At 43.1% G+C, this 1,153,433-nt stretch overlaps 3 protein-coding genes and 2 long non-coding RNA genes across 11 annotated transcripts; 3 read left to right on the top strand and 2 right to left on the bottom strand.

Annotated features, from left to right (window-relative positions):
* Nucleotides 1-119,078: 119,078 nt before the first annotated feature.
* LOC115083723 lies at nucleotides 119,079-158,395 on the bottom strand. 2 transcript variants are annotated; one of them, XR_003854388.1, is made up of 4 exons: nucleotides 158,282-158,395; nucleotides 149,074-149,144; nucleotides 148,794-148,894; nucleotides 119,079-119,179 (listed from the first exon to the last, which is right to left on the bottom strand). It is a non-coding gene; the product is annotated as an uncharacterized LOC115083723 (long non-coding RNA). The 2 variants fall into 2 exon arrangements; XR_003854389.1 differs by lacking the exon at nucleotides 158,282-158,395 and adding an exon at nucleotides 149,288-149,346.
* A 74-nt stretch (nucleotides 158,396-158,469) lies between these two features.
* RASL11B (RAS like family 11 member B) lies at nucleotides 158,470-162,327 on the top strand. Its single transcript, XM_029587702.1, has 4 exons — nucleotides 158,470-158,840; nucleotides 159,231-159,287; nucleotides 159,733-159,809; nucleotides 160,688-162,327. Exons 1-4 carry the CDS (start codon nucleotides 158,717-158,719, stop codon nucleotides 161,150-161,152), a joined length of 723 nt encoding a protein of 240 aa, XP_029443562.1. The 5' UTR covers nucleotides 158,470-158,716; the 3' UTR covers nucleotides 161,153-162,327.
* Nucleotides 162,328-182,837: 20,510 nt separating this feature from the next.
* On the bottom strand, nucleotides 182,838-824,283 carry SCFD2 (sec1 family domain containing 2). Of its 2 annotated transcripts, XM_029587632.1 has the most exons (10): nucleotides 823,278-824,283; nucleotides 776,633-776,801; nucleotides 716,227-716,354; nucleotides 701,358-701,533; nucleotides 533,268-533,517; nucleotides 507,984-508,007; nucleotides 248,009-248,154; nucleotides 211,841-211,975; nucleotides 191,627-191,746; nucleotides 182,838-183,295 (listed from the first exon to the last, which is right to left on the bottom strand). In XM_029587632.1, the coding sequence occupies exons 1-10, from the start codon at nucleotides 824,263-824,265 to the stop codon at nucleotides 183,203-183,205; spliced, it is 2,229 nt and encodes a 742-aa protein (XP_029443492.1). In that variant the 5' UTR covers nucleotides 824,266-824,283; the 3' UTR covers nucleotides 182,838-183,202. The 2 variants fall into 2 exon arrangements, with proteins under 2 accessions (XP_029443492.1, XP_029443500.1); XM_029587640.1 differs by lacking the exon at nucleotides 507,984-508,007.
* On the top strand, nucleotides 523,383-529,557 carry LOC115083712. The gene is made up of 4 exons (XR_003854386.1): nucleotides 523,383-523,514; nucleotides 524,130-524,316; nucleotides 527,614-527,988; nucleotides 528,127-529,557. It is a non-coding gene; the product is annotated as an uncharacterized LOC115083712 (long non-coding RNA).
* Nucleotides 824,284-824,338: 55 nt separating the features above from the next.
* Nucleotides 824,339-1,147,367, top strand: FIP1L1 (factor interacting with PAPOLA and CPSF1). Of its 5 annotated transcripts, none has more exons than XM_029587658.1 (18): nucleotides 824,339-824,471; nucleotides 826,049-826,097; nucleotides 848,340-848,397; nucleotides 862,397-862,497; nucleotides 878,493-878,557; nucleotides 901,335-901,442; nucleotides 902,009-902,139; nucleotides 931,288-931,397; nucleotides 932,697-932,762; nucleotides 977,393-977,489; nucleotides 990,074-990,236; nucleotides 1,005,401-1,005,427; nucleotides 1,031,691-1,031,730; nucleotides 1,074,868-1,074,923; nucleotides 1,095,665-1,095,881; nucleotides 1,138,262-1,138,285; nucleotides 1,141,155-1,141,301; nucleotides 1,147,006-1,147,367. In XM_029587658.1, the coding sequence occupies exons 1-18, from the start codon at nucleotides 824,405-824,407 to the stop codon at nucleotides 1,147,151-1,147,153; spliced, it is 1,674 nt and encodes a 557-aa protein (XP_029443518.1). In that variant the 5' UTR covers nucleotides 824,339-824,404; the 3' UTR covers nucleotides 1,147,154-1,147,367. The 5 variants fall into 5 exon arrangements, with proteins under 5 accessions (XP_029443518.1, XP_029443526.1, XP_029443511.1 ...); XM_029587666.1 differs by having other exon boundaries at nucleotides 862,394-862,497; nucleotides 1,147,009-1,147,367; XM_029587651.1 differs by having other exon boundaries at nucleotides 862,394-862,497.
* Nucleotides 1,147,368-1,153,433: the final 6,066 nt, after the last annotated feature.

Raw genomic sequence — 1,153,433 nt, 5'->3', positions numbered from 1 at the left:
GCCTGGCCTCCAGCGGTGGTGCACAGGGTCTCTCTGCTCTTCGGTTCTGCCCCTGGGGAGAAGGGAAGCACAAGTGGGGAAGTGGGACACCGGGAGCCGCCACACACCGGTGGAGAATCGCTGCTCTAACCTTCCCTCTCGCTTCCTTTGTCCAACATGATTCCTGGGGCTCCTTTCCCCTGATAGGCTGCATCCATTCTCACTCCCCTTAACCTGGTCAATCATGGATTCTTGTCTCCATCTTTATCCTCCATCTCTTCCTTCATTCATGTCTCATTCCTTCTCCCCTCTGTCTTTCTCCTCACACTGTCAACCCCAGTCCCATTTCCTCCTTTCTTCCTTTCAGCCATTCTACTCACTTTTCTGGTGCAGCTCTCCTATCTTCTCTTCTCTCTCACTTTCTCTCTGTCAGGCCAGTGGCAGTAGTGGGAAATGTTTCTCACCACTGTGATAACCCAGCTTTCCTCTACTATGCACAGTGTGTAGTAGAGGCTGCAAAGGTTTTCATAGCCATAATCGGGCCCCGCTCTTCAAGACATCCTCATGAAGTGCAGCAGTGGGGTTTATGATTCTCAAGGGCTGCAGTCGGTGCCCATCTTTCCCACCTCTGCTAAATGTGGGAAGTGTGGTTTTAGGCTTCTAATGGGTGTGAACACTCCTTCTCTGTCCCTCCTCCTCCTGGTCTGCAGTGACATGGGATGAAGTTTTCAGGGCCATAAGAGACCCCATTTTCACTCTCCAGACCTGTGGCAGCAGCTCAACTAATCATAGGTAGCAGCAGCCTTCTCATTTTCTCCTTAGCTAGACCTTATTCTTTCTGGAGGATCCACTGGGATGGACTCACGGACCCTAGGTTGAGAACCATTGTGTTAGAAGTACAGAGATAGTGCATAACATTGGTTTTCCGTTGATAAGCAAAGCTGAATTAGCCATGTTGTGTGGTGATATCATCTAGCGGCACCAAACGGACTTGTCTCTCCATGCTATAGAGCATTTAGGTCTGCTGAGCATGTGCGGGAATTCCCACAAGTGTTGCCTCATGAGACTCCTCAGTCAATTTTAGAACTAAATCAAGCTAGATAGTAGATGCTCCAAGGAGGCAGGTATGCCTTTAGCATGGCTATTTCATCCTGCCATCTATGGAAAACACAGTTTACGGTAAGCAAACTTGCTGTTTCCTCTCCTGACTACAAAGCACTTACTACTTAATTTTTATTAGGGGCAAAAAAGAAAACAGAGCCTCCCAAAGCCTCCTGTCGTGTCTCATCCTGTCTCACTACCCATCCCTCCCACCTGGAAAAATTCCAGGGCCAGGATTCCCCCTGGCTCCCACTTACACGATCTGGTGGGGATCCACTGGTGAGACCTAGGCCCAGGCCAAAATCCGGGGCCTCACCTAGGGCAATGGCCAAGGCCCAAAGCAATGGTCACAGTCTAGACCTGAGCACAATACCGGGGTCTCAGGCTAGGCCCTACACAGGGTCTTGGCCTTAGCTTACACAAGGCCGATGCCTCGGCTTAAGCTGGAGACTGGGCCCAGGCCCAAGGCCGGGGCCTCGGCCTGGATCCTACACCTAGGCATTTGCCTAGAGTCAGGCCCAGGCCTTGAACCTAGGCCCCGCAGCTCCATCGACGCTTAACTCTCTTCTTTCTTTATTAAACTGATGCCCTGTGCTGGGATTTCACTGGAGTTAATTAACTCTGGGGATTCACCCCAATGGATGGCGCCATTTTGGTGTACAGTATATCCGACAGATCAGGTAAGTGACTGATCAGGGGGCTCGTGTCTCGGCTGAGGTCCCTGCATCATGCTCAGGCCTAAGCCATTGCCCCTGCTTTGGGCCTTGGCCTATGTCCTAGGTGAGGCCTGGCTTCAGGTCTAGGTCTAGGCTGACTGGTGTTGCACTTGGGCATAGGCTACAGCTCCTGCTTTGGGCCTCAGCCTTGCCCTAGGCGATACCCCAATTTGGGCCTAGGCCGAGGCACTGGCAATGCGCTCAAGTGTAGACCGTGGCCCCTGCTTTGGGACTCGGCCTATGCCCTAGGCAAGGCCCTGGCCCTGGGTCTTGGCCTAAGGCTGCTGCATTCTTTTTAAACAAACGTAATGAATAAGCTTTGTTTCATTTGGAGGGGCCCTCAATTCATTTCGGGGACCTCCAAATGAAACTAATTTCCCTTATTTGTCACATTTTTTAAATTTGTTTAAAATGAATGCACATCCCTAGTTTTTATGAATTGGCAGCATTGTGGTGACCTTGTATGAGCACCGCTTAATGATAGTTCTAATAGCTTATGGGAGAGCATAACTTTAATTGCCCTTAAAATAGATATTTCAAAAAAGCAGAAACAATTATTTTAATGTCTTAAAATGGGTCAGCTAGATATGTTGTGCTATAAATCCACTGCACTGCAGTGAAACTCACACTGTTGATTCTTGCTGTTTGCCTCTTTATTACTTTATAAATCCAAATCAGTTTTGTTGCTTCTCCAGCATTTCAGACTAAAGAGCTTAAGGGCCTATCTTTCAGAAATTTTTTGCCATTGGTACAAAATGTAAAATAATGGTCCTTGAAAAATAGTGGCATTTAATGTACTGTCTTCAAAGGATTCAGAACTACGTCTGCTGTTTTATAAAGTTACTCCAGCATGGTGAATCAGAGATATTTTTAGCAATAAGTTTAGAGAAAGCCGTGAACTTGAAAAGAAGAAAGCAAAAGTTGAGGCTTTATTTAGGGGCCGATGTAATAAGGTGCGCTGAAGCTGCCGTGGGTTTGTGCACGTCTGTACACGCGTTTGTACACATGTTTTCCTGCGCAAAGCCCGATACGGGGATGTAATAAGGGTTTTGTGTGTGGGGAAAAAAGTGCGTACGAATGTGCATACAGACCCACGGTTTTTCCTGCACGAATGCATGCTAAATGGCATGCAAAGGAGGCGATTAGCTAATCATAGGCAATGCAGGGAGTCGTGCTAATGCTAATGCGGGTTTTTTACTGCCATGGTCAGAGAACAAGTTAAGCGTCAGCGCCGACTCGGGGGGCCTATGTAGGTGTCCGAGCGTCCTGAACACCACCTAGCTGAACGCCTGTCTCGGCATCCAAGTGGCCAGCTTAGCTAGGTGCCTTTCTGGGCGCCAGAGCATCCATATTCACTTTCTGCTGAGTGCCTATGTTGGCACCTGAGCATCCAGATTGGTGCCCAACTGAGCACCTATCTCGCTGCTATGCCAGTATGAATTAGGATCCATGAAAATATTTGCCATTTCTGCAGCACAGTTATTTGAATTATTAAAAATACTCTCCAGGGTCATACTTTCGCTTAATAGGGAGACCCGTTTGCTGGCTCACTTTTATGAGCGGATTATCGTCGCGGGTTTAGAGAGAGGATGCGGCTGCTTATTATAAAGGCTCTTACCGCACTTAGCTACGTGCATTTCTCCATGTGTGCGCAGATTTCTGTGCGCAAATCATTTGCATAATTAATTTTTTTACATCCCGCGGAAGTAGCATCTTCAGCCGCGCGCAATGATCAAAACCCGCACTCAAAACTAGCGCCTGTTTTGCCGTGGGTCTTATTACATCGGCCCCTTAGAATGGAGAAAAGTTACTGTAATCTTCAATCTGCATGCCTCGAATGCAAATTGTTTCCCATATTTTCATAGCGACTATTTGTAATTATCCAGTTTATTTACAATTTTTCTTGCAAAATGTATTCATGCCACCTGTAGTTTGAGCACATTGAAAAAATATGCAAGACCAAGTTTTTCTACAGACAGATTTTTTTTCTACTGGTCCTAATCGGCAAATGTTATCTCAATTTAAGAACCAGAAAGCCATGCTCTACGGCCATGAAACAAAATGGCACCAGCAGCATTTTCAAACCGGAACTGACGGGGCAGGAGCAACTGGGAATTGCTCCTGCCCTTTTCTTCATCGGAGATCTCCATAGAAGGGGTGAGTGTGCTCCAGGGGAGTGTGGGTATGTGGGATGGGGGGGACTGTTTCTTTCTATTTATCTATTTGATGGAATTTTTAAAAAACATTTTAATGTCTATTTTGGTTCGGCTTATGAAACAAACTGAAATAAACATTGAACAAAAAAAACTTAATTAAAAATAAACAAACAAAACAAAATATTTTCCCTACATATCCCTAATATTCAGCATAGGGCCGGTAGGGTAACATAGATCATGATAAACCTCATGATCTGTGTTAATTCTTGGAAAATTAAGAACACCTCAAGAGGTATCGTTAGCCTGATGATGCTCTTGGGGAAAGTTAACATGCCTGCTGATGCTTTTAGGAATCTCTGCCCGCCTTAAAGAGGCAATGATATCCCCCCACAATCGCCATCCACAGAGCTAACCCCAAGCAGATCCTCCCTGGGAACCCAACAGCACATCACAGATCCCTCCCTATTATTGCTATTTATCACTACGAAGTTGCTACTCGACATGCTCTGTGCTGTACAGATTCACACAAGAGAAAGACCCTGCTGCATGGAGCTTATAATCCACTACCCCGGAGGTAGCCCAACCCCCAGCATCCTCCAACAAGCTACAAAAATTTGAGTTGCCCTTGCCCTACCTCTCATCGGCCTCTCCCCAAAGAGCTAATGCAACAGTGAAACAGTGTTTGAGGAACACTGCACTGTACACATTTCACATAGAAACTGGACTTGGTTTGGCATTTCAGTGCCACAAAAATTGCTCAGTAATGCACTTTGTGAGTGGTACAGTGCTACCCTACGATGCAGACATAGAGATAGTCAGCTTTCATAATGTCCTAGGTATTACACAGGCAAATTATGGGCCAGGGAATATTAACAAAGAACTTTCTCTTGAGCTTTCTCGCTTATCAGCAAGGGAATATACCATCACTTCCCACATACGGCAATGGATCAACTCTATCAGAAAAGGCATTCCTTATTTTCCATGTTACACCAGTCTGGGGAAATGGCTGGCCGCTGAAGACAATGAAAAAAGCTGAAAGCTGACTTCACTCCCCTGTAGGGATTTGGTGCGGTCTTTAGCTATTCAGTTTCTCTGTCTCCAGAAGATAGTGCAGGCGTGCGGACTGATGCTGCAGCTAGGAGTAGGCTACCCTCAGGAAGGCTATAGGCTTCCTGGTGGACCGTAGGCCAAGTCATTGGGACACTTTGGGTATCGGTCCTGGTGAAGCGAATTCTCCCATCTCCTTGGGGGCTGACTCGGGTGGGGTCTAGTTCCCAGGCACGGAGTGGTTCCTTGGTGCGTCAGGCAGCAGAGGCTACTAGCAGCACACTTTATCTTTGTTCTTGGGGAATAATGGGGAGGCAGTAAAGTTCATTTAAAAAAGACAAACAAACAAACAACCTTACAGCACAGCATCTCCCCCAGACTACCTCCCACTCTTCTGCAGTGCTGTATTGGATTTGGACTTGAGCAGGCACTGCGGGTAAGTCAAATCGTGTCAGCCAGTACATTCTCCCTGGCTTGTGAGTAAGGAGGTGCCAGTCAGGCAGGTGCAATGTGCAGAGAGTGGGCACCTTGCCTTTTGTAAATATTTTTAGTCCCTAGTGTGCCCCTCCCCAATTTTTATTTTTTATATATAATTGTATTTTAAATATGTAACACAAAGTTACATAATCTTTTTCATTTAAAATTGTGTGTTTATTGCATATGTAGCAACAGAGGTGGTAGGGCGTAGCGATGGACTGCCAAGGGTGGGGCCGAGACGGGAGAGGGGGGATGGAGAGAGTGGAGGAGAGAAGAGGGGGAGTACTTAACAAAATTCCCCTGCCAAACAAATAACAGAGTGATAACTTTACAATTGTAGACATTTATTATGAGTTCAGGGTTTTTGGGGGTTTTTTTCCACCTTCACCAAAGCTTCCAACAGTCAAGGAAGGACAGCCATCTCCAAGCAAAGGAGGAGTGGAGCCATCAGAAGCATCAGCGTTGGAATGAAGATCTGCAGCACCATCACCATCTCCACATACAGCTGCTATGTGCAACCACATGGACATCCAACACATATAGAAAAACCAATTTCATACATTTCCATTGCTATCTTCTTTTAATTATTTCAGCATAGCCCTGGGACCCAGGGAGCCGCTCAGGGTTGTAACAATCGTGTAACTACAGCAAGGGTTATTTTTCCCTATATGCAACACCTTGCACTTGTCCACATTAAATTTCATCTGCCATTTGGATGCCCAATCTTCCATTCTCGCAAGGTCCTCCTGCAATTTATCACAATCCACTTATGATTTAACTACTTTGAATAATTTTGTATCATTTGCAAATTTGATAACCTCACTCATCATATTCCTTTCTAAATCATTTATAAATATATTGAAAAGCACTGATCCAAGTACAGATCCCTGAGGCACTCCACAGTTTACCCTTTTGCAATGAGAAAATTGACCATTTAATACTACTCTGTTTCCTGTCTTTAGTTTGTAATCCACGAAAGGACATCGCCTCCTATCCCATGACTTTTTAGTTTTCTTAGAAACCTCTCATGAGGGACTTTGTCAAACGCCTTCTGAAAATCCAAATATACTACATCTACCAGTTCACTTTAGCCACATGTTTATTAAGGCCTTCAAAAAAATGAAGCAGATTGTGAGGCAATTCATGTTGACTGTGTTCCATTAAACCATGTCTTTCTATATGTTCTGTGATTTTGATCTTTAGAATAGTTTCCACTATATTTCCTGGCAGTGAAGTCGGGTTCACTGGTCTATAGTTTCACAGATTGCCCCTGGATCCCTTTTTAAATATTGGGGTTCCATTGGCTACCTTCCAGTCTTCAGTTACAATGGATGATTTTAATGATAGGTTACAAATTTTAACTATTAGATGTGAAATTTCATTTTTTAGTTCCGTCAGTACCCTAGGATGCATACCATCTGGTCCAGGTGATTTGCTACTCTTTAGTCAATCTGGCCTACTACAGCTTCCAGGTTCACAGTGATTTGGTTCAGTTCATCTGACTTATCAGCCATGAAAACCATCTCCGGAACTGGTATCTCCCCAACATCCTGATTAGTAAACACAGAGACAAAGAATTCATTTAGTCTTTCTGCAAGGGCCTTATCTTCTAGGGATGTGAATCGTTTATCTGACGATTGAAAATATCGTCCGATATTTTCAATATCGTCAGATATCGGGGGGTCCCCAATAGCGATAGGAAACCCCACGATTAAATTAGTGGGTTTCCTATGGGGGGGGGGGGTGGGGAAGAAAGGACACAACCTAAAAACACAACCTGACCCTTTAAAATGAGTTTGTTAGTATCCCCCCACCCTCCGTACCCCCCCCCCCCCCAAATTTTTAAATACCTGGTGGTCCAGCGGGGTTCCTGGGAGCATTCTCCCGCGCTCGGGCTTTCAGCTACCACTAATCAAAATGGCGCCGATGGCCCTTTGCTCTTACCATGTGACAGGGGCTATCGGTGCCATTGGTCGGCCCCTGTCACATGGTAGGTGCACTGGATGGCCCGGGCCATTTTTAAAGATGGAGCCGGCCGTCCATTGCTCCTACCATGTGACAGGGACCGGCCAATGGCACGGATACCCTGTCACATGCTAAGGGCAAAGGGCCATCGGCGCCATTTTGTTTACTGGTAGCCGACGGCCTGAGTGTGGGAGAATGCTCCCAGGACCCCTGCTGGACCACCCGGTATTTAAACATTTTTGGGGGGGGTCCGGAGGGTGGGGGGATACTAACAAACTCATATTAAAGAGTCGGCTGTATTTTTTGGTTATCGGCTCGGGCGCAGCCCGATAAAAAAAATTTCACGATGTGAATCGGAACTGGAATCAGAACCAAGACTGGTTCTGATTCACATCTCTATTATCTTCCCTAACAGCCCCTTTAACCCTCTCGGTCATCTAATGGTCTAACTGACTCCCTCACAGGTTTCTTGCTTCAGATATATTTTTTAAAGTTTCTATTATGAGTTTTTGACTCTGCGGCCAACTTCATTTCAGATTCTCTCTTAGCCTGTCTTATTAATGTTTTACACTTAACTTGACAATGCTTATGCTTTTTACTATTTTCTTCAGATGGATCCCTTCTAATTTTTGAAGGATTTTTTTTTGGCTAAAATAGCCTCTTTCACCTCACCTTTTAACCATGCCGGTAATTGTTTTGCCTTCCTTCCACCTTTCTTAATGCGTGGAATACATCTGGACTGTGCTTCTAAGATTCTATTTTTAAACAATGTCCAATCCATGCCGGTTGAACACTTTTAACATTTGCAGCTGCACCTTTCAGTTTTTTCTATTTTTCTCATTTTATCAAAGTTTCCCTTTTGAAAATTTAGTGTTAGAGCTGTAGATGTATTTATTGTCCCTCTTCCAGTCATTAATTCAAATTTGATCATTTTATGATCACTATTTCCAAGTGGCCCCACCACTGTTACCTCTCTCACCAAATCCTGCGTTCCACTAAGAATTAAATCTAAAATAGCTCCCTCTCTCATTGGTTCCTGAACCAATTGCTCCATGAAGCAGTTGTGTATTCCATCCTGGAACTTTATGTCTCTAGCATGTCCTGATGTTACATTTAAACAGTCACTAGTATTGGGGTAATTGAAATCTCCCATAATTACTGCACTGCCAAATTGGTTAGCTTCCCTGATTTCTCTTAGCATTTCATCATCTGTCTGACCATTTTGTTCAGGTGGACAGTAGTATACTCCTATCACTATACTCTTAGAGGCGGATTTTCATACTCCGCGAATAGGCCTACTTTTGTTTGCGCTCCAGGCGCAAACAAAAGTACGCTGAATTTTAGTAGATACGCGCGGAGCCGCGCGTATTTGCTAAAAACCTGGATCGGCGCGCGCAAGGCTATCGATTTTGTATAGCCGGCGCGCGCCAAGCCGCGCAGCCTACCCCCATTCCCTCCGAGGCCGCTCCGAAATCGGAGCGGCCTCGGAGGGAACTTCCTTTTGCCCTCCCCTCACCTTCCCCTCCCTTCCCCTACCTAACCCACCCACCCGGCCCTGTCTAAGCCCCCCCCTTACCTTTGTCGGGGGATTTACACCTCCCGGAGGGAGGCGTAAATCCCCGCGCGTCAGCGGGCCTCCTGCGCGCCGGGACGCGACCTGGGGGCAGGTCCGGAGGGCGTGGCCATGCCCCCGGGCCGCCCCGGGCCGTAGCCATGCCCCTGGGCCCGCCCCCGGAACGCTCCCGACACGCCCCGAAAACGCAGCGCGGTTTGGGCCCACCCCCCGACACGCCCCCTCCGAAAACCCCGGGACTTACGCGAGTCCCGGGGCTCTGCGCGCGCCGGTAGGCCTATGTAAAATAGGCTTACCGGCGAGCAGGGCTCTGAAAATCCGCCCCTTAACAAACACACATGGGATTTCTACCCATATAGATTCTACTGAGCATTTAGTCTCTTGTATCATTTTTATCCTATTGGACTCTACACCCTCCTGGACTCTATACCCTCCCAGACATAAAGTCCTATATCCCCACCAAGTTGATCCTCCCTATCATTGCGATATAATTTGTACCCTGAGGTTGTCCTCCTTCCACCAGGTCTCTGAGATGCCAATTATGTCTATCTCATCATTTACTGCTATACACTCTAACTCTCCCATCTTACTTCTTAGACTTCTGGCATTGGCATACAGATGTTTCAAAGTATGTTTTTTGTTTGTATTAACAACCTGCTTTTTAGTTTATAGGGATAATTTGGAAATCTTTAGCTCAGGTGATTTTTTATGTATAGGCACATGGACTATGTTTGCTTTTATTGGAACCTCTCTATTGGGATGCCCTAACTCTCCTGTTTCATTAGTATCGTTCAAAGATATATTCCTCCAAACCATGCACTGCTGAGTGACTGTCTGCTTTCCCCCTTGTTCTAGTTTAAAAGCTGCTCTATCTCCTTTTTGAAAGTTAGTGCCAGCAGCCTGGTTCCGCTCTGGTTAAGGTGGAGCCCAACCTTTCAGAAACATCTCCCCCTTCCCCAAAAGGTTCCTCAGTTTCTTGCAAAACTGAATCCCTCTTCCTTGCACCATCGTCTCATCCACACATTGAGACTCCGGAGCTCTGCCTGCCTCTGGGGACCTGCACATGGAACAGGGAGCATTTCAGAGAATGCCATCCTAGAGGTTCTGGATTTCAGCTTTCTATCTAAAATCCTAAATTTGGCTTCCAGAACTTCTCTCCCACATTTTCCTACATTGTTGGTGTCCATATGTACCACGACACCTGGCTCCTCCCCAGCACTGTCTATAATCCTATTTAGGTGACGTGTGATCCACCACCTTCGCACCAGGCAGGCAAGTTACCAGGCAGTCCTCACGTCCAACAGCCATCCAGCTATCTACATTTCTAATAATCAAATCCGCAACTATGATGGCTGACCTAACCCTTCTCATAGGTACTGATGGTTTCCTTGTTAAATCTGAACCTGCACAATACTTCCTTCCTGGACATATCCAGAAACTGTGTCTGAGTTCTGTGAACTCTGTGTAAGGGATACCTCCTCCTCTGCATTCTCCTCCTCTCTTTTTCACTTCTGAGCCGTTTTGATCTGAGTACCCATGCAGCTATTGCAATCATAATGTTGAAAAGATGCACCAATTATGACAATCCCCCTCAACAGCAGTAGGTACAGCACTGAATTCTCGCCTCCTGTTCCTGTCTCATCCCTACGTAATACTTAAAGCACCAGTGCCTACATGAAAATCTGATTCCCTGCCTTAGCTCTTTCAAACCCACATTCAAAACCTGCTAGCCATGTGTTATAGCCCAACAAACTCTCCCAGCCTCCACCAGTAAGTCCCAGAAACACTCCCTCCCACCTTCTGCCCTGCTCCTGTGTCCACCGACCCAGGACGAGGAGGCCAACCAACGGAAAACACCTGAGCAAAAATGAAAGTTAGCACTGGCTCACATAAAGATGCAGTAGCAAATATATATGCACGTGTGTGAGCCTGAACACACGGTGCCCTTATAAAATACGACAAACATGTGTATGTCTGGTGTCTGCCCCCGACATGTCCCCAACACGTAAGCATACATACACGAACAAGTACCGGCTACGCAAAATACCAGGTGCGCATGTCAGCAATACATACGCACGTATCTTGGTGATTTTGTGCTCACAGCGCTTTTAAAATTTGGCCGTTTATTGTTTTTGTTTGTTTATTTTTAATTAAGGATTTTTTTTTGTTTAATGTTTATTTCAGTTTGTTTCATCTGCTGAACCAAAATAAAAACATAATGGGGCGGATTTTAAAAGGGATACACGCGTAACCCTTTTAAACCCCTCCTGCGTGCGCCAAGCCTATTTTGCATAGGCTCAGCGACACGCGCAAACCCCGGGACGCGCGTATGTCCCGGGGCAGGGAAGGGGTGTGGCCAGAGGCCTCTGAAGGCCTGCTAGGCCGGGGGATCGCGCACTAGCACTTGGCTGGCGTGCGCAACCTACACCTGCCCAGAGGCAGGCGCAACTTAAATAATAAAGGTAGGGGGGGTTTAGGTGGGGTTGGGGGGCGGGTTAGATAGGGGAAGAGAGGGGAAGGTGGGGGGGGGGGTGAAAGGAAAGTTCCCTCCGAGGCCGCTCCGATTTCGGAGCGGCTTTGGAGGGAATGGGGAAAGCCATCGGGGCTCCCCTAGGGCTCGGCGCATGCAAGGTGCACAAGTGTGCACCCCTTTGCACACGCCGACTCCAGATTTTATAACATTCGCGCGGCTGCACACACATATCTACGCCCGCGCGTAGGTTGGAAAATCTGGGCGAAAATGTTTTTTTAAGTATCCCACAAAGAGGAAAATGGAAAGAAACAGTCCCCCTATCCCCCCACTGCCCCAGACCACACTTCCCTCTTCCATGGAGATCTCCAATGAAGAAAATGCCAGGAGCAATCCCCAGTTGTTCCTGCCACATCAACTCCAGTTTGAAAATGACACTGGTGCCATTTTGTTTTATGGCCAAAGAGCATATGGCCCTACAACAAGATGCATCAGCCTCAGTGCTTAAGAGAAGGTGATGGTGGGATTTTGCATCTTCTGGATTTTTTTCCATTTATTTTCTCAATGGACTGGGAGGGGGTCTGCTTTTTTTTTTTTTAATGACATGAAACACCAGTGTTTTGTCTCATGTTTTTCATTTTGTTTAACAGCAAACACACACCTTTACTGCATATCTAATGTGAGTTCTCATTTTAAATTATCATTTGGAAGTTTTGCAATTACAGAAGATATTTATACCTGTAATAAGAAATTGATAAATATTTTACTATCCTTCAACCCGATGTCCTGAAATACAAAAAATAAATTGCATGCAAAATCACATGATAACCCCCAAATTCTGGAGATTCACATGTTTTTGCATGCAAAATGACATTTGCAAATTTCCAGTTTTGCAGTAATAAATTTCACACACAGTCCACTATGCACAAAATTGCATTACATTCTAAATGAACTGTTGTAATGCAAGATCATGCAAAGCAGCTCACTGATTACGAATTCAACAAAACCTGGCATGCAAAAAAGGTTTTGCAGCCTCGTTTTCTAAAAATAAAAATAACTACATCTCACTGAGGTATAGTTATCTTTCTTGCCGGCTTCTCCATAGCTATGTTTCTTGCAAATGTTTGCTGCATGAAAGGACTTGAACAGGTTAATGTAAATTGGTTATTTACTTTCTCAGATAATAGAAAGACTAAGGGGCACTCCATGAAGTTAGCAAGTAGCTCATTTAAAACAAATCACTCAGCACATAGTTAAGCTCTGGAATTCATTGCCAGACAATATGGTTAAGACAGTTAGTGTAAATGAGCTTTAAAAAGGTTTGGATAAGTTCCTAGAGGAAAAATCCATAAACTGCTATTAATCGATAAGGAATAGTAGCTTGAGATGTTTTTTTAATGTTTGGGTATTTGCCAGGAACATGTGACTTGGATTGGCCACTGTTGGAAACAGGATACTGGGCTTGATGGACCCTTGGTCTGACCCAGGATGGCATGTTCTAATGTTCTTATGCACAGAGCTCATTTGCATTTGTTGCCAACTTCCATGGGATTGTTAACCTGCAGAAAATCTCACAAGCTATTATATCATTTTACTTGGCCTTAAAATGCATTATCAATAATTGCAAGGATAGTTCCTTCCTAGAAATAGATATTTGATGGCATCTAGTACATCTGATCTACAAATATGTAGTTACAGCCAAAAAAAAAAAAAAAGAATTAGAAAATAAAATTAAATCTAGAAACTGTAGATCATTATGTATCCCAGGTGCTGTACTTACTACCTTTTTTGTTGTATCATTAGATAAAATATGTTCTACAATATTCTAGTTGTATCCTCCCAGTCGTGTTACTATTTTGTTCACTAAATGAAACTTGCGTACTAAACAAATTCTTGTGAATTCGATAACAATACCTTATGAATACAAAAAAGTGAAATAAGCTTTCGGTGCAGTACTCATTTCATTACAATATCGCCTTTACCAGCAGTAACAGATTTATTTTTTTTATTTAGCTCCTGCCTTTCCGTTGGTATTTCAAGACAAGTTACATTCCTGTCTTGTAGGTATTTTCCTGTTTCCAGAGGGCTTACAATCTAAAGAGATTATTTATTAAAGGTTTTCTCCCATTTTGTGCCTATGGGAAAAATGCTTAGTAAACAGGACCCTACGTTTGCACCTGGAAGGTGAAGTGTTTACCCAAGGAACCTCAGTAGGATGTGACTTCCTGCCTTCCCTAGCTCTTAACCCTCTGCTCTAACCACTAGGCTATTCCTTCCCACGGATATTAAAAGAATATCTGAGGCCCAGGCTATTGACGGTCAAAAACAAAAACAGAACAAAAAAGGTAACAGTTGACTTATAACTACATTACCTTTCACATTTGAAAATATTAAGCTTAAACATTTATTGTCTCAAGCTTATCTTTTCATAATAAAGGTGATTTCCTTTAAAAAAAGATTGAGGCATGTTGGCAGTACAGTCTGGATACACTTGCTCATGTTGAACCTATGCTGTTAAATGTGGGAGTTATGTTTTAAAGACAAGTCCCTTTCACTTGCATTAAAACACTGAAAAAAGGAATTTAGGCATTATAAATACTTTTAAAGATATGTATATGTATATGACATGTATATTGCATGGTTTGATTAACTTTTTGATAATATGACTATAATATTCTGATGAAGCGAATACTGCCCTTCAGCTGTCAGACAGAAACGCTCTGTTGTGCACCTGCTCCTTCCTCTACAATAGGTTGGTCTTCTTTTGCCTGCCTTACTGCACCCCAAGGAATGTTCTTGTCAACACAAAATCTACAGCACAATAGCGCTTCTGTATCCATGAAATTAGACTGCAATTAATGTACTGACAAGAAAAGCAACTTAACTATTTCTTAACTCATCTGGACTGAAATATTATAAGTACAAAAATAATTAGCATTATTAAGATGTCATTCAACCATATGCACCTTCAACAGCCTAGAAAAAGCTAGAGAACTGCACCTTTCTAATGTAAAACAAGGAAGGTACATTTCATAGTCATGTGTATTTTACATTCCAGATCTCTCTCTCCTGCCAAATTATGGATGGCCTCGCTTTCCCAGGACTTGCATTGATGACTAACCCTTGAACAGATTTTGGAGAAGTGTTGGCAATTCAGGAAGTGATTCTCCTATCAAATTTCAGCCAAATCTATTCATGGAGAGCGTCCCAGATACATGCGTATGGACTGACAACATCAATAAGCATTTTGCACTTATGAAACATGCCTAATAAGCATTCACATTCTTTCTGCACATATTTTCAATAGAATTGCTTACTAAATGCAGTGTAATAATTTTTTACCAATGCAATTTTGTTTTCTCTTTCTCACATAGGACCAATTGGTTTATTTGTTCTTTTATTTTGCACTATGTGCCAGGGCACCAAAAATTATCAAATATGGTTTATGCAGAAATGTTCAGGTCTGTGCATACTGCATGATGAGACCGTAATAGTGTTGCAAAACAAGGGGTAAATCACCACAATGGTCTACATGATAGAACAGTGGTAATGCTTGAACAGAAGCAAATGTAACAAGGGAATATCCAATAGATGAGAAACAATAATGCATAATATATATTATTACTGTTTAATATTTCCATTCCACCTTTTTTAGCTGGTCATTTGCTTTAAGGTGGATTACAGTGAGGTAGCTAGGGAGGTACTACATTATTAAGTGTTACACTGGGCAGGTTACACTGGGAGTCGTTCCGAAGATGGAGGGTATTACGTGAAAAGCACTACATTGCAAAGTGAATAATAGTGAGTCTACAGTAAAGGAGGAATTATATTACAGGTACAGTTTTTGAGTGTTACAAGGCTGATCACTGTGATAAGTTACTGAGACTGTCAATCTGTTGAGTAAACAGCCTACAGCCATGTTTTTAGTTGGCGCTGGAAGTCTGTGTTACACTTGCCACCCACGGCAGCCCCGCGGTGCGGCCCTCTCACCTCTCTACACAAGCTGGCGGAAGTCCCGACCTCGGACTTCCGCCAGCACCTCTGGCCCTGCTTCGTTTCCCAGGACCTCCAGCCAGGATGCCTCCATTCGTTGGGCCTCTCCGCGAGGTTTGCGGAGAGACGCCGCCGGCGGCTCCACGCCCCTCCCTAGGTGTGCGCGCACACACCAGTGAACCCTTTAAAGGGCCCGCGGTGGGAACCTGGCCGCAGACCCGGATGCTGGTATCAGTTCCCTCAGCACTTAAATGCTCAGGCCTTGCACTGAAGCATTGCCTTTGCAACAGGTTTCCTTGGTCTCCTGTTCCAGGTTTCCTCATACTCGTTGCTTCTCCGTGAGCCTTGCTTCGTGTTCCTGTTTCTCCAAGTTCCTGGTTCCTGTTCCGTGTTCGTCTCGACTGTGTGCTGATTGACTTCCTGGTTCTGACAATCGCTATGCCTGACCTTGCCTGCCTTCTCCGAGCCGGACCACTGCTATGCCTGACCTTGCCTGCCTTCTCCGAGCCTGACCATTGCTACATCTAACCACACCTGCCTTTTCCGTGCTTTGACCATTGCTACGTCTGACCACGCCTGCCTTCTCTGTGCCTTGACCATTGCTACAAATGACTTTTCCTCAGACTTTCTTGAGTCCAGAGTTCCACGTTGCTTGCTACACCTTCCAAGTGCCACCAGCTTCCATTCAAGCTTGACAGTGATGCTTCTCTCCCTATCCTCTGGACACGGACTATTAAGGCTTCAGCCTCCCTTTGCTCAGGCACCTTCAGTTCCTTCTTGTTCCTTGGTGCTTGAGTTCCTGTTCCATATCCCGTCCAGGATAGGACCACGCCATCTGCTGGCTGCTGTCTCTGGGCTGAACCATCCTACTACCTGTACTTAACCTTGAGGCCCGCCTAAGTCCTGCTGGCCCCAGCACCCGAAGGCTCAACCCGAGGGGAATGTGGGCTGGTATAGGTGAAGCTCCAGTGGCCTCCAGCTTCAGCCCACTCCGCCTGTGACGGTGGGGACCCACAGGCCCTTGCCTACGGGTTGCGTCAACCCCACCTCAGCCCAAGGATCCACCTCCTACGCATCAGTCTGTAGACATTGATGCATTGTAATTAGGGGGAAAGTGCATTCCATAGATCTAGTGCTGCATCTCTGAAGGCTTTGGCTCTTGTCTTTTTTTCAGTCAGATTGTTTTAAGGAGCAAGGCAGCTATCTGCTGTTGTTGGCTTGAGCAAAGGTTTTAATCAGTACGTTTTTATCTTTTCAGTCAGAATCACAGGGCCAGTGCTTTTCAGTGCCTTGAATTTGAGCAATGGGATCTTACCTTTCAATACGTAGTGAAATAGGAAGCCAGTGTAGGAAGACTAACAGGGGGAGGCACGTTCTCTTTTTTGCTGCCAGTGATGGTTCAGCCAGTGGTTTGGGTGGTGTCCTTGCTGTAGAGAGGCATTTCAGTGTTTGCTAGGTAAGATAGGATTGGTTTTTGTGGGTCCTTCAGCATGCATGTGAGACATGGTCTGATGCACAGCCTCCATTTCCAAATCATTTAATGAGTCTATGTCATCACAGAATAGAGGATAGAAGAGAGATTAGTGCCATCGTTCCACGAGTATAAGTTTAATAAGGCTAGATCTTGGGTTTTCTGCCTTGCTGGTCTAATCCTCTAGAATAATTTACCACCTGAATTGCATGCTGAAACTGATTTTTTGCACATTACATAATAATCTCTTGTTTAGTCTGACTTTTCTGATTGTTATCAACAAATTTTGTACTGTTTTTAATTTACATTTTTGTCCCTATTTTAACTAATTTTTGTTTATCTTATATTGATGTTTTAGAGTGTATGTATATTGTCATCCATGTTGAACGTTTTGGAACTTGTGGAATACAAACGTTTTATAAATAAATAAATAGGAAGGAGATCAGACATAAAAAAAATTAGGAGGAGAAGAAAACTGTGGGGATGAGGCATGACATGATGAGGTGGAAAGAAAAGAGATACAAGACTAAAAATCTAGAAGAGACATTCAATAGCAGGGAGATAATGGATGAGAGATGAGAAATGTATTTAATATTTTTTATGTTACAACATCCTAGACAGATCACAGAGAATATCAAACATCATGATACATACAGCATAATAAAACAATACAAATAAAACACCCAGAAAACAAAAATTCTAGTACATAAGAATTAAACTCAAACCAGAAAAAACATAAATAAAAATATTAAGGACCTGAAGAAAAGCCTGCTGAAAATAAAAAGCCTTATGATTTTTCTGAAAATTTCTATATTCAGCAATATCATGAACAGCTAGAAGAAAAGGGTTCCTTAATGTTGGACCAAGTACTGAAAAAACTCATCTACGTGTCTCCTTAAGATGGGGATACTTCAAAGATAGCACCATTAAAATCTGCTTGTCAGCAGAAATCAAGTCAGATACAGAAGTATAGGCTAGCAAAAGATTTGCAAGGTCAACCTAAGACTCTTATAAATCAAAGCAATCAGCTTGGAATAAATGATAGCTTTATGGAGCAATTGGTTCAGGAACCGACGAGAGAGGGAGCAATTTTAGATCTAATTCTCAGTGGAGCACAGGACTTGGTGAGAGAGGTAACGGTGGTGGGGCCGCTTGGCAATAGTGATCATAATATGATCAAATTTGATTTAATGACTGGAAGAGGAACAGTGTGCAAATCCAAGGCTCTCGTGCTAAACTTTCAAAAGGGAAACTGATAAAATGAGAAAAATTGTTAGAAAAAAACTGAAAGGAGCAGCTACAAAAGTAAAAAATGTCCAAGAGGCGTGGTCATTGTTAAAAAATACCATTCTAGAAGCACAGTCCAGATGTATTCCACACATTAAGAAAGGTGGAAAGAAGGCAAAACGATTACCGGCATGGTTAAAAGGGGAGGTGAAAGAAGCTATTTTAGCCAAAAGATCTTCATTCAAAAATTGGAAGAAGGATCCAACAGAAGAAAATAGGATAAAGCATAAACGTTGGCAAGTTAAATGTAAGACATTGATAAGACAGGCTAAGAGAGAATTTGAAAAGAAGTTGACTGTAGAGGCAAAAACTCACAGTAAAAACTTTTTTAAATATATCCGAAGCAGAAAGCCTGTGAGGGAGTCAGTTGGACCGTTAGATGATCGAGGGGTTAAAGGGGCACTTAGAGAAGATAAGGCTATCGCGGAAAGATTAAATGATTTGTTTGCTTCGGTGTTTACTGAAGAGGATGTTGCGGAGGTATCCGTAATGGAGAAGGTTTTCATGGGTAATGATTCAGATGGACTGAATCAAATCACGGTGAACCTAGAAGATGTGGTAGGCCTGATTGACAAACTGAAGAGTAGTAAATCATCTGGACCGGATGGTATACACCCCAGAGTTCTGAAGGAACTAAAAAATGAAATTTCAGACCTATTAGTAAAAATTTGTAACTTATCATTAAAATCATCCATTGTACCTGAAGACTGGAGGATAGCAAATGTAACCCCAATATTTAAAAAGGGCTCCAGGGGCGATCCGGGAAACTAAAGACCGGTTAGCCTGACTTCAGTGCCAGGAAAAATAGTGGAAAGTGTTCTAAACATCAAAATCACAGAACATATAGAAAGACATAGTTTAATGGAACAAAGTCAGCATGGCTTTACCCAGGGCAAGTCTTGCCTCACAAATCTGCTTCACTTTTTTGAAGGAGTTAATAAACATGTGGATAAAGGTGAACCGGTAAATATAGTATACTTGGATTTTCAGAAGGCGTTTGACAAAGTTCCTCATGAGAGGCTTCTAGGAAAAGTAAAAAGTCATGGGATAGGTGGTGATGTCCTTTCGTGGATTGCAAACTGGCTAAAAGACAGGAAACAGAGTAGGATGAAATGGACAATTTTCTCAGTGGAAGGGAGTGGACAGTGGAGTGCCTCAGGGATCTGTATTGGGACCCTTACTTTTCAATATATTTATAAATGATCTGGAAAGAAATACGACGAGTGAGATAATCAAATTTGCAGATGACACAAAATTGTTCGGAGTAGTTAAATCACAAGCAGATTGTGATAAATTGCAGGAAGACCTTGTGAGACTGGAAAATTGGGCATCCAAATGGCAGATGAAATTTAATGTGGATAAGTGCAAGGTGATGCATATAGGGAGAAATAACCCATGCTATAATTACACAATGTTGGGTTCCATATTAGATGCTACAACCCAAGAAAGAGATATAGGTGTCATAGTGGATAACACATTGAAATTGTTGTTTCAGTGTGCTGCAGCAGTCAAAAAAGCAAACAGAAGGTTGGGAATTATTAGAAAGGGAATGGTGAATAAAACGGAAAATATCATAATGCCTCTGTATCGCTCCATGGTGAGACCGCACCTTGAATACTGTGTACAATTCTGGTCGCTGCAACTCAAAAAAGATATAATTGCGATGGAGAAGGTACAGAGAAGGGCTACCAAAATGATAAGGGGAATGGAATAACTCCCCTATGAGGAAAGACTAAAGAGGTTAGGACTTTTCAGCTTGGAGAAGAGATGACTGAGGGGGGATATGATAGAGATGTTTAAAATCATGAGAGGTCTAGAACAGGTAGATGTGAATCGGTTATTTACTCTTTCGGATAGTAGAAAGACTAGGGGGCACTCCATGAAGTTAGCATGGGGCACATTTAAAACTAATCGGAGAAAGTTCTTTTTTACTCAATGCACAATTAAACTCTGGAATTTGTTGCAGAGGATGTGGTTAGTGCAGTTAGTATAGCTGTGTTTAAAAAAGGATTGGATAAGTTCTTGGAGGAGAAGTCCATTACCTGCTATTAAGTTCACTTAGAGAATAGCCACTGCCAATAGCAATGGTAACATGGAATAGACTTAGTTTTTGGGTACTTGCCAGGTTCTTATGGCCTGGATTGGCCACTGTTGGAAACAGGATGCTGGGCTTCATGGACCCTTAGTCTGACCCAGTATGGCATTTTCTTATGTTCTTATGTAATTAGCTCTACATCTGAAAACAAAGCAGGGTCAAAACCAGGGAGAGAGAAACAAAGTGAAAAATCAGTCAGAGGTAAAATCAGTTGTAGATTTAGACCTTTTTTTCCAAGGATAAACCCTGGATAAAGCTGGAACAAGTCTCATTATCTGAGTATAATCTAGAAGATCTAATATGGATACCTAAACAACAGGATATTTAGAGCCAGATATAATCCATATTCATTCTCAAAATCTGATAATCTGGCTGAATCCCACAAAACTGACTTCTTAATTTTCACTGCTGCTACTCCCTTACAATAAGGAACCATTTTCATCAAATCTGAATTTATGAAAGTTTAAGCTCTGAGGAAACAAGGGTCTATGTTGTATTGGCTTGATGTTTAAGAATAAAGCTGTTAAATTTAGTTTTATTTTGAAAGGTTTGAATAAAATTAAGAAAGATTATTTCTAGGATTACTTGCAGAAAAGACATTTTGTGCCTCCAAACATCAGCGACCTATAGGAATTTGACCTCATTTTATAAAGTTGTCTTGAACAGATCTTCTACTAAGAGCCTCGTTTCTTCCACAGATAAATGTGCTTCAAAATTCTGACTCCTCTGTGTCTAACTTTAAAGCAAACTGGATGACAGAGCTTCAGGTGGCCATAACAGCAAACAACAGACTGAAATCTGGCCCAAGGCTGCTAAGACCTCAGTATGCTCCCAAATATTGTAGAATCAGTGTAAAATCCTGTACAATTAGTATCTGACCTCCAGAGAATAGACAAGATTAAAGAAATCACATATCCTCTGTGGTGAGAAAATTGCGGTTCAGTTGGCACATTATTGCATATCTACTGGTTTTGCCAGCTAATACAACAGTTTTCGAAAGCGGTATTCAAAGCAATATAAAAATATTACTGAGATTGTTATCCCTGCTGATCCTGTGGTTTTTTTTCCATCATCCCATGGTAGATGTCAATTCCACAAAAAAAAAAAAAATACTATAATTCATATCTTTTGGTTACTCCCAGATGTTCAATTTCAGTAGTGTAGAAACAGCACAACTCAATCAGATTCAAAGATTGGTTCATGAGATGCTAGAACATGGAAAGATTAAGGCTTGACAGATTAGATAAAAGCTAAACTTACCTTGCTGTCTGGTTCCCATTTCTAAGCCTCCTTAGGAACCAATACATTGTTATATAAGAGACCAGTACACTTGAGATCCTTTTATTATTATTACGGGCTTGTCATGTGACTGCTAACAAGCTATGTGATCATGCTCTCTTCTGGCTGGGACTTCTCATATTACTCGACACGCTGTCCCAGCTATCTTCTTTTTTACTCCTCTTTTATCTTTGAATTCTCCAAAGTTTCTGATTTGTTGTGTCTTCCCATTTAGGAGAATGGATGTTGCCTGAAATGTAGGCAACTTGAGTTTAGTGTCTGGTCCTGGCTTCTGCTACTTGGATCGCTGCGCCTGGGATGCTGTGCAGTCAAGGAACCCAGAGACCTAAGTCTCAGAACTTTAAAAGCTGCTGCCCTTATCATTATGCTGAACAGGAAGCAAAATGTGCGATATATTCAGATAAATCAAGGATCCAGACTTCAAAATGCCAAAGCATTGTTAAAATTGGCAAATGTTCAAAAAAATAAACATTTGTGAACCAATGGGTTAATATCAATCTATGCAAACTAGAGAAACTCAGGAGTCAGTAAGACAATTACCACTGCAGTGAAAAGACACAGAGTTAATCATGAATTCCCTTCCATCTAGGGAAGATGGAAGAGAATAAAGAAAATGCCTGTCTTGAGTGCCTAGCAACCTCTCTGACAATGTGAGGATTCCTTACATTTTTGGAATGCCCAAGCTTCCTCAATTGATAATGTTGTGCATGGGTTCATTGGTGCAGTGATGCACAATAAATCTCTTTGGATGGCACAGTTATTGCAAAGCATTGTTAGAGGTCAGTTTAAAGATTTGGTTATATAAAGGCACATTCAAACAAACAAAGTCTATTCTGAAAGCTTTTAGGTCTTGATTTCCTCACAGCAAAGATCTAATACACTTTAAGCAAGCTCCTGCCTCCTTTCCACCACCCCTTCCCCCAACCAACGCATACAAACATAAGAAATGCCATGTTGGGTCTGACCAAGGTCTATCAAGCCCAGCATCCTGTCTCCAACAGTGGCCAAACCAGGTCACAAGTACTTGGCAGATCCTATAAAGTAGATCTATTTTCCTGTTACTCACTCCCAGGGATAGCAATAGCTTTCCTTAGTCTACCTGGCTAATAATGTGCTATGGATTTTTCCTCTAGGAACTTATGCAAACCTCTTTAAAATCCGGCTACGCTAATCACCTTGACCACATCCTGTGGCAACAGACTCCACAGTTTGATTTTGCACTGAATGAAAAAGTATTTTCTTATTTTTTTTAATCTGGTGGTTGGTATTTTAATGGAGTGCCCCCCTTATTTTAATATTTTTTTCAATGGATAAATAGCCATCCTTTATTTACCAGTTCCACCCAACTCATGATTTTATAAACTTCTATCATATCTTCTCTCAGTCGTCTCTTTTACAAGCTGAAGAGCCCTAGCCTGTGTAGCCTCTCATCATAAGAAAGCCATTCCATCTCCTTTATCTCCTATATTACCCCCGCCATCACCAAACCTATTAAGGACCTAATCAACTGCTCCATCACCGCAGGCAGCGTCCCAGACCCATTCAAACTGGCCATAGTCAAGCCTCTCCTTAAGAAACCCACCCTCGACCCCACAGACCCTGCCAACTACCGCCCGATTTACAATCTTCCTTTCTTATCCAAAGTCCTAGAGAGGGTAATCAACAAACAACTGACTGACTTTTTAGAAGACCACAACATCCTCCACCCGCTACAGTTCGGCTTCCGTAAAGCCCGAAGTACCGAAACCTTACTACTGGCCATGACAGACACCATACTCAAAGGTATGGACCATGGAAACTCGTACCTACTCGCCCTACTAGACATCTCAGCTGCCTATGATACAGTCAACCATCAAATACTAATGACCCGCCTAGCAGAAATAGGTATCGCCGGCACAGCCCTCTCATGGCTCTCCTCCTACCTAACACACAGAGAATACCTAGTAAAAATCGACAAGTACGAATCCTCACACATACCTATCACGCAAGATGTCCCCCAAGGCTCATCACTATCCTCCACCCTCTTTAATATTTATCTCCTACCCCTATGCCACCTCCTCTCCGACCTAGGCCTGAAATTCTTCCTATATGCAGATGACGTGCAGATCCTCATCCCGTTTCAAAGGTCCATAAGCGAACCTTTGCAACGCTGGGAATCCTGCCTCGCCTCCATAAGCGCCTTGCTATCTGAACTCCACCTAGCCCTAAATACTTCAAAAACAGAACTACTCGTTATCTCTAATCAGCCTGAACGTTTCACTCTCCCCACACGACAAAACACTCCCCAGAAGACAACCACAGCCCCCTCTCAGCCCCAGTCTGTAAGAGACCTAGGCGTCTTCATAGATCAGCACCTAAGTTTTAAACCCCACATCAAAGCTCTCTTAAAGGGAGGTTTCTATAAGCTAAACATCCTAAAAAAACTCAAACCCCTCCTCCACACACACGATTTCCGCACAGTCATACAGACCACTATGCTCACGAAACTAGATTATTGTAACTCCCTGCTACTTGGACTCCCTGCCACCTCCATCAAACCCCTTCAGATCCTACAAAATTCCATGGCGAGAATCATAACCAGTACGCTTAAAAGGGACCACATCACCCCTATCCTAAAGGACCTACATTGGCTGCCCATTTCCTTCCGCTCACAATACAAAACCCTCACCATCCTTCACAACTCCCTACATAAACATAATCACACCTGGCTCGATGAAATGCCTCGTTTCCGCGCCTCTGACCGCCCCACAAGAACAACCCAGACAGGCACTCTCCACACCCCGTCCCTCAAATCAGCACATTCAACTCACACCAGAGGAAGAGCTTTCTCTGTCGCTGGCCCCACCCTCTGGAACTCCCTCCCCTCCTTCCTACGCCAAGAGTCATCCCTCCACATTTTCAAGAAAGGAGTCAAGACATGGCTCTTCCAACAGGCCTACCCCGACACTAACCAAACTTAACTTCCCCTCCCAACTCCACCCGCCCGACCTTTCACTCCTGCCACCACACCTCTCAGTTCCCCCTGCCCTTTCATCCACCCTTTACTCCCTTGGCCCAACCCATCCCCATCCCCTCTCCCCACCCTAGCCACCCTGAGATCCCTGGGCCACCCGGCCTCCTCCTTCGCCCCTGTACTCCTCTCTCCCTCTACAGTCTACACCCTCAGTTTCCCATTAATTAAGTTATATCCTAGTGAATACCGCCGCCCAATCAATATGGCCGGTTTTCCAATACTTCCTTAGTACTACTTAAGTTAACAGTACCTGTACATATTCCTACTGTACATAGTCTCCCTCTATTCTATTTTATCTTTGTTTTATATTTCATCTAGATATGCCTTTTCCCTTCCCGCTCCCCAGCCCCCCTTCCCACTCCCCCCTATCCTCCCTCCCTCCCTACGACCTTCCTCCCCCCTTTTGTTATTGCTCCATTTTGGTTCATTTTGTATTCTGATTCTTGTTTCTGCTATTAATGTTATTTTGTTATTTTGTTATATTGTTATATTGTTTTATATTGTTTTATTGTATTTCCCGCCTGAGTTCTTTGTAAACCGGCATGATGTGTTTCACGAATGTCGGTAAATAAAAGTTAATAAATAAATAAAATAAAATAAAATAAATCATTTTTGTCACCCACCTCTGCACCTTTTCTCCTTCCGCTATGTCTTTATTGAGATGGGGCGACCAGAACTGTACACAATACTTAAGGTATGGTCGTACCATGGCTTGATACAAAGGCAATATGAGATTTTTTATTTTAGTCTCCATTCCTTTCTCCATTCTAACATTCTATTTGATTTTTTGACTGCTGCCACACACTGAGTTAAAGATTTCAATGCATTCTCCACATGGATTCCAAGGTTCTTTTCCTGTGTGGTAACTCCCAAAACAGAACCCAACATTGTGTACCTGTAGTTGGGATTATTTTTTCCTATCTGCATCACTTTGCACTTTTCCACATTAAATTTTATCAGCCATTGAGTTGCCTAGTCTCCTAGATTCACAAAGTTCCTCTGCGGTACCTCATAATCCGCTGCTATTTTAACAACTTTGAATAATTTAGTGTCATATGCAAATGTGATGGCCTCTCATGTCATTCCTTTTCCAGATCATTTATGAATATGTTTAACACAGGTCCCTGCAATACTCCTCTAATGACCTTTCTTCATTTGGAAAACTAATTTGCCCTGCCCTCTGTTTCATGTTTTTTAACCAGTTACCAATCCACAGTAGGACATTGCCTCCTATCCCATGACTTTTTAATTGTATTTATTTATGTAAAATAATTATAACTTGCACCATCACCAGTTCTGGCCAAGTACCAAATACACATATATGATAATACGAGTAAAACCAAAATAAAATATAAATATAGCAAATTAAGACTGTGGAATAAGAATAGAAAAGACCCTCTTGGTGTCTTAGGGTCTTCATTACTAGGCCAGTACTACAAAGAGTAATGCTGTGGAACAAAAAGCAGAGCTAAGCAATTTGTTTTTGCATGTGTTTAAAGTCCTATGATTTGATTAAGAAATGAAGGATTAAGTCATAACTGTCTGAAATCAAGAATTATTTTAAGCCTGCATTTACAGTATTAGATCATAAATGAAACTCCAATTGTTCCTCTTTTTCCAATTAAAAGAATGAAAAAAAATCACATGATGCTTCATCTAACATATAGGACTAAAGGACAGCAGAAATGTCCTGCCTCAAAAGGCCCCTTTCATTCTCCCATCCTAGCAAGGAGAATGATAGGAGCCTTTTGGGGCAAAAGTGGAGATACATCTGGGTAATCCTCTCTCAGGAAACAGGTTAATTTTTCCAATGCATATGTCAACCAGATCTGCTGGATCAAGGCTTTCAAGGCAGGTTGTCTATTGAGTTTCAATGTTCAGCTATGGTACGTCTAGCAACTATCAAGAGGTAATTCACTAGAGCAGCGCTTCTCAACCGGTGTGTCGCGACACACCAATGTGTCACCAAGCACCAGCTGGTGTGTTGCGGCTCCCGGTGTCCCACAGCTCCAGTTATACTTCCCTTTACCTTTTTCTTGCCCCTGCGGACCAAAGGGAAATCTCCTCCCTTCTTCCTACCCCCACGGGCCAATTGGAAGCCTCCCCCATTCTTCCTGCCCCCATGGGCCAATCGGAAGCCTCCTCCCTTCTTCCTGCCAGTGGGAGGAGGAAGCCTCTGATTGGCTGGTGGAGCAGGAAGAAGGGGGGCATCTCATAGCCCAGGGGTGAGGTGGTTTGAAGGGGGCTGGGAGGAGTGACAGTGTCCAGGCCCATGGTGGTGAAGAAGCCCGACCGGAGCAAGCTGCCAAAGAGGCCGCTTGCTCCGGGGATTCTCCCCCCACCCCCATGCAACAGTGAGCGCAGCAGAACTGCGTTTAAAGTAAAAGTGGCACTCAGCCATGCTGATTACAGATGGGGCAATTGGAGCTCACAGCGGCAGTAAAAGCAGGCAGATGGGGGGCTGCGGGAGCCTAGGGATATCCCGACACCCAGAAGAAAGGCTTGAGTGCTATGGCATATTTTTATAAAATAAATGTTTGCTGCTTCAGTGCGGCTGAGAAGGCAGCGGCAGCACTGGGAAATATGCCACTGTGAAATTAAAGGGGAACACAGCATTGGGACTCTAAGCAAAGTGTGTGTGAGAGACAGAGACTGGGCAGGGAGGTGAATGGGGTGTGTGTGAGAGACAGAGTTTGGGCATAGAGGTGACTGGGGTGTGAGTGAGAGACAGAACTGGGCAGGGAGGTGACGGGTGTGTGTGAGAGACAGAGACTGGGCAGAGAGGTGACTGGGGTGTGTGTGAGAGACAGAGACTGGGCAGGGAAGTGACTGGGTTGCGTGTGAGAGACAGACTGGGCAGGGAGGTGATGGATTGTGTGTGAGAGACAGAGACTGGGCAGGGAGGTGAATGAGGTGTGTGTGAGAGACAGAGTTTGGGCATAGAGGTGACACGGGTGTGTGTGAGAGACAGAGACTGGGCAGAGAGGTGACTGGGGTGTGTGTGAGAGACAGAGACTGGGCAGGGAGGTGACTGGGGTGAGTGTGAGAGACAGACTGGGCAGGGAGGTGACTGGGGTGTGTGTGAGAGACAGACTGGGCAGGGAGGTGACTGGGTTGTGTGTGAGAGACAGACACTGGGCAGGGAGGTGACTGGGTTGTGTGTGAGAGACAGAGATTGGGCAGGGAGGTGACTGGGGTGTGTGTGTGTGTGTGAGAGAGAAAGACTGAGCAGGGAGGTGACTGGGTTGTGTATGAGAGACAGAGACTGGGCAGGGAGGTGACTGGGGTGTGTGTGAGAGACAGAGACTGGTCGTAAGTTTTAACTGGTGTGTGTGTGACTTGTGGGCCCTAAAGAAGAGGACTGTGAGAACAGAGCTTCAGCAGCTGCTGCTGCTCCTGGTATGTGCTTTCAAGGGAAAGGAGTAGGAGAGTTGCTGGAGAGGGTAAGTAAAGGTGGTATTTTAAGTTTATTTTTCTTGTTTACTGCCATTTTAATTATTGAGTATTATGTGATGTGTCTGCTGTTTTGAAATATTTTATTGATATTTGGACAATTTTTAATAATTATTATGTGTTTTTAATAGTTGGATGTTATTCTGTTCATCAGCTGTTTTGTAACATTTATTAGTATAATTTTACAATTATTTCTGAGTGGGGGTCTATAGCAGCTTGGCTTATTCTGTTTTCCTAATAGGATGTGTAGTAGTGTTTAGGACCTGGTTTAATATTTGTAGTGTTGCCTTTTCATAGATAGGGTTGTTACTGTTTGAGTGTGTTCCATAATGCAGGTGTAATTTTGTATGGATTAGTTTGTGTGTTTTATTGCAGATCCTGGGACTATGTAAGGTGCTATATTTCTCTTTCCATTTCTCCAGGTTTGCATTGCATTCAGAGTGGCTTTTTATGGTTTTCCATTCCAGTTTGTCTCCATATTTATAATTTGTGGTCTTTCTGTACTTGGTGAAGGTAGGTTCTGTGTATGTGCCCGAGGTGAGGTATTTTACTAGCATGTTGGCAATTGTATCAATCTTATTTGTTGTGCTTTCTTAATAGGATATGCATTAGTGGTAAATTATTAACTTTCATAAGGAGGGCTATTGTGCCTGCCAGTAAAGAGAATTTGTTTTGCCTTTACTGAGATGTCATCAGAACCAGAATATCTTTTTTTGTATGGTGAGTTGTACGTGTAATGCCCTAGTTTTGCTCTGCACCCATTGTTGAAGGTCGAAGGGGTTCCTGAGGATGCAGAATGTTTATTTACATTTTGCCCCGCGACGGTCACATGTTCAGTGTGCCACGCATGTGAGAACCATCTGTCGGTGTGTCCCGGCCGAAAAAATGTTGAGAACCACTGGGTTATAGGACCTCTATGGTCCAGGAGGAAAGAAGAGAGAGGTGACCACCAGAGATCAAGGAGGAGGGAAGAAGAGACAACAGCCAGGTGTGGATGTGACATTAAACACAAAAGTTATTTAGGGAGAGACACAGACAGACATGGAGATCTCAGCCTTCTTCCCTTTGAAAAGCAGGCTATTGTTCTGATTTTTCTAAAATCTAAATTATTTTGTGACTTGTTTTCTGTATGTGTTTGCCAGAATCATAAAAGAAATTAAATATAAAAGAAAAGCAGATTAAAAGGGGGGTCAATTTTCAGGGAGGTTATGTCTCAAACTACACTTGTTTACCCACATAAAAAGGCCCTTTTGAAAATGACTGAGGGTTAAAGAACCTAGGCCGACAAAAGCATGCAGAGTGTTGCCTGTGGGATAAAAGGAGCAGGGCTAGGTTGGGAGAGGGAAAGTGCATGCAGAGATTTAATTTTGAAATCCTCGTGCATACTTTCACACTTTCTGCTTCAAAGCAGATGAGAAGAATGCAGAAACAAAAGTATTGGCTTCCTATTTCAATTTTTTTTACTTTTTTTTACTTTCAGGACCTCAGACTTAATATTGCCATGATATTAAGCCGGAGGGTGCACAGAAAAGCAGTTTTTACTGCTTTTCTGTGCACTTTCCCGGTGCCCGGAGAAATTAGCGCCTACCTTTGGGTAGGCGCTAATTTCTGAAAGTAAAATGTGCGGCTTGGCTGCACATTTTACTTTCTGTATCGCGTGGGAATTCCTAATAGGGCCCTCAACATGCATTTGCATGCATTTGCATGTTGAGGGCGCTATTAGGTTCGGGGGGGTTGGACGCGCGTTTTGGACGTGCTATTACCCCTTACTGAATAAGGGGTAAAGCTAGCGTGTCCAAAACACGCGTCCAATCGCGGGGTAACAGTGCGCTCCACTGGAGCTGGAGCGCACTGTACTGTATCGGCCCATTAGACATTTATGTTTGACTATCTACTCCTCATGTTTAAATAGATGCTTGGTCTTGAGAAAGAAACGTATCCAAAGCATCCTTAGAAAGTTTACATAACTGAGAAACTTATCCAGTTAAGGAAGGTTCTATCTAAGAACTCAGAACTCACACTTCAGCCTCAAAACATATGGAGGAGATTCAGGAAGTGGAGCAAGTTAAAACTTTAGTAGTTCAGGAGACATTGGCTCTAACACAGCAGCTACCAGGAAATGGTTTTTCTGCTTCCATCAAAATACTTCCTCCCACTGCTTCAGTTGTAACCGAAGGGCTTCTCAGACAACTGGAAGAAGTAGCTGCAAAACTTCAAAGCTTCCCTGATCTCTCCACTGAGCTGACTGACCCTCCATATCATCAAACTGTGCCATTGCTCCTCTGACACTCTCACTGGTCTGCATCACAGGTGGTGGAGGAGGGAGCAGGATCTTCTGTCAGAGCTCAATGAAGCCGCTACCTTCTCATTAATGAAATGAGACTATTATGATGTTAAAAAAATACTCATAGAGCAGATCAGATGTGATTGAAATAGAATAATCTCATATTTTAATGTTTTAGTTTCATTGTTTGCTGGAAAATACTGCAGAGTAAGACTAAGACATTTTACTCATTACTAGGATTTTTCGTAGGTTGTTATGCCTTTTATTGCACCAACATGAAAAGATGTTGCAGTCCTTGAGTTTTCAAGACTACATTTCTCCAGGACCAGTCCAGCTGCTTGAACTCTGCATATTTGATTACTAGAATGGAGGGCTAGAGTTTCCCTCTCAAAAGGGCATTTGTTTGAAGTGGAGTCAAATCTTAGTCACCATTATCAGCAGCATGATAATTAACAGACCTGAACCTGGAAAACAAAAGCATTCTGTAAGATTATTTGCTTCATACCCTCCTTTTTCAATAAGTTTCGTGTAAGGGAGACTAGTTTAGACCAGACAGAGCTATTTGTCCTATTCTAGTTAAAATATTTACATTGAAATAGCTCAGTAGACTCTTCTAAGAGGAAAGTTTAGAGCTGGTTCAAAATATTTTAGACTATAGTGAGACTGAAGGGAACTTGACGTGTAATTGAATGGAGAGCCCTAGAAGGTGAAGTCTGTTCAGCCACAAATTCTAGGAATGCGGATGCTACTCTCAAATTGTGTGTATAAAGCTGACAGAATCTGATAGCCACCATCTGTAAACAATAATGTATAGAATGGCAAGGCTGAGTGATGTAGACTGGAATGTACCTATCAGACTGTGAGGACCACAACAGTTCATTTATGTTATCAGTGTGCATTGCCATAGTTATCAGCGTGGAAGCACTTAGCGCTTGATAAACTCCCACTTGGGATTTACAAACATTTTCAGCTAAAATCCCATCACAGGTGAATAAAACTAACAAAGCTAGTAAACAAGGTGAATAAAACTAATTGCATCCTATATTTTGAAAAGCTGGCCAAGAAGCTCTGCACAGTCCAGAAAACTTGCATCAAACCCCCTTTACACTTGACCTTAGGGTTTCTTCTGCTGTCATAAGGACATAAGAAATGCCATACTGAGTCAGGACAAAGTTCCAGCAAGCCCAGTATCCTGCCCATGACAGTGGCCAGTCCAAGTCACAGGTTTCCAGCAGGATCCCAAATAATCGATTCAGTCCTTCATGCTCACAATCAGGGATGAGTGGTAGGTTTAAGCCTAATGGTTAGAGAAGTGGCTATGAATCAGGAAACAAGGGTTCATTCAAGTCCCACTGTCACTCCATGTAACTTTGGGCAAGTTGCTTTACCCTCCATTGCCTCAGGTACAAACTTAGGGCCTTATTTTCTAAGGCTATCACACACTCGCGCTACCAGCACAAATGTGCGATAGCTGGAAAGCTTAGCGCAGGCCTGTGCTAGCTGCATCGGGGCAGAGTCGGCCCCGGAAGAGGAGGAGTCGGGGCATCACCTGTGCTGACAGCGAAAAGGTAAGGAGCCATTTTGCACCAATTAACTACACCTTTTATGATGTAGTTATTCGGCACGACGCCGGCAGCTATCGCACCGCGGCGGTGCGATCGCTGCCGGCTAGCACAGGACCGCCCCCGCCCGCTTCGCCCCCTGCCCCCCGTTAGCGCCGGGATTCACTAAGCCTTGCGGCATTAGTAAATCCAGGCCTTAGATTGTAAGCCCTCTGAAGATAGGGAAATACCTAAATGGAATCTGCTGTGAAAAGTGGAATATAAAAGAATTTTTAAAAAGTCTACATGACTGATAATGGTTTATGGACTTTTCCTCCAAGAACGTGTGTAAAACTCACCTATGCTAACTGCTTTTCACCATATCCTCTGGCAACACATTCCACAGTTTAATTGTGCCCTGAGTAAAAAGAAAACTTTCTCCAATTTGTTTTAAATGTACTATTTATTATCTTCATGGACTGTCTTCTAGTGCTAGTATTATTGGACAGGGTATCTACAGTGATCTAAGAAACAAACACAAAAACAGAACCAAAAAAGGAATACAAAACAAATCTTCCACATGGCGAGTAACAGCTCTCCTACAATCTCGTCCTACCTAATGTTTACACTCCTACTATTGAATGTCCAGTCTTTGGCAAAAAAAAATCCCATTGATAAATGATCTGTTAGACGATATAAAATCCAACTATCTTCTGCATTTCTGAAATCTGGCTGAAAGACAAAGATAATGTTCTTTTAAATCAAATTGATCATCCAAAACTGGATATTCCTGAAGAATCACTGAAAAATAAGCTAGTTGAATTCAATTAAGCTAATGCCACTGCCGCTTTCAACTCCTGGGAAAAAATTGTCAATGAATTTGCTGATAAATTAAGCCCAGTACAGACAAAAATGTTCCAAAATGAACAGAATACCTGAAAACAAAAGAAACCTTCATACAATGAAAAACTGAGACAAACTAAACAGACACTGAGAAAATAAGAGAAACAATGGCGGAAGCACCCATCAACAGAATCTTTAGTAAAATACGGATCCCTTCTTTCAAAATACCATGAACAAATCAATAAAACAAAAAAGGACTACTACACAAAACAGATTCATGGTGTAATATTTAATTCCAAATTACTCTTTGAAACTGTCAAAAACTTAATCAACTCAATCAACTCAAGTATATACAAATTCTCAGAGAGTGGTAGCAATGAATATGCCACATCCTCATTAAATAAAATAGATTAAAACTCAATTCCAAACTTGCTCACCAACAAAAGAACATAAAAAAACTAGAAGTCCCACATGGAACACTTTCGACATACGTAGTAACCAAATTTGAAATAAATCAAATTATTACCAAAATTAAGCCTGCTATCCACCAATTAGACCCAATTCCGGCAAGTTCCCTGAAAATAGTGCATAGCTAATCACTCCAACAATCATAACCATAATCAACCACTGTCAAGGGCTTGTAGAATGAAACAAGCTGTGATTAAACCAATTCTAAAAGATAAAACTGGGTGAATTGATGATTGAGACAATTATAGACCAATATTCAACCTGCCTTTCATCTCTAAAGTTCTGGAAAAAGCTGTGTTATCATAATTAGAAAATCATTTAGAAGACAATGATATTCTGTACCTAAACCAATTCAGATTCAGAAAATATCACTCAACAGAAACTTTACTCATATCTTTAATGGACCCTGTGCTACAGGGGTTTGACAATGATAAATCCTATATCTTGGTACTAATAGATTTAACAGCAGCATTCTACACAGTCAACCACTCCCTGCTATGCCATCAGATGAAAAATATTGGAATAGACGGAAGTGTACTCAAATGGATCTCCTCCTTCTTAGCTGATAGAACTTTCCAAGTCAAACTGGGAAATCATTTATCTGACACATTCCCAATCAATACAGGTGTCTTCCAAGGCTCTGTACTCTTGGCCACACTTTTCAATATTTATATGCTTCCTCTATGCAAATTATTAGCAGAACTAGGAATCAAATTCTTCTTATACGCTGATGACATACAGTTCTATATTCCTATCGCCAAATCAATTGAAAATACAGCATCGGAATTCTCAACATACATGACGGCAATACAACAAAAGCTATCTCAGCTTAAATTAACACTAAATACAAAAAAAACCCCTGAAATCGTGTGGCTAAGGAAAAATCAATCTAACACTGGTAAACAAAGTTTTTGTTTCCTTCAGGCTTTTTGGTGTTCCAAATAGACTTTTGGATGCTGATCACAGATATTACTTTGAAATTTGTACATCACATAACGTTTTTGAGAATCGGCCAATTTTATGTTACAATAATTGTGAAATTTTAAAACATAATCTCGCGTACATATATTTTCTTGCTGGACAGGAGTTTTTATGATTTTTAAAATTCATGTCGTATCTTTGATGGCCTTAAGCAACGTATCATATAACAGAGACTAACTTTTAAAAAAATACACCAAGAAACTCTGCCTGATCATGCCAGAACTTGCTCAGGCAAGTCCCAGCTCGGGTGCAAGATTCCAACTTGTTTCCATGACGATGCAGCCTTATATAAGCAGCTGTGTGAAAGAGCGAATTGTATCGCTAAAACTGTTGAGTTTAAAGCTTGAGGATTTAATTTCATATACTTTATGAAATGTCGTGCCAATGTCATAATAGCCGTAGCACGTTTTGTTACATCTGTGGTGAGTTTACTCTGAAAGCACAGAAAAGGAGTATGACTGCACTCATTAAGAAGGCATACAAGTTATACTTTGGGTGCAAAATTGGTGACCAGGACAGAGCATGGGCTCCTCATATATGTTGCGCATCTTGCGCCAGTAGTCTGTGAGCTTGACTGAAAGGTGAGTGACCATCCATGCCGTTTGCCATCCCAATGATATGGCGGGAACAGAAAGATCATATAACTGACTGCTACTTCTGCATGACGAATGTGTCAGGATACTCATCAAAGAACAGGAAGTTTATTGAGCACTCTAACCTTGCATTGGCAATGACACCAGTGCCGCATGACGACAGCCTTCTCGTTCCAAAACCGCTAGAGGTGTGGACACTTGATGACGAAGATGAGGAGGTAGGCGATGATGGCAAGCCATCACAGATGGAAGCTGCGGCTGATCCTGACTTTGTGCCATCAACTTCCAGTGATCCTCATTTAATATCTCAGTCAGAGCTGAACAATCTGGTCAGAGATTTGGCTTTATCAAAGAGTCAGGCAGAGCTGCTTGGGTCAAGCATGCAAGCATGGAATCTTTTGTCATCTGATATGAAAATTTCAGTATTTCGCAGCCATCATGAAGATTTGACAAAATATTTCAACCAAGTAGACAGTCTGACTTTTTGCTGTAACATCAATGGATTGTTTTGTGCTCTCAGATGTGAACATGACCCAACAGCATGGCGACTGTTTATTGATTCATCAATCTTAAGTTTGAAGGCTGTTTTGCTGCACAACAGTAAAATCTACCCATATCTGTTGGACATGCCGTTCATATGAAAGAAACGTATGAGAACATGCAGCTCCTGTTGAACCACATTGAGTACTCGAGGTACAACTGGAATTTGTGTGGTGATCTCAAGGTAGTTACAATTCTACTGGGTCTGCAGCTTGGTTACACCGAGTATTGTTGCTTCCTTTGTGAGTGGGACAGTCGAGCAAGAGATTCGCATTACGTCAGAAAAGTCTGGCTTCTCCACAAGAAGTTGGTCTTAGGGCAGAAGAATGTTGTGCACGACCCATTGGTGGATCCAAGTAAGATATTTCTTCCACCTTTGCACATCAGACTTGGGCTGATGAAAAACTTCATTAAGGCAAAGTAAAGCAAACAAGCAAAGTAAAGCATTTGATTATTTGCGGCAAATGTTTCCACGCACAAGTGACGCCAAGATAAAAGAAGGTGTTTTCGTTGGCCCACAAATCTGAGCTGTGATGAAGGACAGCCACTTTGATGGTCTTCTGCAAGGTACAGAACGTGTTGCGTGGACAGCCTTCAAGAATGTCGTTTGTAACTTTCTAGGCAACTATGAGGCAGCAGACTCTGTCGAACAGGTTGAAAATCTGCTTCAGGCACAAAAATTGATGAAGTGCAACATGTCATTGATGATACATTTAATTCATTCCCACTTGGACTTCTTCCCAGACAACTTTGGCACTGTGAGTGACGAACATGGTGAAAGGTTTCATCAAGACATTGTCAAAATGGAGAAATGGTATCAAGGCAAGTGGAACCCCTCCATGCTGGGTGACTATTGTTGGATTCTCATCTGCGAAGCGTCGGACAGTGATTACAAATGAAAATCTGCGGCAAAACATTTTTAGTTTTGTTTTCTGGTGCCAACATTGCCATTATAGCTTATGCCGCTACAGACACATAACAATGCTTAATGTATATTGCACTTTTCTGGCAAACGGTACGTGATACAGACATAATAAATGCATATTTGTGTTCAGCTTGTTAACTGGTGATTCGATTATTAGGACTGTAGACAGCTGGGTGGCTGGTGGGCCCCCAAGACAGAGGGGAAGTGGGCAAACTGGTAAAAATTAGTCATTATTTGCTGTTGTTGCTGTCTGTTCTAAGGAAAGATATATATTGGTGTGTTTTTCTGAGAATCGCAGCCAAGAATTGATCTATACACATGGAGGCGGCAGTCTGGCTTATTTCAGCCATGACTCCTAAAAATGTCTGGAAGGTACCAGTGGCCAATAATGCCAGGGCGGTAATGCCCTTGATGTGTACAGGCCCCTGTGGGTGGAAGGGTGCAGGTCCTGTGGGTGGAAGGGTGCAGGTCCTGCTTTAACTGCTGACACAGATACAGTATGCTTTCCTTGTTGAGTCTGTATATTCTCCATAAGGAATACCTCCTCCTCCTTCTCCTCTCTCCCTCCTCAACATGAGTACCCATAAGTCCATGAGAGTCATTTTGAATACAGTTTCACCACTGTAGAATTCCACCCCCTATACAGCTCTGTAAGTCCCAGGTACACTCAGTCCTACCCTTCCAGTATAGCCCAGTCTGTCCCAGTAACTTCCCAATATGGCCTAGTCTGTCCCAGGTACACTCCCTGCCACCCCCTATCCTGAGCATGGCAGGATAGGGGGTGGCAGGGAGTGTACCTGGGACAGACTAGGCCATATTGGGAAGTTACTGGGACAGACTGGGCTATACTGGAAGGGTAGGACTGAGTGTACCTGGGACTTACAGAGCTGTATAGGGGGTGGAATTCTACAGTGGTGAAACTGTATTCAAAATGACTCTCATGGACTTATGGGTAAATGAGCAGTAGTAAATATACTCGCATAGTTTTGATGATGTTTGCACATAAAATGCTTTTAAAATAGCTCATTATGGGTGTTCATGTAAACCACACCCTGACACATCCCTAACATGCCCCTTTTTCATACTTACTTTTACAAGCGAAGGCTCATATACATACGTATGTTACATGTTCATAAAATATGGATTGCATGTGGATGGATTACGGATGTGCATATATGCACTTTTGTGTATGTGTAAGCTTTTGAAAATTCATCTGTTAGTCTAGCTTCCAAGACAGTAGAGTATACTGATAGAGTAGTATGTTCTCTATCATATACTCTATCACAGAGCTTTCCAAACTTTTCATGTTGGTGACACACTTTTTAGACAAACATAATTTTGGGACACAGTAATTCAGTCTACTAGCAAACCAGAGGTTAAAGGTTAAACGAACAAAATGTATTTCGACAATTTATGTATGTTTCCTTAAATATATACATAATAAAATGTTTCACGACACAACCTATCTTGTGAAAATCTTTCATTTATATTAAATATATATAATATTCCAAGATTAATGTTATTGTTATAATTTATGAGTAACAATAATAAAACAAAGTTATTGTGTTATTCGATTTACCTCTTTAATGAGATATATGAGCTTGATGGGATGAGCACAGCTTTTGAATATTTGGTGTTAATAAGAAAGTCCAAAGGGTCTTCTGCGTAATTTTAAAAAGCTGGCCAGTTTCACACTATAAAATTATTTGATAGCCTCATTCAACTAATTCTATATGGCTATGAGAGTGAAGACTGGAATTTATAGGAAGGGACAGAATGTCAATATAAATCCTGCACCTCCAGTTCTGTAACTCTGTGCATCCACTGAAATTCCCCCAAACAATGGAGCTTGAATGTTTCCCTTACAGCTCATCATACTAAAGATGTTTTCAAATTCTGGTGTCACCTCACAGTAACAGCAGCACAAACACCTTCCACTGCCAGGCACATTGTGAATGAAAATAAAACCTCGCAAAAAAAAAAAAGACACTCAAAATCTATACTGAAATCCCATCATAACATAACAGTAATAACACCAAGGACTCAAACAACAATAACCCTACCTGTGAAAAAGCAAGGGTAAATATTATACTGGGTCCTAGAATACCAATACACCACCTACTGAGGAAACAAAACAAACCCGATTGCTATAGATCCCTATGCTAGTGAATTTCTCATCATGGTCACACACACAGAGCAGAGACAGACCCTCACCAAATACAGAATACAAAATAAAGGAGCACAAATTAGACAAAACCTGAAATGGAAACCCCAAGAAGCCAGACTCTGTGTATTAATAATGGAAAAACAGAACCACCATTCCTCATAAAACAAATAAAATCAAGAAACATAAAGCATCAGTTATAATAGTAAAACCATACTAATAAAAGAATATTTTAAAATTACTGATAAATAGAATTTCTATTAATTAAAATCATATACATTTTATAATTTCCCAAACACCTATAAAATATTTCAAAACAGCACATATATCAAATAACACCCAATAATTAAAACTAATAAGGATTTTAAAAAGCCCCTGCTGTCCATACGTGGGAGCCCTTGATTTCCAGTCACCCTGATATTGTCAAGGAATAGGAGGTTATCCTCTCTCTCTCACACATACTCACATTTCCATTCTCTCTCACATATATACTGTCACATACATACACATTCATGCTCTTATACCCACCATAACCTCTCGCTCTCACAGACACTGACACACTCTCAAGCTCTAAGACACTCTCTCTCCCTCCACACACACACCCCCACACAAACTCTTACTCCCCTGGATTTTCTCATACATACTCTGTCTGGCTCCCTCACATACACACAAACACACACACCCAGGCAAGCTCCCAGTCATTCTCACACACTGAAACTGACCCCCAGGCAGGCTTCCATTCAATTTCACACCACTCCCTCAGGCATGCACACATTCATTCTCACACACACAGACCCCCAGGCAGGCACCAATTCATTCTCACACACACATACACCACACACAGGCCGGCACCTATTCTCACACATACAAACCCCAGGAAGACACCCATACATTCTCATACACAGACACACCCTCAGGCAGGCACACACTAAAGGCAAACCCCCTCTCTTTCTTTTGCCAGCATCCTCGGAGCCTCTCTCATTCCTCTGCTGCCACTGTCACTGCTGCCGCATGGCTATTGGGGAGGCGCTGATTGCTGCTATTGGCACTGAAGCCCATTCTGCTGCCTCCTATGTGCAGGCCCCGTGGGTTTCCACTTCCTCCATGTTGATCTCGTACATTGTGAAATCAGCATAGAGAAAGTGTTACTCTTGCACATTACCAAAGATTACATGTGCCAATCAGTAAAAAGTAATTTATTTCTTTTTTTTTACCTTTGCTGTCTGATCTTAGTTTTCTAATCGGTTGGTCACAGGCTTTTTTGTTCCACCTCCCCTTTCTTATTTTTTTGCCAATTCCTTTCATATTGTCTTTTTTTCTATTTCTTTTCTCTCCATCTATCTTCTTCCCTCAAACATTCAGTCAGGTTCTCATTCTCACATGCTTTCTCTCTCTCACACACTCACAGGCTCTCTCTCATACAATCATTCATACACAGTCTCTCTCTTGCACATGCTGTCTGACTCTCACACACCCAGGCTCTCTCTCACTCCCACATGCTGTCTTGCTCAAGCACAGGCTCTCACTGTCACATGCTCTCTCTCATACAATCATTCATACACAGTCTCTCTCTTGCACATGCTGTCTGACTCTCACACACCCAGGCTCTCTCTCACTCCCACATGCTGTCTTGCTCAAGCACAGACTCTCACTGTCACATGCTCTCTCTCATACAATCATTCATACACACAGGCTCTCACTGTCACATGCTGTCTCTCTCACACACACACACACACAGGCTCTCTCACATGCTGTCTCTGCAAACATTCAGGTCCTCACTCCCACACACAATCTCTCAACTCACTTCATACACACACACAATCGCTCAACTCACCCCATTCACGCACACAATCGCTCAACTCAGCTCACAGACGCACACAATCGCTCAACTCAGCTCACAGATGCACACAATCGCTCAACTCAGCTCACAGACGCACACAATCGCTCAACTCAGCTCACAGACGCACACAATCGCTCAACTCAGCTCACAGATGCACACAATCGCTCAACTCAGCTCACAGACGCACACAATCTCTCAACTCAGCTCACAGACTCACACAATCGCTCAACTCAGCTCACAGACGCACACAATCGCTCAACTCAGCTCACACATGCACTCTACGGGCCCTCAGCCTCTCTCTTACCTCTGGGCCTCCTCTTCACGGGTCGCTGCAGGATGGGCTCTGCAGCGGCCCTGATCTTCTCGGGCTGATCCGCGGTGGGGACCCTGCATCCGGCCTCCTCCTCTTCTTACCCGCTGCAACAACGCTGCTGCTCCTCTTCTGCACGCGGCTGATGCTCCTCCCCCTTTCTGCCCGGCTGGCTCCGGCAACATTTTTCTTCCGGGGCCGCATGGGCAGGAAGGAGGCGGAGCACCTGCACGTTTAGACGTGCCCTTTTTCTTCGGGCCGTGGTGACGTGAACTCACCACGGCCATGCCGATCTTCCTGCTGTGTGTCCGCGGCACACAGCACAGCGATTCTTTACTGCTCAGCCGCCAGTGGGATGAGCTCCACCAGCGGCTGCATTGGCTCCCACTTGCCGGTGTGTCACGTGCACCGGGCTTGCGCGACACACCGGCACACCTCAGGCGACACACCAAAGTGTCGCGACACACACTTTGGAAAGCTCTGCTCTATCAGCTTCATTACAATATTTATGACCCTCATTATATATTTGTGGCTATGCAAAGTCATTCTCATGATATAAATAACATCTGTAATTGAGTGGATTAAGGATATGGAGTATGCTCAAGTGATATCAGTACAATCTAAAGCGTTCAAGGTAAGTCCCTTATTACTGTCTTTGATACAACATATACCTAATGCTAACTATTGTTATTCTGTTAGTCTAATGCTAATTATTGTTATTCTATTATTATTTATGCTGTCTAGTCCTTTATTGTTACACAATTATTATTTATGCTATCTATTCTTCCATTGATGCCGATGGTTTCCATTATTGGCACTGTTTCTACCCATGTTGCTGCTATAACATCATATTACATTTCTCTAATCGTTTTCTGTACCTGTCAAAAGGAGATGACTTCCTTCCTGCACCTTCAAATTATTTGTAAACCGATGTGATATGTAAATCGAACACCGGTATATAAAAACAAACAAACAAATAAATAAATAAAGGTAAGAAGTCAACAATGCTTGCTCCCATTTCAATTGCCTCACTGGCTCAGTTAAATATTCTTTCAAACAATACACTAGCCAGCTACATAGAAAATAATGGGGGAAGGAAATGCAGCAGCAAGACACTCAGAAAATCCCCTTTTAGGGGAAAAAGGAGATTTGTGAACATTTTAGGGTGCCTAGTTTCCTTCTTTGGTGTAGAGATTTACATACGTTATGATTACAAACCGAGGGCAGAACATGTTTTAAACATGCTTGTTGGCATCATAATGTGCCATTACCTCTAAGCTTTCAAAATATCTTTTTCCTCTGCAGAAAGAGGTGATTTACATGGCATGTCAACATACGTGAGGAGAGATGTGTTGGCACTAAATAAAGGCTGAGCAGATATATTTTTGCTGACAACATCCAACTGTGCACGCCTGTAGAGCTAGATCAGGTTAGTACTGTGTCCAGTCTTGACAAAAGTTGGTCAGCTGCAGCTAATCGATTGGAACAGAATCAGCTCAAAACACCCAGAAAATCAAAGTTATTATCATTGAGTCAAAGGAAAAGGGATCCACAGTTACCCCATCTGTTAGAGGTACTAATTTGCAACCAAGTAAAGTTGTCAAAAGCTTGGATATCCTATTGGACCGTGTTTTAACAATGGAGCAGCAAATTTCATCTACAGTAAAAATGTATTGATAACCAGTAGATTATTGCAACAGTTTCTATTAAAGCCTGCCTAAAATAAAATCTTAAGTATTTGCAGCTATAGTAGAATATAGCACCACATCTGTTGTTAACAATGAGTGTTGCCTGTAGAATTTAGGTTTAAATTCAAATTCTTTAGTTTTTAGGTCACTCTCAATCAGGTCCTAAGTAGTTAATTGATCTATTAACTAGTTATAAACCAGTCAGGGCCCTTTGATCTTCACTTCAGTTGTTAAATGTTCCCTGCTTAAATGAAACCAAAATGACATCTTCTAAGCTAAGAGCCCTTGATTACTACTCACCAGTTTTTTGGAATTCAATGTCACATGAGTTACAAGAGGAAATGCTTTTCAAAGAAAAGTAAAAGCATTGTTTTATTACCAGGCCTTTAATCAATGAAGCTATTCTTGTTGTGGAGAATAATGTTAAGGATGAGTTAAAAATGAGATCTTTATCTCGTGACTAAAATTATGGCTAGTATGGATTAAGAAGTGAGATGGGGAGGATGAGAGAAGGGGTGGATTGAATAAAATGGTTTGAATAGGTATTTTGGGGGTGGGGATCAAGCAGATGAGTTTCTAATGGTGGGGTATTATTATGGATGGATTGTACAGAACATGGGAGTGTTTTTATATTTTATATGTATTGAAATAAATTATTTGTATACACTGAATTACAGCTCACACTGGACTTCAATGTTGAAGTGAAAAATCAAGTTACAATAAATATTTAAATGCTTGATGGCACCATAATGTGCTCTGATCTCTCTGACTTCCATATTCAAAGCGGAAAGGCTATGTAACCAAGCCAGATATATCTTATCCAGGTAAGCCGCATGGAATATTCAGCGGCACGGCTGCGCCACTTGAATATCCATGCAAAAGTTGCTGCTTAGCTGGATAAGTTAAATCCTGTGACGTCAAACCTGCTCCATGGCAGGTCTAATTTAACCGATTAATTTAACCAGATAAGATTAATGAGATAAAAACATGGTAAGAGGATTCAAGGGGATTGGAGGCAGGCTCCCTTCGCTGACACTTCTTTTTGTTTTCTTTTTCCTTTCTTTGTCTTTAAATTTTTCATTTGTTATTTGTTTGCTTTTTTTTTTCATTTTAAATGAAAAAATAAAACAAAGAAAACAAAATACGCAAAGAAAGAGAAACAAAACGTGCTATGAAAAATATGTCTGCGCACAAATCACAGACCATGATTCTCAGTATACAAAGCATAAGAGGCACATGAAAAGTGCACACTGTGGATTTCTGTTTTTTTTCTACTATCTGTGGCAGAAATTTAAAGAAGTTGGATGAATAGTTCACACATTATTAGAGGGGGAGCACATTTACAGGGGGAAGGGCAGACAGACAGGATGAGGACCGGATTCAAAAAGTTTGTTCAATTAAGTTTGTGACTCAGCCAGACAAACTTGGGTTTTAAATATTCCTCTCCCATGGGAGAGGGCGTTTAGGGGCCTGGGCTTAAACGTAGCCAGATAGTGCTGATATTTCACCCTATCCAGATATGTTTATCCAGGTAAGTCTGGTCATGGTCCAAAGCAGGTCTAAGGTTATTCTGGTATATTACCCAGGCAACTTTACACATAACTGGCTATGTTAAATGCAAAGTAAATTTAAAAAACATCTTTCAGGCAAGCAGGCCCAATCCCATAACCCCCAAAATAATTTAAAAATTGTCAGGGCATAGCACCCGATCACCTCCCCAGTGCCCCACAAATAAAAGAAAGTTGCAGGCCATAGTGACCTGAAGCACTGCCCCCCACCCACCCGCAACACCAGATATTTAAATATATGCCTGGTTCCAGGCCCCCCTTTCCTCCAACCCACAACCCTCAAGATGCCTAAGGCCCAACTGGGAGGCGGCACAGTTTTTATGTGCTCTCGGTGACCCTCTTTGCTCTGTCAGACTCGAGCAAACAATCGCTAATCCCTGTGAGTGACCAACAAGAAACAGATCTACTTTTTGGAATCTATTGGGTACCTGTGACCCAAACTGGCCACTGTTGGAGAAAGGCTGCTGGGCTCGACGAACCTTGGTATGATCCAGCATGACATGTTTTTTGTTCTTAAATCTCCCCAACCTCTTTCCATAACTTCTGAACCATTCATCCAGTTTTACTCAAATTTGTGCCACAGATAATAAAGTGACTTGTGACCTCCGACTCACACATTTCATGTGCCTATTCTTAGAATCCCTTCGCTTTCTTTCCTATAGGGGAAAAGGCCAGTTCAGCTCAGTTGAAATCTCAGATAGGTGACAGCATATTTTTAAGGCTGCCCTGCCCTTAGTTTGTGCCAATATGGCCCTGATTACATAGTTGTCTTGCATGGTGTTTGCTATATTTCAAGCTATCTCTGAAGAAAAAGAGAAGATAAAATCTCAGGGAAGTCAGAGCACATTTTGATTTCATAGAGGATTTTTAAAGCTTCCCTGTCATTTGTTGACATTCAGCATTTTGAAAGTTGCCTTTGGTTAGTCATAATCATATGTTAATTCTGTACCAAAAAAGAAACTAGGTGGAACTCACTCCCAGAACATATCCGATTGACAGCTAATCGTACAGAATTTAAGAAACTATTAAAAACCCACCTTTGTACCTGTGCATACAATTTATATTAAAGTCTATCATATTACATTATATTTGTCAATATAATTGTCTATTTTGAAAATTTTTAAATTGTTTGTATTTATGTACTGCTTAACTTATGTATGTGTGATTATGTAAACCGCCTAGACGGATAGTTCTCTACCCATTGTGCAGTATATAAAACTTTTAAATAAATAAATAAATAAAAATAAATAGAGAACCTTGTGGGTTCCTACTAAGGAATATAATAGAGGAAACAGAGTTAGCAACAGTGTGTGATATAGTCGTCCCCCCCCATGTGAGAATCCAAGATGGTGAGCTCTTAGCATATATAAACCCCTGCCACCATCTAAGTGTGTGGATTCTTTATTTGACTCTCTCAGGGGCAGCAAGCTCCTATTGCTGTTCCCTTTTTGGTTCATTTTCTAGATGTAGCAGACCTTACAGTCACTCTACCAGTAAGTCCTGGGTGTTAGGTGTCAGTTAGTTAGTGTAGGATGAATTGTAGGGGTGAGGTTACATTGAAATACAGCCCCTCCTTCTGCGGCTTCTGAATGGCAGTTCCCCTAGTGAGCTAGTCAGAGGGCAGGCAAAAACCAGGAGTTTGTGTATTTGCCTTTCCCTCCCCCTCCCCCCCCCCCCCCCCCCCACCCCTAGCTTATTCTTTAATTCATATGCAGATGCCACTTTCACTCTAAAAAAAAAAAAATCAGCCTTTTAACTTAAATTCAGAAATTCCCCATGCCTTATCAAAAGTTTAATCATTCAATTGTAGGTCACTACCAGATAAATAGTGAATACCGTAATACATTTAAAGGACCCTAATTGTATGCATTCTTATTCCCATAGCAACTTAAACTTAATTAGGAACTGAACAAGTTAAGATGAAGGCAGCAGTCCAACAGCAAGAAAGGGGCCTCCCAGTCTTTTGCATCAAGAGTCACATGTATGATTTTTTACCCGCTAGTGAGAAGTTGTATGTGTGCACCCGGTACAAAGAGCTCTTGTCTCTTAGAGAACAAGTCCGATCTCTGGAGACTAGAGTGGCAGACCTGAAGGAGCTGAGGCAGACAGAGAGCTGAGGCAGACAGACAGGGTCATAGTAGCCAAGTCCCAACTCCAGTCTGCCAGCCCTGGTTCTGCCTTGGAGGAAGAAGGTCTTCTGATCAGACAGCATCAAACTGGTGCAGCAGGAAATTATCCTGTAGCAAGGACCTGCTCTCCAGGTGGTGCATTGTCCTCTCACACTGAGGATGTGTCTCTAAGGACTACTGCCCAGGAGGGAAGGGTTAGGTGGTGATTTGATTATTAGGAATACAGACAGCTGAGAACCTGGTGAACATGAAGATCACCTGGTAACATGCCAACTGGTGCGAAGGTGACTGACCTCATGCATCACCTAGATAGGATTTTAGACAGTGCTGGGAAGGAGCTGGCTATCATGGTACATGTGGACACCAATGACATAGGAAAATGTGGGAGAGAGGTTCTGGAAGCCAAATTTAAGCTCTTAGGTAGAAAGCTGATATCCAGAAACTCCAGGGTAGCATTCTCTGAAATGCTACCTGTTCCACGAGCAGGTCCCAAGAGGCAGGCAGAGCTCTGGAGTCTCAATGCGTGGATGAGACAATAGTGCAAGGAAGAGGGATTCAATTTTGTAAGGAACTGGGGAAGGGGGAGTCTTTTCCAAAGAGATGGGTTCCACCTTAATCAAGGTAGAACCAGACTGCTGGCACTAACCTTTAAAAAGGAGACAGAGCAGCTATTAAACTAAATCAAAGAGGAAAGCTGACAGAGAGGGAGGTATCTTTGAAGGATGCTAATGAAGCATTAAAGTTAGGGCATCCTAACAGAAAGATTCCAATAATAAGGAAAGTAGTCCAAGTGCTATAATTAAAGACTCATGCTAGCTCAAAGATTCCAATTTATACCTGTCAACTGAAAAGCAAAATTTTAATACAAACAAAATACACATTTTGAAATGTTTGTATGCTAATGCCAGAAGTCTAAGAAGTAAGATGGGAGAGTTAGAATGTATAGCAGTGAATGATGACATAGACTTAATTGGCATCTCAGAGACATGGTGGAAAGAGGATAACCATTGGGAGAGTGCTATACTGGTGTACAAATTATATCGCAATGACAGAGAGGTGCATCTGGGAGGCGGTGTGGCGCTTTATGTCCAGGATGGCATTGAGTTCATCAGGATAAAGATCCTGCATGAGACTAAATGCACAATCAAATCTTTATGGGTAGAAATCCCTTGTGTGTTGGGTAAGAGTATAGTATAGGAGTATACTACCATTCACCTGGCCAAAATGATGAGATGGACAGTGAAATGCTAAGAGAAATTATGGAAGCTAACCAAATTGGTAGTGCAGAAATAATGGGAGATTTCAATTACCCCAATATTGATCGGGTAAGTGAAACATTAGGACATGCTAGAGAGATAAAGTTCCTGGTTGGAATAAATGACAGTTTTATAGAGCAATTGGCTCAGGAGCCAATGAGAGAAGGAGCAATTTTAGATCTAATTCTCAATGGAGCACAGGATTTGGTGAGAGAGGTAATGGTGGTGGGGCCGCTTGACAATAGTGATCATAATATGATCAAATTTGAATTAATGACTGGAAGGGGGACAGTAAGTAAATCCATGGCTCTAGCACTAAACTTTCAAAAAGGAAACTTTGATAAAATGAGAAAAATATTTTAAAAAACTGAAAGGTTAAGAGTGTGCAACAGGCATGAACAATGTTAAAAAAAATACCATCTTAGAAGCACAATCCAGATGTATTCCACACATTAAGAAAGAGGGAAGGAAGGTCAAACGATTGCTGACATGGCTAATAAGTGAGGTGAAAGAGGCTAATTTATCCAAAAGTTCTTCATTCAAAAACTGAAAGAAGGATCCATCAGAAGAAAATAGGATAAAGTATAAACACTGGCAAGTTAAATGCAAGACATTGATAAGAGAGGCTAAGAAAGAATTTGAAAAGAAATTGGCCGTAGAGGCAAAAACTCATAATAAAAACTTTAAAAAATATATCCAAAGCAGAAAGCCTATGAGGGAGTCGTTTGGACCATTAGATGATTGAGGGGATAAAGGGGCACTTAGGGAAGATAAGGCCATCACAGAAACACTAACCACATTCTTTGCTTCGGTGTTTACTGAAGAGGATGTTGGGGAGATACCCATTCCAGAGATGGTTTTCAAAGGCGACGATTCAGATGAACTGAATCAAATCACGGTGAACCTGGAAGATGTAGTAGACCAGATTCACAAACTGAAGAGTAGTAAATCACCTGGACCAGATGGTATACACCCCGGGGTTCTGAAAGAACTAAAAAATTAAATTTCAGACCTATTTCAATTTATTTGCAACCTATCATTAAAATTATCCATTGTACCTGAAGACTGGAAGGTGGCCAATATAACCCCGATATTTAAAAAGGGCTCCAGGGTTGATCCGGAAAACTATAGGCCGGTGAGTCTGACTTCAGTGCTGGGAAAAATCATGGAAAATGTTATAAAGAATAAAATCACAAAACATTTGGATAGAAATGGTTTAATAGGACATAGCCAGCATGAATTTACCCAAGGGAAGTCTTGTCTCACAAATCTACAATTTTTTGAAGGCATGAATAAACATGTGGACAAAGGTAAACCAGTAGATGTAGTGTATTTGGATTTTCAGAAGGCATTCGACAAAGTCCCATATGAGATGCTTCTAAGAAAACTAAAAAGTCATGGGATAGGATGTGATCTCCTTTTGTGGATTGCAAACTGGTTATAAGACAGGAAACAGAGAGTAGGATTAAATGTTCAGTTTTCCCAGAGGAAAAAGGTAAACAGTGGAGTGCTTCAGGGATCTGTACTTAGACTGGTGCTTTTTAATATATTTATAAATGATCTGGAAAGGGGTATGACAGTGAGGTGATCAAATTTGAGTTAACACAAAATTATGCAGAGTAGTTAAATGTTAGGCGTGTGGACCCTTGAACTGGGACGAGACTTGGAACCACCACTGAGGGACGGCTGCCAGTGATCCTCATCACCGGGAGGCGGTACTGGTGGAGAAGACCCAGCTGGAACTTCACCTATACCAGCCCTTGTTCCCCTCAGGTTGAGCCCTTGGGTGCCAGGGCCGGCAGGACTTAGGTGCGGCTCTTCTTGCATAGAGGAGTCCAAGGACAAGGCAAGGTGGCATCAGGAAGTCCAGGTCAAGGCAGGCGGAAGTCAGAGAAAGCCATGAGCAGACCAGGAGTCAGGGCAGGCAGTGAACTAGCAGCACGATGAAACAGTCCAGAGGTCAGGGCAGGCAGCGGATAAGCAGAGACGGGAAGCCAAGCCGGGGTCAGAACCAGGTAGTCAATCCGAGGAACAGGAGAGGAACTGGGCCAAAGCACAGGAAGAGGAGGACGAGGTAGAAGGCACGCAGGAGCACAGAATCAGGAACACAGGATCAGGAACATAGGCAGGAACTCAGGATCAGGAACGCAGCAACAACACTCTTGGAGCGAGTACGACCTGTGGCCAAAGCGAAGTGCAGGAAGCTGAGCCGGCCTTAAATAACACAGAGCTATGACGTCATCTTCGGGGGCCGGGCCGAAGTTTCCCGCCGCGGCTTCTTTAAGTAGAGGTGAGTCCCGCGTGCATGCGCCTAGGGGAGCACACGCTGAGAGGAAGTCAGCGGCATCCGAAGCCACGTGGGTGAGGCGCCGCTGCAGGATTCGGGGCAAGGCCGCCCCAAGCTGTCGGAGGGGGAGCCCGGAGCCAATGCCTGCCAGTAAGGGGGCCCAGCCGCAGGTTGCCGTGGCCGGGATTGCCAACATTAAATCTCGAGGTTCTCCTGCAATTTATCACAATCTGCTTTAAGCTGGAAACCATATCAGTTTCCAGTGTGATCATTAATGCTGTGAGCCATTGACTTTAATGCTGGAGTAAAACCTCAAACAACACACAGGATCTAGAAGAGAAATCCCCTCCCCCCTCCCATCTTGGAAGTCTGGACACTCAGAATAAATTAACAGCAGGAGAGGTCTGTAAATGTAAAACTGTAATTGAGGTGTGGTAAGCGGACATTAGCCCAGGGTTACATTGGCATCATGAAAGGCTTACACATTTTCTTGTTCTCACTCAGAAATTTCAATTTTCCATCCTTATGTAACTCCTGGGTGTGATAAGACCCAGATACTGGACCCAGAGGCACATATGACGTGCCATGAACGTCGGTATAGAAAAGAATTTAAATAAATAAATAAATAAATAAATAAATAAATAGAAATAAAATTGACCCAATCTGCAACCAGTTATCCACAAAAAGCTTTTTACTTCTGGGGGGAAGCATAGTTTCAAGGCCCTTTTGCATTAACCAACATACACAACCTTTGTCTAGTCCCTGTAATCAGCACTGATAATCTCCACAGTCAATAGCAGCAATGATCACACTGAGAGGCAATGTGGTTTCTAACTCATTTACTGATAGTTGATAAATTGACTGAAGCTTCTTTATAGCACTTAGATCTCAAATAAAGTTGATAAGCAATAATGAAAATAAAGATTAATACATTTGTGACCTCACTCTTCTAGTGAAGTCTTTGAATTGATGGAAGCCAATTCCTTAGGAATTTATCTCCTCCTTTCAATTACTCTGCTAGAAGAAAGTTTGATCTTTCAACTACCAAATGTATCTGAAGCTTCTCCAGAATGGAAAGGTAGAATCTAATCCCAGAACACAGCAAGTCCCAAGTTTTATACCTTTCCTGTAGTCTTCTTAAATATCTTAGATCTCCTTCTGGAAGTACCAAGTGGGCACTCTCTTCTCAAGTGCAGCACACTTGAGTCAGTAGAAAAATCAATTCTTGTACAATTCCTTCAACTCCTTCCCTCTGGGAATGGACAGGAGTCCATTTCCCTTTGATGAAATCTCAGGCTTTTCCAAAATGAAAGACACCTCTTCTTCCCAATGGATTGGAAACTGGGTACCTGGTACAAAGGACACTCAGTCCCAAAAAGGAACAAAAATAGACTTTTACTCAAAAAGTAGAAAAACAAAGAAGAAACAGGAAGGGTGGAAGAACTTCCCTAACTCCCATAATGAGAGGATAATCACTGAAGAAAAACAACTCAGAACCTTCTCTGCATGGAGTCACTGACTGATCTATCCACTGGAGGTGAGACAGAGAACAGTAGAGTCCTCCCTGCCTCTCGATCTAACCTTACACAGGGACTCCCAAAATCTTCGGTGAAGGGGTACCAAGGATCTCACAAGGAAGATTTCCAAAATGTATGAAAAAGAATAAATAAGCCAAAATAGGTCAGAGGGCAACTCAAAAGACTGACAAAATGGCATCAGGAAACATGAACCTCCTGCACTCTGAAAGGCTAACTACAAAAATCCACTGAAGTCTAACTGAAACCAACAAAAATCCACACATTAAGAAGGTGGCAAGGGTTTATATACTGTTAGAGTACAACATCTGCAGCTCTCACATGGGAGAGGCTAAACCCAAACCTCCGATTTCTAAGTATCTCTGAACCTCCCCAACTGGTTAGTGCATTCTTTTTGGTATGGAAACTAAAGGTTCCTTACACTTACAATGCCATGATGGCAGCTTTGAAATGTCTGTATACAAATGCTAGAAGTCTAAAAAACAAGATGGGAGAGTTAGACTGTATAGCATTGGAAGAAGGGGGTAGATATAATTGACATCTCAGAAATCTGAAGTATTGACCCATTGGGACACTGTGATACCAAGGTACCAATTATATTGAAACGATAGGTTGGATCAAACTGGTGGCGGGGTAGTGCTATATAGGGATGTGAATCATTTTTTGACGATTTAAAATATCGTCCGATATATTTTAAATCGTCAAAAATCGTTAGGGCCACGATACAATACCAATTCCCCCGATTTATCGTCAAAAAATTGTAAATCGGGGGAAGGGGGAGGGCAGGAAAACCGGCACACTAAAACCCCCTAAAACCCACCCCCGACCCTTTAAATTAAATCCCCCACCCTCCCGAACCCCCCCCCCCAAATGCCTTAAATTACCCTGGGGTCCAGCGGCGGTCCATAGCTAAATCGGGGGAAGGGGGAGGGCAGGAAAACCGGCACACTAAATCCCCCTAAAACCCACCCCCGACCCTTTAAATGAAATCGGGGGAAGGGGGAGGGCAGGAAAACCGGCACACTAAATCCCCCTAAAACCCACCCCCAACCCTTTAAATTAAATCCCCCCAAATGCCTTAAAGTACCCTGGGGTCCAGCGGCGGTCCGAAACGGGCTCCTGCTGTTGAAGCGTGTTGTCTTCAGCCGGCGCCATTTTGCAAAATGGCCGCCGCAAAATGGCGGTGGCCATAGACCAACACGATTCGACCGCAGGAGGTCGCTTCCGGACCCCCGCTGGACTTTTGGCAAGTCTTGTGGGGGTCAGGAGGCCCCCCCAAGCTGGCCAAAAGTCTCTGGGGGTCCAGCGGGCGTCCGGGAGCGATCTCCTGCCGTGAATCGTTTTCCGTACGGATAATGGCGCCGGCCATACGCGTATGGCCGGCGCTATTTTCCGTACGGAAAATGGCGCCGGCAGGAGATCGACTGCAGGAGGTCGTTCAGCGGAGGTCCGGAACCCTCGCTGAACGACCTCCTGCAGTCGATCTCCTGCCGGCGCCATTATCCGTACGGAAAACGATTCGCGGCAGGAGATTGCTCCCGGACGCCCGCTGAAGACAACATGCTTCAACAGCAGGAGCCCGTTTCGGACCGCCGCTGGACCCCAGGGTACTTTAAGGCATTTGGGGGGGGGTTCGGGAGAGGGGGATTTAATTTAAAGGGTCGGGGGTGGGTTTTAGGGGGATTTAGTGTGCCGGTTTTCCTGCCCTCCCCCTTCCCCCGATTTAGCTATGGACCGCCGCTGGATCCCAGGGTAATTTAAGGCATTTGGGTGTGGGGGATTTAATTTAAAGGGTCGGGGGTGGGTTTTAGGGGGTTTTAGTGTGCCGGTTCACGATTTTAACGATTTTCACGATATTCTAAACACCCAAACGGCAACGATACGATTCCCTCCCCCTCCCAGCCGAAATCGATCGTTAAGACGATCGAGGACACGATTCACATCTCTAGTGCTATATTTTAAAGAGGGCATTGAATCAAACAGGATAAAAGTTCTTCAGGAAACAAAATGCAATTTTGATGCTTTATGGATAGAAATTCCAGGTGAAAAGGGGAATAAAATAGCAATGGAGGTGTATTACTGTCCACCTGGCCAGAAAGAACAGACAATGAAATGGTAAAAGAAATAAGGGAGGTTAGCAAATTCAGTAGCACAGTAATAATAGGATATTTCAATTATCCCAGTATTGTCTGGGTGAATGTCACATCGAACATTGTAAAGAGGTAAAGTTCTTGGATGAAATAAATGACTGCTTCATGGAGAAGCTGGTTCAAAAACCAACAAGAGGAGAAACTATTTTAGACCTAACCCTTAGTGAAACACAAGATTTAGTGCAAGAGGTAACTGTTACCGTTCAGTTCCCTTCTGCATCTGTTGCTTCCGCAGAGGCTAGCGGCCACGTTCCTTGGTGTCATTCCCCTGCTGCAGCGCAGGTCGACGCATGTCGCATCATGACTCCTCCCACCACGGCACGTCATCGCCTTCCCCAGAAGTCCCCACACTAGCACGGGAACTGGGACTATATAAACGCCACTCTTCAGCACAGCATTGCCTCGGCTTCAGGCTTGCTTGTGCTGGTGCTGCTCCTCAGATTCGCTCACTCCCTCTCTGATCGGATTGTGCCTTGGATCTTCTCTGCTTGCTGCCTGCCTCTCTGACCAGATTGTGCCTTGGCCCCTCTCTTGCTTGCTGCCTGCCTCTCTGACCTGGATTGTGCCTTGGACCTTCTCTTGATTGCTGCCTGCTTCTCTGACCTGGACTGTGCCTCGGACCTTCTTTGCTTGCTGCCTGCCTCTCTGAACTGGATTGCACCTTGGACTTTCTTTGCTTGCCACCTGCCTCTCTAACCTGGACTGGGCCCTGGACCTTCTCTCATTGGCTGCCTACCTAGGGGTACCGGATTGCGCCCTTGACTGGTTGCTGGCCGTGGACCATGGTCAAGCCAAGGTAAGACTGTTACACTATCTTGGGTCCACTATCACGATTATAACAGTAGCCGAGGCCATGGACCCAGTGGACTAAACAGCCTTACGTGTACAAAAACAGCATGAAGTGCTGGATTAAGTGACTGGCATTTTGGAAAGATTGGTCGCCCGTATGGATGCCTTGGCCGTTGCACCCCCAATGGCTGCAGCATCTTTCACACCAACTCCTCCTGTACTATGACTTCCACCTCCTCTGCGTTTCAACGGAAATCCCCAGCAGTGTCGGAGGTTCATAAATCAATGTCGCATGCATTTCTCTCTTCAGTCTTCACTGTTTTCCACAGAAAAGACCAAAGTCACATTCATCTTTCACTATTGGGGGGACTAGCCTTGGAATGGGCATCACCCCTCTGGGAACAAGATGATCCATTATTACATAATGTGGACCATTTCCTGAAAGATTTTCGATTAATTTTTTATGAGTCCGGTCGATCTGCTTCCGCAGCTTCTGATCTACTTCAGATCCAACAAGGGGGAATATGCTATCCAGTTTCGGACTCTTGCTGCCTAACTCCGCTGGGGGGAGGATAGTCTCACAGCAATCTTTCATCAAGGACTGTCAGCCATTAAGGACAAGTTAGCCGCTTGAGAACCATCAGAGTCCCTAGAAGAATTGATAAGCCTAGCTATTCATCTGGATCTCCGTTTTCAGGAGAGGTCCCAGGAGCGGGCAGCTCTTCGACAACTTTTCGACTCACACCAGCTTTTCAGCGACCGTTTGTGGTTCCTAAAACTTTGGAGGCTCAGCTCAGTATTGATGAACCTATGCAGATTGACCAATTCTGGATCTCGCCCAAAGAGCGGCACTGTCGAAGACAGAATAATCTCTGCTTGTACTGTGCTGGAATAGGTAATTTCGCTAATAAATGCCCAAGCAAGTCGGGAAACTCCCAGGCCTAAGTCTGGTGGGAGAGGCCTCCCTGGGTCATGCTACTTCCTCTCCACAATTCATCTCCAGGCATTCTTGGATTCCGGCATTCTTGGACTCCAGGCATTCTTGGATTCCGGTGCTGCTGGTAATTACATACAGGGAGGCCTCGTTCGTCAATATCAACTTCCCACAGTGCTCTTGAAAGCACCGCTTACAGTCTCCTCAGTATCGGGACAGCCTCTGGGGAATAAAATTTTGTTTATTACCAAGCCTATTAAAATGACAACGGGACCAGGGCCGGCGGAAGCACTAGGCGAACTAGGCGATCGCCTAGGGCGCTGAGCATTAGGGGGCGCCGAGCCGCTGATGGCCAATGGCCGCCGGTGGACGTCATCCCAATAGCGGCTGAGCGGTGAACTACTGCTATGCTGTGTGCCGAATACACACAGCAAGAAGATCGGCGGGGCCGTGGTGGAGCTCAAGTCACCACGGCCGGAAGAAAACAATCGCGTCTAAACCTGCTGGTGCTCCAGCTCCTTCCTGCCCGCGCGGCCCCGGAAGAAAAATGTTGCCGGAGCCGCGCGGGCAGGAAGGAGGAGGAGCATCAGCCAATGCAGGAGCTTCTCCTCCTTCCTGCCCGCGCGGCCCCGGAAGAAAAATGTTGCCGGAGCCGCGCGGGCAGGAAGGAGGAGGATCATCAGCCAATGCAGGAGCTTCTCCTCCTTCCTGCCCGCGCGGCCCCGGAAGAAAAATGTTGCCGGAGCCGCGCGGGCAGGAAAGAGGAGGAGCATCAGCCGCGTACAGAAGAGGAGCAGCGCGGCTCGAGAAGTCCGGGGCCGCTGCAGAGCCCATCCTGCAGCGGCCGTGAAGAGGAGGCCCAGAGGTGAGAGAGAGACTGAGGGTTTGTACAGTGTGTATGTGTGCGTGTATGAGATGAGTTGAGAGACTGTGTGTGGGAGTGAGGACCTGAATGTTTGCAGAGACAGCATGTGAGAGCCTCTGTGTGTGTGTGAGAGAGACAGCATGTGACAGTGAGAGCCTGTGCTTGAGCAAGACAGCATGTGGGAGTGAGAGAGAGCCTGTGTGCCAGAGTCAGACAGCATGTGCCAGTGAGAGACTGTGTGTATGAATGATTGTATGAGAGAGAGCATGTGACAATGAGAGCCTGTGCTTGAGCAAGACAGCATGTGGGAGTGAGAGAGAGCCTGTGTGCCAGAGTCAGACAGCATGTGCAAGAGAGAGACGGTGTATACATGATTGTATGAGAGAGAGCATGTGAGAGTGAGTGCCTGTGTATGTGTGTGTGTGAGAGAGAGAGAAAGCATGTGAGAATGAGAACCTGACTGTGTGTTTGAGGGAAGAAGACAGATGGAGAGAAAAGAAATATGTTATAAAAGGAATTGGCAAAAAAATAAGAAAGGGAAGGTGGAAAAAAAAAAAGCCTGTGACCAACTGATTAGAAAACTAAGATCAGACAGCAAATGTAAAAAAAAATAAATTATTTTTTACTGATTGGAACATGTAATCTTTGGGAATGTGCAAGAGTAGCACTTTCTCTATGCGGATCTCACAATGTACCATGAGGCCTGCACAGAGGAGGCAGCAGAATGGGCTTCAGTGCCAATAGTAGCAATCAGCACCTCCGCAATAGCCATACAGCAACAGTGACAGTGGCAGCAGAGGAATGAGAGAGGCTCTGAGGTTGCTGGCAAAAGAAAGAGAGGGGGGTCTCTGCCTTTAGTGTGTGCATGTGTATGAATGGGAGTTTGCCTGGCGGTGTATGTGTGTGAATGCATGGGTGCCTGCCTGAGGGTGTGTCTGTGTATGAGAATGAATGGGTGTCTTCCTGGGGTTTGTATGTGTGAGAATAGATGCCTGCCTGTTTGTGCTGTATGTGTGTGTGTGTGTGAGAATAAATTGGTGCCTGCCTGGGGGTCTGGGTGTGAGAATGAATGTGTGCATGCCTGGGGGATGGGGAGGGAGTGGTGTGAAAATGAATGGGAGCCCGCCTGGGGGTCAGTGTGAGAATGACTGGGAGCTTGCCTGTGTGTGTGTGTGTGTGTTTGTGTGAGAATGATTGGAAGCTTGCCTGGGAGTGTGTGTTTGTGTGTATGTGAGGGAGCCAGTGAGAGCATGAGTGTGTATGAGAAAATCCAGGGGAGTAAGAGTTTGTGGGGGGGGGGGGGGGGGTGTGGAGGGGGAGAGAGTGCCTTAGAGCCTGAGTGTGTCAGTGTCTGTGAGAGCGAGAGGTTATGGTTGGGTATAAGAGCATGAATGTGTATGTATGTGACAGTGTATGTGTGAGAGAGAATGGACATGTGAGTATGTGTGAGAGAGAGAGGATAACCTCAATCAAGAGCTCCCATGTATGGACAGCAGGGGCTTTTTAAAATCCTTATTAGTTTTAATTATTGTGTGTTATTTGATATATGTGCTGTTTTGAAATATTTTATTGGTTTTAGGAAATTGTAAAAAATGTATATGATTTTAATTAATAGAAATTCTATTTATCAGTAGTTTTAAAATATTATTTTATTAGTATGGTTTTACTATTATAACTGATGCTTTATGTTTCTTGATTTTATTTGTTTTATGAAGAATGGTGGTTCTGTTTTTCCATTGTTAATACACAGAGTCTGGCTTCTTGGGGTTTCCATTTCAGTTTTTGTCTAATTTGTGCTCCTTTATTTTGTATTCTGTATTTGGTGAGGGTCTGTCTCTGCTCTGTGTGTGTGACCATGATGAGAGATTCTGCTAGCATAGGGATCTATAGCAATCGGGTTTGTTTTGTTTCCTCAGTAGGTGGAGTATTGGTATTCTAGGACCCAGTGTAATATTTACCCTTGCTTATTCACAGGTAGGGTTATTGTTGTTTGAGTCCTTGGTGTTATTACTGTTATGTTATGATGGGATTGCAGTATAGATTTTGAGTGTCTTTTTTGTGGTGTTTTGTGTTAGTTCACAATGTGCCTGGCAGTGGAAGCTGTTTGTGCTGCTGTTACTGTGAAGTGACAACAGAATTTGAAAATATCTTTCAGTATGATGAGCTGTAAGGGAAACATCCAAGCTCCATTGTTTGGGGGAATTTCAGTGGATGCACAGAGTTACAGAACTGGAGGTACAGGATTTATATTGACCTTCTGTTCCTTCCTATATATTCCTGACTTCACTCTCATAGCCACATAGAATCAGTTGACTGAGGCTATCAACATAATTTTATAGTGTGAAACTGGCCAGCTTTTTAAAATAACGCAGAGGACCCTTTGGACTTTTTTATTAACACTTTTTTTTAATAACCAATTTTAAAGCAGGATCCATGCTATAGAGGTGGGTGAGATGAAGAAATGTCATTTTGGCGCCCCCCCCCCCAATTCTTCTGTCTGGAGACACCACTGATTTTCTGTGACCTTAAGCATTAGTACAAGAAGGATTAAGGGGGGATGCTGGAGAGGCACACAAATGCATTGGCCCCCGGGCACCGGAGACCCTTGGTACGCCACTGGGTGCGAGCCATATGGAGCCGCAAGTGGTGGCAAAGAGGAGTGGAGTTTGGCAGGCCGCAAGCAGTGCCCAACCTGCTTGCGACCCAGAAAACCCCAGTCAGCGGGCGTGATCGAGAATGAGGTAAGGGTCGGGGCCGAGACCGGGGGGGGGGGGGGGCGCAAGGGAGAAGGCTCGCCTAGGGCGCCAAATCCCCTTGCACCGGCCCTGAACGGGACTACTTCACCAAGAGACTATTCAATTTTATGTGCTCCCTTCCGTGGTTAATCAGGTGATTTGGGGGTTACCCTGGTTAAGACTACATCAACTCTGGTTGGACTGGGGATCATTGCAGCTAGCAAGTTGGAGTTCCTACTGCCGTCAAAACTGTTTGATTCCGGTGAAACTATCTAAGTCTCAAATTCCTTGCTCCGCAATTATTCCCTCTGGGTTACCTCACCAGTATGCTGAATTCACTGATGTTTTCAGCAAGAAAGAAGCAGAGGTCTTACTACCACATAGGGCTTATGACTGTGGAATAGAATTAGTTCCAGGAAAATCCCCTCCCAGGGGTAGAGACTACGCATTATCAGGAACTGAGTCAGAGGCCATGACTCAGTATATTCAAGAGAATTTGGCTCAGGGATTTATTAGACCCTCCTTGTCTCCAGCAGTTCCGGATTCTTTTTTGTCAAAAAGAAAGATGGTTCTCACTGACTATGTATTGATTATAGAGAATTAAACGCCATTACGAAGAAAAACTGATACTCTATTCTGCTTATTTCTGAACTCTTTGACCAATTAAAAGGTGCACACATTTTTACTAAACTTGACCTCTGCGGGGCCTATAATTTAATACAAATTCGGGAGGGCGATGAGTGGAAAACCGCCTTCAACACTCGAGATGGACATTATGAGTATCAGGTAATGCCATTTTGTCTTTGCAATGCCCCGGCGGTATTTCAAGCCGTGATCAATGATATCTTTCAAGACCTCCTGTATTCTCATGGTCTGGTTTACTTGGACGACATCCTTATTTTTCCCAAAACAGAAAACCAACATCAGGTTCATGTACGACAAGTTCTCCAGCGCCTCCCAGAAAACTGATTATATGCTAAATTAGAAAAATGCCTGTTTCACAAGGAAGAATTCCTTGTGAAACAGGCATTGTATCTTCCTGGGGTACATTGTCTCCCAGACTGGTCTACGCATGGATCCAGGGAAACTCAAAGCCATTGTAGAGTGGCCTCAACCCAAGGGTCTCAAAGCCATACAACGCTTTTTGGGTTTTTCCAATTACTATCGTCAGTTTATTGCGGGATACTCCACCCTGGTAGCCCCTCTGACAGCCATGACTAAGAAGGGGGCAGAACTTTGGAAGTAGTCTCCCGAAGCTGTTCATACATTTCAGTGTTTAAAAGAAGAATTCATCAAAGACCCTTGTCTACAACATCCTGATCCTACTAAACCTTTCATTATGAAGGTCGATGCCTCGGCCCTAGGAGATGGGGCAATCCTTCTGCAACCTTCGGACTAGGGGAAACTACTTACATGCGCTTATTTTTCTAGAAAATTTTCTCCATTGGAGAGAAATTATGCCATTGGAGATCGAGAACTCCTAGCAGTATAATCCGCTCACCTATTGGAGAGGGTCCTCTCCAATAGGTGTCGCCATTCTTTGAGAGCGGATTATACTGCTAGGAGTTCTCGATCTCCAATGGCATAATTTCTCTCCAATGGAGAAAATTTTCTAGAAAAATAAGCGCATGTAAGTAGTTTCCCCTAGTCCGAAGGTTGCAGAAGGATTGCCCCATCTCCTAGGGCAATTTACATGGATCATAAGAACCTGGCATACCTTTCACAGGCTCAACATCTAAATCCACAGCAGGCCCGCAGGGCGCTATTTTTCAGTCTATTCAATTTTAATCTACACTTTTGACCACCAGAAAAGAATCTGCGAGCGGGTGCTTTATCTAGAAGCTTTCTACCTGATGACATTCCCGACCCACCCCGCTATATTATTGACCCGGCTCAAATCATACTCGCTGCTATCTTCATGGTACCTTTGGGGAAGACGGTGGTACCCAGGCATCTGAGGAAAAGGTTTATTTTATTTATTTATTTGTCGAGTTTTTGTTACGACTGTCGCTGCCCGACGTCTCCACTCCGCCCACCTTACCTTTTTTGCGACTCTTCCCACAGTTGATGGACTTCTGGCTACCGCGGCATCTGCCTGCTGTCCTCTCCGGCATCCCCGGTCTGGCTTGGGCGCTGCATCCTGCCATGTTGTCCAGGTACCATAGGGTGTGTGCACCGCATGGCCCTGCTTCTTATTCTCTCTTTGACAAGAACCTCAGGGGCATCCCCCTGTGATGACGTCACACATCCTGGATACAAAAGCCTACACTCTTTGCTAGCTAATCGAGTTAGCAAGGTGGGATCTCCTTACGGATGGGATTCGTTCTCCGTACCTAGCTACTCTGCCTCTCCAACGTTTGGACTTTATCCTAACGGGGTACCCACTCCTCAGGGGCCTCTCTCATTTCTTTCAGGTCGCTATCAGGAACCGGTACTCGCTCCTCGAGGGCCCATGTTCCCTGACTCACTGCCTGAACTTATCGCTTCTGCTTGGAAGAAGCCACTGCCTACATCATCAGTGAGTCACCAACTTTATTTCCTCAGAGCTGTTCCCTGGAACCAGTTACTCGCTCCTCGAGGGCCTGCCTCTATTCCAGCTTCTGTGTGAGTAACTTTACCAACGAGGCGCTATACCAGAACTCTATGTATGCTCCACTGTACTCACTATCTCAGTTTTTTCCACTATAGCACAGCCATAGAGGGAATCGCTGTTCTAGTATCCTGAGGAACCCTAAGCCCAGCCGGGCTTCATCTCTACTCATTTCTGCCACCTCTGGTGGCTTCTCAACTCTGTCTAATAAAAGATATAACTCTGTGTTGTGTGTCCCAAAGCTGAGTCTGACCTGTGGCCCCTCACGGGACTTCCCCACGTGGGCATGGTCAGCTGCCACAGTGTCCAAGGGTCCACCCAAAACCTTACAAACAATAACAGTTTTATATACCATCGTTCGGTTTCGCCATCACAACGGTTTACAAAGTTTCGATGTTTAACAAAGTGTTCAAAAATTCATACGCTTGTTAACAGAGTTATCTTATTCGTTATAAATATAACGAATTTTTATAATCTGTACAATATACAAATCTGTATATTGTACAGATTAAATTACGTATTTTGGATTGGGTCTGCATGTTTATATGGGTCGGTTGGGAGGGAAGAAGTATCAAAGAGTCATAGGTTGTTTTGGTAGGCTCTGGTGAACATCCAAGTTTTTAGTTCTTTTTTAAAGGTTTTTAAATTTTGTTGTGTTCTCAGTTCGGTTGGGAGGGAGTTCCGTAGTTCCATAGTTCCAGGTTCTTCACTGGGCTAATGATTCTCACCTAGCGGGAACCATGGAATAGCCTGGACAAGAAATCTTATCTCCCGTCATTACTGGTGGCCCCAGTGGAGATTGGATACCAAGAGGTACGTTGAATCCTGTCCCACCTGTGCAACCAATAAGACTCCCTGAAGACGACCTTGCAGGCTATTACAACCTTTGCCCATTCCTGTTAAACCACATAGCCACACACATAGCCACACACTTCATTACTGATCTTCCTCCTTCTGATGGGAACATGGTTATCTGGGTTGTTGTGGATCAATTTTCAAGAATGGCCCATTTTATTCCACTCCCTGGATTGCCTATGGCCCCAGAATTGGCTCGGCTGTTTATACAGCACATTTTTCGTATTCATGGCCTTCCAGTGAATATCGTATCTGATAGAGGAGTTCAATATACCGCACGATTCTGGAAGGATCTCTGTAAAAAATTCAGAATAAAACTCAATTTTGCTTCAGCCTATCATCCCCAGTCCAACGGATTAACTGAACAGACAAATCAATCCCTCAAGACCTTCTTGCAATGCTATGTAAACCAAAGACAGGATGACTGGGCATCTTTATTACCTTGGGCAGAGATTTGCCATAACAATCATTTAGCTCAAGCCACTGGAACATCTCTTTTCCTAGTCTTTGGCAGATATCCTCGAATACCATTGCCTATTACTACCTCCTCGTCTTGTCTTGCTGTAGACCAAACCATCCGCTCCATGACAGAGCTATGGTAAGAAATTTGACTATTGTTACAGCAAACCACGATCAAGGCTAAGAGACAGGTGGATAAAAAGAGGAGACCGGGTCCTCAACTCCGACTGGGGGACTTTGTATGGTTGAGTACCCGGAATCTCAGATTACGGACACCTTCTCTAAAATTTTCACCCAGATTCGTTGGACCTTTCCTTATTGAAAAACAACTAGGTATAGTCACTTACAAGCTTCGCCTGCCACCCACGCTTTGGGTCCACAATGTCTTTCACATATCGCTTCTCAAACCTGCAGTCCTGTCTTGGCCATCCAGGAGATCTAAACTGACCACGTCCACTATTGTGGAGGACGACACACGATATGAGGTCGAGGAGATCTTGGATGTCAGAAGAAGGTGAGGAACCTTGCAGTATTTAATTTCCTGGAAAAATTATGGGAATCAGCTCACAACATTCAGGCTCCGCGATTGCTCCCGGAATTACATCAATGTTTTCCTCTCAAACCTCATCCAAAGAAATGGAGAGGGGGACCTTGCAGGGGAGTTACTCTTACCGTTCAGCGCCCTTCTGCGGCATTCCCCAGCTGCAGCACAGGTCAACGCACGCCGCATCATGACTCCTCCCACCACGGCACGTCATCAACTTCCCCGGAAGTCCCCACACTAGTGCGGGAACTGGGACTATTTAAACACCACTCTTCAGCACAGCATTGCCTCAGCTACAGGCTTGCTTGTGCTGGTGCTGCTCCTCGGATTCGCTCGCTCCCTCTCTGATCGGATTGTGCCTTGGCTCTTCTCTGCTGCCTGCCTCTCTGACCCGGATTGTGCCTTGGACCCTCTCTTGTTTGCTACCTGCCTCTCTGACCCGGATTGTGCCTTGGACCTTCTCTTGCTTGCTGCCTGCCTCTCTGACCTGGACTGTGCCTTGGACCTTCTCTTGCTTGCTGCATGCCTCTCTGAACTGGATTGTGCCTTGGACCTTCTTTGCTTGCTGTCTGCCTCTCTGACGTGGACTGGGCCCTGGACCTTCTTTGCTTGCTGCATGCCTCTCTGAACCGGATTGTGCCTTGGACCTTCTTTGCTTGCTGTCTGCCTCTCTGACGTGGACTGGACCCTGGACCTTCTCTTATTGGCTGCCTACCTAGGGGTACCGGATTGCGCCCTTGACCGGTTGCTGGCCGTGGACCATGGTCACGCCAAGGTAAGACTGTTACACTATCTTGGGTCCACTATCATGATTGTAACAGTGTTGGAGCCACTTAGCAAAAGCGATCACAGCATGATTAAATATGACTTAATAATTGGAGGGAGGACACTAAAGAAATCTACTGTGACCGGATTTAACATTTTGAAAAAGGTAACTATGGGAATGAGTGGTGATTCCCTCAAGCCTGGAGGCAGAATTTCAGTCTAATTCCATCCTTTCTTAAAACATAATCTTTATTCACAGCTTCAATCATATATACAACAACAGTAGACTGCCTTTACCTTCAGACAGTGTACTCTCTCTACTCATAGTTTGTACTGCTTCGTCTCAGCTCAGTGTTTGGACAGTGTTACTTTACATGATCTGCCTTCCTTCCAGAGACCTGGGCCTAGTCTGGTTATCTCCACCTGCACCCCAGCCCTTATTCCCCAGTCTCTGGTTATGCCCTCTGAGCACAAACATAGAGCACACTCTCCTGAAGATATTTAGGGTAAACCAGGCATCTAGCCTGGTCCTGCACAGGTAAATAGGGGAACACTACGGGCACTATCTCACAGTAACTATGATAAAATGAGGAAAATGGTTATGAAAAAACTGAAAAGTGCAGGCATGAATGTTGTTTAAAAATACCATCTGGGAAGCCCAGACCAGATGTATTCCTCAGATTAGAAAAGGTAGAAGGAAGGCTAAATGACTACCAGCATGGTTAAAAGGTGAAGTGAGAGAGGCTGTAAGCGTTAAAAGTACATCTTTCAGGAAATGGAGAAGGGATCTGAATGAAGAAAGCATGAAATAACATAAGTATTAGTAAGTTAGATGCAAAGCATTGATAAGAAAGGCAAAGAGATAATTTGAAAAGAAACTTGCCATGGAAAAACTCATAATAAAGACTTCTACAGATACATTGGAAGTGAAAAGCCTGAGAGGGAGTTAGTTGGACCATTAGATGATCAAGGGGTAAAAGGGACGCTTAGAGATGACAAAGTCATAGTAGAGAGACTAAATTAATTCTTTATTTTGGTCTTCAGTGAAGAAAAAGTAAGAGATACCCAGTCCAGAAATTATATTCAGAGGTGATGATTCAGAGGAACTAAAAAAAAATCTCAGTGAACCAGGAAGATGTACTAGGGCAAACTGAAAAACTAAAGAGTACCAAATCACCTGGACCAGATGGCATACATCCAGAGTGCTGAAAGAACTGAAAAATGAAATTACGGACCAGCTATTAGAAATTTGTAAACTATCATTAAAATTGTCAATAGTACCTGAAGATTGGAGGGTTGGCAATGTATCGCCAATTTTTAAAAATGGATCAAGAAGTGATTCAAGAAACTACAAACCAGTGAGTCTGACATCTGCATTAGACAAAATAGTAGAAATTATGAGAAAGAACAAAATTGCTAAACCTAGAAACATAGAATTCATGGCAGAAAAGGACCAATAATCCATCCAGTCTGCTCAGCAAGCTTCCCATGGTAGTATTTGCCGCGCCATGCAGGTTACCCCCATGTATCAGTCAGTGCTGCTTGATGTGCTTTGCTTATGGACTTGGCCATAGAAGCAGTCCTGAATGTTCTCCATAATGTCTGCGCATCAGTACCCCAGACTGAAAAAAAAAAGTCATGGTTCGTGTTGGTTGTTTCTCAATCCAAATTCCTCTTCCTTCCACCCTCACCCACCTCCTTCAAAGCAGAGAGCGATATTGCAGCTGCATCAAAAGCATCAACATACCTTCTGTTAAGGTTAGTAACTACTGCTCTGTGCAGGTTACCCCTCTGTTTATCAGTTCCCCAGACTGTAAAATTCAGGGCTCTCATTGATTTTTTTGTCTGAATCCAATTCCTCTTTTCCCTGCTGTTGAAGCAGAGAGCAATGTTGGAGTTGCATCAAAGGATTGAAGGTTTATTGGTTAAGTGTAGCAACTGCTGTACCAACTAGTTACCCCCGTGCACACTTTCCTTGTTTCTTTTAGGACTTGGCCGTAGAAGCAGTCCTGTGCTTTTTCCCTTATGTCTGTGTATCAGTATCCCAGATCATGGAAGTTGGGCCCCCTATTGTTGTCTGAATGCAATATTGCAGTTGCATTAAAAGCTTCAAAGCTTATTGGTTAAGGGTAGTAATCTCCATGCCTTCTTCTAAGGGTAGTAACTGCCATACCAGCAAGTTACCCCCCCCCTGCATATTTACCTCATTTCCATCCTCTAGCCTGTAGAGATCCACAGTATTTATCCCATGCTCCTTTGAATTCTTTGACTGTTTTCTTCACCACCTCCTCCGGAAGGGCATTCCAGGTCTACACCATCCTCTCTGTGAAAAAATATTTCCTACCTTTGGTTCCGAGTCATTTCTCCCTGGAGTTTCATTTCGTGACCCATAATTCTATTGTTTTCTTTCCAATGGAAAAGGTTTGAAGTCCATATATTAATAAAACCTTTTAGTTATCTGAATGTATCATATCTCCTGGCATCTCCTCTCTACCAGGGTATACATATTCAGATCCTTCAGCCTCTGCTCATTGGTCTTCTGATACAAACCCCACACCATTTTTGTTGCTCTTTCTGGATCATCTCCATTCTGTCTCCATCCTTTTTGAGATACAGGCTCCAGAACTGAACACAGTACTCCAGTTGAGGCCTCATGAAGGACCTGTACAAGGAGATCATCACCTCCTTTTTCTTACTGGTTATTTCTCTCTCTATGCAGCCCAGCATTCTTCTGGCTTTAACTATCACCTTATCAAATTGCTTTGCCATCTTCAGATTCCCAGACATTATCATCCCAAGATCCCTCTCTTGGTCCATGCACATCAGTCTTTCACCCCCCCACATGGATTAGCACATCCCATATGCATGTCTCTGCACTTCTTGGCATTGAATCCCAGCTGCCAGATCTTCAACCACTTTTCAAACTTTCTTAAATCTCTTTTCATTCTCTCTACTCTTCAGAGTAGGTTCTGTCTCTTATTGGTCAACCAGTTTGTAATCCATGCCACCACCTTGGCACTCACTATTACGCTTCTCATTTTATTTACAAGCCTCCTAAGCAGGATAATATCAAAAGCTTTGCTGAAATCTAAGTAGATCACATAGTGCGCTCTTCTTCAATCCAGTTCTCTAGACACCCAATCAAAAAAATCCATGCTGCCAGCAACCTACCAAATTGTATATAGTTCACTAACCTCTCCTTCAGCAGTGTCTCCATTAATTTTCCCACCACTGATGTGAGGCTAACTGGCCTGTAGTTTCCAGCCTCTTCTCTGCTCCCACTCTTGTGAAGCAGGACCACCACCGCTCTTCTCCAATCCCACGGCTCCACTCCTGTTTCCAGGGATCTATTGAAAAGTTCCTTCAGTGGACCTGCCAGCACATCTCTGAGCTCCCTCAGTATCTGGGATGTACCTCATTTGGCCCCGTGGCCTTGTCCACTTTCAGTTTGCCTAGCTTTTCCCATGCATTCTGTTCCGTAAACAGAGTTTTGACTACCCCATCCCCATCTTTGATCTTGTCTCCCAACAACGGTCCTTCTCCGGGGTCTTCTTTAGTGAGCACCGAACTAAAGTATTGGTTTAATATTTCTACCATTTCTTTGACTCTTTCCACACATTATTCTTTGGCACCTTTCAATTTCACTATACCATTTCGGACCTTTCTTCTTTTTCTGATATATCTAAAAAATGTTTTGTCACCTCGCTTTACTTCTTTGTCAATCCTTTTTTCTGCTTTACTTTTTTCTTTCTTGATTTATTTCTTCATCTCTCTCAGTTTCACCAGGTATTCTTCCCTGTGATCCTCTTTTTGGGATCCTTTATACTTCTTGAATGCTGCTCTTTTTGCCTTTATTTTTTTCAGCCACTTCCTTTGAGAACCAGATCGGTTTCTTTTTCCTCTTACTCTGGTTTACTTTTCTAACACATAGATTTGTTGCTTTTGTAATAGCTCCTTTCAGTTTGTCCCACTGTTGTTCCACCTCGCCCATTTTCTCCCAGTCTTCCAGTTCTTCCTCTAGGAACATTCCCATTTTGACAAAGTCTGTATTTGTGAAATTCAAAACTTGGGTCTTCATGTGTCTTCTCTGTATCCTGTTTACGATATCAAACCATACTGTCTGATGATCACTGGGTCTAAGGTGGGTAACTACTCGAATATTTGAGACATTATCCCCATTTGTGAGCACCAGGTCAAGTATCATACCCTCACGTGTGGGTTCCATTACCATTTGTTTGAATAGAGTCCCTTGAAAAGCATCCACTATCTCTCTGCTTCTTGTAGATTCCACAGAAGGGATACTCCAATCCACATTCAGCAGATTAAAATCTCCACTTAGCAACACTTCTCCCTTCTTTCCCACCTATAGATAGGCATAGTTTAATGGAACAAAGTCAACATGAACTTAGCCAAGGGAAGTCTTGCCTCACCAATCTGCCTCATTTTTTTGAAGTCATAAATAAACATGTGGATGAAGGTGAGCCAGTTGGTATAGTGTATCTAGATTTCCAGAAAGCATTTGACAAAATCCCTCATAAGAGATTTCTTAGGAAATTAAAAAACCATGGGATTGGGGAGGGGGCCAGTGTCTTATTGTGGATTGCAAACTGGCTAAAAGACAGTAGGGTTTAATGGTAAATTTTCTCAATGGAGAAAGGTGAATAGTGGAGTGCCCCAGGGATTTGTTTTGGGACCACTGCTCTTTAATATATTTATAAACTACCTGGAAGTGAGGTGATCAAATTGGTCAATGGCTCAAAATTATTCAAAGTTGTTAAATCACAAGAGGATTGTGAGAAATTGCAAGAGGACCTTGCAAAACTGAGAGACTGGGCATGCAAATGGCAAATTAAATTTAATGTGGACAAGTGTAAAGTGATGCACTTAGGAAAGAGTAATGCAATTTATAGCTACGCAATGCAAGGTTCCACATTAAGAGTCATCATTCAGAAAAAGAATCTAGGCGTCATCATTGATAATACATTGAAATCTTCTGCTCAGTGTGCAGCAGCAGTCAAGAAAGCAAAGAGAATGCTAGGAATTATCAGGAAAGGAATGGAGAATAAAACAGAGAATATCTTAATGCTTCTGTATTGTTCCATGGTGCATCTTCATCTTGAGTATTGTGTGAGGTACTGGTCACCACATCTCAAAAATGATATAGCAGAAATAGAAAAGGTACAGAGAAGGGTGACCAAAATAATAAAGGGGATAGAACGATTACCCTGTGAGTAAAGGCTAAAGAGGTTAGAACTCTTCAGCTTGGAGAACAGATGGCTGAAGGGAGATATGATAGAAATCTATAAAATAGTGAGTGGAGTGGAATGAGTAAACATTAATCGGTTGTTTATTCTTTCAAAAAGTACGAAGACTACGGAACACAAAATGAAGTTACTAGGTGATATATTTAAAACTAATAAGAGAACATTTTTTTTACTTAATGCATAATTAAGCTCTGGAATTCAATGCCAGAGGATGTGGTGAAAGCTATTAGTGCAACTGTGTACCTGATACTCCCTCAAACCACCTTAAGGGACCGGCCACATCTATGTAGCCCAGTCCTCCTTCAGGGTCAGCCACGCAAGGAATTCTGGGTGAAGGAGTCTCCTCTCACCGTTCTATAATGAGCCAAAGCCCAGAAGGTTTAGACAGGCCCCCAGGGATCAGGTAGGAAGCCAAACTATGCGAAGGCCTGTTATATTTGAGATGGGTTATTGTCAGAACTGCAAGGTGAGTAGCTTTTCTTCTGCATTGTGTTTTGTACTGTAAATAAAATTGCACTTAAGGAAACAGCCAGAGTCTGCCTCCTTTATCCTACTGGCTGTGTCCTAAGCCATGACAGCATGTAAACAAGCTGTGTTTAAAAAAGGTTTTGGACATGGGCCTAAAGGAAAATTTTAGAAACCATTATTAACGTGGAGTTGCAGAAATCCTCCTCTTACCCATGGGATAAGCAACATGGAATCTATCTACCCCTTGGTATCCTGCCAGGTACTTATGACCTGGATTGGCCACTGTTGGAAACAAGATACTGGGCTTAATGGACTTTGGTCTGACCCAGTATGGCATATCTTATGTTCTTATGATCTTATGGCTTGCCATCTTCCAGCAGCTTACAGCACATCTATATAAGTCAGCACAGGGAGGAGCAATACGAAATGGAGCCTTGTTTGTCCTACATAAAAGCTCCATCTCTCCAATAACCACCCTGTAGAACTTGACCCAGGGCATGCCTACTGTACCTACTCTGGTTTCAAATATGCCACTCATGACAGGGCCCAGGGAACTTCCACATCACATCCATCACCCACATAAGGAAAGGAGACTTCTTAATATGTCAGTAAAATGTTTAGTTCTAATATGCGGTGTCATTTCTCTGTGTGCATGAATGATTGGTATGTGTGCAAGAATATATATGGCTATGCCCAGGTAGTGTTTGCATGTGAAAGGTCTGTGTAGATGAAGCAAGACGGAAAGGGAGGGACATGTGTGGTAACTAAGAATGTAAAATTGGTTGTAGAGTTTGTAAGATGCACTATGGTCTCTAGCAGAAAAAAAACCCCAACACTATCTGTTTATGGGATTGATTTACTAAGATTTTTTCCTAATAGAGACAGAATGGGGGAAAAAAAATGTCTAAGAAATTCAGGCCTAAACATGATGAGGAAAGATTTCTAAAATGGAACCCTTGGGATCTTTCTCCTGACATTGATTTGATGTCCCATGTGAATTGACTATGGCAGTCTAAAAGAACAGAAAGTGGCAAAGCCTGGCTACCACAATTTTCTATTTATACTGACATATCACATCAGTTTACATTCAGATACTGTAGGTATTTCCCTATCCCCAGAGGGCTTACAATCTAACAGGTCGATACAGTAAGGCGCGTAAGAAAGAGTGCGGCAGTGCGGGGCGCACCCTCGTTTGCTGCACGCACAATTTGGTTCACATAGTGCTCGATTCAGTATTCAAATGAGACGCAAATGCAAGCGGCGTCCAAAGGGCGCCCATGAAGTGGTAGGCGTGCGCAATCCATTTTACTGTATAGAGCGGTATACGGCGCCTATACAGTATCCCGGGTGCGCCAGTACCTGTCATTTCAAAATGTCATTTGAAATGTCATTGGAAATATCATTTGAAATGTCATTGGAAATGTCATTCCACCAGGTAAGTGGATGGTTCTTTTCTCGCGGCTTGGACGCCGTTCGTGGACCTTCCCGCTGCCTTGAGCGCCCGGCTGGACGTCCGTTCATGGACCTTGAGCGCCCGGCCAGCCATCCAAAGTCGCCGGCTTGGACGTCCAGCCGGGTGCTCAAGGCAGTGGGAAGGTCCAGGAACGGACGCCGCGACCTTGGACATTCATGGACCTTGAGGGCCCAGCCGGACATCTAAAGTCGCTGGACGTCCAAAGTCGCCGGCTTGGACGTCCAGCCGGGCGCTCAAGGCAGCGGGAAGGTCCACGAACAGACACCACATCCATAGAGACTCCGTATAGGCGTCCGTAGAGGCGTCCATGTCTCTGCCGGACCTGAAGCCTCAGGATGCCTAGCGGATGCCCATCTCTCTGGCGTCCATAGAGGCGTCCGTGTCTCTGCCTTTACGGATGCCTATCTTTACGGACGCCCATCTCTCCGGCGTCCATAGAGGCATCCGTGTCTCCGCCTTAACGGATGCCTATCTTTACGGATGCCTATCTCTACGGCATCCGTAAAGGCGTCCATGTCCGGAGCCTCAGAGAGGCCCAGAGATGGATGGATGGTACAGTTGAACCGAAACATATCACATACCTCCTCCGGTCTTATTGCTGGGTTCTCCAGTCGGATGGGTTCTCCTTGCTGCTGGGCTCCCCTGTTGGCCTCTCCAACCTGCCGAGCATTTCGAGCGTTTCTCATTCGAGCATTTCTCATTCTGCTTCTCAACCGAATGAAAAATAGCGCCAGAGCAATAATATACATATTGTCCATGGCGCTGTCCGGTACGAAAGTGATCGAACACCACACTAATGCCAGGGTAAGGGTAGGCAGTAAATATGCAGGTTAAAGACGCGGCAAAATAGCTGGTTAAAAAGGCGATAATCTGGGCGCACGTTACTGTATTGGAGGGAATAGCTAAATCGATCATTAACATATCATATACATGCGGTGGGCGGAGACGGATACGCGTCCATTTCAGTAAGCGGTAAGAACGCGTAAAACCGGATACTGAATTGCGGGTTAGCCATACGCGTCCAAAATGGGTTAAAAACAGGGTAACCGCGGCCGTGCTTTACTGTATTGGGCCATAAGTTTGTACCTGAGGTAATGGAGGGTAAAGTGACTTGCCCAAGATCATAAGGAGCAACAGTGGGACTCGAACCCTGGTCTCCTGGTTCATAGCGTATGTATGTATTTATGTATGTATGTATTTTTTCTATGGAGAAAAAGAAAATAATTTAGGGATTTTAGGAGCTTAGGAGCTGAGCGGCTCTGGTAGGCTTGGGTCTGACTTACTCCTGTCCTCAGGGTTGGAGTTGAACATGCAGATGCTTAGAGCAAAAACTAAGGAACAGGCCTAGCCAATGGCAGGTTCTCCGAAACTCTGCCGCAGTGACATCATTCAACTTCAGCAATAGGGACTCTTGTGGTGCTGGGGCTCCATTGCCTTTGGATTCTTTATTTTATTTCAAACCAGTATATACTAAAGTAACCATTTCTATATGCCTACTGCTACACAGGATCAAAACAGAAATAATATTTAGGACTGAAAATATTTAATTAAGCCATTGTGTATTATGGACATGATTGTTATTTCAGTTAATTATCCTTTATGCATACTAGCAGAACAAGACAATTTTATTAAGTACAAAATATCTGTTCATGCTACTGTGCTCGTAGCATCCTTTGGGCCAAGTTTATAAAAGGACTTTCCCATAGGCACAAAATGGAAAAATACTTTTTTTTTTTTTATAAATCAGAACCTTTCTCTGAAATCATGTTATAATCTGGGAAATGCAACCTTTTCACCATTATAAACTGCCATTTGACATGGATTCAGTACTTCCCATATTCTGAAATTTATATAAAGTACTGGACAGTTTGTACAGCATGGTTGGTAAACAACACTGGGTGCAATCAGCACTTACAGGACATTATTATTGATTCAATGTGGGTCCCTAGCTGCAAGCAAACCATGAAACTGCTCTGACAAAAAGAAGATTAATATGCCAAAGCTCAAATGCTGCACTTTAGCAAAATGTATTTCAGATGAGTCAGTGAAGCCAGTTTCAACCCTGTATGTAAATACCACAGAGAAACGTACACAGCTTGGCAGAGTGTTTCAGTCCTGCAATCTTATTTATTTGTCCACAGTTTTAAACAGGATGAAAATAGCAGCCAATGAGAACAGCCACATATTTTGTTAATATTCCTGTAAATGAGCTCTTTAATTACTTGCCAACATCCGCTTTAAAACAATCAGCCCTGACTTTCTCGTATTTGTTAACACGGTGCTTGTAATTCAGAGGGAGAGGGAGGAAGGTAAGCAAGCACAACAGATCTGCTTTTCAAGATAAGCACAATGAATATCCGATGGAGCAATGCACGATACCGGCTGAGGTACTGGTATGCATCAAACAAAAGAGAGAGATGTCAAGATGATCACATTTGATGATCTCAAGGTTATAAAACACAGCAGCAAAGCAAAAGGACATTAGAAATATCATGCTGGGTCAGATCAAAGTCCATCAAGACCTGCATTCTCTCTCTGACAGTGGCCAGGCCGGGTCACAAGCAGCCAGCAGATCTTATAAAGAAGATCTAGTTCCTATTATTTCCAGGGATAGCAATAGCCTTCTTTAGTTTACCTAGCTAATAAACAGGCAGATTCAGTAAACTCCGTGGGAGAGCCGGTGCTCCGAGCCGAGCGCCCGCTCTCCTGGGCGCGCGATTCTTTATTTAAATTAGAGCCTGTGCTAATAAGGAGGCGACAGCTGTCAGCGGGTCTGACAACTGATGCTTAATTTTACCGGCATCGGTTGTCGAACCTGCTGACAGCCACGGGTTCGGAAAACGGATGCCAGCAAAATTGAGCGTCCGTGATTTTTTTTTTTTTTTTAAAGAAGGTTTGGGTTTTTTTTAATTTTTGGGGCCTCTGACTTAATATCACTATGATATTAAGTCAGAGGGTGTACAGAAAAGCAGTTTTTTCTGCTTTTCTGTACACTTGCCTGGTGCTGTCTGAAATTAACGCCAGCCTTTGGCAGGCATTAATTTCTGAGAGTGAAATGTGCGGCTTGGCCGCACATTTTACTTTCTGAATTTTGGGTGACTAACAAATAGGCTCATCAACATGCATTTGCATGTGATGAACGTTATTAGTTTCGGGGGTTTGGCCACGTGTTTTCCATGCGCTGTTAACCCTTGCAGTACCATTCTGTATCGGCCTGAATGTTTTTTTTAACTTTCCATCCAGGAATTTGTCCAATCCTCTTTTAAATCCTGCTATGCGAGTCATAGAAAATGTCCTCTCAGTCATCCTCTAGCAACAGCTTGATTGTGCGCTGAATCTGCTGGCTGTTAGTCTCATGGAGTGTCTCCTTGTTTTAGTATTATTTGAAAGGTGTAATAACCATCCTTCATTTATGGGTTCCATCCCTCTCATGATTTTATAAACTTCTGTAACCTCTGGGCTGATATCCTCCATTGGAGACTAAGGACACACTATTCTATGCAGAGGTGGAAAATGTCCTCTCAGTCTCTTGTACAAACCCATTCTGTCCCAGGATTCCCTGTAGCTGAGGGAGGAGGGGAGAATTACTTCCAAAGGCCCTGGGTGCAATGCCACTGTCACTTACTAAATTAGCAAAAAGCACACTGGAGGTCAGGCTGTGGTTCCAACATAACTTTACTGAGGTAGATTTCAAGCAGAAAGTGAACATCATTGACAAGCCCAATTGGTAAACAGCTCTTTACATTAAATAAAGGTTTTCTATGTAAAAATATGACTCTGTGATTCTTTTCAAATAGTTTTCCATTGAGATCCTTTCCCAATCACAAAGGGTAGTTTGTAAGCTTCCCTCCAGGCTTAGGGTGGTCTGCTTGGGTTCACTAGTTATCCCAGTTTAATTCCCAGTTTCCTCATACCTTACTTTAATTATCTTGAAGACATTTCTGCAGCTTCTCCAAACCTGTCCAACACTTTTGGTACCTGGATAGTACTTTGCAACTCCCCTTCCAAAATATCAAGATGATATATTAAGTGGATTAACACCAGATGTGTGCCACTCTGCCTCTCCTTTATCGCTTGGGAACATTGACTGTGTGTTCCAGGCATCCCAAAAGTTCTGTGGTTGTGGGTCTGAATTCCTCAAATCTGAGGTAAATTATATCATGATATATATATATATATATGACCTTGTCAGCAAATTCCACCTCTGTGCCACCTCTATTGGATTCCTTTGCTGTGGTGTCTAAGGAGAAGCATCATTCAAATTATGTCTAGGCTAAATCCTCTGCTTGCCCATTAAATAAGTACTCCCTAAGGTCTGTTACCAGCTAGTCTAAAAAAGGCATCTATCTTTCCTTTATTGAAGAAGCCTTCCCTAGATCTGTTCATGCTGAGCAACTATTGGCCCATATCTACATCACCTTTTCTTGCAAAAATTGTCGAGGGTGCCATTTTGGAACAACTTGACCCTTTTCTGAAACAATATAACTTTCAGATCAGTATCCATTCAGATTCAGATTCGCTTTGACATAATCTGGCATCATTTTGACCATGGCACAATGTAGGCGATGGGTTTGCTGGATATATCTGCTGCTTTTGACACACTCAAACACTCTGCCCTTCTATCTCACCTGTCAGAAATTGGGATGGCTGGTGCAGTCTTTCATTGGTTCAGCGTGTATATATGTAACTGTGCACAATGGTGTCGATTTGCTAGGCTTCTTGTAAAAGGCACAGCATTTCCGCTGGGGTACTGCAGGGCTCTGCTTTTTTTCAATTAGGGCATGGCTGATGCACAACTGCCTTGCCCTCAACCTGGACAGGATAGTTATTATAATCTTCAATAGATTTCCTTCTGATGACACGCCATGTTTTTTCCAATTTGAGAATCATAGAATTCAAGTTTCCTCCTCTGTCCACAATCTGGGCATTACACTAGATCCCAATCTGACAATGAAGTTACAGGTAAAATCAATGTTCAAGGCTTCCTCCTTTAAGATATGGATATTGTGTAGTTAAAACCTTTGTTAATAACACAAGACATTTGATGTGTCTTGCATGTCCTCTAATGTGTTAAGATCATTATAGATTGTACTGAACTCTGCTGCTAAGATTTTCACGGGCATATCCATCCGTGAACACATCACTCCCGTTCTTAAATCTTTATACTGGTTACCAACTGAATGGCACATCAAGTATAAGATCATAACATTGGCGCACAAATTGCTTCACAACAATTTGGCCCCTTGATCAATGCCATCCTACAGTTTTATTTTTCGGCTCCCTCGCTCCATTTGGCAGACTCTTGATTATTGGAAATTGGGCTTTTTCCATTGCTGGCCCATTATGTGGAACTTGCTTCCTGAAAATATAAGAGCTATAGAGTGTGTATCAACATTTAAGAAGGCAGTTAAAACTTTTTTTATTTATACAGGCCTTTGGGGTTGAGTCTGTTCCTTAGCTTCATGGAAGGAGTCTACATAATTACCTGTCATTTCCTGGTTTCTTGTCTACATTTACCCTGTTATTGTCTCTGTTCCAGCACCGTATGCTCTTTCCTACTGATTTAGTTCTAGTTTTTATGTTTTTAATTATGTGTGTACATGATGTAATCCACCTTGGACTCCTGGACATGTGCAAAACATAAATCTTTTAAATCAGTAAATAAATCCATAAATAGAAACTAGTCTCCTCTCCAAAGAGAAAGAAGAAAAGACTATTCAAGCTGATCTTAACTCTAAATCCCAAAAGGTAGATTTAAGAGTCCTTACTTTCAAAAATAAAGGAGAAGGAGAAACAAATGCAAACTTAAAACAACACACTCCTACCTCCTCCAAAATGAAGCCGAAAATCCACACGGACCACAGCAGGTTCTGTTATTTATAGTAGAGACCTGTTGCCAAGACAGCCCTCGAAAGGGGAAGGTGAACATCAGGTGGCACATTTCTAACACTAGCACTCTGCCTGTATGAATTTAGGACATGGTAGGGAATTTGTAAGGCCCTACACTTCTATCATGTCCCCTCTCAGCTGTCTCTTTCCCAAGCTGAAGAGCCGTGACCTGTGTAGCCTCTCATCATAGGGGGAGGAGGCATTCCTTCCCCTTTATCGTTTATGTCACCCTCCTCTGCACCTTTTTCTAGCTCCACTTTGTCTTTTTTTGAGCCGAGGTGACCAGAACCGTACACAATACTAAAGGTGCGGTTGTACCATGGATCAGTACAAAGGCAGTTTGATATTCTCTATTTTCTGAATCATTCCTGTTTTCTTTTTTTGATTGCCACTGTACACTGAGCTGAGGATTTTAATGTATTTTTCCACAAGGGCTCCAAAGTCCTTTTCCTGGGTAGTTATTCCTAATATACATTGTGCACCGATTGCTAGGCTTATTTTTCCCTATGTTTATCCCTTTGCATTTTTCACATTATATTTCATCTGTCACTTAGATGTCCACTCTCCTAGTTTGACAGGGTTTTTCTGCCTATTTGATCACCTCACTTGTTGTTTTCTTTTCCAGATCATTTATGATTATGTTAAACTGTACAGGCCTCAGTACTGATCCCTGTGGTACTCCACTAATGACTTTTCTCCATTTGGAAAACTGACTATTCAGCCTTACCCTCTGTTTCCTGTCTTAGTTTTAACCACTAATCCACAATAAAACACTGCCTCCTATCCCATGACTTTTTAATTTCCTTAACAGTCTCTCATTGGAAACTTTGTCAAATGCCTTCTGAAAATCCAAATCTATGTCTCACCAGCTCACCTCTAGCTACATGTTTATTTACACCTTCAAAAATATCTAAGGCAAGACTTCCCTTTGCTAAAACCATGTTTACTGTTCCTTATTAAGCCATGTTTATCTGTATTTAAGAAAAGCTTCAACCATTTTGCTGGCACCAATGTCAGGCTCAACGGACTATAGTGGCCAGAGCCAGAGGAATGCTAAGGTGCATAGAGAAAGGTATAATCAGTAGAAAAAAAAAGGAAGCAATAATGCTTCTGTGCAAGTCATTAGTGAGCTCTCATCTGGGGTAATGTGTCCAGTTATGGAAAGCTGCACCTTGAAAAAGATATGGACAGTACAGCAGTGCTTCCCTAGCTGACCCCTCAATTATTTGGGATTTTAGGATATGTTTTCAATGTACACAAATTTATCTCATGCATATTCATTGTGGATATCCTGGAAACCTGACTGGGCTGTGGGATCACCATGAAGCTCTGCAGGAGAGGCAGTCCAGACAGGGTTGTACCAAAAATCCTAGGAAATGCATTTTGTTAAACATGTGTACAGTAGAGAAGGGGGGGGGGGGGAGTGAGAGCGGCATTCAATTACCTCAAAGGTATAAATAATGCACAAAAATTAAACATTTTTTTCATTTAAAACTAAAGTTCTAGAACCTGAGTTCATGAATGAGACTGAAGAGGAAGAATTCAGGCACAATATTATTTTATTTATTTCAGTACATTTATAGTCCATGCATCCAGACCTCTGCTCCATTAGAATGAATATTAGAAAATATTGGAATGAACATTAGTAAATATTTCTTCCCAGAAAGGGTGGTGGATGCGAGGAACAGCCTCTGAAGAGAACAACAATAATTCATGAAAGCATGCAATAATAGGGATGTGGGACCAGAAAATATTTGGTTTTATTTTTATTATTCGGGGGGGGGTTGTTTGTTTTTCATTTTGGTGCATACTAAATCGAGTTAGTGTGCACTGAAATGTAAACAAAAAAACAAATGTACATCCCTATGGAATAAGCACAGAGGATCCTTAATTGTGACGAAGCGAGGGTAAAAACAAATATAACTGAGGTTTATGGCGCCGTACTAGGAAGCAGATTGGATAGACTAGATGGTTTTTGTGACCCTTATTTGCCATTATATTTTGTATTAATATTTATTTGAATATTCGTGAGATGCATTTGCTGATATCTGGTTTAAGAAACTGGCTAATTTGTATAGCTTGGTAACCCTGAAAACCAGACTTATTCATGTGTGTCCCCTTCCCCTGGACTGATATTATTATGCACCCCTGTTGCAATTGATTCCAACATTACTGTGCCAGTAGAAACTCAGCTTCTAATGTCACTGCAGGAATTTTCATCACAGTAACACCATAGAACTTATTTCCTGTATCACAGCACCAGATTAAGAATATATTTATTTAAAAGAAAACTGAGATTTTTTTTAAAGCAGATGCTGTTTCTAAAATCCCAGCTTCCACAGCTATTTCTAAAACCACACTAATTCCTGTGTCCAATTACTGAAATATTCTTAAAATAGGTGGCATTCTTCCTGTAAGAATGGGGTGCATGAAATTAATGTTTTTGCTATCAGTCCAAAGTCCAAAATAATAAGGAAAGGAGGCTTTTCTGAATAAAAAATAATGTAATTGTGAAATTTCACAACTAATCATTTAATCCTCATCCTGTGTTATGATGTGCTTTCCTTAATCATGACATTCTCAATATAGCTATAAAATAGTTAAAAATTTCAACAGTCTTAAATTACATCTTTATCAAGAAAACTGTGTATATTCACACTTGCATCTATTTTTGAATACTTGAAACCATTTTCTTTTTTTAAAGAAAAAAAAAATACTACATTCATCATAAGGACTATCCAACCCAGTGTAGGACTTGCTACTGACCTAACTCTGTGGTTTATGAAACAATTTGGAGCTGACTGGATATCAAAAAAACTGAATGTTAAAGAGATGTGGTACAGTCAATAATGATAATGATTATAAACATTTATTAGAGCCACAAATCACAACACACACAAAAAAATTAAAAGAGATAAAATCTGTCCAGTAGCTGAGCACTCTTATGATAATGCACAAAATACTGAACAAAAATAATACTGGATCCTTCAATAATCTCTCTCAATATGTTGCTACAAAGATAATTACAAAGTCAACATGCTTCGCATAGCTGCTTTAGGAGAATTCACTAGTACCTAGCTATTGGTTCTTATCATAGAAATGCTGCCAATTGAACATTCTTATGAAGTCTGTCCATATCAGTAATAAATATTTATCCTTCATGTATGCTACATGTTTAACCTCATAAGCATGAAGATGGCGCTTTCATGGACTTAAACAAACCTTGATCCCTTACAGATAAAGAAGTAATCTCACATCAACTTCTCTCGTAGCTTAAACTGCACATAGGCTACTGTATAGAGAACATTACAAATTACTATTACTTCAGTTAAGGACTGAAGAGCCCTAAGAGCTGGACCAGACCCATGCAGGAGCCCCCAGCAGCCTCCCCTCAGCAGCAGTGGCTGCCCGAGCTTGCGCCTCTTCTGCTTCTCTGTGAGACCCAGTAGGGCCACCTCCCAGAGCCTTGGTTCACGTCTGCCATTTGATGGGATACTCTTCCTTTAAATGGAATCCTCACCCCACAACAACCAGTCACCAAGGTCTCAACTCCTGGGTGAGGAATGAGGTAGAATTGCTCATCCTGGTCCAAAATGGCAACATAGCCCCCGGCAATGCACATTGTGGCTTGTGAACATTGATACTGTACTTCAAACTAGCATATTCGGTTGTCATGCATGTGCGAAAGTCTTAATATTTTTGTTATAAATGAATGTTTTCAAAATGCTGCCATTTCAAAAAGTAGCAATCCTAATTCAAACTTCAGAGAAGAAAAATAAACAGAAAGGCCATTTTCCACCACCCGGTCCTCAAGTTTAACACATTCCCCCTAAACAAAATAAACCGTGGTGCACGAGGCAGTGAATGGAAGCAGTACTCATAGTGATGTGATCATTTTGTGATTGGGAGCTGCACTGCAGCCTAGTGACATGCGATTTGCAACTTTCATGTTTTGCCGTTAGAGTGATTCCAAGGTGAAGAAAATATAATTGTACACAGTTGAGTTTTGTTGTGCATCACTATTACAATAAACTCTAAAGTTTCTATTCAGAGACACCCTCCATTTTGTTTTTAGCACGGATTGGCATGCAAATGGCCCATGAACAAAAAAAAGCATTTTTTTTTTCTGTTTAGTGTGGGTTTTTTTTTTACTCCTGGTTTATTTGCAACTCATTAGCTTACCGCATCCCTTGGCACTCAAGTCCCTTTTGCATGCCGTTTAAACTGCAGTCTGCGCTAAAAAGAGAGGATTGGGCAGAGCTCCGAGACAGAGAGCATGAGAGGAAGAATGGCAGGGGAGGTAAGGCGGGCAGGGCTTAATCTCTGGAGCCAGTGGAAGGGAGGCAGGGAAGCAGGAGAGGCAGGAGCCATGTTTATCATTCCCAATTTACTCTGCCCGACATGTGCTTGGAAAAATCCTTAGTCATGCAAGGTATTCAAGCAAAGGAAAACTCAGATTTCTTGAGTGAGGATGCTTTGGAAACCATCAATAAGAAACATGTTCTGAATGGAGGCGAAGGAGAGTCCAGACATACAACAGGGTTTCTGTGCATGATTGCCATGATGTGATGGATGGATTGGTATAGGATGGGTCAGACATGGAGGGCACATGATTGTTGTTTTGGTTTTTCTTGTCTCTTAACCTGGCTTCATTAAGACAAGTAAGAGTTCCTTTTAAGGTGACTTTCAACATCAACATTTTCTGAACTGTGTCAATATCTTAGAGTGGCTAGAAATTATTGGCCCACTGCAAAAAGGGAGATGTTCTCTTGCAGGTCCATCTGCAGAATTTGTTGGAGCAGCATCTGATCTCCCACAGGAAAGTTTAATTCCAGCTCTGACCCAGGAGTTAAATTTCCGGCAATAAAAAAATAATCTGGAAGCAGTGTGGTTAGCATGACTCACTGCATTGCACTTTAGGATTTGCATCTTCTCACACTAATTCTCGCACAGGTTTTCACCCTTTACATATCAGGGTTATTTTAGCACAGAAAAGGCATGGCTTATTACATTGGGCCCGCTTTTGTGAGTTAAACATTACTCACAATTGAATACGGTTTTAGTGCTCCAAAAATGTGCACTGCAATTAGCACATCTCAATACAATTCACATTCAAATGCAGGGATTAACTATTCTTCCCCAATGCAGGGAGATGTGTTGAATCTCTGAAGGCTTAACTCACATTTTTTTGATGCTTGAAATTTTAGTGCCTGGGTCAGAGGTGGAGTAAAGTTAATTCAGTTTTCTGGGGATAATGTTTTTCTCTAGATCTGTGCCAGCATGGTCCCAAACCTGGAGTGTCTGGATGTAGAGATCCTGGACTTGGTTATTCCAGGTCTGGGGTGGGTCTCCACACCCGGGAACCCCAGGCCCAGGACCATGGTGGCCCAGCACTATAGACTAACATGAAAACCAGAAATGCAAATGAACTTTACTCCACCTCTGAATCAGAAATTACATTTCAAGTAGGTCTAAATTTGACCGGATAAGACTTATTTTGCTAACTAGCAGCTTATTAGGAGATATTAAGTAGCATAGCCATGCTGCTGAATATCCTTTGTAAATTAGCTGGATAACATTGGATTTGTCTTATCTGACTGACAGGCCGATACAGTACAGTGTGCTTCGGCGGAGCACACTGTTAACCCACAATTGGAAGCGCGTTTTCGACACGCTAGCTTTACTCCATATTCAGTAAGGGGTAATAGCGTGTCCAAAACGTGCGTCCAACCCTCCCAAACCTAATAGCGCCCGCAACATGCAAATGCATGTTGCGGGCGCTATTAGGTATTCCCGTGCGATACAGAAAGTAAAATGTGCAGCCAAGCCGCAGATTTTACTTTCAGAAATTAGCGCAGACCCAAAGGTAGGCGCTAATTTCTCCGGGCACCGGGAAAGTGTACAGAAAAGCAGTAAAAACTGCTTTCTGTGCACACTCCGACTTAATATCATGGTGATATTAAGTCGGAGGTCCAGAAAGTTAAAAAAAAGTAAAAAAAATAGAAAAAAAAATTGAAATAGGCCCGCGACTCACAGGTCAAAAACTGGATGCTCAATTTTGCCGGCGTCCAGTTTACTAACCCGTGGCTGTCAGCGGGCTCGAGAACCGACACCGGCAAAATTGAGCGACGGCTGTCAAACCCGCTGACAGCCGCCGCTCCTGTCAAAAAAGAGGTGCTAGGGACGCGCTAGTGTCCCTAGCGCCTCTTTTTACCCTCGGGTCTAATTTAAATAAATTAAAATACTTTATCACGCGCACAGGAGAGCTCTCCCGCAATTTTACTGTATCGGCCAGTAACTTATTTAGATGACTTCTTTTGAATATCTGTCTCTAATGCATTGGCATACTATTTGATTAATGCAATTTTTAATGCATGAATAAAAAAAGAAGTGCACTTAAATTTAACGCACATTTTTACTCACATTTGATTACATCAGCCCCAAATTTTGATTTTCTTAGAAGAGAGCTGCACCAGACCTTTTATGGCTCCTTGCGGTATATTAATTTCAGAGATTTAGGGGTGGATTTTCAGAGCCCTGCTCGCCTAAATCCGCCCAAAACCGGGCGGATTTAGGCGAGCAGGGCCCTGCGCGCCGGGAAGCCTATTTTACATAGGCTTCCCGGTGCGCGCAGAGCCCCGGGACTCGCGTAAGTCCCGGGGTTCTCCGAGGGGGGCGTGTCGGGGGCGGGCCCAGTCGTCGCGGCGTTTCGGGGGCGTGTCGGCAGCGTTTTGGGGGCGGGTACGGGGGCGTGGCTACGGCCCGGGGCGGTCCGGGGGCGTGGCCGCGCCCTCCGTACCTGCCCCCAGGTCGCGGCCCGGCGCGCAAGAGGCCCGCTGGCGCGCGGGGATTTACGCCTCCCAGAGGGAGGCGTAAATCCCCCGACAAAGGTAAGGGGGGGGTTTAGACAGGGCCGGGCGGGTGGGTTAGGTAGGGGAAGGGAGGGGAAGGTGAGGGGAGGGCAAAGGAAAGTTCCCTCCGAGGCCGCTCCAATTTCAGAGCGGCCTTGGAGGGAACGGGGGTAGGCTGCACGGCTCGGCGCGCGCCGGCTATACAAAATCCACAGCCTTGCGCGCGCCGATCCAGGTTTTTAGCAGATACGCGCGGCTCCGCGCGTATCTACTAAAATCCAGCGTACTTTTGTTTGCGCCTGGAGCGCAAACAAAAGTAGGCTATTCGCGCTCCTTTTAAAATCCGCTCCTTAGGGTATGAAATATAACCCCATGTTCTATTTCTAATGAAATAATTTTGAGAGCACCTTTTCCTTCCTGACACATCTTAGGAAGGAAGAACACAGCGAAGTAGAAATCCTCAGAGAAAAGAAAAATCAACCAAACATGTTTAGAAAATAACAATAATCTAATAACAATAATAATATTAATAATAATGTAATCTGGTTATAATGTTTTCTGTTATTCTGTGGCCATAGAACATCTAATTTTTTATATAACAAGTTATATTAATAATTGGATGGAGAGAAATAATTTTATTTTTTTTTGCAAAATGCAAAGATTTCTTCTGCAGAAACAAATGCAGCATTCTTGGTGACTGCCTGGGGCAAGTTTAGTATTGATGTAAACACAGTGATCAGGCAAGCAAATCATGCTTATCTTAATGAAATGCAAACTTCTTTTGCCTTCTCTGAATAATAGGAATCTGAGAACACTGGGACACTTAAGTAAAGGAAGGAAACAGATGAAGGGATAACAGGATTTAAAATTCAGCACTATTCATTATGGGGTCAATTTTCAAAATGGTGTTCTGCTCAGCGCCTGCCTTAACCACCCAAAATTTGGCCAGTTAAATAAAGCTGATTTTCAGCTGACCCTAGCTGGCTAGGTTTTCCATATAAGCATGTCAGCTGTGCAGCTCAATTTGGCCGGCTAGATCAGGAGCTCACCCTGGAAATGCCTCGGAGATTACCTGTTTTTAGCCTGGCCAAATGTAGCCAGTTAATTAATCTATATTAATATTTTATCATATGAGCCATGTGTTACTTTCTGTTCCAACAAATGAAGGAAAAAGTAACACTCTCAAAAAAATACAATACCATCCAAAGTACTGAGAGAAAAATGCATCTACAAACAATTATCACATTTTTTACAATTTTTTTTATTACACATTTAAAAATGTAAAGATATAGAAATGTAACCCTACATACTATAAAGTACAAAATAGTACAAACATATACGATCACATGGTAATGTTAACTGCTATAGAATAATTAATCAAATTTCACAAAATTCAAACCCATCAATAAACATGTATCAAATATATTAAAAAACATAGCACAATGAAATCATCCCCACCATACATACCCAATATCATGAATGCATGCTGACATTGCTAAAACCCATCCTATGTCAAGTGGATAACCTCACCACACTACTATAAATACTGTGTGTGCATTTCTATATATGTAGAAATACACATACATATAGGGGTAGATTTTATAAATTTACGTGCGCGCGTACTTTTGTTTGTGCACCAGGCGCGAACAAAAGTACACTGGATTTTATAAGATACACGCAAGGGGGTGCACATTTGTGCAACCTGCGCGCGCCGAGCCTGGTGCGCACTGCCTGTTCCCTCCGAGGCCGCTTCGAAATCGGAGCGGCCTCGGAGGGAACTCTCCTTCCGCCTTCCATCACCTTCCCCTCCCTTCCCCTACCTAACCCACCCCCCCGGCCCTATCTAAACCCCCCCGCCCTACCTTTGTTGGCAGATTTACGCCTGCCGAAAGCAGGTGTAAATCTGCGCGCGCCAGCGGGCTGCTAGCGCACTATCATCCAACCCAGGGGCTGTTCCAGAGGCCTCAGCCACACCCCTGGGCCGGCACCACGCCCCCGGTCCAGCCCCGAACCACCCCCTGACCTCGGACATGCCCCGGGCACGTCCTCTCCTGCCCTTTTTACGAAGCCCCGGGACTTACGCACGTCCTGGGGCTATGCACGCGCCAGCAGCCTATGCAAAATAGGCGCGCTGGCGTGCGAGTGCACTGCGCGCGTAAATCCAGCTGGATTTACACGCACAGGGCTTTTAAAATCCGGCCCATATCGTATATTGGATCTAGACTTTAAATAAAATAAAAATGATATGTGGGTACCTAAAATGGTATATGTATCAGAGAACCCTAAAATAGAGTAAGTAAACTCACTAATGGTTTAAATGAATTGAAAAATGATTAATGTTGCAAGCTTTATTACACAATGGTAAAGAATATTAAAACTATTCAAAAAATAATTAAAAATAAAATTGGCACAATAACACACGTATATTTATCAATTGTCCTAGTCAATCATTCCTCATTCACACCGCTTCTAAACTCTCTGTATTGTTATGCATTTATAACATGTATAGATATCGACATAAAACATTGTCAAAATATATACAAAGTGCTTGTAATGAAACAATGTCTCACTTGCAATAGAGCTGGACTTCAAGAAAGATACTTTGCGAATTGCAAGTGAGTCATATGGAAGATACCTTCCTTAAAAAGGGGATACAGTTGAATAACAGTTACAGGAAAGGATACTTTATAATTGTTTCACAGGACTGTTGTTCCAATGATGTTTCTGTAGTCTCTGTACTACTTCTGCTGTATCCTATATTCTCTCTGTCCCAGAGACAAATGGGGGCTATATTTGAGCCTTCGGTGGCCAATTTATTCATGGTTGAATTTGAAGAAAAATGGGTAAATGGTTCCCCTTATTTTTCTGCAATAAAGATCTGGAAATGTTTTATTGACGACATATTTTTAATCTGGGGTGACACGGTGGATAATCTTTTTCTATTTTTATATTTATTAAACACCCGACATGTTACCATCAGGTTCATAGCACAATATAACATTAAACAGCTGGCCTTTTTGGACAGTTTGATCTGAAAGGATAGGGATGTTTTTTATACCTCAGTATATCACAAGCTCACAAATATGAGTCTGCACTTCACAAGTTTCCACACATTTCACTTAAGGAAGAATCTACCTTTTCTTAAATTTCTTCGTTGTCGTCGACTATGCTCAGAATTAAATGAGTTTAAATAACAAGCCCAGATAATGGCAGATTGATTTATCAAACATGGTTATCCATATCCAATCAAAACAGTAAAACAGGCTTGTAAAAGAGCTCTATAATCAGATCAGGATGCAATGTAACAGTGCAATAACCAACAGAAATTCACCTCAGAGAATTTATATGTCCACTAAGGTTCTCAAATCTTTCTAAGTCCATATGTTCGATTATTAGGCACCATTGGAATATTTTGTCCCTACATGAATGCTTCAGAACATCGATTTGTTTTGCTTTCACTAGAGGTAGAAATCTTCAGGATTCCCTAGTATCGGCAATGCTGAAGGATGTTCCTGCTCGGGAGGAGCAGCACAAAGGACATGTCAAGTGTGGAAATTGAAAATACTGTAACAATATGATGGAAACTACCTGTTTGCAAATCCACGTGATAATTGCGCATATGTACCGAACCATACATCTAATTGCGAGAGCTCTTACATTGCGTATGAGTTGGTATGCCCATGTAATTTAGTTTATGTGGGAAAAATCACCCGGAAATTTAAAATTCGATTAGCAGAACATAAGAGCTGTCTGATCAATCAACGGATAGAAGACCCTTTAGTTCAACATTGTATTGTTAAGAGCCATACATTTGAAGAAATTAAAGGTTGTATATTGGAACTTGTTTCGATTTACCCATGGAAAGGAAATTGTAGTTTGAACCTTTTGCAACAAGAGCAATTCTGGATTTTTTTGATTAGGTTCAGTGTCCCTTATGGGGCTAAATGTTACCATTGAATGTCACCACTTCAAATGAAAATTTGCACTGATGGTTGCAGCGTGGTTTCGGTACATATACATTTTGAGATTTATGAGAACGCAGCTTTATAATTGCTTGGATTGAATCAAATACATGGATGACGTAATATAGTGGGCTTCAAAATCTAGTGAACAATTCGATTGATTGGCTCCAGGGTCTCTGGAGTTCTCTAATTGGCTAAAAGATCAGTCCATCAGATCTTTAAAATAGACTCTTTTCTCAGATTTGTTCTAGTGGCTGGAAATGAAGAAAATAAACGGAACGCCCTGAAGCAAGTTGCGAAACATGGCCATGTCGGCGTAGTTTGTTTCTCAGAAGCCTATACAAGCCCATATATAAAGATAAGTATCGAGCTAAAATGAACCATATATAAAGTCCATATTGAGAAAAAAAGAAAGTTTTTGGACTCAAAAGTTGAATAGTGGTGGTGTTGAAATATAGAAGAAGAAGGATATAAGAGGTTTTTTTCCAGTGACGGCAGCCCAAAGTGGTTCTTTGCACCATTAGAAATTGTCTTTTGTGACATTCAATAGGGTGTGCTGTCTGAAGTTTTTTCCCCTTTCTCACACCACTTGTTTAAAATAGTGGGCTTAGTAGTGGACTTCCGGTTAATTAAGTATTAGTAAAAAATCTTAAAATCTTAAAAAAAAAAATTGTGCATAAAGGGGGGTGTATTTTTCTGTAATAGTGTTAAGGAGCTCTCTGCCACATGGGCACACATTGGCAGGCAGCTAGGCCAGATGCAGAGCAGTGGCAAGAAGATGATTTAATATACTCATCTCCCATCTCTCTATGGCCTAAGGCCAAATGCAAAGGTGGGGGCTCTACACATGCGGTTCCCAAGGGAAGAGCTTACCTCAAGAATGCAAAGTTTCTTTCCAAAAGCTGGGTTGAGGGACACAACATCCATAGATGCCTAAAAGGCCAGGAAAGTGCCACAACAAGGAGGGTGATGAATAAAGTGGCAGCCATGGGAAAGTGCAAGAATGTTTAGCTGTTATGCATCATCTCTCATCTAAGTCCACATCTTCCTAATTTTTTCTCTAAGATTGAGGACCTCAAGAAGAAGGCCTGAGAGGTACACTATGGCTGGAGTGGCTGCATGTCTGGCCCTAGGAAAGGACACCTAATGGACATGTGCCAGGTTGCATCCTTGGCAACCAACGTGAAAGCAGCCTCACAAAGCCACTAGTGCCCGTCTGGGTGTTCCATCTGTGCCCACAGCTGCAACTCACACTTCCTCTGCGGTTATATATTGGCAACACACAGCTTAACCATTGTCCTCCTTTAAGGGCTATAGTGACAACAACAGAAAACTGGGGTCATTCATAGCCTCACAGAGAGACTACCCTCAATCGTCCACACTGAGCCCTCACTCACAGCATGCTGCTAACTCCACTTTTCTAAGTATTTCTTTACACCTGCTCACACATTGCCCACATATTGTTCTCTTTTTTATAGGAGACATTTTATCCCTGACTGAAGATTTAAAAAAAAAAGTAACTGGAGCAGGAAAATGCATATAAACATCTGGGAGTAGAAGGTGGAAATATTTGGCACAAGTAATGAGAGAAAAGATCATTAAAGAGTACTATAGGAGACTGAAACTGTAAAATGTGCTTTAATAGTGTGGAATAAGATATAAGCTATTAATCAGATTGGAATTCCTGCTCTCTTATACAACTGTGGACTAGTAAATTGGCTCCATAAAGATCTTGAACAAGAAAAAGAAAGCTCCTTCAGGTAGTCTATAAGCTCCTTCAGGTAGTCTATAAGAACCAGTGTATGCTAAGATTGTATATCCCTAATTTTGAGGGTAGTATGGGTCTAAAAGAAGTACATTACATCTACAGAGGTACCATCATAGGCCTTCAGGCTTACTTAATGACATCAACAGACCCAAATAATCAAAACATGCTGAAGTATGAAAACGAACAAGCAGCATCAGTCTCAGTCGTTAATCTTGGACAATTGTTCTCGCATTTAGAAAGAATGACTGAGTATCCACCAGCATATGAGGGGAAAGAATAGTGATATGTAGTGCCGGCCATCCCCCATACTTCCTGACCCTCCCCATTACCCCATCCCTGCCCCCAATACCTTAAATTCTCCTGCCAGGAGCAAGGGACCCACTTCCCTACTCTCGGCACCTCTAGAGCTGCTCTAACAGAGTTTTTTTTTATGAGACCTCTGTTTCTTGACCTGGGAAGGGCTTTAGAGGAAGTCCCTTTGCTGGGGTGGCCAGATAAGGAAGACTGCCCATTCCAGCCCACAATCTGTGGTTGGTAGCTTGTGGTGACTTGCTGCAAGAGAAGTTCAAGTGTTTGGACATTTGAGTAAACACTTTATTTTGAGGATCTGAGAGGAAGATTTTTGCTGCTACCCTTCCTGCCCTAGCGTGGGGTAAATTAGAAGAGCTAATTCATTCCTGCTACCTAGATTTTTCATTTGAAGGATGCCATGTGTCTCTCTCCTGCTCCGTGCACATTGGCCCTTCACCCCCCATCGAATACATTTCTTTCGGATTTCCACACCCCATATGCATGACTCTGCACTTCTTGGCCTTGAATCTCAGCTGCCATATTGGGAGACTTAAGTAAACTGGGCAAAATCTGAAATTCTAAATGTCACTTGTTACATAGATTTGTCTACTTATATAAGAGCTAAACACCCCTTTAATTGGGCCACCGAGAAAATTAAATACTTAGGCATAAACCTAGGCTCTCTCTTTGGGCTGACTTATTCCCCTCTAGAGAGCCAGCTTTGGCAGGATATGGAGAAATGAGAAAGGTTACAGCTCTCCTGGCTTGGAAGGATCTCCCTTATGAAGATGAATATCCTCCCCCATTTTCTTTATCTCTTTCAGACTCTGCCCATTTATATGCCCTGTGCCTTGTTAAAATGCTGGCAGCGGAAATTTTCAGTTTTATATGGAACAGATGACTCCCTAGAATACAACGTAGCTTTATGTATGCTTCGAAACGAGAGGGGGGGGGGGGGGTTTTGCAGTTCCAAATCTGGAACAGTATTATGTAGCTGCCCAACACCGTCAAGTGATCAGCTGGCATAATGCTCAACGCCCCAAGGTGTGGATACTGGTGGAACAAAACGTGGTAGCCCTGATGCCATTGGCCACTACTTTTTGGCAACCTAGATCCACCAGATGCTTCCTATCACTCGCAATACTTTAAATATCTGGAGAAAATGGAGCAAAGGCTTAGTGGGTACTCGTCAATATTGTAGGCTTTCCCATCTTTTTCATAAAACATCTTTTCTCCCCGGCTTGCCACTAGCAGCGTTTATGCCTTGGAGAGACTGAGGCATAACTCTTGTAGACATATATGGGAGGGCGACCATGTGTTTTCTTTTGTGCAACTGGAAGCATGCTATTTACTCTCAAAATCTGAATTCTTTTCTTACCAACAAATTGCCCATTTCCTCTTAAGCAAACAGGTTAAGTTGCATTTACTGCAAAGTAAATCTATTTTTGAAACCCTTTCCAAATTGTATAACCTATTGCATCTCCCCATTAAAGTTAAACCCAAACACTTTCAAATTTGGGAAAGAGACCTAGGGGAAAATTATTCAGAGGAAGATTGGGATTCCATTCTTTTAGGCATTGGTAAAGCTTCTGTTTCCTCTGTTATTGTAGAAAACGGATATAAGATGCTCTACCGCTGGTACCTCACCCCGGACAGGCTAAGTAAAATGTTTGCAACTATTACCAACTTGTGCTGGTGAGGTTGTGGTCCATTGAGATCTTTTATACATACTTGCTGGAAGTGTCCTTTTATTCAGCAGTACTGGGAAGGGATTACAGCTCTAGCCTCTACTATTCTTGGCTTCCCTATAAGCATAGTAGCCTCCACGGCCTTATTAAACGTTACCACCAGCAGGCACAGCGACACCTGCCTGTCATCTCCTTTTGCAGATATGTGTGGCCTCTAGGGCTGAAATAGCGGCCCACTGGAGAAAGCCGCATGTTCCAGCGACCTCCAAAGTGCTTAGTAGGCTTGATAGGGTTTTGCACGATGAGTGAGCTTACTGCTGCACGAAGAGACACCATAACCAAATTTCATGCCATCTGGGATATCTATTTGGACTGGAGAAAGACCACCCAAGGAGAACTTTTAAAACTCTGTAATTGATTGTGAGTGAGAGCATGTTCATAGGGTTATAATGCAACACATGTCTGTATTTAACTCGACTGGATGTCTTTTGTGAAATGAGCAGTCAATGGATATATGCCAGAAATTAGGATTAGGCCTATTCGGGGGAAGGGAAACTGTTTAAAAAATTTTTTATATGTCATTGTACACATTTTATTCTGTTGTCCAGTGTATACATAGCCATGATGACATAAATAAAAAGATAATAGAAAAAAAAAATAGAACATCCCCCCCCCCCCAAGTGGCTGGGTTCCCTCCTTCCTCCTTCCCAGCATTGCCGAAATACAAACTTTAACCCCTCACGCTTATCCCTCCACCTTTCTCAGAGGCATCATCTTACCCTATCTTTGGGGTCAAATAAGTCAAAATGGGGCAGGAGCAATCCCCAGTCGGCTGCTGCCATTCTGACATTGGGACCAGAGCTGGGCAGGAGCAACTGAGGATTATTCCTGTGCCATCTTGAGTTATTTGACCTCATAGATGGGGCAAGAGCTCTGGGAGGGTGGGAGGATAAGGGGGCTTTGGAGTTAACGTTTTTATTTTGGCAGGATTTTGTTGGGTTTTTGTTTTTATTTCAAAAGACACAAAATGAAAGAGCGATTATTGCATTTTTCATGTCATTTCAAAATGAAGGCACATCTCTAAATTGCCTACATGTTTTTCTAATGGGTTTCAGTGCCTCGCAACGTGTAAAGGTTTTCTTGCTCCACTATTAGGTAGGGATTTTTCACCGTGTGTTCAGCCTACATTGAATGTGTTTTATAATAAAAGATTTATAGTAGTTTCTTATTATTGAATTTCACTAACATTCTGAATATCATAGAGACTTGCACAAATCATTAACTTGAAGCACTTGGTCTTCATAATGAAAAATGTTTTCATTCATTGTTACTGACTGTAATAAATAGAGACGCCATTGTGAAAATCACCAGCATGTTAAAGGTCATTCCTTGATGACCATGCATATCCATGCATATCCATGCATATGTTTCAGCAAAATGCTGTCTCAACAATGACTTTCTACATGCAGAAATAACAGTATCAGGTACGCTTATGAAGAGAAATGGTTTAGAAAAGAAGAATGCTTATTGGAAAAGTCCCTTTGAAACAATACTTTAGTAAAAGAGCAACACTTATGATAAACATCTCATTTTTACCGTAACTGTGGCTGTTTTACTAAAATAGTATCAGACTTGCCTGCATGGGTGGATGGATTAGTAGAATTTGAGCCAGATTCATTAAGGCTTCTCTCCCATGTTATGTCTATGGGAAAAACCCTTTGAGGTAGATTTTCAAAGGCCCCATGCGTGCGTCCATGCGTGCGCGGTTCCTGGCACCTGCACATGGGCCCAGCGATTTTATAACATGCAGGCATCACCGCACGCATGTTATAAAATGTGATTCCCGTGTATATGTGGGCGGGTGGCATTCCGCGCATGCAAGGGTGGGATTTTAAAAAATAACGCGCGGCGACGTGATCAGGCCTACACCAGTTTCCTATCCCCCTACCTAGCCTTCCTCCCTTTTCCCCTCTCCTCCCCGACCCCTAAACCTACCCTATCGTAATTTTTTTTTGTTTTAGAACTTACTTGCTCCTCTGAGCAGGAGTAATTTCCGCGTGCCGGCCTGCTGCCGGTGTCTGTTCCTCAGGACAGGGCCTAATGGCCGCTGTCCCAGTTGGCCCCCGACCAGACACTGCCCCCGGGCCACCCCTTTCAAGGAGCCTGGCACTTCGGCGCGTATCGAGAGATACTCACATGGCCAGGCGTGTTTTTTTTAATGCGCTCGGCTCGCTCAAGGCCCAGCCACGCACCTATCCCCCGGTTTTTTGCACGCGCCGGGCTTTGAAAATGTGGGCGTTAGTGAATCAGGTCCTTTTTGTTACTCTTCCACATCAATCAGTGAATGGGTTTTCAACACATCGACTTTTGGGCTTGTATCTTTCTTCAGGATATTAGTAACAGTTCATAAATAAAAGCTTCTTTTTCTTCTTGTTATCAGGTGCACACTTGCAAGTTCATGAGACACCACTCACTGATGATTAACTTCTCCTCTTTATTCACAGTAATATAATGGAAGTTGGCAGCAGAGATGGGCATTACTTTCAGTTTGTTTTCAAAACAGAATGAAAGAAAACCAAATAATTTAAATTTGTTTTATTTTATTTTCAAATGGCCATCACCAAAATCTCCCCATACCCACTTATCCCATCTGCAGGTCTAAGGGGCAAAAATTCTCTCTAGTAGCTCCTTCCCTGCTAGATCTCCGATCCAAACTGGCGCTGAGAGGTCCTGAGGTCAGCACTGTTTTATTGTATAAGAGGGATATTTGTACCTCCCTGCAATAAAATAGTGCTGGCTTCAGGGCCCACCAATGCCATTTTGAAATGGAAACTCAGCTGGGCAGGAGCAACTGGGGGATTGTTCCTGCTCTTTAGACCCACGGATCTCGGGCGGGTGGGGTCCGGAGAGAGGCGCTATGGTGGTCTTTGCTGGTGGCAAAGAGGAAGGTGACAGGGCAGACTCGACTTTTTTTTTTTTCTTTTTCAGAGGGGTGGAGCTGTTATTTTAAATAGACAAAATGAAACAAAAAAAATATTCAGTGCCCACTCATAGTTAGCAGATAAGAACTATTTGGCCCACTATCAGGCCGATGCAATAAGACGTGCTTTCAAAATGGGTGCTCCTATTGAGCGCCCATTTCCCTACTGTATGTACATCCACATCCACTGTGCGCCCAATGCAGTATTTAAATGAGAGTGAAATTGGGTCAATGGAAAAAAAGAGCATGCTGAAGGAGAATTGTGTGTTTCTGGTGCTCAAAGGAGTTTATTGCATTGGGAGACCATTGCAATGGGTGCTCTATACGAGCATCCCTTTTGAGAGTACTTCTTTTTGGTTATTTTGGCAAGTTTCATAGACATTGCTGATGAAGTTTATTATATCAGGCACCCATTGCTACGGGAGTCTAAAATGTGCGTTCATAACAAAAGGGCACTTCTTTTTGATCAAATCAATGTTTATATATTTTTCTCTACCAGAAGCAGTAAATTCAAGATTCAGGATGATACTAAGAAGGACACATTAACTGCAACACAGAGGACCATAAGTTTTTAGTTTCTCATGAGCCCTTGACTGCAAGTTAACTTTACTCCACCTCCAGAGCTGCAGTTAAATTCCCTGTATTAAAAAATGTGCATTGTGTGCCCAGCCTTTGGGCGTGCTTTCCTGCATGAGGCAGTAACTAATGTCTTTGTTGCACTCACCGACTGCACCGGCCGCTCCGGACCAGCCCATCGTGGCCCCCAGCGTCGCGCTGCCGGCCCGCCAATTCCTAGACCCTCCGCGATGCGTCCCAGCTGCTCGGCCTTCATTTCCTGCTGCGCCGGGTGTTCCTCGGAACGCAGGACACCGCCAGCTTCCCTGCCTGTCGGGCCCTCCCTCTATGCACGCGCACGTGGCTATGGCCACGATTTAAAGGGCCAGCGGCGGGAATTACTTGCGGGCCCCGCCAGATGATGTCACCAGTCCTGGCCTATTTAGGTCCTGGTTCCACTGCACCTCCACGACTTGGTGATGAGTCTCTTGCCTCCCAAGTGGTGATTCCAGTGTCTCTTCTGTTCAGCTCCTGCCTTCTGTTCCAGTACCCATTCCTGTTCCTGCCTTCAGCTCCAACTCCCTCCTTCTCTTCCTGTTCCTGCTCCCGGCTCCTCGTTCTTCTCTCCTTCTCCCCTCGGATGGACTTACCTGGCCTTGGACTTTGGATCGGACCTCCGCGTTGTTTGCTTGCTGCCTGCCCAGGACTTCGGATCGGACTTCTTCCTGCCCGGCCACAGCCGTCCCTTGGATCTCACCCTCGATACTTCATTGGAACTTCTTCATAGGAGCCCACCTAAGTCCAGCTGGCCCCAGTATCCAAGAGCTCAACCTGTGGGGAACGGGATTGATAGTGGTGAAGCTCCAGCTGGCCCCTGCCTTCCGTCAGCCTCGCCTCCTGACGTTGGGAACCTGCGGTAGGTCTTCCTCCCAGGTTGTGTCAATCCCAACTCAGGCTAGGGGTCCACAGTCCACATCTAGGATACAACAGTCTTCTTCTACATGGAATTTAAATGCGATGGGGGCTATCCAGTATGCTTTTGTTAGGGCACGCATTTCAGATGCGATAATCTCCTTCCTGCACTGGACTCTATTGCGCACCTGAAACGTGCACCCAACCATGAGTAAACCCTTGTGCTAGGCTAGGTTCACCTTATTGCATCAGCTTGAAAGTGAGGGGTGGGGTGGGAGTATTTTGGGGAAGAACTACTTATCCGGCTAACTTAGCTGTATTAGTCCTGATATTCAGCTTTATTCAGGTAAGTTAGACGGATATGTAGGGTTGCCAACTGGCTCCAGATTTTCAGGACAGATTGATCCAGTCCTGGTTTTACTCCCCCTGCATGCAGGTACTTATCGTCTTGCTTTTGTTAGGGTCTTCAATAGGGAAATCAGAACAAGTCCCTGTATTCAATAGGATAAATTCAGGACTAGATTAACCTTTCCTGAAAATCTGAAGACTGTTGGCAACACTATGGATATGTCAAATCTGCTATTTAGCAGGTCTAAAGTTAGCCAATAAACTTATCTGGCTATCTATTAGCTAGCTAATGCTGCTGAATATCCCAGCCAAGCTAGACCTGTCGATGAGAGTACATATCCCGATTGCTACTCGTGCTTCCTGGTTCAAACTCCACATGCTTCAATAACTGAAACCTTTATCAGATAATCATTTCCATCATGTACGTTTCAAGCATTAGACCTATCAGGTCTTGACTAACTGTAATTCATTATTTATTTAAAATGTTTTAATCCATCGCTTTACTGATAGAATATCCTTGGTCTTCCAGTTAATTCTCTTAGACCATTACAAATCAGAATGCTGCAGCTTGGATCCTATCTTGTACTAGTCTTCATCAACATATCATCCCAGTGTTGTACTCTCTACATTGGCTTTGTTGCGAGAGTAACAGTGGACCCTTGAGCCAGCCTGATAGAGAGAGAAGATGATGGAAGGAGGGTCTCCATGGAGAGAATACAGGCTGGGAGGCGGATGCTGGTTGAGCGAGGAGAAGCTCTTCACCCTGGAAGCCGGATCCCCCTGGGAGGAGCCCTTGAGGATCCGAGCCGCTGGGACTTAGGTGATTGCAGAGGATGGCTTCACCCTGGAAGTCCGAGGCTCCCCTGGGAGGAGCCCGTAGGAGCCCGGACCGCTGGGACTTAGGCGAGCAGCAATCCGAAGAGGCGGTCCGAGGTCAAGGCAGGCGGCTGGCGAGCAGAGTCAGGGACAGGCAGAAGTCAGTACCGGAGGAGCAAGCTGGGAGGTTCGGGAAGGTCCGGAACTGGACCCTGAAGTGAGAACCGGGACTGGAACTGAAGACAAGGTCCAAACCCGGAACTGGAACTGAAGACAAGATCCGAACCTGGAACTGAACTGAAGACAAGGTCCGAACTCGGAACTGGAACTGAAGACTCGATCCGAACTGGGAACTGGAACTGAAGACAAGGTCCGAACCCGGAACTGGCACTGAAGACTGGATCCAAATCTGGAGCTGGAACTGAAGACAGGATCGCAAGAGAATACAGACAACGTCCGCAGCACACTGCAACAGGGAAGCAGGTAACCTCGTTGCAAGGCACTGACTGAAGGCAGATGTCGGCCTTAAATATCTGCCAGCGTCTGACGTCACAAAAGGGCCGGCGGGAAACGGCCTTTAAATTGCCCCCCCTCGCGTGCGCGCGTGCCTAGGAGGGGAGGGGCAATGCTCTGAGACTCGGCGGCATCTCCCTCGTGAAGACGCTGCCGAACAGGCCGCGCAGGCCCGCCCGGACGCAGCAAGTGCCGCTTGAAGCCAGGCCCGAGGAGCGGCGCTCCGGCAGACGGACCCTGGACCCCCGGAAGAAGAGGTAAGGTCCCGGTTGCCAGCGCTGCGACCGGGACCGTAACAGGCTTCCCATCCAATGGAAGGTAAAATACAAAGTCCTTACTTTAATCCACAAAATTCTTTATAGACACGCTGTTACTGAACTAAATACCACCCTAAGCATCTATCAGCCGAACAGATCTCTCCAATCAGTCAGTCAAGGACTATTTGAAGTTCCCTCTAATTATCATGTGCTTCTGGATGGAACTCAGAACAGGGTTTTTCTATTGTGGGCCACATTATGTGAAACTCTCTCCCAAAGCCACTTCATTTCATTAAACATCCCAAGCAGTTTAGGGAATTGTTAAAAACTAATTTGTTTATTATATGATGCCAACTGGTCAGATAGCACTCCAGTTTGATTTGTCCAGTTTCCTAATTTCTGTTTTTTTGTTGTTTGTTTTTGCATTCTATTATGTATGTACTTTTGTTACCCACCATGAATGGAAGATACGTATGGGATATAAATGTAGTGGCCCCTCCCCCTGGCTCACTGGAGTGCATGCAGGATATAAATGTAGTGGACCCCCAGTTCCCTTATACAGGAAGATAGCCTTGGTGGTCTAGTAGCCCCCCATACTAGTCCCCTCCTGGTAGTCTAGAGATCCTCCCAACCCCCGGACTCTCTCCAACTCACTAAAATGTCCCTGGTGGTCCAGAGCACCCCCCAATGGCTCTGGCGGCTGCCATTTTCCAAAATGGCACCACCCAGCCTTTGTCCCTAGACTTAATGAATGACCCTCTAAGTTTGTACCTGAGCCAAGAGTGAGAAAAGTGATTTGCTGAAGGTCACAAGGAGCAGCAGCAAGATTTGAACCCTGACTCTCAGCCTACAGCTCTAACCACTAGGCTACTCCTCCACGCCACTATCCTTGGAATTACCAATATTTATTTCAGGCAAACTTATAGAGGTCCATATTCAGACATAGCCAACTAAGTAAGTTAGCTGGATAAGACTTACAAGGCTAATTTAGCCAGGATATTCAGTGATGCAGCTGTGCTGCTGAATATACCCTTATAAGTTTAAAATTAGCCAGATAAGATAACCGGATAACTTTAGACCTGCTTATAAGCAGGTCTAAAGTTAGCCAGATAAATTTGACTATCACTACTTATCCAGCTTAGGGGATCATTTTCCATCTCACGTTATGGTGTTTTCACATGCGTTAAAGCGTTTTCGCATGCAAAAAAGCCTTAACGCATGCAAAAAGCACCATAACGCATGGTGCAAAGCTAATTTTTAAAAGGGAAGGGATTGGGGCAGAGTCAGGGGCAGGATTTTTGTAAAAGTGGGCTGGTTTTGCACTTTACAGAGCCATAATGCATGATATCGCACAATTTTAACGCAGAAAATAACTACACCTGTTACCCAGGTTGAGCGTCCATCAAGCTAGGTTGAGAGAACATTGTACAAATCGCATTGTTGTGTGAGTTTCCTCACTCTGAAGGGCATCAAATCTTCACAAGAGTGTACTGTTCTGTTCGTATGTTTCACTCTGAATGTCAAAGTGGCCCCTAACCCCCTCCACTAATACCTAAACCTCACCTCGAGTTACTAGGTGGGCCTCCAATAGTAGCATAAATAGCGAAACTACTACAAGAGCCTTACAGATAGTTTCTCTCTCTCCCTCTCCCCCTCCCCTCAGTAGTTGCAGGTAGGAAATGTAATAATTGTGGTATTAGTGACAAAATTTCACACACTTTGCAGTAATACCTATGCATAAGATAAAACACATTGCAATAAATAGGCCATTACCATAAAACACACCCTTCTTCTTATCGCATGTGATATTTTGATGAATATATCCCTAAGTTAGCTGGATAAATAGCTCCGCCCAGTTACATCCCTGGAATTCCTCTTTTTTTAACCAGCTAAATTTTATCCTAAAATCTAGCCAGATAAGAAGCTGAATGTGCCAAAACTTCCCATTTAGATGGCTATCTTTAAGTTATCCATCTAAATGGATTTTGAATATCTACCTCATAGTAATTATTGGATAATACGTAGTGTTGGGGCTTTAAATATATATTTTATTTGCAGAAATTCTAAAATCTCATCATTACTAAAAAGAGTATGCATCCCTAGCGTTGTACCAATGCTGAAAATTATTTTAGGAAAATATTTCTAGAAATTCCAAATTATTCCAAACGATGAGCTGTTACGTTTAGGCAGTGGTCAGATGTAGAGAACACCACCTACAGGGGTGCCCCGGATGGAGAGAAGCAGGAGTTGGAGGAGAGCTTTGATAATGGCTGGAACCTGTGGAGCTGGATTGCTAGCAGGGTGCTGGCTGGAAACTGTGGCGCGGAGTTCTGGCTGGCAGGGAGGCTGGTGCTGGCTGGGACATGTGGAACTGAATGCAGCTGGAAGGTGTCAGGTGTACTGGGAGCTGGCTGGAGGGAGTCCCTGATACAAGATGCGTGAAGGTAAGAATGAGCTTGATACACAGGAGTGGCGTGGAGGTATGTGTGAAAGTGAATGCAAGTAAAGGTGATCAGGATACTGGAACTGAGTGCAGATAAGGATGGGTTCAGGATAGCGTGCAGGTAAGGGTGATGCTGGCTGGAGGTAAGAGTGCCGGCTGGAGGTAAGGGAACCCGGGGAGACAGGACTGACAATGACTAGACAGACTAACCAGACAGTACTAACATTGAACATAAAACACACAAGCCTGGAGGCAGCAAGGCAGGAGCCCGTAGGCAGCTGAGTAAGGCAGAAGCCCGAAGGCCAGGTAGCAAGGCAGAAGCCTGAAGGCAACACAGCAAGGCAGAGGCCCGAAGGCCAGGTAGCAAGGCAGAAGCCTGAAGGCAACACAGCAAGGCAGAGGCCCGAAGGCCAGGTAGCAAGGAGGCTAGAGCAGGGAGCCCAAACAAGCTCGATGCCGAAGCACAGGAGTCTTGGGTAGGCAGGATTATAAGGACAGTCCAGGACATAGAGCAGCTGACTAGGATGGATTGGACCAGCCAGGAGAGCATGCTCTTGAGGGACCCCTGGTGGTGAGGTGGTTGCACAGCAGCCATAGCCGTAACATGAGCGGTATATAAAACCACTAATAAATAAAATAAATAAATTCCATAGAGGAGCAAGAGGGGAAGGGAATAATGAAAGTGAATACCTATTGGACAACAAATACTAATTGCATGTGTATGTGCCACTATTGGGTTGAAATGTGGAGATTTCCCTCAAGTTTTCTATCTTACTGTTTCTACAAGATCTAAGGGATTGGGTCCTGGTGTGATTCCAGTGTCAGCCCTGCTCTGCAAAGAATTTCTACTAAAGCCAGAAAGGGCTAAATAAAATCTTCTTTCCCCCTATGCAGAGGTAGCAGTACTATGTATCTTTTTATCTGTGCTAATTTTAGAAGCAAAAGTGAAATGTACCCAGCGAGGGTGGGAAGCTCAACGCCTAGGCATTCACAATGGCACCCTACATGTCCCTTTTCAGCTGCTTTCAAAACTGATGGGTTACATGTCCTGGAATTTTTGTAAAGAACAGGATGTTAAGACATTCTACATTGTTTGTGTTTCGTGCACAAAGAATGATAGAACATTTTTACCATTAAACAAACATATGGAAATAGTTAAAACTACATAATGATGCAATCTATTATATGTATCCAAAGGCAAAATGGTCGATGAACAATTAGGTCTTTTTAGTGAAAGCTGTAAGATGCTATTGAGAGCAGGAAATGGATTGGTTGTACTAAGTGTTTCTTTCCATGTAGATTTTCTGCTCCGCGTGCTTCCTCTAGGTAGGTAATATAGACTGAGTGGAAACCAGGGCTTTAAGCTGCACAAAAGACCAGTGTCTAGGAAAGAACACTGATGTGTTAAAAGTACATTACAGGTAATGGGGCCTGTTCCAGCTGGTCACAGAGTCCTTGTATCACCAAGCCTGGTTTGAATTCAATCTGTTCCTATTCCCACTTGGGGTTTTCAGAAAAAAAAAAAAAATTCTCTCTAAACACCGTAGACTGTAGAAAGAGACAAAACTACACTGAATATGATTCTATGAAGCAAATGGGTCTCTTTCCACAGTTATGTCTTACCTCTTAATTATTTTTTTCAATGGTATTTTTCATCTTACAGATTCTGTCATTAAAGCTGACCCCTCAGAGCTGGTAGAGCCTGCTCCATCTCTCACCCCTCCCAGAGGAGCACAAGGCAGAACAAGTCAGCTAAATTTGGCAGCTAAACAAAAAGCTTTTGGAAACTGCATGGTGCTGTACAGCTGAAAGATTTTTCTTGTAATGCATTTTACAGCTCTTTTAGCACAAACTAGTCTTTTAAAAACAACGTTCACTGTTGAACAAAAGTAAAACTTGATGATACCAAAACGTCTTTGCACTGTCAGCACGAGTGCTCCAGGTTATAACATAAACATGCTATTTATTGCAGAAAGTAATAAATTACCCCCATGTAAAAATATGGTGTCCATTTGCTGTTCAGGATACGTAATGTGGTCTGTATTTAATCCTTCTTCACCTTCTAGAAGGGCTTGACTGATCCACCTGGAAAAATATTCTGCCAAACCAGCCAGACAGCTCAGTGCCCTCTTGGATTGACTTTCTCTTCCCGAGCGGGCAGGTGTGGGCCAGACGGTGCTCCATGATGGTGGCGGCTCACAGCCCAGAACACACAGAGCCATCCGCTTTCAGGGAGAGCGGCCAGGATGCTTTCTAATGGGCCCCAGGCAGCTCCAGGAACTTGACCAGCACCCTCCTGGGAGAGGAGGTGCCGATAGAAGAACTGAAGGGAGTGCACTAGTTTGTGCTCCCCATTCCTCGCTCTTCCACCTGCCCAAACCTCAGGCCACTTGTATAAAACTCGATTTTATAACAGCCCACCAAGGCTGAAGTCTGCGTGTCTTTTGTATACGTGGACTTCAAGCAGAATTTTCAAAGCAGAATTGCAAGCGTGAAGTCCGTTTTGAAAATTAGAGGGACCTCGCGTACCTTAGCACGGCACAGGCACAACTGTAAAGATCCAGGTGAACATTTATGTGCATGCCTTCATAATTGAAAGGATATGCACGAAAAAGATCTCCCTGCCCCCCAGCTCTGACCTCAGGGATGCCTCTTCGCAGCACGCAGAAAAGCACATGTGTAATCACTTCCCTGCGTACTTTTCCATGTGCAACTCCCCAGAGTAATTTTCAAGAAGTCTTTTTGTGTGCATAAATGCTTTTGAAAATTTCCACTTTCGCGTTAATTCTTTGTGGCTGCTACCTATCAAAAGGGAACAATATGTATGTGAAAATTGGCTGCAATGAATGTGGGCTAAAAGTGCTTGCATACACTGAAAGCTTGTCCTTATGGGGACAATTTTGTAAATTTGAAGGTTATTATGTGCATACTTTACATCACATTTCAAAGGAAAAGTGCTTGTGTATTTGCCCTTTGAAAAGTATCCCACCAAAACTGCCCACACACTATTACACCTGCTAATTTGTGTGCAGAGTTAGGGAGAGCTAGATTCGGGAATCTTGGGAATTATTAGAAAGGGAATGGTGAATAAAATGGAAAATGTCATAATGCCTCTGTATCGCTCTATGGTGAGACCTCACCTTGAATACTGTGTGCAATTCTGGTCGTCGAATCTCAAAAAAGATATAATTGCGATGGAGAGGGTACAGAGAAGGGCTACCAAAATGATAAAGGGAATGGAACAGCTCCCCTGTGAGGAAAGACTAAAGAGGTTAGGACTTTTCAGCTTGGAGAAGAGACGGCTGAGGGGGGATATGATAGAGGTGTTTAAAATTATGAGAGGTCTAGAACGGGTAGACGTGAATCGGTTCTTTACTCTTTCGGATAATAGAAAGACTAGGGGGCACTCCATGAAGTTAGCCTGTGGCACATTTAAAACTAATCGGAGAAAGTTCTTTTTCACTCAGCGCACAATTAAACTCTGGAATTTGTTGCCAGAGGATGTGGTTAGTACAGTTAGAATAGACTTTGTGTTTGTGTGTGAATATGTGAGAGAGAGAGCTTGTGTGAGGGTGTGTGTGTGTGAGAGAGAAGGACAAAGGGAGCTTGTGTGAGGGAGTATATGTGTGTGATAGTGGGACAGAAAGAATCTGTGTGAGCGAATGTGTGTGTGTGTGTGTATGTGTGTGAAAGAGAGAGAGAGAGAGAGGGAGCCTGTGTGAGAGGAAGAGTATGTGAATGTGTGTGATAGAGACAGAGGGAGGGTGTGTGTGTGTGCGTGCAATAGAGAGAGGGAGCCTGTGTGAGGGTGTGTGTGTGTGTGTATGCACAATAGAGAGAGGGAGCCTGTATGAGGGTGTGTGTGTGTGTATGCGCAATAGAGAGAGGGAGCCTGTATGAGGGGATGCATGTGTTTATGAGAGGGACAGAGGGAGTCTGGTGTGAGGAGCTATATGAAAAAGGGGTCTGTGGGAGTGAAGGGCTAGGGGGCGAAATAGAGTGGAAGAAGTTGAGCCTGGAGGGGAAGGGGAGATACAGGGGAGAGTAGAGGAGTTGGAGCCTGAGAGGGCAGAGTGGAAGAGGTCTGGCGAGGGGAGTAGGGAGAGAGGTGGAAGGGCCACTCTTACAGTGTACTTCTAGGGGAATTCTGCTCAAAATATTTAAAACTCTGCATCTTTGAGTAATAACTTTTTTGAATTACATTTTAAATTAAGTACTTAAAGACTGTGATTTGTATTGTGTTATTTTAACAATATAAAGTATGCAGAATTTTGCAGAATTTTAAATTTTTGTGTGAAGAATTTTACATTTTTGTGTGCAGAATTCCCTCAGGAATAATTTTGCAAACATAGATTTGAAATGGAAAAGAATGCCACAATGCTCACAGCAGGCAAACTTATGCACATGCAGGCTGTAGGCACATAACTTTGCCTGCATATTGGGAGGGCAATTTTGGAACAGGCCATTTCTAAATGTAAAGTACTGTTTTAAGTGCAGAAATCCTTATGGAGAATGTACAACGCCTTTCCAAAACTAAGAGTGACGATAAACTGCCCATATCGTGACATTGATTCTTTTGGGTTGGTGGTGCATGTTTTTTTATTATTTTTATAATTTTTTATTTATCAATATTTATACACTATTTTCAAGAATTTACAACTTGAATTTGCAAGCAGAATAGCAATTCACACAAGAAAGACAAATAATAGATATCTAAGTTTATACAATACTTCTGCATATCAAGCCCTCTACTTGGGATCCAATCACAACCTCAGAATAAGAAGTAAAATAAATTACATCTATATCTAGGAAATGGCGTCTGAACAGGAGGCATTTATACATACTTCATCGAAAAGCCACCGACTAATTAGCATTTATCCTCATCTAAGGGAGAGGAAGTAGTTACAGGCATTTCTTTATTTTCCATGAACTTTTTTAATTAAGAGGGAACAAAACCAATATGGGGCAGATTTTCAAAGGGGTACGCGCGTAAGATATGCACGTAACCCCCGAAAAGCTGCCCTTTCCACCCCCTGCGCGCGCCGAGCCTATGTTGCATAGGCTCGGCGCGCGCACAAGCCCTGGGACGCACTTAAGTCCCGGGGCTTTCCTGGGGGGGGGGGGGGGCGTGTCGGGGGCGTGTGACTTTACTTTCAGAAAAAAAAGTAAAGGACTTTTCCTATGGCCTGATCTTAGATTCAGAGAGTGACTGTGCTGGTGGGGGAATGGAGGTGTGAGGTGCAATACCAATCCGGACGCTACATTTTATTTTTATTCTTTTTAATGTAGGAGTTCTGAGATATAATTCTGGTGAATGATGGCGGGAGCTGACAGTTTTGCTTTGCTGCTGACTTTATGCTCTTCGGGTCTTTTACTTGGTGTGTATTTTTTTTTTCTTTTATGTTCATTATGAGGTTTGCCCTCCTGGGATTCCCACACGGGAAAGGCCCCTCCGGTCCTTTCAAAACCCTTACAAATAAATTTTTAAAGCCCTGCCCGAGTGACTTATGGAGGTTACGTGCGTGGCAGGGCCCTCCGCTTCCTTCCGCAGTGGGGCATCGGTTCAGAAATGCCATGGATTCTCACGGCACGGCAAGGAAAAATCGGGGCCCGACGGAGCTCTGCTCGCCAGCGTCTTCACAGAGCCGCCATCTTGGACCCCCTCGGGCAGGGGTGGTGCATGTTTTGCTGGTCTTGCAACCTTACTACTGTAATGGCCAATTCGAGGGTCTTCCTGCCTCGGGCAGGTGTAACTTTTGAAATAAAGGTAGGGGGGGAATTAGTTAGGGCCGGGGGGTGGGTTAGTTAGGGGAAGGAAAGGGAAGGTGGGGGGCGCCGGAAAGAAAGTTCTCTCCGAGGCCGCTCCGATTTCGGAGCGGCCTCGGAGAGAACGGAGGCAGGCTGTGCGGCTCAGTGTGTGCAGACTGCCGATTTTGCGCAGCCTTGCGCGCGCCGACCCCGGATTTTAAAAGATACGTTGCGTACATGGATATTTTAAAAGAAAGAATGCTCCAATTTGTAAGCCTTGAGAACCCATTTGGAGAAACGGCTTTCTTTTCAACTGTGTAGCCCTGGCCAGATCAGGGAAAACGCTGACTTTCAGGCCCAAGAAAGATATCTTGACGGTGTCGGAAGAACATTTTCAGAATTCATTCCTTGTCAGATTCTAGCAGAAAGGTAACTCTTAAAGTAGATGGTTTAATCTGCTCACTTTGTGATGTTTCTAAAATTTTTGTAATGTCCCAATCCGCTGCCACAGGAGTTAGTACTTGTGGGCCATCTTGAGAAGCTGTATTCTTTTTAAATGGAGGAATATAATAGATCCTAGAGACCAGAGGGACAGTCTGTTCAGGTATTTTCAATAGGGATGTGAATCGTTTTAGGACGATTAAAATTATCGTCCGATAATTTTAATATCGTCTTAAATCGTTATGGAACACAATACAATACAGATTCTAACGATTTATCGTTATAAATCGTTAGAATCGTGAGCCGGCACACTAAAACCCCCTAAAACCCACCCCCGACCCTTTAAATTAAATCCCCCACCCTCCCGAACCCCCCCCCAAATAACTTAAATAACCTGCGGGTCCAGCGGCGGTCCGGAACGGCAGCGGTCCGGAACGGGCTCCTGCTCTGAATCTTGTCGTCTTCAGCCGGTGCCATTTTCCAAAATGGCGCCGAAAAATGGCGGCGGCCATAGACGAAAAAGATTGGACGGCAGGAGGTCCTTCCGGACCCCCGCTGGACTTTTGGCAAGTCTCGTGGGGGTCAGGAGGCCCCCCACAAGCTGGCCAAAAGTTCCTGGAGGTCCAGCGGGGGTCAGGGAGCGATTTCCCGCCGCGAATCGTTTTCGTACGGAAAATGGCGCCGGCAGGAGATCGACTGCAGGAGGTCGTTCAGCGAGGGTTCCGGCGCCTCGCTGAATGACCTCCTGCAGTCGATCTCCTGACGGCGCCATTTTCCGTACGAAAACGATTCGCGGCGGGAAATCGCTCCCTGACCCCCGCTGGACCTCCAGGAACTTTTGGCCAGCTTGTGGGGGGCCTCCTGACCCCCACGAGACTTGCCAAAAGTCCAGCGGGGGTCCGGAAGGACCTCCTGCCGTCCAATCTTTTTCGTCTATGGCCGCCGCCATTTTTCGGCGCCATTTTGGAAAATGGCGCCGGCTGAAGACGACAAGATTCAGAGCAGGAGCCCGTTCCGGACCGCTGCCGTTCCGGACTGCCGCTGGACCCGCAGGTTATTTAAGTTATTTGGGGGGGGGTTCGGGAGGGTGGGGGATTTAATTTAAAGGGTCGGGGGTGGGTTTTAGGGGGTTTTAATGTGCCGGTTTTTCGATTTTTCGATTTTTCACGATTTTTAACGATTTTTCACGATATTTTACCCCCCCAAACGGCAACAATACGATTCCCTCCCCCTCCCAGCCGAAATCGATCGTTAAGACGATCGAGGACACGATTCACATCCCTAATTTTCAATATCTCCAGCAAGTATTTTCTCCACATGTCCTTTGGTGGTATCAGAGGATCTTTGGGGAAATTTCTAAACTTAAGATTCTTGTTTTTACTCTGGTTCTCAAGTTGTTCAATCTTTATTTAATAGCAATTGATTTTCTTTTATAATGCTCTGAGAAATTGTTGAAACAGCCTTTATTTCCTCCTTCAGAGAAGAACATGTCTCCCTATTTTCTTTAACTGTGTGTTCTACTTTTTAAAATCTAGAGTCCATTTTTTTTTTACCATATTTGTAATCGGGTTTAACTGTTGAAAAACATTTTCATTCAAAATCTGAATTGCTTCCCACATAGCGTCCAATGAAATAACTTTTGGTCTTACCAGCTCCTTCCTGATCAAAACCGGGAAATGCCGCGGATTTTCACGGCACGGCAAGGAAAAATCGGGGCCCGACGGAGCTCTGCTCGCCAGCGTCTTCACAGAGCCGCCATCTTGGACCCCCTCGGGCAGGGGTGGTGCATGTTTTGCTGGTCTTGCACCCTTTCTACTGTAATGGCCTATTCGAGGGCCTTCCTGCACGAGGTTACAAGTGGTCCAGAACTTCGCGGAGAGGGTTGTGCTGAAACGGCCTAAATTTGCTGCCTCCAGCCTGCCTTTACGTTCTCTGCACTGGTTATTCATTAGTGCACAGGCAATATTTAAAACTTGAATTTTAATTTTCTGAGTCATGAATCTGGGTCCCCTTTATTTGAAAAGCAAGTTGAGGTGTTATGTACCGGAACAGCAGCTCCAGTTGAGCCAGGGAGAGCTCTTTTGTGTGTGCCATCAGCGAAGGAATCTCGGACGACCTTTGTGAGAGCTATGCCTTCTTCTGTGGCAGCCCCCTTGCTATGGCACAGTCTTTCACTGGACATCAGGCTTCAACAAAATGACTTTACTTTCTGAAAAAAAAGTAAAGTCTTGGACTTTTCCTATGGCCTGATCTTAGATTCAGAGAGCGACTGTGCCGGTGGGGGAATGGAGGTGTGAGGTGCAATACCAATCCGGACGCTACATTTTATTTTTAAACTTTTTACTGTAGGAGTTCTGAGATATAATTCTGGTGAATGATGGTGGGAGCTGACAGTTTTGCTTTGCTGCTGACTTTATGCTCTTCGGGTCTTTTACTTGGTGTGTAATTTTTTTTCTTTTATGTTCATTATGAGGTTTGCCCTCCTGGGATTCCCACACGGGAAAGGCCCCTCCGGTCCTTTCAAAACCCTTACAAATAAATTTTTAAAGCCCTGCGCGTGTGAATTATGGAGGTTATGTGTGTGGCATTTTCGGAAGGGCCCGGCCACGGGTGTAGCCCCCATTACACGCCGAAGTGCCGGAGCTTTCAAAAGGGGCAGGCTGGGGGGGGGGGGGGGGGGGGGCGGGGTCTGGGTGTGGAGGGGCAGTGCGGGGGGCAGGCTGGGACAGAGCCATTAGATACTGTCCTGGGGAAGCGCGGGGAGCAGTAAATATAAACTTTTAAAAAATTGGGGCTAGGTAGGGTTAGGTTAGGGGTCGGGGAAGAGAGGGGGAGGAAGGATAGGGTTAGTGTTCTCTGATAAAGCTCTTCCTCTGGCAAACTGCTTCTCCCTGATGCTCCCAAAGGACAATCCTCTCACTTCTCTGCTTCTGACACAATGCCTTCTCCTTTGGACCTTTAGACTCAGGACCTGCAGATTTACTTCTCTTGTGAACTCTCTGGAGTCCCAGGACGTCACCTCTCCTGGAATCCTGAATTTTCTTTTTTTCTGTCCAGGCACCCCTTTGCCCAAAAGACAGCTCACTCCTCCTGGCACAGACCCGCCAAGTGTCCTCCTCAAAAAGTGTCACACACTCATTCAGCCCTGTGCCGACTCTCCAAAATCTCCCTGTGTCACATGGGCACGTTGTTAACTCAAATGACCCCCTTACTGACAGGGGGTAAGTGCACCTCACTAACCCACCTATGGACAGACTATACACAAAGGGGCAGGGTCTGAGGAGACCTCTGACACGTTGCTGGCAAGCAGATCTGGTGAGGCCATTGATGCCATGAAGGTAAATATGTATGTTTTATTGTAAGCTGCCAAAAATGTCCGATTTGTAGAGCAAATTTGTTCAATAAATCTATTAATATTTTAAATAAATAAATCATTCAACTCTCTCCAACCCTGTGGGATGACAGTTTCAGCCTTGTACTTTAGACACTGTGGTGTACAATGTTTTACAAAAAGATGCAATCTGTGAATCTTCAGTTAGAAAATATGTTTTAGTGTTGCAAGTAATTGTGGGTTTTGTGCCTCATGTAAATAACATTTGCATTTCTTTTGCAAGTTATAGGGACAGTAATTTTCAAATCCCCCTACCAATAGGATTTTCCTAGCCCACTGGGACAACTTATGCACCATGCAAAAGAGTGATACGCTATCTCCCAGGAGCCTGAGAGACAGGACACATACCCAAAGCAAGAGAAAGCAGTGTAAATAAAGATAGCTGTACACTCACAAATTTGGATTTATTATCGGATATTGATTGAACTTTTAAAAGAATCAGTAAATTTTATTTGAACACCCAGAGCAGTGTCCAGCCTGTTTGCTGCAGCTCTAGAAAGATATTGAGATACACAGTTAAGAGAAATTCACACCACCTCCTGGGCCAAGAAGGACTGCCTTCACCCCCACAGAAAAACCCCACACCTTGGTGACAAGTGAGAGGGGGCAGAGAACCAGTGGAGACAGCCCCAGAGAATAAATTCTTTTGCGTGACCTTTGGGATAGCAAAACCCATAAAACATCGAAGCAATCTATTCAAATCACAAAGAATAATAAACCTTTAAACAACAGCTTAACAAAAATGGAATTAAACACAGCCATAAAAATATACCATGTAAACTCACCAAAACCCAAAAGCACTATCGGTAACCTCTCTGCGAAAAAATGCCGCACATGGGTATAATGTTAACCGCCATATTTAAATAGAAAAGCCCATCAAAATATGTGCATATGACAAAACCATATTTACGTGCCCAAGACCCAGTGAATAAATGAAATGAAGCCATCACAAAAAAGAGCTCCATGCAACATCCTGATTCAATCCATGAGGCTCCATAGCACCCTGTTCAAAGATAAATTGTTGTTCTTTTTGAACTAAGAACTTAGAAATATTGCCACAAGGGGCAGACAAGCAATGAGCCCCATGCTAAGTCTCCTCTCCCTTTCCGGGCTCAGCAAATCCCCCTACCAACCCCAACAAAAAAATAATATATATATATATATCTCTCTCTATGTAACAGGTCTAATGCATAACCATGGAGCAGCCGAATCCAGGGCGAGGAGCGGAACTTTCCCTGCCGAACCGCCCACAGCCCCACACACACTTCACCTCAGCAGCGGCCCGCGCCTATTGGACCCATCCCGGCCAGCACCCACCACGAGAGGTCCCCCATACCGCGCCGCCGCTCTTCCTTTCCGCTTTTACTCCGTTTTATTTTAAAGACGTATTATTTGCGGTGGGTTTTGCTTGGGTGAGAGGGGGGAGGCAGGAGATCAGAAGTCGCGCATCAGCTCTTCCCGGGCAACGTCTGCTGCAGCCCTCCCCGCCAGGCACCGCCTCACCCGATCCCTCTGGCATCGTTTTTTGTGATGGGCTTGATTGTCAAGTTTTTTTTCTTCTATTTCTTTTCTTTTTTGATGCACACATCTATTAATGTCTGCTCCTGGCAGGCATTAATAGATGACAGTTAAATGTGCGTCCGAGACGCACGTTTTTCTTTTTGCATCGGGAGTGAATGCCTAATAGCCTCATTCACTTGCATTTGCATGTGAAGAGCGCTATTACATTCACTCCACGTTAGACGCGTATTGAATAGGCGCTAATCCCCTTATTGCATTATGGGATTGATTAGCACCTATTCTACCCACGTCCAACTGCACGTTAAGAGTGCGTTCGGCTCAGCGCACCATATTGCATCGCCCCAAAGTCTCCAAATGTCTTTTCCATTTCCTGGTTTGATCATCACTTTTGCCACATCCCCAAATGGCAATGTAACAATATCATACACATATAAAGGATTACTGTACACAGTGAGAATGTCCTGTCTAAATGGCAGTGATGTGGGGTTAAGGTTATTTCCAAGTGGACATTCTATTGGTAGGATTCACACAAGCTTGTAAATTAGTAGAATTTGTCTCTTTGAGAGAGGCAAAATTTAGAATCCTCTGCCGAATTTAACAGAACCCCAGTGTGGGTGCATAAACAGGCTGATGCAATACGGCCAGCAGTGCACTGCGGCCAGCGTGCGGCTCAACACGCAACTGGACTTGCATTTTGGGCGCACGTTTATAACTCCTGATACAAAAAGGGGGTTAGTGCGTCCAAAACATGCGTCCAATCAAGCACGTAGTAATAGTGCTCTTCACATGTCAATTCATGCTGATGAGGCTGTTAGCTATTACCCCGATGCAAAAAAAAAAAAATATATGCACCCGATGCGCACATTTTTACCCGCAAAAATTAATGCCTGCCCCGGAACAGGCTTTATTTCTTGAGGAGCCCTAAAAGTTTACAGAAAAGCAGAAAATACTGCTTTTCTGCAGTTCCTCCGACTTAATATTGTGGTGATATTAAGTCGTTGGAACTGAAAAAGAACTATTAAAAAAATAATAAAACTTTTTTTAATGCATTTTAACTAAATTTACAAGATAACTCTTGTAGGAAAATAGCGAGAATACATCCAGTACAATCAAAAAAGTAAAGCTTTTCTATAATAAACAACATATTCTCTAAATTAAAGTCCTCAGAATATGGAGCGGGAAAACACAACCTCAAGAAAAAGTTATTTAAACTGAAAAGGCAATTACACAGTAGCCTACAGAGAGCTATAATACTTACGAGGGACATAAAGCAGTCGTACTGTTCCCTACGGGCATTGTGGGAATTTTCCCTATAAGAAATTGAGTCAGTTGGGGGGGGCTCAAAAAATATGTACGAATTATTAGCATATTTTATTATGCACTTACATGGGAATTTGACGAAAAAAGCTCCCCCCACTGACAATACTTGATTCTTCTTTGAGTATCTCTCGATTCGTCTGGGAATACTATTATTCTACAGCCTAAAAAAATACATTTCTGTGTCTTAAACACAACCTAAGCAACCAGTCCTTATCTGGTTCTAAAGCCAGAGTAACAATTAAAGTTGCAGGTGAAGCTTGCTCGGTATCTGACATCTCCAATATCGCCGAGATATCTAATGCCAATTCCCCTCCCGGGGTTTCTGGATTCACAGCTTCTCTTTGTTCCATTGGACCTCTAGCTTTTGGTAGATAAAAGATATTTGCAAAGATTCTTGCAAATATCGTTGATAAAAGATAAAAAGAACAAGGTGGTAAAAATAGAAAACACGGAAAATCAAATAAAAAGCAGGAATTTAAGATTCATAAACTTCCCGCAAGTACCCCTGAACTTCTCTAGAGAGATGTTCAAGAAATATCTTCGGGAAGTGCTGCAAGTTGAGGAATCAGCTATGCCACTCCACTGATTCCTCAACTTGCAGCACTTCCCGGAGAATTCCTTGAACATCTCTCCAGGAGAGTTCAGGGGTACTTGCGGGAAGTTTATGAATCTTAAATTCCTGCTTTTTATTTGATTTTCCATGGTTTCTATTTTTACGCCATGTTCTTTTTATCTTTTATCAACGATATTTGCACTTGTTGAATTGCCTTTATTTGTTCTCTGTTTATTGTAACTCGCTGTTCCAGATTAATATTAGACTAAGTCAGAACTCAACTTTTTTTTCCATCTTTTTTAAATTTTTTAAAGTGTGCCAGCAGTTAGGTTAGCAAAACTAAAGATCAATTAGGGGTAGATTTTTTTAAAAAGTACGCTGGATTTTATAAGATACGTGCATAGCCGCGCGTATCCTCTAAAATCCTGGATCGGCGCGCGCAAGGCTGCCGATTTTGGGCAGCCTGCACGCGCCGAGCTGGGCAGCCTGCCTCCGTTCCCTCCGAGGCCGCTCTGAAATCGGAGCGGCCTTGGAGGGAACTTTCTTTCGCCCTCCCCTCACCTTCCCCTCCCTTCCCCTACCTAACCCACCCCCCCGGCCCTATCTAAACCCCCCCCCCTTACCTTTGTCCCTAGATTTACGCCTGCGAGAAGCAGACGTAAATCTACGCGCGCCAGCGGACTGCTGTCACGCCGTCTTCCGACCCGGGGGCTGGTCCGGAGGCCTGGACCACACCCCCGGGCCGGCGCCACACCCCCAGTCCCGCCCCTGAAACGCCACATCCCGCCCCCGAAACGCCGCGTCATCCGGTCCCGCCCCCGACACCCCCCGACACGCCCCTTTCAAAAAACCCCGGGACCTACGCGCGTCCCGGGGCTCTGCGCGTGCCGGCGACCTATGCAAAATAGGCTCGCCAGCGCGCAAGGCCCTGCTCGCATAAATCCGGGCGGATTTACGCGAGCATGGCTTTTAAAATCCGCCCGTTAATGAGCATCCACTTTTCTAACCCATGGCTACACATAGGCTAGGAAAACGGACGCTTGTAAAAATGAGTGTCTGTTTTCCTAACCCGCTAACAGCCACCTCTCCTGGGTGCCCGATGCCGAGGAGGCTCTAGGGACGCAAACTTTTCCCTAGCGCCTCCTTTTTGCAGTGGCAGCCCATTTAAATATTAAATCAGACACCCAGGAGAGGTGGATTGACGCGCGTTAAGAGAGCGGGGGTTCAATCGTGAGCGTCCATTTAACACGTCTGATATTGCATCAGCCTGAAAATTAATTTATGGCAATTTAATTGTGGTGCGTATGATTGAAGACAGAGATTTGCTAATCCATGGTCCTGCAGCAAAATAACTGCTTTCTGGGATAGAGTTATGGTGGACTTGGGAAGGATTATAAATCAAATGATCACTAACAATGCTGAACTATATAACATTAGAATTGACATTATGGAGGATTCAGATGCCCCATTTAATGAATATGGTGTTTGCCATCTTCCAAGGGAAAGGATGAGAAAGTTATAAAGATTTTTCATCAAATCTGGGATCCACATATTACTTCATAACCACTGCACACAAGCAAGAAAATCACATTAGGTAATGTGGGTTGGCCCAGAAAAGAATGACCTCTGGAACAGACAAGGAACAAAACCTTTGCCGACAGGATGAATGAGAGTCTCTCTCTTAGCTTATGCTAGGAATTATAATTGATTATTTGACATCCTTAAAGAAACTAGCTCAGTCAGCAGGTTGTAGGGATGGGAGGGGGAGGGTGGGAAGAGGTAAAGTTGACATTTGAATCTGTTGGTCAGAGAAAGTTCCTCATCCTGGCCTCTTTGGCTCTAGTTATGAAATATCTGCATAGAGCCAGGAAACTGCTGTCATCATTTGATGAACTATATTACTCTTGTACTTGTTATGACTTGATTTCGCTTACAAATCATCAAAAAAAAAAAATATAATTTTGTTAATAAAGCTTGTTTATTGCTATTTGTAGTATTAAAGTGCAACACATCCCCACCGCCCATAAAAAATACTTTTTATCCACTGCTACACTTGTCAAAGTTGTGAATTTAGTTAACAGTGATAAAGAATGTTCTATACATATAAGACTTACTGTCCAAGGGACAGCATGTGACGGTGAAAGGAATTCACAGATACTGAACCATGGATGCCCGGGGATGTTTAAATACCAGGTAGGGTTTAAATGCTGAAAACAACTCAAAACAGTTTGTTCTTTTCTTCTAATCAGATATGTTCCAAAAATACACTTGGGCAATGACTAAACAAGATTCACAGATGAAGTAGTATGATAAACGGAAATATGCCGAAACATATGAAACCATATGGTATTGCAAAACTGTACTCTCTCTCGCTTTATATTATATAGTTCATTCCCTCCCCCTCCCCCGCCCTCACTGGCAAGGGGGGGGGGGTGTCACACTTCAGGAGCTGGGGAGCCCTGACCCATTGGTGCAGCACCTGGAAAATCAGGCAGGGATTCATGCTCTAGGGAGCAGGATTCACCTGTGGGGACCCAAAGGTTCACCAATAAAACAGTGCACACAAAAAGTGGTGGTCCATAGAAGAAAGAAAAATGAATTCAAAATTTAAATTCCAGAAGTCAGTTAAAAAATAAAACCATAGGGGTAGATTTTAAAAAATTGCGCGATCGCGTACTTTTGTTCGCGCACCAGGCGCGAACAAACGTACGCTGGATTTTATAAGATACGCGCGTAGCCGCACGTATCTTATAAAATCCGGGGTCGGCGCGCACAAGGGGGTGCACATTTGTGCAACCTGCGCGTGCCGAGCCCAGCACGCGCTGCCTGTTCCCTCCCAGCCGCTCCGATTTCGGAGCGGCTGGGAGGGAACAGGCAGGAGCGGCCTCCGAGGGAACTTTCCTTGGCCCTCCCCCCACCTTCCCCTCCCTAACCCACCCCCCGGCCCAATCTAAATCCCCCCTTACCTTTGTTGGCAGATTTACGCCTGCTAAAAGCAGATGTAAATCTGCGCGCGCCAGCAGGCTGCTGGCGCGCCATCACCCAACCCGGGGGCTGGTCCGGAGGCCTCGACCACGCCCCCGGGCCGGCACCACGCCCCCGAAACACCGCGTCACGCCCCCAAAACGCCACGTCGTTTCAGGAACGCCCCCGACACGCCCTTTTAGAAAGCCCCGGGACTTACGCACAACCCGGGGCTCTGCGCGCGCCAGCAGCCTATGCAAAATAGGCTGCTGGCGCACAGGGCATTTAAAATCCGCCCCACAGTTTCTTAGACAGTTCACAAAAGTTTAAAAGGCAGTAAGTCATTTTTACTTATGTTGCTTAAAATCTTTGACATTAGGATTCTTCCTCTCATGCTCCAATCAAAACCCTGGTTTCTCTTCAAGTCTTAATGGAAAACAGGAAAACCTCTTCACCTTCATGCACAACCTTGACTACAGGTTTCCCCAGGCAGATGATGTCCCTATTGTATCACGGGTACTAATCTTTTCAGTAGGCCCCTAGCCTTAGCTAAAGTGAGTTTCAGAGGCTCACCCCAGTGGATCAGGAACACCTCAGCTCCGCAGCCCATTGACTCCAGGATACAGCTCTGGACCTCCTCATAACTCCTAAAAACTACTGTAATAGCTCCCTTGAGTCACAGGAGGACTTATCTTTTATAGTGCATCCAAAACCTGTCCCCTTTGGGGAGAAGACCCTTCTTTCCATCACTCCTTAACTCACGCCTCCTTGGACCTCCCCTTGCTGGAAAACTCCCCATGTTAAACAGAGTGCGCAGAACGCATTTTCTAAACTGCCTGGCCACGCACGTATCTGCCGGTACGTGCAGATACGGTGCGGTACGTGCAGATACGGTGCAGAAGGGTAGGGGTTTAGAAACAGGGTGGGGTATGGGCAGGGCAGGGGGAGGGCCGAGGGCTGGCCGGGACAACGAGCGCCAGCCAGCTGCCGGCGCGTGGATATTTACCACTGGTCCGAAGGAGCAGATAAGATTTTCAACAAAAATAATGAGTAGATAGGTAGGGTTTGGGGGTCAGGGAGGAGAGGGAGGAGAGGGGGAAAAGGAGGAAGGTTAGGTAGGGTTAGGGAAGTTCCCTAGGGAACTGGGGATGTCCCGATTGTGTCGCTGCACACTTTTAAAGAAAATCCCCCCCTTATGTGCCACCCGCATGCACATGCGTGAGCCAAAATAAAATCGGGTGCGCATATGTGCGTGCTGGCACGCTAATGTTGTAAAATCGGCACGTCCATGTGCACACGCTGGGAACCACGCACACACGTCTTTTAAAATCTATCCCTCAGTACACAGTTAAGCTCTGGAATTTATTGCCAGAGGATGTGGTTACAGCAGTTAGTGTAACTGGGTTTCAAACGGTTTGGATAAGTCCCTAGAGGAAAAATCCATAAACCGCTATTAATCAATAAATAGCAGCTTGAGATCTATTTAATGTTTGGGTACTTGCCAGGTTCTTATGGCCTGGATTGGCCACTGTTGGAAACAGGATGCTGGGCTTGATGGGCCCTTGGTCTGACCCAGTATGGCATGTCTTGTGTTCTTATGTTTCTTTATTTATGCCCTTAAGTCTCATCTCATATGGCGTTTGGTGTGAAGACTACATCATTTTGTTAGTGTAGCTCTTGTACTACAGGGTATGTCCCAGAACTTGGTAAATCCCTGGGTTTTGAACTCTAGTGGTATTGACTTACAACAATGTGGTGAACATTCTCTAGAAGGAATAATTCAGTCTTAAATTGGAGTTTGGTTTGTTTAAATGCTTGTAAATCAGCTGCAGGGAGTAAAGCCGAAAGACTCCTCAGGAGGAATGGCTAGAGACAAAATGTCTAATCTCCTACTAAAGTCCTAAGCTCCTGGGAGGAGTATGAAATCCAAAGAGTTTCCAGTCACTGAGGAGAACTGGAACAGTGAACAAAAGGGGATCCTTCCAACACATTCACACACACACTTTACAGAGAACGTGAGATTCTTCTATGTAATCCCAGCTCCACTGTTTGAACACGGGGGCTTACTTGAAAGTTCAGGGGCCAGGCTGTGACCCAAGAATACTTTCTTGATGCGTGGAAAGCAAAAATCTTTCAACGCCCTTAGGCATGGGGAGTCTTCTCTAATAACTTCTAGTAAGAATAACAAATTCCCACACAGTCTGAAGTCGTACAAACACAAATCCTTTTCACTGAAATATTTGATGCAAATGTGGAATCCATACACAAAAAGTAGTATATAGTTCAAAGAATTACAGTCACTACAAGTCTGGACACATCTCCAGCAAGCACTTCCAAGCAAAAGTACTCTTTGGAGAGGAAATCTCCTTGGGCTTCCCTCCTATTGGTACCTATATATTTGATACAGATCAGTTCTTTCAAGCAGAAACACTTCTTGAAGAAAAATAGATGAGCTTCAGCTGAATCTTTCTCGCAAAAGAACTCTGTAGTGGTCTGCCTAGTCTGGCAGGTCTTACTCTGATTCCAACAAGAAATCCACTCAAGAGATATTTCAGGTAACTCTTCAGTGAAGCACTTGGAGTATGGGACTTACTCATCACTCTGTACCTCTGGGTTTTGTCAGTCTCTGGATTCTATAGGGAGCCCAAAAACCACCCTAAATCCTGGGTGCCTAAGTGTTTCTCCCTTGAGCTTCAGTACACGCCTAGGACAGGAGCTGGACAAGAAGAACATGTGCCAAAGTGGGCTCATGAGATTTAAGAAACACACCACTGTTAGATACCTCCTATTGAGGAGTGTCATGGAACCTTAAATATTCCTATTATGACATGTCGTAAGGAATCATGTCTCTTGTATGGGACACTTTGCTGACACTCCCCCCCCCCAAGAAAAAAACTTGGGGTACTTCAGAAATGTTCCCATAATACATATATTTTTAATACAGAAAAGAAAAACAACTGGATTAGCAGTGTCAATGGAGCCATTCTATGTCACCAAATAGGGTGGTTTCCTTCAAGGAAGACTGTGCCCTGCATAAAACAGAAATGTGATAAATTACACCAAAATGTATACATGTTAGAGCTCTAGCAACTCCACAGTATTAGAGAACGCTCTTTCTGCAGAACCCGCAAGTTATAGTAGGTAGAGATTGTACATCACATGATATATATTTCATTCATGAGGAAAAAGAATGCTAAGAAAGCATTCACAAACAAAACCATAGACCATGGGACAAAGTATGAGCCCATACCAAACACACAACATATCAAAGACATCTACTCTGGGCAAGTATCTGGATCTCAGCTTTCCAATCCTCTGGTTGGAATGATAGTCATGGTGATCATACTCCTAGTTCTTCTTCCATCTTTCCCTGGACTTTTTCCATTAGAGATCCAGGCTCCTGAAAAATAACAGCCAGTGAAACAGCCACTGTATAGTGGTATCTGCAAAGAATAATAGTTAGAGTAAGGTATCACTCCTGTGTGTGTGTGTGAATACTGGTCACCTAAAATAGAACATCAAAGGAAGCAGACACTGGCACAGACCATAAATGCAAATAAGACAAAAATGAATAGAACTTTTTTGTATTTTATATATTTTTTATATTATTTTGAAATTTTATGTTTTTTCAAAATCGTATGTATTTTTTTCACGACCAAAACCCACATTGTATTTTAAAGGTCCACAATCACATGAAGAATCTTCAGTTTTTTTTATCCCTCTTGATAGGTCATCATTTTCAGTAATAACATCCAGTACCAAGAACAACAGTCTAAACTGGAACTGGAGTCAAAAATACAGAAATGAAGTAGCTGAATGCATCTCCCTCAATGAATTGATGCATCGCTGTCATAGAATATGAGTCCTTGGGCTATGGCATGGTTGGTACTACCCAGCACGTGGCATGGGTTGGGTCCCTGCCAACCCATGCAATTGGCTGAGACAAGAGGAGGCTTCACCTGTATTAGCCTCTTCTCTCACAGGTGGCAGGACTTAGGCATATGTTGACAGCACTGAAGGCGGTCTGAGGGTCAGAATCCAGACTAGGGTCAAGGTAGGCGGCAATCAGGCAGTGTTAATATCCAGGTGCGGGGCGGGATAGGCAGCAATCAGGCAGTCATTGCCCAGGCACGGGTCAAGGCAGGTGGCAATCAGGCAGAGTTGGTGTCCAAGCCCTGATCAAGACAAGCAACAATCAGGCAGAGTCGGTATCCAGACACAGGTCAGGGCAGGTGGCAATCAGACCAACAGCTAGAAAAACAGAGACTGGGATACAAGAAGACTAGAGAAAAGCAGGCAGGAACAGGAGTAGACGGAACGGAGTAAGGCAGGGCTGGAACAAGGCAAGAACAGGACCAGACAGGGACATGGCAGGAGCAGGACCAGATGGGAACAAGTGCAACAACACCAGAAGAACTGCAGGAGGACCTGTTCCACAGACGCCGGCAGAATGCTGGGCTGGGGTTAAATATGGGACCTCTGTGATGTCATAGGAAGGTGCTGCAGATGTGTTTCCTGCTTCGGGACCTTTAAGAGGCAACGGGTGGCAAGTGTGCACACCTAGGAGGATGGGGGCAAGGTCGAGCAGTGGTGGCCTGCATTGCAGCATCCAAGGGGGGTATTTCGAGCCTGGGCCTAGTCGGAAGGTAAGGTGAGCAGGCTGCAAAATGGGAGCTGTGGTCAGCATGGCATTACAAACCATTACAAAATCCTTTTTAAGCTCACAAAAACTACAACAGGGAATGTCCAGGTATTTTAGCAGCAAAAAGTCTAAAATCAGGCGGCTCCTGAAATAAAACACAACCAAAGGGCAGCACAAAGGGACATGGTAATCTTTGGGTGCACTCCTTTATCTGCAGGTCCTACTCAAAAGATAACAAGTCCAACTGGCTTGGAACAGCAGAACAAAAATGACATGCTCCCACCTGGAGACAGACCAGTTACTAGTTAATTCTAAGCGTACCAGTAAAGGAGAGGTTTAGCCACAAAAGTATCTCCTGGCAGAATCCTGATCACATGGTTCCTTTTAGTTAGCTTTCCATTCTTATTTCATTTATTGAAATTTATATAAGCAAGTTACCCAGGCAGTTTACAAAATAAACATACACAATAGTGAAATAAAAAAATATATAGGCAGACTTAAAACAGTAAGCATAAAATTAAAACATCAAAACAATAACTATCTGCATACATATAAAATACTAAAATACAGACAGCACATTACTGACTAGTTAATAGTGGTGTCAAAGCTAACTCCATATTCTTACAGGTCTTAGGGTTAACTGTCACTGCACTAGAAAAGATGACCAAAATAATAAAGTGGATGGAATAGCTCCTTTATGAGGAAAGGTTAAACTGGTTAGGGCTCTTCATCCTGGAGAAGAAACTTTAGAGGTGCTTAGAGGAGATATATAGATTATAAAATCTTGCGTAGAGCCTATGGGGTCTCCTCTAGATGGCACTAGTTCCCAGCCCTTGGGTGTACAGCTGTAAAGGGACATACCATTCTATGGAGCACATCCCCTGCCTAGAGGATGACTGGAATGGAAATCCCCTTCAGGCACAAAGGGGAGGGTAGCCCAGGTTCTAATGCTGCAGGGTAGATTTGGTTTTGAAGGATTAGGGACTGTTTCAGTGTGCTCTCCAACAGGTCGATACAGTTATGCCGCGTTAGAAAGAGTGCGGCAGTGCAGGGCGCACCCTCGCTCCCCGCACGCACAGTTCTCTTCACATATCGCTCGATACTCTATTCAAATTGCTTGCAAATGCAAGCCGCGTCTGCGAAGCGTTAAGCGAAGCGTTAGACTCGCGCAACCCATTTTACTGTATAGGCGCTTAATACAGTGCCTATACAGTATCCTGGGTGCGCTGGTACCTGTCATTTCAAATGTCATTTCAACTGACATTTGAAATGACAGGTACCAGGAAGTGGATGGTTTCCCCCCTCCCGAAGTAAGGCGGGAGGGGGAAACCATCCAAACTAAAACAACCAAAACATAAAACAAAAGTTGTTTTATATATATATATATATATATATAAATACCTAGATGTCACTTTCTGAATCCCCCATCTCCACGCGCGTTCATCCAGGCGGTGGCGGTGGCGGCGGGAGCGGGCAGGCGGGTGGGTGCCCGTTCATCCAGGCGGCGGCGGGAGGCGGCGGGCGGGTGGGCGCCCGTTCATCCAGGCGGCGGTGGGCGGGTGGGCGTGCGTTCATCCAGGAGGCGGCGGGCGGGTGGGCGTGCGTTCATCCAGGCGGAGAGAGCCGGCGGCGAAAGCGGCCTCCAGCAGCCCCCACCGGCAGTGAATGAATGCACGCCTGTTTACGCCCGTGAAATTTCGGTGCTCAAGGCGTGATGTCACGATGCTTGACGTCACGGCATGTGACTGCCTTGAGCGCCGAAATTGCATGGTCGTAAACTGGCGTACATTCATTCACTGCCAGCGGGGGCTGCTGGAGGTCGCTTTCGCCGCCGGCTCCCTCCGCCTGGATGAACGGACGCCCACCCGCCTGCCGCCGCCTGGATAAACGTGCGCCCACCCGCCCGCCGCCTCCCGGATAAACGCGCGCCCACCCGCCCGCCGCCTCCCGCCGCCGCCTGGATGAATGGGCGCCCGCCGGCTCCCGCCGTCGCCTGGATCGAACGCGCGCCCACCCGCCCGCCGGCTCCCGCCACCACCTGGATGAACAGGCGCCCACCCGCCCGCCGGCTCCCGCCGCCGCCTCGATGACCGCACGCCCGCCCGCCCGTGTGGAGATGGGGGATTCGGAAAGTGACATCTAGGTATTTATATATATATATATGTATATATATACACATATATATATATATGTATATATATACACACATATATATATATGTATATATATATATATATACATATATATGTATATATATATATATATATATATAACAACTTTAGCATTTTATGAGAACTGTAATTTTTTTTGTAAGCCGCAGTCAGCTCCCATATGGAACATGCGGGATGAAATAATTTTTTTAAGCAAATAACTAATGCAATCGGAGTTCCGTGCAGCATCGTTCATGCAAAAAGAAGGGCTGAATGCAGTTTGAAAGCGGGTTAGTATATATGGAGGTCGTCCATGGTGCAGGACTAACACCAGGTAGAGGGTAGGCGGTAAACTAACAGGTTAAGGACGCGGCAAAATAGCGGGTTACAAAGGAGATAATCGGAGCGCGCGTCACAGTATCGGAGGGAATAGCTAATTCCTTCATTAAATAGCTAATTCGTTCATTTTCATGTGATATACATGCTGGGTGCGGAAAGGGTTATGCGTCAGTTTCAAGAAGCGCTAAGGACGCGTGAAACTGGAGACTGTATCGCAGGATCGCTTTACGCGTCCCAATTGTGGGCCCACAGCGAGTTGCAGACGGGGAATCTCCAACTGCACTTTACAATATAGACCTGCAAGTTAGGCCCTCAGCTTAGCACAGAAGCGAGAGACACTGCCCTGCCAGTTCCCCAGAAAGGATTGGAGGGAAAGGATAGAGATAGAAGGATTTATGAAATGTTTCTGACTTTTTACAGTTTTGACCAGTACCAGTCCTGGCAGGCTGCATCCCCTGCTCAGGGTGGTCAGGAGTTGCTGTGCACCTTTTTGCACAGATCAAAAAGAGAAAACAGTGCTTAGATGAATGATTTAAATTTTTGATTTTAAACTGTAAATTTTGTTTAATTTTAAGAAAGAAAGATTGATGCTTTTGACTATTGTATTGTCTGTTATCTGTTAGATAATTGCAAATATTGTAAACCGTTATGATGGTTGTATCCAAATAGCGGTATATGAAAGCTTTTAAATAAATAAATAAATAAATAAATAAATAAATAAATAAATAAATAAATAAATAAATAAATGTACGGAAGAGAGGTTTTTCCCTAGTTTGTGTTTTCCTATTGCAAAGTGAAGGAAGTATTTTTCTGTCTCCCTTCTTTGCCCAGAACTGGAAGCTGCAAGGATTGTTTTCAGTATTTGGCCTTTCCTCCAGGAAAGTCAGCAGCTATCTTTTGAAGAGGAGTTGAAGGGAGAGAAGAGAAGGTGGTCATCTGGAGACCCCCGACAGAGTTTCTACCCCAGGACACAGAACACTGCCAGGCTGGAGCACGGGATTCCTCGTGGACCTCAGGTACTGTGGTAGGGGATGCAGTCATGGTTAGGACACCCCCAGCCCACTAGGGACACTTATCAGTCCATCCTATGGAAGATAAGCAGGTTTCAAGCCCCTGCCTGGAGGGACACATCCACAGAGGCAGAGATTCCTTAAAACCTGGCTCCTGTACATCTGAGGACCCTGGATGTACTTGGACACTTTATTTTTTGCACCTATTCTTTTGATATCAATCACAGTAAACTTTAATTTGAACACCCATCCAGCGAGTCCAGCCTGGTTTATAATTGTGACTGTCCCGAAAAGCTATGGTAATACACACCTACAGGACTTCACTTGTGCCCTGAGCCTAGAAGGATATCCTTCGCCCCCCCCCAACAGAAAGGACCCACACCTTGGGAAACAAAGATGGGGAAAGTAACTGAAGAGAGAACCCTGAAAAACAAATTTGAGATACAGCTTATCCTCCAAAAATGGGGTTACATTTGAATGGGGTGAAATGGGTAAATAAGAAACAGTTATTTACCCTTTCCAATAAGTACTAGGCTTAGGGGTCACACCATGAAGATAATAGGTAGTACATTTAAAACTAATTAGAGAGGCTTGGGGGAGGGGGGGAATCTAAGTTGGCAGCAGCATGAAAGCACAACTCTATCTGGGATGCTCATTTTTTTTTAAAGTTTCCTTGATAATCTGTTTTCATCAACGGTGAAATATAATAGCAGACCCTGAGAATTTCCCTTCAAACCTGGGATTTTGACTTCAACAGGTCCTAGAGATCATTTCCTTATTCTCAAGGTGCAGGCTTCGGTGAGATGCTGTTGGGACTTCCAAGAGAGACAGGTGGACCATTCTACTTCCTTGGAATGGAGATATCGTTAAGCCCTGTAGCAAGGGTGGTGCCCTGGAAACCAGTGCTGGAATCCCTCAGTGTTGCAGCAGCTGCTCAGTCACCTACTGATGACATTGGCGGTTCAGACGTGGCCAGAGGGAGTGAGAGAAAAGCCGGGACTTGTACCATGGGTTCTTTTCAGCTTTAACTTGACTTGCATCAGGTTCTGCCAGGGATTTTCAGCAGCAGGAATGAATGATGGAACGGGGCGCTGTGATGGGAAATGGAATGCTTAATCATTTGACACCAAGTTCATTTGTCAAAGAGGTCTCCTCAATGGAACTATATGTATTTCAGCATCCGAAACAAATAAATCTGGAGGCAGTTTGGGAAGCTGTAGTTGTATGGGCCAATCTCTATCTGGGCAACTGCAAACTATTTCCTCAAAAATGGATTATACTATGATTAAACTTGGGGAAAATTAGTCTGATTCGAAGACAGTGCAAGAATACACAAGCCATATTAATTAAGGATAAGCTGCTCAATTCAAGAAAGTTGGAAGCTTGAAAATTATTCAAGGTGTTGTAATGTATGCTTGATTAACATTCTTAAGATCCATATGGTTTCTCCAACTAAAATGTTTAAAAGGTCTCTGAAAGAATGTTTAGGAAAAATAATTTTTTATTGAGCAAGAGAACAACATTGTTCATTAACAGTTCATAGCAATCCACAAAACACATATATAGTTTCAAATAACATACATGACACTTTCAAATAATAACAAAACAGCAATTCTGTGTTGCTCTCTTACCCTTCTATAACACCCACCCCTGCCCATTCCAAAACAACCAAACATAGGTAATCAATCTAGTTTCAATTAATTTACAATTGAACTGCACAGCCCAAGAGATAAGGATACTAAGTATGGGTACCAAATATCTAAAAACCTCTTCCTTTTCTTCTTATGTTTTCGTTGGACAGAAAGTTTTTCCATAAGCAGAAGTTGGTGCATTTGAATCCCCATTGCTCTAAGGTAGGGGGGTACTTACCCATCCATTACACCAAGATGCACTTTTTAATAATATAAAAGGCTTTCCTAAAATAGATTAATAAATTATCTGACATATCATAATCATCAAAAATATCAAGTAAGACTAGAGCCACATCCAGTGGTAATGGGCACCTCGCCCAGGTAGAAATATGACTGAAGATATTTGTCCAAAAACACTGGATGGACGCACACCTCCAAAAATAATGAAAGAAATTTCCATCCTGAATTCCACACTTTAAACATCTAGGGGAAGATTTTAAAAGCCCTACATGCGTAAATCCAGCTGGATTTACGCGCGTAGGGGGGTGACGCGCGCAAGCCCCAGGACACGCATATGTCCCGGGGCTTGAAAAAAGGGGTGGGGCAGGGGTGGTCTGGGGTGGGGGATGGTCAGAGGCCTCCGTAGGGCCTCTAGGCTGGGGGCAGGCGCAACTTCAAAAATAAAGGTGATGGGGGGTTTTTAGGTAGGGCTGGGGGGCGGGTTAGGGAGGGAAAGGTGTGGGGTGGAAGGAAAGTTCCCTCTGAGGCTGCTCTGATTTTGGAGCGGCCTCGGAGGGAACAGGGAAAGCCATTGGGGCTCCCCTAGGGCTCAGTGTGAGCAAGTGCGCCAACCCCAGATTTTATAACATGCACTCAGTTGCAGACTGGCCATAATGGCCTCTCCATAGATAGGTATTTGAATCCCTATGGGAGGCCCACCTAGTAACTCGAGGTGAGGTTTAGGTATTAGTGTAGGGGGTTAGGGGCCACTTTGACATTCAACGTGTGACGTACGAACAGAACAGTGGTCTCTTGTGAAGTTTTGATGACCTTCGGAGTGAGGAAACTCACTCCAAGATGAGATTTGGGCAATGTTCTCTCCACCTAGCTTGATGGACTCTCTACCTGGATAACATCAAGCTAGGTGGAGAGAACATTGCACAAGTCTCTTTCTCTCTCTCGTGGTTGTAGGTAGGAATTACAACAATTGTGGCACTTACCGCAAAGTGTGAAAAGTTATCGCACTTTGCGGTAATATCTATGCGAAGTGCTAAGATAGTGCACTTTTAGCTAAATTAGCTATTACCATAAAACATGCCCCTCTTCCTATCCCTTGGTTTTTTAAGCTTTTTTTCTTCCTCTGTCTCTTCTCTGCTCTGCTGTCATCTGGTTTGTCTTCTAACTTTGTTATCTGCTTTAATCCACATCAGGTAGATTAAAATCTCATACTAGTATAGTAACACCCTCCCTTTCACTGCCGTCTTATGTATGTCATTGATTATATCTTCCTCCAGCTGATCTGCCTGTGCTGGAGGTCTGTAATCAATCCGGTGTAGATGGAAGTACCTTTCCAAGATGACTCACAGTTCCTTCCTTTCGCATTTCAGTTATTTTAATATTAATTTTTGGATAACGTGCTACCCGCCCCCTTTTTGTTTTCCCTATATTTGCTATACATATTATAGCTCATTATGGCCATCTCCCAAAGGACTTATTAAATAATACCTAGAGCTGCTTCAACCATTCGGGGGAGAAAATATGGAATTGTACTATCAAGACTATGAGAATTTATACTCATAGAGGTAGATTTTCAAAATCTACGCGAGCGCGTACTTTTGTTCGCGCAGCAGGCGCGAACAAAAGTACGCTGGATTTTATAAGATACGCACGTAGCCACGCGTATCTTATAAAATCCGGGGTCGGCGCGCGCAAGGCTGCGCAAAATCGGCAGCCTGTGCGCGCCGAGCCGCGCAGCCTGCCTCCGTTCCCTCCGAGACCGCTCCGATTTCGGAGCGGCCTCGGAGGGAATTTTCCTTCGCCCTCCCCCCACCTTCCCCTCCCTTCCCCTACCTATCCCACACCCCCCCCGGCCCTATCTAAACCCCCCCCCCACCTTTGTCGGCAAAGTTACGCCTGCGTCGGCCGGCAGCCCCGCTCCGTCTTCCGGTCCTGGGGGCTGGTCCGGAGGCCTCGACCACGCCCCCGGGCCGGCGCCACGCCCCCCCAGGCCCGCCCCCAAAACGCCACGGCACGCCCCCGAAACACCACGTTGTTTTGGGAACGCCCCGGACACGCCCCCTCACGCCCCTTTTCGAAAGCCCCAGGACTTACGCGCGTCAGTGGCCTATGCAAAATAGGTGCGACGGCGCGCGCGGGCCTTTTAAAATCCGCCCCATAGCTTTCCAGATATTTCCTCTTGCCTTATCTTCCCTTCCCTCTGTATATTTCCAGGAAGCCTAGTGAGATGTATGAGAATTCATCTCATACATCACCTTGGAAATAAAGGTCAACAAGACACCTTTTTATAGGACTAATTTATTTATGTGTGACCTTATCCCAAATGCAATATATAAAAGCAGTGAATGGTTTACGAGCATATACTTATACTATATCCAAAACCGACACATAACAATTTGTCTTTTGATAATTTTTATTTTTAAAAAAGTACTTTCTTTTAGTGTGGAAATAATGAACGGATTGCATGTGAACGCCTACATCTGAGAGAAACTGGAATTCATTTCATTGCATTACAGCTGCAGCATGGGGTAAAAAATGTCAGAGCTCTTAACAAGAAAATTACAATACTAATGCTCTGGATGGTTCTTACTAGTTAAAACTGGTTCTGAAAAACTGAAGATCTCCCTTAAAGCTCCTAAGTCTCCTTGTATTGAATAGATTTACATTCCAGATGAAATATTAATGGCTTTCCCATAGTACTCACAGTGGAGATGCCCTTGCATACCAACCTTTGTGCATTTGAGACCTGGAATTTGTAATACCACCAGAAACCACTTTCTGCTTAGTGCTGTTTCTATTTCAGGAAGGTCTCAGTTCTTTTTATAAAAAAAAAAAAGGCTTATTTTGTTTTCTGTCAAACAGCATACAGATATGAGATAACCTTTTAACTAGCCATTCCTCTAATTTCTTTTCCTGTGTTAGATCACATTACTATCAACATGACACTGCTGTACTTTTTAATTCATGTCCAGAAGCATTTGTGAAGCCAAGTATCACACATGATTTCTAATTTTTTCTGTATTTCCAGCTCACTGTAAAACACTGTTTAAGCTAACTGCACAGTATATTAATGGTTTGAACATCCGTTCAAATTTCTCATGCTTGGAGGGAATGGAAAAAAAAATATGTACAACTTTTGGCTGTGCATTTGCATTGTCAATATTAACCTGCACACAGCTGTAGTATGAATACTACTAAACATCTTGAAACCGTACTTAATGGGATCTTCAAAGATATCCGAGTTTTAATTAGATTTTCAGTCACTGAAGAACATTTGTCCTAAAGTGTTTGAAATCTGTCACCAAGTATAGAACAAACAAGGAGCAAAACAAGCTCAGGCAAATGCTACAACATATGCACATTACCTTATTTATGCAAGCCATGTTTTTCATTGAGTACCTCATTCTGCATGTGAAATAAGTAATAAAAGTGAAGAATAGTTTCTATACAATCATAGAAACATAGGACATAGAAATGTCAGCAGAAAAGGGCCAAATGGTCCAACCAGTCCTGCTCAGCAAGCTTATGGTAGCACCAGCCGTGCCATACAGGTCTCCCCCATAAAGGTATTATCAGGGGGGAAGGTGGCAATTGCCATGCCATACTAGTTACCCCCATACTTAGTTTCCCATATCGTTAAAGTCAGGGCCCTTGTTGGTTCCTATCTGAGGCCAATTCCCTGTTACCTCTTGCCGTTTGAAGCAGAGAGCAATGTTGGAGTTACATCACAAGTATAAGGCTTATTGGCTAAGGGTAGTAACAGCTGCATCAACAAGTTACCCCATGCTTATTTCTTTTTGTTAGGAAGCTCTAGGAGAGCGGTTCCACTTTCCAGGGGTTTGTGTGTCCTTGGACCACAGCTCGACCCCAGAGGAACTCCGAAGAGGTGCCAAGGCAGGCGAGGCATGCCCGAGCATGGGCTGGACAGGAGCAAGGGTGGACTGAAGACAGACGATGGAATCCGGAGCAGGAACAAGCCTGGAACGAAGACAATGATGACTGAAGGTACTGACCCTCCACCGGACCTGCACGCTTCGGAAAGACCAACAATGCAATGTGGTCTTTTGAACAGTCCTCTGACTATTTCAAGCCCTTTCGGACCTGCCGCTGGGTAATGGCAAGACATGGCAGGACGGACGGAGGCCAGGGGCAAATGAAGATCTTGGACGAAGACTCAGGCGAAGACGTAGGTACTTGGACGAAGACTCAGGCGAGGACACTAGGACGAAGACGAAGGATCAAGGTTCTGCAGACAAGGAGTCAGGAGCAAGGTTCAAGAGCTGGGTTGAGACTGCGACGCAGCGCACCCTACACAGCCCACCCGCAGGGCTTGTCGCAGACCACGCTAGGACCGGCATAGACTAGATGAGATAGTGGAGAAACTGAGAAAGACATGTTGTACTGGGGCGCGCCCTACACAGCCGCCAGTGGCTGGTCACGGACCATGCTGGTTCGGTACAGGTTCTGGCAGAGTCTTTAACATGGACGGAGCAGGCACAAGGAATCTGAGGGCTAGAAAAGTTCAAGACACAGGACCAAGACAGGATTTGGCTTCAAGCAAGGATTCGAGACCAAGACAGGATTTGGCTTCAAGCAAGGATTCAGGACCAAGACAAGACTTGGCTTCGAGCAAGGATTACCCTCCGGAGGCTTGAGCTGAGGTAGTGAGGAAGGCAATGTACCATGAAGCACCCTACTCAGCCTACCCATGGGTTCTGGTCGCGGACCACGACTTGGCATGCCAGGAAAGGTGGCGACGAGAAACCAGGGGTATAGGACATCTGGACTGGATCACGGACATCAGGAATAGGAGACGGACATCAGGGCTGGATCATGGAATCAGGGCTGGATCACGGACATCAGGAACAGGAGACGAATATCAGGGCTGGATCACGGACGTCAGAAACTGGAAGACAGACATTAGGACTGACCATGGACATCAGGAGCGGAGGACGGACATCTGGAGCGGATCAAGGACATCAGGAACAGATCACGGACTTCAGGACGAGACATGGAGCTCCAACAGGAAACAAAGAACACAGGACCTTGAAGAAGAGCTGGAACAGAGAAGACTCCAGGCGTGAAGGACAGGAACATCCAGGAGCATCTAACTCCTTGTGAAGGCAAAGCTTGAATGAACGCTGGGCCCTTTTGTAGGGCTGAAGAGGACTATGCCCGGGGAGGAGCTTGCAGGGAGCCACACCTGGCTGGTCCCATAAGAATGGAAAAGAGGCATGCGCCCGCGCCTAGGAAGAAGCTGGAGAAGAGCAGGATTGATGGTGGCGTCCTCAGCCATGTGGAGGACCCAGGCTGGAAGAGGAACAGACTGCAGGAGTGGCTCCATGTTGCAAAGAGGAAGCAGGAAGAGCAGGAAGACTGCAGGCACTGGCACGGATGACTTCCCTGCTGGGCTGTGGCGGCCTCAGCCGCAAAGGAGGCTCTTGGCGGGGCTCAGCCCTGCCATGCAGGGCAGACAACTTCCGTGGGGGAGCCCGGAGGCAGCGGCATTGCTTGCCGTGAAGAAAAGCGTCGGCGGTCCGACTGGCCGCAGTAAGGTAGGGGGCCTGCCCGCGCTCGTCATGGGCAGGTTCACAACACTTTTCCCAGACAGTAGAATTCATATCCTTGTTGGTTGCTGTCTGAAACTAATTCCCCTTTACCTCTTTTCCCCCTGCCATTAAAGCAGAAAACAATAATGAGTTGCATCAACAGTATGAAGGCTTGTTGATTAAGGTTAGTAACCACCACACCAGCAAGTTACCCCCATGTGCTCTTTTCCTCATTTCCATCCTCTAGCCTTTAGGGATTCACAGTGTTTATCCCATGTCACTTTGAAATCTTTCACCATTTTTGTCTTCAACATGTTCTCCAGAAGGGTATTCCAGGGATCCACCACCCTCTCCATGAAGAAATATTTCTTGACATTGGTTCTGAATCGTCTTCCCTGGAGTTTCATTTTGTGACCCCTAGTTCTACTGATTTCTTTCCAATGGAGGTTTATCGAATGTACATCATTAAAACCTTTCAGGTATCTGAAGGTCTGTATCATATCTCCCCTGCACCTCCTCTCCTCCAGAGTATACATATTTAGGTCCTTCAGCATCTCCTCATAAGTCATTTGATGGAGACCCCCCATCATTTTTGTCACCCTTCTCTGGACCACCTCCATCCTGTCTCTGTCCCTCTTGAGATACAGTCTCCAGAACTGAACACAATACTCCAGGTGAGGCCTCACCAAGGACCTGTACAAGGGGATTATCACTTCCTTTTTCTTACTGGTCATTCTTCTCTCTATGCAGCCCAGCATTCTTCTGGCTTTAGCTATTGCCCTGTCACATTGCTTTGCCGCCTTTATTTGCTAAACTTGATAGTGTAACTTTAGTAGTGAGCAAAAGTACAAAAATGATACTAAACAATCAGATAGCATAGCCCTTGAAAGAAGGGGATTACAAAACTTCAGGTAACATGATTTCATGAAGGGAAGATCCTGTCAAACAAATTTGAGTTTTTTAATAAGATAGCAAAAGTCGTGGGGCAGGGAGGTTGATTGATTTGTGCTTCATTTGTAGAAATAAAGACAACTGAAAGCTACTAGTGAACAGGTGCCAGGTTGCATTGTATTACCCCACAAGCAACACACAAGGATAAAGTAACAAGAGACAGGAAGTAGAAAACATGGTGTCATCAATCTATAAGCTAAAATCTGAAACATCTCCCTATTCCTTGTTCAGTACATGCATAACTTTCGATTGTAAAATGTCCAGTGGATTAAGCCTCTTAGGAGGCTTTGAATATTGACCATTGTGAGTATAGATGGGATTATTCTGTGCATGCAACTGCTAATCTCCATTTGACATTAGTGGGCTATCTTTCCTGGCCATCATGCTTGGCTCCAAACTTCCATCAGGTGTTTTTGCTTGCTCAGGGTTCTCATCAATATTGTTCCCCACAGACCCTCTACTCTCCATACTTGGGCATGTACTTGTGCAAGATGGATTGCTTTGCCCTTCAGTTGAGCTGTATGTGTGCTGTCCACAGCAGCCTTGAGAAGCTGTCTGTTCAGCTACTTGCAGATCCACACGATTATGGAGATAAAGAATTCCTGCAACATTCACCAGATACAAGCGGAGTGCACCCTTTTGTATGCAGGTACCCAGCCTCCAATGGATAGTTCAAGCTTCTGGTAATGGTTTCATACAGATTGGCTCACCAGTATTCAGTTTAGGCAAATCTCTAGCAGACATATCATAGCTTGACTTAAAGCCTTGCCTCTTGTGTTGCAGCCTTTCTGATACACCCATCACACAGGGCTCAAGTAGTTTATTGGCTACTGGCAATGATGTTTTCAATCTTCTTCACATCAGGCTCTGAGCTGGACTGGTATCCATGCCTTCCATTGGTGTGTTTCTCCAATGGAGTATAGCTTTCCATGGGTCTTTGCCATTACTTTTTGCTTTCTTGAATTGGTTTTTCACTATCTTCACAGCTGATTCAGCTTTGCCATTAACTTGAGGGTGCAATGGAGATACAGTGACATGGTCAAATGCCCAATTAGTAGCAAATTGGTTAAATTGCATGCATGCAAATTGAGGCATATTATCTGAAATCACTCGATCTGGTTGACCATAACGTGCAAACTGTATCTTGCAACACCTGATCATGGCTTCTGAAGAGATTTTGGAAGCAATGCAATTTCCAAGAAGTCTGAATAATGATCAGCTATCAACAGTAACTCTTTCCCAACAAAGCTGAATAAATCCATGGTGACAATCTGCCAAGGGCATACTGGTATGTAATATGAAATCATAGTTTCCTACTACAGCTTGTGCGCATATTGCTGACAAAGCCTTTGATCTCATTTTGGATGTTAGGCCAATATAGAGTATAGCATTCTTGCCTATAATATGCTTCCCCACCGATGTGACTGGAATGTATATATGTTAGCATCTGATTGCAGTGATTTGGATATAATGACCGTTGATCTTTTGTATAGAATGCAATTTTGTATGATAATTTCATTTCTGAATGATCAGTATTCTTTAATGGTAGCTGGTACTTCCTCTTTCTTCTCTGGCCAACCATTCAGAACCACAGAGTTCAATGCCTGCAAAGTTTCATCTCCTGTAGTGTGCTACATGATCTGATGCAGCCTCTGGTCACTGAAACTGAAATCATTTGCTTGATTGATTTGTGAAATGTCTGTTTCTGTTGCAGCCAGCAAACCTTGAGATGTTCAGCCCCTGGACTGGACTGCTGATCCTGTTCTGGTATAGCTCTGCTAAGTGCATCACTGATGTATATCTCAGGGCCTGGCTTATAAGTAACATCGAGGTTGTAATGCTGCAATGTAAGCAGCATGCTGCGAACATGCTTGGGAGCACACAATAGGGATTCTTAAAGTTTGCTATCAATGGCTTGTGGTCAGTTTTTGCTGTAATTATATCATTCAAAACCCGCACTTGATCTACTCTTACATTTTATTATATTTATTTTTATTTTTTATTTTTAAACTCACACCCAAAAACCCTTGGTTCATACCATAGTTTCTATAAAATTTGTAAAGGTGTATGGTAATGCTTCATAAACTACCAAGAGCACTCCACCATTAGTGCCTTGTGTGTCATTCTTGTTTAATCATGAGCACCACCATCCACCCTATCCTTTTTAATATTTAATAAATTTTTTAAAAAAATGTGTAGGTTTTATAAGGTTAATATCTCTTCTTATTTTTTTAGTTTTTTACAGATGTTAATTCCTCTTCTTATTTTTAAAGAGATTTGAGGCAAGAGCCGCAATTGAAAAATATCGATGTCAAGATAAGTGTGATTTAACATTTTGGCGACCTGTTATGCTTTGTTCGATAGTGTTTTCACACTCAAATCTCTTTAAAAATAAGAAGAGGAATTAACATCTGTAAAAAACTAAAAAAATAAGAAGAGATATTAACCTTATAAAACCTACACATTTTAAAAAAAAATGTATTAAATATTAAAAAGGATAGGGTGGATGGTGGTGCTCATGATTAAACAAGAATGACACACAAGGCACTAATGGTGGAGTGCTCTTGGTAGTTTATGAAGCATTACCATACACCTTTACAAATTTTATAGAAACTATGGTATGAACCAAGGGTTTTTGGGTGTGAGTTTAAAAATAAAAAATAAAAATAAATATAATAAAATGTAAGAGTAGATCAAGTGCGGGTTTTGAATGGTGTACGATTGGATTTACCCCCACCGTTGTGGATTTATAGTAGGTAATTATATCATGGCAATAGAGGTAATGTTGAAAATGTTGGTAGGCAAACACAAGGCTCAAACATTCCTTTTCAATTTGTTCATAATTTCTGTTCAACTAGAGTAAGCACCCTAGAAGCAAAGATCACTGGAGGACCCTCCTGGATCAAACAACATTTATGCCCGATTTTTACTAGCATCACTCTATATCACAACAGGCTTGATGATATTGTAGTACTTCAACACAAGTGCATCAGTGACCAAGTGCTTTATTTCCTGCACTGTCTGGCCATGCTCTGGAAACCAGTGTCAAGTGGCATCCTTATCTAGAAGTCTTCTCAAGGGCTCACATACAGCTGATAGGTATAGCATTAATTTTGCTAGGTAGGTCATAATCTCAAAGAAGCGCTGCACAGATTTTACATCCATGGGTTGTGACATATCCTGTATGGTGCTAACCTTATCCGGGTCCACTTTCAGTCTCTGTGAAGACAGGATGCACCCATGGAAATGGACTTTACTTTGAACTGCAACTGCTTCACACTAGGCCTTAGCTTTACCTGCCTGTATTGATCCATTAGGACCAAGAGCTTGTCATCATGGTCATGTTCTGCTTCTTCATTAGAGTCGCTGCAGCACATGATGAGGATGTCAGCTGCTACTGATTTGATACCACTAAGCTCTACTAACAGTTTCTGTTGCTTCTGCTGATACCCCTCTGGTGTTACCAAGACTCCAAATGGTAGTTTGAGTCATCTTTTTCTGCCCCAGAATGTTGTCATGAGACTGCTTATACTGCAGGGATACATTCATGCATCAACAAGCATAAGCACTCTAGCCTTAGTCAGCTTGTATAAGACATCTTCAAGGGCTGGCAAGATATATTGAGATATATATATATATATATTGAGATATATATATATAAGATATATTGAGTGCTAGGTATAGACATTTTGAATCAATACAATTTCTCAGCTTCTACAGGTTCTTTACTACAATTATGTTGCGTATCAGTCAGTCAGTCAGTTCAGTCACAGGTGCAAGATGACCATCAACTTAATGCCTGTCCAACTGTGCATTTATCTCTGGCTTTAAGACCAGTGGCAGATTGGCCTATCTGGGCTTCAGGCATGCCCCAGTGGGCTGGTGTTGGTCACATTGGCCCCATGCCTGAGGAGCCGCTGGGCTCAATATCAGCCCTCAGCAGATCTTCTCCCTTGTACCTTTTTCTCTTCCCTGCCAGCAGGGCAGAAGGACAAAGTTTCAAGCCACCACTAGAATCCAGGTCGGCAGGGCCAATAGAAGGGAGCTGCAGGCCACTGCTGGAGCCCAGACCAGCGGGGCCAAAAAAGAGAGACCCAGGCCACTGCCAGAGCCCAGGCCAGTGGAGTCAAAGAAGAGAGAGGCAGACCACTGTCAGAGCCCAAGCTGGTGGGGTCAAAGAAGAGAGGGGCAGAACACAGCCAGAGCCCAGGCCAGCGGGGCCGAAGAAGAAAGACACAGGATATCACTGGAGCCCAGACCAGCGGGGCCAAGGAAGAGAGACATGGACTGCTGTTGGAGCCCCAGGCCGGCAGAGCCGAAGAAGAAAGAGTCAGGCTGCCACTGGAGCCCAGGATGGTGAGGCCAAAGAAGAGAGACATGGACTGCTGCTGGATCCCAGGTCGGCAGGGCTGATGAAGGAAGCTGCGGGCCGCTGCCAGAGCTGAGGCCAGTGGGGCCTAAGAAGGAAGCTGTGACCATCGCCAGAGTCCAGGCCAGTGGGGCTGACGTAAAGAGAGAGAGACAGGTGTGGGCCATCGGAGGAGCCCAGGCTGGCATAGGCCCAAGAGAAGAGAGAGAGAGAGGTGCAGGCTGCTGCTGGAGCCCAGGTTGGTGGACTGAGGAAAGGAGAGAGACTGTCCCAGCACCACAGCTCAGGTTGGCGGAGCCAAAGAAAAAGGAGAGGCACAATTGTGTGCATGAGAGATCTGCTTCTGTCTATGTGTGTCTTTGTATGCGTGTGAGAGAAGGAAGGTGCTTATACATGAGTATGTGTGTGTATGTATGTATGTGAGAGAAGGGGAGAGAGGGAAAGAGTAGAAAGGAGAAAGTTTGTGCACCCACCTCTCTCCTGCTAATCGACAATTTAGAGAGTTTAGGATGACTGGAAATCAAATGTTTCCAGGTATGAAAAGCACAGCATTTTTTTTTTTCTTATCTTTACTATTTTAAATTATTGGGTGTTATTTGATGTGTTTTCCAAACACCAAAAACATATATGAAAACAGCCAATTTTAAAAAACATTTTGCATTTTTATTTATTGGATATTCTATATGTCACCTGTTTTGAAATATGTGTTAACATTTTTTAGTATGATTTTACTGATATATTTTATAATTCTTGGTTTTATGTTTGATGCTTTATAAGGAATGGTAATACTGTATTTCTGGTTTTTATATACAGTGTCTGGCTTATTGCGGTTTCCAGTACAGTTTTTGTCTGCAGGTTTCTATTTAGATTTTGTGATGGATGAATCAAAAGTTCCCAGATATGGAGAATGGTGGATTTTTAAAAAATCTTTATTAGTTATTCGATGTGTCTGCTGTTTGAAATAATTTTTGGTGTTTGGAAAATATTTAAAAATTTCCCAATGAGTTTTTAATTATTAGATGTTCTATTCAGCAGCTGTTTTGAAATATTTTTAATTATTATTTTAGTATGGCTTTACTATTATATTTTATATGTTTGTTTTGATTAGATTGTAAACTATATTGCGCAGGGACTGTCTCTTGTGTGTTGTTTGTACAGTGCTGCTTATTCTCCATTCCTTTCCTAATAATCCCTAGCATTCTGTTTGCTTTCTTGGCTGCTGCTGCAAATTGAGCACAGATGTCATATTCACTGGTCTATAGTTTCCTGGATCACTCCTTGATCCCTTTTTAAAAATTGGTATTACATTGGCAATCCAACAGTCTTCAGGTACCATAGATAATGTTACTGATAGTTTACAAATTTCCAATAGCAAGTCTGCAATTTAATTTCTCAATTTTTTCGGGACTCTGGGATGTATACCATCTGGTCCAGGTGATTTGCTACTCTTCAGTTTGTCAATTTGCCCTAGTACATCTTCCAGGTTCACTGAGATTTGTTTCAGTTCCTCTTAATCATCACCTTTGAATATCATTTCTGGCATGGGTATATCTCTTCAAAAATCTATGGCAATACTCCTCAATTTACAATACCAAAAAACTACTTCTTAAATATATGAGGGAAACTGTAAAATACAGTAATAGATTATCAATTAATTTTTAAAATCCCGGGAATCGGTATCAGAGTATTCAGTGCTTCAATCTAATGGGCTCTTGCCCACAAAGGGCTACAATCCCTCTCATTTATTGCACTTTTATAACGTCATTTACTTCTTCCTGTTCATTTTTTTATCTTATATACCATAAGTGAATTTTACTCTAAAGATTACCCTTTTTAAAATACCTTTCAGTGTGTGTCCTAGTGATCTAAAACAACTTATCTCATTTCTACTACTTCATAGCTTGAAACAACTTATCTCATTTTTGATTTTTACTGCTGCTGTCGCCGTCTCTGTTGCTGTTACTTATTCTTGCCTGCCCGAGGGACAGCAACAGAGACGGCGACAGCAGCAGTAAAAATAAAAAATGAGATAAGTTGTTTTAAGCTATGAAGTAGTAATGAGATAAGTTGTTTTAGATCACTAGGACACACACTGAAAGGTATTTTAAAAAGGGTAATCTTTAGATTAAAATTCACTTGGGTGGTAATTTATTATCAGTTGGGTGGTAATTTATTATCTTTCTGCATTTCACTTAAAGGCACCTCGTCCACTTTGGGATTATTGCAACATCTCTACTGGCATGCCCTATATTCCCTGTTCTCTTAGTATCTTTCAGAGATACATCATTCCAAACCATGAGCTTCTCAACGACTGTCAGCGTTTCGCCATCATCTAGTTTAAAAGCTGTACTATCTCCTTTTTAAAGATTAGTGCCAGCAGCCTGGTTCCACTCTGGTCAAGAGGGACCCCATCCTTTCGGAAAAGGCCTCCCCCCTTCCCCAAAATGATCTCGGTGAAACCAGCTAAACTAAAGGGAATCCGGGATTGGCCACAGCCAGTGGGCCTCAAAGCGCTCCAGCGCTTTCTGGGATTCCTCAACGACTATCGTCATTTCATCCCACATTATTCTACCCTGGCTGCTCCATTGACGGCCTTGACCTGTAAAGGTCAAGACACGCAAAATTGGCCCCTGAGGCCGTCTCAGCCTTCTATTGTCTGAAGGAAGCCTTCCAGAAAGAGTCCTGTCTGCACCATCCCGACCCAAATCATCCTTTCCTAGTGGAAGTTGACGCCTCCGCCACTGGAGCAAGGGCAGTCCTGAGTCAACGCACCACTTCTGGTACCATAGTTCCTTGCTCCTTTTATTCCCGAAAATTTTCATCTGCAGAGCAAAATTACAGTATCGGGGATCATGAACTGCTCGCCATAAAACTGGCCCTCGAGGAATGGTGCCCGTGGCTAGAGGGCCCACAACACAAATTCACTGTGTTCACCGATCATAGGAATCTGGAACAGTTGAGTCAAGCACAACGTCTCAACGCCCATCAAGCTCGATGGGCTTTGTTTTCTCCAGATTTGATTTTGAACTCTGTTATCGGCCAGCCGATATAATTCTCTGGGCAGATGCCCTATCACAATCCTTCGAGCCTGAAGACACTCCGGAAGAACCTACTTATATTATAGATCTGGCCTGCATTTGTTTATCTGCTACTCATCCAGTTCCTGCTGGAAAGACGGTCATGCCCCGATGACTCCGAGAAAGAGTTCTCCGTTGGGCACATGATTCCAAATTTGCAGGTCACCCAGGACGAGCATGAATGTTGGCACTGCTCCAGCGGTTCTTCTGGTGGCCCAGCATGGTCTCGGATGCAAAGCTGTACGAAGAATTCTGTAACATCTGTGCACAGAAAAACCCCCCGATTGGTCAACCTTGGGGTCTTCTACAACCACTTCCAGCACCCGAAGAACCATGGACTCACTTGTCTACGGATTTCATCATGGATTTTCCGCCTTCAAAGAGTCACACCATAATATGGGTAACCATAGACCGATTTTCAAAAATGGCCCATTTCGTCCATCTGCTCCAGAACTAGCACGTTTATTCTTCCACCATATCTTTAGACTGCTGGCCTACCCAAGGACATTTGTTTCAGACAGAGGTCCTCAATTTGTTGCCAGGTACTGGCGCGCCCTTTGCTGAAAGTTCGGTATCAACATCAGCTTAACCAATGCCTATCATCCCCAAGCCAACGGGCAAGCTGAGCTAATGAATCGCTCCTTGAAGGCCTTCCTGCGCACTTACATCAATGACCGACAAGACAATTGGTCTGACCTCCTATCCTGGGCAGAGTTTTCTCACAACTCTCACATTGCCATTGCTACTGGAACATCATCATTCTCAGCTGTCTATGGTAAACAACCACGACCACCACTGCCCATACCTCTATCAGTGCAGTCCCCTGCGGCACAGGCTACTGCGGATACCTTTAAGACATTATGGAAGCAGACAAACCTCCGCTTGCGTCAGGCTGCTTCCCAGGCAAAGAGAACTGCTGACAGACGATGTCGCTCGGCTCCTGAATTCCTTCCTAGCCAGAAAGTCTGGTTAAGTATTCAGTATATCTGACTTCGAATACCGTCACAGAGATTCACCCCTAGATATATCTGTCCTTTCTCTGTTACCTGACGCATTGGACCTGTTACATACCAGCTTCGGCTGCCTCCTTCGCTGGGAATACATAATACATTTCATGTATCGCTCTTAAAACCTGAGATTCTATCTTGGCCTGCCCAGAAAGCCCTGAAGCCACCTCCATTGGTGGCAGAAACCAATACAACGTACAAGGTACACAAAATCTTAGATGTCCGCTGTAGGGGCCGCCGGTAGGCATACCTCCTTTCCTGGGAGGGTTACGGACCCGAAGAGAATTCGTGGGAACCAGCTCAGAACATCTTGGCCAAAACTCTCCTTCTGAAATACCATTGTGCCCATCCGGGCAAACCCCGACCTCCAAGAGGAGGGGTTTGCCCGGCCCCCTCACCTTCTTACACAGACTCCAGCTTCTGGTTCTTCTTCACTAGCGGCGGTGGGCCACTGGCTCCGACCGCGGACCGCCCCCAGTGCCTCCGGCTCTGCCATGGTCCCCAGTACTGCAGCTCAAGATGCCATTGTTCGTCGGGCCTCTCCGCGTGGTCAGCGGAGAGACGCCCGATGCCGCGCATCTCTGATCCTTATGAAGGGCCCGCAGCAGGAACCTGGCCGCTGCCCCGGATGATGACATCAAACTCTTCAGTGTGTTTAAGCTCAGGCCTCGCTCCATAGCGTTGCCTTTGCAACAGGTCTCCTCACTCGTTGCTGCTAGAGAATTCTCTCTACTCCTTGAAATTTCAGACCTATTAGTAAAAATTTGTAACCTATCATTAAAATCATCCATTGTACCTGAAGACTGGAGGATAGCTAATGTAACCCCAATATTTAAAAAGGGCTCCAGGGGCTAGTGTAACCCCAATATTTAAAAAGGGCTCCAGGGGTCAGTGCCAGGAAAAATAATGGAAAGTGTTCTAAACATCAAAATCACAGAACAAATAGAAAGACATGGTTTAATGGAACAAAGTCAGCATGGCTTTACCCAAGGCAAGTCTTGCCTCACAAATCTGCTTCACTTTTTTGAAGGAATTAATAAACATTTCATTGCATCCGTCGGTCTCAGACAGCTTCGCCCGACATGCCTCACTTCTATTTCAGTCTTCTCCACCAGCCTCGGGAGAATGGCATCCGTAGCGTCTCCTTGCCGCACCTTCCGGCGTCCCCGGAGCAGCTTTGGCGCGACGTTCCGCCATGTTGACTGAGGCCTCCTAGGGTGGGCGCGCGCACACGCCTCACGTCTTATAGCAGTGTTGGCGTGAACCTCGGGGGCATTCCCCTCGAGTGATGTCACTGCTTCTGACTACAAAAGGTTGCCCATTTGCTGACTCTCGCCAATTTAGCAATGGATTGGATTCGTTCCGGTCTGAAGCAGCTCTGCCGCTTCTGCTGCTGCTGGAAGCTATCTTCACCCTCCAGGGTTCTACTAACTTGGGTACCGCTCCTCAGGGGCCCTTTGCTTATTTCCAGGTGCCTATCCTGAATCCAGGTATTCGCTCTTCGAGGGCCTGTGCATCTATCCTGGTGCCTGCTACCAATTCTTCTACCTGCTGGAACACTACCTATCAGCTACAGTGAGTGAGTACTACTTCTCCCAGTCTGTTCATCTACAGCTCCTCGTTGTCTATTTGCATCGGGCCCTACACCACTATTGTGGAACGGGACTCCTCTGCCAAGGATCACAGACTGTTAATACCTATCCTCTCTCTACTGCTTATTGGGAACCCTATCTACTCAGCTACAAGGGAGTGTGTAATAACATCTGCCAGTCTGTCTCTCCTACAGCGCCACACTGGATATCTGCATTGGGGCCTTATACCACCATTGTGGGACGGGTCTCCTTCGCTGAGGATCACAGACTGTTGCTATCTAACCCACTCTCTACTGCCTCCTCTGGTGAACCATACAAACTGCATAATAAAGATATATTCTCTGTGTTTGTGCATCTGAGTCTAGCCTGGTGCTACAGTTCCCTACGGGGCTCCTCCCCGTAGGAGTCACTATCACTGTTGCTCCTAAGAATCCACCAAACACCTCAATATCATAACACATGTGGATAAAGGTGAACCAGTAGATGTAGTGTACTTGGATTTTCAGAAGGGGTTTGACAAAGTTCCTCATGAGAGGCTTCTAGGAAAAGTAAAAAGTCATGGGATAGGTGGCGATGTCCTTTCATGGATTACAAACTGGCTAAAAGACAGGAAACAGAGAGTAGGATTAAATTTTCAATTTTCTCAGTGGAAGGGAGTGGGCAGTGGAGTGCCTCAGGGATCTGTATTGGGACCCTTACTTTTCAATATATTTAAAAATGATCTGGAAAGAAATATGACGAGAGAGGTAATCAAATTTACAGATGATACAAAATTGTTCAGAGTAGTTAAATCACAAGCAGATTGTGACAAATTGCAGGAAGCTTGTGAGATTGGAAAACTGGGCATCGAAATGGCAGATGAAATTGAATGTGAATAAGTGCAAGGTGATGCATATAGGGAAAAATAACCCATGCTATAGTTACACAATGTTAGGTTCCATATTAGGTGCTACCACCCAAGAAAGAGATCTAGGCGTCACAGTGGATAACACATTGAAATCGTCAGTTCAGTGTGCTGCGGCAGTCAAAAAAGCAAACAATGTTGGGAATTATTAGAAAGGGAATGGTGAATAAAACTGAAAATGTCATAATGCCTCTGTATCGCTCCATGGTAAGACCACTCCTTGAATACTGGGGTAGATTTTCAGACGAGCGCGAACAGCCTACTTTTGTTTGCGCTCCAGGCGCAAACAAAAGTACGCTGGATTTTAGTAGATACGCGCGTAGTCGCGCGTATCTACTAAAATCCTGGATCGGCGCGCGCAAGGCTATCGATTTTGTATAGCCTGCGCGCGCCGAGCCGCGCTGCCTCCCCCCGTTCCCTCCAAGGCCGCTCCGAAATTGGAGCGGCCTTGGAGGGAACTTTCCTTTGCCCTCCCCTCACCTTCCCCTCCCTTCCCCTACCTAACCCACCCGCCCGGCCCTGTCTACACCCCCCCCTTACCTTTGTCGGGGGATTTACGCCTCCCGGAGGGAGACGTAAATCCCCGCGCGCCAGCGGGCCTGCTGCGCGCCGGGCCGCGACCTGGGGGCGGGTACGGAGGGCGCGGCCACGCCCCCGGGCCGTAGCCACGCCCCGTACCCGCCCCCAAAACGCTGCCGACACGCCCCCGGAACGCCGCGACGACCGGGCCCGCCCCCCGACACGCCCCCGACACGCCCCCCTCCGAGAACCCCGGGACTTACGCGAGTCCCGGGGCTCTGCGCGCGCCGGGAGGCCTATGTAAAATAGGCTTCCCGGCGCGCAGGGCCCTGCTCGCCTAAATCCGCCCGGTTTTGGGCGGATTTAGGCGAGCAGGGCTCTGAAAATCTACCCCACTGTGTACAATTCTGGTCGCCGCATCTCAAAGATATAATTGCGATGGAGAAGGTACAGAGAAGGGCAACCAAAATAAGGGGAATGGAACAGCTCCCCTATGAGGAAAGACTAAAGAGGTTAGGACTTTTCAGCTTGGAGAAGAGACAGCTGAGGGGGGATATGATAGAGGTGTTTAAAATCATGAGAGGTCTAGAACGGGTAGATGTGAATCGGTAATTTACTCTCAGATATTTATTTTATTTATTTTTATTTTAATGATTTTATATACCGACATCTGTTTGCACATCGCATCGGTTTACATATAACTTATAACAAAAGTATAAAATAGGCATAGCCTTTATAATGAACAACGGAACAGTCAACAAGAATATAGCAATAAACCAAATAATTTAGCTGATAACTTCAACTAGGGGTATCCTAAGTTAGGAGAGAGGGATAAATAAAATCACTATAGGAGAGGCTATGTACAGGGTTCAAAATAATACGTACGTTAAGATTGCTGGTTTTGTTTATGGGGGAAAAATAGAGGAAGATTGGGAGGCCTGACCAAAGTGAGGCCTCCCAATGAGATAATAGAAAGACTAGGAGGCACTCCATGAAGTTAGCATGTGGCACATTTAAAACTAATCGGAGAAAGTTCTTTTTCACTCAATGCACAATTAAACTCTGGAATTTGTTGCCAGAGGATGTGGGTACTGCAGTTAGTGTAGCTGTGTTTAAAAAAGGATTGGATAAGTTCTTGGAGGAGAAGTCCATTACCTGCTATTAATTAAGTTGACTTAGAAAATAGCCACTGCTATTACTAGCAACGGTAACATGGAATAGACTTAGTTTTTGGGAACTCGCCAGGTTCTTATGGCCTGGATTGGCCACTGTTGGAAACAGGATGCTGGGCTTGATGGACCCTTGGTCTGACCCAGTATGGCATGTTCTTATGTTCTTATTATTCCTGACCTCCGTTGTTCCCGGTTCCTGTCTTCTTCGTTCCTGCCCTATCTATGTGTTGGACTGACTCTACGGATATCGACTTTGCTTCGCCTGACTACGCTACAGCCTATCGCCAGCCCAGATATCCGTTATGCCTGACTATGCTACTGCCTATCTCCAGACCCAGACCTCTGCTACGCCCGACTACGCTACTGCCTATCTCCAGACCCAGACCTCTGCTATGCCTGACTATGCTATTGACGTCTCCGTGATCAGAACATTGCCTTGATTGACTAACGCTATTGACATCTCCGTGATCAGAACTCTGCATTGCTTGCCACGACCTCCACTTGCCGCTGGCCCTGATCCAAGCTTGTTAGTGACGCCTCTCCCAGCCTAATCCCTGGACGTGGACTTACTAGGCTCCGGTCTATCTTTGCTCGAGCACCTCCAGCTAATCTCTGTTCCATTGGCACCTGAGTTCCAGTACCGAACCCAATCCAAGATAGGACTACACCACCTACCGACTGCTGTCTCAGGGCTGAACCAACCTCTCTTGTCTATCAACCTCGAGGCCCACCTAAGTCCTGCTGGCCCCGACACCCGCGAGGAACGAGGGCTGGTATAGGTGAAGCTCCAGCTGCCTCTACCTTCAGCCCATTCCACCTGCCAATGGTGGGGACCCGTAGGTCTTCACCTTCGGGTTGCGTCAATCCCACCTCGGCCCAAGGGTCCACCTCCGACGCAACAGACGGGCTCTGTGGCTCCAAAATTAACACTTCACACCACTAAATGCTACTCTGCTTCCCTCTCCTCACCCTCAGTTCACCAACAAAATCTCCCCTCCCCACTCCCTCTCTCTCCTCTCCCCCCCCTGTCTCTTTCTCCTCTGATCCCTCCACTCCAGTGCCCTCTCTGGTTCCCTTACATACATCTTCCACCATTACCCCTTCTGGCTCTCACACACCCACTCCCTGTCCCCCCAACATTCACCCCTTTCAAGTCACTCTCCCCAGCAGCATTCATTCCCTCTTGCACTGCTCCTCCTAGCCCCGCTATTTATCACTTTCAAATCCTTCCCCCTCCAATCAACATTGCTGGCTCTCTCACCCCTCTACCTTCCTCCCCCCTTTACCTCCTCTGGTTCTCTCCCCCTCCTACCTTTACTACTTATGACTGTTATACATCTCATCCTTCCTGCCTTTTAACCCCCTCTGGCTCTCACATACCCCCTTTCATCACCATTTAAATTTTTTCACACATCCTCAATCGCCACCGCTGACTTTCTTGTAGACACACACACCCTCCCGCTGGCTTTCTCACACTCCTCCCCATTCTTTAGAACCCCTTCTATATCCATCCCAGGCTCTCTCTTGACCCTCCACACCCCCCACGTGAATCTCACACAACACCCTGTCCCAGCCCTCGCTCCCTCCCTCTGTTTTCCTCACCCAAGTCCTGATTCCATCACACCTATTGCCGAACAGATGGCAGCATGGACCTTGGGGAGGATTAAAATGCCACACAATCCAATTCGCATTGCTGACTTCAGAGAGATGGGGAGGGAAACAATATTCACCCCCCATTTTCCCCTCAGCATAAGCTTCTCCTTCTGCTGTTTGCCCCCCAATTCTTGAAGCATTAATCTCCTTTCATGCCACTATCCCCAGAAGCATTCACCCTCTCTTGCATCACATCTCCTTCAAGCATTCACACCCCTCACCTCCCCAACATTCTCTACTCCCATAAGTATTCATCAACTACGTTCACCCCTTCTCTCCTCACCCCATTTCAACATTCATCCCCTTTCTCTTGCCACAAATTATTCTGGCCTGACCAGAGCTCTGGGTAACTCCCTCCTTCCCTCTGCTTTCAGCTGAATTCCAAGCCTTGATAGCACAGCGAGCTGCTCAGACTGGTGCTGTGTTCACTCCAGTCCCTCCCCTGCCAGACAGCAAACCAGATAAGAGCTCTCTACTCCAGGCAGCAAGTGGAGTGGAGATTGGAAAGGATAGTAAGGTCTGGAGCAGGGAGCTGACTGGCTCTTCTTTGCTGTTCTGTCCTCACCCCCTTCCCTCCCCCTCCTGTCCTGTCTTCCACTTTTGCTGACTGCAGATGTGGGGGAGGGGTCAGGGGAGTAGATCTGGATGAGCAGAGAAAACCTTCTGATCCATGACCTAGCCCCTCCTTCTGTCTCTGAGGAACCAGCAGCACTGTGAGGTCATGAGGGGAGCTGAAGCAGAATGGCTCTGTTCTGTTCTATTGTGTGTGCTTCCTGTTCCAGCCCCTCCTCTCCTGTCCTCTGCAGTGCTACTCATCTGCCATGTGGCCAAGAGGCAAGAGCCATATTTTACACATGAAAAAGCCACAGGTTGGTCACCCCTACACTAGAGAAAGAGTCAGGCTGCTTGGGGTTTCCATTTCAGCTTGAGTGTGCATGTTTTTATTCCTAATCTGTGGTCCTTTATTCTGTAATAAGTGAGGGTTTCTCTGTGTTCTGCATGTAATGGGGAATTGGACTCAAACAGCAACCAACAAGGGCCCTGACTTTGAAGGTCTGGGAAACTGATAAGTATGGGGATGACTTGTAAGATGCAGCAGTTACAACCATAAGCTTGCAGGGCAGACTGGATGGACCGTTTGGTCCTTTTCTGCCGTCATTTCTGTTTCTATGAAGTGAGATATTTTACTAGCATTTAGTTTCTGTGCTGGGATGTATAGCTGTCTGGCTTGTCCTATTTTTCCAATAGGAGGTGTTTTGGTATTCTGCGGCCTGTTATAATATTTGCAGTGCTGCCTTTTCATAGGTAGGGTTGTTGGTATTTGAGCCCTGGGAGATACGTAGCACTGTAATGATATGACAAGTTTGCTCTATATTTTTGTATGGTGAATTGTAAGGGGTAACATCCTAGTTCTCATCTACATCACTGTTGGAAAGATTTCCGTGGACAGATGGTATTTTTACCGAACTGGACGTACAGGGTTTATGCTGGGATTCTGTCCCATCCTGTTACACTCCAGCCTTCACTCCCAGATAGAAGAACAGGTTGAATAATATTGAATAATTGTAATGGTAGTATGTTTACTGGGTGATTGAACCCAGTCCAGGGGCTTCTTTATTGTATAAAAGGCCTTAGGACTTTTTCTTGTAGTGACTGTTATAGCCAGTTTAAGGAGATGGAGCCATGCACTAGGGGTGGGCACAATGAGTGGAAATATTAGCTTCTTCCATACCTAAAATGCCTCCTGTTGCCCCTGGCCCCCAAATGCTTCAGTCTAGAGATGCCACTGGTTTTTCTCTCTGTTTGTCTCCTCTTGCCACCTCCCACCCCAGATAACATACCTGGGTGACACAAGAACTCTTGTCAGCCATGAAACTAGCCTCGGACCTTCCCTATGGCCAGCAGGGTCACCACCATACAGGCAGTCATCTGTCCATGGAACCTGGAAACGTAGGAAATAAAGAATACAGCACAGCAGTGAAACCTGAGTCACGCGTCCAACCCTGCACTAATATTTTAACATGGTAAATACACACAAAAATAACCCTGGCTAAGGAAGCAAAAACTATGCATTAAACAAACTGCTCGAAATGAATTTTGACTTGTAGATTTGCTGCTTACCTATGTTTCAGTTGCTGTAATGCGCTGCCTTGGGTGATTTAAGGCGGTTTAGAAGAACTTTTAAATAAAATCTAAGAAAGAAAAGGCACTAAAAGTTTAAATTCTGAGCCGTACTACTGGTTTATACAAATGTTGAAGGCGAGCTTCCAAGACCCAATAAAGGTGTCATGGCAGTCACCCCACCCAAAGCCTTCAACAAAACCTCCTCTCATACCCATGTAAGACAATCTATTGTGAGAATGAAAAATAAAGAGCGTTTCAAGACAATAGCTCCTCTTGAGAAAGAACAGTGACACTCTATGTCTCTGCCTTTCCTATAGGAGAAACGAAGGCCTTTCTGTTCTGGCACCCTGCCACACTACAGCTATTTGTTGAAAATAACTTTCCATTTTGGAATGTCCTTTCAATCCCCTCCCCCCCCCCCCCACCCCACACACACACACACACACACACACACACACACACACACACGATTAGGGGAGCCCTGCTTTATTTAGCAGGAGTAGTCTGTCATCAGTTTGTTTATCTAACACACATTCCATACCCTCAGGAAAAGGTACTTGATCTATTAAGACACAAATAAATGCAATTACATTTAAAAAAAAAAGGTACTTAAGCTGTTTTAAATGGAAGAATTGACTCACTGGGTTTTCATTGTCAGATTTCCAAGTTTGCCTCTTATGCAGAGGGGAAAATGTAAGAAAGGAGCAGAAGTAACAGATAAAAATCTGATTGAAATGCAAACGTATATAATTGCACACTGTAGAACATTGTGCAGCCAGGCTGCCAAGCTGAAAGAGGAAAAAGTGTGTGCTATTATGCTGTCATGGGAACCAGCTAGAGTATGTGGGTATGTATGTCTTGCGCTCTCCCACCTACTCCCTTCCCCCTCGCTTCCATGGAACGAAGAGACATAAATAGACATGGAATAGAAATTTCCTCATTTTGTGCTTACGGGAAACATCTTTGGCCTAAGGCAATCGGAAATCATGGGTCATGGGTGTGCACATTAATTTACTCCTGGGGAAATTCTGCGCAACTGGGCCATGCAGAGTTTACATAGAATTCCCCCAAGGTGCAGAACTTGACCGGAGCTAGCGAGAAAAACTGCCGCCCTGTTCTTGCGAGACTCTGAGAACACCGCGGGAATTCAGGCACTGCGCTTCCTGCCGAGAGCCGGGCGGTGCGGGGTTTGCTGATGCAGGCTGACATCTGGGGGAGGTGGATTAGAGAATGGGAGGTCAGTTGAGAGATGGGAGAGAGGGCAAGAAAAAGGGTCCTGTTGGCGGGGGTAAGAGAGGAGCTGGTGGAGAGTGTTGGGAGAGGACGAGATGGGGGGAGAGAGCTGGAATGGATGAAGTGGGGTAGAGGGGAACAGGAAGTGGAGAGTGTTGGAGGGGATGAACAGGGTGAAGGGGAGGGGAAGTGGAGAGGGGATGAACTGAAGGAGGCAGACTGGAGGGGGAAAGAGTGTTTGGGGATGGGGGGACGAGCTGCTGGAGAGAGGAAACGAGTTTGATCTACTGCTTTACTGTTAGGGCTTGTGGATTTTCAACTGACCGTTGGTGGAGCCCAACAGAAGCTGCAGGCAGCACTTCTTTTAACTGCTGACATTTGTAGTGATAACTACAGACCCCAATGTATTGCTGCAAGTATTAGCAGCTTCAAGAAGTAAGCACTGCCTGCAGCTCGGAGCTCCCCTTAGAATCCGTGGATTGCTGAAGGAAAATCCCCCAAAACCAGAAGTTCTAGGTATGGTGTAGTATTACTGTACTCCTGGCAGAATTCTGCACCAAAAATGTTGCATCTTTGAGTAAGAACCTTTTTCTGTTTAAGTTTAAATTAACTACTCAAAGACAGTGATTACACTGTATTATTTTGATAAATATAGTATGTAGAATTTTTAAATACAGTGTGCAGAATTTTAAATTTTTTTGTGCACAATCCTCTCAGGAGTAACAATACAAAAACACAAACACTGAATCAGTTGGCCTTCCCAAACACGTGTAATGAATCACGCATGGCCTGATGGGCAAACTTGCCTGAGCAAAGGACCAAGAGCAGCAGACTAAGAGGAGCCAGAGTTCAAATCCTGCTTCTTTTGAGGCACTTCATTCTCTGGTACAAACTTTGGGGCTCATTCACTAAGCCACTGAATTTTTCCTCAAGAGGTCACAAAGCTGTGGTAATTTGTCCTGCCACTTTGTGATTACTGTGGTGTTTTTCCTCACGGTTAAATACCACGGGAAACAAATACTGCAACGGTAAATGTTCCCAACAATGTATGGTGGTGGCCCTGGAACTGTGGGGCAATCAACGTTTAAAGGGAATCACAGCCTGCGTAATTGCATCCCCAAAGCACTCAAAAACCCCAGGGGTTTTCATAGACCTCCTGTCCCACCCCCACCCTACTGCTTCTGAAGACAACCCATTGTCAAAATATAAAAATAAAATAATTTTATTAATCAGTGCCAGGGCCCGCCAATCCAATACCCTATTTATTTATTTATGCAATTTTTATACACCGTTACATAGAACACAAGATTCTATCTTTACGGTTTACATAGGTAAAAATCATCATAAAAAGTTAGAAACAATAAAATACAATAAAATTCAATATAAAATAAAAAACAAGTAACTAAAATCTACTTATTAAAAAATACCCCTACCCTTCAATCAAATCTAGGCCTGAATGCCAGGATCCTCCCCAATTACAAAATTAGCACAGGTGATCCAGTTGGGGCCCAAGTCCCCATAGACTCTAGGCCCAGTGTCCACCATTTTTCAAAATGGTGCCACCTGGCCTTTGCCCCCTCACCTGGTGGGGCAAATAAATAAATACTACTTGCATCAATTAACCATTCATTAGCCAAATAAAAGATACCATTTCCACCCAATGTTTTTCTATTTGACTAATTTTAGTTTTTGCTGGCCAGTGCAATACTCTGTTTCATACATGACTTCAAAATGGATGTGTACCTGGCCCATATAATCCTTGTTTGGAGGAGCACCTGAATGCTAATGTGACCATTGCTGCTGATGGCGTCTCATTTTGTGTCTCACTAAAACCACCCAGTATAATGCAGGTGCCTCAAAGTAACTGAAATACCCTTCTGAACAGCCACAGATTAAAACATGGCCCAAATTTGGGTGTCACACTGGACTGCAGCCTGTCATTTTTAAACACCACCTACTCTGCAAGCCACACGGGGTCATGTTTTGTGAGAAAAGCGGATTATCAGTGTAAAATGAAATGTAAAGATGAGAACCAACGTCAGCATGGGGCACCGGGGGAGAGAATTCTGTGATCATCTGTTCTTATCCATTGCTAGAATATTGTGCATCAGTATGGATCCCAAAACTGGTTGATGTTCAGCTGCAGCCAAGCAGATTGTGTCTGGAGCCCTATGCCCCATTCCAGCATTGTGCCACTCAATGTCAGACACGAGGCAGCATCAGTAAAGCTGGACACCAGTGTGCGCCTAAAGTTAATATTATCATTGCATCCAGCCATGTTTCGCCCTTCTGCTATTTATCACCTCATCCTCATCCCATCTGCCTACCGCCACCATAGAAGTGAGATGGGGAGAAATATGGTGAGTGCACAGCTAAAACTATTTCCCTGGTCTTTGTCCCTTTGCCCCCTTAGCACCATAAAATCCTATTTCCAGGAGCAGGGCCATCACAAGAAGTGAAACAGTCTAAGCGAAGACCAGCACATCAAATTAGGGGGAAGGGACTCCGAGAGCAGCGGCACCCCTTTGCCGATGGGACCTCTCCTCTCCCTTCCCTCCCGTGGCCACGTGGTTCTCATCAGCTGTTTGAATCATGTGGTACTCTCTAGATACAGGCTGCTGAACGGTTCAAAATATCATCAGTAAATTGTGACAGCTGCCGTAGGAAGAGGAGGATACTTACTGGCAAAGCCGCAAGAGCAGCAGCCAAACATAAACGCTGGCCCCCAGCACAAGAAAAGAGGTGCGCGGGGACTAAGAAGGATGAGGGGGTGGAAAAGCTCGGGTCCGAGGTTACCATTTAGCCTAACTACAATTCTGTGTTGGTGGATGAGTCCCCCTTGTGATTAGTCCACCTCAGGGGTGCAAGGTGGGTGGCACAATCCTACTCAGTATTCATGGACCAAGTGTGCTGATCTTATCCACGGCTAGTTCGCTGATGGTGCGGATAGGAGGAATGGAGCTCTGGACAGTTCAAACTATATTTTAAGCTGTGGGTTGGCTGATCTCCCTGTTAACTTCTTTCTGGTTGATGACCCCATCAATTACCAGCCGGGATTTGAATTGCTACACGATAACTGGTGGATTTTAAAAGCCCTATGTGCACCAAAGCCGGGAGATACGCACGTCTCGGGCCAAGGCGTGCTGTGCGGATTTTAAGAAACGCCCATGCATGTGCAGAAATAAAAAAGTTCAAAAACAGGGCAGGGCGTGGGTGTTTCGGAGGAAGACAAAGAGATGTGCGTGCAAATAAGAACATAAGAACATGCCATACTGGGTCAGACCAAGGGTCCATCAAGCCCAGCATCCTGTTTCCAACAGTGGCCAATCCAGGCCATAAGAACCTGGCAAGTGCCCAAAAACTAAGTTTATTCCATGTTACCGTTGCTAGTAATAGCAGTGGCTATTTTCTAAGTCAACTTAATAGCAGGTGATGGACTTCTCCTCCAAGAACTTATCCAATCCTTTTTTAAACACAGCTACACTAACCACATCTTCTGGCAACAAATTCCAGAGTTTAACTGTGCGTTGAGTGAAAAAGAACTTTCTCTGATTAGCTTTAAATGTGCCACATGCTAACTTCATGCTGCTGGCATGTAAGTAAAAAAATAAAAACATCAGGGCTAATCAGCCGGGTTTTAAGGGTCGAGTCTAACAGGGGAGAAGGGAGTCTTTAAAACTACGGGGTTAGGAAGTCCTATCCCTGCACTGACCGAACTGGAAAAAAACTGAGAAAGGGATATGCAGCCTCGGCGTGTACCTATAAATAAATTTTCCCCCACTTATGCAGTAGACGCCCCATTTGCGCACACATGCGTGCATCTATATAAAATTGAGCGCACATGTATCCCCTTACAGCCGATGTTATACCATATGAACATATATGCACATGTTACAAAATGGCCGTGTCCATGGGCGCAAGCCAGCATATGCACGCACATGTGCGCCCGCGAACGAGTCTTAAAATTCTCCTTTAAGTGGTTACTGCTAAACTGCTTTTGGACAAGAGTCAGGCAACGTGCAACCAATGAGCTCTTGCGCCTGTGTGAAGGTCGTTGAGCACGAAAGTCCCTTAATTATATATTCATCGGAAGAGGCGATGAATATACATCGTAACAAATTGAATAACTATAGCGAAAATGTAGACCGGGCCAAACGTAAAAGGTATTCGGATCAGATCTCTGCTGCAGCTTCGAGACGCAAGAATTATTTGGCATTGTTCAAACAATATCGAGGGTCCCAATCCAAAATCCAATAGACCACACGAAAGAATCATGTGAGAGATTTGTGGTATTTTTTTCTCAAAAAATAGTAGACATAGTTAATGGAAGATTTGTCACTGACAGACCCAGAACCTATGCAAGAGGCTTTGGTCTCCTGGACAGAATTTGATCCAGTGGCACAATCAGAAGTGTCTGCTATATTATGTAAACAAAAAGGCAACTTCTGTAAATTAAACTCTTGCTCTGCTACTATTATAAAAAGTCTGGATTCTGAAGTTTCTCCTTTTATAACTAAACTGATAAATGCCTCACTGATAGAGGGCAGGGTTCCTACTGAATTGAAAAAAGCTACAGTTTATCCTTTAGTTAAAAATACTAGTGCGGATCTGAGCGAACCATCAAATTACCACCCAGTCTCTCTTCTCCCTTTGTTATCTAAATTATTGGGGAAAATAGTATTCAAGCAGTTACAGGATTATCTGACAGATAATAATCTTTTGGCTAATTCCCAGTTTGGGTTTCGTCCAAAACATAGCACCGAAACCCTACTGCTGGACTCCTTTGACTCCATTCGACATGGTTTCGATACAGGTAAAGATTATTATTATTTGTTAGCTTTACTAGATTTATCTAGTGCATTTGATATTTTAGATCATGAAAGTCCTTTGAGGAGACTGAAAAATCTAGGGATAGGGGCTACACAGTTTTTTCATGGTTTAAATCATTTTTGGAAAATCGGTCATTCAGGGTTGTACTGGGGAACACAGAGTCTGAGTTACACTCACTCTCCACAGGAATATCTCAGGGTTCATCTCTGTGTACTGTATCCCACTTTGCTTCTACTTTCTAGGTTGCAAGGTTCTTTTAAACTGTATGCAGATGGCATTCAGTTTTTCTTCCTAATTACCAATTCTTTAGAATCAGCACAGAAGAAATTATTAAACTGCTTAAATCAAATTAAGCATTGGCTAACTGGGAATAAATTAAAATTGAATATCAAGTAAACAGAGGTTATTATTCTATCTAGACTAGAGAAAAGTCTATTCCTTCCCTAATACTCAGTTTGATGCGTCTCCTATTTTGCTCAAAGGTCAAGTTAGAAATGAAGGTGTTTTTATAAATTCATCTTTAACTCTTCGTCTACATTTTAAAGTGTTGCTTCACACATATTATAAATTGCGACTTTTACATAGTTTAAAGAATGGATCAAATATTTCAGATTTTTGATTGGTGACGCAATCACAAATTTTATCATCTTTAGTTTATTGTAATGTTTTGTTTTTAGGCTTGCCAAAATCTCAGTTAAAAACTCTCCAACTGATCATGAACTCTTGGGTTCGTCTAATATTAGGTGGGAAGATAAATGAACATATATATATATATCCTGCCCTAGCCTCTTTACATTGGCTCCCTATAACATGGCGGATAATGTTTAAAGTGTTAGTTCTAATGTTTAAAGCTCAGCAGAATTTAGTACCTACATGTATCTCGAAAGTAGTGTGGGTGTATCAACCTGGCCATGTACTTCCTTCTTCAAGTAAAAATCTTAGAAAAGTTCTTCCTATAAGAGTAAGGTGCTTGACAGAATCTAGAAATCAGCTATTGCAGGTGGCAGGGCCTTCTCCCTTGGGATATTAGGAAGGAACAGGATTTAATTTTAGAAAAAAAAGTTAAAACACATTTTTATATGTTAGCTTTTGGTAACTGATTTTCTTTTTTAGAGGTTTTGTCTGTTTTATTGTGATGTATGAATTATGATTATTGTTTGTAGTATTGTACAAATGTGTTTGTACAGTTAAAGATTAAGTATGTATTCATGTAAGCCAGCAAGAGCTTTAGATTGGTGGAATATAAATGCTTTTAACTAAATACATGAAAATGTAACCAGACCGCAAGGCGTGCACAATTTTCAAGGTGATTTCTACAGGAAAAAGGCCCTTTACAAACTGCCCCAGGCCCTCAGAGTGGAAAAGAGATGGGGGTGCGAGGGCCGGAGTTCGTTTTCAAATCTCTGCACCTGCCTTTCACCGCTGTAACCCTCCTCGGGTTCACAACTCCTCCCGACCCAGACCCACTGCTGGAGTTTAAAAGGGGGAGTCGTCCTTTAATAAGGAGCGTGAAGGCTGCTGAAAATTACCCACAGAAAGCAATATTTCAAGGTTTTTAGGTGTGGGGGGGGGGGGGGGGGGGGGGCGGACATGTTTATCTATTAAAATGATCTTTCAATGTGGGTAAACAAACCAACCCTAGCCAACAGCAGGGAAAGGGGGGCAGGGTTAGGTTAGCAGAGGAAAAGCCCACCCTGTGAATTAATTTTCAAATCTTTTGTGCCCATTTTCTGGTGTGCACTTTGCACCCGTGTTGCAAAAAGGCTGCAGGTACTTTTGTACCCGCGGTGTGGGTACGGATGCGTTTTAAAAAGAGGAAGTTCACGGGCAGATCTCTTTGAAAATGAGCTTGTTCGTCATCCACCCGCTGACCAGCAAGCTGCCCCTCTTTTAATCCTGCCTGCCGTTGCTCCACTACCTTGCTGAATTATCTTCAGGGAAAGGCAGCCCGAGGGCTCAGGGCTATGAAGGCCAAAGACCCCTGGCCTGATTCCTATGGCTCATCGCGTGCCTTTTAGGAAGTCATTTATCCTACTAGTGTTCAAATTTAAATGTGTTGCTTGTTTACCTTCAGGTTATCCTCTTTCCCAGCCATGCATGTCAATGGCAGACTTTTCCTGTTCATTAGCACCCTCAACGAGACAAAGCCTTGAGAAATCTGTTAAAATGCCATGGCTACGGGCTATCTCCCACACCCAGCACATGGTATTAGGACTCTGACAGCAGATACTCGCAAGCGTTACTTTCAACAATGCCTGCGTTAAGTCAGAGGCTGACAGCTCGTTAGATTTCATTTTATGGCTAAACAAACAAACAAAAAAGCATTTTGTGCACATGAGGAAGCGATCCTGTAAAATGGTTGCGCCAAATGTAAACGGGGGGGGGGGGGGGGGGGGGGGGTACAGCACGGACTGTAATCAGGCATCAGAAAGACAAACCAGCAGGAGGGAGCTGGAAGGAAGCACAGCAAGAATGTAAGCCAATGAGAATAACACGTTATCACTGTCATCGCCTGAATTCTTCTCCGCCTACACATTCCCTACACAATTAGTTGCACTCCATCCTGCGGATCTGTCACCGTACCCAGAGAGTGTGTTTTCTATTTCAATATTTTCTGATACAGACCAAGGAGTTAAACAAATGTTAGGTAAGTCGCAGTGAGAGTTAAAATTAAGTTTCCCTTTGCTGACACGGTATTACAAGCTGCCTATCGTATAGATCAGCAATGACGCCAGGTCCATTCATTGAAATGTTCTTCGGTCAAAACGTCTTTACTGCTGCAGTACTGAATTTTAAAACATGTTGTATATTCTGTGGTGATGACGAAACGTCTCCTGCTTGGGAATTCATATAAATACTAATTTAAAAAAAAAAAGTTTAAAAAATACAATTGTCCGATGGCTCATAAAAACGAAGCAAGGAGAGGAAAAATAAAATCTGGAAGAAAGGGGAAATTAAGGAAAAAAAAATACTTTTCGCAAGGCACGCCATAGAAATCAACCAGAAAGGCTGGCAGCTAGTCATATAAGCCAAACTGTGCAGCAGCGGGAAGAGGGAAAGTTACTTCTCTGCCTGCCAGGGCTGCACGTTGAGTGCAAAACACGCTACATTCGTTTCTAGACAGCGCCGGCATATATAATACCTCCTCTACAGGCTGTCTAGGATTGCACATGCTTGACCTAGTTGATTTTCTCCAGTTGGGGAGCGTTCTATTGTTTTGCTTGCTCTCTTTCCATTTACGCTGCGCCCGGGAGCGCGCGGCAGTTGGGGCGTAGCACGCGGCCGGCCGGGTTTTCAAGACTCGCACAGGGGACGCCGCGATAGGCTGAGGGGAGGCGAGGGGCGGAGCCTCTCGCGCCGGGCGCCCGGACAAAACAGCGGGGCCGCGCGATCCCCACTCAAAGAAGCGTTTGTTAGTGGGGCTCTTCGCCTTCGATCCGGTCTCCTGCACCGCACCTGACTCCTTTCGATCCCCTGTCTCCCTCCCACCTGCCCACGAACGTTACCGCGTGCTCATCTGCTGGATCGTAGGTAGCCGCGCTCGGTTGCCTCTTGGGCTCGTGTGTGTGTGTTGAAGATGCGCCTGATCCAGAACATGTGCACCATCGCAGAGTATCCCCTGGGCTCCGGCGAGTGCGCTTCCTCCGGCAACCGAGTGATCAAAATCGCCGTGGTCGGCGGCAGCGGGGTCGGGAAAACCGGTGAGTCGGTGCCATCGCTGGTCTCTCTGAAGCATCAGCTTTTCATAGTTTTATGAATGGGCATCACGCTAGCCTCACGTCTATCTTTTAACATCCTGAGAGTGGAAGAGTAATGCTGGGTTCTAGGGAACTGGCTTTATGGACAAGTGGGATTGTATTCGCCTTGCAGTTCAGGTTGGGTAATGCTTCAGAGAACAACCTGCCTGGTATGGGAGGGAGGTGTATTATTGCCATAGTGGGACAAGCTTGTTTCCTACAAAGTTGAGATCCACAGTGGTTCTGCTTCAGAAACCCAATTAACTGCAACAGCAACTACAATTTGTGAAGGGGTAGTGTAATTGTTTAGCAGCTTAGGTTTATTGCTAATGACAAGTCTGTTATCTATTTCAGCCCTGGTGGTGAGATTTCTTACAAAAAGATTTATCGGCGATTATGAAAGAAATGCTGGTAAGCACCTTTATGACTTTTTTTTAAATTCTGATTTTTGCCTGGAGATGCAAACTAACCGTAATAGTGCGCCCGACAAATGTACAACTAAGTACAAATGTAGTTCTAGCACTGTTGTGTCGGTAGGTGCCAGTTCCCTGGGTGTTTGAGAACCCCCAATATTGAGCAAACTCCTTCACTAAGTACAGGAAAGAGTCTGAGTTTAACATGTCCCTCCCCGAATCATTTTGAAAAGTTGGCTTCTATGCTAGTGTCGATATTTATAGATAGTTACCGATTTCCTTCAGGTCTGTAGATACTGAGCCCCACTCCAATATCTTTAAATGCATTTTAACCAGATGAAACACTTATCTCTGTTAAGTCAAAAACAATGCGTTTTGGACAATGTTATCTTTCTTAGCATTTTTCCTCAATATGCCATAACATGAGGATTTTTTTTTTAAAGGTAATCTGTACAGCAGGCAAGTGCAAATAGATGGGGAAACACTTGCCATTCAAGTGCAAGATACACCTGGAGTCCAGGTAAGAATTCAGCATATGTAGTTTCTATTACTGTTGGGTGTGTGGATGTTTTATTTTTCTTACATTTTTTTAGGTGCCTACTGTAAAGTCTTTGTTCTGAGGAATTCTTCTCTGTTTCACTGTCAACCATATTTGTTTTATTTTTATATTTTCTCACTGGGTAACTCACATTTGAAAATGGATGTAAAGTTTAAGTACAGTATGTGTTGACTAGAAAAGCTGGAGGATTGACCCCCTTATCAATGTAGTCTTTGTTCAGCTGGACACACCTGGAATGACTTAGGAAACTTGACTCATCCAATGAAAGCAAATTCATTATACATTTTTTAAAAACATTGTAAAAAAAAAATGTAAGTGCAAGCCAATGCATTCTGAAATAAAATGCCTTTAAAATGTCCTGCCAGGAGAATAGAGGCTATTGTTTGCATCCTAATAAACTTCAAAATTAGGCTCTTGTAACACAAATTAGAATCTGTTCTTTATTCCATTTCTTTCAGACTTAGCTGCTTTTTCAAACACAGTTTAAATGCATACAGAAGAATCAGACTAGGCATTTCCTTTTGTACTGGGCAGCTATCCAGTTTTAAATGCTTCCAGCTTCTATCTTTACTCTTCTAGACCTTCTGTCTAGCCAGTTAATTTCCCATTCTGTACAACTACAAAGTGCTTCTCAGCATGTAGCTGAAGCCTGGTCAGCATTCCTCTCTGACTGTGTGGCATGATCCAGCGCCATGTATTCCAATTTTTGAAACTGGATCAACTTTCAGAATGAAAATTCAGTGTATAAGAACTAACATCCATTTTATGCTTCCAAGTAAATGCAGTATAACTTTTTGAAAAAAAACTATTTGAATAAACATGGAAACCTTTTTTTTCAGATTGCTGAACCTGGTCTAGATTGTAATGAACAGCTGACTAGCTCTCTCCGATGGGCAGATGCTGTGGTGATAGTGTTCTCAGTCACGGATTGTAAGAGTTACGAACTTATCAGTCATCTTCACCAGCACATACGGCAGCTCCATCCAGACAACAGGCTCCCTATAGTTATCGTTGCAAACAAAGCTGACCTCTTACATATTAAGCAGGTGGAACCACAAAATGGACTTCAGCTCGCAAATATGCTGGGTTGTACCTTCTATGAAGTATCAGTCAGTGAGAACTATAATGATGTTTACAATGCCTTCCACATCCTCTGTAAAGAAATCAGCAAACAGAGCATCATCACGCCCGAGAAAAGAAAGACCTCTCTTATTCCAAGGCCGAAGTCGCCAAACATGCAGGACTTGAAGAGGCGGTTCAAGCAAGTGCTGTCTGCCAAAGTGAGGACTGTCACTTCTGTCTGAAAACAGAGGCTGAGATTTTTGGTCTTCCCAGGTCAAGGTCCAGTTATTTCCAACTTTGGAATGTTAAGGGCTGGCAATGCAGGATCCAAGGAAGTGCAGGAGGACAGTGGTGATGTGCTTAAGATTGCAATAAAGGGTTGCAGCCTTGCAGCTGACAAAGCTTTTAACGAGACTCTAAAGAGGTGATGGAGAAATGGGTATCCTATTTGCAGTAGAACAAGTTTCTGAATCAAAGGCTTAGCAATGATGGAGAGAAAAGAAATGCATGGCCTAGTGCGAATTTCAAGTGGTGGCTTATAACAGTTGTGTAACAATTTACCTAAAGCATCACTTTGAAAATTATGAGGACTTCAGAGTTCTAGGGCAGAAAGCCAAAGATTGGCAGACAAATAAGTGCTTAAGCTTGTCTGAATATGGAATAATGCTGATAGTGACTACATGTGCATTTTTATTGTCCCTTTTTGAAACTGTTTACTTATGTATGATAAGTAAAAATTACTTGACATGGTCTAAAGTCAGCTTAAAGCTGGGGAAGATCAAGTTGTAACCATGAATTCATAATTTCATAGTAACTGGCATTATAAAAAAAAAAGTTTGAAAACTAATCTCTACATAATGTAAAGATTTTGCTATAACAAAGAGGGTTGGGTTTTTTTTTTTGTATCTAAAGATACAGGACTCTTCCATTCCCAGATGCAAATTTTGCAGTCTCCAGCACAGAATAGGATGTTCTCAGTTGTGCTACAGCTTCTTTGAACTATCCGAGATTAAACATTCTGTGTGCAGTGCTAAAAATAGTTGAGACTCCAGTGACCTGCTGGAAACTATTCCACACCATTTGCCACCTGGATCAAGTAAAAAAAAAAAAAAAGGACTTTTTTTTTTGGTGGCATTGCTTAAGGAGAAGTTGAGTATGGTTAGCCTCAAGCAGCGGTGGAGGGGTGAGACATTGCTATTCAAGGTTAAGATAAGAAGTGGGTCTTTGGGGAAAAAAGCAGTTCAGTTTGAAACACCAAAGTATCACCTTTCCTGCACCGAGCCTGTGGGAGAATGAACAAAGGTTATAGGCTAACAGCCTTTTTATCAAGTGCACTTTAAAAAGCCACTTGTGCTTTTTCGATGTTAAGTGTAATTTATTTGTATTGTGTACAATAAAATGCTTTTGTATGATCTGACTTTTCATCTTTTGCTGTTTGTTTCAACATTAACTTTTCATTCTTTACAGCTGCTATTTTGCTCTTTTGAAGTTGGTAGATGTAATTCTTAACCCTAGTATATGAAAAATATACACTCAGGACTGAGGCAACCCCCGCTTACAGAGTACCCTAGTATTGGCTCTTGAATATTAAAAGTGGTAATTTAGAGTGATAGCTGCTAAATGATGATCTTTCTTACTGGGAGGCAGATGGGGTTACCCTATAGCAGGGATCCTGACTTTTGAAGAGAACGCCCCCCCCCCCCCCCCTCAGACCATTGCAGATCACTGCGAGGGCCAGGAGGAAGGTTTCTCTCGGTTTGCTGAAGCAGTGGGGAAAGAGGGAGAGAGCCCCTTGCAGTTGTTTGTGGGGGGGGGGGGGGGTGTACCAGATCTAGCCCTTTTGGTGAGTTGAAATGCTGGGGAAGGAAGTGAGGCATTAATGTCAAGAATATTTCTAGACTTCTCCAAAGTTCTCAACCTTGCCCCCTGTTTCCTAATATCTGTGTGGTACATTCTTGCTCCCTCTACTTCCTTTCCCCATCCCATCTCTTGCAATTATGGCAGATCGGTGCTATGGGCAAATCAACTCCCTCTAGACACCCTAAGCCAGGGAGAGACCCTCAGACTTGGTGGCTGGGTTATAACGATGAACATTTCTGCACTTTGTGCCTCCAAAGCCTGCATCCCTAAGGCATGATATCCATACCCCTTTCTCCACAGCTCTGAAGGGGTGGCAGCGTGCTTGGGAGCCATCCTTAGCTTTCCCTGCCAGCCCTGCAGAACCCACAGCTTGGTACCAGAACTGCCTTTCTCCCTGGAGCCTGCCCACAGCAGCTGCAAACTCCTTATGGCTGTGCTTCAGTCTCTCTCCTCATCTTTGGCCCCTGCAGCTCCACCTGCGTAGGCAGCACTAACAGCAGCACTACATAACACAATCTAATCAAGGGTGGCCTTGCACTCAACACCACTATGACTTAGTGCCACTTGCACTTCTGACTTTGAGTTGGCGGTAGCGGCTGAATGTGCACCCACCGCTGCAGGCCAGATCAAGCTCTTCTTGCCATTGTTGGTAGGGGCCGGACGAAATCCAACCAAGAGCTACATCTATCCCTTGAGCTAATAGTCGAGGGACCCCTGCCCTACAGCTTTCACTTTCTAGGCAAAAATAAACATCTGGAATTTACAAAGCCACATTCTCCTCAACTAAACCAAAAGACCTTTAAAGGGAGGGCTGTGAATCCTTGTTGCTACGGCAGCAGAAGGTATACATAGAAAATTCATACATGGCCCTCACTAAAAATCTCACTGCAGCAGGGATCAATAGATTCATCCATTGCCATTCCTTTGTAATGGAGGTTAGTGTACTGCGTGTTATATTAAAGAGTCAATATGGAGTATCACATTCATAAAGTGGAAAACAGCAGGACTTGTCATGATTCTTCCCATGGGCTCAGCTGTTGCCCTTAGGATCTTATACCGAGGTCTGACTTATGCCTTATTGAATAAAGTGGGTGTCTGAAGTGGATTTTGGTAGGAAATCAGCACAGCAATCTGCTTCACTTAGCTTTATAGAAGTAGCCCAATTCCAGAGGTGGGATGAGGTGACTTTGTATATTCCAAAAGAAATAATAGTGCACATACATATTGTTATCAAGCTGATAGTGTGCACATCATGGAGAAAACCACATAAAGGTTTTTTGGTTTTTTTTCTGGCTGGGCAAGGCCTCCCGTTCACCTTTACAAAATGCAGGATACAATTCCATACATTATTATACATGATAGGAGTGCTCAAATCAACCCTCGGGGGTTCATCCCCCCCCCCCCCCCCCATTGTGGTTTCAGGATATTCTTAATATGCATGAGAAGTATTTGCACCTAGTGGAGGCAGTATATGCAAATAAATCTTATGCATAATTCTTAGAGATATCCTGAAAACCTAACTGCCTGAGGGTCCCAAGGACCACTGAGCAGACCTGTTATATGGGTGTGTTTGAATTAATGGTTTGTTACATCATTTGTATAAATTTCAGCTTTAGACAAGCTGGATCATAAATTGTTTAAATAAATGCATAAACATTTATTTGCCTGAGCCAGTGAATGCATTTTGATTGGAAATTATTTTACATTTTGAATGGGGTAAATCACTCCCCTAGCGTTCAGCCTTAGAGCAAAATCAGTACCAGCGGGTTGTAAAGCAAGTTGCTGGTCAAACCTATGAATAATAGTCCAGGGGGAATTCTGCACAATGCAGAATTTGTGCAGAATTCCCCCAGCATAGAATTTACCTTTTCCGCCCAGAATTTGCAGGAGCGCACTGTTAACCCGCGATTGGATCCGCGTTTTGGACGCGCTAGCTTTACCCCTTATTCAGTAAGGGGTAATAGCGCATCCAACCCCCCCGAACCTAATAGCGCCCGCAACATGCAAATGCATGTTGATGGCCCTATTAGGTATTCCCGTGCGATACAGAAAGTAAAATGTGCAGCCAAGCCGCAGATTTTACTTTCAGAAATTAGCGCCTACCCAAAGGTAGGCGCTAATTTCTCCGGGCACCGGGAAAGTGCACAGAAAAGCAGTTAAAACTGCTTTTCTGTGCACCCTCCGACTTAATATCGTGGCGATATTAAGTTGGAGGTCCCGAAAGTAAAAAAAAAAATAGAAAAAAACATTGAAATCGGCTTGCGGGTCGAAGACTGGACGCTCAATTTTGCCGGGGTCCGGTTTCAGAACCCGTGGCTGTCAGCAGGCTCAAGAACCGACGCCGGCAAAATTGAGCGTCAGCTGTCAAACCCGCTGACCGCCGCCGCTCCTGTCAAAAAAAGAGGCGCTAGTGTCCCTAGTGCCTCTCTTTACCGCTGGCCCTAATTTTAATAAATTTAAATACTATATCGCACACACAGGAGAACACTCTCCCGCGATTTTACTGTATCAGCCCGCTAGAGAGCAGAACAAGGGAGCAGTGTTACAAGCCTGCAGATGGAAAAGAAACCGGTGATATCTTCCTGCACAGCGTGACTCTCAGACAGTGTGAGCTCCGCCCTGCTCAAAGTGCATTAATTTATTTAAAAAGATTTATATTTTGCTTCATTCAAAAATGGTGCTCAGTATGGATACATAATAAAGTCTCAAGTTGCAAACGAGTGTAAAATACATTAAAAAAAACCCCCTGCAAAATAATACAAACTTAATCAGACAGGTAAACACAAACGTGCTACTGCGATGATTCATAGATATTCAGACCTTGATTTCAAATGCTTGACAAATTAGATAGGCCTTCAATACTTTCTTAAAGGCTTTTAGGCAGACGATTTTAAAGAGCACTTCTGACAACGAGCTCCACCATAGTGGACCGGCTACTGAGAAGGCTCTCTCTCTCTTGTGGTGGCGAGGTGTGCTGCTTTTGACGTAGGGACTTCCAAGAGATGTGTATTGGCTGAACGTAGAGCTCTTGACGGTTTATAAATTCTCAGAATGGTATTAATCCAAGGGCACATGAGGCTGTTTAGTAGTTTCTGAATAATGGTGCAACTTTGGAGCATATGTGTCAATATAGAGGAAGCCAGTGAAGTGCCCTTAACGCTGGAGTGATGGGCTCGCGTGATTTTGTGGCGGAAAGAAGACAGGCAGCGGAATTTTGGACCATCTGCAGTGTCCCAATAGCACATGCTGGAAAGCCAAGATACAGGGCATTGCAGTATTCCAAACTAATATAAGTGCTTGGAGAATATACCGAAAACTGGACTTTTCTAATAGTTTTAAGTGTTGTAACAGGCATAACTAATAGAATGTTTGCTTAACCGTAGAATTAATCTTGAACTGGTGTCAAAGGCTCATGAGAACGGCATGGGAACTTGAACACCTTGTGGCTTACACTGTCTGAGAACCCCCACGATGCAGGATGATGATGGCCCCAGTTTCTCCTCCACCTGCCTGTCCACTTATGCACACATACATGCACTAATGCAAATAGGTTTCAAAGTTATGCTCATAGTTTTGGATTTTCAAAAAATGTGTGTGTAGATATGGTTGGGAAAAGTATCTGCATGATAAGGTAGTGCAAATCCCTGAGGCCACATTTTCCTGCAGCAATTTTCAAAATTGTTTCTTATATTAAATATTTAATTAATTGTTATCTTGTTACAATGTAAAATAGGGCAGCTTTCGCCCTATTCAACCTGTTATCTGGAAACCGATGTGATATTTCGATCGAATGTCGGTATACAAAAGAAAGAAAGAAAATAAATAAATAAATAAATAAAATATAATAAAAATTGGTGCAAGACCGTGTCGCGGCCGGTGTGTCATCGGGGGGCGTTCTGGGGACGGGGCCTCAGGCATGGTTCCGGCCCGGGGGCATGGACACGGCCTCCGAACCAGCCCCCGGACCGGAACATGGTGCGCCGGTGCGCGCAAGTTACGCCTGCCTTGGGCAGGCGTAACTTTGAAATAAAGGTGGTGGTGGGGAATTAGTTAGGGCCGGGGGTGGGTTAGTTAGGGGAAGGAAAGGGAAGGTGGGGGGCGCTGGAAAAAAAGGTTCCCTCCGAGGCTTTATTATGATTTTTTGCCTCTTTGGCCTGCTTCTTTTCAAATTCTTTTTGCCTGCCTCATCAATATTTTATATCAGACTTGCCAATGCTTACACTGTTTCCTATTTTCTTCAGTTGGACCCTTCTTCCAATTTTTGAAAGAAGTTCTTTTGGCTAAAATAGCCTCTTTCACCTCACCTTTTAACCAGGCTAGCAAGTCATTGGTGTGGGTAGTATTTTTAAACAAAGTCCATGGCTGATGTAAACGTTTTACCTCTGTAGCTGCAACTTTTTTTTTTTTCTAATTATTTTCCTCCTTTTATCAAAGTCTCCTTTTTGAAAGTTTAATGCTAGAGCAGTAGATTTACTTAATATCCTTCTTCTGGTTATTAACTCAAATTTTATTGTATTATGATCACTGTTGCCAAGTGGCGTTACTTCTTGCACCAAAGAATTAGGTCTAAAATGAATACCCTTTTGGTCGCTTTCCAGACCAGCTGCTCCATGAAGCAGTCATTTATTTCATCTAGAAACTTTATCTTCCTAGTATGCCTTGATGTGACATTTATCCAGTCAGTATTAGGGTATTTGAAATCTCCCATTATCACTGTGCTACTAAATTTGTTAGTTTCCTTAATTTCTGTTAGCATTTCATCATCCGTCTGTTCTGGCCAGGTGGAATGGTGGTATATCCCCACCACTGTACTCTTCCCCATCACATATGGAATTTCCAGCCATAAAGATTCTACTATGCATTTAGTCTTCTGTAAGATCTTTATCCTGTTGGACTTTCTGCCACCCCTAACAAAGTACTATTCCTTCCCCACCAAGTTGATCCATTCTGTCATTGCGATATAAATTGTTCCCTGGTATAGCACTGTCCCATTAGTTACCTCCTTCTACCAGGTCTCTGAGATGCCAATTAAGTCTACCTCTTCATTCAGTGTTATTCATTTTAACTCTCCCAGCTTACTTTTTATATGAGACTATTTATTGCAGAAGTAGTACAAACATTTGACAATCATGACTCTGAAGCATGCCAAACTAAGGAACAGAAATACAGTCATACTTCCATTTTATATTTTGTTTTCCCCACAAAAAAAATCCCCAATCCCTTAAATTGCACCCATCCCACCCCCAGAGGACAGATATGTGAACAAAGAGCAGCTGAGGTACAGAGTGAAGATATTATTACAGATAATTTGCTGTATTTAACAGCCTCGCATGTATATAATCCTTTCCTCCCTGACCCTCCCTCTATTTCTCCATCTAATTAAGTTTATTCCTCCCCTCTAATCTCATCCTACAGTTTTCCCTCATTCCTATATTAAGTTGTACTTTTATAGCTATTCCCTGTTTTTATTATCTATATAATCTTTTCTGTTACTGCATTTAACTGTTTTAATGTATCCTTTTTTCTATTGTTAACATACTGTTTTATGTACAACGCATTTGTGTATTTTTCGTTCTCTGTACACCGACGTGATATCTCTGATGAGCGGCGGTATATAAATACCAACAAATAAACAAATAAATAAATAAATAAATTATGAAAGGAAGACCAACAAAGTCAGGGATAATTGATAAGTTCACGTCAAGCCCTGGGGATAATCATTGTAGATAAAGAAACCAAATACTAATAATGGCCTTTTTGGATTTAGGTGAATGTGTGGTAGTTTGATTCTCCATTTGCATAAGGGCATGTAATTTATTCTGCCAAAGCCAAAAGCTGAGGTGATTGGACTCCCACCATTGCAATAGTATGGCCTTTTCAGCAATCAAATGTGCCTTCCGAAGTAAAAGACATTTGTCCTGTCCCCGAACTTGAAATGACGAGGCTACATCAAAGAGGCTCAGGAGTAATAACCACTAGCTGGCCCCCCAGAAGAGACAGATACCTACGTATCCTACCCCAAAAGGCTTGGATAAGTGTGCATCCCCAGAACCAGTGACCCACTTTTTAAATGACTGCATTAGCAAACAGACATTTCAAGGTATGTTTTTTATTTGTATACTACTTTCTTATTTAAAAGCTGCTCTATTTATTTAACCCACTGAATTAAAAGAGCTAAAACATCCCCAAAAGTAGTGTCCATGTTCACATGCAGCCCCTTCAACAAAGCTTTACTGTCCAGAAATGTCTAATCTGGACAATTGAGTCTTTTCGTATGAATGGCCAGTATAGAGTCACATACTTACCAAGTAGAAATTAAGCAGAAGACTCAAAACGTTTAGCAAATTTAGAGTGTGTGTGTATATATTTAAATTGCAATTTAATATGCAATCTTGTTCTGGACTGTAGGATGGAGTGCTTTCTTCCTTACTGGATGTATGCTGGTTTGGCTGTGGTCAGTCACTGTCTAACTCTTGTTTGACATCCTTACTTTTGTCCTATGTTTTGTTTCAATCACCTGATCTCTGCTTTATAAGTAAAGAGAACACACCTTGAGTTGTGGCAGAGTTTGATGTAACTCGTGTAATATCCAGTATTCCTGTACAAGCAGAGTGACAAATGAGAGAGGTATTTAATGGATAAAGAGACAGACAAATGGGATAAAGAACAGATACAGTAATTTGGTTCACCCAAATTTCTTTTGGCTGACAGTGAAAAGTGATGTTCACATCTTGCAGAATATCAACTGACAAAAATGGTTACTCAGGTCACACACACACACACAAAAATGATGGCACATCCTTGAAAATACGTATGCTGTGTAAGAGGAGGGGGGCCACCATAAACACTCTACTAATGCCATACAATTTTCACCCAGAAAACACATTTTGATGCTCTGTTTGCACAGGTCTGGGAGTCTCAGAACCAAATACATTTACTCTCAACAACCCTGCTCCAATGGCTGCTGCGGTCACACACCTGCAATCATTTCTGTGGGGACAATTTTAATACTTTCAATGCTTCATTCCTTAGCTCAACATCTCCTCCATCTCTCACTTCACACAAAGTTTGTGTTCCTTGAGGTTTCTTAATGTCCCTAATTTTTTTTTCCAATGTGTTCTTCATACTCTGCATATTACTGTACTATCTCCTGTTTGCTTGCTGTGTTTCTCATGGCCTGGATCTTGCACGCATCACCAAAATAACATTTGTCCAGTTTGAAACATTACATTCAAGAAAAGGTACACTATTTCTATTACTGTTTTTGTCATGTACAGTTCTGGGAAACAAGCACAGAGGCAGAACATTTCATGCAAACCATCATCTTCATGGAAAACTTGGCTTTAATGTTGACCACCCTTATTAGATAATTTTGCAGGCCGCGAGAAGCAATCTCCATTCTGTCTTCATATTCCAATCAAATATCTCAAAATATCTGTAAACAGAGAACATCTGCTTCAAAGAAAACAACCAGTCCATTTTTACAGAACAGTCTGGCACTCATTTCCCTGAAACAGGCTACCATGGTGGCTAATTATGAACTTAATTGTGGTTAGTTTTTCTATTTTGCATAATTGGTTTTGTGTGCGGATTTTCTCTGTGCTATGATTCACACCCTCACTTGATCTTGTTCACTAAAAAGTGGCTGAGAGGATTTTATGACAGTCTGCTTTTTTATGTTGTTCATCTTTTTCTGCTTTCAAACAAATGGAATGTTGGAAAGAATTATATAGAAGGGATCAATGTCTGTCTGTACATCTGTCTGTCCTTAGGCACAATAACTCTGCAAAAAAAAAACAACCCCTCACTCTTTCACCACTTTTGCCATGAGCATCACAGGGAAAAATAACTGTAGCAGTTGACAGAGCACCAAAAGGGTGTCTTCAAAGCCACCTCCTCTCATACTTCCAAAGTACAATCACACAACCCCCTTCCCCTGCACAACCACACATCACACACTTGCCCCCAGGTCAATCACCTCCCCAACCCAGACAAAGAGGGAAAATAGCTGATGCAGTTGGTAAAGGTTGGCATCCAAGCGCTCCTTCAAAGCCACCTCCCCTACACTTTCAAAGTACCCCCCCTCCCCCCCCCCCCCCCACACACACATCGTTAAGGCAATGAACAAGCAAAGTAAAGCCTTTGATTATTTGCGGCAAATGTTTCCATGCATAAGTGACGCCAAGATAAAAGGTGTTTTCGTTGGCCCACAAATCCGAGCTGTGATGAAGGACAGCCACTTTTATGGCCTTCTGCATGGTACAGAACGTGTTACGTGGACAGCTTTCAAGAATGTCATTTGTAACTTTCTAGGCAACTATAAGGCAGCAGACTATGTCGAACAGGTTGAAAATCTGCTTCAGGCATACAAATTGATGAAGTGCAACATTTATTTATGTATTTATTTATTTATTTTTTAACTTTTATATACCGATGCTCCTATATGGGATACATATCGCACCGGTTTACAAGAAACTGAACTGTCGTTGGATGGCGGATACAATGAAACATAGGTACAATGAACATACAGGGAAACAAACAGACATGTGAAACAATTAACAACATAAGAAAAAATACACTATCAGTAACATATAATGTTGTAGATATGATAACATAATATTCAAAATTATTCAAAAATAAGTAACTTTAATAATAATAAGATAAAAAAAACATGTCAATGAAGATACATTTTCTTCATTCCTACTTGGACATCTTCCCAGACAACCTTGGCACTGTGAGTGACGAACATGGTGAAAGGTTTCATCAAGACATTGTCAAAATGGAGAAACCGTATCAAGGCAAGTGGAACCCCTCCATGCTGGGTGACTATTGTTGGACTCTCATCTGCGAAGTGTCGGACAGTGATTACAAACAAAAATGTGCAGCAAATTATTTTTAGTTTTGTTTTCTGGTGCCAACATTGCCATTATAGCTTATGCCGCTACAGACACGTAACAATGCTTAATGTATATCGCACTTTTCTCACAAACGGTACATGATACAGACATAATAAATGCATGTTTGTGTTAAGCTTGTTAAAATCTACTTGTTTCACCGAAGGTTGTGGGGGAAACAAGATGTTCCCAGAAATGTGTTTACCAGTGTAACCTATTACACACACCTGTACCCCCACATCAACACATCCCCCATCCATCCCCCTCCTCATGCACAGCTGCATACCCAACCATGTACACACCCTTCAGTTCTCCCCCACCCAACCCACAACTCAAACTCCCTTCTACAAATCTATGGGCCTGATTCACTTAGACATTTCTTCCATTCTGTGTCTATGGGAAAATGCCTTGATGAATCAGGCCCTATATTTTTGAAAGCATTCCCAAAGCTTGTTCATATAATGGAAACTAGGTGGCAGGCATCCTTCTACGTTGGACCAACTTTACGGAGTGCTCTGCCAGATACTCTGCTGGGGGCGGAAGATAACATTTAGTTCCATAAACGTTTGAAGGCCCTCCTTTTTCAAGAGGCCTATGGCACTATTTGATTTATTGAAGCTTCATTATCCTGATCAATTTTAGTTGAGGTTTTATCTTGTTATGTGTTATTTAATGATGTATGAAGATGTTTTATTATTGTTTGTACTTCACCTTGCAAGTTTTGTACTCAATGATGAATCATAAATATTTTTAATACATAAATAAACAACAGTAAATGCCTCAATGATGCTTTCCCCACTTGTTTTATTTTATCTTATCTGAATGCTTGGAGTGACATTTTTGAATTGAAGTTATTTTTTCATAAACATGAGAAAGAACATTACAAATCCTTTTTTTTTCTTTTTTAATTCTAGGTTGTAATTTGTAGATTTCGTTTGGTGCATTTTTCCATTTATTCAATTCTTTTCCTGGAATTTCTATTTTCACAGTTATTCCTATGAAGTGATGTTGCCAAAAAAGGCTTTAGATTTTTTCTAAAAGCATATGTTTTGGGATGGTGTTTGGTCATCTGCTGTTAGCTTCATGCTGTCCATCTGTGGTGATTTCACAGTGTGAGCATGCTATGTGTGCTTCCTTTGCTGGTATGCTAAATATACAGCATGTTATCAGGATGGAAGGGAGAAGATTGCATTAGAAAAATGATAGTAAACTTCATATACTGTATATTTCAATGAGGTCTATAGTCTATCGGTTAGAGCAGAGGCTTTCTAAAAGCTTCATATTAAATCTATGTACATAGTATAGCAATTCCCAAATACACACACTCTAGCTGATAGGTTTTTTTTGGTTTTTTTTTTACACAGGTGTCATAATATAATGGTACTACTTTACTGAGACGGTGGTAGATGCTTGGAATAACCTACCAGCTGCAGTGGTGGAAACCAACTCTATGATAGAATTCTAGATACGGAGAGCGGTGGTAAGCTCAGGGTTGAGAGACTGGGCAAAGCGTTGTTGGGTGAGGAAAAGGGCAGGGAAGTCTGGGTGCTGGTTTGAGTATGGGAGCTTGTATGCTTCTCTATCCAGATTGGGAGAAGGCCAACGAGGATAGCAGCAAAAACTGACTCAGACAAGAAGCAATATCCTGTAGGTGGTGAAGCTTGTATAGATGACAGCTGGGATATATTTTTATCTAGATCAGTGTAGATGGGAACGACAGGGCAGACCAACTGGATCTACTATGTTGCAATGTTGTACGTTTTTATTTGTCAACCTTGGAGAATATCTGTCAACTCTAAATTTTCTACATTCATAACACTGAAAAGCTTTCCAGAAGCCAAAATATCATTCAAATCATCATCATCATCATTATTTATTTAATATCAAGCTTTTCCAGGAGACGAGTTCAAAGCGTGATACAACAGAGTTTAAGAATTATAGTAAGTGCAGAATATAATCGATAATAGCATTACAAGAGGAGTAAAAGTACATTTGATAGGTATAAATATATATATAATAAATGTGAATTACATATGATAGGTATCTTGTGGTGGTGACAAGAATAGTTTATGTTTGCTAGGAGTGAGTTGTAGACTATTTGGACCTTGGAAACCCAAGATTGGTCATGGTATTTAAAAATGCAAACTCTGTTAATTAAAGCAGTCTTAGTAAAGATACCTGCTCATATAAACACTTTTTTCTAGCTCTGTATTAGACTTATATCCCTTCCCACCTCTTATTTTCATGGAATTGTTGAAAAAGGGTTGAGTTAGGCTTTTAAGACTATAAAAATAAAGCATCATTAGTCAAAGTATTCCTGTTAGACTACATGGAAGAATTCTTCATGTTAACACATGCCTTCAAAATAGTTAATAAAAATCTGCAAGGGGTAAGGAGCCTAATTCTTTGTGCTTTCTCTAGTTGTAATAAATAATCCTATGATGTGCTCTTAACCATGGAATGGCATCTTTATTGAGGTGCGGGGGTTGCAGAAGAAAAGAAAGGACCAAAACATGAAGCTCCCTCCTGCCCATAGTAGAATTTCAAATCTTTCTTCTAGTAGCTCTGGAATTTAATCCTGATACCATGGATTTAACATTGTGGAATAATAACGTGTTGCATAATCATGCCAGCAAAGATTTATAACTGTGTAATGAATAGCCAGGAATAGAACACTGGTGAATATCATGAGTTATATTTCTGCTCTGACTTTTTCCTCTCCTATATTTACTTCAAAATAGGAAATAGAGCCACAAGTTTCAAACAGCTCTTTTTCTGTTTAAAGCAGCAGCACTAGCAAATGTTTCTTCAAGAGGATTTGATGGGCAGTTCCAACAAGCAAAATATAATTGACATCTTCTTTTTTTTTTTTTAATAAAAACTATATACCTTTTATTTTGGCTATATTCCTTGGTTTAAAACATCTTTTTGGAGTCCATCTTCAGTTGTTCATGCTTTATTTATACTTTATATGTATCAATATTATACCTCCAAAAAGTTCTGATAAAAGTTAGCAATACCATAGGCGCCAGCTCTGTAGGTGCTCTGGGTGCTTGAGCAACCCCAATATTGTCTCCTGCTCTCCTGCATGATAGGAGCTAAGAGTTCAAAGTTGCATATCTTTGGAGTTCTCCATGGACAGAAGCACAAAACAACCACACATAGTGGATGACATCAGAGATGGCGCCGAATCTGGACCAATCGCCTCTTCTACAGCTCTGAAGAATCTGGAAAAACTTTGGAGCACGCGCAGGCAGGCTATCGTGCAGTTACCGCTTAAAGTTACTTCAGGAAGTAAACAGGTATAATAAGCAAACCGTCAAAGTATATAAATATCAACTATTGGGAGGAGGGAGGGAATGAGGGGCTGTTTTGTGCTTCCGTCCACGGAGAAACTCCAGTCCTTGTATGCAACTCTGATTTCTCTGTAGACGTGAGTATAATACAGCCCCACATGGTGCAACTGCAAAGCTCAGTAAAAAATGAAAAAAGAAAAATCTTTATTATGAAGGGAAAGCCTTTCCTCTTGCAGATGAGTCCCACTTCTTTTCATTGGAATCCCATTGAAAAGCAATGCAATGGTATTTAAAAAATGTATTAAAAGATGACCAAGTAGCCGCTCTGCAAATTTCAATAGGAGGCGCTCCATTTAAAAAGGCCAAAGATGTCGCCTTTGCTCGTAGAGCGTGAGCTGATACTGTAGATTTTAAGTTTTTGATTCTTATTGATAGCAGAAAGTTATACACCTAACTTTCCAATTTGATAAGGTTTGTTTAATGACAGCTTTATCCAATGTAGCTAGAGCATATGAGACAAACAATTGAGAAGATTTCTATTTTGATTTGGTATGAGATAGATAGAATAAACATTCTATGGAAGGCTGAAGAAGAATGCATTCTCTGTTCATATGCAGATTTATGAGGCTTTGGAAAAAGAATGGTAGTTGTAATGATGAAACATCTTTTGGTTGAAAAGCAGGATTCATTCTTAAAACTGTATTGTGTGTAGTGTTGGTAAGTGGCAAGAGCTTGTAGCTCACTTATTCACCTGGCAGATGTGATGGCGATCAAAAACAAAGTTTTCCAAGTAAAGAATTGTAAACTAGAATCCCATATAGGTTCAAAAGGTGATTTGTTAAGGCATTTTAATATCAAGAATAAATCCCATTGAGGTGAAGGCTTTTGTAAAGGTGGCTTTAGTTTAGAAAGTTCCTTCATGAATTTAGCAACATATGGATGAGGAGCTATTGATTTATGCTCATGACTAATGTGAAACACTGCAATTGCACTTAAATGACTTTTGATGGAAGTCATCTTTGAATTTGATTTAGAGAGAAACAGGAGATATTTCAGTATTTCTGGAACTCTAGCCTGGTTTGGAATTATGTGCTGCTGAGAACACCATCTCTTGAAACGGAACCATTTGAGAATATATTTATTTATTTTATTTATTTAATGCTTTTATATACCGTGTTTGTATGTACATCACATCGGTTTACAGTAAACGTATAGCGAAAGAGGAGAGAGAAAGGAGCAAAAAGTTACAATGAACGTTATAAATAATTTCAGAAGCAATGAATATGCTTTCCAAGTGGTTGGTTTTTTGAAAGCTTTCATTATTTCCCTTATATTTCTTTAGGATAACCATTTAAGTCTCCCAATGTATTCTTCAAGCTGTGAAATTGAGAGATTTCAGGTTGGGATGTAAAAGGGAAACTTGATCTTGAGAGAGGAGATCCAGTAGTAGAGGAAGTGTTTGGTTTGAATTGTTTGCCAGACTGAGTAGAGTTGAGAACCATACTTGTCGAGGCCAAGCTGGTGCTATGAGAATTATGGACACTCATTCTTTTTGTATTTTCACAAGAGATTTGGGAATTAATGGGATCAGTGGGAAAGCATAGAGAAGATCCTTGGCTCCAGTCAAGAAGGAAGGCATCCATCAATATCGCTCCTTTGGACGGTAGACAGAAGCAAAAGACAGTTAGGGGTTTTTTTTTTTTTGAGAGGCAAAAAAACCTATGGGGTATGTCCCTACTTTTGAAAAGATCCCGTAGAACCCAGTTGTTTAGTTCCCATTCGTGAGGAGAGATTTTTTGACCTAACCTGTCAGTTAGCTGATTCTGTTCACCTGGGATATAAATGGTTGTAAATGTGATCTGTCTTTTCAATGCTGTTTTCCACAGTCATAGAGCTTCTACACAGAGAAGAAGTGATCTTGTGCCCCCTTGCTTGTTTATATAAACCATCAACTCCTGGTTGCTGTGTTAATCTGGAGAACACAGTTCGATATGTTGTGAATGAAGACTTTGAGAGCCTTGTGAACTGCCTTTAATTAGAGATTTATATGCAGATGAGATTTCTGCATGGATGAAATGCCTTGTATACAATGGTTTTCGAAATGTGCTCTCCAACCCAGTAAGGAAGCGTCTGTTGTCAAGCTCCAAGTCTGATTGGGATGATTGAAAGGTTTTCCCACACAGAGATGAGATGCTTGAAGCCATCAAATTTGTTACTTGGACTTTGAAAGAAAGAGGTTGAATTGTTTGGCATCATTGAGTTTGAAAAATCCATTGTGATATCTCATATGCCATTTCATGAGAGGTATTGAATGGATTGCAGTGGCCAAATGACCCAACATCTTCATGAAGATCTTGGCCGAATCCTGCTTCCAAAGATATACTTTTTTTTTTTTAACTGAAGTTTGTAGAGAGTGAATTCTGCTCGCAGGGAGGAAGGCTCCAGGGGGGTAATTTTCAAAGGAGTTACGCGCATAAATGTAACTACTATTGTAGCAATTTTCAAAAGCCATTTACTCATGTAAAGTGCACTTATGCGAATAAATCCTATGGACGATTCAATGGCATATATTGTAGCAATTTTCAAAAGCCCACTTACTCGAGTAAAGTGCATTTACATGCGTAAAACCCAGATTTACGCATGTAAATGCTTTTTAAAATCCGCCCCTTTGGATATTGGTATCCAGTTTGGCACCAATAAATTTCAGGGTGCGGGAAGGAGTTAAGAAAGACTTTCCCCAGTTTATCAAAAAACCTAAATTATGACGACGTGAAATCACACGAGATAGGTCTGATATGGATGAATCATATGAACGATATACAATCAGTCAGTTATCTAAATAGGGAAAACAGATATACCTTTTTTCTATAGACAAGCTGCCATGTTAACTAGACATTTTGTAAATTCACATGGTGCAGCCAAAAAGCAGAAAGGTAGTACTCTCTCCTGAAAATGTTTTGAAATTGAAATCTGAGAAACTTTCTGAAATCTTTGTCTATGGGAATGTGAAGATAAGCATCTTTTAAGTTGAGAAAGGTTAGCCATCCCCTTTCTGTATGAAGGGAAATACTGTGCCCAAGGAGTTCATCTTGAACTTTTCGTTCTTGATATGCTGCTTGTTGAGCAGGCGAAGATCTAAAATAGGTCTCATTTCCCCCGTCTTTTTGAGGATTAAGAAGTAACGGGAATAAAATCCCTCCCCTCTTTGTAGAGATGGAACTGGCTGAATTACTCTTTTTGAAATTAGATCCTTCAATTCTACTTTTAAGAGGTTAAGATAGTGAGAAGGGGGAATGAACAACTGGCACTGATTGTGAAATAGAATTTTCTGAAAATTGAGAAAGTATAATTTTTCTATTATGGATAACACCCATGAATTCCTCCCTCACTTGGATTTCAGGAAAAAGGTTGTCAAGAAGAATGGGCTATCTTGCTTAAAGATTAAGGAACAGATTTGTTTGAACGTCTTCCTCTTCCTCTATATGTTGCTTGATTAGTCGATTGTTGGAATGAGACTGAGATTAGTGTTTTTGCTGATAATTTTGAGAATATGGAAATCTTTTCTTGTAATAATAGTTATAAGGCCTCTTTTTATATGTAGAGATATACTTTCTCTGCTGAAAAGGATCAAATGTTGGTGTAGATAAGGATTGTAAAGCAGTACAGCTTTCATTGCCATTACTGTTTCTTGGACTTTTTCCAAAACTGACTGTTCACAAGGTAGGATGCATCAGCTATCCTCTCAAATAAATCTTCACTAATATTGGAAGACTTTATCCAAGCCAAATGTCTGGAAGCTATCGCTGTTGCAGACGATCTAGCAGCAGATTCAAAGATGTCATATGCAGATCCGATTAAATGACCAGTAGCTTCCTCAAGGTGTTAACTATGATTATGGAGTGTTTCTATGTCCTGCACTATTTGGATTTGATGTGCTGCAATTCTAGCTGTCAATATGGCTGACTGAAATTGGCACTTTTGCATAGAATCCAACAATCGCAAATCTTTGGAAGGTGGAACTGCTGCAAAAGCTTTGGATTTTCTAAGCTTTTTCAAAGCAGATTCTACAACAATGGATTAATGTCGAAGTTGATTTTTTTTTTTTTTTTTAAATCCTGGACTCTCTTGCACTCTGTACTTAATATCTGCAGCCTTTGACACAGGAGGAATGGTATATGGAGTTGACCATATTTTTGATTGGATGTTCTCCAATGTTTTATGAACTAGAACTGCTTTTCTTCATGGTTTGGATTGTATATATTTTCAAATATCCAGCAGCTTTTATAGTCATTTTATCAATGAATCTAGGTTATGATGGGTCTTGAGTTGGAGATTCTGGCTTTTCATTTTGTGGAGAATCTTCTGGTGGAATATCTATGTTTGAATATGTTTGTTCAAGATTCGAATAAGAAATTTCACCCTCACTTTGATATTTTGTAGAAACTTGGGTATCTGCTGCAATATCTTTTTTTTGGAGGCAGCAAAACATCCTTAACCGGTGATTTCTTGTGTAGTTCAGGATGTTTAGGAACTATGTCTTTCATATCTTGTTTAACAAATTCTTGCCACCTCTTTTTTTACAAATTGTTCTGGTAAAGGAGGATAATCATCTGAAGGATTTTGCTCTTCCTTACGTAGGACTTATAGAAGGTGAAGGAGTGAACTCTTCTTCTCTTTTTTGCTCTCTTCAGAGAATCATGAAGGCCAACTACTGATATTATCGAAGAAAAAGATAAAGATAAGTGTGAATGAGTATGGACAGAGTATTCCACATCTGAATGCTTCATAACTTTTTCTACAGAATGTAATCTATCTGTACTTGGCTTAAGAAACTGCCTAGGAGAAGAGAATAACACTTCAAAATCTTCTAAAGAGGACTATTCTTGCCCTTTATAATGCTTTGTTGATGAACATTTTCTAAGTGCCTTAGAGTAGGGTTGCACTTTATAGTGGGCACGATGATGATGCTGTGGAATGGTGCAGTGATGGTGCCTTGAAATGGTGCAGAGATGAGAAATGGTGAGGTGATTGTGCTGGTGATGTCGCCGAATAATGTCTTGATAATGGTTCCACAGAATATTGCAGCGATGGTGCCGTAGACTGGTAAGGCATAGGTGCCTTACATATATTCGGCACAATAGAAGTGAACACATGAGTTGGTTACAATTGGGCTTTTGATGGTGAACACTTAAAAGTTTTAGGACCTCTTAATTCTTTAGACAGTATTAAGCACTGTTTTTCTGAATTATGAAAACTACTCTTTATTTTTAAAGTGAGAAATCTCAGCTTTAGAAGCAATATATTTAGCTCTCAATTCCATCTGGAGCTTATAAAAATTGTATTTAATAGCTCTGGGAGACATGCGACCACATTGTCGGGGCACAAACAGCATATACACACATCATGTAGATCCTAAAGATCCCATTGTTTTGGGATACCTTTGGAACATTTTAAATGACGCCTTATCTTTTGAAGACTTCATAAGCTAACCCAAGAACTTCCCATTAAAACTCTAGAAACTTTATTGGGTTCAGTGGGAACCAAAGAAGACTTTGTGATAGCACTTCCAAACTCTTCGGCAGAAAAAGATAACTGAGGTAACTTTAGGCAGTAACTGCACAATAGCCTCTCTGTGCATGCTCCAAAGTTTTTCCAGATTCTTTGGAGCTGCAGAAAATGTGATTGGTCCAGATTTGGCGCCATGAAATCACTCAGCATGTGGGGCTGTTTTGTATGCACGTCCATGCTACAGGGCTGCCAGGGAAGGCAGGAATGAAGTGTTTGTCTCCTAGTTACTGCTCCCACCTCCCCCTGCAGTCCATTGGTAAAGTAATGTCTGACCAATGGGCTTCGGGGAGGGCATGCACTGCATTTTTGTCTCCTAGCTATTATTCCCACCTTCCCCTGCAGCCTATTGGCTGATTGTGGAATGTCTGACCAATGGAGGACCAGACAGCAGCAGCAGTCTCGGACAGATAGGCTTCCTGAAATGCAGAGGAGATGGGGAAAGGCTGCTGATAGAAGGGCTAGAAAGGAAAAGAGAAACAGAAGAGTTATAAGCAGGGTAAGAGAGGGGTTGAGAGAACTACTGGGAGATGTTTGGAAAGGGGAGACTGGTTTGGAAAGGAACTGAAATAAAGAATTCTAGCTGGTAGAGGAGACTCTGTGAGGGGAAGAGGGCCTGGGAGAAGAATTGTGGGAGAGGTAGAGGAGCAGGCACAGACCCAGGCTGTGAGAGGCAGGGAGAATTGTAGAGAAGGTTGACAGAGAGGGGACATGGGCTATGAGAAGGAAACAGTAGCCGAGAGAAGGGAAAGGATGATACAAGATAGGAGAGAGGACATGGGCTGTGATAAGAAGAGGAGCAGGGATAATTGATTAGGTGAAGAGAATTTTAAAAGAAAGAGAGAGAGGTGAAGATATCTGGGAAAAGAGCTATGTGAATTTTGGTGGGTGACTGATAGAGGAGTAAACCAAGAGAAAGGATGTGAAAAGAGGGGATCATGATGGAGGGAAGAGGCAAGAGGTGGGGAGGGAGATGGAAATGGCAAGACAGGGTGAGACCCGGAGGTGAGGGAAGATAATGAGTTGTGGAGAGACAGCTGGTGAATAGAAAGAGTTATACACATGGAGGAAAAATAAAAGTTAAAAGAAATAACAGGAAGACTAGAAAATTAGCCTTAAAAGAATAAGGAAGGTCTAAGGCAGAGAGGAAACTGAGAAAAAGCCAAGAGCCAGCAGTAACAGAGGATAGATTCAAACTACAGACAAAAAGGTTGGTAAGTGCTTGAAATAATTGAGGTAAAATGTTTTAAAGTTTCACGCATGATGCATAATGGCTGTTGCAAACTACTTAGAAAGCCATTGTAGGGTGCAGGTTATGGCATTAATTATCAATAAGAAAACAACTAGTAGGTCTCAGACCTGCATGCCTGCAGCCCACCCATATTAAACTTGTGCCCACCCAAAAAATCAGTTCTGCCTACGCCACTGATAGCACCTTGAACTATTCCATATTTAACTGTGATCTTAATTAGCCACATTTTAACAGACAAAAAGTCCTAAACTCTAACCCTGTCATGGTGAAAATGTGTTTGCTTAATTAAGTTGAAGGTAAAGGCTCTAATGGTTTAAATAGCAATGGGAGTCTCAAATATTCTCATTTTCTGACATTTTCCTGTAAATGAAATATAAATCAATACAAAAAGAAGAATGTTAGTGATTTTGCTTGTTTAAACAGCCAAAACTGGAGGAAGGCCCAAGCCCCTTGTGATGTCATTGAGCATTTTGAAAGCTGCTCTACCTGCAGTCAAAGAAGCAAACTGGCCTCATGAAATATTCACAAGTACCTTTGCTTGACCTTATTCCTAGGACTCCTGCTTTTGTGGAGCCCAAGGAATAAGCTCAAAGAGACGTATGGATATTTTATGAGGCCAGTTTCTGTCTTTGACAACAGGGCTTAACCAATGGCAGAGCAGCTTTCAAAATGCTCAATGACATCACAATGTGCTCTTACCTCCCTCAGATTTCAACTGCATTGTCCCGTTTTCTTACTGGGGAAAAAAAAAAAGAAATAGGGTTTCTAAATATGGGACTCGAGAGCACTTTTGGGGGATGTGTGTCCCAGGATGCTTTAGCATCTGTGGCAGAATGTTGAATGAAACTGGGTGAATGGTTCAAAAGTTATCGGGGGAAAGGGAAGGAAGGGGGACAGGACAAATACACAATCCTGATGATTTTATACGTTCAATTTCCCTGTAGGAAACTATGTTTAAAAGGAAGCAACGGAGTCATGTAACATGAAAAGTGATATTTGGAAGATTTGTGTTAATACTGTAGCTTTAAATCTTAACAAAAACAAAATTAACCACAAAATCTTCAAAGAAGTGAGACTTATTTTTATGTTCAAACAATGCATATGAACATTCAGATCAAAAAGGGGCAGATGCTTCAGAAAATCATTCCTGTCCATTCAAGTAGTCAGAACATCAACAAAGGAAGCAGGAAATTAGTATAATTGCATTATATCTTTAATCAGATGTGCCAAATGACAGCCTGATGCCATTATGCAAATAAAACATTTTTATGTCCAGCCAGAATTCAAGCCAGCAGGTCCCCTCAGGCGTGATCATCCACTCTTAGTTTTGGGGTGTTACGTATTTAGAACACCTGAGATGCAGACAGATAACAGGAATGCAATTTCAGCTTGGTGTAGGTCACTTTGCTTATTTATGGCTCTCTCTCAGATGCCTATATCTGGATGCAGATGGTCTGTTGCAAACAGCAATTCGGGAATGTCGAGTGGTTTCAGAAGTTTTGAGGACAGCACAATTACCTAAAGATAGAAAAATATAATGAAAAAAAAACTTATAGTGCCCCCACCTTCCACCACACCTGAGCTTTCACCTCTGTCAGAACCAGCCCCACCCTCCTCTTGCTGCTCCTGAAGACGGTAGATTGTAAGTGGAGGCATTATGCGGTATTTTTTTCAGTTGTGTGCCTGGCTGCAAAGCTGTGCATGCAATTTCAAGCACGAAGAAAACAACCTGAGGGCCTGATTCACTCACTAAGGCATTTCTCCCATTCTGTGTCTATGGGAAAATGCCTTGATGAATCAGGCCCTGACTTTGAAACACAAGCTACCTGCATCAAATGAATTTCAATATCAGGTAGTTATATAGCTACGGTAACTATATGCACATAACTTTATGCTTTGCTTAGCAATGAGTAAAATTATGTGGATAAAGTACATACCATATCCAAGCACAACTTTTCAAAATTCAAGATGTGTGGATAAATCTATAACACCCCTTCCCCTGAACCTAAACCCATATCTTTAGGAAGCGAAAAAGCCACTTATGCACATTCAGTCAAGTTACGTATGTAATTCTTTATGTTACATACCAAAGTACGAACTAAGCTTTTGAAAATTTACTCCAGTAGGCCTTCAGTGAAGGTCATGGGGGCTTTATTCTTCCTGATTAGGCCTTGCCCTCCTCTTCCTCCTCCTACTGAAGGAGAAGGCCACAGACCTGACTCGCTTTAGCACTGTATGTATATATGTGAGTGTGTGCGCATCCTGAATCCCACCTGGAGGTGTTGCTTTTATACTGGAGCTTAGCTTCCCACCCCTATGGAAATTATGAATGTTACTTATGCAGCATTCCTAGTCCCTGTTGTCCCACACAGTAGAAGTCAGATTTTGGAATTCAGTCTAGGTCTCCAAGATGACAACACACAGTACTGCCAGTGGGCCATTAACCAGTCCTAGGCACCGCATGTTTGAAACACCATTATAAATAATTGTAAAATAAATGTCCTGAAGATGAAGCATCTCTGACATAATGTTTTAAAAGAAGCCCCTAGCAGTAAGTCACTTTATATAAATGAGCCTAGGGAACAGGAATCCTAAGTTCAAATTCTCAAGTTTCTTTGTATGCAAAAGTATTCGGTTCTAGGGGTATAATCAAAGTATCCAATTAGGTTCTTTTTCTCTTTTTTTAAACTCTTTATTTATAAACTTTTTTTTTTTTTGGCATACAAGGTACAAAAACATAGTCATAGTGAGAAGAAGACTGCATGAGTCCATTATATACACTGTTTGCTTAGCTAACTGACACAGAGAAAACATGCAAACATAAAGCTGAGAGCAGCTTCACCATTATCTATCTGTTGTCGGTACACAGCAGCAAGTGTAACTCTAATCAACAAATAAGACATCCAAGCTACATAACCATGGCTTCACAGTCATGTTATCCGGCACTGATTCCACAATATCGATGGTAGATCCCCCAGACATTGTATGTGAATTGCTTGTGTTTAAGCACAAATCGTTGACGTTCGATATCCATAATCTCCCATACCTGCACTCGTCAATGTTCTAAACAAGGATTACACTTCCAGAATGTAGCTATGGTAAAGAGAGTTGCTAGTAAAAGCTGACCAACCAGGTTTCTGTGTTTACGTAGCACCAAGGACCCGTCCCATCTACCCAATAAACCCATTAAAGGCACTATATATATGTGGGATTCCTAAGCTATCAGCAATTCCCTGTGAACCCCCCCTGCCAAAAGAACTGTACTCCCTAGCAATGCCACCACAAGTGAAGTTCTTTTTCTCTTAAGAATGCAAATTATCGGTTAATGACTACTCCCTCTTCAATAAACATGAACTTAATTTTCCCTCGGAGGCCTAGTTTACAAATGGCCGTTGCTACTATCTGGTCAGATCTCAGAAACAGTGCACAGTGTTTGAGCAGACACTTTACTGGGGATGCAGGAGTTACATTTAAGAAAGAGAACTGAGCAACAAATATAAATGTATAGTACTACCTGTTTCATGTTGGCTCCATCCTATACATGCTGTTTATGAAAACAAACGAAACGAATGGCCAGCGTGGGGCTTCACAGGAGCATAGTTTGGATGTCGTCTTGCCATCTCAGTGCCATAGGCAAATGTAATCAAATAAGAATGGTGGAAGACCTTCAAAGTTTATTAGCTATACGTATGTGGTTTTGGTTTTGGGGAGGTTTTCCTCCTATTTTAAAAACACCCCTGTCTCTATAAAAAAAATAAGATGCTTCTTAATGCTTACAGCTGATTTCGAAGTGTTAATTTCCTGTCAACAGAATCATAACTGGTGGATGGGAAGTTCTCATCAAAATGAATTTCTGCCCCAAATTACACCTGAAAGTCCTGGAAAAAGTTAGATGTGCTAGCAGAAATATGAGGCTCTCTGGCTAGTGGCTAGGATATATCCTTAACAGTATGGAGAGAAATAACTGGGTAGACTAGATGGGCCAGTTGGTCTTGATCTGCCATGTTATCTATGTTAAGCAAAGTGCAGTAACACTGGAGCAAGTCTTATGTTTAAGGTGTTCCTGCCATGGAATATAAACCAGAGAGTGTCGTTTCATTAGGCAATCACGCAAGACAGTCAACATCCACTGATGTCAGCTCCTGAAAGAATTGCCTGAATTATAATGCACACTAATTAAATATGTAAAAGAAGAGACCTTTTATGATTTTTAAATTGCAGAACTGCTCCATGCAGGGAAGATGAAAGCTTGTTTTTATAAAGTGACTTATTGCCGTGGGCTCCTTTTAAAGGATTAGAGAAAAAAAAATTGAAGGCTTTTAGTGTGCCCTGGTGTCTGAAACAAACTACCTAGAGATCAGCAAATACAAGTCTACATAACAAAAAAAGGTTGTGGTGGACAAATATTTATCTTCATCTTAATGGATATGCTGGCTCAAATAATAGACTTTTTGAAGGCACAATAATCCTGGACAGGTGGGAGATACTCACTGCTGAACTATATAAATCCCAGGTAATCCAACCAAGTAAATCAGATGCTCTTCATATGAAAGACTCAAGCAATAACTTCTTTTTTGACTCCTCTAAAGGCCTTTAACCTAAACAGTAACAATTTCAAACAAAGGGCAAGTGGTAGTAAAAATCTGCCGTGAAAGCTGTAAATGCTCTAGAAACCTGCCTTGAGGGGTGACCTGCGACTGGGGGTCAAGCTGAAAGTAAAGCAACACCAGATAGAATGTCACGGCTGCAGAACTTCAATCCCTTCCCTTGAAGGGAAGTGGTGTGGAGGAAGCCTAAATTCCCAGTGCGTCCCACTGAAATATCTCTTATTAACGCGGGGATCTTTTCAATCTTCACTGATACATTTTGAGCCTGGATTAACTTGTCCATCGATATGTGACAGATGAAGTAGCATTTTAACGCAACAAAGAATTCTAGTGCCCCTTTGGAAAGAAATCTGTTATAATCACACTGAAGAAACATTGGTAAAAGCATTGGTATTTGCTGATAAATAGGGTTTGAACTTTTCAAAAAGAAAATGGAGATTAAAAATGCGACGGCGTTCTCAGCCTCTGTTTTTGGCCTTTGTGCTACAGAGATTACAGATCAAGCATACACTGAGAGGTGAATTTTTAAAAACATTTACACATGTAAAATCAGCTTATACATGTTATTTTAAAAACATCAAACGTATGCACATATTTTCAGTCTCGCGTGCACATTCTGGGTCAAGTGTTACACATGTAAATTGCTATTTCACAAGCAACGTACGCATAATATGTTTATCAATTTATTCACATCATTTTACACCTGCTAATTATCGTGTATAATTGATATCAGACGGGGCTATTCTTTACTATTGGTTGGATGGGAGGTCTGGGTGAAGTGGGGGCAGCTCAGGGTAAAAAACTAGGAGGGTTTCAATGACCTGGAGAAGGATAGGGTGAACTGCTGGATGTTTCAGCAGACTGGTGATTTCAATTACACGCACACGTTTTAAAATATAACAACACTCAGGCCTATCCTGTAAAGTGCGGCCGCGTTTACCCTGCTCCTAAGCCGCTTTTAACTCACGTTCCGGCCGCGTTAGCCCTTCCTGCGATCCCGAATCCCCTTTAACCTACTCCTACCGCGTCCTAAATTCCCCGGGTAACCCCTTCCGCCCGCGGCATGTATATTGCATGCAAACGAGCGAATTAGCTCGATATTGCATGCAAACGAGCCAATTAGCTATTCCCCTAGCATCCTGTAACCCGCACCCCGACTAACGCTACCTTTCCCTGCCGTTTTGTCGCACGTTTAACCTGCAAACTTACCGCCTACCCTGACCCAGGCGGTAGAGGCATGGGTAAGGGTAGGTGGCAAGCTTTCCCCCAGCCCCCGCTCACCTGCCCCGGCCGCGATCATGGGTGCAGGTCTCCGTGGCAGCCCCAGTCCTCTCCCCTGCTCCCGAAGCCAAAAAAAAAAAAGCTTTTTTTTTTTTTTGGCTTCGGGAGGAGGGGAGAGGACTGGGGCTGCCACGGAGACCGCTTTCCCCCGTGCAAGTAAGTTGTTTCGCTGCTTGTCTCTTCTCCCCCCTCCCGGAGCAGGGCGCGAAAAGCCGCCTTGCTCCGGGAGGAGGGGGGACACTGACAGCGGCGAAGCAACGGCGAAGACAGCAGCGAAGCAGCGGCGAAGACAGCGGCGAAACGACCTTTCAGTGCCCCCCCTCCTCTCGGAGCAGGGCGGAAAAGCCGCCTTGCTCCGGGAGGAGGGGGGACACTGACAGCGGCGAAGCAACGGCGAAGACAGCGGCGAAACGACTTTTCAGTGCCCCCCCTCCTCTCGGAGCAGGGCGGAAAAGCCGCCTTGCTCCGGGAGGAGGGGGGACACTAGCAACGGTGAAGCTTTCCCCCAGCCCGGACGCCGGCAAAAAAACTTACTTTTTTTGCAGCCAGCCATGAGCAGGAACACGATCTGGCCTGCCTTAGCTCCTCCCGATAAGATGGCCGCCTGCACGGGGAAAGCGTGCAATTGGCCGCTCAAGACACACCTCGCTAGAACGCCTTTTATATGCAGTCAGAGTTATACATGTTAAGAACTTGCTGTTTTACGTTTCTGAAAATCCACTTACATGTATTTCAACCAATTATTCAACCTCCTTATTTTATGTTGACATGCCTCAACTAAGCTTATAAAAATGTACTTCTTCATGTAAAAAGTACTGAAATATAGTCATACACAGATTCCAATAGCATTGATATAAAGGGTCAAGACAGAAAACAAAATATAAACAATTATTAGAAAAGAGGCCAATTGCACGCTTTCCCCGTGCAGGCGGCCATCTTGTTGGGAGGAGCTAAGGCAGGCCAGATCGTGTTCCTGCTCATGGCTGGCTGCAAAAAAAGTAAGTTTTTTTGCCGGCGTCCGGGCTGGGGGAAAGCTTCACCGTTGCTAGTGTCCCCCCTCCTCCCGGAGCAAGGCGGCTTTTCCGCCCTGCTCCGAGAGGAGGGGGGGCACTGAAAAGTCGTTTCGCCGCTGTCTTCGCCGCTGCTTCGCCGCTGTCAGTGTCCCCCCTCCTCCCGGAGCAAGGCGGCTTTTCCGCCCTGCTCCGAGAGGAGGGGGGGCACTGACAAGTCGTTTCGCCGTTGTTTCTGCGCTGTCGCCGCCGTTGCTTCCTGGTATCTGTCATTTCAAATGACATTTGAAATGACAGATACCAGCGTGGCGTGAAGCCTTAGGCCCGCGCACCCAGGATCCTGTATAGGCGCTCTATCCAGTATCCTGGGTTGCGCGGGACTAAGGCTTTTCGGACGCGGCTTACATTTACATATAATTAGGCTTCAGGATCGAGCGGTAGGTGAGCTGCACTGTGCGGGCGGTAACCGCGGGTGCCGTAGGCACTAACGCAGCTCTTCCTACCGCTCGGTACTGGATAGGCCTGACTGTGTGCTAAAACAGGGTTTCCACGTGAGCAAGTCATAATTTTTTTCACACATAAAATGTGTGCTTTATGTTTTCAAAACAAATAGGAAAAGTACGTGCTTTTCAATGCATTAAAGGTATTTTGTGCGCAACCGGATTTACAGGTATTTTATAATCTGCATATACTTCATATACGCAGGTTACCAAATACTGTCATAGATCTGCGCGCAGCCATATTCATGTGTATACGGCGCCGCTCGGAGTTGTTTGAACACTTGAAATATTGGTTAGGCTCATACAACACAATCAACTACATTTTTTTTCCTAAATAAATATTAACGAGTACTGTAAACCTCAGCAATGAGCTGTGTTTGTAGGATTTAGGGTCAGCTCTTTAGTGACTTAGTACTGAATCACCCTGTCAATTGGGTATCCTGGTTTCAGATTGATCAAACCAGTAGAGGAAAAGAAAAGAGTCATAACACAGATATGATGTACTAATTCTGGAACGTATAACCTGCCCTGTTTCTGAAGAGCTTACATTAGCTGGTGCTGCATATTAAATATCAGTGACAGTGATCTCAGAGCTGTGATACTGAACACTTACATTGTAACTGCTCATATATGGGAAAGGGCAGGTTTAATAAATAAATAAATAAATAAAACCTATTCCTGTAAGCAATATAGGGGACGATATTCACTAAAGCCACCTAGAGGCAAGCTATGCGGGTAACTCTGTACCCGTTGAAACTTTAGTGGATTTCAAAATTTGCTAAAGCTTACATGGATATAAAGGTACTCGCATACTTTCTCTGTCTGCAATATCTGTGGCTGGTGTTAGGCAGGGGAAATGATCTGTATATGTTTTCAAATTCTAGATACATGCATAGTTTGCTCTCGTCCCTACCTCTCGAAAATGCCCACTCTTGAGCAGCTACATTAGAGCCGTCTAGTAGAGCTAGTTGGCTATGTTTGGTTTGGTCGCCGTACATGGGGCAGTTTTCAGGCCATTTGATCTAGCCGGTTAATGACTAAGGGTAGCTGGCCAGATCATTATGAAAACTGCCCTCCATAGGCACAGCTGGTAAGCATGGCCAGTGTCTGTTTCTATCACTGCTGAATCTTCCTTGTAACCATACGATTTACTCATATATAATACTCTGTACGCTGAATGCACTCCAAATTAATAACATAGCATCAATCTGTTTACCCTTTCAACTCTTATGTACTAATGGGTACATGTTTAGTTGTACAACATATTTAAAGTTATGCATGTATTTTGAAGAACACACAAAACAACTGGATATTCAGTTTACCCATGTAAACGGTGTTAAGTGGATGAATGCATGCAAGCAACTTTCCCCATGCCAAAATGATGGCCTAACTTACACTTGTTGGCATGTCGGTTATGCAGGTACTTTTTGAACATTAAGTATGTATAAAAAGATTGACACACCTCGCTAGAACGCCTTTTATATGCAGTCAGAGTTATACATGTTAAGAACTTGCTGGTTTTACGTTTCTGAAAATCCACTTACATGTATTTCAACCAATTATTCAACCTCCTTATTTTATGTTGACATGCCTCAACTAAGCTTATAAAAATGTACTTCTTCATGTAAAAAGTACTGAAATATAGTCATACACAGATTCCAATAGCATTGATATAAAGGGTCAAGACAGAAAACAAAATATAAACAATTATTAGAAAAGAGATGGAGAAATTCCTTGATGCAGCAAGCCATTTTCACCATGTTCTTTGCCAATTCAAAGAGCAGAAATCGTTTAAAAAACGTGTCCTCTGAATAATATGTGCAGTGAGTCAGGTTGAAGGGGGCACAAAGAACACTTTTACGTTTGTCTTTCATTTTGCTTTGCCAATATTGTTTTATGACAGTTTGTTTCTGTTATTTATACTGTTTTATCATATTTTTATTCTACGTTGCATACCGCCTTGAGTGATCTGTTGGAAAGACGGTCCTATAAATGGAAAGAAATATTAAATAAAATATTAAGTTTAGAAAGTGGAAGTATTCTTCCTCCTTTCACTCTATGGAGTTTTCTGAGAGCTCCACCTTTGGAAAGCAGAGACTAAGATGGAAAAATAAAAAGCTCACAAAAACCCCCCCTGAAATCTCAATGCCCTCCAAATCACTGAACTTGATGCACAGTACCAAAGATCCCCTTTGTCTTCATTACAGCCCGAAAGTCTCCTATCGTGCACTAACAAACTTCTGGATATAACATAGCTTTGGTGGTGTAACTGCTGAAAACAGACAGCATTGCGTGGTACTGCCACTAGTAGGCCATAGTACGGAAGCATTCTCTCTCACATTTCTTCCTTACACATACATTACAAAGCTCAGGACCTCCCTTATCAAAGATTTGAAAGCATTTCCTCCTTGTGGGCTAAACCTTTGACATGTGACCATTAGAGTTCCATACCTGGACACCGGGCTTGTGTGTGGCTAGGAGGTCGTTCACCATTTTGACTTCAGAGACGGTCACGCCACCTATCACAAACAGGATCAGAAGGGGATGATCGCTAGGGTGTGGCCGGCTTACCTAGATTAATAAAAGAAAAAAAAATGACTGATGTTTGTTTTGTTCAATATTTATAAAAACTGCAGTCAATATGATATACCCTCTTTAAGAGCATCCCTTCCGTAATAAAAGCCAAAATTTTAAAATTTATATCAAATTTTCTTCATGGGATAAACCTCTTTGGAGGTACCTCTTAGCTTTCAAGAGGATTTTGGAAAAGGCAGCAAAAAAGTACCCAAAGCTCCAATATTCTTTTGACACATAACTATGAAAACTACAAATATGTTAGAAAGATAACTGCTTGTGGCTAAAGGATAGAATCGCAGCAACAAAATATCTTTTTGAAAATATGAAAGGCTTGGATTGTATATACTCCAGGATTTCCATGATTACTTCTTAAAATGATGGTTGTGCATTAACAAGGTGAATAATTTACATAATCTGTGATTCTTTTCTGTTGGTGAAAATAATGGCAAATACCAAAGAATTCTTTTACTCTTGTATGAGCAGAAAGAGCATAATTTGATGTTTACAAATTATGTCCTTTGGTGCAGTTTAAAAAAAAATAAAGTCAGAGGGCCAATTTTTGAGTTCCTGTAACAAAAACATTTTGTCACAACAGAGAACAGGTTGTAATTGAAAAGTTAAAGAAAAGTGATTAAATAAGCAAATAAAAAACCTCAACATCTGGTGATGAGTTGGGGGTGAGGAAGGGAGTCATAGTCATTGCTGAATGGTGACACCTAGTGGTTGGATATAAGGCCTGTGATTGCAGGGTTCTGGGAGAAGCCCTGGTGCATAGCCTCTGGTCAAAGGCTGTCGCCACAATGACTGGACTAAAGTAACTCGAGAGGAGAGATAAACAGGATCAAATTAAGTATGAAGTTACAAAGCTCCGTCCCCAAATGTCCATAGAGTCAAGATAGGCTCATGTAGAAGCACAGTTGCCTTCAGACATAAGCCTAGTTTTTACATTTTTGCTGAATCGAGTAAATCTACCTTCTCTCTCAACATTAATGGAAGACTATTTCCACAAACCTGGCAATACTATAGAAAAAGATCTATTATGAAGATGAGAATGACAATATTGTCTAACAGGTGGCAACTGTAGCCAAAGCATCTCAGATTTCTTCTAGCCTCTTACCATTTTAGCTACCAATTAGAGAAGGAAAATAATGACCTCTGAGTGTCTTAAAAGCCAAAACCAAATTTTTAAATTTACATCAATCTACAACAGGCAACCAATGAAACTGCTGTAATAATGGACTGGCAGATGATCTTCGAGATTCACCCAATACCACATGAGTGGCTGTATTTTCAACCATCCGTAACTTAATCGTTTTCCCCTGTAATCCTAAATGAACTGCATTGCAATAATCCAGCTGGGACAAAATCAATGTGTATGTTACAGATTTTAATGCTGAGATCTCCAAATAAGGTTTCAGTTGTTTCACCAATTTCAATTTATAGCATGTGATGCGAGCCACTTGCGAAGCCTGCTTTTCCAACATGACCTGAGAATTCAATACCACACCCAAAGATTTCACTTGGTCTACAGGCAGCAAATCAATTTCATCTAACCTAGGCAACCTTGGGATATCCCTTGTTCCAGTTTTATAACAATTCAGATTTTGCAACATTAACAACAAACAATCATCACAATCATAAAATATCCTCATCAGAATTCCTTCCTAATGGTGCTAAAATCTGCAAAGCATCTGCATAAATAAATGGATTAAAATCAAACGAATTAACTTCCTTAATGGGGATAAAGACACATTGAAAAGCAAGGGAGACTCCCAATTTCACCTCTCTCAGACAAGACATTTTCTCCTGAAAAGCCACAATCTGTTCTAGATTTTGAAGAAAGTTTGTCAACCTTTACACATATAGTCAGAAAACCAACAAATTAAATCAATTTAATCTGCTTTATAGCTGCTAACATTTTTTTCAGATTTATATTTTGGAAACAAATGAAATCAGTGCTCATGCCTGTAAAACTGGGGAATACATTTTGTAAGTATTTTGGAGGCTTTAATGTTTACAGCGTTTTAAAGAGCGTGAACAGTATTATAATGTATTTTTTATAGTCATCCTTTCAGTGTTTCCAGCCTTGATAGTATTTATAAAACTTAATTACTCTCAGGAACAAGAGAAAATATTTTAAAGGATATGTATAGTGCTAGAAAGTCTTTACAGTATAAGCATGGAGCCATCGCTGTAGCAAATAAAGAGAGGTCATTACCATTAACACATCACAAGGGAAAATATGTGCCCTTGTTTTAAGATTATAATTGGACGATACTCTTGCCATAAATATACTTCAAACCCTTTCTGGGTCTGCAAATGGAAAGGTTCAGTTGACATGCAAATTTGGTCTTAAGCATTTCAATAAGATTGCCAAGAAATGTGTCAAGCAATGACAACTGTCAAATTGGTGTCAATGATGTGGAAACTGGCTTCAGACCACCACTGCACTCTAACATGTTTACAATTGTAATTCACCCATCTCCTATGTGGCGTTCTCATTCTGCAAAGCTTTCTTGCTATAGGAAACACAGCTGTTATATCTGCATTAAAGGAATTTTGGCCAGATCCAAGCAGCTTTGGAACTGGCACACACAATGCACCCAGAGATGGGGCCATTTTATAACATAGGCATGCGTGTGTGTGTGTGTGTGTGTGTGTTATAAAGTAGCCCAGGTGCGCACAGCCGCTTAAAAGTTGGGTTTGAGTCACGCAAGTGGGGGAATTTTGTAACAGGCATGTGTTCAGTCTATGATTAGTTTCACCAGTTTACCCACCAGTTCGCCCATTCCGGAGCTAGGTTCCATAAACCCTCTGGTTCTTTAGCCTGCATTCCCCCCAGTTATCCCCAAACCTCTTAAACCCCTCAGGGATGTGGTATTTTTCATTACTTAACACCTACTCTATTCCAGAAATATACTTACGCAGCACTGGACCTGGGCGCGCATCCAGGTGTGTAGGTGCTTGCGTGCACGTTTCTTAGCCCCTACTCCCGAATGCCCACGTCACACTCATTTTTCGTTCAAAGTGAGATATTCACATAGCAGGAAATGCGTGCACATGTAGGTGGCTTTTAAAATCGGGGGGACATGCGAATGCCCTACATGCATGCACATCTCCTGATTTTGGCGCACATCCGGCATTTAAAGTTCCCCTTTAAGATAAGCTGAAGAATGATATGTATGTGCCCGAAGAAGGTTATGTCAGGCTGTGCCACATTTAATACACAAATCTACTCGAGGGCAACACCAAGTAATCAACGGAGGGAAATCAGCTGGTTTTGATCCAGCTGCAGAAGAACAATTCACATCATTAACACATACATGAGAAGAGGAATGTCTACCTGTCAGTTTAGCAGAAAAAGCAAGAAAATAATGGAAATGGCAAATAAGCAATTTGTAATGGTGGTCCCTCCAGAAGAGAGTTGAGACAGCAGTACCTAGAAGCTGGCACTTCCTGTGTTCTTGTTCTACCTGCTTTACAAAGAAAGAAAAATGACAGTTTCTACTGCTGTCAACGTACTATTATTTTGTTACGAGTACTAAATTAATGAAACACTGCTAAAATGAGAACAAAATTTCCCACTAAAAAAGGGACAATAAAAATGCAGAATTTTGACAACCAAATTAAGTTACAATACAGTTGGTTAGGTTGAATGACGACCAGAGGTCCTGAGGTCCAAACTTGCTTCCGAATACCTAACAATTCTTACTACATGGGAATCCAGGACAAAGCGTAAAAACTCTGCATAGCTGCAACCAATTGTACAACGGTGAACAAATTCCTTCCAGGCCCCACACAGCCTAGCTTATAGTTACCCAGCAATATATTTTTCTCTATACACTTGCCTAATTTATTTTTGAATTGATTTAGTGTTGTAGCTGAATACACACAGGATACTTAGCTTATAACCTCTGAAATGTCAACAACATGATAGGTTAGTACTCTAGAATCAAGTTCAGAGACAAACAATACCCTGTGCAAAATCAATCATTTTACTATTTTTAAACAAACATGCGTTAAGCAAAAATCTCATTAAGCTGCAATTTGTTTCTCAGATGGGGGCCTCCAAGCTTTAAAATGCACTAAACAGCCCGAAACGTGTAAATACACTAGTGTCGTTCAGGCTTCTGCGCATTTAACACACATAAGGCCTGTTTGTGAAACAAATAGTAGTACATTTCACACATAATTTACACATGAAAGTTTATTAAAATTCTGAGTTAATGAGCTGCTGCGGCACAATATCATGCAAAGCAGCTCATTACCTCAGAAGGTAGTGAAAATGAGGCTGGTTTTCACTAAAAGCTAACTACACCTTACTGAGATGGTGTTATCTTTTTATGACTGTCCCTGGCAGCTCAAAGTTCCTCCATAAGTTTTCTACTTGGCTCATTTGCATGAGCAGAAAACTTGATCAAGAATGAGGGCTGATAACCTGCGGGAAATCCTGCAGGGTAATTCATCTGCCCTATAAGGTTGAGTTGAATGTGTTTTATGAACAATAATGACAGAATAGGCAGTAATTGAGCTCAGTTCAAGCAGCATAATATTTCTTGTACATGGAGAGTAACAAGGACCATGTGCTGAGTTGGCTGGGGATAAAATGAGAACGGATTGTTCTCATAAAGGAGGTTATGCAAGATATCATTCATAACGTATTCCTATTAGGAAATGAGAACATTTAATATGAGCCTTCATATAGCCTCAGACTCTTGCATCAAAACATGTATAGAGGGTGTGATGATGAAAGACTAGAATATAAACCTAACCCCTTAGGATCCCAGATAAAAATACACAATACTAATACTACTACTTAACATTTCTATAGCGCTACACGACATACACAGCGCTGCACAAACACACAAAAAGACCGTCCCTGCTCTATAGAGCTTACAATCTAACAAGACAAACACACAGGACAAGAGACTTGGGGTATTTCATAAAGCAAGGCAATGGTGAAAAAGAAAGTTAGTTAACAAAACTAAAGTCAGGCAATCAGGCATAAGATTTAAAAGCAGCTTTAAAAAGGTGGGTCTTTAGATGGGATTTAAACATGGCAATCTGTATTATGTTCTACCTGCGACTGTAAATGAAGTCAAAGTTATAGAATCTGTCCAGAGTCACTCAACTGACTCTTGAATGAGCAGTGCAGTGGATGCCCATCCTTTTGTCTCCTTTTCTGTCTGATTCTTAAAATAGAAATCACACTATCCGAAGTCGTTTTTTTTTTCTCTCCAATTATGCAAAGACAAACTGGACTTAGATTTCAAAGACTTCTCAAAGGTCTTTTAATTTGATCCACTAGGTGATTTTAGGGAAGATTAGAACACATGCTGTCCCAAGTTTAGCTGTCCCAAAAGCCTTTCTTAAAGCCGATTTAAATGTATTTCAATAAAAAGTTCTAAATATTAAAGCTGTAATTAACATGCCGTATCAATATAATCTCATAACATTTGAAGTATTCCATTTTATAGCAACAGACTGAAGCTGACAAATCATTCCTTCGGTCAAAACAAGTCTGCATTCAAAAACATACAAAGAGGGTATTTTTTTTTCACCAGAATGGATTATACGCCACAAATTCCAGAGCTTCACATTGTAAATATTACTTATTATACATGCATGCTTTAAATTAAATCACAGTTGTAATGGAAAAGAGGGATAAACCTGTAATTTGGTTACGCTTTGTACGAGTATTTATTTTTTTTTTTTGAAAAAGCCAATCCCTCAAGTACAAAATATTTGGCTGTATAAAGAATGTGGACTTCAGCCAATATTTTTTTTTTTCTTTCTGCAATTGATAGCAGAATTACCAAGGCTTTCTCTTTTGAAGTGGAAGACGTTTGGCTAACCACAACACAATGCAATACTTTAGAAACAAAATTAAGATGAGTTGAAACCAGAAGAAAAACATTTTGCGCACCATGTTTATGCAATATATCATACAGACACACCCTACAGCCCTTTTCACCTGCTGTTGTCGTCTTATTTCTAACCACTTCTTCCACAAAGTCAGGACAGTCCTTGGAAAAAAACCAAAACATTTCTCTATGATTTTTTTTCTGACTGCCAGCCATCACCCTTCCTCTTTCCTTGACTGCGCTAGTCGCATCCCTCTCTTAAACTGCCTTCACGTGCATTCTGATCACTTCTCCGCCGTGAACAGTTCCCCCTGTCTAAACACAACACCAGAGGTGGCTTCTTTGCTATCCGATCGGTGAGGTCCATTTGCACAGGTTTCACTCTATTGCCGCCTGTCTAAGCAGGGTTCAGCGGGAGCGGTGGGAGGTGAGGTGAGGGGCAGGGAAGTGCCCCCAGCAGACCTGGGATTTTAAGATCAGGAAGGGGCTGGAGGGGGGAGGAAAGCTCAGGTTGCTATAGTCTGCAATTTTTAAACACTTTTTTGGGGGAGATGTTGGCAATTGGGTGCTAGGCCCCAATATATTTTAAAGTAGTTTTTTGGGGGAATAGAGGGAAGGGGTGGGTGAGGTCGGCCCTACTCTCTTGGAAGGAATTTTTTTTTTACACTTAACCAGATATGTTGGATTATAAGGGGTTAAGTTTACATTTATCCGGGTAAACTTACCTGGATAACTGAGTATATTTAGAGACCCAGATAACTTTGCCAGAGAATATTTAGCAGGAGACTTGTCCCTATAAATATTTGGTTCTGGGTAGCTAGGTACATCTGCCTGGATAACATTGCCGCTTGCTAGCCTACTGAATATGGACCTCACTTTGTTTTCATGGCATCTCATTTGTCTGTCACAATCAAATTAGGCTCTGTTACACTTCGTGTATTCCGGGTACCCCGCTTGTAAACAAAATATTAAATAATCGGTACACCTGTTTGAAGGTTTGAAGGTTTCATCAGTTTCTTGATAAAAATTTAGCAAAAGTGACTACTTTCACATGGGATATGTTTGAAGGTTTCTTCAGTTTTTTGATAATAGTCTTTTGATAACAGTTTTTAATGGTGAAAGTGGGGTGATAAAATGATAAAAATATCCCAAAAAAATATAAAGTAAAATGGACCAAAGACCACAAGAAAGAGTCTGGTAAAAATACCATGACCCTGTGAGGAGAGGTCCCACAAAAATACATAGTAGCTAGTCTTCAACTAATTTAAAATAGACGAACAGGTGTACCGATTATTTAATATCTCATTTGTCTGCACATATGTAGTATCTGTAGCAAGTTTGGATTCACTAGCTCCCGGGAAAATGAAACCCCCCAAAGCTTTTTCCAACCTCTGTGCTGCAGCATTGCTGGTAAAGTAGGATTACATCATCTCATGTTTTTTGCTGCTTAAAACACATCAATTTTAAAAATTGTAAACCCGGACACTATGGGGAAGATGGACGCGCAATTTTATAACATGCGTGCGGCGCGCAAGGGGGGTTACATTTTTGTGATTTTCGTGCGGCGACGCTTCGGGGTCTTCCTCAGTTCCCTTCCAGTCCACTCTAATTTAGGAGCGGACTGGGAGAGAACTTTCCTACCCCCTACCCTAACCTCCCTTTCCCTTCCCCTCTCCTCCCCACCCTCTAAAACCATTTTTAAAATTTGTTTATCTTTTATTTTACAAGTTACTTCAGGGTCTCGGTCTGCCCGCTGCCACTCCCCGTCCAAAACATGCCCTCTGGCCCGCCCCTTCCAAGAGGCCCGGCACTCGAGCGCGACCCGGCCTTTACGTGCGTGGCCAGGCCTCATTGAAGATTCACCCACCGCACGTAAGGCGGGCCACGCGCGTAAAGGCCAGGATTTACACGCGCCGGATTTTAAAACATGCCCTTATGCATTTAAAATAGTAGAAAAACCTGACTGCTGGATTCTGTTTTGTGTTAAAAAGACAATACATAAAACCACACCATTAATCTACCTTATAAATGGGCTCTGACCGACGGCCCGCAAATGCACAGTAGAGAGCAGCTCTACCACGCATGCACGGGCGAGCACGTCAGTCAGAGCGGAGCGTGACCTGCTAAAAAACATGGCGCTGGGAGGAGCAGTAGCGGCGGCGGTGGTGGCGGCGACAAGGAGCGCGCGAGGGATGGACCCCTGGAGATCTTCCTTCTGTGCCGTCCGAGGGTGACTGAGGGGGAGGAGGGGAGTGACTGAGGGGAAGGGGGGGGAGAGACTGAGGGGAAGGGAGGAGGGGGGAGTGACTGAGGGGAAGGGGGAGTGACTGAGGGGAGTGACTGGGGTAGTGACGGGAGGGGGGAGTGACTGAGGGGAGGGGGGACAGAGGGATGTGAGTGAGTAAGTGGGAAGGGTAAGAAGTTGTGGAGAAGAGAAAAGAGGAAGTGGAGGAGGGCTGAGGGAGAGGGAAGGGGTTGTGGATGAGCTGAGAGGGGATTGGAGGGGATGAGAGTGAGGAATGGGATTGAGAGAGGGTGGGGAGTGACTGAGGGAAGGGGAGGGAGGGGGAGGTGAGAGTGAGGGGAGGGAGGCAATGGGAGACAGAGGGTGAGTAAGACTGAGGGGAGAGAAGGGGTGAGTGACCAAGGGGGAAGAGGATGAGTGACCGAGGTGAATGAGTGAGGGAGAAAAAGTGTAGAAAGGTGCTGTGTTCGAAAATGGACTGAAAAAAAAAAAATTTAATGTAGCCCGTTGTTACGGGCTTAACGGCTTGTAATAATATAATATAATGCCTCCGGTCATTATAACTAAAATATGTATATAGTTTCTAATGTTCTATGTTTATGATGTTTATTTAATCGCTTGACATGGTTTTCTATCCATCTGTCATCTTACCTCTTTCCTATTTTTCGCCCTCTGCTCTTCTCCCTCCCCCCTCTCTCGCCCTCTTCCTACCTGCTCCGCTCTCCCCTTTCCCATTCATTGTAATTTTTCCTTTCTCATCAGTTTAATTGTAAACCGACGTGATTAGTTCCACGAATGCCGGTATATAAAAGTTCATAAATAAATAAATAAATAAAAAAAATAAATAAGAAGACCAACCAACACATCCAGTCTGCCTGGTTATCTCTCTCCACACTGCAAGTTATAGGATGTGACTGCTATGATATCATTCTCTATCTAGGATAGTTTATGTCGGATAGTTTATATCCTGGGGGTAAGAAGTGGCCGCGGGCACCATTTCTTACCTGTGGTTTGACGGCCGTTAGTCCCCCGGGGGTCCGCGCCGCAGCGGCAAGCCACTGCCACTACTCCACATCGGCTCTGGCCCCTCCGCGGCCACGTGGAGGCTGAGACGCCGCCGCCTCCCATTCTCCTGGACGCCTCTTAAAGGGACCGTGGCGGGAAAAACAGGCCCGGACCCTAGCTGACATCAGGACTCCTGGCCTTCTTAAAGGAGCTCCCTCAGTCACCCTACGACTTGGCAACAAGTTCTCCTGCATGCTTCAGGCCTCCGTTTGGATTAGCCCTCCAAGTAGCCTCTTTGCATTCCTGCTGTTACCTCGACTTCGGAACGGATTTTGACTTCGCTGACAGCCGCAATGCCCAGACCTCAGAACGGAATTGACCTCGCCTATAGCCGCCTGCCCAGACCTCAGACTGGAGCCAACCTTGTCTTCAGCCGTCGCCCTACCGCCTCAGTCGCCCTCGGGACCAGCCATGCAGAAAGGCCACCTAAGTCCAACCGGCCCCGGCACCCAAGGACTCAACCTGCGGGGAACGTGGGCTGGCCCTGGTGAAGCATTTGCTTGCCTCTGCTTCCCGACCAGCCTTGCTGGTCGGGAAGCCAGAGGCAAGCAAAGGCCAGAGGCAAGCAGGCAAGAGGCAAGCACAGGCCAGAGGCAAGCCAGAGGCAAGCAAGTTTAGAGAATATCTTGGCTCCAAGGAGCCAAGATATTCTCTAAACTTGACCTCAGGGACGTATAACTTGATTCGTATTAAAGATGGAGATGAATGGAAGACGGTGTTTAACACCTGGGATGGGCATTACGAGTACCTCATGATGTCCTTCGGACTCTGCAATGCCCCAGCCATTTTCCAGAACATGATAAATGAGGTATTCTGAGACATGCTTTATGACTGGGTCGTGATCTACTTGGAAGACATATTGTTTTTATCAGAGACCTTCAAACGCACCACAAGGATGTGGCTCGGGTGTTGCGGCGGTTGCGTGAGAACCAACTCTACACCAAACTGAAAAGGAGTCTGTGCCCTTCCTATAATATGTGGTATCCAGTCAGGGGTTCCGCATGGATCCTGAGAAGCTCAAAGGAATCCAAGACTGGCCTTAGCCTTCAGGTCTATGCCTGCTACAAAGGTTTCTGGGGTTTGTGAATTTCTACAGATCCTTTATCCGTAATTACTCCACCTTGGTGGCGCTGCTCACTGTCCTCACGCATAAAGGGGCCAACTGTAAACAGTGGTCTCCTGAAGCGGTCACAGCCTTTCTTAATCTACAGGCCGCATTCCTCAGTGAACCATGCCTCTTCATCCCAACCCCAGACGGCCTTTCATTGTCGAGGTGGACGCCTCCTCCGAAGGGGTAGGAGCTGTCCTGAGCCAGTACTCCGCCACCAATACCCTTCACCCATGCTCCTTCTTCTCGCGCCATTTCTCCCCTGCAGAATGGAATCATACCATCGGCGATAAGGAGCTATTCGCCATCAAAATGGCTTTCGAGGAATGGCACCCATGGTTGGAGGGGCCCAACACCAAATTTCCGTCTCCACGGACCATAAAAATATGGAATATTTACATCGCGTTCAATGCCTCAACCCAAGGCAAGCACATTGGGCCCTTTTCTTCACACGGTTCGATTTCGTGCTCCACTATCGACCTGCTAGCAAAAACCTATGGGCAGACGCCCTTTCTCGATCATTCGACGTCGAGGACAAGCCTGAACCTCCTTGACACATCATCGAGCCTGCTAGAATCCTCCTGGCCTCCACGACGCCTGTCCCACCTGGGAAGACCCTAGTACCCCCTGGGCTCCGGAACAAAGTCCTCTATTGGGCCCATGATTTGCATATTGCAGGACACCCTGGACAACCATGGACTCTGGCGCTCCTTCAACGATACTATTGGTGGCCCACTATGAAAAAAGGATGCCCGATCTTACGTCGAGTCTTGTCACACTTGTGCCAGTCACAAGAACCCCACTGGTCGACCTTGGGGCTTACTCCAACAGCTGCCAGCCCCTAGTGAACCCTGGGCCCATGTCTCGACAGACTTTATCGTTGATCTCCCTCCATCTAAGGATAACACCACCATCTGGGTGATGGTGGACCATTTTTCTAAAATGGCACATTTTATCGACCTGCCTGCTCTTCCATCCACTCCTCAGCTAGCTCAGCTCTTCGTTTACCATGTCTTCCGGCTTCATGGCTTTCCCAAGTACATTCTCTCTGACCGAGGGTCTCAGTTTACTGCCAAGTACTGGAGGGCTCTGTGCAAAAAGTTCAATATCACCCTCAAATCTCCAAAGCCTATCACCCCCAAACCAACGGGCTGGTCGAAAGAACTAATCGAACCCTCAAGCAGTTCCTGAGGTCATATGTGAACATCAAGCAAAATGACTGGGCCGAACTTCTTCCTTGGGCAGAATTTGCTCTCAATTCCCATCCGTCTTCCGCCACCAGGTCATCCCCGTTTCAGCTAGTCTACGGCAAGCAGCCGCTTCCGCCTCTATCCTTGTCCATGGCAGTGCCCTCACCCGCGGCTCAGTTAAATGCGAAGGAATTATACCAACTTTGCACTCTCACCCAACAATTACTGCCCAAGGTGGGACAGACCGCTAAAAAAATTCCCGGAGCCCATCATAGACCCAGCCTGCAATTCAAACCAGGCGAGAAAGTGTGACTTAGCACACAATACACCCGACTTAAGCTTCCATCCATGCGCCTAGCTCCCCTCTATATTGGATCCTTTTCTGTACTACGCCGCCTGTGTTTGGTCTCCTATCAGCTCCAGCTACCATCTTCACTCAAAATTCATAACTCCTTCCACATATCCCTACTGAAGCCCTTGGTGTTGTCCTGGCCTTCAAAGAAACCACAGGAACCCCAACCCCTCTCTTCCGACGAAGACGTCATGTATCAAGTCCATGACGTTTTGGATGTTAGGAAACTTGGACGACGCTGGGAATACCTTCTCTTCTGGGAGGGTTTTGGGCCTGAGGAAAACTCTTGGGAGCCCTCATCCAATATCCTGGACAAGGGCCTCATTGCACAGTTCCATGATGCTCACCCTCAAAAGCCTAGACCTCCAGGGAGGGGATCTAGAAGGGGGGGGTACTGTTAGTGTTGTCAGCACCAACAGGCCGCGGGTGCCACTTCTTACCCACGGTCCGACAGCCGTTAGTCCCCTGGGGGTCCACGCCGCAGCAGCAAGCCACTGCTTCCCATCGGCTCCGGCCACCTCCATGGCTGTGTGGAGGCCGAGACGCCGCCTGCTCCCATTCTCCTGGACGCCTCTTAGCCTGTGTATGCCAAAACCCTGCCTCTTAAAGGGGCCACGGCGGGAAAAACAGGCCCGGCCCCTAGCTGACATCAGGACTGCTGGCCTTAAGGGAGCTCCCTCGGTCACCTTACGACTTGGCAACAAATTCTCCTGTTTGCTTCAGGCCTCTGTTTGGATTAGCCTTCCAAGTAGCCTCTTTGCCTTCCTGCTGATACCTCGACTTCGGATTTTGACTTCGCCTAGAGGCGCCTGCCCAGACCTCGGAACGGATTTGACCTCGCCTATAGCTGCCTGCCCAGACCTCAGACCGGAGCCAACCTTGGCTTCAGCCGTCGCCCTACCGCCTTGGTCGCCCTCAGGACCAGCCATGCAGAAAGGCCACCTAAGTCCAACTGGCCCCAGCACCCAAGCGCTCAACCTGCGGGGAATGTGGGCTGGCCCTGGTGAAGCGTTCGCTTGCCTCTACTTCCCGACCGGCCTCACCTCCTGACAGTGGGGACCTATGGGGTTCACCCCACAGGTTGTGCCAACTCCACCTTGGGCCAAGGTCCACGTGCAGCAACAATCTCGGGCAGATGAGCATATAGGATTCCCTATTTAGTTCACATCCAGTACTGCTCTCTCTTCCCACCTCAAACTACAAAGATGTTGCCCAAAACCCAGCCTCTTAGGCCTTCTGTGTAGCCTGCCAGATAGATCTAGCTATGTGAGTTCCTGTGTTTCTGTTAGGATTTCTAGTTATTATTGTACTTTTGTAACCCCCCTCTAAGGTAGTTTAAGTTACCTAGGCCAAGGGAGGGACAGTTAACCATAGAAGAAATACTATGATAAATTATTGTGGGTTTGCTTGCCATGAAGGGATAAGACAATATTCCAGAAAGCACAATACCACACCTGGATCTCCCCACACAGATTCTCTGAACAGTAATATTTCCCCTCAGTTCAGCAGATCTAAACACACTGACAACAGAAGTAAGAGGTTTAAGTTTTAATGGAAGCAATTTAAAATAAGACAGTAGAAATAACACTTGAGTTAAAAACCCATCAGCAGTAATAAAAAAAAGAAAGCAGCGAATAAAACCTCAATTCAATGAAACTTTTTTGTTCACATCTCGTTTTATCTATTCCCTTGGGGGTGTCCACTCTGTTTCAAATCCTAGTGTCATCTGCAAAAAAAGGCAGTTTTTTCCCCCCTCTACATCATTGTACACAAAGAGTGAATTCCATTTTCCACTACACTCTGTAAATGATCAAGCAACCAGTTTCTAATCCAATCTACTACCTTGGGACCCATTTCCAAGCTGCCTAGTATATTTATGAGCCTCCTTTGAAAGACAGTACCAAAGATGTTGCTAAAATTAAAATAAAATACATCCAATGTCTACCCTTGACCTAATTCTTGGGAAACCCAACTGAAGAGATCAATCAGATTTGTTTGACACAATCTTCCTCTGATAAAATCATGCTCCCTCTGATCCTTCAATCCATTGGATTCACTATCCTTTCTTTCAGTAGGCTCCATTAATTTTCTCATCACTTTGAAAAGACTAATTGGCGTGCAGTTTCCAACCTCCCCTATGTTATCACGTCTACAAAGAGGGAAATTTGCTCTTTGTTAGACCCTTAAGACCATGGGTTATTGCTATTCATTTAATTGGTTTAATCACATTGGTAAGGGAGGGGGGGGGGTGTTTCTTAGAGAATAAAAGAAAAATTCTAGTTTGTTATTGGCAATTCTTTTTTGGGTCTGTCTCATCCATTTTTCATAGAATATCATTACAGATACATATAGGGAGTATTTTATTTATGGGAATCTATTTTTATTTCTTTATAGAATTCAGGGTGAACATTTGATAGGTACCAAAGTTATTTTCTAGAATCTTCACCACTTATGCTTTACAGCTGCATTTAAATACAGATAACCCAGCTTAAAACACTAGGTGGACCAAATGGTCCTTATCTGATGATATCTCCTATAATAAGACATTACTAAATGATTCCACCAAAGACCTGCAGTCCTCTGTGTTTTAGAAATTGCAAGCACTTGCCATTCATCTTCCCTTTCCAGGATCATGTCTCCCCCTTCCCATGTTGGCCGTGGCTGGGGATTCTGTGGAGACAGGGTTCTCATCCCTAGAGAGAGGGGGTTCTAGACACCTCCTAGCCAGATTTAGGGCCCATGATTGCAGGGTTCTGGAAGGAGGCCAGATGCATGGCCCCCGGTCTAGGACCACGGCTGCATTCACTAAGCTAAGTTGGGAGAATGTATAAGAGGGGAAAAAATCCCTAGGTAACTGGAAATGAAGGCTCATAGTGTCAAATTCCAGGCCTGGCTCAATTAACCTAGAAACCCAAAGGAGCAGCAGCAATCTACAGGGACAAAACGAAGGGCAGAATTTCTCTGGAGCAGGTCAGCCCAGCAAAAGACTGATCGAAAGCACTGATCATTGACCTGAACTGATTCAAAAATGTAAGGTGCCAGGAACTCTACTGTAGCTGTAATCCATAGTAACAGCAGCAGAAAAAGAACAAATGGTCCATCCAAATCTGTCCAGCAAGCTTCTTATTGTAGTAATTGCCACACCGTGCAAGTTACCCCCAAGCCTTATGTTAAGGGTAGTAATATTAAAAATCAAAAGCAAGCAACTGTCAAACTCATAACAAAGCTACTGCTAGCAACATTTTTACAAGGTGAGCAGCCTTCCTGATAATTCATGCAATGCTGCTGCTTGAATGTGCTTTGCTTTTGGTCTTGGCTGTAGCAGTCGTCCTGTGCTTTTCTCCTAATGTATGCGTATCAGAACCCTGCACCGTAAAAGTCAGGGCCTAGCATTGGTCATTGTCTGAATACAATTTTCCTGTTTTCTCCCCCGTGTTAAAGCGGAGAGCGATGCTGCAGTTGCGTTAAAATCATGTAAGCTAATTGTTTAAGGGTAGTAATCCCATGTATTCTGTTAGGGATAGTAGCTGCCACTTCATGCTGGTTATCCCCCCTGCACTCTTTTTTTAAATTTCCAACTCTAGCCTTTAGGGATCCACAGTGTATACCCCATGCCTTTATGGATGTTTATTCTTTTTGTCTTCACCACCTCTTTCGGAAGGGCATTCCAGGCATCCACCACACTCTCCATGAAGAAATATTTCCTGATGTTGGTTCTGAGTCGCCCCCTCTAAGGTTTCATATTGTGCCCCTAGTTCTACTGTTTGCTTTCCTACGGAAAAGGTTTGAGGATCATGCATCATTAAAACCATTGAGGTATCTGGAGGTCTGCATCACATCTCCCCAGCACCTCTTCTCTTTCAGGAACATTGTCTTATCCTTTCAGGCCATTCAGACTCTCCTCATATCTTATGATACAGACCCCACAACATTTTGGTTGTCGTTTTCTGGACCACCTCCATCCTGTCTCTATCCTTTTTGAGATATAAACCAGGTGAGGCCTCAGTAGAAACTCTCTCTCTCTCTCTTTTCCTGCAGGGATCTATCGGTTCTTATTTTCTATGAATTTCATTTTGCTAGGGCTCAGCCAGGAGAAGGGATGAGCTGGGAGAGAAACACCAAGATGACTGTCAAAAATTTACATGAGTGATCATTTTTATTGAGGGGGGAAAAAACTATTATTTTGACTTCTAATTGGTGGCATACTATGTAACAGCGCAAAGATGACAAACTGTACTCCGTGACTGCTGCAAGCTGATCTGGCTTTCACAATAACCAAAACATTAAGGGGCAGATTTTAAAAAGTTGCGCGAGCGCGAACAAAAGTACGCCTGATTTTATAAGATACGCGCGTAGCTGCGTGTATCTTATAAAATCTGGGGTCGGCACGCGCAAGACTGAGCAAAATCGGCAGCCTGCGCGCGCCGAGCCGCGCAGCCTGCCTCCGTTCCCTCCTAGGCCGCTCCGATTTCGGAGTGGCCTAGGAGGCGTCGGCCGGCAGCCCCGCTCCGTCCTCCGGTCCCGGGGGCTGGTCCGGAGGCCTCGACCACGCCCCAGGGCTGGCACCACGCCCCCGGGCCCGCCCCCGAAACACCACGGCCCGCCCCCGAAATGCCACATCAGTAGGCCCCGCCCCCGACACGCCCCCAACATGCCCCCTTACAAAAGCCCCGGGACTTACGTGCGTCCCGGGGCTTTACGTGCACCGGCGGCCTATGCAAAATAGGCGCGCCGGTGCGCGCGGGCCTTTGAAAATCCGCCCCTAAATAAATAAACAACTAGGAACTTGAAATAAATCTCCTAAATATGTGTTGCTGGTATCAGGGTTTAATATGTAGATAAAAAAAGGAAGTGGAACTGTGGAGAGGGGTGAGATGGAGAGGGGTGAGATGGGGCGGGGCCTGCATCAGGTGTGATCTGTGCAAAGGGGCGGGACCAGGGCTGAGTCTGAACTCTTTCTCTCTCACACATCCCTTATCTGAACACATTCTTACCTCTCTTAACATGCTCGATAAGCATTTGCAGGAGAAGGATGGCTGGCGGTTGGGGATGCAGGATCATGGGGGTAAGGAGGAGGAGAAGGTGAATAGAAAGAATGTGTCTCTCTCTGACCCCACCTCCTCTCTGCCCTGGTGATCCTGATCTTCCATCCCCAGCCTCCCCACACATTCCCCAGTGGCCCTTCTTCCCCCCTCCCCACTGTGATCCCAAAGCCCCGGAGTCTAACCCCCTTATCCCTGGTGATCCTCAAAGCCCCTTCTCTCCCTGGAAAATCATTCTCTCTAGCAACTCTCCTCCTCTCCCTCCTTGGCCAGTGGAGTACAGGCCTCCTCTTCAAGCCAGAATCAGCAGACTCACTGTCCTCTGTCTCCTTGGACAGGGTTGCGGGGCTTGCAATTCAAAAGCATAATCTGCTGAGTGCCTCCTTGGGGGATGGAAGAAAGGGAGCAACACCACAAGGTCTCCTCTCTTCTCTCTCCCTCCCCCCATCACACATAATCCTTTCTCCTCTCGTCTGATCACTTCACTCACAGTCTGCCCCCCCCACTCTAATCATCTCACTCACATCTCATAGTCCCTCCAATCCACTTACACCTCACAGCACCTTTGATCCTCTGACTCTCTCTTTCTCCTTCTTCCCCACATAACCCACAGCATCTCCAAGCCTTTCACTCATTCTTTTGCCCTCCCACATCCCACATCCCCATACCCACTCGCCTTTCCCTCCCTCTGATTTCTTAACTCACCCCCCCTCTCCCCCTCATTCACTATCTTGGACCTTTCATCCTCACCAGTGGGGCACCAGCAGCAGAGGTGGTAGGGCTTGGGATGAAGGCATGATAGATAAGCAGGAAGCCAACACACCCAGGAGTGGCAGAAGCAGCGGGGCTGACAGGCATTCACTCCGCCATCTCTTTTTTTTACCTTGGCTGCTGTCCCTCACAGCTTCCAAAATAGTGCACAAAACTCAAAGCCACGTGGCTGCCCTTGCCTCACACCAGCTCCAATACTCTCTGTTCTTCTCTGCTTTCTCTAAGAGCTGGGGAAGCCATAAATAATCCACGCAACTACTGGCTCTGTTCTGTTTCATCAGGGGAACCAGAACGGATATACACTGCGGGTTCTGCACCACTTTTTCAGGTCGCAAGAAAAAAGGTGGCAGGATGCCATGCTGGGTTGTTTTTCCAGAAATCAAGCCCTCAGTAATGGACACAAAAAGGGGAAGAATTAGCACAAGTTTGAAAGTTGTAAGCAGTAGTGCCATTCATCAAGACCAGGGTTGGAGCCTTGACAGTTGGCAGTGCTGCTCACAAGTTTCAAATTTGTGCTGATTCAAACTCTTTTTGTGTCTGCTCTTTGCTCTGCAGTGTCTGCTTCAGTATACCCCCCCTCCTCCCCTTCTGTTCCCTGGAGAGGTGAGGAGGAGGAGGAGGGGGAACAGGAGGGGAGGGGCTAGATTAGTGAGCAGGGTAACTGATCTCTTCTCTGTGTGCACCTCTTCAGGGCCGGTGCAAGGGTATTGGGTGCCCTAGGCGAACCTTGCACTGATGCCCCCCCCCCCCCAGTCGCGGCCCCTCCCCAGTCGCGGCCCCTCCCCAGTCGCGCCCCCCCCCCCACCTGCTTCGGCGCCGACTGTGTGCTTCTCAGGGCGCCGAGCCGTAGGGGGCGCCGAAGAGCAGCCACTGTGGTGCCGCAAGCAGGGTCTATCCCGCTCGCGGCAAAGAGAAATGGAAACAGTCGGCGCCGACACAGGTGAGGGGGGGGGGGGGGGGGCGACACTGCGTGCTTCTCGGGGCCGCGAGCAGCCTCTATTTCTGTTTGTCGCCAGCGGGACAGGCCCCGCTTGCGACACCACTTGGCTGGCTCTTCGGCGCCCCTTACGGCTCGGCGCCCTAGGCGACCGCCGAAGTTCGCCTCATGGACTGTGCCGGTCCTGCTCCTCTTCTCTTCCTTGCAGGCTGCCTGGAGGGGAGGGGCTGGAGAAGAACGTCCCCTACTGCTCTGCCTCTTGAGCCTGAAAAGAAATGCTGGAACTGCTTTCTTGGCCACTCCCCCACAATTTAAGCCCTGGCAGGTAACCTGAAAACTAGACCTCTATGTGGCACTTAAAACCTGGCATTCATGACCGTCCCAATAGAGCTGCACAACCATGGAGTTCCTGTCAATTACGTTGCAATGTGATTTTAAGTTGTAATAGCTTTGCACAGTTTTCCTCCTATGATGTAAAGTTATTTTCCAAAGCGTCTGGTGTGTTGTAGTCTGCATCTTGCAGCACAGCAGGGGTTTCTTTGCACTGACATCCATGTGCACAGCTCACAGTGGAGGGCCATTAAATGAGCCCGGATCCTGGCAGCTTGTTTGTTTTTTTCCTCTCTTTTTCAAAAACAAAGCAGAATCTTAGCGCTTCATGTGTGTATCTGTAGCAGGGTTATTATTTCACTAAACAGTCTGCCATGTATACCACTACCACTATAATTGCTCAATGACATTCGCAGCAGGGATTAGGTTTTTGCAAACCAAAAAACATTTTTTCATTTATTTACATATATAAGCGGTAATTTTGAAAAGCAAATGCATGCATGTAAAAGTATGTATGGAGGTGATTTCACATATATATTTTATGCATATTGCAAAGAGGTGCTCCCTACCTACTGGGAGGGAAATAATATACTTTAGATTTTTTAAGAATGAGTCCAAGTGTCCACGTGGACATTTAAACCTCATCTCCAGCCTATGCTATGCGAAAACATGCGCGATCTCGCTAATTTTCACAGCTAATTTGAATGCGTAAACCTGCATAGAACATTAGGGCTGAAAAATGTGGACTTCAGCCCTATGGGAGCTGTTATAAAATTGGGCTCCAGATTTTTATTGGATGGGGCTTTTCATTTTTCAGACTGGAAGAAGAAATTCTGCTTATGCTTTCTCAACTTCCTCTCCAGCTACCACTGCTTTCTCACTAGGGATGCAAATGGTGAGAATTCTTCAAAAGGTTATCATTAGCATCTCTCCTTCATGTTCCATGCAGAGAGCAGATGGACCTCCTTCAGACGTGTTGCCCCGGTCACAATAAAATGAGCCTGAGCAAAACACCGATAATCCTTTGTACTCAGGAAAAAAAAAAAAAGATTTGTTACATAAGCACAAGAATACATTAATGTCACAGAGCTGTATGAATGCTCAGAAACCGACTCATGAGCACTGAGACTTCCAGCAGTGACATTTGCTCATACTGCTGAGTGAATTGTGGGTGGCCATTTTACCTTCATAAACATGCTGAATCCAGTTTTAAGAAGATCTGTGAGGCCTGCAGACATGTGTTCAATATCAGCGCAGTCAGATCGGTCTGGGTGAAATATCTCCTCCACCACTTGCTTCAGCAAGGGCTTATAGGAAGCCTGTAAAACATAAAACATTATACTAATATCATAGATACATGGACTTCAAACTCTTAATTTTATTCCTGGATTCACCTGCCAACAACTATGTACATGGGTTGGTTATGCAATATGGAACAGTCAGAAACACATAGATAACCCTTATGAGGCTTATAGGGGCAGCCAACCATAATAATTACAGGGAACTTTTATGGACCTCCCCATTTGTTACCTCTTCGGAACATACCAGTTTACGTTGCTTCCCAATTACCTCATTCCCCAAACACTTCTATCCAAGAATGAGGTTCACTCAGTTGACTTTCCTTAGATATATATCGAAATTCACATCCAAAGGGCTCAGTGTAATTTCCATTCTCAGAGCCACTCACAACTCCTGGGTCTATGATCTCCCACTTGACTTCCATACCTCTCTAGTCCCATACCAGGTGGTCTTCCTTGGCATCCCCCACGGCACGGATTACTTAAGGCACGCACCCCAGACTCCTCCTCTCCTGGCCTTGTTTCTTAAAAGAAAGAACAGCTGCCACTTCACCCTGGTTTCAGGTCAAATCCGTGAGAGGAGGAAGAGAACTTCTTTTCATGCCTTGGCCTTGAGCCTCTCCCCTTGAGGGGAAGCACCTCTGAAGGGCCCCATTCCCACTTGGGAAGGTCCCTGGGTCTATCAGCCTGCTGGTTGACTACTCCAGATGACGACATCCCTAGAGGACCCTTTCACACACACACACCTTACTCTTTAAAGGACAAAAACCTAAAGGACCAAACCTTCAAAACTTACCACTTTTATACCTCCACTAAGCTTTGGTCACCCAATTAGAAAAACCCGCACATTTAAGGGCACACAATCCACTTTCTCCCAAATCACATTATCACATAAACTGTCACTCGCTCTCTAAAATGGCCATCCTATGGTCATTTTGAGGTACTGCAACAGACAAGTAAAACAGTTATCAACTAAGTCAAACGTAAGTGCAGGGTCTCCCCCACCCAGAACATCTTCTGCACCTACAAACCAAAAAAAAAAAAGGGTCAATTTTAAGGGTCTCCCCACATTCAGAATTACCCTGAGACTTTCCCCCCTTACTGTACATTCTCTTGCCAGTCCTTGCAGTGACAGTCCTAAGCTGGGGGTCATGCAGCCAGGCTTCTTCTGGACAACTGCAATCATGGGCCCTAAATTCCAAGCACTAGGTATCGCTGTTGCCTGATGACAGAGTCCCCCACCCTCCAAAGGACATAACAGCTGCTCTTGTGGCGTCCCCAGCCTCAGCCAGCCAGGGGAACAAAAGACACTGCTTAGCACGTTCCACTGATCCACCAGGCCAGCCCTGTAACATTTATTCTTTGTTCCTCACTGAAATGCACATTAGCTAGCTATGATTTATTGTGATCTTAATCAGTAGGGAAGACTTTGGTTTTGCTGAAAATACTCAGGAAAGATACTTAAGTGTGATTACAGTTTTTAAAATGTCTTGGAAGAAAGGTCAGTTTTTAAAATGTCTTGGAAGAAAGGTCAGCAGACAAGCTGAAGGTGATACAAATATATGAAGATAGTGCAATATAAAGGTAACTAGCTTTTGAAAGCTATGCAGCCTCCATTAGTTCAGTTTAGTTCTGATAAAAGGAGCATCGTTTTTGAAAGCGAGTTAAAAATGTATTAAGTTACTCCAATAAAAAGGTATCACACCTACAATTATTTTGGTGGGCTTTAATTTTTATGTTAACTGTGAACCGGAGTGATATGTATTGTATACAGGAACTCCGGTATATAAAAACCATAAATAAATAAATAAATAAATAAATAAATAAATAAATAAGTATCCACATGGACTAACATGGGAAACCTGCTTTTCATTTAAAATGTCCTGGAAGTGCTAATATTCTAGACATGAATTTTAGCAATATTATTTATTTATTTATAAGGTTTTATATACCGTCATTTAGAGGATACCATCACAACAGTTTACATGAATAAATAATTAGAAATAAAAGTAATAAAAAACCAACTAGGTAGGAAGTAATGTCACAAGAGAACAGTGGTAACTCCTGCTATACTTCTGAATTAAAATCAAAAGCTCCTTATTTCTGTTTTGGCTATTGCACAGTTTCTGCTTCCACTGCTGATGGTTTCATTTAGAGCCAACTGCGTGCTATCGTCACACTTACTTAGTACCGAGAGTAATTTGTACGATTTAATGCATTGCTCTTCGTGTCTGTAATAAAACCAACAGAACTGTTGGCTCACAGCAAGTCTCCTCATCAGGCTGTAGCATGTCTGTAGGAATGAGATCAAAAGCTGGAAATATCTCGCAGACCTCCAAACCCCCATGTCATTTTGCATCTTTGCAAACACACCTAGCTCTTATCTCTCACTATATTTACGTATATGTGGCTTATTATTCATCGGTTTGAAGCATGTCTGTGGCCAAATAACCACTGCCTTCCCACAAACAAAATGCTTTTCACTCCTCAGAGATATTTTTCTCATGCCAATTAGTATATACTGTTCTGGACAAACAACATGAAATAAAGAGAACTGGATTGTGCACTGCAGAAAAGACTGGGGTAATTCAGTAACAGCCTTGCTTATTAATGGGAATCAGGAAGATTTTCAAGCACCCTAGTAAATATTCTTTAGAGCAGCACAACAGGTGAAGGAGGATCCCCGTGTAGTTCTCCCGAGAAGCAGAATCCCTGAGCAGTGAGAGGAGCAGTGATGACTGTTTGAATCTCAAATGGTTCATGTTAAGTTTAATCCACCTTATTATAAAGAATTAGATGGTACCCTTCCAATATGATCTCTGAACAAATGAAAAAATACCTAAAATCACTGGAGTCTATGTTGAAGAGAGAGGTAGCTTAAGGTCCTGGCAGTGCCCTGAGCCCTTTGCTTGAAGGGGCTCTGATTGGTGAACCTAAAAGGCTCTTTTGGCCTTGGGACATTGCATTATAAAATAGGAAAGGCCCACAATGCCCACCTGTCTTGTGTCCCACCCTAGCATAAGGCCACCTCTGGTTGCATTATGCATATTTATTTTATTTATTATGTAGGCATGTTCTAAGCCACTGTGACCCAATACATGGAATATACGGGTTAGATGAATTTTATAAATAAATAAATGTACGTGTGTGTGTGTGTGTGTGTGCGGATTTCTGCCTGTTTAGTTGTTCTTTATGGATTGATTCTAAAATCAGTGTCTAGGTTTTGTGTGAGTCAGATTTATCTAACTTTTGTTAGCAATATGGACTTCTCTTTTATACCAACTTTTTCCTTCAGCATAAATATACACTAAGAAAATAAGGTAACTAAGAACTATTTAAATGTAACAGTGTTTTAAATTGTATTGATAATTTACCAATGTATAATTCATAATTAGAATAAAAATCCAGGATCAATTTTTCTCTTCTATCTGAGAGGTTCTTTTGGCTGTACAAAAGTGATGCACTGGTTTCAGCCAGCAGAAGATATTTATTTGATTTATATTCTACTTTTTGAACTTCAAAGCAGATTACATTCAGGTACTGTAGGTATTTCTCTATCCCCAAAGGGCTTACAATCAGGGACGGTAACTTTCAAATGGGCGCACAGACACCATATACAAGTGTGTTTCGACGCACAACCAGATATACGGCAATTTTATAACATAAGCGCACATAGATGTGTATTTTATAAAATAGCTTAGGTGTATGTATATGTGCACCTAACTTGAAGCTTGTGTGCGCTCAGCACATAAGATGGCTTTCAGACACACAAGTGAGGGCATTGTGCTGGGCATTATATTCCCCTGATGAATACAAGAAGTTGGGCTGTAAGGTAAACCAGGAAAGGTGATCCAGTATGTAAAAGAAATCAGAGGTGGACTCCGACTCCCAGAAGAAAGAGGGGTTCTGAAAGAGGTAGAACTTCCCAGGCTTTGCCCTACTGAGCAGGTGAGAGAGCCCAGGAGTGATGGGAGAAGGGTGCGAGCTGAAGGAGGGGTGGGACAGGAACAGGAAAGAGCTCTACTAGAACAAAACGAAGAGAGAGAGGAGATGGAGCTGGAGCCAATGGACTTGGAAGCAAGTGGTGGAGACCCTTCTAGAAGAGGACATTCTCATGGAGACTGCAGGTCAGGAGCTTTAAGTGGATATAGTTGCAGCCATATTGAAAGGGGAAGCACATACCCCAGCTGCAGACTATGGTGGGAGGTGGCAATAAGACCTTTCCTATGACACAGGCCCACAGAGCGCAGCCAAGCTTAGGCTGTACAGGAAGCAACTGTGAGTAGCATGCAGGAAGATTAAGATGTGAGTTGTTTTCTTATCATATGATTTGAGATTAATGTGGTTTATAAAGCTAGATACTTTAAACTACCTGGTTAACCTGGAACTGTGTGCGCTCAAACCCAGCTCAACAACTGGGGTGAGTGGATTTGAACCTGTAGCTATGATACCTTGGAAGGAACAGAGTAAAGTATAGATAATAGAGACTGGCCTTGGGAGCCTCCAAGGGTTGAACTGGGGAATCAGCAGCAGGACCATAGAAAAGCAACCCCCAGAGGATTAACCAGTGGTTCAGTTTCTTATGTAACCAGAGAATTCCAGCTGGATTGCAACTGGGGGAGTAGCAAGTGGCATGAACCCATGGCAGTATTTTATATACAATGTGCATCCAAGCCCATGACCAGTTCATCCACCAGTTGCCCAGTATTTAGCTAGGTCCTCCAAACTCCTCTGGTTCTTTAGCTTGCATGCCCCTCCCCAGAGACCCCAGACCCCTCAAAAACTTCAGAGATGCCTGTAAATTGTATTTTTTAGACTTAAAACTCATCCATAGCAGAAGTAAAGTTACGTGACACTGGACCTGGATGCGCATCCAGTCGGGTAACTACTTGGGTGCACATCTCTTAGCCATACCCCAGAATACCCCGCCCTTCCCCTTTTTTTGGCAGATGTGAGATATTCGCATGTTGGCACTTGTGCGTGCATCTGGCTACTTTATAAAATTGGGCAGCCACGTGCATGTGCTAGATGCGCACCCAACTCCCAATTTCAGTGCGTGTCCAAGCATTTGAAATTCACCTTTAAATTTCTACTTGAGACAATGGAGGTGAAAGTGACTTGCCCAAGGGCACAAGGAGCAGCAGTGGGATTTGAGCCCTGGTTTTCTTGGTTTGTAGCCCGCTGCTGTAAACACTAGGCTAGATATGAAGAGACCCTTGTCAGGAAAGCTCCAGTTTAGCTCTTTCCCATGGGAGGAAGAGAGGAGTTGCTCCCCAGGACACTGAAGAAGAGGTGAATAGTTCATCTCTGCATCAGCAAGTTTGAGGATTTCATATGTTGCAACGCAGGCCTTTGGACTGGGCTCAGCAAACACCATGATTTCTCTTGTTCAGGACCTGTAAGTAAACTTCATAAGGGAAGCCATATCCTTCGGAGCCCTGTCTTCAAAGGCACTCGGGAAGGGAGTAGAGATCCAAGGATATTCCACTGGTGGCAGAGGACAGTATTCTGCTGCAAACAGACTGGGTAGAAAAGAAAAGACTTTCCTATTCAGGAAGCATCCACCTTGCATTTATAGAGACAGTTCTGGAAATCCTGCCTTCAGCAACAGAGGAGCAGAACTGTATACCACGTTGTAAATACTTCTCTACTATCTACCTCAGAGTAAAACAAGCCTTAGGAAATATCAGCCTAGTCTGTTTGATTTACAATATCAACAGAAGTCAAAAGTGAGTGCTTCCCCTCACTGTTGGGTCTGGGTCTTGGAGACTAGTTTCCCCTACCCCCCCCTCCCCCCAATGGACAAGAACCTCTGTGCCTGTCAAAGAGGAAGCTAGGGCTACATATCCAAAGCCCCTCTTTCAATATAAGAAAAAAAAGGCTTCAAAGCTTTCTTTTTGAAGTTTTTAATACTGGTTCTGAGCCCTTCTCATGGTTTGCACGCAAGCAGTGAAAAGGATCGTTTGAATCATTCTGTGAAGATTTCTTCCACAAGAGGCACAGGAAAAAACTGAACCAGAATGCCTGGGGGTGAACTATTCTGCACACTGACAGTTTGTGAACTGGAGCAATGATACACATATTTTTTGGCATTCTGTCCAAATGTATCTGCAGGTTTTTCTCTGCTTTCCTCTTGAAGGTAAAGAGGGGCTTAGAAGAGGAGAGAGAGACACTTCAAAAATATCATTTCATAGATTTATCTAACAGAACATAGCAATTATTAACAGTGGATGGCAAGCCTGTGTACTAACCATTTCTAATGCTATTATAGCTGCAGGAACAAGAGCACAATGAAGGCAAATCAAAGGCATTGTCAAGCAGCGGCTGGCTGGTGTTTGGATAAACCCCCAGGCAGGAGCAGGCTGGAACCCACAGCAGCTGGCTTGGAGTCAAGGTCTTCTGCCTGACCAAACGCCTCCCCTTCTAGCTGAGCTTTCTGATTCTGGTGGCTGGCAGGCCTTAGCCGGTGGTGCACGGTGACAGGGACAGGGGTAGGGGTACAGGAGGGCACCCACTAAGGCAGCAACGGAGCAAGGGGACTGAAAGGTGCCCACGACAAACAAAGAGACACAGACAGGGGAGTGCACCAACAGAACAAGGGCAAACAAACAGAGGGGCAAGCACGCAGACAAACCAAGACAGAACACAGACTAGAAAGGCCACTAAAGTGGGGTCGAGGTACAGAAACAGACAGGATCAACAGCACGTGGTACAAGAATATAAGACTAGGAAGAGCGGCCACAGCTAGGAGGAACTAACCTCCAAGGTGAGGCAGGGAACTGTGGGTGAACCAAGCCTTTTGAGGCAGTGGCAGTGTTGAGTTCAATGCATAAGCCTGTGCAGCTCAGGCTGCAGTCCACCAAGGGCCCCTCCAGGCAGGAGAGCCACCCAGCAGCCAGGGTCCTCACAGGCAGGCGCTTTAACATTCACTGAAACTGGCCAAGTGCATCTTAAGACGATACTGCTCTTGCTTTCCATTGTGATCCCTCTGCTGTTTCATTTCCATCATATTTAAACTAGAAAGAAAGAAAGCTTTGAAAGTCATGCCAAAAATCCGAGCTGCCAAGTTATCCATTTCCAACGGGAGCTTTCAATCCAGGCCTCAATTTCTGACAACCCTATCCTGATGCATTATGGGACATGCAGCACTGCTTGCATTGGGTAACATCAGAGACTACAAATATCCCACTGCTTTGGGAAATAAGCCCAAAACTAGGATTGGCCAAAATGTCTCCCTGCTGGAACTGTCAACTTGGCAGCTCTGTGAAGGTCATAACTCCTCCCTTTCCTTGTAAGCACTGTGCAGAGATTTCCAAGAGATACTCACTTGCGTGTGGTTTCTTTGCATTATTGTGAAAAGTCTGCATCCCAACAGTGTGATAAGGTAGCTGCTCTCCTGAATGTCAGCAACAGTACGAGCTAGAACGTGCCATCTTTCTTGGCTCTACTTGGTCTTATTCTTAGGTTACATTTCTTTCTTTCTCCTGTTTTATCTGTTATGTCTTCACATGTTTTTTGAAATATTTATAATAGCAATGACCTTAATTTAAAAAAAAAAAAATAATAATCTGCTTCCCAGAGCTCATTCTTCAATTGTTGGTGCTATATTCATGCTTTCTATGTGTTTGTGTGATTCTAGAAGGGAGAAAAAAGGAGGGTCAGTATAGCAGTGACCTGATTTACTTAGATTCAGAAGAGTAGAAATAGCTTAGGAGCATGAAAATGGAAGAGTTTTATAATGTGCTTTCTTTCTATTACCAAAACACATTTAATATTAACATAAGCCTTTTAATATTAATATATCAAAGTGTATGAAGTGTTATATAAGGTAAGAACAGAGATATGTGAAAGAAAAGAGTACAACATACTAGCAATTTGGCATAAAACAAAATGCAGAAAAAAACATAAGATATGCCACAAAGTGCCAGTGAATGATTAATACACATTGGGGTAGATTTTAAAAGCCCTGCGCGCGTAAATCCTGCCGGATTTACGCACGCAGGGCACTTGCATGCCGGCGTGCCTATTTTGCATAGGCCGCCGGTGCGCACAAAGCCCCGGGACGCGCGTAAGTCCTGGGGCTTTGCTTGGGGGGGGCATGTCGGGGGCGACAAGGCATTCTGGGCGTGTCCGGGGGCGTGTAGGCGGTCCAGGGGTGGGGCCGAGTGCTCCGGCACATCGGCCTGTGCCGGGGCAGGGAGCCGGCGACAGGCGTAACTCGACGAAATAAGGTAAGGGAGGGGGATTTAGTTAGGGCTGGGGGTTAGATAGGGGAAGGGAGGGAAAGGTGGGGGGGGGGGGGTGGCCAACAAAAAAGTTCCCTCCGAGGCCGCTCCGATTTCGGAGCGGCCTCGGAGGGAACGGAGGCAGGCTGCGTGGCTCGGCTCGCACAGGCTGCCGATTTTGCGCAGCCTTGCATGTGCCGACCCCAGATTTTAAAAGATACGCGCGGCTACGCGTGTATCTATTAAAATCCGGCGCGCGTACTTTTTAAAAATCTGCCCCATTATGCTGCAATAAAAGTGTTTAGGTGAGCCTTGCAGATGTTCATCTCTGCCTGAAGGATTATTTAATCCTGTGCGTAAGTGTCTGAACACCTCTGATTTATAAGAACAAAGACCTAAGTGGGGACCTGACCAATCATTCATGTTAAATATGTCTAAATCTTTCTTCCTCTTTAGGCCATTTCTAAGCTTCTACAGCAAAATCCATATCCATTTTGTATTAAGTTTTGATGTTGGGAAAATAGTCAAAGGGATTAAACACACATATGTATAAATACACGCTACGTACTTTTTATAGCTCGCTGCGCCTTGTTTAAGTTAAGAACATAAGATAAGATATGCCATACTGGGTCAGACCAAGGGTCCATCAAGATTTGGCTTAGTTAAGAAGAGTCAACTACACAGAAGCTAAAAGAAGTTTGATAACAACGGTATACACAATTTTAGAAGTCATCTGCTTCAGCAAAAAAATGTGCCATTTATTATTGATGTGCTGAATTCAAATATGACAATTAAACCAGCTGATTGGCTACTGTTTCCTTAATAGTTAAGTTTTTATATTTTATGTCTTTTGCATAGATAAGAGTTAGAATCATAAATTGTAAATTTAGGTCATTTCATGTATTTATGGTTGCATAATATTTCACCTGTCCTGTTTATGTAACACTTTAAAAATTAAATCAGCAAAAAGATTATAGAAATACTATTTATTATGAAACAAAAGGCCAAAAAATATTATGTATATATATGGTTATTGTTTAGTTCTTATTCAGTGACTACTTGGCTCTTCTTGACTTGTCTCTTGAATTCAGTAAATGGAAGAGCTCTTGTCACTGTCCAGCAATAATCTGCAAGCACTGATGGGCTCCATTTGCCTTGATACAGTTTTTCCATTGCCTCAATGCCCTGGTGAAATTGCTCGCCATGCACATTGCTCACTGCTCCACAGTTTGATGGAAAACAAATCTAGATGAGTGCACAAAAAAGATATTTTTAGTTACATGTTGCAGCCAAGACGTTTGTATGCCTCAAGGATGTTTTCCACCAACCTACTGTAGTTCTCTGCCTTAGTTTTTGAGAAAATTTACTACTGGAAGGCTTTCCACACCATCTTTTCCCTGCCATGCAAGGCATGGTTAAATGCATCATCTTGAAGAAGTCCACGAAATTGTGGGTCAAAGACACCTTCCTTTATCTTAGCTTTACTTAACCTTGGAAATTTACCCACTGAGGTACTTGAAGTCTGCTTTAGTTTTGTCGAAGGCCTTGACATGGTTCTTCATCAGACCCAGCTTGAAGTGCGAGTGTGGTAACAACATTTTCCTTTATTCAGCATTCATTTATGGTTTAATTTGAGGTCCTTTCCCTTCTTATTTTTTTAGTTCCACATTATTTATTAAGAAAAATAATAATACAATAAGAAAACAAAAGAAAGAAGCAAAACTATGCAACAGTAAACAGCCAGCACTTCAATGACACAGAAAGAGGAACTGAGTACAAATTGGCCACCAAAATCATTATAACAGATACATAAAACACAGTCTGCATCATAACTAAGAAACATTAAAACAAACTTAAATGGAGAAAGCAATAACTGAGTCCCATCTTTTCTCTCTCATAATATACTTCTTCAAGACTGCAATTTCAAACTTGCATAATTGCATAAAGAGTTCCACCATCACATATTAATGTCCAGTATTTCATTATGTTTCCAATTATTAGGAACGAGTCTAACTGCAACTGACAGCATGAAGTCCAGAAGACTTCGATCATGCTGCAGCAGTTGAGTTTCCAACACAAGATACTTCCAAATTATGATACTATAGTACAATGATTCACTGAAATGTAGGCCATCACAAATTGGATCCCATATCTTAGTCCATTAGAAATGCTTTGCAATTCCCAAGTTAAAAGTTGTATTTACTAACCCAGTAGCATATCTTGAAAACTAAAGTCAATCAACAATTTTAAGCATAATTTTTGTTCTCAGTGACCCAGATTTAGTAAAGTTGGACTACGTTCATTTTGTAAGCATTTTGGCCATAGACCAGTGTAATCAAAGAAAAATGTGGGCTTAGCAAGCTTATACTGCAAGCCTTTTTTTGCTGTTCCCCATCCCAGGCACTGCATATGAATAATAACTGTCCTGCATTGCTTTTCTAGGGCTGCCTATAGCTTCCTCTCTGTCTCTGAGGTTGTCTTTTAAGCAACTTTTCAAGTTAACTAATATGATATTGCAAGATACCGCTCTTCCTCATAAGTGGCTGAAAAATCCTTGCAGACCAACCCACCCAACCCCAAAATTAAAACAAACCCAAACAAACAAACATATGTGCTACAGCAATTCAAGGCTGGCCTCTTGCTCCCAATCCCAGCCTCCCCACCCACCCCACCCTCTCAGCCCTCCCCCCAAAAAACCCAGTTGGGAGCATGGTGGAGACTTCCCTACTCCTGGCCCCTTCCAACCTTGCTCCGGCAGCAACACTGGAAGCCCAACATTGCTGGTCAGAACAAGGCTGGAAGTGGCTGGGAGCAGGGCAAGACTTTACTGTACTCCCGGCTGGGGTCTGTGGGGGGTGGGGGTGCAATTAAGTGTGCGGGTGGGTGGGGAAGAGGGGGTTCGGTCACTACATATCTATGGGGAAGGGGGACTGCCCTTGGGTCACTATGGCACACATCCTTTTTTTAGTTTGGTGTGGAGGAGGAGGCTGGCCTGCATATACCTAAAGTATTTTGTGGAGAGAAGGGGGCGGGACTTTTTATTGCTATGCTTAAACAGTTATATTCTGAACAATTAAGCCGATTAAGAATTAAGTTACCTGGTTCAAGATTTCAATGCATGACTGAAAATTTCAAACAAAAAAATAATTCCAAAGTGTTTGAAATAAAGTGTTTTGAGCTTTGAAAAAGGTTACTAATGATGGGTTATTCTGGGAACTGCAGATCTCTGCAGATTGTATTCTTAGAAAGGTTCAAAATGTTCACGCGTGCAAACGACAGAAACTGGTACTACTGGAGCTTTAATTATAGAAGCATAATAGATACACTAAAGTAACTTGACAACTTGCAGCCCACAAAATGAGCATTTCAGAAGTAATCATAGCCTGCAGTGATGAATGAAGACTGTTAGCAATTTATACATGCAGAATGTAATTTTTATCCTTGTGTACAGTAATGCCAAAAAGAATTTATAGCTGATTTTAATTCTTCCTACACCACATGTGCATACTTTTTAATCAAGCCAAGAAAGCAGAACACAACAGCCGTTAGTTGTAAATTTTTCTCCGAGTACAGCATTCCAAGACTTGTGTCAGAGCTAGTCACGCAATATTTAAATGGCTGAAACACTACTCACTAGCTCCAAGTCAAATCCTACATACAACATCTGTTTAATATCCCCAATTCTGGCACAAGAGAGGGTATGAAATACATTAAAAATTAAGTTTTTGAAGTAAGATTATACCCTAGAAGTTAAACATTTAGAGGCCAGTATTAAAAAAAAAAGCTGAGCTCCTAAATTTAGGAGAAAGGGAGGGAGAGGAAGGGAGGGAGAGAGAAAGCACCTCTGAAGAGGCCAACATGTAAATTTACTATTTATACCACTAAGAGGGGGCATTAGAAACTCGGGGTGAGTTTTAGGGGACAGTTTTACATACACAGTCAGAGGTACAAACAGCAAAGTTGACATCAGTGAAGATTTTCTGTCATTTGGAGTGATAAAAGGTAAAAGTGCTGATTTGTACAATGTACTCTCTACCTAGCTTGATGCACTCTCTACCTAGCTGCAGGCAAGGTCTTTATTTTTTTTTTTGGTTGGACTGTGAAGTGCTGTCTGGGATGCTGCAGAGCAGTGCAGCAATGAAAGAAATCCAAATGTAAAAACTTTTAGAAAAAAAATGAGAGGAGAAACGACGTAACCGCCCATGCTTATGCTCAGACAAAAATAAGGCTAAGAAGAGGGTCTGAGGGAATGCCAGCATGGGAATTCCCGCACATGCTCAGTAAAGCACAAAGCTCTATTAATTTGGAGACACATGTCCGTTCGATGCCACTGAATGACTTCACCCACAGATTATGGCTAATTCAGCCTGCTTATTGATAGAAAAAGAGACTTGCTCTTACTCTTTTACTGCTGTTGGGTGTTCATTCCACTATCTGTGCTCCTTTGCCTCTCTCATGTTGCCTTGGTGTGTTCATGCCACTTTGTTCCTTTTTTGGTGTTTTTTGTTTTTATCACTGTTGTTGAACATAAGAACATAAGAAATTGCCATGCTGGGTCAGACCAAGAGTCCATCAAGCCCAGCATCCTGTTTCCAAAGAGGCCAAACCAGGCCACAAGAACCTGGCAATTATCCAAACTCTAAGAAGATCCCATGCTACTGATGCAATTAACAGTAGCAGTGACTACTCCATAAATAAACTTGATTAATAGCAGTTAATGGACTTCTCCTCCAAGAACTTATCCAAACCTTTTTTGAACCCAGCTACACTAACTGCACTAACCACATCCTCTGGCAACAAATTCCAGAGCTTTATTGTGCGTTGAATGAAAAAGAATTTTCTCCAATTAGTCTTAAATGTGCTACTTGCTAACTTCATGGAATGCCCCCTACTCCTTCTATTATTAGAAAGTGTAAATAACTGATTCACATCTACTCGTTCAAGAACTCTCATGATCTTAAAGACCTCTATCATATCCCCCCTCAGCCATCTCTTCTCCAAACTGAACATCCCTTACCTCTTCAGCCTTTCCTCACAGGGGAGCTATTCCATCCCCTTTATCATTTTGGTTGCCCTTCTCTATACCTTCTCCATCACAACTATATCTTTTTTGAGATGCGGCGACCAGAATTGTACACAGAATTCGAGGGGCGGTCTCACCATTCCCTCCCTAATAATTCCTAACATTATGTTTGCTTTTTTGACTGCTGCAGCACACTGAGCCGACGATTTTAAAGTATTATCCACTATGATGCCTAGATCTTTTTCCTGGGTGGTAGCTCCTAATATGGAACCTAACATTGTAAACTACAGGAAGGGTTATTTTTCCCTATATGCAACACCTTGCACTTGTCCACATTAAATTTCATCTGCCATTTGGATGCCCAATCTTCCAGTCTTGCAAGGTCCTCCTGTAATGTATCACAATCTGCTTGTGATTTAACTACTCTGAATGATTTTGTATCATCCGCAAATTTGATAACCTCACTCGTCGTATTCCTTTCCATATCATATATATATATATATATATATATATATAGAAAAGCACCGGTCCAAGTACAGATCCCTGAGGCACTCCACTGTTAACCTTTTTCCACTGAGAAAATTGACCATTTAATCCTACTCTCTGTTTCTTGTCTTTTAACCAGATTGTAATCCATGAAAGGACATTGCCTCCTATCCCATGACTTTTTAGTTTTCGTAGAAGCCTCTCATGAGGGACTTTGTCAAACGCCTTCTGAAAATCCAAATACACTACATCTACCGGATCACCTTTATCCACATGTTTATTAACCCCTTCAAAAAAATGAAGCAGATTTGTTAGGCAAGACTTCCCTTGGGTAAATCCATGTTGACTGTGTCCCATTAAATCATGTCTTTCTATATGCTCTACAATTTTGATCTTGAGAATAGTTTCCACTATTTTTCCTGGCACTGAAGTCAGGCTCACTGGTCTATAGTTACCCGGATCGCTCCTGGAGCCTTTTTTAAATATTGGGGTTACATTGGCCACCCTCCAGTCTTCAGGTACAAATTTTAACTAATAGATCAGAAATTTCATTTTTGAGTTCCTTCAGTACCCTAGGATGCATACCATCTGGTCCAGGTGATTTGCTACTCTTTAGTTTGTCAATCTGGCCTACTACATCTTCCAGGTTCATAGTTGGTGCCCTTTGCCCCTTTTTTTGATGGCTTGGGTTCTTCATGCCACTGTTGGTGCTGCTTTGCCTCTCTTACCGTGCCTTGGGGTGTTCATGTCAATGTTTGTGTTGTTTTTGTCCCTTTTTTGTTGTCTTGTGATCTTTCTGTCACTGTTTTTGGTGCTATTTACCCCTCTTTCATTGCTTTGGGGTCTTCATGCCACTGTTGATGCTGTTTTGTGCCTCTCATAGTGCCTTGGGTGTTCATGCCACTGTTGTTGTTGCTGCCCTTTATCCCTCTTTTTGGTGTTTTGGGGCATTCATGCTATTGTTGTTGGTGCCCATCAGATATGAGAACTCCCAGATCCCTCATTATATAGTGCATTATGTACTGCACGTTTGAATTTCTGCATCCCAAAGGCATGATTCTGAAACATGTTTGCATTAGTTCACAGTTGTTAATTTCAACTTCTCTTTAAACGTTCTTAAATCATTTCTTTTGCTCCCTGTGGAGTATCTGTCCTGTTGCAGATTTTTGCACTAATTACATAAAGACAAAGATTTCCTAGTACCCCCTCTGTAATACCACCGGAACATACCGACTAGAATAGAACCAGGACCAATGCCACTTAGACTGAACTCTATTTACCATCACCTTCTGTTGCCTCTCACGCAAGCAGTTTTTAACCCCGTTGACTACCTTAGAATCCACCCTTAGGCTGCTCAGTTTGTTAGTGAGCCTATTAGTGTGGAACGTTGTTAAATCCCGTTCTGAAACCCAACTAGCCCATATCCAGCACTTGCCCCAATCTAATCCTTTGGTCACCCAAGTCAAACAATTAGATCAAATTTGTTTGATATGATCTAAAGAAGCCATGTTACTTTGGTTTCTGTAAGGTAAAAGATTAGCAGTGACTGCATTCATTTCCCTACCTGTGAAGTAAATTATTGCTGTCTGACCCATGGTTATCAGCCCACTCCCTATTTTCATTTTTGTGACAAGCAACTGTTTGGCCGCTTCCAGTGGAACTGTCAGAACCTCTCTGAGTTCCCTTAACATTCTAGGATGTCCCTCATCCGGTCCACTGATTTGTCCACTTTCAGTTTTGCTAGTTTCATGACAGACTCCCATAAACCCTATCCAGCGGGGAATGACTGACAGCATTGCCATGGCCGTGTCAAATGATTAGTGTTTCAAGCCTTGGTTTACAAATTTGTTGGTAAAACGGGACAGGACATTTTCAAAAAAATGAGATTCAGCCAATTTCAGATTGATGTATGCAATCTGACTGCGCCAAAGGCTAGACATTTAATTTTTTTTCACATGAAACGGCTAAAACTAAATTTACTAAAGTCAGTTATAACACCTTGAAAGAGAACACACTGAAGTCACCAAGGCTGTTGAGCTGTTTTAAAAAAAATGTTTTTAATGCTACATAGAGATAAAAATGACTTATGATTTATTACGTCCATCCCGCCCACTATACAGTGGCAAGACCATGCAAGCAAGGGCTGCTGAGTGGCAAAACAAGAACGGAGGAACTGCAAACAAAACAGCACTTTCAGATGCAAGTCGCTGCAAATTCAAAGTTTCAGCTTGCCAGTTTCTCTCAGGCATATCATCACAGTGTCCCATTTTAAGACTGTCTATCCTTTCCCTGAAGAAACGGGTGCAATCCCAAACTGAATGTTTGGTTTCTTTCTAGTGTTTTCCCTCCTGGACTATGCCTTAGACTGACTACTCTCCCTAAAAGGGAGGGCTTCCTAATATCCTACCTGATGCTACTTATCTCTTAGCTTTGCCGAATGCCCCAAGGGTCCTTTTGTCCTTCACCAGATCTAAAGTGCAGCTCAATCTAGCCTGTTAATTTCCTGGAGAATCATGTTTTTCTATATGACTTGCATGGGACCTAGCTTGTATCTCAGTAACATAGTTAAATGACGACAGACAAAGATCAAAATGGCCACATCCAGTCTGTCCAGTGACTGGTACACTTTAGGTAGAGGCGCATACAAATTCCCACATGGAACTTAACATCCAGCCTCTCGTGTGTCTTTTAGGATTGCAACTGCTGCTCTGGGCAGGTTACCCCACACCTTCTAGGAAGCACAAAGCAGTCATATCACTGCTGTTTTGAATGGCAGTCACAGACTGCATTATGTTTACTAGAAGGAGTGGGGCAACCTGCACAGAGCAGCAGTTACAAACCTAAAAACACACAGGGAGAGTGGCTGTTGGGTTCCAAGTGGGAATTTGTATGTACAACTACCCATAGTGGACCAATCACTACTGGGCAGACTGGATGGGCCAGTTTGGTCTTTATCTGCTGTCATTTACTGTGTTGCACACTAGGTCCCGTTTTTCCTGTGGCAGCTCAGGGGTACAGCCCACTGCAGACCTTAGAAAATACTGTGACATTCGACAATAGTGCAGTGGCACATACTGTATGTATGAATTAACATATATTTTATATTACTTAGTATGCACAAAAAGAAAAGTTTATAGAAACTATTTCACTTTTTAAACATTTGCAATTTAAAAATAAAATGGTTTGCAACCTATTAGGTATGCCTAATTTTTATTTCTTTCTCATTGCTTTTTTTCTTTCTACAATTAACTTTCTCCTGTTTTAATAGCACGCACGAACAGATTTTTGCATGCACTATAACTGTCACGGGGCATTGCTGGTGAATGACCCCAGAAGCAAGCATAGGGCTGGAGCAGTACCTTCTACTCTACCGCCTCCTTCCCTTCAGATTGAGCCCTCGGGTGCTGGTGGATGCAGGACTTAGCAAAAGCAGGACCAAAATGACACACCAAGGAACTCAAATGCACCCACTGGATCACAGTAGAACCGCTACAGGAACTGGATACAAGAAGGCGCCCAATGAGACAAGAGAGGAACTCGGTAAACAAGACAAAGCTAGGACTAAACAATGAGGCGAGACAGGCAAGGTAACCACGAGGCACATGGGAAGCGATATGCACCGCAGACAAGGTAGGAGGACCTGCTGCTGAGGCATCTATTGTGTTGTGAGGCATTTTTAAATAGGCTGATCCTGCTGATGCCATCAAATGGTGCCATGGCCAAATTCCCGCCGGGGAGCCTTCAACTATTGGTGCACCGTGAGCGCGTGTGCCTTAAGACAGACATGAACACCAAACTAATGTAAGACAAAGACACTAGTATACGCAGGATCCAGAGTGGCGACAATATAAGGCCTCAAATTAGAGCACAAGGATCAAGACAAGACCATGACTAGGACCAGGACTAGACCAAAGCTCTGGCAGTGAGCATACTGTGAAACCATAATACTACAAACAATCAGGAACAGCATGGCCGCCAGCAGAAGGTACAGGCCATAGAGCTGAGAGGACCAACCAGAATGCCTCAGCAGCAGGCCATATTGCTAGGAGAACTTGACAGATAGTTGACAAGGCCCACTTAGGACCCCTGCTGGCAGGAGGCAAGAACTGCTCAACAGGTCCTCACAATAATATTTTTTTGTGTGTATTAAAACATGTTACTATGCAGTAGGCACAAAAGAAGATCTGTTCTGAGTGTAATGTTTGGCTGGCCATGGGATGGCCCCGCACTCATCAACGGCCATTATTGCATGCCCTCAATGTAGCCAGCAAAATGACTGGCAACGCGGTTATTAATGGTGAGATAAAGAAGGCAGTTAAGGCTAAAAGGGCATCATCCAAAAAATGGAAAGCAGACCTAAATGAGCATAAGCACTAGCAAATTAGCTGTAAATCAGTAGTTAGACATGCTAAAAGAGAGTTTGAGAAAAAGCTTGCCAGTGAGGCACGGAACTAATAATTAAACTTTTTTCATAAGAACATGTCAACTGGGTCAGACCAAGGGTCCATCAAGCCCAGCATCCTGTTTCCAACAGTTGCCAATCCAGGCTACAAGTACCTGGCAAATACCCAAAAACTAAGTACATTTGAAGCACAAAGCCTATGAGGGAGTCAGCTGGGCTGCTAGATGACCAAGAGGCAAAAGGGGGACAAGGAAATAAAAGAAAAACTGAATTAATTATATGCCTCAGCTTTTATGGAAGAGGATGTTGGGAACATACCCATGCCTGAAACATTCTTTAATGGTGGAGTTTCTGAGCAACTAAAACAAATAGTGAAAATGCAGTCTGCTCTCCTATTACAAAACAATAGCTATAGTTATTCAGGTTTTTTTTTTTTGTTTTTTTTACTGATTTGTATTTAATGTCTTTTTTTGTCCATGTTATATTGTTTAGATTATGAATATTAATTTGTACACCATTTAGGTTTAAGCAGCCTATAAATAAAAAAATAAAGATGTAATAGATCAGACTGACAGACATAAAAAAAAAATCACTGGGACTGGAGGGCTTGAGTAGGACGCGTAGTGGCCCAGTGGTCCGCGACCACCCCGGCTGGGGTGTGTAGGGCGCTAGTGGGTCCTTCCATCCGACGGTGCCATAGAGTCATCTCATCCCTTGTCTGACCTGCCTGGCTTCTGATGTCCTGACGTCTTCTGTGTTGATGCCTTGCCTGACCTGTTTCCCGATTGGCAGCGCAAGCCTCCGGGACCTTGTTTTGCTCTTGGTTCCAGCCTCAGTTCTGGTCCGTCTCCGAGCCGCCGCTCTGAGTTCTGTATACAGAGACTGGGAAGCCTGGGGTTCTTGTTCCTGCTCCTGCCTTTGCCTCTGTCCTCGAATGAACTCTGTCTTGCCTGTCCAAGTTGTGGTCCGCGCCCGGCCTTGGTTGGCTGTGGAGGGTGCCCTTCAGCATTGGCGCTAGAGTCTTCATCTGCCTTGCCATGCCCGATCTCTTCGTCTGCCTTGCCACACCCGATCTCTTCGTCTGCCTTGCCATGTCCAATGTCTTTGACTGCCTTGCCAAGCCTGATGTCTTAGTCTTCCTCAAAGCTTGAGTCTTGTCTTCTTCATCTGAGTCTTCATTTTGTGCCATGTCTTCGTCTGCTTTGTCCTCTGTCCGGCCTGCTGCTTCCCGCCGTTCCCTAGCGGCAGTCCGAAAGGGCTTGGAACGGTCGGAGGATCATTCAGAGACCACCATTGCGTTGGTGGTCTCAAGGAAGCGTGCAGGTCCGGTCGAGGCTCAGGGTAAGGACGTTTCACCGCAAGGGGACACATCTCGTCCCGCGCTGGAGAGCGCCCCTGGTGCTCTCACCCAGTGCAGCGCAACACTAGGTCTAAGGGATCACCAACACAAAATTAAATCTACATACAAACTGATGTTCCAAATGAAAAAAACAAATTCATTCAGAATTTCAATTCCAAAAGTCCAGAAATGGGTAAGAAAAAAATAATCAGAAAACAGTCTACAGTCCCAAAAATAAAATCACAACTTGACAGTTCACTAAGTTTCATAAGTGGTTACTCACTTCTTATTATGTTGCTTAAGATCAAGTCCCTGAAAATTCTCCTTCTCAGGTTCCCATTAGGAGGTTAACTCAATCTTATAACCTTGTAAATAAGTTGCTGTAAGTTAAACCCCCCTCTTCTCACCTCCAACTCCCAGTTATTTATTTCCCTGTTTTATTGTAACTGTCACTCTCCTTACAATCCTCTTGTTACAGTTGTTTGAGTTATCTCTTATCTTGCACACTTTGTTAAATGTAAACCGGTTTGATGTGATCCATGTCATGAAAGCAGGTATAGTAAAAATAATAATAATAATAATAATAATAATAATAATAAAAGACCTGCGCTCATGCCCATATATGTGTGTATATGGCTGTGCACAGATCTACTCTAGTATTTTATAACCTATGTGTATCATATATGAGCGGTTTATAAAATACGCGTAAATCAACACCGCCACATTCGCGTGAATGAAAAAGATATGCGCAAACACTCAAGTTAGCTGGATAAGTTTTAACTTATACAGCTAAGTAGTGGTTTTACTGCTGCTTAACTGGAAAAGTCTTAAAAGCGCTACTTATCCGGCTAAGTAAGATAACCACATAAGTCTAAAACTTATCCAGCTATCTTACTTACAGGTCTATCCAGTACCGAGCGGTAGGAAGAGCTGCGTTAGTGCCTACGGCACCCGCGGTTACCGCCCGCACAGTGCAGCTCACCTACCGCTCGATCCTGAACACTAATTTTATTTAAATGTAAACCGCGTCCGAAAAGCCTTAGACCCGCGCAACCCATTTTACTGGATAGAGCACCTATACAGTATCCTGGGTGCGCGGGCCTAAGGCTTCACGCCACGCTGGTATCTGTCATTTCAAATGTCATTTGAAATGACAGCTACCAGGAAGCGAAAAAACCAAAAGCAAAAAGTAAGTCGCTTCGCCGCTTCACTCTTCCCTCCTCCCGGAGCAGGGAGGAGGGAAGCGGCGAAGCGACTTACTTCTTGCTTTTGGTTTTTTTGCTTCGCCGCTGTCAGTGTCTTCCCTTCCTCTTGGAGCAGGGCGCAAAAAGCAGCCTTGCTCCGGGAGGAGGGGAGAAGAGACACGGACAGCAATTTTGGTTTTTCTTCAAAAAGCTAAAAGTAAGTTGCTTCACTGTCAGTGTCTCTTCTTCCCTCCTCCCGGAGCAAGGCTGCTTTTCGCGCCCTGCTCCGGGAGGAGGGGAGAAGAGATGACAGCGGCGAAGCGAAAAAACCAAAAGGGGACCCGACCCGACCTACTTTTGCAGCCGTCCGGCATCGCTGCTCCCCCGCCTCGTCCGGCATCGTTGCTCCCCTGCCTCGTCCGGGAAGATGGCTGCCAGCACGGGGGAAAGCGGCCCTTGTGCATTCAATTGGCTGCCGTGACGTCAAACGTCGTGACCTCACGTCTTGAGCAGCCAATTTACTAAGGCTTTTCTCCCATTCTGTGTATATGGGGAAAATGCTTAGCTGGATAAGTAGCAATTTTAAGACTTATCCGGCTAAGTAGTTGCAAAGCCAGAATTTATCCAGCTAATTGGGATGCAACTGCCTTGCACGTATATTTTTACTTTAAAAATAAACATTGTCAGATTTATATGCGTAAATTACATGCATATATCCCTAGTAAGCTGGCTCCTATGCGTTCAAATTGGCAGATTTCCAGACATGCACGTCATTGAAATTACCAGTTTTACCAATTTGTCTACCAGTTTGCCCAGTCCATCTGTAGGTCACCAAGACCCTCTTAGTTCTTCAGCATGAACTCCCCCCAGTTCAGCTAGACCCACCGAAGTCAATATTTCACATTAAAGATGCTATCATTTTTACCCAAGGGGTAGATAGACTCGAAGCTGCATATCCCAAGAATAAGCAGTGGATTTCTGAAACTCAATCTTAATAATGGTTAATGGACTTTTCCTCCAGGAACTTGTCCAAATCTTTTTAAACGCAGCTACACTAATACTTTCATCACATGCTCTGGCAATGAATTCCAGAGCTTAATTATGCGTTAAGTAAAAAAATATTTTCTCTTATTAGTTTTAAATGTATTACCCAGTAACTTCATTGTGTGTCCCCTGGTCTTTGTACTTTTTGAATGAATAAACAACTGATTACTCGTTCCATTCCACTCATTATTTTATAGACCTCTATCATATCTCCCTCCAGCAATCTCATCTCCAAGCTGAAGAGCCCTAACCTCTTTAACCTTTCTTCATAGGGGAATTGTTCCATCCCCTTTATCATTTATCCGGTTTTATTTATCCCTTTATTTAACCCTTTATCATTTATCCGGTTTTATTGTTCCTTATGTTCTACAGTTCTATGTAAAGCCCCCATCCGCTGTTGGGCAGTTCATCGTTTTATTTATCCCTTTATTTTTTTTTTTTATTTATCCCTTTATCATTTATCCGGTTTTATTGTTCCTTATGTTCTACAGTTCTATGTAAAGCCCCCATCCGCTGTTGGGCAGTTCATCGTTTTATTTATCCCTTTATTTTTTTTTTTTATTTATCCCTTTATCATTTATCCGGTTTTATTGTTCCTTATGTTCTACAGTTCTATGTAAAGCCCCCATCCGCTGTTGGGCAGTTCATCGTTTTATGTAAACCGGAGTGATTTGTAATTCCCACAAGAACTTCGGTATATAAAAATTAAAAATAAATAAATAAATAAATAAAATCATTTTGGTAACTCTTCTCTGAGCCTTTTCTAATTCTGCCATATCTTTTTTTGAGATGTGGTTACCAGAACTGCACACAATACTCAAGATGTGGTCACATCATGGAGTGATACAGAAGCATTATAATTTCTCTGTTTTATTCTCCATTTCTTTCCTAATAATCTCTAGCATTCCATTTGCTTTCTTAGCTGCTGCAGCACACTGAGCAGAAGATTTCAACTATGACACCTAGATCCTTTTCCTGAATGGTGACTCCTAATGTGGAACCTTGCATTGTGTAGCCATAATTTGGGTTACTCTTCCCTTGGGGGCGGATTTTAAAAGGCGCGCGAATAGCCTACTTTTGTTTGCGCTCCAGGCGCAAACAAAAGTACGCTGGATTTTAGTAGATACGCGCGGAGCCGCGCGTATCTGCTAAAAACCTGGATCGGCGCGCGCAAGGCTATGGATTTTGTATAGCCGGCGCGCGCCGAGCCGCGCAGCCTACCCCCGTTCCCTCCAAGGCCGCTCCGAAATCGGAGCGGCCTCGGAGGGAACTTTCCTTTGCCCTCCCCTCACCTTCCCCTCCCTTCCCCTCCCTAACCCACCCACCCGGCCCTGTCTAAACCCCCCCCTTACCTTTGTCGGGGGATTTACGCCTCCCGGAGGGAGGCGTAAATCCCCGCGCGCCAGCGGGCCTCCTGCGCGCCGGGCCGCGACCTGGGGGCGGGTACGGAGGGCGCGCCCATGCCCCCGGACCGCCCCGGGCCGTAGCCACGCCCCCGTACCCGCCCCCAAAACGCTGCCGACACGCCCCCGAAACGCCGCGACGACCGGGCCCGCCCCCCGACACGCCCCCCTCGGAGAACCCCGGGATTTACGCGAGTCCCGGGGCTCTGCGCGCGCCGGGAGGCCTATGTAAAATAGGCTTCCCGGCGCGCAGGGCCCTGCTCGCGTAAATCCGCCCGGTTTTGGGCGGATTTACGCGAGCAGGGCTCTGAAAATCCGCCCCTAAGTGCATCACTTTACATTTGTCCACATTAAATTTCATTTGCCATTTGCATGCCCAATCTCCCAGTTTTGCAAGGTCCTCTTGTAATTTCTCACAATCCTCTTGTGATTTAACAATTTTGTGTCATTGGTAATTTGATCACCTCACATGTTGTTCCCATTTCCAGGTTGTTTATAAATATATTAAAAAGTAGTGATCTCAGAACAGATCCCTGGGGCACTCCACTATTCACTTTTCTCCATTGGGAAAATTTACCATTTAGTCCTATTCTCTCTTTTCTATCTTTTAGCCAGTTGGCAACCCACAACAGGACAATGCCCCCATCCCATGACTTTTTAAGTTTCTAAAAAATCTCTTATGAGGGAATCTGTCAAATGTTTTCTGGAAATCTAGATACACTGTATCAACTAGCTCACCTTTCTCTACATGTTTATTTATGCCCTCAAACATTTTTAACAAACTTCCCTTGGCTAAATCCATGGCTTTGTCCCATTAAATTATGCTTTTTTATATGTTCTGTGATTTTGTTCTTTATGATAGTTTCTACCATTTTGTCTGCCACAGATGTCAGACTCACTAGTCTATAATTTCCAGGATCACTCCTTGATCTCTTTTTAAAAATTGGTGTTACATTGGCAACCCTCCAGTCACCAGATACCACAGACAATGGTATTGATAGTTTACAAATTTCCAGTAGCAGGTCCACAATTTCATTTTTTAGTTCTTTCAGTACTATGGGATGTATACCATCAGGTTCAGGTGATTTGCTACTCTTTAGTTTGTCAATTTGCCTTAGTACATCTTCCAGGTTCACTGAAATTTGTTTCATTTCCTATTAATCATCAACTTTGAACATCATTTCTGGCATGGGCATATCTTACATCTTCCTCAGACTGGGGTAAATTTTATAAATGTACGAAGCGCGTACTTTTGTTCACGCACCAGGCACAAACAAAAGTACGCACGCAAGGGGGTGCACATTTGTGCACCTTGTGTGCGCGCTGCCGTTCCCTCCGAGGCAACTTTCCTTCGGCCTCCCCTCACCTTCCCCTATCTAACTCACCCCCCCTACCTTTATCGTGAAAGTTACGCCTGCCCCGGCCTGGGAGTGATTTCAGAGGCCTCGGCTATGCCCCCGAGCCTGCACCACGCCCCAGACATGCCCTAAACATCACGCCGCCCTGACACGCCCTCCAACACGCCCCCTAGCAAAGCCCTGGGATTTGCGCGCGCCGCCGAGCCTATGCAAAATAGGCTCGGCATGCGCAGTCTGGTTTTGAAAGGGTTGCGCGCATAAAATCTACCCCTTAATATCGAAGCCAAGGTTTTATGTAGTCTCTCTGCTCTGGCATCCCTAAGATTCCTTTTTACCCCTTGATCATCTAATGGTTCAACTGACTCCTTTACAAGCATAAATGTTGGCTTCGTCTCTGAACACACTGGATCACCCTTTTTTTTTTTTTTTCCCCATTTATATTTACTCGCGAACCCTTACTTATGTGTGTATATTTGAGCTTTAAAGAATAGCATATGTATAGTTACATGCTATTTACAAGTGTATATACAATTTCTTTTCACAGGCAACCTTTTGAAAAATCACCTTTAAGACTTTTGTTTTCTCTTCAAGTCCCAATGGAAATAAGAAAAATCTCTTCACTTTCACACATAACTCTGCAGGCTTCTCCAGGCTAATGGTATCCCCAATAGACAAGGAGTCCTTCCTTCCCAGCTGGCCCTTAGTTCTTACTGGAGTGAGCTTCCAGTGCTCCCTCCAGATCAGTACAAACTACACCACCAAGTGCTAAGTTCCTCTGGAAAACTTCTTTTAACAACCTCCAAAACTAGACTCCTCTTGAACCATACTTTATACACTTCCAAAATCCATCCCCTTTGGGAGAAAATCTCCTACTTTCTCCTAATTTCCAGCAATGGGAGGACCCCCCTTGGTCCTCCCATTGCTGGAAATTTCCCAATGCTAAAACATAGTATCAAAACCTGATAGGTGGCACACAAACAAAAAAATGAAGAAATATAAAACATCATAACAGCAAACCATATGAATAAAAATAATATTTTAAAAAACTTGATTAATAGAACATCCAATAATTAGTACTTCATATAAACATTTTTAAAAAATCCTCAAACATGAATAAAATATTTTGAAACAGCAGACATCAAATAACATGTATTGATTAAAACTAATAAGGATAAAAAAATCCCCCTTGCTCGGTACCTCAGAACTTTTAAATTCCCAGTCACCCTGAGATTATGTGGATTAGTGGAGGGATCGGTGTACATAGACTTTCACCACTTTCTCTCATCTACACACACTCTCTAACACACACATATTCATTCTCTCACACACATACTATCTCTCACTCACACATGCTCACTCTCTCACTTTAACACATAAATAAACAAACACCCTCCATCTCACTCACAGGTCGATCCAGTAAAGTGTGCTCCGTCGGAGCGCACTGTCACCCTGCTCTGGACGCGTGTTTTCCCTTACCCCTTATTCAGTAAGGGGAGGAAAACACGCGGCCCACCCGCGGCACCTAATAGCGCCCTCAACATGCAAATGCATGTTGATGGCCCTATTAGGTATGCCCGAGCGATCCAGTAAGTAAAATGTGCAGCCAAGCCGCACATTTTACTCTAAGAAATTAGCGCCGCCCAAAGGTCGGCGCTAATTTCTTCCGGCGCCAGGGAAGTGCACAGAAAAGCAGTAAAAACTGCTTTTCTGTGCACCCTCCGACTTAATATCATAGCGATATTAAGTCGGAGGTCCCCAAAAGTAAAAAAAAGTAAAAAAAAAAAAAAAAATTTGAATTCGGCCCGCGGCTGTCGGGCCGAAAACCGGACGCTCAATTTTGCCGGCGTCCGGTTTCCGAGCCCGTGGCTGTCAGCGGGCTCGAGAACCGACGCCGGCAAAATTGAGCGTCGGCTGTCAAACCCGCTGACAGCCGCCGCTCCTGACAAAAAGGAGGCGCTAGGGACGCGCTAGTGTCCCTAGCGCCTCCTTTTCCTCGTTTGCACCGCGTCACCTCATTTAAATACTGGATCGCTCGCACCGGCGAAGGGCCGGTGCGTGCGCTGGGAGAGCGGGCGTTCGTCCGCTCTCCCACGGACTTTACTGGATCGACCTGACAGATAGCTCTTGTTCTCACATGCTGAGCCTCTCCCCTCACTTCTTTGACAGACAGCAGCCAGAGGCTCAGGTGGGCAATTACTATACTGCACAGTTGCAGTCTTTGCTAAACCGACCATGTGAACTCTTTGTGCTAGTTAACAGGTTAACTGAGCCTCAGGAGAATTATAGAGATGAAAATGTTGTTTGGAAATATCTCAAATTTGGTAAAAAAAAAAAAAAAAAAGGTGGAGCACATTGTATCTTCTCCTACCTTGTTAGTACCTTCTAATTCCCCAATTATGCAAAGTCAGAGTGGTATGGAGGTGCTGCAGGTCAAGTCCTTAAAGTGGACATCTTTTGAGGCAGTAACACTGATGGAAGCAGAGGTAGTAATCTCTGACCTTGAAAGATCTCACTGCTCATTGGAACCCTGCCCTTTTTGGATATTAACTGCTCTTAAAGACAGCTTTCTAGAGCTTTTGGTAAAATTGGTCACTCTCTCTAGATGAGGGATGTTTCCCAGACTTTTAAAAAAAGCTATTGTTCACCCCATTCAAAAAGGATAGTGTAGTAACTTGACTAGGGCTGATCCCTCAAATTATCCCCCCATTTCAGTGTTACCCTCCCTTAGGAAAGAGTCCTGAAAAATAGTGGTGAACCAACTTGTGACCTACCTTGATGAGAACAAAGTACTATACTCACCACATAAGAGCGGTTTTTGCTATAAATACAGCACTGAAACTATTTTAATTTCAATTTCTGATTTTATTCTTTGCAGAAATGATCAAGTTATTGCAACATTTTTAGATGTGTCTGCACATTATGGGCCGGATTTTAAAAGGGTTACGCGCATAAGCTCGGTGGCGCACGCAAGTTCGGGGACGCGGGTAAGTCCCGGGGCTTCGCTAGGGGGGAGTGTCGGGTGGGCGGTGTGACGATCGGGGCGTTCCGAGGGGCGTGTTGGGGGCATGGTGCTGGCCCGGGGGCGTTCCGGGGCGTGGCTGAGGCCTCCGGAACAGCCCCAGGGTCGGGAGATGGCGCGCCAGCAGGCGAGTTACACTTGCTGGAAGCAGGCGTAACTTTTAGAATAAAGGTGAGGGGGGTTTAGATAGGGCTGGGGGGCTGGATTAGGTAGGGGAAGGGAGGGGAAGGTGCGGGTGGGTGGAGGGAACGGGCAGCGTGCGCAGGGCTCGGCGCGCGCAAGTTGCACAAATGTGCACCCCCTTGAGTGCGCCGACCCCGGATTTATAAGATACGTGCGGCTACGCGCTGTGTCGGGGCATTCGGCCACGCCCCTGAAATGCCCCCGAGTCGGAAACACGCCCCCGGACACGCCCCAAATATGCCGCGTCACTCCCGATGCTCGTCCCGTGGCTTGTGCGCGCTGCCAAGCCTATGCAAAATAGGCTTGGCGCGCGCAGGGGGTTTTTAAAAGGGTTTTGCATGTAACCCTTTTAAAATCCGGCCCTTTGCCCTCTATCTGTCTAAATACTGCTTTGTATAGATGTGTTGCTTCTGAGTGTACAGAGTACCTACTCTTTTGCAGCTGGTTTTTGAGTTAACTGGAATGTGGGTTAAACTACTGTAGTTTCTTTATACTGCTTTGTTCTGTTTAGAACTTCATATGTAGTATATTATAATCCGTGCCCCTACGCTCTTCTAATGATTTGGAAGAAACTGCATAATTAGCTTGTTGCGGCATAATTTACAATCTGCCATACAATCAACAATCCTGAAGTTGCCCCATCTCCTAATTCAATCATCTGAAAAAAGCTACAGGGTGTCTGCCCTGTCTCAGCTCTCTCTCACTGCTTCCTGATCCAGCCACTCCCCTTACAAGCAGCCTACAGGGAACAGGAGAGAAAGGGTTGAGACAGAGGCTGGAGTAAACAGAGCAAAGGAAAAAATGAGGAACTTTGCTCTCGAATCTATCCTCTTCCCTCCTCTCCTCAAGGGGACAGGAAGGAAAAGGTGAGGATAGAGTGGACAGAGAATACAGTCAGTTTAACCCCATCAAAAATCTCTTACCTTACATTGAAGATGATTTTGATATAATTACTGGATGGAGTGATGTCCCTTTAGAAGAATTTCATGTTTGTATAAAAGTTCTTGTACCTACATATATGGTTAACCATACACTAGCTAAAAAGCCCTGGAAATATTTTGGAAGGTTGCAGCTGTTGGTGTCTCACAGCTGGCAGAGATGGCATTAATTTTAATTCATAGAAGCCTTGATGAATGGTGCTAATGCTCACAATTTTCAAACTTGTGATAATTAAACCCCTTTTAATGTCTGATACCATGTGTCCAATATGTGCATGTTTTTTTTCTGTGTAATTAACAGCATGATAAACTGCAGATGCTGAGGGCATTTTCAGCTTCCATAAGCTCATCTATTTGGAAAACAAGAATTTAACATAGGAACATGCCATACTGGGTCAGACCAAAGGTCCATCAAGCCCAGCATCCTGTTTCCAACAGTGAGCATCCAGGCCATAAGAACCTGGCAACTATCCAAAAACTAAGTCTATTCCATGTTACTGTTGCTAGTAGTAGCAGTGGCTATTTTCTAAGTCAACTTAATTAATAGCAGGTAATGGACTTCTCCTCCAAGATCTTATCCAATCCTTTTTTAAACACAGCTATACTAACTGCACTAATCACATCCTCTGGCAACAAATTCCAGAGTTTAATTGTGCGTTGAGTGAAAAAGAACTTTCTCCGATTAGTTTTAAATGTGCCACATGCTAACTTCATGGAGTGCCCCCTAGTCTATTATCTGAAAGAGTAAATAACCAATTCACATCTACCCATTCTAGACCTCTCATGATTTTAAACCTCTATCATATCCCCCCTCAGCCATCTCTTCTCCAAGATGAAAAGTCCTAACCTCTTTAGTCTTTCCTCATAGGGGAGCTGTTCCATTCCCCTTATCATTTTGGTCGCCCTTCTCTGTACCTTCCGCATCGCAACTATATCTTTTTTGAGATACGGCGACCAGAATTGCACACAATATTCAAGGTGCGGTCTCACCATGGAGCGATACAGAGGCATTATGACATTTTCCGTTTTATTCACCATTCCCTTTCTAATAATTCCTAACATTGTTTGCTTTTTTGACTGCCGCAGCACACTGAACCGACGATTTCAATGTGTTGTCCACTATGACGCCTAGATCTCTTTCTTGGGTTATAGCACCTAATATGGAACCTAACATTATGTAACTACAGCATGGGTTATTTTTCCCCATATGCATCACCTTGCACTTATCCACATTAAATTTCATGTGCCATTTGGCTGTCCAATCTTCCGGTCTCGCAAGGTCCTCCTGCAATTTATCACAATCTGCTTGTGATTTAACTACTCTGAATAATTTTGTATCAGCAGCAAATTTGATTGCCTCACTTGTCATATTCCTTTCCAGATCATTTATAAATATATTGAAAAGCACCGGTCCAAGTAGAGATACCTGAGGCACTCTTCCTATCTCAACTGCCTCTTGCTCTCGACCCCCCCCCCCCTCCTGTCCATTTCCCTCAGCCCTATTATGATCTTACTATATTGTTTTTATATTTCTTGATTTTATTTTATGCAAATGTATACGAATGATTGGGAGGGCACCCCCTTAGTCCTTGAGTGTCCACTCCTGGTCTGTGGAAAAGTTATCAACCCTACTGAAACTGCATAACCTCTTTAGAGCTAACTGGCATTTGTCTGATGGTTTAGCATCTCTGGAGTAAGAAAATTCTAGAGAAAAAGAAAATCTAATGAGATCAATAAATATACTGTATATTACACTAAAATCTTGTACTAAAATTCTCAAATTCATAAAAACAACTAAATTATTTTTCCTTAAGGTATTTATTTAATGGCATATTAATAATATCCTTATCCAGCAGCTGTAAATTGGCAGATGCTGATTTAGCATAAAGATGAATCACATTGATCCTCGTCTCTCCTACTTGCAATTAAAATTCAGACATCTTCGGTAAACGAACAGTTTGTGCTTGAATGATAGGACAAGAAACTGGCATGATATTATGAAACCCAATACAACCAAAAATGCTGATGGAAATGAGCTTCAAAGCTTTTTCTGTATCAAATTAAAATATGGGAGGATGGGCTAGGTCAGTGTTTCCAAACCCAAGGCACACTTACATTAACAAAAATATGTGGCAAACCAACCTCCACACAACAGGCAGCATGGAGATGGAGAGGACTCATTTGGCCAAAAGAAGCAGGTACAGCCCCACCAGTCTCTCTTCCAATTTTTACATCAAAGGGAAAAAGAGGGTAGAGTTAAACATGAACTCACCACAATGGACTAGCTCCCTCTATATACATATGCAGGAGAAGGGAGAAGTCAGTGGCAGCCGGCTTGCAAAGTCATTCATCAATGTGCGTTATGGCTTTATCGCCTACGATAGTTATCACAACGCATGGAGCGAATGCAAATTTGGCAAATTTATTCAAAGGGGCAGGACTGGGGAGGGCTTTGGGCAGGCTTAATGAAAATTAGGGGCATTATTGCACCGTGTGATAACGTAATGCACACTATTGCATGCTGGAAATAACTACACCTTTTTGCAGGTGATAAGCTGTGCGATGTGCCTGAAACGGCCGTAACGCAATTTGCGATAAATTTAGCAAATTCCGTTTCAGGCAATTTTGGGCATGGGAGAGAGGAGTGGAGGAGAGAGGGAGAGAGCGAGCCTCTTGAGTGGCTCACACAGTAGTCAACTATTTATATCACTATAGGAGGGCCAGCTAGTAACTCGAGGTGAGGTTTTGGTGGTGGTGTAGGGTTTTGGGGACAGTTTTACATGCAGAGTGAGATGTACGAACAGCACAGTACACCTCAGTGAAGATTTAACACCATTTGGAGTGAGGAAAGTACCTGGTAGAGAGTCCATCAAGCTAGGGCGAGAGAACATTGTAAAAATCTCATTTGCTTGACTTTCCTCACTCCAAACTAAAACAAGGGGACATTCCATGAAACTAACAATCAGTAGATTCTAAACAAATCATAGAAAGTACTTTTTCACTCGGCTCACTACCAAGCTGTGGAATTTGTTGCCTAAGGACGTCATCAGGGCAGCTAGCATAGCAGGGCTTAAAAAAAGTTTGGTTAAGTTCCTGGAGGAAAAGTCCATAAAACATTATTAGCCAGGTAGACTAAAGAAAGCTATTGCTATCTTTGGGAGTAAATAACGGAAATTAGATCTATTTTATGGGCTCTGCCAAGTACTTGCAACCTGGATTGGCCACTGTAGTCTGTGGGTTGCTCCAGGAATAAGCATGCTAATGTCTGGAAAGGTGACTCTAGGCAGCTAACCATAAAAGGTCTTCCACTTATGCCAACCACCTTCCCTTCAGGTTGAGCCCTCTGGTACTAGTGGCCAGTGAGGCATGAGAAATGGGGGTAGCCTCCAATACAAACAAAGCATGTGAAGCCTGGAACATAGTGGGAAGCTGGAGCACCAAGAAACCAGGAACACAAAGAGATCAAGCAGGAATGCTGAAGGCAGAAACCAAAGACTAAGAAGCCTTCTGGATTCAGGTAACAAACAGAGCCAGAGTATGAGGACCAGGAAGTAGACCAAGCTCTGGAAAATGACTGACGAAAAGCCTGAGTATAAATACATGTCTAAGAAGAAAACAAGATGGCTGCTAGGAGAACTAGGGGCACAGAGCTGGGAGGGTTGGATAGACAGTTCAAGCAGCTTACAGCACCACCTGTAGGCTGGAAATGAAATCATCAATGGATCCTCACAGCTGGCAGTAGCTGATCCAGCTGCCCAGGCTTGTCTCTGGAAGATGGATCATTGTGTTTTGGGGGAGTTCTGGTGGGATGTGAATGATGGGGGCATTCTGGGGGATGAATCATGTGTATGGGAGGGGGCTGTGGGGAAATGGATCATGTGTATGGGGGGAGCTCTGCGACTGGCTTATGTTTAGGGGGAGAACGTGTGCTGGGGGGAATCTTGAAGCCTCTGCCTAGGACAGCAAAATAATTGGGATGGCATATGGGGAAGATTTGACACTTTTTGCTGCTCAGGAAGGGTTGGCACCATGGCCTCACAGGGGCTAAAGAGAGTAACCATCTATACAATATATCCTTCCTTGATGTGGTCCATGGGGTAGCAGTCTCTGCCCTTTGATATAGTATACTAGGGCAGAAGATTGTACGTTCACATCTCCTAATATGGTCCATGGGGCCCAAAGTCCTTGAACTGGCCACCCTTCCCCATTCCGCCCACTGATAATTCTCTTTCCACTTAACTGGAGTGACAAAAGGAGAAATTGTTTAGGCAATGCCTCATGTTACGTCCTTCTTTTCTACAGCTGAGGGCTTGACTGGCACTTTGAACTACTCAGGACACCATGTTGCAGTGCAGTTCAAATCATAATTTGGGCCATAGGCAGCAGAAGAGAAAGATGCAGCCTTTCTTCCTCTTTTCTCCCTATTTCTGGTCCTTCCTCCTCTCCCTTTCCACTCCATTCCCAGTCTTCTTTCTCCTCTTCTATCCATCTCTGGTTCTCTGATCCTCTCTTTCTCCATCTGAGGTCACCTCCCTGTTCTGATAATTCAGATCCCCTTTTCCCACTCAAAAGTACCAGAATAAATTATACAGACATACAAGCAAGGTCGGACAACAATTTTGTTTTTATAATGTAGAAGAGAAGGGGCACGGGGAGGGGGTAAGAGTAAGGTATGGGCAAGACACGGTGAGGAGTGAGAGGAGCAGGCAGCAGGTATTTGTCTTTTAAAAAGTTGGCAACCTTAATTCTTTCAACTAATAGCGGTCTTCTTCCAAGATCTTTTTAGTAAACATTGAACTAATTATTTGTTTAATATTTCTGCTTTTTCATCTCTCTCCACATCTTTCAGTCTTACACTTCCACCTCTGATCTTCCTTCCTCTGATATATTTGGAAAAATGTTTTGTTTCCTTGCTTTACCTCTTTAGCAATCCTTTCTTCCACTTGAGCTTTTAACGTCCTGATTTCTTTCCTCATCTCTTTTAGCTTCTCTAGATATTCTTCTTTTTGAGATCTTTTGTACTTTTCAGTGCTGACTATTTTGCCTCTAATTTTCAGTCATCTCTTTGGAGAACCAGATTGGCTTCCTTTTCTCCTTACCTTAATTTACCTTTTTAACATAAAGGTTACTTTTCGTTATCGTAGCTCCTTTTAATTTGACTGGGTAATAAAACGATAAGCCTTCCCTCCCCAAAAAGGTTTTTCTGCATTTGTAAAAAGAGCTGCAACAGTTCTTATACTTGATTTATAAATGCATGCTTACTCATTTTAAAGGTATGAAGTTTTGAAATATACTTTTTTAGGATAGTGAACTGAATGTGGCATGATCTATTACATACATATACATACACAAATATATGTATTTTTATGTGCCTTTTAAAGAAAGAGAACTATATGGTCTTGAAAGCTCAGGAACAACACTAAATAATCTTCAACTTGGTACAATAAAATATATCACATTCTAAATGATATTATGAAAGGCATTTTGAACATTATTTTTATTGTACACTATCTGGATTTTGCTGCCTTGACAATCTTTCCCACATTATAGGATATATGAAGCAATACTTTTATATTCTGATGCTGCAATGATTAATTCATTTTTTTTCACAGGATCATATAACAATAGGCATTTTTTATCAGATGGCTTAAAATCAGGGCTGGATTTAAGCAGTTGGTGCCCATTGACTGGAAGGTGAGGGCAGGCCCTTTTGTTAGGGTGGACCCTTAGGCCCAGGTGGAGTTGGCGCAACCTGCAGGGAGGAGCCCTGCAGGTCCTCTCCATCGGCAGGCAGAGCTGGTGGAAGCAGAGGCTCAACTGGAGCCCTCAATCCCCTTAGGTTGAGCCCTCAGGTGCCAGAGCCGACTGGACTTAGGAGCGGGTATCTGCGGGGGTGAAGATCCATCAAATGGAAGATATTGCAGGCTAGCACAAGAAGAGAACAATCAGGGCAAGCAGCGGTCAGGGCAGGCAGCAGGCAATCAGGATCCTGTTCAGGCCGTGGTTAGTGGCAAGTGAAGTTCAGTCAGAAACGGTAAGCAGGCGGTGGTCAGAGGCAGGCAGAGGTCAATCAGCGTCAAGGTCCATTCTGAAGTAAAAGCCAGAAGTCCATCCAAGGAGACACAGAATGAAGAGGAGGGAAGGTGGATCTCCATAAGCAAGGAGAAGATGTTGAAGACAGACGAGGAGGAAGACTGACCACGAGGAGGATGAGAACTCAAACACAGACCAGACTGACAATCAGAAACCATGAACAAGACATGGAACTCAGGAGCACAATCAGGAACAAAGAGCAGCAGGAACCAGGATCAGGAACACACAGAGACAACTCACTGCTCTAGTGGAGGCGACCTATTGCTGAGGCATTGACGGGGTCTCGGCCTCAGCTCTTTATAGGGCTGGAATGACAATGTCATCAGAGGGCGCGCCTCCAGGGGCTTCCCGCCACTGGCCCTTTAAAGTTGGTGTGGTCAATGCATGCGCACCCAAGGGGAGGCAGGCCCCAAGGTCTTGGCCGCGTCCTGCCGCACAGGAAGAGAGCGGCGCAGGTTCCTGCCACATTCAGAGGAGGGCCCAATGCTGGAGAGCCTAGCAGAACAGAGGCAGGCATAGTGCATGGCTGTGTCTTGCCGGGGAGTCGCGGTGTCAGGAGGTGGCAAGGACAGGCCCAGGGTGGAGGTAAGAGCGATGGGCCGCGGGACAGGCCTGCAGTCCGCTGAACACAACAAGCCCCTTCTCCCCGGAGCTTGGAGAGCGGGGGATTCATCCTTAGAGACTGGAAAATGGGGGGGGGGGGGGGGGGGGGGAGAATGGGTCAGAGTGCCATGGATGGTGCCATGTTGAAATGTCAACAGCACACGGTCCTAAAATAAATGGGAGAAGGTTCCTCTTTGACCTGGGTATATGGCACTAGCAAAATTTGGCATCCTAGGTAGCTTCCTATACTGCTCATGCCTAAATCGGGCCTACCTAAAATATTTAAATGGAAAATAGGCCCCCAGAGGATAATAGGCCCCCAGAGGAAATATTGTATCTGGATTTCTACTGTTTTGCATGTCTGAAGTTTTACCTCTCTTTTTATTCTGACATTTTAATTACAAACTCATTTCTACTGGGTGTCTCAGCTTGGGCTCAGGATTCCTTCACAGCCTAGGTTGAGACAAAGATCTCTATCTAATGATACTTAATGACTGTCAAAAAGCAGAATTAGCTGGAGAGAAAAGCTTGCTGCTTTTGATCTATGTATGGGAAAAAAAATGTGATGATACAGAAGGCCGGATATGATGGCTTCAGAAATGTCATCTCAATTCGCTCTGTGTATTCAGATCTGCCTCTGGTTGCGAAGCCTTTAGTGAGTTACAAGGATAAGGCAGATCACTGTAGGACTGAGACATTATGCCATCAAAACCGTACAAATAAAGGATTAAGATGAAACAAAATCCCCACTGACCTGACGAGTGCTGCTTCCAGAAATATACACTGAATTAAATTGTTTCATGTGCGTTCGGGCTTTAGTGATCTCTCTCAAGGACTTAAAGATCTCATCCACAGCAAATTTTGTCTTCTGAAATGTCAATTCAGGAGAAGATTCACAACCTAAAGTAAAACAAATATTGTTATAAAAGAATGATATTTATTAATTATGATTTAATAATGAGCAATGAACTTATTTAGCATAAAATTTAAAATGTATGTACAAATACAATTTGTGATTGCCATATGGCTTAAAATAATGCAAATCTAACTATTACAAGTCATTTAGAGTACAGCACTGAAACAGTCTAGATTAACTGATTTCAGTGAGTACAATCAACAGAAAAATATTTATACTTTTATTTTTAAAAACAAAACTTGGCCTAAAATGAATATCAAATGAGGCGGAATCAGATTGAAAAATACAGTTTGTTTTCATTTTTAGCCAAGATCCTGGCACATTGCTCTGTTTTCTTCTAAAACAATATATACAAAATGTTTGGGAAGTTAAGGAACAGATTTTCTATATTTATCAGACTGTAAGAGGCAGCAAGATTTTGAAATGAAAAAATAAGGAAAACATTTTTCAGTGAATTCTCATGCTGGGATTTTTTGTTTTAGGACTTTTTTTGATAAGAACATATGAAGTGCTTCACAGGTCCATTGATCCCAGGATTCTGACTTTGACAATGGCTAATTCGGGTCACTTGCAAGAATCCAGAAGATCATTTTCTTGTTGCTGATTCCCAGAAGTAAAAGAGATGGTAAGCCACACCTGCCTGGTTAATAACTTTTAATAGTCCCCTTTTTAAAAACTAGCCAAACTAATATTGACCACATCCTCCTGCAACAAACTCTATACCTTAATTGGGTGCTGATTGAGAAAATACTTTCTCAATTTTGTTTTAAATCTGCTACCAATTAGTTCCATGGACTGTCTGCTAGTCTGAATACTGTTTGATAAGGTAAATAACCATTTCCTTTTAACCTAGTTCATACCACTTAAGATTTTATAAACTTCTATCCTAGCCCCTTCTTGGCTGTATCTTCTCCAAGCTGAAAAGTTCTAATCTGTTTACCCTTTCTTCATAAGAGCTGTTCCATTCCTTTTGTTATTGTGGTTGCCCTTATCTATTGCTTTCCTATTTCTGCTATATTTTTTTTTCAGATGGGGCAACCAGAACTGCATACAATATTAAAGGTGCAATTGAACCATTTTATACACACACACACATTATGATATTCTTAGCTTTATTCTCTATTTCTTTCTGAATAATTCCCAATATTCTATTTTGTTATTTTAACTGCTGCTGCACCCTGAGCTGTGGATTTCAACATATTGTTCACTATGACTCCAAGATCCATTTCCTGGGTGTTAACTACTCTCCCACACATATACACATGCTCACTCTCATATGCTCGCTACTACAACACACACAAACTCTCAGTTGCTCTCTCTCTCACACACAAAAGCTATCAGTCTCATATGCTCTCCCAAACACACACGCTCTCACTCTCATATGCTCTCACCTCCACAAGACTAGTTTTTACTTCTGCATGTTCTCCCTACCACACAAGCTTACTCACACATGTTCTCCTCCCAACACACACACACACAAGCTCTCATTCTTATATCTCTCCCTCCACATACACATAAGCTCTAACTTTCACATGCTCTCCCCCACACACAAAGTCTCATTTTCATATTCTGCCTCCTCCCCACATAAGCTCTCATTCTCACACACACACGAGCTCTCACTCTCCTATGCTCTCCCATACACACAGGCAAACATACAAGCTCTCACTCTCGCATAAACACGTACACACAGGACCTGTTCTTTAGCTACCATGGTATGCAAACTGCAGCTACTCTGCTGCAGCAGGCCCTCTCCTCCTTCGGCCTCCATGGGGATGGAACCCGCAGTGGCTTTCTCTCCTTGTTTAGCCACCGTGGGAATGGGACCCCTGCAGTAGCCATTCTTCAGACCTCTTCTGGTGTCAGGCAGCCCTGATTGGGTGAGCATGAATCCAAAGTGGGTGGGCCATGGACTCATAAGAACATGCCATACTGGGTCAGACCAAGGGTCCATCAAGCCCAGCATCCTGTTTCCAACAGTGGCCAATCCAGGCCATAAGAACCTGGCAAGTACACAAAAACTAAGTCTATTCCATGTTACCATTGCTAATGGCAGTGGCTATTTTCTAAGTGAACTTAGTTCCACCCATGTTGAAATCCACAGTTGCTGCACATTGAGCTGTGGATTTCAACATATTGTTCACTATGATTCCAAGATTCTTTTCCTGGGTATTAATTTCTAATATAGAACCCAGCATTGTGTACATAGGGAGCACAAATTCAAATCCATCTATGCTACAGCATTCGTGCATGATAGTGAGTGCATAAAGATTAAAGCTAAACTTTTATAAACTGTACAGAAGGGGCTGCAGTTTATAAAATATCATGTATTTCTGGTCCAAACGTACAAGCGTATATTTTAATACGTGTTATTTCTAATGCAATAAAACGCGCTTTTTCTCTAGCCATTTTATAAACATACACCGTATATTTTATGCATTAAATTATTGTGATAATGTGCAAATAACTCAGAATTAAACATGGAGGCAGGTATTTTATAAAGTATGTGCAGATACTTGGAATCACCAGTTCACCTAGAACCTCTAGCCCTTCACCTACCCTAAATCCCTAGGGAGAAAGGACTCACTAAGGCTCCTGGATGCCAACACTCAGAAGCTAGCTCCTTTTTTATTTTGTCTACACAAAATATTTTAAGAGCTGGAACTCAGAAAGACTGGGACTCAAGGAGCCTGAGGGAGGAGCTAGTGGCATTTGTTTCACTTGGGGTCCAGGAACTTTCCCACAACTGCACAAGGAAAGCAAGAGTAAAACAGACCCTCCGTGCATGGTTTAAAATGCAGGCCTGCCTAACGCCTTTAACACAATGAAAATGAGGTCTATGCTGAACACATGATCTCACTGGGTTTACACTGTCTGTGCACATGTAGACACATAAAAGAGTATCTCTGCACATGATTGCATGCTTGGCCCCGAGATCCTCCAAGTCATTATCAGTATGAGTGGCAAATATGTGGCCTCATGGGATACCCAAACTGTTAGCTGGCACTGCCAGTGAGGACTCTCGAGGTAGCAGGGCTGTCTACTTCCCTCTGCCTTGCAGTTTTTCCCACTCATGGGACAAACAATTACAAGTTCCATTTATCTTTGAATAGCCGCATAGCCTGCCACCAAAACTGCTCCTTTCAGGCTTAAGGGCCAGTTGTGTTCACAACAGCAGTGGCTCCCATCGGAAGCGTTTGACTTTATAAGAGCAGGCCGAGTCTCCTGACAGCTATGGGTCCCATCACAACAATGAATATTTAGATCTAATTGGAGGGTCTCCAGAAAGGAAAAGGCCCTTTCTTGTTTGTGGCTCTTTAAGCTCGTTGCAATGGCTATCATTGAAGGACTGCAGCTGGCAATATTATTCATAATTTTTCATAAAAGCAGCTTTACTACTGCTGCCTAGCCCAGTCAGTCCAAAGGTAAGGGAATTAAACCTAAGCGTACAGGAGGGCAGAGCTTGAAGGAGGAAGGAGAACTGAAGGGGAAGAGCTCATATGCAAATACTTCAGATAGAGGGGATCCAGCCAAAGGCTTCATCTACCAGATTTCTCAAGTTTCAACCTGGCTCGGTTGGAGGCCTGGGAGCCACCCACAAGTTTCTGAGCCACCTGCCAAGCCCTGCTCAACCAGGCCTGAAGGGAATTCAGAAGCTACTTACCAGGCCCTGCTCTGCCAGGCCTAAAAGGAAACTTGGAGTCACTTACCAGACACTGCTCAACCAGGCCCCAAAGGGGACCTTGGAGTCACCATCCAGGACCTACTGAACTAGGTCCCAAAAGGAACCCTGGGAGCCATGCGCCAGGCCTGCTCCACTACGAGAACAATCACAAAAATTGTTGCCCTAGAAGCTGAGATCCTGTTCCACCAGCGAAAAGAGCACATAAGCTCTTGCCCTCGGCGCAACTCCATCAGGGACCAGGCCCGAAGGCCGGGGTACCTGGAAGCCAAGGAATCCTACTGCACCAGCTCAGCATGTGTCCACCATCTGCTGGAGACAGAGAAATACTGGCCATTGCCAGTGCAGCACCAGCCTATATATCAAGTGATGATATCACAGAAAAAGGGTGTGCCCTCTGTCTCCATTTGCTGGTAGGTGGAGATAACTTGTTAGTCTGGACTGATGTAGCAGGATGATATGGAAGCATAGTTTAGTAATACAAAAATAATTTTCAGTTAAGTGGGGGAAAATTTCAAATATCCAAATCAACCTGCTTAACTTTCTAAGCTAATGGATAGATCCTTTGAAAATCTATCACTATGGCTATAATTATAAAAACTAAACTGACTGCTAGAAACAAATTACCAAAACCATGGTATCTAAGTGCAAACACTGGCAAAGATTTGTCTTGCAAATCCACCCTAGAACAAGACAGGGAGGGAAAATTAATATAATTGTGCTCACAACATGAGGAATCCATATAGATGGAATTGTGTTATTTTTTTATCAGAGGAACAAAGAGCGCATACTGAAATTTCTTGCCAACCATTCTTCTTTTCTTTATTTGAAAAAGTATAGTGGTGGGCTTCCCAAACCTGTCCTGGGGACCCCATAGTCAGTTGGGTTTTCAGGATATCCCCAAAGAATATGCATGAGATAAATTTGCATATCATGGAGACTCAGTATATGTAAATGTATCCCATGCATATTCATTGTGGATACCCTGAAAACCAGAATGGTTGTGGGGTCCCCAGGCCAGGTTTGGGAGGCCCTGGCATAGCGGCCTATTTTAAGTATAAGGAAAGAAAAGCATGTCAGGCGTACTGTAATTCAGAAATGCAAAATCTCCCTAAGGTGTAATGGAAATGGACTCTTGTCCTGTGGCACAGTTGGCACAGCACAGTAGGTGAACTCACTAGGCCCACGCAGACAGCTGGCAGATGCGCCCTGGGTTAAGACAGAGCTGGGGCCTCACCTGTATCACAGCACCATTCCCTGCCGGTTCCAGGGGCCAGCAGGACTTAGGCAATGGTCCACAATGCAAAGACAAAGAGAGAGTCCGGGGTCAAGCAGGGGTCAGAGAAGGCCTCAGTCAGAGAATCAGGCTGAGAGTTGGGGCAGGGAGTGAGTAAAGCAAAGTCCAGGTCCAAAGCAATGGTCAGAGGCAAGCAGCAGGCAATAGGGTAGTCCAGGTCCGAGGCAATGGTCACTAGCAGGCGGCAGGCAAAAGAAAGGTCAAGGTCTGAGGCAATGGTCACTGGCGAGCGGCAGGCAAGAAAGAGGTCCTGGTCTGAGGCAAGAGTCAATAACCAGGAATCAAACCAAGATAGACAGGATGGGGAGAAGACAGGACATGGAGGACCAGAACAAGACAGGTCGGACAAGGAAAGGTAACAGAGGCTAGGTAAGGCAGAAACCAGGCAAGGCAGGTAGGACAGCGAGGCAAGGAGACAGACAGCAAGACAAGGCACAGGAAAGATAGAAAAACATTGCAAGACAGGTTAAAAGGGGAGGTGAAAGAAGCTATTTTAGCCAAAAGATCTTCATTCAAATATTGAAAGAAAGATCCAACAGAAGAAAATAGGATAAAGCATAAACATTGGCAAGTTAAATGTAAGACATTGATAAGACAGGCTAAGAGAGAATTTGAAAAGAAGTTGACCGTAGAGGCAAAAACTCAGAGTAAAAACTTTAAAAAATATATCCGAAGCAGAAAGCCTGTGAGGGAGTCAGTTGGACCGTTAGATGATCGAGGGGTTAAAGGGGCACTTAGAGAAGATAAGGCCATCGTGGAAAGATTAAATGATTTCTTTGGTTCGGTGTTTACTGAAGAGGATGTTGGGGAGGTACCCGTAATGGAGAAGGTTTTCATGGGTAATGATTCAGATTGACTGAATCAAATCACGGTGAACCTAGAAGATGTGGTAGACCTGATTGACAAACTGAAGAGTAGTAAATCACCTGCACCGGATGGTATACACCCCAGAGTTCTGAAGGAACTAAAAAATGATATTTCAGACCTATTAGTAAAAATTTGTAACCTATCATTAAAATCATCCATTGTACCTGAAGACTGGAGGATAGCAAATGTAACCCCTGTATTTAAAAAGGGCTCCAGGGGCGATCCGGGAAACTACAGACCAGTTAGCCTGACTTCAGTGCCAGGAAAAATAGTGGAAAATGTTCTAAACATCAAAATCACAGAACATATAGAAAGACATGGTTTAATGGAACAAAGTCAGCATGGCTTTACCCAAGGCAAGTCTTGCCTCACAAACCTGCTTCACTTTTTTGAAGGAGTTAATAAACATGTGGATAAAGGTGAACCGGTAGATGTAGTACACTTGGATTTTCAGAAGATGTTTGACAGTTCCTCATGAGAGGCTTCTAGGAAAAGTAAAAAGTCATGGAATAGGTGGCGATGTCCTTTCGTAGATTGCAAACTGGCTAAAAGGAAACAGAGAGTAGGATTAAATGGACAATTTTCTCAGTGGAAGGGAGTGGCCAGTGGAGTGCCTCAGGGATCTGTATTGGGACTCTTACTTTTCAATATATTTATAAATGATCTGGAAAGAAATATGATGAGTGAGATAATCAAATTTGCAGATGATACAAAATTGTTCAGAGTAGTTAAATCACAAGCAGATTGTGATAAATTGCAGGAAGACCTTGTGAGACTGGAAAATTGGGCATCCAAATGGCAGATGAAATTTAATGTGGATAAGTGCAAGGTGATGCATATAGGGAAAAATAACCCATGCTATAATTACATAATGTTGGGTTCCATAATAGGTGCTACAACCCAAGAAAGAGATCTAGGCATCATAGTGGATAACACATTGAAATCGTCGGTTCAGTGTGCTGCAGCAGTCAAAAAAGCAAACAGAATGTTGGGAATTATTAGAAAAGGAATGATGAATAAAACAGAAAATATCATAATGCCTCTGTATCGCTCCATGGTGAGACTGCACCTTGAATACTGTGTACAATTCTGGTTGCTGCATCTCAAAAAAAGATATAATTGCGATGGAGAAGGTACAGAGAAGGGCTACTAAAATGATAAGGGGAATGGAACAGCTCCCCTATGAGGAAAGACTAAAGAGGTTAGTACTTTTCAGCTTGGAGAAGAGATGGCTGAGGGGGATATGATAGAGATGTTTAAAATCATGAGAGGTCTAGAACGGGTAGATGTGAATCGGTTATTTACTCTTTCGGATAGTAGAAAGACTAGGGGGCACTCCATGAAGTTAGCATGTGGCACATTTAAAACTAGTCGGAGAAAGTTCTTCTTCACTCAACACACAATTAAACTCTGGAATTTATTGCCAGAGGACGTGGTTAGTTCAATTAGTATAGCTGTGTTTAAAAAAGGATTGGATAAGTTCTTGGAGAAGAAGTCCATTACCTGCTATTGATTAAGTTGACTTAGAAAATAGCCACTGCTATATTACTAGCAACGATAACATGAAATAGACTTAGTTTTTGTGTACTTGCCAGGTTCTTATGGCCTGGATTGGCCACTGTTGAAAACAGGATGCTGGGCTTGATGGACCCTTGGTCTGACCCAGTGTTGCATGTTCTTATGTTCTTAGGACCTTTTGCTGAGGAGTCTGGCAGTGCGGCTGGGGATTAAATCCCAGCTGGCTCTGATGTCATCTTCCCCTGCCACCGAGGTTTCCTACCACAGGGCACTTAAAGGACAGTCAGATGCACTCACACGCGCTTAAGGCAAGGCACGCAGGAGGGGTCGGGCTGAAGGCGTCAGCAGTGTCCTGGCCGCGAGGTCAGGCTGCTGGAGGGCTGGGGTTGCTGCCAGTTGCGGGGCCATCCTGTGACCAGCAAAATGTTACACAAGGAAAACATATTTTTAATATTAAACTTATCTGCAGGAGGAGGACAAGGGATCGTGCAGGTTTTGCATGAAATTGTATATTTTACAAGGCTGATTTAAAGAAGAAAAATTAAAAGAAAATGAGACCTCATTAAGAGAACAATGAGATACTCCCATATTAAAAAAAACTGTAGCTTGGTGATAATTTGCATAAAATGCAATGGTACATTTTACTAATAGCATTCTTCTGGTCAGTGATTTATTGGGTTCACGGAGTCCAGCTATTAGGAAAACATCTGGGTTTTACATTCTGTTCTTTTCTGATACGGTTTGCAGTAGCATACCAAGTTTTGCTTCATATACTTTTGTGCCTACAGCAAATACCAAAGGGAAATGTTAGGACATAATCTATATAGTTATATCTATTCACACACACACACACACACACACACACACCCCTAAGGCACACAATCAATAATCAGCACTATCATCCTGCCTAAATAAATGTATACCACTTTTGAAATTTAATTTCAAGAATAAACAAGGAGTTGCAATACACACCTATATTGAAAAAGTCATACAATATATTAATCATAGATCCCAGAATCATGAAACTTGTTTCAGTTACTGGTTCTGTTTGTGAATCTAGATTTTTGTAGATATTTTTCTGAAAACCTTTGTGTCATCTATATGCTCCTATTTGTAGGATGGAACTAATATGTTGCAATTATTGCAAGAAATACAGACTTTAGATTCAAAACACAGCCCGTGTTAAGATTATAAGACAATATTGATCATCTATGTGCAGTGTTTGCAAGAAGATAAGTAACATTTCTTCTTGGGGGATTTATGATGTTCTGTTTAATATTCTATAAGACTTTAAGATCTTATTTTCCTGAGAAAGAGTTTTGTTTGTTAAGAAAATACTATTAGACAAGAAATGTTATTGCATAGACATTTTTTTCAAAAATTATTTTTCTTGAATAAGTATCATGATATTTGGACCTATGATTAAAATACTGAATGAATTTTGCACTGCAACTGTGTGTCAAACATTTTTGAGGTCTCTTTAAAAGCATTTCCACTTCTTCCTTATCCCTGAAATTAAGTTTCCAAAGTAGTATAAATTTATTTAGATAGGACAATAGTGCTGATTTTTGAATGTTTTACTGATCTATATGGACTATTGTTTTGAATGATTTACACAATCCATAATAACTACTACAACATAATGGGCTAAATCTGTATCTATGAAAAATAAACAGTGGCCTTGTAAAGCTATATATAGTAGGGATGTGCAAAGCCCGAACCTCTTGGTTCGGGCTTTGTTTTCGGCCCGCCACAGGAAATATTCTATTTCCCGCGGTTCGGTCCTTTCAAATTCGGGGGGACACCTGAAACCAAATTTTTCCCAAAATTTCGGAAAAAATTTGTTTGGGTTTTGGGGTCCCCAAACCAGGATGAATTAGCAATTTTGTTGAAATTGCATAATTCGTCCTGAACGAATGCACATCCCTAATATATATTATAACAGCAGAAGCTACTATCCTTTCATTTTGTGCGTCAAGACAGAAATGTAGACATATAGAAATATAGACAGAGAGAGTGCATGTATAGCCTGTATCATTCTTCCCATCTAAGAGCTGCTTGATAGCTATGCGCTGGACACCATTCCTTGAGAAGATTATGAATGGTGTCAAGATTTTCCTTGCATTCCCATACTGTTGCACACCATAAAGGAAAATGTGATCTGTATTGATAATAAATCTGCCGTTAATTTAAGAAGATTTATAAAGTAAATATTCAACACTTGAGTTTTCAATCTAGACTCTTGTAAACATGGTTTATTACAGCCTCCTTTACCATAAACATAAAACATCCTTAATTATATAGTTTATAGAATAAGAATCTGCTGTTTAAAGGGTAGCAAGTAAAAACTAAATTGGGCTGTTCGTACATCACATTATTAGTGACAATAAATAAGACTCAGCTCTAGACTAACTGGCACCCTGTACAAAAACTGAAACTGGCGCACCTCCCTTCCCAGTGAAATGTACCAGCTTAATTCGTGGCACCACCTGCATCCTCACTCATTTTCCATCTTCCCCTCTTCGCTCTTCTGCCATTCTTGTCCTTGCCCATGCCCGACAACTGCAAAGCTGCGCTGGGAACCCAATACTTTTAAATGCTGCTTTCAGCTGCTGGCATCTCCCTCTTTTCCTCCCCTGCATGGCTGATAATTGTACTGTGCAGGGAAGGGAGACGTCAGCAACAGGAAGCGGCGTTTAGAAGTGCTGAGTCCCCAGCGCAGCTCTCCTGTTGGCGGCGCCAGTGGCAACAGGAGCATTTGGCCCCATGGACAATGGGAGAAAGGGTGGCACTTGACAGCAACTCTTCTTCACCCCACAGGCAGGGGAGGGTGGGAGCAGTGGGAGGCAGCAGCAACTCTTTTTCAGCTCTATGGGTTCTATAAGAAGAGGGATCTTGGCTTTTCTTTGGCCCAGCGTTTGCATCGGAAAGGGACACTAGTGCCCCCTAGTGCTTGGCACCTCGAGCAGCCACCCAGATGACACACATCAAAAATTGGCCTTGCTAAGACTGACTGCACACTCCTAGAAAACTGTGAAGTGGATTCATAATGCATAGAATGACTGGCTTATCGCTCAAAGACCATGTCATATTACTGTACTATATCAGTAAATAAGAAAGCATAAATAAGGAAATAAAAGGGGACTTTTCAAATTAACCATTTTTTTTAACATTCCTATTTATAGTAAAATCCTAAATTACCTTCTTCAATATGTTGTATCTGCTTCCTCCAATTGTGAGGAAATTTGATGAAATATGTCTGAGTCAATTTATATTTGGCCCCTGTGTGCCACAGAGAAAATGTAGAGTGCTGGAGAAATTACTTCTTACCTGATAATGTTGTTTTCCTTAGTGTAGACAGTTGGTTCTCAGGACCAGTGGATTATGCTCCCCTGCCAGCAAGTGGAGTCCATCTATCTACACTAAGGATAGATGGACTGTACTGCATCGGCCCCAATTTTTTTTTTTTTTTGCTGTAATTCTAGGGTTGGCTGCTTTGCCTGCTCAGCGATGGATAAGGTTTGAGACTCTTGTAAGCTGTTCTGGGAGTGGGGGAGGGGAGGGTTGGTTTGGGGTGGGAGTTGTGTTGTTGTTTACATATGGGAGGAGTGGTTGTTCTATATGGATGAAAGGGTTCTATTCCATGTTTCTGTGTTACCTCTTTAAATTCTAGGCATATTTGGGGGTAAATGGTAGGGATGTGCAGCAGGGACGGATTTGTCCCATTTGGCATTCGTATTCGTGGGGAGCCAAATCCGTTGCATCCGTTCTCGGGGGACCCTGGATCAGTTCATTAGTTCCGTATGTATTCGTTTCCCAAAAAAACCCCATCCCAACCCTTTAAATTTAATTAACTACAACCCCCCCACCCTCCTGACCCCCCCCCCAAGACTTACCAAAAGTCCCTGGTGGTCCAGCGGGGGTCCTGGCGCGATCTCCTGCACTCTGGCTGTCAGCTGCCGGTATTCAAAATGGCGCCAATAGCCTTTGCCCTCACTATGTCACAGGGGCTACCGGTGCCATTGGTCGGCTCCTGTCACATGGTAGGAGCACAATGGACAGCCGGCGCCATCTTGTGCTCCTACCATGTGACAGGGGCCGACCAATGGCACCGGTAGCCCCTGTGACAAAGTGAGGGCAAAGGCTATCGGCGCCATTTTGAATACTGGCAGCCGACAGCCCGAGTGCAGGAGATCGCTCCAGGACCCCCGCTAGACCACCAGGGACTTTTGGTAAGTCTTGGTGGAGTCAGGAGGGTGGGGGGTTTATTCGTTAGATATGTTGTATTCGTGGGGGTTCGCCATACGTTTCATGACCCCACAAATACAATGAATAGGGACATATACGTTGCGGATTGCCAATACATCGAAAACGAATGCACACCCCTAGTAAATGGAAAAATGAACACATGCAAGATTGCTTTTGTATTCTTATATGTGGGCAAGATGGTGCACTTTGTCTGTTCTTTCTGTCTTGGCAGCTCAAACTTGGTGATGACTGGGTGGTTCTTTTGTTTTTTGTCTATCCATGAACGATATCTTGCTCTGATCTGAAAATTGTTTCCTTAAATGTATGAGGTCTTTCAAGTCCTATAAAAAAGAAAACGATATTGCAGTATATGAAAAAACAGGGGGCGCGTTTAGTCTTTTTGCAAGAATATTCTTATGTCTAAAGTGGAACATGATAAGCTAGTTATAGGTTGCGATTGGTCTGTGTTTGCAGCTTTTTATAATACTAAAAGCAGGGGACATGCATACTGGTTAATAAGTCCTTGCTCTTAATTGTTGCAAGGTTCTTTAAGGATCCTGAGGGGCAATTTGTGATCACTGAAGTTACACTATGGGGGAACACTATATTATTGGTTAATCTTTATAGTCCTAACAGTGGTTCTAAGGAATTTTTTGCTTCCCTTTTTGACAGGCTCAAAACCTTTTCCTCTACAAATGTTATTCTTTGAGGGGATTGCAACTTATGTCTTAATTCAGAAGTAGACAGATCTGGTAGTGCAAGACTGGTTTCTCAAGTTCCAAGGAGCCTTTGTAACATTTCTCAATTTTATGACCTTAAGGACATATGGAGGGAAAAATATCCAAGCAGTTGAGACTATACTTTTCACTCAGATATTGTTCGTATAGCCGCATTGATTTTTTTCATGTGCAGCTCTACAGTTGACTGTGATAAATTAGCCTTTTTTTGTCTGACCATCATCTCATCTCTTTGACTCTTAATCTTTTGGGAGATGGGAGTTTGCAGAATAGGTGGCAGTTAAATCTTTCATTTCTAAGGAATTCTGCCTTTTCTAAAGTAATCTGGACAAAATTACAAGAATTTCAATCACATTACCCAGCTGCTGATTATGACCTGTGGCTGCGGTGGGAGACATTAAAAGTAGTTTTGAGGGAAGAAGTGATATCCTTTGCGAATCATATTAAGAACCAACTGTGAACCCATCAAGCGCTTCTATTACAGAAAATTAAGGACCCTGAAACGAAACATAAAGCTGATTCTTCCAATAAAATTTACAGGAGGCTGCAGTTGGCTAGGGATGAGCTTGCACAATTACAAGGTCAGCAGATTGAGAAGTCATTGCGCTTTACAAGGCAGAAATATGACGAACATGGTAACAAGCCTGGAGCTTTGTTGGCAAGCCTGATTAGTGCTAGACTTAATAGTCATGTTATTGATGCAATTAAAAGTGTCTCTAATACTTTATTTAACCTTCCTTCTCAAATGAATAGGGCATTTTAAAAGCATTTCGTTAGTTTACATGAGGAATCTACACGAGTTTCAGATGGGGAAGTTTTGCACTTTTTAGACTCTAGTTCTTTCTAAACTCCCAGATGAGATGAAGGACTCACCGTCGACGCCCATTATTGGTTTTGAGGAATTTAGGGTTATTAGTGCTTTAAATATGCAGAAGTGTTCGGGCCCGGATGTTTCCCTTTGGAATATTACAAACATTTTAAAGATGATCTGATTCCACTTCTGACAGAATTGTTTTATTATTTGGGTACTCCTGAAGTTCTGGTTGGGAATTTACTAGATGCCATTATAGCTTTGGTTCCTAAACCTGGGAAGGATCCTTTACAATGTAGTTCATATAGGTCCACCTCCCTCATAAATACTGATATAAAATTTTTGACCACAAATTTTACAATTTGGAATTAAAATATAATACCGGTCTTGGTGGGCCCAGATCAAACTGACTTTATTAAAGGGCAGTCTTCCATATGCAACACAAGACGGTTATTCAATATAATTCATTTAGCTAAAAAATTTAGAGCCTCTGGTATTATTCTATCTTTAGATGCCAATAAGGCTTTTGGCACTATTTATTCCTTGTTTTGCAGCATTTGGGTTTTCCATGACAGTACGTGGCCTGGATTAGATCTCTATATAGAACACCCCATGTTAGGGTATTAGTAAATGACACCTTGTCCGACTCGTTGAAAATATATAGAGGGACTAGAGTTGTCCTCTATCCCCTTCATTATTTAACCTAGCCCTGGAACCTCTTGCACAACAAATTAGGGAGGTGGTGGGGTGTGGTAGGTTTCCATGTAGGATCGGATATAGAAAAAATATCTTTGTATGCCAATGACAAACTACCATACCTCACTCAAGCAGAGAAATCTGTACCGAATTTGTTGTCCTTGATAAAGAAATACAGCGACCATTCTGAATACAAAATTAATTATACTAAATCTGTTTTTTTTCCAATTGGTCCTGCTGTGGATTCTAACCGTGCAGCGAAGAATTTCTCTTTGGCTATAGAAGGTTTGAAATATTTGGGAATATTGGTTTCTCCTAATTTATATAAATTGAATTATACAAAAAATTGTGCCCAACTATATTCAGATTTGGGACAATAGATCGCTTTTCCTTTGTCTTCGTTTGGGATGGCTTATTTGGTTAAAATGGTGGTGCTCCCTAGGTTGCTCCACTTGTTCCAGCATCTTCCCTGTCCAGTCTCTAAACAGGATTTTCAAAAATAAAATAGTTCTAGCTCTTCTTTTCTTTGGAGAGGCAAAGTTCTGCGCATTAAGTTGGCTACTCTACAGCATACTAAACAAAGTGGAAGGCTTGATCTTGCTGATTTATATCTATATTATTTGTCCGCGCAATTGCTTGGCATAAGGAGGTGGTGTGGAGTTTTGGATGCTTCCTCCTGGGTATCACTGGAATGATATCAGGTTGTTGATATGGAACTTAGTACTCTGTTGACACTTGCTCTTTCTTCTCCTGCTTGTCAGAGGGTGGGTAGGTGTAGCCCAATAAAATCTGGCGAATAGTTCATAAATTACTGACTTTACCAATGGATGGACCTTCTCCTATTTCTTCCCTGATTTATAATCCTTCTTTATCTTCAGCAACTATGTCATTAATTTTGAAGATTGGAAGATCAAGGGCTTAATAGTTTTGGATCAGTTATGGGTTAGACTACACTTTAAACCTTTTGAAACTCTATGTACTGAATAAGATATATCCTCTCATACTAAGTATATCTATGCACAATTGCATAGGAATTTAGTGGGTAGGGAGGGGAATGTTATCAGTTTAAGACCATGTATAGGATTGGAGTAGTTACTCACAACCTCTCTTTTTCGTACTAAAATAATTTCCCATTTATACATTAATTTATAAGATGGGATCAAAACGTTTGAAACTAGCTCAGCACTTATAGATAAATGGAATTCAGATTTGTCTCTTTCACTTGATAATGATAATTGGTGTGACATTTGGCAGGTACTTTACGCTTACTAGATGTAATAAAGTTCGGGAATTGATGTTTCATCTCCTACATAGAACATATAGGTACCCATTGTATTTTGCTAAATTTAGTGCGGCTAGTCCGCTGTGTGGGAGAGGTTGTGGTACACCTGTACAATGCATTATGAATCTATTTGGGGGTGTACTGTAAATGGAGAAATACCTCTTGTATAGATGAGTGAATAGGTCTTTATCACTTGATATCTGGCCTGGAATATTATTGTCTTTGTATTGTTTTCCTTGGGACCAAGTGTTCTGTGACATGTACATGCTATTCATTTTATGCCTATGTTTGTTCATGCTTCTGGTCTTAAATAAAGAGATTAAAAAAAAAATTAAAAAATGGTGAAGCAGATGGTAAGTGAACCTGGCCCACAGGAAAGATCTGTATTGTCAAACTGGAAAAGTTATTAAACATCAAACACTCCTTTTCCCTCTGACTGTTCCTGTAACATGCTGCCGACTGCAGGATGCTGCAAAGTGGTTGGCATCCCATGCCTCAAGGTCCTGAGTCCAGCATGGTTCCTGGCATCATGATCGTCTGATATATCCTGCAGCTCTAAGGGCCCTCACCAACTCAGTAGATTTATAAGCCCAGTGCCCAGGATTTCCTGTGGACATTCCCTAATTACATCATCATTACTGTCCTATGAAAGGAAGCTCAGTCCTCTGAGCCAATGCCTGAGCAATAGGTTTTGGTTTCATGTGTTCCTATTTGTTGCTGTTCTTGTTGCTTCCCTTTTGACTTTGTACGAACTCTGCCTCCCTGACCTGTTGCTTGCCTCTTGACTGTGATTAAATTCTGCTTGCCATCACCTTGGTCCGCTTCCTGACTTTGCACGAACTCTGCCTGCCTCAGCCCTGCCTTGCTGACCTTGCTTCTGACTCCTAATTCTGTTCTGGTGTTTTGGTCCTGACCATCAGCTGCTGTGAGTTCATCCTCTAGTCTAGGACAGAATTCAATGTTTCACCCATCTCTTCCACAGAATGGTAGATGCCTTTCACAAACCCTCATCTTGGGATAAAGAAAGGTCTCATTCAAAAGGAACTTACTATTTTCCAAAACCTGAGGTTTACAGCAGACAGAGTTACACAAATCTTTAGGAAATTCACTGATTATATCAAGGTTTGCAGGTTCTTACAGCATTGATATAGCAGAAGCAAAACATTCTTCCTTCAAATCGTCGCTAGAATAGCATAGCACAAAAATTAACACCCATTCTTCCTCAGGTCAGATTAGTGCTTACATCTACTTACAGAATTCTTCTCAGTCATAGTCCCATTAGTATCATTCACTCACTCTCCAAAAAGGTTTCCACAAGGCTGTTGTGGTTCATAATCCTCCCGGGTTGCCTCTAGGCACTAACCAACAAACAAGTAAAAACTCAGTGTCCTTCCATAGCTTGGCCTTGCTGGACTGAGTAGACCAGCAGGCCTTCTGGAGCTGTGAAGCTCCCCACTCAGTTCTCAAAATGCTGCAGCAGGAACTATAATTCCTGCTCTAAACACAACTTTATGGGTGATTAAAGGAGATCTCCCTCACACCACTATGTAAAGGATAATTTCAAGACCCCTTAATAAACCTCTGCCACAATAACACATCAACACAACCCATAAGCAGAAGTTATATGACATCTTCTCCAGAATTTCTAGTGACCCAAGATCTGATTTCGTGCCCTGTCACATACCAATAAGTAAGAAATGCGCCAAAAAGATAACTCCTAATCTGCTAGCAGGATTTATTGTATTATAGTAATAAAAACCTAGGAAATCCAGGAATTTGATTCCAACTTTGTCACTTAATTTATTGGTGCTTAAAATGTCCAAGGCCATCCTCTCCAATTGGGTTTTCAGGATATCCCTAATGAATATGTATATATTTTATGCAACTTATCCAATGTATATTCATTAGGAATATCCTTATAACTAGGTTGGCTGGAAAGGGGTGTAGGGGAAGGGGTTTATGGGGCAAGGACCAGTTTGAGCTCCACTGACTTAATCCTTTAATCTTTGTTTTCTTGAGTTCTTTCTTATTGTCACCACAGACCACAAGACAACCAGTCCTGCACAAAGTAGAGTTTATTTTCAGAAATGCCCTCAATATTTTAGCTCATTATCTGTAACAATGTGTACCATCACGGCTTAATCAGTGACAGCCTGTTTTTGTGGAAAAACAACGTACTTAAATGTGTCAGCTAAAGAAATGAAATGAGAGATGACAAATATTTCCATTATTACATGAGATTTTTAGAGCAGACTGGTCTCTAATCTTTTGGCTCTGTTCCTCCCATAACTCGTCTTATTCTTTTCTTTCGGACTGCAGATGTTTTTCTTATATTTTCATATTTCAAACAATTCAGAGGTAAGTAACTTTTATTTTGGGTATTGTACAAATGCTCTGCTTATCAAAACCTCTAGAACAGAGGTGGTTCTTCAGATGTCTGTATTGTATTCTTAAGTGGAATCAGAGTGACACAAGCATAGATTTCTGACAAATGGTCAGCACTGCATGATTTGTGGTAGCAGATATCAATCGTTAATTTTACTGGTAACAGACACTCGGTTCTGTTACTATTAAGGCCTGGGTGACCCTTTAGTAAGAATAGTATAGGTTAGTGAATGGGGCAGATTTCCACTTAATGCAGCCCCTCCCTTTGAGGGGTCTGGAATGGCCATTCCCCTTGAGAGGTTTTTTAAGCAGCCCTCTCCAGAGACTCTGGAGGAAGTCTCTTATGCTTTGTTTAGAGTTAGAAGGTAGAGAGGAGGTTTTTTTTTCATGAGTTGACTTTTCAGGTCCAGTCAGAGGAGTTAGGCAAACCTGCCTGGGGGAGACTGACCACGGTCGGGAGAGTTTTTACTTATCCAGTCTATTCACTGGCTGGTTAGGATTTTCCCTCTGGGTTGTTTTGTGGGGTTTTACAATTTAATTGGTAGGAGCCTCGTGACAGCCTGTGCACCACCTGGGCTCAGGGGCATGGGGCACAGGCTGTCACGAGGCTCCTACCTCGTGACAGCCTGTGCCCCATGCCCCTGAGCACAGGGCATGGGGCACAGGGCATGGGGCACACTGTGCTCAGGGCATGGGGCTCAGGGCATGGGGCACACTGTGTCTGGGGCTGTTCAGGTTAGGGAAGGCCTGCCCTTCCAAATCCTCAATGAGGACGGAGGAAGTAGTGGCCTTGTTGCGAATGTGGACCCTTGAGCTGAGACGAGGTTGGCGCTACCACCAGGAGAGGGCCTCTGGTGGTCCTTGCTGTCGGGAGGCGGTGCAGGCTGAGAAGACTCAACTGGAGCTTCATCTGTACCAGCCCACATTAACCGCAGGTAGAGCCCTTGGGTACCGGGGCTGGCAGGACTTAGGTGCAGGTCTTTCACGGCATGAAACCAGAGGAGGCGGCTGAAGCGGCGTTGGGCAGGCAGAAGTCAAAGCAGGCGGCAGACAGATGGAACCAGGAGCAAGCCAAAGGTCAGGGCGGGCAGCAGACAGGTGAATACGGAGAAAACAGGCTGGAGGTCAGGCAGGCGGAGGTCAGGCAGAGTCGGATTATTAGGCAGAGGTCAGGCAGACTCTGTGTACCAGGCAGGTCCAAAACCAGGAAGTCAGTCTGAAGGGCTAGCAGCAGGAAGCAGGGAGCAAGGCAGGAATGCAGAATCAGGAATCTGGACTCGAATATAGGATCAGTAGGCAAGGCTGGAACACAGGATCATAAGACAACGCAGACTATGCACTCTGAAGCAGAGCAGGACCCATTGCTGAGGCAAAGTGCTGGAGTCAGGGCCGGGTAAATATACCCAGGTATATATACCCGCCCTGACTGACATCATCTTCCTGGGCCGCAGGGAACTTTCCCACCACGGGCCCTTTAAATTGCAGGCAACAATATGCGCACGGGCGCTTAGAGAGGCAGGCGCAGATGCCGAACCAGCAGCGTGACATGCCGCGAGGGAAGGCCGCATCGGCGGAGGTCGGCGTTGGCATTAGCGAGCGGCAAGGAGGGAGAGCTGGAGCTGGTTGCCTCCTGGTGTAGGTAAGGGGACCCGGCCGCGGCCGGGGATTCTAACAGGCCTGCTGCAAGGAAGAACTCTGACGTTAAGATTTGTTGAAAGGGAAAAAGACTGAGTTCAAGATCCAGGAGGAAGTTTTGGCTGCCCCTTTCTTCCTGTACTGGAGCAGGGTAAGCAACCTGTTTCCAAGGGATCCCTCCCATTGGGGATCCAGAAAAAAGGCTGTGAAAGAACCAGAGATTAACCATGAGTAAAACCAATTTGAGACCACTGAGGACACCCACTGGCCTCTTCACCCCTGGGGGAGAGATTTTACTATCTGTGCAGACTGTGTTGCAAACATTTTGCCATTGTTCGAAGGGTTTTTCCTGCCCACACAAGGATCCCCTGTCCACCTGGGAACTTTACTTTTTCTTAACCTGGTTGGTGGAGATTTCCCTGCTCCTGGTATAAGAGACCTATGCACAGATAGAGGGAAAGAGATTATGATACAACTGAAATTCCGTGGTGCTGAAGATTCATTTGTTGTCCCATTCTCTGGATCAATGTTGGAAATAGTAAAGACTTTTAATTTTTGGACAGTCAACAAGTGACTCCAGAATGATTTTTGGCACCTACAACACACATTTAAGTCACTCCATGGGGACCCAGAGACAGGGAAGTGAAGCCCCTCTCCAGGGGCATTCAAGGAAAGTCACTCTTAGCATGCAGGGCCCTGAAAGTTAATCCACACCCTAGAGAAGGAGATTGCAGGAACAGCTAAGCCAGGGTACCAGCCCCAAAGAGATTATAAATCAGTTTATGGCCCCATCGGATGGCAGCCTGCCTCCTGGGATGGGGTTTACACACTGAAACTACAGGGCAGTTTTCTAACAGAAGACGCAAGAGAGCATATCATTCTTTTCATGAAAGCAGGGAAACTCTAAATATCTGAAGTTTGAGAACCATGAGGAGAAGGCAGCAGGAATGCGTGCGTCCTCATTTTGATAGCCTGGATTCTCCTTGCTTGTTGAATAGAGTCATATGACTTATTTGCCTGAATAGGCGGGTGGATTTGGCTGCTGTAATCAGGGGCTTAATATCGGGAAACAGAAGCTGGAAAGGCATATCCAGCTCTATTTTGAGAGACAGAGTCCCATACAAGCAAGAGCACAGAGGGAAGGGGAGCTGGGTTTTCAGCAACACATTCTTTAACTACACAGAGAAAAACCACAGAAATCTTATGGAAGGTAGATTAGTTGTTAAGGAATTCATATTAATACCTTAATGTGATTTCTAAAACCGGAGGAGGACAGAATATAATTCACTGGACATAAACTGGAAAACGACAATGATTATAAATGATATACAAAGGAAATATTATGGAAATGGTTTTAATTTCTGAATTATGGACTACCTGGTAATATTTATTTATTTATTTATTTATTTATTTATTTACAGTTCTTATATACCGCACAATGGGTAGGGAACTATCCGTCTAGGCGGTTTACATATTAATACATACACAAATAATATTATACTAACAATACGTTGACAAATAGATCATAAACATATGCAATCATATTAAAATCATAAAATAAACGTAAAATACAAAGGAATATATGTTATGGTAAACTTAATATATATTGTAAGCCTGAGTAAAAAGGTGGGTTTTTAGTAGTTTCTTGAATTCTGTACGACTAGCAGTTAGACGAATATGTTCAGGCAGTGAGTTCCAAAGTACTGGACTGGCTATTCTATATGATTAGAGCCTACATACAAGTCTACATTCTGCAAAACGTTACAGCTAAGCTACATCTTCAGAAGAAATCGGATACTAGCTGAATGGGACAAGGTGATGGAAACCAGATGCAGTCAACTACAAATGCTCGCTTCTTGAGAGAGTGGCACACCGAACCTGAAAACTAGGCAGAAAATATGCTTACTACTTTGGGTCAGACACTCTATTAAGGAATTAAAGGCCAGAGAACAATTTCAATAAATGGAAGAGGGGAAGGTGTTTGAGTGAGAGAGATTACATCTGTGCCAAAACATACAAAGCTGTTTTTCTGGCTTTGTAATACGATCTGAAAGTGCAATTTATGGATTGGTTTCTTTGCAATGAAAACTTCAGATGTAAGGCCAGGTGTCTATTTCTAAAACAGCAATCCATTTTACTAAAATGTTTGTTGACCTACTCATAAAAAGCCACCATAGTTTAGTCTAATCAAAGGCTGCATTGCCAGAACACTGATGGATCTCATAAGCTCATGGTGAGAAGACTTTGTTAGCTTGTAGTGCAGTGTTTCCCAACCCTCTCTTGAAGGCACACCCAGTCAGTCAGGTTTTCAGGATTGCTACAATAAATATGCATGAGACAGATTTGCCTACATTGGAGACCCAGTGTATGCAAACCTCAACTGACTAGGTGTGTCTCCAAGACAGGGTATGGAAACACTGACATGAACCTGCTGGCTTGCTAAAAGACAGACATGAATCGCTACCCATCCAAGGAGTCCACCATCGATGAAGCTTAGTGTGCTTGCATTTCCATGAAAAGGATGCCTCTGTGGAGAGTAGAGATACATCCCTTGCTGACCGGCACTCGCAGACTACATCAAACGCATCATTGTGCTGATGTATGCTAGAAAACTAATGAAAACAACAAAACAGACATTTATGCCTCATGAGCACAACTGTAAACAGTAGATGCTCTATTTATATAGTATCTTTAGTGATGTAAACAGCATTTAGAAAGTGATGATAACCTAACCACACTGCAATTTCCCTGTGCCTCATGCAGCTATTTTTTTGCCAATTAAATTGGAACACAAACATGAGCAACAACAAAACACATATACTATTTCTAGTATTTAAACCAGGTGTTCTTCACAACTTAAGGCTAGGGGCCCAATTTTAATTTTTTCCTCAAAGCAAGCAATATCCCGAGGGTATATTTGGCCTGATAATTCCCCCTTTCTCCTTTTCCTTCCAGTTCTGGGGCTCCATGGGCTTTCATCCACAACTACCTGGGAGGGTTGGCCAGTTTTCATAAAGGGAGGTTGGCAGCCGGCAGAACCAGAAAACTGGCCTATGTAAGTACTCGTTTTCTGTTGACTGCCAACCTCCAGACCAGCATGGACTCACTGGTTCCTACCCTGGAATTTGTAATCTGAGCTCAATCCGAGTGTGGCTGCAGCAGAATCAGTTTATGACGATGCCAGGGACGGAGGACGGAGTCAGCACACTCTCCTCTCCCAGGCTCCATCTCCCTCTGCAGGGGCTGGGAGAGAAGCAAGTGCTGACACTGTTCTTGGTCCCACACAGCTGCAGCTGCCACACAGTTCAGGCTCACAGTAACCCCAGAGTACAAAATTAAAGTTCAGTGGAGGTGAGATGTCAGGTCTGCAGCATAGCTTTGAAAGAGAGAAAGGGGTGGAGCATGTGTGGTTTTTGTTTTAGTTGAGGGGAGCACAAGTTCACAACCCTACTATCCAGGGATTTGCCCCCTATTTAAATAGACCCTATCTCCCACTATTCTTAGTTAGGTCTTTGCAGCAAAGGCCTTGAGGTTAGATGTACCTGGAATACAACATGGTTTTACCAGAGAGGAATTGTGTCAGGCAAATCTGATTAGTTTCTTTGATTGTGTGACCAGATAATTAGATCAGGGGCATGCCTTGGATGTGGTGTACTTGGATTTCACTAAAGGTTTTGATACTGTCCCACAAGTGGCTCATAAACAAACTGAGCAGCGTAGGAGTGGAGGGCAAAGTAGTGGGGTTGAATTAGAAAGTGGTTGGGTGACAGACAACAGAGGCAGGTAGTAAATGGAATCCACTCTGAGAAAAGAAGGGTGATCCGTGCAGTGCTTCAGGGATCTTTCTTTGGGCTGGTTTTATTTCAATATTTTTGTGAGCAATACTGCAGAGGTTTTAGAAGGAAACAATGACTTTTTGTAGACGACACTAATTTCATAAACAGAATGGAAATCCCTGAGGGAGCAGACAGAAAGAGAAGAGGTCTAAGAAAACTCAAGGACCTGGCAGTTACAATTCAATGCACATAACTACATTATCTTCCATGTGGGCTGCAGAAATCTGAGGCAACATTACACAATTGGGGGATGTGGGGTAGATATTAATGTACACTAATCAAGAGATAGATGTCAGAGTGATTGTATCTGAGGATCTCAAGGTAGTGAAACTGTGATAAGTTAGAGGCCAGAGCCAGAAGGATGCCAGGGAGAGGCATAACCCGTACATGAAAGGAGATAATAATATCGCTGTTCAGATCATTAGTGAGATGTTACCTATGGAACCCTGTTCTACCAGCTAGTTTGACTTAGGGTCTCACTTGCGAGTATTGGGGTCAGGTTGTGCTCTCTAATGGGGAAGAGGAAGAAAAATGTCTTTCAGGAGCCCCACTTGTGAAGAATACCTGAGATCAACTGGGGTCTAAGGTATTCCACCAAGGCTGAAACTGGGCAGGCTAGATGGGCATTATGGTCCTTACCTGCCATCATATTCTATGATTCTAAATGGATATACTGCATCAATAAAAACTTTAAAAAGGCTGGAAAAAGCTGAAAAGGGCCTATGTGGTCTTGAAAGCTCATGTGCTACAATATCTTTCAATAAATATTATGAAGCTCCTACAGAAAGCATCTCAGCCTGAAAAGAAACCAGTTTTCTCTGGGCCCAAGGCAGCTATTAGAAGTTTGCACACAGGCTAGTGGTCAGCAATGCAAAGAAATTACACTGGAAAAAAAACCCAACCACCCTAAGATGCAACTAGAACTAGATGCATCCTGCTTAAAAGTTTCAGTTACAGAAGAAAAGATGGCAACATCTAGAAACTGACAAGCATAACAGGCACCCATGGTAGACTGCAGCGAATGGGTTTAATTAAATGATATGTAATAATTGTAACTGAATGTATTTCAATTACTTTTTGCTTGCCACAGTCAGATTAACAGAATGATAGTGCATGCCTGGAATACCTTTCTACTTCATTTCATGCCAGTGCTGAGAACTCTTTTCTTCTTTCTTTAATATAAATGACATGCTTACTGCTATTCTAAAATTAATTTTGTAGCTGCATGTGGCAGCAATATAAAAAAAAAAAAAAAATACCTCAGAGCTTAGAAACTGTCTTTGGACAGTGACAAAACTGCAGCTGCACTGCCAACATTTCTGGAGTCAAAGTGACTTCTGATGCTTTATGAAGTTGAGAAAAACTTACCAAGACGTCAATGAAAATAATTAAAATAATCGCTTAACCCTTGGGTCAAGAGAATCAGAAAATTTTACAAAATAATTTATCATTCTGGTTACATGGTGGACTATTACTGGGATGATGTCTCACAATATGATGGGGTTTAGTGGAATTACACACTGTGACATTTATCTAATCTAGATGATATATATTATAGGTATGATTGCAGGTGTCAACAATATATTTTGCATGTGCCACTGCTTCATACTAGGGTCACTTTAGCAAAAAAGGGCAAAGACTCTTGTCCATTTCCTGCCCTCAACATACAACAGGCAGAAGTTAGAATAAAAAAAGACTCTGTGGATTATTTATTACTGTTAACTGCTCTGCTTTCAAGGGTCACCATACAGCAACAAATGGTAGGGTGTGTGTACCATAGGCTGTAAAAGCCTATGACCTAGGCAGATCATTATGAAATGGTACCGAGGCGTGCTCTCATCCCTGCAAAGGAATTACAGTGCATAAACAATCATAAAGCTGCAGTGTGTTATTAGACTTACAAAATGAGAACAGCAACAGCAAACACAAAAATACTCCTAGACCATGTGATGAGCTCCTGTAACTGTCCTATCTTGGCAATGGCTATTTATCCAAACTATAGCTTTCAAGCACTTTCCAGTTCAGCATTTTGTAACTAAAAGATATAAACGCCAGATGTCTCATCTATTTCTTCACAGATTAAAACTGACTCCTTTTAAATAGTTTTATGGATCAATTCACCGAAATTTGGGACTTAAAAATCTTTCCTTTTTTTTAATTTGGCAATTTCCCCCTGTTCTTTTGTCCTCCTGCTCGGTTGGAATCAGTGCTGGGATTCATTTGCAACTACTTGGGAATTTTCCCCCGATTTTATAATTCCCGCTCCCAGTGTCAATGCAGTAACCGTCCTCAGCTGTGGGCTTTGCACTAGGGCTCCCGCCAGATCCTACAATCATGGGCCCTGAATACAGTCACTAGGTATCAACCTTGAGTGCAGGCCTGGATGTGTCACTGGGCACACTAGGCCTGTGCTTAGTGCCGCAAAAGCCGGGGGATGGGGGCAGGCAGCAGGCTGGCTGAAGATTGGTTGCCTTCCAGCTGGGCTGAATTTCACTCAGCAAAACACAGCCCCTCTTCTTCCAGATCCAGCCCTTCACATGGCAGATAATATGCAGAGAACAGGAGGAGAGGAAGTGAGTCTGGAACAATCAGAGGAAAGGGATGATTTTGTGGAGGATAGGTGGGACTGAGGGAGGGTTCACTGGGTGGAGGGAGGAGCGTGTGTTTGTGAGAGGGGGGAATGAGGGAGGGAGGCAATGTTTTTGCGTGTGTGTGGGAGAGAAGGGATTGGTGTCAAGGCTGTGTGTTGCCTATGGCAGACTGGATGGGAGGTTTAGAGAGGGGATACAAAGGAGAGCAGGAACCCCTGACTCCTCCTCACCCTTACCCTTCACACCCCACTGCAATTCACATCCTCTCTCCTTTGATCTTGGATTCTATCCCGCAGATCCAGGAACCTCTCTTGATCCTTCCTACCTCTCTTTTCTCCCCAGATCCTGACTGCTCTCTCATTTCTGCCATCCCAAATTCCTGATCTCCCCCATTGCCGGTCCTCTTTCCTCCTCTCCCATCCCTGGCCCACTCACCCTTTCTTTCTCCTCTCCCCATACTGAATTTGTGATCCCTTTTCCTCACTCAATAAATAGAAAATATATTACACAGACACAAGCGAGGATTAGAATATAATATAAAAGATGGGCATGTTTGTCAGTATGCTTCAGAATCTTTTACATTTTTGCCACAGGAAACCGTAGGACTGTGCCTTAAACCTATTCCCTGCTGTCTGACCTTATCGGGATTGGGGTGAGGGGGTGATAGCAGCATCAGTGCCTAGGGGCAACAAAATCCTAAATCCATCACTGCTTGGGTGATGACTACAACTCAGGAATAAAAACTAGGGACCTGGTCGACTCTATTTAGAAATGTTTCCAATAGAAAAATATTCACTGACTTTGCAGATTAAAAATTATGTTATGTTATATTAAATACAGATGGTTCAGAGGTCCTGCACGAAGTAATCCTTTATGTGTACCATCTTCCTGCTTACAGAACGCTTATCTGTAGCATCATCTCCGGTTCGAATCTGGAATACTTCTTTGCTGCTAAGAGAGTATCTCTGCACTGTGTCTATAATGTATTGAGCCATGATGCAAGCGCACCTCGAGTATTGGGGCGGTTCTGGTCACCCCATCTCAACAAAGACTCAGTGGATCTAGAAAAGCAACGGAGAAGGGTAACAAAAATGATAAAATGGATGAAAGGACTCCTCTGGGATGAGAGGTTACACAGGGTTCTTCATATTGGTAAAGAGATGGTCGAGAGGGATATTTTAGAGGTTTCTAAAATCATGAGTGGGATGGAATGGGTAAATAAAGGACAATTATTTGCCCTTTCAAATATTATTAAAATAAGAGCACACACCATTAAACTAACAGCTAACAGATTTAAAACAAAATGTAGAAAGTACTTTTTTTATTCTGTGCACTATCAAGCTGTAGAATCTGATGTCAGAAGATGTGGACAAGGCGACTACCATAGCTGGGTTAAAAAAGGTCTGGACAAGTTCCTGGAGGAAAAGTCCATAAAATATTACTAGCCAATAAGACTATGGAAAAACATCACTATCCCTGGAAGTGGATAGCTAGAAATACTTTTTGGGATCTACTAAGTATTTGTGACCTGGACTGGCCACTATCTGAGACAGTATGCTGGGCTCGGTAGACCTTTTGATCCAGCATTGCATATCTTATGTTCTCATATGACACTGCCTCAGCTAAGTTTCTCCCACCAAGTCTTTCAGCAAGGTAAAGAAATACTTTTGGACTCTGCTTTATTCTGAAGATATATAGCCTGAATACATCTTGTGTAGAATAAGAAAAAAGTACATTGATTGCTTCATGTAATACAGGTATATTACTGCTCTGTTCTTTTCATTAGGAATATCTTCCTTCATTCTTCCTCTGTTTTCAAGTCTTCTTCTTGCACAATTCCATCTTGTACTGTAGGATAGACTGCTGTCTACAGGTGATTAGCAGATTTAACTGATAACCTTATGATACAAATTCAATAGTTTTAAGGGAGCAGTTGCTTACACTTTTGTGAGGTAATCAATCAATTTCATTATAGCAGTATAAGTATACAAGATTTAATATGATTAATTATAGTTTTGTTTCTAAGTTTCTAGATTTTATAGAGCAAAGCACTGTTATGAAAAATGAGCATAAACTCGTGCATTAACTCCAAGTCAACTTGCACTTTACAAATACACAATACCAAACTAATTAATCCAGTTGAAAGATGAAATTAAGCCAGTTTGTCTCACCCTTAGCCACTGGCGGATCACACTCTTGAAGAAATCCAAGACCTGTATCATACCACATGGGGGATCCAGCAGCCCCTGGCAGGCAAATGAAAATAGAACTCAAATGTCTCACAGATGTCTCTGTGAGGTATGCCAGCAGGAATAGGGTAAAGAAGGACTTGGCTTGCCAAAGTTCTTTCAGGGAATAAAATTGGCAAGTGTGCCAAGGCAGCTACTCCAAGATTAGCATTGCAGGCTATGCTGAGCACAGAACTCAGTCTTAGGCTTGCTAGTTCACAAGTAGCGTACATTGGTCAAAATTCTGGGGAAGAAAATCCCCTGGGAAAAAGTTCCTTAGGAAAAGTTGCCTAGGAAAAGGTCCGCAGTCTGTATAGTTCAGAATCTCTCTCTCTCTCTGCTTGGAACTTCACTGCATATTCAGATCTATAGGATCCAACCTTGATCTTGATTGGATGTCACCACCATCTATAGATACAGGATTAGTGGGATACTGATGATGTTGTCTGGGTTTAGATGCATATGAATATTTTCACTTCTGGTAGAGAGGTTAATCAGTGGGCTTTTGCTGAACAATACCCACTTCATAGCTGGTTTCATGGCTAGATACAAAGTTTTCACCAAGGACATGCTCAGAGTTCATGTATCCAAAGTTTCCTAGCACACTGTGAGGTGCAGACAGCTGTCTGATAAAGATCAGCAACTGCAGTTTCTTCTCCTCCGTGTGATTCACAGACCTATATGAAGTTGCCAAGATCATCATGTGGCTGAAGACTCCATCTTTATGTTCCTTAGGCCTACACTTTGGTTCAGTCTGTGTGCATGGCTGCAGGCTCAGGTTCAGTTATGCTGAGGGTCACTGGCTTTTTGCCCTACAGTCTGGTCTCCTAAAATGTCAACTACATAGCTAAATTAGCTGTTTAGCTTACTTCACTAATATCCAAGACAATCAATTAAACAGTTGCATTTTGCACAAGTTGAAGCCTCTTAAGATTCGTCTTCAATACTCCTTTGTAAGTACAGGAACAATAATCATTCCAGCCATAACCATAGCTTGTACTAATGCAACTAAATCATGCTGTGACAGAAGAGGAACCATCAAAGATGGTAAAATGAAGTTTTAACCACCAATGAAATTTGTCAATGCATTGATAACTTTTCATCAAGCAACACACCTAAGATGCAACTTGAATCCCCTCCAATTCTGGCAAAACATTAAGGGACCACCTTCCTCTGAATATCTAGAGTGCATCGATCCTCTCCAGATTTATCTTAAGCTTAGATGTAACTAACCACTGGGCCACAAATTTTAAGCACAAATTAAGCCTAGAGATCACTATCACTTGATCTCCACCTACAATATGCCATCAATTGAACGTCATATTGAACGTCATTGGTAAAAAAAAAAAAAAAGAAAAGAAAAAAAAAAGCAATCGATTTCAAAATTTTCAATCAAAGTGAACAAGGCAACCAAATACAAATTAAAAAGCAAGGGTGACAAAAATGACCTATAAGGGATCTTGTACCAAAGCAAATGAGAAGTGGAACATTCAGAGTCACAGTAGATTCTCTAAGTGTGGTCATTAAAAAATAAGGCAAACCATACAAGGTCAGTCTCAGCAATGCTGTGTCTCCTTATCTACTCTAGAAAGATACTATGATGAATAGAATCAAAAACAGTTGAGATATCTAACAATGAAGGCATCAAATCCCTTATCAGCTTGCGTTCTAAGTTCATTAACTAAACATAGCAGAGCTATCTCTGAATTTTGACCCTTTTGGATCCCATCTGTTGGGGACACAAGGCTAGGACTTTGCCTAGTTAAACCTGAACCAGCGAAAGCACCACAGTCTGTACAAATTTGGACATAAAAGATACATTTGAAACTGGACAGTAGTGGGACATCACAACAGGAACCAAGCCATATTTCTTTAAGACAGGCTGGACTGCTGCAACCTTTAGTGGCCCTCCTTAGCTGTAAACTCTCATGTCTATTCAATGTGGATATACTGAAAATTGAACGGGCTGCTGGGTCAACAGGACAGGTTTGGGAACCACTTAATTAGAGAAAAATGAAACTGGAAAAAGCACAATTTTGGTTGAAAATTGTGCCCCGAGTGATTGAAATAATCCAGGCATCTCTCAAGGACCAACCAATGATGTCATTAAACAGAACTGCAAGCATTTTTTTATATAAGATTTATTTAGAATCCAGCTGTATGCTATCAAAGAACAAAAGCCTCTCTTTTACATTCATGCATCTGCTTCATTTTCTATAACATTAAGTAACATTATAGTGGTGTTGGTGCTTTTATACCTTGTCTTATCATTTTATGTCATATGTTCTTAACTACATGGTTTTATGAATGTTTTAACTGTAAACCGCTTCGATCCATGAAGTATGCAGTATATAAATAATTTTAAATAAATAAAATAAATAGTAACAGGGACACAGGCTGGATAAATGAAGCACAAGTGAGAGACAGCACTCTGCTGCCAGAATACTGTCTGCTGAGTCTCTGAACTATCAATGTCTTAACTGATTATGCAAAGTAATTCTACATGGAACCATTTTCAGTGTTAATTGAATTAAATTGAATTACTTATAAGTTTATGCATTGCTTTAATTACTAGGTATTCCCTTTCTGATCCAGTTCAAGCCACCGATGGCATAAATCCTATTCTGTGTCAGACCACATAAAGATTGTTATAATGTCTTTTCAGTACTTTGTACATTAGCAATGATAATTTCTTTTTGCAAATGTGTAAACTAGTTACCTTTTTTTCAGGATGGACTGACTATAAAGTATCAGTATAATTTTAAGTTTAAAGAGTGAGTACTGAGGGATGGTTCTTTTAAACCAGACAAGTCTAAATAAATACAGTTTGAGCTGTGTCTGGCTCTGATGCCAAGAAAGGAAATGAGCAGTTGGATAACGGATGTGTTTATGGTAACTGGTTTTCCAGCTGGGTGTAATACAGACTGGAACACATCACATCTCTATAAACCCTAAGTCCACTGGCTTTCAAAAAGCACACGAAGATAAAAAGGTTGCACAGCCACTTCTGGGTGCAAACATGGCCCAAAATATGTATACAGCAAAGAAAGAAGACAGAGCAGGGAAAGCACAAGCAGACAAGCAGAGGATGATGGTTAAATAATGGGCTCAAAATCTCTGCTGCTCCTAAGAGAGGTAATAAAAACTGAAAAGATATCTACAGGACTGGCCTGGGATTCTGCATATTATGGGGTAGCTGAACTATCCATGGTCTGGCAAACCCTGCAGGGCTTTCTGCAATCATCAAAGCTAAGCTATGCAGGTAGTTTTGTTATGAATATTGCCTCCTTAAAAGTACCCACAATAATGTGCACATTTTTTTGTGCAGGTACTTTTTAAAGGCAAAACTACTAGGATAGTTGCCTATCCCTGCCTCCAAGAATGCTTACAGAAATATGAGAATAAAAGGATGCATGTTGTCCATATAGACCCATACATTTTCCAGCAAAGAGGGTGGACAGTAATCAAAGAGCATTTATCTGTAGAAATAGCTTTTATTACTTCCCTCCCCAGTTTTGATGAGCAAGTGCTGTAAACCAGAAGTGGTAGTTAATCATTTAATATGATTGAAAAGCACACCATTTAATCTTTTCTACTTACATAAAAATGTTGTCTCTAAGAGTTGTTCGATATAAAAACAATTTATTTTTGTGAAATTCTTAATGCTAGAAAACTCCCTGAAGAAGTCATGCTTCCTGTTTTGTAACAAGTATGAATCTTTTTGAAGTCTATAAAATGTCTTCACCTTTCTTATACTAAGGAGAGGGGAGCTAATCCTTTAAATGCTGATCATGTTATGAACATAACAACATACGGGCTGATACAGTAAAATCGTGGGAGAGTGGGCGAGCGCCTGCTCTCCCAGCTCACACACAGGCCACTCTCCTGTGCGCGTGACTCAGTATTTTAATTTATTTTAATTAGGGCCGGCGGTAAAAAGAGGCGCTAGGGACACTACCGCGTCCCTAGCGCCTCTTTTTTGACGGAAGCGGCAGCTGTCAGCGGGTTTGACAGCTGCCGCTCAATTTTGCCGGCGTCGGTTCTTGAGCCCGCTGACAGCCACGGGTTTGGAAACCGGACGCCGGCAAAATTGAGCGTCCGGTTTTCGACCCGCCAGCCACGGGCCCATTTTAAATCTTTTTTTTTTTTAACATTTTTTACTTTTTTAAACTTTCGGGACCTCCGACTTAATTAAGTCGGAGGGTGCACAGAAAAGCAGTTTTTACTGCTTTTCTGTGCACTTTCCCGGTGCCGGCAGAAACTAGTGCCTACCTTTGGGTAGGCGCTAATTTCTGAAAGTAAAATGTGCGGCTTGGCTGCACATTTTGCTTTCTGAATCGTGCGGGAATACCTAATAGGGCCATCAATATGCATTTGCATGTTGCGGGTGCTATTAGGTTCGGGGGGGGGGGGGGGGTGTTGGACGCGCGTTTTGGACGCGCTATTACCCCCTACTGAATAAGGGGTAAAGCTAGCGCATCCAAAACGCACGTCCAAATGCCGGCTAACAGTGCGCTCCGTCGGAGCGCACTGTACTGTATCAGCCCGATAGTAATGATGGCAGAAAAAGACCAAATGGTCCATCCTGTCTGCCCAGCAATTTTCTTATGGTAGTAACTACCACTCCGTGCAGGATACTCCCATGTTTCCATTAAGAGTAGTAACTGCTTCTCTGTTTCAGTAACCCCACAAGCCTTATGTTAGAGGTAGTAATATTTACAATCAAAACCAAGCAACTGTTAAACCCATAACAAAATTACTGCTAGCAACATTTGTACGAGATGAGCAGCCTTCTTGATAATTCAGACAATGCTGCTTGACCCTGATTTGCTTTTGGACTTGGCTGTAGAAGCTGTCCTGTGCTTTTCCCTTAATGTCTGCGTATCAGTACCCTGGCCCATAAAAGTTGGGGTCCAGCGTTGGCTGTCATGTGAATCCAATTCCCCTTTCTACTCCCATCAAAGTGGCTCTTATTACAAAAATCAATTATGAATCAACAGTTTATTTATTTATTTTTTTATAAATGTGATACTTTACCTTGCATGGTAGTTCTATAACAAATATTGCTCCTTTATGTAGTAAAAAAGCTTATCTAAACCCAGCACCCTTAACAAACATGATTATATACCCTCAACCCTGAATTATTTGATATCCTATAGTGGGCAATTTTCAAAATGGTTATTTATCCAGGTAAACAGGCATTCTGAAACCTGCCCACCCTGTATGCTGGAAACATTTACAGGCATTTAGATATCTCCATGGCTTTCATGCACAGAAGGCAGGACCTCTTTCAAATGATAGAAGGCTTTAGAACAACGGGCCATGAGAAGAGGGTGGAAGGGGGTAGACTCAGGAGTAATTTAAGGAAAGTTTTCTTTACAGAGAGGGTGGTAGATTCATGGAACAGTCTCCACCACCTCCCAGGGAGACAAGGACAGTATCTGAATTCAAGAAAGCATGGGACAAACACAGAGGGATCCCTAAGGGAGTGGTAGGGATTGTAAAGTTGAATAGTTGGTGCGGATGGAGAGACTAGATGGTCTTTTTCTGCTATCATGTTTCTGTTTCAGTGTAAAAGTACATGGATTGAGGAACAATATGCGTAATTTTACCCACATTGTCATGGAGGCATTCCCAGGGGCGGATTGCAGTAAAATATCAGTCCGGGGGAATTTTTTAAAAACAGGCCCACGGGTTGTATGTCTGACTCCCTTGTGTACTTTCTATGCAATATGTGCTTCAACAGCTCTCAAAAGCAGCCCAAGCTGACCCTTGAAAGGTCCATCATGTGACCTGGAGCCAAAATATCTCTAATGTAAATTTCACAATTTTTTCTAAATAACTAAGACGTAGAGCACACCCTAGTCCAAGGATAAGCAAACTGAACTGCAGTCCCTCTTTCAGCCATATAATTGGTTGGCCTCCTCCTCCCCAAGTTTGGTTAAATCTCTTTTGTATATATATATTCTGGATTCCTAGCCTGGGTTAAAGCCTTTCACCAACCAATCAATTCTTGAACCAGTTGCCAAGTAATGAGGTAACCACACTGCCAATCAGACGCACATACACTCCTCTCTCTGACACAGACATACATTCTTCTGTTGTGCTGCTGCTCATGTGCTCACTCGGTGAGTGCCTTCCGCATTATTATGTAAAGTTCTTGCTTGCTTGCTGCCAGCCCACTTTCCCAGCCTGCAGAAATTCTCCCATTTTTCACTCATTCTTGGCACCCCCATTCTCCAAATATCTCACTGGGTCCACAGCCAACTGCTCCCCCTCAAATCTCAACCCAGCCACCTCAGACAGAAGCCTCACTAGAAATGAAAAGGCGCTTCCTCCTGGCTCACCCTTTCTGTGACTGGAGCTTGCCCCCATTTCTCCGGCCACTTCATCTCCTCTCTACTTCAGCAAATACTCTCTGTGCTCTACACAGTGTTTGCTGATTTTACAATTATAGTTCTCCAGACTCTTTTCAGCCTACCTGCTCCAGGGTAGAGAGGACCAAAACTGATCTATGCTGCCAGTTTGCTCTGGGGTTTAAAAAAAAAAAAAATTAGCCATGGCCACGACTGCAATGCATTGTGGCTGCAGCTGAGACTGGGGAAAGCCACTGCCCCAATGCAGGACAGTTTGAGATGGAATCCTGCTTTCCCACACGCAGCCAGTGCTAGTGCATGCATGGATATTTATTTATTTATTTGATTGGTGTACCTTACAGCCTTACAACCCCCACCCTCCCCACACACAATTAAATATTATGCATTTATAACAACAGATTTTACATGAAAAAGGTCATTCAAAGTGCAGTCTTCTAAGGTAAAAATATTATTTACTCTCTACCTGAGACCCTACGGCTGACTACCGAAACAAAGAAATTCAGACGTGACCTCAAAACGTGGTTATTTTAACATGCCTGTAATGTAACTCTACCTTCCAAAATCATTGCTTGCTACTACATGGACAAACTCAATATGAACCTTTCTAAAGAACTCATCATCTCTTTCCCTCCAATCCACTCCAAATAAATGTATCAGAAACATCTTCTCTAAACTCCCTTCTTTACATCCCTACAGTATATTTTGTGATAATTGCTCCCTTACCCCTGCTACCCCATCCCTTCATATCTCCCCATCACCTGGTCGCCTCAATGTATGTCTTTTGCCAAAAATTTGTGTCTTATGCCTAAATTGTATGAAATATGAGCACTTCAAGTGAATGTAATTGGTTCCTATAATACTTATGTCATGATGTAAACTGTTGTGATCTTCTCTTGGAATGATGGTATATAAAATGGCTAAATAAATAAACAAACATGTACATTATATTTACATGCACTGATGTTGTGCCAACCAGAAAATCTACAAACAAAATAGCCCGCTAGATACACACTTGAAGAAATGGGGTGACATCACTGGCATAGCCACGGGTGGGCCTGGGTGGACCATCGCCCACCCACTTTGGGCTCAGGCCCACCTAACCGGAAGAGGCCTTTTGGAGCAATGCTGTTGAGGGATCCTATCCCTGTGACGGCTAAGAGGAGGGCCAGAGCTGCAATGTCGCCATGGGATCCCTTCCCATCCCCATGGCAGCAGAAGTAGGCCTTTGGCTGTGCCTAATGAAAAGACCTTGCATGTGTGTAGGTGAGAATGGGAGCCTGGGTGTGTGTGTGTGTGTGTTAGAATGGGAGCTTGAATGTGTGCTTATGGGTAAGATGGTAGCTTGAATATGTGTATGTGGGTAAGAATGGGAGCTTGAACATGTATATGTGAGTGAGAATGGGAGCCTGGGAGTATATGTGGGTGAGAATGGGAGCTTGATTGTGTGTTTGTGGAATGAAAATGGGAGCTTGAATGTGTGTATGTGGAATGAAAATGGGAGCCTGAGTGTGCATCTGTGTGGTATAACAATAGGAGTCTGGGTGTGTATAAGAATGGGAGCCTGGGGGGGGGGGCAGAGTGAGAGCTTGTGTGTGTGTGTGTGTGTGTGTGTGTGTGTAGAGAATGTGAGCTGTGTGGGGGGCGAGCATATGAGACAGAGCTTCTGTGTGTCTGTGAGGGAGTCTGTGAGAGAAAGCAAGTGTGTGTGAGGGAGGAAGGGAAGAAGACAGTAGGACAAGAGCCGTGGTCATTGTTAAAAAATACCATTCTAGAAGCACAGTCCAGACGTATTCCACACATTAAGAAAGGTGGAAAGAAGGCAAAACAATTACCAGCATGGTTAAAAGGGGAGGTGAAAGAAGCTATTTTAGCCAAAAGATCTTCATTCAAAAATTGGAAGAAGGATCCAACAGAAGAAAATAGGATAAAGCATAAACATTGGCAAGTTAAATGTAAGACATTGATAAGACAGGCTAAGAGAGAATTTGAAAAGAAGTTGGCTGTAGAGTCAAAAACTCACAGTAAAAGCTTTTTTAAATATATCCAAAGCAGAAAGCCTGTGAGGGAGTCAGTTGGACCGTTATATGATCGAGGGGTTAAAGGGACACTTAGAGAAGATAAGGCCATCGCGGAAAGATTAAATGATTTCTTTGCTTCGGTGTTTACTGAAGAGGATGTTGGGGAGGTACCCGTAATGGAGAAGGTTTTCATGGGTAATGATTCAGATGGACTGAATCAAATCACGGTGAACCTAGAAGATGTGGTAGGCCTGATTGACAAACTGAAGAGTAGTAAATCACCCGGACCGGATGGTATACACCCCAGAGTTCTGAAGGAACTAAAAAATGAAATTTCAGACCTATTAGTAAAAATTTGTAACTTATCATTAAAATCTTCCATTGTACCTGAAGACTGGAGGATAGCAAATGTAACCCCAATATTTAAAAAGGGCTCCAGGGGCGATCCGGGAAACTACAGACCGGTTTGCCTGACTTCAGTGCCAGGAAAAATAGTGGAAAGTATTCTAAACATCAAAATCACAGAACATATAGAAAGACATGGTTTAATGGAACAAAGTCCGCATGGCTTTACCCAGGGCAAGTCTTGCCTTACAAATCTGCTTCACTTTTTTGAAGGAGTTAATAAACATGTGGATAAAGGTGAACCGGTAGATATAGTATACTTGGATTTTCAGAAGGTGTTTGACAAAGCTCCTCATGAGAGGCTTCTAGGGAAAGTAAAAAGTCATGGGATAGGTGGCGATGTCCTTTTGTGGATTGCAAACTGGCTAAAAGACAGGAATCAGAGAGTAGGATTAAATGGACAATTTTCTCAGTGGAAGGGAATGGACAGTGGAGTGCCTCAAGGATCTGTATTGGGACCCTTACTTTTCAATATATTTATAAATGATCTGGAAAGAAATACGACGAGTGAGATAATCAAATTTGCAGATGACACAAAATTGTTCAGAGTAGTTAAATCACAAGCAGATTGTGATAAATTGCAGGAAGACCTTGTGAGACTGGAAAATTGGGCATCCAAATGGCAGATGAAATTTAATGTGGATAAGTGCAAGGTGATGCATATAGGGAAAAATAACCCATGCTATAATTACACAATGTTGGGTTCCATATTAGGTGCTACAACCCAAGAAAGAGATCTAGGTGTCATAGTGGATAACACATTGAAATCGTTGGTTCAGTGTGCTGCGGCGGTCAAAAAAGCAAACAGAATGTTGGGAATTATTAGAAAGGGAATGGTGAATAAAATGGAAAATGTCATAATGCCTCTGTATCGCTCCATGGTGAGACTGCACCTTGAATACTGTGTACAATTCTGGTCGCCGCATCTGAAAAAAGATATAATTGCGATGGAGAAGGTACAGAGAAGGGCTACCAAAATGATAAGGGGAATGGAACAACTCCCCTATGAGGAAAGACTAAAGAGGTTAGGACTTTTCAGCTTGGAGAAGAGACGACTGAGGGGGGATATGATAGAGGTGTTTAAAATCATGAGAGGTCTAGAACGGGTAGATGTGAATCGGTTATTTACTCTTTCGGATAGTAGAAAGACTAGGGGGCACTCCTGGGGTGGGGTTAGGTTGGTAGAGAAAACAATGGGGTAGATTTTCAAATAGCGCGAATTGGCCTACTTTTGCTGGCGCATCAGGCGCAAGCAAAAGTAAGCTGGATTTTAGTAGATACGCGCGGAGCCGCGCGTATCTGCTAAAAACCTGGATCGGCGCGCGCAAGGCTATTGATTTTGTATAGCCGGCGTGCGCCGAGCCGCGCAGCCTACCCCCGTTCCCTCCGAGGCCGCTCCGAAATCGGAGCGGCCTCGGAGGGAACTTCCTTTTGCCCTCCCCTCACCTTCCCCTCCCTTCCCCTACCTAACCCACCCGGCCCTGTCTAAGCCCCCCCCTTACCTTTGTCGGGGGATTTACGCCTCCCTCTGGGAGGCGTAAATCCCCGCGCGCCAGCGGGCCTCTCGCACCGGGACGCGACCTGGGGCGGGTACGGAGGGCGTGGCCACGCCCCCGGACCGCCCCGGGCTGTAGCCATGCCCCCGTACCCGCCCCCAAAACACTGCCGACACGCCCCAAAAACGCTGCTGCGCTCGGTCCCGCCCCCGACACGCCCCAGACATGCCCCCCTCCGAAAACCCCGGGACTTACGCGAGTCCCGGGGCTCTGCGCGCGCCGGTAGGCCTATGTAAAATAGGCTCACCGGCGCGCAGGGCCCTGCTCGCCTAAATCCGCCCGGATTTGGGCGGATTTAGGCGAGCAGGGCTCTGAAAATCCGCCCCAATGTGTCTTTTCAAAACTGTGAGTTGCTTTAGTCAGAAAAAGTATTCATAGAAAAAGCAGGTGAACATGCTTACTAGTACTTTTCTTTGGGCAATTTGAAAATTGGTATCCGCAGATATCTGCCTTCCTGCATTTTTTTAAAACTTTACCCAAACAGCATGATAGTGTGCCAACAGTTTGCAATTTAAATAGCAATGAAATGGAAACAAGTGGATGATCGTCTTAGTTTCCAACAGTGTCAATTTCCATGAGGCACTGCAGTGGATATCGTGTGGCACAGAGCTGGAAGAGGCACATAAGAATGTCGGAAAGAGAAAGCAATCACTGGAGACATTAACATTTCTGTTATAGTAACTGTGATAGAAATGCCTGCAATTGTTAACAAAGATGACTACAGACACTTGCTGAGAAATGTTATTAGTTTGCAAAGCTGAAAATAATGTGATAATACATAAGATTCCTTTTCATAAATCTGTCAGCAATAGGAATAAATGATTTGGAATGTCAAGAAACAATACCCCACTATCTCAAATACCTCAAATGGATCAAGTTACCATCAACATCCAAAGGCAAAGCAGAAACACTGCCTGAAATGGAATCATGCATAACCCAAGAGATAACCAAAATAAACTAAAACAACGCAATAAAGTGCAGAAAACGAAAGAATAAAAACAGATCAGTTTTCAAAGCTGGATAGTTATAAAACAAAAAAAACAAGATATTTCCTTGAAGAATGTATTAAGCAGGTTTATAAAAATTTGACTTATTTTAGACAGAGAAATTAATCAAGAATATAGGATGTGAATGTTGACTTTCTTTCAGTGTAACTGAACCCAGCAAGTTGTACACTCAGTAAAATGAGAGACACAACTGGGAAAAGTATGCAGCTAGAGCTACTGCATAAAATTTGAGGCAAACTTCTGTCATGAGGCATATGGAAAATTTATCAGGCGTGAAAATGTGAGCCTGTGCCATGTTCATTTCAAATTGTAGATATGGTGGAGTAAGAGCTGCTTGCATTGTATATTCAAAGGAGGATCCTGTTAAGCTGCACGTTCATGTAAAAGCTTATCTGTACCATAATAAGCTCTGTCCTAGAAACTGAAATATTATGCAGCACCATGTCTTTTGCTGTCTGGCACTGTAACACTCTTTCAAATAATTCATCCTAGATCAACAAAGTCTTAACAAGAATCTTGAAAGCCAAGCCATGCCTGTTTTTGTACATAAGAAATCAAATAATTTGCTAATTTTAGCCTACTGTAGAAAGTAGCAGATAACAGAGTATGTATGATGTGTGGGAAAATAAGTCATTTCAGTATATAGTTTAACTTGCATATCATGCTAGCATACGTTTATCAATTCCGAGACCGAGTTTCTTGCTAGGTTGTACTGGGAAACTTTGCCCCAAATTTAAATTTGCACCTGAAATGAGATCTTGAGGATACAAGTCAGAAATGAATATAGGCCACAGAAAGGCTCAGTATTGAATCTGATTACACTCAGCTATCTTACAGTTAGCCAGATAAATTTATCTAGCTAAGCCAGATAAGGCTGAAAATCAGCACTTATCCAGCTAACAGGGTCATTCATCAAAATGCGTTTTGGCAATAACGCCATAACACATGCAATAATAGTACTATCGTCTGGTGCAAATGCAAATTTTTGGAATGGGCGGGATTAGGAAGGAGTTTGGGTAGGATTAATTAAAACGAGGGGCAATATCGCATGGTTTGAATGCCGGAAACAACTACATTTTTTTCCCTGGCGTTAAGCTGTGCGATATGCCTGAAACGGTTGTAAAGCAATTTGCGATAAATCTTGGAAATTGCATTTTGGCCATTTCTGGGTTTAGGAGGGGGAGAGAGAGAGAGAGAGAGAACCTCTAGGGAGGCCTTCTCAGTATTCAACTATTTATTTGACTATAGGAGGCCAGCTAATAGCTCGAGGTGAGGTGTTGGTATACGGTTTACACCTTGGCAAAGATTTGAAATCATTTGGAGTGAGGAAAGTCTCACAAAGATGTCTCGCCCTAGCTTGATGGACTCTCTAACAGGGTACTATCAAACTAGGGTGAGATATAGTAGAAATCTCATATTTATGAGACTTTCCTCACTCCAAATGATGTCAAATCTTCACCGAGGTGTACTGTGCAGTTCGTGCGTCTCACTCTGCATGTAAAACTGGCCCCTAAAACCTAAACCACCACTAACACCTCACCTCAAGCAATTAGCTGGCCTTCCTATAGAGATATAAATAGTTGACTACTATGAGGGCCTTATAAATAGTCAGTGTTATCGAGTGGTGTGGTAATTCTAAAATGTACACTAAACACGCCCCTTTCTCTTACCGTGGGTGCTATGCATTTTGATGAATCTAGGGTTAAGTTAGCTGGAAAAGTAGCTCCACCCTAGAACACCTCCGCCCTTCACTTATCCAACTATTTAACCAGATAAACAGCTGGCTACATGGTGGCTACTCACCATGGCCAAACAGTCATATAATGCCACTTAGCTGGCTAAGTCAGAACTTAATCACACAACAAACCCACACACACCAACTGGTGTATTCCAGTACACACCACTGTAAACAACCAAAAAATAAACCGTGTACTAGTTTTAAATTTAATATAGCACATATGACGCCAAACAGCTTATGTAAGACCCTCTATTCACGGGCAGACATTTTATATGTACAGCTCGTTTTTCATAGGGGTCACTATTACTTTAATCATGGTAATCCATAAACTCAATTTTTTGTTTTTTAAAGTTTTTTTCAAAAACAATTCCCAATCAAAATAAAAACCGGGTACTTATCCGCACTGAAAAGGTCCCAGGTAACCCGACATGGCCATGTTTCGGACCACTGTCCTGCTTCAGGGGAAAAGAAGGAAACCAATTCAGATAGTAGTCAAAAATATCTTCTTCTTACGGCGTATCCGCTCCGTGCCAATCCTTTTGTCAAGAGCGGGCTGCGTTTCAACCCTAGAGGGTCTTACATAAGCTGTTTGGCGTCATATGTGCTATATTAAATTTAAAACTAGTACACGGTTTATTTTTTGGTTGTTTTAAGTCAGAACTTAACCAGCTAAGTGGCACTGAATATTGACTTCATAATGCATGCCATGTATCAATTTAACATGTTGCTTAGTCAGCATTTTACAAAAATATCTTGAAAGTCTATTCTGCATCATTGCGCCAAAAGGGGTTTTTTTAAGAGTGACTCAGGAACTGGAGGAGCTGCGCGCCGGCGTAGCACGCCAGAGGGGCATGCCCCTTCGTATACCCTGAGAACCTGAGAACAAATACAGCCAATCTGGACAATACTGAATATGGATAACAATAATAAAGGAGAAGAGCAGGTAACACAAAAAATCAAAGTCTGCTTAAACAAAGGTAAGTACGGGGAGAAATACTTAACGAACTACAAAGATAGTCACTAGAAAATAAAACAAACACAAATAACCTTATACAAATAAAAAGAACCAAAAACACAAACAATGGAGTGTTAAACAATTTATTAATGATAACTTTCCTACTAGTGAACGCACAATCCATCCATAACTAAGAAATTCCCAATTATCACGGATCTACTTTATGACATCAAACCAAATTTCATTGCAATTACCGAATCCTGGCTAAAAAAATCAGACACAGTCCTAAAAAACCAAATAGCGCATAGAAATTACGATATCTTTTCAATTCCCAGAGCAAATAAAAGAGGGGGTGGTTTACTACTAATAATTGAAAAAAAAAAATCAAATGCAAACTTTTACCAACACCTCCTCCAAGGAACCACGAAATTGTAATTTTTGAAATGATCAATATGCAAATATGCCTGATTTACTGTCCCCCAAGCCTCTTTGAACTAAACATTTCACCACTGATCGAATTCCTCACAACACACTTAAATACATCAAAACCCACCATCGTGCTAGGAGATTTGAATCTCCACATGGACATTTACCCATTATCAAACACCTGCCAGACACTAATGGATATAATAACAGCACTAGGTTTCAATCTAATTACAGACAAACCCACGCACAAAGCAGGACACTCCCTTGACCTGACATTTATAAATCACAGCTACCTAGAACAAATAAAAACAGATTACTCACAAATTCCATGGTCTGATCACTTTCTCATTCAGTCTACTATTAAATATATTTGACCCCAAGTAAAGCAAAGAACAGAACTAATAGAATTTAAGTTTCGACCGCCTTATAACATTGAAACACTAGGAAACAAATTAGAAGAAAAACTAACAGAATTTGATTATAAGGATTGCTACTCGGCAACAAAAGCATGGATAGAAACAACTAACAAACTGGCAGATGAAATTAACCCCATGAAATATATTCGCATCAAAGAACCGAAACAAACTAACCCCTTGCATAATGAAAAGATAAAAGAAGTCAAGCGAAATCATAGAAAAAAAGAAAAAGATTGGAAAAAACATAAAACAAATGAAAACTTAACCACATTCAGAAAACCCTTAGCTTACTACAAACAAATAATTTTTGAAGCAAAAAAACAATACTATAGCTCAAAAATTGAAAAATTTGCAAATAACCCAAGAACATTATTTACCATAGTTAAAGATCTAACCAACGATAAAACAGAGTCCCCCCTGAACTTACCCAAAAATAGGTGCAACAAAATAGCACAATTCTTCAGTGACAAAATTGCAAACCTAAGAACCAAAATCCCTATTACAACTAAACAAGAAATTAAAATGCACAAAAGAGACGTTACACAATAGTCTAGGTTTGATGAGACATCAGACTTTGAAGTAGAATCTATGCTGAAAAAGATAAACCCTGCCCCACATATAATTGACACCCTGCCAACTACGGACATTAAAAAAATAGCAAACATAATTTCCCCTATATTAACAAAGATCATAAACCTATCCTTAGAGGAAGGGTCTCTGCCGGACACACTGAAAGGAGCAATCATTAAACCAATTATAAAGAAAAAAGTGATCCCCTGATCCTAAGTAATTTCAGACCAGTCTCAAACTTATTTATTTATTTATTTTTAATTTTTATATACCGGAATTCCTGTATGCAATACAAATCAATCCGGTTTACAAGTAACGAAAAGGTTGCCCTGGTCTGGGAGGTTAGACTGGGGTTTTTTTTACATAGAACATTGAACAATAACAATCAACCATTGAACATTATTACCACTAATTGCAAAATTAATAGAAAAAACTGTACAAAAACAACTGGCTGAGCATTTAGATAACAATAATATACTGTACCCTTCCCAACATGGATTCCGCAAACACTACAGCACAGAGACCTTTCTGCTCGCACTAACTGATAACATTCTGAGAGGATTTGATAGTGGAAAACATTACATCCTGATGATGCTAGACCTATCGTCAGCCTTTGACACAGTAAATCATGACATACTTTTAAAGAGACTAGAAGAAATAGGACTACATAAAAAAAACTATCGCCTGGTTTAGATCATACCTAAGTAACAGATTTTATCAAGTCCAAATTAAAAACGTATTGTCAGAGAAAATAAATCTACAAACAGGAGTACCACAGGGACCTGCACTCTCTGCAACACTCTAACATTTATCTGCTTCCGTTATGCCATCTCCTAGCAGGCCTGGGAATCATAGACTACATATATGCTGATGACATTCAAATATTACTACCCATCGAAGACACAATGGAAAAAACACTAAACCTAGCAAACATGTACCTAGACATCATCAAACAGCTACTAAACCAAAAGGAGCTAGTTATTAACATAAAAAAAACTGAATTCTACATTTAGAACGGAAAAATCTGACAGTCATTCAAACTCCAATACTGCTTAAAAATAAACAGAAAATAGAATTAACCGAGAAAGTACGGAACCTCGGTGTGATAACTGAAAGTCAAAGAAGGATACGCTAAACTTATGGTTCTCAGGAAACTAAAACCTTTACTAACATTCACAAACTTTCGAACAGTCCTACAAGCATTACTATTTGCTAGCACCGACTACTGTAACGCCTTTTTCTTAGGATTACCAGACACTCCAAATACTGCAAAACTCTGCCGCAAGAATACTCACTGGCAAAAGAAAAAGGGATCACATTACTGAAACTCTAGCAGAATTACACTGGCTACCATAGAACACAGAGTACAATACAAAACACTTTGCACAATACATAAATTAATTCACGACGAAAAAGCAGAATGGATGAACACAGCACTACGTGTTCATTTCCCATATAGAAACCTGAGATCAGCTAACAAAGCCCTCCTAACCATCCCTTCTGTTAAAACTGCAAGATTGACCCAAGTTAGAGAACGGGCATTATCCTTAGCCGGACCAGTACTCTGGAACATCATGCCCCTAGAAATTAGACAAATTTTTCAAAAATAGTTTAAAAACCTGGCTATTTAAACAAGCTTTTTACAAAGAGAATGGATAATAGTGGAATAATGAAAGCTGGCAGCAGAACATCACACAGCACATAGCTCAATATGTGTGATTATTTTATTTCACCTTTAACAATAAAATATACAATCCAATAGAGCCATACATGTAATTAATACTGATACATGTAGGAAAAGGACAAGATTTATAACATTCAGCAAATAGTCTTTATTATGAAACTATGTTACCGGACTTTAATGGCACTTCTTATAGATAAGTATTAACATATACAATTACCAAATTTATATATGTGCCTTTCTGTAAACTGTTGTGATGGTATATCACTTAACAACGGTATAGAAAAGATTTTAAATAAATAAATATATTAACATACATACCCTGGTGACTAATTAGTTCACACAATATTTGATATTATTTGTAGCAGCAAGTTTCTAAAACAAACAAAAAAAAAGTACTGGATCAGGGCCAGCAGTTACAATGGGAAAAGGAAGCAAGTTCAAAAAGGTTCTAGGTCAATGACCTGGCAGAAAACACTGGCCATTTGTAAAGATAGAACTCTTGGATCTAGGATTCATCATGCAATGTGTGACATTTTTGCAATCAACAGAATTTTGAATTGTATTCTCCATTCAAATGGAACCCAGTTGCAGAGACAATACTAGAGAAATCTGTTCATATCTACATGAACCGGTAAGAGCCCTGGCAGATGATTTGAAGGGCCTTTAGGGTATGTTTGGGTAACCCAAGATAGATCAAGTTGCAATAGTCTAACTTTGAAATAATTAATGATTGTAGGACTGTTCTAAAATCTTTAACTCCATTCTAACCCCTATGTAAAAGAAGGGCACACTAGTGAAGCCTGCAAGGCCCTTCTTGTCTGTTCATTTCCTCCACTTGTGCTGTAGCACAAGTCATGCTAACTTTACACCCTTGTGATCCTCCGTGTTCTCCCATGTATTCTTGAAATCCAGTATTGCTTTTGCCTCCACCACCTCTACTGAGTGACTGTTCCATGTATCTACCATCTTATTTTGCTGAAGTAAATGCTTCCTTACATTACTACTGAGTCTATCCCCTGGCCTCCTATCACTGCATTTACTTTCAGTACATACATATACTGGCACATACCTGGTTTAAAAATCATATCTAAGACTGTTGTTGTTGCTGCAACAATTCTTTTCTTCAATATTCATACTTCTGGGATTTTACAAACATTTCAGTTTAGTTTGGGGGAATCCACGAAGCTAGAAAAATAGCCTCAAGTTACAATATACAGTATCGGGCAGATTTTAAACACGCGTACAGGCCGGTATGCACTCAAGTGCTGGGCCTCTTGGAAGGGGCAGGCCGGGTGTGTGTGTGTGTGTGTGTGTGCCGGAACAGCACCATTGTTCGGTCTGGAACCTTGCACGCCAGTTCAGGAGCTGAAGTAAGTTGCTGAACAAAGGTAAAAAAAAAAAAGAACAAACAAACTTGGATTTAGGGGGTGGGGAGGAGAGGGGAAGGGTAGGGAAGGTGAGGTGAGGTGAGGTGAGGTAGGGGAGGCATGGAACTTCCCTCCCAGTCCGCTCCTTAATTGGAGTGGACTGGGAAGGAATTGGGGAAGGCTGGGATGCGTCGCTGCGCGGGAATTGCCTAAGTCCTCCCCCCCTTGCGCGGGCGGATTATAAAATCAGCACGCATGTGTGCGCGGCCCCCAGATTTTATAACATGCGCGCGTGCACCTTTTAAAATCTACCCCTATTTCTTTTTTCTGAAAGACTGGGTGATTCATTTTAAGAGACCACGTTTAGTTTTGGGCAAAAGTTACACAAAATAAAGTAAATTTAATTTTGGGGCAAAAATAGGATAAAAAAGTGCAAAAATGTGCTAGTTAGTTTACCGGCACAATTTTGAAATGGGGCATCTTTTGCTGAACAATTTAATGCCTTTTAAGTTCTAGAAGGGAGAAAATAGTTATAACGTGCATGCGTATTTGAAATCACCTCTTCACTGATTCCTCCGCCAGTTCATCCAATCTGTCTCCGGTTCACCCAGACCCTCTAGCAGTTCATCCTGAACTCCCCCACCAGTTCATTCAGACCTCCCACCCAATCAGATAAGAAAAACGTCTGCAGAAAGCATTGTAGGATCTCCTGTTCAGCTTTTAATATTAGAACTTTCCTGAAGATTGAGGAAATTATATCCTTGAGCAAAAGATGCACTAGTTAAACCTTGTACAAGCAGACTGCCTTAAAGGCTTTAACTGGTACTTAGATTTGTAATTATATTTTGAATAAGTGAAGATGTAGCGAGAAGTTCTTAGATTCAATGTCAACCAGAGAGTTATACACTTGAGAAATAATTAGGAGTTTCAGGCTACAAACTGGTTGTGTTGAATTGGAAGGTTACAAAAATTAAAGCAGCAAATATAATTTCTGAGAAACTACTTTGACTCGCACTCAATATACCTGGGGCATTAAACATTACAACCAATTTTGCAAATAAAAACCAGCTTGAAAGATATTACCTATTTCTTTCAACAGTTTATCTTTTTTATATTCCAATTTTTATAACTTTTACAGAGCTCGCTTTTCAATTGTTTTTTACATTGGAAATATCAATTTTGTTCTAGCACTGGTTTCTGATACTGAACCTTCTACTGTGGTTGCTCTGTTAGTCCACTTGGCTACACAGCAATAAAGGTCAACAAATAAATGATGCCTTTTATTGGACCAAGCTTAGTGTTGCTTAACTAAAAAAAAACAACAAAAAAAATGACTTTTCTGCATAAACAATTCCACAGAAAGAATGTCCCTTTTATCTTACATACACTTTTTAATACCACTGTTTCACAAGAGACTCTTACTTCTTTCACAGTTTCATGCCATTTTCACATTTAGTGCCATATTATGAACTTTACTGACATTTTATGAATACAGGGCAATAGTTGCATCAACAGAAGTGGCAGAGATAGTGCTTGCCTGTTGTATCCTCCTCAATATTGTTGTCAGGTATTGCTTCCTCCCGAGAACCCCCATTCTTCCTTGCACACAGCTGGGACTATACAGTGAGTGGGAGACAGGTCCGCAGAAGAATCATTTAGTCATTTTGTGTATGTAAGTATTGCACAAGTGCTAACTTTGCCCATTTCTTATAGAAGTCAGGACCTCCAATCAGTCTAACTTACTTTTCATTGTTTTCTTTGTAGAAACCTAATGCTCTACACACTAAGGACTCATCTCTAGTCTGAACCAGAGAACATTCTCATACTAGAAAAATGACTTCAACCTTGGATTCCAGGTAGGATGTAGTTTGGGTTGTCCTAGGGGGTGGGGGGAGGAGAGAGAAGGGTGAACAGGTGTCACCAAGCTGTGGCCCATGTCCTTCTAAACTCAGCCCTAGACTCGTTACTAAAGTCGCACTGTATACTGCAGCTCAGAGACCAGTTCTAACAGCGTCCCACAGCACATTCTGGGGCCTAGAGAAGCACCAGGAACCTAGGCCAGGGATATCTAATTCAGAGCTGCAAGAAAGCCTAGTAGAAATTGAAGAAAGGATTGCCAACTAGTTCCATATTTTGCAGGACAGATTGTTCAAGTTCTAGTTTTATCCCACTGCCTACAGGGACTTATAGTCTTGCTTTTCTTATTGAAAGCACTAGGGCAGCTGAACCTCAAGTTCCTTGTAGGCAGTGGGGTAAAAACAGGACTGGGTCAATCAGTCTTGGTAACCTGGAACCAGGCGGCAACCTTAACTGGAGATTTCTTAGGCAGACCTCTTATCTCACAACCCGATACTTGTGCATTCATGTGAACGTTGTAATAACCCAACCCACTGTGCAGTTATGTAAATCTGCTCTGTTTTCATGTGGACCTCCTTGGCTTTCTGTTTTTTTTTTGCAGGTTCTTTCAAAAATTGGAAAAAGGATCCAACTGAAGAAAAGTCATGGGACAGGAGACAATGTACTATTGTGGATATCAAACTGGTTAAAAGATAGGAAACAGAGAGGACTAAATGGTCATTTTTTTCAGTTTAGAAAGGTAAACAAACAGTGGAGTTTCTCAGGGATCTGTACTGACTGGTGCTTTTTAATGTATTTACAAATGATCTGGAAAAGGGTATGATGAGTGAGGTGACCAGATCTGCAGATGACACAAAATGATTTTGAGTTGAGAAATCTTAAGTGGATTGTGAGAAAATTGCAGAAGGACCTTGAGAGGCTGGGCATCCAAATGGCAGATTACATTTAATGTGGACAAGTGTAAAGTGAGGAACAATGGGAAAAGTAACGCAAAGTGATACACATTGGGAAAAGTAACCCTCATTATAGTTATACAATCTTAGGTTCCATATTAGGAGTTACCACCCAGTAAATGGATCTGGGAGTCATTGTGGACAATTCTTTGAAATCCTTGGCTTTGTGTGCGATGGTGGTCAAAAAAACAAAGAGAATGTTAGGAATTATTAGGAAAAAAAATGGAGAATAAAATATGGAATGTCATAATACCTTTGTATTACGCCATGGTGCGATCACACTTAGAGTGCTGTGTGCAATTGTGGTTGCTGCATCTCAAAAAAAAGATATAATTGAACTGGAAAAGGTACAAAGAAGGGCAACCAAAATGATAAAGGGGGTGGAACTGTAGGGTTAATTCAGACCAACATTTTCTGAATGTCAGAGCTTGACTATTGGAAAAAGGTGACCCCCAGGATAGAGTAGCTGGTAGACTAGATTCAGGGGTAGGACAGGCTGAGGCAGGAATAGGGCAAGAAGGATGTCTTCATCTGTACCAGTCACCTCCCCCTCAGGTTGTGAATTTGGGTTCTGGTGGCTAGCAGAAATTGGATGGTCCAAGGGCAGGACACTAAAAGGCACCCACAAGAGCAGGGCAACTGCAGAGACAACACACAAGATAACATGCCCACAAGAAACAGACAACTACAAATGCACCCCAGAACAGGGAGACAGGGCCAACACACACAAAGAAAACCGGAAGGACACAACTAAGGTCACAAATATACAGATCAAATAAATAGGAAAAAGTAAAAATGATTACAAGGAGTAGGAAAGCCGAGAGACAGAGAGACCAAATACAAGACTGGAACTCAGTGGACCAGAATCTGGTGCAAGGGGACTCTAAGCAGAGGCAGGGAGCTTAATGTGAGGCAGACTTAAATGGGTGTGACAGTGCTGAGTCTTTGTCAACATGGCTGCCAGCAGGACCTCGAAGTCCTAAAAGCTTGGAGGACTGAGACAACATGGAATATATACTCTGTATTTACTTTAAGAATGATGCATTTACTTTGAGAATGATGTTAGCTCAATATTGTTACTTGTCACTTTGTTCCATGTAATGCTCTCATGCAAAGTTTTTTGTTCTCTGGAAACCGGTGTGATTTGTATTTTCTACAAGAATGTCGGTATATAAAAAACCAAAATAAATATAGCTCACTAAAGGACCCTGCTGGCAGGAGAGCTGCACTGCAGCCAGGATCCTTGTACTGAGTATATCTTAAAGGAGATCATTCTCTCTGAACCAAAGAAAATGGAAGATAGACAGCAGAGCATTAAGAACATTCTTCTATTGGTGCTGAGACTGAGAAAAGCAGGCCTTGCAGAAGGAATTAATATTCTTGGCACTGCCATCACCCTGTCTACCTTAGCTCTGCCTGAACCAAAGGGCTTTGATACTGACTGGAGTATTCTTATCTCTAATGGCATTTTGAGATTAAGCAAGTCTCTAAGCTAACATGAACTCTACACTTTTATAAAGAGTATAAAACTCCCAATCAGAGAGCTGTGTTTGACCCACATCCATATGCATTGACAGTACATGCATTATGCAAATTCACTGCTATCAAAATGTATGTGAAACAAAGGAACAAAAAAAGCATGCCAAGACAGCCATCAAGAAGTCCATTAGGGAACTGACCATCAAAGGGCTCCCAATGAGACCAACAAATACCACTTTTGGGACCAGATATCAGAACCTGCCTGCAGCTCTGCTGAAACTTTGTGCAAACAGATGCTGACCAGAGATGCCGGCACTCAGATGAGGTTTTCTCACTTGCATATAGAGTTACATAGACACAGATGCCTTCACACAGTGAGAAGCTACCCATCTCCAACTGCTGTTTGCCAGTATGGTGAGAGAACAAACTTACTTTTAATTAAGAAGTCTGAAATTACCTTTAGTTGGGATAGATAGTTGTGACTGCTCTGAATTAAATCTGTGCAAACTGTGGTCAATAAGTTGTAATACTACTGTAGAAACTGTGAAACTACCTTTAACTTTTTAAATCATCTAAACGATCATTGTATCAATTACATTTTAACTGATAAAAACCCTCAATATCTAACCTTAGACAAACTGAATGAGTCCTTGCTCGATTAAAATGAACTCTGATCAACCCTAGTCTGAGTAATTAAAATATTGTGTGTTATACAGCTGAAGGTTTCAATATGAATAATTACTCTATAATATTATTTATTATTATAATATTATTTATTATTTAATTTAATTTAATATTTAATTTAATATTTAATTTAATTTAATATTATTTATTATTTAATATAATATTATTTATTATTATTATTATTTATTATATATTATCCGTTCATTATTTCTATATGTTCCATGTAAACCGCCTCCCCGGTGATAGTTATTTCTGTTAAATGTGAACCGGAGTGATATGTATTGTATACAGGAACTTCCGGTATATAAAAACCAAAAATAAATAAATAAATAATTAGTGGTGCTACATTACCTATAGAATGGTTCCCCTTTGAGGAAAGGCTAAAGAGGTTAGGGCTCATCAGCTTGGAGAAGCGAGGGCTGAAGGAAGATATTATAGAGGTCTATAAAATCATGAGTGGAATAAAATGGATAAATGTAAATTGGCTATTTACGCTTTCAAAAAATTAAAAAAATAGGGTATGCTCCATAAAGTATATAAGTAGCACATTTAAAACAAACTGAAAATACTTTTTTCACTGAACGCACAATTAAGCTCTTGAATTCATTGCCAGAGGATGTGGTAAAGACAGTTAACATAGCTGGGTTTACAAAAGGTTTGTACAAATTGCTGGAGAAGTCCATAAATAGTTATTAACCAGATAGACTTGAGGCAAGCCGCTACTTATCCCTGGGCATTAGTAGCATGATATCTATCTACTGTTTGGGATTCTGCCAGGTATTTGTGACCTGGATTAGCCCTTACTGGAAGCAGGATACTGGGCTTGATGGATCCTCAGTCTAATCCAATATGGCAATTCTTATGCTCTTATAAAAGTGCATTACTATAATGGTTCACCAAAGAGCAAGCAAATTTTGACAGTCTTGTCGTCCATTGCAGGGTAGGGCAAGGAGAGGCAGAAAGTCTTTATTTTTATCTTTATTAATCATTTATAAGTTGCCTATTGCCAAGGCTCTTGACAATGTAGAAAGCAATACTAAACATAAAACTACATGATTATATCTCCCCAGTTCTCTTTAATTTGCACTGGTTACCTATTAAATGGCGTATAAAATATAAAATTTGAACCATTTTGCATAACCTTATCTATAACAACAAAAATGTCTGGCTGTCTGCCAACCTTCATTTACATACCCCAGTTAGAAATTTAAGATCAAAAAATCAATCTCTTCTGCAGATCCCTTCTCCTAGAGTTACAAGATTAGTAGCAACTTGTGAGTGTGCATTCTCTATCGCAGGTCCAATCCTCTGGAACTGAAAACCTCAAACATTGAGAGGTTTAGGCGAGCCAAAAGAATTTAAAAACCCACTAAAACACTACTTGTTTAAACAAGTTTTTGCAAACTTATGTGAACCCAAATAGGTACAATCCCATTTTCTCAGGCAACATTGACTCTATCATATATTTTATGTTAATATATGGTTCTTAAGATTATTAAGATACTTTATTTTATGTCATTATTTTATATTGTATTTTATTTCATTTTATTATATGTTTTTATGACAATTAATTATGAACCCACCCCAAACAAATTATTTTAACTAACTAAATAAATAAACAATATAAGCTCTAGATTCACCCAACAGGTATGATCCATTCCTGAATTTACCCATTGCATATAGAGGCTTGTACTTCTGATTTCCCTATTGCACTCTGTAAGAAAAGTAAGGGTACAAGTCTCTTTGCACTGTTGGGCAAATCTGAAACCATATGTCAAACCTAATGCAATAGGGTTGCCATATGGCCATTTCCAGTGATCAGTGTAAACATTAGGAATACCTCAAGCTATCAGTCCAAGAGCTACAGATGATACTAGCAACACAGATGTAGTTCATTAAATACAGGCTGGAAGCATAGAGGTAGTTAGTTCACGTTTGAGGAATAGAGTGATATGTCTGTATTTACTCTCTTGCAGATTATCTTGAGGTAATCATATTGCATCTGCAAATAGATTCAAAGCAGGGCCTTCAGGAACAGGACTTGAGACATAATCAAACTGACTAGCATAGCGGGATTTAGAAGAGGTTTGCACAAGTTTCTGGAGGAAAAGTCCATAACACATTATTAGCCAGGTAGACTAAAGAAAGTTATTGTTATCCCTGGGCATAACAGGAATTAGATCTACTTAATGGACTCTGCCAGATACTTGCAACCCGGAATGGCCACTGTCAGAAACAGGATGCTGGGCTTGATGGACCTTGGTTTGATCCAGCATGCCAATTCTTATTTTCTTATGTTCTTAATTTTATCAGCAAATAGCTCTCTGGCATAACCTTTTATGAAATGGCTGAGACGTGATGGAAAAGCAGAAAAAGAACATCTCTCAGATGCACAACTATTTTCCAAGTGAGTTTGAAGAGTGGAAGTCTAAGGATTTTCTGTGGGCTGCAACAAAACCTACAGATAGGTACAATAGCCATCTTATCTTGCCAAGGACTTCAAAGACTTCTGGACAGATATACCTGGCCTCATTTCAAGGATCTGACATTCTATTCTGGGCTGACAGCTTGGGTCTTACATGAGAGAAGTGTTCTTTAACGTTGCAAATGGTATTCCTCAAGTCTTTAATTGACATTCCTGGTTATTTCTGGATCGTTGAAGGCAAATATGTGTTTTGTCTTAGTGCATGGCAGGCTTCCCACTGCTGGAATCTTGTTCACCACCCCCTTCCACTCTGAGGCTTGCTCCTAAGAGAGGGACTGCTTTTAGGGGTGGCTGTAGCTGAGGTTGAAGATGGGATTTATGGGGTCTACAGCACTTAAAGGGCAAGATCTTTAATTTTCTGCATGGTAGAGGTCATGTTAATGACACCTTGAATAAGTTCAGACAAACCTTGCCTTGGGTTGTTTTGAGTATCTGCACATCAACTTGCAAATATTTGCTTTCTCTTTTGTGACATGGTGAACTATGTAGACACAGTTCTTTTGACCTTCCTCAATTTGATGGTGCCAGGCTTCTAGATGCTGGGATACTGGACTCAGGTTCTGTCAGAGAACCAACAACCGGAGCTTGTCTCTAGGGTAGCCTTCTGGCTACTCTGAAAACTCTTTCGGACTATAGACTTAAGTGAGCCCCTGTGCCACAGCGCACCCTTGAAGACAGAAACCACAAGGCCAGCGTCACTGGTGGGTGAACATATCCAAGCACAGGATCCACTGAAGACAGAAACCAAGACTGCAGCAGCACCAAGCTGGAACCGAAGACAAATGTGGAACCAAACTGGAGACATGGAACCAAGAACCAGGCTGAAAACCATAGCAAGCTGAAGATAGGAGACCAGGCACTGACAAAGAACCAAATGAAGGCTGAAGACAAGGATCCAGAAAAGGACAAAGAACCAGGAAAAGATGAAGACAAGGACCAGGCAGGCACTGAAGACTATGATGGGCCACAGGATGGAACAAACTCTCCGAAGACCAGGAACTCCTAACTCTGGGACTAGGAACAGGACTCTCCAACTAAGAGGATTCCAAACACTCAACCCAGTGAAAACAGACCCAGCACAGAAGACCACAAAGGTCCTGGAACAGAATAAGGACCACTGACGAGCATAGGACTGAGAACCAGACTGAAGACACTGAAAAAGGGACTAGGAAATGATGACCACAGCAGACCAGGAACAAGAGACCTTGCGAAGACCCCAATGCAGAACTGAAGAGCTCTTTTATAAGGCAGCTGGAGGATGATATCAGAGGGTGCTGTGGCCTTTCCTGCCATGGGCCCTTTAAAACTAGAGCAGAGGCATGCATGTGCCTAGGATGGCAGCGCGCCGTATTGGGGATCGTCATTGGCGTCTCTTCAGCCGCAGGGCACGAAAACCAGACAAAGGGGGCATCGGGGCAGTTGGCGGTGCTCCAGGCCATTTTTGACAGTGGAGGCAGTGTCCACTCAACCACTTGTGGGATGTTCCCGCTAGCAGTAAATCTAACAGGTTCTTGTGTAGTTCTTTCAGGCTTTCAGGGAGCAGATCCTCTCCATTTCTGGTGGGTATTGTAGCATCTGTTGTTGGTGTGGCCTGGAGTACATTTAGAAGGTAATTGTGATGGCTCCAGTAACAATGGCAACACACTCTCAGTTCACACCTCTGCCTAAGCTAGCATATCATAGATGTGTGGTTGGGGACCTTAAAATCTTCATCCTTCTGCTTCTCATCTAGCATTTCTAATATATTCTCTATGCTTGTTCAGCTGGTCTTACGTGCAGGGCTTGGGCTGAGGGTGCAGACTGAGCTGGCAGGGATTGTGCAGTGCTGTTATCTTATCTGACCCAAGAAAGAGATCTAGGTGTCATAATGGATAACACATTGAAATCATCGGTTCAGTGTGCTGCGGCAGTCAAAAAAGCAAACAGAATGTTGGGAATTATTAGAAAGGGAATGGTGAATAAACGTAAAATGTCATAATGCCTCTGTATCGCTCCATGGTGAGACCGCACCTTGAATACTGTGTATAATTCTAGTCGCCACATCTCAAAAAAGATATAGTTGCAATGAAGAAGGTACAGAGAAGGGTGACCAAAATGATAAAGGGAATGGAACAGCTCCCCAATGAGGAAAGACTAATGAGGTTAGGACTTTTCAGCTTGGAGAAGAGACGGCTGAGGGGGGCTATGATAGAGGTGTTTAAAATCATGAGAGGTCTAGAACGGGTAAACGTGAATCGGTTATTTCTCTTTCGGATAATAGAAAGACTAGGGGGCACTCCATGAAGTTAGCATGTGGCACATTTAAAACTAATCGGAGAAAGTTCTTTTTCACTCAACGCACAATTAAACTCTGAAATTAGTTGCCAGAGGATGTGGTTAGTGCAGTTAGTGTAGCTGTGTTTAAAAAAGGATTGGATAAGTTCTTGGAGGAGAAGTCCATTACCTGCTATTAATTAAGTTGACTTAGAAAATAGCCACTGCTATTACTAGCAACAGTAACATGGAATAGACTTAGATTTTGGGTACTTGCCAGGTTCTTATGGCCTGGATTGGCCACTATTGGAAACAGGATGCTGGGCTTGATGGACCCTTGGTCTGACCCAGTATGGCATGTTCTTTTGTTTTTAAAATCTTCATCCTTCTGCTTCTCATCTAGCATATCCAATATATTCTTTGTGCTTGTCCAGCTGGTGATACTTGCAGGGCTTGGACTAAGGGTGCAGACTGAGCTGGCAGGGACTGTGCAGTACTGCTATCTTGGAAATAAAAGCATCTGACATCTCAGATAAAAAGACTCTTTCCGACCCAGCAATTCCTAAAATGGCCTCCAGCCATTATGAAATCAGCATAGCATAATGTCATGAATTCCTGACTCTCCAGAAAACTACTCCTGAATATTATTCCTACATCCAATAAGACACCACTTGCACAAAGTGTAGCTCCTTACTAGTATGTATACCTATTCTATAGGATGCTATCATTGTACAATTTAGTTGCTGTAAATAATGCTTGTTGATGTAAAATATAATTGCTTATATCTAGGATTGCTGGATGTAGTTGATTTTTCAACAGAATAGTTATGACACTGCGTTATAAAAAGTGTGAGGTCAAATATGACAGGAGTGTGTGTGTGCCTGCTTTCTGAGCATTGCTGTGTCCAGATCTTTGGGCAGCCCTTCAAATATCTCTGAATTGTGTCATTCATTCTTTCCTCCAGATCAGTGAGACCATTTTGAAAAGATCACCCTCTACCTGTCTTGCAGCTGTGCCAGGACATCTCTGGAACCTTTGACTTTACCTTTTGCTTGAGGTCCTGTTATCGGGGTCAGCACCGATCTACTGGGTGCTTAGCCATTCCAAAGCTGCAGACATCAGTGGTGATGCTCTGCCAGATTTTATCCTTAGCAGCCTTGGTTTTTTCCTTAGTGACTCCCCACCTTTAGAACACTCTAGAGCTGTATGACCTTTCCAGGATGACATCATTCTACTCCTGGATATCTCTGCTGCGCTGCCTGGGTAGTGAGGCTTGACTGCTAGATGCTGTTTGACTGCCACTGGCTGTGGTGCTTCCCTCCCTGACTGCATGTGGCTCACTTTCCCCGCTCTTCTCTCTTCTCCTCATCCTGCCTCCCAAGTTTCATCCTCCTCCCTTCGGGGCTGGCTGCCTGTTGGGGGGTTATCCACATACCTCCTCTTGTGGCATGCCTACTCTCCTCCCACTCCCTGTCCTCCCCAGCCCCGCAGTTTTGCTCCTGGTGGGCCACACATCCACCTGAGCAGTCTCACACATTACACAATCCCAGCATACCCACCCAGTCCCTGTCTAGCACTTTCCTTCCACATATGGTCATGCTCAGATGCTCCTCTCTTGCACACTGTAATTCTACGAAAAAAGACAGCGACCGACAGAAACAAACTACAAACTCTAGAACCCAAGTTTTCACACACATAGAAAGGCCACAGAAAAATATAAAAACATGGCTTTTTAAATAAGCATTTTACAAAGAGACAGGAGAATAGAGAGAAATATTTCAGGAAAAGACAGAAAGGCACCGACATACAGTCCTTAGGACTGTACAGTAGATTAGTCTATGAACTCTACACCACAATAAAACATAACTATAATACTATGTGTAATAAAACTACCGGTGTAAGTACCTTGGTACAATTGGTCATGAACTACTTCGCTAAATGACTATGTCTAATGATATATTGTAACCGAACCTTTGATGGCACCTGTTAGAATGTACTATTGTACACTTTTACCTACATTAAATATGTGCCTACATGTAAACCGTTGCGACGGTATTTAACTTAGCAACGGTATAGAAACGTTTTTAAATAAAAAATAAATAAATCAGAGGAAATAGTTAAGACGAAACACAATTACTACTCGCCTCTCTTTTTTTGCTCCTTTCCTACCACAAGAGTCCAGAGCTCACCTTCTGCCTTATAGTACTAATAAGGAGTGTCAGTAGGCATGTGTGAATATTAATGTGGGTTGTAGTAATATACTGCGGATCAAGTTAACATGGTTTCCCTCCCACAGCTTTGTGAATAGGTGCTATTTATGTATGGTAATAGCGATATTTAATACATGCAGTAAACAGCGTTATTACTGCACTTTAGGCTCCTTAATATAGATAATAAGTGTTGCTAAAGTGATGGTTAGGGCACCTTCCTTCCTGCCTTGATATTGTGAATGTTGCTTCAGCAGTACCCTCAGTCCATGCTGGTCAGAGGAACAGAAAGCAGCACAAAGTATTCCCACAGAGGTATTTGGCCAACCCTAATTTGGAAACTGGAAAAGACTGGAACGATAAAGGCATCCCTCCTTTTAAAACAGAGTAGCATTGCAACACAGCAGCTTTCAATATTCTGTTCTACAGGGAGGCAACAGGAAATAATTTGAGGGTATTTTTTTTTCCAGAATCGTCAAATAGCGTACCCCAAGACTGAATATAATCAATACTCTTAGATGAAATGGGGAAAAATAGCTTTATGTTCAGTATGAAATCTGCAGACTATGAATCAAATCATAGTAAAAACCTTACAAATCTTTTCGGTTTGATTTGAGACATAACAAACCTTAAGTCCTAAAAGTTAAATATTCAAACAGCAGCCTCAGAAATTCTCTTCATTTCCTGCTGCACAAACTCATTCAAAGAGCCCAGCTACTATTCAGATTGCACTTAGAGGAATAATCGCACCTTCAAACAAAAAAGTCTCTCTCTCTCTCTCTCTCTCTATATATATATATCTTTATAAAGTATATTTAGTTTACTTCGTAATAGGCTGCCATGAAATCATTTTTTAAAATTAAATATCTAAATTTTATGTCCAGAGAACTTAACTCATTAATGTCCAAGATGTAAATATATTTAATTTCAGTCACTTAGCCATATTTAAAATGATTATAAATTCTGAGTATACTGTACATGAACCAAATTGATTATCTTCAACACCAATATTCACTAATGATTCTTCTCAAATGCAGAAAATAACACACAAAATTCTTTATTTAACCTAGTCTTCTTTGATAGTAATATGTCTATATCTAGCATTAATACAAGGAAAGAATGAATGAATACATCTTCTTTAAGCTGCATTCCGTATGTCTTACTCAGGTTTATGCAGTGTGAGAGAAGGATCTTAAGCAACCCTGAAATACTCTTAGGGTCCATAATTCTGTGTTTGAACTGCCATTATATACTACTAAGAACATAAAAAAATGAAAACAGTCTTGCTGGGTCAGACCAAAGAACCTTTGAGTCCAGCACCCTCTCTCTACAATGGCCAATCTAGATCTCTTAGAAGTACTTGGCAGATCCCAAAGAGTAGATCCAGTTCCTGTTGCCTACTCCCAGAGGTAAGCAGTGGCTTTCCCCAAGTCTATGTGGCTAATAATTGTTTATAGACCTTTTTACAAGAACTTATTTATGTCCACAATTTCTATTCCGCTGATCCACCAATCTCAGTGGATTACAGTCAACATACGCAGCCAACTAACTTCCCCAAAACCTTTTAAAACACAGCTATGCTAGATGCTTTGACCACAACCTCTAGCAACAAATTCTTCAGCTTGATAGTGCGTTGCGGGAAAAAATGCTTTCTACAGTTTCTTTTCTATCTGCTACCTGTTAGTGTCATGGAGTGTCTCCTAGTCTTTGTAATATCTGAAAGAATATCTATTCCCTATTCATGTTTATATACTTCTATTGTATCCCTTTCTCAGTTTCTTCTCCAAGCTGAAAAGCCCTAACCTCTTTAGCCTTGCTTCATAAGGGAGCAGTTCCATCCCCTTTATCATTTTCATTGCCTTTCTCTGTACCTTTTCCAGTTCTACTATATCTTTTTTGTGATCTCAGCAACCAGAACTGAATGGGGGCGGATTGCAGGAAAATATCAGCCTAGGGGATTTTTTTTCAACAGCAGGCAATGGGTTAGCTAACTCCCTTGTGTTCCCTGCTGCACGCGTTTCAACAGTTCCCAAAAGCATGCCAAACTGTCCCTTCAGAGGTAGATAATGTGATCTGGCGCCTGGCAGAACGCAGCCAAAAAATCTCCAACATAAATTTCACATTTTTCTAAATAAGTAAGTAGTAGAGCAAATCCCAGGCCAGGAGTGAGCAAATACACTGCAGGCCCCCCCCCCCCCTTCCTTCTAATCAATCAGTTGCTGTACTTCCTCCCTCCAGTTTGGTTACATCTTTCATATTAAATATACAGTGTAGGTCCACCTCCAAGCTAGTAAATGACAAGTTACATCAGAGAGCCAATTCCTCCCTCGCTAATTTGAAGCATAAATTCTTTCTGCAGGGTAACAGATCTGGAAGGATGTTGGCAAATCTGGTTAGATCGTGTCAGCAATCAGCCTATGTTACAACCATACAGGATAGGTTAGGACAAATCTTCCCGAAAAGACACATCTCAGCAGAGCTATCAAGAGAAGCCAACCACCACTGGCTTACCAAAGAAAAAATCGCCTTCCAAAAAGATTGGATTGAAGAGCACCTGCTCTCCGGACAACAGATTTTACATCAAAAAGGACATTCAAAGTACAGTCTTAATTATGGGGCGGATTTTAAAAGGCCTGCGCGCCGGTGCGCCTATTTTGCATAGGCCGCCGGCGCGCGTAAAGCCCTGGGACGCGCGTAAGTCCTCCGGACCAGCCCCCGGGACCGGAACATGGAGCAGGGCTGCCGGCCGGCGCGCGCAAAGTTACGCCTGCTTTCAGCAGGCGTAAATATGCCGACAAAGGTGGGGGGGGGGGGTTTAGATAGGGCCGGGGGGATGGGTTAGGTAGGGGAAGGGAGGAAAAGGTGGGGGGAGGGCAAGGGAACAGGCAGCGCGCGCTGGGCTCGGCGCGCGCAGGTTGCACAAATGTGCACCCCCTTGCGCGCACCGACCCCGGATTTTATAAGATATGCGCGGCTAAGCGCGTATCTTATAAAATCCAGTGTACTTTTGTTCGCGCCTGGTGTGCGAACAAAAGTATGCGATCGCGTATTTTTTTAAGATCTACCCCTATATTTACATGCCCTGCTATAGTGCCAGCCAGAAAACCCTGCAAAAAAAAACAAAACCTTGCATTAAGCTCACACACTCTTAAGTAAATGGAATTACAATTACAATATAGTAAACTTCCTATACCAAAACAGTACTAAATGCCACCAAACAGTTCCTATGTAAAGGCAACACTGCAAATATTACACCAGGTCCTAAAACACTCATACACTTCTTATTTGGAAAAGAGAACAAGACAGGCTATTATAACTCCCTATGTAGAAACACCATGCTAAGCAGAATACCTCACTTTGATCGCACAGGCAAAACTCAGATAGACCCTCACTAAATACAGAATAAAGAGACCAGAAAATATAAACAAAAATGTTCAGACAAAGAATGAACCGGAAACCTCAACAAGTCAGACCCTATATGCAATATAACAATGGAAAACCAAAAACATCACAGTTCCTTATAAAACATGAAACAATGAAATCAAGAAATATAAATTATCAGTAATAGTGAAACCATAATAATAAAAAGAATACATATTTCAAAACAGGTGAATAGAACATCCAATAATTAAAAACAAATATAATTTTTTTTTAAATTTCACCAAACACCAACGCATCAGGTAACTCCCAAGAATTAACACCAATAACAATTCAAACTCCCCCATTTTGTATACTTGGGAACTTTTAATTTCTAGTCCTTCTGAGATTGTTGTGGAACAGTGGAGGTAGGGGGCACACAAACTTTCTTCTCCCTTACATACAGTGTCTGATATTTGTATTTTTATTTATTTTATTTATTTATTTTTATATACTGACATTTGATCTGAGATATCACATTGGTTCACATTCAGGTACTGTAGGTATTTCCCTATCCCCAGAGGGCTTACAATCTAAGTTGTTGTACCTGAGGCAATGGAGGATAAAGTGACTTGCCCAAGGTCACAAGGAGCAACAGCAGGACTTGAACCCTGGTCTCCTGGTTCATAACCCACTGCTCTAACCACTAGGCTATTCCTCCTCCCCATTATCTGACATGCATGCTCTGGCACACACATACTTCCTCAGGGTCTTTGACACTCACACACTCCTTTGTGCACACTGACACACATACCCATCTGAAACACACACACACACACACTCCTTCACGCATGCTTCCATCGCACATGCTGATAGCTGAATCACACAAACACACTCATTCACTTGCACATGCTGATGCACACGCACACATGCTCCCTCACATACATATGCTCACATACAACATGACTCACTCACACATGCGCAAACACACACACACACTCACTGACATATTCTCACTCACCCTCCCCCCCGCTGCCTCAAAATATATAACAAAACATTTTTATTTATATTGGTGCTCTCGGGGAATCTAGGCAGAAATACCTGCTGATGGTCCTGGAATGGGAAGAGGTGGACAGGAAGGCCCGTTGCAGGGAGGGAGCTGAGGAAAGGTTATTATGTTTTGGTACAGCCCCAGTATAAGGGGGGGGGGGGGGGGGGGTTGGCCATCCCAGTCAGCGGCAGAGATCAAGGAGAGGCTTCCCCGCAGCTGAGACACAGAGAGAGGTAGGGCTGGTTAGATTGGAGGTGGCGGGAGCATTTCCACCACCGTGGTGATGAGGTGATCAGTTGCATAATACATCAGCGATGCCACGGGATTATAAAAACAGCAGGCCCATGTAGCTGTGGCCACGGGGGGAAGAAAAAAATACAAAACAGAGGTGCAGACCCATGGAGACTTGGCTTCAGCCGCACAAAAGCTAAAAGTAAAGGACTGAGCAGAGAGTGTCAGGGGAGGATCCCGTTCTACCAAATGAACTACTGCGGGGCCTGATATTGATCGCAGCAGCTCTGCAGGCATGGGGCCGCTGCGGTCAGCACCAGTCACGTGACTGGCCTGACTGGCCCACCAGGGCATGCCTGAAGCCCCGACAAGACAACCCACCCCTGGAACTGAATGCAGTAGAGATGTGAATCGGAACCGGAATCGGTTCGGTTCTGATTCAAATCTTACAATTTTTATAGTCCGGCATGATTGGTTTTTTGTTTATCGGCTGCGCCCGAGCCAATAAACAAAAAACCCACCCGACCCTTTAAAAATGACCCCTTTGCTTCCCGAATCCCCCCAAAACTGTTTTAAAATTACCTGGTGGTCCAGTGGGGGCGCGGGGAGCGATCTCCCGCTCTCAGGACATCGGCTGCGCTAATAAAAATGGCGCCGATGGCCCTTTGCCCTTACCATGTGACAGGGTATCCGTGCCATTGGCCAGGCCCTGTCACATGGTAGGAGTAATGGACGGCTGGCGCCATCTTTAAAAATGGCGCCGGCCATCCAGTGCTCCTACCATGTGACAGGGGCCGACCAATGGCACGGATACCCTGTCATATGGTAAGGGCCAAAGGGCCATCGGTGCCATTTTTATTAGTGGCAGCCAACGGCCTGAGAGTGGGAGATCACTCCCCACGCCCCCACGGGACCACCAGGTAATTTTAAAACGGTTTTGGGGGGGTTTGGGAGGGTGGGGGAAGCAAAGGTGTCATTTTTAAAGGGTCGGTGGTTTTTTTTTTTTATCGGGCCATTGGTGCCATTTTTATTAGTGGCAGCCAAAATGGCGCCGATGGCCCGAGAGCAGGATATCGGTCCCGGGGCTTCCACTGGACCACCAGGTACTCGTAAAAAGTTTTGGGGGGGTTCGGGAGGGTGGGGGAAGGTAAGGGTTTAGTTTTAAAGGGTCGGGGTGTGTTTAGGGGTTGTTTTGGTGTGCCGGTTTTCCCGCCCTCCCCCCAAATAACTCCCGTTAGTGGACACTAAACCATTAACGATTTTTCACGATAAATCGGGGGAATTTCTATTGTATCGCGCACTCTAACGATTTTTGACGATTTAAAAAATATCGGACAATTTTTTTAAATCGTCAAAAAACGATTCACATCCCTAGAATGCAGTACTCAAGGTCCTGTCGCACAATAAATCTATACAAAGACATTTACAGTATCCTCATTTTTTTCCATTTATTTTACTAGCCCGCCTGGCAGTCTTTCAGAGCTTTATTTTTCCTTATATTTGTTTACTGTAACTAGGGGAAAGGTTGTTTTTGATAAGATCCCACACAAAGTGATTTTCTTCATTTTTTCACAGTAGGAAAACATAATCTCAAGAAATAATAATTCTGCTGCCATATGTGCAGGCAGGGCATAAATAATTTCACCTATTACCAACCTTTCTGAGGTTACAAACAACTAGAACATCTTGGACAATTGTGTAATTATATATTTTCCTGGAAGCATTACCAGTTTACTGCAAATGCTTCATATCTGTAGACCTTTGACTGTAAAGCATCAATCTCTCAGCAACAAGTTTCCATCATGAAAGAAACAAATGGATGGCCCTACTGAGGCTTACTTTATGGGAATATTTGTGTTTTCCAGAAAATACACCTTGTAATATATTTTGAAATTAGTGATTGCTTCTTGCCCATGGCTCCTGCAATTTAGGCTGAATTCTACTGTACTGAAGCAGATTATTCTCACTTGGGTAAGGCACAGAGCAACATCTTGTATTAACAACACTGAGGAAGAGAAAATGATGGCAGTAACAGTATTTTATATTTCCTGCATTGCATTTTGTGTTACTATTTTGTTCAAATTAATAATAATTTTCAGACTTTACATTTACTGCCAGTGACCTGGCTATTATATAGTAACAAACTTTTTCCAGTTTATTTTTTAAATGTTGTATAGCTTTTATTAAAATAATTTCTGTTATCTTGAAGTACTTTATCTCTTAGCATTTAACCTCAACCTGTTTGTAAATGGGAGGATCAGAGGACATTGGTTATTTAAACCAGTGGTTCTCAACCTTTCATGACAACCGGCACTCTTTTCAAGAGTTTGAGGTGCCTTGTTTACACCCAGGATCTTAAAAATTCAAAACTCACAGCAAATATGATATTTAGATTTTAGTTTGATGTTTGGATCTGTTTTTCAATTGGCATTTAACTACCCAAAAAAAGATGCACAACCATACATCAGGCACTGCTGCAGAATTTAGCACAAAATTACATCAGTGCAGTGCAGCCAATGATGCTGAGGTAGCAGGAGGGCTCATTTTTTTGCAGTGCTTTCTTGTCTTTCCTCAAGAAACTGGCACCAGTTTGAAGCTCAGGGAACTATGGCAGAGTGAAGGAGGGCCTGACAGCCCAGGTCACATTACTTGCTTCAGGGAGATGGGGGGAGGGAGGGAGGAATACCAGCCTACCCACATCGGTTCTCCCCTTATGAAAAAAAAATAGGCACAAAATAGTTTATACATACATGAACATAAGAAATTGCCATGCTGGGTCAGACCAAGGGTCCATCAAGTCCAGCATCCTGTTTCCAACAGAGGCCAAACTAGGCCACAAGAACCTGGCAATTACCCAAACACCAAGAAGATCCCATGCTACTGATGCAATTAATAGCAGTGGCTATTCCCTAAGGAGTACATTTTAAAACACAGCACGCGCGTGTACTTTTGTTCGCACACCAGGCGCGAACAAAAGTACCCTGGATTTTATAAGATACGCGCGAAGCCACGCGTATCTTTTATAATCCGGGGTCGGCGCGCGCAAGGGGGTGCACATTTGTACAACTTACACGCGCCGAGCCCTGCGCGCGCTGCCTGTTCCCTCCGAGGCCGCTCCGAAATCGGAGCGGCCTCGGAGGGAACTTTCCTTTCGCCTCCCCCCACCTTCCCCTCCCTTCCACTATCTAACCCACCCCCCCGGCCCAATCTAAACCCCCCTACCTCTATCGCACAAGTTACGCCTGCTAGAGGCAGGCGTAACTTCGCGTGCCGGGCCGGCTGCCGCACGCCATGTTCAAACAACACAAAAATGTCATAACTAAAATAAAAACTTTTGACCTAATCAACAAAAATCACAAAAATGTAATATTTATACTTTCTTTGAGATAAATTATCAACTTACATTATGAGAAGCACTTTAACTACGAAAACTAATCTTAGAAATCCTTGGCGGAATGAAAAATTACCTCAAACCATATCCCCCCTTTTATTAATTGTTTTTCTTTCTTTTTTTTTTTTTATAATTTATAAAATTTAGTCAGATTACCCTCTAATAGAGGTAGCCCAATTTGCACATCCCAAGGTGGGCTTTTTGACTGATGTAAATCTTAATTTCTTCCTCCTTGTCCTTCTGTTCCACCAATCTAGAACATGTGGGATGTATCAAAGCGGTCAGAAAGAGTCAGTGGTATACCACACAAATATAATCAGCAAAAAATTAGTGGAAACCAAATTAATTAAATTATAGCCTAAAAGGTGTCAGCAAGCCTGTCGTTGTGACACTTGAACAGTGACCAACCGGTCTACACATCACCCACCTTCCAAAGTCCTTTTTGATGAAATATATTTTTTTGAATTTTTGATTTTTTTGTAAAACTTCTTCTAGTATGCACTAGTGAAAGACTCTTCGTATTCAATTTTAACCAGGGTCTGGTTAAAATTGAATACGAAGAGTCTTTCACTAGTGCATACTAGAAGAAGTTTTACAAAAAATCAAAAAAATATATTTCATCAAAAAGGACTTTGGAAGGTGGGTGATGTGTAGACCGGTTGGTCACTGTTTAAGTGTCACAACGACAGGCTTGCTGACACCTTTTAGGCTATAATATCTGGATGTATCAAAGCCCCATTACTTTGGGTGGATGAACTGCAAACTCGCTCTTAAGACAGCTATCCCAAAATTAGCATCCTGTCTCACAAGAAAATCCAACCTATAGTGCTTGGCAATGGATCTAGAGTTGTGCAAGTTGCTGCTTTATCCATATCAGTTGGATTTACTGTGGTTATCTCTGCCCACGATGAAGACTATGCTCTAGTCGAATGGGCCCCGATGCCCTTCGGCATTTGCAGCCCCTGCAGTAAATATGCAGACACAATGGTCGCCTTTGAGGCAGTCTCCCTCTTACGTGCGCCACTGAATAAAACAATCAGAATTATAAAATTCACTTTTCTTTAAATATTCTCTTATGCATTTCCTGTCATCTAAGAACTTTAAAAATTGCAGGCCCCTGCAATCCCTCTCATCAAAAGTTGGTAATATTATGCGCTGATTTAAATGGAACACTGACGTTACCTTATGTAACAGGTCTCAGCATTACAGAATCCTTACTAAACCTTAGAAAGGGAGCATTGCAAGACAAAGACTGCAACTCTATAATGTGTCTTGCTGAAGTAATTGAAAATAAAAATGCAGTTTTCAATATCAAGTCCTTCCGAGTTGCTTATTCTAGCAGCTCATAAGAAGGGCTTGCTTTACTACCAAATTCAAATTCCATAACAGTAACATAGACTACAATGTAGGATTAAAGTGTTTACTTTGTCAAAAAAGTGACACCTTCTTCTGAGACGATATAGATGTCTGCTTAAACTTTTCCCTTAATGCAAGAAATTGCTGAAACCTGTATCTTTAAAGAATTCAAGGCTAAGACCTTGTTGAGTCTCTTCTGTAAGAATGTCAGAATATTTCCTATTTGTAACGCCAAGGCGAACAGTTAACCTGTCTAGAAATTGTTGCTAAAAATCACCATACCCTCACATAAGCTCTCTTTATGGAATTTTCTTTAGAACTTAACCTTGTTCTAATAACTGACAATTTGATTCCCTTCTTGACTAATCTTGCCCTCTCAATAGCCATGCCATAAGCGAGAACGGAGATAGGTTTCCCATTACTATTGGTCTCTTGTGAAGGAGAGCCCCTATGCCTTGAAAATGGAATGGTCATTCCACTATCAGCCTGCTTAGATCAACACACCATAGACTTGTGAAAGTAGGAACTTTCCTTTCTCCAAACCTGACCTTCCCACCCCTTCCCCTAACCTTTCCCATCCAGCCCTACTGTAACCCCCCAAAATTATTTTACCTTTTGCTCCTGCCTCTGGGCAGGTAGAGTTGGCTGGCGCGCAATCCCTGGCACAGGAGCAAATATGGCCGCTGTGCTGGGAGCCTAACCCCAGTCCCGCCCCGCCCCGGACCACCCCCTCCTCACTGCTTTTTGCGTGTCCCGGGGCTTTATGCGCGCCGCCGGGCCTTTTTAAAATAGGCCCGGTACGCGTAACCTTTTTAAAATCCGGCCCTTTGTGTGCAATAAACTGCAGGTGTAACTTGTACGGGGTGGATTTATATGCACATATCTTCTTTGAAAACTGATGTAATTTACTTGTGTTTTGGCTGACTTATTTATGTTTGAAAATTATTTTCCCTATGCAAGTTTCAAACTGTAGTGCTTGAACATGATATTAAACTTACAACCACCTTGGATCATGCTTCTGTTAAGTTATGAGGATAGGCACAGCCTCTGGTTGCCTGTAAATCCACACCAAGTGCCACAGAATTTACTGCTGGCCACAGAATGCCCTTTGGCTCACCACGCCCTGCATAGCTAAGGCCCATCAGTGAGAAGACCCAGTATACAATGGTTGACTCTCCTCCTATTAACCATCCAGCCTCAGTAGTAGCAATGATAACTGTTCTTGTCCCAGTGCTACCTCTGAGATCCTGAGGTAACAGTTGCTGTTATCGTAATACCTTTGCTGGTACATTATTCCAGGCATTTACTACCCTTTCAATAGAGAAGCATTTTTTTGGGTTTCCTCACTGCCACTTCAGATCATGACTCCTTGTGCTTGACCTTCGTTTTCTATGGATAATTTCACTTCTCAATATTTTTTTGAAGTCTGTCAAATATTTGTAAGTTTCTATCCTGTTCCCCTAATTCCTTTTTTCCTTTAAGGGGTACAATTGAGTATCTTAAGCTTTTCTTTTTCAGGGTTTGTGTTACGAGCCTTGTATCATTTCAGTAGCCTTTTTCTGAACTGCTTTCATCCTCTCAATGTCTTTAGGAAGATACTGCCTTTAGAACTCACCACAGTAATCTAGGTGGAGTCTTATCGTTGACCTAAACAAGGCCTATATTAACTACTTTCTACTGCTAATGATACAGCTACTAATCAACTGAGCATAGTTAGCTTTCCTGGTTGCTTTATTACTTTGACTTGTCCGAGATGCATTCTTCTAGATCTCTTTCATGTTTGAGAGTTTCTGGTTCTTGTCCAGTTGATATGTGGCTAATACATTTTTTCAAGGCTTATCACAGAAGCAACCATTTAACTGTTGCAGAAAGTTGGAAACTTTGCCTACTGTTATATAATTTACATAGCATGTCTTCTAAGCAGAGAATTAATCCATTCCTAATGCAGTGCCTAGAGGCACAAAGCATGACTAAATGTGGATGAGATGAGTATTTACAATTTAATTCAAATGTATCCTCTTGTTTGTCATGGGCCACATCAAAAACTGTGAGGTGTGAAATTCTCATTTTTGTGGCTGCTTTCAGAAAAAGAAAAAAAAGGGAAAGACTATAGATTTTCCATACTTCAGGATGAAGTCCTAAGCCTTAGAATTGGAACATAAAATTAAAGGCTTAAAACATTCCTGCTAAATTAATTAGTTCTGGAGCTAGATTTAATTCTCCTGATACTGAGGTAGCAGAGGATAAGTTAAGACTAGCTTACAGGAATTTTTATGAATTTGGTAACAAGGTTAGTAGGATGGTAGCTTGGCAGCTGTGCAGAAATGGTCCCAAATCTTGATTACTCATATTTAATTTAACAATAGAAGCATTGTTTCTGGTCCAAATAGATTAAAAAAAAAAAAAACCAAAACCCCACAAACCTTTTTCACTATTACGGAAAACTATGCTACTGAGAGCTGGAGACGTCAAGAATGGATAATACTTTGTTTCTTGGCAAATCAACTTTGCCAACAGCTTTTGCTTCTAAGAACTCTACATTGGACTCCTTTTTCTGTAGAAGAAATACTTAAAATTCTTAGGTCTTAAAAAATAATAAGATAGTTGGGCCAAATGATCTACCAGAAGAATTGTATAAATGCCTTAAGTTAGAGTAGTTTCAGTGATATGAAAGTGTTTAGTGAGTTTTGTAATTACCTTCTGTCGTCATTCACTATGTTACTATTAAAAATCCATATATAAGGCAAATGTCCTCCTTAAAAGGAAACTGCTGTGCATACATTGTTACTGGTAATGAACCCTGTGATAACAGAGGAGGCTGTGACTTTAGAAACAGCTTGCTTTAAAAATAAATCCTTAAAAAAAAAAATGCACTCACTCAGTGGTCTCTGCTACTTCCCTAGATGGTATGCCAGGATGACACAGGGGACTCAGCCTGAGGGCTGGAAGGCTGCTTCCTGAGGTATATTCTCGATACTACATTTTGGCAGTCTGGGGACTAAGTGCACCACTTTCACAGTTTGACAAACTGGTGGTCCAGTCCCAGATCTCTTGTGCTGCAATGCACAATGATATGGCCTGAGATATTTTATATGACTTAATGTGGTATTTGCAATTGGTTGGAACAGTACTGTGACAGGAGAACATGGCTTCTGATAACACTAGAGGTCTATATGTGGAACTGCAATGATCATGCAGTAAAAAAAAAAGTCCAGATTCTGTGTGCATGAAGTAACAGTGAAAAAACAGGTTCTCACTACTGTAGTATCACATTAAAAGGTATGACAATGGTCTAATCAGATGGATCATTGTCATGTGCCCTAGAGACAACCTGGGTTCCATTCCCAGGCCAGGGCTGGGGATCTTGCAGAAGCAGCATTCACAGTTCCTGAGGGAGAGTCATTCCACAACACGTAACACCTAGTATTCAGACTTTAAAAAACAAACAAAAACCACATGACCACATCACTCCAACACTTATCTCACTACACTGGCCACCAATAAAATTCAGGATTGAATACAAAATACTATCCATTCTATATAAAATTATATACGAAAAACAAGAAAACTGGCTAAGTTCCTCCATAAAACTACATACCCCAAACAGAAATCTCAGATCAGCAAATAAAGGACTTCTAAAGACACCACCTACTCATTCTAATCAACTCACATCAACCCAAAAGAGAGCAATCTCTCTAGGTAGCACAAAACTCTGGAACTCCCTCCCAACCAAACTCAGAACTCAAGAAAACCTAAAAACCTTCAAAAAAGATCTAAAAACATGGATGTTCACCAAAGCATACCAACTCACCCAATGAACAACACAACGGCAACACCCTCCGGTCTAACCTGAAGAAAAATGAAGCTCATCACAAGTATGGATTATAACAAAGAATAGAAACGTGAAAAAAAACTGAACAGAAACTAACATGTTTATGATATCCCTATGTTAACAATCTTTTGAATCTTTTGAAACCCTTGTTACCCTCCTTAACCTTATAAACTTTGTATTTTTTGTAAATCGTTATGATGGCGAAACCGAATGACGGTATATAAAACTCGATAAATAAATAAATAAATAAATATTTAAAAGGAGTCTTGGAGCATGATGACTGACCTGGGGATATTGCTGCAATGATCAGGTTAAGTGACTCTTCTCAATGATGTCATCAAAGGCTTCACACTCATTCTGGCAACAATAGTTCTCTCGGGCGCCAGCAATGGAGGTAGCTGGTAAGAAATTGAAATTAGCCTCCACCTGATTTTCTACTATTTTATGTTATCCTTCCAAATCACTTAACCTGATCATTGCAGCAATATTCCCAGGTCAACCATCATGCTTCAAGACTCCTTTTACATAAGGGCTCTAAGTCTGAATACTAGGTGTTAAGTGTTGTGGGCTGACTCTCCCTCAGGAACTGTGAATGGTGGATGGTGGGAGAATTTTGTGGAGGGGCTTCATGCTTTTAAAAATTGCTACGATATATGCTATTTTTACACGTGGAACTCCTTTGAAAAGTCATTCCTAATAATCTTTTTAAAACATATCTGTATTAGTCCACTTTCACCCAAACAAGGTAAATTTCCTGACAAGAGAGGTTCCTCCTCGATGAGCAAAGCACCCGCCCTGCAGTCCTAGACAGTTGATCATCTCCTGGCAACCATGAACAGATAATCATCTCTCCATCCAACTGGTGATCCCTTCCTTTCTCCTACTCTGGAGACCAAAACAGCTGATTTTCCTGCTGAGCCAGCATCACACTATACTCTTCAATAGCCTTTCCTGGCAGGCCAATCCCCTTCACACAGCCTTGGTGAGACTGTGATCTCCCACCCTGTCACTCTATGGCCTTGACTTTCAATAAAAACTCTACCCTACTCCCCAAGCTGGTAGTCTTCCTCGGATCGCCAGCTTGGTAGTGGGGTTGTGTGTAGAGTTTTTACTGAAAATAAGACCATGGGATGATAGGATGAGAGACTGTAGGCTCAGTAGAACTATGGGAAAAAGATCTGGGTGCCAGGGAGGGAATATGGGGGGTGATTCGTGGAGGTCTTCATTTGTTTTAGATGGTGGGAGGATTGTGTGGAGGGGCTTCATGTGCTTTTATTTCCCTTGACAGAAAGGGAAAACTGCTGGCCCTGGATGCAGTCATTGCTAGTTAGGTTAAGCTAGCTATCCCTGCATCAAGGTTTGGCCATCTAGCACTGAAAATTAGCGTTAGCCATCTGATTTACTCCCCCAAACCTAATCTCATTCTGGAGAATGCTCAGAAGTTCAGTAGCTAAACTTAATCATTCAGTGGGGATACATTTTCATAGGCTGTGATCTAGCTGGCTAAGTCCTTGACAGCAAGATGGTTTTGAAAATGTACCCCAGTTGATAATGTTCATAGACTTGTAAATTTAACACATTTGAGGCCTATGCACTAAAACTCGCTAAAATTTTAATTTGCATACCAAAATATCACTTAATAGGCAATGCACTAAATTATTTTATGCACCTGCTAAAATGTAGCACCCATAGGGTCTAATTTTAAAAAGCATTTTCATGCTTAAAATTGAATTTAAGATGTGTAAAAGCAATTTAATTGTCTAAGTGGGCTTTTGAAAATTGCTACAATATATGACATTGAATTGTCCATATATTATACACAAGTAAGTGCAATTTATGCACAGAAATGGCTTTTTAAAATTTCTCTGATAGTATGCTACATTTATACATGTAATTCCTTTTAAAATGCCCTCCATAGTGTGCATAGACTACTAAGGCCCGCACATGTAAAAAACTGGGGTTACGTGTATAGCTGGACATTGTGCGCACCATATGCATTTCAGAAGCGCAGAAGTGCCGGGTCAACAAAAAGGGGCAGACCGGGGCTGGGGTCTGGGCAAGGGCCGGCCGGGATTGTGGCCAAAAGGCCCTGTCCTGGAGAAGTACGCGCTGGCAGCTGGCCGGCGCGAGGAAGATACTGCTTCTCCTGAGCAGAAATGCTAAAATTTAAAAAAATGGAGAAAGCTAGGATTTAGGGTCAGGGAGGAGAGGGAGCAAGGATACGGTTAGGGTTAGGAAAGTTCCCTCCCAGTCTGCTCCTTAATTGAAGCGGACTGGGAGGGAACTGGGCAAAGGCCCGATCATGTCACTGCAGGTACTTTTGAAATTTATCCCCCTCTGCATGGGCAAGTCGCAGGCCGCCCACACTTGTGCGTGTGGATGTTAAAATCCGGCACGCACGTGCGCACGGATATCACATTTTATAACATGCACACGCCGACGCGCGCATGTTATAAAACGATCGCATCCATGTGCGCGTGCCGGGGAACTGTGCGCACATGGATGCGCACACGCTCGTTTTAAAATCTACCTTTCAATGTGCATTGTAACGCGCCAAAAAAATAAGGTATACAGGTGACTTCTGACTGAGCGATAAATAGCATATAAACAGTCCATAAAATAGCATGAACATGCAAAACTGAACATGCATTGTTCTCTTTTTCTGATGGCTAAGCCCTCTTGCTGCAAACCTGTATAACAGTAAATTTGACACATTGGATTGGTTGTTAGAGGTGAGGACAGAAGTAGATCCCAGGAGAGGAGGTAAGAAAAGAGACTTCCAGGAAAGGAAAAACCAGACCAAAAGCATATGCCTCATATGTCTGCCAAAGATGCTGAGGAGGAAATGGAGCAGGGGAGGCAATGGCATCATACCGGAGGCTTTGCCACGCACCCAGAATTATCACCCCATATTGTCACATGACATTCAGCCAGGAAAGTCTGCAAATAGGAGGACTGGCTCAGAAGGGGCTTTGGCAACCTCTCACATATCTATCTCAATGATGCCAGGTTGGACTTTTGAGGGGAAGGATGCCGAGGGTGGACTACAATGGAAGACGTTGACAAAAACTATCTTGGAAAAAGAGTGATATCCTATGGGTGGTCACATTCTTTGGCTAGCAGCGGGGAATACATCTATGGAGGTATGGATAGGAAAAAATGATCAGACTAGATGGATCATTTGACATTTTTCTGATGTCATCTACTATGTTACTATATGAGGGAAATCTGCTAGCCCTGACTCAGGATGGCATAGACATCAAACCATTTACACTCTACAAGCACTATATAATACTGGGGCTAGGGCTGGCCTTAGCCCTAGTGGTGTCCTATGCAGGTGATCTGAAGGCATATTTGGGGGCCACAGGAAAATCAAGCAGTGGGTGAAGAGGACCTCCCAAGGAGTGTCAGCCTTGATTGAAACTACAATGTCATGGTGACCCAGTCCAGGAGGGCCTTTAAGTGCTCTGAAAAGAGCTCTGCAAACAAACAAAAAGTACAGTTGATCTAAAATAAGCCCTGGTCACCTAGACCATAGTTCTGAGTCAAGACTCATAATGTCTGCATGGTCTTTGAACTGATGAACCAGATCAAGGACAGCAATGAAAATCAGTTATGTCATTCTATAGGACCTTGTGGAATGGATCTTTATTAGAGATAGTAATATCATTGTGCCTTACACTGACAAGACAGTGGAATTGAAGGAGAAAACTCGTAACCTAGGAGTAATAATCGACAGGGAACTCAGCCTTAAGCAACACATATCACTAAAAGTTGGAGAAGGCTACGCCAAATTAATGGTCCTTAGTAGACTAAAACCCTTATTAACTCAAGCACACTTTCGAACAGTACTACAAGCACTAAGTTTTGCTAGCACGGACTATTGTAACACACTTTTCCTAGGATTACCATATACAACACTCAGACCACTACAAATACTACAGAACTCGGCTGCCAGAATACTTACTGATAAGAACAGAAGGGATCATATCACTCAAACACTTGCCGAATTACACTGGCTGCCAATTGAACAAAGAGTGCAATTTAAAACACTATGCACAATTCATAAACTAATTAATGACGAAAATGCTGACTGGCTAAACACCGCACTGCGATTACATGTCCCCCAGAGAATTCTCAGATCAGCCAATAAAGCTCTACTAACTATACCCTCTGTCAAAAAACAGCAAAACTGACTCAAGTTAGAGAGAGAGCATTATCCTTAGCAGGTCCAATATTATGGAACACAATGCCACGCGAAATAAGATTGATGAAAGATTTAAAACTCTTCAAAAAAGTTTGAAAACTTGGCTCTTCAAAAAAGCTTTTCCCAATGAGGTCAATGAGTAAGAACACCTACTCACAGCTGAAAGTCACCTAAAAGCGTAATTGCTTTCTTTACTATTTTTATCATAATTAAGTATTAATTTAAGAGAGACAGTATGATTATCCAATGAATCATATAAATGGAAGTTCCAATCCACTTTCCATATAGAATAGATTTTTGAAACATGTAACTAAAATACTGATTGGCACCCCCTAGATAAATGTAGAAACCAAACTGATAAATGTGCCTAATTGTAAACCGTTGTGATGGTGTATTACTAAATGATGGTATAGAAAAGTTTTTAAATAAATAAATGTTTGTAAACTACTTGCCACGTATTAACCTTTTCAATGAAAAAAACATTTTTGTTGTGTCAAAAAATGTGGATTTGATCAGCAAGGCCAAAAGTGTTGCTGGAATATTTTTCTTTTACCTCGATGTATAGGAAGATGTGTTACAAGACATGGGTCTGTGGGTAAGCAGTTGACTGAGTAATATCTATTAAGGGGCGGATTTTCAGAGCCCTGCTCGCCTAAATCCGCCCAAATCCGGGCGGATTTAGGCGAGCAGGGCCCTGCGCGCCGGTAAGCCTATTTTACATAGGCCTACCGGCGCGCGCAGAGCCCCGGGACTCGCGTAAGTCCCGGGGTTTTCGGAGGGGGCGTGTCGGGGGCGGGCCCGAACCGCGCGGCGTTTTCGGGGCGTGTCGGGAGCATTCCGGGGGCGGGGGCGAGGCTACGGCCAGGGGCGGCCTGGGGGCGTGGCCGCGCCCTCCGGACCCGCACCCAGATCGTGTCCCGGCGAGCTAGCGGCCCGCTGGCGCGCGGGGATTTACTTCTACCTCCGGGAGGCGTAAATCCCCCAACAAAGGTAAGGGGGGGGGGTTTAGACAGGGCCGGGCGGGTGGGTTAGGAAGGGAAAGGGAGGGGAAGGTGAGGGGAGGGCAAAGAAAGTTCCCTCCGAGGCCGCTCCGATTTCGGAGCGGCCTCGGAGGGAACGGGGGTAGGCTGCGCGGCTCGGTGCGCGCCGGCTATACGAAATCGATAGCCTTGTGCGCGCCGATCCCGGATTTCAGCGGCTACGCGCGTATCTACTGAAATCCAGCGTACTTTTGTTGGCGCCTGGAGCGCCAACAAAAGTACGCCTATTCGCGGTTTTTGAAAATCTACCCCCAAGTATTTAGACCTTTTGTACAAGACTTTTACATTTCACATGCAATGCTTGCTGGCAGTTAAGCCCTTTAAATACTATGCATGCTAAAATTGTTATGGTCTGATTTAGGTGTTAAATTTAGGTCTTGGTGAGTTACACGATGTTAGGTTCCATATTAGAAGTCACCACACAGGAAAGAGATCTTGGTATCATCATGGACAAAGCATTGAAATCCTCAGCTTAGTGTGCAGCAGCAGTCAAAAGAGCAAACAGAATGTTAGGAATTATTAGGGAAGGAATGGAGAATAAAATGAAGAGAGAAACTCATATTAACTCTGTATCATTCCATGATGTAACTGCACCTAAAGTACTGTGTACAATTCTGGTCGCTGCATGTCCAAAAAGGCATAGTGGAGAAGGATGAATAAAATGGATGAATGAATGGATGAATAAAATGGATGAATAAAAGGCATATAGAGTCAGTCCCCCCCCCCCCCCCGCTCACCTCTCACCCTTTCTTCCTATCGTGCTTACTCACCTCTACTTTCCCCCTCCTCTCCCTCCGCTCCTAATGTAATTTCCACCTATTGTCTGTCAAATAGTATTATATAATGCCATTCTCAATCTTTATTAATCTTTGTGTAAATATCCTTTTGCCTCCCATGCACCTAAGCAGCACCCCCTCCAGAGGTGCTTGCTCCTTGTAAATTATAGCCATCTTCCTACTCCTTGTAAATTATAGCCATATTTATTTAGTTGTTTTTGTTTCCTTAATATCACAGTTACCGTTCAATGTAAAGGCTTCGCCTAAAGTTATTAAGTTACTTGTAAACCGATGCAATGTGCAAATGGATGTCGGTATATAAAAGGTTTTAAATAAATAAATATATATAGAGAAGAATGAATAAAATGATAAAGAGAATGAAATGGCTCCCTTGTAAGGAAAGGCTAAAGAGGTTAGAGCTCTTGCTTGGAGAAGAGATGGCTGAGGGGAGATATGATATAAGTCTATAAAATCACGAGTGGAGTGAAATAGGTAAATTCAAATCAGTTGTTTACTCTTTCAAAAAATAAGAAGGCTAGGGGATACTCTATGAAGTTATTAAGTAGCACATTTAAAACAAACTGGAAAAAATATTTTTCACTTATCATACAATTAAGCTCTGGAATTCATTGCTAGAAGGTAGTAAATTCAGCTAGCATAGCGGCGTTTAAAAAAGTTTATGACAAGTTCTCCGAGGAAAATTCCATAAACTGTTACTAACCAGGTAGACTTGGAGAAAGTCACTGCTTATCCCTGGACACAAGCAGAATAGTATCTATCTACTATCTGGGATCTTGCCAGGTACTTGTGACCTAGAATGGCCATTGTTGGAAACAGGAAATTGGGCCTGATGAAGCCTTGGTCTGCCAATCTATTTCTGTAAGTGTTCTACAAGAGTTTATATTATCATTAATCATGTTCAATGTCTATATGGTTCCCTTTATTGAAATCCTGGTCCAATATTTGATAATATGTTATTATGGCATCCAATCAGGTCCAAGTAATAATAGTTGCTTAGCTGAGATATTGTGAGTCAATATGTTAGATAGAGAGCAGGTTAGTCATCTAGAAGTTGATAGTGTTGAACTGTACCCAAAAAGAGCAGTATGCAACCTTGGGGATTTATTAATTCCAGAAAAATCATGATAGTAAATTATCTATGACAGCTCAAGTTTATTTGCACTAGAGATTTCATTTTATGAATTGAAAATGATTAATCAGCTACAGCATCTTTTTTCATCTAAAGATTTAGTATTGTCCATGCATGTGTATTTAATAGGTTAGACTTTTGTAATTCCCTATATCAGGGACTACTGGGAGTGAGTTTGAAGCATTTAGTATTACTCCAAAACATAATGGCAAGGTTAATTGTAGGAGCCCACAAAATTGATCACATCTCCCCAGTTCTATGAGAATTCCATTGGCTGTTGAAAGGAGCTAGAATCCAATTTAAGATATTGACATTAGTTTTCAAAAATATTCACTGGAATCTTCTTGAATATTTGGCAAATATACTAGTAATGTACTGTATATGCCATCATGTGATTCAATGTCGTTTCAGCAACAGCTTCTAGAGATCCCTCCTCAGAGAGATTTTAGACTCTCTTTGACATGGCAAACTGGATTTAGTTATTTTGGTCTTATATTGTCGAACAAATTACCTGTGGACATTAGCAAAGAAGAAAACTATTTAAAGTTAAAAAAAACATGTTGAAACATGGTTGTTAGCAGAGTGTTGTGGTCAGGTTTGGGGGCTGTAATATATATGAGAATTAGGAGTGCAGGGAGAATGGAATTTTATGTTAATGTTATTGTCTTTATTTATTAAATGTTGCATGGTCTGTGCTATGGTGTGCATGTATGTATTGTAGTAATATGATTTTATGGAATGTTTTTATTATTGTACCTCACCTTGATGGGATTCTGTAAGATGAGTAATCAAATGTTAATAAATTATATTCCAAATCATTATCAATGGATTTTACAACTAAGCAGTCACATTTTCCAATATTCATAGACTAGATAAATAACAGTTCCAAAGAAGAGTGCAACAAAACTGCCCCCTTCCAGAAATCAGGGGTATGTGAAAATCAGAATAGTTAGGGGACAAATCTAAGCCAGAGCAATTGAGTCACTTACTGGGATCCAAATTTTACTTAAAGCAAATATTTACAAATGGCGGTCTGATATAAGATCATTTATTAGAAGATCTTTAATACAAGTAGGATGCACACTTAGCAAGCCTAGGTTAAGTTCTGTCAGAGAGTCACATAGGCCTCTAGATTACTTTTTTTTTTTTTTTTTTTACCAAATTCCTAAGGTATACTGACTTGTGGTGAAAAAGTCTTCTGTCCCAAATTACTTGGATAGGCTGAGCTGCTTCTGAAAAGCCCATAGTGGATCTTAACAGATTCAAAATACAGCTTCATGTGCACCGAATGGCACACTGGGACACAGTCCTTTGTCGTGGCCCTTTGGCAGAGGGACCACCAATGGCTGCCTCTCTTCAAGAGGCATGAGTACGAGATGACATCCCTATTAATGAGCTGATTTGCATCTATTTGCATGTGGTGCAGCTCATTTCTATTTTGCTTATGCTAAAGTTTTTTGTTTTTTTTTAAATTATCAATCATGTTTAATTGAGTCGTTACCGATAACATTCATTAACATGGATTTAACATACATTAAGCACTAGTATTTAACACCCATTAATTAAAAAAAATAGGTATTCTAAACCAGTAATACAAGCTGATTCATCAAAATATCATTTGATTGCTTTCTTGTTTCTCTTGCTTCTTCTTTTAGTTTCATGCATAGGCCATCTCTTTTTTGATCCTTACTTATGTAACCCCATCCCTGGATGCTGGCTGCACTCCGATGGGGCCATAAAAGAATTTGTTAGTCACTGCGGCTGTTTCACTCAGGCTAGCTATTTTACACGTCTCTTTCCTTCCCAGAGCCAGAATCCTTTGTTGGGTGGGGGGAAAGAAAGTCTCTTTCAGTACCCAGAGTGACAAGAGTACCTTTATATTTCCTTCCCGGGGAGAGGTGTACTTGTCCTCTCTGTGTATGCTGTAGTGCCAATAACAACTCTGGAGGCTTTTAGGTTTAGTGCCCAAAAAATAAATATTTTACTGATGGATAAACAGATGATATATGGCACAAGAAAATACAGTTCCCAGCACCATAGCTGATCTTTAATTCTCTGATAGTCTTTTCCCTCTATCTGTGCATGAGTTTCAGTTATCAGGGCCAGGGAAGATATCCACCCTCCAGAGCTTGGTTGAGAGGATTTGTTGGGCAGGATAACCCCTTAACATAAGAACATAAGAAATTGCCATACTGGGTCAGACCAAGGGTCCATCAAGCCCAGCCTCCTGTTTCCAACAATGGCCAAACCAGGCTACAAGAACCTGGCAAGTACCCTAACACTAACATGATCGTATGCACAGAATCAAAATCCTCTCTCTCCACAGGGGTGAAGACTTCAGATGAGTGTCCTCAATGGTTTCAAAGTGGTTCTTACTCACAGTTAGTTGATCTTCCTTATTCTCTTTCTCTATCAGATGAATCCCTGATGGGAAGGATCCCATCTAGAACAAGCAGCTCCAGTTGTTCCTCGGTAGGGAAGGAAGAAGGGCAGCCGAAACATCTTCCCTGATCTTCTCAACACAATTCTTCTTCCCCAAACTGAGGCAAAACACCAGAAGGCCCTGGCACCAGGTTACCACCAGTTCTCTGTCCTCACTTAGGTGGCCGAGGGACAGATCTTCCCTGGCCTGGGACTGCCAAATAAAGGGTTCCCCATGCCATCCCTCGAAGCAGTGTCCAGGGGTCCCACCAGCCTTCTTATAACTCAAAGTCTCTGAATATCCCAAAACAACCCAGGAAACAGTGACCTCTAGTTCTACTGTTTGCTTTCCAACGGAAAAGGTTCGAGGAACATGCATCATTAAAATCTTTCAAGCATCTGAAGGTCTGTTATCTCCCTTGTACCTCCCTCTCTTCCAGGGTATTCATATTCAGATCCTTCAGCTTCTGCTCATAAGTCCTCCGATACAGACCGCACACAATTTTGGTTACCCTTCTCTGGACCACCTCCATCCTTTTTCTATCCTTTTTGAGATACGGTCTCCAGAACTGAAGTACTCCAGGTGCAGTTTTACCAAGGACCTGTACAAAGATATTACAACTTCCTTTTCTGGTTATTCCTGTCTGTATGCAGCCTAGCATTCTTCTAGCTTTTAACTATCGCCTTGTCAAATTGCTTTGCCGCCTTCAGATTGCCAGTCACTATCACCCTAAGGTCTCTCTTCCACTCCTTGCATGTTAGTCTTTCACCTCCCATCATATACAGCTGTTTTGCATTACCGCACTCCAGATACATGAATCTGCATTTCCTGGCATTGAATCCTAGCTGTCAAATTTTCAACCACTCTTCAAGCTTTCTTAAATCACTTTTCATTCTCTCTACACCTTCCGGCATGTCCATTCTGTTGTAGATCTTAGTATCATCTGCAAATAAACACATTTTACCTTCTATCCCTTCCGCAATGTCACTCAAATATATTGAACAGAACCGGTCCCAAAACCGATCCCTGCGGCAATCCACGTAACACTGTTCTCTCTCCAGAGTAAGTTCCATTTACCATTACATGCTGTTTCCTGTGAGTCAACCATTTTGTAGTCCACTCCACCACTTTGGCACAGAGTTCCAAGCTTCTCATTTTATTCAGAAGCCTATGTGGGACAGTATCAAAAGCTTTGCTGAAATCCAAGTAAATCACATCGAGCGCTCCTCCTTGATCCAATTCTCTAGTCACCCAATCAAAAAAATCAATCGTATATATCTGCATGCTGCCTTGGGTCCAGCAACTCACCAGACTGTAGATAGTTCACTATCCTTTCCTTCAGCAGCGTATCCTTTAATTTTCCCACCACCATGGTGAGGTTAACCAGCCTGTAGTTTCCAGCCTCCTCTCTGCTACCACTCTTGTGAATCGGGACCACAACAGCTCTTCTCCAGTCACAGCTCACATTCCCATTTCTAGGCATCTATTGAACAGGTCTTTCAGCAGACCTGTCAGCACTTCTCTGAGCTCCCTCAGTATCCTGGGATGTACCTCATCCGGCCCCAGTTTTCCTAGCTCTTCCCATACATTCTTTTCTGTAAATGGAGTTTGTCTACCCCATCCTCATCTACAGTCTTCTCTACCAGCAATGGTCCTTCTCCAGGGTTTTCTTTAGTGAATACCGAACTGAAATATTTGTTTAATATTTCTGCGATTTGTCTCCACACATTTATACCACTTTGGATCTTCCTTCTTTCTCTGATACATCTGAAAAATGTTTTGTCGCCTCACTTTACCTCTTTGGCAATCCTTTCTTCCGCCTGACCTTTTGCTTTCCTGATTTCTTTCTTCGACTCCCTCAGTTTCACCAGGTATTTTTCCCTGTGTGCCTCTTTTTGGGTTCCTTTATACTTTTTGAACGCTGTTCTTTTTGCTTTTATTTTTTAAGCCACCTTCTTTGGGAACCAGATCGGTTTCTTTTCCTCTTATTTTTCTTTGCTTTCCTAATATATAGATTTGTTGCCTTTGTAATAACTCCTTTTAATCTGGCCCACTGTTAATCCACCTCACCCATTTTCTCCCTGTCTTCCAGTTCTTCCTCCAGGAACATCCCCATTCTGGCAAAGTTTGTATTTTTGAAATTCAAAATTTGGGTCTTCGTGTGACTTCTCTCTATCTTAATTGTAATATCAAACCATACTGTCTGATGGGATTACTGGATTTACAATATGTCTGCAGGGTGATAATTTTGTTATAGAACAAAACATCATTAAATTAAATGCTGTTGAATTGCTTAAGAAAACTGGATAAGCAATTAAACTGAATTATTTGGCTTTTTTAGCATTCTTATAAGCCACATTTCCATTCTGATAAATGGGGAAGAATGACTATCATAATACTAAAAGTACAACATAAAATCAAAGATGAAAAACAATAATTAATAAACAATTTCAAATGGATGGCATCCATTCAAAATAACTGGCTACTAAAAAAGATCACCCCAATATATAAATATGGTATTCAGCAATGTCTGCGGTTACACTGGGAAAATGAAGTATTCTACTAGTTGGCACTATAACAGATGATCTTTGGGGGAATGACTAACTCTAGACATTTAAATCACTCTGCAAGGTTACCCTTACAAGGAAAACAGTAAGAAAACAGTGAAATAAATATATAGAATTTCTACCATACATATCACAGAACATTTGGTAAAGATAATAAATAGCAGATCACACAGCAGTGAATTACTGCCAGATATTAAAGAAAACAAAGGTCCAGATGTACTGTGGTGTTCTCCATTTTATGTTTGTGGGAAATTGCTTAGAACATGTAGCCTAAAAGGTCAAAGATAGAAAGGATTTCTAAATTGTATCAAACAAATCCCAATAGACTAAATTATTGCCCTCCAAGGAATAAACATTCCCATGTTCGTTCCTATCATGTACAGAGAATTTCAACACGTATTAATGTGCACAAACGATGGTTTATGCTTAGGAAAATTTATGCATACAAACCAAGATTTAGGGGCAAAAAACGTGGTTTCTGAGCACAAATCATGAATAATGCACACAAAATCTGTTAGGACCATAATCACGGTTTGTGTGAATTGGGCAGAAACCATGATTTGTATTCATAGAAGCTGCTCTTCTACAAGTCATGTGCACAAAACATGAGTCAGGAATGCAACTTTTACACTCCAAAGTTAAGAGCATAAAACATGAGTTAGGAGGACAAGTTCTATGCAGAAAAATGTGTGCAGAACCATGCACTGCGGAGTACATTTTTTAATGGGTTTCGCGTGCAAAAAATAGCATATGCGTGCATAGGTAGCATGTTTGTGCGAATATAGTTTATAAATGTCAAGAGTACGTGCATACGTGCAGGATGGGGCATACATTGTACTGGGGGGGGGGGGAGGGATATTCTAGAGGCATTCTGGGGTGGGGTTCAGAAGTACATGCACAAGTTGTTATTCTGAAGAGGTGGAAGAAACACACTGCTGGTTGGATGGCGAACTGTCGCTGAAGCTATAACATATACTTTCTGGCCCCATGAGGAAGGGACACAGCCGAAACACAGACCGTGTCGGGCAGTTTCATTTGCAGCCTCTCAGCTCGCTGGGCTAACAAGTGTTTCTCCGACCAAGCTAAGAAGCTTTAAATTTAAACAAAATGTAATGAAATGTGCTATCTTTCTTGCACAAAAATTCACATAAATTTCTAAAAGCAACCGATACTGAACGTTTTGATCACGGAAACTGTTGGCAGCACAACGCATTATATAAAAAATTTCGTTTATGACCTATGATTATAAATATGGCAGAGGTAATTCTTGCTATTATGCATTCACGCTGATGCCCAGTATGAGGTCATTTAATGATACAAAACATGGACAATAATGGTCTCACATTAGTACTCTGATGGTGGAGGTACATTAGTCATTTTGCTGTTATCTATATCTATTCTGAAGAGGTATGCATGCACACATTACCAAATTTAATCCAACATTTTTACACCTGCTAATAGAATCGCACAATACAAAATGGACTGGTCTTTTTGTCTGTAATTTTTGAGTGGGAAGTCTGGGTAATCTGGGGTGAGTGGATTCAGGATGAAGTGCTAGAAGGTCTAGGTGAACCGGAAAAGGACTGGATGAACTGGTGAAGGTATTAGCAAACTGGTGAATCCAAGTTCATGCACAAGTACTTTCAGCATGGTATACATGCATACTTTATAGAATACCTGCCTCCGTGTTTAATTAAGGGTTATTTGGTGGATATGCCACATTTTTTTGCACCTAAAATATACGTGCGTACATTTATACAATGGGCGGAGAATGCAAGTGTTTTCTGGCATTGAGCTTACTTTGGGGGCAGAAATACACCATATTTTATAAGCTGTGCAGCAGCCACTGCAAGGATTATATAATGCTATAAATTTCTGCACGTCATTTATGCATTCAAATTGTGTACTGTGGACAATTTTGAAAGTTGAGCTCCTTCTGCACACAGTCTTGTGTACCTTAGTGCATCAGAACCTCAGTGACACTTTAAATAGTAAGATGCTCCACTAAGCAGTTGTTTTCTCTATGACTCTTCCCTGGTCCATTAAAAACATTTGTGTTCTATAGCAGATTTAGAAAATCAAAGAGAAAAACAAAACTTCTGATGAAATGGAATATGCAGCTGCTCCATACTGTGGGCTTAAAAAGGTACACAAATTATTTTTCTCAGTAAATGAAAATATCTTCACATCTGCAGGCAATTACAACACCATCCATAGTTAACAACTGAATTTGTTAGTGTGACCTTGGAAGCAACGGTTGTGGGAGAGAGATAAAAATAACTGAATTATTGGTCAGTTATTTTGAGATGTGCTTAATCTGATTCTAGGCAATCTTTGTTCCAATAAGGTTCACTTAATATATACAGAGATGATGTTGTCAAAAGAAGGGCTACCATAATGTAATTAGATTTAAGGACCAAAATACATACCCTTTAGAGGACAGGAGAGAGAAAGAGGGACATTCTTGCAGGGGCTCAATTACAAACATATATTTTTTTCTGATGTTCGATTCAAGTGCTGTATGAGATTCTTTTTTCTACGTTTTTATTTCTACGTTCAAAGGGAAAGATGTTTTGAAGTCTTGGCAGTTTAAAGGAGCTTGTTAGTTGTGTTAGTGTTAATTGTATTTCCTAGGAATCAGGATATGAGTGCTATTTATAAGTCAGCCAAGCCAAGAAAGATCTGCTTTTCTTGGAGGGGGCCAATTACAAACCAAAATATTTTTTCTGGATTTTGCTTCAAGTGCAATAACAATTTTGAAAAAGGTATTTATTTTCATTGCTTTTCGGTTTTTTAGAAAAAGGGATTTTTTTTACATTGCTTGTTTGTTTGCTGGGTTATTTCTGTTTACTTTATAAAGAGGAATTTTAGGAAGGAAAGGGCTGCTTTGCTGTTGTGAGATTTCTCCCCCCCCCCCCTAACTTTAGGTCCCTCATAAGAACATAAGATATACCATACTGGGTCAGACCAAGGGTCCATCAAGCCCAGTATCCTGTTTCCAACAGTGACCAATCCAAGTCACAAGAACCTGGCAAGTACCCAAACATTAGATGGATCACAAGCTACTATTGCTTATTAATTACCATCATAGCAGTTTATGGATTTATCCTCTAGGAAATTATCCAAACCTTTTTTATTCCCAGTTACACTAACTGCTGTAACCACATCCTCTGGCAATGAATTCCAGAGCTTAACTATGCGCCAAGTGAAAAAATTTTTTTTCTTTGATTTATTTTAAATGCACTATTTGCTAACTTCATGGAGTGCCCCCTTATCCTTCTATTATCTGAAAGAGTAAATAACCGATTTATATTAACTTGTTCTTCATGATTTTGTCGACTTCTATCATATCCCCCCCCCCCCTCAGTCATCTCTTCTCCAGACTGAAGAGCCCTAACTTCTTTAGCCTTTCCTCATAGGGAAGCTGTTCCATGCCCCTTATCATTTTGGTCGCCCTTCTCTGCACTTTCTCCAGTGCAGCTATATCCTTTTTAAGATGCGGTGACCAGAAGTGCACACAGTATTCAAGGTGCGGTCTCACCATGGAGTGAAACAGAGGCATTATGACATCCTCTGTTTTATTTTCCATTCCCTTCTTAATCATTCTTAACATTATGCTTTTTGGATCGCCACAGCACACTAGGCCGATGATTTCAATGTATTATCCACTATGATGCCTAGCTCTCTTTCCTGGGTGGTAACTCCTAAGATAGAACCTAACAGTGTGTAACTACAGCAAGGGTTATTTTTCCCTACATGCATCACTTTGCACCTGTCCATGTTAAATTTCATCTGCCATTTGGAAGCACAATCTTCCAGTCTCGCAAGATCCTCCTGCAATCCCCTCACAGGCAGAAGAAATAGCTAGCAATTTAATGGAGGGGAGGGGCTGTTGCTAGGTGATTTCCTTGGTTTCTTCTAGAAGTAGGGAGATCCTGGATTATCTGCAGAGAGAACCAATGTATCAACTGGAAACTGAATCCAGATGGAAAGGGGTGATACTGTTAGTGTTTATCAATTGAGACAGGGTTTCTGATCATCTGGGATTCAGGGTTCCTGATCATCTGGGATTCAGTAACCACCAGATCATGTGGTTTACTATTAAAGTACATGCGGGGTGGGTTCATTGTAAGACAACGTTCCTAGACTTCAGGCAAACTCTGAAAAATGGAGTACCTCAAGGAGTCATTAACTCTATGGAAAAATCTGGGGGAAGTTGAAGAGCAGTGGGCAAAACTAAACGGCGATATTATAAGGGCAACTAACCTTTTGTTAGCAAAGTAAATAAAAGTAAGAGGAAAAAGAAGCTACCATGGTTTTCTAAAGAAATAGCTGAGAAAAGTAAGGAAAAAAAGGTTAAAGTTCAAAAGCTACAAGAAATTGCAGAAAGAGGAAAACAGGCAACAATGTCTGGAAAAGCTAAGAAAAGCCAGGTAAGTAGTTAGGAAAGCAAGGCTGCAAATGGAAGAAAAAATTAGCAAATACAGTAAAATAGTGGGACAAGATAATTTAGATATATTAGTGATAGGAGGGCATGCAAAAGTAGCATTGTGAGACTTGGAGGTGAAGGGAAGGAATATGTAGAGGATAATGAGAAAAAAGCAGACCTGCTTGGAAGAAATTTTTTCTTTAATGGCTTTTATATACCAATAACTGTTTGCACATCATATCAGTTTACAAGGAATATTGTGATTACATAGTATAGGATTACAAGGAACATTCAGAGTAGAGTATAAATGGTATAGGAAATAAACCATTTAAATAGAGCAATTTGTAGCATGTAGGGTTAACATATGTATATGTATAAAATACAGTATAAACATATTATGAGGCGAGAAGATAGAGTAGGTGTTTAAAAGTTTAAATGGAGCAGATGGATGCAAGAAGTGGTGACGAGTATGGATAAGAAACTATATACATATTTTACAAATAATTAGAGGTGGGAGCATATGGGGCATATAATAGTAAAAGATGGGGCTGAAACGCTGTATGTAGAAGGAAGGTGGGACTAAGAAGAGGTCATTCTTAAGAAGAAGTCCAGGTCAGGAGGTAGGAACTAAGGCGGTTTAAACACACAGAGAGCAGGGGAGAAAGAGGGGCATGGATGAGGTCGAGTTGGAGCAGAGCGGGTACTTAGTCGAAGGCCTGTTTGGTGTTCACTGAGGGAGGGCCAGGAGTAGAACCACAAAAAATGGACACAAATAGGATTGGAAGTGAGGTAAATCTCAAATGCTTTTCACAAAATTGTGCTCATGAGGAGCTAACTAAACAAAGTAGATACAGTGAGGGGGCTGGAGGGGATGCATTCAAGTGTTGGGAACTTAGAGAAGTTTTGGCAGCTCCGATGGCTGACTTTTTCAATACTTCTTTATAGTCAGGAATAGTTCTAGAGGATGGGAGATAGGCAGATGTGGCTCCTCTTCAGAAAAGTGGAAGGAGGAAGATCCATATTCAGCCACTGTGCAGCTCTGCTAGTTAACTGGATAAACTTATCCAGCTAACTAGCACTATATATATATATATTCAGTGGTGCGGCATGATTTACCAGAGGTAAGTCTTGTTAGACAAATCAGATTAATTTCTTTGACTGGGCAACCAGTGGATCAGGGTAAAGTGTTCTTGGATTTGAATAAGGCTTTTGACAGGGTTCCACATAAATGACATAAATAAACTGAGTGTCTTTGGAAATGGTTGAGTGGGAGGCAACAAAAGGTAGTGGTAACTGACATTTGTTTATTTATTTCCACCATTTATAGCCTGCACAATCCACAGTTCTTGGCGGGTAACAGAGTACATACATAATCTTTTTATATACACATCAAACCCAGTAATTTAGACACAACAAATACTAAGAATCAATGACAAATATCTTAGATTCACTATCAGTCAATGTTCATTGAATCTATGTAACAAATTACATAATTTCATGGTAGGCTTGTGTGAAATAAAAGGCTTTAACTTGTTTTTGGAAAGTCGGATAACACTGAGCCCGCTCTCAGGCAAGGGATGCTAGTATTGGTATACCTTGGACCAAGTCTTTTCAACATTTTTGTAAGTGATACTGCAGAAAGATTACTGGGAAAAGTTTGTCTCTTTACAGACAATACCAAATTCTGCAACAGTGTAGACACCCAGGAAGGTGGAAAAAACATGAGGAGGCATTCAGCAAAGCTTGAGGACGGGTCTAGAATTTGGCAGCTATGATTTAATGCTATAAAAAAAAAATACATGGACTGCATAAGCTCAAGTAACAGGTTAGGCCCCAATTTAGACATAGGTAACATAGGCAACTGCCTCCAGCGCCAAATTTTGATAAACGCTGGTGTATTACCACTGCTACTATGCTTTCACCAGGGCCGGCCTGCCTCCAGCCACTTACCTAAAACGTCTCTGTCCCGATCCCACAGCAGTAGCAACAACCTAGAAGAAATTCAATGCAGGGTCTGCAAACCACGGCCATACGCTGAAGGCCCTGCCTCTCACACGGGTTTCAATAATAACAAGAAGCAGGAGTAGGAGGAGGCAGGCAGGGCCTTCAGCGTATGCCTGCATGATACAGATCCCGCTCTGAATTTCTTCTAGGTTGCTGCTGCTTCTGCCACATGATTGGGACAGAGCCGCTTTAGGTAAGCAGATAGAAGTTGACTCTCCATATCAGTAAAGGGATTGGGAAGGGGGCATCCACCACTCTCCTTCCCCTGCTCCCCGCCCCTCCAGTGTCTATGGGCATCTGCAATGGAAATCTGGCCCTGGAACAGATACAGTAATATTAAATTCTTCTATGTGCAACCTCACCCCTGTGTACCTGTCCTGCATCGGTGGGGACATAACAAGAATTTGTAAGTTTTTCTGAGCAGGGAACCTGGATAGCTTTTACTTCTCCTCCCATCCCAAGGCATAAGTCCTTTGGACTAGGGGTGGAAAGGTGTCCTCTCTGGTCCCTGTGCGAGGTGACTCGTGTGTTAATCTGTGCTTCCCTTAACTCTGTAATTTCTTCAATGTATGGAGTATTGTGTGCTGAGAATCCCAAATGAACCACCAGAACCATGTTGTCAGTGTCCAAAAAATACTTTACTGCATACCAATTTGTTGAATGGCACAACTAAATATGAGTGTTCCAGCACCACAGTCTCTGCACTTTTCCCTTGTGTTACAATACTCATGTCCGCTATCTATGCAAGAGTCTTACAGGCCGTGCTAGCTTTACCCCTTATTCAATAAGGGGTAATAGTGCGTTGAAAATGCGCGTCCAACCCCCCCGAACCTAATAGCGCCCGCAACATGCAAATGCATGTTGATGGCCCTATTAGGTATTCCCGTGCGATTCAGAAAGCAAAATGTGCAGCCAAGCCGCACATTTTACTTTCAGAAATTAGCGCCTACCCAAAGATAGGCGTTAATTTCTCCGGGCACCAGGAAAGTGCACAGAAAAGCAGTTTTTACTGCTTTTCTGTGCACCCTCCGACTTAATATCATGGCGATTTTAAGTCGGAGGTCCCGAAAGTTAAAAAAAAGTTTAAAAAAAAAATTGAAATCGGGCCACGGCTTGAAAACCGGACGCTCAATTTTGCCGGCATCCGGTTTCCGAACCGGTGGCTGTCAGCGGGCTCGAGAACCGACACCGGCAAAATTGAGCGTCAGCTGTCAAACCTGCTGTCAGCTGCCGCACCGCTCCTGTCCAAAAAGAGGCGCTAGGGACGCACTAGTTTCCCTAGTGCCTCTTTTTACCGCGGACCCTAATTTAAATAAATTCATTTACTGTATCGCTCGCAAAGGAGAGCGGGTGCTCGCCCGCTCTCCCGCGATTTTTACTGTATCGGCCCGTTAGTAAGGCCAGAATCCAACCATCCTCCTGGATTAGGTTATGCAGTGGTCCCCTTAGGCTAGGCTCCCTTTGATGGTTGAGAAACCCCGCCCAGATGGCACAAAAAATCTTAGCACAGAAAACTAATGTCTCTATCCCGCAGGGCTCTTTGTGGATGCCAGATGGGTGTCCTCCCTTGAATGGAGGTCTTTTACTCACAGTTAGTAGAGTAATCTTCTGGTGGGATCCCTGGTAGTAGGAATCCTTGTGTACTGTAGTTGTCAGCCCCCTTGATGGGCAGAAAAAACACTTCCTCTCAGATGTTGGAAAACAAATCATTTCCCCAACTTAAATAACTGCAGGAATCTGCTGCAAAGGGTCACCACCTTTGTTGGGCAGACCTTCCCTAAACACTGGGCATCTTCTGCTCAGGGTTCCCCATTCCCTGGGCTTCAAAAAGGCTTAGACCTTCAGAGGCTCCTCTAAATGAACATTCAAAATCCCAAAATTAGTCCCAGAAATGCCAATCTACACCTTGTGTGGAGATTACAGTAGTGGAGACCCTTTGACCTATTCTGGAGGGGTCTTGAAGAGTTTCTGAAGCTCCAGGTAGGCCCAAAATCCAACTTAGGAAAATGCAACCTCTCACTCTCAAACTTAGACTGCCCCGAACGCCTATTCCAGAGTTCTGCTATAAAAACCTTTCCCCAGGGGTATCTATTACAGCTCCGCCAATGGGAGGGATGCCATGAATGGATACGCCTCTTGATTATTTCTAACTGCATTTCACATAATTCTAGGGCATAGGGGGTAATCAATCAAGAGCAGGATCTAAGGATGATTGTGTCTGATGATCTTAAAGTGGCCAAAGATGTGGATAAGGTGATGGCAAAAACTAGAAGGATGCATAGGGAGAGTAATTGCCAGCAGTAAAAAGGAGGTGATATTGCCCTTCTGTAAGTCCCCAGGTGAGACCTCATTTGGAATAATGTATACAATTCTGGAGACCACACCTTCAAAAGATCATAAACCGGATGACGTCAGTCTAGAGCAGTGGTTCCCAAACCTGTCCTGGGGACCCCCCAGCCAGTCAGGGTTTCAGGATATCCACAATGAATATGCATGAGAGAAAATTTGCATGCACTGCCTCCATAACATGCAAATGTTCTCTCATGCATATTCATTGTGGATATCCTGAAAACCTGACTGGCTGGGGGATTCCCCCAGACAGGGTTGGGAACCAATGGTCTAGAGGGTAGTTACTAAAATAGTCAATGGGCTTTGTTGTAAAGTTTATGGGGACAGACAAAGTTTTAAACATATATACCCTCCTAGAGGAATGACAAGATAGGGTTGATTGGAAGTACATAAGTGTATCTATCCTAAGTATCAATGCAAAGGAGGCAGGCCTCTTTCAATGGAAAGAAAGCTCTGGAACAAGGGGTCATGAGATAAGGGTGAAAGGGATTAGACTCAGGAGTAATCTAAAGAAATGTTAGTTTACAGAAAGAATGGTAGATGCATGGAACAGCCTCCCAGTAGAGGTGATAGACACAAGAACAGTCTATGAATTCAAGAAAGTCCGGGAGAAAGCTAGGCAATCTCTGAAGGAGTGGTAGGGATTGTAGAGCTGAGCAGTTGGTGTTGATGGGCCAAAGTCTATAAGGCAGGTGCTAATATCATAATTTATAACTCAGAAGTTACAGAAGCAATCATCTCCTGGACAACCTGATATCTTGGCACATTGCTTCATGCTACAAGCCATGCTTTAAAAATAACTGCCTTGTAAAGAATATACCAGGTATAAGAAAATGTGAATTATATGACAAAATGGTATTAAAAACGATTTAACTGCCTTAGGTTATCAGAGGTTTCACTCGTTGTGTAACGGTTACTTTTTTCATTTACAAAACATTAACTTGAGGGAGGTATTAGCCAGCTCAGATTCTAAAAGTTATAATACTAAGCAGTATTTCTTGGGATTCAGACCACAACAGTATAACAGCTATGTGTACAGTGCAATATTTGTGACAAGGGAATGCTTAACACCCCAAGCATCTAAGAGTCATTCTCAGTCCTGATAGGTAAAATGAACTGTTGAATTCTCTTCTTTTCTACTTCCAGTGTAGAATTACTGACAGTTCTGAAAGTTCTGTACTCTGGAATATGTTGCCAGAGGATGTGGTTAGTGCAGTTAGTATAGCTGTGTTTAAAAAAGGATTGGATAAGTTCTTGGAGGAGAAGTACATTACCTGCTATTAAGTTCACTTAGAGAATACCCACTGCCATTAGCAATGGTAACATGGAATAGACTTAGTTTTTGGGTACTTGCCAGGTTCTTATGGCCTGGATTGGCCACTGTTGGAAACAGGATGCTGGGCTTGATGGACCCTTGGTCTGACCCAGTATGGCATTTTCTTATGTTTTTCTTACTATGGATAGTTCTAGATTACATATACAAGGAACCTAGAGTCCAAACAGGAGGTATCATGGTGACAGTCTGGATGTTAATGACCAAGGCACTCTTCTACTAGTGAACTGGGCAATTTTTACATTCATGCTGGAACATTGTTGCTATAGATTAGCTGTGCTATATACAACACGTGCTTCAGTAGCTACAGTGCATTACAAAATTTCATGTTAATGCTAAAGCAAAATTCTGTAATGTTCACAGAGGCCATAAGGATGTGTGAAACATTGCAAAATGTGCAATACTGCAACCAATAACACAGCTTCATTTAACTCCTGCCATACTGAATATGGATTTATTTATTTATTTATTTATTTTATTTATTTGAAGCTTTTATATACCGAGGTTTAGCGCATGCCTTCACCCCGGTTTACATTGAAACGAAACAATGATACATAGAACAAGTAGTGAAACAAAAGTATATATAACAGGTCATGGAGCAGGTTGTAACATTTGATTTAACAAATATTTGATTTGTATTCTGCTTTTTGGCACTTCAAAGTGGATTATATAAAGGTACTTTGGATATTTCCCTGTCCCCAGGGGGCTCACAAGCTAAGTTTGTTCCCAAAGCAACGTAGGGTAAAGTGACTTGCCCAAGGTCACAAGGAGTGACAGTGAGACTTGAACCCTGGTTTCCCTGGTTTTTGCAGCCCGCTGTTATAGCCACTAGGCTACTCCTCCACTCCACTCAGCTTTGAGCTGAAGATGAACACAGTACCCAGCATTCAGACCCGCAAGAGTTAGAACACAAATTTCATGTCCTATGTGTTGATCATTGTCATCACAAGATGCCGGAAATACAGGGCCAGCCCAACAACCCAGCTGCAGTGCCTTGCACTACCACTGGGGTTCAGTTCTGGACCTGGCACTTGCTGCTCCTGCTGGCTGTGACCGACACTGCTGTAGTGGTGTAAGCGTCCGGCCTGGCTGTGAACTGACAGCGATGCTGATATAAGCTCAACCTTGTGCTTATGCTTCCAGCTCTGCTATTAGCAGAGCAAAGGTGGAAGCAGTGGGAGCACCTCACTCCCAGCTGGGGATTTTCATTTCCAGGGGGAGGGAGGGGGAACAGAAGACAAAGAGTTGGAGGGTGGGCAGAAGGGAGCCTGATTAAACAAATAAGAAATGCAGGAGGAGGAGCCCAACATGAAGTAGCAGTTTACCATAAGAAACTTGATGGACAGATGGGATGGATCATTTGGTCTCTCTCTGCCTTCATTATTACTATGGACTTTGCAATACTGATTTCAGTCTTTTTGGAGGGGTTTGGGGATGTCAGCCCAGCAGGGCCAATTATTAAATATTGGGGGGGGGGGGGGGGTGGGGTGTCTAGTGGGAATTGGGCCTGAACCCAACTTTTATTATATATATATATATATATTTTTTTTTTTTTTTTTTTAACAGAGCCACTTCACGAGATATATTTTGAAGACATCGGATTAAGTGGGAACTTACCTGTCCACACATGGCTGGATAACTGTAAAACCTGACTGGTTTTACAGTTATCCAGCCCCGTTAGTGCGCGCTAACGGGAGTTAGCGCGCACTAATCGGAAAAACGAATTTTTGCGAAAAAACAGAAAAAACCTGATTTATTTCGGGCTCCCTGAAACATGCCGAATTGGACAATTTTGTTGCAATTTTCCAATTCGGCAAAAACGAATGCACATCTCTATTTGTTTTGGCTGCTTTACACTGCTTTGATCGTATTTTCTTTAGAAAAGCAGTTTATAAATGATTTAAATAAAAACCTCAGGTTGTTAAGCATACAAGGAGTTAATCAGATTTGCAGAAACTCATTTGCACTTGGTTAAATGACTTTATCCCTGCTAGGAATCAAATGGAGAACCTATGGTTCCTAAAGCATTACCTCTGACACTTTACTAAATAAAAGTCTCCAGTAGCTATAAGTAGTCAGAGTAATAGTTTAGGCTTTCAGTCACTTGAAGGTCTTAGTACAACTGATCTACTGCTCCTTTAAGGAAAAGCAGAGCCAGTGACAAATGCAGCCGCTCCATAAATAAGCCTCTGTGAAGATCAGATATCTTTTTAAGGCCTCATTATACTTTTGGTGTCAATTCCCTTAGCTTAGAGGGCTTTTTGAGAATTTGAGAGGGTTTTGTGACCTGCTAGAGTTAAAACATGGCTGATTCTCAGGCCACAGTGCTACTTTACATGGATCTAAAATGATCTTTCCTCTTTACCAGATCTTAAAACTCTCAGGACCAGATGCACTAAATATTTTTCCCAAGGGAAAACTCCTTTAGTACATCTGGCCCATAGGAACTAATTCAGCAAAGACGTTTTTGAAAATACATAGAAGTAGAGAAAATTCTTAATGAATTAGGCCCGTGGTATCTCTGTATGCAGTTCCCTGGTGTACTGGGCCTATTTTCAAGAGAGTATTCACAGTCACAGAATAAGATAACTAGTTTAAAAAACAGAGATTTCTAGTTTACATAAGTAATATCTTGCTTGGATTCCTTCCTGATAGAGTCCAGTAATAAACACCATCTATCAACAGGCTTACATTTATGTGCACAGTTTCCTCAGAAAAGTGCTAGCAAGGGAAGGGAAGTCTTTAAAAGACACGTGCATGGGAAAGTACTGGTAAACATATTCTCTTTATGTGCTTTCCTTGGCAAAAACAAACTGTTTTGTCCTTTCTGCAGTTTTGAAATAAGCTGCTCAGGAAGACTTCAGTGATGATTGCAGAGGCCATATTGAATAAATATTAGTCCAGAATTAAAATTAAACCAAGATGTTGTGCAATAAGTACTTCCTCAGCCTTTTTGCTAAGATCTAAATGCAGGCTCTAAGCTATAAGCAATGGACTGTCCCCCTTTTGACCCTTTGGCCAAGACGAAGAACCTACTCTTTATGGAAGAAGGGAGTTAACACCCTGCATGGGGGGGTCATGATTAGGTTATGACCATTGCCAAAACAGGAGGGTTAAACTTCCAGTTAAAAATATTCCATTCCAAAACACAAACTTTTCATTGTCCATTTCACAATTCACAGTCGACATACAAATTGCCTGTGCTCTAGGCCCTTCTCGAACAGAATACCTGACAAAATGACAAAAAAGGATTTTCCTATTTTTTCGCAAAAATACAACAAAAACAGAACTACTCTGGATTGCAAAAACAACTCCACTCACCTTCATTAAATTTGACAGCAAGCCACTACCAGAATCCTAACTCCACTTGATCTACGGCAAAAGGCCGAGAAGCAATAAAGGACCAGAATCCTAGGGCAGATGGAAGACTCCCATCTGACTGTAGCCCATCTGCTCTGAAGGAAAGAGGCCCCGGTAAAGCCTTTTCAAACTCTGACATGGGATTCTTAGAATGGGGAGGAGGATATACCTCGAGGGCCCAAGGTGTTGTGTGAACATCTCTTTCTGTGGGTGTAAACTCAGTCTTTTAGTCTCTGTAATTCCTCCTAGCAATAAACAAACTGAACACTCGAGCGGGGTGTTTCCAAAATAAAACTTACTGTTCAACTTGTTCAATGGTAATCAGATGGCACCCAATATATTTTCTTCATGTGACATCCATAATTATATCAATAAATAAAATCCAAACTGATCTGGGTTTGTGGTCAATTCCCAGAGGTCCCTTTTATTTTTCTTAGGCTGTCCAGGATGAAAATGGAATGGGTCTCCGATCCATCATGGATCTCCCCTTCCCAATACCTTTAGTCTACAAAAATGACAGGCGTCAGGTGGCAACTTAAGTCTACAAGGTGCCACACCCGACTAACACGGCTATCCCTCTGAAGATTTTTCATTACATTTAGTCCACAATTTGTCTTCACAATGTTCCAACCTTACCTGTCCTGGCACAAACTTTGGGTAACGTCTCCAAATAGCTTAATATTTTAAATATCTTGACAGGAATGAGCCTCACTTGTATGCCATGGCATGCTGAGATTGATCTCAGTCTCTCAAATTTACTGCTAATGCCCTTCTTAATATTTGCATTGTGCCAAAGAGACCTTCCTTCTGGAGTTCATAGGGTGTAATACATATAGGCAATATGACTAGATGTGCCTGAAACTTCTTTTTTATCAGGCCAGTGGCCCCCAAAATAATTAGGACAATTGTCATATTTTTCTACCACATTTTCTAGGTCTCTGATTGAATTAGTTGGTACTTGAGGAGATTCTATAGAATACTCATTTGGTACTGACATTTCTATCAGCCACTCTATTCTTGCTGTTCTACCAGAATATACACTTTTCTTGCCTCAAGCTTTTTATCTGTTGGAATAGGAATGTCCCAAGTGATCACAACTTCTTTGTTCTCTACAATTCTCTCAGGGTTGCGATCCCAGTGCTTTTCTGGTAGAGTAATGTTATAGTGTTTACACTACTAATACAGTGATGGGGGAATTAAGGATTTCAGAAAACATTTGCATCCTCTGTTGGGGAAGAAGCACCTCCCACTGCTATTTTCCGGTGGAGGAATGGGAAGGCCTGAGATCCTCTACTGGGAGTAGGGATTGGGTGAATATCTCCCATATGGTGATCCACACAGGTACAGCAGCAGCATAGGCTGGAGCTACTGGTTCAGGGCAGATGTTGCAGCAAGTGACACCAGCTCTCCTTCCACATAGTGCCATATTGTGGGCTCTTCTAGAAGATGCTTCATCCCTGCTCTTTGGCCACCATAGAAATCAACAAATGGGCTAATACCAGATGCACGATTAGTGGGGTAATGTATTCTTTTTTTTTGTTTGTTTCTGGGAGAATGTTAGCACCTTGGGCCTACAGAGGTCTGGCTTTCCTCTGGATCTCACTGTACGTGGGATTAACATCTGAGCAGTCCCCAGGCTCTGCTGGAATGTCTGGGCTTGTGTGACAGTTCTCCTTTCTCTCTAGCACATTGCACATAATATGTTGCTCATTAGTGAGAAGAAAAAGAGCAACCCAATGGACAGTGACCCTCTGCCTAATGGTATCTGCTTGTCCATGAGTTTGTATTGCAGGCACTCACCTAACAAGGGTCAGACCTCCCTTGCTGGGGAAGACCAGCACAGAGAGCGGTCACCATGTAATACTGTACTTTATAAGCTACTGCACAGAGTTTCAAGAGGGACAGTAGAAAAAAAAATTAAATTTAAACCCCCAAATTCAGGCCTCTATCTTCAAAAATATGGAGATGTGTTATTTCTGTGCCCCATCTCCCTCTAGCTCATGGCCCCCACTGCGATGAGTCTCAAACACTGTAGGCCAAAACAAAATCACTGCTTGCTGTCTGACCCATAGGTTGCAAAACATGCCTCAGATGGTCAAGGATTGAACAACAGTGCCTAAACATAGGGAAGGTAATTTTACAACTGTGTGGTTGGATAAAATCTGCACATACCTTTTATGTACAGGCTTCACAGCAAATTTTCAAAGTGAACCTATGCGCATGTTCGCTTTGAAAAGTTGAGGGTAATTGGCCTGGTAGGTGAATAGGTAACTGACGCAAAGTTATCCCTATCTTCTGTGGGTCAACTTCTGCACACACTTTTTATAATAAGAAAACATGCACAGATAACTCACACTAAGTTATACCTAACTTCTGTGGGTCAACTTCTGCACACACGTTTTATAATAAGAAAACGTGCACAGATAACTCACACTAAGTTATACCTAACTTCTGCACATATTTTTTTAAAATAAGAAAATGCTTACGTTTCAACTCCACCCCCTGGAACGCCTCTCCCCAGTTTATGTAAAGTATGTGCGAAACCTGGTGGTGTGCATACTTTTACGTGCACCGAGTGCTGGGCCATTTTATGCACAAAAACAGCTTTGAAAATGTAACACTTAGAGGGGCAATAATTAAACTGCCTGCGTTCATGCAAACACTGTAGCTTTTACCCATGAGGTTTGGGCCAATGATCAAAACAAAGTACACATGCAGTTTTACTTTGGTTATTGCTGTGGGACAGCCTACCTGCAGAGATTTATTTATTATTTTTATTTACCAACATTCGATCTGAGATATCACACCGGTTACATTCAAGTACTGTAGGTATTTCCCTATCCCCAGAGGACTTACAATCTAAGTTTTTGTACCTGAGGCAATGGAGGGTAAAGTGACTTGCCCAAGGTCTCCTGGTTCATAATCCACTGCTCTAACCACTAGGCTATTCCTCTGCATTTTCTGTGGGTACATTTTCCAGGCCAAAGAAGCATAGTTTGGAAAATCCCAAACTACACACGTTATTGCCTCCCTGGGATGTACAGGTGGGTTTTCAAGTGTTGGGCTCCTTGCAGAAATGCAGTAGATGATTGCCCTCTAAGAGGCCAATTTTAAATGACCCTGCAGAATTTGGAGGCCCACAGAAACAAAGCTTATTTTCACAGGAAAACTCCCTTCCAGGAAGTATGCAAGGGCAGCTACAAATGAACTCCCAAGGGTACCCGCTGGGATGGCCCCAGAGTCCGCCCCTTTTCCCTGGGTAATGCTTGGTAATTTTCTAACGGTCTTTCTCTGTGGGTAAATGCCTGTTTACCTGAGGAAGAATTCCGTTGAAAATTGTTCCCTAAATCAATTGCAATTGTTTCTTTATAAAGTTTCTATGTTTACTATTCCCAAAACCACAGTACAGGGGCTCTAGTCTAAAGGCAGGCCTTGCAAAGTATGCTTTGCTTCAGAGATATTGCATGGGTCACTTTTAAGTAAGATAAATATACACCTATAGTCTCAGCCCGGCGTACATGTCCTGCATGGGTAGGGCCATACAAGTATTTCTAAGTTCTTGGGAGCAGGAGCCCTGACAAGCTCTTTTCTGTGCCCATTTCCCCAGGGTGTGGATCCGAGTTCCTTTTGGGACCCAGTGCAGAGGTGGCTGACATCCTTTTTTATTTTTTTTTTATATTCTCTGGGAGAGAGATCACTTCTCTTCTTGTGTGCCAAATGAATACACCGGATGCACGGAATTACTGTCCAAACTTAACTTTACTGAACAAAATAGTTGCAGATGGCACAATAAATGTGTTTCCAGCAGCACAGTCTCTCTTCTCTTGTTTACAGTATTCATCTCTATCTGTGAAGGAATCTTTCCACAGGAAAGGGATCCCACCACCCTCCTGGATTAGGTGAGATGGAGCTCCCGCTGGGCAGGGTAACCTTTTAGCTGGTCAGGAAAACCCCTTTCACGAATGGCCAAAAATCCTGCCCTCGCAAAGAGAGCAAACCTCTCTCTCTCCCCAGCGGCTGATGGGCATCCTCTAGAATCTTTGCAGTTCTATTACTCAAGGTTAGCAGGCTCTTCCACTTCTTTAGATTTAGTTCAGTCTCTGACTCTCCTCTGGATGCCTTATGGAAGGGATCCCTGGATGCAGGTCCTCTTACCCTGCTCCACAGCAGGTAGGAAGATGCAGTCAAACAATCTTCCTCCTGGATGTCTAACTTAATAGTCTTTTCCCACCAGAGTGATCCCTTGCAGCAGGTCCCCACCTCGGATGGGCAGGTCTTCCCCATCCCTTTGCATCCCAAACACAGGGTTCCCCATTCACTGAATGGGGGAAAAGGCCCAGGTGTCCAGCAAGGCTCCTACCATGAAAAGGTCAAAATCCTGAAAACAACCCAGAGGAGGATCCAAACCAGCTAGGGAGTAGACTGGCAGGATCACCCTCCCGACCCTGGTCAGGATTCCCAGGATGGGCTTGGCCTGTTCCCTCCAATTGGGCCTGAAAATAGTGAATACAACACAAGGTAAGTGCCTACCACCTCCTAACTCTCCAGAAATTATATACAGCGCCTCCAGACTCTCAGCAGAGAAGCTGTTATGAAGCTTTCTAGGGGGTCGGCCAGTCCCAGGCCCCTCAAAGGGAGGGCCTGGAATTTGAACCCAGGGCATACTGGTAACTGAAGAATGGCTCTCTGTTACACACCTTAAACAGTCTATTTTACGATCATGGTATACGTGTCAACAGTCTGCTTCTCTTGTGGTCAGTATTGGCCAAATAAAAATGAGAGAATGATGAGAAATAGCCAAAAGTAGAAAGACTGTGGTGAAAGGGTCCAAAACAACATCAACAACTAACACAATTGAAGACTTTTAAAAATGTTATCAGTTATTGTTCAATTTCTTTCTTTCCATTATTAAACTTCAAGCTTTTATTTTCTTTTTCTAATAATCATTTTCAAATCATGGTTGTATGTTTTTAAGATTATGAATGCTTTGATATTCTCCGCTCTGAACACTGGATACAGCAGGAATAAAATAAAGTAAGCATAGTGGAGAAAACTAAGAGGCAAACTAATAATAATCTGTTATTCAAAGTCAATTTTCAGAAGTTCAGGAATGGCCGTCTAAATTTGATTGAGGGGACTGCACCTAAAATGGACAGATTACAGTTTCTAAAGTAGGAGTGGGTGGTGGCCATACAACAATACTTCTCTCAATGTACTTGAAACAGGCCACAAACTCAACCATGCAGCTGTTCAAAATAGTGAACAGTTTACTACAAACTCCACAAGAGAACCAGGCTGCCCATACACCACTTTGAAAAGTGATGCAAAGCCTACAGTTAAAAAAAAAAAAGTATGAATGTTTTTTGACCTAATGCGAACAGTTTTGAAAATTGGCTCCAAAATGACACTCGTTCAGTCTCCAAATGAATCCTGGAAAGTATGAGACTGTATTGTCCCATTTGTAATGATACACAAATGAGACAATAACTCATTCCATCATTGCACTGTAAAATCCTAGGGGATTTTAGAAATCTCCACTGCTACTTACAACATGCTAGTTGCAAAGTAAGCAAAACAGGACATGTCAGAAAACCCTTCGCACACCAGTAGCACGAATATCTGTAAGCTCATACAGCTCTGGTCAATAAACTGTATTGACCAGAGCATACATGATAATGAAGGCATAACATGATAATGAAGTTACAGAGCACGTTTGCATCACAAACTCTAGCAGTCCACTGTTTCCTACTCTCCATATACTTGTAAAAAAAACACTAAGAAAAGCGGTCGCCCCCTCCACTACCCAATAGCCTTCAGGTATGCGAGAACACTACACGTCTAAGAAGCCAGCAACTCATTATCGGCAGCTAGCAGATATTTGAGGGCTTCCTACTGAAAAATCCATACGGATTAGCTGATTTCCTGGAAGCCATGTGAAAAAACATAAACACTACCTCAAAACTCAGAGTGGTGATGAAAAGCTTGCTCTGATGTAGCAGTAGATCTAAATAAATTCATGTAAATGTATCCCACCTGCTCCAGGCTCCTTGCAAGTCATAGTGACTCATTACTTGAAATGCCAGTAAGCACTTTTGCACCCATCTGCTTTTCTTGTGGATTGTCAAGCTGTGAGGATTTTTTTTTTCTTTTTAAGAGACAGGCAAAATTTGCATATACCCGTTTCTATGTTTAAAGAGAAACCATGGCAGTTAGATACTTTTAAAGGCTCAGCGTTGGTTTTGATGACGATGGATTGGTACAAAATGTTCTGCAGAAAATCAACTTAAACATGCTCAATTATTTATTCATATGACACCTTCAGTGGGAGGACCCAAAACACAACCATGCCTAAACAGCGATTAGACAGCTGTTCTACCACATTTAACGAGTCTTGTACTGCTGATATAGGATGACCATTATCATCCTTCACCTCAGCTTGCTGCAGGATTTGCCATGGTGCACCACACAGTCAGAGGTTGACATTGCTGGGTCTAATTTACTTACAATTCCTTTTAAGAAACATGGGATCTTGAAACAACCTGGACATAACAATATGACTTTCAAATACCAATAACTCCCAAGGGGATGGGAGCATGGAGACACGTGGGGCTAAATTAGGGCATGTTTTGAGCAAGATAAAAAAAAAAAAAAGCCCTTGGAAAAACTGAACTGACAAGCGGAGGCTCAGAGAGCTGCCAGGTGGAGACTGCAAGGTACAGAAATCTGCCAGTGAGGCAAAACAGTCAGAGGAGCAAGGGCTGATTGAAGGGGGGGCGTAGCAAGACAGAGCTATAACTCAAGGTGGGCATACTTTTTCACGAAGCCCGAGGAGCCCACAGTTTGCAATCTGGCTTAGAGAGGGTAGGATAGAGTCTTAACGGGAGTTATAGTTTATTGCAGAGGTTCCCAAACCTGACTAGGGAGACCTCCAGTCAGTCAGGTTTTCAGGATATGACAATGAATCTGGCATGAGATCAAAATTTGCATGCTAGAGAGGCTGTGCATTCAAATTTATCTCATGCATATTCATTGTGGATATTCTGAAAGCCTGACTGGCTGGAGGACCTCCAGCACAGGTTTGAGAACCACTGGTCTATTGTATAGTTCTTTAAATTAAAATGTTATTTCATTTAATTTGATCTTTATATACTGTCTTCCCAAGATGAGCCTGCCCAAGCCAGTGTACAAAAATTTAAAAAGCATAAATACAGTGTCATAATAAAAACAAAACATAAGAACAATCCAATCTCCCCTAACCCTTCCATGCATTCATGATCTCCATCATCCCCATCCTCTGCCTGCTTTATATATATATATATATATATATATATATACATACACACACACACACACACACACACACAAAGACCCTAATGTCTGCTAAAGGGCAGTCATTGAACAAAATGTGCCCTGGGCAAGAACTGCTTTCAGCACCCTTTTTCAGCTCGAAGATTTGCAGATTGGCTCAATAAGGCAGATGGCACCACATCCCCCTATTTCTGCAGGCTTGCCTGCCTGCTTGGTTGCTTGAATTATCCTGCAACAGTCCAGGATCAGTGGTATGGTAACGAGAGTGGCACAGGCGAGTCAAAGTCCCCGAGTGTCAGGCTGTAAGGGGGGTGCTGGTCAATCGGCCTATACAGGGAGGACAATCCATGCCCGAGGCTAGAGGGAGAAAAAGTATGAGAAACCACCCCACCTCCCTTGAGGGCCACCACCATTGCAAGGAAGAAGGGAGGAGGAAGCAAGCCCAAACGTGCTACTGTGCAAAACCAGGTAGGACAGACCTGGAAGGGAGAAAACAATAACAAGTAACTTTTCTGCTGGGTCTTGGGGGGGGGGGGGGGGGGGCAGAGAGGGACGCTGCTGTTGCAAGCATGATTGCTGTGTGCTTTTCTGTGACTTTAAATATTGTACAAGACGGAGCAGGATAATATTCCCCCTTCCCTAACTCTGCTCTCTAAATTTAGGTGCCTGTGGAGTCACTCAGTCTAGTAGTGATGCTCCTAAAAGTATGTGCAATTTTCAAAATGTTTAGGTTCCTAACTTTTGGAGCTGGTATCCCAAATTGGCCCTTTTGAAAATTTACTACGGCTAAGTGCCTGAGTGACTCCACAGGCACCTACATTTAGGGAAAAGAAATAACGTCAAGAGCTTATCACTGATTCCCAACATTAGGCACCTAACCCCAGGAGCCTAAATCTAGGCAAATGAACAGCAGGCCTACATTTAAAGTCCTACGGTTTAGGGGCCTAAATTTATATACATTTTTAGCTGACAACTTGCTTTCTGAAAATAGGCTCCAAACCTAGAGACCTAACACGATCTGAAATTTAGGAGCTCAGCTTTTTTTTTTTTTTTTTTTAAATATTGGCCCCAGAGTGTGCAAGTCAATATGGAGTATATGGCTACAGTAACAGAATAAGAAAACTCACACAAATGCTACTAACATTAGTTTTTTAGTAGCTGGAAGAAAACTGGGTGTCACACAGTTATTATGAGGCCATTCACCATATCAGAAATGCTAAACTCATGGATACATTATAAACAAATAAGGAGGCAGCAGAAAAATCTTTTTGAAACAGATTTGGAGCTGTAAAGTGTTTACTTCCATAGAAATGTAACGGCACAAAAAGACCGTAACAGCTTATCCAGTCTGCCCTTCCACACCACTGCTCAGCTCTACAGTTCCTACCACTCTCTCAGAAATCCACTGTGCTTTGTCCCATGCTTTCATGAATTCAAATCCTGTCCTTGTCTCTACCATCTCGACAGTCAAATCAGAATTTGCAGTTCACCTAGCATTGGGATCCAGCACAGGAAACCCCATTTGTGAATAGTTTCCAGACCAGGTTGTGTCCCTGTTGTGCATAACACATTCCCTTGTTAGGGGTTCAGGAATTTGGGCTAAACATGTGGGCTTTAGGGGACGACCTGACTCAAAAGCCATGTCTTAGCTTTTTTTTTCATTGAACGAGGCCTGCTTCCTGTGCATTGATGCCCTGGAGATATTTTAAATCTTATCACCCCCATCCCGTCTTTCCACTAGGATATGAGTGTTTACATCTTTAAGTCTGTCCCCCACATGCTTTGTAACGGAGACCACTGACTATTTTACTAATCACCCTCTGGACTGACCATCTGAATGATATACCGTACTTTTGAAGGTGCGATCTCCAGAACTGGAAACAGTACTCTAAATGAGGTCTCAACAGGGCCTTAAACAGGGGGAATGTCACTTCCTTTTTTTCCTACTGACCATGTCTCTCCCCATGTTTTGTTGTCACCTTGTCCCACTCTCTGTGGTCACCTTCAACTCATCAGATAAAATCACCCACAGATCCTGCTCTTGTTTTGTGCATACAATTTTACCCCTGTACTGTACTGCTCCCTTGGTTTTTTTTTAGCCCATCTTTTGACTGCAGTGCCATGAAGAAACATAGAAAAATAACAAATGAAAGCAGAAAAACACCATATGGCCTAGTCCCTTCCTCTCCCTCAGAGATCCTCTGTGCTTGTCCCTTTCTTGTATTGTGGCAATGCCCTCGTCTGACACAACTCTACTGGGAGGCTGTTTTGTGTGCTCACCATCCTTTCTATAAAGAAATATTTCCTTAGATTACTTTGGAGTCTAACCCCTTTCACCCTCATCCCATGACTCTAGATCCTCCTTTGCATTTATTCCTGGGATGTATTTAAATGTCTATCACATTTCTCCTTTCCCTGCTTTCCTCCACAGTACAAATGTGTAGCTCTTTAAGTCTGTCCCCATATGCTTTATTATGAAGATAATTAAACACGGTGGTGTCTGCCCTCTAGGAAGACTCTATTGGGTGTACATCCTCGTGACAGTGCAGGCTCCAGAATTGTACACAGTATCCAAATGAGGTCTCACCAGAGACTATATCTGTTGGATATAGTCTCTGGAGAAGATATAGTCTCTGGAGAAGAGACAGCTGAGGGGGGATATGATAGAGATGTTTAAAATCATGAGAGGTCTAGAACGGGTAAATGTGAATCGGTTATTTACTCTTTCAGATAATAGAAAGACTAGGGGACACTCCATGAAGTTAGCATGGGGCACATTTAAAACTAATCGGAGAAAGTTCTTTTTTACTCAACGCACAATTAAACTCTGGAATTTGTTGCCAGAGGATGTGGTTAGTGCAGTTAGTATAGCTGTGTTTAAAAAAGGATTGGATAAGTTCTTGGAGGAGAAGTCCATTACCTGCTATTAAGTTCACTTAGAGAATAGCCACTGCCATTAGTAATGGTAACATGGAATAGACCATGTTTTTGGGTACTTGCCAGGTTCTTATGGCCTGGATTGGCCTCTGTTGGAAACAGGCTGCTGGGCTTGATGGACCCTTGGTCTGACCCAGTATGGCATGTTCTTATGTTCTTACACAAGGAAATACCACAAAACAAGTGGAATGATGCGCAAAATACACTAGATAATATTGTCCAAGGAAAACATGTGTTGCAGAATGACTCAAGTTGCTTGATGACATAATAAAGGACTGTGACTGCCTTTTTTGTCAGCAGAACAGTTTATTTGGTTTCATCAACAAATAATTCATTCAAACGCTGGTTCGCCAAGGCTGCTTCGGGAGTGATGGCTTTTAACCAGATGAATTTACCAATCTACAAAATGAACAAATTGCTAAGATTTACTAAGATAAGCTGTAAAACGGCTTTTAAAGGCAAAGAGTCGCTAACTGGCTGAGAATTTTAAAGCAAACAGAAATGCGCACCATAAAATTAACCAATCACAAGGAAGGGGGCGGGACAGAAGTGACATCATAGCAGCAGGTAAAATCAGAGACCAAGGTGAATTACAGAAAAGCTGACCATTCTATTTCCTTATTGAGGCCATGGAGGATAAGTGTGTGCATCACATAAATCCATTGTTGTTCACGATGGGTAAGAAACATAGAGAAATCACCACCACAAGGGAAAGGAAATACAACTTCCAAGGCAAAGAAACACATAATCAGTAATGGAATGGCTCATTTCTAGCCAATGACTAAATGAGAGGGGCTTTCATTTTAATATGACATATGAATGAACAATATTCAAAAATTCTTATTTTCTGCATGTGGGAGGTTTTACCAATATATATAAGAGTACATGGACAAGTAGTACTATAATTCAGCTATAATTCAGCTAACTAATATTATCACTTACCTTCACCAGGTTCTTATTCTAACCAATTTTATTTATCATACTGCTAATCCTTACCCCCCCTCTGTTATTCAATCCTGGCTATTGACGTTAATGAGACTTTGGTCCTCCCTTGGACAGTTAATTTTCTCTTGCGTAATACTTGATTATTAATACTTTATGGTTATTATAGTTAATGATGTTAACATATTACCCATGAACCCAATGTTTCTGTAAAGCCTGTTGCGGTTAAATGTTTTTTTTACTGTTTAAACTGTTATATGTAAAGCCTGTTGCTAATTTATTGTTTCACTGTAAACCGAGGTGATGTATATCTATACGTACCGCGGTATAAAAGAATCTATAAATAAATAAATAAATAGCAATGTAGATCACTCTCTCTGTGTGGCAGTAAGAAGTATATTTGAGCAGGTACTGTTTGTCTGTATTGGCACATTTCTTCATACGTCATTCTGCAGCATAGACAAGGAAGCAATGGCCAATGAAAATCACACAAGGGATGGAAAGAAGTGTCAAGAGGGCCTGGTTGTGGAAGTCACCTGATCACTCTCTCTCTTAGAAAAAGAAAATGTATTCATTTATAACTCCTTCAGCTCTGTCACGTGATATGCTAATCCAGTTACAGAAATTATCATTAAAAACAAACTCAGAACACTCACAGTCATGGTCTGGCCTGTTATTAACAACTAGGAAAAGAAAAACGTCAAACATACATTCTTTTTCTATTCAGTAATTTTGCGAGTACATGAACTTGACTATTTTGATGTTTTATTTAATAACAATTTGCTGCTACCTCATATCAAAGAAGGCTCTGAAACTCAGACTGGCTCATTTTGTTTCATCATCTTAAAACTTCAATAATCCTCAGGAGAAACAAACTCTGATAAGAAATGAGGCACCTCAATAGGACCATATAGGTGACAGCAGAAGACGACCAGTTCGGTCATCTAGTCTGCCCAGATATTCTTTCTACATTGCAAAGATATATCCCAGCTGTCAGCTGGAGAAACATGACCATTCGATGGATATCACTCCTTATCCAAGTCAGTTTTTGATTCTTCCTCTTTATTTCGCTACTTTATGTATAGATAAGCGCACAGTGTCCTATAATTAATCCAATACCAAGCAGTCCTCCCTCATGGTTTCCATTCAAGCTCAGTACTAATCTAAACCAAGGGTAGGAAAACTTGTTTGTGCTGGGGCCACATTATAAGTTATTGGCCACAGCAGGGCCAGGAGGGGTAGGACTCCCCCTTGCAGCTTCTCAGCACAACAATGAAAACTCCAGGACTTGCTGAAGGCATTTCAGAATTCAACAGGCTTAAGTACCACTATTTTTAGCATCTGAGAGGTCCCTATAATCATGGATCCTAGCCTCTACCAACATCAGTAAAAACTTTCAATCTAAGAAAGATACATTTTAAGAGCAAGAAGTACAAAGCATTTTCCCAGCTAGCAGACTACCTCGGTGACAAATGCAGAACACAGCTATATCCTCACCAAATAAGAATAAAAAGACTATAAAATATAAATAGAAAGGGGCAGACAAAAAAACTGAACTGGAGACTACTACAAGCCAGACTCATATGTAGTACAACAGTGCAAAAACAGAAACATCACCATGCCTCAAAAAACAAAATCAAGAAATATAAATCATCAATCATAATACTAAACCATCCTGTCCCATCCCTCTCATTCTCTCAATTTCTTTTCTTCCCATCTCATTCATTCCCTTCCCTCCCCTTTGTCACTCATCCTCTCACTTAATCCCCTTCTCTTCCCTCTCAGTTATTCATCCCCTCACACCTACTTACCCTCTTCTATTTCCTCATTCTCATCCCCTTTCCTCTCATTCACTCACCCTCTTCCTCCCAGTCATTCACTGCCTCCCTCCCTCCCACCCATTCCTTTCCCTTTCCTCTCAGTCACTCACCACCTTGACTCCCTTCTCACCCCTTTTCATTCTCTTACTCATTCCCCTTTCCTTTCAGTTACAATCCATATGACTTATCCCTCCTCACCAGGATGTTGTCATCTTCATCTACCTGCTGCCTGGATGCCAGAAGCAACCGCAGTGCAGGCCCTCCCCTTATTGGCAGGGGGTGGGAACCCTGCCAGCAATGCCACCACACAGGGCCTTGCAAGGTTTTTTTTTCCCCCTTACCAGGAAAGGACCCAATAAGCATGGACTGTTTAGTCGCCTTACCAATCCTAACCATGCTCCTGTGTGCTACTAGCTACCAGTCCAGGGGTTACATACATTGAAGGTTACATTAATTTTAATTATAGTGAATAGAAAGCCAAGTCAGAGCTTAAGTAGTATTCATGCAAGAGCCTTATACCAACCATGGGTCAAAGTGAAACTCTGTACAAAGCCACATATTGGCCATGTATTAAGGGACCCTTAGTGTCTGGGTAATGCCAACTTGACTCTTTCTATGAATAATGTACTGATATGTTGCATTTCAGCATTGTTCTAAAGAAATCACAAACAAAAATGATGGTTTTATCAAGGTCATAAGAACATAAGGCCACACAATAAAGTCAGGTACACTTCATTTCAGGTAGTCAGTGTTTGCGCCTTCTCTGCATGGACGCTTAGTGGGTAATTCTCTAACATTGTTTTCATTCAATGCACAATCAAGCTGTGGAATCTGTTGCCACAGAATGAGGTCAAGGTGACTAGAATAGCCGGGTTTTAAATAGGTTTGGACACGTTCCTGGAAGAAAAGGCCATAGAATATTATTAGCCAGGTAGACTAGAGAAAGCTATTGCTATTCCTAGGAATGAATAATGAGAAATGGATCTTTTTTTTGGGATCTGTTACATTCAGCAGCTCACAGGAGGGCCCCACAAGCCGTCTCACTCACTTCCAATGTAGCTATACCGTCCCATAGTCAGCACACAGCCTCCTGCTCCGAATGCTGTCCGGCACGAGATGCTGCCAGATGCCAGTCCCGCTGCATCCCCTTAGACGCGCGTGCGTGCATATGGACATATTATATAGACCCCACGGCAGGAAACACTGGGTGGCATCCTCTGATGAGATCAAGCAAGAGCCTCGCAGCATTACTTCGCCTTAGCGACAGGTCTCCTTTCATACCAATGTGTATTGGTTTCGAGTTCCTGGTTCCTGTGGTCTGTGTTCCTGATTCCTCATCCAGTCTTATCTCATCCAGGCTTGCCTTATATATTGTTCATCTTGTCCAGTGTCTTCTCCATGTCTTCATCCACCCTTGGCCTGACTTCTGGATTCTGACTTCTTGCTTGGACCTGACCACGACTGCCTGCTACATGGACATAACCACTCTTGTCTGCCGCATGCCTTGACCTTGGTCTGTCTCCGACTCCATTAGTCTGCTGCCTGCCCAGACCCCGGTGTGCTATTGGAGTCTTGCTTTAGTCACCGCCCTGAGGACCTTCCTAAGTCCTGCCAGTTGCCAGATCCCAAGGGCTCAACCTGCAGAGGAGCCAGCTGGTATAGGTGAAACTCCAGACCATCTTGCTATAGGGCACATTCACCAGCTGCCAGCGTAGGCCTCGTAGGTTCACCTATGAGGCTACGTCAACTACGTTGCAGCACAAAGAATTCACACCCATGTCACACATCACACTGCTGAGTACTTGTGACTCTGACTGGCCACCATCAGGATTCTGGACTTGATGGACCTTGGTCTGAGCCAGCATGGCATTTCTTATGTTCTTATTGTGGGTAACTTATTTGGTAACTACATGCATAAGTTACCACAATTTTCCATGCAAACTTACAAGTTTGCTATGAAAATTATCTGAAATGACAAACACAAGCTCACCTGCTCACAGTTACACCTGTTCTTTTCAGGGTGTAACTTGTGCAGGTTAATTTAAATACATACATTTTAAAATCAAAAGTATGCATGTAAATTCCAATCCCGCATGCTCCCCCCAACACCTATTTTTGTTGTGTGCATAAAATGTATGAATTTGGATTATGCATAACCCCCAACAATTTTATAACAAGTCATTTACATGCATACAACCAAGTTTATGTATGTAAATGGCTTTGAAAATTACCTCCTTAAGACCCAATTAAAATGTCACCTGTCAGCATGCTGTGTCTGTCCAGGACCTAGAATGCTGAAGAAAGGCTAACTCTCCACCTAGGCACATCCCAGCGGAATTAAGGTATGTAACCCTTTTTGGGGGAATAGTGCTGATTCCAAAGAGCAGTAAAAGAATTTATTTGCAAGGGCTAGCTCTTCTGTTTTTTCCCCATCTCTTCTTTCTCCCGGAGGGCGAGTATGTGTGAGTGTGTGTGTGTGTGTGTGTGTGTGTGTGTGTATGAGAGTGAGTGTGTGTGTGTATGAGAGTGTGTATCTGTGTGTATATGTGATTGTGTGTGTGTGTGTTTATGTGAGAGCCTGTGTGTCTGTGTGTGAGTGTGTGTGTGTGTATATGAGAGAGTGTGTGTGTGTATGAGAGAGTGTGTGTGTGTGTGTGTGTGTATGAGAGTGTGTGTGTGTGTGTGTTACTCTTGCTCTTTGGGATAGGTACCTGGACAAAACAGGCAGACTTGCTGGATGGGTGTTCAAAATATTTACTCATATTGATTGTGGGAAAATCGATAAAGTGAATTCAAAATGCAAAGTGAGGCAGCCACCTCAAGATTATTCTGTGGGACACTTGTTGCTGCCCCCCCAAACTTTGCTGTCTGAGACAGCTGTCTCACTCTATCTAATTAGAGAACTGCCCCATCCACAGCCTGTTAAGAATGACCCCTTGCCAAAAGAGGGGGGGGGGGGGGGGGAGGACGTTAGATATTCAAATACTTCATAGGTATAAATAATGCACAAGAAGCAAACCTTTTCAGTGGGAAGAATGCCCTAGAAGTAGTAGTCAAGGTGCGAGGCTCCAAGGAGATAGGCTCAGTAGCAACATCTACAAATATTTCTTCTCAGAAATGGTGGTAATGGAGAGAATGGCCTCCCAGGGAAGGGGTGGAGACAAGATTGGTAAGAGAATTCAAGAAAGCGTGGGCTAAGTGCAGAGAATTTCCAGTTGTAAAGTAGTGAGGGGAAAGCCAGAGATCAAATGGTATCTATAGTCTTGCATCAGGAATGAGTTTGGGCAGACTAGATTACTCATAGCGCTTACGTGCCATCATTTTCTCTGCTTCTGGGTTAACCTCGGAGGACCTGTTCAGTTACTCTGGTTAAATAAATCAGTAGTTTCTAAATATTCATAAAAACTTAACTGCTTTTGTTAGTTTTTCTGTAAAATAAAATGGACACAGGTCCTTGCTACAGTTAATAAAGCAAGGATCTTTCAATGTGTTGTTGTATCCATGCATTTTATCCCATTAAAGAAAATAAAATAAAGACTTCTTTTTAAGAAATTTGATCACTAACATTAAAAAAAAAAAAAGTTAGTAATCCGCAATGATCCAAAGCTATGAGGAGGCTTCTAGTTCAGTATCTATAGTTCAACTTTTGAGATTTCCTTAGGTAATTCAGTACTGAAAATAATCCTCTACTGCCCTCTAGTGTTCAAAATGTTACCTCACTGAACCAGAAAATGGAAGGAAGCAGTACAACATAGTGTCTTGTAGCATTTTTTACACATGCATTTTTGATTGCATTGTTTTATTTATATTCCACTTTTTGGGACTTCAACGTGGATTGCATTCAGGTACTGTAAGAATTTTTCTATCCACAGAGGGCTCACAATCTAAGGGGGTAATTTATCAAAGTGCTATATGGCTTTTTCACATGTGATAAGGCGTTTTCGCATGCAAAAAGCACCTTTAACGCATGCGAAAACACCATAATGCATGGTGCGATGCAAATTAGGAAAAGGGGAGGAGTTTGGGGCTGGGTTTCTGGCCAAGTGGGCTGGCTTCGCAATTTGCAAAGCCATATCGCACAGTTTTAATGCGGATTTTAACTACACCTTTTTCATTTGCATTAAGCCATGCGATATGTCTTTATTGCACTTTGCAATGTTTCGCAAATAGTGTTTTCAGTATTTTAAGCTACTGGGGGGGGGGGGGGGGGGAGAGAGAGAGAGCGCGCAAGCCTAGCTATTAGGCCCTCATACTAGGTAGGTATTTATACTTCTATAGGAGGCCCACCTAGCTACTCCAGGTGAGGTTTAGGAATTAGTGTAGGGGTTAGGGGCAACTTTGACATGCAGAGTGCGACGTACGAACAAAATAGTGCACTCTTGTGAAGATTTGATGACCCTCGGACTGAGGACACTTACCCAAAGATGAGATTTGTGCAATGTTCTCTCAACCTAGCTTGATGCTACCCCCTCCCCCCGTGGTTGTAGGTCAGAATTGCAACAATTGTGTTACTTACCGCAAAGTGCAGAAAAGTTATCGCAGTCTGCGGTAATACCTATGCGAAGCTAAGAAAGTGCACTTTGCGATAAACAGCCTATTACCATAAAACACGCCTCTTTTCCTATCACATGCGATATTTAGAGCATTTTGATAAATCCAGGCCTAAGTTTGTAGCTGAGGCAATGCAGGGGGGTAAGTGACTTGCCCAAGGTCCAAAGAGTGGCGATGAGATTTGAACCCTAGTTTCCGTGGTTCGTAGCCCGCTGCTCTAAACAAGTGACTACTTTGCCACTCCAAGTTTTAAATTCTACTTAATGATTACACCACTGTTTTTTCTCTTTTACCTTAACTACTGTGCAGAGTTCTCTCAGCCATATCTGGTCCTGAAAAAAGAAAAATGGATTTTTTTGCAGGATGTGATTGATACCTTATGCTGGATTAAAAAAATATATGTATACACAGATAATGTGTGGTCTGGAAAGCTCATGCATGCTGTCATCTGTGGATAACTTTTTATGTTGCTCTATAGAAAAGGTATTACAGCCTGCAAAAAATCCACTCTTTTTTTGTTTTATAAGCAATGATGTTGAAACTAAGGCAGTACAGAAATTATATGTGAACATCACACTTAAGAAACATTTTGTTCATCAAGGTGCCTCTGTAAAATGGTTTTAAAAGTACTAATCAAGCTCTTTTCAGCAGAGATGGGCTGATTCCCGAATTTCAAAACTGTGATCCAAGGGAACAGTTCTTGTTCTGGGTATTTTTGGATATTTGTTTTTGTAACCCAAAATCAATGTGGGTAAAGAAGTCTTTGGTGCAATCAAGAACTATTTTATTTTATTTTTTACCTGGATTTATTTTCAAATTGCAAAACTTTGATCCCAAAGATACTCATTTTATTTATTTAGATTTATATTCCACTTTTTTTTCAGCGCTTCAAAGTGGATTACATTCAGGTACTGTAGGTATTTCCCTATCCCCAGAGGGCTTAAAATCTAAGTTTGTACCTGAGGCAATGGTGGGTAAAGTGACTTGCCCAAGGTCACAAGGAGCAACAGCAGGACTTGAACCCTGGTCTCTTGGTTCGTAGCCCATTGCTCAACCACTAAGCTATTCCTCTACACCACTTCACTTGATTGGTCTGCTTGGGGCAGTTTAAATATGTATCAGGGTATGGGGAGTTTCTGGTTATTCTGAACAGGGATCATGTCAGGAGTGCAATTCTGACACCTGCACTCTCATCGCATCCCCATGCTTAAAGCTGGCTCTCCAGGCAAAGGATGCAGGACTGACAGAGTGAGGCAGCGAGCTTCAGCATCCCAGCTGAAACCCCCCCTTTCCTCCTCACAGTTGTGCTTCGTTTGCAAACAGGAAGCGCATGCAGCAGAAGAGGACGGCTAGCATTAACTGTTCTACGCTGCCACTGACTTCGGCCTATGACCCAGCTAGTGGGGTTGAGGAGTGAATGAGTGCAAGGAAGATGTAGGCATGAAAGAGACACAGTGATGATGACTGATGATGAACGAGTTAGTGACAAAGAGGCAAAATGGATGAAATGAGAGAAGCAGAAAGAAGAGACATCCAAAGGACAGTAGAGACAAAGGAAGGCCAAGGGAAACTGAAAAATGGAGGGAAAAGGGGAAGCGAGAGAAGGGGAGATGGACAGGGAGGACAGGAGGAGACTCAGGGAAAGGTGTAATGAAGATGCAAAAAAATGTCAGACTATCAAAATGCAGGAGACCAGGAGAACACAATGTAGAGTGAGAAAGGAAAAGAGAAAAGAGGAAATACAATGGAAAGAAAACAAAAAGACGAGAAAGGGAAAATACATTCAGAAATGAAATAGTGATAAACCACCGTGGTTGTGTATTATATTGTTCTTAATAAAATAATTTGAACTTAAAAAGAAGCAGAGCAAAGAAGAAATCGATCAGATACATGTAAAGAAAGACTGGGAAACACTTTTGGTTTTGACAGGAAATGTTAAAAAAAAATACAATCACAGACAAGTCACAAGTTAGTTAATGCCACTGGTAAAACAAAACTAATTAATGCCAGTACACAATACATTTTCTTATAAAATCTCCCAATTGAGGGGTACACCATGCCATATATAAGAATGTGGAGTAGACCTGAAAGATGAGTATGAGCCCAAAATCCCTTCACTCACTGGGCAAGAAGAGAGAAGGAACATTGACTCTGACCACTGAGGCCCAGGTCCTAAATTCTGATCCCTATGCCACAAGTACTGATATCCTTAAACTCCCCTTAAATCTCTCCCTTTAACTCTACCACTGGCTATATTGGGAGAAGAGTTTTGAAACACAGGATGGCACTGTTTTGCCTATTTCTTTAAATAAATGTGTGGAAAATGATCTCTGAGTGTGCTCTCTGAATATAAATCTGAGTTCTGAGTGGGAGGAAGGGAATTAAAAGGGGATTGCAGAGGAACAGCATATCCCTTAAGACCTGCTGGTTCTGCCAGTCCAGCAAGGCCTCGTCATTTCACTGTGGATGCTGGCGGGCAGGGGGAGCGAACACCTTTTTGGTTGGGGGAAGGGGCTACGCCAACCAAGCTCTGCCACACCTCACACACTCTATGCCCCTACCCCCCTTAGTCTCTCTCTCTCTTTCTCCCACCCTGCTCAACCCACTTCCTCTCTCGCCCCAGCCCCTTCCTCTTTTTTTCTCCCATCCCACTCCCTCTCACTCTCTTTCTCTCCCTTACAATCCCCCTCCCACACTGATCAGCAGCAAAGGGAGGAGAGCAGGGGTGCCTCAGGCCACCTCCTCCTCTGCTGCCTGGCCCTACTGCTGCTTTGAACCGCACGGCTGTACAGAGTCCTGTTCGGTTGAAACCAGCAATCAGGCCCAGAGCTACAGAGATGGATGTGACCAATGCACTACTGCTCTCTTCTTCCTGTGCTGAATAGTTGCTGCCTGCCTGCTTGATCCAATCCAGACCTCCCACCACGACTCAATGGGAAGGGAAGATTTTGATCAGGTTATGGCCCCTGCGGCCCACCCCATTCTGATACCTATTCTGGTGGGTGAAAGATCTGCTCCTAGGCGCAGTATTAGCCTTTTCTCAAGAGCACTAAGGGGATCATGAACACAGCTAGAAGACAGAGCAGTCTCCACAAAAGTGGTGCAACTCTAACTCTCTGCTTCCACAGCAAGTGTTAAGAGAAACTGGAGTCAAACAGCATCCAACAAAGGCCCTGACTTTTACCATCTGGGAAATTGATCAGCATGGAGGTAACCTGCACAGTGCAGCAGATACTGGCATAAGCTTGATGGGCAGACTGGGTTGGATCAGTGGTCTTTTTTCTACCATCATGTCTATGTTTCCTTTTTACTAATGGACTCAGAGCTACCAGTGAGTACTGCATGGTGTTAACATGGGGTCAAGCTGGAGATTGTGAGGTCGATATTCAGCGCCAGGTAGCCAGATAAGTTTGGACTTATCCAGCTAAGTGGCACTGTTTCAATATTTAGTCATGTTCAGTGGCCACCACTTAGTGGTGGGTGGGATGGGGATGTTCCAGGGTGAAGCTACTTATCCAGCTAACTTATCCCTAGATTAATCATTCTGCTGAATGATGTGTCGCGGGAAAAAAATGGGGCCGGGAGGCGATAGTGGGCAGCAGGACGCACCGCACACTACTGCCCCCATAGCGTCACGGGAAAAGGTGTCGTTATTTCCCACGGTGCTGCCGGGAGATAACTCTGCTCTACCCCCGCCCACACTCTTCCCCTTCCCCTAATTTGAATAATACTGCATGCGATATCGGCACATCGCACAATAAAGAATGAGCCAGTTAGCTGGATAAGTGGCGATATTCAGCTATATGCAGTTAACTGGATAAGTTAATTAGTCGGATAAACTTATGCGGCTGACTATTAGATAGCCAGGTATATGCTGGATATGCTAACTTGCGCAGCCGAATAGCATCCGAATGTAGACTTCTGTGTTTTCTTTCCTTTTATTATTAGTGGCTATGCTGCTATAGGGCTTGGGAGGTTTACTCAAGGCTATCTGTGTAATTGTTCTGTTGTAAGATCCACTAATTCATTCTATTGTTTTTGTGATCACTGCTGATTTTTTTTTACTGCTGCTCACTCTCAGAAGATATAACACAAGTTTAGCCTGCTGGAATTATACTGTATTGTGGGTCCCAGGGTTTGTGTGGGGGTTTGCAGAGAAAAGGCATTCTGAAGAAGGTCTAAGGAGGAGAAAGCAGTGTAGACGGTCACACAAAGGGGAAAAGTTGTTTTATTTTCCTTGTTCCTGTTCTGCAGAATAATATATCCCACTGCACTCAGAGCCATGTCTACAGCCACTTAAGCATGAGTTTGGACATCAGTAGTGTGAGAGCAGTGACCTCTGCTGTAATGTCCAAGCAAAGAGCCTTTACAAAGAGCAGAAAAGACAAAGCTCCAACCCTGACAATGGAGAGCTCATACTCTGCTCTCAGTTACAGCAGCATCTGTTATAGATGGTATTTTATAATTTGGCATTAAATAATCTAGCATTAAAATAGTATTATTTATAAAATAATAAAAAATAATGTATGTTTCTAATATATCTCTTTCTTTAAAATAAATCTTTTAAACTTCCTTCCTAAAATAAAGCACTTAAAGATTTTTTTTTTTTTTACTTTGAGTGAATTACCAGGCCTGGATTAAGGATTTATGGCTCTCAGCACAGAAAAACTAAGGGCCCATCACATATGTAAGATTAAAAAAAAAAAAAAAAAAAAAAAAAAAAAAGCACATCCTTCTCGCTTGCCATCTATATAGTGAAAGATGATTTTCTGTAGTTTAGATGGGTTGGCGGTTCTGAGTATCTGGATTATTTACCGTATATAAATAATTTAGGCATCCAAGACCCCAAACCCGTATACCACTTTCTAAAGTTTCCCAGTCAAGCCCTGCTCCTTTCTTTACCCATCCCTTGCCTTGTATGTCCATAGGCGGTGGGTAGCTCCTCGTCCTTACTTGGTTCCACGGAGAGATGGGATGTTCCTCTTCCACTCTTAGTGATGCTGAGCTGCAGCTGTTAATCTCTGCTTTTTCCCTATTGCTCTCGCCTCCTCTCTAAACCTTTACTCCCCCTTCCCTCAGTCTCCTTTTTTCCTCTATTTTTTTTCTCCTTCACCTCATTCTGCATGGATGCTCAAAGTAACATCAGTAATTCAGAATTCTCTCATCGCATTCACACATGACAAAATCTAACAAAAAAATGAATTTACGCAAAAAGCCATTATTCAATTCAGGATCGTCCACCTTCTTTTTACGGAAACTTAGTGCTTGTAAAAAATGCCATGATGACAACTTAAAAACCATGTTGCATCCAATAACTTACAGAATAAGTATCTTTCCCTATTTCAAACCAACTGTTTTATAGGAACCACCTCTAGAGGCATGATGTTTTTGTTTCCATCCAATTCAACAGATAACCCTGCAAGGTAGGTTCCAATTAGGAAGATGATGGTTTTAGTAATGTGGACATTGGCCCACTGTAAGCATCTATGACTGAGACCAACTGTTTTCACACAAATTACCAAATGAATTTCTGATGGCAATCACTTTTGGCTACTATATGTTTGAGCTACATTTCAACTAATGACAACCGCAGGAGACCACGGCATCCTTGTGTCTGAGAGATCTATAGAATCCCTCAGGATATTCCTTCAAATGTACATTTCAGTAAATGAACTATTCTTCAAAAATATATAATATACATCATAAATATACAGTATACCAAGGCTCAACAAATCCTAGGTGCCAGATAACCATGGAAAGAAAAAAGTAAAACCTAGTATCTAAGGCTCAGCATGCCAAAACGAAAAGGAATGCGCAGAGCCAAAGAAGATGATGCAGTATCAGCACTCCATGGGGGCAAATGATGTAGAAGAGGAAGTGGCATCATGGGCCAGCATGGCCAAAGGGATGATTGTGTTATTGGGTTGGCACCAACTGAAAAGGAGGCAATATCATCAGTTTCATGATAGTCCAAGGAGCAGGGGATTGTGGGAGTCAAGAGAGGCAGTGATGCCCAGTGCCTTATTAGGTAAACATATCTCATACTGCAATTGACTGAAGCAGGTAACGTTATGGGTACGGTACCAAGTCCTGTGCATCCCCATAGGTGTGCTCTAATGGTGCATTCCAGAGCTCTTAGATATCGACCCATAGGGAGTTTCTAAGAAGAGTGGAGTTTCACGTTTCAGCGAGCAGAAACAAAGGCACACAGGTGTTGCTGTGTGTTGGGCAGGTGTCGTAGGCTGTAGTCTCTAGTTCCAAATTTGGAAGATAAGGAGTTGGGAGATAGATTGAGGTATCCAATTTCTATTTTCTGCTTCAGTTTTGTATTTTTTTATTTTTAGCTAGGGCAGGTTTGCTAGATCAGGCTCTGGAACCTCACTGGGCTTTTTTTTTTTTTAAGATTTTTGTGTGAGAGAAAAGGTCTTGTCCCTGGTGCCATAAATCATCTTTGGGGAGTTACAACAAGATGAGTCAAGAAAAGTGCCCTTCATGTACATCAAGGGAGAGAGAGAACAAGGAGAGCACAGAGCTTCATTTATGGAGTACAGGTTCCGGGGATTGTCTCACAGTAGGGGAGCCTTAGGACCATTTACTTCGAGAAATCATTTCCATTAAATGCTGGAAGTGTTTAAGGTGAACGCTACAATATAAAAATTCATCTAACTAAATGGATTCATGTCCCAGAAAATGTACATTGTGTCAAACTGTCACTTTTGAAGACAAGCACTGAGTGAGATTATTAGAGAACAGGGTCAAATCCCAAGCTAAAGGCCTAGAAGAGTGGCTTCCTCCCTGATCAGAACAAATCTAGGAGCTGTGATGGGTTGCGTCACATCCCAGGAGCTCCACAGTGACTCCCTCATCAGTGGCATTTTAGCTGGCACCTAAGTTTTTTAAACTATATTCCCAACCCTGCATGAATAAGAAAGTATCAATGATCCCAGCACCATACCAAATCAGGAAATATAGCAAACCAAAGTTTAAAAAATGGTGTATTTTACAATAATCAGAACATGGGAATAAATTAAGAAAAAATTGCACAATCTGCACAGAAAAAGGCAAACAAAACATAACTAAATAAAACAGTTTGTACCATTTTGGAAATCAGAAATGTGAACCTCACCTCATTTGGAGTCAAATTGGCTCAGAACCTTGATCCTTACTGCATGGGAATTTGAACGCCATGTTCAACATGCTAACATCACAAAGTATTATTTATTGCACAGCACACACACACGAGTATGAATCATTCTAAATCTAACACTGTAGTAACACACAGTTTGGAAATGGCAGTCAGACAAAGACAAATTATTTTCTTATGCCGTATCCAGTCAATGCACAAATGAAGACAAATATCCAAAGCATCCAGGGACAGGCAAAATAGATCCAACCTGACCACAAATACAACAAGCTAGTTTTGAGAATCCAAAGATAATGCAGTCACGAAATCCAAAATACATGAAGCAATAGACATAGGGCCAGATGTACCAAGCATTTTCCCCATAGACGCAAAATGGAAAAACCTTTAGTACGTCGGCCTCATAATGATACTGAGCCAGAATGCACAAGCTCACATACAATGTCCACATCAGAGGACAGTGACTACAATGGTTAATAAGAAGCCCATCAAAACACAGGCTTATAACCTGGCACACAAAGATATTCCATAAATTCCCAGACCCACACAGAGCATTTGAATTAAGCACCGTGGAACCAAAAATTCCACAAACTAACAAGGGCCTGATTAAAGAAATATGACTATTCTGGAAAGAACAGAAAGCCCATTTTCTAAAACATTTACAGTTTCAACTAGTTATGGCAGAGGCTGTGTGGGAATTAAAATGACACTTGGAATTAAAAAAAAAAAAAGACATCTCTAGAAACAAATGCACCACATTTTCTATCTAAAGTGTATATAAATTGCTGCTGTAAAATAGAAATAAAATATAGAAACACTTCCAGTTAAAACACCTTCCTGCTTAGATACTTTTAATAGCGTCCTAAAAATTAGTTTTGGATTACTAAAGAGAAACCACACCCTTGGATCGCCTATTTACATACCTGCCTAAAGTTACACATCTAATTATACTAAAATGCACAACTGAAAAGTCTTAGATATCTAACTAATCCCAAGAGCTAGCTAAGTGTGACTTCAGGTATTCACATGTTAAACACACTTTTGAAAATTTAGTCCAAGGATGCAAGCCTTAATAATCTTGCTTTGGATTCTTGAATTTCAAATCTCTAGTGGGACAAAAAATAGAAGCTTGTATTGAGGTTGTAGTTTGAGGGGGGATCTCACAGCTATCTGCATTAAATTCCAGGGATGAGATAGGAACAGGGTTTAGCGTTCAAGACCTTGATCAACAAGACCCATCCTTCCTAGCTTCCTCTTCATCACTCCAGTTTTCCTCCAGACTATTTAACACTCATTCCTAAAGTACTCCTACAATGTACGCTGATCAGTCCTCAAAGGATGTGCTTCAGTTTTTCACTTACATGCATAAATCATAGCTTCGGGTACACTTAATAAAGACATTTGATGGAACAAGCCTGGGGTGGAATTGCAAGGATCAGAGAAACAAAATGGATGACTACACTTTTGGGTGAATTTTCAAAAATTGACATGTGTAAAAATTAGCATATACATGCATAAGTAGCTTCTGCTCCTATATTCCACATTTTATAAAAGTAGAAAATACATGTGTACATTCACTTTCACAAGCACATATATGCACGTAAAAAAGGGGTGGTCTAGGGGGTGTTCTGGGGCTCAGCCAACATTTACACACAGTTACTATTTTAAAAGACACATGCCAACATTTGCCAACTTACTCATGTATTTCTACACTGTTAATTATCTAATGTAAGTGATATTAACTGTGTTTATTATTATGTACTATTGGCTGGGTGGGAGGTCTATATAGACTGGGGGGGAGTTCAGGTTACAGAAACAGGAGGGTCTCAAAGACCTAGAAAAGGACTGGGTGAATGTTACGCTCTCCTCCTCCAGAGGGGAGGAGTAGCAAACTATTATCGCTCACCCTGCCAGGAGAGCGGAGTTAGCAATCTTGTTAACGAACTGCTGTTAGATGCTCCTGTAAGGAAGGAGGTAGCAATCTGTGATGGATCAACTCCCCAAGGAAGAGGAATTGGCAATCTGTTCAACGATACTCTTCTGAGAGGAGCTAACAATAGATATATTGTACTTCGCTACTGAGATAGCAATCTATCATGCCTCTGTTACGGAGTAGCAATCTGTTATATATAGGCTGCTGGCAAGTCCCAAAGAGAGAGAAGGTAGCTATCTATATAATACTTCCGTAAGCGGTGTTAGTGGTCGGTAGTGGTTGGCTCCCACAGAGTGATAGTAGTGTAATGAGTGACCACTTAGAGGAAATGGTGACTCCCTGGACCGATGGCAGATGACTGCGTTCCTAGGAGGAGATCCTGCAAGGAACCACTGGCTAGGCTAGAATATGAAATAAACACAAATAGTTCTTTATTAAGCTGGAAGCTGGACCACCAGGGGTGGCAGTAGTGAGTCGATGTGTTCGGCAAGACTGAAGTCCTTCTGATACTGGAATATAATCTCTGGGTCGCTGAGCTGAGAGAGAGACTAGAAGTAGTGAGTAGACAGGGTATACTGGATACAAGATGGTACACTCACGATAGTAGATGTCTGCAATGGTCTCTATGCTACAATCTTCAGTATATTCAGGACAGAAGCCGTAGGCGAGGACTGGTTCCTATAAACAGTCTGTAATAACAACTCGCAATAGCTGTATATGAAATGGCTTCTAGAGTAGAAGAGAGTCTGTAAAGGATTCTAGGAACATGGGCCCTCGTGAAGCGAGTACCGGTTACTATCTGCAATCTTGCCAATATAACTCTTGATCTCCGTTACCTGCGATAACATCTTGGACGGAAGGGAGTCTTCAGGGCTATAGGAATGTAGGCCCTCGTGGAGCGAGTACAGATTCCTATCTAAAATAGAACTCACTGCGTTCACGTCTGCGATCGCTTCCAGGCAATGAGGAGTCTTCCGAGTATGCAGGGATGTAGGGCCCTCGAGTAGCGAGTACCGGATCCCGTCTTGGCAATCTGAAATCAAGAAGAGAGAGCGGAGCCCCTGTGGAGCGGGTACTCCTGGTAAGTTTGAAAAGGCCGAGCAGTGGAGGATTCCCCTTGCTGACTTGGATCGTTGTTGCAAGTAGCATGGACTGCCGAAGCAAGTCCTGTTGGAGTTCCTTGCTAACTCGTTAGAGGTTAGCAAACAAAGACCTTTTAAAATGGAAATGGATGATGTCACTACGGGGGACGCCCCTGAGGTTCGCGCCCTTGCTGGTACAAAGTCTGGAGCGCGTGCGCGCCCTTACGTCATCAGGAACATGGCGGATCTGTAGTGTCAAGCCAGCCCGGGGACACCGGGACCAAGAGGCGGAGAGAAGCCGCGGCTGCAACTGTCCATCAGAGCTGAAGGGAGTCGCTCCCAAGGTAGAGAGGGTGGAGCGAGAGGCGAGAAGAAGCAAGAACGCAACAGTGAATAAGTGGTCTAACTGATAAAACTGGCAATTTCCTTGACATGTGCATGTTTTAAAATTGGCCAACATATGCACATAAATATGCATATATTTTTCAAATAGGTAAGAAAAGTACGGGTTATCAATGTATTGCATGTACTTGCGTGTAAGCCTACTGTCATGCGGAGGGTCAGGCGCTAAAAGTCACTTACCACAGCAGGTGGCCAGAACACAGATAATGCTTAGTTTGACAGTTCTTTCCTTCATCGCTTTTAGCTTGTGGAGCTCTATATAAATCCAGTTTTCCTCAGTATAAATATGAGCAAAAAAACTAAAAAGAAGAGGTTTTTTTTGTTTTTTTCCCCCTTGTCACAGCATAAATTAACATAGGTCCAGACTTCAGGTCTGACTCATTCCCACAGACCTGGATAGCTCAGTTCCAAACAGGCCGGCATACACAGTTTGGAAAAGAAAACAAAATGGAGCAGCTTTCTCAGCACAAGTAAATATCTATCTTCAGGTCTGTTCCTTTCCCACAGGCCTAAATATCTCAGTTCAAACAATGAAAATGCAGTTTCCTTCTGCTTGCAACAACTCACAACCCTTCCCAGAAAAGGGGCTGTGGTGTGTGTGTGTTTTCGGCCTTCCTAACATGACTGATCCACTGGAATTGTTCAATTAAAGCAAGCTCAGTCCCAGCCGCCCACGTCAAATTATTTACAACCCTCTCAGTTTGTACTCTACCTACTTTCCTTAGAAAGCTCTGCATTTGCTCTTTCCCCTTTGTCTCCTCATATGGCTTCTTCTGTGTCCATGGGCTCCTCTAGTCCTGGGGCTGGGCTCTCCTCTAGGCCTATGCCTGAAGGAAGGAACTCTATTTCCTCCTCCACTCCTTCCTGTCTATTCCCAGTCTTATCTGTGAGACTCTTGTCTCCATAGTATTCCTGGGTGTCACTCCTCTGTTGCACTGGAGGGATCAACTCCTTCTGCCCTATTCAATATTCCACTTTTGATATACAACACTGGGAGGAAGGACCCATTCATCCTGCTCTTGCTGGCTTCCCCTAAGGAGACTGTTTTCCTGACATAGGGTGTCACATTGCTCCTGGCAACCCCCTCCTCACCTCCTATACTTTCTCCCTCTGAGGGCAATGCCTTAGTTTACCACACCTACATATGTGCATATGTTGAGAGGTAAAGATATGCGTATGTTATAAAACACATATACATGGAGATTATAAAACATTGTGATAAAACTATGCATGGTCAAATACAGGTGTATATGCCGTCACGCTCATTTGTTTGAAAGTTATCTTCCCTGTCTTAATGTAATAAAATGCAGTAATTTAATAGGTTGCCACAGGTGAGTAGCACAATAAACAAGCCTCTGATTAGCCGGTGGGGCAGGAAGAAGGGGGGCATCTCATAGCCCGGGGTTGGGGTGGTTTGAGTGGGGCTGGGAGGAGTGGCAGTGTCCAGGCCCGTGGCGGCGAAGAAGCCCGACCCTGTCGAAGCAAGGCCGCCACAGGCTGGAAGTGCTGAAATTAAACACAGCAGTGAGCCACAAAGAGAAGAGGCCAGCCGCGCCAGGATTTCCCGCTTCCAAAGCGGCAGGGAACCGCGATAGAGTAGGGATTCCCCAAAGCGGCAGTGATTCACAAGCATGAACAGGCTGGTTGCTCTGGTTGCTCCGGGGATTCCCCCTCTCCCGATGCAACAGTGAGCATGGCAGAGCTGCAATTAAAGTAAACGTGGCACTCAGCCATGCTGATTACAGATGGGGCAATTAAAGCTCCCAGCAGCTGTAAAAGCAGGCAGATGGGGGGGGGGCTGCAGGAGCCTAAGGATATCCTGCCAGAAGAAAGGCCGAGTGCCATGGCATATTTTTCTAAAATAAATGTTTGCTGCTTTAGCGCGGCTGAGAAGGCAGCGGCAGCTTTGGGAAAACTGCCACTGCGAAATTAAAGGGGAACACAGCATTGGGGCTGTAAGCAAAGTATGTGTGAGAGAAGAGATAGACTGGGCAGGGAGGTGACTGGGGTGTGTGTGTGAAGAGAGATGGGGCAGGTAGGTGACTGTGGTGTGTGTGAGAGACAGAGACTGGGCAGGGAGGTGACTGAGGTGTGTGTGAGAGACAGAGACTGGGCAGGGAGGTGACTGAGGTGTGTGTGAGAGACAGAGACTGGGCAGGGAGGTGACTGAGGTGTGTGTGAGAGACAGAGACAGGAGGGAAGTGACTGCAGTGTGTGTGAGAGACAGAGACAGATGAGGGAAGTGACTGCAGTGTGTGTGAGAGACAGAGACAGATGAGGGAAGTGACTGCAGTGTGTGTGAGAGACAGAGCGCGATAAGACTAGGCAGGGAGGTGACTGGTGTCTGTGTGTGAGACAGAGACTGGTCGTAGGATTTAATTGGGGTGTATGTGTGTGTGTGTGTGTGTGTGTGTGTGTGTGTGTGTGTGTGTGTGAGTGATTTGTTGTGGGCCCTAAAGAAGAGGACTGTGAGGACAGAGTTTCAGCAGCCACTGCTGCTCCTGGTATGTGCTTTCAAGGGAAAGGAGTAGGAGAGTTGCTGGAGAGGGTAAGTAAAGGTGGCATTTTCAGTTTATTTTTCTGGATTGACTGCCATTCTAATTATTGAGTATTATGTGATGTGTCTGTTTTGAAATTGTATTGATATTTGGACAATTTTTAATAATTTTTATGAGTTTTGTTGGATGTTATTCTGTTCATCAGCTGTTTTGAAACATTTATTAATATAGTTTTACAATTATTTCTGAGTGGGGATCTATAGCAGCTTGGCTTGCTCTGTTTTCCTAAAAGGAGGTGTATTAGTGTTTAGGGCCTGGTTAAATATTTGTAGTATCGCCTTTTCTTAGATAGGATTGTTACTGTTTGAGTGTGTTCCATAATGCAGGTATAACTTTGTGCAGTTTAGTTTCTGTGCATTATTGCAGATCCTGGGACTATGTAAGGTGCTATATTTCTCTTTCCATTTCTCCAGGTTTGCACTGCATACAGAGTGGCTTTTTTTGGTTTTCCATTCCAGTTTCTGTCTCCATATTTATAATTTGTGTTTTTTCTGTACTTGGTGAAGGTCAGTTCTGGGTGTGTGACCAAGGTGAGGTATTTTACTAGCATTAGGCATTTGTATCAATCTTATTTGTTGTGATTTCTCAATAGGAAATGCATTAGTGGTAAATTATTGCCTTTTCATAAGGAGGGCTATTGTGCCTGGTAGTAAAGGGAGTTGTTTTGCTTTTACTGGGATGCCATCAGAACCAGAATATCTTTTTTGTATGGTGAGTTGTACGAGTAATGCCCTAGTTCTGCTCTGCACCCATTGTTGGGGTCGAGGGGGTTCCTGAGGATGCAGAATGTATGTTTACATTTAGCCCCGTGACGGTCACATGTTCAGTGTGTCACGCATGTGAGAACCATCTGTCAGGTGTGTCCCGGCTGAAAAAAGGTGTTGAGAACCAATGCTCTAGGGTATACATATATAGATGTTTAAGTCTGTCCCCATACCTTTTAGTAGCCAATCTATGGACCGACTTGACTCAGTTTACATCCTTTTGAAGTTGCAGTCTCCAGAATTGTATATAGTATTTCAAATGAGTTCTCACCAGGGATTTATAGAGACACATATCACCTCCTTTTTTCTTTCCCTATGCATCCAAACATCTTTCTGGTTTTTTTTTCTTGTGGCAACCTTAAGATCATCAGATATAAGCACCCTAGATCCCACTCTTCTTTTGTGCTTAGAATTTCATTTCCTATACTGTACCCCTCCCTTGAGTTACTAGAAAGTTACAACCCTATCCATTTGTTAATCCTGCACTGTAGACACCCTTATTTTCTTGTATATAAGTTCTATATTATGTATTATTTTATAGTGTGTGCTATATCTGATCCATGGCACCTCCAGTACTTTACTTGTTAAGCTTATAGTGTTAAACCTCTGTCGTCTGCTCTCTCAGTTTCCCAAGTTCCCATAACACCTTGTTTTTTGTAACTTTTTTTCTTCTTGTTATTGTTAATGTTATAATACCCCTGTTCCTTGTAAACCGATATATGTTATAAAAGAGTTAAATAAATAAATAAATAAAATAAATGCATAACTGCATTCTTTAGCATTAAATCTTAACTGCCAGACCCTAGATTAATCCCTGAGCTTTGCTACATCCCTTCTCATGTTTTTTCATACCTTCCTAGCTGTCTACCCTGTTGCAGATTTTGGTATCATTGGCAAAAAGATAAACTTTATTGATAAGCCTTCTACAATGCCACTCACAAAAATGTTAAAAAGAACCGGTCCAAGGACTGATACCTGCGGCAATGACCCTCTCCTTGGAGTGAACTCCATTTATCACTACCCTTAATCGCCTCCCATTCAACCTGTTTCTAACCCAGTCACTTGTTTTATGGCCTGTTCCAAAGGCACTCAAATCTGTAAGTGGCCTATGCGGAAATATATCAAAGGACTTACTGAAATCCACTAAATCTAGCACTCTCTACTTACCCAACTCTTTGATCACCCAATTAAAGACATTGATTAGATTCATCTGACAAGTCCTACTTATGGTAAAGCCATGCTTTATTTATTGTTGTTGTAATCCATTGGATTGCAAAAACTGCACTATTCTCTGTTTTAGCAGCAATTCCATTTATTTGCTTACCTCAGAGGCCAGACTAACCATCCTGTAGTTCCCAGCCTTCTCTTTATTTCTACTTTTGTGAATATGAATTACATCTGCCTGTCTCCAGTCTTCTGGAACTATGCCCGACTCTAAAGAAGAATTGAAAAGGTCAGCCATCGAACCTGCCAGAGCTTTTCTTTTCCCTTAAAACCTTTGGATATATTCCATCCTGCCCCATTGGTTTAATTACTTAAGGTTTAGTTAGCGTCTCATAAATACACATTTCTGAAAATCAGTTGAGATTTACTTCAGTTTCCTATTTGTGTTCATTTTATGTGGTCCTGCTCCTGGTCTTTCAACAGTGAACACTGAAAAGAAATATTTATTTTTAAGCAATTTTGCTTTTTTCTTGTTAGCTTCCTCATATTTCTTCCCTTCACCTCTGAGTCTCACAGAGCCACTTTTGGACTTCCTCCTATCTAAAAAGAAGTCTTGTCCCTCCATTTTACTATATTTACTATTTTTGTCTTCCATTTGTATCTCTGCATTCCTGACTACTTTCTCAGTTTCTCTTAGCATTTCCAGATATTGTCATTCATCTTTGTTTTTCTTCAATCTCTTGTAATTTATGAATGCTAACTTTTTATCCTTACCTTTTCAGCTACTTCTTTTATCCCTTTCCTTTATTTGCTTTCCTAACAAAACGGTTAGTTGCCCTTATAATATCTCCTTTTAGTTTTGCTCACTGCTCTTCTACTGCCCCTAGATTTTCCCATCCAGCTAATGACTCTCTGAGGTACTCATCCGTTTTAACTAAGTTAGTTTTCCTGAAATCTAAGACCCTCACCTTTGAATGAATATGTGATGCTCCTTCCTTCCAAGCACTTTTGGCAGTGTTCTACACCTGTTGCATCCAAGAGCCATGTATAGCATTTCCTGTTTCCCTTTAGCTACTCTTATAGCCCTGACAGCCAGGACTTCCTGGGGCACTGGCTGATTACATCACATCCTGGCCAGGTATATACATAAGTCCTGTGCAACCATCCAGCGCCTCAGCAACAGGTCCCTTGCCAGGCTTTGCCTGCAGTATCTGTTGCCTCGTTGTTGCTCCAGTCTTGCCTCATTCCTGCTTCAGCCTTGCCTTTTTCCTGTTCCAGCCCTGCTCTTTGCTTTGTCCTGTTCCTTGCCCTGCCTAGTTTCTCTCCTGCCTCTTACCTTGTCTTAATTCAGTCCTATCCTTCACCTGGTCTCTTGCCTCCTTTCCTTGTTTCTTCTTTTTTTCTGACTGCCTTTCAGATTTGACCTTTGCCTGGATACTGACGTTGCCTGACCTCTGCCTGACCTCCACCTGCCCTGACCTTGGCCTGATTATTGACTCCGCCTGACCGTTCTCTACAGGACTCTTGCCTAAATCCTGCCCCTCAGAATCCAAGGGCTCAATCTGTGGGGGGAAGAGGCTTGTACAGGTGAAGCCTAGCCCTTGTCCTAGCATTAGTGCATCTGCCTGCTGTTAGCGGGGGGCCTAGCTGGCTCACAAGCTGGGCGGTGCCAACCTCACCACAACTCAAAAGACTCACATTCTGTGACAGAATATCCATCTCCTGTGCTCTAATACTGAACCACACAATCCGGTGATCACTGGAACCTTCTCCGAACTTCAGGGAAGCAGGACTTTTAAATAAATAAGCCCAGATGATCAATCACAATGAATATATGTGACAGGGGTTCCATATCTGTCAATAGATAATTCCCTTGCCTGCTTTGTTGTGATTTTTGCATTTTCGGGATCCACTCCCAACTTTTACCCTTTCCCTTTTTAGGATGGGCTTAAGATATATACAGTATATATTCCAGCTTCAGCCTGCTCCAAGACAGCGAACTTTAGAGATTTCCTGGAGTTGAAACTTGAGAGGAGAGTTGGGGTTTTAAGGAGGATTTTGCTTGGTTCACTGGTTTACCAAGAATAGTTTTCAGAGAGTGTTTTCATCTTTTGACCATTTCCTACAATAGAGCTGTACTCTCCTTAACTGAAGGCTAGAGTTTATGTGAATCTATCCTGCATTCAGACCATATTGTGAGTAGAGATACCTGAAGATCATTTGGCAATATTTGGAGGTAGAGGGTGTTTTGGGGTTTTTTTTTTTCCCCTTTATTACATGATAGTACAAGAAGAGAGTTTTTCCTACCCTCTACAAGGAAGGACTCTGGTTCGGTAAGAAGCAAAAGGATCAGAAGAGTTTGCACCATGGACACAGACACCTTGGCTTTTGCCATCATGAATTTTCTTCTGTTATTCATGAGTTTTGCAATTTTGAATTAGATCTTGTTTTTTAAGTTAAAGTAAATGTTTTCTTAATACCAGCATTGCCTCCTCATCATTCTGTGTGGCCTGCTTTATCAAGAGAAGTCATCTACAGTGAGTATTCTGATCAGAGGTTTCGAGTTGGATGACACTGATTGACTGAGCACCAACCACCACTACACTGAGGACCCCGGAGGTGTATGTCTCCTCCCCCGACATCCCAGGAACTACTGGAGCACAGTAATGGAAGTCAGAGTCTGAGGCCCTAGGCAGTGATAGTCTCCTGGGAGCTATGTGGCCCCCTTAAACCAGTCTGCCAAACTGTGGGGGGATTACATATATATGAGATAAATTTGCAAATACTGGAGTCCCAGTATTTGCAAATATATCCCATGCATATTCACTATGGATATCCTGAAAACCCAACTGACTATGGGATCACCAGGACAGGTTTGTGAAGTCATGTCTTAGACTAACCTCTCAGGCAGCTAGCTCAAACATGCTCTGCATGCTAATGGCAGCATGATATATATAAACAACTCATTTATGTAATTGATTACATCTCAATAAGATAAGGAACAATATTGACTTTTTGCATGTTCCAGATTTAAGAGAACACAGAATGCAATACTTTAGGCCCCAGATGTGTCTGTGAGTTTAACTCCACAAAAATATATAATACTGGCTTGTTAGAACCGCCTACCATGTTTCGTGGAGCTATGATCTGCATGTATATAAGAAACACATTCCTATTCCTCTTTTAAGATGTTTTCCTTTCTATAAAACAGCAGCTTTACATGTCACCCATGCTAAATTTTAAGACAGATAAAAAAGACGGGAAAAAAATCCATTCTGGCTAATTGAATCCAGCCTTAGCAAATGGGGAGCTATGCATTATTTATTATACTTCTGACCTTCACAGCAATGTCTTGCCAAGAGCAAATTAGGTTGTATGGATATGTTACTATTAACCGAAAAGAAAGATTCCTTCCACAAGAAAAATATTTTTTCAATGTGGAAGATTAACATATTTAAAACAGTAATAGCAAGGGCAGTTGTGGTACTCTTCACAAGTATGAATTTGTGTGCATTCATGAACTAGATATGCACACAAAAATTAAATATGCTAATTAAAATATTATTTGTGTGCTTGTAATTTCTAATATAACCAAATATTTGCTTCATTTATGCTAATGAGAAATAAAACATACATTGTAAGTATACAAATTACATGTTATGGTCCTTTTAAACCAAAAGACATGCAACTGAAAACCTCCCTTGGTACATACTTTAAAAATTAATATATATTAAAAAAAACCCAACTTCCCAAAGCAGCAGCATTGATAATATTTATGAGTAGAATTTAGAGTATATATAAGATTGCAGTTCTTTTCTTATGTGTAGATGATGCAGGATTGAAGCAATATTATTACCCCTGAGGCAGAACAGAGCTTAAAAATATGGAACTATGTCAGGCAATAGATAAAGATACTGCAAATATTCGCTTAGTATAACACATGCTGCCCCTTTGGGAAGTTTTATTATTTTGCAAAAAATGCACTTGATCAGTGATTATAGAGGGGAAATGCTGAGTAAAATGCTGACAGCACAAGCCCCCAGGTTCTGTGCATGATGGTCTCATTACTTTAAATATTTTATTGAAGTTAATAGTTCCAGAATACAGTGACCACTAGGCAGATATATGAGATATTGTTTCAAGATCCTTTAATGCATAGTAACATCATGAATATCAAGACAACATCAACAATGGCTGTCAACAGCACAATCAGGCCAATTCAGTATGGTGCGTTCAGGCCATTAGCCCCCGTTTGGACGCGCATTTTCGACGTGCTATTATTACCCCTTATACGGTAAGGGGTAATAACGCGTGGAAAACGCGCAGCCAACACCCCCCCCCCCCCCGAAACTAATAGCGCGCATCACATGCAAATGCATGTTGATGAGTCTATTAGTCACACTCAATACAGAAAGTAAAATGTATTTCTTTCTGTATTGTGCGTGACTAACTAATAGGCTTGATAGAGATCAGCGATTATAGAGGGGAAATGCTGAGTAAAATATGCATGCTTTCCCCAAAAATAAAAAAAAATAAAAAAATCTTAAAAAAAAAAAAATCTGCCCGCGAGTTGGAAAACGGACACTCAATTTTCCCGGCGTCCGTGTTCCAAACCCATAGCTGTCAGCGGGTTGAACAACCGACGCCGGTAAAATTAAGTGTCGGCTGTCAAACCCAACAGCTGCCGCTTCCGCCAATAAGGAGGCGCTAGGGACGCGCTAGTGTCCCTAGTGCCTTCTTATTAGCGGGGCCCTCATTTGCATACTGAATCGTGCGCCCAACGCCTGGGCACGTGTTGGGAAAGCAGGTGCTCGCCTCGGAGCGCTGGCTCTCCCGCACAGTTCACTGAATTGGCCTGATTGTGTTCTAAAGCCATTAAAATTCAACAGCTTCCTTCTTACTCTAACTAAAGTTATTCATTAAAAAAAATATTTATTTAAAATATTTATAATCCGCCCAATCAAAGATCTCAGAGTAGGTTACAAAATAACATTCATAACAAACTGGACAAAGACGTCAAAAAGCTCAGGTGACAGAGTATACAAATCTCCACAATTTCACGTGGCACAGCTACTGGTCAGGAAAGGCCAAAAGAAATAGGAATATTCTTGAGTGGATATTTTAATACTTTCTCTCCTCTTGGTATTCTCCTTTCCTCATTTCTCCTTTTTCTCCTACTCTCTCTTTCGTGACCTACCATCCTAGTAAGTTGTATAGATAGCAGGCCATTTAAGTAATTTCTATGTTTACATAGTCTTTTCTAATGATGTTGCAGCTTTCATGGGTTTTTGTCCATGTTCTATTTTCAGTTCAAAATAGAAGACACGCAGCAAATAAAAGCAAAACACAACATATACTAATTCCTTCACAATTAAACAAACTTTTTTTTTAAGTTTTCACAGTTTTCTCATTTCATAAATTTTAAACTTTGAAAACATTCACAGAAAAGAAAACAGGATTTCTTGATTGACTAATAATCTTCTGCTGGCTTGGTTATATTCTAAATGTTGTTTTCTGAAGACAGGAAATGTATGATATTTCTAAGACGAAATACATTTTGGATGCATGCATGCCGCATGGGGAATGACAACAAATAAAGATTTGCACATATAATGAATTCTGTTTTCATAACTTAACAAAAGTGGCACGTCCTTCATGCTTTGTGCTCTCAGGATGAGTTCAGCCAGAGATTAAAGTCAGATCACTATGTACTAGTAAAGTACGCAAGTCCTCAGTTGCTAAAAATGATCTAGTTATGGAGTAATAAAGAAGAATCCCCTTAACCTTATTTTATTTAGCAACATTTTGTTTATTCTTCCCAGCAATATTTAAAAACCTTCAAAAAAGATCTAAAAACTTGGATGTTCACCAAAGTCTACCAAAACACCCAATGACCCTATGCTACAACTTCCATTGCAGAACCAATACAAACACGTAATCTAACCTGTACATATGTTTATAACGACTATGAGAACTATGTTAACAAGCAAGTGAATTTCTGAAACTATGTTAAACATCGAAACTTTGTAAACCGTTGTGATGGCAAAACCGAACGACGGTATATAAAACTCGATAAATAAATAAATAAATAAATAAGAAAGCCATCATGCAGAGTCTCCAGTATTGTTCCATTTATCCTCCCTGTGCACCATGAGCAGTCTTGGGCTGGCCAGAGAACAGACTCAGGCTGGACTCTGTTCTCTCACAAACTTGTTTTTATTAATAACAAGAAGACAAAACAGAAGCAGCTCTGCTGACCTTAGCAGTTCTCAAAATAAAGACAGCAATGTAATTCACTTTTCAGAATTATTGGCCTTTCCTAGGCTTCCTTCTCTTCCTCTGAGGTGCCCCTCTCTCCTCGCAGGCCTGGCTATTTATTCCCCTCTCTCTAGGGAAACTCCCTAGGACCAGGATTCTCGGTTGTTGCAGGGTTTAAGATGGACTGAGCCAGATCCCTGGAGCTGATCCTTTAAGGTGTTCTGAGGTTTTCTCCTGTATATTCCTTTACATATCCTGCCCCCAGCTCAAGCTTCTCAGGTTGAGCGCTTGCCCTTACTAAGGTGTACTCCTGAGAAAACAGATGTTCCTATTTTCCCATACACGTCCTATGTTAGGGCTGTCTAACCTTTCTAGGTTTTCACATCCCAACCCATTCTAGGGAATCAATTAAGGGCTCATGAGCTACTTGCTGTTCCTCCTTTGTCACAATCAGTTCTTTTACTTTGTCTCCTGGGTACCTGGAATATTCAATCTTCTTTGGCATTGTCATTGGACTTTGGGTGTCTTGAACTTTTTCCCATATACTTCTGAGCTCCCTCGAGATGATATCTCTAGAAAAGGATATTTTATACAATCGTTTAACCCAGTGTTAAGCTTGACCCACAACATCTCAAACTGGGAATAATCACATCTCAGAACAACTGGATAAGGGAATTCTGGAAGCACTCCTAACTCTATACTGGCTTGCCCTGTCATAGTCATCATTACCACCTGGCAGGTGGGGTACCGTTGCTGATACCCATGTATGCAAGCAAGTGTCGTCTTCTTATAGTTGATATACAGTCTCTGAGCCCGTTTCTTCCTAATGAGTGTCTTGCTGCACCCTGAATCTACCAAAGCTCATGTAGAACAGTCATCAAGCTTAACTGGAATCACAAAGTTACTAATCACCAAACATGGATTATCGGTGTAGTTACAACTGCAAAGTGTCACTGGCTTGCATTCCCATTCTTCATCCTTGAGCCAGGGGTAATCTTTGACACTGTGTTCTCTTACTCTCTACAATGGGAACCTGCCTGCATGACCTGCTCTGCTTTAATGCCCACCTTTCCCACAAAGGATTTGTCATTCTCTTCTTTCACAGAAGGGCAAAACGACACCTTATGCCATTCCTTGCACAGTGTGTGCAAAATAAAGATATCTGTAGCCTTGCTGCTTGATTGTACAAGTAGCTCAGGAACTTCTTTTCTACTTCAACTCCTTGGCCATCCCTGCTTTGAAGGTCTTCTCTTATCAATGTATGCTTTAGCCTCAAGTATGGGCTGAGTTACCAGTTTGACACCAATTACTTTGCTTTCTTGGTATCAGCAATTTCTGGGCAAATGACCTCTCCTTCCACTGTTGAAACAAGGCAAGGAGCCTGGTGGCTGTGACCTGAGTATAAGCAGCAGAGCTGTCCTGCTCCAGGGGCAGTTTTTGGGGGGCCTGCACTCCCATTTCCATGACAGAGATCCTGTGCAGGTTGTCTTTCTAGCTCCTGCACAAATTCTGGTATGAACTGAGCTTGATGGAAGGTATCTGCCACTTCCATCGCTATCTCCAGGGTAAGCCCTGGGTGCTGACACATCTAATTCCGCATGGGTCATTCCAGCCCATCCAGAAACTGCTCCAGGAGAACCTAATTGGCCACCTTGAGGCTTATCTTTTTTGGCTGCCATCACTTCCATCCAGCATGTTTCAGCTGATAAAAAAGGCTTCGTGGAGTTTCCCCAGGCTGCATAGTATTCCTTTGGAACTGTTGCTGGTAGGTTTCTGTCAAGGAACCAAGATGGCAGTTTCAACATTGGAACAGTTGGCTCTCCCATTGGGATTAGCAGCTTGAAAGATCATTTGGCTTTTGCCGTTAAGTAAATTTGCCAGATACATAGTCGAGGTGGCTTCTGGCCAGTCAATCACGCAGGTGGTTCTTTCAAAATTTTTGAAGAATACTTCAGGGTCTTCACAGGCCTTCATCTTAAACAAAATAGAAGGTGAAGGGTTTGTCCGTATTGTGGCGGCTTGCATTACTTGGACCAACTGTGTCAGAACCTCTTGTTGCTAGGTCAATGCTTCAAGTAGGGTTTGAGCCCCTCTCTGGAGTTTCCCCTCCCTTTCTGCCAGGGCTTGCAGTACTCATTTCATGTTGGCTTACTGGGCTTCGGTAACACAGGATTCCCTTAGGAGGCTTGCCTGTTCTGCTCTGACTCACTATATATAAGTACCTTTCTCCAGAGAGATACCCTCTCCTTAGCATGCTGTGAATTAATTTCTTGACTGCCGCTGCAGCAAGGCTCCAGGAAAAGGAAAAAATTTCAATTTTCCTCTTTTATCATGGTTCTCTACCTGTGCCAAGTTTAGTGCAGAAATCCCTAAACTGACATCATGTGTCACACCATTAGCGGTCTTGGGCTGGCCAGAATATAGACAGACTATTCACTCAAACTTTTTTATTAATGACAAGAAAACGAAACAGAAGAAGCTCTGCTTACCTTACCAGGTTTCAAAATAAAGATAGGAATGCAATTCGCCATTCAGCAGTACCAGCCTTCCCTAAGGCCTCCTTCTCTGTTCTAGGGTCTGGCTAGTTATTCTCTCTCCTTAGGGAAATGTCCCAGGACCAGGATTCTCTGATTTTACAGGGTTTAAGATGGATGAGGCCAGATCCCTGAAACTAGTCATTTAAGGTGCTCCGGGGTTTTCTCCTGTACACCCCTTCAAACTCCATTAGCCCCTCTCCTTCAGCAGCCTCCCACAGTTTAAAGAACAGAATGCATATCTCTTGAAAGCTGCCCAGATTGCTATTGGACTAGTCTTATTGTCACCAATATTTGGCTTTTCTCCTTCTCCAGGGGCTGTGAGTGCTACTTTCCAGGCACTCCCAGACTTATGTGAAACCTAGATGCAGGAGCTTTAGCTGAGACAACAACCACTTGGTAATACAGAGCATTAACAATAAGGCAATTGATTATTCTTCTTCCACTTTATAAAGGGTCCTATGTGCAAAGAATATGCTAAAAATTAGCACATTTTTTGTATTGGTATGAAAACAGCACTTAACTACAAATGTAAAGTAATTATATGCATGGCACACACACACTATGAAAAGCATGCTAAGCATAGCATGCATGTGTTATGAATACTGCTGAAATTAGTACATAAACCCTGTGGTAAAGCACTAAAATTTAATTAAACCACCCCCAATCCCATTCCTATCCACCAATCTAAGACAAAAGAAACCCCTTCCCAGCCTTGAATGCAAAATAAAGTGAATCCCCCACTTGATTCAATAAAAGATGAGCTCTCTGTCCCAGATTTAAAAACACACATTCATCACTCCCCTCCAAACCCCTTCCCCACAAGTTTCCAATTAATTACCTGCTAGAGGACACATTTTTACCTCCTATCAACCCCATGTGCAGCACTGATTTGGTGCCACCTAATGGTGCTTCAAACGTTAAACTGCATGCAGCTACATATGAAGTTACCAAAGGTCTTTGGGAAAATATTTATGAAAATCATTTTGCACAGTAAAAGATGTTAAAGGCTCATTTAATACTTTGAAAGACCTTGTAGATTTTTCTATATTGTTTCTCTCAACTAGAAGAAGGAAAAATCAGCAGTTTACATTTTCTCTCTTCATAATTAAATTGGTTTCAACTACTAACACAGTTTAGTTGTGGGATGTGTTTGCAATAATCTTCATGCTACATTTCTGACCCTTTGTATTCTGCATCTCTGCATTAAAATATATGTATACACATGCAACAAAAAAACCCCAACCCATTGGGTTCATTTGAATAATACTAGCAAACAGTTCCAACTTTCCACAGCTGCAGAGGTACGGTCTCTCCAGAGACTTCAATGGTGCAGCTAATGCTTCCAATCAAAACAGAGATATAGCTGACATGATTTACAGACTAGTGGGCTTTGATTAGGGAATACTACACTACTGAGCAATACTACACAACTGTAGGGAATTCTGAATATGCAATGCTTTCTATCTTCACAGTAAAATAAAGCCAAAACCAATTTCCTGCCCAAAACATTCAGGGAAATGAGAACCTTTATTTAGAATTCTCAACCAGCAACTTTCACCCATAGCAGAGCCTGGCTCCTTACACATTTCCAACCTTATTATTTTAAATGGAAACCAGCTGTATCTTGAGCCAAAAAGCAAAGCAATATTTGAGCTTCTAGCAAGCAATAGAATCCTTCAAGGCAACAGAAAGGTAAACATGCAATGTAGATATCGATGACACAGATCCCTCAACTGAATTACCTTGTCAATTGCAGCAGGAATTACAATTGAGGGGCTCAGTATAAAGCAGAAGCATCATACAAACATGATATCTCAATGAGGACCTTCAGAAATATGGGCAATATGTTTTAAATCTGTTTTGATGTGCAGATTGTACAGGTTCTTTATATGTTTTAATGGAAATTGTATCTAGACAGGGGTAGCCAGATCTGCTCCTCAAGAGCTACAAACAGGCCAGGATTTCAGAATATCTGTGATGAATATGCATGAGATATTGTATACAATGCAAATTTATCTATTGTATATTCATTGTGAATAAAACGAAGAAAAGAAGTGTTTGAGGACTGGAGTTTTAATTCTCTTCATTTTCAATAATACACACAAAAGAGAAATAATGGTCGAAATTCAAGTCCCATTTTTCTATAGATTCTGGACTTCATTCACCTATTTTGAAACTGGAAAGGAGACTGAGGCAAATAGGCCATCCAGCAAATAAATATTTTTGTAATTCACTTCTGGGAGGAGGGAGAGAGTGGGCGGTTTAGGTAGCTGAAGATCAACAAATTATCTGCAAATAAGTATATAATGAAGGAAACTGTAAGTGCCCTACTTCATGTTACTAAATTACATTAGACTCTTGAGCCTCAATATCCCTTGTTCAATTTTGCAAAATTACTCCATTGATGACAGCTAGTTCTGAAACTTGGCGGGTAAAATGCTCTGAGCATGTACACGCTGTGACCGAGCAATTTCACGGTAAGAATATGAAAACAAAATTCTCCAGACTGTGGCATTTGTAAACTCTCTGAAACACTTAGTCACTCTGGCTCCACAATAATCAATGGGGAAAACAACAGCATTAAATGCCAATAACTGCTTATAAAAGTAAGAAAAGAAATTGCAAATGATTTTGCAAGCTGCAGGGTGCCAAGAGTTGTGGGTAGACATGTTCTGCATGTACATAAAAGTGAACAAACAACTTCACATCTACATAATCTTTAGTTTTCATTCTTTCATCCCTGCAACCCTAGCAGTCATACCTACATACATCTCACTCTTGCAAGCACCCTTGCACTTGCCATAACACAGCCAACACAAATATTGCCTGGCACATAGGATTCTTTGAATACTTCCTGCTCTAAATAGGGATGCATGTAAATACTCAAGGAGGATACCAAGCTACGCATCAACCAATAGGCACATGTGTATACCATGTAGGAACTGTTGAAACTTCATCTTCTTGCTTCAAGTCTGTTGTTTACAATCTTGAAAGAGCACAGTTTGACTTTCAATTAAGAACATACAACTTGTTATACTGGGTCAGACCAAAGGTCCATCAAGCACAATACCCTGTTTCCAACAGTGGCCAATTCAGGTCACAAATACCTGGCAGGATCCCATGGGGTAGACAGATTCCAAGCTTCTTATCCCAAGAATAAGCAGTGGATTCCTGCAACTCTACCTTAATAATGGTTAATGGACTTTTCCTCCAGAAACTTGTCCAAACCTTTTTTTAAACACAGCTATACTAATAGCTTTTACCACATCCTCTGGCAACAAATTCCAAAACTTAATTATGCATTGAGTAAAACAATATACTCTCTTATTAGTTTTAAATGTGCTACTTAGTAATGTCATTGTGTATCCCTTGGTCTTTGTACTTTTTGAAAGAGTAAACAGCTAATTAATGTTTACTTGTTACATTCCACTCATTATTTTATAGACCTCTATCATATCTTCCCTCAGTCATCTCTTCTCCAGGCTAAAGAGTCCTAATCTCTTTAGCCTTTCTTCATAGGGAACTTGTTCCATCCACTTTATCATTTTGATCATCCTTCTCTGTATCTTTTCTAATTCTGCTATATCTTTTTTGAGATGTGGTGACCAGAACTGCACACAATACTCAAGTTGAGGTCGCATCATGGAGAGATACAATTCGGTTTTAGAAAAATTTTAAACACAGAAGCACTTTTAATCCCATTAACCGACACAGTTTTAAAAGGATTTGATAATGGACAGAGATATATTTTAATACTTTTAGATTTATCTGCTGCATTCAATACGGTTAACCATTCCATATTACTTGAAAGAATGTCTGAAATCAGCAATGAACAACTACCATTACAATGGTTTACATCCTATCTCTCCAACCGATCTAATAGAGTTAAAATTAATAGGGGTGTGCATTTGTTTCCTACGTATTTGTAATCCACAACGAATAGGGCCATATTCGTTGTATTCGTGGGGAAACGAAACATATCGCGATTCCCCATGAATATAACAAATCTTCGCCGAATTATTCGGCCATCGAAAGGAGCCAATTTAAACAAACTCCCCACTCTCCTGACCCCCCCAAGCCTTACCAAAACTCCCTGGTGGTCCAGCGGGGAGTCCGGGAGCCATCTCCTGCCGGTATTCAAAATGGCGCCGATAGCCTTTGACTTACTATGTCACAGAGGCTACTGGTGCCATTGGTCAGCCCCTGTCACATGGTAGGAGCAATGGATGGCCAGCGCCATCTTGTTCTCCTACCATGTGACAGGGGCTGACCAATGGCACTGGTAGCCCCTGTGACATAGTAAGGGCAAAGGCTATCGGCACCATTTTGATTACTGGCAGCTGATGGCCCGACTGCAGGAGATCGCTCCCAGACCCCTGCTGGACCACCAGGGACTTTTGGCCAGTCTTGGGGGACCCTCCTGACCCCCACAAGACTTGCCAAAAGTCCAGTGGGGGTCCAGGAGCGATCTCCTGCACTCGGGCCGTCGGCTGCCGGTATTCAAAATGGTGCCGATAGCCTTTGACCTTCTATGTCACAGGGGCTATCGGCAAAGGCTATCAGCGCCATTTTGAATACCGGCAGCCAACGGCCCAAGTGCAGGAGATCGCTCCTGGACCCCTGCTGGACCACCAGGGACTTTTGGCAAGTCTTGTGGGGGTCAGAAGGGTCCCCCAAGACTTGCCAAAAGTCCCTGGTGGTCCAGCGGGGGTCTGGGAGCGATCTCCTGCAATCGGGTCGTCGCCTGCCAGTAATCAAAATGGCGCTGATAGCCTTTGCCCTCACTATGTCACAGGGGCTACCGGTGCCATTGGTCAGCCCCTGTCACATGGTAGGAGCACAAGATGGCGCCGGTCATCCATTGTTCCTACCATGTGACAGGGGCTGACCAATGGCACCGGTAGCCCTGTGACATAGAAGGTCAAAGGCTATTGGTGCCATTTTGAATACTGGCAGCCGAGAGTGTGTGCAGGAGATGGCTCCCGGACCCCCCGCTGGACCACCAGGGAGTTTTGGTAAGTCTTGGGGGGGGAGGAGTCAGGAGGGTGGGGGGTTGTACTTAATTCAATTTTAGCCGGGAAACGAATAAGAATTAACGCATGTACGTATCGGGGGCCCCCCTTGCCGAATGCAACGTATCTGCCCCCCCGACGAATACGAATCCCGAATGCAACGTATGGTGTCCCTCTGCACATCCCTAAAAATTAATATTACATCAGACAAGATTAAACTAAGAAATGGAGTCCCACAAGTGTCAGCGCTGTCGGCAACTCTTTTTAACATCTATATGTTACACTCTGCCACTTGTTAGCCGGACCTGGCCTTAATCACTATGTGTATGCCGATGACATACAGATTTTAGTTCCAATAAATGATTCAATTGAAAAAACATATAAATTAATCGCCATATATCTATCAATAATTAGTCAACTTTTAATACAGATGAAACTTATGTTAAACATAAATAAAACAAAAATGATCCTATTAGAGAGAAAATACTCATCTCAGACACTAACTCCATTAGTATTAAATGACTACTCCAAAATCACACCCTCGGATAAAGTACGTGATTTAGGTGTAATAATTGAACAGGATTTAAGTTTCCAAAAACACATATCAAAGAAAATAAAGGAAGGGTATTTAAAACTAATGACATTAGAACGATCATGCAGTCATTAATCTTTGCAAGTACTGACTACTGCAACACCTTGTTCCTAGGCCTACCAGTTTCAACAACCAGGCCACTACAACTTTTACAAAACGCAGATGCGAGAATACTGATGGGGAAAAAAGAAAAATGAACATATAACACCAGCTCTAATAGCTCTACACCGGTTACCAATCGAGTCACGCATTCTGTTTAAAACGTTGTGTACTCTAAATAAAGTAATTTATGGCGATCAAAATGATTGGTTGAAAGCTACAATATGATTACACACCTTACAAAGAAACCTGAGATCAGCTAACAAAGGCTTTCTGACTCTACCTTCTGTTAATACGGCTAGACTAACATTAGTGCGAGATAGAGCTCTCTCTTTAGCAGGCCCAAAACATTGGAATGAAATGCCACCCGAGCTAAGAATGCAACCGGTTTTTAAAACTTTTAAACGGAATCTGAAAACCTGGTTGTTTAAAAGAGCTTACAGCATGGCTGAGTGATTTTTCATTAATCTCATTCTTTTAGGCTGTTCTTACCTATTTTATATTGATTTTAGCTACTTGTTTTGATTGAAAATGTGTTTTATTATATTGATGTGTATGTTCTTATGTACCGGATACTTTAAGATAGCTGGGTATATTTAGCAGCACAGGTGCGCTGCTGAATATCCCTGTTAAAGTAGCTGAATAGGTATATCCAGCCAACTTAACTAGTTACTGCACAGCTGAATATGGATCCCCTGTTGTCCTGCATCTGGTTCTCTTGGACCAGTACTGGGATGAGAAAGTGTATACCTGGTCAGTATTCTGAGCAACTATGGTCAGCCTGCCATGTTTTTTTTTTTTCTTAGATTTCTGCAAGAAAAAGATAAGGGTACAATGTTTGCTATTGGAAAATGAGTGAGTCTTCAAATAAGATTGATACTTTGCTTTGCACTTAGTCGACTCCATCCACTTATGAATATCTTGCTTTTTAATATTTTACAGACCCACCAAGATCCCGATCCCTGTCATTGAGCTGCTCCTTATCCTTTGTTTGAAGTGAGAAACTTTCCCAGACATGGAACAGGGAAGGATATCTTGATGGTAAATGATATTCTTTGCATATGCCACTTTACCTAACTGGGACTCTGGCATTGCTCCCTCTTGGTGTCCCTTTCTGTTGTATATGTGTGTATTCATATGTGCTGTGGTAGCATTTGTTGACCAGCAGATAACTGCATACAAGCATTCCCTGGGATTTGCTCTGAAGATGAAGGGAAGGCCCTATCTGAAATGTGTGTGTGTATGTGCCAGCTTCTTTCCTGTTTGGCACTGCTGCTTTCGGTGTTGTCTGGCAGGCATCCTGAGAGACAACATTTTTTTCTTTTCAAAGGTTGTTTCATTTGTAACCCGTGCCGGACATGAGCTGAAAGTACTAGGATCTAAGGTTTTTAAATAAATAAACTAAACTGAGACATGCTGCTGCTCTGCCTTTAGGAGTGGAAGGAGGAATAGACAGACCCTCTTGAAGAGAGAAGGGACCAGTGAGGGAGGTAGTGCTGGAATAACGACTGCCTCTGGGATTGGGGCAGTATTTTCTAGTATTTTCTGCTTTTATGTTTTTTTTAATAAATGTTCTCTCTTTGTCTGACTTTTGTTGAACGTTTTGGTTTTTGTTAGGTATAGTATTGTGTATGTGTATATGACTGTGTGCTGGGTGTGAGTGACAGACTTTAAGTGACTGCAAAGTAGATGCTGGGAGTGTGTTCTCGCGAGCAATAGATATGAATGGGAGGAATGGAGTATGGTTGGAGGTTAAATGTGTGGATAGGATATAGAGATGACAGTGCAGGAGACAGAGATGACGACCATGGCTTTGAAAGAAGCAAGTGCCACAATGTGCTGTGGCTATTGCAACTTTTTCTTCCTAAGTGTTGGAAAAACTATACCAAGATAATATTTTCAACATTTTTTCTACAGCCAATTCTTTTTACTTCAATTAACATGAGAGCTACCATCTGCACCTTCCATCCTTTCTATAGGAGAATATTTTTCTGAATTTTTCCTTCCACAGGGAAAAAAGGGAGACCTCCAAAACAAGGACTGGACCTCTGGGGGGTGAATCGATTCCTCAGTAAAAGTGGACCTCATTCTCCTGAAAACAGAACCCTAAAATACTAAAGCTTTTATAAATTAAAAATCTTGGACAATTCTTGGAATAATATATGGGGTAGGATCAGTGATAATTTTCTATTAAATAAGGTACCAGGTCAGAGCCAGTGGCAGCCTCCAGTTGCAATGGAAAGAAGGACGTTCAAAAAGGTTCTAAGGCAGGCAACAAAAGGGTTGGTGACCTGGCAGAAAATCACCACCAGGTAAGGAATGTACATTCTTACTGAATGGCTTAAGTGTTAGCATGGAGTCAGTTTTCTTCAATAAAATATTTAACTATGGAATACAATACTGCTAAAAATGTTTCTTTTCTTTTGGTGGGGTAGAAGAGATGAAAACCTTGATTTACCGCACATTTCTAATCAGGCTCGCTCGCCACAACAAGGCCCTTACCCAGCAGTCATTCCAATTTGAGAACATAGGCTCCATCGGTCTAAGGGCAAGAAGTCCTTTATCTGGGTATAGGGAAATACTATACTTATAGTACTTGAATGTAATTCGCTTTGAAGTACCTGAAGGGTGGAATATAAATCAAAGAACTAAATTAAATAAATGCTATCAGCAAACATCTTGTCTTTGCAAAACAATACCTTTTTGTAAACACAAATTGAAATATGAATAGCACGTGCTAGTGTGAAAATATTTCTATTAAACCAAAAGGAATGTTGTATTTCAGACAATGAGTAAGTGAGGGCAGAAGAATTGGGAGGACACAAGAGAATTACACACTTTTTGGTGACCACTACAGAAACTATGCTTTAGGTAGGAAGAAGCGCCATCAAGAACTTTTAAAAGTCAAATTTCCCCTTGTCTGTTTCTGTGAATATTTATAAATAACTTCTTACACCCAACTGTATCAGGCTATTCCGTTCGTAACCGCTGTCTATGGAAGAGTTCAGTTGAGTAGGCTGAGCTATCCAAGTGGACCCTCAGTAGTGTCAGAGAGCAGATGGTGAGGGGACAGACCCATAACAGTCATAGGCTTCTATGTCAATTATGTTTCCAAAATGGTTTCAAGTTTGAGTTTGCTTTGTGTGTGAAAGGTATAAAGCTTGAGACACATTAAAGCAGGTGATTATTTTGGCTACAACGAACAGCTGCATTAAGTGGTATATTCAAATATTTAACTTACAAATAGAAATATACAGTATAAGAAAACCACAGTGATAGCAAAAGGGATTTATTACTTGACACACATCCAACTGCCGATAGGCTTAACATGCTATCTTTATGATTGTTTAACTGCAGTTCTCAAGGGGTATGCCAACTAGCCAATTACCATCAACTGTAAGATTATACACTAAAATCACTAAAAAAAAAATGCCCTGCAAAGAAAAGGTAAAAACTGAACATCTAAACTGTAGGTTTAAAATTTTATTTTAAATTCTGAGTAATTATGCATTGTTTATTGCACGGAAAAGTAGAGGCTATTTACTGTATCTGTTCTAACAGTCACTGAGAAGTCATGCTACTTTTTCTGTGAGTTTATGCATTACTATTCAGGCACAATAATATCTTTCCTTTGGGATTATTTCTAATGGATTTGATCCACCCAATCTGAATAAGAACTGAAGCCACTGCAACTAGCTATCCTGAAAGGCAAACAAATTTAAAACATCACTTTTCAAAGCTGGAGCAGCGGCTACACAGCAATGACGACGCAATTTGGGCGTGTCTTGTTCTGAGCCATGCAATGCTTTAGCTGCATCATTTGCCTATGTATGAACCTGATTATATCAGGTGATATGTCAGTCCTCTACAGAAAAAGGATTGGAAATCACAATGAGCCTGCATGGGCCATGTTGTAAGCATGAACTAAAAGCAAGAAACCAAAAATGCCTGGATGCACTTCGTTCTCCATATTCCCTCATTTGCAAACTCTCTGAATCTGTTAGTTACTCTGGTTCCATAGGAATCAAATGGGAAACCCCAAGTACTCTCACAGGAAAAAAAACAAATTTAACAGGGCAAACATTATGATCGGTGATTTTGGAAAGCATCAAGCATCATGTGCTGCAGTCTTTATAAGCAAACATGCCCATAACTACAATCATGAAATTTGATAAGCAGCTATTTTGGTCATAAAAGGAATACATGCCTTACTCAGATGGTAAAACACATTTTTCAATTAATTTAAGAATGTACCATTCCACTTTTCCAGTGCTAGGGTGGACTAACAGTTCAGATGCACTTAAATCAGGGAAGCAGGGGCAGAGTGAAAAGGCACCCTAGCTGAAAGTAGCTGGCATGACATGGTGACACTTTCAACATAGTAGCTCTTGATAAAGAGGACAACAAAGCACTTTCACAGAAGTATAACACCACAAGCGCCCTCATCATCTAAAAATCTCATTATCTATGTCACAACAGTATTTTCCTTTCAGAGAGCTCTTAACTGAAGTATTGTGAGATTCTGAGAGGTTTCAAGGATGCTGCATCTCCTCCATCCTCAGCCTTCTCTTCTGCATTCATCTCTTAATTATATGGTTATCACCTCTGGTAAGGGAAAACTGTGATGGACAAAAATGTTGTGTAACATGCAGGACAACATGAACATCTTGCAGACTTTCACTGGTGCATGGGCAAGGAAGCCTCTGGTGAGGTCTATTGACTGAAAAAGACTTTTCAGTGCCGAAAAGTGCACTCAGTCAAAGACTTGATGGAGCAATGGGCACAACTGTATTGCTCTTCAAAGAGAGAGGAGGGATGGAGAGAGTTATCAGTTAACTAACAGGAAGTAACCATGATCATCTACAAGTACACACAGAAAGCAGCATACCATGAAATGTTAAGAACATAAGAAGTTAACATATTGGGTCAAACCGAGGGTCCATCAAGCCCAGCATCCTGTTTCAATAGTAGCCAATCCAGGATACAAGTACCTGGAAAGTACCCAAATATGCTACTAATGCCGGTAATAAGCAGTGGCTATTTCCTAAGTCAACTAGACTAATAGCAGTTTATGGACTTCCCCTCCAGGAACTTGTCCAAACTATTTTAAACCCAGATAAGCTAGAGCTTAATTATGCATTGAGTGAAAAAGAATTTCTCTGATTTGTTTTATTTTTATTTTTTATTTTATTTTTATTGAAGTTTCAATTTCAAATACATTGATTTGTTTTAAATATGCTACTTGCTAACTTCATGAAGTGGCCCCTAGTCCCTGAAATATCTGAAAGAGTAAACAATCGATTTACATTAACCTATTCTAGCCCTCTCGTTTATAGACTTCCATCATATTTCCCCCAAGCTGTCTCTGCTCCAAGCTGAACAGTCCTAACCACTTTATTCTTTCCTCATAAGGGAGCAGTTCCATCCCCTTTATCATTTTGGTCTCCCTTCTCTGTACCTTCTCCAGTACATCTACTGTATATCTTTTTTGAGATACAACTACCAGAACAGAACACAATACAATACTCAAGGTGCAGTTTCACCACGGATTGATACAGAGGCATTATGACATTCTCTGTTTTATTCAGTATTCCCTTCCTAATAGTTCTTAAGATTGCTTTTTTAACCGCCGAGGCACATTGAGCCGACAATTTCAATGTATTGTCCACTATGATGCCTAGATCTTTTTCCTGGGTAGTAACTCCTAACACGAAACCTAACATCGTGTAACTACAACATGGGTTATTTTTCCCTATATGCATCACCTTGCACTTGTCCACATTAAATTTCATCTGCCATTTGGATGCCCAGTTTTCCAGTCTGACAAATTCCTCCTGCAATTTATTACTATCTACTTGTGATTTAGCTACTCTGAAGAATTTTATGTCATCTCCAAATCTGATCACCTTACTCGCCGTTCCTCTTTCGAGATCATTTGTAAATATATTAAAAAGCACCTGTCCAAGTATAGATCCCCGAGGCACTCCACTGTTTACCTCTTTCCACTGAGAAAACTGACCATTTAATCCTACTTTGTTTCCTGTCTTTTAACCAGTTTGCAATCCACAGACGTACATTGCCTCCTACTTCATGACTTTTTAATTTTCTTAGAAGCCTCTTATGGGGAACTTTGTCAAATGCCTTCTGAAAATCCAAATATACCACATCTATCGGTTCACCTTTAGCCACATATTTATTAACCCCTTCAAAAAATGTAGATTTATTAAGCAAGACTTCCCTTGGGTAAATCCATGCAGGCTGTGTCCCATTAAATCATTTCTTTCTATATGTTCTTTGATTTTGTTTTTTAGAATAGTTACCATGATTTTTCGCAGCACTGAAGTCAAGCTCACTGGTCTACCGTTTCCCAGATCATCCCTGGAGCCTTTTTTTAAATATCAGGGTTACATTGGCCACCTTCCAGTCTTTAGATACAATGGATGATTTTAATGATAGGTTACAAATTACTAGTAATAGATCTAAAATTTCATTTTTTAGTTCTTTCAGGACCCTGGGGTATATACCATCTGGTCCAGGCAATTTGCTACTCTTCAAGTTAGAAGCTGTGAAGATATCACTAGCATCGCTAAAGACTGTAATGGGTCAAGCACATACAATAGAACTTCATTGCCTGGATCCTGATCACATATGTCATCATAGAGGGGTTTGATGGTAACACCTTGTGCTTCCAAGATGTGGTAACCTGCTAGGGTGTATGTTACAACCCAAACAGCAGTGACAAGTCTGTTTCAGGCTTCTATGAAGGCACTAAGACAACCTGCATGGAATAACCATGGTTAAAATCCAAATTTCAATGATTCTGGGGAGGCTGGATGTCTTGAGCAATGGCTTTTCTAGTTTTGGTAGTAGTGTGGATTATTAGAAAACTTGATAATAAAATATTGACGGGGACCTGGAGATTGGATTTAGTGTTGGTTTTGTAAGAATCATAGAGGAAGCTGTCAAGGTCTGAAATGGCATACCAGTGGAGGCAGTAGAAGCCAGTACTTTAATACATTTTGGGCATGTTGGAGTACAGTAGTAGGGAAGAGGTTGAAAATTCAGGTAAAAGACCTGGGGGGTAGGGAACTAGTGTTGGATTGAGTATGGTAATTCAAATGTTTATTTATCCAAAGTGGGAAAAAATTGCAACTGGGTAGACTGGATGGGCCAATTTGGTCTTTTTCTACCTTCATTTAATATGCTACCATATGGATATCATGGCAGGAACAAGGACACCTGGTCACCATATCTACCATGCAGCAATGTTTTACCCACTCATCGCTATGTAAAGGGATATTGTCTACAGTCAGACTTGCTGGCAATCTTGGCCTCCAGAAAATATTTGCCACATCAGGAGATAGAGGACTAATGCCAATTAGTAATGTTTCCTGGAAGAAGCCAACAGCCAGACAACACTGAATGATCTGACTTCTTGTACAGGCCACTGAGAGGGTGGTCTATATGAGAAGTCAGACATCCACTAAACTACTCACAGAACAAGATGTGAGAGTTTTGGTTAGCTTGAATCTACATAGGTACACTCTCTCAATCAGCTACTCTTGTCTTAGTACAAAATACTCAGTAATGATTCCTGCAATGTATATATAAATATATAAAAAAAAGGTTAGGCCACTCCTAAAGCAAATGAACTGTACCTCAAAAATGCATATCCATCTTAGTTAGACTAAGAGGAAAGAAAAGCACCACCGTTCTTGTAACGCTTTTATTTAGGCTGTTATTAATTATAAGAAATGTGAAACAAGATGGTTTTAAGCTCTACCACCAACCTTCTTCCAGTTGGTTCTCCCAGATGAATGTTGGCATGGGTATGGCCATAACGATACTCTCTCTTTAAAAGTGGCAAGAAAGGGCTCTGAGATGGGATTTTTTTTTCCATCTCTTTCCTTTCTCTCCCTTGATTCATTCCAATGGAATCAGAGTGAAAGGAAAGAAGATGGCATAGTCTGGCTCAGAAGATTTTCCTTGGGTGAAAAATAAATTGAAAAACTACATTTTTGCTTCCACAGGCAACCCGAGGCTGCCTGGACTTATTCCTGCTCTGAATAAATGTTTTCAGGGTAGAGAACTTGAAGAGGTAAATAAAAGCAGCATGTCTAGGCGGGTGAATAACTCTTTGGGGTTGAGATCAGAGGTGAAGTGGAGGGCAATTATGGTGAGAATAAGCAGGGCCCAACTTCTATGTGCTACACATCTTTTCCTGGGCGGGGGGAGGGAGCTTTCCAAATAAGATTTTGAATGTTTCCACATGAATAGTATCTAAATATCCCGTTTTATGACAGTAAATATTCAGGAGAAATGTGCAATTTGGCCGCTGTTTGCCTGATGGAGGCCCAACTCCCCAGGGGTGAATCAAGTCCATTGTTTTTAGATGATGTAGCATCTTTCTGGCATACGTTTCTTCAGCTCTTTTGAACTGGAGTGTTAAAAACTCTTCTGCATTCACGGAGTTAACACTCCGCATATTAATTTTACTGGGACTGTTTTTAAGGAACTTAATGAAAACCATGTTCATCTATGCTCAAAGGCACAAAGGAAATCCATTACTCTGAGGAATAATATACTCCACAAGTGAAATGAAAGTAATCTTATTTATGACAGGAAGAGGCCTTCACAAAACTGAACTCCAGCATACTCAGACTGATACCAGTAGTAGGAAAGAAGCTGCAAATTTAGGAACAGAATTTGAACAGAAGATTCAACCGTACAATGAAGATGATTGTCACAGAATGTTTAAAAATAAGGGTCACATTTCCTGGTTCATCCCAGTGGAACTGCTTACACTCTTAGCCTCATTTAAACCTCATTTTGGTTTTAACAGCCACCGGCGCTACCATCTGTACAACACTACCAATTCTGATTTAAACAACAAAATATTAAAGGAAACATACAACAGATAGTCTATCTGGGCACTTTTTGTCTGCTCTTGTTTAAAAGCGCCTGTCAGAACTGCAAATGTTTTATAACACAATTTATAGGGGGGTGTTTTTACAGGTATTCATAAAAAACTGTATCTGCACTCTTTGTTCCAATTAAGAAGTTTAAATTGTACCATATAGTTTGTCCTGCTTAGCATCAAAAATGCATTTACAGGACAATAACTAACATCTTTTAAACCATTACCCTATGGTTCGCTTCTGTGGCCTGGTGGTTAGTGGCCTGCACCATCAACCAACAGAAGTGAGTTCAAGTCCCAACTCAGGTGTTTGTGCTAAAGTGAAAAGGGTTTATAATGTTTCTGAAGTAGGACCAACAGTTGCTGAAGGGAGGGAAAAGCCCGCCTTGCTCTTAGGTAAATGCCCTGTTAGAATTAGCTCTTAGGAAGATACTTTGTTATTTTATTTATTTTATTTATTTTAAGTTTTTCTATACCGGCATTCGCAATAGATATCGCATCATGTCGGTTTACAATTAACAAGTAGATAGGTAACAAAAAAAGGTAAGAAACATTTATCTTAATAATAATAATAATCGTTGTAGTAATAATAATAATAAAACATTAAACAAGAGAAGGTTAAGGTATGCAGTTACAATAAAACAAGGGAGTGATACAACTTGGAGCATAGAAAAGAAGCAGGGGATTAAATAGAGAGAACGTAAATGCCAGTCAATGTGCTTAAAGCATTGATGAATTTATCTTATAGAAAGTTATCTTATAGAAAGTCTCACTGGAAAACGCTCTTAGGGATGCTGCAGCACTTGGTCTATATAAAGGAGGGGGATGTACAAAGAAAAATAGACAAACACTGGAAACCATGCATGTATGTGATAAAAGCTGGGTGTGAAGAACTAAAGAGCAAGGCCTTTCATCAGACAACAAGGCAAACCTAATATCCAAGAAAACTATTCCTTTAGCCTCTATGGTTGCTTTTAAGTCTAACCAGACAAAACCTCTCTATTTTTTTTGGCATAAAAAGTAGTACCTTAAGAGGTAAAGCATCAAAGGTTCAGCTAAAGCACTAAAAGAGCTTCATGATATTTATATTATCTCCCTGGATCAAATTGTGGCAGTGCAGAGTAAGAACCACTGAACTAATTACGATGGGAAGCATTCTCTTTGCATTTGCTACAATTATTAAAGAGGGCAGACAAGAAATTGCCATGGGGAAATCAGTTTGTTGGTTTTGACAAATTTCAAAGTCATTTCTGTGGGTAATAGCAATTTGCACGCATAAACTGTCTGGAAACAAAAAAGTAGGTGCGGTTACTTTTATGGGAGGTGTGCCCTGGGCCAAATTTTGGATGGGATTTGAAAATAACAGGCATAGATTTTAATTTTTACGCCTAATGCATTATTTCCCATAAAAAATCTACCTACACATGAAGCAGGTGTATGTGCCCACGCATACTTTGTTCCTGCATGGTCTCTGGGTTAAAAAGTTTCTGTGGACTTTGTCACAAAGTGCACAGCCTGAACATTGTCATCTTAATTTTTTGGAAATTAAACATCTCTGAAAACACCCAGAATTCTAAGTGGTGGATTTATTTTGTCCAGTGCCACAGGTTTATATATATATGTATATCATTTTAATTAGAATCCAGGTGGTGGCCACACTACCTGCAAATATATGGATCAACAAAGTTGCTTTTTATTATTATTATTATTATTATTATTATTATTATTATTCTAAATTAGATTTCCTGTGATATTTTGTGAATTTGTTCTCATTCAGGCTAATTTTAAAACAAACGCATTTGCGCCCATATTTGTGCGTATAGGCACGCGAGTGAAGATATGCTGGAATTTTAAATTGTGCGCACATTTTAAAACACACCAACTGCGTGTAAGTATGTTCCTAATGTTAAGAGATTACTTGAGCACAGGTAGTGCACGTATTTTCCATAGGACTATCAGCTTTTACAGGCGTATGTAGGCAGATTTATAACATGCTCGCACAAGGGACAACCCAGTTTTTCCAATCAGTCCACCAGTTTTCTCAGTTAATATTGACATCTTCCAGACCCTTCTCGTTCTTCATCCTGCATGCCCCCCCAGTTGACCCAGACTCCTCACCCTATCTTATAAACCCTAGCTCTCAAGATCTGCAGACTTGCTCCTCATCTGGAGCAGCAGTACAGTTATGTGGATAACAAGCTACAGCGCATTGCAGTCTCTGGTTTTAAAATCTGGAGTTATGCATGTAACTGCTGGCCACGCCCCAGAACACCCATGCTCCGCCCATGCCCCACCCCTTTTCTGCCCTTTTATTTTTGATGAGCACATCAGTATATACGTGTGTACTTTGCGACTTTTTAATATCCACATTGCTCGCGTGCATTCATGGGTATTTTTGCATGAACAACACTTTTAAAATCTACCTCATTTTGTGAAAAAAATAAAGAAAATAAACTGGTTTATAATTATCATTTTTCATGAATTATTAAAAAATGCTTATTTTCTATAGACATATACTAAAAAACCATGTACTTAAGTCAGTGTGATCTTGAGCTTTTACAAAAAAGCTGCAGTCAATGGGGCTGATGCAATATGGTGCGCTGAGCCGAGCGCACTCTTAACGTGCAGTTGGATGCAGGTAGAATAGGCGCTAATCAATCCCCTAATGCAATAAGGGGATTATCGTCTATTCAACACACGTCTAACGCGGAGTGAATGTAATAGCGCTCTTCACATGCAAATGTATGTGAATGAGGCTGTTAGGCATTCACTCCCGAAGCAAAAAGAAAATTGTGTGTCTCTGATGCACATTTAACTGTCATCTATTAACGCCTGCCAGGAGCAGGAAGCACTTACAGAGCCCAAGGAGGACTCTAGAGCAACAGCAGGAGCCGCTCCCTCCCCCCGGAGCTCGTGATCCAGCTCAGCAGCTCCGAGCAGGCCCCAGCTTCTGACCCAGGTCTCTGCGCCGGCAGCGCCTCTGCCCTCCGCGTCTCCCTTCACATGAAACGACTCTATTGCACCCACCCTGAGGTATTGCTGCAGCTCGGCCTTGCTTTACCTTCCGCATCCCCCAGACCTAAGGTGTGCCTGTGCCGCGGCCTCAGGTGTCTCTCGCTGCCGCCTGCCTCTGAGGTGTGTCCATCCTCCCTGCTCTTTCCTCGGAGCAGGAGAGCGAGTGCGGGCTCAGCGACTAAAACCAATGCCAGGTTTATCAGCGTCGGTTTCCCTTACTGCCGTAAGGCGGTCACAAAAACTGACGCCATTTGGGTTCATGTTAATAAGGATGCCCTAGCGCATCCTTTTAACGTGACTTCCTAATTTAAATATTGCATGGCGCCCCTTTTGTGGCGCAATGCGCGTGTTAAGAAAGCGGGCGCCGACTTTCTACGCGACTTTATTGCATTGGCCACACTCTGTGTACTGTGCAGTACTTCAAGGGTACACACAAAAAGCAATGATACTTGCACTGATTTAAAATGTTACTAAGTCATACTTTTTCAAACTCTTTAATTTACTCTTTCTCTGAACGTTTGAGAGAAGCAATCTGAAAAAATTAGCCAAACATTACCTCATATATTGACTGCATCTGATTGGCCCATATGATGCTGCAGACGATAAGAGACAAATTGAATTTGGTGACCCCTATGCATGTAGTAGAAATGTTTCGTGACAGTAATCATAAATGCACCTTTGATGTGCAACGTAAGCACAGACAGATGCAGTATAACACTGAACACCAAACCACTATATCCACAAGGTGGTGATACAAGCTAAAGGATGAGATTTCATCTGGGATCTATGGTCCACTGCCAGGTATTGCTTCTCATGCTAAATGGAAGTGTGAGCTTGTCCAGTTTCTGTGACATCACACAGGACAGCTGCCCTTACTGGCATGCAGATGTTTGTTCAGAACAAGATTAGATACGTGGCCAGAGTTGGAGGGGGAAAAAAAAAAAAAAGCAAAAAGCTTTTCTCTAGCACAGGAAGCTACTGAAACTGATGGATCTGACCTCCGTTTTAACATGCAGGCTTTGCCTTTTCAATAAAATTACTGTTAATTATCTGGATCTGAATTTATTCTCCACTGCAGTGACATTTCAACTCCAACTCACCAGAGACAAAAAACAGTTATTTACTAAGAAATGAGCAAAGAGATCTAACTAAAAGGACAGACAGCGAGAATGAAATGAACATTTTTTTTGGTCTAGAAGATTTAAGATATAACTGAAACAAATCAAAGTTTAAAACATTGCGTCTTCAAAACCGATATAGTAGTTATAGTCTTACGTGTTTAATTTTTTTCAGTAATATGGCAGTTTACAGATTTCTCCACTGTAAATGGAAAAGAAAGACAATATCTTCCAGTAGTATCCTGTGTGTTATGATATGGACCTGGATATGTGTGAACACAGGACTAGAAGGGAGATGCAGATTCCCTGATGACAAATGTGCGAATCCCGGCATAGCAAACAATAATCCACCCAGAAGACCAAGGCATGCAGTGAAGTAGCAGCTTAGAAATTCCGTATTATAATATATACATAAGCAACAGTGTTTGTTACATAGATGAAAGGTGCCTACCCTGTGACTACTTTCGGGAGCTACATTCCATCAAATTTGAACCTGATAAAGGGACTGTAGCTCCTAAATGCTAGTCAAGAAGTGTAATGTGAGTCCAAGATAAGATACCACATTACATATGTAGCAAGCTACTATAAACCAGGTTCCTGCTCCCATGAGTTTTCATGTGTTGCAGCCTTACAATGTGGACCGAGCTGAGTCTGAATCTGAGTGATGTGCTTAGGGATCTGCCAAAAATGGTTTTTCAACCCTGCAGAAACTGCAAGCCATTGCAGCCAAGGTGAAGGAATATTAAAAATACATCAAAATCCCTGTGTGCTCTCCTGTGAATGACAAAAGTTCTGCAAAAACTAGCATCTAGCATCCACAGTGTTAACAAGTTGGGAAAAGGGCTGTACTATTTAGCCTACCCAGTGAACAGCACTACATAGCCAGCAGAGGAGGAAGCCATATGTCTGCTGGGAGACCATTTAAGGAAGAAAAGGCGCAAATTGGCTGGCTCTGTCTGTGTGTGAGGAGCAGGGACAGCCAGCAGTTGGAGACAAGAGCAAAGGAGAGAGGAGTGCACCTGGCAGTTCTGCAATGATTTCTTTTCCTAAAGAACTAAATATCAAGAGGGAGAGACAGAAGTCTTTGTTCTGAGGAAACAGAGAAACTGACAACTGTTCTTGCTTCATAGCTGAGCTACATGTAAAATCCCAACAAGAGACAGAGAAGCCAGGAGCTCAGAGACTTTCTTTCCAGAGATATCCAGGCCTAAGGCACATGGCTGTATCACCCTTCTAAGAAACTGAATTAAGTAATCTAAACTTTGAACAGAGAGTATTTTAGAAGAGGAGGAAGAAGGTTTATTTTCTTGCCTTTTGCCACAAATTCAGTATCTCATTTTAACTGCTTCAGCCTTTCAGCTGAAGTCAAGCATAAACCCTTGCCACAGTCACTCGAGATAGGGCAGGGAAAAAAGAAGCTGATGGACCGTGGTTTTTCCATAAGAGACTGAAACCAGGCCTACTTTCTGTTTAGTACTATGAAAAACCATTTGGGGAAGCTCCCCAGGAGAGAAAGATGTTCTACACTCTGCAGTGGCTCATCTATTTGGTTTGTTATCTAGCCAGATCCACCATCAAGAGGGACTTCCACACAATTTTGTGTTTGGGATAGGGAGCACCTTTACAAACTGGTGACACTGCGGTGGATCTGTTTCCACCCCTCCCCCCTTTTGAGTACACAGGAGTAAAGACAATTTTTGAAAACTGTGTACTTCACTGTTTTTCTCCCAATCTTTCTCTATTAGCATGCCTTATTCTTTTTTTTACTACCCATGAGTACGTTGGTTGCCCTGGCTAACAGGCCATACCCAGTTTATTTTTGCATTTCTTGATTTAAAATAAGAAAACTGCAAGTTTATATTATACTTCCCAATAATACAAACTTTTCCCATTTAATGTTCTGGTTGGATTTGCTATCTACTTACATAATACTAGTAAAAAGTGAATTGCTATTTTAATCTAGTGTGATGATGTTATGTGGTCTGTGGTGCCACAAGTGAGAATATGTTTGGAAAGAGTACAGAATTGTGATATTGAAGTAACCGGGACCATGTCTTATTCCCCACTCAGGCTACAAACCCAAAGATAAATCATAATAATATAATTTCTCGTGTGGTATTCCCTACAACAAGCATAGGGATAATTCATAGTCTGGACCAAGGGGATCCACAGATATGCTTTTGTTTATTTGTCTTTATTTCTATGCATTGCAATGGACTAACAAGGCAACCACACTACTAAAACCTATGTTTTATGTTGAAATCTAGCTCTATATCAGAGATGGTATTGCCTAATTCTATGTACCTGTGAGTATGTGTACATTCTGGCCAGGGGGTATGAGTTTCTGTAGACTGGAGATAGTGATTTGCTTCTAGCTGAGAGAGAGGAGGAGGAGTACCTCTAAGAGTTGCCTGGTAGGTGTGAAAAAGTGAAGGGCTTAATCAGTTTGGTTATGAGAGACTTTGCTTACTCCTATCACAACCTTCTCAGTGCTTCTTTAGCAACAATCGTGCTATCTTCCTTGCCAGTTAGCAGAGTAATTCCTTTTGTAGAAATGGATCACCAGGATATGGTATGCTTGGATGTATTTGCACCAGAATACAGAGAGCAGGATAGCTCAAGTTGTGGCACTGATCAGGGACAGAGGGTCTGATCTGAGGGTACTGCCTGAACACCCAAATATCCTGCCTATTAATTTAACTGCTGTAAGATTGCAAAAAGAGATTCATTAATTTATTTAAAATTATATATATATATACTGCTTCCGCAGCTGATGTTTGTTTAAAACGATAAACAAATCTGCAGAACTAAGGCATCACATCACACTTAAGATCAGTAACAATGGTCAATACACAAACACTGCACTTAACTAGAATCTCGTCATCAACATTAAAGTCAGATTCTGTTCATAAATTGACCACGGTTTGGATGACATAACAGCTGCTTGCATTTACTGCAAGAATGGAGGAGTAGCCTAGTGGTAAAAGTGATGGGCTATGAACCAGGCGACCAGAGTTGAAGTCCCACCTTGGGCAAGTCACTTTACTCTCCATTGCCTTAGGTGTGAACTTAGATTCTAAACCCTCTGGGGATAGGGAAATACCTACAGTACCTGAATGTAATCTGCTTTGAAATACTGAAAAATAATAATTTTAGAGTAAATAAATCTTTGATGCAAAATGTTTCTGTTACTAAGGCCCTGGAGATTAGCTTCCCAGCCAGTAGAAAGAACCCTGGGAGCTATGGGGTTACATACAGTAAAAATAAAAATAAAATAAACAGAAAAAGCAGAAAGTGACTGGCACTCTTCATCAAGAAAATGTTTTAAAAAAATCTTTATTCAGTAGTAAAAAATACATTCAAGTTTATAACCTTTCTCAGACAAATCTGTAAATGAGGAACAGAAGGTACTGAAAGCCAGGTGTAAAATGTTCATTTTCCTAGTAAGCTGTCCTTTTGTTTGTAAAATAATAACGGTCTAAATTCTCTTTTTAAACTCTTTATTACAGTTTATTGATTTTAAATATAAATAACCTTTATATCAGAACATAAAACCTCTGAGCATTATATATTTGTAAAAGGCAGATCAAAGATGGGGAGGCAAACTCAGTATAGGGTGCATTCATGGCTGGATTAAGGCCAACTGATGCCCTAAACACAGCCCAACAATGGCGCCCCCTCGGCCCTTCCACTGCTTAACTGGTAAGATATTAAGACTTAATAAATGCTGAAGGTGAGCTAGATTAAAAATCCAGTTTTCTACCAGGCCATTCCCCACAACTATATTAAATATACACTTTGGGGTAGATCTATAAAAAATACGCGATCGCGTACTTTTGTTCGCGCACCAGGCGCGAACAAAAGTACGCTGGATTTTATAAGATACGCGCGTAGCCGCGCGTATCTTATAAAATCCAGGGTCGGCACGCGCAAGGGGGTGCACATTTGTGCAACCTGCGCGTGCCGAGCCCAGCGGCGCTGCCTATTCCCTCCGAGGCCGCTCCGATTTCGGAGCGGCCTCGGAGGGAACTTTCCTTCGCCCTCCCCCCACCTTCCCCCCACCTTCCCCTCCCTTCCCCTACCTAACCCACCCCCCGGCCTTATCTAAACCCCCCCACTCTTTGTCGGCAAAGTTACGCCTGCTTTCAGCAGGCGTAACTTTGCGCGCGCCGGCCGGCAGCCCCGCTCGTGTTCCGGTCCCGGGGGCTGGTCCGGAGGCCTCGACCACGCCCTCGGCCCGGTGCCACGCCCCGAAACGCCATGTCATTTCGGGAACGCCCCGGACACGCCCCCTCCCGCCCCTTTTTGAAAGCCCCGCGACTTGCGCGCCGGCGCACAGGGCTTTTAAAATCCGCCCCTTTGTTCTTAATTTTATTTAACACTAAATAGCAGTAAGCAATATAAGCAAATTATTTACTTATAACTAGGGGGCAATGAAAAAAATGTACATTTTCAATACTCTGAGGTGTCCCATTGCTTACTTTGCTGAATGGTTAATCCAGGGCTGGGTCCAATGCTATTATCATTTTAATCAATGACCCCACAACACAGGGTCCAAGGTGAAGCAGCCAGTATAAATCCGAATGGTGGAAAACAAGGTTCAAGCTGAAACGCGACCCCAAGCTCCTTCTGGAGATGAATCTGGATTTAATTTCCAGTTGATCTAGCTTTGCTAAAATACTGTACAGTACCTATATAATATATCAGAACATATGGGGAGTGACCCCCAGAGCAAACACTAACATTAGCAGCATTCCATACATTGTGTCCTCATTACGATACACGCTGAGCTGCAGCTAGTTTGTAAGAAATGCTGGAAACCATTAAAATGACATAGGTTAGGTACACAGATAGCATGAAGAAAGTTTCAGGGGCATGGAATGTTTGGTTTATAGCTAGGAATAAAACAAAACAGACTCAGCATTACAATAATAATTCCCATCAGCTGAAAAAAATGCTTCATGTAACATGAATTTTAAATGGGTGGCACCACAAACTATTAACAGGATTAGAAAGTTGTACTCCACAAGAGTATACAAAATTTCCAAAGACATTTTTTTTTTCTTTTGACCCGGCAGTTTCTTCCTGCTCCTTTGCACTTCCACCTAATTCAGAACCAGGGCTGGGATCTGGCTCCATGAGCCTTCATTCTCAACTACCCCTATTTTACATCCTCTCCCAACTTATATTCAAGTCCAGTACTTGAAGTGATGTGATGGTTCTGGACCGGAAGTCATGCAATAGGGCTCCTTCTGAAATCCTGCAACCACTGGTCCTAAATGCAGCCACTACACGTCACCCTTGGGCAACAAACATGACTTCATTCCCTCTACCCAACCCCCATCGGGGACTATGAATATTTTCTCCCCAGCATCACCAGCCCCAGCTGACCAGGCAAGAATGGAAGACCCAACTCAGGGATAAAACCTTATGACCCGCATAGCAGTGCGCAGAAATTACCAACTGAGCCTCCAGTCTGGCCACAGGCGCTCTTTACTTTCAGCACTCACCGTGTATTCCTGCTGCTGGTATCCCTTTTACTCCCCTGATAATGTTCTGTTTATTTTGAAAGGAGGTGAGTAAACAAGAGTAGATGTAGAGGGCATTTCTTCCCTGGCGAGTACACACTCACTATTCTACCCTCATGCAGCCTGCTCTCTCTCTCTCCTCCTTCATGCCGCACCCCTCCCTGTGCAGTCCTCATTCTCCTCTCTTCTTCCCACTCTCTCTCCTTTTCTCTCTGCCCCCTGATCTCTCACACTTCTCCTGCCACGCTGCAGCATTCTTTCCTCCCAGCCCTGAAGGATGCTGAAGAGGTGGGGCATTCTTTGACCTCCTGTAGGTCAAACCAGGGTACTGAATGGGCGGCAGTGGCTAGTCATTCTTAGGCCTTTCGGACTGCATTGTGAGTCGGGGGCGGCAGCCGTATGTTTTCAGCCCTTATGACTGCATCAGAAGGCGGCATGGGTGAAACAGAAGCAGTCATTTCCTTTCAACTGGAGGTGCCTAGGGAACCCCATCAGCCCTGCCACTAGCTTAGCTTCTCCTCTAGCTCCTCAACAGAAACGGAGGAGCACCACCAGTCCTGCTGCTCTGGTTATTTGCTCCTTCAGCTGCTCCCTGTCTGGCAGGGCCTTGAAAGTCCTGCCAGCTCTGCTGTTCTGGCCTAGGGATCTGCCCAGTGTTCTTTGTCCATTATTGATTAACTACTAAAAGAAAGGACAGAGTAGTGTCTTGAATCCAGCAGGCTGCAGAATTCAAGATAGCATAATTTAACCGGAGACAGATCATGCCAAAGAAATCTGTTCAATTTCTTTGACTGCGTGACCAAAGAATTATATCAAGGGTGGGCAGAACATTATACTTGGATTTCACTATTTGGCACTGTTCTAAAGATAAGGCTCATAAACAAACCAAGCACCCTACAGGTTGTCAGCTGCTTGGGACTATGGACCACAAAAATCTGCACTTTTTCTAGTTTCTTTGGAGGTGGATTGAAGTCCTTCACCACCCAGCTGGGCTTAGGAGGATAAAGATTATTATTTTTATATTGCACGGTGTAACAGTGATAAATATTCAGGTACAATAACTCCCTGCCCAAAAGAGCTTTCTATCTGAGTGGGTACCTAAGGCAATGGGAGAAAAAGTGATCTGCCCAAGGTCACAAGGACTGTGAGTGGGAGAAGTGAGATTTGAACCCTGGCTTCCCTGGTCCTCAGCACATTGCTCTTAACCACTAGGCCACCTTGTGCTCCTTTCAGCTGCTTACCAGTCCATCTGCCGGCTTTCTTGGCGATGGAATACAAAGTCCACTTGAGTTTAGACTGCTGCCACCACATACTCCTTCCAGCTGCTTGCTAGAAGGCGTGCGTCTCATCATATGAGGTCAGTAGATTTTTTCCCACTTTCTATTTCTATAGCTCAGCTACATTTGGCTAATCCTCCCCAAGCTTATTCCCTACTATAATCCACTACAAACAGCAGGTCCACTGTCCCATTCTCTACATTCTTCACCTTATCAGCCATTCTGTCTGCTGTAATGTACACTGCACTTGAGCATCAAAGATTTCTTCCTCTCATCCAGCCACCTCCATTCTTCCTGGGATCATTTTATCCTTGCACTGTTGTCCCATCTTCCCTTCTCTTCACTGTATTCTCCTGCTCTTCTTCTTCCTCCTCTCAGCTGGAGATACCATCCCAAGCCCTGGTCCTCCAAGGCTACTCTCATCTCCTCTGTGCACTCCAATCTTATTCCTATTCCCCTCCATCTCTCCCAATCTCTCTCATGCTCCCTGTAGAATGTCTACTCTATTTTCAACAGACCACTTTAGCTCTCCTACTCGCCATCTTCTCACTTTGACTGAGATTTAGCTTTCCCCTGAGGACCTGCCTCAGTTGCTGCCCTGTCATAAAGGTTACTTCTTCTCCCATACACCTCGCATAGTTGGCTGCTGTGGCAGGCTGCTGCTTTCTCCCTCCTCTCAGTTTCAACCCTTTCTTCCAACTTCATAGCCTCTCTCTTTAGTCTCCGCATTCTACCTCCAATTATGCTTCTCAACTCCTTCTCACCAGCATGGCCAGTGCCTTGACTTAGTCCTTTCCCCCAATTGCTCGCTCTTCTACATTTCAGTTCTTCCCCTCTCAGACCATTATCTGATAGCTTGCACTCTAACCACCCTCCCCCAAAATCTCATCCAGTCACCACCAATACATTTAGCAATCTCCAGGCTATTGACCACTGCATCCTCTCCACTACTGTCTCACCTTTCTTTTCCTCCACTATGTTGTTCGAGTCTGTTGATGAGGCAATTTCCAGTTATAAATTTATACTCTCCTCTGCTTTGGAAACTCTTGCTCCTCTCCTTCTCCATCCTGCAAATTACACCAAACTCCAGCCTTGGCTCACCTCAGAATTTACTCCCTACATTCCTGTGCCTGCTCTGCAGAACATCTGTGGCTAACATTCTGTACCCCTGTTGCCTTCTGGCAGAGCCGTAGTGTGCTTATGGCCAATATGGCCATGGCCATAGGCGCTGCTACCAAAAGCACCAATGAGAGCAGTGCGGCCTGCCGCTGGTGGGTCCTCAGCAAAAGAAACTGACGGCGTGGTTGTCGCGGCTGTCGCGGCCTTAGTAAGTGGAAAAGCAGCATGGCCCCGCTAGCAATGCTGTTGATTCTGGCGGGGGCTGCATTGCTTTTCCATTTACTAAGGCAACCCTTACCACACCAATAATTTCAGTGGGGCTGTACTGCTGAGGAGAAGGAGGAGGAGCGCGCCCTGCCAGAAGTAGTCTAATGCCCCGTGGCCGGAAGTTGTTTCCCTTAGCCACGGGGGCTGAAGAAGGAGATTGCTGCTGCCTGCTACGTCAAGGAGGAAGTGAGTGAGAGAGCATGTGTGTGGGAGAGTGAGAGAGAGCATGTATGTTTGTGTGTGGGAGAGATAGCATGTGTGCTTGCGTGCAAGAGAGCGAGAGCATGTGTTCTTGTGTGTGGGAGAGTGAGAGATAGCATGTGTGTGTGTGAGAGAGAGAGAGCATGTGTTCTTGTGTGTGGGAGAGTGAGAGAGAGCATGTGTGCTTGTGTGTGGGAAAATGAGAGAGAGCATGTATGTGGGAGAGTGAGAGAGAGCATGTGTGCGTAATGCCAGGCCACAAGTGTAAACCCCCCAGGTTTTACGCACGTGTTTTAAAATCCGGCCCTGTGTGTTTAAAAGCATATCTATGCTTATTGCACAGATTAGTACAATCTTGTTTGCTTGCTAAAGAAATTAAATAAATAAGCATTGTAAACCCATGAAGACAGTAATTTTATGACAGTTTGCATAGTTTAGTATTTTATGCGTGTAAGTCTGCTTTGAAAATCTGCAGATTGTCCCTATAGATGCATACACATGCACAGAAAGTCATACCTCCTCCCATGTGTATATTTAGGTGAAGAATTTTGAAAATTGAAAGTATGAGTGAATATGCGCTTAGAATGCCTCTTGCTAGTGTGAATAAAAACACTTCTATGCATGCAACCTCCTAATTCATTTTTCAAAAGTCATTTATGTGCATGAAACAGGGTTTCATGCACACAAGTCACTTTGAAAATGAAGCCTGAAATGGATTGTCTTTTGCAAGGCCTTTAGTAAGAGCAGGGTGTATTGTTAGATAGGAACCTTTTGGATAGTAGTGCCAAGTTACCATATGGAACCCGTTATGAGGCAAACTTTATCTAAACAATGCAAAGATCTCAGTCTGAAAAATGAGAAGAGGTTTAAGGTCAATGCATTATAAAATATGCAGGCAAATGGTGCTAGATTTGTTGGCAGGGCTATAGTTTTAAATGGTTACACTTATGGCAGGGACACACTTTATACTATTTTATGTTTAACAAGAACAGAACACGGTTATAAAATACCGGGTAAATACAATTTAGAGAACAGATGACAGGAAATTAAGCTCCAATACATTACAAAAAGAACAGAGACTGTAACAGCTAAGTATGTGCAATGAAACCTTGTAATGAGCTCTGGCACAGTAAATTTCCTGCTACAGTCATTTGTTAGTTACTCAGCTTCTTAAGGCACGCATTCTTCCATTATATTTCAATGATGCAAAACTTCGGTCAACAAAAAAACTCTAGTGAAAAAATGCAGGGAAGAAATAGCTGTTTTTCATAAACACAATTCTTTGACAAACAAATTTACACAACAAAATTACATCATAAAATAAGAAAACTATATGAATGTTATTTATCCAGCATGCATGGCAATAATTTTGTCATGCTTTTGACTTTTTTTGGAGAAGTTACTCTAGCAATGCACTAAAACATCTGATACAGTGAGAACTGTTCAAATGAAATATGAGATTCTGTTGCATTATAGCTCAAAGAGCTATTATTGGGAGCGCTGAAAATGAACAGTTCTAGAAGCTTTCATTGTGAGGATAAGAGTAAGCTAAATTCTATAAGCAGTGACAGAAGAAAAACTTTATATCAGATTAACGGATATTTGTTGTACAGATGAGTTTATGCTATATTGCAAATTTTAGATGATTAGGTTTGATTATTTTGGTTTGGTGATTTATTTAAAATTATTTATAGCTTGCACCCTCCATAGCCTTTGGCGATATTATATGCCTAGAGCATGGTTTGTTTTATAAGGCAGACTATAAATCAAAATAAACTGGCACTTCTTGTATCACCTGTCTGTATAAACAGCTTACTATTACTATATTGTGTGATCTGATTCTCATATGGTTGTAAGAAAATTTGTCTTGAAAAGAAGTCAAATCAAAAAGACAGTCCTTGTTTCTGGGATATTCAAATGTAGAGACTTGTTTTTTGAAGAATAAAGCCCCAGGGGCTTTAGTCTTTCTGTCCCCTAAGACTTGCAGCTGTAGTGATTCTTGCCTCTATTTAGATTTTTTTTCTAAAATATTGTGAAACACCTAAACAAGGTCATTGAAACTCAAGGTCTGATCTCCATGTAAGCATAATAGTCAATATTACAAAGCTTTCATATGACACTCAAATCAAATCACGGTGAACCTAGAAGATGTGGTAGGCCACTCGAATCAAATCACGGTGAACCTAGAAGATGTGGTAGGCCTGACTGACAAACTGAAGAGTAGTAAATCACCTGGACTGGATGGTATACACCCCAGAGTTCTGAAGGAACTAAAAAATGAAATTTCAGACCTATTAGTAAAAATTTGTAACTTATCATTAAAATCATCCATTGTACCTGAAGACTGGAGGATAGCAAATGTAACCCCAATATTTAAGAAGGGCTCCAGGGGCGATCCGGGAAACTGCAGACCGGTTAGCCTGACTTCAGTGCCAGGAAAAATAGTGGAAAGTGTTCTAAACATCAAAATCACAGAACATATAGAAAGACATGGTTTAATGGAACAAAGTCAGCATGGCTTTACCAGGGCAAGTCTTGCCTCACAAATCTGCTTCACTTTTTCGAAGGAGTTAATAAACATGTGGATAAAGGTGAACCGGTAGATATTGTATACTTGAATTTTCAGAAGGCGTTTGACAAAGTTCCTCATGAGAGGCTTCTAGGAAAAGTAAAAAGTCATGGAATAGGTGGTGATGTCCTTTCGTGGATTGCAAACTGGCTAAAAGACAGGAAACAGAGAGTAGGATTAAATGGGCAATTTTCTCAGTGGAAGGGAGTGGACAGTGGAGTGCCTCAGGGATCTGTATTGGGACCCTTACTTTTCAATATATTTATAAATGATCTGGAAAGAAATACGACGAGTGAGATAATCAAATTTGCAGATGACACAAAATTGTTCAGAGTAGTTAAATCACAAGCAGATTGTGATAAATTGCAGGAAGACCTTGTGAGATTGGAAATTTGGGCATCCAAATGGCAGATGAAATTTAATGTGGATAAGTGCAAGGTGATGCATATAGGGAAAAATAACCCATGCTATAATTACACAATGTTGGGTTCCATATTAGGTGCTACAACCCAAGAAAGAGATCTAGGTGTAATAGTAGATAACACATTGAAATCGTCGGTACAGTGTGCTGCGGCAGTCAAAAAAGCAAACAGAATGTTGGGAATTATTAGAAAGGGAATGGTGAATAAAATGGAAAATGTCATAATGCCTCTGTATCGCTCCATGGTGAGACCGCACCTTGAATACTGTGTACAATTCTGGTCGCCGCATCTCAAAAAAGATATAATTGCGATGGAGAAGGTACAGAGAAGGGCTACCAAAATGATAAGGGGAATGGAACAACTCCCCTATGAGGAAAGACTAAAGAGGTTAGGACTTTTCAGCTTGGAGAAGAGACGACTGAGGGGGGATATGAAAGAGGTGTTTAAAATCATGAGAGGTCTAGAACGGGTAGATGTGAATCGGTTATTTACTCTTTCGGATAGTAGAAAGACTAGGGGGCACACCATGAAGTTAGCATGGGGCACATTTAAAACTAATCATAGAAAGTTCTTTTTTACTCAACGCACAATTAAACTCTGGAATTTGTTGCCAGAGGATGTGGTTAGTGCAGTTAGTATAGCTGTGTTTAAAAAAGGATTGGATAAGTTCTTGGAGGAGAAGTCCATTACCTGCTATTAAGTTCACTTAGAGAATAGCCACTGCCATTAGCAATGGTAACATGGAATAGACTTAGTTTTTGGGTACTTGCCAGGTTCTTATGGCCTGGATTGGCCACTGTTGGAAACAGGATGTTGGGCTTGATAGACCCTTGGTCTGACCCAGTATGGCATTTTCTTATGTTCTTATGTACTTGGCCCTCAAAATCATATCTCTGATAAGTCACCATGATTCCCAAAGTTAATAAGCAAACACTGGCAACCACTTCTAGCATGCTCAAATGACACTCTACCAACAGATTGGCTGAAATTTTGTCCTCTGGTATTCTGACCAGTTCCAGTTTGGAGGAGACTATTGTTCCTATTTCATTTTACATTTATAAACTCATTACACAAAAATGTGGCTCATAATAAATACAGTGGGCCCTCGGGTTACGAACACATTTTGAGTTACGATCGAAATCCTGGTTTTGAGTTACGAACAGATCTCAAGTTACAACCAAATATTCCACCGGGCGGGGGGGGGGGGGGGGGGAGAGAGAGAGAGAAAGAGATTAACCATAATGCCCTCACACTAGACAGGCATTTATATCTCTATGGGAGGCCCACCTAGTAACTCGAGGTGAAGTTTAGGTATAAGTGTAGGGGTTAGGGGCCAATTTGACATTCAGAGTGAGACGTACAAACAGAACAGTGCTCTCTTGTGAAGATTTGATGACCTTCAGACTGAGGAAACTTAGCCAAAGGAGATTTGTGCAATGTTCTCTCAACCCAACTTGATGTTACCCAGGTAGAGAGTCCATATGCAGATATCGTAAAGGAACTGGTGGAGGAGGTGAAATTGTTGTTTCTGGTAGGCTAGGCACATTTTATAACTTTTTGGTGAGTACATTAGGAAATTATTGGTGTTTCTGGTAATTAATGACCTTATATAACCATTTTTCTTTTATTATAGACATGGTTAGGTAAGGGGTGCTTTTGGGAGGTTCGGAATGCATTATTGGTTTTCCCTATGGAAAAAATAGTCTTGACTTACAACCAACTTGGGTTACAACCAGCCCTCTGGAACCATTTGAGTTCATAACCCAAGGGCCCACTGTATATACACATAATAAACAGTGAAATGTAGATAGAATACAATGTAAAACATAATACAATAAAAATCCCCATCCCATTCTACTCAGGGAAGAGCAAAGTTACATAATATAAAATATACAAAAAATTCCAATAATAATATAAAATACAATGTACAACCATAATTAACAAACCTTCCCAAGACACCAGCCACAAAATCTTAGTATATCCACTCCCACTTACAAAAATATTAACTCCAATAAGCTTTTAACAATGTCAACAAATATAGCCCTCTAATATAGAAGACCTAATATAAATAGGAGTAAAGTTTCCTTAACTCCAGCAGAAGGCAAAACAGCCTTCTCCTTCGATGGCTCCCAGTCCCTCCCAGGTACTTCCTAAGGTTCTCCCCAAGGGACAAACCCCTTTGGAAGTATCCTGCACCTGCTCAGGTTGAACCATGATGAGCTCTGTGGGAGGAGACAGAGCCAAAGTGAAGCTGAAGTCATCAGGCAGTGGTAAAGTCAAAGCATGGGGGAAGCTGGTGCCTGGACTTTCTCCTGTCTCCCAGCTCTTATGGTGCACCTGTGACCATAACCTCAATGAAAGACATCTTGTGAAGCATTTCAAGAATTTGTTCCAATTAATAATCCATTCATGCACTTGCAGCAAGGAAATCACTGGCTGTTCTGAGAATTTAAAAATGCTTCTCTACAATCTTCTGTTATGAGGAACCTACCGTTGCTGGATCTTGCAACTCTGGGGAAATTTAAATTCTGTAGTCTCCAGAGACCTCTACTAAAGGAACTACAGAGCTGGGTCAAGATCTATTCATTGGCAGGAGGAATTGTATTCCTTAAACCACCCACCTTAAACAACTTTTCAAACTGATAACCACATTATTACTTTTAAAACTGATAGCAAGAAAATGGCTCCAGGTTAGGTTTTCTGTCACAAGCCTCTGTTAGTTCCTATGCTACAGGCCAAAGCTGCTGTATATCTGGGTATAAATTGCCACTTAGCTGGATAAGTTATATCCAGCTAAGTTAGACTTGCTATAGAGTAGTTCTAACTTATCCAATTAATTTAACAGAATAAGTCTGAATATTGACACTTATCTGGCTATGTTAACTGGATAAGTAGCACCACCTCATTATACCCATTGCCCGCCCCTGCCCTATACGGCTATCTACTTAGCTGGATAAGTGACTTAAGAACATAAGAAATTGCCATGCTGGGTCAGACCAAGGGCCCATCAAGCCCAGCATCCTGTTTCCACAGAGGCCAAAACCAGTCCACAAGAACCTGGCAATTACCCAAACACTAAGAAGATCCCATGCTACTGATGAAATTAATAGCAGTGGCTATTCCCTAAGTAAAATTGATTAATAGCCATTAACGGACTTCTCCTCCAAGAACTTATCCAAACCTTTTTTGAACCCAGCTACACTAACTGCACTAACCACATCCTCTGGCAACAAATTCCAGAGCTTTATTGTGTGTTGAGTGAAAAATAATTTTCTCCGATTAGTCTTAAATGTGCTACTTGCTAACTTTATGGAATGCCCCCTAGTCCTTCTATTATTTGAAAGTGTAAATAACCGAGTCACATCTACTCATTCAAGACCTCTCATGATCTTAAAGACCTCTATCATATCCCCCCTCAGCCGTCTCTTCTCCAAGCTGAACAGCCCTAGCCTCTTCAGCCTTTCCTCATAGGGGAGCTGTTACATCCCCTTTATCATTTTGGTTGCCCTTCTCTGTACCTTCTCCATCGCAACTATATCTTTTTTGAGATGCGGCGACCAGAATTGTACACAGTATTCAAGGTGCGGTCTTACCATGGAGCAATATAGAGGCATTATGACATTTTCCGTTCTATTAACCATTCCCTTCCTAATAATTCCTAATATTCTATTTGCTTTTTTGACTGCTGCAGCACACTGAGCTGACGATTTTAAAGTATTATCCACTATGATGCCTAGATCTTTTTCCTGGGTGGTAGCTCTTAATATGGAACCTAACATCGTGTAACTACAGCAAAGGTTATTTTTCCCTATATGCAACACCTTGCACTTGTCCACATTAAATTTCATCTGCCATTTGAATGCCCAATCTTCCAGTCTTGCAAGGTCCTCCTGTAATGTATCACAGTCTGCTTGTGATTTAACTACTCTGAATAATTTTGTATCATCCGCAAATTTGATAACCTCACTTGTCGTATTCCTTTCCATATCATTTATATATATATTGAAAAGCACCGGTCCAAGTACAGATCCCTGAGGCACTCCACTGTTTACCCTTTTCCAATGAGAAAATTGCCCATTTAATCCTACTCTCTGTTTCCTTATCTGGCTAAGTGGTGACTGCTGAATGTAGCCGGATATTCAGCTATCGCCACTTAGCTGAGGAAGTCCCTACTTATCCAGCTAAGCATCGCTGAATATCGGCCTCTATATGAAGTTGACACAAGACCATTCTTCCATGCAGTGTAAGTAGATGATTTCAGCACCATCATTTTATATTTAGAATATACTGGTTTACATGGTTGTTGCATCCTATATCAGTCACATGACTGAGGAAGACATCTACATATACAAGAAATCAAAAGATGCACTATCATACTTCTACTGCCATTTGTTATTTTCAGAGCATATTATAGCATCTGCTGCTCTTGGGGTTTACAGAATCACTGGAGCATCGTGTTTGATTTGTATCGAATGCAAGAAGATCGGTATATAAAAGTCAAAAATAAATAAAAATAAATAAAATAAGATGTTACTTTGGCAATGGTAAAGTGAAAGGACTAAAGCAAATAATACAAACAAAGAACATGATGTACATGAAGACTATATAACAATTCTGAAAACGTGATCTCACTAAAGATCCATTTGATAAGATGACTTTATTCATTGTCAGAGTATTTTACAATGATTTTGTGAGTCAGTTTGTCTACTGCTTTGTATGTAAATGGCAGTAAATAGCAGCACACTACAATTCTTCAAGACTCTCTGGACCATGAATGGAAAAACTCACAACATGCACAAACTCTTGAACTACGAAAATCTAGTGGATATCAATGCTAGATATATTGGAACCTGTGATGTATATTTAACTGTTAAACATCTCCATGCAGGCCCATATGTAAACATATAGAGGTCTGTGGAGAATTAATACAGCATTTTAGAACCTACTTGTACCTGTTGGTGCAGGTTTTAAAATACTTGAATCTCTGTCCCTTAAAGTACTCGTGTATTTGGGAACTTTAGTACACACAAACTTTTTCACATGTGTACACTTCTGGTTTTGCTGAGGTGGGTACATTCTAAAATGGGTTCCTGGCAAGATGGCAAATGTCAACATCACGGATGTGACCAGACTGGCCTACTTGGTGATGGCAAATCAAGAGGTATTGCTTTCCCTCCGGGGAGCAGGAAGAAATGCCTGTACTATGAGGCAGAAAAGAGTTCAACTAAGTAGTTTCCTACCTTGGGGTACAAATACCTCAAGGTAAAAAGGGGGGAGGGTGGGTAGAGTGTGGGTTGGGAGGTGGTGTTGGAGAGGTGGGCGGTAGCCCATAGCCGAATTGATTATACTGATGTCAGAAGAGACAGTGAAGAGCCATTGTACCAGTAGATCAAAGATTAAGTGGTATGAATGGAATCTGCGACATTTAACTAAGAGCATTTTATTACTATTTCTCTGTATAGATTGAAGAACTCCAGGAAGAGGTTCGGGAGCTGTGCCACCTGGAGGGGGACTAGCTGCAGCAACTGCATGCCAGGCAGGAAGCGACTGGAGAGAAGTTTCCTAAATGCCCCTTAGGGAAATGTCAATATGGTCTATTTCCTTTTGTAATGGAGCCCTTAATGCTGAGGCATAGCTGACGCAGCCTCAAGTGCGAATCCCAGATGCCTGCCCTGGCAGTGGGCAAACGGATTTGACAACGGGCCAGACTGGAGCTTCACCTATACCAGCTGCCTCACTCTTGGGTTGAGCCCTTGGGTTCTTGTGGCCAGCAGGACTGAGGTGGGGCCCTGGGACAGAGGTTGGAGCTAGAGGTCAGGTAGCAGGCAATTGTTGTCAGGTCCAGGCAAGAGGTCAGGTCTGGAGCAGCAAGCCGAGGGAGATGTGGACACACAGGAGACACTGAGGACGGGAACAAGAAAAGCAGGCTGGATGAGGTTGGACTGGGTGATGAGGATGGGCTGGACAGGCAAAACTGGAAGACAGAACAAGGAACAGGAATGCTGGCAACATGCACTGCAGGGAATGCATCAGACCTGTTGTTCAGGTGAAGATTGTGGGGCAGATTTTAAAAGAGTTACGCGCGTAACCCTTAAAAACCCCCCTCTGCACGCGCCGAGCCTATTTTGCAGAGGCTCGACGGCGTGCGCAAGCCCCGGGACGCGTGTATGTCCCGGGGCTTACAAAAATGGGCGGGGCCGCGGTCCGGGGGCATGGTGGCGGTCCGGGGGCGTGGACAAGTGCCCTGACACAGCAGCCTGTGTCGGGGCCTGCCGCGCCGGCAGACAGCTGGCGCACGCAAGTTACGCCTACCAGAGGCAGGCGTAACTCAACAAAATAAGGTGGGGGGGGATTTAGGTAGGGCTGGGGGGTGGGTTAGATAGGGGAAGGGAGGGAAAGGTGGGGGGAAACAAAAAAAAAGTTCCCTCCAAGGCCGCTCTGATTTCGGAGCGCCTTGGAGGGAACGGGGAAAGCCATTGGGCCTCCCCTAGGGCTCGGCGCACGCAAGGTGCACATGTGTGCACTCCCTTGCGCACGCACAAATGTACCCCCCTGCGCATAATTTTAAAAATCTGCCCCTATTTGTCTAAGGAGCCCTTATATGTGGAGGCTGTGATATCAGGAGGCGCTGTGAGGACTTTCAGCACTGTGGGCCCTTTAAGAGATCAGCTGTGGGGCACGTGTGGGCATGGGAGGGTGGAGGGTGGGGGTCTGCACCCTAATTTCTCTATTTTCTGGCTTCCGGGGGGTGAGGCACTGGGACACTATCTTTGATTTTGGAGGGGATGAAAAGGGGGGAATCATGACAATCTCGGTCACTTGAGGTGAGAAGGCGGGACTGGGACACTCTTGGTCACTTGGGAGAGGGAAGGGTTGGGACCCAAAGTGGATTTGTTTTGCATGATGGGTGGGGTAGGGGGCCTTTTTCACGCCTGTGCTCAACCTCCCTATTTTGCCATTATTGTTTAAATGTGCGGTGAGAACCTCAGGAACCGCGTTACGGTCCCAGGCCTCCTGCCGCACATGTAATGTTTTTGAAATAGGTGTTATGTTATTGCAACTGATCATCTTCTTGGTTGGCCGTGATAAAATATTAACATCAAATTGGCTATACATGATCTTCTTTGCATGCATTTGCATTATTCATGTATGCAAATCACATACAAAGGTCTTTGTAATAGGGGAAGGTATCTGGGTGGGGAGATACAAAATATCACGTATCCTGCACGATATAATGCGTGTTAGAGCACTAACATGGCTTGATGCATCACTCAGACTGTAAGCCCTACAGTACTTGAATGTAATCCACTTTGAAATGCCAAAAAGTGGAATATATATAGATTTACAAAATAAAATATAATAGATAGGAAAAGGCTTCAGATAATTAGTTGATCATCCACATTTGCCTTGGATTCCATACACCCAATATTCTGCATATTGACCAATTCTACACACACACATAAAAAAAATCATAGATAGTGTACACACACATAATATAAATGTATGCATGTACAGGATCCATGATAAATAATGCGTTTTTAATATAAGTACCCGTTTATATATTTTATGAGCATATATATCTATATATCTATATATCTAAGAGGGCAGGTTTGCAGGTTTTATGTTGCCTTTATTGGCAGATGCAAAGTGTATAAGGGCAGCTCTCATAGCCTTTCTGCCTAACTGCACCATACCTGGAAGAAAGGGACCACTGCTTAGAAAGCCTAATTTCCATCCGTGGGAGGTGAACCTTCTTGTTAGGGATGTCTTGATGGTCCAGAACATCCTGGGAAGAAGTCCAGGAAAGTGGGATCATACAAAAAGGAGCAACCTGGGAGCTACTAGCAGAAAATCTCCATGCACCATAGAAATTAATCATCTTGTTAAAGGCTCGGCTCTAAACATTCTGCCTTCCTGAATAAACAAATGGAAGAGTTACGATGACAAGGTAGCATGTGAACAGTTCTCACAGAAAAGTATTTCAGTCTAATCTGAGTGAGAATGTTTTAAACGATATTTTATAAACTCCTAAACCTACATAGTACACAGTCAGGCATAATTATTTTTTTCTGAACCAATACAAACCTATTGAACAGAGTTGTAGCTACAGCTTTATTCAATCTGTGCAGCTATCTGCCAACACCACTGTTACGATATATTGCATTTATAGACGGCTTTCCTTGAACAAAGTTCAGCCCAAAGCAGTTTACATCAGAAAATTCAATAGAATAAGTATACGACAAAGATAGAAGTCATACATTAATCTGAATGAAAACCACAGCTGAAGTATACGTAAACTTAATTTTAAAGAGGCTTAAATAACCTGTTAAGAGGACTAAGTTTTTGCATTCAATATCAAACCCACTTGGTTTCTAGAATTTCATGTATATTTGTAATTTACAGGGGTGAATATTCTCATTATATTATTCAACCTGAAAATCAGCTTTGTCTCGCAAAGAAAGAAGCTTTACTAATTTATTACAAAGAGCAATTTGTTGTGCTACAAATTAGAAAATGCTAAATTATATTATATTTTATACAATAGTTTGGCAATAGCACATAGGCAGGGTAAGTTTCAATAGTCTGTGTAATTCTGCACATTCATGCATAAGTCGGTGCATCTAAAATTGCAATCCTGAGCTATATGCAGAGGTATGGATTTTATAGAGAATGCACATATTGTTTATGAAAATATTTGTGTACATACTTGCAATAATCAATTCACTGACACCTCTATCACTTCACCCAGACCTCCCACACAAAAACTATAGGCAAAAGACAAGTGCAGGTGTGAGTGTACAAATACATTTGGTAATGTATGTGCATCTATTGCTTAAAAATGGAAAATTATGTGCATATTTCTGAACCCTGCTCTGGAATGCCCCTAAATCACCCCTTTTATTCCCTGTTAACATTCATGCTTGTACTTGCAAGATTTCCAAAACAGCACAAACATGTGTGCATGCTACTTACGCATGTAAACATCACACAACTCTTTGAAAAGTTATCCCCTCATTGTACTTCACCGGATGGAAATAATCTCTCCAGAACATTGCTTGAACTACAAATGCTACTATGGAACTAATTACAAATGAAAGTTCTAAGCCCAACATTCACAGGATATGTTCTTAAACTGGTTGTACATGCAAACGTACGATGGAAACTATCCTTTGGACAAAGCAATTTAAAGAGGCAGAGAACATCAGAAGAAAATAAAAGCTCTTGTTCTCATTCTTGGTACAGTGTAGCTATGTATAAGCAAAGGAAAAAAAAGGAAAAAGTCCCCACAGGTCTACATAGCTAACAATATTTTGGTTTTGCCTGTTTCCAATAAGCTGGGGTTTATATTCCCTCATGGTGGTCCAGCTATAGTCTAAATTAAATTAATATAAGAAGCCCTGGGAATGATTGCTTTTGTCTGGGCCAGGAGCTGTTAGAATCAGAGCTCACATTTCATGGATATGGTCAATGCCGGGTCAACGTATACAGAAGCCACACTGTATAAAACTGCTTTCTAAAACGGGGACCTTCTACCTGATAATTCTAAATGGCTCCTTTTAATTATGTAGAAAATATTGTATCAGCACTTCCAAAAATAGAGCAGCAACTCAAACTCGGCCCACAAAAATAATCTTAGCTTCTCCAGACTTTCCTGGTGAATGGATATGGTTCCAAACTAAATAGAAAGCACTGTTAACTTTTCAAACTTAACACAAATCAGGGATTAATACAGGGAAAAACCCCTCAACACTTTGCTGGGCAGACTAGATGAGCCATTTCCCACTTTATCTGCCATCATCATTTACTGTGTTACTGTGATTCACCTGGATAAAAATAGTGCTGTGCCCATTAAATGTATATCTGAAACCCACCCTCCCTCAAAGCGGGTAAAAGCACGCAGAATATGCAGGAAAACAATGGGAGAAATTGAGCTAACGCTCCCCCAGCAAAAGATACTGCGGCTACATATTAAGTTATTAAAGTTGCCTGCAGATGAGCAGTAATGAGCCAATGGCTATCTCCCCTTTGTATGAAACACTGGTAAAAAGCATTCTCGCCCACCCGTATCCAGCACCTAAGGATTAGGCCTTTTAACATAGGGTTTTGCTCTGGCCTGTAGGAAGCATAAATACAGGCGAGCCAAGCTTTAAGGCACACTACCTTTTCCATGTTAGCACCAAAGCACCTATTTGATTAATTTTGTGGTTTGAGTTTGGCGATGGTTTTGCCTATAAATAAACTGTAAGCCCTCTGTGTATAGGGAAATACCTACAGAGCCTGAATGTAATCTGCAGTGAAGTGCCTGAAAAGTGGAATATAAATCAAATAAATAAAAATAGCTGCCAGAGAATAATACTTTTGGGACACTAACCATCTGGGAATAATTTGAACCATCAATTGAGAAATGAAAAACTCTGGATATCTATGTTGATCCATTGAGCTACTCAGCCAATTATGCATCTGAAAAACACATACTTTGGATTTTTTCTTTTTGAAAAGGCATATTTATAGCGGACATTTGGGGACAAAATGTACTTTATAAAATATAAACTTTCAGGTTGTCTGTATTCGCAGTTGCTCTGCAATTCGTTGGTAATATTTTTTCAGTGTAATAATTCAAGTACCCTTTATGAACTGGCTCCATGCAGTCCTGCACACTGCCATGTAGATGGGACCTGGGTTCAACTCTTGGCTCAGGTCTTCCACTCCCTGGGCCGGCTGGGATTACAGAGGCAGTGCTCACAGCTCCTAGGAGAAGGGAATCACGGTCGTTCTGTAATGGTGACACCTAGTGGCTAGATTTAAGGCCCATGGACGCAGAGTTCCGGATGGAGACCCGGCGCATGAGCATCAGGCTGTCGATTTCCACCGCAGTGACTGGACCAAAGTAAGTTGGGAGGCAATGTAAAACAGGCAGAAATTTTCTGAGTAGATATGAATGAAGGCTGATGGCACAAGATCCCAGTTTTGCTTCTGACTGAGCTGGAAGCCCAAGGGAGCGGGAGGAAATTGCTAGGTCAAAAAACCCCCCAAAGCATTCTTTATGTCCTTAGAAATCTGAAGGAGTATATACATACACACAAACACACACATATATATATATATATAAACACACTATAAAAATGTAATGGCTCTGGAGGCAAGGGGACTGGCCACAGCAAGAGGCAGAATAAGCACTGCACGGCGGGACTAACTGAGAGAAAACAGGATTTGTGTTAGCAGTGGAAAGGCTGGTGGGGCTTCCCAGGCCTTACCAGCAGAAGAGGAGGCGCTTAGGCCGTGGTGGGAGTAGTAGTACAAAGACTGTTGGAGTTTCCCAGCTCCCACCAGCAGAAGAGGAGGCGCTGCAGCCAAGGGGGTAGAAAGGCCCCACCAGTGGCAGGAATAAACAAACAGGGTCGAAGAACCAGGCTGGGATGACTGCAGAACAAAGCAAAGAACCATAAAATAGGTGGAAGGGAGGAGAATTTTGTTTTTCTAAACGTTTCACTCTATTTTCTAGGGAAAAGCAAATACCTCATTACAACAAAAAAACAAATGTGAGCCCCCTTGGGTCAGCCACTAGAAGGCCTTATGTCCCTGCTTAGAAATGACACCCTTGTGAGCCTTCCATCCTTTTCAGCCCCTCCCAACATGGAGGGCTGGGATTGGTTGATTCAACCTATTTAGTGCAGCTAGTTTAGTATTCTGTATGGTCATTTGAGTTAGCCTCAGAGCAGTGAAGATGCAGTTTTTTTATATTCCCTGGTGAGGCCTCCCAGGCTCATTGTACATGCCTACCAGAGGGTCTACCCTTAATTATTTGCAGTGAGACAGATTTTTGCCGGAGCCGTTTTGGGACTCTCATTCAAAGGGCTGAAAACCTGTGAGCTCCATTCTACTCCCTAGGTGGGCAAGACCAGTGACAGTACAATCTGCGTGAGACTTTTCATGACCAAGATGTATCCTGTTTTTTTTTCAGAAGGGACAGCTGCTTAAACCTTTAACCCTTTGGAAAAGGCTCCACCTGACACAAAGGACAAGGGCTGAAGATCTGTGACCCCAAATTCACTCCCTAGATGGGGCAAGACCAGTGACAGTAAGGCAACAGTCAACGAGGGAGTTTTGTGGCAAGCAAGTATTCGGATATTGTTTTGTGAAGAGGTTTTTGACTCATCCCTCCAATAAGGGTTCCAGGGGTGGGGTAGCCTGTTTCCCGATTCCTGACTTTTCCTGCATGAGAAGTCACTGACACAAAGACTAAGGAAAAGGATCAGGATCTTTGGAGAGCCCCATAGGCTGGCTGTCCATGAGTGAACTGGGACTCTGGTAGGAATTTTCTCTGCTTGAGGGGACCCCTCCAATAGGATTCCCATTTGGTCCACTGGGAGAGCTTTATGCACTTAAAAATCACGATGGGACGCTCTACCTGAGATAAAAGACACTTACCCAGAAGACAAAAAACACCTTTGTACATCAATCAGCTGTAATTTCATCTTTTATGGATAAAACAGACTTTAATTTAAATGTTAAAGAATCAGTAAAGGTTTAATTTAACACCAAGAACCTTATCCTGCCTGGTTTGTCCCACATCTCATCCCTATGGATACAGCATCAACAGCACACAGAGAAAGGAGCACACACTGCCTGGGCCATAAGCAAGAGTTCCCACCCACCCTACAAAAATTCCACCCTTGGGAGATCTGCTAGCTGGAGCAGCCCTGAAGGAATAAATTAGTTTGTGTGCCCTTAGAACTTAAACCTCCCCAAGCAAGTGTTACACAAACAACATACAACAACAGAGGCACCAAAACTCACATGCTCATACATATTAGGCAGGCACAGCAGACAGAGCGAGCATCAAGATCTCTGCAGTGGTATAAGGAGCATGGCAAATAGGTATGTGCCAACAAGTCCCCCAAGGTGGTAGAAGGAGTATGGCAGATAGGTATATGCTAGGAAGTCCCTATGGTGCAATTAGGGATATAGTAGGTATTCATGTGCCAGCAAGTACCCTACGGTGCAATCAGGGGCATGGTAGGTAGGCATATGCTAGCAAGTCCCCCATGGTGATATAAGAGGCATGGCAGGTAGGCATGTGCCAGCATGCCCTCTATGGTACAATTAGGAGTATGGGAGGTAGGCATGTGCCAGCAAGTTCCCCATGGTGGAATAAGGGGCATGGCAGCTAGACATGAGGCAGCAAATCCCTAAACTGGTACTAGGGTTATGGCAGCTAGACATGAAGCAGCAAGCACCTTATGCTAGTACTAGACATAAATTTCACTCAAAGTAACAATAAACTGCACACATTTTTGCAAAAGACCTCATATATCAAGACTCCAGAACTGCAGTATGATATTTAGTGCCTTATGTCCTAAATAATAGGTGCCAATGTGTTTGTAATCATAGGTCTGAAATGAGTCCTATTCCTACAAGTCCCATACATTTTTTTAAAGAATTATTTTTTAATGCAAATAAAAACTTCCTTGTGGAAGTGAAACAAAGCAAAGTGGAAGACTGATATTTATCTGAGAGCTCAGGGATTATATTTTCGAAAGACGTCCAAATGACTTTAAATCCACACATGACCATCTATAAGAGTGCTGTCTCATCTACAACCTGACTCTGCAGAGTTTCAATACCACTTTTTTTTGACAGGGATTGATGTAACAAACGACGGTGGATAAGGAGATGCCTGCAAGCTCAAATCACCAAAAAACTTCAGACATATCTTATGCAGACTGCACTCATCCTGTGGCTGAGGTCTGTACTGATCACATGATGCATTCCAGGTGACTATTTGCTTCCCTCTACTGACATGCTTTGCACAGTGATTACACTTTACAAAACATGGGTCATCCCTGATTTTGAAGTGTCTCCAGATCATGGATTTCCTCTGTGATTCCTTTTCTACATCCTTGGCAGAGAATACTGGCACTGGAGCATAGAAGGTGGCAGTAGAAGCTGAACTCTGAAGAACAAAGCCAGGGCCATCAGTTGCTCTCTTTACCTGTGCTGCCTGCTCTTCATCACTATCCACAATTTGTGCTTTCTCCACCATAAATGAACTGAATGATGCTAAGACACTACTGTATATGCTTCCTACATTTTCCTCTTCTAGTATCCCTTCATTATCTTCTGATTCAGACAAGCCAAGAAAAGACTCTTCATCCGAATCAGTGGATGAAAATATTATCTTCATTGCATCATCTCTAGTGAGGAAAGAAGAGCATGTTTTGGGGCATTCCTGTTCTCTTACCCCTTTCGCCTTGCTGCTAGTCTGCTGTGAAAAGTTTGCCATCTTTTCCCTCTTTTCAAAAACAGAACGGAGTGAAATATGCTCCTTGTCATCTGCATTCTGCAGTGGCGCATACTCATCTCCATATGTCAGTTTCTTCTGGATAGAGCTGGCTTTTACCTTAATAGTTGCAGGACTACTTCTTTGGTTGTTGCTGACACTGCCAACCTTGCCAATTTGGAATTATGTACTTTACCTGCTCTACCTTCCCTATCCCTGATATGATTGATTTTGTCACTGGGGGTTTGGAGATTAAAATGTTTTTATATTTCTCAGTGGTACTGTAACTGACACCGTACCCACTGACTATGCCATGCTAATGTATGTGTGGGCAACACAGACAATCCTGCTCTGAGTGTCACACTGTGTGCACTAGTTCTGACACTGCTGAGCTTAGTGATAAGACTCCATAACACAGCCTGGCATGCTTCAGTCTCTGCAATGTGCTTAGTGCTCACTTAGTGCCAACTGCCCCAGCAGACAGAAGCAAAATCAGAAGCAGCTCTGCAAGCAAGTCTCTGCCTCCACCCTCCACAAATGGAGAGAGAAAAAAACTGCAAGAAACTGACACAGAATTTCTGCTGCAGTTCCTGGTGCACTTTCTGTGACTGGCACAGTGACAGTCTAAAATCGGCAGCAGTCAAAAGGTCGATTGGGAAATGTTAATTAGGATCTTGAAGAGAGTTCACACAATGTCCTTCACAGACAATGCCTTCAGCAGCAATGCACAGCCAGTCTCTGATATGTTCAGTCTTCAAGATCAGTGCCATTGAACTGGAAAATGCTTCACTGCAATATGTTATCTCTGATGACTACTTGACAACATGCCTGCCCTACTCATGTCTACTGGCTGGCTGCTCTATACTTCGTATCTATTCCTAACCGTACACTTGTTGCTCTCCCATTGATTTCTATGAGGCCACTGACTTTAATGGCTCAAATAAATCATCAAATCAAATGAAATAAATAGATTTTGTTTAATTCAGGGGTCTCTCTCCATTCATTCTGGGGAACTGGAAAGAAATGAATTGGACCCAATATTCATTTTAAATGACTGCATATACCTACCCCTCACACCCATCTCCATCTTCTCCCTAACACACTCAATTTATACCACTAACCCTCTTAGCCAACTTACACTACTAAACCCACCCCACGCAATCACACCTTCTCCTATTGTGCTTTACATTTTCACCTTTACCAATTGTGCCTACATTATATCATCCATATCAGCAATACCTACAAAAACAAGTACAGAATTACAACAGCATCTCCCTTTGAATTCTTTCCTTGGAAAATAAATGATGATGATGATGATGATAAAAGCAGGAATGGTGTGAAGAAAATGAACAGATATTTACTGTGTTTCATAATACAAGAACTAGTGGGCACTAAAAGTGGAAATTTTAAATTAATAAAAGGAAGTATTTTATAACAGAGCATAAAAAGCTTTCATTAACACATACTGCACAGGCAGAAAATATAACTAGCTATATATTAAGAAAACAAAGAACTAGATTCACAAAGAGATTAGACACATTTATCATATTTAAAATAGCAGTCAGAGATGTCACCTTTGGTTCAACGCACCCCAGCACCAGGATTGATTAAATTCAGAAAGCTATGGCAGTGGAAATAATTCTATATGTGTTCAGTGTCTTATACATTTCCTCTAAGCACCTGCTGCTTGCTACTTGCATCAGGATGCTGGGTTAGAAAGATCTTTGTACTGACCTAACTTGAAAATTCTTGCCTGTTTATTGGATCTGTTGCTTCTTCTTTTGATCTCATTGCTTTCAGTGTTTTCTTATTATATTTGATTTCTTCAGTATTTTATACGCTGTTTTGGAACAAAGTATGTACCTTTTACTATGTTCTCTTCAATATAAAAAATTCCCTCTGATTTCCCTCATTTGGTCATAGTATATTCACATTTCACAGGTATAAATATCAGACCTGCATGTGCTTCTGATAAAAGTCAGTATAGCACTGCAACAATTTCCTTCACTTCATTAAGTGGGAAATTGTGTCCAACTCATGTTTCAGTCTGCAGCTGGCATACTTATGCAATATCGGATTATATTTACAATTTTTTGCATACTTTAGCTTTTAATCCTGTGCTAAAGTTTTCCATATATGCATGGAAAATATTTTATACAACTAAAACTGGACTGAAATATAAGAATTAGCATGACATTAACATAATATCCTTAGCTGTAGATCTTTTAAACCTCAAACATCTTGGCCTGCATAAAAACCATATTTATACCACTACTGTATGGTCCAGTTTTTTACTTAGCTGCACATTCTAAGGAAAAATACGATTGCTGAACATGTAGTGGTGTTCTGAAACTAACATGAATACTTAAAATACCTATTAAGCAGCAAAAGAACCACCTCCCTGCTGCATACAATCATATAAAAAAGCACACATCAAAGAGACGTTGCGCGATGACCACAGAAAGGAAAACAGGCCTGGCTTACAAAGTCAGCACCGGGAATGGAAGGTACTTTAAGGAACCACAATAGACATTAACTATAATTCCATTAGACATGTTGGCAGGGTAAGCAAAATAAAGTTTATTTATGGTGAGGATAAGTGACATATATTTTTTCTTTGTGGTTGCCAAGGATTCTGTTTATTAAAGTGCACCCAACTGCTTGGACAGCCTATAGACAAAATGATAATAACTGTTATAAGGATTTCTACACAGAAATGCAGACCACCATCAAGAACCACTACCTTCTTGGACACATGCTGTTAGTACTTAACTAGAGGGAATGGCTAACTACAAATACAGTGTAAGAATACTATAGGCAGAGATTTTAAAGTTTGTCTCTCTGAAAATATTTTGCCAGATCTAATGTCTTCTAAATGCAAGATTTCCATGGTGTTGTGCTACTTCTTAAAAACAGTTGTCTTTCCACAATTACCTCAATGGAAAACCAAACAAAAGGAAATCCAGATCATCTTGAAAAATGATAATAAAATACAGTCAATATTTGTTACTCGTGGAAATTTCTGAGGTCCATATTCCGTGAGCCAAGAAGTGGACAAGTTATCTGTCATGGCTGTTCAGCAAGACAAGTCTCTCACTGAATATATTTGGCTAAAGTTAACTGGGTAATGATACCGGATAATTTTTAAACCTTACCAGCAACGAGTTGGTTTTTAAAGTTATCTGGGCATGTGTACCTGAATGAGAACTTTAACCTTAAAAAGTTGCAGGCCATAGTGCCAGAGAAGCCTTCTCACGCCCCGCCCCATCTTCCTAAAACCATGCGGGCTGGCAGCCTCTTTTTACCCTCCAGCCACCCCACGTGTAACCCCTAAAACAATCCGCCCACTCCACTTGGAAACCCCCCAAAAGACCCACAATCGCTAACAGCGGGGTACATTCTTACTGCTCCCAGTTGTGCCCTAGACTGCTTTGACAGCAAGGCTAGAAGCATAAACCACCGGTATTGCTGTAAGATAATACTTTGGCGGTAATGCAGGACAATGCCAGGAGTGGTAGGAATGTACTGTGCTCCTGACACCTGTGGGGCTTTTTTGGGGGAGGGGGGGATTGAGTTAGGGGTTCCAGGTGTATGGAGAGGGCAGCAGGCCCATGTGTTTTCAGGAAAATAGGGAGGGGGCAGGGAGGCACTGTGGCCTGCAACTTTGTAAAATTCTTTTGGGGGCTTGGCGGGGGGGAGGGAACTGCCTGAAATCAGGCCTCATGACCTGAACATTTTTTGTTTCCTACTCAAGAAGGTATTTTTGAATACTGGAGTTAGCTGGGTAAGTTATCCAGCTAACTTAACTCCACCCAGGAATGCCCAGGGTGAGAATGGTACAGGTAAACCCAGTCTCCTAGTCCCCATCATCATTTAGTGCAGGCAATTTTTCCAATATCAAGCTCATCTTAGCCAAGACCTTCCCTCAAACCTACTAGAAACTTCTCCTCTGTCACTATTGACAATCTAATCAAAATTCTGAACATACCAAAAACCCAAAGAGCCCCACAATCAGCAGAACTCCTACTACAACAAAGGAACAATTAATTCACTTCAGCCAGAGACCTTAGCCCCTCTCAAACCCTATCCTACCAGACTCTCTAGGAACTCCCCCTGGTTCCAGCAACTTGAACAGAAACGAAGGAAACAAAGAACTGAGTCCAAGCTACGTATGCAAGGAACATTCAAGAAATATGAAGCAGCCATTCGGACAAGCGAAAAAAGCTTACATCACCAGACAACTAGAGCTAAAAGAAATCACCCAGGAAAACTTTCAACTAGTAGAAAAATGCTCCAAAACTGACCCCCAAATACCTACCATACTTCTGATGACCCTTCAGCTGAAGACTTTGTGGAATTCATCATAGAAAAAATTCAAACTATACGCTCCTACTTTACCACTTCCTTCTTACCGACCCTGGTCCCAATTGACTTATCTGCTTCAACCACCGCCACCCTAACCATCGCTACCAGGGCTGGATTTTGTGGTGGACAAGCTGGGTGGCCACCTGGGGCACCATGAGCTTGAGGGCATCCTGGGTATCGCCAGCAACATTTATCCTGTGGGCAGCATGGTGATGGTGGATCTCATCCCACTGCAGCCGAAGACAGGCTCAGTGGCTGCGGCAGATCCCATCCTGCCATGACTGAACAGAGGCCTGGGAGGGGGGGGGGGGGGGGGGGCCACCATTAGGTGGAGGGGAGGTACTTTTCACCCAGGGAACCATTTGCTTGAGAGCCGGCCCTGACAGCTACCCTTCCCTTAACCAAACTCCTTCCTGGCAATATCCCATTGTCCGAATTCATAACAGTTTCCTCCAAAGTAGTAGAAAAACCCTACAGTCATCTGCTTGACCATTAGACCCCCATACTACACAAATACAACTACGACTTAAGACAAAATCTTACCCCTGGTTTACCACTATTATAAATGCCATGCTGACTATGTATGTTTTACTATGTATGCCTTTGCCATTAAAAAAGGCCATACTTAAACCTATCTTGAAAAAACCTGGTTCCGACCCATAAATGGTTGACAACTAAAGTCCAATCTCCAACCTGCCCCTTCTATTTAAAATAGAGAAAAAGTGGTCCATTTCCATCTCCTGGACTTCCTAGAAGAGGACAACATCCTCCATCTCCGTCAATCTGGATTCAGGAAAGGCCATGGAACAGAATCCATCCTATTAGCTATAACTGACAGTATCTACATGAATGCTGACCAACGTGGTGATTCCCTCCTAGTCCTGTTAGATCTCTCTGCCTCATTGACATTGTCTATTACCAACTCCTACTACAACGCTTAAGTGATATCAGCATTGAAAGCATAGTCCTCTTTCCTGGACAACAGGATTCACTTGGTATCATGGGCAAATGAATTATCTTTACCCAAAAACCTCATCTGCGGGGAACCTCAGGGTTCAATGCTTTCCTCGATCCTGTTCAACATTTACATTTGTCCTTATCTGTGGCTTCATTCAGTCCTTTACCATTAAATGACATTATTATATAAAACGAAAATCTGCAATATATTTTATGTACAAAGAGAACAACTTGAAACCAAAGATCTTCCTACTCATTAATGCACTTGGCACACGTGACAACTCTGTGCTCACACTTTCAGTATAATCATAGATAGTCATGGTTTCAGTATTCAGTTTTTTAGATGTGTTATGCCCATCCTGTGTTCAAAAAAATCAAATATGAATGCTTGAACTAATCTTTTTGTGAAAAAAAAAAAAATCTCTATACTTTCTTCAACATCCCATACTAAGGATCCCAACATGGGCCCATGTTTCAAAACATGTAACATAAACTTCAGTGGCTTATTGTTATAAACTACTGCAGCTGCTTATGACGTGAGATGTAAAGGCGTAATATAAAATGTTAATAAATAAAGGTAAAACTGGTGTACCTGCAGAAATCCTATCCTATAAGGGGTGAATTTTCAAAGTCAATTATACATGTAAAATGGCTTATAAGAGAAAGACATATTTTGGCGTCCAGGGCAGGCTAGCAATTCAGCACTCCTCTTAGTAATTTGGTGTCCCCTCTCCCCCATAAATAATTTTATGCAGAAGTTCTTTCCAATCCACGTGCAGGCTCTTCTTGGGCAGCACAACGCCACTGCCGCTATTAACCCCCCCGGCTTAGGCTGCTGCCATTACTTACTCCCCTGGCCTAGGCTGCTGCATCTGCTGCTATATTGATGATCTTCTGTAGCGTGCAGGGGGAGAAGCTGGAAGAAGGCAACCAGCACGGGAGAAAAAAGCTGGTGAGGTTTCAGTACCTTGTTGGCTGGGGCCCTGGGTCACTTGCTTGGTTGGCTCGCACCTCAATCTGGCCCCACTTGTTATAAAATTGCCTTGCAATTGTGTGCGTATAAGCATGTGCAAAACACGATTTCATGACAACTTCTACATGCACAAAAAAAAAAAAAAGGAGGCGCTGTGAGGAACGAAGTTAGGGTGGAGTCTGGATTTACACACATACTATGGATTTTAAAAAATGGGGTGAATTTTCAAAGAGTTACATGCATAAAAATGAGCATATACTATATGTGCATACGTAGCATTGATTCACATACATGCTATTGTATAAACATTAAAAATACATAATAGTTTTGCTTTCACACGAACATATATGCACATAAAAAGGGGGGTGGTCTAGGGGCATTCTGGGATGGGGCCAACATTTACATGCATAAATTGCTATTTTAAAAGACATGCATATAGATTTGCCAACTTATGTGCATAATTTTACAGCTTTATCTTTATTTAAAATGTATTTAAATAAATACAAAGGATCCATAGAGGGAACCTAAAAGGATCCATAGAGAGAACCTAAAACATGCATAAAACCATATACACACTACAAAACATATAGTAAAACAAAAACAAATTAAAACCTGATAATTAACTTGCATAAGTGATATTAAACTTATTTATTGTGTACTGTTGGCTGGGTGGGAGGTTGGGAAATTCAGGCTGAAGAACCTGGAGGGTCTTGCTGATCTGGAAGAGGACTGGGCAAACAGAACAACTGGGAAAACTGGTAATTTCAAATATACGCACATGTTTTAAAATATACCGATTTTTACAAGTCCTACTTTATTTTTAAGATGTATATTTTTAAGGTAGTAAGGAAAATATACACATTCAATGCATTGAAAATATTCGCACATAGGCATGCATACACAGGTATTTTATAATATGCACGAGTTATAAAATAACTATCATAAATCTGCGCACTTGTGTCTATGCTGCTGCGTGCAGTTGTTTGAAAATTATTCTCCCTGTGTGTAAATTCACATGCACAAATTACTCATTGCAAAAAGGTGTGACTTTGAGTGTTTTAGTGTGAATTCACTTTCAAAATTTGTGTGAGTATACGCATAGCTGTCCCACAATGTTAAAAAAAAAATTTACCCTAGGTGCAAAGATTTTTCTTCTATAAGTGTAGAAAGAGAGAAATCCCTTGTTTAAATCACTCTCCTGCTCTTATCTTTCTGACCATTCTGCTAAGAACACTATGGAGCCTGTTCAATAAAGTCTTTTTACATAGGCACAGAACAGAAAAAAAACCTTTTTGATTAAGACCCTATATCGATATCAGAATCCTAAATAAAAATGTGGATGCTAATGAGGATTCATATTTTTCTCTAAATCTACAATAAGCTTCCAGTTTAAAAATATCACGGGTGCATGAGAAATACAAAGTTATATGTATAATTCCTGTGTGCTATTTTGCTTACTACAGCTGTACAATTAAATGCATTTCATAATTTATTATACATTATTGTAAACATGAACATAGAAAGTTGCAACATTCCCACTTTGTTAATTAAAAATGTTCCTTTTTAAGTTGTTATGTTTTAGCTCTCTTTAAAATGCTCATTTGTATTTCCCTGCAGCCACACTTGGAAAATAATACATTATATATTAAAAAAAAAACCCCAGTAGGATTTACTTGGTTCATACAGTGCACAAGATGTCATTTGCAACTTTGGAGCAGGGATGGGCACATTTTTGGGCCTGATGACCACACTAAGGGTCCTGCCTGGATGGGGAGGTCCCCTCCAGAAGTCAAGAGTGGGGTGAAAGGGAAATGAGGAGAAGTGAAATTGGTTCTCCCTGCAGGTCTAAGAGGTATGCAGAAAGAGTGGGTCCACAGAGGCCTGACACCAAGATCACTTCCAGCCTGCTGATGTCACTTCTGGTCGGAAGTGACATGTTTTTCACCACCATGGACGGCAATGATGGGATGGGCTTTTTCTGTGCCCGGGGTAAATATTCAGAATTATGTCCTGGCCGCAGCTCTGGCAGAGCACTCTCCCCTTTGGTGGCAGTGGCGACTGTGGTATAGCATCCCCTCCTTCCCCCTGCAATTGCCCAGCAACTTCCTCTCTTTTTCTAACCCTGCCTAGCAGCCTCCATCCTTCCTTTCTCTGGCCCTGCCCAGAAATATCCATTCCCATTTCTTTCTCCCCAATACAGCAACATCCATGTTCCTTCTCTGCTCCCTCCCCCCCCAGCAACTTCCCTCTTTTTCTCCTCCCTCGGCTCCTTCTCAGAGTCTCTTTCACACCTTGCTTGGCTGGTCAAAGATTCTACAATACTGAACATCTTCAGGTTGCAGCAAGGAAAGAGAACATCAGCATGGAGACTGTGAGCTAGTGTATGCTCACAGGTCTGGTAGTGGCTCGACCCCTTGCATGGATTTCCTGGGTAACAGGATGCCCATGTGGGAGCAAAGGGGCAAGTAAGATCATGATGTTGGTACTGGAAGATGATTCTATCAGCCTAGGGCAACGGGAAAGAGATCTGAGCTCTGATCTTGAATATGTAGAATTTTAATTGGCATAAGGACACCCAAGAAGAGATAGGAGAGAGGCCATTATGGGTTTGGTTAAGACAAAACCAATGAGGTTGGGTTGGAAATAACAGAATTTTGTGTCAGTGCTATAGTAGAAACAGTTAAAGCTGAAAGACTGCATAACGTTCCCGAGAGAAAAGCACATAAACAGAGAAAGAAGAGAGAGTCAGTAGAGAAAAACTGGGAGAAGCAAGTTATTGTGTTTTTATTGGCTTTAAAAGAGAAAACTGGTTCTTTTGAAATGACTTTTTACTTTAAGTTTAAAGGGTGGGGTTGATGTAGGTTTTCCACTGTAGTTTAGGTTGTTTGGTATAAACTATGTATTACTTAGCTAATGAAAGGATTCCTCGATTTCTTGTATGTGCTTATTTTCTAACTTCAGCATAAAACTGTGCAAGCTTCTCCCACAAACCAAAGTGAGGTTTTTTTTTCTGGTTCTGTTCTAACCTTTGACATATCTCACAACAGAAATGAACCAACTCTAGTTATGGTTTTCTCTTCAAACTTCATCTGTTCTATATAGAAGTAGTATAGAAATAGGTATGAAAGGAATAATGTGAGTGCACGCCAAAGTTCAAATTTGATGAGACAGAAAGGCAACAAAAGCAAGGCTGGTTTTCTAGCCCGACAGTGTAACAAGCTATTTCTTGCTAATTTTTCATACATTTCTATTAGAGTATTAATTTTATTGTATTTTCTGTATCATATGTCCAGTCTTCTTTCATCTTACTTTCTCTTTCATTTTCTTACATCACAATCTCTTTAAATAATTTGCTACGTTTCTGTGCTGGTCATGCTCTAAAAACCTCTATTGGTGCTGCATTTTTGCAACATTTATGAGTAAATTTTCAAAATGTGTGATGTGTGGAAAATTAGCAAATACACACGTAAGTAGCCTGCATTCGCGTACATGCTATTTTATAAACATAGAAAGTAAGCAAGCATTTTCGGTTTCGCATGCACATTTATTGGTGCAAAAAAGGGATGGTCTAAGGGTGTTCCAGGAAGGGGTGAATAGGTTCGCACAGAAGTGGCTATTTTATAAGATATATTTGTGTACAAATAATCTAACTTATTAATGCAATTATACACCTGCTACTTGTACTTGTCTGTTCTCTGAAATATTTGGGTGGGAGGTCTGGAAGAGTTGGTGGGGGTTCAGGATGAAGTGCTAGACCAGTGGTGGTCAATTGCAGTCCTTGAGAGCTACAAACAGGTCATCCACAATTCATATTCATTATGGATATCCTGAAAATCTGGTCTGTTTGTGGCTCTTTAGGATTGGAGTTGGCAACCCCTGTGCTAGAGAATCTAGGTGAACTGGAGATGGGTTAGGTGAATTGGTAATTTCAAGCATGCGTGCAAGAAAGTATATGCATGCACATTATAAAATGTTTCCTTTTACGCATACATGTTATATTTTTTAGGCACTTAAAATATATGTGCAGGAAAAGTAAGCACTTAAACTGTGCAGCTCCCGCTATGCAGTTTATAAAATACTAGGCTACATCTCCACGCATCCACTTATATGCACATATACAGTAACATGAATAGGTTTGAAAGTTAGGCTCTTTGTGAATGATTTTGTACTTTTGGTATCCCACTAAACATTGTATCTTGGTAAACCTTAACTGAAGATTAAATACAATAAAAATGATTTTCTCACGGGACACAAAGATGACCATTTTCTGCATGTTTCACTGATGTAAAAATTTGTTTATGCTTATAAAATGGTATTCTGATCACTGTCAAGCTTCTGTGCATGGAAAGTTATGCGTGCTGTATAACTGCATGTATACTTTTTATCTGCTGGGAGAAGTTGCGTGTGCTGATTCAGCACATGTACTGTATACGTACTGTGTAACAATATCTGTACTTTCAGCCACTGAGGAAGGGAGTGTTCCCTCAGGAAAGAGGAGAGGGGAGGCTGGGGGAGTGAATATACACATGTCCTTTTTTCCTGTCAGTACACTAACATATTGTATTAACTCTCTTTTTATATTACAATTGATGTCTATTGTTTTCCTTGGCATATTTCTTTATTTCCACTATATTCCATTTTGTCAAATGTTGACTTTTCTTAACATGAGTACTGCAGCTATGTAATAAATGAAAAAGAATTAAGCTGTGGATATGATTGTCCAGACTCCAGGAAGGAATAATATACTGTAAGCTATTTTGTTCAAAACCTACTGCAAAAGACAACAGCAAACCATGAGAACAAAACTGCATTCCTGTATTGTAAATGTTTATTTTAACATCAATACTTAAAACCTTACTATTTAAGCAGTGAGCAAAGTGATATCAAAGGAGGGGTTACTACTCACTTTTCTTTGAAGTTCTGTAAGAACAAATATAATTGTAAAAAGTATCTTTTTCTTCTCATGAAATCAGCAGAAAATGTTTTGTGACTATGCTTATGAATCATAGTAGCTCTGGGTTCTTAAATTACAACAGAAGTAGAAAATTAGGTGATTTCAAATAACCCTGAGGAACAATAAAGCATCCTGCAGAACTAACACGGATCAGGTGAACACTACAGTTCAGAAAGCTGCCAAAGCAGGTCAGGTAGCATTCACTCAATAAATTAGATCGTTTATTCTCTTCACAATAATCTTTGAAAACATATCTATAGCTGCATAATAAATGCATATGTAGCTTAAAACACTAGTTTTTCTAAGTTATATTTTGTATTCTTCAAGCACTTGCAGGCACACATATGTGATGGAACAAGAAAATGGAGCAAGAGGTTTTCCATCTTGCTATTGCTCTGTATCTTCAGTAGCTCTTCTAGAAATGCTCTTTTGTGAAGGAAACACTGAATAGGGTTCATCACTAAAACACTAAAGAGAATCACTATTGCTTTTTTTATTTAAATAGTTTATCTAGCAGTTAAAGCCCAAGTTGATGGAGTACAAAGCAGAAAGAGAAAAAAAGTGTTCTGGAGAAGGAGAAATATTGTAGTTGGTCATATTCTATGGTTGGCAGCTGGGATATATCCTTAGCAATGTAGACTGAATAACTGGTCGGACTGAATGGTCTTTTTCTATCATCATTTATTATACAATGTTATTTTGTAGGAACAGTGATTATATATGATCTGCACAGGCATTCAGAGGAGGAGGGGGACTGCTTTGCCGATTATGTTAGATTTTTGCTCTGCCTTTGATACTGTCGGTCATGAACTGCTAATTGACAGGCTGAAGGCAGTGGGTCTTCAAGATACTGTTTTGAGATGGTTCCATTATTTGCAGTACAGGTTATTGAAAACTGCCACTCTGATCTCTGGGCGCTTTCTTGTGGTTTCCCACAAGGGATCCATATTGTCGATGATTTTGTTCAACTTGTTGTTACGGGTTCAGACCGTGCACACTGGTAGCTCCCCAAGTCAGAGCCCCTGGGCAGGATACCAGTGTGCACGGGCTGAACCCATAACACTTGTACATCATTGCTCTTGTGTGAGATCTTCCAGCAATTAGATGTAAACTACCATCTATTTGCAGATGATGTACAAGTTTGGTTTCCCTACTGTGTTTTGGATCCAGGGATAGTAGGTAAACTAAATAATTGTTTAACTCAGGTTTCATCTGGTTCCAGGAAGATAAGATGAAATTAAATATTTCAGAATCAGTGGCTCTTTGGATAGGCAAAGCAAATCTTCCAAACGATTTACGTATCTTTTAATTTGTCATTCAGCTAAAATTTTAACTGTCACATTAAATTCTAAATTACCCCTGCCAAATCATATAGCCTCTGTGACAAAATCTGCTTATGCCTCTTTTAGGCTTATGGGACAACTTTGATCATTTTTGTTAATAGCTGATTTAATAAAAAAAACTGCAGTAGCCCTTCTTACATCAAAATCTCAGAAATGTTTAAAACAGCTGCAGGTGGAACAAAATAATGCAGTCAGAATTTTGATGAGCTTAAAGGCTAGGGACTCTTTCATAGGCACCGAAAAGCTTACACTGATCGCTATTCAAGCTAGTTAAGGTGTTTAAAGCACTTAATGAAATGGTACCAGAATATCTCCAAGACAAATTGTGTAAATATAGGCCCACTTGCCAGCTGATGTCTTTGCAGCATGAATTGTTGAAAGTTCCAGAAAAACTAGAAATTTGGCTGAGTTGTATTGCAGAGTTCGCTTTTTCTATTATTGCTCCTAAGCTATGGAATAACCTTTGTGATGATCTGCAGTTGAAACAGGATTACCTGACCTTTAGAAAAAGCTATTAAATGATGGCTATTCAAGACGTTTTATCCCTCAACCCCAGAGAATTAAATAGGGATTGGTAAACTAATTATTGAGAATTTTGTTTTGGGGGGGGGGGTTAGGTTATATATATTTTGATGGTTTAAATATGTATAAATTAAATGGGATTTTATTTAGTCTGAGGATGAAGGTTGATGTTATTTTAAAGGTTAATATGGGTTGGGGGAATTGTGTTGGTGGGGGCAGGAATTTCTTTTCTTTTTAAAATGTTGATTGTGGATGAAATGAATGTTATAAAATGTGTTGCTTATTGTAAATTGCTTAAATTGCTTTGAGTTATTCATTTAAGATAAAATGATAAATACATAATAAAGATTGAGGGATATATATATATACATACACTTACATTCATACTGTAGGCAAGATATAAAACGCAAGATCATTTCTAATGTGATGAAAGGTTGGCTCCCAATTTTATGTCTTTCAAATTTGATACATATTTAGTCCCACATAGCTGGATAAATCCATACTTATCTGGCTAAGTGGCGCTGAATATAAACTTGATATAATGCAGGCTCACTTATAATGTGGACCACATTTTTGGACCCCATTGTCTTTGTTATATCGGATCTACATTGTGGGGTAGATTTTAAAAGCAGCGTGCGCGGCCTATGTGTGTGCGCGCTACCCGACGCGTGCACATATACGCCCGATTTTATAACATGCGCGCACAGGCGTGTGCATGCTATAAAATCCGAGCCCCGCTGCCCTCCTCCATTCCCTCCCCCCTAGCCTGACCTTCCCACCCCTTCCCCTAACCTTTCCCCTCTCTAGCTCTACTCTAACACCCCCCCCCCCGATCTTTATTTTACCTTTTGTGCGCGCCGGGCAATTGCCGGCACACGATCTCTGACACAGCGGCAAATGGCCGCTATGCCAGGAGCCGCTGACCCGGCCCCTGCCCGCCCTGCCCCTTTTTTTGAGCCCCAGGACTTTCACGCGTCCGGGGGCTTTACGTGCACCACCGGGCCTTTTGAAAATAGGCCCGGCACGCGTAGGTCTTTGAAAATCTGCCCCTGTGTGTATGTATATATATATTTAAAATTGTTCAGAGTTCCTCCTATCTCACTTTTTTCTTAAAGTGGCATTTTCTAGCACTAAACAGACACATCCAAAGATAAATAATGCATTTAACTTGGTTGTGACCCAGTATCTCAGTAGCAATGCTCTGTGCAAACAGGCAGGAGTTCAGGGTTTGATGGGAAGGGGATGTTAAAAATAGGGGGAAACCCCCAGGTAGTTTTAAGTAAAGATTCGTGATGTGTGGTCCCAGTAGAGGCTGGTTCTAACTGAACAGGAAGCACAGAGGAACAGGAGGAGAGTGCTAAGGTTAAACCCAAACAAAATTAAAGAATTCCATTAAAGCTAGAGAGTAACCTTACAGTCTGAGACATTTAATAATGGAGATGGAGGCATGATCATAATGGAAGAAACCCATCTTTTAAGTCACGGAAATACATATATATTAAGGAGCATAGGTCTGGCCATAAAATAAATGTGAATCAAAAAGAAGAGGAAAAGCATCAGAAATATTAATATTTTGAGGAAATTAGGTAATACTTTTACATCGATTCACATTATCCTGCCCCTGTTTCCTACACCTTGCCAGAAAGTTTGAAGAATACCAGATTTACACTTTCAGTCTCAGAGCCAAGAAGCATGCCAAAAATCACAGCAATATTGTAATTTCCTAGAGCAGAACCCTTGTGTGTTCATTTTTGGGGACGGGCACTAATGCAAGATTTTAATATTTGCAAAGCTTATCTGGCTATAATTCCTTCTGCTTTACCATCTTTCAAAAATGCACTGCTCTGTGGATAATATAACTTGAAATGAACAACTGCTACGCATCCAACTTAATATTTATTAAAGGCACTGAAACTGGCAAAACTGAAAAGAAAGAAAAGCATTCTTATGAGCCTAGTTTAACTTCAGATGGATGTGTATGGTACAAAGCCAAGGAAGTAATAAATAGGCTCTGGCAGTTCATTCTTCCTACCTTGACTGAAATTACAGTTTATCTTGGTTTGGGTCATCCCTGACAGGAAATGGTGGAAGCAGTGTAGTGTTGTATCAGTGTAAATTCTCAGATAGTTCATAGAATTCATTGGCAAGGGTTCAGGGTGCCCTGAGAGGTATAAAAACGTAGCTTTATTTTAAGAGCAGATTCATCTCAAAGGATCCGCTTGGGAACACAGAAAAGGGGAAGTCTGTGCTCAGGCTAAAATAGCTGGTTTATTCACTTCATCACAGTGCACAAAAGCTTTACTGATTCATTTCTTAAGCCATGTGCTAATCTCACACTCTGGCAATGGTGATATGCAAATTATTTACATCCAGCTTCCCAAGGCAAAAAAGGCAGCTTTTCAATTTAAGCAGCATTTGAACAAATCTTTTAGTCACAATCTCCTTATAAAAGTGTAAGCTAAGTCATTTAAATGATGAATTACTCAAGAAAGAAAAAAAAGTCTTTTAATGAGTTTTACGAGAATGGATCCTTCCGATATTCAAAACAAAGCAAATTCATGGCATGCCCTTTTTAAAAGATTTTTGCAAGGATAATGCACCTTTGAACAAGATTACTTATTCAAAGATTATTTGTTCAATAAATTATTATTTGCTCCCCTCAGCCAAGAAGTATAACATAACATGTGTAAAACAAACAGGGCCAGATTTTCAAAGATTTACGTGCGGGATGTGCGTATGTCCCGGGGCTTTGTGAAAGGGGTGGGGTGGGACCGAGGCCTCCGGCACAGTGGCCGTGCCGGGGGATCACGCGCCAGCACTTGGCTGGCGTGCGCAACCTACGCCTGCCCAGAGGCAGACGCAACTTATTAAACAAAGGTGAGGGAGGGGTTTTAGATAGGGCTGGGGGGTGGGTTAGGTAGGGAAAGGGAGGGGAAGGCGGGGGGGGGGGGGGCAGAAGGAAAGTTCCCTCCGGGGGTGCTCTGATTTCGGAGCGGCCTCGAAGGGAACAGGGAAAGCCATCGGGGTTCCCCTAGGGCTCGGTGCGCACAAGGTGCACAAATGTGCACCCCCCCTTGTGCGCGCCGACCTGGGATTTTATAATATGCGCGCGGTTGCGCACGCATGTTATAAAATTGGGCGTACATTTCTGTGCGCCGGGTTGCGCGCACAAATGTATGCCCATGCCTACCTCTTAAAATCCGGCCCACAGTGTATTTAAAGTTGGAGTTTCTCACATTCAACTCGCTGAATCTCTCTGGTATCAGTGAGATTGTAGATAGTAGGTTCTAATAGATTTCTTTTCTTGTTTATCATCAGGCTAGCTAGACTGCTACTAGCAATTAAAATTGGTGAAAGCTCCTACATTTTGCCTTTAAATTGGACTTTGTCCAATGCCCATTCTGTCTAATCACCTATGCAAAGAAGATGGTCCATAGCAATCTGATTAGACCTCTATCAGTGTATTAGAATTGTCTCAGCCCCCTCCCCAAGTCCTTCCTATGGAGAGGGAGCTCTCTCTTGATGCTGCTGAGGTCTGACAATTCAATGCAGCTCAAGTGAATTTGTTTTGCACAGAATGGGAAAATAGCTTCACGGTCCTTAAAGAACGGGACTCACAGTCACTCAGACCACTCCACACCAGAGCTGACATTCCAACAAATAAGTTTACTGAATCAAAACTTCTTAAATGGTGATAACTTGATAGTACACACTTCTTAGGAGGTAAATCCATATTTCAGAAAAAAAATACAAGTCTCCAACACACTCTCAAGATTTCTGGCTCTCACTGGAAGGAAATCCTTTGAAAGTGGGTTTTAGGAATCCCTGTATTCTATGGGACACCCTTTGCACCTTATTTCCAATGTGCAAACTTCTTGCTGGTAGTACTGAATAGGCTCACCCTTGTCACTCCTCTTTGACTTCCGTTCTAGGTGCATACCTGTACACTAACTCAAATAGCTGATGCAAAACTCCTCCACAAACATATTTGTTGCAGCAGAATGTTGCAATTTCCAAAAACTCTTCTAGAGATCCAACGGGCAAGTAAAATACAACATAAAGGAGTTTTCTCCAACTTTTGAGACAAACCCTGAGAGTTAAAGCGTTCTTCCAAAGTGAAGACTTCCTCAAAATCCAAAAGGGAAAAGACCTATAAGCCTGTTCTCCTTGGGCAGGAGGATTTCCCAGGCCCTCACAACTAAAATACTGCTTGAGCCACTTCCCTGCTGGGAAAGCGAACAGCTTCCTTCTTCTCTTATCTGCACTCTGCTTACTACCCACTGCCGTTCAAACTCTTTAAGGGTCACTACACCAAAAAACAGGAATGAACCACTCTGGTGCCCCTCCATGGGGGGAAAGCTTAGCAAATGGTTCACTCCACTCCTTCCTACCGTCTTCAATCACAACATGACATATTCCTACAAGGATCCAATGAGTCCTTTCATCAGCAATGACATGTCCTTTTACAGCCAAGTTTCCTACAGAGAGAGAGTGGCTTTACAAAATCATTGAGCGCAATTTGTAAAGCTTTTTGCATGGAGGAATAACTTACTCATATATAAATTGGTTGCCTAAAACTTGAAGGTCCCTCACTGCAAGTAAAAGTACAGGTGTACTTCCACAATGCACATATGTTTAGCCACATTACAGGAAGTCTCCCAGGGGTGTGTTTAGGTCGGGGGAGTAAAATAATGTACATAGATTGCATTTTCAACTCCATGCACACAGTAACATAGTGTGCAAATGCTCCATTCATTCTGCCCAACACGTTTCTTATGGTAGTAATTGCCACTCTGTGCAGGTAACCCCCAAGCCTTATGTTAAAGGTAGTAATATTTACAACCACAACTAAGCAACTGTCAGACCCATAAAAAAATGACTGCTAGCAATATTTTTACGGGGTGAGCAGCCTTCTTGATAATTCAGACAATGCTGCTTGAATGTGTTTTGCTTTTGGACTTGCCCGAAGAAGCAGTCCAGTGCTTTTTTCCTAATGTCTGCATATTAGTTCCCCGGTCCATAAAAGTTGAGGCCCAACATTGGCTGTTGTCTGAATCCTATTCCCCAAACCATCCAAGTGAAGATAATGTTGCAGTTGCATCAAAAGCATGAAGGCCATTTGATTAAGTGTAGTAATCCCTATGGCTTCCTTTAAGGGTAGTATCTGCCTCTCCATGCAGGTTATCCACATTCATGCTTTTCTTCATTTCCAACCTCTAGCCATTAGGGATCCACAGTGTTTATCCCAAGCCCTTTTGATTTCTTTTACTGTTTCGTCCTCACCTTCTCTACCGAAAGAGCATTCCAAATATCCACCTTCTCCGTGATGAAACATTTCCTGATGTTGGTTCTGAGTCATCCCTCCTGGAGTTTCATTTTGTAACCCCTAGTGCTATAGTTTCTTTTCCAATGGAAAATGTTTGACGTTTGTGCATCATTAAAACTTTTCAGGTATCCGAAGATCTGTATCATATCTCCTTTGCACCTCCTCTCTTCCAAGGTATATATATTTAGATCCCTCAGCCTCTCCTCATAAGTCTTCTGATACAGATCCCACACCATTTTGGTCGCCCTTCTCTGGACCGCCTCCATCCTGACCTTAACCTTTTTGAGATATGGGCTCCAGAACTGAACACAATACTTAAGGTGAGGCCTCAACAAGAACCTGTACGAGGGCATGATCACCTCCTCTTTCCTGCTGGTTATTCCTCTCTCTATGCAGGCCAGCATTCTTCTGGCTTTAGCTATTGCTTTGTCACATTGCTTCCCAACTTTCAGATTGCGATCCACTATCCCCCAAGCTCCTTCTCCCAGTCCCTGCACATTATTCTTTAATCCCCCATTACATTTCACTGTTTTGGATTACTGCACCCCAGATGCATGACTCTGCACTTCTTGGCACTGAATCCCAGCTGTCAAATCTTCAAACATTCTTCAAGCTTTCTTAAATCACTTTTCATTCTCTCAACTCCTTATGTATGTCTGCTCTGCTTCAGATCTTAGTATCATCCAGAAATAGACAAATTTTACCTTCTATCCCTTCCACAATGTCATTGACAAAGATATTGAACAGAACTGGTCCCAAAAATGATCCTTGTGACATTCCACTTAACACCGTTCTTCAGAATATATTCCATTTACCTTTACAAACTATCTCCTGTCAGTTAACCAGTTTTTAATCCACTCCACCACCTTTGGCACCCACTCCCATGCTTCTCAAATTTTTCACGAGCCTCCTATGTGGGATCGTATCAAAAGCTTTGCTGAAATCCAAGTAGATTTCATTGCGTGCTCTTCCTTGATCCAATTCTCTAGTCACCCAATCAAAAAAAAAATCAGATTTGTCTGACAGGAAATTCCCCTGGTAAAATCCATGCTGCCTTGGGTCAAGAAACCCACCAAATCAGTTCACTATCCTTTCCTTCAGCAGAGTCTCCATTAGTTTTCCCACCACCGAGGTAAGGCTAACCAGCCTGTAGTTTCCAGCCTCCTCTCTGCCACTACCCTTGTGAAGTAGGACCACCATCACTGCTCTTCTCTAATCTCACGGATCATTCCTGTTTCCAGGGATCTATTACACAGATCTGTCAGTGGACCCACCAGCATATCTCTGAGCTCCCTTAATATCCTAGGATGTACCTCATCTGGCCCCGGCTTTGTCCACGTTCACTTTTCCTAGCTCTTCCCATACATTCTCTTCTGTAAACGGGGTTGTATCTAACGCAATTCCATCCATGGACTTGTCAACCAGGAAAGGTCTATCTCCAGGGCCTTTTTTAGTGAACCCAGAACAAGTATTTGTTTATTATTTCTGCTACTTTATCTTTCTCCAAACATTGCTCCTGATCACCTTTCAGTTTCACTATACCACCTCAGATCTTCCTACTCTGATATATCTGAAAAATGTTTTGTCACTTGCTTTACCTCTTTGGCCATCCCTTTCTTCCACTTGAACTTTTGCTTTCCTGATTTCTTTCTTTGTCTCCCTCAGATTCACCAGGTATTCTTCCGTGTTCCTTTTTTTCGAATCCTTTATACTTCTTGAATGCCATTCTCTTTGCCTTTATTTTGTCAGCCACCTTCTTTGAGAACCAGATCTGTTTCTTTTTTTCTCTTGCTTTTGTTTACTTTTTTAATATTAGATTTGTTGCCTTTGTAATAACGCCTTTTAATTTGGCCCACTGTTGTTCCACTTCACCCATTTTCTCCCAGTTTCCAGTTCCTCCTCCAGGTACATCCCCATTTTGAGAAAAGTCTGCATTTTTGAAATTCAAAACTTGGATCTTCTTGTGACATTGCTGTCCATGGAAAAGGTGTCTACACAAAAAACAGGTGTGGAACTCTGTATGTAGATTGTACCTAGGGCAAGTTTTAAAGTGAAAGTATATGTGTATTTTCTGTTTAAACATCGGCACGAAGTCATTGGTAAAGTATATGCATGGAACTTGTCCCATTGCAGATAGTTTGAAAACTTCCCCATGGAGATAATTGTAAGACTGGCTGAAAAAGTGCTAAGTCTGCAGGTACTTTTTACCTGCAGATTTTGCACCAGTTTTCAAGATGAAAGTATATAAGGGACATAGCAGCAGGAGAGGACCCAGGAAGGTGGTGTGAGGAGAACAAAGGACCTGAGACTGGGGAGAGCATACAAGTTTCTGCTCTGGACCCTAGTATGTCTAAAGCCAACCCTGGTATTTCACGTTGGCTAAAGAAATGGACCAAAGTAAAGTTTTAAACCCATGGTCACATGAGAAATAAGACTGAATAGTAGCACAAGGGTCAGTTTTCCAAACTATATCCAGAGGAGTAAATCTCTATGGAAGAGAGATGAATACCACTTGGGTTGGCTCAGATATTTATTGTGAAGCATGAGAAAAAAAATGCTGCAAGAAAAGTATCTCCAAATAGTCAGTCATTATCCATCACAAACATCTCACAAATATTAGTCAGAGTTTTCTTACCAGTAAATTGTTTTTTTTTGTAGACAACAAATTGAATGCGCAATTATGCATGAGCAGCTGCCTCATGAACCCCTTTGTTTCTCTCAGAGCTTAAGCTCTAGTGAGGTAGTCAACCCTCCAGAGAGAGTGGTGGGTATTAAGTATGGTAATTTAGCCTTTACCTATGGAGGACCCTGTAGCAATGCAGGTAGTCATGGTCTGGGCCCATGCAGGAATAGCAGATGGTGTGCATATCTGTAATGGACATACGGCTCTCACAAATACAAGCCTTGAAGCCCCTTGAGCGTGGGCTTCTTGGCCTTCTCCACAAGACAAACACAAGTCAGGTCAAATCTAAAAAGTCTGGAGTAAGAGACTGGGACATTGCTGTGTGGTGCTCAGATGAAGAAAGACTGAGGGATTCATACGGTAGCATACAGAGCAACTTGCACACATACTATGTAAAGTTTTTACTGAACTCTGGGAACAGGGTTTATGTCAGCACCTTCGGATGACATCACCCACACATATAATATGTCACAAGAGGATTGTGAGAAATTGAAGAGGACCTTGCAAAAATGGGAGACTGGGCTTGCAAATGGAAATGAAATTTAATGTGGACAAATGCAAAGTGAATCAGTTAGGGAAGAGTAATCTAAATGATAGCTACACAATGCAAGGTTCCACAGAAGGAATCTCCATTCAGGAAAAGAGTCTAAGCGTCTTTGATACATTGTTGAAATCTTCTGCTCAGTGTGCAGCAGCAACAGCCAAGAAAGCAAATATAATCCTAGGGATTAATAGGAAAGGAATGGAGAATAAAACAGAGAATATCATAATGTGCGATCTCATCGTGAGTACTGTGTGCAGTTATGGTCACCACATAGAAAAAAAGATATTGCATAATAAGAAAAGATACAGAGAAGGGCAAACAAAATGATTAAGGGAATGGAATGATTCCCCTTTGAGGAAAGATTAAAGAGGTTAGGTCTCTTCAGCTTGAAGGAGAGATGGCTGAGGGGAAATATGACAGAGGTCTATAAAATAAGTGGAGTGGGTCAAGTAAATGTTAACTGCTTAGTTATTCTTTCAAAGAGTACAAAAGCTAGGGGACACACAATGAAGTTACTAGGCAATACATGTAAAACTAATAGAATTTTCTTTTCACTCAATGTACATTTAAGCTCTAGAATTCATTGCCAGAGATTGTGGTGAAAGCTATTAGTGTAGCTGTGCTTAAAAAATGTTTTGATTAGTTCCTGGAGAAAAAAGTCATAAAACACTATTAAGGTGGAGTTGCAGAAATCTTCAGCTTATCTCTGGGATAAGCAGCATGGAATCTATCTATCCCTTGGGATCCTGCCAGGTACCTGTGACCTGGATTGGCCACTTTCGAAAACAGGATACTAGGCTGAATGGACCTTTGGTCTGACCCAGTATGGCGAGTTTTATGTTCTTATGCTATTGCTAATTCATGCCTGCTTGTCAACAGAAAAACTACAGAGACACCCAATTATAAATACATAAAGCAATCCACATCTAGGTTCAATCTCTTATGAAACTCTAGATTTAAAAAAAGGCAAAACTGCTTGCCTTACTTTAAATGTATAACTTCTATCTACAACCAGACCTCATATAACAATTTAGAGAGTTTGATTTACAATTACTCTCACGATTGAGTCTACCACATATACCAAGTTTTGTGTATGTACTGTGGTTTCTTTTGGACTTTTCAATCATCGGTCCTGGTTGTATGCTCTCACATCAAAATTTTTGAATTTTTCATTTATATATATATATATATATATATATATATTAAAAAGCTTTAAATGTATTAACAACAGCTATTCAAAGCACTTATCTTTTGGCTTTTTAATATATATATTTATAATATCGGGCGGATTTTAAAAGCCCTGCTCGTGTAAATCCGCCCGGATTTACGCAAGCAGGGCCTTGCGCGCCGGCGCGCACAGAGCCCCGGGACTCGCGTAAGTCCCGGGGTTTTTTGTCGGGGGCGTGTTGGGGGGCGGGGCCGATCGACGCAGTGTTTTGGGGGCGGGTCGTGGCATTTCGGGGACGGGCCCGGGGGCGTGGTTTCGGCCTGGGGCGGTCCGGGGGCGTGGCCGCGCCCTCCGGAACCGCCCCTGGGTTGCGTCTCGGCGCGCCAGCGGCCCGCTGGCGCGCGTGGATTTACTTCTCCCTCCGGGAGGCATAAATCCGTGGACAAATGTGGGGGGGGGGGGGTTTAGATAGGGCCGGGGGGGTGGGTTAGGTAGAGGAAGGGAGGGGAAGGTGAGGGGAGGGTGAAAGAGAGTTCCCTCCGAGGCTGCTCCGATTTCGGAGCGGCCTCGGAGGGAACGGAGGCAGGCTGTGCGGCTCGGCGCGCGCCCGCTGCCCAAAATCGGTAGCCTTGCGCGCGCCGATCCTGGATTTTAGAAGATACGCGCGGCTACGCGTGTATCTACTAAAATCGAGCGTACTTTTGTTTGCGACTGGTGCGCCAACAAAAGTACGCGAACGTGCATTTTTTAAAAATCTACCCCTATATATATATACAAAAAATGAAAAAATTCAAAAATTTTGATGTGAGAGCATACAACCAGGACCGATGATTGAAAAGTCCAAAAGAAACCACAATACATACACAAAACTTGGTATATGTGGTAGACTCAATCGTGAGAGTAATTGTAAATCAAACTCTCTAAATTGTTATATGAGGTCTGGTTGTAGATAGAAGTTATAATTTTTGATCCCAATACATTTTACCAGTGTTGCGATTTTTGATGTAATGGTTTACATAGTTTAGCAGTTAATTTGAGAATAATTACTTTAAATGTAGGCTTGCATCTTTTTCTCTTGGAGCAGGTAGCAGCTTTTCAATTTAATATCCATTTTCATCCTTTCCCCCTCCCAAAAAATCAGGAAGTACTTATATTTATGCCTATAAGACATACAACAAGAAGTTGGTGGCATCCATAAAAAGGAAAAGAAATTCAAGGATAAGAGATCATGATAGCTTTTAGATAGGGGGAGTTCCTAAGATGGCGGCTTGAACGGTAGTGCTGCTCCTGCTCTCTTCGGATTTCTTTTTAAAATTCTTGGTTTTGGTAAATCGGGAGGCTTTCTACTTTTTCAATATGCCGCATAAACGTAAGGGGAAGGTTCGGGTGTACTCAGCAGAGCCCATTACCACCCCTGAGCAGAGATTGATATCGCAATACGCTGTCCCATTACAGATGATGCCGGGGTTAAGCCCCATTGACAGGGTAAGGAGGGGAGACTTACTTTCGTCTGGGGATGTTACTCTGTCCCCGCCGGATCCTAGACCCCCTCCATCGGCTTCTTCACTGGGGGCATCGGTGGATGCAGAGGCAGTGGACAGTGTTCCCGGAGGCCTTGAGCCGGCTGGGATCCCCGATGTTGAACCGGAAGTAAACCCTGCCTTGGGAGAGCCATCGCTTCGAGACCCCGAGAGTGGAGGGGCAGTTGGAGGCCCTGAATCCACCGTAAGGGAAAGAGAAGTGCAAGGAGTCTCCCGTGGAATATCAAGTCAGAGGTTTGAGGATTTAAGAGGTGGTGACAATGGACTCCCTTTGGGAGTTCATGGCAAGTATGTCGAAACAGTTACAGGAACAGTCACTTCGGGTGGGGAATGTGGAAGAAAACTTGGACTTAATAATAAGAGAAGATGGCTTAGCTGTACAACAGCAGTCTCAAATTGTGGAAGCAATCAAACAAGATGTGAAGGACATACAAGTAACTACTGGGGGTCTTGTACGCGAAAACTCCATCTTATCGCGGAGACTGGAATCGGTCGAAAATTACTTAAGACATTTAAATATTAGATGTCTGAATTTTCCTAAGATAATGGGAGAATTGCCTTTACTTACGTTGAAACGATACTTCAAAGAGATTTAAAAATCCAAGATGATAGGATTCCATCATTTAAGAAGATCAGCTTTCTGAGTCAGAAAACTGTTATTACTCAGGAAAAAAGGGAGATAAAACCAGAGTTTCTAAATTTGACTCAATATCTAGAAAATTCGGACTTTGAAGTAGTGGATAGAGCGGCATTGTTTGTGTCATGTTATTCAGAACAAGATTTTGCTTTTATTATGAAAGTTTATTTCAAGAATTTAAATGCTCTATTTCACGGACAGAAAGTTCGACTGTTTCCGGATTTGGCCAGACCCACTCAAACAAGGCGAAAAGAGTTCTTGCTACTAAAGCCTGAAGTAACAGCTATTGGGACGACGTTTTTATTGCGTTACCCATGTCGCTGTATTGTAAAAAAGTCCAATAATACCTTTGTTTTCTTTATGCCTGAACATTTGAAGCAGTTTCTTGTAACTAGACGACAGGACACTGCCATTGAATAGATCTAGGACATGAAGGAATGTAATTGGACCGCTTATCTGTGAAGTCTATCTTTAAAGATTATTGTTGCGATGTGTGTTCCTCTTAACGAATAGAAAATACTCTCCCAAATTTTCTTTTTCTTTGGGTTCAATAGTAATGCAGAGATTTTTGTATCACTTATAAAGTGATGTAGTGTATAACTTTAAAATATTTCTTATTACTACTGTAACCATAACTTGATGCAAAGTGTATTCTTTGTTTAATTATTGTATAATTTTCAGAAATTAAAAAAAAAAAAAAAGATCATGATAAGAAGCTGGAGATATTGAGACTCAGAGGGTCTCAATATCTTCTTTCTGGAGAGGATGGTAGCTTACCAGCAGGGAATAATTTACCAGCAGAGGTAGTAGTAAGTATAACCGTAGTTGAAGGTAAGCATTCTTGGAACAGATACTGAAGACAGTAATAAGAGCAAGTGAACAAAAGGTTAAAAGAAATGGGGTATCTGGGTGTTGGACTAGATATGGAAACTTACATGCTCATCTACTCACAAAGGTGGAGGGACAAAAGGAAATTAGAAAGCTGATGTGGACAGAGCAGTTGTACAGCTGAATTAAGCAGAAGGTGTGGCAAGGCTTTGGTTCTTTCAAAGATATAATCATGGAGAAGTTAGATTGTATGGACAATGGGGTTGACTGGTAATGTTGCCCAATCAAGAATAAAAAAGTAAAAGCGATATCCTGCAGGCAGTTAGGCTTGTATAAAATATAGCTGGGAGATATCTTTAGCACAGTGTGTGGTGATAAGGGCAAGACCAGATTTAGAACACTTAGGCAGTCAAGTATGTATGCAAGTTGAATGGGAAATGTCTTTAGTTGGAGCACTTTAGGTAGGGAAAATTGAACTGATTGAGTGGGCCAAATAGTTCCTATCTACCAACATCTAGTACGTGACTAAACTTTGAGGATCTGCCCATGTAAAATACCTCAAGCATAAACATGGGTTTCCCTGGATTATAATTCTTTCAAATGTGGCACTGCCAGCCACTAGATGGCGTATTGATAGCAGAGTTTAGTAAGGGATTGTAGTCTATATGAAGGGCCCTTCGTTTTCAGTTTAAACCTATTTTCACCCATAAATTCCTGGACTTTTCCAAAGGTGACAATCGGTTTCACTGATACCCCAATTTTAGGCTGATTAAAAAGCTGCTCCAAAGCTGCAGATGCAGCATTTCAATGCCTTCAGCCACTGCTGAAACCAATGTGGGCCAAAGCACATGCTATGTTTTAAGTCCTACCCCTCCACCAGTGAATACGGTCACCCTCCAGTGCCACCCATGCCCAGGGCCGGTGGAAGCACTAGGCGAACTAGGCAATCGCCTAGGGCACCTAGCATTAGGGGACGTCGAGCCGCTGGTGGCCGACAAGAAGGCTCATACAGTCATCGAAGATCAGCAGGGCCGTGGTGACCTCACGTCACCACGGCCCGAAGAAAAAGGTCGCATCTAAGCCTGCAAGTACTCCTCCTCCTTCCTGCCCCCGAGGACCCGGAAGAAAAATGTTGCCGGAGCTGCGCGGGCAGGAAGGAGGAGGAGCGTAAGGGAGAAGGCTCACCTAGGGCGCCTAATCCCCTTGCACCGGCCCTGCCCATGCCACGTTTCAAGTCCTGCCTCCTCACCCCCCAAGCAGCCAAAGTGCCTGCTGTTTGGTGCAGTGAATACATTTCAAGCAGGCCCTGTCCACCAGAAGTATTTTATGGCAGCCTCCCAAACAATAAAGGAGAATTTGGTGATCTAAGATGACAAATTCCATACAGATGTCAACATTAACTAAAATAAATCTTTTACCATTATCAAGACCTCTCCTGAAACTATTAATTAGGGAAACAATTAAGTTTTCAGTACTCAGAAACCATCAAAAACCAAACTGAAAAGGATCTAAATGGGATGCTCATTCAGAAAGTCTGTACACTGCTGTAAAACAATATTTTCCAAAATTATCAAAAATGGCATAGATAATTTGCTAAATTCAAAGGGTCAAGCCTATTTTTCTTCAGTAACAGTCTCAAGGAGGTCTTCTTTAATGCGGGTGGATATTCTCTTATCTACAGAAAGATTTATAATGGATGCCAATGAAGGTGTCAAGGTGGCCCATACTGCTTTTAATAGTGAAGTAATACAAGCAAAATCTAAAGGAAACTTAATATGTAATTACTTGAAATGACAGTTTTCAAAGAATTAAACTATATTTTATTCTTTTCAGTTGGCTTTAAGATGGAAACCCACATTTCAATTCATTTACAGTGAATGTGGACTACAGACATATTGTGATCGCTGATGGAGAGTTGGTATTGCTTTCCCTCATCTTTCTGGGAAGATACGTTTTGCAGAAGAATAGTAGATCCCATTTAATAAAACAACATACTTTCCACATCAAAAAGGCAAATATAATCTGTTATACATGCTTATTTTATTTATTTATTTTATTTATTTTTAATTTTTATATACCGGTGATCCTGTATACAATACATATCGCACCGGTTTACATGGAACAAAACCATCACCTCAGGGGTGAAATACATTAAAACAGGTTAACAAGAAAACTTTTTGGTAGACATTCATAAACAGGCTAAAACTGTAACAGGGAACAAACTAAGGAACATATGTACAGTGGTAAAGATATCATTTATCGCTTATGACATAAGCTTATCGCTTATGACAATTTCTACACACCAAGGGCAAAACTACACAAAGGATCTAATTTAAAGTAACTAGAATTTATCTGCTAATAACATAAAAATGAAATACATACACTATTTATTTATTACAAGGATTTGTTACTCTTTTCTACTGGAATACTCAGAATGAGGTACAGGATTCATTGAGTAATTTACATATTATAATACAGCAAAGGCAAACACAGTACAAAGTACCAAAGTATAGTATAAACAATGATATAAATAATACTAAATAAATACATATAATACCTAATATCTAGACAATGCACAGATATAGAGTAGGGCATGAGGTATTGCTTATCTGCTCTAGAAAGGTCAAGAGGATGTTCTGCTGGGGTGGACATGAAGGTGAGAGGAAAGGTGGTCCTTGCTGACTAAGGTGGGTAAGGCCTGCTGGAAGGCAGCTCTTTTCTATTTGGCAGAATGTCAATATGTCAGTGGCTGGTCTGGTTTCTGTCAAGAATGAGTTCCAGAGTCTGGGGATGAATGGGAAGGTGGCCTGTTTGCGGGAACAGGTCAGTGTGGAGTATTTGGGAGCAGGGAGTTTTAGTAGCATCTTTTTTTCAGACCGGAGACTGTGAGAGGGCTTCTGAAAATTGTAGAGCCAGAAAAGGGTACGGAGGATAATTTTCAAAGTTTTTTTTATACAGGTATAAAAGTGTTCATTTCTGTAAAACCCGCTCTTTTAAATTGTCCCTTCAGTGTCTGTAAAAGTATGCGCAACGTGAAACATGTATACTTTTACCCATGGAGGAAAAGGGTTGGTGTTATAATGGGGTAGAAAAGTATGTGCTGTGATTTCATTTTGCAATACTGCTCCAATGCATTTTTACATTATAGGTACTCTGAGGCATGCGTACTAGGCAGATTTTCAAAAGGAAACTCTCTGGGGAGTCCGCCCTTGAAAATGAGCTTTATACCAGAGAACCTGCAGCCTCCTCAAGTCATCTGAAAATCGCCCCCATAGTACCAGCTCTTGCCACCAAAGGCAAATAAACCATACAAGAGTTGCAGTTGCCTTTGATGTGTTTTTCTACTCACTTACTATCCTAAGCAAGGTTTGAGCCAATCTTTGCGGGGACATGGGAATATAATTGAGAGTCCTGAAAAAAAAAAAAGTCTCTTCTCTTCATACCACAACCACCACAGACAGAATGCGTGGGTAGCACTAGGATTGCTCACCAGACCCAAGGGCTACAAGGATTTCTTCTGCAATATGAAGTGGGAAAGTGTTTAAGCACCACTCCTGATGCATTCAGTACATGAGCACTATATGAGACAGTTACATAAGGGTTGAAATGCGTTGTCTCATGGTATTTAGTAACTTAAATTGATTGTGCAGCAGCCATTTGAGAGCCACTATGCTTTATTCTGTTTTGCTTGTAAATGCATCGTTTGGCACTTGACTTTAAGTGGAGCATCAGAAATAGAGCTTCGGAAGTTCCAGTGGTCACTAGGAGTTCTTATTTTGATTTACAACTGTGTCAAGTATACATACTATGGGATAGATTTTTAAACATATGTGCGCGCGTCCATATGCGTGAGCTACCCGGTGCGCACATGTTATAAAATCCGGGGCGGCACGCACAAGGGGGGGGAGGTGAATTATGCAATTTCCGCATGGTAACGCAACCCGACCTTCCCCAGTTCTCTCCCAGTCTGCTCCAATTAAGGAGCAGACTGGGAGGGAACTTCCTTATCCCTCTGCCCATACTTCCTCCCTCTTCCCCTGTCCTCTCCGACCCCTTAAAAGGTCATACCTTTTCTTTTTCATTTGTTTCAGAACTTACGCCAGCAGGCTGCCAGTGCGCGATCCCCCGGCACAGCGGCAAATGGCCGCTGTACCAGCAACCTCCAGCCCCGCCCCTCCCGCGAGACCTGGCTCTTGTGCGCGTAACTACGTGCGCGGCTGGGCCCCTACTAAAAATGTGCGTGGCGGGCACAAGGCCCGGTCACATGCGTAACCCCTGGATTTTACGCGCGGGGGGGATTTAAAATTTGCCCGTATATGTACATTCTTGGCATGTCCCCGGTTATTGATTTAATCATATCTACATTAGCCTAAATTTCATGTCTCATGTGAACACTAATATATTCTTTAAAACCAATATAAATCTGGATATACTGTCTTTCCTTGTTCACTTTAATACATATAAATATTAATAATTATTGTTATAAGAAAAACTGCTGTATGTACAATGCATAGAATTCTAAAAAATGAGAACTTTTTTACATTAAAAATTACATCTTAACTGCACTCATTAAGATCTTCAGTGACAAAAAAATATAAGTTTCCAAGTCCTACTTTTACTGCTTATTATTAAGGCTTCAGTATGTGGTCATAGCAAACTAAGGCATTTGAATATTTTTGTAGCTAGTTAATTATTTTTTCTTTTGGCTGGGGAAAGGCCTCTATGGCTGTATAAACTGGGTGCTCTCAACAGAATCAAGGTTGATGAAAACCATACCACTCGGCAGGAAGTTCAAAAGACAGAGAATGGCAGACGAGAGCTGCTCCCTCTGTTCTCAAAACATGTGCATAGAGCTCTGAGGCCAAAGGAACCTGACAAGAAGAAGCCTATTATTTATGGCAAGACCAGTCACCCTGGCTATCGGTCAAGTTGACTAAAGCAGTCTGCATTACTGGACCTGATGAGTTAGCATGCATCTTCTGTAGATTTGTGCTCTAATAACTGTCATATGCAGAGGTGTTACTGAAACAAATTACTAAAACGGAGGAAGAGAAAGCTGTGAAATTCTTTGCTAACTTCACAGAGGCACTTTCCATAAAAAGAAATACATTTCTTAATAAAGTTAAAAAATTCAACACGGTACATGCCAACGAGCAGCTCCCAAATCTATGGGATGGCCTATGAAAAATAATACAAAGGAATGGGAATACTTGACTTGGGGAGAAATATATCTATGTTTTTTGTCAGCCTAGAGCATAGATTCTATTCCGGGGCCAAAAAAATGGGGTTGTTTTAAAAACATTTATTGGCACACAAACTATATCTTGAGCCAGTAGTATGTGCTGACCATTGTTTTGTCATGCTAACCTCTGTAGGAATGTAAAAGTCAGAGGGATCACAGACATTGCGTACAGAATCACTTGCAGCCAAGTTTGTGTCAGTGTCTCCACCCTCTTGCTTGAAGCAGCTGGATTCAATATTTTTTTCTCTCTTCTGGCATAAGTCATTGTGAAAAAAAGAAAAACAAACTTTCCTCTTCAACAAAAATTATTTCATTTTAGTATTTTTCTCCTGATTTAATTTAATTTTCTCATATGTTACTTTGCAAGGTCCATTATTTTGAGTTTTTACTGAGTGTTCAATACTGCTATGAAAGAAAGAATACAACGAAGAAATTACTAGCCACATGGCTTTGGTAACCATGGACTCAAATATTATCACTAAAATTGAACTTGTTGTTTATAGCAAATAAATCAAATTCCTTTATTCAGTACTAAACAGAGCTATGTGTCTTTGAAAAAAGTGCAAACCCGGTAGAAATATAGAACTGAGGCCAAACTGAGGCCAGAAGAAATCTCTCTTGGTTGTGAAATTTCTGCTCTGAAGGATGCCCATAGGATTAAGAACTTATCAGTCAACAAATCACCATGGCCTGACAGGTAATTTATAAACCTTTCAATAAAATGTAAAGATGTTTTTCCCCAGGTTTAGCTAAGGTCTTCAGTGAAGAACAGAAAACAGGATCATAACCTGGATCATTTTCAGATGCCAATGTCAAATATCTAACAGGAATAAAAAGACCTCTTACATTACATAAATCATACAGATCCTTTTTCACTATTGTGTTCACCAGGTATGGCCAATTCCAGTCCTCAAGAGCCACAGACAAATTTAGTTTTCAGGATCTTTGCAATGAATATGCATAATGGAGATTTGCATATACTGCCTCCATTATATGTAAATACATCTCTTGCATATTCATTAATTATTGCCACCCAGCTCCACGTCTCACTCTGAGTCTTGCCAACTTCCCAGGGACCTACAAACTGATTCTGAGAAAGGGCTGGTGGAAGCAATAGACCACAGCTTTCTATGCTATAAAAGAGCGGCAACCCTGCCCCCCCGAGTAGGCCACCAGATGATAAACAAACACACTTTTAAGGAGCCATCTCAGTCCTCCCACCTGGAGGGTATTATTTAGCCCAGCCATTTTAGAACTCCATGGGATCAGTTTGAGGAAGCCTTGGAACAGAAAGGATGTTTACGTTTTACACTCTGGTAAGGCCTCCCAGCTTCACCCAGGTGATACCTCACCGTGCACTCCCTGCCAGAGGGTCCGTCTCCCACTAATTTATAGAAGAGATAGACTTTTATGCCTGATTCTCTTTTGGGGCGAAAGGACTCTTAACCAGAGGACCGAAGACCTGTGAGTCCACTCTAAACCCTATGCGGTCAGGCAGTGACGGATCCTGTTGTGAGAGACAGTGAAGGCTGAAGGTGTTTATCCAGCATTTATATTTGGAAGTATTTTTTGGATACAGACAGCGAGGGGAGGTTTTTGGATCCTCCTCCCCACAGGGATTGCAGTGCTTAGGTAGCCTGATCCCAATCTGACGTCTTCCCAAGAGAAGAAGATATATCAGAGATATTCATTAAGGATAAAAGAACAAGATCAGGAGACCCCCAACCGGAAATCCACCCATGGGACCAGGCTGGGCGCCCAGGAAGGAGATGGAGCAAGGTAGGATTTTTGCTGTGAAGTGGGACCCCTCAAACAGGATTCCCAGGTTAGCCGCTGGGAGAGCTTTGCACAAGTAAAATCACCATGGGAACTCTACCCAGATGCCTGAACAAGGGACACCTACCTACAGAGTAAATAATTTATGTACCAACAGTCAGATGTAACTGCATTGTTTATTAACAAATGGACTTTTATTTAATTATTATCAGATCAGTAAACTTTAAATTTAACACCTGAAGCCTGGCCCTGTCAACTTGACGATCCTGCATCTCACTTCATGGGATGCAACTATATTCTACACACACTGAAAGCAAACACCACGGTCTGGGCCATAAGAGAGAGCTTCCCCCCATACAAACAATCCCCCAGGATTACGAGTTTGAACATGGGATAAACTGCTAGCCAGGTCAGCCCTGAAGAAAATAAATCTGTTGGTGTGCCCTCTGGGAATAAAACCCCACTAAGGCTTACACAAGCATAATTACAAGGTATTAACACAACAGTTTATCACAATAGATCAACAAATAAGTGCTAACAATCGGGCCGTTGCAGTAAAGTGCGCTCAGGCTGAGTGCACTGTTAGCCCCCATTTGGCCGCGCGTTTTTGACACCCTATTTTTACCCTTTATACAGTAAGGGGTAATAGTGCGTGGAAAACGCGCATCCAACCCCCCTGAAACTAATAGCGCCTGCAATATGCAAATGCATGTTGATGGGCCTATTAGTCATTCCCGCGCGATCCAGAAAGTAAAATGTGCAGCCAAGCCGCACATTTTACTTTCAGAAATTAACGCCTGCCAAAGGCATGAGTTAATTTCGGCCGGCACCGAGAAAGTGTACAGAAAAGCAGAAAAAAACTGCTTTTCTGTACACCCTCCGACTTAATATCATAGCGATATTAAGTCGTAGGCCCCAAAAGTAAAAAAAAAAAAAATTAAAATCTGCCCGCGGCCCGCAGACGGATGCTCAATTTTGCCGGCACCCATTTTCTGAACCCGTGGCTGTCAGTGGGTTCGAGAACCGACGCCGGTAAAATTGAGCGTCGGCTGTCAAACCCGCTGACAGCCACCGCTTCTGTCAAAAAGGAGGCGCTAGGGATGCGCTAGTGTCTCTAACGCCTCCTTTTACCACGGGCCCTCATTTACATATTTTTTCTTACTGAATCGCGCGCCCAGGAGAGTGGCCTGGGCACGAGTCGGGAGAGCGGGCGCTCGCCGGCTCTCCCGCGGGTTTTTCTATATCAGCCCGAATAAGTAGTACAACACAGTCATAACCAATAACTGAAATTCTAATGGCAATGCACCCCTGCTTCTTCCTACATCCAGTCAGCTGAAATCCTACTCTATCACCCTTTGTGCCAGGCACCCATTTGGGGAAGGGGTTCAATTATTTTATTGATTTGTGTTCTGAGGTGTGGTTTTAATGATTGTTTATTTTTATATCTTTGATTATGACTGTACACAGCTTTGAAAGGCCCTTTTGGGGCAGGAAAGGCAGTCAAGAAATATTTTAAATAAATAAAAATAATAAATAGCTGGGATCATAACCCCTTCAGTCCAGTTTAGCACATTTTACATTCATTGTTGTCATTAAAGAATGGAGCTGTACTCTTCGTCACATAGCCTGCTATGCAAGCCCAGCCACCACTAACCCATTGCATTGAACAGATCAATTCTGCAAGGTAGCCTCCTATGCCAGACTGGGCCAGCACAAAGCCTGCAATGCTGCTAGATCACATATACTCACATTCATAGATCTTTATTGGCTATTTGCCAGTGCCCTCAATGGTGCAGCTTAAGGTACCAAGAGTTCTTGGGTCAGTGACCACACTTAGCGACTGTATACTTGTGCTTTTGCTGACTCTATGAGGGGGGGAGAGCAAGAGCTGTACTAGTCTGCACCTGCGGTGACACTAAACCCCTTTTACTAGGGTTGCCCACTGTCTGGATTTTTTCAGAACAGTACTGATTTTTGCTGTTGTGTCTGGAAGCCAGAGCCAGTGGAAAAACTGGAAATTGTCTTGATTTATAATTTCCGAGTCCCACGATGACTGTAGGCTTGCAGCCTGCAACTTCTGATCGTCTTCCTCTGGTCCCATATCCATTCCTTCCCTCCTGTAACCAGCTCAGCCAATAGTTTGCTGCCACTGTAGCACCTGCTATCTGCCGATAGCCTGGCTGTAACTAGAAAGCATTGCACACGTGCAAGGCAGCCTCACTGAGCACTTCTAACTCGAGTCTGTGTAGAAATGCTGCTTCTCTAGTGGCGTCATCTCTCCTGGGTCACCTGCCCCTTTTATGTTGTAGCTTGCAGCATGGTAAGTCCTCCACTGATGCAGGCTTAAGCCTTGCTTTCCCCAGAACTGAGGAGTCAGAGACAGAGCCATGACTCATTAGTCTATAAGCGCAACTGGGTCAGGACCCGTGTCTTCCTCCTTATCTGTGCAGACAGGTGCACAGCAGGAAGCTGGGTCTCGCTTGCTTAGTGCTCACACCTCTTTCCTTCTGATGCTCTCCTGTTAGCGCCGGCTGCCCGGCCATCTCTCCCCCCAAGCAAAGCAGTACCCTCCTGATGTCTCAACACTCTCCTGCCACTGGCCCTCAATTGCCTGTCTGCAACCCTGATCTCATACCTGACGACCTTCCTCGAGCTAAGCAGAACCTACTCCTGTCTTGCTCTTGCTGACCTACTGCTAACAGTGCCGGCCATCACGGAGGAATACACAGGAGGCAATTGGGCACAGCAGCACTGCCCGAAGCGAAGGTAAGTACTTTCTTTACTGAACTAAATTGCTCTGCGCCTTCTCTCCTCCGTGGCATTTATGGGACACGGAAAGGTGGAAGCAGATTCCCGCGAGTGGGGTTGCTCACGCCTGAGTCAGTGGAAGCGAGGGAAAGGTCTCTTTTTCAAGGACCTTAGCATTTTCTCTCTCAAGGGGCTCCTCCACTCACCAGTGCAGTTAGTTACAAAAATCAGCTCACGGATTACAGTGCTGCTGTTCCAAAAAAAAAAAAAAAAAAGGAAGTTTGTAATTGGTACTGATCAGGTAAACAAACTCCAGGTAGCATAATGAAGGTCCAAAAAATGCACCAAACTATTCAGCAGTTTAAGTCCAAAACACAAAAATATCAGTGTCTCTTTCACAGTATCAAAATGCTGCATCTCCTATATAGATAAACTCCTTTCTGGGATGTCCCTTGGTACCTGTTCTGCATGCAGTTCTTCTGTTTTTGTATCTTCTCTCAATTCTTACTCTCAAATAAGCCTCTGGGCTGATTCCCTTTGTCAGTCAGCAGCTCTTTAGGACTTCTCTCTGAGTTTGACTTCCCTCTTGACTCCCAAAAAGAGCAATCCTCTGCTTCAGATGTCTGGAGCCTTTGGCCGATTCCTTTTACCAGGCAGGAGCTTCTTGGTACCTTTCTCAGTTGGCCAAGTTCCTCTCCAAAACTCCCACCAAAGTTTTTGCATGCAGGTAACATGGAAAAACAGTATTTCAAGGCTGAGCAAGGAAATTCAAAGAATCTAGCCATGTTACAGCATTTCATTAGTAAGAAGGGTGGCATTCATAAACACTGCTAATTTTCAGGATTCCACTGCTCTTAAAATGTTTAATATCATCGACAGAGAAAAATAATCAAAGATGACAAAAGAAAAAATTTAGCCATTAGTTCTCACATATTATAAACAGATGACTTTAGAATGTAGAAAAGTCAATCTAAAACTATTTCTAACGGAGATTTTCACGTAGCAAAGATTGTAACCATGATTCCAAAAGAGGAGAAAAGGTTTATGAGTTTGACCTCAAGATACAGAGTACAGCTGGAAAATATAGTGCAATAAATTATGAAAGCAGCAAGCTGATTTAAGCATGATTGATAATTAGCACCTGAATTGAAAGCCTGCGGCAGCAACTTCCATTAACATACCTGAACATAAGGCAAGTAATTCTGTAATAGCCTGCATACATCTTCCCTCAAATACATGCCTATGTTGCATCAATTTTCAAAGCCAACTAACTTGTGTAAATTCGCTTTGAGAATTATCCCACCAAAACTACCCGCATGCAATTCCACCTGCCAACATGTGGACAGAAAGTTTTCAGGAAACTTTACATGCATATGTTTGAAAATTGCAAAAGTATGGGTTTAAGTGCAAACCCCTTCCCTAACCCTGCGCTCAGGGACATCTCCTCCTAGTCCATGTCAACTTATGTGCATCCACGACATATGCGTGTAAATTTACTCACAGATCAGGCAGGCAATTTTACAACAGGCCCTTTCCATAGGTACAGCACTGTTTGAAAATCACCCTTGAAGAGACCAAGCCTAGAAATTTTTCAGCCTGACTTCAAGGACATCAACCCCCCCGTTTTAACTGACAGCAAGTGGAAGTGACTACCGGAAGGGAGAGTCTTCATATCTTTTCAAGTTCCTACACCATATAAAATACTCAACAGCATAAAATCTTCTGGGCTGGAAAGCCAAACATCAATTTCATAGATAAAGGTGTTAGGAAGATTAACAATGTATTGTAGTATAGCACTAGGCTCAAAATATTGATTTTGCACATTTTTAGAAAAGAAATATTACAGTCATTGGTTATTTTTAATGAAGTAGTACCTTGAATGGTTCATAGTAATTTCTCAATTCTCTCTAGACGTCTACACTTTCAATTTTATTTTGGGTGCTAAAAACATACTTTACTACCACAACCATTCAGAAAAATGCATGTCAACCGTTCTCTCTAACAGTATCAACTTATTAATGTCCACACATTCATTATATCTGTGTTACCATGATCTACAGTAGAGATATTCATAAAAAAAGAATTCAGAAGGAAAAATTAAATATGATCCAGTGTGCTATAAAACACATCATCTTTAACTTTCGACTGATGAAATAAACAGCACCTAAAATCACCGCTGAGTGCTTCCACTAGAAGATCTGTAAATAAAACTAAAGTGACCTGTGACATAAAACAGAGCTGCAGATTACTGGTAGAATAATATCCTTTGAAGTGCTTGATCATGATAGATAGTTTCTTTATTTTCATTCTACCACTTTCATACAACCACTGCCAGCAGTTCATATCTTACTCTCATCTCTCAATTGCTATTCCATTCAATTTTAGCCTGACCAGCAGGATTATTTTATGCCACTAAAAGCAATGCTTTAAAATACTGAACCCATACATAGTCTTTAAACGTATACCTCACTTTCTGAGAAAGAAAAGTGTTAAACTCTAAAAGACACTATTATGTTTTTATGAAACAGGTGGGGGCTGAGTGAGCTTTCCGGTAGGTTGAGAGGACCTTCTGGAAATGAATACAGAACTACATTGATGGTCCAGGTTGGATCTAGTATTAATTTAGCCTTCCCTCTCACACTTGTACACCTGGTTGGGGGAATGGGGTGGAAGGGGGGGGAGGAGGAGGAGGAAAAAGCAAGTTTGCTTACCGTAAACGGTGTTTTCCATAGATAGCAGGGTGAATTAGCCACGTTGCCTGTGGAAGAGGACACACACACAGGTAACATGGCTAATTCAGCCTGCTTATCTGCGGGAAAATTGTATTAATCAAGATAGCTGTCAAAGAAAATAACCAAAGGTTCAGCAGAAAATTTTCAATTTTTACTCAACTGTATCTCTGCAAGCCAACAATTTGAGACAAAAAACGTTTTGATGTTTCTTTTTCCCATAGTCGTTGTCCATACTTGTGCTGTATTTAAACTTTGTTAGACACAGAGTATTTGATGTGCTGCGGAAAACTACAGAGACTGAACTAATGAATACATAAGGGAGGTCAGCAAAGTGTCCGTTACTAATGACTTCAGAGTCTCCAAAGACAAAGGTAGATGAGGTAAGCATGGAGAAGTGTGTCTGATAACTCCAGATCGGGATATGCGTATGTCTTTTGTGGTTAAGTGGCTGAGACATCCGTTCAGTTCATTTCTTCAGTTGGGGTTCTCTCAAGGGGAGCTCCTTCCTGTCTCCTGTCCTAAGAGGGTGGCTAGTGAAGCTAAGGGCGAGGTTCCCAAGTCCAAAGGATCAGGGAGAATTTGTCTTGAGGTCCTGAGTTATTCCAAAGAACCAAAGAAGAGGGCTCTAAGAGGAAGAGAGTAAGGGCTTCCTTCAGCGCTTGGGAAAGAGGATTATCTTTGTGGGGAGTCAGAGGGAAGACTGCCTTGTACAGAGGGGGGTCCCATAGAGGTGCTGTTAAGGAGAGCATCAATTTTTGAGTTTATGAAGTGTATCAGCGGGAATTGTAGGGCCTCAAATAAGAAGCTATGTGCTGAAATTCAGCGCACAGTTTTTTAATCTGCAGGGTGTAAAAAAAAAACCTCCTGATGCAGGAAAAGCAAAAACTATGTTAATGCATCATGAGTTAAAAAGCACACAAATTCAAGTTAAAATTTAGGCTCATCCTTTAGCATAGGCTAAGTACACATTTTAAATCCAGCGGGGAAAAAGGAGTCTGATTTATGTGCATCAAAGTGCTTTCAACACATGGTTTTCTGCGCATAAAACCCTGACTACAAGTGCTGGCACCAGAACTCCAGCTTCTGGCCACAGATTAACATTAGCCCCAGAAACTGCTTGGCTGTGAAATTTCGTTTTTGTACACTACTCTTCTATGCAAATGATTTTGGTCAAAGAGCATCATCAATGTAAAAAAAAAATTTAAAAAACCCCAACACACTATCAATCCGTTTGACCTTGGTATGGTCAAACTGTAGAAACTGTAAGGACTAGCCAGTCACTCTAAAAAGGAATATGTACAAATGTGAACCAAACTGCGTGCAAGCCAAGTAACATGTGATGTGCTCCTACAGTTTATTTATTAGACCACATTATCCACAGTTCTAAGCAGCTTATAATAAAAATGTACACAGATGCAAATAAAACACATTCTGACAACTCAAGTCATATAATGCCTGAAAGATTTTAAAAAAATCTGGTTTTTGTTTTTTTTTTTATAATAAGCACTGCTATGAAAATAAGCACTTCAGAAATGTAAATGTGAATGTCAGTGAGACTGCGCTAAGAAGAAGAAACCTGACATTATTCTCCATGTAGAACTATCTGCCTTTATATTACAATTTAGATGATACAAGCCGGACACAAATTTGCTGTATCAAGTGGGCAGACACATTTTGAATAACCAGACATCTTCCAGCACAAGTCACCATCCACTTGAAATCACACAAGCTTTCATAAAATGCATATTTTTAGCAAGGTTAAAAAGAGGCGTTCCCAAGAGCGTACTTAGGTCTGGAGAAGAAACTGCACACATACATTTGCATTTTCAAATATATGCATGTTGTTTGGCCCCAGATCGGCCAGCAAAGAACATGCACCATTAGTATGCACGTACTTCAAGATAGTTTAAACTACCCGAATGGTTAGAAGTAACTCATATACAAAAGTCCATGTGTACCTTGAAAACAGATGGGCTAATCAAAATTCTCCCCTTTGGTGTTCTGGCATATTAACAGAAGCTGCTTCAAGGAAAACCGCTGCTGCAAACATTTGTTCTGTCAGCTGATTTTACATTTTTTGGAGGAGTTTAAACAAATGGTTGCAAGATTACCACTCTTCAGACAGACATATTTCTTCCAAAGGAATTATTTTTCTGCAGTACTCTAATAAAGCATTATGTTGAATCATGTATCCTGATTTCTTCTATGTGCCACCAAACTATCTCAGTTGATAAACTGACTTGATAAGCAAAGCTGTTACATGTACTTTTCACATTTTATATACTTTTCATCACTCATCTTCAAACTTACATTCCACGTACCATGGGATAAAAAGAGCAAAGTGCAGGGCCCTCTGCTTAACTTTCCTTGCTCAGATATATCTAGGCTTTAAATTTTCCTGAGGAGACAACCTATAGAGTACTGTATATCAAAGACCTTTCACAAAAGGGGCCGACCCGCCCTCAACTAGGGCAGTGAGGTGCACCGTCTCTGGAGCAAGAGAGGGGGCAGGGGCAGGGGCTGGGCCAGCACCAGAATTTAAAGGTGAGCCAGCCTGCCCCCCAGCCTCTGCTTTCAGCGGTTTTGCAGGGTAAGGGAAGTGCTTTTCAATTGTGCCTAACTGCCTTAGCTTCCCCTCCAAATTTTTTCTGGTCTGCTTTGGCTCTTGCGCATGTAGGCTGACTGTGCGGGAATAGCGTGGCAGAGTTCTGCTGGTGGCCGGCAACTTCTTCCGCCGATACAGGCCAGGCGCGGTCGGAGGTTAGTGGCGATGTGCCGAAGGCCCACGAGGCAGGGACTGTTCTGTTACCGAGGGGTTGGAAGGAGCGGTCCATATATCCCCCCGCAATTATAACAGAGCATTCCTGTGTGATGAGAGAGAGAGTCGGGGAGAGCGGCTGCCACATCACAGGCGGCAAGCAGATCGGACCAGGCTTTGGAGGGTCACGACACCCAAGTGTGGGCAGCACCCCTGGAATCGAGCGGAACGTGATGGGTGTAAGTTGGGGGAGGGGGGGGGGGGGTGTCGTGCTGCTGGGGTCTGCTCAGTGGACAGTGGCGTCGGGTTGCTTATGGCAGCAGGCCAGCTTCCTTCTGGCACGGTGCAGAGGGAGCGAGAGCAGGTTGCGGTATGCAGAGTTGAGCCTCTCCTGCATTGCGGGCTGTTTTCAGAGGTGGCAGCAGAGCACCAGCTGCTGCTTGCAGCTAGATAAGAGGCCATGTGGCATTTCGGGGGGGAGCGGTGCATGCATACCCTCCCCCACCAGGGCAGCGAGCAGCTGCGGGAGGTCTCCCGTGAAGGTGACCAGGTCGGGAGAGGCAGCTAGGGTGCCGGAGACGCCAGGGCATACATCGTTTGACTTCCCCCCCCTTGCGGCCTACCACTGGCCTTCTGAGTCCTTGCCTGGATAGAGACGATGCTCAGGCAAGGGTTCCCAGGCTCGTCGAACCTCCTTGTGCAGTCCTCAGTCCTGGCCTGTCAGGGGGAGATGGATGGGCGTCTGGCGCTCATTCTCTGAGTGGGAGCAGTAGATCCGAAGTAGAAGAGGCCGCATTGGGTGGCAGTATTATGCGAGCCGGGGAGAGGCAGCGTAGCTCAGGACAAAACAAGAGAAGGGGTCCTTGTGGTCGGCCTGCATGGCAGGCATTTCGAAGGTGCTTTTTTTGTTCAGGTATGCGTTGCCTTGATACTTTTGGTTAGGGCTACCCTTTTTTCCTAGGGTTTTCGGGCCTTTCCTTGGTGACACAGCTGGGGAACTCCGGCGATGCTTCCCTCCTAGCGGGGGCCGTTTCAGCCGGGAAGCGGCGGCATAGCACGTTTGGGCAGTGGTTGTGGGATGCGAGAGCTGCAGCTTGGCCTCAGCGGAAGCGACGGGTGGTTGTGTGGCTGGTGCAGCGAGCTATCTCCAGGCATTTTATCAAGGATTGCAGTTCTAGTGGAATTGAGTTTTGTATTTTCACTCTTGGTATCCCACAATCTTTGCCGGCTAGCCTCTGTTTGTATACTGGTGAGGATGTGACTTTCCTTCCGCCTGCCTCTCCGTGGTGGTTGTGAAGCATGTTAGGAGGGGTTCGGCGGTTCGGGGACTGCAGCTGGATGCCCCAGTTGGCTTTATCCCTAATGCACAGCCCTTCCAGTTTTGGCACGCATGGGGAGGTATGAGGGAAGAAAAGGAAAGAAAAGAATTTCTGCTATTGCTGGCATTGGTGACGTAGGAAGTGTGTGAGGTGGGTGCTTGCAAGGAATTGTAACCTGGAATGGCCACTGTTTGGAACATGATACCGGACTCGATGGAATCTCTGTCTGATCCAAAAGGCAACTTCTTATGTTTTAAGCGCTCCTGGTAATGTTTTTGCCACTCCGGGTTCAGATTATTTAGGCTGGTGGCAGTCGGGAGCAACAGACAAATGGGGAAGTAGGATTATGTTCTCTCTTCTCCTCTCTATATTTTGGGTCCACCTGGCCGCGTCAGCATAGTCTGGCAAGAAAATTGAGTGCCCTACTGTGTCAGCAGGCCCTGTGGGTAGCAGAGACTTGCATGCTCAGGTGCCTGCAATTTTTCTCCTCATGGCATTTTAACAGAATAATGAGGGCAGTAAAGGACCAAATGGTCCATCTAGTCTGCCCAGTAAGCTTCTTAAGGGAGTATCTGCTGCGCCATGCAGGTTACTCCATGTTTCTATAAACTAGGGTAGCATTTGCTGTTCCAGGCAGTTATGCGATACTTCACTGCTCTTAGATGCGCCGGAGCTCCTTGCTGAGCACGGTTCTTTTCAATTGCCTCCTTGCTTAGCTACAGCATGAGCTCAGAGTGCAGTAATAAATGGGCTACTTGCAGGGCACAGACAACCAAGCCCTACTTTGTGCAGCGCATACAATGCACTCAGTATGTTATTCCTGAGTCCACTTTTCTTTTGAACCCCTTTCAAATACCAGTGTTATCTTTAGGCAGAGAGAGACAGCCCATGGGTTCTATGCTTAGGGAAAGGTACTATCCTGTATCGGCATGTTGTGTGGCTGGTGCAGCCCAGGTTTATTATTTATGTATGTATGGAAATCTGACAGTCTCCATTCCCAGCTTGGTTTCAAGGCTGCTGGGCTTGAGGGACCCTCGAACTGACCCAGTATAGCTAATCTTATATTCTTGGCTATGTGTTATAGTCTTTGTCTTAGATTGCCAGTATCAGATTGCAGGCATTTAAGTACAGCTATTGGCATAGCCTTATGCATCCACTGCCCTGCTTAATTGTCAGATCGTATTGTGGTGATGGCTGCCACTCCATGCAGTTTATCACCATGCTTTCTCTCGGGGAAAAGAGGTTGCGGCTCGGTGATAGCTACTCCGTGCTGTCATTGCTGTCTTCTGCCATCTCGTCTACATTACCTCCCATATCTTTCCATTAAGGGAAGTAACATAGCGACAGCATAAGCCAGTAAGCACCATGGCTGCACAGTGCTATACATTCTGATTCCCAGTTTTATTTTCTATATTTTAGCATTGGCAGGCATTTTAATTTCTTTTCCTATTTTAAAACTGAATATACAGCCTGCTTAGTTTGATGATGATACAGGTAGTTTGGAGCCAATTTTGTTTGCATATCTTGGATCTAAGTTCTTCAGTTAATGTATATGCTGGCTCAGTATTTAAATAGCATTTCTCCTAGCAGCGGAGAACAGTGAAAGCAAATGCATTGTGGAATTCCCCGTTTTGTTCACCGTTCCCTTCCTGGTGGTAGTACGTTGACCCCTTTGATGCTTAGATCCTTCCTGGGTGATAATTACTAGTCTGGAACATGGTGTTGTGTGACTTCAGCGTGAATTGTCTTCTCTGTGTGCATCAACTTGCACTTATACATAGTGGATTTCATCTGCTGGGGGTGCCCAGTCCTCTATAATATTCTTGTTTGCAGTTCTAGGTGCATTGACCAGGATACAATTTATACCCTGAGAATCATCCTTTTCTCTTCCTTCAGCAGGTGATTTATGGCGCCCAGGCACTCTTCACCTTTAGTGATTCCCCCTTAGTGGGTGGCACATGGGTTCCACAACTTTTGACAGAATCCATGTGTGTGTGTGTGTGTGTGTGTGTGTGTGTGTGTGTGTGGGGGGGGGGGGGTGGGGGGGGGTCCCAATGCACCGACGAGGTTCTGAAATTATGGGCATATTTGGATCCGAAAGTTAATTATTCCATCTGGGGCATTGTTTCTTCAGGTGCCCATAGGATTCCTGTTTACAGTCCTATGGTGCTGATCGTATGAGCATGCATTTGTTAGCAGTCTCTCCTGCTAGCCAATGTCATTATTAATATTCCTTTGGAGTCTTTTCGACATGTTTGCAAACATAACATTGCTTGCTTGGCAATTATTGCTTAATCCGCCCCCACCCCCCTCCTCCAGAATGACCCTGAATGAGCAGGAGATCTGCAAGAAAAGGTTCTCAAAATGGACCCAGCATTGGTACAGCTGTGACTTGGCTGCTTTCAGCAGCGCAATTAGGCCATATTGTTAAAGCGCCCAGTTACCTTGCTGCACCCAGATACCGTTTTCTCTGTGTCAGCATTTCTTTTGATAGCGGTCCTCCTATCGCAGTGCCATGGGGGAGACCAGACATTTTGAGTTTTGATCCCATGCTGCTGGACTTCTTTTATTGGGTCAGTTTTGCCTCACTGGGTGGTTCCTTGTTTCCTGTGGCAATCCCAATTTCCCAATTATCTTCACAGGACTAAATATTGCCACTCCATTGCAACTATATTTCCAAGTTAAACCATCTGCCTTTACTTGAATAATTATTGCATGTCGTCTTGGTTTCCAAAGTTAATGTCCAATCAATATTGGACTTCTGGAACGGATAGTTCAGGGGCTGCACCTTTCTTTTCTCTTCCATGAATGGCAGCTTGAGTGCCAGGCAGGGCAGTTCTTAGTGTTCAGCTAGGAGTAATCCTGGACACTGGAGCATTTGGAGGGATGATGGACCAGTATTTATTTCAGATAAGATATGGGACAACAGCATTAAGAGTTGTTAAAGCGCTAGGCAGCATCAGTGGTTGTAAGATACGGCCACAGTTGGGTTGGCGGGGCACCCATGGCAAGTGAGGTGTCACTACCGTGGGCATGTGGCGGGAGTTGTCCACAATCTGGAGTGCCCGGCACGTGCAATTCTTGAAAGCTGGCTGGGTAGAGAATACTAAGTAGCATGGTATTCCTGTTCCTACATTGCATCAGTGGGTGTCAAGTCTATGGCTTCGACAGCTGGGACTGACCTGTGAATCATCCAAAATTGTGTTGGCATGCTTAAGGTGGGACACCTGCTTTGTTATGGAGCAGGACTTCAGCGTCCTGCTGAGAACTTCGTCGGTGATAGGGATCGAATGCAGGATAACCTGAGGGGCAAGGCTTCGACAGCTCTATGTCCCCCCAACGGCACTACATTGCTGTAGTATGATACTACAGAGCGCTTATGAAATTGGAACATGGCTTCGATGGCCATGCATCCACAATGGTGCTACACTGAAGGAGAAGGATCCTATCGAACATCTAGCGAATTGAAATTCAGCAGGTGAGGGATTGGTCACCCCTGTGAATTGAGAATATTTTAGTAATTGATGTTTTGTAAATTGAGTGAATGTTAGTAATGACCTATGCAGTGGCCATATCCATCCAATAAAGATCTTCTTTCGAATAATGGACTGACAGTTATTTCTTACAAATATGACAGCATGGGACTAGGGTGGGGGTTAATTAATTATAGATAGGCGAGATGAGGTGGTTTCACCTGAGATGGTGGTATAAGCTGAGAACAGAGTAACACTTCTGTTAACAATTTCTACTGAAGGAAACAGAATTCATGAACTAGCTTGGTTTTACTATGGAGCTTTTCCATAGTATCATTTTTCCCACCATGTATTTTACCATAAGGTTCTATTTTTTAAGACTAATTGAAAAAGTGTAAGCTCAAGCTCCAGAGTTAACAGCTATAAATAATTATATAAGTTTAATGAGGCATGCAAATGAATACAAGATCAATCTATTTTGGACCAACCCGCAGCCTACTCAGTCCCAAACTTTTACCATCTGCCAGATCAGTTACACAGCCATAAGAGAAAGACCCAGTTTGGACTTTCAGTTTCTTAGAAATAAACACGGCATGGAATGACCAGTTAAAGATTAGGTGTGAGGCCTGATCACAGGTCTTCATGGAGTCACAATGTTTCTCTCTTTAACTTATAGGAACTGACCCCATAGCACCTAAGACAGCAGACATCCAATCCCCTGGCTACAGTGCTACTTTGGCAGTTTCTGTGTCTACAATATAATTTAACAGATACATTTTGCTGTCATCACAGAAAGCACTGATGAAGCAGTTCATAAATACATGAGCGAGATTAAGTATAGCCAGAATATCCAACTCTGTATTAAATCATAGCATGGCATTTATCATAAAGTATACCCTGGCATTCTCTTTTCACTGAAGGATGACAAGAAAGATTTTGTTTTTTAAATATCCAAGTTTCAAAGACCTGGAACAATCATACAGGAAGAGAAGAGTCACCCAAAAAGTAATCCCTTAATAGTTTTTCATGCTCATTTTTCTCTCAAGAAGATTGATCTAAACCCAATAATAAATATCCAGCCCATCCCCAGCTCTCTAGTTATTTCTTGCATTGTCTGGGGGCAGTTTCTTAATCCTCATCATTTCATGAATGCAAACACAATTGGCAGTACAGAACTCAGGGCTTTAGCCCTGCCCATTCCTTGAATTTTTCTCATCCTTGCTACGCAAATTACCACCACTGTCCTGTTTTGCTTAAAATAGAGTAATAAATTAACCTGAGACTGTCTCTAGGCCTATTAACACTTAACCAAGCTCAAATGCTTGCTTTCAACAGGGTAGATTATGACATAGGAAGAAGCAGGGCTAGATTTGGAACCTGGACTTCCTTCATGAAAGTTCACTGTGAACTGTACGGACAGACCTTCGAGGAAGCTCAAATGTTTCTCTATTTTCAAAAAAACCCACTAATGTACAATGCAGTTCACAAATTTGGGGATAACACATCATTTTGTCTCACTGTTGTGGCTTGCTCCTGAGACAAAATCAACAAAGGTCTTAAGTCAAAACATTGTATGGGCAGGATGTGCTAATAATCCTTGTGACACAGATAGCATATATGTATACACGCAAAGAAATACCCTAGTGTCCTTTCACCGTCTCCCTGCTAAAGTTTCCTTCCAGCCCAAGCCAGGTGCTAGTTTCTGTATAGTTAAAACATTGTTAGATTTCTAAAGAGTCTGAGGAAGAGATTTTCCCTTTCCTTTTGACCATCCTCCTCATTCCCTTCTTATTCATGACTTCTCATCTGCCACAATCCTGTCTCCTAAGGAACCATATGTAGTTATTTAGAAAGTCACAGAGAAGTGTGGGACATCCACTGACAGATGGATTAGTGCCATTACAGCTTGATCTGCATAAACAAAAAGTCTGTTGTGGAAATTACCGCAGCTGTTCGCTCGCCATTCAACTGCAAGGATCAATGCTGTGTACTGTATACCCAATTTTGTTTGAGTTAGGAAATCTAATTTAACAGAGTCAGGGGAGGGGGGGGGGGGAAATGTATCCCACCTCCTCTTCCACCCTAGAAATAAAATGACTGCTCCTCCTCTTCCCGCCCAACAGAGTAATATGGGGTAATATTATAGGGTCCTATCATTAGAGGTTTTTGCTTTGATTTAATCAGGGCATATTGTTTAGGTTTCTGCTCTTATTTTCCTTGTCACCATACTTAGAATATTTCACTCACTAGTGAAGTACATACAAAATAATAGCTTATTATATAATATTATGTTTTTTAATCTTAATTTTTGACTTTTTTAAAATTATGCTTATACAAAGAGGATTGGTCCAATGGCAATATTGTGTAGAAGTCGCAGGTTTAATTTCCAGGTCAGGTTTCTTCTATCTGGGCTGGCCAGGGCCTGGGGGATAAGAACATAAATTGCCATACTGGGTCAGACCAAGGGTCCATCAAGCCCAGCATCCTAACAGTGGCCAAACCAGGCCATAAGAACCTGGCAATTACCCAAACACCAAGAAGATCCCATGCAACTGATGCAATTAATAGCAGTGGCTATTCCCTAAGTAAACGATTAATAGCAGTTAATGGACTTCTTCTCCAAGAACTTATCCAAACCTTTTTTGAACCCAGCTACACTAACTGCACTAACCACATCCTCTGGCTACAGAGGCAGTGTTTATGACCCCAGTGGCAAGAGGGGCAGTCTCAGCCATTTCTCAATAAGGACTTCTACTCATGGTGCATACTTACTGGGCCTGTACGTAGCCCCTCACCACAGACCGTCACCGCAATGGTAGAGCTAGGTGGGGATTATAAAATAGGGGAGAAAACCCAGATTTTGCAAATGGAAGGTCATGATGCTGTACACCAATAAAGGCTGGTTATGATTAAGATATTAGCTAAACATGTAGGAGAAGACTGCTGCCTACCTACTCCCCACACCAAAGTATTACAAAAAAAATCTTGAAAGACTTTGGCTTTCCAGTCTCTTGTGAGATATTTGTCTAGGAACATTACAATTCTGCAGATTAGAAATAAAGATCACTCTTGTAGACAGAGATCAGAATTAGAGATTAGAAGATTCTTCTCCTACAATATTCTTCTGGGGTACTGTCTCAACTTGAATGGGGATGATGTTACACTGTACAGGCTGACCTGATGGCTCTGGTAGTAAGTGCTGCACTCTGCCATGAGAAAGATCCCCAGTTCGATCCATGGGTTGGCCAAGGCTGGGGATGGGAGGGAGTCCTGCTATTGCTTAAGGCTGATACCTAGTCACTGGATTAAGGGCTCATGACTGCAAGATGACAGAAGGAGGGGATTATAAAATAGGAGGAAAATAATCCCCAAGTAGATGCAAATGAGGGCTCATGGAACTGGCTCTGACGAAACACGAAGTAAAAAGTAGCTATACACTATAGAAAAGAGAAGAGGAGTAGTTCCTGTGAAGCCAGAAAAAGTGATCAACAAATGAGAAAGAGAAAAGGTCAACAGAAGAAAACTCTGATACACATGTAGAAAACGTTGTGGCTTTCTACGAACAGGAATAGTCCAATTTTATAGAGGAAACAGGTACAGCAGTAGTATGAGATGTAGCTCTCCTATGTGGGAGTCTTAGATGGTGAGTTCTCAGTCTGCCACAAACTTACAGGCCGATACAGTAAGGAGCGGTAGGAAGAGGTGCGTTATGGCCGGGCGCACCCGCGTTTGCCGCACGCACAGTTCGGATCACCTACCACTCGATACTGTATTTAAATAGCTTGCAAATGCAAGCCGCGTCCGTGAAGCGTTAGGCCCGTGCAATCCATTTTACTGTATAGAGCGCTATACAGCGCCTATACAGTATCCTGGGTGCGCTGGTACCTGTCATTTCAAATGACGTTTGAAATGACAGGTACCAGGGGGGATTGCGAGTCCTCTCCCCCCCCCTCCCGAAGCAAGGCAGCGCGAAAATTAAAACAAAAGTGAATAAAGTGTAATAAGAGTAATAAAAGTAAACTTACTGCATGTGAATTTTCTTTGAACAGTCCTCTCTCTCTCTCCTCCTGAGGCGCGTACTGCGGCTCCCGGCTCCCCGCCTCCCAGGGGCAGCCGGCGGCGAAAGCATATGGGCGGGCAGGCGAAAGCGGCGGGAGAAAGTGTACGGGCGAAAGTGAATGAATGCACGCCCATACGCGGCGGGAGCTGGCGGGCATGCATTCATTCACTCACCTTCGCCGGCGGGCGTGCATTCATCCAGGCGGAGGGAGCCGGCGGGCGTACATTCATCCAGGCGGAGGGAGCCGGCGGGCGTGCCCAAATTGCACACACAGGCGTGCATTCATTCACCTTTGCCAGCGGGGGCAGGGGAGCCAAAGCGGCTTCCAGCAGCCCCTGCCGGCGAAGGTGAATGAATGCAATTTGGGCGCTCAAGGCAGTGCATTAGCGAACGCCGACGTCACACGCCGTGACGCCAAACGTCGTGATGTCACGCCTTGAGCGACCAAATTGCACGCACAGGCGTGCATTCATTCACCTTCGCCGGCGGGGGCTGCTGGAAGCCGCTTTCGCCGCCGGCTCCCTCCACCTGGATGAATGCATGCCCGCCGGCTCCCGCCACGTATGGGCGTGCATTCATTCACTTTTGCCCGTATGCTTTCGCCCGCACGCTTTCGCCCACCGCTTTTGCCGCCGGCTGCCCCCGGGAGGCAGGGGAGCCGCAGTGCGCGCCTCGGGAGGAGGGGAGAGAGGACTGTTCAAAGAAAATTCACATGCAGTAAGTTTACTTTTATTACACTTTATTTACTTTTGTTTTAATGACATGTCGATTTTCGCCCTGCGCCCTGCTTCGGGAGGGGGGGATTTTGGCCGGAGCCTGCCTATTGCTGTCGCACCACACTAACGCCAGGGTAAGGGTCCCGGGGGGTGAGGGGGTCGTTTGCCCATGAAATTTCGTCTCTCTGACCTGACGCTCCACACTAACGCAGGGGTAAGGGTAGGCGGTAAGTTATCAGGTTAAACGCGCGGCAAAACTACAGGTTAAAAAGGAGATAATCAGGGCGCACATTACTGTATGGGAAGGAATAGCTAATCGGAGCGTTTACATCTCATATACATGCTGCGGGCGGAAGGGGTTACCGGTTGATTTAAAGAAGCGGTAAGGATGAGTTTAAAGGGGTAGTGAATCGCGGGTTGGACTTGCACGGCCAAACTGTGAGTTAGAAGCGGATTAGAAGCAGGGTAACCGCGGCCACGCTTTACTGTATCGGCCTGTTAAGTTATAGAATCCTTAATTCACCCTCCCAGGGGCAGCTTATTCCTTTTGCTGTTCCCTTTTTGGTTTATTTTCTATGGAAGGCCCTGGGGTCTTGGGGATTGAGACTCAGGTAAAAAAAAAAAAAAAGGAGATAGGGTACCTATTTTTCCATGGTTTTTGGAAACCTCTCTCTTGTGAGGAGGAAGTTTTTCGCCCTTTCCTGCCTCGTGTTTAGGTTTTCGCTTTTTCTTAAAACATTATCTTTTGAATTCTACTCACGTACCCTAGGGCCCAGGGACTCAATTTTCTACCATCAGGAGGAAGTGGTGTCTCTCACAGAGAGAGAACCTCGGGTCCATCCGTGTTCTCTTGGAGGACTGAATCTACATTCATTCCCAGAGAGGAGAAAGTGAAGTAAGAAGACCAGAGGCACAATTCAGGTGTACCCACAACCATTTCAATGAGATCCTTAAGAAAGGGGAGGCGCATAAAAATACCACCACATATGAACGTAAAGGTCGAAGAGAATACTGAGTAATAAAAATAAAGGTATGAACATGGGACTTTTCACATTAACACCTTTAAATTGGAAGGAAATATAAATATTACCCCAGTATTGGACTAGAGTAAGAACAAAGTTCTTAACTGAAATTGATTTTAAAAACTGGTGTTAACCTCAGATTTAATTTACTGGAAGTGTAAGGTCATACATTTATTGGATAGCTAAGTGTAAATTTGGACTTGCAAGTACTGAGAATTTGTAAGGAATTCTTTCATCAATTGCCATAATTGATCAGTAAAGTTTAAGCTGGAAACCAAATCAGCTTTTAATGTGAGCATTAGTGCTGTCTACAATGGACTTTAATGCTTGAGTAATAGTGGTTTTCACTACTGAACAACACACAGGTCACAAAAGGGTAATGCTCCCCCATCAGGGAATTCTGGACACTCAGACCACATTAACATTATACCTAATATTATGTTTTAGGTGTGCTTCCTGGGGCCCTAGTATGGGATTTTAGCCCAGGGGATACACAAGGCACCGCTTAAACAAAACAAAATCAAGCTCAAATCTAGTACACTTACCATCTGGTTTAAAGGTCTGAAAAGACACTTTACAATTAGCAATTTTAGAGCAAGTTAAAGGTAGGGGAAAGTTACAGCTGGAAGTCACTACATTGTGCTAAGTACACAGACCGAGTTTTCTACAAAAGAGTTCTCCATCAACAGGAACATAAGGAAATTACACCTGCAAATTAATGCATACATTCTACTGCTTTTGCTTTCCCTTCTTTGGTTGTGATTTCACCTTGTTTAGCAGGTTTATTTCTTCAGTCACAAAGGCATCTATACACCTGAGGTTAAACAGATAAATGGGGAGACTTGGATCATCACCAGTTTCCACAGCAGGATCAAGGGGTTTAAAACGTATCAGGCAGAAAGAGACATGAGAGAAAAGTTTGGAAATGGATTGGTAGAGGTGAGGGTCAGTAAAAACGTACTACTAACATCAAACCTCTCGGAACGTTTCGCTTATTTTCTTTTAAAGATTTTAAGTTTCCCTTTCACAGGCTTCTTATAGTAGCTTCTCAAAAATCATTCAATCAAATGACAGGCTGTATTGAAATGTGCTGTCAATTTTAGTTTCAGTGAGTCAGGAAAATATTTTAAGCAACTACTTTACATGCTTCTTTCTTCCCTGAGGCAGAGCGCAACGTCACTAAAAGGGTTTGAGGTTCCTGCAGGACCCTTGAAGCAGAGAACCAGAAAAGTACAAGAGATGAAAAAGTACACAGATCAAAGAGAGGAGCAAGAATGCATCAAAGGTTTTCATTTATTTATTTAGATTTATATTCTGCTTTTTGCACTTTTTTCAGCGCTTCAAAGTGGATTACATTCAGGTACTGTAGGTATTTCCCTATCCCCAGAGGGCTTACAATTTAAGTTATATTTAAGATTGTCATCCAAATTAGAATATGGTATACGGTTTTTTAAACAAAAAAAGTGATTATGAAAAACTATAAAATAAGGTCACTTCTGAAGGGACCTATATGACTTCAAAAATTCAAGTATATCATTGGCTACACAGAAACATGATGGCAGAAAAAGAACATATGGCCTATAAAGTCTGCCCATCCACACAACTGCTCGACTCTATGATCCCTACCTCTACCTCAGAGATCCCCTGTGCTTGCCTCATGCTTTCTTGAATTCAGATCCTGTCCTTGTCTCCACTATTTCCACTCGGATGCATCCATCACCCTTTCTATAAAGACATACGTCCTACACCTATTTACCTTCATCCCATGATCCCTCGTTCCAGAGTCTCCTTTCCACTGAAAGAGACCCGCCTCCTGTGCATTAATACCTCTAGGGTGTACACATTCCGATCTTTAAGTCTATCTCCATATGCTTTATAACAAAGACCACTAACCATTTTAGTAGCCACCCTCTGGACCAACTCCATTTGCTTTTCATCCTTTCAAAGGTGCGGTCTCCAGAACTGTACACAGTATTCCAAACGAGGTCTCACCAGGGAATTACACAGGGCAATATCACTTCCTTTTTTCTGCTAACCAATCCTCTCCCTATGCACTTAAGCATCTTTCTGGCTTTTGCAGACACCTTCAGAGCTGTAGTGAGACCTATGGCCAAGTGAAAAAGTGCACTTCACACAACTCTACTTTGTGAGTTATAAATGACAAGAACATTAACTTCCAGTGTCAAAGGACATTCCTTCCCCATTCTCCTCGAGAGAATCAATGCAGTTACACTAGCCACACAGCTCTATCTATAGCCTCGCCCCACTTTCAAGGATCCATGTCCCATCCCTTCTCCTGGAGATCTGCAGCCCCAGTAACTCAGTGCTGGCTATCTCTGCCCAGCCTCCTCTTCTTTCCCCATCCAAGTAGTTGCATCTCCCTCTCTTGGTCTCCTACGACACCTTCTACCAGCATCCCTTTTCATCTCTTCCTCCTGCTTGGCACTCCCGTCTCTTTTTCTCACCCCTTCCCAGTATCCGACTGCCCTCCCAATGGACCACCCAGTGTCAGCTCTCTGCAACCCCCCCCCCCCCCCAACAGCCAGCACCAGTATCTTCCTCTTTCCTATCCAGTATCCCCTCTCTGTCCCCCATTCCCCTTCAAGCCAGCACTATCCCTCTCTCTTCCTCCTCCATCCCTTCACGCCTCTCTCCCGCCCCCCCCCCCCCCAGCCACCAAGGGACACCACCAACACCCCTCTCTGTCCCCCCTGTGGCTCACCACCAGCATCCCCCTCTGTGTCCTTCCTCTCCCTCCCAGTGTTCCTCTCTCTGCTCCCCCTTTCACGGCCAGCACCAGTATCTCCATCTCTTGCCCCCTCAGGCCAGAATCAGAATGCCCCTCTCTATTCCTCTCCATGCCATTATCCACACCCTCTCTCATTTCCTCTCCCTACCAGTGTCTCCCTCTCTGTCCCCCCCCCCCCCCAACACACCCAGCTAGCACCACTATTTCATTCTCCCTCCCCCTTCACCAGCCTATCTGTCCATCTTCTCCTCTGCCCCTACCAGGACACCATCAATATCCTTTTCTATTCCTGCCATAATCCATCACCAACTCGTTCCTACCCAGTGCAGGTGGCTCCTGCTGCCTTGCTCTCAGAGACTTGCATCCCTCCCTCTGAGACAGCTGCAGTGGGTCTCCTCTCCCTCAGTTAAAAGCAACTGACAGCTAGTCCTCCAAGCTCCATACATACTCTTAGTCCTCCTCTTAGTAGTGCTGGGCTGGCCTCCTTCTCCAGCAATAGCTGCCTTTCCTGTCTACATACAATTCCCGTTTGCAGCAGGCACTGAATCTGCATAACTGCATCTGTACAAGTATTACACTGATGTCCTGAGAGAGAAAGAGAGGAAGAATACCTACAGTACTTGAATGTAATCTGTTTTGAAGTGCTAAAAAGCAGAATTTAAATTAAAAACAGTAAATGAAAGAAATAAATGAAAAGGGTGAAGGGAATTCTCTGAAGCAGAGGATCATGGGATTTGTGGCAGTTACTGCATTGTATTAGATGCCTCATTCTGCACGGTCGATCACCACAGCATGGCCAGCACCCTTCAGGTACAGGTTCCTATGGCTGTGGCCATATTATCCTTAGGCTAGCTAAGGCACTGGTCGCCATATCCACCTGTTTGGCCACCTTAAAATCATCAGATAAGATCACCCCCAGCCCTTTTTCATGCATAGAATTTTACTCCCTGGACTGCAAAGACAGACTGACCCCTCTGAATGGGCAAGCTTTGAAAGAATACTTTGCATGTGAAATAAGTATTGTTCCTCAGATGACTGTGCATGCTGCCATTAGACTGGATTATGTAGTCCCTTAATACTTTGACTAGCATAGAGTGTACAAAGAAATACTGTGACATAATTTAAGCATACTTAAGAACATACAGACATAATAAATTGCCATACTGGGTCAGACCAAGGGTCCATCAAGCCCAGCATCCTGCTTCCAACAGTGGCCAATCCAGGTCATAAGAATCTGGCAAGTACCCAAACAATAAGTAGATCCCATGCTACTGATGCCAGTAATAGCAGTGGCTATTCCCTAAGTCAACTTGATTAATAGCAGTTAATGGACTTCTCCTCCAAGAACTTATCCAAATCTTTTTTTACACCTAGCTATACTAAATGAAGTAACCACATCCACTGGCAACAAATTCCAGAGCTTAATTGTGCAATGAGTGAAAAACAATTTTCTCCAATTAGTTTTAAATTTGCTACTTGCTAACTTCATGGAATGCCCCCTAGTATTATCCAAAAGAGTAAATGACCGATTCTCATTTACCCGTTCTAGACCTCTCATGATCTTAAAGACCTCTATCATATCCCCCTCAGCCATCTCTTCTCTAAGCTGAACAGCCCTAACCTCTTTAGCCTTTCTCAAAAGGGAGCTGTTCCATCCCCTTTATCATTTTGGTTGCCCTTCTCTGTACCTTCTTCAGTGCAACTACATCTTTTTTGAGATGCGGTGACCAGAATTGTACACTCAAGGTGCGGTCTCACTATGGAGTGATACGGAGGCAATATGACATTTTCCATTTTATTCACCATTCCCTTCCTAATAATTCCTAACAATCTGCTTTTTTGATTGCTGCAGTGCACTGAGCCGACGATTTCAATGTATTAACAACTATGACGCCTAGATCTTTGTCCTGGGTGGTAGCTTCTAATATTCAACCTAACACTGTGTAATTATAGCATGGGTTATTTTAACCTATATGCATCACCTTGCACTTGTCCACATTAAATTTCATTTGCCATTTGGTTGTCCAGTCTTCCAGTTTCGCAAGGTCCTCCTGTAACTTATCACAATCTGCTTGTGATTTAACTACTGTGAATAATTTTGTATCATCTGCAAATCTGATTACCTCACTCGTCATATTCCTTTCCAGATCATTTATAAATATATTGAAAAGTAAGGGTCCCATTACAGATCCCTGAGGCACTCCACTGTTTACACTTTTGCACTGAGAAAATTGACCATTTAATGCTACTCTCTGTTTCCTTCTTTTAACCAGTTTGTAATCCACGAAAGGACATCGCCTCCTATCCCATGACATTTAAATTTCTTAGAAGCCTCTCATGAGGGACTTTGTCAAATGCCTTCTGAAAATCCAAATACACATCTACCTATTCATCTTTATCCACATATTTGTTAACCCCTTCAAAAAAATGAAGCAGATTTGTGAGGCAAGACTTGCCTTGGGTAAATCTATCTAAATGTTTTGTGATTTTATTCTTTATAATGGTGTCCACGATTCTTCCCGGCACTGAAGTCAGGCTCACTGGTCTATAGTTTCCCGGATCACCCTGGACCCCTTTTTAAATATCGGGGTTACATTGGCCATCTTCCAATCTTCAGGTACATCGGATGATTTTAATGATAGGTTACAAATTTTTACTAATAGGACTGAAATTTCATTTTTTAGTTCTTTCAGAACCCTGGGGTCCAGGTGATTTACTACTCTTCAGTTTATCAATCAGGCCTACCACATCTTCCAGGTTCACAGTGATTTGGTTCAGTTGATATGAATCATCACCCATGAAAACCTTCTCCAGAATGGATATCTCTCCAATATCCTGTTCAATAAACACTGAAGTAAAAAAAATAATTTAATCTTTCCGCGATGGCCTTATCTTCTCTAAATGCCCCTTTAATCCCTTGATCATCCAACGGTCCAACTGACTCCCTTGCAGGCTTTCTGCTTCGGACATATTTTAAAAAGTTTTTATTGTGAGTTTTTGCTCTATGGCTAACTTCTTTTCAAATCTCTTAGCCTGTCTTATGAATGTCTTACATGTAACTTGCCAATGCTTATGTTTTATCCTATTTTCTTCTGATGGATCCTTCTTCCAATTTTTGAATGAAGATCCTTTGGCTATAATAGCCTCTTTCACCTCATCTTTTAAACATGTGGTAATCGTTTGGCCTTCCTTCCACCTTTCTTAATGCACTGAATACATCTGGTCTGTGCTTCTAGGATGGTATTATTTTAACAATGTCCACATCTGTTGCACACTTTTTACCTTTGTAGCTGCACCTTTCAGTTTTTTCTATTTTTCTCATTTTGTCAGTTTCCCTTTTGAAAATTTAGTGCTAGAGTCGTGGATTTACATACTGTCCCCCTTCCAGTCATTAATTCAAAGTTGATCATATTATGATCACTATTGCCAAGTGGTCCCACCACCTTACCTCTCTCACCAAATCCTGCACTCCACTGAGAACTAGATCTAAAATTGCTCCCTCTGTTATCGGCTCCTGTATAAATTGCTCCATAAAACTGTCTTTTATTCCATCCAGGAATTTTATCTCTCTAGCATGTCCTGATGTTTTACTTACCAAGTCAATATTGGGGTAATTGAAATCTCTCATTATTACTGCACTACTAGTTTGGTTAGCTTCCCTAATTTCTCTTAGCATTTCACTGTCTGTTTCACAATTTTGGCCTGGTGGACAGTAGTTTACTCCTATCACTATTCTCTTCCCCAACACACAAGGGATTTCTACCCATAAAGATTCGATTGTATATTCAGTTTCATGCAGGATCTTTATCTTGTTGTACTCTATGCCATCCTGGACATAAAGTGCCACCCTGCCACCAAGATGCTCCTCTCTGTCATTGCGATATAATTTGTACTCCAGTATAGCATTATCCCATTGGTTATCCTCTTTCCACCATTTCTCTGAGATGCAAATTAAGTCTATGTCATCATTCACTGCTATACACTCTAATTCTCCCATCTTACTTATTAGACTTCTGTCATTAGCATACAAACATTTCAAAGTGAGTTTTTTGTTTGCATTTACATTCTGCTTTTCAGTTGACAGGGATAAATTGGAATCGTTTTGCTCAGGTGAGTTTTTAATTATAGGCATCTGGTCTATTTTTCTTATTATTGGAATCTTTCTGTTGGAATGCCCTAATTCTAATGCTTCATTAGTATCCTTTGAAGATACCTCCCTCCGAGCCATGCGCTGCTGATCGACTATTGGCTTTCCCTTTTGTTCTAATTTAAAAGCTGCTCTCTCTCCTTTTTAAAAGTTAGTGCCTGCAACCTAGTTCCACCCTTGTTAAGGTGGAGCCCATTCATTTGGAAAAGACTCGCCCTTCCCCAAAAGGTTCCCAGTTCCTTACAAAATTAAATCCCTCTTCCCTGCACCATCGTCTCATCCATTCATTGAGACTCGGAGCTCTGCCTGCCTCTGGGGACCTGCGCGTGGAACAGGGAGCATTTCAAAGGAGGTTCTGGATTTCAGCTTTCTACCTAAGAGCCTAAATTTGGCTTCTAGAAACTCCATCCCAAATTTTCCTATGTCGTTGGTGCCCACATGTACCATGTCAGCCACTGTCTAAAATCCTATCTAGGTGACACGTGAGGTCCCGCCACCTTAGCACCAGGTAGGCATGTTACCAGGCAATCCTCACGCCCACCATCCACCCAGCTAATGATCGAATCACCAACTATGATGGCCGACCTAATCCTTCCCTTCTTGGCAGAAGCCCTGGGAGACACATCTTCGGTGTGAGAGGACAATGCACCACTTGGAGAGCAGGTCCTTGCTACAGGATCATTTCCTGCTGAACCAGGTTGAGACCTTCCTCCTCCAAGGCAGCACCAGGGATGCCAGACTAGAGTTGGGACTTGGCTACTACGTCCTTGAAGGTCTCATCTATATACCTCTCTGTCTGCCTCAGCTCCTCCAGGTCTGCCCCTCTAGCCTCCAGAGATCGGATTCGTTCTCTGAGAGACAGGAGCTCTTTGCATCAGATGCACACATACAACGTCTCACCGGCGGGTAAAATATACATGTGACATGATGCAAAACACTTGGAGGCCTCCCTCTTGCTGTTGGACTGCTGCCTTCATCTTAAATTTGTTCAGCTTCTAGTTAAGTTTTAGGTTGCTATGGGTGTAGGATTGTGCATGATTAGGGACCTTTAAATGTATTAGCATATTCACTGTATGTTTGTCTTATTAGATAGCCCCTGCTCAGTAGAACTTAAGGTCTTTTGGTATGTTTGTACAGCGCTGCGTATTTCGTGTAGACCTATAGAAATGCTAAGTAGTAGTAGTGGTGCTAGATATTCAGCTCTACTTTCCAGTAAATGGGGATCTTTCCATCGTGCTGTAACAGGATCTCTAGCATTTTTATACTTATTATATACTTAATAACTGGATGTGCTCAAATAATTTGAAATTGAATAAAAGAAAAACCGAGGCAATGTGTTTCTCAAAGGATTGTGAGTTTCTTGCTAATCATAACATCATTTCTATTTCTTTGTTGGGGAGTACAGTCTACTTCCAAAATACAGTTTGTAATTTGGGCTTTATTTTTGATGCAAGACTTTCATTTAAACCTCACATTCAGCAGGTTCTTAGAGTAAGCTATTATAGCTTCATATGCTTAGACACTTAAACATATTTTAGATCATGCAGATTTCTGATCCATTGTTCAAGCCTTTGTGATAAAGATATTATATTATTGTAACTCGCTATACTCTGAGCTATCAGCCTCTTCTACTGGAGCCCTCCATGTTTTACTAAACTTGGCTGACCATTTGGTATCGGGAGGGCATCGATCATTGGTTACCCAATAAGCAGAGGGTGGATTTTAAAATTGTTATTAGTTTTTAAAGTCTTGAAATTAAGAGGGCACCTTATCTTAAAAACTCGTTAAAACTGTATCAGTTGGCTCGAGCCTTTTGTTTCTCTGATATATTTTTACTTGAAATCCCATTTGTTAAGATTGCTTGGCTTAAAGAAACATGGAATCAAGCATTTTATGTAAGGGATTACGTATTATGGAGTGCCTTACCAGATGACTTGAGAAAAATTGATTTAGTCACTTTCCAGAAGTAGCTGAAAGCCACAAGATTTACATCTGTTTTTTTATCAGGCCCATAATGGTGCAGAAATGATGTTAATAGCTTGGATGTTATATTATTTAATGGTTTGTTTTTCATTGTTTTATATTTTATTTTTTGTTATACAAGTTATTTTACGTTGTATTAATACTTTTACTTATATTGGGATCCGCTTAGCACAGGATGTCTTGTATTTACGGAATATAAATATTTTTAATAAATAAATAGTTTACTGAAATTTGGTACTTTATTTTTTTATTAAGTTGGCATTATTTGTTTTGCAGCTTTTATTTATTTGTTTTGCATTTGTGTTTGTATTCTTTTACTGATTTCTGATGCTTGCATTGTATTTTCTATTATACACTGAAACTTGCTCAGATTGCTTCTGCAATTGGGCAAGAAATAAATAAAATAAACTAGAAACATTGGATCAGTATTTTTGGAGAACTGGACCACCAAAAAGAAATTCCCATTGCTTTCTATGGGAAACAGTAGCAGCAGAATGTTGACCAGTGCTCCATTCCAAAAGCCCCCACTCCTCACTCTTCCAGCACATTGGCACAGAGCAAAACCGGCAGACAGAGACAGGGAACAACAACAGAACTAGGTGGCAAAGGATGGCACCAAAAGATGCCATTAAAGTAACTTCCCCACACTTCCAAAGTTACACACACCCTCAAGCACCCCATCCCCCAAAGCCACCTCACACACACATTATTCCTATGCACACGATACCCCTCTCTTCCTCAGAGACTGTTGAAGAATGGCACCAAAAAGGTGCCTTCCAAGTCATTCCCCCCCTCGCTTTTCAATTCACAGCCCATCCCCACCCCCCTTTACACACAAAGATGTGAAGGCCCAGAAAAAAAAAAAAGGGAAAATTTAGGGGGAAAACCCCAATTTTTTCCATTTTTCTCCTTGAGGCCAGAAGTACAAAATTGGAAATTTTGAAAAAACTGAAATACGTTCTCTTTTAGAATGATGCATGAAATGCTTTTCAATACAGGGAGGCCATCCACCATCACCAGGCACCCTGCAACATATCTCCACCGCCATGAGAAAAAAAAAGAAAAGAAAATACCAGCAGGAAATGAGAAGGGAAGAGCGATGAGAGAGCCCCAATCGGGAGACCCGCCCCCCCCTCCCCGACGTCATCGAAGGCAACGACGGACAGTTAAACAGCGCCTTACCACCAGGCGCCGTGCATCGCGCGACAAAGGGGCATTCCCCTTTGTGCACCCCTTCATGCAATCGGTAGTGCTAGTTCTAGTTAATCTTTGTAAAAGGATGTCTCTCGTTGTTAACAGTCATATTAATATGCTTGTAATCTTCCCATGTTTGTAAACTGTTATAATGGCTTTATAATGAAGCCGAATGACGGTATATAAAACCTGATAAATAAATAAAATGAAATAAATATTATCTCTATCTGCTCATTATTTTATTTAGTTATTTTTATTTACATAATATTTGATTACTTGCCCTTAATCTTCTCACATCAGAGCAAGGTACAATATTAAAATAATGCTTAAAATTCATAATTATGTACAATCCAAAACCAATAGTTCATTGCTCATCCATCTACCCTTAACCTATCTCCAGGCCCACCTAATGGTAAGACGTAAATAGCCACGATTTAGCCAATTCCCTAAACATCATATAACTTAAGTCAGTTCTAACTTGCAATGGAAGTTCATTCTAGAGCATAGGTCCATAATAACTAAAGGTTATGTTGCGAGTACATCAGTCTTACATCCCTTAAATCTGGGAGCCCCATAGTGCCTGAACAGGCTCATAGATTTATTTATTTTTTTTTTTTTTTACTGATGATTAGTAAGTCAGGAGTTTGGTAGGGGCCAACAAAGAAAATATTTGTAAGCATTGTAGTTTACTTCTGGCTGTGTTGAAAAGCAATTAATCAATAAGACTGGCTGACGGAAAACCTAGGAACGTGACATCAGAAAAAGATCATTTGGCCTATCAAGTCTGCCAATATGCACTAACTAGTCAGCTCTATAATTCCTACCACTCTCTCAGAGATTTTTGTACTTCTCCCATGCTTTCTTGAATTCAGATACTATCCTTGTCTTCACAGGGAGGCTGTTCCATGCATCCACCACTCTCTCTATAAAGAAATATTTCCTTAGATTATTCATGAGTATACCTTCTTTCACTCTCTTAATATGAGCCCTTATTCAAGAGCCCCCTTTCCATTCAAAATACCCATCTCGTGTTCATTGATATCTTGGAGGTATTTAAATATCTCTATCATATCTCCTCTGTCATGCCTTTCCTCTAGGGCAAGGTTCTCAATGCAGACCTTGGAACACACTCAGCCATTCTGGTTTTCAAGGTATCCACAGTGAATATGTGTCAGAGACATTTGTGCGTACCGCCTCCATTGTATGCATATCTCTCACACATATTCACTGTGGGTATCCTGAAAACTTGACTGGCTAGGTGTGACCTGAGGACTGAGTTAAGAACCCCTGCTCTAGGGCCGTTTTTCCCAACTAGTGTGTCACGGCGCACTGAAGTGCCTTTAATTCTGATCAGGTGTGTCACGGGAATGTCACCATTGCCTAATGCTCATATTCAGGCCTGCACTTGGGCTCTGCTCTTGGCACCCTCACAGCAACAAGAAACAGTAGCAGTGGCTCTTAAACTTATAAGAGCTCCTTTCTGAGAACATGCTACTTTATCCTAGCTAAAGCATAAGCCCCAGCATGTGGTAATTAATGGGCAGCATGCAGGGCATGAATAGTTGGGCCCTTCTTTGTGCTACATATATTGCATACAGCACCTCCTCATCTTCCCTGTCTTTTGAGTCCTTCCAGCCTCTGTGTCATCCCCAGGCTGAGTGAAATGGTGAGAGCATGCACTGAGCACTGGATGTGATTCACTTTGATTATTGGGAGCAGCAGCAGTGAAAGAGCTCTGGCAGCTACTTGCAGCAGCCAAAGTAAATAAGTGAGTTGGCTGCCCACGCCACACTGGCTACTCCCTTCTCCTGCATTTATATTTAGAGGGAGCTGGTCCATCATGACAGGTTCATGTATGTCTTTGTTCCCTCTCTCCCTTTGTTTCAAAATTTGAAAGAGAGACTGCTGGGGCTTTCAATGCTTTCCTCTCTTCTTTTAGCCATATGAGTCCTCTTTATGTCAGCACTGCCTGATCCATGGAGTTTGGTGTACCACACATTTTTGTTAATGTAATGTAGGTGTGCCTTGGGTGTGACAAGGTTGGGAAACACTGCTCTAGAGTATGCATGCTTACATCTTTAATTCTGCTTCCATTTGCTTTAATATGAAGACCACTGACCATTTTAGTAGCCACCTTTTAGACTGACTCCTTCCATTTTATATCTTTTTGAAGGTGCAGTTTCCAGAACTGTATACAATATTCCAAATGAGATCTCACCAGGGGCAATATCACTACCTTTATTTCTGCTGCCCATTTCTTTCCCTATGCACAAACATATTTTTAGGCTTTTGCCGTCATTGTTGCGATCCTGCCCGCGAGGAGCGCGAGCAGGCTCTCACCTTCATGCGGCCAGTCGGGCCGCTGACGCTGCTGCCTCCGCGGCAGTCCTGCTGCGGTACCCGGGTCCCTCCCGGGCTGCCTCCTACTCTACACAGCGAGGCCTACCTGCCGCGAGCTCTCCCTCGCGGTCAGGCCCCCCGCTGCTGCTGCTGGGCCTCCCCGACGTCTCTCAGCCTTCCCGGGGTCCTCGGCCGGCAGGGAGGGCGTCCCTGCCGGTGCCCGCGCTGCAGTCTGGGTCCTCGCCCAGCAGGGAGCTGTCCCTGCCGGTGCCTGCAGCCCTTGGTTCGCCCTGCAGCCAGCTTACCTCACTCCTGCTTCAGTCTTTGCGGCTGGGGGCCGCTAGCAGCCTGCCACCTCTCCAGCTTCAGGGCAGGGCTGCTCCGCTGCCTGCTTGTCTTCCCTGGATTCTCCACGTGGCTGGGAGGACGCCACCAGCTTCCAGCTTGCCTCTCCAGTTTCCTAGGGCGCGGGCGCGTGCCTCTCTACTCCTCTTCTAGGGCCAGCCAGGTGTGGCCCCTGCTGGCTCCTCCCTGGGCGTTGTCATCATCAGCCCTACTAAAGGGCCCAGCTTCCAGTCTAACGTTGCCTTCGCAAGGAGTTGGTCACTCCTGAGATCCTCGTTCCAGGAGCTGCCTTGAGTTCCAGCCTTCTGCAAGGTCCAGTGTTACTCGTTCTCTGTTGGAGCTCCTCGTCTCGTCTGATGTTTACCTGCTGTTCCAGTCCTGATGGCTGCTTGATGTACCAGCCCTGATGTTTGCCTGTTCCTGTTCTTGGCCTGTCTTCCACTCCGATCCCGTGTTCCAGTCCAGTTGATGCCTTGCCTTTGGCTGCCGGTGTGCAGCATACTCTGCTTCAGGCTGCCGGTGTGCAGCAATCCCTGCTTCAGGCTGCCGGTGTGCAGCAAACCCTGCTATAGACTGCCTGTAGTGCAGCTACCTGCCTTACCCTGTTCCTGAATCTCCTAAAAGCTAGAACCTCGTTCCTGTTCTTCAAGATGTCCTGATGCCTTGCGGCAAGCCATGTCGTGGTCCGTGACCAGCCCCATGGGCGGGCTGAGTAGGGCGCTTCGTGATGCAAGCCTTGCACCTCGTTCCTGAATCTGTGAGAAAGCCTTACCCTGTTCCTGAATCTCCTGAAAGCTAGCACCTCGTTCCTGTTCTTCAAGATGTCCTGATGCCTTGCGGCAAGCCATGTTGTGGTCCGTGACCAGCCCCATGGGCGGGCTGAGTAGGGCGCTTCGTGATGCAAGCCTTGCACCTCGTTCCTGAATCTGTGAGAAAGCCTTACCCTGTTCCTGAATCTCCTGAAAGCTAGCACCTCGTTCCTGTTCTTCAAGATGTCCTGGTGCCTCGCGGCAAGCCATGTCGTGGTCCGTGACCAGCCCCATGGGCGGGCTGAGTAGGGCACTTCGTGATGCAAGCCATGCACCTCGTTCCTGAATCTGTGAGAAACCCTTACCCTATTCCTGAACTCTCTGAAAGCCTGGTATCCTGCGGCAACCTCTGTCGTGGTCTGTGACCAGCCCCACGGCGGGCTGTGTAGGGCGCTCCATGTTGCCAGTCTCATACCTCGCCCTAGAGTCTCCTGTATGCATCATACCTCGTTCCTGACTCCACGTCTTCACCTTCAACACCTTGCTTCTGAGTCTACGTCAGTACATCCAGTACCTTGCTTCTGAGTCTACGTCAGTACGTCCAGTACCTTGTCTCTGAGTCCACGTCTGCACTTCCAGTAACTTGCTTCTGAGTCCACGTCTGCACTTCCAGTACCTTGCTTCTGAGTCTACGTCAGCACGTCCAGTATCTTGTCTCTGAGTCCACGTCTGCACTTCCAGTACCTTGCTTCTGAGTCTACATCAGCACGTCCAGTACCTTGTCTTTGAGTCTACGTTTGCACTTCCAGTACCTTGTTTCTGAGTCTACATCAGCACGTCCAGTACCTTGTCTCTGAGTCCTCGTCTACATTTCCAGTACCTTGCTTCTGAGTCTACGTCAGCACGTCCAGTACCTTGTCTTTGAGTCTACGTTTGCACTTCCAGTACCTTGTTTCTGAGTCTTCGTCAACACGTCCAGTACCTTGTCTCTGAGTCTACGTCTGCACTTCCAGTATCTCGTTTCTGAGTCTCGTCTGCATCCATGTTCCAGTCCTCGCTGCCCTGGCCTCCATCCGGCCTGCTGCTTCATGCCGTACCCTGCGGCAGGTCCGAAAGGGCTGGGAACGGTCGGAGGACTGTTCACAAGACCAACATAGCGTTGTTGGGTCTTCTGAAGCGTGCAGGCCCGGAGGAGGGCCTGTCTTCCAGTCTTCACTCGAGCTTGCTTCCATCCAGCCCATGCTCGGGCATGCCACGCCTCCTGCGGCACCTCTTCAGACTCTCTGGCGTCGAGCCGCGGCCCAAGGGCACACACCTCTCCCAGGAGTGGGATTGCTCTCCGAGCGCTCCGCAACAGTCATATTATACATCTGTTTGTCCACATCATCAGGAATTATCACCCCCAGATCCCCTATAATGTACTATTCCCTTAGGGGCAGATTTTTAAAAAGTACGCGTGCGTGCACGTACTTTTGTTTGCACACCCGGAGCAAACAAGGGTATGCCGGATTTTAATAGATACGCGCATAGCCGCGCGTATCTTTTAAAATCCGGGGTCGGCAAGCGCAAGGCTGCGCTAAATCGGCAGCCTGCACGCGCCGAGCCGTGCAGCCTGCCTCTGTTCCCTCCGCCTCCCCCCACCTTACCCACCCCCCGGCCCTAACTAATTCCCCCCCTACCTTTATTCCAAAAGTTACGCCTGCCCGGTGCGCCATGTTCCGGTCCGGGGGCTGGTCCTGAGGCCGCAGCAACGCCCCGGGCCGGAACCACACCCGCAGCCCCGCCCCCGGCATGCCCCCGATGATGCACCGGCCACAACATGCCCCCCAACACGCCCCCCCAGGAAAGCTCCGGTACTTACGCCCGTCCCGGGGCTTTGCACGCGCCGGCAGCCTATGCAACATAGGCTCGGCGCGTGCAGAGGGAGCTTGGGGCAGGTTTGCGTGAACCCCTTTGAAAATCTGCCCCTTAGGTTTTTGCAGCCCAAATGCATGGCTGCATTTTTAGCATTAAATCTTAGTTGCCAGAATCTAGATCAAGCAGCTAGATCCCTTCTCATGGTTTCCAATCCATACCTTCCTGACTGTCTACTCTGTGACAGAATTTATAATCTTTAAAAAGATAAAATTTTCTTAATAATGCTTCTGTTCTATCACTTAGTAAATGTTTAAAAGAACTGAGCCAAGTACTGAGAGGAACTGCATTTACCCTTTGTTGCCTCCCACTCAACCAGTTTTTAGTCCAGTCAGTCACTTTAGGGCCCCATACCAAGGGCCCTCAGATTATTAATAAATAGCCTAAGTGGAACCATGTCAAAGGCCTTACTAAAATCCAAGTACACTATATCTAGTGCTCCAGATCCATTTCTGTGGTTTCCCAATCAATGAAATTGATCAGAAGTCTGATATGACTTACTTCTGGTAAACCCATGCAACCTCAGATTTTGCAATCCACTAGATTCTAGAAATTGCACTATACTCACCCCTGAGGTCAAACTAATTGGCCTATAGGTACCAGCTTCTTTCTTACGTCCCCCTTTTGTGAAGAGGAATCATGTCTCGAGTCCTTCAGAACTACTACTACACTGAAATTTAGGAAAAAGATCAAAGAACAGTACGCAGCAATATTAACCAGCAGTTAAATACATACAGGTAGATTTTCTAAGGTGGGCACGCTTCCTGGTGCGTCGATTTTATAACATGTACCCGCCGACGCACGTATGTTATAAAATCATTGGGCCACGCACACATGCGTGCCGGATTTTGTAATCCACACACACAAGGGGGGGGGTAGACTTTGGCAATTTCTCACGGCAAAGCATCGTGGCCTTCCCCAATTCCCTATCCCCTACCCTAACCTCCCCCCTTCCACTTCCCCTCTCCTCCCCGCCCCTATCCCTATCCTGTCTACCCGGTTTTTTGTTTTTTTTGTTTTTTTATATTTTGCTCCTCAACAGGAGCAGTAGCGACTTACACGTGACAGCAGAGTGTCAGCGCGCGCTTCCCTGACACAGCGGCAATTGAACGCTGTACCAGCGCCTAAAGCCCCGCCCCTTTTCTTTAGCCTGGCACCTCTGTACATAACAGGAGTTACGTGTGCACCTGGGCCCCTTCTAAAATGCGCGTGTTGGGTGCACCTGGATTTTATGAGCTCGATGGATTAAAAATGTACCTGTTGATGCATTGCAGCACAAGGAATCCAGGTTTTGGTGAGGCCTAGGTCCACCATGAAGGTGGTGTGCTCAGACCTGGAACATAATGTGCCTGATACTTCACTTTCGATGCATATCCAGCATGGCTCTCTGCTTCAACGGCAGGGGAGAAGAAATACAACCAATAAGGGCTGAATAACATAGTCTGAGTAAAACAAGCATGGGTGTAGCTTGCTTATTTCGGCGGTTACTACCCCTACTACCCCTAACTAATCAAGCTAGATATTTCACTTGGATGCAGCTCCATCACTGCTTTCTACATTAATGGTGGGGGTGGAAGGGAAATAGAACCAAGAGCTAAGAGAAACAGATAAGTATGAGAGAAAAAAGTGTGTGAAGCTTGCTGGGCAGACTGGATGGGCCGTTTGGTCTTCTTCTGCCGTCATTTCTATGTTTCTATAGGGAAAATGACTGCTGCTACATACACATATAACCCTGTTCTCTTGTCCTCACCAACGGGCTGATTCAGTACGGTCTGAGCGCACTGTTAACTCGCCATTGGACGCGCGTTTTCCCTTACCCCTTATTCAGTAAGAGGCCGAAAACGCGTGTCCAATGCCCCGAACCTAATAGCGCCCGCAACATGCAAATGCATGTTGCGGGCGCTATTAGGTATTCCCGTGCGATTCAGAAAACAAAATGTACAGCCAAGCCACACATTTTGCTTTCAGAAATTAGCGCCTACCCAAAGGTAGGCGCTAATTTCTTCGGGCACCAGGAAAGTGCACAGAAAAGCAGTAAAAACTGATTTTCTGTGCACCCTCCGATTTAATATCATGGCGATATTAAGTCGGAGGTCCCGAAACTTTCCAAAAGTAAAATTAAAAAAAAAAAATGTGAAGTCGGCCCGCGGCTCGCGGGTCGAAAACCGGATACTCAATTTTGCCGGCGTCCGGTTTCCGAGCCCGTGGCTGTCACCGGGCTCGAGAACCGACGCCGGCAAAATTGAGTGTCGGCTGACAAACCCACTGACAGCCGCCGCTCCGGTCCAAAAGGAGGCACTAGGGACGCGCTAGTGCCCTAGCGTCTCCTTTTACCTGGTTTTACCGCCGGGTATAATTAGCATACTGAATCGCGCGCACAGGAGAGTGGCCTGTGCGCGCACCGCGGACTTTACTGAATCGGCCCATATGATGGGGAGCACTGGATGCTGTTCCATTCCAGAGCAGGGAGGCTTAACTTCTTAGCCATTCAGGTATGCTTGTTGGGACCCACAAAAAACTTCACAAACAGAATATGTGTTTCAAATAAAATCTTTATTGTAAGAAAATGTATTTAATGGAGATAATTTTGCATGCAATGCATTTACATGGTGAAGAATCTATAGAGATCCATACTGAATGATGCGGCAATTGTATATAACCACATAAAGCTACCTGGGTAATGTTAGCACAGTGATTTCTCCTACTAAACCTCTGGATACATTTATCTGGATGAATATGGGGGCTACCTGGATAAACTGAGGCCATGCCCCAGAATGCTCCCCCTCCGCCATCTCTCTTTTTATATGGCTAAATTTTACTCAGGAAAAAAAGTTACCCACATAAAATCGTGGCAGGGATCCTCAGTCCACTGCGGCAGCTCAACAGTATAATTTCAACAAGGGTTACAAATTCTAAAGCAAAATCCTGTGGCACATTTTCATCCAGTTCTAGATTACTTAAAAGGCACATCATCAATATTTGAATACAAATGATTCAATGTAAATATTTCCTTAAAAACTATTTCCAATCTTTGCTGTGCATGTCTGGTTAATTTAATTTCTTTTTGATTTCTATCTCTATTTCAATTCTTTCTCCCACTTTTTAAAAGTTTACTTCCTTTATCTTTTTCTCACATCTCATTCTACAACTTCTCTCCCTTCTCGGTATTGGGACCGGTCCTGTTCAATATCTTTGTGAGCGACATTGCGGACGGGATAGAAGGTAAGGTTTGTCTTTTTGCGGATGACACTAAGATCTGTAACAGAGTGGACACGCCGGAAGGAGTGGAGAGAATGAGATGGGATTTAAAGAAGCTGGAAGAGTGGTCAAAGTATGGCAGCTGAGATTCAATGCCAAGAAGTGCAAAGTCATGCATATGGGGAGTGGAAATCCAAATGAACTGTATTCGATGGGGGGAGAAAGGCTGATGTGCACGGAGCAGGAGAGAGACCTTGGGGTGATAATGTCTATCTGAAGTCGGCAAAACAATGTGACAAGGCGATAGCTAAAGCCAGAAGAATGCTGGGCTGCATAGAGAGAGGAATATCGAGTAGGAAAAGTGAAGTGATTATCCCCTTGTACAGCTCCTTGGTGAGGCCTCACCTGGAGTACTGTGTTCAGTTCTGGAGACCTATCTCCGAAAAGACAGAGACAAGATGGAGGCGCCCAAGGGAAGGGTGACCAAAAAGGTAGAAGGTCTACATCGAATGACTTATGAGGAGAGATTGAAGAATTTAAATATGCTCACCCTGGAGGAAAGGAGGAGCAGAGGTGATATGATACAGTCTTTCAGATACTTGAAAGGTTTTAATGATCCAAAGACAATGACAAACCTTTTCCGTCGGAAAAAAATCAGCAGAACCAGGGGTCACGATTTGAAACTCCAGGGAGGAAGACTCAGAACTAATGTCAGGAAGTATTTCTTCACAGAGAGGGTGGTGGATGCTTGGAATGCCCTTCCGGAGGAAGTGGTGAAGACCAGAACTGTGAAGGACTTCAAAGGGGCGTGGGATAAACACTGTGGATCCATAAAGTCTAGCTGACGTGAATGAATGTGGAAAAAAGGATTTGCATTCACAAAAAAGCAGGGAGTAGCTTGCTTGTTACGGCGGTTACTACCCCAAACCAAATAAGCCTGATACTTCACTTTCAATGCATATCCAGCATAGCTCTCTGCTTCAACGGCAAGGGAGAAAGACTGATACTTTACGCATATCCAGCATAGCTCTCTGCTTTAACGGCAGGGGAGAAAAACTGATACTTTAAGCATATCCAGCATAGCTCTCTGCTATAACGGCAGGGGAGAAAGACTGATGCTTCTCACATAACCAGCATGGCTCTCTGCTTCAACGGCAGGGGAGAAAATCTGATGCTTCACTTTCAATGCATGTCCAGCATAACTCTCTGCTTCAACGGCAGGGGGAATGAAGAAAAGAGGATCTATATACAGACAACAACCAAAAAGGACTGAATTACATAGTCTTGGAAAACAAATAAGCATGGGTGTAGCTTGCTTATTGTGGCAGTTACTACCCCTAACTAATTAAGCTAAATATTTCACATAAATGCAGTTCCAACACTGCTCTCTGCATTAATGGAGGGGCTGGAAGGGAAATAGAACCTAAGGTTACTAAGAGACATGAGTAACAGATAAGTATGAGAAAAAAAATGTGCAAAGCTTGCTGGGCAGACTGGATGGGCCGTTTGGTCTTCTTATACCGTCATTTCTATGTTTCTCATATGTGTTTTTTCCCTCTTACAGTGCCTTGAAAAGTCTTCACACCCTGGTATGTTTTTTTTTCTATCATTTAAAAAATACCAATCAAAATGCACTAAAATAAGAATTTGTTTCCCTGGTCTACACAACATACGCTACACACTCATCATGAAAGAGCAATTACAGATTTGTCATGTCCCCACATTATAAAAGCCATAAAATTTGTGAAGCAGTTGGGCAGACTCATCCCTACCTTGATTGGGGCTGCCTGTTAATAACCATGGTGGGGGATATAGAAACTGCTCAAATATATAATATTAAGCCTGGAACAAACATTCAGTCTGTGCTTATCTTGCCCGGCGTATGATAGCTAGAAATGATTATGGTATGCAGTGCCTCGCAGAGAAGAGTTTCGCCCTATGCTTTTGCTTAGCAATCAGGGCTACACATGAATCATGCTAAGTAGCAGAGGGTAAACGTGTGCAATTTAACAGTTCCCAATGTGCCTGCATCTGTTTATGCCCCCTCCCCATTTTGATTCTGTTGTCTCTCCTTTGCACTGCTGCCCATTTTATTTCCTTTTTCTCTGGAAAATCCTTTCCCCGCTTGTTATCTTGTTATATGTTTTTCTAACATTTTCCCCTAACTTTGTTCTTCCCATTTACGCATCCTCATGCTTCCTCTTGTCTCTCCCATTCCGCATCTTTCCCTCTGACATCGTCCTTCTCCCTCAACCCACCACCCTCTCTTCTTCCTTCCCCTTTTAAAAATAATAATATTGTACATGGGCAATTTGCACCCCCCCTCCCCCAGAGTCTGCCCGGTTGTCCTTATCCACTCTGTTACCACAGATGCTGTCTCTATTCATCTCCCTCCCTTGCCCCAATCACTGTCCTCCGTTTTTACTCCAAGGATGTTGGGGTTCTGGCACTGTTTTGGTTCTTATCGCCTCTGCTGGTAAAATTATTCCAGGCATCCACTTTGCGCTCAGTAAAAGAAATATTTCCTCTGAACCTCCTATCATGATTCTTTGTTCATGAGTTTATTTTCCTAAGGAACATGATGCCTTTTTATATTTCATCATTTCTTTCCAGTATTTTTTCTTCTTTGCCCTTACTTTGCCTCTCTTTCCTCTCTTGCCCTCCCTTGTATTTTTTTTCCCTTCCTATCCTACCTTTTTCAATTTCACTGCTTTTTTTCTGTTCTGCTACTGACCTGAGGAAGCAGGTAGAATAGTAGAGAAGGGGCTTTCTTACCCCACTGCACTGTTTTTTTTTTTTACCTCCCTAGCACCAATTACTGGTAGGAAGACTGTACTGTCATGAAATGTGAGCTTTACAGGGAAGAAATAACAGCAATGGTGCCAGTGAGAGAGAGAACTCATTGCATAACATATGCTATGCTGGTCTGATGTTCCGTGACATAAAAATGCTTTTTTTTTATTGTTTGGCAAATATAACAGATAAATTAACCCCCTACTTATAGATAATTCAGTACTGAGTGGCTCCTTTCTGCTTGCTTGTTCTCTCTAGTTTTAACTTTTGTTCACTTATATAATTAGCACCTTTATAGGATAAATTTTAGCTCATGGTACAGCTCACTGGACCCTTTAATTACATCTAATGGCCTTTGGGAGTGGAACCTGGCAACGGGCTAGTATACAGAGGTTCTTAGAAGTGTTTTCTGGTTAAAAAAGAAAACTGAAAAGTTAAAGTAGCTGCTTAGAGATTTTAAATGATAGTCTAGTACCGTGTGTTGTAATTTTACAGACTTTTTTTTTTTTTTTTTTTATAATCACTGAAAATTCAATGGTATAGTTGCACAACCTCCAAGAAAGAACTGACACAGCAAAAAGTTATGAAAACATCGGGTTTTGAGAATGCCTCTTGCCAGCATGTGTGCTTCCCTTTATTTCTAGTGGCAAAGAACATGTGTGAATATAAGCTTTTATGTATTTTTCAGTCTGTCTTTGTGGTGTATGTGTGTTTTCTCTAAAAACTATTTTCCTTAAGCTGTACTGAACACAATGCCAGATGGCATGGTTGATTTTTGCTTTTAGAGTTGAATGAGAGAAGACACCTAGTTAGGATGGCACTTTTGAACCTTATTTTGTTGTTAAAAATATTAGCATGTGTTTCTTGCTGAGAAAACTTTATTGCTATTATCACAAGACAAAATAAATAACAACACAGGGCAGCCATATTTGTTTAGTAGAAGAATATTTTTAGCATTTAAAGCAATGGCATACAATATATGCTTAACACGGATACAAAGCATGGTTAGACATCAGAGACCAAAATCAGAAGTAGGGTAGTCATGCCAGAGGCATGGCTTTGGGTATGCTTTCCAGCTTAGATTTGTAGAAGGGATGTGCATGGGCTTAGAGGGGTTTTGTGGTAGGGTGAGAGAGTTGAGGAGAATGGGGTATATACAGGGGTGTGGCATGTATGGGGGTTGTTAGAATGTGGTTAGGTATAGGATGTATGTTTTTGTATTTGTAGGAGGTACAAGACTGTGTGCAGTTGTGTCGTTATTGAGATGTGAGTGGGGATTGCACGTGTGGCTGGGTGGGTGGATTTATTTGTATAAGGTTTGTGTGTTAAGAGGGGTTGCGTGATTTCTGGGGGATATTATTTATTATTTATTTATTTTGAACTTTTATATACCAACATTCATGTAGAGAAATTACATATCATATCGGTTTACAGTGAAACAAAAACATTGCAAAAAGCATTACAATGAACAGGGGTTTATGAACTGGGAGAACAGGATAGAACTAAATTTACTATTAGAGAAACTGTTGAATGAACAAAATCTGACTTGAAGCAATAAATGCGAATACATATAAAATAGAGCTTATGACTGATAATATGCTATTAAGAGCAGTCCACTCTAGTCCAGATAGTGAGTACAACCAGAACGGAGAAGAGAGCATTCCTGGTTGGTGGGAGGTTCCTCTGGTTAAGGAAACGCCTGACTGAATAGCCAAGTTTTGAGATTTTTTTTGAATGTTAGATGGCATGGTTCTTGCCTGAGATCTGGGGGAAGAGCATTCCATTGCGAGGGACCAGCGGTGGATAGGGCGCGTTTCCTAAAGGTGGTCTTTACTGGGGGGCGTAGAGAGTGCCTTTGTAGGCAGATCTGACTGGTCTGGAAGATTCATGGGTATGGGTATTCATGGGATACGGCTATACATTGATAACAGATGTGGTTGTGAGAGGGTGTTAGGTGGAGGTTGAGTATGTGGACAGTGTAGGTGGGGGGGATGGATGTGTGTGAGGGTTGTTATGTCTGTAAGTGGCTTGGGAGTTTGTATTTGTAGGGCTTCTGCTGGGTTGTGAGGCAAGGTTGTGGGGCTCTGTTTTTGAGGGGTATGGTTCTGTGTGTGAGTGAGATTATAGATGGGTGTGGTATAAATTTGTAGTGATGAGAAAACAAATGTTTTTGTTCTGTGTGTTCAGGGAAAATGGAAATTTTGGGGAAAATTGAAATATACACAACTCTTATTTTTGTGTAATATTTAAAATTTACTTTTCTGAAGACACAATGAACTATGTACAGCTGAGTTAGCACATAATATTTTTCTTTTTCTCGATATAAAACTAAGATATTTGTACTTTTAAACTAGTAGAAAAGCCTGTCATTAAATGTCAGAAATAATGTATGAAACCAAGGTCTTTCATTCATTCTCCTTCCTCTCTCTTCCCTTACCTTGCACTTCCAAACTCCAACTTGTCCCTGGCTTCCTTTCTCCTTCTTTACCCCTTTCCTTTTTCCAGTTACATCCCTTATGCCTCCAGATAACCCCCACCTCCTCCATCAGCATCTGTTGCATTTCTTGGTTGGACAGGACCTGAGATCCCTGGCAACCATGCTGGTAAGGTCCATCAGCGGCACTCTGCTTCCTGGCAGCCATACCAACAAGGGCAGTGCTCTGTTTCCCAAATAGAGGACCCAGGCTCCTTGCTTGGCAGCACAGCATATTTTTCTGGCACAGCTTCTCTCTGGCTGCTAGGACCCATGTTCTTTGACAGCCAAATCGAGCTGCCGGTGTGCTCTACCGGCATGGCGTTCTACTCCGCTGCCAGTATATAATGCCATAACGCATACAATAATTGTATTATCGCACAGCGCAAATGCAAATTTTTTGAAGGGGCGGGATTGGGGAGTGGTTTGGACTGGATTAATTAAAATGAGGGGCAATATCGCACCGTGTGATAGCATAACACATGCTATCACATGGTTTAAATGCTGGAAATAACTATACCTTTTTTCCTGGCATTAAGCTGTGCAATATGCTAGAAACGGCTGTAACACAATTTGCGATAAATATTGCAAATTGCATTTCGGCCATTTCTGGGTTTGGGGAGGAAGAGGGGAAAGGGAGAGAGGAGTATAGAGAAGGAGAGAGAAAGAGAGATGGCGTGCCTCTGGGGAGGCCTTCACTGTATTTAACTATTTATATGACTATAGCTATGTTATCTCACCCTAGCTTGATGTTATCCTGTTACAGAGTCCATCAAGCTAGGACAAGAGAACATGGCAGAAATCTCATCTTTGTGAGACTTTCCTCACTCTAATTGATGTCAGATCTTTTCTGAGGTATATTGTGTAGTTCGTACGTCTCACTCTGTACGTAAAACTGGCCCCTAAACCACCGCCAACACCTCACCTCGAGCTATTAGCTAGCCCTCCTATAGAGATATAAATAGTTGACTACTATAAAGGCCTTATAGCCTCTCTTTCTCCCTCCTTTGTGAGCTGTGAAATAGAAGTATTGCGGGGTGCGTAAACGTTACCGCACCACATGATACTACTTATGCAAAGTGCTATGTTACTGCATGGTGCGATAATTCTAAAAATTACTCTAAACATGCCCCTTTCTCTTACAGAGGGTGTTATCCATGTGATATTATAGCATTTTGATTAATCTTGGGGTCAGATTGTTAATGATGTAATTACATGATTTGCAAAACACATACAGAGGAAAACACAGCATGCCTGGTTTCATTTGAAATAAAACAATACCATGAAAGTTATTTTATCCTGAGGGTCATTCACAAATACAGTACCTGAATGTAATCTGCTTTGAAGTGCTGAAAATTGGAATATAAAAAACAGATAAATAAACAATTAAGCTCTGAATCTGATTTTGGAGATATAGCATTGTAATAAGTATTTGGCTTAATATTAAAATTTGATACTGCATACAGACTTAGCCTCATCATACTATTTTCAGTTAGTGGTAAATCTTACTCTATTGCTTCTTCCATTTGTCGTGCAGAATTTGATTACAATATCAATCACTATTTAAATAGGAAATTAGGAAACATCAAATTTACATATTTGCTTTGTAATTACTATGGATCCATACAATATGACAAATATTTAGCACTAGGGGTCAGAGATGAACTTTACATGGAAAAAGTGTAGATATTATGGCTCATGCATTTTGCTTTTCACTAGACCAAAAGCTTTAAGACAGATGGTTGAAACAATTTATCAGGGTAAAATTGATACAACATGATATTTTATAAGTTATATGTGCTATTTCTTGGTTGCATCTCTACCCTCACTGTCTCATCTATAAAAACCTAATTTAGACTATAATGCTCAAGTATCACATTAATTCTACTGTAGTATATTTTAATATTTCCTTTTAAGGGATTAGAAAGAATTTCAGGGTCAGCAGTTTGAAAGACGCATCAGGAACAACCACCATAACTAGAATGTAAAGAAGATATACATTAATGGTTGTCCTCTGTGCAGATACTTTTACTAAAATATGATTTCCCCAACACTTCTATAATCCAATCTGTACTGATTATCATCCTTCCAGAAACTGATGAGCAAAATGAGCAACTGTCCTACCAACTCAATCAAAAGCGAGTGGGTCAACTGCCCTAGAAACCTTACATTTGGATTATTTTAGAACAAATTACTTTTCCCATTATGAATGAAGAGGTTCTCATCAATCCACGCTTTTTTATGAACAATTACAAAAAACTCTTGACTATCCAAAGTAAATCATAAAGTACCGGTATATAAAACTGAGTAGAAAACACAATCAGAGGCATGGCTTCCAAAATGCTTTCCAATATAGATTTGTAGAAGTGCGTTTGTGTTGGACTGTGGATGTGGAGAGTTTAACAATGAAGTGGGAGTAATGGGGGTCTGGGAGGTTTGCAGAAGTTTATGTGCATGGGTGGAGTTATGTACAGAGGGATGTGTGTGTGTGTGTGTGTGTGGGTGGTGTTTAGTATGCATGGTAGGTGGAATGTGTGGATTGTGTATTTGTGTGTGGATATGTGTGAGTGAAGGGAGGAGGGGGACAGGTGAGTAGTGGTATAGAGTCTGTGTTTGCATGGTGAATGTCAGATGAGTGAAATTGTATGAGAATAATGAGTATCTATGTGAAAGCATGAGTGGCTGTGTCTGTGCATGGGCAAGTGTGTACGTGTACAAGTATATGGAGGTTATGGGTTTGTGCGGGGGTAAGTGGGGTGCGTGCATGTAGGTTGTGTGTTATAGGGGTAACTGGTATATATGGAGGATATGGATGTGTGTGTGGGTGGTAGGTGAGTGGGGTTGTATGGGGAATTGGAATGGGTGTATGGATGTTTATGTCGCTATCTGTGTGTGGGAGGTATAGAAGTGTGTTTTTATCTGTGGTAGGTATGACACCTCTAACCGCTAATCTGATGCGCCTCTGGCATCATGTTGCATTCAAAGAACATGCCTGAACTTCCTGTAGATCTGAACCTCTTTTATAGGTCCTCCAGCCAGGACTTCCTGTAGTGCTGGCCGACGACATCACATCCTGCATGAGTATATAAGGAAGTCCCTTGCGACCAGTCAGCGTCTCAGCAACAGGTCCTCCTGCTCTGCAGTGTGCGTTGCTACCCTGTTGTTCTTGATCCTGTATGTGCCTCCTCTGTTCCTGCTTCTGTGTCCTCTGCTCCTGCCTTTGCCTGGCTCTCTCCTGCCTCTTCTCCTTGCCTTGATCCTTGCTTCCTCTTGGGACTGATCTCTCGTGCTTGACCTTGGCCTGTTAGCTGACTCTGCCTGAACACTACCTGCCTTAACCTTTGTCTGGTATCTTACTTTCCCCTATATGCTGCCTGACCATTGGCATGCTCCTGGACTTCCTTCGCTCATTGGATCCTCACCTAAGTCCTGCTGGCCCCCTGCAGGGAAAGGGGTTGGTAAAGGTGAAACCCAGACCCAATCCCTGAGCGTGTCTGCCTACTGGCCATTATATAACCCAAGAGAACTCTTTCATTCTGTTAAGCAAATTATCAATTCAATTTCAGTACCCTCTAACAACTTTCCGCTGGTTCCTGGATAAAATTTAGCAGAGACTTTTGCAACCTATTTTAATGGGTTCTATGAATAATGTAATTGATTATGTATTTTGTTTTGTTACAGATGTTTTTATTATATTGTGAACTGGTTTGTTTTTATTGTTTTAAATTATATTTTACTGTTGTACATCACTTTGAAAGATCTTATTGTAAGACATGGAAAGCAATTTATAAATTTTATAAATAAATAAATAAATGTATTATCTGCAGGAACAAGATGGAAACATTTTGAAGTCGTTTCAGAGGGGGACATTATTTCCATCATTAACAGAATTAATTCAACAACTAGTGCCCTTAATCCATGTTCCATGGCTGTGCTAAAACTAATTAAAATTGAATCAGCCAACTTTATCACATTCTTTATCAATACTTCGCTGAATGCTGGGTCTCTCCCTGATTCACTGAAAAGAGCATGAGTATGCCCAATTCTGAGGAGGGTTGCTGCTGATCCTTGAGTACTTTCAAATTATCATCCCATCTCATCCTTATCATATTTGACTAAAATAATTGAGAATGCAGTACTTCATCAATTTACCACTTTTCTTGATTCTAATTCCACTTTGGACCCATATCAGTTTGGGTCTCGACAATTTCATAATACTGAAATGCTCCTTCTTTCTAGTTTTGAATCCATTTGACAGGGCTTTGATCATGGAACTTCTTTTGTTCTCATTCTTTTAGATATTTAATCTACCTTCAGTACCATCGATCATTCAATCCTTCTTTCCAGGAGGGTTCTCTTGGTATTGCTGGTTTACTGATCTCATGGTTCACTTCATATTTATCACATCATTCTCAACAAGTAATATTTGAGTCTGAAATTTCATCCTAGGTTCCACTGACTTCCGGTATATTCCAAGGCCCTTTTCAACATCTATTTGACTCCTTTATGTCAGCTGCTCGACAGCCTTGGATACACTATAAATTGTATGCGGCTGACATACCATTTTTTTCCCCACTTAAGAACTTTGGAATCTCACAGAGCAATTTATTTCATTTTGTCTTACTATTATTCAAGATTGGCTCCTTAAAAACAAACTTTCCCTAAATGTCACAAAAACCAAAATTATAATTTTATCTTGGTTCTCTCCTTCTCCTGTTCCCGACAAATATACCCATCTCTAAAACAGTTTGAAATCTTGGCATTCTCATCAATCCTTTCCTTTCTTTACATACGCATATCAAGACTCTTACACATTTAAAACCATTACTTGATCCCCCAATTTTCGAACAGTTCTTCAATCACTTCTTTTGTCTGGCTTAGGCTACTGCAAAGCACTCTTGACTGGTCTCCCAGATTACATAATTTGTCCCTTACAGATTATCCAAAATTCGGCTGCTAGGCTACTATCCAGAACGCATATACGTGAACATATTACCCCAGTCTTACAGATATTATATTGTCTTCCAATTTCATTCCATATATAATACAAACTTGCAGTTGCTATTCATACTCTTTTAATTTGTCTTCACCATGGATTGCAGCAACCTTAAAAATTCATACTCCAGTCAGAGCCCTACATACCTCCAGACAATGCATTTTAGATATTCCTACAACCCAGACAATCTACCTAGAGGAAACCAGAGAATGGGATTTTTCTCTTGCTGGCCCTCTTTTATAGAATTCCCTCCCAAAAGAGGTAAGAGTAATAGCAGAACCCAATATCTTCTGTAAATCCCTCAAAACTTACCTATTTCAAAAAGCATACTCCATTTGAGTGCTATCTAAGTCTGCTAGATGAGAATAGGTAGGTCTAGAATGTCTGTTAAAGTGTTTGTTTTCATTTGATTTAAGTAGTAATAGCAAGAGTGGAGAAGCCTCACATGCCAAAGTGCAAATGTAAATAAAGAAATGTGAGAAAATAATTTAAATCCAAAAGTAATATTTTTTTGATGATCCGGTGCAATCATGAAATTTCCAAATGTCAAGTTCAAAGTAACATTTTTATTAGTTTCATGCTGATATTATCAAACTATCGGTTATAGCCTTAAAGTCCCCCTTTAAGCATTAAAGTCCCTCAACTTGGCCATGTTTCACCAGTCAGCTTCTTCGGGAAGGACCTCACTGCAAACCAAACAAAACAAGACAAATCTTACTCTATAGGTACAGTGAAAAACATAAATTATATAAACAGTGCAAATTTAAGAAGCATTGGGCTGGATTTTAAAAAGGTTACGCGCGCCGGGGCTATTTTCAAAAGGCCCGGCGATGTGCGTAAAGCCCCGGGATGTGTGTAATTCCCGGGGCGGGGTCAGAGGCTCCAGGCACAGCAGCCATTTGCTGCTGTGCTTGGGATTGTGTGCCGGCAGTCAGCCGGCAGGTGCAAAAGGTAAATAAAAATTTTTTTGGGGGGGTTAGAGTAGGGCTAGGGGGAGCAAAGGTTAGGGGAAAGGGTGGAAAGGTCAGGTTAGGGGGGAGGGAATGGGGGAAGGCAGCGCGGCTCGGTGCGCGCAAGGTGCATAACTATGCTCTCCCTTGCGCGCGCCGGGTAGCGCGAGCACACGTAGGACGCACATGCTTCTTTTAAAATCTACCCCATTGTGTTACATGAGCACCTTTGAATATAATACAAAACAAACAAACCAATACATACCTAGGATACCGTGCAGAAGCTTTAGCCCAGTGATATACATAGCTCAGTGATATACAAAGAACAGTTCCAGAATGGAGGGTTAAAGGGACTCTGAAAACAGCGTGAAAAATCACATGACTAGGGGTAGACAATCAGAAATAGGTGAATCAATCCCTATCTAAGAGTAACTTAGATATAGAGATATAAATAGAACAAAGGCAGGGAATTGAAAAAAACAGCAGGAAGAGTCACATGGCTTAGGGGAGATAATCATAATAAGCATTTCAACGATTTCAGACATTACTCCTTGCATTGATAGGTTTACATAGAGCAGCTTAAGATAGAAGAGATATAAATTGAACAAAGGCAGGGAATTGAAAAAAACGGCACAAAGAATCAATTGGCTTAGGGGAGCCCATCATAACAAGCACACTCCCTTCTAGCTGAGTAGATAGAGTTCCCAATAAACAGTAGAGAGAGGATAGGAAGCAGCAGTCTGTGATCCTCGGCAGAGGAGTCCCTTTCCACAATGGTGGTGTAGGGCCCGATGCAGATAGACAACGAGGAGCTGTAGATGAACAGACTGGGAGAAGTAGTACTCACTCTCTGTAGCTGATAGCTAGTGTTCCAGCAGGTAGAAGAATTGGTAGCAGGCACCAGGATAGACACACAGGCCCTCGAGGAGCGAGTACCTGGATTCAGGATAGGCACCTGGAAAGGCAAAGGGCCCCCGAGGAGCGGGTACCCAAGTTAGTAGAACCCCGGAGGGTGAAGATAGCTTCCAGCAGCAGCAGAAGTGGCAGAACAGCTTCAGACCGGAACAAATCCAATCCGTTGCTAACTCAGTGAGAGTTAGCAAATGGGCAACCTTTAGTAGTTGGAAGCAGTGACGTCACTCGAGGGGGATGACCCCGAGGTTCGCGCCAACACTGCTTTAAGACATGAGGCGTGTGCATACGCGCACCCTAGAAGGCCTCAGGTCAACATGGCAGGACGCTGCGCCAAAGCTGCTCCGGGGACGCCGGAGGTTGCGGCAAGGAGATGCTACGGATGCCATTCTCCCGAGGCTCGTGGAGAAGGCTGAAATAGAGGTGAGGCATGTCGGGCGAAGCCGTCTGAGACCGACGGACGCAACACCATAGACCTTCTTAGACATCAGGGATAGACCAAATTAAGAGCAAGAAGTTTAAACAACGGAGCCCACAGACATGTTGCTTAGGCTAGCCAATTAAAAACGAAATCCCCATTGCAGAAAATCCCCCATGCATGGATCTTCAGAAATGCAGACCATTTAATTTCTCAATTATGTCCTGCTTGATGTAGTGATTGTAATTTGAAAATCCATTTTTGTTCTTTCTGAATGAACATATGATCCCTATCCCCACCCCGGGGTCTAGGAGAAACCACATCAATGGCGCAACAGCACAGATCTGTGATCAAGTGAATCTTTCGTGGCAATGTGTAGTAAGGACGGTGGATTTAATATGTTGCTGGATGAGGCTATGGTGTTCAAAAATGCGAGTTTTCAAACAGCAGGATGTCTTCCCCACATACAGTAGATCACAAGGGCATATAATGTTATATACTAGCCATGTTGAATTACAGTTAGTTGAAAACTGCAATTTATGCGGGAACTTCAAGGAGTGGTGTACAAAAGTAGAAAGTGTCAGGGCTAGATCGCATGCATGGCATTTACCACAAGGTTGATGACCAGTAGAAATCCGAGGTGAATTATCCTCTGTGTTGAAATCAGAGGACAAATATACCTCTTAAATTCTGGCCACAGTAAAAGGTAAAATGTGGTAAACTTCAAAGCAATTAAGAGGAGTAAGCACTGACCAATGGGAACATATGGATTTGCAGATTTGACCAGCCAGTGATGAAAACGGGAGTACACATGTGAGACCTGCCAAATGTTCTCTAGGTCATTGATGAAACAATGTCCTTATTAACGTAGAGGGCATGTTTATATGCCTGCTTTATTACCCTCTGGGGGTATCGATGTTCATAGAATTGCTGACACATAGATTTGACTTGAATCATGAAATTCTGGCGGGAAGAGTATGTACGTCTAAGGGGGAAGAACTGTCCTATAGGTATACTGCCACGAAGAGAGCATGGGTGGTGGCTGTAATATGATAGGAGGGTGTTTCTGTCTGTGTTTTTGTATATGGAAGTCACCAGTATCTTATCCTGGATAATGACCAGAACAGCCAAAAAGGATATTTGGGAATCACTGATAGAATGAGTGAATTTTAAATTAGGGTTTTGGACACTGAGCCAATCAATGAACATACATAGTTGGATTTCAGTACCTAGCCAGATAAAAAAAGATATCTATGAATCTCTGCCATGTCACAATCAAAGGCCAAAATGCTAACGTGTAGATAGAACCTGCAGATTCGGCCACATACAGACAAGCAATATCAGGGGTCATAGTGGCCCCCATTGCTGTACCTTGATTGTGACAAAAATGGATTTTCAAATTACAATAACTATGTTCGGCAGAATATAATCGAGAAATTGAATGGTCTGCATTTATGTAGATCCATGCAATGGGTGATTTTCTGCAACGGGGATTTCTGTTTTAGTTAGCTAGCCTAAGCAACGTGTCTGTGGGCTCTGTTGTTTAAACTCCTTGCTCTTAATTTGGTCTATCCCTGATGTCTAAGAAGGTCTATGGTATCCTTGTTAGGTATTAATTCACCGCATTCTGTTTATTTCTAGTCCTGTGACTTTACATTCTGCTCTATAGTGAGTCAATGTAATTCTATCAATGTAAGGGGAAATGTTTGAAATGCTTGTTATGATGGGCTCCCCTAAGCCAATTGATTCTTCGAGCTGTTTTATAAATTGAACAAAAGCAGGGAATTGAAAACTCTAGTATCTAAACTGTTCCATGTAATCCTATCAATGCAAGGGTTAATGTCTGAAATGTGTAAAATGCTTATTATGATTGTCTTCCATAAGCCATGTGACTCTTCGTGCCGTTTTTTCAATTCCCTGGGTTTGTTCTATTTATATCTCTATATCTAAACTGCTCTTAGATAGGGATTGATTTACCTATTTCTGATTGGCTACCCCTAGTCATGTGATTTTTCATGCTATTTTCAGAGTCCTTTAACGTTCTGTTCTAGAGCTGTTCTTTGTATGTCACTGAGCTATGTATATCACTGGGCTATAAGCTTCTGCACGGTATCCTAGGTACGTAGAGGTTTGTTTGTTTTTTATTATATTCAAAGGTGCTCATGTAACAGAATGCTTCTTAAATTTGCACTGCTTATATAATTTGTTTTTCACTGTACCTATAGAGAAAGATTTGTCTTGTTTTGTTTGATTTACAATGAGGTCCTTCCCGAAGAAGATGACTGGCGAAACATGGCCGTGTTGGGGGACTTTAATGCTTAAAGGGAGACTTTAAGGCTTAAGAATTCTAACAGATATAGCGATAATATCAGCATGAAACTAATAAAGATGTTACTTTGAACTTGACATTTGGAAATCTCATGATTGCACCAGATCATCAAAGAAAATATTACTTTTGGATTTAAATTATTTCCACACATTTCTTTGATAGCCTGACTTCAGTGCCAGGAAAAATAGTGGAAAGTGTTCTAAACATCAAAATCACAGAACATACAGAAAGACATGGTTTAATGGAACAAAGTCAGCATGGCTTTACCCAAGGCAAGTCTTGCCTCACAAATCTGCTTCATTTTTTTGAAGGAGTTAATAAACATGTGGATAAAGGTGAACCGGTAGATGTAGTATACTTGGATTTTCAGAAGGCGTTTGACAAAGTTCCTCATGAGAGGCCTCTAGGAAAAGTAAAAGGTCATGGGATAGGAGGCGATGTCCTTTCATGGATTACAAACTGGTTAAAAGACAGGAAACAGAGAGTAGGATTAAATGGACAATTTTCTCAGTGGAAGGGAGTGCGCAGTGGAGTGCCTCAGGGATCTGTATTGGGACCCTTACTTTTCAATATATTTATAAATGATCTGGAAAGAAATACGACTAGTGAGATAATCAAATTTGCAGATGATACAAAATTGTTCAGAGTAGTTAAATCACAAGCAGATTGTGATAAATTGCAGGAAGACCTTGTGAGACTGGAAAATTGGGCATCAAAATGGCAGATGAAATTTAATGTGGATAAGTGCAAGGTGAGGCATATAGGGAAAAATAACCCATGCTATAGTTACACAAAGTTAGGTTCCATATTAGGTGCTACAACCCAAGAAAGAGATCTAGGCGTCATAGTGGATAAGACATTGAAATCGTCTGTTCAGTGTGCTGTGGCAGTCAAAAAAGCAAAGAGAATGTTGGGAATTATTAGAAAGGGAATGGTGAATAAAACAAAAAATGTCATAATGCCTCTGTATCTCTCCATGGTGAGACCGCAACTTGAATACGGTGTACAGTTCTGGTCGCCGCATCTCAAAAAAAGATATAATTGCGATGGAGAAGGTACAGAGAAGGGCTACCAAAATGATAAGGGGAATGGAACAACTCCCCTATGAGGAAAGACTAAAGAGGTTAGGACTTTTCAGCTTGGAGAAGAGACGGCTGAGGGGGGATATGATAGAGGTGTTTAAAATCATGAGAGGTCTAGAACGGGTAGATGTGAATCGGTTATTTACTCTTTCAGATAATAGAAAGACTAAGGGGCACTCCATGAAGTTAGCCTGTGGCACATTTAAAACTAATCGGAGAAAGTTCTTTTTCACTCAACACACTATTAAACTCTGGATTTTGTTGCCAGAGGATGTGGTTAGTGCAGTTAGTATAGCTGTGTTTAAAAAAGGATTGGATAAGTTCTTGGAGGAGAAGTCCATTACCTGCTATTAATTAAGTTGACTTAGAAAATAGCCACTGCTATTTCTAGCAATGGTAACATGGAATAGACTTAGTTTTTGGGCACTTGTCAGGTTCTTATGGCCTGGATTGGCCACTGTTGGAAACAGGATGCTGGGCTTGATGGACCCTTGGTCTGACCCAGTATGGCATGTTCTTATGTTCTTATTTGATTTAAAGCATTGTTTTATTGCCTTTTAAGTAACTTCATGCAATTTTATTATGCATGTTTTTTGTATTCCGCTCTGAGTGTAGGAAATGCTGGTAAGAAATATTTCAAATAAATAAATTACTGTTGGCGTGGGCTGAATCAATCATATCTCAGTCTCAAGGGCCCACTGACCTTGACAGGTAGGCATATCGGCTTAGGAATGTGCGAGTTGTGAGTTTGTATAGGCGGGACAAAGGCTGAATGTTAGATGCATATGGGTGCATGTGTGTTAGTGGCAAGTGAGAGGGATTATAGGGCAGTTGAGGTACATATGAATGTTTGAGGGTATGGGTGATTGAGTTCATTCATTCATTCATTAAACAAAACATGTAGGGTTGTATATGTGTGTGGGTTGTGGGCTTATGATGGGGCATAGAGGTAGGAGTTATGGGTTTATTAAGGGGTGTGGAAATAGGAGTGTGTGGATTGCAGGTTTGTGAGGGGGCGTGGAGGTACAGATGTGTGTGGGGTAAGGATGTGTGAGAGATGTTTGCAGTGGGGATTTGTTTTAGTGATGTGGAGGTTATAGGTTGACTGTGAATGTGTGTGTGTGTGTGTGTGTGAAAGTGTATGGCAGGTATGTGAGGTGAGTGTAGGAGTGTTTGTGTGGATTGTGGGTGTGTAGAAATATATGAGGGTGTGTGGATTGTAGGTTTGTGTGTATAAATGTGTGGGGCAAGTGGGGAGAGTAGGGAGCAGGTGGGTAGAGGTATGTAGGGAGTGAATATGTATAGGGCTGTGTGCATTTGTATCTTGATCGCAGGCGACTGGAGATGTACAGGGAGTTGGGGGTGCATGTGGGTGTGTGATTTTGTAAGTGTGGAGAAAGTAGCTTTTGGTGCCATTTGCTGCCAGATGCGTCAGTTATTTTCCCTATCTGCCTGTTGCTATGTGCTAAAATGCTGTAAGAATGGGGGGTGGGAGGTTTTTGGAAATGGAGCACAGGTCAACATTCTGCAACATGTAGCTGTTTTTTTTCAGAGACTTGGTTCTTTGAAATAGTTGACCTGATGCTTCTGATTTTCAAACTTATTCGAGATGTTCACAATTTCTTCCAGCATGCTAAATTTGTTAAAGTTCCATCCCTTTATTTGGAGAACAGTTATGCTTACAGACAGATGGATGGAAATTTATCCCTTTTATATAATTCTTTCCAACATTTAATTTGTTGAAAAACATAAAAAAAACCCAGATCATACAACTCTCTCTCATAGAGATATCTCAGCCAGTTATTTCCTGCTGTTTGTTTCATATAAGCACAGGGGAGTGGTGCAAACATTAAGGAAATATTATATTTTATTCTTCAAACGGTCTTTCTAATAATTCACCACTCTAGTTTTGCCAGCTTGGGTGTGGACCACAAGCTAGCAAGAAATGACTCGTATTTTAAAAATAAGTGAAATGCATCCTGCTTAAGACTGGAGGCTTTCCAAAAAGTGATGGTAATGATGGCTTAACTACAGTACACATTCATGTAAATCTCAAAGACCATAGTCTTACTGTAACTTCATAACATGAAGAAGTATTTCTGGCTTGTCTGTATTCGTAGGACAGGTATTAGCTTTGAGATCTCAATGCTATTCCGTTTGTATGTTGAAAAATAATACAGATGGTTAATGAACACCATGTTATATTAGTTTCCTGTTTCAGCTGACTGACTAGTTGGTTGGCAGTATTTCAGCTGCCTGAAGAACTGGACGCATATGTCTCATGTTAAAAAAAAAAAAGACTTCATGTTATAAACACTTCAATGAAAATTATCATCCAGTTTAGAGCCAACTTAGACCAGGTGCAGAAGACAGAATAAATACGTAACATATGAAACCAGAAAAAAAAAATAAGGATTCTAATGGGATTATGTTCTGTGTTATAATGTGACTCAATCTAGAAACTTGATTATTAAAAAAAACAAAAAACAAAAACATGTTGCAAAGGGGTTTTAATATTCACAAGTTTGTACCAATTTTGAGAAATTGTATATTGCCCCACCCTTAAAGTCAGTTGTGAATTTTCAAAATCATTCCATACATATCTTGAAATGCCCTGATAAGCTTGGACAATTTTCTGCAAATTTGAAATATAGAACCAAAACACATGTGATTTTAGTGATAAACAATCTTAACAATAATTGTTCAAAAGAAATACAGTTTTATTTTATTCCAGCCTGCCTTACTGCCTGATTTGCTTGGCACCTCAGGGATCCTGTAAAAGGCCGCTGCAGCCTTGTTTCCACCTGCTGCTGTCATCTTCTCAAATACCCTTTTCTGACTGAGAAGTGGTGCTCTAGCTCCTGTGATGTGATAGGAGCTGTGCATCTTTAAACTCCTGTAGCTGGGACCGAAGGTGCTATGCAGACAGGGGCACGTGGTCCACTGGGGGCAAGAAGGAGCACAACTGAGAAGCCGCTCCTTCGTGCACATTTGGTCCGGAGCTTTGAACTGTGGGGAACTGCAGTCTCGGTAATTGGCAAATGAAAGCAATTTTGTAGTTTGCTATTTATTGACTTGGCTCCCCTTAACATGACAGATGGACCTACACATGATGATATCCTAGGTATGTCCATACCTGTGATTTGGGGTCATGGACGATATATTAATATATTAGCTGATACTAGTTGAAATTGACCTGAAATTGATCCTTGGGTGTTTGCCTTGTATGTGTCTTTCCTGGTTTACTGTCGGGTAATTACTCTGTCATTATGGATGTAAAATATATGATCATTGTAGGTGATTTTAACCTTCACATTGACATACCACCAGCTTACTACTTCTTGTGATGATATTTTGATTGGTATGGCAACTTTATGAGTGCTTTTATTCAAGGACCTATACACATGTGTGGGCATACTTTAGATCCGGTCTTTTTGAAAGACGAGTGGGCTAGCCATAAATCATTTATATTTTCAAGAACACAGGTGCCATTGTCAGAGCATTTCAAGATCAGCATAAAAACTGAAATTCCCTATGTTAGATCTGCTATTATGTGAACAGCATTCATGCATTCAAGAAGAGGACATGACATAGATCAGCTATGAGCGCACTGGGTGTCTAAGGTAAATGAGAACTCATTTTCTGATACAGCTTCTGATACAGCTTCTGCCTTATAAGATGGTATGGTACATTGCATGAGGTGCATAGCAAGTTAGCACCAATGAAACATTTTTTGAAACATAGGGATAAAGGAGCAACATGGTTTCTTTTAAAGTTAAAAGTCACAAAGTTGTTTGAGGCAAGTGTAATGCAGATGGCATTAAATTTAAATGCTTTACTGACTTGGCTGTCCAGCTAATTTGGAGAAATGTAAAGTGAAAGTAGATAAAGGTAAAAAGACTTATTTTACTTCTTTAATTAAATTTGCTGGTTGTTGACTTCGTGAACTGTTTCACACAGTAAAAAAATTAATGCAAACATGGAGTGATCTTGGTGGCCAGATGCCTGTGAGTTGCAAAGAATTTTCTTGCCCTGGATTTCCATGCCTGCTGCAACGAGTAGGAGGACTGCTGTGATGGGCATGGAAGCCTGTAGCAAGGGCCCGGGTAGAGCCGTCTCATGTGCAGGTCTTGTTGGTAGTAGCAAATATTCAAATGAGAACTTTGAAGGCTGAAGTAGAGAAGCAGAAGTAGTGAACAGCAGATGAACATGGGTCGGTTGGTCCTAAGAGATAGGCGAGTGCTGATCAAAAGGGAGTCAGGTTCAGATCCTTGAACCCAGAGTGGTGGAGATGGGTGCTGTGAGGCATCCAGTGCAGTAACGCAACCGATTCTGGAAAACACTGTCTGGAGACCCCTCATCATCACAGTGTTACATGGTCTCTATTAGGGCGACCCAAACCAAACGAACTGAGGCATTTAGAAAAAGCTGGAAAGCATCCAGATGACAGCTAGGTAGACCAGTATAAAAAGCATTGCAGTAACTGAAAGTTTAAAGTCCAAAGGCCTGGACTTCAGACCGAAAATCATCTTTAGAAATGCCATACTTTAGACGACGCAATAGCCTTAATTTATAAAATCCTGACTTTAGAACAGCCCGAATGAGGCAAAAAAGACAGGCAAGAATCAATCTGAAAGAAAACAATCTGCAGAAAGTTCACTGGCTTCCGGTGTAATAGATAATAAAATCATGACACATCCACGAATCCCTGAGCAGAGACCCAGCTATGTGTTCAAACATGTTAATAAAAATTTCTAAGACAGCTGCACACGGAGGTCTTTTGAACAAAATTTTCGATTCATGCCTTCTATGCATCAAGTTCGATTGATTAAATCTTGATCCAGAATGTTCTCAGTTGCAGGCCCTCTTTTTTGGAATATCTTGCCAGATGATTTAAGGGCTGAGGCATATACTAGGATATTTTGGAAACAACTAGAAGCATTTTTATTCACTCAGTCATTTGGCTTATTGATAGAATCAGTGTGAAGTTCATGTGTATTGGTGTTTTTTTCATGATTTTGATCTAAATTGTTTATGCAATCAAAATTTAAGGCTGATATGTGAGGGCAGACATGACTTTTTTTTTTTTTAAGATGGTTTAGTGACAGGAGGATGTGCAAATAAAGGATTGTAAGACTCAAACAACTGAGAGCCGTAGGTATGGGCCCTAAAGTGACTGACTAGTTTAGAAAATGGTTGAATGAGAGGCAACAAAGGGTAATGGTAAATAGAGTTCACGCCAAGGAAAGGGGAGCTACCAGTAGTATGCTTCAGGGATATTCTGTCTGGGTCTGTTCAACATTTTTATAAGCGATACTGCGTATGGGCTACAAGGTAAGGTTTGCCTTTTTGCAGATACTACCACAATTTACAACAGGGAGGACATCCTGGACGGTATAGAAAACATGAGGACAGATCTAGTAAAACTTTAAAAATTGTCTAGATTCTGGCAGCTAATATTTAATGTTAAAAAAAAATGCAGGTTAATGGATTTGGGTTTCAAAAAACCCAAGGGAAGAAGTACGGTGTAGGGGATGAAGTTCTGCACATAAAATAAGAGTAGGATCTGGGGATGATCATATTTGATGATACTAAAAGGTGGCCAAACAGGTAGACAAAACAATGACAAAAGCTAGAAGAATGCTTGGGTGCATTGGGAGAGGTATAACTAGCAGGAAAATGGAGGTGATACTGCCTCGGTAAAAGTTTCTGATAGACCTCATTTGGAGTACTGTGAACAATTCTGGAGACCATACCTTCAAAAGGATATGAACCGAATAGTCAATCCAGAGGACAACTACTAAAATGGTCAACTCTCTTTATCATAAAGAATATAGGGACAGACTTAAAGATCTAAACATGTATACTCTGAAGGAAAGGAGAGAAAGAAGAGATATGACAGAGATATTTAAACACCTCCAAGGAATAAATGTACAGGATATGGGCCTATTTCAACTAAAAAGAAGCTCTGGAATGAGAAGTCATGGGATGAAGTAAACTCAAGGATAATCTAAAGAAATCTTTCTTTACAGAGAGAGTGGTAGATGCCTGGATCAGCCTCCCTGTGGAGGTGGTATGGACAATGATAGTACTGGAATTCAAGGAAACATAGGCAAATACAAAGAATTTCAGAGGGACAGATAAAGGACTATAAAGCTGAGCAAAAGATGTAGGTGAAATATGTTTTTATTTGCCACTATGTTCTATATTTCTTAATCAGGCCTATGGAAAATGGTAGCATGCCATGCTATTTCCCATGGGGCTAGTAATGTCTAACTTGCATATGATGCTCCCTCATTTACCTGTCAGGTCATGCTAATTTAAGGATGACCTCATTAACATCATGAGCATGCATCTTAATGTACATGTTAAGGCCGTATTGTATACGGGCTTTTTTTAGCATATGCAATTTTGCCTTACAGTGTATGCTAAAGTTTATTGCAGAGCCACTGACAGTCAATTTGGCACTTATGGCTAAGTGAAAAAGTATACACTAATACTGTAAAAATATAATCCCCTCTTGATCAACGAATCCAAACATTGTTGAGGAAAACGTTAACTACAAGAATATTTTAAATTCAATATTTTCTTTCATTCACCGAAATCCCAATTACCATATATATATTTGTTGTATTTTAATTTTCTACTTCACGGAGCTTCATAACACCCCACAGATAGAGAGCACTATCACTCAATATTTTCACCGCTTCGGGGTCATATTTAATCATTGGTCCAAACAATCCATAATTTTTCTAAATTTTACTCATTTTTTTGTTTCTTTAAGCCTTTTCTTAAAAAATGGAGCACTTTCGTTAACTGGCGGATAAAGTTTGAAGTACTTCCCTTTTCAATGAAGATTCAACGTCTGATCCAGAGTCTAGTCTGACATGATCATGTTTCGCTTCTCGCTTCGTCAGGAACCCTGTGGAATCGAAAGCTCCCCCCCCCCTCGCTTCGTCAGGAACCCTCTGGTATCGAAAGCTTCCCCCCCCCCCCAATATTTCTCTTAAGGATAGTAATTGCCATTCTGTTCAGTTATCCCCAACCCTAATAAGGGTAGTAATATTTACAATCAAAACCAAGATTCTGTCAAATCCATAAAAAAGTACTGCTAGCAACATTTTAACTAGGCAAGGAGCCTTGAAAATGTAGACAATGCTGCTTGATGTGCTTTGCTTAGGGACTTGGCTGCAGAAGCAGTCCTGTGCTTTTTTCTCTTATGTCTGCATATTATTACCCTGGTCTGTAAAAGTTGGGGACAGTTCTAGTGGAGTACATGGGAAGGCACACAGGAGTGCATATAAATTAAAACAGGATGTATGTTCCATATATAAAGCTGTTCCAAGTGAACAAGGTAATGATCCAATTGTTCTTTCAAAACAGCATTTTCAAGCTTACAAGCAATATATAACAAAAATAATCTCCTGACACGGTTATGTTTTGCCATAGGGGCTGCGCCAGGAGGGACCCACAAAGGTGAATTCATATCAATTAGTTCACAGAATACGTTTTTCAAAATCAATTTTTAAGGTACAGAATTGGAAGCTGAGGCATCCAGAGGGCACAGCATATAAATAGATTGAACCTTTGCTCTTGATACTTTCTTTCTGAAATCTGTTTGGACACCTGCAATAATTGGCGTAGTGGTCTGTTTGACGGTTTTCAAGCACATTTATATACCATGCCCTCTGGACATCCCAGCTCCCAATTCTGTACCTTAAAAATTGTTTTTGAAAAACATATTACCAGACACCTCCTCTCATATTCTACCATACCCATCTTTTTCTCTTCCTCCTCGCTCTCTCATCTTTTGTCTTGTACCTTCCTCATCCCACTTCTACACATTGCACTCCTATTATCCTTCCCAGTCCTCAATCTCTTTCTTTATACTATCCATCTACTTATAATTTTAACCATCTCCCACTTTTTAAACTCCCTTCCCAGCCCATCTCCCCTGCTCTGTTCGTTCTTTTCTAGTCTATTTCCCCTCCATCTTTCACCCACTCTCTAGTCCCCCATTTTTTCCCTCCTTCCCTCTGTATTTTTCTAGTCATCTACTCTCATCCAGCTCTTTTCCCTGTCACTCACCCTCTCCCCTGGCTCGTCTCTTACCCCTCCCATTCCACCTCCCTCTCCACTGCCTTTCATTCCCTACCCAGTATTCCATCCATCTCTCACACACTTACTGCCCATATACCTACTGTCCCAAATATTTCCACTCATATGCCCCAGCTTCCAGACTCACCCCCACCCCAAATCTCTATGGCTCATTTCCCCCATTCCCCAATTTACTTCCCGTGCCTCACACCTCCAGTCCCCACTCACTCCCTCGAACATCATAACCCCATTTCCCCATATAATACCTCCCTACACATATTCCCTAGCTGTCTACTTGCATGCATACTTGTCAACTGTGGCACCATGGGGACAGGAATAGATTACACACACTCACTGTCTTTGCATATGCTGTTGTCTCCTCTCTGCAGTGCTTACTTTTTAAGCCAAAAGGGTAACACGAGAAGGGGGAGGCAGGCACCCATAGGGAGAGCGTGCATATGTGCTCTAGTCCTATCTCACTATGCTTCAGTTGCCCTTCAGAGACACAGAGAAGAGAAGGAACAATGAGTCCACAAGCTATTTGCAAAGTGTCAGTTCAGAAAGTGAAACAGACAATCTGGAAGTCTCCTGGTACATCCAGGAGACTTGGGTTCTCTCTCTTAGCACCAAATCCCCCCATCACTTCCAGCATCTGATTCCCACTTTACCTTCCCTCTCTTTCCATCCACCTCATCTTTCTTCACCTTCTCAATCCCAGAATCCCACCTCACTCCCCCATCCCAGAGTCCCACCTCACCTCTCTTCCCTGCAATCATCTTCCCTCCCCAATCCCTGAGTGACAATTTACCTTGGCCCAATACATTCCTGCTTTCTACTGCGGTAACAGTGCAGGCCCAGTTCCAGCTGGCAGGACAGTAGAGCAGACAGCCCCAAAACCTTTCTAAGCTACTCCACCTTTCAGCAGGCCCTTTTCCTGTACATGCACACCAGTCTGAATGGTGGCATGAGGTGATTCTTAGAAAATGTATGGAGCATTACGGGCTTCAAATTGTTGCATGCTTGCATGAAAAGTACCACTGAAAGGAGACGTGGGTTAGATAAACATTGGGATCACCTGCTGTACTCTCCTTCTGGTTGTGACTGGCTCATGGGACATGGCGGCAAGTCATTTTATTTCTTTTGGAAGGGGAAACTTGCTTCCCACATCCATGGTATCACCGATGCCATGAGAGTGTGCACTCCTCCTAGTGGTTCCCACTGCCAACAATAATATTTAAATGAGGATGGCCAGTAGTGCAATACTTAGATGCCCTTTGAACAGTGCCACCTATAGCCGAGACTATATTACCCATAGGGTCCCAATGGTTTTAGGTTATTACATAGGCCCTTGTTTCTATGGGAAAAAGCTTAGTAGATTAGTTCCTAAATCAATATAAGGCCTTACATTCAGTTCTTATTTTTATACTGTAACTTGTCTGGGGTTCTGACATAGCTAAAACTGAATTTATATACAGAGAATTTTATAGATTTGTATTAATTAGTATCTAGGTTTTATTGTATGTATGTTTTAAACTATTAGCAACTTTAGAACTATTATTGAATAGGGCAGAATATAAATGCTTTTAAATAAAATCTCCAAGATTATAGGGATCAGCAGCAGAGAGTTCTACAAAATGATTTAATTGAATATTAAGAGCAAAATATTAAGGTAGGAGGCCATGAATGCCCTACAATACTCATTTTTTAATTTGTATTATATGTTTAAGGAAGAGATATGGCAATGCTGTCCACTTATATGGCTGGGCCATGAATTGAGGAAGTATTGCTGAATTATTTATTTATTTATTTAGAGCTTTTCTATACAGATGTTCATATAACATATCACATCGGTTTACATAGAACTCGGGTTACTTAACCAGAAGCAGAAAGCACAGTTACAATAAAACTAGGAGGTGGAAGGAGACAGAGAGAGGTAGAGATAAGAGGGGTACCAGATAGGGGTAGAGGGTGAAAGGGCCTGGTTTGGAAATCTCACTAGCTGATTATAGCACCATAATTCTTTTATGGTTATTAAGAAGGGCATTTGGGACCAATCCCCACCCCCCACCCTAACACAGTCAGCAACTGATCATCAGTCTCACATAAATTAACATGAGCCTGTGAATCATTTTCAAATTAATAACCACAGCTTTATTGATAAACATTTACAGGTACCAGGGGGTTGAGCCTCACATTTCACCCCACCAGAGAAGGGGCTCCTGCCTCAGCCCACAATGCAGGAGCTGTACCTAGGATCATCAAGGCGACACAACCTGACCTGTCCGCTCTCGTGACCTCTCCACTAACCAAGGCCTGCCATGAATCGCAATGCCTTGCACCAAACCGAATGTCGCACCAGCTCACTACACTGATCCCAGCCCCTCTGACAAGCCATTAGGACCCACCATTCACATTCCCCCCATTTCTCCTGATCCTGGGGACCTTCAGCTCAGTCAGAATCACCTACTACATGGGAACAGCCTTCAGGTAGCAGTAGTGGAGGCAAAAAAGTAAAGGAAAGCCAGCCTATGGCACTGCAGCAGAAGGTAATATGTGAAAACTAAATGGGCTGTGTGGTAGTTATCTGACATCATATTCTATGTTTTAATGTTATTATTGGGCTATGGAGCCATGAGCTTTTATTTCAACTACCCATTTTGCTTTTTCTCAATCCTCTGTCATAGCAACAGTCCTTGTTTAGAAGCCAAAGACCACAGGTCCCTCCACAATCCAGTCTGCATGCCTCCCGAAGTCTAGACTCTTGGTGTTGCTGTTGCATGATGGTGAATATGCCTTCCCTCCAGGGACAGCATCTTCAACCAGCCCAAGGAAGAAGATACAGATTTTAAAGCAATCCTTCCTTTTGGAAAAACATTTGTGATAATGTTAGATGATCTCAGGAAAATATTTGCCTTTTACAAATAAGCAAATGAACTTGTCTAATGGAATCTCCTTTGACTACTTGAGCTGTAGTAAGAACACATGTCATGAATTGGAAGAGACAGAAAATATTGAAGGACCAATATTCAAAAATCCCTAAAATGGCTAACGTATCTGGCTAAAGTTAGACAAATAATCTGTGATTTTTAGTAGAATAAATGTTCTACCGAATATTTCTGATTAAAGTTATCCAGGTACCTTTAGCTGGATAAATTTAAACCTAACCTGTAAGCTTTGAATATCGCCAGTTAGATTTAAAGTTATTTAGCTAAAGATAACCGGGTAACTTTAAACTTATGCAGCTAAATTCAAAGAATACAGTCATATAAGTACCGACACTTAAAAAATCTCCAGACTAGGCCGGTGCCCAGGATCCCCCACTCTCCTGAGAGATGTTCAACATCGGGCCAATGGCCCTATGCCCTCCACCCCTCCCGTTCCCCAAAATTAACGTGAAGAGTGGCAGGCCGAAAAGCTCGAATAGGCAGGCCACCCCTTCTCTCTCGTGGCAATGCAAATTTTTAAGTTGTAAAAAGGTCCACCCCATCTCTGCCTTTTTCTCAGTACTTCCAAAAAGCAAAGCCCCTACGTTATCCGGTTACATTTTAGCCAGATAAGTGCACTAGACATTAAAAAGTAGACATTTAGCTGGATAAATCACAAGTTATCCTGCTAAATGCCTTTGAATACAGACCTCTAAATGATTAAGGTTACATGGCATATGACAATAGGAAGAGAAATATCTACAGCTCATAGCCCTTAGAGGCTTCTGCAACTATGGAAGTAGGCAGCAATGGACTGGAATTTATAATCAAAGATTTCTCAGTGGTTTCTCAAATCTACACATTAACCAAAACATACCACCCAGTGATTGTCTAATAATTTCATTAAATTAATATAAGTCCATCTGCATTCCTGTGGCTTTTATCTGAAACTACATATTGCAGCTGCAAGGGTATACTGAACAATGTTAGAGGAGAAAACAATTCAATAAACTTCCTGAGTATAAGCAAATAGAAACAGCTGTCTTATTTTTCCACTGTGTAAATACAGTCATCTACAGGAAATCATACTTATCAGAACATTTTGATAATACGTGGGTGCCGGGAATACTTGAAATAAAAGACCTTTTAAAAGATAATCATACTAACTGGAATTTGTTTGAGTGAATGAGAACTGCTATGCTGTAGTTACATACACTTTAAAAATATATATTTTTGCAAAAAACAAACTAGTTTGCCCTCTGCACAATAAAGACATTTTTTTAAATAACTTCGCTATTTATGTATTGATTTTATCAAAATTTTGGATTTCTCTAGCTTTCCTAGGCTCAACCAGAAACAAATCAGAGGGAAGACTTTATGAATAAACGTCTAAGTTCTTATATACAATTCGAAGTGCCAGGAAACAGAGTGTCACTGTTTTAGTATGTAACAGAGAATATTTTTATCCTTTTTTGTCCCATTTTTTTTAAATCAACATAGATAATAGGGTTTACCATATCTGAGACCATGATGATCCCCCACCAATGGCTAAGGGAAGACTAATATCACTTTAACTAGACAAAAACCCTCTTAAACTCAAGTGGATGAATAATTGATTTTAGAAAAAAAAGGTCCTCAGCTCAAGTGCTGACTGATATATATTCTTTATACAGACGCTTAACTCAAAGCTGCTTGAAACTATCAATGGAAAAAGATGCAGAGATGCCTAACCTGGCAGGTTAAAACATCCTAAATATATAGGTGGCAATATGGGGAAGGCTACTGCTTTCTGGAGCGCAGATGCTTGGGGAGGCAGCCTTGGGCCTGATCAGCTGTCAAAAAATGAGTCAGGGTGGCTGGAGGAGCCCATCCCGCAAGGAACCTTGGCCAAAGACTTTCTAAGCCTGTTCAGCAATGCACGAGCATTTTCAAACTCAAGGGCCAACCAGGAAGCTTTAAAAACAGTCATACAGTTATCAGACTGCTTAGATCAGGGGTGGCCAGCTCTGGTCTTCAAGAGCCACCCAGTCAGGTATGATTTTTAGGAAATCCACAATGAATACTCATGCACTGCCTCCAACTGTATTCAAAGCTCTCTCATGCAAACTCATTGTGGATATCCTGAAAACCAGACCAGTTCTGGCACTTTAGCAACAGAATTGGTCACCATTGGCTTAGACAGTCTTCAGTTATGGTGCCCAACAAACAGATCGATACTCTAAGGCCGCGGTAGAAACAGTGCGGCAGTGCCGGGCGCACCCTCGTTCCCCGCATGCACAGTTCTCTTCACCTACCGCTCAATACTCTCTTCAAATTGCATGCAAATGCATGCCACAGCTGCGAAGCGTTAGGCAAGCGTTAGGCCCGCGCAACCCATTTTACTGTATAAGGCGCTAATACAGCGCCTTATAAAGTATCCTGGGTGCGCTGGTACCTGTCATTTCAAATGTTATTTCAAATGACATTTGAAATGACAGGCACCAGGAAGTGGATGGTTCCCCTCCCCCTCCCGAAGCAAGGCGCAGGGCGAAAATTAAAACGGGAATAAAGTGTAAAAAATGGGGGTAAAACCAAAGGGAGTAAAGTGTAAACAACCATGGACGACCTCCATATTAACATTGCAGCATAAGTTGTTTATATATATGTATAAATACCTGTCACTTTCCGAATCCCCCAGGCGTGCGGTCATCGAGGCGGCGGCGGCGGTGGGAGCCGGCGGGGGGGGGGGTGGGTGCGCGTTGGATCCAGGCGGCGGTGGGCCCGCCGGCTCCCTCCGCCGCCTCGATGACCGCAAGCCTGGGGGATTCGGAAAGTGACAGGAAAGTGACAGGTATTTATACATATATATAAACAACTTACGCTGCAATGTTAATATGGAGGTCATCCATGGTTTTTTACACTTTACTCCCTTTGGTTTTACCCCTATTTTTTACACTTTATTCCCGTTTTAATTTTCGAACACCACACTAACACCAAGTAGAGGGTAGGCGGTAAACTAACAGGTTAAGGACGCGGCAAAATAGCGGGTTACAAAGGAGATAATCTGAGCGCGCGTCACAGTATCGGAGGGGAATAGCTAATTCCTTCATTATACAGCTAATTCGTTCATTTACATATCATATACATGCTGGGTGCAGAAAGGGTTATGCGTCTGTTTTAAGAAGCGCTAAGGACGCGTGAAACTGGAGACTGTATCGCTGGATCGCCTTACGCGTCCGAATTGTGCGCTCACAGCACGTTACAGACGGGAAATCTTCAACCGCACGTTACAGTATCGATCTGAAAATGGGTTATCACCTGTTTGTAAAGGGAAAGCAAATAATGTTGTAGTCATTAACAACCAGAGAACATTTGGGATATGGATTCCTTTCCGGCTGATGGGGATTCTGATTTGGCTTAGGAGGGAAACTGATTATCTTAGGATGGGGAGTTTTCCATTTCTGTTTCTGTCAGGGATACATTTCATCACCAGGCTGGATTAGGGTGTGTTTTCTCAAATGTCTTCTTGTTGCAAGTACTTCTAAGCAAATGTTTCTCTGCACAACACATGGCAATTACAAATGATTCACATACAAAACTCTCTTTGGCCAGAGTACATACTTTCCAGTATATTTAATTTTATTTTCAGTATTTTTCAATGTTGTGGACAAAAGTATTTCTAGTGGAAAATGTGTTGTTTTTTATTATGGATGTCTGGTTCTGTTTGGTCTCTGTTTTTTCTCCTGTTTTCCAAGATTTCTGTTAGAAACCATGTTAAAGAATACATGACTATTTGTCTGGCACAAATCTCAGAATTTTTACATTTGTTTTTTGTAGTCCAATTTATTAAAATAACAACCTTATACTGTAACACCTCAACAAGCATAGCTGCATGAAACACAACAAAAGAAGATACAGGCATTCATGCAATCGGAAACGATTTCAAATACAAAACAAAGGGGAGGATTTTAAGAGCCCTGCGCGCCGGTAGGCCTATTTTACATAGGCCTACCGGCGCGCGCAGAGCCCCGGGACTCGCGTAAGTCCCGGGGTTTTCCGAGGGGGGCGTGTCGGGGGGCGGGCCCGATCTGCGCTGCGTTTTCGGGGCGGGATGTAGCATTTCGGGGGCGGGTCCGGGGGCGTGGTTATGGCCCGGGGCGGTCCGGGGGCGTGGCCGCGCCCTGCGGACCCACCCCCAGGTTGCGTCCCGGCGCGCTAGCGGCTCGCTGGCGCGCGGGGATTTACGTCTCCCTCCGGGAGGCGTAAATCCCCCGACAAAGGTAAGGGGGGTTTTAGACAGGGCCGGGGGGGTGGGTTAGGTAGGGGAAGGGAGGGAACGGAGGTAGGCTGTGCGGCTCGGCGCGCGCCGGCTATACGGAATCGGTAGCCTTGCGCGCGCCGATCCAGGATTTTAGCGGCTACGCGCGTATCTACTAAAATCCAGCGTACTTTTGTTTGCGCCTGATGCGCCAACAAAAGTACGCCAAATCGCGCTTTTTGAAAATCTACCCCAAAGAGTATTAACAAATTCTAATCTATTTTAAGAGAAAACCAAATTAGAACATTTCCATTAGTTTATATTGCTACTTTGTGAACTTTTTTATACTAAAGAATGGTTATATAGACAAAAAACAAGTGACACTTTTTTAGCACCCATACATAATATAAATTTTTCATCATCTCCTGATATGGCAACCATACTTATCCTAATTCACTTTCTTGTGTATTTGTGTTGGTGTAAATTACATGAAGCATCATGTAAATATTAAAAAAGGAAGCAAATGAAACATTAAATTATAAATATGGCACTGAAAATCAGATGGAGCAGGAAGTGCTGACTTGTTCCATAATCACTATATCTCCCGGTATCTGCCTTTCTGTTGGGTACAATAATTACTCTTACCATTAGTATCTCAACCTACCTGTTATTTTCTGCAATAAAGAAGATAGCTCTGGCTCACTGCAGAAAACTTGGACAAATGCCTTCTTTATCTGATCTTCTGCCACATCCAGGTCCTTTTGCAAGGGGATTTCTTCAACCACAGAATAAATGTATACCAGCAACATCAGGAGCTCATCAAGGCTATAGTCATCATCCTTTCTCTCACTGTGAGATTTTATCATGGGATGTAACTGGTTCAAAACGCCAGGCAAGTGTAAGTCCCCGATATTCTGAAACAAAAAAAGAACTCAATCATATGACTGCAAACAGGAAAATACCTTTCATTCTATAATATATCTGCAACTGGAAGTTTAGAAAACAGGTGGTTATTGTTTGATATTCAAATTATGGAATATACTGGAAACCAAAAAATTGTTGCCACTTCCTATCAATTTTCATTCCTTGGCAAGAAAACTGTAACTTAAGGCCTAAATTCATCAGCATTATCTTCTTCAAAAAGTAATTAAGATTAGATTATTTTTATGCATATGAACCATCTATAAAGATTACAACTACAGTAAATAAAGTCTGTTCAATGTGGGACAAAATAGTTGAAGAGGACAGTTTTGTTTTTTTTACCAGCCTATATAGGGCTGAAATCTGCATGTGACTTCAGCCCTAATTTTCAAAGTGGGATTGCACGCAAGTCCGCTCTGAAAATTAGCAGGACAGTACATACCTTAGTGTGGCATAGGCACACACATTTACACTTGCTAGAGATCAGGAAGAAATGTGTATGCAAACCTTTCCACACACATTTCCGAAAATCAAAACTATGTGTGTAAATGATTTCCTCACCCCAGGTATGCTTTTTTGCAGTATGCGTAAAAATATGTGCAAAGTTGCTTCCGTGTGTATTTTTACACATACAAAACCTGGGGTAATTTTCAAAAAGGCCATTTATATGCATAAATGCTTTTGACAATTTCCCCCTTATATTACTTATAATACTGATTTGCTTGTCTGTTTAAATCACTATTACCTAATGATCTAGAACCATTAAAACTAATAGTAAGCATGAGTGGCCTAATAGTTAGGTCTTCAAGTTCCAGCCCATTATTCTAAGTTGAAATCCTCCTTCTTCCATTGACACACAAGGCAATTCACTTTATTTCTACTGCCTCATATACCAGTTAGGTTGAAAGCTTTCTAAAGCAGAGACTCATGCTTAGTTTTCTGTAAAGCACCCCTTGGTTTAGTGTACTATATAAAAATGTTAATCTAAAAATATCTATTTCCTGTTAACTGAGATTGAAATAAAGCCATTTTATACAGAAGTTGATATCTTTTTTTTTTTTTTTTTAAATCTTTTACATGAAGATGAAGAATGCCTTTTACTGAATGTGTGTATTAGCTTTCATCTCTCATCATATGGTGTGTGTTTTCTTGCCCAAGGACGATATTGTGAAATAACAAATTCCTTCCCTGAAAAGTGAGCAATTAGTATGTCAGGGAAGCAGAGAGCACTGCAAAGGGGAACATGGAAGTGAGATAGGATGTGATGTCACTATAGCTAGCATATTGTTGGCTAATGTTCTTCCCAAGGGACAAGAGAGTGTGGTTAGGTAGAAAGAAAAGCCTTTTTAGAAACTGGAAAGCAAAGGGCCAAGTAAGTGGAAGCAAAAGCCAGTCAGAGGTCGAATGGGAAAAGCTTAATGCTGTCCCTGCAGCTGAAGAGCCTTTAACTAAGGGGTTTTACTAGGGAAGGGTTTAGGTGGTTGTACAAAGCTTTAGCCAAACTGTAGGTAAACACCTGCTGTACATGATTGGATTGCTCTGGTGTTTCAGGAAATGGACTGGTGGCCATGTCTGTGAAGTAACACGCTTGAGCAAGGAATAAAGATACTGTTTGACTGTAAATGCCCGGCTAAGAGCAATAGTTCTGGAAAATGGCAGCAGTCCAGGACAGGGCACAGGAACTGCCCCATCACAGGTGCATTTTTTTTTCAGGACATATCTTTTATTGTTTTAACAACTCTCATAGTAACAGTACAAAAAACATAGAAATGCACTAATACAAATTAGCGCTTCAGTAATATACAAATACATCCATATATAGCATTCTATGGTCAGGAGATAAACCTAAAAATTGGGGCCCATATGTTATAGCACAGGAGCAAATGATCATTCTTTTCTGCTGCTTTAGCCTCATATTTATATATAACCAACATAGTATTCCAGCACATATTCATATTTAATTTTGTATTATCTTTTCAAAGTTTTAAAATATGTTTATTTCAGCTGCAGTCAAATTAAACATCAGTCATGAGTACCAACCAGGTCGGAGAAGACAAGGGAATTTCCTTTCTCAGATGATGCTCCTGCAACCATCACTGGAGGCGGAAGCAGATTTCCATCGGCAAGTGGAGCCGGACTGCATAATCCCAAGACTATGGGTTCCAACGAGATAGCAGAGAGCGCTGAAGAGGATGCATATGCGCCCTTGCCCATGGCACCACTTCCAGAGTAGCTGCCATCAAGCCAAGTACCTGTAGGTAGGACCACACCATCAGGCGTATGTTGTTCATCAACTGACGCACTTGAGACATCAATTTTTGGATCTGAACTTCCAGTAGGAAAACTCTGTCCTGTCCCATGCCAAACCCCACCCTCAGATACTCCAACGACTGGGATGGTTGAAGATCGCTCTTGGTCAGGTTCACCACCCAACCGAGCTCCTGCAATAAGGAGATCACCTTGTGTGGCACCAGGCGGCTCTCTTCCTGAGACTTGGCTCGAATCAGCTAGTTGTCCAAATACGGGTGCATCAGGATTCCTTCTTTTCGCAAGGCTGCCACTACCACCACCATAATCTTGGAAAATGTTCTGGAAGCGGTGGCTAGACCAAAAGTCAGTTCCCGAAACTGATAATGGTACCCCAACACTACAACGTGTGGAAAGCGTTGGTGTTCCAATCGGATGGGAATATGAAGATAAGCCTGTGACAGATCCAAGGAGGTCAGAAATTCCACCAACTGTATCACCATTATTACCGAACGTAAGGTTTCCATTCGAAAATGAGTCACTTTCAAGTGACAGTTGACCCTCTTGAGATCCAAGATGGGACAAAAGAAACACTCCTTGAGCACAGCAAAATAAATATCACCCCCATACTTTCTTAAGACATGGGCACTGGAAACACAGCCCTCAGTCTGGGAAGCCTTTGAAGCGTGACTTCTACTGCCTGCTTGTTCTGCAGGGAGGGCAAGGGGACACCATGAACACGTCCCAAGGAATACTACGAAATTCCAGTCATACCCTTCGCATATCACCTCCAGGACCATCATGATCTTGACCCACCTCCGATAAAAGAGAGAGAGATGTCACCCTATTTCCTGTTCCAGAAGTGGGTCAGCAAACCTTCATTGGGAATCTCGGGAAGCTCCACCACCCGAGCCTGCTCCTCTCTTAGTCTGCTGGGGATGAAAGGACTGAGACCTATCGAAAGGCCAAGTCCGCTGAATGGTTGTCCCTCTGTAAGGACAAAAACACCTGGAAGTCTGGAAACAACCCCTCATACCAAAGGTGCGCTATAATCATTTTTTATCTCCTGGCATCTGAGGCACCGGAGTCTCATCCCACTTATTGGCCAGTTTCTCCAACTCGCTCCCAAACAAGAGCAAGCCTTTAAAGGCATCTTGGTAAGATTGGCTTTGGAAGCTACGTCAGCTGACCAATTTCGCAACCAGAATTGACACCTGGCCACTATCACCGATGCCGCTCCTCTGGTCAAGGTCCGGACCAAATCATAGCCTGCGTCTGCTAAAAAGGTGGCAGAAGGCTCCATAAACACTCTGGAATTCCCTCCAGATTCACCAACCTCCTGAGAGAGAAGCAGACAAGATCTCGCCACGAGGGCGCAACAGGAGGCAATCTGTAAATTCATCGACAGTGTCTCAAAGGCTTGCTTAAGAATAGCCTCAATCCTTCTATCATGTATGTCCTTCAAGGCCGCTCCTCCCTCTATGGGATAGTCATCCGCTTAAACACAGCACATACCAGAGCATCCACTTTGGGAAAACACAAATGCTCTCTCACAGCCAGATCCAGGGGGTACAGGACTTCCAATGTCCGACCACCTTTAAAATTTGCCTCTGGGGCATCCCATTCCAGAACAATCAATTCCTGGATGGCATCTATCACTGGGAAGAAAACAAGAGGCTTTACATAAGAAAACCAAAATGGGATTCTTCCACAGCTCTGACATAGTAGGGACACCTAGCTGGTTCAAGGTCTGGGAAATCAGGGAAGGCAGTTCATCTCTATGAAAGAACCTCAACATGTTTCAATGCGGTTCCAGCCCTGGAGGAATTTTCCCATCTTCCAGGGAATCAGGATCAACCTCATCATCAGTGCCATACAGATTCCTGTCGGGAACACCCACAAGGAGCTGAGGCGAGCCCCGGTGCTTAAGCACAGGACTAGAAGAAGGAGGAGCTACCAGCTGAAGACAGAAATGGGGGAAGTGGAGGACTGCACCTGAAGAAAGGCTCATAAACCTTGAAAAAATTCCACCCCAAAAAGAGCAGCTGGGTCCAGACCAAGCCCAGAAGGAACTGGAGCTGGTCCCACAGAACTGCCCTTGCCAGCAAAGGAGCCAGTCAAGGGAGAACCAAGATCTGGCAATACCCCAATCAAGGCCATGACCAACCCATCATCAGATTGGGAAGAGCCAGCTTAGGAAAATCCGAGGAAGCCAACTCTCCCTGAGCATCTGAGCACTGTTGACATAACGCTGACACAGGTAAGAAGCCACGTCAGGCTGAGAAGCCCTAATATGACAGGCAACACAAATAGAAAGACGCTTAGGATTCTGGATTATCGGCGCCATTGCTGTGGTAAAAGTTCGTTGGAACGGCTCACGCTCAAAAATGAAATGTGCCCAAAAAATAAGCGACTAGAAGAAAGCACAGCAAGGTGCATGCACAACCTGTGCACCAAGTTAAGCATTTTAAAAAGTCTGTTTGTGTAAAAAGTGAACCCAAAAAACGAGTGCACGTGTGCGCACACCGACGGCACGTGGAGGACAGCAGAGCACGCATAGGAGCCCATGAAAACTGCCTCCGCAGCCTACCATGTGGTGTGCAAGAAAAAACCTAAGTGCAGGACCTAGCCCACCAGGGGCCATTCAACCAGCCAGGCTGCCCAGTTCCCCAACCCAAATGGGAGCAGGAATGAATGTCGGTACAGCCCGCTGAGCATGGAGACTGGAGGAAGTCCTGAAACCCATCTGTCTCTGATTCAAAGGTAAAAACTTTTTTATTTTTTTGAAACCTTACCTGAATTCAGTGCTTACAGGCTGAGTATAGAGATGGTCTCCGGCTGCGGGGAGAGAGGGCATCTGCACTCACCACCATGCTCAACCTCAGGCACCCGCTGCCTTTCAACTGAACTAGCAGCTAAGTCCACACCAGGAAACCCAGCTACCGAACCAAGGCACACCTCTGAGGGACTATGGAAATCACCTCAGGAATTCTCAACTGAGGGAGGGACCTTTAGGTATCACCACAGGAGAGCTGGGCTTTCTTTTCCTAAATTTAGAATTTCAAATTTCTCCTTCCAAAAAGGTCAAAGCAATCCCCATAGGGAGATGCACGTCCACCATCTGCTGGAGATGGAGAATACTGGCAGGCTGGAGTCACTGCAGGGCTATATATACTGTGACATCAACTTGCTCCATCTCCAACTGCTGGCAGGGGAACATAAACATATTGGTCCTGAGTCCATCTGGCGCGAACAAAAGTACACCGGATTTTATAAGATACGCGTGTATCTTATAAAATCCGGGGTCTGCGCGCGCAAGGCTGTGCAAAATCGGCAGCCTGCGCGCGCCGAGCCACGCAGCCTGCCTCCGTTCCCTTCGAGGCCGCTCCGAAATTGGAGCGGTCTCGGAGGGAACTTTCCTTCCGCATCCCTCCACCTTCCCCTCCCTTCCCCTCCCTTCCCCTATCTACCCCACCCCCAGCCCTACCTAAATCTCCCCCTACCTTTTGTTGTGCAAGTTACGCCTGCTTCAAGCAGGCGTAACTTGCTCGCACCGCCGCAGCATCCCCCGGCACAAGCTGCAGTGCCGGGGGACTCGGGACCACCCTCCCGGCCCGCCCCGGCTCGCCCCCTGACCCCGGATATGCCCCTTCCCGCCCCTTTTACAAAGCCCCGGGACTTATGCGCATCCCGGGGCTTCTCCATGCCAACCAGTAGCACAATTCAGTCCTTAGAATACTGCAACCTCTCAATCCTGTTCCTATTACCATCTACTATATCTATCCCTTTTATCAAACTATCTGGAAAAATTAATACTGTTTTAATAAACTAGAATCTCAGCTTCAGCTGCCAGATTTAAGAGGCTATTTTAAATCTAAAAAAAAAACAGATGGGCTGCAGTTTATACAAACAGGGTAAGCAACTTCTTCACTCACGAAGACAGCATAGGGAATTGGATAAAGTGTTTTTTAAAAATGCACTGGCAGTGTATAATTATCATATCGCCTCTAATCATTTAAAAATTCTGTTGTCTGTGCTTCAATCAATCAACGACAATGGTTAAATGGCTCCTATACAAGAGTTACAAATGTAACAAGTCATGACCTAAATTTCCTGCTGGTTATGTTGGTTTCAAGTTTGCCCTGTTTGTCTTTCATCAAGGGAGCCAATAAAATAGTAAAAACAGGTCAATTCTAGGTTTTCAAAAGCCCTATAAAAACATTCAAATTATTCAAGTTTGTGTCAACCAAGAACTGAACTCTCCTATGGGTTCATACTCTGGACAGTCTAATGTAATAATATTCTTAGAATCCATACTTCGTTAAAGCTTTAGTTAACTGAAGAATAATTCAAAATTCCTGCAGGAAAATAAATGAAGGCTTCTTTGACAAATTTTGCATGTCTCTTTTTTTGGGGCAGGCATTGAGAGGATATATGAAGAAGTAAAATGATATTTTTCAGTCTACTAGCAATGATTATTATGCCAAAGATCTATTATATGAGAAATGGTACAACTATGATGAAAAGAAAGCAAGTTAATTCCCATTTTCAAGTAATAGTACATGCTAATAATTTCTATAAATATTTAGTCCCAAAACAAATGTTACATGCATTTCTAGTCCTAATGCATTTGTATTATTAGAGTTTAGCATTTACTGTTATTTAAAAATGAAAATCCTTAGGAAAGTAATTTATTTTATGAATTTCTCTCATATGCTTAGCAGCATTTTGTGTCAACATATTTATTCACAAGTCTCTTTGGACAAAAAAGTATAAATAAAGAAGGTCATAACTGTACTCATTATTTTTCATAATCTGATAACTGTTCTAAATAGAGGTGAAGAAAAAGGAAACACAATAACAGTAATATAGAATGCCTTTATAATTTAAGACGGCTATCTGAAGTACTGCCCCACAACATGCTGTAAGAGAGATTCCTTCATTGTGCATATGTAAATGACATATACAGTCATATCTTACAATAATTTTGTACCTTCTAGCATACTTGTTCCAGTGCCAAGGATGAGGATGAATTATACACCCAACTCGAATATATTTCTTGCTATATAACTTGTGCCTTAATATGGTATGAAGAGTAAATTGTCTACGTATTTCAAAGCTTAGTCATACTTTCATTTTCTCCCGTTGTTCAGAAAATTTTCTTTCTGATTTACTTTAAAGCGCTAGCTGTTTAAACACACTACTTTATCATATGTAAAATTCCAATAAACACAGTTCAGGATACATACATAGATGGTAACTATCAAAGTGGCGTGTGGGCACACACTGATGTGTGTGCGTTGGCGTGTGCCCAGGCACCTGGTGATTTTATAACATTTGCGAATATACGTGCGTATATTATAAAACAGCCTGGCATGCATATGTGTGTGCCTAATTTTCAATGTAGGTATGCCCAAGCGCGCAAATCGGGTTTCAGCCACATATATTGTGGAATTTTATAATAGGTGTGCATTCACACCATGACCAGTTTCATCATTTTGTCCATCAGGTCCCCCAGTGTAGAGCTAGCTCCTCCAAAGCACCCTTATTTAATATCCAACATCTCCCCTGTCACCCCAGACCCTTAAAACCCCCCAGGGATGGCTAGTTTTTTAAATTTTAACTTACAACTCCTCCACAGCAGAAGTAAAGTTATGTGGCACTGGACCAGGGTGCACGCCCAGGCACATAAGTATTGCATGCACATCTCTTGGCCCTGCCTTGGAATACTCATGCTTCCCCTACAGCATGCACTTTTTTTATTCTGAGTGAGATGTGCATGCAGAGGGAAATACACACGCATGTAGTTGGCTTTTAAAATATGGCGGGGTGTATAAATCCTTTGGGCCGGATTTTCAAAAGGCCCGGCGGTGCGAGAAAAGCCCCGGGACGCAAGTCCCGGGACTTTACAAAAGGAGCAGGGCTGTCCAGAGGCGGGGCGTGGCCAGAGGCCTGCAACACAGCAGCCATTGCCACTGAGTCCAGGGATCGCCTGCCGGCACGCACAAATTGCGCCTGCCTAGAGGCAGGCACAAAAGGTAGAATAAAACTTTTGGGGGGGTTAGAGTAGGGCTAGAGGGAGAAAGGTTAGGGGAAAGGATGGGAAGGTCAGGCTAGAGGGAAGGGAATGGAGGAAGGCAGCGTGGCTCGGCGCGCGCAAGGTGCACAATTGTGCACCCCCTTGGGCTTGCCGACCCCGGATTTTATAACATGCGCGCGCATGTTATAAAATCGGGCATACATGTGCACGCGACGGGTAGTGCGCGAACATGTAGGCTGCGCATGTTATAAAATCTACCTCTTTATGCGCACGCATCTCCCAATAATACAACTCGAAAGTTCTCCAATAATTAACACAACCTACTCAATGAAAACCTCTCATAACATATATTATTTCAAAGATCAACTGTTAAATTGTTCCTTCATAGGTAAATAGTTCTGTTTTATAATTAATTCCAACAGTGCGCATTATAAAAGCACTAACTACTTTTGAAGACTACTTCTATTTATTACCACATTTTATTATAAAGAGGGAGTCCATATACAGACAATACAAAGTGAGTTTCAAGAACCATCTTCTATGAAGAGAGAGTTTGGAACTGCATCTTCAATAGGCTTTCCTAATTCCATAAAATAAAGTTTTGTAACTGGAGGCTGAAATCTAAACCAGTTATTTAATTTCATTTAGCTCAACTAGGTCGAAAAACAGCAATCCTTTATCTCCCTGTTTATTTTACATGAAGGAGTAAAAAGATGATTTGCTTTACAGATATGGGTGAATTTTCAAACCTGCGCATGGGTGTATATGTGCGCGCGCTACCCGGCACACGCACATGTACGCCCAATTTTATAAGCTTCCCACCCCTTCCCCTAACCTTTCCCATCCCTAGCCCTACTCTAACCCTACCCCCAAATTATTACCATACCTTTTGCGCCTGCCTGGAGGCAGGCGCAGGTTGCGCACACCGGCAGCCTGCCAGCACGTGATCCTCTGACACAGCGGCAAATGGCCGTTGTGCTGGAGGCCCTTGGCCCCGCCCCTTTAGTAAAGCCCCGGCACTTAGATGCGTCCTGGGGCTTTAGGCCCAGCATGCGTAAGCCGATTTAAACGCAGAGCTTTGAAAATCCAGCCCATATTGCATAACCATTCCTTTCTCTGTATTTATTATGTTTATTATGTAGTTAATAGTGTGTTATTTTGGCATGCATTGCAAACCTAAAATGGCAAATACTAGCTTGAGAGTTGTAATAAAACTGTTATAGGTTGGGCAGAGGCAGGATTAGTACAACTTGCAGGGAGGAGGAGCCCTACAGGTTCCCACCATCAGCAGGCAGACCTGGACGAAGTAGAGACCTAACTGGAGCTTCGCCTATACCAGTCTTCACTCCCCTTGGGTTGAGTCTTTGGGTGCTAGGGTCGGCAGATCTTAGGTGGGGTCTCTGCTGATGGTAGGAGCGGAGGTCCTTAGATATCAGGGTTGTGAACAGGCGGAGGTCAGGCGAGTCCAAGGCCTGGGCGATTGTCAGAGGCAGGCGTCGTTTAGCATGTCCAGGAGCAGGCAGAGGTTGGTAGCAGGTAGCAGTAAAGTAGATCCAGGAACAGGCAGAGGACAGTGGCAGGTAGTGGTCAAGCATATCCAGGAGCAGGCAGAAGTCAAACCAAGTATCTCTCCAAGTGGAGAGAAGGGGTGGATAGGTTGGGCAGGCAGACAAGGCAAAGAACAAGAGGACAACGTGAAAGGAGGCAATGACTGAAGACAAGACTGAAGACAAGAAACTGGAAGCAACATGCTCTACTGAAAAGTAGGGGAACCTGTTGCTGAGATGCCAAATGCAGGAGTGAGTTAGCAGTTTATAGGGCTTTGGTTGTGATATCATCTTCTGGCACCATAGGACTTGAATCCACTGTGATTTTAACGTCCATTGGATTTGCCTCACACGGAGATGTGCCATGAGAGTTGTGTGAATGGTGGAAGCTAACAGGCCCCAACATGGACAAAGACATGAATTTCTCCCTTATTGCTGGCCCTGTTGGTGGGGAGATAAGGCATGGCTTCAACTGTCTCTAGCAAAGCCCCTATCAACACTGACTGAGATGTCTATTCTGATGACGAATGCTAATGAGGATAGAACTTAGATGGCGCTCTGAGTAGATACATTCATTCCTGCTGAGATTTGCTTTTGACCAGTCAATCATCCCACATAAACCACAGTCTTGTCTAGAATGCTGCAAAGACTACAAGTCATTTTTGTGAGTATTCGCACTGCTAAGGAAAGACCTAAAGACAGCATGAGATTCTGGAAGTATTGTATTTATATTATAAATCTGTGTTTGGGATGCATTTCTATGTGAATACAAAATACCTTTAGGTGTAGAAAACATACCATTCTCATTTAGAAGGAGAATTATGGAACCAAATGTAGCCATCTTGAACTTTTCCCTGTTCAGAATTTGTTCAAGATCCTTAGGTCTAGGATGAGAATGAATTCTCATCTTTTTGAGAACCATAAAATACTTAAAGGTGAATTTTAAAAGAGTTTTGCGCACAAAAATGAACGCAAGGTAGGGTAGAGCAAGATGGCAGCATACTGATCTCTCACATGTCAGATGCCTTTTCCTTCTTTCATTTGGTATTATTATGATGAAATGAAAAGGGAAGGTGAGAACCTACCCGACTGAGCCCTCAGATACTCCCACACCAGGACCAATTGAGCACTTTGTCTTCTGGAAGAACATTCAGTCCGATGCCTTCATGAGTTTACTTTGCAGCGAGATGGCAGGGAAGGATTTGCTGCTGTCCACTGCAGCTTTTTCTCTCTAAGTCTGGAGGAGAGAAGCACTCTAGCGATTTTGACTGGGGGAAATGTTTTGTCCCCAATTGATGACATCATCCAAGCCGAGTTGAAGAGGACCCGGAGGGTTGCTTGAGGTTCCCTCTTATAAACATGCATGGCTTCATAAGACAAGGGAGTGAACCTTCTCTACTGCTGCTCCACAGTTCTGGAATTCCTTACTTGCAGAGTTTAGGTTAGAGACAAATACTAAGAACTTTAGAGAAGGACATAAGACATTTATTTATGTTGACTTTTGCTTGACCTTGGTGTTCTCTATGAAAATTTCTTGAGTTGGTTTGACGAACAGTTTTAATGTATGCTTCTTCCATTTGTGTTCTATTTTTTATCTGCTTTTAATTATGTATGTTTTATTGTAACTCCCCTAGAGTCTTGCACATTTGGCGATTAAGAAATGTTTAATAAACTGTAAACTATAATAAGCACTTTTTGGTGATCTGGAGAGCTACAGAAGAAAACATGTCCAATGGTTTTGGCAGACAAAAAAAAATTCAAGAGAGCCACAGGGCTACTGCAAAGTCGGCAGTGCTGTGCATGTGCAGTGAAAGGCTTTGCCTTTCTAGAAAGCTCTGGAAGATTCCAGTCCATTCAGAACAAAGTGCGCTCATGTGACCCACATGTGTAACTATTTTAGCTCCCTGTTTTCAGAGAATCAGACTTCTATACAGAAAGTTAAAAAGCCCCACATTTATGTAAGCTTCAAATTTATATACTAAACTTTCTAGCCAGAAGAGCAAAAAAAAATGGTGAATTAAATTCTGCAAATGGAATAAAGAGAAAATGAAAACTGAAAATAAAACATGGGAAAGTTCTCATATTATCTGTACTTTTCCAAGCTTACAAGATTAATGTTTACTTGAATTTTTATTTATTACTGTTTGTGTAGTAATCTGTTAAGGCTGCAACACATCAGTCTGTAACATGCTGATTAGTTTTTCCTGATGTCCTCTTTGCCTCCCCTGTATGCACCCATTAATCTGAATGACAATTTCCTGCTTTCTTACACTTGTGTCCTCTCTTCCCTAAGCTCTGTTTCTTCAGGTTATGTAGGTCCATCTTACTAACCACCAATGTGCAAAAAATAAAAAGAAAGCGCAAGTTGCCTAATACAATTTTAAATGTCATTAGTTATAAAATGCAAAAGGTAATCTCATAATCTTTTAGAAACAAAGAAAAACTATAATCTGCTAGCTGAGCGAGTACAGACACTGACCCCACATTCGTGATTTATGCAGTTTAGCAATGTATCATTTTATCATTATGCTCAGTTATAATCTGTGAAGACAATGTGAGTTTCTAGATGGGATGGGGTTTTAAAATATTTTAATCTAACTGATTCATGTATTCTTAAAAACAATATCAACCTCATGTGCTATCTTCAAACAAAGGTTGGCAACTATGATGCACAAGTTCTCTCTGTGATTAGTTTTCCTCTTCATTGTGTCCAGATGTATCCAGTAATTTATATCACCCATATTATTCTCTCATTTCCTCTATTTTTTACTCTCCAATAATAATGATGTTATGTTATACTTCTGTACAGTTTTCACTTCTGTACAGTTTTCCTTGAAACAAGTTTGATTTAAAGCAGATTTTAATCATCAAATATATCGTTAATAGTATACCAATAAAACATCAAACTAATACATGAATAGAACACAGTACATAATAATTTATCCTTAAAATAGATTTATTAATAAATAAATAAATAAATAAAACCAGCCTGAAACCATGGCTCAATCCACCCCATTCTCACTAGGGAGGAATAAAGTCAGGGTCCACATAAATATTTTCATATAACTAATGTACTTGACAACCCACCGTAACACACTCAGCTTGATCACTCTTTGGACCTTTTGAGGTAATCTTATAACATTATTAGTAAATCTAGTACTAGATTACCAAAGTCTCTGTGTTAATGATCAGCAAATCTCATTTCCCTTTAGGTAAGGTCTTGAACCTCCCATCATCTCATGCACCCTTCCATTTGAAATCATGTCTTTCCAGCTAATCTTTAGATTTCTTCTATGGCACATTTCAAATAGTGTATGTTCCTTATGAGTCATTTCACTTCTGTATCCTATCATTGTGAAGATTGGCCACTATTGGAAACAGGATGCTGGGCTTGATAGACCCTTGGTCTGACCCAGTATGGCATGTTCTTAAACTTAAGATAATAGAGAATAAAAGTGAAAGGTCAGTTGGTCAGAGGAAATCAGGACTTCTGCTAGACATCAGCAGAATTAATTGAACAAATTGGCAGACTGGATGGGCCAAGCAGTCTTTTTTAGTTGTTATATTTCTATGTTTCAAAGAAAAGAATGGGAAAAATAAGATTAGATGATCTCCCTAAAATAAATTAACTTGGAATTTGGGTACTTGCCAGGTTCTTGTGGCCTGGTTTGGCCTCTGTTGGAAACAGGATGCTGGGCTTGATGGACCCTTGGTCTGACCCAGCATGGCAATTTCTTATGTTCTTATGCAATTGGTAGCCTCCTCTTTTAGCTTTAGACTGAGATTCCTCTGAAGAAACTTCTGATAGTCTCAAATGTCTTTTTTTGCATTCTAAATTCTTCCTTTTACTTATGTTAAACATTTTCCATCTTCTGTAATCTGACAACTTAGGCATTTATATTCTTTAATTTGTTTCAGTTTTACTCTACCAACAAAGGTTTCTATAATGTTGGTCTTCTTTTTGCTGATTATCATAAATTTCATGTTCTTGGTGTTCAAAATCATACCTTAGATTATGTGTAATCTATTTATCATCTCTTGTAAGTCTTCATTCTTAAATGCCTGAAGTACTATATCATCAGTATAATGAATGTTAGTCAAGCTTACGCCACTGATGTTTATGCAACTGGATGTATAAAAGAATGTATATATAAAGAATTTGGAATTCAATTAGACTGACTTCTGCTAGAAAAAACCCCATCTTAGCTGTAGTCTAACAAAAGTGAATTATTGATGTGGCAATTCGACAGGATTTAACCATAATTTCTTATTCTTATTCTAGGTGGTTTACTGTCTAGATGCTCAAAACAACCATGAGTTCAGAACTGTAGTGTGATGCCTATCTGGCTTCATTATATTTAGAATGGGAAATGTTCCATTATTGGGAAGGTCTTGTGTAGTAATGTCACTTAATAGTGACAGGGTGCTACTTCACCCAAAGAGTGGGACAAGGTAGGAATTTTAGAAAGAGTGATTCTAGGAGTCACTGAGGGGGACAAAAGGGAGTTCTTGGAATGAACAGATAGACATTTTGGAGGGAGTCTGGAGAAAAGCAGCACAGGAGCTGTACACTGCTTTAGATTACAATTGATTCCGCAGCCAGAAGGAATGCCTAACATTTTTATTGGAGATGTTAATCTTGAATATTCCAATCAAGTCCAGAATCTGGACTTCTTTTTTGACCCTTAATTATCATGGAGAAAACAACTTTGTTTCTTTCCTCAGGGTACATTAAGATGAAGCAATTAAGACATTTTAAACCTTTAATTGATCAGGCTGATTTTCATACATTAGTTCAGGCATTTCTAAGGACAGTTCTTGATTATGGCAACTCTCTGTATTTTGGGGTTCCCAAAAACAGACTGTAAGCAATACGGCTCCTCCAGAATTTGGTGCTAGGTTGGTACTGAATGCCTCCCGACATGACCATGTGACACCATTATGTCATGTCAGTTCACTGGCTGCCTGCTGAACGGGTCAAGTTTAAGATCTTAGCCATTATGTTTAAATCAGCTCACAATATTTTTAATAAATCTGTTCAAGAAGTATATTCCTAAATGAATATTAAATTCAGATGATAAGAAACTTCTTGATGTGCCTTTGGTTAAGAATGTTCATCTACATGACACAAGGTCATGAGCTCTTTCTTTTGGGGGTGTTGTTCTATGAAATGATTTAACAGTGGAGTTATTGGAGCTCAGTGATTTTAAACTGTTTTGTAAGACATAAGGGAATTAGATTTAGAGAGGCTTTTATGTAATTTTTTTTTAATGAAATTTTTTTTCCTTTATCTAATTTTTATTGCTGATTGTTTATCATTTGTTTATTTTATAATACTGTTATATGTGGATCTTGTAATCCGCTTAGCATGGCATCGCCATTATATGTGAAAAAAAAGTGTTTTAAATAAATAATACTGGCTAAAAATTACATGTATTAACATTCATTATTAATTGCATACAATATTTGATGGTACAAGGCATTTTGTGAATACTGATGATCATATCCAAACCAGTTCATGCCAATACTAGGGGCACAAAATAATCAGCTAAGCCAACCCAGGGGACTGTTAGTGAAGCTTCTTGTCCTTTGAGGGGAAGGCACAGATACAAATTCTAAAGACAACTATTGGCAAAAAATGGTATGGAAGAAAGATTTCAACCATTAATAATATTTCTCTTTCACTACTTGGTCAGAGGATGACTCTGGTTAGGCCAGGAACAGCACAACAGAAAGTAGGATGAAGTGGGAACTTTGCCTCTACCCCTTGTCACAACCCCCCCCCCCCCAAAAAAAAAACAACATAAAAAGTAAACAGACTATACTTTAAGACCCAAGTGGCATCTCCTTCAGGAGAGCATGTACAATATGACTAGGAGGACAGCCCATGGACAAGCAGAGAGGGTGGAAAGAATCTGCAGCTGCAAAGATTAAAAGTGTTCAACAGGCATGGACATTGTTTAAAAATACAATCCTAGAGGCACAGTCCAGATGTATTCCACGCATTAAGAAAGGTGGAAGGAAGGCAAAACAAATACCGTCATGGTTAAAAGGTGAGGAGAAAGAGACTATTTTAGCCAAAAATAATCCTTCAAAAACTGGAAGAAGGATCCATCTGAAGAAAATAGGATAAAACATAAGCATTGTCAAGTTAAGTGTAAAACATTGATAAGTCAGGTGAAGAGAGAATTTGAAATGAAGTTGGCCATAGAGGCAAAAACTCATAATAGAAACGTTTTAAAATATATCGGAAGCAAGAAACCTGTGAGGGAGTCGGTTGGACCATTAGATGACAGAGGATTTAAAGGGGCTCTTAGGAAGATAAGGCCATTGCAAAAAGACTAAATTAATTATTTGCTTCCGTGTTTACTAATGAGGATGTTGGGGAGATACCAGTTCCGGAGATGGTTTTCAAGGGTGACGAATCAGATGAACTGAACCAAATCACTGTGAACCTGGAAGATGTAGTAGGCCAGATTGACAAACTAAAGCGTAGCAAATCACCTGGACCGGATGGTATGCATCCTAGGGTACTGAAGGAACTAAAAAATGAAATTTCTGATCTATTAGTTAAAATTTGTAACCTATCATTAACCACCTCCATTTCCTCCAAAATAATGTAGCCACCTGGCACTGTAAATAATTATTAACTTATGTTAACCTATACTGCTATTTTCTCCTTCTCCCAGTTCTATTACCTTGTTTCATTGTAACTGCAACCCTGATGCACCAGTTAAAGTTTTATCGTTCTATGCATCCCCTGTTCTAATGTAAACCAGCATGATGTGATCTGCTCATGAATGCCGGTATAGAAAAAAACCTAAATAAATAAAATAAATAAATAAAATCATTCATTGTACCTGAAGACTGGAGGGTGGCCAATGTAACCACAATATTTCAAAAGGGCTCCAGGGGTGATCCGGGTAACTATAGACCAGTGAGCCTGATTCAGTGCCAGGAAAAATAGTAGAAACTATTCTAAAGATCAAAATCATAGAGCATATAGAAAGACATGGTTTAATGGAACACAGTCAACATAGATTTACCCAAGAGAAGTCTTGCCTCACAAATCTGCTTCATTTTTTCGAAGGGGTTAATAACCATGTGGATAAAGGTGAATCGGTTGATGTAGTGTATTTGGATTTTCTGAAGGAGTTTGATAAAGTCCCTCATGAGAGGCTTCTAAGAAAAAAGTCATGGGATATGAGGCGATGTCCTTTCGTGGATTACAAACTGGTTAAAAGACAGTAAACAGAGAGTAGGATTAAATGGTCAATTTTCTCAGTGGAAAAGGTAAACAGGGATCTGTACTTGGACTGGTGCTTTTCAATATATATATATATATATATATATATATATATATATATAAATGATCTGGAAAGGAATACGACGAGTGAGGTTATCAAATTTGCAGATGATACAAAATTATTCAGAGTAGTTAAATCACAAGCGGATTGTGATACACTACAGGAGGACCTTGCAAGACTGGAAGTTTGGGCATCCAAATGGCAGATGAAATTTAATGTGGACAAGTGTAAGGTGTTGCACATAGGGAAAAATAACCCTTGCTGTAGTTACACGATGTTAGGTTCCATATTAGGAGCTACCACCCAGGAAAAAGATCTAGGCATCATAATGGATAATACTTTAAAATCATTGGCTCAGTGTGCCGCAGCAGTCAAAAAAGCAAACAGAATGTTAGGAATTATTAGGAAGGGAATGGTTAATAAAACGGAAAATGTCATAATGCCTCTATATCGCTCCATGGTGAGACTGCACCTTGAATTCTGTGTACAATTCTGGTCACCGCATCTCAAAAAAGATATAGTTGCGATGGAGAAGGTACAGAGAAGGGCAACCAAAATGATAAAGGGGATGGAACAGCTTCCCTATAAGGAAAGGCTGAAGAGGTTAGGGCTGTTCAGCTTGGAGAAGAGACGGCTGAGGGGGGATATGATAGAGGTCTTTAAGATCATGAGAGGTCTTGAACGAGTAGATGTGAATCGGTTATTTACACTTTTGAATAATAGAAGGACTAGGGGTCATTCCATGAAGTTAGCAAGTAGCACATTTAAGACTAATCGGAGAAAATTCTTTTTTACTCAATGCACAATAAAGCTCTGGAATTTGTTGCCAGAGGATGTGGTTAGTGCAGCTAGTATAGCTGGGTTCAAAAAAGGTTTGGATAAGTTCTTGGAGGAAAAGTCCATTAACTGCTATTAATCAAGTTTACTTAGGGAATAGCCACTGCTATTAATTGCATCAGTAGCGTAGGATCTTCTTAGTGTTTGGGTAATTGCCAGGTTCTTGTGGCCTGGTTTGGCCTCTGTTGGAAACAGGATGCTGAGCTTGATGGACCCTTGGTCTGACCCGGGATGGCAATTTCTTATGTTCTTATGATATCAGGTTCAGGAAAAGTATGGCCGAGGATAAAACGATTTCATGGAGGCATCGAGTCATGGACTTATTGCTAAATGAAATGACTTTGAAATGACTTTTCAGAGAACATTCACTGGTGATAGATCCCATATCATGCACTATTATCCACAGGACAGTGATCAGGGCATAGGGACAGGTCATGATTTTAGCACAGGGAGGCATGCTGTGGGTAGGCAATTCAATGCAGTTCTGTGTTTCTGGAACCCCTGTTGTTTTTGGCATGCCTGTGCCTATTGCAAGGCCCCTCACCCATCATCACAATACAGGTCCCTTAGAACCCCTGTCCCCATGCCCAGCAACAACTATGCAGCAGTGAGATGCCTGGCGTCCTCACAAGTTAAATTAGAGGCTATAGCTATACCCGCACTGAGAGGCAGAACTCTTGGCTGCAGGCTTCTCACAAGGTTTCTGCATTCCATGCCTTAATGTTAGCCCGCCCGTTGGTCTGCCACATAATGCTGCATCCACAAAACTGCATGCCAATATTGTCAAAAAGAAAATTGAGCAGGAGGTATTCCTGGGGAAGGTAGCTGTCCCTTTTCTATCACCTCCTATTCTGGATTTGGTAGTATTTCTGTTGGGTATGGTGACAAAGAAAGAACCTGGAAAAATTTGCCTCATCCATAACTTATCTCACCCAATCGAGCACTCAGTAAATGACAGTATTGACCCTTCATTAGACACAGTTCAATACGCTTCTCTTGATCAGGCCATTGATATAATCCATAAACCTGGTGTCTCTGCCTATTTAGCGGAAGACACTGAGTCCACCTTTTGCTTGCTACCTGTCCATCCCGACTCCTTCCAACTGCTGGGTTTTTCATTTGATGGCCCTTTTTATTTTGATAAATATATGCCCATAGGATATCGATAGCCTGTTCATAGTTTGAAAAGTTTAGCTCATTTCTCCACTGGGTTATCGAGCAGACTGCCAGATCCATTAGTGGACTATTTCTTGCTCATGGGTAAGAGTGCTGCAGATTTCCAGTCTCTACTTAATGCTTTCCAGAAAACAGCAGATGATTTTGGTATTCCACTTGCCAAGAAAAAGACGGAGGGTCTGGTTTCATCTTTAGTGTTCCTGGGCATTGAGCTGGAGGAAGGGATGTCAAAATTACCATCTGATAAACTTGCAAAGTTGTGAGAGGTCCTAGCATCAGTAACATAATCAAAGAAAGTGACCATCAAGCAATTTCAATCTCTCATGGGTCTCCTCAGCTTTGCTTGTCGAGTAATCCCTATGGGGAGAATTTTCATTAGGTGAATTGCCAGGGTCACAGTGGGTGTCTTTAAAATACATCACCACATAAGAGTCACAGCACCTATTAGGCAGGATATCAAGATATGGGAACAATTCCTGCAGACCTTAAATAGGCATGAGCTGAGGCAAGATCCCCCTAGATGTTGCAGTCTGGGAAGCTGCAGTCCAGAAGTGAACCCTTGGGCCGATCTACCCCAAGGATAGGGTAGGTCGGGAGGCGGTAGTAGAATCAATATCCCAATTATCAGCCAGGTCCGAAGGGGTTATAGCTCTCTTAAGGGAACTGGTACTTCAATGTTTGCGCCTCAATATTACTATTTGCGCTGCACATATACCGTGAATTGAAAATAGCATAGCTGATTCTCTTTCCCTTAAGTGGGTGGCCTTCAGATCCCTCGCTCCAGATACAGACATCACCAGAACACCGAGCACCCCCCCCCCCCCCCGAGGTATGGAGATTTGGTCCTCCAAGGTTTGGAGAATGTTGGAATTACTTTCAGAGCAAACCAGGAAGAGTTATATCAGTTCTATTACTGACGTGCAACTCTTCTTGCACTCCAGAGGTATCAAATGATGCTGGAAAATAACCTCGCTACATTCTTCAGCGGAAAGGCGAAGGGATTGCCAGGTCCACTATGGCAAAGAGAGTAGCAGGTATTCCTTTCTTCAGCAAGGCTCTTAACTCTCAAATCTGGCTGATAACTTTGGTCAAGAGAGTTATGATGGGGTGGTCCAAATCAGTGGTAAAAAGCCTGGATGTTACTTGTCCTCCCAGAAGTATGCTTCAATAGCTATGAATCTACATTATTCAGCTGTGCGTTTTCCTTGGCATTCTTTGCAGCCTTACAAGTTGGCCAGCTGGTTCCTTATTCCTCCATGACCGGCCAGCAATGGGCTTGATGAGGGAGGATATAAAAGTAACCCCAGAGTGTCTGGTGATCTGCGTACGTAGATCCAAGACTGACCAGGTGGAAGGGGATCAAAAATTATACTGAACAGTTTAAGTGACCACATCAGCCACCTGTTTAGTTACTTAGATCAGAGACCCTACACACTAGATCACTTTTATTGCTGCACGAAAACAGGTTACCAATGTCATGGTTCCAGTTCTCAAGGATAATGCAGTTGTGTCTGCATGCTTGCAGCATTCATAGCACCCACTATACTAGTCACTCATTTCGGATCAGAGCCATCACGGTAGCATCCGCCTAGGGGTTTCCCAGGGTGGTGATCATGTCCATTGGTTGCTGGCGGCTTAGCAGGTATAAGCTCTATGTCAGAGCCTTAATCCTACCATCGCTATGTTTGCTTTGCTGTCTTACCAGAGCTTGGATGAGAGGTGCACTTTGGATTGTCAGGCATTCATTTGTCCATTGGGCCTATGAAGGACCAAGGTGAGGCCATTAGGGGAGCATCTGGGCATGGTGCCCTATCGCCTTTCCTTGTTATGGATGGGTCGGTCTGGGATGAAATGGGATCAGTTGATGTCTATACTCTGGCAACTGCATAGTGCACAAGCACCACCTTGTGCAATATTGTTATATTTGAGTGGTAACAACTTGGCCGTAACACACAGTGTGGAACTTGTGCAGAAGATCCAAAGAGATTTGATCCAAGTAAAAAGTCTGTTTTCCCAGAGACACGCATTATATAATCCCATTTAATTCCCAGAAGGGTCTGGCGGGGGGGAAGGTCACACCAAGCAGTGGAAAAGACCAGAAAGAAACTGACCTGGAGAATGATCAGATTCATGCCTGTTATCCAGGGCTTTAGCAATGCACACAGGCTTACAGATGAGAACTGCCCAGGGTTATATCATCTGGATGGTATGCACCTATCCGATATAGGCCTTGACATATTCAATAGCAATATAGAGGTTATCTTGCAACTGCTAGTTACAGAACAGGGCTGCAGCATTGAAGATAGATTTATGGGGAGCTCTCTGGCAAATAGTGGGAGATGACCAGCCATGGTTGAATTTGTGCCTCCAAGTTCATCGCAAGTGGGGCAGCAAAAGCATTCAGAGCAGTCCATCGCATATGCACCCCCAATTAACCATGAGGCTAGTGACGCTATGAACACAGTTCTCTGCTTCAATGGTAGAGGCCAGGACTTCAGCATCACAATGCCGGACCCTGACTTTGATGGATCAGGGAGCATATGAGGCTTGATGTAGTGCAGGACCACTTCCATGGCCGTGTCCAACTAAGTTACATTGTTGCTATTGACTCTGAGTAATGAAGAAAGGCTGGTCGCCCAATTAGTTTGCTGTACCTTAATATTGTTGTCTGGTTATGCATTATTGATTCATAATGTTATTATGTTAAATATGTCTTCTGAAGATGTTCAGTGTTATGCTACAGCCTTATGTTCTCCATAAAGAAAACCAAATTTCTGCAGATTGGTATGGTTTATATGGATTTTGGAATGTGTGGGATTGTGTGCTTGGACATGGGCAAGCATCCCTCTGCGCATGTTGTGTAAATTCTTCCAATACAATATTAGAATCCAAAATCTAAATTCTTGAACTGAAAACTTGAAGAGTTGACCAGTTAAAATTTTATGTACAAAATTGCAATCCAGTATTGGGGAGCACAGAAATCTAGAGCTGCACCACATTATTAGACAGATACTAAAGAGCATCAAACAGGAAGAGATATTGGGGCATGATTATACTCATCAAATAAGGTAAATGATATCAGGGCGGCCATCTTAAAAATCCTGCCATATAGGGAGTATGACATTTAACAATGCGGCCATCTTGAAAACAAATCTCTTCATATCGGGGGAATGCCTCACCAAATAAGGGAAATGACATCAGGGCGGCCATCTTGAAAATCCTGCCATATAGGGAGTATAACATTTAGCATGGTGGCCATCTTGAAAACAAATCTCTTCTTATCGGAGGAATATCAAATAAGGGAAATGACATCAGGGCGGCCATCTTGAAAATCTTGCCATGAAGAGAGTATGACATTTAGCATGGCGGCCAATCAAAGGAAATGTCAAGTTTAATAGAGAAGATGACATATTAAATAACCGGGAGTATCCTAAAATATTAAATGAGGGAATACCATTCAACTCTTTCATTTAATCCTTCAGGTTCTACTGTCTTTAACCGGAAAATCCATTGGTTCTCTTTAAAATTAAGTATGGCGGACCTGTCACCACCACGTTCAAGGGAAGGCACATGATCAAGAATAATCCATTTGAAATCCTCAAACGTATGGTTGAATTCTATGCAATGTTGAACTATGGGGGCTTTCATATCCTTGTTATTGATGCGGCTGCGGTGTTCTGTCAGACGGGTGAGTATTTTACGTTTCGTACACCCAATATAGATTTTCTGGCAAGGGCATTGTAGGGCATATACAACATGATCTGTATTACAATGGACTTCATGTTTAATGCTGACTTTAAAATCCGTATTAGGATTTTGCCACACAGTGCCGGTGTGGGCTGTCGTACAAAAAGAGCAATTGCCGCAAATGATTTGTCCGGCTCCAATTGTCAGGAACAATGGCCCTTACAACTCGTTGTTTAATGTTAATGCCTCTTTAAAATGAGAACATTGGTTTCTCAATGAAAAGGGAATGTGGGCTAAGAACGTGCCAGTATTTTAAAATAATTCTTTTGATTTGAGACGTAAGTTCTGTATGTTCAAGGACACAAATGAGATTGGGAAATCTGGTTTCTGTCTATATTGAAGTAATTGTGTTCTATCTAAGTATTTTGCCCTCTTATACGCATTTTGAATGACACAGTTAGGATATCCCCTTTCTCGGAATCTATCTTTCAATAATGCTGCTTGTTTGCGGAATTCAATGTCTTCTGAGCATATCCGTCGAATACAAAAAAATTGCCCCACAGGTAATCCCTCCTTAAAATGACGTGGGTGGTGACTCTCAAAACGTAGGAAGTTATTCCTGTCTGTGCTCTTACAGAATAACGTGGTGCTTATTCCATGTTCGTTTTTGTTGATTGAAATGTCTAGATATGATAATTTCTCTCGGTAATAATTTCAATTTAGGATCTACTTGATTCAACCATTGATGGAATAATAACAACAGTTCCTCAGTATGGGTCCAGATAAAGAATATGTCGTCTATATAACAGGTCCATGCTATAACATGTTGAAATAATTGTGATTTGTACACATGGGTTTCCTCAAATTGTGTGACAAATATGTTTGCAACATCTGGAGCGACAGGGGATCCCATGACAATGCCATGAATTTGTTGAAAACATTTATCCTCAAACATGAAAAAATTATTGAAAAGAACTAATTTCATGAGTGATAATAAGAAACTAGACGGGATACGGTGTGGTCTCTCTCTATCTGAAAATGAAAGATTTAGCATTATGAACTGCTGGTTGAAGAAACAGATCAATGAATATGGCCAATGGTTCTAGAATAGAGCCATTGGCTATGGTCATTTCCCTTATTTGGTGAAGCATTCCTCCGATATGAAGAGATTTGTTTTCAAGATGGCCACCATGCTAACTGTCATACTCCCTATATGGCAGGATTTTTAAGATGGCCGCCCTGATGTCATTTCCCTTATTTGATGAGGTATTCCCCTGATATGCAGAGATCGTTTTTCAAGATGGCTACCATTTCAAACGTCACACTCCGTATATGGCAAGATTAGCTCTGTCATATCCGGTTGTCATTCACCCCGCTCGATGGGGTTCCCTTTAAAAATGGCCTTTCCCCCAGAGTTAATTGTCACAACCGGGAAGCAACGCTGACAGGAAGCATTTTAGCACCCAAAGTAAGTAACAGATTTGCCTTGTGGATAGCTCCTTTAGACTTTTTAATATTCATTGTTAAATTGCTCACTGTGCTCTTTTTCATTTTTTCATGTTGCATTTTTTTTTAGCACAGCTTAAAATTTCTCCCGATGTTATATTGACCACAATTCCACAAAATGTAAGTGTTTCAACATTTTTCACAGTCTCATTGCCTTCTTAAGCTTATTTGCTGGTAAAAAAAAGGTTTTTTCACTTGTCTCTTGATATGCTTGCACAGCTTTCAGCTCCTGTTCCCTGAAGAAGCAGCAATTTTTGCTTCGAAACATTGCAGTGTCGTAAGGAAGACACAAAGGAAGCCACAATTATCGCTGCATCATTGATCGTTTATTCATTGACATGTGCAGAAGACTCCAACCACAACTATAAGCACAAGCATATGCTGCATTATCTAAACCAAGATAAGTACAATCCATTTTGGTATAGCCCTTGAAGGGGAATACAAGACTTTATAGAGCACAATAAGAAGTGAGCAATGATTATAAAGCCCCAGCGCTTGTAAAGGCTTTTTCACATATAAGCCACCAGTTGCAAGGGCGCTGTATGACTGTCACTCTTCATCATTAATATGAACCTTTTTCACATAGCGGAATATCTTTAATTTTGACTTTATTCAGTTTTTCTGCATTTTTTTGGGATACTACTATTATTATCATTACAGAATATGCATCTATCAAAATAAGAGTCCTTATGTTCTCCATTGCAGGCCCGAGACTATGGAACTCTCTACCTGAGACCCTATGACTGACTCTAGAAACAAAGAAATTCAAACGGGACCTAAAAACATGGTTATTTCAAAATGCCTATAACTCAACTTAAACTTTACTGATCTCAATACTTACTCCAACATGAGTAAATTCATTAAGAACCTAACTAGTGAACTCAGTACCACAAAATTTTTCAATCCTCATTATCACATCACTTCCCAACCCCTCCCAAATAAATAAACCTGAAACTGAAACCTTTATCTTTTCTACCATCCTTATATCCCACTGGTACATTGAGTTAAAAATGCTAGCTCATCCCTGCATATATTCTCACCCCCGATAACACTAGTCAACATTTGTGCCCCTGAGAACTTTAGACATCGTTTGTGTCTATCTTTAAACTGTATGTTATATGAACACATTAAATGATTGCATTTGTCAATTCATATTATGTATGTCATGATGTAAACCTTGTGATCTTCATTTGGAATGACGGTATATAAAATAGCTAAATAAATAAATAAATGGGTGTATGTATAACAATGGGATTAAAGTTGTAAATGCAATTTGTTGAGTAGGATCTTTGTATGTTTAAGCTGGGTAAAATTGTGAACAATTTTTATGTATGTATGTATCCTAATTAAAACTCCTTTTGTACTTCTGAATATCTCTGGTTGGGTCTATTTAATTTGTTTATGTTCTTATCTGACTATTTAATTGGCTACATTAATTCCTATCACCTGTGGGACTAAGAATGCCCAACTAAATTTAGCTGGTTAGTCCTGAAATCAGTGTTAGATGGCTAAACTAGAAACCTGCCTGAGTACACTCCTAGAGTCACCTCTTCTTTGACTAAATTTGCTTGCCTTGTAATTTAGAAAGGTTAATTTAACTGGCTCCATGTATATGTACTGAAGAGTGCACATGTCCTGTAAAGTACGTTCCAATAGTTTTGTGTGGATCTTCTTGTAAATTTGGTGTTCTAAATAAAAATGAAATGTGCAGTCTTTTAAGCTCTATGGCCATTACAACTAAGCAGAAGGTATCTGAGATGTTCTCAAAGTTCAATAAGGACATTCACACATATGTGCAAATTGCCATGAATATTCAAGTGTTGCAATGGGTTGTTAGCATCATTGCAAAGTAAGCATTGTATGTGTTATACTTTAATCTGGATTATATTTAAGGCTTCTGATTTTAGGTTTTTATAAATTGTAAATGTAGGTGTTTATAGTCCAGCTAATTAGGGGTTCTTTATGGGTTCCAAAAACCAGTGTTTATCATTATTTTCAAGGCGCAGGTACTATTGTTGGGTACCTTTACCGGTTGAATCAAATATATACATTTGTACAGCTGAGTAGGATCCAAAGCAGGTTGGCAAAGGAGAGGTGAGAGAGTACTAGGAGAAGCAGTGTTTTTCCAGTGTTCATCTAATAAACTACAACAAAATAATCTATGAATCTGTCTTTAAATAAATAGATCCTCAACAAATACTGTTGATTTAACACTACTGTAACTTATTTTACATTTATTATAATCTGCTTTGAAGCCATTCATGGTAAAAAGCAAAATATCAAATGCTAATAAATAAATAAATAATGCAAAAACAAACACATATTTCATTATTTTCACATTGGAGGGGTTGTTTTTTTTTTTGTTTGTTTTTTTTTTTAAATCAGGGATGGCTGCATGCCTCCTTCTTAACAATTAAAAGGTAAACCATGTTGGGGGTCTAATCTCATATAAAGTCCTTTGTAAATCCCAATTAGTACTACTATTATTTATTTTGCAATATAAATTTATCCTGCCCAACACTAATAAGAAATATGGTCAAGTAACAAGTTCATATTACCACCTCTCTAAATTAGAAAATCTCTGGTTACCATTCATTTCTAAGAAAAATACATCTGTGGGTTGGCACGTCTCTTTATCCTTATCCAGACTTTTATTTATTTTTCTTTTACAAAGCAGTGATACTCCTCCATACCTATTTAATTATGAAAGTTTTCAGTAGTTTAGATTCTCTTTAAAAGCAAAACTTAAAATTACATCGACTAATCTTTTATAACTCCTAGAGAAAGTTATACTCAAAGAGATGTCCCTATGACTTAACTGATTCTATTCAATAAGACTTCCTACATTGGCAAGATAAGAAAATAGGACATAACTATATGTATCACAGTGTCAGGGTATAGTGTGGCCATGGGAAGGGATGTTTCCCCTGAATGACCTGACAGAAATAAAGCACAAATACTAAGAGAAATTGGCAAAAAATATATGTGAGCTTTTATTCCTACACATAAACTATAGGCAATGAAATCAGCAATGTAGCAACAAATCATGCAATATTTTATCCTAACAAATAACTATAGCCCTGCTAGCCTGGCACAATATCACAGAAACAGTAGCAAATAAATTATGCCCCTCAGTTGTCAAAATAATTAACCCAGCGCAAAAAGGAAAACAACCCTGGTTCTCCCCTGAACTTAAACTGATTAAGCAAGACCTCAGACACAAAGAAAGCAATAGCACGTCAACACTATCAGCGTACAAAGGAACCCTCCACCTCTACAGGACCTCCATTCTACGGACATAAAGAGATTTCTATGCCAATAGAATCCACGATCTCCAATTTGATGCCAAGGCTCTATCTCCTATGTTTCCCAAATCACAAAAACATACCTCCCCCCCTCCCTGACTATCCCAGACGAACAGGCACAAACCAAGGCTAGCGAGCTTGCACTATTCTTTCAGAAGAAGATTTTGAACATCCTAGCACTCCTCCCCACCAACACAACCTCCCCCTCCACAATCGCCAATACCCCCAACCACTCTGGAGCCAATCTCGACACTTTCGAACTAACTTCATCCAGTGAGATTGAGTCACTACTTAAGAGACAGAAACCATCCAGCCACCCGGCAGACAATATTCCAACAAAACTACTGCTACTTATCCCAGACACCATCTCCAGACCGTTGGCTATCATAAACTGCTCTCTAGCACAAGGAATCTACCCAGACAGATTAAAAACTGTTTCTCTCAAATCCCTCCTCAAGAAACCTAATTTAGATCCTAGAGAACTATCCAACTTTTGCCCTATCTCCAATCTCCCGTTTTTGGCCAAACTCACTGAGAAACTGGTCAATACCCAGCTCTCAGAATACCTGGAAGAACACAAAATCCTATATCCTTCTCAATATGGCTTTCGCAAATCACGCAACACGGAAACCCTCCTCATCTCCCTAAAAGACCATATTATCATGGGCCTAGACAAAGGTCACTCATTCTTACTAGTCCTTCTAGACATCTCGGCGGCGTTTGACACAGTCAACCACTCCATCCTTCTTAATCGCCTCTCAGACATTGGACTATCAGGATTGGTTCACAGATGGTTCAACTCCTTCCTCAGTAACAGAAGCTTCAAAGTCAAAATTAACAACAAAGAATCACCCATCATAAAATCTTCACTAGGTGTACCTCAAGGATCATCCTTATCTCTTACCCTTTTCAATATTTACCTCCTCCCCTTTGCCAGCTGCTAACAGATCTAAACCTAATACACTACCTCTACGCGGATGATGTGCAGATTCTGATGCCTATAACAGAATCCATCTCAAAAACACTCACTTTCTGGAACAACTGCCTCCAATCCATCACCCGCCTTCTCACCAGTTTGAACCTGGTCCTTAAATGCCGCCAAGTCCGAACTCCTCCTTATCTCCTCCAACCACGACAACATCCCCCCACAGACCCACCCCAACACCCAGGTCACACATGTAAGAGACCTCGGAGTAATCCTCGACAACCGCCTAAACCTAAAGAAAGCTATTAACAACACGACCAAAGATTGTTTCTATAAACTTCAAGTTTTAAAAAGGCTCAAACCCCTCCTTTATTTCCACGACTTCAGGACAGTCCTACAAACCATGCTCTTTGCCAAAATAGACTATTGCAACGCTCTCCTCCTTGGACTCCCCATCTCCACCACTAAACCTCTACAGATGCTACAGAACGCCATGGCTAGAATCTTGACTAACACCAACCGCGGAGAACACATCTCACCCATCCTCCGGAACTTACACTGGCTGCCAGTAAACTACAGAATCCTACACAAATCCCTCACCATAATACACAAAACCGTCCACAAACAACTTCAGCTCTACCTCGAAATCCCATTCAGACTCCACACCTCCACCAGACCCATCAGAGAAGCACATAAAGGAACTCTACAAGCCCCCCCAACCAAAGCCACACATCATATTACGACTAAAGACCAGACATTCTCGACAGCAGGCCCGGCCATCTGGAATAAAATCCCCACAGACCTTAGACTGGAGCCCTGCCATCTAACATTTAGGAAAAAACTCAAGACTTGGCTATTCCGTCAAGCCTTCCAGTAATCCTCCGAAACATACAAATGGCCTTTAGCCATACCTCGCTAGTTATGCAACTAGGAATCTCCTAGTAAGTATCTAATATGTTTAATCTCCTAATTCTTAATCTTAATTGTTCTTTGTTAACTGCCTCCCTCTATCCTATTTTCTGGCTATCTTAGCCTCCAAGTTATTCCACCTTGTTGATTGTAACTTTGCTCCATGTTATTAAATGATTTGTTAAATTTAAAGTTATACCCCCTTGTTCTGTGTAAACCGATTTGACATGGTTATGACCATGAAGGTCGGTATAGAAAAGAGTTAAATAAAATAAATAAATAAATATATAAATGAAGCAATGCCATATGAAGGAGCATATATACATCTAAGAGAATGGTCTAAAAGAATATTTACTGTAGTCACTTCCCTGAGTGATGGCTCCCCCATTTCATCCTCAGCAATGTCTACGAAGAAGGGCTTCAGTGGTGGAGATGATGATACATTGGGCATTGTGGTTGTCATGGGCAGATATCGGGTCAGTTGCCCACTCAGTGCAAATAACTGATTCCAAACCTCCATCTTATATACTCCTAATTGCGGAACTAGCATTAGGTTACCACTCACTTATGGATCGACAGCCAAGTCTGGGCTACAGTCCAGGACTCTCTGAGTGGGTGAACATAGTTTGGTTCCTTGTTCCTGCCATCATGCTATGTAGGCTCCACAAGTTGTATGTTAGCACACATTAAGTGTGTCTCAGCTCTTACAGAAAGATACTTTCTTAGCCCTGAGCTGTCTGAACTTGCTGTAAGTACTTCCTCTTTTAGGGCCTCAATTTCTAAAGTATCGCAGGCCTGCAATACTTTAGGGAATGAGGGGTGGGGGGCCGAAACGGGGGGTGGTTTTGCGCTAGCCGGCAGCGATCGCTCCGCTGCGGTGCAATCGCTGCCGGTTTTGCACCCAATAGCGCCACCATAGAAGGTGTAGCTATTGGGCGCGAACTCGGACGCGAAAAGGGCCTTACCTTTTCGTCGTCCGCAGCGTCTTCGCGGAGTCGGCACTGGTGACGCCCCGACTCCTCCTCTTCCGGGGCCGACTCCGCCCCCATTTTGGTATTGTATGCGATAAGGGACTTTTCGCATGCGATCAGGATCGAAAATGAGGCTCTTAGATACTGCAATATCTTTAATATAGCTGCAGTTTCTTCTTAATGACTCTTCTTAATGTAAGGGAAATATTCCAGTATCTTCTTATTGTAAGGGAAATATTTCTCTCTTGTTAACACTTGGAAGAAATAAAGTATAAACTATGATTTCAGAATAGTTTCCTTCTCTAAGAATGGTTTCTGTATTCTAACTGAAAATACAGTATATTTTAAGCTACAGAAAGTCTTTTCCTACCTACCTGAGCATACATTCAACTGTAGATGGGTAGTTCCTCTTCTTTTAGCCTTAGCTGTTCTGAGCAGAAGGTCAGTTCTGGTGTATGGCCAGGGATGATCTACTTCCCTAATCTAGATGGTCTAATTCCTTAATCTACCCGAGATTGACTTTCTTATTTTATAGAAGAGGATGCACTTCTGTAAGCTTGGTACTTCCTAGCTATCACATAGCTAACTGGTTCTAATATCAATGTGTCTGTTCTAAGAGTTCTGAGATGGTAGCAGAGATAGTGACAGATTTATCTTTTCTGTCATTGGAAAGTGCCTTCTAATATTCTAAAATATTGGCTTTTTAAAAAAGCTTATCCAGACCTCAACTGATCCTTACCGTCCAGCCACTTATTCAGACATTACAAACTCTTTGTTAACAATCTCCTTCACTACATCAAATCTACCTCACTGTTATTAATTTTGCATCATTGTAAATAATTTGCTTTCAATTAATCTCCTTCTTCTTCTCTCCCTTCAGCTCCCAGTTGTGCTCTACCCTGTTTTAATGTAACTGCTATTTTCTAACCATGTACTTGTTATAATTTTTAGTTCTCTGTATATCTCACACCCTGTTAATTGTAAACCGGCATGATGTGATACCTGTCATGAATGCCGGTATAATAAAAAACACTAAATAAATAAAATAAATAAATAAATAAAATCATGAATGCAATTTCGTACGGCTAAATATTTATATAAATTCTATTGCAAGCAGTGTTTCTTTCTGCAATATGCTATTTCTCACTAAATAAAACAATTAGCAATAACATTTTATTGTATATAAGCAAACAGTATACTGGTGTGGTCCTTTGCTGTCATCCATTGTATGGAGAGGCAACATGAGCTTCAGTATTCAAAGGGGCATGGGATAAACACTGTGGGGCAGATTTTTAAAAATCTGCACCCGGCGCATACAAGAGTACGCTAGATTTTAATAGATATGCGCGTATCTTTTAAAATCCGGGGTCAGTGCGCGCAAGGCTGCACAAAATCGGCAGCCTGCGCACGCCGAGCTGTGCAGCCTGCCTCCGTTCCCTCAGAGGCCGCTCCGAAATCGGAGAGGCCTCAGAGGGAACTTTCCTTCCACCTCCCTCCACCTTCCCCTACCTAACCCACCCTCCAGCCCTATATAAACCCCCCTACCTTTATTATAAAAGTTACACCTGCCCGGGGTAGGTGTAACTCATGCTCGCCGGCAGCCACGGGATTCCCCAGCCCGGGAGCAGTTTCGGAGGCCTCGGCCACGCCCCTGAAACGCCCCCGGGCTGGAACCACGCCCGCGGCCCCATCCCCGGAACACCCCCCCGATGACGCGCCACCGTGACACGCCCCACGAAAAGTCCCCCAGGAAAGCCCTGGGACTTACACGCATCCCTGGGCTTGTTTGCGCCGCCGAGCCTATGCAACATAGGCTCGGCGCATGCAGGGGGTGGAAGGGGCAGCTTTTCGGGGGTTACGCGCGTACCCCTTTGAAAATCTGCCCCTGTGGATCCCTAAAGACTATAGGGTGGAAATGAAGAAATGAGTGCATGGAGGTAACTTGCTGATGTGGCGGTTACTACCCATGACCAATAAGCCTCATACTTTTGATGCAACTCAACATTGCTTTCTGCTTCAACAGAAAGGGGTAAAAGGAATTGGATTCAAACAGCAACCAACAAGGGCCCGACTTTTATGGTCTGGGAATCTGTTAAGCATGGGGGTAACCTGCACAGTGAAGCAGATATTAACATAAGCTTTCTAGGCAGACCGGATGGACCATTTGGTCCTTTCCTACCATCATTTCTATGTTTCCTTTTTTCCTTAATTTCTAACTCCACAATACAGGGTCAAGCAGGACTTAAACCCACAGCCCCAGGTGTTCAGGGCTAGAGAACTTAGTAACAGAGCCATAAGGACTCAAAAGCAATGCAAACCCTCTGGTAATTATCAAGATAAGAAATGTTAGGGAGGCCCACCCCAGAAGGCTCCCTTATTGGATCAGCATTAGATGTGGCCCTAATAGACAGCAGAATATAAGGAAGCCCAGCCTACAACACCTTTGCTAGTCCAACAGCACACACAGAGTTTGCTCTGTGTTTCCTTGCTTCCTGGCCGTGTTCCTGGATCCTGCTCTGGTCATTACCATTAGTTCTAAGCTCCTGCTCCTGTACCTATGTTCTGGATTTCCTGCTCCAACCTCCAGTCTTGCCTGAGTCTTCCAGTTTCCTGCTCTTGAGCCATGCACCAGCCTTGGCACTCTGGTGCTCTCTATGTTTCTGTGCCTGCCTTTACCTGAAAAGACTTGACGGCTGCCTGAACCCAAGGGCTCAACATATTGGGAATGGCGGCTGCTACAGGTGAAGACTCCTACTCCAGAGCGTCCACCCTTCTTGAAGGTATGTCTATCTGTTTGCTACTTTTAATTTACTCTAGACCCACCACAAATGTTTGAAGCAGCTGACCATTGCTGACCAATCGAGGCAATGGTCAGGGCATGGAGAAGGCAAGCATAGTCAATCCAGGCAATGGTCAGGGCATGGAGAAGGCAGGCATGGTCGGGCGTAGCGGAGGTCCAGGGCTAGAGAGAAGCTGAAGTGTAGTCAGGCGTAGTGGAGGTCCGGGGCTGGAGAAAAGCTGAAGAGTAGTCAGACGTTGTGGTGGTCAAATCTAGAGAGTCAATCCAACACATAGACGAACAGGAACTGGGAACCAGGAAGACAGGAACACAACGATGAGACAATTCAGGAATAGCAATGAGTACTCAGAGTACGAGGTGACCTGTTGCAAAGGCAACACTATGGAGCGAGGCCTGAGCTTTTATACGCTGAGGAGTCTACCGTTAGCATCCGGGTACGCAGCCAGGTTCCCACCGTGGGCCCTTTAAAAGAATCAGTGATGCACGCGCTCCTAGGAAGGGTTGCGGCGCTGATGGCGGCATCTCTCTGCAGGCCACGTCGAGAGGCCCGACAAACAGGGACATCTTGGCTAGCAACACTGGGTAGCGTGGCAGAGCCTGAGGCACCAGAGGGAACCAGAGGTCGGAGATGGCGGCCTACCGCCACCAGCGAGGAGGAGCCAGCAGCTGGAGTTTATCTGGAAAGGTGAGAGGGCCGCACCACAGGGCTGCCGTGGGTGGCACGCGTAACACCACTCCCTAGAGTCTGGGGTAGTATTAGCTTGTTCTTCTTTTATCCATCCTTTTTGTTCTTATCATCTCTTCTCTGACTGGTATGGAGAGGTAAAGGACTCTTCAGACATAGAAGACATTAACTGAATGGATGTCTGGGAATGCCTTGGGTGGAAAGTCTCTTTGACCTAAAATTTGGCTCATTGGTCATCGAGGCTGAGTGATGTTGAGAGACAGGAGAGGCTTCCTGCTTCAAACCTGTTCAACTTTGATTAGATGTAGATGGTGCTGAAACAGGTTTGGAGCACTGTGCTTGTGTTGGCACAGACAGGTTCAGTGAGAAATGGGAACACCTGAAAGGAGGATTGCTAGATGGACCAAGAGGAGTCAAGGTGCTCGATGCTGGGACTGCAATATATTTGTTATGTCTTGCAAACACTTTGGTGATTCTTCTAGCCCCTTTGCCTCAAAGAGTGCTGAGCACTGGAATCAGCCTATAAAGGAGTTGACATCCTTTACAGTTCTCTGAAGGTTAATGTCTAAGGCAATGTTTCCCAACCAGTGTACCATGGCACACTGGTGTGCCTTTCTTGCTGATCAGGTGGGCCATGCTGATCAGGTGGGCCATGGAAAAGTCGCCACTGTCTGATGCTCAGATCCAGGCCAGCACCTGGGTTCTGCTCTCAGCACTTTGCAGCAAAAAGAAACAATGGTGGCTCAAACTGACGACAGGGGTAATCATGTATGCCTCTTCCTTCTAGCTATAGCATGAGTCCCAGGGTGTGGTGGCAATTAATGTTCAGCATTCAGGTGATAACTGGGACTCACTTTGTTCAGTACACATACTGCGCACAGCACCGTCTCATCTTCCTCATCTGCGTCCTTCTAGCCTCCATCTTATCTCCAGGCTGCTTGAGATAGGGAGAATGTACACTGAGCACTGAACGTGACTTGTTTTGAGTGCTGAAAGCAGCAGCAGTGAAAGAGCTTTGGCAGCTGCATACGGCAGCCAAGATAATTAACTGAGCCAGCTGCCTGTACCTCTCCGACTTCCCCCTTTTCCTGCACTTGTATATAGAGGGAGCAGGTGCATCATGATGGATTCATATGTGTCTTCATACCCTCCCTCCTTTTGTTTTAAAATTTGGAAGAGACTGGTAGGGCTATCGGTGCTTTCCTATCTCTTTTTTTAGCCATATGAGTCTTCTCTATGTCCTCACTGCCTCCTCCATGGAAGCTGGTGTGCCTCACAATGCTTTTGTTAATGCAGGTGTGCCTTGGGCATGAAAAGGTGGGGGAAGCACCGGTCTAAGGCTGCAGACTGGACCTCTGGAGGTCACCGCAGAGTTTTCTGTACCTGGAAGACTGAGCTCACTTTCAAACGCGGTCACTTTTGATGGTGCTCAACCTCTTGTACCTTGATTTTAAAGGCATGCGTCAAAGAGACATGTTGATGCTTTGGATTCTCTGCTGGATTCTCATTCCTTCTGGCTTTATGCTTGAGCACTCAGAGATCTTTTCTTGGCTCGAGTGGGAGCAGTGAAATTTCTCTCAACTCCTAGGCCTGTCATTTGACTGAAAAGCTGAAGAGGATGAGGACAGCCTGGCCACCAGTAGTCAGTGCAGTTCCATGGTCCTCATGTTAAGCTTTGATGGTAGCTTCAGTGAGCTGGATTTTTGTTCACTGGCAAGGAAAGCAAGAAATGTGACCTTCCAGAACAAATTGCTTTGGGTGACATCTTTGCACAGATGCTACTACTCAAGTTGCTGTGATCTTGTTCTGGACACTTATAATGGATCTTATGATGGTCACTAATACACTTGAGACAGAGCTTGAAGCCTCTGGCCACGTGACAAAGCAAAATCAAACAAAAAAAGGTTCCTCTTCACAAAGAGGATAATGTTTGCCAGGCAGTCTTCTGGCACAGTCACTTAAAAGAAAAAATTGAGGGCCAGCTCAGCTGAATGATTAAGAAAAAGAAAACTTTTTAATATGTCAAAAAAACCTAAGTAGGGTGTTGGGGGAGGGAATTTAGGCAAAGATCCTGAAGAAAAAGCAGTTTCTTGAGTACAGCAGAATAATAGGAGGAAAAACACATCTAATGGTCTTGATGGATATAAATGAACCAAGGGGAGCTTTGGAAGCATAGAAGCTACCATACAGCTTTTAGGTCTATCCATAACCTCTGAAAGAATCCATAGCTCAGCACTGACTCACTGAACTGCTTGTCTTCAGAGAAAAAGGTTCAAAGGTCAAAACTCCAAGAGAAGACCATATCAATTTGGGCAAGACTCGTAAGAGGTTACTGGAAATAAAAACAGCTGTTTACAATTGAAAGCAAGTGTGAAGAGACACAGCACAGAGACTCTCTTTCCAGTAACTGCTGCAAAAAAAACTCTCAGGTGCAGTTATTCCATAGAGAAAAGTAGCAACTGAACTTTTGTGAATTGTTTGAGAATCAGAACCCTTACATGGACTTAAATGTTTTGCAACTGAGAATCAGTAGCTCTCCAGTGGGGAAGCCCGCTGTGGATGGGCCAGAGCCGCTGACATTGACAAACTGCAATTTCAGAAGAATAGCCTCCCTCGGCAAAAACAGTTTTAATGCTGCTACTTTATCTAAATTAGAGAAAGTACTCTTGATGGTTGTTAACTCTAACTCCTTCTAAGACACCACTCCAGATGTGTAGGTAGTCCTATATTCAGGCTGTAGATTGGATTAGCTCCTCTTCTTTTTTTAAAAGGCTCACAAACTCCCTGAAAGGAACAGCAAATAACTTAGATAAAGCCAAATAGTTGAACCATCTAGATCATGTGATAGATTCTCTGCTTTGAAGTTTGATTTCTGTTTCCAACTTATTGGAAGGAAGGTTTAATCCATGATCCGGGCGTGATAGAATGTCTGAGAAGCTATATCTTATGGTCGAGCTCTTAGCATACAGGTGTTATACTTCAAAACAAATATTCAATGCGGAGCTGGTAGAGTCTCCAGTTTTAGGGCTAATGGGTACTTTTTTGGCATTCCAGGCTTAATATTATTTATGCATTGTTATATGGTGTTTTAAATGACATTGTGCACTGTTAGTAAAGCAGAGGTAGTTAGCACATTTGCTGTTCTGTAATTGAATTTTTCGTACTATTGTAACCTGTTTTGGCATTACCTATAAAAGCAGGATAACAAGTCCCGATAAATAAATAAGACAGTAGCAAGCACCTATTGTATTGACATTATTAGAAATGTACACTTCTGGCCGTAGGATAAATATTTCTTTAGCAGAACATTTAACTTATAGACAGGTCAATCTGTAATTCACCATCCCTATACCTATTCTGACAATATTCAAGCTGTTGCCTGATAATTGAAATTAGATGAAAACCCTGACAAGTTTTACATATGTTGCTCGTGCCTGCATAGATTAATGTCATAGTTTGTCACTGTTTTCACCTAGAAAGAAAATATGCAATATCAATACATGATTATTGAAAGACCAAACAAACAATATCCCCAATGGTACCATGTACATGTTTCTAATTTTATTGTTACTTCCATTCCTCGTGGTTTAAGCAGCAGTTCTGTGTCGCACATGTATCACATTGTATATAGGTCACCGCCTGGGATAATTCAGTTGTCCAAAAAGTGTTTAAATGAACTAAATTAATTCTAAACTCTGCTTTCTCAAAATTGTCTCCTAGATAAACTTGAGAAAAAAATCATCATACGTGATCATCTCTCCTAATGCAGCATATTTTAGGCATGGCTATTCAAAATTAACAAGAACTTTTCATTCAGAAATATAAATTTTACTTATGTCATACTTTGTAATGTTTTATTTTTATATCGCCTTCCTTGAAACAAGTTCAACCCAAGGCGGTATACATCAAGCAAATACAACAGCTAAAATACTTTTACAATACTTCATCAGAACTGATATATGCCATCTTAACTCTTCCAGGATGACTAGTTAAAATATTCTATCACCTTGGCATGAAAATATTCATCTATATATTATGTTTGCCCACCAGCTTTCTCTTGCTTTACTGGGGTTCCAGTTCATTTGAAACTGGCTTTTGCTGGGGCTATATTCAAAATTTTCAATTGAAAGAAATTACTAAAGTGATTTGGAAAACTCACCAAATTTGTATAAAATTAAGATTAGACCCAATAGCTCCTAGTAACAGAATAAATAATACTGCATATTAGTTGATATTGCCTTAGTTACATATCCTAATCAGATTCACACAATTTTACATACTTCCAATTAACAAAAAATTATTTTAAAAACCTATGGGGTAGATTTTAAAAATTTGCATGCTGCCTGCTCCCTCCGAGGCCGCTCCGATTTCGGAGCGGCCTTGGAGGGAACTTTCCTTCGCCCTCCCCCCACCTTCTCCTCCCTTCCCCTACCTAACCCACCCCCCCCAGACCTATCTAAACCCCCCCTTACCTTTTTTGGCAGATTTACGCCTGCTAAAAGCAGACGTAAATCTGCGCGTGCCAGCCCCCGGGCCCGCCCCCGAAACGCTGCGGCACACCCCCGAAGCGCTGGCGGCCTATGCAAAATAGGTGCACCGGCGCACGTAAATCCGGAAGGATTTACGCGCGCAGGGCTTTTAAAATCCGCCCCTATGTCTACAGATTTTTTAAAAGTAATTTAAAAGAAAACCAATGAGGCTGCACCTATTTACTTTGATGCCATCTAGCCAATAACTCATAAAGAGCATGGCACATTTCTGTGTTTGAGGGACAAAAATTCAAAGCCATATATGCACATAAAACCCAATTTTATGATCATAAACTCCTGTTATTAAATCATCTGTGGATCTACTCATATAAAGTATTCGCACAAATAGACATGCACAAATGACGTCCTACAAAGAGGAGGTGTGATTTTAAGCAAATGAATCTGTGCCCTGGCCACGTGAGGGCCATCAATCTATGGCAAATGTTAAAGCTTTTCATAAGAAGCGATTGCAATGTCGCTCATTTGCAAGGGGAATTCCAGCATTATAGAATTCACTTCCAGTGGGTCTAAGGGAAGAGAAGGATGGTTTAAAATTTCATAAAAACTTGAAAGTACGGCTTAATGCAATGGCTTTTAATGATTAGAGTTTAATCATGATGGCAGTGATAAGATGCACATTGGTAACTGTCCGTCTCAAAGTTTTGATGTCACTCTCTGCTGGATTATTAGAGTAAAATGTAATTGTTTTGTTTTATTATTGTGATATTATCTTGATTGTTTTAAATTTATGTTTTAAATCGCTTTGGAAGACTTGTCTGGAAGGCGATTAATAAATGATTTTAAATAAATAAATGTTCCTTGTTTAGGGGAACATCTTTTTGATGAAAAGCTCAGAGAAATGGTCTCCCAGATAAAAGAGCAAAATGTAGTGGTCCAATCCCTCTCAACAGGACCTGAAGAACAAGACACTCCTTCTACACTTTTAAGAGGTCATGCTTCTAGAGATCTCCCTTGCAGTCATTTCAAAGGTATTGCTTCTGCCTCTTCCCACTCAACAACAACAACTTCCATCTTGTACTCAACAGTGTGAATGCTGTCAACCTAAAGCAGGACAGTGAATCCAGTCCAAGCTTGGACCGAGGAGTTGTTCATGTCACAAATGCACCAATTGCTCTCTCCAGTTGGGGGGAGAATCCAGACCTTTCTGGAGGAGTGGCACAGCATAACCAAAGACTCCTGGGTTCTCAAGATCATGAAATCTGGATTGTGTTTCTCCTGGTTACCATTTCTTCCACATTCTGCAGCCTTCAATCTGGATCTGTCTCAGCACAGGCAACAGAACCCCCTGCCCCACCCTGCAGGAAACAGAGCAGCATCAGCCCTCCCAGCCTGAAGAAAAATGAAGAGTCCGTCTGCTACAGGTGCTGAAAGAGGAGGCAGCTGCTGGTCTTGGTCTTGTACTTCTACTGGGGAGGGGAGAGGAAGTGAATGAGTGAGAGCATGTGTGTGTATCAGTGAGGATATGTGTGTTTCTATGACTGTGAGAGCATGTTTATGTGCATCTGTGAGAGTATGTGTGTGTGTTCTATGGGTGAGAGAGCATGGCAATGTGTAACTATGAGAGTATGTGTGTATGTGGGTGAGAGAGCATGCCTGTGTGTGAAAGAGCATGCTGTGTGTACGTGAGAGCAAGTGTTTCTGCATGTGTGTGAAAGCATGTTTGAGAAAGCATGCGTGTCTGTGAGAATGTCTGTGAGAGCATGCCTGTATGTGTGTGCTGCTGTATCTGAGATTGCATGTCTGTGTGTGTGAGAGCATGTTCCATGATTGAACATGTATATATATATATGAGAGAGAGAGAGAGATTGTGAGGAACAACCCCTCACACTTCTTCCGTGCTAATCCATGACAATATCATAGCATCTGGAAATTAATAGATCCCAGGTATGAACAGCTGGGGATTATTTTTATCCTTTTTAAGTAATGGATGATGTTTGAAATATTTTATTGGTCTTTAGAAAATTTATATGAGTTTTAAATTATTAGATGTTATTCTAAATGTCAGCTGTTTTGAAATATTCTTTTTATTATGGTTTTACTTCTGTTGATGATTTATATTTCCTGATTTTATTGTTTAATGTTTTCTGAGGAATTGTAATATTTCTGTTTTTCCATTGTTGCACTGCATAATAGCCTGGCTGCGATTAACAGTTCAGTTTTTGTCTGTATTAATATTTTATGGTTACTTTATTCTGCATTTTTGTGAGGGTATGTTTTTATTTTGCATGTGTGACTGAGCTGACATTCTGCTAGTGTACAGGTTCTGTGTAGGGATCTATAGCAGCTTGGCTTTTTCTGTTTTCCTAGTAGTAGGTTTATTGATGTTTTAGGGCCTGGTGTAATAATTGCAGTTTTGCCTTTTCATAAGTTGGGTTGCTAGTGTTTGAGTGCTGGCAGCTATTGCAGTTTTGATATGGGAGATTTAATTGTAATTCAGTTTAATTGTGGCTGAGGGCCAAGCCCATACCCAACACACATTACAATAGACCTAATACCAATTCCAAGGGACTTTTTTACAGGGATTTACAGCACTGTATGTAATATATATGTTGTAAGTGATATTTTTACCTCAGAAGACTGTAGTTAAATGTTCTTGTTCATGTAAAATTTATTTTTATAAATGCATAATTTTTGTGTGTGGAAAGGGTGTGACCGGGAGAGGGGGTGGCAGGCTGTAAGTTTCGCCTAGAGCACCTAATATCCTTGCACTGGCCCTGAATATTAAATCATGAGTGGAATGGAACAGGTGCATACAAATCAGTTATTTACGCTTTCAAAAAATAAAAGAACTAAAGGACACTCCATGAAGTTTATAAGTAGCACATTTAAAACAAATCAGAGAAATGTATTTTTCACTCAGCATACAATTAAGTTTTGGAATTCATTGCTGGAGAATGTAGTAAAGGCAGTTAGAGTAGCTGGGTTTAAAAAAAGGTTTGGACAAGTTCCTGGAAGAAAAGTCCATAAACTGTTATGTACCAGATAGACATGGAAAAAAACACTACTTATCCCTGGACAAAAGCAACATGGAATCAAACTACTATTTGGAATCCTGCCAGGTACTTGTGACCTGCATTGGCCACTACTGGAAACAGGATGCTTGGTCTTATCTAATATGGCAGGTCTTATGTTCTCATGGCTGAAAAATACAATTAGAAACGTAAATATTTTTTAAATCAGTCTCAATTACTATTATTACAAAGCAAACAGGCCACTTAAAATCTAATTGTTGAATAAGTAATTAATTGAATTGGTCACATCATGCTATATAATGCATAGGGATGGAATGCTCTGAAACTTCACATTCCTATATGAAATAATGAATCTCTCTTTTTCCTTTCTTTTTAGGCACACAGGTGAAAGAAGAAAAAATGGAGTACCTGCCAGAAACAAGCAATTAATTTTAGTGACTCCCTTATCATATGCAGATGCTGCATATGATAAGGGATGCTGCAAAATGCAGCAGCTAGAATTCTCACCAATTCCCGGAGATCAGACCATATCACTCCAATCCTCAGAGACCTCCACTGGCTTCCTATCCCAGCTAGAATCCTTCATAAAAGTCTAGCCATCATCCACAAAACCCTACACAACAAAGAGATCCACTGGCTTAATGACTCTCTCCAGTTTCAAATCCCCAACAGACCTACTAGATCCACCTACCTAGGGACTCTAACCGCCCCCTCATACAAATCTACCCGGCTCACTTCCACACGAGAATGTGCTCTTTCCATCGCAGGTCTTACATTATAGAACTCGATGCCCCCAGACCTACGCTTGGAACACTGTTCAAACACCTTTAAAAAAAAGTTAAAAACCTGGTTGTTCAAACAAGCATTCACTTAACCCCTTCCTAGTCTCTGTCCTCACCCCTCAGGTACCTTTAACCCTATTCTATGTATCCCTTACCACCTAACTTCCTATTACCATCCCCGGTAACCCATAACTATTACCCATTGCTAATACAATTTGCTGCAGATACTATAGCTTTGACTGTCATACAGTTATGTAAATATAATATGTAATATAGTTGCTATCTCTATAAAGTTGTTTAAGTTTGCTGTATCCTCCTGCGATTACACTCACTTGGTCCCTTAGACCGTTCCTCATTCTCTCCCCGTTCCTTACGAATCCCTGTTAAATGTAACTTTATCCTTCCTTTCTCCCAACTTGTTTTTTGGCTCCCCAGTTATATGTGAACCGATGTGATATTCATTTGAATGTCGGTATATAAAAGTTATAAATAAATAAATAAATAAAATATGGCTTCCACATAGAAAACTTTGAAGCAAGATGCATTACTTGCATTCATAAGATCTGGTAAAAAATCATATAGAGAATTCACATTTAAACTAACTCATTGGTCCATTGCTCTTCTGCTCTTACTCATTTACTGTAGGTCACTTAGCATGCACACCATTTAATTAGGGCAGAAGTTCATGGACAGTATCACAGACAAATTACTAATCATCCATACCACACAACTTTTAAAATAATAATGTTATCTAAAAGTTGTCCTTTTGGTTTCCGCTTTTTCGGCCAGTAGCTTACCTACACTTAAAATAGAATCTCTATGCACAGCTTCATGGGCAGATACTGAGTAAGCAGGACCCCTCCATGGGCAGAATCATGTTTCAGGGCTTCATTTGAAGCACAAGTACTTCACGCAACTAATCACTTTTCAACAAGCCTAAACTTTATTGAAATTGACATTTTTGGAGGCACAGGAAATTTGGTGTTTGGTTTATTCTTAATCGCATATCGTGCAAATCTTAATAAAATAAAGCCAATATTTATTTGTTTAAAAAGAGATTTTTTTTGGCTTGCCTTTAAGTTATATAACAAGCATACACTTGCTAGAAGAAAACTATATAAAGGGCCTGATTTTCAAAACCCTTTATGTGCATGAATGAGCTTTTGAAAATTGCTTGGGGGGGGGAGGGGGGCTTGTATGCTTAAAAATATACATAGAACGGATTCTGCATGTACCTTGGCACATTTTGCAATGGGGCATTCTGGTAGAGGATTTAGGATGAGGAAACCATTTATGCGCATATGTATGATTTTGTAAAGTAGGCGCCTACATGTACGCATTCACATTTAGGCTTGCTCCCTAGCAGGTATAAATGTGCTGTGTATGCCGCACAGGGGTACGCGCATTCCTGCTAATTTTCAAAGTGCATCAGTCCATTTGAAAACTCAGGCTGACATCCAGGTGTATTTTCTACATGCAGAATTCAGTCTTAAACAGGCAGTCAGAAAATTACCCTCAAAGAATATAAGGAAAAGAAAAAGGTCATTTAAATAATAGCAGTAGTTACACAAGTCCACAATCAGGGAGACAGCCAATAGAAAACCTGAGCGTACCATATAAAAGGAAAACAGTAAAAATAAATCTGTGTTAAGGGGGAATGCACTCTAATAATTCCCTGAACTATAAATCATCACCCCCAGTACGACCCTTCTCCCCAAATCAAACAACAGACGTCCAGATACTCATAGATTTCTTAGAATCTATGAAAAACCTCAATACAGAGTTCTCAAAAATCATATATTTAATTTTAGATAATGTCGGCAAACATTTACAAGGAAAACAAATTAAGAAAGTTGCACAAAGAGCAATTGCTTCTTGGTCCACAGCCAAAGATGTCTATCTATTGTCTAGCATAAGCAAGTCCAGAAAAATGCATATTTTGTGCCCCATAAATAAAGCCTGTGCATTCCAAAAATGCGAGTGCAGAATTAAATCCCACAGATCTCGCAAGCAACCCCGAGAAGTCCAGAGAGGTTTTAAGAATTCTCACAGATAAATCTTACTCAGATCTACTGCAGCAAAAAAAGATAACTTAGGGCAATTCAAAACACTGAAGCTGAAATGGCTCACAGTATTCCCTACATTTTCAGTTCTGCAATGAGTAGCAATTTTGTCCTGAAAAGACCAAAGACAGTTGGGTGGTACACAATTTCAACTTCTCGGCCTTCTCTGAACAGGTAGTTTCTTCTGCTTGCATTTAATGCATATATCTGTAGTCATTATTGCTAAAGAAGCAACAGATTGCTCCAACAAGGTCAGGACTACCCCAGTGTTCTTCACTGTGACAGAAGAAGGTTTTAATAGGGGTGACCTACTGGTTGAGAATTGCCATTGTAGCTGCAACTTCAGAGGAAGAGAGAGGTTGTACTCCAAGAGCAAGGCCATCACCTCCTCCAGTTTGCAGCATCTCTTGCCCTCCTTGGGACACTACCCCTGCTCCTCCATCTCTTTCCACTAACTGTGAGGTTTGTTGCTCCAGTGATGATCTCTCACAGCACACAACACATGATGCCAGCATGCCCCCAGCAACTGCCACAACTGCCACAGCTTCACCTGCAGGAGTATATGGCAGCAGACTGAATGCTAGCATATCTGCTGCAAACACTGAAGCAAGAGGAACAGTTCTGTGTTCAGACTCAAAGATGCCTCTGTGTCCAGCTGCTCCCATAGCACAAGTGGCAATGGACCCATGTAGCAGCTCTTCGGGTAAGCACTGGAGCAACTCCAGAATGCAGCTCTGCTGCACTTGAGGCATCGCTGGCTGAGCAGGGAGATATCCTTGGAACATCCCCTTCCGTTTGCCCATGATCAAAAGGGCAAACATTGCAGAACCAGCAAAAACGTCCTCTCTGTAAGTTGCCATCTTGCTTTCCCTGAAAAAGTGTTTTAATAAAGTGCTATTGAATTACTAGATTAATTCTAATCTTGCATCAGTAATGACGGCAAGTATACCATTTGCTGGGTATTTTTATATTGACAAATGACCTTAGATTCTGTTTCATTCTGAATTCAGAGTTTCGCACTGGATTATGGGAGTAGGTGTTCTGAATGGGGGGTTATTATATAGCACAGTGGCTCCCAAACCTATTCTCATGATCTCACAGATTGTTAGATTTTCAGACTATCCGATGCAAGAGAAAAATGTGCATACATAGGGTCTCCAATGTGTGTAAATCTCTCTCAGGCATTTTCATTAAAGAATAACCTGAAAACTGTGGCATCATGAGGACAGGTTTTAGAAACACAGGCATAGCCAATACCTGCCATTGGATTTGGAGAATGAGAGCCATAGGCGTCAACTTTTCAAAATGATTAGAAGTGCTAAACTCCACACAAAATTACTGCTTTCTGAACAGAGTGAAGGAGTTTATGCAATATTAGAGGTGCTCCAGCACCCACTGCGCCCAGAGAGCTGGCAGCTATGAAGAGAGTGTAAACAGGTTCAGAGTGCACTAAATGTTTTTACTGACAAACGGGCCGATACAGTAAAAGTCACGGGAGAGCGGGTGCCCGCTCTCCCGGCACGCGCACAGGCCACTCTCCTATGCGCGCGATTCTGTATTCAACTGAGGGCCCGCAGCAAAAAGAGGTGCTAGGGACACTAGCACATCCCTAGCGCCTCTTTTTGGACAGAAGCGGCAGCTGTCAGCAGGTTTGACAGCCGACGCTCAATTTTGCCGGCGTCAGTTCTCAAACCCGCTGACAGCCACGGGTTCGGAAACCAGACGCCGGCAAAATTGAGCGTCCGGTTTTCAACCCACGAGCCACAAGCCGATTTTTTTTTTTTTTAACTTTTTTTTAAACTTTCGGGACCTCCGACTTAATATCGCCATGATATTAAGTTGGAGGGTGCACAGAAAAGCCGTTTTTACTGCTTTTGTGTGCACTTTACCAGTGCCCGGAGAAATTAACGCCTACCTTTGGCTAGGCGCTAATTTCTGAAAGTAAAATGTGCGGCTTGGCTGCACATTTTGCTTTCTGAATTGCGCGGGAATACCTAATGGGGCCATCAACATGCATTTGCATGTTGCAGGCACTATTAGGTTTTGGACGCACGTTTGACGTGCTATTACCCCTAGCTTTACCCCTGAATAAGGGGTAAAGCTAGCGCATCAAAAACGCGTGCCCAATCGCCGGAGTGCACTGTACTGTATCGGCCTGAAAGGGCACGGTGAAGGAATCTCAAGTGGAGACATGGCAGGAAAACAATGCCGAATTCTGCTGAGGTATGAGTTTGAAACCGGATTTCTTTTTTAAATTGATGACTAGGAAAACCAGATTAAAACAAACACTTGATTTTCAACTGGGTTCCAGGAGGCAAAAGAAGATAAATTGACTTTCCCAAGGTCACAGAGTCAGTGGCAAAAGGAAGTGTTCAGCTCATATCCCAGGAACTCTAACTCAAAGCCCAAAAGACAAGTAAAGTAGATCACTCCTCTCAAATCTGAGACACAGAGGAGAACACCACAATTAAGGAGGGGAATTTGTGTTTATATTTTAAACAATTCAATTCAATAAGCCACCAAAAACTGTAAAACAGTACTGACTAGCAACCACAAAGGGTATAATTTAAAAAGAAACAAATTTGCTGGCGAAACAGATGCAAACATCAGAACTGGGATATGAAACATTTGAAAGGAACAAGATATTACATAAAATACATATCAGCTAATGCAGTTTTCCATCACTTTTTTCTCCCCCTAACTCACCATCAAATCTTCATCACATTAATTTGCTAGGAGGAATTTTTTTCCCCCCAAAGATCTCACTTAATTTTGAAAGCTAAAACTTGCTGATTTTCAAAAAAAGAATATTTGCTGACTATATTACTGAGTATGAAAATGCACTTGAAGAGATTTTGCTGAAGATTTTGCTTGCTACTTGTAAACCGCATTTGTAATGTTTACATAAGTGGGAGAGAGGTGGGTGGATGAGAGGGGGAGAATATAAATCTTCGCTAAAACGAACCCCAGAGTTTTCAAACCAGACTGCTTATAATAAACTGCCTGTTTCCGGTTTGCCTGCCTAAGCAAGCAGCACAAAGCCTACCCTGGACAGACTGGAACTAATTTAATGTGCTCCAGGTTTAATATTCCATCCTCCCTGCTTTTATGGGTAAATTTTACGCATCGGATTAGTGCTGACTTTAACAATGATTCATGTGATAAGCGTGGTTTAATTTGTTTTTCAACATCAGAAACTATGCACGGGCAATCGAAATGCCAGCAACTTCATCTTTTTTTTTTTCTGTAGACTAAAACAACACTTATGCCAAAAACACAAACACAACAACAAAGGAATTCAACTTTCACATGAAAAACCCTGCCTAAATTTTGCATTTCTGTAGAGCTGGGCCAATGAAGACCTTGCTTTGCTTCATGCAAAAGAAAACAAAAAGATGCTTGTAGACAGCTATATTCGGGTTTGGAAGCAATTCAAAAACAGCTCCGCTAAACGATGACAAAGTGCCGTCTGTTATTAAAAAGATATGAGCTGTGCACAGAACTACATGGAGCCTGAACAAAAGCGTCATTCTCTCGCCTATGGATTGAAAGATGCTCTAAGCGCCCTTCATCCAACGTGATTAAAAAGCAGTAACATATATTTTTGCCTAATAAAAGCAATCCAACCAATTAGGAAGAGAGTGCTGTGTATTTTAAACTGGTAAGATGAGTAACAAATGTTCAAGCCTGTTTTTCTATTTGTTTTTCTTTTTATCTGTCAGAAAGTCTCCATTAAAGGTTGCAACATTTTTAATAACCTCTCTGAAAGGCTGCAATCGTTGCCAGCCCTTCGTATTCTGTTACAAACATACTGGGAAAGACATGCACTAGATTCAGATAACTTTACTGGCATGACAATTTTATATGTGCTGCCAAAGTAATAAATATAATGATTAAAATAAAAGGGTAGGAAAAGAAGGGAAAAAAATACAAAATGGTAATTCAAGTAATGGTACAGTAGCAAAATGGAGACTAGTGCAATGAAGGCCAGTAGATGGCAGTGGTGCATTGTATTGCTCTAATCTGACAAATTTGGAAGCATGAAATAAAGATTACTGGTAAAGTAAAATGAGCACATTTAACATAGTGCAAATCTTCTCATTAATAGTATTTTTTTTAGGGGGGGGGGGGGGAGGTGCTTTTACTTTAATTATTTAGCCACATGTATGCCCATAATAATCATCTGGTCAGTCTGATAAAGTAATTATTTTTCATTTAAAAATTTGTTTTTGTGACTGGCTATTTCAACATCTATAAAATGAACCAATGTTTACTGAAAGTTGTTAAATTATACTGCACACACTTTATCTGAAATTAATAGAGTTGCAACTGCATTTCCACGTTTTCAAATCCATGAAGTGTTTTCAAATAGTCAGAAAGAACAAATGTCATGACAAGTGTAGTAACTGGTTCAGTTTCTTTCATCACAGCAAATGTTTTTCGGTTAGATTACCCGTGGAAAGTGTGCTAAAGAAAGTGAAACTACTTGCAACCAATGCAGGTCTATCACTGGTCTATGCCCCTCTGGTTAAAACATGCAAATTCTTTGCCAAGTTCCCACACTGCGAACCAGGCCACCAAAGAGCCTCTGTAATAAATACCACACAGTGTAATATAAAAAGTCATCTTCATTTCTGTATTTATTTATTTATTTATTTAAGGGTTTTTATATACCGCAGTACGTAAAGGAATACATCACCGCGGTTTACATTTAACAATAACAGCAACAGGCTTTACAATTGACATTATTAATAGGTATTAAATAAAATAAATTCCATATAACAGTATTGACGGAAAACAGGCTGAACAGACTGTGGACCATCGAATAATGTATAACATACAATTAAAATATTGATGTAACTATTAAACCTTTACAACTAACTGGTTTAGGGAATCAGTCCACAAATACTGGACATCCTGAGAGAAGCAAAATGTTAAATGTTTTAACTACTACATAGAAAATTAGTGTGGAGAATTCACTTGCTACATATGAAAAGCCTGCTACTGCTACTACTACTACTATTAGTCACTTATATAGCGCTATCAGGTATTTGCAGTGCTATAGAGAAATACACAAGAGAGGCGCTGCTCATTGGCGTTTACAGTCAACTGAAGAGATGCAAAAAGAAAAATAAGAGGTGAAGAATGGGAAAATTGGGAGTAAAGGACTTAATGTTTCAGTTTCCTCTGGAGAAACAGACTGAAAATGAACACTGAATATGAGGTCAGATAAAGACCATAAGATTATAATCTGTTTTCTCTTCCAATTGTTCACTGCAGATTCTACTTCAGGCTTCACTTCACTTCTCTACAACTGTGCTTATTCCATGCTCTCTTAGGCCTGGATTTATCAAAATGTACTAAATATTGCATGCGATAGGAAAAGGGGCATGTTTTATGGTAATAGGCAGTTTATTGCAAAGGACCATTAGGAGGACCATTTTAAGTTCCTGGAGAGCCAGCCTAGCTATCAAGGCCCTCCTACAACCACGGGGGGGGGGGGGGGGGGAGAGCAAGAGCTGTGCAAACTAGGTAGGTATTTATGACCTCTATATGAGGCCCTACCTAGTCACTCGAGGTGAGGTTTAGGTATTAGTGTAGGGGTTAGGGGCCACTTTGACATTCAATGTGAGACGTACGAACAGAACAGTGCTCTCTTGTGAAGATTTGATGACCTTTGGAGGAGGAAACTCACACAAAGATGAGATTTGTTGCAATGTTCCTCAACCTAGCACAGTACACATAAGTAAAGATTTGATGTGATTTGGATGAGGAAATGCCTGACTGGGCACTTCGCAAGCTGTGAAATGAAAATATCGCAAGGTACGATAAATTTAACACGCGCTGTGTAAAATAACCTATGCGAAGCAGTAAAACAGCAAGGCGTTGTGATAACTAAAAATTACCCTTTCTTTTTTTTTTAAATCCCGGGCGCTATTCATGCAAAATTTATAGCAAAATGATGAATCTAGGTCTAAGGGACATTCCAGGGGCATAAGTGGGAGGAGTTGAGTAGGCCGGTTAAGTTAGCTGGCTAACTCCAATATTCAGAATTAGCCAGATGGCTCAGATTGCTAAAGCTAGCTGGGCCAAACCACCACCAAAACCTCACCTTGAGTTACTAGATGAGTCTCCAATAGTGGTATAAATAAATGACTAATATGTGTGCAGACAGATGTCATCTGCCTTACTTTCTAAAAGACCTGATAAAAGCTCCACAACTCCTCATTTTAGGGTTTTTTTGGGGTTTGTTTTTTTTACACAATATTACTTCCACCATATTCATCTGTTTTTGCATTCTACCCATTTATGTTAGTGAATGACCTGTCCAAAGTTATGTATATATACTAAATAGATTCTGAAATTTTAAATTGGCAAACAAGATGCGAGAATGGAATTATGTGCTCCAACATCCACATTTGGCCCACATATCTTAGACCATTATTCTCCCAGTTTTCCAAACTAACAAATAAAGTGTAGACTGAAATAGCTAAATTATGTCTAATCAAGGGAAGAAGGGAAAATGTTCTTTTTGTTAATGCCCAAGTTGCAATGGACTTCTTGCCAAATCAATAAGGTGTGGGCAATCAATCTACTGATCCTACTTATTTCCCTATTTAACAAGTGAAATGCAGGGGAAGTGATTAAATGTGCAAGGTCCCTCCCATCCACAAAAGATCTTTCAATAGTAAGCCAGCTGAGGGAGTGAGGGGGATCCAAGCAATACATTAAAGTTACAAGTTTTGCAGCCCAATCGCATAAATTAAGTTTGGGTATAGCAATTCCATCCTTATATTTGGGGAATCACAGAGAGCTAAACTTTGTATGAGCTGATTTATTACTCTAAATGAAGCTAGAGATGAGACCAATTAATTCCTTAACCCTCCCCCCCAACACTAAATATGATACATGTTCAAAAAGAAATATAAATCAAAGCAACACATTCATTTTAAAACTATGAATCCTTCCAGACCATGTAGCTAGAACATCACTTCTTAACTTTAGGCTACTTTTAATTTATGCAAGAATGGGACCATAGTTGCAGGTATAAAGGTCAAAAAAAACTTCCTGGTAACTATAATCTCCAGGTATCTAATTATATGCTTTTCTTACTTAAACCTTGAGAGGCAAGGCTGGATTTAAATTTTAGGCCATACAGGGAAGATCTAGGACTTATCCATTTAATTCTTATCAATTTAATTTTGCAGACAATCTCCCAAATTCATTTAACAGATTAAGAATATTAGGAACTTGAACTGTTAAGGTGTAAGGAGAACATAAAAACGTAATCTGCATGCAAAGATATTTTGTGTGACGTACCCCACGTTTGGAACACCTGCACAGCTTCCGTTGCCAAGTAAGTTGAGCTAGGGGTTCAATAACCAAATTAAAACACAATAAAACACAGGCTATTACTTAGCTAATAGACCACTGCTCTTAATTTCATCAGTAGCATGGGATCTTCTTGGTGTTTGGGTACTTGCCAGGTTCTTTGTGACTGTTGAAACCAGGATGCTGGGCTTGATGGACCCTTGGTCTGACTCATATGATCATATTTGAATTAATGATTGGAAGGGGGGACAGTAAGCAAATCTCTACAGCTCCAGTGCTAAACTTTCAAAAGGGAAACTTTGATAAAATGAGAAAATAGTTAGAAAAAAACTGAAAGGAGCAGCTACAAAGTACTCCTGGGAGAATTCTGCGCTACTGTGAATGGCAAGCCGTGAATGGAGCGCGTCCCACGGCACACGGACGCACTCCATTCGTGGCAAAGATGAAGGACCAGTGCGCCGTTTGCGGCGAAAAGGATGAAGGCCCCCCGTGTGCCACGAACGGCTCGCCGGGCCTCATCTTTCGCTACGAATGGAGCGCGTCCCGCGGCATGCCGGGTGAGAGAGAATATGTGTCCAGAGAGCGGGGAGGAGATGAGGGTGACAGAGAGCAGGGGTGTGTGAGAGAGAGCATTGGGAGGGATTGCCGGTGGAGAGAGAGAATGTGTGTGTGAGCGTGGGGATGGTGACAAGACAGCATGGTTGGTAGAGAGGGGGGGAGGATGAGAGAGAGCAGAAGGGTGTGAGGAGAGCATGGGAGGTAAGAGAGGGTGGGTGGGGGATGCTTGAGTGTGGGTTTCAGAGAGAGAGGGAGCCTATATGAGGGGAGGGGGATGCCGGTGAGAGAGAATGTGCGTGTGAGAGAGAGAGAGGAGAGGGGTGTGGGGGAGGGTGAGAGACAGCTTGGTTGTTGAGTGGGGGGGATGCTTGAGTGTGGGTTTCAGAGAGGGAGCCTATATGAGGAGAGGGGGTGTGGGGGAGGGTGAGAGACAGCTTGGTAGGTAAGAGGGGGAGTGGAGGGGATGCTGAGTGTGGGTTTCATGAGAGGGAGCCTATATGAGGGGAGGAGGGTGGGGGGAGGGGGAGGGTGACAGAGCAGGAGGGTGTGAGAGAGAGAATGGGAGGTAAGAGAGGCGGCTGGGGGGATGCTTGAGTGTGGGTTTCAGAGAGAGGGAGCCTATATGAGGAGATTGTGAAGGAGTATTTATGTTTGTGAGATTTTGGGAGCTCGTGTGATGAAAAAGGGATTGTGTGTATGTAAGGTTGCTACCTGTGTGAAGGGATTGAGTATGTGTGAGACAGAGCCTGTGTGAAGGGCTGCCTGAGAGAGAGACATAGATTGTGAGGATGTATGTGTGAAAGAGAAAGGGAGCTTGAGTGGGTGGTGTATGCAAGAGAGAGGGCCCTGTATGAGGGTTGTGTGTATGTGGAAGGGACACACTTACAGTGAATTTCTAGGGAAATTCTGCTCAAAATATTAAAACTTCTGCAACTTTAAGTAATAACTTTTTTCTGTAATAATTTAAAATGTAATTACCTTAAAGACTGTCATGTAAATTGTGTTATTTTGACCAATATAAAGTTTGCAGAATTTCAGTTTTTTGTGTGCAGAATTTTATATTTTTTTGCACAGAATACCCCCAGGAGTAACAAAGGTAAAAAGTGTGCAAGAGGTGTAGACATGTTTAAAAAATACCATCCTAGAAGCACAGTCCAGATGAATTCCACACATAAGAAAGGTGGAAGGAAGGCAAAACAATTACTGGCATGGTTTAAAAGGTGAAGTGAAAGAGGCTATTTTAGCCAAAAGATCTTCATTCAAAATTGGAAGAAGGAACTAACAGAAGACAATAGGAAAAGCAAAAGCGTTGGCAAGTTAAATGTAAGACATTGATAAGACAGGCTAAGAGAGAATTTGAAAAGAGGTTGACCGTAGAGGCAAAACATAAGAGTAAAACCTTTTAAAAAATATATCTGAAACAGAAAGCCTGTGTGGAGTCAGTTGGACCGTTAGATGATCGAGGGGTTTAAAAGGGGCAATTAGAGAAGATAAGGCCATTGAAGAAAGATTAAACAATTTCTTTGCTTCGGTGTTTCCTGAAGAGGATGTTGGGGAGATACCAGTTCCAGAGAAGATTTTTCATGGGTAAAGATTCAAATGGACTGAACCAAATCACGGTAAACCTAGAAGATGTGGTAGGCCTGATTGAACAAACTGAAGAGTAGTAAATCACCTGGACCGGATGGTATATACCCCAGGGTTCTGAAGGAACTAAAAAATGAAATTTTAGCCTATTAGTAAAAATTTGTAACCTATCATTAAAATCATCCATTGTACCTGAAGTCTGGAGGGTGGCTAATATAACTCCAATATTTAAAAAGGGCTCCAGGGGCAATCCGTGGAACTACAGACCAGTTAGCCTGACTTCAATGCCAGGAAATATAGTAGAAAGTGTTCTAAAGATCAAAATCACAGAACATATAGAAAGGCATGGTTTAATGGAACAAAATCAGCATGGCTTTACCCAAGGCAAGTCTTGCCTCATAAATCTGCTTCACTTTTTTGAAGGGGTTAATAAACATGTAGATAAAGGTGAACTGGTGGATGAAGTGCAATTGGATTTTCAGAAGGCATTTGACAAAGTTCCTCATGAGAGGCTTCTAGGAAAAGTAAAATGTCATGTGATAGGTGGCGATGTCCTTTCATGGATTACAAACTGGTTAAAAGAAGCAGAGTAGGATTAAATGGTCAATTTTCTCAGTGGAGAGGGATGGGCAGTGCAGTGCCTCAGGGACCTGTACTGGGACTCGTGTTTTTCAATATATTTATAAATGATCTGGAAAGGAATACGAGTGAGATAATCAGATTTGCAGATGATACAAAATTATTCAGAGCAATTAAATCATAAGTGGATTGTGATAAATTTCCGGGAGGACCTTGTGAGACTGGACAATTGGGCATCCAAATGGCAGATGAAATTTAATGTGGATAAGTGCAAGGTGATGCATATAGGGAGAAATAAACCATGCTATAGTTACACGATGTTAAGTTACATATTAGGAGCTACCACCCAGGAAAGAGATCTAGGCGTTATAGTGGATAATTCATTGAAATCGTCGGCTCAGTGTGCTGTGGCAGTCAAAAAAGCAAACAGAATATTAGGAATTATTAGGAAGGGAATGGTGAATAAAATGGAAAATGTCATAATGCCTTTGTATCACTCCATGGTGAGACCGCACCTTGAATATGTGTACAATTCTGGTCACTGCATCTCAAAAAGGATATAGTTGCGATGGAGAAGGGACAGAGAAGAGCGATCAAAATGATAAAGGGGATGGAACAGCTCCCCTATGAGGAAAGACTAAAGAGGTTAGGACTGTTCAGCTTGGAAAAGAGACGGCTGAGGGTGGATATGATAGAGGTGTTTAAAATCATGAGAGGTCTAGAATGGGTAAATGTGAATCAGTTATTTACTCTTTTGGATAATAGAAGGACTAGGGGGCACTCTTGAAGTTAGCATGTAGCACATTTAAAACTAATCGGAGAAAGTTCTTTTTCACTCAACGCACAATTAAACTCTGGAATTTGTTGCCAGGGGATGTGGTTAATGCAGCCAGTGTAGCTGGGTTTAAAAAAGGTTTGGATTAGTTCTTGGAGGAGAAATCCATTACCTGCTATTTATCAAGCTGACTTAGAAAATAGCCACTGCTATTACTAGCATCAGTAGCATCGAATAGACTTTGTTTTTGGGTACTTGCCAGGTACTTATAGCCTGAATTGGCTACTGTTGGAGACGCTTTGTCTGACCCAGTATGGTATGTTCTTATATTCTTATGTCTAGAGAAGAGGCCTTGCTCTGTGTTCCATTTCATAAGGAGGTTCAGAGAGCTCATGTTAGAGTACTTTATGGAACAGTCTTCCCCTTTATATTACAACTGAACTGAATTACCTCTCCTTCAGGAAAAAATTAAAGATTTGATTCTTCTGTGGACTGATTGTTAGAATCGAGGGTTAGCCTGTTCCTGGTATGATTAGTTCTCCCATTTTCCCTTTTAAAGATGTCTGTTGTTTCACCAAATGTATTGTGGTGGTAATGGGTGAAAGCACATACTGTTAAGGTATCAGGTTTCTGTTGTGTAATTATATTTAGTGCTGTGCATGGAAGAAATACTAGTTTTGCATTTAGAAGTTTGATATGTGGAGTCGCTCAGGGTTCAATATTGTCCCCATTCTTTTTAATACTTACGTTATCCCTATTTGAGGTCACCCAGTGTTACAAGGTCGAGTGTCATTTCAATGCACATGACGTTAAGTTTATCATTCATGCAGATGAGGATCAAGTTTTAACTATATCCTGCTTGAATGCCTACATGTTGAGAACAACAGTGTGTCTTAAATCACACATGTTGAAGCTGAATCCTTCGAAATTAGAACAGCTCTGAGCAAGCAGAAGAAATAGGGTGCTTACAGTTTTCACTTTTATTGTAGACATTGAACTTCAACCAAAGAAGTAATGCATGGCCAGGGGGTCTTGTTAAATTCCAGGCTTTTGATGGAACCTCCCATTTCTTCTACAATCAGGTCTACATTTATGTACCTGTGCAGAATTAGACAATTAGGATTATAGCAAATGACGACAGATAAAGACTCAAATGGTCCATCCAGTCTGCCCCGCAAGTTGTTTAGGGTTATGTAAGGGATAAAGGGGTGGAGGAAGATACCCTTAACAGAAATGAGATGGTCCACCTTAAACAAACTTGCTTACACACCAGGAAAGCTCTACAGCTAAAAACAGATTAGAAGCAAGTAGGAAATGTGACAGCCTGGAGTCAGATAGGAAGAAGCCTTGGAGTCGTAAAGCAAGGAGCCAAGAGAGCAAGGAATCCTAACAGGAAAGACTAATGTGGGAAGGTCCTAGAACCAGTAGGAAAGGGGAATGTAGGGGACCTTTGGTCTCCCCTTACTAGATGAGTGTACTAATTGACTGAGGAGGTTATGTGCAGAGATAATTGAGAACGGTTTGGGTTTTGCTCCCCCATGTGGGAGCAAGCAGTTGGTGTGTCCTAGCTGTTTATTATCCAAGAGCACAGTCTTTCCTTGTGGATTTTTAGTTTGGAACTTGAGTTAACAGATTGAGGATTTTTAGTTACCCTTTAAGTTTTCCTAATTTATGGGACAGGAGTAAGGGTTCCAGTTAGGAGTCAGCCTTCCGTTGACTTGACATTCTACCTTTAAAGTATTACTTTGGACTCTTTTAAGACACGTTTTGAGGATTCCAAATGACAGCCTATCACCCTTGTGGCAGTGGATTGGGGTGTCCCTGTATTCTAGGCTGGATTTGGGGTAAGGAAGCCCTGCAATGCGCTATATCTCCTCAGAGTATAGACCTGGCAGTGACCTGATAGAGAGGAAGAATATTTTTGCATTAACTGTCTTTTTGAACTAGCTCCTCTGTTTGAGGCATCAAAGTTTTATTCCACCCTTCTTGCTTGATTTTTTTCCTTTTTTTGGGGCGGGGTTCATCTAATATTTTTCTCACGTGGAGCTGATAACCCTTGGTACCTAGGCTTCAGTACACCAAACCTTTTCAAGAGTGAAATCTTTTATCCAGAAAGCACCAAGAGTATTGCAAGTTCCATCTAAAGCAAGGAATCCCAGTAAAGTGCTCTACCAGGAGAAACAAAAAACATAATGTACATGTAACAAGAACTTTGTTGCTATTGTGGGAAGCCTTACATAAGGGTGTGAGAAGTGCCCACCCTACTAAGGAGTATATTAATTAAAGAAGCTGTTGGGGAAAAGGACTAAATCTGGGACTAAATTCTGATTAAATACTGGACCTGTATATATTCTAGCCACGTTCTGTGGGAAGATCTAAGAATTTAAATTAGGAATTAAAGGAGGCTTGGACTACATTCAATCTACTGGGATAATGGGAAAAAAATGGGAAAACAAAAGGAATTCAATGTAACTTTTTTTTTCAACTTTATATTTTCATACAGGGTTTGAACAAATTTGAACAGAAAAAAATCAAAACAATAACATAGTGATACCATAGCAATAACTACATCGAAAAAGAAAATACGCTAGTTGCTTCTATCCACCAATAAGCTGAATTGATCCACAACACTCATATGTATTTTTGTTTTATTATAAATGTATTACATCAATCAAGACACCTCATTCACACACCATCACATACACACTCACATACATACACAGCACATTTGCTCAGTCAAGTGATGGTCTAGAGGAAAAGCTAATTGCTAGATCAGATAATCACCATTGCAGGGAATATCCATCTGTTGCCAAAGCTTGTTAAATTGCAGGAGGTAATATTTTACATGTTAATGCCCATAATTTAATATATTCCTTTGGTACCATCCATCCACTGAGTAAATTTAACATTTCATCTTTCAATTTGCATCCAATCAGTCAATTTTTGGTACCACATCAATGCAATAGGGCACTATTAGTATCCAATTATAAAAAAATACAAGCTTTAGCCAGCAAAACCTTTTTGTGGAGAATTTATTGTTAGGTTCCATGCAATGGGTTCCCAATGTTTCAAAAAATCAAGCGAAGTATATTCGTATAGTGGTTTTGTTGGCTAAAGCTTGTATTCTCTATAATTGGATAATAATAGTGCCTTATTGCACTTATGTTGAAGCAAGATTATAGCTGTTCAAAGGAAAAAATGCTGTTTTGTGAAGGACAATAAAAGTGATTAATATTTGCTAAACCTTTTTGTTTCCAGTCATTAAATATTGGGTTATCCACTCCTGGGAGACATTCAGGATTAACCACTAATTCAATCAGCTATGTGACATATGGATTGACATCCCACAATTTACATTAAAATCTGCAAGCCAATAGTACAGGTCTAATCAATATATGCGATCTTAACTGTTGCGGAAGAGAGTTATCTTTAGTGTGAAGCAAGCTGATAGCCACAAAAAGACAAGAAATATCTGCTATTATATTTGGGACTTCAAACTTAGGCCTGGATTTATCAAAATGCACTAAATATTGCATGCGATAGGAAAAGGGTGTGTTTTATGGTAATAGGCATCTGCGAATGAAGAACTTGGGAACTTGGGCGTTGGACCAGGTTGCCAGGAGATCTCCCCAGTGGTCTATTATCAACTGGAAGGCTGTGGATGACAGCCTCCATGCTCCTGGGTCTAGACTTTCTCTGCTGAGGTAATCCGCAGTGACATTGTCTTTTCCTGTGATGTGGGCGGCCGAGATCCCTTGCAGGTTTGCTTCCGCCCATGTCATTAGGGGGTCTATCTCCATGGACACCTGTTGGCTTCTGATTCCTCCCTGGCGACTGATGTAGGCCACTGTTGTGGCGTTGTCCAATATGACTCTGACAGCTTCTCCTCGGAGTTTGTGACTGAATCGTAGGCTGACTGCCCGGGCTTCCAGTCGGTTGATGTTCCATCCCGACTCTTCCTTGTCCCATTGCCCCTGGGCCATCAGTTCCTGACAGTGGGCTTCCCACCCTCGCAGGCTCGCATCCGTGGTGAGCAAGAGCCAGGTCGGTGGGGATAGTCTTACTCCCTTGCTCAGAAGGTCTTCTTGTAGCCACCATAGGAGCTGGGTCCGTACCTCTGCCGGCAACTGGAGGCGGACAGTGTAGTCCTGGGACATCGGGTTCCATCGTGACAATAGGGAGCGTTGTAGCGGTCGCATGTGGGCCCTTGCCCATAGTACGACTTCTAGGGTTGATGTCATGAGTCCGAGGACTTGCAGGTAGTCCCATACCATGGGGCGAGCACCGTTCAACAGTTTTCTCAACTGGTCCATCAATTTCCTTCTCCTTGTAGGGGGAAGAATGACCTTGTCCTGTTGGGTGTCGAACCAGACTCCCAGATATTCCAGAGATTGGGAGGGCTGCAGACAGCTCTTGGTTGCGTTGATGACCCATTCGAGGTTCTCCAGGAGGTTCTTGACTCCTGTGGTCGCCCTGATCAGCCAATCGTCCAGATAGAGGTGAAAGAGGATTCCTTCTTTCCTCAGTGTTGCCGCCACTACGACCCTTTGGGCTAGCTGTAGCTAGCCCAAAGGGTAGCGCTCGGAACTGGTAGTGATGGTCCAGGATCGTGAAGCGTAGGAAGTGCTGATGATCGTGATGGACCGGGATGTACAGATAGGCTTCTGACAGGTCCAGGGAAGTCAGAAATTCCCCCGGCTGTACCGCCCTTATGACCGAGCATAGGGTTTCCATGCGGCAGTGTGGTACCCTCAGGTAGCGGTTGACAGACTTGAGGTCCAGTATGGGCTGGTACGTTCCCTCTTTCTTGGGGATGATAAAATAGATGGAATAGTGTCCAGTATTTCGCTGGTGCGTGGGCACCGGTATTATGGCCTTTAAGGCGAGCAATTTGGTTAGTGTGGTTTCCACTGCTTTCCTCTTGGAGGGAGAATGGCAGGGATATTTCACAAATTTGTCTGGAGGGATGCTGTGGAAGTCCAGAAAGTATCCCTCTCGAATGATGGTTAGGACCCACTTCTCTGACGTTATCTTGACCTATCTTTGGTAGAATCGGGCAAGCCTGCCCCTATGGCTTCTTCCTGTGGATGGGTCTGTTGATTCTCATTGTGGGGTGCGGCTGGGGCCTGGATCTGAGCTGGCTCCCCTCTTGTTGTGTTTGTTCCGAAAGGACTGGCCTCTGCCTGCAGGGCGAGGTGCTTGGTATGTATTCTTGTACGGTCTGAAACGCTGTGACTCCTCTGCCCCTGGATGTCCGGGGAGACGGGCGTTGGCTTCTCTTGAACTTGTCCTCCGGTAACCAAGGTACTGGAGATTCGCCCCATTTGTCAGCTAACTTCTCCAGTTCGCTGCCGAACAGGAGGGTTCCTTTAAACCGCAATCTCGTGAGTTTCGTCTTGGATGTCACGTCGGCTAACCAGCTTCGGAAGCAGAGTTGCCTTCTGGCTGCCACAATGGATGAGATTCCCCTGGCTGAAATGCGCACCAGATCGGAGGTCGCATCCGTGAGGAAGGATATTGCTTGTTCTAATGTTTTGACGAGCGTGGATGTGTTCCTGGCCTGTGACAAGCATGCGCATGTCACCACGGCACAGCAGGCAGTGATCAGCAGTGACATAGCTGCTGCCTCAAATGACTGTTTAAGGATGGATTCCTGACACCTGTCTTGGGCATCCTTGAGTGCCGTTCCTCCTTCGACTGGAATGGTGGTGCGCTTTGTGACTGCGCAGACCATGGCGTCCATTTTGGGGAACCCCAGGAGATCTTTGGCTGAGGGTTCCAGTGGGTACAGGGCTTCTAGGGCCCGTCCCCTCCCTTGAAACTAGCTTCCATGGCATTCCATTCCAGGTTGATCAGCTGTTGTACGGCTTGCAACAGTGGGAAATGGCGTGAGGCCTGACAGAGCCTGACCAGAAGAGGGTTCATCTTTGGCTCCGCTGAGGCGCTTGTGTCTGGGATGGCCAGCTCCCTCAGACTCCCGGACACGAGGTCTGGTAGTTCATCTTTGGAGAAGAAACGCATCATGGTTCGGTATGGTTCCGTTCCTGGAGGGATTTCCCCTTCCTCCAGGGAGTCTTGGTCTTCCACCAAGGTGTTCGTGTCGCCTAAGGTTAGGCTTTTGTCTGGAGGAGGCACATTTCTGGGAAGCCAAGAAGGGCCTGGGAGGTTAGGATCCTCTAGTGGAGGCTGTGGCATCGGTGGTGCCGATTGCGCCTGGACGAAGATTTGCAGACCCTTAAAGAATTCTACCCAGGAAAAGGTTCCTGGGTCTATATTGAACCCAGTGGCGTTCCCCAAAGGCCCCGACTGGAGGGCTGAGCTGGGGATAGAGAGATCCGGGGTACTATCAGTGGATCCGGATTCCTGTACTGGCTGGGGGGGACCTTACCCTGGTTCTCCCAGAGCCGTCTCGCACTGTAGGCACAGGGCAGTAGCCTCTTCATGCTGCGCAGCTCTTATGTGGCAGGCTGGGCAGAGGGCTTGTGCTTTGGCTTTCTTGGCCAGTAGTGCCATGGTTTGTGCATGTAGGGCATTCAAACCCGGTCTGTGCGTTGATATGTGCGCGCCGGGAGGCTTAGATATGCGCTTCGGGTGCATTGAGGGTGTGTGTGCAGGCTGCGAAGATATGCGTGCAGGCCGGTCTGATCGCTTACGGGGACGCGCGTGCCGCTGTGCGTGCAGGTGAACTTGTGCGCCCGGCGCTGTTGAGCGTGGCGCTATGCACCCAGAACCCAAGTGCGCCTCGCTGTGCTCACGGCACCTATGCACGCGCCGCTGTGCGCATGACTCAGTTAGGCGGACAGCAGGGTGATCAAAGGGGGGAAATGGCGACAACGACCACGCGATTAAGATGGCTAACCCCCCCCGGTCTCCACATGGGAGAACCCTCGAGCCAGATCGGGGTCTAGCCTGGAATGGGCTGCTCAACCCGATGGAACAGATGCCGATGGGTGATCTGTGTGGCTATCCAAGCCTCGGAGACCGGAGATTTAAGAAAGTTTTCTACCTTACCTTGTCTCGGTGCTTCCCGGTCTCGTGCCGGGCGGTCTCCGGCTGTGGGAGGAGAGGGAAATACCTTCACCGCTGCGCTCGGTCTTGCACCCGCTGCCTCTCAGCCGCTCCCTCCTGGGGGCTAAGTCCATGCCGGAAACCAGCTGCCGGACCGAGGCTTACCTCTGAGGGATCTCGGAAATCACCTCAGGAATTCTCGACTGGGGGAGGGACCCTTAGGTATCACCGCAGGAGAGCGGGGCTCATCTTGTAGAGGTAAGATTTTGGAATTTTCTTCCTTCTTTTCGGTTTGGATTTTCTAACGCTGTGGAAGCGTGTGTAGAGTCCCAAACTGCTATGAAGATGGAGAAATACTGAAGAGCAGAGCTCCCTGCAGGGATATATTTAGTGCTGACGTCAGATTGAAATCTGACTCCGTCTCCAACTGCTATCAGGAGCACACTATACCCATTGGTCCTGAGTCCATCTGCTACACGCTAGGAAACATTCTGTTCATACGTCTCTCTTTGAATGTCAAAGAGGGTCCCTAACCCCTACACTAATAGCTAAACCTCACCTAGAGTTACTAGGTGGGTCTCCCATAGAAATATAAATTCCTATCTAGTGTGAGGGCATTATGGCTAGTCTCTCTCTCTCTCTCCCCCCCCCCGGAGGGCTCGGCTGGCTCTCCAGGAGCTCAAAACGGCATGTGCGAAAAACATTGCAACCACAATAAAGCCCTATTGCACGGCTTTACGCAAATGAAAAAGGTGTAGTTAAAATTCGCATTAAAGCTGTGAGATACGGCTTCGCAAAACTGTGAGCCCAGCCCACTTGGCCAAAATTCCTGCCTCAATATCCTCCCCTTTTTCTCATTTGCATCGCACCAAACGTTATGGTGCTTTTGCATGCGTTAATGGCGTTTTTGCGTGCGTTAAAGGCGTTTTTTGAATGTGAACACGGCTTAACGCATGAAAAAACGCCAGATAGCACTTTGATAAATGACCCCCTTATATTGGTGCTTATACCATTCCCAACAGTAACGTAACTGCCATGCCACACTGTAAAATAAAAAATGAGCATGTTTCAGTCCACCATATTGTTTGGACCTCATGACTGTGGAATAATGAAGTTTGGATACTTTCCCCCTTCATATAAATTATATGAGTAATGAGCGTAATTTATCTACATCTTCATATTTCATCCATATAGAAAGCATCTGCAGCTTATACAAATGTTTGGGCAAAAGAGACATCTTAAATAAAGCACATCTGCCAAACAAGGATAAAAGAAGACCTTTCTAAACTGATAACTGATCAGTAATATTTAGCTCATATAATAGGGAAAGGTCACGAGTTATCCAAATGCCCAAATATTTGAAGCATCCTGATGACCAAGCCAAAGGAGAAGTACCTTGCCAAGCCTGTTTAGTTTTTTCTGAAATATTTATTTATTTATTTTATTTATTTAACGGCTTTTAATATACCGGTGTTCGTGCGGGCACATCACGCCGGTTTACAATAAACTTGCGAAAGGAGGAAATTACAATAAACAGGGAGAGGGGGATGGAGCAGGTTCGAGAAAAAAGGGGGGGGGAGAGGGGAGAAAGTAAAGGAGGAGGAAGATAGCAGCTGGGAAATTGAAAGGAACGTAACATTATTTACATGAGAGGCAATAAAATGAGGGTTAGTACAGTCACAAAGTTACAGCGGACATTGTCACAAAGTTACAGCGGATAATGAGGAAATATGGATTGCATGGAGTACATCTGTGGAGGCTTATTTGCGGTAGTTATGTTAAGTTATGAGACACATATATATATATATGCTTTTTTACAGCAGATAAGGCAGGTGAGGAGACAATTCGTTTTGACTTTTACTATGCAGAAAAGAACAGGTTGTGAGGTAGATGTGGGAGGGGGGGGGGGTTAGGGTGGGAGGGTGGTGGGCGGGTACCGTGACTGGGGGGTTTGGGGGGGGGTTGACTACGAGGGATTGGGTTCGGGGTAGGCCTGTCTGAAGAGCCAGGTCTTGATGCCTTTTTTGAAATTGGGTAGTGAGGGTTCAAGACGGAGGTGTGCGGGGAGGGAGTTCCAGAGGGCGGGGCCTGCAATGGTGAAGGCTCTTTCTCTGGTGGTGGAGAGGCGTGCTGTTTTAAGGGGCGGGGTGTGGAGGGTGCCTGTAGATGTGGATCTTGTCTGGCGGGTTGAGTTTCAGAGTTAGACAGGTTGATTTTTAAGCCAGTGAAAACATCAAACTGTTCGATCATGATTAAAATCTGAACAAGAGAAACAGCTGGTTCTCTAAGAAACAAGAGCATGTCATCCACAAATAGGCAAATTTTATACTCTTTGTTACCCAGAAATAAGTCTCTAATCTCTGAAGGCATTCTAATTTTAATTACTAAGAGTTCAATCGTCAAAATATATAGCAAAGGGGACAAGGGGCATCCCTGACGTGTGCCTCCATGTAACGCAAGCATAGCAGACATTCCCCCATTTATCCATATACTAGCTTTAGGTGTGGTGATTGGAAACTGCACCCAACTAAGGAGAGCATATTTCCGTAAGAGCCATAACATATAGGGCCACTGACCTTTACCAAAGGTCTTTTTGGCATCTAAGTTGATGATCAGACCTTGTGGATTATGAGATTCCCCAGACTAAACAGCTTCTATTAGTTTACGTATATTTGTTACACCATTTCTGTTCTTAACAAAAGCTCATCTGGTCCTCAGCTATTAATGAGGGCAATATCAGATTAAGGCGGTTAGCAAAAACTGAAGCCAAGATTTTCAAGTTTACATTATCTAATGATATAGGCCTGTAATATCCAGGCTTCTTTAAATCTTTTCTGGGTTTTGCAAAAACTGTAATTAGGGCATGATTCATATCATGCTGAAACCCACTACTAGATAGACTGCTGTCATATATTTGCAGTGGCGGTTCCATAAAATCATCACTTAGAATCTTATAAAATTAAGTGCCGAAGCCATTAAGTCCTGGTGCTCTAGCTAAGGGCAGCTTATCATAAAAGCAAGTTCTGTGGTTGAAACAGGTTTATCTAAAATTTGCCTATGCTGAGAAGAGATTTGAGGAAGACAAGTTTTCAAAAAAATTGTTTCAGCTTCTTCCTTAACAGATTGTCCTGCACATAATGCTTGATAATAATCTAACAATCTTAGTAATACCTTCTGTAGGACTTTTGCAAATTACCCAATTTATCTATCAAGGGTTTAATATTTGTTACCATTCATGCAAATATCTTGCCCGCTTTATTCCCCTGTCAAAACATTTGGCATTTATATTGCAGTACAATATACAATACAATACAATAAGGGGTACATTTTTTTAAAAAGCGCGAGCGCATACTTTTGTTCGCGCACCAGGCACAAACAAAAGTACGCCGGATTTCAATAGATATGCGCGTAGCCACGCATATCTTTTAAAATCCGGGGTTGGCGCATGCAAAGGGGTGCACATTTGTGCACCTTGCGCGTGCCGAGCCCTGCACGCGCTGCCCGTTCCCTCCGAGGCCACTCCGAAATCAGAGCGGCCTTGGAGGGAACTTTCCTTCCGCCTCCCCCCACCTTCCCCTCCCTAACCCACCCCCCTACCTTTATCGCAAAAGTTACGCCTGCCCGAGATGTTGCCCAGCCTCAACACTCAATCAAAAAGGAGGAACACTAAAACTTAGATTTCATTCTAGAGGCCATCAAAACACTACCAAGCTCATAGGAAAGCAACTCCATACACTTGTTCAGTCATACCTATTTACTTTACATCCATTCAGCCCATGAAGCAAGTGGCAAATGTTCATGTTACTTGACACCATAGCTAAACCTTTAGCTGATATCATTAACTGCTCCCTCTCCTCTGGCATAGTCCCTGACTCTCTCATGCATGCAGTGGTCAAACCTCTGCTCAAATAACCTTCTCTAGACCCTAAGGACCCAGCCAACTTTCGTCCCATTTCTAATCTCCCTTTCATCTCAAAAATCATGGAAAAGGTAGTCAATTCTCAACTAACGGACTACCTTGAAGATAACAAGATACTTCACTCCTCACAATTCGGCTTTCGTAAGCATCTTAATACAGAAACCCTCCTTCTCTCCCTCTCTGACTACCTCATCAGAGGCATGGACCAAGGACACTGCTACATCCTTGCCCTCTTGGACATTTCTGCCGCTTTTGATACTATAAGTCATAATCAACTCCTCTCCCGCCTAGCCAACATTGGCCTCTCTGGCTCTGCACTCCAATGGTATACTTCCTATCTTTCTAATAGACAATTCTCAGTCAAAATAGGCAATGCAGAATCTACCCACCATGAACTCTCCCAAGGAGTTCCTCAAGGCTCCTCCCTCTCATCTATCCTATTCAATATATACCTCACTCCACTCTGCCAGCTCATATCTGACCTTGGCCTCAAATTCTACCTATACGCTGATGACGTGCAAATCATCATACCCGTTCAGGATTCCTTATCCAACGCCCTTGAATTCTGGAGGAACTGCCTTGCTTCCATTAATACCCTCCTCTCTAATCTCCACCTTGATTTAAACACCTCTAAAACTGAACTGCTCCTCATCTCACAACATATATCCCCCAAACCCACCCTTGCAAATGACAATGCCTATAACGCCTTTCCCATGCAGCCTTGTGCACAAAACCTCGGGGTTCAGATTGACCAGCAATTGAACCTAAAAAAACATTTCAACACAATCCTCAAGGAAGGCGTCTACAAACTCAATGTGATGAAAAAATTAAAACCCTTACTTCACACCAGTGACTTCCGCACCGTCATCCAAGCCACCCTCTCAACAAAAATGGACAACTGTAACTCCCTCTTCCTAGGCCTCCCCTACTCTTCTTTAAAACCTCTCCAAATGCTGCAGAATGCAGTAGCGAGAACCATTTATTTATTTATTTATTTTATTTAGCATTTTTCTATACCGACCTTCAAAGTTAAATACCTTATCAGGTCGGTTTACATCGAACAGGGACATAAACAGTAAACATAAACAACTTATTATAATCAGGAGAAAAACAAAGTTACATTTAACAAGGACTGCAAAACTTGGAAGCTTAGAACAGCTGGAAAGAAGGCTTAAAAGGGTAGTAAGTTAAGAAACTAAGACCTAAAAGTCCGTGCTAGTGCTAGTTGAGCTGTTATGAAAGTACTGATGCTTGTGAAGTATTTAGAGAGGATCTGGGTTCCATTGCTCATGAGCCGGTTCATCGTCTAATGTGTGTCTGAGGGGTCCGGGAAGGCTTGGCGGAACAACCAAGTCTTGAGTTTTTTCTTAAATGTTACTAGGCAGGGTTCCAGCCTGAGATCTGCTGGGAGGTTGTTCCAGATGGCTGGGCCTGCTATAGAGAACGCTCGGTCTTTGGTCGTGATGAGGCGCGTGGCTTTGGTTGTGGGGGGTTGAAGTGCTCCTTTGTAGTTTTCTCTAATCGGTCTGCTGGAGGTATGGAGTCCGAAAGGGATTTCGAGATCGAGGTGAAGGTGATTATGGATGGATTTATGTATTAAAGTGAGTGATTTGTGCAGGACTCTGAAGTTGACTGGTAGCCAGTGTAGGTTTCGGAGGATGGGAGTAATATGCTCTCTCCGGCTGGTGCTGGTCAAAATTCTGGCCGCGGCGTTCTGTATCATCTGCAGCGGCCTGGTGGTTGAGCTGGGAAGGCCTGTGAGGAGAGCGCTGCAGTAGTCTATTTTAGCGAATATTAAGGATTGGAGAACTGTCCTGAAATCATGGAAGAATAGGAGAGGTTTGAGTCTTTTTAGTACCTGTAGTCTGTGGAAGCAGTCTTTGGTTGTGGTGTTGATCATTTTCTTTAGATTGAGGCGGTTGTCTAATATGACCCCGAGATCTCTTACATGAGTATGGGTGAGATGGGAGTTGTGGTGTGAGTTGCGTTGGGTCTGAGGAGTGAGGTTGTCTTGGTTGGAGGAAATGAGGAGTAGTTCAGTCTTTGAGGCATTGAGAACTAAATTAAGACTGCTGAGGAGACTGGTGATAGATTGTAGGCAGTTGTTCCAGATCGAGAGTGATTTGGTAATGGATTCTGTTATGGGAATCAGAATCTGCACGTCATCGGCGTAAATGTAGTGAATTAAGTTGAGACTAGTTAACAGATGGCAGAGGGGGAGGAGGTAGACGTTGAATAGAGTGGGAGATAGTGATGATCCTTGGGGTACACCACGGGAAGAATTTGTCGACGGCGATTCTTTATTATTAATCTTGACTTTAAAGCTTCTATTACTAAGGAAAGACTTGAACCATCTGTGGGCTGTTCCGGAAATGCCTATGTCTGACAGGCGATTCAGGAGGATGGAGTGGTTGACGGTGTCGAATGCCGCCGAGATGTCAAGGAGAATTAGAAGAAATGAGTGGCCTTTGTCCAGCCCCATAATAATATGGTCTGTTAGAGAAATGAGAAGGGTTTCCGTGTTGCGTGATTTGCGGAAACCATATTGGGAAGGGTACAGAATGTTGTGATCCTCTAGGTAATCTGAGAGCTGGGAGTTTACCAGTTTCTCTGTAAGTTTGGCTAAGAAAGGAAGATTGGAGATGGGGCGGAAATTAGCTAATTCGCTAGGGTCCAGGTTGTGTTTCTTCAGGAGGGGTTTAAGGGCTACGTTTTTTAGACTATCTGGGTACATTCCTTGACTTAAGCAGCAGTTAATGATGTTGGTCAGTGCTCCAGAGATTGTGTTTGGGATAAGTAGCAGTAGTTTGGAAGGAATGCTGTCTGCGGGGTGGCTGGATGGTTTCTGCTTTTTAAGGATGGATTCGATCTCTTTGGTGGAAGTTAATTCGAAGTTGTCCAACTTGACTCCCTTAAGGGTGTGTGTGTTGCTGACCGGAGCGGGCGGTATGGTCTTGGTTGGAAGGAGTGCTAGAGTATTTGCAATCTTCTGCTGAAAGAATATGGCCAGTTCATTTGCTTTAGATTGAGCCTGTTCGTCAGGGATCGTTGGTGGTAGTGGCTTTGTGATTTGTGCAACATATGAAAAGAGAGCCTTTGCGTCATATTGGAGATCGTGGATTTTATTAGCGTAGTATTCTTTTTTTGCTTTTAGAATTAATGACCTGTATAAATGTAGAGTTCCTTTGTAAGTTGATAGGGTAGATGGGTTGGGGGCTTTGCGCCAACTGTTTTCTTTGTATCGTAGTTCTTGTTTTTTCTGTTTGAGTTCGCTGGAGAACCAAGGTTGATTTCCTTTTTTTGTTGGATTAATTACTTTGGAGACTGCTGGGCATAGTTTGTTTGCTACTGCTTGTGTGATCTTGTGCCAGGAGAGCACAGCTGAGTTGGGGTTAGATAAATCCAGGTGTGTAAGTTCCTTGGTGAGCTGTTCGCTGAGTAAGTTTGAGGCACACGGTTTCCTGAAGTGGATAGTGGAGAGGTGCTGAGGAGCGTGTGATTGTTTTTTTATGGAGAGGGTGGTTGTTATCAGGAAGTGATCTGACCAGGGGATAGGGGAACATGTGGGTTCCCTGGTGCTGGAGAAATTGGAGTTGATGAAAATAAGATCCAGCGTACGTCCTGCCTTGTGTGTTGGCTTGTTGATAATTTGGGTGAATCCCAATGCACTGATGGCGGTGAGGAGTGTTTCACAATTGGCTGAGTAGTGGGCGGCATCGATGTGGAGGTTAAAATCTCCCATGATTATGGTGGGAAAGTCTGAGTTGATGTGCTTCATTATGGCTTCGATGAGGGGGGAGGCGTCTGCTTCTAGTACTCCTGGAGGTGCATATACTAAGAGAATCTGCAGTTGGTTTGATTTGAATAATCCCAATTCTATTTTGGATTCTGACTTGATTGTGTGCGATGTTAATCTGAATTCTTTCTTGGAAGCTAGTAGCAGGCCGCCGCCTCGTTTTTTGTGTCTGTGAATTGAGAAGAAGTCGTATTTGTGCGTGGGTAATTGGTTGATTAATGCTATGTCAGAGTTTTTTAGCCATGTTTCTGTGATGGCACAGAAGTCAGGGTTACTGTCCAAGAGATAGTTGTTGAGGATATGAGTCTTTTTTGTCAGAGATTGGGCGTTGAATAATGTTACAGAGAGCAAGGTTAGCCCTAGGAACTGTGTCAGTGGCGTGATCATGATTGGGATGAGAGACCTGGGAGTTCTTGCCGGAGATTCTTGCACGTGAGGCATGCTGCGGAGTTGGCGGTGGTATCTGATAGGGATGTGTTGTGTTATCATTTCTTCAGGGGTAAGGCTGGTAGTGTTGTGGTTGAAGAAATAGTCTTATGAAGGTGGAGGGTCCTGAAGGCGATCTATATGGAGAAGACGCTTTGGTGGGATTCTGATGAGGGATGGGTGAACGAGGAATGTTTGGACTGAAGGTGTATTAGGTTAAGCTGTTGAGACTGCTATAGTATTTGTTGGTGTTCGCTGGGTTAAGCTGTTGGTGTTCGCTGGGTTAAGCTGTTGGTGTTCGCTGGGTTAAGCTGTTGAGACTGCAGGCGTGTGTGGCGGGGTGATGGGCTGCTCTGGGGGCTGCACGAAGGGGCGCACAAAGGGCAAGCCCCTTTGTTGCGCTCCTTCGGCGCGCGGCGCCTGGTGAGCTTCAAATTTAAAGGCCCTCTCGCGGCTTCCGATTGGTCCGCCTGGGTTGTGGGCGGGCTGGACGGCCGAGCGGAGGGACGGCGTGGAGGAGGAGCGTGGAGCGTGGAGGAGGAGCAGCGCCGAAGACTTGCCTCGTGGTCTGGCATGACACCACATCACTCCCATCCTTAAAGACTTGCACTGGCTCCGGATCCCTTCTCACATCCTCTATAAAACCTTTACCATGATCCACAAAGCCATACACACTCATAGCTCTAACTGACTTGATGAGCCATTCCGCCCCATACGCTCCAACCGACCAACTAGAGCCTCCAGTAACAGGACCCTTCATGTGACTTCCCTAAAGAAGGCACACCTCACCTCCACGAAGGACCGAGCCCTCTCCATTGCTGGGCCTACACACTGGAATTCTTTACCTACCAACCTCTGGGTTGAGACATGCACTGCTAAATTCAGAGCTAATTTAAAGACTTGGCTCTTCAAACAAGCTTACCCTCAATAGCCCCTCTGCCCCCCACTCTCTCCTGCCCCCCTTTCTCTCCTGCCATGCCAGCATTTAACTGAATCCTTGTACATAGGTTTTTGTCACAATTGTTACACAATTATTTTGCTGTTTACGGGCTTTCAATTGTATTCCAAGCAGGCCCCACGTATTTGTACTCTTACATTTCTTTGCTATTTCTCTGTTCCTATGTAATCCCTCCCCCGATACCTGTTCATTGTAATTTCCACACTTTAGTTCTGCTGTAAACCGATATGATGTCGCCACTAATATCGGTATAGAAAAGTCTATAAATAAAAAAATAAATAAATAAATTTCACATTTTTCATCTGCATCAAGACCTGATTAGTAATCATTCTCACATGCATTTCCATATTATAAAAACATTCACTACACAAACAAGATGACAAAAAAACAAAACAAAAATAGTATATAAACCCACTGCTCCAAGAGTCTGTAGCCTCATTTTTCTTTATATTCTTAACTTTTCTTGAATGTACACCATCAGGCTTTTCAAAGTTAGCATTTGTTTGCCTGCTGTTAGGAATATACCATATTTCCACAAGTATAAAATATATAAAAAAAAGAGCGAAAATCATATAAAACCAATAAAACCATTCAAATCAAATAAGACAGAATGCAAGTTGTGTCAATAAAACAATATATCAAAATTATATCCATGCTCTAGATCCATGATATGAAATGGTAAAGTGAAATTATTACAAATAAAACTTGAGAAGTAAAGCTGAATTGTGCACTTAAGTCTATTCAGATCGCTTATAGTGACAACTATTGATATGAGTCGAGTGCAACACTAGCCAAAAGTTAGAAAACAAATACTAGAAACTAGAAATCAGATGTGTGCCAATGAAACTGACAGCAATTTTAGTACTATTTAATGAAATTAAAAACAACATAATAATCATGATCAGGCTGGTCTCATAAACTAGCTTTAAGGACTAATATCATAAAATGGAATAACATATACACCTTGTCTTTCTTTAACTCTAGTTGGTGTTATTCCGTATGAAGAATTCCCACACAACCACTCTCGGGGTCAAAGATACAAAATTTTAGGGAGTATACCAGAAATGAAAAAAATTGTCCAAAGTCCATCCTGTTGTTGCCATAAGTTTCTAAAATCTAAAATTGTGTCAAAAAAAAAAAAGTCATCATTGGAACAGAATTACCATTCAATGGGCAAAAACATTAGAACTTGTCCGGGCAAGCCATTTTATTGTTGCATCATACCGGCAAAAAAAAATAAAAAAAAGCATGGCAGCATCAGAAGAAAACAAAAATAAATAATGAAATAAAAAGAAACTGCTTCCAAATTAATCAGAAAATCCAGTATTTAAGAGGCAACTTGTGGAATAAAATCCAAACACTATAACAAGACAAATAATAATAATAATAATAATAATATCTTCAATAAAGCGTCGCCAGAACAAGATATTATTACAATATGGACTAACTTTCAACCACTGCTCTTCAAACCACCCTACATAAAGACTAGCCACACTTGGGGCCATGGTGGCCCCCATGGCAGTTCCCCCTATTTGTTGATAATAATTCCCATCAAACATAAAAAAGTTTTCTTTCAAAGCTATACTAGCTAGTTGAATTATGAAAGAAACAGGGGTGCGGGTTCTAATGCCAGTTTGATTAAGAATATTTTCCAGTACTCTCAGTACCCCATCCTGGGGTATATTCGTGTACAATGACACTGTCGATTGTAGCTAATGACACATCCTGTAACGGAAATTAGGAAAGCGTGGAAAAGAGCCAGATGGAACAACAGAGAGCTCCTGTTAACCCCCCAAGTGAAATAAAAAAAAGAGTAAATTAACTTGCGTATTGCCTTATTCTGCTGGTATAAGGAAGGTGGTAGATAGCATCAAAAAGCACTGGTACATCCTACAGGTCCACCAGGTATTTGCTGAACGGCCATGGGTGGCGTTCACAAGAGGTAATAACATTAAGGACCGAGTAGTTCATTCTATGTTTAAAACATTTCAAACACAAGAGAGCATAACATTGGGTCATTTCCCATGTGGTGCATGTACCGTGTGTGAGAATGCTTGTTCTAATATAAGCGTTCAATAGAGAAACTACGTTTTTATAAACCTCGGGCAAGGTCGACCTGTATTACTCAAGGAGTGGTTTATGCTATATGGTGTCCCTGCGCATTGGTGTATATAGGGAAAACAGTAAGAAGCCTCAAAACACGTTTGATTGAGCACAGGAGTGCTTTAAAATGTATGAGGTTAGAAGCACCAATGGTGCAACATTGCATCGAACAAAATCATTCTTTTAGTAGTATGAGATGTACAGTGCTAGAAGTGTTGAAGCAGGACATACGGGGAGGTGATTTCAATTTAAAATTACTACAACAAGAACAAAGGTGGATTTTTAAGTTGCGGACCACGGAGCCATCGGGCTTAAATAAGGAGGTAGACTGGTCAGTCTTTATGTAGGCAGTGAGTGCCGATACGAACTGGTAGCAGGCTCTCTTGATTATTTGGGAATTAAGGGCAGGAGGGAACTATAAACATTGAAATGTTTTAGAATTAAGGGCAGGAGGTAACTTTAAACATAGGAATGTTTTAGAAAAGCTCTTTAGAATGCTAGTGCACTCTGAACACAAGAGATTGGCTGGAACTTGAAAGTTTTTCTCTGATTGGTGAGATACTGAAGATAGGGGGAGGTTTAAAAACCAGGAAGTAATGGTCAGTATATACTGAGCATTTGCGCTGAAAGTTTTGTGCTGTGGGGAAGGAACCGGTAATGGTCAGTAAAACGAGTAAGTACCGTTGTGTTGAGCATCTTATGTCTAATAATGTTTGAAAGGATTTTTATTGAAATGGAAACAGTAAAGTTGTTGAAGATAGGGGGAGGTTTAAAAATAAGGAAGTGGTGGAGAATGTATATTAAGCGCATGTGCGCTGTAAGTTTTGCGCTAAAAAAACTGGCAATGGATAGTAAAGAGATGTGTGTTCTAGGTTTAATAGTACAATGTTTGCAAAAAATATCAGTAAAAGTGAATAGTGTACTAATGAAAATGGTATTTCATATTCTCTTATCAGGAGGAATCCCCTGAAGCAGTCGAGCTGTGCCGCCGAAACATTGCAATGTCGGGAGGGTAGAATTTTAACAATCACACACACATATTGGTTGATAGCACTCCCTGTCAGGCAGTTGATTTGGATATTCACGGGACAAGTTTACACAACGGTGCGGAGAGGTTGTCATGAATTTGGCAAGAAAAGTAAAAAAATTTTAAAACGATAAAAAAGTTAAAAATTGGCATATATAATAAAAAGAGTACATTAGTGAAATTGGTAAATGAAGTTACTATTCTAGTGCCATTGCCATCATGAAAGAGGTTGTAGCCCTGTATAGGGCAAGAGCCTAAGCGATTGAGCACGCAGTCTGATATCAATTTCTGAAGGTGAAAAACAAACGGATGAAATGTTAAAACATAATTAATCCTCACATATTGTGTATGTTTGATTGTATTGAGTGAGGATAGTAGCCCTTCAATTTTGTCATTTGAGTTTTCTTAGAAATTACACATACATAATAAAACCAAAGTTTCATAACATAAAGATAAAAACCACAATAAAATATACAAAAGTATAAAAGAAAAAGTGAAAGTAGTGTGTTAATCAAAAGCAAGCTTGAAAAGGTAAATTTTAAGGTGTTTCTTGAATACTTTGATGGCTGGAGTTAATCTGAGGTTGTCTGGAAAGGAATTCCAAAGAGAAAGGCCTGCAATCGAAAAGGCCCGACGTCAGGTCTAATATAGAAACATAGAAATGACGGCAGAAGAAGACCAATCGGCCCATCCAGTCTGCCCAGCAAGCTTCACACTTCTTTTTTTCTCCTACTTATCTGTTTCTCTTGGCTCCTAGTAACCTTTGGTTCTATTTCCCTTTCACCCCCACCATTAATGCAGAGAGTAGTGATGGAGCTGCATCCAGCTTAATTAGATAGGGGTAGCAACCGCAGCAATAAGCAAGCCACACCCATACTTATTTGTTTACCCAGACTATGTTATTCAGCCCTTATTGGTTGTTTTTCTTCTCCCCTGCCGTTGAAGCAGAGAGCTGTGCTGGATATGTGTGAAGAATCAGTTTTTCTACTCCCCTGCCGTTGAAGCAGAGAGCTATGCTGGATATGCGTGAAGTATTAGTTTTTCTTCTCCCCTGCTGTTGAAGCAGAGAGCTATGCTGGATATGTATTGAAAGTGAAGTATGCATTGAAAGCCACATTATCAACAAATATTGAATAAGCCTAATAATTGGTAATACCTATAGCCTATGAACTCTTCGTTAATTTTACATACTCTTACCCACCCCTGTTTTTTTTTGTTTTTTGTTTTTTGTTTTTATTTGGAGATGGCAGCGCTCTATCCTTCCACTCCGTGAAGGTGGAACACCAACCACTGGCCACTGGCATCCCGCTCCGTGAATGCCTCTGTGGCTACTGCCGCTCCGTGCAGTGTTTTGCTGCCTCCTCTTTATACACTTCCTCTAGACCTGATGGATCCACAGTGTTTATCCCACGCCCCTTTGAAGTCCTTCACAGTTTGGACTTCACCACTTCCTCCGGAAGGGCATTCCAGGCATCCACCACCCTCTCCGTGAAGAAATATTTCCTGACATTGGTTCTTAGTCTTCCTCCCTGGAGCCTCAGCTCGTGACCTCTGGTTCTGCTGATTTTTTTCTGACGGAAAAGGTTTGTCGTTTTCTTTGGATCGTTAAAGTTTTTCAAGTATCTGAAGGTCTGAATCATATCACCCCTGCTCCTCCTTTCCTCCAGGATGTACATATTTAGATTCTTCAATCTCTCTTCGTATGACATCCGATGAAGACCCTCCACCTTTCTGGTCGCTCTTCTCTGTACTGCTTCCATCTTGTCTCTGTCTCTTTGTAGATACGGTCTCCAGAACTGAACACAGTACTCCAGGTGAGGCCTCACCAAGGACCTGTACAAGGGGATAATCACTTCCCTTTTTTTACTCTATATTCCTCTCTCTATGCAGCCCAGCATTCTTCTGGCTTTTGCTATTGCCTTGTCGCATTGTTTCGCAGACTTCATTAGACACTATAACCCCTAGGTCCCTCTCCTGCTCCGTGCACATCAGCCTTCCCCCCCCCCATCGAATACAGTTCATTCGGATTTCCACTCCCCATATGCATGACTTTGCACTTCTTGGCATTGAATCTCAGCTGCCATATCTTCGACCACTCTTCCAGTTTCCTTAAATCCCGTCTCATTCTCTCCACTCCTTCCGGCGTGTCCACTCTGTTGCAGATCTTAGTGTCGTCCGCAAAAAGACAAATCTTACCTTCTATCCCGTCCGCAATGTCGCTCACAAAGTTATTGAACAGGACCGGTCCCAACACCGATCCTTGTGGTACACCACTTAAAACCGCTCTCTCTTCAGAGAAAGTTCCATTTACCATCACACATTGTCTTCTGTCCGTCAACCAGTTTGCAATCCAGGTCACCAACTCGGCACTCACTCCTAAGCTTCTTGTTTTATTCACCAGTCTCCTGTGCGGAACCGTATCAAAAGCTTTGCTGAAATCTAAGTAGATGACATTGAGCGCTCTTCCTTGATCCAATTTCTTTGTTACCCAGTCAAAAAAGTCAATCAGATTTGTCTGACAGGATCTTCCCCTGGTGAATCCATGCTGCCTCTGGTCCAGCAATTCTCCGGACTGTAGATAGTTCACTTTTTTCTCTTTCAACAGTGACTCCATTACTTTTCCCACCACCGAAGTGAGGCTAACCGGTCTATAGTTACCAGCCTCCTCTCTGTTCCCACTCTTGTGAAGCGGGACCACCACTGCTCTTCTCCAATCACTCGGCACCACTCCTGTTTCTAGGGATCTATTGAACAGGTCACACAACGGACCCGCCAGCACATCTCTGAGCTCCATCAGTATCCTTGGATGAATCCCATCAGGTCCCATGGCTTTGTCCACTTTCAGATTCTTTAGCTCTTCCCATACATTTTCTACTGTAAAATGGTTTTCTTCTATTCCACTTCCTTCCAGTTTCTCCTGGGTCTTCTTTAGTGAACACAGAACTGAAGTATTTGTTTAATATTTCTGCCATTTCTTCGTCACTCTCCACGCTTTGATCATTTCCACCTTTCAATTTCACTATACCACTTTGAACTTTTCTCTTTTCACTGATGTATCTGAAAAATGTTTTGTTACCATTCTTTATCTCCTTGGCAATCCTCTCTTCCACTTGACTTTTTGCCGACTTTATTAATTTCTTTGTCTCCCTCAGTTGACTCAAATATTGTTCTTTGTGCTCATCCCTTTGGGATCTTTTATATTTCTTGAATGCTGTTCTTTTAGCCTTAATTTTGTCAGCCACCTCCTTTGAGAACCAGATAGGTTTCATTTTTCTTTTGCTTTTCTTTACATTTTTTCTAACAGAGTAGTTGCCTTGGTAATTGCTCCTTTCAGATTGGTCCACTGCTGATCCACATCTCTCTCGTTCTCCCAGCCTTTTAGTTCTTCCTCTAGGTACATCCCCATTTCTTCAAAGTCCGTGTTTTTGAACTGTAAAACTCGGGTCTCTAGTGCTTCTTTTCCATATTTTGTTTAGTGATATTAAACCATACCGTTTGATGATCACTGGTGCTGAGGTGGGCGCCCACCTGGACATCAGAGACATTATCTCCATTAGTGAGCACTAAGTTGAGTATAGTTCCTTCTCTAATGGGTTCAATTACCATTTGTTTGAACAAAGTTACTTGCATGGCATCCACTATCGCTCTACTATTTTTAGATTCTGCAGATGGGATTTTCCAGTCTACATCTGGCATATTAAAGTCACCAACGATCACCACTTCTCCCTTCTTTCCTATCTTAAGAATGTCTTCAACCAGGTCTCTGTCCAGCTCTTCTTTTTGGTTTGGAGGCTGTAAACCACTCCAATATAAATGGACGCTCCGTCATCTTTTTTTAGGTCGACCCATAGTGCTTCTTCATTGCCCCAACTTCCTTGCAGCTCAGATGCTTGGATATTGTTTCTGACATAAAGAGCCACACCACCCCCTTTTCTATCCACTCTGTCCTTCCTTAACAAGTTATAGCCTGGTATTGCTGTATCCCAATCATGAGATTCTGTGAACCATGTTTTTGGCAAGTCAAACAGTGGGAATATCTAATAGGCATTTGTCAGAAGATTGTAGCTGTCTTGGAGGTTGGTACATACAAAGTGAAGTACACTGACAGATGGTAGACAGGTTATAGATTAAATTGTGAATAGTGCAAAGAATTTTGTATTTAGTACGGAATGCAATTGGAAGCCAATGCACAGCTCAATTTTGAACTAATTGCAATGGGCGTAAAGAAAAATCCGGCAGGACTAGCAGTAAGCTATTCAATAGTCAAAGTCGAACAGTATTAAAGATTGAAGAACCAGATGGAAATCGTTGTAAAATAATAGTGGTTTTAGATTTTTTAGGATACAAAGTTTATAAAAAGAGTTGGGGGTTTTTTTTACTATAGAAGAAATCTGGTTGGTCATCGATAGTTCAGAGTCAAGTAAGACACCAAGATAGCGTGCTTTTGTGGAGATTGGTATGGAGCAGTTATCAATGGACAATCAGAGTATTTTTCTTTGCTTATATGTTGGTTCAGTACAATGACTTGTATCTACATTTGCAAGTTTGCTTTCATGTGGTCTGTTTGGTATGCTGGTATAGCAAGTGACTTTCCACTAATGTGTGCTGCAATTAGAGCTTTGATACAGTTGTATTCATAAGTTTACATACCCCTGGCAGAATCTGTAAGAAAAAGTGAGTGGTCAGACAAAACACATCTGTTATTTTTAATGTGGTTCAAATTAAACTATTATGCATCACAGAATAGCACAATCATTAAACAAACTGTAGCGATAAGGGAAATAATAAAATGGTCCTGTACAAAAGGGGCAAAAAACAAACAAACAAAAATCATCTTCAAGCGACTGATGATTACATCTTCTAGCACATAAAAGCTCATGCTTATGGGTACCAGATAAGATATACTGGACCCAGTGCATTATGATGGTCGCTTGTCAACGCATTTAAATAGTCCACTCAAAACATTGGAAGTAAGAAATATCTTAATTTTATCCTGTTCAAAAGTTTGCATACCCTTAGTTCTTAATATTGTGTATTGCCTCCATTTGCATTAATGACTGCTTGCAATCTTTTGTGATAGTTGTGAATTAGGCCCTTTATTTTCTCATGTAGTGAAGATGCCCATGCCTCTTGGCAAAAAGCCTTGAGATCCTGTAAATTCTTTGGTTGTCCAGTATGAACTGCATGTTTGAGTTCTTCCCAAAGTGGCTCGATGATGTTGAAGTCAGGAAACTGTGATGGCTACTCCACAACCTTCACTTTCTTCGGCTGCAGCCACTGAATAGACGACTTGGACTTACTGTTTCAGATCATTGTCAAGTTGCAAAGTTCAAGTGCGTCCCATGCGCAGCTTCCTGACGACTGCAAATGATCCTCCAATATTTTCTGATAAGATGCTGCATTCATCCTGCCATCAATTCTGACTAAATTCCCTGTGCCGCTATAGCTCACACACCCCAAAAACATCAGAGATCCACCTCCATACTTCACAGTAGGGGTGGTATGCTTCTCTTCAAAGGCTCTGTTGACTTCACTCCAAACACAGCGTTTATAGTTGTGGAAAGGAGCAGGAGTAAGTTGCACATGCCGGCACCCTGCCAGCACACGATCCCCCAACAGAGCAGTAAATGGCCGCTGTACTGGGAGCCTCTAGCCCTGCCCCACCCCCTGGACCCCCCCACTGCCGAGGCCCGGCTCTTGTGAGCGTAACAGGGGTTACATGCGCGACTGGGCCCCTTTTAAAACGCGCGCGTAATCCCTGTTCGGGCCATGAAAAATCCGGCCTTATATGTGGTATCATTTCTTGTGGTTTAGGGAACTATTTGATAGGTATGAGTGGAAGGGTATATATGCCTATGTGCAGTGTGGGTACAAGTAATGTAGGTATATGAAAGAGGATACCAAGATGAAGTAGGATCGGAAAGGAAGAGCATCTGGAGTAAGTGAGAGCGTTACAGTGAGATTCTGTCGGATCTTGCAAAGCATTTTTAAAAAGATGCATGTTTCAATCTGCTGTAGAGAAAGTGGTAATGTATCTTTAAAAGACTGTAGTCTGTGATTTTAGACAAAAAGAGGTTCTGTCACTGTTCAATCTCTTGGTTTGTGCTAGAGTAAAATGGAACAACTTGTTTTATTTAGGCTTGCCAATTTGTTACATGAAGAAAATAAAATTGCCAAATTTGCTCCCATGGACTATAATAGGAACTCTGCAATTATAGTAAGGAACCATCCAGAAATAATCAAGCCATGAGCAGGAGTTAGGGCTGAGGGTTCCAGAAGGCAAATAAAAATGGTGTAAGCAAGTGGATGAAAAACTCTTTCTAGGCTGCGCCATGGGAAAAGAAAAGGCTGTTAATGAAATCTAAGATGGCTCCACATCCTACATGCCCCAAATTTCATTTTTTTGGATCCAAATAATTTTTTGTCTATCCTACATATCTATTGGATAGACCCATTTTATGCCAGTTGTAATTCGGCAAAACACAAAATTCCTAAGGCATTTGTCCTCCACAGCCCTAATACATCAGGGAGTGAATCACTTATTTATTTATTTGGAACTTTTTTATACCGACATTCATGTGCAAAAGAACATATCAGATCGGTTTACATCGAAACGAGGAACGGCATAACAATGAATGCATTATATCTAACAAGGGATACAGGTAACTGGGATCCAATGGGTATGGATAAATATAGAACTCCTCCAGAGAGAGATAACTGTTCTAAACTGTTATAATACACCAAACATAGAGTAAATGTTATAGGACTATTATAATACATCAAATAACAGAACAATTGTTAAAAGTACATCAAACAATGAAACAACGATCACATTTCTCTGATATCTAAGATGTGGAAACCAAAGCTAACTTTGCTAGAAAGTTAAGTCTGCGCAAACAGAGGCCAAAGAAATGGGTGGTAATGGATCATGTGCGAGGTTAGGGGGGGAAAGAGGAGGGGGGCAAAACATAAAAGGTGGAGGTAAAACTAAAAGAAAGAAATTAAGATTAGAGCTTAAAGAATAAAATTGAGATTAAAAGAAAAAAATTACAAATTAACTTGACTATGACGCTATGTCTGGTTTAGTATCCCTTATTTTTATGATGCAAATATACATGCTGGTAAGGGATCACGAGCAGAAGCAAGATTTTTTGGTTTATTTTAGTACAAAAAGTCCATTTCACAAAAAGTTTTCAATCTAAGGGCTAGATTTTAAAAGCCCTGCGTGCGTAAATCCTACCGGATTTACGCGCGCAGGGTACTCGCGTGCCTATTTTGCATAGGCTGCCGGCGCGCGCAAAACCCCGGGACACGTGTAAGTCCTGGGGCTTCGTACAAGGGGCAGCAGGGGGCGTGTCCGGGGGTCAGGGGGTGGTCCGACAGTTCGGGGGAGGGCGGTCCCGAGTCCCCCGGCACTGCGGCCTGTCCCGGGGGGATGCTGAGGCGGCGCACGTGAGTTACGCCTGCTTCAAGCAGGCGTAACTTGCCCAACAAAGGTAGGGGGGGATTTAGGTAGGCCTGGGGGGGGTAGGGTAGATAGGGGAAGGTGGGGGGACGCGGAAGGAAAGTTCCCTCCGAGGCCGCTCCGATTTCAGAGCGGCCTCGGAGGGAACGGAGGCAGGCTGCGCGGCTCGGCGCGCACAAGCTGCTGATTTTTGCGCAGCCTTACGCGCGCCGACCCCAGATTTTATAAGATACGCGCAAACAAAAGTACGTGCGCATGTATGTTTTTAAGATCTACCTCTAAGTGATTACCTGAGACAATGAGAGATCAAGTGACTTGTCCAAGACCAGAATAAGTATCAGTGAAAAAAAAGGATTTGAACCCTCGTCTCCTGATTGCCAGCTCAATATTCCAGCCACAGGGCCATTCCCTCACTCAATAATTTAACAACTGGTTATTAGGTGTAAAGCCCCACCTATTGTGTTTATTATTTATTTTAACATTTTAATATTCTGTACTAATAGGGCAAGTAGTTCAGGGAGGATTACAACTTTTCAACCTAAACAACTGTTAGACATACATTACACAAACTACACAAAAAAGCAATTTTATGGACCTATAAATTACAGCAAGTCACCAAACTGACAGAAAAAAAAAGCCTTTCTTGAATCCAAAAGCACTCTACTTTCATTAACTCAGACACTACAGTGATGTTTTCAAGTTCTATAATTGGGATTACATTAACATATACTATTGTAGCATTCAGTCAGTACACTAAAACAGTCGTTCTCAACCCAGTCCCTGGGGCACATCTCGCCAATCAGGTTTTCAGAATATTCACGACGAAAATGTATGAAATAGATTTGCTTGCACTACCTCCACTGTATGCAGATCTTTCTCGTGCATATTCATCGTGGATATCCTGAAATCCCGACTGCTAGGTGTGCTCAGAGGACTGGGTTGAGAAGCACTGCACTAGAAGTCCATAATATTCCCACTATATATCTAGAATGCGTTATCTCAAAAATTGACAATTTCAACACTGCATCTAAATTGTACTCTACTCATTTATTATGTAAGCGCATTCTTTAGACTCATATTCATGATCTTGTATATCGTGATTCTTTAGAAGACCACCAAAAGTAGTATTCAGAGATGCTAAGACAAAACAAAAAAACCCCCATATTTATCTGGGTTCTGACAGAAACAGGGCGTATGGCTCCTGGCATACTAATTAATTTCAGTTCTCTTTTGGGACCTGTCGTTTTGACATGGAGACAAGGCTGAAACAAGAACCAGAGTGAGCGGGACCTGGCATCAATCTGCTTTTAATTAGGCCTTGTAAAAGAGCTCTTCTGCTAGAGCTCTCAGGTTGAAGAGTTCATCCACATAAACCTCTTGTAGAACCAAAACAGTCAAATTTGGGAACTGGTTCAAACAGATTCATCTGTCAATTTAAGCACGTTAGCTGCGTTTTCTAAAAGTGCTTTTCCCATCCGTTCCCCCACTTCTCTCACAGCCACAGATCCAGCTTCATCCTTAATGTCAGTCATTCTTTAACAGAGCAAAAGGATCAATACTTAATTCCTTTGGGGGTAATTTTCTAACAGTATGTGTAAAAAAGTTGGCAAATGCACACATAAGCTGTACCGATTTTTACATGTATAAGTCCACCTGGAAAATTATCCCATCGAATCCATCCAAACAAGTTACACCTGCTAAATCGTCCACACAAATTTTTCATGAATATTTATGCACATATACTTTTTAAAATCCAAACATAGGTGTTTAAGTCCAAACCCTTCTCCTACACTGCCCTCAGGAATGCCCCCACTCAGGCTGGGGAAAGTTACATGCAAATATTACATACACATGCAAGCTTACCAGCATATTAGGTGAGCAAGTTTATAAAAGGGCTATTTTTTGCATGTAAACACAGTTTTATCACAGACGTCCCTTTGAAATTACCCTCCCTATGTTTACTGTGTTCATAGACAGTAACATAATAAAATACTCCTAACATGAATTTCCATGCAGAAGGCAATTAAGAAGCCCAAAAATTAGACAAGCCACTAACAAATGTCAAAACTGGTACAAAAATAATTTGTTCTTGTTTAGCAATAATGTTTTTATAACTAGAAAGAGTTTGTACTGCTTTGCATGTTGAGGACTTTCTTAAATATACTGGATTCATCAATGGTTTACAAAAGATGGTCCCATCTAACCAAAAAAAATATGTTATGTATGGTTCAGAATAAACTGTGGCCCAACAAAGATATTGCAGACATACCGATAAATGCTAAAATATGACTATAAGAAAAGGATAGAGACCAAGAAAAGCACAGTAAATCATTACCTCCTTGCGCTCCTGCAATTTATACTATGAACAGCTGAAAAGTATTTGGTGTTACTAAATTACAGAGATTAGACAAGACATATTAATGAATAGATTTCAGACATTACCATGTTTTAAAAATGTGAACACAACATCACAGTTTTTACTTCTGTTATTTGATTATCTTGTAAATTCTGTCAACAGCAATCAGTGTCCAACAGGACACTGATGGCAATTCTATGCTGTAACATAAAATAAATTATAAGTACTAGCTGACACCTTGTTAAACTTTCCCCATCATCCCTGTCCATGCTGGGCATCCACTCAGCCCGCCGATCCCAGAGCTCACTCCTGCAGCCCTCCCACATGCTGGCCCACTGCTCCACCACCTATAATTTCTGCAGCTACTTTTTCCCTCCTCTGGTTCAGGTAGACTGAGGTAGCCAACACAGTCATTTCCTGCATCCTGTGGACTGTTGTAGTCTGTGGCTTGCCCCAGAAATGAGCACCTTAATACCAGGAAAATCAAATCCAGGCCACTGAGAACAGATTGACTTCCACCTAGACCAGCTACCTTCCCTCCGGTACCAGTGGCTAGCAAGGTATGAGAAACGGAGGTAGCCCCGATACAGACAATGAGCGTGAGGCCTAAATCAGGGTAATGAGCAGGAACAAACAAAAAATACAGAAGCCCAGGAGGGAGAACAAACAGGAAATCTGAATGTAGAAGCTGAAGATGATGAAGTCTTCTAGAAACAGGAATGGAGCCAGAGTACAAGGACAGAAAGGCAGGACCATGCTCTGGCAACTGATTGCTGAGATTGCCTTGGTATAAGTCTTTGCAGGAAACAAGATGGCCGCTTGAGGGGAAGTGAAGAGCTTGGAGGAGTAGACAGACAGTTAAAATGGCTCACAATGCGACCTGCAGGCCAGAGTACTTAGCAATGGATGTTTATACATCCAATGGCCCACACAAACCTGCGCTGCCGTTTCCCCACTATGCCTCCTTCCAGCCCCTGCACTTAGGTCCCTGCAAGTGGCATCTGTCTGACAGAACCCCACAAGTGCGGACATGCATGCACACATGTGCACATCACTGACCCCGACAAACAGAAGCTTGCAGGGATCTAAGCACATTTTATATAACATCAAAATAAGACAGTATGTTCAAACCAGATAATATAATCATAAAGCAGCAGCCCTTATGGTGTCCATATAAATTCAATTCTATATACTTTTTAACCTTATAGTTACTTATATAACAAAAAGCATGACGTTTAGTCTGTGCCGATTATGGCTTTACCCCATAGTGCGCTTGTTATTTATTTAGTGGGAAGGGGAGGTAAAAGGGTTTGTTAGCAAATTATACATGTTTCTAACATGTGACCATCTGCACCTAACAGAGCATGAAAGGGGAAGCCTTACTGGGCGGTCTAATCATTGTGAAAAGGATAAACCCAGATGTCAATGTGGTCAAACTGGCAAAAAAGGACTAAGACAAAAATAGACACGGATTATACTAAAACAAATACACCCTTATTAATAGAGTGGTGAAGATTCAATTTTTAGACATTTTAACTTCACTCTCTTATGCTGGACCAATACTTTAGATCTCCACTTTGGTAAATTGACAGTTTTTATTTTTTTGTTCAGCTTACATTCAAAGTGGAAAACAACATTACATTTGTAATGCACATTTACAAATAAAATGTGTGCTTGGTACATTTTCAAAAGGCCTCTGAATGTTTACCATATGTAAACTAAACATGGAACTTTTGTATATGAGTGTGGTATTATAATGAAGGCTGATCAAAGCGATGCAATTAGTAACAATACCCACACAGATGGGTTGCATGTTAAAGTTTGTTTTCTAACAACAAATTCCCAGAGTAAATATTTTCCAAAAAATCTGTTTTTGAATCACCATTAGGACCGTAAGGCTAGATTTCCTGAAACAGTCCACTCACTATCATGCCTACAAGGATGACAATAATGCTAAACAATGGCCAGGTCGTTTTTTAAATTTATTATTTAACATCTGTTCTCCTCTTTTCCATCAAGCTCAAAACAGAGAACAACAGAGCACAAAGCAATCATATTATACAAATTCACCATTTTTATACAATGTACTTTTTACATGATTAAGAGTTTTAAGTTGTTCTAAGACAGTTCCGAAAATACATGCTTTCCTTTCAACATCCTTCTATAGTGGAGTTAATTCACCCCTGCATAGGTCACAGAAATATTTTCAGCATAAATAATAAATGTAATTGTATCCTACAACTGAAAAAAATGCTGCCAAAAGGCCCCTTGAGGCTGAGAAAAGATAAATAAACCACATTTCCATGGGTTTATAGGCCTGCCTTCATTCTCAGGCACATACTGCACTATTGACTTTATTACGATACACACGATGTTCATTATCACTTTTTGGACATACAATGTTGATCTTCTTGTGTCAGCAACATCTGGAGTAGGGTAGAGAATGCACATGGAACATATTCATGACATGATGCCAGCCTGAAGCATGGGCAAGCAGCCAAAAATGCTTGCCCATACTCAGGGCCAATGCAAAGGTATTAGGTACCCTAGACAAACCTTAAAGCCTTGCTATTCCCTCACCCCTACTTAAAAATTATGCATTTATAATAACAGCTTTTACTTAGTCACATATGCAGAACACAGATAAACTCTCACCAAAAACAGAATAAAGAGGCCATCAAGTATAAACAGAAATATGCAGCCAAAAACTGAACTGAAAACCTCTACAAGCCAAACTCTGTATGCAGTGCAACAATCAAAAAACAGAATCACCATTCTTCACAAAACATTAAAGTAAATCAAGAAATATAATAGAAAAACCATACACATAAAAAGAACACATTTCAAAAGAGCTAATAACGTCTAATAATTAAAAATTGTTAATTGTTATTCTCTGGTTATGATTTCCTTGTTTTCTATCCTTCATACTGCCTTTTGGTTACCCCCGCGCCCAGTTACTCTCCCTGTTGAAATGTACTTTCCAAACTTGCAGTTATTATGTGAACTGGTATGATGTCCCCACTAATACCGGTATATAAAAGTTCCTAAATAAATAAATAAAATTAAAAAAAAAAATCACAAATAAAAAAAAAAAATGCTCCAAGCACATGAAACAATGAATAATTAAAACTAAGGAAAAAAAATATCCTGCCCTGCATATCTGAGAACCTTTGATTTCCAGGTGCCTGAGATTACTATAGAATAAGAGGGGGAGGTGGGGGAGGGGTGGTTGTTTTATACCAAAGCTGTCTACTCTCTCTGTCTTTCATTTACACATACATGCATGTGCTCATACACCCACATGTTCAGACACATTCTCTTTCATACATGCTCACAAACTCCCATTCAATTTCAGGGCCCCTGGAAATCAAAGGTTCCCAGGTAAATAGCTCCTTCAATCCCAGCCAGCAGTCTGGTTCCCTGCAGAACTTAAACCAGCTCCTTTGTTTAGCCAGCATCGATCTCCAGCTCCTTCTTCTCTTTTGTGGTGGCAGGACCCCTGGGGGATATATTAGGGTCCTTCGTTTTCAGTTTAAACCAATTTTCACCCATAAATCTCAGGATTTTTCCAAAGGTGACATTCAGTTTAAACCGATATTCACTCTAATTTTAAGCTAATTTAAAAAGCTGCTCCAGAGCTGCAGATGCAGCGTTTCAAGGCCTCCAGCCACTGATGGAAGCCAGTGTGGGCCAAAGCGCATGCTGTCTTTCAAGTCCCACCCTCCACAGGGAAAGCACTCACGTTCCTGCGCCACCCATGCCATGTTTCCCCACCCCCCAAGCAGCCAAAGTGCCTGCTGTCTGGTGCTGTGAATGCATTTCAGGCAGGCCCGTCCATCACAAGTATTTTCTGGCAGACTCCCTGGTCCTGCATAAAAGCAGAAGTGTCGTGTTGCAAAACAAGGGAGCCTCAGTACGCATTCTGCCGAAGGAGAGAGAAGTAGCCTGGAGCCAGCACTGGTAAAGATGATTGTTGCAGTGTGTGTGTGTGGGGGGGGGGAGATTCTCAGTGGGATGGGAGGAGAGAGAGAAGGGCATGTTAGGCAGGGGATTAGGATAGAGATAGGGATGGTGCAGAGTCGGAGAATGTTTTATTAATCTGGCTTCTGTTTGCCAAAATAAACTCTGATATGTACCCGGAAAAATGAGTCATTTTTTTCAACTGATTTTCTCCTGTTTTTTTGTTCTTATCATCATAAACCCTGATAAACTCCCAGGAAAAACAGGGAGCAATAACAACTGAAAATGAAGGTGCCTAGATATCTTAAAAACACAATGAGCCCATAAAAGCCCTCCAGGCACCAGGAAGCCTGATGTGACCCAGAATCTCCTTCCCAGCTGCCAAACATTTGGTGTACACACACACACGTGTACACACACACACACACATACACAGCTCTCTCGCTCATTTTTCATAAACTGCTCCCACTGCTGCAGGCCCCAGTCACTCTCTCCTGTGGGCCGGTTGTTTTCCTCAGGCACCCAGCCCAGATGCTTTCCCGCTCATGCACTCTTCCATGCTGAATTAGTGTTTCTCTTTGGTGGCTCTGCACGCATCATATCGGCTTTCTCTCTGCCAGTCTTCCCAGTTCCACGGCATTGGCAAAACCCCCGGAGATGGCAGCAATGTACAGTGGCAATGACACACGTGATGATGGTCAGGTCTGGCTGGCAGATGGCCCCCCTTGACTGCAGGCTTGGGCTAGTGTTCCCCAGCAAAGGAAGGCTGGCCCCCCCTAAGCAGGGAAGTGTTGCTCGTCTCTCCATTAGGCACATGCATGCCATTCTGGCCCCACTCACCAGCTGCCTGCTTCACCGGATCGGTCAGCCACCTCAATTCCAGGCTCTACATCCCCGAGGTAGTGTGGGAGAAGCAATGGGAGCTGTATCAGAATGCGCCTCCACTTCTCATGGCTCAAAACCACAGGGTTCCTGCAGGCTCCCTCCACCCTGTGGACCAGTTTTCCTGGACCATGCTTTACTACTACAGCCCATGCAGGCCGCTCCTTGTGGCAGTGGCAGTATCTCTCTCTTCCCACTTGCACAGGCCTGGAAGAGCAAGTGGAGTTGTATGGGTCCACTCGGATGGAAAGGAGATGTTGATGCTATCACTGCCTCCAGAATCATGGTGCTCTATAGGCTTCTGCCTAATCCACCTGGTGCTTCCCACTAGCCCTACCCATACGTCAGTTATCATACAACCTCATTTAAAAAACTCCTGAAACACCCACATGATCCTAATTTATATCAACCTATAGGGAGAAAGCAACAGCACAATTCTCATAGAGAATCTCATATTTGGCTTTAAAAAGAAACGGCAATGTTTTAGGAAGGTATAAAACATAATAAGCTGCAGTCATGAAATTGAAAACTTAACAAAATACTTTTCCCTTTCTTTGCAATCTGTTGTCCTTTCTATACCAGACAGGCAGAGCATGACATGAGGGGCAGGAAAAGTAGGAAATGCAACCTCAAAGAAATGATACTAGGGCTCCATCTCTACCACATATACCCTGCAGAACTCCATGCAGGGTTTCCCCAACAATATATATATATATATATATATATTTTATTTTTTTTTTCCATACAGGGAGTCTGTGCCTTCATTTATACTACTGCCAGCAAGGCTCCATATCCATCACCCACATTATGAAAGTGAGCGGTGTGACAAACATCCCCTCTGGCCTCATGATTTTACTGCTCTGTAGGGGGATAACACATGTCAAAAGACATGCAGGGCAACCATGGCATAGAGAAAAGACTGGACACATCTAGAGACAGTTGCTATTTGAGAAAACCCAGTTACCTGGAGAAACTCACTTTCCAGAAAACAAAAAGATGAGGGATAAATTAACTCACATTTGTGGAAGGATGGTGGCTCAGATTCAGTTTCACTAAGCTGTTTTCAACAATTAGGCAAATGTATCCATGGATAATCAATTTTGCTTTGTCAAACACATTGTCCTGACATAACCTTGCTTATCTACACAAATGTCTTTATGTAAAACTCATTCTCAGTTGGGACCAATAATTCCAAAGACGAAACAAATATAATGAAATAGCAGAAAGCCTACATCACTATAAATAAAAATGCATCTGTATGTGCAAACAGACATGGCAAGCCTGGTTTGACCACTTCAGAGAGAAAGAGCAATTTTATTCATCAAGAGATCTGGACTGGATACAAAGCCTGCAGAGGAAATCTTTTCCTCATGCTTTATGAGGTTTGTTTTATCAACAGGTTCTATGAATATCCTTCTCTTATATAAAATCTGATGGCACCTAGGTCTCCACCCCCTATATAATGTAATACTGTATCGACTTCATGAATAAAAATACACTGGACATCATATGGATTGCATATGCCATCACCACATGGATCACACATGATAACATAACAAGGTTTCTCTATGAAACGTAATAAACTGATTGTCTGGGGAAACATGCAGTTGATATCTACTTATATAAATATAGTAACTTAGTGAAAGACGGCAAATAAAGGTCAACATGGCCCATCTAGTTTGCCAATTTGATTTTCATGCATATGAGCTCCCACATGCATCCCATCCCCTCCCTCTCTCCATATCTTTTCACTGATCTGCGCATCCTTTTCCTACTACTCTATCTGCTCCCAAGCATGCCCAAATTCTGTTACAGTGATGACCTCCACCATCTCTACTAATAGGCGCCTGTAACAGAGCACAAAGCACGTTTTTGGCTTGCAGGAGAATAGAATAGACTGGACTCTGGCTATTCCTCTACAGACTTTGTTATTTACAGGCAAAAAACAAGCAGAGAAAGACCTGATTACCTCAACAGTCTCGCAAAGCAAAAGGTTACACCACAAATGAAGCATAGACTTTGTTAGTAGATCCTAGGCTTCTTGCTCTTCTCCAGGGCATTCCTTTCTGTCTGGGCCCTGGCATCTTATCCCTCTCCACAGGGAAATACCCTGCAACCAGGATTCTCTTGTGGCTGTTTTACAGTGGACCAGGCTAAGTATCTGGTCTTGTACTTTTAAGGATGGTCTAACACAGTGGCTTTCAATCTTTTTGCCATTGTGACACACCTGACAGACAATGCTCACATGTGTGACACACTGCTCATTATAATCCATAGCAAAAATTAAAAAAAAAAAAAAAAAGGCGGCTCAGTATTACTTTTATTAAGAATGACATAAGGGAAAGAAATATATTCTTTCCAAACAGAAATTAGATAAATAGTAAACCAGAACAGCACCAACTTACAGCACTCCAAAAATAACCACCTTACCTAAGAAAAGGTAAACTGAAAATATTACACCAGGCCTTAAAACTCCAATACTATTAGGAAAATGGATCAAACCAGGCTGCTGTATAATTCTACACAGAAACTACATCCCAGCAGAAATACCTCACCTCAGTCACTTGTGCAGACCCTCATCTAGCAAAGAATAAACATAGAAACATAGAAATGATGGCAGAAGACGACCAAATGGCCCATCCAGTCTGCCCAGCAAGCTTTCACAGTTATTTTTCTCATACTTATCTGTTACTCTGACTGCTGAGGTCAGGGCCATTATTGGTAACTTTTTGGTTCTAATTTCCTTCCACCCCTGCTACTAATGTAGAGAGCAGTGCTGAAGCGGCATAAAAGTGAAGTATCAAGCCTACTTGGTTAGGGGTAGTAACCGCTGCAATAAGCAAGCTACTCCCACGCTTATTTGTTTACCCAGCCTGTGCAATTTAGTCCTTGTTGGTTGTCTTAACATAAATCCTCTTATCTTCATTCCCCCCTGCCGTTGAAGCAGTGTGCTGCGCTGTATATGTATTCAAAGTGAAGTATCAAGCTTAATTGGTTCGGGGTAGTAACTGCCGCAACAAGCAAGTTACTCCCACGCTTAATTTGTGAATGCAAATCCTTTGTCCCACATTTCCTCTTGCTATTGAAGCATAGAGCAATGTTGGAGTCGCATTAACCCGTGTATGTTTATTGAATAAGGGTATTAATCACCAGGTAGTAGCCGTCATCCCCACAAGCCACCCCCATGCCTCTTCTCTTCATTCACATCTCCAAGACTTTAGGGATCCACAGTGTTTCTCCCACGCCCCTTTGAAATCCTTCACAAAATTTTAGTCTTCACCACTTCCTCTGGAAGGGCATTCCAGGCATCCACCACCCTCTTTGTGAAGAAATACTTCCTGACATTGGTTCTCAGTCTTCCTCCCTGGAGTTTTAAATCATGAACATAAGAACATAAGAAATTGCCATGCTGGGTCAGACCAAGGGTCCATCAAGCCAAGCATCCTGTTTCCAACAGAGGCCAAACCAGGCCACAAGAACCTGGCAAATCCATGCTAAATCCATGTTGGACTTGCCCCATTAGCCAATAATTTTGTTTTTCTGAATATCTTCTACCATTTTGCTCTGTAATGATGTCAAATTCACTGGTCTATAGTTTCCCAAGTAACCTCTAGATCCCTTTTTAAAAATGGTCATTACATTGGTCATCCTCCAATCCTCAGGTACCATAGCTTACTGGAATGAGAAGTTAAAGATTACTACTAATAAGTCTGCAATTTCATTTTGGAGTTCTTTTAGAATTCTGGAGTTTATACCATCCGGTCCTGGTGATTTATTACTCTTTAGTTTATTGGTTTATTCTATTACATCTCAGTTTACCATGATTTGATTCATTTCCTCTGAATCATAACCCTCAAAGAACATTACCAGAGTACATATCTCCTTAATACCTTTCTGACTGAAACAATGAATGCATTTAGGGGCAGATTTTCAAAGGCTGATTCTGCTGATTTTTTTGCAATGGAAAAGGTTTGTCGTTGACTTTGGATCATTAAAACCTTTCAAGTATCTGAAGGTCTGTATCATATCACCCCTGCTCCTCCTTTCCTCCAGGGTATACATATTTAGATTCTTCAATCTGTCCTCATAAGGCATTTGATGAAGACCATCCACCTTTTTGGTCGCCCTTCTCTGAACCACCTCCATCCTGTCTCTGTCCCTTCGGAGATTAGGTCTCCAGAACTGAGCACAGTACTCCAGGTGAGGCCTCACCAAGGACCTGTACAAGGGGATAATCACTTCCCTTTTATTACTCGATACTCCTCTCTCTATACAGCCCAGCATTCTTCTGGCTTTAGCAATCATCTTGTCACATTGTTTCGCCAACTTCAGATCGTTAGACACTATCACCCCAAGGTTTCTCTCCTGCTCTGTGCAAATCAGCCCTTCACCCCCCATCCAACACATTTCTTTCAGATTTCCACACACCATATGCATGACTCTGCACTTCTTGGCATTGAATCTCAGCTGCCATATCTTCGACCAGTCTTCCAGCTTTCTTAAATCCCATCTCATTCTCTCCACTCCTTCCGGCGTGTCCACTCTGTTGCAGATCTTAGTATCATCTGCAAATAGACAAACCTTACCTTCTATCCCATCCGTGATGTCGCTCACAAAGATATCGAACAGGACCCGTCCCAACACCGACCCTTGTGGCACTCCGCTCATCACTGCTCTCTCTTCCGAGTAAGTTCCATTTACCATCACACATTGTCTTCTGTCCTTCAACCAGTTTGCTATCCAGGCCACTACCTTGGCGCACTCCCAAGCTTCTTGTTTTATTCACTGGCCTCCTGTGCGGGACCGTATCAAAAGCTTTGCTAAAATCCAAGTAGATGACAGCGAGCACTCTTCCTCGATCCAATTCCTTAGTCACCCAATCAAAAAAGTCTATCAGGTTCGTCTGACAGGACCTTCCATTGGTGAAACCATGCTGCCTCTGGTCCAGTAATTCTGCTGCTTGTAGATAGTTCACTATTCTTTCCTTCAGCAGCGACTCCAATACTTTTCCCACCACCGAGGTGAGGCTAACCGGCCTGTAGTTTCCAGCCTCCTCTCTGCTCCCACTCTTGTGAAGCGGGACCAGCGTCACTCTTCTCCAATCACTCGGCACCATTCCCATTTCCAGGGATCTATTGAACAGATCCCTTCAGTGGTCCTGCCAGCACGTCTCTGAGCTCTCTCAGTATCCTGGGATGCCCCTCAAACGTCCCCATGGCTGTCTACTTTCAGTTTTCCTAGCTCTTCCCATACATTCTCTTCCGTAAACGGAGTTTCATCCATTCCACTCCCCTCCAAATTCTTGTTAATGAGCGCTGGCCCTTCTATGGGGTCTTCTTTAGTGAACACCGAACTGAAGTATTCGTTTAATATTTCTGCCATTTCTTCATCTGTCTCCATCCATTGATCCTTTTCACCTTTCAATTTCACTATACCACTTTGGACTTTTCTCCTTTCACTAAAGAGACTTTTCTCCTTTCACTAAAGAAACAAAAACTGAACTGGAAACCGCAACAAGCCAGAGACTCTGTATGTAGTGCAACAAAGGAAAAAAAGAAACATCACCAGTCCTCAAAATAAATCAAGAAATATATAACCAATAGCAAAACCAACCTAACAAAAAGAAAAGATTTTAAAACAGCTGATGAGTGGAATATCCAATAATTAAAAACTCATATCAAAATTTTCTAGACACCAATAAAATATTTCAAAACAGCAGACACAAAGACCCAATAATTAAAAATGATTTAAAAAATGCTTTACTCTCCATACCTCGAAACATTTGATTTCCAGGTGCCCTGAGATTGTTTTGAATTGGAGGGGGGTGGGGGGGGGGGTGTTTGCTTGCAACTTTTTCTTCTCTCTGTCACACCCAAGCTCTCTCTCTCACTTACATAGGCTCTCAATCACACAGTTACACACGTGCTCTCTCTCTTATACACACAGGCTCTTAACCATTCATACACATGCCCTCTCTCACTTAAACATGCAGGTTCTCAGTCACACACTTACACATGCTCTCAATCACACACTTACACATACAGGCGCTCAACCACTCACATCATGCTGTCACACACACACACACACACACACACACACAGGATCTCAAACACATATGCTCGCTCGTTTACTCACTCTCTCTTCCCCCCCCCCCCCCCCCAGCCGAACAACTAACAGCAGCAACAGCCTCCTCCTCTTCCAGCCCTTGCAGCCTCAAGAAAGGAGTCCCATACGTTGTGGGGGCTGATGTTGCTCCGGGCCATGATGCTCTTCTGCTTTGGGCCAAAGCTGCAGCACTTCCTCTGGACTGTTTCCATCCTTTCTCTAACCTTTCTGAGATACGGTCATCAGAACTAAACACAGTACACCAGGTGAGGCCTCAGCAAGGATCTGTACAAGGGCATCATCACTTCTCTTTTTCTGCTAGTTATTCCTCTCTCTATGTAGCCCAGCATCTTCCTGGCTTTAGCTACCGCCTTATCACTTTGCTTCACCACCTTCAAATCACCAGACACAATCACCCCAAGGTCCCTCTCTTGGTCCATGCAATCAATCTTCCCTTTCCCCCCTCCCCAAAAACATAGACCGCTCTTTTGGATTTACGCAACCCATGTAAATGATTCTCACTTCTTGGCACTGAACCGCAGCTGTCAAATCTTTGACAACTCTTCAAGTTTTCTTAAATCACTATTTATTTTCTCTACTCCTTCAGCTATGTCCACTCTTTTGCAGATCTTAGTATTACCTGCAAAAAGGCAAACTTTTCCTTCTAACCCCTCCGCAATGTCACTCATGAAGATACTGACTAGAACTGGTCCCAAACCAAATCCTTTATTTACTTCACTTAGAAGCGATCTCTCATCAGAGCAGTTTCCATTTACCATTGCACACCGTTTCTTTTCAGTCAACCAGTTAGTAATCCAATCCATCACTTTGGCACCCACTGTCAAGCTTCTCATTTTACTCACGAACCTCCTATAAGGGACTCTATCAAAAGCTTTGCTGAAATCCAAGTAAATCACATTCAGTGCTTTTTCTTGATCCAGTTCTCAAGTCACTCAATTAAAAAAGTCAGTCATATTTGTCTGGCAGGACCTTCCATTGGTGAATCCATGCTGCCTACTTCATGACATTTGTGAGAAAGATAGGAGCAGCTGCATGGCCTCAAGTGAAGTGGGCCCAGTGGTTAGCACATTTGACAGGGGAGGCTCTGACAGCCTATCAGGCACTATTTGACACCAAAGCTAAGGACTACATTGTGGTGAGGAAACAATATAGCACAGGATAGGACTTACTCCAAAGCATACTGCAAAGCTTTTGAGATACACACTTCACTCCTCAGGTAAAAAAAGCCTTGCACCATCGCACAATACTTTAAGGATAACTGCTGGTGGCGGCTGCATCCTTCAAGGTACTCTAGGGAAGGGGAAGAGCATAGTAAAGTAGTTTCTGAAAGCCCTCTTGTTCTACCCATGGAAATGCATATGACAGCAGTTACTAACCAGGTTTAAAATTGGTGTTAGGCTGGCTGAGCAGTTTATGGATATTTCAATGGTGAACCTCAGCTTTGAAATGCAAACTCCAAACCTGCCTTTTGGCTAAACAGCCAGAGAGCAGAAGTGATGTGACCACAGCCTCTGGACACACATTCAAGCCACATAACTACCTTGAATCAAGAAGATCATGAAGCTTCATGCTCATTTCATAAGCAAGCGAAAATTAGAGAACCCACATTAACAAGAAACAAGCCAGGTTCAGTCAAAAAGGGGACCTTAGTTCAAGGAACCTGATGTGGTGGAAGGTTCTCAGAATTCCGGATGAAACAACAGATCAACCCAGGACTAGTCCACATCTCAGTGGTTAGCCAATGAAGGGGATTTGAACAGCAATAGAGGTTCCCATGTATGTTACTTTCAAGGTTTATTATAACATATGTTCTGTAACCCTAGGTAGGTAGCCTGTTCAGGAGGATCTTAGTCTCTGATTAAGATATCATCATAAGAACATAAGAATTTGCCATACTAGGTCAGATCGAGGGTCCAACAAGCCCAGCATGCTGTTTTCAACAGTGGCCAATCAAGGATATAAGTACCTTGCAACTAGCCAAACATTAAATAGCTGCCATGCAACTGATGCCAGTAATAAGCAGTGGCTATTCCGTAATTCAACTCCTCCAGGAACTTGTCCAAATCTTTTTTTAAGCCCAGCTAAGCTAACTGCCTTAACCACATTCTCTGCAACAAATTCCAGAGCTTAACTGCGTGTTGAGTGAAAAAGTATTTTCCCCGATTTGTTTTAAATTGCTACTTACTAGCTTCATGGAGTGCTCCCTAGTCCTTCAATTATCTGAAAGTAAACAACTGATTCGCATTTACCCGTTCTAATCCTCTCATGATTTTGTAGACCTCCATCATATCCCCCCTCATGAGAGCAATAACAGCCTGGCACAGCTGCTATCCAGATTCTTTAGACTGGGGACATGCTGACAGATCCAAGAACACTGTGCCTTGTGCCCCAAGTGTCAGCCCATATTCCCCAAGGGACTGCCTCAGACCCACTAATTACCTGCATAGAATTCATGATGCCATTTAGTTGACTGGGTGTTAATACAGTCAGCCCCTTGAACTTTTCAGCTAAAAGATATCACTAACTCTTCGACATAGTTGACCATATCACACATTACTAAATGAGCGATCTATAATCAGTTTTGGCTGGGTATGTAGTTCACAAGCTACTACAGAAACTTACCCAGGTGAGATTTTCCTGAAAGATCCTGATGGACTGGGGAAAACTTTGATATCCCAACTGCTACAGGAGCTGTACTAGACCCTCAGAGTCCAGTCCATCAGGACCTCTGCCTATCACCCCCAAAATGACAGCCTTCTGCAGTGCAATAACTACACATGGAAGGGAATGATCTGAAAGTTTTTACCTTCAGATCCTTGAGAATGGGACAGGTTTATCCTTCTACTGATGTTCATAAGAGAGATCTCCTAGACTTCCAGAGGGTTCTTGCACTTTGACTTTGTCTTTGGCAAACAACCCTGGGGTATCTTAGATGTCATCAAGGAGACTTGGTAGGAACTAACACCACAAAAGGTGAGTGAAACATAGCATGTCACAAAGATTCACAAAGCATGCATCAAGCAATACATACAAGCAAATTTGTAGACAGCGCAAGGGACAATTCTGATATTATAACCACCATAAGATTGAGGGAGTACTATCAGGCAACCATGCATTGTTGCTATTATCAATGAATTTGAACAAACTGCCAGTCAATTGAAGAGGCCCCATTACTTGCTGAAAAAAAAATGGGCCAGGTAAACTATTAGATACCCCAATTAGGCAGAAGGTAGGAAAAGCAAATCTTCCACGTCAACTTGCTGAACTCTAGAGAAAACAAGAGGCCCTCCTAACAACCTCTGAACAAGACTGTAATGCTCCTTATTGCTCCAGCAGCATCCCTTGACTGCAGGCTTCTCTGACATTGCTCCTGGTATTGTGCTACATCCAGTCGCTTTGACTAGGAAGTAGCCTCCAACTCCTGAGCCCTTATAGGCCTCGTATTCAGGAATTCTTGTGAGGCTGGCTGATGAAATCACCATTCTCCCCGGATATAAGGGAGGTGAGCCAGTGCCTCAGCAACACATCTTTCTAGATACATCTGCCTGTTATCTTTGCTCCTAATTCTGACTCCTATCCCTACTGGTCTTCTTGCCTGTTCTCCAGTTTCTGCCTCCACTTCAGTCCTGCCTTTACCTGCCCTTATCTACTACTGCCTGGTTTGCTTGTCTTTGCTTTCGGATTGTCTTTTCATTTCTGAACCAGCCTGACCTTCCATGTTGCACTGCTTGAACTCTGCCAGCTCTGACCATAGCCTGAACTCTGCCAGCCCATCTTCAGCCCACTCCTCATCTCTGCCTAGTCTCTGTCCTCCTCGACTGCAGCCTGCAACACCTCAGCTGCTGCTTGTCAGTGCTTGGTCTGTGTTTGCATGAACCAGGCTTCACCAATCTGACAGTGACCCAAGGGCTCACCTCCCCGAAGCATGACAAAGACAAAACCAGACTTCGCCCATCAGTGATCAGCAAGATAAGTAAGCCTACTTATCATGAATAGTGAGTTGTACCCTCTCCAGCGGAAGCAGCTTGAGGACTTGGTCCAGCAATTTCCAGATGCTTTCTTACATTCTCCTGTGAAGGCCAAGTTAGGAGAGCACAACATCCACATGTTACTAGGGAAGATGGTATGTCAGTGATACCACCAAATCTTAGAGCCCTAAAGGGACATAAGTGAGAGAGGTCCAACTGATTCAGGAGCCAGGAGTGACTGAAGAATCTAAGAGCAATTGGTCCAGCTCAATGTTTTGGTGTCAAAGCATGACGTGGTTTTGTACAGAAGATTTTGGGTATGCCGTAAAAAATGGGCGAGTATACCCTATCATTAGTAAGATACAAGCGATAGTTGCATACCCCACCCCATTCACTAAGAAACAGGTCCAAGTTTTTCTGGGACTAGCCAGAGATTACCAGAAATTCATATTCCATGTCTCCTCTTTCACAACTTCTCTTTTGGATCTGGTGAAAAAGAATAAGCCAAATAAAGTGAAACAGGAATGTAAGAGGATTTCAACAACTAAAAGTCCTTCTCTCTAAAGAACCAGTGTTTCAGTAATCATTTTGTGGTGCAAATAGATGCCTCTGACTTGGGACTTGGTCAAGGTGGTAGAGGTCATGAAAGATTAGAAACACCCCATTTCATAAATCAGCAATAAGCTAACCCCAAGGGAATGAAATTACTCCTTGGCTGAGAAGTGCCTTGCCATAAAATGGATTCTGAACAGCCTGTAGTATTACGAGCAAAGGGAAATCATTACACCTCTTTCCAAACATGCAAGGAAAACAAGAATGCAGAATTCCTGTCTCATAAAGGGGAAAGCATGGCTCTGCCAAGATAGCAACTGCACACAAGAGAAGGCAGAAGGCATGTGACAGGACATGTAACTGCAGCAGAAGAGGACACAAGAAAACAGCAGGCTAAAAGCCAGAGAGGAAAAGTAAATGGCAGAGAAACAAACGGAAGAGCCTTGGGCAGAGCTTCCGGTGAGGGAGAGACCAGCTCTAACCCCCACCCCACTAGAGGATTAGAAGCGCTCATTTTGTTTACTGTATTTTTTAAATGACTCAAGGCATTAAAAAAAGTTTGAATACAAAACAAGTAGTTAATACAAAATAAAAGAAAACATAATTCATAAATAAAAATAAGAACAAAAATGTAAAGAAATAAATTATGTTTGCTAAGTGTAAGACCTCCAATTAAGGATAGATGCAAGAATGCAAAAGGTAAATATTCCACAACTGAAACCAAAATTAAGGAATAACCCTACTATAAATATTGAAACTAAATAGCTAAAAGAAACCTCAATTTGTGCTTCAAACAAACTAGAAGCAGGAGAGACTCACACAAAATTTGACACTTTTAGCTTCTCCTTCTGATTCTGCAGAAATAGGGCCAATTGTTCAGGATCCAAAAAAATATACCAAGAGGTCCTGAAACTTAATCCTACATTTACATGGATAAATAAAAATACATTGAGCACTAATAGGGCTTCTTAACAAACTGAAAACTTTCTCACTTTTGGCCTGAATAGGCCATCAGGATATAGACAGATTTTTCTACCTAGAAACTGAGTTTCCACCTTTTGAAGACCGCTTCTCGGCCTTTTGGCTAAGATCAAGTGCGTAGAGTTCCCTTGCCCGATTCCTATCAAGCTCTAAAACAAAGGATATTAAAGTATGCACAGAAGAAACGAAAAGTTCTGAACTTTCCAGAATCTCTGAGAGAGATTAACAGAGAATTCATGATCATCTTTCATTTTACTGGAGGAATTTTTCAGGAAGATAATATACACTTCTGATTGGAGATTTTTCGCTCACCTGAAGAATCTCAAATCTCTACTTTTCTAAAAGTTCAACTGCAGAAATTTCCTCCAACAAAATAAAGTTTACCGACCCCAGGTTTCTTTGTTTCAATGTATTCACCATATCCTCGTTTCCTCCTGATAACTGCCTGCCCATTTCAGATCAAGTTCATATTCTGGAAGTAGCTGTTGATACGTTTTTAAAGATGGACAAACATTTCTGGCACGAGAGGATTTACTCATAGTTGTTCCTTCAGCCATTACTTCAAGGTCTGACTATTGGAATGGGTTATGTTTGGGACTATCAGGAAAAGAGATACAGAAATTAAAGCAGGTCAGGCTCAACTAGGATAAGAACACTATGCTGGTGCTGCAGGCCTTACACTGGCTACCAGTTACAAATCATAATAAATATCAAATTATTTCACTGGTTCATAAATGCATTCAGGGTTGTGGTCCAGAGTATCTCCAATACCTTAAAAGCCAACCAAGTTATTGAGATTAGTTTATGATCCATGTCTGTGTCTTCATTCTCCAAAAAAAAAAAAAAAAAAAGACTTCAGACTATGTGGAAGAGAGCCTTTTCCCATGCAGGAAAGGGCGTTTGGAATACTTTGCCTAAACTGCTCTGGGAAATAGCAGATTTTGTTATATTTAGAAAGATATTGATGACCAGAGCTTTTCATATGGTATGATAAAAAAAATCTCATTCACGATTTAACTCATTCACTGTTGCCCTTGCGCATTTTCAAATATTGCACACAACCTATGTACATACCACTTGTTCATTGTTTCCCTGTACATATTTTCTCCTCACGTTTCCGTCTTCACCCCCCCCTGCCCCCCCTTTGTCTCGACCACCCCCTCCCCTCCCTCCCCTATTTATTTAGTTATTGATCTGTTACTATGTTCTAGGTTACACAATGTTCCTTGTAAAGGCTTTGCCTATATATATCCTTGTTTTAAGTTATCTGTAAACCGGCACGATGTGCAAATGGTTGCCGGTATATAAAATTAATTAAATAAATAAATAAATAAATAAATAAATGAACTTGGATTTCTTATTCTCCCATTATTTTAAAATATTGTTTACTGTAATTTAATGTTTGTGTTTTTATATTTTTTGTAGTTTATTTTAAAACATTTTGTCTACTGGCTGCCACTAGAGAACTTGCGTAACTTTACAGTTGCTGTGAACACAGTAAGCTCCTTTTCCCTGGCTTTGGCCAATCCGGTAACCCTGGGGGAGTACCATCTTCTCTCTTCTTTGTCTCTTATGACCCTTGGTCCTGCCTATCTCCAGCTTTCTAGTTAAGGCTCTGCCCCTTCATAATCCAGCCAGTGTTTTCCCCTGATAAAAAAAATCTCATTCACAATTTAACTTTACTCTCAGAAAATACTGCAGAAGAAATGTTTCCTTAGTATGCTGTCCAAAGAACAACATGACAGACATGGCTTTGCTCCCAGCCACCTTCCTGCTGACCACAGTGGTCTCTCCCCACTGGTTCTGCTTAACTTTTGACCTAGCAAGCTGTACAACTTCCTGCTTTTTATTCAGTAAACCCCCCCCCCCCCTAATGTTGTTTTTCTTCTTCTTAAAGAAAAATAGGCCAAAAATGCCTAAAAGAAAAACTACTGCATCCTACTTGGAGAGAGAAGGAAAATGCATTTCTATCTGCCAGAGACCAGAGGGTAATTGAAAACCAAGAGCCAGGAAATGTGATAAAGAAAGAAATCATCTTGCAGTCTGAGATCTTGTTAAACTATAAACCTGAAGCACTACATGACACATGCTGAGGTCTTGACTTGTGGGGGTGAGGGGGAGCAGGGAAGTGAGGAAAAGAGATGACAACGTTTGGTTAGTTCTTAAGGTTTTAAATGAATAAAAAGATGTTCACTAATACAATGGCTGGAAGGGCATCCAAGCACATCTACAGTTAAGTCCTTCTCTCTCAAAATCTACTAAAGGAGTATTCCAACACAGTGGTTCTCAACCTTTCATGGCTACTGTATCCCTTTCAGGACTTTGAGATATCTTGTGCACTCCCATAATTACTAAAATGTTAAACTCACAGCATATTTACATTTCATTGTGATATTTGGGCTTATTTTTTCCATTGGCAATTAATTGCTATACAAGCAGCACACACACAACAGATGCTAACATTTCTGAGTTTGGCAGGAAGCAACGATGCTGTATTGCTGGTGGTGCTGAGGTAGATGAAGACATTTCATACAGTGCTTTGTCATTTCTTTCCAACAGATTGGTACCAGTTTGAAACATGAATGCAGAGATAGTTTAGTGGTGAGAGCAGCAGGTAATGAACCAGGGAAGCTGGGGTTCAAATCCCACCAACACTCTTGTGATCTTGGGTAAGTCACTTCACCCTCCATTGTCCATGGGACAAACTTAGAGCCCTATTTACTAAGCATTATTCCCATAGACTTGGCTGCAGAGGACTTGCTGTGTACCCCAGGACGGGCCTCACATATCCCTGTTTGAGAACCACTATTATAAACATAGATTTACTTCAACATCAGCCTCCTTAGCTCATTCTACACTGATTGGATGAAGGGAGTATAACTTTTAAAAATTAATCATAAATGTACTTGGTTAGTTCAGTAATAATGTACCACTTTCAATTTGTTTGCTGACCTTTATCGCCACAAAAAGATTTATTTATTTTTTTACAAGTAAGGAAAGCATGCAGAGGCATGACTTTGGGAATGCTTTCCACCAAAGATCTGTAGAAGAGGTATCTGTGGGTGTGTTTGTGGGGAAGGGGAAGGGGAAGGGGACAGGGACTGTGGATGAGGCGTGTGAAATTCTGTGTGAAATAGATGTGTGGGTGAGGTATGTGTGGTTGTGGCATGGTGTATGGGTGTAGGAGTGTGTGGGCTGTGTTGGCATGGGTGCATATAGAAGTGTATGATTGTGAGTTTGCATGGGATGTGGTGGGTGTGCAAGGGGTATGGTGGATATATGAATATAGGAGTGTGCAAGCTGTAGGTGAGGGTGTATGGTAGGATTATCAACTCACCCCAGGTCAACCAAACAGGCGGATCTAATCCTGGTTTTGCTCCATTGCATGCACGGAGTTCTAGTTCTGATAGTCCCACTGATGTCTCTTAGAAAGTCAGAACTACAACTCCATGAATCAACATGACAAAACCAGGACTAGATCTGCCTGTTTGGTAAACCTGGGGTGAGCTGGCAACCCTAGACTGTATGGGGAAATGGGGAGGGTGTGTTTTGTAGAAATCCATGTAAGTCTGAAACGATTAAGTGCAATTATAGTTGCCATCTTGGTAGACCAGACAAGATGGATGAGATGTGGGAATGGAGAAAGAAGAAGAAAGAAGAAAAATCTTTGATTTTGAGAAGAACAGTAAAGGACACTTGTGCTACATGGAGCAATAAGAGAGCAGATTATCTGTCACATTTGTATCTTATCTATACAAGAATGCTGGATTACAGCATAAAACAAATATATACACAAATATTCTAAATAGAGCAGAGTAACTACTGGTATTGCTTGTCTGCTGGCAATGGTTTGGTATATATTGGTCACAAGGAACTGAGGCTCTGTTACATATACACACACACACATATTAATAGAATGAAAATATTAACCCATGTAAATTACAAATGTACATAAAATTCTAGAAACCAAGTGGGTTTGATACTGGATGCAAAAACTTATTGTATTGTATTATCTGATGTAAATCACTTTGGGCTGAACTTTGTTCAAGGAAAGTGATCTATAAATACAATATAACATAACATAAGATACAAGTCAAAGATCAGCAGATAAGTTTTTGTTACCCACAGCCATTAAGAGATATTACAGAACTGAACGTCAGGTGATGCTACAGGCAAGAAGAGTTCTGCACAGGAACAGAAGACGACAGTAGAAGCCAAGATCTATTACTATCTGTGTGTGAAGGGGGATATAGGATTTGTGATGAGGTTCTTCTGTTTCGGGGGTGGGGGGGGGGTGTAGAAGTGTATGCTGTGTACATGCAGTAGGTGTGTATTAATGTGTGGGTGGACACAGGGACAGGTTGGAGGAGTTATACAGGGGTGGCAGATGACTGGAAATGTAAAAGTAGTTCAGGTGGGTTGTGACTATGCATGCACGTGGGGGTATACATTTGTGAGTGGGCATATAAACATGTGTGAGGGAGTGGCTTTAAAGATACTTTTTTATGCCATACTTTGCCAGCTGCTTCAGTTATTTTTGCCTTTTTCTTTCTGCCTGTGCTGCTATGGGCCAAACTGCTGGAAGGATGAAGGGGGCTTTTGGAATGGAGTGGTGTTCAACATTCTATAGCTTCTCTTTCCCATAGAAAGCAATGGGGTGTTTTTTGGAAGTTGTGGTTTTCTGAAAATACTGATATATTTGTTTTTTTGTTTTTTTTTTTTTAACACATCCAAGATAGTCACAATTTCTTCTTGCAAACCAAATTTGGAAATTTCCATCCCTTTTTTGGTGAGTTATTGCGTCTATGGGCAGACAGCTTGCCATTGATCCCTCTTATACAATCTTTCCAATATTCTTCATATTGAAAAGCATAAAAAAATACTCTCAAAGAGTTTTCCAGAAATACAGTTTTATCTCCATTTGAGCCATCTCGCAATATTCAACAATCCTAGAGATCTAATTTTTATTTTCTTCTTGCTTAAGGTTTAAAGACTAGGAAGTACAATTTCCTTTGAAATATATTTAAAAAATAGGCTTTAGACATGGTTATCAAAAAAAAAAAAGAATGCTATCATCCCTGGAATAGAGCTTTGTAGACAAAAGCTTTCTGGATCTACTTTCTTTTGGCATACTTTCTTTTTCCCCTAGTGACTGAGGTAGACCTGAATTGAAACTCACTGAGGGAGGGTCAGAAGAGAAATTGATGGAACATAATAGTCCAGCAATTTCCCTTGAAAATGCAGGTTCATGGAACATCTAAGAAATACTTGCTGGTTTGAGATGCGCATAAAATCTTTGGTGCACATTACAAGAAATTCAATAGCCATACTGTGTAAAGAACTAGTTGCCCTAGAAAACTTTTATAGTCAGCACTAATAAATTGGCAAATTCTAATATGCAGTGTCAGTGGTGTATTGGTTATTTGCACTCACAGATATCCAACTTTTCTACTGAAAGATTTTTTTGCCCTAAGTAAAAATTACCACACATCATTTACTTAAGCCTGACTACCAAAAGGTTAAATCAAACATCAACGGACATGTCTGATTAATAGTCAAAGTCCCCTTTTGCCAAGGATTGCTGCCAGATGGCTCCAGTTAGAAAATTACAAAACACTTATCAATGGTTACAGTTCTAGGCTTTTTGTTCTTAAAAATCTACATTCTGCTTCACCTTTTAACCAATATGGAGGAGGGAAAAAACTGATACACAAAAGTAGTTAGCCCATACCCACTCAGGAAACCAAATCCACATGCCTCGCAGAAAAAAAGCAACAAGCTATTGTCATAGAAGATTTTCTTATATGAACTTTGAGAAAAAGGGGGAAAACTAGTCAGCTGCAAGGGCTCTTCATCTGCTCATGTGCATAAAAATGTCAGTTATTCATTTTCAAGCTGTACAGAAATGAACTCCTGTCAGATTTCATTAGAGCATGTGGATTTCCATGCCTGAGACTCATAACTCCAGGGGATTTCTAACAGTTAAGTAGAGTTTATTTCTTTATAAAAAGATCCTTAATTTGCATTAAATTTAGACATTCAATTTCACTTAGCTATAATCTTTCATAATTCCTACATTTACCCATTTTTAGGATTTAATTTTAAAATGTACCCTTTTATTCAGAGACCTGTTTTGGAGTATAGCTTGCATACATTATTGTGTGATGCAGGAAAGAATGACATCCAATTTATGTTGCCTTGCATTCTCCTACGAGGATAAAATTATGAACCAATATTTTACACAACTGTAATTTACACTTAAATAATAAGGGCATGATCTTCAAAAGCATGTACATGCTTAAAACTGTGTAATGTGTAAATGCATTTTACCCATGTAAGTGGGCTTTTGAAAATTGCTGCAATGTATGCCACTGAATTGTCAATAAGTTTTACACAAGTAAGTGCACGTAAATGGGCTTTAGAAAATTTACACCACAACTCCTTTGAAAATTACTTCTTCAATTTTTAAATTATGCACACAGACTAATTTAAAACAAACAATACACTATTTAAACTGGCTTATTTAAAATTATAAATCAAAACATTATCAACTTCAGTCAGATGTGGATAATCAGATTTGTATCACTCGTGATGAGAAATACATTTTTAATGACCCTGGTCTTGTACACAATAAAACATTTTCTATCAACTTCACACCAAGATGATCTATTCCAGAATGCTGAACTGTCTATATACTAAGTTTTAAAATGAGACTAAACAAACCAGAACTAGATATAATTCTTAAACATTTAAACATGAGGTTGCCCATGGCAATGGTATGCTTAGCCAAGTGTCAATCTTATCGAATGCGCGATATGATTACCAATCTCCCACACAACCACCACCCCAAGCCTTGAGTCTCTGAGGACCGACAGGACTGACTGGAAGAAGATGGGCAGAAACGGGAATAAGTCCTAAATAGCATGACCTCAAGTAAGACTCTCCAAAGGGATTTGTTTTGTTTAAACCATGACAAGAATGATCTTAACTCTTAAGCCAGGATATATTGGATCTCATCTCAATCTCTCAAATGTATTGCTAGTGCTCTTCCTAATACTTACATTGTGCCGCAGAGAGCTTCCTTCTAAGTTTGTAATTAAACCAAGGATGTAAAAATGGGAATGCATTAGCTATTGCAAGCCAATCATTCCCAGAGTAGGGATCTTTTACAGATTCCCTCTATTAAAAGCTATTTGTTTAAGTGAAATTAGGAGCAGAGGTTTTTCAGTTATAGGACCTGTAATTTGGAACAACCTACCTGTTCATTTGAGGGCAATCTTGGCTATAAAGATTTTTAGAAAAAAGATGAAATCTTTTTATTTTCAGGAAGCCTTTGGAGAAATCCTTAGGATTTAATAACTGTGCTGGTATATTACAAATGTATTTTATTTATTTTCCACTTTTCAACATTTCAAAGCAAATTACATTCAGATACTGTAGGAATTTACCTATCCCAAGCGGGTTTAAAATCTAAGCTTCTGTATTTGAGGCAATGGAGGAAAAAGTGACTTGCCCAAGGTCATAAGGAGCAGCAGTGGGATTTGAACCTTGCTTTCCCTGGTTTGTAGCCCACTGCTCTAAACACTAGGCTACTCCCAAATATGATCCAGGTTTTGCTTTACGTTTTATGACTGTATTTTTTATTATGATGTTTTGTATTTTATAATGTAATCTGCTTAGTTTGCCAGGTGCATTATAAACATTTTTTAAATAAATAAATAAATCAAATTAATATAAAAAATAATATGTAGCAGCCTGGCAATGCTGCGAAGGAAGCACAAAAGCCATTGGGACAGTGCAAGTCGCAACAGTATGCATCCCTTCCAAATTCCTCTCCATGCGGAGGGGGAGCAGGAAAAGACAGGATGTTACATCACCCACTCTTTTGACATCACACTGTATGCAATTGCTCACCATATAAATAGACCTGGTTTAATGGGGGAGAGTAAGCATGGGTTTTGCAAAGGGAAGTCTCGCCTTACCCATTTTCTAGATTTTTTTGAAAGTGTAAATAAAATGCAGACAAAGGTGAGCTGGTTGATATAGTGTATTTGGATTTTCAGAAGGCATTTGACAAAGTTCATCCTAAGAGACTCCTCAGGAAATTGAGAGGTCATGGAATCAGAGGGAGTGCCCTACTGTGGCTTGATAACTGGATAAAAGACAGGAAACAGAGGGTAAAATTAAATGGTTATTTTTTCGAATGAAGAACAGTCATTAGTGGAGTGTCGCATGGTGTGTATTAGAAGCTAAGGTCAGCTGTTGAGTGTGGTTGATCGCGGGCTTACCCCGCAGCTAGCTAAATGCAGCAGTACCCCCCCCCCCTCCCCCAAAGTCCCCCTCTCTGAGGCTTTTAGGGCTTGGGCTTTCAGGGAAAGCGTCTATGGAAGTCCTTCACTAACTGCAGTGCTCCCTTCCATGAAATAAGGTACTGAATTGTGTTCCTGATTGGTCTGGAATCCAGGATTTCCTCAACTTCATACTGAGTGTTCTCTTCATCAACTATTTCAGTGGGTTTAGATGGTGGCCTAGAGGGCCAAGACAGGATTGCAGACTTTAGTAAGGATACGTGATAGGCATCATGGATTCTGAGTGTGGGAGGCAGTTTCAGTTTGAAGACCACTAATCCCAAGGGAACGGCCCCACAAATCTGGGAGCAAATTTTAGAGAAGGCATCCTGAGGCACAGATTTCTTGTACTAAGCCACATTAAATCTCCAGTTTGGAGTTGTGGAGCCGGGAGACATTTTTTTGTCCACGTGCCTCTTAAAGCATTCCACTGCCTGCTCTAGGAGTCCATGAGTCTTTTGCCAAAGATCCTGGAGCTCTTGCCCCCTGATGTTGGCTGCTAGGCAGGTGACTGATGTGGGGTCCAGCAGAGGTAACTCAAGGATGCCGCCCAAAGAATAGGTAGAAGGGCAAGGATCCTGTCGAGTTTCCCATGTGGTTACTGTAGCAGAACTCTGCCCATGAGAGGAGGAATGCCCAGTTGTCTTGGCACTGGTTCACAAAAGCTTTCAGGGTTTGATTAACCCATACTGTTTGTCCGTGCTCTAAGGTAGCCTGCAGTAAGCCAAGCGTAACATGTACAATGAAGCTACTAAAGTATATTCTCTCATGTAATATTAGAATATTAAAAAAGATGTAGCATCAATCATCTTTTGGATTTCTAATACTGCTTTGGCCTTCACCACCTCCACCTCATGGATATAGAAAAGCTATTCTATATCCATGATTCTCTGTATTATACAATATTTCCTTCTATTACTTTTGAGTCTACCCCTTTGAACTTCATATCATGATCTCCTGATCGAAAATTTCCTTTCCACTGCATTAATTATACATCTAAGATACTTAAAAGTTTCTGATACTTAACACACAATATACAGTATGTCCTTACATTCCTTTGCCAGATCTTTGAAAGAACATAAGGCTTTTTTGGAGCAGTTTATTGTACTACCAAACAAGTTAAGATTAATAAGCTTCGCTAGGATGAAGAAGATTATGTCACTAATCAAGTATATAAAATGAGTCAAAAGGGAGGATCCAGGAGGTGTGGGTAGAAAAAAATGTCTTTTCATGATTTGTCTGATGAACGCTCCCAGTAAATCTGATGATTTTGAGTCCTACAAGCATACACAGCCTTTTTTTTTTTTTTAGGGGAAGGATCCTAAACTTGGAGGTCACAGAAGATGCTCAGGGGACACAGAGGTCTGATAATATGTGCACAGGCAGATTGGGAAGATTCGGTGATGAGATCTCAGGTAGGATCAACACAGTGGCGACTAATTTATTGGGATTTATTTTAGCTTCTGCTCAAGAAGAATTTCTTGATCTTGCACTGTCATTTGCATCAACTGTCATTCACAAACCCTTTCAAAGTAGGGTTTCCATCCATTGATTTATACAGAAGTTACAGATAATATACATATTTTTTCATTCCAAATTTGTTTACATAATGAGGTTTCTATAGCACAGGCTAAGTCCAGATGGTTTTCAGTAGGCCCTGTGGATCGATATATTACTCTGTTCAGAGATGCTGTGTTAAAAAATTTAGCAACGTTGGAGGTCAAGCAGAGCAAAACCTTTTTTTAATTTACAACCTAACTTGAAACTGGCATTGACCACACTAGCCTTACAGACCCGCATTGTGATCAAACCCTCTGATAAGGGGGGAGGAGTCATGCAAGATTGTAATCATATTTCAGAAATGCAGCGACAGTTGGCTGATGTACATCACTATCAGAAGTTGCAAGATGATCTGAGACCAAAGTTGCAGGCTACTATAAGGCAGTTGCTATCTTTTGATTCTGCAGGTTTTCTCACTACTAAAAGATTTTTGATAGTAGAACATCCTCATCACCAGTTATATATGGTGTACCTAACAGTTATATATGGTGCACCTAAAGTCCACAAATCTTTGGACAATCCTCCTAAATGCCCTATTGTATTGGACAATGGTTCTATATTAGATGCCTTTTTGAAACCTTCAGTGGTTAAGATGAAAGACACTGCACACATGTTGCTTAAATTACATTACTTAGATGGGATTTCTAATCAAATGTTACTTGTAATCATGACTTAATTTGTAGAGAAAAAGAAAGTGGAACTGTGGAGCAGGAGTGGATTGGGGAGGGAGTGAGGCCAGGACAAACACACACACTCTCCAATACATGAACACACTTTTTGTATTCCACTTCTGCGGAGAAGTCACAACTGATTTGTACCAACAACTCTGCTCTACTTCATTGGGTCCTAGAAAAAAGGTGGCAGAATGCATGTCTTAGGCTTTCTGCCAGAAATTAAGCCCTGGGTAACAGACACAAAAAAAGTGTTGAATTAACCCAAATTTAAACTTGTGAACAATTGTGTCAATCATCAAGGGCAGGGATGAAGCCTTAATTATTGGTACTGCTACTCTCAAATTTCAAACGTGTGCTAATTCTCTTCCTTTTTGTGTCTGTCTACTCTTTGCTCTGCAGTGTCTGCTTCAAGATCACACCACTTCTCGCCTCTTCCCTACAGAAGAGGAGGGAAGGACTGGATTAAAGTAGCAGAGTGAGAGGAGGATGGCACTATGGTTAGCATAGGACAAGACATTTGAGGAGTTTTTATCTGCTAAATGGAATTTATATGAACAAAACAATTCGTTGCATATAGAAGATCCCATCTTATTTTGGGAAACTGCCAAAGTCGTGCTCAGAGGGGATATTAGCTATACAGCCTACTGGAAGAAGGAATTGGACAAAGATATATTATCTCTAACCCGTAGACTACAATCCCTCCAACATATCGGGCAGATACAGTAAAAACGCGGGAGAGTGGGTAAACACCCGCTCTCCCAGCGTGCGCACAGGACACTCTCCTGTGCGCGCGATACAGTAATTTATTTAAATTAGGCTCGGCGGTAAAAAGAGGCGCTAGGGACACTAGCACGTCCCTAGCGCCTCTTTTTTGACAGGAGCGGCGGCTGTCAGCGGGTTTGACAGCCGACGCTCAATTTTGCTGGCGTCCGGTTTCCGAGCCCGCTGACAGCCACGGGCTCGGAAACCGGACGCCAGCAAAATTGAGCATCTGGTTTTCGACCCGACAGTCCATTTAAATTTTTTTTTTTTTTTACTTTTTTAAAATTTCGGGTCCTCTGACTTAATATCGCCATGATATTAAGTCAGAGGGTGCACAGAAAAGCAGTTTTTACTGCTTTTCTGTGCACTTTCCCGGTGCCCGGAGAAATTAGCGCCTACCTTTGGGTAGGCAAGGATTCCATCTTGCTCAATTCCTTCTTTCAGAGACGCTTCGCCTCGCTGTTCCTGCATTCCAGACTTAGTGACTCATGTACCCGTTCCTCGGGGGCTTGGCTGCACTCAGGGCTATCTGCTCCTCTGAGAGCCTTCTCTGCGAGTCTCATCTTTACCAGCTTACGGGCCGATGCAGTATGGTGCGCTTGACCCCGCTTGGCCGCGCGTTTTCGACGTGCTATTTTTACCCATTATACAATAAGGGGTAATAGCACATGGAAAACACGCAGCCAACCCCTCCGAAACTAATAGCACCCGCAACATGCAAATGCATGTTGATGAGCCTATTAGTTAGCCCAGTGCGATCCAGAAAGTAAAATGTGCAGCCCAGCTGCACATTTTACTCTCAGAAATTAACTCCTGCCGGCACCGGGAAAGTGTACAGAAAAGCAAAAAAAAACTGCATTCCCTTCCTAATAATAATTCCCAACATTCTGTTTGCTTTTTTGACTGCCGCAGCACACTGAACAGACAATTTCAATGAATTATCCACTATGACACCTAGATCTCTTTCTTGGGTTGTAGCACCTAATATGGAACCTAACATTGTGTAACTATAGCATGGGTTATTTTTCCCTATATGCATCACCTTGCACTTATCCACATTTCGATGCCCAACTTTCCAGTCACACAAGGTCTTCCTGCAGTTTATCACAATCTGCTTGTGATTTAACTACTCTGAACAATTTTGTATCATCTGCAAATCTGATTACCTCACTCATCGTATTTCTTGTTAATATTTAAGAGTATAGAGATTAGCTCCTATTTAAGTTTTGTTCCCCCCAATTGCATGAGAATTGTTATTGACTTAAATGAAATATGAATAATTTGGTGAATTGTGGATTGTGCATATAATAGTTTGATTTATTGTGCTTGGGAAAACTTTAAGTCCTGCCTAATTCAAGGTGTGTAACAGTGCTTTGTTTAATTCAAAAATTAATAGAGAGTAAATTAAAAAAATATATATATATATTGAAAAGTAAAGATCCCAATACAGATCCCTGAGGCACTCCACTGCCCACTCCCTTCCACTGAGAAAATTGTCCATTTAATCCTACTCTCTGTTTCCTGTCTTTTAGCCAGTTTGCAATCCACGAAAGGACATCGCCACCTATCCCATAACTTTTTACTTTTCCTAGAAGCCTCTCATGAGGACCTTTGTCAAACGCCTTCTGAAAATCCAAGTACACTACATCTACCGATTCACCTTTATCCACATGTTTATTAACTCCTTCAAAAAAGTGAAGCAGATTTGTGAGGCAAGACTTGCCTTGAGTAAAACCATGCTGACTTTGTTCCATTAAATCATGTCTGTCTATTTGCAGGGCCGTTGCAAGAGTATTGTGTGCCCTAGGCTACCCTTGTGCTGCCGCCACCCCTTGGTCACACCCCCCTACCTGTTTCGGCACCGACTGTGCGCTTCTCAGGGCGCCGAGCTGTAGGGGGCGCCGAAGAGCAGCCACGTGGTGCCGCAAGCGGGGCCTATTCTGCTCGCGGCAAAGAGCAATAGAAACAGTCTGCGCCGAAATAGGTGGGGGGGGGGGGGGGGCAACGATACAGTCTCTATTTCTGTTTGCCACGAGTGGGATAGGCCCCGTTTGCAGCACCACGTGGCTGCTCTTCAGCGTCCCCTACGGCTCAGTGCCCTTTCGCCTAATGGACGTGCCGGCCCTATCTATAAGTTCTCTGATTTTATTTTTTATCTTTAACCAATTAGCTTACATCATTTTGATGCAACAACACTCTCTGCTTCGGTGGCTGGGGGAAAAAGGCGAATTGGATTCAGACAACAGTCAACCCTGGGCCTCGACTTTTACGGTCCGAGGTTTTGATATGCAGACATTACAGACAAAGCACAGGACTGCTTCTACAGCCAAGTCTAAATGCAAAGCATGTTCAAGCAGCATTATCTGAATTATCATGAAGGTTGCTCACCATGTAAAAATGTTGCTAGCCTCATAAATATTGCTTTGTTTGCCTCATAAATATTGCTACCCTCAACATAAGGCTTGGGGGTAAGTGCACAGAGTGGTAGTTGCTCCCCGCAGTGGAGAAATGGGGGTAGTCTGCTCAGAGCAACACTTACTACAATAAGAAACTTGCTGGGCAGACTGGATGGACCATTTGGTCTTTTTCAGTTGCATTACTATGTTATTTACAAACACAAACCAAACCAATGATAATGTTTTTCAATTTGATTCATGTTGGTGCTTTGTTGTTAGACTGAGAAATCACCCTACTTGAAAAGAAGACTGAATCTGTTCTTTTCTCAACTGGGAGAGCAGTTAATCAATGAAATGATCAAACGGAGACTATAAAGTACCAATAATATGACCAGGACAATCAGAAACGTACTGATTGTACTGGACTTCAAAATACCACTATTCACCACTGCACTCAAGGAAAATGAGCAAGTTGTTTTCTCTATCCCAGAGCAGCAGATCACAAATCATGAAGACACTGTGAGGACTGCAAAACGTTTGTGTGCAAAGAACTACCATAAAGCTGTGTTCCAATTGTGTTCAGTGAAAAGCTTTCATGGTGATCTGTATATCTTATTACTTAATGTTTTCTGAGTCACTGAAAAAAAATGTTATGCCTGAGAAAAAGTTTTTTTTTTCATATGTTTATAGAAAATAAAAATGAAAGGGGGTGCTAGTGGACAGAGGAATATGGACACATGTGGGTGAAGCTTCTCTCGGGTCTTCTTTAATTAACCCCATCCCAATGTAGTTTTTGTTTTCTTTCATTGTAATTTTTCATACAGGACTTGTGACTTACCCCTCCTGGTTTACAGAGTATGGCTTCTGTTAAAACAGGGAAAGTTGTGTGCTACAACAAAAGTCGACTCAAGTCGAGCGACTGTAGCCTCAAACCCCCCCCCCCCTCCCTATAGAAAATGGCACTGGAGAAAGAAAAAAGATCCAGGAAAGAAGAAAATGAAGCCTCTTTGTTGCTGATTATGGTACAGTTGCAATCTCCGAGAACTTTAATACCGGGTAACTGTGATGCAATGACAGATCTTAAATCTGAAATTCACAGTTTAAAGAAACAATTCTCACATACAAGCTGAGGAGACAAAGAAATGGCTGATGGAGCAGAAGCACAAGATGGAGGCAGTGTAGCACCAGTTTAAGCAACTCTGAGTTGTTCAGCTGGACCTGGAAGATCAGCCCTGAATTGCTTAATTTAAAATGTCATCGTTCTTTTAAGCTGGTGCATGCACACAAAGTGCCAGCTCATATTCTTCAGGGTGCAAAATACCCCAGACTTGTATTTACAAAATGTTTCTATTATCCTTAATTAGGGGAGATTTTGAGAGTGGCTAAGGCAAAATCATCTCTGTCTGGAGAGGGCTGTAAGCTGATGGTATAGAACAGTAATACATGTTTGGCAATAATGGGTCAGTCTAAGGATTTGAAGGCTAGATATGAGCTTTTCTATCCAGTGAAAATGGAAATGACACTACACAATCATACCAGATCATCCTAACATCTGAAAGAGTTGCAGCATTTTATTGTCTTCTTCCACAATGCCGGCATGGGTACACAAACAATTTTTTTCTTTTTATATTTGGAGTTGCTGGACTGGAGTTTGGTGTTTTTGATACAGTAACAGTATTTGCATTTTTTGGGTGTTACTTTCTAATTGAAGGCTTTATGCATTGTGAATAATTTGGGTACATGCAGATCGTGTTATTGTTTGGAAGTGGTTGTATGTAGGTATGTGTGTTTGTTTACTACAAATATCCTTGGTTTATCTGGTGAATTGGTGGCATTGGGGAGGGGTTGAGATGGAATGTGACAAGTTGCTGAATTTTGCTTTCTGTATGTAGTCTGGTATGTATGTAGTCTGGTATGTATGTAGTCTGTTTTATTAAGGTTTGAGTTAGGTAACAGAACTATGTATATAGTCTGAGGGCTGGATGTGTGGGTATGTGGGAGGTTTCTTAATGGGGTAAGGAATAAGTGTAATGTGATTATAGGTGAAGAGTGGGATAATTCATTATGGAAACTAGTCCCTCATGTAGATCATAATGTTGCTTATTAAGCCAGGGTTCTTTCTGTTTTTGATCTTTGCCCCTCTTTGTTGGGCAATTGACATGGACATAGCATGAGAGTCTCTATATTAGCACAAGCAAATGCTACAGAGGAATTTAAATGGCCCGTTTCCAGTTCATACAGACGATATACAGAATAAGAAATTATTTATTTTTTAAAGCTGAAAAATATATGAAACTCAAGAGGTACAATCTGACTTTCTACTCATTTTGCCTATGTAACATGAATTTGTGCTCAATTTACATGTGTCTGACTCTGAGTGATCTTACTACTACTACTATTAGTAATTTATATTGCTCTAACTGATGTATGCAGTGCTGTAGATGAGAGGCAGGGGGCATGGAATTCCAAGCTGCACAAAGGTTTTCTCTTTCTTTCCAAGCCAGTATTATTATGCTAATACTCATAAGACATATAAACAACCCAAACTGAGGCAGAAAATATTATTCCTGCATTCACAACATCTAAAAACCAAAGTAGTCCAAATTAGAAAGGATAAACTAACTGCAACAGGTTGCTGTAAGTGCAAACATACTGCCAGATTCTCCTTTTCATCACTATTCTAGGTAACAGTGAGCCCATCTCATCCTAGACCGAAAAGAGCTTATTTGGATATACATCTTGGTTACTGGTGTGTCCAAGAGGGTAGCATCACTGTGTCTAAATGTACCAATTCCTTTCTGAATGACAAATGCCTATATTCCTCCAGTATATCCATTATACCTGTCTAGTACCTGAGAAGTAGTAATAATGAATTTCAAAAAGATAGCTCATTTTTTCAATGTATGTTCCTGGGGATGTTTGTGATATTCTAGCCAGATGGCCACTAGCCTCAACTCCCTTCTCTGGACATCTTGTTTTGTATTATGCAGTTTAGCGATATCAAACAATAGCATCCTAGGAATGACAAGAGTGGAAAATGAAGATTCCGACATCTACAAAGTTCCGAGGTATTGTTTGTGAAGGAAGCAGTTCTCTTTGATGAGTGGTGTTGGCCATAAGTCAGAGAGGACATGGAAAAACACATAATAGAGACAAAACTTTCTGTTTTTCGCTGTTTTTCTATTTGTTCATGCATGTGAGCCTTTACAAACTGATGTGGGATATTCTCCAGAAGTTCAGAATAAATACTAAAGTTATTTTTCACTCGCTCTCCCATCGCCCTGCCATTAATCCTATGTAATACGACTAAGTAGTTTTGAGCATATTAATATTTTTCAGCATGGGGAGTGAAGTATAGGCAAGAGTGCTCCTGCAATGCAATTCCAGTTGTGCATGGGACAATGAGGGTCATGCATATTGTAATGAAGCTGATATCTAAAACAGTGGCCAATCTGAAACCCCACATAAAAGGGCCTTATTTACTCTTTCCTAGGTATGCAAGGCCTCTGAGCTGTGTTCTTTTTAACACAGGATGCAATTAATTTTATTTGCTAAAGTTGTCAACCTTCTGTCAGAAAAGTTTCTAAATCACAAATTTGGGTGAACTCAACCCAAGAATAACAACATACCAGAGAATTAAAAAAAAAGGCAGTTAGAGAGAAAAACAGCAATCACCATTAAGCCAGAGGGTTATAACTATTTGTAGTATCCTCTTGAGAATAAAACAGAGAAAAATAAAACAGTTCACAAATACTATGACAGCAAATGTGTCAAATCTGACAGAGGATATTACCGATATTAACATGACCAAATGACTATTGTTCACATAATTCAGTTTTTTAGTAACCAGATCATAAAATAGTTTGCAGAGTTGTCTGCTCAGTGTGTGGCCATGGAAGTTACTATCAAAGAGATGTTCTACAATTTCAAAATTATAAACTACTACAGAATCAAATTGGCACTCTGTGGAAGCTTTTGTCATGGAGCATAGAAGCAGGGCTGGCAAAGTAACAAAAATGAATTTTTAGTGGTAGATGGTAAAGATAGTCAAAGGCATACAATTTAAGTCTGTTTTTTTTTTCTTAAATCAAACGAACTGTTATTTTTAGTCAGGAGAAAATGTTTCTCAGTGGAAGTACCAGTTTTGAAACAGAAATAGTGGATTATAAAATTTAAAAATAGTTCAGCACATGTAGAGGTAAGCAATTGACTTAAATCCCTATGAAGTAAAATTTAAGATCTGCATGTGTGCGCACGTTTGCCAGCATACACATATGGACATGCCGATTTTATAACACATGCACATATATGCGCGTGTTATAAAATCGGCTATCCATGAGGACCTGCATGCATGATTTTACATTCACGTGCGAATGTGCATGAATGCTGTCTAAAGCACGCAAGAGAGGGGAATTTTAGTAGGCATGAAAGCGACGCAATAGGCCTTTTTCCCAATTTGCTCCCAGTTCGCCCCAGTGAAGAAGAGGACTTCCTAAACCCCCTAACTAATGTTGCACTCTGCTGCTCGCAGGTCCCAACCGCGAGCAACCTCAATCACCCCGCCATCGTTGCCGCTGATACCCTTTGTTGCGGCCTGGACTGCTGCGCCATTTCCGCCGCTGTGTTTTCCAGTGGGCCTGCCTTGCTGCGCGCTCCTGCACCTTTCGTGGTGTGGAAGCCGCTGTCCATCTCTCTTCACGGCAGGAAGCCGCCGCCGCCGACCTTGTCCTCACACAGCAGGGGCCGCCGCTGATTCTTTGCGGTAAGAGCTGCTGCCGGGACCGTTCCTGCATGGCAGGGGAAGCCGCTGACTCCACCTCCTTGTGGCTAGGAAGCCACCACCGTCGCTCCTCTCTTTGCGGCCCTGGTACCACTGTCACTGTGCCTCACCTTGTGGCAGGGACACCGCCGACGTTGCTTCTCTTCTCCTGCCTGTCCAGGGCCCTGCATAGGCAGGCGTGCGCCTCTTCTTAATATATAAAGGCTCCAACAGATGATGTATTCTTCCTGTGCCATGTACAGCCCTATAAAAGGACTCTGCTTGTTCTCTTCAGGGCCTTCGCATCAGATCTTCATGGTTGTCCATGGTCTCTTCATCAGACAAGGTCCTCTGTGGTCTGCTCCTGTCCAGAAGGTTCTGTGTTTTGTCTTAGATGTTTCTAGATGTTCCTGGTCTCCATGGATATTCCTGTTCTTCATTGGAGCTCCTTCGTCTCCGGTTTTCCTGATGTTCCATGTTCCGAGTTCCTGATGGTCCTGATGTTCCCATCTTCGGCTCTTCGTCCTGCTTCCAGGTTTCCTTTTCATCCACCTTTCCTGATGTGCCACAGTTATGGTCCGTGACCAGCCCTTGGGGGCTGTTTAGGGCACTTTGTGGCAAAGGGCCTGTCTTCACATCTGCAGCGCATCTCCAAAAGGCCCTTGCTTTTAATGCCGAAGTTTGTTCCTGAATCCAGAGTCTTGAATCCTGTTCCTGGTCTTCAGAGTTCCTTGTTCCTGCTTCCGTCCATGCCCTAGACTCAAGCCAGATCCTGCTCCGCTTCAGCGTGGTCCATGACCAGCTACAGGCAGCTGTGTAGGGCACATCTCGGTGCAGGCCTCTCCTGAATCTTCGTCATGTTTCCAGCTTCAAATTTTCATCTTCTCATCTGGAGTCTGCTTTGCTTCTGACGTGGTTCGCAACCAGCCATGGGCAGTTGTTTAGAGCACACTGCAGTGCAGTACTCACCCTGTACTAGCGCCTGAATTCTGAATCCTTGTCTGAGTCTTCCAAGTTCCAAGTTCCTCAATTCCATGTCTCATCATGTTCCTGCCCTCAGCCTCCGTCTGGCCTCATGCACTCGTCGTTCCCAAGCGGTGGGTCTGGAAGGGCTACCGAGTGGCCAGAGGGCTACTCTTGAGACCAGCATTGCGTTGCTAGATCTCTCACCTATGCGTGCAGGTCCAGTGGAGGTCTGAGCCTGCCTTGTTCCGGTGCCTGCGATGTTCAATGCTTCAGTTGTAGTCCAGCCTTGTTTCAACTCCAGCCTGTGCTTGGACACTCTCACCTTCCATGGTGTGTCTCTTGGGGCTCCTCCCTGAGCCACGCTGTGGTCCAAGGGCTCACAACCCTCTAGGACAAGCGACCATATCCTGTGCTCACAACAACTAACTTGCCTCCCTTTCACACTATTACCCTCGACCCTTAAAACCCCGCTAACTAGAGAATTTTGTTACATGATTTACATGCCATCCATAGCAGAAATAAAGTTACGCAGTAAGGTTCCCCACTGTGCACTCGTGAGCATAAATACTTACACTCTGGGTTCATGTTATAGACCCAGTCCGCCCACGCCCCTTCCCTTTTGTCGAGAAAAATTTGTATATGCTTACCAGTGGTTGGTTTTAAATGTATGAGCATACAGACACACTAGAAAAAAGTACCTGGTGTTGCTTGAATAGTCTGGTCTATAACAGTATATCTGTGTTGTGTGTGTGTGTGTGCTCATACCTATATGTGGGCACACAAGTTTAAATACCCCTGGCAGAATTTGTAAGACGTGTAGCATTTTAAGAAAACAAGAGTGATCAGACAAAACACATCTGTTATTTTTAATGTGTTTCAAATTACATTATTATGCATCACAGAATAGTACAATTATTAAACAAACCATGGCAATAAAGGAAATAATAAAATAATCCTGGTCAAAGGTTTGCATACCCTTAATTCTTAATATTGTGTATTGCCTACTTTTGCATCAATGACAGCTTGCAGACTTTTGTGATAGTTGTGAATTAGGCCCTTTATTTTCTCATGTTGTGAAGCTGCCCATTCCTCTTGGCAAAAAGCCTCCAGATCCTGAAAATTCTTTGGTTGTCTAGCATGAACTGCATATTTGAGGTCTTCCCAAAGAGGCTCAATGATGCTGAGGTCAGGAGACTGTGATGGCCACTCTAGAACCTTCACTTTCTTCTGCTGCAGCCAAAGGATAGACTTGGCCTTATGTTTCAGATCACTGTCATGTTCATCATGCATTCATCAGTTTCCTGGCTGATGAATGCAAATTCTCCTCCAATATTTTCTGATAAGATGCTGTATTCATCCTGCCATCAATTTTCACTAACTTCCTTGTGTGGTAGGTCACATCCCCCAAAACAGCAGAGATCTACCTCCATGTTTCACAGTAGGGATAGTGTGCTTCTCTTCATAGGCCTTGTTGACTCCTCTCCAAACATAAGTGTTTATGGTTGAGACCATAAAGTTCAATTTTGGTCTCATCACTTCAAATTATTTTGTTCCAGAAGTTTTGAGGCTTCTCTAGGTGCTGTTTGGCATATTTTAAACAAGCTGTTTTGTGGTGCTGGTGCAGTAATGGCTTTTTTCTGGCAACTCTACCATGCAGCCCAACTTTGTTCAAATATCTAAAGTACCCACACCACTTTCTTTCAGTAGAAGTTGCTTGTGGGTTTTTCTTTGCATCCTGACAAATTTTCCCAGTAGCTGTGTCTGAAATCTTTCTTGGTCTACCTGACCGTGGCTTGGTATTAACAGAAACCATAATTTTCCACTTCTTGATCAGAGTTTGAACAGTACTGATGGGCATTTTCAAATCTTTGGATATCTTTTTATATCCTTTTCCTGATCCTTTGACAGTTCTTTTGCTTTCCTCATGCTTCAGTAACCCCCAAGGTCAGTGCATCCCTGGATGAAATGCACAAGGGATTCTCAAAAGCTAAGAAATTCATTGACTATTTATACACAGACACTAAGGGGCAGATTTTCAAAGGGGTATGCACGTAAGATACGAGTGTACCCCCCCGAAAACCTGCCCCAACCTCCCCTGCGTGCGCCGAGCCTATGTTGAATAGGCTTGGCGGTGCGCGTAAGTCCCGGGGCTTTCCTGGGGGGGGGGGGGGGGGGGGGGTCGGGGCCGTGTCACGGTGCATCATCCGGGGCGGGGCCATGGACGTGGTTCCGGCCCAGGGGCGTTTCGGGGGCGTGGCCGAGGCCTCCAAAACTGCTCCCGGGCCAGGGCAAGCGTAACGTTTCAAACAAAGGTAGGGGGGGAGGTAGGGGAAGGGGGGAACGGAGGCACGCTGCGCGGCTCGGCACGCACAGGCTGCCAATTTTGCGCAGCCTTGCACACCGACCCCGGATTTTAAAAGATACGCGCGGTTACGCGCGTATCTTTTAAAATCCGGCATACTTTTGTTTGCGCCGGTTGCGCGAACAAAATTACTTGCGAGCGTAGTTTTTTAAAATCTGCCCCTAATTATAATCAAACAAGGCACATGTACGGCTACTCACCCTTCACTGCCATTTCAACCTGTGTGTGTCAACTTGACGATATATTATCAGCCCAAACATTCAAGGGTATGCAAACTTTTAAACAGGACCATTTTATTATTTTCTTTATTGCTATGGTTTATTTAATGATTGTGATGCATACTAGTTTAATTTGAAACATTAAAAATAACAGAAGTATTTTGTCTGATCACTTGTATTTTCTTTAATTTTACACATCTTACAAATTCTACCAGGGGTATGTAAACTTATGAGCACAACTGTATATATTCGTTCAACAGCTAGAAAATAAAAAATTATATGACACTGAAATATTCAGCTTTATGTTTCCTTATAGCTGGTTTGTTTTAATATTGATTAATATCCAGAATGCAGACAATTTGTAGTAGATTTTTATGACAGAAGGAGAAGGAATAACAGAGGGAAAATGGGGGAAAATTATCAGTTCACTTTTGACCTGGGACTGAATGAAAGGTGAGAGGTTATAACAGAGACAAAGTAAAGTATTAGCACTGTTTATTTGGTATTTGTAGGTGGCAAAGTAAATGAGGATGCCCAAAGAAGTCATACAGAGAAAGAGTCTTACAATAAAGCCCCATGTAACTTTAATAGTCAGAGGAAGTAGAGATCAGACTGAAACAGCAAAAGAGACAAAAAAAGAAGTATAGCAGGGTATCCAGGCAAAGGAGAAGCTGTGAAGTCCAAGAAAATCCTAGCACCATCCCTGGCCCTGGAAACCAAACACTTTCATTGACACCATCTACACAGTTATTCATTCATTTCCAGAATGTGACTTTCCCTGCCTGGGCCTTTATCATGGACTGGGAGGACTGAAGAGAATTCAATCTGTGCACTTATCTGCTTGAATCCTGCTTGGCTAAATTAGTTTGGCTGCTGTGTTAGTCTACTTGAATGCACTGAAATAAAAAGGTTAAACAAAAATGTAAAAATAAATAAAGCTATGTTATATAGAGAGAGGTAAGGTGATATCTTTTTATTGAACTAACTTAATACAGCTCTTGACTAGCTTTCTAGAGGTCAGAATTCTGATCTGAAGAGAGTATTAGCTCTTGAAAACTAGTCAAGAAATATATTAATTTAGTCCAATAAAAAAGATTTTTTTCTTAACCTTTTATTTCTGTTACTCCTGCTTGTTGACAGCGAAAGCTAGTGAAATGCTGGAATGCATGAGTGGGTAGGTGGTATAACCATCAGAAAAAGAGAAATAATACTTTTGTACAAGTTATTTTGTACAAGTTATAAAGACAACATCTCTGGAAGGATAAAAAGTACAAAAAATTCAGATTAGAGTGTCCAAAGTGGTTACACAAAAAGCCTTATGGATATAGATAAAGATCTAAACATATATATCCTACAAGACAGGAAGAATGTGATAGAGATAATTTTATTTTAAAATTCTTATATTCTACTTATAATGAAACATATCCTTCTAAGCAGGATATAAATTTACACAAACCAGGCTGATACACTAACAGGGAATTATTTCAAAACAAGAGTCAATAAGGAGTGTAGCCAGGTCTCTCATTTCTTACAGTAGGTATCAGAAGTTTCAAACAACTGAAGGACTGTACCGTCAAAGCTGTCACCTGTTATACTTGAACTTGGTATGTGGGCCCTTGGGTCGTGGAGAGAGCTGACACCGCCCACAGGGAGGAGCCCTGTGGGGACTCTCGTCAGCAGGCAGGGTCTCAGCAATGATGGATACAGGAGTGAGAGATATATTTATTACACAGTAAACAGAAACCAGAGGAGCAGGTATGTAAACTCAGTCCTTGAGTAGGAAGACCTGAGATGGATTCTCCGGTAGTGGTCCGCAGAGCGGGGTAACCCAGGAATACTTCCTTCTTGGTAGTTCTTGTGCGTAGTGCTCCTGTAGTGGTCCGTAGCGCGGGGTAGGCCGGAGGTAGATGTTGGCAGCAGGCACAAGACAGCATGGATCCGGTAGTGGTCTGCAGAGCAGGGTAACCAGAGGATCTGCACAGCAAGAGAGAAGCAGAGGTGTAGATCAGGTCTAGTACTCACTTCGTAGAGTTGCAGTAGAGGTATCGTAGCAGCAACGGAGACCCGGAGCAAGCACACTAAAGGGTCGTCCTTAAAAGTAGTGAGAGGTACTCATTAATGGGCCGATACAGTAAACCGCGCGGGAGAGCACGCGAGCGCCCACTCTCCTGGGTGCAGATTCACTAAGCAAGGTTATGCAAATTAGGGCCGCGGTAATAAGGAGGCGCTAGGGACACTAGCGCGTCCCTAGCACCTCCTTATTGACAGAAGCAGAGGCTGTCAGCGGGTTTGACAGCCGACGCTTAATTTTACCGGCGTCAGTTGTCGAACCCGCTGACAGCCACGGACAAATTGAGCATCCGTTTTCCAACCCGCGAGTGCGGGCAGAATTTTATTTATTTATTTATTTTTATTTTTGGGGCCTCCGACTTAATATCGCTATAAGTCAGAGGGTGTACAGAAAAGCAGTTTTTTCTGCTTTTCTGTACACATTTCCGGTGCCGGCAGGAGTTAATTTCTGAGAGTAAAATGTGCAGCTTGGCTGCACATTTAACTTTCTGGATCGCACGGGATTAACTAATAGGCTCATCAACATGCATTTGCATGTTGCGGGTGCTATTAGTTTCGGAGGGGTTGGCTGCGTGTTTTCCACGCGCTATTACCCCTTATTGTATAATGGGTAAAAATAGCACGTCGAAAATGCGCAGCCAAGCGGGGTCAAGCACACCATACTGCATCAGCCTGCAAGCTGGTAAAGGTGAGACTCGCAGAGAAGGCTCTCAGAGGAGCAGATAGTCCTGAGTGCAGCCAAGCCCCCGAGGAACGGGTACATGAGTCACTAAGTCTGGAATGCAGGAACAGCGAGGCGAAGCGTCTCTGAAAGAAGGAATTGAGCAAGATGGAATCCTTGCTAACTCGTTGGTAGGAAGGTCCTGTAGGCTTAAGTACATGTAGGCAGTGACATCCTGCGGAGGGGTTGCCCCTGAGGTTCCCGCCATGATATGGATAAGATGGAGGCAGGTGTGTGCGCGCGCGTGCCCTAGGTTACACCCGATTCAAGATGGCGACCGGGATTGCCCACGCCGTCTAGTGAACGCCAGGGAGGTTGGAGTGCAGAGGCAGTGGTGGCCATCTTCGCCAGAATCGGAGCTACAGGGCAAAATGAGATAAGCAGCAAAGGTTGCAGCCGTCTGCGACCGACGGGCGCAATATCGCCACTGTTACCACTTCTTGTCTTGTCCAGACAGATGTCCTGATCCAGAGTGAGGACTCTGCTCAGTGTGTCTGCAGATCAACTCCTTTGGGAAACAGGTGGCAGAACTCATAGAAGAGGTGACAAGACTGAGAAGCATCCAGGAGAATGAGCACTGCATCAATAAAATGCTTAACAATGCATAAAAAATGGAGAACTCAAGCAGAGGTAAAGATGTAATGCAATCACGAGATGACAGCTGGGCCAAGATTACTATGGCTACTGGAGCCTACAAATTGATTCTGATTTTGTTTGTGCTGAAAATCCAGTATGCAGCCCTGAATGTGGAGGAGGACAAATATCCCAGGATGAGCAGGGAACAAAACATGCTTACCCACAAACTGCGAGCTCAACAACCATTGCACCTAGGAAGTGGAAGATATTTGTGGTTGATGACTCGCTCCTGAGGGCCACAAAAGCATCCATCTGATGGTCAGACATGATGGCCTGGGAAATGTGCTGTCTGCCTGGTATCAAAATCCAAGATATTACATAAAGACTCCTCAAACCTACTGATTACTATCCAAATCTGCTCATCCAATTTGGCACAAATGATATCATCAGATACCAGACAGATCGTATCACAAGTGACTTCATGACTCTGGGAGAGAGAGTAAAGCACATAGGTGCACAGGTAGCATTCTCCTCCATCTTCCCAGTCAAGGATAAAGGCCCAGGCAGAGAAGCTCGCATTCTGCAAATAAATGAATGCCTGCATAGCGTTGAAAAGAGCATTTAGCTTTCTGGACCATGGGATGATGTTTCAAGGATTGCTGAATACAGATGGGAGTCTACCTATTGAAGAAGAAGTGCAGCGTCTTCCAATACAGGCAGGCAAACCTACTGAGGAGGGCTGTTAACCAGAATCATTGAGGATGGGTGAACAAAATCCTAAGGTAAGTAAAACATTAAATACTTGTATAGAAATGGGAAAAAAGGGCAATAACTGGAAAGCTCTGCACACTAATGCTCATAGTATGAGAAATAAAGTCCCGGATCCAGAGACAGTCATTGAAAAAACTGATTTAGATGTAGTGGCTATCATTGAGATTTGGTACACATAAATACTATGAATGGGATATAGTTATTCCAGGATACAATCTATTCAGGAAGCGCTGGGTAGGAAGGAAGGGAGGTATGGATTATATATAAAATATAATATTAAAGCAACAGAATGTCAGGGTTTAAGGAGGAAGCACTGTGGGTTAATTTAGAAAGAAGGAATGGAACATCTATTTACATTGGTGTAATATAAAGACCTCCACTACAGAAAGGATTATATGTAAGCTGCTTAATCAATCAAAGCTTATAAAAAGCTTTCACCACATTCTTTATCTGGGGTTTTAAGGATAACTGAATATCTTAAATAACTCCAAAATCTCAGACTTTAGTAAAAAAAAAAATGTATTGGAAGATCATTAACTAGTAAACAAGGCAAAATATCAAGGTGCATAGCTTGGCTCACACAGAGGGCTTTAAATCTTAGCAGCATTTAAAACTAATTTGTTTTGACTGAGCCAGGATTTCACAGCTCAGGATGTAAGACAATGACTCATTTGCAAGTACTGAGCTACTCGAAACTGGCAAGAACAATTGAACATCATCAGTATATAATCTAAACTGCATGTTATAAGATGAAATAAGAGCACAAAAAAAATTGCAGATTTATATTAAAAAGGACCAATGATAGAGCAGAACCTAAAGAACCCAAGCAGTTAGGGGTCAAACAAACAAGTTATAGGTGATACTTTTATTGGACTAACTTAATATATCCTCACTTCATCAGGTCAGTAAACAAACAGTGCAATTATATTGTTTGAAAGTACAGAGTCATTTAGGTCTTAGGCTGCCTGCATATATCATTACAGGTTCAATAAAGGAAGGGGGGGGGGGGGGATGCCAGAGGTGATGAAACAGTAAAACTTTACAGCTGAAAGGGCCTATACAATATATGATAATGGGTAGGAAAGCCAATATCCTTGGGAGGAGGAATAGCCTAGTGGTAGAGCAGTGGACTATGAACCAGGGGACCACCGTTCGAGTCCCACTGTCACTCCTTGTGACCTTGGGCAAGTCACTTTACCTTCCATTGCCTCAGGTACAAAACAGATTGTGAGCCCTCTGGGGATAGAGAAATACCTACAGTACCTGAATGTAAACAGGTGTGATATCTCAATTGAGATCAAATGTCGGTATATAAAAAAAAGTCCTTTTGTGTTTGTTTTAATGTGTTTGATCATCCCGATTTTCCAATGTTTGTTTTTGTGTACTCCTAAAGTTCCTTTTAAGTACCCTGCATTTGAAGTCCTTAAAGGAATGGGCTTCCATTCAGAAGTGCTCACCTACTGAGATGTTATTCTGTTTTTCTCTGAAATGAAACATAGAAACATAGAAATGACGGCAGAAGAAGACCGAATGGCCCATCCAGTCTGCCCAGCAAGCCTCACACATTTTTTCTCTCATTCTTATCTGTTTCTCTTAGCTCCTTGTTCTATTCCCCTTCCACCCCCACTTAGCTCCTTGTTCTATTCCCCTTCCACCCCCACCATTAATGTAGAGAGCAGTGATGGAGCTGCATCCAAGTGAAATATCTAGCTTGATTAGTTAGGGGTAGTAGGGGCAGTAACCGCCGCGATAAGCAAGCTACACCCATGCTTATTTGTTTTACCTAGACTATGTTGTACAGCCCTTGTTGGGTTTTTTTTTCTTCTCCCCTGCCGTTGAAGCAGAGAGCCATGCTGGATATGCATTGAAAGTGAAGTATCAGGCACATTTGGTTTGGGGTAGTAACCGCCGTAACAAGCCAGCTACTCCTCGCTTTGTGATTGCGAATCCTTTTTTTCTTCACCCCTGTCGTTGAAGCTATGCAGGATATGCGTGAAGCATCAGTTTTTTGTTTTTGTTTTTTTTTTTTTTTCCCCTGCCGTTGAAGCAGAGAGCTATGCTGGAAATGCGTGATGTATCAGTCTTTCTCCCATGCCGATGAAGCAGAGAACCATGCTGGATATGCATGGAAAGTGAAGTATCAGGCACATTTGGTTTGGGGTAGTAACCGCCGTAACAAGCCAGCTACTCCCCGCTTTTTGAGTGCGAACCCTTTTTCTTCTCCCTTGCCGTTGTAGCAGAGAGCTCTGCTGGATGTAAGGATGTGTATTCATTTGAAACAAATGAGTAAGACATAACAAATTTGCTCATATTTGTTCATTTATGGCCTCCCGAAACAAACGGAGAAGTCCCACAAATGAAACAAATATTCTTCATCCCATTTATTTATGTTTCCTATTAATTTCAATAGCCATTAAAGTCCGTGGCTGAGAAAATAAATTGTAACTATAGCAATTAGCTCTTATCAGTGTGAGCTTACCACCTTGTCAGAGCCAAGGCAAGACAAGTTGTTAAGGAAATTCACCAGAGGACAAATCACAGAGCAAATCTTTTTAATGAGCCTATAGCTACTATCTGAATCAAGTAATGCTGACATCCTCTTGCTGTGAAGCCTGAGCATATGCAAGCAGCAGTCTGAATTTCCTCTCTAGCTCTTCACAGAGGAAGACATGCCAGGAGAAACTCTCCGAATGTTTTAAAAAAGCTTAACTTGTCCTCCCCACGCTACATACCAACCACTCTAGGGTAACGTGTTTACCCCCTTTAACACAGAAAAGCTCCATATGCCATCCTATAAAAATTCCTGCCCAGACCAGAACATACACAACCAACCCATTTAACCAAACGAAGATGATTCTGTCGAAGGATCTTGAGGACCTGGCACCCGCGGAAAGTCTGCTTGTCCGGAAGGCATTGCTGATTGGCCTACAGACTATCATGGCGCAGTGGATTGAGGTGACTAGGCCCGGGAAGGCCCAATGGCAGACTAGCATGATCCGATTAATGAGCTTCGAATATCTAACGGCCAGACGGACGACGAAACGAAAGATGTTACTTTGGGAAGAGACATGGTCCAGATATTTACAAAACTTACCTGCACGTTTACAAGCTTCTGTCCGGCTTCAACTGTCCATGGAATACCAAGCATCTGCGAGGTGATCCAGAGGATGAGGCGATGTTGTACTCTGGTGCGCTCTCCAGTCTCCCATGTACTGGTCTTTTTGTTGAAATGTGCATGCCTGGACATTCTCCTTCTACGATTGGACTTGAGCTACTCGGGGGGTGGGTGGGAGGGGGATAAAAGGTTTGACTTTTCAATGTTCTGTACAAATTTAGCATTTCGGTTATGGTGTCTAAGTTAAAAATTCAATAAAGAAATTAAAAAAAAAAAAAAAAAAAAGCTTAACTTTTGCATTTGAAACTATTAAAGGGCTGCTTCTAATCTTCTCTATGCTGCAGTGGTCTTGTTCACTGTGCTGCTTCTGATTTTGATTTTTCAGAGTCGGAAACAGTGTGGAAATTACTACGGCAATTGTTAGTGATTTTTTTTGTCTCTGGACAGTGAGGTAAGCACAACACACTCAGAGACTAAAGAGAAGACTCTTACCTTAGTAGTCTTGCTTCTAACATGCCTACCTACTATGCCTCTTATGTACAAGCTTAAGGGTCTTGCTACTACCACTCTGCCTACCTGTCATTCAACTTATATACCATCTTAGAGATCTTCCTGTCACATGCGTACCTGCCATGCCATTGATATATTACCTTAGTGGTCTTGCTACTACCATTCTGCCTGCCATGCCTATTATGTACCAGCATGGGAGTTTTAGTACCTTGTGTTGTGCTGTTTGGATCTCTGCCTAGTTCACCCACCCTGTTTGTTAGTTGGTTATATTGGGGTATTTTATCACTATAAAAAATATGTGAAAAAGAAAAAAAATACAAGTTTCTCCTCCCACTCCCATCTCTTTTCTGGTTCTCTACATCTCTGTTTTGTTGTACATCTCTAGGATTTTATCATAGTTCTCCCATCCTTCTTCTTTCTTGTTTATACTGGGGTGTTCTGTTCACAGAAATCCTCAGTCAGAAGGAAGCAATGCAGCCACAAGAGAAAAAATGTACAGGAGAGACCTTTTACATGTTCTGAATACTGTAAAGGTTTCAGTAGGAAGAGAGAACTAAAGCAATATAGAAAATCAATAAAGGGAAGAGACTGTTCAGTTACACAACCCTGGTTCTCAAAAGCCACAAACAGGCCAGATTTCAGTATTTCCACAATGAATATGCATGAAATATATCTGCGTACAATGGAGGCAGTATATGCAAATCTATCTCATGAATATTCATTGTGAATATCCTGAAAACTCGGCCTGTTTGTGGCTCACCAGGACTAGTATTGGTCACCCCTGAGCGACATTATTTGGAAAAAGTTCTCTTAATAAAGCAAACTTCACACATTACCAGGACAGCCACACTGATGAGAATTTACATGTTCTGATTGTGACAAAAATTTCATTCAGAAAGCAAATTTTTTGCAAGAAACCCAAAATTCCACCCAGCAACAAGATCAATTTCAAGTAAGGAATGTAATAAAAGCTTATGTCACAAATGTGATATTGATGAAACCTCATTCTCTTGTACTAAATCTGACAAGTGGCAAGTGCTTCAACAGGAAGACAGACATCTCCCATGCCACTATGCCTTGCTGATATATTATTCATGCTACACTTTGGGGTTCTTTCTGCCACTCTTCCTTGCTGCTATACCCCAGACTCTATACTCTGTTCTTGCCACTATAGGGGGCAGGGGGAGCAGCTTTGCACCTCTCATGGTGCCTTGGTCTGTTGATGCCACTCTTTGTTCTATTTTTTTTCTCTTTATTGGTGCCTTGGGGATTTTTTTGCCAGCTTATTTGCCCCCTTCATAGTGCCTTAAGAAGTTGATTCCACTCTTGGTGACACTTTGCCTTTCATGCTGCCTTCGAGGATTCAGTTCACTGTTGTTGGTGCCCTCTTTTAAAGCTTTGGGATGTTCTTTCCATGTGTGCTGCAGCTTTACTCCTCTGATGGTGCCTTAGAGCAGTGGTTCTCAACCTTTTTTCTGTCGGGACACACCTGACAGATGATTCTCACATGCGTGACACATTGAACACATGATCCTCATGGGGCTAAATGTAACCATATACTCTGTATCTACAGGATCCACCCTGAACCCCCAACAATGGCTACAGAACAGAACTAGGACATTCCCCATTCAATTTACCGTACAAAAGAGATATTTCTGGTGTCATCTCAGTAACAGCAACATAAACACTCTCTCCTACCAGGTGCAATAGCCCTCCTTATGAAAAAATAGTAATTTACCAGCAATGCATGTTCTATTGAGAAAACACAACAAATAATATTGATACAGCTGCCTACATGCTAGTAAAATACTTCACCTCGGTCACACACATAGAATCGACCTTCACCAAGTACAGAAAGACCACAAATTACAAATATGGAAACAGAAACTGAAATGGAAACCCAAAAAAGCCAGTCTGCATTCTGTGCAAAACAGAAATATAGCACCTAACAGACTTCCAGGATCTGCAATAATGTACACAAACTAATGCCACAAAGTTACACCTGCATTATGGAACTCAAACAGTAATAACCCTACTTATGAAAAAGCAGCACTGCAAAAATTACACCAGGCCCTAAACACCAATACACCTCCTATTAGGAAAACAGAACAAGCCAAGCTGCTATAGATCCCTACCAAGAAACTACAAGCTTGCAGAACACCCTTAGCTGGGACACAGACGCAGAACACAGACAGACTCTCACCAAAAACAGAATAAAGTGACCATAAAGCTGTTTTTGTTTTTTGCGTACAGTTTGACTTCTTGCTGTTTCCAGTTCAGTTTTTGTCTCCATATTTCTATTTATACATTCCTCGAGAAATATAAAATAATTATAAAACTAGAATATAATAAATGTTTCAAAACAACTGATAAATGGAATAACATCCAATCATTAAAAATTTTCTAGAAGCACTAGAACATCTGCAATTGGAGGTGACATTAAAATTAGTAAAAATAGGTAGACACATGGAACACAAACTTAGCAAAGGACAAAATTGCCATGCTTCAAAAAGTTTTATGCCCTTCAGATAAGCATTTCCCCTTGGTACTCATCAGAACTTTGGATTCAAGTCTAGGATGGCAACTGAAGTGGAGGAGATAGCATGTTTCAGATATTAAAACTGTTCGGAAATCATGACTTCTCCTTGGAACTGCAGATCAGGAGCCTAAGTGTCCTGCTAGACTCTATCAAGTAAATTTTACAAGCTGCGCACTAGCGGCCATAAACTCATGTATTGGCATGCGAGCAAAAATACGCTCAATTTTATACTGTGTGTGCAAGTACGCGTGCACCATTTAAAATATCTCTACCGCACATATGTTTTGGAGCCTTATGTGCATACTCACAAGCGACTGGCTGGCCCAGTATGGCATGTTCTTATACACACGTATGTGGGCTGAGCCCGAGCAATGCGATTTTTAAGACGCCGGGAAGTACACACGTACATGGCTTATGTGCATGTTAAGAATAAGAGGAGAGAATGGGAATTCTAGGGTGGGGCCCAAGACGTAAGCATGAAACCCCTGAATTTTTTGCAAGGCTGCCCATGGCAGGACACGCCAAGTTACGCAGGTAACTTTACTACTGGTCCTAATGAGGCGCAACACGGGGAGGGGAAAGAGCGCGCACCTCTTTTAAAGGGCCAATCTGATACACTCTATATATCCCAATGTAAGGGTGGGTTGTGGGGGGGGGGCAGTGTTACAAATATCTAGAGACCCTTGTGCTCTAGGCAGACCAATGTAACACCACCCCCCCTCCCAAAAAAAACCCACCCTTACATGTGAATGAGTCTGATGGCTGTGAGCCCAACTCGTCTTACCATGGACAGCCATGTAAGTTGTTTATTACGTTGAATGGTGCAGCACTGCCGACCCTACTGCTGCATCCAAGGCTGCTTGCTGGTCCAGGAAGTAATGAGATGTGAAGGTATGCAGTGAAGACCAAGTGGCTGCTTTGCAAATGTCCAATAGTGGTACCATGCAAAGGTGCGCAATCGAGGTAGCCGCTGCCTGGACGTGACGCGCCTTGACCTTGGTAGGTAGTTGAGTGGAGCGCTTAGTAACAGAAGAGAATACATTGCAATATCCAATTTGATAGTGTTCTCTTTGCTACTGGAAGACCCAGAGTGTTAGGACTAAAAGAAACAAAGAGTTGTGAAGTCCTATTTTCAGTATGAGTCCTATGTTTGTAGTACGCCAGCAGTCTAGCGTATGCAAAAGGAGTTTCCTATCCTTGTCATGCAGTTTTGGGAAAAATGTTGGTAGTGTAATAGTTTGATTCAAGAGAAATGACAAAAATACCTTTGGCAGGAAGGAAGGGCGAGTTTGGAGGGTCATCTTGTCATGGTAGAATTGCAGATAAGGAGGGTAGTGAACCAAAGCTTGCAAATCATTGATAGGCCTAGCGGAAGTTAGCACGACCGGGAATGTCACTTTCCAGGTCAAATATTTCATGTGGCAACTGTCCATAGGTTTGAACAGTGGGAGCATAAGCTGTTCAAGGTTCAGATCCCAGGGAACCGGAGGCTTGGTTACTAGAGGCCTAAGACACAAAATTCCTTTCATGAAGCGAGACACCAAAGGGTAGTTTGAGACTGGGAGGCCATTGTGTGGAAGGTAATAGGCTGCTATGGCACTGATGTGAACCCGTACTGAAGATATCGCCAATCCCGACTGGTAAGCATGTGCAGGTAATCCAGTAGGGTTTTTGGCAAACAGGAGAATGGATTTACTCATCTGATTTGGCACCAGGCCGAATAACAGTGTCACTTGAGCTGATTATTTTTCCGGATGGAATCATTGCGAGAGGATATCAGTACATTTTGGACATCCAACGACCCACCAAGATGGCTCAGTATTGCCCTTTCAATCTCCAGGTTGTGAGATGAAGTGAGGATTGCATGGGGTTATCAGCATCCCCTGTCCTGAGAGAAGAGATCTGTTCCCTCTCTCAATGATATAGGAGAATCTATTAACAGTCGAACCAGATAAGTGTACCAGGGTTGTCTCAGCCACACCGGGGTTTATGAGGGTTAGGGTCACCAATGTCCTCACATTTTTGTATGGGATGAGACAGGAGCAGAATTGGAGGGTAAGCATAGAGAAGGCTCTCTGTCCATGGGATTAGGAAGGCATCCTGAGCAAATCTCTCTGGACTCAGAAACATGGAACAGAAACTGCTGACCTTCCTGTTGATTACTGTTGCAAAAAGGTCCATGCTTGGGGTACCCTAATGGGTGAAGATAGCATCCACTATTTTATGGTTCAATGACCACTCATGTGGATGGAATATTCTGCTGACGCAATCTGCTTTAGAGTTCGCTATGTCAGGAAGATAGGTGGCCTGTAATGAGACTGCCTGCTTCTCCGCCCATTCTAGAATTTGAATCGCCTCCTTGCACACTGTCCAGGAACCTGGCTCTCCTTCCTTGTTTATGGAGAACATGGCCACCTGGTTGTCTTTGTGTACCATGATGTTTCTGCCCTGCACTTGATCGACAAAGGTGAGAAGGGCATTTCAAATCACTACTAGCTCCAATTGGTTTATCTGCTGAGCACGTTCCCCCATCGTCCACAAGCCCTGCATTTGTAGGTGGTTGAGATGAGCTCCCCACTCCCTGTTGGAGGCATCTGTGGAGAGAATGAGCTCATGTGCTGGTCTCTGGAACAGGGCACCTTCTGTAAGTGTAGCTGGAGACAGCCACCATGCTATGTCCCTTCTCATGGCCCAGGTGAGATGCATTGTGTCCAACAATGGTTTAAGGAACTGCGTCCACTGAGTTCTTAAGCCCCACATGTGTAGGCAGGTGTGAGGCACCATGTATATGGATGCTGTCTTGTGCCCCAGAAGGGTCAGGATTTGGTAAGCTGAGGTCCGTGTTCAGGCCTGCAATTGCCTTGCCAGGGCACTGAGGGTCGAAGCCCTGTATTCGGGTAGGAAAGCGTTCCCTTTTACCGTGTCTATGTGTGCCCCAATGAACTGAAGGACTTGCGTCGGTTGGGGGCTGGACTTTTCATAGTTGATTATGAATCCCAGCACCTGCAAGCAATCGACTATGTTCTTCAAATGTAAACTGAGAGTTGGCTTGTCTGAAGCTATCAGCAGCAAACTGTCTAGGTAGGGAAATAGTTGAAACCCCTTTCGTCAAGTGGGCCACCGCTAGGCACTTGGGGCAGAGGAGAGGCCAAACGGGAGCACCTTGTATTGGTAGTGCTGCCCATTGGATTGGAAGCACAGGTACCATCAGGATGTGGGAGTAGGCATCCCTGAAGTCCAGCGAGCACATCCAATCATTGGGTTGTAGAAACAGGAGGATCAACTTTAGGGATGTCATTTTAAATTTCTCCCAGCGAAGAAATTTGTTGAGAGCTCTTTAGGATTAAGCAGAGACCACCCGATTTCTTGGGAATGAGGAAATATGGGGAATAGAACCCCTTGTTCCGTTGATGTGACGGTACTACATGTATAGCCTGCTTGGCGAGCAAGGAAGTTAATTGTGCTTGTAGGAGTTGTGCCCATTGCTGAGCCCAGTGATTTGAGGTGAGATGAGGAAGCATTGGAATCTGCTTGAAACTGAGTTGATATCCCCTGCAAATGATGTTCAGAACCCAGCTGTTGGATATGATCGCAGACCACGAACTGAAGAACTGTGCTACTCTGCCCCCCACTAGTAATGGTAGGGGTGGCCCCGCCAATCTTAAAACTTTGCAGGGGTTTTTGGGTGGGGGCTGACTTGTCGCTGCTGGCGCTGGCCCCTGGGTCTACCCCTCTGCTGAGGCTGCTGGGTCTGTTGTCAAGGTTGCGGGAATGTCAGTGCTTTATACTGGGGGTATGACCAGTACGGGTGCCTCTGAAAGCTGGTTTTATGATAAGCTTGGTAGTACCTATAGGTGGTCGAGGATTGATCTGAAGGGGAGGCCAAGGACAAAATCACCACATTCTGTTCTTTCAGCTGCGAGACTGTCTCCCACAGCTTGTCTCTGAAGAGGTTATCCCCTTGCATGGCAGGTCTGCTAACTTCTCACACACATCTTGTATAGCACTGGCCCTTAGCCAGGCTATCTGACGAGCCGCTATGACGGACGTTGATGCACGTGACGACGTTTCAAACTATAGATGGTGTGGAGGAGGTAGTGGAGACCTTCTTCCATATCGAGTATCTGGTGAGGAAGTATGGTGCTGGAGGAGCCTTCCTTGAACAAGATCTTGATGACCTGCAGGCTTTCAAAAAGATACTGCGTGATATAGAATTGGTGTTGCTGTATCTTTGCATTCAGCATAGCTGACTGGATGGATCAGTTCCCGAAGTAGTCCAGGTAATGATTGTCCTTGCCTAGAGGGGTATTAGAATGGAGTCTGGTCTTTTTTGCCTTTTTCATGGCCGACTACACAACAATGGATGCGCGAGGGAGCTGCACTGTAATGCAGTACGGCAATTTCCTCATTCTAAATTTGAGATCCATCTTTCTTGGAAGTGGGCAGACTCAAAAAAGGGGATTCCCAAGTTTTCTCCAAGACTGCATCCAGTACCCTGTGCAGAGGCAGCGCTGTCAGTTCAGCTGGTACCTTGAAAATGTTCAATATGCCCAGGACTTCTGCCCTAGGGTCTGGCACCTTCCTGGTTTCCACGCTGAGTTGCGCCCCCACTTTCTCTATGAACTTAGAGCAAGAAAGATCTTCCATTGGGGATGAGGGCTCTGGTGGTTTCTCCAGTGGGTTGGATGACATTCCAGTGGATGAACCTGGAGAACTGTGTGGTGAGACTTCCAAATTTGGGCTCGGCTGGGGGGAGAACTGTGGCTGGGGTGACTTCTCTGCCCACTGAATGGTCTCCTCCTGTTGTTGTGGAGGGGACCCTTCCTCCGGGGATCCTGCAAGCAGATGCTCCTGTTCACATGACTCCAGAGATGCAAAGAGACCAGTTAGAACTGTGGAAATCTAAGACACTGCTTGTGCCATCAGACTCCCTCCCATAGAAGTTGCTGGAGCAATGGACTTTCCTTTGCAGCCTAAAGATGAGCTGGGTAATGCGGCAAATAATATATCTGAATCTAGTTCTCTGGGCTGGTATTCTCAAGGACCCATCTCCTGTGGTAACTTAGGATGTTTGGTGAGAGGTTCTTTCAGTTGGGTGACATCCTCCTACACTTGTAGACCAAAGAAATGTCGGAGTAGACTCTGCGGGAGGAGGTAGAAGAAGCTTCTGAGTCTGGGAAATTGAGAAAGGGTCAACATCTGAAAACCCCATCTTGCAGAGTTCCTCAGGACTGAATACTATCTGCGGGTCCTGCCCTTGCTTGGGCTGTGGCTTCATATGCCGGGCTTCCGAAGTCCAATACTTCTAGTCCGACACAGACATCTCTTGCAACAGCTGCGTCACAGGCCGATGCTTAGAGTAGTGCGTTGATGCCTTATCTGCCCATTCTTGTGTTGAGATGTGTGGTTTCAGAGGGGCACACTTCGACATGTCAGGTTCCTTCCCGATGCATCATGCATCCAGGCATCGGTCCTCCATTGCATGTGTCATTTGTTTAGTCTTCAGTGCATGGGTTGACACAAGCATCAAATCTTTTCAATAGTCTGTGTGCATTGTTGTTTGTGCCAGTTTCAATGCCTTTGCACCACTGGCATCAGGCGGACGACGCTGCCGGGCCCAGGCCACCGATGCACTATCCGACGCAGCACTCCATGGCCGGTCTTGGAGTGGGAGAAGCACTGTGGTGGCGAGCACCATTTGGTTCTTAGTAGCCTCTTTACCTTGGGGTCCCAGAGAGAAGCCCTTTTCCTTTTCTCCGGGTGATCCAACTTCAGCCCAGGGGAGGAGTGAGAGGAGAGATGCTCCGACTGTGGGGCATAGGAACCATCACCCCCTTCCTTGAGGTGCGCTGTCTCTGGGCCCATGGTGACATACAAGCCGACTGGTCATGGTGGGGCCCCAGACAGACATAGCAATAATTATGCCCGTTGGTGATAGACATCACCTTACTGCACTGGCTTGATGGACCCTTGGTCTGACCCAGTGTGGCATGTTCTTATGTGCTCAGGGAACAAGGGTGAGTGTATATTTATTTTTATTTATTTAACAAATTACATTCTGCTCTTTTAACATATACATACCAGATATATTTGTATATTTTACTAAATGCTTGACAATGCTGCCCTACCAGTAACAAGTCAATCGTGTGTGTGTGTGTGTGTATATACACACAGTACCTCCATCATAAGTTTTTATTTCACTGTTTCATGCGCCTATATTGGTGCACCATATTTCATGTATTTCTTTATTTGTTCTAACTATGGGGTGAATTTTAAAAGAGTTGCTCGCATTTAAAGACGCATATCTGCAAGTATCTGGGCCAAATATGAGCAACTCATATTTTAAAAGCCACAATTACATGTGTATGTGGGTGGGAAAAAGGGGCGGTATCAAGGCGTGTCAGGGGGTGTTCCCGGGTGGAGCCAACATTTATGCATGTAAATTGATATTTTAAATCTGGTGCTTGCAGCGTGTGGCAGGCTGCTAGCCATGCTCTTGGTGAGGTGCAAGTCTGCAGAAATCTTTTTTTAGGCCTAAAACAACGGGGTGAGAGTTCCGGGTAAATTGGGGGGAGTGCAGGCTGAAGAACCAGAGGGGTCTGGAAGACCTCAAGATAGACCGGGCAAACTAGTGGAGTAATTAATAAAACTGGAAATGTCCTTCATGTGAGCATGTTTTAAAATCCACTTACCTGGGTGCATTAAAGTCAATAAAGTCCTGCAGAAGATACGCAACTACATTTGCTCGTGTAACCACTTAAAATTCAGAGCACACTTACGAGTGCTTGGTGTATTTTAAATCTTGTTTGCGCAATTGCATGCACGATTTAAAATTCTTGCAGGTGTACTCATGTGTGCATGTGTGTCTATACAGGCACCCACACGCTGGTTTTAAAGTTACCCTCTCTATGTTTTACCTGCCCTCAACCAATTTTAATGACTTTATATGATATGTTCACTAACTTCATGCACCCTGCGAACACCGACTTCACTAATGGCTCCTTCAGTGAATCTTTTCAGAAAGGTGGTCTATGAATCATAATAAATATAATAAATGTTTCTATAACAACCTTATAGAACCGCTGAAAAAATAGGAAAAAAAAATTGTTTTACTAAGTCAGTTTTATTTAATCAAGTTTTTATATGTTATTTTAGTTAACATTTAATGTCATATTTTACTTATGTCTGTATACTTGTAAGCCACCTCGAACCTTGGAAGGCGCGGTTGATAAATTATTTTAAACAACAAATAAATAAATAAAAGGATGCCTCATTTCCTTCTTTACCACAGAAATTTACAAATGACTATGACTGTATTCATTTTGTTAATTTCTGTGTAATAAGTGTAAACCTGCATTTGATGAATACATTCCAAACCTCTCCTGGTTTATGGGGTTCTAGGTATTCATGGACAAACAGATGGTGTAATGAATTGCCCAACGTAAATATCTACACTGGACAGGGCTGATAGGAACCCTTTGTAGCATGCTGTTGTTTCCTGATTCTTCCAACTTGGCTCACTGCTGCCCAAATGAGTTCCTGGTCACCTGACCCACCCACAACCTGGGATAAAAGCGGAGACAGCAGACAGAGGATAGAGTTCCAACCAAGTCTACTTATTAACAAAAAGAAATAAAAACATCCACATCATATACTTCCATAGGCTTCTTAACGTAGACTCAACAGTTTTATAATGGTAAAGTCATAGCAGCAAACGCTATCACTCTTATGACAAAAGTGTTTTCAAAATTATTCTGCATGGGCTGACATTTCAAAGAAAAAATTGGCAAACCTCTACCAGCCATGTATCATAGTTCGATATATATATACCCTGGTTTGTTTCAACAGTTTCATGATCCTAGTTCTGTATTCCTCTGTTTTATGTAATTGCACTATTTGAGGTGTTTTGATTTGTACCCTGTTACAAGAAATTCGGTATATAAAACTGTTAAATAAATAAATAAATAAATAAATAAGTCAGTCAGTCAGACCTCAGGACCCAGGGAGTTGTGCAATTAGTCTCTCTAAGGCATAAGCTCAATCTGCAAGTCTGGTGGATGTGAGTGCCAACAAATCAGACTGGACGCTCAGGCTCAGTGTTCCAAACACAAGGTTTACTGAATGACTTGTTCAGTTGTACTCATTTAGCACCAGCCACATTATCGCTTAGAAATTCAAGATTAGTATGAAATCAACAGGGCTGTCCTTAGAATGGTGCAAGGCCCAGGGTGAAGGAACTGCAACAGGCCTCTGGAATGCTGAAATTGTAATGCTGGGGGGATGGGGCTATTATGCTGGTTCAGGGCCCAGGGTGGTTAACCCTTATTTGCCCTCCCCTTAGCACAACCCTGGTAATCCAACTCCAAATTAATCTGTGTAAGTGTCCCTTGATATCTGGTTCCTGGGGACACTCCCTTCCAGGAGATGGAAAGTAAGCCTCTCCATCTGGAATGGTCTTTCTGATCTTAAATGGTTTTCCCTTTCTAAAATAACCGTGGCCAACTGCTTTTCTCCACAGTGCTACTCCTCTCAGTTCTTATGCTTCTGGAGTGAAGACTCCTGTGAGGGGGCTCACATCACTCCTGTCTCCTCCAGGTGAAACCCTTGAATTTCCAAATTCTCTTCTCTGATAAGTACAATGGATCTTTCTGGCTGAAAGTCCCAAACTCCACTACAGGGCGAAAAACTTCTCTCTTCCCCATTCTTTGGCAGAAAAACTTCCTTCTAGGACAAAAGTCTCCAAAGCTGTCTAATACAAAGGTGCCACCATCCAACCACCGGGTGGGAAGAGGAAAAAAAGTGTTTCTCTCTCTTCCTAGTCTTACTCAGCTGGGGGTGGGTGAATTTAGCGCTGGCAGTGTAACCCCTACCATTCTATTAGAAGAGGGGCTACAAATGGTTAAAAGTTACTAGAGAGGGGGACAGATAGATACTTAAAGAGCAAAAAAACCCACTGTAGGAAATTAAGGTGAAAAAAAGAAAGCGGGGGAGGGGAAACAAGTAAATGTGCAGCCCTCGAGACTCCCACTCTCAAGCTCACTAAATGCGAGCAGCCTCAATGGCTTCGCAAGCAGGACAATGCTGCTGCTGGAAAAAGGAAACTGCTGCTGCTGTTGGACTCCAGTTGAGATAAAGAACTGCTACAGCCTAAGGTGGGCCCGGTACCATCAAGGTCCCTGGAGAGAGGAAGCTGCCACGGTTGCATCCTGGGGGCAGCCTTTTGTCTTCAGGCTGTGGTGAAGAGGAGCTGCTACTGTGGTGAGAAGTAAAGGGGGAGGAAAGAAAAGGGAAGGGGGAAAGAGACGGCTGAGGGGGGATATGATAGAGATGTTTAAAATCATGAGAGGTCTAGAACGGGTAGATGTGAATCGGTTATTTACTCTTTCGGATAATAGAAAGACTAGGGAGCACTCCATGAAGTTAGCATATAGCACATTTAAAACTAATCGGAGAAAGTTCTTTTTTACTCAACGCACAATTAAACTCTGGAATTTGTTGCCAGAGGATGTGGCTGGTTCAGTTAGTATAGTGGTGTTTAAAAAAGGATTGGATAAGTTCTTGGAGGAGAAGTCCATTACCTGCTATTAAGTTCACTTAGAGAATAGCCACTGCCATTAGCAATGGTAACATGGAATAGACTTAGTTTTTGGGTACTTACCAGGTTCTTATGGCCTGGATTGGCCACTGTTGAAAACAGGATGCTGGGCTTGATGGACCCTTGGTCTGACCCAGTATGGCATTTTCTTATGTTCTTATGGAAAGAGGACTAAGGCATGAAAAGGGCAGAGGCCTGAAGATGGAAGGAGGAAGGAAAACAAACATGTGATATGCGAACGATTCCGAATGTTTAATGCTTAAGCCACACAGATCAACAGGTTCGGATGCCATGGATTACAAATGTAACAAATAAAGAGAGTAGAACAAATGAGAAAAACAAGCCTGCTTTGGGGAACAATATAGTGCTTTCTGTGGCACTGCAAGGGTTAGAGGGACCTGCGGGAGGTGGTGCACGGAAAAGGTGCCCCAGCGGGGGGTTGGAAGGCTTTACACAATAGCACTGGTAGTTCATGTGTTTAACGTTTGTGCTGTTACTTGCAGGACTTTGGTGGAATTCTTCTAACATGAATATGTCCTAACCACATTTTACTGACAGCAGAACTATGCAAGACAGCCATAATTTAAAACAGACTTCTCAATCATCCTGAGGGGGGAAAAGGAGAAAAAAGAATTCCAGTCTTCAAACTTTTTGCCATTTTTAGTAGAAATGAAGCCAAATAATTTATAGCACTGCAATACTAATAGGACTGCTATTTCTCATGACGGAGCTATTAATTGCACAGTTTTCTAACTTAGCTATACAATCCGTTATGTGAGCTGCCAAAAAAATAGTTGGATTCCTGTAACTAATTACAGTTACAAAACGGAACATGCGCTCTCTGGACAAAAGTGATAATTTAGGTCATCTAGATTAATTCTATTTTCTTTTAGTAAGTGCTTAAGATAAGATTAGAAGGTTCTGCAAGGAGCCCTGGTGCATAGCCTCTGGTTTAGGACCCTCACTGCTATGAGCAGACAACACATTTGGGGGAGATGTGGAAAGTCCCCAGGTAGCTGGGAATAAAGGATACTAACTCTGGATCAAAATGAGCTGGAGGCCCACAGGGCAGAAGGAAACTGCTGGGCCAAAAAGTAAATAAATAGCAGCAGCAAAAATATGAAAGCAGAAATCCTTTCCACCTTTACCTGGTCCTCTCTACTCTTGCCCGGCACTGTGCCCAAATCCTCTTCTTGCTAATTCACCAGTAGGGAAAGATATTTATGAATTTCCTTTGCCATAATTTTAGTTTTATTTCTTTGAAAGCATTCATGCTCAGGGGGTTCAATGTACACTATGCATGGTCTACTCTGCCCCCCTTTCAATGCCTACTGCTCCCGATATCCTCCTCACTTACAGGCAAAACTTGACTTTGGGTGCTACCCTTTCTGGCCCTTTGCGACCACAACCTTTCTAGATACTTTAACAGTTTTTGCTGATTTTCTGGTTTTGAAGGACTCTAAAGCCGACTTCATTAACTAGCAAAAGGAAGCACTGCCATTGCTATCAGAAGAGCATAGTTAACCAGTTAATGAAAATTTGGTTTCAACAGAGCTACACTCAGGGCCAGTGCAAGACATTTAGAGCCCAGGCGAACCCTTCAGTCATGCACCCCCCTCCCCCAAAATTACCTCTAAAGCAGTGCTCCCTCCTACTGGCAGTGGCTCCAGAAAAGGGGTCCCCTTCTTTGATGGTATTAGCTCTGGCACAGTACCCTTCTGGGCCTCATAGTGACAGGAATTTGCCATCTCCAAAACTTTGGCCCTCTAGGCGACCGCCTAGTTTGCCTAATAGAAGTACCAGCTCTGGCCACACTTACCAGATTCCTGGGAGAGGACAAGGTCGGAGCCATCTACACTTGAAGCAGTCTCATTTCACGGACATACCTGCTTAGTGCACCAGGAACTGGGTACCCCTCTGACTTTTGCAAGAGCTCCTTTCTTCCTTTGCCAATCCAGCAGCAGTTTTAAATGTACTCTGGCCCCTTCTTGTTTGTCTTCTGGAACTTCTCAGCAGTAAGATCTTCAATGTCATCAATGGCCTTTTTGTGAAATTGATCAAAGCGAGGTTTGTGGGGTGGCCTAGGAGACGTGGTGGGCAGGAGAGCAGCTTCCTGGAAAGCAGCAGCTCTAGAAGTGGCAGTCCGGACTATCAGACTCGCAGCTGCGCTGGCTGCTGTCAAGCAACTTGGAGTACAAAAGTTCCTAGTGTTTCCATAAGAGGCCTGGTATTCTTCAGTAAAGGACTACAAGCAAGGATGCCAATTGCTGCTGCTGCTTAGAAGCAGACCCATGTGGTTTTTTTTCATTTCTTTTTAATAGAAATTTCAGCACTCACCCAATAATCTAAGGTCTACTGACTCAGAGAAGGAAGCTAGGTCAGAAGAAGACAAGAATCACGGGGACAGTTTGAACAAACATGGCAGCCAGACATGAACGCACATAATGTAGAGGCAGACAGAAGCAGGGGCTGCTATGGGTATAGAACTTGGTACGGAAAATAAATGCATAAATTAATAAATAAAAGAGGATGACAAAGCCAGACGTCAGGCTTAAGAGGCATCAGATCCATTGGCCTCCCCACCCCTTCCCATTATTGCAGGACAAGCTAGGCAAATGGCCCAGACTATCGTGATCATAGGCAGCATAGGTTGGGGTCAGGGGTCATATGGCTACAGCGGGCACCGTATGTGGGGGGCACGGCTGGAGGACCCACAGTGATGGCCATGGTATGACATCAGCTGCTGAAGACAGGGCTCTTCTTCTTTAACTTTTTGGCAATCTATAATTCATTTTACCATGCAAAGGCTTCTGCTATAGAAAACAAATGCCTGCTTGAAGAGTACATAAAACCTTCCACTCAGCTTTTACATTACTACATCTTCAGTGTTCCAACTGAATATGTTTCGCAATAAATTAACAGAAACGCAGGAAGTAAGGAAAACAGAGTAGTATGTACAGAGCATAACTGAAACAATAAAACAAACATGCACCTATGAACATTTTTTTTTTTTAATTTAATAAGGTGCAATATTTCTGAATTGCTCAGAATCCAAACAGTTTTATATTCCCAGCAGGGAGGGTAGCAAGCTCTCAATTTCAGCTAACAGGCTAAGATGGCAACTTTTAAACCAGTGTGTGGGCGCCTATGTGCATGCATTCGTTGGCTCGCCCACAGGGACGCGGCCATTTTATAACATACATGCATATATGCGCATGTTATAAAATAGCTTGATCGCGTACAAATGCTGCTTCTACCGCATAAGTGTGGTAGCATTTTCCCGGTTTGTTCCCAGTTCACCCAGGTAAGGAATAGAATTTCCAAACCTCTCTAGTTTAATAGCCTCCCTGCTCCCCGCTAGCCTTGACCCTTTAAACCATGCCGATCTATTTATCTTTATTTTATAACTTGCACGTCATCTATAGCAGAAGTAAAGTTATGCAGCAGGGAACCCTGGAGCGCGTACGTGTTAATTTAAAGTTGAACTCCAGGAACGCACATGGCCTGCCCAGACCGCACCCATACTCTACCCCTTTTTTGTAACTTTGTGGACGAAGCAGGAGATATGCATGAATTTGGCCGACTTTTACAATCTGCTCGGCGTGCGCCAGCCCGACGAGTGCGTAGCTCCTGGTTTTGGCACGCGTCAGGCTTTTAAATTTAATCTGTAATAGACCATCCCTATTCGTAATGGCTCAGACCTTAGGGAAAAATCAGAGAAACAATTGACTTTTTTTTTTTTAACAGAATGTTTTAGTCTTCCTGCTTTTGATGACGCTTGGGTACAAAACCAGCACAGGATCTGAACTGTGAGCTGAAGATGGTCCTTTTCTTGGCCTTTTTACAGATTGAGAACATGTAAATATGGGGTTTAGTGCCCTGTCACTCAATTGGTATCATATGCATAATTTTGTTTTTGAGTGTGCAAATGTATGTGCACAAAAAAATCTAACGGATGAAACAAGTGGGTGGCTGACGTATCTTGTAAAACTAAGGCAACTTAACACAGTGTTTCTCAACTCTGTCCTCAAATACCCCTTAGCCATGATATCCATATCATGGCAATGAACGTGTATACAAATCTCTCTCTAGCATATTCACTGTGGATATCCTAAATACCGGATTGGTTAGGGGATATTTGAGGACCAGGCTGTATACCAATGCCTTAAGATACAATACTCTGTTTTTTTATTTACAGCTAGAGTTTCTCTAGATCACAAGAGTATATTTTCTTCAAAACATCTTACTAAAAAAAAAAATGTCAATAAGAAAATGCCAAGAACAGTATACATCTTAGAGGCTAATAGTTCATAAAGCTTTGATTAATATTCAAGTTCCATTTTCCTCAGTGTAAGTTTTTGACTGCATCAAAGGGTGTGCAGTTGCTTATATTTTCTACTGTGCATGTAACCTTCAAGCTGCACATTGTTCTCAGTCCCCCTAGGACAAAGAAAGGAGACAACTATTTGCACTAAAGTGGATACTCCAAAAAGCACAAAGGAGAATTCCTGTGGTTGAAAAAAACTGGGGAGGTGCGAGAACAAAATCTGGCAGTTTTTAAGCACTTAAGTGAAAACACAGCTGCCATTTAAATCTCTTTCTATTCACTTGGAATCCTAATAAAATATAGGATATGGGATTTAACTGAACAAGGGAAAATATGACCAAGTACACCTCTCAACGGAGACCTACATTTTGTCCAAAATTGTTATGTAGGGAAGTGAACTTAATGTTAATCATAAAAGCTGTGTGTATTTTAAGCATTTTATTCTGTGTACTGTTCTGTGCATTTTATTATTGGAACATGCTTTTTTTTTTTTTATAATAAAGCATCTGAACTGGCAGATGGAAACAAACAGAGAACTTAGAAAAGTCTTGTCCTAAAGCAAAATTTATGACTATTGTGTCCTAAGTTATAAATATCATTTTGATTTACTCTACCAGTCCTGTGGAAAAAGATGGAATTTGTGTTTTATTGTGTATCTTTAAAGGTGGAAGATTTCAAGATTAGCTTTTTTTCTCACTAACTAGTTAAAGAAAATACTATTTCTTTTATAAGATTTGCCATCTTTTGCTTTCAAAGTGGAATGCCTATCAAATTATGGAAGATAAATTATTTTGGGGCAAACACAGCACCAAATGCAAGTCTGCCAACATTGTATGCCACATTCTTCATTTGGTAGTGGCATAACATACCTATCTGTCGCAGTCTCACTCCATTAATTTGTCTACACAAGATGTTCTGTCTCAGGGACTCTTTTTATGTGTATAAACAAGCTGATTCATGAACGTGCACTACTGCATTACTATGCAGCATTTATCATGGCTCCCATCATTTTCAAGGAGACAATTTAATATTTAGATTCCAACTTTTCTGTCTAATGCACAGTTCAAAGCAGATTACACAATCAGATAAAATCAAGTAAAAAGAAAAAGTTACAACTGAACTCAAAGAGGTTGATATTCAAAGGCATTTATCTGAATAACTCAAAAATTAATCAGATAAATGATGATATATACATTTTTTTTTTTTTAATATCATCGCCACTTATCCAGATAAATAGGAAGCGTTTCAGTTGCATTCCTGGATGCTCCAAACAACTTAGTCCAAGATTTATCAATTTGCTGTAAATATCGCATGCAATAGAAAAAGGGGCATGTTTTATGGTAATAGCCTAATTATCGCAATGTGTGCTAACGTACTTTGCGGAAATACCTACATAATTGCATTTTCCTACCTGCAAAGTGCTCATTGCACCACTGGGAAGAGAGAGAGATTGAAAGTATCTACAAGGCCCTTGCAGTAGTTAGCTTTTTATCTCTCTATAGGAGGCCCACCTAGTAACTCGAGGTGAGGTTTAGGAAGTAGTTTAGGGGTTAGTGGCCACTTTTACATGCAGAGCGAGACGTACAAACAGAACAGTGCACTCTTGTGAAGATTTGATGTCCTTGGGAGTGAGGAAACTCGCACAACGATGAGATTTGTACAATGTTCTCTCAACCTGCTTATTATGGTGCCACCCCCAGAGGCTTGCTCTCTCTCCCCCTCCCCTCAGCTCAGGCCCTTCTCCTACCCTCCTCCCACATCTCAGGCCCTTCCCCTATTCTCCTCCCACATCTCAGGCCCTTCCTTCACTCTCCTCCACATCTCAGGCCCTTCCCCAGCCTAAAAATGTCCAAAACGGAATTTGTGAAAAAATTGCAAATTGCGTTATGGGCATAACGCACGATATCACACAGCTTAATGCAGTTGAAAAAGGTATAGTTATTTTCGGCGTTAAAACTATGCGATATTGTGCGTTATGGCTTCGCAAAGTGCAAAGCCAGCTCACTTTTTGTGAAATCCCACCCCCAACTCCTCCCCAATCCCTCACCTTTTAAAAATCTGCATCGCACCATGCCCTATGGCACTTAATGCATGCAATAACGCCATAATGAGATTTGATAAATTACCCTGTTGGTAGGTTAATTAAGATATTTGGAGTTAGCTAAATAAATTCACTGGCTAACTCCAAATAAGTTATTCAGCTAATTTTAGATGAGAGAACGAGATAATTTTCATATTAACTGGCTATATTCAAAGAATATAGCCAGTTAAGTTGAGCCGATGCAGTAAAAATAAAACAAACAAAAAAAAATGGCAGTCTGGTGGCCAGATTCTCCACCCCCTACTATGGTGACAAAAAAAGTGTGCTTGCTGGCCCAAGCTCCCCAGTCCTTCAAAACGTTTAGACCTAAAAAATATATGGGTCAGCTTGGCACCACTCCTTCTCCCTCTCCCCCCAACACTCCCTACTCTGAGTACAAATTTACTTACCTCCGGCCACTGTTCATCCTCTCCCCCACCCCCCACTCCATTAAGCCCACCCTTAAACCTCCTGTCCACTTGCAAACTTCCAAAACCCGATGAGCTGCTGGGCTCACGGTACAGTTCTACCATTCTTGGTGGCATTCAGCATTGCTCTAACAGCTGTGTCAGAGTAATGCTGGAAGTGGTAGGGCAGTACCATGATCCCGGCAGCACACTGTGCTTTGGAGGGGGGATGAGAAGGGGCTGGAAATAAGTAAATATTTTACTAGTCCTGAGGGAGGGGCACTGAGCCAGGCCATATATTTTTTCGGCCTAAATGTTTGGAAGGACTTGGAGGCTGGGTGGGGGAGATTGGCCAGTAGGCCCATTTTTTGTCACTTTGGTTGGGGGGGGGGGGGGGGGAAGAAACAAGAGGATGGGCCGCTAGGAGTGGAGGAGTAGCCTAGTTGATAGAGCAGTGGGCTATGAGCCAGGAGACCAGGATTTGAGTCCTGCTGTCGCTCCTTGTGACCTTGGGCAAGTCACTTTACCCTCCATTGTCTCAGGTATGAACTTAGATTGTAAGCCTTCTGGGGATAGGGAAATACCTACAGTACCTGAATGAAATCCACTTTGAAGCACTGAAAATAATGTGCAAAAAGTGGAATATAAATCTAAATAATAATAAAAGCCTGCTATGCTGCCTTTTTTTTTTACTGCATCAGTGTCACTGAACCAGCTATAGTCTGATTAAGGTTAAATGAGCTGATTTCATATACCAAACTCCTCTAAAACCTAATTGACTATTTGAATATCACCGGTTAGGTTTTAGAGTTATCCTGTTATATTTCATGGATAACTTCATTCAAGGGTATTTACTAGGACATTTTTCCTGCTGAATATCCTTGAATACTTGTCCAATTAACTTGAGCTAGATAATTTTTCCATTTTTTGAAATAGTGCCCTGATAATAAATAAGAAAACAAATCATTTCAACAAGACTGTGGTTTACAGATTAATAAAAAAAAAAATAAAAAAAAAGTGACTGCCCTCACCACAAAATAACTGAAAACAAGACAAGTAGGGCAGAGAAAATCACAAACGTCCAACATTTTTAGATTCAAAAGAAATTTTATTTGTAATAGTACTTTTCTACACATCCATCTTGATACATTGTACTCTGGGAGTCGGTCTGTCTCTCAACGTTTAAACACTTCCAAGATTGGGATGTTGGGTCCCTCTCGAGGCAGTAATATTGTACGAAATACTGTCCATGTCGGGGGACTGTGTAGCCCTTTACAAATATGAAAATATCCAATACATCTAGACTATTACAAATAAAATGTATTTTGAATCTAAAAACAATGGACATTTGAGATTCTCTCTGCCCTACTTGTCTTGTTTATTGATTAATAACATGAATTACAAGAACATAAGAAATTGCCAAGCTGGGTCAGACCAAGGGTCCATCAAGCCCAGCATCCTGTCTCCAACAGAGGCCAAATCAGGCCACAAGAACCTGGCAATTACCCAAACACTAAGAACATCCCATGCTACTGATGCAATTAATAGCAGTGGCTATTCCCTAAGTAAACTGGCCGTTAATGGACTTCTCCTCCAAGAACTTATCCAAACCTTTTTGAACCCAGCTACACTAACTGCACAAACCACATCCTCTGGCAACAAATTCCAGAGCTTTATTGTGCGTTGAGTGAAAAAGAATTTTCTCCGATTAGTTTTAAATGTGCTACTTGCTAACTTCATGGAATGTCCCCTAGTCCTTCTATTATTTGAAAGTGTAAATAACTGATTCACATCTACTCATTCAAGACCTCTCATGATCTTAAAGACCTCTATCATATCCCCCCTCAGCCGTCTCTTCTCCAAGCTGAACAGCCCTAACCTCTTCAGCTTTTCCTCATAGGGGAGCTGTTCCATCCCCTTTATCATTTTGGTTGCCCTTCTCTGTACCTTCTCCATCGCAACTATACCTTTTTTGAGATGCGACGACCAGAATTGTACACAGTATTCAAGGTGCGGTCTTCACCATGGAGCAATACAGAGGCATTATGACACTTTCTGTTTTATTAACCATTCCCTTCCTAATAATTCTTACATTCTGTTTGCTTTTTTGACTGCTGCAGCACTGAGCAGACGATTTTAAAGTATTATCCACTATGATGCCTGGTTGGTAGCTCCTAATATGGAACCTAATATCGCGTAATTACAGCAAGGGTTATTTTTCCCTATAAGCAACACCTTGCCCTTGTCCACATTAAATTTCATCTGCCATTTGGATGCCCAATCTTCCAGTCTTGCAAGGTCCTCCTGTAATATATCACAATCTGCTTGTGATTTAACTACTCTGAATAATTTTGTATCATCTGCAAATTTGATAACCTCACTTGTCGTATTCCTTTCCAGATCATTTATATATATATTGAAAAGCACTGATCCAAGTACAGATCCCTGAGGCACTCCACTGTTTACTCTTTTCCACTGAGAAAATTGACCATTTATTCCTACTCTCTGTTTCCTGTTTTTTAACCAGTTTGTAATCTACGAAAGGACATCGCCTCCTATCCCATAACCTTTTACTTTTCTTATGAGGGACTCTCATGAGGGACTTTGTCAGACGCCTTCTGAAAATCCAAATACACTACATCTACAGGTTTACCTTTATCCACATGTTTATTAACCCCTTCAAAAAATGAAGCAGATTTGTTAGGCAAGACTTCCCTTGGGTAAATCCATGTTGACTGTGTTCCATTAAACCATATCTTTCTATATGCTCTACGATTTTGATCTTGAGAATAGTTTCCACTATTTTTCCTGGCACTGAAGTCAGGCTCACTGGTCTATAGTTACCCGGATCACCCCGGAGCCTTTTTTAAATATTGGGGTTACATTGGCCACCCTCCAGTATTCAGGTACAATGGATGATTTTAATGTGGTAGTGGACTTTAGTAAATTAGCCTCCAAGACTAGTTAGCATTAATTTGGTTGAGTGACTATCTGCAAGACTATATACAAAGAAGATAATGTAAATGTTGAACTGTTTGATTTGATCATGTAGCCATAAAGCATTAATAATATATAATTTCATTACAGGGATTTGTGACTTGCTTTACTACCAGAGTACTCAGAGCAAGGTACAGAATACAGAATAACTAACCAACATAATAGCAACACATCAGCAGGGCTAAAAATAAAAGGCCCGCGCGCATAAAAAATGGGGGTTAGGCGTGCGGCCGGGCCTTGCGCACACCATGCGCATTTTAGAACGAGCCCAGCCACACGTGTAACCCGTTACACACAGAAGTGCTGGACCCTACAAAAGGGGCGGGCTGGGACAGCACCATTCGCTCCTGTCCAGGGGAAACGCACGCTGGCAGCTGCCCAGTGCGCGGAGGTTACGTCTGCTCCTGAGGAGCAATAAGTATAAAAATTTAAAAAATGGGGAAGGTTAGAATTAGTTTAGGTTTCAGGGAGGAGAGGGGAAGAGGGAAGAAGGATAGGGTTAGGGGTAGGATAGATCCCTCCCAGTCTGCTCCTTAATTGGAGAGGACTAGGAGGGAACTTGTCAAAGGCCTCATCGCGTCGCTGCGTGTACTTTAGAATAGTCACCTCCCTGTGCACGGGATGTTAAAATCTGGCGCACATGTGTGAGCGGATATCACATTTTATAACATGCGTGCGCTCACACACAAATGTAATAAAATGATCACCCAATGGCGTGTGAAATGATTAGCAAACACACGGAGGTCATTTTTCTGTATTCCTAAAGCACCGAGAGCAATGATGGATTTTCCTTTTGAACTCACTTACCCCCACTGGGCTCAACAAGCAGATCGAATGGTCTGCTTTCTTTTGTACAGTAATTGACTTTCTCCTGTTCTCCCTGCCCCTCTTTTTCCATCTTTTTTTTTCCCCTTGCCCTCCCCCCATCTCAGTTTTCTCTCCCTTTGGCCCTTCCGTCCCATTCCTTCCCCTTGTTCTTTTCCCTTTCCCTCCTTTTGATTCCCCCTACCTTTTTTTCTGTCTCTTTCCCCCCCCCTCCTCCTCCCTTTTCCATTCTCCCCCACCCTTTGGTTCCGTCCCATGCACTCCCGTCCCTTTTCCCTTTTTTCTCTCCACCCCATCCCACTCCACTGTTTTCACCCCCTCCAATCCCTTCCCCCAGTGTCTGCACCCAGACTGTAAATTCCATTTCCCCATTTTTTCATCATTTTTAGCCCACAATTTTCTACAGATTTATCACCACCTTTTACTCAGATCCTTGTTTGCATGAAATGTTGTTGGTTCCACTCTCATATTCCCCGGGTTTTTCCCTAACACATTCATAGAACACAGTACTACAATATTTTCTTAGATTTTGTGTTTATTTTCTCATTCTTTATATACACTACCAACATGAACATTTTTTGTTTCACCGGGTGTCTGCACTCTAATTCAGTCTCTGGGTTATTCCTCTAGCCTACATGGGCCCTGACGGCAACAGCTTAGCCACACCCCCTTCTTTTGCATTCTTTTTTCTTGTTTAAACCAGATACTGTTCAGCGCTTACCTCTAGCTCTGAGCCAGGGCAGTTCCAGTTTTATACTACTGCATACTTGAAAGGCACTACATTTACATGCAAGTATGTACTTCCCAGTTTTGGTTCCCCCAGTTTTCCTCCTGTTATTGATTTCAATATACTCTTTGGGTTTCAGGCATCTCTCGATGCACAGTTCGTCTCACCCTGTGTCCCTTGATTTTCTCTCTTTGTAGGAGCTGCAGCAATTTCGTCCGTATTTCTCTCACTGTCATTGTGTTTTCTGATTCAATAATCTTAATAGTACAAAATAGAACGGTGTTCTACTAATTGTAAGTTCATTCCAGTTTCAATTTGCTCCATTTTTCAACTGTTATTGGTCCTCTGAAATTTTATTATAACTCAAGTGATTATAACTTAAGTGGTTTTTAATTTTAGGTAATTGGTTATACCTCCTTTCCAAGGATAGCCCTTCAAATATTATCCTTCAAACATTTCTTTTGTTTAGTTGTATTTAATGGAGTATGTATTTCTTTTTTGTCTTTTACATTTAACAGTTGCCTCTGTTACCCTGCCACCCTTCCAATGGTCCTGACACTTGTTAACATAATTCTGTTTTCACAGAGACTTCCTTCAAGAGTGTAATGCCATTGATATTATACTACATGTAATTTGTCACTCCCGATGCAGCCCTAGCGAAACACGTTTCCGTGTCGGGGGACTGACATCTCAATAAAGATTTGGCATCTTGGAATTATTGAACTTCTCTTATTTAATTGCTTGTTCAGGGTTTCTCGATATGGACCATTGTAACCTATTTCTGATAAAATGATCACATCCATGTGCAAGCGCTGGGAACCGCGCGCACATGGACGCATGCGCAGATCTTTTAAAATCGACCTTTAAACCATGGGTAAGGAGAGATTGACAAAATCATGTATCAATATTAAAGCAGTAGAGACAAGGCATCAGAGGATAACAACAGCTAACACCCAAACACTGAGATGATAGAGTGAGAGTATATAATAAAAAAAACAAAAAACACTCGTACATAGAAGTTAAGTAATATTGATTGTACAGAATAGATCAGTAGAACCCTGATAGTGCAAGGTGCCCTAGTTTGTTAGAATTTCCATGAAAGTTCTTGGCTAACATGGGTAAGATTGATGGAAGAACCAATTCTGTCAGGCAATGAAATGTCAGTGTGTCAGTGGCTATTAGGCCTTTCTTGAGAAAGAGTTTTAGTCTACAGATGAAGATGGAGAAAGTTTGCTTACAGGTTCAGGTCAGCTTTGAATTTTTAAGAGCAGGTAAATGCAGGAATGCCTTGTTTTTGGATCTCAGTCTGCAAGACGTTTTGTAGTGAGATGGGGTGATCCTTCATATAGAGTGAGCCTTGGTCATTTAGCAATTTAAAGGCAACTGAACCCAGAAAAACACTAGCAAGCAGTGTTGGTACATGAGGACTGAACAAACATGGTCCCTACAGCCAGAGTAGGATAGCATCTATGTTGCAGCATTCTACATTAACTAAACATTTTAATCACTTTTATGGGAGACCCACAAAGAGTGCATGTTGCAGAAATCTAATCGAGATAGGATATATATTCACTCACAGTACAGTTTTAAACTAGAATTTTTTTTCCTTAAATTCAAGTGAAATATAAAAATAAAGAGATGTATGGCATTTTTAAAAATGTGCCTCTAGAATCTCTAATTCGAATATGGGACAGTATCAGTGTCAGTTTTTACTTAACATGACTGCCCTTCCTGTACCTTTACCAAAAACATGCCAACTTTCTGAGGATGAATTTTGCGACAAATATGGTTTCATGCAAGTCACTTGTAGACCCATTACATATGCAGGTTTTTGTGGAGAAAAATAGTATATTAAGTTCAAACTGGTTGTTCTCATTCTGTTAAAATCAGGATCAACCTGTGAAACTGGAAAGAATAGTAATAAAAATCACTCATTCTAAAAATCAGGTAACACACTGCAAGCTTAATGTAATAATTCACAGTATCAATTACAAGTAAATAATAATGCATGGCAGCTATGAGTATGTCAGTTATCCAAGTGACACAATCATGGTCTGCGGAGTTTAACTTAATTTTAAGTAACTGGAACCTACTGTATTTGTTCATTGAATGAATCAGAGCTGTCAGCATTTTCAGTTTGGAAGATATCAGGTAACACTACATTTCATAACTATTTTATGTAGAAAAGTAAAAAAAAAAAAAAAGTTGCTCCTTTCTTCCACTCTTTTGCTGAGTTTGTATAGACTGCTCAGTTCATCGGAAAAATGTAGTCATTTCATTGGTATAATTTTTCTCCTGTAGAGAAGCGAAAAATCCCTGCAAATGCCATTTGATCATTCTTTTACACTCCAGTTACTTTTAACTTACATTTTTTTCAGCAGACTAGAAAAGCAAGAAAAATGAAATAATTCCGGCCTTCAAGAATAATTTGATACCCAGGCAAAAATGCAGGAATGCCAAACAAAAATGTTTATGTATCTTGCATTCTCTGTGTAAGAAAATACTCCAAAATGTCTGATATTAATTTGCATCTCCAGCAACAACAACATTCTAAAGTGATTTCAGGTTATCTGTTAAAAAAGAGCTCTTTTCTCATTGCTCTTTGCCTCTTCCTCGCTTACTAAGGCACTTCACGTACTGTACGCAGTATTTCGGGAGCACGTATCAAACAGAATCATCAGGTGCATTCTTTCAGAATAAGATTCTTTACGTCAAATATAGCTTTATTTGACAATCTGTTGGTGTCAACCAGTACATTATTCAATGCATTAAATATAATGGAAAATGCATTTGAATGTGTTATTCATGTCTGAGAAAACACTAGATGATGCTAAGCCTGGTCAGTGTCCTAGTCCAAACGTGCCAGATCACGTCTGCATTTAATAATCACTTTGTTAACTTTAGAATTGTTATGCATCAAGACATATCTGATAACCCATTGGAAGAGACTATCACAATGACTGACAAATATGAGAGAGACAGGACCAGTCTTTCATTCGCAATCTCAGTCTGTGGTTTCATAAATTTGATATAACTTGACCTGCAATAGCCCCCCAAAATATTATTTTAAATTGACAAACTTGTTCTTCCTGAGAGGGGAAAGAAAAATTCGATCAATGCTTTCCGATGCATGTGAAAATACTTATTTGTATAGCCAATAATTTGTATCTTGTTTAGAATATCATAACAATGTCATAAATCACTCTACGGGCTCCAATGCACTTTTCTGCAGGTAGGAGCCACCAACAAGGTAAGGTAAAGAAAATAGACTCACAATGTTTGTGGCCATTATCGATACATAAAGAACATCAGATCAGAGATAGTGATTTCTGGTTCTCACATCTACCAGAAAATACTGTGTCCTAGATGTTTCCTCTTTTCTTCCTACCTACCATCTTCACCACCACCATCTCCTACTTTCTTTCCCTAGGTAGCATCGCTTTTCTACCTTAAGTTTGATTGTGTATCCTTTCCCTCCTTTTCTGCACCAAGCTCTAGCTTTTCCTCTCTCCACAGGTCCAATGCCCAGGATCCATACCAGGGAAAATTGCTGGGCTTGACCCAGCGTCTCTGGGAGAGTTTCCAAAATTTTTGGAACACAGCAGCAGCACAGGAAGCACTTTGGTTTCTTGCACTGCTGCTCCTCCTCCTGCCACAACCTGTTTGTCCAGGGCACATCCTGAGAACCAAAAGGCCATTGGAGGAAGTGGGAGAAGCAAATGCAGGAGCCAAAATCTTTCCCACCTGCTCGTTCCCATTTTGAACTTTCTTTAGTGCAGATGCAGTACTGCGCAGCGACTACAGCAGCAGAAAAAAAACAAAAAAGCAAACGGGGGAAGGAGACACAAATGAGAGGATTAGAAATTGCACAGTTGAGAGAAGAGAAGTTAAGGAGAGAAGGACAGAGACACAACTAAGAGGGAAGAGCAAAGACACAGCAGAAAGAGAAGGTCAGATATATGTACAGAGCTAACAGGGAGGGAGAGGGGGCTGCAGAACTAAGGCAGGCAACGAGAAAAAGGAAAGAGAATAAGGATGGAACATCAGACAGTGCTGCACCACTTCTGAGAGAAAAAGCTGGGGCTGTGAAAAGACATGGGAGGATGAGAAAGGACAAAGATGGTGGTAGGAAGTGAGGTAAAATGTAGCAAAGAGAGGAAGATGGACTTTTTTCAGTGCTTTCTGGTATAGATAATAGATACAGCCAATGCCATCACCAACGTAGACCATGTCCTGTTTTCATCTGTGTCTTTTGTTGGTGGAGAGCTTCATGCCAGATAGATGAATGAGGGATCCCTATTTATGTGGACTTACCACATACCTTTTCATTTGTAGCTCAAAGTGAGTTACATTTGGCACATCAGGTAATGAAATGCAGAGTATGGAAGAAAAGATTGAACAACAGATTTCTCGTACAGGTCTTCTGAATACAATTAGTGGGGACAAATGTTTATTCTAGGATAATTTTACAGTTCATCGTTTGTTCTAGGAGAATTTACCTGCAGAAATTTAAAAAAAGGTTTGGTGTGTGTTGGTTGTAGTTGCTAAAATAATATAGATAAACTAGATAAACTATGTTGTACCATACACTGCTAGTGTCTTCTTACGTGTAAACTGCATATAAACATTCTAGTGAATGCTAACTTTGTTGGTATCTATCTGCTGGAAAGGTACATCATCATCATCTGCATGGCAATTTCTAGAACTGACATGTATAACAGAAAACAATATATTTTCTACTCCCAACCTCACCCTAAAGTTTCCGAGAGTACTCAGCTCTTCCTCTCCCGCCTTATTACTCTTTTCTCTTTCATCCTTTTGATCTGTCTCTGAATCTCTCTCTCTCCCTTGCTTTCTATTTCTCAGCCTCTTTGCTCTCTCTCTCGCCTCCTTCCCCCCCCCCCACCCGTTCTTTCACTGTAACCCCTTGATCACAATCTTCATGTCCTCCATTTCTCTCTCTTGCTCTTCTGCAGCCCTCTGCACCCACCTTCCCATACAATGGTCCCTGCCTCACTCTCCCCACTACTACACTGTAAGCAAGAAGTGCTTCCCTCAAGGGCTGTTGCTTCTGTCTCCTCCTGCAGCCTATTAGATATTAAAACTCTCTCTGACAACCAAGAGGCCATTAGAAGAGGCAGGAGCAGCAGCACTTGAAAGAAGCACCTCCTGCTTCCCAAGTCCTACAGCTACTCACACTATAAGTGGTGGTACCATCACCAGTGAGTCACTGGCAAATTCTTAATTTACAGTCTCTAGTAGCATGCTGCCAACTAGATATTTTATACCTATATTACTGATGCAATTTGACTAGATTACTTTTCTATCAAATTATTGTATTCTACAGCTCTATTCTTAACTGCACATATCATGTGTTACAGAATATGTTTTGTATACCACGTGCAAATGCAACATATTTCTGCCTTTTCAAGACAGAAGACAATATCTGCACCTATTCAGATTTCATTCAATGTATGTTTCATGACTAAGAGCAGATTCACGAGACGTATGAACAGCACAGTAGACTGAGGTGAAGATTTGATGTCACTTGGAGTGAGGAAATTTCTACTATGTTATCTTGCCCTGGCTTGATGGTACCCTGTTATAGAGTCCATCACGCAAGGGTGAGAGAACATAGCAGAAATCTCATCTTTGTGAAACTCTCCTCACTCCAAATGACATTAAATCTTCACCCTGGTGTACTGTGCTGTTCGTACGTCTCACTCCATATCTAAAACTGGTCCCTAAACCACCACTAATACCTCACCTCAAGCTGTTAGTTGGCCCTCCTATAAGATACAAACAGTTGACTATTATGAAGGCCTTATAAGTAGTCTCTCTCTCACTCCACAAGCTGCAAAATAGAAGTATCACGGGGTGTGAAAAGTTTACCGCACCACGCAGTACTACCTATGTGAAGCGCTATGTTAGTGCACAGTGCGGTAATTCCAAAATTACCCTAAACACGCCCCCTTTTCTTACCGCGGGCATTATGCATGCATTATTATAGCATTCTGATGAATCTAGGGGTTAGAGAGAAGAGTAGGGTCTGCATACATTATTGATGGAACCAATATGTTCTGTGCCAGTGTGAGTGTCTTTTCTCTAGATTATTACTTTGCTTTGCACTTGGACTCATGAGTGTCCACTGAGTGCCATCTTTTTTTTTTTAATGTTTTCAGATTGCTCTGGACCTCACACCATGCAGTTGCTACATCTCAGAGGGTCAAAACAGGGCATCTTGGGTTCTGGGAAGCAAAATTTAAGGGAGCAAGGATGCCCTATTAGAGAACCATTATGGACATAAAGATCCAGAGGACCAGAAATGATTTAGCCAGCAAGTGTTTGCTTATGTATATCTGTCATTGTCCAACACGGCACTTTGCCTATCTGCAAGTCTCTATTTTTGTGGTGTTTGTCTCTGTCTGGCATACAGGTGTGCTAACTGTTGTGTCCTTATCTTATTTGTGTGTCACTTAAGTCCAACTCTTCTATACAGTATGCTCCCTTTTTCTGCTGCTCTGTTGTGCCTGTACATGCGCAATAGGTACAGTCCTATGTTGCATGGAAAGGAAAGGCACATGGGGTTTTTTACATTCCTTGAAAAGTGTATGCCATATGATTATTATGATTATCATTATTTATATAGCACTACCACATGTATGCAGAACTTTACAGATATATATATTAGGAAATCCTCCCTTATTGAAACTTACAATCTAACAAAGACAGACATGAAACACAGATAGACTAGTCAAATAAGAAGTCCAGAGCTAGGATAGTGGGTGGAGTCTAACTGAAGACAGGGACCACTTTCCTTTTCCATAATTAAAGTCAATTAGTAGGAAATCTGTGCCCTATATAAGAAATGCAAAGTAAGGGGTGGGTGACTAAGGGAGGGAAGCAACACACAAAAAAAACCTTCCCTTATCACCCAAGATGAGACTTCTCTTTTGAGTGCTATTCTTGGTAAAGGCTCTCTTGGTGCTGGTCTGGTGTTTTTTGGGCGGCTACATGGTACATCTTCTCTCATCATTGCATGCTGCTGCCTTTACATTTTATGAGAAATGGTTATCGCCTTGTATCTAACTTTCTTCCCATTTCTTTCTCTTTTGCCTTATTCCCAGCATGTAGTAGCCACTCTAAAGATATTTTCCACTCCAGGCATGCCTCCAGTGGATGCATGCATCCATAAATTGCCTTAGGTTTGCTCTGGAGGGAAAGAGATAATCCCTTTTGAAGGTGTAGCACAATGTGCTACCTTCTTTCCTGTTTTTCACCTGCTGCTTTCTTTACTATCTGTGAGCCATGCGGAGTATTCTTTTCTTGTTTTTCCGCCTGCACTTTCATCCTGCTGCTCTGTCCTTAGGAGAAAGAGGAGGTTTTGAAGAATAAGCAGTAAAATGAGTTAGGCTTAGATGAGAACAGCAGCTATGCAATTTAACTTTAAAAAAAAAAAAAAAATTATACCAGCTCCAGTACTAAAGCATATAGTATATTATACCAGCTCCTCTGTATTACATACTGAAGAAGTTCTTGAGAGAAAGATTGAAGTGTTATCTGAAAAGAGAGAAGAAACGCAATGCACACAGAATTTCCAGATCAGTAACCAAAGGAAAAAGCTCATGGTGACGGGTGAAATGGATAACAAAACTCAACTAAAGTCACAAAAGGAGTTCAGAAAAAGCAGTAACCTGAACGAGAAAAGCTGGAAAGCTATGAGCACAACTGCTCATAGTTTGAGCAATAAAATCCCAGATCTGCAAGCCCTAATGGTGGAGGCAGACTTGAATGTTGTTGCTGTCATGGAGACATGGTTCACAGAATCACATGATTGGGATATGGCAATACCGGGCTATAACTTGTTAAGGAAGGACAGAGAGGATAGGAAAGGGGGAAGAGTGGTTCTTTATGTCACAAACAATATCCAAGTATCTGAGCTGCAAGGAAGATGGGGCAATGAAGAAGCACTATGGGCCGACCTAAAAAAAGATGATGGGGCATCCATTTATATTGGAGTGGTTTACAGGCCTCCAAATCAAAAGGAAGAGCATGACAGAGATCTGGTTGAAGACATCCAAAAGATGGGAAAGAAGGGAGAAGTGGTGATTGTTGGAGATTTTAATCTGCCGGATGTAGAATGGGGAATCCCTTCTGCAGAATCTAACAGTATTAGAGAAATAGTGGATGCCCTGCAAGGGGCTTTGTTCAAACAAATGGTAATGGAACCCACGAGAGACGGAGCTATACTCAATTTAGTGCTCACTAATGAAGATAATGTCTCTGATGTCCAGGTGGGCACCTACCTCAGCACCAGTGATCATCAAATAGTATGGTTTCATATCACACAAAGGTTACGAAGAAGAAGCACGAAGGCCCAAGTTTTGCAGTTCAAAAACACAGATTTTGATGAAATGGGGAAGTACCTGGAGGAAGAACTAGAAGGCTGGGAGAATGAGAGAGATGTGGAACAACAGTGGACCAAACTAAAAGGAGCAATTACCAAGGCAACTAATCTATATGTTAGAAAAGTAAAGAAAAGCAAAAAAAAAAAGAAACCTATCTGGTTCTCAAAGGAGATGTCTGACAAAATAAAGGCTAAAAGAACAGTGTTCAAGAAACATAAAAGATCCCAAAGGGAGGAGCACAAAAAAGAATATCTGGTGGAACTGAGGGAGACAAATAAAGTAATCAAGAAGGCAGAAAGCCAAGCGGAAAAAGGATTGCCGAAGAGGTAAAGCGAGGTGACAAAACATTTTTCAGATACATCAGAGAAAGGAGAAAAGTCCAAAGTGGTATAGTGAAATTGAAAGGTGGAAAAGATCAATATGTGGAGAGAGACGAAGAAATGGCAGAAATATTAAACAAATACTTCAGTTTGCTGTTCACTAAAGGGGACCCTGGAGAAGGACCATTGCTAGTTAACAAGAAACCGGAAGGGAGTGGAGTAGATGTAACTCCATTTACAGTAGAGAATGTATGGGAAGAACTGGGGAAACTGAAAGTGGAAAAAGCCATGGGGCCTGATGAGGTTCATCCCAGAATATTGAAGGAGCTCAGAGATGTGCTGGTGGCTCCGCTGAGTGACCTGTTCAATAGAGTGGTGCCGAGTGATTGGAGAAGAGAGATGGTGGTCCCGCTTCACAAGAGTGGAAGCAGAGAGGAGGCTGGCAACTACAGACCGGTTAGCCTCACCTCGGTGGTGGGAAAAGTAATGGAGTCGCTGCTGAAAGGAAGAATAGTGAACTATCTACAGTCGGGAGAATTGCTGGATCAGAGGCAGCATGGATTCACCAGGGGAAGATCCTGTCAGACAAATCTGATTGACTTTTTTGAATGGGTGACTAGGGAATTGGATAGAGGAAGATTACTCAATGTCATCTACTTGGATTTCAGCAAAGCTTTTGATACGGTCCCGCACAGGAGGCTGGTGAGTAAAATGAGAAGCTTAGGAGTGAGTGCCGAGGTGGTGGCCTGGATTGCAAACTGGTTGATGGACAGAAGACAATGTGTAATGGTAAATGGAACTTACTCTGAAGAGAGAGCGGTGTTGAGCGGATTGCCGCAAGGATCAGTGTTGGGACCGGTCCTGTTCAATATCTATGTGAGCGACATAGCGGACGAGATAGAAGGTAAGGTTTGTCTTTTTGCGGATGACACTAAGATCTGCAACAGAATGGACACGCCAGAAGGAGTGGAGAGAATGAGACGGGATTTAAGGAAGCTGGAAGAGTGGTCAAATATACGGCAGCTGAGATTCAATGCCAAGAAGTGCAAAGTCATGCATATTGGGTGCAGAAATCCGAAAGAACTGTATTCGATGGGGGTTGAAGGGCTGATGTGCACGGAGCAGGAGAGACACCTTGGGGTGATAGTTTCAAACGATCTGAAGTCAGGGAAACAATGTGACAAGGCAATAGCTAAAGCCAGAAGAATATTGGGCTGCATAGAGAGAGGAATATCGAGTAAGAAAAGGGAATTGATTATCCCCTTGTTCGGGGCCTTGGTGAGGCCTCACCTGGAGTACTGTGCTCAGTTCTGGAGACCGTATCTCCGAAGGGACAGAGACAAGATGGAAGCGGTCCAGAGAATGGCAACCAAAAAGGTGGAGGGTCTTCATCGAATGACTTATGAGGAGAGACTGAAGAATCTAAATATGTACACCATGGAGGAAAGGAGGAACAGAGGTGATATGATACAGATGTTCAGATACTTGAAAGGTTTAAATGATCCAAAGACAACGACAAACCTTTTCCGTTGGAAAAAAATCAGCAGAACCAGGGGTCACGATTTGAGGTTCCAAGGAGGAAGACTCAGAACCAATGTCAGGAAGTATTTCTTCATGGAGAGGGTGGTGGATGCCTGGAATGCCCTTCCGGAGGAAATGATGAAGACCAAAACTGTGAAGGACTTCAAAGGGGCGTGGGATAAACACTGTGGGGCGGATTTTAAAAGGCCCGTGCGCGTAAATCCTTCTGGATTAATGCGCGCAGGGCCCTCATGCACCGGCGCACCTATTTTGCATAGGCCGCCGGCACGCGTAAAGCCCCGGGACGCGCGAAAGTCCCGGGGCTTTCGAAAAGGGGCAGGAGGAGGCGTGTCCGGGGCGTTCCCGAAATGACTTGGCGTTTCGGGGGCGGGCCTGGGGGCGAGGCGCCGGCCGGGGGCGTGGCCGAGGCCTCCGGACCAGCCCCCGGGACCAGAAGACGGAATGGGGCTGCCGGCCGGCGCGCGCAAAGTTAGGGGGGAGTTTAGATAGGGCCGGGGGGTGGGTTAGGTAGGGGAAGGGAGGGGAAGGTGGGGGGAGGGCGAAGGAAAGTTCCCTCCGAGGCCGCTCCGAAATCGGAGCGGCCTCGGAGGGAACAGGCAGCGTGCGCAGGTTGCACAAATGTGCACCTCCTCACGCGCGCCGTACTTTTTAAAGATCTACCCCTGTGGATCCATAAAGTCAAGAAGATGTGAATGAAGAGAGGGTGGCTTGCAGGAAAGACAGCTACTACCTGGAGAAAATACCCTTATTCAATAAAACATACATACGGTTAATGTGACTCCAACATTGCTCTATGCTTCAACGGCAAGAGGAAATGTGGAAAAAAGGATTTGCATTCACAAAAAAGCGGGGAGTAGCTTGCTTGTTACGGCAGTTACTACCCCAAACCAAACAAGCCTGATACTTCACTTTCAATGCATATCCATATCCATATCCAGTGTAGCTCTCTACTTCAACAGCAGGGGGGAATGAAGAAAAGATGATTTTATATTCAGACAACAACCAACAAGGACTGAATTACACAGTCTGGGTAAACACATAAGCATGGGTGTAGATTGCTTGTTACAACGGTTAATACCCCGAATCAATTAAGCCTGATACTTCACTTTCAATACATATCCAAAGAAGCTCTCTGCTTCACCGGCAGGGGGGAACGAAGAAAAGTGGATTTATATTCAGATAACAACCAACAAGGACTGAATTGCACAGGCTGGGTAAACAAATATGCGTGGGAGTAACTTGCTTATTGCGGCGGTTACTACCCCGAATCAATTAAGCCTGATACTTCACTTTCAATACATATCCAAAGAAGCTCTCTGCTTCACCGGCAGGGGGGAACGAAGAAAAGTGGATTTATATTCAGATAACAACCAACAAGGACTGAATTGCACAGGCTGGGTAAACAAATATGCGTGGGAGTAACTTGCTTATTGCGGCGGTTACTACCCCTAACCAATTAAGCTAGATACTTCACTTAGAAGCAGTTCCAGCACTGCTCTCTACATTAATGGCGGGGGTGGAAGGGAAATAGAACCAAAGGTTACATTAATGGCGGGGGTGGAAAGGAAATAGAACCAAATGGTTACTAAAGGCCAAGAGTAACAGATACATATGAGAGATTAAAAAAAAGAAAAAGTGTGAAAGCTTGCTGGGCAGACTGGATGGGCCATTTGGTCTTCTTCTGCCGTCATTTCTATGTTTCTATTATATTACAAACTGAAATGCCTGTACAGACATTAGGTGACAAGCGTGAAACATGTGGATCACTGCAAATATATAGATTAAACCAAATATATATACATCCAAAATGCAGAGAAGTATCACTGACCACATCAATATAGTTGTCATTTTCAGTTTTTAATACAGTAATGTAGTGCCATGTGAGTCCACTTAGATATACAGAAATTATAGTCAATCAACAAGTTGTAGGCAATGCTTTTTTACTGGATTAATTTAATAAATTTGTGATGAGCTTTTGAGAGTTATACTCTTTTCATCGGGTCATTGCAAAATGAAGTAAGGATGATGATGATGATGTCATCTGAATATTCATGTAAACAATATTAATTGAAAATTACCCCATCAAAATCAGCTACACATCAGTAAGACCCTGGTCTGCAAATCCATGTGCTAGTTCAATCTGCCACTTTAAAAACTGGTATAATTATGCTATTCTAGTTCTCAAGTATGATGAGAGTTTCAGGTCTCCTTAATCAAGCAGGCAAGCACTGAGCTAGCATTCCATAGCTTAACAATATATTCCAGATGGGAAACGATACTTAACTGATGCACTTCTGTGCTAAAATTTGAGAATCTTTTTCTGATGGTGTTACTTCATCCCTTAATTTATTATTTTGTATTGGATCATACAACTTTTGTCTCACCATTATCATCATTTTTATTAAAAAATGATTTAAAAATGGAAGGACCATTATACTGCAAATATACGACATTCTTCAATTGATTGAAAGTTTCTGTGTAAGTTATTAGTGACCAGAACTTTTAAAATATCTTTTTAATTTTTCTGACATCTATAATTTCCCCAATATGTGTTTGGTTTATGGGCTTTTTTATTTCATCTCTCTAAGTAGGATAATGCTATTAAGTTATTTTACTAGTTTACAGCTTTATTTATAACCTTTAAAAAAATTCCTACATTCGGTATCATATTACGTTTTAACAATTCAAAAGTTCCCGATTCTTCTCTGAACCTAAAATTCTATGCACGCTTAGGTAAGTCATTTTATCTCCCTGTGAAAGCAAGTTGTCTTAATCTGACTTTTGTAGTTAACAAGTATTGAAATAAAGAGCCTGTTTTTCATTTTAGCAGGGTAGGAAACTATTTTATTTTAAAGAATTCATTATACAATTCTGCAATATTCTTAACAATAAGATGGTAACTTTGAAACGGACGTGCAGGTACAAATATATACGTGTGTGTGGTCACACACCCAGAGAAGCAGCAATTTTATAACATGCACACAAATGACCTGACTATAGAATCTGCCGATATTAAATTAGCCTTGTTAGTGCTGGAATTTGGTAGAGACAAAGATAGATAATGATAATATTGTATCCAGCCAAAATCTAAAATGGAATTAAAAAATAAATTACATGAATAAATTATATTCTGTGGTGATGCAGAATTACATGGTGAAAGAAGCAACCTCTACAATCTCACCATGTTTAAAAATGATTTTCTAAGAATACTATTTAATGGCCATTCTTCATCCCCAGTTAAGACCTACCTTGGCCAAAATCAGATTTCAGTTTAGAAGGACTAAAGTATTCTTGATTACCTAGGCAAGGACCCTTTATAATGAAGCCCGGGGACAGCTGAAAGTGTGTTACATTATTTTCTGATTGCAAATTATATGAGCATCTTCAAGTAAAATGGTTACTCCTTTTCTGAAGGTAAAGATTACTGGCCAAGATGAGATCTTTTGAATGGAAATTACATTGTTACCTATAAGTTAGGGACACAAACTGCTATTCAGGTACTGCCTCTAGTATGAATTGTAATTAGCATTAAGACTATGATGTTTTTATATCAAAAGCTAAATAAACGTTTGAAGTACATTGAATATTTACCTGCAACAGTAGCCTTTCAAATGCTAAGAAGTTGTCCCACTTGGCAAACTGAGGGTGCTTTAAAGTCTGGGCTGTAGCTAGACCTAGCTGCAGAAGCCCACAGTGGTTTTCCAAGGCTTTGGTGTTTTTCTTAAAGAGTTGAATGTATGAATTAAGCTGCTCAGGTGTGACTCTACCTATGAAGAGAAAAAACAAAAAGAGCATTCTATAATACAAATATTGTATAGGATAAATTTGAGTAAAGTAATATTTCAACAAGGAGTGTGCGAAGATGTTTCCTTTGTCCACATTGGGGTAGATTTTCAAAGGCTACGCGTGTAACCCGAGAAAATCTGCCCCTGTGCGCGACGAGCCTAATTTGCAAATCTGTCCCCCACGTAATTCTTCATTTCCCCTTTTAAGGGGTGATATATAGTAAATCCTTGATATTAAAGGCAAAGTCTGTTCAGGTATTTTAATGATTTCTAAGAGATACCTCTTCCACATAACCCTTGGTGCAATTAAAGAATTTTTTGGAAAATTTATAAGATGGATATTTTTTGCCCGAACCTGGTTTTCAATGGAAGCCAGTTAGATTTTTAAGTTATTTGGTTACATGTAGCTGGATAACTTTAGGTGAGTATGTTCAGTGGAACTTTTATCCCATTGAATACCTGGGACAAGTTATCTGGCTGCCTTTAGCCAGATAACTTGTCCCCTTTTCCACTTACTAAATATGGACCTCTATGTCTTAAGAGTTTTATTTCTTTACCGGTCAAGTTTCAATAATTTCTTTATTGCTTTTTGAAATCAATTAAATAATTGATTCATTTTATTTTTATGAAGTGTACAACATATATTTCTAAATAGTAGCAACAGATCAATCAGTTATAAACTTGCACAGATTTTATCAATACACAAATCCTACCAGCTAACTAACCCCAGATTACTTAGGATCAGTTCTCTGACCTTCACAACATTATTAGGAATTAGGATCTGTTTTCTTACCACACTGACAAACAGTGATTGAAGCACTGTGCAGGCTCTCTCTTTCTCTCTCTGTATGAGAGAGAAAGAGAGGCTGTGCTAGACGTGAACACAAATGTCATTAGTGTGAGGTACAGGGACTTCAAAGTCAGATGTCTGAAGACTGGTCAAAGGAAATAAGGCAGAGATGCAGGCTGGCACAGAATATCAGGCAGAGATGTAGCATCTTCTGTGAAGGGATCTTCAGTTCGATGAGTCAATGTATTAATCTCTGGTCAGTGTGTGTCTTCAGGAATGCAAGCAGTTTCCACTTGGATACCAGCAGTGGCAATGCTGGTTCCAAGGACATGTCGGTTGGTTGGCTGGGCCTGAGATGGTGGCAGGCTCAGATTATGGCAAGAGCCCTGCGTCTTGCTCCTGCGTTCCACTGGATGGAAGGCAGGATGGTATGGAGGGAGTTCACCTTGAATTTCTCCCATAACAGACGCTTGCATAGTCTTCATAAAAGCAGGACACGTCTCAATCCCCTGACTTCTTGGGAGATAAGAAAACACTAGGAGTGGCAGGTTCTATTGCCCGCTGGCTAAAAAGTGACTCCGTCTCGTGGTGGAGGTGGGTCAAGTGAGACAAATATGGATTAAAGACTAAATACTGATACAGAACAGGGAGACAGAAGACATGCAAATAGTATCCAAACTCCACAGTTTTGAAGACCCAATACTCCTTGGTGATCTTTGATGAAGAGGTGAATTTGTCCACTTACTGGATGATTCGAGGTCTGAGGATAAGACTTGTCAGAAATTTGGACCTGTCTTAGGGTACAGTAATGCTTTAAGCTTACATCTCTCATTTGCTGTCCTTGAGCCGGAAACAGCAGAAGTGCAGATGGGACGCTGAAATTGGCGGAAGGGGTGTCTATATGATGATGGCTACTCAGACCCTGTCCATAAAAACTGAATGGCCTCATGCTGCTCCTTGATTTAGATAATAGTTTCTCTGATTTTATCCCCAAAGTGTGTGTTCTCTGAAACACAGGATGTCAGCCAAATTTTCATGATTGTCCTCGTGTAAGCTGCCAGCTCTCAGCCAGGCCCATTCCAGCATGCTCTAGTTGTTGCAACAGAAGATCTAGCCATAGTAATCAATGATTCATATACCGACTAGAGGAGACAACACATACGCTTTTCTGCATTCAGAAGGGCCTACTGATAGCCTTCCTGCTCCATGTCGAGACACTTAACCCAGAGGCTTCAATTTGTTGATGCAGCTGTTTAAGTATTGTACCATGTATGTTTGGTGGGCAGCAATGCAGGCATTGAAATTTCTTCCTTAAGTTGTCCAACAGCTTAGGCTCCTTCCCCTGGGGGTGGGGAGGCAAGTGTGTTGTAAAACATTTTTTAGCCTTTTTATCCTACCTCAGTGCTTATTCCACAATCACAGACTGGTGTGGTAATTGAGTTGACCCACACCACATCCTGGAAACTGTTGGACCCTGGCTACGGTTTCCTGGCTCCTGGGGGCAAGAGGCCGGACTATCTCACATTCTCATTTGCAGTTCCCACAGGATGGAATGGATTGGTATTGCTACAGGCTCAGCAGGCTTTTCCATAATCCGCAGCATCCCAAAGACTTCTGTGCAGGAACCTTTGTCCCTATGGGCATTGACTCCAATCACCTTACCCAATTTATCTAGGAATTTTGAATATGAGAGTTCTTCTGGCAGAGAAAAGTGTTCTGGCAGATCAGGTAAGGAGTCTGAGGGGGATCCCCGTACACCCTTCCACCAAATCCACAGCTGAGGGACACTAGCCCAAGTCCCCAAAGAAGAAATGGCAATTAGGGCGGGTCCTCTATCATCTTTGAAGGCCTACTCTAGACTTTGGTGTCCTGAACTCTGTCTCTGGACTAGCTAGATTCCTCCGCAGAGGCACATCTGACAATGGCTAGAGCCCTGCTTGTCAACGGAGAAAGAGTAATAAAATTCAAGAGTGCATGCGGTAAACATAGAGAATTCTTAGTTGCAGAGAAGTGAAAGGAAAACAGGAGATCTAGTAAGTTCTATGGCATTGCACCAGGAAGTAAACTGGGCAGAATGGATGGGCCTTACAGTCCATATCTGCCATCATATTTTATGTTTGTATGTTTCATGAAAAGGCAAATTAGCAGTATGTATACTATTAGTTCATTACAAATTATAGAAAAATTATACTAGAATGTAAACTGATTTATTTTATTCAAGCATTTGTCTTACATCAAAGCACCATACAAAACATTACACTGCAGTCAGTAGTAACAGCTCATTAAATTGATAGGAAGGGACTGAACAGAATGAGAGAGGAGAATACAGTGCAGTTTTCATAGTTACGGCATGCTTCCTTAAGTAGATAGGTTCCCATTTTTACAACTCACTCATACTGATCTTGCAAAGTCTATAGTACATTTTTGTAACTATATCTTTAAACTATAAGCAGAGCCAGACATAAAAAGTGGCTAACCATGGAGTTAAAGAACATGTTTGGGTTTGCTGTCTACAATAAATTATTATTCAAATAAAACATGTACTTAAGCCAAGAAAGACACACACACTCCAGGAACACTGTCATCATATCCCCCTCTTAAAAATAAGGGTAAGGTTAGCCAAACCTATCCAAATGCCAGCTATAATTGCAGGAAAGATAAGCCAGTATCATAATATTAATCTGTTTCACTTCATTTCTTAAGCCTTGAGCAGTGCCTCACTTCTATCCTCTCAACTTATATAGTAGAAATGTCTAAAGCAAACGAGCTATGGGGGCATGAGTGCAATCTGCCTTACAATTCTTATTAGGACTTGAAGATAATAGTAGAATATGAAATGTACCCATCTTACATATAACCAATTTTAAATGGCATGATATTAGAACACACCACGTATTGGGGCCGATGTAATAAGCCCAGTGGCAAAACAGGCACTCATTATGTGCGCGGGATTTGATCATTGCGCACGGCTGAAGCTGCTGCTTCCGTGGGATGTAAAAAAAACAAAAAAAAAACCATGCAAGTGATTTGCGTGCAGAAATCTGCGCACGTACGGAAAAATGCACATACCTAAGCATGGTACAGGGCCTATGTAATAAACAGTCGCATCTGCGCTCAACACCCGCGCCGATAATCTGTGCATAAAAGTGAGTGAGCGAGCAAATGAGTCGCCCTATTAAGTGAAAGTATGGCCCTGGAAAGTATTTTTAATATTTCAATTAACTGTATTGCAGAAAACAGGGCAAACATTTTCATGGGTGATAATTCATAACAATATTGCTGCTCTTCTGGCCGTGTATCTGTCCGCCCAGGGAAGCGCATACCTCGGCACCTAGCTACTATTGCTGCTCGGGTGCTGAGCTAGGCGCTTACTTGGTCGCGAATGTATGCCGTCGGGTGCCCAGAAAGGCGCCTAGCTAAGCTGGCCACTCCGACGCCGAGATGGACATTCAGCTAGGTGGTTTTCAGGACGCTCGGATGACGACGTAGGCTCCCTGAGTTGGCACTGACACTTAACTCGTGCCCTGACCATGGCGGTAAAAAGCCCGCATTAAAAAACTCACTAGCACGGCTCCCTGCATTGCCTACGATTAGCTAATCACCTTCTTTACATGCCGTTAGTATGCATTAATGCAGGAAAACCGCGAGTCTGTAAGCTCGTTCATATGCGCTTTTTTCCCGTGCACAAAACGCTTATTACATCTCAGTATAGAGCTTTGTGTGGGAAAATGCGCGTACAAACATGTGTACATGCATGCCCAAATCCGCGGCAGCTTCAGCACTCATTACATTGGCCCCATTGTTACTGAGTAAAGTTAAGCTAAACAACGATGAAGCAATTTGAAAGTTCAAAATGTAGTTCTGAACTACATTTTGGGGCGGATTTTAAATGCCCTGCGCGCGTAAATCTGGGCGGATTTACGCGCGCAGGGCCGGCGGCCTATTTTGCATAGGCCGCCGGCGCGCGCAGAGCCCCGGGACGCGCGTAAGTCCCGGGGATTTTTAAAAGGGGCGGGAGGGGGCGTGTCGGGGGCATGGCCGAATGATGCAGCGCTTCGGGGGCGGCAATGCGGGCGTGGTTTCGGCCCAGGGGCGTGGCCGTGGCCTCCGGACCAGCCCCCGGGACCGGAACACGGAGCGGGGCAGCTGGCCGAAGCGCGCAGATTTAAGTCTGCTTTTCGCAGGCGTAAATCGTGGAATAAAGGTAAGGGGGGGGCAAAGGAAAGTTCCCTCCGAGTCCGCTCCGAAATCGGAGCGGCCTCGGAGGGAACAGAAAGCGCGCGCTGGGCTCGGCACGCGCAGGTTGCACAAATGTGCACCCCCTTGCGTGCGCCGACCCCGGATTTTATAAGATACGCGCGTATCTTATAAAATCCAGTGTACTTTTGTTTGCGCCTGGTGCGCAAACAAAAGTACGCGATCGCGCAATTTTTTAAAATCTACCCTTTTGTGTTATAAATAATGTACCCTATGTTACAAACTTCTAATAATGCTGAACACTATATTTCAAGTCTACGTCCTTTGTTTCCATCTCTATCAGATCCATTACAACAGATACATAAAATCAAACTTCTTTTACTAAATAAACAGGGTACACGTAAGTAATATACAAAACTGGCACAGAATCCAATTTAAATTATAGAACAACAAAAAACTTTAAGATTTCAGACATTCTTTTAACATGGGGCTCCCCTTTTACTAGAACATTAGAAACCCAACTCCGAGGTGTGTACCGAGCAGTGCAGCCTTCAGTGACAATTCATCATGACAGATGGTATAGTGAAATTCTCATGCTAGCTAACTGGTGATAAGGAAGGTCACGGGGGCACTAAATGTTGTTGTCAGAATGAAATTATCATTACATTGAATGAAAATATATTCTAAGTTCACTTTTAAGCCTTGAAAGCAGCACCACACAGATTTGGCATGAAAACAAGAGCTTATCTACTATCCATTTTATAAAAGTAAAAGCACATATTCCAATCAGTCAGAATGATCTAGTCAAGAAATGAGTATTTTATTAAGCATTTAATGGAGATTAGAAGCACAGAGGAGCATCTGGGGAAGGGAAGGTAAATAATACAGTTAAAGTGAGCTATTCACAGAAATACTGCAAAGGATCTTTAAAAACATATATAGTTACCTCATTTTAACTCCAAAAGTAAAGTAGAGTTTACCACTGCTGAATTCTTTAAAAATGTATTAACTTAGAAAATAACTAGAGCTGCCACCCAAGGTAGAACAACAAGAAGATAAGTACTCCCCAGTCAACCACAGAGCTACTGCTGCAAAGACAAAATCCTGAAATGCACACGCTGATTGGCTTAAACCCAGTGCATTTAAAACCCACACATTAGAACAAATTATAATAATAATTTGTCTGAACACAACAGATACGTTTAGCTGAAATATAAAACATTTCAAAATAATAAACAAACATCAGTTCAAAGAAAGCTCAATAATAGGTTTTTAACCTCCCATAAACCGAGACAAAGACAATGCATACTACATAAAATGGGCAAAGTTACTATGTTGGATAGTTGGTTTTTTTTTTTGAAGTTATGAATTTAATTTGTTTTCCCAGGAGTTCCTCTGAAATTAAATAGAAAATAATCTGGTCACAAAATCTAGTGTACGACTGGCGGCAGTTGGGAAAGCACTCATTAATGAAGAACCCTGTTTGTCAGCTAAAACTGAACTGAATGAGGCCACAGTAAAAAAAAAAAAAAAAGTCTGACATAATGGCTCATAGCTGAATCCCCGAGGGCTGCCAACAAAACACAATTTTAAAATTAGTAAACAAAAATTCTCTTCTCACTGTCAATGAATCACTTGGTTTAAAGTAGTAATACATTTTAATACAATTAGGAGATCAAGTATAGAATACCCCAAAGTTCTGAAACATCTATTCCTCACCACCCCCAGTTCGCACAGGCAAGGGAGGTTGACATATGTTCTTAATTTCTGTTCAGATACATATGCACATATGTGAACAATAGACATCAAATTCTGGAAAGCCTCTAGAGGGCAGTGCATACTTATCAACAAAGATTTATTGGATAGCTCCAATTCAAGCAAATGTAAATCCCAAAAATGCTTTCAGCTTAGTATACCTCACTCTACCTTGGAACAAATTCTAAAGATAAACAGACCTGTGACACTAATGTGTTGCACTAAGAGAAAGGTACAAGACATTCTGCTTAAGAACTCACTAATCCATAAAATGCAATGGCCTCTAGCAAAAACCAAAAAGAAATTGGAGTAATGTTGTATCCCTATTGTCTTAGACAATGCTTTGTATTTATTGATATAACAAGCCACGCCTAACTGAAGCTTTCAGAATGAGCGTCTTTTATGGAACAGCTGACTTCGAATGTCAGCTACAGTGCTCCAGTGATTTACCTCGAAGAGAACCTAAAGGATCTCTACCAACGGTATGATCCATTTGGCGTGAGGAGATCAGAGATAGTTTAACCCTTTTCAGGACATGAACATTTTTCAGTGTTGTCTGTATTACATCCTTCTATATTTCCACGGACGTATATATTCGGGGAAGACTGTACAATACATTAGGCTCACTGATTAATATATTCAGGGTGGACCGGAAAGGAGTTAATCAGGATTTAGCTCTAAAACTAGCTTTGAGATGTGGCCCTTAGGGTCCTCAGGGGAGACCCTAGCCCAGGGGTTGCACTCACGTTTAACAAACTGTATTTTGCAGGTACAGGTTGGCCCGCATCTTCACTATGGCATCCCATTGAGATGAGTGTGCCACATGGCTCTGCCTTATCAGTGACATTATTTAATGTCTACCTATGATCTATCCATAGTCTGGAACTTTCCTGGTAAGCAAGTTCCTTATTAGCCTGTATTATCATTCTCCTCTATGATTAAAACTGCATTGTATATGTGCTTTGGCTTTGTCATCTGCCTTCATGCTGCATTAAGTAGCTCATTGGGTCATATGGGTGTCAGTACTTGTGCTCTTGCATTCTCTGTGATAAAGGATCTAGAATCAGTTCAAAAAGCAAACTAGCCATCTTTGTAGACAAGATATAGTAACATAGCAATGATGTTAGAAAAGGACCAAATGATCCATCCAGTCTGCCCAGAAAGCTTCTTATTGGTAGTAACTGTCACGCCATGCAGGTTACTCCCATGCTTTCCTTAAGGGTAGTAACTGTTGCCTCCTTGAAATTTCAGACAGTGCTGCTTGATGTGATTTGCTTATGGACTTGTCCATAGAAGAAGTCCTGTGCTTTTTCCCTTATGTCTTTGTATCAGGGCCCGTGTTGGTTGTCGTCTGAATCCAATTCCTCTTCCACCCCATGTTGTCAAAACAGAGAGCGATATGGCAGCGGCGCAAAAGCATCAAAGCTTATTGGTTAAGGGTAAAATCCCATGCCTTCTGTTAAGGGTAGTATCTGCTGCTCCATGCAGGCTACCCCCATGCTTATCAGGTCCCCAGATCATAAAAGTTGGAGCCCTCGGTTGTTGTCTGAATCCAATTCCCCTTTTCCCCCTACCATTGAAGTGGAGAGCAATGTTACAGTTGCATCAAGCAAAATAAGTCCAAACGTATTCCAGAACCCTCACACTGTAAACACACATCAAAAGCAAAGAGTATCACTGGTCAAAATTCATGATAAACCTCTCCGGACGAGTTGCTTGCCCCTGAAGCAGGACCCGGTGTGGTCCGAAACACGGTCGTGTTGGGACACTTTTTGGAATGGACCTTTGCTACTTAAATTCAGATGAGTATCCCTTTATTATTGATGAGCGTTTGAAACTATAACAAGACAGAGGTGACGTTATTTCTGCGAGCATTATCGCTTTAGTGAGTTTGTAGTGTTCATGCAAAACGGGTGATTTACGATTATTATGTCATAACATATCTGCAAGGATTGGCAAGGACATCCATTGTGTGTGTGTGTGTGTGTGTGTGTGTGTGTGTGTGTGTGTGTGTGTCAGCTTCAGTACATTGATACAGCATTTTATTGAAAATGAACTTTTTGAGTTCTATAAAACAAAAAAACTAAAAAATTGGTTTTGGATTAATAAAGTAAATGGACCGTTGTACCCAAATATGAGTTTGAATGATAGCCAAACTCATTGAGTTATAGGTCCTACAAACAGTTCTTTTTGACATATGCGGTTCATTACCTTAATGTGTATGAATTTTGACCAGTGATACCCTTTGCTTTTGATGTGTATTTACAGTTGCATCAAAAACATCAAGGCTTTTCGGTTAAGGGTAGTAACCGCTGTACCAGCAAGTTAGCCCCCCTGCACCCTTTTCTTCATTTACATCCTCAAGCCTTTAGGGATATACAGTATTTATCCCATGCCCCTGCATGGTTTTCAAACATCATCTATTTGTCCGTTCCAACAGCTGCTGTTTGAATTAGATGGGGCTTCATAGAGACGGAACCCCACAGTTCAAACAGCTGAGCTCAAGTTTCAACAGCAGGGCCTGGAAGAGGAAAGAGCTGCTGCCAGACAAGCCAGTCGGGAAGCTTCTTAGAAAGGTGGAAGTGATCAAGTGATGAACAGGGACTGGGGGGGGGGGGTAGGAAAGCACGGTGCTTGGGGAGAGAGCAGGGAAGGGTTGGAGATTTGTTGAGAGGGGAGCAAAGACTCAAGGATTAGGAATATATGGGGGATTTGGGAGGGCAGGGAGTCTGAGAGTGTGGGTGGGGAAAAGAGTAAGGACTCGGCAATTGGGTGGGTATGGCTGGGGGTGCCTTGAGTTGGAGGAGGTATGAATGTGGGCATGAATGGCCTGAAATACTGGAGAGAGCGTGAGAAGGAGCTGGGTGCTGTGAACGTGAAAGGGTGGGACTGGGGCTTGGAAGGCGGTGAACGAGGAGTAATAGGAGGCCTCAGTAGGTGGGAAGACAGAAGAAAGATGCCAGGGAGGGAATGAGCAACAGAGGAGGAGCTGGGGCTGCTCAGAGAATGAGGCAGAGGAAGGTAGATGAAGGTGTCAGAGTGAATGAGCACAGACAATGGAAATGGGAGACTAGGAAGGTGAAAAAACAGATGGAATAGGAGGCTGGGGGAGTTGTCAATGATTGGAGGGGATGTGAGGTGTGTGAGTGAGTGAGGGGATTGGAGCAGGTTTAAGAGCATCAGTGATGGATGTGGAGGGAGGGAATCAGTGCATGAAGTCATTTTTGATTTACTATCTCGGGAATCAAAAATGGATAGGGAGAGTGAGGTTTGGAAGGGACGTGGTGGGAGTTTTAGGTCAAGAGATTGGACAAAGGACAGGTATGAGAAAGTAGTTCTGTACTGGGACTGATGCTTTTTAATATATTTATAAATGATCTAGAAAAGGGAACAACATGTGAGGTGGTCAAATTTGCAGATGATGCTAAATTATTCCGAGTAGTAAAATCACAAATGGATTTTGAGAAACTGCAGGAAGACCTTGCGAGACTGGGAGACCGGGCATCCAAATGGCAGATGAAATTTAATATGAACAAGTGCAACATAATGCACATAGGGGAAAGTAACCCATACCGTATTAGGAGATATAATCCAGGAAAAGGATCTGGGCATCATCGTGGACAATATTTTGAAATCCTTGGCTCAGTGTGCAGCAGTCATCAAAAAAGCAAAGCAAGGCTTAGAGCCACTAAGGTGTATTTTTGTGGGAGGAATCTCACTAGCGCAGGAGAGTATCACCGCAATAGTGGGATCCTTCCCCTGAAAAATCATCACAGTTGTATGGTGTGTTCTTTTGTTTTATAGCCAAACACCATGGGACAAAAGAACAAAACAAGCAGCCCTTTAAAGAGAGGACAGCCATTGCCTTAAAGGGCTGCTGGCTAAAAAAACCAAACAAACAAAAAAAAAAAACCATCCTGGTTGAGTGGTGGTCAGTGCTGGTTGAGTGGTGGTCAGTGCTGAGTGGTGGTCAGTGCTGAACCTCATCTCAACCTGGGGCTGCCATTTGAAGCAGTTCCTACTCCCCCAAATAAAAAAAATTAAAAAAGTGAGCACGTAACACGTAGTGATGCAGTGACAGCCCTCCTACCCCCTCCCTCCCCAAGACCAACCATACAATCATGGCTCTGCCCTCCCACCCACCCCCTCCCATCAAGCTAGAAAGATAAAAATTAAGGTCCCAGCCCCTTTCCTGTACCCCCCCTCTCCTTGAGCTAAAAAAAAAAAAAAAAAAAGTTAAGTAGGTCCTGGCCCCTTTTGTGTTCCCACCCACCTCCTCCACAAGTCCAAATTAGGCATCAGACCCTCCGACACCCTCTTCCTGCACCCTCCCCTCCTGGAACCTGAAATCCAAGTTAGGGCTCTTGTGATGGGGCTTGGATGTTCCTAGCCCGGTTGGTGCCATTCTCCAAAATGGCGCCAACCTGTCCTTGCCCCAGCCATATGACTAGGGTAAGGTCCGGGGACCTAGGTTCCATCGTGCGATATATGCAATATAACGCGTTAGAGCACTACCTCGGCTTGATACATCTCTCAGAATGTTAGGAATTATTAGGAAAGGAATGGAGAACAAAATGCAGACTGTCATAATACCTCTATATCGTTCCACGGAGAGACCGCACATAGAGTACTGTATTCTGATCTCTGCATCACAAAAAAGATGTAGCTGAACTGGAAAAGGTACAGAGAAGGCTGACCAAAATAATAAAGGGGATAGAACGGCTCCCCTATGAGCAAGTTCTAAAGAGGTTAGGACTTTTCAGCTTGGAGAAGATACAGCTGAGGAGGGATATGATGGAGGTCTATAAAATCACGAGAGGACTAGAACAGGTAAATTTGAATCGATTATTTACTCTTTGAAATAATACAAAATCTATTCGACGCTCCATGAAGTTAGTAAATAGCACATTGACAACACATCAAAGAAGATTCTTTTTTCCTGCATGCACAATTAAGCTCTGGAATTCATTGGCAGATGATGTGATAAAGGCAGCTAGCATAGCTGGGTTTAAAAAAAAGGTTTGGACAAGTTCTTGGAGAAATCTATAAACTGTTATTAATCAGATAGACTTGGGAAAAGCTACTACTTATCTCCAGGGATCAGCAGCTTGGAGGTCTGTTTATTTATTTAAATTATTAATAAAATTATAGCCCATTCCTCCAAGAGCATTGATCAGGGCAGGATATATCTACTGTTTGGGATCCTGCAGGTAGTTGTGACCTGGATTGGCCAGTATTGGAAAGAGGATACTGGGCTTGATGAACCCAGTATGGCAAATCTTATTTTCTTGTGTCCTAAAGTAGATCTCCCCTCCCTCTCCTGATCCTGGATCACCATTCTCTCCTTTTCCTTCATCCCCCTTCCCTCTCCTTCCTCTGCCCATCCTTAACCACCCCTTTTATCTCCTATCCATCTTTCTCCCTATTATCTTCATCTCCCTCCAACAACATTTTTTCTCCTTTTCTTGTTCTTTCCATCAGCTCCCCTACCCCCATTCTCTAGCACATCCTTGTTTCATAGCACTGATCACTAAAATCCCTTTTCCATTACAAAAGAATAAAATAAATTTAGACACTCACAAATTGTCCAAAACTGATTTTATTTTGATAAAGTGAAATACAAATTTACATTATATATTATGTAAATGTGCCATAAAATTGTCAAAGAATTTCAGAAACTTAGCTGCAGAATTCTGTAACACTTGCTGCAAAATTTACCCTTGAGCGGCTGCAGGAAACCAGGGGCTCTGATTATAATGGTGGTGTAAGTGAGGAGACAAGAGGAGAGTTGATATATTAGGAGATTGATAAGTTGACAGAAGCAGCAGAATCATGTCTGGTAGTGAGTTTAAAAAAACTCCTTTGTGTTAGTTTTGAAGTGTAATAATTTTAACTTTAAATGTCTTATTTTTGTGGAAACTATTCTAAAGATCAAAATCACAGCATATAGAAAGACATGGTTTAATGGAACACAGCCAGCATGGATTTACCCAAGGGTAGGACATCCAAAATGATAAAGGGGATAGAACAACTTCCCTATGAGGAAAGGCTAAAGAGGTTAGGGCTGTTCAGCTTGGAGAAGAGATGGCTGAGGGGGGGATAAGATAGAGGTCTATAAAATCATGAGAGGTCTAGAAAGGGTAAATGTGAATCGGTTATTTACTCTTTCGGATAATAGAAGGACTGGGGGGGGGGGTGTCACTCAATGAAGTTAGCAAGCAGCACATTTAAAACAAATGGGAAAACATTATTTTTTACTGAACACATAATTAAGCTCTGGAATTTGTTGCCACAGCATGTGGTTAGGGCAGTTAGTGTAGCTGGGTTTAAAGAAGGTTTGGATAAGTTCCTGGAGGAGAAGCCCATTAATTGCTATTAATCAATTTGACTAAAGAAATAGCCACTGCTATTACTGGCATTAGTAGCATGGGATCTACTTAGTGTTTGGGTACTTGCCAGGTTCTTATGGCCTGGATTGGCCACTGTTGGAAACAGGATGCTGGGCTTGATGGACCCTCGGTCTGACCCAGTATTAGGAAAAAAAATGATAGGATGAAATAGAAATGTGATAATATGTTTGTGTATGTTTTTAGGGTAAACTTTGTTACCACATTCGCTGGTTATTGCATTATTTAATTATGTTGTTTTAAAAAAAAATTCTAACCTGCTGTATGTATAGTCTTAGGTAAGATACAGGAATACCATCTAAAAATCTAGACAAACATAAACTGACATCATATACATATCATCACAATGCATAGTCAGAGAAAGATTGCTCAGTTTCATAAATTAATATATCTAATTGCCTTGGATTGACTAGTCTCTTGCCCAAGCCCCCCATGTCACATTTGCATTTTTGAGGGGCCCTCGGGAACTAGCCTGGGGAAGTCCTAGCAACTCTCCTCCATCTGTACCAAATGCTTGCTTGAAAAATAAGGTCTTAACTTGTTTCCTGAATGTTCCTGAACATTCTTCGACCCTCAGTTCCTCTGGCAACAAATTCCAGGCCTGCAGTTCTGCAACGGCAAAAGTCCTTGCATTTATTTCAGCTGGTTGTACTTGGTGTAGTAAAGGTATTTCTAAGGGATTACACCCAGCAGACTTCAATGCCCTCACAGGGCTATATTTCTTCAGAATTTCACTGAAACAAATTGGGTTCTTTCCACTCAGCACCCTATGAATAAGCGAAAGGATCTTACATTTAATCTGCCAGTGTAGGGATTGGAGTACTGGTGTAATGTGGCCTCTAAGTCTAGCTCATGTCAACATTCTTGCGGCCACATGCTGCAGCATCTGGTAAGTTGGCAATATAGTTCATGTAACCCACTATAAACTGAGTTACAATAATGGAGACCAATGACACTACGGCTTGTAAAATAACGTGAAAATTGCTAAAGCTTAAATAAGGTTTTAATTCGTACATCAGGCACAGTTTGAAAAATGCATTTTTCACCTTTGCCTATACCTGCAGATGCAAGGAGAGATCAGGTTTCAATAAATTCCCAGGTTACTTGCATTTTGTGTTATTGGGATAATCCACTGCTCAAATTGAAAAGAAGGTGGAATCTCAACAGAGGGGACTCTATGAAGAATCATTAATTCTGCAATTTACTGTATTTAGCATTAACCTGTTATCGAACATCCATTGTCTTATGGAGAATAAGCATCTTGAGACCACTGCAAGGGTGTTGGCCAGGGTATCTGTAGCAGGGACAAAGAATGGAATGTCATCTGCATACAATCTTTGTCCTACTCTCAAATCTGCAAGTATTCTTGCAGCACTCTGTTCTCTCTCAGTTTATTTTCCAGCTGGAGACCCTGAGATTTAAAACCTCAGTCCTGTTAACACCAAACTAGGGACTCTACCACTGAGCTAGGAGGAGATCCTCATCTACTCTAGCCAAGGTGCTCATCCCCACCCTGTCGCACTTACCCATGCTCATCTTGATAGGCAGGTTTTCTCTACTTGCAGCCTCCACCAGGTGCCTTCTCACTTCCATCACAGCTTCTTTATGCTTAATGCTCAACAAAGACTCCCAAAGGGCTTTGGCAGCAGGGTCACTACAAGGAAACAATAAGCTTGAACTGAATTTCTACCTTATAAAGATTATAACAAACAAACAGATTGTAAAATACAATATTCAGAGATATTTTCCTGCCTTGGTTATAAGCCATTAACTTAGAATATAAACAAAAAACAACAAACATCCATAACTATTGAGATCTTTTCCATATAGCCTTACAAGTATTAACTCCAAGTGTCAAATCAGCACTGGACAGCTAGAATATTTGGTTGGGAATTGCAGAACTATTTACACATCTGATTATAAAGGTACTTCAAAGCAGTGGCAATGAATTATCTTGAAATGTTCTCTAGACAGTAATTTTGACCCTTATTTACCAGCTACTTAAACAAACAAAATGTCTTTTTTTTTTTTAAAGAGAAACAGCGCCATCTAAGCTGATTTTAGGTCTCTTTTGTCATAAATTAACAGAGGTAAACCTTATCAGCAGCTGACTATGTCTCCATTAAGTAATTCCATTAACTTTCCACCTCTAAAGTAAGCTTAACTGGCCTGCTCCCAATTCCCTCCCTATTCTCACTTTTGAGAAAAGGAATTGTCTCCAGACCTCTGAAATTATTCATGTCTCTTATTACCATTTCTTGAAATTTTCCATTAAAGACCTACCAAATATGGGTCAAACTTATTTCAGTCCATATGAAACTGCAAAGATCAACTGAGAGCTTAACTATGTTCCCATCATCACCTGAAATTCTTCCTCAAACTCCACACACAACAACGCCTGAGGAGGATTTTGAAGGGGGAGTCTAAGATCTGAAATAATAAAACTCTGAGCAAGGAGGATCAACAAAAGCCCCTAAATAACTTGAACTAATCCAAGCTAAGGACAGAACTGGCAAATAATATTCCTTTTATTATATACGCTCATTTTTGACAAATATTTTCAATCTTATAGTTGTGCACAGGAGCACAGTACCAAGGCTCCAGCAGCGCAGTTGTTTCTTCTGTTCAAACTGTGTGGTAATTTTATTTCTATTGTATTTGAAGTTTTGGATTTTGATGACCAAAATTTCTGTGGACAAAATATTCCCTACAATGAAGTTTTAACATATAGTCTGGGTTCGCATATAATTGCTTTTTGTAGTCTAGGCATGCAAAAAATATTTCACTTATTTTAATTTAAACTTTTTTGCTCAATAGCTTCTTCTGGCTTCTTTGAACTTCCCCTTCAACGGAAGTCGGCCTGTAATGGAATTATGGCACTGCCAACTTGCATCCAAAGCTACCCAGGGTTTTCTCCTACTTTCCATCCCTCACAGCAACAATCCTTGGTCACAGATATTAGCTCCCTCCGGAAGCCAGCATGCACACACTCTGAACATGGCCAGCGACCGCCAATGCTGTCTGATGGCAGAAACTAATGCTCTCTGACCATTAATTCTGTAGGACATGATGATATCAAACTTCCTTTGCTACATTTTTTCAAAAACGTTTCATACAGCAATACAGACCACCACTTTTGCTCAATAATGGACAGGAAATGATGACTTCCAAATACAATACTGGCCTCCATTACAGGCAAAATAATGTACTGGGTCAGTCACTATGTCTCACTTTCGGTCAATTTAATCTTCTATAATCTTCATCAATAGTCCACATTTTGTAACTAATACCCACACACATACTCCCCCCCCCACCCTATAAACTACTATTATTGTTAAAGATAAGAAAATGAAATGTGATTTTATATATGAGCTACAACTCCTCCCCTAGCCAGATATTATCAGACAGGCAGAGCCTTTCTTGATCAAAATTAAGGATCACAAAATTACAATGTCAGAAACTTTCTTGTTCTTGCTAATTTGCTGAGGCTCTCTTGGTTTTTGACAGTTTATTTACTTAGCTATAATTACAGTGAGCACCTGGTTTGTGATAAAGAAATTGGTTGCTTCAAAAACCTTCTTTCATAGATTTTCTCCACATTTTTGTTTGAAACATACAGCAGCAGTTACAGATTCAATTAATTTACAGTGCAATTGTGAATATGCTATGTGGCTTTGCATTTCTGATTAATGAGTAAATGAAAAAATATTTTACTGTATATCCTGGTATCGGTTTTTCATTGGAGCAAACCACGGCCTGCTATTCAATCTTCCCCTGTTGGCTCAATCTTTCTAGCTCCAATTTAGAGCTTTCTTGCCCTACCAATTTCAACACGTCCATTTTCCTACCATGTGTTTTCTCTATTCTAGCCAATCCATCTTCTTCCATGAATTTGTACCATTAATTCCACATAGCACAATCAGTCACCTGTGACTTGGCTAGTGATAATGTGTGCTGTCAAGGGGGAAACTTGAAATTTCATTCCCAAACCATCTGCTTATTGAACCAGCAGGGTCTGGGGATGCTGCAAATGCAGTGCTCACAATCATTGGAGACATGGGTGGAGAAAGAATTCAAGTCTTTGCACAACAGAGATACCCATGGGTGGGCTTCAAGGTGTGATGGCTGGGTTAAGAGAAAGGGATGAAAATAAAAAAAAAAAAAAGGGCATGAAACCTCAAATTAAAGTGAATGAGAACTTATGGCAACATAGGCTTATTTTGGGCAACTTTTAATAGAGTTGAAAGCCTAAATAAGCAGAAAAAAGTTATAAGATTAAAAAAAAAATTATATATATAAAATTTGGTGGGTGTGTATGTTTATACATATACACACACACACACATAAATATATATAGCAAACAAACAAATCAGGCAATATGTATAATGACCAGTGCTTAACGAATACAAAACAAAAATACACTCTAAATTTTATTTATTTATTTTATTTATTTATTATTTTTGTTATACCGAGTTTCATGATAGGGATCACATCAACCCGGTTTACAAGTAACAATGTGTGCAAAGTATAGCGTAACGTAATAAATATTTCCAATACAAATTTGAACTTTAAATACAGAGAATCAATTAAAAGGTGTGAGAAAGTTACAATATAACAGGGAAAATTAACTTGGAACTGGAAGAGGGGAGAGGTTAAACAATGTAATATTTACATTTAACACAATTAAAGTGATAGTGCAGCAGAGTAAGTAAATAAGCCTATTTGCATGAATGTGACGGTACATAAATATGAGCGGTAATATAAACAAGAGAATCAATATGACACAGTAGAGTATGGTGATGATATGATAAAACTCAAAACGTAATAGTGATAAGATTATGATAGGTGGATTCTTATTTGGATCCAGAGGTTACATGGCAGTTTGTGTTGATGAGTGTATTTTATTCAAGGCTTGGAAATGCTTTTTTGAAAAGCCAAGTTTTTAGTCTTTTCCTAAATGTTAGAGCGCATGGCTCTTGTCTTAGATCAGGTGGTATAGAGTTCCACAGAACTGGACCTGCTGTAGAGAAGGCTCTGAGACTCAAAGATTTATGTTGATAGGTTTTGGCATTTGGAATTTGGAGTGACTCTTTGTAGTATTCCCTAATAGGTCTGGCAGAAGTGTATTTTTTAAATGGTATTTGAAGATCTAGTTGCGTGAGTTGGTTGATGGTCTTGTATATGATGTTGATGGATTTATACATGATTCTATAGTGGATTGGTAGCCAATGAAGTTTTTGGAGGATAGGGGAGATGTGGTCCATTTTCCTGGAATTTGAAAGGACTCTGGCTGCGGAGTTCTGAACCATTTGTAGGGGTTTGATGTAAGAAGCTGGGAGGCCTAATAGTAAAGAGTTGCAATAATCTAGTTTTGAAAAAATTATTGCTTGCAAGATTGTTCTAAAGTCCATAGTGTGGAAAAGTGGTTTGATTCTTTTCAGAATGTGTAATTTGTAGAAGCAATCTTTGGTGGTTTGGTTAATGAATGTTTTAAGGTTGAGACGATTGTCTAAGATAGCTCCTAGATCTCTTACATGGGTAGATTGAAGGAGTGCGGTTGGTTTTGGAAGTGTGTTATTGTTTTCCGGTGATATGAGCAGAAATTCCGTTTTTGAAGCGTTAAGTACGAGGTTTAGGCTGGTGAGGAGGGGTTTAATTTCTAATAAGCAACTGTCCCAGTGTTCCATTGTTTTTGAGATTGTTTCTTTTATGGGAATCACGATCTGTACGTCGTCTGCGAAAAGGAAGTGTTTCAGGTTTAATTTTGTAAGAAGTTGACATAGTGGTAACAGGTAGACATTAAAGAGCGTGGGTGAAAGTGATGAACCTTGCGGCACTCCTCTGTTAGAAGGGTGGTATTGGGATTCTTTATTGTGGATTTTGACTCTATATCCTCTGTTTTCTAGGAATGTTTTGAACCAGTTTAGTGTAGAACCTGTCAATCCAATATTTGCCAGTTGTTTTAGGAGTAGGGTGTGATTGACAGTGTCGAAGGCCGCCGAGAAGTCAAGGAGGATTAGCAAAAATGTTTGGCCTTTATCAATTCCAGAAATGAGGAAGTCCATGAGAGAGAGTAGTAGGGTTTCAGTGCTTGCAGCTTTACGGAAACCATATTGGTTTGGGGACAGAATACTGTGGTCCTCTAAGTAGTTGGATAGTTGGGTGTTCTCCAATTTTTCCATGATTTTAGCTATGAATGGGAGGTTGGAAATCGGGCGGAAGTTGTTGGGATCACAAGCATTTAGATTTGGTTTTTTTAGCAGTGGCTTGATTGAGGCTGTTTTTAGGTCATCTGGGTAGATCCCATGTGATAGGGAGCAATTTATGATTTCTGCCAGTGTTTTTGCTATAGTATCAGGGATGAGAAGAAGCAATTTGGAAGGGATTTGATCAAATGGGTGTGATGACGGTTTCATTCTCTTTAACACCGAATGTATCTCTGTGATTGTGATGGGTTCGAAAGCGTTAAGCTGGATGTTTTTGTCTTGGGGGAGATATGTGGTATCTGGAACAGTGGTGTTTGTAATCAGCTGATTGAGGAGATCCGATATTTTTTTATTGAAATGAAGAGCCAATTCATCTGCTTTAGTCTGGGCTAACTCTGGTGGGATATCTGGAATGATGGGTTTAGTGAGGCTGGAGACAAAGGTGAATAGGGCTTTTGAATCAAAGATTAGATGATGAACTTTCCGGGCGTAATAGTCTCTTTTTGTTTTCAGCGTGGTACTTTTGTATAAATGGAGTGAGCGTTTGTATTCAGATAGTGAGGCCGGTGAGGGGGCTTTACGCCATTTTCTTTCTTTCTGCCGAAGTAGTTGTTTGAGCTTTCGCAGTTCATCATTAAACCAGGGTTGTCTTTTGGATACACTAGAAGACCTTGTTTTGGTTGTCAGTGGGCAGAGAGTGTTTGCTATAGATTTAGTTATTTTGGACCAGGATTGGAGGGCCGAATTGGGCGTAGAGACATCAATGAGTGGTAGATCTGAGGTAAGAAGGTTGCTGAGGTGTTCCGAGGAACAAGGTTTTCTGTATAAGAAAGAGGGTCTTGAGTTTAGATTGTAGTCTGATCTTGGTAAAGAGAAGCTGGTGGAGATTAGCGAATGGTCAGACCATGGGACTTTTTTGCAATTTGGTTGATTTGTAAGAGAAATACCGGAGTTTATAAAGAAGAGATCGAGTGTATGGCCTGCTTTGTGAGTGGGTTTGTTGATTTGTTGTTTGAAACCCATTGCTGACATTGCGGTGAGGAAAGCTTCACAGTTTGTTGAAAGAGGGACTTTGTCAACATGTAAGTTGGATAGAGTGGGATACAAGCACTTTCACTATACTCAAACAAAAATTAAATCAGTAAGTCAAAGAAAAAATTCTTACAAAAAAATTCTTACAAAAAATATTAATTAAATTATGGAACTACATTGAATAATATTTGTACATGGTATACCCCATACTATATTGAACTAATGAAATACTGTTTTCCAATATGTGCATAACCTTCAATCAATATGCTGTATGCTATATTCAAAAATGTATACAACATGAAATCAATGAACTGTGTGTGTGTCATCGGAATCTCTTTCATACTAAATACCTCCCACTCACTCACAGATGACAATGGACTTCTCATTCATATACCACGCCTTACATACACCCAAATAACCCATCTAATACATTAAATAAATGAACCCACTTAATACATTGAAAAACTATAACCAAAAATAATTTATAAATTATAATATAACGACGGTGTTCCTCATGTCTGTTGTTGTAATATCCCGACAAGGCCCTTGTTTCGCCTGACTGGCTTCCTCAGTGGAACAATCATATAAACGGGACACCCCAATTACAGCTATAAAATTAATAACAGAAAAAAACATTTTTAAACAAAAAACATGAAATTGCTAACAAAAAACTGAAATGCCAAACTAAATTATCAAAAATTAATTACAAAAATTAGCCACTACTTTATATATTGCACATATCCATATACAAACTCCAGCTTAATATATTTAAAAATTGTTATATAGTTACCTTAGCACATCCCCTGCAAGCTATTGTGGGGGAAAGTATGAATTTCTGCCTAAAACATAGAGGCTTGTAAAAATCTTTATCAATTTGAAGCTGTAAATACAACAAAGAATAAAAACTTTATAAGTATTATTCAAAAACAGTCATGTAGATAAGGTTTAAAAACTTCACTCTTTCTTACCATTTGAATACATACTTAGAGGTCGTTTTGACTATAGTACCCATCGGATGGTTTATGTGATAGTTTGTCCATGCTTTAAATTATATATCGGGCATACCATATTGCCCATTCGTACACGTATAATTCAACACAGAAGTTGTATTCGCACGCAAAAAACTGAAGCTCCCTTCGTTAAACACTGGATGGAACATGAGCACGCTATAGTAGAGATGTGAATCGGAACTGATATCTGATCCGATTCTGGTTCCGATTCACATCTCTACGCTATAGAACAGCTGAAATTTTGTGTTCTAGAACAGCTCCAATGTCCCAGGGGGGCCCAGCATCATAACCTTTACGTCAGAATGAACAGAAGTTCATCTATCAATGGCGCACAGTAATTCCTTTTGGTTTGAATTCTATGATTGAATGGGGAGCCTTTTTATAAATAGGTAAAGTTTCCCCGGTATACGGCTGACGGGTTGTGGTCATCAGTCTTGTGACGGGAGAGAAGGGGGTGTAGTTTAGAGATAGTTCAGGGCACGCACACACACACACACACACACACACACAGACATACATATACATGCACAGATTCACACACATATATTCATATATAGTCACACACACATATATATATCTATAGATATATATATATATATATACATACATTCATATAGACACACACAAACATACACACTAGCATAGGAGCATAATAAGTCTGACACCCCCCCCCCCAGGTGAGTGTATTTTTTCCCTGGTGAGTGCATACCCCCACCGTGGAGTAATCTTTTCACTCTCCTCCTCCCCCACCCAGGTACTGTCTTTTCTTTTCTCCCTCTCCACTTCTTTCCTCCACTCCTGCTGCAGCCCTCCCTCTTTTCCTCCTGGCCCTGTTCCTGCCACCTCCTAAGTCCCAATCGATTGAGGCTGAAGGTGCCACCTTCTGCTGCTCCCAGGAAACTTCTGCCAGCCAGAAAAATCATGGATTTCTGAAAGACAGGAAAATAAAATGATGTACTAAAAGTAAAAACACTGATGTTATTTCAAACTAATTTACTAAGTTTACTTCACAGATAGGTGGGTAGAATAACTATGATACATGGGTGATATCATCAGATAGCACCCAATGGCACCATCTCTCAGTAGTGGTTCCTGCTTGCACACTGTCTTATAAGCCCCTCAGTCAATTCCAGAGCTTAGCAAGCTTTAGTGAGATAATCAACTCTGCAGGGAGAAGGGCAATAATTCATCCTGCTATCTACAGATAACACTGTTTGCAGGTAAGCAAATTTGCTTTCTCCCTGATAAGCAGGGCTAAATTAGCCATGACATGGGGAGCGGAGTAGGGAAAGTCCCAAACTAAGAGTTGTATAGCAGAGCTAATACAGAAAAAAGCAATCCAGCATCACCAGTGGAGAGTGGACTACTGAGTGAACAAGTTGCACAAAACTACTTGTCCAAGACTATTATAGTTGTGTCTAGACATATTGTCCAGACAATAGTGAGATGTGAAGGTGTGTATAAATGAGTAAGTCACAATTTTGCAGATGTCTTCAATCAAGGCAGCCCTTAAGTGTGCCACCTAAGTCGTCATGGCTCTCACGTTTAATCCATTTGCCAACTTGTCTAGGAACCTGGAACAGCAGAGGTCCTAATGAAGTGAAGAGTGCAGCGGTAATTCTGACAAGGGATCCAATGGAATCTCATTGAAACTTCTACTGTATGAATACATGGATCCATGATCCTGATGATGTAGAAGGCCACCTCTGTCACCCAGAGAGAACATGTCCTGGAGAGTTGTTGACCTAGCCAAAGTTTCATAGTCCAACAGCTCAGGGTGAGACTCCTCAACCACAGGTGAAGACTTACCCAAATGTGGAAGCTTAACAGCTATAGCTGGCAATTCTTACATAGAACTATGTCTTGATGAGGACCTGGTGAATGGAAAATATTCCCTACATATTTCCGCAGCATGAGGACAGAAATACTGCAGGCTATATATCCCCAGATATTTGACAGCTCAGAAATATTGAAGAATTGAGAGCTATATTATTGTAAATGAAGGATATGAAGGGGGGGGGGGGGGGGGGGATGGATCCCTTCCTATGCTGTTTATATATCCTGGATGTCTCCACAAAGTGACCATGTATCCCTTTAACAATTTTTATTTCATTGAAGTTATCTAGGATGCTGTACATCATGCCATGATCTGTCTACATTTTTTTAAATTTTTGCCTATGATTGCTAGCTAGTATTTGTGATATTTTTATCATTCGTCAGGAAGTCATAACATAACGGTTAAACACCCACAAGAATGGGATTAAGGCCTAATTAACTTATATAGTGATTTTACTCTTAGAAATATTTTCTAAATGAATATGTATTTGAAACTTGATGAGTTCACCTAAAATGAATGCACTTGGCATAACCTTCCCAAATTGGATTATCTTAACACATGCTAGCAGATGTAACTTGCTTTTCTTTCTACCAGACTGGAGGAGTTTAATTGCATTTATATAGTCCATAGTACCATGTAATCGTTAGAGCCTTAAGGGTGTTACTGAAAACTTTAACACTCAATACTGCTGCCATGACTCAAATGATATAAAAATGAAGTACTATAAAGATGACATAAGGAAGAGAATTTTAGCGAATGTGTTTTAGAAGTATATCAGAAGTATATCATCTCCTGCTACCAGTGTCCTCTAGCTGTGTATCCCTCCTTCCCCCCTCTCCTGCTTCCCTACCCTGGTACCCCTAGCCCTGATTTCCTTCTCCCAGTTTCTTTTCCCTGCTTAAGGTATAAGTTAACTTGTTTACCCCTTGTTTCTATGAATTTCGCTCATGTTTTACCCATGTTATACACTTGTTATTACTTGTTCAAGGTATCCCACCCTGATCATTTCCCATTTATTGGCCATGTTGTTTTTACCCCTTGTTCAATGTAATTCACCTATGTTTCGATGTAAACCGATGTGATATGTCTTGTCACGAACGTCGGTATAGAAAAAGAATTAAATAAATAAATAAGACTCAAACCCTATAATGCCAAGGGAAAACAACCATTTGAACATAAAACTCCTATATGAAGATCTTATACCCTAGTAAGGTTTTCTTCTCTATTCATGCTCAAATCACCTGAAAGGTAAGATGTCAGTTTATTAAAGCAGTCATTTGAGGCTATGAGGCAGCATCACTTGGATAGTAAATCTCCAAATTATATTTTTATGTTTGGCAAAATTTTGGACCAAGCTTTTTCAGTACCCAAAATTAAGCAGTAAAGGGGATAACAGAAAATGAGCACATATTTCAAATAGCAAAGCAAGATGACAGCCCATTGGCTTGCAAGTTTAGATTCCACATGCCAAATTATTTTGGGTATTACTCTCAGCCTTGAGGGGAACAAAGGCTATGCACTGCTACAAAATCATCCCCAGTGATTGCTGAAGAATGCTAAAGAAACTCAGAGACTTGCTGCCATGTCAGGCACTATTGGTCCACATCTGATCAGGAAAGCAAAAAAAAGAGAAAAAGGTAAATTAAGTGTAGAAAATGTGATTTTTTTTTTGTTGTTGTTATTGAGACATTATGATTCCTCTAAAAGGGTCTACTTACTAGAAAATATTTGTAGAAAAGTCCACCGGATTCACTAACAAAGTGTCGAGCACCACAAGTTTGTGAATCCTGTTGTATTTTTCCCCGGCAGTAAAATACCACAGAAAAAAATAAAACCGCAAAACAGCCCCAAAGCTGGGGGCTGCCCTCTGTTAAAAGGAGCCATGAGGCACCCATGCTCTCCCCTGGCCAGAGTGGTTAAATCAGTGGGGGGTCTTGTGAGATCTCCTCTTCCCCCTGTGGTGGCCAAAGTTGTTAAAAGTTGTTCTACCTTTCTCTACTTTTTGGTGCCTTTTTCAACATTTAATTTGATACCTTGTTTGAGTGCCCTAGGGGCCTCAGCGTGATTCATCTTAGAAGAGTGGTATAACCCGAGAGCATGAGTAGACCATTGCAAGTCCTGGTGGAGGAATGGCTTGGGTTTATTCCTGGAGAGGAGCAAAAGAAGATGATCTGTGGCACCCATCTGGTATTTACCACATCTGCATCATCATGTTGAAGTGAGGAGCCCTTTTGTGAGGGTCGGCAAAATGAATTAATCCCTGAAGCGGGCGGCACTATCCTCCAAAACACAGGCGTGTGTCGGGTGTTTGTGAAGTCTGGAAGAATTGATAGAAGGACTCCAGGATATTAATAACAAAGATAAGTCTCCACGGCTTACTTAAAAGATTTTTTTGAATAAAGCTTTTTTGGTTTATTTTTGAGGAGCTAAATAATTAACGGTTAGTTAGTCACAGTGATCCAGCAAATGACTGAAAATAGCAGTGCAGTCCCATTGCGTGGCAGGAGGTAGGGGATTATATTTGAAGGCACAAATAGAATGTAACCGATGCTGCATCACTCTTAGAATACTTTTTTAAACCGTAAAAAAGAATGATTTGAGGATACACCTCTGTTCTGTTGTGCACAGACGCACATGTATGCGCACATGCCAGCTCGTGTCCAGAGACACAGCCACTTTATAACATTCGCCCATATATACACGCATGGTATACAATAGCCTGAATGCGTGTACATATGTGCACAATTTTATATGGATATGCACATGTGCGCGCAAATGCCGTCTCTACTGTGTAAGGGAGGGGGGAACTTTATTAGAGACGCGCACTGACTCAATTACCAGTTAAACCACTTCATTCCCAGTTTGCCCAGGTAAGGGATAGGATTTCCTAGCCCCCCCCCCTATTTAAATAGCCTTCCTTTTTCCCTCTTAACCCCAATCCTTAAAACCCTGCTGACATGCCTATATTTATTTTGTTTTAGGACTTACACGCCATCTAAAATTACATGGTATGGGACACTGGCGTGCGCTTGTGTGCATAAATACTTATGTGCACATTAAAGTCCCAGAATGGCCATGTCTCACCCTTGCCCCACCCAGACCACTCTCCACCCCTTTTTCGGGCTCTCTCACTTGTACGCGTACCAGGAGATTCATGCATACATGGGCATCTTAAAATCTGCTCGGCATGCGCAAGCCAGACATACTCACAGAGCTCCTGGTTTTGGCTTGCATCAGAGGCTTTTAAAATTCACCTATTAGGTTTTGAAATATAAAAAAAAGGAGCGACTCTTGAGCTTACTGGATGTCTGGAGAACCTATACCTCTGTTTTCTCAAAGTTAAGGGATAACGTTGCATGTCAACTACTGTCATACTGCAGATAAGCAAATAATAACTAGTTGAAATGTTTCATTCCAATTTGATGATACTACGATAAAAAATTGGATGTCTTTAGCAAAATAAGTTTAAAATTATTTTTTTCCCCCCAAAGGCTAGCAGTAAGAGATACACACTCTAAGAAACACAGTAAGCAGTCATTCACATCTATGGAAAGAGCCAGTTTGAAGTTTTCCATAGCAGCTTCTCTTACCCCTGTGGCACTGTACTATCAATGCCCATGGAAAACAGAAAGATATGATATATGCTTTATGCTTAGGTTGACATGACTGTGATAGACAGCTGGTCAAGCACAAAGCTCTTTCATAGCCTTTCAAAAACATGATGTTCAGCTTTTAGATGTAATGTGGTTAATATGTTGATGGAGCATATCAACATGAAGTCACCTTTAAGGCTTTTGAATAAGTCAACTGTAGGTGACCCCATGACATGGCCGTGACACTGCATGCTGCTGTATTTATTCATTGCCAGGTGTCAGGCTCTAGGCGGCACACAAATTAACACATATAAACAAAAACAGATAAAATAAAACAAGTAACCACTATATAGAATAACTAAAACGAAAGTTAGACAGTTCTGACACATCATGAAATAGGGGGTAATTTTCAAAGGAGTTACGCGCATAAATGTAACTACTATTGTAGCAATTTTCAAAAGCCATTTACTCACGTAAAGTGCACTTATGCGAATAAATCCTATGGACGATTCAATGGCATATATTGTAGCAATTTTCAAAAGCCCACTTACTCGAGTAAAGTGCATTTACATGCGTAAAACCCAGATTTACGCATGTAAATGCTTTTTAAAATCTGGCCCATAGTCTGCTAAAAGAAGAATGTCTTAAGCAATGACTTGAAGGTTCTAGTATAAGTCGCAAGATGGAGATCCAAAGGTAGAGAATTTTAGATTATAGGCACGGCAACAGAGAAAGCTCTCTATCTGGTCTTGTTCAGACGTGTCATACAAATGGACAGGATGTCTAATAGGCCTCTTTAAATGAACGCAATGCTCAGGTGGGATGATAAATATGAAGCGTTGTGTGGCCTTCAGAGAAAATTTAAAAGAAAGACGTTTATGTGCTAGCAATACTGTTTTATATTTAACCCGCCAAACCACCGGCAGCCAATGTAAGCCAAAAAGAACTGTTATAATATGCTCTTTAATATTGCACCTGGAAATCAATCAGGCAGCAGTTTTTTCCAATAGCTGCAATGCTCTAAGGGGCGGATTTTAAGAGCCCTGCTCGCCTAAATCCGCCCAAATCCGGGCGGATTTAGCCGAGCAGGGCCCTGCGCGCCGGTTCACCTATGTTCAAATAGGGCTACCGGCGCGCGCAGACCCCGGGACTTGCGTAAGTCCCAGGGTTTGGCGAGGGGGGCGTGTCGGAGGCGGGGCCCGGTCGGCGTGGCGTTTTGGGGGCGTGTCGGCAGCGTTTTGGGGGCGGGCTTTGGGGCGTGGTTACGGCCCAGGGCGGTCCGGGGGCATGGCCGCGCCTTCCGTACCCGCCCCCAGGTCGCGTCCCGGCACGCTAGCGGCCCGCTGGCGCGCAGGGATTTACGTCTCCCTCCGGGAGGCGTAAATCCCCCGACAAAGGTAAGTGGGGGGTTTAGACAGGGCCGGGCGGGTGGGTTAGGTAGGGGAAGGGAGGGGAAGGTGAGGGGAGGGCAAAAGAAAGTTCCCTCCGAGGCCGCTCCGATTTCGGAGCGGCCTCGGAGGGAACGGGGGTAGGCTGCGCGCGCCGGCTATACAGAATCGATAGCCTTGCGCGCGCCGATCCAGGATTTTAGCGGATATGCGCGGCTACGCGCGTATCTACTAAAATCCCGCCTGATGCGCCAGCAAAAGTACGCCAATTCGCGCTGTTTGTAAATCTACCTCTAAGAGCAGAGGCTGGAAGACCAATGTAGACAGAGTTGCAATAGTCTAAGAAAGGTAGTATAAAGGCCTTGAACTACAAGGTGAAACTCTGCTCGATCTAATAAATATTTAAAGCCCAGCAAAACACACAGCTTGACAAAACACACTTCACTACAGTTTTAATCTGTGGAAGGAAGTTGAATTTAGATTCAATCAAACCCCAAACCTTTTTACAGATTTGGCTATGTGCAAGACCATGCTGGCAATAGTCAAAGTACAAGCAGCATTTTTTTTTGCCATCATGTTGCAAGTTCAGAATTTTGGTTTTTGCTATATTTAACTCAAGGTTTTTGTATTAAAGTAAATTATTAATGGCAAAAATACAAATGGAGATAGCAGCTGTTTCTGCCCAACTAGGAAGGAAGGGAGGGAGAAAAAAATAGATATCATCCTCATATAGTCTATAGCCTGCACAGAGCCCAGCCAGTAGCCTGCAAATAGGCATCATATAAATATTTAAAGCTCAGATTATAAGGGCATACCAAGGGTAAAAATGGAAAAGGAACAAATAAATAATTTGTGAACTAAACATAGCTGTATCATTCCATTTACAGATTTGGTCCGGGTCTAGATCTTGTCTTTAACCAATACACCTGAAGTCTGGAAAAAGATTTAGGAAATACAGTAGACTCATATGCCAAAAATTTCAATAGGGGTTTGTTAGTAACCAACAGGAAATACTTAACACAACATAACCAAGGGTCTGGTTTAAATTATAGAAAGGCTGTTGAGATTTGCATCTTATGGGTAACGGGAAGAAAACAGGGGGGGGGGGGAGGGGGGATTGGCGCAGGGGGTAGTCAACCAAAATCTGATCTTGAAACTTCAGATTCCAGCTGCAAAAACACAAGAGAGCTGACTCATGGCATACAGACCCCAGTTTACTCAGAACATTATTAGTCACTTTATCTAGTACTGTTTTACATAAAACTAAGAATATCAGCAAACGTGAAACTAAAGGAAATTCTTATAAAAAGGCAGCCTAATTAAAAAATGCATAACCACTTAAAAAAACAAACAAACAAAAAAAACCTGCCTGAATCTTATAGAGGATGTTAGGTTATCAGCAGAGATGTGGCTCCGAGCTTGGCCGTTAGGATGCTCTGTGCATTTCCCTAGGGAGAGGATTTTGGGGAGTTTTATTAGACTTCACACACATACACATTTTGATGAAGTGGCATACCTTTAACAAGCACCCATATTTTATTTTTGCAGTAATATGACACTGTGATTACATTACACCAGCCTTCCTCTGACCACATCATGTGGGGAGCCCATGGCAGAACGGAGGTGGGGGTTCCAAAGAGGGGATTATTAAGCCGAACATATCGCTGGCTTTTACCAGGCATGTTCAATGAAAGGAGGCCTCTGTGAGGCTGGTCAGATATCATATATGTAATGGAATTTCTTTAACTGAGCAAAATTCACTGCTGTGTGCCAAAAAAAGTAAATACACGAAGATAAAGCAGAATGTCTAAATCCAGCAAAAATATTGTGACTCCAAGATTTTCAGTGCTGAAAATGATTATGCAACAATTCATATCTGTCACATATAATCCAAGCTTCAACTCTTCTTAAACTTTGCAACCAACTGGAACATTTTTAACTACTTAAAAAAAAGCACAATTTTTGATCAGTTTTCACAGTGCTCACAATTCCTTTCGAAGGGACAGGTAGTAACTTAACAAGAGATCCACAGGGAGTATTTTACATGCCTTTGCTTTGTCCCATTGTTAGGTGTTCAAGGAAAAAAAAACAATTATTAAAGTTTTTTACTCCAGTACTGGTATAAAATTAACCACAGACAAACTGAAGGGATGGAAAATTCCTGTGTGTCAAGTTAACTGGGCACTTAAAAATTGACACCTGGCACCTGCTGCTGGCTTGGGAGATACCACTGTTGATGCAGAGAGAAGCCACCAACACTGTGGCAGGCCTAGACCCAAGAGAAACCACTATGGCCTGGAACTGACTTCCTGCTAGCGGAGGCTGAAGTGGGGAGGGGGGAAAAAAAAAAACCCAGAATGCAAAGAAAACAAAGTGTAAGATACAGCCTAGTCTTCCCTTCCTAGGTCAATACACCAGCTAGGCTGCAAATACAGTTCTTGAAAATAAGTTGGGCTTACAAATGTAGAAATGGCCCTTGAGTGCTCTCTTCTCTGGCAAATATTTTCTTCCTGTATCCCTGTATTATGTGCTTGTACCATGCAGCTCAATAACCAGTCTCGTACACTTTCATTGAAATTCAGACTCTTGTTTTATTGTACTGACTTGGCACACAGAAACCACAGTCCATAGGCAGTAAAAAGGGTAGCTATAGCTAATGGAGATATCTTTAACAGCTGTTAACTTCTGAACTGGGTGTTGACATTTTGTAGATGGTGCTTAGCCTTCCAGAAATTAATCTCTACCATCACTTCATTCTTCTGTTTTCACTGCCAATTTATCCACAGCCCATTGTTGCACTGAAAACTCACAGTACTTGAATGGTAATATACTGCAATTGGAACCTCCATAATGAGAATCCAATTCAGGATCGATGTTAATAACTTTCCTGGAGCTCAGACCTGTTCTACAGGCAGCTGTGTTCTCTGGGCTGGCATCATGGGAGAAAGCTGCTGACACGCGACCAGTTTCTTCCACTCTCTAGGTGAACTCAGAGTGTGCATGTTCTCTCACTTGAAGCATGCTCAGAATACACCTGTTAAGAACATTATTGCCTTTTGCACAGGGTGACTGGAACATATCAGTTTAACTTGAAATAGGGGATTACAAAAAAAAAAGTAGGCAAAAAATATATAAATATGAAAAACAAAGCAAGAAAGATAAAATATAGACAAAAAAAAAAGAGCAAAACTGACAACAGAAATCGGAAGTAGTCAAAGCAGCATAAAAAAGCAACAAAAAATTAGACAAAATAAAACATTTTAAAAAATGAAGGTTACAAGAACAAATTAATATGCATCTAAAAAAAAAATGTTGGCAGATGCCCAAGTTTTCTAAAGAATTTTCTAACAATGGACAACATGCTTGAATCTCTCACACTGACAAACTCTCAATAACATCACGATAGTCCTAAATATTTTGGGAATTATTTTCCCCACCCTCATAAAAATTACAGTGAGAAAAACTCTGCAAGTTTAAATGTATTTTGAACACCATTGATGCACAGTGTTTTCAGGAACTCAGCACAAGGATACATACAAAAAAAAAAGGCAGATATCTAACATCAAACAAAGAACATAATGTTTTACTGAGCAATTTAAGATTATTTTTCAATCTCATTCCAAAGCCTTAATTTGCCATGTGGTGTGATTTGCTCTAGACTCAACTGTGTCTGTTTGTTTTGGCATGGACTCAGACCTCAGGAGGTTATTGTTTGATTTATGTGCCAAGAAACGCAAAAGATAAAGGACTAGTGGCAGGCTGCTAGTTTTGGTATTTGCATGGATTATCTGTAAAAAGGATTCTTTCATATATTTCCTGAATTTAAAGAAAAACTGTGTGTCATTTTGGAATCAGTTATCCAATTCTGAAATGCCTGAACAGCGGAATATAAATCAAATAAATACATTCATTGCTAGCACTGCTTTGACTGGCAAATGTGTCATTTCATTAAGTTTCGTTGAATGCATCCAATCCGCCACACAATTATGAGGGGAGAATTACCCATGCATAGGAAATCCACCACTAAACAGAAACAGGATTAATGTAATATAATGTAAAGTAAATGTAATGTAAAGCTTAAAGACATAAAATGTAATGTAAAGACATAAAAGCATTAACTGCATGAATTAAAAGTTGAAATTATTCCCAGAGTATTAAGAATACTACCAGGACTGGAAAAATCCTGGGAGCCAGGTTACCTGGTTGTTTAACATATGGTACCTGGTACTTAAAATTCAGAAATACAAAAAAATAAAGGTCAAGCAGCAAAAAAAAAAAAAAAAAAAAAAAACCAAAACAAAACAGAAAATCATGAGAGCAAAATAAGAAAAAAATCCAAAATGACAAGCAAAAGAGTGAAAACAAATAAGAAAACAAATAAGGAAAACATTTTCCCTGGTGCCTCAGTTTTCTACATATATTTTCACCAACTGCATACAGCATCACAGTATACTGCAGTCTGAGCTTTCTCTGAAGACAAGTTTGTCCAGAGTTACACAACTGAGTCACATTACTGTACTTAGCACTAAATGGACAGAAACTTCAAGAGCTCTCTGGAACAGCAAAAGCCATACTCTGCTCAAGTGCGGTCACTCTGACCTTGCAGTTCCCCTCACTTCCTTTCTGTCTGCCGACTTCGTCAGATAAGCCTTCCTAATGCAGCAGCCCTACACAACTTCTGAAGAAAAATGTTATCTTTTTTAAACTTTTCTGCCAAATCTCCCTGTTTTCTGTTCAAGTTAAGTTTTTGGTACTTTTTAAGTTTTATTTTCCTCTGATGATCCTGTTAAGTGGCCTGCTGGTTTCTTTAACATGACTATTGTCATTAGGCAATCCAGCTGAATTTTTCTTCCCTTCAGACCGTCTCCTACCAAGAAGACTGACGCTTTGACAAATGCCGCTAATGCTCACAAGTTTGAAATTTGTTCTAATTCAATCCTTTTGTGTCTGTTACTACATGTCCAATATATATCTGTACTTCTCTACCAAAAGGAAAATGTCTTTGCTTCATTTTACCACATTACTTTTCCTCACTATATTCAGAAAGCAGGCAAGAGACTACAAAGATCTGTGCCACGTGCAAACAAACGTTGTCGATTACTGACCATCAGCAGGTTTGCTACAAGTGTTTGAGGCAAGGCTTTGACAATTCTAGCTTTGGCATCCGCACAAAGATGTTGCCCAGAGTAGTTTGGGCCCAGTCTTACTTGTCAATGAAGTCCCACTCTCTGAGGCGGGCATCAAAAATTTGACTCATGGACTACAGAGCCATATTGATCGCTGGTGGCCAAGTCACACAGAAGAAGAAGCCCTCAACCTCTTCAGCTCTTCAAATCAAGGACAGGCCCAAAAGTCAAGAAAAAATTTAATTCCTATGCTTAAGCCAAGACCAGGAGTCTGACGACTGCCTAAGGAGTCAAAGAAAGTCAGCAGTAAGCCTCAAGCAGAAACTTCAAAACATTAATGCATTTCTTTAATGCACATCTCTGAGAGTGAAGACATGCTGGAGGTTCCACATATCAAATGCAGATACAATTGGAGGTAAACTCTTACATCTAGACACAGATAACATATCAGCCTTCAAAGATCCAGTCCAGAGCTTTGACAGTGACCTTTAGAGAGTCATGAAGGATTTCAACTCCTCCTCTTTGTGGTGAATTTGGATAAGAGGATCACCAGAGTGTCTGCTCAATATATGTCATCTCGAAATCCTGGTTTTGAGCATTAAGATTATTCCTGGTGTATTGACAGATCCTTCTTCTCCCTTGGAAACATCAGAACTTCAGTGCCCAGAGCCTGCCTTTGCACTATCTCTGGTGACAGCTCAAAACCAAGGATGAGTTTCTGACTAGAACCAAAAGATAGAGACTAGGATTCTGTCTATTCCAGACATTACTACACAGAAGGAAGATTAAGGTTTTTCAGAAACTATCAGTCTCTGTAACCTCAAATAGTTAAGTCCTCCAGATTGTGAATGAAGGCTACGAATAATATCTGTTAAATTCTTTCAAATCACCTGCCCAAATTAATACTAAAACTCACACAGCACCAGGACCTATTCAAACTGGAAATTTCCACTCTCTTGCAGACCAGTTGAACCAGTTACATGGCAGGAGGGTGGGGATTTTACTCCTTGTATTTCCTGGCATGCAAAAAGGCAAGTGGAGCCTGCCCCATCACAGACCAAAGGGCCTTGAACCAATTTCTCAAGAGGGAAAAGCTCAAAATGTGCTCCATAACTTCCCTTCTAAACAAAGGAGACTGGTTATGTTCTCTGACTCTAAAGGAAGCATACACTCACAAAGAAGTATCTCAGATTTGGAGCAGGTAAACGTCGCCTCCAGTACCATGTTCGTCTTTTGGTCTATCTTCAGCATTGTGGATAGTCACAAAATGTCTTGCTGTCATTTGACTTTTAGTGCAAAAGATTCCTTCTTTTGGGTTTCTAACTCACCAGCTTCTGTTGGGCTATGACACAATGAAGGATTTTTCTCCTCTTTTATATCCCCTTCCAACTCAGCCATTGCAGAAATAGTCCTTGGCAGGGGGCCATGAATTCTCTAATCATGGGCCCTAAATCTGGCCATTGGATGTCATCATTGCAGAATGACTAGGTCCTCCTCTTCTCCTAGAGCAGTGGTTCTCAACCCTGTCCTGGGGACCCCCACAGCCAGTCGGGTTTTCAGGCTACCACAATGAATATGCATGAGAGAAAATTTGCATGTTATGGAGGCAGTGTATGCAAATTTTCTCTCATGCATATTCATTGTGGATAGCCTGAAAACCCGACTGGCTGTGGGGGTCCCCAGGACAGGATTGAGAACCACTGTCCTAGAGGCTGTGTATGTTGCCTTCCCACAGTCAATCCAAGGAGCAGAAGACCTGATTATAGAACTAAACCCAGGTCATCCCACTTAGTCACCATGCTGGCCCCATCGCAACATTTCTGCACAAGATAGCAGTAAATGTGTTTCTTATTTGGACAATTGACCAGTCTAGAACATAGTTTGAGAAAAAGCAGATAAAGCCATACACAGAAACTTAAGGGTGCTGCAGTCACTAGGGTTCATCAAATATCCCAAATTCAAACTGAGTCCAACACCTCAACTGGAATTTATAGGTATTCTGTTAAACACTAAGTTATGGATTATCTTCCCATCTACAGGGCCAACAATATAGTGCCTGCAGAAGGAGGAATAATTCAGAGAGAGCAGCTTGATCTACAGGAGAGGGTTGAGCCTTAAGACTTCCACAGTTCATGTAATTCCCACAGCACATCTCCCTATGAGACAAGTCCAATGGACTCCAAAGTCCCAGTAGAATCAAGCCACTCAAGGCTTTTAGGAAAGCATCTGTGTCATAGAATATTCATCCATTTATGATGCAGTATTTCATTGTTATATTTCAAATACTGTAATCACTCAAACAGTAAAACTATCAGGAGAAGGCAGTAGCAGGGTTTAAATCAGCTATAGCCAGGAAATGAAGGGCCAGAGCCTTAGCAACAGAGCCAGCCAAGGAACTGGAAACAAGCAGGGCCAGGAACTATAAGAATCCAAGAAAGGAGAAGATGGCCATGCCCCCTAGGGGAGTGGTTGGCTGAAGCCAAGCTAAAAAGGGTTGCTGGGAACCAAATATTGTTCACAGCAACCAGAATGTTCTCTAGAAAAGGTGAATGCCTGACTTCCACTGCAAAGGTCTTCTACTTGATTGAAGTCCCAACTCCTGCCTTGTTCCTGTCTACCAAGTGTCAAGCTGAAGGTCCAGCTATTACATTAAACCCCAGTTACATTCTCTGCTTTGCACTTCAGTTCTAGTCACTGCTCCATGCTCTAAGCTCCAGTTTCTCATTCCCGTTTCCAGCTCCAGCTCTGAGTCCCAGCTCCTTTTCCAGCTCTGGGTTCCAACTTCAGCTTAACATTCAAGCTTTAGACTCCAGTTCTGAGTTCCGGGTTCAGCTCCATGTTCTAGTGCAGGATCTATTTCCTGCTCAAAGTTCTGGTTCCAATTTCCAGCATCAGCATGCCGGAACTCCTCCTCCTGCCTCAATCTCAGATTCCTATCCATTGGTACCAGAGTGGCTAGGAAACGTGAAAAAAATAGTGTTATACTGTGTCACTAAAGTAATTACATGGATACTTAACTATAACAGGTGTTCTCTGAAGATTGCAGTTGACCAAACATACAACTGATTTATGTGACCGTGCTTGGCACCAAATGGACAGAATCTTCCACAGCTTCCTAGAAAGGCAAAAGCCTTTCCTTGCTCATATGCAGTAGTTCCCATGCTGTAGTGAACCTTCAGCTCCCCTCAGTTATAATTGTAAAACTTCAAGAAAGGAAAGAACCAGAAACTCAAATCCACACACCTCCATTTTTAATTTACCTGCTGTCTTCAGAGAACATGTTATGGATAAACAATTTTGCTTTCTCTGAAAACAAGCAGGACTCCACAGATAAAGGCTGTCTGTAAATAAAAAGAGAGAAAACAACAACAATAAACTGCCAACAGGTAGGAAATAGAAAACAAAATTGTTTTATTTTTCCTGTTTTCCATTTTTGTTTACACAGGGAAGACAATAGAAAAATCATAAAAATGGGCCATTGGAGGGACGCAGTTGAGACCATTCCTTGAACTCTGCAAGATCCTTCCTCATGCTTTCCATGCCTTCCTGGCTGACCACCTGTTTGCCGATGATACCAAAATCTGAAACAGGGTGGTCAACCAGGAAGGCATGGAAAACATGGAGGGATCTAGCAAAGCTCAAGGAATGTTCTAAGGTCTGACAGCTAAGATTTAATGCTAAAAAATGCAAAATAATGCATTTAGGGTACAAAAACCCAAGGGAAAGGTACAGTAATAGAGGTGAATATCTTCTGTGCACAAAAGAAAGAACGGAATCTGGGAGTAATTGTATCTGATGAACTAAAGGTGACCAAACAGGTGGATAAAGCGATGGTAAAAGCCAGAAAAATGCTTGGCTGAATCGGAAGAGGAATGGTCAGCAGGAAAAGGGAGGTGTTATTGCCCCTGCATAGGTCCCTGGTGAGACCTCACTTGGAATACTGTGTGTAATTCTGGAGACCACATCTTCAAAAGGATATAAACAGGAAGGAGTCAGTCCAGAGGGCGTCTACTAAAATGGTCAGTGGTCTTTGTTCTAAAGTATAAAGGGATAGACAATGCATAAAACAGAAAATGTCATAATGCCTCTGTATCACTCAATGGTGAAAATGCACCTTGAGTACTGTGTATAGTTCTGGTCACCACATCACAAAAAAGATATAGTTACATTGGAGAAGGTACAGAGAAGGATGACCAAAATGGTAAAGAGGATGGAACAGCTCCCCTATGAGGAAAGGCTAAAGAGGTTAGGGCTGTTCAGCTTGGAGAAGAGGCGGCTAAGGGGAGATATGATAGAGGTGTTTAAAATCATGAGAGGTCTAGAATGGCTAGATGTGCATCTGTTATTTACTCTTTTGATAATAGAAGGACTAGAGGGCACTCCATGAAGTTAGCAAGTAGCACATTTAAGACTAATCAGAGAAAATTCTTTTTCACTCAATGCACAATTAAGCTCTGGAATTTGTTGCCAGAGGATGTGATTAGTACAGTTAGTGTAGCTGGGTTTAAAAAAAGTTTGGATAAGTTCTTGGAGGAGAAGTCCATTAACTGCTATTAATCAAGTTGACTTAGGGAAAAGCCACTGCTATTACTAGCATCAGTAGCATGGATTCTACTTTGTTTTTGGGTACTTGCCAGGTACTTGTAGCCTGGATTGGCCTCTGTTGGAAAACAGGATGCTGGGCTTGATGGACTCTTGGTCTTCCCAGTATGGATGGACCCTTGGTCTTACCCAGTATGGCAATTTCTTATGTGCTTATGTTCTTATCTAAATATGCATACCCTAGAGGAAAGGCAAGATGGGGTGAAATGATAAAAACCATTCAAATATCTCAATGGTTTTCATGCACAATAGGTGAGCCCTTTAAAATGGAACGGAAGGTCTAGAATGAGGGGTCATGAGATGAGGTTGAAACCGGCTAGACTCAGGAGTAAACTTCCAGTGGATGTGTGGAACAGCCTCCCAGTGGAAATAGTGAGACAAAAACAGTATTTGAATTCAAGAAAGCATGGTATAAATACACAGGATCTTTAAAGAAGTATTGATAATTATAATGCTATATTAACTGGACAGATGGGCAGGCTGGACGGGTCATATGGTCTTTTTCTGCTGTCATGTTTCTTAGTTTTACTTCTCAAAAAAAAAACAAAAACAGGAAGAATGAACAATCTTAACTAAATATTCCATTGTGAGGCCATGTTGAGACACTAATAAAATGTGAATGTGTGATGTGAATTCCATGTCACAACTTTGCACATCTTCACAATGGGACTACCAACACTATCTTGGCCTTAGCATTATGGACTTTGACGTGCTTTTCTAAGATCAGGCCTGCTGAACATAATAGAAGAAAATGCAACCTGGAAGATGTAATAGGGCAAATTGACAAACTAAAGAGTAGCAAATCACCTGGACCAGATGGTATACATCACAGAGTGCTGAAAGAACTGAAAAATGAAATTACAGACATGTTACTGGTAATTTGGAAAATCATCTATGGTTCCTGAAGACTAGAGGATCGCTATCCTCTACTTCTGATATCTGAGTTGTTTGATCGACTGCAAGGAGCCCAGAGCTTCATAAAACTATATCTCAGGAGGAATATAATCTCATTCATATTAAGCAAGGGATGAGGGAAAGACCTCATTTAATACTAGAGATGGGCACTACGAGTACTTAGTACAGTCTTCCAAAAAATAGTGAATGACATCTTTCAAGCCTTTTATGCTCCTCCATGACAGTTTATTTGGATGACATCATTATCTTCTCCAAGTCACTAACCACATATAAATTCCATGTGAAACAAGTTCTCCAGCACTTACCTGAACGCTACCTAAATGCCAAGCTAGAAAAATGTCTCTTGAGCAAGAACTACCACCCTTCCTGGGATATATTATCTCCAGTACCACCTATGCATGAATCCCTCAAAACAGGTCATCTTAGAATGGCCCCAGCTCATTCATCTTCAAGCCCTGCAATGATTTTTGGGCTTTGCCAATTACTATCAGCAATTCATCCATGGGTACACCACCCTCACTACTCCACTCATTGCTTTAACATGTAAAGGTGCAGACACCAGAAACTGGACCTCAGAAGCGGTCAGAGCATTCCAGACACTAAAACAAGCTTGCACTCAAGGATCATGTCTATGACATCTGGACCCCACTCATCTTTTCGTGCTCAAGGTAGATGCCTCTTCCCTCAGGGTAGGGGCTGTTCTCAGTCAACATAGCACAGAAGGAATGCTTCTTCCATGTTCATTTTTCTCCCGGAAGTTCTCCCCGGCATAGAAGAACTATACAAAGAACACGTAGCGGTTAAGCTGGCCATTGAAGAGTGGCAACACATTCTAGAGCGGGTTCAAACAATCATCATTTATACAGATCAGAAGTACTTATAGTATCTTATACAGGTCCAGTGACTGAATCCCAGGCAGGCTCACTGGTCCTTTTTCTTTTCCCAATTTGATTTCAAACTCCGCTACCAACTAGCTGAAAAGAATCTGTGGGCTGATATGTGCTATTCCGACCCTTCCTAACCAAAGATATAACAGAGGCTCCATGATATATCATTGATCCTGCAAGGATCATCCTTTCTCTTATCCTCCATCTCTGCAGGAAAGAAAGTTTTCCTCAAGATACTCCAAGAAAAAGTACTGAAGTGGGTGCATGACTCTTGTGGTGTAGGACACCCTGGAGTGGCCTGAACACTCAACCTCCTTCAGTACCAATATTTATGGATGTATATCAAAGAAAGGTAGAACCCAATATTGATAGTGTTGATTGTGATTTTGGAAGCACAGGTAGCGCCAGGAAGAAGGGTATATGAGGATGTGAGAATAAGCATCTTTGAGGTCCAGTGAACACATCCAGTCTCTGGGCTGTAGGTAGGGTAAGATGCTCTTGAGAGAAGTCATCTTGAATTTTTCCTGGAACATGAATCTGTTTAGTGCTTTGAGATCCAGAATGGGTTGCAGTCCTCCACTCTTCTTGGGTATGAGGAAGTATTGTGAATAGAACCCCAGGGACCGGTGAGAACGGGGAACTCACAGTATCGCTGCTTAGCTCAGGAGGAGTTCGACCTCCCATAAAAGGGGGAGAGTATCAGTCTCCCAAGCAGGAGGGGGTCAAATATGATAACGCAGGAGGAATTCTGAAAATGAGACTGTAACCGTTCTGGATGATGCTTAGGACCAACAGTCTGGCCCACGCTGGTGTGAATGAAGTAAGGCATCCGCCTGCTGCTTGCAGTAGCTGTGGCCGTGGCAGGATCAAAAAGACGGCTGGTTTTTGTGAATAGCAGTTGAGGCTGGCTTGGGAGTGCACTGGGTCCGGGGCCGGCCTTGTTGTTCTGTCTGTGATGGTTGAGTCCCCCGAGTGGCGTAAGATGGAGGACGGTATGGTGGGTACAGTTTGTAAGAGTGTTGGGGATAGAAGGGTCTCCTGAAGGAGGAGTAATAGCATTTCGGAGTAGGCTAATCCAGAAACTATGTAAGGGATGACACTGCTATACTCTGCTCCTTAAGTTGTAACACCATTTCATGAGGTTTGTCGCCGAACAAGTTATCCCCTTTGCAGGGTAGATTGGCAAGCTTGTCATGGACATCTTCGTGGATCACACTCGCCCATAGCCATGCTATGTGACGTGCTGCTATAGCAGCTGCTGAGGTCCAGGCGGTGGGGGATCAGGGCACTTCAGATCTGGGCCTTGGTGGTAGTGGGGTGTCCATTATCAGTGCCAAGTGGCCTGAGCAGAGTTGCGTAGTGGGCGGAGCCTTTGATCGCACTGTATCGTTTGCAGGGAAGGAGGGGCAAGTAAGAGTGACATCTCCATCAGCAAGGCAATTTTCTGTTGTGCTTAGAGCAGCAGTCTAGGTGGTGCTTCCGAGGACATCTGCGCTAACAGTGAGGCAGGTATTGGTGGCTCGAATGTCCTGTACTCTGGTGGGGTTGGTGAATCCTCCAAGTGTGGCAATAAAGGGAAAGGAGGGTTGAAAGCAAATGCAAAGCAAGGAAACCTGTGCCTGCATGGAGCAAGGTGTCAATGCTGTTGTGGAGCCTGTTTTTGTTTTAGGTAAGCCGGGAGCAGGGGTTGATATCCTTTCAGGTGGGGGGAGGGGGCAGAGGGACTGGAGACCCAGAACCCTATTTAACAGCTGTATGTGGGTAATAGTGAGCCTTGGTTGGCTCTGAGGATATTTGGCTGGACCAGGAATTTGGTGAATGGACGGAAGGTAGTAGCTTGGACCCCCAGTTTCCTGGTGATCCGCATGGTGGATTTTATTGGGAGAGTCCGGGGTGGTTTGGTTGGGGTGGTTATGGCTGGGGTTTTTATGCCTCTATCCCCAATTGCCTGGGTTATGGGATCTTGGGTGCTATGGGCAAGGTGCCTAAGGAAGGAGGGGGCTTCTTTTCTGGCGGAGGCATGCGGTGAGGCCTGCCATGGATTCTAACGGTATTCTTACTGGAGTGGGTATTCCTAGGGGTCATACTCGGGGAGGGGAGCAGCACGGGGGAGGTAGAAATCCACTGGTTGGATCTTCTCTTCAAGGAGGCCCCACTTCCATTTATCGGACTGGCCCATCCCAACACAATGCTCAGCAGGAGAGTGCGCTGCCCCAGGCTGCTTCCGATGGCTCCAGCAGTGGAATTTGGCATTGGAACCCCAGGGTCCTGTCCCAGTTCAACAGACAGCTCCGGGTGAGTTAGATGATAAAGAGATGGTAGAGGCGAGAGACAAGGGGAAAAAGAGGAGGCGTCAATCGTTTTCCTCTATGTCTTCTCCTTCATTATCTTCTTCCTCAGAGGAGTTGGTAGGGCATGACAAGGGCGGACAATTGATAGATCTGAAACAAGATATGGGACATCCCTTTTTGGTAGCCTTGATGAAATTGTGGGAGGGGTTCCCAAAAGTCTTAGGAAGAAGATAAAGGAGCAGATTCATATTGATATTTTTATATTATTGGAAGAAAGGAAGATGAGCAGAAGGGGTGGTAAGAAGAAGTGCAAGGTGTTAAGGAGAGGGGAAAAGGGCAATAGGCCCCTAGGAACATCCCGAATTGGATAAGATGTTTCCTGCGCTTGGATAGTGTAGTCAGGCATTATGATTCTACACAGTATGGCCCTTTGCTTGTGCATGGTGATATTATTATTGGTACTTATAGGGATTATAAGGGGTGGGCATGGTTAAATTATGGGAAATTCCAGGACAAAATGGAGAAGAATAGATTCACATCTTGGGGCTTTCAAGATGTAAATCTTTGGTTGACGCAGATGACTAATAATGGTCAAGTGGCAGGTATTAGGAGTGGGATTTCAGGGAACTAGTTGGCTTCCTTTCACGTGAAGTCAGACGCTGGAGCAATGGTCAGATCTGGTAGTCAACTCGGTGGGAAAGGAGGAAGTCTTGACTTATGTTGGAGATTCAATAAGTCCTCATATTTGTTTCCAAAATGTAAGTTCAGACATACCTGTTCCTTCTGTTTGAAGTCATCCAGAAAATAAGTGTAGCAAACATATGTTGGGCAACAGCGGTAGGAGAGGTAAACAGTGATGTTCTGTGGTGCACTGCCCCCACCTCAGTTACTGTGGTTGCTATGATGCCTTGGGTTGGGCTTTCATGAGGATGTTTCTTCAACTACAGGTTTCAGGATTCCATATACTGGGCTGGGGTTGGGGGACGGGTGTGCAATTCCAGATTGGTGTCGCATTTAGAGACTATTGCATGGGTTAAGATGTCTTCTGAATTGGAAATGGGTAGGATCGTTGGACCATTTTCAATGGCTCCTTTTCCTGGAATGCATTTGTTACCTATGGCAGTAATTCCAAAAAAGAAGGTGGGCAAGTTTTGGTTAATCTTGAGTCTCTCCTCCCCTCCCGGTTCTTCCGTGAAAGATTTTGTCCCTGAATGCTTGTGTTCTGTGCGTTACTCCTGCTTTGATGATGCAGTTTCTTTAGTATAAAGAGCCGGTTGGGGTGCCTTGATGCCCAAGATGGACATTGAATCTGCTTTTAGATTGCTTCCTCTTTACCCTGAGAGTTTTCCTTTAATGGGTTTCTCTTTCCACGGTCAATATTTTATGAATCTGTGTTTGCCAATGGGTTGTTCAATTTCTTGTGTATTATTTGAGAAGTTTAGTTCTTTCTGCATTGGGTCATGAGTGCACTGTGATAGTATGGTTCATTATTTAGATGATTTTCTCTTTGTTGGCCATGAGCATCAAGGAATCTGTGCTTATTCATTGGGCAGTTTTTTTTTTGGGTTTTTTTTGGCGCCTCGATTGCTGAAGACAAAACAGAAGGTCCTGTGTCCAAACTGATTTTTTGGGGAAATGAGTAGGATTCTGTGGAAAACCAGCCAGACTGCTGACAGAGAAGATAGCGGCTTTAGGGATATCGTTACACCAGGTGCATGCCTCCAAAAAGGTGACTTTGAAGCAGATGCAATCTCTTATTGACTCTTTGAACTTTTCCTATTGGGTTATTCCCATGGGGAGGGTTTTTATAAGGTGATTCTTGGCAGCCACTGCAACAATCAGAGGTGGGCATCATATCTGGGTAACGAAGTGGATTTGTGAGGAACTGGCAATGTGAGGAACCTTTTTAAGAACTTTTAATGGGATTCAGGTGATTCAGTAAGAGATGGTCTCTAATTGTGATTTGGAACTATACTCAGATGCTGTAAATGCTTTTGGTTTTTGGGTATATTGGAGGGGTTCCTGGTGTGCAGCAAGTTGGTCTGTGGCTTGGGTTGAGAGGTGCTTTACTAAGCATATTACTTTTCTGGAGCTCTTTCCCTTACTAGTAGTATTTACAGTATTGGGGGGGGGGGGGAACAACTGCAAAAGAAGCAGGTTGTTTTCTGGTGTAATAATCAGGGGATGGAGGAAGTGAATAATAGGTGATTAGCAAAATGTGATTTGGTGTCTGCCCTGTTGCAGGAATTTGTTCTGTTGTGTCTGCAGTGGAACATTACCGTGACGGCGTGATATGTGCCGGGAATTGAAAATTTATTGGCTGATGCACTCTCTCTCATTTCAAGTGGGATGCCTTCCAAAGATTGGCTCCAGAGGCTGACGCCCATGGAACCCCAGTGTCCAGTTGCCTATGCAGATTGGGATGATGAGGCCTTTCAGATAAGTGCTTCTGTATTCCCATCTAATTGGTCTAATATTAAGGGTTATGGTGCTGTGGATGGATTCTTGAGGTAACACGGGTGGCAGAGGGTCCCGGTTGTTGATGGGGATATGTTGAAATACAGTACATTTCAAATTCGAGTAGGTTGGGGTATTCTCTGGCCATTGTGCAGGCGTGATACTGCTAAGGTCAATGCTCAAATTGGCAAATGGGTGGGTTATCAGGGTGGCTTCTGACTTCGTCATGATTGGGTAACTGATGGTTGCCCCGGTCTTTATAGATCCGATGGCATTCATTCATCTTGATCTTTTCAATAATTCTTTGCAAGAGGCACCTGAGGAAGTGTTTTCTTGGACTTGAATTGTCCACAGTTGGGGGAACAAATGCGATCCTATGGATCACATCATTTGTGGCAGGTAAAACGGGCTTGGACTGACAATTTATATTCATATTGTTATGTGAATAAATATTTTGGGCAAGGGGGGGAGGGGGGTTTAAAACCCTGGAGTTGACATGTTGGCAGGCTCACCAGTCACGTCAAAATTCTTTTCCTGCTGGGTCATGGCTGAGAGGGGCTGAGGAGGCGGAGGACCACAAGCAGGGGAGTTGGTAAAGGGGTGGGCCGCTTTGGAAGCCAGTTAAGGTTGTTGGTGGTACTGCTGATTGGTAGTGGATCACCTCAAAGCTTGGCCTGTGGTGGGATAGGTTATAACCGAAGTTGCATTAATGTTGTGATAAACTGTCAACTGGGCTCGGGTTTACTTGTAAAGTTATGAATAAACTGCAGCCTTATTTAACCCAATAAGCTATTGCTTGCCTCATTTGTAATGGGTGAGAGGTTCACAAGACAGACAGGGAATCCAACATACCATGTTATTAGAAGGCAGGCTAAGAAAATTCTGCCATTAACATGGTAGTGGTCTTGGACCACCCCTCCCCCAACACAGAATCATTTTCTTTGCCTCTCATTATCGTTGGGTTTTTTTTTCAAAAGTAAAACCCCATCTCACCTTTTTCTCAAGGGCTCCTGGGAACATATTTAAATTCAAACTGGGAGGGTATTATGGGATAAACTTCCTACAGGAGTTAGTACGTCCACGTGGAGATTTGAGCCAAGCATTTGGCATTCATTGCTCCAACTGGTTGTTCTGGCATGTGGACCCCATCCTGCTAGGTGCTTTGGAAATATATATAAGGATGCTTCCATCCCCCCCCGTCTACATTTAAAAAAATTTTCCAGCCAGTTTCTCACTTGCTTTTCTCCTTCCCCCTCCCTCTCACCCAGTTTTTTGGCTGTATGTGGGTTTATGATTTGGAAGGTGTTGGATATGTTGGTTTGTCGCAGTTGGAGAGTAACCCAAGCCCAAATTCACTTTTGATTAATTTATATCTATATTGTTATGTGAATAAATATTTTGGGCAAGGGGGGACGGGGGTTTAAAACCCTGGAGTTGACATGGTGGCAGGCTCACTGGCCATGTCTGAGGTCTTTTCCTGCTGGGTCATGGCTGGGAGGGCCTGAGGAGGTGGAGGAGTTGGTAAAGGGGTGGGCCACTTTGGAACCAAATAAGTTTGTTGGTGGTACTGCTGGTTGGTGGTGGATCAAGCCAAAGCTTGGCCTATGGTAGGATAGGTTATAACAAAAGTTGCATTAATATTGTGCTAAACTGTGAATTGGGCTCGGGCATTCAGCTTTTTTTTTTTGTACTTTTTCAGCACTTCAAAGCAGATTACATTCAGGTACTGTAGGTGTTTCCCCTATCCCCAGAGGGCTTACAAGCTAAGGCTGGGATTGTCCATTCTCACAGAGAATGGTGAATCCCGGCAGTAACAGGGGCGGGACTGCGAAAGCCAGCAGCGATCACACCACCGTAGTGTGATCGCTGCTGGCTTTCACTCCCAATAGCACCACCGTGAAAGGTGGTGCTACTGGGCGCGCTACAGGCGACAATAACGGTCCTTACCTTATCGCCGCCAGCGAAGATAATGCAGCATCCGCCTCCTCGCCACCCCGACTCCTCCCCCCGGCAAGCTATTGCATGCGAAAAGGGACTTTTTGCGTGCAATAGGCTTAGAAAATGACCTCCTAAGTTTGTACCTGAGGCAATAGAGGATAAAGTGACTTTCCCAAGGTTAGTTATCAATAAACTGCGGCCTTATTTAACCCAATATGCTATTGTTTGCCTCATTTGTAATGGGTGATAGGTTCGAGAGATGGACAGAGAATCCAACATAACCATGTTATGCATTTTTTCTGTGTTGTAGTTTAATGTGCGGAAAGTTGATATACCCAGTAAACTGGGCTGGAGGGCATAAGTGCAACCATTCTGACAACTGGAATATCTCATTTTTACAGAGGAACTTTCATCACAAGATCAGCACACTGATAAGCAAAACCAAAACATGATGTATTTACAAGAGAAATACCACATATGGTTTACACAGTTGTCACAGATATATTATTCATATATTGTTACATTAAAACAAGATTTAATTTTCCCTATTAATTAATCATGGCTTGAAATCCGTGACCCCTGCCCTGGATTTATATGCCACTTTACAAAGTGGAACATTATTTTTATACTGTTATTGCAGCCACTCAAATGATATACAGCAGTGGGTCTGCATTCAACATTCTCTTACCAGACACAGGGGCGGATTTTCAAAGGGTTACGCGCGTAACCCCGAGAATCCGCTCCTGTGCGCGCCGAGCCTATTTTGCATAGGCCCGGCGACGTGCGTATGTCCCGGGGCTTGAAAAAGGGGGCAGGGAGTGGGCGGGGCGGGTCCGGAGCCTCCAGGCACAGCGGCCATTTGCTGCTGTGCCCGGGATCGTGGGCCGCCCGGCGCACATAACCCACGCCTGCCCGGAGGCAGGCGCAACTTATCAGATAAAGGTTAAGGGGGGGGGGTTTTAGGTAGAGCTGGGGGGCAGAAGGAAAATTCCCTCCGAGGCCACTCCGATTTCAGAGCTGCCTCGGAGGGAACGGAGGAAGGCTGCGCAGCTCGGCGTGCGCAAGGTGCACAAGTGTGCACCCCCTTGCGCGCGTCTACCCTGGATTTTATAACATGTGTGTGACTGCGAGCACATGTTATAAAATCGGGCGTAGATTTGTGCGCGCTGCGTTACATGCACAAATCTACGCCCGCACGTAAATCTTAAAATCTGGCCCACAATGTGCAGTCAACAGATCTGGTAACACAGTCATTGTCTTTTTAACCACTTCATCTGTGCCAATTGGGTAATTTGGTTTCTGCAATCTCTTCTAGGTGCTCTGTTATGAGGTTTCAGGAAATATTCAAACACAAAACCTTTGTCTTTTGTTTAAAGAAAACACATTCTGAAAATACGATGACTGAACTCAGAAAAATGCATGTAAGATAAAAACCATGATCGGAAAATATTTCTTACACTTCATAATACAGAGAGTAATTCCTTATCTTGCTCTCCATTACTATACAGATGGGATGCATTTAGAGCAGGACTCTGTCAACTAAGGTCAATAAGCATTATAAACAGGCTCAAACCATGCCAAAGCCAAGAATAAACTGATATCTTGAGGATCAGCATGTTTCTTGCAGTCCTGCAGATTGTAAAAGTGCAGGAGACAAACTTGCTTGACCCACACTCGCCCTTAGAAACCTCTAAACCAGGATCAAACTTACCCAAAAAATATAGCAAGCTCTCTGGCTTTCAAACTGCCAGACAAAACTTTAGGAAAAATGATGCGTGTTTCAGACCCTATGACACAGGAAACTTTATAGTCTTATCTTTACATGGACAAGATATATTCCAGCTGTCTACAAAGCTCGGCAAATGCCATGCACACTGAAAAGAGAGACAGTTTCTAACTCATGTATTATAAAAATAAAGGGGGAAGGCTTACTGAAGAATTTTGAGGGCGGTAATCAAAAATTGCAGTGTGTGTGTAAATATGTGTTTACCCTTGTTAAAATACATACCCATGGGGTTTCATTACTGCCCTCTTCCCCATGCTCATAGACCAAAGGGAACAGACTAAAATACATCAATAGCTAACGTAATACAAAAATAATGTGTTGGTTCCAATTTAAAAATGATCTTAAATGTGTTCTTCAGTAAAATATTGTTCTCCGAAGTGTAAAACTATTATACGTGTAAGCAACATGGAGAATGGTAAAATCAATCCACAATTGTTTTTGCAGTCTAGAATTCACCCCTGGATGCTAGCAACTGAGGGAAGGTACATGAACCTAACCGAACACTCCAAATAAATTCAAGCAACTATTAAATAAATTCAACTATTCAATATTGAATAGTTGACCATACACTATGAAGAATATATTTAAAATGACACTATGGTTTTTCCTTCACCTTTAAGAAGCATGGTCTTGTGAATTCTATAATATTTACATTATATTGTATATTTATTATTGTATGGTGCCTTAAGCCCAGCTGCAAAATGAAAGCCAAATTACACAGAAATGTACAAAATCATTCTCCCGAGAAGCAAAAAGCACAATAAATAAGGGCAGGGATGTGAACTGTAATCACTGTTTGCTGCAAAACAGGCCTGGATATTTTATATAGAAAGCATTTAACCAATGTTAACCGGTTCTTCAAAAACTCCTCTCCCTCAATGCAAAAAGAGTCTGCGAGTACCTGCACAATGCACATACTTTTAGCCTTGCTGAAAGGAGGCCTTCCCAAGGCGTGTTTGGGTCAGGGAAGGAAAATCGCGTGCATAGATGGTGTTTTCAAACTGCAAAAATCTACCTGCTGAAAAAGCAAGTGCATGTGACCACGCGTTTTTTTTTGTTTTTTTATCCGTGGCAAGTTTCAAAGTTAAAGTACTTGCATACGTTTGCTTTCAAAACTGTTGCAAAGCCAATGGGTAAAATGTATGCGTGGTCTTTGGCAAACGTAGTCAGATTGAAAATTATCCCTTAATATTTTTAAGGAAGACCAGTTAGTGAAGAAGGTGGTCTACCCTAATCCTCGGGAACCAGAAGGACAAGAGGAAAGAGCAGCATTATCATTCTGAAGTGCTCCATTCAGCAAAAGTTCCCTGATTGCAGGGAACAGTTTTCTGAAAATATTAATCACGGAATTTGCATATTGATACATCATTTATTTATTATTTTTATAGACCACTTTCCCAGCTTGACACAAGCGGTGCAAAGCAATTTACAGGTTAAAATTAAAAACAAACAAAAAAAACACACTAAAATATAATCGGCAGACACAAATTACATAAAACAGCACCATTTCTTTCTTATCATAAACTCATCCCCACCTACCATATAATTTATCTCTGCAACAGCTCCATCAAAGTATGCAACGCACTTCAACCTTCTCCATTCCCCCATCCTATCTCAAAATGTCCCCCGTTTCATTCCCCATAACCATGAAACCCCCATCTCATTCTTCAAAAGCATCTTCTACCATATTCGTTAGACCTAGGGCAAAGTCATCCAAAATGTGATACTTCTCAAGTTAAGCCAAAGGGAATAATCAAGTTGTCACTTTCTTAAAAAAACTGACAGAAAGCTCTTCTCGTCTAATTTCATCCAGCAAAGAATTCCAGAAATGGAAAAAGCTCAGAGTCATACCAATGCCTTTTGTGCCTCTCACTGCTCCCCTTGACTAGATCTTACATTCCACCTGGGGGATTACTTATTCTATACTTTTTTTTACACGTACAATGGTCCACCTCCTCCCCTCATCAGAACCTTAAAGGCTAACATTAGAACTTTAAACTTAGCTCTTGCCTTAACAGGCAACCAGTGTAATGAATACAATAATGGGGTAGCAACTAGACCTTCTAGTTGGATTCAGCATGATTCTAGCAGGCATATTTTGAATTCTTTGCAAGCAACAAGTGAGTCTGTCTGGGAGACCCAAGAATAACCCTGTTGCAATAGTCCAAATAAGAGAGATTACATATGCATAGAAAATCAAAAGTCTCTACAAAAGGAAGTAGTTTACAGATACTTCTCAGTTGAAACAAATTGCATTCTGAATAATCTGGGAGATATCTGACTCCAAAGTGAAGGAACAATCCAGTTTAACACCCAAGTCCGTAATTGAAAAGGCACAAGAGACCATCATTTCATTAACAGTCAAAGGGCAAATCCATTGCACTTCATTTGAAAAAAAAAAAATGAATGATTGAAAATGGTTCAAAATCAGAAAGCTTCTCTCAAAATTAACTCAGCATTCTTAGAGAGTACCACAAGCAGGCTTAGCAGAAATATAAATCTACTACACAGATAGCTCAAAAGTGCAAAAATCTATCATTTATGAAAATTTAACCATAAAATATTTTCTCACTTAAATTATGAAATCAAGAAGAGAAAAGAAAAGAAGGACATAAAATTATGCTCTCTTTAGGACATGCCGTGTGGAAGGCTTGGCTTTGATTCCTATGCCAGACATCTATTCCCTCGGCCAACCAGGGCTAGGAAATGTTGCAGAGACAGCATTCACAGACACTGTGGTAAGAAAGATTTAGCCATCACACAGCAGCAATACCAAGCGGCCAAACTTAAGAGTCTACACTAGCCAGATTCCAGAGGGAACTGCAAACTTTGGCCCCTGGATGAGGGCTGCCACTGCCATGGCTGGGCTGAATTGGGAAAGTAATTTCAAAATAAGGAAAACCACCCTAGCTAACGGGGGAACAATTTTTAACATAATTCCTGTTGAGTTCGATTTTTCAGCTGTTTTAGACTTAAATAGGCATGCTGATTTCAAAACTGCAGTTAGTTTTCTTCTATCACGTCAAGTTTTTTCTCTTCAGCCTATCTTAGGCCTCATGAAGCAATTTGCTAAAGCGTCGCCAACTGAAGGAGACTGTTTCAAGTATCTCATTTTGGCATTTTCTAGCCTGTCGTTTGAAAAGATAAAGGCTGGTGTGTTTGACGGTCCACAGATTCGGCAGATCATTAAAAATGAACATTTCATCGGGACAATGTCAGAACTCCCAAAAGAATGCTTGACTGTCATTCAAAAACCTTGTCAAGGACTTTCTTGGAAATGCACGAGCATAGAATTACACCGAAATTGTCCAGAAACTCTTGGAGAGCTTCAAAATGCTTCGTTGCAACATGAGCATCAAGGTACATTTTCTGCATAGCCATCTCGCTGACTTCCTGAAAAATCTTGGTGCAGTCAGTGATAAGCAAGGTGAACGATTCCACCAAGATTTGAAGGTCATGGAGGCATGGTATCAGGATAGATGGGATGTACATATGATGGCTGACTATTGTTGGAGCATCAAGCGAGATTGTTCACAGATTGAACACTGCCGGAAAAGCTATAAGCGTACATTTTTACCTTAATATGTATGTTTGGTAGCAGAACTTTACTACTTGTACACAATTTGACTTACAGTAACAATATATAGCCTTTGTATGAATAAAATAACTAAATAAACAGTATATTCAGGTCATTTTTTATTTCCTTTGTATGTACATTTTGTATGATTTTTGGGACAAAGGGAGGGTATCCTATACTTTGAAAAGTTGATGTGATAGAGAAAAACTGGGGTCATTTTTGGATTCAGATTTCAAAAGTTAGTCAAAAACAAGTGTCAGATCTAACTCAACGAAAATTGTGTTCCCCAATGTTATAAATAAAAGATCATAGCATTATAGTCCAATGGAGGCCAGTTCCAACTGAGCTGGAAGCCCAAAGGAAGAGGAGAAAACTGCTCAGCCAAAAAAATTAAAAATTAGGCATTCATTACATATGTATTCAAAATGAGTAATGAACCATCAACAATGATGAATACAGCCAGATCATAACAGCCTGTTACTTAGTGATTTAAGAGCCTAAATACCACCCATTTTACTAGCATTTATAGCATAAATATAACATCAAAATGCAATGGCATTTGATTAAATTACCTGTAAATAATTCAGTAGTTGTATTAATATTGTATCTTTCTAGAGTCTAACATTTATTGGACCAATATGCCCTTTCTTCAGATGTAACTGCAAGAATGAAAAGAGGAGACATTTAGAGCTAGAGGATGTTATGAAGTGGGATATTACCCAGTATAGATGGCCAGCAAGCAGCAAATAGACACTAGATTACTATCAATTATAAGAAATTTCCGAAGGGCAGGAGAATTCCCATATAATGGCAATAATCTGACCAGACATGTTAGTTGGTCTTTCCCAGGCCGGAAATTCTTGAAGAACATAAGATTTGCCATACTGGATCAGACCAAAGGTCCATCAAATCCAGTGTCCTGTTTCCAACAGTCACAAGTACCTGGGCAGGATCCCAAAAGGTTGACAGATTCCAGACAAACCATTTTTAAACCCAGCTACACTAACAGATTTTACCACTCCCTCCAGCAACAAATTCTAGAGTTTAATTATGCATTGAGTAAAAAAAATATTTTCTTTTTGTCTTACATTTATTAGCTAGTAACTTAATTGCATGTCCCCTAGTCTTTATACTTTTTGAAAGAGCAGCTGATTTAAATTTACCTGTTTCACGCCACTCATTATATTATAGACCTCTATCGTATCTCCCCTCTGTTCTCACTTCCCCAAGCAGAAGAGGCCTAACCTTTTTAGTTGTTCCTCATAGGGAATTGTTCCATCCTCTTTAATCATTTTAGTCGCCCTTCTCTGTACCTTTTCTAATTCTGCTATATTTGAGATGCGGCGACCAGAACTGAACACAATACTCTAGATGCATGGAGTGATGTAAAGACATTATGATGTTCTCTGTTTTATTCTCCATTCCTTTCCTAATAATCCCTAGCATTCTATTTACTTTCTTGGCCACTGCTGAACACTGAGCAGAGGATTTCAACATATTATCCATGACGACAACTTGGTTCTTTTTTCTGGGTGATGACTCCCAATGTGGAAACTTGCATTGTGTAGCTATAATTTGGGTTGTATCACCTTGCACTTGTCCATATTAAATGCCATCTGCCATTTGGATTCCCAGTCTCCCAGTCTCGCACAATCCTCTAGCAATTTCTCAAAATCCTCTTGTGATTTAACAACTTTGAATAATTTTATATCAGCAAATTTGATGATTTCACTCGTTCTCATCTCTAGGTCATTTATGAATACAGTAAAAAGCAGTGGCACCAGCAGAGATCCCTGGGGCACTCCACTATTAGCCTTTCCCCAGTAAGAAAATAAGCAATTGTCATACAAATATATTTTCTGTGCTAGTTAATTTTTTTTAAAAGAGAAATATATCACTTTCCCAGCCCTATTCATTAGGCCATAGTTGCTGATTTATTAGATATACAAATAAAATAATTCAGGTTTAATAATCAGCTTTTAAGTATTATCTTTTTTCACGAAAATGCATAATTATCTTGGAATATTTATTAGAAACATCAATTAGAAAATGTTATTAAGCTTATTTCAGTACCATATTTGTTTTTTTGTTTGGGCTTTTATTTTATTTTATTTTTCTCCTATGGTTCTCAAGCAGGAGCCTGGTAAAAACAGCTAGAGCTGTGTCAGCAGGTCAGAGCAAGGGTTCTTGGAGCAAGCTGGATGTTAGGGTCTCTCTTGGCTCAGGAGCCAACCTGAATCTGAAGCTAATCGACTGGAGCCACTTTGGAGCTAGAGTTGGCAAATCCAGAGCATTGTCAATCCTACTACATAGTGACTCCAAAATCCTTTTTCTTGGTGGTTACTCCTATCATGGAACCCAACATGTACCAATACTTAGGATTATTTTTCCGTGTGCGCATTACTTTGCACTTGTCCACATTAAATTTTATCTTCTACTTATATGCTCAGCCTGGCAAAGTCCTTCTGCAGTTCCTCATAGTCTGCTCATGTTTCAAAAACTTAGAATAATTTTTGTCTTCTGCAAATTGGACTGCCTCACTCAGTTTCCTTTTCCAAAACATTTGTATAAATGTTAAAAAGCAACAAGCCCAGTACAGATCACTGGGATACTCCCTCCATTGGGAGAATTCTCCATTTAGTTCAGTTTTCTGTTCCCTATTTTTTAATGTTATCATGGTGTCTCTCATGAGGGATTTTGCCAAATGCCTTCTGAAAATCCAGGTACATTATAAGAGCTGGCTCACCCATAGCTACATGTTTATTTACACTTTCAAAAATTCTAATAGTTTAGTAAGCCAAGACTTCCCTTTACTGAATTCATATTGTCTCTTCCCCCATTAACCACATATATCCATTTGCCCAGTAATCCTGTTCTTAAGAATACCTTTTCTAATTTTGCCCTGCACCAATGTCAGGCTCACCAATCTATCGTTTCCCAGATCACTCCCAGGGCAATTTTTGAAAAATTGGTGTTACCTTAGCCACCCTTCAGTCTTCAGGCAGAGCTTTTAAATGACAGATTACAGATTGCTAGTAACAAGTCTACAATTTCATATTTGAGTTCTTTTAGAATGCTGAGGGAATACCATCTGGGCCTGGTGATTTGTTATCTTTAGTTTGTTAAACTATCTACTACATCTTTAGGTTTCAAAGTTATTTGTGCCAGTTCCTCTAAATCATTATTTTCAAAGATAGTCAGCAGTGTAGGTATCTCCCTATCTTCCTGTTAAGAAAAGATCAAAAGCAAAGAACTGATCTAGTTCTTCTGCTATAGCCCTGTGCTCTCCAACTGATTCCATCAAAGATGTTTTACTTTGATATACCTGAAAAAGCTTTTATTATTAGTTTTTGCCTCTCTGCCAAGTTTCTTCTCAAATTCTTTCTTGGCCTGCATTATTGTTTTACACCTAACTTGTCAATGTTTATATTCTTTCCTATTCTTCTCTTTTGAATCTCTTCCAATTTTTGAAAGAAGCCTTTTTTTCTTTGATAGCCTCTTTCATATCACCTCGCCATTTAACCATGCTGACAGTAATCTGGTCTTCCTTCAATCTTTTATAATATGTGGAATATATTTTATCTGAGCTTAATCTGGCCACCAAGACTTATCCTTAAGCTAAAATCACGAGTGCCTCATCCTGAGTGTTGCGTCCGGTCGCAGATGGCTGCGACCACTCTGCCTCACCTCTCTTTTACCTTTCTCCTCCTTCAGAAGGATGGCTGCCTCCGCTGCTGTTTGCCGAACCCCTCAGTGTCTCCGAGCCAGCATGGGCATCCCCGTCCGCCATGCTTCTTCCTGAGGTCTCCTAGGGCACGCATGCTGCCCACATTCTTAAACACGTCATGGTGGGAACCACGGGGGCAGCCCCACTGCATGACGTCAGTACCTCCAGGTATTTAAACCTCCGCTCCAATACAAGGAGTTAGCAAGGACTTCGGTTTTGCTACTCTGACCGCTTCTAAGCTGCTCGCTTGGATTCCTCACTACCCTCCGGGGTATTTCGCTACCTACTGAAGCTCTGGGTACCCGCTCCTCGGGGGCCTCTCGCTTCTACTTGCCCTCTGGGATTATTTATTTATTTAAACATTTTTTTATACTGCAATTCATGTAGCAAAGTTACATATCATTTTGGTTTACATTATAACAATAACAAGCATGTAAGAATGCAATTACATTATTATTCTGCCTAACCATCACGACACCCACCCATCGGGGGTCTTGACTGCTTTATTCCAGGTACCTTCGGTGCTCATAGGTACTCGCTCCTCGAGAGCCTATCCTACTCTGGGTATCATGCACCTCAGACCACGGGTCCTTCTCTTCACTCGACTACCATCACTGCTACCCAGTGAGTACTACTACGCTCCAAGTTCTTCTCGCTCCACCCTTCAGGTTCACGGCCTATCCCGCGCTGCGGAACATTACCGGACCTTCGCTACATCTGGGTGAGATCATCAACTACATTACTACTGAGACTATCTGGAGCCTTACTGTGATATTGCTGGACTACAGCACTGTCCCGTTCCTCGAACAAGGATCATCTTCATCACAGCAGTATAATAAAGCTTCCTTTCCTCTGTGTCCACTTGCTATTGAGTCTAGCCTATCGTTTTGGTTCCCCACAGGGCCCCTCCCCGTGGAAGGAGTCATCGCCACTTTGACCAAGTGTCCACAATATGCCACAAACCCAACACTGGGGACTGTAAGTGCTACCTCCACAGCATCCCCAGCTGACTCAATCCAAACCAATTTATTTATATTCCACCTTTCAGACACTTCAAAGCAGATTACATTCAGGTGCTATATGTATTTCCCTGACCCCAGAGGGCTCACAATCTAAGGAGGTAATTTTCAAAGGAGTTATGTGCATAAATATAACACACTATCATAGCAATTTTCAAAAGCTATTTACTCGAGTAAAGTGCACTTGTACATGTAAAACCCAATTTTAAGCATGTAAATGCTTTTTAAAATCAGGTCCTAAGTTTGTATCTTGCCCATGGTCATATGGAGAAGCGGTGGGACTTGAACCTAGTTTCCCTGGTTTGCAGCCCGCTGCTCTAACCGATAGGCTACTCCTCCACTCAAAGACAAAAACAAGGCTTGGGAATCAACTTGGGGTCCTTCTGCATGGCAGAACAGATTAGCCGCTGGGCCACCATTTAACCCAGTAGTACACAGCAGCCACTGAGCTGGCCCAAAAACTACTTTTTTAATGCATTAGATCAGGACAGGGTATGGGAATCTTGAGTTATTTACCTCATACTGACTTCTATTCATGTTACAGTGTAAATAGCAGTGCAAATACCACTTGAGGGTGTGGGCTAACTGCAAAAGTGGCAGTAGAAGAGGGAAGAAAAGCATACAGGGATTATCTCAAGCAGCTGATATGTCATCATGACTAACAGGAATTCATGATAACATCTGGAAAGAGTTTAATGGCTGTTAATATATAACCTGCTGTCCAACCAGGGACACTCTTTTCATGTGGTAATAGGTCTTACAAATCATCTGTTACCATTTATAGTTACATCTATGCATCTACTAATACTGAAATATTATTCAAATGAAAAAAAAAAAGAACCATTAAATTTGAATTTGGTGAATTTTATTTTTTGGGAGATTTGTTTCACTTTGTTGCCTAGGAAAGCCATTTCTAGACAAATTCAATAAATAAACAAACAAACAAACAAATAAATAAATAAATGCCTTACTTTCAATTAGGTCGTGGAGGCACAGAGAGATAATGGATGACAATCTACATTAGCCAGCCTAATTGCAAGGTACGTGCATCCCGTATGGCTAATTTTTAATGGGAAACTACTCAGGTAATCTCTCTTTTAAAACTGCTTGCAAGTATCTAAATAATGAATGGAAGAAAACTGTCCCCCAAAATAGAAAGAAAGTATAATGTTGGCATGCCCACAATTAAACTTGTTTAAAGAAAGCCAGCAAAATAATTGGGAGGGGATGATATCTTTTCAGGCAAGTAGTGGCAAACCTATACTTGGGCTCATATTTTGATCAGAAAATGCTATTTTTAGTTGACCTATTTCATGACTATTAGGGTCCCAACATGTCATACACACACCAAATATACTTTCATGGCTCACTCAACTTTTCTTCCCTGCCAAAATTGGAGGGTCTGAAATGTCTCCACTTCTACACAGATTCTTGTATTTCTGCTCATCCTTTATCCCGTTGTGAGCCCCCAGACCTTGCATTGGTTGCATCCCTTTGACCTATGCAGGTTTCCTATTTTAAAAAATAAACTGTACGACGGGTGGGGGCAGAGCCACTGAAGGGACCATAAGTGCATGCAGGACTGCTGCGGTTGCTGCCAAGAGTCTGTCTGAATTGTAATCTAAGTGGAGAAGAGTCCCCCCCTCTGAAATCTGGAGCCTATCCAAAAAGGGGTGAAGTCACCATCAAAGAAGCAGACTATCTTTCTCTGTGCTTTGGAGGAGGCACCTTTGCAGCACAGTAGAGCCCGTCTTCCTCCCCCTGGCACACAGCAGGTGCTTGTAGGCACATGCTATTAGATTTCATGGCAAATCTGGCCCCTAAAAAATAAAAGGCACCCAAAATAGGAGGAATAGCTATTTTAAGGAAATTACTTTTACCTTGACAGGGTGTACAAAACTTTAAATAAAAGTGTGCAGTTGTATGCAAAATTTAGGCACATTAGTTCAAATTGTATGTTTCAATAAATCTCTAAGTGGCATAGACGCTGACACAACCTCTGCATGGTACAAATTTACAGATCTTTTTGCAATTTCTAATGTAAAATTACTATTTGCTGATTTTAATAGATTAAAAATAATAAAACAGTAAATATGGTAGGTGCAAAGGTTTGGATACTTTTCTGTTGATTTTTTTATTACTCTTTTAAAAAGTCAGTAAAGCTAAAAATGTTGATTGACTCATTAGACCTTCAATTAGGTGCAGAGAATGCCATGGTTGAACAAACACCCTGGCCTTTCTAACCTCTCAGGTTGTGTTTGTTCTATTTTCAACAGCATGGGCTCCCTCTGTCTGACTATTTGAAAACAACTATAATCCACTCTTACAAAGCAGAGGAAGGCTATAAAAAAAAATCTCTAAATGCTTGCAGTTAGCAATTTCAACCTTCAAAAAACTGTTAAGAAATGGAAGTTACATGGAACTGCTGAAGTCAAGATAAGAGCTGAAGACTAGAAAAAAATCTCTGCTATAACTGCCTGAAAAATGATCAGATCAGCAAAACAGAACCTACAGATCCCTGCACATGATCTGCTGAAAAGTTAGCTAAGGAGTAGTTGACCACAGGTATACAGCCAGCGTTGCTTACAAAATGATCTACTCCTGGGGGAATTCTGCACAAAAAAATGTAAAATTCTGCAAATTTCTGTAGATTTTATATTGGTCAAAATAACTCAATAAACATGTAATTCAGAAAAAAGTTATTACTTAAAGATACAGAAAATTAAATATTTTGAGCCTTCATCTTTGCCATGAATGGAACGAGCTCAGCTCATGGCACGCCAGAGCCTTCATCTTTGCCACAAGCGGAACGGGCTCCGCTCGCGGCACACAGGACCTCTAACAATTTCGCTAAATTCTGTGCAGAAAATGGAAATTCTCAGCAGGGTAGGAATTCTGCACAAATTCTGTGTTCAGCAGTAGCACAGAATTCCCCCAGGACTAATGATCTGCATGGGAAAGTTATCAGAAGGAAACCTTTTCTACATCCTCATCATAAAAGTCATCATCTATCTTAAGACTTGGTTGTTCAAACTAGCTTTCCCCTAGAACCAAGAACAGGAAAAAAGTCTTTTCACTCCCACAATGATATTTTTCAGATCTATTTTATTCTTCCTTATTCAATTAGAGATTCACATATTCATGCTGACTACATACAGTCTACATACATATTCTCATGTGGATTTACATATCTCCATGTTATTTATTGATTTATTAACCGCATGTTTATTAATGGTTTAATAGTATTTACTATTTGCTTACTTCTATTAATTTGTTTCAAAGTAAAAACTTGTTTACTTCGTTTGTTCCAATGTAAAAACTTGTTTACGTCTTTTTTTGCTCAATGTAAAACTTTGTTGTTTAATCCTGTTCTATGTAAACCGCTAAATGTAGCGATTGTTACTGTTCTATGTAAACCGGGGTGATATGTATATTATACAGAAACCTCCGGTATATAAATTATTTAAATAAATAAATAAATCATCTAAAGCAGTGGTTCTCAACCTTTTTTCTATCAGGATACACCTGAGAGATGATGCTCACATGAGTGACACACTGAACACATAACCATCATGGGACTTAATATGCATCCACAGGAGTCCCCCACTTCCTAACAATGGGTGCAGAGCAGAACTAAAACATTTCTCTGTACAACTTGCCACACAAAAAAGATATTCTGATTCTGGCGCCATCTTAATAACAGCATCACAAACTTTATTACCCGGTGCATTGTAAAATAATACAAACAAACCCCACTCTGTGCATGTCTAGCAAACCTGCCATTCCTCAGCAGTACTAACTCCAAGAAATTAAACAGCAAAAGCCCAGCCCATGAAAAGGCAGTTCACCACCAGTGCAATATAATATTGAGAAAATACAACAAAGGCGGCTGATATAAACCTCTAGTAAAAGTACTTCATCTCAGTTACCTACTCACAGAACACAGGAAGACCTGCCTTCTCCAAATAAAAGACCACAAATTACAAATGTGGAAACAAAACCTGAAATGGAAATCTGAAGACCACCTTCTGCATGAAGGACAAAACTGGAGACTAGAAACAAAAATATATTTCCTCCTATTCTAAAGCAAAGTTCAAAGAGAGAAGAAATGCATTTTCTCAAAACTGACATAGTATGGCCTTTGTACCCAGTCACTCCCCTCTGTGCCCCCATCATCCCTCACTTCTCCCAACTACTCAATCATCCCTTCACATGCTCATATCCCCATCCAACATTTCCAACATTCCCGACTCCACATCCTCTTCTCTGTGCTCCCTTTCTGCCCTTCCCTACCCAGAATACCTCTGACTATCTCTTTCCTAACCCTTCTTGCTCAGCATCCCCCACTCCCCTCTCCCCCAACCCAGCTGCCCCACATCTCAAAAGAACATAAGAAATTGCCAAGCTGGGTCAGACCAAGGTTCCATCAAGCCCAGCATCTTGTTTCCAACAGAGGCCAAACCAAGCTATAAGAACCTGGCAATTACCCAAACACTAACTATCAACTAGCTATAAAAAAATAAATAAGAGACCTGTAGCCACGTCACCTGAGTTTAGAATAGTGCTTGCTGTGTTAATCCACTTGGAAATGTGGAATTAAGGGTCAGCAAACAAGTTGTAGGTGAGACTGTTTTACTGAGTTTGTAATACAAGGGGGTCTAAACAAGATTCTGCCCAAATTCTAAAGCATGTTGCAGCCCTCAGGTAGTCAGGCTTTCAGGATACGCACAGAGTAGAGGTAGTGTACGCACATTCATTTGGAATATCCTGAAAATTGTACTGGCTGAGAGGGTCCCGGAAACTGGGTGGAGAGTCGCTGTTCCAGCTGTCTACCATTCGGGCTACTTTTAGGCCAGATAAACCAGGAACTGCCTGCTCTATTGAATATTGCCCCATATATATAGCTTAAAATTTTGAGAATTGAGAATATAAACTTAAAGAAAATTGAGAGTTTAGAAAACATGGGGAAGTATTCAAACTTCAGAACTTTACTATCAGATTCCATCAGATTATATATCAGTTTAACTTTCCAACTCTACAGTCAACCAATCCAAATATGTGCTCCATGTACCGTGACTTTATTTATTCCAGTACGCACCTAGATCTTTAGCCAGGTTAGCCTTAGCTCCACAAAAGAATCTTAGTACTTTATTATTTATTTGTTGTACTTTATTTCCCCAGTTCCTTTTGATCCAAGTTTATCTCCCTTGTTCAATGTAATCGCATTCTTACGTGCTTGTTAATGTTCTAATGTAAACCGAAGTGATATGTAACTTTGCTACATGAATTTCGGTATATAAAAATGTTAAATAAATAAATAAATATATTCTAGAATCAATTCTACACAACAAAGAATAAATACACAGGAAAATTGGTTCTTACCTGCTAATTTTCATTCCTGAAGTACCATGGATCAGTCCAGACGAGTAGGCCTATGCATCCCCACCAGCAAATGGAGGCAGAGAACAAAAAACTTTGAAGCACTGCTACATAATTCCATCTCTCCATGTCCAGCTCTCTTCCCTGCCCAGCAGCCCCAACCTTCTTTCCCCCACCCCTAACTTCCTATCTCCCCATGCCTTCCTGATCAGCAGACTCTTGAACTGTCTTCCCACACCTTCCTGCCAGTACATTTCCCCTTCCTGGCTCCCAGCCAGCAGAAAAGACTTGTCCAAACCACAGTCTTCCTCTCTCTTTATCAGCAGCAGATGAGGGCAAGAAGTATGAGGAGAGAAAGATAAGAAGGCAGCAGCTGCAGATCTACTGTTATAATTAGTGAGGTTTGGGTGGACCCTTGGGAACTGTGGCAGCTGACCACGCCCACGAGATTGATCTTTTATTAGACAATGTGATGAAGCCACCAGAGGTGGCAGTAGTGAGCAGTAGAAGTAGCCCGGCTGGGCTAGTATCCCTCAGGCGCTGGAACAGCGACTCCTCCGGTAGCAGTGCTGTAGTGGAAAGAACTGAGAATAATGAGTACAGTGGAGTATGCACAAGCCCCAGTATGGAGAACCCCAGGATAGGGAGAGCAGGCCCTCGAGGAGCGAGTACCTGGTTCCAGGGAACAGCTCTGAAGTGAAGATGGTAGTACTCACTGGTGTTGAAGATAGCGAATCCTTCCAGGCAGAAGAGAAGGTAGGAGCAGGCAGAGTCAGGGAACATGGGCCCTTGAGGAGCGAGTACTGGTTTCCTGATAGTGACCTGAAAAGCAAGTGAGGCCCCCGAGGAGCGGGTACCCCGTTAGCGTTAAGAGTCCAATGGAAATTGGAGAGGCAGAGTAGCTGGGTACGGAGAGCGAATCCCATCAGTAAAGATACCCCTTGCTAACTCAAAGGCTAGCAAACATCGTAGGCTTTAAATATCCGGGCAGCGTGACGTCATCACAGGGGGACGCCCCTGAGGTTCGCGCCAAGTAGGAAATAAGAGTGAGGGCCACGCGGCGTGCGTACCCTAAGGTACCAGCGGAGCATGGCTGGAGGCAGCGCCCAAGCCGGTCCAGGGACGCCGAAGAGGACGACAGGCAGACGCCGTGGCAGCCAGGCATCCATCCATAGCGAGAGGAGGTGCAAAGAACGAAAGGTAGGTGGAGTGAAGCTGTCAGGAAGGGACGGTTGCAACATCTACAGAGCACCACCTTTCTCCCTTATGCTCCTGCTTTCACATCCAAGCCCCATGGGATGAAGAGAGCATCAGCAGACTCACTGCCAGGCCAGGCAGAGGAAGATAAACTTGGAGTCCTGCCGGGTCCATATGAACAGGAGTAGGTGATATCGCGCGCTGATCTGGGTGAAGGAGGAAGGAACAATCTCCCACTGGCCAGGAAGAGGAGAAGGAAGCAAGAGCAGCTTCCTGTCATACCCAATAAAAGAAAAAAGTCAGCCACCTCCTGCCCAGACTGATGAGAAAAGATCAGTCTTCTGCTGGCTATGCGACACACCTTCCAGGACTTCGCGACACACTAGTGTGTCCTGACATACCTGCTCAGAACCACTGATCTAAAGTACACAAAGACACAACCTTGGAAAGCTGAAACTTTTTGGAAGCATGTGCTTTGGACTGATAAAATTAAGATTGAACTGTTCAGCCATAACCACACAAGATACAATAACTTACATTTCTTAATGTTTGATACTTGAAATTGCTAGCTGGAATCATTTTGAGTTTATATAGCTTTCCATTGCTTTGTAAAAATGAATTGCAGTATCTCTGCAGAGGCTATGAGCTGCGACTGAGGACTCCAGCGGGACAACATTCTCTGCAGAGGCTATGAGCCTCTGCAGAGTGTGTTGTCCCGCTGGAGTCCTCAGTCGCAGCAATACTTTCTGTCCCTAAGGGTCCAGAGGCCACTCTCCTGTGCGCGCACTTCAGTATTCAAATGAGGGCCCATGGTAAAATGAGGCACTAGGAACACTAGCGCATCCCTAGTGCCTCTTTTTTGACAGGAGTTTGACAGCCGATGCTCAATTTTGCCAGCAATTTTGCCAGCATCGGTTCTCAAACCCGCTGACAGCCATGGGTTCGGAAACCGGACACCAGCAAAATTGAGCGTCCGGTTTTCAACCCGCGAGCCACAGAGCCGTCCTGCTCACTGTGAAATTGAAGGCCCCAATGTGACATGAGTGTAGCTCATTCCACTCGCGGCGAAGATGGAGCAGGCCCCGGTGAGAGGGTAGTGTGTGTGTGTGTAAGTGTAAGACTGCGAGCCGGGGTGGGAGTGAGAGAGAGCATATGTGTGGGTGCCATCGATTCCAGGACCTGTAAATAATCCCAGACCTTTGGCAGCGGCAGACGAAGCAGATGAGCTATTTGTCCCTGAATCTTGTTCACTCTGTCGTCCGTAAGAAACACTCTGCCCCGCTGGGAGTCTAAGTGGGCTCCAAAGTACTCGAGGGAATGAGAGAGCACCAGATGACTCTTCTGCAGATTGATGATCCAGCCCAGAGATTCCAGGAACAGCCTCACTCGGTCTACGGACCGCACACACTCCTCCTGTGACTTCGCCCTGATCAGTCAGTCGTCCAAATAAGGGTGTACCAAAATTCCCTCCTGTCGCAGGGCCGCAGCCACTACCACCATCACCTTCGTGAAAGTTCGAGAGGCGGTGGCCAGACTGAAGGGAAGGGCCACCGCTGCCCCAGGAGCATGAACCTGAGGAACTTCTGGTGTTCCTGCCGAATGAGAATATGAAGATAAGCCTCGGTGAGTTCCAGGGACGTCAAAAATTCTCCTTTTCGGACCACTGCATTACGGAGCATAATGTCTCCTTTCGAAAGCGCAGCACCTTCAAACTCTGGTTGACCTTCTGCAGGTCTAAGATGGGCTGAAAAGTGCCTTCCTTTTTTGGTACTACGAAATAGATGGAGTATCTGCCTTGTCCTTCTTCGGAGACCGGTACCGGCACCACTGCCTCCAGACTTAATAACCGCTGAAGCATCTCCTGGACAGCTGCCTACTTGCTTCGGGAAAGACAGCGCGACTCCAGAAAAACAGACTGTAGAGGATGAGAAAATTCTAAGGCGTAACCTTCCCTGACCACGCCCAGCATCCACTGGCCAGAGGTAATCTTGGTCCACTCCCGTAAAACCATGCCAGCCTGCCCCCGATCAGCAGGGATGAGGAGTGAACCTGCCGGATCTCATTGGAAGGACTTAATGCCATCCGCTCCCTGGGTGGATCCACCTCTAGACACTTTTCCAGTCCCCCGAAAGGACTGCTGTCTATGCGAGGACTGTCGCGGAGCCGAGCACTCTGAGGGCCTAGCCGGACGAAACCGCTTTGACTCTCAAAAACGAGACAAAGAGGAGAAAGGCTTCTGGACAGGCTTCCTATCCTCCGGCAGTCTATTGCCCTTCGTCTCCCCTAAAGACTTCATAAGACGGTCGAGGTCCTCACCAAACAACAACTTGCCCTGAAAAGGCAGATTACACAGCTGCAATTTCAACGAAAGATACGCCAACCAATTACGCAGCCACAAGTGACATCTGTCCGCCACCACCGATACCATACCGCGTGCCGTGGTCCTTTCTAGGTCATATAAAGCATCGGCTCCATAGGCAACACCCGCTTCCAGGCGGGCTGCCTGGATCGGGGAAAGAGTCCCGAGGCCGACTGCTCCTGTGGCTTCTGGATCCAACACAAAGAGGCCCACTGCATCAGACTGGCACAGACCACCGCCCGCAGGCCCAGACCCAGAATCTCAAAAGCCCGCTTGAGGTCCACTTCCAGCTTCCGATCCTGAACGTCCTTCAGAGCGAAGGCTCCAGCAACCGGGATGGTGGTCTTCTTGGTGACCGCTGAAACTGCCGCATGCACCTTTGGAACCTTGAGGACATTTAAATGCTCCTGCAACAGCGGATAAAGCTTTGACATGGCTCTTCCTACTCACAGCCCTGAGTCCGGGGAGTCCCACTCACAGTTAATCAGCTTCTGGAACTTCTTTGGAATGAGGATGGCACTGGGAGGTCTCTGTAGGCCATCCAGCACCGGATCAACCCATTCAGCATCCGAGCTCTCCAGACTGAGCTTGATCCCCATTTGCTCCAACACCTGGGGGATAAGCGGGCGAAGCTCCTCTCTCTTAAAGAGACGGATCACTCGCGGATCATCACCTTCAGTCTCCGGACCCTCAGAAGCCCCCTGATCCACCCTAGGGTCTTCTGGGTCCGCATCCCGATCGCCCCCGAGGAATTGTCTTCATTCTCCCGAGATTCATCCGAATCGGAATCCAAACGCGCCGGGTGACTTTCATGGGGCAGCTTTCGCGACTCCGTGGATCCCTGAGGAGGAACCTTCACCCGTTTAGCCAAGTCTGCCGGGTTGTCTTTAAAACCATGCTTGCCTGCCTGCCTAGCCAGGAAGGCTTCGTGCAGCAAAAGCACAAACTCGGGAGAGAACCCACCCTCCCGAAGGTCTCTTGGGGCTGCTAGGACCCGAACCATCTGGGTTCTTCTCCCTCGGCTGAACAACTGGGGAATGAAGCGGCGAGGATCCCCGAGAGCCCCGGGGAGAAACCCCCCTATCCAGCTCTGCTTCCGCGGCCATAGCCATCCCCTCCTGTGAACCAAGCGCTGCCGCTACGGCCCACGAGGCTCTCCGAAGCTTCGTCCACTTTGCCGACGCCCCTCACCCCATCCTGCACACTCCGCGCAGAGGAGGAGATCATTAAGGGCAGCCGACCAGGCCCGGCAGGCCTCCCCTAGCTGCCTGTCTGTCTGCCATAGGGCCAAAGCCGCAAACAACAAATCCCTCGCACACTGAGGGACAATGCGGCAAGGCTTGAGAAGGAGAGAGGTGCACTACACGACTGCTGCTGAAATCAGAAGAGGGCGCACTGCCTCAAGAAATTCCCGCTGGCATGAAAGGACGACACTGGCGCGGCTGAAAGCCGCGTGAACCGACCAGCAATGCAGCCAAAGGTACCGGAGACACTTCTCCCCGACCGGGGCCACCCTCCACTGTCTGCTCCCCTGTTCCGGCTCAGCACATTGGGACCCGCCCCCAACGATCCCGCCGGACCGGCTGCCTGACAGGCAGCCCAGACACTATGTCCGAGCTGCCGCTGCTAGCAAAGCAGGCACTCCCCGTTAGCTGTGCTTCTTTTTTTTTTTTTTTCAAAATCTCTTAAAGGCCCCAAACACCCAAACAGAAAAACCCCCCAAAGCAAAAAAAATAGGAGGGATACTTTTCTGAATGCCCTGACCGGCAGAGGGGATTCGGGTCCCACTGAGGGAACCAGACCACTGACTGTCAGGGATCCCGGGGTTGCAGGCTGAAACTGAGCAGGGGTATCCAACCCCCTGTTCACCTGGCTCAACCCAAGGGATGGCCCTTCTCAGGAACCTGGCACCTCGGGGAGCAAATTTCCTCAAAATATCCAATCAGTGAGGACTGCAGGTTTAGCACCTCTACCATCTGCTGGAGGTAGAGAAATACTGAGGGACTGCAGGTGGCACTCTCGTATATATGGCAGGGCCCAAAGTTTTGTTTTCTACCACCATCTGCTGGTAGGGATGAATAAAACCCACTTGTCTAGACTGATCTGGGTATGTTCAGGAATAATGTATTTCTTACATTGAGAACAGCATCAAGAAACAAATATTATAAAGGAATAAGTAAATTATATAGTGAAAATATTATAAACTTGTTGCTGCAACCAATCCACAAAGGAAAGAAGTTCATTAGAAAACAAATATTAAATGAATCATATAAAAAAGAGGGCAAAAAAATACTAAGACTCTGAGACCTCTTACAATTTCTAATATGAGTAACTATGCAAAAGGGACAGATTATCTAGGAGATATCACAGAAAAGTGTGCAACCAGTATCAATAATTTAACTAAAACATAGCCCCAAGCTGCAACACTTAAGGACGCATCAGAAGAAATGACTTCCTTTTTTTTTTTTTTTTTTTTACTTTGTATGGTATTGGCCACCCATGGATAAATATAAACTTAGAATTCAAGAAAAGAACATCTGTATTTTTTGTTTATAAATAAAGTTTCATAACTCAATCCCTATTAGGATTAAGCAAATATTTTGCAATTAAAATTGAAACTGAAGTAACTTCCAGATCTGCCTTTTTCAGAGCAGCAGTTACATCAAGGAAATCAAAAGATATTTGTGAAGCCTCAAGGTATCCCTGCTTTTTAATAAAGGGAGAGATATAATATACTCTGGAGACAGGTGGACAGGCATTTTCAGGAATCTTCAAAAAATTTCAAAAAATTCTTAAGCAAAGGCAAATACAGGAATCTAGCTTAAGCCTTTACAATGGTAGCTCAAGGCAAGTTAGATTCAGGTACAGAAAATATTGTCCCTGTCCCTAGAGGGCTTACAATCTAAGGGCTTGATTTACTAAGTAGCATTGGGCCATTTACTGTGCATTATTCTGTCCCTGGCCTCAAGGGTATGCCAATGAACTGATTAGCACCAAATGTACATTATCTTGAATCCTCCCCATACCAGATTCCATAACATTCAACGATTTCTTTTTGCTTTGTTACCATAATTTCCATTTCCTTAACTTTACCAGGAATTTCTTGAAATTGAAAGGAGTTTCAACTGGTCTGACAAGGATTTCTCTAGTCTTACCAGAGATTAATTTGTGCCAAAATGGCCGGAATGCCATTCCACTCATTTATTTGAGCCCCAGAGCAGAAGTTGGCACCAGAGGGGACGTGACCTGCTTCTAGTCCCACTTCTATGCAGGCAGGGCAGCAACAATCTGTCTGAATTCCTGCACTGCTCAGAAGGTAGACCAGATTCCCGCACCCTCAACAAGCAGAGGAAGAGCAGTTAGTAGTGGCAGCAGTATTGCATCCCACAGCTGCCCTCTCTCCATGGGGGCCAGAAGAAAAATCAGCTCCATGCAGCTCCTGGAGCAACAGAGCCTCAGCCATGAGGTTGGCTCCAGGCAGTTTTTCTCTCCTCCCCTTTGGAGGCAGAAGAGCAGCTCCAGCCAGCTTCCTGCAGCCTCCCCTTCTCCCCCCATCCCGAAAGCAGAAGAGTACCTCCAGCCGGCTCTGTCCCAGAGCTGGGATGCAGTGGTAGCAGCCCCCCTTCCTTCCCCCAAGGAAAGGAAGGGAGAAGCAGTGTTGGATCTGGGCAGATCTTGGAGCTAATGAGCAGAAGCCATGTGGTTGGCTCCCGACAGCCTCCTCGTTCCCCCCTCCCCTTGCTGGCAGAGGAAGAGCAGAGACTGCCTTGGATTGCAGATCTATTTTGCCTCCCCCCCCCAAAGGTAAAAGATAAGGAGTTGCTGGAGAAGATAAGTAAGAAGTCAGGAAGGCTGCTGCTTACTACTTCTCTATTGCAGAAAGGTATGTATATGCGTGGGTGGGTGGAGGGGCAATGTGTGACCAGTCTGGGGTTTGAGGACCCCCAGGGATTGGTTGGGGGAGATGGTGAGACTTGAGGGCTTCACGAACACAGAAGAATCATGAGGTGGAAGACTAGGGGGCTTAAGGACCAGCCACAGAGTGAGGAGGAGAGTAACAGAGACGTGAAGACCCTGAGGATTGAGTACTAGTAGGTAGAAAGCAGCTGGAAGCTGGTACAAGGGTGATTTAATGGGGGTCATTTACCATGCACCTTTAGGGTCCATGGGCCAAAAGGTAGGACACACATCAGAAGATCAAGAGAGCAAGAAATAGTCAGCGTTTCACATGGGCCAAATGGAAAAAGGTGGCCGTGGCATCAGTAGCCTGTGGAGGCCAAAGTGAAGACACTCTCTTTTCCCTGGAGAAGAGCTGCTGCCTGCAAGTTGTGTTAAAGGGTGGTTGAGACAAGCCTAAAATCACAGAAGCTGTAGAAAGAAGTTTACCCTCTCCTCCCCTCAACCCAGTACCCTCTTTATTTTTTCACAAAATCATTCTTGGGGCTGGGAATGAAAGACATCTGTGGGGAGAGAAAGGATAGACTGAAGGGTTACAGATTATCTTTACAATCTGCAGCATGCCACTCTATTTTTCTCAGCGGCCTCTAGCCCCACGTGACAATAGCATCTTACATCATCCAGAGGTGCCTTTGGACTTTAGTTGCTGAAGAATCCCTCACAGGCAGATGAGGGAGGAACCTAAACCTCTTGGCTTAGAGTATGATCCAAGTTTGGGGAAAGTACTGCTTCAAACATCAGTGACCCTAAGGACACAGCTCCAAGTTCATACAATAAAGGGACTCTCGACACATGTGCAACCATTAGGCCTGAGATAGTCTCCACTCCTGGGGCCGCAGACAAGGCCATCACGTCAGCATTACAGAGGGCCTGGTAGCATAAATGGCTATTAGCATCTCATGTCCACCATCCTGGACATGCCATTAACTTAAAAAAAAAAAAAAAAGTAGTTATGAATCATTTGGAAGGGTAACCATACTTTTGCACATACCATATTCACTGTTTTATTATTTTCAATCTGTTAAAATTAGTAAACTAATTTTGCATTAAAAATTGCAGAAAGATGTGTATAACGTTTTGTACCATGCAGAAGTTGTGCCAGCTTCTGGTCACTTAAAAATTCATTAAAATATATGATTTGATCAGGGGTGCCTGAACGTTTGCATACAATTGTAAGCATACGTTTTTGCATAACTGATGTGCAATACTGAAACATCATTTCACACTCAAGTTTAATCCCACTGGCAATCTTCAAGGTTATCTGAGAAGCTACCTAAAACACAATTTTTTTTTTTAAACAAATACTAATAATCCAAAGATAATGAGCACAATAACTTCACATGCATTTTCCCCTCAACTTAAACTAACAGGCATTACTGACAGACGTAAAAGAATTTCATACTATACCAGTGTGAAGGTGTGGCCTTACTACCCCTCCTAAACCTGTGCAGGACCAGGCTAGATGCCTGGTCCATCTTAAAGTCCCACAGAGTGCTTTGTGCTAGGTAAGAAGAGTCCTGTAGGTGCTACCCAGCTGGGGAGATAAAGAGGCAGAGTGCAGCTGAGATCAGTAGACCTGGCCTGGGTCTCCAGGAGAAGGCAGTTCCTGTAATCATTGCTGACCTAAGGTGATTGTTAATATGACTACTGTTGAAAGTAAGCAGATATGTTTTATTTACAGTACACATGAAATCACAAGTATTCGAAGATGCTTTGACCGCATCATTTACCGTGCCACATATGGTGACAGTTCAGGGATTTTTCTCTACATAAGGCACAGAGAAAACTCAAGTCTCCAGGGGAGACTGTGAAAAGAAAGTTTTCTGTGTGTGTGGCCTGCCAAGAAGTTTGGAGGCAAAGCAGTGCTGCAGGGCACCAGAGCACTGAAGAGTTTAAAAGGCTGTGGCTCAGGAAGCACACAGAAGTAAACAGCTGAGAGCACTGAAAGAGAGCTTGTAGCTCTAAACAGGGTACAGAGCACAGGAGTGCACAGAGAACTGTAAAAGACTATGGCTCAAGGAGGAGCAAAAATCCTAACAGTTTAAAAGTTTATAGGACAGAGAGGAAATTGCTTTAATGGGTCAGGCTGTAGGGACAGCCATAAGAAAGTTAGGATTTAAACCGGCTAAGGAGACCAGCTTTGCCTTGTACAGCGAGAGGGAAAAAAGTGAATAAGTTAAAGCTGGAAAAGCAGGACCTTTTTTTGCCTTTGTTTTTACCTTTGCTCAGAGAGAGAGAGAGAGAGAGAGAGAGAGAAAAGAAGAAACAGTTGGTGCAGAGAGAATGGGCTTGAACAGGGTGTGGCCCCGAAGAATTGAAGCTGCTATAGCTCAAGGAGAGCAGCAGCAAGAGACACCTGGAGCAGTGCTAGAGAAAACCTGATGTGGTGCCAGTGAGCGCACTGCAAGACAGGTGAAGGAAGAGAAGCCAGGGCTTGAAAGAAGTAAACAGCCATGTACTTTTGTGAGGTAAGAGTTCCCACCTCTCAAGAGCCAGACGGGAGGGAGAAGCTGAGGCTGGAGATATGGCAGCTAAAGAAGCAAGTCAAAGTAATGGAGCTAGAGAATCCACTCCCAGAATTCCAGGACAGGCAGAGAAGTCAATATTTACAGCAGCTGGATGAAAAATGCCTACAGCTGCTATAAGAAAGAGGAAATTCTGACAGAGATGGACCAAAGTGCTGAGCAAGGGGTGGCAATCCGCTGAGGAGACCACGATGTTGAAAAAGAAGGAAGAAAGCAAGCCTGAGAGGCAAGAGCAGGCATAGGAGAGTGCAAGAAAAGTGAATGAAGGAGGGGTAATTGAAGTTGTAATGACTGAGTCTGAGATACAAGAGAGCTCACAGGGAACCTGTAAACAATGCCCAGAAAGGGGCAGTACAGAGTGGACCATGGAAGGCAGCTTGGTAGAGAGGCCTGAGAGAGGTGCTACAGAGAAGCCAGTGGAAGGCACTTCAGAGAGCCCAGAGGAAGGCACTATAGGGTGCCCAAACACAAACACTGTGGAAAGGCCAGAGGGAGGCATTGCAGGTGAAGATGGCACAGATGAGTCAACAAATGCCATGGGAGCAATTGAAAGAGTTTGGAAGCCTGAAAGAGGGTAAGCTGTGCAGAGATTGGAAAAGAAGCCATCACAGGAACACCCATGAAATGTCCAGAGTGTCCTGCTGGAGAAGAAGGGGAACCCAGAGCTGCAAATGGACTCATATAAATGACTGGGGGGGACTGGACAAGGGGCACAGTCGGTGATGGTGGCAGTATTTGGGGTAACCCTCGTACCTAGGGGGAAGCACAACTGTATAGCCATAACCAAGAGTTTAGGTGGCAGGAGGGCAGAAACAGTATACGTGGGAGTGAAACCACATCCCTGGTTGGGATCTAGGATGAGTGAGGACGCTTGCCCCCATGGGTTCAAGCTGAGGGGGGAGGGAATGTGAAGGAGTGGCCTTACTACTCTTCCTGAACCTGTGCGGGACCAGGCTAGATGCCTGGTCCACCTTAAATCCCCACAGAGAGAGAGAGAGAGAGCTCTGTGGGCGGGACCCTGCTGGGCAGAAAGAGTCCTGTAAACAGGACCCAGCTTGGGAGACTAAGAGACAGAGCCCAGCTGGGATCAGTGGACCAGGTGTTGCTGACCCAAGGTGAATCCTGTATGTAATGGTGATGGTTACTGTGATTACCTCTCAAAGTAAGCAAATTTATTTATTTAGAAATTTTTATATACTGACATACGCTCTGAGTATCACATCGGTTTACATGAAACATGAACTTGGCATGGTAGCGCTTTACAGGGAACTAGTAATATAAACAGGTAACTTGTACAGATAATAAATGCAAACACATAAACTTAGCTTAAGGCAATTAATGTTGTGATTTCATGTGCACTGTAAAAAAAAAAAAAAAAAAAGTACTCAAAGAAACCTTGACTGCTCATTTACTGTGCCACAAGCAGACTTCAAACATCTGAACTTCAAGGTTTACTTAATCACATGACCATTAGCAGGCTCACCACATTTGAATCTGTTATTCCTACCAACATAACTCCAAATAATTTAACAACTGCAATTTCTATGTCAAAAATGTCTAGACAACTTAGATGCTGCCGACTAGTAGATTGCTTTGGGCAGAAAGGTATAAATACTGCTCGAACTAATCTATAATTTCAATTTTTCTGAGCGCCACTTTTACCTGGTGTGCTTAAAGGCATTTGCTCCAACTAGAAGCAGCTCAGTATGTGGAGGTAAGGAAGATGCTCAGCATTCAGGAAGCTCTTAGTGCAAGAAGTTCAATGCACTGCACGGCAACCAGTGCTACGGCTGTGGATCCCCGTGCGGTGGTGTAGCTGACTCAGCCGCTCGGGTGAACCCCTGTGGCCTACACCAACCACGGGTGGAAATGCCTGAGTAGGACTAGCTGGAGCTTCACCTATACCAACCGTCACTCCCACAGGTTGAGCCCTTGGTGTAGACTGCCAGCAGGACTTGGGAAAAGTCCCAGGGGCAAGGCAGAAGAGAATGTCTAGGTTCAAGCAAAGGTCGGGTCAGGCGGCAAACAAGGAAGTCCAGGGCACGAACCAAGGTTGGGGCCAGCAGCAGACAACAGATTCCAAGCGACGAATCAGGGTCAGGGCAGGCAGCAAGCAAGCAGTAGTCAGGTCCAGGAAGCGATCAGAGGGGTCCGTAGCCAAGCCAAGGTCAAACCAAGAAGTAAATTCGAAGAAGCAAGAAGGGCCAAGAGAGGAATAAAGAGCAGGGGAAGGAGAAAACACAGGACAACCAAGGAGCTGGAACACAGGAGCAGGAAATAAGAACAAGCAACATGCACTGAGAAGCAGGCTACTCAGGAGACCTGTTGAGGAGGTGAGAAATTCAGGTCCAGGTAGGTATATGTAGCCAGGGATATGTGATGTCATCACTGAGCGACTGCCGGGGTTTCCTGCTGAAACACGTATAAATTGTGCATGCACCTATGAATCCTTCTGCAGGTACCTGGGCGTCTAATGGAGGTTTTCTACCGAGAAAAGGGTGACCTGTGCAGGTGAGCCTAGGGAAAATGCATGTGAAGTTGTTAATGTGCTCATTATCTTTGGATTATTAGTATTTGTTTTAAAAAATTGTGTTTTAGGTAGCTTCCCAGATAACCTTGAAGATTGCCACTGGGATGAAACTTGAGAGTAAAATGATATTTCAATATTGTACATCAGTTATGCAAAAATGTATGCTTACAGTCGTATGCAAACATTCAGGCACCCTGATCAAATCGTATATTTTAAAGAATTTTTAAGTGACCAGAAGCTGGTACAACTTCTGCATGGTACAAAAAGTTAAACACAATATCTTTCTACAATTTTTAATGCAAAATTACTGTTTGCTGATTTTATCAGATTGAAAATAATAAAACCGTGAATAGTACGTGCAAAAGGTTTGGTTACCCTTCCAGTTTTTTTTTTTTCGTTTTTTTAAGTTAATGGCATGTCCAAGATAGTGGATATGAGGTGCTGGAAAGCCATCAGACCTAATCCTGTGCACTACAAGGTAGTAAAATTAAACAAACATTTAAATATGAAAAAAATCCACTTTTACATATCCCATCATGGCACATTCAGTAATTTACTTTACTGGCTATATTTTCCACTAAACACAAATCTTACTTTGGTTGCGCTAGACATCCAGGTGCTACAATATCAGGATTTTCATCAGCAGCATGAAGTACTGTCAGGTCCACTGTGCTAACCATCACATCGTTTGTGTGGCCTGGAAGTCTGGGAAGCACAGAAATAATCTTCTCTACTAGGTTGTCTCCATGATGGCCAACTGCACCTACAAAAGGTCAAAACAAATAAGTAAACATCAAGTCTACATTCCTAGAAAAAAATATGTAATTATTCTCTCAAGAAAAGTATTTTTAAAAGAACAGAACCATATTTGTAAGTGGATTAAACCACGAAAAAAAAAATCTGTACCTATACATTGCTTAACAAAATTCATTTTATTTAAAAATATTTATCACCTGCCCTTCCTAAAAGACACGATATGCAAATAGACAAACAGAGTTTTACCTTTACTCACCAGTATGCTGCACCACCCATCTAGCTATGAGAAGTGGTACATCAGTCTATAATTCATATCACATATACCTTCATTAAGTAAACCCAAGGGGGAAAAAAAAATATCAATGGATCTAGAATACAATTTATTTGCCAAATAAAATCTTGGATTTTGTCCAGAAAAGTTGAATGAGAGGACATGCCCTCCAGATGTGCGAAAAAAAACCCTCTCTCATTTCAGCCCTCCAACATCTATAAATCTATCTAATCCTCTGGAGAGGTTCAAATACCAATAGCAGAGAATTTTATAGGCAGTCTCTTAAAATTGTGTATGTACAGTATTGCAGATCTGAAAGTCCGATCCCATAGTAGGCAGCAGTGATCAACTGTTATAGGTTTTCCCTACATCCACCTCCCATTTCCTCATGTATAAGAACTTGAAAACTCTTTAATTTTCCCCTACATTTAACAGCAATCTATGAGATCAGCCAAGTGTTGTTCAAATTATTTGCACTTATCTTTTCTAAATTTTTCAATGGGTGAGTGACCACAGCCCTCTGATCTTTTTACCGGAGAAAATGTTTTTTAGTTGTAGATATTGGAAAACATCTGAAATTTGTATTCTAAATATCCTTCTGTACTGATCAAACATCTGACATTATTCATTTTCAAAAGAAGATCCTTGAAAGCTTGCTGCTAGAGAGATCTGCTCTTTGAGATACAAGCCAAAAATCAGGAAAAAAAAAGCCTTGCAAATAAAAATGTGGTCTTTACTAAATACTTATCCCAAGAGAGAATATCATGACTAGTGATAAATTGGGAAAATTAAAAGCAGTTTCTGTGAAGTCCGTCAAAAGATTCAAACAGGAATCTACATCACCAGAGAAAATGAGCACTAGTAAGAAAACAAAACTCCCTTTAACATAATCGAGAAGCTGTAGTCCCTGAAAGTGCACATGACAGAGAATCATGGTGCAACTAAAGAAATTAAAACAGTGGTGGTTTCCCTTACAGAACAATTCTCTTTATTTTAAAAGTGAATGGAAAAAGTGGAGGAAATGAACCTTGTGGAAGATAATCTAAATTGCTACAGGATAAAGTCCAAATCACTGCAGAACTAAAAAAAAAAAAAAAGGCCATAAAGATGAAAATCAAAGTTGAAAATTTTGGGGATTCTAGAGGGAAGGGAGGTGACGATTCAGTAAAATTTATGGCGACATTTCTGCTAACGCTACTGGAAATTCAGCTTATGAAGGACTTTGTGTTACGACCCTGCTCGCGGATCCCATCCCGCAAGCAGGTTCTCCACTCACCAGATGCCGGCCCGACGCTGCAGGATCCTTCTTTGCGGCCTAGGCCGCCCCTGAATCATGCTGCTGCTGCTGCTGACTCTGCCTTCGCAGTGGAGAAGACGCCGCCGGGATTCCCTTTGCAGCAGGAAGCCGCTGCTGCCGCTGCCTCCACCTAAGTGGCCGTGCGCCACTGCCGTGACCTCCTTTGCGGCATGGAGCCGCCTTCTTCGTCTTATCCGCGGCCCGGCTGTAGCCGCCGATTTCTCCATCTTCTGGACTCCCCCTAGGCGCAGGCGCATGCCTCCTCTGCAGATTTAAAGAGCTAGCGGTGGGAAAAGCCCCGTGGCCCCATCAACGATGTCATCAGCCTTCGCCTGGTTCAGCCCTATAAAAGGGTTCTGCTTCATTCCCTTGGGACCTTCGGATCCGGTCTTCACAGTGGTCTGTGGCCTTCCTCCTGGTCAGGTCTTCTGTGGTCTTCCAGTGTCTTGATGGCTCTTCGTTTTATGTCTTGATGTTCCTGGTCTCGTTCCTCATCGGAGCTCCTTTGTTAGTTGTTCCTGATGTTCCAGATATCCTGATGTCCAGTGGTCCTGACGTTCCATGTCCAGTTGACCTGATGTTCCAGATGTCCCGGCGTCCAGATTTATTTATTTAAAAGTTTTTATATACCGCACAATAAGGCATATGTATGCCCGTCTAGGCGGTTTACAATAATACAAACAATTTATGACAAAGAAGAATTAAGATACAATTAGAATATATGCATTAGAATTTTAATTCTACTAATGATATCATCGTAGTGGTATATAACTGCGGTTATTATGTATTATAAGCACTATTAAACAGATAAGTTTTCAGTATTTTCTTAAAATCTTTGGAATTTGCTGTCAATTGAATTTGTTCAGGAAGAGAGTTCCACAGGGTTGACCTGCTATGGAGAAGGCCTTGATGTCCGATGTTCCAGTCCGGATTCAGTCTTCCTCATTTCCAGCTCTTCGTCCAGCTCCCAGGTTCCTTTTCTGTTCACCTTTCCTGGTGTGTTGCCGTCGTTGTCTGTGACCAGCCCATGGGAGGCTGTGTAGGGTGCCTCGTGGCACAAGGCCCATCTTCTTGCCTGCAGTGCAAGCCTCCAGAAGGCTCCTGTTTTTAATGACAAGCTTCTGAATCCTGAGTCTTGTACCCTGTCCCAGTCTTTGGAGTTCCTTATGCCTGATTCCGTCCATGCCCAAGACTCTGCCAGAACCTGCTCCGCTTCAGTGTACTCCGCAAGCAACCACTGGTGGCTGTGTAGGGCGTGCACCGGTGCAGGCCTCTCCTGAATCTTCGTCAGGCTTCAAGTTCCACTGCTTCGTCTGGAGTCTGCTTCGCCTTCTACGTGGTCCGCGACCAGCCATGGGCGGCTGTGTAGGGCGCGCTGCAATGCAGCACTCACCCAGTACTTTCTCCTGAATGCTGAATCCTTGCCTGAGACCTCCAAGTATCCTGAAACCTTGTCTGAGTCTTCTGAGTAACCTGAAACCTTCTCCAAGCCTCCGAGTATCCTGAGTCTCCGTCTCAGTCTTCTAGTTCCTGTCTCGTCTTGTTCCTGCCCTCAGCCTCCGTCTGGCCTCACGCACTTGTCGTTCCCAAGCGGCGGGTCCGGAAAGACTATCGAGTGGCTACTTCTGAGACCAGCATTGCGTTGTTGGGTCTCATTGGTGCGTGTAGGTCCAGGGGAGGGCTGAGCCTACCTTTTCCAGTTCCAGACATTCATTGCCTTGTCTTCAGTCCAGCCTTGTTTCCTGCTCCGCCCATGCTTGTACTCGCTCACCTCTCACGATGTGTCTTGGGGCTCCTCTCTGAGCCGCGCCATGATCCAAGGGCTCACAATCTACCTTGAGAAAGCGACCGCGCTCGCAACACTGAAAGAGCACAGACAGCCTTCCCATAACACCATTAAAAAATACTTGAGACCAATGATGATCGGTATTTTGAGATATGTTCTCACAGCACCCATGCACTGCTAATCATTTCAGCTAAACCAAATACTGAATCTCCAATGAAGACACCTTGTCTGAATTCCAACAGTGTTTACTCCAACAGGTAATCAAAACATATAACTTACTGGTTACAGTCTTGAGGGGGAGGGAAGAGGAGAAGTTGATCTCAGGTTCAGAGCACTGACTCTAGAGTTGAAATAGCTGTTGTAGGAATTCTACTGGAGGTTTAAGTACACCCATTATATGTGTCTGGTAAAAAAGAAATGTGTTCCTAAGGAATAGGAGAGATGAAAACAGTATGCCTTTTTCCTTCTCTCTCTCAGAAGCACAGGTGCAACTGAAAAACTCCCAGTAGGCATGAATTAGTATCTGAGCCAAAAGGAAGTGCCTTGAATCAGTGGGAGCTGGAAGCATGTGACCAACAGAAACAAGACTACAGGATTATAGTCCTTCTGTAACATCACACTAACTTACAAACAGGAACTGAACAATTTTATTTATTTACATATATATATATATATATATAAAGAGGATTGTGAGTCCTCTTCCTTAGCACCCACAACCAGTCAATCACACACACACACCTCCAATTAGATCCCATGACCAGTCTCGGTCTCTCTCACACCAGTCATTTTCCTGACCAGTTTCTCTCTCACATACACACACTAGTCATCTTCCTGACCAGTCTCTCTCTCAATCACACTCATGGTCTCTTATATACAAGCTCTCGATCACACACAAATGCTCTCACACCCATTCACACCAGCTCTTACCCAGGCTTCCATTCACACCCACACACATAAGAACTCACCCAAGCACCCATTCACACCCCCCCCCACACACACACACACCAGCTCTCACCCAGGCACTCATGCACACACACAGACACACCCGCTCTCAACAAAAAACGTATTCTTTCTTCACTGCAGGGATGGGTTCCCCGTGGTAGCCTCGGTTGTGGTCGGGTTTCTTCTTCGCCGGCGTCTGGTTTCCTCTTCGCAGCCAAGGGCTGTGGCGGCCAAGCTTCGTCGGCGTCCGAAACTGCTATTTCTTCCATCCCACCCCTGGACTAGATGATGCCTGCCTCACCGGCCAATCAAAGGCTTCCTTCCTTCTTCCTACTCCCACTGGTAGGTAGAAGGGAGGAGGTTTCTGATTGGCCTGCACGGGGGCAGACAAAATGAAGGAGGCTCCCCATTGGGCAATGGGGGTAGGAAGAAAGGAGGCTTCCCATTGGGCAATGGGGGTAGGAAGAAAGGAGGCTTCCAATTGGCCCACGGGGGCTGGAAAAAAGGGAGAAAGGAAGTGCAACGGGCAGTGGGACACTGGAAGACGCAACACACCTGCCGGTGTTTGGCGACACACTGTTGAGAAGCGCTGATGTAGAATATCACATCCTTCCTCATGGGTTCTATTGCCATTTGTTTGAACAGAGCCCCTTGAAGAGTATTCACTATCGCTCTACTTCTTGCAGATTCTGCAGAAGGGATATTCCAATCCACAACAAGGCAGATAAAAATCTCCAACAATCATAAGAACATGCCATACTGGGTCAGACCAAGGGTCCATCAAGTCCAGCATCCTGTTTCCAACAGTGGCCAATCCAGGCTATAAGTACCTGGCAAGTAAGCAAAAATTAAGTCTATCCCATGCTACTGATGCTAGAAAATAGCTTCTGCTATTACTAAGTCAACTTAATCAATAGAAGGTAATGGACTTCTCCTCCAAGAACGTATACAATCCTTTTAGCTATACTAACTGTACTAACCACATCCTCTGGCAACAAATTCCAGAGTTTAATTGTGCGCTGAGCGAAAAAGAACTTTCTCTGATTAGTTTTAAATGTGTCACACGCTAACTTCATTGAGTGCCCCCTAGTCTTTCTATTATCCGAAAGAGTAAATAACCAATTCACTCACATCTACCTGTTCTAGACCTCTCATGATTTTAAACACCTCTATCATATCCCCCCCTCAGCCGTCTTCTCCAAGCTGAAAAGTCCTAACCTCTTTAGTCTTTCCTCATAGGGGAGTTGTTCCATTCCCCTTATCATTTTGGTAGCCCTTCTCTGTACCTTCTCATTGCAATTATATCTTTTTTGAGATGCGGCGACCAGAATTGTACACATTATTCAAAGTGCGGTCTCACCATGGAGAGATACAGAGGTATTATGACATTTTCTGTTTTATTCACCATTCCCTTTCTAATAATTCCCAACATTCTCTTTGCTTTTTTGACTGCCGCAGCACACTGAACAGACGATTTCAATGTGTATTCACTATGACGCCTAGATCTCTTTCTTGGATTGTAGCACCTAATATGGAACTTAACATAGCATGGGTTATTTTTCCCTATATGCATCACCTTGCACTTATCCACATTAAATTTCAACTGCCATTTTGATGCCCAATTTTCCAGTCTCACAAGGTCTTCCTGCAATTTATCACAATCTGCTTGTGATTTAACTACTCTGAACAATTTCTTTCCAGATCATTTATAAATATACAAGCCGTTAAGCCCGTTAAAACGGGCTACATCCCTCTGTCTCTCACCTCCCCCTCATTCTCTCTCCCCTCACTCTTCACCACCCCCTCCCTCCCCCACTCCTCCCTCTCCTCTCACTCAGTCCCTCCCTCTCTCTCGCTCAGTCCCACTCACTCCCTCTCACTCAGTCCCCCCTCTCCCACTCCCTCCCTCTCACTCAGTCCCACTCCCTCCCTCTCACTCAGTCCCCCCTCTCCCACTCCCTCCCACTCAGTCCCCCCTCTCCCTCTCACTCAGTCCCACTCCCTCCCTCTCACTCAGTCCCACTCCCTCCCTCCCCCCCCTCTCACTCACTCACTCCCTCCCTCTCCCTCAGTCCCACTCACTCCCTCTCCCTCAGTCCCCCCTCACTCACTCCCTCCCTCCCACCCATTCTCTCTCTCCGTCCCTCCCTCCCTCCCACCCACCCACTCACTCTCTCCCTCCGTCCCTCCCTCCCACTCAGTCCGTCCCTCCCTCCCTCGCTACTGGCCGCTACCGCCGCCGCCCGCTACCGCCACCGCCGCCCGCTGCCGCTACCGCCATTTTTTTTTTTTTTTTTTGACGCTGGCTCAGATCGACGTGCTGGCCCGCACATGCGCGGTAGAGCTGCTCTCTACTGCGCATTTGCGGGCCGTCGGTCAGAGCCCATTTATAAGGTAGATTGAAAAGTAAGGGTCCCAATACAGATCCCTAAGGCACTCCACTGCCCACTCCCTTCCACTGAGAAAATTGTCCATTTAATCCTACTCTCTGTTTCCTGTCTTTTAGCCAGTTTGCAATCCACAAAAGGACATCGCTACCTAGCCCATGACTTTTTACTTTCTAGAAGCCTCTCATGAGGAACTTTGTCAAACGCCTTCTGAAAATCCAAGTATACTACATCTACCGGTTCACCTTTTATCCACATGTTTATTAACTCCTTCAAAAAAGTGAAGCAGATTTGTGAGGCAAGACTTGCCTTGGGTAAAGCCATGCTGACTTTGTTCCATTAAACCATGTCTTTCTATATGTTCTGTGATTTTGATGTTTAGAATTCTTTCCACTATTTTTCCTGGCACTGAAGTCAGGCTAACCGGTCTGTAGTTTCCCGGCTCGCCCTTGCAGCCTTTTTTAAATATTGGGGTTACATTTGCTATCCTCCAGTCTTCAGGTACAATGGATGATTTTAATGATAGGTTACAAATTTTTATTAACAGGTCTGAAATTTCCTTTTTCAGTTCCTTCAGAACCATGGGGTGTATACCATCTGGTCCAGGTGATTTACTATTCTTCATTTTGTCAATCAGGCCTACCACATCTTCTAGGTTTATCGTGATTTGGCTCAGTCTATCTGAATCATTACCCATGAAAACCTTCTCCAGAACGGGTATCTCCCCTACATCCTCTTCAGTAAACACCAAAGCAAAGAAACTGTTTAATTTTTCCGCGATGGGCTTAACTTCTCTAAGTGGCCCTTTAACCCCTCAATTATCTAATGGTCCAACTGACTCCCTCGCTGGCTTTATGCTTCAGTTATATTTTAAAATGTTTTTACTGTGAGTTTTTGCCTCTATGGCCAACTTCTTTTCAAATTCTCTCAGCCTGTCTTATTAATGTCTTACATTTAACTTGCCAAAGCTTGTGATTTATCCTATTTCTTCTGTTGGATCCTTCTTCCAATTTTTGAATGAAGATCTTTTGGCTAAAATAGCGTCTTTCACCTCACTATTTAACCATGCTGGTAATCAGTTTGCCTTCCTTCCACCTTTTTTAATGTGTGGAATATATCTGGACTATGCTTCTAGGATTTCTTTTTTTTTTTTAAACAATATCCACGCATCTTGCACACTTTTTACCTTTGTAGCTGCTTTTCAGTTTGTTTGTTTTTTAAACTATTTTTCTCATTTTATCAGTTTCCCTTTTGAAAGTTTAGCACTAGAGCTGTGGATTTGCTTACTGTCCCCCTTCCAGTCATTAATTCAAATTTGATTATATTATGATCACTATTGCCAAGTGGCCCCACCATTACCTCTCTCACCAAATCCTGTGCTCCACTGAGAATTAGATCTAAAGCTGCTCCCTCTCTCGTCGGTTCCTGAACCAATTGCTCCATAAACTGTCATTTATTCCATCCAGGAACTTTATATCTCTAGTATGTCCCGATGTTACCCCAATATTGACTGGATAAATGTAATTGAAATCTCCCATTATTACTGCACTACCAATTTGGTTAGCTTCCCTAATGTCTCTTAGCATTTCACTGTCTATCTCACCATCTTGGCCAGGTAGTATACTCCTATCACTATACTCTTCCAACACAAAAGGGATTTTTACCCATAAAGATTTGATTGTGCATTTAGTCTCATGCAGAATCTTTATCCTGTTGGACTCTATGCCATACCGGACATAAAGCGCCACACCGCCTCCTGGTTGCTCCTCTCTGTCATTGCGATATAATTTGTACCCTGGTATATCACTGTCATTGGAGGATAACCAATGATATCATTGGTTATCCTCCTTCCACCATGTCTCAGAGATGCCAATTAAGTCTATTTCATCATTCACTGCTATATATTCTAATTTTCCCATCTTACTTCATAGACTTCTGGCATTAGCATACAAACATTTCAAAGCATGTTTTTTTGTTTGTATTTTCATTCTGCTTTTTAATTGATGGGGATAAATTGGAATTCTTTTTAGCTCAGGTAAGATTTTAGTTACAAGCACTTGGAATTCTTTTCTTATTATTGGAACCTCACTGTCGGGATGCCCTAATTCTAATGCATCATTAGTATCCTTTGAAGATACCTCCCTCCTAACCATGCGCTGCTGAGCCACTGCTGGCTTTCCCCTTTGTTCTAGTTTCAAACCTGCTCTATCTCCTTTTTAAAAGGTTAGCGCCAGCAGTCTGGTTCCACCCTGGTTAAGGTGGAGCCCATCCCTTTGGAAAAGACCCCCCTTCTCCAAAAGGTCCCCAGTTGCTTACAAAACTGAAACCCTCTTCCTTGCACCATCGTCTCATCCACACATTGAGACTCCAGTGCTCTACCTGCCTCTGGGAACTGTGTGTGGAACAGGGAGCATTTCACAGAATGCTACCCTGGAGGTTCTGGATTTCAGCTTTCTACCTAAGAGCCTAAATTTGGCTTCCAGAACCTCCCCTTCCACATTTTCTTATGTCATCGGTGCCCACATGTACCATGATAGCTAACTCCTCCCCAGTACTGTCTAAAATCCTATCTAGGTGACGCATGAGGTCTGCCACCTTCGCACCAGGTACGCATGTTACCACCAGGTGATCCTCATGCCCACCAGCCACCCAGCTGTCTACATTCCTAAAAATCGACTCACCAATTATGACGGCTGACCTAACTCTTCCCTCCTAGGTAGTAGCCCTGGGAGACATATCCTCGGTGCGAAAGGACAATGCACCACCTGAAGAGCAGGTCCTTGCTACAGGATCCTTTCCTGCTGCACCAGGTTGATGCTCTCCGATCATAATACCTTCTTCCTCCAAGGCAGCACAGGGCAGCCAGTCTTAAGTTTGGACTTGGCTACTATGTCCCTGAAGGTCTCATCTATATACCTCTCTGTCTGCCTCAGCTCCTCCAGGTCTGCCACGCTAGTCTCCAGAGATTGGACTTGTTCTCTGAGAGGCAGGAGCTCTTTGCATTGGATGCACATGTACAATTTCTCACCGGCAGGTAAAAAAATCATACATGTGACACTCAATGCAAAAAACTGGGAAGCCCCCCTCTTGCAGCTGGGCTGTTGCCTTCATTTCAAATTTGTTCAGTTCCTAGTTAAGTTTTAGGTTGCTATGGGAATAGGAATGTGTCTAATTAGCATCCTTTAAATGTATTAGTGTATTCACTATATGTCTGGTAGTGGCCTACAGGGGAATGATCAAACTCTCAACAAGGTGTGGGGAATTCATGAAGTGCCGTTAAAAGGCTGATTTTTTTTTTTTAGTGCAAAAGTGGCACCTGCCTATAAATTAAAGTAAAAGCTAGGGGTGGGTAGGAGAGGGGTGGGAAGGTTGAGAAATACAAACACACTAACTTCTGCTTATTAGCTGCCTTACTGACTATTTAAAAATAAACACACTAACTCAATACTTCTCTCTTCTTTCCCACCTTTTGGATGTCTTTCACCAGAGCTCAATCCAGGTCTTCAGTTTGGGTTGGAGGCATATAGACCACAATAGTGTGTTGCTATTGGCAATACATGGGCTAACCCCGTGAACCACCACCCTTACCTCTCTGGCCGGGTCAGATGCGGTGACATCTTTGCAGTAGGGTGCCTCTCCTTTTCACAGCAACATGCCAACACACCTCGAAGCTGGACACCACTGACTCCCTATTGCTGCATTCCTCCTTAGGTGTGCACGCGCCAGACACTGCAGAGCTTGAAAGGTCCAAGGTGGGAAAAAGCCCCGTGGCCTGTCCAGATTAATTCACACAGTCAGGCCTATATAAAAGGCCCTCCTGACCTCCACTTCTTTACCTCAGCAACAGGTCCCACAACTCTTAAGTAGCACATGTTGCTTACTGCATACCACTCTTCAATTCCAGCATCATTGCTTCTTTTCATTAGTCAGCATCCATATCTTCTGTTCAATCAGCTTCTCCTTCGCTGGCCGCCTGTTCTCCAAGCATTTCTACCCTGCCTGTCTCTCTTTCCCATCAAATACCTAGTTTGACCTCGGCCTGATCTTGGATAGGCTTAACCGCTGCCTGTCACTAACCACTGCCTGCCATTGCATATGCTTGATCACTACCTGCCGACCACTGCCTGCCACTGAATATGATTGATCTCCATCTGCCTTCCCAGGTACTCTACGATGACCTCATACGCCATCGCAGAGACTTCCACTTAAGACCTGCTGGCCCTGGCACCCAAAGGCTCAACCTGAAAGGAATGAGGGCTGGTATAGACAAAGCGCCAACTGGGCCTCTGCTTCGTCTAGGTTCACCTGCCGACAGTGAAAGTCTGCAGGGCTCCTCGTTGCTAGTTGCACAAATCTTGCCTTGGCCCAAGGCTCCATGAATGCAACAGAGTAGAAATGGAAGAACCATTGTCTTGTTTTAGGATAGCTCATAATGCTTCCTCCTTACCCCACGTCCCTTGCATTTCAATTTCGTTTATATTGTTTTTGATAACATGCTACTGCTTCCCCTTTTCTGTTCTCTCTGTCCTTCCATAACAAGTTATAGCCCAAGATGGCCATATCCCAGTCATGAGACTCCGTGAACCATGTCTTCATAATGGCAGCTATGTTCAAGTCCACCTCCACCATTAGGGCCAGAAGATCTGGGATTTTGTTGCCCAGGCTATAAGCATTTGTAGTCATAACTTTCCAGTTTTCCCTCCCTTGGTTTATCTTCATAGTTACCTTTTCTGATCCTTTGCATAAAAGTGTGGAATGTAGAGCTGACTGATTTTGCTATTATCTACTCTACCTTCCTGTACTGCATTCCAGTTTCATTGGGCACCTTCTGCCACACCCATCCGGTAGTTTAAATACCTGATGATGGAATTTCTCATTTAGGATCTTCTTTCTTTCCTGCCACTTTCAATGCAGACCATCCCTATTCAGCAAGTTCTGTCTCAACTTAAACCCAAATAAGACTGAAATCATTTTGCTAAGTAGAAATTCTTCTATGGTTAGACCACTGGTTCTGGATCTGGGTACTATTCAAAATTACTCCCTCAAATCAAGTACATGATCTAGGTATCCAATTAGATGAAAATCTTACGATGAAAAAGCACATCAAGAAATTAAATAGGCTACGCCAAGTTACGTATACTACATAGTTTGAAACCTTTAGTAACCTTCAAGGATTTTCTCAAATTTAGATTACTGTAACTCCCTACTACTTGGTCTTCCTGCATATCTCTTAAAACCTTTACAATTGGTACAAAATGCCTCAACTAGACTTTTATTAGGAACTAAGAAATTTGATCACATAACATACTCAGTGATATCACTGCACTGGCTCCCAGTACAATCACGAATATATTACAAGGTATGAATGTTAATATTCAAAATGATTCATTCAAGTGATACTTGACCGATTGGGGTGACAATACAATGATACATATCTCAACGAGAACCAAGATCACAAAATAAAGGGCTATTGATAGTCCCAACAATACGGAGTGCACATTTAGCCCAAGTAAGAGACAGTGTTTTCTCTATAGCTGATCCAAAGCTTTGGAATTCACTACCTGAGTTAGTAGACTTGATACCAGATAGAGATTTAAATGTGAGCTAAATTCATGGCTATTTAAAAAATGCATGTAATCTTAATTAAAATCAAGAGAGTGTAAGAGAACTACAGTCTCAAGAATAGCAAGAGATTTTAATTCGAAGCATGAAGAATAAAATTGTAATGAGTGAAAGAATGTCAATATTAAAAATGAGAAATTGTTGCTCTAGAAGCATGTAGGACAAACAATGAAGCATGATTACAATGTACTGATTGTAAAATATTAGTTATATTATTTTCTGTATTATCTACCTTATGTTTTCAGTATGCAGTTTAATTTGTATTGGATGATTTTATTCATTTTGTGTTAGCTTTCGTTTTAAAATTATGAATGTTATTTTTGTAAACCATTGTGATCTTGATATAAAATGATGGTATATAAAATGTCTAAATAAATTGTATAGTTTTATTTTACTGTTTCATACACAACCCCAGCCTCCAATGTATCCAAATCCACTTTCTTACACCATGTAGTGAAATTTTCTATCTGGCTTATCCTTTCCTTCCCTTTCTGTGAACAGGGAATATTACAGAAAAGGCAATATTGTTTACCATGGGTTTAATCTCCTTCCCCAAACACTGGAAATCTTTCTGTACTGCTTGGATTCTGTTTCTAGTGAGGTCGTTGGTCCCCAGATGGATGACAACATTGATATTAGAGTCTTTACTTTCTTCTATAAATTGCACAGATTACCTGGTTTGCATTTCTACCAGCTGAAAATCCTGGAAGGCATTTAATTTTTGTGTCGCCTTTGAAAAAAGATCCCAAATTAGTTCCTCTAATGACGGAGTCTCCTATCAGAAGAAACTTTCTTTTATGAGCTTTGATAATGTTAAAGGGCTTTTGGTTGCATTGGGTGGCTTCTTCCTATTCAGACATCCACTTAATGTCTGTTTGAGGAGCAGCTTCAGTTTCCAATGCAGAAAAGGCATTATATAAGGGTATCAGTATAGAGAGAGGAAGTCTATTCACCCCAGGCCTTACCAGATTCCACCATATTCCTGGATATTTGACTCCTCTGTGGGAGTGGGGCCAGATATCCTGAATGTTTTTCAGTTGAGATGACTGGATGTCTGAGTCACAGGGCTTGTTCTACCAGAGCCCACTGTAATCCATTTTTCCCTGTATTTGGAAATTGGCGCTGATATTCTACATTATAGGTAGAAGCTCTTACTATCTCCCTTTTGAAAGAGGAAATTGATATAAAAAGATTAGCCAAAAAAATACTCTTTACAGCTATATAAAAGGCATTTTTCAATTGGCAAGACCTAGTCCAAACAAACAATGTAGTACAGAGAGCTATTCATAAATATCAGCTGGAGAGTTTTGGTCTACAAGCAAGTTCACTGTGAAAATATACAGATAGAATAGCCCATGTTAATAAACTCAGATGCAGGATAACATGATTAAACAGCAGCAGAAAAACATCACCTTCTAAAAGTACACACTAAGAGGGAAAACGACTGGAGAAAAGGATTTAATAGCAGAACACAAAACTTTCTGACATACACACTAAGATAGAGGAAAAATATATAAATATACAGTACTGAAACAAATCACTTAACAGATTGAACTGCTCTATGCTTTTCAATCAGGATGCACACTGAAAATGTGCCTTGATCTGATTATGACCTGTTTTACTTTTTTCCCCCCTTTCTAGTACCTTTGGTTCACTGGCTTCTCCCCTCTAGAGAAAGTTTGTACACAGGACAGGTAAATCTAATCTTTGAACTGTACAGTAGATTCACCAAGCTAAGTTCCTCTTAGAATAAAGAGCAGTCCGTATATATTTCTTATTGGAAATAACAGATTCTACATGCAAGCAAAGGAAAAAGTAAAATTCTAATAGGTCAAGGAATCAATAATACAGACAGATTTAACAACCAGACCATAAGCAACAGCTTTTAAAAAGGAATATTTTAAAAAAGGACAACCAAAGCAATAGCTTATTCCAAACAATGTAGCACAGAGAGCTATTAATAAATAGCTGGAGAGCTTTGGACCACGAGCAAGTTCACTGTGAAAATATACAGATGGGATAACCCAGGCTAATAAATTCAGATGCAGGAGAAAAGGTTTAAACTGCAGCAGAAAAACAAACACCTTCTAAAAGTACACATTAAGAGAGGGAAATATATTAAAAACTATGAAGGAGAAAGAATTGGAGAAAAGTATTTAATAGCAGAAAACAAAAACATTTAAAGAACACACTAAAACAGAGAGGAAGATATATAAATAGACTGATACAAATCAGATTGCAGTGCTGAATGCTTTTAGATCAGGCTACACACTGAAATTGTCCCTTGGGTTTTTGCATCCTAAATACTGCACTATTTTAGCATTAAATCTTAGCTGCCAGACCTTGGACCATTCCGCATGTAATGAAAATGGACGCTTGAGCCTCGACAAGGTTGGTACTACCGCCAGGAGAGGGCCCCTGGTAGTCCTTGTCGACGGAAGGCAGAACAGGCACAGTTGGCCCCACTGGAGTTTCACCTATACCAGCCCTCATTCCCCGCAGGTTGAGACCTTGGGTACTGAGGCCAGTAGGACTTAGGAAAGGGCCTCTCACGGAGTGAGTCCTGAGGAGGAGGCAGTGGTGGTGTCGGGCTGGCGTCAAGGCGGACGGAGGACAGGCGGAATCAGGACAGAGGTCAGGACGGGCAGCAGGCAGGGTGAAGACAGAGAAACATGCTGGTGGTCAGGGCAGGCGGAGGTCACTCAGAGTCGGATTACCAGGCGGAGGTCAGGCGGCAGGAAGACACTCCAGAAGGGCGAGGAGCAGGAAGGCAGGCAGGAACAAGAATTATGCTGGAACACACTCTCACAGAGCAGGACCCGTTGCTGAGGCGATGTGGACAAGGCAGGGCCGGGTATAAATATCTGGGGCATCTGACATCAGAGTGTGCCGAGGGGACTTTTCCCACCTCTGGCCCTTTAAATCCGGCGGCAAAGACGCGGGAGGACAGTTCGTGCGTCGGCTCGATGAGTGTCGAGATCTCTGGAAAAGATGAGGATCTCGTCCAGATAAGCCACGACTTTAGTGTACAATAGAGCTCTAAAAAATTTTTTCTTCATTCATTGGAATACTGCTGGTGCGTTACAGAGGCCAAAGGGCATCACCAAGTATTCATAGTAACCGTCCCAGGAGCGGCTCGTCACTGGCGTGGGATCACTGCGAGAGTAGGCCACAGTCACAGCCTCCACTGGAGAAAGGTAGCAGATGTCAGTGCGGGTCTCCCGACGGTTTGATCGCCCAATTGATCTCCTTCCTAGAACCATGTCTCCTCGTGGATGCACCTGTCACCTTTGTCATTACCTGAGACAAAGGCAATGACTGAATACATTCAGGAAAATCTTGCAAAAGGATTTATTCGCCTATCTACATCACCTGCTGGGGCGGGATTCTTTGTGACCAAGAACGATGGGTCACTTAATCTGTGTATTGACTACCGCAGCCTAAACGCCATAACTTGTAAGGATAAATATTCCTTACCGCTGATTTCTGAATTGTTCGACCGCCTTCAGGGTGCCTCCATTTTCACAAAGCTGGATTTATGCTGGGTGTATAACCTGGTGAGGATTCACCCCAATGACATTTGGAAAACTGCTTTTAACACCAGGGACGGTCACTACGAATACTTGGTGATGCCCTTTGGCCTCTGTAACGCACCAGCAGTATTCCAATGAATGATGAAAAAAAATTTTAGAGCTCTATTGTACACTAAAGTTGTGGCTTATCTGGACGAGATCCTCATCTTTTCCAGAGATCTCGACACTCATCGAGCTGACGCACAAACTGTCCTCCAGCGTCTTCGTGAAAACCATCTGTTTGGACTTTTCAAACAGACATTTGTCCAATTTCGCAGTCTGCCTTTCCTTGGCTATATAATCTCTCAGCAAGACTTCTCCATGGACCCTGCTAAATTAAAAGGAATCTGGGATTGGCCACAGCCAGTGGGACTCAAAGCATTCCAGTGCTTCTTAGGATTTCTCAACTACTATCATCACTTCATCCCACATTATTCGACACTGGCTGCTCCTCTGACAGCCTTGACTGGTAAAGGCCAAAACACACGAAACTGGCCACCTGAAGCCATTGCCGCCTTCCATAATTTGAAGGAAGTCTTCCAGAAGGGGTCCTGTCTACACCACCCAGATCCAACTCGTCCATTTCTTGTCGAAGTTGATGCCTCTGCCATTGGGGCTGGGGCCGTCCTAAGTCAATGCACTGCCTATGGTACTGTAGTTCCTTGTTCCTTTTACTCCCATAAATTCTCATCTGCAGAGCAAAAGTACAGCATCGGGGACCGTGAATTGTTTGCCATAAAGTTGGCTCTCGAAGAGTGGCGCCCGTAGCTAGAAGGCACACAACATAAATTTACGGTGTTCACTGATCATAAGAATCTGGAACATTTGAGTCAAGCACAACGTCTCAACGTCCGTCCGTCAAGCTCGATGGGTTTTGTTTTTCTCTAGATTTGATTTTGAACTCCACTATCGCCTAGCTGACAAGAATCTCTAGGCAGATGCCCCATCACAGTCCTTTGAGCCTTAAGACATTCCGGAAGAACCAACCCATATAGTCAACCCAGCTTGTATCTCTTTGTCTGCTACCCATCCAGTTCCTACTGGAAAAACGGTAGTGCCCCGACTTTGAGAGTTCTCCGCTGGGCACACGATTCCAAATTTGCCGGTCACCCAGGACGAGCATGAACCATGGCACTGCTCCAGCGGTTCTTCTGGTGGCCTACCTTGGTCTCCGACGCAAAAACGTATGTCAAATCCTGTAATGTTTGTGCACAGCAAAAACCCCAAGGTCACCCAGTCGGGTGACCTTGGGGCTTCAACCACTTCCAGCACCCGAAGAACCATGGACTCACCTGTCTATGGATTTCATCGTGGATCTGCCACCTTCTAAGGGTCACACCGTAATAAGGTCACCATAGACCGCTTTTCTAAAATGGCCCATTTTGTACCTCTACCGGGCCTACCATCTGCTCCAGAGCTAGCGCGATTGTTCTTTCACCATATTTTCAGATTGCATGGTTTACCCATGGATATCGTTTCAGATCGAGGTCCTCAATTCATCGCCAGGTATTGGCAAAATTTGGTATTAACATCAGCCTTATGACCGCTTATCATCCCCAGGCCAACGAGCAAGCCGAACGGATGAACCGCTCTTCGAAGGCTTTCCTGCACGCTTACATCAATGACCAACAAGATAACTGGTCAGACCTCTTATCCTGGGCAGAGTTTTCTCACAACTCTCACATCACCAAGGCTACTGGAATGTCCCCATTTTCAATCGTCTATGGGAAACAACCACGACCACCATTACCCATACCTCTATGTGGAGACAAAGGCTTTGCTCAGTAGCTGGCAGACCACACTGGGCCTGGCTGCATCGACACTTCTCAGATCTCGCTGTACTTCCTTATCTGCACTAAACACACACTGAGCTTGACTGCGTCAGCATTCCTCAGATCTCTGCACTTCCTTATCTTAGGCTCACAGATAGCCCCCACCTCTTCACGAGGAGGTTGCTTGCTTCACCCAGAAACTGGCACAAGGCTATCACGCGCACAGTATAAGATGTAGTAACCAATAGCAATGAAGGCATGCATGCAGCACGCAGGCAGCATGCATTAGCAAGTAGCAGTATAACCAATAGTACGCTGAATACGCTGTGGAATTCTGTAAATTCTGTATAATAAAAAGAGCACTCGGACTGCGTTCGGGGTGCCTTCCCGAGAACTCTGCCTGACGTGTCTTCTTCCGTGTGTCATCCATCACAACACCTCTATCCGTGCCTTCCCCTGCAGTACAGGCTACTACGGATGCCCCTTAAGACGCTATGGGAACAGACATCTTCGCCTGCGTCAGGCCGCCTACCAGGCCAAGAGAACTGCTGACAGTCGATGCCGCTCGGCTCCTGAATTCCTTCCTGGCCAGAAAGTCTGGTTAAGTACCAGATACATCCAACTTCGAATTCCGTCACAAAGATTTGCTCCTAGATTCATCGGGCCTTTCCCTGTTACCCGATGCATCGGACCTATTACATATCACCTACGGCTGCCCCCTACACTGGGGATACATAATACATTCAATGTATCACTTTTAAAGCCTGTGATTCTGTCTTGGCCTGCCCAGAAAGCTCCTGAGCCACCTCCTTTGATGGCAGAAACTGACACGACTTACAAGGTCCACAAAGTCCTAGATGTCCGTCGAGGGGCCGCCGATGGGAGTACCTCCTTTCCTGGGAGGGATACGGACCGAAGAGAATTCGTGGGAGCCAGCTCAAAACATCCTGGTTAAGAACCTCCTCTTGAACTTCCACCATGCCCATCCGGGCAAACCCCGACCTCCAGGAGGGGGGCGTAAAGGGGGGGTACTGTTACACGTGCCGCCCACAGCAGCCCCACAGTGCGGCCCTCTCACCTTTTCAGACGGACTCCAGCTCCTGGCTCCTCTTCGTTGGCGGCAGTGGGCTGCCAGCTCCAATCTTGGGCTCCCTCCGGTGCCTCTGGCCTTGCCACACTACCCAGTGTTGCTAGCCAAGATGTCCCTGATCATCAGGCCTCTTCGCGTGGCCCGCAGAGAGGCGCTGCGCCCCTTCCTAAGCGCATGTGCGCACATCATTGATTCTTTTAAAGGGCCCACGGTGGGAACCTGGCCGCGGACCCGGATGCTGACATCAGACTCTTCAGCGAATAAAAGCTCAGGCCTCGCTCCATAACGTTACCTTTGCAACAGGTCTCCTTGTAGTCCGAGTACTCATTGCTGATCTAGAATAGTCTCATCATTGTGTTCCTGTGGTTCCTCGATCCTGTTCTCCTAGTTCCTGTCTCCTCTATGTGTTGGACTGACTCTTTGGATTTGACCTCCGCTGCGTCTGACTACTCTTCAGCTTCTCTCCAGCCCCGGACCTCCGCTACGCTTGACCACACCTGCCTTCTCCGTGCCCTGACCCTTGCTTTGAACGAATACGCTACAGACTTTCCAGCGTCCAGAGTTCTACGTTACTTGCCACAACTTCCACTCTGATCCTAGCCTCTCAGTGACGCCTCTCCTCACCTATCCTCTGGACGTGGACCTTCCTCTGCTTGAGCGCCTCCAGTTCCTCGTTGTTCCAGTACCGACTCCAGTCCAGGATAGGACTATGCCATCTACAGACTGCTGTCTCTGGGCTGAATCACCTTTCATCTCTAGCTAACCTTGAGGCCCACCTGTCCTGCCGGCCCCAGCACCCAAAGGCTCAACACCAGGGGAACGAGGCTGGTATAGGTGAAGGTCCAGCGGCCTCTAGCTTCAGCCCACTCCACCTGCTGATGGTGGGGACCCATAGGTCCTCACCTACGGGTTGCGTCAACCCCACCTCAGCCCAAGGGCCACCTCCGACTCAACACATGAACCATTACCAAAGCAGATTTTAAAAAGCTCAATGTTAACTAAGAGCAGGGCTTGCATGGACACTGACAATTCGGAAAACAAGGCATTTAGGGCATTTCAAAAACAACATATGTAATTCTTATACTCAAAGTCTCTCTCTATATTAGTGGGCAAGACCCTGACAAGGGTTTGAATTGGGGTCAGCCCAGGAGTCCTAACCTTTAGACCAAATAGGGAACCTGAAGCAAGTAGAAGCAGCAGAAGACTGGGGTAGAGAGCCTTGTAGGCCACACCCATGGGCACCATGGATTAGCTGGGGCTCAGTTTAAAGGGGGTGCTGAAAATCAGGAAGCTGTTTCCATCAACCTAAAGCCTGACCTGCCTCTCTGCTATGGAAATTCCTATCTCCAGCTTGCGCCCTGCTTTTCACACCAATTCCCAGCCTGCAATGCCAGCTTACTACTTGAGCCTGCTTCAGTTTCTTTATGTTTTGTTTTGAGTTTCATTGATAGCTTAAATCAAGCTACACTCAAGTACTACCATGACTTGCTTCCTGACTAGTTCCTGGCCTGCCACTCCAGCTCACGTTCCTATTTCGCAATCTGTTAGATTCTCAGACAGTTCTAAGCCTGTCTGAGGACCAACCTGAGTACCTATGCTTGGGGCTTAGCCCTGCCTCAAGCCCATTACGTATCTGAAGGATGGGAAATTGACACTCAGAGATCCAGGAGTGATGTGGTGAATCACTCATACTTGTTTTAACTTAAAGGAAGAGAGTGTTGTATCAGAGCACTATCTCAGTTACTTTCACCCACCTGGTTACTGATTTTTTTTATTTTAGGTTTAGAGGTGTAGATAGTTGGGGTTATGTCGACAGGTTCTTTGCATTAAATTGTTAGTTTCAGTTAGAAATAATGTAAAATAATGTATTAAGTTACATTTAAGTTAGTTGTACATTCATATATACTATTGCTTTTAATTTTGGAACCAATTTATAGCTGTTGTAACTTTATGCTCGCAAATCCTGTCAAAAATTTTAAATTTGGGGAAGGTGGGGGGGGGAGGATTTTGGAGTTCATTATTTAAAGATGCAGGAAGAAAAATAGAAAGTGTATGGTATAAACTGTTTATATACTGTTAGCTGGGCATAAGAAACAAATGCATGCTAGGTTTTTGTTTCAGTTAAAAAAAGTTTAAAACATACAAATGCTTGATGACATCACAGTATGTTTTAACCTCTCTGAGATTTCAACTTGCTTCGCCTGTTTCCTTGTAAGAAATAAAGTAAAACCTAGGATTCTAAGTCTTGTGGGTTTAAAGCGACAGGAAAAGCGTGAGCCAGGGGTTACAGGCTACTCTGTCTGTAATGAAACTGGAAGAGCAATTCAAAAGTTATTGGGGAAGGCAGCAGAAGACAGACACAATGATCTTATAAGGACAATTTCCCTATAGGAAACTAGGCTATAAAAGTATTTGCCCAACACCTGTCAACTTTTCATCTGCCCTCAATTTAAGAAACGACTATATTCAGGCTCTGGTGCAAAACAGTTAATTTCCACATCTAAGTTCAGTTTTCACACATACAGCATGAGATGCACCATTTTATGCCTTTCCAGACTTGTAATTGCCACTTTGCCAGTGACATAAGGGCTGTGTGTCAAGCAACGGAGTCATCCTCAGTTTATTAGCAGACCGAGCAAGTTCAATGAGGAGTAAATGGAAGGATACAGTATCACTCACAAATTCACCCTTGCACAAATAAGCAAATGAGTAAGTTAAAGCATCCCTCCTATGGAATATAATCTCATGCCAAGGGTAACGCATGAGATCAAGCATTTCTTTAATTTTTCTACTGGACTAGGTAGACAAACAAGCCATGTGTCTCCTGAAGGTGCAAGGTCTCTGCTACTATGCTTAGGAATATCACAGAAAGTGGTCATTCAGTATACAATCGTATTATGTTGCAGTAAGAAAGGAAATCCCTTTCCTCATACTTGAAATCTATACTCCAGTATGTAGTTGTCTAAAGTGGCCCAGCTGGTGCACTACTGCACTATATTTCAAATGTTCTTTTTGATGAATGGCCCACAGCATTATACCTGTCCCGCTGGGCAGGATATCCTCCGTGAATAAAAAATTTATTCCTGTTTGAATCATTCTTTTTCTTTGAACAACAGAGATTCTATTGTAGACACTTTGCATATTTATGCAACCCACTTTCAACATCAGGATTCAAAATTAACTGCTCAAGGACCCCCATCAAGCCTCATCCAGTTTCAATTAACCTGAATAGGAATCAAGAATATCTGGATGTGGGCCAGTCTGGTGGCTCAGTAACAGTGCTGTGCACTGCCATGAAGAAGGATCTGGGTTTGATTACCAGCTTAGATATTCTGCTCCCCAAGTCAGCCAGCGCTGGAAATGCTGGTCAGGTAGTGTTCACAGCCCCTGGAGGGAAAGGAGCAATAGTCACTGGACAGCAGTGACCAGGAGTCCCTGGCCAAGTACGAACCGGAAGGGGATATAAAATAAGGGGATACAAATTCCCAGGTAATTGCAAATAAAAGCATAAGGTGCCAGATCATAGCTCTGGTTCTGATTTAGCTGGAAGCCCATAGGAGGAGAAAAGTATCAAGCCAACAACTGGCTCCATGCTTACAGACCCTTTTACTTTTGGCAACCCAGTTAAAATCCAGATCAAGTCAGTAGTGACATAAAATCATCTGAAAACTGCTTTGCTGCCTATGTGAAATGTGTTGATTTTTTTCAGTCCAATTCCATTTGGACAAGTGTTTACATTATTTATTTGTGGATTTTTCTATACCGACATTCATTTAATGAAAAACATCACATCGGTTTACATTTAACAACAAAGATAGCAATGGTGCTTTAAAAGTACAACTGTAGAGAATACAAGATGATATTAAACGAACTAGCAATTAAGGTACTCAGGGGTATTAAATAAACTAATCTTGTAGAAATCCAAGGGTATGATAGTTATAGTAATTAAGGATATTAAACATACAAGTAATCAAAGGAAGTTAAGTAAACTTAGCTGGGAGAGATAGCAAAATAGTCAATTAGCTGAGAGAGATAGTTACACAGGAGGAAAAGGCAAGGTATTATAGCAAGAGATAATTATAAGATAGGAAGTAAGGGTTGAAAACTGAGTGTCAAGAGGGCGTCCAAATAGTTGGCGATTACTTCATTGTGCGAAAATTGGTAATTCAGAAAAAGGCTTGTAAAAAGAGCCATGTCTTAAGGTTTTGCTTAAATTTTTGGGGCAAGATTCCTGACGCAGGTCAGGGGGCATATCATTCCATATTGTGGGTCCAGCTATGGACAAAGCACGCTCCTTGGTGTAACTTAAAGAATTCTTCACAATTTGGTAGTATTTGCTGGCAGCCTCAAATGAGAGACCAAAGAAGTCAAGTTTGCTTAACATAAACAATGTTTTCCATAGATAGCAGTATGAATTTGCCAGGACACATGGGTGACATCATCCAGTAGCACCGGATTTGTCTCTACTAGCTAGTAGAGCTTTAGCCCTGCTGAGCATGTGTGGAAGTTTCTGCACGGGTGTTGCCTCGTGAGCCTCTTCCGTCGATAATAAAGTTTAATCTAGCTAGGATGTTGACGCTCCAGGGAAATGAGTGAATATTAAGAATGTCCAATTCATCCTGCTATCTACAGAAAATACCATTTATGGTAAGGAAATTTGCTTTTTTCAAATCGATAAGCAGGCTGAATTAGCTATGATATGTGGGAAGTCCCAAGCTGAGCATTGCAGTGGCGTGTTTACTGAACCCGGACTCCACTGTGGAGAGTAGATTACTGCAAAAAAAAAAAAAAAGGTTGCGTAGAACTGCTTGCCTGAATTTACTGTCATTTCTTGAGAGTTTATCCAGACAGTAATGAGACATAAAGGTGTGAAAAGACGACCACGTTGCAGCTCTGCAGATGACTTTGAGAGGTACTTCTTGCAAATAGGCAACAGAAGAGGCCATAGCTCTCACTTGATGAGCTAAACAAGGTCTGTGATTTACGAGTCTGCTAAAGAGTAGCAATGCTGAATTAATTCCGCTATCCAGTTTGACAATGTTTACTTTGCCACCGCACTCCAACTGTTAGAGTTGTATGAAACAAAGAGATGCAAAGTTTGGCAATGTGGCAGAGTTCTCTTCTTGTGATAGGCCACAAAGAAGGGCCTTCTCACCTTCATGTGCATGTGGACATGGAAAGAAGATAGGTAATGAACTAAATTGATTGATATGGAAAGCCAAGACCACTTTGAATAAAAACTTAGAGTACAATGCACCTCTCTATTGTAGAAGAACTGCATACATGGTGGAAATAGACGAGAGCTTAGAGTTCATTTCTAGTCGAGGTCATTGCTGCAATGAAAATTACTTTAAGAGAAGCAGTCTCTAAAGTTTCAAATGCGGTTTCATCAATTGAGAAAAGACAACATTCAAATCCCATGGGACTGGAGGCTTTTGCATTAGAAATTTCATGTCACACTGCTTTTATAAATCTTGACATGAGTAGATTTATTGTCTACCGAAACATAAGAAGCCACTATGGTGCTGAGATTATTCTTATAGAGGATGCAGCAAGGGCTGAGTCAGAAAGGGAAAACAAGTACATCAACAGATGTTTGGGTTCACAGGTGCAAGGCATTCTGATGGCACCATGTGGAATATATTTTCCAATTGCAGGCACAGTTTCTCTTAGTTGAGAGTTTCCTAGTCAAAATCACTGTCTTTAATATCTCTAGGCAAAACAGAGCAGTGATTGAGTGTCCAATATCCAGGTTAAGGGATAGAAGTGGTGAGATTACTTACCTGATAATCTCGTTTTCCTTAGTGTAGGCAGATGGACTCATTACAAATGGGATGTACAAAAGCTACTCCCGGACTGGGTGGGAGGCTGCCCGAGGTACGTTTAGGATCGCCCTTGCAAATGCTGAGTCCTCCCTGGCCTGGACATCCAGACGGTAGAATCTGGAGAAGGTATGGATGGAAGACCACGTTGCCGCTTTACATCTCTCTGCAGGCGACAGCATCCTAGTTTCTGCCCAGGAGGCCGCTTGTGCTCTGGTAGAGTGAGCCTTGACTCGTAGATGTGGTGGTTTTCCCGCTTCTACGTAGACCGCTTTGATAACTTCTTTGATCCAGCGAGCAATAGTCGCTCATGAGGCTGCTTCCCACTGTGAAGGACGAACAGCTGGTCCGTCTTTCGTACTGTTTCCGACATCTCCAGGTATCTGGACAGCAGCCTGCCGATGTCGAGATGACGCAGTATTCGACCTGCTTCCGATTTCTTCAACCCTTCCATGGTTGGCAAGAATATGGTTTGGTTGAGGTGGAAGTGTGACACTACTTTGGGTAAGAAGGAACTGTGCAAAGATGGATAGCCCCTGGGGTGATCCTGACAAACGGATTGCGGCAGGACAGCGCTTGTAGCTCTGAGATGCGGCGTGCGGAGCATACGGCTAGCAAGAACACCATCTTCAAGGTTAACAACCGGAGGGACAGTCCTCGGAGGGGTCTGAAGGTGGGTCCCGCTAGGAAGTCCAAAACTAGGTTGAGGTTCCACAGGGGCACTGGCCATTTCAGTGGTGGGCGAATGTGTTTGACTCCTTTCAGGAAACATGAAACGTCTGGGTGTGTGGCAATGCTGTTGCCGTCATACCTGGGGCCGTAGCAGGATAGCGCTGCCACCTGAACCTTGATGGAATTGAGGGACAGACCCTTCTGAAGCCCATCTTGCAGGAAATCCAAAATGATGGGGATTTTAGCGGCATGTGGGTTGGTGCTGCGAGTTTCGCACCAGGCTTCGAATACTCTCCAGATCCGTATATAAGTAAGTGATGTGGAGAACTTGCGTGCTCGGAGGAGTGTATCTATTACCGCCCCCGAGTATCCCCTTTTCCTCAGTCGAGCCCTCTCAATGGCCAGACTGTAAGAGAATTGAGCTGGATTCTCATGGAGGATGGGACCTTGTCTCAGCAGGTCCCTGTGAGGGGGCAGGGGTAGAGGATCCCCTGCCAGTAGTCTTCTCATGTCTGTGTACCAGGGTCTTCTTGGCCAGTCTGGGGCCACCAGAAGAACTAGGCCTCTGTGTCACTGAATCTTGTGTATAATAGCGCCCAGCAGGGGCCATGGGGGGAAGGCATATAGCAGTATCCCCTGAGGCCATGGTTGCACCAGGGCGTTGAGCCCGTGGGATAGAGGATCTCGTCTGCGACTAAAGTATCTGGGTACTTGAGCGTTGGACCTGTCCGCTAGTAGGTCCATGCCTGGCATCCCCCACTGATCCACAATCATCTGGAAGGCCGTGGACGACAGTTGCCATTCCCCCAGGTTTAGGCTTTCTCTGCTGAGGAAGTCTGCCGTGGTGTTGTCCTTCCCGGCGATGTGGACGGTGGAGATGTCCTGGAGATTTGCTTCCGCCCAAACCATCAGAAGAGCTATTTCTAAGGATACCTGTCGGCTCCTGGTTACGCCCTGCCGGTTGATGTATGCCACCGTGGTGGCATTGTCCGAAATCACCCTGACTGCTCTGTTGCGAAGTCTGTGGGCAAATCGCAGGCATGCTAACCTGACTGCCCGTGCCTCTAGTCGGTTGATGTTCCACCCAGACTCTTCTCTGTTCCACCGCCCTTGGGCGGTTAGTTCTTCGCAGTGTGCTCCCCAGCCACTGAGGCTGGCATCTGTAGTGAGCAGGGTCCAGGTTGGAGAGGACATTTTTGACCCCCGGCTCGTGTGGCCGGGCTGCAGCCACCACTGTAACTGATGCCATACTCTGGCCGGTAGAGGTAGATGCATGGTGTAGCTCTGTAATCGTGGGCGCCACCGAGATAAGAGGGCGCGTTGGAATGGTCACATATGAGCCCGTGCCCATGGTACCACTTCCAGAGTGGAGGCCATTAGGCCGAGGACCTGTAGGTAATCCCAAGCTGTGGGCCGGGTGGCGCTCAGCAAAGTCTGTAAACGATTTCGGAGTTTTGATTTCCTCTTGGAGGTCAGGCTGACCTTGTCTTCCTGGGTGTCGAATCGGACTCCTAGGTATTCCAGTGACTGTGAAGGCTGTAGGGAACTCTTGCTTGTGTTGACTATCCATCCTAGGCTTTCCAGAAGAGATATAACTCTGTTGGTTGCCCGGTGGCTCTCCTCCGGCAACTTTGCCCTGATCAGCCAATCGTCTAGGTAGGGATGGACGAGAATGCCTTCCTTCCTGAGTGACGCCGCCACCACTACTATTACCTTGGTAAAGGTCCGCGGCGCGGTGGCTAACCCGAAGGGTAGAGCCTGGAACTGAAAGTGTTGATCCAGGACTTTGAAGCGTAAGTAACGCTGGTTATCCCGATGGATTGGGATATGCAAATAAGCCTCTGACAGATCCAGGGATGTGAGATACTCCCCTGGCTGTATTGCACTTCGGACTGACCGCAGAGTTTCCATGCGAAATCCTGGGACCGTTAAGTGCTAGTTGACTGACTTGAGGTCCAGGACAGGTCTGAAGGTGCCCCCCTTCTTGGGTACGATGAAATAAATGGAGTAATGCCCAGAATTTATCTCCCATGCAGGCACTGGGATTATGGCTTTTAGGGACAGGAACCTCCCCCAAGGTAGCTTTCAGCACCGCCTTTTTGAGGGGCGGACAAGGAGATTCCACAAACTTGTCCGGAGGGAGATGAAGGAAGTCCAAGTAATACCCTTCCTGGACAATGGCAAGGATCCACTGGTCCGAAGTAATCTCGACCCACCTGTGGTAGAATAGGGTTAGCCTGCCCCCTATGGCTTCTTCCCCCAGATGGGTCGGCTGATTCTCATTGTGGGGTGCGGCCGGGACCCGAACCCGAGCCGGTTCCCCTCTTGTTGTGCCTGGTCCGAAAGGACTGGTTCCTGGTCTGAGACTAGATCAAGGCGGCGAACCAGGGCAGATGGCGACGGTGAGCAGGCAGGCAAAATGGCGACCTCCTTGGCGGGCTGCCACGTAGGCAGACCCCGCTAATCCTCGCTCTTCGGAGACCAGTAAAGTAAAGATGTACGCCTTACCTGATCTTCGGCGCTTCCCGGCTGCGACCCGGGCGGTCTCCGGCTGCGGGGGGAGAGGGTGAGTACCGTCACCGCCGCGCTCGAGGAAGTGCACCCGTTGCCTCTAAGCCGCGCCCGAACTCGTCTCGCTCGGGGGCCAAGTCCTCACCGCGAACGGATCGGGACCGAGGCTGCCTCTATGCCGCGCCCGAGCCCTTCTCACTCGGGGGCTACGTCCCTGCCGCGATCCGGCCACCTGACCGAGGCTCTTACCTCCGAGGGACCACGGAAATCACCTCGGGAAACTCAACTGGGGGAGGGACCCGAGGGTATCACCGCAGGAGTGCGGGGCTCGTCTTCAGGTAGGATTCTTCTATGAATTTAGTTGTTATAATTTGGAAAAATGCTCAGCGAGCGTAAGGAAGCTCCAAACTGCTTTGGAGATGGAAATTACTGAGCGTCTGCACTTCCTGCAGGGGTATATGTACCACGTGCTAGCACGAGCACACTATACCCATTTGTAATGAGTCCATCTGCTACACGCTAGGAAAATAGAAGATTTAGATGAAACTGCATTCTGATGTCTTGAATTAGCAAGGCAGGGTCTGTCCTCAGATGTAGTGCAGCATTACTGGAAAGTTGTACAAGATATGCAAACTATACAGCTGAAGCTGTGAAGATCAAGTGGACAGAGCCTTGCAGCAGCTTTTGTACTGCTGTGGCAATCAGTGGTACTGGCAGAAAAGCATACATGAGGCTTGTTCTCCAATCATCCTGAGCTAAACTGAGATTACTGGGTAGAACTAAGCAAAATTTGTCAAGTTTTCTGTTTTGCTCCAACGGGAAGAATTGACTGACGGCAGACCCTAAAAGTCAAATAGTTTGTTGACTGCCAATTGTTGCAGAGACCACTTGTATGGGTGAAATACTCTGCTGAGGGGATTCACCAGCCTTTTGGAGAAACCTGAAAGATAGGTGGCTTGTAGAATAGTTCGGTTCTGGTTCAACCACTGCCAAATCTTTGCTTCCTGGCAGAATGTCTGACCCTGTATCCCCTGTTTGTTGACATAAAACATTGAAATTGTCATTTCAAATCAAGATATTCTCTCCTTGAAGAAGACATCTGAATGTTATCAGAGCATATCTGATTGCTTATAAGTCCAGCAGATTGATCAGGAAATAGCTCTCCTCAAGAGACCAAGTGCCTGGGTTTGAAAGGAGTCTGTGTGGGCACCCCGCCACTTCATGGAGGTATCTGTTGCTAGGGTTACTTGATGGGGGGGCGGGACATCATGAAGTAAAGCTGCATCCTGATGAATGCAGCTTTACTTCATGATGTTACTAGCGTAACTCCTGTTTCATTGACGGTGGTTGAGTTAGTTGATCCCACTAACTACAAAATCCCACTGCAGGCAACAAATATGAAGGCAGGTTAGTGGGACCATATTAATGGCTGCCACTATCTGCCCTAAAGCAACAAGAATCTCTCTGTCTGTCAAACACTGAGAGGAGAGCAGCTTGAAATTAGGGATCTCATGGTTATCGCTCAATCTGATGCTAGAAAACACCTTCTCTTGTAGTGAATCTATCCATGCTCAGATTAATTTTATACATGAGTCGGCACCAGATTTGATTTCTTGAAATTCACCAGAAATCCAAAATTCTGAAGATGTCAGTCCATCTTGTGTAGGTAGAGCAATACTTCTTCCTGAGAAGTCACTGTTACTAGCCAGTCATCCAAAAGCACAGGAAAACCTGAATCCTCTGGTGACACAAGTGTGCCTCTAACATTGCAAGGCATTTGGTACAGTCTCTTAGAGCAGCCGACAGGCCAAATAGGAGTACTTTGTATTGATAATAGGAAGAATCCACTTTGAAACAAAGGTAGCACCAGTGGGAGGGAGAGATGCGTATGTGAGCATACACATCTTTCAGACTGAAAGCACACATCCATTTTTCTTTTAGATATAGGGGAGACTTGTGCTGAGGGAATTTATTTTGAATTTCTCTTTGATTAGAAGTTTGCTCAGAAATCTCAAATCCAGAATGGGTCTCAATCCCCCTGATTTCTTGGAAATAAGGAAATATTGGGCATAGAAGACATGTCCATGTTGGTGTGCCAGAAGCACTGACAAAGCTGCAGCAGGTGAGACAGATCCGGAGTGAGAGTCGAGCAATGTGAAAGGGATGGAAACTGGAGAAATGCAAATGGTATCCAGATTCCACAATCTTGAGCACTGAGAAGTCCTTGGTTATCTGGTGCCACAAATTCAAGAAGGCCTGGATGCTACCACCCAATGGGACAGAAGACTGTTGAGTTTTCAGAGGGATCAAAAACTGGCTTATGCTGTTTTAGACTGTTTTTATTGTTTTAGGCTGACGGCACTCCCATGCCGAGGCCTGGCAAGAAGTGGTTGCTGTCGTTGAGCCAGAAGAGGCAGGAGGCAATATTGTTGTAAGAAAACAAGCAGGGTCTTGAAGAGGAAGGCCGATTGGGAGCTACTGAGAGGGACTAGACTACTACATTCTGTTCTTTTATTGTAGCGATTGTGTCTAGGTTTTCCAGCAAAAAGATTGTCTCACAGACCAGGAAAGTCTGCCAACTTGTGTACATCATCTCGGATGCTACTGGTTCTAAACAATGCCATGTGTCAAGCTCAAAGACAGAACAGAGAAGATGTCATGCATTCCTCTGTACCCAAGTGTTTCGGGGTAATAAGTGTCACCTACAAGTTGTTGAAAAGGCTTTAGTTTTTGAATGCAGTCATGTAAATACTGTACTATATAAAACTGATGAGTAGAGAGACGAGCAATATGTATGGAGCTCTAAAATATTCTCTTTCCAAAGTTATCTAGTAGCCTATGGTCTTTGGCTGGAGACAAATCTGAATTAATTCTTGTCCTTTTGCCTTTTTTCAGTGCAGACTCAACAATGACAGATTGATGAGGTAGTTGGACAACTCTGAACGCCAGTGAGAGCTAGTTTTTTTGGCCGAAAGTATGCCAAAAATAGGAATTTCCCACATTATCATCTGTAATAGGTTCAGAGTATCAAGAACTGGAAGAGCCACTGGTTCTGATGGCATGCCTAGTATTTGGAGAAGACCAAAGATTTCTAAGCAGGGATCTTTTTCTTTTCATACATTGACGCCTAGTATCTTTCCCATTTTTTCCACAAATTTTGAATAAGGTAAAAAGGATCCAGAAGTGGGCCAGAAGGTATATCTATAGAACCTTCTTCTGAACCCAATGGTGTGGACTCACTAATTCAGGAACCCAATGATGAAAGCGGCAATCTGCGGGGCCAGGCGAGAGGTGAGCGAGTGTGGCCGGGCTTGGTCCAGGAGAAGAGGTACGAGGCGTGGTCGCGTCTGGTCCAGAGGTCTGAGGCAGGCAGCGATAAGCAAGGTCAGGTCCAGTCCAGAAGGTCAGAGGCAGGCGGCGTTAAGCGAGGTCAGGTCCAGCCCAGAAGGTCAAAGGCAGGCAGCAGTAAGTGAGGTCAGAAACAGGCAGCCGGAACAGGAAAACTGGAAGAGCAACTCACACTCTCGAGCAAGCGAGAGCGAGGAGATCCGTCTCCAAGGACAGGCAACGACATCACTAGGGGCCACGGGAAGCTTTCTCGGTACGGCCCCTTTAAATCTTGACTGCCAGCATGCACGCACGCCTAGGGGCAGGGGCCAGGCAAGGCGTCATGGCGTTGCTCCCTCGCCACAGCTGGGAGGCGGCCCACGCAGAGGTGGAGGCATCCCTCCACTGCAGAAGAGGTGAGGAGCAGTCCGGAGCCAAGCTGGGAAGCAGCAGGCCTGCGATGGCAGCCGGCAAGCGCAGCCAGAGCGAGAAGGGCCGCGGCCTGGACGTGGCGCCAAAAGGTAGGGACAGGCCTCTTGGGACCGGGAATTGTAACAGAAAGAGGTAAAGAAATTCTTCACCATATCTGCAATCTGATTGAGTGACTGACGTCTTCTGACCTGGTACACGAAATGAAACATCTTCTTTAGAGACAAGAATTGGTTCCTGTTCTACAACAAGTGATCCATTAGAGGCAGACCACCACCTGGGTCCAGTGCCTCCAAATGGAAGCCCAGTAACCATGAAGGAGTAAGAGGTCTTGTAATTAGAGGGCAGAGGCAACAAATCCCCTTTTGCACTTGAGCTACAGCAGCCAGCATACAGTTGTAGTAGGCAATGCAGCATGAAGACTCTTATATGGGGCTTCATGTGTCGATTTCAGCAGTATAGGAGCCTTGCATTTTGATGGAGTCAAATGTTTTGAGGCTGCCAAGGAAAATTTCTTTGAATGCTCTGAGCTGCATTGACTAAACAGGCATGAAGCTGAGATGTTTCTTCAATGCATGCATCAGCGGTATTGGGATCGTTAGTCTGGAAGGAGCCCCAATGCCCTAAGTTCTTGCATTATGCATCGATGGATCATGTGGACCTGCTGCACCATGATCATGGTGCATCGCCAGAGCACAGACCCCATGCACAGAGTTCTTCGATGCATTGTACAGTGAGCCATGCATTGAGAGTTCCAATGTGTCATATGTCAAGCGCATCAATGTATTGTGAGTCTTTTGCAAAGACAGTGCGAAAACCTGTTGCATCATCAATGCGCCATGCATAGATAGTGCTAATACAATGCACTTCAAGGACTTATGCTTATTCGACACAGGCTCTGACAGCCCCAGAGAGCAATGTAGCTTGGTCCTCAACACAGGGCGACTTACTATTCGATCTCATGGCTTAAGCCTGCAATAATGATGGAATTTTAGAGGAGCTCCCGCTCTCAACTCCTTACCCGGCAAGGCAGAAACGCTGCACTGCAAGAAAAGAACCTGCTGCAATTCCAAAGAGATTTATGCAGTTTCTCTATTTTACTAGCCCTGAAACACAGAACGTGAGGACATACATCTGCAAGTGTAGCAATTTGCCTGATCATAGTTTGGCTAAAGTCATTGATAGCACAGCTCTTGCCCATCCATGAGGGCCATTACCTTGCCTCAGATGCAATTTTTGAACCCACCAACATAGGTTTCTTCTTGACAGACATGTTGAGGAGGCAAGTATCTCTTTTTTTTTTCTTCTAGCACTAAAAAGTGAGGTTGTGAATGCTGCAGAGCCAGCAAGGCAACTAAAGAAGATACTGACCAAAAATATCAAAGTTTAAGAATTTTGAGAAACAATACTTGAAGAGGCCAAGTACATGTCTGTGCTTGTGCCCAGAGAAAAACATGTGAGCTAAACAGGCTCACATGGGAACTCCTGCACATGCTCAATAGAGCTAAGAGCTCTACTAGCTAGGAGAGACAAGTTTGTTCAGTAATACTAGATTATGTCACCCACCTGTCATGGATAATTCAAACTGCTTATTGACAGAAAATGAGTGGGCAAGACGACCGAATGACTCACTTGCCTTTAAAAGGTGGCCCTACAAAGGGAAGTTTAAAACACACAGCTGAGCAATTAAGGGATGCCTGTATAGCCACTACACATGCTGTACTTGCTCTGTAGATAAGTGGAAGAATTTTGTTTTCAGTCTAGCATCCTTTATGAACACTATCTTCATGAGAAGATATTTAGTGCCACTTTAAAATAATGGGGATGGATAAAAATATTTCCAATGTATTGCTATTTTTAGCTAAAGCTTCCATTAAAACTTATCTTGGTATATTTCTCACTTTTAAGCAATTCTGTTAACATTGGCTTCTTTGTTCCAGAGATCTTGGGAAGATATGTTTTGCATTTGTATGTGTGTGTGTGTGTGGGGGGGGGGGGGGGGGGGGGGGGGGGGGGGGGGGGGGGGGGGGGGGGGGGGCGGGGGAGTATATACAAACATCCCATTGATTAACATTAACTTCCTGTTATAAGCACCACACAGGAAACCTGCATGAGTCTGCCACCTCTTATGCAGGCAGTCACAACGTGATTTGAATGTGTAGCCATTGGCTCCATATCTAAGGAATCAGTCTTCCTACATCCTTCCTTTCCCTATTGTTCTTGTACATTTCCTATCTTGCCTTCTGATGTGTATTTTCACACTCCCATGGGTTCTGCAGTGAACACCAAGGCCTTCACAGGATTTGCTTCCTCTCACCATTTATCAATTCTTTTATTTCATTTGCAAAAAAGGAACCAAAGCAAGAGTTTTAAGAAAGGACCTTCCTGTCAGCATCACAGAGTCCAAGAACTAAAGCTGAAACACTTAAGACTGCCTGATTCAGCCTGGAAATAGTTTAATGGCAATGGAAGTATTTAGAGTAGTCATGTAGAGTTTTCTTTACTTGCCTATTACCTATTTCTTTTGTATTTGTTTTCTGTGCCTGAGCTAGTATAGCTTTGTAAGATTCTTAGCTAAGGCAGCTATTTGCCACTCTGGGTCATACACTACAGTGTGGTATTCCCAACAGAGTCTTGGAACTTCACACAACAGGTCTGATTTTCAAAACGTTCGTAACAAGTATGCATGAAATGGGCGTTACATACCACAGACACATAGATCCATGTTTGGAAAGCATTTATTAGACTTTATAGACCAAAAATGGCTAGGAGAAAGATTAGGTGGTAACTGGCCACACACTTGGGTTACGTAAATGGTTCTTTAAAATTGGCGTGTTTTATTATTTAAAAATGATTTAATTCTTACTTGATATTTTGTTTGGCTGTCTCTACTTATGTCATCATCGAAGGCCTGAAATCACAGGCCTTCAATGATGACAAGAACAAGGTCAGTTGCAGAGCTATGGTGTTGTGGTTTCCCTGCATTCTCTGTGACATGGAATTGAGAAGGGGAAGCTAGCTGTGGCTGTGCAGCAAAAGCAGGGTGAGCCAGCTCAGCGGGGAAAAAGAGAACAAGTGGCATTGAGAAGACGGGAAAGCCTAGCTGTTGCTGTGTGACAGAAGAGAGGCCAGCTGTATAGGGAGAAAGGAGAAGACGTTTTAGAAGTAGGAATGGGAGATCTAGGGTCTGGCTCGGGAGCATACTGGGATCAGGGTGAAGAGGAGGATGCTGGGATAAAGCTGGAAGAAAATACTATTAAAAACTCAGGTTACATATTATGTAAGCCTGGGACTATAAGTTGTGCTCTTCTTTTCTGGGACAAGTACCTGACTGGACCTCTGAAGGGGAGGACTCCCCCCGACCCCCTTCCCCCCCCCCACACACACTCACTGACTGGAGCTCCAAGCCGGACATGCCTCCAGCCCCTTGTGCAGGTGAGAGCTAGATATGGCCCTGTGTTAAAAGAATTTTGGCCACATCTGCTCTAAAATCCTACTGGCCTAAATAAAGTATTCTAGTTATATTGGTCTGAAGGAAGCTTAATACTTTGCAGGTTGTGATAACATTTCAGATACACCTTTAAGTTAATTCCAACTCCCTAGTATCCTAAAACTTAACTAGGGACCTCAATAAAATTAAGATGAAGGCAGCAGTCCAGCAGCAAGAGGGGGCTTGTCTAGTCTTTTGCATTGCCGTTGTCTCATGTATGATTTTTTTACCCACCGGTGAGAGATTGTATGTGTGCCCTCGGTGCAAAGAGCTCCTGGCTCTCAGGGAAATGAGTCCAATCTCTGGATGCTTAGAGTAGCAGACTTGGAGAAGCTGAGGCAGATAAAGAGGTACATTGATGAGACCTTCAGGGACATAGTAGCCAAGTCCCAAATCCAGTCTGGCAGCTTCAGTGCTGCCTTGGATCAGAAAGGTATCCCAGTAGGAAAACATCACCCTGGTGTAGCAGGAAAGGATCCTGAAGCAAGGACCTGCTCTCCAGGTGATGTATTGTCCTCTCGCACTAAGGACAAGTCTCCCAGGGCTACTGCCCAGGAGGGAAGGGTTAAGCCGGCCATCATAGCTGGTGATTCGATTATTAGAAATGTAGATAGCAGGGTGGACTGGTGGACGAGAGGACCACCTGGTAACTTTCCTGGCTGGTGTGAAGGTGGCAGACCTCATACGTTACCTAGTTAGGATTTATACACAGTGCTGGGGAGGAGACGGCTGTCGTGGTACATGTGGGCACCAAACGACATAGGAACTGTGGGAGAGATGTTCTGGAAGCAAATGTAAAGCTCCCTAGGTAGAAAGCTGAAATCCAGAATCTCCAGGGTAGCATTCTCTGAAATACTCCTGTTCCACATTGGCAGGTCCCCAGAGTTTCAACATGTGGATGAGACTATGGTGTAGGGAAGAGGGATTCAGTTTTATTTTTTATTTTAACAGCTTTTCTATACCGACATTAGAATACCACATCATATCGGTTTTACATCTCAACAGTAGGTGGAAATTACAATGAACAGGAACGGGGGGGGGGGGGGGGGGGGGGGGGGGGGGGAGGACAACAAAAAGCAAGGAGGAGGAGGCTCTAATGGGGAGCCTGAGAAATAGAACTAGGAAGGTAAAAAATAACTTGATACAGAACATATTACATAATTACAAGATGCATGTTGTTTTGGTAAGGAACTGGGGAAACTTTTGGGGAAGGGGGGAGACTCTTCCAAAAGGATGGGCCTCCAACCTTAACCAGAATGGAACCAGTCTGCTGGCACTAACTTTCAAAAAGGAGATAGAGCAGCTTTTAAACTAGAACAAGGGGGAAAGCTGACAGTCACTCAGCAGTGCAATGGTTCAGAGGGAGGTGTCCTTGAAGGATACTAATGGAACAGGAGAGTCAGGGCATCCCAACGAGAGGCTCCAATAAAAGCAAAAATTATTTATTTAAAAATATTTATATACGTCTAGCAATAAAGTATTGATCAAACAGTGTACAATATACATAAAACAAAAATAGAAAATGAAATTTCAGGAGAGCTTTTCAAGATGGCGTTCTGATCAGACGCGTTGAAAGAAGCTCCCATTCTTCCGCTATTATTTCAACTGCTTACGATCTGATTTTGCCATTATGCCACATACTAAGCGGAAGGCGCAGGTTAGAGGTGTCGAAACAACTTCTACACCTCTCCAAAACATCACAACCCCGCATTGGCAGCTTATTCCCCGCTACACCGTCATTATTACCGGGAGACCTGGTCGCTGGGAGAGCAGCCTTTGGCGCGAGACCGACTCTCGCTGACCGAAACATCGCTGAGTCCCGGATCGCCAGCGAGATCTGCGCCCCCACGACAAGCGGAAGAGAAAGAAAAGATGGGCCGCTGAACCGACCGAGGAACTCGGAGATGGGACAGCGAGGAGGACGGGGAAACCCGAATTGTCTGGAGGACTTACCACTCAAGAGCCTCAGAGGAAGGTAATGCCCCAGGAGGCAGAAAGAGCCGAGGGACAGAGCTTTCAGAAGGGCTGGGTTCCTTTGAATTGGAGGAGAACGCTAGCCTTGCAATGGGTGGAGAGGGGCTGCTCGAGTGCAGGAGGAAACCGAAACTGTTAAAGTTAATAAAGAGATATTTCCTCAGGAGGTGTTAACAACTATATGGGGAGCGCTTCAATCGCTTGAAAAAGCTATACTGGGCCTCACTAAAGAAATTATAGAGGTAAAATACCAAGTAAACTTAAAATGCAACTGAAATAGCTCAGCAGAAACAAAATTTGAATAAAATGGAGAATCGGAATGAATGAAAAAGTTCATTCAGCTGTGATTCTGACGCATAATGATATGAATAGAAGGTTGGAAAAACTTGAGAATAATGTACGAGTTCATAATCTGCACTTCTTAAATGTTCCGGTGATAAAAATGTTACACCACTTGATTTAAGTTGTATGTCGCTCAGGTTCTGAAAATACCTGATGAAATAAAACCAGTGGTAACAAAGGCTTATTACCTTTATACAAAACAAGCAAGCGCTGAAGGACAAGATGAACAAGCTTTACCTGATTTGTCCTTACTACTGGATTCATCACAGGAACTTGTGATCACTCAAAGATGACCTCTTCTAGTTACATTTGCTTTGCTAATGGATAGAAATAATATATTCAAAAATTATTTCAGAAGCAGCCATGTAAACAGTCTTTGGCCAAAGACTTTGGTGGTACCCAGATTTAGACAAACAAACGCAGCTCAGAAGGAAGCAATTCCTAATATGAGCGAGGAGGGGTGATCAAAATCGGTGCCAAATTTAAACTTTGTTTTCCTTGTAAATGTTGTATGCAATATCAAACAACAGATGGTACGTATTTATGGATCCTTTACAGTTTAAGGTCCTTCCTAAATGCTCAAAGCGCCCCTAGATAACCCCAATTTGTGTGCGATATAGAAATGTAAACGACGGTTTGAATTCAGAATGTCATGTTTGCTACAAATATATTCTTCTTATTTGTCAAGCTCCTTAAATTTGCATGCTCTCCCATTAATTTCCTTATTAGTTTAGGTGCATAAATGTGCAAATTGCTATGAATTTTTTTGACCTTAATTCTTGTTTAAGAATACTGATTATATGTTATGTGCCTACAAATTACAATGCAAGTGGTTTCTTGTAATAAATGTTTTAAATTTGCATAAATAAAAAATAAAAAAAATAAAATAAAAGCAAGAAAAAAAAGAGATTGTCACCTGAGCTAAAGCTTTCCAAATTATCCCTAAGAACTGAAAAGCAAGTTGTTAATACAAACAAAACACACACTTGAAATGGTCTGTATGCCAAAAGTCTAGCAGTAAGATGAGAGGGTTAGAGTGTATAGCAGTAAATGATGATTGACATAACTAGCATTACAGAGACCTGGTGGAAGGAGGATAACCAATGGGACAGTGCTATATCAGGGTACAAATTATATCGCAGGCTAGGCAGGATCAACTTGGTGGGGGTGTGGCACTTTATGGTCTGGGAGGGTGTAGAGGTCCAACAGGATAAAGATCATACAAGAGAGTAAATGCTCAGTAGAATCTATATGGGTAGAGAAATCCCATGTGTGTTGGGTAATAGTGATAGGGAGTATACTACCATCCACATGGACAAAATGGTCAGAACAGATGATGAAATACTAAGAGAAATCAGAGAAGCTAACCCAATTTGGGCAGTGCAATGATAATGGGATATTTCAATTACCCCAATATTGACTGGGTAAATGTAACATCAGAATTTGCTAGAGACAAAGTTCCTGGATGTAATAAATGATTGCTTCATGGGAACAATTGGTTCAGGAACCAACGAGAAAGGATTGCTATTTTAGATTTAATTCTTAGTGGAACGCAGGATTTGGTGAGAGGTAATGGTGGTGGGGGCCACTTGGCAATAGTGATCATAACATGATCAAATTTAAACTAATAACTGGAAGGGTGACAATAAGTAAATCTACAGTTCTAACACTAAATTTTCAAAAGGGAAACTTTGATAAAATGAGGAAGATAGTTAGAAAAAAACTGAAAAGGTGCAGCTGCAAAGGTTAAAAAGTGTTTCAACAGGCATGGACATTGTTTAAAAATACAATTTCTAGACACGCAGTACAGATGTATTCCACGCATTAAGAAAGGTGGAAGGAAGGCAAAACGATTACTTGGCATGGTTAAAAAGTGAGGTGAAAGGTTATTTTATAAAAAAAAAAAAAAAAAAAAAAAAACATCCTTCAAAAATTGGAAGAAGAATCCATCTGAAGAAAATAGGATAAAACATAAGCATTGTCAAGTCAGCAAGTAGCACATTTAAGACTAATCTGAGAAAATTATTTTTCACTCAAAACACAATTAAGCTCTGGATTGTGATGCCAGAGGATGTGGTTAGTGCAGTTAGTGTAGCTGGGTTCAAAAAAGGTTTAGATAAGTTCTTGGAGGAGAAGTCCATTAACTGCTATTAATCAAGATGACTTAGGGAATAGCCACTACTATTAATGGCATCAGTAGCATGAGATCTACTTAGTGCTTGGGTATTGCCAGGTACTTGTAGCCTGGATTGGCCACTGTTGGAAACAGGATGCTGGACTTGATGGATCCTTGGTCTGAACCAGTATGGCAATTTCTTATGTTCTTAATTCAAAAGATTGTATCATGAAAGAAAGGAATATATCAAATGCTGTCCAGGGTGATAGGAGAAGATTAAGGAGTGGGAATACTTATAAACAGGAATAACAGCAGAAGCCCCAAATTGAACTCCTAAAGGCATCACAACAGAATCAGCAAGCGTTCCATCAACTGAGGAAGGGTTTCTGGTCTTGCCAATAGCCCCCTCTGCATTTCCTTCTCTCAGGAGTGCTCCAGCACAGCCTCCCCCGATGATAACTAAAGCTCTGTCTGATGCAGCCACTGGCCCCTTCTCCCGGTATCCTACATACTGGGTTCTCTCCAGCAACACCACCAATTGAAAGCGTGAAAGAGGAAGGAACTATCTGCCGGACTCAGCACGATGTCCACTCTATTATCAAGCCACTGTGATGCTTCCTCATCCATAGCAGCACCAAAGATCATATCAGGCACATGTGAAGAAGACTAGAAGTGCTCTGGAGTCATTTGGCTGATGCTCGGAGAGACTCTGCAGATGAGTAGGGGGAATTCCCCACAGCTTTCCCTTTCATTTCACCATAGAAAAACTGCAGGAAAACAACTAGAGTTAAAACTAAAATGGAGTCACTTCACACCGCGTCCTCAGATGCCATCTTGGATCCCCGCCTTTGATACTTTAGACCCCAGGATTTTAATTCAAGGTCTGTAAGGAACTGGTATATCTGGTGGTGTCTTCAGGTAGTTCATATCATACCTATCTAATCATGCTCAACAAGTCTGAACAGGGTGTTCATTTTCTAGCTGGTATCCAGTCAAAACTGTGGCTCTAGGCTCGGCCATTCCTGCCACATTTTTTTCAATGTATATTTAACCCTGCTTTGCAAATTATTTGCTGGTTTAAGTTTGAATTTTAAAATTTATGCTGATGATATTCAGTCTTTTGACCCTGTTTGTAGTTCATGGCCTGCATTGTTCAAGCAATTAGAAATTTATTTATCAGCTATAAAAAGGTAGCTATTTCACAACAGATTATCCTTGAACACTGATAAAACAGAGATTATAATTTTAATTAGACAACCAATCCAGGAGATTCTTCCTCCTTTTGAATTTAAGGGAAATAAGTTTAAACTTTTCTTCTCATGTTTGTGATCTTGGTCTGTTTTTAGACCCTAATCTATCATTGAAAATACACATGAAGCACCTAATAAAAAAGTGGGCTATTTTAAACTAAGAATGTTTCGACGTTTGAAGCCCCTATCTGAGGATTTCCACACCATCCCTTCAAACTTATTTGTGGGGATGGATTAATGTAACATTTTGATGCTTGGTCTTCTGGATAGTACTTTAAGAGTTTGCTTGGATCCTAACTGGTAGAATTTGTAATGACCATAACTTTTTTTTTTTTTTACACTGGCTATCAGTCTAGAATCCACACTTTTCTTAATTAAGGCAGCCCCTCTCAAAACAGGCACAAAATCATGTAAAGACAGACAACTTTTATTCTTGACCACCAGATAATTTAAAAGCCAAAATTTTTACTTAGCTTTTGAAACCTCTATTCACAGGAAAACCTGCAAATAAAATGGCTCAGACTTGCTGCAAAATACTAGTCTTTAAGGCTATTCAATTGCTAGGAATAAGCCCCTCAAGAAAGACAAGGCTAGTAACAAAATGAAGGGTCCACCCTCACATTTATTTATTTATTTTAAATAAAGCCTCAAAAGCATTCTAAAATCCATGTTTTTTCTTAAAGTAGGCCCCCCTTTATAAATAAAAAAAAAAAAGGGCACACAATAATGCAAATATAGACTGACCTGTTCAATAGATCTCTGGAGAAGGGCCGTCATAGTCCTGCTTCACAAAATGCTAGCAGGGTGGAAGCTGGAAACTACAGGCTGAGTAGCCTTAGTCCGGTGTTGGGAAAATTAATGGAGACATTGCTAAAGGAAAGGATAATCACCTAACTGTAAGCCAATGGGTTACAAGATCCAAGAAACTTGGTTTTCACCAGAGGAAGGTCCTGTCAAACAATTCTGAGTGATTTCTTAAATTGTGTGACTACAGAACTGGGTCAAGGAAGAATGCTCAAAGTGGTTTGCTTGGATTTCAGCAAGGCTTTTGATACGGTCTCACATAGGAAGCTCATACATGAAATGAGAAGCCTGGAAGTGGGTCCCAAGGTAGTGGAATGGATTATAATTTGGCTGACTGATAGATATCAGCAAGTAGTGGTAAATAGAACCAATTCTGAAGAAAGAAGAATGATAAGGCGCTCCTCAGGGGTCGGTTCTATTCAATATCTTTGTGAGCGATACTGCAGATGGATTAAAAGGTAAAATTTGTCTTTACGGATGACACTAAGTTCTGCAACCTAAAAAGGAGTAGAGAACAAGAAGGGACCTAGGAAAGCTTGAGAAATGGTGGGCAATTGGGATTCAATGCCAAGAAGTACAGAGTCATGAATTTGGGGTAAGGCCATCCAAAGGAGTTGTATGTGTTGGGGGGGGGGGGGGGGTGGGGGGGGGGGGGGGGGGGCAAAATGACTAATGTGCATGAACTGGGGGTGAAAATGACTGATGAACTGAAGGTGGCAAAGCAATGTGACAAGGTGGTGGTGGCCAAGGTCAGAGGGATGCATTGAAAAAAAAAAAGAGACATAACCCGCAGGAAAAAGGAAGCGATAATGCCACTGTACTGATCCTTGGTGAGGTCTCATCTGGAATACTGTTTTCAATTCTGGAGACCACATCTCAAAAAGAGAGAAGAGACAGGGGAGATATGTGATATAGACCTTCATTTGAAGGACAAGTTGCCCGATACACAAAAATCAAATATTTTCTGACAGAAAAGAAGCAGTAAAACTAGGGTCAGGCTATGAAACTCTAAGGGGGGAACACAAAAAGAACAATGTCAGAAAATATTTCTTCACAGAAAGGGTGGTGGATACATGGAATGCCCGAAGACAAAAACGGTAATGGAATTCAAAAAGGCATGAGACAAACACAGAGGATCCCTGCTGGTTAGAGAATGGAAATGAAGAAATAGGGTAACTTTTCTATTACATCTAAAGTTTACATTTCTGTTTGGGGATAGCCTCATATAGTAGCATTTGCTACTACCAAAAAAATCTTGCTAGGTAGAATAGATGAATTATTTTGATATCTACTGTCTCTCACTATGTAACTATATAAGATAAGGTATGCCATACTGGGTCAGACCAAGAATCTATCAACCCCAGTATCCTGTTTCCAAGAGTGGTCAATCCAAGTCACAAGTACTTGGCAAGTACCCAAACATTAAATAGATCTCAAGGTCCTATGCTAATTAATTAATAGCAGTTCATGGATTTTTCACTAGGAACTTATCCAAACCTTTTATAAACCAATTTACCCTAACTTCCCTAACCACGTCCTCTGGCAAAGAATTCCAGAGCTTAACTATGCGCTGTGAAAAATAATTTTCTTCAATTTGTTTTAAATGAGCTACTAGCTAACTTCATAGAGTGTCCCCTAGTCCTATTATCTAGGCAAATGACAGATTTACATTAACCTGTTCAAGTCCTTTCATGATTTTGTAGACCTCTATCATATCCCCTTCTTCAGCTGTCTCTTCTCCAAACTGAACAGCCCTAACCTCTTTAGCCTTTCCTCATAGGGGAGCCATTCCATGCCCCTTATTTTGGTCACCATGCTCTGCACTTTATCCAGTGCAATGTTGGAGTCATTTTTTGTTACTTTTGCCGAGGATGTATATAGAGGGTAGGCTGTATGGATTCAAAGTTTTCACCCAGACACAGACTAGTTCGAAGGCCACAGGCCAACATCTGAGTGAACTCCTTTTTACTGTCTTGCACTGTGAAATGTTTATGAACAGGCAAGTCTGTTTATTTAATTATTCCAATAGACCTAAGATGGAAAAGCAAGCAATTAACTTATACTAAAGTCTGAGAAAAAATGGAGGCCACACAGCTGCTCCTGAAATTGATGTCTCTTGTTTAATGTGCTTCCTGTTATACCTTTTGCTCAATTGTTAAGAATATTGATTATGATGGTTTTATTTTGTAGTCACTTTATCCTCCATAGCCTCAGGTACAAAAACATAGATTATAAGCCCTTTAGGGGATAGGGAAATACCTACTGTACCTTCCGATGTGTAATCTCTTATTGAATGTCGGTATATAAAAAGCATGCATAAATGAATAAATAAATAAGAAAGAATTCAGAGGGAGGGGAACATCACTGCAAGGGGATTTGAGAGCTAGAGAGAGGGAGAGCATGCTCTGCATGTGACAGCACAGGCTGATCCTTTGGAAACATGTAAGCTTTTTACACCATTACTTCTTCTGTATGATCTGATTTTATTTGTTCTATCCTCCTATTGCTCAAATAAACCTACTTTTCTAAGTATCTGGAACCATGATGTATTGAATCAAAATTTGCATGTGGCTATTTGGGCAGGGGATAAGCTCCTTGGTTCAAGACCCCAGGTATAATCCCAGTAATTGTGTGTTTATATTAGGTAAACCCCCAGTGATATTAGATCCCCAGGTCCGAGCACCAGTGTGCACAGTCTGGACTCAGAACATGCAACTATATCTTTCTTTGAGATGTGGCAACCAGAATTGCACATAGTATTCAAAGTGCGGTCTCACCATGGAGCAATACAGAGGCATTATGACATTGACTGTTTTATTTGCCATTCCATTCCAAATACATTACTAAACATTCAGTTTGCTTTTTTTTGATCAAATAGCACAACAAGCTGACAATTTCAATTACCCACTATGATACCTAGATCTCTTTCATAGGTGGTAACTCCTAAGATAGAGCCTAACATTGTGCAACTACAGCAAGGGTTATTTTTCCCTATATGCATCACTTTGCACTTGTCCACATTAAATTAAATTTGCCACGTGGAAGCCCGATCCTCCTGCAATTTATCACAATCAGCTTGAGATTTTACTACTCTGCATAATTTTGCATCATCCACGGTACCCCTTTTCAGATCATTTATAAATGTATTATAAAGCACCAGTCCAACTACAGATCCCTGAGGCACTCCACTGTTTACCTTTTTCCACTGTGAAATTCAGACCATTTAATCCTACTCTGTTTCTTGTTTTTTAACCAGTTTGCAATTCACAAAAGGGCATCGCCTCCTATCCCATGACTTTTTAGATTTCTTAGAAGCCTTTCATGAGGGATTTTGTTGAATGCCTTCTGAAAATCCAACTACACCAACATCTACAGGTTCACCTTTGTCCACATGTTTGTTCACCCCTTAAAAAAAAAAAAAAAAAAAAGTAGCAGATTTGTGAGGCAAGACTTTCCTTGGATAAATCCATACTGGCTGTGTCCCATTAAACCATGTCTATCCAAATGTTTTGTGATTTTATTCTTTATAACAGTTTCCACGATTGGTAAACCTGACTAGGGGGCCGGGAACAATCTAAGGTTTCCCGATCACCCCGGAGCCCTTTTTAAATATGGGGGGGTTATATTGGCCTTCTTCCAGTCATCAGGTACAATAGTAGTTCTACTGTTTGCTTTCCAATGGAAAAGGTTAGAGGAACATGCATCATTACAACTTTTCAGGTGTCTGAAGATCTGTATCATATCTCCCCTGCACCTTCTCTCTTCAAGGATATACACAGTCAGATCCTTCAGCCTCTCCTCAAAAGTCTTCTGACACCATCTTGGTTGCCCTTCTCTTAACTGCCTCGTCCTGTCTCTATCCTTTTTGAGATACAGTCTCTAGCAATAAAAGAAGTACTCCAGCTGAGGCCTCACCAAGGACATTATTCACCTTCTTTTACTTACTGGTTATTCCTCTCTCTCCATGCGGCCCAACATGCATCTCACTTCATATATCGCCTTGTCACATTAGCAAGTCAAAGGCAGCGAAGCAAATACTATTACCCCAAGGTTCCTTGCCCAGCCTATGCACATTAGTCTTTCACTTCCCCCACCCCATATCACAGACTGCTCTTTTGGTTTACCACACCTGATGTATGACTGTGCTGCTTAGCACTGAATGCAGCTGCTAAGTCTTCAACACCTCTTCAAACTTGAATTCATTTTTCACTCTCTACTTTAGGCATGTCAACCTTGTTGCAGATCTTAGTATCATCCGCAAACTTTATATTTTATTTAAAAATTTACACTTAAACCAGGGTACTGTACAACAACTTTACATACCAATAAAATAAATTCCTGCTCAAAACGAGCTTACATTCTTAAGCAGGCCCCTGAGACATTAACATAAAGGGCAAAACATAAAAGAGTTTTTCCCATTTTGTGTCTATGACCAGAACTGATTTGCAAGTAGGTGGCCAAAACAGGACTTGAACAAGTCTTCTTGTTTTCAATCCATTATTTAAACTACTAAATACAGAAAGCACCCCACCCCCCACAGTGTTATATACTAACATTTGCATATCATATACATTCATTACGCATGTACATCTATACACACAGTGGACTTAATATATAAAAAAATTCCTCCTATAGCCATAAAATGGGACACACTTCAGGATATCAGGCACAAAATATATATACACACACAAATGTATTTACATCAGTGTTTGCCAATCTGCTCCTGAAGGCACACCCTAAGTAGTCACATTGTCAGGATCTGTAATGGTTATACATACATAGATTTGCATACATTGGAGATCTAGTGTATGCAAATTTATCTCATGCATGTTCATTGTGGCAATCCTAAAAGTCTAACTGAATAAATGTGTTTCCAGGAGAGGTTTGGAAAATACTGATTTACTTACATTTCAGCGCATAATGAGAGAACTAAGAGCTAAAATTCTTCTAAAAAAACAAAACAAAACACGTTCCTTGCTTTAGATATGGGCGATAATAGCTACCTACCTGTAAGATCCAAAGTTCTGTCTATGAACACTAAAGCAGCTTTGTTTTGCGCAGTTTTTCTCCTGTTTTTTGCATGAAGGCAATGTGCCAAGTCCCCAGCCACAAGCCTACTAAAAGCTCCAACTGCAAAACACTCTTCTCTCACATCCAAATATTCAAAGAGTTGGTTCAAGCCAGACACTAACGACTTGATCAGAATTTGCAATTTAGCAGGTAAGGAAGGAAAGTCCACATCACTCAAACTAGCAAACTTTTTCTTCTCAGATCTGGAACTATTTATTTTGCTCAGCTCTCTAGGTCCTAAAGGGAAGAGGGATGCGAAGGCTGGAGCCAGATACAGGTGAGGCGAGAGAGGTGCAAACAGCACAGGAGTATACATGACTTCAGCCGTGTAATTCATGTTACCCATCCACTCGCAGAGTTTCTCCTCGAACTGCTGGAAGACGGGGCTCCCCTCCAGCTCGGAGCTGGCATTACTAACCCACAAATGTAGCGAGTGCGGCAGCGCCGTGAACACCGCACAGTACTGGAAGGCACTAAGGCTGACTATATCACGGATAATCTCCACCGTCCGTCCCTTTAGCAGGGAGCTCACCACGAATACAGCCTTGGGTTGATTGGCACTTCCCGACTCGAAGCTGGAGAACTCCTTCACGTTCAGAGCTCCGGCGTCCAGCAAGCGCCGTGCGCCACCGATCCAGTGCAGGCTTTCGGCGCACTCTGGATCCAGAAATACTAGTGCCCGCTTGGATTTGTTAAGCACCCGTTCCCAGGCATTCTGGCAGAAACAGGCCGGACCTGCTGCTGCTGCCGCCATACCACAGAAAAAATATAAAGAGCAACGACAGGTATACCGGTAGCCAGTACAGTAAGAAGACTGTACCAAACCACAACACACGCCGTCGCGCTTCCTCTGCTGACGCATGGACTTTGAGAGGCGCAAGAAGATGACGTCAGATCGACATCCCCCACCACCCGAGCGGTTCATTTGCTCCTAGAGCCATTCTCTTCCTCACTTGCTGTCTTGTTTTCTGTGCGCTTGCGCACTACTCAACACGGCCGGTTCTCCCCGTGCGCGTGGAGGCTCTACTCCCTCCTCGTCACTCGGTCGCCGTGTTTCCGCTGCGATGTCCACCGGGGAGCCGGTGGAGAAGATGACCGGCGGGGACGAGGAGGAAGAGTGGCTGTACGGCGGTACGGAAGCTCCACTGACTTCTTACTTAGCTTTAGTAGTGCCGCGGCCTGCAGCCGGCCCGGCTAATGCATTCGCCCGCCGCCGGTTCCAGCGCGAGGAGGCGAGCGCACTGCGCGCCTAGTGGCATCCTGTCCGCTTGTTTGCTGTAGAATAGAGTGCGGGCACAAGTCTGTGAGCGCTGAAAGAGTCAGATGTACTAAGTGTTATTTCCGGAGACGCAAATAGGGGGAAATATTTAGTACATCAGGTCCAGTGTGAGGCTGCGGCCTGCTAAAGAGCGGGAGAAGGTTTCTTTGCTCCGCTCTACCGGCATTACTGGGCGCGTGTTCCTCCCCCAGCCTCGCTGTGTAACAAAGTAACACAATATTTGAAAGGGATGTCTTTATTGAATAAATTAGGTTCTCTTATTAAGACCAATTAGGAAAAAACACTAACAAAAAAAAGTTGGATTTTACCATGACATAAGGGTCCTAAGCAAGTGAATACTCATGTAGAAAATAGTGCTTCAAAAACCGATTTATAGAAAACCATGTTTTTGCTAAACACCTCTACCATCACTTTTTTTGTTTGTCTTACAATTTGCCTAATCTTTTCATAAGCACCTCTAAATTATTGCAGTCTCTTTTTAACACCCCTACATCTACATACGGAAAGCTGCTAGTAAAGGCACAGGTTAATAAAAATTGAAAATATTTTAAGAGATTACTTATAAATACAATTCTAAGTAGGTGTTCTAAACTATTTCTCAAATGCAAACAAAGGTGCAATTTCAGTTTTAACGTGCAGAGTTCTGTTTGCACCGATTGGCTTGGACCTTGGTTTGCCACTACTTTAGACTCCCATACATTCTTAGTTGTTATTGTTCAGTTGCCCTGCACCTTTCAATGTTTAATTAAAGTGCAATAGTAAAAGGAATGTAGAATTGTTTTGGACACTTTAAGCTATTTTATTACAAAATGCTGTCATTGCACAATTTTCAGTGTAAGATGTTCATTTGGACATACACGATTGGAATCACTAACAAGTGGATTAGATCAAATTATCTTTAGGTTTGTAGTTGTAAGCATTTCCTTGATAAATAGGATTATTTTAAATCATAGTTGGTTTGGCATAACTATAAGTAACTATATGACTTTTACATTTTTACATTATTTTTGCTTTAGTTAAAAGAACCAAAAAAGTAGTTGCTTAAAGATATCACTTTCAGAGGTAATATATTTAAAGATGTGAGTTTTCAGGATTGTTTAAGCATCCTTTTGATGTTGCCAGAGGAATGAATCACCAGTGACCCAAAATGATTATATCCTTTATTCATTTGTTGGATATCCCATCTTTTATTTAAGGTGGATTCCAAAGCACTTAAATATGTTAAACTAATGAATATGTCATTACTATCAAACTATTTTGCTGTTTTTATTTTATTATTTTTTGCTGACTTGAATGTTGGCAGACTAACACACTTCAAAATCTGTGTTTTGCTTGCATTTTATGTTGAAGTTAATTTTTGAACAATATGACTAAATTTCTACTCCAGGGTTCAAATATAAAATATCTAAACCTGTACATTTTTTTGCAGATGAAAATGAGGCAGATAAACCAGAGGAAGAAGAGGAGGAAATAACCAGGTGGGTGTGTTAACAAATGGATAACTGTTATGCTCTCTTTGAACAATGAATAAACTTTTTAATGCCACATGCTACATCATGTCAATTACAGCTGGTTTACTATCATTGCTGGTATCCTGTGTATCATTGCTGGTATCCAGAAATAGAATGTTTACTATCTTTACTGGTTTACTATCATTGCTGGTATCCAGAAATAGAATGTTTAGTCAGATGGCTGTAGGAGTAGGGTAATTGTTTCAAAATCTGGTCCCTAAGGACCCGCCACCCCCCAACTGAGTGAAATAATATTTAGAAAAGTTAGGTACCAGACAAATCTAGGTGTGGAGAAACTAATTTTACTCTATTATAATTCTTTTTTTTGGCTATAGTTTTTATATAAATATTTTAGCTTATTTTTATTTTTTTTTGGTTTTTTTTTACCTTTGTTAGAGGAAGGGAATTGCCTTTCTTTACTTCCCTCTCCCAGCTTTTTTTTTCCATTCTTCTTTCCCTCTCTAGCCCCTTCTATTTACAAATGCCCTTTGCAGAATTGGAGCATGTTTAACTGCCATCAACAGATAGCTATGTGAGAATAGATTAGTGCTAAATATTAGCAAAACTGGAGTCAGGATTTTGAGGTGTTTTACCTCTAGGGAAATCCCAGGGTTTTCTGTTTTGAGGGGCAGCGTATTCCCATTTCTCAACAAGTGCATACATTGGGAATTATTGTTTACTCTTCCTTGGCATATCGCCCTCAGGTGAGGAATGTTAAAAGAGCTTTTCATTTAAATTGTGCTTAGTGAATAAAATAAAGCCATCTCTTCCAGCCGATAACTTTAGACCAGTTTTGCAGGCTCTTGTACTTAACTATGTAGATTATTACAGTTCTGTGTGTTTAGGCCTTCTGTTTATGATAATGAAAGCTTTACAACTTGTACAAATGCCTCAGCTAAAGTTGTATCTAGAATCAAGTTAAGAGATGACATAACTCTTGACCTTTCTTCTTGACTTTGGGTTCCAATCCAGTTTCGAATCACCTTTACAATATTTTTAATTCATAATGCACTCGGCAATGATGCATTGGACTTCTTCAGTTCTCTTCTTAAACTATATAGACCATTGTGGAGTTCTGTTGATCAGAATTTGTTAGATGAACCACCTATAAAATTGGCGCACTTGGCAGAAATGAGAGAGAGGTCTTTTTTCATCACTGGCCCTTTATGGTGGAACTCAGTCCACAGTTAAGGATAGGAGGCATGCTTATCTACATTTTAAAAAACACTTAAAGGCTGCCTTGTTTGGGTAGGCCTTAAGCAGTAATGTTAAGACACCAAAGATTTTATTTATTTATCAATTTTTTTTTTTTTTATTTTAAAATCTTTATATACCTCCATAGTTCCTGTAATGGGAACAGTGAATGATTGTTTTTAATGATGTTTTATATGTAGTTGCATTTGGTTGTTTCAGTATTTACTTCCTATTGAATTTTTACCAGCATGATGGTTGTTAGTGTTTGATTTTTGGTGTGTTATGATTTTTCAATTGTGTACTGCAGTCTTCCTCTTCTCCCAGAGATTCAGTCCAGTATGTCTTTCTCAATGCAATCAAGGGGCCAAGTAGGGCAGGTGGCAGCCTTACATTTGAGTCATCCGTGTTTTTCCATTCATGATATTTGTATATGTTCTGTCTAGGAACAAGTTCATATGTATGTGTTGTACTTTGAAAGGACAAGATAGGTTAAAACAAAGGGGGTGTTAGAACAAAATGTCAGCTTGCAAATGTTTTGTTCCAGTCTCATTGGCAAGGCAGAAATTCATTAAGTAACCCCAGAAGCTGGTATATCGCTGAAACATTGCCATCAGGAGTATTATCTTCAACTTCATACACATCGGTTGAGCTTCTTTATTATGTTCTTCAGTGAGATAATTTTTTTTTTTTAAATGTTTTATTGTTGAGCATTGGAACACTTTTTCACTGTTGGAACATTTACCTGCCTTTTGGTAGAGGTGAAGAATTTGGGGCATTAATATCTTAACAATTGTTCAGTAAAGTATAAAGAGAGGATCTTTTAAAAAAAAAAAAAAATTAGTCTGACGGATGATTATATTCCATCACTGGTCCATGTATGACAACAAGTAGTTCCGTGGACCCAATGTGATGCTGACTCATAAATAAGGATATGTTGTGGTTGATATTTTTTAAATGTGTATTCCACTTTTACTCATATGTTAATCAGAACAAAATAAAAGCCATGGAGATACCTAGTGATCAAGGAGCAGCTGAGCTGCCATGGGTTATCTTAAAGAAACCTAAGTGGTTTGATGTCTAGGTGTCATCTGGAGGCTTGCAAAAAGGAGAGGCACAGTGAAATAGCTGAAAATGTTATACAATTCATAGTCAAAGCTAGTCACTTATAATACAGTTCTGTAAAAGACACAAAGTTCACATGATCTTTCTCATAAAATTCCTTTTTTTGTTAATAGCATTTTGTTTTCCTTAAATTCATAGCAACTCTAGATGTTTTATATAAAAAAAAAAAAGTTTGGCATATTCATATATTCTAAAATGAATTGACAGAGGCATCAATGTCAAACAAACAAAAGATGTTTCTTAGCGTACAGACAGGTGAATCCAAAACCAGTGGGTTATATACCTGTACCAGTAGATGGAGACAGAACAAAGCTGACATGACAGTATTTTATTTATTTATATTTATTTATGAACTTTTATTTACCAACGTTCGTAAAACACATCACGCCGGTTTACAGTGAACTACAATGAACGAGGAAAGGGGGGCAGGCTAGAAGAGGAGGAGGCGGGGAAGGGAACGAAAGAGACTAAGAGGGAGAAATAAAGGAACGCAGAAAGGAAAAACAATTGCAACCAGATTAAGTGGTTATAAAACTGCGATTATCATATACCAATATAGAAGATAGATAATTCAAACTATGAGAAACAATTGAAAGCTATATACAATGAAGGCTGTGTACAATTGAGGGCTGAGTACAAGTAATACTTATGGAATTACAAGGCAATTATACAATGGTACCAAATTAATAAGATGTAAGAGGCGAAATAGTGGGGGGGGGGGGGTGAGGGGCTGGGCTACATAAAGGGGGTGTAAAGGGAGGAGGAAGGCTTCAGGGAGTATAGGTAGGGCAGGCGGGTAGAAGGGACTAGGTTTGGTTTGCATCAGGGAATGCCTGCTTAAAGAGCCAGGTCTTGACTCCTTTTTTAAAATTGTGTAGGGATGGCTCAAGACGGAGGAAGGTGGGAAGGGAGTATATACCCCTGAGGTAACATCAGTCGCCAGTATTCTCCATCTGCAGCAGATAGTGGGCATGCATGTCCTTACTGGGGATTGCTTTAAAGTTTTGAAGGAGAAAAGAATAGGAAAATTAATTTGCCCCGCTCTCCTATGGTGATACCATATGGTCCCTCCCTCAACTGAGAATTCCTTAGATGGTTTCCGTGGTCCTTCAGATGAGTACCTTGGTCCGGTAGCTGGTTTTCAACTGGCATGGAATTAGCTGTAAAACAAAACAAAAAAGCTGAAAAGCAGGAAGCCAAGCATGACTGTGAAGGTCTATGCCCTCGCCCCTCTCCCTTGTTCTCTGCCGGGACGGGCTGAGCTCAGATAAAGGGTGTTAAAAAAAAAAAAAAAGAGAGAGAGACAGAGACGTGGAGTTGAGTAGGGATTCCTCCCCACCCCCCCTCCTGGTCTCCGTGCTCGGCATGCGATTCGATGGTTGTTCCCGCCTCTGGTGGAGTTCTGGGGATGGGGGCAGCCTGGCAGTTTGAGTAGCCCTTGTGGCTAGGCCCCACTCCAAGGCTCTGCTGCTTTGCTGCGTGTAGGCTGCACCAGCATTTTTGCGCGGTTTTTTTTTTGTGCACTGCAGATTGCCCTCTTCAGTTCCATCTGATTGTGCGAGTGCGTCTGACTGTGCAAACCGTTGTATGTTTGGTTCAGCATGTAGCTAGGGGCCTAGTTAGGCACATAGGAGCGCTTGCCAGGGTAACCATTTGTGCACGCACACACGTTCCTTTTTGTGCGCATTCTCGGAGCGTCCTGAGGGTGTTCAGATTGGGCATTTATATAGTCACAGTGTTGTCTGGCACCTCTTCGGCATATTGGCCGACTGGCACTCATAAGGAAGAAACCTAAGTTCCTTGCCCAAGCCTCAAACAGCAACAACCTTACCCAGGAAAGAGCAACATTGTAAATACCTCAACATGCCTTAGAAGACCAAAACACATCTATTGAAAACAGAAATGTAGAACCCTAAACAGAAACTGTACACTACAGAATCCCTCCTCTTGGGCACACATGCAGAATACAGAAAGACCAACAAACAAAATCAAATCAAGTAAAACCATTCTAATAAAAATAATGAACATTTTGAAACAACTAATGAAGAGAACATCCAATAATTAACTTCTCTTGAAAATGTTTATAAATTTCCTAGAACACCAATATATTTCAAAATAGCAGACACATCAGATAATGATGATAAGGCTTATAAAATCTGCCAATCTCCATATCCGGGATTTTTATTATTATTATTATTATTATTATTATTTCCAGTTACCCTGAGATTGTCATGGATTGGGGAAAGAGGGCCACACAAACTTTATCCTTTCTCTTTCACACTCATATGCTCTTTCACTCTTTCTCACACTCTCAGCTTCTTTCTCACAAATAGACTTTCATACCCTCTCACACATGCATATGTACAGACTCTGTCTCTCACGCATAAACTCTCTTCCTCACACACACACACGTGCACATACTCTCTGGATCTCATATGTGTACATACAGGCTCTCTGGCTCTCATACACACATTCCCAGAAGTCTTGTTCCGTAGCCCCCTCTTCCCCAGCACTCTTGATCCCAAACCCCCGCCTCCCTCTCTGACCCCCACATCCCAAGCTCCCTCTCCCCTCTCATACCCCCAACCTCCTAGCACTCTTGGTTTTAAGCCCTTTCTCCCCTGTCAGATCCTCAACTCCCAGCAGTCTTGCTCCCCTCCTCTTCCCAGACAACCTACTCTTCCTTACCTTCTCACTCACAATTCCTTTCTGCCACCACATCCTGGCGCTGCTGCGATCCCCTCACTCAGTCTCCATGCTTCAAACATTCAGAGGACCATGGCCGTGCAGCACGGGACACTTCTTCCGCCTCACATCATTCAGGCACCAGCAGCCGGGAGGGAGGAAATAACCAATGCTGCAAGGCCGCCATCCTTTGATTTTTTTTCAGGTGTAGGGAGGGTGAGTGAGGGGATTATGGAAAGACCGCGGGGATGAGCAGTGGAAAGGGAATAATGAGCCCTCCCACAACCATCAATAAGGTTTCTCCCGTTGTCAGCAAAACATTGGGGAACCACTGCCCCTGAGGCCCCCCTCCCCCATTCTGATGCCTATGCTTAGTATGATAAATTTGAGACAGGTTGTCAATACATGTTTTAAATAAATAAGGTGGTATATAGCAAGGTTAATTAGACAAATTAAATTAACAATAACATAATACAGTGATAAAAGGCAGGCAGCTGCCTCAAGCCACCTTTTTAACAATGTCTCCTTCACCTGGCAACACAGCAATGGGATGTAACCCTGGCCACACTTGGTTGACTCAACCCCACGCCAGCCTGAGCCCCCGACTCCTCTCTTTGGTTCCGGGCTGGCAGTACGTCTTAGCTTCGGGTAGTCATGATGGTAGTTCCTTTTTTTATTTTTTTGGTCCTGAGCCAGTGCCCAGCACCAGATTCTTCAGATTCTGGCTGAGATGATACCAGAATTTGAATATTTTTTACATTGTATGATGAGTAGTAAGAGGAATGTTTCTGTAGCATGGGTGTCTGCAGAAATGGAGGTGTAGCATTTTTCTTGGGGTTAATGATATTCCCCAGACCTCATTCCCTTGTGAAAGGATTGGTTGAATGGTGCCATCACATAATTTTAATAGTAGTGTTACTGGAGAGAGAAGGGTTGTACTTGTTCAGAGGTATCTTTGTTGCATATAGGGAAGCTTTTTCTTACAGTATTTTTATAGCAGTTTTAGAACTTCCAGATATACTTAATTTCAGACCAAAGTATTTATATTTTAGGGTGTGCCCTGTTCTTGGTTATTTAGAAAGAATTTGTGTTGGAGATTTTTGGCCTTTTCTAAAAAATCATAATTTTAGTTTTTTCCAAGTTTACTTGTAGATCTCATGTTTTGGTTCTCTTGTAGATCACCTGGAATGGGGATAAAAATGACAAGATCAGCTGCTTATAGTAGACATTTGATTTCTGAGTCATTTAGTTTTAGTCCTGGGGCGAAGGACCTCTTTAGTACTGTGGGAAGATTTTGGATGTAAAGAAGAGGATGGGGCTCAGGGTGAATCCCTAGCTCACTCCTTGTTTCTGTCTGAAGGAATTTAAGAACATGCCATACTGGGTCAGACCAAGGGTCCATCAAGCCCAGCATCCTGTTTCCAACAGTGGCCAATCCAGGCCATAAGAACCTGGCAAGTACCCAAACACTAGGGAGTAGATTTTCAAAGGGGTACGCACGTAAGATACGCACGTACCCCCCGAAAACCAACCCCCCCCCCCCCCCCCCCCCGCGTGCGCCGAGCCTATTTTGCATAGGTTCAGCGGCGCACGTAAGTCCCGGGGCTTGCATGGAGGGGCGTTTCGGGGGCGTGCCAGGAGTGACGCTGCGTTTTGGGTGCGGCGCCGCGGGCATGGTTTCGGCCCGGGGGCGTGGCTGCGGCCTCCGGACCAGCCTCCAACCGGAACATGGAGCGCGGCAGCGGGCCCGGTGCCCGCAAACTTACGCCTGCTTCCAGCAAGCGTAACTTTGCCGGCAAAGGTAGGGGGGTGGGTTAGGGAAGGTGAAGGGGGGGTGGAAGGAAAGTTCCCTCTGAGGCCGCTCCGATTTCGGAGCGGCCTCGGAGGGAACGGAGGCAGGCTGCGCGGCTCAGTGTGCGCAGGCTGCGCGGCTCAGTGTGCGCAGGCTGCCGATTTTTGGGCAGCCTTGTGCACGTTGACCCCGGATTTTAATGGATACGTGCGTATCTATTGAAATCCCGCGTACTCTTGTTCGCCCCTGGTGCGCGAACAAAAGTACGCGTGTGTGCAGATTTCTAAAATCTGCCCCTCGGTCTATTCCATGTTACCGTTGCTAGTAATAGCAGTGGTTATTTTCTAAGTCTACTTAATTAATAGCCGGTAATGGACTTCTCCTCCAAAAACTTATCCAATCCTTTTTTAAACACAGCTATACTAACTGCACTAACCACATCCTCTGGCAACAAATTCCAGAGTTTAATTGTGCATTGAGTAAAAAAGAACTTTCTCCGATTAGTTTTAAATGTGCCACATGCTAACTTCATGGAGTGCCCCCTAGTCGTTCTATTATCTGAAAGAGTAAATAACTAATTCACATCTACCCATTCTAGACCTCTCATGATTTTAAACACCTCTATCATATCCCCCCTCAGCCGTCTCTTCTCCAAGCTGAAAAGTCCTAACCTCTTTAGTCTTTCCTCATAGGGGAGCTGTTCCATTCCCGTTATCATTTTGGTCGCCTTCTCTGTACCTTCTACATCGCAATTATATCTTTTTTGAGATGCGGTGACCAGAATTGTACACAGTATTCAAGGTGCGGTCTCACCATGGAACGATACAGAGGCATTATGACATTTTCCGTTTATTCACCATTCCCTTTCTAATAATTCCCAACATTGTTTGCTTTTTTGACTGCCGCAGCACACTGAACTGAAGATTTTCAATGTGTTATCCACTATGATGCCTAGATCTCTTTCTTGGGTGATAGCTCCTAATATGGAACCTAACATTGTGTAACTATAGCATGGGTTATTTTTCCCTATATGCATCAGCTTGCACTTATCCACATTAAATTTCATCTGCCATTTGGATGCCCAATTTTCCAGTCTCACAAGGTCTTCCTGCAATTTATCACAATCTGCTTGTGATTTAACTACTCTGAACAATTTTGTATCATCTGCAAATTTGATTACCTCACTCATCATATTTCTTTCCAGATCATTTATAAATATATTGAAAAGTAAGGGTCGCAATACAGATCCCTGAGGCACGCCACTGTGGTTTGTTTTTTTTTTCACCTCCCCTCATTTTTTTTTCCGAGCAACTCATAATATAGTACATGTTATTTCCGTTGACAAACTTTTGTAGCTCTTGAGGCAAAATCTGGGTGTGATGAGTGTGTAGATTTTATTTGTAAATTGCCTATAATGTGAGTCAATTTTATCTCAGCTGCCTTATTTCTGCTGATGAAATCTAAACAATTTACCATTTTAGCATGAGGTGGCATATGGCTATGCTAAACAAGAAAAATGTAGGCTGATTTTGGAAAAATATCTCTGGCCCAAGCAGTCCCCAAGCTCCTTGCTCTTTAAAAGAACATTTTGCTGGGAGAGAGAGGAAAGCAATGCTTGGGTGAAAAAAGGAAAGGTGGAAGTATGCATACTTAAAATATTCCTTTTTTATTTTCAAAATCTTTTTTATTAGCATGTTGAACCAATGCACCAACAAACAAAAGACAAGTCAAAGGTTATGTAGTAACAGTGTATAACAGTTATTCCTTGGGGAATTCTGCACACAAAAACTTATAGTTCTGAAATACTGCAACTTTATATTGGTCTACATAACACAATTTACATGACAGTCTTTAAGTAATCACAACAAAAAAATGTGCGGCACACAATGTACTGGACAATAATACTATGACAACCAAACAATTATTTATTTTACATTTGCACACTGAATAGTGTGCACGACATTCAATATATGGTATATAATAACCCCACATTTACAATATTATATACCATATATTGAATGTCGTGCACACTATTCAGTGTGCAAATGTAAAATAAATAATTGTTTGGTTGTCATAGTGTTATTGTCCAGTACATTGTATGCTGCACATTTTTTTTTTGTGATTTCCTCTATATGTGTGTGCTGTTTACTCCGCTTCTCCTGAGTTCTTTAAGTAATTACATTTTAAATTAATACAGAAAAAGATTATTATTTAGAAATGCAGAATTTTAAATATTTTGAGCAGAATTTTCTTAGAACTTCATTGTAAGAGTGTTCCACTCGCTCTCCCTACTCCCCTGGCCACTTTTGCCCTCTCAGGCCCCAATTCCTCCACCTGCCAGTATCTCTCCCCTCCACCTCAAGGCTCAACCCCTTCCTCTCTACCACCAGTCCCAGAGTTTGACCCTGTTTCTCAGTACTGCCCCTCACACAGGCTCCCTCTGTCTCTTCTTCCCTCACACACATGCTCCCTCTCTCTAGTACATATACACATACCCTCATACAGGCTGCCTCACTCTCTCACACACACATCCCCTCATACAGGACCCTCTCTCGTGCATACACACCCACACAAGCTCCCTTTCTCTCTCACACATACATCCTCACACAGGCTACCTATGTCTCTCTCTCATGCCCTGCTTCACACAGGCTCTGTCTCACACTTACACAATCTCTTCTCACAGGCTAGCCCCCTCACATACACACGATCCCTTTTTCGTACACACGAGCTCCCAATCTCTCACACACACACACTCCTTCACAGTCTCTTCATCTAGGCTCCCTCTCTCTGAACCCCCCCCCCCCCCCCCCCCCCCCCCCCTCCGGCTCTCTTCCCTCCCATTCTTTCTCTCACACCCACACACATTCTCTCTCACCGAGGCCTTTATCTTCGCCGCGAGCAGAGTACATTCTGTTCACAGCACACGGGGGCCTTCCATTTTCGCCGCAAATGGCGCACCCAGGCCTTCATCATTGCTGCAAGCAGAGCACGGCACACACGTGCCTTTATCTTTGCATTCTCCGTTCGCGGCATGCCGGGATGTCTTCTATTTTCTGTGCAGGGGGGTAATTCTGCACTCCGCAGTAGCGCCAGAATTCCCCCAGGACTAAACAGTCATCATCATATACAAATGTTCAGCATCATGCGCATGCGCGCTATCTGTATTTTGTATTTTTTTATTTTTTTTGCTATAATTCTCCATCCCATCATCCGTCCCAGCATTCCCCCCTTTTAAAATGTATTTTTTCCCCTTTTATGGCAAACTTAAAAAAACAAAAACACAGGAATCTCATGATAAAGGTTGTTGTTACTGCTTGACTTTAGGCTTCAGTGCTCTTCTTTAGCTGGGCTAAATACCTGTGTAGCTCAGAGCTCTTGACATTCTCCTCCCAGAGCATATTAACATGGTATAAGAAAGGTTTCACCTCTGTTGGCTAGCAATGATGTGTCGTGAGTAGCTGGCAAAATTTCAATGGATTATCTTCAGGTTTCCTGTTAGAGAAGTTGCTCTCCTTTTAAATACCGCCCTATTCACCATCCTTCTTGGCATTCCATAGTGGAATGTTGAATCCTTTTATTGTTTTAGCCTGTAAAGAAGGAATAAACCAATAATAGGGTCTTAGGAAGTGCATTTAATAAATAATTGCATTAATTATCCCAAAATGATAAAATTCTAGCTTTAAAAAGTAACATGGGAGTTAAGTGATTTGAAATAGAGAAAATTGTATTTGTTATTTTAAATAATTTTAAACTTCTACTTTCAGACATGCATACACAGGGGGATTATATAGATAGAAATTTGATGAATTCACTAGCAGATACTAACTTGTACCTGTTGTTCTCTGTCGATAAGCAGACGGAATTAGCCATTACATATGGGTGATGTCATCTGGCAGCACTGAATGGCCTTGTCTCTCCAAGCTGTATAGCTTTGTGTTCTGCTGAGTTCCTGCGTGGGCATTGCCTTGTGAGTCTCCTCAGTCATTTTTTGTCTGAGCTGAAACATGGATGTGTACTCATCTCTCCTCTCTTTTTACCTCAGACTTGCATTTTTATTTTAAAACTCTTGTCTTGCCTTACCTTACTGCTTCTGCAGCCACGCAAACAGCACTTTTAAGTACTCCAAAAAAATAAAAAAGAGAGCAAACTTCCTCACAGGATGTTTGGCCACAAGAAAAGTCAATAGTGAGTGGGTTCAAAAACTGCCCTCTGTGGGAGAAATCATATACTTTATAGACAGCCATTAGACCATGACCAAAAAACATGTGAAGCCTGTGGATGATGCCACCATACTCACAGTGCTCCAGGGATTTGAGCATGGAAGAACTGCGTGAATCTTTTAAGGAGTGCATACCTCTTCATCATTGGAGTTCTGGTTAAGCCAGCCAACTACCCACAAACTTGGATGAAGAGTCCACTAGAATATTGTCGGACCCTCCATTAGAACCTCTGGAGCATTCTTCTGCCCCAGAAGACCTTACCTATTCCAAATTTATTGAAAAGTTGGCAGCAGCACTGGGTAGTCGTCTGTAAAGACAAAGATCCATGGACCGAGCTCCTGGTCTATTGAAGATTCTGGATACACCGGTGGAACTTGTTACTTTACTAGTTTATGACCTGCTTAAGGTATTACTCTTTAAAACTATGGGAAACAACTATATCCTGCCTCCCCTCATCTAGAAAGCTGGATCTCAAGGTTCGTCCAACACTCTCTGGGATTCGGCGTACTACATCTTACACACCAGTCTTTCACACCAGTCTGACATAATGGAATCAGTTATGAAGAAAAGCAAAGAAGTCATATCTTTTTTCCATTCCTTCACTGTGGAAAGATCATAAAATCCTAGACAGTTTTGGCAATGAAACATTGCGGAGTGGAATGCTGTCCACATGTATTGCCATTCATCCATTATACATGATACAGCAATTCATGATTGTCTTCAGATGCTGGAGCCGTACCTGATGGAGGGTATTCTGAACAGAATACCCTCCATCAGCCATTTTGAGACGCTGAGGAAGCAGTGGTAATTGGTTCCATTCTGTCTTTGAGTTCTTTGACTCTGCTTCGCATTGTATCTGTAGCCTCTATTGGACTGCATCGTATGGCATGGTTATGAACATGCTCTTTCTGAGAGGACATCATGAAAAACCTGCTGACTTCCTGTGCTTGGGGGACAACTTATTTGGAGAGAAACGCTGAGACGCAATGTCTCAGATAAAAGACTAAATGGTCCAGTCTCTCTCTCTCTCTCTCTCTCTCACTCTCTGGTGCCAGAACAACCTGCTCCAATGCACTGTCATTACTATCGTTACAAACATACATAATTTTACCAACAGCAGTATCAACCTTTTCAGTATAGTACTGGTTCCACCCACTTCTGTGCACAGTGTCAACTTCCACCAGACCTAGACAAAGGGAACGTTGTCAGCCAAAAACAACCCCAACAGTCTCAGCTTAAGCCAGGGGCCTAGTTTTTGATACTATTGTCCAATCCCCCCTCCTTGCTTTCTGCTAGCAGGACAAATTCAGGATTTTCCTGGGACTAGTGACTCCAGTAACAAAGAACTCTTGGCGTCCTCAGCATTGTGCAATGTGGATCTGTATTGCATTTCTCCCAATCCCCATCCCTTCCACACTATTTGCCACCCAGACTGGATACTCTCATCTCCCTCAGATTCATCTGGAGATGCACTCTTCTACACACCAGGGCAATGAAAATAGTACCTGCATCACAACACCAGTCGCATTTCCACTCCAGATATTTTGTTATCCCCAGGAAGTCAGTGGATATTGTGACTGATCCTGAACCTGCGTCTCCTCAATATCCTCCGGGGAAAAATTCAAAATGAACTCTCTCAGCACAATTCTACCTTTCATTCAATATGGCAAATGGTATTTGTGTCCTGTACTCTCAAAGACGCATATGCTCTTTTTTAAATCTACCCAGCCCATGGCATTGTCTGACAGTTCCAAGTGGATTTGTCCCAGTACCAATACAAAGTCTTTGTTGTTTGCCCTCTCCTCTGTCGCCAGGGTATTCAATTTTTTTCCCATACTTGGACAAATAGTTTATCACTGCAAATTCAAGAGAAGTTGTCCTCCATTCTCTGGATGTGACCACTTTAGAGCTTAGGATTTTTCATCTACTTTAAGAAGTCCAACCTAGAACCACACAGAATCTTCAATTCATTGGAGCCTGCATAGATTCCTTGCTTCAGAAAGCATTCCTACTCAGTAATCAGAGGTCCACAGCCAGGAGTCTCCTTGTACTGTTATGTCATATGGTGGTAGTCATCCATATTATTTCACTGACCCATTTTCACATATGTTACCTCCAGCAGGGTCTAAGATCTAGGTGGTATCAGCTCATTCAATCAATATCTTCAGTACTATGAATCACACCACCAATTGTAAGGGAGTTGCATTGGTTGTTGTGTCCACATGTGCTTGAGGATGGTGCTCTGCTCTGGTTGAGTCCTCATTAGCTTGTCCTTACAACAGACACCTTAACCAAAAATTGAGGAGCCCATGTAGGACAGTTCCATACACAGTGTCTCTGGTCTCTGCCAGGAATCTCTCTTCCAGATCAATCTCCTGGAGCTAAGTGATCTGGCATGCTCTCACCATATTTACACATCCTCTCTGCATAAGAGCGTCCTGCTTTATTTATTTTTATTTGTTCCACTTTTCAGGCACTTCAGAGCGGATTACTGTTGCGTCCGTCGGTCCTCAGACGGCTTTGTCCTCTGTGCCTCACCTTTCTTTCTGCTCTCCCCACTAGCCTTGGGAAGATGGCTACCGCCCGCATCTGCATGCCGCTCTCTTCGGCATCCCCGGAACGGCTATGGCAAGGCTATCTGTCATGTTTCTCTGAGGGCCTCTTAGGGGGTGCGCGCGTGCACGCCACCCATGTCTTATTCCACGTCATGGCGAGAACCTCGGGGGGGCGTCCCCTCGAGTGACGTCACGCCATCCGGGTATTTAGCCTGCCCTTCGTTTGCTAAAACATCGAGTTAGCAAGGATTGGAATGCCTCTGGTCTGAGCTACTCTGCCGCTTCCGTGCTGCCACTGGAAGCTCTCTCTGCCCTTCGGGCAATTTCATCTAACCTGGGTACCCGCTCCTCGGGGGCCCTTTGCTTTCTTTCAGGTGCCTATCTGGGATACCAGGTACTTGCTCCTCGAGGGCCTGCTCTCCCTGCCTTGGTGCCTGTAATCCAACTACTTCTGCCTACTGAGATCTACATCTATACAGCTACCAACTTAGTGAGTAATCTAACCTTTATCAGTCTGTCTCATCTACAGCTCAGCACTGGGAACCTGCAACTGGAACTCCCTATACCACCGTGTGCTGCTAACATCTACCATTGTGAGACGGGTCTCCTCTGCCGAGGGTCCCTGGACTGCTACTACTGGATCACCTCACTACTGCCACTTCTGGTGGTATCATCAAACTGTATAATAAAAGACAATCTTCTGTGTTTGCGTGTCTCGAGTCTAGCCTAGTACTGCGGTTCCTCATGGAGCTCCTTCCCATGGGAGTGGCCATTACCGCAGTACCCAAGAATCCACTCCAACACCTCTAAACCATAACAGTTACATTCAGGTACTGTAGGCATTTTACTGTCTCCAAAAGGTCAAATAGATAATCAAGTTGCCACGTTCTGTGTCAGTGGGGAGGAACAGGATTATGGCTTCTCTGCTGGGAAGCGCTGAAGATCTGGAACTGGGTGGAACAACACCAGGCAACTTATCTGCCAGGTGTTTCCAACCTTTAGTAGAGTTTTTCAATCTCACTAGTGGTCTCTTCAACAGTTAATAGCAAATGAAGTGTTCAAATTCTGGGGTCTACTGACAGTTGATCTGTTCAGATCACAGCAAAACACAAATCTAAATAAATTTTGCTTTGTTCTTCCTAGTGTTCTCAGGCTAGCACAAGATGCTTTCTTCTCAATTGCTTTTCCACTGATATCACTTACTGCCAAGACAATACAGAAAGTTCTCCGAGATGACGTTAATCTAATCCTCAAAGCACTGGTCTGGCACAAAAAAAAATTAGTATGCATATCTCATCAAACTTTCCATCAGTCCTCCCATATCACTGAGATCCCAACCTGCTCTTCTAACTCAAAGATGATGGGATGGTCTGTCATCCCAGTCTTTCAGCCTTCAACTTCACAGCATGGATTCTGAATGCACCAGTCTTCACTTGCCATCTGTGATCAAAGACATAATTCATTTCCTTTAGAATATCTTCATCCAGGAGTAACTACACTTTCAAATGGAAAAGATTTTTTCATCTAGTGCCAGCAACATGATTCTGATCCCTTCTTATGTGAGCCTTTGCAATTTTCACAATACTTGCTTCACCTATGTAATTCCAGTCTTGCTACTGCCTTGGTGAGAAAACATCTGAGCACCATTGCAGCTTACCATACTTTATTAGATATCAAACCAATCTCCACACACCTGATTGTGTCATGGTTTATGAAAGGATTATGGCATATCAAACCCCCCAATACAGAAACTGCCTATTCCAAGGGTTCTCAATGTGGTCTATTCTCAATTGATGTAACCTCCTTTTGAACTGTTAGTCAGCTCCTTTAAAGTTCTTAACTTGGAAAGTACTTTTCTTCGTTGGTTACCTTGGCGAGAAAAATCAATAAACTTCAGGCTCTCGCCCACTGTCCTCCATACCTGCAGTTCTGTCACAACAAGATGGTTCTTAATACTCACCTAGAGTTCCTACCAAACATTGCCTCAGCTTTCCTTATCAATCAGTTGGTCTTATTACCTACCTTCTTCCCAAGGCCACATACTCATGAGGAAGAAAAACCCCTCCACACCTTGGATTGCAAATGGGCCTTAGTGTATTACAAGCAATGTACTCGAGCTAATCCGCTTTTAATCTTAAGACTAACCACCTTAAAATAAGTCATCAAATGAACTTTATCCAGTTGGATAGCTGCTTGCATCTATCAATCTAGTAGGACATCAGCTTACAAACTCATAGGCTTATCAGCTATGAGCTATGGCATCCTGTCGTGCATCTCCGAAAAGTACCCATCGAAGATAATCTGCAAAGCTGCAACATGGTCTTTAGTCCACATATTCATATCCCATTACTGTGTTGATAACATTTTAAAAACTGACAGTAAATTTGGACAAGCAGTTTTGTAAACTATTCTCGCTGTAGTCCACTCTCCACAGTGGAGTCTGGGTTGCGTATTCAGTAATCGCACCACAGCTTGGGACTCCCCACATATAGTAGCTAATTCCAGCCTGCTTATTGATGGAAAAAGCATGTTTGCTTATCATAAACAATGTTTTCTTTAGGATGAATTAACAATGGAATGCCCACCCACTTTCATGGAGATTCAATTACACAACAAAATTCAGGTCTCTTACTGACCGGGGATGCTCATGCAGCAATGAACGTGCTCATAGAGCTCAAAGTTCTACAGCTTAGAGAGACAAGTCCATTCGGAGCTGCTGTATGACGTCACCTACATCTAATGGTTAATTCATCCTGCTATCTACAGAAGACACCATTTACGTAAAGCAAACTGCTCTACCTGTGTGATGTGATATATCGGTTTTATCGCTAGTAGTCTGTGACATCCTAGATCTTTCAAAATAGGTTAGATAGTGTCAAAGGGAAATATGACTTTGGAAGCACAAAATCTGAAAATTTCACAGGATTATATGAATTATTTATTTAATTTATTGATTCCGCCTATCAGAATTTCTAAGCGGTTTATAGGGAGAGCATCCATACTTTGCAGACAAAAACATTTATAAAACAACAGCATTTATAACAGCCACACTTTAAGATCACAAACATTCCTCTTCTTTGTCTGACATGATCTATATTTATTTAAGGAGTCTTTTATATACCAACGTTAGTCGAAACATCACATCGGTTTACATCGAACCATCAAAAAGGAAGGAAATTACAAAAAACAGGGAGGGGGAGTGGATACAGTGTACTAAAAGGAAAGCAAGCAGGCATAGGAACAAATCAACAGGTAACTAGAGAGTCATGAGTACAAGATCAAAAAACAAGTCAATTCAAGATCAGCGACAGTACAAAATCAGTCAATTCAAATCAGCGTCAATCCGGAAACAATATAAATCACAGTTCTATGGTCGTCAGGGATTTTGGGGAAAGGCTTGTTTGAAGAGCCAAGTTTTAAGTTGGGTTCTGAATTTTATGATGCAAGGTTCGAGTTTGAGATGTATAGGGAGGGAATTCCAATGCAAGGGTCCAGCAATGGATAGTGCCCGATCCCTTGTAGACGTGAGGTGTGCTTTCTTCAGGGAGGGCACAAGAAGAAAAAGTAGTAGAAATTTAGATATTTATGTAGCATTTTATTATGATCATAAGCCTTTTTACACCCAGTTGGAATTAATTTTCTCTCCTTCAATTTTAATTATGTTGCCTGTTCTTATTTTTTCTTTTTAACTCACTTTCTAATTTATTTTTTGTTACTGTTGTCTGTATTTACTATTTTAATTGTTTTTAATATGTATGTTCATCATGTAAATCGTTTTGACTACCTCCTAGTAAAAAAACAATATATAAAAATTGTTTAAATAAGATTTGCCATACTGGGTCAGAATAAAGATAAATCAAGCCCAGTATCCTGTTTCCAACAGTGGCCAATCCAGGTCACAAGTACCTGGTAGGATCCCAAGGGGTAGATAAATTCCATGCTGCTTATCCTAGCGATAAGCAGTAGATATCTGCAACTCCACCTTAATAGTTTATGGGCTTTTTCTGTATGAATTTGTCCAAACCTTTTTTAAATGCAGCACATTGAGCAGATTTCAATGTGTTATCAACGATGACGCCTAGATCCTTTTCCTGAATGGTGATTCCTAATGTGGAACCTTGCATTGTGTTGTTTTTAATTTTGTTTACTTTTCTTAAGAGCATCACTTTGCACTTGTCTGCATTAAATTTCATTTTCCATTTGCATGCCCAAACTCCCAGTTTTGCAAGTTCTTCGTGCAGTTTCTCACAATCCTCATGTGATTTAACAAATTTGAATAATTTGATATCTTTGACAAATTTGATCTCCTCACTCGTCGTTTCCATTTATTTATTTAGCTCAAGGCGAGTTACATTCTAGGTCGTTGATAAATATATTAAAAAGCAGTAGTCCCAGAACAGATCCCTGGGGAACTCCACTATTCACCTTTCTCCATTGGGAAAATTTACCCTTAGCCCTACTCTCTGTTTTCTAAATTTTAACTATTCTCAATCCACAAAAGGACACTGCCCCCTGTTCCATGACTTTTTAATTTCCGAAGAAGTCTCTCATGATGGACTTCGTCAAATGCTTTCTGGAAATCCAGCTAGACTATAATCAACTGGCTCACCTTTTATCCATATGTTTATTTACGCCCTCAAGAAAATGTAGCAGATGGTGAGGCAAGACTTCCCTTGGCTAAATCCACGTTGACTTTGTCTCATGAAGGCCTATCTATATGTTCAGCAATTTTGTTCTTTATGATTATGCAAAGCAAAATGGTAGAAACTAACATCAGACTCACTGTTTTGTAGTTTCCTGGATAACCCCTTGAGCCCTTTTCAGAAATTGGCATTACATTAGCAACCCTCCAGTTTTCAGGTATCATAGACTATTTTAATGATAATTTACAAATTAGTAATAATTGCAATTTCATTTTTCAGTTCTTTCAGCACCTTCTTTCTAGTCCAGGTGATATGCTACTCTTTAGTTTGTCAGTTTGCCCTAATATATTTTTCAGGTTCACTAAGATTTGTTTAGTTCCTCTGAATACTATTTCTGGTATGGGTATCTCTGTGCAAATAATAAGGTGGAGAGAGGATGAGTGGTATACATGCTGGTAGAAAACCATATATCCACAGTATAGCGCTAAAGGTCCTGAGATTCTTGTAGAGATGATCAAAATCAAAAATCAATCGATTAAAAGTTGGAAATGCTCGGCAACATCTTTTTCAAATTCTACTGCACTTTTGACTAAAAGTTGCTCGGCAACATCTTAATTGATTGAGTTTTATACAATCTGCCACTATTGGAGCTTGTAGTTTGGCAGTAGTTAAGCAACTGCGATGTTCTATTAATCGTGTGTGTATGGAACGTTTAGTCCTGCCTATATAGTATTTATCACAGGGACAGGTTATCATGTAAATCACATAGGAAGTAGTGCAATCAGAATAGAACCTTGCTGAAAGTCTGTATCGGGACAGTCATGGAAGGATTGTGCAGGCAATTCCTATTCAGCGAGGTTCTATTCTGATTGTACTACTTCCTATGTGATTTACATGATAATCTGGCACCCACACTCAAGGTTCATGAGGGTGCGAGCCTGTTTGAAGGGATTGTGTATGTGTGAGAGAGATCCTGTGTGAAGGGGAGCGTGAAAGAGAGACGTATTTTTCGCTCCATAAGACACACTTTTTTTCCTCAAAAGTAGGGGGAGAATATCTGCGTCTTATGGAGCGAAAAATACAGTAATATAGAAAAAGGTTATTACTTAGAGATGCAGAATTTAAAATATTTTGAGCAAAATTTACCTAGAAATTCAGTGTAAGAGTGTCCCTTCCACTCGCTTTCCCTACTCCCCTGGCCACTTTGCCCTCTCAGGCCCCAACTCCTCCTCCTGCCAGTATCTCTCCCCTCCACCTCAAGGCTCAATCCCTTCCACTCTATCACTGGTCCCAGAGTTTGACCCTGTTCTCAGTACTGCCCCTCACACAATCTCCCTCTGTCCCTCCCTCTCTCACACACATGCTCCCTCTCTCTAGTACACATACACACATCCTCATACAGGCTCCCTCTCTCTAGTACACATACAGTCTCATACAGGCTCCCTCACTCTCTCACACAGATACACCCCCTCATACAGGGCCCCTCTCTCTTGCATATGCACCCACACAGGCTACTTATGTCTCTCTCTCACACTCCCCTTCACATAGGATCTCTCTCACACATACACAATCCCTTCACAAAGGCTCGCACCCTCATGAACACACAATTCCTTTTTCATACACACAAGCTCCCAATCTCTCACACACATATACACTCTTTCATAATCTCCTCATATAGGCTCTCTCTCTCTCTGGCACCCACACTCAAGCATCCCTCCCCCCCCCCCCGCTCTCTCACCTCCCATGCTCTCTCTCTCTCTCTCACCCTCCCCTCCTCCACACCCCTCTCCCTGCTCTCTCACCCCCCCCTCCTCTTTCTCACACCCCTCCCTCTCACACCCCTCCCTCTCACACACACACATTCACTCTCACCGGGGCCTTCATCTTCGCTGCAAATGGAGAGCGTCCCGCAGGACATGGGGCCTTAATCTTCGCCACAAATGGCGCATGGGGATCGTCATCTTCATGTGCTCCGTATGCGGCATGCCAGGGTCTCCTCTGTCATTTTCTGCACAAAAAATGGGAATTCTGCGCAAATTCTGCACTCCGCAGTAGCACAGAATTCCCCCAGGACTGCAAGATAGAGGTCATCCAGAAAAGGGTGACCAAAATTGTTCGGGGTCTGTATCTGAAGACTTATGAGGAGAGGCTGAAGGATATAAATATGTATACCTTGGAAGAGAGGAGGTGCAGGGGAGATATGATACAGACTTTCAGATACCTGAAAGATTTTAATGATGCATTTAACTTTGAACGTTTTCCTTTGGAAAGGAATCTGTAGAAATAGGGGGTCATGAAATGAAATTCCAGTTGGGTACCTCTCAGAACCAATGTCAGGAAATATTTCTTCACAGACAGGGAGGTGGATGCCTGGAAATACCCTTTTGGAGGAGGTGGTAATTACAAAAACAGTCAAAGAATTCAAAGGGGCATGGGGTAAACACTGTGGAATCCCTGAAGGCTAGAGGATGGAAATGAAGAAAAGTAACTTGCTGGTGCTGTAGTTACCATCTTTAGCAGAAGGCATAACCAATAAGCATTGATGCTGTAACGCAACTGTAACATCATTCTCCACTTCAACGAGGGGGTCAGCGGAAGGGGAATTGGATTCACCTGACAACCATCACAAGCCTTGACTTTTGTGGTCTAGGGTACAGATATGCAGACATAATGGAAAAAGCACAGGACTGCTTCTACAGCTAAATCCACAAGTAATGCATGTTAAGCAGCAATGTCTAAATTTTCAAGAAGGCTCATAACCCAGTAAAAATGTTGCTAGCGGTAATTTTTTATGGATTATAATTTGTAGGGATATCTGTACAGAGCGGCAGTTACTTCCCTTAACAGTAACATGGGAGTAACCTGCATAGAGCAGCTGTTACTACCATAAGAAGTTTGCTGGGCAGACTGGATGGACCATTTGATTCTTCTCTGCTGTCATTACTATGTTAGTATCGGGCCGATACAGTAAAAATCGCGGGAGAGCGGGCGAGCGCCCGCTCTCCTGGCACGAGCACAGGACACTCTCCTGTGCACGTGATAAAGTAAATTAATTTATTTAAATTAGGGCCGACGGTAAAAAGAGGCGACTGTCAGCGGGTTTGACAGCTGACGCTCAATTTTGACGGCGTCGGTTTTCGAGCCCGCTGACAGCCACGGGTTCGGAAACCGGACACCGGCAAAATTAAGCATCCGGTTTTCAAGCCGCGGGCCTATTTCAAAATTGATTTCTTTTTTTTTTTTAAAACTTTCGGGACTTCCGACTTAATATCGCCATGATATTAAGTCGGAGGGTGCACAGAAAAGCAGTTTTTTACTGCTTTTCTGTGCACTTTCCCGGTGCCTGGAGAAATTAATGCCTACCTTTGGGCAGGCGCTAATTTCTGAAAGTAAAATGTGCGGCTTGGCTGCACATTTTACTTTCTGTATCGCACGGGAATACCTAATAGGGCCATCAACATGCATTTGCATGTTGCGGGCGCTATTGGGTTTGGGGGGGTTGGACGCGCGTTTTCGACGTGCTATTACCCCTTACTGAATAAGGGGTAAGCTAGCGCGTCCAATCGCGGGTTAACAGTGCGCTCCACCGTACAGTGCGCTCCACCGGAGCGCACTGTACTGTATCGGCCTGTATGTAAATTCTGAATATCCTTAAAAAAAATATGCCTGTTTTGGCAGGACTAGTGAAATAATGGTCAGGTCACCAAGGCCACCAAGGACCCAAGTGATCTTTACTCTCCCCCTCTTTATTTTACTGCCTTCAGTTTTTCTTCATTTCATTGCCATATCTTCATTGCTCTCATTTACCCCCTCCACCCCATTTTCCTCTCTCTCAACCTTCCAGTCCTTTTCTTTGTTTCCCATCCTTTATGCTACTGCCTCCACCAACTCTGCTTTTTTCTGTTCTCCAACATCTGCCCTCCTTTCCCTGCATCTCATAATACAAATTATTCTGTACTTTTAGAGTAATTAATATTGTCTTGAATTTTGTTTTTCAGTTCTCTTCCTCCACCTGGTACTGAAGAAGAAACTACTGAAAATGGTGTAGCAAAAACGGTAGTTTGATTCTTATTTGTAGACTTATAATTATAAATTGAACTGTAAATCTAAAAGTAACATTTGCATGTCAGTGAAATTATTTTGGTTAACGCTATTGCCATTTTATAAAATATTTTGCAGCATTAAGGCTTAATTAGCAAAGAACAAACTTTATATTCTTACGCAAAACAAAGTCTCTTACAGTATGTGTGTGATGACTTAGAACAGTATGTGTACCTTCTGATTTTAGCGAATGACAGGCACAGGGACAAAAAGCAAGGGCTTTCAGAATGCTTTGGTTTTTGAAACCAGTAAGATCTGTATTTTCTTTTGTAGAGATACAAAGTCTGTCCTTCAGTGTAAAGCATAGAACAGAGTTGTATTTTCATGTCCAGTATATTCATATCCAGTGATAAGAGATACACAGACTTGGGCAACCTGAAAAGGAGAGACCTAAACACACCTCTGTGAGAGTGCTGGAAAGTGCTTTTTTGTTGGGATTTTTACCTCTGAAATAACTTTCAGAAGTGCGCAGTAGGGCTTTCTTGTGTGTAAATATTTGTACAGCTGCCTGTGTTCTGTCGCTTCATCGAATGATTTGGAATATTTAGTCTCCGAAAGCATTTTTTCCCTAAAAAAAACCCAAACTGTGTGTTTTCTTTTAAATGAAAATAAAAAAATGCAAGGACTGACTTGAAGTTTCAGTTAAGCAGGGTCACACTGTTATGCTAGCAGGTGTTTTGAAAGCTTGGAAGGAATGACAATGGGACTAGGAGCAGTTTAATGAAACTCATAAAAATACCTTACACTTTTTTTGCTTTGGAAATGCTGGGATTCACTTGCCTGTCATTTGGGGGCAGGGAGAAGAGGTTCACATTTTGCTGGTGAAAGTAATGCTTATAATGAATGGATCCTGCAGCATTAGGGGACAATTATTTTTTGCAAAATTTTCTTCAACACTTTGCACTTTTTCCTTAAAAGAATTGTCTTAAGAGAGTTCTACTTGCTGTTAGTTGCTATCTTAGGTTTGTGTGATTGGATGTCAAATGATTTTTAATAAAGTAGTGTGTCTGCCCTATTAGCCTACTTGAATGCACAGAAATTAAGATTAACCAATAAAAAAAATTATAAAAAGGTGATTTTTTTTTTTTTTTAAATTGGGCTAACTTAATACATTTTTTAACTATCTTTTGGGAGCTAGTATTCCCTTCCTTCTGTCAGAATAGAATAAGCAAAAGATGACATTACCAGAAAATATAACTGAATCATAAAAGGCATTTTAATAATAGTGTGAAGGGGAAGAGGTTGGTTGGGTGATTAAGAAGATGACAAGCAGTATAAAATGTTAAGGCTTATAATGAGTTAAGAAACATACAATGGTGAAGAAAGTTTGTATAAAGTTACAATTTATACTAAAAAAAACACAATTATCATAGATCTTAATCCAAAACCTTATCAGAGAAAAAGATAACACAGTTGAATTGGAGGTTTCAGGTATTTAGAAAGATTAAGGCAATATTTAGGAAAGGTTTTTTTTTTTTTAACTTTATTTAGCTTTTAAGGTTTTATAAAAGAGGACAGATTTTATTTCATTATATTGTCTATAATATGTATGTTTTGTAATCTGCACTGAACATAATTAATGGAGCTTGCATAATTAAGCAATTTTAAATAAATGAGACTAAAGGAATATATTTAGATTAGTCAACAATATGTATCTTTGTGTGAAAAAGTATACAAACCCTTCATTCACTAACCTGATAGCACCTTCTTGAGCAGCAATCACTTCAACTAAACGTTTCCTATAACTGTTGATCAGTCCCTTGCATCGCCCATTCTTCCATACAGAATTGTTTCAACTCTGACATTTGAAGGTTTCTTTACATGAACAGCTTCAGGTTTTGGCACGATATTTCAGTAGGGTTTAGGTCAGGATTTTGGCATAGCCAATCCAAAAAACAAAATATCTTCATTTTTAGCCATTCTGTAGAAGATTTACCTGAATATTTAGGGTGGTTGTCTTGCTGCAGGACCCACTTTGAGCTCAGCTTCAACTCATAGATAGCCTGGCATTATTGTCTGAAATTTTCTGTTATAAAGCCAAATTCATGGTTCAGTCAATGATAGTAAATCATCCAGGCTCTGATGCAGCAAAAAAGCCCCACACCATGCATGACAGTCAGGATGAGGTTCTTATTTTGGAAAGCAGTGTTTATTTTTTGCCGAAACAAAACATTTCTTATTACCGAAAAGTTCAGTTTTTGACTCATCTGACCAAAGAACTTTGTTTCACAAGTCTTGAGTTATCCAGATGCTCCTTTGCGAATATGAGGCATCTTTTTAGAGAGCAATGGTTTCTTCCTAGCTATGGGCACCATTCCCATTCAGTTCTTTGCTGATTCATTAACCCTCACAGCAGCAACTAGAGAGATCTGCAAATCTTTAGATGTTAGTCTGGAGTTCTCTGTGGCTTCATGGATGGCTTCTCATGAGTAAAGTCACTGCAGATTTCAGATTTTTCCTTTTGTAGACTGCCTTGACAGTAAATAGATGGCACCTGAATACTTAGAAATGTTTTTGTAACCCTGTCCACATAGATGAGCATCATCAAATTTTTTTTTTTTTTTTTTTGTAAGTCATCTAAAATTTCATTTGATAGTGACATAAAGAGTTGCCACTAACTTGTATGACAAACTCAAAACCTTTTGTACCTTTTTATAGGACAGGATGCCCAAACTTGGTGGTATAGATATATTCTGCAGGAAGTTTTACTTGTTACACAATTAATTACACACCTGATTCTAATTATCCAATTAATTATGTTAAGGAAACTAGAGGTTAATTTATTTAAAAAATTTATATGCTGCATATATATCCACAGCTCAAAGCGGCTGGCGAACATATAAAAACACAATAAAATTATTAGAGAAACTCAACAGATACAAACAAAATACAATATCAGTCTACCCATATCAGACCATCTCTCTGATTGCCAAAACCTACTGTCAAAAAGTGGTCTGTTGTTGAATAGTTGCAAAGCAACAGGACCCAAAAGAAACATGATTGCTGACTTCTGCTTTTGGTGCTGAGCTGAACGGAGGTTGGAAGTGTTAGCTCCAGGACCCCCACTTTTTTTAGTTCAGTCAGACTCCCCATTATAGTTCTTTCTCTCTTATTTTTCTCTTTCCACTGTACATAGTTCACTATGAAATGCTTGTTGATTGTGGCCAAACTGTAGAACATCTGTTCTCTCTATGGCAGTCTGCACTAGTTGAGGAGCCTCTTCAAAATTAATCTTTAACTACAGAGATCAAGCATTGTAGAATTTCAGTTTTGAATTACCTTTGTGTCTTCCATTACATCCTTCTTTAGCACTCTGTGGTGATGGCAGTGGGTGGGCTTCCTCAGTGCTCAGGATGTATCTATATGGAAACAGAAGGAGTGCAGTGTGAGTGAAGAAGAACTAGTTCAAAGTGGAGAAAAGAAAATTTCATGTAGATATTGAGGCAAAGAAGACCTCAGCATATTGGTATCTTCCCTTTAAGTTTGTTCATTATTGTTGTGCATCTTCTTTGTGGTCACTCAACTGTGCAGAATCAATTTATGAAAAAAGTTGCAAAAAAAGAAATACTTTTAAAAAAGTTAAACAGGAGATTCGATTTTCTGTCAGTAAGCAGGCAGAATTAGCCATTACATGCGGGTGATATCACCCAACAGTACTGAACAGATTCGTCTTTCCAGGTTAGTAGAGCTTTGAGCTCTACTGAGCATGTGTGAGAGTTCCTGTGCAGGTGTTGCCTTGTGAGCCGCCTCAGTATTTTTTGTCCGAGCATAAGCACTAATGTGTACTCAGTTTCTCCTTTCAAATTTTTCTTAGAACTTCTTAAATTCGATCTTTCTTCCTCATTATTTCCATAAATAGTTGCTTTGCTGCCTCTTCTTCTTTTTCACTCAACGCACAATTAAACTCTGGAATTTGTTACCAGAGGATGTGGTTAGTGCAGTTAGTATAGCTGTGTTTAAAAAAGGATTGGATAAGTTCTTGGAGGAGAAGTCTATTACCTGCTATTAATTAAGTAGACTTAGAAAATAGCCACTGCTATTACTAGCAACGGTAACGTGGAATAGACTTAGTTTTTGGGTACTTGCCAGGTTCATATGGCTGGATTGGCCACTGTTGGAAACAAGATGCTGGGCTTGATGGACCCTTGGTCTTACCCAGTATGGCATGTTCTTATGTTCTTAACAGCACTTTTCAGTGCTGCATAAAAAAAATTTTCTCAGGGTCCTGCCTTCTTAATATGTTGGGCCAGAAGAAGGGGACAGTGAGTGGTTTCAAATACTGCATCTGTGGCAAATTTATGTCCCTCTCTGACAGCTATGAGCTCTGCTATCGAAGCCACGAGCTGGAGCATGAGAGGCAATCCTTCAGTGCAGCAGCTCAAATAATCCTAGGCAGTGGTAGATGTTACGTACATCTGTAATGGACATTTTCCTACCGCAAACACAATCCTTGAAGTCACTCATAGTGGTCTTTTTAAAGCTGGGCATCTTGTGAAGAAAATAAAATTCTCTTCTTTTTTTTTTTTTTTAAATAGCACTGAAAAGTTGTGTTTGGAGGGGAAGTGGGGGCTGCAAAGCAGCGAGGCAACTAAAACTTGAAAACCTTTAAAGAATAAGGTATAAGAAGAATAAATACAGAGATAGAGTACACGTCCATGTCGATGCCCAGATGAAAAAAACTGAGAGGATGAGCTCAGAGGGAAGGATCTGTTTGACACCATTGGCTGATGACATCTACATGTCATGGCTAAATCAGCCCTGCTTTTCGATGGAGAATTAAGTTGATTCAGTACTTAAATATTAAGAGAGTATGCTCTACATATGTGCCTGCATAATGCTAACAATCTATATTTCCTAGCGTGTAGCAGATGAACTCAGGACCAATGGGTATAGTGTGCTCCTGATAGCAGTTGGAGTCGGAGTCAGATTTCAATCTGACGTGAGCACCAGTACATATACCCGTGCAGGAAGCTCTGCTCTTCAGTATTTTCCATCTCCATAGCAGTTCGGGACTCTATACAGTGCTTGCACAGCATTAGAGTATTCAAACCAAAGAAAGAAAAATTCCAAACAAAGAAGAAATCTTACCTTTCCAGACGAGCCCCGCTCTCCTGCGGAGATACCTAAGGGTCCGTCTCCCAGTTGAGAATTCCTGAGGTGATTTCCGAGATCCCTCAGAGGTAGGCCTCGGTCCAGTAGCCAGTTCCCGGCGTAGACTTAGACCCCAGCAATGGGAGCGGCTGAGAGGCAGCGGGTGCAATACCAAGCACAGCGGTGAAGGTACTTTTCCCTCTCCCCCAGCAGTCGGAGACCGCCTGGAACGAGACCGGGAAACACCAAGACAAGGTAAGGTAGAAAACTTTCTCTAAGTCTCCAGTCTCCGAGGCTCGGATAGCTGCACGGATCGCCAGCCGGCATCTGTACCACCAGGTTGATCGGGCTAGACCCCAATCGGCTTTGAGGGCCCTCCCACATGGAGATCCTCCAGGGTGGTCGCCATCTTGTTCGCGTGGTCGCCGACGCAATTTCCCCTTGATCGCCGCTTTGTCCACCTAACTGAACCATGCGCACAGAGACGAGCCGGGCACACAAATTACTTGTGTGCACGGCGGCGCACACATAGGTGCCGTACGCATAGCTTCGCACACAACGGTGCCGGGCATACAAGTTAAGGCTATGCGCTCAGCGGCGCGCACATCCCGGCCTACATGCACATCTTTGGCGCACCCGTAGCGCATAATTAAGCTTAGAGGCACGCACATTATACGCACAGACCGAGGTTTGAACGACTTATACGCACAAAACCATGGCACCACCGACCAAGAAAACAAAGGCACAAGCCCTCTGCCCATCCTGCCACATAAGAGCTGCGCAGCACAAGGAGGCCACGGCCCTGTGTCTGCAGTGCGAGGAAGCCTTGGGAGAACCTGGACAAGGCCCTCCCCAGCCAGTACAAGAATTTGGATCCACCGATAGTACCCCGGATCTCTCTATCCCCAGCACAACCCTCCCTCAAACGGGATCCCTGGGAAACGCAGCGGTTTTCAATCTAGACCCAGGATCCTTCTCCTGGGTAGAATTCTTTAAGGGTCTACACACCTTTGTCCACATGCAACCACCACCGATGTCACAGACACATTCTCTACCAGAGGACCCTAGCTTCCCAGGGCCCTCTAGGCCTCCCAGAGACGTTAACCCCCCCCCCCCCCCCCCCCCCCCGCCAAAAGCCTCACCATAGGGGACAGGGACACTTCAGACGAGGATCAAGACTCCCTGGAGGAAGGGGAAATCCCCCCAGGAACGGAACCTTACCGAACTATGAGGTGCTTCTTCTCCATTGACGAGCTACCAGATCTCTTCTTTCACAGCTTGAAGGAGCTCGCCATCCCAGGCACAAGTGCCACAGGGGAACCAAAGACGAAAGCACTGGAACCAGCAATATCCTTCCTTGTAGACGCGACGTCCGACCTGGTGCACACCTCAGCCTGGGGCGTCTCATCCAGGCAGAAAGCAACTCTGGATCCGAAGCTGGTCAGCCGATGCAACTTCCAAGACGAAACTCACGAAAATGCCCTTTAAAGGAGTCGTCCTATTCGGAAGCGAGCTGGAGAAGTTAGCCGACAAATGGGGTGAATCTCCAGTACCTAGGCTACCAGAGTACAAGAACAAAAGAAGCCAACGCCCCTCTCCCCGAGTACCTAAGTGCAGAGGATCACAGCGTTTTAGACCCTACAAGAGTACATATCAAGCACCTCGCCCCGCAGGCAGGGGCCAGTCCTTTCGGCTCTGGCCCAGGCCCCAGCCGCACCCCGCAATGAGAATCAGCCAACCCATCTACAGAAAGAAGCCATAGGGAGCAGACTTGCCCTATTCTACCAAAGATGGGTCGAGATAACAACGGACAAGTGGGTCCTAACCATCATTCGAGAAGGATACTATCTGGACTTCCACAACATCCCTCCAGACAAGTTCGTGAAATCTCCTTGTCACGCACCCTCCAAGAAGACGGCAGTGGAAACCACACTGGCCAAATTGCTCGCCCTAAAAGTGCCCACGCAACAACAAAATACTGGGCACTATTCCATCTATTTTATCGTCCCCAAGGAAGAGGGAACATTCCCTCCCATACTGGACCTCAAGTCGGTTAACTGCTACCTGAGGGTACCACACTTCCGCATGGAAACCCTGCGCTCGGTCATACAGCCGGGGATAATTCCTTACATCCCCGGATCTGTCAGAAGCCTACCTGTGCATCCCGGTCCATCATGAGCATCAGCGCTTCCTACGCTTCGCGATCCTGGACCACCACTACCAGTTTAATGTGCTACCCTTCGGGCTAGCCACAGTACCCTAGACATTCACCAAAATCATGGTTGTAGTGGCAGCAACACTGAGGAAAGAAGGAATCCTCGTACATCTATATCTGGACGATTGGCTAATCAGGGCAAAATCTCCGAAGGAAAGTCATTAGGCGACCACCAGAGTGAAGGCTCTACTGGAGAACCTCGGGTGGGTCGTCAACACAAACGAGAGCTGTTTGCAGCCCTCCCAATCTCTAGAATACCTGGGAGCCCCTTTCGACACCAAACAAGACAAGGTGTCCTTCCTCCTACAAGGAGAAGAAAACTGATGAACCAATTGTGAAATCTGCTAGGAAGTCTTCGCCCCAAAGTATGGGACTACCTCCAAGTCCTTGGCCTCATGACATCAACCCTGGAAGAGGTCCCATGGGCAAGAGCTCACATGCGACCGCTATAGCGCTCCCTACTGTCACGATGGAACCCGATGTCTCAGGACTACTCTGATCGCCTCCAGCTCCTGGAGGAAGTGCAGAATGGTGGCTTCAAGAAGACCATCTAAGCAAGGGAGAAAGGCTATCCCCCACCAACATGGATTTTGCTCACCACGGATGCGAGCCTACGAGGGTGGGGAGCCCACTGCCAGGAACTGATGGCCCAGGGGCAATGGGACAAGAAAGAGTCGGGGTGGAACATCAACCGACTGGAAGCCCGGGCGGTCAGACTAACCTGCCTACGGTTCAGTCACCGACTCCGGGGCGAATTGGTCAGTCATGTCGGACAACGCCACAACAGTTTCCTACATCAACCGCCAGGGAGGAACCAGAAGCCAACAGGTGTCCCTGGAAATAGATCCCCTAATGGTGTAGATGGAAGCAAACCTACAAGAGATCTCAGCCACAAACATTGCAGGAAAAGACAACATCACTGTGGACTACCTCAGCAGAGAAAGTCTAGACCCAGGGGAATGAATGCTGTCGTCCACAGCATTCCTGTTGATAGTAAACCGCTGGGGAGCCCCAGCCATGGATCTCCTGGCAACCCGGTCCAACGCCCGAGTTCCCAATTCTTCGGTTGCAGACGAGAACCATAATCAAGGGATCGATGCCCTCATCCAGACCTGGCCACAGGAAGACCTGCTATACGCCTTCCCCCCCCCCCCCCCCCCCCCCCCCCCCGTGGCCACTACTGGGTGGGATCATCCGCAAGATAGAACACCACAGGGGGCTAGTACTTCTAGTGGCCCCGGACTGGCCAAGAAGGCCATGGTACGCAGACATGCAAAGACTCTTGACGGGGAGCCCTCTCCCCCTACCTCCACACAGGGATCTGCTCCAGCAAGGCCCGATCCTCCACGAAGACCCAACTCTATTCTCTCTTACGGTGTGGCCATTGAGAGGACATGCCTGAAGAAGAGCGGATACTTGAGGGCAGTGACTATCACCTTGCTCCAAGCACGCAAGTTCTCCACATTGCTAACCTACATACGAATATGGAGAATATTCGAAGACTGGTGCGAAGACCATGATGTCCTTCCACGGACAGCCAAAATTCCCACGATCTGGAATTCCTGCAGGACGGCTTACAGAAGGGGTTGTCCCTCAACTCCATCAAGGTTCAGGTGGCCGCGTTAGCCTGCTTCGGAACCAAAGTGGAAGCCATTAGCCTAGCATCTCATCCGGATGTCTCCCCTTCCTGATAGGTGTCAAGCAGATCTGACCACCCTTAAAGTGGTCGGTACCCCTATGGAACCTCAATCTAGTACTAGACTTCCTAGTGGGAACCTCCTTCAGACCTATCCGCGGTCTGTCCCTGCGATTCCTAACCCCGAAGACTGCATTTCTAGTGGCAATATGTTCGGCCTGTCGCATCTCCGAACTTCAAGCACTATCCTGTCGGGAACCTTTTCTCAGATTCACACCGGGATCCATACAGCTACGCACTGTCCCCTCCTTCCTCCCAAAGGTGGTTTCTCACTTCCATCTAAACCAAACCATCTCGCTGCCATTTCCAGACGAGCATAAGGACTCAGAAGAATCTCGCTGTCTTCGTCACCTTAACATCGGCAGACTCCTAGTCCGATACCTGGAAATCTGAACGAAAGACGGACCACCTATTCGTCCTTCACAGCCGGAAGAAACAAGGGGAAGCGGCCTCGCGGGCAACCATAGCCCACTGGATCAAAGAAGTAATTAAGGCGGCCTACGTAGAGGCAGGCAAGCCTCCACCGCTACAAGTCAAAGCCCATTCCACTAGATCCCAGGTAGTGTCCTTGGCGGAAACCAAGATTCTGTCACCCACCGAGACCTGTCGGGCGGCGACATGGTCCTCCATTCACACCTTCTCCAGGTTCTACCGCCTGTATGTTCAAGCTCGGGAGGACACAGCATTCGCAAGGCATTACTAGGTGGGCCACGGGCAGCCTCCCACCTGGTTTGGGAGTAGCTTTTGTACATCCCATTGGTCCTGAGTCCATCTGCTACATGCTAGGAAATGGAGAAATTACTTAACTGATAATTTCGTTTTCCTTAGTGTAGACAGATGGACTCAGTATCCCGCCCACGGCTACCGCAATATACGAAAACCTCGGGGACAATTCCCGAGAGCAAGACAAACATGGGTAAGCCACGCTTCCCTTCAGCTAGGACACTCATAGTTACCGGGTGTCGGCGCTTCTCGGTTGAGGGCACTGGCGGTCTCCAGCTGTAGTCCAAGTCAGCCAGTTCAGGTTAATCTCGTTTATCAAGTTATTCACGTTAAACAAAGTTAATCAAATTATCCAGACACGCATATATCCACAATTGCTTTTCGAGGAGAATACTGAAGAACAGAGCTTCCTGCATGGGTATATGTACTGGTGCTGACGTCAGATTGAAATCTGACTCCGTCTCCAACTGCTATCAGGAGCACCCTATACCCATTGGTCCTGAGTCCATCTGTCTACACTAAGGAAAACGAAATTATCAGGTAAGTAATTTCTCCATTTAGGGGTCTCCATTTTTAGTTTTATTTTATTTTTCGTGAGACGTTATTCATGTTTATTATAATGAGCAGAAACAAAAAACTAAGTGGAAAAAAATGACTAATTTTTCTCCTGTTTTTGTTTCTCCATGTTATATTCATTACTATGCAAACCGTGTGTATCAGAATGTTTTTTGTAAGCAATGGCCTTCAAAGCTAAATTTAACCCATCAGGCTTTGCTGTGCAAGCTAAAGGCACTGTAACTCTGATAGGAATAGTCTTTGATTGGCTGATACTAGCTTTCTCTTTAAAATAGATATCTGCTTTTTCCCATTAACTGAAAGCCTAATTTTCCAGATCACATGGCATTAGTACAGAAAGTTGCTAACATTCTTTCCAGTGTCTTAAATAGTATGTTCCTTATGGGGAGGGACAGCTTGCAGGGACAAACCCATTTAATGCTGAGGAAAGCAATTCAAGATGGCCCATTTATAGATGGCTTTGGATAAACCTTTTCGTGTTTTACAATTGGTCCAGCACGCTGCTTACACACGTGTTAAGTTGCTCTAAAATGGGTGACCATATTCCACTTGTATTGCAAAAATTGCATTGGTTACCAGTAAAAAGTCGATCAGTTTAAATTGTTAATCATAAATTGTTAAATTCTGATAATAGGTGTGTTGTCTCCAACAGATTATAATGATATGTCCCTAGACACTTGTTCAGAACTGCTGAGACAAATTTATTAATAGTACCTCCTCAGGAATTTTATAGACAGTTGACCTGTAAAAGGGCATTTTCTTTCATAGCACCAACCGTATGGCATTCATTACCAGAAGAATTAAGAATGAAAAAGGACATCTTGAAAACTTGATTGCTTAGAGCTGCTTTTAATTCATGATGTTTTATATATATATATATATATATATATATATATAATATGGCAGTTAAAGAATGAATTCATGTTCAAACAATATACACTGTCTATGTCAACTCTGCATCCACAGGAATCTCCCGCTTCCTAACAATGAGTGCAGAGCAGAACTAAAACATTTCCCTGTAAAACTCACCATTCAAAAATGATATTCTAATTCTGGTGTTATCTTAATAACAGCATTACAAACTCCCTCTACTACCAGATGCATTGTAAAATAATACAAATAATACAAAACCAGGAACAAAAAACCAAACCCCACTCTGTACATGTCTATCAAACCTGCCATAAAGAAGCAGCACTAACTCCAAGCAATAGTTCTACCCATGAAAACCCAGCAGTTCACCACTGTAATATGATATTGAGAAAATACAACAAATTTATTTATTTTATTTATTTTATTTATTTAACATTTTTATATACCGGCATTCGTAGGACACATCATGTCGGTTCACAATTAACTGAGAAAGGAAATTACATTGAACAAGGGGGGTTTAACTGGGAGAATTGGATAATAATTGGATAAAAGGAACAAGGTAAAAAGCGAAGAACGAGAGAAAAGAGAAAGCAAGCATGGATAACTTAATTGGAAAGATATGGGTTTAAAATTACATATTACATATGTGAACTTATTTACAACGTTGGGGGGAGGGGTGAGGGGAGAGGGAAAGGGGGGGAGAAAATATGCGAGAGGGGAGGTAAAGGTAAAGGAGAGATTGATATGGTTAAGAAGGCGGGGGGGGGGGAGGCTGAAGAGGCTAAGAGGCGGGGGGGGGGGGGGTGGGGGGGAGGGGGGGAGTTAGGGGGAGCATGGGGTGTGCTGGAAGGGTTACCAGGGTGGGAAAGGTGGGAAGGGCTGTATGGAGAATGCAGGTTCCTGTATGCGTGGGAGGCCTAGGGTTGAGAGGAGTTGGGGAAGGCCTGTTTAAACAGCCATGTTTTTATTCCTTTTTTGAAGTGGCTCAGGGATGGTTCTAGTCGGAGTTTGGCCGGGAGGGAGTTCCAGAGGGAGGGGCCTGCGATAGAGAAGGCTCTTTCCCTGGTGGCGGTGAGGTGCCCAATTTTGAGTGAGGGGGTTTGGAGGGTGCCGGCGAGGGCGTTTCTGGTGGGGCGGTTCGATTGTCGGAATTGAGGCATATCTTCAAGCCAGGGGAGCTGTTTTTGTATAGAGTGTTATGTAGGATGGTAAGTGTTTTGTATTGGGAACGGAATGCAATGGGGAGCCAGTGGAGATTTTGTAGTATGGGAGTGATATGATCGGATTTTCTTGTGTTTGTTAGGATACGTGCCATGGCATTTTGGAGGATTTGAAGAGGTTTAGTAGTAGAGGCTGGGAGGCCTAGGAAAAGGGCGTTGCAATAATCGAGTTTGGATAACATGGTGGTTTGCATGACGGTGCGGAAATCATGGGCGTGAAGGAGGGGCTTCAGTTTTTTGAGGGTTTGGAGTTTAAAGAAGCCTCCTTTTAGCAGTGATTTAATGTGGGATTTCAAATTTAGTTGGTTGTCTAGGTAAACTCCTAAGTCTCTGACGCTATGTGGTAGTGATTGAGCTTGTGAGGCATTTTGGATCGTATGGTGGATCGAGTCGGAAGATTGATTTGTTAGGATAAGGATTTCAGTTTTGGAGGTGTTGAGTGCAAGGTGGAGATTGGAGAGGAGTGAGTTGATGGAGGTCAGACAAGTTTCCCAGTACTGCAGGGTTTCGTTGAGGGATTTTCGAATGGGAATCAAAATTTGTACGTCATCTGCGTATAGGAAGAATTTCAGTCCTAGTTTAGAGAGTAAGTGGCAGAGTGGGAGTAAGTAAATATTGAAGAGGGTGGATGATAGGGAGGAGCCTTGTGGGACGCCCTGCGTGAGGGGAATGTGAGCGGATTCGAAGTCATCGAGTTTGACTAAGTACATTCTATGATCTAGGTATGAGGAGAACCACGATAGGGCTGTGTTTGATATGCCTATCTCGGATAAGCGTGATACTAGGATTTGATGGTTCACAGTATCAAATGCGGCTGAGATATCTAGGAGGGCAAGGATGTAGGATTGGCTGTGGTCCATGCCCTTAAGGATGGTATCTGTTATGGCGAGTAGGAGTTTTTCGGTGCTTCGGTCTTGGCGGAAGCCATATTGGGAAGGGTGTAAAATATTGTTTTCTTCTAGGAAGAAATTAGACTGATATAAATCCTTACATACTATAACTGATATAAATCCTTACATACTATAACTCAGTCATACACATAAAGAATATAGACAGACCTACCTTCACTTAATATAGAATAAAATACCACAAATTACAAATGCAGAAACAAAAACTGGAATGGAAACACTGGCTGGGAGTCAGGAGGTGGGGGAAATGTGCTAGGCAGGAAGTCCTTGGAAGATAGGGAGTCAGGAATCTTCTGGGTAGAAAGAGGTGGGGGAAAGGAGGTTGGGGTTGTTGGGTGGAGAAAGAAGGGTCTGGGGCTGCTGGGCAGGGAGGAAAGATGGAAGTGGGGAGAGAAATGGATGTGTGGGGCCTGCTGGGTTAGGGGTTAGAAAGTGTAATGTATGCAATATGTATATATTTTTTGTTAGTGTTAATGGGGTTTGTTGTTAGTATGTATGTACTATAATCCGCAGTGAGACAGAACATGTATTTGGAGGCAGCAGGGCCATAAGAGTTTTAAATAAAATAAATGATAATTTCTAGGCTGGAGATTTGGATTCTAAATTTTTTCATTTTTTGTTATTGAGCTAACTTTATATCATTATTGCCTAGAAGGTGACAGAAACTGAAGATGACAGTGACACTGACAGCGATGATGATGAGGATGATGTTCATGTCACCATTGGAGATATTAAAACGGGAGCACCACAATATGGGTAATGACCTAATGTTATCTTTTGGTATTAAAAGGAATATTTTAAAGCAGCAGACATAGCCCACTCAAAATATAAACTTGTCTCTTTCTTGGCTCTGTTGCTTCCACTGTGGGTCTTTTTCATAGATTTCTTATTACTAAAAATAATTCTGTTTTACATTTTATTTCAGATGAAATAGTATTTATCATTTATTATGGCTACAGCTGCTGGTTTGATTTTTAATCTTTCCCCTGTCAGTTTTTCAGCTCCTTATTGCTGCATTTATACTTCACACTTAGTTGTGTGGCATGCAGTGCATGCATTGTGTACTTCATAATTCAATGGAAAGTTGTTTTTTTATGTAGTATTATTAACAGTAAGGCCTGGACTTGCATGTAAGCAACATGTTAATGTCTGCTACCATCATGTTTTGTTGTTCAGTGCTCCTAATTGCATTATGTTTTCTTGGCATTGTGACTAGACTGATATTGCAACTGGGCTCTAGATCCGACCATGCATTGGAAAGAGTAAACAAAGCATTCAACTATAGAACTAAACTGCATGTTTGTTTTATAGCTATCATTATATTCACTTTTAGTATTTACTAAAAATAATGCATTTGGCTTATTTAATTTCTGCATGTGCTACAATTCAAAAGCATGATGTGGTTATTTTTCACCATCTAAAAAGAATTGTGGCATTCTTTCAGAAAAAGAAACGCCCCCCTCAATAGCCACAGCATGGGAGTCTAGTATGGTCAGCATAGCAGTATTACAAAAGTTTCCCTTTTGTTCTAGGTTTACTTCATTTCTGATGAGAAATGTCTAAATCTTTCTGTTAGTTATTTCCCCTAGTTTTGGTTTTAGGGAAGCGGGGTTCTTTATCACCGTAATACATCAAAAAGTTACTATAAGAGGTACATACATTTTATTCTAAAAAGATGTTGAAATATTAGGAAAAAGCTTTGAATAAAAATTAAGTCTTGTGTAAGGCTAATAGAGGAAGTAAGAGAGCCCAAAGCTTGTAAGTTGGTTATTTTTTATCATCTTGCTAGACCAGTCCAGACGTGTGAGTTTGCACCGCTTACTAGCAGATAGAGACAAGGGATGCATCTTTTTCACTGACATCGCTAGTATATAGGATGGTGCAGTGTTGGTTGAAGCTAGTATTCTCTGTCTCCAGCAGATGGTATCAGTTCTGGACCTGTGCAGTAGGATTTCTAGCTCCCAGGTTTTTGCCTTTGGCCTTTCTTGGAAAAGGGCCACAGTTTTCATTATTTCCCTAGTTGAACCTCCCTGGTTCTTTGTCAAGTTGAGTGAGTGTATTTATCACTCAGGTTCTCTGCGGGACCTGGTTGAGTTTGGGGGTAGCAGGCTAGCTCCTTGGAGCAGGTGGCTCTTTTCTAAAGAGCTGATTTGTGTTTTCTTTATTGAGCACTCCCCTTCAAGCAGGGCCTTGTAAATGACTCCCAGGTTTCCTTCGGAGCCTGATTGAATCAGGGGGGCTCAGATGGCTCTGGTTCTCTCTTTCTGTGAGGTCTGGCTATTCCTTCTTCTCAGTCTTTTCCTTCTTTTTTTTTTTCCCCTCCCTTCTCTGGCCAGAAATGTTTTTTCTCTTCATAACTGTAGCAGTAAAACTGCTTGTTTAAAAAAAAAAAAAAAAAGGGGAGCGGGGAGCACATTTTCAGCCATGATTTGGGGCTGCTGAGTCCTGAAGGCCAAGAGCTGCAAGGGGATGAGTTGTGGAAGGGAGGGGTTTTGTGGCTAGTAGTCTGAGCCATGGTAAGAATTTCAGGGGTAGATTTTATAATTTTGCGCGAGCGTATACTTTTGTTCGCGCACCAGGTGCGAACAAAAGTACGCTGGATTTTATACGCGCGTATCTTATAAAATCCGGGGTCGGAGCGCGCAAGGAAGTGCACATTTGTGCAACCTGCGCGCGCTGCCTGTTCCCTCTGAGGCCGCTCCGATTTCGGAGCGGCCTCGGAGGGAACTTTCCTTCGCCCTTCCCCTACCTAACCCCACCCCCCCGGCCCTTTCTAAACCCTCGCCCCCCCTGGCCCTATCTAAACCCCCCCCCCCTTACCTTTGTTGGCAGATGTAAATCTGCGTGCGCCAGCGGGCTGCTGGCGCGCCATCACCCGACCCGGGGGCTGGTCCGGAGGCCTCAACCACGCCCCCGGGCTGGCGCCACACCCCTGGGCCCGCCCCCGAAATGCCGCGTCACACCCCTGAAACGCTGCGTCATTCCCAGAACGCCCCCGACACACCCCTTTTACGAAGACCCGGGACTTACGCGCGTCCCGGGGCTCTGCGCGCGCCGGCGGCCTATGCAAAATAGGCGTGCCGGCGCGCGTAAATCCGGCCGGATTTACGCATGCAGGGCATTTAAAATCCGGCCCTCAGTGTGTGTTTTTTTTATGACTATAGGGGATACTGATGCCATTTGCTTTTCTCTTTGGTTAGCCCACTGTTCTTAAAGAGAGGGCAGAGGGGGGACAGCCTTTCTGCAGGGGTTAGGGAGGTGGTTTGTGGGGCAGCCTTAATTCAGTATCGGTGAGCGCTCAGTTTATTTAGTTTGAAAAATCTATAATCCACGCAATCCTATGTTTCCTAGCGTGTAGCCAGATGGACTCAGGACCAGTGGGTATAATTCTCTTCTGCTAGCAGATGGGAGACTGAGTCAGATTTCAAAGCTGATGTCACTCTAACCATACTCCTGCAGTAACCTCAGCTCTTCAGTATCTCTCCATCTCCTAGCAGATGCGGACACTATCCCACACACTAGAATAGTGTTAAGAATTACAGCAAAGAAGAAAGAAAAAGAAAATTTACCTTAAAGAAGATTGAGCCCTGTTCTCCTGCGCTGAAACATAAGGGTCCCTCCCCAGTTGAGAATTCCTGAGATGATTTCCGATATCCCTCAGAGGTGTGCCTTGGTCCGGTAGCCGGTTCCCGGCTTGGACTTAGCCCCAAAGTGGCTGAAAGGCAGCAGGTGGCAACCAAGCGCGGCGGTGAAGGTAAAGCCCTCCCCTCCCCCCACCCCCGCAGCTGGAGACTGTCCCGGCACTCAATCAGTAAGCGCCAAGACCAGGTAAGCAGAAAACTTTAAATTCAGGTCTCCGAGGCTCGGATTGCCATACGGATTCGATTTCTTTTCCTGGTGTCCCTTCGTAAAGCATTATGTTACTTCCCAATGATGGAAGCCATCCATAAGAACATAAGAAAATGCCATACTGGGTCAGACCAAGGGTCCATCAAGCCCAGCATCCTGTTTCCAACAGTGGCCAAACCAGGCCATAAGAACCTGGCAAGTACCCAAAAACTAAGTCTATTCCATGTAACCATTGCTAATGGCAGTGGCTATTCTCTAAGTGAACTTAATAGCAGGTAATGGACTTCTCCTCCAAGAACTTATCCAATCCTTTTTTAAACACAGCTATACTAACTGCACGAACCACATTCTCTGGCCAGCTGCAAAGGAGGTCAGGCCTTGGAAGCCCTATACTCTCTAGAACCAGCCTCCAAGGAACGCCTGCGTTTCCTGAAAGTGGACGCCATGGTCTGTGCTGTCTCAAAGCGAACAATGATTCCCGTTGAGGGAGGGGCTGCATTGAAGGATACTCAGGACAGGCGATTGGAATCCATCCTTAAGCAGGCTTTCGACGCAACAGTGAAGACCCTGCAGATTGCTTCCTGCTGCACGCTGGTGGCACATTCCTGCTTGCTTCTCTCTCTCTCTCTCGGCAAATAACTCTGGAACATACACCGGTGAGACGATGGAACCTGCAGCAGCCTTTCTGATGGACGCAAGCTTAGACCTGGTGTGCACCTCTGTAGTAGCAGCCAGAAGACAACTATGGCTACAGAATTGATCTGCGGACGCGACATCTAAAGCGAATCTCACAAGAATGCCCATTAAAGGATCTCTCTTGTTCGGAAGCAAATTGGAGAAGATAGCCAGCAAATGGGGCGAATCCCCAGTGCCTTGGCTACCGGAAGATAGGAAGAAAAGATCTCAGCGCCCCTCCCCCAGAAGAACCAAGGGCAGAGGCTTGCAGCGCTTCAGACCCTACAGGAACTCACAGTTTCGGGCACCTCGTCCCTCCGGAAGGTCCTAGCCCTTTTGGAACCTACAGACCAAGAGGGGAGCAGACCTGGGGGCAGGCTCCAGCCTTGCACCACCATCCACAGGAAGAGGAGATAGGGGGTTGACTTGCCCTCTTCAACCAAAGATGGGTCGAGATAACGTCGGACAAATGGGTACTAAACATCATTCAAGAAGGTTACTCTCTGGAGCTCCGCAACATCCCTCGCGACACATTTTTTATGTCACCCTGCCACTCTCACACCAAGAGACTGGCAGTAGAACCCACTCTAACAAAGCTACTCAGTCTGAAGGCAATAACTCCAGCTCCCACACCCCAACAAAATATGGGGCGCTATTCCATCTATTTTATCGTTCCCAAGAAGGAAGAATCTTTCTGGCCCATCCTGGATCTCAAGAACGTCAACAGTCATCTGCAGGTACTACACTTCCGCATGGAAACTCTTCGTTCCGTAATAATGGCAGTACAACTGGGAGAATTCTTAACCTCCCTGGACCTCTCCGAAGCCTACCTTCACATCCCAGTCCATCAGGATCACCAGCGCTTCCTGCGTTTTACGATACTGGGTCGCCATTACCAATTCAGAGTGCTACCCTTAGGCCTAGCAACCGCCCCCAGAACTTTCACCAAAACCATGGTGGTTGTGGCGGCAACACTGAGGAAGTAAGGGATCTTGGTACACCCTTACCTGGATGACTGGCTGATCAGGGCAAAGTCTTCGGAAGAGAGCCGGCAGGTGACCAGCAAAGTCAAGAGCCTACTGCAGGGAACTCGGTTGGATCGTGAACACGAGCAAGAGGAGTCTACAGCCCTCTCAATCTCTAGAGTATCTGGGGGCCTGTTTCAACACCAAACAGAACAAAGTCTTCCTCCCTCCTCCAAGGAGAAGGAAACTGATGGAACATTTACGACGATTGATGACCAATGCACGCCCCAAGATATGGGACTATCTTCAAATCCTCGGCCTCTTGGCAACAACCCTGGAGGTCATTCCGTGGGCAAACGTTCCTTACTCTCACGGTGGAACCCACTGTCCCAGGACTACTCAATTCGCCTCCAACTACCAGCAGAGGTACGCTCTCAGCTCCAGTGGTGGCTACAGGAAGACCACCTAAGCAGAGGAGTAAGCCTAGCCCCACCGAACTGGACCTTGCTCACCACGAACTTGAGCCTGCAAGGGTGGGGGAACCCACTGTCAGGAACTGACGGCCCAGGGACAATGGAACAAGGAAGAGGAGAAATGGAACATAAACTGCCTGGAAGCTCGAGCAGTCAGACTGCGATTCAGCCACAGACTCCGAGGCAAAGCGATTCACGTAATGTCAGACAACATGACAACGGCTGCTTACATCAACCGCCAGGGAGGAACCAGGAGCCAGCAGGTGTCTCTGGAGATAGATCCTCTCATGGCATGGATAGAGAGAAATCTTCAAGAAATCTTGGCCTCCCACATCGCAGGAAAAGACAAAGTCTCAGCAGACTTCCTCAGAGAATGGACTCTGTCGACCACAGCCTTCCAACTGATAGTAAATCACTGGGGCCTTCTAGCCATGATTCTGCTGTCCACCTGTCTCAGTGCCCAAATTCCCAGGTTCTTCAGCCACAGACGAGAGCCACACTCCCAAGGGATCGACACTCTCGTCCAGACTTGGCCAGAGGAAGACTTACTGTACGCCTTCCCCCCATGGCCATTACTGGGCAAGATCATCCTCAAGATAGAACATCACAGGCAGGTGTTAATATCTGAGCGATAAATGTGCGTGTGAGACGCATATTTATCTTTTTGCATTGGGAGTGAATGAGTAATAGGCTTATTCACATGCATTTGCATGTAATGAGCGCTATCTCATTCACTCCACATTAAACGCGGGTTAAATAGGCACTAATACCCTTATTGCATTAGGGGATTGATTACGCCTATGAGTTTCAGTAAAATTATTAAATAAGAGGCATAAAATTGTTAGGACATACATAAATCAGGGAAGGCTTGGAGAATTGATAACACATTTTCAGTTCTAATCTGGTGCCTACAGTCAGCCAAGAATGAAGTGAACCAGTGAAGACCTGTTGCCGATATACTCATATTTTTCTCAACCAAATTAGCATAATCTGATGATTTATGGTGTCAAACACCGTAGAAATGTCTAAAAGAATCAGTACAAAACTTATGGCCACTCAAATCCCCACCTAAAGATGTCAAGACTGGACAGAAGTAGTGTTTCTGTATTGTGAAATAATCTAAATCCAAATTGGAAATGATTGAGAATTATTATCATCTAAAAATTCTTGTAATTGTTTTTACAGAGTACTTTCATATATCTAAGCAATAAAGTGTAGCAATGATATAGGGTGATAGTTTACTGGATTACCAGAATTGAGTTTGTTTTTTTAGAATAGAGCACACTACCACTGCCTCAGTGCACTACTATCTTCCTTCAGTCAAAAAGCTCACACTTATTTCGTACTGTTCCTTCGGCTCCACCTGCTGATGGAGGTCTCCTGACTGTAGTGGTGGCTACAGCTGGATCATAAAAGGAAGGGAATTTCCTTAGAACCACCGGACTAGCTAGTATTGATGACAGATGCGAGCCTCCATTGTTGGGGAGCTCTCTCTCAGGAGCTGATAGCACAAGGGTGCTAGGATATAGAAGAGCCTTTCTGGAATATGAATCGTTTGAAAGCCAGGGCAGACTGGCTGGCATGTTTGCAGTTTGGCAACAGGCTGCAAGGTCGAGCAGTCCGGATAATGTCAGACAACGCAACAACTGTGGCTTATGTAAATTGGCAGGGAAGAACCAAGAGCCAACAAGTGTCGTAGGAAACAGATCAACGTATGGAATGGGCCGAACTACATCTCCAGATGATCTCAGCCTCACATACAGCAGGAAAAGACAATGTAAGAGCAGATTTTCTCAGCGGGGAGTATCTGGACCCAGGAGAATGATCACTTTCAAATGAGGCGTTTCAACTGATTCAAGATCCCTGGGATCTCCCTTTTCTAGACTGCTGGCAATTTCTTGCAGTACGAAAGTTCCGTGATTCTTCAGTCACAGGAGAGAGCCAAAGTCTGGGATCGATGCCTTGTTGCAGGAGTGGTTAGAAGACAATTTGCTGTATGCCTTTCCTCCATGGCCCATGTTGGCCAGGTTACTCAGGAGGATAGAGCGCCACAGGGGGATGGTGTTCTTGGTTGCTCCAGATTGGCCCAGAAGACCATGGAATGCGGATGTGCTGTGACTCCTGGCGGAATCGCCCCTTTGACTTCTGGCGCACAGGGGTCTGTTGCAGCAGGGTATTGTTCTTCACAAAGATTCGACTCTAATTTGTCTTACGGTATGGCCTTTGAAAGGGCTCACTTGTTAAAACATGGATACTCTGCAGCAGTGATTTCCACTTTGCTAAGAGCTAGGAAGTTCTCCACTTCCTTGGCCTATGTGAGGATTTGGCGAGTGTTGAGGCCTGGTGTGTAGATTGTTTGGTCAAGATCCCACTCATTTTGGAATTTTTGCAGGATGGTTTAAATAAAGGTTTGGCCCTTAATTCCTTAAAGGTACAAGTAGTGGCTCTTGCCTATTTCAGAGGTCAGGTGAATGGTCGATCCTTGTCTGCTCATCTTGAATTGGCCCATTTCCTGAAAAGAGTGAAACATCTTCATCCTCCCCTGCAGTTTCCGGTGCTCTTATGGAGTCTTAATTTGTATTGGATTTCTTAGCGGGCCCTACATTTAGACCGATGCGTAACCTGACCTTGCGGTTACTGACCTTGAAAATGGAATTTCTTGTGGCAATTTGTTGTGCACGTAGGGTTTCCGAACTGCAGGCTTTGTCTTGCCAGGAGCCATTCCTCCGGGTGACTCCAGGGTCAGTACAGTTGTGAACTGTTCCTTATTTTCTACTGAAGGGGGGTCACTGACTTTCACTTTAATCAGTCCATCTCCCTGCCGACTCTGGATAGAGAGGGAGATGAGGAGAAGTATCTTCCTTTGGATGTCAAGAGACTTATCGTCAGGTATCTGGAAGTTACTGAGCCTTTACGGAAGACTGACCACCTCTTTGTCCTTCACGGCAGTACTAGGCAGGGAGAGCCAGCCTTGCGGGCTACCATACCTCTCTGGGTAAAGTTGATGCTGGGAAGCCGTTACCTAGTCAGATCAGGGCTCATTCCACTAGGGCTCAGGCAGTGTCATGGGTGGAATTGTTTTCTCCTGTCAACATTTGCCGAGCTACGACATGGTCTTCGTTACACACTTTTCCCAGGTATTGTCATCTGGTTGTGCAAGCCCGGGAGGATGCAGCCTTTGCACGTGCAGTTTTGACTGGAAAGAGAATGGCCTCCCGCACTATTCGGGAGTATCTTGGGTACATCCTTCTTGTTCTGGATTCATCTGACTGGATGCTAAAAAAATTAGAAATTACTACTTACCTGATAATTTTCTTTTCTTTAGGACAGTCAGATGAATCCAGCTTCCCTCCCTTGGCTGCCGAAAGGTTGTGTTATGGTCCTCATCCATCGCTACGTGTCACAGGGATTACTGGTAAGTGTTAGTCTAGCCCCTAGACTAGTGTTAATATATTCTTGTCTGAGCTCAGTGTTGCTTGTTGAGTGAGTACTGAAATGGTTATCTGTTTAATCAAGTTTTTCTAGTCTGTTCACAATTGCTTTTGAAGAGAATAGTGGCAGGCTGATGTCACTGCACGGGTACATATATACTGTGATGTCAGTTTGCTCCATCTCCATCTGCTGGTAGAGGTACATAACCCGCTTGTTCTGGATTTCATCTGACTGTCCTAAAGAAAAGGAAATTATCAGTTAAGTAAGTTGAGGGTCAGTACAGCAGCACTCATCAGAACACCAGGTAGAAACATAAGTGATAGCATATAAAATGTGAACAACTAAATAGTAAATTCTTGAAAGCCATAGGTGTTACTATAATAAAAAGTATAAAAGGATAGGAGAATGTATTAGGACAAAAAATAAAGAAGTTGTTGAAAGAAAACACCAAGAAAACAATAGTCAGGAAACAAACTTGATGATGGAGGAATGTAGTACTTCTACTTTAATAAAAATGTACAGAACTCCTGATTTACTGGATCCTTCCTGTCAAGTTACTATTTAATGTGGTAAGCTTTTTAAAATTTTTCTTTTCTAGATATTTCCTGTAAATTAAAGTATAACATTTTGTTCAGAGAAAAGCATGAATGATATGTGATAGTCAAAAATAAGAATAGCAAAAAATAATTTTTTCCGCAGATAAGCAGGTTGAATTAGCCATGATATCTGGGATGTCCCTCCGGTCCTCTGGATGGCAGAGCTCCAAAGAGCCTACAGAATTGAGCTCCATATGCCTGCCTGTGTGTTAGCATGCCGTCCGCGGCAGGCCCCCCTCACCTTTCCACTGGGACTCCAGCCTCTGGTTCCTCCTTGCTGGCGGCGGTAGGCCTCCAGCTCTGCCACAGTCCCTGGCGTTCCTGGTTCTGCTGCCACTGCTCGTCTGGGCTCTCCCCGTGGCCTGCGGAGAGACGCCACTACTCGTGCTCCTACCTAGGCGCACGCGCATCGCTGATCCTTAAGTAGGGACCATGGCGGGAACTTAGCCGCGGTCCCAGATGATGATGTCAACCTATTCAAAGTATTTAAGCTCAGGCTCCGCTCCCTAGCGTTGCCTTTGCAACAGGTCTCTTCACTGGTCAAGTACTCGTTGCTACTAAGAGATTTGTCTCTTCCCTACGTTCCTGTTCCTCATTGTTCCTGTTTCCTGTTTCCTTGTTCCTGCCCTGCCTATGCTTCGGATTGACTATACAGACTTTGACTCTGCTTTGCCTGACTATGCTACAGCTTATCTCCAGCCCTAAGACCTCTGCTTCGTCCGACTATGCTATTGACTATCTCCGTAATCAGTCCTCAGCTTAGCTTGACTAGGCTCTTGACTATCTCCATGATCAGACCCCAGCCTTGCTTGACTACGCTCTTGACTATCTACGTGACCACGCCTCAGCCTCTGGATCGCAGCCAGCCCTGACTCAAGCCTTCCATTGGACGCCTCTTCTGCCTACTCCCTGGATATGGATTCATCAGGCTTCAGCCTACCTTTGCTCGAGCACCCTCTGTCTGCCTTTGTTCCATTGGTGCCTGAGTTTCCAGGACATTATCCAGTCCGGAGTTGGACTGTACCATCTCTCGCCTGTTGTCTCTGGGCTGAATCAACTTCTCCTGCAACTATATACAGAGGCCCACCTAAGTCTTGCTGTCCCCGGCACCCAAAGTCTCAACCCGTGGGGACCAAGGACTGGTATAGGTGAATCTCCAGCAGCCTCTGCCTATCAGCCCACTCCACCTGCCAACGGTGGGGACCCGTAGGTCCTTACCTACGGGTAGGTCCAAACCCACCTCGGCCCAAGGGTCCACCTCCGCAACACTGTGTACATCACCACGTGGCTCCCAGCCTGCCTCAGTTCTTGTTTTTCTGTGTTGCAGGTAGTTGCTACATTGTTTGAAACTGCTGGATTAACTCCTCATGGGCTCAAGCAAGTAAAGTGAGGATGCCAAGACCTTCTGGATTTAAATCTTGCCATTGTGGCAAGATTATGTCAATTATAGATGAACAACTCTCTGCTGTGTCTGCCTGGGGCCTGATCATGATCAGGCCAACTATAGGGACTGCGGCTGCATGTCCCCGAGGGCACGCAGGCAGAGCACGGTGAAGATAGAGAAGCTTAAGGAGGCAGCAGCAGAACCTCAGACTGCACAGTCTGCCCAGGGATCCACCCAGTCCTCTCCAGGGCCCAGCAGGGAGCACCTGAGAGGGAAGGAGAAGAGGGCCTGTTTAGTTGGTCCCTTAGGCGATGAAAGGGCTCTGTGGAAGCGCGCCTTAGCTGTCTCGATTCATGGAGTGTCGGAAGAACAGCGATGCCATAAGCCCAGGCATCTACTCTGTGCACCCAGCGCATCAAGGCACCGACATGAGGAAAGACACCAGACCAACGCACGGGCGTCAAAGCATGGCCAATCATGCTGGGAAATCAAAGAGCTAAAGAGCGTTGCTTGATGGGTCTGCCCACCGACGCACTAGCCCTCATCAGGGACACCATGCAAATCCTCCAAGCCAGGGAGGGCAGCAGACCACCGGGTCCCACATGTGGCGAATATGGGTTTATCACCTACAACCCAGCCGCCACCTCTGCATGGAGCCCCTGCCCCAGACTGGGAGGGGCTATCAGATGTGGAGTTTGCATCAGCTCGAGGCTCGTAGAGATCCTCTAAATCGTTTAGGGTCTTTTCAGACCTGTCAGCTGCTTCAAGACTAAAACAAGAAGGATCTTACCTACAGGAGCGCTTTCAGCACAGGATCCCCCGCCCATATCGAAGCTGCCCCGGAGATCTATCATCGGACAATCACTTGCCTCGGCCCTGCCCTGCTCATGGTAATCAACAAGAACCATCAGCTCGGAGTGGAAGCTCCATGGGGCATATCTTGTGGCAATCATATTCTCTGTGTACAGCAGCGTCGGGGAACTCAACAGTCTGAGGATGACCCACGTTGATGGCCTTGACAACCGTTGCCAGTTAGCAGCTACGTCCACATCCCTGGGGGAGGCAAGATTGATTGGATCTCTGACACTTGCCCCGAACTGAGCAAAGGCCGCACGAGAGCGAGATGCGGACAGCATTCCTCTTACTCGCCCTATGCTGAGGAGGAACAAGGGACAGAAAGGCACCCTCCTAGCAACCTAGTCCAATGGGCAAACTCGATCCTGGGGGGCACAGTCAGATCCGACCACTGAGACACAGGGAGAAGTTAGTGTCTTCCACCGTTGGACAGCATAGAAATTGAGAGAACAGTTCTAACACACTTGGACCTACCACGGCCAATTCAGGATGTGCTAGTCTCCTCTAGGATACACTCCACTAGGAAAAACTATCAAGCCAAGTGGGCCAAATATTCGAGGTGTTGTGGGGAGCAGGGACTAGACCCTTTCTCGTGCCTCCCAGAACGCCTCCTGCATTATCTCCATTCCTTATATCATGCAGGACTAATAACAGCATCAGTCAGAGTGCATGTAAGCGCTATTGCAGCCTACCACCTCCCTCAAGATGGCTATCCAGTGTCATGCCACCCACTTGTCCCCAGGTTTATGAAGGGCATTCTCTAGCTACGCCGCCAGTAAAAAAAAAAAAAATCGCCACTGCCGTGGGATCTGAATCTGGTCTTGGAGCAGTTAATGCTATCGCCCTTTGAACCTATGGACAGTAGTCACATGAGGTATCTCTCCTGGAAGGTCCTCTTTCTAGTGGCACTCACCTCAGCAAGGAGAGTCAGTGAGCTACAAGCATTAGTCCATTATTCACTATTCCTGGAGTTTTACCATTTATTTCATTTATTTAGCATTTTTCTATACCGACCTTCATGGTTAAATACCATATCAGATCGGTTTACATCGAACAGGGGGACTGTAACAGAAAACTTTTATACACAAGTAAACAAGTAAATAAACAGAAGAATCAAAGTTACATTCAACAGGGATGGTAAACTTGGAGGCATAAGCAGCTGGAAAGAAAAGGCCTAAGAGGGCAGGAGGTTAAGAAACATAAAACCAACACGGTAACATGGCTAGTGCTTGTTAGATGGTTTAGAAGAGACTAGCGCTTGTATAGAGGTTGGAGGAGGACAAAGTCCATAGTTCTTGGGGAGTGTTAATCATCTAATGTGTATCCGAGGGATCTGGGAAGGCTTGTCGGAAAAGCCAAGTCTTGAGTTTTTTCTTGAATGTAAGTAGGCAAGTTTCCAGCCTGAGGTCTGAAGGGATGTTGTTCCACATGGCTGGTCCTGCTGTAGAGAAGGCTCTGTCTTTGGTCGAAATGAGGCGCGTGGCTTTGGTAGGAGGGGCTTGTAGACAAAGTGACATTAAGGACTCACCCATCATTCCTTCCTAAGGCGGTATCTGCCTTCCACCTTAACCAGACAATCATTCTGCCAACCTTTTTCCCGAAGCCACACCAGTCTGAAACAGAGAAATGGCTCCACACGCTGGATTGTAAACTTGCCTTAGTGTACCACAAACTACATACACAATCAAAGCTCCAGAGCCTCTCAACTGTTCGTCTCTTTCAACTTGAATGCTTCAGGACTTCCTGTCACTAAGAGGATGCTGTCATCATGGATTTCCCAGTGCATTGGGTCCTGTTACAGCAAGAGAACGGAAACCTTGTCCACTGCACCAAAGACTTACCAGATCACAGCAGTGGCAGCCTCCATCACACACTTAAGCAAGGTGTCTATTCAGGACATATTCAAAGTCGCCACGTGGGCGTCACTACTCACCTTCACGACACATTACTGCCTTAGACCAGCAAGCAGCCACAGATACGGCGGTAGGTCGAGCCATTCTGCTGGCGGGAAGAATAAAGGAGACTATCCACAAAGGGGTGCTAGGTTGAGCACACCCCCATGCAAGAACCGGAATGGACTACATGTCACCTCCAACGCCAGGGGGTGCTCAACTTTTAGCTTGGTACTCCCCAGATATCATGGCTAATTCAATCTGCTTATCTGCGGAAAAGAGCAAGTTTGCTTACCATAAACAGTGTTTTCTGTGGATAGCAGGGTGAATTAGCCATGCTAACCCACCCACCTCCCCATACAGTCTCCAGATGGTGCAATCGCAAGCTTGGATAACAGATTGAGGCAGGCTGGGAGCCATATGGTGATGCACACAGAGCTCAACTCTGTGTGCTCTTTGGAGCTTCACCACCTAGAGAACCGGAAGGATGTCCCAAATATCATGGCTAATTCACCCTGCTATCCACGGAAAACACAGTTTACGGTAAGCAAACTTTCTCTTCATAGCATTACTGTTCAAGTTAGAAAAATAAAAAAACAGATTAATAAAAATATTATTAAAAGAAACATTATAAGAAAAGTGTAATGTTGATTCAATGAAAAAATGTTGATGAATTATGTCACGTGTCAGGCAGGCTGGGTTGGGATTTCTTTTACAGGGACAGGGCTAGACTCAGGGGCAAGGCTGAACTGGATCTTATGCCTGAACCAGCGACTTCTCCCACAGGTTGAGCCCTTGGGTTCTGCTGGCCAGCGGGACTTAGAATATGGCACAGGCTGGAAAGGCCAAGGATGGTCAGGCCAAGGAGCTGAGGTGACTTGATGAAGAGGCCAGGGGAGATTGGACAGGCTGGGTTAAATATGGCTGGAGTCGCCGCCTCATGGGATCAGCAAGACTGCAAATGTGAGCGAGGTTCACTGATGCCCTTTGCTGGCAGGAGGACTATGTAGCAGGCAGAATTATGACAGTTAGTTGGTTGTGTTTTTTTTTTTTCTAAAATCTCCATAAGCTGCTTTGAGGTCAATATTCAAAGCCAGAATGTTGGGAATTATTAGAAAAGGAATGATGAATAAAACGGAAAATGTCATAATGCCTCTGTATCGCTCCATGGTGAGACCGCACCTTGAATACTGTGTACAATTCTGGTCGCCGCATCTCAAAAAAGATATAATTGCGATGGAGAAGGTACAGAGAAGGGCTACCAAAATGATAAGGGGAATGGAACAACTCCCCTATGAGGAAAGACTAAAGAGATTAGGACTTTTCAGCTTGGAGAAGAGACGACTGAGGGGGGATATGATAGAGGTGTTTAAAATCATGAGAGGTCTAGAACGGGTAGATGTGAATCGGTTATTTACTCTTTCAGATAGTAGAAGGACTAGGGGACACTCCATGAAGTTAGCATGGGGCACATTTAAAACTAATCGGAGAAAGTTCTTTTTTACTCAACGCACAATTAAACTCTGGAATTTGTTGCCAGAGAATGTGGTTCGTGCAGGTAGTATAGCTGTGTTTAAAAAAGGATTGGATAAGTTCTTGGAGGAGAAGTCCATTACCTGCTATTAGGTTCACTTAGAGAATAGCCACTGCCATTAGCAATGGTTACATGGAATAGACTTAGTTTTTGGGTACTTGCCAGGTTCTTATGGCCTGGATTGGCCACTGTTGGAAACAGGATGCTGGGCTTGATGGACCCTTGGTCTGACCCAGTATGGCATTTTCTTATGTTCTTATGTTCTTATGTATTTAGCCAGATAATTCACAAGTCATCATGCTAAATTGTGAATTTAGAATAGCCCCCTTACTTATCTGGCTAAAAGTTAGATGGGTAAAGCATTTTCCAGCTAACATTGAACCAGATAAGAAAGGGGTGCATTATAGGCATTCTGGGGCAGGGAAGAGTTAGCTGAATAACTTATCCAGCCAACTCTGATGTTTGGAGCTAGCCAAATAAGTTATTCAGCTATCGCTAGCTGTGCCTAAGAGCAGGTATAAAATTATCAAGTCCTGTGTGGCCAGAAACTTTAGCTTAATCAGCTATATTCAAAAGAATAAGTGCAGCCCCATCAGTTTAAAAAAAAAAGTTGCAGGCATAGTGGCCATAACATTATTATCCCCTGCTTCCCTAAGCTGAAAATCCAGGGTTCTGCCAGCTAAGCCTGCAGCTCCCCCCCCCCCCCCCCCCAAAAAAAAAAAGTCCCCAGTTCTGCCAAATGTTCTCTTCTGGGCCTCCTACCCCAACCCTAACTCTTCCTGTACCTTTACAATTGTAAGATTTTCAGTTGAGATCATGGTAGTAGCCTCCCGCAGCACTGACTCAGCGCTTCTAGTGTTGCTGAATATCCAGGATAAGTTATCCAGCTAACTTGCTGGATATCTTCTCAGCTCACCAGCTTATTTTACCAGAATGTTTCCTATCCTTGCATATGAAGCATGTCCTTCCCTGAGTTCTTGGTTACTCTGATCTGTGTTGCCATTCTGGCATTTGTTACCCACTGCACCAGCAGCCCCTTCCCATGCATTCTTCTCTGCATATTTCTCTTTTGAATTCTGTCTCTGATAAATTCTAGGAGCTATGGAACGGCACCAGTAAATTTAAACATCAAGACGGGCGGGAGAATCTATGGAGCTTCTGGTAAGATTTTTATGCTGAATTGTGTCAACCCAAATTTATACAAATTCTCAGTTTATTCTGCTGTTTCTTCACCGACAAGACAAGCTTTTTTTCTTTAACATTTAAATCTATATTCCTTTCAAAAAGCTTTAGTAGAACATAAACTATTATGGATTATTTTTCTAACTTTTTATTGGTAAACTCTAGCAGTCACAGAAGTCTGTAATTCTTTTCTTAGGTCTTGGCCCAAAAACTTTATACAGAATCTTTCTCACATTTAAAACGCATAAGAAACATTTTTATATTACTTCCTTTTCTCTGAAAAAGTTGTACTGCTTGTGCAGCTAGATGCTGGAGTGGTAAAAGGTACTCTCAGGAAGGACAAGGAAATAGAAAAACTGAATAAATTCTTTGCCTTGGTCTTTACTGAAGATGATTGTATTTATTTTTTTAGATTTATATTCTGCTTTTCACACTTTTTTCAGCGCATCTTATTGGGAACATACCCTCACAGGAAATATTCTTTGGTAGTGATAATTCTGAGCAACTAAAACAAATCTCTGTGCTAATGTTGGATGTAATAGATCAAACTGACAAACTAAAGAGTAACAAATCACCAGTACTGGATAGTATTCACTGCAGAGTCCTGAAAGAACGCAAACATGAAATTGAAAACCTGTTACTAGTAATCTGTAGCTTATCATTTAAAATGACCACAATACCGGAATACTGGAGCGAGACCAATATAATGCCAGTTTTTTTGAAAAAGGAAACTATAGCCCAGTGAGCCTGACTTAGTACCGGGCAAAATAGTAGAAGCTGTTTTTAAAAACAAAATTACTGGTCATATAGACAGACATGTGGTTTAATAGGGAAGTGTCAACATGGCTTTAGCAAAGAGAATTCTTGTTTTATAAATCTGTTAGATTTTTTTGAAGGTGTGTATAAAATATAGATAAAGGTGAGCTGGTTGATATAGTATATTTTGATTTTCAGAAGACATTTGACAAAGTGCCCGGTAGGAGACACCTCAGGAAATTAAAAAGCCATGGGATAGGAGGAAGTGTCCTATTGTGGACTGGTAAATGGTGGTTAGTTTTCCGAATGGAGGAAGATCATTAGTGGAGTTCCACAGGGATCTATACTGGGACCTGTGCTGTTTAACATTCATAAATGATCTGCAAGGTGAGCAAACCATACAGATTGTACTTCTAATAAACCCTATTGTGAGGATCTGAGACATTGAGTGGGCTTATAAATGCAATATTACATTAACTCATGGAAAGATGTCATCTTTCAAAAGTTTATAAGTTATCATAGCTAACTTATATTTAATTATTCATTGGCTTGGCAACCAATGGAGAGAACTGAGTAGAGATGTAATATGGTCTTGAAGAGGCCTACCAGTTAAAATTCGTGCAGCCATATTTTGTACAATTTGAAGGGCACAAATCATAGAGACTAGAAGCCCAAAAAATACCTGAATTGCAATAATTTAGATGTTAAAGAATAAGAGCCTGCAAGACTATGCAAAACTCCTGAGCACTCAGAAATGGTTTTGTCCTCCTTAATATATGTAATTTATAAAAGGCATCTTCATAAAAGAATGAACTGAGAGTTGTGGCTCCATGTTTAAATACTGTATAAGTCGTGTTGTATTATGAATGCTTAAACACTTGCCCTGAAGCAGCTTTATGTGAATCGCTGGCCAGTGTCAGCTCCAATATGCTTGCATTTCTATCCTAGCTGCAGCAACAAGAAAAGAAAGTCATTGCATTGCACTAACTCAAATAAGTTTTATTTTATTGAATAATGCAAAAGAATATTTTTGTTTAAATAGATGATTGCTGGAGGATTTATGACCCATGATTGGAGGATTGCATATGCCTATTGAGCTCTGGTGAGCCATGGCATTTTTCATCTTGAGATTTTTTTCCTCCATTTAATTAGCACTATTATCTAAATTTATCTAGTGAATTCTCTTGTGCTGTTGTATTCATTCACTTGCCTGTATAGTGTGTTTGTTTTATAAAAGGTTACCTGGATCACACATTTTATATGACGAAGCATTGACAGATTCAAGTCAAGGATTAGTCCGAGAATATGAATCTGTGTATTGAGAGGAATACTTTGCCCTTCAAAAGAGAATGTAGATGATGCCTCATGGAATGGGAACTTAATTAAAATAATCATTTTAGTTTTTGATATATATTAAACATAAGTTTATTTACATAGATCTATTGCTTAATGGATGGTGTAAAAAAAAAAAAAGACCATATCTAAAGTGGCAAACCAGGATGATTTAAGAAGAAAAAAAACTGGATATCATCCACATACAACTTAGAGACATCAACTCAGACAGGAGCCTACACAGTAGGACTAAATGCAGCCGATAAGGCTGATCCCTGTAGACCCCAGAAACTACGGGATGCCGTGAAGATGATCTGCTACTCACAGTTCAATCTCATTTTCTACAGTTGTGTTCATATGTTTTCATACCCCTGGCACAATTTGTAAGATGTATAACACTTTAAAAAAACATGAGTGATCAGACAAATCTGTTAATTTTGTGTTTCAAATTAAAACTATTATGCATCAATCAGAATAGCACAATCATTAAACAAACCAAAGCAATAAAGGAAATAATAAAATAGTCCTGTTCAAAAGTTTGCGTATACACAAATGGTTTGGGCTGATAATATACACTCAAGTTGACACACACTGGTGGAAATGGCAATATTTATTTATTTATTTAAATCTTTTTTTTTATACCGACATTCATGAAAACATATATCAGTTTACATCGAACGGGGGCGTTTTAATATTAGAAAGAAGGTTAAATTACATAAAACAGGGGTCATGAGAACTGGGATTACAGAAGGCGCAGGAAAGGCGTAGAAGGTTGAACCTAGTTACAAATGAAATAGCATATAACATAAACTTAAACTTATAACATATAACATATCTGGCTGTTAGCTATAAGGAAGCTAAAAATTAATAGGGGTAGGAGGGGAAGTGCATATTTTTACAGTACACTTTAATGAGGTAACATCATATAGGGATGAGCAAACTCGAGGGATAAACATATTTGAGAGGAAGCATATTTATGGGCTAACATATTTCTGTGGCAGATAATTAACAAAAGTTAGATTATATTAACTTGAGGTAGCATCTATATGGGTAGCATTCTGAAGAGGAAAGAAGGAGGGGTGAGGTAGCATGTAGCCAGATGGACTCAGGACCAATGGATATTGTGTTCTCCTGATAGCAGATGGGAGACGGAGTCAGATTTCAAAGCTGACATCACCTTACATATACCCGCCATTTCATCATCAGGAAGACGCCTGCATTCCTGTGAGTACCTCTATGATCTGGTGCTCCAGCTCCACCCACCAGCCGCGGCGTTACCTGCACTGCGGACTCCCGCCTATCGTGAACATCTGGGTGAGATTATACATCCGAGCCTGTTGAAAGTATTGGCACCTCGTGGATCTCAGTGCCTTACCTTCCTGCCTACAACATCCATCTACAGCAGTACAATAAAGCCTCTATCCATACTGTGTCTGCTATCTGAGTTCAGCCTATCGCTGTGGTTTCCCACAGGGCCCCCCCCCCCCATGGGCGGAGTCATCTCCACAGCGACCAAGGGTCCACAATGCCACAAACACAACAGCACCACAGGGGACTAGTTTTACTAGTCGCCCCGGACTAGCCAAGAAGACCATGGTATGCGGACATACGAAGACTACTGGCGGGGAACCCTCTGCGTCTACCGCCATACAGGGACCTTCTTTAGCAGGGACCGATCTCCCACGAAGACCCGGCTCTATTCTCTCTTACGGTATGGCCCTTTAGAGGACTAGCCTAAAGAAGCGCAGCTACTCAAAAGCTGTGATTGACACCCTGCTCTGGGCACGCAAGTTCTGCACATCTGTCTTGCATACGGATCTGGAGAGTATTTGAAACCTGGTGTGAAGACCGCGGTCTCCTCCCGAGGATAGCCAAGATTCCCACAATCCTAGAATTCCTACAGGACGGCATGAGGAAGGGGTTGTCTCTCAACTCCTTCAAGGTCCAAGTCGCAGCACTGGCCTGTTTCAGGTCTGAAGTGGATGGTATCAGACTATCAACTCATCCTGATGTGTCTCGCTTTCTGAAAGGTGTTAAGCAACTCCGACCACCCCTAAAATGGCCAGTGCCTTTATGGAACGTCAATCTAGTACTAGACTTCCTAGCAGGGGATTCCTTCAGACCAACACGGGGCCTGTCTCTACGTCTCCTGACCTTAAAGACAGCATTCTTGGTCGCAGTATGCTCAGCTCGGCGCATCTCTGAATTTCAAGCACTATCCTGTAGGGGAACCGTTCCTCAGGTTCACCCTGGGCTCCATACAGCTGTGTACGGTACCATCCTTCCTACTGAAAGTGGTTTCCCAGTTCCATATGAACCAAACCATATCCTTACCATCCCCAGATGAGCACAAGGATTCGGAAGACTCACGCCTTCTTCGCCACCTGAATGTCGGCAGAATTCTAGTCCGATACCTGAAAAGATCGGAACTCTTTTGCAAAAGTGGTCACCTGTTCATTCTTCACAGCGGGAAGAAACAAGGGGAAGCGGCATCGCGGGTGACCATAGCCCGCTGGATTAAAGAAGTAATCAAGGCAGCCTACAGAGGCAGGAAAACCATTACCTCAACAGGTCAAGACTCATTCTACAAGGGCCCAGGCAGTATCCTGGGCTGAAACCAAGCTGCTTTCACCAGCTGAGATCTGTCGGGCAGCGACATGGTCCTCCCTACACACCTTCTCCAGGTTCTACTGCCTGGATGTTCAGGCCAGGGAGGATACAGCCTTCACAAGGGCAGTACTAAGTGGGCCACGGGCAGCCTCCCACCCTATAGGGGAGTAGCTTTTGTGCATCCCATTGGTCCTGCGTCCATCTGGCTACACACTAGGAAATGGAGAAATTACTTACCAGATAATTTTGTTTTCCTTAGTGTAGACAGGTGGACTCAGCATCCCGCCCACGGCCGCTCCGGAAATATCAACTCTCGAGACTGAGCAAGTACGGGTAAGCCACGGCCTACCCCTAGTTCAAGACACCCACAGTTGCCTGGTGTCAGCGTTTGTTTGAGTGCACTGGCGGTCTCCAGTTTCAAAAGTTTTTTATATATATATATCAGTTGAACCAGTTCAAGGTTAATCAAGTGTAATCACATATTAAGCTTTTCGAAGAGAATACTGAAGAGCTAAGCTTGCTGCACGGGTATATGTAAGGTGACATCAGCTTTGATATCTGACTCTAACTCCCATCTGCTGTCAGGAGAGCACAATACACATTGGTCCTGAGTCCATCTGTCTGCACTAAGGAAAGCAAAATTATCAGGTAAGTAATTTCTCCAATTAAGGGTAGGTATCCACACCTGTGCCTTGTTTGATTGTAATAAGTGTTTGTGTATAAATAGTCAATGAGTTTTTTAGCACTTGAGAAACCCTTGTGCATTTCTTTCAGAGCTGCACTGTGACTGGTGGTTACTGAAGCATAGGTAAATCAAAAGAACTGTCATAGGATCTGCAAGCAAAAGTAGTTCAACTTTATAAATCAGGAAAAGGATAAAGTCATCCAAAGTTTTGAAAATGCCAATCAATACTGTTCAAACTCTGATCAAGAAGTGGAAAATTATGGGTTTTGTTAATTACTAAGCCACGGCCAGGTAGACCAAGAGAGATTTCAAACACAACTGCTGGAAAATTTGTCGGGATGCAAAGAAAACCCACAAGTAACTTCTACAGAAATACAGGTTTCTGTGAAACAAAATAGTGTGGATGTTTTGGCATGCCATACTGGGTCAGACCAAGGGTCCATCAAGCCCAGCATCCTGTTTCCAACAGTGGCCAATCCAGGCCATAAGAACCTGGCAAGTACCCGAAAACTAAGTCTTTTCCATGTTACTGTTGCTAGTAATAGCAGTGGCTATTTTCTAAGTCAACTTAATTAGTAGCAGGTAATGGACTTCTCCTCCAAGAACTTATCCAATACTTTTTTAAACACAGCTATACTAACTGCACTAACCACATCTTCTGGCAACAAATTCCAGAGTTTAATTGTGCATTGAGTTAAAAAGAACTTTCTCCAATTAGTTTTAAATGTGCCACATGCTAACTTCATGGAGTGCCCCCTAGTCTTTCTATTATCCGAAAGAGTAAATAACCGATTCACATCTACCTATTCTAGACCTCTCATGATTTTAAACATCTCTATCATATCCCCCCTCAGCCGTCTCTTCTCCAAGCTGAAAAGTCCTAACCTCTTTAGTCTTTCCTCATAGGGGAGCTTTCCCTCATAGGGGAGTTGTTCCATTTTTCTGGCAATTCCATGCAACCAAAAATAGACTGCATGGAATTGCCAGAAAAAAGTAATTGCTGCACCAACGCCACAAAACAGCCCGCTTACAATATGCCAAACAGCACCTTTTGAAACAAAATAATTTGGAGTGACGAGACCAAAATTGAACTTTATTGTCACAACCATAAACACTGTTTGGATAGGAATCAATAAGGCCTATGAAGAGAAGCACATCTTCCCTACCGTGAAGCATGGGGGTAGATATCTGTTGTTTTTGGAGGGGTATAAACTATAGCTGCACAGAGAATTTAGGAAAAATTGATGGCAGGATGAATGCAGCATCTTATCAGAAAATATTGGATGAGAAAGCTGCACATGGGGCACATTTGAACTTTTCAACATGTCAATGATCTGAAACATAAGGCCACGTTAACCCTTCAGTGGCTGCAGCAGAAGAAAGTGATGGTTCTGATGTGGCCATCACAGTCTCCTGACCTCAACATTATTGAGACACTTTGGAGAAAATTCAAACATACAGTTCATACTAGACAACCAAAGAGTTTACAAGATCTGGAGGCTTTTTGTCAAGAGGAATGAGCAGCTTTACTACATGAGAAAATAAAGGGCCTCATTCACAACTATCACAAAAATCTTCAGACTGTCACTGATGCAAAAGGGGTGTAATACACAAGATTAAGAACTAAGGGTGTGTAAACTTTTGAACAGGTCCATTTTATTATTTCCCTTATTACTATGGTTTGTGTAATGATTGTGCTATTCTGTGATGCATAATAGTTTAATTTGAAACTCATTAAAAATAACAGATATGTGTCTTATCACTCATGTTTTCTCAAAATGCTACACATCTTACAAATTCTGCCAGGGGTATGTAAACTTATGATCATAACTATAGATCTTCAAACAATCTTCCAAACATTTGGAATAGCCTTCCCGCAGAACTCAGGTTGGAACCATGCCTACCAACTTTAAAAAAAAAAAACTTAAGACTTGGCTGTTCCGACTAGCCTTCTCGGATCCTTCAGACACACAATAATCTACCATCCTACTCACGAGCCATGGAACCATGCCTCTCCGTGAGATGCCTCTTATCCAATACCTCCGCAATTAAACTATCTTGCTCGAACTGAGCTCATTATGACTTTTGTGTTTTAAGTTACGGCCCTGCTCGGGCCTTTTTTACTCTATTTACTTCCAAGCTGTAAAGCCTCCAAGTTTATAGTCCTTGTTCAATGTAACTTTCTTGCTCTCTTTCTGATTATAACTTATTGTTCTGTTTTTTGGTTACAAGTTTCTATCCCTCGTTCGATGTAAACCGATCTGATATGGTATTCAACCATGAAGCTCGGTATAGAAAAATGTGAAATAAATAAATAAATAAATATTGTTGATTTAACATTCCTACTGTAATCTACTTTAAATTTATTGTAATCCACTTTCATGTCATTCATGGTAAAAAGCAGAATATCAAATATCAATAAATAATAAAACCATAATATAGCTAGATCCTTCATCAAAACTATGTCATAGAGAATCTAAAGTTGACAAGAGAATTTCAGTACTGCTTTGCTGCTTAAAACCAAATTGTTATTCTAAAATAGAATTATCCTCCAAGAAATCATTTAGCTGACTCAAAACTGCTGCTTCCACTACTTTTGCCAAAAATGGCAAGGAGCAGATAGGGCGATAGTTTGTCAAAAGTTCAGCATCTGAGAGCTTTTTCAATATAGTCCTGATGGAAGCTTCCATCAGTAGCTGTGGCATAATGCTCTTAGATAGAGACATCTTAACCATTTGAGTTATTCAGTCTTGTTGCGTAAACCTTTTAATAAAGCCAAGAGAGTTGGGTTTAAAAAACTGGGTAAAGCATTCATTTTGCCTGTTATCTGAATATTTTCAGAAGTAGACGCATGAAAATTTCTCCCATTTGTTAACATCTGATGCCAGTCTTAAATGTACAGAAGTATTGGTTTGAAACGTTTACACAAAATTACACTGGCTCCCGGTGAACTACAGAATCCTTCACAAATCACTCACTCTAATTCACAAATCCATCTACAACCCACCAGCATCTGGACCTTGTATTCCCTCTAAATCTCCATATCTCCAACAGACCGACTAGAGAAGCATATAAAGGAACCCTACAGGCCCCACCTACAAAAGCTACATGCCTCACCTCGACCAAAGATCATTCCTTCTCGACAGCAGGCCCAGCTATCTGGAACAACATCCCTTCCGACCTTAGACTGGAACCTTGCCTCCTAACATTTAGGAAAAAATTTAAGACCTGGCTTTTCCGCCAAGCCTTCGCAGATCCCCCTGATACACATTAGACGAGGTTCTATGGATCTCCGTACTACCTTCAAGTTTCTAATAAGATCCTCCCCTGACTTACCAATTGTTTATACTCGTTGTTTACTGCGTTCCTAGGCCTTTTTTTCCAGCAGTCTATGCTTCCAAGTTTACTATCCTTGTTAAATGTAACTTTGTTCTTCCTGTTTAAACTATTGTTTTTCTTACAGTTCCCCAATTCGATGTAAACCGATCTGATATGGTCTTTTTAACCATGAAGGTCGGTATAGAAAAGTGTTAAATAAAATAATAAAAAAAAAATTATGGACTTTTGCAACCTCTTCACAAGAAGTAGAGGAGATGGCTATTATTTAATATTGTGGTACTGGTTTCTTAGTAAAATTTTCGACAGTAAAATAGCTCACACAGGTTATTTATTACCTGCTGCTCAAATTCTCCTTGTATAATAATTTTTCTTAGCCAGTTCTATGATTTTCCTATATTTATCCATAACAAGCCTATAATTATCACAATCAGTAGGCAAACAAGATTTTCACCAGTGACGTTCGTTCAGTATAACTGCAGCTTAATTGCTTGAAGTGTATTAATGTACCAGGGGCATAATTCATATAGAATCGTAGAATATGACAGAAAAAAAACATTTGACCCATCTAGTCTGCCCATCCATTTAATTTATCTAGCCCTTACAATTCCCTTCATTCCTTTAGAGATCTCATGCATTTTTCTCATGCTTTCTTGAATTCACATTCTGGTTTTACCTCCACCACCCCCCTGGGAGGCCATTCCATGCATCCACTACCCTCTCTGTAAAAAAAAAAAATATTTCCTGAGATTACTCCTGAATCTATCCCCTTTCACCCTCAACCCATGACCTCTTGTTTTAGAGCCTCCTTTCCATTGAAAGAGGCTAGCTTCCTATGCATAGAAACCTTTGAGATTTTTAAATGTCTCTATCATATCTCATCTTTCCTCTAGGGTATACATGTTTAGATCTTTAAGTTTATCCTCATATGCTATTGAACGAAAACCACTGATCATTTTAGTAATCACTCTCTGGACTGATTCCAACCAATTTATATCCTTTTGAAGATATAGTCTCCAGAATTGTACACAGTATTCCAAATGAGGTCTCACCAGGGACCTATATACTTCCCTTTTGCTGCAGATCATTCATTTCCCTATGCCTTACATGGGAACACTTCAGAAGAGTTAATTCATCAGAAGTATTATGCAGCATATTTGCCCAATCCTTACAGGTATCTAAAGCATTAGTAATGTTCACATTTTGAATATCAGATAATAAACGCTCACATAGTTGGTCAGTATCAAAATGGCCATGTTTAAATACAGCTGTCCGAATAGAATAAGTATATTATCTTGTTGTAAATAAACAAGCTTACAAGTAATTAGAAAGTGATCAGACCAAAGCAAAGGCTCATTTCCTAGCATCTAGATAGATGGATTCAGGACCAGTGGGTTATGCACATCTACCAGCAAATGGAAAATGAGCAAACTGACATCACAGTATATGTACTCCGCAGTGACATCAGCCTGCCAGTATTCTCTGTCTCCAGCAGATGGATGTGCATTTCCCTTCTGGGGATTGCTTCAAAAATGAAAGGAGAATTAATTGGAGATTTGAATTGCCCCACTCTCCTGTGGTGATACCTAATGGTCCCTCCCCCAGTTGAGAATTCCTGAAGTGATTTCCATGGTCCCTCAGATGAGTGCCTTGGTCAGGTAAGCAACTGAAAGGCAGCAGATGTAAGAAGCCAAGCATGGTGGTGATGGTTTATGCCCTCTCTCCTCGTAGCTAAGGACCGTCTCTGTACTCGGCCGAGGAAGGTTGAGCTCAGGTAAGTTTAAAAAAAAATGTCAGAGACCGAGTAGAGGGGTTGTTGTAAGACTTACTCTGATCTCCGTGCTCGGCGCACTATTCCGAAGCTCGTTCCCGCTCCCATGAGAGTTAAGTGAACTGGGCAGCCTGGCGGGTTGAGCAGCCCAGGTAGGCTAGGCCCCGCTGTTAGGCTTATTTCTATGTGCCACTTGATAGGCTGCGACGGCGTTTTCACATGCTTTTTTTCTACTCATTTGGCTGCCTTCTACAGGACCGTTAATGCGCGCAAGCGCTTCCGGGTGTGCGTCCAAATTATGCACCTGGTTTCTTTTGGGCGTGCTGCATGTGCGCACGTTCTGGCACATATCGGTTGTGTGCCCAGGTTTGGTGCATTAACAGTGCACTTAGTATTTCGGCGCAGAATTTTGTGTGCATAAATTTTGTGTGCCTAATTTTTTCAGCCTGAACTTGGCTGGACGCGTATCTTCAGTCGCCTGTTAAGCGTACTGACAGACTAATGGTGCCGGTAGCTAAGAAACCTAAGCGCTTTCCCACTGTGCTGTCATTCATATTCAGGCATCTCAGCCTGGACTGCCCTCGAACTTGTGCCAGCACTGCTTAGAGGTCAGGGAGAATTATCTTCCTCTGATTTTACTAAGCCTGGTTCTTCCCAGCCTGATGATGGCCTGGTTAAGGACATAGTAAAAATATTACAAGAGTCTCATGTTTCCACCCCAAGTGATAAACAATATCAAAATAAGGAAACTCAACAGTGATACCACCCGTTTCAAAGGGCTATATGAAATATTTAGACAAATTTTGAAAATATCGTGAGCTTCTTAAAACGCATCAGCAGGCCTTGACGGTGTACCCTTTAAATTCTGGGTCACCCGGACCTCTACATCATGTGTGTCAAAACAAATTTTTAGTCCTTTTTATTTATGCATCTAAAAACTTCAAATATGAATCTGACAGATCTAGGCTCTACATGGGCTGATATTTGAATTGATTGATTTAACACACTATATAACCAACATTCAAGATGGCTGCTACCACTGTTCCTGATCTTTTTCAGATTGTATGGAGAGACGCTGATGTCCGGAGGTACTGGTAATTTTTCATAAAACAAGATAAGTATTGTGAACTCATATAATTCTTTTCAATGGTTGTGAATTCACTTTTTTTTATATTTTTTCCTTTAAAGCTTCTGCTATACTTAAGTCATTTCTGCAAATGACAGTGGATATTAATGATTTGATAACATGATCTAAGCACTCCTGACGAAGCATATACATGAAGCCAGCCCATGTAGAGCCTAGATCTAATTGTCAGATTCATATTTGAAGTTTTTAGATGCATATATAAAAAGGACTAAAAATTTGTTTTGACACACATGATGTAGAGCTCCGGGCAACCCAGAATTTAAAGGGTACGCCGTCAAGGCTTGCTGATATGTTTTAAGAAGCTCACGATATTTTTTAAACTTTTCTAAATATTTCATATAGCCCTTTGAAATGGCTGGTATCACTGAGTTTTCTTATTTTGATACTGGTTAAGGACATGTCTGGAGGGATGCCTGACCTTGGAACTCTCTTGACTGGTTCCTCAGCAGGAGATAGCAGGTCAGTGGGCGCCGCACAAGTGCCTTCTGGTTTTGGCATTGATCTTTCTGCCTTTTCTTGGGTGAATTTTTTCAAAGATTACAATCCTTTCTTCAGGCACAGTCATCAGCTCCATCCAGTCCTGTCAGATCAGATCCTCACGCGGTGGCCTCTCCCTCTTCCGGAGGGAAGATCCTGGTAGTATCTGGGGCAGATTCTATGTCTGAGCCAAAGAAAAAAATCCCAATTTGGTTTCTTTTCGTAAAGCCTCATGTTTTATTCCCTGTTTTGGGGGCCATTCAAGAATTGATCTTGAGTGGGACGCCCCGGAGGCAAATTTCAAAGGCGGTCGAACCTTGGAAGGCCTGTATCCCCTGGATCCAGTGGTGAGAGAGTGTCTGCATTTTCCGAAAGTGGATGAGCTTGTCTGTGCTGTCTCTAAATGGACAACTATCCACGTGGAAGGAGGAGCGGCCTTGAAGGATGTGCATGATGGGAGGGTTGAGGCCAGAAGCTCGTATTGACATAAGTGCGTATTTGTGAACACTATATGCCCAACAGAGTGTGGTCCTATCTACAGATACTCTGTTTGATGGTGGCAACCCTGGAAGAGATGCTGTGGGAAAGGGTGCATATGTGTCGTCTTCAGTGCTCCCTGCTGTCTCTTTGGAATCTGTAGTCTCAGGACTATTCAATTCCGTTCCACCCGCTGATGGAAGTCTACTCTCACCTCCAGGGTTGGTTGCAAGTGGATCATCTAAGAAAGGGAATTTCACTGACATCACCGGATTATTTGGTACTCATGACAGATGCAAGCCTCCAGGGTTGGGGAGCTCGCTATTAGGAACTAACTGTGCAAGGGCGCTGGAATACAGAAGAGTCTCTCTGGTACATCAATCAGCTGGAAGCCCAGTCAGTCCAGTTGGCATGCTTGCAGTTCAGCAGCAGGCTGCAGGGTCGAGTGATCTGAGTAATGTTGGACAAGGCAAAGACAGTGGCTTACATCAATTGGCATGGAGGAACCAAGAAGCCAGCAAGTGTCGCCGGAGATAGCCCAACTTATGGAATGGGCAGAAGTGCATCTTCAGGAGATCTCTGCCTCGCACATTGCAGGAAAAGACCATGTAAGAGCAGACTTTCTCAGCAAGGAGAGTCTGGATCGAGGAGAACAGGTATTGTTAGCCGAGGTGTTTCAGCTGATAGTGGATCGCTGGGGCCCTCCATTTCTAGACCTGCTGGCGCCTTTTCACAGTGTGAAGGTTCCTCGATTCTACAGTCACAAGAGAGATCCAGAGTCCTTGGGTATCGATGCTCTTGTGCAGGTCTGGCTGGAGGACAAGCTGCTGTAAGCCTTTCCCCCATGGCCCATATTAAGCAGAATAGTTTGGAGGGTTGAAGGCCACAGGGGGATGGTGCTTTTGTTGGCACCAGCTTGGCCCAGGAGACCATGGTATGCAGATCTGTTAAGACTCCTTGTAGACTCCCCCTTCCATTTTCCGGTGCACAGGAATCTGTTGCCGCAGGGACCTATCCTTGACGGAGATCCGATTCTGTTTTGTCTTTCAGTATGGCCCTTGAGAGGGCTCGCTTGCTGAAGCGAGGATATTTTACTACGGTGACTACCATCTTGCTATGAGCACGACAGTTCTCCACTTCCTTAGCCTAGGTGTGGGTTTGGTGAGTGTTTAAGGGTTGGAGAGAAGATCAAGGAGAGCTTTCTCGTTAAGTTAGGATCCCGCTCATTTTGGAATTTTTGCAGGATGGGTTGAATAATTCCTTGAAGGTACAGGTAGCAGCTCTTGCCTGTTTCAGGGGCCGGGTGAATCCTTATTGTCTCATCCTGATGTGGCCCATTTCTTGAAGGGAGTAAAACATATTCGTCCTCCCTTGCGGTTACCGGTACCCTTGTGGAGTCTTAATCTGGTATTGGATTTCTTGGTGGGCCCTAAGTTTCAACCGTTGTGTAGACTTTCATTGTGATTACTGAACTTGAAAATGATGTTTCTGGTGACGATATATTCTGCTGGTCGAATTTCCGAGCTGCAGGCCTTGTCTTGGCAGGAGCTGATCCTTCGGGTGACTGCAGGTGCGATACAGCTGCATACTGTTCCTTCTTTCTTGCCTAAAGTGGTCTCAGATTTTCACTTGAATCAATCCATTTCCCTGCCATCTCTGGATAAGGAAAGAAATGCTGAGGAATATTGCCTGTTGCGTCCCTTGGATGTCAAGAGATATGTTCTGAGGTATCTGGAGATTTCTAAACCTTTCCGAAAGATGAATCACCTGTTTTTCCTTCATGGTGGAGGTAAACAGGGTGAGCCGGCTTCGCAGGCTACAATAGCTTGCTGGATTAAGGAGGTAGTCATGGCCGCATATTTGGCTGCTAAAAAGCCGTTGCCTATTCAGGTTACAGCTCATTCCACTAGGGCTCAAGCAGTGTCATGGGCGGAAGATAGATTGCTGTCTCCTGTCGACATATGCCAAGCTGCAACGTGGTCTGTCTTACACATCTTTTCCAGGTATTATCGTCTGGATGTGCAGGCCCGGGAGGACGCAGCCTTTGAACATGTGGTTTTGACTGGGGCACCAGCAGCCTCCCACCCTATTTGGGAATAGCTTGGGTACATCCTATTGGTCCTGAATCCATCTGTCTAGATGCTAGGAAATGAGAAATTAATAGTAATTTCCTTTTCCTTAAACTAGACAGATGGATTCAGGTTCCTGCCCTTGGCTGCCGAATGATTGTGTTATGGTCCTCTGTGGCTACGTGTTCAGGCTTACTGGTAAGTGTTCATCCAGTCCCTAGATTAGTGTTCATACATTCTTTGCCTGAGTGCAGTGTTTTTTTGCTAGACTGTCCACAGTTGGGTTTTGAAGAGAATACTGACAGGCTGTTGTCACTGTAGGAGTATATATACTGTGACATCAGTTTGCTCTTCACCATCTGCTGGTAGAGGTGCATAACCCACTGGTCCTGAATCTGTCTGTTTAGATTAAGGAAAAGGAGATTATCAGGAAAGTAGTAATTTCTCAGTAGAAATTGCAAATGAGCTACCAGAAAAATAAGAAGCATTATGAAAAATTAAATACAAGGTGTGACCATGAGGTCCATATTCAAAAGCCATTTAGACAGGTAACGTAATAGTTCTAGAATTTAGCCAGATAACATAATAGTTCTAGAATTTAGCCAGGGGGTGCATTCAGGGCAGGCAGGAGGCATTCTGGGGGGAAGCAGAGTTAACTTATGCAGCTAACTGGATAACTCAGATATTCAGAGTTTGCCAGTTACCTTATGTGGCTAACTCTGGTATATTCAGCAGTCACGCGTCTGCACCACTGAATATATCCGGCTAATTAGCACAGCGGCTGAATATGGCTTCTAAATTTATAAATTGGTAATTGCACTGTTGCTGCCAGCCAATAGCTGACATAGCATCTAGAAATAGTTCACAAGAAGCAGATAAAGGGACCTGGTCCACATGAAAATTAAAATCACCCAAAATTATGGTGGCATTCAGATTGATTTTCAATCCTAATAAAGCTTCAATGAATGGCAAAGAGTTATATGATAAACCTGGGGGAAAGTATATTAGATATACATTAAAGTATGGCGATGATAATACCAACAACTCATATGGAAAGACAATGTCCACATGAACCTGCACAGCTTAAGAGCATGTTTAAATATAACTAACAGGTCTCCTTCCCAATTATAATATACGGGCTGTGAGACTAAGATGCAGTCAGAAGGACAAACTTGATTCAAAATGACAGTGTCAGTATTGGTTAGCAACAATTATTTTATGCATAGCAGATCTGGGGACTGGTCATAAAGCAAATCATATATCTTAGTGGATTTTGTGGACACAGACTGTATATTTACTAATAAAATTGGCAAAGAATAAAACTTAGTAAGAGACTGCTTAACAGTTATAGGAACAAAATAAGAGAGAGAGACATTACCTGGGATTATGGCATTTCCGGGACAGAGGGAAGAATCCATATCTGCCATATTGAATCAGGACAAAGATCAAGCAGTTGGCCATTATGAACAACAAAGAAAATACAAGATCATAAGCACTAACATATAAAGCATGAATGTGTACTCGAAAGAGCACTCCTTTGTCATGCATATGCCCCAGTGCAGGTACCTCTGATGTCGATCTGGATTTTGTATGCCATACTCCCTAGTGATTTCAGCAGAAGGAAGATCTCCAAATGGGCTGCAGGCAAACAGGGCAGGGAGGGACTCTGTGCTAATGTCTGAAATTGTTCAAAGTTCTGCTGAAGCAGGAGTCCACACATGAGACACTCTCTCTAGGCATGTAGATGACCTTGGTGCCCTGTGCCATTGAAGTTCAAAACTTTGTTAAATACTTTCTTCTTTAATCTTTCTTATATATAGATGCTTTCAATTAGGGTCTAATTACTTGCAAGTTGTGTGATATGTTAGAGCTGACCGGGTACTTCTGAGTTGCGTTCCTCTTTGAGCATTATTGTAATTTGTTTTTTCTTTTAAATTGTGTATGTAGATTTACACATCGCCTAGTAACTTAGGAGATTCATAAGTTTTTAATTAAGATAAAAGATAAAGTACTTGGTGCTGTCAACACATCAGATCTCTTTGCCCCAGCTGTTTGCTCTCCTGGCGCATCCCACACCAGATCCCTCAATGCTTCGCTCCCCAACGCAATTGGAGAGCCAGTCTCTGGCACTGTCGACGCATTCCAGTCTGTGCCAGGGTCCTCAGAGGCCCAGAAGGTAATTGATTGCGCATATCTCTCTCCATATTGAAGGTTTTGTTTCAACCTTACCGCCTTGAATAAAGGCTTCGCCTAGAAATACCAGATACAATTTGCTCAGTGGTGCCCCTGGTCTCCATGCATCTGCCAGCCCAGTTGACAAACCTATAATGGTATCAGAGGAAGACACAGCTGGTGACAAGGAAATATCTTCAGTCTCTCCTGTCCAGAGTGTCGGATTTATTCCTTAAAGAGGGAGGCCCTCTCACTTCCATACCTCAGGAGCTCCCATCAGAAGTACAAGGAACATGAGCTGGTCCTTGACTATCCCTCGCTGCAGAATCTAGCAAGTCTGAGGACATCCGCTAGGAATATTTCCCTCTGAGATGACAGAGAACCCCACCCCCAATCCCCTTCATCACCACTAGGGTCCTGGGTTAGTGTGTCTTCGGATCTTGATTTAGAGGTAGGTTCTACGGGGATTCCCTCCGACCCCCTACCTGATCCGGAAGAGAACTCCTAGCCACTGGAAGACCTCTCCTACCCAAATTCTTGGATAAGTTGGATAAGATATTAGGAGTCGATGTCTGAAATGTTCAAAGATCCTTGCTCTGAAGTTTTCAGTCTTCTCTGGATTCTGGAAATGCTGTCCAAACCCGTGGCTCCCAGTGCACTTGATCCTACAGAATATACAGGCAGGTATGTGGGAGAATCCAGCATCGTATCTTCTCAGTAGCCAGTAAACTGGATCTCAAGTATAGAATTCAGCAATTCCCAGGGTTTGGAGACTGTATCAAAGTGTTCATGGAGTTGGTGCTTAAATGCACAAAGAAAACTAGGATTTTTTTCCAGCATTCCACTGGGCATGGATCCGAGATTAATAAACAACTTTGTATAGAGAGTTTTTTTAGAGCTTTATGCTCAACACCCACATTGAGGTTCAATTCGATATGGTGCAGTATTTACATGAGTGCATCAAGAAGCAGAAATTCTTGTTAGAGTCGCTGAATGAAGAGCAAGTGGACCATCACCAAGCTGTTTTGGATGCAGAGAAGTGCAAATGTCTTCTCCATGAATCATTTGATAGTAGAACAAGGTTGCTGCAGCAGCCATCGGAGCAATCTGTATGGTGTGGTTCAGAGCCAGTAGTCTGCAGGAAGATGTGCATGGCTAGTTGGCAGATGTGCCCTGTTCTGGGGATAAACTCATCAGGGACAAGCTCAGAGAAACTGTCCAGATTAAAGAGCAGCATACTTCCATCCATTGTCTTTTAGCAGGTTCTGAACAACTGTCTTCAATAAAATGTCCTTTGCTTTTAAGCAATCCTATTTTGAGAGTCTCCCCTTTCATCAATTTCACTGGTATTTTGCTCCATTTATGCTTTCACAGCAGCAGCTTCCAGCTCACAGACGTCAGTGTGAGAGATCTTGGCCGAAGATGCCGCAACAAGCCCAGCCTAAGCCTGGGCCTAGTTTTTGACCAGCCTCTCCACAATGGGGGAGGGGGGGGGACACAGAATTCATCTTTACCTGGAGGAATAGCGGAAGATCGCCAAGAACCATAGGATTCTCAAACTTATGGAGTCTGATTACCATTTGCGCTTCTCCCACGCCCCCAGCTGCTGTTCAGCTTTGTCAGATCCATCTCACTTTTGCCAGCTCATTCTCAAGGTGGAGATGCTTCTCAGCCAGTGCACGATAAAACCTGTCCCTCCCAACCATGACCTAGAGTTCTACTCCCGCTATTTTCTTATCCCCAAGAAATCAAGGGGATTGAGACTTATCCTGGATTTATGAAGTCTAAACAAGAACCTGTTGCAGGAGAAGTTCAAAACAAACTCCCTCCACACTATTCTCCCTTTCATTCAAATGGGAGATTAGCTCTGTACTCTGAATCTGAAGGATGCATATGCCCAAATACTCATACATCACTCTCACTGGCAATATCTCCATTTTGTAGTAGGTTCCTTTCACCAACCAAGGTTCTCCCTTTTGGGCTTTTAGTAGCACTAGGTCCTCATGAAATGCCTAGCAGTAGTAGCAGTGCATCTTCATCGTCAAGAGATTTGTGTCTTTCTCTACCTGAATGACAGGCAGGGATATTGGACTCCTTGCAGAAGATATTTCAGCTTCTTCAGTCACTGGGGATCATAGTCAACTTTGCCAAATCAAGCCTTGTACCTACCCATATAATCAAGTTCATAGAGGCATGAATAGACTCTCTGGAGGAGAGAGCATTCTTTCCATCAGAATGAGCATTCTGTATTCAAATCCTAATCAGGGCCTGCTTCAGTGGGATCATGTTTAGGCCAAGGATTTGTTGGTTGTCCTGGATCATATGGCAACAACAGTACATGTTCCCATGACTCGTCTCAATATTTGTATTCTCCAGTTGTGCCTCTGCGCTTAGTGGAATCAGTTGCTTCAACTCTTACTGTGCCCAGTGAGGATCTCTGCAAAAATTAATTGGTCTCTCCAGGCCCAGGCATCCTAGAGACAGGATCTCCCCTTTGACTTCTACCTCATCAAATAATGCTGGCAAGAAATACATTCACCAGGGGATGAAGTGTGCATATGGGTCTGTTCCGAACCCAAGAGATCTGTTTGCCAGCAGAACATTTGTTTCAGATTAGTCTTCTGCAGTTATGAGCAATCGGATATGAATTAAGAACATTTTCACATCTCCTCCAGGGATAGAGAATTCTAATTCAATCCGACAATCAAGTAGTAATATTCTATATAAATAAACAAAGGAGCATAAGGTCATGAGCCCTCTCCCAGGAATCCCTGAGGAGTGGGTTTGCAGTCACAGAGCTTTTCTACAAGTGACCTATCTTTATGGGATATCCAACAAGTTGGCATATCACCTCAGCAGTGTGTTTCATCCTCACGAAGGCGCTCTAGATCAAGCAGTGGCAGATTATTCAGTCTCTAGGATCGCCCTTTGATCAATTTTATTTGTATCGGAAAACTTCTGCTTCATTCTTCAAAGCAAGTTCAGATCCACTCTGAATGCTTTTCTACTCAAACAGGATGCAGATCTACTGAATGCTTTTCTGCTACTTCCGCTAGTGGCCTGGACAGTGCAGAAAGCACTATAGAATTGGGTGCTTGATCCTCATTGCTCCTTCTTGGCCCAAATAAGTGTGGTTATCGTAACTCGTCCCACTGTCAATGAATCCTCCAGTCCCTCTAGGATCCAATCTATCTCAGGAGGAGGCTTGTGTATGTTATCCAAACCTTTCCTCTCTCAACTTAACAGCATAGATGATTGCTTACTAATCTCATCACTCTCATTATCCAGAGTAGATCGTGGTTTCCACCAGGAAGCTTTCTATCAGAAGAGCTTACAGTTTTAAATGGAAAAGATTTTCATCTTGGTATCAAGCAAGCTCCCTAGACCCTTTTACCTGCAATCCTAAGGAGCTGCCTCGGTCCTTGTTTTCTCTCTCTACTCCGGGTCTTAGTACATCATTATTTAAAGTGCATCTCTATGCTCTTGCGGCTTACCATGTTCATGTGGATGGCAAACTGATATCTGTATATCCTTTTAGTGTGAAAGTTCATGAAAGGCTTATGGCATATGAGACCTCCAATCATCAACTACCTGTGAGATGGGATTTCAACATTATATTGGCATAACTCATGAAACTGCCTTACAAACAGTGCCTGCTTCCTTGAAGTTCCTCACCTGGAGGTGGTGTTCCCAGTCGCGTTCATGTCAGCTAGAAGAGTCAGTGACCTGCAGGCATTAGTCCATTACTCACCTTATATGCAGTTTTTCCACAACAGAGTAGTACTGCACACTTACCTCAGATTTCTCCCAAAAGATGTTTCAGCTTTACATCTACATTGAGTCATCATTTTGCTATGTTCTTCCCAAGACCTCATGCACTTGAGGAGGAGAAGTACCTACGTTCACTGGACTGCAAAAAGGCCTTGGCTTATTTTCTCGAGGGGACTCAACCACATCACCAAGATTCTCAACTTTTCATCTGCATGCTTTGTCCACCTGGCTAGTGAACTGTATTGCACATTGCTATGCCTGGCTGGCCTCCAGATTTCAGACTCTGTTGAGACTCAAGTGAGAGCCATGACCACCTCGGTGGCTCATCTGCGATCTGTGCCTATTGAAGATGTTTGCAAAGCTGCAACTTTTGTCACCAGTTCACACTTTCACATCCTATTACTATCTGGACAATCTAACAAAGTGATAGTAAATTTGGACAAACAGTTTTGCGTGGCCTTTTAAGCCAGTAGTCCACTCTCCACAGGTGTACGGGTTACTTTTTCACTAAGTGCTCTGCTGCAACCCTCAGCTTGCAACTCCCTACATATCATAACTAATTCAGCCTTGCTTGGCGATGGAGAAAGCAAGTTTGCTGACCATAAACAGGGTTCCTGTAGATAGCAGAATGAATTTGCTATATTTAATACCTGCTTGCCTCCATGGAGAGGCAAGCAGGTATTAAAGCAGGTACTGAGCTAAACCTAAGCTCTACAATCAACTGAGGGGATCACAAGGCAAGGCCTCCCGCACATGCTCAGTAGAGCAAAAACTCAATGAGCAAAGAGTCCAATCAGCGCCATCAGATGACATCAGCCCCATGACATGGCTCACTCATCTTCCTGTCTATGGAAAACCACATTTACAATAAGCAAACTTGCTTTCTTTAACATGTGTATGAATCGGTATCAAAGATCTTGAAGGTGGCTGCTTGGAATTCTATCCTTAACTTCACAAGAGACTACAGAGTGGACTACAGAGCAGGAAAGTTATTCAGCCTGCTGTGGACTCAGCCCAGTTGAGGTACTGCTGAGGTGTATCTCATTGGTACATAATGTTGGAGGAGTGTAATAGATTAAAAATGTTCTCACCTATCAGTTTTTTCTGTGAACTTTGAACAACAGAGCTAACCAACCATGCATGTTTAGTTGAATGGAATTACTCATGTTTTTGTCAGATAAATGCTTGCACATAGCTTTGAGTAAACTGGGAAGCAAGGGTTGGTTTGGTTTTTTTTTTTTGGGGGGGGGGGGGGTGTTGGGTTTTTTGGTTTTTTTACACACCCAGGTACGGATTATTTGCAGAAGTTGGTTAAGACCTATGTCCCAAAGTATAATCTTCGGTCTTCACATGAGGTGTTGGTTCAGATTCCATCTGTTCAGGAGATGCATAAGGTATCTTGTTGTAAAAGGGTATTTTCAATTTTTGGGCCAGAAATTTGGAACTCTTTGCCACTTGATATCAGACAAGAGATTAATTTATTTGACATTTCAGTAAAAGGTGAAGGCATGATTGTGCCCATGTTTGTGAGTTAGTGATGTTAGGCATTGTTCAGATGGGTTAGTATTGGAATTGTTGTTGGAATTTTTTTAATGTTTTCATTGTATTTCATTGTTTTAGTATTGTTGTACACCGCATTGGTCAGATTTCTAGGCGTGCGGTATATAAGCATTAATGAAAATTTTCTAGCTCAGTTAAACCTGCTATAAGAAGACTAATAGCAAGGGAATGTGTACTTCTATTTATTCTCTTTGACCACCTTAAATGTTTAGCTGAGGAAGCAAGCTTGTCTGGCTAACAGGAAGTAGAAGTGCTGAGAATATCGTGCTTTAGGAGCCCCCAGTGGTAACTATTTTGTCACATCACCAAGTTGGAATACACCCATCAGTCATAAATGATGCTCAAAGTAAAAGAGAAAATATACAGGTGAGAATGTTCCTCTTGACTCCTGAGTCTTATTCTTTTCCTTTCCAAAGCACTCAGGTCTACCATCCAGTCCTTTATATTTAATTGTCAGCCAGCCACCTTAAGAGAAAGTGTTAATTTGTCCTAAAAATGTGCTTCTAGCAATTTGTTCTTATGAAGAAAAGATTGTGCTTCTGTTACTGGGAATAGTACTAATATTTTTTGTTTTATTGTTTTTTTTCATACAGGGACTAAAGTAAAAGGTGTAGATCTTGATGCACCAGGAAGCATTAATGGTGTGCCTCTTGTAGAGGTGGACTTGGATTCTTTTGAAGATAAACCATGGAGAAAACCAGGTATTACCTTTAACCATGTGTTGTAAAATCCATTGAAAACTTAAATCACATATATGGTTGTTTGTGCACATTTATTTAAATAGGACAGTGGATACCTTAGTTTAGTTGATTGTTGCTTCCGGGTGATGTCAGTGTACTTAAATGTGTGAGAACATATCAATATGGCAGAATATTGACAAAACCATATACAATACAAAAAAAGTGCTACAGTACATAAAAACCAGAGCTGTTATTGTCAGTTTGTTTGTTGCTCTACATTTTCAAATATGCTTGATGAGTATCAGAATTTCTGAAGAAAGGACATAGGTAGTCTTGAAAGTTCATATAAGAGATCAGTATGGAGTTCTGTTTTATTGGTTGACAAAAAATGCTATAAGATGTTCAGGGATTATAAGAACATAAAATATGCTATACTGGGTCAGATCAGGGGTCCATCAAGCCCAGTATCCTGCTTCCAACAGTGGCCAATCCAAGATTTTTCATCTGATTTTGATTGGCTTGGTCTATGCATAGAGTCCATATATAAGTTCATACCCATGCATGTACATTTTTTTTTCTGTCATTAGGCGCTGATCTCTCAGATTATTTCAATTATGGATTTAATGAAGATACTTGGAAAGCTTATTGTGAAAAACAAAAGAAACTGAGAACAGGACTGGAAGCATTACCTGTTGCCTCAACTACAAACAAAATAACGGTATGATACATATCTAATTATTTATTTTGTATAAAATTTATAGATTTAGATTTCTGTTAATGTTCAGAGCATTATCTTGGTAGAATGTATGCTTTTAATGCCTTTTCAAAGTTTCTTTTGTTTCCTTGACGGTGGCAATAAGAGTACAACTGACTGAAGCAAGACTAATGCTTGTTGTCCTATATACTGTTGATTTAAAGACAGATTTGTATTCTAGCTTAAGAGAATAATTTAATTCAACTATATATGAGATCATCTCTGGAGAAGTGATAGGAGGAGCAGGCATTCAAGATTTTATGAAAAGGTTTTGCTTATTATATGTCATTCGTTTTGATTGCTCTCCTTTTGTTTTCTCAAATTTTGTTTTACCTCTGTGATCATTATATTGACAGGACTGAGATGTCATTGCATCTCTGCATGAGGAATGTGACCAGAAAAATGCAAAATCGGTGTGAAATAGAAATTGTGTACCTAGGGAGAAATAATCTGACTACTGGGTTAGTTAACAAATATTTAAGAGCAGTTTAAGAATTTAAGGAGGGATCATGGACAATTAGCTAAATTTCAGGCCGATACAGTGGTTTACTGTATCGACCCGTTTGTGATCAAAGATCCTTCTACAACAGAGGAATAGACATAATTTTCCTAAAGATAATCAATGGATGAAAGTTTGGTGGAGATGATTTTGGAAATATTGGTGACCAAGGTTGCATCTTTGAAAATAAGGATATATTCAGAGAGTATAGTGAGGAATTCCAATAATTCTGTTAGAATTACAGGTACCTGATAAGCTTACAAACCAGGGTAAAAAGAAGAAAACCACATCCTAGTTCTGCTGTGAAAACTAGGATGCACTTTTTATCTTTATTGTGTACAAAAGGTAACAGTTCTGCCAGGATAAGGAAATACTGGTGGTTATATACTTTTTCTTTCTTCTGCTTCTTATCCTAATAAGATTATATTCCATTATCTAGCAAATAGCATTACAGATCGCTGGTGCTGCTTATGTTTGTATTAGACCTATGAATATTCATTTTTAATGTTTAATTTACTGTTATGCAATGCTAAGCATTTCTTTACTGTAAAGTTCCAGCTTTACTGTAAAGTCTTTCAGCTTTAAGTGTTACTACTTTGACCTATAACTTACTGTGCAACCTCAGAACTGCCAGCAACAATACATAGCCAATACATAGCCAATCAAACCTTTGGCTTTCTAGCTTTCTATTCAAATCCACAGTGGTTTGTATCCATCCAATAAAAGTATTGAAATCCTTAACCATAAATCCAATCCTGTTTGGCCCAATGTTTAAACTAAGTAAGTGGAGTAACAAATTGCTCTCTCCCACAAATAAAATAAATTGTGAAAGATGGGATAAGCCCTTAATAAAAACCTCAAATCGGTTATGTAATATCTGGTAGATAAAAATAAAAAATAAAGGAGGGTTAAGTAATGGAATGGTTAATGGAATAAGAATTAGAGAACAAAAGAAAGAGGGTGGCAAAACATCTTGGAAAGTCTTGTGTGCAAATGATCAAAAACTTGCTAACAAAATCACTAACCTTGAGGCCACAAGGGCAGAGGCAGACTTAGATGTGGTTGTAATCACCAATTTCCTAGCGTGTAGCAGATGGACTCAGGACTAATGGGTATAGTGTACTCCTGATAGCAGTTGGAGATGGATCAGATTTCAATCTGTTGTCAGCCCTAGTACATATATCCCTGCAGGAAGTGCAGCTCTTCAGTATTTTTCGTCTCCATAGCAGTTTGGGACTCTATGCACGCTAGCACAGCATTAGAGTAAATTACCAAAGAAAACCAAAACAAGAAGAAATTTTACCTCGATAGACGAGTCCCGCTCTCCTGCGGTGACGCCCATTGGGTCCCTCCCCCAGTTGAGAATTCCTGAGGTGATTTCTGCAATCCCTCGGAGGTAAGCCTCGGTCCGGCGGCCGACCCTCTGTGGGGACCTAGCCCCCGACGTCGGGTGAAGCTGAGAGGCAGCGGGTGCAACTTCAAGCGCGGCGGTGAAGGTATTTCCTTCTCCCCCCGCAGTTGGAGACCACCCGGAATGAGACCGGGAAGCGCCGAGACAAGGTAAGGTAGAAATCTATTTTAAAAGTCTCTGGTCTCCGAAGCACGAGGAGTCGCACAGTTCACCAGCCGGGACCAGTGCCACCGGATTGATCTACCCTAGCAGGGCTAGACCCCGCTCAGATCCGAGGGTCCTCCCACGTGGAGACCCTCCGAGGTGATCGCCATATTGTCCGCGTGGTCGCCGTCACCATCTTGACCTGTTCGCTGACCTGTCCGCTGCCCCGATCCGTGCGCACAGAGGCAAGCTGTGGGCACAACATCGCACGCCCAAGTACCGTGCGCACAAGCGACGCGCATAGCAACACGCTTACTGTGCCGGGCGCGCACATCTCCCTGAGCGTGTACCAATGCTATGCGCACACCATCGACGCACCGGAGCACATAACTAAACCACCCAGGCCCTGCCTTTACGCGCACAAGCCATGGCATCACTGGAGAAGAAGCTCAAGGCTCAGGGCCTTTGCCCAGCATGCCACATTAGAGCTGCACAGCATGAGGAGGCCACGGCCCTGTGTATACAGAGCAAGGAGGCCCTGGGGGATCCAACCCATGGCCCTCCCCAGCTGGTACCGGGTTCCAGCTTTTCGAACAGTACCCCGGACCTAGCATCCCCCAGCGGGACCCTTCCTCAAACGGGGCTCCCCAGGGACACAGCTCATCTTAATTTAGACCCAGCATCTATCTCCTGGGTGGAATTCTTCAAAGGCCTGCATACCTTCGTCCACATGCAACCGGGTCCTCCGACAATACAGCCACAGCCTCTGCCAGAGGACCTCAACATCCCGGGACCGTCTATGCCCAGGGAAGTGATTCCACCGCCCAGAAGCCCCACCTTCGGGGACACGGACAACTCAGATGAGGATTTAGAACCCCTGGAGGAAGGGGAACTCCCCCCGGGGACCGAACCATGAGGTGCTTCTTCACCAAGGACAAGCTTCCAGACCCAGTCACACACAGCTTGAAAGAGCTCGCTATCCCGGCCACAAGTGCCTCAGGGTAACCTAAGACAAATCCCCTCCTAGAGGGATTCTGTCAGAACTCCCATTATTTCCCACTATTACAAGCCATCCAGCAGTTAATTGACCTGGAATGGGATGCCCCGGAGACTACGTTCAAAGGGGGGCGTGCCCTGGCAGCCATGTACCCTCTGGACCCAGCTGCCAGAGATCTTCTGTCATGTCCGAAAGTGGATGCCATGGTCTGCGCGGTTTCGAAGCGCACTAATATCCCAGTGGAGGGAGGAGCAGCACTCAAGCATGCTCAAGACAGACGTCTGGAATCCATCCTCAAACAGTCTTTTGATGTCTCCGTTATGTCTTTACAGATCGCGGCCTGCTGTGCCGTGGTGACACGCGCCTGCTTATCACAGACCAGGAACAACACTCCTGGGGAAGCCCTGGACCCAGCAGTATCATTCCTCACGGATGCTGCTTCTGTTCTGGTGCACACCGCAGCTAGAGGAGTGTCATCAGCCATGGCAGCCAGAAGATAACTCTGGCTCTGAAGCTGGTCGGCCAATGCATCGTTCAAAACGAGACTCACAAGGATGCCCTTCAGGGGAACCCTGCTGTTTGGAAGCGAACTGGAGAAGCTAGCCAACATATGGGGCGAATCCCCACTGCCGCAGCTACTGGAGGACAGGAATAAGAGAAACCATTGGGAGCTCTTTCTGTCTTACTTTATTTTTGTTATTTAATTGTCTTCTCTGTTTGGAGGAAGATTCACAACAGATGGTGGAAGCTGGATCTGTGCTGCATGTGTCAGACCAGGTGTCATTGAGTCCGCTCCGGGGCCCAGATGGGACTTCCCCCAAGAGTAAGGACAGAGAGGGCCTCTTCAGCAAAGCCCTATGGTGAGCCAGGGACTCTAAGTACCCCATGCCGGTTCAGAGTGGAGCATCGTGGAATTTCTATCCAGGCGCTTCCATCCACGCGATGCATCCAAGTGCCTCAATCCACTTGAAGCGCCTCCATCCACTCGATGCATCGAAGCATTTTCGCCAAACCTGACACGTCGGTGCGCCTCATCGAAGCCGAGGCTTCTACGTGCTTCATCGATGCGATGCATCGAAGCATTTGCGTCGAAGCGTCGGAGTGACTGGTTGAAGCTGGGGCATCGGCTTATTCAGCAGCAGGAATCATAGAAGGACTTGGGGGCATTTCATGAAGTTAGCAAGTAGCACATTTAAGACTAATCGGAGAAAATTATTTTTCACTCAACGCACAATAAAGCTCTGGAATTTGTTGCCAGAGGATGTGGTTAGTGCATTTAGTGTGGCTGGGTTCAAAAAAGGTTTGGATAAGTTCTTGGAGGAGAAGTCCATTAACGGCTATTAATCAAGTTTACTTAGGGAATAGCCACTGCTATTAATTGCATCAGTAGCATGGGATCTTCTTAGTGTTTGGATAATTGGCAAGTTCTTGTGGCCTGGTTTGGCCTCTGTTGGAAACAGGATGCTGGGCTTGATGGACCCTTGGTCTGACCCAGTATGGCAATTTCTTATGTTTTTATGTTTTTATCCCATTTGGGGATCCCAAGCTGCATACCTCCCTTCGCCAGCACAGAGGTGTCACGACCTGATTGAAGTGCAGGGGAGAGTTGGCCGATGCTTCAACATGCAGAGTCAGTGCTGGAAGTACGCTGACCTGTGGAGGCGTTACTCCAACATAAATATAGGCAAGGCCTAGGAGGCCAGCCAGCAGGTGTACGTGGACTTGAGGGTGGTTCAACCCCGTACATGTAAGCAAGATGGACTGACAGCCGCACCACTCTGTCACCCTGATCAGAGAGGTGTTTGATCGGAGAGATTTGAGCATAGGCTCTCCTGGGAAGAGTTTCACAAAGGGGCCTATCTCAGAAGTGCTAGAGTCATCTCTCAGACTAGTGATGCTCTCCTCCGATGAGGTCTAACTAGGTTTGCCTAAGAAGGAAGAATATGCTTCTCCTGTCCAGCACATTGGTCATGTCGATTGAGGTTGCTTGACCCTCGGGTGGAGGTTCATGGTATACTACGACCGCTTCGGATATCGACGAAGCAGTGTTAATTGCAATTGGGGCACCAGAGATCCTGCCACAGCGCAGTCCCGTTCTTCATTGTGATGGGGAAGCCTCGGGAAGGGGGGGTGGGGGGGTGGGCAGATCTCAGGTCTACCTCCATTTCCCCGGTGCGAGTCATCTTTCTTCGGGGATAGTCACCTGCTCAGAAAACAGGTGATGCAACAGGTTTGTTAACCGGAACACCAGCACCTGGCAGTCTTGAAGGCCAGCTAGCTGCCAGCAAGGCTGAGGAAGCTGGCCTCACTATCAGTCACATGGGGACCAAACCCTTCAACTCATTGGAGGAAGGGATGACTTAGGGCTGTAACAATATGTTACAGACCGGGAAAACGAAGCGCCAAATTCGGCAAATTTCTTTGGCGGCCCTGAGCAACAGTTTGCATAAAGGAAAACAAAATGTGACTACCCAAATCCAAGGACCATGGCCTACGGCTGGATTAGTGGCAGGGCCCAGTCAGCAAGTGTCAACCAGTCAGGAAAATGATAGCGGTGTCACCTAAGTGATTATACATAACCTGCTAATAATCGAGGCAGGCAACAAGGGGATGCAATGCCTGCCTCTGTCACCAGGCCAAATCAATATATTATGAGTGTAAGAGGTGGCAACTCTGGTGCTGGTCACCCTCCACAGAGGCCCAAAGGAAGGCCATCCACCAACGAATGTACGACACCTCCAACAAAGACAGGGGTGTCCATACACATCAGATTCAAACCCAAGTGATTTCGGTGAGGGCGGAAATCATGGCCCGTACGGGTGGCCAGAGGATGATCCCCTATACAGATGAAGGAAGGGTATCGACTCTGCAGACGGTCACTGAGAAGCGGGACTCATATGGCAGTAGCCAGAGGCCCAGGCCTTCACACTCTGAATAGCCACAGCCTGCGCAGGGATTCCACAGTAGATGGATATGGTGACACTTTACTCCTGAGAATGTGTATCTAGCCATGTAGTGGCAGGTTACCTCATCAGGCAGGGGACCATCCTAGTACACCTTGGTCACCAAAAGCAACAGTGAATCCAGGCTCCCCCATCTGCCCACATGGGCTTCGCTTAGTACAAGATGCTTCCCTCTTCCCAGAGACGAAGAGACTACTGTATAATTTCCTCGTATCTCGCATATGAGAACCACTCAAGAGGCGAAGCTCGAATGGGAACAGTATCACCCTCAGGACCTCAATGGTCCACAGAGACTGTGGGATGCTTGCCTGGTTCGTCCACCCATTGGGAAGCTAATGCCCATGGACATACATGAGACCTGCTGTGTCAGTAAGGGTGATCCTTCCTCCACCTGATGCGCTCCTGCTAGCATCCAGCATTGGGGAGGTTGAAGGACACATCAACATACCTGAACCTACCGATCCGGAAGTACAGCATAGGGGGGGGGGGGGGGGCTTCCAGTAAGTATCCTGCCTGGAAGGACTACCATGGTAATTGCGCCAAGCGCAGAAAGTGTAGTGGAGAACACAGATCGAACCTTCTCGGCTACACAGGAAGTATGTAAAAGATTTTCTCCCCCATGCCGAACAAGAAGGTCAACGTTATCGGACAGGGCACATCAGGGCCATCGCAGCCTATCATCTCCTCAGTAAGACTCCCTGGTGTCTTACCTAGCATTGAACTCCAGATTACCGAAGGATCATCCGGCTATGCCAGCAGTCAAGGAGAATGGTCCCATGAAACTCTAGCCTGAGCCTAACTCAACCCAGGTTTCTGCTATATGCATCGTCGGACAGCTGTCACCAAGGATATCGTGCCGGGAGGGAGTCCGCCCTCATTTCAGGAAAGAGGGTCAGTGAACGGGCGCTTATCCACTGCTTCATCATACCTCTAATCTTGCTGCGACAGGGCAGCGCTATGAACGAGTCCTCACTCTTCCTGGGGTTATCTTGGCTCTCCATCTTACTCAGGTGATAACTGAGCCAACCATCTCCCGGAACCGCTTAAGGCAGACGCAGAAGGCGACTTCACACGTTGGATCCCAAATCTGCATGACCTACTGTGATCGCTGCGTATACTCGGAGTCTAGTGCTCCCAACTGGAGCATCCTTCAAGATGAAGTGCCGGGCACCGGGTCCTAGTGCATCCTGTCTTGTTCCAGCAAACATAAAGCATTTTGATGCTGCGCCGAGGCCACCAAGACAGAGCAATTGCGGCATCCATCTTACTATGAGGGATGCACTCGTCATGGACATTCGCGAGCTGCCATGCAATCGTTGCTGCATGCCTTACACATTACACCGCTGCTGGTCAGCAGCTGGCCGCAGAGGGTAGAGAGGATAAACCCACCCTCTGACAAGGACAAGTGAGGTTGAGCACATCATTGTAAACTGGAAGAAACGGTACACTGCCCCTAGGGGGCGCCGATGCTCCAACCTTCCAGCTTTGGGACTCCTCAAAGTCATGGCTAATTCAGCTTGCTTATGTGCAAAAAAGAGCAAGTTTGCTTACTGTAAACAGGATTTTCTGTAGATAGCAGGATGAATTAGCCATGTGATTCCTGCCTCCCTGGACAGTCTACTATCAGACTCCATCCAGAGCTTGGAAAACAGACTGAGGCAGGATGGGAGTCAAATGGGAGATACTCCCACGCAGGCCCATAGAGCACAGCACTGTGTACTTTGAGAGAGCTCCTCTACCTAGAGGACCGGAGGACGTTCCCCAAAGTCATGGCTAATTCATCCTTCTATCCACGGAAAACACAGTTTATGGTAAGCAAACTTGCTGCTCTTTGCAACATCTGTCATATCTTTATACTGGAATAATAGTTTCATTTAGTTTGTCCTATCGCTAAGTTTAGCGATGCGTCATTCTGTATGCAATACTTGTTTTAAATTGCGCAAATTCTATGGAGGACCAAGACTGACTAACATTTTTTCTGTCATTAAGCAGACTGAATTAGCAATTACATGTGGGTGATGTCATCCAGCGGCACCAAGTCTCCTCAGTCATTCTGTCGGAACACAGCACGGAAGTGATCTGATTTTCCTACATATTTTCTTCAAAATTCCTAAAAACTATTTTATTCAACATATTTTTACTTCAGTTTATTTTTTTAAAGTTGCCTTGCTGTGTCTGTAGCCCCACAATAGCACTTTTCAGTGCTACGTAAAATAAAAAAAAAAAGACTTCTTAACTATGAAGTGTGGCAACAGAAACCTACACAACAGGCCCAACCCAAACCAAGGCCAAGTTTTTGATCCCCCAAAGCAATCCGTTTCCGACTCTTCCAATAGGAGGAAGAATCCAACCTTTCCTGGAGGAATGGCGTCTGATCACCAAGGAAACCTGAGTCTTTCAATTTGTGCAATCTGGGTAACAGTTGCATTTTTCCTGGCCTCCATTCGTCCCGTATTGTTTGGTATTCCATCCAGATCCATCAATTTGCTGCAGCTTCAATCACTTTTCAACAATGAGTGACAGAACTAATTCCACTTTCTGAACATGTACTAGGATTCTATTCCTGATATTTCCTTATCCCCAAGAAAACAGGTGGATGGGGGGGCTGTAGCTCATTCTTAATTTGAGATGCTTGAACAAATAAACTCTGAGACAAACTCAAAATGAACTTTTTCAGTATGATCCTGCCTTTTATACAGGATGACTGTTATAATTAGTGAGGTTTTGGGTGGACCCTTGGACACTGTGGCAGCTGACCACGCCCATGGGGGGAAGTCCCGTGAGGGGCCACAGGTCAGGCTTAGTTTAGGACACACAAACACAGAGATTGATCTTTTATTAGACAATGTGGTGAAGCCATCAGAGGTGGCAGCAGCAGAAGTAGCCCGGCTGGGCTAGTATCCCTCAGGCGCTGGAACAGCGACTCCTCTGGTAGCAGTGCTGTAGCGGAAAGAACTGAGAATGAGTACAGTGGAATATGCACAAAGCCCAGTATGGAGAACCCCAGGATAGGGAGAGCAGGTCCTCGAGGAGCAAGTACCTGATCCCTGAGAGCTGAGAGGCTTGAAGGTAATGTACTCACACAGCAGTTCCACATAGGAGATGGCACTAGGGCTGGAACAGAGGCAGGCTCTCGAGGAACGAGTACCTGGTTCCAGGGAACAGCTCTGAGGTGAAGATGGTAGTACTCACTGGTGTTGAAGATAGCGAATCCTTCCAGGCAGAAGAGAAGGTAGGAGCAGCAGCGAGTCAGGGAATATGGGCCCTCGAGGAGCGAGTACCGGTTTCCTGATAGCGACCTGGAAAAGCGATTCATGAATATGTTTTAAATAAATGCCATAAGTTAATGGATCATTTTTAGCATTAGACTCTTTGATTATATATTTGGGGTACATTACAAGAAGGGGAATTTAATTTTCTTTTTTATTTGCTCCATATGAGAAGTTTGGACATTTCATATTGCAGACACCACAAATGGTTCGCTACAATGGAGTTTTGCAGTTTGGTTGTTTTTTTGGAGCATTTTTTTCTTGTGTGTGTGTAAGACACACTAAGGGAGTAACAAAATAGTAGGTTTTACAAACCAGATCTAAATCTGTTTAAAAATAAACAATCATTTTTCTTGACACTTTGTATAACATTTAAAGTATGTGGCCTATTGATGGAGTTGGCAGTGAATTTATTCACATAAATCTGGTCCTATCTGAATTTCTGAGGTGGAAAAATATGTGCCAGTTTAGCTGAAGAACAGTCAACACGATGTATATTTTGATACATGCTAAAAATAGTGTAATATAATGGGCCATTTTAGTTGTGGAAACTACTTATTTTAATACAAACATGTATTATTTTGTGGTATTTTGCATTCACTGATTGCTTTGTAAGCATGCTGTGTACTGGGCAGGCATGGATGGTATCCTAATCTTTCTTTTCCCAGTGGTTAAGAGCATGCTTATTATGCTGTTTCAGAATTTTTCCAGAAGACCTACAGATTTCAAACACTCAGGGGAAGAGGGTGTAAATCTTACTTGAAGACTGATGACTGCTTAGCAGTTAAGATTCAGTTTAAGAGAGCAATACATAAGTAGGGGGTAATAAACTGATGCATACCAACCAGGAGAGAAACCTCATGGTGATAGTGTCTGATGATCTCAAAGTAGTTAAACATTATGATGAGGAGTGGGTTAGGGATGGACACAACCAGAGGATTGCTAGGGTACAGAAGGAGAGGAATAGCCAGAAGAAAAAGGTTATAATGCCTCTCTGTAGGTTATTGGTGTCCACTTGTGAAGACTATCCGATCTCAAGGAAAAACATGGGCTGGAAAGGTCAAGAGAAGAGCTACCAAAATGATGCAGGGTATGTACCTAAAGCGCCATGTGAGAAGAGACTTAAGGACCTAAATATGTATACCCAATAGAACACAGAGATATGTTAGACTTTCAGCTACCTCAAATAAATAAATCAAAAAGAAGAAAGAATGTGCCCAAATAAGATATTACAGTCTAAGATTCCAGAAAGTTAGACTCAACATCAGAAAATATTTCTTTACTGAAAGAATGATTAGATGCATTGAATGAACTCCTAGTGGAGATGGTGGAGACAAAAGTGGTAATAAAAAAAAAAAAAAAAAAAGAGCATATGATAAACATAGAGGATGCCTATTGATGAAGAAGTGAGGGAAAAGCCTGACAACTGACGTCTGTGGTATTATATTGAGATTGGGCAGATGGGACTGGTCTTGTGGTCCTTATCTGCTGTTAGATTCAATGACAGTAATAAGAACAGGGCTGTAAAGTTGCAGTATTGTAAACAACCTACCCTTTACTCTCTTGAGCAAATATAAGGAGAAAAGTGATACTGCAGGCCATGGGGTCAGCCAGGTTGGTACCAGCAGACTTCTGCGCTCTAGAATCCAACTGTGTCAATTCCAGCAAGTCAGGGGAGGCAGGGTGCTGTTCATCAAACCCACAGGAATGTAGGAGGCCGAATGTTGGGGTAGCTGTCCGCTTTATTGCAAAATTTGATGGTAATACATAGTGGAAGTTGAGGGGGGGTACTGGGTGTGCTTGGGATCTTGTATAGTCCTCTAAGCAGGATAGTAGAGCAGGGATGGGCAAATATTTTTGTGCTGGGGCTACATTACAAGTTATTGACTGCAACAAGGTTTGGGGGAGGGGTCCCCCTTGGAACCCCTTGACATGACACTCAAACCACCAAAAGTTTGCTGCAGGTATTTTACTATCCAGTAAGATTAAGCACCATCATTTTTAGCACCTGAGGAGCCCCTTCAATCATGGGTCTCAGCCTTTACCAAAATCAGTATGACCTTCAACCCAAGAGGTGCAAGGCATTTTCCTAACTAGCAGACTACCACATCTCAGTCAAATGCAGAACACAGACAGACCCTCACCAAATAAAAAAAAAGCCATAAAGTATAAATAGAAAGATACAGATAAAAAATTAAACTGGAAACCACTACAAGCGAGACTCATATGCAGTGCAATAATGCAAAACAGAAATATCACCATTCCTTGTAAAACAAAATCAAGAAATATAAAATCAATCTTCTGGTAAACCATATTAATAAAAATATTTCAAAAAAGATGAATAATAGAACATATAATAATTAAGAAGAATAAGGATAAAGTTAAATATGTCCCAAAAATCAACTAAATATTTCAAAACAGCAGACACATCAAACACCAAATAATTAAAACTGGCATTCAACATACCCAGTGAGGGGCATCTTTTTTGTACCTAAGAAGGATGGCACATTCTGCCTTGCACAGACTACCGAACTTTGAATGCTGTTACCGTCAATAACTGTTACCACTTGCCCCTGATAAATAAACTACTGGAATGTCTTCAAGCTGCACAAAATTTTACCAAGCTCAACCTGAGGAGGGCTAATAACTTGGCTCATATTCGAGAAGGGGATGAATGGAAAACAACTTTCCGAACATGATACGGACACTGAGTACTTTGTAATGCCGTTTGGCTTACAGAATACCTTATCACATTTCAGCATTTTGTAAATGAAATTTTTTGAGACATACTGGATCACTGTGTGGTGATTACTTAGCTGACATTCTAATATTTTCTGAAAACCCAACAGAACACGATAGGCAAATCTGTCAGGTTCTGTAACGTCTTAAAAGATATAAGCTGTATGCCAAGTTGTTGTGATCGTGGACCCTTGAGCTGGCTAGAAGATGGTGATACAATACCGAGGGAAAGCCCTCAGCGGAGGTCGTAGCCGGGAGGCGGATCAAAGAGAAGTCTGAGGCTAGGCAGGCCACAGAGACTGAAGACAATCCAGGAGTCAAGGTAGGCAGCGAAGCAGTATGCCAGAGGACGAGCCGAAGTCAGGAGCCAAGAACAGGAGCAGGCAAGGAAGGGCTGGAGCAGGAACAAGGAACACACAGGATCAGGAACATGCAGCAACTAGCAAACTCTGAGAGAGAACCTCGTTGCAAGGCAAGAGAGAAGGCTGACAGGCAAGTTTAAATACCGGCGGGCGTCTGACATCATCTTGGGGGCGGAGCCGTCCTTCCCACACTGGCCCCTTTAAGGCGGTTCCAAGTGCGTGGCGTTGTCGGCATTTCCCTCGCACAGGGAGCGCCACGAGAAGGCCCCAACTAGGCCCGACGCGCGCCGGAGATGCCGGAGAGCAACGTGGCAGGTAGGGGAATCGGCCATGGCACCCCACAGGCCCGGTTTCTCAACACAAGTTAAAAAGAAGTGAATTTGATAAACAAACTGTTGAATTCCTAGGCCATGTAATCTCACCCAAAGGGATATGAATGGACCTGAAGGTCAGTGTAGTGGCCTGCTCTAAGGAGTGGGCAAACTATGGCCCATGGGACAAATCCAGCCCATCACCATATTTCTTCTGGCCCACCTATCTCTCAAAAATTTACATTATGTGCAGCCCGTGCGATGTTGGGCTCTGATTGTCAGGCATATAGGCCAGAGCGTCCGCACTATTGAATAACACACTAGTAAGGTTTCCATCCCTCCCCCAAGAAGAGAACCTGCACCCGTGGCACATGTGCTGGCAGGATCCCCCCCCCCCAGCAGCAAGAATAGGCCCTATGGCACCATAGAGTGATGCTCTGGTGGGGTTCTCAACTCCGCCAGTAAGAAGAGGACCTGTACAGCAGCATGATGTACTAGCAGGGTTCTCACCCCTCGCCAGCAAGAACAAGCCCTGTACAGTGGGGCTGAAGCTGACCTGCTGGCAGGCTTGAAGCGCCCATCCAGCAGGAAGACTACGACGACCACGGCAGGAAGACTAAGTCACATGGTGGGTTGGGAAGGAGTATGACTAAGGGAAAGAAAGTTGGTGAGTGACAGGAGAGAGAATGGAAGAGAGTGAATGGGGGAAGGAAGGAGGGTATGTGACAGAGAGAAGGGAAGGGAGTGATTGGGGGAGGGAAAGGGTGTGTTGAGACTGAGAATGGAGTGAATTGGAGGAGGGACTGTTATGGAGAACAAAGGGAGTATGTCAGAGGGAGGGAAGTGAGTAGGAAGGAGAGAAAATGGCTGAGAGGGAAGGAAGTGAGTGGGGGAGGGGGAGTGACAGTGAATGGAGTGAGTGGGAAGAAGGGTGCATGACTGAAAGGGAAGAGGTAAGAATGTGGGAAGGGTATTGAGTAGGCGGGTGAGTGATAGAGGGGAGGGAAGGGATTGAATGGGAGGAGGAGTGAGTGACAGAAGGGAGTATGGGGTGAATGACAGAGGGAAGGGAAGTTGGTGTGTGGAAGTGAGGAGATTGAGTGGGAGGGTGAGCGACTGTCGAGGGGAGGGAAGTAGGGGGTGAATGACTGGGTAAGCGGAGGTAGGGGTGAAGAGGGGAGTGAGAAGACAGGGTAGAAGGGCTCTTGTGTATATGAAAGAAGAAAGGGGGTGTGGGCTCCCCCCCCCCCCCCTCCATATCTATGAACAGCATTCAAAGTTCAGTAGTCTGTGCAAGGTGGAAAGTGCCATCCTGCCTAGGTACAAAAAAGATACCCTTCGCTGGGGATGTTGAATGCCAGTTGAGCCTTTTCTCTGGTTCTCCTGGAAATAGTTCCAAAGTTCCTTCAACTCCAGTTCAGATAACGAGTAGATCCATCCAAAATGAACTTCTGCCTCTCGGATCAAATCTATGGGGCAATCATATAGTCTATGCGGAAAAAGTGTATTTGCTCCTTTCCTGTCAAAGACTGTGTTAAGTGGCATATTTCTCTGATAATTGTACACTCTCATCCTCTTTGGCCAAACAACCCAAATGGCTTAGTTTTCCTTCTTCTGTCCCCCTCCCCACCCTTTTGGGATTTCTTTGCTTGGCATACAGCTTTGTTGACAGTACATGGAATGTTACCTGCTGAATCTTTCAGTTAATGTGTAGCTCACGTCATTCCAGCCATGCAAGACTGAGGATAACTGGAAAATGTGATGCCTTAATGAGGTCAAACGTAATAGTCTTCTAATGCTTATGTACAATCGTTAATACCAGGGGTTAGGTCTTGGTAGTAACTGGTCCTGGTGCTAATGGTGAATCATCAGTGGTTTCTACTAAGATACTTAAACTCTTTGATTGGATGGTGACTTGATGTGACTGGGTGAACATTAGATCCAGGAAGCACAAATGCCCGAGCATCGATCATGGCTAATGCTGGGATTTGGTTATTTTCCCAGGGCAGTTACACTGGCAAGGTTACATGAGAGAGAGATGATCCCAGAGCCGTGTCGGTGCTTTGAGGGATGACAACCTCCCGACCCGTTCCCTCTACTGGAGCCGGGAGCTGGATTTTCCCTGCTGGAGGTTCCTTTGATCTTGCCGCTTACTCTGGCAAGAATCTTGGAAGTGTCCCAGTAGACCCTCTTGGCACCTGTGCTCTTTGTCCTCTTTAGAGAGGCAACACTTGATTCTGTCAACCACTAAGGGTTCTTCAAGGGTAGATGCACTGCTTATGAGAATACCTTGTCCCCTGCACTTTGGTATTTCCCTCTCTCTTTCTTGTGGGCCCGTTCTCCCAAGCCTCTCTGTATTCTTAAGCAGAGAGAAAAGGGCTTCTAAATTTATTGGGGAGGTCTGAACAAGCAGGTTCATCTTATATATGGGATGCCAGCCCCCAACTGGAAATGGGCATGCAGGACTGGTTCATTCCAGTCTACCAAAAGCTAAAGATAAATGGGAATCAAGCTAACAAAATAGAATAACTTTTATTATATAACAATAATTTTGTAAAACTATTTTTCACCAGAAAATTTAACCCTTACACTCCTCAATTGACAAATTATTTAAATATTAGCTTTTCAATTAAAAAGCCAATACAACGGCATATCATTATACTCCAAATGCACACTAATCTTCAACACACCAATCATGCATTCAGAACATAAAAAATATTGCAACTACCCCATTCTGACACCGCAACATGTTCCAATGGCCACTCCACAGCGGGAACAGATGTTTTTTCCCTGGTACCTGCCTAAGATTCATGAGAGCGGCAACCCTAGGTACTACTCACCTTCCTCCCCAACAACAAATTATTTTACCAGTCTAGTTGGACTTTGGAAGTAGGGATTTCTCTTGTGAGACATTTCTGGACTCCAGTGCCGCCAGCAACTTCATCAACACTGCCCTGGTGGAAAAGTTTTATATACCTCTAGTTCCATTAAAAAAAATGAAAAAAGTCTCCTGCATTTCTTTGGTCCATGGAGAACTATTACCAGGCCCTATGACACTAAGAGTGGGTCTTGTGCATGAAGAACATATTTCATTTTTTGTGCTTTGGGTAGCTGTTAACCCTATACTGCTTGGGCTGCCTTGTTTGCAGCAAAACTGGTTGTAGAGTGGCGAAATGGCGATATCCTCTCCTGGGTTAATCGTTTCCAGAACTGTCTATCCACCATACAACTCTGCTCATCAGACCTCCCAGCTCATCCAGTGTTGCGATCGTCTTACTCGACATCTCCACTCCGCCCTCCTTACCTCTTTGGCGACTCCCTCTTGCTCAAGTGAAAGGTTTGCTGCCGCGGCGTCCTTCGGCCATCTTCCTCCAGCGTCCCTGGAGCGGCTTGACACTGCAGTCCGCCATGATTCACAGGAGCCTAGAGGCGTGCACGCGGCGTGGCCCCAACTGATGTACCAGCAGTAGCGCGAACCTAATGGAGTTAGCAAGGAAAGGAGTTGGATACGTCCAAGGGTTCTCTCCAAGCTGCTCTGCCTCCCTGGACTTACCAGGGGTACTCGCTCCTCGAGGGCCCATGTTCCCAGACTGGTTGCTGAATACCTATTCTGCCTGCAAGTCATCGCTGCCTACTACACCAGTGAGTTACTCTCTCTCTCTGAGCTTTCCCTGAAACCAGGTACTCGCTCCTCGAGGGCCTAACTCATTCCAACACCTGGACTACTTCTAGAGACTATTGTGTGTGAGTGTTACCATCAAGGTTCTGTTCCTGAACTCTGCATACCCTGCCTGCTCACTATATTCAGTTTCTCTACAGCTCAGTTATCCATGATCGCTGTTCCAGTACCTGAGGGACTACAGCCCTGCCGGGCACTTCCAGCTCACTACTGTCACCTCTGGTGGTTCAGTATACAGTTTAATAAAAGAACTAGTGTGTGTCTGTCTCCATACTCTGAGCGGGACCGGTGGTCCCTCTCGGGATCTTCCCCCAGGGGCGTGGTCATCTGCCACCGGCCCAAGGATCCACCCACAACTACCTCAAACACCAACATCCAGACCTCCATAGGCCCCTCACATTCTTTGCAGATGTCTTTAGCATGGAAAAGGCTGAGGTTCTCCTACCTCATCGTCTGATTATGCCATAGATTTAGTGCCTAGTAAAACACCACCCCCAGGCAGAGTGTACCCTCTATCCAACCCTGATATAGCAGCGATGTCAAAAGTACATCCGGGAGAACCTCAAGAGGGGCTTCATTTGGCCCGCCAATTCTCCTCTGGGGGCCGGTTTCTTTGTTGGTAAAAAGGATAGCTCCCTGTACCCATTACCAGGCTTTGAATGCCATCACCATAAAAAAAAACAACCCTACCTATGATATGGGAACTGTTTGATTGGTTGCAAGGAGCATTCATCTTCACTAGCAGTCCTGCCTCCCAGTGGCACAGACTGGTGATGTCACTACTGCTGCAATATAAAGGGAGGCCCAGTCCTCTGGGCCAGTGCCTGAGCAAGTAGTTCCCTTCCTGTGTTCTTGTACTAGTAGTTTCAGTTTCTGTTTCCTGATTTTGACCCTACCTGACCTTGACTCTGCTTCTGCTTGCTACCTGCCTTGACTCTGCTTCTGCTTGCTACCTGCCCTGCCTCTTGCTTAACCTCTGCTCTGCTGTTGCCTGCTGCCTGCACTGACTATTACCTGACCTCCACCTCTGCTTGAACTCTGCCTGGTATCACAGTTTTCCACTGATTATCCTCCTCCCACCACGTCTTTGAGATGTCTATAAGGTTTGTATCCTTATATAATTCTATTCATTCTACCTCTACAACTTAACTATTCAGATTTCTTACATTCACTATGGAGTGCTAACCATGGTCATGTTCCATCTAAGCTGTGCGCATGTGCGCGCACACACAGGTCGTAAACTTGCGCACACAGAAGAACATAGTATGCATAAGAAATCCTGTTATTTCCATTATATTGGCTTGTAGCACACAAATTTGAACTTGGCTTATAAAAAGTTGCACAAAAGGACATTTTTGCTCAAAAAATTAGAAGGAACATTGGATTGCCCAAGATCTGTTTCTTTTAAAATTTATTTATTTATTTATTTTATTTTATTTTATTTATTTAATTTTATATACCGACAGCCGTTTGCACATCGTGCCGGTTTACAAGTAACTTACAACCATAAGATATATAGGCAGAAGCCTTTACAAATAACAGTATGTAACATAAATGCAGTAACAGAGCAAGAAACTAATGCAGAAACAGAGCAAGAAACTAAATAACTTAGGGAGGGAGGGGTAGGGGTAGTCATGACAAAGGGGGGGGCGGGGGGAGGGTGAGGACAGACACATGGGGATAAGATATGTACAAGGGATTCAGGCAATAAATTGATATGTATAATGGTTTTATACAAAGTTGTATAGACGTGAAAACAAAAGTCATTGGGGTGAGGTGGTAAGTGTGACTTGTACTAAGTAACATGTTTTAAAAGCAGGAAGTTAAGTGAGAGGTTTGTAATTCCTTAATTAGATTGAGGGGTAGGTGTGGGGTGTAGGTCATGATGGGGGGTGTTAGTGAGAGAAGATGAACGGGTAGGGTTATTGGAAGGTGAGGAAGCTGATTGGGGGTAAGCTTGGCGGAAGAGCCAGGTCATGATGTAGGTCATGATGGGGGGTGTAGTGAGAGAAGATGAACGGGTAAGGTTATTGGAAGGTGAGGAAGCTGATTGGGGGTAAGCTTGGCGGAAGAGCCAGGTTTTGAGTTTCTTTTTGAAAGTGGATGTGGAGGTTTCGGTACGAAGGTCAAGAGGCATAGAGTTCCAAAGGGAGGGGCCCTGCGAGGGAAAGGGCTCTATTGGTGGTGGAGATGAGTCTTGTGGATTTTATGGAAGGGGGGAATAAGAGTTCCACGGAGGGAGGAACGGGTGGGTCTTGTGGAGGTACGAGGGAGGAAGGGTGGGTTTATCCAATTGTAATGTTCGTTAGTAATACTTTTGTGGATGAGGGTGAGGGTCTTGTAAATGATTCGTGAGTGTATGGGGAGCCAGTGAAGATCAATGAGGGTGGGAGTGATGTGGTCTTTCTTGTTGGCATTAGTGAGGATGCGTGCAGTGGCGTTTTGAAGGAGTTGTAGGGGTTTGATGTGGGTAGCAGGGAGTCCAAGTAGAAGAGCGTTACAGTAATCAATTTTTGAAAAAATTATAGATTGGAGTATAGTACGAAAATCGGAGAAGTAGAGAAGGGGTTTGAGTTTTTTGAGAGTTTGGAGTTTGAAATAGCAGCTGCTGAGGATAGATTTGATATATGGTTTGAAGGTTAGTTGATTATCAAGGATAACACCGAGGTTTCTTGTGTCAGAGAGGAAGTTGGGGGGGTGGGGAGTGGAGGGAATGGGTATGGATGCATGTCTAGAGGAGATGAGGAGGAGTTCAGTTTTTTGCGGATTGAGGGCTAGGTGCATGTCAGTGAGGAGCTGGTTTATGGAGGTGAGAATGGTGCTCCAGTTTTGGAGTGCGGTGAGTACAGAGTTAGTGAAGGGGATGAGGATTTGCACATCATCCGCATAGATGAAGTGTGTAATCCCAAGGTTGGAGAGGAGGTTTGTAAGCGGGAGCATATAGATATTAAATAGGGTGGAAGAGAGGGAGGATCCTTGGGGAACGCCACAGTCGAGATTAACAGGGGGGGATGTAAAGTTGTCGGTGAGGACTGTGTAAGTACGTTTTGGAGGAAGGACTTTATCCATGAAAGAGCAGTACCTGAGATTCCTATGTTAATGAGGGTGTTAATGAGGATATTATGATTTACGGTATCAAAAGCGGCGGAAATATCTAGCATGGCAATGAGATAGGAGTTACCAGCATCCATTCCTTTGATGATGGTGTCTGTAAGGGAGAGGAGTAGGGATTCTGTACTGAGGTGTTTTCGGAAACCATATTGTGTTGGACGGAGTATGTTGGATTGTTCTAGGTGTTCAGAGAGGCGGGAGTTTACTAGTTTCTCAATGACTTTGGAGAGGAAAGGGAGATTGGAGATGGGATGGAGGTTAGATAGATTGGAGGGATCAAGGGAGGGTTTTTTTTTAGGATGGGTTTGACCACAGCTTGTTTCAGGGAGTTAGGGACTAGGCCGTGTTCCAGGGAGCAGTTAACGATTTTGGAGAGAGGAGAGGCTATTGCTTTAGGGATAGCGAGTAGAAGTTTGGTAGGGATGGTTTCCGAGGGGTGGGAGGAAGGTCTCATCTTTTTTAGAATGTTCTCTATTTCTAGAGTTGAGGAGGGTTCAAAAGAAGAGAGAATGGTGGGTGTGTGAGGGGTGGGGGGGATTATGCTGTTGGTGTTGGAGGGGGTTTTGGTGTTAGGGGTAAACTTGGCAGTGATGTTGGATATTTTGTTCTTAAAGAAATGGGCAATTTCATTGCATCGTGTCTGTGTGGAGGGGATTTGGGGTGTGGACACGTTGGATTTGGTGAGATTAGAGACAAGGGTAAATAGTGCCTTTGGGTTGAATTGGAGGTGGTGAATTTTCTTGGCATAGTATTCTTTTTTTGTTGTTTGAATGGAGTTTCTATATGCATGCATGAGTTGGTAATAGATGGTTTTTGAGGCAGGGGTGGGGTGTTTGCGCCAGTGTCTTTCAGCTGCTCTAAGCTGGATTTTTTGGGTTTTGAGTGCATGGGTGTACCAGGGTTTTTTGGGTGATTTGGTTTGTGTAATTGTTTTTTGAATGATTGGACATAAGTTGTTAGCAATCTTTTGGGTAGTTTCTGCCCAGGAGGATATAGCACTATCTGCTGTCTCTAGGTCAATGTGAGTAGGGATGTTGGAGCAAGCCGTTGCAAGGGTGTCTAGGGGGCAGGTTTTACGAAATTGGAAGGATTTAGGCTGAGAAGGAGAGGGAGTGGAAGGGGTTTGTGGAGAAAGGGTTGTATTGATAATGGAGTGGTCAGACCAGGGGACAGGGAGGCATGTGGGGGAGTGGATGACGTTGATGAGTGAGTTAGTGAAAATGAGGTCAAGGGTGTGACCGGCTTTGTGCGTTGGGGAGTGAATGAGTTGGGTGAAACCCATTGCGTCTAAGGATGAGATGAAGGCTTCGCATGAAGGGGATTGTGGAGTGGAATCGACATGGAGGTTAAAATCGCCAAGGAGAATCGTGGGGATGTCGGGAGAGAGGGCGCTGGTGAGGAATTCAATGAGGGGGGAGGGGTCTTTTTCTAGTAGCCCGGGAGGGGTATAGATAAGGCAGATTTGTAGAGATTGTGATTTGAAGAAACCTACTTCATATTGGTTGGGAATATTGCAGGTTTGTGAGGTGAGCTTGAGTTCCCTTTTTGCTATGAGGAGTAGGCCCCCTCCTCTTTTCTTTTTGCGGGGGATAGAGAAAATGTCATAGGTTTCAGAGGGCAGTTGGTTAATGAGGGGGGTGTCACAAGGTTTAAACCAGGTTTCAGTTACTGCAAAGATTTCTGGTTTGGAGTCAGTTAAAATATCATGGAGAAGGTGTGTTTTTTGTTTCAGGGATTGGGCGTTGATGAGTATTAGAGAGATAATGGAGAGGGTGAGGGCTTGCGAGGGGGGAGAAATAGGGATGGGGGTCAGACGCCTTTTTTGAGGGTTGTGGGGGCTGTAGGGGGGGAGGGATAGTTTTGAGGGGTGTCTGGGTAGATAGTTGGGGGAACAGAGGTAAGCGTGTGGAGGCATTGTTAGGTGGAGGGCTAGTAGAGGAGTATTGGGAAGAAAGATAAATTGTGAGATGCATACAGGTCAATGTGAGTAGGGATGTTGGGATTCGTAGTGCGATTGAAGCAGAGAAGTGCAATTGAACAGGGAAATGCGATTGAACAGAGCAATGCAATTAAGTAGAACAATGCAATTAAACAGAGCAATGCAATTAGACAGAGCAATGCAGTTGAAACAGAGAAATGCAATTGAACAGGGTAGATTATGAGATGCAGATGTTGTTAACGTGAGTTAACCGAGAAAGACATATGATGGAGACACACTTAAGTATGATACGCTTGATGTTAGAGTACAGTGTGTTGGTAGATTTATCAGAAGGAGATTGGAGCACATATTACTTAGTTTCAAGGAAACGTTTTGTTTTTTTAGGCATTCTTTACAGTAAAGTGGAGAATATCTTATGGCATCATTGATTTCTGTCCATGTCCTTTTCTGTTAGGAAAATTACACATGTATCTTCCATGTCATTGGAAAAATAAATACATATGTCAACTGCATTAAATACAGCAAGATGGCATCCACTTCTCATAAGCATGTATTTTTCCTTTGCATGGAGCTAGCATGCATAAATTAACCAGCAATAGAAAGTTATGTGCATAATTTGAAAAAGCACATAGGTGGAAATTGGCAAGGGTGTACACACACACACACACAGTGATGGTATCTGTCACCAATATGTGTGCACACAGATACAAGCTATTGGTCATATACACACACAGCCTCAATTTCTCATACACATGCAAAAACTGCTCTTTCTTTCACACAAAACACACAAATCCTCCTCGCACAAAGGACCACCCAAAACTTACCTCTGCCGAACACACATGCACCCAAACTTGATATCTTTCTCACGGCAAAAACAAAACTCTCTTACTTGCTCAAACACAGTAACAGCCACCCCCCCCCATGTGTCTCACATTTTGAAAATTTGTACTCTGTAAAAAAAAAAAAAAAAAAAAAAAAAGAAAAGCATGTTTAGAAATTTTTGTGAACTCCATGGACTACATACAACTTTCCAATCTTGTTTAAATAACTGTAGCTAAAAACTGAGTTTTGCAATTTATGCTGTATTTTCTAGGAAGCTCTGTTGATTTTTTTTTTTTTTTTGGGTGGGGGAGGTTTTTAAAGGATTTTCCCTGTTAGGATAGAGAAGAAAAATCTTTGTGAAGAAGTGCTTCATGTTAGAAATTCAGCAGATCTTATCTTTTGTTTAATACGAGGGATTCTTGCTGTGTTTAAGGAATTTTTATTCTGTGCTAATCACCGAATAGAAAAAAGGAGTAAAAGCAGTGCATGCAAACTAAAGTGTCAAGCCATGACTGTAGGCCTACCTGTTTTTTTTACGTGATGTGTCCTCTTCCGAACTTCTGTTGTAAGTTCTGGGGAAAATAAGATGATAATGCACAGCCCATGAAGCTTGACCTATGGTTGAAAAGATCCAAAGCCCCTATAGCTGTTTGGCGGGTACATGCCAACTTTTTTAAAATTGCTTTTCTCCTTCCTCTTTTTATTTCCATGATGGAAACCCGGCAGCTGCAGTTGTTGATATTCTTTAGATGCCATGATCTGCTTAACTTGATACACTGTTTCTCACAGGACAAGCAGGATGGTTGTCCTCACAAATGGGTGACATCGAGGATGGAGCCCACCACGGAAAACTTCTGTCAAAGTTTAAACAGAACTTTGACTGGCCCCTACTGGGCATGCCCAGCAAGGCACTGACCCTGCAGCCAGCAGGGGTCTCCCTTCAGTCTTCTTTTTTCCGCGCAGCAGTTGCCACGCGGTGAAAGGAGCTCTCTAACCACGTTCCTGACAGGAATTTGGAAATTAATTTCCTAAGAAAATTTGCCCCTCAGGGGTCTCCCTTCGACTAATTTTTTAGTCATCTTACGGAACCCGGTAAGTTTTTTGCCTTCTTCCATCGACTGCCGTCGATTTTGGCCCTTGAGGCCTGTGGGCACTTACCGATCCCCAGCCTAAATTTTGGCTTCCAGCCATGGCAACGGGGTTCCGTCGTTGTCCGGATTGTACCCGGACTATGTCCATCACAGACCCCCACAGGGTTTGTGTAATGTGTTTGGGTAGTGGGCATGATGTCCTGACTTGCACCAAATGTGCCTTAATGACACCCAAGGGTCGCAAAGCCAGGATGGAGAAGATGGGGCTCCTCTTCCATGCACCAACCCCAACGCCATCGATAGCATCGACGTCATCGGAACCGGCACCGTCGAAGTTGTACCATCATCGTCAACCCTCCGGTGACCGTCCGCCATCGATCGCTTCTCGGCCGTCGACTCCCGTCCCTTCCCCGGATGGGCGAGGGGATCGGAAAGAAAAGCACCGCCATCGACGGCATAAGTCTCGGCCTGTCGAGGATCCACAGCCATCGACCTCTGCTCAAGCCGAGCCACCAACAAAGAAGCCGCGAACAGACCGGACGCCCTCCACGTCTCGTTCGCCGGCATCGAGGAAACCCTCACCCTCTCGGGGTGTGGGGGCCGTGATCCCACCGGTTACGGTGGTCCCTCCGGCCCTGCCTCAGCCTCCCTCTCCCGTCGAGCCGGGTATGGTTACCCCTGGTCTCCGGGCAGAACTGGACCGGCTGGTCCAGGAGGCCATCGAGAAAGCGATGAAGAAATTACAACCTCCATCGGCACCGTCTCCGGCACCGGTTCCAGTGCCGCCCCCGGCACCGACGCCGGCACCGGCTTCGCCACCGAGGAGGGAACCGACCACCGAGCCGTTGATACAAGCGCTAGCTGAGCCGCATGGAGGCACTCATTACGGCCCTTCCATCGGTGATTCCAGTGCCATCGACAACACCACCGTCTCCGACTGGTTTCTCATCGGCAGGAGAAACACCGTTTCGAATTCCCCCTTCCGGGGTAGTTCCATCGGTACCTTCGGGTATATCTCCACCGATTTATCCTTCGGCTCCATCGATTCCGCGCCAGGCACCGATTCCATCGGCAGCACCGAAGCCATCGATGCCATTTCTGGTTCCACCTCCCGCACCGATTCCACCTCGGTTTCCATCGATGCCTTCAGAGCCTCAGCCAGGTCCATCAGGGCTACAAGCCACACATGATCCCTACGATACCTGGGGTGATGATGATGATACCTCTTCTGACACAGATCTGCCTTCGCCACCATCTCCTACAGAGAGTAGAAAAAGATCTCCTCCTGAGGATCTATCTTTCATTAATTTTGTGAAAGAAATGTCAGAAGTTGTACCTTTTCAACTACAATCTGAAGCTGATGACAGACACCAGATGATGGAACTACTTCAATTTCTGGATGCTCCAAAAATCATCGCTTCCATCCCTATACACCAGGTGTTTTTGGATCTGCTCAAGAAAAACTGGGAATCTCCCTCATCGGTGTCACCAGTTAACAAGAAAGCTGACTCCACATACCTTGTCCAGTCAGCACCAGGTTTCCAAAAACCTCAACTGGATCATCGCTCTGTTGTGGTTGAGTCCGCGCAGAAGAAGGCCAAGCGTCTTAAGCCGCACTCTTCTACCCCACCTACCAGGGACAACAAGTTCCTGGATAGTGTAGGACGGAAAGTGTATCATGGAGCTACGTTGATTTTACGCATAGCTTCATATCAACTTTACATGACTTAATACAACAGAGCCATCTTTAAGCAGATGCAAGACTATGCTGACACGTTGCCGGACCAATACCAACCACAGCTTCAAGCCCTTCTTCACAAGGGATTTGAGGCAGGAAAGCACGAGATTAGGACTGCCTATGACATATTCGATGCTTCCACGAAGGTTTCAGCCACAGCCATCTCAGCCAGACGTTGGGCTTGGTTAAAGTCATCCAACCTTCGCCCAGAAGTCCAAGATCGTCTTGCTGATTTGCCCTGCTTAGGCGACAATTTGTTTGGAGAGCAAATTCAACAGATTGTGGCGGAGTTAAAAGACCACCATGAGACGTTGAAACAACTCTCATCTGTCCCACCTGAGGTGACCTCCAAGCAACCGCAAAAGAAGGACTCTAAGAAGTCATTCTTTCGACCACGTCGCTACTACCCTCCGTCAACTAGGGCTCGTCCTGCACGGTCCTCTAACAGGCCTCAGCCTCGTCAGCCGAGAAAGCAAAGACCTACTGTAGCCCCACCTCCTGGGCCTACGGCGGGCCTTTGACTTCCCTGTATTGAGCACATGCCATCTCCCTCTTCCACACATCCCTGTGGGGGGTCGACTGTTCCACTTCTTACACCGTTGGAAACAGATCACCTCAGATCAGTGGGTGCTAGCAATTATCGCACAGGGTTACCACCTCAACTTCATAACACTTCCGCCAGACTCCCCGCCCCTTCAGGCATGGAGTCTAACCAGCCATTTCACTCAATTACATCAAGAAGTATCCCTTCTTCTACAATCAAATGCTATAGAACCCGTCCCTCCTTGTCAACAAGGGAAAGGATTCTATTCCAGATACTTCCTAATACCAAAGAAATCAGGGGGGCTACGTCCAATTCTGGACCTTCGGGCCCTCAACAAGTATCTGCAAAAAGAAAAGTTCAAGATGGTAACCCTGGGCGCCTTGCTCCCTCTGTTGCAAAAGGGGGATTGGCTGTGCTCTCTCGACCTCAAGGACGCTTATACCCACATTGCGATCACACAATCCCATCGCAAATATCTGCGGTTTCTTGTAGGCCACGACCATTATCAATACCGTGTCCTACCTTTCGGTCTGGCTTCTGCCCCACGAGTCTTTACCAAATGTCTCGTAGTGGTAGCAGCATTCCTAAGGAAGGAAGGTGTCCACGTCTACCCCTACCTGGACGATTGGCTAATCAGGGCCTCCTCCCAACACATAGCTCAATCCTCCCTAAAATTGACAATTCAAACACTCCTTTCCTTAGGGTTTCTTGTCAATTACGAGAAATCTTGCTTAGTCCCTTCTCAAACCTTATCCTTCATTGGAGCAGACTTGGACACCTTGCAGGCAAAGGCTTACCTTCCTCTTCAGAGGGTCCACCCCCTAATATCCCTGGCTCGCCAGCTCCAGTCTCAAAACACTGCCACGGCTCGCCAGTTCCTCGTTCTCCTAGGACACATGGCATCCTCGGTTCAAGTCACTCCCATGACCCGACTAGCCATGAGAGTAACACAATGGACTCTACGACACCAATGGATTCAAGCTTTTCAGCCTCTGTCCTCCATAGTCACAGTCACACAGGCCCTGCGCCTATCCTTAACCTGGTGGACAACTCAGGTCAACCTCCTTCAGGGCTTACCTTTTCTTCCACCGGATCCGCAAGTAATCCTAACCACCGACGCTTCTCACATCGGTTGGGGAGCCCATGTGGACGAATTACAAACCCAAGGGTTATGGTCCAAAGAGGAAGCCGAACACCAGATAAATTTCCTGGAACTTCGCGCAATCCGCTATGCACTCCGAACTTTCAAAGATCATCTATTCCATCAGATAATCTTAATCCAGACGGACAACCAAGTGGCCATGTGGTACATAAACAAGCAGGGTGGCACAGGCTCCTTCCTTCTGTGTCAGGAAGCTGCGCAGATCTGGGCGGAAGCCCTCTCCCACTCTATGTACCTCAGGGCCACTTACCTGCCGGGAGTAGACAATGTATTGGCAGACCAGCTGAGCCGTGTCTTCAAGCCACACGAGTGGTCACTCGATCCTCTGGTAGTGACCTCTCTGTTTCACAAGTGGGGTTTTCCCCGCATAGACCTCTTTGCGTCCCCTCAGAACCACAAAGTGGACGATTACTGCTCTCTCATTCGGAGCCAACACTTTCAGCCGAGAGATGCCTTCTCCCTCAAGTGGACGACAGGTCTGCTTTATGCATTCCCTCCACTTCCTCTTCTGTCAAGGACTCTCGTGAAGCTACGCCAAGACGGAGGAACCATGATCCTGATAGCACCCCACTGGCCACGCCAAGTGTGGTTTCCCATACTCCAGGATCTCTCCATCCGCAGGCACATCCCTCTGGGAACGGATCCGCATCTGCTCACTCAAAACGACGGATGCCTCCTCCATCCCAACCTCCAGGCCTTGTCCCTGACGGCATGGATGTTGAAAGGTTAGTCCTTCAGCCTTTTAACCTTTCGGATTCGGTTTCTCGTGTCCTGATAGCTTCACAAAAGCCCTCTACCAGAAGATCCTATTCATATAAATGGAAAAGGTACACATCATGGTGCACTTCTCAGTCCCTTGATCCCCTTTCCTGTCCAATCTCTAAGTTCTTGGACTATTTATGGCACCTATCAGAATCCGGTCTAAAGACCTCTTCCATTAGGATGCATGTCAGTGCGGTAGCCGCCTTCCATAAAGGTGTACAGGGTGTCCCTATTTCAGTACAACCCCTGGTAACACGTTTTCTTAAAGGCTTGCTCCATCTGAAGCCACCCTTACGTCCTCCGGCCCCATCTTGGGACCTTAACCTGGTTCTTGGTCGTCTAATGAAACCTCCTTTCGAACCTCTGCACTCCTGTGAATTAAAGTATCTCACATGGAAAGTGTTATTCCTTTTGGCTATCACTTCAGCTCGCAGGGTTAGTGAATTGCAGGCCCTAGTTACCTATCCGCCTTACACTAAGCTCCTGCAGGACCGGGCGGTACTCCGCACTCACCCTAAATTTTTACCTAAGGTAGTTTCTGAGTTTCATATTAATCAATCCATCATACTACCTATCTTCTTTCCCAGGCCCCACTCCAACTCCGGGGAACAGACTCTGCATATCCTAGACTGCAAACGAGCTCTAGCTTTTTATCTAGACCGTACAGTTGCTCACAGGAAGAGTACTCAATTATTTGTCTCTTTCCATCCTAACAAGTTAGGACATCCTGTGGGTAAGCAGGCTCTTTCCTCCTGGTTGGCGGACTGCATTTCTTTTTGCTATCAGCAAGCTGGCATTCCTTTTCAAGACCGTGTGAAAGCACACTCTGTGAGGGCCATGGCGACATCAGTGGCACACCTTCGATCGGTGCCGCTTCCTGACATCTGCAAAGCTGCAACCTGGAGTTCTCTCCATACCTTTGCAGCCCACTATTGTTTGGACAAAGCTGGAAGACAGGACTCCATCTTCGGCCAATCTGTCTTGCGTAACCTTTTTCCAACGTGATGTACCAACACCCTTCCACCTTCCCGGTAGAGTGCGGATGCCCTTTACCAAATACCACCCCAGTTGTTGTGCCTGTTGCACGTCATTGGGTGCATTTGGTGCAAGTCAGGACATCCTCAGCTCGGTACTCACCCATTTGTGAGGACAACCATCCTGCTTGTCCTGTGAGAAAGCAAATGTTGCTTACCTGATGTAACAGGTGTTCTCACAGGACAGCAGGATGTTAGTCCTCACGAAACCCGCCCGCCACCCCGCGGTGTTGGGTTTGTTTTGTTTTTACTTTTTAGGCACTGCCTGTAGCTTTGAAAATCAGACTGAAGGGAGACCCCTGCTGGCTGCAGGGTCAGTGCCTTGCTGGGCATGCCCAGTAGGGGCCAGTCAAAGTTCTGTTTAAACTTTGACAGAAGTTTTCCGTGGTGGGCTCCATCCTCGATGTCACCCATTTGTGAGGACTAACATCCTGCTGTCCTGTGAGAACACCTGTTACATCAGGTAAGCAACATTTGCTATCTAAGGTTCTTTTATTAATAACTACTAGATCTGGGTTTCTAATTGATTTTGAAGGTACAGCAGGGCAGAACTGGAAATTCAGAGAAGGAGCCCATTGTACCATCAACCAAACCAGATTTTACGTCTCCTACCACCGTTTTCAAAACAGGAGTTCCTCCTCCCAGGTGAGTTAATGAATTAAAATAAAGAATTTTGTGGTCAATGTTTCTTACTCTTTTTTCAGTGTTTTATTTGATTCACTAATGTACAGCCTTTCTCTATAGAGAGATTAGGAAATCAGAGAGAGGCTGAACTTGATGGATCTCTGTTCTGTGTGTTTCAAATGCTTGTGTTAGAATTGTAATGTGATTAAGGTGCCCAGTCTATCATCATGATAGAAGGGAAGTCGTCTTCAAGACTAAACCCATTAATGTTTTTTTCCTGAGCCAGCAATTGTCACTTACCTGGATAAGATTATCTATCCAGGCATATTTTTTCTGCAGTGCATCCCAGCTCTTCCAGCCCCATTAGGCAGGAGTAGACTTTAAATCTAAGTCTGCAGTTTATTTTATTTATATTCTGTCTGCATCCACTTCAAAGCAGATTACATTTAGTTACTATAGATATTTTGCTGTCCCCAGAAGGCTCACTGCCACATAGCTGCAGAGTTAGCCATGGGTTAACTACTTACATATTTTATCATTTATAGAATTACAACCTACTGTGGGAAATCTGTCACCAAATAAAATATGCAAAAAATAAATTTCATCTTAACAGTACATTGTACACCAAGTTTGGAACTGCTATGTTAGTGCTGAATTTTCAGCAGTAAATATTTGCCTCTGGTTGCTCGGCCATTCTGTAAAAATGGAACTGTTAAGATAATATACTAAAGAACTGGCTGTGTCTGCCCTGGCACAGCTCACGATGACCAACAGAGTGAATCAGGCTGTCATTGGTCAATGGGTGTGGAAGGGAGCAGGTGGCACCTGCACACAGGCCTCTTTGCAACGTTGAGACTCCATTTTAGGACTGCTTCCTTTTCAATTTGTATTTTCTTTAAAAGCGAAGAAAGCCAAATAAATATACAAGATACATTTAGGAAATAATTTGTTTTGATCTGTAATATAGTGGCAAGATGTTTCCTACCTTTTTGAGTGTCCCTGTTTTACCTGCCCCTTAGAAAATACATTTGAAATGAATTTTGTGATTAAAAGAAGGGGGTGTTTACAATACGTCTGAACGTGTTGGTCATAAAACTATGTATGTATACTCTAAAGATGTTGGCAATACAAAAGTTCCTCAGTTGTCCTGAGTGAGAGAGATGGAGAGGTGAAACATGTGAGTCATCTCTCCATCACATGTGATATTTTAAATATGCAGAATTCTTTAGAATGCAGAATATTTATGTGACAAATAATCTGCCTCCAAATCTAAATATGAATGGAGGAATCTACTTTACTTTCTCTTTTTGTATCCTTTAGAACTGCTCTAGTTGAGGGAGCTTTCCCTTCCCCACCAGATCACAGAGGTGTCCTCTTGTACCAAAGGTAGAGTCTTAAAGATGTTTTATTCTTGTATCAGCTGTGCAGCAGAAACCTGCATCATGGGTTTTTTTTCAAAGGATTTTGAAAATGTATCGTGTTTGTCATCTAGTACCATTCAACATGTTTCCCCCCCATATTCCTTGTATTTGAATGCTATAGTTTTGTTTTTAGAATTATCACTAGTTCCTGAAATATTCATTTTCCTGTCGTGTAGCCAGATGGACTCAGAACAAGTGGGTATAGTGTGCTCATGCTAGCAGTTGGAGACGGATCTGACGTCAGCACGGGTACATATACCCCCACAGGAAGTGAAGCTCTTCAGTAATTTCCGTCTCCAAAGCAGTTTGGAGAGCCTGCACGCTCGCTGAGCGTGTTTCCAATCTACTTTCTATTTTCTACTTTCTACTTACTAAATTTCTACAGGAACATCGAGCACCGCACTCCTGCGGTGATACCATTCGGTCCCTCCCCCAGTTGAGTTTCCCGGGGTGATTTCCGCGATCCCTCGGAGGTTTTGGCCTCGGTCCGGTGGCCGAATCGCGGCAGGGACCCAGCCCCCGAGCGAGGCTTGGGCGGGCTAAGAGGCACCTCGGTCCCGGCGTGGACTTGGGAGGTAGCGGGTGCATTCCTCAAGCGCGGCGGTGAAGGTATTTCCCCTCTCCCCCCGCAGCCGGAGACCGCCCGGGTTTCAGCCGGGAAGCTCCGAGGATCAGGTAAGGCGTATATCTTTTACTTTTGGTCTCCGAGGTATGAGGATCGGCGGCGTTGCCTGTATCCGGCACGCCGCGGAGGTCGCCATTTTGTCGGCCTTGTTAAGGTATTGAGCGCCCATGATAGGCGCCTGTATCGTATTGAGCGCATATTTGGAGCATATGTTGTCTACCATTTAGCGTATATTACTGACCGCATATTATTGAGCGCATATTGTATTAAGCGTATATTGCTGCCGCATATTGTATTGAGCGCATATTGTATTAAGCGTATATAGCTGCTGCATATTCTTGAGCGCCTATTGTATTGAGCGCCTATTGTATTGAGCGCATATTGCTGCCGCATATTCTTGAGCGCATATTTTTTTTCAGCGATGGAACATTCTGACGCCCCGGCGTCTCTGGCGGCGGCGCCTCCTGATTCCGGTGTGAAAGCCCTCGGCCTCTGCTCAGCACACCAGCTTAGGGCCACGCACAGCGAGGAGCCAGACTCCCTTTGTGCCCAATGTGAGGAGGCAGTGGGAGCCTCGGGCCAGGACCAGTCTCAACCGAGGTTTGTTGACAGTTCCCCAGGGGCCACCCCGGATCTCGCGGGTAGTCTCGAACAACCTGGGATACCGGGGGACCTGGTTCCCCGTAGACTTGAGACCACCTCCATTTCCTGGGTGGATCTCTTTAAGGGGATCCATGCCTTTGTACAGATGCAATCAGCTTCCCATCCAGGCCCTGCTGTTGCTGCTGCTCCTGTGGCTGCTCCAGCGGATCCTGCCCCTGGACCTTTGCGCCCTTCTCGTGGGCAAGCACACCCGCCTCCGGGCAGTCCGGTTCAGGCGGACCCTGATGTCTCGGAGACCGAATCAGAACCCTCCGATGAGGGAAAACTTCCCTCGGGGATTGAGCCATATCGAACCATGAGGCGGTTCTTCCCCAAGGAAGATCTCTCTGACCTAGTATCTCAGTGCCTGGCGGAGTTGGATATTTCAGGCCCCAGCACTACGGTGCCATCTACACAGAACCCTCTGCTGGAAGGTCTTCGTCCTACAGCCCGCCATTTTCCCTTCTTGCAAGCCGCACAGCAACTAATAGATCTGGAATGGGCTGCACCTGCGGCCTCATTTAAAGGGGGTCGGGGCCTGATAGGCATGTACCCCCTGGATCCGGCAATCAAGGAGATGCTGGCGTGCCCTCAGATGGACGCCTTGGTTAGTGCGGTGGTCAAGTGCACTACCATTCCAGTTGAGGGGGGGCGGCCCTCAAGGAACCTCACGACCGGCGACTGGACGCCATCCTGAAACAGACATTTGAGGTAGCAGCTCTGTCTTTGCGAATCGCAACCTGCTGCACAGTGGTGACGCGTTCCTGTTTATCACAGGTCAGGAACAATGCTCCGGCAGCAGACATGGAGTCCGCTCTCTCGTTCCTCACGGATGCTGCATCCGACCTAGTCCGTACAACAGCCAAGGGGATCTCATCTTCTGTAGCTGCCAGGAGGCAGATCTGGATACGGAATTGGTCAGCCGATGCTCCTTCGAAGACACGCCTCACCAGAATGCCCTTTAGGGGTTCTTTCCTGTTCGGCAGCGACCTAGATAAACTAGCCAGCACATGGGGTGCCTCTCCAATACCTCGACTGCCGGAAGACAGGTTCAGAAGGAACCAGCGCGCCTTTCCGAGGCCATCCAGAGGCAGAAGCTCCCAACGCTTCATTCCCTATAGGGGTCGCTACCAGGCACCTCGTCCTCAGGCCAGGAACCAGTCCTTTCGGCCCAAACAGCAGAAGAGGGGAGCCGGCTCGGGTTCAGGGCCCGGCCGCGCCTCCCAATGAGAATCCGCCGATCCATCCGGGGGACGGAGCTATAGGGGGCAGGTTAACCCTCTTCTACCCCAGATGGGTCGAGATAACGTCGGACCAGTGGGTCTTCGTCGTCATCCGAGAGGGGTATTATCTGGACTTTCATCATCTCCCTCCGGACAGGTTTGTGGAATCTTCGTGTCCCATACACAAGAAGGCAGCCTTGGAAGCTACCCTGGCGAGGCTCCTGTCCTTGAAAGCCATCATCCCAGTACCTGCATGGGAAATGAATTCTGTACACTATTCCATTTATTTCATGGTACCCAAGAAAGAGGGCACTTTCCGGCCCGTGTTGGACCTCAAGTCAGTCAATCGATACTTAAGGGTCCCAAGGTTTCGCATGGAAACTCTGCCCTCAGTCAAGACCGCAGTCCAGCCAGGAGAATTCCTCACGGCCTTAGACTTGTCAGAAGCCTACCTGCATATCCCGATCCATCCGGATCATCAGTGCTACCTACTATTCAAGGTTCTGGGACGCCACTTCCAATTCCGGGCTCTGCCCTTCGGGTTAGCCGCGTCGCCGCAGACCTTCACCAAGGTGGTTGTAGTGGTAGCAGCGGCGCTCAGACGGGAAGGAATCCTCGTCCATCCCTACCTGGACGATTGGCTGATCAGGGCGAAATCACGGGAGGAGAGCCATCAGGCAACCAACAGAGTGATCGCCCTTCTGGAAAGTCTGGGATGGGTAGTCAACCTCAACAAGAGTTGCCTACAGCCTTCCCAATCACTGGAATACCTGGGAGTACAGTTTGACACCCAGGCAGACACAGTCAGTCTCACTACCAAGAGAAGGTTAAAACTTCAGACGCGTCTCCGGTCCTTGATGGGAGCCAGCCGGCCCATAGCTTGGGATTATCTGCAGGTTCTTGGCCTCATGGCCTCCACCCTGGAAGTGGTGCCCTGGGCAAGGGCCCATATGTGGCCTCTACAACACTCCCTGCTCTCTCGCTGGAGCCCCCGCTTCCGGAATTATTCCACGCACCTGCCTCTGCCAGCCAGAGTGAGGACCCAGTTACGATGGTGGTTGCAGTCCAACCACACGAGCAGGGGGTCGAAGATGTCCTCCCCCACGTGGACTCTGCTCACCACAGATGCCAGCCTGAGCGGCTGGGGAGCACACTGCGAAGAACTCACCGCACAAGGGCGGTGGAACAGAGAAGAGTCGGGGTGGAACATCAACCGTCTAGAGGCATGAGCAGTCCGGTTAGCCTGCCTGCAATTTGCTCACAGACTGCGGAATCGGGCTGTCAGAGTAGTGTCTGACAACGCCACCACGGTGGCATACATCAACCGTCAGGGCGGAACCAGAAGCCGACAAGTGTCCCTAGAGATAGCCCCGCTGATGGCTTGGGCAGAGACGAATCTTCAGGACATCTCCGCCGTCCACATTGCCGGGAAGGACAACACCACGGCAGACTTCCTCAGCAGAGAAAGCCTAAATCCAGGGGAATGGCAGCTGTCGCCCACAGTCTTCCAGATGATTGTGGATCACTGGGGGATTCCGGACATGGACTTACTAGCGGACAGGTCCAATGCTCAAGTACCCAGATACTTCAGCCGCAGGCGAGACCCGTTCTCACACGGGATCGACGCCCTGGTTCAGCCATGGCCTCTAGGGACTCTGCTATACGCTTTTCCTCCATGGCCTCTGCTGGGCGCCATCATCCACAAGATTCAGAAGCACCGGGGCCTAGTTCTTCTAGTGGCACCAGATTGGCCAAGAAGACCCTGGTACACGGACATGAGAAGACTACTGGCAGGGGAGCCCCTTCCCCTGCCTCCTCTCAGGGACCTGCTACGTCAAGGTCCCATCCTTCACGAGGATCCAGCTCAATTCTCTCTTACGGTCTGGCCATTGAGAGGGCTAGACTGAAGAAAAGAGGTTACTCGGAGCCAGTGATAGATACACTCCTCCGAGCTCGCAAGTTTTCCACATCCCTGGATCTGGATCTGGAGAGTGTTTGAAGACTGGTGCGACACTCACGGCACCAATCCGCATGCGACCACAATCCCTATTGTTTTGGATTTCCTGCAGGATGGACTTCAGAAGGGTCTCTCCCTCAGCTCCATCAAGGTTCAGGTGGCTGCGCTGTCTTGCTACGGTCCCAGGAGGGATGGCAAGACCATTGCCACGCACCCAGATGTTTCTCGCTTCCTGAAAGGAGTCAAGCACATTCGTCCGCCTCTGAAGTGGCCAGTGCCTTTGTGGAACCTCAACATAGTTTTGGATTTCCTCGCGGGATCCACCTTCAGACCCCTTCGGGGCCTGTCTCTCCGTTCTCTAACTTTGAAGATGGTATTCTTGCTGGCTGTATGTTCAGCACGCCACATCTCAGAGCTACAAGCACTGTCTTGCCATGATCCTTTTCTCAGAATCACTCCTGAGGCTATCCATCTTCGCACGGTTCCATCCTTCTTGCCTAAGGTAGTCTCACAATTTCACCTCAACCAAACCATATCCTTGCCAACCACGGCAGGTTTGAAGAACCACCACGTCGAGGTTTGCTACGCCATCTCGACGTCGGCAGATTGCTGCCCAGATATCTGGAAATGACAGAAACAGTACGAAAGACTGACCCATCTGTTCGTCCTGCACAGCGGGAAGAAACAAGGAGCAGCGGCCTCTCGGCCCACCATCGCCCCCTGGATTAAAGAAGTCATCAGAGCGGCCTACGTAGAGGCCGGGAAGTCGCCGCCTCTACAAGTCAAGGCCCATTCTACCAGAGCCCAAGCAGCATCTTGGGCAGAATCTAGGATGCTGTCGCCTGCAGAAATCTGTAAAGCGGCGACGTGGTCCTCCCTCCATACCTTCTCCAGGTTCTACCGTCTGGATGTCCAGGCCAGGGAGGACACAGCATTTGCGAGGGCGGTCTTACGCGGTCCTCAGGCAGCCTTCCGCCCAGTCCGGGAGTAAAGCTTTTGTACATCCCACTTGTTCTGAGTCCATCTGGCTACACGACAGGAAATGGTGAGATTACTTACCTGATAATCTCGTTTTCCTTAGTGTAGACAGATGGACTCAGCATCCTGCCCAGCTGCCTGTATACATTGGTTTCACCGATTCAAGGTAAGCCTTATCACTTCTTACATGAGTGTGTCCACTCGACCAGGTGTCGACGCCTTCCGGTTGGGAATGCTGGCGGTCTCCAGCTACTATCAATCGGTCAGGGGAATCCTGTTTTCACTATTTCATTGATCGTCAGTACACATATATCCATAACAGCTTTTGCAAGGAAGATTACTGAAGAGCTTCACTTCCTGTGGGGGTATATGTACCCATGCTGACGTCAGATCCGTCTCCAACTGCTAGCACGAGCACACTATACCCACTTGTTCTGAGTCCATCTGTCTACACTAAGGAAAACGAGATTATCAGGTAAGTAATCTCACCATTTTCCCTAATTTCAGGATTGTAATCACTTGCTGAATACGTATTGAATTTGAATCAGCTGTTATAGCCTTCCTTTCACTCTTTCCTTTGAGCTATAAGGTATCCGGAAACAACTTAAAAGTGATGAAACATAAGATGAGGTTTTCAGAAACAGGTGCTGAATTGTGTATCCCCTCTGACTCTAACCCTGGTCAGTTTTTCCCCATCCTCATTGCACTTCCCATTGTCTGTTTCCTTGAGCCAAGAGTAGGCAATGGAAACAAGAATGGAAGCATCATTGACTGGGTGTGTCCAGCTGTGTGATTAAACAGTGGGAACTACAATCAAATTATCCTCACAGGATTTGACTATCAGGAAACAGGATGAGCATGTATTTGTGAGAAGGAAAGTTCGTCTGTAAAAGGTTTCAGTATGGCCCTCAGTAGGGACATTGTGTCCCTGTAACAAAATGGAGGTCTTGGAGAATACTAAAAAGAAAAATGTGTGTTTCATTAATTTTCCTAAACTTCCTACTCACTATTGGATATGCTGAAAAAATATTTTTTGAAATCTTAGTTTCCCGTAGAAGAATGCTCACAAATCTGAAGGCTGTATTGTGCACCCTTGTATAAGAAGAGAATGCAGTTTTACATTGGATAGCCTGAATTTTACAGCAGTATTGGAGTCATCCTCAAAAGAAACCGCAAGAGCTATTTCTCTTATATCATTTCCCTTGAAGCCAGATAGAGATTGAGCACGGAGATCTTTTTTTTTTTATTGTGTTCTATGATTGTAAGTTCAGAGTTTTTTTCCTGACTTCAGTAAGGAGACCCAAGAAAAACAGACAATTTTTGAATTTCCAGCAACACTTTATATTCCTGGAGGCAGATGTTTTTTTGTTTGTTTTTTTTTTTTGGGGGGGGGGGTTAAGTTTATAGCTAAATGTGGTGGAAACTTGTGGGCAGTCACTTTTCTATTTTTGATCCTGATCAGTTGAAGTTTGTGGAGCAGAGGGAGCGCTAGTATTCTATCTTGATTGCTGTTGGGAGGATATATACAATCATGTTTTATGTTACACATCAACCATGGATTTTTTTTTTGTTTGGTTTTTCTTAAGGCTGATTATGCCGCCTTTATTTTGGACTTTAATATCTTGCGGGTTAGTTTATATTTTACCTAATTTGTCTAATATCTAATTATCATTAGTGTTTATTAATACCCTCTATATATTTCCTGTAGCATTTAGATTTTTTATGAAATGGAAATTATACAAATTAAAAATAAAGAAATAGGTGAATTTGATTCTTAAAATTTAGTTGATTCTTAAAAATTAGGTATCATTAGTACAAGTGATCAAACTATTGTGGTTCATGGGCAAACTCCTGTCCATGGGTGCCTTTTCATCCTTCCTGCCTTTAGTTTGAGAGATTGCATGCTTCCCATCCTGCCAAATGATGCTGAAATCCACTCCATCCCACTCTTTTATATTAACTTTCAAGGCTCAGTTTCACACGTGCCTCTATGCATTGTAAAGCCCCAAATACTTCAGTCCTTGGCAGATGGTGTTGGCGGAGGGGGTTGGGGAAAGCTCAGTCAGGATTGCACAGCGTATTGCGTCGCTTCGAAGAGTGAGCATCTGAGCCCGAAGTAGTGTGACTTCATGTAATAAACCCAATGGCAGCATGTGGGAGCTGTGTGGCGGGAATATGCTGAAGGGCCTGGCAGTCTGAGCTGTGGTGTTGGGCTATCTACACCATCCCTGCCCCAGCTTACTGTAGGCTCTGCTCCTTGAAGACACATAGTATGTTTTCCTCTTTTTTTTTTTTTTTTAATTTTTTTAATTTTATTTGACCTTTATGAATAAGGCAAAAAAACAGAAAAGAGGAGAATCTAAAAAGACAATAATGTAAATGGTATTGGGCAGCCACAAATTAAGGGGCAAAAAAAAAAAAAGACTACTACCCTCTTTCTAGCTCTGGAGTACGCAAAACCCACAAATATCTAGGGGGAAAAAAGTTTGCCCACTCTGCTTTTAATGTCTCTTAACATGAAACAGAAGTGTGAAACTGTTTCAGTGATAATGCACCTGTACTCATTTGTACCGGGCTGTAGAGGGAACCATGTTCTGTGACTGTTGCAGCAATGACAGAGCTAAGAGATTGAGAGAAAATAAATAAGGAAGAAACTTTGAGTACCTGCAAATGAAGTTCAAAGTACAGTATCCCCAGCTGAGAAAAGCTTCAGTTGAGCTGGAAGCTCAGGAACAGGAGAAGCTACTGAGCAAAAAAAATAATTTTACTCCAATTCAAGAAAGATTAGGGTAAAATAAACTCTAGGAAAGAATCATAACTATTTATGAGATCTTCCCCTTGTGTAGTTTAACTAAGGGGGTCATTTTCTATGTGTATTGCACGTGAAAAGTCCCTTTTTGCGTGCGATAGCTAGATTGGAGTGGAGTCGGCCCCGGAAGAGGAGGACTCGGGGCATCGTCGGGGCGGATGCGGCGAAAAGGTAAGACCCCTTATCGCCACCAGTAGCGTGCCCAATAGCACCACCTTTCACGGTGACGCTATTGGGTGCGAAAGCCGGCAGCATTAACACTGCGGTGGTGGTATCGCTGCCAACTTTCGCAGGCCCGCCCCCTGTTGCCGCACGATTCATAGAGCTGTGCGTCGTTAGAAAATCTAGCTCTAAATTTGTTATGCTATACTCGGAATAATCCTTGTCTTCTGCAAATTTGATCACCTCACTCATCATCCCCTTTTCCAGGTTATATCTACAGATAAAGCCAGCTATGTTTTATAGAGATAGTTTACTCTATGGTATATAGGCATGTGAAGGTAGACTAGCTTTGGATTTTTTATTTCAGGGCCCAGCTTTAGGCATTAGTATGAGTACAGATTTCAGAGTAATTAAGCTGCAGATGCTCAACATATTGAGGCCACCTACTTAGAGCTTCAGTTTTGGGTTGAATGTTATGGAGCCACAGTTTGAATCTCTGGGTTTAGCCTTTTTAATTATGCAGATATTTATTCTGGTTGCAATTTTCTCAGCCAGTAAAATGAATAAATTGAAGGCTTTATCTGCTGTCTCTTTTTCTGCAGTTCTTTCCCGATAAGGTTGTATTAAGAACAATTCAAGTTTTTCCCTAAAATTAATTAGCTGTTCACATTAACCAGGTAATTCTTGCGATAGCTGTGTCGTAGCCCTAAGAATCGTAAAGAAATACAGATATATTTCTGAATAAGTTTAAATATTCCAGGAAACCACAATAGTAGTTCTTTTGGAGCTGGTAAGAAAGGATTAACACCCTCTGACATTCATTTCCAGATTGTATCATGAATTTTATAAGAGAGCCTATAAGTATCTGACTTTCCTCAGAGCATGTACCACTAGAGCAGGGGTCCCCAACGACCAGTCCGCGGACCAGGACCTGGCCATTGTGGGTTTTTTGCCGGTCCGCGGCACCGCCAAGCACCGGCAGTGTGTCGCATGCTCCCTGTCTCTCCTGCTGCACTTCCTTCCCTGCTGCCGTTGCCGCCGGGCTATCAGCACATTCAAGCCCAGTGGGAATGGCAGCGGTGCTAGAAGCTGTGGCATCTTTGGCTGGCCTTTTCTTCTTCCCGCGCCTGCCCACACTCCCCCCCCCCCCCCCGTGACCCGGAACAGGAAGTGATACACAGAGCGGTGCGTGGGAAGGAGAAAGGCCGTGCCGCGTGGAAAAGTAGCATCGGCGGCAGCAGCATCGGTCCCCGAGCAATCGAAGCAGCCGGTAATCGGGAAAGGAGACAGCAGCATGAGCCTCCCGCGGCCGATGGGATTCTTCTTTCTTGTCCTGCAGGGGCTGGAGGAGGAGGCTGCTGCAGCTACCATTTGTGCTCGGGGGGGGCGAGAGGAAGTGAGTGAGAGAAAGAGAGAGAATCAGCCAGCCTGCCTGTGTGTGATTGAGAGAAACTGGTCAGAGAGCTGATGTGTGTGTATATATGTGAGAGACAATGAAAGTGATTGCTCAGGGAGATGACGTGTATGTGTGTGAGAGAGAAAAAGCATGGAAGTGAGAAATCTGGGTATGTGAGAAAGCATGGGAGTAAGAAGCCTGGTGTTGGGGGGGGGTGTGTGTGAAAGAAAGCATGGGAGTGAGAAGCCTGTGTGTGTGTGCATGCATGAGAGAGAGAGACTGGTTGGTAAGGTGACGGTGTGTGTGAGAGAAAGAGACTGGTGTGTGTGAATATGAGAGAAAGAATGTGATTATGGGAATGAGAAGCCTGTGCATGTGAAGAGTGAGCATGGGAGTGAGAAACCTGGGTGTGTGTGTGTGAGACACAGCATGGGAGTGAGAAGCCTGTATATCTGAAAGAGAACATGGGAGTGGGAAGCCTTTGTGTGTGTGTGTGTGAGAGAAAGAAAGTGATTATGGGAATGAGAAGCCTGTGCATGTGGAGAGAACAAGCATGGGAGTGAGAGACTGGTGTGTGTGTGTGTGTGTGTGTGTGTGTGTGTGAGGCAGAGAAAGTGATTATGAGAATGAGAAGCCCATATATGTAAGTAGAACATGGGAGTGGGAAGCCTGTGTGTGTGTATGGCATGAGAGAAACTGTTCAGGAAGGTGACTGGTGTGTGTGTGCCAAAGACTGTTTGGGAGATGATTGGTGTGTGAGAGACAGAAACTGGTCATTAAGCATGACTGGTATGGTGTGTGTGTGAGAGACATGGGCACTAAGGAAGAGGACCATGAGTATATAGCTTAGCTTCTACTGCTGCTTCTGGTGTGTGCCACAGCCTGCATGGAAGGGGAATAGGAGAGCTGCTGGAGGGGGTAAGTAAAGGTGGCTTTTTAAGTTTATTTTTCTTGATTGACTGCCATTTTAATTATGTGATGTCTGCTTTTTTGAAATATTTTATTGGTGTTTGGAGAATGTTTAATAGTTTTTATGAGTTTTTAATTGTTGGATGTTATTCTGTTCATAGCTGTTTTGAAACATTTATTCTGCTTATTAGTATAGTTTTACAATTATTTCTGTGTGTGGGGATCTATAGCTGCTTGCTAGTTCTGTTTTCCTAATAAGAGGTGTATTGGTTTTTAGGGCCTGATTTAATATTTATAGTGTTGCCTTTTCAAAGATAGGGTTGCTCCTGTTTGAGTGTATTCCATAATACAGGTGTAACTGTGTGCGGATTAGTTTATGTGCATTACTACAGATCCTGGGAGTATGTTACAGATCCTGGGAGTATATTAGGTCGGTTCTGTGTCTGTTACCGAGATGAGATATTTTACTAGCATGTAAGCGTTTGTATCAGTCTTATTTGTTGTGTTTTCTCAAGAGGACAAGCATTGGTGGTAAACTGCTGTCTTTTCATAAGTAGGGCTATTGAGCCTGGAAGTAGAAGGAGTTTGAGTTGTTGTTTCTGAGATGTCACCAGAACCAGAATATCTTTTTTGTAGGGCGAGTTGTATGGGGAATGTCATAATTCTGCTTTACATCCATTATTGTGGGTCAGGGGAGTTCCCGTGGATACAAACTGTACTTTTACATCTAGCCCCGTGACGATCATGGGTCAGTGTGCCATGCATGTGAGAACCTATGGTGAGTTGAGTCACATTCACATTATAAATGTCATAATTAAATAAGTATGCACTAAAATCCAACCCCCTCCATAACCCCACCCCGCCCTGCCAGGCCATGGAAAAATGATCTTGCTTGAAGCCGGTCCCTGGTGCAAAAAAGGTTGGGGACCTCTGCACTAGAGCACATTCTGTCTCGTATATCTTCTGTGAGAGAGATATACAAGTTGGTTGCATATTGTTTCATTCTTGCCTTCACAAATCATTAGAAAAGGAACAAGTGAGCAGAGGATATGCAACCTTTGGGAGAAGAGCTGTGCAGCTAAACTTCTTCCTGTAGAGTATTGGAATTCTACAGCCACAGGTTCTGAATGCTGCAGAGTGAAATTGAATAGGAATTTTCCTTACCATCAGCTGATGATCTATTAACTCCTGTAGCAGGTTGGACCATAGCTTCCAAAGTATGTTTGAAACCAGTCCTCTATAAATGACCAATATTGTATAATATGTTTGATAATTGCTTTCTTGAGAGGTATTTTTCAATATGCTGGGGTTTATTTTGTGTATTTAACTCTTGCCTTTTCATTGGTAGCTCAAAGCAAATTACATTCAAATACAGTAAGTATTTTATAGAATTACTCATGTCAGATTAGGAAGGATCACTGAGAAGTAAGAACCATGGTGGCTTCCAATCTCAAAAAAAAAAAAAAAAGCTATTGGTCTCATTATACGCCCTGAGAAGCAATATCATACAGATCCTGTCTGCTTTAGGAGTTAATAGAAGGGGAATTGATGGAAGAAAAATACCCTTTTGTCTGTCACTTCTCAGTTTTTCTCCCCTGCCAATCTGTGTCATTTACCCCAAAATTGACAGCAAATTTGTATGGATTTTCTTTCCAAATGGGAAACCAGCAGGAGGATCAGGGGTCTCCCACAGAGACCAAGAACAAATGATAGTTCTTCGGTAGTACCACCCTCAATGACATGCTACAGCATCTGCTGTCGCTGATAACAGCCAGACCTAAGTTGACCCTTGCAGCTCTGTAAGGGCACAGGTCAGTTGAGCATGTAAGGAAGAGGTGGAGAAATGAGTGGAGGCCCATGGGTTAGGGTTAGAGAGTGAAGTTGTGGCAGATTTAGCTTCCCTAGACAATGGCCTTATAAAAGAAATATAGTGAATATGTTTTTGGAGAGATTCACAAGCCCATTGAAGAATTAAACTGTAGATTAAGTAGAGTCTGTTGTAGTGCCATAAATAGGAAACGTGGTAAAACTAGCTGAAACTAATGTTTATCATTCACCATGAATTTCTACTTCAAAATACTTCTTCAAATGTGTCAATTAGTTCCTGCTGGTGAAAGTTTTCTAAAAATTGGATTAGACAAAATCTATTTACTTATGGACATTTAGTATATTCTGCCTCTGACCTCGAGGCAGATTACAAAAATGGACCAACAATTCTTCTCAAGATACCGATGACTTGCCATCGCCACCTTCTACTACTGAAAGCAGGAAGCGTTCTCCTCCAGAGGACCTATCCTTCATAAATTTTGTGAAGGAAATGTCTGAATTGGTTCCCTTCCAATTGCAGACTGAACAAGATGACAGGCATCAAATGATGGAGCTGTTACAATTCCTGGATGCTCCCAAGGAAATAACCTCCATCCCTATTCACCAGGTTCTTTTGGATCTCCTCAAAAAGAACTGGGAACACCCTGGTTCTGTTGCTCCAGTCAACAGAAAAGCTGATACCACTTATTTGGTTCAGTCAGCCCCAGGATTCCAGAAACCTCAGCTGGATCACCAATCTGTGGTGGTAGAATCTGCCCAAAAAAGGGCAAAAAGATCAAAACCCCACTCTTCCTTTCCCCCAGGTAAGGAACAGAAATTCCTGGATGCCATTGGCCGGCGTGTCTTCCAGGGATCGATGCTTATCTCTCGGATCGCCTCCTACCAGCTATATATGACCCAATACAACAGGGTCTTATTCAAGCAGATACAGGACTTTGCAGAGTCCCTGCCTCAGCAATTCCAAGAACAACTTCTAACCCTAGTACACAAGGGTTTTGAGGCAGGGAAGTATGAAATAAGATATTGTTATGATATCTTCGACACCGCTTCCAGGGTATCTGCAACTGCTATTTCGGCAAGAAGATGGGCCTGGCTTAAGTCTTCGGACTTGCGCCCTGAAGCACAAGACAGATTATCTGATCTGCCCTGCATAGGAGACAATCTGTTTGGGGAACAGATTCAGCGGACGTGGCGGAACTCAATGACCATCATGAGACCCTTCGCCAGCTCTCTCTGATGCCCTCTGAGTATTCCTCCAAACAGCCTTTCAGGAAGGATACTAAAAAGTCATTCTTCCGTCCAAAGAAGTTCTATCCACCACAGTCTAGGACTCCTTCCACGAGACCTTTCCAAAAGGCCCAGTCTCGTCAACCTCGTAAACAAAAGCCGCAAGCAGCTCCTCAGCTGGGCCCTGCTTCCGGTTTTTGACTCCTGCATAGAGAGCAGCAGCCAGTTTCCACTGCCTCAGATACCAGTGTGAGGTCAGTTATGCCATTTCAACAACAGGTGGCACACAATCACCTCAGACCAGTGGGTCCTTACCATAATCTTTCAAGGTTATCGCCTGAACTTTCTCTCCATTCCACCGGGCTTCTCACCTCTACCGGCATGGAGAACATCTGACCACTCACTACTCTTGGAGCAGGAGGTCTCACTCCTCCTCCAGTCCAGAGCAATAGAACCAGTACCTTACTCTCAACAGGGCCTAGGATTCTATTCCCGGTACTTTCTAATCCCCAAAAAATCAGGAGGTGTTCGTCCAATTCTGGACCTACGTGCCCTCAACAAGTACCTCCAATGAGAAACGTTCAAGATGGTAACCTTGGGTTCCCTCCTTCCTCTTCTGCAAAGAGGAGACTGGCTTTGCTCTCTCGATCTCCAAGATGCGTACACGCACATTGCGATAAATCCATCTCATCGCAGGTTCCTGAGATTTCTAGTAGGCCACAAGCACTATCAATACTGAGTGCTCCCATTCGGCCTGGCATCTGCACCACGAGTATTCACCAAGTGCCTTATAGTAGTAGCAGCCTTCCTCAGGACTCAAGGTGTTCATGTCTACCCCTATCTAGATGATTGGTTGATTAGGGCTCCCACTCAGCAAGCTGCTGTCGTATCTACAACTTACTTTACACACTCTGATTTCGCTAGGATTTCTCGTCAACTACGCAAAATCCTGCTTAGTCCCATCTCAAACTTTATCATTCATAGGGGCAGACTTGGACACCTTGCAGGCAAAGGCATTTCTGCCTCAACAGCGAGCTCTCACTCTCATCTCCCTCGCACACCAGCTACAGTCTCAGCAACGCACGACTGCATGCCACTTCCTCATCCTACTGGGACACATGGCATCCTCAGTACAGGTTACCCCAATGGCCCGCGTGGCCATGAGAGTCATGCAGTGGACTCTAAGGTCACAGTGGACTCAGTCCATCCAACCTCTGTCCACACCACCGACTCACTCTGTCAGTCTCTAGCCTGGTGGAAAAATCAGATCAGTCTCCTCCAAGGCCTGCCCTTCCAGGCTCCAGACCCTCAAATAATTCTCACCACCGATGCTTCCAACCTCGGCTGGGGAGCCCATGTGGCCGATTTGCAAACACAGGGAACTTGGTCTCCAGAGGAAGCTAAACACCAACCAAAATTTCCTGGAGCTTTGAGCAATCAGATGTGCTCTCAGGGTATTTCAGGATCGCCTTTCCAATCAGGTCATCCTGATTCAAATGGACAACCAGGTGGCCATGTGGTACATCAACAAACAGGGAGGGACGGGTTCCTTCCTACTGTGTCAGGAAGCTGCGTAGATATGGGCGGAGGACCTCTCCCACTCGATGTACCTCAGGGCCACCTTTTTGCCGGGAGTGGACAATGTGTTGGCGGACAACTTAAGTCGCGCTTTCCATCCACACGAGTGGTCCCTCAGTAGCCGACGCAATATTCCAACGTTGGGGTCATCCTCGCATAGACCTCTTTGCGTCACCTCAAAACCGCAAGGTATAGAAACATAGAAATGACGGCAGAAGAAGACCAAAAAGGCCCATCCAGTCTGCCCAGCAAGCTTCACACATATGTTTTTCTCATACTTATCTGTTTCTCTTAGCTCTTTGGTTTTATTTCCCTTCCACCCCCACCATTAATGTAGAGAGCAGTGATGGAGCTGCATCCAAGTGAAATATCAAGCTTGATTAGTTAGGGGTAGTAGGGGTAGTAACCGCCGCAATAAGCAAGCTACACCCATGCTTATTTGTTTTACCCAGACTATGTTCTTCAGCCCTTATTGGTTGTTTTTTTTCTCCCCTGCCGTTGAAGCAGGGAGCTATGCTGGATGTGCGTGAAGTATCAGTTTTTCTTCTCCCCTGCCGTTGAAGCAGAGAGCTATGCTGGATATGCGTGAAGTATCAGTTTTTCTTCTCCCCTGCCGTTGAAGCAGAGAGCTATGCTGGATATGCGTGAAGTATCAGTTTTTCTTCTCCCCTGCCGTTGAAGCAGAGAGCTATGCTGGATATGCATGAAGTATCAGTTTTTCTTCTCCCCTGCCGTTGAAGCAGAGAGCTATGCTGGATATGCATTGAAAGTGAAGTATCAGGCTTATTTGGTTTGGGGTAGTAACCGCCGTAACAAGCTAGCTACTCCCCGCTTTGTGAGTGCAAATCCTTTTTTCCACATTTCCTCTTGCCGTTGAAGCTTAGAGCGATGTTGGAGTCACAGTAACCATGTGTATGTTTATTGAATAAGGGTATTATCTCCAGGCAGTAGCCGTCATTCTGGCGAGCCACCCACTCTTCATTGACGGCCTCTTGACTTTATGGATCCACAGTGTTTATCCCACGCCCCTTTGAAGTCCTTCACAGTTCTGGTCTTCACCACTTCCTCCGGAAGGGCATTCCAGGCATCCACCACCCTCTCCGTGAAGAAATACTTCCTGACATTGGTTCTGAATCTTCCTCCCTGGAGCTTCTTTTGCTCTCTCACTCGCAGCCAACACTCACAGCCAAGATATGCGTTCTCCCTCTCATGGGCAACCGGTCTCCTTTATGCATTCCCTCCACTTCCTCGCAGACTCTCGTGAAGTTATGTCAGCACAAAGGATGCATGATCCTGATAGCACCTCACTGGCCTCGCCAAGTGTGGTATCCAATACTTCAGGATCTCTCCATTCGCAAGCACATTCCCTTGGGAATGGACCAGCTTCTGATCACTGAGAACGGTGGGTGCCTACGGCCTGGATGTTGAAAGGTTAATTGTTCAGCCACTTAACCTTTCGGAGTCAGTTTCCCATGTCCTCATTGCTTCACGGAAGCCTTCCACGAGAAGGTCTTACCTATACAAATGGAACAGGTTTAAGTCATAGTGTTCTTCTCAATCCCTTGATCCCTTTACCTGTTCCACCACGAAGTTTCTAGACTATCTCTGGCACTTGTCAGAATCAGATCTAAAAACTTCCTCCATCAGAATGCATAAAGGTGTCTGGGATGTTCCTATTTCAGTACAACCCCTCGTAACACGTTTTCTGAAAGGCTTGCTTCACCTCAAGCCTCCACTACGCCCTCCTGCCCCTTCTTGGGACTTCAATCTGGTTTTGGGTCGGCTCATGAAACCACCATTCGAGCCTCTCCAATCCTGTGATCTTCGCTGTCTCACATGGAAAGTGATTTTTCTTTTGGCAATCACATCTGCTCGCAGAGTTAGTGAGTTACAGGCCCTACCTAGTTACCTATCCGCCTTACACTAAACTTCTGCAGGACTGGGCAGTACTCCGCACTTACCCTAAGTTTTTACCTAAGGTAGTATCAATCCATTATACTACCTACCTTCTTTCCTAGGCCCCACTCCAATCCAGGAGAACAGGCTCTGCATACCCTTGACTGCAAACGGGCTCTAGCATTCTATCTAGACCATACAGCTGCCCACAGGAAAAGCACTCAATTGTTTGTCTCTTTCCATTCCATCAAATTGGGGCAGCCTGTGGGTAAGTAGACTCTCTCCTCCTGGTTAGCGGACTGCATATCCTTTTGCTATCAGCAAGCAGGCATTCCACTTCAAGACCGTGTTAAAACACACTCTGTGAGGGCCATCGTGACTTCAGTAGCGCACCTACACTCGGTGCCGCTTTCTGACATTTGCAGGGCTGCCACCTGGAGTTCCTTCCATACCTTTACAGCCCATTATTGCTTAGACAGGATTCACGACCTTACCTTCGACGCAAGAGCCCTCTTCTACGTTTCAGAACTAACACAACCTAACACACCATCTATCCCCAATGAACAAGCACAATCCAAAGCCGACGAACTAGCCATATTCTTCCAAAGCAAAATCACCAACCTCTTAACCCTATTGCCGCCCAGCCCCACCCCTATGACTAGATCCTACCACCTACTCAACAAAAGAATCTTACTGGATTCGTTCGAACCTCCCACCACCTTAGAGATCCAATCCCTGTTAAAGAAAATGAAACCTTCCTCCCATCCCTTCGACCTAATACCGTCAAAACTACTTTTGCTAATACCTGAAACTATCTCCAAACCACTAGCGGACATTATAAACTGCTCCTTAATACAGGGAATCTTCCCTGACGCCCTAAAAACTGCCTCTTAAACCACAACTAAAGAAGCCAGACTTAGATCCCAAGAATCCAAACAACTTCCGCCCAATCTCTAACCTGCCTTTTTGTAGCAAAGATTTTGGAAAAATTGGTTAATTCACAACTCTCTAACTACCTCGAAGATCACGAAATACTACACCCCACACAATATGGGTTTCGCAAGGCTTTAAGCACTGAAACCCTACTCCTAACGCTAACAGACCACCTCATCATGGGCTTGGACAAAGGTCAATCTTTCCTACTAATTCTATTGGACTTGTCGGCAGCTTTCGACACTGTCAACCATGCCACCCTCCTCAACCGCCTCTTGGACATTGGAATAACAGGCTCTGCTCAGACATGGTTCAAGACATTCCTTAGTAACAGTTAAAATCAATAATAAAGAATCCCCCCGCTACAATTCCTCACAAGGAGTTCCTCAAGGCTCCTCACTATCCCCAACTCTATTCAACATATACCTTCTTCCTCTATGCCAACTATTAACCATCCTGCAACTAAAACATTTTTTATACGCTGACGACGTTCAAATTCTGATACCCATCAAAGAATCTCTCACAAAAACCCTCAAATACTGAGAAAACTGCCTCCAAGAGATCAACGGACTCCTCGCAAACCTTAATCTGATTCTAAACTCGGCCAAAACGGAACTCCTCATTACATCCAAAAACAGCAACTCCCCTCAAATTGCTCCATTTAACACCATTGTTACACAAGCAAGAGACCTAGGGGTAGTAATAGACAAACACTTGAATCTAAAAACATTTATTAACAATACAACCAAGAACTGCTTCTACAAGCTGCAGTTAATCAAAAGAATGAAACCACTCCTACACTTTCATGACTTCAGAACAGTCCTACAATCAGTAATATTCTCCAAGATAGATTATTGCAACTCTGTCTTACTAGTCCTCCCGTCCTCATCCATCAAACCACTTCAGATGCTCCAGAATGCGGCAGCCAGAATCTTGACTAATTCCAGAAGAAGAGACCACATCTCTCCCATTCTAATAAATCTACACTGGCTGCCAATACACTACAGAATCCTACACAAGTCCTTCACCATCATCCATAAATCCATCCACTCCTTAGCCCCCCTCAACCTCCAAATCCCCCTCAGACTTCATTCATCATCCAGACCCATCAGAGAAGCATACAAAGGATCACTGACTGTTCCCCCAATTAATCTACACATCATATTACACTCAGAGACCGGGCCTTCTCTACAGCGGGCCCCGCTCTTTGGTATTCATTACCACCTGATCTCAGACTTGAACCTTGCCTGCTAACTTTCAGAAAAAGGCTTAAGACTTGGCTATTTAAACAAGCCTTTCCCAGTCTAATATCCAAGGAGAGATCCTACGGCAAGCGAGCCCTACAGAATCTACCATCCATTGAGAGACCTTACGGTACAATGAGACATTACTGCAAAATGTAAATAATCTACCTCTGTAAAGTTTACATTTATTCCTTTCTATTCTTGTCTCCTTCATCCCCCAGTTTCAACGACCTTGTTATATTGTAACTTTTTGCCTCTTCTGCACTGGTTAAAAGAACAAAGTTATTACACACCCCTGTTATTTGTAAACCGGCATGATATGATTGTATCATGAATGCCGGTATAGAAAAGCCTTAAATAAATAAATAAATTTATTTAAGGCAAGATTCCATCTTCAGCCAATCTGTCTTACGCAACCCTTTTACAACTTTACGTACCAACACCCTTCCGCCTACCCGTTAGGGTACAGGATGCCCTCTACCAAATTCCACCCCAGTCCTTGTGCCTATTGCACATCTTGAGTACATTTTGTGCATTTCTCAGACATTCTCAGCTCAGTACTCACCCATATGTGAGGACTATCATCCTGCTTGTCCTGTGAGAAAGCAAATGTTGCTTACCTGTAACAGGTGTTCTCACTGGACAGAAGGATGTTAGTCCTCACAAAACCCGCCCGCCGCCCCGCGGAGTTGGGTTCGTTGCGTTTTCTTATTTTATTTTTCGGCACTTCCTGTAGCTTTAAACAAGACTGAAGGGGGACCCCTGCTGGCTGCAGGTTTAGTGCCATGTTGGGCATGCCCAGTAGGTGCCAGTCAAAGTTCTAGAAACTTTGACAAAAGTGTTCATTGATTGGGCTCCATCCTGTGATGTCACCCATATGTGAGGACTAACATCCTGCTGTCCTGTGAGAACACCTGTTTCAGGTAAGCAACATTTGCAATATTTATAGCTTCTGATCATAGTCTTTATAAATTGTAAATTTAAGTGCTTATTATTCAGCAATTAGGTATGTTTGGAGGGTGTTTTCATGTCACAAACAGTACCTCTAGGGACATTTCTAGGTTGATTCTATTTTTTTTAAAAAAACAAACCATATAAAATCCTACCACAAATTAAAAACAAAACAAGGGTGAAGGTGGAGAAGAAAGTCCTGAGTGTCAGGAAGGGAGGGTTTGGATTGTGTTGTAGGGTTGGGTGTATGTGACTGGGAGTTGGCAGTGTGTGGGGGTGTATGTGGCTAGGGCTGGGTTGAATGTGTGGCCGGGAAGGGGGGGGGTGGGGTGTAGTTGTGTGTTTTTTCAAGGTAGATGTGTATGGTTGGGAGATCCCTCCCCCTTTCATTCCTCTCTCTTCACTCCCACACCCCTCCCCTCTTTCCACTCACTTCAACTATAGGCTTCTCCAACAACGCTTCTTCTTATGCAGGCTAAGTTTGTTCTCCCCTCTGGTCCTGCTCCTTTCACATTTTCTTCTTGAATCATCAAGCTTGGACTCTGTCAGTCCTGTTTTTGATTACATCATCCAACCACTGCTTTTGTACCTCCTCTTGATCTCTTTCATACCTTAAGAGTAGCAGCCAGATGATATCTGAGCTAAAGGTAGGCCTCTTTATGGGGGTTTTCAGTTATAACTGAAACACCCAATTTTCCCATCAGGAGGTGTTGCTTCCGGGGGTTTTCTGTTTTAACCAAATCTCAAGAACACTAATTATAATACATTCTTCTTCCATTCACTGATTTAACAGGGTCAAAAAACAATTTAGAATTGTAGAACAATTTTATTTGTTATGTTTTATGGCATTTACAGACTGCTTTCCTTGATTAATCATTTTTGGAGTGAGAGCTTCTACACAAAAGAGAGGGACATTAACATTATTCCTATCACCCAACTATATGTAGTTGAGTAAGCTGAGGCAGGGAGAGATGGTAAACTACCATAGTTTCATACAACACAATCTGTGAGAAGAGATTTTGAGCTCACAGACCGTCGGAGCTTTCCTAATTCATAGTTGACTGCTTTAAATACTAGATAATGTTAAAACTACAGTAATAATATGGTAGGCTGTAAAGTGTTGACTCCAAGAATAATAGGTTAAAGCAGTCATCCCCAAGGACTATAATTTAAGCTAAAAGCACTGATGAAATAGAACTGTGTTTTGTTTGATTTATAAATAGGCTGAACCAGTACTGGTTTTACCACATTGCATGCATAGCATTATAGTCCTGATTTCCCTAAGAAAAACAGAACTACGTTTCCATACATGCAGTGGGGTAAAACCAGAATTTACTCTTTGCCCCTTTTGACATGGAGCTATATGGTCATCCTATGTACAGAACACTTTTTTTTATCCAGATAAGAGAATTATATTGCTCGCAAGCATTTCATAGTAGATTAGATAGGCTGGCTGTTGGGATGCAGAGAGTGCTATTTAGAGGACAATTTTCAAAGTCATTTACATGAGTAAAAAGCATTTTCCCCGTGTAAATCATCTGTCTGAAAATGGCCCTTCCTCAGTGGCTGAAAGAATGTGCATTGTGACTCTCAGGAGATGTCCCTCACAAATCATGATGAGGAGCACTACAAATGTTCAGGGTAAGAGCATAATGTCCCCAAGTGTAGCTTCTGTGCAAGGGTGTTATCCCAATTACTAGCCTGACAGAACAGGCTCTGGCACAAGTAAGTTCAGCATAAAACTGATCTCAAATTACATTAAAAAGGCCCAGGTAGTGAATCACAAATATGGTAGCAGCTAGACCGTGTCAAAATGGATCTCAGCCCCTTCCAGTTCTTCAGTCAAAGGATTATGCCATGGAGAAAAGTCCCACTTGAGTCACTCTTATAAGGGTTCAAATGATTCGCATTGTGAGTCAAAGTGACTGAGCACGAAGCCTCAACTGGAGGCATAGATTTCTTCATGCTTCCTGTCGATGCACAACCCTGAATGATTGGGTTGAAATGTTCCGTGCTCTGAAAATAACAGGTCTTGATGACCTCCCAGCCTGCTGTACCAAGGTCAATTCATGTCTGTCTACCAAGAGCCATCCCATAGACTTCTAGGAGTCCTTCTCTCAACTTTCATGGGTATCCAATCCCTTATGAGATTTATCTCATTCTTTTGTGCTCAAGTTATTCTGATAAAATCTGGACAAATTATTCATGAAAATATTTGACAAATTCCTTAACGTTTACCAAGATATTTACACCAGGGATCTTGACATCTATGAGATCTTCAAGCAGTCTGCTTCCATTGACTTCACCAACAAAATTTGGCATGCCAGTGTTCACTGTGTAAGGATCTCCTTACCAGTGCTAGCACCAAAAGCATCAAAGACCAGGTGTATCATCTTGCCATGATTAGTGGCTCCGTGATCATTACCACCTTGATTCTGAGTGGATTTACTATTAAACATTTTCTTAGACTTACCTCTGTGTGAGCAGGTCTTGTCAGCTCTACTCCTCTTTTCTAAGTTGAGGAAATGGAGTCAATAGAGTCTATGAACTCTGACATTGATAGTTTTGTGGGCAGTGGTTCCATCATAGTATATTTCTTTTTCCAGTTTTGTGCAAAAGATGGCTAAGGCTCAGGACCCGTCTACTCCATTTCCTAAAGTACCTAAATGTACCCAAGGAGTTGGGCACTGTGCCTATCTACTCCTACAAAACAACATTAAGACAAGTTCAGAATATCTGCAATGCGTACTTCTTGCCAATAAGATGGTGGGCATGCAATATCATAGTTGGGTAGTTCCTGAATTCCACCGCATCTAGATCTCTCATCAGAATGTAGTGATCAAATCGGCTCACTAGAGGTCCAAGAAATCAAAAGCACATGTAAAAGAAGAGTGCATGGGGGTAACTTGCTGGTGTAGCAGTTACCACCCTTAACCACTAAGCCTTCATACTGTTGATGCAACTCCATTATTGTTCTCTTTTTTTATGGCAGGGGGAAAAGGGGAATTAGATTCAGACAGCAGTCAACAAGAACATTGGATTTTACGGTCTGGGAAAACAAATAAGCATGGGAAGAAAACAAATAACCATGGGGTAACTTGTTGGTATGGCAGTTTCTACCCTTAACCAACATGCCTGATACTTTGGATGCAACTCCAACATTGCTCTCTGCTTCAGCGGCAAGAGGTAACAGGGAATTGGACTCAAGACAGCATCCAACAAGGGCCCTGACTTTGACGGTTTCAGAAACTAAGTAAGGTGGTGACTTGTATGGCGCAGCAGATGCTACCATAAGCTTGCTGGGAAGACTGGATGGACCGTTTGTTCCTTTTTTCCCATCATTTTCTATGTTTCTATGGAAGTTTCAAAGTATGTTCCAAAGGAAGCTGTTTTTCTTTCAAAAATTCGTCGTATTCCAGGGGTTCGAGATCAAATGATTGCTAGCATGAACAGAAGAGCTTTAAGCCCTTCACATTCACTCAGTCAAACCTAGGATTAGGATTTTGACTGGGTTCAGAGAGTTTTCCAGTCCGGGTGCCAGAAGGCCTTCCCCTACAGAAGATGTTGATGACTTTCACTGCCATTGACTGCAGGCAACCTTAGATAACTGGGATCTCTGCAGAATCAAGAGATTCCCTTTGTCAGCCGCTCCAGATTGGCCTCTGAAAAGTATAGACAGGTCCGATGTCCATAAAGACCTACTGAGATTGGAAATCTCAGCCCCTCTTTCAACCCCATGTAGTTAAACCTGTTCCAGTACAGGGGAGATTTTACTCCTGATACGTCTAGTTACAAAGAAAATTGGGGAATTATTATTCTGAGGGACTTGAAATTTAAACTTGAAGAAAGAAAAGTAGACTTTTCTAAACTCACGACTTTGGGTTGGTTTTTTTTTAGACCTCAAGGATGCTGATACCACATAAGGAGATATCCAGTCACAGGCAGTATCTCTGATTTGTGGAAGGAACTGAGCACTTCCTGTAAATTCTTATTTTGGCTATACATTGCATAGTTACCAAGTGCTTAGCAGTTGAAATTTTTCAGCATAGGCTTGATGTGTATGTGGTCCTCTGTCTTGGATGATGGCTTGATTAAGATCATTGTAAACCATCATATTAGTGTTACAGTCACTAGCGTTCATTATTAATTTTTCCTAATACTTTTTCCACTCATCACGCCCGTTAGATTTGATTAGGGTTCTGCTAGACACGATTCATGCCAAGGCCTGTCTTCACAAGCAGAGAGCCCAGGACATAATTTCTTAGCAAAGGAAATAATGCAGTCATCAGCATGGTCCATATTGAGAATGTGAGGCTTTATGGCCACCATTCATACTTTCATGGTGTAGAAAACCCACTCAGTCTGTCAGATAGCAGTCCACCCCTTTTATTTAGGAATGTGTACACAGAGGCTTGCTATGATAAAAAAAAAAAATTCCATAGAGCAGTGCCTGGCTATGTAAATACAATGCAGGCTTAAATACATATTTTAATTTCTGCCTTTTACAAATAAAGAATTGAGATTTAACCTATAAGGTAAGGGATTGAGAATTGCCCTATAAAATGTCAGTTCCTATACTCTCATATTAATTATTCTCTGTTCATTGGTTAACAAAAAGTGGAATTACAGTATTTATTAATATTCATTAATCACAGGTGTAGCAAGACTTACGTAATCCTAACGGTTTCCTTAGCAATAAACAACTTGGTTAACTAGTTATTCCTTACTTGTTGCCTACGTGCTTGCAGCATAGCCTTCTTGTCACATGTCCAGCCTTAAAGCAGTTTCTGCATTATTTAATGATATAGCTAAATGAGGAACTTAAGCTATTTCTAACTGCGCAGTTCTGGCCTTGTCAGTCTCAATGTATCAATTCAATTGGGATCTTAATCATAGATTCCCTCTAGATCTGACAATGGTATGCCTCCATATGAGGCAAACCCAGAGGATATCCCAGTCCTGGTGATCTTCAGGCCATAGAGTTGCAGAAGAGCTCAGGGTCTTGTCTTGACTTGGGAGTTCTCCTATTCTAATTTGACCAAAGAGCTTTCCTTCCAAAGTTATGACCATAGATATATCCAGCCTAGAGTGGAGAGCTCACCTATTGGAGTCCCATACCCAAGTTCCCTGGTCCCAGGGCCTTCAGAAATTTGGTGCTCAGCAAAACGTTCCTTGTATATACAACTAGGTAGTCATGTTCTGGCTGAACAAGTAAGGAGATATGGGATGTCAGAAGGCAGCCAGAATGTGGGACTGGGTGTTCTCATAGGATAACACTGAAATACTTACATGACAAGAAGATAGCATCCTAGCAGAAAACACTGACAACTGCGAGTGGTCTCTGGATCAGAATATAGTAGACAGGATTATCTTTTTGCAACAGTCCTGAACAGGCAGATACTCTTATGCTCTATTAGAAAATCATAAGGTAGAATAGTAGCACATGCTTTCTTCCTTCACTGGGAAACAGTTCTCCTGTATGCATATTTTCCTCTGGTAGCCAAAACCTGAATAAAACTCAAAAGAACAGAGGACCCATGATCCTCCTGGCACCGTATTGGCAAAGACAGATGTAGTTCCCCTCTCCTATTGAAAACATTCATTGCAGAGCCCATCAGGCTAGGACTTTCATAAAGCCTAATAACTTAGGATAGAATAAGAAATCTCAATTCTAATATCCTATCACTATTCCTCACACCCTAGATGCTGAGGGCTAGTAATCAGTAATCTTAAGCTGTCTGAGAATCTTCTGGATCTTAAGGAGGAGTCTACTAGAAGGTCATATAGTTTCAGATGGAGGTTTGACATCTAGCGTAAAGACAGATCCCTAATTGTTTCTCTTGCTCTAAACAAAATCATTTTTGTTACCTTCTTCTTCATTGCCTAGTTTGATTACCAAATCTATTAAGTACACCTTAGTATAATTGGATCATATCAGATTTATGAGCGACTTGCTTCACATGAAACTTCATGCAATGTCATCAGGTATCCATTGTATTTTTGACTTGTGTTATGAAAGCCCTCTTCAAGCCTCTCGACTCATGTAAGCTCAAGTACTTGATCTAGAAGATTGCTTGTTTTGTGGCAGTAACTTTGGGCTGTAGACTAAGAGCTCCAGGTCTTAGTATCTTCTTCAACTTACACTAAATTTCATCAGAACAGAATGGAGCTCCACACACGTCTTAATTTCCTACCAAAGGTGGTATCAGATTTCAACCTTAGTCATCTTTCCAGTATTCTTCCTGGACCCACAAGCTATAAGGGAGAAGAAGCACATCATACATTGGATTTCAGAAGAGCTTATTTATTTATTTTCTGATCTTTAAACCATTCCTCCTAATAGAGGCTACAGTTGCCTAGACCGAACAAAAGCTCATTGAAAGTCCTCAACTTTTTATTCAGATTAAACCCAAAAGGCTTAGCCTCTCAGTGACAAAGAATGCCATCTGTAATTGAGTAGCAAGTTATATCTCTTTGTTATGACCCAGGTTTGATCTTAGGCATATCTAGGCCCATGCTGTCAGGTCCATGACTACATTGGTTACCAGTTTTGAGGTCTGTTGCCTTCTAAGTACAAATTAGAGTTCTGATCACATGTAAACCATTCACTATTGCAAACCTCAAAAATACCACTAACAGGCCAAAGCAATATGGATGGGCTATAAAAGTGCATCCAAACTGGGCACATGTTTTTTAACATGTGCACAATCAACTCTCCTGGGTGCCCAATGCAATAAGAAAATGAGCTGCAGGGCTCAAAAAGACGAGCTAGGGATAAATTGTGCATCCCTAGCACATTCATGGCATGGGGTGCCCAGGAGACATGGCTATGTGCAGGTTAGGAAAAACGGACACTCAATTTATGAGCGTCTGGTTTTTTCCCTGCGGCAGCTATTTTACCAGCACAGTATGCATGCATAATATACACGGCCCAGAGCATGTGTATTGTGGGTGTATTTTGTGCATCCCGAAATTTTTATTTTTTTGTCAAGACTGCTTTTTTGCATGGTGCTACTTTCTGTGGTTCTTCCTAAGTATTGCGTCAATACTAAGTAGGATGAACCACAGAAAGCAGTTTTTTTTGTTTTTAAGTTGAGCTCTTGATGTGCGAGGCAGCTGTAAAATTTTACAGGTTTGAAAAGTGTGCCTTTGGCACATGGGGATTTTTTTATTGCAGGGTAATAGCTGATAGCCTCAACTACATGGCATTTACATTTGATGAGCGCTAATAGCTACGCCTTTGTTTAGACACGCGCTTTGGACTCACTGATCCCCTTATTGCATTGGGTTATGGACGCGCATCCAGCTGCTCGTTAAACTGTGTGCTAGGCTGGGCACACTTTATTGCATCGGCCTGAAAATGGGAGCAACCTCTGACTTTGGGAGAGGGCAGGGATTAGTGAAGGGGGCCTACAGATACACAGAGGTGGAGGGAAAGGAGGTAAGTGAGGGGGATTTACATACAAGATGGTGACAGGGGAAGAGAGAAACAGACAAAGGTGAAGAAGCTGGGGAATAGCGACAGACAGGACCTATGAGGATGCTGAGACAGAGGTGCCAGGGAAAGCTGAGGGAGAGGGAGGCAAAGGTAGAAAAGGAAGCTTGGGAGACAGACAGATAGTGTTTGAGGATTTGTTTACAGCTTCATTATGCCCAAACTTTCAAAAATTATTTTTGTAACTGGGTAGAGCACTAAATAGATACAAAACTTTAGAAGAAAAATATATAAAAGTACTTTACTTATTCAAGATATAGAGCAGTGGCAAAGATGGGATGTTTCTAAGAGATGTCCTATCCTGGAATATGGTGTGCTCTGTTAGTGGCACTGCAGGTTTCAGGGAGAGTGGAGAGATGTGTTTTTTAGGGAGAGGGATGGGAGAACTTTATGCAATAGCACCAGCAGTTCATTCTAGTACAGCTTGAGAAGTTGTTTGATGGTTTTGATGGCATTCTTGAAGGTTACTATTGTCTTGCCAAAGCCTACCATCAGGATTCTAGGATTGAACTTTTCATTCTACATGACCTGTTTGCAGAGTGGAACCCAACTTTCTCACTGCTAGCAGGCACATTTCTGTTTGGTTTTAGGGTAGTCTTTATGTTCTGGTGTCCCATGTCTCATAATTTCAGGGGGGAAAAAGTGTTGTTGTCTTGCAAAAATTATGATTTTTGTATATTCCATTTGCTGATTGCTCATTTCATGCCTTCCCCTTTTTTTTATTTGAAGACAATTCTTAGCTAGATAGTCCTCGTATAGATAAATTATTGTTCCTGCTTGCTATCATAGAATGTGTCATGGCTTAAATGTAACTGTTCTCAGAAAGCAGCAGAACCATTTTTTCAGCACACACCTCCCACTCAATGCAAGAGGATTCCTCCACACTGAATTCAGCCTTGAGCAGACGTGATATCAAGAATATAGAGGCACTGAAGCAGAAGCACTCCAGTGCACGAAACCAAGAGCAGGGAGACTGAGTCTACTGCATTTTCAAGAGGTGAGCTCAGTTTCTCTGCTGATGACTAAGCTGCAACATTCTCCAGAGGTTCATGCCACTACAAATTGGTGCATCCCCTTTGGTTACCCAAGAGGATGTCCCCATCCTAATATGTCTTCAGTTTGGACATTAGCAATTTTTGAGCAAGAGTTGGACAGGAGAATCCTCTAAACTCTCTCTCAGTACCTCAAACATGCTGAAGCATTGGTGTCAGTTGTGGCACTGATAGAGCCAGGGCTATTTATTTTCTGAATCTCATGACATTTCAGAGCAAATTATATTCAGGTACTGTAGTAAATCCCTGTCCCCAGAGAATTTGGAATCTAAGTTCAGACCTGAGGCAATAGTGGATGAAGTGACTTGCCCAAGGTCACAAGAAACAGCAGTGGCATTTGAATCCTGGCTTCTCTGGTCACCAACCTGCTGCTCTGGCCTCTAGACCAGACCTTCCTAAACCTGTGCTGTGAACACCACAGCCAATTGGGTTTGCAGTATGTCCACAATGAATATGCATGAAACATAGAAACATGATTTCACAAAAAGAATGTATGGCTCATCTAGTCTGTCCATTCACCCAATTAATCTAACTTTGTAAATGCCATCCGTTCCTTAGACATCCCCTGTATTTATCCCATACTTTCTTGAATTCAGATACTGTGTTTGTCTCTATCACCTCTATTGGGAGGCCTTTCCATGCATCCATCACCCTTCCATAAAGAAATATTTCCTAAGATTACTCCTGAGTCTACCCCCTTTTCACCCTCAACCCATGACCTCTTATTGTGGAGTCTCCATGGAAAGAGGCTTGCCTCCTGTGCATGGAAACCTTTGAGATATTTAAATTTCTGTATCACATCTCCCTTAGCTTGCATTTTCTCCAGGGTATACATGTTTACATCTAACCCTATAAGCTTTAGAATGAAGACCACTGACATAAACTTGCATATACTGAATTACCATGATATGCAAACTTACATCATGCATATTCATTGTGGATATCCTGAAAACCTAACTGGGGTCTCCGGGACAGATTTGGAAAACCCTGCTCTAGGTTGCTATTCCATTTCATTATGCATATCCTCTGATATATTGGCTGCAAAAATCTAACAAAGAAGGAACCAAGGAACTATGATTCTTATTGCTCCATCTTGGCAAAGAAAAATTTTATTTTCCATTTCTTCAGGAATTATTCATCAGGAGACCAGTCCAGTTGGGGAATTTCCTATCTCTCATCACACACAGAATGAAGAGAACATGAGAATTGCCATACTGGGCCAAACCAAAGGTCCATCAAGCTCAGCATCCTGTATCTGATAGTGGCCAATCAAGGTCACAACAATCCAGAAAATTCCAAAGATCTAAACCTCCTTGCTCATAACCAGAGATAGGCAGTAGCTTTCCTAAATCTACATGGCTAATAATGTAATACTGGTTTATGGACTTTTTCTTCAGGAACCTGTCCAAACCCTTTATAAACACTGCTTTCTAGCTGCTTCCACCACATCCTCTGACAACAAATTCCACAGTTTGATTGTGCGCTAAGTGGAAAAAAATACTTTCTCTGATTTGTTTTAAATGTGCCACCGACTAGCTTCATGGAGTGTTCCCAAGGCCTAGTATTTTTTTAAAGGATAAATAACTGTTCCCTGTTTACTTATTCTGCTCCACTCATGATTTTGTAGACTTAACTATCATCTCTGCTCAGCTGGTTCTCCTCCAATCTGAAGAGCCCTAATCAGTTTAGCTTTTCCTCATCGGGGAGCTGTTCTCTCTTCTTTTTCATTTTGGACACCCGTCTCTGTACCTTTTCCAGTTCCACTATATCTTTTTTGATATGGGGAGTCCAGAATTGCACATTATGCTCAAGGTGCAGTTAAACTATGGAGTGATACAGAGGAATTAGAAAATCCTCTGTTTTTATTTTACATTCCTTTCCTAATAATGCTTAACATTCCATTTGCTTTATTGGCTGCTGCTATATGCTGAGCTAAGGATTTTAAAGTGTTGTCCACAATGATTCCAAGATCCTTTTTTTGGATTGTAAAGCCTATTGGGGAACCCAGCATTATGTACCTGTAGTTTGGATTATTCTTCCCCATATTGTATTACTTTGCATTTCAGACATCCAGTCCCTTGCTCGCACAACTTGAATGCAGAACAGTTTATTCCCTTGATTTCTCCATTTAGGTGTTTCAGATCCTTCTAGGAAGGAATCACCAGGAAGTCTTGTCATTTTTTTCTGTATAACCAAAATTTGCCATTTCTTTTCTGAACATACTGCAAAACCCCTATCCATGCTCATATCACTTCCTGCTTGGACTGCAACCTCCTCTTCATGGGTCTGCTACTGAATCTGCTTTCTCCACTACAGCTATCCAAAACTCGGCTGTGTGACTTATCTTCCATTACCATGTTATCCCTTTTCTCAAAGCTTTGCATTGGCTCCCTTTCTTTTTCCATATTCACTTAACTCCTGGGGGAATTCTGCACACAAAAATGTAAAATTCTGCTTACTTTATTGGTTAAAATAGTATAACATACATCGCAGTCATTGAATATATTAATTTAAAATGTACTATAGAAAAGTTATTCAAAGTTACAGAGTTTTAAATATTTTGAGCAAAATTCCCCTGGAAGTACACTGTAAGAGTGCCCCTTCCATCTCTTTCCCTACTCCCCTGGCCAGACCTCTTTCACTCTGCCTCTCAGGCCCCAACTCCTCTGCACTCCACACACTCTCCCCTCCCCCTCCAGGCTTACCTCCTTCCACTCTATTTCCACTCCCACAGTTTGACCCCTTTTTCATGCAGCCCCTAACACAGGCTCCCTCTGTCCCACACACACTCTCTCTCTCGCACACATACATATAAACACCCTCACATAGGCTTTCTCTGTCCCACTCTCATACGCACACATACACCCTCATGCAAGCTTCCTCTCTCTTGCACACACACACCCATTAGTGCACAGGCTCCATCTTTCTCACACAAACACACAGGATCCCAAGCTCTCACTCAAACACTGTCTCATAACCTCACATACACACTTAATCACACAGGCTTCCTCTTTCTCTCTCTCACAAACAGTATGTCCCTGTATGTTGCACCATCCATCTGTCCATCAATTTTAACAAGATGCCCAGTCCATGCTGAGGAAAAGCATCCCCATAACATGATGCTGCCACCCTAATACTTTACTGTTGGGAGAGTGTTTGCTGAGGAGTGAGCAATGTTAGGTTTGCACCACACATAGCATTTTGAATTTTGGCCAAAAATCTCCATTTTTGTCTCATCTGATCACAAAACCTTATCCCACATTCTCCCAGGACAAGCAGGATGGTAGTCCTCACATGTGGGTGACATCACTGGATGGAGCCCTATCACGGAAAACTTTCCTGTCAAAGTTTCTAAAACTTTTGACCGGCACACTGAGCATGCCCAGCATGCCATAATCCCTGAAGCCATATAGGGTCTCCCTTCAGTCTCTTTTTTTTCCGTGCTGCAATTTGCCTCGTGGTTAGGAGCTCTGTGAGATTTTTCTCACAAATTTTTCCTTATGGAATACTTGAAGTTTACTTCTCAAAAAACTTCCCTCACACGGGTCTCACATCGCGACATCTGTTTTTGTTGCTCGGTGAATGAATTCTACCGTTGTCGGTCGATTCCTGCCTCCCCATTTTTTGATGTCCACAGGCCATCTATCATTTTCAGGCCTCCCCTTTTTCTATCATGGCGACAGGTTTTAGAAAATGCCGGAGTGTTCCTGTACCATGTTGATTACAGACCCACATGATGTCTGTGTGCTGTGCCTCTGCTCATTACACGACGCTTCTCACTGCCCAAGTTGTGCCCAGATGACCCTGAAGGGTAGGTGGGCTCGCCTCGACAAGATGGAGTCTTTTTTTTTTTATATCTTTATTCAGCTTTTCAAATAGAACCATGAACAAACAATCAACATAGTTCCCAAACAATTTTTACATCCCTTTGCCAACCCTCCCCGGTCTATCCTCCACCACCCCCCCCCCCTTCCACTACATCTGTCTGTCTCCGTGATCACAAAAGAGAAATTGAAAATGAGAATTGAAAAACTCCTTGTGGCCTTATCCAAAAACCCCCAAAAGTTTGTTGTGTAAATGTCCATTAAATGTCCTACTCACTTTCTGAAAAACATGCAGAGGTGTCCTCGCAGGCCGTCAAGAAATTTGCTGGGGTCCAAGGGTCTCGGAGTAGTCCAATACTGGGCGTAAGATAGGCTGTAAAAGATTTCCAGGACCGGGAAACAAGTACAGCTCTCTTTGGCATAGCTGGTGTGAGAATAGCGTGCTCCATAGAGCACAAATGGACCATTTTCCGAAATCAGTGGTCAGGACTGGGATACTCTGGGCTTAACCAATATGTCAGAATAATTTGTTTCCCCACTATTCTGGCTTTGGATATAAATGAGCGGGTAGAAGCAGAGGTTGGCCCTGGTATGGAACTGTCAACCCCAAAAAGCCAAAGATTGAGATCTAGTGGGAGTGAGAGTTTCAATATCGTAGAGCAAAGGAGGCTCACTTTCTTCCAAAACCGGGAAACCTGCTCACAGTCCCAAAAACAATGAAAATAAGTACCCGTCCTGTTTTTACATTTGGGGCAGCTCGTTAATTTCATGCTCGGGTCTTGCGTTAATTTCATGTGGTGAGCTCATTGTGGTGTAATAAAGTATTGCCAAAGAAATTTGTAATTTGTTTCTTGCATGAAAACATTTTCAGTCAACATAGGTAATTCCTGAAAACAGTTTACAAATTCTGTATATGTTAGAGCAGTGGTTCTCAACCTTTTTTCTGTCGGGACACACCTGACAGATGGCTCTCACATGCGTGACACACTGACCCATGATCGTCACAGGGCTAGATGTAAAAGTACAGTTTGCATCCACGGGAACCCCCCTGACCCACAATAATGGATGTAAAGCGGAATTATGACATTCCCCATACAACTCACCCTACAAAAAAGATATTCTGGTTCTGGTGTCATCTCAGTAACAGCAACTCAAACTCCTTCTACTTCTAGGCTCAATAGCCCTACTTATGAAAAGACAGCAGTTTACCACCAATGCATGTCCTCTTGAGAAAACACAACAAATAAGACTGATACAAACGCTTACATGCTAGTAAAATATCTCGGTAACAGACACAGAACCAACCTAACATACTCCCAGGATCTGTAGTAATGCACATAAACTAATCCGCACACAGTTACACCTGTATTATGGAATACACTCAAACAGGAGCAACCCTATCTATGAAAAGGCAACACTACAAATATTAAATCAGGTCCTAAAAACCCAATACACCTCTTATTAGGAAAACAGAACTAGCAAGCAGCTATAGATCCCCACACAGAAATAATTGTAAAACTATACTAATAAGCAGAATAAATGTTTCACAACAACTATGAACAGAATAACATCCAACAATTAAAAACTCATAAAAACTATTAAAAATTCTCCAAACACCAATAAAATATTTCAAAAAAAGCAGACGCATCACATAATATTAAATAATTTAAATGGCAGTCAATCAAGTAAAATAAACTTTAAAAGCCACCTTTACTTACCCCCTCCAGCAGCTCTCCTACTCCTCTTCCATGCAGGCTGTAGCACACACCAGAAGCAGCAGTAGTGGCTAAGCTCTATACTCATGGTCCTCTTCCTTAGGGCCCATGTCTCTCACACACACACCATATCAGTCATGCCCCCATGACCAGTTTCTGTCTCTCACACACCAATCATCTCCCAAACAGTCTTTGACAAACACACCAGTCACCTTCCTGAACAGTTTCTCTCATGCCATACACACACACAGGCTTCCCACTCCCGTGTTCCACTTACATATATGGGCTTTTCACTCTCATAATCACTTTCTCTTTCTCACACACACTCACCAGTCTCTCACTCCCATGCTTGTTCTCTCCACATGCATAGGCTTCTCATTCCCATAATCACTTTCTTTCTCTCACACACATACACAAACACACACACCAGTCACCTGATCTCTCTCATGCATACACACACACAGGCTTCCCACTCCCATGTTCTCTTTCAGATATACAGGCTTCTCACTCCCATGCTGTGTCTTACACACACCCAGGTTTCTCACTCCCATGCTCACTCTTCATATGCACAGGCTTCTCATTCCCATAATACTTTCTTTCTCTTTCTCTCACACACACACACATACACACACACACTAGTCACCTGATCTCTCTCATGCATACACACACAGGCTTCCCACTCCCATGTTCTCTTTCAGATATTCAGGCTTCTCCCTCCCATGCTGTATCTCACACACTCCCAGCTTTCTCACTCCCATGCTCACTCTTCACATGCACAGGCTTCTCATTCCCATAATCACTTTCTCTCTCTCACATACACACAAACACACACCAGTCACCTGATCTCTCTCATGCATATACACACACACACAGGCTTCCCACTCTCATGTTCTCTTTCTGATATACAGGTTTCTCACTCCCATGCTGTGACTCGCACACACCCAGGTTTCTCACTCCCATGCTCACTCTTCACGTGCACAGGCTTCTCATTCCCATAATCTCTCTCTCTCTCTCTCTCTCTCTCACACACACACACACCAGTCACCTGATCTCTCTCTCACACACACACACACACCAGTGACCTGATCTCTCTCATACACACACACCAGTCACCTGATCTCTCTCATACACACACACACACACACACACCAGTCACCTGATCTCTCTCATGCATACACACACACACACCAGTCACCTGATCTCTCTCATGCATACACACACACACACCAGTCACCTGATCTCTCTCATGCATACACACACACACACACAGGCTTCCCACTTCCATGCTCACTCTCTCTCACATTCACATACACACCAGTCACACAGTCACCTTACCAACCAGTCTCTCTCTCATACATGCACACACACACAGGCTTCCCACTCCCATGCTTTGTCACATACCCAGATTTCTCACTTTCATGCTTTTTTTCTCTTTCTCCCCCTTTCTCACACACACACATCAGTCACATCCCTGACTGTCTCACACTCTCACATACACATCAATCATCTCCTTGAGCAGTCACTTTCATTGTCTCTCACATATACACATACATCATCTCTCTGACCAGTTTCTCTCAATCACACACATGCTTTCGATCAAATACATTCTCTCACTTACACACACATTCTCTCACACACTGGCTGGCTGGCTGGCTGCTTCTCTCTTTTTCTCTCACTCACTTCCTCTCTCTCCCCACCCTCCCCCACCCCCCGAGCACAAATGCTAGCTGCAGCAGCCTCCTCCTCCAGCCCCCGCAGGCCAAGAAGGAAGAATTCCATCGACCGCGGGAGGCTCATGCTGCTGTCTCCTTTCTCGATTACCGGCTGCTTCAATTGCTCGGGGGCCGATGCTGCAGTGGCCGCTGCTACTTTATCACGCGGCACGGCTCTTTCTTCTTCCCGCGCACCGTGTATCACTTCCTGTTCCGGGTCTGGGGGGGGGGGGTGTGGTGATGCAGGCGGCCAGCCACGGGTGCCACAGCTTCTTTTAGCACTGCTGTCGTTCCCACTGGGCTTGAACGTGCTGATAGCCCGGCGGCAATGGCAGCAGGGAAGAAAGAGCAGCGGGAGAGACCGGGAGCACGCAACACACCAGCCGGTGCTTGGCGACACACTGGTGTGTCGCGACACACCGGTTGAGAACCGCTGTGTTAGAGAAAACAAAGCCCACACTTGCCATCTAGTAAATAAGGGTTTAAGAAACTGTGTATCAGCCATTTTCATAAATACTTGATGATAATTTGAAACCTTGGATTTGGGTCGTGCCTCCACCTGTATAATGGCTCTTAGCCTCTGTATTTCTAAAGTTTCCACTAATAGCGGTTTCCTAGAGTTGATAAAGTGAACCACTTGTATATATGTGAACATATCTGCAGCTGGTAAAGAATACCGTTGTTGAAGAATAGGGAAAGGAAGAATACTTCTAGTCGTCTTATCATATAGGTCAGAGATGTAAGTAAGGCCTAAATGATGCCAACGCTGGAAAACCCTACTCTCTTTTCCTGGGGAAAACAAATCATTATTGGTAATGTTGATAAGCGTGGTTAGAGTGCTAGGTACTTTCCCCAATTTACAAAACAGTTTCCAGGCTTGGCGGCACGTACTCAGTAGTTCTTGTGTTTTTAGATGTTGGGGGATCATATGAAATGGGAGTTGAATTAAAGGGTTTAGAGATTTTACCCCATACCAGTCTAGGAGCAAGGGATAGGGAGTGAAGGAGGACGTGGCAAATAGCCAATCTTTAATATATCGAACTCCGCATGCTAAGTTGTATAACTCCAGGTTTGGACATCCCAATCCACCCTTTTCTTTAGGGGTCATTAGAACCTGTATGGGAATTCGGGCTCTCTTTCCCTGCCACAGAAAGGACCTCAAAGCTATTTGGATCTTGTGATGGTCCGTCTTGGAAAGCCAGAGAGGGGCTAATTGTAAAAGGTATAGCCACTTAGGTAGCAACACCATTTTAAAAAGCTGTATACGACCGTTGAGGGAGAGTGGTAAAGATGACCACTTCTGTAACGTGGTCTCCATCAAGGGCCGTACGTTCTCAGAATAAAACCTGTCTACATGGCAAGGGATGCGGAGACCCAGATATTTTAAATTTCCCGTTACCCATTTAAGGGGAAAGGTCCCTTGCTAGGTTTGTTGTAAATTTCCGGTGACATCCAGAGCCTCCGATTTGTCACAGTTGATCCGAAGGCCTGCAAAGGCACCGAACTGCCTCTGTAATTCTAGAACCGCTAAAAGCGAGGATTGAGGCTTAGTAAGGAAGACCAGCAGATCGTCCGCAAAGGCTGCAATTTTGAAGATATGGTGCGGTCCTCCAAAGCCCCTCATCAGTCTACATTTGTCAATTTTACGCAAAAGGGGGTCTAAGGATAGGGTATATAACAGTGGGGATAACGGGCAACCCTGGCGGACCCCCCTCTCAATTGTTATTTCTCCAGACTTACACCCATTAACTAAAATATGGTCTACCTGCTAACACTTTGAAACAGTTACAAATGTTACAAAATGCCACAGCGAGGATTCTAACAAAGTCCAACAAAAGGGACCACATAACACCCATTTTAAAGAACCTTCACTGGCTCCCAATCAAATATAGAATCCTTTACAAAACCCTATCAATCATCCACAAAGTCATCCACAACAATACCCCAATTGATCTCACGATCCCATTACAGCCTCACACTACCTCCCGACCGACGAGACTAGCTCAGAGAGGCACTCTACAGGCCCATCCTCTCAAAGCAATACTAAGTAGAAGAGCTCTTTCCACCGCTGGCCCTAAACATTGGAACTCACTCCCACCAGACCTCAGGCTTGAACAATCGATACCCACCTTTAAAAAAAGACTTAAGACCTGGTTGTTCAACCAAGCATTCTCCTAACCCAATTACCCTAGTATAGATCCCAAGGATAGACCCTGCCCTTGACATTTCCACAAGTTTCTTCCAGCACTAATAAACCATTCGTAGTATCCCACTCTCACAGTGAACATCATGACAGTCGACTTTAGGCCCCTCCAAGTCAGTCCCAGCGATTATACACAAAGTTCCTCAAAGTATCTTGTATATAAATTGTGTTCTCCTTGTTCATTGTAAGATATTATCCAAGTTTCAATTCACCCTGTTCATTGTAAGACATTATACTTTATACTGTCATTGTAACTGTTGTAGTGTAAACCGAAGTGATTAGTAGCTCTGTTACCAGAACCTCGGTATATAAACTGTTAAATAAATAAAATAAAGTCGGGTTATTGTAAAGTAAAGAGATAAAGCATAGAAAATCTCCACGTATCCCATATCGCTGCAAACCTGAATAAAGATACCTCCACTCCATCCGATCAAAAGCCTTTTCCGAATCAAAGCCTACGATCAGGGCCGGAATGTCTTGATGGCAAATATTCATGGCCGTTAACAATTTAATAATATTCGTGTTGGGTTTGCGGCCTCTAACAAATCCTGTTTGGTGTACTGAGGTCATATAAGGGAGAAAAACTTTCAGTCTTTCTGCTAAAGTTTTTGCTAATATTTTAAAATCACAATTTAGCAACGATATGGGCCGGTAGGAAGAAGGATACTGGGAATCCTTACCGGGTTTCGGAAGTACTATGATATGTGCCTCATTAAACGAAGGGGGATAACTGTGATTTTTAAGGCCATCTTGAAAATAAGTGGTCAGTGTAGTGCCAATAAAGGGTGAGAGGATTTTATAATAATCATAAGTTAGGCCATCCGGTCCCGGGGATTTGCCCGATTGTGCGGCTGAGATGACTTGCGCAATTTCATATGCTTGAAGGAGTCTATTTAAAAACTCTAGCTGTGAGGCGGAAAGAGTGGGGAGCCTGAGAGATTGGAAAAATGCCTCCTCTTCCCCCTCACCTCCTTGTGTGTCAGATGTGTATAACTTGCTATAAAATTGTCTGAATACTTCACTGACCTCAGTGTCAGAGGTTGTGATCCCCCCCGTAGAAGTTTTCAGATTTGCTACAAAGGACTTAGGCCTCTGTGCTTTAGTCAGTCGGGCAAGCAAACGACCCGGTTTATTTCCAAATCTGAAAAAAGTTTGCTGACCCTTCCAAAGATAGGCCTTTGCCCGTATTTCCAATAAGGTATTCAACCTACCCAGGACACTATAAAATTCGGCTCGATTTTTGGCATAGTGTCGCTGGATCAGTCCTCTTTTGTGGCTTTTAATTGTAATTCCAAATTTAATATTGTCTGGTTTATCTGTTTGTTCCAAAAATGGACATATGAGATGATTTCTCCCCTCAGTACCGCCTTAGCGGCCTCTCAGTAAAGAATGTGGGGTATCAATATGCTGTTGGTTATATAATTCATAGTCTTTCCATTTGTTCTTTAAAAACCTGTAAAAGTGAGTGTCCTCTTTAAGAAACGAAGGAAACCTCCATATTGGAGCAGTGTGTGTTGAAGGCGATGAATGCAATTGTATGGAAATCGGAGTATGATCTGATATAGTTAAAATTTCTATGTTTGCAGTAAGGACCGAAAAAAACATGTTTGGATATTAATATGTAATCTATACACGATAAAGTGTTGTGCGATCTCGAGATGTGAGTATAATCTCTTTCGTTCGGGTGCAGGGTACGCCATACATCAAGTAAATCCAGGTTTTGGCAAAGGTAAGCTATTCCCCTTTTCTGCTTTCCAGAAGGTTTCACCAGAGAGGGACATTTATCCAGAGAGAGAGGTCGTGGACGCAATTAAAATCTCCTAACATATATATTGTGCCCTGAGCATGTATGTGGAGCAGATTACATAAATTCACAAAGAAATCATGAGCATAATCATTTGGACCATATGCGGTACATAATGTAACCAATTTTGAATTCCAGAGGCCAACCAGAATAAAGTATCTGCCTTCAGGATCAGATAGGGAGTTAAGTACCTTAAAATTAGTATGCTTGTTGATTAAAATAGCCATGCCCCCTTTCCTATGTTTTGCCTCAGAAAAGAGGCAGGAGCCCACCCAGTCCCTTTGGAGTTTTGCAGATTCCAGTGCTGTTAAATGTGTTTCCTGGATGCATGCAATGTCAGCTTGCAAGCGTTTGAGATGTGCTAACACTTTTTTCCTCTTCACGGGAGTTCTCAGACCATTAACATTCCATGACACAAGTTTAGGCATTAGATAACAATATAGCTTGAGAATTCGTGAAAAGCGTGTGAGAGATCTGAGAGAGGGAAGGCCCTCAGCCTAGCCATCCCCCCATCCCAATTGCAAATGTGTGTAAAGGAATAGCGCCAACTTGTAGGCCACAAAGACAGAATCGTACACGGAGCAGTACGGACCACCGAGGAAAAACCCTCCTCCCACAGAATCTTTAGTTCCCCCAACTTTCTCCCCCCTCCCCCCCATATCCCCTTTCCCATCCCTGCCCTTTCCCATAACCGTGGAGTCCCTTTTTAAAATCACGTTGACTCCATCGACATCCACCCAGTCATCACCGGCAGGAACATCGAAGAAACTTGTCGTCAAACCTCGTTGGGAGCACCAGGGCAGCGGCAACCATCCGTCACCGACCCCATCTAAGGCATCTGCATCATTTCCTCTGTTCTGGAGAAACACCGGACCGAGCACCAAGGGAAGCACCAACGAGAGTCTACTCCTGGTGCTGGCACCGACTCCACATAGGCCTCGATGACTATCGAGCCGATTGCGAAGAGGACATGGGTAGAGGATCCTCCACCCCCTCTCCACCCAAGAAACCAAGGTGATCCCCACTGATATCTGTGCCGGGAACTGAGCCCCCGAAACTTCCTGTGGAGGTGCCAGTAGCACCTAGCCTGCCTCCCCCTGTAGCTGCAATATCTACACCAGCTTTCAGGAAGGAACTGGATGGTTTCATCCGCCAGGCAGTGCTCGATGCTCTCCGAGACTTACAGTCATTGATGCCGGCCCCCATACAGACACCTACATCGGAGCCATCGATGTTTACACCGCTGCTAAGCCGACTGGATACACTTATCGGTGCCCTTCCAACACAACCTAGGCCACCAATGCCAAAGCAACCCACAAAGTCTTTGAAAGCCCCGATACCCATTCCAGGGTCCTCAGAATACGAAGGCACGGACTCCAGTCCTCTCTCAACACTGATTCCACTGATGCCAGAGCCGATGCCGGGTCCATTGGGGCTCTCGGGACCGAGATGCCCACGTTTCCCCTCGATGCCTTCGGTGCCGCCGAAATCCACATCGGTGCCACCGCATCTTCCATCAAGGCCATCGAAAGATCCATCGGTGACAACATGTCCTACACTATTAACCATCTTCCCTCCTTCAGAATCTCGGCTAGAGACCCTTTCTGACACATGGGAAGATGTTGACACCGACACATCCACGGAGGACATCTTATCAGAACCATCTCCTCCGGAAGAAAGGAGAAAATCTCCGCCAGAAGACCTCTCCTTTGCAAATTTGTAAAGGAAATGTCAGAGACAATCCCCTTTGACCTGATTACAGAGGAGGACACATGCCATAAAACATTGGAAGTTCTCCATTTTGTTGGTGCTCCAAAAGAAGTTATGGCTATCCCTGTCCACAAAGTGCTCGTGGATCTCCAACATCATCTCTGGGAGCATCCTTGGACTGTCCAACCAGTGAATAAGAGGACAGATGCAACTTATCTGGTCCAACATATTCCTGGATTCCAAAAGCCACAACTACCCCATCAGTCATTGGTAGTTGAATCCGCACAGAAAAAAGCCAGACGTCGGCGCCCTCACTCTTCAACACCTCCTGGCAAAGACCAGAAATTATTGGATATTTTGGGTCACAAGATGTTTCAGGCTCTATGCTAGTGACATGCATAGCTTCATACCAACTTTACATGACACAGTATCAAAGGAATCTGTGTTGAGAGAGATCTGGAGTCCGTGTCTTTGTCTTCTGAGGACCCCGGAATGGGTATCGGGACTTTCAGAGACTTTGTGGGTTGCTTTGGCATCGGTTGCCTAGGTTGTGTTGGAAGGGCACCAATGAGTGTATAAGTCTCCTTATTGCTCTGGTTGAGTTTTGAGCGACAGCCTTGTCTAGACAGTGTCTGGGTGGTATGGTGCAGGGAATGGTGAATAAAATGGAGGATGTCATAATGCCTCTGTATCGCTGTATGGTGAGACCGCACCTTGAATACTGTATACAGTTCTGGTCGCCGCATCTCAAGAAAGATGTAGTTGCAATGGAGAAGGTACAGAGAAGGGCGACCAAAATGATAAAGGGGATGAAACAGCTCCCCTATGAGGAAAGACTAAAGAGGTTAGGACTTTTCAGCTTGGAGAAGAGAGGACTGAGGGGAGATATAATAGAGGTCTTTAAAATCATGAGAGGTCTAGAATGGGTAAATGTGAATCGGTTATTTACTCTTTCGGGTAATAGAAGGACTAGGGGGCATGCCATGAAGTTAGCATGTAGCACATTTGAAATTAATTGGAGAAAATTCTTTTTCACTCAACTCTCAATTAAACTCTGGAATTTGTTGCCAGGGGATATGGTTAGTGCAGTTAGTGTAGCTAGATTTTAAAAAGGTTTGGATAAGTTCTTGGAGGAGAAGTCCATTACCTGCTATTAATCAAGATGACTAAGAAAATAGTCACTGCTATTACTAGCTTCAGTAGCGTGGGATATACTTAGTTTTGGGTACTTGCCAGGTACTTGTAGCCCGGATTGGCCACTGTTGGAAACAGGATGCTGGACTTGATGGACCCTTGGTCTGACCCAGTATGGCAATTTCTTATGTTCTTATGTTCCATTTCCTCACAATTGATACAGCAGTGCTTACTGGGATATCCAAGCACTTGGATATTATTTTGTAGCCTTTTCCTATCTTGTGTATATCTATAACTTTGTTTAATTTTTTAGAATGCTCTTTGGTCTTCATTTTCACAGCTTTCCTTCATATTTACAGTCAAATCAATGGTACTGGAATTAGGGGGTCTTTTATAAAAAATGCTGAGGAAAAATGAATTGTTTCTTTGAAATTTTACTTTAAGAGCATACTAGTTTGCAATAAACATACTGTCTGGAACAATTTGTAAATGTCATTTGTAATCCATAAAAATCTGCTGACTTGTTATGGGGTTGAATACTTTTGCAAGTCACTGTATATATAAAGCTGTAAAGGGCCTTGTTCAACAGAAGTATGTTCTCTCCAATATTTTCCCATTTTTCATTTGAAGACAAACCTTAAGTAGGAATTCCCTCTTATGAGACTGATTTCATCCTTCTTGTCAGCTGGAGAAAAACTAACTTTCTTCCCTGCAAAGTATATTCTCCATAGACAGCAGGATAATTGTCCACACATTTCCTCCCACTTCCCCATTTTGGAGCTGGTTCTTTATGCTATTTTATTGAACTGAGGAGAGCCTGCATGGTGGTGGCAAGACAGGAAGTCCTACAAATGGCCAGAAAAGCTTTCTAGGCTTATGCAAGAATCACTGCGCATCTGCGCTTTTGGATGACATCTTTCACATGTGTGACTGATTATCCTGATGTCTGTGGAGAACACCTGTTACAGGTAAGCAACTTTATATACAGTTTGGATGAAAAGGTTGTGGAATCATGTATCATTTAAAATAATTTAGGTATCTAACATGAAGAGCTACAGAGATGTCTAAAGACTAAAAATCAATAATTGTTCCTAGGGACTTCAACAGACCAAACATGGACAAATGGTTTTAATCTGTTAAAATTATTTTTTCCTGTGTAGTGCTTCTGGTTTTCTGTACCCTATTTCTTTTGTTCCTCGTGCTTCACTGTTAGGTCTTCATTGTTACCCCTCAGCGACTTCTTCAGCAGAGGAAGGGGGAAAACTTTTGTTTCTATCACCATTATGTGTGGTTCAAGATGGTGCTTTTTCCCTTTCAGCCTCTCCCACTGAAAATGCCAAAACTATAGCTACATCCTAGTTCCAAGAGGGCAGAACACAGTTAAAGGCTGCATCCTTTTACTATTTGAAACTGGCCAACAAACATCATTAATAGATGAGTGTTCCCACCCCAGGGGATTGTACACACTGTCTTTGCCATATCCCAGAGCAAGCCCAAATAACATGTGTGCTGTTTAGTGTTTTCTGTCCTTAAAATTCCCCAGAAATCACTTGCCTGAGTCTTCTGTTTTTTTCCATGTTATAAACTAGGAAGCTTTCTGGTACAATAGATGTGATTGGACAGACCACCACAATCACCAGAGTAGAAGGAAGACGGCGTGGTGCCAATGAAAACAGCAACATTCAGGTACTTTGTTAGAGAATTTCATGGTGTATGAATTCTTAACAAGAAATTTGATAGGTGCTTTTTTAAAATCTGTTTCTGATTGAATCTTTGAAAAACCTGTATATTCATAATTAAGGCACATCAAAAATACATGCCATAATATGTTGAAAGTTGTATTTGATCATCATCTTTGCTTCTACTAAATCTACTTCTCATGATTTAGATGACTTAATCCAAACAAAAGCAAATTTTTTGCTAATGGAAAGAAACTATTTAGGAAACTGGAAAATGGCTTGAAGTAATTCTTTAATCTCAACATTTTGGGGGGAAGGAAGAGGGGTTTATCAAAAGATTAATTTGAGTGCTAATACCTTCAAAATGGTTTGTCTTACAAACCAGTATGCATCTGAAAATTATAGCCACAGAAACTAAATGTTCTGTCGATATCTCTTCTTCAGTCACATCAGGACTTCTGACTAAAAACAAGATAATTCATCTGACCTATATTTTTAAACAGGATACAGTAATGCCTGTTTAATGCCTCTGTTTGTAATCATAACTCAAACAGATTTTCAAGCATGTCAGAAAACTGGCTGGTGATTTAATCTGTGGAAAATCATAGCCCAGGTTTGTCTCCTTCCCATTCTTTCTAGGTTCCTTTCCTCCCTATCCCTGTAGTTTCTCTCTAGCCTTGTTTCTTTCCTTTTTCCCATCTCCCTTTCTGGCCCCCTCAAGTTCCTATCTCTTCCACAACCCCAGGTTCCTCTAATTTCCACACCTCACTCCCTCTTACCTTTTTCATGCTTCTCTCACCCAGTGACTGCAGCAGTAAGAGCACTGGCAACATCTTACCAGCGCCCTAGTGAGTAAATGCTCCCCATTCCAACAACTGCTCCCCATTCCAACAACTGCTCCATCCTCTGCTCCATCCTCTCGTTCATGCACATCTTCTTTAAACAGAAGCATATGGGCTTGGAACACACACTTTCTATGTTTCCATACTGCTGCCTTTCTGCAAAAGCAGAGTAGGAAGTTGGAAGAGTGAAGCCATGGGAGAAGTTGGAAGAGAAGAGAATTTGCAAGGCTAGATGGGGGAAGAGAGGAGAACAGCAAGAGCAAGGCTACTGCTGGGGGATTGGGGGAATAAGGCAGGAGAAGTAAGAGGGTTCTTGGTGGATCCCCTTGTTCTCATGCCTGATGTTATTGGCATGTTGGCAGCAACTGTAAAAGTTAAGGGACAGACATTTTTTCTAAATGTTTAGAAAAAATGCAGTTCTTGGGAAGTGATGTGAGGGTAATGTGACTGTGTTGTTCGCGGATGTGAGGGTGATCTGGCTGCAACTTCTGTCACTCCATTGATCGCTAGGGTTGATTCGGCTGATCTGGCTGGCTAGGTGGGTGTCCCCTTCCTCCCTCACCACTCCATGCTCGTCCCTCCCGAAGCTGTGCGCTCGATGGAAGAGGATGATCCTCCCATGTAGGAAGTACTGCTCATCAGTCAAGGGTATATGCACTCCCTTGCTAGAACCTCCAAACAAGCTCAAGTGGTCATGATTTTGTCCATGAAGGATCAATTAGTTCCTTATTAGTAGGGAGGGCTGTGTGTATAATAGATGTAGACATATCACTAAGCCAAAATCAAGTGTATATTTTAAGTTTAATGCCAAACAATATATTATTGATAACCATTCGTGAGCACTGGTTGATGCAGAATATTCCATGCATTGTGCATCTATCCCTTGACAGTCAGTCATGAATAAGTTCCTAGTGTTCAATATTGTAGTATAGAGCATTTATAAAAAGCACCTATAAATGCTTTGTAAAATTCTTTTTTTTTTTTCTAAATTAGTTTTGTAACTATGCTGCACATTTCAGTCCTTGGCTACATGATGTGCTGGTGTGGTCAGAGTGATATAACTGCTTGAAATCCCATCAATCAGGTTTTGTAATGAATAATGTGGTATGGTCTGAGAAAGAGGTTAGAAAACTCAGCTATTAATTCAAAAATTAAATTTGGGCTTAGTTTGGTATTAAACGTACCTTTCCTAGCATTTAGCCAGATGGACTCAGTACCAATGGGTTATATGTCCCCCTGCTAGCAGATGGAGACTGAGTCAGGTTTCAAAGCTGTCGTCACCCTAGATATACCCCTGCAGTGACCTCAGCCATTCAGTATCTCGCCGTCTCCTAGCAGATGTGGATTGTGCCTTCCCTATCGGGAACACAGTACTCTTGAGAAGAGGAAATTTTACCTTTAAATTGGAGACAGAGTCCCACTGTCCTGCGGTGATACCTAATGGTCCCTCCCCCCAGCTGAGAATTTCTGAGGCGATTTCCGAGATCCCTCAGAGGTGTGCCTTGATCCGATAGCCGGTTCCCAGCTTGGACTTTGCTGCTGAAGTAGCTGAAAAGCAGCGGGTGCAGAAGCTGAGCACGGCAGTGACGGCCTATGCCTTCTCCCCCTGTAACCGGAGACCATCTCTGTAGTTAGCCAGTAAGCACTGAGCCCAGGTAAGTAAAGAAGAACTCCTCTGATTCAGAGAAGTGGAAGGGCTTTGGTAAGTCTTTCCTCCGGTCTCCTTGCTCGGCGTGCTGTACCGACGATGTTCCCAATCCCGTTAGCGCAAGGGAAGGGGGTTTCTGAGTGGGGTGAGCAGCCCCCAATGGGCTAGGCCCCAATTCAGACTCGGTAAGCACTCCATGTGGCAGGCTGAGCAGCGCCATCTTGCACTCAGTTTGGTGTAGCACCATTTTCCCCCATTGACAATTGGTACGCGTGGTTTGGTCCAGCCCTGTTGTGCGCCTAGCATGCGCATAATTGCACGCATAGCCACACATGGACGGGGCAATTTTATAACATATAAATTTGACGACCGGCTGATCCGGTCGAAGTCGTTGGAAGAGAGCCGCCAGGTGACCAGCAGGGCCAGGTCCCTTCTTCAGGAACTCGGTTGGGTTGGGTTGAGAACATGGACAAGAGCAGTCTCAAGCCTTCCCTGTCCTTCAAGTACCTGGGAGTCTGGTTTAACACCAAGCAGGACAAGGTCTTCCTCCCTCCCTCAAGTATAAGGAAACTGATGTGCCAAGTGTGTCGGTTGACAAACACAATGCGCCCCAGGGTGTGGAGCTATCTCCAGGTCCTCCGCCTGATGGTGTCAACCCTGGAGGTAGTACTGTGGGCGAAGGGACACAAGTGGCCACTCCAATGCTCCCTGCTGTTGGCCGTAGAGGCAAAAACTCACAGTAAAAACATTTTAAAATATATCAGAAGCAGAAAGCCTGTGAGTGAGTCAGTTGGACCGTTAGATGATCGAGGGGTTAAAGGGGCAATTAGGAAGATAAGGCCATCGCGGAAAGATTAAATGATTTTTTTTGCTTCAGTGTTTACTGAAGAGGATGTTGGGAAGATACCCATATCGGAGAAGGTTTTCATGGGTGATGATTCAGATGGACTGAACCAAATCACGGTGAACCTAGAAGATGTGGTAGGCCTGATTGACAAACTGAAGAGTAGTAAATCACCTGGACCGGATGGTATACACCCCAGGGTTCTGAAGGAACTCAAAAATGAAATTTCAGACCTATTAGTAAAAATTTGTAAACTAACATTAAAATCATCCATTGGACCTGAAGTCTGGAGGGTGGCTAATGTAACCCCAATATTTAAAAAGGGCTCCAGGAGTGATCCGGAAAACTACAGACCAGTTAGCCTGGCTTCAGTGCCAGGAAAAATAGTGGAAAGTGTTCTAAATATCAAAATCACAGAACATATAGAAAGACATAGTTTAATGGAACAAAGTCAGCATGGCTTTACCCAGGGCAAGTCTTGCCTCACAAATCTGCTTCACTTTTTTGAAGGAGTTAATAAACATGTGGATAAAGGTGAACCGGTAGATATAGTATACTTGGATTTTCAGAAGGCGTTTGACAAAGTTCCTCATGAGAGGCTTCTAGGAAAAGTAAAAAGTCATGGGATTGGTGGCGATGTCCTTTCGTGGATTACAAACTGGCTAAAAGACAGGAAACAGAGAGTCAGATTAAATGGACAATTTCTCAGTGGAAAGGAGTGGACAGTGGAGTGCCTCAGGGATCTGTATTGGGACCCGTACTTTTCAATATTTTTATAAATGATCTGGAAAAAAATACGACAAGTGAGGTAATCAGATTTGCAGATGAAACAAAATTGTTCAGAGTAGTTAAATCACAAGCAGATTGTGATAAATTGCAGGAAGACCTTCTGAGACTGGAAAGTTGGGCATCAAAATGGCAGATGAAATTTAATATGGATAAGTGCAAGGTGATGCATATAGGGAAAAATAACCATGTTATAGTTACACAATGTTAGGTTCCATATTAGGAGCTACCACCCAAGAAAGAGATCTAGACGTCATAGTGGATAACACATTGAAATCATCAGTTCAGTGTGCTGCGGCAGTCAAAAAAGCAAATAGAATGTTGGGAATTATTAGAAAGGGAATGGTGAATAAAACGGAAAATGTCATAATGCCTTTGTATCGCTCCATGATGAGACCGCATCTTGAATACTGTGTACAATTCTGGTCGCCGCATCTCAAAAAAGATATAATTGCGATGGAGAAGGTACAGAGAAGGGCTACCAAAATGATAAGGGGAATGGAACAGCTCCCCTATGAGGAAAGACTAAAGAGGTTAGGACTTTTCAGCTTGGAGAAGAAACGGCTGAGGGGGGGATATGATAGAGGTGTTTAAAATCATGAGAGGTCTAGAGCGGGTTAATGTGAATCAGTTATTTACTCTTTTGGATAATAGAAAGACTAGGGGACACTCCTTGAAGTTAGCATGTGGCATATTTAAAACTAATCGGAGACAGTTCTTTTTCACGCTGCGCACAATTAAACTCTGGAATTTGTTGCCAGAGGATGTGGTTAGTGCAATTAGGGTAGCTGTGTTTAAAAAAGGATTTTCTAGCGTGTAGCAGATGGACTCAGGACCAATGGGTATCGTGTACTCCTGATAGCAGTTGGAGACGGATCAGATTTCAATCTGACGTCAGCCCCTAGTACATATACCCCTGCAGCAAGTGCAGCTCTTCAGCATTTTCCGTCTCCATAGCAGTTATGGACTATCTGCACACTCTCACAGCGTTAGACCAGATTCAACGGAGAAAACTCAAATTCGGAAGAAAACCTACCTCTGAAGACGAGCCCCGCTCTCCTGTGGTGATACCCTCGGGTCCCTCCCCCAGTTGAGAATTCCCGAGGTTATTTCCGTGGTCCCTCGGAGGTAAGCCTCGGACCGGTGTCCGATTCGCAGCGAGATCCTAGCCCCCCAATCTCAGGCGCGGCTAAGAGGCAGCGGGTGCACCCTCGAGCGCATCGGTGAAGGTATTTGCCCTCTCCCCCTGCAGCCGGAGACCGCCCAGAACGAAACTGGGAAGCGCCGAAGACAAGGTAAGGTAGAAATCTTCAGCATAGACTCCGAGGTTCGAGGAGTCGCACAGGTCGCCGGCCGGGACCAGTGCCGCCGGGTTGATCCACCCTAGCAGGGCCAGGCCCCGGTTAGTTCAAAGGGTCTTCCCACGTGGAGACACTCCGAGGTGGTCGCCATTCTGCCCGCGTGGTCGCCGTCGCCATCTTGGCCCTATTTGCCGGTCTACCATCTCGACTGGGCGCACAAGGCTAGCTAAGCGCACAAGTTACATGTGTGTATAGAGTCACTTGCACAAAATACATGTGCGCATAAACTTACACGCACAAGGGCCGTGCGCATAAGTTCTACGCGCATTGCGAGCCTACCGGGCTGAGCGCATACCGCGACTTGGGCGCACAACAACACGCACAACCCGCACACACATCTTAGACGCGCCGGCGCGCATAAAGGTTTTACGCGCCTAGAGTCATGGCACCACCGGAATCTGAGATCAAGGCTCAGGGCCTCTGCCCAGCATGCCATATCAGAGCTGCACAAAGCGAGGAGGCCAACGCCCTGTGCACTCAATGCAAGGAGGCCCTGGGAGATCAAGTCCAGGGCCAGTCCCACCCAGGGGCGAGTACTAACTCCTCAGTGAGTACCTCGGACCTAGCAAATTCCAGCAGGACACCCCCTCAGTCGGGGACCCCCAGGGACTCAGCGCCCCTTAGCTTGGACCCCTACAGCACTTCTATCACGATGGAATCCACTGTCTCAGAACTACGCCATACTTCTATCACTCCCGGGCAGAGTCCGGATCTAGCTATGGTGGTGGCTACAGGTCAGCCACCTGAGCCAGGGAACAAGACTATCTTCCCCAACCTGGACCCTGCTCACCACAGATGCCAGTCTAAGAGGATGGGGAGCACACTGCGAGGAGTTAACCGCCCAAAGGCAGTGGAACACAGAAGAGTCGGGATGGAACATCAACCGCCTAGAAGCGCGGGCGGTCAGACTAGCCTGCCTACGATTCGCTCACAGTCTCCGAGACAAAGTGGTCAGAGTAATGTCGGACAACGCCACAACAGTGGCCTACATCAACCGGCAGGGGGGAACCAGAAGCCAACAGGTGTCTCTGGAAATAGACTCCTAATGGCGTGGGTGGAAGTAAACCTCCAGGAGATCTCAGCCATCCACATCGCCGGGAAAGACAACATCACGTCGGACTACCTCAGAGAAAGTCTAGACCCAGGAGAATGGAAGCTGTCGTCCGCAGCGTTCCAAATGATAGTGAACCAGTGGGGGTCACCAGACATGGACCTTCTGGCAAACCGGTCCAACGCCCAAGTACCCAGGTACTTGGGCGTTGAACCGCAGGCGGGAACCTCAGTCCCAGGGGATCGATGCCCTGGTACAGACCTGGCCACAGGGAACCCTATTATACGCCTTCCCGCCATGGCTCCTATTGGGCGCAATCATTCACAAGATGCAGCTCACAGGGGACTAGTACTTCTGGTGGCCCCGGACTGGCCAAGAATACCGTGGTACGCAGACATGAGAAGACTACTGGCAGGGAACCCCCTGCCACTGCCTCCACACACAGACTTGCTGCATCAAGGACCGATCGTCCACGAGGATCCAGCTCAATTCTCTCTTACTGCCTGGCCATTGAGAGGGCTCGCCTGAGAAAGAGTGGATACTCGAGGGCTGTAATCGACACCCTACTCTGAGCACACAAGTTCTCCACATCTTTAACGTACATAAGGATTTGGAGAGTATTCAAAGCCTGGTGCAAAGACCACAACATCATACCACGCTCAATTAAAGATCCCGTGATCCTGGAATTCCTACAGAACGAGCTACAGAAGGGTCTGTCCCTCAACTCCATCAAGGTACATGTGGCCGCATTGTCATGCTATGGCTCCAAGAGCGAGGGCGACAGCATAGCTTCTCACCCGGACGTTGCACGCTTCCTGAAAGGAGTCAAACACATCCGCCCACCATTAAAGTGGCTGGTACCTCTTTGGAATCTCAACCTGGTCCTGGAATTTCTAGCAGGAACTTCCTTCAGACCCCTCCGAGGTCTGTCCCTCCGCCTGTTAACTTTAAAGACAGCATTCCTGCTGGCAGTTTGTTCAGCCCGCCGCATTTCAGAACTACAAGCACTGTCCTGCTGTGAACCGTTCCTCAGGCTCATCCCGGGAACCATCCAGCTGCGCACGGTCCCTTCGGTCCTTCCCAAAGAGGTATCACACTTCCATCTTAACCAAACCATCTCACTACCATCGCCGGATGAGTTGAATTCGGAAGAAGCTCGTAGTCTACGCCACCTCAACATCGGCAGACTCCTATCCAGATACCTGGAAATGTCGGAACCCGTACGAAAAACAGACCACCTTTTCGTCCTTCACAGTGGAAGCGGCCTCGCAGGCAACCATAGCCCGCTGGATCAAGGAAGTCATCAAGGCAGCCTACATAGAAGCAGGCAAGCCACTGCCTCTACAGGTCAAGGCCCATTCTACTAGAGCACAGGCAGTATCCTGGGCAGAAACCAGAATGCTGTCACCTGCCGAGATTTGCAGGGCGGAAACATGGTCCTCCATCCACACCTTCTCCAGATTCTACTGCTTGGATGTTCAGGCTCGGGAGGATACAGCATTTTTAAGGGCAGTACTAAGTGGGTCACGGGCATCCTCCCATCCGGTTCGGGAGTAGCTTTTATACATCCCATTGGTCCTGAGTCCATCTGCTACACGCTAGGAAATGGAGAAATTACTTACCTGATAATTTCGTTTTCCTTAGTGTAGACAGATGGACTCAGCATCCCACCCTTGGCTGCCGTTACGCATGGAATTTTGATGATTCAAGGGTAAGCCATGTTTTCATTCACTTAGGATGCCCACCCTACTAGGTGTCGACGCTTTCCAGTTGTGTACACTGGCAGTCTCCAGCTATTGTCAATTCAACCAATTCAAGTTATTCAAGTTCATCAAGTTATAAAGTTTAACCAAGTTATGAAGTTATTCAAGTTAATCAAATTAGTCAGTCACTCATATATCCACAATGCTTTTCGAGGAGAATACTGAAGAGCTGCACGTCCTGCAGGGGTATATGTACTAGGGGCTGACGTCAGATTGAAATCTGTTCCGTCTCCAACTGCTATCAGGAGTACACTATACCCATAGGTCCTTAGTCCATCTGTCTACACTAAAGAAAACAAAATTATCAGGTAAGCAATTTCTCCATTGGATAAGTTCTTGGAGGAGAAGTCTATTATCTGCTATTAATTAAGTTGACTTAGAAAATAGCCACTGTTATTATTAGCAACAGTAGCATGGGATAGACTTAGTTTTTGGGTACTTGTCAGGTTCTTATGATCTGGATTGGCCGCTGTTGGAAACAGTATGCTAGGCTTGATGGACCCTTGGTCTGACCCAGTATGGCATGCTCTTATGTTCCACTGGATTTGCCTCCAACTACCGATGGAAGTATGTTCTCAGCTCCAGTGGTGGCTACAGGAAGTGCATCTAGCAAGAGTGTAAGCCTGTCCCCACCGAACTGGCTAGTCCTCACGACAGACACGAGTTTCCAAGGGTGGGGAGCCCACTGTCAGGAATTGACAACCCAGGGGCGATGGACCAAGGAAGAGGCGCACTGGAACATAAACTGTCTGGAAGCCCGAGCTGTCAGGTTAGCATGTCTGCAATTCAGCCACAGGCTCCAGGGGCAAGCAGTCCACGTGATGTCAGACAACCCAACAATGGTAGCCTGCATCAATCGCCAGGGAGGAACCAAAAGCCACCAAGTGTTTCTGGAGATAGACCCCCATATGGAATGGGCGGAATTAAAGCTACAAGAGGTCTCTGCCTCCCACATCGCAGGAAAAGACAATGTCAGAGCAGAGTTTCTCAGCAGGGAGAGTCTGGATCCAGGGAAATGGGCGTTGTCGACTAGAGCCTACCAGCTCCTAGTAGATCGCTGGGGCCTCCCATCCATCGACTTGCTTGCCACATCTCACAATGCGAAGGTCCCATGATTCTTCAGTCGCAGAAGAGATCAGCACTCCCAAGGGATTGATGGCCTTGTCCAGACCTGACCAGAGGAGGACTTATTGTGTGCCTTCCCTCCGTGGCTTCTGCTGGGCAAGGTCATTCTCAAGATCAAACACCACAGAGGGTTAATCCTGGTGACCCTGGAATGGCCCAGACTCCCGTGGTTTGCAGACATGCATAGGCTTCTGGTGGAGAGCCCCCATGCCTCCCCCCCACACAGGGATCTTCTCCAACAAAGTCTGATCCTTCACGAGGACCCAACTCAATTTTGTCTTACACTCTGGCCCTTGAGAGGGCTTGCTTGACGAAGCGTGGATATTCGGGGCTGTAATTGCCACCTTGCTCCATGCGCTGAAGTTCTCGATGTCCCTGGCGTACGTGCGGATCTGGAGAATATTTGAGGCCTGGTGCAAAGAGCATGGGATGCCCTCTTGGACGACCAAGATCCCCATGAATTCTGGAGTTCTTACAGGACAGCCTGAACAAAGGACTGTCCCTCAACTCCTTGAAGGTCCAGGTGGTGGCTCTCTGCTGTTTGAGGCGAGGTGAATAAAGCCCGCCTGTCGGCACATCCGGAGTTGGCCTGTTTCCTAAAAGGAGTTAAACACCTCTGACCACCCTTAAAGTGGCCGGTTCCCCTATGGAACCTTAATCTAGTATTGGACGTCTTAGCAGGGCCCTCCTTTTGGCCCATGCGCACTCTGTCTCTATGCCTGTTAACGCTGAAGACGGTATTCTTGGTGGTGATATGCTCGGCTCGTCGCATCTCTGAACTACAGGCGCTGTCATGTTGGGAGCCTTTCCTCCAGTTGACTCCAGGAACGTTGCAGCTTTGCACTGTCCCTTCATTCTTGCCGAAGGTAGTCTCGGAGTTTCACCTGAACCAGTCCATTTCCTTAAAAATCCTTAGATAGACACAAGGACTTGGAAGACTACCACCTCCTACACCACTTAAACTTCTGTAGACCTTAGAATTGAACAATCGACTCCCACCTTTAAAAAAAGACTAAAGACCTGGTTGTTCAACCAAGCATTCTCTTAATCTCAAACTCAATATCTAAGCTTTGATCTCCAGGACGGTCCACCACTTTGTATATAATTACTCCTATTAAGTTGTTGTTATTTATTTTTTCCAAGTTCTTTTTACCCTGTTCATTGTAAGACATTATTCTTTATACTGTCAATCTATTGTTGTAATGTAAACCGAAGTGATTAGTAACTTTGTTACCAGAACTTCGGTATATAAAACTGTTAAATAAATAAATAATAAATAGGCTGTTAGTACAGTATCTAGAATGTACAGAACTGGTACGCAAGACGAATCGCTTGTTTGTTCTTCACTGTGGAAGGAAACAAGCCGAAGCAGCTTTGCGAGCTACCATAGCTCGCTGGATCAAGGAAGTGATCACGGGAGTTTATGTAGAGACAGGGAAACCTTTACCCCTTCAGGTTAAAGCTCATTCCACTAGGGCCCAGGAAGTATCCTGGAAGGCAGCTAAGCTACTGTCTCCCGTCAACATCTGCCAAGCAGCGACGTGGTCTTCCTTGCACACTTTCGTCCAAGCCCGAGAAGATGCAGCCTTTGTGAGGGCGGTGTTAACCGGACCACGGGCAGCCTCCCACCCCGTTCAGGAGTAGCTTTTGTACATACCATTGGTCCTGAATCCATCTGGCTACACGCTAGGAAATGGAGAACTTCCTTAACTGATCATTTCGTTTCCTTAGTGTAGACAGACTCAGCATCCTGCCCACGGCTGCCCATGAACAATGCCAAGGAATCGCACATGAATCTCGATCCCAAAGAAGTTACGGTTAAGCCATCACCCTATCCCTAGATCTGGGCATCTATAATATTGCTGGGATTCAGCCCTTATGTTTGGTTGAGTACAGTTACAGTCACGTTTTAATCAAGTTTTTAATGAAGCTATTAAATTGTATTCAAGTTTTTTGACAGTATGTCCACAATGGCTTTTGAAGAGAATACTGAATGGCTGAGGACACTGCAGGGGTGAATCTAGGGTGATGTCAGCTTTGAAACTTGACTCCATCTCCATCTGCTAGCAGGGGAACACATAACCCATTGGTCCTTAGTCCATCTGTCTACACTAAGGAAATCAAAATTATCAGGTAAGTAATTTCTCCATTAAAATTCATTAGAATGAAAATTTTCCTGTTGTATAAAAAATAATTTACAAAGAATCTGTGGTCCATAAAAATATGGTCCTTTTTTATTTTCTATAGCAATTGCTTTAGTGAGTGATGCTCTTAGATTTTAATCACCATAAGAACTAAATAGGTAAGTGTAAATGAACATAACCACTTTCCCCTTACCAACTTTCTCCCATTGTAAACTTCTCTTCTTCCCCAAGCGACTAAAGTTTCCTCGCTGACCAAGGAGTAGAGAAGGACGTAGTCTTAGAGATAGGATTATGCCTGTTCTGGCAGCTGACTTTTCTTTCATCTGGTCTCTGGAGTGCATCACATCTGTGCCACAGATGAGTTCCAGTGGACTTTAGTCTCATGGACTGCGGCTAAGCCACATGGCAAGCCATAACTGAAAACTCAAGTTTTCAGTTATTTCTTTAGTGCATCACCTCAGATTAATTCTAGTATATATTTTAAAGCTTTTTCAGTGATCATATATCTAAAACCTGCATGGTATTTTCTTAATTACATATGAAACATTTACTGAGATCTGTTTGTTTCTTTCTGTAAAAACAAGAATTATAAACTCTTTAACTTTGTTCCATCTGCTGCGAGTTAACGCCATCAGTCTGCTAATGTTTCTATTTTGCAAAACAGCTGAAGAAAATTTCTATTCTGTTTTGAGTTTGGGTCGTGCCATTCTACAGTATCTGCTTTGTCGTTTTGCACACACTGAATTCAGTTTAATCAGTTGCAGTAAAATAATACTAAATAAAAAAACATAGAATAAAAATGTTCCTAACCTTAAAAAAAATAACAAAACTAAAAATAATCAAATTATACATAAATATAATCAAATAGAAATAATAAAAAAAATATTAATTGCACTCTAGAAAAGTATCAGAATAGGAAAGAAATTTATTCTTATATTTCATGTTTGTTTTCATGAGGAAGCAATTTACTAGAAAAATCAACTATAATGATTTTTAGGTAAACTAATTTTGTTTTTTATTCTTTTAGGTGATATCTGAGCAATCCCCATCTGAAGTAGATAACAATTTTATCAAGCCGCCACCACCATTTTTCCCTCCTGGAGCACCTCCTACTCATCTGCCACCACCACCTCCATTCCTTCCACCACCTCCGTCTGTCAGTACTGCACCACCACTCATCCCCCCACCAGGTAAACATTAGACATGACTTCCCATCTTTAAGCATAAAAAAAAGTGTTTGCATGCTAATTTATTACTAATAAAAATGTGAATAATGCAATTTATCATTTGGGTGCAAAATTAAGATATGGCAAAAACTAACATTTCTCTTGAATGGTAGTCAATAGAATGAAAATAAATCATTCACTTTTATTTTACATGGAAACATAGTAGATGTCGGCAGATTAAATCACTTTGCATTTAGTCTGCTTGGCTGTACCTGAATTAGTGTTTTAACTAAAAATATTTCATAGCTGGAAGCTATACAAGCTTGGTCACTTGCAGGAGATTACTCCTTATCCAACCAAGCCTGTTTTGTTGACTCTTGTTTTTGATTCTCTACATTTCCCAGTCGTCTCATTTGCAGATCAAGGATTGGTTTTATATTATGTCAGTAGACAGCATCAGTAAATTGGTCAAAGGAAATTGCTGAAAATTCAGTGTTGTCATTGACAGGAGACTCCATCATCATATTATCATTCCCAGTAGATAGAAACGTAGAAATGATGGCAGAAAAGGACCAAATGGTCCATCTAGTCTGCCTAGCAAGCTTATGGTAGTATCTGCTGCGCCTTGTAGGTTACCCCCATTTTATCTGTTTCACAGACTGTAAAAGTCAGGGCCCTCATTGATTGCTGTTTGAATCCAATTCCCCATTAAGCCTTGCCGTTGAAACAGAGAGCAATGTTGGAGTAGCATCAAAGTATCAGGCTTATTGGTTAAGGGTAGTGACTGCTACATCAGCAAGTTACCGCAATACTAATTTGTTTCCCCAGACCATAAAAGACGGGGCCCTCATTGGTTGCTGTTCGAATCCAGTTCCCCTTTTCCCCCTGCCGTTGAAGCCATGATGGAGTTGCATCAAGAGTATGAAGGCTTATTGGTTAGGGGTAGTAAATGCCACATCAGCAAGCTACCCCAATGCATTCTTTTCTTCATTTCCATTCTCTAGCCTTTGGGGATCCACACTGTTTATCCCATGCTCCTTTGAATTCTTTCACTGTTTTTGTCTTCTTCCAGAAGGGAATTCCAAGCATCCACCACCCTCTCCGTGAGAAAGATGAGCATATAATTTTGCTTATCTAGACTGATTTACATGCCCTGCCCCATTTCTTTTACCCAGCCTCTCTCTCTCCCCGACACTTATCACTACTCTCTGTGTATCCATCCCAAGCAGGCTTATATTCTGTTAGGGTTTTTTTCCTGCCATCTCTGTTGGTAAGCCATTCTAGTCATCTGCTGCCCTCTCAATAAAGATTTACTCTGAGCCCTATCCCTCCATCTTCACATCATACTAACCCAAATACAAAAACTCCTATCCCAAATAGCACTCACCCTCAATAACTCAAAAACTGAAATCATACATATCTCTAACAAACCACCAGCATGGAACATTCAAGACTAGACATCCACGCAAAGTACAAACCATCTCGTCGCAAGTGCAAGAAACCTAGACGTCACACTAGACTCCGAACTCAACCTGAAAACCTACATCAACACTATAATAAAAGAAGGATATTTCAAATTACAAATTCTCAAAAAAAATCAAACCCCTACTACTCAGTCAAGATTATCGAGCCGTACTCCAAGCCCTCATCTTCTCCAAACTTGACTACTGCACCTCCATCCTCCTTGGACTCCCAACCTCCACCCTCAAACCCCTACAACTACTCCAAAATGTGGTAGCCAGATCCCTCACAAACAGCAAGCACTCCACACACATCACCCCCAAACTAAAAGGCCTCCACTGGCTCCCCATAACCCACAGAATCCAATACAAAACCCTTACCCTAATACCCAAATCCATTAACAACGAAAAAACAGACAGGCTAAAGACACCTTTCTCCCATACACCTCCCAAAGAAACCTACGATCCAACAACTCCGGACTACTCTCCGTTCCCTCCAACAAACAGGCACAACACACCTCAACAAGTGAACGAGCAATCTCAATAGCAGGACCCGCACTATGGAGGAAACTACCTGCAAATGTCAGAATGGAACCCTCATCACAGTTATTTAAGAAATCACTAAAAACATGGCTATTCCAAAAAGCCTACCCTGACAACAGTTAACGCCGCGACATCTCCAATGACCACTATCAAACAGCTCCCTAACTCACACACAGCCTACAATGAAGACACTTAATAATCAAATTAATCGGTAGCTATTATACTGCCACAAAAATAAGATGTTTTGTTTATAAAATGTTACTTTCTTTTCTCTGCAATACTATAATTCGCTGCAGTTTCTAAAATATTATTCTATTCACTACAATGCTATAATTTATATTCTCTGTAGTTTTTAATCATCTCAATATAATGATTGTGTGACCTGCATTCACACCATCTCACTGGTAATTATGTAAACTGATGTGATACCCTTGGGTGAATATAAGTATATAAAAACAAACAAATAAAAATAAATAAATAAGGGTCCTCATTAACATCTTCACTCTTTAATATATATATATATATATATATATATATATATGCTTCCAATATGCAAACTTCTATCCAACCTAGGACTCACACACTTCATCTGTGCTGATGATGTCCAAATCTTAATACCCATCACAGAATCCATTCCCAAATCCCTCCAACAATGGGGAACCCATCTCACAGCTATCAACCAACTACTCACCCATTGAACCTTGCCCTCAAACCCAAACTCCTAATAACTCACAAACTAAATGAAAAGACCCTAACCAACATGAACTACCTCCATCCCAAACACCCTATCTCACAAGACGTAAGAGACCTAGGTGTCATCCTAGACAGCTAACTAAACCTAAAAAAATTCATAAACACTATCATGAAAGACTGTATAAACTACACATTCTAAAAAAAACTAAGACCCCCTCCTTCACCAAAACAACTTCCCAACCATCCTTCAGGCAATAATTTTCTCTAAGATAGACTACTGCAACACCATTCTTCTAGGTCTTCCTGCCTCAACTCTCAAACCCATCCAAATGCTACAAAACGCCACTGCAAGAGTCCTCACAAACACACGTAGAAATGATCATATTACTCCTATTTTAATAGATCTCCACTGGCTCCCAATCCACTTCAGAATCCTTTTCAAGAGTTTAACCATAATACACAAGACCCTACACAATCAAAACATTCACTGGCTAAACACCTCACTCCATTTCCAAACCCCAAAAAGAGCCACCAGATCCGCCAACAACGGAACCATGCCCCTACCATCTCCCAAACTAACACACTACAACTCCACCAGAGAACGAACCTTTTATTTTGCCGGCCCCACAATCTGGAACTCCATGCCGCCAGATTTAAGACTAGAACCCAACACACAAAACATTAAAAAAAAATTGAAAACCTGGCTATTTACAATGGCCTTTCCTTAACCCCCTCCATATCAAACAATTCAAGCACCCAAACCCAGGCTTTATAATTTAAAAATTTCTATACAAAGTTCTCTCTCATGTTGGTTTCCCTATGTTAATATATATATATAAACAAAGCTTTGTTACTTTTCTTGCACCCTGTACCTGTAACTTATCTACCCTGAAATGTTTGTAAGTCTTTTTCTTAAAACTGTAATTTCCCAATTTCTCCTCCTCTGTTACCAAAACCTCATTAAACTGTCTGTTTCACTGTAAACCGATGTGATGTGCAAGCGAACGTCGGTATAGAGAAGATTTAAATAAATAAATTTAAATGATACTTGTCCTTGGATTTTCTTTTTCTATGGAAAATTGTACCACCTGTATTTGAGGCTTTCTAAGTATTTAGATGTGTTTATCATTTCTTCTAAGACAGCTAGATGTTAGTCCTCACACATGGGTGACATCAACGGATGGAGTCCGGCACGGAACTTTGATCTCAAAGATTCTAGAGCTTTCAGGATGCCCTTTTGAGCATATGCAGCTGTTGTCATCACCCTGCCCCTAGACAGAGTTTCTTCTTTTCCACGGAGCTGTCGTGTCGTGGTTGTGGAGCTCATGTTCTTTCTTTTTTTTTTTTTTATTAGAAATTTTTTATCACGGTTTTCAGTTTTGCTCTCTTACAGTTTTGTGTATGATTTTTTCTAGAGCTGCAGCTTTTGTTTCTTGTAGTTTATTCTGTTTACAACTGACTTGCTGCATGGTGTGTTCTTCCCTGTGCTGCCTGACAGTGTCTGTTGTACAAAAAAAAAAAAAAACTGCTCCTGCGGGTTTTTGTATTTGTGTCCTCTTTTCTCTGTCTGTTTTTCTTTTTTTCCATAGTGCTGACAGGACTGGACTATGCAGTCCATCAGTGATCCATTAAGGCTGATGAACTTGGGGACTCGCCTGAGTTCTACCCAGACTTGCGTTCCATGGCGCTTCACTGATCGCTCTGCATCGGTGGATTCAGACGGTGCAAGGATCAAGGACCATGCAGTTCCTGTGGGGGAGGAGAGCTTATCCTCCCCATGTCTCGAGGAACTAGTCTCCATAGGCAGGGGCCCTGGATGACGTTGCCTCCCTTTCTGCTTGCCAGCCTTGGCAATGCAATCTCCCTGTAAGAGAGGGTGAGCGGAGCCTGGGCTAGCAGCTTGCTGCCGTACTTCGGTGCCATGCCCATGAATGGTTGCACATGCACAGCTGTGACCAGTGCACCATTCTTCCAACGCATCGATGTCAGGACCACATCGGGGACGGAGCCAGTCTTCGGGTACCATGGTCCCCTTGAGGTCCAGGGTCACCTTCCTTGCATCAAGGTGCATGATCACCCATAATGCCATGGTGGCCTTCAGTGCCATCAGCATCGGTGGAACTGGAGTCTCGCTGCATCGGTTTGGGCATCGAAGCCGTGATGCAGCGCACTTGATAACACGGTGCCCTCAATGCACTCAGTGTCACAGTGTACTCAATGCAATGGTGCCTTTGGTGCCATGGTGGCCTCAGCACACTCGATGCCTTTGTTCCCTCGGTGCACTCGACTCCTCGGCACGGTGCCCTCTGTGCACTTGCCATGGTCAGTGTACTCAATGCCTTAGTATCCTTGCTGCAATCAGTGGTGCAATACCATCAATGCTGCTGTGCTCTCGATGCCGTGGGGCCCTCGATGCTATTGACACCCTTGATCCATCAAGGGGCTGGTGAGGTCGAAGTGGTGGCAAGCCCTCGATGCTGTCGACCCCACTAGGTGGTCAAAGTGTGCGACCACGGTGTCATCATGACCTCAGTGCTATCGCAATGCAGTGCTGCCCCAATACCATTGACACCCTCGAGGCTATCAAGGTGTGGGGCCACCGGAGAAGCCTTCAGACCACTGATGCCTCGACTATGTCGAGCCGTACCGACCAGGCACTGGATTCGCCATTGAGCACCCTTGTCGCCCCTGTGGCCATTGACCGCCAGGACTCTCTGAAGCCCCCGCATGGCCCTGCAGTCCTCGGGGGCAGGGGTTCTTGGCCTCTTATGGATCGAGCGCAGGGGTCGCCATCTACTTAAGGTGCGCTGGTGCATCTGTATGCAGTGGCCCGGTGCCTTCAGGGCTCCTGGGTGGTTTCCAGTACAGAGCACTGGGAGGCGCAGAACTGCCCCTTCAGCCAACGATCCCAGTGTTGGCGGCCCCCGCCAAGATGCCCACATCATCAATATTAATGGGTGCTAGTGAGGCTCTCATCAGTCGTAATGCTTTCGAGGCCATCCAGCCTTCAGCTTAGACACCACCGGATGAATCGATGAGCCGAGGGAAATTGCTGTCAGCACTAGCGGTCGTCTTTTCCTTTTAATATTGATGACCTGTTGGGAGCTGCAGGGCCTCTCCCTGCAGACCCATGGCTTCTTTGGTCCAAATCTTCAGACGTCGGGGTCCCCAGGTGGTCGATGTTTGTGGGTACCTGTGGCGCCAAGAATGACCCTATTTACCGACAAACTGCTTATAGATCCACAGAATATGACCATAGTTCTCCATAAACATCTGTGCTCACCAGGGACTTCACTGCAGTTGTTCCCTGTGGGACTCGCAGGTGAGCTGGTTCTGCTGCAGTTTCGATGGCCCACCTCCCGGAACATTCCCCTGTACTGAAGGGGGTGATGCCATAATGTGCTACCCTCCACTATGCCTTACCCAGAGCGCCAGTGGTGCTGGGGGCGCCATTGTCATACTGTCTTCTCCACTCCGCTGGAGTTATTGTGGCGTTGACATGCATCTTGCACAGTTGGGACAGATTAGGCATCTGTTCCGAGGGCCTCAGTCACTACCAGGCAGCACTCTCCCAGCATGAGTCCATCCAGCTTGCTTTCACAGCAGAGGGCTTCCAATTGCCCTCTGTTGCCTGGGCTTTGGTGTGTGTGGATTGTCCCCTCCAGGTGGTCACAACAGATTGTGTTCCGCAGCCACAGGACTGGCCTAGGACTGCCCTCCTGGTTGGATTCTGAGGTGAGTGGACATCGCAAAAGTGGCTTTAGCGTCCTCTCTTTTCTCAGCAGAGGCATATGTCTTTTGCCCTCTGCCATGTTCTTGTGGAACAGTCCTTGAGGCTATGTCCCTGATAAATGTTTTTTTTCCTGATCCGGAGCCCTGAGCCTCTGAATCGGCGCAACTCCTTAGTGGACAGGGCTGGGGAGCGGCATCGGTGGTTGTTTCCATCTTCAGCTGGGGCCCTTCTGGGGAATGCAGTGGCGACCTCCCCTATCCGAGGCTAGCTGCCTGTGGGGCTGGTCGCATCAGCACCTCAGCGATTGTGATTGTGCCTCAACTATCCTTTGGGGGGTTGCTAGGCCCCAGTCCCACTGCTTCCCTCTCTCCTCTGGAAGGGGAAACTCGACTGGGTTCCAGGGCAACCCTTTCGGTTTCCCCATTTGACACCTGACTATACACCCCTTCGAGGAGTGTCCCTCATTTTCCGTTCCTGGACAAGGGATGTCACTGCTCTGACTGGCACCAGCCCCAAGAATACCACTCTCCCTTGGGTGCTCTAAGATGCAGCAGGTCTATCCATGAGGGAGCCTGTCCACTGTTGCTCCCCGGTGACCCTCCAGGTTTCCCCCTGTTCGGGAGTCACTTTGGAATCTGAGGGACTCGGTGAGTGTCTTCATTAAGGATCACTATCATTAGTCATTCTTGCCTGCGGAACTCTCCTCTGTGAGGAGAATTTCAGACCATCAGCTAGGCGATCGTGCCTTTCACCCTTTTGCCATGTTCATGGCTGAGGGAGTTGGGGGGCTGAGTACCCCGCAACAGAAGCACTTCCCTTTGCTCGCAGAAGCATGCAAGCTGTTTTTCCCTTTTTTCAGGATCACCCCATCTGAGCACAGAGGAGTCCTGGGTCATGCAATGTTGTCCATTGCTGGGCCACATGCTCCCTTATGAGGGGAAATTTCTCCCCTGGGGTAATCGCTGTCCGTTTCTGCTGTTTCAAGAAGACTGAGTTCTCCATCTCAGTGGGTTACTCCCTGCTGTTTTCGGCAATGAGTTGTTCACTTGGGGTTGATAGACAACCGGGCGACTTGTGCTTGTCCCGATAGTCCTCCAGTCTGCCTCCTTGTGTTGTTCACTCCTTCCAACTTCCAATTGGATTGTCAAGGGGCGCGGGGAGGTAAAGCTAAGGCACCCGTGGTATATCTCTGTATACCTGCATGAAGGACACACCACCTTTTTCCACTTATTTTCGCCATTCTCTGGCCAATACTACCTTAGTTTTTTCTCATTCTCTAGGTTGCCCAAAGGGCGTTCCTGCTCCCCTTGAGATTCTGTGACAGGATAAATGAACCTGTTCTGACAGATGTTCTTGAGTGAGCATCAAGCCTATCTCATCTCCCTGTTCAAGTGTTTTTGGGCTACAGGTTGGTTTCGGGGATTGTCTCTCATCCCCTAAAACCCTTAACGCTATTCTGCGTGATCAGCTATGTCTGATTCTTCGGCACGCACTGTCTATCCCAGGTCCTGCCGTGGTTTGCTGCTTGTTCTTTCAAGCATGGCATGGGTTTCTTCTGCCCATTCGGCATACCTGGGCACTCTTCTCCAAACATTTGGCTGTCAGTGGTCGACAGTCTCTTCTGGAGGGCTCTTGGACCCTAGCTTGCTTTTTGGTTGTTTTTTTCACACCGAAGGAAACTGTGCGGTTTTCATCCTAGTGTCCGTCTTGTTTACATCTCTGGGTCCTTCCTTTATCCAAGAGAGGATCTAGGCCCTCTTTTTTTGTCAGAAACCTTGCTTGTATTGTCTTCCGTGATGCGCGGCTTCTGTTTGCACTCGCATCAGGCATCTCTACTATACATGGAGATTTGTGTCTCGGCTTTCTTTGTAGAACCCAACTCTTCTCCAGCACGATGGGTCGGTGCCTTGCAGGCAAAGGACAGAGGTAGTGCTTCAGCACTGTGCGGTTTACTGCTTTGTCCTGCTCAGACAGCCTGTAGCTTGGTATTCACCCATGTGTGAGGACTACCATCTTGCTTGTCCTAGAAGAAAGCAGAGTTGCTTACCTGTAACAGGGGTTCTCCTAGGACAGCAGGATGTTAGTCCTCACAAAACCCTCCCGCCTCCCCTGGGAGTTGGTTTCTCCATGTATTAGCTATATCATGGACCTAGGGACCCTGCCTGTGGGGCAGGGTGATGATTACAGCTGCAGATGCTCAGTAGGAAATGCTAAAAGTTCTAAAATCTTTGAGATCAAAGTTCTGTGCCAGGCTCCATCCTGATGATGTCACCCATATGTGAGGACTAACATCCTGATGTCCTAGAAGAACACCTGTTACAGGTAAGCAAGTCTGCTTTCTCCTCTTTACATACAGTATAGACTTAAATCTGTTTTCACTGCTGTATTTTTTATTGTTCAACTATTTTGTTGAAATTTTTCACTAACTGCATGTATAATTAATTTTTCTTTCAGACCAAACTTTGTCCCTTACATTTTTGCTTTGATATAACGATCAGCAAAATTATTTTTGCAATACAAGTCTCACTTTCTATTTTAAACAACTAAATCTTTTGTTGGGGAGAGATGCTACCTTTATAAGGTATTAATACATGGTTAAAGATTCAGATTTCATAGATTTCTAAAGTCCCTTCTTCTGAAGCTCACAGTTATCTTTCTGAAGATAAGATAGCTACTTTACTAGTCTGATGATTTTCTTTTAACTAGTTTTATTTTCAATGGCCTACCAGTTTATCCTTTCTGCAGGTCATAGATGAAATCTCATTTATTATATTTTTAAAGGAATCTGTGATGTTTATAACTGTTTCATTTCATGGACAAATTGAATTGGTTTTCTCCCTTAGCAGCCAGTTCATCCAGAAGGGATCAGTCCTAAAATTATGAAAGCATTTGTTAGTGTATGGTAGAAGAATAATGAGACAAGATGAAAGTTGCATATAAACTTGAAAAGTTTGACAAGCCTTTATCATTTCCTTTGAAAAATAGTAGTAATAGTACAGGAGTAATGATGTCATAAATCTTATCTATTCAAATTTGCCATGTTTTGCTGCATACATGTACTGGAAATGTATTAAACTATTAACGTAGTATCTTGGGTTTTTTTGACAGGCTTATGTCAAGTACTTGTCAAGAAAATCCTTAAAAACATCCTGTTGTAGTTGTATAGAATCTGAAAATAACAATTAAAGGCTGCGGCTTTGGCTCCTGCAACTGTGCTGCTGCCAACTCTTTATCTTCAAAGCTGCTACTAAAATAGACCCCGCCATCCTTTCCTAGGTTCAGTGAAACAAAGTACTGTTACTTAATATTATCTAAGTCTATTGGCCAGAAATGTAAGTATTGCAAATATAAAACATCCTCCAGACGCCCCTTTGAAAGAGGAACCTGCTTTGAAGTTCTGCTTTTTATAATATATTCACTTTCTTATTTGCAATGCAATAGTTTTTTGAGGAAAAAGTGCCAAAATTCTAGGGGAAGAACCTAAGAAATATTAAGTGCAATAACAATATTTAGAAAAGCTTTTTGTTAGTAAGTTTAATCCTTGTTGTAATCCCCTTAGCATGGCAATGTCAATATATGGGGAATATAAATATTTTAAATAAATGTTTGTAGTTAACTACAATAAGTATGATACACTTTCATACCTTTTAACATGAACTTGCCAAGTGTAAGGAATGCCAAAATAGAAATTTAAGTGAGGCTTTGGTGCATGCTAACAAATCAACGGGATCTTTTGGCTCTTTCCAAACAGTTTATAAAGTTAGAAGATGTAAGCTGCAAAGCAAAAAGCATTGTTGCTTTTTGGACTATGCTAAAAAGTTGATTTAAGCATCTCCATACCTCATCAAAATTATAATTTTCAGCTCCTCCTTTACAGTTGTTTCAGAGTAAGGTTCTAGTTTTGTTCCAAAAGTATCTAAATCAGAAAATTGTTCTTCCTACCTTGTGCCAAAAGGCCTGTTGACATTAAAGAAAAGAAACTCACTTTCTGAATATTTTGAGAGCCTTTACAATTTATTTGGAAATATTTTTCAGAATTTTTGAAGAGCTGTTCATTCATCTTTCAGTCACTCATATGTTGTGTTTCTGTGGCCTATGAGAGATCTCATAAGACTCCCCAAATCTCATGTGGACTCCTTCCATAAGAGCAGTTTCCACATCTTACACTAAGAAGGCTTTTGCCTACATGCAAGAGAGATGCAAGGCAACTACATGAAATTCTGTTCATATATGGGTATCTACAAATGTAGCCTTTGGAAGGAGAATTCTCCAGGCTGCAATGAATTTCACCTCATGAGTGGCTGCTGTGTTGTATTCCATCAGTACTGACTGTTGGGGAGCATATAATAGAATAAAAAATTAACTTTTTGTATTCTTACAAAAGGAAAAATGTATCCATTTTTACCATTGGCCAGAATTCTGGATCACTATTTTCAGGTGTGTTTACCAGTCTCTCCTTAATTGGGGAACAGCTTAGTCTGACTATTATCAGGAGGAGGCTGGTCCTGCTTAAATGATTTACTTTGTTTTTTTGACTGGTGGTCTATTTCAGTACCCATTGGTCCTGATTATTGCAGGAGTTAATAGAACGGCAAGTCACAGTAATGAAAATTCCATTTTTGTTTTGTGGTAGATTTTACAATAATTAAATTTGAATTACACCCTTAGGTCTTTTTCCCAGTTTGGGACTAGAGCAAAGATCTATGCTTAATGGGGTCATATGTACTTTAAAACAAATAAAAAGTATTGTTGACTTTGAAATTATTGCTTTGAAAAATTCTTTAAAGAGCATAATTTTCCATGAGTAGTTACTTAAAAAAATAATACCTGTGTTTTAGGTTCTATAAGATACCCATCTGGAGTCCTGTGTAAAGTTTAATAAATTACTAGCAGATGCTTTGATATTGAAACTGAACATTTGTAACTCCTTGCAAGTGGCCTGCTGTAAATTCAGTCAGATATCAAAATAAAAAAATTGGTTTTTAGATGCAATTTGTTATCTTTTGTTATCTTTTTAGATGTAATTTAAATGTGTACAGTGTTGAAAATCAACCTAGAAGATGATTTGGGTTTATCTTAGAGCCTTGTTCTCCACACATGTTGGATCTTGGCAAAAAATCTGCTGAAATCTCCCCATTGTAATTCATTGTTTAAATAAATCTGTAGCCTAGGTGGTTTTATACACAGGATTCTCTTCTACTAAACTCCCCAACTAATTTGCCATTTCTTCCTCTCTGTCAGCCTTGATGTTGGGATCTGCTAAGTCTGCTCTGGTGTTGACTAACATTAAGTCAGGGTAACAAGAATAAAGTGTTAAAGAGGTACTGAACAACACATCCTTGCTTTAACTGCCTGATGATCCTGCTCAGTCTGAGCTTCCAGTTGGAGTCTTAAAGTCACAGGGTATTTTTCTTCTTTTCTAACAAACTAGCAGGCCGATACAGTAAAGTTCACGGGAGAACGCACAGGCCAGTGTCCTGTGCGCACAATTCAGTAAACCAAAATATTTAAATTAGGGCCCGCGGTAAAAAGAGGCGCTAGGGACACTAGCGCGTCCCTAGTGCCTCTTTTTCGACAGGAGCAGCGGCTGTCAGCGGGTTTGACAGCCGACACTCTATTTTGCCGGCGTCGGTTCTCGAGCCCGCTGACAGCCACGAGTTCGGAAACCGGATGCCGGCAAAATTGAGTGTCCGGTTTTCAAGCTGTGGACTGCTTTTACATTTTTTTTTTTTTACTTTTTTTAACTTTTGGGACCTCCGACTTAATATCGCCATGATATTAAGTCTGAGGATACACAGAAAAGCAGTAAAAACTGCTTTTCTGCACTTCCCCGGCGCCGGCAGAAAGTAACGCCTACCTTTGGGTAGGCGCTAATTTCTTAAAGTAAAATGTGCGGCTTGGCTGCACATTTTACTTACTGTATCGCGCGGGAATGACTAATAGGGCCATCAACATGCATTTGCATGTTGCGGGTGCTATTAGTCTCGGGGGAGTTGGACGCACGTTTTTGACGTGCTATTACCCCTTACTGAATAAGGGGTAAAGCTAGCACATCGAAAACGCATGTCCAAATTCCGGTACTGTATCGGCCTGTAGGAAATTAAGGGGGTCACCATCACCTTTCAACTTTGGGACTCCTTAGAAATAATAAAATAATAACAGTAATAAACCTATTGGTTTTATGTGGCATATAGGAAAGACTAATCCAGTTTTTAATTAGATTTGCTTTCCAAGGTTATTGCACTGTTACGTTTCGTGTCTTCTGCAATAGGACCTCAGGGAGGAAAGGCTGAATAAATGAATGGATTGTTTCATTCAAGAACACAAATGCATATATAGAATTTCAAAGAAGGTTTTTTTTTTATTGGTGATGTAAAACTATAAAACCATAGCTCCTGCTCTCCCCAAGTTCCCCCCCCAGCCATGCCAATGATTTTTCAGGAGTTAGAAAATTATTCATTTATTGTTGAATTCAATGGTTAATTTGAAGCCAACTGGCCCTTGTTTAAGCATTGAGGTGACTGTTAAGGGTGTAGATCATGGTTTAGGACTGGTATATGTATCTCATTCACTCATTTTGCTTTATCTGGCATACAGATCCCTGCTGCAGGAGGTACATGTGTGCACTAGTTCTGAACTGAACTCCGTAAAGCAGTAGCGTAGCCAGAATTGATGTTTTAGGTGGGCTGTAGGCATGCAGGTCTGAGACATACTAGTTGTATTCTTATTGATAAGTAATGCCATGTACTGCACTCCACAATGGCTTTCTAAGTAGTTTGCAACAGCCATTGTGCATCATGCGTGAAACTTTAAAACATTTTACCTCAATTATTTCAAGCACTTACCACAGCATTAAAAATTCCTTATTAATCTGAATTTATTTGATATTTATTGCAGTTTATAAATGCACAAATATATCATGTAAAAAGTAAAGAAAACAATCATATCCAATCATGTAATAAAACAAAAATTAATGTATTCTTTCATGAATCATCTTTGCAGAAAGCCAGAAATCTTCATAAATACAATAAAATATAATTAATCATCAGAGCAGGTGCAGAGCTAGGGCAATTCACATTACAACTAACATGAAAAAAGATCTTCAAATTCTGGTGTCACCTCAGCAAAAAATATCCCTCCACTGCTAAACATTTTGTGAAGTAACACAAACTCCTGCAAAGAAAGACGTCTAGAACCTTGCCATACCATACAGTCTCATCACTGACTCTCAGGATTTAAATAACAGCAACCTTATGAAAAAGCAGCAATGCAAATACTACACCAGGCCCTAGAACATTAATACATCACCTGCTGAAGTAACAAAACAAGCCGGACTGCTACAGAGAAACTACACGCTAGCAGAAATACTGCACTTTAGTCACACACACAGGCAAAACAGAAACCGACCCTTGCCTAATATAGAAATAAGAGACTACAAATTAGAAACAGAAACATGCAGATAAAACCAAAATAGAAAGTCTGAGAAACAAAAGTCTCTGAACAGTGGAATACTGAAGAAAGAGCAAAATACAAAAATATAAGAAATGCACATTCCCAAAGATGGCATATTTAAATTGCTCCAAAATCACCAAATCCACGCCCATACCTTCCAGTAATCTGGGTGCTTATATAGATAATCACAATTCCAACAGCAAGTCACTCAGTAAAATTTAAACCCATTAATTATGTGCACCAATCTTATTCTTTTTATATATATTTTGTATTATTTTTTATTACAATTTGTAGGATCTCCAAGTCCACTGTGTATATCAGTCACACACTGCTTCTACTCATAAGTCCAACTTAATTTTATTATATTGTATTAATTCCTCTTAAAAACTGTACCCCGGTTTCAGGGCTTTTGAACTTCCTTATTCAATTTTTCTGTATCAGAGGTCACTACCAGAGCAGTCTTAATCAGCAACAGTCTTAATCCCAAGAGCATAAAAATAGACTTCCCACTTATCTCAATGTTGTCATCATTGCCCCGACATGGATCCAAGTTTCGATATATGCATCAGGGGGTCCTCTTTATAAATTGGAAACTCTTCTCGTCTTTAGTCAACAAGACCACTCTCAACCAGAACTCCACTTACTGCTATCACTGTATTTAGTCTTGTTGACTAAAGACGAGAAGAGTTTCCAATATATAAAGAGGACCCCTTGATGCAGATATCGAAACTTGGATCCATGTCGGGGCAATGATGACAACATTGAGATAAGTGGGAAGTCTATTTTTATGCTCTTGGGATTAAGACTGTTGCTGATTATGACTGCTCTGGTTAATAAACCCTCATAATCAAAATTATTCTTTTTAGTATGATACGTTTAGTTGATTGTAATGAAGGAAATTTTAATAGACTTTTCTAAAACTGCATTTGAGTTCCTACATAGGGGAAGGTGAGTTGGTAACTACACAGTAAGTTGCAGACTTTGGTATCGCACCAGGATATTAGAATGAGGGAGATGTTTTATGAGACCCATTTTAGAAGAGTACTTTTTGTCTTAAGAATAACTGCTTTCCACATTTCTGCCATGAACTCAGCTCTGTGTTTTAAGGAATATTAAAATAAAATTTAAAAAATTAAAAACACTTTCATAAGTATATCAAATAATTTAGAGCCAGATGTACCTAGCATTTTCCCTATAGATGCAAAATGGGGAAAAAAAATTCCTTTAGCACATCTTGTCTTCAATGAGCTGTTAATGTCTTCATTTTTGTTTATTTAATTTTCATTGGGTTTTTTTTTCTTTTTTAGGAATACCAATAACTGTGCCACCACCAGGTAAATTGTTTAAATTTCTTTTTAGTTATTTTGTCAGATTCAAATTTATGTATAGATTGTTTTCCATATGTTTTGTAAAATTACATTTTTATTGAAAGAATGTAAAATTTCCATCTAATGCATACATTTCAGGCTCGTACTGCAATCCATCATACTATCAAAGCTCGACTATTGCAACTCCCTTCTGCTAGGTCTACCCTTCAACACCATCAAACCATTACAGATGGTACAGAATTCCGCTGCTAGAATCCTCACAAGTTCTAACAAAAAAGACCATATCACCCCAATCCTTCGTAACTTACATTGGCTTCCCATCAAATATAGGATACTCTATAAGATACTCACAATAGTACACAAAGCAATATACAATCTGGCTCCTATCATGCTAAGCACTCAACTTCAACCGCATACATCTTCTAGACCAATTAGAAGCGCATACAAAGGAACACTGCATGTCCCACAAGTAAAATCAGCATTGAGCAAACGAGCATTATCTTCAGCTGGACCCCACCAGTGGAACGCTCTCCCCCCAGATCTAAGACTAGAACCCAGTCATCAAGAGTTCAAAAAAAGACTGAAGACCTGGCTTTTCCAACAAGCCTTCCCAGATTCTCAATGATACTTAGACAAGAGGACTTCCTAAATAATAGTATCCCTAAATTATCGACATCTCACCAATTCCTACTATCAGGACTCCACAACTGCTCAATCAATTTTTGAATCCATAAGTTCACTATATTACTCTTATTGTATGTATATGGTAGATTTGACAGGTCATCTCTACTACGTTAAATAGTTAAATTGTATGTACATATTATATTATATTATATTTATTATTACTATGTTAAATTGACATCCGGTTTTATTGTTCCTTATGTTCTACAGTTCTATGTAAAGCTCCCATCCGCTGTTGGGCAGTTCATCGTTTTATGTAAACCGGAGTGATTTGTAATTCCAACAAGAACTTCGGTATATAAAAATTAAAAATAAATAAATAAAATAAATAAATACACAAAATGTAAGAAAAACAATATAAAGCAAAGCAAATGTTGCAGCAACAGAATGATGTAGAGAACTATACAATGGGGCAGATTTTTAAAATTACATGCGGTGGGTACATTTGTGCACGCTACCTGGCGCACACAAATGTACACCCTATTTTATAACATGCGCGCGTTACCGTGCGCATGTTATGAAAACCAGGGTCAGCGCGCACAAGGGGATGCACACATGCGCGCCGAGCCCTAGGGGAGGCCCGATGGCTTTCCCCGTTCCCTCCAAGGCCGCTCTGTGGGAACTTTTTTTTTGTTCCCCTCACCTTTCCCTCCCTTCCCCTATCTAACCCACCCCTCAGCCCTACCTAAATCCCCCCTACCTTATTTTGTTGAGTTACGCCTGCCTCTGGCATAACTTGTGTGCGCCGACTGTCTGCCGGTGCGGCAGGCCCTGACACAGGCCGCTGTGCCTGGGCTCTCAGCCACGCCCCCGGACCGCCGCCGTGCCCCCGGACACGCCCCGAACCAGGGACACGCCCCGCCCATTTTTGCAAGCCCCAGGACATATGCGCGTCCCGGGGCTTGCGCGTGCCACCGAGCCTATGCAAAGTAGGCTCGGCTCGCGCAGGGGTTTGTTTTTTTTTTAAAAGGTTACGGGCGTAGCCCTTTTAAAATCTGCCCCAATAGTAGCAATGACATTTTAAATACATCCACCTGCAATTTATGTAAGTTTGACCAAAAGCAGATGAAAAATAAAATATCCATGCAGTCACTTAATATTGCCTCAAACGAAACCTCATCCCTATAAGTTCTCCCAATCCCTAGTCCTGAAGAAGAGTACTAAATTCCAAGGTCTAAAGAAATAGAAAAAAGGTGAGGCCTAAATCAGCAGCCATTCCTGAAACCTAATGTAAAAGATAAAGAAACTGGTCTCTTTAGCTTCACTGGGGCATCATCCTGTATAGCTTCCCCCCACAAGAAAACTGACATAAATGTAAATTCAGCCTTGTAATCTTGGTGAGGGAATTTTGTATCTCTGCCCCAAATTTTTTTTTATAAAGGAGCTATCTTGTCAAATGTGAAAAAAGGAGCCATCCGTTCTACAATTAGACCAACAAAGCAGAGAAACAGAGGCATATCCCATTAGCTATTTCATCTTCATATTCACCAAGCTAAGGGAAATAGAGCAATGAAAAGTATATTTTCATAATGGTGGCCAAAAAACCCCCATAATCCTCCACCTCCAAGACTTCTGATTTTTTTTTTTTTTACAATCAAATATAGTATTATATTCTGTGTTATGGCTTAGATGTTAAATGCTTGATTTAAGCCCTTATTGGCTGCACATTGGGAATGTGCTTCCTGAAAAAGACCAAATTAGCTAATCTGATTAATGAGCAATGGCCTACTTTGGATTCATTATATTGCAGAGCAGTTTGGTAATTTGTTTATGAATTTCAATACAGTTTAGAGGTATCTTTAAAAATGTAAATTATTTTCTCACAGGACAAGCAGGATGGTAGTCCTCACATATGGGTGACATCATCAGGATGGAGCCTAATCACAGAAAACTTCTGTCAAAGTTTCCAGTACTTTGACTGGCCCCTACTGGGCATGCCTAGCATGGCTCTAACCCTGCAGCCAGCAGGGGTCCCCCCTCATTCTTCTTTTTTCCGCGCAGCAGTAGCCTCGCGGTAAAGGAGCTCTGAAGAGATTCCTGACAGGAATTTTCCTCACGGAATTATTTAAAGTTAAATTGCCCCACAGGGGTCCCTCCTCTAACTTTTCTCTGACCGCTGTACTCCGGTAGGTTTTTACCCATTTTCCATCGATTACCGTCGAGTTTGTCCCCTGCAGCCTACTGGCCATCGACCGTACCGCGGCTCAATTTTTTTCAATGGCCATGGCGTTGGGGTTTCATCGGTGCCCGGACTGTACTCGCATCATGCCTATCACAGACCCCCACGGAGTCTGTGTAATGTGTTTAGGCCCTGAGCATGATGTCCTGACTTGCACCAAATGTGCCCTTATGACACCAAAAGGTCGCAAGGCCAGAATGGAGAAGATGGAACTCCTCTTCTGTGCTCAAACCCCGACTCCGTCCATCGCATCGACGTCGTCTGAACCGGTACCGTCGACTTCGCGCCAGCATCGTCCACCGACCGGTGAGTGACCGCCATCGACTTCTTCACGGCCATTGACACCCTCTGCTCTCCCTCAGGATCGAGGGGATCGCAGGGAGAAACATCGCCATCGACATCGCAAGACTCGGACCATCGAGGGAGCGAAATCAGCGACCTCGCCACCATCCGAGCCGCCGTTGAAGAAGCCCTGTCCAGGAAAGGCACTGACCATTCCTGCGACCGGGTCACCGAGGCAACCCTCACCCGATCGGGGTTTGGGAGTCGCGATTCCGCCTGTAAAGATGGTCCCTCCGGCTATACCTCTGCCTCCCTCTTCTGTTCCGGAGCCGGGGCTGCTTGCTCCAGGTCTCCGAGAAGAACTGGATTGGCTGGTTCAGGAGGCCATCGACAAAGCAATGCAACGTCTCCAGGTTCCTCTGGCACCGGCACCGATTGTGAAACCTGTCATCGACCCGATTCCAGCAGCGCTAGCACCGCTGCTATCCAGAATGGAGGCGCTGATGGCCGCCCCCGATGCCTCTGATGCCCTCCCCGATGACAGCTTCATCGGGAGGAGAAACACCATTCCGCATCCCTCCATCGGGAGTTTTGCCTCAGCCATCGATGCCAATACGTCCCTCGCCACCGATTCATCAGTCGGTGCGATATGTCCGCCGGTGCCATCGAGTCATCCATCGATGCCCTCTATGCCTGCACCGGTGCCTCCAGCGATTCCTCTGATTTTTTCGGAGCCTAGACCGGGACCCTCAGGTATCCAACCCCCTTCACTTCCTAAAGGACAGTCTGCTGATCCTTATGACACTTGGGGTGATGATATTTCAACAGACACCGATGACTTCACCACCTTCTTCCACTGAAAGTAGAAAGCGTTCTTCTCCAGAGGACCTCTCATTCATAAATTTTGTGAAGGAAATGTCTGAGTTTGTTCCTTTTCAACTGCAGGCGGAACAGGATGATAGGCACCAGATGATGGAGTTATTCCAATTCCTGGATGCCCCCAAGGTGACCACCTCTATTCCCATTCATCAGGTCCTTCTTGATCTCCTCAAAAAGAACTGGGAAAACCCTGGATCAATTGCTCCAGTACACAGAAAGGCTGACACTACTTATTTAGTTCAGTCAGCCCCAGGCTTTCAAAAATCCCAGCTTGACCACCACTCAGTTGTGGTAGAGTCTGCACAAAAGAGGGCAAAAAAGTCAAAACCCCACTCGTCTACCCCGCCTGCTAAGGAACAAAAATTCCTAGACAACATTGGTCGACAAGTATTCCAAGGGGCCATGCTCATCTCTCGAATTGCTGCCTATCAGCTTTATATGACCCAATATAATAGGGCCATCTTTAAACAGATACAGGTCTTCTCCAAGTCCCTACCTGAACAATTCCAAGACCAGCTACAAACCCTTGTAAACAATGGATTTGAGGCAGGCAAACATGAGATTCGAACATCTTATGACATTTTTGACACCTCTACCAGAGTGTCTGCAGCGGCTATTTCGGCAAGACGGTGGGCCTGGCTTAATTCTTCTGACCTTCGCCCAGAAGTGCAAGACCGGTTGTCCAATCTACCATGTATCGGAGATAATCTGTTCGGTGAACAGATCCAATGAATGGTGGCTGAATTAAAAGACCATCATGAGACCCTCAAACAGCTCGCTTCGATTCCTTCCGACTTTTCCTTAAAACAGCCCTTCAGGAAGGACTCTAAGAAATCGTTCTACCATCCAAGGAAGGCCTATCCACCACCAGCAAGGTCCCGTACTACGAGACCTTATCAAAAGCCTCAGACTCGCCAAGCCGAAAAACAAAAACCACAAACAGCTCCCCAGCCATGGCCTGCTTTAGGTTTTTGACTTCCACTTAGAGGAATCTGGCTGCTGCTCTCCATCACATATACCAGTGGGAGGTCGATTGTGCCACTTTCACAGCATGTGGCAGTCAATCACAACCGACCAATGGGTATTGGCAATCGTTGCTTAGGGTTACCATCTGAACTTTCTCGCCCTGCCACCGGACTCCCCACCTCTGCAGACGAGGAGAACATCCGACCACTCCATTTTTCTGGATCAAGAGGTCTCCCTCCTTCTGCAGTCAAGAGCAATAGAACCCGTTCCGCACTCGCAGCAAGGCCTAGGGTTCTATTCCTGGTACTTTCTAATCCCCCAAAAATCAGAGGGTGTTCGTCCAATATTGGACCTATGGGCTCTCAACAAGTACCTTCAGCCGGAAAAGTTCAAGATGGTAACCTTGGGATCGCTTCTACCTCTTCTATAAAGAGGAGACTGACTCTGCTCTCTGGACCTCCAGGACGCATATACCCACATTGCTATACCTCCAGCTCATCGCAAGTACCTGAGATTTTTATTAGGCCCCAAGCACTATCAATACCGATTGATTCCGTTCGGCCTAGCGTCTGCACTACGAGTCTTTTACCAAATGTCTCGTCGTTGTCGCAGCTTTCCTCAGAACCCAAGGTGTTCACGTCTACCCCTATCTGGACGACTGGTTAATCAGGGCTCCAACTCAGCAAACTGCTTGGTTGTCCCTCGATTTAACTCTACACACTCTAATTTCACTAGGATTTCTAGTCAATTATGAGAAATCTTGTTTAGTCCCATCTCAAACCTTGTTGTTTATTGGAGCAGACTTGGACACCTTGCAGGCAAAAGCTTTTCTGCCTCAACAACGAGTGTTAACTCTCGTGTCTCTCGCTCACCAGTTGCAGTGTCAACATACTGCATCAGCTCGCCAATTCCTCATCCTTCTGGGTCACATGGCGTCCTCAGTCCATGTCACACCAATGGCCCACTTGGCCATGAGACTCATGCACTGGACTCTCAGGTCACAATGAATTCAAGCTATTCAGCCTCTGTCGACCATTGTTCACATCACCGACTCACTCCGTCTGTCTCTCGCCTGGTGGAAGAATCAAAGCAATCTCCTCCAGGGATTGCCCTTTCAAGTTCCAAATCCTTAAGCCATTCTCGCCACCGACGCTTCCAACCTCGGGTGGGGAGCCTATGTGGACGATCTGCAGACACAAGGGTCTTGGTCTCCAGAGGAAGCCAAACACCAAATAAATTTCCTGGAACTTCGAGCAATGCGATATGCTCTCAGGGCTTTTCAGGATCGCCTATCAAATCAAGTCATCCTGATTCAGGCGGACAACCAGGTGGCCATGCGGTACCTCAACAAACAGGAATGCACAGGCTCCTTCCTTCTGTGTCAGGAAGCTGCGCAGATATGGACAGAAGCCCTCTCCCATTCGATGTACCGCAGGGCCACCTACCTGCCGGGAGTGGACAATGTGTTGGCAGACAAGCTGAGTTGCATCTTCCAACTACACGAGTGGTCTCTCAACCCCTCGGTAGCGATGTCCATCTTCCAACAATGGGGATATCCTCAGATAGACCTCTTTGCGTCCCCTCAGAACCACAAAGTGGACAATTACTGCTCCCTTATTCGCAACAAACACTCTCAGCCCAGAGATGCATTCTCCCTCTCTTGGGCAACCAGTCTGCTTTACGCATTCCCTCTTCTCTTGAAGACTCTCGTGAAGCTACGTCAGGACAAGGGAACCATGATCCTGATAGCACCTCACTGGCCACACCAAGTGTGGTTTCCAATACTGCAGGATCTCTCCATCCGCAGGCACATTCCCTTGGGAAAGGACCCATTTCTGATCACTCAAAACAACGGGTGCCCACGTCATCCCAACCTTCAAGCCTTGTCCCTGACGGCATGGATGTTGAAAGGTTAATCCTTCAACCTCTTAACTTTTCAGACCCAGTTTCCCGTGTCTTGATTGCTTCACGCAAGCCTTCCGCGAGAAAATCTTACTCTTATAAATGGAAAAGGTTCACATCATGGTGCGCTTCTCAGTCCCTTGATCCCTTTTCCTGTCCAATCCCAAAGTTTTTGGACTATCTCTGGCATCTGTCAGAGTCAGGTCTAAAGACCTCTTCCATCAGAATGCATGTCAGTGCAGTAGCCGCCTTCCATAAAGGTGTCGGGGATGTCTCTATATCAGTACAACCCAGTGTAACACGCTTTTTGAAGGGCTTGCTCCACATCAAGCCACCTTTACATCCTCCGGCCCCTTCTTGGGACCTTAACCTGGTTCTTGGTCGGCTCATGAAACCACTATTCGAGCCTCTTCACTCCTGTGACCTAAAATATCTCACATGGAAAGTGATTTTCCTTTTGGCTATCACTTCAGCTCGCAGGGTTAGTGAGTTGCAGGCCCTAGTTACCTATCCGCCTTACACTAAACTCCTGCAGGACCGGGCGGTACTATGCACTCACCCTAAGATTTTTACCTAAGGTAGTTTCGGAGTTTCACATTACTCAATCCATCATACTACCTACCTTCTTTCCCAGGCCCCATTCCAGTCCAGGGGAACAGGCTCTGCATTCCCTTGACTGTAAACGGGCTCTAGCGTTTTATCTAGACCGTACAGTTGCCCACAGAAAGAGCACTCAGTTATTCGTCTCTTTCCACCCCAATAAATGAGGGCAACCTGTGGGTAAGCAGACTCTCTCCTCCTGGTTGGCAGACTGCATATCTTTTTGCTATCAGCAAGCAGGCATTCCTTTTCAAGACTGTGTTAAAGCACACTCTGTGAGGTGGCGAATTCAGTAGCACACCTACGATCGGTGCTGCTTCCTGACATTTGCAGGGCTGCCACCTGGAGTTCTCTCCACACCTTCGCAGCCCACTATTGCTTGGACAAAGCCAGAAGACAAAATTCCATCTTCGGCCAATCTGTCCTGCGTAACCTGTTTCCAACATGACGTACCAATACCCTTCCGCCTGCCCGGTGGGGTTCAGGATGCCCTCTACCAAATTCCACCCCAGTTGTTGTACCTGTTGCACGCCGTTGGGTACATTTGGTGCATGTTCAGACATCCTCAGCTCGGTACTCACCCATATGTGAGGTCTACCATCCTGCTTGTCCTGTGAGAAAGCAAATGTTGCTTACCTGTAACAGGTGTTCTCACAGGACAGCAGGATGTTAGTCCTCACGAAACCTGCCCACCGCCCTGCGGTATTGGGTTCGTAATGTTTTGTTATTTTATTTTTCGGCACTGCCTGTAGCTTTCAAATAAGACTGAGGGGGGGACCCCTGCTGGCTGCAGGGTTGGTGCCATGCTGAGCATGCCCAGTAGGGGCCAGTCAAAGTTCTGGAAACTTTGACAGAAGTTTTCCGTGATTGGGCTCCATCCTGATGATGTCACCCATATGTGAGGACTAACATCCTGCTGTCCTGTGAGAACACCTGTTACAGGTAAGCAACATTTGCTAAATCTTTGAATTCAAAATACTGAGGTCAGTATTCATACATAGCTGGCTAAGTAAGCTAGTCAGATAAGACTTTCCCAGCTCACTTACATGGGATATTCAGCAGCACGGCTATGCTGCTGAATATCCCCATATTTTCCACTACTTAAGTCTTATCTGGCTAAATTTAGACCTGCTATGATGCAGGTCTAACTTATCCAGTTAACTTAACCAGATAATTCTGAATATCATTACTTATCTGTCTAAGGGGGTTATTTTCTAAAGCTTTATTGCGTGTGTTAGGGCCCTAAGGCACGCGATAAGGCCATATCGCATGCAATATAATGCAAGTTAGGGGGAGGGGAGGAGTCGGGGCAGGAGTCGGGGCAGGCACGGGCGCTATTCGGTGCGAAAGCCGGCAGCCGGCGCACCGCCATGGTGCAAAGGCTGCGGGCTTTAGCAGGCCCGCCCCGCCCCCCTTTTTCGCAAGATTCATCATTCTGTGAAGAATGATGAATTCAGGCCTAAGTTAGCTGGATAATTAGCACCGTCCAGTTATGCTCACTGCCTGCCAAATATTCAGCGGCTGCCATTTAACCGGATAAGTTGCATTCAGTGGTTTTTTTTTCAATATAATGCGCCAGAATTTTTAAATAAATGACAGAAATATAGTGCTCTCTTCACTACCAATTTTTGTGTCTCGTCAATTCGTTACTTTCTATGGCAGAAAGCTGTGTGACACTTAAACATGTGCTGGATAAATCTCTAGCAGAAGTATCCATAAGATTTTTAAAATTTGAATTGCACTCCATCTTCTCCATAAGCATTGCATGATCTTTTCTTTATACTAGCTAGTCTTTTGATGCCTTTCATCTTTCATTGTGTCTTTAAAATAACTAAAGTTGATATATTGCCTAGTGTATGAAGCATGTAGAATATAAATGCAGGTTTAATAATAATTGCCTAACATGCCTAATATGATGATCCTTTAGTATTTCAGTTAAAGGATTCTTTCATGGTATCAACTGAAGTGAAAGAGAAATGTATGAAGAAGGGTTGAGTGGGTGCATTCATTAATGTTTTGGATTTGAGCAAGCGATTCCTTGATGTGTGTTGGACTGGCCTTTTGAGGGAATATAAATGCAAAATGTGTGTCTTCATGCATTATTCAGCCCTTCGTGTTTGAGGTGACTTTGTGTTAATCTAGGTCAAGCAACTGTCACTGAGCCACACAGTCCTGTGGCTCAGTGACAGTGCTGTGCATTGCCATGAGGAAGATCCCCAGTTCAATCTCTGAGTCAGGTCTTCTTAGGTTGTCTGGTAATTCGATAGAGGCAGCATTGAGAGCCCCCAGGAAGGAATTCATGATCATTACTTATGGGTTGCATGTAATGACTGAATTCAGTGCCCATGTTTGCAGGATTCTGGAAGGAGCCCTTGTACAGGGCCCCGGCCAAGAACCATTGTTACAGTGACCAGACTAAATATGTCTGAGGGGGTGATATAAAACAGGGGGAAATTTACCAAGTGGTTGCAAATTTTAAGGTTCATTGCACCAGATCCTAGCTTTGGTTTCAATTGAACTAGAAACTCTAAAACTCCATTATTTGGCACAATACCTAATGGAATAGTTAGGAATGCTCTTGTTAACCGGCATCTTCCCCAACCAGTACCTTCAGTGATGGAGGAGGGGATGACAGGATGGGAGGGATTGGGTTAGGTAGCAGAGTAGCTTTTCTCTACAGTTCTACAGTGTCCACTCCAGCTTCACCCCTTCCCTACTGTTCCCAGTAGGCTGCAGCTTGGGAGGGGCTGGAGTAGGAAGCAGTGGAATCTTAAATAATCAGCATATTTGATTAGCTGGCATCCTCTATTTTCCTTGAATGCTGGATAATAGAGCTTTTCTCTGAGAACAAGCAGTATGGCAGTGCTTATACATGAGTGATATCATCAGATGAAGCCCAACATGGAAATTTGCTTTTAAAGTTTTTAGAAACTTTGAGTTTGCCCTTCTGGGCAGGTGTGGCATGCTATACTACTACATGTCCACACAGGGAAGCCCCTTCATTCTCATTTCTGTGGAGCCCATCGGTCACAGATCTTTGTGTCCCCTGTTGGGTTTTTTTTGTTTGTTTGTTTTTTATTTATTTATTTTTAGATTCTGTTTTGTAGCAACTCAAAGAAGATTGCATTCAATAATTTGTAGGTATTTCCCAGTTCCTAGAGGACTAACAATCTAAAGGCCTCATTTACTAAGCATTTTTCCCGTAGATACAGAATGGGAGAAATGCCTTAGCAAATCAGGCCTTAAGTTTGTACTTGAGACAATGGAGGGTAAAGTGACTTGCCCTAGATTACAAGGAGTGGCAGTGGGATTTGATCCCTGGTTTCCCTGGTTTGTAGCTTACTGCTCTACTCTACTGTGTGCTTTATAAAAGGGCAGGAATTGGTCTTTGCGGGGCCTTGAATCTCCCAAAGCATTTCCAGTGAAGAAAGCTTATCCTCCAGGCAATCCCGAGAATCATGTTGGTCTCCAATTGTCCAGGTGTCAGCCACAGATATGCCACTCATATCCCAGGAAGACGTGATCTCTCCTCCTATTTTCAACCAGTGTTGGCATCAGCAATTTTAGAGCCAGAGCTGGATAGGAAAATGGTGCACCAACATTGACCAATGTCCCTGTAGACCAACATCCAGCCCTACTGGAATCCTTGCAGGTGCCCTGCGGGACGGCCCCAAAGCTGGTTCCCAGAGGGGAACCAACACCAGGTACCACCACACCAATACTGATCTCCATCCCATCGGCACAAGAAAGTTCTCCAAAGCACAGGAACTGATCAGGGTCTAGGCCTCAACAGATGAGCACTACCCCCCTCTCTGAGGCCCTATCTACTAACCAAGCAAGATCCAGGTCCATGCTCCCAACCTACCTCAGAATATACTTAGGACTATGGCTATAAATCTGAGAACTTCTGCAACCATAAGGGAACCCCTGTCCTCTGCAGGAAAGGAGAAACGATGGCAGAAAAAGGACATATGTCCTATCTAGTCTGCCCATCCATACCAACTATTCATCTTTATAATCCCTAAAAGAGATACTCTGTTTATCCCACAGGGAGGCTATTCCACTCATCCACTACCCTCTCTGTAAAGAAATAATTACTCCTAAGTCCACCCCCTTTCACCCTTATCCCATGACTCCACATTCTATAGCCTCTTTTTCCTTTGAAAGAGGCCTGTCCTGTACATGTAAACCTTGGAGGTATTTAAATGTCTGTCATATCTCCCCTATCTTGTTTTTCCTCTAGAGCATACATGTTTAGATCTTTGTCTGTATACATATGTTTTAGAATGAAGACCATCGATCATTTTAATGGCCACCCTCTAGACCAACTCCAAATGGTTTATATCCTTTTGAAGATGCGGTCTCGAGAAATGTAATCAGTATTCCAAATACTTATAAAGATACAATATAATCATCTTTTTTCTGCAGACTATTTATTTATTTATTTTATTTGATGAGTTTTATATACCGTTATTCGGTAGAGCCATCATAACGGTTTACAAAGTGAACATTTTTCTTAGCAGTGTTGAAACATTATAGCAATTTGAGCATATACAGAAATAAACATATCAAGTCCAATAAGTATTCTTAGGTTGGATGAGGAGGGTAAACATGTTTGGTTGGAGATTATAGTTGAGAGTTCATATGTTGGTTGGTATGGGCAGATTACTGTGGGTCAGTGAAGAATTTGCGAAAGAAAAGAGTTTTTAGGTCTTTTTTTGAATGTTTTTATGTTGTGTTGGGTTCTCAGGTCTTCAGGTAGTGTGTTCCAAAGTTTGGGGGAGGCGATGGAGAAGGCTCTTTCTCTTGTTGTTGTCAGATGCGCATCTTTGATGGTGGGGATGTTTAAGTAACTTGAGTTATTGGAGCGTAATTTTCTTGAGGGGTTTTGAGGAATTATGTTAAGAGTGTTTAGACCTTGATGATCATTGTTTAAAATTTTGTGAATGATGGTCATTGATTTGTAGGCAATACGTGCAGTAATAGGAAGCCAGTGAAGTGAGGTCAATATGGGTGTTATGTGGTCACTTCTTTTTGTTGCTCTTCCTATGCAGCCAAGTATTTTTCTGGCCTATTTGGCCACCTTAAGATCATCAGATATGATCACCCCAAGATCCTGCTGTTCTTTTATGCTTGGAAGAATTTCACCCCCTATACTGTCTCTCCCCCTTGGATTTTGCACCCTAAATGCATAACTCTGCATTTTAATCACAAAAACTAGAAGCAACCACCTCTCAAGTTACTCACGAAATAAGCACAGACAGAGAGGGAAATAGAGTCCAATCCAAATATCCACAAATAATTAAAAAAAATTTTGTATTTAAACAAATGACAATATCATAAGTAAAAGCTCTGTAAATCTTTAATCTGCAGCCTCTCGCCACGCAATGGGCCGCAGGCTGTATTCAGCCTTTAGAGCATTTTTCATCTAATCATTTTTTGTCACTTGTTTCTATTTACTTAACAAAGTATGCTTTATTATATCCACAATTCTAACCTATATTTGTAAACACATCTCCACTCAAGATATCCCACCAAATATCACCAAATAAAATAGGAATACTTAGCCCAAGGAAAAAGATCTCTTATGCCATCAAGCTAGATCATTCAATACTGCTCCCAACATGATTCATGTTTCAACTGAACATCAGTCTTCTTCAGGGAAATTTACTAAATTCATATAGACAAAATATTCTCCAATCCTACAATTAAAAAGAGTAAAATTAGACACACCAACCTCCCAAAAACAAATTCAGTTCTAAATTTATCAACACTACAGATTGTAAATAACATTCACAAACTCACCCGGACAGCAATACCCATTTCTAAAAGGATTCAAGCATGGCACTACAGCGTCTCAGATGTCTGCACTCAACCTAAGACTGATGATTTAAATTACGTCTCCAAAATTACGTCACCGGAAATCCGGAGCGAAACTCTCTGATGAACACTACAACTCCCATACTCCAGGATTAAAGGGCTCATAGTAATCAACATCGATCCACAAAGATAACTAATCTGATTTAAAAAACAGACCAGTCAATCTCCCTATGTAATCCTTTAGGATCCACTGTATCAAAAAAATAGATCCATTTCTGTTCTCTTTGCAGAAGATAGCTGTCAAAATCTCCCCCACAATTGCAGGGCATTGGTTTCTCAATCACCACAAACTTCAAATCATCAAAACTATGATGATTCTGTTGGCAGTGTTGTACTACTGGTGCCTCCACTCTATTTCTCACAATGGCACTCCTGTGCTCGATCATTCGAGTCTTAAGACTCCGTTTAGTTTTCCCAATATAGAGAAAAGGGCAGGGACATCACAACCTGGTGAAACTAGGTCCCGGGACCTAGTTATTAAATATGTGAGAGATTTAAAATTTTTCACACCTGTATCTGAGTCCAATATGTCACAAGTGGAACGAAGAGCTTTGGCTGAGTTAGCTAAGGATCCGACTGTCATAATAAAACCCACTGACAAAGGCAGAGCAGTGGTGGTGTTGGATGTTGCTTATTGTGAGGAGGTGGCTCGACAGGTGAATGATCCAGTGTATTATTCTAGACTGGTTGGAGATCCGACTAATGAGTTGAAGATTGAGATAGACTCCTTGGTGGAAACAGCATTTAATAAATTTTGGATAACATCGAGAGAAAAAAGGTTTTTGATTGTAGATTTCCCAAAAACACCTGTACTTTATATGTTACCTAAAGTACATAAGTCACTGGTGACACCTCCAGGGAGGCCCATTGTCTCCACCAAGGGCTCATTGTTAGAGCCATTATCAATATTTGTGGACAGATTTCTAGCTCCGATAGTAAAACGTTTGCCCTCTTATGTTAGAGATTCATCGGACTTGATTTTGCAATTTGAATCTATTGCTCCACAGTTGTTCCCTAATAAACTGTTGGCATTAGCCACTATTGATGTGGTATCTCTTTGTACGAATATTCCGCAATCTGAAGCTATTAACATTATTAAGACCAAACTTGGTGAAGTGACTTCTCGTATCCCCTTGCAGAAGGAGCAGAATGCTGCCTTTTCCCTTCTTGCCCACTGGACTCCAAGAAAAATGAAAAAGACATGGAGAGACAAAAAAACCTGCATAAGAGGCATACCTCTTAGGTGTGTGGCTTCAGTACGCTATCAGTGCCACGCCCAGGACGCCACTTCTTATTCCCTCAGGCCCTTAAGGATGATGGGCCCTTGGGGATGATGTCAGCAAAGCAGGTGCAGGTGACTCTGTGCTGGAACAAGCCAAGTGTAGATTCTGCCCTCATGTGTACTCTCCCCCCCCCCCCCCCCCCCCCCCGCCGCCTCTTTACTTCCACTTTTGTGAATAGGAACCATATCTGCCTATCTTCAGTCCTCTGGAACTACTCAGCATTTGCTGCTGCTAGAACTTCTCTTAAGTTCCCTTGATACCTCAGATTTATCCTGTCTGGCCCCATCTCTTTATCTGCTTTAAGATTGCAAGCCCTCTGGGAATAGGAAAATACCTGTACTTGAATATAATCTGCTTTGAAGTGCCGAAAAGTGGATTATAAATCAAATAAATAAAGTTTAGCTAGCTCCCCATGAACACACTTTTGTGAAAATCAGTTAAGATTTACCTCGCTTTCAATCTCATCTGTGTTCATTTTATGTGGCCCTGCTCCTGACCCTTCCATAGTGAACACCGAACAGAAATATTTGTTAAGCAGTTTTGTTTTTTCACATCAACCTCTGCATATTCCTCCCCTTCACCTCTGAGTCTCATAATGCCACTTTTGCACTTCCTCATATCACTAACCTATCTTTAATAAAAAAAAAAAAAGTTTTATCCCCCCATTTTACCATACTTGCTATTTTTTCTTCCATTTGTATCTTTTCATTCCTGACTGCTTTTCTAGATAGTCACCTCTTCCTCTGTCTGCGATCTTTTGTAGTCTATGAATACTAACCTTATTTCCTTTCCAGCCACTTCTTTATTTATTTTTATTTATTTATTTAAGGGTTTTTTATATACCGAGGCACGTTTGCAAACATCACCTCGGTTCACAATGTAACATAACATAGCAACAAGCTTTACAATAATATCAATTCTAACAGGGAATAGGCTAACAGGGGCAGGAGGAGATAGTACGTGAATTATATACATATATACATTTTTATTTTTATTTTTTTTTTGTTTTAACAATGGAGTTAATCAAAGCAGTCAGGTTATTAACAAGAGGGGAAAAGTATTATGAGTGGTAAGTTGGGGAGGAGGATACCCACATGGTGGGGGGAGGTGGAGAGAATAAATATATTGGGCGTGAGTCAGTCCGTCGGTCATACCGCAGCTTTGGAAGGGAGTCAGTTAGTCAGTCAGGGTTCGCTAGTTTGAAAAGCCAGGTTTTAAGATTGTGTTTGAATTTTTTATGGCAGGGTTCCTGGCGTAGATGGGAGGGCATTTTATTCCAGTGGGAGGTTCCTGCTATAATGAATGAGCGCTCTCTAGTGGTGACATGCTTCATAAGTTTGGGAGAGGGAGTCTGGAGTTTGGCCTGGTGTTGCGTTCTTGTTGGTCTAGTCGGATTGCGAAGCGCGAGATATTCAGGGAACCATTGCATGTTTTGGTTGTGGATGGCTTTGTGTATGAGTGTGAGGGATTTATATATTATCCTGGATGTTACTGGGAGCCAGTGTAGTGACTGAAGAACTGGAGTAATGTGGTCATGACGGTGAGTGTTGGTAAGAATGCGGGCAGCAGCGTTTTGTAGTAACTGTAACGGTTGTAAAGTACTTTTTGGTAAGCCTAGTAGGATCGCGTTGCAGTAGTCAAGTTTGGACAAAATCATGGCTTGCAGTACTGTGTGGAAGTCGGAAGTGTGAAGTAGGGGTTTGATTCTCTTCAGGGTGTGGAGCTTGAAGAATCCGCTTTTTATAGTAGCAGAAATGAATTTTTTGAGGTTAAAGTGGTTGTCTATCATTATGCCAAGGCTGCGGACTAGTTGGGTGGGAGGGCAGCCGGGTAGTGAGGGGGTGGGGGAAAGACTGCGAGAGGGGTTGTTAGGTGGAGAGAGAATGAGTAGCTCTGTTTTGTTGGTATTGAGTGCCAGGAAATTGTCAGTGAGTAATTTGTTTATTTCGGAAAGAGCAGAGTTCCAGATTTTCATTGCATTTGTGATGGAGTCAGTTATTGGGATGAATATCTGCACGTCGTCAGCATATATGAAGTGCTGGATACCCAGTTTAGAAAGAAGTAGGCAGAGGGGGAGGAGGTAGATATTAAATAGGGTTGAAGAGAGGGAAGAGCCTTGTGGTACTCCTTGTGATAGTTTGACAGGTTTGGATTCGGTACGACCAATTTTTACACTGTAGCTCCTGTCATTAAGGTATGATTGGAACCAAAGTAGGGCAGTGCCAGAGATACCAATTTCCATGAGGCGTTTGATGAGTGTGATGTGGTTGACTGTGTCGAATGCCGCAGAGATATCCAGCAGTGCAAATATATATTTATTTATTTATTTATTTATTTATTTAACAGTTTTATATACCGAAATTCTTGTAAGAGGTTACAAATCAGTTCGGTTTACATTGAACAGTAACAGTGCTTTAGAAGAGAGCAATTACATTGAACAATAACAGTTCAGATTACAATGAACAGTAACAATGCTTCAGAAACGAGCAAATGGGAACGAAGTAGAATAACATGCCTCAAAAAACAGTGTCTAGAAGGGAGCGAATAAATAAACCCGTGATAGCAGAGGCTCAAATCTTGAACTAAGAACAGACTACTCGGGATTTAAGACAACAGAGGATTGCATAATACTAGGATCGAGGAATTAAGGGAAAATATCAGTGTGTACCTCTAAAATATGAGATGCTGTCTGTGTGCCACTCTACAACATAATAGGATACTATGAGTTCAGCAGAAACTATGAATAAAGCTAAGTATGTGGGATTGTCCATTGTCCATAGCTTTAAGTATAGTTTCCGAGAGGGAGATGAGTAGCGTTTCTGTGCTATGGTGTTTGCGGAAACCATATTGGGATGAGGAAAGTATATTGTGTTCTTCAATGTATTCTGTGAGTTGTTTGTTGATAATTTTTTCCAGTATTTTGGAGAGGAATGGGAGGTTTGATACTGGGCGGTAGTTGGTTAGTTCATTGGGATCTAAATTTGGTTTTTTGAGGGTGGGTTTTATAATGGCTTGCTTAAGTTGCTTTGGGACCTGGCCTAGAGTAATGGATTTATTCAAGATGTTTGCGATGTGTTTGGCTATAGTAGCGGGGCTTGTGAGTAGCGTTTTGGTGGGCAGGTTGTCTGAGGGATGAAAGGCAGGTTTGATTTTTTTGAGTGTGGTTTCGATTTCTAGTGCGGATGTGTTTTCGAAGTTCGAGAGGGAGGTGTTTGAGGTTTGTGTGGATGGGTACAATTGTGTGACCTGGGTTGTGTAGTCTATTGGGGTGTTTTTGGGTGCTGATAGGTTTACGGAGCCAGTATGAGCTGTGAAGCGTGCCATAATGGTTTCCACTTTAGTGTGGAAGTATGAAGCTAGTTTCTCACATTTTGTTTCGTCGTCCTTGTCAGGGTTGCATCTGTCTGGTGATGTGATAAGGCTGGTTACGTATTGGAAGAGGGATTGTGGGTTGAACTGGAACTGATGGATTCTTATGGCATAGAAATCTTTCTTTGCTTTCTCTGTGGCCTTTCGGTAGGTGTGTAATTGGGTGCGAAACAGTGATAGGGTGGCTGGGAGACGGTTCCTCCGCCAGGTTTTTTCTATTTTCCGAAGTTTCCAATTTCATGGTTTTAAGTTCATTTGTATACCATGGTTTTTTGTTATTTTTGTCTAAGTTGATTTCTTTGGTTTGGGAAGGGCAGAGTCTATCTGCTATGTTGGTAGTGATTTATAAAACCATAGCAGCTCTTTCTTTTATTTAATTTCTTAATTAAAAGGTTAGTTGTCCTTATAATATCTCCTTTTAATTTTGCCCACTGCTGTTACACATCCTCTCGATTTTCACATCCAACTAACTTATATACATAGAAATATAGAAATGACGGCAGAAGACCAAACGGTCCATCCATTTTGCCCAGCAAGGTTTTACACTTTTTTTTTCATACTTTTCTGTTACTCTTGTCCCTTTAAATAATTTTTTGGTTCTATTTCCCTTCCACCCCCGCCATCGTAGATAGCAGTGCTGGAGCTGCATCTAAGTGAAGTATCCAGCTAATTGGTTTGGGGTAGTAACTGCCGTAATAAGCAAGCTACTCCCACGCTTGTTTACCCAGCCTGTGCAATTCAGTCCTTATTGGTTGTTTAAATATAAATCCTATTTTCTTCATTCCCCCTGCCGTTGAAACAATGAGCTGCACTGGATAGGTATTCTAAGTGAAGTATCAGGCTTGATTTGAGGTAGTAACCACCGTAACAAGCAAGCTACACCCATGCTTTTGTTTTACCCAGACTATGTAATTCAGTCCTTGTTGGTAGATGTCTGAATATAAAACATCTTCATTCCCCCTGCTGTTGAAGCAGAGAGCTATGCTGGATATGCATTGAAAGTGAAGTATCGGGCATTTTTGGTTTTGGGATAGTAACCGCCATAACAAGCAAGCTACTCCCCTGCTTTTATGTGGATGCAAATCCTTTTTTCCACATTTCTTCTTGCCATTGAAGCATAGAGCAATGTTGGAGTCACATTAACCGTGTGTATGTTTATTGAATAAGGATATTCATCTCCAGGTAGTAGCCATCATTCCCACAAGCCACCCCCCATGCCTCTTCTCTTCATTCACATCCTCTAGACTTTATCCCATGCCCCTTTGAAATCCTTCACAGTTTTGGTCTTCACCTCCGGAAGTGGTGAACTACTCCTTTTAGTTACTCTCCCCAATCTCTTTTGTCAATTATATTAAGAGAATGATAAATGCCATTCCATTTATGTTTTAGGATTCGTGAGTGGGCCCTTGGCCCGAGGTGAGAGTTGGTACCACCCTCGGGGAGGAGCCCCTCTGGGCCTCACCGTCGGGAGGCGAGGTCTGTAGCAGCAGATGACACAGCCCAGGGAGTATAGAGAGAGCAGGAGACTGGGGTGTGGGTACGAATGCCAGAGTAGGAACTCCCAGTGGGGGAAGTGCTGGCAGGCCCCGAGGAGCGGGGAATGCAAGGCAAGGTATGGAGGAGTGATGAAGGAACAACCCCAAGGGACGGAGCTACGGGAGGAAATGATGTAGGCTTATCCGAGAAGCGGGGAAGTCCCAGGGGTCTCTGGCAATGCAAGGAGCACTTACCCCGAGGAGCGGGGGAAGTGTGAGCACAGTCTCTGACATTGAAGCAGAACATCGCCCTGAAGAGCGGGGAGTGTGGCGCAGTCACTGAAGTACACAAGTGCTGCTCCGAGGAGCGGAGAAGCGCGGCACAGTCATTGAAATACTCAAGGCACAGCCCCGAGAAGCGGGGAATGCCGCACGGTCACTGAAGTAAGAAGCAATGGCCCGCAGAGAGGGGTTCAACTACGCTGAGTCTCCACAAGGCAGAGTAGTAAGGCAATGGCCCACAGAACGGGGTACACCTCTGCTGAGTCTCCACAAAGCAGAGTAGTAGAGGCAATGGCCTGCAGAGTGGGGTACATCAATGCTGAGTCTCCACGAAGCAGTCAGAAGTGACCCCAAGAAGTGGGGAAGCTAGCAGGCAAGCATCCGAGGTGCAGGGCCCTCCGAGGAATGGATAGCCAGAGACAGGAATGAGTCCCTGAGGAGTGGGTACTCGAAGAGTGTCTCATGCCAGGAAGTGCAGGATACTGGAACCACGGTCCGAGGACGGATCAGCAGGAATCAGCAATGAGGGAACTCGTTGCCAAGTCGATAAGAACCAGGCCCCAGTGGTGCCTAAGAGTCCAGGGCTAGTGATGTCATCAGGAGGAGACGCCCCTGAGGTTCCTGCACTAGCGTCCTTAAAGAAGGGCAATGTAGCGCGCGTGCCTAGGGAGGTCCGGAGGAGACATGGCGGTCGGCGGCGGCCCTACCGCCATGTGGGGTCCCGGAACAGGGCAACATGCATTGGAAGTGGCTAGCCACAGCCACGAGTTCACCCAAGGAAGAGAGGGCGGCAGCACATGAAGTGAGTAAGAGTGGTCGCAGCCGTCTACAACAGACGGTCATAACATTATGTTGCGAAAGGAAGAAGAGTCCAGAATTAAGATGTTTGACATCCTCTAGTTTGCGAAGCCTCCTAAGGATGTTGTGGCAGTCTCCATCTAGGAGATCCTTCAGGAGGTGCAGATAAGGATAATCAAGAGCCCTTCTCTCTGGCTCCAGTGAATCAGAGGGCAGATGCAATATAACATGTCTAGAAGGCTCTAGGATTCAAGAAGCAGCAGCTACTGCACCAGTCAGTGATGGCTGAATCCACTGTCAAGAGGTCTAAAATCCATTCCTTGATGCCCCTAGACAAGGATTCCCATAACCTGGACTTGATCGTGAAGATTTTCATAAAGCTGTTCTCAGTACCTGCATGACAGCCTATCAGCACTTCATGAGCCAGTATATGTGGGACATTCTGAAGAGCATGAAAGAGTTGGCAGTACAGCTTGGAGCATGACAATTTGGAGTTACTGGTGGACAAGAGCATGCATGGATTGTGTAAAAAACATGGTCGAATCGACTTTTGATGTTTTTGAGATGACATCAAGAGTCCCTGCCGTGGGTATTGGTGCCCTCAGGCTCAGCTAGCTGCGGGTCTCAGACCTTCAGTCAAATATTCAGGACAAACTCGCTGATGTGCCTTGCAATGGGGAGAATTGCTTAGGAGTTAAAGTTTAAGAAGAAGTGACTCAGATTAAAGTCCATTGTGTGACACTTCAGGCCCTCTCCACTGCAGCTCCAGACCCACTCTCCTTAACCTGGAGGTACCTGCATGGGGTACTAAGGAAGTATTTCTATCAACCATGCAGACATTTTCCTCTGCCTCCCATCAACAACAGGATCCCCATGCTCTCCCTCAAGCAGTAGAGGACCCCAAAGCCATAACCAATCTCCCAGCCAAAACCAGGGATGGCATTTTGACTGGATCATAGAGAGTATAGCAGCAATCACAATATCTATGCAAGAAGACCTTCCAGTCGGGTATAGACTAAGGATTTTACGTAAACTGTTGGTCCAGAATAAATTTGGACACTTTGGTTCTCAGCATAATCTGAAAAGAGTACATACACATATTGGACTTACTCCAAATCACCTTCCAAAACCTGCTTAGTCAGTGCCGGCATCAGGAATTCTTAGAACTAGAGCTATCTTTTATCTTAAAGGACATTGGGATCGAGCCCATGCCTTCAGGGGAAAGAGGGCAGGGATTTTACTTCAAGTATATCCTGATCTCAAAGAAAAGAGAGGGACTCCATCCCATCCTAAATCTGAGGACTTTTAACACATTTCTGAAAAAGGAAAAATTCAAAATGGTTCCCTGAGCACCTTGATTTATTTTCTTGAAAAAGGGTACTGACAAATGCTCTCTAGATCTAAAAGATGCTTACATCCACATAGATATTTTCAGGTCACAGAAAATATGATTTGTAATAGGGAACTACCACCGTCAATATCGCATACTGCCCTTTGGTCTGATATCAAATTCAGGATCTTATTCAAGGTACTCTCGATTATCCATAAAGTTATCCACAACCTCACTGTCCTCAATACCTCCACTCTGCTAAAACCACATACCTCCTCCAGACCTATTTAGGAGTGCCTAGCAAGACACCCTATTCGCTCCCCAAGCTAAAACCTCAATCAGAAAACGAGCCATCTCGACTGCTGGCCCACACCACTGGAACGCGCTACCCCATGACCTTAGACGAGAATCCTGTCCGGCTGTCTTCAAAAAGAGACTAAAAACATGGCTATTTAGCCAAGCCTTTCAGGACATTTAACCCACCTTTCATGCAACTTTACTCTCTGCTAGCTATCTCTTCAACCTAACCCTCCCATCCACCCCTCCCTCTACTGCCGGCCCCTTCCACTTACGCCTTGATCCCCCCCTTTCTTTCCTCATCCGTCTCTTAATTTATTTATTTATTTATATTTATTTAAAGTTTTTCTATACCGGCATTCGCGATAAATATCGCATCATGTCGGTTTACAATTAACAAGTAGATAGGGAACAAAAGGCAATAAATAACATTGATCTAAGTAATAATAATAATAAAATAATAGTAATAGTAGTAAAAAACGTTAAACAAGAGAAGGCTAAGGAGAAGGCTAAGGAGAAGGCTAAGGAGAAGGCTATTTAACCTTATTCTCATCCCTTTAGGTTGAGTATTTCAAGTCCTCTTGTTTTTGGATGAGCTTAGTATCCGACATGTTTTAAATAATCTCCCTTGATCTTATAAGGCTATGTTTAGACCAGAGTGTTACATTTTTTTCCTGTTAAATTTTTTTTCTTTTGAATTTCTAACTTAGTTCTCTGTACCGCTACATGGCGAAATTGATGTTAAATGTAAACCGGTATGATTTGTATCTCTACAAGAATGTCGGCATAGAAAAAATAAAAATAAATAAATAAATAAAATATCTGCACCATATGTATGCACAAAATGGCAGTTGTGACAGCGCATCTGTGTAATTGGGGTTGCAAGTGTTTCTCTGCTTGGACAATTGGCTGCTCAAGAACATGTCTCAAGGCAGTGCCTCAGACTCAATGAGGAAAACTATCCAGGTGTTGGAGTTGCAAGGGTTGTCATCAGTTACTCCAAATCCCATTTTTAAAGATGGTGCCGGCCGTCCAGTACTCCTACCATGTGACAGGGGCCGGCCAATGGCACGGATACCCTGTCACATGGTAAGGGCAAAGGGCCATCGGCACCATTTTAATTAGTGGCAGCCAACGGCCCGAGAGCGGGAGATCGCTCCCGGGACCCCCACTGGACCACCGGGTACCTGTAAAATGTTTTTTGGGGGGGTCGGGAGGGTGGGGGAAGCTGAGGGATTCGTTTTAAAGGGTCGGGGTGGGTTTTTTTGTTTATCGGCTCGGGCGCAGCCGATTAAAAAAAAAAACGATCGGGCCGGATGAAAAAAAAACCCACAATGTGAATCGGAATCAGAATGGATTCCGGTTCCGATTCACATCTCTATTACCAGTACCTCCTTTTCTGCCTCTCAGATCTCACACATGCGCGTCTGCGCCGCTTCACTGCAATCCTCAGGAGCGAGATCTGAGAGGCAGAGAAGGAGGTACCGGTAATAGGATACAAGGGCGGGCCAGAGGGATGTGTTACCTCTCTGATAGTCTTGGAGACAGAGAGGGCTGGGCAGGCAGGGAGAGCTGACCAATCCAAGCAAGATTTCTATACAACAACCAGCCAAGAAGGATAGTCTTATACGGCGAGTATATCCCAAACTCTATATTTTAACTGGAAAAGTTGGGGGTCGTCTTATACGCCCAGTTGCCTTATACGCCGGAAAATACGGTAGTTTCTTTAGGGCTCCTTGTATTTCATTTCTCCCTCCCCACCCCCCCTTTTGTTGTTGTTGATGTTAAGATATGAGTAATAATGTATTTTTTCTTTTTTACTTATTTCCTTTTTAAGAATATTAATTCTTTATATTCATGTATTTCTAAGGAAAGGTGTTAATGCCTTATATAATAATAAAAAAAAATTTCAATAATTAAAAAAAAGATATCCTGTCTGGTTGGGGAATTCCCCAACTTTTATCACTCAAGATCGGGAGCTGTTGGCCCTTATAGCCTCAATGTTGAGAGTGTAGCTCTACAAACCCTAGATTTTCCTAAGGGTATGTCTTGAAGTCTTCTGGTTTCCAGGAAAGATTCCATAAGGAAGTCCTAAGGTTTAAAGTGGAAGAGGCTTGCTTTTTGATGTGAGAGAAAGGCCTTAGATCCTTTCTCCTGCCGTACACAAAAGCTGCTTGAGTATCTTTCTGAGTCAGATATTAAGATCAACTCATTGTTCACCTCAGTGCAACTGGTGCTTACCACCACCATATGGAAAGTAAACCCAACTCTATGCAATTTTAGTTGTCTGTTTCATGTGGAGATTGCTTTATTTCAAGCCTCTCATCAAGCCATCTGCTCTGTCTTAGTGCTTCCGTGTGGTTTGATCCAGCTGATGAAAGCTTCCTTTCAACCTATAGGCTCATGTGAGCTGAAATACCTGACCTGGAAGTTCATAGAAACAATGAGCTCCAAGCCTTATTGACTTATTTTACTTGTAGCAAACTTTTTCATTCTTGGGTGGTCCTGCACATACATCCTAAGTTCCTGCCTAAAGTAGTAACAGACTTCCATCATAACCAGACAGTCATCGTCCTAACATTCTTTCCCAAGCCACATGTACAAAGGTAAATCACGCCACATAGTGTGGACTGTAAAAGAGCCTTGGCCTTGTATTTGGAAGAGACTGAAGACTATAGAAAGACCTCACCCAGCTTTGTTTCTTTGATACCAACAAGCCTGCAATTGCTATTGCCAAGCATGCCCTTTCAGTTTGACTAACAGATTGCATCTCCTGTTACTCCCAGGCAGACCTGAATTTAGTGGGTCATGTCAAGGCTCATAGTATTAGTGCTATGGCAGTATTGGTAACCCACATAAGACTAGCCTCCATGGAGGAGATGCGCAAAAACTGCAACATAGAATTATCGCCACATATTCACGTTGCACTATTGCTCGAACAGGGACTCCCAACATAGCAGTAGTTTTGATCAGTCTTTCAAGAGGAATGTCTTTGAAGTATAGAACCTAACTCATTCCTCGAAGGGTTCATTGTTTTGATTCCAGGCTGCTCCTATAAAATAAGACAGAAAATATAAAATTGGCTTTTGCCACCAAAAATAGTTTTTCCCATTGGCATTATTTTGGGTTTTCTCTTTTTTTTTTTTTTCATTCAAGATAATCTGTAGCTAAGTATTCCTATCTCTGGAGACTGTCATCCTGCTCGTTCACAGAGAAAGTAAAGTTGCTTACCTATAACAGTTGTTCTCAAAGAACAACAGGATGTCATTCCTCACAAAACCAGCCCACATCCCTTTCTCTAAGTTTAAATTATAGACTGAAGAAGTCCCCGCAGGGAGGCTTTGCAGTATAGCATGCTGTACATGCCTTGTCGGGCATGGTGAACATTTCTAGCAACTTTGAAATCAAATTTCCATGCCGGGCTTCATCTAATGATGTCACCCGTGTATGAAAACTGACATCCAGTTATCCTTGGAGAACATGTGTTACAGATAAGCAACTCTGCTTTACTGTATATAGGTTAAGTTCAAACCTTTTTAGCCTGTCTTGGCAAACCCACAAAATCCACATTTTTTTGGAAAAATGTATAAAACATGTTTTTTTCATTGAAGTATTTCCTCATGTCTGTTTTTCCTCTTCTGTGTCCTTAGTACTTTTTCAAACTTCCAAAATATGGTGTTCTTTTGGTCTAAGAAAACGCTATCTGTTCGCCAACAAGCAAATATGTCATCTCCTGGCCCCCCTTCCTTCCTTACTAGCATACATCATGAGACCGCATGCCACCATAAATGGTCTATGCACATGGATGGGATGGGAATGCAAATTTCAGTTACCAAAACTTGAGTGTGTAGAATAAATTTGAGTAAATGATTAGTGCTTGAATGGTTCCAAGGTGCATAGGTTCACATTAATTCACCTGCTGGGAAATGAACAATATTTATCTTCATGTAGATGGGACAATTAATGCTCAATAACTGTATGCCATGTTTTTCTATGTAATTCTGTTTGTTTGTTTTATTATCTATAGTAAGATATTTTTAGCTGATTTGTCAGTTAAATATTTCAGGTTTTCCGCCTCCACCTTCCATGATACCAACAATAGAAAGGTAATTATTAGTGTCTCTTTTTTCAAAAGTCTTTGTTTCTATACTAAAAAATATATATATAAATCACTATGATTGTAATGTTCATTTAATTTATAATAGTATTAATTAGATTTTTCAGAATATCAACTTTTCTGGGTTTTTGACTGTTTAATTATTTTAATCATGTCTTGGTCACCTCTCTTTTTTAATTGTCCTGTCGTATATTTCATTATGTATTCACACTTTATTGGAACAAAAAGTATGCATCTTTTATTACTTCCCTGTGGTGTTCAGACTTTATATGTATCAGTCTGATACCTGTGTGGCAGTTCTAATAAGGGTTATAAAAGTGGATATAAAACTACAATAAAGGTAGCATTAAAACATCTTTAAACATGAATGTATTTTTCAGGAGTGAAACAAATAGAATGAAAAAGGGGTTCCTTAAGGATTCTTCCACTGAATTATCAAGACTCGTCTTATTAGTATTACTTTCTAGTCCAAGGCATATATACAAACAATAAAACTTCAAATGCTTAGGAAACAGTCATTTCTTTTCATACCTGTACTCCAGTTAGAATCTCTGCACTCAGAAGCAGGAGATGACATGGAAACTTCTATAGGATGAGTGCTGTAGTCTGTAGTTTCCAGGATCCCCAATTGAATACAGTGTTTCTATTCCTTTTATGTTCCTTTTAAATTGAAAACAAATGCTGAATAATAAGTAAGCATGTTCCTGAATTGCTTAAGCTACTTTATTTGGCAGTGTAACTTTCATAGGCATTTAACCAGATAAATTGGTATTCACCGTGGTAAAATGACCTGACTGAAAAGCACCTTCCTGAAAGGCTGCTAAAAGTATGCATGGATTCCAGAGCATGTGTACTTTTAGTCATTCCTATGAGTGATTTTTAGGTCAGGCAGTAAAATAGCACATGTACAGTGATTTTCAAATGTATATGTACTGTTTTGCTCCCACTCGGCAACCCATGCAAAATATGCAGACTGTTTTTTATATGCAAACTTTTATAGTTGTAAATTTTCAAAGAAAAACATAAGTAGATTATCTTTGAAAATCTCTGTAAACTGTCTGTGTAGTTCGCAACTAAGTGGGATATTTGAAAATTGCCCCCCTAAATAAATTTAGACATTGTAGGGTAAGAGCTTGCATAAATTTGTAGGCTGTTATAAGTCTAGGTTACACCAATTTTTAAAGCAAACTTCTCTATATGTTCAGTTGGAAAATCATCACATAAAGAATACCCACACAGTTATTAAACCTGCTACTTTGAGCGTGGAAAGTTTTGGGGAAAATTTCCTTGCATATTTTTCAAAAATATGCCCCTTGGAATGTCTCTCCCCAGTGAGCTTAAACTTGAGCAAATATTGACCAGGTAATTTTTTAAAGGGCCATTTTTGAGGTTAAAACTTTTTTGTTTACCGGCAGAGGTCCCATCGAAAATTACTGTCCATATATACTTAGACATTTGTCATCTTATACAAGGACTCAACTGCCTTTCTTCTAAGTTGGACTGCTGATTAAAGGTTAATAAAAGGCTAAATCCCACTACTGTTTCTTGTGACTTTGGGCAAGTCACTTTGCCTTCCATTGCCTCAGGTACAAACGTAAGCCTAGATTCATCAAAATGCTGAATTTATTACGGGAACACGACACGTTAGCAGCCGTGATAAAAAAGGGGCGTGTTTATGCAAATTTTATCCATTCCACATTGCATAAGGAAACATCGTAACCCACTATAATTTTTTGGTCATGGGATGTAGTATCGCGATGTGTAGTGCATTAGTACGTCGAACAACCAAACTGGGAGATATGCACACAAGTCAGGCTGGTACATGCAGAACAAATATGCACGTACCTCCCGCTTCGCACACATGTCAAATGTGCCAAAAAAGAGGTGGGGCCTAGACGTGTGGTGGGTAGATTTGCACGTATATACGTAAGCACACAGACACACACTGGGTCCCTTGCCTTGTAACTTTACTACTGCTATGAATGGTGGGTAAGACTTAAAAGAAGAAATCTAGGGGGGGGGGGCGCTGTTCGCCGTGTTCCGTGATGGCTGCTTGAGCCTGAAGCTCCGCACCGCCAGAGACAAATCTTTAAATATCAGCCCTTAAAATTTATGCCCGATCTGGGGAATCACAGAGGGTGCTGAGGCAGCGTGCTGGGGAAGAGAAAATTGCCCACAAAGAACCTGAACCACGGCAAAACAAGGTACTCTTCAGCGGGGGAGAAGAACGTGGCTGCTGGCCGTTGCACACGCCATTTTGAGAAGAGCAGATTGGGCGGGAGACGGAGTGCAAAGATAAACTTCGGCACAAATTCAAAAGTAAAATCAACAAAAAACTAAGGACTTACAACCGCAATTCACACCTGGAAATTAAGTCCTGTTTACAACTGACTCCGGGGCTCAGGGAACGAACATAGCGGGACGTTTGAGAAGCTGGGTGCCGGGAGAACGTGCTGCGCCCATCCCCCCTCCTTCCCTAGATAAGCAACGGACTGGCAGCTGGAGCCAAATGTGCTAAGTGGGCCATCTAAAGCAGCTTATACCCTCTGGGGGGGCCCTCGGTCTCAGAATTTGCTGTGTGGGCGGTAGAGCTGGCCGTAGATGGAAGAGGGACACTGTGACTGAAGTGCTGGAACATTGCGGACTGACCAGACAGGGGTGCCGTGGCTACTAATCACTACAACCCTAATCGGGGGTGGGGTGATGTTTGCTGAGCTCAAAGGTGGCTGTTTACATCTGAGGCTCCATACTGATTAGATATAATCCACTTCATTGTCCCTGAAATTATATTTAACTTGGCCTCTCACGGCAGCCCCGAGCTACTAACCTGTGCTGATTACAATCGCCTGCAGAGACATTGGAGCGAGGTGAGGAGACAGCACTGGGTGATAGAGGAGAACCTGGTTGTTTGTTTTCCCGCTCGCTTTCTGGAAGAGCGTGAGGCCAGGGTGAGAGAGTTCGGGACACAAAGAGAAATAGAAGAAAAAAGATAAGTGTATCAGGGGTGACTCACAGAAGTTCAGAAGAAAAGAGGGAGAGGCTGACACCACGCTGCAATCCTGAAACCGGCCATTTGCTGCTGTAGGCCTCCCACACTCGCTCCCCACAGAGATGAGTCGGGCGGATGTGGAGGGACATTAAAACTATTATAACTATCCGGGGGGCACTGTTTGCCGCGAGAAGGGAAGGCTGCTTGTGTAGGAGGATCCAGCCCTGCTTCTTCACGAAACAACAACTTAACAACGGGCAGGTGCCAAGTAATTTGCCCGCGGCGGGCTTGTGCAGTTCCATTGCGGTGTGTTACAACTCCGCGAGCAATCAAGTCCGGAAGTATTAGCGACACCCACCCATAGCCCGATCTGTGCCTTATCCCCTTTCTAGCCATCTTTATTGAAAACATCTGGACGAGAGTTGGGCTTCAGGTCGGGCGTATGGTTTCTAGACGCAGCTTTAACATCGGAATAAGCTTCTGTCGCGCTGGGCCCCCCCGCCTGTAAGCTGCTGCGCAGGAGAAACAAGAGCGCACCTCTGCCCACCCCTGGGGCTAATCATCCCCCGGTTTCTACTACAGCCTGACAAACCAGTGGCAGAGGGGGATCGCCGTGGCTTCAGTGACCATTTGTGTTTTTCAGCTCAGGCGCTTGGAACGGTCGAAGGGTCAAGCCAGACAGCTCAGCGCCCCTATGCATCTTTAAGCGTTATTCTGTGGGGGGGACCCTGATGGCCGCAGCTGTGCGACGGCAATCGTAAAACTGCTTATGTCCCCTTATTAATTTGTACTTTCAACTTACCCCACTGAACCCACGGAAATTTTTCTATCAAGCAACTTCCAGTGAATTTCTCCTGAGCGACGTTTCTACTAAACGCTGTCATCAGTCTCCCGCACCTCCATAAAATTTCCCTCAAGTAATTAGGGGGCGTAATGGCGGCCCGTAGGAAAGCAGCGGACTTAAAGCAATTTGCATTTAGCAAAGCAGCAGAAGAACCTGTGATTGCAAACCTGATCGCTCCCACCACAATCCAAGGACTTGGCAATGATGAGGAGGAGGTAGTGGGGAGGAGTACGGAAACCTTGGAGAACCCCTCGGAGGGTACCTCCCTTAACTTTCCTACAAGAGACGAGATGCGAGGCTGGTTTATTGAATTGCGGTCGGAAATGCGAAATCATAAAGCAGAAATCTTAGCTTGCATGGAAAATATGAAAGAAGACATCGCCTCACTGGGTGGGCTTGTGGACGAACTGGATGGACGGGCGGATGGCCATAGCGAGCAGTTGGAGGCTATGGCCACACTAACAAAGCAACACGCTGCAGAACTCGAAGCACTGGGCGATAAGGTAGAAGATCTGGAAAACCGCTCTCGGAGGTCCAACATTCGCATTCGAGGAGTACCGGAAGAAGAGCGATATGCTGATAGTATGCAGACGGCGATTAATGTGTGCCAAGATCTTTGGAATAGCTTGGCACCCCAACAGAGGAGTCCGGCGGTCTTCCTCGGGTGGACTTGGAGAGAGCACATCGAGCGTTGGGGCCCAAGCGAAACAATCAGCCTAGGGACATCATCATTAAATTTCTTCACTTTCAACAAAAAGAGCAGATTGTGAAATTGGCGCGAGCCCATCCGCAATGGAAGTGGAATAATCAGGATATTACCATCTATAACGACCTGGCGCCAGCTACATTGCAAAAGAGGTTCTTACTACGAGAGGCGACGTCGGTACTCCGCCGAGAAGAAATCCGCTACAGATGGGCTTTTCCCTTTGCGCTGATTTTCCAACATCAAGGCATCTCCTACAAGGTCAAAACCTTAGCAGAAGCTGCCGACTGCTTAACACAAGCTGGCATCCGATTCGATTTTGCTACAACTTCTCGCCCTGAGGCCCAGATGCCCTCCGATGCCGACCTGCGGTGGAGACGACAAGGTCCAGGACGGGGTCGACTGCGCAGGCAAGCAGCGGGTCCCAGGCACGTTATTTCCGAGAAGGGCTGAAGGAGCGAGCCCTTGTCCTACTCATGGACTACAGCTTAAATGAGACTATACTGCAAAATGGACTTCATATTTAGTCTAAATTTTCAAGGTTTCTTCATAATAGAATGTTTAGTACTGATGACTTTGGTTATTTTCTTAGTGAGTTGGTAGATATGTTTCAGACTGGAGCATGTTGCGTTATCTTTTGTTATGTTTGGGTCAGTGAGGGTGGGGGAGGAGGGGATGGGATGGAGTTGAGTGTAGCCAGCGGTGTGCTTGAGGGGCCCCCCCCAGGGGTTAGATTCGCTGAAACTGATGAGCGAATCCTTTTTGGTGAAGGCGTGGGGGGTGGGGGAGCTCCAAAATTTGCCTAATTTTTTTATAGTTGACAGGTCCCGCTTAACCTTTGTACACCAAAATGATGTGATGATGTATTCTGGTTACCCAGACAAAACCCAAGACATGTTTGACCTACTCCAAGACACTTCACATGCACTCATAGCGACAGTTGTTTTTCTGCTTGATAATGGTTAGAGTGATTTCAATTAATGTTAAAGGCTTAAATACTCCCAGAAAGCGTTTTCTCCTCCGCAGCGAGTTATTACATTATAAGGCAGATGTTGCATTCATTCAAGAAACCCATTTGAAGCGTCAACATGAGCGACTGCTGCAGTTTAAAGAATTCCCACACTCCTTTTTGGCAGCTCGGGGATCAGATGCTAAATATACAGGAACGGGCATCTTGATTTCAAAACACTTGGTATTTGAGCATCTGTCACACGCTGCTGATCCGCAAGGGAGATACCTCATTTTAAATATCCAAATTGGTTCGACGAAACTTACACTCGTGTCGGTGTATGCCCCTACTAAAGATGCTGGGCCCTTTTGGAAAGACCTCCACAGAGCCGTGGCCGAGCATGCAACCGGACCAATTATTTTGGGAGGTGACCTTAATATCTCAATTCGGCCTGATCTGGATTCTTCTAAATCACATTCCCAGTCGCTGGGGTCTAGTAGAAGGGCAGTGCGAAATTTTATCACAGATTGGAATCTAGTAGATATTTGGCGGAGCCGTTACCCCAGGTCTCGATCATACACTTTTTATTCTGCACCTCACGATAGTTACTCACGCATAGACTATTTTCTGATTGATAAGCTACTGAGTAACCAGGTTGGGAGCTCAGAGATAGAGGCCATTACTTGGTCAGATCACGCCCCCATCACGTTGGACCTGGACCTAGCGGATGGAGATTTGGGTAGTCGGTTCTGGATGTTAAATGAATCACTACTGCAGGACACAGCTTTTGCTCAGAGGCTGAATGATCAGCTGCAGGAATATTTTCATTTAAATTCTAGTGGGGAGGTATCACCTGTTACTATATGGGAATGCTCCAAAGCGGTGGCCAGAGGGATTCTGATCGCCAGGGCAACTGCATGCAAACGCCAGGAACAGGGGGAGCGTCTAGGTCTGCTTACCCAGATCTCAGCTCTATCCCAGGTCCATATGAAAACGCATTCTAAGCGTTGCTACCAGAAGATACTGGCTCTTAAAGATGAACTAGCTCAGTTAGATAATAAGCGGATCCTTTACGCTTTGGATTCATTACGACAAAAATTCTATGAAGGTGGCAACAAGGCAGGCCGCTATTTAGCATGCCAACTCCGGGCGAAGATCTCTCAACATACTATTCCTAAAATCAAAAACTCAACAGGAGAGATCCTTACCGCCTCGGCGGGAATTCGTAATACTTTTACTGAGTTCTTTCAGAGCCTGTATCAGTCTGATGGTTCCATTCAGTCAACAGATATAAATGCCTATTTGCACGAGTTACAGTTGCCAAGATTGACATTGGAGCAGCAACTGAGCCTGGACGCACCTATTCAGCCTACCGAAATTGAGTCGGTGATCCAATCTTTGAAGTCGGGTAAAGCCCCTGGGTTGGACGGGCTTTCTGGGGTATACTATAAAAAATGTGCATCCTCGGTGGTAGACCCTTTAGCCCGGTATTTTAATAACCTCCGGGAGGGGATAGGCATAGGGCCCCATAACAACACAGCTGGTATTACTGTTATTCCGAAACCTGGGCGAGATTCGACTCAGAGTGGCTCTTATAGACCCATATCATTAATCAATTTGGATCTTAAAATATTGGCACGCGTCCTGGCTCAGCGGCTTAATAGGTTTCTAGCGCAGTTAGTGCACACCGATCAAGTAGGATTTATACCACAGCGCATGGCGGCAGACAACCTCAGGAAAGTTATTGACCTCATATGGTGGGCCAAGAAAACCCAAATCCCAGAGGTACTTTTGTCATTAGATGCTGAAAAAGCCTTCGACTTAGTGCATTGGCCCTTCCTTTTTTCCACCCTACAACATATGGACTTTGGGCCTTTCTTTTTGCAATGGTTACATCAGTTATATAGCAATCCCGCGGCACGGGTTAAAGTAAATGGAGGGTACGGTGTGACCTTCCCTATCAGAAGGGGTACCAGACAGGGGTGCCCTCTGTCTCCTTTGCTCTTTGCATTGTATCTTGAACCCTTAGTTACCCGAATCCGAAACGCTAGGGATATCCAAGGAATCCGCTTGGGGCCGGAAGAATACAAGGCATCTTTGTTCGCGGATGATATTCTATTAACTCTAACTAACCCTGTATCATCCTTGGAGGGGGTTACTCGCGAACTTCAGGAATTCGGCAAAGTTGCGGGCCTAAAAGTGAATTTCTCAAAGTCTGAGCTCCTTAACGTGACCTTGAGCCCAGAAGAAAAGCAGAATATTCGCAGCCAGTTTCCGTATAAATGGGCAAACTCTCATATAAAGTATCTGGGGGTGTACTTAACAGCTAGGCTCACAGATCTGTTTCAGTTAAATTATACGCCGTTACTAGATACCTTAACGATAGACATGAGCCGATGGAACAGACGTACATTCTCCTGGTTGGGAAGAATAGCCATCACCAAAATGACAATATTGCCCAAATTTCTCTACTTGTTTTCTGTCCTCTCTGTGGGGATCGCTACGCCTCTGATTCGACGTTGGCAAAAATGGATATTTGATTTTATTTGGCGTAGGCGCCCTCCTCGAATAGCGCGCCAGGTTTTATATAGTCCTAGGTCACAGGGGGGCTTGGGGGTCCCTAATCTTTTACGGTACTATAGGGCAGCTCAATTACGGGCGGTACTGGATATACACCGTAATCTGGAAGTAAAGCAATGGGTGGCGATTGAACAAGCCCTGTTCGGTCCTATGGCTTTGAGGGCCCTTTTCTGGCAACCCAGAGGCTCATGGCGGTCTGTTGGGGACATCTCTTGGTCCCTACAGGTGACCCTGAACATTTGGAGGCAGAGTAGGCGGCAAGTAGTTGGGGACTACAAATACTTTTATCAAACTTCTCTCCTTTATAATAGATACATCACCCAGGTGGCGGCTTGGCGGAATGCGGGTCTCACTACAGTAGGCCAACTGATGTCCCAAGGGTCGCTCTTATCTATGCAGGGCCTAATGGATATTTCTCCCTTTCGGTCAAAAGACTTTTTGGCGTATGCTCAAGTAGATCATCTCATTCAGTCTTTACGCCGTGCCCAAGAATTACGACCCAGTCGCTCGCTGTTTGAGACATTGGTGCAAAATAGTGATCGACTAAAAGGTCCCATCTCTAAAATATATCATGCACTTTCGCCAGAGAGTCAGGCAGTTAGCACATTTGAGAAACAGTGGGCATTAGATCTGGGGGAACAATTACAACCGCAATTTTGGGAGGCCATATTATATTTTGCTAGGAAGTGTTCCATCTCCGCAGGATTACGTGAAAATTGTTATAAAATGATATACAGATGGTATCTCACCCCAGAAAAAGTCCACAAGATATATCCGAGTGCTGCAGACACCTGCTGGCGTAAATGTGGAAATAGAGGTACATATTTCCACATTTGGTGGGACTGTCCAACAATTCAAAGCTTTTGGGATCTTTTATTTGCCTGGCTGAGTGACCTGCTCCAGGAGCCTCTCCAGGCGACGGCCATGATGGCCTTGCTGCATGTGTTCCCAGATGCCCTTTCTAAACCTCAGCAGCGTTTTTGTTCTCATACCTTTATAGCCGCTCGCACATTGATAGCAGTTCGGTGGAAAACCGACCAGGTACCGAGGATAGCGGAGATCGTAGATAAATTACATTCATATTTTCGCCTGGCCTCTTTAACAGCTGCTAAATATGGGAGAATGGCCTCTTTTCGAGCATCTTGGAAACCATTTGTGGACTATATTTCTTGTCTGTAACTAGTGGTTAGACTACGAGTTTAGAGGTTTTTGGAGAATTGGGGGGGGGGGGGGGAGTGGAGCCAAAGCACCATCTATAGGGGGTAGGAGTGTCTTTGGGGGAATGAATAAGAATGTCTTTTTTTTTTTTTTTTTTTTTTTTTTTCCTGGGGACTTCTGTTACAAACCGAATTGAGCTCCCCCACCTAGGTGGGGGTTGGGGAGGGAGGGGGGAATTGGGGATGTATTCTATACGCTGTATTCATACTGCTACTGTGATAATGTTGTTATATTGAAAGTTAATAAAAGTATTAATTTCAAAAAAAAAAAAAAAAAGAAGAAATCTAGGCTAATCACCAGGCTATTATGGGTTGGGACTAACAGGGGAGAAAGGAAAATAAAGAAACTAGGGGTTAGGAGTATTTGGATGTCCTGTCCCTAGTCTGGGCAAACTGGGAACAAACTGGTGAAAATGCCAATCAATTGATACATGTCCCTTTTACTGTAAAGCTTTTTATTAACCAGAGTTACCAAATAAACAAACCTTCAGAATGCAGTATTTCTTATGCATTCCAAAGTCAAACTAGAAAAACAAACAGTTGCCATTTTCACATTCTTCTTTCCTCTCAACCCCCCCTTTGTAGCCCCAAACAAAGCCACGTGATCCTTAACATCCCCACCATATACGTGAATGAAGCAGGATTTGCTCGCACATGCCAAAGAGGCATTTTGCAACATGCACAAGTGTGCGCACATTTTATAAAATGCGCTTATGTAGATGCGGCCGGTTGTGCACATAGATACGCGCGTATCTGCATGCACACCTGGGCGCACAAGTAGACTCAGCCTATTTGATACTATATACGCACATATGTAATAAAATGGCCTCAACCATGATAACATAGGCGCGTGTATGCGCACTTGGTAAAAATAGGCTGAAAGCGCCTACATGTGCACGCAGATCCCAATTCCATCATGTAACTGGGCCAATAAAGCAGCCAGTATCCCACTACTGTTAGACTTCGGCTTAACAGAATTTTCCTAGCGTGTAGCAGATGGACTCAGGACCAATGGGTATAGTGTACTCCTGTTAGCAGTTGGACATGAATCAGATTTCAATCTGACGTCAGCCCCTAGTACATATACCCCTGCAGGAAGTGCAGCTCTTCAGTATTTTCCGTTTCCATAGCAGTTAGGGACTATCTGCACGCTCTTGTAGCGTTTGAACCAAATTCATAGAAGAAAACCCAAAATTAAAGGAGAAACCTACCTGAAGACGAGCCCCGCTCTCCTGCGGTGATACCCTCGGGTCCCTCCCCCAGTTGAGATTCCCGAGGTGATTTCCGTGGTCCCTCAGAGGTGAGCCTCGGTCCGGCGGCCGAATCGCGGCGAGGACCTAGCCCCCTGATCTTCGGGCGCGGCTGAGAGGCAGCGGGTGCACCCCTTGAGCGTGGCGGTGAAGGTATTTGCCCTCTCCCTCCGCAGCCGGAGACCGCCCGGGACAAAACCGGGAAGCGCCGAAGACAAGGTAAGGTAGAAATCTTCTGTTTGAATCTGGTCTCCGAGGATCGAGGAGGGGCACAGGTCACCGATCGAGACCAGTGCCACCGGGTTGATCCACCCTAGCAGGGCCAGGCCCCGGCTATTTTCCAAGGGCCTATCCACGTGGAGACCCTCCGAGGAGGTCGCCATATTGCCCGCGTGCTCACTGTCGCCATTTTGGCCCTATTCGCCGCGCCGCCTGCCGTTCGACCCGAGCGCACAAAATCCAGCCAGGCACACATAAAACCTTGCGCGCATAAGTTGCACGCACAAAGCCAGGTGCATATCTACGGCTAGGCGCACAACTCAAGCGCACTGGAGCGCACAAGAGGTTATGCGCCAACAGACATGGCACCCCCAGAAACTGGGATAAAAGCTCAAGGCCTCTGCCCAGCATGCCACATCAGAGCAGCACAAAGCGAGGAGGCTGATGCCCTGTGCACACACTGTGAGGAGGCCCTGGGAGATCCAGGTCAGGGCCAGTCCCACCCAGGGCCCAGTATTAACTCCTCAGGGGGTACCCCAGACCTAGCAGGTCCCAGTGAGACCCCCCCACAGACGGTGACCCCCAGGGAACCAGTGCCTCTCAACTTGGACCCAGCGTCGATCTCATGGGTGGAGTTATTCAAGGGGATTCACGCCTTTGTTAAAATGCAAACTGAACCTCTGGCTGATCAGCCACATGCTCCGCCGGAGGACCCCGATGCCCCAGGACCTTCGAGGCCTAGGCACAGGCTCCCACTACCCAGAAGGCCCCACCTGTGGGGACACGGATATTTCTGAAGAGGAATCCGAATCCCTAGAGGAGGGGGAGCTTCCCTCGGGGACAGAGCTGCACCGAACCATGAGACGCTTCTTCACAAAGGGCGAGCTCCCGGACCTAGTCTCCCAATGTCTAACGGAGCTCGCTATCCCGGGCCCAAGCACCTCGGGGGAACCTAGAACGAACCCCCTGCTGGAGGGCCTTCGCCAGACGTCTTGCGATTTCCCTCTCTTACAGGCGGCACAACAGCTTATTGACCTGGAGTCCACATTCAAAGGGGCACGAGCCTTGGAAGCAATGTACCTCCTGGACCCAGCGACCAAAGAGCTTCTGGCATGCCCAAGAGTGGATGCCATAGTCTGTGCGGTCGCTAAGCGCACTACTATCCCAGTGGAGGGAGGAGCGGCGCTCAAGGATACACATGACCGACGCCTGGAATCCATCCTAAAACAGTCATTCGATGTTGCAGCCATGTCCCTACAAACTGCTGCACCGTGGTGACATGTGCCTACTTATCACAAGCCAGGAACAACACCCCGGGAGAAGACATGGAACCAGCAGTATCATTCCTCGCTGACGCTGCCTCCGATCTAGTGCGCACAGCAGCTAGAAGAGTGTCATCCGCAGTGGCGGCCAGGAGACAACTCTGGCTTCGAAGTTGGTCGGCCGACGCATCTTCCAAGACGCGCCTCACAAGGATGCCCTTCAAAGGATCCCTCCTGTTCGGCAGCGAACTAGAGAAACTGGCCAACAAATGGGGTGACTCTCCATTACCGCGCCTGCCGGAAGACAAGGCGAAGAGAAACCAGCAACCCTTCCCCAGATCCTCCAGGGGCAGACGTTCACAGCGCTTCAACCCTTACAGGAGCAACTATCAAGCGCCCCGCCCCACAGGCAGGAACCAGTCCTTTCGGAACAAGCCCAACAAGAGGGGAGCCAGCTCGGGTACAGGCCCCAGCTGTTAACTTCGTGGACCCTCGGGCCGGTCAGGACGAAAGATGGTACGCTGTGAAAGAACACAGCAGACGTCCTGAGCGGGAGGCGGTCGAACGGCCTGGAAGTAAGCTCGGGCAGTGAACTCAGGTGGAGCCCTATGCGACCAAGGGCTCGGGCAGTGGACCAAGGTGGAGCCCTATGCGACCAAGGGCTCGGCTGTGGAGCGGAGAACGGAAGATGTTGGGCCCAGGATCTGAAGACCTTCACCCTGGAGACCGGTACCCCCCCGAGAGGAGCTCGTAGGAGTCCAGCCGCTGGGACTTTTGGAGATTCGCCCTGGAAGCCGGAGCCCCCCCAGGAGGAGCCCGTAGAGGCCCGGCTGCTGGGACTTAGGAGAATCTTCGGGCCCGTGGAGAGAAGCGCTGAGGAACACTGATGGGTCCGAGACGGGGTCCAGGAGTCAAGCCGAAGGGAATGGACAGAAGCGAGGTCAAGAGTCAAGCCGGGTCAAAGCCAAGGATCAGAAGCGGAAGCCAAAGCCGGAGGAGCAGGCGGAAGCGTAGTCAGGAACCAGTCCGAGTCAGAGCCAAAGGTCAGAAGTGGCAACCAAAGCCGGAGGAGCAGGCGGAAGCGTAGTCAGGAATCATTCCGGGTCGGAGCCAAGGGATCAGGAATCAGCCGGGTCAGCAGGAGAGGGAACAGTGGAACGCAGCAACTTAGAAGACAGGGAGGCCCTGTAGAACCTCGTTGCAAGGCAGGGAAAGGCTGCAGCTGCAGGGCTTAAGTAGCCCTGAGGCGTCTGACGTCACCCGGGGCAGATTGAGGTTTTCCCGCGCTGGCCCCTTTAAGGCTGGGAGCCTGCGCGCGCGCCTAGGGGGCGGGGCCAGCCGCGGGAGGGCGCCGGCTGCTCCTCCGGAGCAGGAGCGTGGCGTGGGAGGCCTGTGCAGGCCCGGGGACGTCGGGACCGCGTTGAGGCCGTGCCGAGGGTAAGTGCCGGTCCCGGGGGCGACCCGGGATCGCAACAGTACCCCTCCTCTTACGCCCCCTCCCTGGCAGCCGTGGCTTGTCCGGATGAGTGGAATGGAACTGAAGAAGGAGAGCCTTATCCAAGATGTGGGAAGAGGGTTCCCACGAGTTCTCCTCGGGTCCGTATCCCTCCCAAGAGAGGAGATACTCCCAGCGATGACGGCGGAACCGGACATCCAGTACCTCCTTTACTGTGTACGTTTCCCCGCGATCCGAAGAGACATCGGTGGGCTCCGGAGGCAGCGGTTGGAAGCGAGAGAGGACCACAGGCTTGAGGAGGGAAACATGGAAGACGTCATGTATCCGAAGGGTAGAGGGAAGACGTAAGCGGTAGGAAACCGCTCCAACCCGTTCGGCTACCCGGAAGGGGCCAATGTACCGGGGTGCTAGCCTCATGGAAGGAGTCCGAAGTTGGATGTTCTTGGTACTCAGCCACACCTTAGATCCGGGCAGAAACACCGGGGCGGGCCGCCGAGACCTGTCCGCGTAAGCCTTGAACCGGTTGGCGGTGCGGTGAAGTTTCTCTTGAGTGGCGCGCCAAAGGGTGTGAATCTGGCTAGCCATTAGTTGCGCCGCTGGCGAAGAGACCGGCACAGGTAACGGTAGAGGAGGTTTGGGGACCTTCCCATAAACCAATTGGAACGGGGACTGCAGCGTGGCGGAGTGTCGATGGCGATTATAAGAGAACTCGGCCCAAGGTAAGAGGGCGACCCAGTTGTCTTGCAGCTCACCTACAAAGGCTCGGAGGAACGCCTTCAGAGTTCGATTCGTGCGTTCAACTTGACCGTTGCCCTGAGGATGGAACACTGTGGTTAGGTCGAGCTGAACCCCAAATTTCTTACAGAGGGCCCTCCAGTATTTTGCCGTGAATTGGGGACCCCGATCCGAGGCGATATGCAGAGGCAGGCCATGTAGACGGAAGACATGGTGAACAAAAAGTTCAGCCAATTCGGAGGCGGAGGGCAGCTTGGCTAGAGGCACAAAATGAGCCATCTTTGAGAATCGGTCAACCGTGACCCAAATTACCGTCTTCCCTTTGGACGGAGGCAATTCTACTATGAAATCCGTGGATACGTGAGTCCACGGCTCCGAGGGAACGGGGAGTGGCTGGAGAAGACCCCAGGGACGGCCAGGTAGAGGCTTCTGTTGTGCGTACGTAGGACACAATTGTACGTAGAGGCGGACATCTTCCTTGACCCGTGGCCACCAATAGAACTCCGTTAAGAGCTCAAGGGTCCGGGTAATCCCGGGGTGCCCGGCCGTGAGGGAATCGTGCGCCCAGGCTAAGACCCTCCTCCGGGAGCGGACTGGAACCACTGTCTTTCCTGCGGGTCCGACTTCGGAAGCAGCCAGGCGGACTTTAGCCGGATCCAGAATGTACCGGAGTGGTTCCGGGGTATCCTCAGTCTCAGTAGCTCGGGAGAGAGCATCTGCCCTTACATTCTTGGCCGCCGGTCGATAATGAAGGGAGAAGTTGAATCGGCTAAAGAAGAGGGACCAGCTTGCCTGCCGAGGGTTGAGTCTTTGGGCACGGCACAAGTACTCCAAATTTTTGTGATCTGTGTAGACTATGATGGGATGCTGGGCTCCCTCCAGCCACTGGCGCCACTCCTCGAAGGCCAACTTGACGGCAAGTAATTCTTTGTCGCCGATACCGTAATTCTTCTCGGCCGGGGAGAACCTTCGTGAGAAGTAGGAGCAGGGCCAGGTTTTCCCATTCTTGGAAGTTTGAGCCAGCACAGCCCCTACCGCCATGTCGGAGGCGTCCACTTCCACAATAAATTGGCGCAGTGGGTCAGGATGCCGGAGGCAGGTATCCAGTAGAAAGGCCTTCTTAAGATCCTGGAAGGCTTGTACGGCGGTGGGAGTCCACCTTCGAGCATCAGCACCCTTTCGGGTGAGAGCCGTCAGCGGAGCCACTAGGCTGGAGTAGTGTGGAATAAACTGGCGATAGAAATTGGCGAAGCCTAAGAAGCGTTGAAGTGCCTTCACCCCCTGTGGCTGTGGCCAGTTCTCGATGGCGGCGACTTTATCCGGGTCCATACGGAAGCCAGTTGAGGAGACGATGTATCCCAGGAAAGGCAAAGATTCTTGCTCAAATTGGCATTTTTCCAATTTGGCGTACAGCCGGTTTTCTCTTAGTCTGAGGAGTACTTGGCGGACATGTTGGCGATGAGAGTCAAGGTCCCGGGAGTATATTAAGACGTCATCCAAGTACACGATAACGGAGGAATGCAACAAATCGCGAAGGATCTCGTTCATGAGATTTTGGAACACGGCCGGGGCGTTACGGAGACCAAACGGCATGACGAGATATTCGTAATGGCCGTCCCTGGTGTTAAAGGTGGTCTTCCACTCGTCTCCCGGACGGATCCGTACTAGGTTATACGCCCCTCGGAGATCCAGCTTGGTGAAAATTCGGGCCCCTTGAAGGCGATCCAAGAGCTCCGGAATCAAGGGCAATGGGTAACGATCTCGTCGAGTAATCTGGTTCAGGCCCCGGTAGTCTATGCAGGGTCGCAGAGACCCATCCTTTTTTGCCACGAAGAAGAAGCCGGCTCCCGCTGGGGAATTAGATGGTCTTATAAACCCCCGGTCCAAATTCTCCTGAATGTATGTAGACATGGCCTGGGTTTCAGGCAGGGATAGGGGGTATACCCTACCGCAGGGTGGCGTAGTCCCTGGCAGCAGATTAATCGCGCAGTCGAAGGGCCGATGTTCAGGAAGTAATTCAGCCTTCTCCTTAGAGAAGACATCCCGGAAGGCATGGTACTGCGGTGGCACCGTCAGCGGAGCTGCCAGGAGCGGGAGCGTCTGCAAGGGGCGAGCAGGAAGACAACGATGAAAGCATGCAGGACCCCACGACCTGATCTGGAGCGAGTCCCAGTCTATCACTGGTGAATGTTCCCTCAGCCAGGGCAGCCCTAAGATGAGCGGGTGAATGGATTTCTCAAGGACGAGAAAAGAAATCTCCTCCCTATGAAGAAGGCCGACCTGAAGCTGGAGTGGGCAGGTACGGGTGGTAATGGTCCCCGGAAGGGGGGTTCCCTGGATGGAAGATACCCGCACGGGTGGTTCCTGGGGCAGGACCTCGAGCTGTAGTTGTTGTACCAGGTCTTGGAGGATAAAATTCCCCCCGGACCCGAGCAGAGCCAAGGATCAGAAGCGGAAGCCAAAGCCGGAGGAGCAGGCGGAAGCGTAGTCAGGAACCAGTCCGAGTCAGAGCCAAAGGTCAGAAGTGGCAACCAAAGCCGGAGGAGCAGGCGGAAGCGTAGTCAGGAATCAGTCCGGGTCGGAGCCAAGGGATCAGGAATCAGCCGGGTCAGCAGGAGAGGGAACAGTGGAACGCAGCAACTTAGAAGACAGGGAGCCCCTGTAGAACCTCGTTGCAAGGCAGGGAAAGGCTGCAGCTGCAGGGCTTAAGTAGCCCTGCAGCGTCTGACGTCACCCGGGGCAGATTGAGGTTTTCCCGCGCTGGCCCCTTTAAGGCTGGGGAGCCTGCGCGCGTGCCTAGGGGGCGGGGCCAGCCGCGGGAGGGCGCCAGCTGCTCCTCCGGAGCAGGAGCGTGGCGTGGGAGGCCTGTGCAGGCCCGGGGACGTCGGGACCGCGTTGAGGCCGTGCCGAGGGTAAGTGCCGGTCCCGGGGGCGACCCGGGATCGCAACACCAGCCACACTCCACAATGAGATTCAGCCGACCCATCCAAGGGAGGAAGCCATAGTGGGCAGACTAGCCCTATTCTACCGCAGATGGGTCGAGATAATGTCGGACAAGTGGGTCCTAGCCATCATTCGGGAGGGGTACTACCTGAACTTCCTACGAACCCCTCTGGACAAGTTCTTGGAGTCCCCCTGCCATGACCCCCTCAAGAGGGCAGCTGTAGAAGCTACACTGTCCAGACTTCTGGCCCTCGAGGCCATAACCCCGGTACCTCCACAAGAAATAAATACTGGACATTATTCCATTTACTTTATCGTACCCAAGAAAGAGGGTACATTCAGGCCCATCCTGGACCTCAAGTCGGTCAACCGCCACCTAAGGATTCCCTGCTTCCGCATGGAAACCCTACGATCTGTTATACGTGCAATACAACCGGGAGAGTTCCTCACATCCCTGGATCTTTCGGAAGCCTACCTACACATCCCAATTCATCGGGAACACCAGCGCTACCTACGCTTCAAGGTCCTGAATAGTCACTATCAGTTCCGGGCACTACCTTTCAGGTTAGCCACAGCACCCTGGACGTTCACCAAGGTAATAGTAGTGGTGGCGGCAACACTGAGGAAGGAAGGAATCCTCGTTCACCCTTACCTGGACGATTGGCTGATCAGGGCAAAGTCACCGGAGGAAAGCAACCAGCAGAGTCATAATGCTACTGGAAAGCCTAGGATGGGTGGTCAACACAAAAGCTCCCTACAGCCCTCACAGTCGCTGGAATACCTAGGAGTCCGATTCGACACCAAGGAAGACAAGGTCAGTCTGACCCCCACAAGGAGATCAAAACTGTGGAACCGTTTGCAGACCTTACTTGAACGATCCTCGTCCCACAGCATGGGATTACCTGCAAGTCCTCGGGCTGATGGCATCCGCATGAGGCCACTACAGCGCTCACTTCTATCATGGTGGAGCCCACGGTCCCAGAACTACGCCATACGCCTACCACTCCCGGGCAGAGTCCGGACCCAGCTAATGTGGTGGCTGCATACCAGCCACATGAGCCGGGGATCAAGACTACCCTCCCCAACCTGGACCCTGCTCACCACAGATGCAAGTCTACGCGGATAGGGAGCACACTGCGAGGAGTTAACCGCCCAAGGGCAGTGGAACGCAGAAGAGGCGGGATGGAACATCAACCGCCTAGAAGCGCGGGCAGTCAGACTAGCCTGCCTGCGGTTCGCTCACATACTTCGAGACAAAGCGGTCAGAGTGATGTCTGACAATGCCACGACAGTGGCCTACATCAACCGACAGGGTGGAACCAGAAGCCAACAGGTGTCCCTAGAAATAGACCCCCTGATGGCGTGGGCGGAAGCAAACCTCCAGGAGATCTCAGCCATCCACATCGCCGGGAAAGACAACATCACGGAAGACTTCCTCAGCAGGGAAAGTCTAGACCCAGGAGAATGGAAGCTGTCGTCCACAGCCTTCAAGATGATAGTGAATTGGTGGGGGACACCGGACATGGACCTCTTGGCAAACAGATCCAACACCCAAGTATCCGAATACTTCAGCTGCAGGCGGGAACTGCAGTCCCAAGGGATCGATGCTCTGGTACAGACCTGGCCACCGGGGACCCTGCTATACGCCTTCCCGCCGTGGCCCCTATTGGGCGCAATCATCCACAAGATACAACAACACAGGGGACTAGTTCTTCTGGTGGCTCCGGATTGGCCAAGAAGACCCTGGTACTCAGACATGAGAAGATTACTGGCAGGGAACCCACTACCCCTGCCTCCACACAGGGACCTGCCACAACAAGGTCCAATCCTCCACGAGGACCCAGCTCAATTCTCGCTTACGGTCTGGCCATTGAGAGGGCCTGCCTGAGAAAGAGTGGATACTCAGGGGCAGTAATAGACACACTCCTCCGAGCACGCAAGTTCTCCACATCGCTAACGTACATTAGGATATGAAGAGTTTTTGAGGCCTGGTGCGAAGATCACAACATTAAGCCACGCTCCTCTAAAGTTCCCGTGATCCTGGAATTCCTACAGAATGGACTACAGAAGGGTCTGTCTCTCAACTCCATCAAGGTACAGGTGGCCGCATTGTCATGCCACGGCTCCAGGAGCGAGGGCGACAGCATAGCCTCTCACCCAGACATATCACGCTTCCTAAAAGGAGTCAAGCACATTCGTCCACCACTAAAGTGGCCAGTACCTCTGTGGAACCTCAATCTCGTCTTGGAGTTCCTAGCGGGAACCGCCTTCAGACCCCTCCAAGGTCTATCCCTCCGCCTATTAACCTTGCTGGCCATGTGCTCGGCCCGCCGCATCTCAGAACTACAAGCACTGTCCTGCCGTGAGCCGTTCCTCAGACTCACCCCCGGGATCCATCCAACTACGCACGGTGCCCTCCTTCCTCCCCCAAAGTTGTCTCACACTTCCACCTTAACCAAACCATCTCACTACCATCGCCGGATGAGTTGAAGAATTCGGAAGAAGCTCGTAGTCTACACCACCTCAATATCGGCAGACTCCTATCCAGATACCTGGAAATGTCGGAAACCGTACGAAAAACGGACTGCCTATTCGTCCTTCACAGCAGAAAGAGACAAGGGGAAGCAGCCTCACGGGCAACCATTGCCCGCTGGATCAAGGAAGTCATCAAGGCAGCCTACGTAGAAGCGGGCAAACCACCACCTCTACAGGTCAAGGCCCATTCTACCAGAGCCCAGGCGGTATCCTGGGCAGAAACTATAATGCTGTCACCTGCCGAGATCTGCAGGGCGGCAACATGGTCCTCCATCCATACCTTCTCCAGATTCTACCGTCTGGATGTTCAGGCTCAGGAGGACACGGCATTTGCAAGGGCAATACTAAGTGGGTCACGGGCAGCCTCCCACCCGGTCCGGGAGTAGCTTTTATACATCCCATTGGTCCTGAGTCCATCTGCTACATGCTAGGAAATGGAGAAATTACTTACCTGATAATTTTGTTTTCCTTAGTGTAGACAGATGGACTCAGCATCCCACCCTTGGCTGCCGTTACGCATGGAATTTCGAATGATTCAAGGGTAAGCCATGTTTTCATTCACCTAGGGCACCCACCCTGCCGGGTGTCGACGCTTTCCCGAGGTGTTCCCGATGAATTGGGATGTGTTGAGTACACTGGCGGTCTCCAGCTATAGTCAATCAACCAGTTCAAGTTAATCAAGTTTAACGTTTTAACCAAGTTATTCAAGTTAACCATATTATTAAGTTAATCAATCAGTCAGTCACACACATATCTACAATGCTTTTCGAGGAGAATACTGAAGAGCTGCACTTCCTGCAGGGGTATATGTACTAGGGGCTGATGTCAGATTGAAATCTGATCCGTCTCCAACTGCTAACAGGAGTACACTATACCCATTGGTCCTGAGTCCATCTGTCTACACAAAGGATAACAAAATTATTAGGTAAGTAATTTCTCCAATTTTGGAAGACGAGGCAGGTAAGAAAAGATATTTTAATTTCAATCTGTTATTTATAAAGAACAAGCAAGGTACACAGATGCATGCAACAAGCTGACCCACTTTCAGCAGGAAACAAAACTTCAACATATCTACATGAAAAGTAGATCAGCAGGTCTTCCATTCAGTTATCACAGACAAAGTATTATATCATAAAAACAATGCAAATCAAACTTCCATTTTCACCCCTTCACAATGACGTCTACCAAGACTTCTCAAAGAATAGATATTTTATTTGGCCTAGCAGGGCTGTGAGGTGTGTGTGAGAAAAGCCTTCGTTTTCATGATATTAGCTACCGTTATAGCCGTGAACCATTATAACAGCGGCTATTCTACAATAAAATCTTTTTTCCTCCTCTACTGCATCAAAAAAAGGTGTTATTTCAGACTAAATCTTGTGTTAGTATGTGTTAAATTTTCACGACATGCGGTAGGAGAACCCTCATTTGCACAAAAAACTAGCTTTTTGCATATTCATTCTTTCAATGCACGATGGGATAAAGATCGTGCGTTAGACCCTTTTTATCATGTGATGAGGCCCTAACATGATTTTGATGAATGACCCTGTCAGATTGTAAATCCTCTGGGGTTAGGGAATATCTACAATACCTGAATGTAATCCTCTTTGAAAGTACCAAATAGCGGAATATAAATCGAATAAATAAAATAAATTCTAGGCATTGAATCTGTCTAGATCTTTAGCACATTTAATTTTACAAATTGCCAATATTGTATGTGTTTTTGATTTTTGCTACCTTGGACTTTAATTGTTATGTTACAGCTATAAATTGTAAGCCTTAGTATTTAGAATATAAACAGTTCCATTTCATCCATTTCAAACAGGTGGGGGTGTGTCCCACTACCAGCAGATGGAGGCAGAAGCACACAAACTTCATTGCCACTATGTATAGGTGGTACAGCACAGAGAAACTCTATTCTCTGTTTCCAGCACATGATAGGACTCGGTGCAGGATTTCCAGTTGATGGGCCAGGTCCCTGGTATGCCCAGGAAAGCAAACCCGCTTGAAAGCTCCCAATCCCGAGGGGACTTGGTAGAGCTTGGGAGGGGTGAGGTTTCTCCTTGGCTTAATCTAGAAAAAAAAAATTATAGTGAGGAGAGTTTATATTTTGCTGGTGCTGTGGAGAGCTTCCCCCCTCTCTTATTTGTCTTTTTCCTGCCTTCCCCAAATGCTGAGCCCTTTAAGAATTTGTTATAAAAAAAAAAAAAAAAAGCAGCTGCAGCAGTGTGTGCCATTTCTGAGCGGCAATTCTAGGCAGGATGTCTTTTGGGGCCCTCGGGGGAGTGCTGGAACAGGTTTGCCTGCTCTGCAAGGTAAGTTTACTTCCTTGGGGGGAGGAGGAGGAGGGCTTTGGAGCTGCTCTGTGCGGCACGCGGGCAGCAAAGTCAGCTACGGATGGAGAAGGGAGACAGGAATTGCAGTTGTAGCATATATGGGAGGAGGCAGTCAGCCTCCTCTTCGTGGTCATTGTGTGAAGCCTGTGTTCATTACAGGGAGGTATTAGGGGAATGTTCCCAGACCCCCCACAGCTATCAATGGACCACCTGCGCAGTCGGGAAGGAATTTTTTGGGGGATTCATGGTCAGTTGAGGAGCCCGTGGAAGCTACCAGTGTACAATTTGTGGTGGGAATAACAGCCATTTTGGAGCAGCCTTCCCATGGTTTTCCTGGGTCACAGCAAAACATGTGATTCAGAGAGAACTTTGGAGACCCTTCAGCACTGGCTCTGGTGTGAGAAACCTCGCAGCAGATCTGATTTGTGTCATCCTTTTGGTTAGGAGGAGTTTTCTCCAGTGTATTCTTCATTTCTGTATAGGTCTTCTGTGCTATACAGAGGCACTGATACAAAACGCAAGTCTTCCTCTGGCTCTCTCTTCAGGAAGGGGGTCCAGCACTTCACAAAAAGGGCAAAGGATGCGACGGATCTGCCTTCACCATGTTGGATGCCCCCTCTGGGGGAGCCTGATGATCAGCAGGGCTCCATTAGTGGGTCTTCCGCAGAGGGAGGGTGAGATTTATTTGGACATAGAGAACAATGCAGTGATTCACCTGTTTCACAAGGAGGAAATGGCGTCCCTGATTGACCAGGTGGTTTCTGTCTCTGGATTGCAGATTCTAAAGTTGAGCTTCTAGTTTGGGATCTGAATCATTAAAGGAAAAGAAAATACGCCAAAGCATTTCCTCTTCACTCCAAAATTGAAGAGATGGTGTTTGCAGAATGGGAGGACCCTGAGAGCAGCCTCAAGCAGGTGAAGACCACCTTAAGTAATGCACTGTTTCCCAGGATACGGTGCAGCAATTATTTCAGATGTCTAAGGTGAATGCACTGATCACAGCAGTCACTAGTAGGTCTACAATTCCGGTCAAAGATAGCAGTACCCTCAATGATCCATGAGATCATAGGATAGAGCCCCTTTGATGCATCTCTTTTCTGCTTTGGCTTTTAGCAATTCAGGGCTTTATCTGAGGCAAAATGGTGGTTCACCACACTTTTGTGCTGGATTCAGCTCTCTGAGAAGAAGAAATTACTAGAATAGAGTCTGCAAAGGCCTTGTTGGTGGATGCCCTTTAGGATCTCCTGCACATCTCTTCCAGAGTAGTAGCTTCCTCTGTGGTAGCCAGGAGGCTTATTTGGTTTTGCAACTGTTCAGCAGATTACTGGTCAAAATTGCAACTTGAAATGCTCCCTTTTAAGGCTAAGATTCTTTTGGAGAATATCTAGAGGAACTTGTTTAAAAAAAAAAATCTGGGGGATCCAAAGCCTCAGAGGTTTCTAGAAGATAAGCCATGATCTCTTTACCCCTCTTAATAGGTTTTGAAGGACCATTCACCACAGAAGACTGTCTCTCTTAGACTCCAGCAGGGGGAAACGCACCTCGTAATCCTGAGATTGACGCAACCTGGAGAGGTCTCATGTGAATCCTGACTCAAGAGACAAAATTCAGAGTAGTCGCCACGGGCCCAAGCTGCTGAAGATAATCCCAGGATTATAAGGCACGTCTCCCCTGCTGGAGTCTTCGGTAGTGGATGGTCCCTCAGAACCTATTAAGAGAGATCAGTTTATCAACCCCCTTCTTGGAGTCTGGTAATAACTGATACGAGTCTTCCTGATATGGGAGTTAAGTGTCTGCACCATGTGGATTAGGGCCTTTGGATGATCAGGAGACATCCCGGTCCATCAACTGCCTGGAGATCAGGGCCATACAGTTGGCCCTCTGTCATTTTCTTCCGCTTTTCAGGGGAAGAGCGGTTAGAGTATTATCCCACCTCAATTTGGTGCTGTGGACTTTGGCCTTGTCTCCTTTCGAGCCACTGAAGTGGGGTTCCTTGAAGAATCTTTCCTTGAAGGCCCTGTTTTTGGTGGCCAGTTGTTCTGCTCACCATATCTCGGAGATTCAAGTGTTTGTCGTGCAGGATCCTTTTTTGGTCATTGACTCTAATTCGCTGTCCTTTCAGCCCATATCTTCGTTTTTACCAAAGGTGGTCTCTGGCATTTCACGTGGATCAGTCTATCACTTTGCTGGTGTTGTTTCTAGGGAAGTATGCCAGGGTGTTAACAGATCTTTGAGGTTCCAGTATGTTTCACCAGGTTCTCATCAGGTATTTGGAAGTCACTAATTCTTTCTGTAAATCGGACACCCTGTTTGTGTTGTATGGAGTCTTGCGCAAGGGTGAAGTGAACTCTAAAGCCAACTTAGCTCATCAGATCAGAGATATGATCTCTTAGGCTTATCTGCTTAGGGGGTCAACGGCTTCGTTTTGGATAGAAACCTTTGCTGTTTCGCCAGAGGACATTTACTTGGTTGTCCTTTCATTCTTTCGCAAAACTTATTGTCTGGATGTGTTGGCTAAGGAGAGCGTGTCCTTTGTGGCTAGTGCTCTCAAATCAGGCCCTAACTTCCTCTCTTTCTCAATAGTGTGGCTTGGGTACTTTCTACCTGTTTGGACAGGATGGTGTAGAAGATTAAGTGGAAGAAGATATTTTCTTATCTGTTAATTTTCTTTCCATGAATCCTGCTACACCAGTCCAGAACCCTCCCAGGGACTTATACTGTTGTTGTTGCTGCTGTTGCTGTTTCTTTCTTTATGCTGATTCCACTTCAATATGGTTTTCCATAGTAAGATTTATATCCTTCTGTGCTTATTCTGTTTCCATCTTTTCCTTTCAATGTGTTGTCAAAAGGGTGTGGTTTTTGAGGTTGATCTCTCCTAGTATGTTTATAACGTTCAATTTGGATTTGTACAATAGTTTATTTTTTAAGTACTTTGTTATAAGAATATTGGAATTTCTCTGTGCTGCACACCTATGTATGGTTAGCAGTGATGTCACAGAAAGGTCTGTGTGCTCTGCCATCATCTGCTGGTAGAGTCACAACCTACCTATTAGGATTGGATTAGACTGGTGTAGCAGGATTCTTGGAAAGAAAATAACAGGTAAGAAAAATTTCTCCTTTGAAAATGGGCTACATCAAAGTTTAGAGTAAATCTAAAAAGGTAGCAGTGAAGTTTTGCATAAATTAGAAAGTTACTTGGAATTTAGAAGGCAGCAGGTTTCGTTTAATTCTATCCCATTTTGTCTCATTCTCTTTATTCAAAATTATATATTTTATAGGAATCAGTGTAGATTCAACTGGAGCAAAAACATTTCAGACTTGTCTATTATCCAGTTTTAAAATAATAGTTTTAAATCATCAGGAGTGAATTGTCAGTTTTTAATAGTCATGCACTGCATAAGGCATTTATTAGACTTAGTTTCAGCCAAACAGATCCCAAAGCCCTTTTCTATTATACACTCTTTGGCAGAGCTTACCTTGAGTAGCAAATGTTTTACTCAAATCAAATATGTTGAATAACTTTAAGAGATACAGGAAACAATAAATTTTTTTTTAAAGGTTATATTTAACCAAACCTTGCACACGTTATGCCCTTTTCAACATATTTTATCCTATTCACATAAAGCTTGGCTACCATTAAAAGAAGAGTAGTTGGCAAATCATAAGTTGTTTTACCAGAATATTTATAGAACAATTCAGCTGAAGTCCACCTGTTCTCAGAGTTTGGGGATTTGTTCACTTACTGCCTCTTCTTACCGGAAGGATGTTAGGAAGTTTTCATTCAGCAGAATGCTTGTAGCCAAGTTCCTGGGCATAGGCATTTGTCTGTTCTGCCAGTACTTACTAGCAGGTTCTGTAATTCAAGCAATACATTACAATAGGTGATATGTTGTTAAGACAAAATAAGAAGCTCTGTAAATAGGTTTTGAAAATATTTAGGGACCTTCATTTTTGTGTTTTTATTTTATTTTCCCAGGAATTTATCAAGGTTTATTTTCAAAAGAATAAAAATGGGGGGGAAAAATTACTCATTTTTCCGGGTGAATATCAGAGCTTAGTTTGGTGGACAGAAGTGAGGACAGTAGAAAAAAAGAGATGAGGGAGGCTAAAGGGAGAGGCGGGGAATGGGACAAGTGGTGAGAACGAGGGAATGGAGATGGAGGGAGACATATGAAATGCCGAAGGGGAAGGATGGGGAGAGATGTAGTGTGCTGAAGAGGGAGAAGGGGGGGAGAGAGAAAAAAAAAGTGGGAATAGGGAGACAGGTGAGATGCTTAAAGAGAAAGGGGATGGGGATAGAAGTAGAAGACTGAAGAAAAAGAGGATGGGGTCTGAAGATCGAGGCAGGAGAAAAAGAAGAACGGTCTAGGGGCCAAGAAGAGAGGTCTGTTCCAAGAAAAGCAATGAAGGTTTTGTAGCCCCATCATAATTTATGGTACTGTGTTGAGCCTATCGAGCCCCTTTTGTTTTTCTTGTGGAGGGTAGGGATATGGATAGGAGTGGTGGTAGGAGGAAAAGAGCCTACCCCAACAAAAATGATGATCAGGCCTCTCTTCCCAGGCCCTTCCTCCTCTTTCTTCCTGCCCCAGCCCCCCTCCAGCATTCCATCTCTCTCCCCTTACCCCCTCTTCTCCTTCAACCCTCCTCTCTCCCCTAACCTCACACCCACTTGCTCTCGACCTTTTGCCCCATCCAGCCGCTCACAGCCTTGTTTTCTCCCCTTGCCCCACCTCCCTTCCCCCAATATCCTCACTTCATTCACATCCCCATAATCCCCTCATTCCTTCACTCTGACCCCACCCACCTTCATTCCCACCTCATACTACCTTCACTCCCTTCCCCACATAATCCCCCCACCCACATCCTTCTTTCCCTATCCCCCTCTCCCCGTCACAACCATGATGCCCATCATCATCACCCAGCCATCAGTGTCACTTCCCATCTGAGCCCTCCTAAATGATTGCGGTCTTGCAAGGCCTCGGTCTCTCTTTATGCTCTGCGATTGTCGGCTACTGATAACATCATTCAGGCACCAGCAACTGTGGAGCAGAAAGAGAGACTGAGGTGAGACTGGGTGAGTGACCGGGGTAGTGACAGAAGCAGCGGCGGCTGCCGCAGGACATGTACGCCAGGCCAAAAACCTCAATAGGCACAGCAGCTGCATGGCTCCTGCAGCCCTCCTGCTTCTGATGCATATGAAATTAGGGTGAAAATCAGTTTAAAATGATTTTCACTTTTGTAAAAATTTGGGAATTTGCAGGTGAAAATTGGTTTAAACTGAAAATGAAGGCCTCTAAAAATTTTTGATGTATAAATTCAGGGAAATTTTATAAACTTTGTATGTGGAAAGTTAGGAAGTAAAGTATATGTCCTTTTTGAAAGTAAATGCTTCAATTTTTAAATATTTGTACAAAAGAAAGAAAAATAGTATTGTTTCTGGGTGTTTTTGTTCAAATATCCTTTCCATCTTGTCCTGCTACACCAGTCTAGCCATGATAAGTGGGTTATTTCCTCCTACTAGCAAATGGAGGCAGACAACAGTTTTCCACTGTGACATCAGAGCCACTACTTAGGATGGTGTTAGCAGTGGGGCTCCAGTATTTTCTGCCTACAGTAGATGGTAGGTCTAAGATGGTACAGCAACTCGATGATGGATCTGTGATTAGACCCCATAGTCACGCCACTGGTTTTTCTGCCAGCAGTGTGAGCCAAAGTACCAGCTCCCCAGCCCCTTTTTGGGGTGTTGGGTTGAGAATGACCTTGGAGCATCAGAAAAAAAAAAAAACAACAAAAAGGGAATCTAGATTGGGATCCTGTTTCACAGATAAATTCCCTCTTTGCTGAGTAGAAATTTTCCTGTTTCCAAGGATCTTCTCTGACTCTTCTCTGTTTCCTTGTACTATTTTGTTACTAGGCTTGTTACTAGGCTTGTTCTTGTACTATTTTGTTACTAGGCTTGTTACTAGGCTGGAACCCTGCCTAGTAACATTTAAGAAAAAACTCAAGACTTGGTTGTTCCGCCAAGCCTTCCCGGACCCCTCAGACACGCATTAGACGATGAACCGGCTCATGAGCAATGGAACCCAGATCCTCTCTAAATACTTCACAAGCATCAGTACTTTCATAACAGCTCAACTAGCACGGACTTTTAGGTCTTAGTTTCTTAACTTACTACCCTTTTAAGCCTTCTTTCCAGCTGTTCTAAGCTTCCAAGTTTTGCAGTCCTTGTTAAATGTAACTTTGTTTTTCTCCTGATTATAATAAGTTGTTTATGTTTACTGTTTATGTCCCTGTTCGATGTAAACCGACCTGATAAGGTATTTAACTTTGAAGGTCGGTATAGAAAAATGCTAAATAAATAAATAAATATTTTGCCTCTTGTTTCCCACCCCCTGCTTGTGGTCTTGCCATTTTTTTTGTCTGCACAACAACAACAAAAGAATTGCGGAAAGCACAGAGCAGTAGTCTGCTTGCTTGTGCAGGCCATTGGCCAGGGACCACAGGAGACAGTAGCGCAGCTGCCTAGCTTGAGCACGTCGGACTCTCCAGCGATTCTGGGGGTGACTGCACTTGCGGGAAGAGACACTGCATGTGCACAGCCGCCGTTTTTGGAGCCATGGAGAGGTCGGCCCCTGCCTTCCAATGCTGTGAGGCCTTTGGGGTGCTCCGGGCCATAGTAAAAAAGGACCCTGCCTGTCTGGCCTGTTCCCAAACGGGGGAAAAGCTGGGTGAGTGCTCATGGGAGGGGCTAGCTCCCTCTTTGCCGCTCACTGACATGTTTTGCATGTCAATTCTGGAGAGCCCTGACATTCAATCTACCACGTGGTCTCCAGAGTCAGTGGCTATTTTGGAATTACCTGCACAGTTGAGCCTGGACAATACCAAAAATAGGGAGCAGGGGGAGAGTTTGGCTCTCCCACCGTGTTAGTTCCGGGGTGGGGGGGGGGTCCCCTATAGAGAGTTCTCTTGGTCTGCCACTGGGACAACAGGGAGATTTTTAGCCCGGAATTTCTTCACTTCTTCCACCAGGCCACCTGTGTTTTTTCTGGGACAGAACCGGCATGGGGGTCTCTTCACTGTGCCCCTCCCCAGATTCCAGCCAAGAAAGCACAGCTGGCTATTGAAGCACCGGGACCCCCATGGAAGGACCTTGGAAATGCTGAGGGGCCCAGGGATACTGATAATTTGGCATCCATGGATGAAGGAGAGATTCCCCTTGATCCTAAGGAGAATTCCGTGATCCATCTTTTTCACTGGGATGAGATGGGCTACCTGATTGAACAGGTGGTTTCTTCTCTCCACTTGTTATAGAGCTCTTCTTGTTGGTGGCCCTGTCTGTCACGGTGCGCTGGCTTCTGTGGCTATGTAATTGGGCTGCTGACTCCTGGTTTAAAATTCACCTGGGGAAGTTGCCCTTCAAAGGCAGATTGCTGTTTATAGAGGATTTGGACCAGTTGGTGAAAACTTATGAGATCCTAAACCCCAGCACTTGCCAGAGTATAAGGACTGCTTCTTTTATAGGGTCGCCAGAGGTCAGGGCAATTTCAAGCCTCAAGGCAATATTGGCCTGTTTGGCAATATTTTGGTGCCTCTTCCGCAGTCTTTTCCAATTTGAGAGGTTGCAGTCAGCCATCTAATGGAGCAGGAAGACAAAGGTCTGATGCCAGTTCTTCAGTGGGGGCTGGTAGGGCCGCCTCCTGTGACCCCCCTGGGTTCACTCTCTCCTGACTCCATTCAGGGGACATCTGCAGGAGTTTCAGGGAGTGGGAACCACATAATGTCCAACCAGTAGGTTGTCTTTATAGTGTTGCCCTGTTCTAGTCTGGCCAAGCAACAGGCTGTCCGAGATTTTGTTGAAGCTGCAGCTTTTGTGGGCAGTGGTACAATGCCCTGGTTAGAGTGGGGTCGTGGTCTATCTAGTCTATCTATTTCATGGTGCCCAAGAAGAACTGTTCTTTTTGTCTCATTCTAGATCTCAGCTGCAGCTTGCAAGTGCCGCGGTTTCATATGGAAACAGGATCTGTTCTGGCCGTGGTTCACCAGTGGGACTGCCTATGCTCATTTATGTTGAAAGGAGCACTTTCAGTTTCAAGCATTACCATTCGATCTGGTGACCGCACCACACATATTTAAGAAGGTGATGGTCGTGATAGCGGCAGCCCTCCAGAACACGGAGATCGCGGGCCACCCGTATTTCAACGATTGGTTAATGCGGGCACCATCTTACGAGAAGGCAGAGTGCACTACTCATCGAGTGGTGCAGCTGTTAGAAGGCTTAGGCTGGATAGTCCCAAAAGTATGCTACTGCCCACCAGTCCCTGGAGTATCTGGGGGCAAGGATCGACACATGGGAGAGACAGGCGTTTCTCACAGACGAAAAGGTGTACAAGATTCTTAGCCAGTCTAGTCCTTTTTGGAGTTTCGGTCCCATCGGTGTGAGACTGTCTCTAGGTACTCAGTCTCATGGTGGTGATTCTAGATTTGGTGCCATGGGCCAAAGTTCACATGCACCCCCTCCAGGCATTATTTGTGATGCATTGGTCCCACAGTCAGAGGACAATGAAGTTTGACTGCCTCTGAATCGGTTGGTGCATTGGTCACTTTGCTAGTGGATGGTTCCCTCCAGTTTGTTGAGAGGAATCAGTCTGGTCACTCCATCCTGGATCTTTGGTCATGACGGACACGAGCCTCTCGGACTGCGGACTTAAGACTCCAGTAGAGGTTTTGTGGTCCATCAACCTGCTGGAAACCAGAGCTATTTGCCTGGCACTTCTCCAGTTCTTCCCACTGATTCAGGGGAGGGCCATGCAGGTCCTCTCGGGCAATGCCACCACAGTGGCATATGTGAATCAACAGGGAAACCAGGAGTCGAGGGGTGTCAAGGAAGAGGTCACTCCTGTTCCCATTGGCGGATAGAAATCTCTGGCTACTCTCGGCAGTGCACATCACTGGCCAGGACAACATACAGGCCAACTTCCTCATTCGAAATCTGCTAGAGCCTGGAGAATGGGAACTGATCATGAATGCCTTTCGCAGAATTTGTCGCAGGTGAGGTCATCCTCAGGTGGACGAAGGCAAGAGTCACTCATTTCTTCACCCACCAAAGAAAGCAGAGCTCAATGGGGATTAACGCCCTAGTGCAGCCCTGGCCGAAGGGAGAGCTCTTGTATGTCTTTCCTCTGTGGGAGCTCGTAGGCAGACTACTATGGCGCATAGAGCTGGAGAGCATCTGAGTCATTCTGATTACGCCGGACTGGGTGAGCAGATCTTGGTACGCTGATCTCCTCTGGCTCCAGGTGGACCAGCCCTTATACCTCCCAAAGGCATGGGGTCTCTCGGCTCAGGAACAGGATCCGGCTCCATTCTATTTTATGGCCTCACTCTTGAGTGGAGACGGCTCCGGAAAAAGAGTACTCTTCAACGGTAATCATTACGCTGTTAAAGTCTAGAAAATTGTCCACTTTCTTGACTTATATACTGGTCTGGCATCTATTTGAATAGCACTACAAGTCCAAGTCGGTATCTCCCTGGTGGGCCATTTCCTGTATCTTGGCCTTTCTTCAGGGCAGCCTGGACAAAGGACTGGCCCTGAACTCTTTAAAGGTATAATTGGCAGCTATTTCTTGCTAATGGGGGGGCCTAAAGCAAGTGACACTATAGCAGCTCACTCTGATGTGTCCCATTTCTTGAGGGGCATAAAAAGATTGACTCTTTTTCCAGCTCACTGCCCCCCCCCCCCCCCCCCCCCATGGGCCCTCAGTCTGATGCTGTGAGCCCATATGGGGGCACCCTTTGAGCGCCTGAAGCAGAGTTCCTTGAAGGAGTTGTAGCTGAAGATGGCTTTCCTGGAGGCGGCTTGCCCCGCTTGATGGGTTTTGAAGCTTCAAGCCTTTTCTTGCCAGGCCACCTTCCTGGTGATTTCGGCAAAGGTGATGGTTTTTTGACCAGTGCCGTCCTTTCTCCTGAAGGTGAATTTTGCCATTCATACTAATCTGTCAATCTCACTTCCCATTGCATAGAATGTCAAGCAGCATTGTCTGAATTATCAAGATGGCTCCTCATCCAGTAAAAATGTTGCTAGCAGTAATGTGTTATGGGTTTGACAGTCGCTTGGTTTTAATTGTAAATATTACTACCCTTATCATAAGGCTTGGGAGTAACTGCACAGAGCGGCAGATTCCATAAGAAGCTTGCTGGACAAACTGAATGGTACATTTCTGTTGTTGTTACTATGTTGCTTCTGTCTTTCTCTAAGGAGGAGTGTAGACCAAGTATTAGGTCCTCAAAACTCTGGATGTGCGGAGACTTATCTTGAGCTACTTTGAAGGTCACTAATGCCTTCTGCAAGTTGGACAGATTGATTGTCCTTTTTTTGGAAGTTGGCACAAAGGAGAGGCGGACCTCTAAGGCTACCCTGGCTCAAGGAGACAATCGATTCGGCTTACTTGCTGAAGGGCAAGAAATCTCCAGAATTGGTGGATGCATATTCCATGAGGCCCAGTCAGCATCTTGGGTGGAGGTGCATGTGCTTGCACTGGCTGATATTTGCAGAGCAGCCACTTGGTCTTCCCTGCACAACTTTGTGAAACATTATCGGCTGGACGTGCTGGTAGGGAAGATACAGCTTACAGTGTGGGAGTGCTTTAAACCGTTCTCGCTTCCTCCCACTTGGGTAGATAAAGCTTTGGTATTTCCCACTTGTCAGGGCTAGACTGGTGTAGCAGGCAGAACTGGCAACGGCATCTGTCAGAGTACATGTCAGCCCTATCGCAGCCTACCATCTCCCTCATGATGGCTTCCCGGTGTCATGCCACTCGCTCATCTCCAGATTCATGAAGGGCATTCTATGGCTGCGCCGACCGGTTCAGAAGCCACCAGTTCTGTGGGATATCAACCTAGTTCTAGAACAGTTGATGCTCCTGCCTTTCAAACCTCTGGACAGCAGTCATATAAGGTATCTCTCTTGGCATTGTTCCACTGTTCACCATACCTAGCGTTCCACCACGATAAGGTGACATTAAGAACTTATCCTTCCTTCCTCCCCAAGGTGGAATCAGCATTCCACCTCAAGCAGACGATCACCTTACCGACCTTCTTCCCGAAGTCGCACAAATCCGAAACAGAAAGACGGCTTCACACGTTGGATTGTAAACGTGCCTTAGCTTATTACAAACAGCACACACATTCAGAGTTCAGGGCCTCCCAACTGTCTCCTTCAAACTGAACGTCCCTGGGCACCCCTTCTCCAACAGAACCCTATTGTCTTGGATCTCCCAATGCATCCTGTTATCTTTCAACAGAAGATCAGAAACCCTGTCTACCTCACCACCCACCAAGTCAGAGCAATGGCGGTCTCATCACTCACCTAAGCGAGGTGCTTATCCAGGACATATACAAAGCCGCCACTTGGTCATAACTGCATGCTTTTACTTCACACTCACCTAAGCGAGGTGCTTATCCAGGACATATGCAAAGCCGCCACTTGGTCGTAACTGCATGCTTTTACTTCACACTATTACCTCAACCAGAAGGCGGCTGCAGATGCTGTGGTGGGTTGAGCCATCCTTCTGGCAGGAACCACTAAAGAGACTGTCTGCTTACCCACCCTGCCTTCCCAGACAATCTCCTAACCATGCAGTACAAACTTGGATAACAGACTGAGACAAGCTGGGAGCTGCGAGGGAGAAGACACAGGCACACAGAGCAGAGTAAAGGAGGGGGGGGGGGGGGGGGGGCGCCGAACCAGGGTTTCATTACTAAGGTTTACATCTGGCTCTTGGCAACATGGGCTGCAAAACTTAACCATGAGGTGAAGTGGGAGAAAGAGCTTTAGAAGGAATGTGAAGAGAGAGAGAGAGAAGGTATATGGAGGCAAGTAGCGAGAAAGGAAAATCAGTCTTACCTGCTAATTTTCATTCCTGTAATACCACAGATCAGTCCAGATCAGTGGGTTATTTATCCCTTCCAGCAGATGCAGTCAGAGAACAAAACTTTGAGGCACTGCTACTTAACTGAGAGTGCCACCTGCACTACCTCAGTATTGACCTGTACCCCAAGCCAAGATACTTTAGAAACCCCTTCAGACAGACATAGGGAACTAAAGGTTGGATACCCTTAAACTATAAACCTTGTTTGTCAAGAACCAAACAAGACAGGGAAGGGAATCCCATAACTACCCTCTGAGAAAAATTCTTTATTAAACAGAAAAATTCTGTACTAAGCAGAAAATCAGTCTTTCGGCATCAAACAGGAGGGTCTCTGGACTGATCTGTGGTATTACAGGAACGAAAATTAGCAGGTAAGAACCAATTTTCCTTTCCTGAGCATACCCAGATTAGTCCAGACCAGTGGGATGTACCCAAGCACCCCTAAACCGGACAGCCCCCGAAAGACCCGAAGGATGGCTCATCCTGCGCCCTGACGTCCAGACGATAATGCCTGGTAAACCTATTAATTGAGGACCACGCTGCTGCCCTGTGGTGACAGAAGTTGGCACTCAGCCCAGAAAGCAGCCTGCGCCCACAAACCGACAGGAATTTGTCGTCCGAACAAATGGTCTCCCTAAGCCAACAAGATATGGTAGCCTTAGAGGCTTTGTCCCCTTTCTTCAGTCCACTGAAGAGGTCAAACAGATGATCTGAGCAACGAAAAGCATTAGTAACCTCCAAATACCGAAGTAGCGTCCGCTGCACATCCAGAAGATGTAATTCTCTGTCCTGAGGAGAATCTTTTGACCACTCTGGAAAACCCGGAAGATCTACCGTCTGATTAACATGAAAGGCAGATACCACCTTAGGAACAAAGGAAGGCACTGTTCTCAATGAGAATATTCCTTGAAATCCGCAAAAATGAATCCTACATGACAGAGCCTGAAGTTCTGAAAACCTTCGAGCTGAACAAATACCTACCAAAAAGACCGCTTTCAGAGTCAAATCTTCAAGGGTTCAAAGAGGGGTCTACAAAGGACACGAAGTACTAGGTTGAGACTCCAGTCTGGGCAGATCTTTCGCACCGGAGGACATAACAGCTTAGCCCCTTTGAGGAACCTTACCACATCCAGATTTTCAGACAGTCCTACCCTGAAACCTGCCTCTAAGCGCACCCAAGGCAGCCACCTGCTCATGAAGTGAGTTGTCAGCCAAACCTTTGGACAAACCCTGCTGCAGGAAATCCAGCACATGCAATACCTCCACCACCAGAGAATCTAGACAATGCTGAAGACACCAAACTTCAAACAGTTTTCAGACCCTAATATATGCCATAAAGGTCGCCGGTCTTCTGGATTGAAGAAGAGTGGAGATGACCTGTTCAGAGTAACCCTTCAATCGAAGTCTCCGCCTCTCAAAATCCAAGCCGTGACACAAAAGCAATTCTCCCGATCCGAAAATATGTGACCCTGACGCAACAGGTCTGGAAGATGAGTCAGACTGAGAGGACCTTCCACCGCAAATTGCACCAGATCTGCAAACCATGGTCTCAGCGGCCACTCTGGTGCCACTAGAACTACAGTCTCGGGATGTGAGTCTATGCGTCTGAGGACCCGACCAATGAGGGGCCAAGGAGGAAAGACTACACAGAAGAATTCCCATCAGCCAAGGGCACACCAGAGCATCGAGGCCCACCGAACTGAGTTCCTTTCGGCGACTGAAGAATCTCTCCGTCTTGGAGTTTAACTGTGTCGCAATCAGATCCAATTGGGGAGTGCCCCACCTCGCACAGATGTGGCTCCTCGCCTCCGGGGACAACTCCCACTCTCCAGGATCCAGTTCCTGCCTGCTAAGGAAGTCCACCTGTATGTTGTCTACTCCTGCTATGTGCGATGTGGCTAGGCCTTCGAGATGACACTCCGCCCAGGCAAATAATCTCCAGGCTTCCCAACATCACTGTATAACTCTTTGTGCCGCCCTGCCAATTAACGTATGCCACCATTACATTGCCCAAGTACACTCGAACCATGCGACCCTGGAGCAGGGTCAAATAAAACCTCCAGGACTAGACGGACCGCCCTTGTCTCGAGGCGATTGATGGACCAGAGTTTCTCCTCCAGTTGCCACAGACCTTGTGCCGACCAGCCCAAGCACACCGTTCCACAGCTGGAGAGGCTTGCATCCGTGGGGACCACCACCCAGTGCAGAGGCTCCAGATCCATCCCCTTCTTTAAATTGGGACAAGACAGCCACCAAGAGAGACTGGACCTGGATTCCCGAAGCAGAGGCAAGGGAAGATGAAACTCCTCCTAGCAGGGACTTCACCTGGACAACAGCACAAGTTGCAGTGTCCTCATGTGCATGAACACCCACGGGACCAAGTCCAATGTGGATGCCATGGACCCCAGAACCTGTGAATAATCCCACACTTGGGCACCTCCAGACAAAGAAGATGCTCGACCTGAGACTGCAACTTCGACACCCTGTCCGCCGCCAGGAAAACCCTACCTCACTGTCAAAGTAGGCCCCTATGTAAACCAGTAACTGAGTCTGTTCCAACTGACTCTTCTGCACATTGATAACCCAACCGAGAGACTGTAAAGTGGACATCATGATTCGGATGGACTTTTCACATTCCTCCCTGGACTTCACTCGAACCACCAATTGTCCAGTTACAGGTGGACCAAAATTCCCTCCCGACGAAGAGCCGCAACCATCACCACCATCATCTTGGTGAATGTTTGGGGCGCTGTCGCCAAACCAAATGGGAGGGCTCTGAAATGAAAATGTTGACTCAGCACTTTGAAGCAAAGAAATGTCTGATGTTCCTGTCGAATGGGGATGTGCAGGTACGCTTCCATCAGGTCTCTGGAGGCGAGAAATTCTCCTTTTCAAACCGATGCCTACACGGTATGCAGCATCTCCATGTGAAAGCACGGAAACCAAAGGAACCAATTCACCTTCTGCAAATCGAGAATGGGCCAAAAGGAGCCCTCCTTTTTCGGCACCACAAAGTAAACTGAATACCTTCCCTGACCCTGCTTCTCCAGAGGGACGGGAACAGTGGCCTTTAGGGCAAGCAGCCTTTGCAGTGTCCCCAACACTGCCTACCGCCTGATACATGGGACTCCACAAAGGCTTCCTGAGGCGGGCACAAAAATCTAGAGCTCAGCCCTCTCGTATCACCTCTAGCACCCAATGATCAAAGGTAATCTTTTCCCACTTCCCGTGGAAGCTGGAGAATCTGCCTCCTACAGCTTCTACGGAGGAGGGGGACCCACTGGCTTCATTGGGCTGATTTTCCTCTCCCAGTGCCCTGCCCGAGGCTGTCTCTGCCCGACCTGCATACTCCATGCAAGGACTGTTGGTGCTCACTGCTCTGTTTTGAGACAGAAACAGATGAGGACTTGCCAGAACGAAACCAACAGGAATCCCGAAAATGAGCCCGAGAAGGAAACACCTTCTTACTGGGCTTCCAGTCCTCCGGAAATCTATTCCACTTGGACTCCCCCAGGACCTTCATCAACTGAAGGTCCTCTCCAAATAACTGCTTCCCCTTAAAGGGAAGATTACAGAGCTGGATCTTGGACGATAAATCATCAACCAGTTACGTAACCACAGCAGCTTATGAGCTGCTACAGAGGAGACCATTCAGCGAGCCGACATACGCACCAAATCATACAAAGCATCTGCCACGTAGGCTATGCCTGACTCTAGATGCGCAGCCTGCTATGTGCCGCCATGGACATCGACATCAGGCCCTTCTGAACCCAACAGAGACAGGCCCTTTGCATTAAACTGTCACAAACAGCTGCCCAAAGACTCAACACAGAGACCTCAAGCATCTGAGTTGCACCTCCAGCTTACAATCCTGGACATCCTTCAGGACCACTGCCTCGGCCACCGGGATCGTCATCGTCGTCTTGGTTTCCGCCCAGACGGCCGCATCCACCTTCGGGATTCTCAGCAATTCCAGGAAGTCCTCCATTAAAGGGTAAAGCTTGGAGATCACTCTACCCACATTCAGGCCAGCATCAGGGGAATCCCACTCCCAGTTCACCAGCTTTCAAATCTTTTAGGCAACGGAAAAGCGCTAGTGGGTCCCCTCAGCACATCCAGGACTGGGTTAATACCCACATTATCTGACTCTTCCTGAGTGACCTTCACTCCTAATTCCTCCAGCATCTGCGGGATGAGAGGGTGCAGTTCATCCCTTTTAAACAGATGCACTACCCGCGGATCGTCTCCCTCTGGGACTGGGAACTCATCGGAATCAGGTCATCTTTTGCCCTGTCTGTGTCAGGAGTCAGCTCCTGCATCGAGGGGGTCCAATCGGGACTGATCAGAGTCCTCACCTTCCCTCAATTCATCTTCCCTCGATCCCGGGGGACTGTCAGCCGCCGCATCCTGCCTGACTGGGAAAAGAGTGGGGGTAGAATCGCCTGACCGCCCTGCAGTCTCCTGCTCTGCCTCCCCAGCGGCAATGGAAACAGACCCTGCTGACCTTCTGCCGCGATTTCCTGTGAACCTCGAGGGGCCTTCCTGCCCCGAAACGCACACTGGGCGGAGGGAATGCGAGTTTAGACCCACTACCGCCACGCCACATGCGCCATGTCTCCCAATCGTGCCCCACAGCGCTCCCCCACGAGGCCTCCCGCTGCCAGGAAGAGATTCAGTCCCCACTGGGGAGTTCCCAGGAACGTTGACAGAGTCCAGTTGGCCCCACCAGAGCACAGGACTACATAAGGAATGAGGCACTGCGGTTCTCTCCCGGCACTAGCTCTGCAATCAACTGTGAACCCCTGGAGCCCCAGGTTAACAGCCAGGTGACTGCCACTCAGTCCTGCACCTCCCAGCCCTGGCCAACAGTTCCCACTGACTAGGCCCTCCCCACTGAAGTTCCTGCTAAGCTCTTTTCTTCTGCTTCTTGTACACTACTGTTTGTTTTTTTTAACACGGAATTTAAAGAAACTTTATTAAGCGGATACTTCCCTGTCCAGAGGAAGAAGGGCGAGAGGGTATCTCGGAGGGTCGAGGGAGCCAGGATTCCTGGCTATCAGACCCTCCAATATGCTGCAGGCGAACCCAGTCAGGGGTATCCAACCCACCGGCAGCCCGGCTCCACTTGAGGGATGGCCCATGAAGATGCCTAGCACCTCAGGGTGCGTCAGTGATCTGGAACCTAAAACTACTGTAAAACAAAAAAAACCTTTTTTTTTTCCTTTTTTAAATAACAGCCTGCAGGTGCAGCTCTTCCATCTGCTGGAGTCAGAGAAATACTGAGGTCCTGCAGGTGGCACTCTCAGTTAAGTAGCAGTGCCTCAAAGTTTTGTTCTCTGACTCCATCTGCTGGAAGGGTTGAATAACCCACTGGTCTGGACTGATCTGGGTATGTTCAGGAACTGCGCTGTCAGCAAAATTAGTTCAGAATACGTATAAGATCTCCCTTAGGTGATATTTGGCCTTTGGTAAGATTGAATAAGATTTAAAATTCTATATTGGCTGTGTGCTGGAGGGAGTGTGGAGATCTAGGTATGATGGCTCACATTTGATGGCAGTGTCCAGGCTTTATTCCTTTCTGGCAATGGATATCAAAATTAACACAGATTACACAATGTACGGTAGAATTGACACCAGACACATTCCTATTGATTGAGGGATTGCAGGAATACCCAAGACAATTGCGAGATTAATCTCTCATATATTATTAGCTGGATGTGCGATAGCAGGTTGTTCGAGAAGACGAGAAGCACCTGGCGAGGAGGAGGTGTACAAGAGACTATGGTACATTTTTGGAATGGAGAGGCTAATGGCCCTCAGGAGAGATACCTTGGTGGCTTTTTGTAAAACATGGAACTTTTTCTGAGTCTTGGATGGGTACAAGGGACAAGTGTTGGGAAGGAGGGGAAAGTTATAGTTATTGTGCACAGTTATGTCTGGAAAAAAGGGGCTAATGTAGCCCATATTGGAATAGATGAAAATATTTAATAAAAATTTAAATTGAAAAAAAAAAGAGAGCATGACTGGTGATATCCAAGAATTCTGCAGGCAGTTTTCAGACTTTCCTACAAACTTCTACAGATGTTTACTTGTTTTATGACCAGTAGCATTCCTTCTATTAAATGTACTTCTATTTTTTGAGTACCTGAAGGCCCCTGAAGAGTAGGTTTAGACTACAAAATCTTCTTTTTTGGAAATATAAACAAGTATTTGAACCCAGTACCTCAGATAAACACGTGTGGTGGGTCTATATGCGTGTAGGTTTATCCACAGTGAGAGCAGACATTCCCAATGGCAGGGATAGGGAGGGATTTGCACTTAAGCACATTATTATGAATTTTTCAAGGAAAAATGCATGCATACTTTTAAGTTTCCATAAGATCGCTTGGCCGCCATACTGCCTACTCTAGTTGGGGACCATCAGGTAGGCTTTGTTCGCCAGCGGTACGCCCTTGCTAATATTCGCCGGGTGTTGACTGCCATGACGAACTGTCGTCAACTTGGGGAACCCCATTTGGTTATTAGCTTCGACTCCGAGAAGGCGTTCGACAGGGTGGAATGGCGATACCTTTTTCATCTTCTGGAACGAATGGGGTTTGCGGGGTTTTTTCCTACAGGCAGTGCGTTTATTGTACGCGGACCCACGGGCTGTGATTTTGTTGAATGGGAGTCGGTCGGACGAGTTTATGGTGACGTGGGGAACGTGGCAAGGGTGTCCCCTGTCACCTCTGCTATTTATATTGCAATTGGAGCCTCTTTTGGTAGCGCTGCATCACAGGAGGGAGATACGGGGAGTTCGGTTTGGCCCCCGGATATTTAAGGGGGTGGCATTCGCAGACGACCTGCTAGTCCTTGTCACGAATCCTCAGGTGTCCGTTCCTCATTTACTATCCCTGATTGGGTCATTTGGGGCTTTTTCCGGTTTGCAGATGAATGACAATAAATCCTCAGTGTTAGCATACCCATCGACTCTTTCGGACACCTGGCAGGGTGAGTTCCCGTTACATTGGACTCAGGGCCCGCTTAGATATTTGGGGGTGAATATTCCAGCAGATCCGGATAAGATTTACCAGGCAAACATCCCTGGGCTAATGCGTAGCACATCCGACAGTCTGACCAGGTAGAGAAACCTACCGCTCTCGCTGAGCGGTCGAATAAATCTTTTTAAAATGTGTTTACTGCCTAAATGGCTTTATTTTCTTCAAAATGTCCCCATCCTTTTAAAACGCGTGGATTTGTGCCAACTGGACACTCTACTACGTAGATTCTTGTGGCGAGGGGGGAAGTCCCGCACCCCATTGTCTTGGTTGAAAGCTAGGTGGGGGCGGGAGGGATGGGTGTGCCGGACATGGGTACCTATAATCTAGCCTGTAACATGCGGGTTATCAGGGATTGGTTGTTGGATAGGGAGACCTTTACTTCCATGACCGCTGAACGGGCGCTACAGGCGCCATACACCCCAACTTATACGCTGCAAGCGCCATCGGCCAAACTCCCCTCGTTCCTGTTGAACACCCCATTGGTCCGCCCCATTAGACTGTCTTGGAGGAGGGTGGGGGGGAGGCTGAATATTACCTCACGGTGTGCCTATCTCCTTCCTGTTCAGGGAAATGCAGAGTTTATCCCGGGTATGCAATCCACAGGTTTTCAGACTTGGCAGGCGAAGGGTATCACCCACTTGGGACATTTGTTTACCACCAACGGGAGGATTTTCTCTTTCAAGGAACTTCAGGAGACCTATGGGCTAGGGGTCACTCACACATTTTCCTACTTACAAATGACGCATTATTTGCGATCCATTCCAGAGGAAATTAAGAGTCCAGCCTTGTTTCAGTCAATGAAGCATTTATTTCAACTGGGGAGCCGTGCGACTCCCTCCCTGTCCACTTGTTATGCAAGGCTGCGACAGGGGTTGGGGGGGGATGTGTGTGAACTTCTGGCGTCTCGTTGGAATATGGATGGGGACTTTCTTCTTACTTCGACCATTCTCAGGATCTGTTTTCACCGTGCAGCCAGGATCTCGATCAACCAATATTACAGAGAAATGCAATATAAATTTTTGAGCCGGGCATATATTTCTCCCCAGATAGCCTATCATTTAAAACTTGTGCCGGCGGCTGGGTGCCCTCGGTGTGGACATGCCTTGGGCACTCTATCACATGTCTTCTGGACCTGTCCGCCGATCAAACGATTCTGGGGCCTTGTGGCGAACCATTTGGCGGACTTATTGAATGTGGCCATTCCTATTACCCCTCTGTGGCTGTTATTTGGCTGTATATCGCCCATACGTATCAGAGATCCTGGCTCACGTCTGCTTTTGGCTAAGGCTTGTCTTGTAGGTAAGCGAATCATCCTATCGCAATGGCGGACTACAGATGAGCCCTCCTATTGGGCCTGGAGGAACAGCTTCCATTCAATAATGATCATGGAGAACATGACGGCTCGCCATTACCCCAACGCGAGGCGGCGATTTCTCTCAGTGTGGCTACCATATATCCAATCACTTCCACATCATATTCGTAGTCTTCTTCTCAACGCTTGAACGTGCTGAACTTTGGGTTTTCAAGGAGCAATGTGACATATGCGGACTGAACACAATTAAAATTCATAGCTGATGCTGTTTCTACAACAAGGGGGAGGGTGGGGGACGGGGGGCTGGTGTTTTGGTTTTGTTGTCTTGACTCGTTTTGTATGCCTGGGGAGGGCTCAGAACCACACCCCCTCAGGCGTGTTTGTTGCTTATTTGAAAACAATAAAAACCGTTAAACATTAAGTTTCCATAAGTATGAATATACTTTTCTCTGAAAAAAACTACCCACATAAATTAGCTGGTATAAATATGTGCTGGTAGTAGTATTCCTGGGGTAATTTTCAAAGTGAATTTAGGTGCATAAGTTCACTTTAAAAATTGGTGCAAATTTTGAAGTTAATTAACTTTTCAGCAATGCAGACAGTTAACAAAATTCACCCCTTATTTTCTATTTAATTGTGAAATCCCATGTGTTAACTTCTTCCAGTTGAGATATATGCAGTTAACTAGAGCCCTACTGGTTCCTCCACGTCTGCCAGTTCCTACCTACTCAAAAATGTTCTCTTTAATTTCCATTTTCCATAATTTACTGAATCAAGATTTAATTTTAAAAAATCACATTTTTCAAATCGGTTGTTTTTTGTTTTTAAACAGTGGACATTCTTCTGCATATGACAGTCGCTCAGCACCCACATTTCCATATGGCAATGGTGAGTCCACATGTTCATTTCTGTAATTTTAAGAGAATTATTTAAACTCCTTTAATGTAGTATTTCTGTGTGGTAAACCTAAAAGTCAACCAGGTTGAAATGCTGTCCCTTAAGTATATAATGCTGTTATCAATAACCACTTAATATTAAAACAAATTAAATAACTTCTTCATTTAAGTATTAGAATATTTATGATGCAGGAATCACATAATCTGAGCTAATAAAGGTTACCACTATATACATTTTTGCAGCAAAAACAGAGCAGAGCACTGTTCCTGTTGTCTTTTCTTTGGTGCAGTGGCCTAGCAGCCATATTGGTCCTAGCGACAACCGAAGTCTTTGTAGATTGTGATAGCTTTTATGGGACTAACAAATTGTGGTCTGAAAAACTCATGTACAACATTTTTTTTTTTCAGTCCCATAAAAGTTATCTCATCCCACAAAGATTACAGGACTTTTATAAATGTAAGACGTTGCAGTTAATCAAGAAACAAACTAAGTTTTTAATAAAAATCTGCTAAATTGTAACAGCGTTAAATAGTTGGAAGTTTTTGCCATAGTGCCAGCTTTCATTTAAGAACATATAAGTGGGACTAGCCTGATGGCTTAGGTGCCTGGTTCAATCCTAGAGTTTGGTCTTTCACACTTGGTCGCCTGGGGCTGGAGATGCTGCGAAAGCAGCATTCATTTCTAGCCCAGTTGTGGGGTGTAAAGGTGTCATTGTCATATTTAAGGGTGACACCTGACGCAGGATTTACAGCCCATGATACAAAGGAGCTCCGGTACATGACTCCCAGCCTCAGGACTGTTGCTGCACTAATCACAGTAAGAGGGTCTCTTAAAATAAGGCAAAAAATCCTCAGGTAGTTGTAAATGAAGGTTCATGGCACCAGGATCCCAGCTTTGGGATTTGATTGAACTCAAATAAAAAGGAGAAAAGAGGAACTACTGGCCTAAAAAAAGAACATCAGTGTTTTTGGCGAGTAGTAATAAATGGAAACCACTCTGAGGAGAGAAGAGTGATAAGCAGAGTGCATCAAGGATCAGTTCTGAGGCTAGTTCTGTTCAATATCTTTGTGAGAGATATTGCAGAAGGGTTGGAAGGAAAAGCTTGTCTTTGAAGATGAAACTTAGATCTACAATACTGAAGGAGCAGAGATGTCAGAAAATATGTTATTAAATATGAAAATGTGTTTATTAGTAATTACATATATTCAGTGTAGTCAGTAATATTAAGTTACTATTGAGACATAAGAATTGCTTTCCATATGCCATGAACTAGACAGGGGCCTCCTTTGGATATCTTTCAACCTACACCTGTGTCCTTGAGCTCAGAAGAAAAAATAAAAAAAATAGAAAAACTTTTATTTCTTATCTCTGCTCTGGTTTAGAAGGAAATGAGTGCTCTCCCCGACTAACCCCATCAGAGGTGGGCAAGGAAGACAACTTTAATGAGTTGGGATGTCTTCCAGATCCAGACCCCTCTGTTTTAGGAAGGGAGGGAAAATTTGTTAACTTCTTGAAAGAGAAGGAGCAGACTAGCCCCTACCTGGGTTTTGTTTATTTAAACCACTGCTAACAAAGAGAAGGGCAAGGCAGGCAGAATTGATCTCTGACTGACCGCAGGAGAAACAGACAATAGCGGGCCTAATTGCTTCATTGAGATTTGGTGAGAAATTGTTATCTTTTTCTCCATATGAGAACCTTTCCTAAGCTAAGTACTACTATTTCTAGCAAGTATTAACAAGAGATGTATTAGAAATGCATTGATTTTACAAGAGAAATGTCTCTAGTAGATGTGTATCTGATTTCAATAGTTTGTCACTGTTGTTTACTCTCATATTTACTCTCATAGCTCTGCACTGTTTAATTAGAATAAGATTTAAGCACTGTAATGCCTCATACAGTTATTTAGAGGCTTTAAAATATTATCATTTCTTTTTTATCTGGAATAAAAGAGAATATTTTAATACATCCAGTCTGGTTTATTTCTCTATATATTACTCTAAAGATAGAATCCTTATCTCTAAAAACTAAACTTCTTCCTAAGGGCAGAAGGGTCATTTGAATCAGTTAGAGTTGGAGCAGAGCACAACCCTGTCACATTCAATGACAGAGAGTATTAGAAGTGATCTAAGAAAACAAATGATCAAAAGTTTGGCAACTAGTATTCAGTACCGGGAAGTGCAAAGTCATGCTTTAGCGTGCAGAAATCCAAAGGAGCATGCCAGATAGCTTAAAGCCTACAACTTCACCATCAAGGTGTGGTTAAACACATGCTGTGTGATTGTGGGCATAGCAGTATATTTCTTGTGCTACCCAGTATTTTAGGCTCATTTATTGTGTTCTAATTAAGCAATAAGGTACCACAGGATATACACTATTTTTTAACTGGTAATCCTTTGCTGAGTTATATCACTCAAGCATCTTCAATGTCTGGCTGCACCTTGTACATCCTGTAGTGTTTGAATACAATTAGTACCTTAACGGTGGGATATTGATAGGATTCAGAATGTAGCTATGTATTCTTGAGTGTTTATGGGCAAGAGTTTAATTTGTCGTATACTAAAGGGATCATCTTTTTGAGCAGGATCCTACTACTTACTGTTTGTTAGCCTTTTAAGGCCCGATTTGCAAAGCTTTTATGCGTGTAAATGGCTGTTATAAAATCAGCTGGAGCTCTGTCTGTATAAATGTATCTGCATAACCCGTTTTCATGTATGCTTGTATGTGAACTGAGCAGAAGCGTTCCAGAGGGCAAAGTTGGGTCAGAGTTGGCTCTTACATGCATACGTTTGATTTTAAAATGTATGCGCATTAAATGTGCACAAACAAGTTACACTTTCTAAAAAGGAGGTGTAAACTTTACATGAGTGAATTTCTTTGCGTACATGGCCACTTTCCTACATATTTTCAAAGTGAGCTTGTGCACTTAAGTTTGTTTTGAAAATCCTTGGTAAAGTCCACAGATACATTGTGCGTGTTTGACAGCCTGCAATGTCCACATGTACAATGTGCATGCAAACGTTACTGCTAGATTTTTAAGACTCTTCTTTTTTTGTCTTGTAAATCTTATTTTTTTAATGTACTCCCATATTTTTACATTCATTACATATATACAGCATTGGAAACACTATACTTTTATAAAACGTAAATAATCCTAAAACCATTATTTCTGGATTCTAAGACTGGCTAAGGTTCTGTACCATTGCTGTACATTCAACAATTGCAGCCTGCTTTCTCATTTGATTGACAGTTTTACAGCACTTTTGATGGCAGATAAGGATAATAAGATGGCAATCTGCCCAGTTTGCTTCCTGGTACAATGCCATACACCCCAGTTGATTTATGACTTTAAATTGTAATTTTCCTGCTGCTTCACCCTAATCAACCTTTTGCATAGACAGAGATGTATGGCTTCAATCTCTGAAAGCTGTAAGTAAGCCTGGTTTTTAGTATATCCACAATATAAATAGAGAACTTTTTTTTTATTTTATTTTTCCACGGAATTTATCAGTCTTATGTCAGAAAAGGCAGGGGGGGTCATTATCCTCTCTCCTATTGAAGCTGCAAGGCAAAACACGGCCATGTCATGGGACTCAATTTTGCATTTCATGATTACAGTTTATGATGAAGAAATAATGCTTTCTTGGGACTATAGAACTTTTGTTTATTTATTTATTTAACATTTTTATATACCGATAGCCGTTTACACATCGTACTGGTTTACATGTAACAAAATGGGAGGCCACAAAAGGGCGTATCCTTTACATATGGGTTCTTATTCTTAAGAACGTCTTCACACAAACTTTCATATTTTGAAGTATGGGGTTATAGTGATTTCCACTCCTTTTCACTCAACACTTAAAATAATAATTTGTCAGTATAGCAATACTTGTTAAAACCTACCTAGGACTAGTATGTTAAAATCAGTACTTATTAAAAGCCTGCATAAATAACCATGCTTTCAAAGATTTTTTAAAACACAGCAGAGAAGTTTTCATTTCTAAGTTCCTGAGGAAAGAATTCTAGAGTTAGGACTCGCTACTACAAACGTACACTCACTAAATTCACATGGTCTAATCGACTTGAGGGTGCATCCAGTAATCTCTGAAAAGAAGCTCTCAGGGTCCTGTTGGGACGCTAGATCTTTAGAACTGTGTTAAAACATTAATGGCTTTAAAAATCTGGGCTAAGACCTTAAATTTAATATGCCATTCACTGGGGAGGCACCGGCATAATATGTTCCCAAAGAAGAACTCCAGTTATATGTACCATCAGGTTCTGAGCAAGCTGCAAGGATCTGAGTGCATTATATGAAAGACCTAACAATAGTGAATTGCAAAAGTCCATGGGTGAAAATATTTATGTCTGAGCAAAAATTCTCAGATTAGACACTTCTAGAAATGGTTTCAGATGTTGAAGCTATTGCATTTTCTAGAATGCTATTTTCACTAAACTTTTTTTTATATGTGGGCGAAATGTAAGAGCAGAATCAAATAAGCTGGCCAGATTTCTAATTTGATGTACAGTGGGAATACTGGTGTTATAAACAAGCTCAGTAGGCACATCAAAGACAGAAGAATGAATAAGAAATAAGACTTCGGATTTCTTATTAGAAGCTAACCAATTATTGAGTTCATACATTTGGTTATCCTTTGTAATGCTTCAGATATAGTGGACGAAATGGGAAAATAAAACTGGATGTCATCCGCATAAATTTTATTTCCCACCTTCAAGTAAAACAGTACTCAACAGATGGGAGACATATATGTAATCCCATCCCCGGGTACGGATTGCTACCTGATGGGGGCCATAAAAGAATTTGTTTCTGTTTGGGGCTGGAACCACTCACCATCTAACTCTCTCACAATCTCTTACTTCCAGGGCCAGATCCTTTATAGGTGGGGGAAAGACCTACCTTTAGGGCCTAATGTGACAGGGGTGACTCCTATTTGTATTCCTTGGGGGGGGGGGGGGGTGATACACTTTTCACCACACAGTGGATGCTGTGAGTGACAGAAATAATACATAGGAGACTCTGGCTGAGTGTCCACAAATCAGTCTTTGCTGATGGGTAATCGGGTAAAAAATGGCACAATTCAACTTAATTCCTTTAGATTCCACAGGTGGCTGTTACAATACTTTCTCTCTATATCTGTGCAAGGGTCCCTCTACTTTGGTCCAGGGGCAAGAACACTCACCACCCAGGCCTTGAATTAATGAGATTCCCAAGTGGGCAGGGATATCTTTGTTGGGATGAAAAACTCCCTTCCAGCTGACCAAAAATCTATACACAGTCTCTGCACAGTATTCCCAATTATCTCCCTTCCCAGGGACGAAGACTCCGAATAGTGGTCCTCTGGTGTAACTCAAATTTAATTTTACTCACTGTTTTTCTTAGTCCTGCCCGATCTCCCTTACTCCCAAGTTGGGAAGGGATCCTGGAGCACACAGCTCTCAATGTTCCTTTATCAGGGTGGGAGAAGGCACAGCCAAAATCTTCCTCTCAGATCTAACAAAATGTCTCTTTATCCCAAAAACTCTTATTAACACCGGAGTTGTTCCTTGCAGTGGGCCACCACCTCCTCCCTCCTCAGGCAAAGGTTGGGAAGGGCAGGTCTTCCCTAATCTGAGCAGCTCCATAATAAGGGTGTCCCAGGCCCTGAACCAAAGTGGTGAACTGGCTCCTACCATGAAAAAGTGTAAACTCGAAAACAACCCAGAGAAGGAACTTCTAACCAGTCAGTGAGTGGACTTGAAAAGCAATATCTCCCCAGGCAGATTTTGCTTGGCTCCTCTGACTGCTCCTGGAAAAGTCCAACTTAGATAAAGCTCCACACTACCTCCTAACTCCAACTCAAAGCTGGAGCTCATTCTTATAAGTCACTTTTGTTAATTCTCAAGAAGTGGACCATCCCAGCACCCTCAAAGGTGGTTTCTGAATACAGGAATACCTAGATTATAATGATGAAGAAACCAAGGGGTCCGTCACATATGTTGAAAAGCATCGCTGATAGAGCAAGTCTTGAGGGACACCAGTTCCCATTAGCCTGGAATAAGTACTAGAAGTCCCAGAGGAAGCTCTTTAGTAATGGTCTGTTAAGAATGATATAAAACATTTTAAGACAACAGATGCTATTCTCCTTGCGGAAAGACCCCCAAGTAAAATGTGATAGTCCACGGTGCTGAATGCCAAGCAGACATCCAATAGGACCAGGAAAAACCTGGTTCCAGAATCAGATTCACAGTGGAATGATTCAAGATTAGAGATGTGAAAAAACTCAGTATAATGTCCCAGTTCTAAATCCAAACTTAAATGAGTTTAGTAGATTCTTGACCTCAGTGTAAGAGTTCAGTTGCTTCAAAACCACATTCTCAATTATCTTGGCCAGAATTGGCAGTGATGAGACTGGATGTAGTTATTTGGATCACAAGAATATGTCGCTGGGCTTTTTAATAAGAACATAATCATTGCCATGCTGGGTCAGACCAAGGGTCCATCAAGCCCAGCATCCTGTTTCCAACAGAGGCCAAACCAGGCTACAAGAACCTGGCAATTACCCAAACACCAAGAAGATCCCATGCTACTGATGCAGCTAATAGCAGTGGCTATTCCCTAAGTCAACTTGATTAATAGCAGTTTATGGACTTCTCCAAGAACGTATCCAAACCTTTTTTGAACCCAGATACATTAACTGCACTAACCACATCCTCTGGCAACAAATTCCAGACCTTAATTGTGCGTTGAGTGAAAAAGAATTTTCTCCGATTAGTCTTAAATGTGCTACCTGCTAACTTCATGGAATGCCCCCTAGTCCTTCTATTATCCAAAAGTGTAAATAACCACTTCATATCTACTCGTTCAAGACCTCGCATGATCTTAAAGACCTCTATCATTTCCCCCCTCAGCTGTCTCTTCTCCAAGCTGAACAGCCCTAACCTCTTCAGCCTTTCCTCATAGGGGAGTTAATATTGACCCAATCACAGCTGATTTAGGAGCAATTGGGAGATTGCCCTCCTTTAAAGACAAGTCATGAAATGTAAGGGCTCAATTCTGAACATAGTTTTCATGGCAGTATTAGAGGAGTTGTTCATCAGGCATAAATTAATCTTCATATTAGCCCAAAATTTCAATAAGTTCTGTGGTTACGGTGAGATCAAAGTCTTCCCATTGGTCACCCTTCATGGCAAGTTCCTTGGCATCAGTTGGATCAGCTACATCAGAGACTTTGGCAGGGATGTGAATCTAAAAATTGTTTGCCAAAAGAGATTGACTATGAGTTGAAAGAGACCTTATTCACAGAGTCAATGAGTTAACAAAATAGAACAACTTTCTGAGGATGTGATAAGGCAGCATGCAATCATGTGGAAGATACTTTGTTTTAGAGGTATTGATTGTTTGTAAGCAGCCAAGAGAGTATAACTGTCAAGATCATTGTGTGATTTAGTCTTTCGCCAGCATTGCTTGGCATGCCTCAGCTTCTGCTTAGCCTCTTGAACTGAGTTTGTAAACCAAGGCACGTAGTTCATTTGTTGGTGGTGTATTGTTTTCATAGATGCAGGGACATTCAGAGAACTGTATTTAGAGAATTCATCCAATGATTCACTGCTTTCTCACAATTGATTCTTCATATTAATTTAATATAGGAATCCATTGATCTCTCTACTTCTCCTCATCTTTAAGAGAACACTTCATGCGAGTCACAAGTTCACATGTAGATTGGCAACATGAAATGGTAATTACTGTAGAGAATCAAATTAATCTATGATCTGTCCATGGCACCTCATCACAAACACAGGCCAGTTTTTATTTGGCATAAAAATGAGATTGTGTGTGTGACCATACCAATGCGTGGATATGCTGATCATCTGAATCCATCCTAGGGCGGGCATAGAGTTAAGAAAATCTTCTACATGGGTGTTAAAGTCCCCAAGAATTCAACTGTTCTTATAACTGTATTGGCATCAATTAGCTGTTGAATGAACAGTGCATGGAAAGAAGTGACCAGGTGGCTATATACCAAGCAAAGGCTCCAGCCTAAGATCAAAATTAAGGGCATCAGTTCTAGATGCAGTGTATAATTAAAATGTACTACTCTAAACCCCATGAACTCGTTAGCAATTACCATTAGACCACCTCCAGGTTTCCTCTCTCGAGGTTTAGGAAAGATCACATGGTTGTGTAAAGTTGTTTTAAAAGGATGAGGTCAGAGTAGAGAAGCCATGTCTCAGTGACACACACAAAATCCAGACTATTATCCTTAATAAAAACACCCAGAATCGACTACTTTCTTTTTATCACCTGACCATTTACTAACTTGCAGATACTGATAAAAGAGAAGAAGATTGAGACTTGTGGTGTCTTGGTAGACACACAAGGACAGGCTGAGTATGAGTATTAGAGAATGCTCAATTGTAGGTCAGGTCAACATAGCGGCCACTCCCAATAGAATGACAATAATAGTATCTTCAGTGGATGCCATGATACATATCAGCATCCAATTGCTTCTATTCAAAATGCAATAAAAACAAATTCTCCTAAAATACAATAGATAAAATGTATAATAGATAAAATATCTAACCTGCTTACATGGCACACTCAATCATGCAAGATGGAGTGCACAAAGAGGCTGCTCCTATGTTGTGCTTCTTTATGCAAGCAGTGGGGTGCGTGACACCTCCAGCATCACTGTAGGAGCTTTCACTATCAGGTCCCTGATGTCATCAGTGGTGGTAGGGCAGGACAAACACTTATGTAGGCAAATCAGTATAAACAGCAAACAAAGCATGTAAGCATGCAGGATCAAATCTGTTAAAATAAGATTAAATGGAAAAACAAGATGGCTGCCAACTGATCCACACGCTGAAGGAAAGCGCTCTCTCTTTTTTCCTGTTTGCTGTTTTTCCTGATAATGCCACAGTTGGTAAACAGTGGAGTGCCTCAGGGATCTGTACTTGGACTGGTGTTTTTCAATATATATATAAATGATCTGGAAAGGAATACGACGAGTGAGGTTATCAAATTTGCGGATGATACAAAATTATTCAGAGTAGTTAAATCACAAGCAGTCTGTGATACATTACAGGAGGACCTTGCAAGACTGGAAGATTGGGCATCCAAATGGCAGATGAAATTTAATGTGGACGAGTGCAAGGTGTTGCATATAGGGAAAAATAACCCTTGCTGTAGTTACACGATGTTAGGTTCCATATTAGGAGCTACCACCCAGGAAAAAAGATCTAGGCATCATAGTGGATAATACTTTAAAATTGTCGGCTCAGTGTGCTACAGCAGTCAAAAAAGCAAACAATGTTAGGAATTATTAGGAAGGGAATGGTTAATAAAATGGAAAATGTCATAATGCCTCTGTATCGCTCCATGGTGAGACCTCACCTTGAATACTGTGTACAATTCTGGTCGCCGCATCTCAAAAAAGATATAGTTGCGATGGAGAAAGTACAGAGAAGGGCAACCAAAATGATAAAGGGGATGGAACAGCTCCCCTATGAGGAAAGACTGAAGAGGTTAGGGCTGTTCAGCTTGGAGAAGAGTCGGCTGAGGGGGGATATGATAGAGGTCTTTAAGATCATGAGAGGTCTTGAACGAGTAGATGTGACTCGGTTATTTACACTTTCGAATAATAGAAGGACTAGGGGGCATTCCATGAAGTTAGCAGGTAGCACATTTAAGACTAATCGGAGAAAATTCCTTTTCACTCAACGCACAATAAAGCTCTGGAATTAGTTGCCAGAGGATGTGGTTAGTGCAGTTAGTGTAGCTGGGTTCAAAAAAGGTTTGGATAAGTTCTTGGAGGAGAAGTCCATTAACGGCTATTAATCAAGTTTACTTAGGGAATAGCAACTGCTATTAATTGCATCAGTAGCATGGGATCATCTTTGTGTTTGGGTAATTGCCAGGTTGTTGTGTCCTGGTTTGGCCTCTGTTGGAAACAGGATGCTGGGCTTGATCGACCCTTTGTCTGACCCAGCATGGCAATTTCTTATGTTCTTATGTTCTTACAAAGAGGAAAGCTCAGCTATGGGAAATATCAAGCTCTTCTCCATGCCTGAACGTTCGCAACCACAGATTGAAACCACCTTCGCAGCATCCCTAGTACTGACGCCAGAGGGGAGAGCCGTTGTGCAGATTGACGCTAAGCGATCGCTCTCTACGCTGGCTGAGGTAATATCACTAAGCCCCGGCGAACTGAACATACCTCCTCTCCCTGCTGCTTTGATATCGGAGATTCCTGGCATGAGTGGTACTATTACAACTAAAGCCCGAGAAGGGAAACTTTTGTGGTTTTACCTTTGGTGAACCTGTCCGGGACGGATTCCAAGGGCCTTCCTCACACAATAAAATTGCCTGAGACTGTTGGAAGTAGAAACAGTACTATGGGAGAAGGAGAAGAGAAAATCTAAGTATGTCTGATGCCAATTTCTTTATTTGAGAAATCTAAATAGATCACCTTAGAGAATGTATGGTCAGCGTTAATTGCAGTTGAAAAAGCTGTATCATCTTTAATTGTTGTAATTACAGAAAATAATCTGTGAGTGCAAGTAACAGAAAATCAGGTTGGACAGTTGGATACTAAAGTTATGGAATTGGAAACAAGAATTTCCAAAGTAGAAACGATTCAACATAAGCTAGTTCAATCAGATACTGTTTCGGCAAAGAAAATGGAAAATTTGGAAAATACTCTACGAAGTTCAAATTTAAGGATTTTGAATTTTCCTTATATCAAGATGTTTCCTCCTAAGGAAATATTTAAAAGCTACCTAATACAGATTCTTAAATTTCCACCTGAAGCTGTGCCAGTGATAACTAAAGCCTCCTTTCTATTTAAATCAGAAGGAGATATTTCAAAGAATCTGGAATCCATTTCACCTACAAATATTCCTAATAGTCCCTAGATCTGGTTCAGTATATATTTGTGTGTGGGGGGGGGGGGGGTATAAGATCAGATTATTTCTTGTATAATTAATATTTCCTGAATAATCGCTCTGTTATAATCTTGTTTTCCCCTAAATTTCCTGATATTATTATATAAGACAAAATATTGGAGGAAATTACCTTTTGTGATATTTCTTGGTTTGTAATAATACAAGTTTGTCTTAATTTTCTGGAACAAGTTCTACTTGTGATAAATATGAAAAAATTCAATAAAGAAAAAAAAACAAGATCACGCTATCCACATTCATAATCTAGGCAGGGATCATCAAAACTGCCACAGCATCGAGGATCACTACAGGTACAGCATCTGTTTCAGCGTTGCTGCAGGAGCATTCACTATCGGGTCCCTGACATCACTGGGAGTGGAGCAGGAGGCAAATTGTCAGAAACAGTAAACAAAGCAGTTTTCATATGCTTTATGGATAAAGTCATAAAATTTTTCAACTTAGCCATGGTTGTGCTGGACAAGTGATGTTATGATAAAGCTTTTCAGCAACTTAGATTGTTGACCTAATAAAAGACACATTTTCAGGCTTGTAAGACTAGAATAGTAGAAATACTGCTTAAGTTGATTATAAATCTCTTCCATGCATGTATACAGTTGTCATTGGTTAGAGAGGGAGAACTTCTCTTGTTCTATTTAGATTTCAAAACTGCAGTATCTACAGCCAATAAATGGAAGAAGGGAAACAAAGCATTAGAAGAAATTACAAATATATCTCTAAGGTGCACAAGTGAAATATGTGACAAGAATGTTCAACATAGCCTATAGTTTATCAACAATTTTTCTTTAACACTGTCATAGGCATGGAGAATTGTAAATTCCTATAAAGAAAAAAAAACAGTAAAAATATTTTCAAAGGTAGTGTCCCCAACCTTTATGTAGTTTTGTGCCATATTGTGTAAATCTTTCATCTTTCAGTTAGTGAATTTTTTCTGGTTGTCGGGCAATAAGGTAATAGGTTACTGCCCTAGAAAACTTGGTGATCCTGCAAATAATATTGTAAAAATGTAGATGCAAACCATTAGTTTGATTTATTTATTTATTATTTATTTAAAGTCTCTTCTATACCGATAGCCGTTCGCACATCGTATCGGTTCACAAAAAACAAAAACTTTTGGGCGAAGCCCTTACAAGTAACCGAAAAATACAATTAACAGGAAGAGTGGATAATACTGAAAAGGCATAACAAAATCAATAAATAAATACAACAACTATAACATAAGTAACAATGTACAAGAATCAGCGGTCATAAAGCATTCTTAGTCAGAAAATCGGAGGATGATTCACAGGGGAATTTTTATGTAGGGGGAGGTGACATGGGATAGGCTTGTTGGAAAAGCCAGGTTTTCAGTTGTTTTTGATCCTTAATGGGTTTTATTAGTATTATACTTTGTATCTTTTACTTTTAGATTTTTTTTGCAGGAAAAATGTAAGATGTAATATCACAGATCTATATGCCTTTCCCCTCCCTCTCCTCACCTTTTTCATCCCCCCAACACATTTTTCACTTTCTCTCTCCAGCTTTTTCCATACAATATCTTGCATTCTCTTTTCCTTCACATTACTGTCCAGTTCTGTTGTACTATTTTTCTGAGCCACCTTAAAATGTGTTTATTGGTAGGCAATTTATTTATGGCATTTATATTCCACATCATCCAACAAGTTGATCAGTACGAATACAATAAACATTCTCAAATTAAAATACAAATAAAATGTACTTAGACATAAACCCCTACCTCCCTAAAATCATAAAAATTAGTTTCCTGTCTGATTCAAAAGAGGTACAGTGATTTAGCAGGATGGCAACAGTGAAACACAGGAAAATGTTCTGGCCTGGCCATTGTCTAGCAGTTAATTTCATATTTTGGAGTACCCTAAATATTCTGGTCTAAGGCCAAAACAGAATATGCCTTTGTCTTTTTCTAAAGTTATTACTCTTCTTTCACTTCTTGAGGAAGCATACTTATGTGTCACAGTCTATATTAAAGCATGTCTTTTAGCAACCACTGTAGTCCTTTCTCCTTGAATGTAATAGATAGGGAGCCCAGGATAAAATGGATCAACTCTAGTCTGCAACTCAAAGCCCTCATCTGCAGCGAGAGGTCTGCACAAGTACTGCAACAGCGGTAAAATAAAATGTACTGTTTTATTTTATTTCCTTGTTCAAAAAAAGAATCTGGGAAGTGCTCCCTGAATCTTCTCTTCTTTTATTTTTGAAAGGAAAGAGAGGCACTTGTTGAGCTCAGAAGTGCTTTAAGTCGTAAGCTCATCTCCCAGTAAAAAATGTTGCTAGCTGTAATTTTTATGGGTTTTAAGTTTTGGAGATAGCTGTATGGACCAGCATTTGCTACCCTTAAGAGAAACATGGGAATAACCTGCCCAGAATGGCAGTTATTGCCTTAAGAAGCTTGCTGGGCAGACTAGATGGATCATTTGGGCCTTTTCTGCCATCATTTCTCTGTTTCTATGTATTTGTAATCAGCATGAAAAGATAAAATGCATTTCAACTTATACAAAACTAAGGCCTGGATTTTCTAAGGTTGCAGACCTTAGAGAATACGGGGGGGCCAGGGGGATTTCGGAGCGGCCTCGGAGGGAATGAGGAAAGGCATCGGGCTTCCCCTAGGGCTCGGTGGAAGTAATTTCAAGTCGCTCTGGCCCCATGAGAAAAGAACTCTGTACCTCAGATTCAGAAAGCTAAATCCAATTGTGACTTGGACCAGAAGCCTGCAAAAAAGACTCAGAAGTTCATGAAAAGTCAGATGACAGGCCTTGTCAAAGCTGTTCATAGCTAGGTAGTGCCCAGAGGGAGGACTTATCCCTTTCCAAGAAACTTGAGGATTTTGAAGGACTTGAAGCATTTGAAGAAGGAACATACATGGTCTTGAAAACACATAGTATCACATTTGTTTTTTATTGATTCAGTAAAAAGTATCACAGTCCACAGATTCAGGTTTTCTCCAGGACCGATAATACTACTAGAGCTCTTCCCATCACAAAGGATTATTAGGATCCATATTAATGAGCCTGTTCCCATTTGATATTTTTCCTTTGCTCTCTACAAGTTAAAAACTAATGTGAGCTTCCCTGTACGTACCAGATCAGTCCAGACTCCTGGGTTTTGCCTCCGCACCAGCAGGTGGAGATAGAGCAAGATTTGACAGGCTCTGTCATATATACCAGGGTGCCACCCACAGCCTGCCAGTATTTCTCTGTCTCCAGCAGCTGGTCTGGGTGCAGATCCCACAGCCTGGAAAAAAAACCAAAAGACAGGGAGGATAGTCAGTCAGGGGATTGTTTGTTCCTGTTTGCTTCCTTCCTTTGTTTAAGTTTATTGGGAAAAAAACTGTTTTGGAGGAAGAAAAGTCCGTGGTTCCCAGGAGGTTTGCTAGGTCCTGAGAAGACCATCCCCCCTGGTCGAGCAGGTTGCTGGGGCAAGGGGTTGAGGACCCCGCTTCATCAAGCCCAGCAGGGGTGATACCGGGGAGCCCGGCTCACTCACCCCTGCCGGACCGATCCAGCTCCGGAGGTACCAAGAAAAAAAAAGTTTTTGTTTTCAAGATTCTCCGGTCTTACCGCGGCGGCGTTTTCTTTCCCCCCTGCCTCCTTCCCCTTCCCTCGTGGCCGTTTTTATTGTTTTTGTGCGTTTTTTAGGTAGTTTCAGCAGAGCCGGCATGCCACGAGGCACGGCCTGCGGCTCTGCTAGCGCGCGCCTCTTGTAGGATGGGCTGTGCTCAGCCTACATCCCCGGAGGCGAGGGATCGTCGGGGGCGATTTGGGGGGTGCTGGTTCGTCGGTGCACGCTCGCAATTGCAATCGGGGAGCGTCCCCCGTTTTCTCCTAGGCCAGCCTCACGGAGCACGGGAAATCCCACCATTTTACCTGCTGCCCTCACAGACGCACCGATCGCGGAAGGAGCCTGGAATTCCCCACCCCCCTCTCCCCGCAATGCCCGGTTTCACAGCCGGAGTCCACGGTCGCGGCAGCAGGGGGGGGAAGGGACCCGATGCTGATACTACTGATACAGAGGACTCCTGCTCCTCTTTCTCGTCGGAATTTATTCTTGCAATGCATAGGGCCTTTAAGGCCCGCAAAGCCGGCAAGAGACGGTCTCCCCATCAGGGGTCCCACCTTCGATGGGCGAGTCTCGGCCACGTACGGGGGAGAAGAAGGGAGCCTCCAAAGCCAAGCGGCCTGTTCGGGCCCTTCCCCTCCCCAGGGAAGACACGGAGTCCTCCAATGAGTCGGCGGACCCCGAGGATCATGGGGTCCCCTCCCACCCCAAGGGGGGCAGAGGGAGATGGAATATCTGCGCGTGGGACAGCGCGACAAAGTCAGACTTCCAAGGGGGGCAACCCGAGGGGAGGAGTTGCCCCCCCTTATTCCCGCCATTTTGGGGGAATTAGGGATTGATACTCCGTCTGCGGAGTCTAGGCTGGGCTCATTGGATCCAGTGTTGCTGGGTTTGAGTGACCCCCCCCCCCCCCCTACCACTTTCCCCTTTCACTTCTCGTCGATGGACCTTCTCTTTCGGGAATGGGATACCCCAGACCTAGGTCTGAAGGTTACGAAGGCCATGGATAAACTCTATCCCTTGCCAGAGGAGGCTCTGGAAGTGTTGCGGGTTCCGAAAGTGGATGCTGCGGTGTCAGTGGTGACAAAGGGGACGACTGTTCCGGTCACGGGCACTACGGCGTTGAAGGATCTACAGGATCGCAAGTTGGAAATCCAATTGAAGAAAATTTTCGAGGTTTCCGCTCTGGGGGCCCGAACGGCAATCTGTAGTAACTTTGCCCTATGGGCAGGCCTGCGTTGAGTACAGCAACTTTGCCAATGAGGGCATGTCAGAGGAAGAAGCCAGACAGGCCGGACGTCTAGAGGCGGTAGTCGCATACAGCGCGGACGCGCCGCACGATCTCCTGAGAACTTCGGAGCGCTCCATGGCGTCAGCCGTCTCAGCCCGGCGTCTATTGTGGCTAAGGAACTGGTCGGCGGACGGTGCCTCCAAGTCTCGTCTGGGCTTCTTACCCTTTAAGGGAAAAACTGCTTTTCGGCAAAGAATTGGATGACATGATACAGTTACTAGGTGAGAATAAAGGATACCGCCTGCCAGAGGACAAGTCACGGTCCAAGGGGTCCTTCTCATCCCGGTCTAGATTTAGGAGTAACCGTAAGTCTTGGGCCCCTCGCCCTAGTACACCCTTGACCTCCTTTCGTTCGGGGGGGGGGGGGGGTGTAGACAGCAATCTCAGCCCTTTCGGGAACAGCGTTTTGGCAGATCTGCTTCCACCTCTGCCACCCCCGGCGGTAAGTCGGCGCAATGATGGCCTTCCAGTCCATCCCTTGGTGCCAAAGTTAGGGGGCAGGCTATCCCTCTCTTACAAGGCATGGACCGCGATCACGACAGACCAGTGGGTACTCTTGGTGATAAGACACAGCTACGCCTTAGATTTTGCTCGCCAGCCCTGACCGAGATTCTTTCCGTCCCCGTGCGGGCACGCAGACAAGCGAGAAGCGGTCCATCAGACGCTGGTCCGGTTGGTAAACCTGGGGGCTATTGTTCCAGTTCCTGTCTTGGAGCAACGAAGAGGACACTACTCCATATACTTCGTCGTTCCAAAAAAGAGGGTTCCTTTTGGCCCATTCTTGACCTAAAAGAGGTCAACCGCTGCCTGTGGATACCACGCTTCGCATGGAGACCCTGAGGTCCGTGATTGCTTCGGTGCGACCGGGAGAGTTCCTGGCCTCGCTGGATCTCACGGAGGCGTACCTTCACATTGGAATTTGGAAGGATCACCAGAAATATCTCAGGTTCTTTGTGTTGGGAAAGCATTACCAATTTCAAGCGTTACCATTCGGGCTCGCGATGGCCCCCAGAACTTTCACCAAGATAATGGTGGTAGTGGTAGCACAGTTACGGCGAGAGGGCCTCTTAGTTCATCCGTACCTGGACGATTGGTTGATCCGAGCAGAATCCGAGGAGCTTTGTCACTCAGCGATCCAGCGGGTACTACAACTGTTGCACTCTCTCGGCTGGGTGGTCAACACGACCAAGAGTCAGCTCAATCCCGCCCAGTCTCTGGAAGTTTTGGGAGCGTTATTCGACACGCAGCAAGGCAAGGTTTTCCTGTCCGTAGACAGTTGTCGCAAATTACGAGGGCAGGTCTTGGCCATGCTACAGATGCAGCTGCCGATGGTGTGGGACTATCTGCAGTTGATTGGTTCCATGGCATTCACACTAGAATTGGTTCCGTGGGCTTTCGCACATATGCATCCCTTACAATCGGCATTGCTTTCCCGCTGGAGTCCGGTCTCCGAACAGTTCCATCTTCCGTTGCCTCTAACGGCTGTGGCGAGGTCCAGCCTGGGATGGTGGTTACACTCGGACAATCTCCTCAAGGGGGTTTCGATTGTAGCTCCGGATTGGACGGTGGTCACCACAGACGCGAGCCTCTCCGGCTGGGGAGCGGTGTGTTTGCGTCAGTCAGTGCAGGGACACTGGTCCACGACCGATTGATCGACCGAGTCTCACTGGTTGATCAATCGTCTGGAGACCAGGGTGGTACGTCTGGCGCTGAGGGCCTTCCTCCCTCTAGTTCAGGGAAAAACGGTCAGGGTCCTGTCCGACAATGCAACTACGGTGGCTTACATCAGTCGTCAGGGGGGGACCCTGAGTCGCCCAGTGGCGCTAGAAGCTCGACTCCTACTTCAGTGGGTGGAGCGGCACCTTCTCAGCATTGCCGCGTCCCACATCGCAGGTTTAGACAACGTTCACGCGGACTTTCTGAGCAAACATCAGCTCGACCCCGGAGAATGGGAACTGACGGACAGCGCCTTCCAGCTTATCTGCGACAGGTGGGGACAGTCGGCCATGTATCTGATGGCAACCTTTCAGAACGCCAAGGCTCCACGCTTCTTTGCACGGCGCAGGGAACCGGGAGCGGAAGGGGTGGATGCCTTGGCACTGCCCTGGCCGACGTCAATCCTTCTGTATGTTTTTCCTCATTGGCATCTAATAGGCAAGGTCCTTCGTCGCATAGAAAATCACCCTGCGGAAGTTATCTTGGTGGCTCCCGAGTGGCCTCGGCGGCCGTGGTTTGCAGACCTCGTCAACCTGGCAATAGAAGCTCCACTCCGTCTTCCTGCGTTACCAAATCTGCTTCATCAGGGACCGGTCTGTTTTGATCAGGTAGATTGCTTTTGTCTAGCAGCATGGCTATTGAGAGGCGCAGTCTAAGAGGCAAAGGTTATTCGGATGCGGTGGTGTCCACCCTTCTTCGGTCGCGCAAGACCTCAACCTCATTGTCATATATTCGTGTCTGGAAAGTGTTCGAGTCATGGTGTATTTCTCGGATGGTTCCATCTACCCGGGCGGCCGTTTCTGATATCTTAGCCTTTCTTCAGGACGGTTTGGCCAAGGGGCTGTCTTGTAGTTCATTGCGTGTACAGGTGGCGGCTCTCGGTTGTTTATGGGGCACAGTGGAAGGGAGGATGTTGGCATCTCATCCTGATATTGTACGTTTCCTGAAGGGGGAAAAGCATTTGCGTCCACCCCTGCGTGCTCCTTGTCTTTCCTGGAACCTTAATGTGGTGCTCAAAGCTTTGTGCGCACCCCGTTTGAGCCTCTGAAGAGGACGTCTCTGAAGGATCTCACTTTGAAGGTCGTGTTTTTGGTGGCGATCACTTCGGCTAGGAGGGTTTCTGAACTGCAGGCTTTGTCCTGTAGGGAACCCTTCTTGCACATCTCTAAGTCCGGAGTTAGTCTCCGGACGTTTTCTTCCTTTTTACCTAAAGTAGTTTCTTCCTTTCACCTGAACCAGTCGGTGGAGCTTCCGGCGTTTTCACATATAGATAGGTCGGGATACTCTGTCCAAAGAGTTGAAGTTGGATGTGCGGCGGGCCCTCTTACACTACCTGGAAATCACTAATAGTTTTCGGGTTTCAGATCACCTTTTCGTACTTTGGAAGGGTCCCAAGAAGGGTAATATGGCATCCAAGACTACCATCTCGCGATGGTTGAAGGAAGCCATAAATTTCGCGTATCTTTTGGCTGGTCGGCCCTTGCCTTTGGGTCTGAAGGCGCACGCTACTCGCTCCCAGGCGGCTTCCTGGGCGGAGTGTCAGCAGATCTCTCCGCTAGAGATCTGTAGGGCAGCGACTTGGAAGTCGTTGCACACGTTCGCACATCACTATCGTCTGGATGTTCAGGACTCCAGGGAGGGCAATTTCGGAGCAGGCGTGTTGAGAGCGGGTCTCTCCGTTTGCCACCCCGTGTAGTTGAGCTCTGGTACATCCCAGGAGTCTGGACTGATCCGGTATGTACAGGGAAAAGAAAATTAGGTCTTACCTTCGATAATTTTCATTCCTGTAGTACCAATGATCAGTCCAGAGTCCCTCCCACTGCTGCGTTAAGTTCGGAGAATCTACTGTTCCTAAATTTTACTCTAAATTCGTTGGCTCTGAGGAGCTTCTTATCTCTGTTCTTTACGTTTGTCTGGGTCTGATCCTTGTTGGAGGGGAGTGACCCGAGGGTTCCCCAGTTGATCTTCATGTATATAGTTAGTGACAGTTGGGGATCATTCTGCTTTGACATGGCGTAATACTGGCAGGCTGTGGGTGGCACCCTGGTATATATGACAGAGCTTGTCAAATCTTGCTCTGTTCTCCACCTGCTGGTGCGGAGGCAAAACCCAGAAGTCTGGACTGATCCTTTGTACTACAGGAACGAAAATTATCGAAGGTAAGACCTAATTTTCTTTTTTATTTTCTTTCTGGAATAGATTAAAACCTTTAGAAAGTCCATCCAGACATTTATATGTATTTTAGTTTTTATATTGATTTATATTGATCCTCATTATTACTATTGTTCCTTGCCTTGAGCACCTTTATGGCAGAAAGATGAATAATTAAATCATAACAATAATAATGTGGATAAACCCATAGTTTAACTGGCAAATTTTCTCTCACTGTTATGCCTTGTCAGTTTGAACTTGGAGGAGCAGTTCTGAACTCAAACTGTTAAGGCACCATCAACCTTGGTAGTCAAATTTAGGGTTTTTTAAAGTTCTAGACTACATCTTATGAGAAGCTTCTTTTGTGACTAGAGCATGTGACCCTGTACTTTGAGAGTCTATCAATATTTCTCAACCTGATCCTAGAGTACCACCTACAATGGTATTTTCTCAAGAACCAGTACCAGTAGAAGAGCTCCACAGTTCAGTAGATTGGATGTCATTATTGTATATGTGAGCATTGAACACACAATATCTTAACATGTAATTCTGAAATAATTTAACAATGCAGAATTTTTAAACGAGAAATTTATGAAGGAATCGGTGGAAAGTATCTTTGCTAACATCAAATGTAGCTATTAAAAGAGAAAGTATTGTGATCAGTTTTCTAAGCAGTCCTCACTCATTCTTTACATGTTTTTAAAATGAATTATTGAGATAAACTAAATTCTTCTGTATAGTAGTGTTTTGTTGCTACTCTATTGTTAAGTTCAGAGGGCCTTGGGATGTAGAAGGGTAGCAGCTATCTTCTTCCTTATGGGAGCATTTAAGTACGAGTTTAGCTTTGTATAGTGTGAATACTACTACAGCTTGATACTTTTTTTTTTAACCTGAATACTAAATTGCTATAAAGTTGTATTAAGAATTTCTGTTGTCAAAACTGCAGGATGTTGCAGGTTTGAAAAAATGTAAAGGTAATAAATAAAAAGGGCTGATGTTAAATACAACTGCAAGACTAAGTTTTATATTTCACCATCTTTTTCTTTAGTTACTTTTCCTCATCTCCCTGGTTCCGCCTCTCCGTGGCCTATTGTGGATACAAGCAAGCAGTGGGATTATTACTCACGACGCGAGAAGGAGAGGGAGCGTGAGCGAGAGCGGGACCGAGAAAGAGATCGAGATCGTGAAAGAGAAAGAGAACGTACCAGGGAAAGAGAGAGAGAGAGAGATCGAGAACATAGCCCAAGCGCAAGTGTATATAACAGGTTAGTCATAAACCTCATTTTAAGAGACTTAAACCCATGGAGCTAGGTCTAGATAAAAAGCTTATGCTGTGCATGTTTCTTCATCTGCACATTAATGTTCAAGTCTTCCAGTCTGAATGGGCAGTTCTGGATTTATATATGCATGAAGCACACTGCATGCCCCCAAATGTCCTTTTGAATGGGACCCTTGCTGAATAAACAAATATTGTCGTCGTATGTGAGAGAAAGTCTTCATGCTGTAGAAGTGTCTTGTCTGCAATCAGTTTTAAAGCACTTTTGAAAGGTGTTTCTACATATATAAATATTTAAGGGACAAGGAAAGGTTCACCTCTCTCACTGATTGCTATTGGAAATGGCTGAAAAGGATAATAGCTTTAGAACTGTAAAGCTGTAAATCCAATTCTTAACGCATTTCAGGATTTGTGTTTAGATCAATTTTTTCATTAATTTATTTAAACTTCTTGTCTAGGGAAGGAAATTTGTTTAGAGACTTTTTAATTCACATATGTTTTACTAGGAAATAGTCCAGTATGATCATGGCCTCTTTGATAAGATAGACTTTACCGAAAGGCAGTACAAGCAGCATGTAGCCATAGGGTCCTGTTCAGCAGGAGATGTTAGTGCTAGGGGTCAAACTGCAGAGCTTCTACTGCTTTACCTCGGTTTACCTCAAATCCAGTTTGAGGAGATCTGAAAAAAGTCTTTATCATCATTTTCTTTTCTCTACTATTTCATTGCTAGAGGATGTCTGTAAAGTGATTACCCACAGGTGGGGGACATTATAGGTTTTGTTGCTGGGGCTTCTCTGGGCCAACTCCTACATTTCAATCTCCAAAAAGAAATAAAGAGCATGGATCTTTCTGTTGAATAATTATATCCCACTCTTTCTTCTCTAGTACTGCTATCCTACTTTTCATCTATTTGATCTCTTAAATATAAATAAATACAATTGGGGGAAGGGGTGTTACATACCCTGTACCCCAGTGGAATTTAGTTAGGTTGTGGAGGCACTGCATTCAGTCTTCAGGATGGAGGAAAAATTGCTGCTAATACAAGACACCTCTTTTTGGCAAAAGAGCAGCACAGAGAGGTTGAAGCTCAACTCTAGCCCTCAGCCATCTAAGGGCTCTTGAGGCGCACGAGGTCAGTTCTCTGGAGGCTTGGAGGGGTGGGAACAATGAGGGTAAAAATAAGAGAATGTAGTTTCAGCCTCATGTTTACATTTGTTGGGCAGGTTGGAGATATAAAGTCTGTCTGCTCTCCCAGTTCATTCTTTAGCATTCCAATGTGACATGGGGCAGGGAAGCACAAGTGTGTCTCCTTGGTGGCCACGTTTATAGAAGCTGAAGCCCATTTTTGTGACTTGCATAATATACTTTGTAACTCATTCACATGCATCAGTTTTAGCCACTAGGGAACTGTCCGCTGTAGAAGGAATAAATTAGAGAACTGCCCACTGTAGGAGGCAGTACATTTTCCCAAATTATTATTCTTTTTTTTTTGCTGTTGTCTCAAACATCTGGTATGTAGCAAAGATCTGTAGTGCAAGGGTAAGTAATTTCATATTGAATGGGGCCTGTAGTTATGGTAACTATATCAAGTTACTGTATGAATAAAGTATTTATAATATGAATTTCAGATTGTTTCAGCCAATAAAGGCAAGCTTCAATCGTAGTAAGACTTTGTATATTTTTAAAGGCATTTCCCCCCAAATTTGTTCATGTATAATTCTGCACAGTCCAGGACATTTTATTTTTGCTAACATTATCCTTTGATGGAACCTGGCTCTTTTTCTAATTTTTTAAATAGTTTCAGAAAGAGGCATGAATTTTTATTGTGTGTGTGTCCATGCATTGAGCATTTTGTATTGTTGGTGGTGAGGCGTGGGGACCGGCATTGAACTGTATTGTCAAGGTCTCATAGTTTTGTCTTGTTCATTGCTTGTTTTAGTGGTTGCAGAAATTTCCTGATCCTCTTTATTTTTGGTGTTCTTTTGTTTTTTTCATGCCTTATGAAAGTGCATATGTTAACTATTAACCTGATTTGGGGAGAGATGGTTAATTGCTTCATGTTGCTTAGCAGGAGTAGTGCACCAGGAGTCAATTTTTGCTTTAGACTGAGATCTTACAAAAAGGAAATGTGCTCATTTGTAAAAACATTCTATATCATCATCAGCACTAGATAAGTCTTAGAAATATGCTATGCAGTAGGATCCTGAATAGGTGTAAGAACACTAGAATTGTGGTGATATGGTGCTGTACTGGTGTATGTTATGTGTTAAATACAATTATAGTCTGAGTGTCTTAAGACTTAGACCAGTTCCAACATCTGTTTGCAAGGCAACTTGGTAGATGGCCAAAAGAAGGACTGGACATGCAAGGGTGCTTTGAATGAACCTTAATAGTTTCCAGGCCCAGCAAAGTCTCTGAGCTGCTGCCAGTTATCATATAGGGGGAGGTAAACAGCCTCCACTTGTTTTTATGTGACTAAATTATCCACCATCTGCAGCAAAGCTGCTGCCACATGGCCATATGTAAAAAAAAAAAAAAAAAAGAAAAAAAAATAGGAGACCCTTCAGTAAGTGGTTTTGTTTTGTTTTGTAAAGGAAGGCAAGAGGGCTGTAGGAGGTTTACAATTACCGATTATGTAGCCTCATAAATATTTCTTAATATTTCTAGTTTTATTAAACATGAAACCACCTATGGGAGGAGAAAAAAAGGTAGTTGAGATCAAGTATAATAATGAATGTGTGGTGAATATCAAATTAGTAGTAAAGGTTGAAGACATACAGACCCTAAGATTTTTCTGTGCCTGTTAACTTTTTATTTTTTTATTTTTTTATATCAATTGTGCCCTTTCATTTGGACTTTCAAAAAAAGCAAGACACTTCCTCTGAGATTTAGAGTAAGCAGCATGAACTAATCAGAGGGTGTAACAATATACTCTCATTTATGATCAAGGACAAAATTCAGAAAGGAATATTTAAGGCTTAGAATATTGCCACTACCATTAATAATTTGTGTAAAGTGCCTGATTTTATATTTTCTAATTTTAAGATTTCTGGTTTTAAAGTTTTGCATCATAAAACAAATATAGAAGATTAACAACAGGCTTTCTCCCTTACAGTCATTGGAAACTAAGGAAAGGAAATACACTGAAAACCAATCAATATGTATTTACTGAGTGCTCTGGAATAATTGTATTTGAACAAATAGTTCTCAGAGGACAAGCAGGATGGTAGTTCTCACACATGGGTGACATCATCAGATGGAGCCCCGATGTGGAAAACTTATGTCAAAGTTTCTAAAACTTTGACTAGGCACACTGAGCATACCCAGCGCGGGATCCCTCTCCAGTCTCTCTCTTTCTGCAGAGCTGTAAGCCTCACGGTGTGAGTGAGCTCACTTTTGGCTGTTTTTGGCCTTGTGGAAAACTTTTCTTTTTCTCACTTTTTTGTGTTGTTTCCATGTTATTTCATTGCCGGGTCCCTCTCTGTACCATTGCTGAGGTCCTCCTAGTCTGGGTTTTTGGTAATTCAGGTAAGTTTCCTTTCGTAGTCGATTCCCTGTGGCGGTGGTGCATCTGTGTCTGCTAGCCATCAACATCCCGAGGCCATCATTTTTTGGTTTGTTCCTCTTTTCTTTCATCTGACATGGCCATGTCCAGTTTTCGGCGATGCCCCCAGTGCCTGTGGACCATGTCCATCATGGATCCATGTGATCTATGTGATCTCTGCCTGGGGGCATCACATGATGTCCGGGGTTGCCGCTTATGTGCCCAAAAGACCCCGAAGGGACATCAGCTTCTACTCGACAAGATGGAACAGCTCTTCAGGTTGAAGAAGTCTGAACCATTGGCATCAGCGGCATTGGCATCAAAGGTTCAACGAGCCGCACGATGGACACAGAACCATCGACATCAGCAGTCAGAGGCACCGGAGACTGACCACAGTCTATCTCCTCCAGGCCGAGAACGTCAGGTTCCTCATCATCGGCCTTGGCATTGGGGAAAGACCGGGCCGAACATTGAGGGAAGCTGAAGAAGAATCGGCATCAATGCATGGTGCCGGCCTCAGGTATACACCAGCTTTTGCCACAATACACCCAAAGCGACCCCACAATAAGGCATCCTCCATCGGTGCCAGGGATCTGAGACAGTCTCCACCGGTTCTGATGCCAGTCACCAATCTACCTTGAGGGTCCAAAGAGGATCTGGCCACCTTTCCTTCCTCCTAGTCAGTGTTGGCATCGGCAGTGTTCGATGAGGTGCTGTAGCGCCGAATCCAGTTAGCGGTGAACTGGGCACCGATGGCAGCAGACACAGTGCCGCCCATCCTCATACCGCTTCTGGAGAAGCTCAACATGCTCATCGGTGCGTTACCAGCCCAGCTGGCATCTGTTCCCGGGACAGCATTGGTACCTGGTGAGGCACTGAGGCTTCCCCTACTGATACGGTGGTTGCCACTGAGGAGGAAGCTCCACCGAGGTTGGTGGAGACGCTGAGGCCTGCTGGCCCCCCATTCAATACTACTGGTGCCTGCACCTCTGGACAAAGGCTGAGCACTTAGGAACCCATCCCCTGTGGCATACAGTGAGAATGAGGAACCCTATGACCCTTGGGGGGAATGACATTTCGGAGTCATCCTTTGATGGCTCCGAGGGTCTCCCTTCAGAACCTTCTCCAGAGAAGCGAAGGCAGTCTCTGCCTGATGATTTAACCTTTGCAGGTTTTGTGAGGGTGATGGCGGAAGCCATCCCTTTTCAGTTACTAATGGAGGAGGATGCCAAGCCCCAAATTCTTGAGATTCTCCAGTTCCTGGAGCCTCCTAAGGATATCATGGTGGTCCCAGTACACAAGATCCTTAAGGAGTTGTTGCTGAGGATATGGGAACACCCCCTCACAGTGCCTCCTGTTGTTAAGGCAGATGGGGTTTACCTCATCCAGAAGGCTGCCAGATTCAATAAGAATCAGCTGCCCCACCAGTCGGGAGTGGTCGAATCTGCCCTCAAGAGGGCCAAGTGCTCTCAGATTCATTCCTCCGCACCCCCAGGGGAAAGACTATAGAGTGATGGACGCTCTTGGGACTAAAATGTTTCAAGGCACCATGCTCACTGCCCGCATTTCTGCCTACCAGCTCTACATGAGGCAGTACTCGTGGGACATATGGAAGCAGGTGCAGGATATGGCCGAACAGCTGCCTCAACAGCAGCAGGACACCCTCATGTCACTGGTGCATAAGAGACTGAATGGAGAGACTTTGCATCGAGAATAGATGCCTGCAGAATGGCATGGCTGCGGACCTCTGATCTCCGACAGAGGTCCAGGAACGACTCACTGACATGCCATGTAATGGAGAGAATCTCTTCGGAGATAGGGCGAGGGACACTGCCCAACTTTGGGATCACCGTGAAACCCTGCAGCAACTGTCCGTCAGTACTCCAGACCCGTCGTCCTCTTCTAGGAGGCTTGTGAGGCTGTGGCTGAGGATGTCTTTTTTTTTCGCAAAAGGAAGTACCGTCCTTCACCCCCTCGCTCTCGTCAACACCATCAGGGCTCCCGCGGTCGTCCTAGGGAGCAGAGAGCCCCAAGCCCCAGCTGGCTCCTCAGTCATCTATGAGGACGGGGGTTTTGACTGGGTATGCCAGTTGCCCATAGCCGGGATGATGAACCCAGCAGTCGGGAGCTAGCTGCAGTTCTTTGCAAACCAGAGGCCCAGGGTAACCTCAGACCAGCGGGTTCTATCCATTGTCTGCCAAGGTTACCAATTGAATCTATTGGGTGTCCCTCAAAATTGCCCTCTGCCCACATTGAGGGCTGGTAGCTCATCAGGTGGTGCTACAAGTGAGTTCTCCTCCCTCCAATGGCCAGAGTGATCGAACTCCTATCACCAGGGCAAAGAGGGCGGGGGATTCTACTCCAGGTGTTTTCTGATTCCAAAGTGAACAGGAGGACTCCATCCCATCCTAGACCTAAGGGCCTTGAACAAGTTTCTAAGAAAAGAAAAGTTCAAGATGGTTTCCCTGGGCACCTTGATCCCCCTTTTTCAAAAAGGGGATTGGCTATGCTCCCTCGGCTTAAAGGATGCATACACTCATATTAAGATCGTCCCTGGTCAGAAGAAGTATCTCTGATTTGTCCTGGGAACACAGCACTTTCAGTGCCAGGTGTTGCCATTCAGGCTCGCGTCAGCCTCACGGGTCTTCACAAAATGTCTGGCATTGGTGGCAGGGCACCTCCACAGGTTGGGCGTGCATGTTTTCCTTATCTGGACAATTGGCTGGTCAAGAGCATGTCTCAGGCCACCAGGTCCATGTGCTTGACCATTCAAGTGTTGGAGTCACTAGGCTACGTTCTCAACTACCCAAAGCTCCATCTTAGCCTGTCATGTCAATTGGACTTCACAGGAGCCCTGCTAGACACAGCAAAGGCCAAGGCCTTCCTGCCCCACCAGAGGGCTGTCACATTGATGACCATTGCAGCAGAGATCCAACAGAGCTAGCAGGTGTCAACCTGGCACATGTTGAGGTTGTTGGGCCATTTGGCCACAACTGTCCATGTCATTCCCTTGGTACATTTACACATGCACAGAGCCCAAAGGACTCTGAGGTCACAGTGGTTCCAGGCCACTCAGAGCCTCCAGGATTGCATCTGAGTCACCCCATCTCTCCGGCACTCATTGTCCTGGTGGCAGGTACTTTCAAATCTGAAACAGGGGATCTTGTTCTGAAGTCCCCCTACCCAAATTGTCCTAAACATGGATGCATCCACCTTGGGGTGGGAAGCTCATGTAGATGGACTTAGCACTCGGGATCTGTGGTTCACCTAGGAATGCTCTTGACAAATCAACTTCTGGAGAATCAGGCGATCAAGTTTACACTATTGGCTTTCAGAGATCGGCTGTCCATAAAATCATCCTGATCCAGACTGACAAACAGCCATGTGATATGTCAACAAGCAGGGAGGCATGGGATCATACCTCCTGTGTCAGGAAGCGGTCCAGATCTGGTCATGGGCCCTATCTCACTAGATGGTGCTCAGGGCTATATACCTGGCCGGGATGGAGAAAGTGGTAGCAGATAGGCTGAGTCAAGCCTTCAGACCCCACAAGTGGTCCCTGGCCCAGGGGGTAGTGAATTGGATATTCTGCCTCTGGGGGAGCCTGGACATAGATCTGTTTGCGTCCCCCCCAACAGGAAGGTGCCTCTGTTCTGCTCCCTGTACAGGTCAGATGGCAAACTAGCCTCTGATGCCCTAGCCCGTCATTGGGGTAAGGGCCTTCGGTAAGAGTATCCTGCAATTCCCTTAGTGGCAAAGACTCTCATGAAACTTCGCAAGGATAGAGGGACTGTGATCCTCATAGCCCCTGATTGGCCAAGAAAGGTCTTGTTTCCACTCCTGCGGGAGTTGTCCATCCGGATACTGATCAGTCTGGGGACTTCCCCAGATCTCATCATGCAAGATCAAGGCAGGCTGCGCCATCCCAACTTCCAGGCCCTGTCACTCACAGTCTGGATGTTAAGAGGTTAAACTTTCAGCCGCTTGATCTTTCAGAGGATTTGTCTTGGGTCCTGGTGGCTTCTAGAAAGCCTTCCACTAGCAAGTACTATCTACTGAAGTGGAGGAGGTTTTCCTTGTGGTGTGAGCAGAAAGCCCTAGATCCGTTCTCCTGCCCCACACAAAAACTGCTTGACTACATCTTACACCTATTGGAGGCTGGCTTAAAGACCAACTCCGTTAGAGTTCATCTTGGTGCAATTTGCACATACCACCAAGGTGTAGATGGTACTCCCATCTCTGTACAACCTATAGTTGTACATTTCATTAGGGCCTGCTTCAATTGGGATCTCAATGTGATGTTAGCTTGGCTGACGAAAGCTCCTTTTGAGCCACTTTGTTCTCTGTGACCTGAAGTACTGACCTGGAAGATCATATTTTTGGTGGTGGTCACTTCAGCACGCAGAATCGGCGAGCTCCAAGCCTTAGTGACTTATCCACCTAATAATAAGTTTTATCATGACAAGGGTGGTCTTGCCTACGCACCCTAAGTTCTTGCCTATGGTGTGACTCATTTCCATCTTCACAAATCAAACATCCTGCCAATATTCTTTCCCAGGCCCCATTTGCACTAAGGTGAACGAGCACTGCACAGTTTGGACTGCCAGCAAGCCTTAGCCTTCTTTCTGCAGTGGACCGAAGCTCATAGACAGTCCACCTAACTTTTTATTTCTTTTGACAAGAATAGCTTGGACATTGCCATTGCCAAACAGACACTATCAAATTGGCTAGCAGTTTGCATATCCTTCTGTTATGCCCAGGTGGGACTGCATCTTGGGGGTCATGTCAAGGCGCATTCTGTCAGAGCCTTGGTGGTGTTGGTGGCCCACTTGCGAGCAGTTCTGTGGGGGAGATCTGCAAGGCTGCGACATGGAGTTCTCTCCACAAACATTCACATCTCTTTACTGTCTGGATAACAATGGCCAACACAACAGTAGGTTCAGCCAGTCTGTCCTTCGGAACCTGTTTGTTGTATAGAACCCAACTCTCCCGCCTAGGGTCCATTGTTTGGGGTTCAGGCTGTCTCTCCCTCCGTTACCTTCAGCACCGGTGTTGTGCCCGTTGGCACCCAGTTGGTTGTTTGTTGGTCCCCTTTTGTATTGGGGAGCAGCCTGTAGCTAGGGATTCATCCTTGTGTGAGGACTACCATCCTGCTTGTCCTTGGATAAAGCAAAGTTGTTTACTTATAACGAGTGCTCTCCAAGGACAGCAGGTTGTTAGTCTTCACAAAACCCGCCCACCACCCTATGGAGTTGGGTTTCTCCTACTTTTATTTTAATCTTAATTCTATGTTATAAGACTGGAGAAGGGTCCCTGCATGAACGCTCTGTATAAGGCATGCTGGGCATGTTCAGTGTGCCTAGTCAAAGTTCTAGAACTTTGACACAAATTTTCTGCATTGAGACTCCATCTGATGATGTCACCCATGGATGAGAACTAACATCTGCTGTCCTTGGAGAACATCTATTACAGGTAAGCAACTCTGCTTTCCCTATATTAGTATAGTCTGGTTTTTGTTTTCCATCAAAAGAAATACTACAAACAGTGAAGATCCTAGTGATTTAAAGAGCTACTGTTGCTGTAGTCTCACTGTTGTAATGATTGTATGAAATGTAATATACAGTGAACAGTGTTTAACATTATGCAACAATCATCAAAAGAGCTTAGAAGACAGGAGGCAGATGATTAAATGTAGTCAAGAAAATCTATAAGGAAAAATTATTGCTTCAGACTGATATGATAATTGAAATGGAGCAAACGGATAAGCAAGTGATAGGTTATTCCACAGAAGAGAAGCTGTGGTTAAGACAGGTGGAGGAACAGCAGAGGAGATAGGGTGGGTAAGTAGACATACTGTACATTGATTCTTGAAGGTGGTGGACGTGTTCTGTGGAATGCCTGGTACATCAACACAAGGATTTTGAAATGAATGTATTTCATAAGCTGTCAAGCTGACAACACAAAGAGGAATATGAAAGTTCAGTTTTTGAAAAATCCGTCCATCATGTAAAAGATGATTTCCTAGTCTCAAGTAACCTAAAAGCTTTAAGAATGTGTATCCGGGGACTTGTTCAGCACAGGAACAATTGCAACTTAGTTTTGATTTTGGCTAGCCTTTAAAGAGGAATGACAACCTAAGTTGGTTTTTCTGAGCTGTTTTTTTTTTTCTTGCCAATGACTGTAGGTAAACATTTCAACAATATGTAAAGTCTCAATTTCATTTTTATCATCACCACATGAAATGCTCTATTTTGTTCACAGCAAGCCCTTTATTTCACTGAACCACATCAAGCTAGGCCTGCAGCATATTCAGTTTTTTCTGTCAGTGGAATCAGTTTTGTGGAAGAAAAATGCCTTCCTTGGAATTTGTTTTTGCTTTTCCTGTTTTCCTTTTAGAAGCAGCTTCAAGGGTATTTATGATGCTCTTACATGATGTCCGTGATGCATCAACAGGAAGTATTAGACATGTTTATTGTTGTATTCATTGTGTAATTTGATATGGGGGGGGGAGTTAATTTGTTATTTTGTAAATCGCATTAAGCTTTTTGTATAAGGAGATTCATAATATAAATAAAATGAGATATGAAAACACTTAAGAAAATGAAGTCTATTCAACCAGGTTCATTTGGCATTGCGGTTGGTGTCAAAATGGCTTCTAAGGCCCAGAACCCTAACTGTAAGGTTCATGATTGTGACCCCAAAGATCATGAATCTTAAAGTCCTGATCTTCTTGTTGGTGGCCTTGGCTGAACATGGCTTGACCTGCAAATATTGCTGTAGCAGCAATCCTGCTACCAATTATTGCTGTTCCTACATCAGAGGTCCACTAATGAGTATGGCAACAATTATGGAGGTAAACTGCCTTGTGAAGGAACTTTTCCTGAGCCTACCTTATTTAATGTCCACTGTTTTGGACTCTTCCCAACTAATGAATATGGAGCCCATTTTAGGTGGAGGGGGTTCCTTCCCCTCCAAGTCTTCCTTACCATTTTTCTCCTCAGTTTGGGCTCCCTCTTCCATCAAGGCTGCTGCCTTAGATAGTGGTTCCCCTCAGCTCCCCTTCCTCTTTCCTCCCCCTCCCCCCCCCCCCAAACTGGAGTTTTCAGGAAGTCAGGGTGACCTAAAAGGACCTAGATGGGAAACAGATGAGGACTCATTTGAGCTGGCTAGCCTCAGCGGAGTTCCTGCAAGAAGACTTAAGGATCCTGGAAGGCTAGAAAAAGGACTCAAGGCAAGAAGAGCTGTTGAAAGTGGTAAATCTTTGTTGATCTGCCTCATATTTATTTTTTTGGCTCCACTTTTCGGCACTTCAAAGCGGGTTACATCCAGATACTGTAAATATTTTTCTATCCCTAGAGGATTTACAATCTAAGGGCCAGATTCATTAAGGCTTTTCTCCCATTAGTAAATCAAGTACTAAGTTTGTACCTGAGGCAACAGAGGGTAAAGTGTCTTTCGCAAGGAGCAGCAATGGGATATGAATCCTGTTTCCCTGATTCCATAGCCCATTGCTCTAACCTCTAGGCTGCTACTCCAGTGTTCAGAAGGTATAGGGGAAGTTATAGTTCTTTTGCATTCTCCTTCCAGCTTCCTCTTTGTTGATTCTGAAGCCCATCACCATCTGAGCCTTGGCAGCAGACACATCCACCACAATCCAAGAAAGCTGTTGTCACTCTCCCAAGCTTCCGGGACACTTGGCATTGCCAAGAAAGGGGATATAGGCAATGCTTCCTGGACCCTAACACTAGAAACATTACAGAGACCTACTATACCTTTCCACTTCTTTGGGCAATTAGGGCACTGATCTCAGCAATGTGGGAAGCCTTGGAGGTGGATCTCAAGGAAGACAAGGTCATGAACAGGTTTTATCCACTCTCTATGGAAAGAGGGGTATAGGATGCCAGAAGTGGATATGGTTTCAGTGGTTACTTGTAAAACTACGATTCTTGAGGACAGCGATCCAGCACTCAAGGAACCTTAGGAAGAAAGACTGATGCTCAAATGGTACTTTGAAGTTCTCTACTGGTCCTGAAGGTGATTTTTTTGTGTTGAATACAACACCTGGAGAAACATTTGGAAGACACTGTTGTGGAGTTTTAAGGAGGCTGCCCACCAATAGGTAGGCATAAACTTCTCATGACAGATCCACTCTGACCTCATCAGAATCTCTGTGAAAAAAAGTTTCTAGAACTTTGACTACGCACACTAAGCATGCCCTATACTATGCGTCCACGCGGACTCTCTCCTCAGTCTCTTGTTTTCCACGGAACTATAAACCTCGCAGTGTGATCGAGCTCCCTTTGGCTGTTTTTAGCCTTGTGGAAAACATTTTTGCTCTTCGCATGTTTGTGGGGTTTTTTTCTTCAGTTCCATCATGGGTGCCTCCCAATGCCTTCCTGTAGTGTCTCTAGTCAGAATTTTCAGTGTTTCGGTTAAGTTTTCTTTCAAGGTAGATTCCCCCCATGGTGGCAGTACCTCGGTACCTGCTGCCATCGCTTTTAACTTTGCATCTCTTTTGTTTCGCCCCATCATGGCCATGTCTGGTTTTCACCAGTGCCCCATTGCCCCAGGACCATGTCTGTCACTGACCCTCATGAGGTATGTATCTTCTGCCTGAGGGCATCCCATGAAGTCCAGGGTTATGGGGCTTTTGTGCCCAGATGACCCCTAAGGGATGTCTGCTTTGACTCAACAAAATGGATCAGCTCTTTGGGTCGAGGAGGTCCAAGCCATCAGCATCGAGGGACCTTGTAATCGCACTGATGAACACCACGCCAATGACATCAACGGGAGGCTTGGTTCCACTGGCAAATAAGGGTGCTGAAGACCGACTGTTGTCGATCTCCTTGGGGCTGAGGATGTGTAGGGTTCATCATCTTCAAACTCGGCACCAAGGAAAGACTGAGCCAAGCATCGAGGGAAGCCTAAAAAGCATCGGCACTAGTCTGTGTTGATGCACGGTGCCGGGCATAAGGATGCATGGGCTTTTACCATGATGCCTCCAAAGCAATCCCATGGCGAGGAGAGCCCATCCCCTATTGTGCCGGGGGTCTGCAACAGTCTCCATCAGTCCTGGTGCCAGTCGTCGGTCCCCCCCACAAGTCCAAAGAAGATCTGGTCACTCCTCTTTCCTCCCAGTAGGTATTGGCATCGGCAAAATTTGAGGAGAAGCTGGAGCATGCACTGAAGGGCCTTGGTCTTATGGCACTGACAGAACTGGACCCGGTAACGCCCATCCTCATACCACTTCTGGAGATGCTCAAGGTGCTCATCAATGCGTTAATGACCCAGCTGGTGCCGGTTCCTGGGACAGCATCGTTGCCCGGTAGGGCACCAAGGCTTGCCCCTACCGATATGGTGGTTGTTGCCAGTTCCAAGGAGCAGGAAGCTCCACCGAGGCCAGCAGAGATGCCAAGGCCTATAGCCCCCGTCCAATTCTACCGGTGCCTGCGTCTCTGGACAAAGGCCGAGCACCTAGGGTCCCATCCCCTGTAGCATGCAAAGTTTGTGAGGATGATGGCGGAGGCCATCCCATTTCAACTTTTGACAGAGGAGGAGGCCAGGCACAAAATGCTTGAGATCCTCCAATGCATGGAGCCTCCTAACGAGCTTGTGGCAGTCCTGGTACATGAGCTGCTGAGGATATGGACACCACCCTCTCACAGTGCCTCCAGTTAACAAGAAGGCGATGGGGTCTACCTCGTCCAGAAAGCTGCCGGATTCGATAAGCATCAGCTGCCTCACCAGTCGGAGGTGGTTGAATCCGCTCTCTTGAGAGCCAAGCGCTGTCAGACCCATTCCTCGGCGCTCCCAAGGAAGAACCACAGAGCGATGGACATCTGGAAGCAGGCGCAGAGGGTAGCTGAGCAGCTGCCTCAACTGCCTGCAGACACCCTCATTCCGCTGGTACTTAAGGATCTGGAGTGCAGAAAACACAAGGTTCGTGCGACCTACAATGTTTTTGAAACTGCATCGAGAGTCTCTGCAGCAGGAACAGCATCTGCAGAATGGCATCTCTGCAGGCCTCAGATGTCTGACTGGATGAACAGAAATGACTCGCTGACGGGCCATGTACTGGAGAATCTCTTCGGAGATGGGGTGAGGGATGCTGTGTCCCAACTTAGGGACCACCATGAGACCCTTCAATAACTCTCACCAATACTCCGGACCCATTCTCCTCATCTAGAAAGCCATTGAGACCGGAGCCGAGGAAGTCTTTCTTTTGTCTCTTCACTCCTGTCAACACCATCAGGGCTCTTGCGGCTGTCCCAGGCTGCCCCAGCCAGCTCCTCAGTCAATTCCAGGGATGAGGTTTTGACTGGGCCATAGGGCGCATACGCCAGTTGCCCATACCCGGGACGATGGACCCTCCGGTCGGGAGCAGGCTGCGGTTCTTTGCAAACCACTGGCCCAGTTTAACCTCAGACCAGTGGGTTCTGTCCATTGTCCACCAAGGGTACCAATTGAATCTATTGGTGCCAAATTGCTCTCTGTGCCTTCATTGGGGAGCAGTACTGAACCAAAGCAAACGAGCACTGCACAGTTTGGACTGTCAGCGACCCTTAGCCTTCTTTCTGGTGTGGACAGAAGCCCATGCACAGTCCACCCAACTTTTTGTCTCATTTGATAAAAAAAAAAATTAGATCGGGCATTGCTGTTGCCAAACAGACAGTATCCAGTTGGCTAGCAGATTGTATCTTCTTCTGTTATGCCCAGGTGAGACTGTATCTTGGTGTTCATGTCAAGGCTTATTCTCTCAGAGCCATGGCAGCATCGGTGGCCCGCTTGCAAGCAGTTCCCATGGAGGAGATCTGCAAGGCTGCAATATGGAGTTCTCGCTATACATTCACATCACATTACTGACTGGATAGGGATGGCCGATATGACAGTAGATTTATCCTTCGGAACCTATTTGAGGTGTAGTACTCAACTCACCCAACCTAGAGCCCATTGTTTAGGTTCAGGCTGTCTCCCCCTCTGTTACCAACAGCACTGATGGTGGTGTGTCTGTTGGTTCCCTTTTGTGTTGGGGGAGCAGCCTGTAGCTAGGTATTCACCCATGTGTGAGGACTACCTTCCTGCTTGTCCTTAGAGAAAGCAGAGTTGTTTACCTATAACAATACCTTTGGAATTCTTTGATGGAGCTTCGGCTACAAGACTGTCTTAAGAAATTCAGACTTTTTAAAAAAACGTTTTTATTAAAGCAAGCATTTCCCTGATGGCTGCCTACTAGACTTCCTATTTTTCAGCTTTTATAGACTTCCTATTTTTGGGCATTTATTTGTTTTTTGTGGCTTGTTACCATTTGTCTATTTTATGTTTTTGCATGCTTTATTTGTATATTCTTTTGATATTTATGTTTTATTAGGAGTGTTATATTATTGTAAATCGCTTAGACCTTGTTGTGTTAAGCGATTAATAAATTTCAATAAATGAAATGAAAATGTAACAGGTATTCTCTGAGGAGAGCAGAATGTTAGTCCTCATGAAACCCGCCCACCACCTCGTGGAGTTGGGTTTCTCCTTTTTGTTTTTTGTTTTTATTTTAAATTTTAATTGCAATTCTATGTTATGAGACTGAAGAGGGACCCCGCGTGGACGCATGGTATAAAGCATGCTTAGTGTCCCTAGTCAAAGTTCTAGAAACTTTGACATGTTTTTCACATCGAGGCTCATCTGATGATGTCACCCATGTGTGAGGACTAACATCCAGTTGTCCTCGGAGAACACTTGTTATAGGTAAGCAATTCTGCTTTATCCTCCCGGAATGGCTCCTTTTGGGAAAGACTTTGAGAAGCGAGTCAAATTGCTGGGACGGGGGAAAAAGAGCCATGCCCCAGAATGGATCATCTATGAGGAAATGCACCTTTTGGTCCCAGCAAATCTGGATACAGAAAAGTGAGGGGATGCTGCCCTGAGGAGAAAAAACCTCATTGCAACCAAACTACTTTCCCAGCAAAGAGCACCACTTTCACGGGTACAAGAGAGAAACCCAAGAAAGGGGTGCCTGATACACACAATCAAGGTATAGAAGTCAACTTCCCTATTGTTTTGTCAGTCAACTGGCCAGTTTTTACAGGAAGTGAACTTGAGTCAATCAGATCAGTAGGTCTTAAGTGTGGAAAGCTGGATTTTTCCCACCTTATCACAGACATCTTTATAGTGCCTCTTGGTCATTGCCCTCCAAAGCAGATTGTGGTAAGGTTTCACTTTAGAGTCATTGCTCCAGCGAGGGTCACGGTCCAAATCTCAAAAGAGGAGCAAGGGCAAAGAAGATATTCCAGTTGTCATGTCATACTGAAGGACGGCACCTTCCGGCCCATCCTGGATATCAAGCAGGTCTATGGAGCACACATGTATCCATTTCCACATGGAAATCTCTACTGTCTGCAATGGTAACAGTAAGGCAGAAAGAGTTGCTATTTCTCCTGGATCTCTTGGAGAACATACCTTCACAAGACTATGAAGGCAGACTGTCAGATTCTTGAGGTATTCTGTTCAGGGAGAACTATTACAATTTTAAACACTTTCTTTTGGACAGATCTCTTAGGTAATGGTGCTTGTAACCATAGTATTTCACGAGGAAGGCATCCTGTTACACAGGAGAAAGTCTTCATGTCAGCGGAGAGGTGAGAAATTTTGACGACAAATTTGAAAACTTAAGAGATTAGAATGCCCAGATCCTGGGCCTTTGTGCAGTTCTGAGATCACTTGAGGACAGTTTTTGAATGGTGCCTTGGGCATGTATGCACAGGTGACCCCTTCAGATATTCCTTCTGTCTTATTGGAAACTATGATTTCAGGGTTATAGTGTGAGTCTACCTCTTCAAAGAGAGACTAGCCTGGTGTTCAGCCAGGTGGAACCTGTTAAAAGGAATAGAATTGTAATATGCCTTTGGGGTGATCAGTGTAATCAATGCAAGCTTGAAGAGCTGGAGTACATATTACTAGGGCCTGATGGTTTAGGGACACTGAAACTTGACAGAATCAGAGTGGCCCATCAACCATTTAAAAACAAGGGCCTTGCAGGAGTTCTTGTCTATGCCACAGCAACGGCATACATGATTCAACAAGTGGATACCAGAAACATTCCAGGGGGAGGGGGGCACTTATTTATTTAGCATTTGTTTATATACCGAGGTACAGCTGACATAGCCTTCACTCCGGTTTACATTATAACAAACCAGTTACATTTAAATTCATAACAGTGTAACAGAGAAATGAATCAGAACATTAACTTAATAAAGACAATAAATATATTGAACAATACATTGAACAATAGATATGAGTGTAAGCAGCACTTGAAGTTGACGGTTGATACCGTTAATGAGAAGAAAAGGTTTCTGCAAGATAGGACGAAAGACAGAAGGAGGGGATTGCTGACATAAAAAGAACGTGAAGGTGGATATGAAAAAGATTTATGTTCTGTTGTCATTGGGTGAGCAGCCATTGTAAGACTGTGAAAGTAGCCAGTCTTTAAGATCTTTTTTAAAAGATTTAAAGTTTTCTTGCGAATTGAGGTGTTGAGGTAGTGAGTTCCATAATTTTGGGCCTACAATAGAGATGGCTCTATTTCTAGTGGAGGATAATTTGGCTTGAGGTAATGAAGGGACATCCAGCTGAACTTTATATGTAGATCTTGTTGTACGTGAAGATTTATGTAGGTGTATAATATTGTCCAAGGCAGAGTAGTCAGCTTTGTGAATTGATTTGTGTAGGATTGTGAGTACTTTGTACTCTATTCTTTTTTTAATTGGTAGCCATTGTAAGTTGTGGAGTACTGGGGATATATGGTCGGCTTTTCTTTTACCAGACAGGACTCTGGCAGCTGCATTTTGGAGTAACTGCAGTGGTCTTAAGGTTGAATTAGGGAGGCCTATCAGAAGGGAGTTGCAGTAGTCCAAACTGGAGAAGATGAGGGCTTGAAGAACGGTTCTGAAATCCTGGGGATGAAGCAGCGGTTTTAGGTGTTTGAGTATTTGAATTTTGTAGAAGCCTTCTCTTGTTTTTGTTGTGATGTGCTTTTTAAAATTTAGCTCATTATCTAGCCAGAAACCCAGGTCTTTAACGTTGTCTTTGAGTTGAATTTGAATGTTGTCAAATTGGAAGGGAGGAGTGGAAGTTATACCAAAGTTTTTTCTTGTAATTAGTATACATTCTGTTTTGCTCATATTTAAGCATAATTTTAGATTGTTCAGCAGATTTTGTATTGCTTTTAGGTGTGAGGCTGCTTTTGACATTGTTTCTTCTAAAGACGAAGTAATGGGAATGAGTAGTTGTATGTCATCAGCATACATGTAGAAAATGATGTTAAGGCTTGTTAAAAGATGGCATAGAGGAAGAAGGTAGATATTAAAGAGAATAGGTGATAAAGCCGACCCTTGAGGAACTCCAGTATCCAGAGGGATGGCCTCAGATGAAAAGTTGTTGTAGGAAACTTTGAAAAATCTGTTTTTAAGGAAAGAGGAAAACCAGTTGAGGGTTTTTCCAGCGAGCCCGATGGATTCCAGGCTAAAAATAAGCCTTTTGTGGTCCACAGTGTCAAAGGCTGCTGACAAATCGAGGAGGATCAGAAGGTGATCTAGATTGTTATCGAAGCCTCTTAATAAGGTGTCAGAAAGATTGAGTAGAAGGGTTTCTGTACTGAGGTTTTTTCTAAAACCGTGTTGTGTGGGAAATAGAATTTTGTGGTCGTCCAGGTGTTCATTTAGTTGTTTCAGAACCGCCTTTTCTGTCAATTTAGCAAAAAGGGGAAGGTTTGATATTGGGCAGTAGTTGTTTAAATCTTTTGGGTTGAGTACATCTACTCAGGTGGGCAGAGAAACCTGTTTGGAATCTCTCCTCAATCCACATTGTGGGAATTGAGGATGGTGAGACAGATTCTGATCTGTCACAAGCTGGACCTGGGAGAATGGGAGGAGCAGGTTCGGCTGTCTCCCTGATGCTATAGAAAAATGGCATAAAGAGGCCAAGATTCAGTAAGCTGGTGAGCAGACATATAGCTAAAGTTAGCCGGAAAGTTTGTCTGGAATATTCCGTGGGATAAACATACTGCTAAATATACTCGCCTAATGTTATTTGGCTATATGCCCAAATGTAACCAGTTAGGTTGTAAAGCTGTCTGGCCTTGTGTGGCCAGATAACTTCAGATAAAAACAGCCGCATTCAAAAGAATATAGCTGGTTAAGTTTGCACTGATTAGTTTTTAAAAAGCAAGTGCAGTGTGGGCCCGTGATGTGGTTTCACACACACACCTCCCCCCCCCCCCCCCCCAATATTGCACAAATGACCTTGCCGGGCCAAGCATATCCCACCCTTCAAAACCCCTCCAAATTGCAAAACCAAAAATGTTGCAGCATCCCCAGATAAGTCTCCTCTCCCTGTACTTTTTTTTTTTTTGGTTCCCTACAGCCCCTGTTCTCCCCTCCATCCCTCCATAACCTCTCTGTGCACCCTTTCTTTTACCTGCTCCTTGCATTTTCAGCTGCCAGCTTTGCTGTCTAGGACTGCTGCCCAACTCTGGAATGCTCTCAGAATGTTTCTGTTTTTATTCAACTAAATTTTAGCCAGATGAGTTATCGGGCTAAAATTTAGCTGGATGAATGCCCCAGTACTCAAAACATTGCCAATTTAGCAGGATAACTTAAGTTATCCAGCTAAGTGCCTTTTGAATATTGACCCCTAAGAGACATCTGAGGTTTATTCAGTCAGAGAAAGGATCTGGGCTTCTTAGTTTGACACCCTGTTTCAACAATGGCCGCCTCATAGCCTACTGTATTTCTTCCTCCATGAATGTCATTGGAAAGTTGCTTCAAAGGATCTTAGCTTATCGAGTTGGTAGTTCTAGTGGCTTCAGACTGACTTACGTGCCCTTTGTGTGCCAACTTTGAAGTTCAGAATCAGAGATTCCCTGAGGTTCCTCAAGAAGAAAGTCTTTTATCACAAGACCTAGTCTTCCTAAATGTCCTATCTCCAGTTTGTCTCATGGTCTGTCTATCGTAAGAACTGTATTGAAGAAAGAAGATTACTCGCAAGAGATCATAGCTATTCTCATACAGGCACTTAAAAAGCCCATCTCCCTAGCTTATGTCAGGATATAGGGAATATTTGAAATGTGATGGAAAGAGAAGACTATATCTTCCTTCCAGGCTACTGTCCCATTGATCCTGGTTTTCTTACAGAATGGCCTTCAGAATGATTTGATATTAAATTCCTTCAAGATTCATGTAAAGATTATAGAAGGGATATACAGATCTATGCTTTGATCTGCCACAACCAGTCTGGTTTTCAGGACATCCACAATGAATGTGCATGCGAGATATTTACATACAATGAAGGCAGTGTATGCAAATATACTGTATGCATATTTGTTTATTTATTTGCAGTTTTTATATACTGACATTTGTTTAGTAACCTCACATCGGTTCACAATTAACAGAAACATTGCAGCTGTGCCAACTAGAATGAACATGTGCAACAGTGCTTTACAATAAACAATAAACAAACTTTACAATAAACTTGTTAAGCGGGGGGAGGGGAGAGAACAGTGGAACAATGAAAGGGAAAAATAAAATAGTGGTACAAAGCAAATTATCATCTCACTGAATTTATAAGTCTATAAATAAATAGAATGAAATTATAAGTCTATAAATAAATAGTTTATAAATAGTCTATAAATAAATATTCATTGTAGATCTCCTGACAAACAGACCTGTTTGTGGCACTCCAGGTCTAGAGTTGCCTACCCCTGTGGTATAGAAGACTAGTCCAGGGAGTCTCTCTTTCGACACATCCTATTGTTCACTCTTGCTTAGAGAAGTGAATCACCTTCACCCTCAGATGAGTTCTAACATATCTGCATGGGACATTAACTTTATTAGAGCCTTAACTTCTCCTCTGTTTGACACTACCAGGGGTACATTGATCAAGATTTTGGAACATAATGCATTCTTGGAGGCTGTCTGTTCTGTGGGTAGAATATCAGAATTGCAGGATCTTTCCTGTAAGGAAACATTCCTGCTTGATTCTGACAAAAGGATCTCTATTTGAATAGTATTGTTACCTACAGTGCTATCTCTGTTCTATATGAATCAGTCTCACTACTATTCTCTGGATAGGATGAGCCCATAGGACTTCCATCTCCTGGATGTGTATAGGGCTTGCCTGTGATCCTTACAGATCACAAATCCCCTCAGAATATTAGATCATGTAGTTGCTTTGCTTACTGGCCAAAAGGAAAGAAAAGCTGAATCTAGATGTTCATAATTTATTGGATTTAGGAGACCGTAAGCTCAGCATATCTCTTGAGGGGGTGTAGGACCCTAGAAGAGCTGGCATTTCTTTTGACAAGGTTGCAAGTGTCTTTGGGGGCCGAGCATCATCTGATCCCACCAGCGGTGATTTTAAAGGCAGCCAACTGATCATCTTGACTTCCTTCTCTAAGAGTTACTGTTTAGATCTACAGGCTAAAGGTGACACCATCTTTGAGTCGGTCTTCCTAAGGGCAGGCTTAGCTAAGTCTCACCCGAATTAGAGGGTTGTTTGGGTACATCCCATGCATTTGGACCAGTTTTGTAGATGTTAAGGAAGGAAATATTTGGTTTTACATGTTAATTATTTTTCTGTGATTTCTACTAGACCAGTTCAGAACCTGCCTTGTTTAAGCCTGGCTACTTGCCTAACAGAATTTCAGCTATCACATTTCATTTTCATGGTTATACAGCTTGAGTTATTGTTAAGAAATGATATGCTCCTTTCCTGTTGGACTCTGCAGTTATCGGAGAGCCAATTGCAGTTTGTTGTCAGTATGACAACCACTTTTCGTAGCTGGGGAAGGTAAAGTTACTCATTTGATTTGATACAGGAATACTGGAGAGCTGAGGCTGCACAGGGCCCTATTAGAGAAAATTATCAGGTAAAAGTTTTTTCTTAGCATTAGCTATCTATCCTAACCAATTCAAAACTGCAATATTTTGCTTTGTTCTTAAAAAAAAACCTAACTTGACCTTGCATTTTTTTCTAGCTATCCGTTTCTGATTATTTCCTCTTTGTTTTAAAACCTTGGAGCAGGCTATTCATATGCAGTCCATTAATTTTCTCACACATACTGATGTAATAGACCCCTTCAGACCCTGTCACTCTCCTGAAACTGTTCTTCTCTTTCTGTTTGATCTGTCAACTGCTTTCATCACTAGTGACCATCAAATTCTATTTGCTGCTTTTGTATCTCTTTGTGTCCTTAGGTTGATCTGTTCTTGGTTCTCCTTTTATCTGTTCAACAGCACTTTTAGTATCCTTGTCAATAATTCCTCTTTTCAGTCCTCTCTCTCTGTGGGTGGACTACTCAAGGACGATATTCAAAAAAAGCTGAGCTCCTAAATTTAGGACCTTAAATTAGGTTCCTAAGAGCCCTGTGTTAAGACTGTTCACTAAAATTCATTGCACAGTTTAATGCAAGTGCTAAAAGAATATTTTAACGCCGATGTAGTAAGCAAATGGTATGATAAAGTATCGGGAGTTAAGATTATGTGGAAATGCAAAAATATGTGCACAAACCTGAGTTAAAATGTGTGCTATTAGTGTCTCAGACATGATTTATGTATACAAGAATCTCGCCTGAAAAATGCACTATAGCATTTTTCACAGACATGTACCAGCTTGATTGGTGGAAGTGGGGGGTTAAAACCAGGGCTGGATCTCCCCTTCCAGCAGCTGCTCTGGTGCTTTCCCAGATCCCCCTTCCTCCCTGCCCATAGATCAGGCAGAGAGGATGAAGTATCTGGGAACCATGATCTCCCTTCTGGCTTGTCCTACCTGCTCTCCTTCTGCTTTTTGACTGCCTCCTGCTGCAGCCCTATGTATGAATATTCCCACACTTTTCAACAGTTGCAATTGACAGTGTTGGATCAAATAATTAGTTCAAATAGGGGAGGTGATTTACACCAAAAGTTGAATTATTGTGAACAAAAATGGATTTTCAAATTATCATTGCATGGCCCTTCAGGCATGAATGAATCGGTGGAATGGTTAACCCTAATCTGATGTCATAGGTCTGCATTTTTTCTATTGGTAATCAAGTCTGCCCAGTCTTCGATTTTGTGATTGGCTGTTAGCAACATCCCGTGGTAGGGTTTAAATAGAGCCTGGGAAAATTAAAATGGAAGATCGTATTTGGGGAAACGCTGAAGCGAGATTGAAATGAGCAGAATGCTCACTTCCAAAATAAAGAAGAAAAAGGAAAAAAAAAAAAGAACAAATCTATGAGTGAGACCTACTGTGAGTAAGACCCATGATTATATACAATTCAAAGATGGTGAATTAATGTACCTGTAGAATTACAGGGTACATTATTTATTTATTTATTTATTTAGATTCTTTTATATACCGAAGTATAGCAGGCTGCCTTCACTCCGGTTTACAATGTAACCAACATCATACATAAAACATTAAGTAAGAACTATCGCTAATTAGTGTGAGCAAACAACAAGTTGCTGCCACTAAATATATATATGAGGTCTCTACTCACTATATAAAACAAGATATCATAAGTTTCCATTTATATGATGTTTTTCGGCATCTAGCAGCCCTATGTATGACTTCATTAAGGTCCATGTTTCCTCCCCCTGTGAACCACTGATCCAGTGCCCCACTGTCGACAGTCTGACTAATGGCAGCCCAGCACTGGTGGTTTCACCCCCCTCTGTAATATTTTTCTCTGCCCCCAACAACTGCCCTGTAATGTGGCTTATCCCCGCAACCCCTCAGATTAACAGCTAATTCAGACCAATAATATATTCTATATTCAGTCTATTGGACTGCTATTTTTCTCCCACAGCCCCAGAAGGACTTCTTAAAGGAGCAGCATACCCATCGCAGTTGCCAATCCCACATCTGCCCATGTGGGGAGGGGAGTCGCAGGAAGAGCTGATCCCTGGGGCACTTCCCTGCAGCTCTTAGTTCGGACCTGCTTGGATGGCTCTGTATTTCAGCCTTGCAGTCTCAGGGTATGGGGATTGCAGCCCACACCAGCACTGCCAGGATGCTTGATCATTCTCTGGAGCTACACAGCTACGCCCGGAGATTTCTATCTGCAGCCTCACCGAATACTGTGCTTCCTTTCAGAATATGAGTGGTGGGTCCCTGGACCAAGCTTGGAGCCACTCAGTCACCCTTGGTTTCCCTGGATTGTAATTCTCTATTCAGCAGCCTTTTGCTTTCCCCTCCTTTCTGTTACCTGGAATAATAAGACATACAAAAGTGCTCATAAGTTGGCAGAATTTGTAAGATGTGTATCATTTTAAGAAAAAAATGAGTCATCAGACAAAACACGTCTTTTTAATTTGTTTCAAATTAAATTATTATGCATCACAGAATAGCACAATCATTAAATCAAATCAATAAGGGAAATAATAAAATGGTCCTGTTCAAAAGTTTGCATTCCCTTGAGTGTATGGGCTGATAATATATATTCAAGCTGACACACACAGGTTGAGATGGCAATGTGAAAGGTAGGTATCCACACCTGTGCCTTGTTTGATTGTAATTAGTGTCTGTTTCTTAGCTTTTGAGACATCCTTGTGCATTTTATCCAGGGCTGCACTGACTTTGGTATTAATTCATAGTAAAAGCAAAAGAACTGTCAAAGGATCTGCAAGTAAAAGTAGTTCAACTTTACAAACCAAAAAAAGAATATAAAAAGATATCTAAAGATTTGGAAATGCCAATCACTACTGTTCAAACTCTGATCAAGAAGTGTAAAATTATGGGTTCTGTTAATACCAAGCTAGACCAAGAAAGATTTCAGACAACTGCCAGGAAAATTTGTCTGGTTGCAAAGAAAAACCCACAAGCAACTTCTACTGACATACAGACTTCTCTGAAACAAAGTGGTGTGGGTATTTCAGCATGCACAATAAGGAGATACTTGAACAAAAACCGGCTGCATGGTAGAGTTGCCAGAAAAAAGCTATTATTACACCAACACCACAAAACAGCCTACTTATAATACACCAAACAGCACCTAAAGAAGCTTCAAAACTTCTGGAAAAAAATAATTTGGAGTGATGAGACAAAAATTGAACTTTATGGTCACAATCATAAACACTGTGAAGAGAAGCACACCAACCCTATCATGAAGCATGGAGGTGGATCTCTGCTGTTTTTTTGGGGGGGGTGAGCTACAGCGGCACAGGGAATTTAGTCAAAATGGATAGCAGGATGAATGCAGCATCTTATTAGAAAATACTGGAGGAGAATTTGCATTCATCAGCCAGGAAACTGTGCATAGGGCGCCCTTGGACTTTCCAATATGACAATGATCCGAAATATAAGGCCAGTGGTTGCAGCAGAAGAAAGTGAAGGTTCTGGAGTGGTCATCACAGTCTCTTGAACCACTTTCATGAGAACTCACATGCAGTTTATGCTAGATCAGCTTTTCCCAACCAGTGTGCCACAGTACACTAGTGTGCCATGACTGCATTCTCCTTTTCTCTTTTGCTCTAGGCCTGCAGGATGTCCTCCCGCCAGCAAGGGGTGTGGGAGAGCAGCACTTATCGGCAGCTGCTCGTGCTTTCCCCTCTGCTGCTCTCCCCTGCAGCAGAAACTGTACAAGGCTCTATGGGCTTGTGAGACTTGCAGGCCCTGTGCAATTCAGATTGCAGAGGGAAGCTGGCAAAGGAGGGAAGTAGCAGTACTCAGTAAGCCTGCTCCCAGATTTTTGCTGTTGAAGGATTGGGGGTGGAGTGGGGAAAGGGACAGATGAATGTGCCACAGGGTGTGGGGGGAGAGAGAAGGGAAGGTAATGATGCCAGGATATGTGGAACAGTGAAGTTTCTGATGCCAGGGGTTGGGGAAGAAGGGTGGAGGGAGAGGAAAGATGATTCAAGAGGGTGGAAAGGAAAGGTGGAAGGAGAGGGAAGATGGTGATGCTGCCAGGGGTTGAGGTTGAGGGAATGTGATGCCGGGGAGGTGGAGGGAAAAGGAAGAGAAAGTGATGCCAGGAGGTGGGGAGATGGAAAATTGATGATGTCAGTGGGGGAAGAGGCGTGGAGAGAAGGAAGGTGATGATGCCAGCAGGTGAGGAAGATGATGAGGCCAGGAAGTGAGGGAGAGGGCAAGTGATACCAGGGGGTGAAGAGTAAGGTAAGAGAAGATGATTGGCATGGGGAGTGGAGGGAGAGAGAAGAGAAAGCAATAATGCCAGGGGATGGAGAGAGAGGTGAATTCACGATGTCAGGGGGTGAAGGAGAGGGGTGGAGGAAGAGGGATGATGCCAGGGGTTGGAGGCAGAGGGAGGATGATGATGCCAAGGTATGAGGGAGAGGGGTAGAGGAGAGGGAAGGTGATGATGATGAGGGGGTGAAGGGAGAGGGAAGGTGATGATGCCAGTGGATTGGAAAGAGGGGTAAAAGGAAAGGGGAGGTGGAGAGAGAAGGTGTTGTTGATGCGAGGGAATGAAGGCGAGGGAAGGTGATGATAACACAAGGGAGGGAGACGAGATGGTGGGAAGATGGAAGGTGATGAAGATGATGCCAGGGGCATGGCGGATAGGGAAGGGAAGAAAATGATGGCAGGGAAGAAGAATGATTATGATGCTGGGGGAAGGGAGAAGATGATGATGCCAAGGGTGTGGGGAGAGAGAAGAGAAAATGATGATGGGGAAGTGGTGGTGTGCCACAATGAAGTGACCCCTATGCCAGATATGACACAAAACAAAAATGGTTGAGAACCACTGTGCTAGACAACCAAAGAATTTACAGGACCTGGATGCTTTTTGCAAAGAGGAATGGTCAGTTTTACCACTTGAGAAAATAAAGGGCCTTATTCACAACTATCACAAAAGACTACAAGCCGTCATTGATGCAAAAGGGGGCAATACACGATATTAAGAACTAAGGGTATTCAAACTTTTAAACAGGATCATTTTTTTATTTCCCTTATTGCTATAGTTTGATTGTGCTGTTCTGTGAATCATAATAGTTTAATTTGAAACACATTAAAAATAACAGACATGTTTTGTCTAATCACTCATGTTTTCTTAAAATGCTACACATCTTATAATTTCTGCCAGGGGTATTTAAACTTATGAGCACAGCTGTATATTATTTATTGTGCGTATATTTTATGCATATAAAACTTGCTTTTTCTGTACATAAGATACTGACTAGAGGTCCTGGCACCTAACGTTTGCTTCTGCCCATAGATTATAACTAGTACTGGAAACTTCCGCCTCAGACCAGGAGTAAAACTTCCAGCACTAAGAAAATTTGAGTTAAGCCAGCATACTTCTCTATCAGGCCGATTCAGTAAAAACGCGGGAGAGCGAACTCTCCCGGCGCGCGCCCCGGCCACTCGCCGATGCGCATGATACAGTATGCAAATGAGGTGGTGCGGTAGAATCGGGCAAAAGGAGGTGCTAGGAACACTAGCGTGTCCATAGCGCGCCTCCTTTTAGCCCGGAGTGGCGGCTGTCAGCGGGTTTGACAGCCGATGCTCAATTTTGCCGGCATCTGTTCTCAAGCCCGCTGACAGCCACGGGCTCGGAAACCGGACGCCGGCAAAATTGAGCGTCCGGTTTTCGGCCCGACAGCCGCGGGCCGAATTCAATTTTTTTTTTAACTTTTTTTACTCTTCGAGACCTCCGACTTAATATTGCCATGATATTAAGTCAGAGGGTGCACAGAAAAGCAGTTTTTACTGCTTTTCTGTGCACTTTCCCAGTGCCGGAAGAAATTAGCGCCTACCTTTGGGTCGGCGCTAATTTCTGAAAGTAAAATGTGCGGCTTGGCTGCACATTTTACTTTCTGTATCCCGCACGCATACCTAATAGGGCCATCAACATGCATTTGCATGATGAGGGTGCTATTAGGTGCCGCGGGTTGGACGCGTGTTTTCCTCCCCTTACTGAATAAGGGGTAAGGGAAAACGCGCGTCCAAGAGCAGGCTAACAGTCGGAGCACACTATACTGTATCGGCCTGTTAGTTAGGGCAATAGCTAATGCCTTCATTAGGAGGGTATTTCCATGCAAGGGCATTATGGAATGCGCACATTTTTGTGTGTAAAACTCCTTGCTGCACTGGCAGAAAAGTTTATGCACAAAAAATATGTGCACAACTCTGGGTTAAACTGTGCATTCTACTGAGCACGCCTTATTAAATCTGCCTCTCAGGCCAATAAAGAACGGTGCGCTTGGTCGAGCGCACCGTTAGCCCCCGTTTGGCCGCGTGCTTTTGATGCGTTGTTATTATTATCCCTTATACAGTAAGGGGTAATAGTGCGTAGAAAACGCGCGGCCAGCCCCCCCCTCCCGAAACTAATAGCGCATGTTGATGAGCCTATTTAAGTATTCACCTGCAATACAGAAAGCCAAATGTGCGGCCAAGCTGCACATTTTACTCTCAGAAATGAACTCCTGCCAAAGGCAGGAGTTAATTTCAGACAGCACCAGACAAGTGTACAGAAAAGCAGAAAAAAAATGCTTTTCTGAACACCCTCCGACTTAATATAGCGATATTAAGTTGGAGGCCCCCCAAAAAAAATCTGCCTGCGGGTTGGAAAATGGATGCTCAATTTTGCCGGCGGCTGTGTTCCAAACCCGTGGCTGTCAGCGGGTTCGACAATCGATGCCGGTAAAATTAAGCTGACAGCCGCCACTTCTGCCAATAAGGAGGCGCTAGACACGGGTTGGGAGAGCGGGCGCTCGCTTCGGAGTGCTGGCTCTCCCGCGCAGTTTACTGTATGGACCTCTGTTGGGTACCTATTACCAGACAAATTTAGGTGTCTTAAGTTTTCAGCTGAAAAATCGCATAAATTTAAGGCCTAAACTTAGACCTACTATTAATGTGCCTAGCTCTGAAAATTGGTGCTATGTTTGCTTTGTTTACCCAGCATAAAGCGTCCTTATTGCCACCTAATTGTTAAGTTCCTTAATTTAGGAGCCTAGTAAAACTAGGCACTTAAATTTGGAACTCAGCCCTAGTACATTTTCAAAAGGGCCAATTTAGGCTCCTAACTCCAAAAGTTAAGACCCTAAATCCTTTCAAAATTGATCTCCTCCCTCATCCCACCCCCATGTTTATATTCATTTAAAGGGTGTCTTAATTTCTTTCTTTATGTATTTGTACCACTCCTTTGCCAATGACATTCAGCTTTTCTTCCTTTTTCTCTGCTGTTTGTATTAACTCCCTTCTGTTTCTCTGTTTCTGCTTATTTAATTTATTTTTGTATATTTAAAAAAATGTATCATCCACATTCTTCAAAGATCGAGATGGGATACAATGAAAATCCATAAGATCTTAAAAATAACATAAATCAACAAAAAAAATATTCAATATACAAATATAGGTGATAACCAAACAAACACAAAAGAACCATAGATATAAAAATACATCACGTACGAGGAAGGAGAAGGACCACCAATTGCAATACCTGGAAGTACATCTAACAAAAACTAAACAAATTAATATTTATTTATTTAGAATTGTTTATATACAGCCTTTACAAATGTTTTAAGATCTAAAAACTCTTTCAAAGGAGATTATTTGGTCAATCCAGAAGCATCTCAAAAAAGATGAATCTTAGGTGCCTTTTTAAATAGTGAAGTATCTGACATCAAGAGAAAGTATTCTCCCAGGACAAGCAAGATGGTAATCTTCAAATATGGGTGACGTCATTAGGCGGAGCCCTATTACGGAACACTTTTGTCAAAGTTTCTAGAAACCTTGACTGGCACACTGAGCATGCCCAGCATGCCATGATCCCTGTGTCCACAGGGGTCTCCCTTCAGTCTCTTTTTTTCCCACGCTGCAGTTTGCCTTGCGTTTAGGAGCTCTGTGAGATTTTTTCTCACAACTTTCCCTCACGGAAAAACGAAGTTTTACTTCACAAATAATTTCCCTACACAGGTCTCCCTTCGCCTACATTTTCATCAACGCTCAGTGAGTACTATTCTGTGTTCTCCGGTTGGTTCCTGTCCACCTCACTGTTGGTCTCCCCGGGTTACCAACAGTTTGCGGCCCTCTTTTTTTTCTTTTCCTATGACTATCACAATCAGTCTGCCCCATGATGCCCGCAGGTGTCCTTGCTGCGATCTTCCACCAGGGCTAGAGGGATCTGGTCGTCCACGGTTCCCATTGATGCTGTGGAGGCCACCATCGATGCCGTCGAGGTCGCCGTCGATGCCGTCAGAGCCGCCGTCGAGGTCGCCGTCGATGCCTTCAGAGCCGCCGTCGAGGTCACAGTCGATGCCGTCAGGGCTGCCGTCGAGGCCTCCGTCGAGGGTGCCCATCGGCACCTCCGATCCTGTCGATACCATTGATACCGCCATCAATGCCATCGATACTGTCGAAGCCACCATCGATACCTCCATCAATGCCTCAGTGCCCTCAACTAACAAAAATCCTCCATACCTCGGGATCTCAACCAGAGCCCCCGTGTAATCCTTGGGCGAAAAACAACGCAAGGAGCAGTAGAGGCATGGTGACCGATGTCACCCCCATCACCGATGCCATCCAGGACAGCGGTGGCATCTTCTTCGATGCTGGAGAATGACTGGGCCGAGCACTGAGGAAACATAATCACCGCCACGGTAATCGTCCGTCACAGACACCATCCTGGACATCGGTGGCAGCTTCCTCGGTGCTGGAGAATGACCGGGCCGAGCACCGAGGGGAACATCGTCGCCGGCACCGACAGGGTTCCGCGTTCGGTGCCAGCACCGATACTGCATCGGCATCGATGTCCATCGAGCCAGTTGCGAAGCGGGCCCAGGTACAAGAGTCTCCATGCTCCTCTGCACCCAAGGCACCGAGGCGTTCCCCACCGACACCGGTGCCGGGTACTGAGCCACCACAGATCCTTGTGGAAGTGCCAGTAACGCCTAGCCTGCCTCTCCCTGTAGCTGCGTTACCTATACCAACTTCCAGGGAGGAGCTGGACATCCTCGTCCACCAGGCTGTCCTCGATGCCTTCTGGAATCTATAACCTCAATCGATGCCGGCCCCCATACCAGCACCAACACCGGAGCCATCGATATTCGCACCATTGCAACACTGCCTCGCTGCCCTCATCGGTACCCTACCAACGATAGCCTAAGTCATCGACGCCGACTCGTTCTTCTGAGCCTCCACGGGCCCCTATACCTATCCCAGGATCCTCAAAGGGTGATGAGGACTCTAATCCCGCTTCAGCATTGATCCCATCGAGACCTAAACCAACCTCCTGAAGCCATCCCTTTCGACCTGGTCACTAAAGAGGACCAGAAGTTTTCGGGAGGGTCTAGGTCGTAAAATCTTCCGGGATCCATGTTGGTGTCATATATTGCTGTTTACCAGCTATGTTTGACACAACACCAAGGGAATCTCACTGCAATCAACATGAAGTTCGAACAGCATGTGATTGCTTCGAAACGTTCTCCCATTGCCAGCAACAGGACTCAGTGCTATATGGTGAACCTGGCTTTTGGCCCCTGATTTACAGCCCGAAGTCCAAGATAAACTAGCTGATCTGCTATGCACCACAGATCATCTCTTCGTGCACAAGGTCCAGCAGACAATGCCTCAATTGCAAGACCACCACGAGACCCTGCGACAGCTCTCTACGTTTCTTCAAATCCTCCCTCCTAGGCTAGAAAACCAGCGAAGAGGGATGCTAGAAGGACCTTTTACCGCTCACACAAGTATTATCCAGTTCCCACGTGAGACCAACCAGTCCACTTCAAAAAGCACGTACACGTCAACAGCTGATATCCAGATCACACCAGCTCCGCCAGTCGGGCAGGCTTCTGGATTTTGAAACCTTGCCAGAGAACAGAATGGTCCCTCCTACTGAGGACCAGGGCTCGGGACACCGTTCCCCGGACACAGCATGGTAGAGGATCTTAATCCTGCTATTTCCTACTTCCAAGGAAAAGAGTCGACCTCCACCCATCCTGGAACTCAGAAATCTCAACAAATTTCTTCAGAAAGAAAAGTTCAGTATGGTGTCTCTTGGCACCATGCTTCTCTTACTACAACAAGAAGGTTGACTCTATTCTCTGGACCTTCAATACACTTCATAGTGAGTCAACAGCATTTTCAATACCAAGTTCTGCCATTTGAACTAGCTTCAACACCTCATGTATTACACCAACCTAGCAGTGATTGCCGCTCATCTACGAAAAAAAAAAGCATTCACGTGTTTCCTTACCTGGACAACTACCTGATAAGGAGTCAATCCAAACAAGGAGCTCTAAATTCTCTAAGACGCACTATAAATCTACTAAATTTGCTGGGATTTCTGATCAACTACCATAAATCCTATATGTATCCCTCTCATCTCCTTGCCTCCATTGGACCAGGTCTGGGCACTACAGTCCAAAAGGCCTTCCTACCCAACAACCGCGCAGACATCCTATCAAACTGTCCACATCTCTGCGCGCATGCAACATAGCCTCAGCCCATCAATTCTTCCCATTGCTGGGCGACATGGCTTCCATGGTCCACGTCACTCCTATGGCCAGGCTAGCCATGGGAAAAACTCAGTGGACTTTAAAATTTCAGTGGCTCTAAGCCATTTAACCGCTTTCATCCCTGATCCATGTCACCGATCCAGTAACTAATTCCTCAGGTGACCTTGGCCACAGTCACATCCATCTTGGGTTGGGGAGCTCGTATTAACAACCTCCAAACCCAAGATGTGTAGACTCTGCTCGATGAACAGTCTCAGATCAACTTCCTGGAGCTTCGAGCCATACATTATACCCTTTATGCCTTCAAACACTACGTCTCACACAAAACTGTGTGGATACAGACAGACAATATAGTGGCAATGTGGTACTTGAACAAGCAGGAACGCACAGGCTCTTATCGGCTCTACTAGCAAGCCACGCAGATCTGGGCCTGGGCCCTTGCACACTCCATGCATCTCCAGGCCACTTATCTAACAAGCATACCGAACGTACTAGCAAACCATCTCAATCAATGTCTCCATCCCCACGAGTGGTTTCTGAACCCATGTGTAGCGAGCAAAATCTTCTAGCACTGAGGTCAACCATCCATTGACCTCTTTGCATCCAAATTGAGCCACAAAGTGGACAGCTTCTGCTCCCTACACAGGCAACGACACGTGTTAGCCATGGACGTCTTTGCTCGCCCCTGAAACAAAGGCCTCCTATATACGTCTCTTCCGATACCACTCAAAGCCAAAAAATTCTCATGAAGCTACAGCAGGACAGGGGTTTAATGATTCTCATACCCCCATACTGGCCTTGACAAGTATGCTCCCCCATACTTCTCGACCTATCAATCCAGGAACCAATTCGCCTGTCCACAGCTCGATCTCATAACACAAAATCACGGCAATTTATACCATCTGAACCTTCAAATCCTTTCACTAATGTTTTTCAGGTACTTGTAGCTTCACGAAAATCTTCCACACGTAAATCTTACCATTCGAAATGGACAGGATTTACCAAATGGTGTACACAAAAAGGTATTGGCCCCTTTTCCTGCCCCACTCCATCTCTATTAGGCTATATAGGGTAGCTTTCGGATTCTGGTCTCCAGACATCCCCTGCACAGGTACACCTCAGTGCCATTTCAGCATACCACCAGGTATGAGTCAGCTTATCATGGGTTTTCTACAACTTAAGCCTCCTCTACAATCACCGGTTACGGAATGGGACCTAAATGTAGTGCTCACAAGGCTCATGCATTCCCCGTTAGAGCCTTTGCATTCCTATCACATTAAAAATTCTAACATGGAAAATTCTTTTTCTGATAGCCATTACATCTGTTAAAAGGGTCAGTGAGTTACAAGCCCTTGTTTCATACTCACCCTACACTAGATTCCTCTGTGACTGAGTGGTCCTCCATACTCACCCTAAATTTCTTCCTACGGTGGACATAGTCTCTCCCCTTACTCAGTCTATAGTCTGCCCACTCTTTTCCCAAGGCCTCACTCTCACCAGGGCGAGAAGTTTTGCACACCTTGGACTGTAAGCGTGCAAATTGCATTCTATCTAGACCGCACTGCAGTCCATAGAAAATCCACCTAACTGTTTCTTTTGATAAAAACAAGCTGGGAGTTGCAGTGGGCAAACAAACTCTCTCCAACTGGCTAGCAGACTGTATCGAATTCTGCTATGAGGAAGCAGGCCTTCCTCTCCAGGGGTGAGTGAAGGCACATAAGGGCCATGGCAACGTCGGTAGCACACTATCGTTCAGTGCCAATTTCTGACATCTGCTAGGCTGCGACATGGAGCTCTCTTCACACATTCGCAGCCCACTTCTGCTTAGATAAGGAAGGCCATCAAGACTCTGCCTTTGGACAATCTGTCTTGAAAAATGTTTTTCCAATGTAATGCCCAACTCTTTCCACAACCACCTGCTGTGATTTCAGGCTGCCTCATCATTGCCAATAGCACCCCAATTATTGTGCGTGCCGCACGAGTTGTCTGCTATTGGCCTGTTTAATATGAGTCAGCCTGAGGCTTGCTAATCACCCATATGTGAGGACTACCATCCTGCTTGTCCTGGGGAAAAGCAGAGTTGCTTACCTATAACAGGTGTTCTCCCAGGACAGCAGGATGTAGTCCTCACGAAACTCACCCGCCACCCCAAGGAGTTGGGTCCACTTACATTTTGTTGTTTTATTTTTCGCTCGCACTTTTTTGCTACAAACGAGACTGAAGGGAGACCCCTGTGGACACAGGGATCATGGTATGCTGGGCAATGTCAGTGTGCCAGTCAAGGTTTCTAGAAACTCTGACAAAAGTGTTCCGTAATAGGGTTCCGCCTAATTACGTCACCCATATGTGAGGACTACATCCTGCTGTCCTGGGAGAACACCTGTTCCAGGTAAGCAACTCTGCTTTCTAGGAGAGAATTCCATAATATTGAACCTGTCCAATACTGAGAAGGCCTGATTGCATGTTTCAACCAGATGTGAGAGCTTTGGAGGGGGAACATCCAGTAGACCTCGATTGGCAGATCTGAGTGTTTGAGATGGTTTGTAAATATGCAAAATAGAGTTAAGAAGGGAGGTAGGTAGTGTACATCAGTTTATGGATTAACATAACAATTTTAAATTTAATCCCTCATTGAGCAGGTAACCAGCACAAGGCAGAAAGACCAGGGGGTATGTTCTCATGATCTGCAGTCCCAGTTAAAATGCGAGCAGCAGAAATTTGCACAATTTACAATGCTCTCAAACAGTTGGCTAGAAGACCAAAGAAGAGAGAATTGCAATAGACCAGTACAGGGAAGATTAGAGCCTGAAGAGTAGTGTGAAAATTGCAGGTATCAAGCAATGGTTTTAACCTACATAATTTCATGAAAGCTGATGACACCACAGATTTTATGTAAAGGTGCATTGAAAGATCATTATCTAATGTTTGGATATATTTCAGCTGTCCTATGTGCAAACAGACTAAAACTGAATGGACGCCCAGAAGCTAGGGTCATGGCAGCATCCTGCCACTTTGGAGCAGCATGGCAGCAAGGGTGAGTGAGGCAGCTCACAGGGATATCCTGCAAGCTGCCACTTGTAGCAATACCCCTCCTCCAAAGCTGCCTCCTCTGTCTTCTGGTCTTGACTTTCTGGGGAATTTCTTGTGGATCTTCTCTATAATTTGAGGGGCTTGTAGGTTAGTATCTGGCTCCTATGAATTTTGTCCTTCAAAATGTATCTCTGCCTTGGCTGAATTGTGGCACCAAAGCACCTCAGGCAAGCAGACAACGGTGCCCACTAGCCCCAAGATGAAGCGGACTGGACTGCATCCACAGGCAACTGACTGCGGATGCAATCTGAGTCCTCTGTGTCCAGACTTGGCATGGAAGGAGTACCGGCCCATCCTCTCCTGTAACCACCGTAGGAGCCATCAGTGTGTTGATAATTAGTGGCATCCGCAGGGGCGGTTGTTGGAGCAAGCGAGTCAGGGACCACGGTTCTTGCCAAGGAGATTGCAGGCTGAGCTTTGCGCAGACACACTTCTTGGTAGCTGGGGCCCCAACCGGAAGTCTGTAGACTTCGCCAGTCAACCTCAGACTGGTGCTGATGGAACCAGGGTAGGACAAGGATGATGATATTAATTGCTTTGGCAGAACATACAGAGACATCTGTTCCCCGTGCAGGATGCCAGTCTGCATGGACAGGGGAACTGTAGGCTTCATGATATGTCCAGGCAAAGGTTTGTGCCATGGACAGAGGAAATCATGATTGCTGGATCTAGGGGAACTGTTGGAATCCCATAACTGCTGTACTAGAGATTCATAAATAAAATTCTTCCAGCTCCAGTGTCAAGGAAGGCTTGAGCGTCAAAGTGGGTGTCTGAATGAAGGAGATGCACCGGTACAAGAAATTGGGGAGATGTGTAGGGGCAGACTAGGGTGTCCCCTCACATAACACACTGACGTTCAGGATTTTTCCCCAGCTTGACTGGACAATGGTCAGCAAAGTGCCCTGATGCACCACAATACAAGCATAATTGGAGCCGACAATGCCTCTGCTTCTCTTCTAGAGATAGCTTGACATATGAGCCACCTGCATCAGCTTTTCTAGGATGTTAGAGGGTTCTAAAGCCAGCATGGGTTCCATAAGTTCGGGAACCGGATGGTTGGTTTGATAAGCCAAGCCTCTTTCTTTGGCTCCTTTATGGAACCTCAGATCTATTCAAAAGGCTGGTCTGATCAGCCCTTCCAGAGTACATGGTAGGTCTCGGGCAGCAGCTTGTCCTTAATGCGCTCTGAAAGTCCTTGTCGGAAAATTGCAATCATGCTGTCGCTGCCCCAGTGGAGTTCGTAGGCCAAGGTGCAGAAGTGCACTGCGTATTCCCCCACAGATCAGGAGCCTTCTCTGATCAGCAGAAGATCAGAAGACTTGGAAGTCGTACGACCTGGCTCGTTAAATGCTTGTCAGAACTCTTGCAGGAAGTGTGCTAGATCCCCCAAGAGTGAGTCATCCCTTTCCCAAACGGGGGGAGCCCAAGCCATTGCAGTGCCACTCAGCAGGGAAAGAATGTAAGTTATCTTGACCTTGTCTATCAGAAATAATGTGGCCCGCAGCTCGAATTGCATCAGCACTGATTATGAAAACCTCTACAGCTTCTGGGATCCCCATTATACCTTGGAAACGGAGGCAAGTGTACCTTGGAAGTAATAAGCTGAATTGGTGGAGTCAGAGCTGGAATCACCAAAAGTGGAGGAGCAACCATGCCCCTCGAGATGCTGGTAATCTGGTCAAGTTGACCTTGCTGCTGCAATTGGTGGACTATCCCAGCTAGGGCAGCAGCCTGGGCTGAGTTTGCCAAGCTCATGGCCTCAGCAAACTGTAAAGGAGATGGGGTGTGTGAGCTCTTAGTTCTACAGCATAATTGACACAGCCTCAAGAGTGAATCCCCAAGATCTACGCTGGCAGCGAGCAAATGAACTTGATAACAGGCCAGAATGGAGCTTCACCTATACTAGCTGCCTCCCCCTTGGGTTGAGTCCTTGGGTTCTGGTGGCCGGCAGGACTTAGGGGGTCATTTTCCAAGCAGATCGCACGTGATACCAAGATCAGGGCGGTGTTAGCCCCGGAAGAGGAGTCGGGGCGGCACTGGGGCTGACGCCGCAAAGTACAGCGAAAAGTATGCTGCATTTTCGCTGCCAGTTTCGCGCCGAATAACTACACCTTTTATGGTGTAGTTATTCGGTGCGATTGCTGCCGGCTAGCGCAGGACCGCCCCCCGTTACCGCGGGATTCAATTAGCCTGGCGGTATTAGTAAATCCAGCCCTTAGGCAGAGCCCTGGGACAGGTTGTAGCTAGAGTCCAGGCGACAGGCAATCGTGGACAGGAGAAGATCCGGAGGAGCAAGGCAAGGAAGAAATGGACACACAGGAGACACTGATGACAAGAACGAGGAAGGCAGGCTGGGCCGGAGGACAAGGCTGGAACTGGAAGATTAGGCAAAGCAAGACTGGAAGGTTAAGCAGGAACCAGGAATGCAGAAGAAGTGATACATACTACACAGGATACAGGAGACCCGTTGCTGAGGTGAAGACTAGGAGTCTGAGGAGCCTTTATATGTGGAAGCTGCGTGATATCAGGAGGCGCCGTGAAGACTTTCCTGCCGTGGGCCCTTTAAGAGATCAGCATTGGGGCGTGCACATGCCTAAGGAAGGATGCCAGGAAGCTGGGGTCATGGCAGTGTCCTGTCATTTTGGAGCAGCGTGGCAGCAAGGCTGAGTGAGGCAGCTCATGGGGCTGTCCTGCGAGCCACTAATCTTAACATAGCGTTTGTATTGAGCAAAAGTATCTTGTTTTTTATGCTATAGTGTTTTAAATGCTCCCTGATTTTTTGTATGATCCAATAAACACTGCTTCAGTAGTAAATATTCAGATAATGAATGGGGTTTAGGATCACAGTCTCTATTATATTAATCTCAAATTTCACTGCATATTTTGCTGATATTGTGTTGAAAACATTTAAGTCATGACCATATTGAAAATGTACCTGAAAATAGTAGTTCAAGCAGTAACTTCAGGAAATGCTTTTTCACTGATGTTATCGGTGGATGTTTATATATTAAAATTTGATTCCTGTGAAACGTTGAGAAATTAAACTTAGTCTTCTATAAGTTTTACTAGATTTCTCCCTCCTCCCCCCCCCTCCACGAACAACCTTCCTTCCCCCTCCCCCCCCCATTAGCAAACCTCCCTCCCCATGTGCTAGTCTCGCTCTAATAGTGCATACTGCTACTGTTCATAGTTATTTTATGTTATATTATCCAAGTTGTTCACTCCCTTGTTCATTGTAAGACATATGTTGTCATTGTTTTCTACTTGTTATAATGTAAACCGGAGTGATAAGTAATTCTGTTACCTGAACTTCGGTATAAAAAAAGTTATAAATAAATAAATAAATATTAATATACTGCAATCTACCTTATAAATGGGCTCTGACCGACGGCCCGCAAATGCGCAGTAGAGAGCAGCTCTACTGCGCATGTGCGGGCAAGCACGTCGGTCAGAGCCGTGCGTGCCCGAAAAAAAAAATGGCGGTGGGGCCGCAGGAGCGGCGGCAAAGGTGAAAAGCTGGAGTGGCGGCGGCCGCGAAGCAGGAGGAGCAGTAGCGAAGACGAGCAGGAGCGGGAGGAGAAGCAGCGGTGCCGCACGCGCGCAGGAGTGACAGCCCCCCCCCCCCGATATCTGCCGGCAGGAGCGGGAGGAGAAGTAGCGGCGCCGGCAGGAGCGGGAGGGACACCCCCCCCCCCCCCGGAGTTTTGCGGGTTGTGGATGATCAGAGAGGGGAGGGGATTGAGAGAGGGGGAGTGACTGAGGAGAGGGAGGGAGGAAGGTGAGAGGGAGGGAAGGTGAGAGAAAGAGAGAGGGAGGAGTGAGAGGGAGGTGAGAGAGAGGGGGAGGGAGGTGAGAGAGAGGGGGAGGGAGGTGTGAGAGAGGGAGGTGAGAGAGGGGGAGGGAGGTGTGGGAGAGAGAGGGGGTGAGAGAGAGGGAGGGAAGGTGAGAGAGAGAGAGAGGGAGGTGTGAGAGAGAGGGGGAGGGAGGTGTGAGAGAGGGAGGTGAGAGAGAGGGGGAGGGAGGTGTGAGGGGGGGGAGGGTGAGAGGGGGGGGGAGGTGAGAGAGAGGGAGGTGAGAGGGAGGGGGGAGAGAGTGAAGGAGGAGGGAGAATGAGGGGGAGGGAGTGGGAAGGAAACGGACCGAGCCCGTTGTTACGGGCTTAACGGCTAGTAAAATTATAATCTACATATAAATAGGCAAAGAGGCTGTGTGTATTAAACAAGACACATTTTTAAAGTTGTTTTTTTTTTTTTTTTTATCTTACTCATAGATAATATTATTGGCTTATAGCTTTGGTCTCCATCAATTAAAAAAAACATAAAAATAAAAATCTTTACCTGTTTTAGGTTTCTCATAAGGCTTTTTTGAGACATAAAGTATTCAGAAACTTGACATTTAAAAGAACAATGGAATGATGACAGTCACTTAGCTGTTTTCCACAGGCTCCTGCAATAATAGTGTGTTCAGCTGAACTCATGGTTTTACCCACACTTAAAAACATATTTTCTGCAGGTAAACATTATTTCTGATGCAAGAAGGAGTTTTGCTGCACAAAATATGCGTTTACAAATGTGCACTCAGCTCAGCATCCTCCAATGCAAATTCCCTGCAAATGAAGGCATTAAGCATTCCCTCCCAATGCAGAGAAGTGAGCTGGCTGAGCGCACATTTTCTTAACACTAGAAAATGTATTCTTTGTCAGAGGTGGAATATAGTCTCATCATGGCCAGATAGTTGGCTAGGAGCACAACAAAATATATGCTACTATACACTGTCTCCCATTCAATCCCCATCCCATCCCAAAATATGTGTGTTCTACCTGTGCAACCACACATTTTAACTCCCAGTGTATTAACATTAACTGCATTGGGAGTTAAAAGAAAATGTTAACTTATGCGTTAAAACTGTTCGCAGAAATTCAGTGATCAGTGACATAAATGGAAACTGAAGTTCTTCATTGATCATTAGCACAAGTAGGGCGATTTCTTTGCTAACTTTTCCAAGTATATGATGAGATCATTCACTTATTATGCCCATTTAATCCTTGCCTCTTTTCTAAGCCTGGGCACCAGTTTTGGTGGAGGTTTTAGTTATCTTCAACTGAATTCTAAACTATAATAGAGATGAAAATTATTTATTTTAGTTTTTACATCCAACAAGGCATTGATCTATGCAGGCTGGGTAAACAAGCATCGGGGTAACTTGCTTGATGTGGCGGTTATCACCCTTAACCATTAAGCCTTATGCTTCACTTTTGATGCAATTCCAACATTACTCTCTGCATCAAAGGCAGGGGGTGGCAGGAAATTCGAATCAAACAGTTACCAACAAGGGCCCTGAACTTGGTGGTCGGTGAAACAGATAAGTGTGGGAGATTGCTGGGCAGATTGGATGGGTCGTTTGGTCTTTTTCTGCCATCATTTCTTTGTTTCCATGTTTCTATGTTTATTTTAGTATGATCCAGTCTTCTGAACAGAACCAAAAGTTGATTTATTAATTTTTGGTATGGTATATATGAAAAGTAATTTTTTTAGATATTCCAGCCTATTGTGAACGGAGGAGCTGTAGGCTGAGAACCAGGGAAGCCAGGGTTCTAATCCCATTGCTGCACTTGTGACCTTGGGCAAATCACTTCACCCTACATTGTCTCAGGTACAAACTTAGATTGTGAGCCCTCTGGGGAAAGGGAAATGCCTACAGGTACCTGAATGTAATCCACTTTGAAGTGGCTGAAAGGCAAAATATAAATACATTAAAATAAATTGTGTACAGATATGTAGAAAGATACTTTTTTCTGAATCTTTTTAGTGAAGTTAAATATTTGTAGGTAAAAATCAAGACTGCTCACCAGTAAATGAAAAAAATAGTTTAGTTTATGAAACTATTTATGAAAAAGTTTTAAATCTCTTTAGGTATTTTCCTGTTATAGCTGTACTTGAAAGGCATTTCCTATATATTCTCTATATTTTTGCACCTTTTCTTCTTTTGAAACTAATTACCATACTGGAAAGTGATGTATTTTTCCAGCCACTAGAAAAAAATAGGCTGCAGTCATTCTCAGGCCGACACAATGATCTGAGCATTAACGAAGTATGCACTGGATTTCAGTGCACAGTTTTATCACACAGATGAGATTTTTTTAAACTCCTGATGCAGTAAACGAGTGCTATCTAATGCATTGGGAGTTATAAAAAAGTGCGCTGACTGGAAAAAATGTGTATTCAGCACAGGCTCAACTCACATTTTAACTTGGGAAGGAGGGGGGGCCATCTCTTGAAACGTAGCACCGGAAGAGAGAGAGTACTAACCATGGCCAGATAGCCGGATATGTCCATATTCATCTCGCTAAGTGGCAGTGACTAATTGCGGTCAGATAGCTGGATAAGTCCGTATTTATCTGGCTAAGTTGCAGTGGCCGCTTCTACTTAGCCAGATAAGTACCAACTTATCCAGTTATCTGGCTGCAGTTAGCCACCACCACTTAGCTGGATAAATATGGACTTATTTGGTTCAGTAACAGCAGTTAGCTGCTGTCGCTTGGCCAGATAAATATGGATTTATCCAGCTATCTGGCCAGCCAAGAGCAGGAAAAACTTTTTATTTTCATTTTATTTTCAGCTGCGGCTTGAGGTGACAGCAGCGCTGGACACTTGACTCCTGAAATTGAGTTAAGTTTCCAGTGCTACGAGCATCTGGGTTAGACCAACGCGCACCTCTGCATCAGGGAGCACTACCTAATGCCCTCATTTGCATGGAATTTCCATGCAAGGGCACTAAGCAGTGCTCACCTTTCTGAATGCATGTTTTGTGAGCGTAAAACAACCTTGCTGCATCTGCAGTAAGGTTTGTGCTCACAGAATGTGTATTCAAGTGCGGATTAAACTGGGCATTGGCCTGTTATGGGTTGGTCAGATGGAGATGCCCATCTAGTAAACAGTCGTTATTTCTTTTCCCCTGGTGTGCAAACTATTCACCTCTTTAATATACCATGGCTATTTCTACTACCTAGATCTTTCTTAGGATGCACATATATTGGGCATGCTACCTCTCCCACTTAAGAGCTTTGCTTTCGAGTAAGTGTTGATACTATGTGACAGATTAACTTCTGTTGTGAATCTGTTAAACAAAACTTGAGGTATCTGATTTATTGGGCATTTCTAGGCAAGCATCATAACTGAATGTATCAGGTACATTCAGCAGAAATGATATAGTAATGTGACAGTTTTTAAGTAGTTTTTTTTTTAATGTATAAGTTTGGTGTTGAATGGAAGATCTTTTTTTTTTCTTTAGAGTGGCTGGTGGTCAGTTGAAAAGGTAAGCTATAGTGCACATCATTAAGAATATTTTTAGTCAATATAGTTGTATGTATAAATCAGTTAAGCCAATGAATGAATGAATCAACTGAATGAACTGGTTTCTGTTATGATTGAGTAATGTCACTGACTAATTTTTTAATAAGGAAATTGAATATTTTCTTGCACTTCCTCTATTATTTGAGTACTTTGCAAATTTCTATATCAGAAATAGTTTAATTTTAATAGTTCTATAAATAACTAGCCTTTTGACAGGTAAGGAAAATGAAGTTAACGTGTACCTGCTTATCCTAGAATACTTCCCTTCTCCCCACTTATACCGCTGCCTCCCTCATGTTAGATCAAATCAGTCAATTTTTTTAATATCTTAAATGAAAATAAAAAACTTGTACCTTTTTCTCCTTATCCAAAACATAACTTATCTGCTTCATAAAATTGATTGATTTTGTATAATTATTGCATGGTATAAGCTTCTTTCATGTAAAGAAATCTTTTCCAAATTTCTAATTAGTCTGGTTTTTTTTAATTTAGTCTAGGAGCACTTATTTCCTAAGCAGCTTTTTCAAGTTATATTATTTGAGAATTTATCAAATACTGCCATAAGATTTCCCCTTACTGTGTTTTGAGTGCATAACTTTTTTCAAGGGAATATGTTAATAGTATTTCAGGTGGAAAAGCCATTTCAGTGAAAATGTGAAATTATACATTAAAAAATTTTTAGAATCTGCAATAATTGTTGCAACGCTCCACCAAAAAAGTGGTGAAAATTATGTTGATCAAATATCAACCCTCCAGAATACTGCTCACAAAATACATATGATTGATATTTGTTACTTATAAGTCAAGTGCAGCTGTTCCTCTACCTTACTGTGTGCCTTCACATCCTAACCCCCCGCATGCCTCCTCGGCAAGTTGATCTTTGATCTCGCAGAAATGTGCAGGGTAGGTTGAATATTGGATTTGTCTGCAGTCATGGTTAGTAGCTGCAGCCTTTTGGAGCATGGTACTGTTAGCCACCCATTTATAGTCTCTATGGCAGCTTCTCAATCACAGCACCAGTTTCCTTAATAGAAAAACTGCTGAGCGGCAGGGCAGGTCTGCCACAGGCTCTGCATACAAGCAGCTTACAGGATAACACCCAGTAAAAGCTGCATCTTCTGACGTCTCTGAGAGCAGCTAAACCCAAAGTGCCTCAAGCAGTGTTTACCAACCCTATCCTGGAAGAACACCTAACCAATCTGATTTTTAGGATAGCCATAATGAATTTACATGAGAGATGTCTGCATACACTTGTTCTTTAGTGCATGCAAATCTATCTCATGCATATTCATTATGGATATCCTGAAAACCAGATCAATAAGGTGTTCCTCCAAGACAGGTGGGGGAGAGAAAGTAGGCCTGAAGATTGAAGTGAATGAGTGGAGAGGTAACTGCGAGATGAGAGTAAAGAAAAAGATTAGCAATTAGATATTTCATGATTAATGCTGATACAACTTAATACTCATAAATAGGGTTTAAGAAGTCAGTGTAAAGAATTTATGTAGGTATCTCAGTTGAAAGGGATACATGCTCATAAAAGCATGTATAGTCCAAGGTTAGTCTAGAGGTCTGTTTGACCTTATTTACATATTACACTCTGATTTCAACATGGAAAGAATTTGTATAGTCACTTAATGTTTAATGGTTGAGTACTATTTCATGGATGTCTCAGAAAACTGGAAGAGTTACAATTATATGCCAACCTTTACTGAAGGTAGAACGTATGCAGTATTTAAAGTATTGTTGGGCTGTATTGCTAATGCAATGAAATAGAATTTTAATATTTCAATGATTCAGTTGTACTACTTTTAGCAACTCAAAAGAACAAATCCGATTTACAAATATTTTTATAATTTTTCCATATTCCAAAATCTCTTAATAAACGCTTGTATCACAAAATGAATAGTACATTTACAAATTGTGTGGATGTTAATTTCTAAATCTTCCCTTTGAAAGACTACAAAAACATGGGTTTGGGTTTTTTTTATATAGTTGGCTTTAGTAATAGAAACATCTACCACTTATGGCCTTGAGGAAAACATTTTTTTTACTGTAAGATTCACTGTCATTCCGTTCGTTACTTGAGTGAGCATGAATACATGATGCCAAAGGGTCTTAAATGAAGGAATATGTGTACAGTTGCTACTGCAAGAGAAGTTATAACATGAATTCTAAAGGAATGAATATTTAACATTTGAGAAAGTCCAAGTGGTCTTATTTTCCTTATATGTGGTCTTCTGCCATCATGTATTTTATACAATAAATAGTCAATATATTGGCTGAAAAATAGTTGACTTTTTGTGACTGTTAATTTCTGTGCCAAGTTGAAACTCTGGAGCTCTCATTGGCTTCCTCAGAATGGTCTCAATGTGGTGAAAGGTAAGTGTATATGTGTGTGAAACTGGAAAGTCTGCAAGCTAAGAGTCAATATCTTACCTGCTCAATTAAAAAAACAAAACAAAACAAAACTTTTGATTTAACTACTTTTGTTAAACTACAGTAGTAACAATATTTGCAATTCCTTTGCATTGTTACTAATTTTGTTTAGTATGAAAACAAATGAAACAACTTCTAAAATGTTCTTCATTGTGTTGATGGAATATGCTTTGTGTTTGTATTTTTTTAATCTTTAGATATGGTTTTGGTTTAGATATGAGAAAAATATATGGCATTTGTGTATTAAAAGGAGGAGGATATACACAAATAGGCCACAAAGTAGGAAAATAAAATATATTTAGCTCCTTTTATAATATATTGTTATCTAAATGTAATTTTTCATATTTAAGACGTATTTAGGCTTGCTAAAAGGTTCTGATTTCTCTCTCTTCTAGTGATGATGACCGGTACAGATATAGAGAATATGCAGAAAGGAGTTATGAACGTCACAGAGAGAGAGTAAGCAGGGAAAAGGAAGAAAGACACAGGGAAAGGAGGCATCGAGAAAAAGAAGAATCATCGCGTCACAAGTCTTCTCGAAGGTATCATTTAATGTTGTACAGTGATCATAGGAAAAATGTAAAGAAAATTATACATGATAAAATATGAAACCTTTATTCCTTTACTAGCTGTACCCGGCCACGCGTTGCTGTGGCTCAGTCTGGTTAAATGGAAAAGAAAGAAAAGAGAGAGCGCACATTTCGAATATGGTTAATTTCACAATGCTTGTGGGTATACAATATTTTTTGTTGTTCCATTGTCTGTGCAGATATAGAGATTGTCTGGTTTGCCGACTCTAGAACACGCAACTTATAATTGTCCATGTGAGAAACAATCCGTGTCTAGATGTAAACCGCATAATTCTAGAAATGAAAAAGAATGAAAAAAGAAAAAACATAAACTATACTCACTAAATGAACGGTATGGTAAACGACACAGCTCAATTCCAACGCAATGTCACACGAAATAATTAAATCAAAACGAAAATAAATCGAAATCTATGAAAATTCAATTTAACAATGCAATTGGAAACATTGAAATGGAATCGTAAAATATTTAGTCCAAGCCGTTAAGCTCGTCAAAACGGACAAGATTTTTGTCCCCTCTCCTCCTACGTCTTTGCTCTGCTTCGCTCGCTCCCCCCCCCCCCCCCCCCCCCCCCCCCCCCCCCCGCTTTCTACTGTTCTCTGTTCAGCTCTTTGCACTTTGGCTGCTGCAGGCTGCAGCTGCTTGTGATCTCTTCACAGCCGCTTTCTACTGCATTTGCTCTGCTCCGGCCGTCCCAACTCCCTTCCCCGGCAGTGTACGGACTGACTCGGCGTGGTGAAGGGCCAAAGGCGGCAGCGGTGGTAGGAACTGCCATCCCAACTCCCTCCCCCCTTCCCCGGTGGTGGAGGGACAGGCTCAGACCCCTTTCACTCTATCCTTACAGGCCCCAACTCCTTTGCTCTCCCATTCCCCTCTACACTGAACCCCTTCCACTTTAACCTATAAGTGGAGAGCTGGGGGGGGGGGAGTAGAGAATCTCTCTCTCATACAGCCCCCTACATAGGCTTCCTCTCTCTCTCTCTCTCTTGCACATACACTCTCCCTCTGTCCCTCACACTCGCACGCCCAATCCCTCTCACACACATACACAATCCCTCACGTAGTCTCCCTCTCTCTTTGGCACTCACACTCACCTTCAGCGTACATTACCACACTTCTCTCTCACACAGTTAAAACGGGCGGGATTTTTGTCCCCTCCCCACCTAAGTCTTTGCTCTGCACTCGCAAGAGCTTGCAAATTTCCCACGCCAGATGTATCTGGGAGAGAGAGGAAAACACTCCCCCCCACCCTCACAAAGGGCAGGCGGCAGGCACTGCAACAGATTTGGGACATGTTGCCTAGCTTACTTTGCTCTTTCTGGCAGACCTGTGCCTTTAAGAAATCCGATCGGGGGCTTGAGAGGGAGGAGGGAGCAGGGCTCTGGCTTTCACTTTCGTCACTGTGCTTTGCTGGGAGTGGGGGTGGAGCGATGCCCATGTAAACTCTTCCCGTGGCGGCTGAGACCCATGAGCGGGCTGACAGCACTGCCTTCCCCCTCCCCCCCCCAGTTGCGGGATATTTACTTGGCTTCTCTTTATCTGTGGGTCTCGGGGCGGGGGAGGAGGGCGAGCTGTTCTCTGTTCAGCTCTTTGCACTTTGGCTGCTGCAGGCTGCAGCTGCTTGTGATCTCTTCACAGCTGTTTTCTACTGCATTTGCTCTGCTCCGGCCGTCCCAACTCCCTTCCCCGGCAGTGGACTGACTGACTCGGCGACTCTTCTACCCTTTCCTCCTCCTGTGTGTAACTGTCCGGCAGTCCTTACTCTCTCCCCCCTTCCCCAGCGGGGGAGGAACGGGCTGAGCCATTTCTCGGAGCGGCAACTCGTCTGACCTTTCCTCCTCCCCTCTGTGACACCCAGCACATAGTGCAGAACTCAATGGTCCGCACATGCGCGGTAGAGCTGCTCTCTACTGCACATTTGCGGGCCATGGGTCAGAGCCCATTTATATTGTAGATAGCATGTGTCGCTTGTGCGTCCACCAGATGGCGCTGTTTTTCCAAAAAAAGCATGTTTTTACCTGTCACAGGTGTGACATCTATATAATATAGGTATATAAAAACACGCGCGTATTCGAATGCAACGTTGTGTCAAAATTTCAAAGCGGTGAAGAACTTTCGGAGATTTAAGATTTTGAACAAACGAACATTTACATTTTTATTTATATAGATAGGAAAATCCTTGTGAATACCCCGAGGTCAATATTCAAAAGCAATTTAGACAGATAATTGAAAAGCTATCTGTCTAAATGACTTACTTGGGTATATTCAGCGCATATCTGGCTAAATTGTAGCCAGGTAACTACCCGGCTAGAATTTATCTGGATGAGCTGGGGCATTCTTGGGGCGGGCAGGAGGTGTTCTGGGGAGGAGTGGCGTTAGCTAGATAAATTAAATGGCTGACTCTGATATTTTGAGTTAGCTGGTTAACTAATTCAGCTAACTCTGCTCAAATTGTAGGATTGTCCTGAAGTTAGCCAGTTATACAAAACCAGCTAACTTTGATAGGCAGGAATATTCAGCAGCACAACCTGATGAACTGATAAGACAAAATGAGGCTGCTAATATGTACCAATAGTTCTTTCTTTGTGATTTTCTTTTCTCTGAATTCACCAACACTGCTAGAATCTGTTTTACATGACTGTAACAGATACTACGAAAATCTTAATCCCCTTGTGGGTTTTGGAGTACATTTTCTGTTGGAGCTCAGAATGATAATGTCAGTTCCCATCAACAATAACAAAATCAGCAAGTTTAAGATACAGAAAATAAATGTTATGAGGGCTTGGTGCTTTGCCTGGGCCAAGCCTCTCAAGAGCTGTTGTCATTTTATTCAGAACCAATTAAGCCACAATCAGCTGTTGATGTATCGTATTTCTTCAGCTCAGAGTTCCCTTGACAAGAGAAATGTTGGCCAGCCCTTGGATACTTGTCATAATTAATTATTGTTAAGGCAATGTGAACAGCAGTAAATAAGGTATAGTTGCTTGAGTAGCTGTACTGTTGGTTAAGGTGTTAATCACCTTCCAGGCCACTTGATGGGGCCGAAGATGATATTCTTTACTTTCTCATGCTTATCTACGCCTTGTGTGTCCCATTGAATCAAAGCTTGAGTTCCAAAGTCAATTTTTGTCTTAATACTAGTTTGTCAGATCCTTAAAGATAGAATAGAATATTTCATTTTCATTACATCATGATTTATAAGGTTCCATACTCTTGGAAAAATATGACAGTTGTTTCAGTCTCCAAGTTAAAAGCATCATCAACAGGTCTGTGGATGTATTGATTTCCTTGCTATTGATCCCATTAAAACTGGTCATCTAGGTACAGGGGCACAGAATTATGCCTTTGCTTAAAGGAAAACGTATGCAAGAACAAATTAGTTTCCTAGAAAATCCTATTACTTAAGGCTAAGACCCAATTGTGGCTGGCTACACAGAAACTGCTTTTAAAGCTGATGAAAATTGTGAACAGAACTAAGAATTATCAAATTTGATTAGATCAAAGTGCCACCCAGCCCAGCTGTGAAAGGTGAAGTAGATAACCCTTTCTGCTGTGGCATGGTTGATGCAGCCTTGTAAAAGAACCTACAAGGCCTACGCTGGCAGCTGGCGAACGCGCCTTGTAGCGGAAAAGACTAGAGATTCAACACTACCAGCCATCTGCCCTGCAGGTTGAGCCTTTGGGTTCTGGCAGCCAGCAGGTCTTAGGAGGTCTCTAGGGTGGTGGCTAGAGCAGGAGTCCAATGGAACACCAGGGTCAGAGCAGGCAGTAGATTAACGGAGTTGGACACAGGCCAAGGTTGCGGCAAGTGGCAGACAAAGGTGGTCAGATCCAGGCGACAAGTGATCATTTATTTATTTAAAGACTTTTATATACCGGTATTAGTGGGGGACATCATACCGGTTTCCATTCGAACATTTAAGCTTGGAAGATACATATTAACAGGGAGATGGAACTGGGAAGGGGGTAACAAGTTGCAGTATGGAAATATAGATTAAAACAAAAACAACAAGAAACCTTAACATAAGGCATGTATAATCACATTGTGAGGGGCATATGGGCTGACAGAGTGGGGGAAAATCTATTCTGGATGGGCTCCTTTAGATCTATTCTGGATAAGCTCGTTTAAATAACCAAGTTTTTAGATACTTTTTAAATTTAGTCCTACATGGTTCAAGACGCAGGTTAGGAGGCAGGGAGTTCCAGAGGGCGGGGCCAGTAATTGAGAGCAATTGTGGTCAAGTCCAGACAAGAGGTTAAGATCTGGAGAGTCAGTCCAAGGGGAGATGAAGACACTGGATGAGATGGCAGGACAAGGCAAGGCTAGAGAGACAAAATTGTATGAGGCAAGACTCAGACAAAGCAGGAATCAGGAACTCTGGGCACAGTAATCAGGAACTCAGAGCAACACACACTGCAAGGCAGGAGACCTGTTGCTGAGGCGAGGGATTGCTGCGTGGCCTTTGCTTATATATGCCAGGAGACAAACATCACCTGGAGGCGCTGCTCAGAGATTCTGGTCACAGGGCCCGTATTATGCACACACGAGCCTATAGGATGGCAGTGTTAGCTATGGTTGGTGGTGTTTGGTGATGGCGGGAGACCTCTGGCAGCATCATGAAGCAGCAGGGGTGAGATTGGTGGCTTGCGGGGCCATCCCATTAACACCAGCATTCTGTTTTTGACAGTGGAATGCAACAAATATTTCAGGGAAGTGTACGTTGAGTGTTCATCTGCTATTATATCATTCCATTTTCCAGCAGTTATGGTTTGGGACTGCATTTAACCCACCATGACATCTTTGGCTGTTATGTTAAAATGCTTGTCATTGATCAAATAAATAAATCTATCTTCCTTAAATTTGATGACTTGCTTTTTAGTTATGTTAGCTTCTTGTATATATAATACCTGTGGTAGTGCGTTCTACAGGTTAACTGTGCTATGTGAAGAAGTGCTTCCTTTTGTTTACTTTAAACCTGATAGCTTGTATCTGGTGAATAATTGTTTCCTCTTTACTTTCTTTATATCTCTCATAATTTTACATACTTCTATCACATATCCTCAAACATCTTTCTTCTTAGCTGAAGAGTCCTAGTTCTGTGAGTCTCTCCTTTTATGAAAATTGTTCCATATCCCTAAATGTCTATGTTGTCCTTCTCTGTATCTTTTCGAGGTATTGTCTCCTGTTCGAGATAGGGTGACTAATCTGGTATTCAAATATGGATACACCTTAGATTTGTATAATGGCATTTCTGCTTTGTTTACAAATCCTAATATTCTCTTAACTCTCTTGAACCATGCTATACCGTTGGCCTGCTGTTTTTGTAGAACTATTCAGTAACTAAGATCTCTTTCCTTAGTGATAACAGCTAAATTGAAGCCCTTCATCGTGTATAAGGAGTTTGAATTGCTTTTCCTGTCTGTATTATTGCATTTATCAGTGTTGAAACTGATCTGCCACTTTTATTTCCCATTCACTCTGTTTTCAAAGAGCATTTGTGGGTCTTCATCAGTTTAGGTTTTAATTATCCATTATAATTTTGTATTAAATAGAATTACAATAATACAACATATCAAATATATCCTGAAACTGTGTGACAGTAATTATACCACAGTAGAGCTAAGCATTTTTCTTCTCTTCACTTTTTTTTTTCTTAGTAGCAGCAGGCGGCGTCATGATAGTGAAGAAGGAGACAGCCACAGAAGACACAAACACAAAAAATCCAAAAGAAGCAAAGAAGGAAAAGATACTGGAGGTGAACCTGCCCCTGAACAAGAAAATACTGAAGCTGCATCTATGGAGTAGGCAATTCTAAGTTTTCCTGCTGGCAGCTAAAATAAGAGTATTTTGATGTCCTCAGTGCCAGGAATAGGTTGCTATAAATCTTGTATTTTTTCTGGAAATTATTAAAGAAATTTGCTCTTAAATTTGTTCTGTTAGCATGAAACACGTTTGTTTTTTCTTTATTGTTTTTTTAATAAATTTTTTCATGTTAAGTTAATTTACTGTACTTACAGAACTTCAGAATAAAAGGTGTGAATTATTTGTTATACAAAATAGTAAGTAAAGACATCTGTACTTGTTTACTCTGTTTATATTAGCAGGGAAGTACCCACATTATTTTCCATAGGATTGTCTACATGGCAGCAGCCTAGCAGTTTTAAATGGATAGAAATTATATCATGTTCTTCTATCTGCCAGTAAAAAAATGTGTGAACACGAACATATTTTAATCAATTTAGGGAACTTTCAGCCAACAACTCAGTTACCAGACATCATTTTCCCTGGCAACAAGCAGATCAACAGTCACATATATATTGTCATGTGACATCAGGAACCTCCATGCTAATGGATACATCAACGGGCGGATTTTAAAAGCCCTGCTCGCGTAAATCCGCCCGGATTTACATGAGGAGGGCCCTGGCGCGCCTATTTTGCATAGGCCGCCGGCGGCGCAGAGCCCCGGGACGCGTGTAAGTCCCGGGGTTTTTTGAAGGGGGCGTGTCAGGGCGGGGCCGAATGACACGGCATTTCGGGGGCGGGATGTGGCATTTTGGGGGCGGGACCTGGGGCGTGGCGCCGGCCCAGGGGCGTGGTAGAGGCCTTCGGACCAGCCCCCGGGTCGGATGACGGCGCGCAAGCAGTCCGCTGGCGCGCGTAGATTTACGTCTGCTTCTAGCAGGTGTAAATCTAGGGGCAAAGGTAAGGGGGGGGTTTAGATAGGGCCGGGGGGGGTGGGTTAGGTAGGGGAAAGTGAGGGGAGGGCGAAAGAAAGTTCCCTCCGAGGCCGCTCCGATTTCGGAGCGGCCTCGGAGGGAACGGAGGCAGGCTGCGCAGCTCGGCGTGCGCAGGCTGCCCAAAATCGGCAGCCTTGCGCGCGCCGATCCAGGATTTTATAAGTTACGCGCGGCTATGCGCGTATCTTATAAAATCCAGCGTACTTTTGTTTGCGCCTGCTGCGCGAACAAAAGTACGCGATCACGCTCTTTTTTTTAAAATCTACTCCCAAGTGAACTACTGCAGGCAGCATTGCCAATCATATCAGAATCAATGTTGGGACAGCAGCAGTCTGCACTGACCTCAGCCCTCTTCATTTCCAAATTGAAGTTGCTCCTCTGAACTCAAGGGAGTGTACCAATGGATTCTTCCCTCTTTAATCCTAATACGATTTCCGATCAGAAGTAGTGCATTCACAGACTTCTCCTTACAACTTAGAATGAGTCAGTCAGAGGAGTCAAAAGGCTTTGAACCTTTCTCATCTGATATGAAAAGTAGTAAAGAATACTACTCTCCCTTTAACCAGATGGAAATTATTCCCCTACTGGATGACATTTATTTATTTATTTATTTATTTTGATTTTTTTTCTATACCGGCATTCGTGATAACATCACATCAAGCCGGTTTACAGTAAACAATGGGGTAATAACCGGAACATAGAACAAAATATGTAATATACATATTATAAATACATATTATAAATACAGTTACAATAAACAAGGATACGTACAACTAGGAGTAAGAAGAAGAAAAGATAGGAACTTTAACATGTTGTATTAACCTGTAGAATGGTAAGGTTTCCAAAGATGGAAGTGAATGATTTACAATGAATTGTTCAGTTCAAAAATGCAGTTTTTAACAATAAGGAAGAAATCATAAATAATGAAGATTCTGGATGTTTATAAAGTGTAGGGGAAAATTATCAGGATAGTTATAAAAGAAAATTGTTGCTTGGAATTTGAATATCGGAGAGAATTGTTTTTAGACTGAGTCTGGGAAGGCTTGTTTGAAAAGCCATGTTTTGAGTTTTTTTCTAAATGTCAATAAGCAGGGTTCTTGTCTAAGTTCCGTTGGTATGGAATTCCAAAGAGTGGGTCCTGCTGTGGAGAAAGCCCTATCTCTATAAGTTATATGGAGGGAAGTTTTGGAAGGTGGTACCTGCAGAGACTCTTTGTAGTACTCTCTTATGGGTCTGGAGGAAGTATGCTTTATGAAAGGGATTTGTAGGTTAAGAGGAGCGATTTGTTGGATGGATTTATAGATTATGGTGATTGACTTATAAAGAATTCTGAAATGGATTGGCAGCCAGTGTAAATCTTTAAGGATCGGGGTGATGTGCTCTCTTCTCCTTGTATTTGTTAGAATTCTAGCTGCCGTATTTTGAACCATTTGTAGCGGTTTAGTGTGTGTTGATGGGGTACCTAATAATAAAGAATTGCAATAGTCTAACTTGGAGAAGATTATTGCTTGTAGGATAGTCCTGTAGTCATGGATGTGGAACAGAGGTCTTATTCTTTTTAGAACATTCAGTTTATGAAAGCAGTCTTTAGTGGTTTGGTTTATGAATGCTTTTAAGTTAAGCCTGTTATCGATGATTGCGCCCAAATCTCTTACTTTTGTTGTTTGTAGATTAGTTGGAGGGATTGTAGTGGTGTGGCTAATCTCAGATGATATTAGAAGGAGTTCCGTTTTTGAGGAATTTAGGATTAAATTCATACTGGACAGAAGGGAGTTGATTTCTTGCAGATAATATTCCCAAAGATCGAGGGTTTTTTTAATGGATTCTTTAATTGGTATCACAATCTGGACATCATCTGCATAAAGGTAGTGTTTAAGGTTCAAGTTGTTTAATAGATGGCAGAGAAGGAGGAGGTAGATGTTAAAGAGGGTGGGAGAGAGGGATGAACCTTGGGGAACTCCTTGAGATGAAGGGTAGCGTTTAGATTCTTTACTGTGTATTTTTACCTTGAAGCCTCTGTTTTTCAAGAATGAGTGGAACCAGGACAGTGCAGAGCCTGTTATGCCGATATTCAATAGTTGGTTAAGGAGCATAGAGTGGTTAACAGTATCAAAGGCGGCTGAGAGGTCCAAGAGAATCAAAAGGAAGGACTGGCCTTTATCAAGGCCAAGGATGAGGTAGTCTGTTAAGGAAATTAGTAGAGATTCTGTGCTTAACGATTTCCTGAAGCCATATTGTGAAGGGTAGAGAATTTTGTGGTCTTCCAGGTAGTCTGATAATTGAGAATTAACCAGTTTTTCCATGACTTTAGCAATGAATGGGAGGTTTGAGATAGGGCGAAAATTGGAGGGGTCGTCAGGGTCTAACTTTGGTTTTTTCAAGAGCGGTTTGATTGATGCCATTTTAAGGTCGTCAGGGTAGAGTCCTTTAGATAAAGAGCAGTTTATTATGTCTGCCAGAGCTTTGGATATGGTATCCGGAATAAGGAGGAGTAATTTGGAAGGGATTTGGTCTAATGGGTGTGTCGATGGTTTCATCTTTTTCAGTATTCTAAGGATCTCAGAAGTTGTAGTTGGTTCAAATGAGTTGAGTGAGATGTATTTGTTATGGTGTATATAGGTACTGTAGGGGGAAGAAGTATTAGGCGAATTTTTAGAAAGGAGGTTAGCTATTTTGTTGTTGAAGAAGAGAGCAAGCTCCTCTGCCTTTTCTTGTGCTTTGTTAAATGGAATGTCAGGTGTTTGGATTTGAGTTAAATTGGAGACGTAGGTAAAAAGGGCTTTAGCATCAAAGATCATATGATGGATCTTATGAGCATAGAAGTCTCTTTTGATTTTTTGCAAGGAATTTTTGTAATTGTGGAGAGCAATTTTGTAGGTAGAAAGGGTGGATGCTGAAGGGGATTTGCGCCATTTGCTTTCGTTCCGTCTGAGGGAAAGTTTTAGATTTTGTAGTTCTTCATTAAACCAAGGTTGTTTTGTTGGAATATTGTGTTTTAGTTTTTTTGTTGTTAGAGGACAGAGTTTATTAGCTGCAGTTTCTGTAATATTATTCCATGAGTGAAGTGCTGAATTTGGAGAGGAAAGGTCCATGTGGGGTAGTTCTAAGACTAGGTGGTTGTGGAGGTCCTCGGATGCACATATTTTCCTGTAGGAGAATTGTTGTTGAGGGGCGGAGTGCTGTTTTTTTTGTGCCAGTGTGATGGTGGTCGAGATTAGAGAGTGGTCCGACCAGGGTACTGGTTCGCAGATCGGTTGAGTTGAGTTAGAGATACCAGAATTGGTGAAGATGAGGTCCAATGTATGACCTGCTTTATGAGTGGGTTTCTTGATAATCTGATTGAAACCTAAAGCAGACAAGGCTGTAATGAAAGTTTTCCCATTTGTGGATAGAGATGGATTGTTGACATGTAAATTGAAGTCACCAAGTATAATTGCTGGAGAATCTAAATTAATGTGGGAGACTATTAGTTCCAGAAGAGGAGAGGCATCTAAGTCGAGAAGGCCTGGGGGGGGCATATACAAGAAGGATTTGGAGATGGTTTGATTTGAAAAGGCCTATTTCCAGTTTGGTAGAAGAGTTGACAGAGTATTGGGTGAAATTCAAATCTTTTTTGGTAGCAAGAAGAATTCCTCCACCTTTTCTTTTCTGTCGGGGAATGGAGAAGAAGTCATATGAATGTGTAGGTAGTTGGTTAATTAGAGCAGTGTCTGTCAATTTGAGCCAAGTTTCTGTTATAGCGCATATGTCTGGATTTTCTTCTAGGAGAAGATCATTGAGAATGGGGGTTTTTTTAGTGATGGATTGTGCGTTGAATAGATATAGTGAGAATAATGTTAGTCCAAGCAATTGTGTAAGAGGGGAAGCCATGATGGGAATGAGGGCTTTATAGGTGTGAGGATGAGAGGTCCCAAGAAAGTTACTAGTTGCATTGTGTCTCCTGTGATGAAGAATCGGAATCGGTAGACCGCAGAGCATGATGGTTAGAATAGGTCGGAGGTCTTATTATTATTATAGAAAAGTAATGTTAAAGATCTGCTATGTGAATGGGGTGGAGAGGTAAGAAAATTCACGGTGGTTGATTGTGACTGAGGCTTGAATGAGAGGTGAAGAATGATTGCGGATTGCTTGTAGACTTGGAGAATAGTCGAGTGAAATTGAAGAACTGGTATTAGAAGACGAGAGGTGGATGATGATGGTTATGGGGATGTGTTATGCGTCAGGGGAGTACGAAGAGGTGCACAGAGGGGTAGGCCCTTTTGTGCTAGTGGTGATTCGGTCCTGGGAAGGTCTTTTTATTTGTTTAGGTTTGGCGTCAGAATCAGCATCAGACTCAGCGTGCTGGTTGAAAGCTGAGTGCTTGGAGGAAGTTGTCTGATGCTAGTTGAGAGCTGAGTGCGGTAGTACACTTTCTCTGGACGTTCTGCAGTGTAGGAGCAGGAAGTAGCTCCCAGTTGGAGGGAGAGATTGAAAACTCAATGATGTGGGGTGCGGAGGTTGACCTGCGTGAGAAACTGAAGGGCTGAACTGTATCAGGTTTCTATATTAGGGCTGTCCTGCGGGGCTACACGAAGGGGCACACAAAGGGGCAAGCCCCTTTGTCGCGCTCCTTCGGCGCGCGGCGCCTGAGGGTGAAGAAGTTTAAAAGTTCCTCTCGAATTTGGATTGGCTGTTCGCGGTGGTGGGCGTGTCTGGAGAGCGAGGGGCTGCCGCTCAGCCGTGAGATCGACGGTCAGGCTCGCCGGGGGGAAGGGAAATTAAAAGGCCATTTCCTTCTCTGTTCTGTGCAAGAAGTCATACCATTTGATTTGAAGTATCAGGAGAGCCTGAGAGCCCCAAGCCACATTCTCCTACTAGATGCCCAGTTTCTGCTCCCTGTAAATAAGAAGGTAGTCATGAAGTACTATCCAGGGAACTCCTGGATTCAACAGAGTCCAGCTTCCACACCAGAGCACAGTAGTTTAATTTACTGTCAAGAAGTTCAAACAACCAAAGACGCATGCCTTGGTGTTCCCTGTGCACCAGTGGGATACATTTTCCAAATGCTGTGCTTAGGGTTGCATAGCACACTACCAAATTTACCTGGTGAAATATTTGTATACTGTCTGGGAAGATGCCAAAAAATGTCTTATATTTACACCTGACTAGCAACAGGATGGTTTTTCCATCCTTATGAAAACGGGAGGAAATGTGCTAAACATCTAATTGCATAGCCTATGATGCTTGCAATATAGCATCAGGAGTCTCTGCAATAGCAAGCTATTAATACAGACAGATTCTCATTTATGGAAGATGTACAAGAAAGGCTTATTGATAACCATGCTCAAGCAACTATCTTTTTGGAAAGA

The sequence above is a fragment of the Rhinatrema bivittatum genome, chromosome 1 (assembly GCF_901001135.1).
Source record: "Rhinatrema bivittatum chromosome 1, aRhiBiv1.1, whole genome shotgun sequence".
Classification (NCBI taxonomy): domain Eukaryota; kingdom Metazoa; phylum Chordata; class Amphibia; order Gymnophiona; family Rhinatrematidae; genus Rhinatrema; species Rhinatrema bivittatum.
The sequence above is the reverse complement of the archived record's forward strand: the minus strand, read 5'-3'. Positions and strand labels throughout refer to the sequence as shown.

Coding starts and splice junctions, on each gene's coding strand:
- RASL11B (XM_029587702.1), top strand. CDS start 158,717: ATGCGCCTGATCCAGAACATGTGCACCATCGCAGAGTATCCCCTGGGC. Junction 158,841..159,230: donor CAGCGGGGTCGGGAAAACCG/GTGAGTCGGTGC, acceptor TATCTATTTCAG/CCCTGGTGGTGAGATTTCTT. Junction 159,288..159,732: donor CGATTATGAAAGAAATGCTG/GTAAGCACCTTT, acceptor TTTTTTTTAAAG/GTAATCTGTACAGCAGGCAA.
- SCFD2 (XM_029587632.1), bottom strand. CDS start 824,265: ATGAACCGCTCGGGTGGTGGGGGATGTCGATCTGACGTCATCTTCTTG. Junction 776,802..823,277: donor CAGAACTTTGGATCTTACAG/GTAGGTAGCTAT, acceptor GACCTTTTGTAG/GTGCAGTTGGCCATCATGGA. Junction 533,518..701,357: donor TTGAAAGGCTACTGTTGCAG/GTAAATATTCAA, acceptor TTTTTGTTTCAG/AATATCGGGGACTTACACTT.
- FIP1L1 (XM_029587651.1), top strand. CDS start 824,405: ATGTCCACCGGGGAGCCGGTGGAGAAGATGACCGGCGGGGACGAGGAG. Junction 990,237..1,005,400: donor ACCACTCATCCCCCCACCAG/GTAAACATTAGA, acceptor TTTCTTTTTTAG/GAATACCAATAACTGTGCCA. Junction 1,095,882..1,138,261: donor AGCGCAAGTGTATATAACAG/GTTAGTCATAAA, acceptor TTTTTTCTTTAG/AGTGGCTGGTGGTCAGTTGA.